The sequence below is a fragment of the Marmota flaviventris genome, chromosome 6 (assembly GCF_047511675.1).
Source record: "Marmota flaviventris isolate mMarFla1 chromosome 6, mMarFla1.hap1, whole genome shotgun sequence".
Classification (NCBI taxonomy): domain Eukaryota; kingdom Metazoa; phylum Chordata; class Mammalia; order Rodentia; family Sciuridae; genus Marmota; species Marmota flaviventris.
In genome coordinates, this window is record NC_092503.1 from 20,551,760 (window position 1) to 21,621,926 (window position 1,070,167).

At 38.0% G+C, this 1,070,167-nt stretch overlaps 3 protein-coding genes, 2 long non-coding RNA genes and 4 other non-coding genes across 16 annotated transcripts; 2 read left to right on the top strand and 7 right to left on the bottom strand.

Annotated features, from left to right (window-relative positions):
* Positions 1-233,973: 233,973 nt before the first annotated feature.
* Positions 233,974-234,174, bottom strand: LOC114095340 (small nucleolar RNA SNORA73 family). Its single transcript, XR_003583230.1, has one exon. It is a non-coding gene; the product is annotated as a small nucleolar RNA SNORA73 family (small nucleolar RNA).
* Positions 234,175-359,389: 125,215 nt separating this feature from the next.
* On the bottom strand, positions 359,390-874,464 carry Utrn (utrophin). Of its 5 annotated transcripts, none has more exons than XM_071612949.1 (75): positions 873,802-874,464; positions 867,201-867,369; positions 767,512-767,573; positions 749,790-749,882; positions 748,655-748,732; positions 748,196-748,288; positions 746,025-746,197; positions 743,344-743,459; positions 742,511-742,671; positions 737,559-737,762; positions 736,427-736,608; positions 735,608-735,758; positions 733,973-734,092; positions 730,841-730,942; positions 728,127-728,234; positions 727,195-727,374; positions 726,220-726,389; positions 721,423-721,546; positions 719,794-719,881; positions 714,014-714,255; positions 713,673-713,853; positions 711,876-712,021; positions 710,985-711,197; positions 691,968-692,081; positions 690,935-691,090; positions 686,677-686,847; positions 684,525-684,704; positions 682,278-682,412; positions 680,628-680,777; positions 679,515-679,676; positions 678,932-679,060; positions 678,050-678,223; positions 675,970-676,125; positions 671,813-671,983; positions 666,309-666,488; positions 664,151-664,279; positions 663,649-663,819; positions 660,540-660,701; positions 660,000-660,137; positions 654,439-654,630; positions 653,483-653,655; positions 649,327-649,477; positions 647,907-648,082; positions 641,047-641,182; positions 639,458-639,607; positions 628,125-628,200; positions 622,066-622,280; positions 619,632-619,749; positions 615,791-615,996; positions 613,752-613,906; positions 595,256-595,445; positions 510,155-510,327; positions 500,106-500,262; positions 475,819-475,948; positions 459,314-459,582; positions 454,125-454,271; positions 451,665-451,743; positions 448,698-448,758; positions 435,058-435,119; positions 432,661-432,735; positions 423,182-423,383; positions 416,646-416,731; positions 412,535-412,692; positions 410,249-410,415; positions 407,485-407,596; positions 392,150-392,286; positions 386,080-386,118; positions 385,786-385,851; positions 384,650-384,715; positions 374,584-374,742; positions 373,977-374,217; positions 371,100-371,208; positions 369,770-369,862; positions 364,880-364,902; positions 359,390-361,463 (listed from the first exon to the last, which is right to left on the bottom strand). In XM_071612949.1, the coding sequence occupies exons 2-75, from the start codon at positions 867,277-867,279 to the stop codon at positions 361,455-361,457; spliced, it is 10,302 nt and encodes a 3,433-aa protein (XP_071469050.1). In that variant the 5' UTR covers positions 867,280-867,369; positions 873,802-874,464; the 3' UTR covers positions 359,390-361,454. The 5 variants fall into 5 exon arrangements, with proteins under 5 accessions (XP_071469050.1, XP_071469049.1, XP_071469048.1 ...); XM_071612948.1 differs by lacking the exon at positions 873,802-874,464 and adding an exon at positions 873,073-873,276; XM_071612947.1 differs by lacking the exons at positions 867,201-867,369; positions 873,802-874,464 and adding an exon at positions 817,068-817,258 and having other exon boundaries at positions 369,770-369,859.
* On the bottom strand, positions 682,970-683,043 carry Trnav-cac (transfer RNA valine (anticodon CAC)). Its single transcript has one exon. It is a non-coding gene; the product is annotated as a tRNA-Val (tRNA).
* A 52,977-nt stretch (positions 874,465-927,441) lies between the features above and the next one.
* Positions 927,442-927,524, bottom strand: Trnal-uaa (transfer RNA leucine (anticodon UAA)). Its single transcript has one exon. It is a non-coding gene; the product is annotated as a tRNA-Leu (tRNA).
* A 19,744-nt stretch (positions 927,525-947,268) lies between these two features.
* Stx11 (syntaxin 11) lies at positions 947,269-993,016 on the bottom strand. Of its 4 annotated transcripts, none has more exons than XM_027938497.3 (3): positions 992,812-993,016; positions 992,508-992,700; positions 947,269-949,190 (listed from the first exon to the last, which is right to left on the bottom strand). In XM_027938497.3, the coding sequence occupies exons 2-3, from the start codon at positions 992,578-992,580 to the stop codon at positions 948,322-948,324; spliced, it is 942 nt and encodes a 313-aa protein (XP_027794298.2). In that variant the 5' UTR covers positions 992,581-992,700; positions 992,812-993,016; the 3' UTR covers positions 947,269-948,321. The 4 variants fall into 4 exon arrangements, with proteins under 4 accessions (XP_027794298.2, XP_071469052.1, XP_027794300.2 ...); XM_071612951.1 differs by having other exon boundaries at positions 992,926-993,013; XM_027938499.2 differs by lacking the exons at positions 992,508-992,700; positions 992,812-993,016 and adding an exon at positions 985,477-985,645.
* Positions 969,318-969,423, top strand: LOC114095350 (U6 spliceosomal RNA). Its single transcript, XR_003583238.1, has one exon. It is a non-coding gene; the product is annotated as a U6 spliceosomal RNA (small nuclear RNA).
* Positions 975,016-978,338, bottom strand: LOC139706187 (uncharacterized). Its single transcript, XR_011707831.1, has 2 exons — positions 978,076-978,338; positions 975,016-975,167 (listed from the first exon to the last, which is right to left on the bottom strand). It is a non-coding gene; the product is annotated as an uncharacterized lncRNA (long non-coding RNA).
* A 13,283-nt stretch (positions 993,017-1,006,299) lies between the features above and the next one.
* LOC114095313 (uncharacterized) lies at positions 1,006,300-1,009,142 on the bottom strand. Its single transcript, XR_003583225.2, has 3 exons — positions 1,009,065-1,009,142; positions 1,008,609-1,008,780; positions 1,006,300-1,007,754 (listed from the first exon to the last, which is right to left on the bottom strand). It is a non-coding gene; the product is annotated as an uncharacterized lncRNA (long non-coding RNA).
* An 18,001-nt stretch (positions 1,009,143-1,027,143) lies between these two features.
* On the top strand, positions 1,027,144-1,027,862 carry Sf3b5 (splicing factor 3b subunit 5). Its single transcript, XM_027938422.2, has one exon. The coding sequence runs from the start codon at positions 1,027,271-1,027,273 to the stop codon at positions 1,027,529-1,027,531; it is 261 nt and encodes an 86-aa protein (XP_027794223.1). The 5' UTR covers positions 1,027,144-1,027,270; the 3' UTR covers positions 1,027,532-1,027,862.
* Positions 1,027,863-1,070,167: the final 42,305 nt, after the last annotated feature.

Sequence of the window (1,070,167 nt, forward strand, 5' to 3'; positions counted from 1 at the left end):
AAGCAAAAAGGAAAGTTGACCTACCAAGACAGATGAAATTGTTTTCAAATAAGCCCATGGAATATACCCAATGACTGTGGGACAGTGGGGTAAAATACTCAATGTGTTGCTGTCCCTAAAGTTTTGGAGATAATAGAGGTACTGTAGCTAGACATAAAGATCTGGGGTCTTTTGCATATTGATAGGAAGTGAAACCATAAAATTTGATGAGATCACTCAAGGAAAATGGGAGAGTAACTTTCACACAACACACGGAATTTTTGAAGGCAGAAGCAGCCGAAGGATTAAGTGACAGTTCCTCGGGGAAGGGACATTGTTTTAAAGGATGAGTTGAGGAAGAGGAGCAAAAAAGAAAAGAAGCACAAGTCAAGACCACTCTTGGAAGCACACAGAGCCCTGGGGAGAGCAGCCCAATGGAAGTCCGGGGGAGAGATTTCTCAAGGACGGAGGAGGGATTCACAGGGACAGATGCAGCAGAGGGTCCGGATCTGATAAAATATTCCATTTCATTTGGAAACTGGGCAGGGGATCACTGGGGACTTGGTAAAAGCAGTAGCTTGGTGGGAACAGATGGCAAGTTGAACACATGGGAAGAGTAGAGAGAAAACATCAGATGGAGACACTTCCTGGAATTTTGATGGGAGGCTGAAAAGGAAGAATGATAACGAGATTTAAGGTCAAGAGTCTTGAAGGGAAATTTGTGTTTTGGGGGTGTAAGAGATTAAAGAGATTTGAGAAGGTTTATATTTTAAATTATAGAAACCAGAGGAAAGAAAAGGAAGAGGAACAACTGAGAGATTGAAGTGCCAGGAGGAGTTCCATGTGGTTGACGAATGGGTTGATCTTATGAAGTCAGAGGGGCATCTCATCTACAGAGACTCCTGGAAACAAGGGCAAATAGGCAGATGCGGAAGAATTTGTTAATGGAGACAGAAAATGGACTATTAGACATTATATCCAATGACTTCAATTTTTAAAATAAGGTTCATAAACATATCAGAGGAAAATAGTCCATCAGTAAGTCTGAGAAAAATAAAATGGGAGTGGGTGTTGCTAGTACCAGGATCCCTTTTCCCAAAGACATGGACCTTTAAAGAAAATTTAAGAGAAGTTGAGGGTTGATCTGCCATACAGAATCTTATATGGACATTATGTGTCTACAACATGATTAGAAATAGGGCACAAAAGAAGAAAGAGGAGGAGAAGGAGGAGGAAGAGGAGGAGGAGAAGGAAGGAAGGATGGAAGGAAGGAAGGAGGGAGGGAGGGAGGGAGGGAAAGGAAAGGGAAGGAAACAGAAATTGGGCATGAAAGACCATAAATGACTTTTTCAACGAAATTTAAATGAGAAAAAGAAGAGCACTTTCCACCATCTTACCATGAAGACCTGATACTTGCCTCAAGATATTTTTTCGTGAAGAAGCCTTGCAAATTCTTTCTCATGAACTGTCAGCATCAAGAGGCATTTAGCTCATCACCGTAGCACTCCAATCTATCCCGATTCCCAAATTTAGTAGATGAGATACATACTAAAGTTACAGAGACTTCCAGAACTACAGATAGAAGGAAATTTGTTCACCAGAATTCCTCTTAGTAGAAGCTCTGCATTGTTGGGAAGAAATTTTTGGATATGTTATTTTATACCGAGGGTGAGACCACAAGATCATGCAGAATTTGCAGTGTGTGTGTGTGTGTGTGTGTGTGTGTGTGTAGAAGAATTCATCTTATTTATGAGAAAGAAATGATGAAGAGTTTGGGGGAAGACAGAATATGAGAGGGTTCTCAGAGGTGGGAGCTCTGGTCTCACCATCACAGCGTTGGAAAACCAACCAGATTCAAGAAATATTGTCATGGAGTTGCTTGAGAGAAACAAAGAGTGTGAACCTGTTGCCTGTACCAAGGAGATGGACGGAAACAAAGACATCACATAAAGGAACAGTGGGGTTGCAAGAGTGAGTTGCAAGAGTGCAGGATTCCCCTGACTCCCAGACCTCATGAGAACATGAGGGAGATGGATAGGTTTGGGCTTTCATAGGTTCTTAAACTGGGAATCTAAGCTAAATCTTAACCAGCTGTCCTCAGCAACACTACTGTGCATACCCGCTCTCCTCCAGCTCAAAATATTTGTAATGCACAAATATTGATTAGGGGAATGTTTAGACAAAATGTCTAGGTAGATTTGTTTGGAAGATAAGCAGAAGGGAGACAGAGGCTGTAACATTGTTTAATTGGGAATCATAACAGGGAAGAAATATTAACTAGAACAGTTTTGACTCCAAACATCTGACAATTAAGCAGATTCCAATATGAACAGATTGTTCATAGAAAAAGGAATACAAATAGCTCATAAACATATGAAAAGATAGTCGACCTTACTCAAAATCAGAGAAATTTAAATTAAAACTCTAGTGAGATGGCATTTTCCACTTAGTGGATAAATAGCTACCTTCATATGTAATTGTTGGTAGGAGTATAAATTGACACAATTTTTATAGAAGGTAATTTGATAATATTTATTCAAATTTTAGATGCTCTTCAAAATTTTAAATGTTTATGTATGCATAACGAATTGACATTTCCTCTTTCAGAGATATCTTACGGGCAACAAGTGCTTGTGAAAAATGACACATTGAGGAATTTTTCATGAAAAGAAGATGATAGCCAAAGTCCTATCAGCTTGAAAGTGATAAAAGATGATAAATAAAGTAGGCAAAGAACAATGATAGAGTCATTTTTTAAAAAATGAGACAGATCCATCTGCATTGATGCAGATGGATCTGAAAACTATAGTGTGAAGTGAAAAATAAGATGCAGGGCAGGGTCTGTAATGTCTTAAAACACACACATTCACCATCGTGTTGACATACACACATACATGTGCCTGCACTTTATCATATATCTCTAGACAGATGCAGAAGAAGCTGAAAACAGGGCTGGGGTTGTGGTTCAGTGGTGGAGCGCTTGCCTAGCATGTGGGAGGCACTGGGTTTGATGCTCAGCACCACATAAAAATAAATCAATAAAGTTATGTCCATCTACTGATAAAAATTTTTTTTAAACATTAAAAAGCTAAAACAGCTTCTCTTATCTTCTGAAAGGGAAACTGGCTACTGAGATGAGAGGTCCAGCAGAAATTTCCTTTTTACCTTTTCAATCCTTATCCTTTTACCTTTTGAATTTTGATGTTATATATTGGTTGACTTGAAAATAACTCTAACCTTTTTTCACTGAAGTGGCTACATTAAGGATTAGAGTCTTCTTGTTTTGATTGAAGCCTATGCTTGACAGTTGAGGAGAAAGAACAAAAAAGAACTTTTAAAAAGGAGGAATAGAAGACAGTCAATGAGCCGGTTGAATGATCTTCTCAAATAGGAAGACTACAAATGTGAAGGGGAATCACCACACCTGGTCAGGTGTGCTTCTTTTTCTGTTTTCCAGCAACACTAGTGAGTCCTGCCCTTCAGCATGAAGAAGGTAGATTTTCAGCATTTAACACAGGACTGGAATTTTGAAGGGTAGAAGCAGCAGAAGGATTAAATGCTAACCAATTGAGAGTGAAGATAGGAAATAGCTCAGAGGATCAAGTCTGGGATCTGGCCTCAGTCCACCAAGAAGACACTTTGGAGGGACAAAGGGAATGCAACAACATGGTGGCAGCATAAGCTTGAAGGTCTCTAAGGAAGCAAAAGAGATCCGGTGGGAGTGAGACTGGAAGAATGCGGACTGCACAGTAAAAAGTGTCTGATGGAACAGTTTTCAAGTGGGGATGTGGTCTAAGTTGAGTGGGGCTGGTGGGAGAAGAGAGAAAGTTCCCCCGAGCTAGGAGAACAGGGGTTGTGCTGCTGCCTCAGTGGATGCCGTATTTACAGAAACGTTGGAAACATCTAGGACCACCGGAAAAGGTGGAGAAGAGAGGCGGACATGAACTGGGACAAAATTTTCTTTGATGGAGAGCAAAGAACTGATCCTGGGGGTGGCCTATGATGGGAAAGAACAGAGGGGAAGTTTTATAGTCAAATGGTATGAACCCCATAGGTTCTAGGAGATCCAGCTCCCATCACCTCTGACTTCACTCCTCCCTGGAGTCAGATTGCTCCCGCCACTCAGACAGCATTGGCAGGTCCTTAAACTCTCCTGGAAAGCTCTATCACACAGCCATTCCCTGTGCCTGGGAATCAATCAATCTTTCTCTCTGTCTCTCCCTCTCTCCATAGCTGCAAGTCTCCATTCCCTTTGTGTCTTTTCTCAAGTGCACAAGAATCACCTTCTCAAGGAAGTCTACCTGAACCCCCCAAATATTACACAGCACCCTTCATCTATCCATATATCTTGCCTTTTTAAAAAAAGCCTGTGGCACTTATCTTTTTTATTTACTGTCTCCATCCACTTCAATAGAAGCTCTTGGAGGGCAGGAAATATATCTGTGAATTATTTTCTCATTTTTAGTTGCTATATCTCCAGGGCATAGCACAATGGAGATGGTAGATATTCAACAAGTATTCGCATGATGAGTGAAATCAGGGTTTCCACAGTGGTACCAGAGCAGTAGTCTTATATCAGACTTATTTTCCTGGATGTGTTAATTTAAACATAAAGTACTTTGAATGACTCACAGATAAGTTTCTTGTGCTCCACCAGACGTTCCTGAGCATGTGTCCAGTGCTTGCACTATGCTGGCAAAGCAGATGGAAAGACATGTCAGACAGCCTGCCCCAGGAATGTCATCGTCTGCAGGGATATATGAAGACAGGATAACTCCTACTAGCAATTCAAAGCACAACAAGATAAAGCCAAAGTCCTGCATGAATCCAGAAAAAAGTGGCTTCCTAAGTGGCAGGTATCTTGTGGGGTGAGTGTGACCCCCCCCCATGGACATTGGAAGTAGATCAGGAACAACAGCACCAAGGGTGACAATTATGAATGAAAGTGACAAGGACTTCTCTCAGCACCTGATGCAGTAAGCCTGCTGTATCTCCTGTAAACTCTTGACAGTATCACCAGGGAGGCTCCATCACCACTTGTCTCATGGATGAGGAGACCAAGACTCAGAAAACTGAAGTGATCAACTCAAGGACACCAAGTTCATGGAAAGTAGCTTTTGATACCACTGAAAGTGAGTCCAGAGCTACTGCTCAAGACAGCTGCACTCTACTGTCCTTCTTGCTTACACTCTGAAGAGGACATACCAGGAGTCCAGTGGGGGCTTGAACAGGGCTTGTGTGAACGTATACAAAGATGAGTCTAGAAGGAGTCACTGGAGCAAAGCTGGAGGAGCCCTGAGCACTTTGCTCCCATTGCAGGACTTCGTTCTGTCAGCTGTGGAGTGCTATCTGTGGATTTTAGAAATGTCATCTCAGTCTTGTGTTTCAAAGTGATAACCAACAACAATGTGAAAGCGAGGAAGTGGGTGCTGAACACATGAGTTTGGCCAAAGGGAACGAAAATAAATAAATAAATAAATAAATAAATAAATAAAGGCCAGTTGGAGTATGTAAGGTTTAATTGGCAGAATTGAGTGAGGCCATGAGAGGTTAAGACCTGAGTGGTTTATTCACCGAGGTTCAGTCTGTAGGAGATAAACAGAGAATGATTAGGACCAATTGAGATTTTTATATTCGTCAGTTTCAAGTAATCCTTATTAACAAGCAGTGAAGATAAGAAATATAAGTTTAAATAGTTTCCTGAGCACATATGGAAATTAGATGTTCTTCCTTCCAGCTGAACAGAGATTTTACCACCTATTGGTGAACTCAACTTATCAAGTCCATTAAAATAACTGTAGTGAAAGGTGTGCATATGTTTCCCTGAAACTGCTTTAATGGGTTTTGCAGTTTTTACTGAGACCTTTAACTGAGGTTAGGATTGTAAATTAGAATTTCTATCAAATTTCCCAGATATATGTCCCCTGTCTTGGGGGTGGATTAGATTATGATAACGTTATTTTGTATTTTAATTTGCCATATTAAAATATTTACTTTTCTGAACTTGGTTCACTTAGACTCCTCAAATCTCAAGTACAATTGTCAGTAGGAATCAGCAGGGATATGGCAGATGCAACCAGGTAAACATCACCCGGGAAGGCAAAAGAAGGCTTCTCACTTGCTTCCCTAGCAATGAGGCCTGGAAGATACCACCACACTCCCCAGAGACTTCTCATCCAGAGAGGAGAGGTGATTTAGACATTTCACAAGCTTCATTCATTCCCTTATGCTATCACGCATGTATTCAACAAACACATATTGAAAGTCCACCATCTGCAAGTCCCAGAGAAATACCAAGCCAAATCAGCAAAATCCAGGTATTAAGGAGTTTTCAGTTTAAACATGGCAAGCTCAACAATTCTGAATTTAAAAACTAATAGAATTATTTAAAAATCATAATGGTATCTCAAAATGATCTCTACCTTGAAGCCCAAGTAACCATTCCATTTGAACACATTTGAAGTCATCAATGTTTGTTCCCTAGATGATAATTTATTTTTTTAAATATCCATGGACTCAGGAAATCCAAAGAACAAAAGGAAGACAAGACCAAGAGTCTCTTTTCTCTTCGGTATCATTTTATCATATTTATATAAAGAGGTCTGAATCCAAAAAGAAGCAATAGACTTCTACCAGAAGACTTCCAGTTCTCCTCAGCCCCGGTTTTCACATTAAAAAATAAAAAGAAGAATTATTTGTCACCAGGTGTAATACGGAGAAGTCTGTATAACTGGGGAAATGCTTGTGGTTTTGACCTGATGGCCTCTATTAACCACTGTGTGTAGACACAGAGAAAGGGCAGGAATCCCGTGGAGCATACAGGATGTTTTCTATGCAGCACTGCAGGAAGGCTGTGCTGGGACAGCCTTTGACAGCCTGCCTTACGTGGGTTTCTTGCCTTTACTGAAAAGACACTATTTTTTTTAGAACAACAACAACAAAAAACCAAATGCTGAATGTCTTCTCTGATACAAGGTGGGTGACGACTCAAAGTTGGGTTGGGAGGGAGAATATTGGAGGAAGATTACCTCTAGATAGGGAATAAGGGTGGGAGGGAAAGGGAGGGATGGTGGAAGAAAACCATCATCATTATACAAAATACATGTATGAAGATGTGAATTTGGTGTCAACATACCTTATATACGACAGAGATATGATAAATTGTGGTAGAAAGATGTATTAAAAATTGTAATGCAAAAAAAATAAGAGAGCTCATGTATAATGGCATAATTTGGCGTGAACATACTTTATATACAGAGTTACGAAAATTGTGCTATTTAGTAATATTCTAGCCTCTGCCACTTATTCCTTGAAAATGATGATGGAAATCTTATGGCTAATGTCAAAAATGAATTTGAAGTATTTTTTTCTATTTGCTTTATTATTTATCCTTTTATAACATGTTTTTAGTGATGACAGCAAACAAAAAATAGAGAAAAAAAAAGTGTGTCTAGGGTCCTGCTGCCAAGCAGAGGCGACCATGGAAAGCCTGGTTGCCTATAACACGAAAGTACTCACTGTCCCCCAGTGGGCCCAAAGGACCAAGCTGTCAGCAAGGTTCAGACAGAAATGGTTCCCCCCACTTGAGCTTCAGGGATCTGTGCAGAACATCATATCCCAGGACAACACAAGCACTTGGCTCTATTGAGCTCTGTTTGGCTTATACAGAAAGAGTCAAGGTTTTTTCAGGCCATCTTCTGAATGTGAGTGACAAAATGAAACCAAGCATCAGGGCTCCTGATTCACAGCAGCTGAGACCTGTCTCTAAGAGCCACTTGCCTATGTCTGGGTAAATGGTAGATGCTCTATAAATATTTATTGAATAAATATTTGTTGAAATGATTATGTGGTTATTTAGTCACAAATTAATTTATAGGTGCTTACCACAATATCTGGCACATGGCAAGTGTCAATAAATACTGTATGAGTGAATGAACGGGTGGCAAAGTCTGCAAAACCATTGTCAGACTACACCGCCAGACCCCAGGAGAAATTAAGAAGCAGATAGAGTCATTCCAGTTTCCCCCATCCTCACTGTCAGCTCCTGCATAGCTTACCAGGGCCTCCAGGGCTCACTCTGAACAGCCTGCCTGTATCTTGTTGTGATATAACAGTGGTTCTCAAAGTATGGTCTGAGGACCAGTAAAAAAGCAGCTACTGTCTAGAAACATTCTAGAAATGGAAATTCTCAACCTTCCCCCAACTCCCCAGCCCATTGACTCAGAAACTTTGAGCATGGGGACTAATAGTTTGTGTTGTGACAAGCTCTCCCATGATTACAAGGCACACTGACAATTGAGCACCACTGTGTAAGTTTGGTTTTTGGTTGGTGTACCCAGGAAATCTGCATTTGACCAAGTGATTCTTTTATACAGTACAACCATTTCCCTGGAACTTTGCTTTCTTTCTAACATCGATTAGTTGATTAGTTTCAGCAAAAGTTTCTAGTTGATTAGTTACTTTATTATCTCAGGGAGGTGGTAACTAAGAACATTGTAAAGTTTAACAGGGAACTACAGGACCCTCTCTTCTAAAAGAAAAGTAACCAGCAATGAGGGAAACTCAGGTCCTGTTTTAGGTAGTAGAAGATGTTTCTAGGCTGAAGTCAAACGGCACAAGTGGCCCCTGTCTGACTCAAAGAGATGGGTAAGGAGACAGTGGATTACTTACTGACTATTATGTCTTTAGAATTTAGCTATTAAAAAAGATGTGGACTATGGGCAAAATTAAACCTTAAGATGTGTGGGATTTTTTTTTTTTAACCATTAAACGTTATAAGTAGGAAGCTGCCATATAAAAACTTGAATGTTAGCATTTTTTGAAACATTGAGACCTCAGGCCACACTGGTCATGTGTTTTTCCATAAGGGTCCTTGACATACTGACTTTCTGTTTAGCATTTTAATGTATTTTGTCCAGCTGTAATATTTCCCCCCCCAAAAAAAATTAAATAACTATTTTATTAGAAACATTTTTCATGTTTTAAAAATCGAATCACAACATTTCCTTCATTTGATATTCATTCGATTAGGAGAGTAGCCATTTTTAACCAAGCACATAATAAGACAAAGGAAATTATAGTTGGTCCATTTAATAGCATTTTCCCATATACCCATCAGAGATATTATACTGCTTATACTGTTACTGTAGTATACATAATACATTGATAAACAACTTTGTAAATTTATTTTATCCATCTTCATTACAAATTATTTCCCCACCAAATATTTCTGGAACTCTCTAAGCAAAGGAATTAAATAAATAAATGTAGCATCTGTCTTTTTCCCAATCCTTTCTTGCTCTAGCACCCTATATATTGCTTTATGTTTATTTCATTAGGAATCTGGCAGTGAAGGGATTTAACTTCATAAGTTCCAAAGACACCCCAAAATAGAGGTTAAGGAATAAGCCCTGCTCATGATAGAATAGGGAGCATGAATATATCCTACCTCTTCCCCAGCGTTGACTTTTACAATTCTGTGCTAGGTAGTCATTATCATCTCAATGCTCCTCCAAGGAGTCTTCTTCATCTATAAGAATGCTAGGCAGAGCAAGAGAGAGGCCAAGATGGGACGCCATCCACACTCATGCTGGTTACTGGCCACTCTTAGCAGGTTCTTATTCTTCCATGGTCCTCATCAACATAGTGCTATCATTCCTGGAAATGTCTTGCCCATGAAGATAAAAGTTGCAGATAACTTCCTTTTTCATTTTTGAAAGTTCTCCAACACGAGACTCTCCAGCTTTTCAATAAACAGCATCAAATGACTGTTGACACTTTGAGACTCTTTGAAACCTCACCACAAAACCCTTCCCTTGCTGTACCCACTGATTTTCTGCTGTTGTATCATGATTCTTAGCCAATCTTAATCCTAAAACTAGACCCCAATGCCTCACACCCTGCTGATGTCCCCCACCCCTTCTCTTGACTTTGTAAACAATATGCTCAGTTTTGCCCTATCTTTAGGTATTTTATGATATTTCTAGTGGGGCTCACCTTCTACACCAAAATATCAGAACTCTCGATTGGTATTTTTACCAATAAGCTGTTTTCCAATCTTGCCCTTCACAAAAATTTCAAACCATATTTCAGTTTCTTTGGCTCTGCTCTCCTGAGGTTGGATATTATTCAGTACTGATTTCCAACTCTGAAGCTCCCTGTGCCTGCCCACCTCTCATCTCTATTTGAGACAGCCTCCTTATTTTCCTCAGCTTTAACTCCTGCTGGAAGTGCTTAGTCACACAGTAAACCTAATGGTGGCCTCATCACATAAACGTTTTGGACACACATTACTTTCTGCCTTCATTTCCAAGATGCAAATTGAAAATGCAAAGGGAAACTCATTCCTGAGCCCTAACAGAATCCAATACTGGGATGCACTGAACCAGTTCAGTTTCCTCCAAAACCAATTCCCTTCATAGGGAGTCACCCAACCCACAGAAATTCTTATGCAATCTTTGAATGTAAGAAATACTTTAAGGATGATTATAAAAATCAAAACTATTGAATTCAATGTATTTTTTGACCAATTACAGCATACAACCCAGAGAGGTCTTGTGGCCATCCCTGTGTAGCAGTGGGGAACGGGACAAATGCAACCTCTTTATCATGGAGCTTAGTCTAATGATGAGTGTCTAGGATGTAAATATTTCCAACATAATTGCCTACCTTGTTATTTTGTACAGAGTCCTATAGAGAGGAAATCCCAAGGGCTACAGAACTGAGAACCTCGTCAAACCTGAGAAACTTGGAGAAGCTTGTCTGAGAATCAGGTTTTTAAACTGTGACTTGAAGCCCTCCAACCCTATCTGTTCCCACTGGATACATTAGGATATCTAATAAAAGAATACAAGCTTAAAATGATAAAAAGGCAAAGTTATTTTTTTCTGTTTGCTTTGGTTTGATTGTAATATGTGATAAGGTAAAAATGTAAGGATTTATTCATGAGAAAAAGAGTAATTTGGGTGTATTATAAATTCATAGGTGAGACTCCTCACACAAGTTTCTCTAACTGAAGGCGTGCAGTTCTTATTGATTACTATCATTTGATTTTTCTTTGCTTATCTGCACAAATGGATATTGGTTTGTGCATGTGACACATATTGTCATAATCCTCAAATTTCAGGCCCAAATTTTCTGTTCTGTCTTCTAACGTATTATGAAATTAAGTTGAGGAACTAAAACTCCACTTGGTAATTCCTTCCAAGTTTCATTGATCTAAGAAATATTCAATTCAATTTTATTTGTAATGTAATATATTTGTTTGACCTTTAATATACTCTTTTTCCCTTACTTATTCTAGAGAGAAAATGTCACAAAGTGACAGGGCTCCAGAACTTTCTGGAGAGGTTCGACAGACTGTATCATATCTGTTTAGAGAGTATAAATGAGAACTTCATGAATATAAATTAGTGTTTTATTTTTTCTAGTGTCACATGTGATAAATCAGTCGCCTGCCAAGTGACAGTGATGTGAGTGGTAAAACACCTCCTCATCTCTATACAAAAATAAAGGATTTAATAAGATAAATAAAGGCATTGCTCGGGAATAAAAAGCAACCTTTTATGTCTCTGACAGATGCACTGAGGGATGTAAGAAAGGAGAGAGCCACACTGTCACCTGGAATCACGCAGTGCTCCTATGAAGTCCTGGTTGGGAGACAGAAGGTTCCACAAATATTTTGAGTACAAAAATATTACAACATCGTGTTTTCTTATTCCACCTTCATTCAGCAAACTATATGACAGGAAGGAAAGAAGGAAGAGAGGGAGGAGGGAGGGACAGGGGCTGCCCTTGTCACCTTACTGCACACAGAGAGACCAGTATTTAATAAGACAAGTTGCCCATATCTTATGTTTTAGTGGGAACTGATTTCTGTCTAAGGAAAGTGAAGAAATTACAAGACTTTTAAAGAAATTGGGGAATAACCAGAAAGTCATTATATAAATTATGTAAATATACATTTAAAATCACAGATGCTGGATATTACTTGAGTTCTTGAGGGAAATTTTGGAAAGAATACTGAGGGTTTTGTGCCTGTATTAGTTTACTTTCAATTGCATTTGCATATTAGAACTTTGATGTTATTAAAATTATTTCTCAGCAAATGCCATGATTTTATTCTCTTTTATTGCTGAGTAATATTCCACTGTGTATATATGCCATATTTTTTAATCCATTCATCTATTAAAGGGCACCTAGGTTGGTTCCACAGTTTAGCTATTGTGAATTGTGCTACTATAAACATTGATGTGGTTGTGTCCCTGTAGTATGCTGTTTTTAAGTCCTTTGGGTATAGACCGAGGAGAGGGATAGCTGGGTCAAATGGTGGTTCCATTCCCAATTTTCCAAGGAATCTTATACTGCTTTCCATATTGGCTGCATAATACTAAGTGAAGTTAGTTAATCCCCAAAAAACAAATGCCAAATATTTTCTCTGATATAAGGAGGCTGATTCATAGTGGGGTGGGGAGGGGGCGTATGCGAGGAATAGACGAACTCTAGATAAGGCAGAGGGGTGAGAGGGAAAGGAGGGGGCATGGGGTTAGAAATGAAGGTGGAATGTGATGGACATCATTATCCAAAGTACATGTATGAAAACATGAATTGGTGCAAATATACTTTTGATATAACCAGAGATATGAAAAATTTGTGCTGTATATGTGTAATATGAATTGTAATGAATTCCGCTGTCATATACAAATTATAAAAATGAATAAATCAAAAATTATTTCTCAGCTCAGCCTTTCCTCTTTCTTGTCTACTTAGTATAGTACATCTTCTCTAGAATCACTCCATTGGATAGGGATGTAAATGATACTAATCACAGATTTAGATAACTTTATTTTAGAATTTCTCTGTTTAAATAATTTTGTTAATGACCGATAGGTCTGTGGAACCCCGAGTCCTGCCATCTTACAATTGAATTGGACTAATTAAAATTCTCCACAATGTCTCTGTCTTTAGGTACTACAGAAAATATTTTCCCTGAGGCTTTACAATGGAAGTGCTCCCTGGAGTTGATAATAAGTCTCTTTGCTTAACTGCTCTTGTTCTTTGTTTCTCTGGATTTCCAGTTCCAGGGTAAGATAATCTCATAATCAAATATATCACCACAATTTTGACATCTTCTATTTTTAAAGTTTGTATAACACATTGTACATGAATGCTAATGAAGCAATTTATTTGAAGCAAACACTAAATTGGACTCAGAGAAATTAGAAGAGACAATTTCAAAATGCCAAAATAATTCCTTAATCCATCTCTTATTGGCATAATAGCTTAAAGTGGGAGCCTAGCAATTTTCTCAAGTGACTAAGGCACTTATTAGGAAATCTTAGGCCCTTGGCTTTTTTTACAGGATGGCACCCAGCTTCTGGAAATCTTGCCTGAACAAATTTTAAATGTCCTTGTCACTGTCAGATTTTCCATATTTCTTGAAAGGTATTTGGAACTATGTAGATGACAAAGTCCTTCTCCAACAACATGTAAGTATTGATCAGCCTCACTAGCTACACTGTTACATTTACTTGCATTTCTAAGCTCATCATCTCTTTTTGGGTTTTCCCTTTAAGATCCTTCAAAGTTCTTATCAAAATAAATCAATTCAATTTCATATATCTGGTTATATCAATTTCTTATCAAAATAAATCAAATCACTTGCTTCTGATCATTTAAATATTGTTCTGTCACAGAACATAAACTTACAGAATAGATCTGTTATGTAACCCAGTAGCCACTAGACACATGTTGCTAATTAAATCTAAATTTAAATTAAGATTAAATAAAATTGAAAATCCAGATCTTCAGTCATTCTAGTGACTGAAGATCTAAATAATCAATAGTGACTAGTGGCCACTAAATCGGCCTAAATGGAAATAAGACTCTCCTATCTTCAAAGAAAATTATATTAGAAAATGTTGAACTTAAGGATAAATTAGTTAGTTCCTTAACTCAACTGGATTAAGATTTTTTTTCAGCATATTCTTTTAACTTCTCAACTCTTTTGAAATAAAGGTATGTCTCTCACCTGTATGTAACTAGGGTAGTGTCCATGACAGGTCAATTCAATGTCCATCAATGATTTATCAGAGACAACATGAGCAGACCAGAAAGAGGATGTCATGTCAAGAGGAATCCATTGAACTGGGCTGAAAAGTCAGAAAATCCAGTTGTCAATAAGCTTCTTTTCGGTTTGTTTTTGGTTTTTGAAGCTGAAGTCCTGCAACAAGTCAGAAGACAGAACATTAGAGCTGGATTCGGATCAGGAGGGAAGTTAAAACCCAAATGTGGATACTGGCAAAGGAGCTCAGGAAGATAAGGTATTCTTGCCAGGCACAGTGGTACATGCCTGTAATCCCAGCGGCTCCAGAGGCTGAGACAGGAGGATGGCGAGTTCAAAGGCAGCCTCAGCAACAGCGAGGCACTAAGCAACTCAGTGAGACCCTGTCTCTAAACAAAATACAAAATAGGGTTAGGGATGTGGCTCAGTGGCCAAGTGCCCCTGAGTTCAATCCTCATTCCCCAACCCAGCCCCCCAAAAGACAAGGTATTTGTAGGTGGGAGTTGGAGTTCCATGTCATAGGGAGGTGAGAAGTGAATAGATAGCAAGACAAATTGTGTTGTGTGGATCATGGCAGGAGGCTCTATCTTCCTTTTGAAATAGGAACCAGGATTTCCATGCCACACCTTGGTTCAAAGGATCTGAGGCAGGAGGATGGCGAGTTCAAAGCCAGCCTCAGCAACTTAGTGAGGCCCTAAGCAACTCAGTGAGACCCTGTCTCTAAACTAAATTTTTAAAACTGGGGGACTAAGCACCTCTATATTTCAATTCTCTGTACCCCCCCCCCAAAAAAAAAAAAGTCATAATTATGGTGATGCAGGGCTGAGAGTAGCTTGGACTAAGCACCTTAAAAAAAAGAAAAGAAAGAAAAAACAGAAATCCCAGTGGCTGTGAATAGAAGACACCCTCTGATCCCCACACTGTATCCCTCTTCCAGTGTGTTTCCGTTCACTCCTTATAATCTTTTCTTTTAGTCATTAGGTTAATGTTCAGTGTTCTAGTTTGTACCTGGAACAATTTTAAAAATGCTCTCTCAATTTGTGTCCATGATAATCGTATACATATACATAATATTGCAAATGCCAGGCTCACATTTTGCTGTCACGGGAAATCCATGTTGACGGAGTGGAAGTACTTAGCCTTAGTGATGGATTGGTTCAGAAACTCTTGCTTTTATCTTTGCAAGTTTGCATTTTGTCCTTGGGTGCTGAATGAAATAAAAGGAGAGGGCATCTCACACAGTGCTTCTTTGTTTCTGTTAAAAGATAAACTTAGTCACATTCCAGTTTTACAGAGTTTATTGGAGCAGACAGTGATTTAGAAATTGGACAGTGCCAGACCTCCGGTGATTGCCTTGTACTAAAGAGACACAAGGGAAAAGCTTTCATAATTTGTTCACAGAAGCAAGACAAAGGAAATGTATTGGATTGGTTAAAGTGGAGTTTCTATCTAGAAGTTAGTTTTAGTTTTGTGGTTTCTGATTGGTTAAGCTTATGATTCACTTTACTGTTTACATCAGTTGTGTTCTACTTTGGTTGGGTAGGAACCCAGGACCCATGTCAGTCTAATGGGTTCCCATTGGTTTGCTGACTAACTTCTATAATAAAGGTTTTTCTCTTTGAGAGAATGATACTTTTTGTGTCCTTTTGGGCTTCTGCAGAAACACAGATCAATATTTCAAATTCCCCAAATTTCAAATAGATATTTCAACCTTTTTAACTACTTGTGACTTTTTTAAAAAAGTTTTTTTTTCATAGCCAAAAAATATCACTACATATTTCTATGTAGGTACATAGAAATGTGTATCTACATAGAAATACAGCCAAGATTAAGAAGAAAAAAAAATGCAAGCAAATTCAGGTGAGAATATTCCAGATACAAAAGACCTAGATTGAAAGTAGTCCAGTTGGTAGACTTCCAAGGTCTTTCTTTCTTGCCATTTTCTGGACTACTTCAACTTTTTTCTCAATATCTTCCCTTGTCAGTCTAAAACAAGGCGTTGATTCCTACGGTTAAAGTTGGGGAGTGTGGTGAAGAAATCTGAGGGTTCTCTCAGTTAATTTAAGTGTAGTTTCAGTACCTACCTTCCTGGCCTCGGGCTCTCAAAAGATTTCTTCTGTGCTTTCCTTTTAAATTTTGTCTTCTAATGGCACTTTGTGATATCTCTTTAATACTGGAGTAGATTTTTGTCTCACTCATCTTGGTATCCATTATGAAGTTGGAATTATTTCTTGCACATCGTAAGTTCTCAGAAAATGGTCACTAATTAAATTAGCTAATAAGAAAACAAGGTATATTAGATAGGATACACAACATACATGTGTATCACAAGTAGGAAATGTTGTGGCAGAATTGGGAGGTCTTTTGAAAACTTGTCCCACTCATGGTGGGGCAAGAAATAAGAATAGACTTGGAAATGAAAGAAATAGACCTATCTCTTCTTGAGAGATTGATGTATAGAAATAAAGAAAAACAGAGGCAGAGAGAGAGAGTCAGTATTTGAGCCCAGGTCACTAATGAATGAAACACTTCTCATGGAAGGAGGAAACAGAATCACTGAAGGCTGAAAGTGTCAAGGCTTTTAAAGATATTGGGGTGGGAGATAGATGTATTTTGCTAAAGAACACTAAGTGTTATAAGAAACCACAACCAGGTAGGAAGAGATTCTCCCCAGTGCCCTCATGGAGAGCATGGCCTTGAAAACACCTTGATTTCAGACTCTGGTCTTGACCATGAATCAGTACGTTTCTGTTGTTCTAAGCCATCTAGTTTGTGGCATTTATGGCCTCTCTAGGAAACTAATACACCCAAGTACATATTATACCTCAATCCTCTTTCAGGAAGTGGTTCGGCAGACAATGCATTTTGAGAGAGACCTGGGGTTGCACAATTTTTCAGGATTATCAGGTCAGTCTTGAGGTACATGCTCTGTTTGAAGCATATTGGACTTCAGTGGACAAAGTAGATATTAGGATGCCAAGACCAGTTGAGTTTTAGTGATCATAGTATGACAACAATGTAGTGAAAAATAGAATGCAGAACTTTCAACTGACTTGGGCTAAAAAAGCATCCCTGGGTTCGTTGCAATTATCACAAGAAGTTGCAGACAGGGGAGATGCTCTTGCAACAAGGAGAAACAAGTTCAACATCATCTCATCTGAATACAAAAAGAAAATGTTCTTATTTGATATCCCAGGCTGACAAAGCAGGATGAATGGACTGTAGCAAGCAAGAGCCTTTTTCCTACTAAACTGCTGCACCGGGGTCCTTAAAACTCCAACACAGGTTTGTAGGAAGTAAGGATGTGTTCTTTATTTTACAGATTAAAAGGAGTAAGAAGAAAATTCCTATATAAAGATGATACTGTAACCTGGGTTAACATTCATATTTCATTTTTCTACATTTATTTTTTTTAACTTACAATATAGTCAAGTCATTCCATAAGAACTTTATCAAAGCTGGAGTTTTCTGATAGCTCTGATGCTTTCCTGGGTGCCGGCACTGCCATCTGCCTCTCAGGCTCTGGGTCACTAGAATGCAGGCCCTTGTTCTATTAGGGGGTCTTTAAATGAGCAATGATTCAGAAAGGAATTTTGTCCTGAGGGCACCTGTCTTAGTCTGTTTTATGCTGCTATAAAGGAAAACCTGAGATTGGGTAACTTATAAAGAACAGAAATTTATTTCTTGCTGTTACTGAGGCTTGGGAATCCAAGGTCAAGGGCCTTGCATCTACATTTGATGAGGGCCTTTTTGCTTTGTCATCCCAGGGCAAAAGGTAGAGGGCAAGAAAATACAAGGTAGTAAGGGGTGGGAGCAGAACTTGCTTTTTAAAAAAAATTATAAGTTTAAAAATGCATATCAATTGTACTAATTAGTGGATTGACTGTGACATTTCCATGCACGCATATCATATCCACCCTCTTAATTACCCTCCTTTCCCCTCCACTCCCTCTCCTCCTTCCCCAGTACCCTTCCCCATCCTCAGTAATTCCTCTTCCACTTTGAGGGCATCTTTTTATTTTACAAGACTTGACTTTAGTTTACTTGTTCAGTTTTCACATATGAGAGAATCCACTTGATACTTGTCTTTCTGCAACTGGCTTATTTAGATGAATGTGATGTCCTCCACATGTGCTCTCATGATAATAATCCAGTTCTGCAACAATGATATTAATTAATTTATGAGGACAGAGCCTTCATGACAGAATCACCTCTTATTAGGTCCTAATTCCCAACAGTGTTAGGGTATTAAGTTTCCAACATATGAACTTTGGAGGACACTTTCAAACCATAGCAGCATCAGATTGAACTTCCCCATTTACCCTAACTTCACAGACAGTCTCACCTTAGTGGGTCTGAGGCTCTTGGACCTTTGGTCTTCTTGTATCTCTCACAATTCTTCTCACAGTTCTCTGCATCAGCTTGCACCATATTTCCTTATTAAGAACCAGGAAGGGGCTGGGGCTGAGGTTCAGTGGTAGGGTGCTTGCCTGGCTTGTGTGAGGCACTGGGTTTCATTTCCAGCACCACATATAAATAAATAATAAAAATAGAGGTCTATCAACAGCTAAAAATAATATTAAAACAACAACAACAAAAAGAACCAGAAAGTTCCCCTAGCCCTTAAAAGAATTCTTCCCCAAAGGAGGTGAGGCTATGAAATACTAGTTCCCAGGGTGGTGACCCTGGCTAGGATTCCAGGTGGCCACACACACTCAGAGACTTGGTCTCCTGGTCCCTTCCCACGAAGGAGGAAGGAAGCATATAGTTTTACTGTCAGCATCCTGTCCCAACCTATAGTCTGGTCCTCTTGTGTTAATTTCTTTCTTAAAGGAGCTCCCATAATGTAGGGCAGGGGCGCTACTCCTGGAAGAAATAACAGGAATCTATTTTATATTGACGTTATTGTTTAAACTATGTATTTTAAAGCTATTTTATTATTGCTAGTATTTATTTTTTGCAGCAATTGAAGCAGGGAAAGTGTGTGTTGCTAAGCATATTAAGCAACCCCAAAATGCCTTACATTATTTGCACAATGTACCACTATATAATTAACATTTCTTTCCATTTAATGTGCTAGGGTATTAACAAACACACACAAAAAGAGAAATGTCCTGCAGCATTTTTGGCCAGTGAATTAGTCATTCAAACTAAAGTGACAACAATAAAAAATTGCTTTTGCCCTGGCAAAATTATTAGGAGATGAAGAAAGGCATGTCATGTGTCACCCACATGCTTGAACCTAGCTTAGTTTTATATTAATTTTTCATCTTGTGATGTTACATCAGCTTGCTCCATACAGGTCTTCCAACTCCAGGGAATACTAATACAAAGCTATATTCAAATTATTTGAGATATTTGGATTCCATAAAATGATCTCTACAAAAATTCAAAAAAAACTATAAAATTATTCAAAGCTTCTACAGAATTTCAGGCTTGTACTTTAACTTTGATTGACAGTATATCTTATATTTATATAGTATACTTTTGTTCTAGGCTATTGACCATTTTATTTTTTCTCTATCTTCTTGATCCTGGTATTCTATCTTGACACTAATTTATTTATAAAATATTTTTGTTGTTAATGTGACCAAATAAGATAACTATTTCTCCCTCCATCCATCTCTCTCTTTCTTTATCTCTCTCTCTCTCTCTCTCTCTCTCTCTCTCTATATATATATATATATATATATATATGTGTGTGTGTGTGTGTGTGTGTGTGTGTGTGTGTGTATGTACACACACACACACACACATATACATACATACATATACCTGGTCACCATCACAGGAGGATGAACTTTTCTGTCACACAGTAATAGAATATTTCTGGAAGAGTTCAACAAGAAGTTTTGATTAAACTAATTGCATTTTTCTATACAAGACAATGGGAGTGATATTTCTGAATTTCCGGGAATTGTTCTTGCATTTAGACTGATAGCAACAATTAACTTAACCAAATTTTACTTACTTGAAAGCAATGTCTGAAGTTACCCTAGCTCCTCTGTTCTACATTGCCACTCTTCTTCTATTATGGTAACCAGACCTTGAACCCAATGCTCTTTAATCAGAGACATGATTTAATGTCTTGAGAGTTCCATACTTCAAAGTGATGGAAACTATAATCCATGTTTTTCTACAACAGAGACTCCTTTGATATTGTATGGTCTCACCATTGGGTTGAGACTCCTGGTAATCCTCAGAGCCTCATTTGCACCAACCTACTTCTCTGGAACACAGCATCCTGGATCAATCAGTCATAGTTCTTGGGGCCAGCGTTAGCAGCACATGTTGTTTTCCCAGTCAGTGCTTCTTGCCCTTGAGCTGAGTATTCCAGAGTCAAACTAATCTTTTGACACAATATCATCTCCATTACTCAAAGGAAACTGTGGCTCAAAGCTGTTAAAAAGTTACTCAAGGTCATCTAGCTATATGAGGTTCTCAGAAACAGTTTTGTCTAAATGTAGACCATATGTTCTTTCCATATTGCCACCCATCCTCCTATTATTTATACTCTAAAACATTTCCAAAAGAATTTGAGGTTTTAAAATTAATAACTGAATTCTGGTTTATAAATCAGCCTCCCGTGCATTCAGCTAGTATGAATAAATTCTTCTGAAATTTATCCCAATGCTAAATTGGCCTTCGGGGTTATAGATCCAGAAATTGGACAAATAGTGCATTGACCAAAATGCCAATAACCCGTAAGATCACTCGAAATGAACTTGTGGTCCTTTCCAGGTGTGGGAACTACAATGGGAATAATTTGATCTTCAAGGATATCCATGTAATCACAGGCAATGAAGATAATACCATGAAAAAGACTACTTAGCACGGGGACTTGAGGTCCAGTTGCAGTCATTTCACTTCTTAACAAGTCACCTCAAAAGCAAGTTGATTTCAACATTAGACCTTTTGAAACTCAGAATAGCTGTGCCAGGGAGTTGCCTGAGTCTGACCTTTCAGCACATTCTCACCCTATGGTCCATATTGCACTACTTTTCTACAGCTAGCGCTGCGATTCCTACATAATGTGCCCTAGTTCTTTCAGCAAATCTTGATATTCAGAAACACAATGGGTTTTTTATGTGCTTTCCTGAGACATTTGCCCCTGCTGCTTATTTGCAAACAATTGTTTCTGGGTCCTTTGAAGTATAATTTAGATATTTCCTCCTTCACTGGGCCTGGTTTCTATCTAGACGGTTACCTCCAACAGTCTGATTAATGTCAGCAATGACCTTAACCTTATGCATTAGCTGATTCACCATTCAGGCCTCTCAAGCCAATATTTTAATTTCACTTAAAAGGAAGGAAATTTAGCCGGGGCATGCCTGTAATCCCAGCGGTTTTGCAGGCTGAGGCAGGAGGAGTTCAAAGCCAGCCTCAGCGAAGGTGAGGTGCTAAGCAACTCAGTAAGACCCTGTCTCTAAATATAATACAAAATAGGGCTGGGAGTGTGACTCAATGGTCAAATGCCCCTGAGTTCAATCCCCAGTACCAAAAAAAAAAAAAAAAAGGAAAAAGAAAATTTTACCCAAAATTTCAAGTTCCTTCTTTACTTTATTCTTTATTCTTTGATAGCACAGTGGTTGGCAACACAATTGCTAGATCCACAGCTGAAAACAAATGCCAGCACCAAGACTTACCAAATACGTGGTCTTGAAAAGATTCCCTATTCTGACTGACACTCAGTTTGCATTTCTGTCAAATAAGGCCAATTTTATTAACATTGTGATGACTACTTATGGTTTTGGTATAGAACTAAGTGCTCAGAAAATATTAACTGTTATTCATCAAATTTATCATCATTGTCTGAAAAGTGAGTGAGTGTAAATTCCTCTCCTTGGGAGACAGGGTGAGGAAAGCATTTGTACATTTAGTTTTAAAAGGTTTCCTGCTGTCCACTTTTCCCCGGTATGTTTAATATATTTCACAGACAACTGAGAGAGTACTCTCTCTAAAACCAGGCATTAATCTGGTTACATCCTGTTGAAAAGATTTCAAGGAATCCTCATTGTCAAATAAGTCAAACACCTATTAGTAACTGTTGTATTGTGGATGTGTAACCGATGTGATTCTGCAATCTGTATTTGGGGTAAAATTGGGAGTTCATAACCAACTTGAATCTAATGTATGAAATATGATATGTCAAGAGCTTTATAATGTTTTGAACAACCAATAAAAAATTAAATTAAAAACAACAACAACAAAAAATAAGTCAAACACACACTCTGTCTTGAAACCCACACCCACCTCTATTGAAAGAACCTTGAAATGTTAACTGTGAAGACTAGCAGAGAGCTTGGAACACAACTGGTACATGTGGAGTTTTGCTTCGCCTTTCTGTCTCTGAATATTATTGCCCAGTTGGGTTATAAGTCCCCCAACTTATCTGTGTGAGGAAGGACCTTCAGTGGTTTCTGAACATCACCAGTCTTTCCTATCTCCTTCTTGACTGTCAAAACACAAACTTTCCTCCAAGTTCAGTCCAAATATTAACACATCCATAACATTTTACCTGTAACTCACATTTGAGCAAACTCCAAATTTTTTCAGAACAACTTTGCATTCTTATGTATTTTATCACTCTCCTGAAACTCTCCAAAATTTCCATGCGACTTTGAAAATGCCACAGAATTCCAACGCTGCTCAAGGCAACAGTGCTAGGGGAATGATCTATGAGAAATCTGACACCCAAGCTGAGAATATGATGTAGACTTGGATGTGTGACAGAAACATCTTGAGCTTTGACGTCCATCAGACCTGGGTTTGGATCTTATCCTTTGGATTAAACAATTATTCAAACACCAACAATTACTTTAACATCTGTGAGAATTCATTTGATCTAATAGGATTATTAATAACCACTTTTGAGATTTTGTTCTGCAGATTCTAAATAGCATAAGAAAAGTCCAGTGGTTAGGAAAAAAAAGTATGTGCTAAGTAAATGACAAACATTATTATTATTTAATCTGCAGGCAAAAGTATGGGTCCCAGTGTGTCAATTATTGAAGCCTGGTCTTTTCTTAAACCTCTTAGCTGCTCAAGATATTCATATAGTTTTTCTAGGATTTGTATGGCATGTGTCACTCAAGGATTTCAGTTGGGTCATGGCTGAGCATCAAACTCAAAGCGACATCTTGCTTTGAGAAGCTCGGTCAGATTCTTCCTGAAGAAAACAGATCAGTAGGGGATTATTTTTACTCAGTGTCATGTCCAATTTCTCTTTGTGAAAAGAGACTTGCAAAGAATGAGCTTCTCCCCCTTCCTTTAAGTGAGGGATTTGCCCTTTTACATCTTTACTTTGTAACTGGGAAACATGAGTCCAAGGTGCCTGTTAACACCTCCAGCCTACTTAAGGAGAGGACCAGGTTTAAAACCAGGTCTTCTGACTCTTCTAACAGCATCCCCAAGTGGGCACATCAAAGGGCCCAGCCCATGCTGGCATACTCAGCTAGTATTAGTTTAATTTCCATTTGTTTTTCTTTCTATCACTCCAGAGTTAAATCTTTTAACTACAATGGCTCCAAACTTGTTTCAATTGGGAAGATGTTTTACATTTTGAACCAGAGAACACGGGCTTTAAAACGCTTTTTATTGTGAAATGGTGAATTCATATTGTTCATGCAGCGGAATCAATTTGGCTAAAGAATTCAAACTTGAAAGAAAAATCGGGATGAGAAATAGGCATTCCTTTTTTTAGTGAAGAGAAAAGCTATGTCTAAAAGATACAAGAAAAAAAAAAACTTTTTAAATTTGCATATGGTTGCTTTTTGACATCTTGTAGAGTCAATCAAAGTAAAATTCTACAAGTCTAAAAAATCAAAATAGAGGAATAAAGAGGAGCATGAAGTTCGGCTGGGCTTCTCTTATCATCATTCATTGGGCAGTAATGTTCCTAGATTCTTTATTGTTTCTAAAGATATCTGTATCTTTCCTAAAAAAAAAACAACAGCTTTGGAAAATATTTATCTTCTTCAAAGTAAATGAATGACTTCACAATCCATTGACTGACAACCTAAATTAATTATTTTTGAGACAACATGAGCAATCAAGTTACATTAAAATTCCCTCATTGAAGAACAGTCCAGGGTGCTATTTACCCAGTACCCACATGCTTGTTAAAAAAAAAAAAAAAGTAATATTAGATTACTTTTAAAAAGTCATATTAGATAACATGAGTTTGTGCAGTTTTGATACATTAACATTTCCAGTAGACACACTTAAGTCTATACGTAAAAGCCTTCATAAATGTAACCTAATCCCTGCGTTTCTTGGGGGAAAAATCCCTCTTTTTTAATATTTTGTAAGTCAAGTTTAGGTGACCTGAAAGAATGCAATCTGAACCCCTGGGCCACTCTGCCACCTTCCACCTTCAGCAACAACTCACTCTTCTTTCAGTTGACACCAAACACAAGCAGAGGTCTTTGGAGAAGGGGAGGAATCATTCTCTAGGTCTAAGAAGGTCCAAAATTTAACTGGGATAAAACTTTGACTGCAGCTACAGTGCCTTCAATACGAGCAGCACTCCGTTGGTGGCAGGGAGGAAAGCTTGGAGCAGACTGTGTTGCCTGTAGGTTTCCCTTCATTCCCTCCTTCACAATCCATCCCAAGTAACTGTGATATCAATGTTTCCTGGTTTTCCAAACTCCCAGCCTCCCTTGCAGGTAGGAACGGCCAGTGACACCCTTTTAGCTAAAGAAATAAAAGGGGATGTCGTGTGTAGCTTCTGAGAAAGCTCTTTAAAAGCAGGTTGACAAAGCACCTATGGCTCTTTGCCCTTCCCATTCTTTGTGCTTGGGCACTGATGTGATGCTGGAGGTGAGCAGCTGTATTTCAACCTCCAGAAGACATGCATGAGGACTCTAATCTCATGCTGAGTGGAAAAATAGAAAAAGTCAGTGTCTCCATGACAGCCCAGAGTCATTTCACCATTTCTAGACTTCCTACCTTATTTACTTCTTATTCTAGGAGACAAACAAAAGCAAAACCAATTTTTAAAGCTCTAGTTGAGTTCGTCGTGAGACATTGCCTTTTCGGTTATGTGTATTGAATTTAATTTTTTTTCCTGATCGACAAGCTTATTCACCTTTGTATGGACAAAGATTAAAAATTGCATTGCCCCTTCTTTGTGAAGGAGTTTTATGATAGAAATAAGTATTTTTATTTATCTGTAGCCTAAAAATTCCTATATTGATCATGGACCTCCTAGAAATGCTCATTGGTCTAATTAAAATAAAATATTTCAATTATCTTTGATCCAGCAACTGAATTTATTAAATTAGCAAGAAAAGTAAGGCATGGGGCACACTCTTGTAATCCCAGCAACTTGGGAGGCTGAGGCAGGAGGATCCAAACCAGTCTCAGCACCTTAGCAAGGCCCAAAGCAACTCAGAAAGATCCTGTTTCTAAATAAAATACAAAAAAAGGACTGGGGAATGTGGCTTCATGATTAAGTACTCCTGGGTTCAATCCCTGTTACAAAAAAAGAAAGCAACAATAAATCAGACAAAAGGTTAGGAGACCTTATTTTATATGTAGCCAAGGCATCCTGTCTTTACTGTGTATAATTTTTTTTCATTTTTATTTATATATTTTTTACTGTGTGTAATTATTACTGAGTGGTAAATATTAACATTATAATATTATTAATAATGCATAGAAACACTGGAATGCACTTAAATGCTAAGGGTGAAAGTTCTTATTTCAATTATGAATGATAATAGCAGCTTTTCAAATATAATGTATTAATGGTTATAAAGTTTTTTTTAAAAGTCATTTTGAATTGGGGTAAAATTTATATGTAATAAAATGTACATATCTCAAATTTGAAGTTCAATAACTTGTCAACACACCCATTAATTGTCAGTCTTTTTAATATTAGCAATGTTAACTTTATCTCATTATGCTTTGAAATTGACTAAAAACTAATGATGTTGAAGATCTTTTCATTTGCTTTAAGTGAAAGCGTTTGCTCAAATCTTTCAACTTTTATTTTTGCAGTGGGTTTTCTCCTTTTTGGTTAGTAACTTCTTTACATATTCTGATCCAAGGTTTTGGTATGTGTGTTAAAAATATTTCTCACAGTCTCTGTTTGCCTTTTCATTTTCTATCAAACTTAAATTTTATGAAGTTCAGTTTATTAAGTTTTTATTTTACATGTCATGCTTTAACAGCTTACTAAGATCAAGTCCTCTGATACATGAACATGAACCTAGTATAACTCTCCAAGTATTTAATTTAAAAAAATGATCTGTAGCTATTGGGTGCATTTCTTATACATATTTTGTCTAATTTATTCCCAAGTATTTCATTTACCATTTTTTTTTGGGGGGGGGGGGATGCTGGGGATTGAATCCAGGGCCTTGTGCAGACTAAGCAAGTATTCTACCACTGAGCCACAACCTTGGCCCTCATTTGGTATATCTTTAATACACTGATGTCCATGGTTTCTGTGAAACAGAAATACAAATTTATTTTTGCGTATTGATTGTGTATCCTACAACTTGTCTAAATTCACCTACTAGTTCTTTTAGTAGTTCAATTTTCTGTACATCTTATCATGACAATTGTACATAGACATTTTTTGTTTCTTCACATTCTGAACATTTTTTTTAATTTTTTTTCTTCTTTAAAAGCACAGTCAACTTTAAATACAATATTGAAAGTTGTTATGTAGACATGTTAACTGTGTTTACATCTTAGTGGAGGAAAATAGCAAAATTTTTACCATGAAGTTTGATGTTAGCTATAGGCTTACTTGATAAATATCCTTTGTCTATTGAAATATCCTCTATTCCTAGACTTGTTGAGAGTTTCTTTCTTCCCTCTCTCTTTCCTTCCTTTCTTTTTTTCTGAATGGATGCTGAATTTTAAGAAGTGGTTTCTCTTCATCATTGGCCTGTTCTACTTTCTAGTTTGCTAATTTGGTAAATTACATTGACTTTGCAGTGTTAAACCAACCCTGTTTGGCTGGACTACATCCCCCATGGTCATGATCTAGCCTCCTTTTTATGTATTTCTGAATTTAATTTGTTAACATTTTGTAAAGCATATTTTGCATCTACTGCTATTTTTTCCTATTTATATATTTATTGTCTTTGGTTTTGATATGGGAGGTACTTCTGGTCTCACGGAGGGGAGTCTTCTTTTTTCAGGAAGAGTTAGTAGAAAGCTGATGCAATTTTTACATTAAATGCTTGTTAAAACTGACTTCCAAAACCTTCTGAGTTTGGAGTGAGCTTTTGTGATTTTTGCCTTGTATGAAATTTGTTTGTGTCATATGAAGGGCAAATCCATTGCCATAAAGTTTTTCATTTCAGACCCTTATTCTCCTAAGGTTTGCGTGATTTGTATGAAGTGCTTCCCTCATTCATTGTGATGATAAAATATGTCTTTACTCTTCATCAGTTTGGCCATAGCTTTTTCAATCGTATTGATCTTTCAAATAAGTAATTATGGGCTGTATTGTTATGCTATATTATTGCATGTTTTCTATTTCATTGATTATTCCTCATAGTTATTATTTTCCTTCATTTTGTTTACTTCAAGATTAATTTGTTCTCTTTTTTTTTAAGGTAGAGATGTATATCACTGATTTAATAGTTTACAAAAAAAAAAAAGCACTATTTCTATCCATTTTCCTCTAACCACTGCTGTGGCTATATTTTACAAATTATATTATGTAGTATTTTCATTTTCATTTGGCTTAAAATATTGTACATTTACTATAAAATATTTTTCTTTGATTCATTTTAATAAAGATTAGGAAATATATTATTTAATTGAGAAATATATGAGGATTTTCCAGGTATGTCTCTCATGTTAATTTTTCATTTAATCCTGTTGTGATTAAATAAGATCCTTTTGAAGACCTCAATCCTTTTAAATTTCTTGAGGTATGTTCTAGGTCCTCAGAATCTAGTGTATCTTGGTAAAGATTACAAGTGCACTTAAAAAGAATGTTTATGCTACTGTTTGGCTGAAGTCTCCTTTAAATGTTTATTCGATTAAATAGTTTGAGAGTATTGTTCAATTCTAGTACATCATTACAGAATTTCTGTATTTTCCTCTTCTATTAATGATTAAAAGCAGAGAATTTCCAAACATAATTGAGTATTTGTCTCTCGTTTCTGTTCTGCCAGTTCTTGTTTCATGTACTTTGAAGCTGTTACTAAGCACATACACATTGAAGTTTGTCATATCTGGGTAATTTGATACTTTTGTCAGTGATAAATGGCCCTCTTAATCCCTCATAATATTTTTTTTCTTTGAAATATACTTTATTTGGTATAAGCACTAGACTTTTCTTTTGTTTAGTATTTTATGGTATATAATTTTCTTTTTTTCCACTAAAATACGTGTTCCTTTATATTTAAGGTGGAGTTTTTTTAGATTGCATATAACTGGATCTTGATTTTATATCAATCTGACAATCTGCATTTTAATTATACTATTAACTCTTTACATTTAATGTTTAATGCAATTAGTGTTTGAGGAGGACTTTACCTCTCTTGATTTTTTCTATCTGTTTCATCTAATTTCTGTTACTTTCTTCCTCTTTTGCCTTTTGGGTATTGAGTCTCCTTTAAATGTTAATTCCATTAAATAATTTGAGAGTATTGTTCAATTCTAGTGCATTTCTACTAATTTTTGTGTTTCTCTTCTATTCACTATTAAAAAATAGAGCATTTCCAAATGTAATGGTGGATTTATCTCTTTTGTGTTCTGACAGCTGTTGCTTCATGTACTTTGAGGGGTTAGCAAGCACATGCATGTTGAAATTCATTACTTGAGTTTATATTGAGTGTTTTTTTATTATCCTACTTCAGATTCATTATTGACTTATTAGTTAAGTTTCTTTTTAGGATTTTTTTTTTTTGGTGGCTCTACTCTTTGCAATCCAAATCATAAGCTTATACATTGCAATTAATATGACACAGTTTCATGTATAGTACGAGAACTTTATAACAGTTCTCTTCCATTTCCCTACCTCTGACCTTTGTGCTATTTTTCACAATTTTACTTTAATTTATGCTATATTCCCCAAAATTCATTGTAAGTTTTGTCTTTCAAAGTCTATTTTGAAATTTTTAAAAATATCTTAAGGTTTTAAAATTTACTCATATACTTACTATTTCTGATGTTCTTCATTCCTTTGTGTAATAGATTCAAGATTCTGGTAATATAGTTCTTCCTGGAAGATTTACTTTACTTTTTTTGTAGCCTCATGACAAGATAATCTCTCAGAATTTTTATATCTCAAGAACTCTTTATTTTGATTTTATTTTTGGAAAAATATATTGCCTCTATATAGAATTCAAGGCAGAGTTTCATTTCAGTACCTTTTCTTGTTTCAGTGATGTTCCATCATTTTCTTCTGCCTTCAGTGATTCCTATTGACAAGCTCTGATGACTCTGTATTTGTCTTTGATCCTCTTGCTGCTTTTAAGATTTTTATCTTTATCACTGATTTTAGCAATTTTATTATAATGTACTTTATGATTTTTTTTTCCTGTTTCTGTTACTTGGGGTAATTTGGGACTCATTTACCTCTACTACCGAGAAAATAACTCCCTAATAATTCCACCCAGTGCCCGGTGCAGATGTTTTCCCCTTTGGCTTGTTGGAAACAATCCTTCCTAACCCCAAACTAATACTGAGGATGATTCTTCTGCTCCTTCCATGATTATGTGCCTCTGTCTCCTGACTCAGGTAGTTTCCTTACATGCAAACCTAGATCATTATTCCACCACAGACTTTAACAGACCACTTTGGAAGGACAGAAGGATAGATGGATGGATGGATGAATAGATGGACAGATCCATCTAGATAGGTATTATGTATCAAGAGAGAGACAGAAAGAAAGTGTCTTTTTCTCTGATCTTCTACTTCACAATTCCAGCTTCCTTGATTTTACAAATACCAAGTTCTTTCTTCTTTCATCAGACTACTGGCCTAGACACACTTTATAAAATAGGTTACATTTATCTTTGTCACTTTGCTAATTCATTTTCTCATCTCTTTTATATCTTCAGTCTTTCTTTTCAGACCTCTGGACCAACAGAACCTCCATATTCTTCCCTTAGTGAATTAATGTTTTTAGACCACTATAATCACATTCAGAAATGAAGTGTTCTATATTCCATAATCCCCCATTCTCTCTTCTTCCAATTAAAATTCTTCTTCCTTCTATCAGAGGTGGGAAAAATTAATCTGGATGAAATACAGGTTGGCAAAGAATAGGCTCAGAAATTAGAGTCTGGAGTCAAACTTCCTGATTTTGCATACTGCTTTATGTTGTCTATTTATTTTATTTCTCAGTGCTGGTGATCGAATCCAGGACCCTGAACATGACAGGTAAGTGCTTTACTGCAGAGCTATGTTGCCAGCCCTGTGTTCACATTCTGACTCTGCTGCTCACTGGATGCATGACAGAGACAAGTCTTTTAATCACTCAGAGTCTCTGCGTTTCTGTGTGGAAAGTAGGAATTTCTATGTGAAAAAGTAGACACTACTGGAAGACAATGTGAGGTTTGAATAACATTATCCATTTCAAGAATTTTGGCTCATGCCACGGATAAGAAGTGTTATATAATGATATTAGTTGTTAATATCATTGCTCACATAGTCTATAACCAGTGAACCCCTTGGCATATTTTAGAAGACACTTTTATGGTTTGAACTATTAGACCTGTTAGTTCAGATAAACCTCAGTTTATTCAAATTTAAACGTCTTCTTCCTTTGTATTCCACTTTCAGGCAGCAGGGACATGGATCATTGCATGACAGTTCAATCTTTCCTGTGTGTCACAGTGTTGAGGGTTACCAGACCACTCAGGTTGGATGACTTGCTACAAGGACCAAGACAGCATACAGTCACTCTCATGGCTCTGACCTGTTGTGGTGAAAGGAGCAAAAGCAACAATCAAAGGGAAAGGAGCCTGGGCAAAGTGCCGATGATGCCAAGTGCAGGCTTCCACGTTTAGAGTCCTACGGGACACACTTAATTCTTCCCCATTTGAATTGTGACAACATGTATGAAATGTTCTCTACCAGGGAGCTCACTGGAGACTCAGTGCCCATGGTTTTTACTGTAGCCTGGTAACACAGGTACCCTCTGTCTAGCAAAATGACAGACTTCCTTAAGGAAAGTAGGTGTTCAGAATAAAGCATAGTGTATTGCTCATATGAACAGCTTCCAGTTTCAACAAGGTGAGCACTCATTTCATTTAAGGAAAGTTTTGTACCAGAGTCAAGAGCTATTATTTGCCAGTAAAGTTCCCAGATGCAAGCCAAGGTTTAGCATTGCAGCAAGCCCTTCTTAGAAAAGCAGAGTCAGATCTGCTGTATTCATTCTTTTCTATCTACATAGTCATTTTCAAGCTTTTAAGGCAGCTTTTTAAGGCTTCCTGTCTCACTCAAAGTTCTCCAAACCTCCCATTAGTGGTAGCAATAGATAATGAAGAGAAAGGAAAAGATATAGTGTCCAGGATTATCAGCACTTTTTTTCTGCATTATAATTTCAGCCAATATAACTGTTTTAAGAATCTTAGATTGCTGCAGATATTTTTCGTAATTTGTCACTGTATTAGGGGTAAGATTTTGAGAAAGATGAAACGTTCTGCAATAAAATCATTTCTGGTATTCAAGAAGAATATTTGGGTTAGGCAACCTCTATCTCAATCATATTATCAGAACATGATTGATTTTTATAATTGCTATCAGATAGAAGATGGTATTGTGGTTTTTATCTAAGTTTGATTATTTAGACAAAAATAAAACTTTGATTCATTTATCTATAAATATCAACTACTTTTAAATTAGTTTTCTTTTTTGTTTTTACCTTATTGATATATAATGAAAGAAGATATTATATGATTCATAAAGTTAGATTCTGTCCACAGTCCTGATAGTAATATATTCTCTCTCTGATCACTAGGTGGGAAAACTGTGAGTAATCATCTCATACATCACATTGAGATCTACAGCTTAGCTAATGATATGCTCACTTGTCTGATACCTTATCCCATGAACATTTATTTCAAAGAAGAATATATATATTCTTGGATATAACAGGGACCACATTGTAGTGAATTACAGTAGTGTACCAACCTAGGTCTTCACTTAGAAATTAATAATAACTATAAACATTTTTTTAAAATTTTGCATGTCTCAAAATTTAAAACCTACATGTTTAAACAATTCATAGGTTTGATTCAATCCTCAGATAATTAAAAATGTATGTTTAAATAGTTCATAGATCAAAATACATACACACTTGTGTGTACATGAGATTTAATTACTGAAAACATTGTAAATCGATACCATAATCTTATTTTGTTCTGCCATATTGGATTCTACTTTCAATTTCTTGTATTTTAATCCTTCTATTTCTTTAATTTTCAAGATTTCTACCATTTTAATGTATGTTTTAAGTTCCTAATTTTCCTCTAAATACTCTTTCAGCTTATCCCACTATTTCCAATGTGTAGCTTTTTCATTAGAGTTAAATTTTGTCATTTTAATTTTTTTATGATTTCTTCTTTCTCCTATGAATCATTTAAACATATGGGTTTACATTTTCATTCATATGGAGTAGTAAAGCTACTAACTTCTAATTATTCACATGGTAATCAAAGGATCTGTCCAAACAATGCCGGTTCTCTGAAATTGATTGACACTTGCTTTTTCTGAATATGTACTCAACTTCACCTACAAACTGTACCATTTATAAATACTGGGCTACTTATTATAACCTGAAAGTGTCATATTCTTCCACCTGGAATTTTCCTTACTTTGCTTGGAATCTTAGACTTCATTGTGCATTCATTCTGTCTCACAGTTTACCACTAATTGGCTTCCCTGAATCATTGTATTATTTATTTTAATTTGTTATATATGACAGCAGAATGCATTTCAATTCATATTACACATATAGAGCACAATTTCACATCTCTGGTTGTACACAATGTAGAGTCACACCATTCATGTCTTCATACATGTACTTAGGGTGATAAAAAAAAAAAGACATTCTGTCCTTCTCATTCCACCGTCTTTTCCCTGAATCTTTCTGAGTTAAAAACTCCTTTCATGTGTTACATTGTGGCTATATGCCCCATCTTTACAGTTCCCATTTCCCACATGAAGTTTTTCCTTCCCATGTGGTATGCTCCACTACTCGCATCAGGATCACTTAATCTATTACATACAGATTATTGTTTTACCCCAAACCTATTAGAATCTTGAATTAGATTTAATTGAGCCTAAGAATACACAATTTTATCACGTATCAGAGGTGAATTTTATGGACAAGTCAATGAATCACTGAGGCATGTTAGAATCATTTCTTTATCTTCCTAATGTCATTTGCTTGATTGCTTATGACTATGTGCCCAGGACCTAATGCTGAAACAATGGACGTTAATAAATAAAAGAAACAATAAATGTAGCATAAACTTTGAATAATAAACCCAACATTTGGTGGGATTTCAGGATGCCTACTTGTCCAATCTACAGCTAAGTCTGAGCAATTCTACCTAAGTTGGGAAAACAATTACTATCTAGTAGAGGCAGATAATAGGATCAAAGACTATTTTTTCTTTGGTTTAAACTAATTTAAGGTTTACATGGGCCCAGATTAATTTTACATGGCTCTATTTAAACTAGCATACTGATTCAGTGAAGAAATTTTATCATGTTAGGTATTTTTTAATGTCATTTTAAACTAATTCTAGTTATTTCTTTTTTCTCCAAAACCTACCACCAGATGGCAGTAAACGTATCAGCTATTCTTTGTAAGATAGCAACAACCTACTAAATTTATCTCCAAGTATTTTGCAGGGTTAAATTTTGATCGGATGCAGAAAAAAAGTTGCAGGAAGAATAAAAGAAGGTGGTTGAATATTTTGTATGTTAAATTAAAGATTTAGTCACAGGACCAATGACAAATAAAAAAATTCAAATGAACCAAAATAGAAAATACAAAATACCGACCTTTGTAAAAAATCCATAAATTGAGCCAATAAAAAAAGTGAAAAGGCCAAAGCAGCCCCATGTTGAATTCATTTCAGCAAAGTTTCCCCTTCCTGTACTTGGAAAATTATGATGTCTTTGAATTAATTTCACATGTGGATATTTTTATTTGTCCATAATGCAACCAAAACACTTTACATAAATAACAAAAACCACTGAGTCCTCCAAAAATCCACATATATCCTAAGTCTCCTTAAACTGACTAAAATAAGTCAATAAAATTGTTTCAGTTCTACCTTCCATGTACAAAAGCACATAGAAGAACTTCTTCTGAGCTTCAACTGAACAAACAGATGCCCAGGTTGTCAAATGGACCAGGGCTTTAACAGAATGCAGGACCAGACTGCACTAACAGGTAGCACTCAACACAAAGAATGGGGTAGTCCAGTCCATTTCCATTGATTGACCATCACTTAGGCTATTAGTCTTAGGTCTGTGATTTTGAGGTAGATTGAGAAACAGAAGAACAGAAATCACAATCATTCAGAACTGAGCAAGAGTGAAAGTTAAATCTATAGAAAGGAAATAGAATGATGTGACTCTTTGCATTTATGTGAAGGGCTCTTGTGTGAAAAAGGAGTAACACATTTTTAGTGATGTCAGAAAAAGCCAGCAGGTAGAGACCACAGTGAGTCTGTAGTGAAGTTCAACACAAAGTAGACTTTCACTCTTTCTCTCATAGAACACCAGGAACTGAGATGGCATGTCACAGCTGCTACTATAAATCACTTGAAATAAGACACAAAACAGAGTTTAAAAAAAATAAATAAAAACTTGAACAAATAACCGGGTTTACAAGAAAGCAAGGAAAATCCCCAGAAATCAGAAATGAAAAGGAAGAGAATGAAAGCTCAAGTGGATTGAGATGAGATGGAGAAGTGTTTTTGGACCTAGACATTGGCGCCGACGGCCAATGGCTTTAACACTGGGGCAATCATAAAATTTAAGTTCTTCCTGGATCTGACAATCCAGGGAATTGAAACACTTGCATAAAGCATAAAAACGCAAGGGCTGTCTCCTCAATGAAAAGTTGCCTGGAGAAAACACTGTTCATCCATTCAGAGATAACTTTGTCTCTTCAAGGAAACTTCCAGGGTCCAGGATGCCCAACTTCCCAATGTAGAAGACTTTTCCCAATGTTTACCATCTTTTATACCATGGAACAGATGAGCTGGGGAGCTCACCACCATTCATACCATGGAAATAATCAATGCTCAGTTTATCAGAATCATAAAACTCAAGTCAGGATCTGGCAAAGCATCCTTGAAACACATTCATAAATGCACGTATAAACAACAGAGAGGAAATGACACATTCCTTAATGTACAGAGGTTTTTCAAATGGCATTAAATCTGTACCACTGACAGAGTCAAAGCCTGACTTCTAAAGAAGAGGAAACAAAGCCTTGAGTCTGGAATGTTTTACAGTTCCCACTTTGGGCCATACATGTAAAAGGAGGAAAGAGAGACCTGGCTTTTGGGAAGACTACACTATTTTTAATCAAAAGCCCTTTTAAAATATGTGAAACAATTTGTCATCTTCACCAATATTTAGTTTGTTTTCTAGTAATGGTAAAAATACTGACAATAGTTCCTAGGTATTGTGTGAAAACTTAGCATGGGCCATGAGCCCTTTATTTTTTTTTTATCTTATCCTCAGAAAAATACTATGATGTTGGTATTATGAAAATGATCAGTATGTAGGTGGTGAGGTCAAACTCTAGGACAGTTTAGAAGGTTGATCCAAGACCAGACCACAGGTAACAGGCAAAGTGAAACTTTGGGTCTGCCTATAAAGCCCCAGCTCCCAGCTCTATTATGCAGGTCACATGATATACCAAGGGACTTGTCGACTTGTACTGTGATAGCATGGCTGAATAAAAGTCACCTGGAAGTTCGATAAACATATTGATTCTAGCTCTTCATGCTGGAAATTCTGATTCTGGAATGGGCCCAGATATTTTATTGAACAGTTCCTTTGGTGATTCTGATGTACAGCTAGTTCTGGTAACAACCATTGTAGATAATGCAAATTCATGATTTCTATAATTTTGAGTAGAATGACTCTAATGTCCCCTTTCAATTTGAGATTATTTTAATTATTTGAGAAATTAAGAAGAGAAGCTGGTCATCCAAAATGAGGATAAGTCAATAGGCCCAGGAGATTATAAAAAAGGATTTCTGGCTTAAAGACCTTTTGAAACACTGGAATACATCCTATGCAGCTGTGTTGAAGAATGACAAGAATAAAGGAATTCACAATAAAGAAATCTATTTAATTTTATTTAACACAATATTTCTTCAGCTATCTTAGCCTATGTGGACTACTTTATCAAAACTCCTCGAACTGGGTGGCTTACAAAGAACAGAGTTATTTCTCACAGTTCTGGGGGCTGGGGAGCTTAAGATCAAGGGGCCAGCAGATCTGGTGTCTGCTGAAGTCCTGTTTTTTGTAGACAACCATTTTCTCACTCTAACCTCACATGTAGAAGAGAAAGGGGATCTTTGAAGGCCTTTTTTTGTAATGGCAGTAATATCATTCATGACAGTTAATCACCTCTCCCAAAGACCTTCATCTCCTGACACCATTACCACTGACACCATTACAAATATGTCACGTAGGAATTGGAGCACGGTGGAGGGAGGCATACAAATATTCAGACCATAGAAACAATAAAGTTGATCAGTAACTTCTTTTCTCTTATAGCAGGTATGAATTCATTCCACAACAGTATTTCAAGGTCCAGGCCAACATTTAGGAACCATCTGAGAAGCCCTTGTAAGAGCCTTCTGATTCATCTGTGTTAATTTTTTGCTCCCCAGACCCTCTCTTTGGCCAGGCTGTACCTTTCGACCTTTGACCAGCTTCCTTTACAATGACCAACCAGTCTGCTACAACACTCTCTTGCCTTCCACTTAGCACTTAACTCGTTGGAAACTGAACTGAAAACTGATGAGGTACTTAACCCATTATGTCTGATTGTCCCTGATGTGAAACATCTATAAAACCTTGAATTGAGCTACATAATGTCACTTACAGAGTTACTTACAGTAACTCTGAAATAGTTATTATCGTTTTAGAGGTCTGATGTTTTGAGAATAGTAAAAGGTAAATGATTAGAATACTTCATAACTATGTATATATGTGAATATAGATATATCTGTCTCTATATAATTATTTCCAACTATTTTAATGCACCTGTGTTGATTTCACTAAAATGTTCGGAGAATAGAATTTGACTGAATGGGTTAAACTTTCTCAGCCAGTGTTTACAAATAGCTGGTTCAAATATTGGAAAGGTCTAGATGGAAACTATAATAGGCCAGAAGCTGTCTTCACATATTGAAGAGCCACCCTGAGAAAGAGGAAGCAGATTTGTAAGGGACTTTGCAACATCCAACACTTGAATTAAAACCCTATGAACTAGTGTACATCTCACATTTCTTGACACACTGAAGCAGTAGCCGGATGACCATATTTTGAAGATATCTTTAAAAAGGATTCTTGTAGAAGATCAAACCAGAATTAATTTAAGAAATTGAGTACTTTTAGAGATACTGCATTATCTCTATCTCTCTTTATATATATAAAGGCTATATCTTTATGTGTATGTATATACACATAAAGATATAGCCATATACTTTTAGAGATATTGCACCATATGTATATATACATACATATGTGTGTGTACACACACACACACACATATATATACAGTACAATATCTCTAAAAATACTAAATATATACATATGTAGTATACACACACACACACACACACACACACACTGAGGATTGAATCCAGGGGCATCCATGTCCCCTTTTATTTCTTTATTTTTTTTGAGACAGGGTCTCACTAAGTTGCTTAGGCCTCACTAAGTTGCTGAGGCTGGCTTTGAATTTGTGATTCTCCTGTCTCAGCCTCCAGAGCCACTGGGAGTATAGGCATGTGCCACTGTGCCTGGATAGAAACATTGCTCATTCTTTATAGTACATTTAATATAGACAAATTGATTAAATCATGTCTCTGCCTTTGACACAATTAGTGCAGTCTACTCAATAACTGAAGCAATGGCATGACCAGAATGAGTACTCAAATGTTCAAAGTCAGAACCTGTGAGGACTCTTGACAATGGAGGAACCCTGTATTTGGTTTAAACCAATGCTTCTTGCTAAATGAGATTGCAAATTTTATTTCAATAGCTTAGCCATTTGACTACCTTATCAAAAAGGCATTGTAGAATTACATGAACACAGTTTGTACTTGAAAAAATGGCAAAACACTTAAATTATCTGTATCACAAATAAGCAAAATTAAATGTATGTTAATAGGTTATATATCACGTGTTGGGGAGTGGGGCATGGTCATTTTTGGTCTTTAAAAATACATTCCTGTGAGACAATAGAAATAAGTCACTTGCTATAAGAAATATATTTCATTACGTAAAAATCAGGATACCTCCTAATGTAAAAATGAGGTTATTATATGCTGAGATCTTAATGTACATTATTTGTTAATGAATAAGTGATTGATTAGATCATTACAAAACTGAGTTTTTGTATCAGGCAATTTGAAGAAAATTAAAAGTCACCATACTGTAATAAACCCACTTGCGCTACTTTGTTCAAAAGCTGAAAATTTTATAGCTGATCTTAGTTTTGGCAAATCATCAAACAGCTCTCAGCAGACTTATTAATAGAATTTTGCAGTGGAAGAAATTGATGAGGTTATACAAAGAAATTAGAAGCAGAATGAGGAAGAGGGAGAGAGGGACACACACACACACACACACACACACACGAATTCCAGAGCCTCAGCACTGGAGAAGTAGTGCTTATCATATCCTTGGCAAGTAAGATATCACGTTTGTTAAAAAATATTAGTTCTGGCTAATTTAGTAGTTGATTTTCAGTTAAATAAATAGAAATAGGTACCAACATGCCAACAGCAAAAGTTGAAGGTCACAACAGCAAAGACAAAAGAAAATCAACAGTTACAGCCTGGTGCTGTGACTATTGGGACACTCTGGGTGTGCTGGAAAGTGTCCCCGAAATGATGTGTACTAGCACAGATGATCAAAAGTCTGTGAGCTCCCGGGGATGCGAGGACAGGCCTCACTCCATCTCTCTCTTCCTAAGAGGGAATGCAAGCCTTCAGTAAATGCCAGTTGAGTAAACAGATGGATGGTTTATTATGCTTTAAAATGTGTGATTCAAATGAAGACATAAAACACTTGGATGAGATGACACCAACAGGAAAGTTCAATGGTTTATTAATAGAGCAGAAACCGAAGGGAAATATTTTAAAACCAAAAAGGCCATTTGTCAGCATCAAGAGATTTTGTAAGCAGGAAAGAGAGACTATGGTATGGGAAGAGAAGAAAGAGACTTTTTTTTTCCAGATTGTTTATAGTTCAAAGTCATCACTACTCTTCAATCTCCTCTCAAATTAGAATGATCTTAATGCAATCATTTGATAATTCTATATCTCATTACACTAAAATTTACTGAACTAAAATATATTTTCATTTCCATATTATTTTCAGGAATTTGTGAATTCAGATTCTTTAATGAAGAAGTCTCTTTTTTAAATAAAAGTATGGTATTTACTAATTTAAAATGAGTCAGATAAAACAGATGTGAATAAAATAATGATTAGAAAGGGCAGTTTATTAAAATTTAATAAATAATGAAAATATTTATTTCTAGCTTGTTTCTTTTTAAATGGTCATTGTAAACAATCAGTTTAGCTATATATAGTATGATAGCTTATGTATGAAAATCAAAATAGTATTGAACACATGGTAATAAGTAAAGGAGTCTTTTCACAGAATATCTATTTTTTGTTCACTTTTCCATTGGTCTATGTTTTATGTTGCTATAACAGAATACTACAGACTGAATAATTTGAAAAAAATAAAATATATTTATTTATTTATTACAGCTTTAGAGACTGGTAAATCCAATAACAAGGTTCTGACCTCTGGAGAGGGCCTTTTTTGCAGCAGCATCTCATGGCAGAAGGCAGAATGGAAAAGGGGAACAGAGGGTGGAGAGCAGATCAAATCTGCAGTTTCAAGACCTTTTACAATCAGCATTAATCCACTCGACAGGGCAGTGACCTCCTGACCTAAGTACCTCCCACTAGGTCCCTCCCAGCACTATAGAATTGGGGATTAAATTTCCAACACATTTGGCAGGGGGACACAGTTAAACCATAGAACTATTCCCTAATGCTAATTCCACATGGACCTAGATCACCCCAGGAATCATGGTAGTAATTCAGAATTGAGAATCCTAGCTACTCCAGACTGTGGATAGAGGGATGCATCCATATTACCTAAACCTAAATATTAGTTTAAATGGTCCTTAATCTAGATAAAAATTTAATGTGTGAAAAATATTTTTAACACTTGCTACATATAAAATAGGATCTAAATGGCCCATGGCCATCTTGCTTCTTATTTGGAACAAATGGTATTCCCCACGCCCTGACAAAAATAGTTCACCTATCGAGAGCTGACACCCAGTAGAATTCTAGATGGACAGTGAACTATCTGGAACCTGGTTTATTCTCTATTTTCTCTGATCAAAATAGTAAAACAGTACAAGATCATGCCTGCACCCTATCAAACACAACCTTCAAATATTGACCCTCTTCATTCTTATTACAAAATAACATTTTTCCTTCTTCAAATTCTGTTCGTTTTAAAAATAGATGATAGTTCTCCCTTTTTTATATTTACAACAGAGTTTCCAGCATTGTGCTAAGTGCATTGAATTCATTACCTCATTGGCTTTTTCCTTAAGCACTGCTAATTGCTTATTGTCCCTGTTTTTCAGGGAAGCAGAGGCCCCAAAAGATCATTATTGATCAAGATATTTTCCAGCACCTGTATTTACCTCAAAACAGATTTGGGGGATTGGTTTTGATCTTGGGAAATTTTTCATATCTTTAAAGGAGATTTGGTTACAACAAGATGGGCTCTATTTTTGTTACTAAGTAGGTAAACCCTCTGACTTCATTCAAGAAGATTATCTGACTATCTGATGATCTGACTACCTGATTATCTGATTATCCACATGGACTTTCCAGTCAGATACAGACACATTATAGAAACCAGGGATCAAGAGCTTTCAGATAGATATCAGAAATCTGATCTGGGTGTCGGGCATTTTCCACCAGACTGGGGAAAGGAAAAAAAAAAAAAAAAAAAGAACCTGTGGTGTTTACTTGCATTTTACAGAGTGAAGAATGTATCTGAGAAGATTTCAGAGAGGGGCAAACATTTGTGATGCATCAGGGTTTAAGCCATTTCCTCTTTTGGGGAAGAGGTTGGTTGGGACAGGACAAAAGTGATGGGCTATTCCATTGTTATATTTTGTTGATGTGTCAAAAACAAAACCTTAAACTCTAGATGTCCTTCTCTTCTGATAGGTGACTTTTTATATCTGCCCAATGTGCTTGCATGCAGATTTTAAGAAGAGCATGTTATGACAGTGTGCAGGACAGGCTGAAGGGGGAAACATAAGGCCAACTGCTGTGGGGCTAACTTTAAGCCTGTGATGAGTTTGCCTGGTGAACCTCAAGCAGCTCCCAGAATGTCTATAGACTTTACTTTCCCCTAAGTTGATAAAACATGACATCATCTTTTAGGGTCTTGTCTTGCTCTATGATTCCAGAACTCTATGGTGCTTTTGTTATTTAGGTTTCTTTTGCTGTTATTAGGTCATCCATTTCATGCTCAGATGGCACACACTAAACTGGTTTCTGCACCTATCACTCTGCTAGTATTGGAAAACGTCACCATATACTGTATTCTCAAATCCTTTAAGATCCATGTCAGTCTAATATACCAAATTCTGCCACATCTATGTGTTTCAAAACCAGACTCTATGAATGTACAAATTGGTAACAGAATGGCAATTATTTAATTCAGAATATTTGTTGGTTTATAAACCATACCTGTTATTTGCGTACTCCTTTGGAGTACATATTATTGTCCCATTATCTAACTGAAAAAACTGAGACTCAGAGGAACTAAATAAACATGCCCAGATTATTCAATGAATGGTTGGCTGTTGCATTTATTGAACCCTATTCTTCTAATTTAACGAATTCATCTGCTCCCACCACATCACGTTGCTTTACAGGGGCACTAACATACCATACTCATTGGAATTATTGCAATTTAGAATGAAAAATAAAAAGACGAAAGGTACATGAAAAGCACATTTCCAGGTTATATGAGGCCAGAAATTAATCTCCAGCCCATTGATCAGTGGAGGAAGCCAATGAGTTTCCACTGGTCATCAAAGGGGCTACCAACACTTTTTTTTTTTCCTGAAATAACACATAAGTACTACTGCGAAAATTGGGGCTTATTTCCAGCAGAGTCTAAATGATACATGCTTCTGCTTTTTCCTGCTAAGATCCCTAAGTGGGTGATGAAAGCTAGAAAATCTAAAGCATCTGATGCTGATGATACATTGATGAGGACCTCTTGGACTTCACAGAGCCTCAGGAGGGAGTGAGGCAAGATCCCCAGGAAGCAGAAGCTCAATTTAGAGTCAACCAGATGAAGGAGGTGCCAGCTGTTCAACAACAGCACAACTTAGTGCACAGGAAAGGCTCACACCGGGAGGTAACAAATTCTAATTGCCACAGAAAGTACCCTCCCTTCCATTAGAGACAGAACCCGCCCAGCGACTTAACTCATTCAATAGACTTGCATTTGCTTTTCCCTATTAATGGCTATAAAGAAAAGTGCATTGCTAATCTTCCTTTAGTACTTCATTTAAGAGCTGCAGCATTTAAAGAGAAAGAGTACCCTGTGAAATCTCTTTCCTGATCTTGGAGGATAGGTTGAAGTTGCCCTGGAAAACTTCGTAAAATAATCCCCCAAAGAGACACGCAAAGTGAATGTAGCCTGGTCACCACAGATGTGTCTATGGGTATGGGCTCAGCCCATATCACTGCTTCAGATAGAATGTTGGCCAGAAGACTTATTTTCTCAAAGAGGAGGCAGAAAGACAACAAACTAAGCCTGGGTGATGCAAGAAAAGCCTTTAAGACCTTCATTTATACTAAATTGGTCAAAAGGAAGAAAATGTTGCTTTAAAAGCTTTGCATAGAGCTTCTTATCCTGGGGCTAGCTGGTACATAGATGCAGATAATCACCTCCAGCTGACCCCTAATTACCTAGTTTGGACTGGATCCACGCCACCGATTATGTACTGCCAAATGGATTTCACTGAAATTCAGATTTTCTAAAAATAAAACCGCCAACCACCCAGAGCAAGTAACCGTCTCTAGATGATTCATCCTAAAAAGACTAAACTTAGCAGGATTACAGTGTCTGCTTGCCAGAGCACTTGCCGTCTTGTTTTCTTAGATATGAAATTTCGTCTTCCTCTAAAATCCTTGAAAATCAGCCTTGCTGTTGAAAGCCACATGTGTCTGGGAGACTGAAAGATGACTTTCTGAACAAAAACTGACCCTCTAGCCAGGCCAAGTGCCATGATGGCCTCAAGCAGCACAGAAAGCAGATGAGATGGCTCGGTGACACTGCGCAGAGGAGATAGAGAGACACCATTTCACTAATTCACAAAAGACTATCACCCACCAGACAGATGACAGCGCGTACAGACTAACGGCTGCGTGCTAAGACTGTCAAACACGCTTGGAGGGGAGGTCACAATATTGAGGACATAGTCCTTGCCTAATGTCTTGCCTCCAAGGATAATTAAATAATTAAAGGGACAAAGGAGAGTAGAGGGAAGGACGGCTGTGAAGGGACAGCAGAGTGAAGACTCTACAATTTACACGCTGCATGAATGAGGACGATTCACCTAACATCACTGAGCTGCATTTTTTCCATCAATGAAACTAGAATATTAGAATAATAAATGTCATTCCTAAATGAGAAGGTCTTTTGTGAACTGAAAGGCACCATACAAACATTGGTTTCTGCTTAGAAGAAGAGAGAAATGCCTGTTGGGGTTTGGAGTCTCATGTGTGTGGACCCTTCTTCACCTGCTTTTCTCTTGCCGAATTCCCTTGGCTTGTTCTTAGTCTGTACAAGGCAGGAGCATCGCTCAGGGTGCTCATGGAGCAGAGTTTTTAAAATAATGTTCACTCTATAGCAGAGTGATAGACACCTTAAGGCAAGTGACATTTCTAAACATTGTCACTAGCAGGAATGTTCTTCAAAACATACTGCCATTCTTTAGTTACTGGCCCCTCATGTTATCTCCCAAGAGTGGAGGGGGAAATGAACAGATTTGATGAACAGGTGCATGCATTGGAGATGAGAGGAAGAGAAGGCTCTCAGTTTGGTACCTTGCCACTCTGTTAATTGAACACAGTACACCCTACCTGCACTCACTGACCCAGATACAGCTCTCCAAGGATGGCCAGCCTCCTTGAATAAATTCTACCTCCTCGCTGCTAAACCACAGCCACTTGACTTACTAGCAGTCACAAGAGCTGACATTTTCAAAGTTCGGGGCAAAATAGGAGATAAGAGGCTAGAATCATAGAAAAAACAAAATAAATGTTTTCTGAAGTTGTTGATAAATAAGCCACACATATTCATCTATTATGTCATTGTCAATATTCATACGTGAGCAGTAATAGATATTTCAAAAATTTATCAGTGGCAAAACCCTTGTCGAGTATGTGCAGGGCCCTTGGCACCACAATCAATCAATCAATCAATCAATAATATCAAAATGATTTTTCAAAGGAAGAGCAACTTTTTACTTAGCTTTTCAAATGTCTAGAAAACTATGTTCTGATTAAGGAAAGTCTTCCACTTCAGACATTTTCGTATGTGATATCCTAAGCAATCAAGTTTTTACAGATTAACATTTTTCAATCTGGTTATTTTGAACATAAAGGAAACCACTTTGGTGGGAAAACTTAGTACTGGAAAATAAAATTACATTTACTTCATAACTAACAAGGACTTTGGGGGCTAACAGACTCCTGAATGACCCTTCCAAGCTTCAGTTTTTACACCTGTATGAAAGGTAAAGTCTTGCTTGCTCCTTTCTGTTACCTCTAAAGCCTATGAATACAAATGGAATACTGAGAACATTGTGTCCCTTCAGAGAAAGGGTCCCAACTAACCAAGTTTTGCAAGATATTCAGTGCTAAAAAACATGTGACCTATTAGAGGTGACAGAAGCACCTTAGTCCATCCAAGACTAATTTTTCCAATCTGACATGCTCCTGATGCTGCTAAAAAAAAAAAAAAATACTCAGCTTTCCTCTGAGAACTCTGAGTAATAAAACCAAGGAGACATATGACCTTTCAGCCCTTATAACAGCATTTATAAAGGGCCATTTTATAAGTCAGAGCAAACAGTGTCACAAGTAGGTGAGTAATCAGAAGCCAAGGACATTTTATTTTACACAACACTGTGTGCTATCTCTGCTTTAGCAAAGTTTACAACCTGTCACTTTAACCGACTAAGTGAATTCTTCCCCAGGACAAAACTTCACAGTGACATTTCCAGGTAGCAACAAAAAGCATAAGGCAGAAAGCAAGTCAGAAAGCTCCTACTGTCTGAGATGCTGTGTCAGCATAGTTTGCTTACTCACCATGCCCTTTGCAATAACCAAGACGGCAAAGCTGGCGTCAGCCATCTCTAGCTACCATGTTCCCTGTTCCATTGAAAAATGCCCAGCAGTGCTGGGATGTAGCACATGTTCAATAAAACTCACTGATACTGAAGCTGGTATCTTCTGCCTCCTTCATTCACAATCTTCTTATGATAAATGTCAATTCTGAACAATGAAATTTCATTGCTCATTCAAAGAATTTTTCACACAGTAGAAATGTTTTAATAATTTAATATATAAAAAGGGTATTAGATATGATTTGCCTAAGACCTCCAAGACCTTCATATGCTAGAAGCTTGATCCCCAATGTAACATTATTGAGGTGCTTGAAGGTTAAGAGTTAGGGCCTCTGGTTGATGGTTAAGGGCCATTGGGCACAATGTTTTAGAAGCTATTGATGTGGTTTTTGCAGTATTGTTAGTCTCATGAGAATGTACTGTTATTAAGTGAGTCCACTCCATGTGCTTGGAAGAAGAGTCTGCGGGTAGCTGTTCCCCTTTCTACTTCACCGTGTTATAGCACAACTGAGAGGCCCTTGCCAGACAGTCACCATGTTGTTTGAACTTTATAGCTACTAGAGTCATGAGCCAAGTAAAACTCTTTTCTTTGTCCATAACCCAGTAACTGGTATTTTGTTATAGCCACACAGAACAGACTAAGACAGGCATGGAATCAACAGACATGAACATAGGCATTGTCTGTTACGGAAAGGAGACCTGAAAACCAGGTCACTTCATCACACCTAGGCTTTACCTTCTCATGGAAGAACTCCTTCCAAGGATCTAAGTGAACGACCAGGAAGCAATGCAACCACCATCATTTCTCTTGAGACTTGAGGTCACAGTCCTGAACATCCAGTGCTCAGCGATGACTGAGGATCCCTATAACAAGAGGCAAGTACCTCTGGGCAAATACAAGGTTCTAGTCCTTCTTTACTAACCTCTTCCCAGCAGAGGTCCAGCTAAGATAGATGCCTTGATTTTGAGTCTTTTGTTGTTTTATTTAGTTGTATTTTAATTAGATGCTTTTTTATGCTAATAATTTAGGGAATATCCATGCATATTTTTACTATTATCTTCTTTTTCTTATTATCATGTATGATTCTGTTATTTTGAGTAGTGAAACACTAAAAAAACATCAAAAGTTGATAAGTAGATCTTTGTAGAAAATTTCATGAAAACATCGAGCTCTTGATTTTGATGTAAATAGAGGAGAAGGATCCCCAAACTCCACCATGATATTTTGCCTATTGTTGGGACAATCAGGAGAGTTTCATCCAAAATGTAAGAAAAGCCAAGCAGCAAAATACCCCTGAGTGTTGGTCAAGGTTCATTTGCAATCCGCCTCTGTCGGAGCTGATGGTAGATGACCTTTCTGAACTGCCCATCTACAACCTGTGAGCAACCGCTCACAGTGTCAAACACAGATTCATAAAAACCACTGAGAATACAAGAAACAAGAAATAAGACTTACCCCTGCTTCTTAGTGTTTGCTAACTTAAATAAAAGAACAAAACACTGGACAATTTTAGTGGTTGTTTCCTACAGATCAGTGTGATTATTGGCAGTAAACTGCAGTTCTCATAAGTCCATAGGTTGAAATGGGAATTTTGAACAAATTATCATCCGCGTTTAAAGGATGGGGAAAGTGGACTGTGGCTTACAAGTTCATTTTCAAAGAAACCTTATCCCCAGTGCACTATCACTACACACGTTCATCCTGTGTTTCCAATTTAGACTCTGGGGGCTTCAGAAAAAGACAGCAAGAAAGCTCTTTCCCAGGAGATAGGAGAAGGGAGACACTGGCCACAGGATATGTCACAGTTTTAACCTGGAGGTCAACCAACGCTCCAGGCTTCATCTAACTTTTATGTCCTACTTTTTAAAATACCCCACCAAGTTTCTTGCTTTCCCTTTCGTTCAACTAGCTGTCTACTGAGCACTTACTATGTGCCAGGCACTGTATTAGATTCTGAGGCATAGACGGGTAAAAACTTAAGACTGCTGACCTCAAGGAGACAGGGCCTCGGGTGACTGTTACCTGCTTGTGTTCCCACTATAACCCTAGAAGTCTCTACCACTGCCCATGCACAAATGAAGAAACTGGGAGCCAGAAAGTTTGCAGAATGTGCTCAAGGCAGCCCAGCGAGGAAGGTACGGATGAAGCTGGCACAGGACAAGACCCTTAGCTCCTCTGCCAGGACTCCTCTTCCTGGCTGCTCCTCCTTCTTCATTTACTTACCCCATCTTACCTGTCCTTCCTAACTACTAACAATTTCCTTTCACTTTTCCCCTAGGAGAGGGCAACTATTTTTTAATCGATGAAAGTCCATCAATTTCCAAACAAAATGTTGATAGCCCTGTGAAAAGAACAATGCTTGTTGGCCACTTTTCCACAGTCGATCATGAAAACCAGAACTTCAAGGAAAATAGGAAAAAATGAGATCTACTTCTGAAGGGAATACTGCCTGGTGTTCTTCAGGCCTTTCTGATCTTTTCAAGGTTTGTGGATATGGGAATTGGACCCCGATTCCTAATCCAATGCTCTCCTACCTTCTGTCACCTTCCCCAGCCCCATTATGAAGAACTGAAGCAAAGCAGGGACATAATAGACCAGAAGAAGGAAGGAGGAAGGAAGGCAGGCGGGTGGGCTACTGTTCCCATAGGAAAGAGAATGGAATGCATTGACTCATGCCTTCTGCAGGGTGGCTTCTAATGTTATTATCATGTGTCCACCTGAATGCAAGTGGAGGCACACTGAGAGTAAGAACAAACTCTTTACTCATGCCAAAGTGAGGACGGCCACCCAGGGAAACCCATATCCCTTGTAGAGGAAGAGTGCTCCAGAATAACATCGGTGATGTCTAGTTCTATATATTAAAAAAAAAATAATGATAGTAATAGGAAGGAGGTTACAGATCCGGTTGCTCCAGTTGTGTTGGTCTATGGGAACAGTACAGGCTGCTGACTATGGTCAGTCACTTGGCCCTTCCAGGTAAGAACTATGATAAGCAGGAACTCAGCATTCACCAAATTATTATTACTTTCATGGTGTGAATATGTCTACAAAGAAGTAAGTTAAATTGGTTAAAAGTTAAAATTAACTGGATAAGGAGACTTTGGGTGAGGAGACTTGAGAGTCAAGAAGATCAAAACTGCTGCCTCTCAACCCATGTCCACCAGGCCTGATAGGAGTTTGCAGACCCCCTTTCTTTTATGTCTTCACATCAAAACAAATTTCTACAAGAAATAAAGGGGAAAACCACAGAGGAATATTAATTCTTTGTCACCAAATTACTGAAGTGAATAAATAAATTTAAAATAATAAAGTAAAAGGAGATCAAGTTGTCATTTCAGAGTCAGGACAGGGGGAGTAAGTCAATCTCTTTGAATCAAGCAGTATTGAAAAGCAATCCAGCTGGAAAGAAATGGGCCTAGGACAGAAACTGATCACTTGGAAAACAGGACAGGAGGAAAGAAGAGAAACTTGCAAAGCTTACAAAGTAATGAAACTGCAGTGTAGGGTTAACATTCACATAATGAATACCTAACAACTCAGATTAATGATGCCCCTGGCAAGAGAGACTAACTTTCCCATATCACCAAGGCACAAATGGGAAGGATGCCAATATCAATCAGAACAAGATAACAATCCTGACATGGTGGTGCACACCGGTAATGCCCACAACTCAAGAGACTGAGGTGGGAGAATCAAGTTCAAGGTCAGTGTAGGCAACATAACAAGATCTTGTCTCAGAATAAAAATAATAAATTAATAAAGCAAAGTGACAATAGAAATAAATGGAAATATACCTACTTCCATTATTAAATAAAAAGAGTATGTAGGAAAAAACTGGTGTCTGCACACTCCTTTCCTCAGAAAGAAAAACAATAATGGTTACTCCATCAACTCACAAACCACACTCTAAACAAGATTCCGTACCTAGGGGACAGAAGTCTAGAGGGGGAGGTGGCTTATAAGATGAACAACAACACCAAAATTTTATGTATGATTCAATTTGCAACTAAAAAATAACCCCTATATAAATAGAATAATTTTAATATCAGATTGCAAAGGTTTCCCCATGATACACAGCTTAAAAAAAAAAAAAAAAAAAAAAACATGACTTTTCTGGCAATCACCCTAATCTGATTACATATTCTTTAACATGCTTCTACTTGGATTTATTCTAATTACTTATATACACAAATGTGAATCAATCCTTTTCAAAGCAACAATTAACTAGAACATGTAAGACTTATTCAGAACTTTTAATAATTTTAGAACTGAAATAAATATTTGGTTAATAAATTTGTGGCAAATTATATTTGGAGAGGAAGAAGCACTTTGTCTCTATCAAATAACAGAAGCACATCCATTTGTTATTTTTTTAAGTGGTGACAGTAAAATCAATTCTAAGGGGGGGGGGGAAGGAAAATGAGATTCTGAATTTCTTCCCATACTTTCTAGTTCCCTGACACACTAATTAGTCTCCCACCCTCTTCATTATGCCTTACAGGATGTTTGCCCGGAAGAAAAATGGAACTGGCAAAACCCAAGAGTGGCAGTGACTAATGAAAAGGACAATAGAGAAGTGACAATTCCTTTGAATGGAACCATTAGCTACATGCTGTTATGCTGTTTCCTGGCTTGGCCTCAATATTCTAGCATTTTCAATTGTTTACAGAAATTCCTGCAGAGAACTATAGATTGTATATCTCCCCATCTTTGAGAGTTTGATATTTGCACAGTTAAGGAGGGCATGTCTTTTCTGTCCTGTCTTTCAAGACCTAAGGCTTAAGGGGAAACATAAAAGATGGGGCCTCCTTGCTTCTATCACTTTGCAGAGTTTAGGGGAAAAAAGTCTTTTTTAAAGTTTTGAATATAAAGAATAAATGACCTCAAAGTTTCCAGAAAGCTTTGAAAAAGGGTTACCTGCGTACTTTGTGCCAAAATTTGATATTTCAAAAAATATAAGGTATGGTTTCAAAATAAGGAGGATAATCTTAATGCTTGTGGTCCTCGACACTCCACAGACTTCAACCTGGGATTTTACCAGAAATTACCAAGAAAGCGTGTGACTGAATCCTAACTTATCCATAACTGGTAAAAGCACAATACATAAGAAATGTCCCCATTAGTGTAGTGTCAGGTGCTTTTCTATCTCATCATATTTTTTATTCAATGCATTATTATATCCCTGGAGATAAATGAAGTAGATTAAGAGGAAAAATTATAAAATATCTTTATTTTCATCTTCGGTTTTATTTCCCCAAATTAACTAAAGAATTAATCATTTGTTTTTTTTTTTTCATTACTTTGGGGCCTAGTGTCATTTATGCTTTATCGAATTCTAAAATTTATAAATGACATAAGTATGAACTAAGATATGGTTATAAAATTTAGAAAGAAAATTGACATTTAGGTCTAAGCTTAAGGGAAGATTTAGGTCTAAGCTTAAGGGAAGAAAATATTGATGCTGTCTAAACGAGTGAGGATAGGGTCTCCATATATCTTTAACTTCTCTATATCCAAGGCAATTTTCAGTAGGCACACAAATACAGGCAAACCCTATCATGCACATCTATATCTTGTTTAACTAGAGGGCACCCAACTCCAGCCTTTACTAAGTGGAAGTAACTACACAGCAGAAATCTCTCACATGATATATCCAAGGATGGTCCCTACTAGCTGACAAAGTAGGGTGGAGCCTAGCATCCAATTTATTTTCTCAAGAAACCCCTATCTAGGATAATTCCATCTACTTCATGGGCTTCTCCTGGGTCCTCCCTTCCATTCCTATAACCTTCTAGAACTTAGATAAATTCCAGGAAGGCAGAAGAAAAAGGATTAGGGAGGTTTCAAGATGGCACAATAAAGCAGGTGGCTTTCCTGGCTGCTCTGTGGCATGAAACGAAGAAAAGAGGCAGCTTCTCAGCAAGGTGCATGACCAAAAAAAGGGAGAGACCAGCTTTACTGGAATTTACTACTGGACACTCAAAGCAGATTGGGGACTCAGGATGTTGGATATAATAAAAAAAGGAAGAAATCTCAAGTGCCACAGCTACTACTGCGACTGGAGGCATCAGCCAGAGCAGTCTCTCCATGAGCACATGGAGGGAAAGGGAATTAAAGGAACTTGCATTTGGGGGAGGGCTGAGGCATGTCTGGGTACAGAGAGTTTGGAGATTGGGGACATTGCCCAACCAAGCCAAAAGGCATGCTGCAAAATACTCTTCTATGGGAAAGAAACAGCATCTCTCCTGGAGGCATGTGGAGGACAGAGTAAGAAACTATTTTGCAGCTGAGGAAGAGAGACCAGCTGCTGAGGGAGCTTATTCCTAGCAAACCCAAGTCTTGCCTGAAATACAAATCTGACAAACCCACATTGCATGATATAGAGTGTGTCTAAGTGACCAGGAGATAATCAAATACAGAGAAGTTTACACAGGGGACAACTGGTCATGGAAACCACCTAGCTCTTGCCTTCCCCTTCAATCTGGCTGCTTGCGGGACTGGCAGGAAGAGACAAGCCTAGCCTGGAATTCAAAAGGGAAGGGGCAAGAGATATGGAGTTTGGAAACTAAAGCTGAATCCAGGAATCTTGGGGTCTGCAGGTGATGTAGCAGATTCAGAATTGGCTTGTCCACCACACAAGTGGAACCCAGGGAAGATCCCTGTGGGGCAGTCTTCCAGCATGGGCTGGCATTTTGCTGGGCCCTAGAGGTGTGCAGATTGGAATTTCCAGACCAATTGGCATCCAGTGAAAAGCCTGGAGCCTACCTAAGCCTAAACACCCTCCAGGAGTTCTGCCTATGAGACTACCTCTCTCACCCTAACAACTCTACCCTGAGGGTGGAACAAACATCATACTTCAGACAACCTCACCTAAATCCTGAGAAGGGAAACTGAAAATCTTTTGAACTGCAATGAAAACAATTCTTTAACTTTTCATTGAGATCATCCAGATCCTTTTTGCCCATTTTTACTTTTTTTCTGCTTAATTGTGACCTTAATGGTTCAAAGACATTTATACATATTCATTTTTTTTTTAAAAATCACTTCTAGTACTTTTGAAACCAGTAATTTTTCATGGATAAGTTTTTTGAGGACTAAGAATATAATTAGTTTCAGTGTTGTTTTTTTTCTTTTTTAATTTTTAAAATTTTTACTTTATATATTTTGTTCTCTCACTTATTCATTTCCCTTGAATATCTTTTTCTCATTTTTTTTCTTCTAACAGCCAATATTTATTGTTCTCTCACTCACTCCTCCTTCAATTTTTTACTTCTATCCTCTCTCCTATTTCCTGGTTGTCATCACATCCTATATCACTTTATTTCTCTCCTTATCCACCATTCAAAATTGTAAACCCCTTTGCAAACTTACTGTTCTTATTGTAGGCAATAACTGATCATATCATTTCTGTTTATTGTGACAACATTGTAGACACGATATTTGGTTTAATGCTGTATATTGTTTGCATTCGTTGTTAATATTATTTGTCTCCCCCTAAATGGAGAGGGGCTGGAAACCTTCAAGGACACTATAAGTCTACAGGGCAGGAAATCTACTGCCTCAGATTCATCATGTTAGATGTGTAGACACACAAACAACATGAAAAAGCAAGGGAACAAATTTCCCCAAACAAAACAGGTACTTCAATAATAGAATCCATTGCCATCACACAACAAAGAAGAAGAAATGTAGGAGAAGGAATTTAGAATGTACATAGTTAAACTGATCTATGAGGTAAAAGATATGTAATGAGTATCAGGTGTCGCGACCCCTTGCCCGCAAGGAAGACGCAACTCAGGAATCTTCTTTCAGCAGTTTATTCAGGCCCTTGATATTTCTTCTTCTCTTACTCGGATGCCCCTCCCAGCCTTAATAAAGCATCTCAAGCCCCAATGCAAAGCTGCCACGTGGAGCTTTCTCATAGGGTGATAAGGGATTACGTGCCAACTCTCCAAAAAAGGAGTTGTTTATCACAGGCCACAGTGGAAGCCGGCGCCATCTTCTAATGGCGGCTACGGTCTATAGGAACGGCTCACCACAGTTCCCCCTTCTGTTTTATAAAACAATGCAGGTGAAAGTAGAGGTCCTATCCCACTGTGCAGAAGTGGCTGCAATGTATGGTTCAGTCCTAAGGAGGCGCCTTCCCCAGACCTGATCCCATATCAGCCGACGCCTTTTTTCGTAGGGCGGGGCGTGGACGTCAAACCCGCATGCAATAGGACATGCTTTCCTTGAGGTCCGTGGAGGGATCACTCAAGTGCAGTGCCTTGCCTCGCATCCTGCATCGTGACGACGATGAGAAGTAGGATAACACAGGTAGCCTGGTAATGATGACAAAATTTAAGTTGGCAACACAATCCCTAAGCCCCAGAGGAAGGTAAAGAGTCTGTAGCCGAGAAGAAAGACCAGTCCTGAAACCCATCTGCGTGCAATGGTAACAAGACCTGCAGAGTGCAAGGGCTATTCAGTACCGGGAGAGCATAAAGAAGAGGACATACCAATCCCAGTGCAATGTAAAACTAACTTGGGGTGCAATGGCCATGCCCAGAAAATCACTGTTTAAGATGTGCAAGCCAGATTTGTGGAGAGATGCCATTTTCTAAGGCCGCAAGAGCCTGTACAATCATAGCTTTCTCTTGCGCATGGCGAGCTTTAAGGCGACAGAGAAGCCACAAACAAAGTACAACACCGAAGCAACACATTGCCCCAAAAATGCCCACTCCCACCCATTCCTTAAAAAAGGAAAAGGCAGAGGACAGCCAACTGGTGAATTGACCCAAAGTCACTGGTTCGACACGGGTACTATTCAAAACAGCAATCTGCGTTAGTTGAGACTGGATCAAGTTTTCTGCTTCCAAGGACCAGGTTCCGGATAGGTATTCCCCGATGATGCGGGAGGCATTTCTGGAATCATTAAATCTGACAGAGGTTATACATAAATGTGCACGTTGATCAATACAACCCAAATGTACTAGGTCAGACAGTTCCTCAACTTGAGCTTGAAGCAGATCTATCCTTTGATTAGCAGCCAGAATCCCAGATAAAATGTGTTGATTAATTTTACTTTGGGATTCAAGTACAGTGGATGTTTGTTGAATAACCTGATTAATAGTGGCAGCAGTTTGTACTTGGCTGGCCATGGCCACTCCGGCCGTAACCGCTGCAGCAGCAGACATTGCCACAGCTGTCACTATAGCTGCCGTAATTCCAAAATCTCTACGGGTTCTAATCAATTCAACAATAGGAAAGGATTCTGGATCTGCAGTAACCGGGATCGGGACAAAGGTTGGAATTTTCATAATCACTGCCATAGTCCAGGAGCCATTCCAACACTCAGACAAGTAGCAAGTAACATTAGAACAATTAAGCATCCCCTGTAATGTAACATTAGCCAAAAGAAACAGGAACGGAGATTGGAGACAGACTGCTGCAGAGGGTAATGTAGCATTAGATAATTGTGAATTATTTGCAAAAATTTTAAGCCTCCTACCTCGCTCCGAGTCTTGGGTAATGCCAGAAACATTAAACAGCCAACTTTGGACTCCTAATATTTCCCTGGGGAAACACAAGCGCGGACTAGACTAGCCCAATCTGAGGGAGTCATACAAAATCTAGTAAGTCCCTCCACTTGAGTGAGAGTGAAAGCGGCATCTATGCCATAAGTGCTGACGGATTCTGCCAAGGTTTTAACTATCTTAAAGTCTAAAGGCTCATGATATCTTCCTCTATTATTGTCCTGAAACACCGGGTACGCAAGTCCCATATCTGTATTAACTGTCCTCCAAACTTGCGCATGAAAAGATCTCCCGGAACCTTGGCTCCCCCCCACATACGGGGGTGGGGCAACAGGCATCATATCTTCTTCTAAATTTTCAACCTCCTCCTCCTCAGAGTTTTGTTGACCAATATTAGATCCCTCCCCCTTCTTACAGTAGGCATGCGCGCCTTGTGTCTCCCTTTTCTTCTTTTTCATTTTTATCTGCAACAATATATCAAGGTCCTCAGAACACTCTGAGTCGCTTGTGTCCTCAGATGTTTTGAATTCGGTCAAGTCTGGATAGAGCCTTCTCCTATTTTTATCTTCAGGCTCTTTTGCCTTCTCACTACTGTTACTTTTGATACTCTCTGCCACTTCACTATGTGATCCTTCAGATTTTTCCTCATGTAGTTGTTCAAGAACGGCCTGACCCTCACTCACAGCCTCTTGGCATTTACCATCTGTTATACATCCTCTAACTAACTTCCAAAGTGGTATAACACCACCCTCTAAGGTGCCTTGCTCACAAGCAAAGTCAAGATCTTTGCTTAATTTATCCCAACTAGGTACAGTAAGGCTGCCCGAAAATGCAAACCACAGTGCAGCGATATCTATCTTCTGTAAAAATCTCTGTAAAGTACTATGTTTCACTTCCAAGCCCTTGGAACATAACAGGCCATCTAGGGCCAGGAGAAGCGGACTTGAAGATGCGGCACCCATGACACAACAACAAAGGAAGCACAAAAAACAAAAGCGAAAGTAGAAGCAAAAGTACACAGTGCAGCTGCAATAAAATGTAAGGCTCTCTCTTTCTTTACAGAGGAGCTGCCCCGCTTTGGTCGCGGGTCCCACTTACTAGGGACTAACCCCGCTTTGGTCGCGGATCCCACTCACCTGGGACTAACCCCGCTTTGGTCGCGGATCCCACTTACCTGGGACTAACCAGTGCACCACCCCTGACTACTGAAAGTTCTGGTTCCCGGGTTTCGGCACCACTTGTCGCGACCCCTTGCCCGCAAGGAAGACGCAACTCAGGAATCTTCTTTCAGCAGTTTATTCAGGCCCTTGATATTTCTTCTTCTCTTACTCGGATGCCCCTCCCAGCCTTAATAAAGCATCTCAAGCCCCAATGCAAAGCTGCCACGTGGAGCTTTCTCATAGGGTGATAAGGGATTACGTGCCAACTCTCCAAAAAAGGAGTTGTTTATCACAGGCCACAGTGGAAGCCGGCGCCATCTTCTAATGGCGGCCACGGTCTATAGGAACGGCTCACCACAATCAGGGAAAAAGTACAGGAAGTGAAAGTATACTTTAATAAAGAGACAGAGTTTTTTTTTTAAAAAAAAATCAAGCAGAAATCCTCAAAATGAAGGCATAAATGAACCAAATTAAAAATTAAATGGAAAATATCACCAACAGACTAAAACACTTGGAAAAATAGAATTTCAGGCAATGAAGACAAAATATATAATCTTGAAAATAAAGGTGAGCATGAAGAAAAGACATTAAGAGATCATGAACAAAACTTCTAAGAAATTTGGGATAACCCAAAAAGATCAAATTTAATAGTTACTGGGAAAGATGAAGGCTCAGAGATACAAGCCAAAGGAATGAACAGTTTTTTCAATGATATAATATCGGAGAATTTTCCAAACCTAAAGAATGAAGTGGAAAATCAGATAGAGAAGGCTTACAGGACTCCAAATGTACAAAATTACAACAGATCCACAAAAGGCACATTATTATGAAAATGCCTAACATATAAAATAAAATTTTAAATGCTGTCAGAGAAAAACAACAAGTGATGTTTAGAGGGAAACTAATCTGGATCTGAACTCAGTTATCATTTCAGACCTTCAAAGCTAGGTCTTGAATAAGATATTTCAAGCTGTGACAGAAAATGATATCAGCCAAGAACACTACCTGCTAAAGTTAAGCTTCAAAATTGAAGATGAAATAAAAGCCTTCCATGATAAACAAAAGTTTAAAGAATTCACAACTGGAAACCCTACTCTACAAAACATACTCAATAAAATATTTCAGGAAGAAGAAATAAAAAATAAAAGTAAAAACAGTAAAAGGAGTAACTATACTAGAAAAATAGTCAATCAAAAGAGAAACTAATTCAAATTAAAAACCAGAAATAAATCAAAATGGTGGGAAATAAAAATTATATCTCAATGATAACATTGAATATAAATGGCCTAAACTCATCCATCAGAAGACATAGACTGGCAGAATGCATTAAAAAACAAGACCCAACAATATACCATCTCTAAGAGACTCACCTCATAGGCAAAGACATCCACAGACTGAAGGTAAAAGGATGTGGGGGAAAACATAATTTGCATGGATCTCAAAAACAAGCAGGGTTTCTATATTAATATCAGATAAAGTAGACTTCAAGCCAAAGTTAATCAGGGGACAAAGATGGATATTTCATACTGCCTAAAGGAATTATATATCAATAAGACATAAAAATCATAAATATATGTGCACCAAACAATGCAGTGTCTATATACATCAAACAAACAATTCTCAATTTCAAGAAGCAAATAGACCACAACACAATAATACCAAGTGACTTTAATACACCTTTCTCACTAGTAGATATATCCTCTAAACAAAAACTAAATAAAGAAGCTATAGAACTAAAAATTTAAAATAATAATTTAGACTTAACAGAAATATATAGAATATTTCATCCATCAATGACAAAATATACTTTCTTCTCAACAACACATGTATCTTTCTCTAAAATAGACCATATCTTAGGTCACAAAGCAACTCTTAACAAATACAAAAAAAAAATAAAGAGATAATTCCATATGATCATAAAGAAATGAAATAGAAATCAATGATTAAAAAAATAGAAGCTACTCTAACACCTGTAGATGAGAAAATACACTATTGAGTGACCAATTGCTAGGAGAAGATCAGGAATGAAATTTAAAAAAATATTTAGAGATAAGTGACAATAGCAATACAACAAATCAAAGTCTCTAGGGACACTATGAAGGCAGTCCTAAGAGGAAAGTTCAATTTATTGATCTCAGTCATTAAAAGAATAGAAAGTTAACAAATAAATGACATTACATCTCAAAGCCCTAGAAAAAGAATCAATGAATATCAAAAGCAGAACACTCTGAAAAACTAAAATCAGAGCTAAAATCAATGAAATTGAAAGAAAAGAAATAATTCAAAAAAAGAAAAAAAGTTGATTGTTTGAAAAAATTGATAAAATTGAATAAACCTTATTCATGCTAATGAAGAGAAAGAGAAAACTCAAATTACTAAAGTTCATGATGAAAAAAAGGGAATATCACAATGGACATTACTGAAATATAGATAATAATTGGAAACTATTTTGAAAATTTATACTCAAATAAAATACACATCAACAAATTTCTAGAAACATATGACCTATTCAAATTGCAACACAAGGACACAGAAAATTTAAAACAGATCAATTTCAATAAATGAAATTGAAGATACCCTCAAAAGCGTACTAAGAAAGAAAAGCTCAGGAACAGATAGATTCTCAGCCAAGTTCTATAAGACACTCAAAGAAGAACTAACACCAATCCTCCTCAAATTATTCCATGAAATAGAAAAGCAGGAAGCCCTTCAAACCTCATTACATGAAGCTAGTATCACCCTGATACCAAAACTAGACAAAGACACATCAAGGAAAGAAAATTTCAGATCAATATCCCTGAGGAACATAGATGCAAAAATCTTAATAAAATACTGATAAATCACATACAAAATATATTAAAAAGATAGTACATCACAATCAAGTGGGGATCATCCCAGGAATGCAAGGTTGGTTCAACATGCAGAAATCAATAAATGTAGTTCATCACATCAGTAGACTTAGAGATAAGAATCATATGATTATCTCAATAGATGCAGAAAAAGCATTTGACAAAATACAGCATCCATTCATGTTCAAAACGTGAGAAAAACTAGGGATAGTAGGAGCATACTTCAACATTGTAAAACCTATATATGCTAAGCCTAAAGCCCACATCATTCTACATGTAGAAAAATTGAAAAAATTCCCTTTAAAAACTGGAACAAGACAAGAATTCCTTCATTCACCACTTCTATTCAACATAGTCCTGGAAACTCTAGCCAGAGAAGTTAGACAGAAAAAAGAAATCAAAGGACATGAGTAGGAAAGAACTCATATGATCCCTATTTGCTGATGACATGATTCTATATTTAGAAGACCTAAAAAACTCCACTAGTGTCAGGGACTAGAAGGAAATTCTCCTTCAAAGAATAGCCTGACAGCCCCCTGGGAGACATCCTGCAGCTACCTATCTCCCTGGAACATCCTGCGGTTATCAGGATCATCAGACACCCTGCAGCTGGCAGTTTTACCACCCACATCCAGCAATTGCTGATTAGAGAGCTTCCCCATCCCCAGCATATAAATACCCCTGTGTGAACAATAAAAGTTTGAAGTTTGATCAGAATTCCTGTCTTGCTGTCATCCTTCTGTGTCTCTTGTCCCTTCATTCCTGCCCATCTAGGTTCTCTGCCCACATTGATGTGTCCTGCTGGTCAGGACACACTAGAAAATTCTGAGACTCATAAATGAATTCTGCAAAATAGCAAGATATAAAATTAACACTTGTAAATCAATTGCATTCCTATTTATCAGTGTTGAATCAACTAAAAGAGAAATCAGAAAAACTATCTCATTTACAATAGCCTCAAAGAAAATAAGATATTTGGGAATCAATCTAACAAAAGAGGTGAAAGATTACTACAGTGAAAATCACAAAAACCCTAAAGAAAGAAATTGAAGAAGACTTTAGAAAATGGAAAGATCTCCCATGTTCTTGAATAGGCAGAATTAATATTGTGAAAATGGCCATAATACCAAAAGTACTGTACAAATTTAATGTGAATCCTATTAAGTTTCCAATGACATTCTTCATAGAATTAGAAAAAAATGGTCATGAAACTCATTTGGAAAAATAAGAGATCCCAATAGCCAAACAATCATTAGTGAAAATGAAGCAGGAGGCATCACAATACCAGAACTTAAATTATACCACAGAGGTACAGTAACAAAAACTGCATGGTATTGGCACCAAAAACATGAAGATCAATGGTAAAGAATAGAGGACACAGAGATAAATCCACATAAATACAGTTATCTCACACTAGACAATGGTGCCATAACATACATTGGAGAAAAGATAGCCTCTTCAACAAATGGTGCTAAGAAAACTGGAAATCTATATGGAACAAAATAAAATTAGACTCTTATCTCTCATCCTACACAAAATTCAAGTCTAAGTGAATCAAGTACCTAAGCATTAGACCAGAGACCCTGTGCCTACTAGAAAAAAAAGTAGGTCCAATTCTCCATCATGTTGGCTTATGGATCAAATTCTTTAACAAGACTCTTAAAGTGCAATAATTAAAATCAAGAATCAATAAAAGGCATGGTATCAAATAAAAAGTTTCTTTACAACAAAGGAAGTGATCAAAAACGTGAAGAGAGAGCCTATAGAACAGGAGAAAATCTTTGCCACCTGTATCTTAGATAAAGCATTCATTAATCTCCAGGATATATAAAGAACTCAAAAAATTTAATACAGAAAAAAAGACTCAATCAATAAATGGGTAAAGGAATTGAACAGATTCTTCATGGAAGAAGAAATACTATTGGTCAACAAAAAATATATTTAAAATATGTTCAATATCACTAGCAATTAAAGAAATACAAATTAGAACTACACTAAGATTTCATCTCTCTCTAGTCAGAATGACAATTATCAATAACACAAGTAACAATAAATGGTGGTAAAGATGTGGTGGTAAAGTCCTACATTGCTGGTAGGACTGCAAATTGGTGTAACCATTCTGGAAAGCAGTACAGAGATTCCTTAGAAACCCTGAAATGGAACCACCAGGTGACCCAATTATCCCACTCCTCAGCTTATACCCAAAGGACTCAAAATCAACATACTATAGTGACTTGGCCACATCAATGTTTATAGCAGCTCAATTTTCAATAGTTAAGCTACGGAACCAATGTAGGTGCCCTCAACAGACGAATTGATAAAGAAAATGTGATACATATGCACAATGAAATACGTATACAGCCATGAAGAAGAATGAAATTATAGAATTTGCAGTTAAATGTGTAGACTTGGAGGTTATCATGCTAAATGAAATAAGCCAATCCCCCCAAAAACAAAGTTAAATGTTCACTCTGATATGCATATGCATGGATACTGGCTCACAATAGGCAAGGGTGAGTGTGAGGGAGAAGGTGAGGTTCACTGAATTGGACAAGGGGGAGTTGGTGGAAGGGAGGGGGTGTGCAAAGAGGATATATAGTAGCATGAATTGACATAAATTGCTTGTGTTCATATATGAATACATGACCAGTGTAACTCCACATCATACACAACCACAAAAATGGGAAGTTCTACTCCATGTATGTTTGATATGTCAAAATACATTGTACTGTCATGTATAGCTAAAAAGAACAAATTTTAAAAGTCGAGATTAGACTCATAATTAAAAATAATATCAAGACCTGACATACTCATTACACAGCTTAACTTACCAACTTCTAGTATTGATAGATTCTTTATATATGTACCTAAACTTTGTGTCTAGAAAATTTCAGAAACATGACTTCCCTACTAGGTTTACCATGAGAAACAATGAATACTGTGTAATAAAATTCTGTTACATCTTAGGAATTGTTTAATAAAATGAATGCTGGTTACAGGTATGAATTGAGCTATTAGAAGAGGCCTCTGTGGCTGGGAGTTTTTCCTTAACCAGAGGAAGAGCTTTTCAAATGTTCTTCAAATTCCCAAGACAAGAAAATTAGAAATATATATATTTCCATATAGTGAAACATTTCTAATACAAACAACATATTGAATTTTAACAGAGCATTTTCTTTTTCTGCTTAATGACTAGGACCATCAGAGAAAAAATGTTAGTTAAAATCTACATTTTGAGAACTTTCATTTCAAATGGATGGAATTAAGCCAGACTTGCTTTTCTCTAATTGTCCTTATAACTTGGAAGGCAGTACAGGAAGCAACAAGCACACATTTTAAAAGGAATCACATTTTAAATAAACATTTTCCTGTGGCTAAAAAAGAATTTGAATTGGGAAACCATTAGGCTGGGCTGGCTGTATAGCTTTAATTTCCTAAACTAGAAAACTGAAGCTCAAAAATACCTCACATGGAAACTAGCTACTTTACCTATCAGATAACACCAACTAACTTCTACAGAGGGTTTCTCACTCCAATCAATCATATGCTTTTGTGTGTGTCCTACTTTTATATCTGATTCTGCCCATGCATTTGCAGCAGAGCTCTGTGAACTTCTGGTTCTGACTGCTGTGTAATTCGTGCATTGTCCTTTGCTCAAATGATCTCAAACTCAAATGAGTTTTTAGCAGTTAGAAGTGATATCTATGTTTTGGTCTGAGTATGGAAGGTCTCCAAAGGCCGCTGTGTTGCAGTGTGGTCCCCAATGCAGCCATGTTCAACCTGAGGCTTTGGGAAGAGATTAGATTATGAGGACTCTGATCTCATCGGTGGATGAATGGACTACTGGGAGGTATTGGAAATAAGCTGGTGGGACATGGTTGGAGGAAATAGGTCACTGAGGGTATACCTTTGGGGGTCGTACCCTGCCCCAAGTCCATCCCCCTGCCCTACTCCATCTTTGTGCTTCCTGGCTGTCATGAGCTGAGTGTTTTCCTCCACCATGCCCCTCCAACAAAGCAGTGCAGCCAGCTCAGCATAGAATGAAACTTCTGAAATCATGAGCCAGATTAAATCTTGCTTCTTTTAAGTTGTTATTGTTGGGTACTTTAATCAGAGTAACAAAAATTCACTAACACAAAAGGATTTAGCAGCCCCCTTCCATGACAACCCTTGGGAGCAGTGGTGGATGACACTTCTGATTGAAGATACCTAACAAGTTAAACCTGTTCTCCTGCAAAAGTTGGCTTTTGATCCCCCTCAGTTTTCTGTATCGGAAACTATCAGGTTAGCTATTCCTAGGAAAAGGAAATAAAACACATGAGTTATAAAACATACTAATCAATAACTTTTCATCAGATTTAAAGAACACAAAATGATATAAAAATATACATCTCATAACACAAAGCATGCAATTTCTCATCCTCTTCTTTAACTAAACGCAGAAATGTATCATCATGTTTTAATCACAGGAAAATTGTATATTATCTAAAGAATTACTGGCCCAGGTAGATAAAGGTCACTTGTTATTGCAAGGATATTCTGGTAGAAAAGAGGAAGGAAAACATCCCCTGAGTGAAGGAGATTGGTTTTGGACCTGGACACATGATTCAGCACAAAATCTTCTTGCCCACTGTCCCCTGCACTGTCTTTGTCTTTCTATAAAAGCCCTTGGCATACAGGAGTTGCCTAAGATTGTCTTTGTTTTGGTGACACCCCCATCTTCTCAGGGTACTGGCCCCTTGGATAAAACTGATTTTTTATTCAGCTTTCTTGTGGCTGAAGACTCAACCAGCACAATTGTAGAAGTGGAAAAGTGTATTTGAGGGCTCATGGTTTCAGAGGTCTTAGTCCATAGACATCCATCTCCATTCCTTGGGGCTTGAGGTGAGGTTGAACATCATGGAAGAAGAGTGTGGTGGAGGGAAGCTGCTCACATGGTTTTCAGGCAGCAGAGACAGAGCTCTCCACTTGCCAGATACAAACATAAACCCCAAAGCCATGCCTCCAGTGACCCACCTCCTCCTGCTGCACACCACCTGCTTCATTTACCACTCAATTAATACCACCAGGTGATTAATTCACAGATTGGGTTAATGCTCTCATAACCCAATATTTTCCTCTCTGAACCTTCTTGCCTTGTCTCACACATGAGATTGGCAGGACACCTCATATGAGAACCATAATACTGATTTCCTAACCATCAACTTTCTTCTCCCAAGTATTGGCTTTCAAGCAGTGAGACATGGGTCCAGTAACAACTATACTGTCATTCAATCGCATGATGAGAAAAGGAATAAAACAGTTTCTGACTATAAAGCAAGATTAGTAGTACTATTTGAAAAATACTCCTGTCTATCCACAGTTACTGCAAGTGTATCACATGATTTTCTTGCCCTATTTGTTAATGGTTTTTTCTCAGAACTTAATAATCTAGATAAAATACAAACTGGGCTGGGAAATCACCAATCTTCCTTAATCATTCTCCAAAATATGCCTTTCTTGCCTAAAGAGTATTTTCAGCCAGGTATTTTGAGAACCTTTTGTAATAAAAATTTGCATTTCTAAAGGAAATCTCCATTTGTAAATATGTCTCCTCTGCATGAAAAAAAGAAAAGAAAGACTAAATCACTAGAAGCTCTTATAAAGGAAAACCCAGTGGCTAAACTCTACATAACAAGCCTAACCTTTGCACCAGGTACTTTTCCTGGCCATCCTGTTGACAGAGCCATTACCTGCTGAACATGTCTTTCTACTCTGTTTCAGCAAAGTATGGATTTTAAGTCTGAAGTCTAATTTGAGATGTAAATTTTCTATTTTCTCTTACCTAATAAAGATAACTTTGGAAATGCAAATTTAGGGAAAATGACTCATCTAGGAGAAAAGGGAACTATTTGGAAACTGGAAACAAAAATCTTAAAAGTTCTTTTAAGCCTTAGCTATCTAAGCTGATAATCTTGTTTCATTGTTCAGAAATACAATTTTGAATCAGATATTCTTCTATAAACTAGTGAGTTTTGTATTTTTGCACTTTGAAAGTGGCAGAAATTTTTAAATAAAAGATCATTTCTGTTCACATCTGTATGTTTTTATGTACTTCTATGTATTCTGTATATTTTTGATGTATTTTTCTACCTCCAGATGGTATCAACAAAATTAATTTATGAAAGAAATCTATTTAATTACCTTAAAGAAAAAAATAAGTGCTTATGTAAAGCAAATATTTCTTAAAATCTTGGAAATACAGAAATTAACCCAAATGCTTTTCAAATTCATATGATCATGGTAAATCTTTGATAAGACTAATTTAATACTATTGTTTGGATTATGTGTTCTCAACTATAAATATAAGTATACTATTTTTATTTTACCTGAGTTTACTAGTCAAATAAATTTAAGTTACCACTATTAGATGTTTAATATTACAAAGTTATGAGTTTAACATGAGAACAAGTATCTGTTATTAAACGTATATCAAGCACAGTAGTAAAAGTGTTTTAAAATTTATTTGTGTAACTTTTTAGTTGTCTCTCATAATCACTGACAAACATGTACATGCAGTAAAAATACAAAAATAAATAAATAAATAAATAAAAAGAAATAGCTTAATGATGGCTAGCTTTGATGGTGTTGTGTCTACTTTAAGTTTCCTAAATCCCTTGGTAACTTATACTCTTGGAGTTTTGCTAAGTTAAATTAAATAATGGATATTTGTTGAATATCTAGACTATTTAAGAAGCAGATAAAAATGCTGAAACATTAATTGCTGAACATGTCTTTCTACTTTCAGACACTTATTACAAAACAACTGAAGTTAATTTGGCATGTTAGCAAATATGTCCTGTATCATGTTGAAAAGTTGTACTGGAAGTATATACTTCTAAAATTTGAAGTTATAATGGTAGGAGAGACAGCTTCAGAAACATGTCCCATAGAGTTCTCGGGATAGGGGGAGATGCTGGAACTCAAATAGGTCAAATGAGGTCCTTTGACATATATGATGGAGAATTTCAGGACATGTCTATTAAGTCACTAGGATATGATGTGGCGTTACAGGGTTCAAGCCATGCCAGTGATCTGACACAGCCACAGCAATCCTTTCTCACCCTGATTCTTACAATCACACCAGAAATACTTCAGACATGTCACTCAGACTAGCAGGCATGAGTTTATTAGAAGGGATAGGAAAAGGGGACACATTCAAGGGAGAGTGGGTCCTCTCAGATAAAAAAGGACAGGGTACCCCTCCTGCCCCTAGTTTTTTGGGGGGAGGGTTTCAGAAAGTTTCCAAAGAGTTCTATCCAAGTTCACCTCTTGACATTTTACTGACAGAAGGATGACACCGGACTTTAAGTTCCTGCTCCACATGACAACTCTAGGTCATAATATGACCAGTTCTAATTGGAACCTGTTCTTACAAATTTTATGGTTAGGTGAAATTAACCTTATCTCCCTGAGTTCTGGAATCTGTTCTGTGTGATAGTCACACACACAAAAAAAACCCTGTGTCAGAGTGACTTGTGTTCTTTTTATTTCTTATTCAGATAACAGGTTTTTGCTGAAGAATGTATCATATCCTAGTGACTTAAGCCATTCAGGGCTACAGGTAAAGAATTTTTTTTTTAAGAAAGCTTATGGGGATTAGCACAGTGGGGCCAGCTTATAGAATTGTTCCCTGAAACTCAGGTTCTCACTGCTCATGTCTGTCTGTTCACTATTGGAGCCACAGATATTTATTTAGGAAAGCAAGAAACACATGTTAAAGGGAAAATGTAGGCCATCAAGAATGGGAGATGGATTGCTGGTGTAAGGGTCCTGCGAAACGTCGGAGAAAGAGACCACCAAGTGACCACTCATGCAATTGGCAGAAGGGGGATTTATTGAACCAGCATGCTGGGGCTCCGTGCCCACTCAAGAAGGGAAAGCAGCCCAGAGCCCCGAGCAGGGGCTGAGCACTGCTTAAGTACACTTTTTGGGGAGGGCGGAGGGCTTTGTATACATCAGAACAAATTATCATGAGGCGCGGGAAAATTGAACAACAACTCCTAAACATGATTAGTTCATTCATTGGCGGGAACAGGTCAGGCTGGAGTGATAGGTCATTCCTAAGGAGGGGGTTACATTTAAACTGACTGGTCCAGGCCCTGCAATGCCTACGTGCGACCACACAGAGCCCTTATTAAACAACCAAATAGTCAGGGGAAATATTTACTGGGCAGTTCCAAGCATTGTCTTAACAGCTACAGAAATTTCAGGTTTTGCAGGTAGCATAGAAACCTAACAATACCTAATCCTTTACATTTTAACTCAGACCTTGCAGCTTAGAAACTTTACAACACCCGGTCTTTTACCCTTTAACTTTTACGCTTTAACTTCAATTTCTTTTACCCTTACACTGGTACTTCTTTTAAAGAAAACTTGGTGAGGAGTGGGTATGGGAAAGTGTGGAAGGATGACATCAGTCTAGGAAGGTCAAAATGGTTTACAGTGGTAATTATCATAAGTAACATTAAGTAGCATTAAGATTTATATTTAAAAAAAAAGATTTACAGATATCTCACAAGTTTGTAAGTGACAGACCTGAGACAGACAATGGCTAAGGGAAGGACAGTCCTGAATATGTATGTGGAAGTTTTAATTAAAATTATATATTTTATCTTTCTTTTATATATACTTTGACTTTTTTCTTATTTCTTATATCCTACCTTAAAATTACTAAGTGCTACAAATTCTTCTCTTTCTTCTTCTTCTGGTGGGGGAATACCGGTGATTCAACCCATGGGAAACTTTAACTTTTAGCTGTGTTTTCAGTCCTTTTTATTTTTTGAGACAGGGTCTCAGTTAGTTGCTGATGCTGATCTCAAACTTGCCTTAACCTCCTGAGTTGCTGAGATTAGAGGTATGTACCACCATGCCAGGCTAAGTTCCAGAATTCTAGTTAACATATGGCAGTAAAAATTAGAAATAATTAGGGAAACCACATGTACACACATGAGCCAAATAAGACATGTTTTTCATAAACAACACTAGGAGTTAAAAAGGATGTCTATTTCAAAACTCAACTCAAAGTGGATCAAGGACCTAGAAATTAATCCAGAGACCTTGTACCTAATAGAGTAAAAAGTAGACCCAAGTCTCCATCATGTTGGATTAGGCCTCAACTTCCTTAATAAGACTCCTATAGAGCAAGAATTAAGACCAGGAATTAATAAATGAGATGGATTCAAACTAAAGAGCTTCTTCTCAGCAAAAGAAACAATCAGTGAGGTGAATAGAGAGCCTATAGAATGGGAGCAAATCTTTACCACAAGCACATCAGATAGAGCATTAATCTGCAGGATACATAAAGCACTCAAAAACCTTAACACCAAAAAACCAAATAAACCAATCAATAAATGGGCCAAGGAACTGAACAGACACTTCTCAGAAGAGGATATACAATCAATCAACAAACATTAAAAATGTTCAACATCTCTAGATATTAGAGAAATGCAAATCAAAAGTACTCTAAGATTTCATCTCACTCCAGTCAGAATGGCAGCTATCAAGAATACAAACAATAATAAATGTTGGCAAGGATGTGAGGGAAAAGACACATTCATACATTTCTGGTGGGACTGCAAATTGGTGCAGCCAATCTGGAAAGTAGTATGGAGATTCCTTGGAAAACTTGAAATGGAATCACCATTTGAACCAGCTATCCTACTCCTTAGTCTTTTTGACCTCAAATTAACTCTGGGATCTTAAATATAATAATATTTATTATATTTAAGTTTATAGAAGATCCTGGAATATCTCAAAGAATTTATTCTCTTGCATTATAAAAAGAATGGTGTTAAACTAAGTAGACTTATTTTGTATGTTAAATTTGCATGGGAAGTATTTGCAAGTAAAAAATAATGTTGAACCTTCTTTAAGATATGTGTTTAGATACATTACTGGGTGTCCCAGAAATTGTATAGAATTCCTTAAAATATGGTATGTCCTGATATAATATAATCAGCCATAATTTTGCTTATTGTGTTAAAATGTTGTATGCCACAGAAATAATCAAATCTCCTTGTCAGTTGAATTATTATTATAATGAATGCTCATCAGATGTTTAACCATGACTATTTAAGGCATTATCACCCACAAAGTTGATTCTGATGTACTTTTGCAAAGAACTACTGTCCTAATATGTTTTGTCTTCAAGGAGATTCATGGGAAGACTCTAAAATCACAGATCTCTAACTTTAAGATCATCCCATTGGACAGAATAAGACTACTTAAGCTCTGATGAAAAAAGTGGTTCATAAAACTGCTAATCCAACATCAAATAGAACACAAATTAATTACATGGGATTGAATGAGCAGATGATTAATTTTATGGACATTGTGTTGGAGATAATGTTGGATCTTCAATGTTTTGTGTATCCGTTTTATGAAAATCCTTTTCTTCTCCCTTAAGTCACCTATAGTTTATGGTAATTCTGTAATGTATACCTTTGTGAACAAAGATAAAAGAATTACTTTTTATCTCTACATGATCCCTCCAGAATTTTGAAGATATTTGTGTGTATTCTTATTTTATGGCACTATTGATACTCACATATACTTGATAAAAATTGGTTTCCTTTATGACAAGATATAATAGGAAATGTTAGTCATAGTACCAAGGCTTTGGTTATAATATCATTTTTGAGAATGGTCATAGAATCAACTCTGACCATGTAGTTTTAAAAAAACTAAGTTTTACTTTTATGAAGACAGAAAAGCCCCCTTGGAAAGAACTTGTCTTGTTCTTGGTTTTAAGAGTTTCCTAGCATTATGAAAATAAGCTCAAGAACCTGAAAAAAATATTCTGGGTATCTCAAGAAAAGAGATATTCACCCAAATCTATAGGTATTGCAGGCAAGTCTGTTAGTGAGTCTTTGGCTTGGCTTTCTGGCATGGAGAAGGCCTTTGAAATTCTAATTTGAAATTCCTTATTAAAAATTCCAGCAAAGCAGACTTAAGAGTTTATAGTCAATCACAATTTTGTTGCACTTACATAAGTAAGAGGCTCAGTTTAGTGAGATGAGATCTACTTTGCAAATTGTTCGCACTATGAGTATCTTTGGTAGAAAGGGGATGGGGGTTATAAAGAGAAAAATTGTGTTTCAGTGAAAAACTATAGTATGTTTATGGTATCAGATTTTTGTCCCATTCATTGTGTTTGAGATTTTATCTACCAACTTCAATGCTCTTAAAAGTCCTAAAAGCCAAAGGTAAGCAATTTGAAGTAAATTTCAGTTGACAACATCTATGCCTTATGAGTGGGGTATCAATGCAGTTCACTGAAAACGCCCAAAACCATAACCAGAGCCACTCAAACTGCAAACTAGGACAACAAGTTTAAGTCTAGAATTTTCTCAACTAACTGTCCTCTGTACATAAAAACCAAGTTTGTCGTTGCCATTAAACTTTGGGGTTTATTGTTGTTTATTTTAGTCTGTTTGGTTCATGGACCTTGGCCAAGCAGCATACCCTAGCATCTCAGTATTATCCTCTTGATGGTCCTCCTTTAATCTCTCTCATCTCATGTATTTTCCAGGTATTTTAAATGAATGTTCATCATCATCAACAGATTAGAGCAACACAATGAGGTGAACAATAAAAAGAATATTTTTTTCCATGAGCCTGCTGTCATGACTTTTGAATTTCATGCTGAGACAAAGACAAGCCCTCCACAATGGTGATGGGGAATGAATGACACTTATTCTAAAGTTTTAGTCAATTCCTCACGAATAAGAGACTACTTAATAGGAAGTCATTCTTTAAAAATATCTCATTTAGAGGTCATTGGACTACAATTGCTGTAGTACTTAAATACCTATATAAGAAAACCAAAGCCCAATGTGAACAATGAAAGAAGTTACTGATTTACCCAATCAGAAACTGCTAACTAACCTCTAGCTAGGGTGCTTACATTTTAACTACTCAAATATGTTTTCTTTGTCTCACTTTGACCTCCCACCCCCAGCTTACAGAGCTCCCTGCCCACACTGTCGCAGCAGTCTCTGAACCTCTTCTGGCTCTAAGTGCTGCCTGATGCAAGGATCATTCTTCACTCAAAAAAAAAATGTTATATTTATTTCTTCTGAAGCTTATTTATTTAAAAACTACTTGTTGATGTTAGTTAGTTTAAGCAACAGAAAATATTATGATAAGTGCTTTTTAAAAAGAAAATAAATTTGGTCTTAAGTCACATTGCCCAAAGGTTTGTGATGTGACCAAAACTTCTGAATTATTTTTCTGTGATTTTCTCATGTTGGTTCCCCTCAGGTGGCATGCCTGGCCACAGCAGTTCCAGACCACCTGCCCTCAGCAACACTAAACCACGGAAAGGAAGGATCCCATGTCCCAACCTTGTCCACAGCAGCCCAATGTACACTTACAAAACCACTGGAGAGCAAGGGCCACCCTCAGAAAATAAGGACACTTGAGTTAACTGAAATAAAATGGGACCAACCCTAAAAGCTAGAGTGGGGTCCGTGTCTCTCAAACCACATAGGAGGCAGGAGACATTAAGTTTAGAAAGTATTACAAGCAAGTGGGGGATAGAGGAGGCTGGGTAGCAAGCAGCAGAAGTGTTTGGCATCTCTCTGAACATGGGTGGCCTTGTCTTTCTGCATGGGACTCATGTCAGTAGTTAAACCCTTCCACATACAAACTCTCTACCATAGAATTTGGCTACTAACACTGACACGTAGCTCATGTTAAATCTTTCTTTGCTGTCCTTATAATTTCTATAAATAACTGTGTATTTTTTAAATAAACTTGATTAAACTTAAAGGTGCCTCCCTGTAATTCAAGTTCTCCCTGACTTTTAATTGTCCCTAACTGAAATATTAGTATATTGATGGACTGTACTAAGAGACAATATGATGTAGAACACATTCATCACTCAGGTCTTCCTACTTATCAAATTTCCTGCTGCTCTGTGACAAATCAAAAGTAAATGAATCATCCTGGGGCTGACATGCCCATAGGCTTCCCCTCTACAGTAGAACCTTGCCATTTCTGCTTTCTTCAGAAAGCAGAAAGTGACAGCAGGAGTACATTTGGGAGTAGCAAAGGATTCCATCTTGATCTATGTCTTTGATCTCTGTAAGTGAGACATCCAGCCTTGCCACTGGGCCAGGTGCTTTGGCAGCCAGAACCTGCTCTAAAGGCTCATGGGCACTGTGAGACTATTAGAAACACGATGTACGTTACACACCTTCATCTGCTAACTGCAGCACTATAAGAAACCCAATACTTGCATGCTGGGAATACAGCAGGATATAATAGAATACCTCGTAAAGAGGCAATCACACACTATAGAATATTGAAAGAAAATGATCATGTTGGCCAGGAGTTAATTTTTTAAATTTAGGAATTCAAGTTATCATTTCATTGCAAATATCTTCCTTGGGTGATTAATAATCTATAATAATTTGTAAGATAATTTTTCTTTCTGTCAGGCAATTTCTTTTCATTATCTTATCTCTCAGTCTACTTTATTTTTATTTCAATTAAGCATGATAAATATACTCACACAATCTTTAAAACATTGCATCTTGGGTAGCTAAAGCAAAGGCTATGCTTTAGTCAAATGATAATATAAATAAGAAAAATTATAGCATATGACAGGCACCAAAACTTATCCATTGCAAGGATGAATTTTAATTGCTTTATAAAGATTAGTAAATTTTTAAATTGTAATTTAAAAATCATGAAACACTTTTTGACCCTGAGTATTAAAACATGGATATTTAAATCTGCGTTTTGATCTGAAAACGATTTCTCTTTAATTTATTCTCCTTTGAAATAAAAATCATGTTTTAATATTTCATATTGTGAGACATATAATGTGAATAAGAATACCCAATATGTAAATCTGTACTTTAAAGTGTCAAACAAAAATAACAACAGAAAGAGTCAGGTTCCCAACGAAGGGGTTTACTGAAGAATAGAATATTACAATCTGGGATACGCTGCCTTTGTAGACTAGAGACACATCCAAAGGGGAAGCTTTTAAAGCAGAAAGGAGAAGTTCACTAAACTGCTAAAGACGTTGGTGTTAGCTCATTGATGGAGGTAGCTGAGTGTCCATATACCTGTGGCTCATCAGGGATACTACATTTGTGAGGGGTTCCTTACATGGTCCTCATCATAGGCACACATGCAAAGATTTATTGAAGTCAGCCCTATTAGAGGAAAATGTGCAAGAGTTTTCCTTGTTCCAGGCTCTATTTTGGTAAGGTTTGACATAAATGACTCCATTTTGGTACTGATAACTCTACAGACAAATAGTAATGCAATGAACACACATTCACTCAGGACCAAGAATAATAGATACAACACTAGCAATATGTTTAAATCCCCTATTTAGTCCTAATGTAATATTTCCCTTCAGCTGAGAGTATCCAAAATATTGTTTATCATTCAAAAATTTCTTTCTGATCTCACCATTCCCAAATAATACACTATTTAATTTCTTTCTATATTTGAACTCTACATAAATGAATCACATTGTAATCATCTCACCTGACCAGTCTTATGATTCATACTGTATTTTTTTTTGAAATTCATCCACATCAATATATATAGTTTTAGTGAATTTATTTTTACTGTTATATAGTATTCTATTAAATATGTAGGGGGGATCAACACTATCCATTCTCTAGTCAATGAGCATTTTAATTGTTTTTGTTTTTGTTATTACGAATAATTCTGCCATGAAGATCTCGTACAGTTTAGGCGCTTGTATGCAAGAATTTCTGGAAGCCATTGCAGTGCAATAAGAAATGCATTTTGTTCTTGTCTCAGTTTCTGGTACAAAGCTCCTAAACGCTTTGCATTTGCTCAGTGACAGAAAGTTGTCTTTGTTATTAAAAATGTGTCCTATTTGATCACACCAGACTTTGTGTTAATGAGGTGACTTAGGGTGAACCCCCTCCACAGTCTCGGGAGGGGGCTGCTCACCAGAAAGCCTATGTGACCAGAGGGTTTGAATTATCAGCTCCACCCATTGTCTTCCAGAAAGGAGAGAAAGTGCCTCGAGATTAAGCTCTTTAATAAAAACTCCTGAAAATTTTTATGAGCTTTGGACTCATTAACATATCAAAATGCAGAGAGAATGGTGGGCATGGGGATGGCACAAAAACTCCTGCTGCCCGCCCCCCAACACACACATGCCCTTACCCCATGCATCTTTTTCTTCTGGCTATTCCTGAGTTGTATCTTTTTATAAGAAACTGGTTAACAGATAGTTTCCCTGAGTTTTAAGCTGTTCTAGCAAATTATCAAAAATGAAGAAAGACTGGTAAGAACTTCTGATTTATAGACAGGCAGTTAAAAGTCTGAGAAACACAGTCTTGTAATTGACATCTCAAGTAGGATTAGTCTTGTCATTGGAGAAGAGATGTCTCCAGAGAAGGGTCTGAGCCGTTCCCAGAGGAGAGAAGGAACTCAACTGAGGACCAGGGGAGTCCTTGGCATACTCCATGGAAAAGAATTTCAGCACGAGCCAGTCAAAGGCATAGACAGAGGTTTATTTAGGAAGGTAGATACACATTCAAGGGAGAATGTGGGCTGTCTTGAGAGTGAGAAGCAGCCCTGACTTATGCTGGGGGCCTAATATTTATAGAATATATTAGGGGCCAAACTGGAGGTGGAGCCAGAATAGAGCTGCACAATTTTGCATTAGTTTTCTTTGCTCTTGCATATTTCCCTGATTTTACAAGGTCATGTGCCAAGGGCATGTTGCTCCACATTTACAACTGTGCTTTCTGCATCTAATGGTGTGTGGCCATTTCCTTTAAGATTCAGTATTTCTATCTCTTTATCCTAAGTCCTCATCTCAGTCTTAGGAGACTAAGCTTTGTGGGGACCTGATACTGACACCAGGCAGTCAGATTTGGGTTAAATTGTAGATCACCCACCTGATATTTGGAAAGTCAAAGAATTGCTTGATGGGCTGTGGGAAGAGCACATATTTGCTGCCAAAGTTTTGTGAGTGTGTAGAGAAATGGTATTTTTCACAAAAATATACTTCGGGGTAGTTAGGACATAGAATATGTGTATACTCACATTTTGGGGGAAATACCTAAATATTTTCTTGAAATCGATATCACCTGCAGTGATAAAGAATTTTCATTGCTCCAAATCTTCCCCATAAATCCGTACTATCAAATTTTCACTTTTCTATTCTGATGATAGTGAGATATTATTTTATTATGGTTTTAGTTTAACTTCTCTCAAACATATTGAGCATAATTGTATACATTTATGGGCCATCAGTATATCCTCTTAAATGAAATACCTTCTTGTTTTGTTGTGGGAACATACAAATTCCAGAGTTGCCCATAATGATCCACTTGTAACAGTCTAGGATTTTTCTAGCCTGCTTCTCCAAACTCTTCCAACCTCTCCTAGTAAACCATATTCAACAGCTGCTGCCACATTTTGAGGTACAGTTATCATAAAACTCCACTCCTTTGTATCAAATTTCTATATTAGCTTTTCATCACCATAATGAAATACTTGACACAGGTTACTTGTGAAGAAAAAGAGGTTTGTATAGTTCTAAGTTTTGGAAGGTCAAGGGCGTGGGTCTGGCATTGGCTCATGATAGGCAGTGAGGTTTGGAATATGTTCAGGAGCCAGCAAGTGATTACATCTCAAACCAGGAGCAGAGGGAGAAACAGGTGTCACTACCTCTTTCAAGGAATGCCTTCAGTGATCTTCCAATAAGCCTCACCTCTTAGAGCCTAGCAGTTCCCAGTGGTACCGTCCTGGGGACTAATACTTTCCTCACAATGGACCCTTGAAGGACATACAAACAGCACCCAAACCATAGCACAGTCTGTTATCCTCACTCCCTATTTAGATGTGCTGTGATGTTTGTCATTCCTTTAGTGGCTGTACCAGCTAGTCTTTAAAGTAAATTTTATTGTTACATAATTTTAGATTTATAAAGACATTGCATGCAGTGATACCACAGAATGCTCCTAGATAGACCTTACCTAGTTTTTCAATATTCACATTTTGTATTACCACAGTACTTTTATCAAAACTAAGACACAGGTGCATCACTATTAAATAAACTCCAGACTATTTAGATTTTCTTACTGTTCTGATATGGTTTAGATATCAGGTGTACCCCCAAAAGCTCATGTGTAGGACAATGCAAGAAGGTTTACAGGTGAAATGATTGATTTATGAGAACCTTAACCCAATGAGTGTATTAATCTCCTGACAGAGATTAACCGAGTGATACTGTAAATTGGTAGGGTGTGGCTGGAGGAGGGGGTCTTTGGGGGGACATGCCTTTGGAGTATATATTTGATGAGTTGAGCTTAGTCTCTCTCTGCTTCCTGACCATCATGTGAGCTGCTTCCCTCTGCCATGCTCTTCCACCATGATGTTCTGTTTTACCTCAAACCCCAAAGAATGGAGTCGGTTGTCTATGGATTGAAGCTTCTGAAACCGTGAGCTGGCAAAGAAACTTTTCCTCCTTTAAAATTGTTCTTGTCAGGTCTTTTAGTAACAAAAGCAAAACAACTGACTGCAACATGCTCTTTTTGTCTACATGTTCCAGGATCCAATTCTAGTTACCACATTATGTTTAAATCCGACTTCTTTTATATGTATACATAACAAAGATTATGAATTTTCATATCTATCTCTGAAACCACACAAATAACTTTGAATACTTTAATTCTCATTACTCTCACTTCCATTTATATGTTATTGTGATACAGAATTTTAGTTCCAGCCTTTATTATGCCCACATGTTAAATGTTATTGTTGTCAATGCTATCATACATTTTGTTTTTATAGACTCACTCATATATTTGGCAGTGTATATGTTCACCTTCATATGCCTAACAAACATTCCACCTAGAAACATCTTATTTTACTCAAAGACTACTTTCAGAATTTCTTCTAATGAGTATCTTTCCATCAAAAGAACTGACCAGCTTTTGTTTAGCCCTAAAATGTCTATATTTCACCCTCACTGCTAAGTGATAATTTTTCTTAAAGCAAAATATCAAATTGGCAATAATTTTCTCTTAGCATGTTGAAGATATCATAATACTGTTTTCTAGACTTTACTATTGGGTTTGAGAAGTTAGAAATCAGCATCATTTCTGTTCCTCTCTAGGTGGTCTTCTATTTTCTCTCTCTTTCAAATATATCTTTTTTGTTAATATTCAGTTATCTAGCTACTTCATGATGATGTGTTTGTGTGCCAACTTTTTTTTTCATGCTTACAATTCATGGGGTTCCCTATATTTGAGGATTTGTGCCTTTGAACAGATTGAATTCTGGTAAATTCTCATCTACTATGTCTTACATAATGTCTCTTCCATTTCATTTTGATTAATTGCCATATGTATTTATATATTACCACTCCAATACTCCCTAAGCATAAGAGTTAATCTGCCTTTCTTTCACTTTTCATTAATTTTTTTTCATCTTGTCTTTTTTAATGTAGAGATGCTCCATCTGATTCTTTTCCAATGTATTATGTTGGTTTTTGAATAGTCTCCTACTTGCTAAAATTTTTAAGTTTATTTTTAGTTTTTATGTGGAAATATTCTATAATTCCATAGACCATATCCATTTATATTCAACTTCTTATAATGCCAGCAGCCCTCATGGGTCAATTTTAATGTTTCCTGTCTAAGTTGTTCTTGTAATACCTTATGTTCTTTGTGATTTTTTTTTCTGTGAGTTGTTTACTTTTCTTGAATTTTCTGTGAGAATATTTTGAGGCCCGAGTTGGAGCTAAGTTTCTCCAGAGGGGATTTGTATTTGCATGTGTCACTAGCCTGGGGTTGCTTCTGAATGTGGTCCAATTTAAGTTTGCTGCTTAAGGTTTTTCAGATATAATGAATTAAGATGACATGTCTTCATGAAAACTGGATTTAGTTACAATTTTTCAGTGAGATTAACTTTTTCTCTCTCCCACATCAAGGTAAAGATAGTTTAGATTTTTTAATTTCTCATACTAGGAATATAAAGAATATAATTATGTAATTCTTTGGGGTCTCAGTTTACTTCTAAGTCTTCTGTTAGGTTTTTACCTTATGGGTACCTGAGTCTTTGTATCTACCCCCTTTGCTTGTATAGCCTTCAGAAAGAAAGCTCAAGTTCCTAACACAGATAAACCTTGAGTAAATGCCAACAACAAAACATGCTTGGTACACAGCATTCTTATTTAACTATGGTTTTGTCTCTGTGTATTCTTCCTTTTTCATTAATGTGTTTGAAAAGATTTTCAAAATATATTTTATTTGGTTTGTTTTAATTGGGAGAGTCATCAAGGTATCCAATTTGCTATTTTGATGAAACCTGAAATCACTGTGAGATAAAAGCTTTAGATTTATTTTTAGATCCTGTTTTTGCTTCATGGGAAGTTTGATAGCTGCACTATGGAAGTAAGAACAATATAATTCATGGAAGTACTACTCTGGTTTTACTTTCATTGTATAGTGGATATAAACTGATGCCTAATACACATCAACATAAAGTAAAAAACAAAACAACAACAACAACAAAAACACTGAGAGGAGTGGTTAGACTAGAAAATTGAAGGAAACTGTGTCACTGATTCTTCACTAATCCTAGTGTAAGACCAGTACTCAAATTGATTCTATGCCTATCACTTGTTAACAACAAATCATGTGCAAATTCCCACAACACCGAATGACACAAAGTGATCTGGAGGAGAATAATGGACAGAAAATCAAGAGCCAGGTATGTCAAATAGATGCTATCAATAGGGTACCAGTTTAATTTGGTTTCCATTGTATCCTTGAACCTTTGGGCATTTATTATTGATCATTATTTATGAAATTACACAAATGATCTTTTTGTTTCATAAGTTTTCTGAATCAATTGCCAGACTTAAATCATAAATTTTTAACTCAAAATTTTTCTAGCTCTACTAGTACACATCAGCGGTTCAGTGTTGTGGGGCAGCCAGCACCTCATCAGGGTAGTTTCCTGGTCAGAAGGTGTGAACCACCTGAGAAAAAGAAAGTTTGAAATAATTAGTAAAGAAATAAGAGGCAGAACCAGTAATTAGATTTAAAAGGGAATAAGGACAGCCTGATAGGTTCTCCAGTCCCAGTAGGAGCTGGAGCTGAACAAGAAAATGACTCTGGTTCTTTATTTAAAGGAGAGTACATCAAAGGCTGATGTAAGGTGCTGAGCTGGAAGTAGTGGATGGTCTCAAACCAGCAGGAGTGCTGCTGGGAGTTTCCAGATACCAGACTTTTTTCTACCCTGTGGCTTCCATGTTGATTTGTTTCATGCACATTTCACGGATGGCTCCAGGCAGTTAAGAAGTTGCTATGCTTTTTTCCTATTCTTTAAAGCTAACCTCACTTCAAGCAACTGCCAACAATTGTGAAATATCTTCTTTCAAATGTAAGGATGCTACACTAAAATTAAGAACTATTTCAGTTGTTCTTTTAACATGAAAGAAAATCAGCACTCTCTTGATGACCTACTTGTAAGTCTGCTCATAATTTTTGAGTGTATCAGTTACCCTGGTTCTGTGTGAACTATCTTGAACAGTCATGAAAGTGAAATTATGGTCTTCTTGGGAACAGGTTCTTTCATCCACACAAACCCCTAACAACATTCCAGGATCTACTTCATTTTGCCTTGAAAAAAACCAATGTTACCAAGTGACGTTGGACATATGGATTTGTTTTAGAAATCAACAGCATGTGTGAGTTGACCATAAGGCTCCCATACCGAACTTTAAATATCAGATGATTTAAAGAATAAAATAAGCCTATTTATTGGTCTGCATTCTAGGCAAAAAAAGAACAATATAGAAGCAACACCTATCACCAAATCCTTATTTACTTTATCTTGCCCAAAACACCCTTGTGGTGATCTACAAAATGATGTAACTATAACCAGATTTCTGATTTACCACTCCCAGTATATTGTGATCTATTAGGTCTTCAACCATTTTTCTCAGGAATGGTTGGTCTTAGAGCAAACAAGGTGAGCTGCTTAGTCACTTGATAGTTAACTGTTCACCAGAATTGCCCATCTTACCTATGAAGCTTGTTTGTTGTTTTTTTTAGAGAGAGAGAATTTTTTAATGTCTATTTTTATTTTTTTAGTTTTTTTCAGTGGACACAACATCTTTATTTTTTATTTTACGTGGTGCTGAGGAATGAACCCAGCGCCCCGTGCATGCCAGGCGAGCACTCTACCGCTTGAGCCACATCCCCAGCCCTGAAAGCTGTTTTTAAAATGAGTTAGTTTCATTGATTTACTTTTCCCAGGATTCATTCAGAGAATTTGGGATAATAATTGGTCAATTGATTTATCATGGGTATGAAAAATAGAAATATTCTTACAGTTGATATTACTAGTATAGCGGACCAGTATTTATTTGAATTATTATATTTTAAGTCAAAATAGATTTAATATCTAATGTTAAATAAATCTGCATTTATTTTTATTTTTTTTCTGTAATCTTAACAATGTTTAGTACATTTCTCCTCTACCAGGTAAGAAGATCACAAACAGAGTTTTAAGAAATCTATTCAGTGGTAAAAAGGGCAGGCAAGGAACCAAGAATGACTTGGAGATTTTGGCCCAAGTGACAAAGAGATCAGAGGGAGATATTAATAGAAGTAGAAAGTCAGGATAAGAAAGTGAGTTTAGAGAGAAAGGGAAGAGGAGAAATTGATTTTTTTTGTCATATTGATTTTGAATTAGAAATTCAAAAGTGAAGGGACTCAGAGATCTAAATTAAAAAAAAAAATAAATGAAAAAGTACTGGTAATAGGTAATTCAAAACCCAGGAGCAATTTAAAATATTAATAAATCAGAGAATATATCTATGACATTTTTTGAATGACATGAAACACCCCAAGCAATGTCTCAAAAAATGACAGATTACATACAACATTTTGGCAACTTAGAATAAATATGCTTAATACATATAGAACTAGTTCACAATGAGCTTTTTTTAAAGCGACACATAAAAAAACATATGCACAAGCCTGTATTTTTACAGAAAAATTAATTCCAATGACCAAGAAGTTTAGTAAAAGTCATGTCATTTTATGTGTAAATTGGAAGTATTAAAATGATTCATTACTTTGCTCTCTTTACTATTGGGGCAAGACAGGAAGTATCTCCTCCTATACATTTCCATTGAAAATGTAGAAGCAATGACTCTGTAAAAGGACTCTTCCCAGAGCCTACATTATAGTCTCTAAATATCCCTTCTCTCAAGAAACCAGGGCTCCTTAGTAAAATACTGTTCTAGGTTTGGAGTGGGAAATATTTGGCATATCCTATAATACTTGATAGCAAGGAAGTTTAACAAAAATAAATAGGATCATCTCAAAGGGACACCTAAGTTCATTTCCAGGGGGCCTCCTATAGCCAAATCTGCAATAATATTAGCATCAAAAAAGAATCATGAATATAAAGACATTAAGGATATACAATGTTTAAAAATTCATGACTTTATAATGAAATGGATCCTTTCAAAAAATAAAGGCTGGAGATGTAGCTCAGTAGAGAGCTTGCCTGGCTTGTGAGAGGCCGTGAGTACAATCTCCAGCACTTCAAACTAAATTAATAGATAAATATGGATAGGTAAATGATTGATAGATAGATAGATAGATAGAACAAAAAAAAATTTAAATACTCTACTTTTAGTTGCTAAGACATCAATCAACTAATTACTCCAAAAATTCATAAATAAATGGAATAAATAACTATCTTTCTTTATGAAATTTTTTTAAAGTTAATAAATAACCATCTCAGGAAATTTCCTCTGAGTAAAAGAGAGAAAATTATACAATTAGGATTTTCCAGCTCCTAATGAAATAGTGGATGTAGACAAGAATTACCAAAGATGCTAAATTCATTAGGTTGCTGGAGACCTTGACAATGAATAGATCAGCTTGATATCAGTAGAACCCACTGATCAATAATAGCAGTAATAACATAGACAAAATATCATGTGCCTAATTAGGTGGTTCATTAGAAAATACAGTCTCACCTTCGTATGAGAAGTTCTTTCCTAAAATTGGAACCTGGATCTGGCGCGCATGAAAAAAAGTTTTGCCAATTACTGGCAATTTTTAAATGAGGTGATCGGAACATGGCTGTCCATCGTATCATTCTCTCCACTGTGTGCACGTATGAAAATTTTCATTAAAATATAGTTTTCTAAAAAGAAAATGTAAAAGGAATACATTGAATAAAAGGTCAAAGCTGAAAATATATGTGGAAGCTTTCTCCATAGAAGTTAAGTAAAGAGCTGTTGTGAGCTGAGAGGGCAAGAAAAGAGAGAAGAGAGTCAAAGAAAAAGCTGCAGATAAGATTCATACTTGGATGAAAGGAGCCGATGAAGGGAGCCCAGAGGTATCAGAAAGGGAGAGACCACCAAGAGAAAGGTGCATCACGGGCCCCCAAGGGAAAGGGAACAAATCTAACTTGAAACAAAAGCAAAAAAAGAATGGTTATCCATGTTAAAAGTGGGCATTTCAAAATGAATATAAGGGGGAAAAGAAGGCGCTTGGAGTTGGAGAAACTCATGCTTCTAAGTCAACAGGAATCAGGAGCAATGCCCGAGATTGGTGGTCCCAAAAAGAACTGCCCTAACTCATCACGTTTTTCATTGTGTGTAGATCTGGAACCAAGAAAGGGGCAGCTTCACAGACACCAACAACGGGTGGGTATAAATATTCAGAAGATGAAACTAGTTTCATTTGATATGAGGAGAAAGGCCACATTATTGGCATAGAACCCCTTAATGGAGTTTTATTTTTAATCTCTGGTAAGCAGATCCATAAACTAAAAAACTTGCCAGAAGAGGAAAGGTTGATGGTTTAAAAATATCTTGTTTGGAAAATAATATCCTGCACTGAGAAAATGCCATCTCAGATTAGTCTATACTCTGAGATCTACAATTATGACCCACTACTTTCCCTAATTCTGAGTCTTAACACCTAGTGGATTCAATGTCTTTCTCCAAGTTCTTGAAGGATTTTGGATTTGGGTAACCCTTGGATACAGATACTATAGCAGTGGGGTTGTGGAAAGAATTTTAAAAATATATTTCTCCTCCTTGTCTTGTCCGATTTCTCTTGAAGCCAGGTGCTATTGCCCCAACATTCTATTTATATTATGTCTTTTGCTCAACCTCTCAGGAATAAAATCCAGGCTTCTTACTGCTTAAACCTAAAAGAAAAATCAATTTCCAACATATCATCATGTGTACTACATCTGGGAAGGCTAGCTATTCGTGGCTACAGGGAAATTTTGGCAGAATTTTTACAACCACACCATTAGTGCCAGCAAATGAGGAAAGCCTATGGATTGATAATTAGAGGAATCTCGTGTGGGATGACATCATGTGCATACGAATTGAAGTGCATACTCCTACAAAATGAAGCCAAATACTATATTTCTGGCAGCAACCTAACTTATAAGGAATCCAAAATAATTTTGCCTAAAAACCTGGAAAAAAATTTCAAAAGTTGGCATTCATTAGTTCTCAGCTTTACCCACATCCCCTGCAACTCTGCTGGGTGTAGATGTGTTTTGAAATGCCACCCAAGAACTTGACCTACTGGAGAGGATGTGATTTTTTACTTATATTTGAGGATGTGTTTTGTGAGTTAAGATTGAGGATGAAATAAATTGTAAAAGTGAGGAAAACCTCTAATGATAAAAACATACCTCGGGGCTGGAGTTGTGGCTCCCTCAGGCCATAACATAATTTTTTCCTCTATAAAAATTCAATAAACTGGTCAAGTCCATCATTCAAGCTAGTAAGTGCCTGTGATGCTTGTGGTCCCATGGAGAGGTGAGTAGAGCACATGAGAAGAGCATTGGATTAGTCACAAGGCATGAGTTCTTACTACCTGTGCTCTTAATCCAGTGACAGTAAACCTCTAGACACTGCATCCCCTCTTAAAATGGAAAAAAATAACCTCCTCACAGGATGAAATTATTGAAGGCATTAAAGTACTGTGTTCTGTTCTAACCCAATTGTTGACCAGAAATTTAGCCTTGGGAATGTTTTCTTTTCCTTCAAAAGATGCTTATTTTTTTTTTCAGTTTTCATTTTCTTTCTACGATGGCTAAATAACTTGGAAATAATTTGTCTGACTGTATTTCTGCTTGTATCAACCCTATGTGCTACTGATAGATGCTTGTTAGCTGGTTCTTGTAAGACTCTTTTTAAAAGGAACCAAAGGCTTTTTTACCTTTAAATGTTAAAAATGAATAGCTGTGTGTGTGTGTGTGTGTGTGTGCGCGCGCGCGCGCACGTGCACTGACAATTGAACCAGGGATGTCATAAATGCTAAGCAGGTGCTCTACCACTGATCTATATCCCTGGCCTCTAAGAAAAGTTTTTATGAGTAACTTTAAGATGGTTTACTCGTGCTTCTTTTAGAGAAATTTGAATTTAATTAGATTTATAAGTGGCTCAAGCATAAACAATGGAAGCTAATAGTAGAAATTTCATAGGTGAGTGAGCATTTGATTTGAGATCAGATAGGCTTTTCTAAGGGCAACAAAACAATTTCATTGAACTTGCAGTTGGAAATACCTCTGAGTATGAAAAGTGTTTGGTCCAACTGTCGTCTCAGAAGAATATTTTTCACCAGGAAGCATTTTTTAGTGCTGTCAAACAAGCTTTCTGTGGTGACTGACGTTCCATAGGTGCTCAAAGACAATCAGAGAAGCAAATTTTCTCCTGCTTAGTTTTTTGTTCTACTCAGGCCTTCAGTAAAGACAGTGGAGCCCATCCACATTGGAAAGAGCCATCTACCTCATTAAGTTTACTGATTTAAATGTTAATCTCAGCAAGACACACTGTCATAGACAAACCCCAAATAATGTTTAACCAACTCTTTGGTCCAGCCAAATGGATATGTAGAATTAACCATCACATCACATAGGCTACCCCCATCTCAATGTTATTTCCCAGCTTCTCATTTCCAAAACTGCAAAATATTGGTATCACTCAGGGTTTAGTCCTGGGCCCTCCTTTCGTCTCTTCTTCACTCTCTCCTGCATGCTATATACATATCAGCTATATAGGTATATATACTTGTATATTGATGCATGTATATGCACATAAAACATTTATATAATTGCATGCACATATAGTTTATATTGTATGTGTATTAGAATTAACAGTTTTATAAAATAATAGTTTATGGGTCTCTGGTGTTCTTTCTGATATTTCTTACCCACCACACTATATTCACTTCTATTTTTTTATGTTGATCTTAACCCACTAAAATGATGTAATAACACTAATGGATTGTGACTCACAGTTCTAAAAACACTCCTCTTCCCATGACTTTAAATACATCTATAGGCTGACGCTTCCTAAATTTATCTCTCCTCTCAGCTCCAGACTTGTAAATCCAACTGCCTGCTTGACATTTTTTTAAGAAAATCAAGTTGGACTTCATGAAAACTGAGGTCCCTATTTTGCTCACAAATGTTTACTTTTATCAATTAGCAAAGGACACTACCTTGAACGTGTTGATTAAGCCTAAAAACCCTAGGTTTCCCTTGTTTTCCATTTGTCTTGGTACCCTCCCCCACACAGAGAAAGCATCTAGGGTAAAGTCTCATCAGTTCCACAAGGGTAGATGGCAGAATTTGAGATGACAATCAGATTATCATAAAAACTGAGTTTGGTGCCAAATGGTAACATTTTTACCTGTAGATTTTTAAGGAATCCTCAGGAATCAGAATAGCCACATAGTGGCAAGTCTATCAGGGTAGGCCTGAACAACTTTCACATGGGTCAGGAGTTAGTATGTTCCCCTCTCCCTGACTTCCAGAGTAAGTTTATGCCATCATTATCTCTGGATAAACTCATCCAAGAACTGTACTGACTCACTGGCCTTGAATAAGAATGAACTTGGAGGTTATAAGAAAGAGTGGCTATAGTGGCTGTAGAGGGTCTTACCCTGAATCCACAATCATTAAATAATTGACTGAGGAGAAATGCACTAAAAGATCAATTCATTAAATGATCAAATTTTCATACTTATTTCTTCATAGACTGTATTTTAACTCTTTTTAATGTTTATAGTATTTTTTTCTGGAAAACACTCTTTTGCTCTTTATCTCTCTCTCTCTTTCTCTCTCTCTCCTCTGTATGCCCCAGTTTTTCCCTCTCTACTCTTTGTCTTCCCCCCTGTTGGGACTGGCACTCTCCATCTTTCCACTAGCTGGAAGTTTCTTTGCTTTGCCCAACTTCCAACAGCTGGAGCAGCAAGGAGTCAGGACAGAGGGAAATTGAACATTCTTTAAAACTCTGTTATGAGCAGAAAAAATTAGTCTACAGAGTTAAATTTTAGGTAGAGAACTGGGATTTCATTGGACTAAAAAAGGGACATAGGGGAGGGTTCTTCAGGGTACTGGAAATGTTCTTTGTCTTAACCCAGTTTGACAGACACATTCATATGTTAAAATTCATTGAGCTATACTCTTAATTTTTATGTGCTTTGCTATGCCCATGTTATACCTCAGAGTAATAATACAAAAAGCCATGAAAAATATTACATGTCACACTAATAGTTGTAAACTTTCTAAAGAGTAAAAATAACTATTCTTTGTTAATCTTGTCAAATTAAAATTTAGTTCATGTGGTAAAACTTGAACTCTAAAACCAAAGTGACTTGACTTCAAAGTATTTGAAAACAAAAATTGGTTGAAACTGAAAAATTCAAAGTGAAAGGTTGGAAGTTGGAATGTTTCCATAAGAATAATGTATTTAATCTATTCAAAATTATTTTCATAAACAGGATGTATTCTGGTAACACTTATTTTCATTGGCTATATTCAAGAAGGACATATTAATTGACATATTTAAAAATATCTTTATATCTATTGCATAAAAAAATTCTATTTTTTTTTTACTGGTTGTTCAAAACATTACAAAGCTCATGACGTATCATCTTCCATACATTTGATTCAAGTGGGTGAAAAAATTCTATTTTAAAAGGTCTTACATAAAATAGTTATTTCTGTATATTCAAAGATTTGTCAGTCAGCCAAATTTTGGGCGAGAAAGGGTGAATTGTCTTTTGAAGAATCGATCTGCTTTTGGTTGAGAAGATCAATTTGTAAAGCCAGAAACTACTATAGCAGAACAAAAATTAAAGCTGATTTAGATTAAAGTAAGTAGCAGCAGGTAACAGCAAACCCAATGGGTAGCTTGGAAGGAATTGAACAATTTTGGAAAAAGAGAGACTCAGGGAAAAATGAAAGCAAAGGAGGAGGGAGAGATTAGACATCATCCTACATAAAACTGATAAAAATTTCAAAAGCAAGAGCAGGAGGTATATTGCAGCAGTAAGAGCACCTGCCAACCTGTGCAACGTTACGGTTAATCCCCAGCACCAAGCTCACAAACAAAACAAAACACAGAAATGAAGCAATTTCCAAAGGAAAATAAAAACAGAGATACATTATATATGTATGCATGTTTTTCTTCTTCTTATGACTAATGAAAGATTCGTGTAAGGAAGGATCCTGTGGATAGATGAGTTCAGCATTTGATGAAAATGAGCAGCTGTTGGGCTGTTGGTCACATAGCCTCTCTCCTCCTCCATGGCCCCAGGGCTTCTGCTTCTTACAAATACTCTCACTGCAGCCAGGCCCCTGCCCCATCCTGCTGCTGCAGACTCCCGCTTTGGTCTGTGCTCTCCCTGTGTGAGAAGTGTAAGGAGCAAGCGTTTTCTGATGTCGAATCCTTTCTGTATCTCCCTCCTTGCATCTTGCCTGCTCCATTCCCCCTTTTCTTGGCAGTTCTTTTGCTAAATTTATAGTTCTGGGTTTCATCTGGAATTTGGGTTTCTGTTTCATGTTCTCCTTGTGATGTTTATGTGACTTTTCAAGACAGGGGAAATTCCAGCTCTCAAACCAGACATGGCCAGCTGTGTGGTGAATTTTAATGAAAGTGAGGAGTTCAAATATATATATATTTCTTGCTTAAAATGAAAGTGATGTCTTTAAAGAGAAAATAACTCCATTTTTAAATGATCAAGCAAACCAAAAATCTTTTCAATTTAGAATGGAAAAGAGTGAGTGACAGGAGGAACATCTCTGATTCGGAGGCCAGGTCTAGCAGAGTCTCCTTGCAGGTCTCTGACTAGTTATTTCATTTCTACCATCATGCAGGGCCCAGGAGTGCACACCACCCAGCCTTAAAACTTTGTTTCCAAATGCCTTTCCCTCTTTTCAAATTGAAGATTAAAATGTATAAAGGAGGCCCATGGAGGAGAGGGTATCTCATCAAGGAGACTGACATCCACCAGGTGATGTCCTTGAGGACATGCCCTAAGAAAGCACACTGAGAAAATGGGAGCCAAGAGGAGACTTCAGCCAGCTGTCAGGACAAATAGACTAAAGAACAGTTAGCTGATGATCCAAGCTCTCTGAACCTGTGCTATGATCCATGACCCTGGAAAAATTTCAAAGACCTTTTAAAAGTTCAGAGCAGGAGTAGACTGATGAAACTGACATATCACACCCACTAGAGGACTGGTTGTTACCAGCGGAACGTGAGTCTGAAGGCTGGTTGAGCTGAAATGAGCCCTCCTGACTCTGGTAGGATATCTCAATCCTACATCTCTGCAACCCAGCATCGTATCAAATGACCAATCATTCAAATCAATCAAATTGGGTTTGAAAGTCACAAAATCAAATTTCTACCTCTTTGTTCTCCTTAGCGTAATTGAGACAATTTTTTTTTCATAGGATTTTTATTTTAAAGATTAAGGAGGGGGCTGGGTTGTGGCTCAGTGGCAGAGCAGTTGCCTCGAGCATGTGAAGCACTAGGTCGATCCTCAGCACCACACAAAAATATGAATAAACAAGATTAAGGGGGAAAGAAAAAGAACAAACAAATAAACAAACAAAAAGATTAAGGGAACCGGGCATGGTGGCACATGTCTGTAATTCCTGTGACTCAGAAAGCTGAGGCAGGAGGATCATGAATTTGAAGCTAGACTCTGTAATTTAGCGAGGCCCTGTTTCAAAAATGTAGCTGGGGTTGTGGCTCAGCAGTAGAGCACTTGCCTAGTGCATGCAAGGCCCTGGGTTGGATCCTCAGCCCCACATAAAAATAAATAAATAAATAAATAAAACAAAAATATTGTGTCCAACTACAACTAAAACATAAATAACAACAACAAAAAAATGTAGCTCAGTGGTAGAGTGCCCCTGAGTTCAACTCCCAGTAACAGGGGGAAAATGATTGAGGAAAAAACCAAAATAAATTGAATGTAAAAAGAAAGAAGACAAGCATAAAACATCACATTTTCCCAAGTGCAAATTTCTAATCCAGCAACAATGTCCTAACATATAAAATCATAGGTGTGTTAAGTCTGATAAACTGCCCTTCACAGATATGCAAACATTCACTCATTAACACTCGTTTTAAATAAACATTTTAAATAAAGGATGTTCACTGTCAAGTTCTTTTCTTCTAACTATTTTCTCTCATATAGCTTAGGCTAGCAAGCCTGTTATGACCTCTTGATTTGTTCTCTTCTTCAGATCTACATTCACCCCTTGTATCTGATTGTAGACAACGACCACTGATTCCGGCTCCCTTATCTAACATGAGTTATAATTTATCTCCATATAATGGCTCACTTAGATCTGCAGAAGCTCCAAGAACCACTCAGCAGTGTCCAGAAGGTTCTGTATTTTCCCTGTACCTCTGGGAATTAAGCTAAACACATTGTCCCCTCCTGAAGAGGCTCAATACTAAAATTTCAGTGGCCATCTCAAACAGTTTTCATTCCCTCCATTCCCATATTTTCCTCTGAACCCTACCAGATCTCCTGCATTCCAGGAAAAGCAATGAATAGCAAGTGAATAAATTATTCTACCTCATTCCTTATAAAGAAACAGTCAAGGCATTGAGGAATTTCCATCCCTCTCCCTTGCTCTCCTTCCCCCCTGTCTACCCACTCATTGGCAGAACCAAGGGATAATTCCCCTCTATAGTGCACCATTCTAGAGCAAAAAAACATATTAGTGGACTTTGGAAAAGCCCCAAGAATGGTATTTTTATGGTTTACATATTGAATTTCCTTTTTTTCCCCTTTCTGCTGTTCTTGAAAATATACAGATGCTTCTTGACTTACAATGGAGTTACACCTCAAGAAAACCATCCTAAACTGAAAATATTGCTAAGTTGAAAATGCATTTAGTATACTGAACCACCCAACAAGTATCACAGCTTAACAACATAGTTCATTATAAAGTATTGGTTGCTTGCACATGGCTGACTCGGAGGTGATGCTTGATGACATGGCCCAGCATGACAAGAATATCATGACACATATTGTTGCTAGAAGACTGACATCAAAATAAGATGTATGATTTCTACTGAATGCATGTCACTTTCACACATTGCAGAGATGAAAATGTATAAGTTGTGCCATTAAAGTCAGGAACTATCGGTACTAAAAACTTGAACAAAAATATCACTGAAGGTATATATAAATATTTTCTTTTCTTGGTATTGATTATATATACTTTATGCTAAGAAACTGAGTATTGTAAAGTCAAATATAAATAAGAAAAATCACCAGTTTTCAAATTAATTGAAATTAAGAAATTAATTCAGATTTTCTTTGTCTAAATATACAGGTAATTAAAATAAATATGATAAGAATTATGGGATTTTAGAGGACAGAATAATTAATTTGAATACATTGGAGTAAGAATAGCATTGGAACTGTGTCTTGGAGGTAGGACAGAATTTCATACATGTTATTAATTTGTAGAGTGAGATCTTCCTGACTTTATTTCTTTAAAATCTATAAATTTATATAGTTTAAAAATAAAGCAAAATTCTAAAGACTGAATTACCCCTGAGAATGGATTGAAAAGGAGATTTTAAGGGTGGACATACATTTAAGAAAAGAGCCAGCCATCAGGGGTTACATTTGTTATGTTAAAGAGATGTGTCTACTGCCCTTCATGGCAAGATAAGAAACATTGACCAGAGGGATTTATTATATAGATGCTGACCAAGGAATTAGGTTACATCCTATTTTCGTCTCTACAACAAATATGCTTCCTGACCTTGGGTGAGTCTCTTACCTTCCTTTTGTTTTGAGAATTTCTGCCTATTCCTATTCTATTGGTTTATTTTCTTCTTTATGGGAAGCAGTCAGTATAGTCCTATCTTCAACATGCTCTCATTTTCTAATTAAAATAAAGACTACACATTCAAATATTTTTGCCTAAATTTGCATACCAAGTTTAAGAGGATCTAAGCCCAAGTCTGTCAAATGAAAATAGTTACTTTAATCAGGCAATTGGTATAATCAGAATCAATTTCAACCTTCCATGATGAAAACTGTTGGAAAGATTGATTTTTAAGTGATAAATTTTTATATTTAATGTTTTAATAGTAATAATCTTCAAAGTGAACAAACCTTTAGATGAAAAAAAGGGACTAGAAATAAAAGCCATAAAATAAAACAACAAAGATATAGAAAACACAGAGACCAGCTCTAATTTATGTAAGAGCCACATGGAGCAGAAGAAAATGTCAATTAGCAAGGCTGGCCCAGTGACAGCCTTGTCAAACCATGCAGGGTGCCTTGGAGTAAAATGATCTACTGGAGTTGTCTCTCAGATGTAAGGGTCCTTAAAATACAAAGGGAAATTATAGCAGGCTATATTGGCTTGGTATAAATATTTTTATAGCAAATATTCTCTTGTGTTTTCCTACCTTGTAACTGTACATAGTCACTCATATGTCCTCTGCATGTGGCCAATCCATTCTCATTCATGTTTAGCTATAATCAGAGTGATGCATTAATATTCTAATAGTAAACTAGTTTCTTGTGAGTAGAGAGAAATGCTTGGGCTGATCAAATTAAGTTTCTGTACCTACATTCAAAAGATTACCCAGGACCATGTTGAAGAGGCAAGCTCTAGGCCCCTGCTTGATTTATACGGTAACCTTCTTCACACTGGTGCACAACATAACTGGTGAAGCAGAACTAACCTAGAACTCTTTCTTTAGCCATGTCTCCATTTCAGATCTTTAGCTGTATAGGCCAATCTATACAGCTCCAGTTCTGATCTATAGCTGTCTTCCCTGTCTGCTTAGCTATTTACCTGCCTTCTTTCTTGAAGCAGTTACATTAAAAATGATGACAAAGATTCCCTGCTAGTTTCCTTGGAGCATGCCTCCTTCTTTTGAAAGGGCCAGAATCACCCATAGTCAAATAATTAGGCACAGAATATTCCCTTAGCACTTCCCCCAGCAACGGTGTGTGTGAGGTCATCCAAACACACTCCAACACTCCAACTCTATCAGTATTTTGTGTCATGTAAAGTCCTCTTAGAGAGGGGAGGGAGACTCTAAAGACAGCATAGATATAAAGGCAGCCTTTTTCCTCCCACTGAAAGCCTTCAGAAGTGAGGCAAAAATCAAGAACATGTGTCAATGCTACCCTGAGAATAGCTGTAACTGTGGGAGATGAGACTTTAAACATACATCCAGTCTCGAGGAGTAAAAGGCTGAATGAATAACAACAGTGTACATGCATAGGCCAAGCACTGGGCAGTAGAAAGACAGCTGGTGGTGGTGTGTTGCCACAATAACAGATGAAGAGAGTGCCTAGAACACCCAGGTCTTGCAGGTGGGCACTTTCAAAGTACCAGACATGGATTTTGCTCACTTAGCTTCACATTTCTTTTACTGTATTGTGGTTTGCCATGACAGGTTAGAGAGATGAGCTTGAAAGTAGAACAAGAGTATTCTCCTTGGATGTTTGTTATATGCTGCATGATTGGTTATATTTTAAAGAACAGCAAATGCATTCAATAGAGTTATTGCCTCTATTTTTAAAAACGACGCAATCATTATTATGTAGATAACGGGCTTCTATGTACTGCCAAGATGCTGAGGCTGTTATAGAATACCACTCAAAATAAATACTGAAAGGTAAGCATTAGTGTGAGAAAGCACCAACACATCACCCTACAGGAAATAGGTAATAATGACTACTGTTATCCCACATTTCACAGGTGAAGAACTAGGCTCAGAGGGATTATATAGTTTGTGTCAGAACTCAATCATGATGAGATTATTTTGTTTTCTTGATTCCAAACCTCAGGTTTTTAATCATTATATCCAAAATCTATTCAGTAGACTTAGTACAAAAAAGAAACAAGATCCCCAAGCTGTTGTTGGGGAAACCAGGGCCCCTGGATAAAAGGAATAGCTTCGGAATCTCATCTTCAGCCTTGTCATCCACACTTACATGGACCCACAGGTAAGGACAGAACAAAGGAACAGCATCAATTAGAAAATCCTCACCAAAACTTTCATCTATCTTCCATCCTGCTACTTACAGTAAAGCTGTCAAGAGGAGCATTGATTAAAAACAATAACTGTATGTGGTCATTTGCAATTTATAAAATGTTGTTATAGACACTGTCTTCTTTCATTTGATTCTGTTTTAATCCTATGGAATTTTCAGTTCAGCCCAATCTGCAGAATTTTCAATTTTGTATAAACTGCTGGGAGTGGGAGAAAGTCTGAAAATGAGTCATGTCCACACCTGGATGTGCTTTCATCCCAACAACATAATATCCGTGATTGATTGATTTTTCTCATTTTATCAGGGTGTGTTGTTATATGCTTCAATCTAAACTTTTAAAAAAAGAAAAATAAACTTGAAAATATATTCACTATTTCTTGTCTGGCAGGTTTCCCAGATATTTTATGTATATTTTATTTACCAGCATCAGAAGTTAAAGTGGGCAATTGTGCAGTGCTATACCACTCCATCACCCTTTTTCCCTGTATTCCAATCTGCCTTTTGAAAAATTCAATTATTCATCTTCTCAGATGCATACCAATAAACATACAAATATACCACACATATACACACACTTCCCTAGCATCCAAATATAAAATTGAAGTTTCAGTTAGTGACATTTTGTATGATTAATTGACAAATATGCATGCAGATATCACGAGCTCTAAATTACTGAAGATAAAGTCTCTAACTGTAACTCCTTATAACTAGGCCATTAAGCATATATTGATTGGTTTTGGATATCAAAATGAATCGTAAAATCCAGTGTCTGGAAATTAGATAGAGGATGTATATATAGTCTGTTTCACAGCTTTCGACAAGATGACTCTTAATCCCCTGTTCCCACAAATTTGAGCATCTCAAACATTGTTTTTCTTGTGACTTGTGAGGCTATTCATAAAGGTCAAAGCTCCTTGTGTGAGTTTCTAGGTATTAAGAACACTGGGAATTAAATACTGAAATAAGGCTTGTTTCAGAATCAGCTATGCTTCCTTTGTTGTTGTCTTTATTGACAGAGTTATGACAGCCACTGTTTCTTTTTTCCTGATTCAAGGGGAGTTAGAGACAAGTGTTGCCTTCATTTGCATCTGCTGCCATTCGCAAAACTGAGCTTAAACTAGGTTCTTTGATTAGGTATTCTTTATGCTTTTTTTGCTCAGCTCCATTTTTTTTTCCATTGTAAAAACATGCGGTCAGAAATTTTTAAAAAGATTTCAGTATCTCAAGAGTGAATATCCATCCCAATTAATTCTCAATGAACATAAAACCCAGAATTTCCACAACTATACCAAATTCCTAGATGAGTTATGTTTCATTCTTGATGGAGGATTTATCCTTGGGAGTTGCCCTCACAGCTGTGGTCTGGTTGTCTCACGGTCTCCCCCTGGAGACCCTGGGAGTTGATGATGTGTGTAGTCCTCTGCAGCAGTCCTTGAAGAGTTTTATTGGAGACAGACATGTACCCAAACACAAGCGTGGCTTCTAAGGCTCTGGTAGCAATATTCTGCTTCAAGAAGTCATGGTCCAAACATTCACTGTGCAGCCCCCTTGGTGACCCTGCATCCTCCTCAGGGTGTGCCCTTCTGTTTACTCTTGTGACTTCTGGTGAGTTCAGGCACTAGCTGTATGTGAACCGCCACCAACAGCAAGTGTCCTTGCTACAGTGGTGCTGGATGTTCTAGCCCCCAGATCTCTACTCTCTTAGTTTGGAGATTGATAAAAAGCCTGGCTTTCCTCAGAGTCTCCCCATATTAGGCACTAAGTGGCCATTGACATCATTACCCAAGCTTTCCAGAGAGTAATAACAGCACAGGTCTAGCCTAATTTAAACTGAATGTAGTGAAATCTCTCAAGGGTGCCCAACTAGCAAAACATGTGTACAGTATTCCTAAGTGGCAGAGAGACCTCCAGAAAGAAATCCAGCTAAAAGGGGGAAGGCAGGTTAGATTTAGGGAGCAAGACCCCATATCTAGAAGTCTTTTTGATTATTCATATTATCCAAAGTCATAGGTATTTGAAAAAAAAAAGTCTGGTCATCTATTCAAGGAAGCAAGTAAAATGATTTTATTGAAAAGTGGAAAGTCTTAATCTTGGAAACAGGAAGATACATTTCTGTTCTTGTGTTTTCTCTCCAGATGCTGCATTATTATGATTTGTTCAACTGCAGGTTCAAGTTATATTACAATCGTAAAGAACAAAATATTTTGGGGGTGGAGGGGTGACATCCTAGGATCTGGCACATTGCTAAGTAAGCACTCTACCACTGAGCTACACTCCCAGCTCTGATCAGGAATTTTGACTGTCTATAAGGACAACACATTTTAAAAAGAAAACAGAAAAAAAAAACTATACAATAAAAATCTAAACTATTCAGGGATCCTACAAATAACCCCAAAAGCAAATAATAAATCAATACAGATGCTTTGTACAATGTCAAATACTTTTTCATAAAGCATTAAAGCCAAAAAATATTGTATTGAAAAATATTATGAAACAAATGGCACTACTATGTCAACAATTCTGAAAATCTCAGAAGACTGAATTGATAAAGTATTTGTTGCCAAGAGAAGATACTCCCTAATTTTAAAAAGTGTCAACTATGTGTCTAAGTTTACTAATTATTTCACTAGCTAAATACAGGAACTAGCAATTAGAAATAGATTACAAAATCAATGTAAGTGATTATAAGATAGGGAAGGAAAAATGGATTTTTTAAATTTACAAGATTATTCATAAAAAACACATTTGCTATAATCAGTATAACATCAAATATATTCTTTCTTGTGCCTATTGCAAAAGTTATGTCTAAAAAAACCCCTTCCAGTTTGCTTTATTTCTTATATATTTTCACATGATAGTATTAAATGAAACCTGGCTCTAATTGTTTATGCCTTTTATCCTTTCAATTTTATGACCTCCGTTTTATAGCATCAACAGTTTTTATACTACCAAATATATTTGCAGAGACAAGCAGGAAGAAGCAAACCAGCAGAAACGAGCAACTGAAGTTTTATCTTCCATCTCCTCTTTGATTCAGTGGACTCAGTTTTGTCATTTTTTTTTTTTGTCATTTTTTTTCCCAGAGCTTCTTTCAGTGCTTTCCCCATATAATCCTGGGGGCTGGAGAACATTCTTCTGCACCTACTGTCTAATGCCATATTAGGAGGAATAACATAGGTAGTGAGATCAGACAGTCTGAGTTCGTATTTCAACTTTTGCCACTAAGGGTGCATGGAGGCCCAGCACCCTCATTTGTTGGAAGGATTAACACCTGCTTGGTAGTGGGTGTTGTAGAATCCACTTAATGTACTTAGCACTTTTAGCTTTAACGCCTCACAGAAAGATGATGCCCATAAGTCACGGATTGAGGCCATAGAAGCAAAAGCAGATTTCCTCCAAATTTACCTAGTTTCTTTACATTAACTCCCCAAATTTATATAGAAAATAAACAATTATTAACCAGTCTCCTCTTGGCCTGGTCTCACTACTTTTTATAATAAACTATATTAGGCTGGGGTTGTGGCTCAATGAAAGAGCAGTTGCCTAGCACATGTGAGGCACTGGGTTTGATCCTCAGTGCCACATAAATAAACAAACAAACAAACAAATAACTTTATTTATAAATAAAAAATAAATTATATTATGTAGGGTGCCATGCTTGAGCAATGAATATATCAATTAATGAAAATGCTCTAACGTTAGGTCAACCTGAATCCTCAGCAACTTGTTTCTCAAATTATTTGTCTCTAGATCTCTGTGTCCCTATGCTTACCTTATCATTTGGTAATTCTTCATTCATTGGATAATCCTTTAATATTCTATGGATCACTAAATTACCATTACTAAATTGCCTATGCATATTCCATGTGAGTGCAAGGAAAGGTTTTTTACAGACTCATTTAAAAAATAGTCATTGTTATCCTCAATAATTTCTTGGTTACACTAGATTCTTCCAATGGTGAGCTAATAAATATAAAGTATCCAGAAAAATATGATACAGGGTAGAAACTCAGGTGGAACTGAGTTAAAGATCCTTCTTAGACCTCCCACCTCTACTACACTAAACAAATTACTCTGAACTATATACTTCATTGGATTAAGCCTCCTCCAATAGATCTCAAATCTTCTAGGCCAGGAAGAGGCAAAACTGGAGTATGAACTTGAGTCTATCTGATCCTGTTATCTATATTTCCCCCCCTAATTTAGCTTTAAACAGTAAGTGCAAAGGAATTTTCTAAAGCCAGGATTATATGGAAGAAACTTGTAAAGATACTCTGGAAACAAACAGAACAAAAACATATTCTACTGCATCAGAAGAGATGACAGTAAAACCTCAGTTGTTCTTTGCACTTAGAAAACCCAGCGTAGGACAGCTCACAATAGGGTTTCAATACAAATTCATTGAATGAATGAAATGGCTTACCACCTTTTAAATTAGTAGTTCTTTATTAATTTTAGTGGAAAGAAAAATTAAAGTAAGTAGAAAGATCACTTTGCCATCATCTGCAGAGACCACTGTCCTCTAAGGAAAGCATTCCTACTAAACTACTAATGCTGATGCCCCAGAGTGAAACTGGAGTTGGTAGTTCTCAACTGAAGTAATCAAGACAACTCAGGTAGAAGTTAGGATATGGAATCCCCCAGGGAGCTGAAATAACACAGGTGAACCCTTGGCAAGAAAGAATCACTTCTGCCTTCTCATGTAGAACCATGGGTCACCACCAAAAAGAAGGCCTATCTAGAAAACCGAGTTTTGACCTAATGCATCAAATTTTCTGATAATGTTGGAGCCGAATACCTTCTAGCAACAGTGCCTACTGCAAGCAAATTTAAAAAACAGGTTGTTCTCAGAGATCCCTTCTCTAATTATAATGCCAAATAGCATACTACAATGTATCGAAGTAAAACTTGTCCTAACATTAAATTACTGTACAAAGAGGTCTGTGATAACTAGCAGATGGACACTTGAAACAATGTTGGAGAGCAGTTTCCTTGTTTCCCACAAATGTTCAATGACAGTCCTCAAAGAAGCAATATAATAACCACCTCCAGACTGTCTCTCTCTCTGTAATGAAGACAATGTTTTCTTTCCTTCTCTTGACTTTATTTATTGCAAACATAATATTGTCACAACAGAAAAAAATTCTATCCAATTTTCCTTTGTGGTAAGTCTGTATCTGAGTTTTCAAAAGGTCATGATGTGCACTTTGTGGACGACCTACAGAACCAATTGTTGGAAGGTAGAGGAGAGGTGATTAATCATTTCCATGGAAGAAGGAGTGAAATTGAGAAAAGTCTCAAAGGAGTGTGGTGAGGAAATATCTTCCCTTTCCCATTTTGTAGAGTAAGTTGCATTAAAATATATTTTTGACAGGCATAAAAGGTTATCAAATATAAAACTGAACTTTTCAAATGTTCATGAAGAGAGGCAGTAATCTGATATTTCAGTGTTCATGCCCAGAAAAGGTGTATATTTTACCATACATTTATTGAGCACCTACTGTGTACTAAATTTTTGAGTCCTTATAAAAACATAACATTGCAATTACTGACAAGGAACTGTATTGTGAACCATAAAAGTGGTCCAAACAAGAGGCATGGAATCACAGAGAAAATAAATCTAAGGTTACCTAATGTTATCAGAAAAGATGCTGTTGGAATTTTTTGATTCAGTGATGTGTGTGTGGTGTGTGTGTGTGTGTGTGTAAGTGATACCCTGATGGGGACGAATGACTTGAACTTACATTTGTAAATAGCTGCTCCCACCAAACCATCTCCCTACTTCACCCTCACATACCCAACATCTGGACCAGTTCTGTAGTAGGCACTGGGTAAATTACCCCCCACCCTGGTCTTTTCTTTCCTTTGGACTCAACTGCACTCACCATCAGTGTACTAGTAGCCCAATTCTCTGATTAGCTTTGGGACCTCCAGTAAAGGGCCAGGGAGGTCACTGAACTGCTTTTAGTATAGGCCAGAGGCTGTCACCATGTCTGTGCAGTTCATTTGTGGCCTAGCCCAGACCCTAGCCATTGGGGACCGAAATATTTGATTCATTCTTCTAGAGATATTTATTGAACCCCACCAGACTCTATTCTAGGAACTAAGGGTACAGCAGTAAAACGAACAGAGAAAATCCTTGCCTTTTTATGAAATACAAGTGGAGAGAGGTGAATTTATTTGCTGAGGGTCAAATTGAAAGTCACTGTAGAGTCAGACTTGGCCTCCCAGGCCCCCTAACTCTCAGAAATCATAGAAATATTTTTTTTTCCACAATAATAGTTTTGCTTCTTACATCTTGTCCTTGAATACTCAGAATTCTGAAAATGTATAAATGGGGGTTGAGGGGACAGGAAGAGGGAAGGAGTCAAGCACACAAACACATGTAGTATGTGCCCAATTTAGCAGAATCTGTATCAGTCAGGTCACTTAGCCTTTGATTATTATATCCTTGTATGTGACATATCCCAGGTCCTCAATCATTCCTTTCTCCATTTAAGCAAATTTTAGATAAGTTCTTGAAACATAGTAAGTTCTGAATAAATATTTATAGAGCAAATTGAACACATGAAATATGAAATGCCTGGTGACCTATATTTGAATTGTATAGCACAATCCAAGAAAATAAACAACTCACAATGGAGATGAATCACAGAATGAAAGAGGATGATCTGAGAAAGTCAACCTTCTAATATGAAAATGTTCTATTTCCAAAACAGGCTGCCTTCTAGTTTCTTCCTTAATTATTGAATTGGCTTGGCATGCACTAGTATTGTTCCCTAATCCACTTTCAAATTTATCCAGGGCTTCTGAGAGGCTGCCAACGGCCATTTCACTCGGCAAGTGTATCTCTCACACCAAGTTCCCAAACTGTTACACAGCTGTGACACAATCACTTCAGCTGTGTAGCAATGGACAGAAATTACTCTCTGCCATTAGCACTGATTGGGAAAGTGGTAGAAATGACAAGGACACTCGGCCCACGTTTGCATATGTATTTCCCTCTCTACATGCCTCTCAAATCATCTTTATTATTAATAATCAGTCTTTATTATAACCTAAGAGGCATTATGTGAGAAAAGGAATTTATTCTATTTGCTAAAATAAGTACAATTTTTTGAATTTCTAATATGGTCTCAATGGTATTTTTCTTCTCCTGCCATGGTTCCAGGACTAAATTATTTCTGTGGGGTATTATTTCTCTGGGGCCTCCTTTACTAGTTTGCAAGCAAGCTTTAACTCTGACATCCACAGTTTCTCTCCTAGCCACAGTAAAAACTGCATCTAATTCATTGTCTGAAATGTAGAAAACAATATTGGGGAAGAAGCTAGAAATCAAAAGGTAATAAGGTTTGAAGAACAATTCTGCCATGGCTGTCAAAATACTGAGGAAAGACAACCTCTCTTTATTTTAATCAGCCATTTTGAAGCTGGAAGAAGGAAAGAAAACAAGAGACTGGTCATCTATTTGACTTCCCCAGTGATTGAAAGAAAAATCTAAGAAAGAGACAGATTGAGGCTTTGTGCTAAGGACGAAGGTAACTGTGTCATTTGTGATAAATCTCATGCTGAATTCTGAAGAATGGGCATCAGCCGAGGATCTGAATTTGGGCTTCCCTCATCCCTCACTCTCCTGGAGATTTCCCTCAAAACCCAAAGCCCTTGCTGGAAGCAGGGAAAAAATACACTTATGAAAATTGTCCTATGTTGGACAGTACCTGGAACAGGATGTTTCATACATTATTACTCTGGATACAACAGGAATGTTTATGAATCTGAAGAATGTCTGTTTATGCAAGGATGAGTAGCAGCTTTTAATTTCATGTTATTTTATTTATCGACATGCATACATATTTTAAGTTGCATGTTTATTTTGTTTCATATTTTATTTATTTTATGGTTATTTGATAAATATGTATTAATATATTCTATAGCAAACATAAGAAGTAAGTTTGGGAAGGGATAATTACATGAAGTTCTGAAGATGCAGAGCCAGAGAATTCTCATGCAAATAGTTTATTTCTAGGGTGATTCTAGGAAGATCTGGCAAAGGATATGGAAAGAAACCTGGGATGGGGAAGAAGAAAATATTAATGGGTTAATGAGCAGGTACCACCATAGGTATCTCATGGTCCATCCCCCTAAGGCGTCCAAGCTACTGTGTCAATCATGACTCATAATTCTCTTGTTTGAAAGGTGGAAAGCTGGGCTATTGATCCACCAGCATCTATTCCAACACTGGTTGAGGGCTGCGGCCAAGGGTATTGGCACCAAGAAGCTTTGGGCTTGAATTTAATGGAAGACTGAGAACACTCCTGTAGCCAGAATAGCAGAAAGCAGAAAGGTAAGAGATGCTGGCGGGAAGAAGTTGTGCATGTGCATAAAAGCCATGAGCAATAGGGAAAGATGGGCAGCACATCAATAGCATCTGCTCCAGGGGCTGAATCCAACTTCTGTGTAGGGAGAATGACTTTTACATGGGCAGTTTCTGGACAGTATGGGAAATAAATTATTAGAATGTGTTCAAAGCATTCTGGGGACTGGGAAACTCCTGCCACTCTTGCCCTCTGTCTTCTACAAAGAATATAAAACTGTTTTCCAAAAAGAAAGAAATATCTGAGGGCTGGAGATGTGGCTCAAGCGGTAGTGCGCTCACCTGGCATGTGCGGGGAACTGGGCTCAATCCTCAACACCACACAAAAATAAAAAATATTTTTTAAAAAAGAAAAGAAAGAAATATTTGAGAATTTTATATATTTTTTTTAAAAAAGGTAAAAACATTCTCCCCTGTATTCTAAAGGCAACCCCCATTCTACTGCTTTCCTGAGCATTTTGGCCACAGATCATAGCAATGACAATTTATTGTTTTCTATCCTTTTATTTTTAAAAATGCTCTAACTCTTATTAACTCACTTGACCTTGAGTGAGCAGGCTGACTATTCTCATCTACATTTTCATGAGAGGAAGCTAAAAGCACAAAAATATTAAATTAATTGCTCCATAGAGCCAAGGAGAACCTCTGTTTCAGTAAATATGTTTTAAAAATCTAGATTCCAGGGGCTATACACAGTTGGAGGATATGAAGTTATTAAAACATGGCTCTCTCTTCATTGAGGAAGTTACAGGATACAGAGGGAAATAGATGTGTTAAAGAATTCAATAATTCAATAATAATGTGCCATTAACTCAGATATTAACACAATGCTTTGGAGATACAGAGAAGGTAGCGGGGATCTTCCTGGAAGAAGCAGGTGTGTCTTATCAGTGAAGGGGGGTAGATTGTTATATAAAAATAAACAATTCGAAATTCATATGGCCTTAACACTATGGAAAATCATTTCTCACTTATATAAACTTTGCCATGTTGTGGTCTTATCACTTACCTGGGCAACTGTTCGCTATGAGGTGCTTCAGTGGTTCATAGCTGAGGGAAGACAGGCCATCAGTAGCTTCATAATCTTGAAACATGGCCTCTTTGGTTGGTTGAGCAAAAGAATGAAGAATGTAGAGGGTCTTGTATGGGAACCTAAATGTTCCCATATTGAAGTGAAGAAATTAACTTCCTCTACTAAACTGTTTAAAGTAAGTCACATGATCATAATTAAATTCCAGGGTCTCAGGACCAGAGTCTTATATGTTCCTGGAAAGAGAAAAGCATCATAACTATTGGTGAGCAGCATAATGAGCTTCCAAAATGAAGGCATATTTTAAATAGGAATATAATCATTCCTGGGAAGAAAGCATTCTTGGGAAAGGGGCTATGTATAGGCACAAAGGTAGGACCTGGCCTGACATGTTCAGAAACCTTGAAGAACATATAGGAATAGAGGGAAGTGGTAGAAGGTGATGAGAGTGATGTTAGCAAGAGCCAAATAAATAAGAGATAAATGATTTTGGAACCCATTATCATAGAACTAGTAAGTTTGAAAGCATGAAAAACAAATGACCTACCATCAATTTTTAGAAAGACATCTCATCTTAAAAAACTCAATACACTGTGGCTCCTCTCAGCTAACACAAATTTCTAAGTCATATGGAAGCAACTGAACATATAGTAGAGTTGGTTTGGGAGTATGGGAACAGCAGCAGATGTCATGATAGAGTCGGAAAGTTTCTGTCATACTGCCCCTGACCTGTCCTCATTCCCAAAAGATGTTTTAGAGTATGTGGGTATCAAAGCACCTAAGTACCATGAACCTAGGCAAAGTCTTCTTTCATTAGTGTCAATGGAGGGTCAGAAACCTAAGTACTCTCTCTCCCATATGTCTTTATTTATGGATTTACCTTGTAATCTATGGCCATCTCTTTACAATACCACAAATTGAAGAATGAGATTATAGGGTTTTGTTTATTGTTGTTGTTGTTATTGTTGTCATTAGACTTAAATAAAGAAGACCAAACTCTTCTCAAAGATAGAGACAAAATGGAGGTTAGACCTAGAATCAAAGGCTACATTTTAAGTTGAAGCCAAAATGACTCTATGATTCAATGATTTGAACACTGAGGTAGTTATGAAAATAGTAAGCATGGTAGATCCTCTATAAATGAAAGTAATGAACAAAATCACCTATTTATATATCTTTACTCATTACATCATAAATTCCTCAAAGACAATGACTATTTCTTATGAGTCTTTATATTCCTTGGGTGTAACTTAGTGCCTAGTAAATTAGGTACTCTATAAATGTTGTTTGAAAGGGAACTGAACTGACCAAATAGCCACTCAAACGTGTTAATTGCTGCTACATCATTCTAGAGGAATTAACACAGTCTTGCCAATACATAAAAAGATTGCTCATTATCTAGTCAGGTCAAGCCAAACCAGATAATTTATTTTGAGTATGTACCTAAAATGGGAGATAAGCTCCCAACTTGACATATAAACAGACTTAGAGGATAAGTACTCACAATCAGAAACAGGGGAAATGGATCTACTATGTTGTTCTTTGATAAATTAATACATTAGTTTCATTCAGCTGTAAGATGCACCCAGTTTATTTTTCCAAATGGTTAATAAGAAGGTTGTTCTGTTGATTCTGGGTAGTAATTCTGCTACAGAAATAGAGCCACAGTATATATTTCAAGAGGTGATCTGACCCTTTTCAGGATTTCTCAACAAGCCCAACCTAAACTCTGCAAAAGTAACATAATGGGATTGCCTTCCAGGTAAATAATCAGGTAATTGTGCTAGATTTCATACCATTATCTTACAACATGAATGGATAGAAACAAAAGTCTACAAATTTAATAAAGACATTTTTATGTCTCTTTTTGCTATTTCCTGTTCAATATTAGGATCAAAATTTCTAACATTCTTCATTTTAATGCTTCTTGTATACCACAATCCTTAATACCTTTCCTCCTTTTCTACCAAGGGTTGCTGAGTTCCTTGATTTTCTTTGTCTACTTTCTCTACCTCTACCATCACCATCACACCCTTAGATTTATTCTTTTCTTTTCAGTTAAAATGTCTTAAAATTAACATCAGTTATGCTTTCCTCTGATTAAAATATTTTCATGATTTCCCAAAATCATGAAAATAAACCATGAAACTCTACACTCTCGACTCCAGCCTGGCTCTTCTGACTCATCATTCACCACTCACCCCTTAGCTTCAGCCTCCCACCACAGGTTATCTTTCATTCAACTCCTTCCCACCTGTGCCTAAAAAGCTCCCCTCCTAGTTTATAGTGATAAGTGCCTACATTAGAAAAACAGAAAGATCTCTAAGATATAACCTAATGATGCATCTCATGACCTCAGAAAAACAGAAATCAAACCCCAAATAAGTAGAAGGAAGAAAATAATGCAGATCTGTCTATTAATAAGCAAAAGAGAGACTAAAAGAATAATACAAAGGACTAATGAAATAAAGAGTTGGTTCTTTGAAAAGATAAAATTGATAAACCTCTAGTCAAACTAACCAAAGGAAAGAGAAAGATGACCCAAATAAATAAAATTAGAGACAACAGAGAGGATAATTCAACAGATATTACTGAAACCCAAAAGATCATTATAGAATATTTTGAAAACTTATATGTCAATACATTGGCAAATCTAGAAGAAACAAACAAATTTCTACACACATATTATTTACCAAAGTTGGACCAAGAGCATATAAAAAAAATCTAAATAGAACAATAGCAAGCAATGATATAGAAGTAATAATAAAAGTCTCCCAAGAGAGAAAAGTCCAGGACTGGACAGATTTACTATTGAACTTTACCAGACTTTCAAAGAAGAACTGATACTAACACTCCTAAAAGAGTACGAAAAGATCAACTCAAAATAGATAAAGAACTTATATAACACCCGAAACTTCAAAACTATCAGAGAAAGACATAGGGAAACATTTCAAGATATTGGTGCAAGCAATGATTTCCTGAACAGGTCTCCAAAAACTCAAGAAATAATAATAAAAATTGAAAAATGGGACTACTTCCAATTAAAAATCTGTCCAGAACAAACACTCAACCAGAAAGAGGTGACAGCCTACTGGATGAAAGGAAATCTTTGACAGCTATTCATCTGACAGAGGATTAATATTCAGAATATATAAAGAACTCAAATAATTTAACACCAAAAGAACAAGCAATCTAATCAATAAATGAGCAAATAAAATGAAAACACTTCTCAAAAAAAATACAAATGAGAGGATTCAAGACGGCAGAATAGAGAAGGTCATTTTCCTGACTGTTCTTGTGCCATGAAACCAAGAAAGCAGACAAGAAGCTTCTCAGCAAGGTGGGTGAACAAAAAAGAAAAAAAAAAGCTGGTTTTGGGGAGGGTACTAGAGTTTAAAACTGGACATTCAAAGCAGATCAGGGATTCAGGAGATTGGATATAATAAAATAAGGGAAAAAATCCCCAGTGCCACAGCCAATGCCACTGCTGGAGACACAGGCCAGAGTGGTTACTCAATTAGCAGAGTAGGGATAAATCAATTAAAGGAAACTGCATTTTTAGGAGGCCCAAGGCATATCTGGATATGGAGAATTTAGAGATCAAAGACATTGCTCAGCTCAACTGAAAGGTGCACGGCACAATATTCTTATATGAGAAAGAAGCTGCTATCCCTCCATGCAGCATGCAGAGGACAGTACAAGTGACCATTCTGCAGACCCATGGGGGCAGAGAGCTGGAAGAGCCAATTCCTGTCAAATCCAAGTGTGGCCCAACATACAGGCTAGGCAAACCCACACTTCGTGACATAGAGTGTGCCTAAATGACCAGGAGAAAATCAAAGATGGAGAGAGATTTACATAGGGGACAACTGTTGTAGAAATATACCCAGCTCTGTCCTCCCCCCTCCAATCCAGCTGCTTGCAGGACTGGAGGGAGAGTCAATTCTGGCCAGGAATTCAAAGGATAGGGGTTGGAGAGATTGAATTTGGAAACTGAACGGGAGACCAGGAAATGTGGAACCCAGGGGAGACTCCTGGGGTACAGTCTCCCAACATGAATGGACACTTGCTAAGCCCTGGAAATGCACTGCTTTTAAATCATCTCTAGATCAGTTGGCATTTAGCGAAGAGCCTGGAGCCCTCCTAAGCCTAAACCCTACCTCCAGGAGTTCCACCTACAGGATTACCTCTCTCACTCCACAAATCCAAAGAGTGGAGCATCACACTTCAGATGACTCCACCTAAAGCTGCTCTTCAGATTTGAAGAGAAACTGAGAATCTTTTGAACCCCAGTGGAAAGAATTCTTTAACTTTTCATTGAGATCTCTCTCTCTCTCTCTCTTTTTTCTATGTTGTGACCTTAATGGTTCATGGACATTCATAAATACTCATTGTTTTCCCCTCATTTCTAGCATTTTTGAAGCCAGATATTTTTCATGGATCACTTTTTTAAAGACTGGGATGCTTGATAAGTATATTTCAGTTTTGTTTTGTATTTTATTATTTTTCTTTTAATTTTTAGATTTTTAAAATTTTTACTTTATATAATTTTTTTCTCTTGCCTATTTCCCTTCATTCTCTTTATCTCTTTCCTTCCACAAACAGCCAATCTCTATTGTTCTCTGTTTTACTATTTCTTTAACTTGTTACTTCTACCCTCTCTTCTCCTTCCTCATAATCATCACATTCTATATCACTCTGTTCTCTCCCTGTCCACCATTTGAAATTGTAAACCCTTTTACAAACTTACTGGTTTTATTTTGGGCAATAATTGATCATATCACTTCTGCTTATTGTGACAATTAACATTTCAGGCATCATACTAGGAACTATTGGTTTAAGGATGTATACCTTTTGCATTGGTTGTTGATATTATTTGTCTCTCCCTAAATGGTGAGGTAGTAAAAACCTTCAGGGACACTATAAGTCTACAGGTAGAAACTCTACTTCCTCATATCCATACTGTTAGATGGCTAGACACACAACAACATGAAAAAGCAAGGGAACAAATTACCCAAACCAAGATATTTAAAAAAACGAATCCATTGACACCACAGTGTAAGAAATGTCAAAGAAGGAGTTTAGAATGTACATAGTTAAACTGCTCTGAGAGGTAAAGTATGATATAAGGAGTTGTATGAGACAGAAAATACAGGAAGTGAAATATCACTTAGATTGCTTGTGAAAAAAATAAGCAAAATCTTCAAAGTGAAGAAATCAATAAACTTAATTAAAAATACAATTGAAAGCATTATCAACAGACTAGATCACTTGGAAGACGAAGTTTCAGGCAATGAAGACTGCCGCAGTCTGGCTGGGCACACAATCACGAGCCACCACACAGCTTGTAGATTCAAACAGCAACTCTTTATTCCCGAACTCACACCAGCCGTCTACAATCACGTTCTGGGGAAATCCACGTTCTCTGCCCAAAATCACGTTCTCTGCCCAAATCCACGTCCACTGGGCTTCTATTTCCAAAATATACTGTCTGAATCCCGTGAGAACTCAAGGGGAACTCAGGCAGCAGGATACGCCCTATTCCCAGCAGGAATAATCTTAAACCTTAAACCTGGAACCTAAACTGGGAACGCCCTAAACACGATTATCTTAAAACCGGGAACACCCTAATCTGCCTTGGTCCTTGAGCAAGGTCACCTACATTCAATGTCGCTGCAACATGTCAGCAACATGGGGTACACTGGCAAGGAAATTGTCATACCTACTTGGCTAATGGCTCCCAGCATCTCCCCCCTTCTGATTAATTAAACAACAAGCAATGTGGCTTAAGGACCGTGCCTGGTAGGTTGTCCAATTCAACATATGGTTCTTACCCGTCATCGGAAAACTGACCTTTAGGCGTCAGCCTCCTGTCTTAGGTTGATACCACTGCAATTGAATCATACCCGTCACTGACTACCGGTCCAGCATACAGCCATACTTGTGGATAGGTCTATGCACCAGTGGGGGGGTGAGGTTCTTTGCCTCACCTCTGTTGGCCCCCAAATTTGGCCTTGGTGCCAGTGGGGGAGTGAGGTTAATGTGGCTTATGGACCGTGCCTGGTAGGTTGTCCAATTCAACATATGGTTCTTACCCGTCATCGGAAAACTGACCTTTAGGCGTCAGCCTCCTGTCTTAGGTTGATACCACTGCAATTGGATCATACCCGTCACTGACTACCGGTCCAGCATAAGCCATTGGCCCCCAAATTTTAGACCATCACTAGCAGAAGGGAGGAGGATACAGAAATGCCACGACACCAAGCCAATTGACGGCTCCTTGGGAAAAATTGCATCACTGGTGACACCATCAGCAAAGATATGCCAGCATTACCACAATTCGCTGTACCAAACGATAGTTACATAGTCCAGGCAAGTTCTGCAAGCAGTTCAAAGCGGAGGAATCTATCAATATGTCCATTTCCTCCCAAAATCCGTTTCTTCCCAAAGTAAGTTAACTCCTTGATTGAGCATTACTTGTTGAGTTATATTCATTGATGCATCAGTTTATACAGTTTACTGTGATAGCTATCATAGAAGCTGTAGTCTGGTTGTATCTTTGTCTTCACCGGCACTGGGATGAAGATAGGAATTCTGGCAATGATGCTAAAGAGACATTATCCTGAAAAGAATTATTAAATATAATGAAAAGGAAAGGTGAAAGTAAACAAACAGATCTGTTAACCTACTTTAAAAACAATCCTTAACAGCTTTTTACCTAATTTAAATTAGTAAACAAACAGATCTGTTAACCACCTTTAAAAACAATCTTTAACAGCTGTTTACCTAATTTAAATTAAACCATTTAAATCACGTGAATAAAAAATAATAATAATAATTTGGATCCATTTTTTCATGAGCGCTCCTCATATAAGAAATATGGACATACGCACATACAGACATACAACACAAAACACAAGAGTGTACACAAACGTACAACACATAAGAAAATAGTAAAGGCCTTGTAGCTTTACCTAGGTGAAATCTCCATTGCAATGTTTAAAAACTCCACAGTCAAAAAATAAAACTGATCAGAAAAACATTAACCTAGGTTTGTATGAGCTCAAAAAATAGAAATAGAACCTTATGATGTAGAAAAATGCAATAATAAAATAGCTATTGAAAAAAGCATCCTGGTTAATCACTGTCGCAGATGTAAGAATGGCCAAGCTGGAGTTCTGGATATCAGCTGTTACGGATTTGAGTCAAATCATCTTCTTTTCGATCTGTAGAAATTGTTTTAGTTAATCTCTCTGGAATCCAAATCGGCTGCTGTTCTCCCTGTGGAAACACACAAACAAAACCCCGACTCCAGACAATCACTGGGTCAGGACCTTTCCATTGTCCTGTTAGAATATCTTTCCAAAGTACCTTAGGCTTATGTACATTTTTTGGATACATATGTCTTTCCGCAGCACTAAGTCATGATGAATCCAAATTTAAAAAGTTTAGAGTAAAAAGGCTTATTTTAAGTTTATCTTTGGGGGATATATACCCCCTTCCAATTCCCTCTTTTTGCTTTAATAAGTATGTCTGTATCTAATAGTTGTTTTAGCTTTTTGCATTTTCTATCTGTGTAATACCTTACTTGACATTTTCAACCATTTTCTATCTTATTTTTATCTTCTAGTTGTTTTTTTTTTTCCTAAGGTTTGTATTTTTACCCTTAGTTGCTTATTTTCCTCCTAGTTTTTTTTTTTTCTTCCTATTTTGTGGGTTTAAAATTCTTGTCTTCCTACATTTTTTCTTTCTACGTCTTCTTTTTTTTTCTTTAAATTTCTATACTTCTGTCTTTAAAGTTTTTCACTTTAAATTTTTAATCTTCTTTATCTAAATATCTTTTATCCTATTATCTTCCGATTTTTTTTAAAGTAATGCCTTTAAGGTTAACTAGGCTTCGAATGATGCAATAAAGCAATCTTTTTTCCGCCATGAAGGTATCTCGACCACCTTCAATTTAACCTTTTAAAGCCTTTTAATTATCATCTATACTGTACTTTTAAATGTACTTTTTCACCACCTACAGCTTCACTCTTTTAAACGAGGCTTAGATTTTGTTTAAATCGCTTCAATGTTAGTTTACATGGCTGCCCTTCAACCAAAGGCTTTTTTTTTTTAAACTCCATTGAGAAGCTTTGTCTCAATCTGCCATGTACAAATACCTTTTTCTTCTTTCTTTCTTTCTCAAGCTTTTAAATTAAGTCTAGTTTCCTCAAAATCTTTTTAAATGGCATTTTACAACTTTTTACTTTACCACACAGATTATCTCATCTAGAATCATTTCTTTTTCCTTTAACCTTTTATATTAAAATATATTTCCACATCTTGAATCTTTTTCTATCTCTTTTTTAACCGTTAACCCTTTTTATAAATTTACATTTTGAAACAACTCTTATAAAATTTCTGATTTAGACAAATTACTCCACTTTAATAAGATGAAAGACTTTCATGTTTTTTATGATACTATAATACTATAATTGAAACCCAACTGAAAATTTTTCTACTCTTTGTATATAAATTACACATAATAGAATCTTAACTCTTAGTAACCTTGTTTTAGCAAAGACACAGACACAAAGCAATATTAAACATTTTTCCATTTACCAATTTATGAAAACACACATAATGTTTAAATATATTACCTTATGGAACTTAATAAGTAAAGAGTGGTTGTTGTTTCAACATTTTAGCTTTGTAAATTAATCAGAACTTTGTAGAAACCAAGATCTTAGACAAGTGTAGCAAACAGAACTAGCCCTCTCTTTCTTGTTGAAGAAAAATCTTTCTACAGGATACCATGATGGTCCCATTGATATACTTAATAACTCGTCTTTAAAAAGCCATGGGCTACATTTTTGTATTGTATCAACATATGTCCTAACTGTTCTTGGTCTTACTGGGGTGCCTCCTTTCTCTAACAATTTCTCTTCCTCGGAGGCGAACAACTTCAAACCTTGAGTCAACCATTTTCCCCAGTTTGCCTGAGAAAGTTCTAGGAACAGGCAACTTGAAATAAAAACAAAATAAATCAAAACAATAACACATTGTTTTTTGAAATGTTCACCCATTTTTTTTCTCTTCCTCAAGGGTGAGAAATTTCACTTACCTCTAAGCTTCAGAAGTTCCCCGTAGGGGCCACCAAATGCCGCAGTCTGGCTGGGCACACAATCACGAGCCACCACACAGCTTGTAGATTCAAACAGCAGCTCTTTATTCCCGAACTCACACCAGCCGTCTACAATCATGTTCTGGGGAAATCCACGTTCTCTGCCCAAATCCCCCTCCACTGGGCTTCTATCTCCCAAAAAATACTGTCTGAATCCCGTGAGAACTCAAGGGGAACTCAGGCAGCAGGATACGCCCTATTCCCAGCAGGAATAATCTTAAACCTTAAACCTGGAACCTAAACTGGGAATGCCCTAAACACGATTATCTTAAAACCGGGAACACCCTAATCTGCCTTGGTCCTTGAGCAAGGTCACCTACATTCAATGTCGCTGCAACATGTCAGCAACATGGGGTACACTGGCAAGGAAATTGTCATACCTACTTGGCTAATGGCTCCCAGCAGAAGACAAAGTATATAATCTTGAAAACAAAGTTTACCATAGAAAAGATGTTAAAGACCATGAACACAACTTTCAGGAAATATGGGATAAAATGAACAGATCAAACTTAAGATTTGCTGGGATGGATGAAGGCATGGAGATACAAATCAAAGGAATACACAATCTTTTTAATGAAATAATATTGGAAAATTTTCCAAACCTAAATAATTAAATGGAAAATCACATACAGGAGGGTTAAAAAATCCAAAATATACAGAATTACAAAGGAGCCATACCAAGAAAAATTACTATTAAAATGCTTAACAGAATATTTTAGAATTTTAAAGGCTGGCAGAGAAAGACAAAAGGTAACATTTAGAGCAAAACCAATCAAAATCTAAGCTGATTTGTCAATCCAGACTCACAAAACCAGGAGATCCTGGAACAATATATACCAAGCTCTGAAAGAAAAAGGATGCCAACCAAGAATTCTATATCCAACAAAATTAAGCTTCAGATTTGAAGATAAAATAAAAACCTTATATGATAAGCAAAGTTAAAAGAATTCATAACTAGAGAGCCTGAACTATAGAACATTCACCACAAAATATTCCATGAAGATAAAATTAAAAAAAAAAAAAGAAAAGTGAAAACCAGAAAAGGGAGGAACTACACTAAAGGAATAGCCAAAGGAGAAACTAATTCAAATTAAAAATTATAAATCAACCCAAATAACTGGGAATACAAATCATATCTCAATAATAACCTTGAGCATTAGTGGCCTAAACTCATCAATCTAAAGACATAGACTAGCATATTGGATTAAAAAACAAGACCCAACAATATGCAGTCTCCAAGTGACTCACCTCTTAGGCAAAGATATCCACAGACTGAAGGTGAAAGAATGGGAAGAAAACATGTCATTCACATGGATCTTGTAAACAAGCAGGGGTTTCTATCCTCATGTTAGATAAAGTGGGCTTCAAGTCAAAGTTAACCAGAAGGGACAAAAAGGACATTTCATACTGCTTAAGGGAATCATACATCAACAAGACAAATAATTGTAAATATTTATGCCCCCCAAACGGAGCATCTACATACATCAAGCAAACCCTTCTCAATTTCAATAATCAAATAGACTATGACACAATAATATTTGGGTTACTTTAACACATGTCTCTTACCATTGGATAGATCCTCCAAAGAAAAACAAAATAAAGAAGCTAAAGAACTAAAAACTACAATTAATAATTTAGACTTAAGAGGCATGTCTGGACTATTTCATTTATAAATGACTGAATACACTTTCTTCTCAGCAGCACATGGATACTTCTCTAAAACAGACCATATCTTATGCAACACAGTATCTCTTGGAAAATATAATAAAATAGAGATCACACCTTGCATCCTATCAGATCATAATGGAATGAAATTAGAAATCAATTATGAAATAAAAAAAACAAAAGCTACTCTAACTCCTGGAGAATAAATAATATGCTATTGAATGACAAATTAATAGCAGAAGAAATTAGGGATGAAATTTAAAAACATACTTAGAAGTAAGTCAGAATATTGATATAACATATCAAAATCCATGGGGCACTATGAAGGCAGTGCTAAGAAGAAAGTTCATTGCATTGAGCTCATTCATTAAGTCAACAAATACATACCTAACATTACATCTCAAAGCCCTAGAAAAAGAACAAATCAGCACCAAAAGCAGTAAAAGAGAAGAAATAATTAAAATAGGAGCTGAAATTAAAATAGCCAAAGCAATCCTGAGCAAGAAAATGAAGCAGGAGTCACCACAATACCAGACACTTTAAATTATACTGCAGAGCTATAGTAATAAAAACAGCATGGCATTGGCACCAAAACAGACATGAAGACCAATGGTTCAGAATAGAAGACACAGAGACAAATCCACATAAATATAGTTATCTCATACTGAACTAAAGATACAATAAACATACACTAGAGAAAATATAGTCTCTTTAGCAACTGGTGCTGCAAAAACTGGAAATCCATATGTAACAAAGTGGAATTAGACTCCCATCTCTCACCCTAAACAAAACTCAATTCAAAGTGGATCAAGGACCTAGGCATTAGACAAGAGAACTTGCACCTACTAGAAGAAAAATTTACCCAACTCTCCATCATGTTGGCTTAGGAACCAAACTCCTCAACAACACTCACAAAGTGTAAGAAGTAAAATCAAGAATCAATAAGTGGGATGGTATCAAAATAAAAAGCTTCATCATAGCAAAGGAAACAATGAAGAACATGAAGAGAGAGCCTACAGAATGGGAGAAAATCTTTTCCACCCTAACCTCAGCTACAGCATTAATCTCCAGGATGTACAAAGAACTCAAAAAACTTTACACCAAAAAAAAAAAAAAAAAAAAATCAAATCAATAAATGGGCAAAGGAACTAAACAGACACTTCACAGAAGAAGAAATATAATTCATCAACAAATATATGAAAAAAAGTACAAAATGTCTAACAATTAGAGGAATACAAATTAAAACTTCTCTGAGATTTCAGCTCACTCCAGTCAGAATGGCACTAATCAAGAATAAATAAGAATAAATGTTTGTTGCTGAGGATATAGGGGAAAAGATACACTCATACATTGCTGGTGGGCCTGCAAATTGGTGCAACCACTCTGAAAAGCAGTATGGAAATTCCTGAAAAAACTTGGAATGGAACCACCATTTGACCCAGTTATCCCACTTCTCAGCATATACCCAAAGAACCTAAAATGAGCATGTGATGCAGCTACATCAATGTTTATAGTAACTCACTTCACAATAGCTAAGCTATGGAACCAATGCAGGTGCCCTTCAACAGATTAATTGATAAAGAAAATGTGGTGTATATATACACAATGGAATATTATTCAGCCATAAAGAAGAGTGAAATTACGGCATTTGCCAGTAAATGGATGGAGCTGGAGACTAATGTACAAATGAAATAAGTCAATCCCCCCAAAAAACAAGGGTCAAATGTTCTCTCTGAAATGTGAATGTCAATTCACAGTAGTCAGGGCAAGAGAGAAGTGGAGGTTCACAGGATTGGACCCGTGGGAGTGGGGGAAACTGAGAGGAGATGGGAATGGGGAAGCGAGTAGAATGTATTGGACATAACTTTCCTATGTGTTAATGTATGAATACATCACCAGTGTAACTCCTCATCATGTACAACCACAAAAATGGGAAGTTATACTTCATGCATGTATGAGATGTCAAAATACATTCTACTGACACGTATTACTAAAAACAACAAATAAAAAAAGAAAAAAGAAATACAAATGACATATATGAAAAAAAAAATGCTTCACATCCCTAAGTCATTGGGTAAATGCAAATCAACACTGCAAATCAACACAGCCCCGGAATCATATTCTTGTGATTGTGTGTAAGTAATAAGGAGGTGTGGTCTGGTCTGTTTTGTCTGTCGTTGTATCCCCAAAACCAGGTGTGGGGCCTGGCACATGGTGGATCTTTGAGCCAAGCTACATGATGCTGAATGAATGAAGCGTGGCTGCATGTTCCTGCAAGTACACGTGGGGCACATGGTGGGTGAGCTGGGAGATCCGGGCTCTTTCAGGAAATTTGCCTTATAAGAAAAACGTTTCTAGCAAGTTGCTTTGGAAATTTCAGGGATCCGAAAAATAGTCCAACTTCAATTTCCAATTAATATTGATTTCTGAGGATCTGGGCTAAAATGTGAATTTATATTATTTATGATATTTAAATTAGTTTTACATTTACTATCTTAGTCATGTTTTTTATTTGTGAACTACTCCCCTTCCTTTTACAGCCTACTTTTAAAAAATTATAAGGAACAAGTTATAGCTCAGTAGTAAAGTGCCTAACATGCAGGAGGCCCTGAGTTCAATCCAAAGCACTGCAAACAAATAAAAAATGACATTGTGCCTTTGTGTATTCTCTTCTCTCACTCATGCCTCAATATATTGTAATCTGGCTTTAACATTATTTTTGCAATGAAACTCACCCTTTTCTATTTCTCCTGCCAAGGACCTCAACAATTTCCAAATTGTTAAATATGTCAGAGGGTAATTTGACATCAGCAACCAAACTCTCCCTCTGCCAGTTCTAGGAGACCCTTCTACACCTCACCTCTTGTTGTCTGACCCATCTTTTTATGAAGGCCCTCCATTTACCTGATAGCCTCTTTCCCAGCCTTGCACTTGGAAGAGGGAGAAAAAACCAAAATCTCCACAAACATTTTCCACAAACATATCACCCTCCTTTCTACTTCTGTTCTCTGCACAATCCTCTTCCTGAACTTGTCTTCTCAGGTTTGTCTACCTTGAGAGGTCTTTTCAGCCTTGCCTTCTTGGTGAGCCTTTCTGGCTCCACAGGATTTCACTGCTCCTATAGAGGGCCCCCATCTTTCCTCCTGAAGGTCATTTTCTCCTTTGTTCATGGCTCTCTTCCCCAGACTTGACTTGAGTTTCATAAGAAAAGCCCCATGCTTTCCATCTTTGTACTCATAGTTCTAGCACAATGCCTATTGTGTGGTAAAGGCTTTGTAAAAATATCTGTAGGTTGACAGCTGAGAAGTTGAGTTGGAGAATGGACTTTTTCCTCTATTCAAAAGGGTGATTCATGTAGTGGGAGCCTTAGAACATGGCTGCCCTTAAAGCCAAAACCAAAGATAAGAATGAGTAGTCCCAGGTGCGTGTGTATAAATCTATGACCCCACAGCCACATTTCCATGGTTACGGTTTAGATGTGGTATCCCCCAAAAGCTCACATGTAAGACAATGCAAGAAGGATTGGAGGAGAAATTATTGGGTTATATCCCTAAAACATAATCAGTGAATCAATCGATCCCTGATGGGATTAACTGAGTGGTAACAGGAGGCAGGAAGGTGTGGCTGGAGGAAGTGGTTCACTTGAGGCGTGCCTTTGGGTATATATTTTGTATGAGGAGAGTGGACTCTTTCTTTTTGCTTCCTGATCATCATGTGAGCTGATTCCTTCTGTGACACTCTTCCGCCATGATGTCCTGCCTCACCTCGAGTCCCGAGGCAGGGAGTGTGCTGTCTAAGGATTGAGATCTCTGAAACCATGAGTCCCTAAAGAAACCTTTCTTTCTCCACAATTGTTCTGTTTGGATCCTTTCATCACAGCAGTTCACAAGCAGACTAAAACACTCAAGCACTTTTTTGGGGGGCAGGGAGGCCTGGAGATTTTACCCAGGGCCTTGTGCATGCCACTAAGTACACTACCCCTGAGCTACATCCATTATACATAACAGTAGAATTCATTTTGACATAATTATAAAAGCATGGAATGTATCTAATTCAGTGTCCAGGGCCTCTCTTTCCCTTTCCTTCCCCTGACCCCGTGATCCCTTTCCTTTGTTGATTTTTCTGCCTTTTACCCATAGTTATTTTTTTCAATTAATTTCTTGTGGAAGTACACGATGATGAGATTCACTGTGATATATTCATATATGAACATAAGAAAGTTATGTCAGATTCATTCCACTGTCTTTCCTTTTCCCATTCCCTCTCCTTTCCCCTCATGACCCATGTACTTTTTAAATTCCTTAAAGCTCTGCCATTAAGTAATTTGCAGCATTTGACCAGTTGTGAAATTTTATTTAATCTATGTAACATCTTTCCTAAGCCAGAAGTTATTTGATGAGATGACTTGTGCTTCTGCCATGCAAGAATATTTGATTCTGATCGGCTTTCCCACGGAAAGCACTCATAAAAACTGAGTAAAAAAGTTTGAGGAATAGCTATTTAGAAAAAATGGGAGAGACCAGGCACAGTGCATGCTTATAATCCCAGCAACTTGGGAGACTGAGGCACAAGGACAGCAAGCTGGAGGCCAGCCGGGGCAACATAGCAAAACCCTGTCTCAAAATAAAAATTAAAAAGGACTGGGGGTGTAGCTCAGGGGTAAAGCACTCATCTAGCATGTATGAGACTCTGGGTTCAATCTCCACTACCACAAAAGAAAAAAAAAAGTATAAAGAAAAAGTAGGAAAGCAACTAAGGCAGCCAGGACTTGATGATGAAAAAATCCTGGAAAGAAAGGAAGCAACTAGTTGCCTGACTGCTCCACCATTTTTTCTTTCTGGGCATTTGCTGATTCCTATGAAGGGAGGTGGCAAGCAAGCAGAAGTGGGTGCTTCAAGCTTTTGGTGTGCGGAAGTTCAGGACCATAAAAGCATTCAGGACTCGGACACGCTGAGTTCCTTAAGATGCCTCAAGGAAGCAAGCTTAATATCTGCACCACATTTTCCCTCAAGACATGCACTTATTTTTGATCTACGAATGGCAAGAAGAAAAAAAAAAGATATTTGGACTGAATGATAATGGAAAATATGACATAGTGTACGTTATGCAGCAAACTCATGCTTAGAGGAAAAATTATAACCTTAAATGCACACCATAGAAAAGAAGAAAATCCGAAAGTTATATGAATCGTTCTCTCAAGCATTGAGGAAAAGAATGACAAAGTCAATCTGAAAAAAGTAGAAGAAATTAATAAGAATGGAAATTACTGAAACAGAAACAAATGTATAAAAGAAAAAAATTACAAAAATGAAAATTAATCCTTGAAAAGAATTTTAAAACATGGATCGATCGATCTATCTATATCTATATCTATATATCTATATATCTATATCTATATATATAGATATATAGATATAGATAATTTAATAAGATATATTGAAGAAAAAAATCAGAAAGTGGGAACAAATTTTAAATACTAGTAAAGAAAATGGCACATAATTACAAATCTTATGGATATTAAATTATGAGATACTGTGAATAGCATAGCAGTTTATTTGAATATTTAAATAAAATTCCCTGGAATACACAGATATAAAAACTGACACAAGAAACATGTACTGCTATATACATGTGTGTATAGTATAAACATAAAACCTTTAATTTAAAATCTTTCAACATAGAAAATTCCAGGCTCTTGACATCATAATAAATCATTTCCAACATTTAAGAAAGAAATCACATTGTTTTACAGATTATATTCTTGCAGAGCAGAACGAGACAGAAAATACCTCAGTGTTTATCTTATGAGAGCAGTGTAAGCTGATACAAAAAGCTGGTAAGGACAGTACAAGACATAAAAAAGAAAAGTCAATCTCACACCAATATAGATTCAAAATTTCTAAACGTAATATGAAGAAATTGAATCCAGTGATATATGGAGTATATAATAAATTATGACTAAATTTATGTTATTCCAAGAATACAACTTTGCTTTAACATTTTGAAATAAGTTAATTCAAATCATTAATTCATTAATAAAGTAAAAAAACCTTATGGTCATCTCAATACTTTCAGGAAAAGAATTTGATAAAAATCTAACATTTTATTTTTAAAATAAAATTGCATTCTGTAGATGAGGAAATAAAAGAAAAAAATTTTATTCCAATAAAGGGCATCTAAAAACATTCTAATAGAACATCATGGCTAATGAGGAAATAGAGAAGGCTTTCTATCTGAGTGATCAGAAATGAGAAATAGATGCCAGATCAATTTTTGTTTTAAATACCATCCTGAAGCTCCTAACCCCAGTACCACAGTCATGTAAAGAAATAACAAATATAATGATTAAAGGAAAAAAAAGTGGTCATAATTTGTAAAACCCATAATTTTATATGAAAAAAATCAAAGGAATCTACTGAGTAAAAGTATTAAGCTTATATATTTAGCAAAATCAATCTATGGTGACAGAATTCAGAAGAAGGGTTATATCAGAGAGGTAGACTACTAGAATTAATAACTCATTATATTTTAATAAGAAATACAAAATTCAATTGGATTTCTAAATCTTAGCAAAAAAAATGATATGATACCTCTGATAAAAAAATTTTAAAAGTCAAATAATTAGAAATGAATGTAGTGGAAGACATATAAAGACTTCACATAGAAAATAATGACATTATTGAAAATGTTAAAGACCTAAATAAATCATAATGTATATTGCCACTAAAAGTCAAGACAGTTCTAAAATTTAAAAGTAAGAAGAGCTTAAAAAAAACAGGTAATAAGACATTATAAAGCTTCAGTATTTCAAATGGTGTCATATTTGCTCAAATATACACAAATAAATCGATATAACAGAATGCAGAATCATAGATGGTTATTTATGAAAAAGTTGACTGTAAAAGGCCATTGGCACAGAGTAGTCTTGTCAATAATAAACAGAGGTCAATCAGATATCCATATTGTAAAATCAGAATCTTGACTTTGCCTCATCACACACACACACACACACACACACACACACACATTATTTCTAAGTAGGTCAAAAATTGAAAGATAAAACAATAAAATTTCTAGTAAGCACAGATGGATGCCTTCTTTATTTTGAGATAAGCAAAATTTTCTTAACAGAACACAAGAAACACTATAAAGAAAAATACTGATAAATTGAACACCATTGAAATCAAAGTCATCTGCTTCTCATGTCACAGAGTTGGATATATTTGAAATATGTATAGCTTAAAAGCTATTGTGTCTAAAATATGTAAAAATTTCTGCAGGTCAATAAGAAAAACGTAGACAAACTGATTTCAGAAGGGCCACTGAAACCCTCTGACTGCTGGTAGGTGTGTAAATCGGTGTAATAACTTTGAAAATCTGGCAGTACCTGTCAAGACTAAGTTTCTCTTTTGCAGAGACTAAGACTTAGTCATTTCTTAAACTGGCATTTATGCATATCTTAAAGTCAAGCTACATATTCTCCTAGATCAAAGTGAAATTTTTTTCCACATAAAATGACTCTCTCCAGAGTTCTGCAGCTAGCATAAAATTAAGCTACCAAACAAGATCCATTCCCTATTTATTACCATCTATTATTAGCCTAGAGGAATCTATGTTAGCCAAGACGAGGGGTCAGCAAGCTATTGTCATGGACCAAATCCTGGTCACATCCTACTTTTGTAAATAAAGTTTTATTAGCAATCAATATAATCATTTGTTTCCATAGTCTCTAGCTCTTTTCCAGCTACAATGGTAGTGTTGAGTAATTGTAGCAGAGACCATTTTAAACCCACAAAGTCTTAAGTCTTCACTATCTTGTCTTTGCTAAAAATATTTGCCAACGTTTGTCCCAGATTTATGTATTATCTCTCTTATCTTAGAAGAAATAATGGCTCTATAGGAATAAAATTCAAAATAGTACCTTTTTAAAGGCAGAATTAATTAAATTGGTGAGTCAGAGAGTCATCAGAAGATCTAGACAGGTCAAGTAGCACAGCATGGGGCACTGTTCACATGGAATGCAAGCAGACCCAGCAGCCTTGTTGGACTGGGAAAGATGGAGGTTCCTTTGCAGATTAAGTAAGTATTATCAGGCAGGTTGCACTGGAGCACAGCTGCAATCCCAGCCAGCCTGGAGGCTGAACAAAGCAGGAGGATCACAAATTTGAGGCCAGCCTAGGCAACATAGCAAGACCCTGGCTCAAAAATAAAAATTTTTAAAGGACTGGGAATAGAGCTTAGTGGTAGAGCATTTGCCTAGCTTGCTATAAGGTCATGGGTTCAATTCCTAGTACCACACACAAATGTACTATCAGATAAAAGTACTTTCAAAGGGTATGGTTTTCTCTAATGCTTTAAATAGAGTATTGAACATGACAGCTAAATGCAATGTATGAGTGTTAATTGGAACCTGGAATTTAAAATGAACTAAAAAGGACATTCTTGAGATTGCTGGGAAAATGATGTTAAATTTATCAAGTTGATAATTGTTTTGCAATTTTATAGGATAGAGTTCTTGTTCTTAGAAGATAGTTGTTGAAATATGGAGAACTGCAGTTGCATGATTATTTGCAATTAACATTAAAGGAGATCTTCAGATAGAGACAGAGAGAGAATGAGAAAGCAAATGTGACAAAATGGTAACACTTGGTAAATCTAAGTAAATGACACATGGGTGTTGATTATACTATTCTTGCAAATTTTCTGTAGGTTTTGACATTTTTTTCAAAATAGGCTATTAGAGAAATTCTTTTAAAAATAGATATTGAAAGATTTCTTTCCCCACTATATTAGGAGAAAAGTTGGAAGAGAATAGAAAAAGAAACTCCTATTATTTGCTGAGAATCTAAACCTGTCAGTAGCAAATTATTTTGATATTCATATATAATTATATTTCTTCTGTCTTTACCAGGTTTTATCTCAGACCTTACTGCATCCTTGTACTCTTCATTTGGTTTCTTATCAATAAGAAAAAAAAACAAACATGTTAACTGTTCTCCCCTGAGGATATAAAACATATTACATATGGGTACACTGAAAGGATGCATTATAACCACATTCCTCAAATAAACATCTCCTCCTGTTAAACAAATCTGTGTTTTAAAATATTTTGAGAGCTTTGTTATGTTATATGATGCAAAAAAATGAAGATAAACAAACCAGATCCAAAGGGATCTCAAACACATGTCCCTCATTTCATCTCAGAAATATGGTGCCATCTAACCTTGAGAAATTGACACAGTCACAGTTGACAGTAGAGAATTACCAAGGGGAACACAGCTACAGCTGGCATCATAATAAACATTGTGGCTAACTGCTGACAGATATTCCACATATGGTTTGGATATTGCAGCTTGAATCGTGAAGTATGTTTGAGAGCCCGCACATTGTTCTGAGAAGAGTGGTTTTCTTGGTGCTCTTTGAAGCAATCCCTAAATCTGATGTGTTCACCTTCCAAAGAGAAATGTGCTAAGCCATTTCTTGGATGCCAGTCATTCTGTGAGAAGATGGGGACACTGTCTGGGTGACTCAGACCTCACCCATGTTGTTACCTGGTGGAGCAATCATGACCTCTGGTTCCCAAATCTAATGTGGTGTGAAAAGCTAAGCACCCCTATCTGAGGTTCTAAATCTGAATTAATTCATTCTATTTGGAAGACATTTTACTTTGATTGACTTGCAGCGTTGTATCCTTCTATACATTAATTCTAAGTTTATTTTCTTCTTCTTTTTTTAATCCTAGGCTTTTCAGGAGTCACCACTTTTCCTTACAGTTAACAGTTGGAGCACAGCTACAGAAGAGCATTTAAAGACAGTGTCATGATGAATTGTTATTGGGGGGAGGAACGGAACAATGACAAAAAGTTTTAAGTGGAACTGAGAATACGATAAAAGCTCTGCATGTACCTAATAAGGTTAAAATGGATAGGTTGCCTGGGCATGTCAAGGGAGCTAATATTTCAGAAAGACAAATTCTGTCCTGTCTCCTGGTATGATTGCAGCAAGGGCAATTGGGGCCACAGAGTCATAACATCAAACCATTGTGATGATAAATAGCACCAAGGATGCATGACTTCATAGTTCTTGTTCATGTTCCAATGTAAAGTGAGCAATCAACAAATAATAAACACCATTTTGATGAAGGGGTCAGCAATGATTATGCTTTCCAGGTCAAAAAAAAAAAAAAATGACAGCATTACAAGTCAATCTACTTCTTTGTAAAACAAATGAACCAATCCTTTACCTTAAACATGTTATTTGTGGGGTTTTGAACACTCCCCCCAAATTATCTAATTAAGACCTAAGGCCTTACTGTATGAACCTAGTTAGACTCTTGGGATAAAGACTTCTAAACTTCTACTTATTCACCAGTTGCACTGTAGGAAAAATAAGCAAATGTTGGTTTGGGGGCTCAGAGCCAATTCACATGAGGAGAAAATGAGGTGTCTTCTTCAAAGTCAATGTAGATATCAGAGCAGTAGAAGACTTCTCTTTAAAATAAGGTGAAGACACTGAGTCAAATAGATGCTAATTAGGAGACCCACAGGATGTCCTCATCTAAATTTTCCTCCCCACTCCTTCTGTCATAATGTCTAAGATCAAAACACTCCCTGCCTAACTCACACCCCACCAAATAGTATATATTGTTTAATGACTTTTAAGAACAAACAGTGAGATTAGTCTGAAGCCCTGGGGAAAGTAAAGGTGGTCAGGTACAAGTGAAATCACTCTTCTCAAGTGACTTCTCGGGAACAATTATCACCTCATTCAAAGGAATAAATGTGAAACTGTAAAATCTACACCTGGAGGCGGACTTTGTCAACAGATGATGAAAGGTCAGACCAAAGTCTACTTAGAATTGCTTGCAGTGGATAAATCTCTGCCCCAAGCGACTCATTCTCATAATTGGAAAGAAAATGTGAACTATCAAAAAATAAGTAAATAAAAGTAAAAAGACAGCAAAAAGGAGAAGGTAAGACTTCAGAGACGGGCTGACTAGATGACTTACTTCACAAAATAGTCCACAGTTTGTTTAAAACTCAAGCTCAGGGCAAGGTTTTCATGACTTGCTACATGAAGGGCATTGACCACAGAATTCATCCCACCCATGGTGTTCATGCTTCATTAAAGACCTGTGTGGTCTAACCTGGAGCCTTCCATATTGTAGGCACCTTGAATTCATGAAATTCAGGTGTGGGAGCAGAAAAGAGTGAAGGTATGCATGAATTAAGAAACAGATGCTGCCTGGCAGGGTGGTGCACACCTATAATCCCAGCCACTGGGAGGCTGAGGCAGGAGGATCGCAAGTTTGAGGCCAGCGTCAGCAACTTAGCAAGGTCCTGAGCAACTTTATTTTAGTTAAAATACAAAAATAAAATGGGCTGAGAATGTTGCTCAGTGGTTAATCACCCCTGGGTTCAATCCCTGGTACTGAAAAAAAAATGTTGAAGTAATATGAAATACGATGGTTTCGGGGAAAAAAAAATCATTCACGTTAACAAACTTTGGAGCTTCTTGATGAGAATCTGTGGACTCTACAGCCATTTGTGACAGGAAGATTAATTGCATGTGGCATATAAAAATACATATATTGTGTCTAGACTTTAGAAAAACAAAGCTTTGGAAGTTGTGTCTATCATCGCTGTCAGTTCTAAAAATGCCTTGAGCAACACTGAACGAGAATTTTCGGAAACTCTCATCATGAAAAGCTTGGTTTGCCTGAGTAATTTGTCTCACTGGGTCAGATCACTGACCTTGACATCCAAAGAAGAGGCCATGGCCACCTGCTCAGTAGAGAGGGCTGCCTATGTCAGAGAATGCCCACCTGCACTCCTCACACATTCCCAGTCCTTGCAGGTTTGTCTTTTTTGCTTGCTTTTTATAGAGCCTTTTGTTCTTTAGGATATGGTGTAGATGTTTTTGTCCAAAGTATTTTAAAGTAGTCTCCCATGATAATTTTTTTTGGCAACTTTTTGCATTTCTCTGCCTCAGAATCGTCTGATTCCTTTTTCTTTGTTCAGTGTTTTGAGTCCCATTGTCAAAGAAAGCGCTTGCACATTCTGGAAAGCCTTTTAAAAAGCCATTGTATCATCAGAATTTTACTTTAGAAAATATGTAGATTATCAAATACATTTTTCTCTGCAATGAGAAGGAGCATCTGTCTCTAGGTGAGCAGATTGGGGAACCCAAACCTGATGGTAGGTCACCTACCATCTTTCTGTCCTTGACTGATGATTTACCCTCTCTGAATCTTCTTCCCTTTCACTCCAAACATTTGGGATGGGCGAGGGGAGAGGAGAAGAGAAGGGAGGCAGCTGGATTCCTGCTTATTTGTTTTCAGAGACTATTGGGAACAAAAGTGGTACAGGAAGGACTTTGAAAATGAGAAAGAGCCTTACAAGTCTCAGTGGGTTTGCTTTAGATTTTAGGCCTTAGTTGCTGGCTGTGTGTGCCTCCTCAATACAGAAACCTGTTTCTTTTGCTGACCTGTAGGATTTACAGCACTGAAAAGGAGAGGCTGATTCATACTGCTGTTCATCTGGTGGATTCTTGGCCTGTACATATAGCCAAAATCCCCCCACACTCACACAGAGTCAGGAGGAAATTCCATGGTTTTTAAGCTACATTCTTGGGCTGGAGTTATAGCTCAGTTGGTAGAGTGCATTTCTGGCATACACAAGGTCCTGTGTTCAATTCCCAGCACCACCAAAAAATAAAATAATAATTTAAAAAAAGCTCTGTGTTTAAACTATGTTCTCATTTGGGGGATCCAAGTGGGGCTGGGAGAGAGGTGGCCCACCATGGGATACCTTAAGCAGCCCTCTTGATGGGATGAGTTCAGCCTTTGTGGTAGCAGAAGACTCTCCTTCGAGGGTCCTCTGAAACTCACAGGACCAGGAAACTCATGTACTCCTCAGTATAGGTGGTAAGAACCCATGCTCAGAAATGCCCACAGCCATGTCCCAATGCTCACAGCCATGTCCCCACTTGCAGACCTGGGAGAATCTATTCTTAGAGAAAGAAGCTGTAGAAACACGTGGAGAAATAAATGGGAGGGACTGGGAGAATACTGAGACCAGAATCACTATCACTCCTGTTCTTTTCAATTTGGTTTAATCCTTTCTCTCTCTCTCTCTCTCTCTCTCTCTCTCTCTCTCTCTCTCTCTCTCTCTCTCTCCTCCCTCCCCATCCCTCCCCTTCTCCCTCTCCCTCTCTCCCTCCCTCTTTCACTTGTTAGGTTTTCTGTCACTTGAACCAAGAAGCCTGGCTAATGGGACAACACTCAAGCCTGCAACACTTTAGAATGACTGTGTTTACAGAAGTCCTTTTCCTCAAACCTCCAAATGCAGTTTCTCAGTAAATTCCATTTTCTCCAGTGAGTATCCAAGATCCTACCACATCTCACTACTTTCACTATTACCCCCCAAACTCCAGTTGCCGTCATTTTTCCTGGATTTTGGCCTCCTTCTTAATCTTTCTGCTTCTACTCCTATCTGCTATACTCTCTCCCAACAAGTAAAACGATCAGCTTATCAAAACACTCCAGTTGACTGTTCATCTCACCCAGATAAAATCTGAAGTCCCTATCAAGCCTATAGAGCCCTCCATGATCTGGCCATTCTTGATCCTCTAACCTTAGCTCCATTACTTTGTCTTTTGCCCGTAGCACTTTATCTATACTGGCTTCCTTGATGTTCCTGGAACACACTTAACACCCCCACTTTAGGGCCTGAGATACCTTTGCCAGGAAGATGCTTCTCCCAGATATTTACACGTCCTTCCTGAGTTCTTCAATCAAGTTCCTGTTCAAACATCACCTGATCATGGAAGCTCATGATGCCCATCACAACTAAAACAGCCTCATCTCCCATTTCAACCTCCCTCCTCCATCTCCTGCCTCATTTTTTGTTTATATTTACCACTGTATATTCATATTTTAAATGTACTTGTTTATTGTCTTTTTCCCACTGAAAAATTTCTGAGGTCAGGAATCTCAGTCACTTTGCTCATGGCCATAGCAGCACCTAGAACAACTCCTGGCCTATGGTGGTGGTGGTGGGGGAAACTCTGAACATTTGCTGCATAGTGGATATATGCACGGGTGAACAGATCCCTTCCCTCATTCCAGAGGGAAATCCAGCTAAAGTGGCTGCCTGGGAAAGCAGGCAGGTGCCATCAGATATTCAGTTACTGCATATGGTCCCTGGACATGCCTGGGGGAACCCAGCCACTTTGTGGACAGCACAAGTGTTGCAGGTGCCCAGGCACAATTTCTACCCCGAGGACAGGGTAGGCAGATAGCCAGCCTACTCAAGGGACCATAAGAGCAGGGACAACAATAAAGATGTCCAATATGCCTACATGAGTGCTGATTTTCCCTCTGGCACTGGTCTACATGCTTTAAATTTATTAATTTATTTGATGACCACAACCGCCCTGTGAGAAAGACCTCACTGGAGACTGAGTGCTTACCTCCTACCCCCTCTGCAAAATTCATATGTTCAAGGCTAATCCCCAAGATAGGGTTTGGGGAGATAACTAGGTCATGAGGCAAGAGCTCCTATAAAAGGAATCAGTAAGTGTCACTATAAAGAGGCCCTAGACACCCCCTTCTCTCCTTTTACTGGGTGAGGTTGTAAGGAGAATATCGCTATCTACAAACAAGGAACAGGACCTCTCCAGACACTGAATCTGTAGGTACCTTAATCCTAGATTTCAGCTTCCAGAACCATGAGCCATAAATTTCTGTGGTTTACACTCTTCTCAGACTAAGGTATTTATTATAATCACCCAAAGAGACTAAGACAGGCCCTGTTGTTACCTTATTTAAGATTAAGAAATTAAGTCACAAACGGGCTAAAAAGTCATAAGACTATTGAGTTGCACAGCTGAAGTTTGAACTATCACATGTGTCAGCTTACAAACCCAGATTCTTAACCACATGACCAGTGGACAGCAAAGATTAGACACCGTGACCTCCAAGCTCCATAGAGAATTCTCATTGCCACTTTGGTATCTCACACACACACACACACACACACACACACACTAACATACAAGCTTCACAAACCAATAAGCAATCCAAACACACCACAGCAGACCATCCCTTTTTTGAGATTCTTTACCTTCCCCTTATACTCTTCTCCACTCTCAATCCTGCCTTTAAAAAGCCCCCAGCTGTGAATTACACTCCAATCCCTCTAGATTCAGGGTGAAGGATCTTACTAGACAACTCACCCCATCATTGAAGGGCATCTCGGAGGAGCCACTCCAAGAAACGGAGAGGGAAAAGAGAAAGCAGAGCAAGGGTGGGGGGCACCCAATGTTAGCTTCACCTCCACACAACTTTGCCCAGGGCCGGTGCCTCCTGCCAGGTGGGGGACTTGAGCCCCTCTCCAGAGCACAGAGGAGTCACTGCTGTAAACAGAGGGCTCTGCCACTGAGGTTTATTAGCAGTCTGCCAGGTCTCATCCCACCCAGCTCCTTTCTTCCATTCAAAGGACAATGTCATCATAAATTGAAGCATCCTGCTGGGATAGGATGGTTCAGCTATTTTTTCTTTTAAGGTCAGTTATCTAATTGTGGTTTTCCCCTGCTGTTCATTGCATTTCTAGTAGATATTTTTCCTAATTGTCTTCTTCTCTCCAATTAGTACCTTAAAGCAGTTTACAGATAAACACTGTAAATATTGTGGGATAAACGATGTGAATCCTTGAATGGAATAGCTGTCTCTTTATAAAACAGCCTTTTGACTTTCCCTTGTACAGTACTGTGTTCCCCAAGCTACTTTAAAAGTCCTTTTCTAGCTGTTCCAGATATTAGGAGATTATTCTTTGTGTTTCAAGAATAACACAACACTCTATTTGTATATCAGCTATAAATGAAAATATTAGGATATACTAAAAGGCTTTATAATTCATCGTCCTAAATCCTATGCCAAGAAATCAAACATGGTGGAATCCACTTGGATAAGTGTCATTTAATTGCATTTGTGGCTTCCTGACCTATTTTCAGGTGATCTTCTAAAATGGGTACAAAGTCTCCATAAACCCCCATATCCACATACATACCTAACAATTCAACACACTTTTACATTCTCAGGGGTCTTCTCAGGAAACCAGTCCAGGCTGACCCTCAGCTCAGAGCTTGCCTCTGAGATGCAATTCACAGTTACAAGCACCCTGGGAGCCTAGTCCTAGATTTAATAGTCATTTCCTCTGTGAAGTGCAAAGTCCCTTGGAAAGTTTCCTTGGAAGCTGTAGAATTAGCTCTTAAATTATTTCTCACTCTAAAATAGGTCTTAGAATGTACAGGGAAAACTTTAAATGTCTTAGCATTAAACCGAATAAAAGTATGTAGTCTTAGAAGGAATGAAGCTTGTATCAGAAAAACAGTGTACATGCTGAGTGAATATAGCAGATCTAGTGCGTTGTCCCTTGGTATCCAAGAGGGATACCAGGATTTCCTCCTCCCTTGAGGATACCAAAAATCTTTGGATGCTCACATCCCTTACATTAGATGGCATAGTGTCAGCATACAGCCCACACAATCCTTCTACATACTTTAAATTATCTTTAGATTACTTATAAAGACTAATATAATGTCAACAATATGTAAATGTTATTTTATTTCTATTTTTTAGGTAACAATTACAAGAAAAAGTCTGTACATCTTCAAAACAGACTTTTAAAAAATATTTAGTTTTTAATTGTATTTGGACACATTACCCTTATTGATTTATTTTGATGTGGTACTGAGGATCGAACCCAGGGCCTCACACGTACTAGGCGAGCGCTCTATAGCTGTGCCACAACCCCAGCCCAAATAGACAATTTTTTAAAGTGCATATTCTCTATCTATAGTGGGTTGAATCAGCAGATGGGGAACACACAGGTATGCAAGACCTACTATAATTATGAGCTAGGCACGTTCTAGCAAGCTCTCTGATCAGGTTGAGCCTCACAGTCCTCATCTGTAAAAATGGAAGGTGATAATACCCACTTCACTGCCAGGGCAGATATAAGCAATATTGCATGCAAAGAATCTAGCCCATGGTGCTGTAGGGAAGGAAATTATTTTTTTCTACGCATCTCAGGTTATTATCTGGAGCCTTGTAAAATAAACTGACAAAAGACAGTTTAACAAGAAAAAGACACACATAAATTTTTAAATATGTGCATTTCATTCACACATGGGAGTACTCGATGATAACTCAGAGGGGTGGTTAGAAATGGGGGCTTATGTGGCATCTCAGCAAAAAGAACAGTAACTTTTAGAGGAGTGGCAAGACATGGGAAAAGGACCTGTGCTTCTAGTGTAGAAACTTATGGGAAGGTAAACATGTAACTATTGGAAGATAAGGGATAGTTATCCAAGTCTTATGCAAATTCTTCTAGGCTATTAAAGGTCTAGAGTTATCTCTAGTGATGAAACTCTGTCCTTCTTGGTAGAGCAGGGGAGTATGTCCTGCTTTTACAAATGTCTAGACTGCTTTAGGGTGAATAGGGGGAGGACAGAGAGATTTTCTTTTATCTGCTTCTTCTCATTATTCTTAGCTTCAAGTAATCGATATGCCCAAGTGGCATATTTTGGGGTAGTATATTCTGCCACCCTTCCTGACACAATAGATAAGAGTGGGTAATGTACTCTCCTGGTCAACAGGACATAATGTGCTACACAAGTCCTTTTCCTTTGTCTTTCCGCTTCTCTGGAAGTTACTGTTCTTGTTGCTGAGATGCTATATAAGCCCCATTTCTAAATTATTTACAAGTTATTTAACCTTGTTGAGCCTCATCTGTAAAATGCGGATCCTAACAATAAAGCATCGGGCTTACAGAAGAATTTTTGTTACGAGGATTCAAAACATTTTTAAACACTCAAAACATCTTAAAACAAATCTTGTCATAACATAAATGTTTAATGAATGCTAACTTTTTGATCTTGGTAATAATAAATATTTTTGACGTGTTCCAAAGGGAACTTAAGCAGTTTGAATATTTTGTTCAAAATACAGAAATTGTATCTCCTTTTCCTCCCTAAACAGGCATTCAAAAGAAAAACAGTGAAGGAAAATTTCTTCTGAACCTTGTTTATGTGTTTGTTTCCTGAACATAAGGCCATTAAGATCACTTCAGTTTACAGAGCATTAAAACATATTAGGCCAATTGAGATGCTGATGCTGAAAACATCTGCTTCTGCTGTGCTGCTGGTCGAATACAAGGAGTGGTTCACTTGGCTGCTTTCTCAGAGAGCTTGAAATTTTATTACCCAAATGCCCCAACCTTTGCCTCTGCTCACATCCAACATATCCTGGGGGCGTAACTGAGAGAAAAAAAAAAAAAAAAACATTGTAGCCAAAACTGAACTTAAAATGTGCAGGACCTGGTAGTGAATAATTTAACTAGTTTTCAAACTTTTTATTGTGGGTATGGCAGGGTGTACTTAAGCATGGGTGAAAAACAGACATAGTTTCTCCTTTTGGCAATGATGGAAAACCCTGGATTAACTGACTTACAACAGCGAAGGGGAGATTCTTGTTTTTGTATACTAAATCAGATTTAGTGGTGAGGCTTTGAAAAAATGTGCAGTAATATTTCTGAGTAACAATATGTACATACACCAGTGGAGGACTGATTGCAGAACCCCTTACAGATACCAAAATCTGTGGATGCTCAAGCCCCGGTGTAATATTGGACATAACTCATGCACATCTCCTGTACACTTTAAATCATCTTTAGGTTTCTTATACATTTTCATTATTACAATGCAAACACTAGGTAAATAATTCTTATGTTATATTGTTTATGGCATAATAACATAAAGACAAACCCTGGACCTGTTCGGTTCAGAAACAATTTTTTAATAAATGTTTTCCACTCAAGGTTAGTTGAATATGTGGGGCCAGAATTTACAGATAGGGAGGGCCAATTGTATTAGAAGAATCAAACTGAGAAGGAAGACCCTTATTAAAAGCTGATAATACAATTTAGACGATTGCTCTTGTGGGTTGTCAAATGCTATGTTCAATACTGTCCTATCACTACTATCCTAAGTTGAAACTGACTAGAAGTTGTGTTGTAGGCCAGTATGTCCTTGCAGCTTCTGTAGATAAGAATTTTTTTCATTCTTATTGCTATTACATAGCTTGTGATATAGACTATGTAATTTTGGAAGTCCTCACCTGGCCTAAAGAGCCATGGCTCTTTTTATAATGAACAAAGTTTATAACCTGGAGAAGAATATCCACATGGATGGCATGAGTGTCATGTTATGTGCTGCATGGATGGTGGCCCCTGGAATTGGAGGCTGAACTCCATCTTCAGCTTCATCCACCCTTTGGAAGTTCTTATTCCTTTCCAATGCTGGCTCCACACCAGTCTCAAAAATGGGCAAAGTAACTAAACAGACATTTCACAGAAGAAGAAACACAAACGGTTAACAAATTTATGAAAAAAAAAATGTTCAACATCAGCAATTAGAGAAATGTAAGTTAAAACTACACTGAGATTTCATCTCATTCCAGCCAGAAAGACAATTACCAAGAATACAATTAACAATAAATGTTGGTGAGGATGTGGGGACACAGATACACATATATTGTTAGTGGGACTACAAATTGGTGCAACCACTCTGGAAAGCAGTTATGGAGTATCCTTAAAAAATTAGGAATGGAACCACCATTTGACCCAGTTATCCCATTCCTCAGTATATAAAATCAGCATTCTACAGTGGTACAGCCACATCAATGTTTATAACAGCACAATTCACAAAAGCTAAGCTATGGAGCCATCCCAGGTGCCCTTCAGCAGATGAGTGGATAAAGAATATGTGGTATCCTTATACAAAATGAAGTATTACTCAGCCATCAAGAAGAATAACTTTATGACATTTGCCAGTAAATGGATGGAATTGAAGACTATCATGCTAAGTGAAATAAGCCAGTCTCCAAAAACCAAAGTTTGAATCTTTTCTCTGACATGCAGAAGCTAATCCAAAATAAGGTGTGTGTGTATGTGTGTGTGGAGGGGGGATAATAAAAAAGAATATAGAAAGATCAATGGAGTAGACAGAGAGAAATAAGGGAAAGGGTGATAAGGAAACAGTGGAATAAATCTGACCCAACTTTCCTATGTACATCAAGTACATCCACAGGACACTAATTTAAAAAAAATAAGTAAATAGCAGAAAGATCAGTAGAGTAGAGGGAAGGCAACAGGGGGTGAGAGGAAGGGAGGGGAGGGGAAGTACGAGAACAGAGTCAGAGCAAATTGTATTCCCTGCTTTTATAATTATGTCAAAATAAACTATATTGTCATGTATAACTAAAAAGAACCAATAAAACAAGGGAAAAAATTAAGAAAAGAAACCTAACCATTCCTTCAAACAGCTTGCAGAAGCATCACTCCAGACCTGACCTTCTGTGCCTAATGGTATTGCTGATACAAGGCTGACATTTGGACAAGACTTTTTCAGAGTCACGGCTACAACAAGGAAAGACTAAGCAGCTCTAGAGCAGAAGGACTGCAGGTAGTCCTACTTCACAGTTCCTCTTGCTTGCATGTACTTGTGAAATCTAACTCCTGCTGTTTCTGGGTCTACTTCCAAACAGTGGGTACTATCATCTGCCCCAAGTTCCTGGGGACATCGAGCTGGGCACTTACAATATTCTGTGGAGGACAAAGAATCAAAACTCAGAGATACAAAGACAGTATTCTCTATCCTTACCTAAGACTTGCCCACGTGGTTTTATTCCTTATCTGAGAGTCTCTTAACACCTTTATGATTAACGGCAGGAATTCTCTTAAGAGAGGCCACAAGCACTACAAGGAGGGAAAGAGCCTCATATCTATGAGCCTCAACTAAATAACCAATCTCAGTACATCACTCCTGCACAAGAACAATTGTACATGTTTTATTAAATCCTTTAGCCTCCTTTCATTTTAATAACTGTTGTCTTGTATCTAGTACATTTTATTTTCTATATGTTAAGGGTGTGATTACTTTAGAATAACTGGAAAAGTTCTATAATACTAGCCTGGAAATGAATATCAAATCTAACTTGCTATCAAGTGACTCCCACATCTTATTTGGTATAAAAGCATAGAACATTTAATAATATAAAGTTAAAAATAGTAGCAAAACATTATTTTTTGCAGGCATGTGAGAGTGTTGTTTGCTCTGGAGGACGGAAGATTTCTGCCCTGATAAGCCAATATTGAAGGATCAAAAGTTTTGGTATCCATAGACTAAGCTCCTACAATCATCATATCTTAGGGACGTATCACAATGATGTATGTAGAAAATGTATAAGTTATAAATTATGAGTCTAGAAATATTCAATAAGAATATTGTTGGAGATAATATAGAAATATTATTCTAGTTTTTGACAGTTTACACATTTTATTTCTAAATCTCGCTATTACCCATCATTAAAACTATTGGGGGTTAAGCCCGAGTGGTTAAAGAAATATGACTTGGAATGGTACAATTTAGCTTATGAAATTGAAGTTTTTACTCTTTACAGCTCTTGGCTGTAAAGAAATGAAACTACACAGAAAATACTATTGTATGATCATTTGTGCCACAAGGAAAACTTGGAAAAACTTAGAAAGAAGGAGAGAGAGGAAAAATTAATCCATGAGGCTTCTAGATGTACTTCATAATTGAGGTATATTATGAACTAAATTGCAGTTTGCAGTTGTTCTTTATTACAGCTTTTGATTCATTTACTTCTGGTTCATTTGCTTGTCATAAATTCTAGAGCCCCAGAGGTACTACAAATGCATTGCTGAATTGCTTTTTGCCATAGTAACCTTTTATTTCACTGCTTTAGGCACATATTTTATGATGCTGGTTTATCTGGGATCACACCAAGTAATTCTGACATAATGCAGACTCAGTGGCTTGCAATGAACAGTGTTGAATTTGAAGAAATTTCTACTGCCTATAACCCCACTGTCTCTGGAAATCCTCTCATTCTCTTTATCACCCTTACCTTTTGTCACCATCCTCTTCGCCTGACATCTAAACTCTTTGGAGTCAATGAGACTTAACTTACAATGTGCAACCAGATGAGCGTTCTCTCTCCTGGTCCTTCTTCCTCATGCAATAAATATTGGGAAACAAGGTGACAGGTGCTGTGATGTTATGGGTTGGATAGGTGGTGTCTACCTAAAACTCTAGTGTGAGACAATTCAAGAATGCTCAGAAGTGGAAAGCTTTAGGTTATTTCCAGCCTTAACTTAATCAGTGGATTAATCCACTGATATGGATTAACTGGGTGGCAACTGTAGGAAAGTAGGGTTTGACTGGAAGCAGTAGGCCACTGGGAGGTATGCCTTTGGGGTTTATATCTTGTCTCTGGTGAGCAGAACTCTCTGCTTGGCAGTTGCCATGTCCTGAGCCACTTTCCTCTGCCACACCCTTCTGCAGACTCACCTTGAGGCCAGACCTTGGAGTCACCCAGCCATGGAGTGAACCTCTGAAACGGTAAGCCAACATAAACTTTTCCTGCTCTACGTGGTTCCTGTTGGGACTTTTGGTTACAGTGATGAAAAAGCTGACCAAAACATGTGCTATGTCTCATGGAGAAGGTATAGCTGTGACGCAGACCCTACCATCGAGGACTCTGCAGTCTGATGTTGAAGACAGACTTTCCGACATGCTCTTACCTTAAGTTGAGAAAATCTGAACCCATTGCTGTGAGTGCGCAGATGCACGACAGCTGTCTGTGCTTGCAGACGAGGCTTCCTAGGGTTGTGGGGCCTTTGAGCCAGCAGAAGAGATAAGTCTAAGAGGTGGACAAGACAAGACCATCGGACATCAACTGCACCAAGATAATCAAGTTTATCTTGAGGCGAAGAAGTCAGCAAGCGAAGGCCCCAGGGCCAAGCTCCCATTCTGCCACCTATCTTTGTCAATAGTTTTGTTGGCATAGGGTCATGCCCATTTGCTCAGTGTTGTCTATCATTGCTTTTGTGCTACCATGGCAAAGGAGGGTTGAGATGAAGATCACATGGCCCATGAAGCCTAAATATTTACCATCTGGCCCTTTTTCAGAAAAAAAAAAAATGACCCCTGCAAAAGAGCAATACTTTCCAATTAGCTTTTTCCTTCACATCATAACATAAAAGGAAAATAATAACATTTGAGCAGCAAGTTGAGTTAAACACAGATGTTGCTCCTGGTCAGAGGCAATGGGATCAGGAACTTCAGTGACCCACAGCCGTATCTGAACATCCTTGGCCTGGGGTGAGAGTGAGTATTCATTGCAGAATACCAGTCCCTATTAGCACAGTGGTTGGGAAAGAACCGCCCTTTAGTATGAGAAGTCACTGGAGAATATGTTAAGCAAGAATTTACATATGCAATATTTTAAGCAGGAAAAAGAAAGGCATTGGAAAATACAGAAGTGACTTCCTTAGGGAAATCAGAGGTTCAAATATTTGAAGTTCTAACCAACAAGCTGAAATGGTTCAGGAAAAAAACATTAACAACTTTTATCCGAAAAACATTTTGCTGGGTTCTGATGGAAATTAAAGACATATGGCAACATCATGGAGCTAGAATCAGGCTGATGAAACTGATGAGTCTGGGGAAGAAAGGTGACTAAGCATGGTGACATCAGCAAAGGCCCAGATTACGACGGAGCCATTTTAGCATCTGTTTCTTTCAGAGGAACTTTGCTCTGGTTTATTCTGGACAAAGGAGAGGTGGGTGCCTGAAGCAGCTACCTTCTGTGACTTAGTGCTCCTGAGATAGAACCAGTACTCTGAAAATTCTGGGCACTGCTTTTTGCCTACAAACAACAGTCAGTGTGGAACATGACTCTGTCATGTCTAGGCAAAGCCAGTTGCTCAACTTGTGGCCCTGCCTGTGACATGGCCAAAAATCTTTTCACTGGAAAGTCTAGTTTCAAGAATCTCTTATTAAATTATAAACACCCCACCCCAGAAGTGACTGAGCTGCTTTTATCAAACATTCTATTGAAATTTCATTCACTCATGAAAGATTTACCAAGCACCTTCAATGTTCCAGGTGTTGTGCTAAGCCCTGGGGACACAGAGATAAATTCAATGGCCCCAAAGTGCTCAGAAATTGCTAAGCCAGGCTCTGTGAGAATAAGACCCAAGACAGCTGCAGGTGTGTGTGTGTGTGTGTGTGTGTGTGTGTGTGTGTGTGTGAGAGAGAGAGAGAGAGAGAGAGAGAGAGAGAGAGAGAGAGAGAGAGAATCTGTACTGGGCAAGTGGGAGGTAGACAAGAACTTTGGAAAAGGAGCAGAAGCAGGTACAGAAAGAGAATGTTCTAGTGACAACTTTTAGTCACTTCACATTCTTGCCTCAGGCAGTCCCTGTAAGATAACATTTTATAACATGTACTACCTACTGATGGCTCCCATACCTACCTGAATTATCTACAAGATTTCTAAAATTTTGTTTCAGATGCACAATTGCTGATTTCAACTTGAAAGGCCTGTCCATTCCGACAGCAATAGAAACCAGAGAAACCAAACTGGCATTTTGATCCATAGCCGCCATGCTCCTTGGTGGCACAGTGGCTTTGGAGGTGCCATTCTGCATCCCCGTGGCCTTCATCTTTCCTCTCTGCCTTTATTGATGCCCATCTCCTGGTGTTAGAATGATCAAAATGAACTGGCCAGAAAAGCAATTTCTCAGAGGCCGATATTTCTAGCTTTTTGAAGAACCTTTTCAGAGTCTTCAAAAATAATGTGTCATATAAACCAGGGTGCCCTTTATTGAGGCTTTTCCAGCTTTACCATTTGCATTCCATCTTCACTGCCAAGAGCATGGAAGATGCATTCTGATTCCCAGTCCATTTCTTTGTTAGTAGTAAATCTGGTGTCACATTCCTAGCAGGTGTGGACCATTAAGACTAGATTGTTTTCAAGATTATTTACCTGATAAATGACTTCCATCATGCCTTAGAAATATAGTCAATTCTTTATATAATTGCATGGTTACAAGGGAGCAATTTAAAGTCTTTGCCAGAAAAGGAGATCATCCAGTTCAATGACTAAATTTATTCTATTAATAAGGCATAAAGTGAAGCTTGGAAATGTCATCTGGTCTTAAACCTTAGCAGATATGATCAATTCTGATAAATTTGATGTGGTAGATTGCCCTATGCTCAAAAGATGATAGAAAATTGTGATGGCATTTACGTTTTCCTTGCAAATTGCACTTGAGATATTGCTACTCCCTGGGGCCACCTCACTAAACACTTGTTTCTCAGAATTTGCTTCTGTATAACATTCAAGCCAATTCAACCAACACTCTTGAGGAATCTGCTAAAGTAGATGTCAGGTATTGGATCTGGCACTTGGACAAAACTCTCCCATTTCCTACTCTCAGGAAGCATATAAGGGAAGACTGGGAAGTCTGGTGGAATTGCTATCCACGAGTGATTGGTTTTTCTGTTTGTATTCCCTCCCTCAGAACCTCTTCCCACCCTTCCCAGCCCTCTATATCTCTGACCTACATAGATTCTGCAATGGTCGATTTTATGTATCTACTTGGGTAAGGTACCGTAGCCAATTGTTTGGTCAAATACCAGTCTAATCTTGTAGTCAATGAAGGTAATTTTTTTTGGATGTTTTGTTTTGTTTTGTTAGATATGAATAACATTTAAATTAGTAGACTTTAAATAAAACAGATTACTTCCATAATACCAAACTGTGGATAGGTTTCGTCCAATCAGGTCAAAGCCTGTGAGTACAGACTGAGGTTCCCTGAGAAGGAAGGAAATCCTTCTAATGATTGCCTTCAAACCCAGGATGGCAACATTAGCTCCCCTGGATCTCCAGCTTGCTGTGCTATAGCTTTCAGATTTGCCAGCCCTTAGAATGATGCAAGCCAGTTCCTAAAGATCTCTTTCTCTCTCTTCCCCCTCCCCACACACCACCTTCTATTGGTTCAGTCTCTGGAGAACCTGGACTAATACAGACCATATCCACAGTCTCCCTATTCTCTGATTTATATTTGATTTGACAAGCAGGAGGCATAGATGGTAGATGAGAGAGAGGAAGGAGAGGAGAAAGGTATTCCTCTGGCTAGCTTCCTCCAGACCTGTGGATTAGCATTGATGGTGCCCCTTCTGTTCAAGGCCATGGCACCTGTCAATGTCCCTTTCCTGTCTTAATACTGCTGACCTTTCTCTGGATTCTGGTGACTACTCTGTCCTTTTACTCTTCAGGCCAGTGGAAGTAACAGTTCCTAATTTTACTTATCTGGTGTGTTCACTTTTGATCCCACCCATAACTATGTAGACAATGGTTTCACCTGAGTTTTCCAAAATGTGTTGACTTGAGTGTTCTAGCTATTTTCTATGGAGATTGTGACTCTAATTCATAAACATTCAACAAAACACCCTTCCTCTCCTATTTTAGTAAAAAAAGAAAGAAAGAAAAAGAAAAGAAAGTAGTTTTGGAAGGCACAGTATACTGGGATTCAAAGAGCAGATCACTTTTTACTGGGGTCCATATTATTTAGGGGTAATTTCTCTTCAGTGTGACCTGAAATTGTTTACAAAACAATTTTTTTTTGTTTATGAGATGGAAGAAAATTGACAAATTATCCAGTTCAACATTGATCCAATTCAATTTTCACATTGAGGCAACTGGATGATGAGAGAAGAGATGGCACAGGATTGCACAGCAAACAAAAACTGATTTTATGTATTAGTCGATGATTTTAAAAATATCTTTTATAGGGAGAATTTTTCTGAACAGTTAGTAAAGGAGATGATTTAAAATTCATTCTGCAATTCAAAGGAAGCCCCACTGAATAGCTTCCGCTCATTGGAGAAGTCGATATTGTCCTTTAGTCTCAATTTGTTCTAGTTATGGATATTTAATTCCCAAAGTGTTGGCAACATAGCTTATTAGCCAAAGCCCATACTTATCTGCACCAAGACCCATGACTCTGCCCAAATGCAAATGTCTTCTTACTGTAATAAATACAACCAACAGATAATGACAGCGATAGTCTGGGTGGCAGTCAAGGTCTGATGAATTAGTAAAACCACACAGCTGGTTTCTGTATGAGCACATTTTTGTGCCCTTGCTTATTTTAATCTTATTTATCAGTATCATAGACTATCCTAATATACACTATGGCTTGGTTTCTGACCAATTGGATAAGGCCATACAAAATTGAAATTACTTCTAAATTTCAGTGGATCTTTAATATAGCCATAAGAGTTTGGGCTAGGGCAACCCTCAATGTTTTCAGGAATTTGGAGTAAACATATAAAACTATGGCATAGTCCAGAACCAAAAGTAGACTTTGGGGGCTGCTATAAGAAATATGTCCCAAAGAACTCAGCAGTTGCCCACACTCAATTCCCCTGAGCCACTGAAAGCAGCCAGACCTCCCTGAGCCCTTCCCCGCTGCCCTGCCAGGATCTGAACCACCCAACTGAAGCTGAAGCACTCCACTTGCTAATCCCCTGAGCCCTGCAGCCCTGTACACTGCTGGAGAGAGGTCTTTTTCTGGCTTCCCACAGGCTCCAGGGGAAAAGAGTTCATTTGGATTTAGATAAGGTTGAGAATCCACCTGAGCCCCAGAGCCACAGGGGCTCTCCCCAGCCAGGGCTCAATAGTCAGCATTTCAGTGCTCATTGGAAAAGGGGCAGAAGCTCCAGCTGAGCTGGAAATATTGGCTTCTCTCTTTTCTCCCTCCTCCAGGGCCTGACCATTCCTGACACGCACTTTTTCAATATAGATTAAATGCTTGTAATTCTATTTTTAGTTAAACTGTGTTTTGTCAGCGCCAATGTGTTTTTCTTCCAGACACCAATGTGGAGGTGTGTTTGTGATTTATCATCGGAGTTACAGGATAGCAGGAACAAGAGTTTCTGATGCTGACCCTCTCCAGCATGGAACTTTAATTTGTTTTTGGGGAGGAAAATGCACGATCATTTAACATGGAGGGAATGGCTCTTAGCTATGGCTTCTTTACCTTCTAGCTGCACAGGAAATCTACCCCCAAAGGAACACAATGCCTGGATGGTGCAAAGACTAAATTGTGTTCCAAAAAGGCAAAAACCTGTGCAGTTTCAAATGCCCTCAATTAAGAGGGAAGGAAGGAAGGAAGGAAAAGAGAGGGAGAGAGGGAATGGAAGAGATGCTAGAGGAAGGAAAGTTACATTTCCATACAATGCATCCTTCAACCTTTATAAATAATAATTGACCACTCTGGTACAGCCAGTCCATTTGATGGTAACACTTCAACATATTGCAGAGGAAGTGAGCTAACATAAGATGAATTTTTGCTATGTACTGGGTGCTTTACACAATCTCCAATAAAAATGTTAGCTTCCATTTATTAAGTTCTGCTGTCAAGCATTACAAAAAGTATTTTATGTGTTTTCATTCTTGTCATGCTTATAACCATCTGGGTACTATTTTTGTCCTCATTTAAAGAGAGGAAAACTAAGACTGTCCCAGGGCCTCAGTGACTGACTGAAATTTGAACATGGAGCACAACAAAAATCTATCATCGTTAATTTTTAAAGACTATAAAAATATACTGACTTAGGAATGTTTAGACCTGCTATAAAAATAGAAAACTGAGATTGAACGTGGTTACATAACTTATCCCCAAATCAGGCTTCCACTGAGTGGTGGAAAACAACTCTCTGTGATAGCAAAAGCCCAAATGCCATTCACAGCATCATCTAACCTCTTGGATTGTGACTGAAATCAGTGTGTTTATGACATTGGAACAGCGCTGGGTGATTGGGTCTTTGAATGGCAGTCTTCTCTGACTGGTTCACCTCCCATCCCGGCTCCTCCTGATTTCATAAACAACAGTTTGGGAAGAAGCTGAGTTTTACCCTCACTGACCCAGCAGGCACAGGGCCACCATTCCCCTGCCTGTGTTCTGGCTTTCAGCCACATTACAGCCTGGTTACCAAGATCCAAGGAACTTTCCAACAGTAGGTCAGAAATTTATGCCTCTTAATGGAACCACAGACATGTAACAATCCTGGCATCTGTCACACAATCCTTCCACACACATTTACTAATATTCCAATACTTATGAACTATAGAAGATCTTAAGGCCAGAGAGGCATGAATTTTGGTAATGCACTTTGGTGAGAGTCCTTGCCTACAAAAATCTTAACATCCAGTGTAAAGTGAGACATGTCTACCTGATATTTATGAATGAATATCCCAGGAGCTGTAAGTTGAGATGCCATAAATAGGTCAAAACAAAGACTCCCAAGTCTTAAGCATCCCAGAGGATCTAGCAAAGCTTTCTAAGCTTTTTGACTCTGCCAGGGTCTTGGAGGAAGAACAAGGGTTTGCCAGGGTGTCAAGCAGAGGCCCTACCTGGTATGTGCTCAGGAAAAGAAGTGAAAGGATCTAACAGATTCTGGAGATATCCACGGCTCCAGAATGGGGTAGAGATGTAGTCCTTGTTGTTTTTTGTTGTTGTTGTTTTTTAAGTTTTAGACCATATGAGTCATTGAAAGATGTAAACTCCTGGTTGTAGTTTGGGCAGACTGAATCAGTTGCCAGCCCTGCTGGGTGGCCCAGTGTTGGCTCTGTTGGGCAGAAGACTCAGTTGTCATGTCTACTTCATCTCCCTCAGATCTAAGCTGATGGAATGGGTCTAATCTTCCTAAGGCCCCTTATCCTTCCAACATGGCTGGAATTTGCCTGGCCAAAGTGCTCACTGGCTGACATAGGCATCTTTCTCTCTTTACTCCTCCCAGCAAGGTTTCAAATCTAAAATAAAACCACCGTATGCACTGAGGAATGAGACTAATCAAATTACGTATGTGTATTCAAGAATATGGTATAACAAATACCACTATTATATATAATTATAATACATTAAGAAAAAAATAGAACCCCTTCTGCATTAATAAATAATTGCAATAATAATGGTATTTCTCAGCTTTTTGTCTCTGCCTTCCCACCTCCGCTTTCTGTCCTGGGGAGCCCTAGGGACTAATAAACTCAGCAAATGTTACACGATGTGAAGACCAAATCATGTATTCAACAGCTAATAAGGTAACTTTTAAAAAGAAATACTACTTAGAAACCAAAAATCAAAATGCCCAAAAGCAAAGATTATTTTTATATTGCTGATATCTAAAGCCAAAGGAAATTCAGAAGAACTGTAATACTTAAAAAGATCTTTAAAATCATAATAGAGTTACAGGAGACCGATCAAACCACAGTTGAAGATATGATCAAGAATAATACTTTTCATGTGCGAGCAGAATAGCACTTAACTTTTTCCAAAGTGTTTTCACAAACAGCATCTAAGTTGAGACTCACACTGTCTTGCACAGAATGGATGCTCAGAAAAACTGAGGTCAAGTGGCTGATCTGCCCAAGGTCATGTGAGCCATGAGTAGTAAGGCCTGGAGAGAACACAGGCCTCTGTGTATGGTCCGCATTCAGAGGAGCCCAATTTGACTTTAATCCTGGAAGAGGTTTACATTACTTCACAAATGCATTTTAGCATTGTTTATGTACAGTCAGTATTCTGTTAGAGATAATGACTTATTTAACCCCGACAATAACCCAGGGAGACAAATTTGCTGGAGTTCCCATAGCTGATAAAGAGCTGAAGCAGGATGTGAACACTGGCAGCCTGATTTTAGAGGCAGGGTTCTTATCCTCCACCCTGCACCACGTCGCAGAGGACAGCCTGCTTTTACTCATCATTTGTAAACAAAGGACAATGCTTCCTCTCTTATCCATTTTATCTACTGAATTTCTAAATATGAATTGATTTTACAGAGGCTCATTCTTTAAAGTTCCCCAAAGTCAGTGCATTTCTATGTCTTAGGCCAGGAGTTCTAAGTCTCTATTATGGCTTGGGTGTGAGAGATCCCCCAAACGCTCATGTGTGAGAAAATTCAAGAAGGTTTAGAGGAGAAACGGTTGGGTCATAAGAGACTTAACCCAATCAGTGAATTAATCCCCTGGTGAGGATTAACTGAGTGGTAACTGAAGGTGGGGAGTATATGGCTAGAGAAGGTAGGCATTGGAGCATGCCTTTGTTTTTTTGTTGTTGTTGTTTTGGTTTTATTTTTTATTTTTATTTTTTTGGTGGTGCTGGGGATTGAACCCAGGGCCTTGTGCATGCGAGACAAGCCCTATACCAACTGAGCTACATCCCCAGCCCAAGAAGATTGCCTTTGGGATATATATTTTGTATTTGTCAAGTGGAGTCTCCGCTTTCTGATCATCATGTGAGCTGTTTCCCTCTGCCGCACTCTTTTGACATGATGTTCTGCCTTCACGGACTGAGATCTCTGAAACTGTGAGCCCCCAAATAAACTTTCTCCTCTATAATTATTCTGGTCAGGTCTTCTAGTCACAGCAGCAAAAAAAAAAAAAAAAGCTGACAAACAATCTTACATATAGAGGTTCTCAAGGCTCTTCCCTGGAATCTGTGAAGTTAAATATTTTTATAACAATATCAAGACACTGCTTACCTTTTTCATTCTCATTCTGTCATAAGCATATAATGGAGTTTTGAGAGGTGACCTAATGTGAGATGTTGCAATGGACTGAAGCAAAAGTAAAATAAAAAGCCTTGTCTATAAAGCCCAACATTAACTTGCAAAAAGGTAGAATGTTGCACTTTTCTCACTAAATTTTATTATTTGGGAAAATGATTATTCTTCATAAAATATGTCAACATGTAGTTTAGTGCTTTTTTTTTCTTTTTTCAGGGCTGAGGAAGAACTTGGGCCCTTGAGCATGCCAGGCAAGCGCTCTGCCACTAAGCTAAATCCCTAACCCCTGGTGCTATTTTTAATAAGTTAAATATTTTATTCTTTATTTTTCATAAGGTAATTAATTATCAAAGGTTATAACTGATACAAAGAAAACAAATTTGGGATCTTTATTGATTCAAAAAGTACACTAGCTCCTATTACTAAAATTTTGAGAAATCCTGATACCATTTTAAATCTAACATAAAACTTAGTGACTATGAACTTTCAGGTAGAGTTCAAGAGTTGCTAAATACTGTATCATTTTGGAAGTGCCATTAATATTATATCTAGCCTATTTACTTCTTTATTTATAAGAAAACTGAGGGCCAAATCAATTAAAGGGCTGTCCATTAGTACGTAACTGGTATTATAAGCCATATTTTCATCACCAGTTAAACTAAATTCTTCTCAATTTTTTTTAATAATGACCTTGAAAACAGAATGGGAAATCAAAAAATAAAAAATAGGTAAAATGTGGTATATTGATAGTATTTCAGAGTTTTCAGAGTGCTTTCATGTTCATAAACTCTGAGCATGTGTGATTCCTAGGCAGAGTAGATTACCCATCTGTGCTATTTTCTATTTAATTTTTAATTTTTAGCAGGTAAATACAAATATTAAGCTTTAAAAGTTAAATAGCACTAAAGACTTACAGCTAAGAACAATGAGCTCTGTCTTATCTGTCCTTACTCTATAAATCTTTTTCTCTAGAAGCAACTGGTTTTATATCTTTGGATTATTTTTCTTATAAATCTTATGTTTAGTACCATGTTTCTAAAATACTATGCTTATATATATACTTCTTGTTTACTGTATAAGCTTATTTACAACTATGAAAAACAAGGATTGAGCACTTGTTTGGCTCCTGTATTCCTTTATAAAAATCTACCCCCATAAGAGCTTGAAACAACCTTCAGTTATAACTATCTCTCACAGTTCTGTGATTTCACTAGGCTCAACTGGGCACATCTTAGCAGGGTCCTGACATGGATGTGGTCAGATGAGGCTATCTGGAGCCTTCTTGGACCTCTGCACTCACAGATCTAATGCCAGGGCTGCTGTGACTCAGGTGGCTGAGGGTTGGCATGCGGAGCCACATGGGCCTCTCTATGGTCTCTTTCTTTCTACATCAGCCCTCCAGCATTAAGTTCTCAGAGTAGGCAGCCTTACATGATAGATGAGACTCTTAAAAAAAAAAAAAAAAGAGAGAGAATTCTAAGAGAACCAGACAGAAATGACATGGCTTCTTCTGACCTGGCCTTGGAAGTCACTCAGCATCACTACCACCACATTCTGTCAGCAGCAGTTAGATAATAAGTTTAGTCCAGACTCAACAGAAGGAGAAAGGACTCCTTCTCATGATGGGAGATTGGCAAGATCACAAAGTGGAAGAGCATATGCGTGGGAAGCACTGATAGGGTCATGTTTGCAAAATACAATCTGCCACAGCCCTTACTCCAGCCCCAGAGCCCCATTTCCCTTTCTCCATCTTCTCAACATTAATTATCTACATGCTTAATAGCATGTATTTTTCGCAGCTAAGCTACATAATATGACTGTATCACTTTCCCCCCATATTTTTCTGAAATTTAATGATTGTATATACTTTAATGATTGAATCTATACTTTCTTTTATTTTCCCTCCCTTATTTCCTCCCTTCTTTTCTCTTTTCATCTTATTCTGTGTTCCTATCTCGTCTTCAAATCACTTACAGAATTGTGGAAGCCACCACTCAGAGCAGTCACATTCATCAGGAAATCCAACATTTCCAGAGACTGTTCCTAGGGCCACTATCCTCCAGATCTGATGTGTACCACTAAGCCAGTTGCTCTCTCTTCCTGATAAGTAGTTATCTTTAGGATCTCCTTCCTTTAGCCATTAGCCCCTTCTTTTTCTCCTGAGCTGAATCCTATGTTTTACAAATGAAGTCTTCCTTTTCTGCTCACTTAAGTAGCTATTGTTAGTTGGATAAGAAAGGATGTGTGAAAGGCAAAAGTGTTTGATATCTTACCTATACCAGAATGAATTTATTCTACATTTACATTAGCTTGGATACAAATTTCCAAGTCGGAAAGGATTTCCCCTCAAAAAGGATTTCCCCTCAGCCTTTTGAAGTCTTTGTTCTATTTATCTTCTTGTTTCCAATGCACTGTTGAAAAGTCTAATGTCAACCTGATACAGGATCCTTTGTTAGATTGATTTTCTCTCCTTCTCAACTACATTCACACACTGCAGGATGATGGAAATCCTGCCTTAGTCTTTGTGCTGGGCTTGCCATCAGCCCTTTCAATATGACATCATATCTGTATTATTTCTTTGGTAACCACTCCCAACCACCACTATCATTTTATTTATGATGTACTTTTGAAATTTCTCCTTGTGTGTCCCTTTAATTTTTTTCTTTCTTGCTTTTCATTTCTTTGCATTTTTGCCTTACTTTCAGAGATTTGATTGACTCTTGCATTCTCTGAATTCAAAATCTCTTTGAAATTTCTACTCTCGTATTTTTGAAAACTTTCTAAGAGCTCTTTCTTATTTTTCACAACTTTTTTTCAGCATCCTTTTCCTGATTGTAAGAAAAGATATCTTCAGCACTTTAGTTTTCTGTTGTTTTTGTTTTCCTTATTTTTTTTTCTCAATTCCACCTTTGATTGTTTTGGTTTGTTTAGTTTCTTTCAGGTTCGCATATTTTCTTCATATGTCTACTTTGTGGATGTTTCTTTCATATTTAAGGATGAGATACCGAAAGTTTAACAATTGCTTCTTTGTGCTGTGATTTAGAAAGAATCAGGCTTTGCAGGGGACTACTTGAATGGCCATATCAACTGGCTTTTTCTCCTTGTCCATTCAAGGAAGGCTAGAATTCATAAGCTTGGTAGCTGTGAGAAATAGGAAGTTTGGTGATCCATTTTCAGAATATAGTACTTAGACTTAAATGTAAAACTAATTTGGGTTGGAGGAAAAAAAAAGCAGAGGGGAAAGCAGACTGAAAAGTTACAAGCAATTAACACCGGCATGTGAAAAATTCACAGTTCCTTGAGAAACAGGAAGTGAAGGGGAAGGGACCAATTTGACCAACAGAGATAAACTTCATTCCTGCCAAAATGCATTCACACCCACCCCCAAAAGGCCTTCCTACCACAAGAGAACAAAGGGAGGTGGGACAACTAAAGGTGTATTTATTTAACCCAATAGGAGATAGTAAAACCTAGGTGACATTCAAGAAGACTGCACTTCCCATACACTAGGGAATAAAATGCTGGTGGTAACTACTGTGGGTGTGCCTGCTCACCCAGACACCCCATTTTGCAAGACTTTTATTAAAAGCCTCATTTTCTCTGTACCTTTTGTCTCTCAGTCCATTCTCTGAGTTTGGGCAGGTGTAGGATGAGGTCAAAGCTTAACATCTACTTTGGATTTTACTTAATTCTTAGTGTTTAGCACTTTATTACTGTCCATTAAAGCTCTGGAGTTTTAAGCTTGTAGCTCCTCAGATTAAATATTTCCAAAGGATAAGCCACCCGCCTATTGCCAGGGTGGAAGAGGAATAGCTAACTGATTGTATATGTGGATGGACTGGAAATATTCAATTGCTCCTGTTTTAAGCTCCATCACTTGCCTCCATCTTGCAGGAAGTGATAACTCCACTTCCAAGGTGATGAAAATTGGTGTGCATCCTGCTGGTGCCTCATCCACATCCACTTAGATGTCTACTTACTCTCCTCTGCTTCCCTTTCTTCATGTGCTTGATGACATCTATCTCCTTTACTCCCATTTTTAAATTTTTTGTTCTTGTGGGTTCATGCTTTTATTTATTTCTTTTATTAAAAAAATTTTTTGTAGTTGTAGATGGGCAACATGCCTTTATTTTATTTTTATGAAGTGATAAGGATTAAACCCAGTGCCTCACATGTGCTAGGCAAGCACTCTGCCTCTGAACCACACCAGCCCCTATTTATTTCTTTATATATACTGAAGAGAAGTTCATGGGTTCAATCAGTTTGAAACACTGTTTTCCTTCTTTTAAAATTCTTATAAAAATTAAAACCCACAGAAATGATGTTATTTTTCAAAAAAAAAAAATCATAAAAATAGTAACTGGTAGAGCAGTTACAAGCAGACTGATTTCTTTCAGAATTAGAGTCACATCCACAGTCATTTGGAATCACATCCCAGTTAAACATTTCAGATTTCACACTTCTGGGGTCATATGAAAGTTTAATTATTTCTTGCAGAAGTATATACCAGGCTAATGGATTAGAGAACCTTGTATGCCTCCTGTACCTTAAATTATGATACTCAAGTCTCTCCTCTGTACTTTATTCTGTGTTCCTCAATTGGTAGATAGAAATCTCTTAGCATCATGGTCCAGACTTAACTGTGCAGGATGTATGTATGTCAAGCAAGTGAATAAGCTCTTATTAGCAAAGGTCTATTTAGGTTGGTCAGCAAGTTCCAGGTGCTATGCTACTGCTGTTTAGTTTGGAAGGGTCTGTCTCTGTCTCTGTCTTTGTCTCTCTCTCCCCTTTCTTTTTGTTTGATGAGCTGTTTTTGTTTTTGCTTCATTTTTCAGATGAAATGCATATCTTATTTTCTAATGAAACTGGAAATAGTTTTAAATGGTATCAGTTCGGTGCCCACCATTTCTGTGAAGAGATAAGAATATGGTTGAATGCACAAAGCCACTGATGTTGAGCCTGAGTGATGCTCTCTTGAACCCATGATGATATTCAAACTAATGGACAAATGTGTTAGAGAAAGGTCTTCATTATTTTTACTATGATAAATACCATTGAAGAAGATGTGGATGATATAATATGAAAGACTTAGACAACATTAGTTTTAAGGAATAAGAAATATAGTGGTTACCAGGGATGTTGCCAACAATGACTAGCTACAAGAGGACTCTGGGAAGATGGCAGAATAGAGAGGTTACTTCCCAGGTGGTTCCATGTTGTGAAACCAGGAAATGCAGACGGGCATCTTTTCAGCAAGGTGGGTAAATGAACAAAAATTAAGGGGGACTTTACTGGAATTTAATACTGAACACTCAAAACAGATCAGGGACTCAGGAGATTGAATATAACAAAATAAGGGAAAAATCCCAGCACCACAGCTACAGCAGCTACCAGAGGCTCGAACCAGAACCATTTCTACACAAACACAGTAAATTAATAAGAGAATTAAAGGAACTTCCATTCTCAGAAGAACTGAGGTGTGTTGGGGTATGGAGAGTTTGGGGATCAGAGTCAGTGCCCAACTAAACAGTAAAGTGCACTTACACCATATCCTTGTACAGGAAAGAAACTGCATCTCTCCTGGCAGTATGTGGAGGACAATGGAAGGAATCATTTTTTACCCAAGGCACCAGGGCTGGAAGCTGGGGAAGCTGATTTCTGGAAGACCTGAGTGTGGCTCAAAAAACAAGCAAGTTAACCCCATGCTGTATATCAGGGTGTGCTTAAGTGACCAGGAGAAAATCAGGAGTGGAGAGAGGTTTGCACTGGTTGTGGAAACCCACCCAGCTCCCCTTCCCCTTCCAATTCAGCTGCCTGCAGGACCAGCTGGGGCAGAAGCACCTGACCAGGAATTTGAAAGAGCAGGGATGGGAAGAGATTGAGTTTGGAGATTGAATAAGAGACCAGGAATTGTGGGGTCCACAGGCGACATACTGGGCTAAGAACTGGTTCCTACACCACATGAGTAGAACCCAAAGGAGATTCCTGGGGTGCAGTCTGCCACCGTGGACTGGCAATTGCTGGGCCCTAGAGATGTGCTGACTTAAAATCTCCCCATCAGTTGTTATTCAGCCAAGGAGATGGAGCAACCTAAGCCTCCAGGATTAACACTCTACTCTAGCAACTCCACCCTAAGAGAGTGCAGCAAGCATCGTACTGTGGACAAACCCACCTGATTGATGAAAAGAAAAGCTAAAAATATTTTGGACACCAATAAAAATTGTTCAATTTTTCATGGAGATCTTTCTTTTCTTTTCTTTTTCATTTTTCTCTCACATTTCTACCATTTTTGAAGCCAATTGTTTTTCATGCATCACTTTATTAAGGACTAGGAAGTCTGATTAGTATATTTCAGTTTTTTTTGTACTCTTTTATTTGAACTTTTTTCGTTCTATTTTTAATTTATTAAATTTTGTATATATATATTTTCTCTCACTTATCTGTTTCCTTTGATTCTCTCTCTTCTCCTGCTAACAGCCAACCTCTATTATCCATCCTTCACTCTTCCTTTAATTTTTTACTTCTATCTTCTCATCTCCTTCCTCATAAACATCACAAACTACACCATTTTTTTCCTCTCTTTGTCCACCACTTGAAATTGTAAACCCTTTTGCAAACTTACTGTTTTTATTGTAGGCAACAACTGAACATGTCATTTCTGTTTATTGTGACGAAACTGTAGAGGTCTTAGTGAGAGCTATTTGTTTAAGACTGTATATTATGTGCATTGGTTCCTATTATTACTTGTCTCCCCCTTAATGGCAAGGTACTGGAAACCTTCAGCGACACTTTAAGTCTACAGGGTATAAACTGCAATGCCTCAGAACTACACTGCTAATTGGGTAAGCATGCAAACAACATGAAAATACAAGGGAACAAATCACCCCAAACAAATCAAGATGCTGCAATAATATAATCCATTGACACCAGAGTAGAAGAAATGTTAGAGTTTAGAATATACATAGTTAAACTGATCCGCAAGGTAAAGAATGATGTAAGGAATGAAATCAGAGATAAAATTCAGGAGGTGAAAGATCACTTCAATAAAGAAAATTCTGGAAAAAAAAGCAAAAATCCTCAAAAATGAAGGAATCAATAAACCTAGTTTAAAAATTCAATTGAAAGCATCACCAATAGACTAGATAACTTGGAAGACAGGGTTTCAGACAATAAAAACAAAATATATAATCTTGAAAATAAATTTGACCGTGCAGAGATGGTAAGAAACCATGAACACAATATCCAAGAATTATGAGATAACATGAAAAGACTAAATTTAAGATTTATTAGGACAGATGAAGGAGTGGAGAACAAATCAAAGGAATGCACAATCTTTTTCAACGATATAATATCAGAAAATTTCCCAAACTAAGGAAAGAAATGAAAAAACAAATACCAGATACTTACAGGACCCCAAATGTTCAAAATTACAACAGACTCATACCAAAGCACATTATTATGAAAATTCCTAACATACAGAATAATGATAGAATTTTAAAGGCTCTGAGAAAAAAATAACATGCATAGGGAAAAACAAATTTGGATCTCAGCTGATTTCTCAATTCAGACCCTCAAAGTCAGGAGGTCTTGGAGTAATAAAATATGTACAAATATCTGATAGAAAATGGATTCCAACCAAGATTCTATATTCATCAAAATTGTTTCAGATTTGAAGATGAAATTAAAATCTTATATGATAAACAAAGTTAAAAGAATTCACAACTAGAGAGCCTGCACTACAGAAGATTCTCAACGAATTATTCTGCAAAGATAAAGTGAAAAAAAAAGTGAAAACTAACAAGGGAGGAACTACAGTAGAAGAATTGTCCATCAAAGGAGAAACTAATTCAAATTAAAGACTAGAAATAAACCAAAATGACTTGGAATACGAATCATCAATCAGAAGATGTAGACTGGAAGATTACATTAAAATACAAGACCCAACAATATACTGTCTCCAAAAGACTCACATCATAAGCAAAGACATTGGCAGACTGAGGGTAAAAGGATGAGAAAAAACATACCACTCAAATTAATAGTGCAAACAAGCAGGGGTCAGCCCCAAAGAACCAAAGACCGTATGTTTTCTATGATATGGGGATGCTAATTCACAATAGGTGGGTGGGGGCGGGTAGGGAAGAATAGAAGTATTTTGGATTAGGCAAAGGGGAATGAAGGTAAAAGAGGGGGAATGGGAATAGGAAAGATAATAGAATGAATCGATTACTATGCTTTGTGCTTACATGATTACACAACCAATGTAATTCTACATCTTGTACAACCAGAAGAACAAGAAGTTATACTCCATATATGTTTAATATGTCAAAATACATTCTATCATGTATAAATTATAAGAACAAATTAAAAAAAACAATGACTATCAACAATCCAACAGCTGAGCAGTGGTTAGAGATCCAATTAGCCTTTGGCTCTGTTCAGTAATGTCTATATGATAATACAAATATTTCTTCACTAATCTGAAAGTGTCTAGTTAAAAAGTGGAGAAAAAAAGAATGGTGCAGTCAGGTAGTATTTTCTCCTCTGAATTTTAATATGTGTTTTAAGAAATTGTTTCATTGTGGTACAAAATGAAGTACACTAATTGTAAAGCTGGGTGAACTTTTCTCACTTGTGTACCTGTGCAACCACTGTCCTGCCAAAATAGAAAACATTCCTAGAACTCAGAAGCTTGCCACACGGTCCTTTCTAGTCAATACTTCACTCAAGAGATCAGTATCCTGACCTCCAAATCTATAGCTTAACTCTGCAAAGTCTTGATCATGAAAGCATAATCACACAGTTTGTACTCTTCTGTTTTTATTTCACACTCATACCTATGAAATTTATCCATTTCATTATGTGTTTTCTGTGGGTTTTTTTTTCTTTTTATCCTGTTAATACTTCCTTATATTACTATAATTTATTTATCTCTTCCTATTGAAGGAGATTTTATTACTAGTAAGAGTGCTATAATCATTACACATGTATTTTTATGTATGTGCACTCAATTCTCTTGAGCACATATATAAGAGTAAATATAGCTGGGTAATATAATAAATATAATAGACATAGATTTAATTTTAGTAGATAATATGGATAAAGAAACTGTGGTATATGTACACAATTGAATATTACTCAGCATTAAAAGAGAATAAAATCATAGCATTTGCAGATAAATGGATGGAGCTGGAGAATATAATGCTAAGTGAAGTAACCCAATTCCAAAAAAAAAAAATGCCAAATGTTTTCTTTGATATGGGGAGGCTGATCCATAATGGGGAGGCATGAGAGGAACAGACAAATTTTAGATAGGGCAAAAGAGAGGGAGGGAAAGGGAGAGAGGGGGCAGAGGGGTAGGAAAGACAGTGCAATGAGATGAACATCATTACCCTAAGTACATGTATAAAGACACAAATGGTGTGACTTTATTTTTTGTGCAACTAGGGACATGAAAAAAATGTGCTCTATATATGTATATATGTAAAATGAATTGAAATGCATTCTGCTGTCATATATAACAAATTAGAATAAACTTTAAAAGACCCTAACAAATGTGATTACTATGTTCTTTACATGTGTTACAAAATGATTCCACCTATTGACATTGCTTAGTCAAATTTAAATTACAACCAACAGACTGAAATTTCTGAGCATTAATGATTATTTTAGGACAACTTGCCATTTAGGTACCATCTACTTTCTGAAAGTTTAAACTACTTCAGTGTTTCCTACATGATTTTTGGGCCTTCTCTAGATTCTGGCCCTTTTAACTCTCTCTAAAGCCATTTTCAATTTTAGTGTCAATTCCCTGAAGAATCCTTGAACACTTTCATTTCATGCTTTTTGTAGAATAGCTTTTTGAGACTAGCTCACCATCACCAAATCTAAATCACTATTTCTCCACAAGCAGCTTCTTATTTACTTGGTCACCAAGGCAAATTTTTACATTGATTCAATTACTTGAAAGAATTGAGAAGAAATTGTATTATATTGACCAAATGAGAAAATGGAACTCAGATCCAAAGAGCCCCAAAAAACTCAATAGAATTTTTAGAATACTAAGTGGGAATCATTCCTGCAAAAAGAATTCCATAAAAGGAAGATTTATTCCATTAACTGAGAGAGATTATCTATTCCATTACAAATTGAACTTGTCATTTCCATTGTCCTTCTTCCCCACTTTCCATGCAGGCCTATAAAACTGAATTTGACCCCAGAAAGAAGCTGATTCTTTCATTTCCCATTTAAGTTAGATGGGCTCATAAAGAGAGAGTGATTATTGGATCAAAGCATTAGGTAGAAAATGTTTTTGATAGTTTACATTTTAAAAAAATGTTTTATTAATAAATTCAATATGTCCAAAAAGGGTCACATGGGTAATAATACATCTTGAACCTTTATTAATAACTGTAAATATTGGGGGGATCTCATGGTAATATCAAAAGTGTCACTAAGAAATAGGCCTGGTTTTGCCTTTACAAAGGTTCAACTAACTTTAAGAATGCAGCAAGACCTAGTTTGTGATCCTAACTTTTAAGTGCTGCAACTTGATTTTTGTCTTTACATAGTGAATACACCCATCTCTTAGGATAAATGTGTAATGAAGAAAATTCACCCAAAACTTATAAACAAATCAGAATTACAGTTAATGGCTTAAAAAGTAACAAGCATAAATGTTCAGTACCTAGAATGCACCAGCATTTTCAGTGTGTTTCCTTCCTGTAGATAAAAGGGATAACCAGGCGGCTGCTCTGTAAGCAAGGGGAGTTAGTTAAATCTCTCAATGGCATTGGGCAGTTCAATGCATCCATTATCATGGAGAGATGAATAAAAGGTTCATTGTCCCAGACACTCAACTGCAAGTAGAAGAATCTACTCCAGCTAGCTTAAGCAACAAACAAATAAACAAACAAAACCTATATTAAAGACATTAGTTGGCTTACAGAATCTTCCAAAGTCCAGAGGCTTGGAGGCTATGAGAAAGGAGCAACCAGATCAGGTAATGGGAGACCTCTGTGGATGTCCCTGCTTCTGTCCCTGCTGAGCAGATGCTGCTGTTCACTCTGCTGACCTGGCATGAGAACTTAACCTCCTGATTCTTGAGAGAACAAATCAACTCCCCCGCCACTTGCATCAGAAAAATGGAATCTGCTCAGTACCTGCAGGGTTTGATGGAAGGTTTCACATGGATGCATTTGACTGATGAAGCCGAGGTCACATGGCTGCATCTTAGCTGCAGAGAAGGCTAGGAAAGTGAATTCATGGGTTCTACCTTGGGAAGATGAACATCACAATGTGGAAAGTTGCCCAAACATTGGAAGGGTTTGGGTGTCCATAAAACGCAGTAAAAACCACTACAGAGGGACATTATCTTATTATGATTAATCTTCTAATTCTTTGTTTCTTTAAAAAAATATTTATTCTTAAGTTTTAGGTAGACACAATATCTTTATTAAACATTTATGTGGTGCTGAGGATTGAACCCGGTGCCTTGTTCATGCTAGCTGAGTGCTCTACCACTGAGCCACAACCCCATCCCCTGTTTCTATACTTATACATTGCACGTCTTGTCTTATTTTGCTAAGAATTAATTATTTTAATTTGTATTTAAAAATTAACACATGCTTGTTGCGTGAAATTTGGAAAACATACATACCTGGCATATTGAACAAGAAAATCTGAAAAGTACACTGAAGATCACATTATTCCTCCACTGCCTTTTTAAATTAGTCTCTCTGGAGTTTTCCTTTGGCCAAAAACAAAAACAAAAAACAAAAAAACTAAGTCAACTTTAGGCACAAAAATTACCTAATTGTAGCAGTTTAATGCATAGTTCTATACAGTAATCAGTATCCTAAGCTTCCCAACAATCAGTACAACCCTGTTTCAGCACACCCTTATGTGGCTACCTTGGACCACGGCTTCTTACCTTTATTCTTTCAACTTACGTGTGAGACATTGAACCTCTGTGACATAGATGACACTTTTCACGTGTTCTTAATGAATCCTTTCTCATGAAGTATAAGGTTTGGGGAAATTTATTCCTCAAAACTGCTACACAAAACAGCTCTCTCCAGATGCATCGCCTTGCTTGCCTCTTCAGTCCTTTTATAACCAGAATGTGGTAAGGGCAATCATACCTGAATTCACCTCTAAGACTCAGACTTCAGGATCCCTCGATAGAAACTTAAATAGAGAATCCCTTTTTGAAAACATTTAACATATAATTCTGTCCATAATCCCACCACTTAAATAAATCACTGACAATTCTTTCAAATCTGTTTTTCCTCCTCCACAAGTAATTTTTCAAACTGGTACCAAACTTGACCAGATTTGTGTTTTGTGGTTTTCAAAATGAACACTTTATTTTTAATACTTTTCTATATCATTGCTCTTCAAAAATACAGTTTGGGGGGGAAAAATGAAATTTCACTCACAATAGCTCAAAACTGGAAACAATCTAAATATTCATCAATAGGATGGATGAATAAATATTGATGTGCTTATAAAATGAAATACTATGTATTTCATGCTGCATGAAAATGAGTTAACTCTAACCACATACAGCAACAGAGTATAGACCCAGGAGTTTGTACTGTGCAATTTTATTATGTGAAGTTTAAAAACAGGTAAAATCAATCAATAGTGATAGACATCAGAATAGCAGTATCTTTATGAGTTCTCTGATGTGCTAGAAATGTACTCTTTGGATCAGGGCAATGGTTATAGATGTGGCTGTACAAATATATGAAATTCATGGAATTTTATATTTAAGATAGATGCATCTTATGTTCTCAGTTTAAATATTATATAAGTGAGGAGAAGTGATAAAATATTGTTTAATTTTTATGGGTTGGATGCCATTTTATCATGAGCCTTTACTAATATATTCCTAAGTGTTTAGTATTTATTTTTCCTTATTTTTCAAATTCATGAGAAAAATGAGTCCTTACACATCTTTAGTGTGTATCTTTCTTCATGAGACCCAACCTTCAGAGTGAAATTACTAGCTAATAGATGAGGACCATTTCTCAATATCTTCATGCATTTTGCTGAATTATCCACCAGAATCATTGCTCTGATTCACACTCTTGCCACCAGAACATAGTGTCTTCTTTTTTTGCACCATCACCAGCTTTACAAGTGACCATGTTTCTGTTTATAAAATGGATAACCAGAACACAGTGTCCTCTTTTTTTGTACCATCACCAGCTTTACAAATGACCATGTTTCTGTTTATAAAATGGATAACCAAAAGAAGATATCCCGCTATTTTAATCTGCATTTCTTTGAAAACTAGAGTTTATTTTCCTAAATGGAAATAGTTGATTCATTTTTTTCTGTGTTAAAAACATTAAGAAAATATTTTAGTCAGCTTTTTTTGCTGCTGTGACAAAATGATCTGACCAGAACAACTATAGAGGAGGAAAAGTTTATTCCAGGGCTCACAGTGTCAGAGGTCTTAGTCCATAAAAGGCCGGCTCCATTTCTCAGGGCCCAGGATGAGGCTGAACATCATGGCACAGTGTGGGGCATAGGGAAGCAGCTCACATCATGGTGATCAAAAAGCAGAGAGAGACTCCACTCCCCAAATACAAATATATACCCAAAGATACACCCCAATTCCACCTCCAGCCACATTCTACCACTTCAGATACCACTCAGTTACTCCCTATTAAAGGAATAAATCACTGAGTGTGTTAAGACTCTTATGACCCAATCGTTTCTCAGAACCTTCTTGCATTGTCTCACGCATGAGCTTTTGAGGGACACCTCACAACCAAACTATAACAGAAAAAAAATCATCTAGAATACAGTGACCCAAAATTGATATTTTAACTCCATATTTCATCAGAGAGCCTGCATAGCTAAGCATTTCAATGATATTATACCATGCATACTGTTTTAATAGCCTTTTAAATTTAACAGCATATGTTCTGTGTATCAACAAATACAGATCTGAAACTTCATCATTTTTTCATGATTGAATACTGGTGTTCAAATGCTGGGATGTGGTATTGTTTTTCCAAGTAGTCTCATTGGCTGACAATTGTTCCTGGGCCACTTCACTTTTATCATCTTCTCAGCCACATTTGATCCCTTCTTCCCAAAATGCTTTCTGCACTTGGTTCTACTTGTAACTCATACTTGTAACTCTACTCGTAACTTGGTTCCACAGCTAAACTGTGGAACCAACCTAGATGCCCTGGATAATAGATGGATGGATTAAAAAAAAAATGTCCACTTTCCCTTAGGTACCTCCTTCCCTATTCAATCCCTAGATGGTGACAGCAGGACTCATTCTTCAAAACTACTCTGCAATGCATCACTGAGACCTGCTGCCACAGCTCCCATCACAGTCCCTCTGTCTTCCTGAGTACTGAATTCATCCCTCACCTAACATCTCTGCTTCTGTTCTTGTCGCCCACAGTCCATTCAGTAGCTCTCCTCCCTACTCATTCAAAGAATGAATACACAAGTCCTCACACTGACCTTTGAAGCCTATATAATCTGGCCCCTGAATTCCTTTCTAAATTTACCATTTGCCCCCAACTGCTTTGCTAAAGCCCTGACCTCATGATATTGTTCTAACATATCAGCACATTCCTGCCGTAGGAGGTTTGCTTTGGTTTTTCCCTCTGAGTGGATCACCTCCCCCAGAAATCCACAGGATTCACTGGAAGCATGAAGTAGCCATTCAAACATCACCCTCTGACCCTAACCCTAACCCTAACCCTAACCTAGGTAAATGGATGGAGTTAAAAGAGATAATGCTAAATGAAGTTAATCAATCCCAAAAAAACAAATGCTGAATGTTTTCTTTGATATAAGGAGGCTGACTCAGTGGGACAGGGAGCAGGAGCATGGAAGGAATAGACGAACATTAGATAGGGTAGAGGGGTTGGAGGGGAAGGGAGGGAGCATGGGGTTATTAATGATGGTGGAATGTGATGATCATTACTATCCAAAGTACATGTATGAAGACACAAATTGTGTGAATATACTATGTATACAACCAGAGATATGAAAAATTGTGCTCTATTTATGTAGTAAGAAGTGTAATGCATTCTGCTGTCATATATAAATTTTAAAAATTACATAAAAAAGAGAGGGCTGAGAAATTGAGTAGGTAATGTGTTATTTGTAGTTAATACTATGTTAGGGAGAAAACACCTGTTGAAAAATCCTCCAACTATATCTGTATCCTGAAGCTTTTACCTATTGCCCTATAAAAGACTCTATTGATTGCTTTGGGGGTTGACAAGGAGAAGAAACACTCTTCATATTTAGACAAAAATAGAAATTTCTAAAACAGCTATTTTCACCTATAAATTCTTCCCCCAAATTTAGGAGTTTTTGAAAAGTTTAGTAAGAAAATAAACAATATGAATTTACATTGTAATAGTGTTATAATGTTAATTGAAAAACTTATGCCTTTAAATAGTGAGTCTTTCCATTTAATTAAGATACTCCAATCTCCTTTTATGTCCTTCTTAAGTTTTTACTATTTTGTTCATATGGAACCTATGTCTCTTTCTATATCAGTTCACACTTAATGTTTTGCATGTGGTATTGTAAATTGATTTTTCCCAGTGCTTACCAGTTCTCACCGGTATAGGGAAGAAGTATTGATTTGTGTGTATTTTTTTTCTTGATTCAGATGCTTTTAAACTTTCATTAGTTTACATTTTTGAGTGGACTAATCTGGATTTTTCAAGATAGTTTTAGATATATTGACAATAGCAACGACTTTTTACCTCTATGATTTCACTTCATTCACTGTGAGTCATTTTTTGCTCATTTTTATCATAATTTTATTTCTATGTTGATTGGCCCTCCTTATGCACACACCCAATTAAACACAAACATGCATGCCCATATACAGAATCATGGCAAACACTGCCTATGATATATATAAAATAATAGTGTTGGGAATTCTTCATTTTCTCACATAACCATTCTAGAATTGTTCTAGATGATCTGGTCAACGTGGGAAAGGAGTCATTCTAAAGCCAACAATAGCAACCAGGCTTTAAATTGGTTTACATAATTCCAGAGCCTAAGTGAGAAATTACCTTGAAAAGATAAGTACAGGCTTCTGAAAGTATTTTTATACCATTATCTCTGTAACAGGTCATAAGGAACGAAGGAGGAGGAGGAGGAGGAGGAGGAGGAGGAGGAGAAGGAGAGGGACAGGGAGACAAATTATGTAAGCCAGTATTCTTAGAACTTTAAGCATTAAAATGTTTGAAAGCAATCATAAAGGCCACATGACTCACTTACCATTGTCTAGTCTTACTCATGCCTAAGCAGTTTTTAATCCCTGACATGCCAGCTCCGGGAGGTAGCAGGGTAGATCTGATTTAATTTTCTTGATATCAGTATTCTCCTGGTTGTAAGTAATAGAAGATTCAACTCAACCTGCCTTAAGTGGAGAACAAACATATTGGTTCACAGCATAGAAGTCCGGGCACAGGAATCAGCTTAGGTGAAGCATATTCAGTAGCCCTGATACTGTCACCAATATCTCTGTCTATTCTGACTCGGTGGCTACTAGCCCAGTCTATCGAGAGTCACAGGCTCCATTCTCCAAGAGCTTTAGGTTTCCTTCCTGTGGAAGCCAACAAAACAGATCCAGAAAAAAATTAACACAAACAACAGAATAGTAACAATAACAGACACCACACTGGTTATGGATCTATGTTATTGAAGGAAGAGAAAAAGAGAATGAATTTCTTTCTTTCTTGAAGAAAAAAGAGGAAACTTCTTTAGTGCTCTCCTACCACTGGTATGACAGGATATCCCTGATCCGATCACACTAACTCAAGGAAAGAAATATGCTGATAGACATAAAATAGTCAAGCCAGGTCCCTAAAAACAGCAGTGAGGTCACACCAAACACACCCAGTGGCTGAGAACGGAGGGAGGGGCGGCCAAAGGAAACAGGAGGAAGACTGAGTCAGGCATCAAATGGCAGACATTGGCCACCTCCAGCTGACACCTTCCCCTCCATCTAGTTCCTGCAGCCTACAAATCTAGACCTACCTGGTGCAGGCTATCTTTAGGCAAGTACCCCGTAAGGGTTAAAGTTCCCAGATGAGTAATTAGCCATCATTAATTCCAATAGTTACTGTGACTCCATGTGGAAGAGTCATATTACACTGTGCTCATAATTTCCTAACTCTTGTCTCTCCTCTTCTGAGAAGTGAAAGACAGAAAACTTCATAAGTAAGGAGCCTTTTGATTCTCTCTATGGTAAGCATCAGTCTCAAGCTCTACCCTTGCTTTGCTACAAAGGCCTAACAGGGAGAAAGCGAATAATTTAAAGTCACCACCTAGTACTGAACATCCAACTCACTCTCATAAATAAGCCCCTTTGTCCTCCCTTTGGAAACCCTTTAATTATAAATAGTGATTTTCCTTTTAAACAAGAATTCAGGTTTGCTCAGATACTTGCTTCGTTTTTCCCTTTACTCAGATGTAGCCATTTCTTCTGTGACTCAAAATCCCTGCATTCCAGCACCTTGCCTTGGAAAAATGTTCTTTTCCCACAAAGTCATTTATCTGATTCAGGACAGATCTTATCTAAGAATCCTTGCTGGATCTATCTGTGTCTCTTCCATACTTTTTTTGGCTATGCCATCAACATTCTATGTATTTTAATCATTTAAGAGGCTTGAAATAATTTTGTTAGTAATTGTGCCTTGGAAGATTATATAGTCCTTGAAGTAAAAGCTGATACTGTATGAAGTAAACTTTCCTTATCCACTGGAAATAACTTCCAAGACCAATAGTTGCTTAAGGCCACAGATAGGACCAAACCCTATATACAAGTATTGTGGTACTATAGCAATCTATCTAATAGCTAAGACAGCTCCTAAGTGATTAACAGGGGGGTAGCATATACAGAATAGATACACTGGACTAAGGGATGATTAATGCCCTCAGCAAGTTGGATCAGGATGGTGTGAAATTTCATCATGTTCCTCAGTGCAAAACACAACTTAAAATTTATGAATTGTTTATTTCTAGAATTTTCCATTTAGATTTTCAGACCATGGTTGACCCTGGGTAACTAAAACCATCATCTTATGTTCTGTTGTAGTATCTGAACGGAAAAGTACAGTGGTCATAATGCCTCTCATCACTTAAGTAATAAATAGCCTTGTCAGACAACTGCTTCACCCTTCTCCCCAATTCCATGCCCAACTTTTTTTTAAAATTTTTTATTGTTGGCTGTTCAAAACATTACATAGTTCTTGATATATCATATTTCACACTTTGATTCAAGTGGGTTATGAGCTCCCATTTTTACCCCATATACAGATTGCAGAATCACATCAGTTACACATCCATTGATTTACATATTGCCATACTAGTGTCTGTTGTGTTCTGCTGCCTTTCCTATCCTCTACTATCCCCCCTCCCCTCCCCTCCCCTCCCCTCTTCTCTCTCTGCCCCCTCTACTGACATTCATTTGTCCCCCTTGTTTTATTTTTCCCTTTCCCCTCACTTCCTCTTGTATGTACTTTTGTATAACTCTGAGAGTCTCCTTCCATATCCATGCAATTTCCCTTCTCTCTCCCTTTCCCTCCCACCTCTCATCCCTGTTTAATGTTAATCTTCTTCTCATGCTCTTCGACCCTACTCTGTTCTTAGTTACTCTCCTTATATCAAAGAAGACATTTGGCATTTGTTTTTTAGGGATTGGCTAGCTTCACTTAGCATAATCTGCTCTAATGCCATCCATTTCCCTGTAAATTCTATGATTTTGTCATTTTTTAATGCAGAGTAATACTCCATTGTGTATAAATGCCACATTTTTTTTATCCATTCATCTATTGAAGGGCATCTAGGTTGGTTCCACAGTCTTGCTATTGTGAATTGTGCTGCTATGAACATCGATGTAGCAGTGTCCCTGTAGCATGCTCTTTTTAGGTATTTAGGGAATAGACCAAGAAGGGGAATAGCTGGGTCAAATGGTGGCTCCATTCCCAGCTTTCCAAGAAATCTCCATACTGCTTTCCAAATTGGCTGCACCAATCTGCAGTCCCACCAGCAATGTACAAGTGTACCCTTTTCCCCACATCCTCGCCAGCACTTGTTGTTTGACTTCATAATGGCTGCCAATCTTACTGGAGTGAGATGGTATCTTAGGGTGGTTTTGATTTGCATTTCTCTGACAGCTAGAGATGTTGAGCATTTTTTCATGTACTTGTTGATTGACTGTATGTCCTCCTCTGATAAGTGTCTGTTCAGGTCCTTGGCCCATTTGTTGATTGGGTTGTTTGTTCTCTTATTGTCTAATTTTTTGAGTTCTTTGTATACTCTGGATATTAGGGCTCTATCTGAAGTGTGAGGAGTTAAGATTTGTTCCCAGGATGTAGGCTCTCTATTTACCTCTCTTATTGTTTCTTTTGCTGAGAAAAAACTTTTTAGTTTGAGTAAGTCCCATTTGTTGATTCTAGTTATTAACTTTTGTGCTATGGGTGTCCTATTGAGGAATTTGGAGCCCGACCCCACCAACTGTAGATCGTAGCCAACTTTTTCTTCTATCAGATGGCGTGTCTCTGATTTGATATCAAGCTCCTTGATCCATTTTGAGTTAACTTTTGTGCATGGCAACAGAAAGGAATTCAGTTTCATTTTGTTGCATATGGATTTCCAGTTTTCCCAGCACCATTTGTTGAAGATGCTATCCTTCCTCCATTGCATGCTTTTAGCCCCTTTATCAAATATAAGGTAGTTGTAGTTTTGTGGATTGGTTTCTGTGTCCTCTATTCTGTACCATTGGTCCACCCGCCTGTTTTGGTACCAGTACCATGCTGTTTTTGTTACTATTGCTCTGTAGTATAGTTTGAAGTCTGGTATCGCTATACCGCCTGATTCACACTTCCTGCTTAGCATTGTTTTTGCTATTCTGGGTCGTTTATTCTTCCATATGAATTTCATGATTGCTTTCTCTATTTCTACAAGAAATGCCATTGGGATTTTGATTGGCATTGCATTAAACCTATAAAGAACTTTTGGTAATATCGCCATTTTGATGATGTTAGTTCTGCCTATCCATGAACAGGGTATATTTTTCCATCTTCTAAGATCTTCTTCTATTTCTCTCTTTAGGGTTCTGTAGTTTTCATTGTATAAGTCTTTCACCTCTTTTGTTAGGTTGATTCCCAAGTATTTTATTTTTTTTTGAAGATATTGTGAATGGAGTGGTTGTCCTCATTTCCATTTCAGAGGATTTGTCGCTGATATACAGGAATGCCTTTGATTTATGCGTGTTGATTTTATATCCTGCCACTTTGCTGAATTCATTTAATAGCTCTAATAGTTTCTTTGTAGACCCTTTTGGGTCTGCTAGGTATAGAATCATGTCATCTGCAAATAGTGATAATTTAAGTTCTTCTTTTCCTATTTTGATGCCTTTAATTTCTTTCGTTTGTCTAATTGCTCTGGCCAGTGTTTCGAGAACTATGTTGAACAGAAGTGGTGAGAGAGGGCATCCCTGTCTTGTTCCAGATTTTAGAGGGAATGACTTCAATTTGTCTCCACTCAGAATGATGCTAGCCTGAGGCTTAGCATAGATTGCTTTTACAATATTGAGGTATGTTCCTGTTATCCCTAGTTTTTCTAGAGTTTTGAACATAAAGGGATGCTGTACTTTGTCGAATGCTTTTTCTGCATCTATCGAGATGATCATATGGTTCTTATTTTTAAGTCTATTGATGTGGTGAATAACATTTATTGATTTCCGTATATTGAACCAGCCTTGCATCCCAGGGATGAATCCTACTTGACCATGGTGCACAATTTTTTTGATATGTTTTTGTATCCGATTCGCCAGAATTTTATTGAGGATTTTTGCATCTAGGTTCATTAGAGATATTGGTCTGTAGTTTTCTTTCTTTGAAGTGTCTTTGTCTGGTTTAGGTATCAGGGTGATGTTGGCCTCGTAGAATGAATTTGGAAGTTCTCCCTCTTTTTCTATTTCCTGAAGTAGCTTGAAAAGTATTGGTATTAGTTCCTCTTTAAAGGTTTTGTAAAACTCTGCTGTATACCCATCCGGTCCTGGGCTTTTCTTAGTTGGTAGTCTTTTGATGGTTTCTTCTATTTCCTCAATTGATATTGGTCTGTTTAGGTTTTCTATATCCTCCTGACTCAATCTGGGCAGATCATATGACTTCAGAAATTTATCGATGCCTTCACTATCTTCTAATTTATTGGAGTATAAGGATTCAAAATAATTTTTGATTATCTTCTGTATTTCTGAAGTGTCTGTTGTGATATTGCCTTTTTCATCCCGTATGCTAGTAATTTGAGTTCTCTCTCTTCTTCTCTTCGCTAGCATCGCTAAGGGTCTGTCGATTTTGTTTATTTTTTCAAAGAACCAACTTTTAGTTTTGTCAATTTTTTCAATTGTTTCTTTTGTTTCGATTTCATTAATTTCAGCTCTGATTTTCATTATTTCTTGCCTTCTACTTCTTTTGCTGTTGCTTTGCTCTTCTTTTTCAAGGATTTTGAGATGAAGTATGAGATCATTTATTTGTTGGTTTTTTCTTTTTTTAAGGAATGAACTCCAAGCAATGAATTTTCCTCTTAGAACTGCTTTCAATGTGTCCCATAGATTCCAATATGTTGTGTCTGTGTTTTCATTAATCTCTAAGAATTTTTTAATTTCCTCCTTGATGTCTTCTATAACCCATTGATCATTCAGTAACCTATTGTTCATTCTCCAAGTGATGTATTCTTTTTCCTTCCTTCTTTTATCATTGATTTTCAGTTCCATTCCATTATGATCAGATAGGATCATGCCCAACTTTTTTAAAACTACAAATGAGACTTTATTACCAGATATTAACTTTTTATTGTAACTTTTTATTTTCCCTTTTCCCTAATGACTTTATTTATTGTTGAAGAGAAATACACCATAGAAACAATTCTATCTCCTATCATAAACATAATATTTATGACAGCTATAAACACAGTACATGATATTACACAGTCATTACCAGTAGAATTATTAATTGTTTGGTGATTGGAAAATGATGTTTAGGCTTTTTATTTCCTAGCATGGTATTACCTCTAGCTAGATATTTTACTAGGTTTTAGTTATATTTTAGAAATGGGTTGATTGTTTTGGATTGATATATATTGCCATTTTCCTTCTTTTAAAATAATGGGCGTAGGTTCTGATGAACATTTGCATGCAAAATGCTTGATTTTCAGGAACAGAACTTTATAACTATCATTTCATTATATTAGGCTGGACAAAGCATTTTTCAGCATTTATGAAGTTTCTGCTTAATTCAGAAAATTGGAGTTCTGTGCTATAGAGAACTCAAAGTGATCATTATTGTGATTTCCCATCCTCAAGCAGCTCAAAATAGTAGGAGAGAGAAGCAGCTATTCATCAAACCACAGTAAAGGTCTAAATGAGGTAAGCAACAAAACAGAAGCAAAAGCTAGTTCTGTGTGAGCAGAGATGCAATCATTCTGATTGGACCAAAGAATAGAAGATGCACAGCAAAGCCTAAAACTATCAGAAGACGAAAATTTATAAGCATTTGAAAATAGGTTGATACGTATTAATCACAGCATGAGAGCTCTAAAAAGAATAGCAAGCATGTCACATCCTCCCTAATCCCAGCAGGAGCAGGGTAAGGCACAATTCTGAAAGGTTGGTAAAAAGGGAAATTTGTTAAGAAAACAAACAGGGCAAGCAAGTATATGAATGAAACATCTATTTCACAAGCAAATAAAGTGCTTGAATTATTTTCAAATTATACATTAGTCATAGGATTTTGAACAAGAGTTTAACAACCGTGGGCTTAATTTCCCTTATCTCTAAAACTGTGATTTGAATTAAATGATTTCTAAAAGTCTTGAAGGTTGAAAATGCTGTAATTATATCATTTGCATAACACTGAGTGAATTTTTATTGAGTGCTCACCATGTATCCAACGCCACATGCCCTGGAATATTTAAAATGAACAAGATACCTCTGACGTCAAGAAACCTAAAATGTTTTGGGAAAGGTCCATTAATATCAGGCAGATATGTGCGTAAGGGCCAAAAGGTAGGGTACAAATAATAAGCACTTGGGGAATTGTCAGCACAGAATCCAGGAGCCAAGGAAACTTCCTGAAGATGGAAAGTTATACAAGACAACTCAAAGGAAGTTAGGATTTTAATAGGAAATCAAAGAGGAAAGGCATCCAACCTTGTTATCCACCTGCCACCCCTGACCAAAAGCAGCCCTGCAGGGGTAATGCAAGAATTGTTAGGCTTTCTGAAGTGTTCAGAAAACATAGTTGCTCCTCAGTATCCTTAGGTCACCCAAGGACACCCCTCCCACCTTGGATACCCAAATCCGCAGATGTTCAAGTCCCTTATATAAAAAGGTGTAGTATTTGCAGGTAAATAACCCACATCCTCCCACATACTTTAAATCATCTCCAGATTATTTACAATATCTGATACAGTGTAAATACTACACAAATAGGTGTTATACTTTATAATTTAGGGTCTAATGACAACAAATAATTTGTACAGGTTCAGTTCAGATGCAGCAGTTTTTCTGAATATTTTCAGTCTGCTGTTGGTTGAATCCATGGATGCAGAACTCATGGACACTGAGGGCCAACTACAATGTTCCATTCTTTCATTAGTTACCCATTAAGTGTAAATATCTAGGCCAGGCATTAAAACAATTAGTAAAGGCTGATTTTCAATGCTTTTGTAACATGTTAACTTACAAACATTTTGCGACTTCTATCCTTGCTCTTAGTTTTATATGGTTATCAATTTAAACTTTGAAAATAAATCTACAGAGTGTACAATAGCAGTAATGATGAAAATCATGTTACCTTCATCCCAGTGCTTGTTATTAATGACAGCAGTGTCTGTTCAATGATTCGCCTTCCTTTTCCCTGAGAGCTCATGGCTAATATTATCTCATCGTTACAGACATTGTCACTGGGCTTAGTGTTCTGTGAATGCAATGGTCTTCTGATTATTATATTGTGGCATGTGAATAATGTATTCCACGGTTCATAAAATACATCACTGTTGCTTTGACTAACACTTCTTAGGAAATAAGAATGAAATTTTAATATCAGAAATGCTTTCACTTAAACACAATGACTCATTCAGAACACAGTAATCATACACAGTCAGCATGCATAACAAGCTGGGAAAATTGGAAAAATGTAAAATTACTTACATTACTTTTTATTTAAAAGTCCATTTGAAAACATGGACCAAAATAAGGAAACTAAATTAGGTGAGGGTTGTGTATACTTTACAGACAAGGTATAAAGAAAGTCTGTTTAATAAAATATACCATCAATGCTGTGGTGCTGGGGATTGAACCTGGGGGGACTCTTCCACTGAGCTATATCTTCAGCCTTTTTTATTTTGAAACAGGATCCCACTAAGTTGCCAAGACTGACTTGAAAATGCAATCCTTCTGCCTCATTCTCCCAGGTTGCCAGGATTGCAGGAGTTTGTCCCTCTGCCTAGCCTGCTTCCCCTTCCCTCAACCCCACTGCCAGACCCCTCCTCAGCTTCCCAATGGGCTCTGTTGACTTAGGATTTTGTATGTCCTCTCTCAATCTGCCTTCTCGTCCAACTACCCAAATCACCATCATTGCAAACACCTCTCAATATTTGTAAGATAAGGTATATTTTTATCATTTTTTAAAGAGCATCAGTACATTCCCAGCAAAGTAGATCCAGTTCTACGTTGAAGCGCTGTCAACCAGGAGTGAAGCTCTGGATAAAGGTTGGTTAACACTCAATATCACATATCACAATGGCTTCCCTTTGAACCCTGAACTTAATTCAACACTTGGTCTTTGTTTTGATTTTCTGAACCATAAATCCACTTTAGAAGAACTAATGGAAACTGACAACCAAGACTCCAAAGACAGCAGCCCCTCATACTCTATTCCCTTCATGGAAAGAATATAAAAATCCCAATGTACCAAGTCCTGGCAGTCTTGTTGGTCAGACTGTCCAAGAAATCTGTGTCTCATAACTTCTAATTTAACAGGAAGAACCCAAAGTCCCTTTCCATGCCCAAAGGGTAAAGTTTGGGAATTAGAAATTTGGGAACAAGATGCCATTTATTTGAGTTGGAGAAGCATTGTGTGTTTCATTGAGATGGGAGGTGGAGGAATGCTGAAAAAAGTGAATGTGTTATTGTATACAATGAAGCCAGATTTTATATTTCATAAGAAATGTGACTAAGATTTATTTTTATAACAATAGGAGTAAAAAACAGAAGTAAACAATAAGAGCAAATATGTTATATGTAGATGAGACTCAGGAGGTTTTGAAAGAAAAAAATTCATACACTTATCATATTATTGGTGTAAAGAATTTCAGGAGAGACTATAACCACACCTCTGTTGTTGTGCAATGATTAAGCAAGGGTCACAGCATCTTCTATAATCCTTTCCTAGAAGCAGAGAGTATGCTTCAATCATGAGGCAACAGTACTTGTTAGAGCAAGAGAATCTCCAGTGACATCCAGCCAAAACCTGCAGGTGAGACTAGAACTACACATGGACTGAGCAAGGACTCTGGAGAGAATGTAGAGACACTGGATTGCGAAAGGTTAATGAGAGTTGCAGTGGAGGGATTAGAACATGATTAAGGTTTTCAGGGAGGAGGCTAGCATTATGCAAGAAAGGAGCCCCCATTCCAGTCACCCTCTGAAGAAAGACTCTCCAAAAACAATTCCAAATACTCAGACTCTGCTCTGCTGCAGGAGACTCACAAGTAATCAATCAAGGGGTAATTAAACTTTGGAGACTACTGTGGATTTATTTGGGAAAGATAGGAAAGAAAATAGTTTTAGTTCCTGAAGTCATCTGAAGGGCACTTGTCAACTCCAAGTGACCAAGTGTGTCAACCTATATTTGTCTACCTAGCCTGAGAGATTAAGTCTGATGTCCCAGACCCTTCAATAGAGAACCAACCTCCCACCCTAAGATCCTTGTTAAGCACAAGTAATCAACAGGTTCATTTGGTGCTTTTTAACCTAATTTTAAAACAACAAGGCCTTAAAGTATTTTAAAATAAATTCACACATTGGTAAGAGTTTGAACTGGATAAGTTCCTTGAGTACCTATCCTGTAACTTTATGGGGTAAATCCAGGTCCTCCTAGGAACTTCCTTCACTTTGTTTAAGAAAAAAAGAAGGAAAAGGAGGAAATGAAAGAGGGAGAAGAAGAAATACAGCTCAGACAGCATCAGACTTCTTTATTCAGCCTTAAAAGCCCCAGTGTCCCAAAGCCTATAAATATTAGGTTGCATCCCTTCTCCAGGCAAAACGGTACTTGGACTCTTATTTATTGCATGCATGGAGTTGGAAAAATTCCGAGCACCAAGAGACAACCAGAAAGGTTTTACTGAGCCTGTATTTCCTATCAAACCCAGAACTGATAAACATCCAGAAATAATTTGACGGCTTCTCTTTGAAAACTCGATTCTTTTGTTTTCCAAACCATCTTGAAGTTATGTGGGGGATCTTGCAATGAACTGCTTGACACCACAGTTGGCAAAAAATGCCAGCAGTCTCTTTCCATAACTCTTCCTGAAACCAGAAAGTCTTCTGTGAGCTAGTTTGGGTGGCTTAAGGGAAAAGTAGCTTTTGTTTTTCACCTATGTATTGCACTTGACTGAGGTCCTGGATATTACTAAGTCATATTAAAAAGAAATGTCACATCTGAGTACTGATACTTTTCCACATGCTGGGGAATGAATGATAAGGTCTGTACTGTTTGCACCACTCGACCCCTCCCACAAACCCATACATTTGGAAATACCATATTACTTAGGGTTAGTGGCACTGGCTTCCAGATTACTGTGAGTCTGTATTGGCTGAGGCTCTTGTTTCAATGAGTTAACATAGGTTTTCAGACTGAAGTCTCATGCAGTCTTCCTATGCCAACTCCCTTTAACATTATGACTCTCAAACTGGTTTCGAATCTGAAAAAATAACGATAAACTCTCTTTCTAGATAAAAGTAAACATATGCACAAATAACTAACATTTTAGATTATTCCCAGGCTCTCTAAAATCCGTGCACAGATTTTGTAAGGGTCCTTGAACATTTAGTTGGTAACTCTTACATGACTTCCTTGCTTCTGAAAATATTTATGTCATTAAGTTCTCTGCAGTTGAGCCCTGAAAATTAGAAGTTCTGCTAACCTCAGTCACATACCTTGGTCCAAATTTGAGATGCAGAAATCACATTCTGCTAGAAAATGCAAAAAAAAAAAAAAAAAAAAAAAAAAAAAATCCAAAAAGCCTAGTAATCATACTTCAAGCATAGCATATAGTATCACAAATATTGAATGATAGGACCATAAAGGGCTTCATGTCTCAAATATAAGAGAATAAATTTAAGTAAAATCTATTGACAACTCATGAATGGAGAGTGATGTGTTTAACATCATTGTAACTCTCAAGAATTACAAATATTTGTCATATTTTACATACCAAAAATCTATATTTCAGAGGGTTCCTGGGCTCCTTAAAGCCCATGTGCTGAAACCCTAGGAACCCAAGGATATTTGGTTATTAAACCCTATGCAACAGCACTGCTTTTGAAAATACATCATTAAGATCTTTGAGAGTTATAAAGATAGCACATTATGGAATCAATACAGACAAGGTCTTCATAGAAACTTTTTAATTTAGCAGTGAATCTCATAAGAAATACATGCTGTTCAACCTCCATGATGGAGTTTTAACATTAATTTTGTATTATATCAACATGAAGTAATAAAGTAAAAAATATCTTAAGACATGAAAAACAAGAGTACACAAAAACAATAGGAAAAGAAAGGACAATGAGCCCACATAAAGCAAGAGGAACAGAGACAGAGAAACATGGAACTCTGACTCTTTACACACTGAGAAAAATATAGAAAGTAAGACTTTAAGGAAGATTTTAAATGTATATTCATGGAAACTTTAAAGATAGATTAAAAAAAAAAGAGCACAGGAATGAATGACACACACAAGGAAAACAATCATTTATCCCCCCAAATTCAACAGCTTCATAAAACACTTTGAAGAATTTTCTAAGAGAATTAATTTAACTTTCAATTTAAGACAAAGTTTTGAATTAAAGAAAAGCTGACAACCAAAATCTTTAATGCATGTTGCTACCAAATTTCATATCTTTCTAATGAAGACCATCTGGCTTTCTTTACTTAAGTATGCAGTCTTTAGAGATATGGCACTATTTATTTCTGCTTAATTTGTTATATTCTCTTTTCTCTCTTTATAGCACTCTTTTCAAGTATGCCTTAGAGAGCAACATCCTCTAGAATACTGCTGAATTGCATGACTTTTGAGATTTGGGGGAAAAAATTTTGTTTCTCATGCTATGATAAAATGTTTGAGCAAGTGTAATACATTAAAACCATAAATATTTATTTATTCAGGTAAGAAGGAAACTGAACTGATCTTTCCTTTTTCTACAAGATTCTAAAAGGTGCAGTTTAATATTTGAAAATTATTAGTTGTATTATTTATTTGCCTTTACACTTGTATAAGTTTTCATGTTCCTAATTAGCAACCTTTTGTTTCAGCTTTAAAAATTTCCTTTAGCAATTCTTGTAAGACATATTGTAGTGGTGGTAAACTCCCCTCAGATTTTATTTTTCTCAGAAATTATTAGTTTCGCTTCATTTCTGAAGAGCAGTTTTACAGATAAAGTATTCTTGGTTGTCAGATTTTTGTTTTGTTTTGTTTTTTCATTGAGCACTTTGAATTTGAGCACTTTGAATATATTATCTTACTCTCTCTGGCCTGTAAGGTTTATGCTGAGAAATCTGCTACTATCCTTATTTTAGCTCCCTTGTATATGATATGCTAACAAGTATGGGATAAAAGTGAGCGTTCCTGTATTTTGGGGATCTGTAGTACAAATGTAAGACAAAATTTAAAAATAAAATTTGGGGCAATAGATGATCAGTGTCAAGTAAATGGTACATAACACATGTTCAGAGAAAACAGAATCACAGTAAAAATGACAAGGTAGGAATTGGCTGCTCTGCATTGATACTTGAACAAGTTGGAGCTAGGTGAAGTATATTGATTATGTTGACAGTTACTGTGAAACTCAGTTTTTATTCTTTTCCTTTGTTAAACCAGCTTGAATTTTGGTGGACAGCTCTATTTATCACACTGACAACAAAATGCTTAATGAAATTCTAAGGCTTGAGAAATCAAATTTAAACTAAAATCAACCTTACATTTGTTCATTAACTTATTATAATGAATTCATGGGAAAAAATCTGAAGTACACAATAGTGTGTACATATTTAATTGTATTTCTTTAACAGTTTTTCTCTTTCCAAAAGTGACTTTGGAAATAAAATATTATAATGATTTAAGTGACTTAATTGTTTTTAATGATTCAATTGATTTTGGTGACTAGGACTCAATGAAGATATAATGGTTTTCATCATCATGCTGTTATCTTTTGAAAACAGATGCAAGTGTTTTAATGCCTATCTTTCTTTTTAAAAAATTTATTTATTCTAACTTGTTATACATGACAGCAGAATACATTTCAATTCATAGTACATTGGCTTACTTCATTGGCTTACTTCACTTAGCATGATATCAACTCCATCCATTTACCTGCAAATGCCATGATTTTATTCTCTTTTAATGCTGTGTGATATTCCATTGTGTACATATACCACAGTTTCTGTATTCATTCATCTATTGAAGGGCATCTAATTTGGTTCCACAGTTTAGCCATTGTGAATTGTGCTGCTAAAAACATTGATGTGGTTGTGTCACTGTAGAATATAGTTTTTAAGTCCTTTGGGTATAAACTAAGGAGTGGGATAACTGGGTCAAATGATGGTTCCATTCCAAGTTTTCCTAGGAATTTCCATATTGGTTTCCATATTGGTTGCATCAATTTGCAGTCCCACCAGCAAAGTATAGGTGTGCCTTTCCCCCACATCCTCACCACCACTTATTGTTGTTTGTATAATAGCTGCCATTCTGACTGGAGTGAGATGCAATCTTTGAGTAATTTTGATTTGCATTTCTCTAATTGCTAGAGATGATGAACATTTTTTCATATATTTGTTGATTGATTGTATATTATCTTCTGAGAAGTGTCTGCTCAATTCCTTGGCCCACTTACTGATTGGGTTGTTTTTGTTTGTTTGTTTGTTTGTTTTGGTGTTAATATTTTTGAGTTCTTTATATATCCTAGAGATTAGTGCTCTAGCTGATGTGTGTGTGATAAAAAATTGCTCCCATTCTGAAGGATCTCTATTTACCTCACTGACTATTTCTTTTGCTGAGAAGCAACTTTTTAGTTTGAATCCATTGCATTTATTGATTTTTTATTTCATTTCTTGACCTATAGAAGTCTTATTAAGGAAGTCGGACCTAATCCAACAAGATGAAGATTTGGGCCTACTTTTTCTTCTATTAGGCACAGGGTCTCTGGTTTAATTCCTAGGATCTTGATCCACTTTGAGTAGATTTGTGCATGGTGAGAGATAGGGGCTTTAATTTATTTTGTAGCATATGGATTTCCAGTTTTCCCAGCACCATTTGCTGAAGAGGTTATCTTTTCTCCAATATATGTTTTTGGCACTTTTGTCTAGTATTGAGATAACTGTATTTATCTGGGTTTTTTTTCTGTGTCATTTATTCTGTACCATTGGTCTACAAAGTTGATTTTGGTGCCAATACCATGCTGTTTTTGTTACTATTGCTCTGTAGTATAGTTTAAGGTCTGGTATAGAGATGCCACCTGCTTTACTCTTCTTGCTAAGGATTGCTTTGGTTATTCTGGGTCTCTTATTTTTCCAGGTGAGTTTCATGATTTCTTTTTCTATTTGTATGAGGAATGTCATTGGGATTTTGATTGGGATTGCATTTCTGTATAGTGCCTTTGTTAGTATGGTCATTCTGACAATATTAATTCTGCCAATCCAAAAACAAGGGAGATCTTTCCTTCTTCTAAGATCTTCTTTAATTTCTTTCTTTAGTATTATGTAGTTTTTATTGTAAAGATCTTTTACCTCTTTCATGAAGTTGACTCCCAAGTTTTTTGTTTTGTTTTGTTGTGTTTTGTTTTTTGAGGCTATCATAAACAGGGTGGTTTTCTAGTTTCTCTTTCAGAGGATTTGTACTGATGTACAGAAATGCCTTTTATTTATGGATGTTGATTTTTATATCCTGCTACTTTTCTGAATTTATTTATTAGTTCTTGAAGTTTTCTGGTAGAATATTTTTGATCCTCTAGATATAGAATTATGTCATTGGCATACAGTGATATTTTGAGTTCTTCTTTTCCTATCTGTATCCCTTTAATTTCTTTCCATCTATCTAATTGCTCTAGCTAGAGTTTCAAGAACTATGTTAAATAGAAGTGGTGAAAGAGGGCATTCCTGTCTTGCTCCAGATTTTAGAGAGAATGCTTTCAACTTTTCTCCATTTAGAATAATGTTTGCCTGGGGCTTAAGATAGATAGCTTTTACAATGTTGAGATATGTTCCTGTTATCCCAAGTTTTTCTAGTGTTTTGAACATGGAGGGTGCAATATTTTGTTGAATGTTTTTTCTGCATCTATTGTGATGATCATATGATTCTTATCTTTAAGCCAATTAATGAGATGAATTATATTTATTGATTTCCATATGCTGAACCAATCTTACATCCCTGGGATGAACCCCTCTTGATTGTGGTGTACTATCTTTTTTAATATGTTTTTGTATGTGATTTGCCAGAATTTTATTGAGAATTTTTGCATCTTTTTTCATTACAGGTATTTATTGGTCTAAACTTCTCTTTTTTTGATGTGTCTTTGTCTGGTTTTGGCATCAGGGTGCTATTGGCCTTATAGGATGAGTTTGGATGTGTTCCCTCTTTTTCTATTTCAGTAATAATTTGAGGAGTATTGATATTAGTTGTTCTTTAAAGGTCTTGTAGAACTCAGCTGTGTAACCATCTGGTCCTGAGCTTTTCTTGGTTGGTGGGCTTCTGATAGTGTCTTCTATTTCATTGCTTGAAATTGATGTGTTTAACTTGTGTATATCATCCTGATTCAGTCTGGGCAAATCATATGACTCTAGAAATTTGTAGATGCTTTTAATATTTTATATTTTATTGGAGTACAAATTATCAAAATAATTTCTAGTTATCTTTTATATTTCTGTAGTGTCCATCATAATACCTCCTTTTTTATCACATATGTTAGTAATTTGAGTTTTCTTTCTCTTTCTTTTCATTAGCATAGCTAAGGATTTATCAATTTTATTTATTTTTTCAAAGAACCAACTTTTTATTTTGTCAATTTTTTCTCTTGTTTCAATTTCATTGATTTCAGCTCTTATTCTTATTATTTCCTGTCTTCTACTGCTTTTGGTGTTGATTTGTTCTCTTTCTAGGGCTTTAATATGTAATGTTAAGTCATTTATTTGTTGACTTTTTCTTCTTTTAAGAAATGAACTCCATGCAATGAACTTTCCCTTAGTACTGCCTTCTTCATAGTGTCCCAGAGATTTTGATATGTTGTATAAGTGTTCTCATTTACCTGTAAGAATTTTTAATCTCTTCCTTGATGTTGTTTGCAACCCATTTTTCATTCAGTAGCATGTTGTTTAGTCTACAGGTTTTGGAGCAGCTTCTATTTTTTATTTTATCATTTTTTCTAATTTTATTCCTTTATGATCTGGATAGATCTGATATGATCTGATAGAATGCAGGGTAGTATCCCTATGTTTTTGTATTTACTAAGAGCTGCTTTGAGGCATAATGTATGGTCTATTTTGGAGAAGGATCCATGTGCTGCTGAGAAGAAAGTGTATTCACTTGTTGGTGGATGAAATATTCTATATATGTCTGTTAAGTCTAAGTTATTGATTGGGTTATTGAGTTCTATAGTTTCTTTGTTTAATTTTTGTTTGGGGGCTCTATCCAATGGTGAGAGAAGTGTGTTAAAGTCACCCAGTATTACTGTGGTCTATTTGACTCTTGAACTTGAGTTTGCTTGATGAACATGGATGCTTCATTGTTTGGGGTATATATATTTATAATTGTTATGTCATGTTGATATATGGTTCCCTTAAGCAGTATGTAATAACCTTCTTTATCCCTTTTGATTAACTTTGGCTTGAAGTCTACTTTATTTGATATGAGTATGGAAACCCCTGCTTGTTTCTGCAGTCCATGTGAGTGGTATGTTTTTTCCCAACCTTTCATCTGCAGTCTTGCATGTCATTTCCTATGAGTCTCTTGGAGGCAGCATATTGTTGGCTCTTTTGTTTTAAAATCCAATCTGCCAGTCAATGTCTTTTGATTGGTGAGTTTAGGCCATTAACATTTTTGTTTACTTTTGGTATTTAACTTGACTTGGTTTCACCTTTGTTTGGTTTTTACTTTAGTGTAATAGCTCCCTTTGCTCATTTCATTGTAGTGTTTCATTTGCTCCTCATGGAAATTTTTGCATAGGATGTTCTGTAGTGCAGGTTTTCTAATTGTAAATTCTTTTAACTTCTGTTTATCATGGAAGATTTTTATTTCATCATCAAATCTAGAGCTTGATTTTGCTAGATATAAGATTCTTGGTAGGCATCCATTTTCTTTCAGAGCTTGGTATAGATTGTTCCAGGATCTTGTAGCTTTCAGGGTCTGGGTTGGAAAAATCTGCAGATATCCTAATTGGTTTTCCCCTATATGTAATTTGATTCCTTTCTCTCATGGCTTTTAAAATTCTCTCCTTATTCTGTATGCTAGGCATTTTCATTATATTGTGCCTTGGTGTGGATCTGTTGTGAATTTGAACATTTGGTGTTCTATAAGCCTCTTGAATTTGGTTTTCCAATTTTTTCTTCATGTTTGGAAAATTTTCTGATATTATTTCATTGAATAGATTATTCTTTCCTTTGGTTTGAAACTCTATGCCTTCCTTTCTACCCCAATAATTCTTAAATTTGGTCTTTTTATGTTATCCCATAATTCTTGAATATTCTGCTCATGATTTCTTACCATCTTTACTGTGTGGTAAACTTTATTTTCAAAATTATATATTTTGTTTTTATTGTCTGAGGTTCTGTCTCCCAAGTGATCTAATCTGTTTATGATGCTTTATATTGAGTTTTTAATTTGTTTTATTGTTTCCTTCATTTCAAGGATTTCTGGGTTTTTTTCAGAACCTCTATATCTTCATTGAAGTAATCTTTTGCTTCCTCTATTTTTTTATGTAGCTCTCTATTGAAATGATCTTTTGCTGTCTGTATTTAGTCTCTAATAAATACAGACAGCAAAAGATATCTCTAATATCATTGTTTAATTCACAGAACATTTTAATTATGTACATCCTGAACACCTCCTCTGTAATTTCTTCTGTTGTGCTGGCCATGATTCTAATAATGTAGTATCTTGGTTTGTTGGGGCACTTTCTTCCCTTGTTTTTTCATGTTGTTCTTTTTTCTTCCCTGATAGCACTGCAATCCAAGATGCTACAGTTTTTACCCTATAGGTTTATAGTGTCCCTGAATGCTTACAATACCTATCCTCTAAGGAAGAGAACAATATTAACAGATCCCAATACAAACAATAGACAGTCTTAAACCAAATAGCTGCTATTAAGATATTTATGGTTTTGTCAGAATATACAGAAATGGTGAGTTCAATTATTATCTACAATATAAACAGTAGATATGCAAAAGGGTCTACAGTTTCTGATGGTGGACAAAGAGAGAACCAGGGTAGGGTGTAGGATGAGATGTTAAGGAGGTAGGAGGTGAGGACATAGAGTTATTAGACCTTAGGAAGTGTGAAAAAGGAATCTAAAGAAGTTGGCTAGTAGCAGGAGAAAAGAGAGAAAGTGATTTGGGAGGAGAGAAATAAGTGGAAAGACAATTGAAAGAGTACAAAAAACAAACATAAAAATTAAGAAAAATTAAAAATGTAAAAATAGGAGATAAAAGAACATACAACACAACTGTAATATACTATTCTGACATCCCCGACCTCAGTGGCCTAATTCATGAAAAGTTGGTTTCATAAGTGTTGGGGATGTGAGAGTGGGAGAAGAAAAAGAGAGAAAAGAAGAAGAAAAAATCTTGAAGGAAAATACAATATTGTTTTTGTTGGATTTCAGTATCTTTTCTGCTTCCCTTCTCATCCAATATATGGGGTTGTCTGTTGTTTCCTGGTATCTCCACCCTCAGGATGGTGAAGATTATTAAGTTGGGAGGATTGGTGTTGGAGGCGGAGCTCCTGGAGGTGGGGTATAGCACTTGCTGGTCCATGATGGGATACTGCACCCTAAGGCTCTCCTTTGGAGCCCACTTGGGTTATGTGGGCGTCTGGTCCTATCTCCTTATATTGCATGTAGACCTCACAATTCCTGTTCTCTAATTTAGTCTCTAAACTGTATCTCACTTACCATCTCCCTTTCTACTTAACCCACCAGGAACCTCTCTCTCTCTGGAGTTCTTGTGGGCTGCACTATGGGGGCTACACTCCTGTCACAGAGAGCTATTTTGTATTGGGCAGTTTGGAGCCAGGCTTTGCTATGGACTGGCAGCATAACTGCAAGCATTGTGCCAGGTTAGTGGCTGCAGGGGAAAGGTGGGGGTTGGGGACTATAGGTACCTTGATATTGTTTCTAGTACTTGTAACTCCCAAGCTGAGAGTTGCCCAACTAAAGATGGTGACAAGGTGTCCCAAGACGGAGGCAACTGCTTTCAGAGATGGGGTGTCTGGTCAAGTTGAGCCAGGTGGTGGTTTTGGGCAGTGTTCCGAGATGAAGCTCTGTGATGTGCAGTGGTTGTGGCTGGCAGCTGTCTCCAGTTCCTGTCCTGTTTTCTCAGGTACAGGCTACCTGGTGTAGGGGACTATGACACTGCAATGTGTTCCAAGGTGGAGGCCACCAGGGGGTCCACATAGAAGTGGCGGTTAGAGGTCCTGTGCATGGGCAGCCGCCAGGTGTCCTGCATGGAAACAGCAGCCATGATTCCTATGCAGGTGGGCCACCAGGGGTCTTGCAAGGGGGGTAGATGCCAGTGGTCCTGCTTGGGCCTAATGCCTATCTTTCTCACACAAAGGCAGATTCATTTAATGAATAAGTAATAACTGGAAATTGTTCTAGATAGAGTAGTTTAAGAACTCCCCCAAGGATTCCTGAAGACTTAAAGAAGATGGGAGAGTAAACATACATATTCTGTGCCCTACTACTCACTTTTTAAATTAAGTTCAGGTTACTGATTTTTACTTTATTCCAGATTGAATATAGCTAGAGTATGAATGAGTAGAATAATATGGATTTACTTAACTTAGCAAGTCAGGATGATTTATGTAGACTCTTTGTTCCAGGAATATATTCTAGTTGATTTCCAATAGAAACATGTTTAGAAAATAAATTTAGTTAAACTATAATTATGTAATTGAAATATTTGTCTCAGAAAGATTTTTTTTTACCATTCTCATCACAAAAGAAGAAAATTTATTAAATATCAAGGGAAGGCAGGGATAAAGTAGGAGAAGGAGTCTAAGGCAAGATTGTAACTTGTATTTACCACTCCACATTTCCTTTCCACTTTTTCTATCTTCTCACTTCTGGCTCTGGGAGAAAGTTCCCAGGAGGATAAACTTCAGCTGGTATCACATACTACAGACTAACTGTAGATGAAACAGGGAGGCTCCAGTTCCCTGGAATCCACAAAGCCTGAACACTTACAATCTATATTCTTAACCCACAAAGCAGTTCTTCTTCCAAAGGTTCAACAATCTGGGAAAAGAAAAGAAAATCACTTCAGCAGGTGGCATCCTAAGTCAAAGGGATTCATGAGATACTCTTTTCAGTAGGTTAGGTTTTCAGGTATGTAGACCAGGGTACAAATGGGACAGTAGGACATTTCTAACAAGCTGCCTGGTGCTACTACTGCTGGTGCTCTGGAGATCTCACATTGAAACCATGGACCTATCAGTAAACTCCTCTGTAACATCATGCCCACCCACATGGCAGTTTGGTTTCCAGACATGCCAAAATCACATAAAATGCTATTGCTTCCCGTCTTAGATACTGCATGGTGGTGCAATATCTAAAATAACTTCTCCTATTTATTTTGATACTAGTACAATATCATTCCTCAAATGTCACTAATATTTTTCCTGTGAAGCCTCCTTTTTCAAATAGGAAATTACAAGTTCATCAGAATTCTAATTAGAATTTTTTTTCTTATTAAATGGCATTAGTACGATTTCACTACTATTCTCTCTGTGTTCCTAACTCCGATCCTGCCCCTTTGAAAAATGTCTCAGTAAAGAGAAAGAAGCAGCTTTTCCTTTCTCATGGGCTTGTCCTTGCTCCAAAGACATTTGAATGAAAGAAAAATAATGTGAATGATAATTATGTCTTGCTTCTATTTCACTTGTTAGGCCCAAAATTTATACTCCATAGTATTGGAATATTCTCTGCAGAGAACTGTCTAATGCATACTTTAATTCACTTCCATTCTATGTGTTTAAAACATTAGTTTAGATTCTTACTCTTTTATGACTACAAAGACACATGTAAAACCAGTTTTAAAATTAAAGATACAGTGTAATTATTCTAATTAAGACTCTCTTGGTTGCAGATGGAGTAATCAACTCAGGTTAACTCAAACAGAGCAGTTTTGTTTTATTTTTTTATTTTTTGTTATCTATCTGGGGTTTTAGGAAGAGTGGGTCTCTGATTCAAGAATGATATATAAAAAGTACGATTGGGGCTCCATTATCTGCAGCTGGAAAATGGAATATAGAAAGACCAGGGTCTCCTTCAATCTCTCCTTACTGAGAGATAGATTCTTTTTATGCCTTTGTTTCACAAAAAAAGTGTTGTTGTTGGGTTTTTTTTTGTTTGTTTTTTCAATCTCCCTGTCTGTAACTTTACCAAGCTTTACTCTCCACTCTAACAAACACACAATCTACATGATCTTTCATCTTGGTTTCACAATTTGTCTCATCTTCTCATTGTGCAAACTTTAAATTTACAGTAGAAAAGGACAAGAAAGCTCTAATTATTTCAGCTTCCCCAGCAGCCTCTGTTTTCTTTTCTTGGAGGTAGGGAAGAGTTAGACATATAACAAACCTGCCAGCCTAAACCCAATCTTTCCCAGATCAGTGGAAGCAACACCAATGGAAACAGAATAATGCAGAGAAAGAAGCAGAAGCCAATGTAAGCCTATTGACAGCTTCGGTCAGTCGGGAGCAACCATCCAGAGCTGTCCCTGTTTGTACAGGATCATTATACCTGCTAAATGCTGTTCATCATACAGGTTCTGCCCCTGGAAAGAGGTGTCACCTTCAGTGAGTCAGTTTTCATCAGCCAAAATCATCTTAATGAGGACCGACAGCCAAGCACCATCTTCTGGCAGCCCTCTCAGCTAAGGGGACATCTGGGCAGTATATCACACATCCACACAGCCACCCTTGCCCTGTGTGGATCCACTTCTTCCTTGCTTCTCCAGGATTCCAGCAATCTCTTTTCCTAAAGATAGCTTAGAAGAGGAAGGCTAATGAGAAGAACCATGTGCCCAGAACTGGAGTGGGCCATAAGGCCACAACTGACACTATAGTCTCCCTCCTTCCACCCAGTCTAGGTTCCTCTTGCCGTCAGCTAGCACTTCCTCTGTTATCAGTAACTGACCTAAAGGCAAGACTCAGACCCTCCTGCCCTTCTCTGATTGTGGTCAATGTACCTGTCTGTTTATGGTCAATGGAAAAAAAAAAAAAAAGAGTACCAAGAAGTACCCAAGTAAATCCCTATGTGCAAGATATATTCCTTCATGTCTCCTTGTTGAACAGCAGGCAACATTCTCCAACTGATCAGAATCCATTATTTCTGCCAAAATAGAAAAAGGCTCTCTTGCCTGTTATTCTTTGATGTGACGGACTCAAAGTGACCAGACAACAGCTTTACCTTCAAGTTAAATAAGGTGTGGCTGTGTCCTCTGTTTATCTAAGCCCACAGAGATGGGGATCCTAAATTTTCCAAATGAGTCAATGGAAGTAATGGTTAGTGTGAGTGGGATCACCTCTCCTTCTTTATACTTGGTTTCTAAACCTGTATATTCTATCTGTTGGGGATACAGTACCATTAAAAAATTTTTATTTAAGATATTTTGTATCTCATAGGATGAAGCCATATCTGGCAAAGTATCACCTTTGAGCTAATCCTTTAATGGTGCCTACAATATATTGGCCTTCCATTCTCAGTCTGGAACTAATGAGCATTTTAGCCTTAAAACAGTAAAATCTATGGTCCCAGACACTCACTCATGCATACATTGCAGTAGTGTGTCCATTGGTTTAATTCAGTGAGATCCTTGTTTGGGGATCAAATTCTCTGTAAGTCCCTGATAGTAGTGCTGGCTAAAGTCCTGCAAGCAAGAAAGGCAGGCCTCGTGCTCCCAGAGTATATACCTATTATTGTATAAATGAGTTACTGTTCCTTTCAGAGTAGAGGTGTTCATATGTAAGTTAACATGCCACCAAGTGGATATCGATCTTCCTAAGGGATGGTACTGCATCGGTGGCCTAACATTAGTCTCTTCTACTAGAAGCTTAAAAATGCATGTCTTGTCAATCAGCCCTCATAAATGCTCTTGGGCTGTGTTGATCTCTGGAATCATAACTACTCCTTTCATGCATCTAACAGTGCTGGAGTAAATGAGATCAGAAGTTTGATTTTAACTCTCTGATTGTTCAGTGCCTCTTTGGTGGTGACTATTCTCTAGTGAGTATTATTATGCCTCACACAAATATCCTCACACTTGTTGTTCATACTAAAGGTCTTTCCACCTGCCTCTACCTCCAGGTCTTTGTCCCCACTCTTCTAAGCTTTCTCCTTCCTTGGTCAGACTCATCAACCAAGCCATTCACTTCTTCTCATATGTTTGAAGATGTTTCATTGTTGGACCACAAAGTAGAAGACCAGATATGCTGCTTAGGGCATACCTAGATGGTATTGTAGTGAGCTATTGGATATTTTTAGCTGATGCCCTCCTGTAAAATGTGCTTGGACTTCTCTCTCCTTCTGTCAGCTGGAGGAAAGGACCAGCCATGTTGCCAAAGATGCAGACTGCAAGAGAGACACTGGAAAAATAGTGGTGGAGAGAGTGGGTATCTAGTCTACATGCTCATTTAGATTGTTTATTTCCCTGGGTTTAGTCCATGATTGATCTCACATGAACATCTTCCATTCCATGAAAAGTTAGCTTCTAGATGTGCCTCACTGTATACCTTAATGGGTTAGATGAAGCCATTCTGAGAATGGGTATTTCTATCTATATGAGCACTTGGTATCCCAGGGTCAGCTGTTTTGTATGGATTAGGGGCCAATAGTATGCTGGAAGTCATTCTTCAAAAGATGTATTTCTCTGCCTCAAAGGCCATATCCTTGCTTCAAGTCATACAGGCCTGCATTGTGGATTCTCTAGTAGAGGCTTAACATAAATTCCACAGTCTATGGAAATTCCAGCTTTTGAGATCCTATAAACCATAGGATCTGCCAAGTCATATAGTCCGAGTTACAGGGCTCTAATACTGCATTTGGACAGGACCCTTTTCTGTCCTGGTCTAACACAAAATTGGCAACCCTTGGTGTCTCTCAACATATAAATAGGACAAGGAAGTATTCTCAGGTGAGGAATATGCTACATCCAGAGTCCAAAAAGGCCTACCAAGCATTGGATTTTCTTCTTCATGGTAGAAGTTGCAGAATGAGTAATTTGTCCTTTATTTTGGAGGAATTGTACTGAGATGGAGAATGTACAGGGTCCCTGAGTGTTTATTGGCTTTATTTACGTTCTCTGGAGTGTATGAGTCCTTGCAGAGTTCTCCAATATGATGGTCATTTCTTGTTTACATATTCTATTTATCATGACATTATCAATATTGAGGTTGATAGTAATAGGATGCTCATGTGGTTCATAGTATGACAGCTGGAGTGAAAACTGACATCACACTGGGGAAAGAATGGCAAACACTACTGACCAAAGTTAACATACATTTTCTGTTCCTTTTTTTCAGAGAGAGATGAAAAAGAATTCATATCCCTGATCAATGGCCAGACAGCATGGGTTTGAAGCTGGGTTAATCTATTCTGGAAAAGATATCACTTTAAGCACAATGGCCTGCAACTGATCTATTCTATGGCTGAGCTTACAGTAATCCACCGTCATCCTTTAGGACTCATCTGGTATTTACACAGATCAAACTGGTAAATTAAATAGAGATATGATGGGATCAGCACAAGTTTAGAATGGACCTAGTTTCTGACTTCTAACCCAAGATGTGATTTTCTTTTATTGTACTTATGATTTTTTATTGTAAAGGTATATAGGAGAGAGTTTTAGAGGCTTTTGCCTAGCCATTCCTACCATAAAAATTATTTTCTTTATTTTTATTTTTTATTGGTACATTATGACTATACATAATAGTGAATTTCATTGCTACATATTTGTATATGAACACACTATTGCAATGTAATTTGGTTAAATTTATGATTTTAGCCTGATAGGACAATGACTTGGTATGGTTCTTGAAGGTTGAATGAAAGGTTGTGCCATTTGTCAGTGTATTCCAATTGTACATTTGGATACCAGGAAAATAAATACCAGTTGGTTCAAGTATACACTGGACCCATCATAAACTTGACTGGGTCCCAGAAGGCTTCCATTCTAACTGGCTTCCAGTGCCTAAGAATCGACTCAGGTCCTTGTCTAACAAGCCTCAAAATATTTAGGTATTTCACTTTCCTCAGTATACAGTTACCTCCACAAATGACATTAGGTGCTTTCATAGAAGAATTGGGAAAATCATTGCTAGGTGTATTTGGCTAGTACTTCATCTTCTGTGCCTCTGAAGATGTAACTTTTTTTTTAGTAATGCATTTTGGATCTGAAAACTGTCTCAGGTCCAGGAACCAAGTAAGGGATTGTGACATTCTATGGCATCAGTTGCTCAGTCTCTCATGCATCCAACTTGATCTCCATGGACTGTAAAAATTCAAGTATCTATTTCACCCCTTGGTGGGTTTAAACATTTTGATAACTCTTTATGAGTCAGGCCCCCTTCATCGTCTCCAGCCTTGCCACTAATTACGATAATTGAGTCCATCTGGCTTGAGATGGTTACAGGCTGCCATCTGGCTTCATTAGCTTTAGGTACCTATAATTCCCATTTCCATTGTTGAGCCCAGAACTGTAATGTCATCTCCCATTGACTTCTTGGCCTTCTTAGTGATGCTACTCTATTCTTACCAGTGCATTTCTTATTACTATGGAAAATGGTATGTCCTTCATGCCTTCCCAAGGAATGTCATCTTCTAGTGAAATTTCCAGAACTACATATTACATTTATAGCATTTCCTGGGTGTTTGTGGGATGTTAAGTTCTATCTCTGTGAAAGTGCTGTCATGATGATAAGTTCTTTAATCCAAATTTATGTTCTGTTACCTTTTGGTCTATCATCCTCACAGAAACACATCTAACTGTAGTTACTACATTATTGTCTAGATCTTACATTTTATTTGGTATATACTGTATTTCCCCTTCCTAGAATACCCTGCAACTCCCTGGGTTTGACCCTAGTTATTGGCCTACTGGACAGGACTGGAAGATCCTAAAAGAGCACATGTTGTCTTCCAATTAAAAAGCCTCTGTCTGTTCTTCAAACAAGGGAGAAGCATGTACCTTTCACATCTGCAGGCTCCAGGGAATCTAGAGATGCAAGTCTCACAGATACATCCAACAGCTCTCATTCTCTTCCAACCAGGGCTCTTACCTTGGCATAGCAGACCCGCCTTCATTTAGACATTGACCTTCTTTGAAACTCAAACCTTTCTGGGCCCTTCTACTGCAGGAAATGAAAGCCTCATTACATGCTACCAAGGAGGTCTTTGGCTTTCACAACTGGTTTTTATTACCAATTTATCAGTCTTTGCCTTGCATTGTCTATTTTTCAGTGTGCAATCTTAATAGATGCCCAGTTCCAGTTTCATTTTAGTAACTAGTTTCCAAATGCTGGACACACGGCACCAACTAACAGTATAATTTACATTCATCAACATACCATCTCAGTTCACCACCAGTGAGCATTGTTAGCGCCAATGATTGTGTTCCACTAATCAACAGCTCCATGTTCCAATTGGGCAGTGGGTGATCCAGCTCTAAAAGCCCCTCTTAGCATCTGCTTTCTTGGACCTGGTACCCAGTTTGACAAAACATGTCTAGCAAATAAAAATGACATTGTTTTTTTAAATACTATTAATGAAATAATGTAACTAAAGAGCATTACCGTTCATGAAGTATTTTGACAAATTGTATTTTTTCCTCACAATAGCCCTCTGAAGTTGTCAAGTTCAGTATTATTACCTCTAATTTATAAATTTGAAAAAGCTTGAAGCTCAGAGAGTTTAAGCTAATCCCTTATGCTAGCAAAAATGTCACTCACTTGATTTGATATTTGCACATTTGATATTTGTATAACTATCAAATAATGAAAAACCCACACAATCTGACTTCAAGTTTAGGATGCTTTCCACTGAACCACTGATGATTTTTTTGTAATAAATAAGATAAAATAATAAAAGCATAACATCAAGCTTCTCTGCTAGAATATGTGAATAAAAGTTCTCAAACTCTTCACTACAGCTATGATCTCTTTCACTGAGGAATAATTATAAGAATTGACACTCAAGAAACAAGTCAATCATTGAGTCAGAAAAGGTATTATTTTTTAAGTAAGAGCTCTTGACAGTTCTTATGAGCTGGAGAGAGGCATCGCTACAAACTGGAAAAAATTTTTTTTTGCCTGAAAGTTAAACCTAAATATCAATACTTAGAGATTAGAAAAGAATTAAACAAATTCATCTTAGAAAGTCTTATACTTAGGCCCATAAATTTTAGCTATCACAAAATAAAAATACTATCACAGTTAAATAACAGTAACATGCTATATTAAAGGGACTGAGTTAGCCATGGAAGGAGAAAATCAGTAGCTTCAGCAACAACAATGGCATTTTCAGGCCAATGTGGTCCCCACTGGTGTGTGCCAGGAAGCACCTGCCCAGCCCAGTGGGGAGCATGTCCAAAAGGAGAAAATGGATGCTTTAGGCCATCCTGGCTTGATATCACCAAACATTTTTTTTACAAAAATAAACTCTATACATTGATGACAATGTTAAAACTCGACCAACAGGATTCCTCATGCCCCCTTCCCACCACACTCCGCAAAAGATGATCACGCCATCCTGCCTTTTGTGCATGGCAGTCAAAACATTTGGTGGAACTTCCCCAGCCACTGAAATTTTTATTTTTTTTAGGATCTCAATTTTATATGCAGTGTATTCTTGGCACCAAGATAGGAGAAGCAGTTACTATCATGAGGCCCATATGGCAGGAGAAGGCCATTTGCTTTGCACAGACTGATAGATGGGCTCATTCCAGAAAGCTTAAATTTCTGGGAGAAATGACAAATCAAAATCTGTATCATTCTCTTCTGAGGAAGCCTCAGATTTCTTTAACAATACTCAACCTTTGCAAAAATCCCATTGGAGGGAGATGGTGCCTTGGCCACTGGACTGTCCCTAGGGTCAGTAAGTCTATGGAAAGGCCCTCCTCCCATTAAGCTCTGTCTAGGAGGCTCTTACCTTTTCAACAGGAAATTTCTATTAGTCAACTCAAAGAAAAACTATTCTTAAAATAATTGAGTGAACATCTAAACATATTTTCTTAAACCAGTTATCTTTACAGCTCACTTAAATGGGTCTGGGATGTCTATTCTTACATTGTAGAGATGTTTACATCAAGAAACAGTAAATATTTCTCAATGGAAAGGAGAGAAGAAAGTGAAGATAGAAAAGAAAGAGAAAAAAAGGAGACAGGAGCATATAGAAGAAGAGAAGGGGCAATGGGGTGTAAGGAAGACAAAAGCAATCTGCCCTCGTAAGGAAAAGATAGAAAATGCAAGCAAGACATCTCCACTGGGTCAGGAGTTGCACAGAGGAGGAGGACCCATGGAGACCCGTGTGCAACCTTTTAGCTCAACCTGCAGTCACTGGCCACCCTGCTCTACTACAGCCAGGCCCTAGCAAGGAGCATTCTCTGCAAGCCATTTCAGTGTCACATGCCCATAGATATCTTGGTGACTGCAATGTCCTTTCTTACTTTGCAGATGTGAACTGCGTGTTCTCACAGGCTGTTCCATGAGGTGGCAACTCTTGCTCACAATGCTCACATGGCATCCACTGTCCTTGGCTTGTTGAGCTGTAAGATAGCACAACTCTCCCAAGGAATTCACTAGAATCCTAATTCCACTCCAATGTTCTTTATCAAAAATGAAGTAATGAAACACATTAAGTCAATGATTGGGGGAAAGGGAAGTATTTCTCGCTCCCTTTTTTGTTACCTGCTCCCTATCTTTTAGTCCATAGTTGTATTGCTTTGCTTATGTTAATGTACGAAGATTCTGCATTAATTCTGTTACTTTCCACTGTTAATTGTTTTAAGTTGTGAGAACATTAGGCTACTGTACTTTTAAGTTTGTATGTAAGGAAATCAAAATCCAATAGTAAAAGAAAACTACAAACTTCACCCACCAGAAACTGTCAAGTAACCTCTAACTATGGACTTTACATTCTAACCAACCAAATTTATTTTCTTTCCTTCCTTCCACTAAAATCTTATAAAAGCTTCTTTCTCATTACTTTCCTCCCCACTTTCAAAAGGGGACATGTGGTACTTCCTAACTCATGAATTGTTAATGCTCAAAATCACTGTCTAAAATTTTAGTATGTCTAGGTTTATTTTTTAAAAGTTCCTTGTTGGTCTATGGAAATAAGCAAAGGCCACCTAAATGAGAAAAATCAATGGCTATATATTCAGAGCTTGCTCTAACAAGAGAGTTGACCACTATCACTTGTGTTTGACAGAGACGGAAAGGAGGCATGGAGTGGAAAAGCTTTATGGAGCCCAGGATGGAAAACTTCATATGTGCAAGGATTGGAAGTTATTGGTGTTGGAAGGCTAGAGTTGAACTAGATAGAAATGACATTTCTTGTGTGATTGGCTTGGGGAGCATATTTAGGTTTCTGGTTGGTTTTGAGTTGGAAGCAGAGGGGAAAAAATTAGGCAATATGGCACTCACTTATGATGTTCTGACCAATCAGAGGCTGTGGTTTGGCTTCCTGCACTGACTGTTTCAGAGGTTTTGGGTCTGAGATCTATTGTCATTTAGAGTCCGGTCATTGCCCATTTGTATATTCAGACTTTCAGGGCAAATCCTCCATCACGTTTTCACGTTTTTCATGGGTTCTAGCACCAGACCTAGTTAATAGTAAAAGCTTAATACATATTTTGAGAAAGAAGAAAGTGAGTAGGCTTGGTCAGCTGGTATGGAGAGGGTCCACGCAAGAAGAAATGCACAGAAGTCCATCCTCCTAAAGCTGGTAGGAAGCATGCCTTCAGGTGGTGTTACTTAGCTGAGGCCTGGAAACAGCAGCAGACATCTTCCTGACATGGTGTGCGGCAGACAAAGACGAGGTCACATCATCAGAGGGAAGCTACCTGGCAGCCATATGCAAATGGAAAGAGTCACAATGACAGACAGAAATTATTACCCTCGCAGGCAAAAGGAAGGTCTTTGAGGTTCTGCTCTATGGGACCAACTGCTCTAGTGTCTTGTGAACCGTACTGACTCCTGAAGAGGAAGGAGCCTTGCCAGAAACTTCTGTAATTCAATGATGGGACAGAGAGAAGCAGCTGCTACTGAAGACAGCTATGTGTTGCTTTCATCTGCACCCGAGGCAGACAGGACACTTAGACCCCTTGCTTTAGTTCCTTTGCTCTTCATGTGCACCTGCACACGTGTACGCTGCCACCGACCCACATACACATAAGAGCCAGAGAGGATTTCAATATGTTTCAACATGATCTGAAGAGTTCTGGATTATTTAAAAATAAAGCGAATCGGTGCCTGAGGTATTTGTGAGAAGCCTAGTTAAGAAGTTGGAAATAAGCCAAGGGAGGTGAGTGAAGAAATAAATCATATGTTAATTTCAAATTAGCATTTACACCAGCTCCCGACTTCAAAGGGCATGAATGTAAGGAAGAGGTAGAAGTCTGTGGAGGGAGATTATTCATCCTAATTGAAAAAGGGCAGTCTTGAGGGATTCACATCAGGGAGGCGGGCACTTGGGATCTTGTAATCTGTTCCCTGATTTTAACTGAGCCTTGTGGAGCACAAAGCCATTTCCCTTGGCATGGAACTGAAAAGCAGGGTAGTAGTACACTACAGGCGAGGTCAAGGGTATCAAGAGAATAGCTTATAAATCAGAGCCACTAGAAAGCCAAGGTTGTTTTAATACCTGGTTCCTGAGCCATCTCGAGGTGTTAGAGCTATAAAAATAACTACCAAAAAAATCCACAAAGATTCTTTAGGCATTGTACTGCATTAAATAGCATCTTTCCAAAATGTAGTCTACCAGGACTTGTGAATGTGGTCCTATTTGGAAATAGGTTCTTCACTAACAAAATCAAGCTAGGATGAAGTCATATTGGTTTGCATGGGCTCTCATTAAATGATTAGTATTTTTAGGAGAAGAGGGAAATTTGGACACAGACATCAAGGAGATGGCCACATGAAGACAGAGGCAGATGTTGGACTGATACATCTAAAAGCCAAGGAACATAAAGAATTACCAGCAGCCACCAGAAGCCAGGAGGAAACAATGAAGGATTCTTGCCTGGAGCCTTCAGAGCCCGTATGGCTGGCCAACACCTTCATTTCAGACTTCTCCCTTCTAGAAATGTGAGAAAATAAATTTCTGTTTTAAGCCACCCAGTTGGTAGTCAGAAATCTCCTGGATTATTCTTGTCTATATTCCTGGGGAAATGGCTTTGAGAACAAGGCTGAGAAGTTAAAGTCAAAGCCTGACACGAGTGTGAAGGGCAGCCCAGGAAGCCTCTGCACCCACACACTCAAATAAACACCCCACTGTGTGCTCACACACTCTCATGGCTACAGAGTTCCCACTGACTTTGAAACAAATAACTTTGGGACATAAAGATCCAATGCAGATCAACTGGCATCTGGAGCAACTCTGCAGCCACTTTTCTCCTCCCATCTCCCAACACCCCCATTCCTTTCTCTTCAGTAACTAAGAAGGCCAATGTGAAGCAGCAGGAAAGGAAAGGGCGGTGGGGGGATGGTGGTGGTGGTTACAAATAGCAGCCAACACTGGCGGGAAAAACCTATGGCACTCTCACCTGGGACAAACCTGTCACAGGGAAGACTCTTAAGGAAGTGTCCTCAAAAGTCTCCTACATGAGGAAAATAATTATGGTAAAATAAAGCACTTAATGAACATCTGATGAATGAAAAAGGAATGACTCTCCTGTCTCTCAACTACTTCCCAAATTAGTGATTTATTCCCTAGGGATAGAAATTGGATTCTTTCTCCACACTCCTCCCCCAAAAGAAATAATTAAATTAGGACAATTCCATCTGGTCTTAATCTCTGAAATAAGAATTTTTAATTTATAACCCCCAGAACTGACTGTTCTGAGGTTAATTTCTTATGTGGCCTTCTGCATCCTCTTAAGTAGATCTCCTTCCCAAGTGCTCTGGGGGTGGGATGTGTCAAAGAAAAATTGCACTGCACTGAGTTGAACAGGTGAGGATGAATTTAAGGGGGTCGAGTCTGTTGTAGAAGGGGACACAACTCTGTTGCACAGGGCAGCTGGAGAGTTACAGCCATGGGCAGGGGGAGGGAGTGGATGGAAAATTACTAAGAGGGACTTGAGAGGTTTGGGGGACACTACCCTGGCTTGGCAGGAGTCTGGTTGAAGTCTGAGGTTGACAACCCAGAGATGAGGCCTCACTGAGAAGGGCACTAGAGGAGCCTAGCTGAGGTTGGATCAAGGAAAGTCCTTGTCAGATGACATACCCAGGCTCGGAGAAATGTCCAGGATTTACCCTATATGATTTGTGTTTGTTTTATTTTATTTTGGTTTATTTGTCAACTGTTCAAAATATCCCAGGGCATGAGTTAGGAATTGCCCATGTCATTTTTACTAACTGATATTTGCCAATGTATAGAGAGGCTGCACTTTAGATAACTGATTTTTATTTATATCAATAGAAATAAAATATTTGGAAATAGCTTTCAAGGTGAGCTTGCTTTGCTTCTTGTTGTTTTGCGATTGTGATATATAGAGAATAGGAGGAAGACAAAGAATGGACATGAATCCGAAACAGGCTCTCTGACCCCTACACACAGGGCCAAGTACACACTCCCTCCTTTGGGACAGTCTCAGGCCCATGTCTGACTCACTCAAGGTCAAGCATAGGAGCCAGTATTTGAAGCCAGATCTGTCTGACCCCAAAGATAAGCTTCTTTCCATTACACCAGTGCTTCCCAAACACCAGAACTTGGACGTGGGCCAGTTCAAAATTAAGTTATAAGCTGTCGGAAGCAAAATGAAAAATATAAGGACAATGTAGTGAATTTCTGTAAAGCAAAATAGATTCGATTTAACGCCCTGTTCTTTCTTCAGAGATTATGGTCCAGTTCTGGTGTTAAGCATGTTATATTTATTATGGAATGATTGTGGTTATGGTAATAAATATTTGTTTTCGTTATTCGGTTTGTTGGATTATATGTTTTCATCATTCATGAAAGTCCAGAACCTTAGAGTCAGGACCCCAGAAAGGAAAGTTCTAGAGAAATGTAGAGAGCAGTAGGGTAAAGAAAAAATAACATGGAGTTTCCATTCAGTGATTCTTCACCTTCATATTCTCTTCACCCTTGAAATCTAGAGAGAAGTCACTCCTAAGGAATAGCTGACAGCTGTAATTGTCATCAAGCCAGGAAGGAACCAAGGACAGATTCTAGGGCACAGCTGAGGGGAGGGAGAATCAAGATGATTCTAAGAAAAAAAGCAGTGTCAGAGAGTCTAAGGACAAGGAGGACACACCAAAGGACAGCAGTCAAGCTGACAAGGATGTGTACAATGTTGCTTCTGAGGACAGGACAAGCAGAATCACGGTTCCCGGGGGGCGGGGGGCATCTTGTTTTTATGTGTCTGGGTTTTTCTGGTGGGAGACTCTTGCCTTGGGCCCTTCCTTTGTGAACAGGCAGCATGGCCAGATACACAGAAAGGCCTTACTCCTCAGGGCTCTCATGGACCATTTTATTAAAGACGACTGCACACCTTTAGTTTGTCAGTTACCCTGAATAATAATAGGAAGTAGTTTATTTTTCACTTTTGCCTACTTTTAATAGGAAAAAAGAAGATGGTCTTGTTTCCTGCCTGACATCTTGTCAGGCTGACGTCTTGTCTGAGAGCCTTCAGTGAGGGAACCTGGATGCCTACGGTCCCTCATTCAGTATAACTGAGGGCAGCTCTCTAAACCCTGGAACTCTCCACTCCCACCCCACTTCTTGATTTCTCTCCAGAAACCCAAAGTCCTACAGGGTTTCCAGGAAACACATGGGGTCTGTTGAGTGGTATTGACTGTCTGCCTCATGAGGTCCAAGCATTATTGATCCCCTTTGGCAGGGCTGATAGTTTCCATTCTACTACATAAATCCCATCCTAGGATTCTACTGTCCCTGCTTGAAGGAACCTATTGTTCCAAAGCCCTTTCCAATTCTCATTAGTTCCTCCATGTTGGTTTCTAAGTTCAGTGAGTGACCTTTATTATTACTTCTGGATTATCTTATACACAACCATCCTTTTTTAAAAGACATTATCAGAATTCATTTTTAAACCAAATTTTTTTCCCATTGCATTTTTTGTTTCCCAGTAAAACTGATAATCCTATGAATGCTTGAAAATATGGGATTACTTTGTGGAGGTCATCTGAAACCAAATTCCTGAAGCCAGGGGTTGACAACTATGACCAGCTGGCTAAATGGGTCAGCTGCCTGTTTTTGTAAATATACTTTTACTGGAATAGCGCCATAGTCATCCATTTCCAGAATGTCTATGGCTGCTTTTATGCTATAAGAGCAGATTAAATAGTTGTGACAGAGACTGTATAGCCAGCAAAGCTGAAAATATTTACCATACAGCCCTTCACAGAAGAATATTGCTGATGTTCACTCATGGAGTTAGATCAGTAGAGAAAATCTGATCTGCTAACATCATAGTAATTAAACAATCAATTTTGTCCAAAGTTTCCTGCCTGGATAGTAACATCTTATAAGGAGCTCTGCTACTTACAATCATTTCAATTTCAGTAATTCAAAATAGGAGCAAAATTATGATGGTGTAGTAGGGATTACCAAAATTCTTCTACAGAAACCACTCTCGGTGAATTAAAGATAAACACCTAAAAAGCTTCACTGGGGGTAATATTGATGGGAAAATAAGATCAAAATTTCAACTAGACTTAGATTAAATAACTAGGACAAAACACTAAACTTAGAACTCTATAGAAATAAATCTAAAAACAGATTGGTTTTTTTTAAAAGTAAAATTCCTCTTTTCCTTACAATAAGCCAACTGTACATGGCAGAGGAGTCAATAGCAGTATTTCTTTTCATTTCCACCTGCCCTCTTTATTTATTCGTTTGCAATAAGAACATTTATCGTAAAATTTGTTCTCTTAGCAAATGTGTATGTGTACTATACAGTATTGTTAACTAGGGACACCATGCTGTAGAGACCTCTAGACATTATTCATTGTGCATAGCAGAAACTTTGTGCTCTGTGATCAATACCTCCCATTTGCCTCTCCCCCAGCCTATAATAACCATGTTTTGGTTTTGCCCTCTGCTGCTACTAAGTTTAACTGTTAGATTCCTCAAATAAGTGGAGTCATGTAGTGTCTCTCCCTCTGCGTTCCAGTTATTTCACTTAGCATAATGTTCTCCAAATCCATCCATGTCCTCAATGTCAGGATTCCTTCTCTTTAAAAAAAAATTGAATAACGTTGCATTTTATACACACAGAAATGCACACAATCTTGTTTTCTTTATCCATTCATCCACTGATTGATGGCCATTTAGGGGGTTTCCATAGCTTAACTCTTGTGAGTAATGCTGAAATGAATATTGGAGTGCAGATATTTCTTTAGGAAATGAATTTTCTTTTCTTTAAATGTGTACTCAGAAATAATATTCCTGAATCAAATAATGATATTGTTTTGAATTATTTTAGGAACTCCCCATACTGTTTGGAACCCCCATGCTGTTTTGCATAAGGGCAGTAAAAATTTACATGCCACCAACAGTGTACAGGGTTCTGTTTTCTCCACATCCTGGTTGGTACTTTTTAATTTTATTTTTATTTTATTTTATAAATCATCCTAAAAGGTATGAGGTGCTATCTCACAGTTTTGATTTTCCTTTTCCTGATGAATGGTCATTTGGGACCTTTTTGTATTAACTCATCTATTTGTGCATCTTCTTTGGAAAAAATGTCTATTCAGTTCTTTTGCCCATGTTATAATCTATTTTGGAGTTTGTTTGGGTAGTTCAGGGATTTTTTTGTTTTGTTTTGTTTTTTTGCCAATGGGTTATGGGAGATTCTTTTACATTTTGGATGTTAATCAATGACAATATCTCTGAACCAAATCTGAGCTCATAAGATTGGCACTTGATATTGATTTGCATTAATAATAGTAACCTCTTCTTGATGGTTCTCAGTTTACTGAATAAGAAATGAAGGATGGGGAAAATATATATGATTTAAGGCCACTTAAGCTACTCTGGCTGGTCATACAAAGATTTTTTTTTTTTTTTAAGATTTTAAAGTAAGTAAGATTTACCTCATTTAAAGAATCAGGGTCAGATTGTATTAAAAAAATCACAAAGCTTCTCAATGTTGTTTTTCATTTGTTTCTTACTTATTGCCACAGGGTCCCCTATGTTAGGGTGAGAGGGTTGTGGTAGACCTTCATACATTCTGGATGACGTTTAGCTTTCACGGACTTCCCTTAATTTAAACATCAACAAGTTTGCCACCCAGTTAAAATTATCACATTCTTTGTAGAAAGCAATTTGGAGAAACATTTTAAGAGACACAGAGTGTTATTATAGCTTTTGACCCAATCATCCCACTGACAGGAATTTATTCTAAAGAATAATTCAGAAGTAGAGGAGAGAGTTCTTATTAACAAGAGAATTATTTATAATGCAAAAAAGTTTACATCCCCAAATAAGAGAATAATTAAATGAATTATGAGATATCAACCAAAAAAGCTATTACATGCCCTTTAAAATAATTATGGAGACTATGTAACAATACAAAAAGTATTTATGGCATAATGTTAAGGGAGAAAAATCCAATGTACAATTATATCTGCTTTATGATTACAATGCATATTAACTAGGACTAGAAGAAACAAAAAAGATTTGTTGGATGAGTTGAAACATAGAATTATTTAGAGTGTCTGGTGGAGTTTCTCTTTCTTCAATAAATGTTTATTTTTATGGTATTGTTTATAAGCTTAAAAATGGAAGAGAACATTGTTGTTGTTTTTTTTCCCCCTTTTCACTTACTACTTAAAATAGTTTAGGATCTGTATCTGTTATGGTCCAGTTAGAAAGAAGAGAACCATTTCAGCTAGATTAAGCAGAACGGCATTGATTGCAGGATCAAGACAACGGTTGAAAAAACAGACTCTCAGCTAAGTTTTCTCTATGACTCCCAAGGCTCTCCACAGAAGTAGGCCACCAAAAGAGTTCTTTCTCCTGCCACCGTCAGGAAGCAGCTTACAAAACTGAAAAGCGGCTTGCATCGTTTAGCCCCAGAAGAACATTTCCTCTGTGATATGCTCCAGGAAGAAGGAGCTTCATGCCCTCTTTCTCTTGTCACATAATTCAGTTCCAAATTCAAGTCTTGAGCAAGTGCCTCAGACTGATAGGGACTTAAATACATGCAAAAATGCTTCCCAGCTTTCCATGTTACACTAGGACTCCAGAAAGAGGCAGAACTACAGAGTGAGCTAGCTGGTCTCCAAATTCCTGCCACATAAGATTGCCAACATAAGATGTCCAGGGAAATTTGAATTTCAGATAAACAGAATTTAAGATATACAAAAAATAATTCTTATAGTAAGTATTTACCAAATCCTTCAAGTCATGTTTTTATACTAAAGAAGTATTTGTTGTTTACTTGAAATTCAGACTTAACGGAGCATCCCATTTTTTACTTTCTAGATGATAAAGCTACTGCCATGGAAACCAACAAATATTAAAGTTGTTCCTCAATCAAAGGTTTACCATCATTTATTCTCAGATAATGATTTTCACCACAGAGTGTCCTTAAATATCTAATAGAAGCATTTTCTCTGTTAAAAAGTCAATAAGCATTCTCTGAATTCTTCACAATTTCTCCCAAAATAGGAAGCAAACACCTATATATTATTTAGGATCTGTAACCAGAGGGTGTCCATGCTGGGTGCAAACCTAGTGAGAATGTATTCCCCAGAGATAATTATTTTTTCCTCCCTTTCATTTAATAGACAAGAAGTCACATTTGAACACAGACTCAGAATCCAAGACACCCTGATTCAATCCTTTTTAGTAAGATGTTTTAGAAAAGAGAAAATTTCTTTTTAAGTTGTGATTTAGATTCCATCTTAAGTTGTACCACAAAAATATGGTGAATTTATTAGCCTTCTGTTATGGTTTGGATGTGAGGGGTCCCCCAAAAGCTCACATGTGAGACAATGCAAGAAGGTTCAGAGGAGAAATGATTGGGTTGTGAGAGTCTTAACCCAATCAGTGAATTAATCCCCTGATAGGGATTAACTGAGTGGTAACTGAAGTGGTAGGGTGTGGCTGGAGAAAGTGGTTCATTGGGGGTGAGGCTTTGGGGTATATATTTTGTATCTGGAAAGTGGAGTCTCTCTCTCCCTCTCTGTTCTCTGATCCTAATGTGAGCTGCTTCCCTCTGCCACACTCTTCAGTCATGATGTTCTGCTTCACCTTGGGTCCCAAGTAATGGAGCTGGCTGTCTATATACTAGACCTCTGAAACTGTGAGCCCTTAAATAAACTCTTTCTCCTCTATAATTGTGCTGGTCATATCTTTTAGTCTGAGTGGCAAGAAAGCTGACTAAAACACCCTCATCACCAGTGAGTGTCAAACAAAGTGTGAGCTGTCATTCAGCAATTATAGAAGTATCTCTGGACCAGGCAGGGATGGCCTGGATTTTAGCTCTGGGGGTGTTAATCATGCACTCAGGAAGTTTGGGCATGTGATAATTCTTCTGAGTCATAGTTCCCTTGTCCCCAAAATGAGGTCATTAGTATTTTTCCTGTTTCCCTTACAAGTGTGCCATAAGGATCAAATAAGTTCACATCTGCAAACTTTCTAAAATATGAGGTGTCATGTAAGAAGTGGTGTACAATCTTATGATTGAACACTGAAAGCTTAAAATATTCAACATTTCAACCCCTCTCCCTCTCTGAAGGGCTTGTAATATGACATAACTTCAATTCTTGCTCATTTTATTCTTGAACAAAGCAGGTTTAAGTAGTGACAGAAAGTCCAAAATAGAAATGGTTTAAACAACAAAAACATGTATTTCTTAAACAAGTAAATGAACTCTGAAAGTAACTGATCCATGGGACTCAATGATTCTTTGGGATCCTGGCTTTTTCTATCTTGTTCCTGTCACTTGTATCACATGGATTCTACACCATTGCTAAAGATGGCCTGCAAATCTCCAGATATCATGTCTGTATTCCAGACCTTAAAGGGGGAAAGTTTTGAAAAGTGCATGCACCTTCCCTTTGAGTTGTACATGCTTCTCAAAATGTTAACGCCACATTCACTTACATCCTACTGGCATAGCTTCATAAGGGGCAACGCTGCATTAAAGAAAGTAAGGAGATAAAGTAGTAATTTCAGGCATCTGTGTGCCTATCTAAAAATCAAGATATATATTGCTAAGTCAGTCATCAATCTCAGCCACAGTAAGCGAACTCCAAACATATTTTCAAATGAACTAGAAAACAATTCAATGTAAAACAATATTTTCTTGGAAAAAAAATGAAGATGGAGATGGCAAAGCCAAATTACAGTTGCTTTAGTCATAAAAGCAAATCACTGTCTAGTTAGATTATAAACCCAATGCAGCAACAGCACAATGACTGCCATATATCTGGCAATCGATAAATATTTGAATAAAGAATCAAATAAACAACTAGGGTAAAAAGGAAAAAATCACAAATTTTGATCTCTATAGAATTAGAGCTTCCAACAATGAAATTATTTCAGCATTGTGAAGTGAAAGAGAAACAACTTACAAAACAACTGTCCTCTGACTTACGAAACAGGTAAACTGTATAGCAAACCAGAACACACAGGCAAATTATCTAAGATCTAATTTTCCACCTCACCCAGACCCAAACATTACAAGATAAAACCACAGGTGAACTGATGGATCTAACTTTACATGGATCCTTAAGGCTTCTGATAGTTTGAAAAATTCCCTAATGAACAACTTCTGACCAGTACTTCTAAAGATCAGCCTATGAATAACTGCAGTCTTTGCCCAACACCCTCTTTTCTGAAACATCCTAGAGTTGCCTTGTTGATGATACTAGTGAACTTAACTTCAAGACAGATATGTTTCTAGTGCTCTTTATTCAGTGCATTTTGCAGTTTCAACTGCCTTAATAAGAGGCAATTTGCATGATTTCCAGGCAGTGTTTCCTAAAATGTCATGCTTATTGTTATAGTCTGTTTCCACATGTTTTTTTTGTTTGGTTGGTTTTTGTCTTTGAGCTGTAGACAGATCTTCATGTTATATGCTGGATAACACAAATTTTTTCTGAAGCAAGTTAGTATATAAATGTGGAAAGATAAACAGTGTAAGAGCTGGGAAGTATTTTCTAGCACAATTCATGATATATGTTATCTAAATACTCTCTGATTAAAAAAAGGAGATAATTTGTGATATCTATTCAAAAAGAGAAGGTCAAGGCAGCAAATATAATTATTTCCAAGAAATATTTTAGAATTACTAAAAAAGTCAATGAATATCAGTATTGATGAAATTTATTTATTGAAAATTATTGCACTCCAATGCATTTGATTTTTTTTCTACAGGAAATTGATATTAGGAATGGATTCAGAGTATATTTGTATAGATTTTAATTTTGCATCTTATATGACATAGGATAATCAGGTGAGTTTTAAAGATATATTTTGTAAAATAGAGATATTATATTACATTTTAATTTGGATATTCAGCCATAGGCTGTTTTATGTAAGTAGAAAACACTGTAAAATTCTATTTTACTTCTGTGTACTTTATTATATAAACTTCCCTAAAATATGTCTTGGACTGTTACTATACATGATTGTAGACACATAATCATGTTTATCATACTTATGAGCAATTAAAACAATTTTTTCACGATAGTTTTGATTATATCCAAGGTTAACCTGATGTGTTGACTCTAGAAATGAATGGTCAGTAATTTTTCATTCTATAGTAATGCCTACAACACAGATGGGTTGTCATGAGCATTAAAAGAAAGATAATGTTTAAAATATCAGCACACAGTAGTTTCTTTACTTTTGACCAAATATGAGTTTTTTATTCATATATGACATTTCAAGGATAGAAACAATGACAAAAGTCATCTGCGTGGCAAAGAAAATGACATTAATGATAGTAACCCAACTGCGTCAAAGGCCACCAGAAGATGGCAGTCTGATTTCTTTAAGGAATAAGATGACTCAAATGGTTGGTATATGAAGATGACAGAGAGCATGGAAGATCAAATTGTTCAGATCATTACAGGTTACTGCCTGTAGACATGATTCTTTTCCCAGGTAAGGCCAATGAACTCTCTTTGCAGAAAGTACCAGAAACTGAAAAGCCTGACTTTTCAATACTGTAAGTTTTGCCAAAGAAAGAATATATCAGAATAGTAGGAAAGGGTTCACGATTATTCTGAAACTCTTTCACATTGACTTTTTCTCATTCTCTTAACACGTCTTTCCTGCTAGGTCAGCATACATGAAAGCTAAGATTTAAAAAAAAAAAAAAAGATAAAAAGTGTCTAGGGTATTCTTTTGCTGTTTTATCTAGATTCATTTATTTTAAAAGAAAACAGATTTACTGTGGTTAAGTGGTGACATGAAGACCAAATATCTGATCATATCCATGCAAAGGTATCCTCATCTGAAGTACATTAAAACTCCAAAATATATATTGGTTAACCTCCTTCCCAGCTCTGCAGACTTGGCATTAAAGAATTGTAGTCAACAGATTGGGCCATCCAGCTGTGTGCCTTCTAAAATCCTCTCGATATTGATTTTTGTGACTTTCAGATGCATCACGATAAGCAATAGGCTGAGCACAAAGAATTCAAAAATTCTAAATTGAAGTTTGGTAATAGTTACCATACTCTTTTATTTCCTGTCTTTGTGATAAGCTGCTTCTCTCCAACCTATGCATATAGAACAGAAACAATTTGGTTTGCCCTTGAAGAATCACTCCCCCATCCAAAAAGAACACTGACATTACTCATATTTCCCAATGTGGATTCATGTAATGCCGTTTTCTCAGTTCAGCTTTGAAAGCGTGGAGAGTGGTGAAAGCTCACATTAATAAGCATAACCATTTAATTTCCAAAATTAATGAGTGGAGCTCAACATATTGAACGCATTGTACCAGAATATCTGATTCCTTTGGAATTGCTCTGAAACTCAACAGGGGATGATGACCAAATAGTGCTAAGCTAATGATGTTTTCATATTAGGGTACGAAAAGAGAGAAACAAATATTGCAGCAGGCAGACACAATATTGTTTCGATTTGTTGATGACAAAACACATTTCATCTCAATTAGCAAGGAGACTTTGTTATGAAGTGCTAGCCAGATTGCTAATAATTAAAAACTCAATGTGTTTATAGTCATGACAACAGGGCAGTGATGAAAGGTTGTGAAAAGTAATTGAATTCTGTTAGCTATAGTTTTATACAGGAAAAAAATTCTTATCTTTATAACAATAAATTAGTTAATAGATCTTAGATTATTCTAGATCTTCTGGAAAAGTTTAGATACCATTTTTCAATGATGATGCCCAATATAGACATGCGTTCTAATATAGAAATGCCCCCCAGAGGTTCTGAGGCTAATTACCTACCCCCATACATAACTCAGTAGTACTTGCTCCAAGTTTATGTCTTTGTAGTATCTCTGAATATTCTCATTTTAAATAAATATTAATTAAAAGCTTACTTATGTGTACACTTTCCTTGTTTGTTATACTCCTTTGTTAACTGGCCTACATTGCCAGTTTTACTATCTATTTGCTTGTTTGTTTCTTGTGATTTGACTTGAACCACCTAAATGCTTTAGCATCCTGGGTCGGGATTCCTTTAACCACCCATTTCCCTCTTCCTTTCTTGCATCTGTGTAGGCATGACTGCATGCATTTAAATGATCACAGGATATCCATTTTTAAAACCCAAATCAGCTTAGGGTCCAAAGAAGTTCATTTTCAATATATTTTATGTTCAAGCCAGTGGCTAATGATGCTAGGTATTTATTGAGGACCTTTCTCACCCTAAGATTTTTAAATGATGAGCTTCTGCTCTGTGGCAGTATTTGCTGCTGCAAAGCCTTTGTGGAGCTGGGACTGCTTCCCATCCTGACTGGGCCTTTCTTCACCACCATTGGCTGCAGCAGAGAAAGCAAATTGGACCTAAAACGTTGCCCACCATGCCACGTGCACAGGAGAATTTAAAAGATGTGCTCTTTGGACCCTCAGGGCTTTCTTTTTAAAATTAATTAGATCTCAAGTAGGATTACAATATGATCATTCCTGGATGAAAACGCAGACGGAATTTTCTGGCACAAATATGATTTAAATGTATTTTGTTTTACTCTGATCCAGTGTTCATCCTCTTTCTCAAAAAAAAAAAAAAAAAAATGAAGAGATCAGCAAACTTAAAGGATAATTTTTATCAGAGCTAGACAGCCATTGTATTTAATTTTCTTTTACATTATACACACTGCCTTATCCATTTAATCCCACATGCAGAAGATTTGCCAGTGAGCAATTCTAGTTGGCAAGAATGGTCAGACGCTGGGTTTTCTACACCTATGCTGATATTTCATGCCAACAGGTAAAGAGCCAATTCAGAGAAGGAAATTTAAGATTTGAGTAATCATTATAGTTCAATTCATATGCAGTTTTCACTCAGAGTCCAAAGCATTCTTCCAAAATTCTGGTTTATTTTCTCTAATCTCCTAGAATATAGCAAGGAAAGATATATTTGATTTTGATTTTACCTGACTGGTTTTATGTGTTACAATTTGGTGTAGTTGAGTTGCAACGGTCATTCATTCACAGCATGATATTCAACTGACATTTACTGAGCACTTATTTCATGCAAGGGACTGTGCTCCACGCTGGGCATAGAACACTAAAATAGCTGACACCATCCCTGCCCTGAGCACACTCACATACTTATATAGTCAATTTGAAATAGAATCTAGGGACTCATTCCCTCAGTTACCTGTTCACTTCTTTATCTAGTAAGATAAAATTAATTACCTATTAGATTTAATAATTCAATTAAATTTATTTATCTGATATTTCAACTCTTAGTAGGGTGTTTTGCCAGAAACATTTCAGATATCATTAGTTCAACAACAAAAATTCTATTAAACTGTGACGATATGGGGAAAGTACAGTTTTGATCTTGGTTATGGATTTCTGTTATCTTTATGAAATCTTCTGAACTGGACAAATAAAACTGATAGATTTCTTAAAGGAAAATTAAGAAAATATCCTAAGCTCAACACGTTTATCTTTTTTTTTTTTTGGTAACATAGGTATCTTTTTAATTTAATTTGTTCTAATTAGTTATACATGAGAGTAGAATGCACATTGGCACATCATACATAAATGGAATATAACTTATCATTCTTCTGGTTGTACATGATGTAGAATCATACCGGTCATGTAGTCATATATGTACATAGGGTAATAATGTCAGATTCATTCTACTATCCACAGATGATTTTTAGAAATACCTTGCATATGATACCTGTTAGTGAAAACAGTGTCTAGAATATAGTAAACACTTAATAAATATTTGTTAAATGAATGAATATGACTTTATTGATAGTAAAAGACCAATTCTTAGTATTTTAGTGGAAAAGCAAAAAAGAACATGAAATTTCCCAATAAGAAAAAAATTGTTAGTCTACTAACAATGTGTGACAATTTACTTATGTGGAGATTTCTTAAAAAGAAATGTACCCTCCTCAGAGTACCTTTCAATTCTGGAAAATTCTTACTCATATTCTGAATTTTGCCTCTCAGTTTCTCTTACTCTATTAAATATAGGTGAGAGGTTATCACTCAGTTTGCATCTTTTAATCTATCTTGTTTTCTCTTTTTATCTTTTAATTTATCTTGCTTTATCATTTCACTGTGTTCTGATGGATTTCATTGTTTCTAGCTTTTTATTCACAAATTCTGGCTTTACTGTGTCTCATCTGCCATTTAATCTACTAAGTATTGAATTACAATTATATTTTTCATTTTCAGAAACTGTACTTTTCTTCTTTTCCAAACATGTCTTCTTTGTGCTATAATCTTATTAATGTATCGTATTTTTTATTTTGTCACTATTTGGATCAATCCTTTCAAAAATGCATTGTTTGAAGGACTTGCAGAATTTAAATTTGTATTTCATTACGTCCAATGACACTCACGGCCTGTGTAGAGAGCATGGCCCAGATGGATGAATTTTCAATTGTTCTGCTTAGTGCCCACAAGGGGCTGCACTAATAGCATCATCACCTGAGGTTTCTCAATAAGTAAACAGCATCTTTTCAAAACTCTGAATCGATGAAGGCAGATGTAGGACTACAAATTCTCAGAGGTGATGTTTTTTTCTTCTATATGCCACCAACTACATGACAGTTTTTTCATACTTTACCTTTCCTGGTAAGTATATATATTATTTAGTAGCCTATCTTTTCACTAAGTGCTATGGTTTTGGCTTTATATGGAGTTATTTGATTTTCTATATTCCAGAGCCCAAGTTTTTGTCTCCCACCCAAAGGGCAATAAAAACTTAGTCACTAAATCACCTAATGCTGCTCTCTGACTTTCAGCTTCTCCTTAGTAAGAGGATTTTCCATCTCCCTCCATTCCACCCTGTATTTCTTCCTCTCCCTCTGCCTTTCTCTAAAACTCAGCCCTGCAATCAAAGTGTCCTGTTCTGTTTTGCCTAGCAACACTTTCTGAAGGGTAGTGGGATACCCGAGAGGTCATATTGCTAAAAATAAGTCTTATAAGCATTTGAAGTCTCCTCTGTCATTTTGCTCTCCGTTCTGGCACACACTAATTGAAAGCTGCCATTTTCATCTGAGACAAAGGCAAAGGAAAGATGACTGATAAAACTTTTCCCTTCCCAGGTGCTAGGACATCGGCACTCCAGCCATGAAACACTTCATCTTCCAGACACTTCTTTGTAAAAGTGCTGCTACCTGTACTGCAGGTTGTGACTGAAGAGTCACCCTTGTGTGAGTGTAGATGAACACTGTGAATGTGACGGAAACTTTGTCACTCTTATTACATTGCCACCTGCCTTTCTGGTGTCCCCTCGACTTGCATTCCTCTTTAAGTCAAGGACTTTTTTTTTTCTTGATTAAAAAGGACGATATTGCATACACCTGAATAGTCTAGAAGCACTCATTACAGTACTGTACGCACAGATGAGGCAGACAGACTCCTAAGTCTTTCAAAAGGAGACAATGAATCTCTGTTTTCAAGCATTATTTATTTATTTTTTTACCCAACCAATTTTCAGCTAAAGAGTGTTTCTTGTTTAAATGGGAGATATGCACTTTAAAGATGGGAATAGAAGTGAAAATGAGAAAAAGTCCTTAAAAACATCTGCCTGAATGGAAATCTCCCACAGTATTCAAAAGTTGTTCAATGAGCTTGACAAGTTAAATTCAGTGGCTTAATTATTTTTGCAGAGGAAAGGGAAAAAGGGGAGTGAGAATATGAGGACTTCTTAGAGAACTCTGCATATCTGTCTTATTCATAAGCCGACTCTTTTCAACCCCCAGTCACAGCAAATTTATGGACAAAGGGAAGGGTGAAAAGAGAATTTAAAAGGCCACCTGATGTGTGGGATGATTAAAAGTGAAAGCTATATCTGTTGACAATTGACAAAAGATCAGGTGGTCATTTGTTTAATTGGACTTGGAGTGACAAGAAGGTGAGATGATTATCAGAGAGATGGCTCCTTTGTTCCAGCCTCACTGTTTAAGCCATTTCAAATAGAGAGGCAACTTTTTCAATTTCTCTAGGACATCAGCCTGAGGAGGTTTTTCAGTATTAATCCAGGTAATCAGGATCAAGCATACTACCTGCCTCCCTCACAGAAAGAAAAGATTATGGGCCACGAAATAGAAGGGCTAGGGATGCTGAGGGTATTAACTCCAGGGCATGTCAATGAGATACGGGAAGAGAATAATCAGCCTGTACAATCTTGCTCTTCCATTTTTATTGAGTGGTGTAAAGATCATAGTTCCAATGAGAAACTTCCACGTTGCTATCATCCGTGTAACCTATGGAAGAATTTAATCCATGGTTTACAACTGCTAGAATTCTGACCCAGAAGCATGAGGGTTCTGGTAAAGAAAAACCAGGTAGTAGAGGCAAGCATACATTATTTATTTTCTTTGCACTAGATGTAGGAGAAAGAGAAAGAATGAATTAAAATTGAGTGTTTAACCCATGAGAAACAATGTGCAGGACACATTCATTAACTATTTGATTATCCTTGCAACAACCCTGTTATAAGAAGTAAATATCTTGGGGCTTGGGTTGTGGCTCAGTGGTAGAGCACTTGCCTAGCATGTGTGAGGCACTGGGTTTGATTCTCAGCACCACATAAAGATAAATAAATAAAGGCATTGTGTCCATCTACACTAAAAAATACTTTTAAAAAAAGCAAGTAACTTAACTCATCATAAAGTTAAAACACATTGAGAACACTCTCATTTACAATTGCAACACTTTTGTGTTTAATTTAAAATGAAATGGTCAATTTCCTGTGTGGTCAAGGCAATGTTGTCTGCTTAAAACTCACTGTGCTATTGGGTACTCCAAGAAAATGATATTTCTCAAGAGAATGTCCAAATGTCTCAAGGCAGACTATATCACCAACAAATCCCAGCTGCTAAGGGGTACCTACAGAAAAAGATAAAGAAAAAGCGGGGACACCCTCTCCTGACAAATGCCATTTCTCACCAAGCTATAGGAATTCATTTCCATAGGACAGGGTAGAATTAGATCCAGTTAGACTAGAATCAAGATAGAAGCAGATGAATATTTTGGAGATTGTTGCTAATGTCAGATTAAATTTTATCTACCCAATAATATATGAATGCAAGCTTCTCTGGAGCAGCAGGCAAGAAGGCCATCATCAGGCCCTGGGAATGAGAGTGGCATTACATAGGCTGAATGAAAGCAGCAGGCATCTGGAAGGCTCCAGTCCATTTCACCAGCCCCTTTGTTTTGGGCAAGCATAGCTCTAGGAAGAAGTGAGTCCCATAAGTTTACCCAGAATACTGTGTCACCATGAAAGGGGAAGATTTCTAGATGGTGGCCACATGGAGGCAAATGCATAAAAGAACTCTCCACTGAAGGAGCTGCTCTGCATTAACCCATTGGACTATATGCATGAGGGGAGATCAGATGGACAATTGTCTCTGCCATTCAGAAGCTCTGATGTTTAGACTTGGAGAGTGAGAACACCCACTCAGCAAAGACCTGCTAGAAGGGGACCCAGACTCTGATCATAAATTCTGGATGTCAAATGCTGGGAGAACATCTTCCCTTGATCTCAAAGAACCTCTTGCTCTGCAGTATATTAATATGGGATTCCCAGAGAGGAGGAGTAAGATCAGCAAGCTACATTTGAGAAAAAAATATAGCAATTATGTTGTACAGATTTTCTGGTGGATAGCAATCTAAACAGGATGGAGAGCTTGAACACAAGACACCTGAGGGGCTCAGTGCAGGTAGGATGCCAGCTGTCATGAGCCATCCATAGGTTGCATATGGATCAGCACACATCAAAGCCTAGTGGACAGAAACATCCGGTGTCTGGGAATGACCAGTGGACATTTTCTCTGTCAATTGCCCAGGGACAGTGTGAATTTTTATCCTGCTCTGCCATGGCCCACACAGCACCTGAAATGGGTGTGACCTGCCAAGATGTCAATCAACCAGCTGACTGCAAGACTTCACAAAGCAAGACTCTGCCCTTGAAACTATCCCTGTCTTTGATGTACCTACCCCCTTAAATAAACTACCAGAGCCATCTTTCCCTTGTCCAGTTCCAGCACCCATGTGGACTAGATCTATCAGGGATTCTGCTTTTTGTAAATATATTTTGGACTTTTTGTGTTTTGTTCTTCACTAATTATTTGAGACTTTAAGTCAGGTGGCTTACACCCTCCTCGACAGGAAGAAACCCCCCACCAATGAGATGTTGGCCATTGCCCCTGTTAGCCATCTGTGCAAGGAGCAGAGCAGGGAGTTGATGGGTCATTTCTCTATTCCCACCTAGGATGCAAAGACCTTTGCCGTGACTAAAAGCAGTTTAACACAAAAGTCCACCAGTCCTAAAATGCTGGGAACAGAAGCTGTCTGGTAAGTTCATTCCCCAGGCTTTTCTGAGGCCATCTTTGAATCAAACCCAAGCATGCTAACTCTTGGTAACTGTTAAACTGAACTACAAAACTCTGTGATCGGTCACTTTAAAGGCCCCACCTGCTAACAGAGTAAGCAAACATTTGCCAAGCTCAATCTCATAGAATTTTAAGTATTTCCTAAAAGAAAAATTTTCACATCAAAATAATTTTCAGAATCCTGAACAAAGTAGCCCTCCCTTAGAAGGTCACAATGCATATTAGGATGTTGAAAACACTGAGAAATTGAGAATGGAAGTCAGATTATTTAATTCAATGATTGCCCAACTTATCTGAACATTGAACCCTTTATGAATAAACTAATAAAATCTCATGGATCTTCATTGGTCATAATTTAATACACAGTAGTCAAGCAGGTGGGGGCATCATTCATATTCTGTAAAAAAACTCATCCTCTTCTCATTGGCTCATGGGTGTTTCTTATTCATTCATCATCAAATAATTGTTCAGAGTAGATTATATGTTGCTATGGCCTGAATCTGAGGTGTTCCCAAAAGGCTCACATGTGAGACAATACAAGAAGAATGGTAACCTAACCTAATAAGTGAGTTAATCTCTGATGAGATTAATAGTAGTGGCTGGAGGCAGATGGGTGTGGCTGGAGGAAGTGGGTCCTTTTTTATCTGGAGAGTGGAGCCTCTTTGTTTCTCTGTTTTCTGACCATCATGTGAGCATCTTCCCTCTGCCACACTCTTCTGCATGATGTTCAGCCTCACCTGAGCCTTCAGGAATGGAGCCTGCGGTATGTAGATTGAGACCTCTGAAACTGTGAACCCCCAAATAAACTTTTCCTCCTAAAATTGTTCTGGTCAGATCTTTTAGTCACGGCAGGAAAAAAACTGACCAAAACATATGTTATACATAGTAATAGTTGCTGGACATTCACAGTCAAATAAAACAGTTATGTGTGCAGACATTTGGTGAGGGGTTGGGTGGGGGAGTCGATAACTAAATGCTGCATGGTTTAATGGTACAGAGAAGAAAAAGAGGTGGATAATGAATGGTTAGAAAAGGCCTGAAATGAGCATTATTTTGAAGAATTGGCTGAAGTCAATTGTAAGGAAACTGGAGCCAGAGGCTCAGACAGCAAAACAACTTAAACTGGATGTCCTTTGCTAGGATACTTTATTTGCTTTCTATACTGAAAACATATCGTGTATTTCTGTTGGCTGTAAGGGACTTTCAGCAGTGGATGAAACTTCCAAATTCAAGAAATTGTCATTTTTCCATTCTATAATTAGATGAGTAAAAAACTGGGATTTGACCTTTAGTATAAATTTTTACATTATCCTGTGTTTCTTTCGTACTAGTCATTAAGTATACTTCTTGTTCTACAGGCAGCCACCTTGGCAGGGCCGATGGTAAATGAGGGCGAGGACCATATCTGTCCCATCTCTGTCCTGCCAAGTAACAGATGTTCAAAACTATTTGTTCAATGAATAAAATAATTTATTTCTATGAATATGCACTCTTGGTCCTCAAGAGGCAATCTGAACAGGCTGTATAATCTACTATAAACATCTTCCTTTGGGTGATATAATCATTATGCCCAAGGATTTTGTTTTACCTTCTTTTAAGTATAAAGTTTTAGATACAAAGTCTAAATAGATATAGTGTTTTACATTATTTTATATCTATCAGTAGTGGAGTGGGTGTGGGGAGGTGTTGGTCAAGCATACAAAAGTTTAGTTAGAAAAGAGGAATAAATTCAAGAGGTCTATTGTACAACACTGTGACTATAGTGAATGTGCAATTATCTTAAAAATTGCCAAAAGATTAGATTTCTCCACACTCAAAAAATATGTGAGGTAAAGCATATATTCCAATTAGCTCTATTGAGCCATCTCACAATGTATACATATTTCAAAATAACATGTTATACATGATAAATATATACAATTTTGTCAATGTAAAAATAAGAAAAAAATACCTCTAGCAATATTCCCAAAACCAAGACGATAAAATCATGGGTATATTCCTTCCTTTAATCAGAAAAATATTTAAGGCTATAATATGAATAAATAATATGTAGCATAAGATTATGCCTGCATTTATGTTATGAACTGCCCTATATGAGTATAAAATTATTCAAAGAGCAGCTTATAGGGAAACAAAAACTGTTTTTCCTCTGTGTCTCACAGGTTCAGATGGGAGCTCTGTAAATTAACACCCCAAAAGAAAAATTAGCAGGAGAAAAATATTTTAAAATATATTTTAAAAATATAAATGGAAAAATGAAATTCTAAAGAAAAAATTGGGGTCAGAAGCTTACATACTAGGTTGGTATATAAAATGGTAGTAAAATATGAAATCATGACAAGATGATTTGGCTAGGTCAGTCAGTTGTGGAAAGGTAACTAGAAAAATAAGTGTTGGTTTAACAAGGTTTATTGGTCTAGATTTTTCTTGTCCCTCACTTCCTATCTCTGGTGAGAAAACACAGAATGTCTTCTTTCCTCTTGAAACTTTTCACAAGGGAGTTTTACTTCCTATTTGGGGGAATAAAAAGAAAAATCAGAATGCCCTTCTTGCATCTGCTGTTTTCAAAATGCCTTTAATTCAAAATAATCCTTAAGCCAAAGTGCCATGTTCTCCCCCACCTTTTTTAATTGATTTTAAATACTGACAGCAGAATGCATTACAATTCTTATTACACATATATACCACAATTTTTCATATCTCCGTATATAAAGTATATTGACACCCAATTCATGTCTTCATACATGTACTTTGGATAATGATGTCTATCACATTCCACCATCCTTGCTAATCTCCTGCCACTTACCTTTCCCTCCAAACCCCCTTCCCCATCTAGAGTTCATCTGTTCCTCCCATGCTCTCCCTCCCTACCCCACTATGAGTCAGCCCCTTTATATCAAAGAAAACATTCAGCATTTGATTTTTTGGGATTGGCTAACTTCACTTAGCATTATCTTTTCCAATGCCATCCATTTACCTGCAAATGCCATGATTTTATTCTCTTTTATTGCTGAGTAAAATTACATTGTGTATATATGCACTTTGGTCCTCAAGAGGCAATCTGAACAGGCTGTATAATCTACTATAAATATCTTCCTTTGGGTGATATAATCATTATGCCCAAGTATATATACTATATTTTTTAAACCATTCATCCACTGAAGGGCATCTAGGTTGGCTCCACAGCTTAGCTATTGTGAATTGTGCTGCTATAAACATTGATATGGCTGTGTCCCTGTACTTAATGAAAGAGGTGAAAGATCTATACAATGGAAACTACAGAACTCTAAAGAGAGAAATAAAAGAAGATCTTAGAAGATGGAAAGATCTACCTTGCTCTTAGATAGGCAGAATTAATATTGTCAAAATGACCATATTACCAAAAGCACTATACAGATTTAATACAATTCTGACCAAAATCCCAATGGCATTCCTCATAGAAATAGAAAAAGCAATCATGAAATTCATCTGGAAAAATAAGAGGCCCAGAATAGCTAAAGCAATCCTCAGCAGGAAGAGCGAAGCAGATGGCATCGCTATAGCATATCTTAAACTATACTACAGAGCAACAGTAATAAAAACAGCATGGTATTGGTACCAAAACAGACTGGTAGACCAATGGTACAGAATAGAGGACACAGAAACTAACCCATAAAATTACAATTATCTTATATTAGACAAAGGTGCCAAAAACATACATTGAAGAAAAGATAGCATCTTCAACAAATTGTGCTGAGAAAATTGGAAATCCATATACAACAAAATGAAATTAAATTCCTATCTCTCACCATGCACAAAACTTAACTCAAAATGGATCAAGGTCTTAGGAATTAAACCAGAGACTCTGCATCTAATAGAAGAAAAAGTAGGCCCTAATCTTCATCATGTTGGATTAGGCCCCAACTTCCTTAATAAGACTACTATAGTGCACAAATTAAAACCAAGAACCAATAAATGGGATGGAATCAAACTAAAGTTTATTATCAGCAAAAGAAAAAATCTTTGAGGTGAACAGAGAGCCTACATCCTGGGAGCAAATTTTTACCCCTTACACATCAGATAGAGCACTAATCTCTAGGAGATATAAAGAACTCAAAAAGGTAAGTACCAAAAAAACAAATAACCCAATCAAAGTGCCATGTTCTAGCCTGGCCCACTCTGCTATCCTACGGGGCCAAGGATCTTCACTAAAGTCACTTTTTCTTTAGAGGGAAAGGAAGGATAATCATAAAAATAACAGAATCTGAGTAATTTCATAATTACTGTTTCAAAAGAAACTAAGACAAAGACATAAAAAGAACAATGCGGGAAGTAATTTAATAATCGATCCCAAGTAAAGTAAAGACACTCCAAATGACACATGGGGCCCTTTCATTCAGGGGCTTTCCTGTGCGAGTAGATGCTTTGAGCTATGGCAGAACACCGCTGAGAAAGACACACTGTAGACTCATTTGCTTGACTCGTGTTTTGCAGGCAGTGGCTCACTCAGATCCTCTGAAGCCTGAGAAAGTCTGGACTCCTATGAATACAGGGCCATCTCCCTTGAGCCGGGTTCCTTAACTGTCACCTACTAATCTCCAACAGCCTCCTAGATAAGTTCAGGAAAAAATAAAGCTGTGATATGATCCATTTAAGGATGGCTCCAACCAAGATTCTGGTGTTTTGCTTTCTTATTTAGATTTCCTCAAAATTCACTCACAGAGTAGGAAAGCAAATAGGGATTGGGGCCATGAATCAAGTACAGGCAAAGCGCTAAACCCAAGCCTGGGCAGATGGCTGTATGAGACACAGACACGGACAAGGCAAGGGAAGCACTGACAGTGCTCATGTTGCCTTGAAAACTAAATGGAGAAGTTCACAGCCAATTATTGTGACATTTCTTCTCAGCCAAGTAACTGAGTGAGTAATAAAAGAATGAACCAACACGGGGAGGAGATGTCTAATGATGAACAAACGACGCTGACATGTAAGAATTAAACTATGCCAAATGATTTAAAGTGCTGTCATTTTGTAAAATCAAACAAAAATAAGCAAGCATACTTGGAACTTTAAAAACTGTTTTAAAATAAACAGAAATAACTGTGACAGATATCCTAGACCCAGAGATTAAATTTCCTTCTTGTAAGAATGTGAGGGGGGGAGTGAGTGTGAATATATGTATTCATGCATAAATTATATATATATATGTGTGTGTGTGTGTGTGTGTGTGTGTGTGTGATTCAGTGACTATAACACCACCAGCCACTATTGTGGCTGGAATTGCATGTGGGTTATATATTCTTTTGCTTTCACCTGCACCATATATGTTGTGGTTACCCATTTTATCATTCAATCTCATGAGATGTATAGTGTTTGTTAAAGCACAAATGTGACATTTCAAATGCATTTAGATGGTACTGTGTTCTTCAAACCCAGAAATGGCCACATACCTTTTTAGCAACTATCTGTACTCCTCCTCTTTAAGGAGGTACATACGCTAACAAACAAAATCTGATTCAAAGTGTGACTTAGCAGTTCTAGTAGCTGAGCCAGTGACTCCCAGTAGTTGACTAATAACCCCAGTAAAGCTACCGATTAAAAACTGCATCGAGCAGGAAGCAGCTTTGAGGACCAAGTGTGAGCTTTCACAGCCTCCCTTCAACCCTGACTCAGATCTGGCAAGGGCATTTACTTCTGCAAAGGCAGAGAGAATAGCTGACCTGCCCAAGGTGAGCCTGGCCCTGACTAGTCCTCTAAACTCTTAAAGAGGAGAAGCGAGAAGTGCAGACCCTGGAGAGAACTAGGAAACTTCCATGCATTTTTTAACATATAATGACTCTTATGACCAGTTAAAAAATGCCTTGGAATACTGATTTTTGGCATATCTAAGACTTTTTCCACTAGGAAAGCTGTTAAAATGTATGTGCTTACATAGAAAAAGGATTGGAAAAAATGTACAAATAATACATTAAAAGTGGCTGTCTTTTGGCAGTGAGATTTTATTTATACTTTATATTTCTTTTGTTTTCCTGTATTTTTCCCAGTGGACATATATCATTTCTATAACCAGGAAGAAATATTTTTTTTAAAAAATGCTGCTTCTTAACATTGGCTTTGGCTTTCAGCTCACGGTCAAGTTAAAATGATACTTAATGAATCTTATGAAAGACATTAATGACAGAGAAACAAAGATTGATTAATTCTTTAGTTCAGTATTATTAATGTGAATCTTTGATAGGTACAAGAGTTCTGATCTTTTAGTCTGATTGGTAGTTCCTAAATATGTTAACCAAAAATAGTATATATTTAAAAAATATTTTCCCTCACTCTCCCTCCCTCTGTTTTCTTTCCTCTATTCTACTGGTCTTCCTTTGATATGTTTGTTTATTTTTAATTGGTGCTTCATAGATGTACATAAAGGTAGAATTCACTGTCACATAGTCATATATGTGCATAGTATAATTTGGTCAATTTTATTCTGTAGTTCATCCCTTTTCATGTATCTCCCCCCCCCCAATTCCCTTAACTATTCCACTGATACCCCTTCTATCAAAATTCATTTTTATGCTTATTATGTCATTCTAATTCATTTATTTAGACTGTTGCACACAAGATTCATTAAAAACTAGCAAAAGAGCTCCCAACCTTAATGTACTCAAAATCTAATGGGGGAGACTACTAAATTGACCATCATAATTAATACTTGTACACACATACACACACACACACACACACACACACACACAATGCATTCACATACACACAACCAAAATGTTAAGGAAATATAAAAGGCCCTCTTTTCAGAGTAGATAAAATTTAAGCTGATGCTTGAAAAGTGATAAATTAACTCAGGATCTGGAAGGAAGGAAAGGGACAGAGGTGCCCAGCAGAAGCCAAGCTATTTGCAAAGCAATGAAGCCATGAAATACTTTAGGGCATTCAGGACATTTTCACCAATTCAGAGTGGTTGAAGCATGGCATATATGTGAGTATGAATGTCGGATACAGGTCACAAAGGTTTCATAAGTTCTTTTTGGAGAGATTTATTTAACTCTTTTGGGCAATGGAAAGCCAGTAAACACTTTTAATCTTATAAATATCAAGGTTGCTTGGTGTTCAATACATATGAGTTCAGTTCATCGAGTTTCTCTCCAAAACTAGCTATACTCTGGTTCCACATTGTAGAGAATGTCACCATAATCCATGTTGTCTCAAAAGACAGAAATATAGGCGACATCCTTGATATTAAAACTTCTTAATTCATTCTCATACTCATTTTGTCACCAAATCATTTCTAAAATATCTCTCTAACCCATCAATTTATCTCTCCCCTACTTTCATGACCCTAATCCAAGTTACCATTATTTCTTATTTCATATCTCAACCATGGTGTTAAAGGCCTATCTCATATGCATTGTTAATCCTCCAACCTGATGTGCACATCAAAACCAGCACTAGTCAAAAGGCAAATCTAATCTCATCTTTAACATGTTTAAAACCTATTACCATGTTTAAAACCCTTTCCTCAAAAATCAAACATGTGAATAAAGCCCCATGTGAATCTGCATACTTTGGCTCAGGCGGCTTATCCCAACTCCCACGCCTCACATTCTGGGTGTCATTCGGGTTGGACTTCTCTCAGCTCTTCAAACACATCACTTGCCCATGCCTGTCCCTCTACCCCATTGCATAGGTTGTTTCCTGTGACCGGAGGCCTTCCCTCTCTCCACTTTTTACCACTCTTTTCCATTGTAACTTCCTCAGGCTAACCTTTCCTGACACCCTAAGGAAATCAAGTTCTTTCATTGTATGTTCATGTTCTTTGGTGTGATTACTTGATTGTGTGTCCTTCCCACTGGACTATGTTTATTGTTTTTCCACCACCTAATATTTTACGATAGATCTTTCTGAGTAAATGAATAAATAACATTAAATTTTTTTTATTTTGTAAAGTTAATTCTGATAGGAATGTGAAAAAACAAACTTTAATGAATATCATTAAAGGCGAAGAAACAGGAGATAATTTTGATGATCATCTAGAGAAGCTGGTGGTTGAAGCCGTACACGGTCATGAGAATGGAGAAGAGAGCATATCTGAGCTCTATCAAGAAGTAGAATCCTCATCTTATGTGGCTAAAATTTATTCTAAAACTGTAAAATAACCTAGATTACTAGAATTGCTTAATGGCTATTATAGTAATATTTAAATGCTTCTTATGTCTTGGGACCAGAATTTAGAGTAAAAGTTCCATTATTAATGTGTATGTTCCTTTAAACAATTTCAAGAAAGCACCCTAAAGTACAGGTAAGTTGGTTCTATCTTGGGAGGAATGTGGTAGGGAAGAGAGAATGGTCCCAGAGCAGAGCATTTCCAAAAGATTCTTATGTGAAATTTATGCAACTCCTACTTCTACCTTCACCCTGCTTTTAGCTCCTGATCAAAGCAATTTGTCTGGACTCCATTGATGGCCATTATTAGAATGCCGCAGTCTGGCTGGGCACACAATCACGAGCCACCACACAGCTTGTAGATTCAAACAGCAACTCTTTCACTGTCGCAGATGTAAGAATGGCCAAGCTGGAGCTCTGGATATCAGCTGTTATGGATTTGAGTCAAATCATCTTCTTTTCGATCTGTAGAAATTGTTTTAGTTAATCTCTCTGGAATCCAAATCGGCTGCTGTTCTCCCTGTGGAAACACACAAACAAAACCCCGACTCCAGACAATCACTGGGTCAGGACCTTTCCATTGTCCTGTTAGAATATCTTTCCAAAGTACCTTAGGCTTATGTACATTTTTTGGATACATATGTCTTTCCGCAGCACTAAGTCCTGATGAATCCAAATTTTAAAAGTTTAGAGTAAAAAGGGTTATTTTAAGTTTATCTATGGGGGATATATACCCCTTTCCAATTCCCTCTTTTTGCTTTAATAAGTATGTCTGTATCTAATAGTTGTCTTAGCTTTTTGCATTTTCTATCTGTGTAATACCTTACTTGACATTTTCAACCATTTTCTATCTTATTTCTATCTTCTAGTTTTTTTTCCTAAGGTTTGTATTTTTACCCTTAGTTGCTTATTTTCCTCCTAGTTTTTTTTTTTTTTTTTTTAGATTCAAACAGCAACTCTTTATTCCCGAACTCACACCGGCACTCTACAATCACGTTCTGGGGAAATCCACGTTCTCTGCCCAAATTCACGTTCTCTGCCCAAATCCACGTTCTCTGCCCAAATCCACCCCCACTGGGCTTCTATCTCCCAAAAAATACTGTCTGAATCCCGTGAGAACTCAAGGGGAACTCAGGCAGCAGGATACGCCCTATTCCCAGCAGGAATAATCTTAAACCTGGAACGCCCTAAACCCGATTATCCTAAACCGGGAACACCCTAATCCCGGATCCGCCCTGGTCCTTGAGCAAGGTCACCTAACTGCAATGTCACTGCAAAATGTCCTATTTCCACGAGTCCTTCCACTAAGCAACATGGGGCAAGGAAATTGTCATACCTACTTGGCTAATGGCTCCCAGCATTAGAATACTACTAACAGCTTCAAGAATGTGTCAACTCTGCACAACTGGAGATGTTTTATGTTGTAAAGAGCTATTCCTAGATGAATAGAGTAAGATTGTGTCTCATCCATACATCAGATGTGACTAAGAAGGCTTAACCACAATAGGGCAGGCTTAGGCAACAAAAAATTTCTGAGAGAACCTGGTAGCATGGTAATATGTTTCAAAGAACCTGGATCTGAAAAGTTATCTTTCTAATTTTCAAGAAAGAATTTGAAGACCTGTCTATAGCAACTCCATGTTTTCTCTCTTTCAACCATGCAAGTGTTATCTATTCTGCTCTTATACATACAGGCCTAGGAATATTCAGCGTGCTTTGTCAGCCATGAATGTGCCTATTCCGAACCATTTGCAGAAATTTCTCTTTCAGTTCATGTGCTTCTGTGAATGGGCTCATCTTCTTAAATGTGGAAAAACATCAGGGCCATTCAGCGTGCTCTGCAAGATGTCTATTAGGAATGCAAATGTACAGGATATGGACAAAAACAGTAGTTCCACTTAGGAAACATTTGGGCCTGGGGAATTTAACTTAAAGAGAAAACACTGCAACTTTTCACTTGAGAAAAGGTATTTAATTCTTCATTTCTGCATATTCTCTGGCTCCATTTCCTTTCCCATGCCCAGATGTGGATGCACACTTTGCCCTTAACATTCCAACTTCCTGGTTCTACACTGTTTACCACAGAACTCGGGTTCACTTTCTAAGCCTCCCTATCAGCTCTTTCCAGTCGACTCTCAATTTACATCTGCTTCTCTGAGATTTAATCCAATGTCTTCAACTGCCTGCTAGACATTTTTTACTTAAACTCGAGATATCACAAACCAAGCTTGCCATCCTATACCTACCCACAGAGGAGAGAATAGAGTGGAATAATGGAAATAAGCCCACAGTGTTGGGCTTCACTTAATGCTTTCTGTGTTGATTCATTCCCTTGATAACTAAGTGCCATGGTCTCTCCCACCACACCTGCTACTTCTTATCCTCCAACATTCCATTATCCTTTCCCACTAGTCACTGTCTTGGCTGATACCCGTGGTTTGTGGATTTCTCACTCTTTAGCCTCACCCAGGTTGTCAGGATATGGACATGTCAGGATATGCATATATTATTCATCTGTAATTTAATTGCCATTGATTTCCTCAATGCAGATGTTCCTCACACCCTGTCTTGCATCCCAACTCCCTCATTAGATAAGATCCAGGCCTCCTGTCCTTCACAAACTCCTTAAGCTTTTCTTAAAATATCTGCTACTCCAAATATCTGCTACTACAGCCACCATTAAGTATATCTGCTTCTTCTTATTTCCAAATACTTTTTCAGTACTTCCAGTGTATCAATTCCTTTGTGTCCTGAACCCTGATTTTGCTCACTTTCCCCATATTTTATTCTATCATTTATCCTCTGTAGTTTCTTCATCTCCATCTATGCAATATCCATTGGTACTTTCTTCCCTGATCTATAACTATGTCTAGATCTTATGCTGTGGTTTGTACAAATGTCCCCCAAAGACTCATGTGTTGAAGACTTGGTTCCCAGGCCATGGCACCACGGAGAAGTGTGGACCCTTGAAAGGGTAGGCCCAAGTGGGAGGGAGTTAGGTGACTGGAGGCATGTAGTTAACGGGAACAGTGGAACCCTAGACACTTCCTCTTTCTCTCTCCTTCACCTCCCACCTGTCACAAGGCGAGCAGCTTCCTCCACCATGTGCTCTCACCATAATGTACTGTGCCACCACAGGCCCAAAGCAACGGAGCCAATGTCATGAGCCAAAACCTCCAAAATTGTGAACCCCTTTCTTCCTTATATAAAGTTGACTATCTCAGGTACATGGAAAACGGACTTATGCATCTTAAATTTCTTTTAAAAAATACTTATTTTATCTCTTCTGGTATATCAGCTTTCTCTTTAATTTCTGACACAATTTCTACTCTCAGATTATCCATGTATACTTTTGAACATAATTTTTATGCACCCAGTTAATCTTCTGTCAATATCTTATCAGTCATCACTCTACTAAAGAGATCACACTTTCAAGGTCATCAATATTCTCCTAAGGGCTGGAGATGTGGCTCAAGCGGTAGTGCGCTCGCAGGGTGCTAGGTTCGATCCTCAGCACCACATAAAAATAAAATTAAAAAGATGTTGTATCCACCAAAAACTAAAAAATGAATATTAAAAAATTCTCTCTCTCTTTTTTTAAAAAAAAATATTCTCCTAATTCTCAGACTCAGAACACTTTTTCAGTCTTCCTTTCCCTGAATACCTTGCATTAGCATTTAACTGTTTTCTCGTCCTTTATCTCTCTTGCCTAGTTTCTAGTTTCCATGACATTGTCCTCGCTGCTAAGCAGATCCTCTCCCTAACTTTGTGACTCAAAAATTTTTTTCTAGTGTATTATTGGTTCCCTAATAGGCTATCGTCATGATTCTCAAGTTTCTCTTTACATCCTTTTATTTTCCTTTATCATCTATACGTTCTTCTTTGTTAATTTTTTCTGTTGCTATTGTTTCTACTTCAGGGTTCATTTTATGGAAATAGATCTCAAATTTTGTGCTTCCAGTCCCAATCCTCTTCCCATATTTCATCCATTCATTTATTACCAATATATTTTCCTAAATTTTACATGTCTAAAACTAAATTGTGATTTTCACTAATTGCCTTCCACTTCATGGATTCCTTTTGTCTTTAATGGTCCCAGAATTTTTACAGTTCTCCATTTGCTAATCTTTTGACAAACATTTATTACATTCATACTGTGTCAGTTTAGAAATCCAAGTGAAAAACAAGAAACTACTCAAATCCGTTTGAATAGAGGATACTGAATACAAGAACTTACCTACAGAGTTGCTGGAATACTCTGAGAAGCCAAGCAGGGTATCTTAACTCATATATGCTGTTGTAACAAAATACCAAAGATTGGGTAATTTGTAAATAATAGAAATGTATCTTTCATAGTTCTGAAGGCAAAAAAGTCCAAGATCAAGATGATGGCATTTCAACTTGTGGTAAGGGCCCGATGTCTCTTCTTTCAAGATCACCCCTTGTTGCTGTGGCCTCTGGAAGGGATAAATGTTATGTCCTTCCATGGCAGAATGTGGAAAGGAGAAAAAAGCATTTGTCCATTACTTACTCATGTCCCCAAAGGCCTCACCTCTTAATTACACCTCTTAGGGGTTACATTGCAACACATGAATTTTGAAGAATATTCAGACCACAACACAGGGATGGGAAGGCAGCCCATAGATTAACAGCAGATAACCTTGGATAGAAGAGGTAGGAGAGGAGATTTTGATGGAACGATGATTATTAAAAATCACCCAGAAAGAGCTGGAACCACATCAGAAGTTAGAGTGACAGAGAACATGCAGGTGTTGTCAGAGATGCTGCTCACATCAGGAAGAAAGGGTGAGAAATAACCTGGGTTCTCAATTCTTCTTGTCTGACAGTCTGCTTGGCCTAGTGTCTCCTACTGGTCAAACCAATATGGAAGTTAATAGTCATTATAATGTAGAAACACAGTCTATGGAAGGTGTTCCTCCTTCCCCATCTCTATCATGCACAGTAAAATTAAAGAATATTACTGTATTTTGCTCCCATACAACACCTAATTTCTGCCATACAACACCTAATAGTTGCAGCATATTAAGTTTCCACCTAATATGGTGCAACTATTCTCTGTAGAAAGTATTCTCATGCTGTCCTTTAAGAAAGGAGACAGAAAGTTCCACCAGTCCCTATATTAATCTCAGAAATATAAGAACAATACACAATATGCAGGCATCTATATATATTTTGAATTTGATTTTTTTGTTGGCCCAATGACTTGTTAACTCAATTTTGAAGTTAAGCACTGACAATATTCCTTTTATAAAAAAGTAGAGCAAAGAAAAAGGATAGGGAGATAATAATATCCATATTTGTAACTGGTGCCAAGTCCATGTCTAGTGTTTTTTTAATATAGTTTCATTGAAATATAATTCGGATACCACAACATTCACCCATTGATAATATGTCATTTAGTGGTTTTTATTATAGTCACAGAGTTGTATGACTATCACTGCAATTTTAGAAGATTTTCATCACTCCCAAAAGAAACTGTGTGCTCATTAACTCCCACTCCTCATGGTAAGATTACCCCTCCCCATTTCTTTGAAGATCAATTCAAGACCCAGCTATCCTAGCTTTTGGACATTATTCCCAGTTCTGAAAACTGAAGCATTTACTATCCAGAATATACATTTGGATTCCCCATAGTGCTATTTATCTTTTTATGTATGTGCTCTGTCTCTCCAATTAGATTATAACCCTCTTAAGAACAAAACTCTTGTCATGATTGAAGAGATGAAAAAAATATTTAGAATTGTAGCTGCCTCATTGAATTTAACCCTCTTTCATTTGTGCTTTGATTAACTCATATTACTACAAACTTTTCCCCTAACAGAGTCTCCCCCCCCCCTTAATCATTTCCCCCAAGAAAATAATTCAAAACTGGTGGAATAGATTTAACCAGGAAATCTAAGGGGTTTGTTAAAATTGAAAATGAAACAGATGAGAAAAAAAAATACTTAAAAATTACTTGTTATTCTCATCTATGTCATCTATGTCAATATGCATTTAACATGTTCTGGAAACACTAATGTTTCTTTTTTTAATTAATTAATTTATTTATTCTAAAGTATATATGACAGAAGAATGCATTTTTATTCATTGTGCAGAATTGCAGCACAACTTTTCATTTCTCTGGTTGTACAGGATGTAGTGTTGCACCATATGTGCACTCATACATGTACCTAGGGTAATGATGTCCATCTCATTCCACCATCTTTATGTTTCTTTTATTCAGCATTACAAAGTGTCCCTTTCCTGTAGCATATAACAAAGGGTGATGCTAATCAATGGGAAAATAAAACACATTTATTTCCTTTTAAAAAAATGTTAAATTTGTAAGTAATGGTGTTAGATCTAATGCACTGGTTAATCAAAGCTTTCAAATGCATAAATATTTAGATGTGTTTCAAATATATATTACAATATCTTAAAATCTTTCTCATGAAATGGAACACTAGAATAATTTAACATTCTTATAAATTTTCTTATTTTTAATATTTATAAAATTTATCTGATATCTAGAACATATCAGAATTATATATATGTAAAAGTCCCTTTGTATAACTGTTTATATAGTCCTTTCCTTCATTCTTTCCCTTCATTCTTTCCTCATTTTCCTTTCTCTGTTCCTATATTCTTCTTATGTTTTACATTCTCCTTAGGATGATATGATACAACTTCTTATAATTGCTGGGAACAATCTTGAAAAACTAAGACAATGAGAATAACTATAAAAGGAGAAGGATGTCACATAAAATTAGTGCCAGCTTCTCCTGTCTTTACATTGCAGAGTCACTGTTAAAATAGTAATGTGTCATATACCCTGCTTTATTATTTTAAGCTCCAAAATAAATCCTTACATTGAATAGTATTTTGAAATATACAGAATATTTCAAATTAGATGACATCAGGTAACCTTTCTATACTATTTATTTATGTATAGTATGGTATGAGTAGTTGAGCATTATGTTAGGTAGCTTTTCATTGCTGTGACAAATAACCTGAGAAAAACAAAGGGGGAAATTTTTATTTTGGCTCACAATTTCTGAGGTTTCAGGCCATGGTCAACTGGCTCCAAGGAAGAACCATCATGGTGGAAGGGCAGGGCAGTGGAAAGCTTCTCGCCTGGTGACAGACACAAAGCAGAGAGAGAGTGAGGAATGGGCCAGGGACAAAAATATTTGTGTCGGACCTCCTTCTTCCAACCATGCCCACAGCCTACAGTCTCCACCACCTCGAAGCAGCCACTCAGCCGTCAGTGGATGAATACATTGACGAGGTCAGAGACTTTGTGATTGTATCACCTCCCAAAAGACCCACCTCTGAATTTTGCTGCATCAGAGACCAAGCCTTCAACATGTTGGTGGGCTTAGAGTTGTTGGGAAAAGAAGAGGGAGAGGAGACACACAAAGAGTTTCTATTGCAGTGACGAGGTCCTGGATTAAGATCCTGGCAGTGGGGATGGCAGAGAGAGTAAGAAGACCTGGGTGAGTTAATTTAGAAAAAAAAAATGCACTTTGTCCTTCTAATTATATAAAGAGAATATAGAGGGAAAATAATTCTTACATGTTTTGCTTGTTTAGCTTGTAAGAAATTGGACACAGGAATATTTGTAGAAGGACAAACAAGTCAAAGCAACTGTGCTTTAAAATTCTAAGAGAACATTAAAATGCTCAAAAGACAGTTGGAAATAACATTTTATATTTTCACAGTGATAGTGGTGCTGGCTATATGTATGACAGAGTGAGAGGGAGAAAGAGAAAGAGAGAAAAGCAGGGGTGAGAGACTGTACTATTGATGATATTGATGAAACCACTAGAGATAATATGCAGAATATTATCTGAACCTAAATAGAGCCCCTCGGAATCCCAACACTTAAACCTCCTGGAGAGGAACAGAAAACTGATAAAAACAAAACAAAACAAAACAATAAGAGGTTAGAAAGAAAACTAGAGAAGTTGCTAGAAGCACGGGAGTAGTTTCAAAAGAGAGTAGGTGCATGCCTGTAAATCCCAGCAAAATTCAGGAGGCTGATGCAGGAGAATAGCAAGTTCAAAGCCAGCCTCAGCAACTTAGCAAGGATCCTAGGCAACTTAGGGAGACCCTTATCTTAAAATAAAAATAAAAAGGACTGGGGATGTGGCTGAGTGGTTAAGTACCCCAGGGTTCAATTCCTAGTGCCCAAAACAAAAAAGTAGACAACCATGTCAAAAGCCACAAGAGGATATGCAAATTTGTTTCTCTATATGCTCTAATTTTTGTAATCTTTCCACCATTATCCTTGATTTTGATAAATAAAAACCCTCATAACACCATAACTCCATCTTTATTCTTTCCTAAATATTATTTTATTAGGAAAAATCTATTTTTAAAGCCATGTGAAATGATAAAACTTATGTTTTAGAAAGTCATTTGACTGAAAAAAAAAGTTTGGAGGTTTTAATCATAGCCCTAGAGATGTAGAGAAAAGGGGGAAAATCAGGAAGTATGTTGTTTATTTAACTTGTGGAATTTTATATTCACATTACAGATGAAGAGTGAGCAACCCCGATGAGTAAGAGACAGCAAACTTAAGAATCTAGCTAAATACTGGGGCTATCTGTGTGGTCCAAAACACAGTGTAGGCATCGGATTTGAGAAGGTGTATTATTTATTGTTCTACAGAGAAACAGAAGCAATAGGGCATACAGAGACCTATAAGAGGAGATTCATTATGGAAATTCACTCTCCCAATTTATAGAGGCCAACAAGTCCATAAGAACAGGAGAACAGGAAAGCCACTGTGGTACAGTTAAGTCCAAGTCCAGATGTTGGAGAACTAGGAGCTCTAAGGTCTAAAGGCAGGGGAAGAATAGCCCAGCTCTGCGAGAGAAAGAAAATTCCCTCTTTTTCCTTCTTTTTGTCCAAAAGGACCCCAGCCCACTTGCAGACCAGCACCTTCTGGCTAATACAAGGCCCTCTAGGGATCTCTTCCCTAAGACCCTATTTGACCATGCCCCACCACATTGGATATGGCAGATCTTCTTTCTTTGATCTACTGATCCAAATGCTAATTTCTTATAGAAACGTTCTCACAGAAACTCAAAAATAATGTTTCACCAGCATCCTGAAGCCCATTCAAATTAAAACATAAAATGAACCCTCACAGGAGGGAAAGGTAGCAGACAATAAATGACAACACCACATATCCTCCCAGGTAGTGTGTCCCCTTTGTGTTTTATTCTAAACCTACTCTGGCAGTGATTGGTGTTCCCCACCAAATATCCCTGGTCTCCACCTCCCCAGTGTGTGGTAGAGTCACATGTTTTGCCTCCTCTGGAGGATAAATGCACCTCCTGAATTTTGGCTAATAAATGAAGGGCAAAAGGACCCCAGCCCACTTGCAGACCAGCAGCACCTCCTTGCTAATGCAAGGCCCTCTAGGGCTCTCTTCCCTGAGACCCTGAAACTGTCCATATTTGAGTTGGTGTCTGGAGAGGCCACTGGAGCTCCTAAATCATAACAGTGAGCCAAATTCTGCTTGGCTAACAATGAAGACTGCTGTAGTTGGAATGTAATTTTTTCCCCTCCAAAAACTCAAGTTGAGATTTGATTCCCATTGTGAGGTAGTAAGAGGGCAGGAACTCCATCTGGCTATGATGTTTAGAGGCAGAGCCTTTAGGGAAGTAATTAGGATTAGACATCCTCACCAGGGTGGAGTCCTCATGATGGAATTCTCATGTATTTGTAAGAAGAGGGAGACAGGCCAGAAGAGACACACAGGAGCACTTCCTGTCTCTCGCCATGTCATACTGTGTGCCCAGCAGAACTCTGAACAGCAAGAAGGCAAATAAATGCCTCACACAATGAATAAATCTGAGAACTGAGCTGTGAACCAAGATAAACCTCTTTCTCTCTATGAATGACCCAGTCTGTGGTATTGTGTTATTAGTAATAAAAATTGGATAAATATAAACATGTATTATGAGAACTAAACTTCTGTGGTTCAAAGTCATCAAGACTTGAAAATTTATCTCAGAATATGCTTAACCTATCCTGACAGACATATATTTCCTGGGTAACTTCATAAACCCCCTCATCTTCAGCTGGCATTCATGTACTGACAAATCAAGATCCACAACTCCAGTTCTCACTCCTGAAATCCAGACACTTATTTTATCTGCCTTTGGGATTTCATATGCATTTCAATTTGGCTAGTCTAAAATGAACTCATTAGCAGTAACTGCATTTTTTTTTTTTTTTTTGAGAATTTCTGTCCTGGGTGCTCCTCATGCCTTTTACATGAATTGTGTCATTCCATTTACATAATAACCCTGAGAACTAGATATTATTCGTATCCCTGGTTTAGAACCTAAATACCAAGGAGAACAAGAAGTGGTAAAGGAGATGGAAAGTACAGTGGGAGGGTTGGAAGGAGAATCTTGAGAGCCAAGAAAAGGGAGCGATCCTCAATATGGTGTGCTACAGACACATCAAAGGAGGTGCGAGTAAAAAGACTGTACTACTTTGCAATCATACTACATAGAGGGAAAGAGTACAGGGGATTTTAGAGGGTAGAGAGGATAAAGATGGAATTAGAACTTGGAAAAAAGAAGAAAAAAGAAAACTTCTTTTTTTAAATTAAATTTTTAATTGTTTTTTTAGATATACACGACAGAAGGGTGTATTTTAACATATTATACATACATGAAGTATAATTTATTCTAATTAGGATCCCATTCTTGTTGTAATTCCCAGTCTTTTGAATTTTGAAACAGGCTCCTGCTAAGTTGCTGAGAGCTTCACCAAGTTGTTGAGGCTGACCTCAAACTTCTATCCTCCTTCCTCAGCCTCCCAAGTCTGGAATTATGGGCATGCAACCCCATGTGGGGCTTCAATGCCTTTCTAATAATAACCTGTACCTTCTTTTCTTTCCTTTCTTTTTTTTCTATTTTTTAGACCCTTCTTAGAATAGGATATACAATCAATCAACAAATATATGAAAAATGTTCATTATCATTAGCAATTAGAGAAATACAAATCAAAACTACTCTAAGATTTCATCTCACTCCAGTCAGAATGGCAGCTATTATGAAGACAAACAACAATACGTGTTGTTGAGGATGTGGGGGAAAAGGCACACTCATACATTGCTGGTGGGACTGCAAATTGGTGCAACCAATATGGAAAGCAGTATGGAGATTCCTTGGAAACCTGGGAATGGAACCACTATTTGACCCAGATATCCCACTCCATGGTCTATACCCAAAGGACTTAAAAACAGCATACTACAGGGACACAACCACATCAATGTTTATAGCAGCACAATTCACAAGAGCTAAACTGTGGAGCCAACCTAGATGCCCTTCAGTAGATGAATGGATTTAAAAAAAAATGTGGCATATATACACAATGAAATTTTACTCAGCATTAAAGGAGAATAAAATCATGGCATTTGCAGGTAAATGGATGGCATTGGAGAAGATAATACTAAGTGAAGTTAGCCAATCCCAAAAAAACAAATGCCGAATGTTTTCTCTGATATAAGGAGGTTGATTCATAGTGGGGTAAGGAGGGGGAGCATGGAAGGAACAGATGAACTCTAGTTAGGACAGAGGGGTGGGAGGGGAAGGGAGGGGGCATGGGGTTATTAATGATGGTGGAATGTGATGGACATTATTATCCAAAGTGTTATGTATGAAGACATGAATTGGTGTGAATATACTGTGTATACAACCAGAGATATGAAAACTTGTGCTCTATATGTGTAATAAAAATTGTAATGCATTCCGCTGTCATGTATAAATAAGAAAAAAAATAATTTCTTAGCTGAAAGAGGGCCCAAGGTTGAAAGGTTTAATTTGGGAAATTTTTGTTTGTTTGATTGTTTGAATATAATGTTTTATTAATAAAGTGTGACTAGAGCACAATTTTAAAATGTCTACAATAACTACATCAAAAATGTATAAATACAAGTGTAATCAACATGACATTCCCATGATAACCATTGGTACTGTGAGTCAATTAAGCTCATTTTCTTTGCATTTAATCTAAGCTGTATGCTCTGTTTTTGAATTAAATTTCCTTCTGATACATGAAAACAAAAAAAATGTATCAGTTAATGGAGTACCATGTGATATTTTCATACATGTATGAACTGAGTAATATGTAAATCTATGTACACATATCTGTTTCCTCCAACATTCTTCATTTCTTTAAAGTAAAACTTTCAAAATCCTTCCTTCTAGCTATTTGAAATGTACAGTATATTATTGTTTCCTATAGTGACCCCAACTTCTTTCCCTATCTATAACTTAGTACTCACTGATCAACCTTTACCCGCCCCACCTGCCCCCTACTCTCCCCAGTCTCTGGCAACCACTATGAGATCAGCTTTTCCATATTCCTCATGTGCATGAGATTGTACTGCACCTGTCATTCTGTGCCTGGCTTATTTCACTTAACATAATGATCTCCAGTTCAATCCATGCTGCCACAAATTGCGAGACTTCATTCATTTTATAACTGAATAATGCTTTACTGTGTATGTATATATCCCCTTATCACTTTCTATATCCCTTTATCGTAATAGATACTGAGGTTGTTTCCATTTCTTGACTACTGTAAAGAGTGCTGCAATGAATGTGGGAGTAGAAGATGTCTCTTTGACATGCTGATTTCATTTCCTTTGGTTTATAGCCAGTAGCAGGATTATTGGATCATCATGTGGTTCTATTTTTTATATTTCCCATCAAAAGTGTGCAAGGTTCCCTTTTCTTTGCATCCTTGATAGCACTTGTTGTATTTGGAATCAGGGATTGAACTTAGGGACACTCAAACACCGAGCCACATCCCCAGCCCTAGTCTGTATTTTATTTATAGACAGGGTCTCACTGAGCTGCTTGGCACCTCGCTTTTGAATTTGCGATCCTCCTGCCTCAGCCTCCCAAGCCACTGAGATTACAGGTGCACCACCATGCCTGACTTGTATTTGGTCTTTTTTTTTTTTAGTTGTTGATGGGCCTTTATTTTATTTGCTTATGTGTATATGGTACTAGGAATCAATGCAGTGCCTCACACTTAATGAGGCAAAGTGCTCTACCGTTGAGCTACAACTCTAGCCTCTGTATTTGGTCTTTTTGATAATAGCTTTTCTTACCGGGGTGAGGTGATAGTTCATTGTCATTGTAGTTTTGATTGGCCTTTCCCAGATGATTAATAATACTGACCATTTTTTCATATACCTGTTGGTTCCTTGCAGCTCTTCTTTTGAGAAATGTCTGTTTTGGTCCATTAAATTAGGTTATTGATTTGGTTTGGTTTCTCTCTCTCTCTCTCTCTCTCTCTGTGTGTGTGTGTGTGTGTGTGTGTGTGTCAATTTTTTGAGTTCCTTATATATTCTTGTGTCTCTTCACACTGTTGATTGTTTTCTTGGCTGTGTGTAGAAGTTTTTAATGAAATTTAATGTTTCCAGTTTGGCAATTCTTGCTTTTGCTTCCTATGCTTTTGGAAGCCATTCCAATGTCCTGAAGTATTTCCCATGTGTTTTATCCTAGTATTTTATACTTTCAGATGTTACATTTAAGTTTTTAATACATTTTGAGTTGACTTTTGAAACTGGAGAGAAATAAGGGTTTAGTTTCCTTCTTCTGCATGTGGACATCCAATTGCTCCAGCACCATTTATTGGAAACAATATCCTTTATTCATTGTATATTTTTAATGACTCTGTTGAAAATCAGTTGGTGGTAGATGTATGGAGTCACTTTTAGGCTCTCTATTCTGCTCCATTGGTCTATGTGTCTTTTTTTAACACCAATACCATACTGTTTTGATTATTGCATATTTGAAGAATATTTTGAAGTCAGGGATTGTAATGTTTTCTGCTTTGTTCCTTTTCACTCAGGGTTGTTTTGGCTTTTGGGGTATTTTTGCTTTTGCTGTTGTTCCATGAAAATTTCAGGATTGTTTTTCTAATTCCATGAAGGATATTCTGATAGAGATTATACTGAATCTGTAGATCACTGTGAGTAGTGTAAATACCTTGACAATATTGATTCATCCAATCCATGATCATAAGTTTTCTTTCCATTTTTAGGTGTGTCCCCCACCCTTTTTTTAAGAGACAAGGGCAAGATGAGAATTTAAACATAAAAGAAAAAATTAGAGGCTATTTGAAGTTATTCGATGGTAGAGTCTTTAGGAAGACCTCTGCAGAAATGGAACAATGTGCACAGATACAGAATTTAGAGTTCTACAGGAAAACAGAATTTCTATTCTTCTGAAATTAGGTAAGAAAAGGAGGAGTACAGACAATTTTGAAGGAGTCAGGATTTTAAAAAGTTCATGTCTGATATTCTCAAGAAACCTTGTTAATATACCAGGGCCATCTGCTGAGAATTCTAAGAGGACAAAGCAGAGGGCATACTTAAAATATTTATTTAGGCTTACAAAAATAATGAGGTTAAAAAATTAAATATTAAAGATGGAAATTGGAAAATACTTTTTTAGAAAATAATAAATTCCATAATGAGTAAAGAGTGAGTACTTATTCTTGGCCCCAGTCACCTTCTGTTTAATCATTCATGAAGCTATATATAGCAAGATGATGGTTGCTTAAAGGAATCTGAGACATTGTTATCAATAGTTTTAATTTCCTCTAAGAATAAGCCTCTTTTCTAAAAAAAACTTTGTTTCCTGTAGTTTGTCCCCTCAATCATTGTCCCCAAGACTCAGAAGTTGTAAAAAGATGCAGGTGTAGACTCGAGGCCCAGCTTCTTCTTCAACCTTGTGGAAAGAGACTGTCCATCTTGAGAAAGGACCTTATGCTCCCCTTTGCCACTTGGACAGAGCCTGGGGAAAGAGACCTCTGAGGACTAGCCATGTGAATGGGATAAGCTTCTTATTAAAGCGACTTAACTTGTTCCTAATGTGTGATTTAAGTGACTTCTTATATTGAGAAGAAGACCAGTCAAACTGAATGATCACTACTCAGGGAATCAGCAGAGCTAACCTCTCCTCGTTCAACCACCAGCTAGTCATCACCTGAAAACAGCCTCACTTCTCCTTCTTTGCAATCACCCACTTGTCCACTCCAGATCAACACTCAGGTCACCTCCTTCTACTTCACCTCCTCACCCACAACTACCCTGACCTTTGAAAAGAAAGAAGATGCAAGAGAACAAAGCATTTTGGATAAATTCCCAACAACTAGAAACTTGGTCTCTACTAATGAAGAACTCGCCCTCATAACTGTGACTATCTCCTCCATGGTCCAGAGTACTCCTGGATCCCGGGACCTTCTGGTACAAGGACTGGAACAGCATAGAAGTCCCTGAGGCTCCCAATGGACTGTAAGAAAGTGTGTTTTTATGTGTGTGTGGGTGTGTAACTATGAATGCCATGTGGAGTCTGTGCATGTATGTGTGGCGTGTGTATGAGGTATGCATTGATGTGGCACTGCCGTCATCAGTACATCCTACGAGACAAGGTAGCATTATTGGTTCATGGAAGTTTCTCCCTTGTGCAGTAAGTCAGAGGACCTCACTCCTGCCATCCTGTGTTTCTGCTTTCCCAGCCAGAAATGATCCACATCACTTTCTTTCCATTTCCTTGTTGAGTACCAATCATAAAACCCATCTTGAACCAGTAACTGTGACCCTTTGACAAGGTTTTCTCTCATCAACAACTGGGAAGGGGAAGCACCAACACTGAAGGACAGTCAGCCGTCTCTGTCACAGCCTACCTCTCTGATGCACCCTTCCTCCCACTACCACCCTAAGGATGTTAATTTCAAGCCCTGCCCAGTGGCTATGCCTGGGACAAAATCCAGGATATTCTGCTTGTGTGCAATGTTCTTCAGTAGGGACAGATGGGTCTCCTCCAAGGCCAGTGAGCTATGCAGTCCAATGAAAATTTCATTTGTAGAAGGGAAGAATGGGAGCTTCTCAGCATCCCTGGTCCAGAGCAATATGAAATCCTCACAGGGAGCAAGAACAAAGACCTCGCATCACAGCAGTTTAAGCTGTTCCTTGTTTTGACTTTGCCTCTGCTTACTCTGAGGAATTCCTTCATGCATTGCTCTCCACGGCCCCTGGTTCTGTTTACCAGCCACTTCTTGTCTGTTGTCTTCCATGGCCACATTTGAAATGAGCATTGAGAAATGTGTCCTCCTGGAGGACTACATAGATCTTCCACCCCTGTCCTGCTGATGCAGTTCAGAAGTCTTTGGGCTGGTTTCTAATCGTGAGGTTTCTAAATTCTGGAATATGTTGACTTTGCCAACATGATTCCCTGAAAAACTTAGTGGAGCTGGCTATGGTGGTACATGCCTGAAATTCCAATGACATGGGAGGTTGAAGAAGGAGGGTCACAAGTTCAAGGCCAGCCTTGACAACTTAGTAAGACCCTATCTCAAAAGAAAAAGTAAGAAGGAGTGATAGCTCAGGCTATCACTGATATAAGTGATAAGACCCTATCTCAAAAGAAAAAGTAAGAAGGAGTGATAGCTCACAGCTGCAACCTTTCTTCAAGTCAGGTAATATTTACAGGTCCCAGGAATTAAGGCCTGAGATTTGGGGGCATGTTATTCATCCTCCTAACATTAGGATAGCAGGCCATTCATTCTATCTGATGAGGGGAGCATCGAGGGTTGAGTGGTTGTGTATGCATGAAAGGAATATTATGGAATATGTGTTCCAGGGGGTGTGTAGGAGATAACTGTATTTGTGGTTTGGGGGGGACTATGTATCTTTTTTGTGTGTATGTTGTGTGTGCTATTTGTGTTTGGGAATGTGATGTGTATATACCTGACAGCATGCAATGTGTGGTTGTGTATGTTTGTAGTGTGATTGAGTGTTTTATAGAAGAATGTACATCAGTATTATATGTATGCCTGCGATATGACTTGTTGGGTATATGTAGTGTAACTATGACTTAAGTGATATTGTGTAGCATGTGAGGGTGCTTGTACATCAGTGAGTTGTGAGGTTGTAAGTGCTTTGTGTGTTTGTGGTACTATGGTTCTATGGTAATGTGTTTGCAAGACCAGTGCATGGTGTGTGTGTGTGTGTGTGTGTGTGTGTGTGTATATATACACACACATACACACACACACACACACACACACACCATGTGCATGGTTTGGTGAGTATTTGTACACATGTGTATATGTACTCTGTGTATGTGTGCAAGATTCCTTGAAGCCTCAGTTCAGCACTTCTATAACTCCCATCATGACTAATACTTCATCAATAACCTTGCAAAATCCAGATTTAGCAACAGCCAAAACTTACAAATAAAAAAACTTCCAGCTTTGAAGCTCCTAGCGCCAGAATCTTTGTAAGTTAAACATAGTTTCCTATTTTCTTCTGTCCCAGAGGACTCCTTTTGGCCCCCATGCCCTCGTCCCTCCTTAGGACTTTAAGGAATTTACTGGTCTCTCCCCAAGAACTCTGAGAGAGAGGAGTTTTCAGGGATAAACTGTGAGCTGTGTCCTTGCATGCAATAGACAATGTCATTCCAACCCTGTGGGTGCCTGATTAACAAGGTGAAAAATGCGAAGGGGTGGGTTGGGATTTGGAGGGGAGGGGAATGGAAACACCTGCTCTTTGCTCTGTTGTCTCTACTTTGGCAAAGCGAACAAAAGCCCAAGATTTTCATATACATGAGGTTGCCTTTGTTGTAATATCTTGTCATTTAAATTGAGTCTTTAATGTGCAGTAGATTTCCCGCCCCCTCCCAAACTTTCACCATCAAGAAGAATCCAGTATCAAAGGAGTGCAGGCACTCAATTTCACGAATCAATAAACACAGCTTCTGCATTAATTACCATTTTCAGCTCCTTGGAAAAGAGTGACAAGAATTATCAGGAAGATATTCATTATTGCTGGGCTTTATCTGATGGAAATGAATTTCTTGCTACTCAAAAACTGAAGATTCCCAAATGAGAGCAAGCTATCACTTGAGGGATTAGGACTGGCTACTTCTAGAAAGTTCCTCAAACATTTCATTAGTAACATTGGGCAACAGGTAAAGCTTCTCCTTCATGCAGTCTTCTCTCATGAGCAACCTGATTCGGTATGATGCTCTTTCTAGTTCTGCCTTTTGATAGCCAATTCAAGCCTCTGTTGGTCACAACCATACTATGTGACCCCATAGTCAATCTATCCCAAGCCGGTCAATATCCTATGCTAATAATGATGGCAACTCATGTTCACTGGAGCTGAGTTCATGGCAAGAGTTTAATTTCTGCTCTAAGACCCCATAGTTGCCATAGGATCTGTCCTTCCAAAATCAAGGTTGGTCAACTCTTCCTTTAATGTCACCAGTTTCCTTTCTTTCTTTTTTTTTTATAGGCTAGGAAGGATTAGTTTCTGTTTCTTGAAACCTAAAGAAATTAAATTAGTATTTCCTTTGGGATGGAGTTTAATCACCAGGGTAATTATATTTTTAGCATGTTGCTGAAAGTAAGCCGTAAATCCTCCTGGAGAAGTCTCAGGGTTTCCAATAGATAGATTACCTTCCCCACGTCCCTCATATTTTAAAACAAATTACAGGAGACTTAAGAATTCATCACACTTTACTCAGAGACTTGACTCTTTTCATACCAAAGTGCACTTGCAGTTGGGGAACCCTGGCAGGAGATAAAATAGAAAGTAGACAACAGGACTAGAGAGACCTCTGTTCAAGTCCCCAGAGGCTTCCCCCGACTCCTCCTCAGGCAGCTTCATAGAACATTCCCCGAGGACACCAGAAGGCGACTTTCCGGCAAGTTCTACAACCTCATGTTTCAGTGACTTCTGTGCCATCTAGGGAGCCCCAGCTCCGGAGGGTCCTTTACAGTGTTGTCTGGAACTTGGCCCTGGATTGGTCCTTTCCTGACTGCCCTTTAAATCTGCTGTTCCTGTGTTCTTTAGAGTTATCTTAATTTCCTATTAACCAATCCCTCACTATATCAATCCCCTGTTAGAGTTTATCATTTTTATACTAACTTTATTTTAAAATGCCTGTATTATTTCTCTCTCCTAGGTGCACCCTGACTGACTGATGGAGTTAGCATCCCCATTTTAGAGAATTAGTACCCCAATTCTGTCTGACTCCAAAACCTGTTCTACCAGACCTGGAGGATCCCACATATATTCAGTAGTTTAATAGGGCAATGTCAGGCAAAGCCTTTAGTTTTAATGTCTTCTAAACTACTACTAGTAGTAGTGATTTGTAGACCCAGGCCAGTTTGCAAACTGTTTTTTTGCTGTAGAATTCCCACCCCCTCCCAAACTTTCACCATCAAGGAGAATCCAGTAGCAAAGGAGGTATCTCCAGCTGGAGATAATTCTCAGTGTTCTTGCAGGTGTGCAATGAGATAAGGACAAAAATTGAAACAATACTGCTACTGCTGTGATTTGGATGTGGTTGGTCCCCCAGAGGTTCATGGGCTGGAGGTTGGTCTCCAGCGTGGTGACGTTGAGAGGTGATGAAAACTTTAAGAAGTGAGGCCTAGATTAAGGTGATCGAGTCTTTGCCTCAAGTCATTGATGTTCACACAGTATGACGAACGTAGTTATTAATACTGTATTGTACATTTCAAAATTGCTAAGAGTAAGTTTCAAATTTTCTCACTACAAACAATTCAAGGTGATGGATTGATGGAGATGATAATGTGAATAACTTAATTATTCTGCATTGTATTCATAAAGCATAACATTACTTTGTATTCATAAATGTATACACATATAAATTGTCAATTTACTACTAAATTTTAAAGGAAGAATTTAATACTACTATAACATTCAAATCTGTTTTCCATCTTTATCGTATTTTTCAAAAATACAGCTCCACAAAAGATTGGTAATCAAAACCAGAAAGACAAAAAACAAAAACAAACAAACAAAACCTCACTAGTTCCTTTGCCATAGCTTTCAAAACCTAGGGCTCAAGATTAAGTGTAAAAGAAATTTTTTTATTCTTGAATAAAAAACTGAAACTTTACTATCAGGAAAGGGATAAAAAGAGACCATAAGAGTTATAATTATTCCCAATGCACAAAAGTGCAATCATGCACATATAAGATTCATGATTTTTTAAAAAATTTTTTAGTTATACATGGGCAAAATATCTTTATTTTGTTTATTTATTTTTATGTGGTGCTGAGGATCTAACTCAGGATCTCACACATGAGAGGCAAGTGCTCTACCGCTGAGCCACAACCCCAGCCTAAGATTCATGATTTTTGCTTAGTTTTTGAAAGTATGCAGAGCTATAGAGACTTTACAGAAGCATTTTTAAAATTGTGTGTGTGTGTGTGTGTGTGTGTCTGTGTGGTGCCGAGGACTGAACCCACGGCCTTGTGCATTCAAGGGAAGAACTCTACCAACTGAGCTACATCCCCAGCCCTAGAGAAGCATTTTTGATGTCACAATGTTTTAACCATATTAGTATAAGCATTGATGTATTTCCTGATATCTGTTCAATAATCACTTAAGGAAACTTCAAGAAAAAAGCCTAGATATTTTTTAAAAAGCAAACAGTTATATTTAGCTATATGAATTATTTTATTCACATGAATGTTTATATAAGTATATGAAAAAATATGATATGAATACATATTCTTAGTTGCCAGTACATTTCCTTTTTTATTTCAGTCTTACACTTAGATTTTAACATATTAACTAGTTATCTCATATTTACTGAAGGACAACTATATGCATAGACCTGAGAAGTCTTTGTGGACAATACAGAAATAAAATGAAATAGGCTTATATTGTTCATAATTAATCTGATTCAATTATGGTTATAAATGAAAATGCAAATATTCCAGAAGTTTGGAAAACACGGTTCTATGAGTGAAAACGCAAAAAACAGAGTTCTATAAGGTTTGAAATGATCAAGTTATGCAAAGGGAAGTTTAGAATTGGTCCCCAATCATCCTTATGAATAAGATGATCTGATTTGAAAAATATCTTCTCCGTGACTGCTAAGTAGAGGCACAATTATTGAAGAAGGAAGAAAAAGATTTTGAGGATAGAGGTAGAATAAATTTAATGGCTATTCTATATCTCTTGCAAACATATATCACTTAATAGAATTCCTTAGTGGAAGAGCTGAACTACCAATATAATGACAGCTTCTCCTTTTTACACATGCTTTTAAAAGATTTTGTTGACACATTACATACCTTCATGTCTTCTCAATCAAAAGATACTAAATATGTTACTTTTGTCAGGGGAAAAGAATCAGGAACACTGGGGTCTATGCCTCTAGATTTCAGAGAATGCATCTGGTGGCCCTTTGTTTTCTTTGTTTACAATTTAGATTATTTTGCCACTTTTCTTGCAGGCAGGCTCTATTTTCTTCCTACTTTATATTTGAAGCCTTTGCCTTTACAACTATAAGTCTCTGCTCTCTGCTATTTATTCCTTTTGTACTGATATAAAATAAATCACTGAATGTATTAGAATTATGTGCAGACTAAGGGAAAATGGGCTTTGAGTGAAAATATGAATTGCTCATGATGAACTTCAAGTCTTGGATATGTATTCCTGAGCTCCACTTTTATTTTAAAAGTATACTAAAATTTTTTGATAACTTATCATAGAAAATTGAAAAGAAAGAAAATCTAAATAAGCACAATGTCATTTGATGAACAATAATTTGATTTCTATATTTCAAAGAAGCTGAGGTTGTCAGACAGGTAGACTTCAGATAGTGCTGTTACAGGGTTCTGTCACTGCTCATGTAAGACAAACCTTAAAAAGAAGTGCACTGACTCCAAGGAAATGTGACTCCCCATTTCTGCCTTCTCTCTTGACATCTTTCCAGCAGATTCGACTCTGCTCCTCAGCCTCCCCTGACCCCAGAGAGTCCAAGGTTGCAAGGCTCATCCTAGGCAGAGAGATGCACCCTTTCAACTCGAGGTCAAATTTGCTATCCTTCAAATGCTTCATTGTCAAAAGCACGATCACCCTCATTTTAGATCAAAGCATTTATATTCTATATAAAGAAATGCTGTTACTTTCAATCTAACAAACCCATCAGATTTAGTGAGTGATTTCACTGAAGCAAAACTATTAAGAAAAATTGTGCAGCTTATTTTTTAAATGAAGAGAAAATGTAGTACTTGATAGCATCTGATAAGCCTTGGGAAGAAGCATCCTGCTGATCCATTACAGTTGTGTGCAGGAAAGATACAGGATACAGGGTGAGAAAATCACCCCATTCCTTAGAAACAGATCATAGTGAGCAAAGAGCACTGATTAAAGATGATCGTAGTGAATAAAGTCAATTTATTCCTCTGTGGTCCTGTCTCATCATCTTAACTGAGAGCAAGCTGTGTGCTCCTGAGATATTTAACTGTCAGCCATAAAATTTCTGTTTAAACTCTCAGAAATATAGCTCTAAGCCACAAAGCATAGAAGCATCACAAAGCTCATAAAACTTTTGATTTATGAAACAAAATACATTCCCATAATTTGTGAAAGAACACCCTCAGCCTTATTCCCATGATATTTTTTATTTGGACATCATTCATTCCCTTCTGTTATCAAATAACCTTACACCTTTGTATCCAGCTTCTTCCTTGAAGATCTGTGGAGTAAAATGTGTCTGCAGATTCTAATCTACTTGCTCAACTGGAAACCCACTTTCCCTCACACTCCTAAATGCTGATCTGAAAATTCTTAAATACTGGTCTGCAGAAGCCTGAGTAAAACAAGGAAATAGAAATGTTCATTCAAAAAGAAATGTTCATTCAACAAATTATTCTAAGCACCCATAATATGCCAGGTTACCAGTCAACCCCTCTGGACACCATTGTATTTAACTTTGAAGATAATTTATTCTGATGTCATGTTCTTCCTAGTGTTTGGGGCATTAAAAATGGTGATACAAAATGGAAGTTGGTTCTTGTTAACATCCTTACTTGGCAAAATAAAATCTTGGCAGCCTCATACCAGTTCCCTCAAAGTTTTGCAATTTTGCTGCTCCATGAAATCCCACAAGGCCACACCACTAATTTTGCTCCTTCTTCAGACTATTTGTTCCTCACTATAGATCCAGCACCTCACACCCTGGCTTGAAACTTATGCTTATTCAATAGAAGACTACGGGATGGATAAATAGATGAGTCCATATCTCTGAACCAATTTACTGATTAGGAAGACCCAAAGGAACAGGAAAATCAAGATGTGCCAGTTTTGCCTGATTGGAACAATCACCTAGTAAGAGTAATAATTAACAATAATAATAACAATAGCAATGTTCTCATTTTTGCTAGCCTATACTATCCCAGCTCTCAGAACCCTGATATGTTAACTTATGTAGACCTCAAAATTAATTTCTAAAGAAAATAGTTTCTAACCTCATTTTACAAAGCGGCAACTGAGTCACAGAGGGAAATAGAAATGTGCTTCAATGGAGGAGTCCCAGATTTTTTAAGAATGTTACACTGCCTCTTTTTTTTTTAAACAAGGAGAATGGTAAGAAAATAAACCAGAAAGGAGTAACATCAAACAAAGATTATGTTTATTTTCAAATTTTAGGTTGCTGTTTAGTGTTCATTCAGTCCTCTGTAGGCCTAGCACTGTGTTCTGCTCACAGTAGGCACTCAAAAGCACGTGTGGCTTTAATGAAATTATTTTGAAGTGGCTAAAATCTGAATCTCATAGGCGCCTACTGCCGATCCACACAACTGAAGTAATTGAGCACAGGGTTAAGCAGGGGGACAATTCCTGACATCGAAGAGCATCTTGAGGGTTGAAAGTAAATAGGCATTGAAATCCCCTGAGGCTCTGAAGACTCAATCAATTATGTCAGGAAAATGCACCACCTCCAACAAAGCATTGAGCAAAATCCTCATTAGGCAGTGCTTTCTTTGTGCACTGAAAGCACAATATTAGCAGTACTTACCCAGTGGCTGTTCAAAGTTATATAAATTATTGTCATGACAACTACATCTCCAGCAATAAAATTATGAAACCACAATTTTCCTGGCAGACAAAAGAAGCCCTAACAGCTACCCAGAATGAGTTTAATATGTACTCCACAGCAGTCACCACAGACAAGGCACCTGTCTGTAGATGCAGGCATTCCCCCACCTTGAAATGGAGTGCACCAGAAGACGATGGGTGGTGTTTGAACTTCAGAAGGGATTATCCCCACAAGCCAAAACATAAATGATGTTGGAGTTTCATACTTAGCCACAGATGCATAAGTAACCTCCGTTACTTATTAGCTCAAATGCCCTGCATTTGGTGGGAGGAGGGGTATAAGAAAATGCTGTGCCTAGATTGAAAATCAAGCGATGGAAGTGAGAAATGTCCTCTGAAGAAACTCTGGATGGTGTACAGGTCTTCCAGTCAGACCACACTGCTTGGTTTTCCAGCTTTACTCTGCTGAAGAACTTCCATCTCTCAGCCATCTGCTGTGTAACTCTCTCTGTTCCGCTTCACACACTTTTTCTCTTTCCCAACTTTCTGGGCTCTTCTGAGCCCAGGATCTCTGGACAGGTTGCTCCTTCTGTTTTGAAAACCCCTCTCCTCTGCCCAGGTTCCCCAAGGCATGGAGCTATCCCTATTCGTCATCACATCTCAGCAAGTGCCATCGAGATGGAGCCCAGCCCTCCTCATCAAGCAGTACAGCACCCCAGAGTGGGAATTGATCTCAGCCACAATTATTAGCAGTTAGTACTGTTACTATCAGAGTACAATTGCTCAACTGAGACATTTCTGAGACAATATTCCCAAACAATTACAAGGTCTAAGAATCATGTGAATCATACATCCTGAGAAACCTATTGTAGGTTGAAAATACCAGAAGTGTAAAATGCATTTAGCACACCTAGGCTACCCATCACCATAGCTTAGTGATATAGCTCACCCTAAAGGGTTAGCTGTTTCTCCTCCTTATCACAGGGCTGAACAGGAGAAAGAGGCTCCTACTGCATATTGCTAGCCCAGGAAAAGAGCAAAATTCACAGTATAGTTTCTGCTGAATGCACATCACTTTTGTACCAATGTAAGGTTGTAAAATCGTAAATCAGCCCACCATAATTCATGGTGGTCATTTGCATCTCTTTAATCCTATCTCCCCAACTGAACTACAAGTTCCATAATGTCAGGGTCATTGCTTGTCCTGATCCCTTCTAGGTTTCCATTACCTACCACTGCTTGTGTTCCATATTTATTGTATAAATGTATTCTAAAATTGATCTTCTTCTTTTCTTGATAAAAATGTAATATTCTCATGATTCTTAAACCATGCAGTGGTTTGGGGATGTTGTCTCAGAAATGCAACAAAGGAAATGTTGGAAGAGTCAAAACTAATGGGCAAAGGCATTTTCTACCTGCTCTCATTTCCAGGGGTGAAGGAATTGGTGGGGAAGCATCATTGCATCATGCAGTTCCTTGAAGTGATCAGGAGGCTGTGTCATGTGGATACACAAGGCTGGCAGAGAGGGAGGACAGGGAGGAATAAAGGGGAAGCATAGACAGCAATTCATTTGTTTAGTACAAACACAATTTAACTCAGGAAATGCAGTTTGGGGGAAGGATTGCATGGATTTGATAAAATTAGTTTAGTTTAGCCTAGCCCCCCCCCCTTTTTTTTAATTGATGTAGCTTAGCTTATTTTACATCTTTTCTTCGTTCATGTAATTTTTTCTGGAGCCCTGCTGTGTACCAAGTCCTGAATTAGGTCCCAAAGATACAAGATTAACAAGACAAGCACTATTGTAAAACTCGTAAGGAAGAAACAGCACAAATAACTATGAGACATTGTCAGGCGTGGGCCAAAACTGATCCGAATTAATAAACCGCAGCAGAGGCTTGGCAAAGTGAGAGAGGAAAGGCGAATGGGTGCTGGGCAGAAGCGGCTTTCAAGCTGAGACTTCTTTGGGTGAAGGGAATTTGTCTCTCCAGCAAGCAAGGAAGAGGAGGGAGGGAAGAGTACTGGCCAGGCAAGAGCACTGGGTGCTTTGAAGAAGAGGAGAGCTTCTCTGGGGCCAAAACAGAGAATGCAGATTTTTGGAGAAGCAGCAATAAGCCTGGAAAAGGAGGTAAGCTAGACCCTAAGGAGCCTGGGAAGCCATGAGTTTAAAACTCCTTGCAGATTCATGATTCTCAAAATCCTAAGAAACAGAGCTTCTTTCAAGAAGTCTTATCTCAAAGTGCAGCATAGGAAGAACAAAATGACATCGCTTTTCAGGGGGCCACAGAACTCCCAGCCTACCCTCTGCCCACCGCCTAAGGGCCCCCTTTGAGCTCCAAGACCTTTGGAAATAAAATGTGTGGACAGTGGAGAATTGTTCAGGCAGAGCAGGGACCCAATAAATGGATCAGTGAGTCATCTGAACAAGTGAAGCTTTCATTTGTTACTTTAATTTTTGCTTTTGACTGTATTGGCAAAAGAACAGCACGGCAAGGGGCAGCCATACTGATTAGCAAGCAGCATGTCGGGGTGACAGATGGAAGTGTTCTTATTGCTGTGGTCTCAGAATATTTTCCATTCCCTCCCTCAAGCTCCCAAAGATACTCTTTTGTTTTCCCAGGATTCAGGAATGAAATATAAAATTATTCCTGTCCTTCCTTATCCATGGTCTCATTTTCTGTGGTTTCAGTTACCCATGGTCAACCACAGGTCAAAAATATTAAATAAAAAATTCCTTAAATAAATGATTTTTAAGTGTTCAATCACACTCTGTTCTGAGTGGCATGATGAAATCCTGCAATGTCTGTACAGTCCTGCCCCCGAGGTGACTCCCCACTTGCATGACATATTTGTGCTTCATGTGCTGGTCACCCAGGGTACATTTCAATGGCAGAGCATTGCAGAGCTTGCCATCAGATAAACCTTATTTTACCCAATAATTACCCATAATTACCCCAAAGCTCAAAGTAATGAGGCAAAAGGGGCATCTGGCTACAAAACATGGAAGAACAGTTTAACTGTGATACTGTGTGGCAAAGCTGCAGGAGATACAGGAACAAACAACATGTATGGTTCAGAACTATCCAGTTGTAGGCACCCACAGGGGGCCCTGGAAATTATTGTCTGCAGGTGAAGGGACACTACTGGGGTCTCCAAGCAGAAGTTGCCCCCCTGACCTGCTCAGCCAAAGTGCAAACCAAAACTGGTTCTTGGTGAGAAGGAAGAAGTCCAATGAGGGAGAACAAAGAGCCCTCCCCAAACCATAGGGAAGCCTAAGATTAGAGGCAGAGACAGACTACAAATTTCATGGGTCTGAAGATTAAATAATTTAAAAATAAAAAAAATCCAAAATTATGAATGCACAATTAGTTAAGGAAATTAATTTAGAAGTAGAGAAGAAACCATAACAAATGATAAATTTTGAAGAAATTTAAAAATAGAAAATATCATGAATCCAATTAATATAACAATATTTTTATTTATGAACTGGCCTGCACACCAATATCATGTGAATTTCACTTATTTTTTTCAGTTGAATATTTTTTTATGTCTCTTCATATGAGAATTATGTATTTTCTATAGAAATGTAGATAAGCCAAGGAGAGAGAGAGCTGGGTCAAATGGTGAATCCATTCCCAATTTTCCAAGAAATCTCCATACAGCTTTCCATATTGGCTGCACCAATTTGCAGTCCCATCAGCAATATATGAGCTTACCTTTTTCCCTATATCCATATATATACTACAGGGACACAGTCACATTAATGTTTATAGCAGCACAATTCACAAGAGCTAAACTGTGGAACCAACCTAGATGCCCTTCAATAGATGAATGGATAAAAAAAATGTGGCATATGTACACAATGTAATATTACTCAGCAATAAAAGAGAATAAAATCATGGCATTTGCAGGTAAATGGATGGAGTTAATGCTAAGTGAAGTTAGCTGATCCAAAAAAAACAAAAGCCAAGTGTTTTCTTTGATATAAGGAGGCTGATTCATAGTGGGATAGGGAGTGGGAACATGGGAGGAATAGATGAACTCTAGATAGGGCAGAGGGGTTGTAGGGGAAGGGAGGGGGCATGGGGTAATTAATGATGGTGGAATGTGATGATCATTATTATCCAAAGTACAGGTATAAAGAAATGAATTTGTGTGAATACACTGTGTATACAGAGATATGAAAAATTGTGCTCTATATATGTAATAAGAATTGTAATGCATTCCACTATCACATACAAATAAAAAATAAATTAAAAAAAGAAAGAAAAAAATAGAAATGTAGATGAGCCAGTCCTTCTTCCACAATGGTCCATGAAATTCTGTTATATTATTGTCTAGCTATTATTGAAAGTTTAGAAAGGTTTCTTTCAGCTTTACAATTCCTTTTGGTAAAATCATGTTAAATTTTCAAACTATCAAATTCATAAAAACCTCTATCAATTTTCTTTTATATATGAGCCATAAAATTGCAGGTCATTTCTTTTGTGAGGACCAATTTTAAATACACTTTCAACTGATGACACCCATTGCCCAGGCTGTCAATGATGTCTTCATTGTAATGAAAACACATTTATAATATGATCATTAAAGTCACTATTTTATGTCAAAATGGCAAGAAATTTAAGACTTTTTCAATGTGTTCCTGAGCCACTTATTTTCATTAATTAGATTATTAAATAATCCAAAGCTATTCATTACTTGTGTTTATCACTTTCACACAGAAAGAATTTTTGGCTCACAAAATAATTAAAAGTCATTCATGGGGTTTGTGAGAACAGCAGCCCACAAACACCAACTAATCGCATGCAGTGTAGACATTAGAATAAAGTAGAGATTTTTCGTGTCTATTTACATACTTAATTTAACACTTCTTCACATTAATTCTAATAAATAGTTTGGAATAATTAAATTATTACAAATTGATTTATATTTTTGTTTTGACATTTTTTTCTAAGTGTACATACAAAAGTTAATCAAATGTGATAATTTATTCAGTAATTCTCATGATTTTAATAATTATCATTATTTAAAGAACATCATTTTCTGCCGCAGTCTGGCTGGGCACAATCAGGAGCCACTTGTCAAAAGAAACTAACTTTATTTTTAGAACCACACACACCAAACAAAACAGCCTCTCAGGAAAAACCCTCAGAGCCCCAACTGCCACCACCGGCTTCCCACAAGCCTCTCTCTCCAACACAAGCCTCTCTCCACCTCCCACAATCCTCCTGCTCTTGAGGCCGATTGGCTGGGTCTCATGGGCGGAGCCAAAAAAGTCCCCCAATGAGCAGCTCCGTGGTCTGAAAGGGCAGGGAAACAGCCCAATGAGCATCACCGCAGAGGAGCCAATCAGCTAGATGTTGCTGGGGCCGCTGTGAGCCAATAGTTGGAAGTTTGCTGGCAGCTGGAAGTTTGCTGGGGCCCCTTCCGCTGTGGCTCTCAACAATTTTCACTGGGCCCTCTGAATGGCTAATCTCTTTCACCTAAAAATTTGAGGTGCAGAACTGCTCTTTTAAATACTTAAAAACAATCCTGAACATCAGTAAGAAAACTGGTTTCTTTTCTCTATTGTCCAAAGTATTCAGCTGGTACATTTGTATTGATAGATGTGTGATTGCAAACCTTCTTATCTGTGGGGTCCCCCTGGCTTTCAAGCAGTTACATCTGTTTATTAGAGCACTTTATAACTATGCAGCATAGGTGGTGTCTTATCTTGGACTCCCTAGCTGGCATCTCATAGCAGTTTGAACATTGTTTTTTGTTGTTGTTGCTGCTGTTCCTAATGCCAATTTAAAAACTTAATTTTGTCATTCATTGTATGTTCTCTTAATTTTTATGTAAATATTTATTACAGAATCTGGAGGGACAACTTTTATTAAGCAGTGCTGAAGGAAATTTATCAGGACAAATATGATATTTATCAAGGTTCGTTAATTTTTCAATAAAGCCATTGTTTAAATTTCTATACACACAGGTGACCTAAAAATTGGGTTTTTCTTTACTATTTCCTTTCTCCTTCTGTCTTTTCTTTCTGCCTTGGGAAAGTATTAACTTCTTTATCTTTTCTGTTCATATTCTTATTATCTGTTCATGTTTTTGTTTTGTCTTGTCTTTCTTTCATGGTTTTATGTTTTGTTTTGTCTTTTTGTTTTTAGGTACTGGGTATGGACCCCAGGGCCTCAGGCACGCTAGGCAAGCACTCTACCACTGAGCTACATCCTCAGCCCTGGTTATTTTCTTTTTATAATTATGAATTTTTAGTTTCAGCTCCAATGGCTTTTTTTTTTTTTTTTGTCCTGCCAAATCTTGACTTTTTTTGTGCCATAGTGTCTTTTGCCAAAATTGTCTTTTATGTCTGGTTTTCATTAGAATTCTCTCTTCCCATAGTGTCTGGAATTTTATATAATTAATATATCTAGATAAAAATGTACAGAATTAATCAGAAATGAAGCACTCATCTGAAAATAAATCAACCAAATTATTTTTAGTCTGCCACCACGTTGCAGTGAACTCTATAGTTGTACAATAATGATTTTGTAATATCAAGTAAACATTAGCACATAAATGATGACTGTGACGAGGCCATCACTGGACCACTTGTTTCTTCAGGGTGCTTTGTGTGTTGCTGGTAATTCTGTACGCATGTTCAACTGGAACACCCAAATGATTTTGGGACAATATGCCTCACATGCACACTCAGATGTGAGGTAATATTGGAGGATGCCCAAAACATGATTTCACATCCCAAAATACTTCATATGGATAGTACTGACGAAGGGAGAGTAGTTGTAATACTTTGTAAATACAGAAATTCTGATAAATAATTTTTTATAATTTTTCATTTTTAAAAAATGCATGTGATATTTAAATCATGGTACACAATGCATTAACAAGTGCTGTCCTCACAGAGACTCTCTTGACTAGATGTCAGTAGGGATTGCTTCAACACCAAATGTCTAATGAAGGAAGGAATTTCCCAAAGACTAGTTTCTTGCTCTAAACTTTTCACACTTCATTTCTCCTCTACTACCCATATATTTTGGGTGCCCTAGGATATGTTCACATCACAATCTACCTCTGGTCCCACACCACTTTTAACAATGCTAAATGAGTTGTGGGAGAATTCTTGGAAGCCATTCCTATTCTCAGACAGCTGGCACTGATACATTCATGTTCAGAAGGCTCTGACCATGACTGCCACAAACTAATACTTCCTCAATTCAACTTTCACTTGGCATGTTTTTCACACCTACAAGCATGTTTCCATGCCCACAAACACTCTCAAGTGACCTGATATGAGAAGAAATCAGAATGAAGGCAGTGGTCTCAACTAATCATGGGTCAAATATCTTACTCTGAAGAGTCATGTAAAAGTACAACTATGTGAACACATTGCTGTGGACTTTTCAATGATTTGAGAAGGGTCCTTTACAAGCAAGGTGACTTGTGTCAGTTTTGTTAGCTTTATAGTGAATCCAATTCTGGTCAAAGGAAGGTGAAAAAAAAATCTCTTTCAGAAATCAAAGGGAACAAGTCATGCCCAGCAAGCACCTCAGAGGAGAACAGCTAACAGGACTACCTAAGCAGGCTGAGACCTGGGCATCAAAATGTTCCCTCTTCCCATAAAACATAGAAGCCATATACACACTGACTTTTAAAGACTTAAAAATCTTGAACAGTTATGATCTTACAGAAAACTCAAGGAGCTACCTTGAAATCAGGTTTTTGTCATTACTATTACTATTACTATTTTCTAATAAACTAGAAACTTCCTCCTCCTCAGAAATGACGAGCTTATCACTAGCCTGACAAGAGGGGTGTTCAGGGTAGACTATTGGAAAATAAAGAAATGCAACATATCTTGCCTGCCATGGTTGCAAACCATGTGCACAATAATCTCAATACTCTCTCTGTTCTATTATTTCCAATAGCACCTCAATAAGCACATCATTATAAATAAAGTCATGACACTAGCTAATGAAGATATTAAGGACATTATTTTCACTGAAACTAATTTCAAGGATAGTCCATGACACCCCAGTGGTATTTATTTGTCTTTTACTTTCCATCAACCCTATAAAAAGTGACTTGCTTCCAGCTCTATAGTTTCTTCTTGGGTTCTTCATCGTTTAGGCTGAAACAGTCTGGAAACACTTTATTGAATAAAGTACAGTTGTATTGCTTTGCACTTGGGTTTTTCCAAGCCCTTCTGCTGCACAGTAATCAGAGACCTGTGATTGATCTTGTACCTCCATGAACATTTCTGGATAGCATCATCATGTTTACAATGTGCCCTGGTTTCCAGCCAGCACTCAGAGAACAGTGAACACCGCATTCATGGCTTCCGCAAAGAACACTGTAAAATATTGTTACAGAAACAGCTGCCCAACAAATAATCAGTTCCCTGAAAATGCTCTTATTGAGTTGAGCTCCTAGTGCTGAATAAAGTACAGATTATATATTCGCCAACTGATCTGAAACATGACGTATTTTGAATTATACCAGCACATGTAAATTATACCAGCACATTTCAACCTGTGACTAGTATGTTGCTATCAACCTGTAACACTGGGCCAGAACTGGGGGAAGGAAAAGGGTGGAGGGGCAGTAATGTGTTGCTCACTACCATTCATTTCCTGGAGAAAAGCAAATTCTAAGTGTCCAAATGAAAATAAATGGTACATAAAACAAGATGTTAGTAATAACTATTCTGAAACCTAAGACCCAGTTCCAGTCTGCCATAGGGTAAATATACATCAATTTTTCATTCAGATTAAAAGAAAAGCTATGAGCGCTCTGCCACAATTTAAAGGGTGATGGCATTGCAATCTTTTCATGTCCCGGGGAAACCTCTCTCTAGAATCTCTAAGAAATCCATGTCCTTAAAAGTGATGTGGTCACTCTGAGCTAATATTATGCTGCATAAACAGGGATTTGGAATGAACTGCCATGCTCAACAGCCGAGGTAAGAGATGGTACGTGGTAGACCTCTCTGCGCTCCTTCTTACCAGATACCACAGATGCCTCTGGCTGAAAGAGGACTGGACAAAAGTAATGATTTTTCTCGAAAACTAGTTGTGCTCACTTCTGTTTCAGATGCTGTGATTTGAGTGAAGGTCCCCTACAAGAAAGTAGGCATGTTCACAGTTGGAGCTGGATCATCTGGAAGCAATGATATTCTTCCATCACTCCAAATGCACTACTTCTCAAGAAGGTTAAATATCCAAGAACAGCTTCTTCTGAGCACAACCCAAGCTCTGTCGCTTTGTGATGTTGTACAAATAACTTGTCCTTCTAAGTCTCAACTTCTTCCTCTTTTTAATGGACTTAATGCTATCTATTATTTATTACTTTTCTCTTATATTAGGCAAGATAAAATATGTAAAGTGCTTGACTCATCATAGACCCTCAAAAAAATGAGACTATTACAACTCCAAATGGGACTTGGTAAATCTTTAAGTTTCAGAGTCACCCATTCAGTCATTCTAAAGAATAGTTACAACTTATTCATCAAACAAACATGGAATACCAACTCACTCTGTGCCTGGTGTTAGAATGGGCAGTAGGAGTGCAACTGTAGGCAAGATACAGTTCTGTTTTCCATTCTGCTTCAAAGTGCCAATTCCAGGCAAGTCTAAGCATGACAAGTTCTTGGCAGGGCTTGTGCCCCCCCACCCCCGCCCACCCTACATCCCTCTCTCTGTCATAGAGACAGCCTCAAGGAGGCCTAAATGACGATCATATGAAACAAAGCAATCATCACTCTTCACAAATTAAGAAAAAAAATTTGCTTAAAACTATTTAGAACTAAGTAGAGAAAACAGCTCTATAGACTTTATAAACATTGAAGACTGTAATGTTTATAAAGACTGAAATTCAAATAAATGAGCTTCTTTTACAGTAATATAGCATTTCCTCGGGGATCTGCATTACAAGGTGAGGCCCCTGTCCCCCAACATGGTCCTCTGATATGTTAGCCCTGCTAACCTGCATCATTACCATAATGCCATTAAACACCCAGTTCATCCAAACAACTCTCTGGCTTCTGAATCTATACATCTCATTGTTGTTCACTTTCTCATGATAAATAACTGTAAATAGAGAATTAACTCCTTATGAAGATAGGAAAGCTGCAGGCACCTGGTTAAATTGAATTTCCCATCACAAGTTAATGAATTACCATTTTGTTTCTCAAATGTCAGACATCATTGCCTCAATCAAATAATTTTACTGAGTGCCCAAGAAGTACCATGTGATATTGTAAATTTGGGAGATAGAATATTGAATAAAACAGATTTTAAGTCTCCGAGGAGCTTACATTCTGATTATCAGAGAGAGATTTTTTCTATTCTTCAAGAAGCTGGCTCTGGGAACAGACAACATTGTGAAAAAAGTAACTCTATATTATTGAATTATCCTATTTTATCAGTTAAGATGCACATTTTTTCAACCTTTTAATGTCTCCAAAGTCAAGATGCATCTTATAGTCAAAAATTCTTTCAATAACTGTCAGTTTGTAAGGGGAAAAAATATCCCTCACTTATTCCAGTAAACACAAGAAGGCACTAACACTGACGGCTCTAAGTAAACCTCAGGTAATGAAAGTCTGTTTCTCTTAGTCCAATGCGACTGATCCTTTTTGAGTAGCCCTCCTCCAAGCAGTACTTGTGGGACTAGACTTTCAATGAAGGCCATCCATTCCAGGACTTTCAGAGTTTCCCTGCGAGTCATTTCCATTCTGGTCAGGCAAAGAGAAGAGCATGGGGAGAACCATACCTGGGATATTTCCATAGGCAAGTCCAGGAAGTCACACACACACACACACACACACACACACACACCTGCTAACATCCAGGCAGCCACACAGCCACACCCACCTTCAAGGGAGGCTGGGAAATAGGGTTTTGCTGTCAGTAAGGAAGAAAGGAGACAAGTCTGTTGACAATCAGCAGGTCTTTTTTTACTTAGAATAATTCTCCAAGCTTTGCCTCCTCTGATATTTCCAATCATATGAAGCAGTTGGTAAAGGGTTTCCAATATCATCTCAGCAATCTCTATCTCTTTGTAAGGAGTGGAAGAGCATCAGTGTTTCAGAGCAATATAGTAGCCAGAATAGTTTCAATATCCGGGCAACAAGCCGTCTATGTGATCTTACCAAATCACAAATGGTCATGTTTTCCCCCTACAAAACTTCACCTGTTTAAATGTGCAAGGTGATTATTCAATCATTAACTATTAATCAATTATCTAGAAAGAGGCCGGTGTATCTTAGATTCTCTCAAAGATACTTAAGAAGTATAGAACCAGTGATGTCCAGGAGCTAATATGGCCACAGTTAAAAAAACGAAGCAACCAGAGAACAAACAGTTCATTAAACTGTGCACTGTTGCCTCTAAGTTGAAATGATGTTTAAAGAAGGGAGTGCTTAATGTAGGATGAAATAATTTGTCTCCCCTCCATTTTTCCAGTGTGGGAAAGCTTGAGGTCATTTTCCAGGCAGTGGGCTCTGAGTCAGCATTGCAGGCCAGCTCCCTCTTCTTTCCTCTCTCTCTCCCTCTCCTGGCACACCCAAGCATGTGAGTTACAAGATCTAAACCTGAAATAAGAACAGGGTTCCCCACCCCCACCTAGTGCTACTCCAGCCAGTATCAGAGCTCTAGGTTGTAATAAAATGTGCTTTCCCAAGCCAAGAGAGCTGTATGCTTCCTTTCAAATTTACGGATTTGGACCAAAGTATAATTGGCCAGAATCTTAACAAGTAGGAGATGTAGATGGCAAATTCAACTCCCTAACCATACTCAGAGAAGTCTTTCTTCAAAAAATATGATGCGAAATTGGACTTTAGCTGAGAATGTAGGTAGCGAGAACAGCAAAGAGAAGAAAGATATTCCAGAAGATGGGTGGACCACAAAAAAAAAGATGAGGATGCAGAAATCCACGTGGTGTTCATGGGGTGAAGTGGAGAGCTTGGCCAGAGTGAAAAATAAGGGTGCCCCCATCTCCTTTCTGGGCTGAGCCTTGACAGAAAATACAGTGACTGCCCTTGGGAGTCAAAGTCAGGATCAACTGTGGTAATCCATGAAGCCTTGACCTTACTAACCTCAGAATAGAAGCATGAAAGCTAGGATGCTCACCGACTAGGGTACACTTACTTCCAAGTATATTGAGCTCTTTAATGTTTGCCCTCTCATTTACTCTTCAAAGCAACTTTCAGCAATGGGTAATTCTTAGCACCCAAGAGATAAAGACACAAGAGGACTAGGGAATTGCCTGATTCTATGTGCTGATAATTAGGGTCACTGTACCCTTTACCTTCTAGACCAAAACATTTTTGAAAATGAAAGGGGTCATTCTTAATAACTGCACTGAAGAGCTGGAATATATTGGGACAGTTCTGAGCAAACTGGGAGGTGTTGTCTCATGGGAAACAGAGTCTGAACTTATGGAGCTCTAGTTGATACATTTGGGATGGTTATTCTTCTACACTGATCTGGTCTTTCAGTCCAAATGAAACTAAGAAAACAGCACATAGTCCATGTATTGTGATTTCAATCTGATTTGTGCCTAAAGATCCATATTTGGGGAGTTTGATCCTCGGTGTGTCAATGTTGGGAGGCAGGAACTCTAAGGGAAGGGGAGAGTGCTAGTGGGACGTCCTTAGGCCAATGAGGTGCATGGCCTTGTAAAGCTATTAATGTGTTTCTCATGAGACCCTAGTTAGTTCTTGTGAGAAAAATTATTGTAAATGCCTGAACCTGGCCCCACCCAGACTCCAGCTTCCTGCCTTATAAGGTGATCCCTTGCTCCTATGCAATCCCACCATTGCCATCCATAGCGGTGTGATGCAGCCAAGAGGGCCCTAACCGTACGTAGCTAAACTGATTTAGGTTCCATGCTCTAGAGCTGTCAGAACTGTGAGATAAATTAACCTCTTTTTCTTCATAAGTAGACTGCCTCAAGTATTTCATTACTCCAACAAAAAAAGTGGAGGATTATACTATCTTAGACACAATGTTTAAAATAAGCTTTTAACAATTACAGATAATACACTTACAAAATTTAAACTAATACTAGAAGATGTTCAGTAAAAGTCACAGGTGTTTAATACATACCAATGAGACAAACTGAGCTTTAACTGCAGGTAATTACGTTTCCTAGTGAAAACAAAGGAAATATAGGTTTAATCAATTCCATTTTATACCCAAGGAAAGAAATTGGACACAGGCCTCCATGCTGTGGCCAGTGATTTGTGTGAACAATGGGAATCTGCTACCCAGAATATGTCGGTGTGGTACAGAGTTTTTCCCTTGAACTGTGAATAGAGTGATCCTGTGTTTCATTATCCACAGCAAAACATGTTTGAGAGTGAAAGGTGGTTTACTAGTAACTCTCTTGGGAGAACAAATATAAATTGACTGCCTAGAGCTAACTGGGGTGTCCAGTCACTCCTTATAAGGGAAAAGGGAGGATTTTCTTCCTTGTTCAGCCATGACAGATCTAAATAGGGAGAAAACCAAGACTTATGTCTGATTCACCTGACTGCTTTTCCTTTCAGAAGAAAGTTGCATTCAATGAGGGTTTTCCCAGAAGATATATTATTTCGTTTCATTAAATTAACATACTGTCCATAAACATTTCTGATTTTGGTAATTATAGGAAGAACTCTAGATAGTAAAGCAATCATAATTCCTAGAAAGGTTTTTGATTATAAATAATAAAAACATTTAATTTATATAGGATTTATTATTTGTTTACTTGTATTATGAAAATATGTATACCCTAGACTATAACAATGTTACACTTCATTCATTAATACTGCTTAATAATGTTTTAGAAATAAGTAACCATAAATTGTGGGTGATGATCAATTGTTGGATTGAGCAAGTGAGCTCAGTTAGCTCAAGGTTAATCCAAATGCACACTTTTTCACTTACTTTTTAAGTTTTTTAAATTTTTTTAAGTGAAATTTTATTCAAAATCCATGCAATAAAATATCCACATCAAAATGCATGTCAAAAAAATAATTAATTTTAATTTGATACAACTGTATAAACTGGGCATCCTTTGCACATATTTCTCAATACATGATTCACTTTGGTTATACAGTCTTGGAAATCTGAAAACAGGAAAAATCCCTACCCTCAGAACAATTTTCAACCACAGCTGTCCTGACATGCTTGCTTACATCTGATCTCCTCATGAGCAGGAACAAGGGTCCTTTGTGTCTCACAAATTACATTCCTAGTGGCCTCTGGGGAGCAACAAAAGAGGTGAGCCATTTGGTTCCATATTTGATTTGGGTAAGGATGTGATCACTATGCTTCATGTTGCCATTGGACACACATAAATGCTGCTCTGAATGGTTGCAAACATCGCACACCAAAATACTGACTCAAATGCAAATAGAACAAGAAGATATAAAAATAACCCTAAAAGCTCTGCACCCAAAACACTCAAACTCAACTGCATATAAAATAATAAGATATAGAAGTAGCCCTCTATAAATACCATAGTGAAAATTGATGCCCGATATCATTATTATAGGAACTATAATAGTAATTGGGTCCATCCTCATTTCTTGGTTGTATTGATATTTCTTCCATAAACTAATTCAAAATGTTAGGCCATTGCTGGTTTGTTTGTTTGCTTGTTTGTGGTTGATGTGGGGATTCTCACTCACAGACTCTCCACTTCTCCGGGAGCCAAGATCCCAAGCTATTTCACCCTCTGAATGCACAGAGCAATAATATGTTGGTGATTTTACATATGCCAGATGCACTGTAATGCTTGTGTTTGCAGAGCTGCTTGTTGGCATGTGTTCCAGTTATCTTTGTGTTGAAATAAACCATCAAAATTTAGCAACATAAAACTATGACCGTTTTATTGTACTCACAGATTTTGTTGGTTAGGATTTGGGGACAGATTTTCTCTGCCCTTGCAAATGACCAAAAACATTTGCACAGCTGAGAAATGGAAGAGCCAGGGGAAGAAGAGCCACCTCCAAAGTGTCGTCTTTACTCAGCTGTCTTATACCTGGATGGTATGACCATGCTATTTCTTCGTGGAGCTTTGAGATTCTTGCAGCATGGAGACCATGGCGAAGGAGGGTTCTATAAAGACAGTTCCAAGAGGACAGACAGAAGCTACAGAGATCACCACCCACCACCTGAGAGTAGCAAGTTGGCTAAAGTTGTTCCAAATCTAACTAGATGCACGAGGGAGAGATATAGACCTTACCTCCTAAAAGGAAGAGTGGAAAGGAATTGTGACTCCATGTTTGCTACGTGTGGTATTTGCAGGTGTGTTTCTTTTTCCTTCATCCTCCACATCAGAACTGCATTGGGATCTGGACATTAAAACCATCATAGTGACAGACATTATAAGCTTTACTTTTAAAATATCAAACTAACTAATAGATGATTTGTGTAATAAATAAATAAATAAATAGATAGATAGATAGATAGATAAATAAATAAAACTACTGTTTTTAGTCATTTTTCCACCTGCAGTGTTATAATTGGGGCTCCCAGTGAAAGAAGGGCATACATAAACCTCCAACATAAGGTCCAATCTGATGATCAAACTAACTATACTTATTCCAAAGGCCCCACTTGCAAGTACCATCAGCTTGAAACTTGAGATCAGGATTTCAACATATGAATTGGAGGTGGGCATACAAATGCTATTTCCATTACTATGGTAATGCTGATATCTGAACCAGGATTTGAATGGTGGGAGGGAAGAATGGATTGATCTTCTTTTTCATGTTGTTCATAGATAAATTGTCCAGAGTTGAACCAAGAACATATCTCTACCTCTCCTTGCCTTTCTACTGATTCTAACCAGTAAACCCAACTGTGTTCTTCTTGGTCCTAATACATGGGAAGCTGGGTATATTCATGACCCAAGGGTTCAAGATTTCAACGAATTCTTCAGGGCTTTGGGGCACATGCCTATAATTCCAGCAGCTCAGAAGGCTGAGGCAGGAGGATAGCAAGTTTTAAGCCAGCCTTAGGAACTTAGTGAGGTCATAAGCAATTTAGGAAGACCCTGTCTCAAAAATAAAACATAAAATGAGCTGGAGATTTATCTCAGTGTTTAAGTGCCCCTGGCTCAATTCCTGATACCAAAAAATAAAATAAAATAAAAAATTTCCATGAATTCAGCTCTGTACTTTTCTATCTGTATCACTTCGTTCAACAATCTCAACCAGTTTCCCTATCTAAAAAACAGAAAGAAAAGATATCTATTTTATATGGTGGCTGTAAGTTTAAGGGAAATTATGCATGTAAAGTGTTTAGCATATTATAAATATGGAGTAAATCAGTAAATGTTAACTGTTCTTAGCTATTATGATTCCAGTCCCAGCTGGAGTTGATGATTTTAACTTTCCCTCTCTCATTCTGCATAATTACTATTTGAAACTTCATTTCTTCCTCTAACCTTTATCGTTTCCGTGCTAACCCTCAGCAGATTGCTTCTGAATTTACAAAGAACATCTTCCTGTGAAGGGTACCCCAATATCCCCACAACTCCAAAATTGCCTTAAGGTTGTAAAGAATCAAGTTGCAGTATGCAACTTTCCAATATCTCCCTTTTTCTCTGTTCCACCGTCCTCCCCACACATACATTTAACATGGAGCATGACACTTGGGAACAGAAGTTGGCCTGACATTTAAAAGTCTGCAAGCTGCCATTATCCTGTCACATTTTCCTCAAAAGGGCCCACGTAGGCTGGAGATGTCTTCTTAGTGATTCACACCACAGCAATCTGGGAACCAGATGAGAACTTACGCTGCTGATACAGTTTCCTATTCAAATGGCAGCAGAGCATAGCCCACATTCTCGGGGGGCTGGAAGGGGCTGGAAATAGGCAAGCTGATTCCTCAGAGCAGTTCCAGCTCTAATTTCCCATCATTATAATGTTTTAATATTTATGAGCTGCGTCCAGTGGTTGTCTGGAGCCCACTTGTACTGGCTTAAAAGAGCTGCTTATTAACTTTTCAGGAATTTTGTGAGTCAGTTGTTACATAAAACCATTATTAAAAATTAATTATGTAATCTTACAATTAAATAAATTACTAAAAGCAAAGATTACAAATAACCCCGAGCTATTTTACTACATTTTTTCTATTGTATATGCCTTGAGGTTTTTAAGCCTATTAAATCTCTATGGTAAGAAAAAATATTTGATGATGTGCTTCTATACATCTCTTCACGACACTGCAGTTGGTGACATTGCCATTGCATTGGTAGCCTTAAGTTGCCCATGGTTGCTAGCAATCAGAGCTTGTATTATACATTTTTTGATGATCTAAACATAAGAAAGTGATAGCGAGCATATTAATAATGCAGATTAAACCTACAAATGGCTGTTGTTGTTATCATGTAAATAGCACAAAAAGTTGAGAACTATTCTCCCAGGATTCGATGCAAAGGAGCTGCTCATATTATTGATGCATTAATGAGGTTCTGACATGTGCATTTATTGTTTCATTTCACTTTGGTCTCATTCATTAATGTAAACAAAAATATCAACCACTCAAAAACCTTGCCACCCAAAAGCCAAATATAACCCAAACATTAAACAGGCAAATGAACTAAATAGACCCTTCTCAGAAGAAGTACAAATGACAAATAAACATATGAGAAAATGTTCAACATCTGTCCTGGTATAGGTATGAGGTGTCGCACAAAAAGCTCACAGGGGAAACAATGCAAGAATATTCAGAGGTGAAATTATTAGGTTATGAGAGCTTTAACATAGTCAGTGGATAAATCCACTGGTATGGATTAACTAGCTAGTAACTAATGCAGGTAGGGTGAGGCTGGAGGAAGTAGGTTACTGGGGGTGTGCCTTTGGGGGTTATAATTTGTCCCTGTGAGCAGAGCGCTCTCCCTCTCTCTCTCTCTCTCTCTCTCTCTCTCTCTCTTCACTTCAGGTCCAGAGGTATGGAGTCAGCCAGTCATGGACATAAACTCTGAAACTGTCAATTTGTCTTCCTCTAAGTTGTTCTTGTTCTTTTGGTCACAATGACACAAAGCTGACTAAAATAATATCCTTACCAATCAGGATGCAAATCAAAATAACAATGAAATTTCATCTCAGTCCAGTTAGAATGACAACCATTGAGAATACAAATAATAATAAGTGCAGGAGAGAGTGTGGGGGAAAGGAACACTTTTACACTGTTGGTGGGATTGTGAATTAGTACAACCACTACGAAAATCAGTATACAGTTTCCTCAAAGGACTAGAAATGGAATCACCATAAGCTCAGCTGTACTACACCGCAATAGTTTTCCTAAATAATTAAAATCTGCATACTATAGTATTATGATTTGAATATGAATTATCCCCAAAAGCTCATGTACGAGACAATGCAAGAATGTTCAGGGGTGAGATGGTTAGATTACAAGAGCTGTAACCTAATCAGTGTCTTAATCCATTTGATAGATTAATAAGGTGAATGGATTAATGGGTGGTAACTGTAAGCAGGTAGAATGTGGCAGGAGGAAATATGTTGCTGAAGGTGTGCCCTTAAGGATTAGACCATACTGGCTCCTTGTACCCAAGCTCTCTCTGCTTCCTGGCTGTCATGAAATAAACAGTTCTCCTCCATCATACCTTTCTGCCATGAGGTTCTGCCTCACCTTGAGCCCAGGGCTATGGAGTAGGCCAATCATTGACTGAAGCTTTGAAACTGTGAACCCAAATATACTTTTCCTCCTGTAAGTTCTTGTCAGGTCTTTTGGTCATAGAGACAAAAAAAAAAAAAAAAAGACTATGATATATAGAGATTTCATGCATACCCATGTTTTGATTAGCACAATTCACAATAGCCAAATTAATGAACAAGCTTAATAGTCCTTTAGTTGATGAATAGTTTAAAAATATCCAAAACAAAGTGTTATTCAGCCATAAATGATTCAATTATGTCATTTTCAGAAAAAAAATGGACAGAACTTGAGAGCATTATGTTAAGCAAAATAATCCAAATTCAGAAAGTAAGGGGTCACATGTTTTCTCTCATATGCAGAAGACAGAGAGAAGAAAGGGGGAAAGAGGAGGTGAGGTGGGAGTTTCAATAAAATATAAGGGAGGCCAGTAAAATAGAGTGATAGGAACAGCAGAGAGGGAAAAGAAGTAAAGGGGAGGTTTGAGGAATGAAATTGACTAAATTTTATTATGGTGGGGCTCCCCATGTTGTCAGTCTTGCCATGAGATGCCCTTCACCAAATTATACTGTTATGTTGTATGTGTTTACAAGTATGTAACAATGAATCCCATTATTATGTACAAGTATAATTCACCAATAAAAGGTTTTTAAGTTAATAAAATAGATTGACCAATACTCGTATTAGACCTACTTGGATTCATCAACAGCAACCATGGGTTAGCTACATAGGATAAAGAGTTTAGCAAAAACCAAGCACATTATCATATGAAAATCAAGTGGCTATATGGAATTTATAATAAAGAGTATTGTATGTTTTATCACTTTTTGTCAATGTTTCCTGCTCATTCTCAATATTAGTGAAATTTATAATGATCTTCCATACACTTATAACCTGAGTACTCCTCTTTGAAGAGCCTGCTGTGACACATTGACTAGCACTGCATTGATACTATGACTGCTTCCTTATAGTTGGGTTTAGAGAATTTCTATGTATTTTCAAATGTCAAGTTTGGGGGCTTCCAGAAGTCCCAACGCATTGATCTTTACTTCTTCAAATACTTGCGTCTTAGTTCATCTTCTATTGCTGTAATGGAATACCACAGACTGAGTAACCTTTAAAGAATTCAAGTGTGTTTGGTTATGAGTCTGGAAGCTAGTAAGTCCAGAGCACAAAACTGGGCCCTGGGGCGGGGCTCCTTAGTGAAGGGCATCTGGTGGCAAAACTGACAACCTTGGGGAGCCCCACCCTAATGACTTCATCTAATCCCAATTATCTTCAAAGGCCCAACCTCCAAGTACTATTAATGTATGAATTTGGGGATTAAGTTTTTAACACCTGAACTTTAGGGGGACATATGCTAATGATAGCAACTTATGATAACATCTTTTCCTTGCAGCATGATAATGTTGTAATTAAGCTAATCTAATTACAGACCTCAGCCCTTAATTAATCATGGATTTAGGGCACAACCAAAGCTTCCGGAAGCATCAAATCCTCAGTCTTCACCATTCTGCTCAATTGTTAATAGCAGAAGATAGCAAACGTCCCCTCCAGGATGTCCTAGGACAGAAGTACTGGTTCTGCTTGTCTTTGCACTGTCTTCCCACTGCTGCTTTAGGTCAGACCCAGTGATACAAGCTGCTTTTCTTGCTCCACCATAGGGAGGCACAGAGCACTGTGGATTCCATCTGATCTGAGATCATGTCTGACTTAAGCCTTAGGCATAAGAGGAGAGGTTGTGAGTGATTGTACAAAGATCTTGTGTGCACCTCAGCTGCCCAACAACTTGGTATTTGATGCAAAGGAAGAAAAACTTTGTTGCTGATTACAGAAAATATTTTAGGAAAAATGTAATTCATATTTTGTCTTATGAATAAGATGTTCTTTCTATGGAGTAATAAATAATGGATGAAATATTACATTACATGAGGAAAATTATAACAAGGAACTGTCAAAATGAATGATGCTTTACAAGAGAGAATTTACTGATTCTAGGCTAAAAGATTGTGCAAATATATAGGTTGATATTGAAGCTACAACTTTATCTCAGATTCACCAGATCTATGATCATAGTTTTCTTGAGGACATTGCTTTCACAACAACAGAAACTTGTATTTTCCTGTTTTGTATTTTTCACAATAGCAAACTCACAGTGTATGATTTTATTGGATCAACTAACTGGAAGTAGATTTCTTTGTGATTATTTGGGTTGTTACACATTCTTATAGAACATACTGAGTTCATACCATGTGCAAGACACAGTGTCAGAAGAGGAGATAATTAAATAAAATTTAATGCTATGAACAACCACCTAGAATTACCTTAGAAATTATTGCATGAGGAACATTTAACCTTTGCCTTATTGTCTTCGGAAATTTCCAGTTTGCAATTTAAGAGATGAAACTTTATCTCCTGATCATTCTAAATCAAGAGATTTTTAATACATTTAACACTGTTTTTTTAAGTGAAAAAAAAAATGAGCTGGAAAAGAAATGTAGAAATGAGATCAACAAATAGATTCAATAATTTACCATCAGAAGTTTCCTCAGAACTGCCAGTAAATCCGTTGCAAAATACAAAATTAATATTTATGAGTGAGGCATATAGGTACTTCATCAGCCATTGCCTGGTAATTCATTTAACTTCTCTGTGGTTCCATTTTCTTAGTGCTATGGTGGAATAAATTGATGCCACTCAATTTTAGTGAGGAAGACAGGGCTTGATATGGGGGAAAAAGGACTTTAAATTTTAAAAAATATAATCAGGCCATCTTCCCTGAATGGCAAAAGAAATCAATTTTCACCTAATAGAGGATTTTGTAACTTGATTCAAGTTCAGGAAAGAGTCAAAACCCCTTACAAAAATGCCAGTGTTTATTTTACATGAGGGACAGGGTGAGTGTTCTTTCTCCACATGAGATGTGATTGTATAGTCAAGAAAAGAATAATTTTGGCTATGACAATGTGGTCAGCGTTGCATAAAAACTTGCGAGGAATTTTACTGGACCTATGTCTGTTTGGGAGACCTAAGTATATAGGAAGGTCCTAGGTCCACCCTCTGTTGCAAGACTATGGCCCATAATCTCCCTTCTGAATATTGACCAAGCAGAGAAGAGACACCTGAATTAATATTGGACTGAAGTTTAGGGAGATACAAAGGGTTGTAGAAGCATTTCCTGGCAGAAAGGAATAGAGACAGGGAAAGGGTCAGGAGGCTAGAGAAAAGGTATTGAAGGGAAAGGAACCATGGAAAAGAAAGAGGACTAAGATGAAGGAGAGAGAGAAGGAGAGAGGGAGCAGTGCATGGACCCCACTCCTTTTAGGGTCAAATCATTAGATAACAGACCTCTCTGAAGTCTGAGCCCTTAACTCCCTTTAGCCCCCATCCTAGTTGGGTGAATGTGATGGGATGGAGAAGTCTGGCAGTTTGGAGAGCAGAAGAAAAGATGATACCCTGTCACTTTCTGCACAGGTTTTATCAGAGATAGAATTGAGAGGGAACTCCTCCATCCCCACTCCTACCCCACTCTAATCCTGGAGATTTCTAGGTAGAGCCACAAGGGACGCCAGTATGGACAGATACACAGGCCTGCAACAGAAAAGAAGTCTTCGCTTGCCTACATGGCTCCTACCATAATTCAGAAAGGAGAAAACTTTATGACCAGGAGTAATAAGTCTTTAAATGTATACCAAACATCAAATAAAATGATTTAAATAAAAACACTTTTCAATCTATAAAGTGCTATACAAATAAAGATATCATTTTTAATTATGTACTAATAACTCAGTTATATGCATCTTAACCCTAAGTTATTGTTCTGGTCTTCCATGTCTAATGTCAAAGTAATTTATTAAAATGCCTACGTATTACCATTCTCTGTTGAAAGCCACTTAGGATTAGGTATAAAATCAACCAATTGGCTTGTTCTCAAGATAGGCAAGGACAGGGAATGTGTGTGAATAGATGTCTGTGACCCACAGCTTAAATAAAAAGAAACTACATTTATTCACTGAATGATTTGAGAGAATCTACTTTGTCCCAGACAGTATGAAAGGTATCAGAGACAAACAATAAAGAACAGGTTGTACTCTCAGGACATCTCACTCTAAGGGAAGATACAGATGACAATTCAGTTGAATTTAGGACAGGATGTGCTGTGATGGGAACATTACTTTTCTTAGGCACAAATTAAAAAAAGAAAAAGAAAACATTATATTCCAAGGAGTTGGTCTGCTATGTGGACTACAGGTTCCACATCCCATCTCTGAAAATATGTAAAAATATACCACAGAAAGGGAGTTAAAACTGATTGCCTGGTGATTGAGACTGGCAGATCTGTTGTTACCAAGACTGCGATTTGTTGAGAACTGTGGGTTCCAAGTAACATAAATGCATTCTAGAATATACTGAGTGTGGTGACAGAGGGTGAGCAGTAGAATAATAATAAACATGGAAATACAGAGAACAAATCTCCACCATACAGAGGTGGTCTCCAATGGTTGATGAGAGTCTGGGCTCTAAATCATGCTATCTGTATTTGAATTCCCTACTCCATAATCTTGATCAAGCGATTTAACTTTTCTTTCCCTTGTATTCTAATTTGTAAAATGGGGTCAATAAAAGTATCTAGCTCAAAAATTATTAATTTGTTAGATTGAGAAGACATATTGGGAACTGACTTGAGGTCATTTGGGCAGGAACTTTGGGAGTCCTAAGAATATTCTTGAAAAACCTCTTAAAGCAATCCCGACAAAAAGTGAGGTCTCAGTAAATGTTATTCATCATGAGTGTTATGTTTGCAGGCTCTATCTAGGTAAAGTGAAATGGCAAGAACTCCTGGGAAGGAAAACTGACTGCAGTTAGGCATATCTCATGAAGTTTGGACTATCATAAACCGATAAGTCACTGAGAATCTGAGTAGTACTGATGACCAGGTTTTTTTCCACCCTCTCAAATCCCAATGCTTCCTCTGCTACCAATCGGTTCACTTTCACTCAGTCTCCACAACTATGACTCAGCATTTCTCCCTTATTCTGTGTCTTTGTTCTGTCCACAGTCTAGCTGCACTAGGGCAATGGGGTAGGTTACTGAGAGACCACAGAAGACAACTGGAATCAAAGTGCAAGACAAGGTTTATTGGAACTTGCTTATAGGCCAAGGTCCAGTGGCAATAGGCTAGAGAGTAGTACCTCCAACCTTCATGGTGCTTCACCAGGAAATCCAGTGGTGACAGGATGGGCAAGTAGCACCTCTGTCCCTCACAGTGCTTTGTCAGAAAGTCCAGTGGCAGCTGGCTTGATAAGTGGCACTTATCTTTTACACGGTGCTCTCTTCTGCTCCAGTTACTGCAGAGACACAGGTTTTAGAGATTAGTCTACATAAAGGTGACATCATTGCCCTGCTGGGTCCCATTGAATGACTCGCACGTCAAGGACCAGCTGCTTTGTCATATGCTCATGAAAGCAGCTTCTACAGATGACACTAGTTCCCAGTGTACATGTGGGCATTATGGTCTGGGCCCACTTTCATTGTCTCCTGGACTGAGCTGGTCTTCTGAATGGAAAGGGGCATCTCAGAAACATGATGTTGGATGTTGCTACCACTTTTTCAAGTATCATAAGTCTTCTTTCCTTGACTTCATTGCTTCTGACTTTCCAGCTTCTGCTTACTCATAATAGCCCCATGCTATCTCTGTGTGTGGCACCTAATTTCTCCCTTGAATACTTACCCCTACTCTGCTTTTTCTTTTTTCCTGTATTTTACATTCAGATTTCTTAAGAGGGACTCTAATCAGTCATGCGCATCCCCTCCAGGCAAAACAGTCCCATGTTTGGCAAGCCAAGTAAACCCCGTTGAGTTGGGCATCTGCTCCTGGTGTACTTTGTAGTGGCTACTGTGATGGCACTGGGTGGAAAAGAGAATGGTCACCTTGGTATCAATTTGCAAATGTGTATATGTCCTCCTGTGCATCTCTTTTTTGCATTATTTGTGCATCTATTTTCAAATGTAACCTTTCTCCATATCAACTAATAGAATTAAATATTTGAATTCCTACTGTGGACTGGCCCAGCCTGTGTCCCAGGTAAGAAGAATATGAAGAGGTTCCTGCTTCAGGGACAGAGAAACAGAACAGGTAAGAATCCACCTAGCCCTGCTTCCCATTAAAAAGCTTGGGCCAGAACTTCTTAAAAGAGGGCAGTAACCACTTGACAGATTGTGAAACTTGAGCCCTGGTGTACTAGGGTACTTCCAACCACCACCTGTCAGGAAAAGCTAATGAAATACTGTTTGAAGTGCACAGAACACACAATGAAATACCATTATCTTCTGAAAAGTTTCAATTGCAATGATTAATATGATGGAAGTCCTTCTCAACCATCATATCTCCTGAATTAATAGCACCTGTGTCCTCTTTCATCAAAGAGTTTATGAAGTTATATGTTTTGCTGGCACCTAAGTGATCTAATTTTCCTTTTTTTTTTGTAAAATGAGGTGATTGAACTACATTGATCCTGGAAGTCCCCAGATCTGGCTTTCTGTGATCTGTGACTTCATGTATTCTATGTCCAATGTTGTAGACTACCTCAAACATTTGTGGAATCCCATCAAACATAATTTAGAACAAAGATTATATAAACAAAGGAAACAAACACTAGATGAAATATATTTGATCCCTCTATTTTGACAACGTATGTTTAAAAGACCTGAGAAACTGGATTTGAATTTAGAGTTCTTGGAATCCTTGGAGTGTTAGAATGGGGCAGCAATGGGAAAGCCTGCCTCTCTACCCAGACGGGCTAGCTCAAGACTGTTCCCCTTCATTCCTCATCCCAGGTTCTGTCCTGCACAAGGAGTGGCCCTATGCACACCACAATTCACACATGCAAGTCCATTCATACACCCTATTCCTGAAACTACTGCTCCTTAACCATGCCTTGGGCCTGAGGTTGTGCAGAAAATCCACTGTTAGATTGAGAAGACAGATTGTGAACTGACTTGAGGTCATTTGGGCAGGAACTTTGGGAGTCCTAAGTACTTGGTGTATGATCAAAAAAGGGGTTGATCAGGGCTCTAGGCAGGCATATCCTCTCAGTTTCATGAACTCTTCATTTGACAGAAATGGGTTTGGCCAAAGGAGGAAGGACAAAGCAGAGGGGTACTGGGCTGGCTGCCTGTGATTCCCTAACCTTTGCTATCAAATTTGAAATATAAGGTACTAAATTAGTCTTTTGTCTGAATTCATTTTTCTGATCTTGAAATTCTATACATTTAATCTAATAAATAAACCAATATTTAGGGATATATTTTTATCCTCATTTGTAGATTTCTGAATTATGAGCATTAGAAATATAGAAAAATGAGATATGAAGTGTTTCAGGATTTGACCACATAATTTAGAAGTGGTCCTGTGGGATTCAAACAAGCCCCAACCAACTCCAAAATGAAGATTCATAACTATTCTCAATCTCCATGAGATAAAACCTGTTCAAACTATTTTTAGCCACATTTCACCTTATTGGCTTAAGTCAAGTCATCTGAAATATTTTGATTCTGCTTATTTATTTAAAGTAATATGTTTCACACACAATTGAATTTCTGTGTCATGCATGGATGCAAAACAAAAGGAAATATATCTTTAAATTCAAATCAGTGGAGCCAGCCCCAGGACAACAGGTCCATCTATTATAGAGTGAAATGTAAATTAAGAGAGCCAAGAGGAAACCTGCTTTCTTGCTGGTAAAGTATTTCAGTACAACCTTCAAATTTAGCTGGCTTCAAATATACATGAACACACACACACACACACACACACGCACACACATTGGCAGAATATTTCTCTCTCTCATTAGGCTGCTATTATTCACTTTATATTTCTCTCTAAATAATGGAATTTCTACTTTCTTTAAAAAAATAGAAAATAGGAAAAAAAAAAAAAGAAACGACCCATTTTCAGAAAATGCATCTACTAATGTTGTCCAGATTAAGAAAGACATAATTACTCCGTAACGTCCAGAATTCTTGACTGTAATTTTGAAATCTCAGGGAAATTCTACAAGTGGCAAATTTACTGAACCTTCTGGGTAAGGTTCCAGCTGAACTTGCACTTACCTGCCCAAGACCACTCACCTCACCAGACATTCAGGACCTTTTGACAATGAGCTCGGTCCCTCCGTATGGAATGTCAACAAAGCAGTGGAAGAAACAGACAAAAATATCTACCCTGTGGAGCTTAAATTTTAGTGATAGAACTCAAAAAAATTTTTTTAGAAGAGAAGGAAAATGTTGAAAGGGGAAAGGTGCAAGTCTAAATCGGAGGGCCAGGGAAGACCCCACTGAAAATATTTGTGTAAAAACCTACCTGAAGTTGATCAAGAAGAAAATGAAACTCATATGTTTGGAAAGAGTACCCTGGGCCAAGAGAACAAGTACAAGGATCCATAGGTGACCGTGTGTATTAGTTTGCTAAGGCTGCCGTAACAAAATACCACAGCCAGGGTGACTCAGACAATAGAAATTTATTTTCTGACAGTTCTGGAGGCTGGAAGTCCAAGACCAAGGTTTGGCGAATCTGGTTTCTCCTGAGACCTCTTTCCTTGGTGTATGGATGGCCTCCTTCCTGCTGCCTCTCACTGTGATTGTTCCTCTATGCATGCCTGCCACGACTTTATAAAGACACCAGTCAAATTGGATTATGGTCTACTCTGATTGCTTTGTTTTTAACTCAATAATCTCTTTAATGGCCCTCTCTTTAAATACATTCATATTCTGAGGTCCTAGGGGCTCCTACATATGAATTTGAGGGGACAGTATTCAGTTCACAACACTGTATAAATGGCGTCAAAGATCAGTAGAGGCCAGTGTGACTACACTGAAGTGAGCTAGGGCAGAGTAATAGGAAAGATAATTAATAATAATCAGAAAGATAAATGGAAGGGAAGTCAGATTATACAGCGCCCTGAAGGTCATTGTAAAGCTATTTCCTGTACTCTAAATGACACAGGAAGTCATTAGAATATTTTAGAGATGAGCAAGTATTTTGAGAGAGGTAGAAAATCCATACAATTCATGATGTAGAATAGTCCTAAATAAGAAGTCCAGAGTAAGATTTGTATCTAATCTGTTTCTGCTGCAAGACCTGAGAATTTTGTTTTCACTAGGCTTAATCTGTTTTCTGTTGCTATAATGAAATGGCACTGACTGAGAAATTTATAAAGAATAAAGGATTATGTGGCTGTGATTCTGAAGGCTGGGAAGTTCAACATCAGTGCCATGTGTCTGGTGAGGCCTTTCTTGCTGGTGGGGATTCTCTGCGGAATCCTAAGATCCCCCAGGGTGTCATATGCCATGACAGTACATCCTAGCCAGGGGTCTCTCCTCCTGTTGTGATAAAGACACATTGTATTGGGACCCCAATCTTATAGGCCACAATCATTTAACATTAATTACCAGGGTGTTGTTCCAAGTTCCATAAGTTAAATTTTTAATGCCTCAGGATGGGGATTAGATTTCAACCTGAATTTTGGTGGAGCCTTTAAACCATAACAACAAGGTGATCCCCTTCTCAGAAACCCTCCTGGTAGATTCTTCTATCTTTTCTTGTAGCTATGTGAAGTTTTGTTCCACTTATCTGGAGTTCATGCTATTAGGTGATTATAAACTTAGAGTTGTTATATCTTTGAGTGAATTTTAACATCATCTTTTTGAAGGGGCCATCTTTATCTCTTTTGTCTGAAGCTTTTGTCTCAAGTCTATTCCATTCTAATATGGCTACAGAAGCTTTCTTTCTGTGACACTTACCAGATGTGGTAGTCATTCCTCCTCTTTGCCAAATGCTTCTTTCTGTTTTCCTTCTTTCTGGACCCCTGTGGTTCAATGAGCTGAGGGAATTATTCTGAACAAATGATCTGTAGGTGGAAACAAAGAAGGAGAACTACAGTTGCCAAAATGAGACCTTCCTACAGACACCAAGAGCAGCCTTATTCAAAGGAATGGCTAATTCATCACCCTGGCTTTAGAGGCGAGGGGCATAAATCAGAGCTTTCAGTACCCCTCATGGACACAAGTGAGAAATATGTTTCCATTTTAAGTCATTGAGATTCTGGAGTTATTTGGTACCACAACAGGCTAATTATGACTCATACACCAGAGCACTTTAAATTCTTTCACTTTTAGTCTTTATCCCAGAGGATGGTCCTATAGCATCCATGGCATCTACCCACTAAATTCCAGTAGTACTTCCCACTCCCCAGAAATAACAATCAAAATGTCTCCAGACTGTGACAAAATCACTACAATTTTTTTCACATTTCCCAATGAATATAATGCTCTTTGAATGCTTTGACTCAAAACATATCCTAACTTCAACGTTGTTTTTGTACAGTATTTTAGTTTTATCTTGTTTTATAACTTCACAAATTAGAAGCTATTGTTGTTTTACGGTTATATTTGTTGGGATCATCCCATATTTACCCTCTCTTGTCATTCACTTATAGATTTCAGACCTTCCATATGGGATTACATTCTTTCTACCTGAAGTACATACGTTAGAACTCCTCTTAGTGGGGATCTAGTATAATAAGCTCTTCCCATTTCTAACTTGATTGAAAATGTTTACACTGCTCCCTCATCATTGAAAGCTACTTTTTAAATATTTGAGTAACTTCTTAGAGAATTCTGAACTTATTGGATTTTTATTTCTCAGCATACAGAAGATAATATCTCACTGCACAATTGTCCCTATGTATCCATTTGGGATTGGTCCCATGAACCAAGTCTCTTATATAGGATTTTATAGTATTTGCGTGACCTACACACATCTGCTGGAATACTTTCAATCATCTCTACATTACTTATAAAACCTAAGACAATGTAAATGCTATATAAATAGTTGTACTATTATTTTTAGAGAATGACAAGATAATATGTTTTTATGTATGCAGTACAGATACACATTTTTCTCTATTTTTTATCCCTATTGGTTAATCCATAAGTACAGAACCCCTGAATAGAGAAGAACAACTTTGTTTTTTTTTTTCTTTTCTTTTTTCTTTCTTTTTTTTTTTTGGGGGGGGGGGTACTATTGTGAAGAGAATGCTTGAATTAATTTTCCTTTAGGTTAATGTCTTTTCACTCTGCACATTTAATATGTACTCTTTGTCATTGATATTCTCCAACATGATATGTCTTTTTATTTGACCTGCTGTAATAATGGATTTGAGGTTCGATGTCTTTTAACAACCCTTAAAATCCTTTCTCCCCATACTCTTATCTTCTTCTGAAATTATACTATATTATTTGTTCTCAGGACATTATGCTAAGGATACAAGCTAGACAGACACAGAAGGAAAAACAATGCATGATTTCAGGTAGTATCTTTAAAAAATCAAATACATAGAAATGGAAAGTAGGCAGAGGGGGACAGAAGTGTTGGAAAAAAGTACCAAGTTGCAGTTATGCAAGATGAATAAATGTAGAGATCTAATGTACAGATGATGATAATAGTTAATAATATTGTATTGTGTATGATAGATTTGCCAAGAGAGTACATTACAGGAGCTTATTTATTTATTTATTTATTTATTTATTTATTCTAATTAGCTATATAGACAGCAGAATGCATTTTGATTCATTGTACACAATTGCAACACAACTTTTCATTTCTCTGGTTGTACACAATGTAGCGTTGCACCATATGTGCAGTCATGCATGAACCTAGGATAATGATGTCCATCTCATTCCTCAATCTTTCCTGACCCTGTACCCCCTCCCCTTTACTCCCTCCCCTTTGCCCAATCATAGCTTCCCCATGCCCCACCCATTATGGTCAGGATCCACTTATCAGAAAGAACATTTGGCCTTTGGTTTTTGGGGATTGGCTTTCTTCACTTAGCATGATTGTCTATTTACCTCCAAATACCATGATTTTATTCTCTTCTAATGCTGTGTGTGTATATACCACAATTTCTTTATCCATTCATCAATTGAAGGGCATGTAGGTTGTTTCCACAGTTTAGCTATTGTAAATTAAGCTGCCATAAATATTGATGTGGCTGCGTTACTATAGTGTGCTGATTTTAGGTCCTTTGAGTATAGACTGAGGAGTGGGATAGCTAGGTCAAATGGTGGTTCCATTCCAAGTTTTCCAAGGAATCTCCATACTGCTTTCCAGACTGGTTGCACCAATTTGGAGTCCTACCGGCAATGTATGAGTGTGTCTTTCACCAATATCCTCGCCAACACTTATTGTTGCTTGTATTCTTGATAACTGCCATTCTGAATGGAATGAGGTGAAATCTTAGAGTAGTTTTGATTTGCGTTTCTCTAATCACTAGAGATGTAGAACACTTTTTCATATATTTGTTGATCAATTGTATATCTTTTTCTGAAAAGTGTCTGTTTATCTCCTTAGCCCATTTATTGATTGGGTTGTTTGTTTTTTTGGTGTTAGGTTTTTTTGAATTCCTTATATATCCTGGAGTTTAGTGCTCTATCTGACATGTGTGTGGCAAAAATTTGCTCCCAAAATATAGATTCTCTCTTCACCTCATTGATAGTTTCTTTTGCTAAGAAGAAGCTTTTTAGTTTGAATCCCATTTATTGATACTTGATTTTATTTCTTGCTCTTTAGGAGTCTTGTTAAGAAAGTTGGGGCCAAATCCATAATGGTAAAGAATTCATTAGGAAAAATAAGAGAACCAGAATAGCCAAAGCAATCCTTAGCAAGAATAGTGAAGCAGGAGGCATCACAATACCAGATATTAAACTATACTACAAAGATATAATAACAAAATGACATCACATTGGCACCAAAATAGACACGTAGACCAATGGTATGGAATAGAAGACACAGAGACGAACCCACATAAATACAGTTATCTTGTTCTAGACAAAGGTACCAAAAACATAGCCTCTTCAACAAACGGTACTGGGAAAACTGGAAATCCATATGCAGCAAAAGGAAACTAGATCCCTATCTCTCACCAGGCACAAAACTCAACTCAAAGTGGATCAAGGATCTAAGCATTAGACCAGAGACCCTGTGCCTAATAGAGGAAAAAGTAGGCCCCAAACTACAGGAACTCTTAACACACACACACACACACACACACACACACACAATGGCTGTGTGAGGACAGGGACATGTTCATTTGCTTGATTAGTATTTATTTCACTATGTATGTGTATAACATCATTCATGTTGTACACTTTAAAAAAGAAATTCTTGCTCTATGAGCCAAATTTATTAATTACTTTCCCCCTCCCCCCGGATCACATTATGAAAAACTTCCTCAGAGTCATGTTCTATTTTTTTATTTGTTATTTTTAGTTGTACACGACAGTAGAATATATCTGATATATATATATATATATATATATATATATATATATACATGGAGTATAACCTCTCATTTTTGTGGTTATACATGATGTGGATTTACACTGGTTGTATATTCATATCTCATATTGTATTTTCTTAAATTTTCTTTGGCTGCTTCTGATCCTCTTAATAGAGGATCTAATTTCAGTTATAATGTTTCTTACCTCTAGAAATTCCAGTTGTTTCCTTGACAAATCTGTTTAGTCACTTTATACTCTCTTGATTCTTCTCAAGTTTTAAATAATATTTTTTTCTATTTTAAATCATTCTAAATATACTTTATATTCTCTGAAAATGTCAGCACCTGAGGTTTTGCAGGTCTAATTCCATAGATTGTTGATTGCCATAGGTCTTGTTCATGGTGCTTTGCTTCCTGTGTATTTTATTGGTTTTTGAATTTTTTTTTTTTTGCTTGCTTGCTTGCTTGGCCTGAAGGTCAAATATGAGACTACTTTAATACAATTTTTAATTTAAGGTTTTCAAACCTACCTGTAGGAAGTGTTGTTATTTTGAATTCTTAGGAAAGATTTTTTTTTCACCCAGATTCATCTAGACAGCCATACTTCCTCACTATTTCATTCCTGAATATGCTCAAAATCTAATTATTTTTATGTGATAGAGAGATGAGCATAGTACAAAGATCATAAGTTTTGAAGTAAGAAAGGCCTTATTTGAATTCCATATAAACAGCCTAACATCTACAGTAAGATTTGCCTCACAAGCATACTTTACAGATTGAATAAAGTGCATGCGTGTGTGTGTGTGTGTGTGTGTGTGTGTGTGTGTAATATCAGGCATCTAGTATATCCATGATGTTAGCTTCCTTATTTATAAAATGCTCATGTTTTGCACTTGTCACTATTTTTGCCTATGTCACCTGCAAGTAAATCTTCCTTTGCTGGTTAGAAAATAGGCAACACAATTTTGGTCTCCTTTCTCATTTCCCATCTTTATTCACGTAACTTGCTTTTGCTTGCAATTCCCCGGCTATTGGCTATAATAAACCAACTTGATCTTCCTAGAAATATAATTCCTGCATCAGAGCAGGCAGAGGATAAAAATAAAGTATTAATAAAATAGAAGTTATTCTTCTATAGGAGTTGCTTAGGATCAGGAAAACACACACACACACACAATTTATAAATTTATTTCTCAAACTCTATACAAACTCTTGCATCCCAGACACCAATAGATAAGGTAAATTTGATTTTGAGATTTTTTTTTCTCTCTTACTTATGCTTATACCAAGGAAAACTCAACTAGTAGAATACAATATGAGACACAGTTAAAGATTTCATTGTTGCTATATCTCTTAAATTTATGACAAGCCTTCTCCCAAGATGACCTTCTCAAATTGGATAATTTACTCAGTTGGAATGTTTTGCTTTAATTTTACAGGGAAGAAAAAGTGAAGGAAAAATAAATTATATTAGTAATTTAAGAAGCAAGAAAACTTTTAGATTATGCCCTTGGGTCTCTTTTGTTGTTGTTGTTGTTGTGTAATTCCAGTCTCTTACAGTTTTTGCATTTGCAATCATAATTCTGGAAAATAAAAATTAACACTCATTCATAGCATGGAGGTGGGAGAAAATCTCCAGTGTGTAAGAAAACATGAATTTTCTTTATAGTATTTCATTTACTGAATAAGGGGCATATAATGTTAATATTAGAAGAAAGCCTAATGTTAAGACATTAACAAATACTTATTAGTACTTTGTATCAGCATATAAAATATCATAATGTATATCAAGTCTCTTAATTCAAACTCAAGTACCCAAAGAGCTAACTGTGGGAGACCAACCTTGCACGTGACTGAGTCACACTCCCCTGCTGGGTGCTGAGACGCTTAGTCACAGAAATGTGGCAGAGTTTTCCCCACCCTTGTTGGGTTCGAGGATTGGTGTCTACTGCATGGGTGTGTCTTGCTACAGCCCCATGGGTGAAGCTATGCTCACCTCTTCCTTTGTAATATAACCCCTTGCCCTGTTTAGGATAGAATCTTCCATGGAAGTTCCTTGTGCCCTTGGGTGTGGCCTACCTAGGTGTCAGTCAACCTGATGACAGTGGACATCTTGAAGATAGACTCAGCCCCCTGAAACCTGACCCCTTGCCTCATTTGAATAGCTTCTCCTCAATAAAAGGGGTCAGTGTGTGCTCTCTCTCTCTCTCTCTCTCTCTCTCTTCCTGCGGACCCTTAAGGTCAGAGGAGCCATCACAGCGACCCCAAAGAAAAAGGTATTTGTGTCTCTTGTGTGGTTATTTTGTGCAGCCCAGTCAGCCCAGTTCAACTGGAGTAACCCCTGAGCCTTTTAAGTTGAGAGAACAGGAACCTGGCAGCTAACCAAATACATTGCCAAGCGTCTTATTAATATGGTAATTACCAGAGACTGGGTGACTTAAACATCAGAAACTTACTTCCTTTGGTGCTGGAAACTGGAGGTCCAAAATCCGGGCTCTAGCATGGTTGGGTTCTCTTCCTGGTTTGCAGATGCTGTCTTCTTGTTGTATCTCTACTTGCTGGAGAGAAAGATCATCACACTCTTGTCTCTTAAAATACACTCATATTATGAGAGCCCCACCCTCATGACTCAATTACCCCCCATAGCTTCTACCTTCCAGCACTATAACATTGAGATTAGGATTTTAGCATCCAACTTTTTGGTGGACACAAACATTCTATCCATAGCACCAAGGTGTTAAATTCTTTTTTTTTTCAATATTTATTTTTTTTTAGTTATCGGCGGACACAACATCTTTGTTTGTATGTGGTGCTGAGGATCGAACCCGGGCCGCAAGCATGCCAGGAGAGCGCGCTACCGCTTGAGCCACATCTCCAGCCCCGAAGGTGTTAAATTCTAAGACAGAGAGAGAGTCTTCTCCTTTTCACAAAGTTCAGTTTTGGGTCTGTGAATGATGGGATGAGGAACATCTCAGAAATTCTCTCCTTTAGCAGCTGGAAAAGTTCTGGCTTTGCTGAATTTAGAATAGAAAGTTTTCTTCTCAGAACTGAAAAACTTCTCAGAACTCAAAAATTAACTTTTTCTTGGAAAGCAAAGCACTAAGATATATGAACCTAAATAAATTAGCCTTGCCACAAGCAGTGCTAAGATATCAAGAGTATTTGACCCAAAATCTTTGTGGCAGAAATGCTATATTTTATACAGTTGTCTTTCACACTAAATTGTGGACACAAAATAGCCCCGTTTTTGGAATATTTTGATGTTCCATTCTCTGTAGTGTCACTGAGTGTCTGAGTCTTTTTTCCATTGCCAATAATACGACAGCTTAGGTGGTTTGGGTCCAAAATAGAGGAGCTACATCTGGTGATGACTCTCTTGCTGGCAAAATCTAGGAATATCATAGGACATCTCATGTAGAAAGACAGGGAGTGCCCCCAGAGACTTAGCCAAACTGACTAGCAAACCCAATCTGGGGATAACCCATTAGCCACTAACCATGAATGGATTAATCCATTCATGAGGGTAGAGCCCTAATCACCTCTTAAAGGCTCCACCTCTTAATGTCTCATAATAGGAATTAAATTTCACTATGAGTTTCAGAAGAGACAAACCGTATTCCAACCGTAGCACTGAGAATTGCACCAGGCCATAAGCTTATTCAGAAGAAAAGAAACAAAATTCATGAAACAGCCTGCTGAGTAGAACACACTGATGGATTAGGCAAGAGGGAAACATTGTTCAACTCGCCCTGTGTGTTAGTCAGCTCTTCATCCCAGTGACCAAAATACCTGACAAGAACAAATTAGAGGAGAAAAAGTTTATTTTGGGCTTGTTGTTTCAGAGGCTTAGTCCATGGACACCGACTCCACTGTTCTGGGCCCAAGATGAGACAGAACATCATGGCAGAAGGGTGTGACAGAGGGAAGCTACTCTGCTTACAACAGCCAGGAATCAGGGAGAGAGAAGGGCTACAGGGTATCTGAACCCTTCCAGGACAATTCCCTAGTGACCCACCTCCTCCAGCAAAACTCCACCTGCCCACAGTTACCACCCAGTCAGTCCATTCAAACTCAAATGGACTGAATAAGTTAAAGCTCTCACAGTCTAATCCTTCCACCTCTGAATATTCCTGTACTATCACAGGAGCTTTTGGAAGACACCTCATATCTAGACCATAACACCCTGAAGGGGTGATTGGCTTATTCTCTGAAGCACGAGAACTGAATTCTCACAATTTTGTCTCTACTAGAGTTCTACTATGCCTTTTTACATGAAGAGAGAGAAAAAAATATTTTATTATGCTTAAAATACTTGCCTTTCAACAATCTTTCAGCATGCAATTTCATCATACCATCCCAGTATGAAACTAAAATAACAAAGATCGAGGTTACAGGTCGTTCAGTCTTCAGAATGTGTTTCTTGACCATCTCCTTTGTGCCAGTAGTGGGAACAAGTGTCTAGGGCAGAAGCAGTTCATGATCTCATGGAATCGCCAGTCAAATATGGAAGGAAATCAACCACTAATTACAGCTATGATGATGATGGAAAGTAAATGTACCCCACTTTGGGAATGTGAGGTAAGCAAGTTCCTCTCAAAGTATCAAATTGGCCATCTAAGTGTGCAGTGAGGAGGATTGGGTCAAGGAAAGATATTCCAGGCAGAAGGACGAGCTGTTTGTGCAGTTCAAGCAGCAGAGAGGTCTTGAGACTGGAGCAGGGAGCAAAATGTGGGCACAGAGTACAAAGCTGAAGAGGGGAGCCGGAAGCAGGTGCGTGGCCTCAGAGGCCTGTTAAAGCTCTTGAACCTTACTGTAAAAGCCATGAGGCTTTGAAGTTTTTAAGCAAGATAATTAAATGACTAGATTTTACTATTTTAAAAGGCAGGCTAACCCCAGACTGCACTGGATGCTTTGGGCAAATGCAGGGTGTTGTCATGGGGCAACCCATCCTCCCACTCAGGAAAACAGCTTCTTAAACATACATTCCTCTGCTTGCACAGGGTCAAGGTCTGGCAGAGTTTCCTCACAAGATCAGAAATCTTACTTGCACTTCATTGACATTGACCCACACTGTGGATATAATAAAATTCCCCCTCAGAGGTTTTAATGGACTGTTCTATAGATCAAGTCATAGCCTGTCTTGCACATAACTTTCCATCAAAAATCAGGCACCAATATACCATCAAAGGGATTGTTTTCCTTTGCTTCAATTCCTTTTTTTTTTTTTTTTTTTTTTGGTGGTGGTTGTTTATCCCAGTAAGAACAAAAAGGCAAATGTGTTTTTCATGTAGGTGCCTCAGCTCATCAGGCTCTGAGGTTCCGAGCAGTCTGTTTCATTAAGCTGTATTAATGGTTTTATTATAGGACCCAACTCTCTGGCCATACGTGCTCTGAGGTTACAACTCCTGATTAGATACTCCGATTCTTCTCCCCTCTTGTCTTCCATTCTAGAAAAATACTTACTGTTTGGGGAAATTGTTATGGCCAGTGTGGCATTCTGGCCATAGTTATTATTCTCATTTTCTTGAAGAATAATTTATGGCCTTCCTATAATTGTTTTTCTGATAATGACTCCACTTAAGAGGCCAATTTCCAGTGTTATGAAGTATACTTACCGCAAATACTTTTGCTTTAATATTTTATCCAAGAAGCGAGTCACCTTTGTTTATAATCCAATCCAGGACTGCTGACTTCTTCCAATCAAAGCAGCTCGTTGACATTTGGTTCCAGTATGAAGAAGGGAGCACGTTTAGGAAGACCACACTGGGCTCTGGTTACTGTGCAGTCTGAGGAAATAGGTGATATAATTTCCATCCCTTTAACTCTAGCACCCCCTCTCACTCTGACTCCTAGATTAAGCAGGCCACCAGAGGGCCTCAGGCCATTGCAGATTTGTTAACTACATCCACATTCAGTCAGCAGTCTCCAACTCACGGCTCAATCTGTGTTTGCCAGATTCAAAGCTGCTGCATCCCATCTAGAGCAGAACAGCCATCTCTCAGAAGCCCCAGGCAGAAAGGCCTGAGCTTTATCTTCAGACTTAAATGTCCCAGAACAGTGTTTGCTAGGCTCCGTTTCCCCATTTCCACGGGGCTCCAGATACGGGTGATTACACAGAGCCTGGCTGAGCCCTCCATTCATGGAGCCTGCTGCTGGCAGCATCCTGGGCTGACCGAGTCTAAAGTCTTTCTTGGCTCCAGGATTTAGTTTCACCCTGGCCAACCTCCCCTCTTAGTCATTTTGTCATCAGATCAGAGATACTTTTAGGGACACCAGAATTTCCAAACTGGTCTTCAGGGGAGCTCATTATTTCAGATGAATGCGAAATCAACTCTGGAATCAACTTCTCCTCAGCAAGCCAAGAGCCAGGGCTGTGGAATGATTGAAGACTTGGGAGACAGGCAGGAGCCACTCCTAAATTGGTATCTCCATCCCACACCTCCTTGCTCTTCACCGGCGGTGACCTACATTAGAAGAACACACTGCCTTTGTGAATGACCTTCACCTGGTATTTTTTAAAAACAAAACAAAACAAAAAAACTTTATTTTTATAGCAATTTTAGGTTTCCAGAAAATCCAAAGAAAAGAGAGTTCCCATGTACTCCCTGGGCTAGGCATGCCATCAATTTCCACTATACTCAGCATCTGGCATTAGTGTGGTACATTTGTCACCATTGATGAACCAATACTGATACATAATTCTTAATTCAAGTCCATAGGTTACATTAAGATTCCCTTTTGGGGCTGGGATTGTGGCTCAGTGGTAGAGCACTTGCCTAACACATGTGAGGCACTGGGTTCAATCCTCAGCACCACTTAAAAATAAGTAAATGAAGTTATTGTGTCCATCTACAACTAAAAATATATTTTTTTAAAAAAATTCCCTTTCAGTTCCATAGAATTTGGCAAATGCATAATGTCAAGTGTCCACTATTATGTTACAATATGAAACAGTTTCATGTCTCTGAACCTCCCTGTTCTCCACTTTTTCATCTCTCCCTTCATCTCTCTGAACACTTAGTGACCACTGATGTCTTTTACTATATGCATAGTTTTATTTTTTCCAGAATAGCATATACTTTAAGTTGTACAGCCTTTTCAGATGGACTATGATTACTTAGTAATATGCATTTAAGTTTCTTGTATTTCTTCTTGTGATTTGATAGCTCATTTCCTTTTATTGCTGTATACTATTCCATTGTCTAGATGTACCACAGTTGGTTTACACACTTCACTCATCGAAGGATATCTTGGTTGCTTCAAGTTTGGTAACTATGAGTAAAGTTGCTACGAACATTGGTGTACAGGTTTTTGTGTGTATGTGTGTTTTCAATGATGCTACAAAATTGGTGTACAGGTTTTTGTGTGTATGTGTGTTTTCAATGATCTGATTAATTAATATCATGAATGTTGGATCATACAGTAAAAATGAATTATTTTTATAAGAAACTACCAAACTGATACCCAAAGTGGCCACATCATTTTTCACACTAGCAACAAATGAGAATTCCTGTTGCTCTACCTCCTCACCAACAGTTTTAGTCAACATTTGATTTTAACCACTCTAATTAGATGTGTGATGGTGTCTGATTTTTTAATTTGCAATTCTCTAATGAAGTATGATGTTGCACATATTTGTGCATATATATATATATATATATATATATATATATATATATATATATTTTCCTTCTGCATATGGTTTTTAGTGAGAATTCTTTTCATATCTCTAGTCCATGTTTCAGTGGAGTTGTGGCTTTCTTGTTATTAAGTTTTAAGGGACTTTTTGCATATCATCCCTTTATCCGAATGGGTTTACAAATATTTTTTCCAATTTGTCACCTGTCTTTTAAATCTTTTAACAGTGTCTGACAATGCAGATATAGAACACATTGCCTTTATGAAAAGCCCATATCAAGTTTAATCCCACATAGTGGCTATTCAAGGTGATCCTAGGCAAGGTTAACTGAACAGGTTTAGTGATCCTTCTTGGTATGCCAATCCTTGTTCCTATATTAACTAACAGAGTTAAAGTACAATAGTGTTCTCAGGGGTCTATAGCTTTCAGAATTTCATTCTTAGATACATATTAAAAAGGAGTATACAAGTGGGCCTAGAGAAGCAATGGTATAATTCCTCAAAAACATAACAAGAAGGGAGATAAATATATACCTTAAAAGTTAGACGAGTATGAATAAAGCCTTCATTAACCCAACAAGTTTTCTATGTACCAAGTAATATGCTAAGCTTTGGTGATGTTGTGGAAGCGACTGTTGCTTTCGTGGAACTTATATTCTAGCAGGTGAAAGAGACAATACGAAATAAAATAGACGTCACAGTGATAAACAACAAAGAGAAAAACAAAGCAGGGCAAGTGCATGATCCTTTGGAGGTGGGGTGAAATTTTAGAAAGAGTGGCAGGAAGTCCTTTCTAAGAAAGGTGACTTTTAAGGAAAGGCCTGAAGGAAATGAACAGACGAGCCCCGAGGATCTCAGAGCACATTTCACACAGAGGACATGCAAATGCCAGGCATGTGTCCAACAGCGAGAAGGCCACCGTGGCTGAGGCAGAGTGCAAGTGGAGGAGAATGGTGAAAGATGTCAGAGATTAGCAGGAGCCAAGTCATCCAGTCCTTTGGAGGTCATTGTAAGGACTTTGTCTTCCACTCAGAATGAAATTGCAAGCTCTTGAACAGAGGTCACTGTACTGTGTTTTCACAAGATGGACCCCTTGTGGAGAAGAGATTGAAAGGGAGTAAAGGGCAGAGGTGAGAAGCAACTAGAGAGAATCAAAATAATCCAGGTGAGAACAGATAGTGATTTAGAATGGAGAGATGGCTGTAATGATAAGGACAGGTGGCTACCGCTTTGTATGAGCAACTAATAAAATAGTGAATGAACTCAAAGGTTGCTGAGAGCCTCAGGCCGTGACCTGCTGCTTCTGGGTGACAGTCACAGGTACACTCCAAACTTAGCAGCATGACCCCCTACTAGATCCTCTGACTTCTGGGTTTGGGGGTCTGGGTTTGGCCAGAGGGCAACAGGAAGAGAAGACAGGCAGAGAGTATGAAAGTCTTGATTGAGACTATGGTGCAAGTCTAGATTGCCATTTGTGTCTCAATATCTACTTGTCATTCTGGGTCACCGTGCACTCTCCTAGGTCTTAGTGAAGTTATTGTTCTATATGTATGCCATAGTTTGGATCAAAAAGGTCCCTCAAACTCATACGTGAAAAACTTGGACCCTAGACCATGGTACTATTTGGATATGATGAGTCCTTTTGCAGGTGGGGAAGATGTAGTGAGTAATCTTAGGTGTGCCTTAGAAGGGACCCCAGTCTCTCTCTCTCTCCTCTCTCTGTTTCACTATTGCCATGTGGTGAAAAGTTTGTCCCAACACACATTCTCTGCTATGATATTCTGCCTTGTCATAGGACAAGGGCAATATGGCCCACTGATCTTGAACTGAAATCTCTAAAACTATAAGGTAAAATAAATCTTTCCCTTTTTAAGTTGATTATCTCAGGTACTTTGTTATAGTAACAGAAAGCTGACTACTCCAGTGCAATTAAGAGACAAGGCAAAGAATAGAGGGACAATGTGGATGCTGTAAGTTTGGGCCTAGAATTCCCCCACATGGGGCCTGGCACTCGGGGAGAAAACATATGATTTGAAAAATGTAGCAACTTCTCTGTTGCCTAGAAATTGTATTCTCTGGCTCCCTGGGAGAATCAAGCACATAATTTTTCATTTCCTTCTCTTTAATATGGTAAAGGCCTTTGCTCTTTTGTGGAGTCAATTTTCTTTATGTTTCTTTCCCTAGACATATTTTTCCATCATCCCCACTTCAAAAATATCTTTTCTAAAAGTCAAAAGGGTATTTTTTATCCAGCTCAGAGAGTTTACATGGACTGCCACTCTGATGAGATAGGAAGGCTTTTTCGCAAGTGCTGGATCATTGAACACTTTCTCTGGTAGACTTGATCCAACTTAATCCACTGAGGCCCCTAAACTGGCCCCTCAGCTGTCATCACCAATTAAAGAGAACATTTTAAAGTCATTCCATGAATGATTCACAGACATATATTAGTGTTCTTTGTATTTCAGTGTCATTGGATCACAGAAGCAAACATATTTGAAAAATGTCCCATAACCACCCAGTGACTACTTCAATCAATATTTCCTTTATTACTTATCCTTCGCCCTAAAAGGAGTCTTGAAGTCTGGAAAACATGTCTCTCATTTCGCATGACTCATTTATTAGAAAATCATCCTCTCACCTCTTTTTTTTCCTTATATTATTTCTGCTTTATTATTTTTACGTTCCTGGAATCTATGATACATAATCCTAAACCACTTACCTAAAATGACTGTCATAACTGACCATCCTTAAGACCTGTAACACAAAAGTTTACAAAAATATTTCAAAAAGCCCATCACCAACTCAAAGATCAATGGACAAAATCCATAAGGAATTATTGGGCAATGGAGAAGAAATTTCTGATACTCATCATCTCCATCATCTACAAATTTTTCATAGTCATAATTCAGAAGGCAAAATAATCACTTGGGTTCAATGTCAACAGCTCTACTACAGCACTTTCTCTCAGTTTACAGCTGCTTATTTCTGATGCTAGAAAACAGCAGTAGTTAGAAAGTTTTCTTACTTAGAAATCCATGCCTCCCAGTCAGCAACTCCAAAACATATACTGTGAGCAATTCATCACACTTGGCCATTTGTCAGCTGCCATTTGTCACACTTGGCCTTGACTTACCCGTTGGCTGGCAGAAGAGTCAGTGTTCTGGGTAACCCCTTCCACTAACCTGGTTTTCTCTAATGCCGAAAGGAAATAGCACGGGGCTTTTTCATACCTGCATTGTACCTTAAATAAGCCTTTGACTTGGCCGTTGAGGTTTGGGGTAGATGCCAGAGCCAGAGAACAGACCATGTAAGGGAAGTTCCTCTGTGTTGGTGAGCAGGCTGCTCTCCCCAGCATTATTTGCGTGGTGGTTACAGATGACATGTTTGACAGATTTCAAAGCATATTAGGACAAGCAAGAAAAGACTGCACCAACAAAAAAGATGGGGTTCTTTTGATATGGATTAAGGACATAAACTGCCTTGAATTGTCAATACTTAGAGTATCTGACAGACCTTCTTAGGTTACAGTTATGCCAAATCTACAAAGCTAGTGAGATGAAACAAAAGAAGAACAAATGGGTTTTTTGTTTTTTTTTCAGAGTCAGCCAGGGATTTTCTGTCCCAGAATTAGATCTCTTGAATTTTAGAGGACTTGGCCATGGATTTATCAGGTAGATCAATGAGCTTTCCAGGAGTCATAGAAGGAGCAGGTAGAAAATCAGTCGGTTTGACAGGTCAATAGTTGTGAAAAATTAGCACCGACCAAAGACTTGGGTTGCAGGAGGAGAGAGGCCACTTCAAGGAGACGGCATAGAGAGAAATAGGAGAGGATGGAAGAGATTTAGTTAAAGAGGACAATTTCTTCTACCACTGCAGAGCCAGGAAAGCATACTAAGTCTATTAAATAAAAAAAATCAATGACTTCTTAATCAAAAGTTACACACTTTTGGGCTTCAGCTGAACTTTAAGTGTGAAGCCTTGTCAACCATCTGGCTGATCCCCTGCTTCTGCCCTCTAATGGTATTTCTCATGGAACCATAGTCTGGAAACTACTTCTTCATGCTGCACTGGCACTGTTGTTAATCTTTGGACTATTATACTTACGTGTTCAGAGCCAATTCATCTTTTATACTTTCCAAATGCATTCTTTTGTTGAGACATTAGGACTTCAGGAAATCACCAGTCCAATATAACACAGCCACCAAGTGGCTGGGTGAGATTTAAGACCAGGTCTAGAGTACCACAAGGCTTCTGTGGAACACCATATTTCCTGTAAGGTGTGCTCAACCTATGTCTCTTGAAGGATAAGGTGATAAGAAAATAAATAAAATAAAAGCAAATTTAAAATTCGGAAACACTAGCAATTTGAGAAGAACTTTTTTCCATAATCTTCAATGTCATGTTCTAGTTTCCTCTAAAATGACATGGAATGGGATCTAGGACTGGATAGAAGAGAAGCAATTATTTCTTTTTTATGATTTTTAAATTTGTTTTAATTAATTACACATGACAATATACTACAATATGATATATCATATGTAAATGGAGTATAATTTCTATTTTTTCAGGTTGTACATGATGTAGAGTCCCACTGGTTGTATAGTCTCATATGTACATAGGATAATAATGTCCTATTCATTCTACTATCCTTCCTAACCCCATTCCCCTTCCCCTCCCTTCTCTTCCTTCTACCTAATCTAAAGTAATTCTGTGCTTCCCTAGTGGCCCCCCTTTTGTAAGTTAGCAACAGCCTATCAGAGAAAACATTCAGCCTTTGTTTTTTTTTTTTTTTTTGATTGGCTTATTTCACTTAGCATGATATTCTCCAGCTACAACCATTTATAGGTAAAAATCATAATTTTATTATTTTCTGTGGCTGAGTAATCATTTCTTTTAATTCACTGATAATTTAGAAATACTTTTAGCCAGTCATTTAACCTCACATGCTTTGCCTTTTCGGGGGGTAAAAAAAGTGAGAGAGACAACATGGCACATCCAGCTATTTTTCCCAATTAGTTTAAGAATTTTAGAATATTGACTGGAATTATGGGGCATGCATTCCAAACTTCTTGATTATTTATTTTTAAAAGAGAAAAAAATCTTTATTACTTATTTTTAAAATAGATAAATAGAAAAAAAGAATCACCGAGTGTATCCTCTCCCACTTGAACCAAAGCTTGATTCGAGAAAAAGCATCTCTGGCACAGCACTCCAGAGAAAGATCCAATAGTCCACCTATAACCTGGTTCCTTCTCTGTTTCCTCAACACAGGAAATTCAGGGCTAGTTTAAATATGGGTAGTCAATCCTGACTCCTCGCTCTGCACACACACACACACACACACGCAGAGAGAGAGAGAGAGAGAGAGAGAGAGAGAGAGAGAGAGAGAGAGAAATCAAGAGAATAAGGTTGATAAGAGAAGGAAGCTTCCTGTCTTGACACAGAGCAATTTATTACTATTAATTAAATTACACTACAGAAACATTAATTGAGTGCCTACCATGTGGCAGGCCCTGTGCTCTGTGTTGTGTATGCAGAAGTGAAGAGGGTGAGGATCTGCCCTCAGGAACCTTACAGAAAGCTCAACTGAATCCCAAGTGGACACAAAGGAGTGGGTAGGTTAGATGAAGGAAGAAGTAAGAAGAATCAGTTCTGCAAGAGAAGAGACTTGAAATGTCAGCCATGTGTAGGGAAAGGATGTGGAATCAGAGAAGAGAGCGTGCACAGTGGGAGAGGGGCAGGAAACATGCTGTGGATTTGAAGAAGAGCAAATAGTTGAGTGAAGATAAAAATCAGGGTAGCACTGAGGAGGAAGGAAGCAAGGCAGAGTCTGGAGAGCTAATGTTGTGGAGGAAGAGAGAGGCCATGTCACAGAAGGCCTGGTAAGCCTGATAAGAAATTTAAGCCTCAATCTGAAAGATCTAGGGATTAAAGATATTTAAGCAGGAAATTACATTTAAAAAAAAATTAATTTGACAGTGTTATGGAAACAATAGCACATGACAGTTTTGAGGGCCTAGACTGAGATTGTAACAGAGAGGTTAAAAACTATGGCCTTGGTATCAAGGCATTAAAACTAACATGATTTGAAAATCAATTGAATATGGGTAGATAGAGAAGTAAATGAAGTAGGTGAGACTTCATCTCAGATGTCTAAATGATAAGGACGCCATATAGGTAGTCCAGGCCTTTGTCTATCAATTTATCTATGTGCATTGAGATGAAATGATAAGAGGAGTATTGGGCAAGCTGAGCTTGTGGAGTTTTGGGAATGGAACTCCAAGTGCAGATGGTTATGTTCTTGCCGACACAGAGCTATGGTCCAGGCCAGAGCTTTCAACCATTCTGCACTTTGACATTGGATGTCCCATTCAGGGAGAAAATATAGAGGAAAAGAACCCAAATCTTAGTACAGAACTCTCAGTAATGCAGAGGAAGGGGCAGAGAGAATGCATTGTCAGGAAGGAAAGGAGATATCCAGGGACAGTAGTGTCCTGGAAGCCAATGCCCAGGGCCTCCCTGAGGAAGGGGTCATTGAAAGTGAAAAGAACGTGAGCATGTTCACAAGGTGTTGAGAAGCCCGTGAAGAGGAAATGTTTAAAATAGAGAAGGGGAGTAAATATAGAAGAGATGGGAGAGAACGTGTGAGCCCAGGATCAGCTGTAAATAGAAGCCTCTTTCTCTAAGGCTGGAGGGAAGAAGTGAAGGTGTGAGTGAGCATGAGGTTTATCCCACTCCAACTTCAATTATCTGCAGGCTGTAGGCAGCAGCTTCACCAGCTAAGAGGAAAAGGCAGGTGTGGAAAGAGGAACTTGGACACAATAGTCAGAGTCTGTGGCACTTGTAAGGTAAGTGGCAGGGGACACTTGAGCAGAGGTGAGCAAAGGTCTTGCTGAGTAGGGCAAATGCTCCATCTGAGGCTGAAGACCATTAAATGATCCTGGTGCTAAAAACTCAAGCATGTAATATTCTCTATTGCTCAATAACTCATATGGAGGAGCAGGAAAGAAAACCAGTTGGATTCAATTGATTATAAGATTTGTGTTGGGAAAATAGAGTTGATCATTGAACCCATAGGGAAGCATTTGGTTGAAGTAATAAATCGCTCAAAATAGAATTAGACCATAAGAAGAATGAACAGAGAGAAAAAAGTAAAAGGAATTAGAGACCAGAAAGGTCAGTGATGGTGAAGGACCAATAGGCACACTGGAAAAAGACAGTATTCATTCCTACAGGGAACTTTACTTTCGGTTCCCACTTACCCTTTAATCCTTTAATTGAGTAGAAGCACAGGGTAAGGTGTTCTCTGCTCCTGGACGAGGGGTTTTCAATTCTTCTGGCCTTTTTCAGGTAGCAAAAAGTTCTACAGCTCATTTCATTCACAAATAACTCAGTAAAAATGTCCAGCTCAATATTAGCCCACAGTTCAATCCTCATCGAAAGATAAGCTCATTCTCCTCTTTGTCCTGAGTTAGGGCTTATTCCAGGGTAGGGGATTGTTGCCTGTCACTTATGAGGGTTTCTTCTCCCATTATTTCAGATTTTCCCAGGACAGAAGCAGAGGACAGGAGGGGAGGTAAGGAAGGTTGGAAAGTTCTTATTTGACCATTCCTGACTTCAGTTGGCTTTATGTTCTCTGAATCTGGCAATTATTTAAGGCTGATTTTATTTTCCCCAGGTGCATTTTTGTGCCTCTGTCACAGACTTTTCTTCTGGGTCCCTCTGACTATGATTACACAAATGCACAGGGTCCCTTCTTCCAGTTAATGTCTCTGGAGTTTTTTCCAACCCAAGTACTAACCAGGCCCTCATCCGAGTTTCTGGTCCTACTCTTTGCTGCTTGGTCACTCACCTGGCAGGCCAGAATCTATTAAAAAAAGGGCGGGGGGAGAAATATACATTCATGCATATAAAAATAAATATACTGCACAGTCATCTTGCTTAATGGCAGGATACCTACTGAGAAATGCATTGTTAGGCATGTCAACATTGTGTGGACGTCATAGAGTGTACTCACACAAACCTACACTACACGGCCCAGTTTGTTAAACATGTATAGCCATTATTACAGTCTAGATCTGGAATGACCCACCAAAACTCATGTGTGGAAGGCTTGGTCCTCAATGCAGCAATGCTCTGAGGTGAGGATTTTGGGAAGTGATTCTAACAGGAGGGCTCTGATCTCATCAATGGATTAAACTATTGATGGTGTAATGGTTTAGATATGAGCTGTCCCCCCAAAGCTCATGTGTGAGCAGGACGTGGTGGTGCATATCTGTAATGCAAGTGACTCTGGAGGCTAAGGCAGGAGGATTGCAAGTTCAAAGCCAGCCTCAGCAACTTAGGCTCTGAGCAACTTAGCAAGACCCTGTCTCTAAATAAAGTATAAAAAGGGCTGGGGATGTGATTCAATGGTTAAGTCCCTGGGTTCAATCCTGGTACCAAAAAAAAAAAAAAAAGAGCTCATGTGTGACACAATGGAAAAAAGTTTAGAGGTGACATGATTGGGTTATGAAAGCTTTATTTAACCTAATCAGTGTATTAATCTGCTGATAAGGATTAACTGGGTGGTCACTGAAAGCAGTTAGGGAGTGGCTGGAGAAGGTGGGTCACTGAGGACTTGCCTTTGGGATATATATATTGGCCCTGGTGGATAGAGCACTATCCATGCCCCACACACACCTGGATTCCTGATTGTGCTGTCCTGAGCTGTTTTCTTCCTCCACACCCTTCCACCATGATGTGCTGCCTCACCTCAGGCACAGAATAATGGAATCTGCCATCTATGGACTGAGACCTCTGAAACTGTGAGCCCCAAATAAACACCTCTCCTCCTCTAAAATTGCTCTTGTCAGGTCTTTTGGTCACATCAGTGAAAAATCTGACTAAAACAGACAGATCCACCATTAAATGGACTATTAGGAGGTTGTGGAAGCTGCAGGAGATGGGGCCTGTTTGTAAGGAGTGGGTCACAGGAGGCCTGCTCTAGAAGGGTCTATCTTGTCCCCAGACTCTTCCTTGCTCTCTGTCTGCTCTCCAGGTGCCATGACGTGAGCAGCTTTACTCCACCACCCCTCTCTGCCACGGTACTCTGCCTCCCTGCAGGCCCAAAGTAATGGAGCCAGCTGACCATGGACTAAAACCTTTGAAAAGTGAGCCAGAATAAATCTTCCCTCCTTTAAGTTGATTTTTCTCGGGTACTTTGTCTCCGTGATGAAATGCTAACACAACCACCACAGCATGCACAATCCGTTTTTAACTGAAACATCATTACATGGTACATGACAGTATATATATATAAACAAGACATATGTAACAGCCTTATGTAGACGCATCTTTATCCTCATGTCTTCCCGTGGATTTGAGTCGCTGTACACTGTCCTTTCTTTCAACCTGAGGTGTTCTTTGAGTATTTCTTGCAGGACAGATGGGCCAGCAACAAATTCCCTCAGATTTTATTTATCTGGAAACATCTTTGTTTTGCCTCCCTTTTTGAAAGGGAGCTTCACTGAATAGAAGATTCTTGATGAGCAGCTTTTCTTCTCCCAGCACTTTGAGCACAACATTCTGCTGATCTCTGGACCCCGTGTATTTGGATGAAATGTCAGTCATTCGTTGTTTGTCATTCCCCTGAAGGGAATGAGTCACTTTTTTCTTGCTGCTTTCAGTACCATCTTTTGTTTTTGACTCTTATCTGTTTCATTATTGTCTAGAAGTGAGTCTTTAGTGTTTCTCATACTTGGTATTTGTTTGACCTTCTTGGATTTGTAAATTAAGGTTTGTATCAAATTTGAGAAATTTTCAGCCATTATTTCTTCAAATATTGTTTCTCCCCGCCTCTCTCTCCCGTCTCTTTCTGTGAGACCATGTATATGGGTACAATTGATATTGTTCCACAATGCTAAGTTTCCGTTTATTTTCTTTTTTTACTCTCTTTTCTTCAGATTTATCCAAGTTCAATATTATTGATTATTTCTTTTGCCATTTCAAATCTTCTCTCAAGCCCTTCTAGTGAATTTCTTGTTTCAATTATTGCAATTTTAGAAAAAAAATGGAAAATTAAAAAATAAAATTCTAAAATTATTATTTCACTTTCTTTCCTATTGTCTCTATTTATCTTTTGAAACTCCCTCATTTTTGAGTCATTGTAAAAATATTTTCCTTTAATTCTTTGAGCATATTTGTAGTAGCTGCTTAGAAGTCTTTTTATACTAAAACTCACACTTAGACTTACCCTAGATCTATCAACTGTGTTTTGTTTTGTTTTTTTCTTGAGTATATGTCACACTTTCCTGTTTCTGTGCATGTCTCACAATTTTTCATTGAATATGAACATTTTAGGTGATCTATTGTAGCAACTATAGATTCTGTTTTATTTCTCTTAGTGTAACATTTTTAGTCATTTTCCCAGATACACTGCAAGGTCTATCTCCCCAACAATGTGCCCTACTGATGTTTCTATTCAGATTTTTTTTCTTATTTTTATGTTTTCTTATGTTAATTAATTAATGTTAGCCGGACTTCCTATATGTCATCCCTATGGCTGCATGGCTTAGGGGTCAGTCCATAATGTGGGCTGCGTTGTGCTCACACATTTGGAGCCTGTAAGACTTCCGACCCCTGCCTGCTGATCTGCACATGGGCTCGAAAAAACATTTTAAATTGCAGCAGGCTCTCAAGCACCCCTGACTTACACAACATGCTACCATAAAGCTAAGGTAAATGTTGTTTCAGGGATATATGGAGAGATTACCTCAGCCCTTTTCTACCTTCTTTTTTTTTCCAGAATCTTCTTCTTGTAAAATTTGTACTAATTCACTTCCTCACCTTCACCAGGACCATAAACTCAGGCAAGCAATGCTACAGGTCTTCTTCATTTATTTCCTACCAAGTTCTTCACTTGTAGCTAATACAACTATGGGCTTTTTGCCTCCTTCACCAAACCAATTCTGTCCACTCTGGCAATAAGGTGCTGGGTTTTGCGGCTAGTCTACACTGATAAAGTTACACTTCTTGATGACTGTTCTAGGTTCAGAGAGAGGATGGGAGCACCTCAAGTAAAAAGGCCCTTGAATCCTGTTGCTCTTACCCCAAATACTCCAGTGATTTAAGAATATAGGCTTGATCATCCAGAGCCATAATTTTCTTTTTTTGTTTTACAATTTTTCCCAGTATGGTTGGGAGGATTCACCAATTTCTTCATGCCACCATAACTGGAATTTCTTCAAGGACAGCCTCTTTTAAAATTACACACAGCTCCCCTATAATTCTAGTAGTTTGGGAGACCAAAGCAGGAGGATCACAAGTTCAAAGCCAGCCTCAGTAACTTAGCAAAGCCCTAAGCAACTGAGGGAAACCCTATCTCTAAATAAAATATTAAAAAGTAATAAACAACCAGTGTAACTCCATATCATGTAGAACCACAAAAATGGGAAGTTATTCTCCATGTATGTACAATATATCAAAATACATTCTACTGTCATGTATAGCTAAAAAGAAAAAATTAAAATTTTTTTTAAAAAAAAGAAAAAAAAAGGCTGGGGAATGTGGCTCAGTGGTTAAGCACCCCTAAATTCAATCCCCGGTACCAAAAAATAAAATTCAGGTAGAAGGAAGAAGTGCTTACATAGGGATATTCCACTTCCAGCACAAGCAGGTTGGATGTCTTCAGCATGGATCAAACCCCACTCTTGAGTGTCCACCACCTGCAAAGCTTCCACACCGAGTTCCATGTGATCCCACTGGATCTCTTCTCACCAAATGGGATTAGGAGGTAATTTCTCTTGTACCTAAACCTTGTCTTTTGGTAGGTTGAATTCAACAGGATAGCTCTCCCCAAAGAAACCTTCTCCGAATTCTTTCATTTACACTAACTGGATACTATTTAGACCTTCAATGTGGTTTAAGAGTCAATTCAAACCACAGTGGCCTGACTTAGAATTCACTTTAGAAGATGGCATCTACAGTCTTTGTCATAATTTGTGTTTAATCAGATGAGTCTGATTTTAACATGCTATTACAGAAATAATCTAATGAAAGATTCATAAATTCATAGGTTATTAAAGGGCATCAAAACATTTTTAACATCGAGGCTTGTATGTTGAACAGTTTACTTGGCCAAATGGAAAAAATGATTCTTAGTTTAGGTACCTTCTATTGAGTCCATCCTTAAAAATGAATTGACATCCTCCTTTCCTTGTGAAAGGAAACAAGTACCTTCATGTGTTGCTCAGGCAGACAGCTAATTAAATGAAACACAAGTTACCACTAACTTAGCAAGTTTCATTAAGAGGCCTCTGTGGATGATTCGAGCAATTATGCCTGTCAAGAGAGGATATTATAGGAAGAATTTTATGTTCAGGGAGCACACAGTGTTATTAGTGTTATATTTTGGCAGCCTGAGACGTGAGAGCATCACTTAATGTTTCATTGTCCCTGAGAAGATCAAAGGAGAAGAAACCCCTCTGCCCACCTTTTTAGGAACTTAAAAGAGATTGAAGAATGGAAACACTAGATTGCAATGCAGTAAGTAAACAGGATATTACAGCAGTCTGGTAATTCTTCTATTAACTTTCTTTTATTCAATTAACAATTCACTAAGTGGAACAAAGACAAAGGTCACATGTCTTGGAAGATAGTGTTTCAAATTGCCAGTGCCAGGCAAGAAAGATCTATTGGCATCTCCAACTTCCCTAGGATGATCTTCAATAAGAAAAAAGAGAAAGAGGTTAAAATGAGGATTGATGTACATGTGTGTCTTCTGGGGTTGGAGATGGGGAAGATGGTACGCCCATTCCCAACAAGAACATTTATTTTCCATATAGAAGAATTCAGCTGTCTGCTTAGATTTTTTTGGCACCCACTGAAAGCATTAAGCATGCTGTTAGACAAGTTATTTTTTAGGGCCTCATCTATATAATGAGAGGATCTAACTACATCACAATTAGGAAATGAAATTTTTCCTTGAAAACTGGATGGCAGTGACTAGTTGCCATTTCACAAACAAAGGGATTTCAAGGCTGTAGAATGGCTTGGTAGAAAAATGTAAGTCTGGTGGGTTGGCAACATCTTTCAGTCAAAGAATAGGGGAGTGGTGGTTTAAGTTGCAATTCGGACATCCCAGACAATAAATCCAAGGATCCATTAATGTAATTTATTCTCTAACTCTATATTATATTCTATAGTGTGTCTTCTAGAATTGAGCAGTGTAGTTTGTGAACAGAAGAGACTCTAATTGAAGACAAAACTGGTTTCACTGGTAGGTATATCAGTCACTCCTTTAAATGAAGGTATTTGTGGAAGCGGAGTGGAAAGGAGTTCTCTTGCATCATTAATGCTAGATATGTCTTTCATGGGTCAGGTATTTCCTCTACAGTTTATATGCAATCACCTCTAGGAAATTAACTCACCACACTAAAATATCGTTGAATAATATCAATGAGCTTGTACAATTTTATTTCAATTTTCAGCTTATAAAATGCTTTTGCATTCAATTTTTTTCATGGATTGTTGCTGTTCCAACAACCCTGTATGACAAATATCCTTTTTCTTATTTAAGGTAAGGAGCTTAATATCTTGTGAGGTTAAATGAATTGGTTGCCAGAGACTCCCTGGCTAAAGACAATAAACATCAAAGATGGGATCTGGACACAGAATACTTAACACCAAATTTAGGTAGTTTTACACCACATTATGCCACAGTTAATAGTTTTCAGAAAGTGATTTCCAATAGGAAGAAGAAAAACGACCTAAGAATAGTAAGTACCAGAGAAAGCAGAAATGGGAGGTGCTGGTGAGGTTGGAGTCAGGTGCTTTAAAAAAGAAAAGGAAAGTCAAAAGCCCTGAGCCACACACTACTACTCCTACCTTTGTGTTTCAACAACCTATATCCTGGGCTTAAGACTTGTGTACTCAACTACCTCCTCCACAAAGAGAATTGTTGAATTTTACCCTACTCTTCCACCCTGCCCAATTCTATTCCTTCCTGTTTTCTGTATATCATTATATTGTGTATTACTTTCCAAGGGCTGCCATAACAAAAGACCACAGACTGGGCGGCTTGTACAACAAATTTGTTTTCTCACAGGTCTGGAGGCTGGAAGTCAAGATCAAGTTGCCATCAGGGTAGGTTCCAGCAAGAACCCTCTTCTAGGTTTACATCAAGTTCCTTCCTACCATGTCTCCCTGTGGGGAGAGAGAGATCCTTGGTGCCCCCTCTTATAAGGACTTCAGCTCCATCAGTTTAAGATACTACCCTTTGACTTCATTTAGCCTTAATTACTTCCCTGGAGACCCTATCTCCAAATGCAGTCACATGGAATGTTAGTATTTTAACATATGAATTTGGGGAGAACACAATTTTGCCTATGATATGTGACACAGCCTTTCACCCAGTTGTTCAGGTTGAAATAGTGGTAGTTACTCTTGAATACTTTTTTCCCTGACATCCCACATACTGTCCATCTGACTTCAAACTGTATCTACACAGGTGATTTCTTATCACCTCCACAGATAGGACCAAAGACCAAGCCACTTTTTCTCCCAAATGGGTCAATGAAGTAGTGTCCTACCTGCCAACTAGAGTAAGTTATTTTCCATGTATAATATGTCAAAATATACTCTATTGTCATATATATCTAAAAAGAACAAATTAAAATACAAAAAAATGGCCTTTAATCCTGCAAATCAAATCACTCCTCTTTAATATACCATCAATGACTTCCCCTATTACTTAGAATTCAACTCAGATTCCTCCCTAGAGTTGGGGAAAGTCCTGAACAAGCTGGATCCTGCCTAATCTCCAAGTCATTTTCCCCTTGATTCTGAGGCTCCCCAGCCCCATGCCCACTAACTGCTGCTTAGACTCTCTGAATCCTTCCTACCTTAAGAGCTTGGCCCTTGCTCATTCTGGCTGGAATGCTGGATTCCCAGAACTGCCCATGGCTCACTCTTCACCTAAACCAGGTCTCTTCCCCATTTCACCAGTAGGCAGGCTTTCCCAAATCCCACCAACTAAAATAACCCAACACTCAACTGAGGTCAACCACATAGCTCACTGCAGCAACAGGCTGTCACCCTCCCAGGAAACTCTGATCCAGAAAGTTGACCATAATGGTTGTTGCTTATTTCATGAGCTTCCTAATATCCATTTATCAGAATGACACCAGCCTTCATTTGAGTAAAGCCCCTTGTCTCAGAGCAATAGATTGCTCACCTGGGTCCATCAAACACAGTTCAAAGCTCTTTCAAACGTAAGTTTCCCTATGTCCAACTATTCTAATCAGGCCCAACACTGAAGGACCTGCCTTAACAGACCTCAACATTCCCTGTCTTTCCCTGCAGCTTCAAGACACTTCTTAGACTTTGTCAAGGTATAGTGTTCACATTCCTGCAGGAGTGGTCAACTCAGCTTTGCGTAATCAGCAGGTCATTTTGATGATTTGGGGAAAGAATTGTCATTTGACTCTACTCTCTTCCTACTTATGCTTCTTAATTTGTATTCCTGTCTCTTATTGCTAACAGGCTCATCTATAATCATTTATTAGTTACTCATTTATTGTCTTTCTTCTGGAGTGGAATACAAAACCATGATGACAGGTATCTTATTATCTTATTCTCAGTAAAATTCCTAGCAAACTGAAACAGTGCTTGGCATGTAGTAGCATCCCATTGAAATTAAAATGGAAGATCCCTGTAGTTCTCTTAAGCCAGGATCAAAGAGATAAGACAGGGCTAGGGCTATGTGTGAGGCACTGGGTTCTATTCTCAGCACTACATGCAAATAAATAATATAAAGATTCGTCAACAACTAAAAAAATTTTTTAAAAAAGATAAGGCATATTCTGAAGCTGATTAACTCTCAGTGAGATGAAGCATTTTGGGTCCTAGGAAGGATCCAGAGGTTGTAGAATCCTATTGAAGATCTGTACCACCACAGCACAGATGTTATGGGGGCCACAAGGCTGCTCTCAAGGCATTCTGTTCACCCCTAAACCCTTGCCCTACCTGAGCAAATGCCCTGCTCACCAGTGCTCTGCTCTGCTTTCCTCTCTTATCTCCATAGGACAGGGGAAAGTAGGACATCTGGGAACGTTCCTGGTTCTGTCTGCTCTTCTTCCTGACCTTTGTGCCCTTCAGAAATGGGGGTGAAACTCACCAAGTGGCTGCAGGTGTGTGGCATACTCAGAGACATGGCTGTACCTGGAGATGTCACCACCCTTCAGGAGAAGAAGCCACAGTTAGGGCTTCCAGACACCATGTGGGAGGCCAACCTAATTGGATTTTCAGATAAATAATGAACCTATTTTTGCACAATAGGACAAATAATCCGTGAGATATATTTATACTAAAACGAATTTGTTATTTATCTTAAATCTGAATTTAACTGGGGTTTCTATATTTTAATTTACTAAATCTGCCAATCCTAACAAATACATTTAACAATAGGCACATGTAACAAATATAAAGGATAATTGAATGTGTGTCTTCACTTACTAGGGCTTTTCTCAGTTTTATTTTGTTTTCATAAATAGATACCATGAAAGTCCAGTACTGGAGATCACATGCCAAACCAAGTAAGTGATAGATACAGAAATAGAATTCAATTCAGATTCCTCCCTAGAGTTGGGAAAGTCCTGAACAAGCTGGATCCTGCCTAATCTCCAAGTCATTTTCCCCTCCATTTAGTTACTTTCCCTAACTAAATCAATGCAATGTGGAAGCAAATAAATATCAATCACACAAGAATAAGCAAAGCTATTTATTTTGAGTTTACTATAGCAAAGGAGTCACTTGTGTTTGGCAAAAACTCAGGTGGAAGAGTGGGCCCACTTCTAACAGACAAAAGACGTGTAGGGTATGCCCTGATTACAGGTAGTGGGCATGAAGACTATCTGCAGGCTGCCCAGTTAAAGGAGTATTTTATATAATTGGCTAGTTGTGCATATTTGGTCTTCTCTGGTTCTGTATCAGAAGTGGAGACCAAAAATTAGGAAAATGCTTAGTTATTATAGTTATTTATCAAGTCCTGGCCATTGTCATTGTTGACTTACTGGATTATTGCTAGAGATAATGGTCTCACTATCCATAAGCCTGATTTGGCTGGCTTACTGGGCTTGGTTTTCTGAGCTCATTGCTGCAGATACTCAGATTTGATTAATTGATTGATTGATTGATTGATTTTGGTACCAAGGATTGAACTCAGGGCACTTGGCCACTGAGACATGTCTTTATCCCTATTTTGCATTTTATTTAGAGACAGGATCTCACTGAGTTGCTTGGTGCTTCACCATTGCTGAGGCTGCCTTTGAACTCACAATCCTCCTGTCTCAGCCTCCCGAGCTGCTGGGATTACAGGTGTGCACCATCGTGCCCAGCACTCAGAGTTCTATTTTTATGTAGAGAGAGGCTGTTGACAGTTTGCATATCAGTCCTTCAGGTAGGAGGCTGTACTATCCAAACTGGTGGCCACTGAACATATGTGACTATTTGCATTAAAATTAAGTAAAAATGCATCATCTCTGTCACATTAGCCACATTCCAAGCATCAGTAGCCACATGTGGTTGGTGGACTACCAAACTGGATAGTGCAGATGTGGGAAATTTCTCACATTGCAGAAAGTTCTATTGAGCAGTACATAAGAGTTGACAAACTTTTTAAACTTTGCTCATTAGACCTCTAAACACCTTTAGGAGAATGCAAACACTATTATGACCCCACTGGAAAATTTCTACCTTTTCCATTTCCCCTCTGAGTCTCATTTATTCTGCTCTCCCACAACTTTACCTTCTTCATTCCCTTTCTTAATTAGCAGACGGTGCCTTTGCCCTGTTTTATGATTTCTAGTTTGCTAGGTTGATGGGCCTCTTTTTTTCAACAAATAGGTTTTAAAAGTCACTCTAGTGAACACTTATTGAATCATTTAATTCTACTTTCCTAGAAATGGCCTTTTGCTGCTATCCAAGGTTACCCAGAAGCTGACACATTCCTGCAGTGTGCTGGCCACACTCCCATGCCCAGTGGTCTGATTGATTGGGTAACTGCCACCAATGGGCAATAAGTTTCTTTCCTGGGACTCAGGAAAGCAATTCCTTATCCTGCAAAAGCAAAGAATCTGCTTCTTACTGGGTCACTGGTCTGCCATAAGTAACTGCTATGTGGGAATAGAAGATACTAGCCATCTAATCTGAGGCCACACAGCTGATAAGAAAACACTGAGAGCAAAGAAAGAGATGGGCAAGAGTGATGGGCAGAAAAGAGATGTGGAGCCAGGGCCATCTGGGTGCCCTGCAGTTTTACATCATTAGTTTGATTCCCAAGGTCTAATCACTTCATTGTCCTCAAATTTAACCACATGGTCCATTTTTCCTCCAATAAATTTTCTTCTTTGCTTAGAGCAGTTTAAATTGATTTTCTGTTATTTGCAAGCAACCATCCTCATTCATATAAATTGCAATCAAGGGAATTTGGAAGTTGCCTACTTAGACCTTTTCTCTTTCTCAAAGTATGACAGGATCATCAAGCCCTCCTTTGCTGCTGGCTGGTGCAAGATGTGTTCTGGCCAAGGTCTCCTCTCTTAAAAAGAAATAAAAGAGCACAGGCATAACACTCATAATGGGTTACACTGGTTTTTAGAGTATTTCAATAATGCCTACTTCTCAAATTCCACAAAAAAGCAGGGAAAGGTAGGGTGACATTTTTTTTTTTTTTTTTGGTCATATTCAAATCATTAAAATTCCATGATCTTTTTTAAAATTAAAAAAAAAAGTTTGATTATTACCTTTCTACCATTTATAATTTATTTACTTAGTGAATATTTATTGAACATCTTTTATGTGCTGGATGCTATGAAAGACACAGGAATTTCTTTTTTACAAAACTAAAATTCTGAATTTTAACTACAAAATGCATACATATCAGAAACTTTATTCAAAAGAAATATTGGAAGGAAATATTAATTTTTTTTCTCAATGATTCAGTGTTTCTACACATTAGGGGTCTCTTGAGTATTGAAATTATACTGTAATATACTGTAGTATTAAGGAATATATCCTTTTCCTCCCCAAACCATTTACTATTCATATTTTAAGGGTATTCCACATAGAGTTGTTTGTATCCTTTATTGTAGAGATACCTGCTCCCATTTGAAGATGAATAACATCTTCCTAATCTCTCATGAGCCAAATGTTCAGTTTCTAGCATAGATGTCTTTTCCTTAAACGGATGGTTTGTTTACATTTTGAGTAATATACAGTAAAGTAAGAGGAATATTAAAATATTAAAAAGTCATTCAAGAGAGAATTTGAAGGGTAGATGAAAGATAGATAGATACATAGACAGAATCAGGAAGGCTGAAATTGAACAAATGCAAAGCTAATAAAATGCAGTGTTTCAAGTGTCATCTTTTCAATTAGAAGCTACCAAGCAAATTTTGTGTGTTCTTATAAACAAGAATCATTGTCATCACTCTCAGTTTTCTGTAACTTAACTTCCATACATACAAAGCAATAAAGTTGCTGTCAGTAGAACAATAATCTGACAGACTCCTAGAGAGTCAGATAATCTTTGAAGGGTCAATACCCTACTCTAGTCTAAGGACATCCAATAGTTTCTTTGCCCCTAACCAAGTCTTCAACAGTTTTTCCTGATAGGAAAAATGAGTGAAAAAGAGACATGATCCTGACTATTGACAATTTACAGTCTTGTGAAAGATTGATAGCAATTGAGTAACCACAAAAATGATTGAATAAATGCAAACTGATGAATAAATTAAAGATATGGTGTACAATGAGAATGTACAATGGGAAACCTGGTGTGGTTGTGGTCAGAAAACAGCCCTTAGCAAAACTTATTGTTTATACAGAATAATTTTTAATTATGATTAAACACAGAAGGTACAAAATTCCAAAGGTAATATACAGTGAAAGGAATTCTCCCTTCTATTCCTAATCCTCAGTCATCTTGTGCCTTTCCTGAAATGAAAGTGTCAACAGGTTCTGGTATATTCTTTTATTATAGTGTAGGCATAAACATGCATAAATATATTCAAGTAAACTTGCAGTTTTACACAAATAATAGCAGACTATGTACCATATAAATGGAACTGTACTGTCTTCTTCTTCAAATGGAACAATGTCTTCAAAATTATTTTATATCAGTACATATAAAGTGTCTCATTGTTTTTAATGACTACAAAACTGTCCATTGAAAGGATGTACTATAATTTATTTCACCCGTTGGACATATTTTTTATTTAAGAAAAATGTTTATGAATATGATGACTTTCATGACAATGTATGTAGGGTCACTCAGTTCAGAGGTAAGATTCAGTTTTCCCAGGCTGGAATTACCTATCATGTTGATATAAAGAGTACTGGGTTAGTTCAATGAGAAGTGGGTCCCAGTGATGGTTTGATTACAGACTAGGTTCAAGACTTTGGGTAAACTGCTTAAATTCAGGTGCCTGGAAATTTTGAATTAAAAATCCATTTCCAATCTGATTTGAAGAGCTGTGGTAACAATATGTGTCAGTGATTTCAAAACTTGATGCATGCAGCTCTGAAAGGCAGAGGCCCTAGAACTTTTTCTTACCATCTACCATGCACATATTAACCAGAGCATTCAGGCCCTGAATCTGATTATTTATTTTAAGTTTCCAAATAACATTTTATTCAAAGGTAGGGGCATTGTGTTTTGTTCATTTGTTTGTTTTAATTTGAAAAAAAAGTCTGAGAAATTACAGACTATATAACAATGCATAAATGGAATATATTGTTTTTATTACCAATTAAGATGAAGAAGGAGTCAGCATCCTCCTATTAAAGAAAAAATTTGGCCTTTGGGTTTATGGGGATTGGCTTACTTCACTTAGCATTATATTCTCCAACTCCATCTATTTACCTGCAAATGCCATGATTTTATTCTCTTTTAATGCTGAGTAATGTTCCATTGTGTATACATATGCCACATTTTTTTTATATCCATTCATCTACTCAAGGGCATTTGGGTTGGTTCCACAATTTAGCTATTGTGAATTGTGCTGCTATAAACATTGATATGGCTGTGTCCCTGTAGTATGCTGTTTTTAAGTCCTTTGGGTATCATAAAGTAAAAGGGGCAACCAATTAGGGGAACAGCAAAGCTGCAGGTGCTACAGGTTTAGGACAAGTGATGTGACAGAATTTACCTCCCTTCCTGGGATTGAGGCATTTTATAAAAGGCAATCTTCTGTCAGAAGCAACTCAGAGCAATCACTGGAGGACAAAAACAGAAGTAGGAAATGCAATCCCACTTTGATTACTACAGAACAAAAGCTTAAGAGAAGTATCCAAAAGAATAACCAAGTATGTGACTCACATTCTATGTTAAAGGCCTACGCAGCATCTTTGAACGGGTGTATTTTCAGTCAGAGAGACACAGTAAGAAATTCAAGGAACTGTCTTTGGGGAAGGTAACCAGGTAGATGACAAGGAAAGGCCTTCCAATCTCAAAGACCAGCTGGTATTATTATGATCAACCCTACTAAGCTCCTTCTTCCCAGAATACTGCAGAATAAGAAATTTAAAATGTTCAGGGGCGGGGGGGATGGGGTGAGGGGGCTGGTGTTGTGGCTCAGCGGTAGAGCGCTTGCCTTGCACTGGTGAGGCCTTGGGTTTGATTCTCAGTACCACATAAAAATAAATACATAAAAACTTTCTAGATATTCAACTAAGCTCACTTTTGGTTTCATTTATCCCCTTGTGGTAAAGTTGATCTTTTGAAACCCTCCACTAACCATACTTGAGACTAGTTTTCAAAAAGGAATTACATATTTTTTTATAGTGTTGATTTTTCCCATTATATTTTTATTTGTTGTTGAAGGTATAGAGTATAAGATGAGGACCTCCACTTCCAAGATAAAAAGTTACAGGGCCAGCAAGCATCTTGGCTTGTTCTTAAATGTAACAAGAATATGTTCTAACATTTGACCATTAAATGTTATGTTTTCTTTTGACACTTGATATCCCTTGCTGAAATGAGAAAGTTTCACTTTCCTCTTATTTTGCTAAAAGATTTATTGTTAACAAATTTATCATAAATTAACCCTGAATTTTAACAAATGTGTTTTTTTCCTGCATATGTCTCTTCCTTATCAATTTCCAGATGATGTGGAGCATTACATTGACAGATATTCTGAAGCTGACCTATTCATTCTGCAATAGACCAACCTGGTTATGATAATTATTTTACAGTGCTATTAGTTTCAATTTCCTAGCTCACAATAGTATTTTTTGTACTTTTACCAGTTTTTATAACAAGATAATAAAAATGAGTCAGAGAGCTTCAAACCTTTTCAGATTTTTATAGGTATATTTTCTATAAGATCTGACTTGACTTTTCTTTAAATTTATAAAAAAAATTGGTCTATAAACATGAACGAGTGTATTTTGGGGGATGAATAAGTAGGATCAGGAGGATTTTGATTCAAATTTTATTTATCCTGTGGCTATTGTTCTTTGAAGGTTTTCACTTTGTTTCTTTTAAGTTATTTATGATAATTTACCATTCTTTTAAAGAATATTCATTTTATCAAAGTTTTTAATTTTTTTTCATAAACACTATTCTTTCTCCTGCCCATAATAAATGTGGCTCCTGTTTTAATATTTTATTCCAAGCATTGGCAAATGTTGAACATTGTCAATTACCCAATATCAGTTCTCTTCTAACACAGGCCTAATATGAACCCAATGTGGACCAGCCTGTGTTCATTGCTCCCAAGGATAATGTGACCACAATGATTTCTTTCAAACTTGTCAATGAATACTGTATAACCCAACTGTTCTACTGAAGTATGTTACTTTAATGGGAGAGCTTCCTCACAGAGATTTTTAGTATTCTTCTATGTAAAGAAGCAGTGACCTCAGCACGAGGAGAAACTTATTTCTCCCCACTTTGGTGTGATGCATGTGCAATGTTTAGTATTGACTCTCATGATGCAAGCTAGAGGGAAAGTTATATATTTTACCAAAATGCAAACATGCAACCAAATTGCTTCATGTGATTTATTTTAAAATTTATGAAGAAATTGGAGATCTTAACTACTATATGTGAGCTATATATGACTTACCAAGAGAACTTCTGTGTGTCTGACAGTTAAAAAGAATTTGACACTGATGGAATATAATCAATGAGAAGAAACCAGACCTGGAAAGAAACCCTTCTTTAGAATATCTAACCCCTGGAAGCATTCAGTCAGCATAATCAGTGTGCCTATATAGTGTCAGAAAAAAAAATCCTTTTTCCTTCTTGAAAACAAAGAACAACAAAAATTCCACCTGCTCCTTTGAACTGCATACTAACCTACTTCAAACCCCCAATCATTCCCCTTTGCTTCTTATACAGTAGTCTGATCTTCATTCAGCACCAACTTTGCTGCTTAAGTCTCCACCATGTGTCCTGGCATAATTGACGATGATTTCAATATCCACTGGTTACACTTCTTAGGTTCTTTAAGTTTTTATCTCTAATTATTTTTCACCCAGCCCCACCTCAGTCATATAATTCATGGCCATGCTTTGTCACTGTGTCACTGTGAAAGACTGCATATGATAGTCATTCCTTTTCTACAGGAGATACATTCCAAGTAGATTCTTGAAAATGCAAATATTATCAAATCCTATATATACTATATTTTTCCCATACATACATGCTATGATAAAGTAAAGAACTCTTACTTTATCAAGGAAGCATTTTATATTTTCTCTTTGGTATGCTCTAATGTCTAACATCACTTCTCTTATACTTTGGAGCCATTATTAAGTACAATAAGATTACTCAAGCAAAAACTTTGTGACATAATAACAGCTGATCCAATAATATAGATCTAACAGCATATACAGCGTGGATACACTGGACAAAGGAATGATTAAAGTCTTGGGAGGTATGAAACAGGACAATGGCACACAATTTAAAATTTAATGAATTTAATGAATTCTTTCCAAAAATTTCTTTTTAATATTTTTGAATTGCAGTTGAAGTATTATAGCTATATTCGAGAATATTATTAGGCAATAATTGTTAAAGTACTTAGACCTCTAACAATAACTACAAACTGCTCTCAAATGGTTTAGTGTATATATATATATATATATATATATATATATATATATATATATATATAGTGTGTGTGTGTGTGTGTGAATAGAGAGAAGAGAGGTGCAAAAATTGCAAAAAGTTAACAAATCTGTATGAAAAGTATATGTTTTCTCACTATATTATTCCTTTGTACTTTGTTTAATATGTTTGAAATTTTTCTAAGTAAAAACTTGAGGGGTAAATTATATCATGATCAATTTGAATCCATGCCAGAAGTGAAAATATAGTCCAACTTTTGAAAAACGAAAAATGTTTTGATAGTTTGGAAAAACTCTCAGCTTTAGAAAATTTAGAGCTTAATATAGGGAAAAATGATTTTAACATATTCAAGAAAAGTATGCATTTAATTTAAATCTATTTATTATTTTCCTAAAAACTTAGGAAATTGAGATTTAAGAGAATCTTTTTTCATTTTATTAAAGAAATCTACTCAAAATCTTCAGCCAACATAATTCTGAATTATGAAGCTCCTGGAAAATTAAATAAGGAGAAAATTATATATGTATTTTTGAAAGGAAAAAATAAAAATGTCATCTGATGCAAAAAATAAGATCATCTACATAGAAAACCCAATAGACACATCCATTTCTGGCAATGCAGTATGCTACCAGTAACTGGAAACCTTCTCTCCCCTTAAAAAGCACCAGAAATTCTGGAAAATATAACAAATATGTCCCAAAGCTATGAATTCCCAAGGCCCAAATGAAGCAGATACTTAAAAAAAAAAAAAAAAGAAAGAAAAAACAGTAAACAGAAGTTGATGCTGTGGCTATGCTGTGGCTACGTGAAATGAAGGTACATATCCTAGTTACCAAGAGACTTGGGCCTCACAGATCAGAATAAAGGCCTAGATACATATAGGCAATGAAATAGAATCAAATTCCTTCTCAGAAATCCAGGACTCTTGATAGGCCAAAGGCCCCATAAAATGGTATTTGGAGAAATATCATCCATCATTCCAGGAAAATGAGAAGGTCTCCTGGCTTCCTGGGACTAGTGTTGTTTGTTTGTTTTTAAATTGTCCCCCCAGTTTTTTCCAAATTACTCATGCTGAGCTTTCCAGCTTAAAAGTTTAGAGCTGAATTTGCACTTTCTATGTCATTGGAGAACCCCTAGGGTAAGAAATCAATATAAAAATTGTCCCAAGATGGCAATAATCCCTACATAAGGAAATGTATATATTCTTTGAAAAAAATGCATGTCATCAAACTATACAAGATCCTACAAATTATGCTCCAGTAAAGTTCACAGCCCTGACTTACAAAGCATACAAGAAAATTCCTTTCCACAAGCAGAATCCAGCAGACACAATCAAAAGCAAATATAATGCTCTAAGAACTTGAGATTGTAAAATTATCAAAGCAAGTTTAAAAGTTGTATTAATCATTTTTATTTCACTGCGACCAAAATACCTAACAAAAAGAAGTTAGAGGAGGAAAGCCTACTTGGAGCTTACAGTTTCAGAGGTTCAGCCATGGTCCGATGACATGGGCCTGAGATGAGGCAGAACATCATGTTCAAAAACATGGTTGAAGAAGGGTCTTTAGTTCAAAGCAGCCAGGAAGCAGAGAGTGAAAGAGAGGGAGGAAGAGAGAGACAGATACAGATAGAGAGATAAAAAGAAAGAGAGAGACAGAGAGATAAAAAGAAAGAGACATACAGATAGAGACAGAGAGATAAAGAGACAGACAGCCAGGGACAACATATAGTCCTCAAGGGGATACACTCAGTGACTATTTCCTCCAGTCATACACTACCTGCCTCCAGTTAGCACCCAGTAATCAAGTCGAATTATTAATCCATCAAATGTATTAACCCACTGATTAGGTTTCAGCTCTCATAATTTAACTCCTTTATCTCTTAATACTCCTGCATTACCACATAAACTTTTTGGGAAACCTCTCATATTCCAATCATAACTTCCTGCCCCTGGCCACAAAAAGGTCATGTCCATCTCACAATGTGAAACGCATTTAGTCCTTCTCCAAGATTCCTTACAGTATTAACAGTTCCAACATTACCTGAAAGTTCAAGTCCAAAGATTCCTCTGAGATTCAAGGCAAACTCTTGTCTGTGAGCATTTGTAAAGATCAAAAGCAAGTTATATATATCTAATATAAAATGGCAATCCAAGAGGGAAGAATAGGGGCATAGAAAGGAAAGATGGGACCAAAACAAGACAGAAATCTAGGTAGGCAAACAAAGTCCTGGAGCTCCATGTCTGGTGTCCAGGGCACATGGTGGTCAGATGTGGTGTTAAGGAAGTAGGGATTAAGGTCAGATGTGGCGTTAAGGAAGATGTGGTTTTAAAAAGATCACCTCCACTAAAGAGAAGGTAAATAACCTCAGAGAAACAGTAGGAAACATGTCTTGGAGGCATCTCAGAAAGACCATCATCAAGACCACACTCATAGTAGACTCAAGGGTATAAAAGTGAAAATTCCGTTGAGAAGAGACCACACTAATCATGTAGGATTGACACAACTTTTGAACTAGCTTTTGAAGAAGAGAGCTTGGGCAGCGCCACCACTATGGCCTTACTGGTTGTAACCCATGTGGCCTCTCTGAGGTTTGCTCTGTCTACAGCCTGCAATTTCTTCAGCAGATGGTCTACATTTCTCGCATCTCCTAATTTCTGGGGGAGTTTTCACTGCAACTTCAGCTTCACTATCACAGCTTCTTGAATGTGAAGCTGACCTCTCAGGCCTTCCTTTGGAATCTTGGTGGAAACCTCCATGACTCGCTCACTCCAGCATCCTGCATTCCTGCAGAATCAGAAGCATGTGGAAGACACCAAGGTCTGCTGCAACTGAATAGAAGCCAGGTCTCTTTGGATGATGGCTGCATCAGTCCCTAAGTTTCTGTGTGGCTGAGCATGGTGAATTGAAACCTGGGAAAACAATTTCCTAGGCACTCCTATGTGATTAATGTTACTCCATCACATTAAATTCAAAAGTCTTAGGACATGGGCAAAATGTAGCCAAATTCTTTGCCAGAATGTAACACAAATGGTCTCCACTTCAATTCCCATATTTTAAAAGAATACTTTAACAGACCTCATGTAAGGATGTACAAAATAAAGAAGAAAAGGAAGGAAGAAAGGGAGGGAAGGAAGGAGGAAAAGAAAGAAAGACCAAAAGCAGGGGTCATTATAAAAAGACCTTATCTATATCAGCAATGCTTTTTTTTTCTATTTAAGGGAAACAAATATGGTCAAATGCTAATCTTTGTTAACGCTAGTTGGCAGTAATATAGGTATTTGTTGTATATTTTCTACTGTTCTAAGTTTTAGGGGAGTTTTGGCCAAAAAAAGTGTGTATATATATGTATGTGTATATATACATATACATATATATATGTATATGTATATGTATATATACACATATATATATACACACACAAACTTTATATATATATATATATATATATATATATATATATATATATATATAGAGAGAGAGAGAGAGAGAGAGAGAGAGAGAGAATATTCAATAAACTCTCACAGGATTCTCACAGTGAAGCTGATATTGTGTGTGTGTGTGTGTGTGTATTTTTTTCATATTTTAGGAAATGAAATATTTTGAGCTTCTTTTAATTTATATACAAATTATAAATGTCTGCTCTTTGTCAGAATGCTGCAGGAGAAGAAAAGGTAATTAGTGTCAAAGTCTTTCCCCAAGGAGCTTAAAATATATTAGGAAAATAGAGGTAGCACAGAGATAACTATCATTTTCCACTGATAATTTTAAATGTCTAGTGAAAGTAAAAAAAATAGGAAAGGGACCATAATTATTTGAGTGTTCTTTGTCTATCCCTAATTTATTGTTAGAAATATTCATGATTGTAAAGTTTGGCTCATTACCTCTGGCCAAAATATAACATGTTAGCCCCAGAAAAGTGGTGATAAATAATTAAAATGAAGCAATCTTGCTATTCAAAGACTGCAAGCAATAATTCAGTGTACCTTTCTTATAGTAAGAAAAATAGCATATCTTTGCTTTCAGGTACATTTCTGAGATAACTATGAATGGACCATTGACAAAAAGCCAGGAGATAATATGACTGTCAATTGGAAAAATAGCAAGAAAAATGCAGTTTTTTAATAGGATCTCCAAATCTCATACTGCAAGTGATTTGTAGGCAGACTCAATTTGTTTTCTGTACCTGAAATGCTTTCTTTCAATCTCAGACTATTGAAAGTGTTTTCAAACTACGCCTTGCTATTTTCACATCATATTCCATGTAATAGGCAAAGGAAAATAACAAATTTTAGTAAGACTTATAATAGCTACATGTATGCAGGTTTATGCAGTTTATTTAACTTTATTATTAACAAAAGACACAATTTTTATATTAAATATAACTTTACTGAGTACGATTATCGACCTGCATATTTTAAAACTGGAGTCTAACCAGACGAGTAATATCATCACTATCCATGCTAAAGCTGGAATCCCTCCTGGTTTTCCATGTGGAATCTCTTCATTGTTGTTCTAAGTCACTGATGGGGAGAGGAAGCCTGAAAATGAAATCCTCAGGGGAGAAACTGGGACCTGAACAGGATGGCACATCAAAAGTATAAAGGAAACCGCACTAAGATGTGAGGATCTTGGGGTGAGAATTCTATCAGAGCTTTCAGTAACAGAATTAGTTAGTGGCCATAAGTACAACGGCGACTGTTGCTAGAGAATGGAAATCATCCCGTCACAAAGCGTTAAATGGAAGATAAACAGGAGCCCATGGTCTGTTCTTCTCCAGTATCCACTAATATCAATCAGATAGTAGAAAGAACAACACTTCTGATAGACATTTAAATTCTGGCTCTATCTCATAGCCTTGTAAGTACTTTATCTCCCTGTTCCAGCCTCAGTAAAATGGAAATAGACTCTCTGTTTCAGCATGGTCAAAAGGATTAGAAATATTATACAGGACCTACCACACAGCAGGGACACAATATATGATAATGAATTTTTGTCGATAATGTCCTTTTATTCCTTCTGAAATTATAGTTCTTCTTTTATTCTATAATATTTTTACCAAATTACATATAGTGCTCCTCAAAGAGATATATAGTGGAATATGAGTAAGAGCAATGAGACAATGTCATCCAGGTTTACCTGTTGGTAATGACAGTGTTCTTTAGAAATGTACAGCCAGGATCTGCCTCTTGTGAGAAGGTGGCATAAAAATGAATGTGTTCTCAACAGAATTGACTGGAGTGTGAGCATCTTAGTCCATTTTATGTTCCTATAACTGAATGCTGATAGATTGGTGTTTTAGTCAGGTTTTATTTTTAGTTGTGGATGGACACAATACCTTTATTTTATTTTTACGTGATGCTGAGGATGGAACCCAGTGCCTCCTGCATGCTAGGCAAGCGCTCTACCTCTGAGCCACAACCTCAGCCCCTAGTCAGCTTTTTTGCTGCTGTAACCAAAGGATCTGACCAGAACAACTGTAAGGAAGAAAACTTTATTCCAGCATTCACAGTTTTAGAGGTCTTAGTCCATAGAAGGCTGGCTCCATTCCTCAGGGCTCTAGGTGAGGCTGAACATCATGGCAGGAGAGGGAAGCAGCTCACATCACGGTGATCAGAAAACAGAGAGACTCTATTTGTCAGATACAAATATATACACCAAAGCCATGCCCCAATTTCCAGCTCCTCCAGCCACACCCCACCATTTCAGTTAATTCTATCAGGGATTAACTCACTGATTAGGCTAAGGCTATTATTTCTCCTCCAAACCTTCTTGCAGTGTCTTACATGTGAGTTTGGGGGGCACACCACATTTAAACCATAACAATTGGGTAATTTGTAAAGATAAGAGGTTTATTTAGCTCATGGTTCTGGTGAGGACCTTTCTGCTGGGTCCTGATATGCCAAAGGGTATCACATGGCTGGACAGAGCAGACGTGCCTGAGAGAGCTTCTGCCATGTCTTGGATAAAGTGGTATCTCCCAAATGTTCATCTTTTTAAAAGGACTTCCACTCACCTACCCACTCATTCCTGGGCAGTACTCTGGACCTTTAGGAAGTAGGGAAGGGCCTTAACTCACGGGGGACGTGCCCTTGAATGAGACTGAGGAACACTGGTCTCTGTATCTTTGTCTTTCTGCCATTATTTGAGATGTGAGCACTTTTCTCCCATGTGCTCCAGTCACAATGTGCCACCATCCATTGCCCTCCACAGAATTGAGGCAATGCAGGAGCCATGCATTTGAACCTTCAAAACTGTGAGCTAAATAAATTTTTTTGTCTTTATAAGTCATTTCATTGTAATATTGCAAGCTGAACAAATACCATTCCCTTTTATAATAAAATCACTTCCAAAATAACTCATTAACTCCCTAACCATTAGTCCATGAGTGGATTAATCTATCCATGAAAATACTTCCCTCATGACCCAATCACCTCTTAATCCTACCTCGTCCCACCTGTTAATAGGTAATAATGAGGATGGAATTTAACATGAGTCCTCATAAGCACATTAAAACTATAGAAGTGACATAATTACATTCTCTTATATATTTTGTTTTGTTTTGAGACAGGGTCTTTCTATGCTGCCCAGGCTGGCCTTGAACTTGTGATTCTCCTGCCTGATCCTGTTAGGTTGCTGGAATTCCAGGCATGTGCCACTGCACCCAAGAGGTCATTTTATTTTTGTACTTGTTCAAGGCAATTCTTTAGTTCAAACATCCTCTAGTTCCTGCTGGAAATCTCCAAAGTCATAGAGACAGAGCTTCTAATTTATTGATCAATTTTAGATTTGAGTAACCATTTAGACACATTTAAATCATTTAGACACAGTTAAAAAGCTGAAAGCAAGTTGTCAATCAGGCACTAAGTGAAGAAAAGCAGCAGGAAACCTGTGCTTCTGGCCATGATGGAGCAAAGTGCACTGAATCTTCTCACCGTCTTAAACAACTTGAAACTGGATAAACACATGAGCCTTTTACCATCAGGCTCTAGACACAAGCACTATGAGACTGTGGTCTCTGGGAAGGGGAATCAAACAAGATGATGACTATAATTGCTCTGGATTTTTGCTTGGAAGGAATTTTGGGATTGAAGCCCAAAGGAGAGAAAACAAAGAACACAGAGGCCTCGTTGCACTTTAAGGATTAAAAGCTTTAGGGGGAAAAAGGATAAGTGACTTGAAAAAATTAGAAAACAGACTAAACAAACTGAAGCACACAGAGAGGAAAGAAAATATTGTTTTCAGAAAATGATGGCTCAACAAATATATGAAAAATGTTCATCATCGCTAGCAGTTAGAGAAATGCAAATCAATACTACTACAAGATTCACCTCACTCCAGTCAGAACGGCAGCTATCATGAAGACAACAATAAGTGTTGGTGAGGATGTGGGGGAAAAGGTACCCTCATACACTGCTGGTGGGACTGTAAACTGGTGCAGCCAAAATGGAAAGCAGTATGGAGATTTCTTGGAAAATTGAGAATGGAACCACCATTTGACCCAGATGTCCTCTCCTTGATCTATACACAAAGGATTTAAAAACAGTATACTACAGGGACATAGCCACATCAATATTTATAGCAGCACAATTCACAATAGCTAAACTGTGGAACCAACCTAGATGCCCTTCAATAGATGAATGGATAAAAAAAATGTGGGCTATATATACAATGGAATATTACTCAGCAATAAAAGAGAATAAAATCATGGCATTTGCAGATAAATGGATGGCATTGGAGAAGATAATGCTAAGTGAAGTTAGCCAATCCCAAAACACAAATACAGAATGTTTTCTCTGATATAAGGAGGTTGATTCATAGTGAGGTAGGGAGAGGGAGCATGGGAGGAATAGAGGAACTCTAGATAGGGCAGAAGGTTGACAGGGGCAGGGAATGGTCAAATGTGATGGACATTATTATCCAAAGGTCATGTATGAAGACACGAATTGGTGTGAATATACTTTATATACAACCAGAGATATAAAAATCGTGCTCTATATGTGTAATAAGAATTGCAATGCATTCCACTGTCATATATACATTTTAAAATTTAATTTATAAAAATGATGGCTCCTTAGTGACTTGAGAGACAATGTTATAGTTTAGTGCATATGCAATTGAAATCTCAAAGGAAGGGAATCAGTAAAGGGAAATTGTAGGGCATGACTTGCTGCCCGCTTCCGGGTCTTGGGGCTGCACATGTGGCTGGGATGGCGCCTGGTGATCAGCCAGGAGGCGGTGCTGTGGGTGGTGATGGAAAAATCAGACCACCTCCAGGATAGGTCCAAGACTCTTCCGCCCTCGCCCTCGTGGACTGCTCGTGCCTTCCCTTACAGACCAGGGGATGGGTGTACATGTGAAGTTGCTCCACCCCTCTGACCTTTATCCTGATTGTTTCCTGCACATTATATTAGCTGTGTGTACTTCCTCAATAAATGAGATCCTGCTTTGACTCATCTCCCTGGTGCCTCTGATTGTCCTGAGGGCTGGGTACAGGCGGCCAGTGGACCTTTGCCTTTCTTGGCTCGTCCTGGTCAGGGCGTGCTTTCCTCATCTCTCCTGCAGGTCACAAGGAAAGGTGGGGGGGGGGGGGGCTTAAAAACCCTGACAGGAAATATTTGAATAAATGTTTTGGTTTATTGAAAAATAAATTTCCAAGTGAAATGGAGCCATAATCTCACAAATCCAAGAAAATGCGCATTAAACCTTGAGTAGAAGAAAAAAAGAAAAATCAGGTCATGTCACATTACAATAAACCACTCAAATGCAGTGACAAAAAAGGGAAATTATTAAACTACTATAGGAAAAAATCATGATGACAATTCATGTCAGAAAAACAAAGTAAGTTAAAAAATAACAGTAAATTATCTCAGTTTCTAAAAGAAAACATTGCCAACTTGAAATTCTATAGATAGTAGCTATGCTCTTCAAAAATAAAGGTGAACCATTTGGGATTTATCCGAAGAAAGCAAGGATGGTTCAATACACAAGATCAATCAGTGTTATATACTATATTAATAAAATGAAAAAAAAGATAAAACACATTTTCATCAAAATTGGTGCAGAAAAGCATTTGACACATGCTAAAAATGTACAACAAATTTGAAATGAAAGTCTTCAACATGAGAAAGGACATCTATAAAATCTGATGTACCTGAGTGCAGTGGCACATACCTATAATAGCAGAGACTCTGAAGGTTGAGGCAGAAGAATCTCAAGTTTCAGGCCAGCCTCTGCAACTAAGTGAGACCCTATCTCCAAAATCAGAAACAAAAAGATCTGGGGATGTAGCTCAGTGGTGGAGTGCTTACCAAGCATGCTGGAGGTCCTGAGTTCAGTTGCAAGTCCCCAGTGCCACCACAACAAACAAACAAACAAAAAATCAGCTAACTTTATACTCATTGGGGAAAAAGACAAAATTGCTTATTTTTCCCATTTTCAATATTATATTGGACATTTAAACCAAAGAAATGAGACAGATAAAAGGCATTCATTAAAAAGAAAGAATTAAAACTATTCACAGAAGCCATGTTTTGTATGTGGGAAATCATAAAAAACAAACAAACAAAACTACAATCATTAGATTTAACAAATGAATGCAGTAAAGTTGTAATATATAAGACCAAAAGACAAATATCAGTTGTATGTATATACATTAGTAGTAAACAATCTGAGGATGAAATTAAGAAAAAATTACATTGGCAATAGCATCAAAAAGAATAAAATAGTTAAGAATAAATTTAATCAAGAAGTTACAAGACAAGTACACTGAAACCTACAAAACAAAAGTTGCTAAAATAAATTAAATAAATGGAAAGACCTCTGTGTTCATAGGTTGAAACATTTTGTTAAGATGGCAATAATCTTGACTCCTCCAAGCAATCTACAGATTAAATTTAATGCCTACCAAAATGACAATTTTTTTTTAGTGATGAGGGAAATGCAAATCAAATGCATAGTGATATACAACTTTATATCCTCTGAGATGACTATAATGAAAACAATAATTTTTAATTGGAGGATCATAACTATATATAATAACGGGATTTGTTGTAACATAGTCATACATGCACGTAACATAATTTGGTCAAGTTAATTTTTCAGTACCTCCCACTTTCCTCCCATCCTTCCCCCACCCAATTCCCTTCTTCCTCTCTCCCTTCTAGTTTCATGAGACACCTTTCCACATATGAAACTTTGACCTTCTGAGTCTGCCTTATTTCACTGAATACAGGGCTTTCCAGCTCCATCCATTTTCCTGAAAATGACATAGTTACATTCTTTCTTGGCGAGTAAAATGCCATTTTATATATGCCAAGTTCTCTTTATCCATTATAAATGGTTCTTTAACATGGCTATTCTGAGTTGTGCTACTATAAACATGCATAAGTACATATGGATAAAATATATTGAATTTAATTCTATAAAAAGAATTTCGAAATCCTGAAAACTAACTAGTGTTGGCAAGGATGTGGAAAAATTAGAATCCTCATACATTCCTGATAGGAATGTAAAATTGTGCAGCCACTGTTGAAAATAGTTTGATGGTTCTTCAAAAAGTAAAACATAGAATATTCCATAAATCCAGAAATTCACTTCTAAAAGAATTGAACACATATATTCAAATATTTCTACACAAATATTTGTAGCAGCTCTATAAACAATAGCCAATAGGGAAACCGACCCAAGTGCCCACCAGTTGATAAATAAATAAACTCATCATGGTATATCTATAGAATGGAATATTACTTTGCCATAAAAAGAATGAAGTAGTAATATATGTTGCAAAGTGAATCAACCTCAAAAATATTTTGTTAAATAAGAGAAGCCAAATATAAAAAGTCATGTAATATGTGATTCCATTTATATAAGATATCCAAAATAGTTAAGACCTCAGAGACACAGTAGTGACTGCCAGTGAGCAGAGAAAGGGAAGAACTAGGAGTGAATGCTTAATAGGTACCAGCTCTTCTTTGGTGAAGGTGAAAATGTTTTGGATCTACAAACAGCTGACTGTTGGACAACATTGTGGATGTACTAACCACCACTGAATTGTGCAATTTAAGTTGGTTAGTTATCTCAATGAGAACATATAAACATATAAATCTGGTTTTCCTGAATTTCCCAAAGAAGGCAAAATAGATTTTTTTGGAATCAAAAAACTGAGATAATTGTTACCATTATAAAAATTATCAGTAAACTAGTAAAAGAAGAAAAAAAACAACAAAACTTGTGTGCATGTGTCTGTGAAAGAAACTCACAGCTACCTTCAGACTTGAGAGAGAAAAAATGAACTCTTTTCATCTAAAAGAGCAAGGATTCTGTTTTCACCACTTGCAACTCAGCATAGCGCTGAAGAACTGGTGAGTGCAATAAGACAATGAAAAGAAATAAAAAGCATACACGTTGGGAAAAACAAAAGAAAATGATCTTTATTTGCAGAAAATGTAATTATGTATTAAAAATTCTACAGAAACTATAATTTTAAAAAGAACTAATAGGTTTATTTATCAAGATCTCAAGAATCAAGATAAATACACATCAAAAATCAGCTGTTTTTTCTAAATAACATCAGAAATAAGCAATTGAAAAGTGCAAATTTTAAAACCATCATTTTAATTTTATTGTCAGAAAAGTATCAATAATATGATATGTTTATGGAAAAAACTTTAACAAAATGTGTAAGATCAAGATCTTTATAATGAAAACATTGCTGAAGAATTATCAAATAATACATACACAAGTAGAGAATTATACCATGGTTATGAATCAAAAGACTCAATATTGTTAAGATATCCGCTCTCCCCAAATTAATCATAACTGTATTCAAAATCCCAACAGGATTTTTACTTGGAATAAGTTGATAATTATATTCTAAATTTTTCTAGAAATGAGAAGATTTATGCAATGATAGCATAAGGACATAGATATGGATCACAGAAACAGATCAGAGAGTTTAGAAATAAACATATATACAGATATAGTCAATTAGGTTTTTTTTTTTTTTTGGTACTGGGGATTAAGCCTGGGGGCACATTACAACTGAGCTATGCCACCAGCCCTTTTTTATTTTTCATTTTGAAACAGGGTCTCACTAAATTGCTTAGCTTCTTGAGTCTCTGGGAATTATAGGTGTGCTCTGCCATGCCCAGCTAGTCAATTGATTTTTTTTTAAATACCAATGAGGAAAAGAAAGCCTTTTTCAATAAATGGTGCTTGCACAAGTGAACAGTTTTAAAACTGCTTTAAAGAGAACTTTCCCCCTACCTCACACCACTCACAAAATTAATTTAAATCATTGACTTAAACATAAAAGCTAAGTTAGAAAAAAATGCAGGAAAATATTTTTGTAAACTTGGTGAGGCCAAAAAAATACATTAGAAGACAGGAAGTACAAAGTGTAAAAGAAAACTTGGTAATTCAGACTTCATCAAAATTAAAACCTTTTTCTCTTTGAAAGATAATACTAAGGGAAAAAAAGAGAGAAGCTGCACCAAAGCAGGAAAGATTCGCAACATACACAGTTGACAAAGGACTCACACCCAGAATTTATAAGGAAATTCAGCAAATTTAGACACCAATTAGAAGACAGACAATCTAATGGAAATGATGAAATATTTGGGCAATTCAAAATGACTGAAAAACACATGAAAAGGTGCTCACTCAATGTCATTAATCGTCAGGAAAATCAAAACTGATACTAGAACAAGATAATACAAACCCACCACAGTGACTGATCACACCATGGAATGGATGTGGCACTCGCATGCTTCACCAATGGGGTATAAAATAGCACAATCACTTCAGAAAACAGTTTAGCAATTTCCTATAAAGTTACATTACTCTTCCATACAACCCCTCAACTCCACTCTGACACAGTAACTCAGGAGAAAAAAAAAAACCACTTGGTGTATAATGTTAGTAATTACTTGGTATGTAAGTTATTTCAAATTGCCAAAACCTAGAAATAATCCAGATTTGTAGCGACATGTTAATGGGCTCACAAATGATGGCACAATGTAACATTACTCAGTGATAAAAGAAGTAAACTTCTATTGTACACACAACATGAGTGAATCACAAAATAACAGTGATTCACTTCTAATCCCAGCACCAAAATACATATTGTTTTTATTTTATTTTATTTTGTATTCTAATTTGTTATATATGACAGCACAATGCATTACAATTCATATTAAACATAGGGAGCATATTTTTTCATATCTCCATTCATGTCTTCATACATTGTAATTAGGGAAATGAAGTCCATCTAATTCCAGCATCTTTTTTACACTCTTTACCCCCTCCCTTCCACTCCATCTCCTTTGCCCTACCTAGAGTTTGTCTAATCTTCACATGCTCCTCCTCCCAACACCACTATTAATCAGCCTCTTTATATCAGAGAAAACATTCGGCATTTGTTTTGGGGGGATTGGCTTACTTCACTTAGCATTATATTCTCGATCTCCATCCATTTACCTGCCAATGCCATGATTTTATTCTCTTTAAATGCTGAGTAATGTTCCATTGTGTATATATACCAAAGGTTCCCTAACCTTTCACCTACTGATGGGCATCTACTTGGTTCCACAATTTAGCTATTGTGAATTGTGCTGCAATAAACATTGATGTGGGTGTGTCCCTGTGGTATGCTGTTTTTAAGTCCTTTGGGTATAGATCAAGGAGAGGGAGAGCTGGGTCAAATGGTGGTTCCATTACAAGTTTTTCAAGGAATCTACATACTGCCTTCCATATTGGCCACACCATTTTGCAGTCCCATCAGCAATGTACAAGAGTGTGCCTTTTCCCCCACATCCTCACCAACACTTACTGTTGTTTGTATTCTTAATCGCTGCCATTCTGACTGGAGTGAAATGAAATCTTAGAGTAGTTTTGATTTGCATTTCTCTAATTGCTAGAGATGATGAACATTTTTTCATATATTTGTTGATTGATTGTATATCATCTTCTGAGAAGTATTTGTTCAGGTCCTTGGCTCATTTATTGATTGGGTTATTTGTTTTTTTGGTGTTTAGCTTTTTGAGTTCTTTATATACCCTAGCAATTAGTGCTCTATCTTATGTGTGAGGAATAAAGATTTGCTCCCAAACTGTAGGCTGTCTATTCACCTCATTGATTATTCCTTTTGCTGATAAGAAGATTTTTAGTTTGAATGCATCCCACTTATTAATTCTTGATTTGAATTATTGTGTTATAGGAGTCTTATTAAGGAAGCAGGGGCCTAATTCAATATAATGGAGATTTGGGACTACTTTTTCTTCTATTAGATGCAGTGTCTCTGGTTTAATTCCTAGGTCCTTGATTCACTTTTAGTTGAGTTTTGTGCATGGTGAGAGTTAGGGATTTAATTTCCTTTTGTTGCATATGGATTTTAAGTTCTCCCAGCACCATTTGTTGAAGAGGCTATCTTTTCTTCAATGTATGTTTTTGGCACCTTTGTCTAATATTGAGATAACAGTAATTAAGTGGGTTAGTCTCTGTGTCCTCTATTCTGTACCATTGGTCTACTAGTCAATTTTGGTGCCAATACCATGCTTTTTTTGTTACTATTGCTCTGTAGTTTAGGTTAAGTTCTGGTATAGTGATGCTACCTGCTTCACTCTTCTTGCTAAGGATTGCTTTGGCTATTTTGGGTCTCTTGTTTTTCCAGATGAATTTCATGACTGCTTTTTCCATTTCTATGAGAAATGTTTTTGGGATTTTGATTGGAATTGTATTAAATCTCTATAGTGCTTTTGGTAGTATGGTCATTTTGACAATATTAATTCTGCCAATCCAGGAACAAGGGAGATCTTTCCATCTTCTAAGGTCTTATTTAATTTCTTTCTTTAGGATTGTAATTTTTGTTGTAGAGGTCTTTCACCTCTTGCGGTAGGTTGATTCACAAGGATTTTTTTATGCTATTATAAATGGGATAGTTTTCCTTGTTTCCCTTTCAGAGGATTTCTCACTGATATGCAGAAATGCCTTTGATTTTATTGGTGTTGATTTTGTATCCTGCTACTTTGCTGAATTTATATACTAGTTCTAGAAGTTTTTTGGTGGGATTTTTTGGGTCTTCTAGGTATATAATCATATCATCAGTATACAGTGATAGTTTGAGTTCTTCTTTTCCTACCTGTATCACTTTAATTTCTTTCATATGTCTAGTTGCTCTGGCCAGTGTTTCAAGAACTATGTCAAATAGAAATGGTGAAAGAGGGGATCCCTGTCTTGTTCCAGTTTTTAGAGTGAATGCTTTCAATTTTTCTTCATTTAGAATGATGTTGGCCTGGGGTTTAGCATAGATAGCTTTTACAATGTTGAGATATGATTCTGTTATTCCTAGTTTTTCTAGTGCTTTGAACATGAAGAGGTGCTATATTTTGTTGAATGCTTTTTTTGCATCTATCGAGATGATCATATGGTTTTTATCTTTAAGTCTAGTGATGTGATGAATTACATTTATTGTTTTCCATATGTTAAACCAAACTTGCATCCCTGAAATGAACCCCACATGGTTGTGGTGCATGATCTTTTTGATATGTATTTGTATCCAATTTTCCAGAATTTTATTGAGAATTTTTGCATATATGTTAATTAGAGATATTGGTCTGAAGTTTTCTTTCTTTGATGTGTCTTTGTCTGGTTCTAGAATGACATTGGCCTCATAGAATGAGTTTGGAAGTGCTCCCTCTTTTTCTGTTTCCTGAAATAAATTGAAGAGTATTGGTATTAGTTCTTCTGTAAAGGTCTTGTAGAACTCGGCTGTGTATCCATCTGGTCCTGGGCTTTTTTGTTGTTGTTGTTGGCAGGTGTCTGATGGCATCTTCTATTTCATCACTTGAAATTGATATGTTTAAATGGTGTATATCATCCTGATTCAATTTGGGCAAATCATATGACTCTAGAAATTTGTCGATGCCTTTGATATTCTCTATTTTATTGGAGTATAAGTTTTCAAAATAATTTCTAATTATCTTCTGTATTTGTGTAGTGTCTGTTGTGATATTTCCATTTTCCTCATGTATGTTAGTGATTTGAGGTTTCTCTCTCCTCTTTGTTAGCATGGCTAAAAGTCTGTCAATTTTATTTATTTTTTGAAAGAACCAACTTTTGTTTGTCAATTTTCTTCAATTATTTTTTTGTCTTAATTTCATTGATTTCAGCTCTAATTTTAATTATTTCCTGTCTTCTGCTGCTTTTGGTGTTGATTTGTTCTTCTTTTTCCAGGGCTTTGAAATGTAATGCTAAGTCATTTATTTTTTGACTTTTTCTTCTTTTAAGAAATGAACTCCATGCAATTAACTTTCCCCTTAGTACTGCCATCACAGTGTCCCAGGGATTTTGTTATGTTGTGTTCTTATTCACCTTTAAGAATCTTTTAATCTCCTCCTTTATGTCTTTTACAATTCATTGTTCATTCAGTAGCATATAATTTAGCCTCCAGGTATTCGAGTAGCTTTTATTTTTTATTTTATCATTAATTTCTAATTTCATTCCATTATGACCTGATCAGGGTAATATTTCTACATTTTTGTATTTGCTATGAGTATCTTTGTGGCATAATATACGGTCTATTTTATTTTTTTCTTTTTTTTTAAATTTTTTTCTTTTTTTATTGGTTGTTCAAAACATTACAAAGCTCTTGACATATCATATTTCATACATTAGATTCAAGTGGGTTATGAACTCCCATTTTTACCCCAAATACAGATTACAGAATCACATCCGTTACACATCCACATTTTTACATAATGCCCTATTAGTAACTGTTGTATTCTGCTACCTTTCCTATCCTCTACTATCCCCCTCCCCTTCCCTCCCATCCTCTCTCTCTACCCCATCTACTGTAATTCATTTCTCTCCTTGTTTTTTACCCATTCCCCTCACAACCTCTTATATGTAATTTTGTGTAACAATGAGGGTCTCCTTCCATTTCCATGCAATTTCCCTTTTCTCTCCCTTTCCCTCCCACCTCATGTCTCTGTTTAATGTTAATCTTTTCCTCCTGCTCTTCCTCCCTGCTCTGTTCTTAGTTGCTCTCATTATATCAAAGAAGACATTTGGCATTTGTTTTTTAGAGATTGGCTAGCTTCACTTAGCATAATCTGCTCTAATGCCATTCACTTCCCTGCAAATTCCATGATTTTGTCATTTTTTAGTGCAGAATAATACTCCATTGTGTATAAATGCCACATTTTTTTAATCCATTCATCTATTGAAGGGCATCTGGGTTAGTTCCACAGTCTAGCTATTGTGAATAGAGAAGGATCCATGTGCTGCTGACAAGAAAATGTATCCATTCTTTGAAGGATAAAATATTCTATATATGTCAGTTAATTCTAAGTTTTCGATTGTATTATTGAGATCCATAGTTTCTTTGTTCAACTTTTGTTTGGAAGATCTATCCAGTGGTGAAAGAGGTGTGTTAAAGTCACCCAGAATTATTATGTTGTGGTCTATTTGACTCTTGAATCTAAGAAGAGTGTGTTTGATGAATGTAGGTGTTCCATTGTTTGGGGCATATAAATTTATTATTGTTATGTCTTGTTGATTAATTGTTTCCTTAAGCAGTATGAAATATCTTCCTTTGTCTCTTTTGATTAACTTTGGCTTGAAATCTAAATTTATTTGATATGAGAATGAAAACCCCTGCTTGCTTCCACAGTCCATGTAAGTGGTATAATTTTTCCCAACATTTCACCTTCAGTCTGTGGATGTCTTTTCCTATGAGATGAGTCTCTTGGAGGCAGAATATTGTTGAATCTTTTTTTTTTCCTAATCGAATCTGCCAGACTATGTCTTTTGACTGGTGAGTTTAGGCCATTAACCTTCAGGGTTATTATTCAGACATGATTTGTATTTCCAGCCATTTTGTTTATTTTTAGTATTTAACTTGACTTGGTTTGTCCTTTGATTCATTTTTCCTTTAGTGTAAAATCTCTCTTTGCTTATTTTCATTGTTGTTTTTCAATTCTTTTCCATGGAATATTTTGCTGAGGACGTTCTATAGTGTAGGCTTTTGAGTTGTAAAATCTTTTAACTTCTGTTTATCATGGAATGTTTTAATTTCATCATAAAATCTAAAGCTTAATTTTGCTGGATATAAAATGAATGGTTGGCATTCATTTTCTTTCAGAGCTTGATATGTGTTGTTCCAGGATCTTCTAGCTTTCAGAGTCTGGCTTGAAAAATCTGCAGATATCCTAATTGGTTTCCCCCATATGTAATCTGATTCCTTTCTCTCATAGCTTTTAATCTTCTCTCATTGTTCTGTATGTTCGGCATTTTCATTATAATGTGCCTTGGTGTGGATCTGTTGTGATTTTGTACATTTGGCATCCTGTAAACCTCTTGAATTTGGTTTTCCAATTCATTCTTCATGTTTGGAAATTTTTTCTGATATTATTTCATTGAATAGATTGCTCATTCCTTTGGTTTGGAACTCTATGCCTTCCTCTATCCCAATAATTCTTAAATCTGGTCTTTTTATGCTATCTCATATTTCTTGTATGTTCTGCTCATGCTTTCTCACCATTTTCATTGTGTGGTTTGCATTCTTTTCAAGATTATATATTTTGTCTTCATTGTCTGAAGTCCTGTCTTCCAAGTGGTTTAATATGTTGGTGGGCTTTCAATTGAACTTTTAATTTGGTTTATTGTTTTTTTCATTTCAAGGATTTCTGTTTGGTTTTTTTTTTTAAAAAAAAACCTCTACCTCCCTATTTAAATAATCTTTGCTTCCTGTATTTGTTTATGCATGTATTTGTCAAAATGATCTTTTGCTGCCTGTATTTTCTCCCTTATATCATCCTTTAATTTGCAGAACATTTTAATTATGTACATCTTGAACTCCTTTTCTGTCATTTCTTCTGCTGTGCTGGCCATGAATTCTAATTATGTGGTATCTTGATTGTTTGGGGTCACTTTTTTCCCTTGTCTTTTCATATTGCTTGTATGTCTTCCCTTCTAATACTGTGGATCCTAAGCATTACTGATTTTACCCTATAGGCTAATTGTGCCCCTGTAGGAATCCAATACCTCTCCTTTGAGGAAGAACAATATTATCAGATCCCAATATAAACAATATACACCCTAAGAAAACAAATGTTTTCTAATAAGATGTTTACAATTTGTTCGCAATGTACAGAAATGGTGAATTCAATTATCATCTACAATATACTCAGTAGGTTTGTAAAAGGGTTTACAGTTTCCGATGGTAGACAAAGAACCAAGGGTGAGGAATAGGGTAATATGCTGAGGAGGTAGGAGGTGAGGATATAGAGTTTTTATACCTTAGGAAGTGTAAAAGAGAAATCTAAAGAGGAAGATTAGTAGCAGGATAGAGGAGAAGAAGTGCCTTTGGGTAGACAAGTAAGTGGGAAGACAGTAGAGTACATAAACAAACACACATATATATCAACAAAAATTAAAAAAAATTTTAAAATAGCAGAAATTGCTGGGAAAAAAAGAAAAAAAAGAATGACAACAAAACATAATATACTATTCAGTCGTCCCAGACCTCAGAATCCTAATTCATGCCAAGTACTTGGTTTCACATATGTTGAGGATGTGAGGGCAGGAGAAAGTGGAGGGAGAGGGGGTGCGAGTATTGATTGCAAAGGAGAAGAAATTTAGGGATTTGGTGAATTATGCATTTTTCCCATGCTCAGTGCATCACAATTCACAATAGTTAAGATATGGAATTATATCAACAAACGGATGGATAAGAAAAATGTGGTATATACATACAACAGAGTATTAATCAATGATAAAAGAATGGAACCCCATCGTGTGCAGCTGCATGGATGGAACTGGAGGTTGTTACATTAAATAAAATATGCTAGACAAAGAAAAACAAATACTACTTTTTCTCTCTCATTTGTGGAAACTGGAAATGTCGGTCTCATAAAAAAACAAACCAGAATAGTGGCCACTAGAGACTGGAAAGGGCAGGAGCAGGGGGACAGAAAGAAGTTGGATAAGAGACACCAAAGACAGGAGGAATTAGTCCTGTTTCTCTGTAACATAGAAGAGTAAACATTGGTTACAACAATCTACAATATATTTCAAAATAACTAGAAATGTATGAAGTTCCCAGCACATATAAATGATTAATGTGTGAGGAAAGGAAGTGTTTATTATCTTAATTTGATCATTACACATATATCAAATTATAGTACTGTCTCCATAAAGATGTACAAATATAATGCCTCAATAATAAACTATATCTTCATAAAATTGCTTTAAAAATAAGAACAGCATCAAGGCATACATATTTAATGCTATTTATGTGTCAGGGCTCCCAAGAGTGAATGAATATAGGGGGAGATTTTTTCCATGCAGAAACTTTGCCACTTCTTGAGACTCCGGGGCACTTTCTTCCTGGTAGACACACCAGTGCAGAAAGGAGGGGAAGATTTTCCTGTCATGAAAGTCTGTGTCACATGACTCTCAGCCAACTCAATTAGAAGAAACTTCCAGGAATCCCCAAGAGCAGAGATCAAAGTCAGATTCAAGCACAATTCTAATTTACCATGAAAGAAAACCTCAGGAAATCAGTTTGGTGATGACAAGAAATAGTGCACAGGTCCCTGAATCATGGCTTTAAAAATCAGATACAGTAGAAGGGTCTTTTCTGAACATTACAAATCAAAGGTGAAGCTATGGCAACTCAAGGAAAACCTCTGAATTGCCCATGGAAATAAGAATTGCTGACCACAAAGGACTCTGACCTTCACCAAGGTCAGAAATGTCAATGACTGATCCCTAAGAGCTTTAAAACACATGATTTGATCAACTGAATAATAACTGTATTGGATAAAAGTGCAAAAATATCCCTCCCCTTTGTTTTTCCTAAAGGAGGTAAGAATTTTTGCAGTTTACAAATGAGTTTATAAATGAGTTGACTTAATAGACACAGGATGGTCAAGCCTACTTCTTTTTGTTTTTAAAAGTCTGATGTGAGCCTTGAAGAGTCTCAGCAGAGGTTTTATCCATTCCAGTTGTTTCCAATCCCTAGAGACTACATGAGAAAAGAAGGGTTGGCTGCATTTGAGACAGAGGTCAGAATCACGTCTCTATCACTTCTTGGAGTCTGACCTTGAGAAAGTCGCTTGACTTAATTTGTTTTACTTTTCTTATCTGCACATTAACTTACTGGGCTGGACTCTATGGAGAAGGAATTGGAGCCAGGAAGGTGGGCTGTGGGAGTCAGAGTTCATGGGTGAAAGATTAGGCTGTAGTACTAGAGAGGTAAAGTACAGGGTTAGCTCAGAAATGAATTCTATTGCCAAGAAATGTCCAGAGACAGTTTTGTGGGTGATCAATGGGAGGGTTGAACTGGCTTACAGTATCAGACCAGATAGACAAGCAACATACTACTCCAGATCCTGAGGAGGAATAAACAAGAACACAGATCCTGTTGCAGTGGTTGACATATCCGAATGTTCAGAAAAAAAGCTTAGGTATTTCTTATGAGCTGAATGGTGTCCCCTCAAAATTCTTATGCTGAACCACTAATCCCCACCCTCCTAGTGCTACAACTGAAGATAGGGCCTTCAAAGACACAACTAAATTAAAACAAAGCCTTTGGGGTGGGCTCCACACCACTATGACAGGTGTCCTCCTAAGAAGACACATGGACACACCAGGGATGCACACACACAAAGGAAAAACCATGAGGACTCACTCCTAAGAGGTCAGATATCTGCAAGCTGAGGAGAGAACCTCAGAAGTCCACCTGCTGACCTCGATTACCTCCTTCCAGCTTCTACAAATGTGAGAGATGAATCTCTGTGGCTTCAACGGCCCAGTCTGTGTATGCCGTTGTGCCAGCCCTAGAAAAAATAGGAGAGTGTTCCCTCACAGTTGATCTGAGCAGTCGGTCTTCATGTTCAAGCAGTGGGGAGTGTTTGGAAGAAATGTGAGGCAGCAGAAAAGCTACTTCCTCACAGGCATTGTGGATTGGGAGACAACAAACAAGAACAAGGGCATTCACTGGTGTTCCTATCAAAAATATGTTTAAAGGCACAGGAAATGTCACAGTCCTTACAGTGTTCACAAGTAATACACTGAAGTTTATCTTCTGGAGACTAGTCTAAGGTACAAAAGGTAAGAACAGAAAATGAAATCCAAATGTGTTTTATGATACACTCATGATGTCTTAGAACTCTCTAGAAAGGATCAAGACACCCTTCATCCTATCTCTTAGGTCCCAGTCATTCCACAAGCCCAGAGATGTGACCAGGTTGATCCAGTGGTCTAGACAGAGACTGGCATCAGGCCAGCTACAGAGCTATGAAGGAATGTGTTTTGTATCCTTCGAGGGTAGAAGAGTGAAACAGAGTGTTCTGCCTGAGAAACCAATGAAAAAGAGGGAGACACCGGAAGAACCAAACAAACAAATGCTCCACTTTTATTTGGAGAAAGAAAGAAAATGGATTTGGAATTCCAAAGCAGGTAGGTTTAGCATTGGTCCTTGGCAACACACTACAACAGAATTATTTCTGGTTTGACTGCTTGGTTTTAAGAGAACAGGAAGAGTTGATGGAACAATTAGGCAGAAAAAGATCCTGCTGAGAAAACAGACTCCAGCCTCATGGTGCCAAGATGGCAGCCCCGCCAGGTTGCTCTCCATGGAGGGCTGCAATGGAAAGGACGTCACAGATTGTCCCTGTGCCACAACAGTCCTGGGTGGCTCAAGAAACGTCTGCTTCTCGTGCTTGTGCTCCGAATGTGCCCCTGGCTGTCTCATCACGCACATCAGTGCACGGTCCAGATAGTGAAGGCATCTGGCCTTTTGCAAACGGAGCTGGGGCAGTGAAAAAGCCACCTATCCATCATCTGTCTAGCCTGCAGGATAACTAATTTCTGTGAACCTGAGGGATGTTCCTTCAGAGTAATGCAGGTGGCAGAAGAATACAAATGACCTGTTTACAGATGTCAGTACCAAGCAGAGCAATCGGCTAGGTGGACAGCAGAAAAACATTGACAGATTTTTAATATCTTGCTGTCTAACCATGGGAATGTGTACATGGGCTCACAGTATCATGCATGACCTTGCAAGGGGGCCCTCTCCTTTGTTCCTCAGCTTTGAACAAAAAAACTAGCTATGCAGAACAGCATATATCCATCATCAATTTTTCCATTCCTCCCTCCAAAAGCTGTTTGTGGAAAGCTGATTTGTGTGCCAAGCACTGAGTTATGTGCCAGGAACTCAAGACTGACTAATTTCAGCTCCTTCCCACAAGGTACCTAAGAAATAGGCAACACACCTGATGACCAGAGAGTCGGAAGGACAAAGAAGAAGCATCTTACTTCTTGCTGTGAATGAGAGTGAGGCCAAGTTATGAAATCAGAGAGATCTAATTTTAAAACTTCCAGAGAGGGATAAGTCATATAATCTTCAAGAATGCTCCAGAAGCCTGATTATCAAGGAGGGAATAATCGATTTCCTTTTATTTTCTATTCAGTGGACCAACCCAGAATTCAAAAGCACTCTGTTATTTGTACCTTGTAACAGATATTGTGTTTGCCTAATCAGGAAGCCAGCTAGCTCATCTCTATTTCCACCACTCCTACCATAATGGCTTCTGGGAAAAGAAAAGGGAGATGGTGTTGGCAGTGGGAAAGGGGGAGAGTTACCCTTTCTAGCCCTGCAAGACAGTGCAGATGAGACAAAATAGAAGCAGAGGGTCAGAATTGCAGTGATGGAACAGGTGCAGTATTGCTGCTCCAGATTTGGTTTAAGAGAAAAGTTGGTGCAGGGAGGTAAAGGGGAGTGATGTGAGCATTGGAATTGAATCTGGATTCTAGAACATGTCCCCTCAAGACCGCGCTCACTTTTTGGACAGGGAGCAAAAATTCTTGCTATCCTCAAGTGGCCTGGGAAAACAGATCTGGTAGACATCAATGGGCCTGCCATTGGCCTGCCTGGAATAGAGACAAGGAAACCAAACGAAGGATGTACCAGAGATCAAGAAACCTCTGTAGTCCCCGCTGCAGTGAGGGGAGACCCATTTAACCAAAGGCACTGGCCAAGGCAAGGAAGATGTCACCATGAATTATTCCAACTGTCAACATCAACTAAGAATGGCAGCAGAAAGTCATGGCAGAAGGACAAGGTGGAGGAAAGCTAATCACAGACTGGAACTAGTGCTGTGGAGACTAGGAGAGCCACATCCATGAATCCTTTAGCTTTGCGGGGCAGGAAGTCACAGGAGGCCTCTTTGTGCATCGAGACAAAACAGAGGAGGGGAAGTCCAAGCATCCAACCCAGAGAGACTGCTCAAGTTATTAAATCAGCAGAAACCTAGTCACCAGCAAATCCATTGTGGTTCCCTAAGAGAGAGAGAATGCCAAGCACTTTTTACTTTCTTCTTCACTTTTGTGCCTTGTCTGGATTTTCTCCCATGAGCTTGAGTTTTTATATAATCAGTAAAGTATGCTGTGTTTATCACACTAAGATACCTGGATTAGACTAAATCAATTCTACAACACACACACACACACACACACACACACACACACACCTTATCTCTCCTGCTATTTAGTCAGTAGAAGCTATAAAAAATGATAATACAAGAAAAATAAAAGTTCAATTCTCCCCAGAGCCTCAGCTTAGGGTGGTAAAGTTTGCAACCACCTCCTAAATTTCAGCCCCCACAGCCACACCTGGACCCCGGATCCACAGCTCTTGGTTAGTTCACCTTTTGTCTCTCAGAAACAGACTAGCCTGGGATGCTAAATTTCCCATACGCCTGACCTGCTTTTACATTTGGTCCTTGTTTATCTTTCCCACCCTTTGCCAGTTCTCCTTATTGAGATAAGGATTCATAATGTCTTGTGGGGGGAGCAGATCAACAATTGTTTTCTTTGTTTCTTTTGTCACTTTTCCGTGTATTCCATCAAGGGCATAGTTCTTACTCAACATCCCTAGTAACCTTTAACGAAATTCTAAATTACCCACAGCATTTAACAAGCAAAAGGCAGGAGTCCAAACAAAGAGATTGAGCGAATTAAACAAAAGGAGTCCAACAGCCTTTGCATAGACTGAACAGCCCCACAGGGAGTAAATCAGCCCCCTAAAGTAAGCAAAATGATTAAGAGAAAGGAATGGACTTTAGTTTATTCTTAACATACAAATAATAATAATTACCGTCATAAATGGAAGAAAAAGAACAAGGCCCCTGGGAGGGTGCAGAGCAGGGCGGGGGTGGGGGAGTGGAGGAGGTGAGGGGGGTGGGGGGGTACCAGTAACCCTCACAGTAGGTGAGCTCTGTCTTCTCTGAGCCGAGCTCAGCAATCCCTCTATATCAGGGCCCTCTAGGCCCCTCTTCTCTAGGTCAAGGACCCATTCCTCACAGGTCCTTTGTGTAATTGTACAGTCACTTCTCTAAGGTATCTTGAGCTTTTTGTCACTGTAACCAAAATACCTGACCAGAACAACTTAGAGGAGGAAAGGTTTATTTTGGACTCCTGGTTTCAGTGGTTCAGTCCATGGTCATCTGACTCCATCACTCAGAGGCCCAGGTGAGCAGAACATCATGGCAGAGGGACAAGGCGGAGGAAAGCTGATCACTCAGGGTAGCAGGGAAACAGAGTGTAGAGCAGTCAGGGACAAGGGCATGCTCCCAGTGACCTCCTGCCTCCTGCCAGGCTCCACCTGCCCTGGGTTATCTCCCAGTACAGGAGTTCATTCAAATGATTAATCCATCAAATGAACTAATCCACTAATCAGGTTACAGCTCTAAGTGTTTTACTCTAACATCCCTGCATTGTCTAGCATGAGCTTTTTGGGGGGACTTCTCACACCCAAACTATAGCAGATGCCGTAGCAGATCCTCCTCAGCACAGTCTCACTCACGACAATGGTATAAACAGATTGGGCCCAGGAAGAACACTGGTCTTCCAGATTTCCATAACAATTGTTCCTTCTGTGCCCTGGATCATTGCTTGCCCAGCATAGTAGAGAATTACCCCAAAATGTCAAAGTGATGAGGTTAGAGGACCTTGCTCTAAGGAAAGACTCATTTTTTTGGGGGGGGGGGGAGGGCTGGTAGTCCCTTCAGAAGGGAGGATTTTTTTTTTTTTTTTTAATATTTATTTCTTAGTTTTCGGCGGACACAACATCTTTGTTTGTATGTGGTGCTGAGGATCGAACCTGGGCGGCACGCATGCTAGGCGGGCGCGCTACCGCTTGAGACACATCTCCAGCCCAGAAGGGAGGATTTTTAAAAAAATAAATCATGGAATTGAAGAACACAAATGTTGAAACGGCCTCATTTCATAGATGAGGAAGCTGAATGCCCATGGGAAGATATGGCTCTACCAAAGTCAAACGTGAGGGTGGGCTGCCTGGAACTCAATGTTCTGTTTCAGTTAAAACTCCTCATTAATCTCTCTGGCAGGCATTTTATTCAGAAATGGAAGCTAGGCCAATCTGACGGAACCCACTCTTGACAATTTCACCCTGGGTTTTTCTGTTGTCTCTGAAGGACAGTATAGTGACATTCTTCAGTAATTTTTAAATTACTTGAGGTCTATGCTTTCCTATATTATAAAAACAACAATGACAACAACATTCATTTCATCCTTTGTGTGTCTGTCATGTACTTGGTTTAATTACTGAGTATTACCTTCCAAGGTGACATTTGCCCTAGACTGATCCTTACTGCTGATACATTCCATAAAGCCAATGTAGAAGCTTCAAATCTGGGGTGACACAAATTTGGATTCACCATTGTGTAAGTCTGCTTTTCAGATGTGGTAGTAGAAATGCAACTCAGACTCTCTTATGCATAAAAGAGAAACTTCGGGGCTCATTTCTTTTGGTAGCCCCACATTACAGCTGGCTTAGGAATGAATGACTGAGTCTAGGGATTCAGCTGATGTATGTCATCAGGGTTTATTTTCCCTTCCCCCTCCATTTCTATCTGGCTTCTTCTGGAAACAAACAAAATTTTATTCAAGCCAATATTCCCTCCCTGTGTGGCAAAGATGGCCCTCAACATCTTACCTCTTGGGACCTAGGGCCTCTTCTTGTTGGCACTTAAATCAGTCTCCAAAAGTATCTCTGTTAAGCCTCCCTTGGTAGAGGAGAAGAGTTGCCCCTTTGAATCAAAATCAGAATCAGAATCACATGAAGTGGAAAAAGGAGAACTTTACCAAAGGAGGTATTCAGCAGCAGAGTAAGCACTAATAGTCATACATATTGACACATATATGCCATAAAACCATCACCACAATCAAAATTGTGACTGTATTTTTTTCTTTCAAAAGTTCTCTCCTGACTGGAGATGAAATCTTAGAGTCGTTTTGATTTGCATTTCTCTGATTGCTAGAGATGATGAACATTTCTTCATATATTTATTGATTGATTTTATATCCTCTTCTGAGAAGTGTCTGTTCAGGTCCTTGGCCCATTTATTGATTGGGTTATTTGTTTGTTTGTTTGTTTGTTGTTGTTGTTTTGGTGCTTAGCTTTTTGAGTTCTTTATATACCCTAGAGATTAGTGCTCTATCTGATGTGTGAGGGGTCAAAATTTGCTTCCAGGATGTAGGTTATCTGTTCACCTCACAGATTGTTTATTTTGCTGAGAAGAAGCTTTTTAGTTTGATTCCATCCATTTATTGATTCTTGGTTTTAATTCGTGCTTTATAGGAGTCTTATTAAGGAAGTGGGCTCCAATCAGAATGGCAGCTGTTATGCATACAAACAACAATAAGTCTTGGCGAGGATGTGGGGGAAAAGGTACACTTACACATTGCTGGTGGGACTGCAAATTGGTGCAGCCAATATGCAAAGCAGTAAGGAGATTCCTTGGAAATCTGGGAATGGAACCACCATTTGACCCAGATATCCTACTCCATGGTCTATACCCAAAGGACTTAAAAACAGCATACTACAGGGACACAGCCACATCAATGTTTACAGCAGCACAATTCACAAGAGCTAAACTGTGGAGCCAACCTAGATGCCCTCCAGTGGATGAATGGATAAAAAAAATATGGCATATATACACAATAGAATTTTACTCAGCAATAAAAGAGAATAAAATCATGGTATTTGCAGGTAAATGGATGGTGTTGGAGAAGATAATGCTAAGTGAAGCTAGCCAATTCCAAAAAACCAAATGCCAAATGTTTCCTCTGATATAAGGAGGCTGACTCATAGTGGGGTAGGGAGGGGGAGCATGGGAGGAATAGATGAATTCTAGATAGGGCAGAGGGGTAGGAGGAAAAAGGAGAGGGCAGGGGATTAGGAAGGATGGTGGAATGTGATAGACATCATTATCCAAAGTACACGTATGAAGACACAAATTGGTGTCAACATACTTTGTATACAACCAGAGATATGAAAAATTGTGCTGTATATATGTAATAAGAATTGTAATGCATTCTGCTGTCATTTATCTTTTCAAAAATAAATCAATAAAAAAAAAGTTCTCTCCTGTATCTATAATCTTCTGTTTACCTTTTCATACTTCCCCCTCTGCCTTTCCCTGGGCAACAAACACACAGCCTTCTGTCATTATACCTTAGTTTGCAATTCCAAAATCTTAAGCAAATTGAATCATGCAATTGTATGTCTTCTCACTCTGCATAATTATCTTGAAATTCATCCATGCTGTTGATGTATCAATAGTTTACTCATTTTCATTACTAAATATATTTCATTATGAGTGTGTAGCACAATTTGTTTATCTATTCTCTGTTGATGGAAATTTGGGTTGTTTCCAGTTTAGGACCATAGTAAATTAAATTGTATCCTTCCCAAAATCATGTCCAAGTCATAATTCCAAGTCACATATCCAGTTGCCCAAACAGTCAGGGTTTCAGGAAATTTTATCTTTCACAAATGCTGATACATGAAAAGTATATCTCCATTTATTAAGGAAATTTCAATATTTTTATGCACATGCACAATACTTACAGGTAGAGTCGATTTGGGATAATGCACCTTTGTAGAGTCAAATTTGCAAAAATGCAAAACATGAATTAGAGTGCTCTAAAAATCCTCCCACAATTTATATTTCCAATATTGAAAATAACACAAGGATAAACTACATAGTATGGCAAATTATAAAAAATAATGCTAACAATGTATAATGGTGGAAAAACATTAAAAAGGCAGAAGGAAAAGAAGGGGAAAGAGAAAGGAAGGAAGAGAGGAAGGGAAGGAGGAAGGAATAAGTGAGAGATAAATGAAAGAACAAAGAGAGAGGCAGGAAGGAAGGGAGAGAGGGAAGGAGAAGAAAAGAAAATTCAGGATTCACCCTACAGAATTTTAACTTTTAAAAATTGTAATTTGGAGGGTTTTAAACTAGAGATTTTAGACTTTTGGGGATTTTGATTTTTTCAAGATCCCCACATTTCAGGTCTTAGTGTTTGGGATTGTATGTTTGGGGATTCTGATTGGCACCATTTGATTTCAGATTCTGGCCCCCAGAACTGAGAGAGAATATGTTTCTGTTGTTTTAAGTCCACTAAACGGGTAGACTTTTGTTGCAACAGTCCTAAGAAAGCAATACAGAGGTTGTTCCAAATAAAGCAGCTACACATCATGCCCAGTTTTTATATGCAGTTATATATGCCTTCATATCTGTTTAGGAGAATACCCAGGCATTGAACAGCTGGATGGCATAGTGAGCATATGTTGAATATTCTAAGAAAGTTCTGAGCTGCTTTGTAAAGTCCTTGTTCAGGTGCTTCATATCCTCAGTGACACTAGGTATGGTCACTCTTTTTGATTTTAGCCATTTGAATAGACTTGTAACTGTACAATTCTCATTTCAATTTCTATTGCCCTAACCACTGTTGATGCTGAGAATTTTCTTGTGGCCTCATTTTCCAGCTATATGTCTAGTTGGTGAAGGGCTGTTTCAAATACTTCACTCATTTTCATTGGATTTTGTTTTTTTCTTATTACTATGTTCTTAGGGTTCTTTATACTTTCAGGTATAAGTCCTTTATCAAATATATAACTTGTAAATATTTTCTTCCACTTGGTCACTAGCATTTTTATCCTCTTAATAATATCTTTATTTATCTTAATTTTATGCAGTTTAAATGAAGTTTTATGAAGTTTAAATTTTCAAGTTTTCTTTTGAGTTGTATTATGGGTATTATGTCTAAAGAAAGCATTGCCTAACCCAAGATGATAAATATTTCTTGCATATTTTTCTATATAAATTTTATAAGTTATGGTGTCACATTCAGAGCTACAATTCATTTCATTAATTTTTGATAGGACACAGAGTTTATTTTTTGCATATTCATATGCAATTTTTCCAGCATCAGTTGTTGATAAAGTTGTTTTTTGCAACTTGTCAAAAATTGATTGACCACATGTTTGAGTCTATTTCTTGACTCCATCCAGTTCTGTCAACTAATCTATCATTATGCCAATACTACATTCTCTTGATTATTATAGATTTGATTGTAAGATTTGATATCAGACAGAAGTACTTGACTTGGTTTTTCTTTTTCAAAAACAATTCTATATTTTACACTGTATTTCCAAATTAATTTTAGAATCAGCTTCTTAATTTCTTTTTTTAGCAATTTTATTTTATTTTTATTGATTTTTTTAAAAAATAAATGACAACAGAGTGCATTACAACTGTAATTACACATATAGAGCACAATTTTTCATATCTCTGGTTGTATATTAATATATGTTCACACCAATTCGTGTCGTCATACATGTACTTTGGATAATGATCTTGATCACATTCCACCATCCTTGCTAAAACACTGCACCCTTCCTTCCCCTCCCACCCCTCTGTCCTATGTACAGTTAATCTATTCCTCCCATGCTCTCCCTCCCTACCCAACTATGAGTCAGTCACCTTATATCAGAGAAAGCATTTGGCATTTGTTTTTTGGGGATTGGCTAAGTTCATTTATCATTATCTTCTCCAATGCCATCCATTTACCTGCAAATGCCATGATTTTATTCTCTTTTATTGCTGAGTAATATTCCCTCTCCTCAGTGTATACCCAAAGGACGTAAAAACAACATATACAAGGACACAGCCACATCAATGTTTATAGCAGCATAATTCAGAATAGCTAAACTGTGGAACCAACCTAGATGTCCTTCAGTAGGTGAATGAATAAAAAAATGTGACATATGTAAAACTTATTAATTTCTATAGAAAAAAAAACCTATGCTGGTATTTTGAGTGGTATTGCATTGAATTTGTAGATTAATATGTGGAGAATGAGCATCTAGAAAAATGTGAGTCTTTAAACTCATGAACATGGTATGTATCTTGAATTGTTTAGCTCTTCTTTGGTTTCTTAGTGATATCTATTTTTGCATACAATTTCTGACAATTTTGTCAGTTTGTTCTCTAAGCATTTTGTATTTGTTATGCAATGTTGAATGACATTGCTTTTTAAATTGTTTCAGATTTGTTTTAATTTTTTTTCCAATGGTTTGTTACTTGTTTGTAGATATACAGTTGATTTTTGAGCATTGATCTTGTATATTTTATTCTGTGCATAAAGACAGTTCTCATGGGACTGGGAAGGTAGCTCAGTGGTGGGGCACTTGCTTAGCATGCTTGAGCCCCTTGAGGTCATCCCCAGCACTGAAAGAACAATAAAAAAGAGTTCTCATCTGGAGGTTTAACTGGGGAAGAATCTGCTTTCAAACTCAATGAGGCTATTTGTAGAATTCATCTAGAGGTCAGCCTTAGCTCCAATTCTCCGCTTCAATGTCCTGCTTTGTGGGTCTCCTCTACACAGCCATTTATCTCATTGAGCTCATGAAGGAGAATATCTGGAGCAAATTTTCTTGAAAAACAAAGTCTAACATCATATAACATAATAAAATATCAGGAGTGACATTCTGCAACTGTGTCATAGTCAGAAGGTAGAAAGGTTGCGCGTCTTGCCACACTCAAAGGGAGGGGATTGTACAAGGATATGGAGCTAGAACAAGATTGTTGTGATTTAGTGACTGTCCACAGAGATTGTGACAGGGACAGAGCATCCTTGGTTAAGTGTTCTGTGCTTATGAATAGGAGCAGGAGTGTGAGTGTGTGTGTGTGTGTGTGTGTGTGTGCACGCGCGCACCCACACAGGGTTAAACAGAGGGAAAATGACCAGCCCCTTCAGGCTTCACTCTCTTCCATTTACAACTTTTATCTCCCCACATTCTCAGCCACTATGTATGATTCTTAGTTTTAGGTGTCAACTAGGTTAAGGGACAGTATCCACTGATTTAACCAAACACTGGTCTGGGTGTTCCTGTGAAGGTATTTCTAACATGTGACCAATATTTGTAATCAATTGTCTTTAAATAAAGGAGATTGTCCTTGATAATGTGGCTCAAACTCATCCAGTCAATTGAAGGTCTTAAAAGAAAAAACTCAGCAGGGCACAGTGGCACATGCTTGTAATCCAAGTGACTTGGGAGGCTGAGGCAGGAGGATCACAAGTTCAATAGCCAGCCTCAGTAACTGAGTGAGGCCCTAAGCAACTTAATGAGACCTTGTCTCAAAAAACAAAAAACAACAACAACAAAAAAAAACAAACAAACAACAACAATAAATGAATGGTGGGAGGAGATGTTGCTCAGTGGTTAAGCACCTTGAGTTCAATCCTTGGTGCCAAAAAATGCAAAAACTCAAGTATCTCCCCCAAAACAGAAATTCTGCTTCAAGTCTGTACAAGTCTGTAGCTTCCAACCTGCTGGCCTGTCCTAATGGATTTCAGACTTTCCAGCACCCAGAATTGCATGAGCCAATTCCTTAAAATAAACTTTATAACATGTACATGTGTATATGATTGGTTCCGTTTATCTGGAGAGCCCTGACTAATAAACCATGCATTTGTTGAAATATGTTCTCTGCTGGTAGCTTCCTTCTCAGTGTTTTACTTTTGTGGGTTCATGGCTATTTGAAATCCCTTTATTATTATTTTAATGGAGTTTTTAAGGGAAACTATACAATTCTGTGTCCAATTTAAAATAGATGACAAGATAAATATGATCTGGTCAGGTGAAATCTGAACCTCTAATTGAAAATATGTTAATTTCTATCTCTCTCTTTTGTTTTTATTTCATGAGTCTCTTGCAAAGGTTCTTAAATAATACTATTTATTTGGGAGATGTGAAAGATAAAAGCCCAGGAGTGGGGGTGGATCATGACTGGATGCAGAAATCCAATTTCCAAAGGGATTTCTTTAATATCTGCTGAGGAATAAAGAAAGAGAGAGAAACACGGTAAAACACAGGTATCACAATCCATTCAGATTGCCCAGGTATCATCAGGAAGAGGCAGATGCACCATGCTTAGTTTTGTTGTGATGCCCTAAAGGAACCTCTATTTGTTTTTTAATACAAAAATCCAAGAATTTGTCACGAGTTTTTCTGCATATGTAATGCATTCACAAGGGAGCATGAAACTATTATAAAGACAGATATTACCTACACTGGTCAATTAAACTAGCCACTGCCGCTAGTAAGCAAGCAGGGACAGGAAAGAATTTGATGATCAACATAGTAAAAGTACACATTACTGAATAATGACAGGGAGACTTTAATATTTCTATCAGATGTAATTTTCTTTACCTGATGAAAAATAGAAATTCACATATAACCCCTTTCGGTGAATTAATACAGAGGGGGGGTGCTTTTTATTATTCAAGACTTCCCAGAGCATGCATAACAACTGGTATAGGCATGTTTGCAGCATAGAAGAATTTACATAGATCTTTGCAGGACCCAATAGGAAAAGAAATTGCTACCCAAGTATATGGGTGTATGTTTGTAAAAATTTTCAAATCTGAAGGTAGGGCAATTACTGTGATGCTCACAATTTTGTCAATATTCACAATAACTAGCATTAGGTTCTTCCTAAATAAAGCACAGTTCTAGATGATCCATATATTTTGATCTCTCTTTCTCTCTAATCTCTTTTGCTTCTGACTTTAATAGAAGAGGTCTCAATATTGTATGTTTAGAAGACTACACCAGGTCCCGCACTGTGAGTCCTGTTTCATTCCACTGCAGCTCTGATGCCATGATACTATGATTAGTATTTTCCCATGGAAAGTTTCATTGTCAAAACTTTCATTGTCCACTTGTGTTTACAAACACACAAAGCATACACTTTTAACTTTCTTTCACTCGTTCAGATTCAGGCTTTCCCAGCCTTTATTACAATCTTTTCTTGACAGATCAACTTAAACTTTAGCTTATTGCTACAACAATCAATCTTAATAATTGCTATTTTACTTAAAATTACAGCAATCATCCTTGTAACTTGGCTCACATTAGTTTCCACCTATTTCCTTGTCGGTGAATTTGACAAAGATCCCTTTATTTCCTGCTACTATTTAGAAATGGTAATATTTTCAAATATTGCTACTTATTGTAGGGAACCAGTGTGTCTAATTCCTGTCTCTGCTTATAGTCCAGCCAGGAGAGAAGAGATATGAAACAATCAGGAAAAGTACAGAACAATAAAATGCACTGAGTTTACTACAATTTTTCTCTTTGAAAAATCTTCCACTGTCACATCCACTTACACCTGCTCCTGAATTCCTACAGCCTGTTTTTCTCTAATGTATGCATACTTTCCCCCTATTTCCCTATATGCGAACCTCTCTACTGGTATCTCATCTGTGTATTTAAGCAAGATACGAAATCTCGTCAAAGATCTTGTCAATGGAACAACAAACTCTCAGTAAATGTCTTGGGATAGACCAGATGTATAATGATGTTGTTGTATTTTTAGTTTCCATTTCTTATTTGGATTTTTCCATGAGGCAGACTGGGGGTGGGGGGAGAGCCTGAGTTCCTGATCCAGCTCTGAGCAGAATTTAAGCCCATCTGAGTATACTTTGGAACACACATAGATGAGGATTTTATAAATTCCTGTGTCATTATTCCTCTCTTCTGTATTTTATGGTGGCATTTAAAAGAACAGTACTTAGATAACAGTAGATTTGTTGTGCATAGAGACATAGTTATTATCCACAAATATCCTCATATGGCTTAGTATTGCAGTACCTGAAACCCTAATGAGAGTCTAATAAGTCAAATAGAAACACAATTTTGCTCTTTGTCCTTTCCTGTCACATTTCTCCCTTCTTACATGCTAGAGAGAACATGCACGTTACTTAAGAAGAGGATGATTTCAGACTTTAGTTTTTATTTTGACCTAAACACCCTTTACTTGTGTGTGTGTCTGTGTGTGTGTGTGTTGCCACATTTAAGGAAATTTAAACTCCAACATGCTCTTGGTGTGTGTGAGAGAGATAAAGAGTTAATAACTGTACTGAATATGTCAGTATTCCTGCTCTGTCTTGAGCTCTGGTGATGAGAGAGAGGTCAACACTGATGGGGCTGGAGATGGGCTTCTGACCTAAGGGTAACCTAGCTGATGGCTTGGCAGACCCACGCCAGTGAAAAAGAACAAAAGGTGCAGCCCAAGCAGATCGTGCAGACGGTGTGGAATTTGAAGGCTGCTATGGTCTCAACATGCCTTCCAAAGTTCATATGTTGAAATTTAATCACCAGAGTCATTGTCTTAAGAGGAGAGAATTTTAGTACCATGACCAGTGCAGCCAAACTAGCAGGTTCCAGTGAGGGGCAAAGGGGAATAACAAAAATTAAGACTCACACACGTTCAGACATTTTTGAAGATAAAGCTAGGATCAGGTGGGGTACTACTCTCTGTGGAGAAGCAGGTCTAAAGAATTATGCCCATAATATTTATTTATATATGTCTAATTATCAGGTTAAAGACCATGCAAACATTATTCTTTGTATTCAAGAAAGTTACAGGGCTAGCAACATGAGGCAGCTTCTCCACAGTTGCAATCTACAGTTGCAATGAGCCATGTTAGGAGTTTTGTGTAGTTTTCAAGAAAATCTATTGTTTGAAGTTACTGTTAGGTGGGCAGGTTCAGGAGCAGTGGAGCTGGTGAAATATTGTGGTTGTCTAGCAAAAAAGTTCCGCTATTCCCAGGAGCTGTGTGCCTGAGATCAAGGTCGAGATTAATAAGACTCTAGCACAGAGCCTCCTCATGGAGGGCATTACCACAGCAGCTAAGTATCCTGTACCTTTGCACAAAAACAAGCATGCCACAGCCATGAGGTCATCAGAGACCCCAATCTCAGACACTTTCCTCCTATTCTCTGTCACTGCTCTCCACACTTTAGGATATGACTGAGTCATGATGGCCCTTTGGGAATGGGATTAATATTTGTTGTTATTTGGATATTGAATGTCCCCCAAAGGTCCATCTGCTAAAGGCTTGGTCCCCATGATGAAGATGCTGTGAATTTTTTAGGAAATGGGGCCCTCAGGGGGCTCCTTAGGTCATTGAGGATGTACCCCCAAGAGGATTATGGGAGCACAGTCTTATTCTCTTTCTCTGTTTCCTTACTGGAGGTATGACTAGTTTCTTTACAAGATCTCCCGCCATGATGTGCTGCCCTTACCAGAGGCCCCAAGCATGGGGTTAACCCAATCGTGAGCTATAACCCAGAACCATGAGCTAAGTAAACCTTTTCTGTTTATAAGTTAATTACATCAGGTGTTTTGTTATAATCACATGAAGATAATTAATACAGTGTTCTTAAAAAAGGACTTGAGAGAGTGGGTTTATTCTCTTTCACTTCTGTCATGTGAGGATACAGCATTCATCCCTTTTTGTGACTTTCCATCCATTTCACCCTATGAGGACACCCAGACAGCATTATGTATGAGAAACAGGACTCCACCAGACACCAAACCTACCAGTGCCTTGATCTTGACTTCTTAGCCTCCAGAATGAAGATAAATTTTCTATAGTTTATAAATTACCCAGTCTTAGCTATTTTATGAATGCAGCACCAACAGACTAATATAAGTGTGGAAGTAAATGAGAATTAGGCAGTGGGTAGGTAGTGAAAAGAACAAAAATAAAATAAGACGAGAGAGATCACAAAAGCAGCCTAGTCACTGAGGTGAAAGCCATAGGGTAGCTGAGTCATGGAACTGCCTTGAGTCTGTAGGCACAGCCCTGCATTCGTCTGACAGTTGCATGTCTTCCTGCCATTGGTCCCATAGTTGAAGGTAGCTGTAAAACCCTCACCACCCAAGGGCCTAAATCAGTGCACCACGTCCTATTGTCCCCCAGGGTTGTGCTTGATTCCTAAAAAGGGCAATAACCTAGAACTGAGCCCAGCACAGTGGATATTGTTGGTTGCTACCTAGTGTCTCTTCTAACCTGCAGCCTTGTTTACCTACAGAAACCTGATAAGAAGAGGGAAATCCCCCAGGGTTCTTCTGAGAAGACATCCTCCTTTTACTCTGGCTGCTGGCACATCTGAGAAGGAAGTTGACACCAAGGAAAGGAAGGAGGGAGAGAAAAGCTAGAACCACCAAATCTACCTGAAGCTAATTCTCTCCAGGACTCACCACCATTCATGCTTTAAAAAAAGAAAAAAAAGGGTGGATGGGGGATGGTAAACGGGGTGTAGCTCAGTGGGAGAGCATGTGCCTAGCAGGAGGCCCTGGGTCAGTCCCCAGCACTATAAAACAAACAAACAAAAAAATTCATTTGTGTTTGAACTGGGTTCCCATCACCTTAGAGTGGGCATTTTCCTTTCTTCTTAAAAAAAAAAAAAAAAAAAAAAAATTCCTTGTAATGGAGATGGTGGGGAAGTTGAGAGACATTTTAGTCGGCTTTTTCCACTGCTGTAACTAAAAGGCCCGACCAGAACAACTGTAGAGGAGGAAAAGTTTATTTGGGGGCTTATGGTTTCAGAGGTCTCAGTCCACCGACAGCAGGCTCCATTCCTCGGGGCTTGAGGTGAGGAAGAACAACATGGCGGAAGAATGTGGCAGAGGGAAGCAGCTCACGTGATGATCAGGAAGCAGAGAGAGAGGTGTCCTTTTACCAGATACAAATATATACCCCCCAAACCACACCCCAATTCCCACCTCCTTGGGTCACACCCCACCTGCCTTCTGTTGCCACTCAGTTCATCCTTGTCAGGGGACTAATTCACTGATTAGATTAAGACCCATTCATTTCTCCTCTGAAACTTCTTGCATTGCCTCACATGAGAGCTTTTGGGGGACACCACATCTAAACCATAGTAGGGAACCGCCGGAATTTCTCATGATAAAGGGAAGACTTCAAAGAGGGAGAGCCCTGTCATTCCACATTCGTGCCTGATGCTTGGTCCTCAGTGTGCTAGGAAACCAAGGGCAGCTTCCCAGTCTGTATCCCGAGGTGGGGCTGGTATTTAGGGACCACTGACCACCCACTTCTCCTTGGAGCCTGACCATCCACTTAGATCTTTGGCAGGGATCAGGTTAAATTCAAATGGTGTGACTGCTGAGGGAAAGAGGACATTTCAAGGTCTGTTTATCATTTATACTTTGGTGTAAACAAGTTTGGGAGGTTTTCTTTAAATTGAATTTTCATATGGAAGAGAATAAACAGAAAGGAGAAAAAGAAGGAAATGAAGGCCTTTAAAAGGGAATAAATTCATTTTTCAGGATTGCTGGAATGAAATACCACAGACGGGAGACAACAGGAATCTGTCATGTTCAGGATGTTGGAAGAGCAAGAGCAAGAGGACAGCAGGATCAGGATCGGTGGGAGTCCTCTGGGGCCTCTCTCTTTGGCTTGCAGGTGGTGCCCTTCACATAGCTTTTCCTCTGTGTGCAAACACACCTCTATGCCTCCTCACATGTCCAAGAGGTTCTTACAAGGACACCTGTCAGACTGAATTAGTCACCCAAACAGCTCTGTGCTACCTTGACCACCCTTTAAAAGGCTTCTCTCCAAATACAGTCGCATCCTGAGGTTCTAGCGGGTATTAGGACTTCCATGTGTAGATCTGGGGCAGAGATCTAATTCAGCTCCCAGCAGAGAAGGAGAGGCTTTGTGGCACCAGTGAAAAAAATCCTATCTGGACACAGGCTGGTCACTGGGTCCCTATAGCATTTAGGAAATTCAGGTATGTTTCATAGGTGAGAAGCAGCAGGACATACCCAAAGATGGCAAAGGGGTCATCCTGCTGAGGCTGGGCCCCCAACAGCTCCACTGTCCTCACAGCTTGCTCTGTTACAGATTCACTGGCCCTGAAGGCTGACCTGTGGCTTCCCCAAAATCACACTCACTCCATGAGCTTTATGGATGTCTTGGCTTGCTCTCCCTGAGGTCCAGCGCAGCCTCGACTGGTTGCTTTCAGAAGGACTTCCTTCACTTCTCAGCTCTCCTTGGCATAAGAGACAGCCCATTTGCTGAGAACCCCTTGGGTTATTTTTAAACTCATGATTTTTAAAAATAGCCACCAACAGCCTTGCCAGATTTCCACACATTTTTAAAAGCCGTGGGTTTATTCTCCAACTCTGGCTGGGATGCTGAAATGTCAGGCTCTGAGGAGTCCCATGGTCAAAGTCAAACAGGCTTTATTCTACACTCTGGGCACTGCTGTTTTCCTGAATATCTATCAAAGCAGATGCACAATACCCGACTGTGTGTCTCTTCGTTTGAAGGTTTCTGTCTTTTGTGTCAGCTAACAAGCAGGGATTTCTACCAATGATTCTTCCAAGCACAACAGGCTGACCTTGAACTCCATGCATTTCAGGAGAGCAGTGGGGTGTTTCTTGTTGGCAAACCAGAGTAAACATTTCTAAAAATTGTCACTGTCTGTCACACTGCGACTCCTGGTGCTGTCTCATGCCATCTGTATTTGGGAAAACTGGGTTTTGATCCTATAGGAAAACAGTAAAGCAGGGCTGGGGGTGGGCTGTGATTTTATGAAATTTTTTTCTACTTTTGAATGCTTGATTTGGTTTCATCTGAATTATATTTGTTCTGCTGTACTTTTTCCTCATGTTTTCAACAAACTGTTCACTTCCCAACATGATTGGGCTTTCGCACATCTGGACATCTCTTGTCTTCTCAGTCTCAGGTGGTAGAGTAGAGATCTCTAGAGCAACTGGAATCAGGACAGGCAGACCCCTCATGGGATTCCTCCTGTGTGTCCTGCTTTAATCTGGACTCTGCCTCACCCAGCACTCCTGGGAGGGTCCTTCAACACTGTCAGGGAGACACATAGCCCCCAGGTCCTTTCTCCCTTCTGTCTTCTCTGCCATCAGGAGATATTCCAGAGCCTGGTAACCAACTTTACTCAGAAATTTGTCTTTCAACAACTTCAATGGAAAGGGGCCAGTTTCCAGAATGTTTCTGGCTAGTTCTACATCAACATCTCTAGAGGTTTCTGAGTATATTCCCGGTGTACGTGTATGTACAGGACACACGACTGAATGTATCAGTTCACCCCTTGGGAAGCATTCTCTCCCCCAGTCCCTCCATCTTTCCAAGAATGAAAATTATGGGAAGGACGTACCAGGAAATGGACCTAAAGAGGAAGAAGAGCATCCTTATCCCCACAATGTACATTCTAATTTCCAATTAAGCAAATTTAGCAAAGGGTATAGATGAGAATGTAACCAAATGAGAAGACTCCCTGGGCATCGCCTGTCGACTGACGTGGAATCACAACACTTATGTGGCAATGAACCTGAATTGTTTGATCTCCATTTCTGTCACAACCAGCCTTAAGTTTCTGCCTGCAAGGGGATGTTTTCATTACAGCTAAGAGAAACGTGAAGCAAAGGAGGGAAAGTGACATTCTTATTCAACCCCAGGTATTGCTCTGTCACAATTTTTTTCACATCTATCTTTTTTTTTTTTTTTTTTTTTTTTTAGAAAAAATGATAGGGGCTATAATCACTATTGGAAAGAAATAGGTCAGAACCATTTTTTTGTTTTTTTCCTCAGCAAGAGCTGCAGAGATTAGAGGTATCTTAACCAAGGCATTGCTTGCCTCTCTGTCTTCCTCTTATTGATTAAAAATGGCCAACATCAGGCACCAGAAGAAGCATGAAAAACAGTATAGTCAGTAGTCAGAGAGATTGGCTCTGCCCTTGTTGGTAGCTCAGTGCAAAGCTAGTCATTCCATGCCCTCTCAATTCTTTCTAATCCCATTTTTCCAAATTAGAGAATGATGCAGCCATTTTAAAAATATGCCATTTTATGCACTGTTTTCCATTGATGTGGAGGCTTCAGCTTCAGAAAATCGCTGCCAGCAAAGAATGAAGGAAGGGAACATGTTGCTTCATCTCAGACTCACACCTGTGGCCAATTGGCTTCCAATACATCTAAATATGTTGCAAGATTGTGTGTGTGTGTGTGTGTGTGTGTGTGTGCCTGCGGCCACGGAACAGAATGGAGAATTCCTTAACTCTGTACCTATAGCCAGTTGGAGCTTTGAGAATGTATTTGACCTGACCACTGACGGGTACCCCTGTCCAGCTCAACGGCTGCCATCTGCAATTCAGGTGTCCTAAGAAGTTGTTTTCCACATCTCTGTGACATACTTGGCTTCCCTTTCCACAGCCTGGCATGGTCCTTGTTCTTCACCTCACCTCTCCTAGACTTGTTTCCTGGGAAGCTAAACCAGGTGGAAGTGGGAGAGTGAGAGTGAGCGACTCAGGTTGCAATGGAGATATTTTAACTCAGACATTCCTCCAAAGTCCATCCAGATGTTTAAGAAATTGGGAGCCATTTGGTTCTCTCCTTGTAATTTGAGTGTGCGTCAGGTTCCTTGTGGATCAGTTTGACTCAAATACCCAGTTTGTAAAGACCTATCGGAACTAAGAAGCCTCACCATGAATTCTCCCAATTCTTGATGCTCAGCTTGCCCACAATGCCTTGTCTCCACCGCTGTGTCTGGGTGAGTGGCCTCAGTCACTTCCCCAGTCATATGCCTCCCCTTTCTTTTGAGTTCAAATAAGTGTACTGACCTCATGCACAAATATATTAACTTTACTAGAGATATGAGAACTCTAAGGAAAGGGTTCTATCAGAAAACCTCTTTTCTCATTAAACCTTAATGGTTTTCTTTTTCTATCTCCTTCTTCCCCCCTCCCTTTCCAGAATAATGGACACAATTCTCCCTCTGTCTCCTTCCTGGAGCTTATGACATGTGATTGGCTTTCTCCAAGTCCTACTGTGGTATTTTTCCAAACACAAAAACAGTTCTTAAGAGAAATTTCAGTGCCAGATGTATATCTAATAACATTAGCTACTTTTTACCAATTAAATGGGCAAACCCAGAAATGAAATTCGTGTTCCCTAATGCCCTTAGTAGCATTGGAATGGATTCTCTGGAAATTCGTGTTATTGTTGTGGGGTACATTTTCTAGGGGAAGCAACTCCTAAGACACTGAGTCTTACAAGAAATGTTCCGTCATAGATACCTCCCCACTCTGCGATGACATGGAGCAGTGGCCACCCTGATATCTGACTGCCTTCCAAGAGTGCCTCTCAGCAGATGTGAAGTTAAATAAAACACAAATTAACTTCATACAGAGTATCTTATCATTCTTGCTTGCCAGAAACATCCAAGGGTTAGAATTCATACTTTTAAAGGTGTTTTCTTTGGGTATAAACCATACATGGATGAGGATAATCTGTGTTTTGGTCTTCTGAGCCACCAAAACAAAGTATCAAAGCCTGGGGGGCTTCTTGCAGTTCTGAAGCCCGGGCCCAAGACCATCACAGTTGGTCTCCTGTGGGGTCTCTCTCCCTCGCTTGTGGATGGCCTCTGCTGTGGTTTGAATGTTTCCACCAAGACTCCCATTGAAATTTGCTTGCCATTTTGATTGTATTCGGAAGTTTAAAAGGTGATTAGGTTATGAGTACATTTTTGCCCTTATCAAGGGAATGGCTTTGTTAATTACCTAGAGAGTGGATTCCTGGTTAAAAAATAAGTTCTTACCTATGGTCTCCCTTTCCCCCTTCTTCTCTCTTCTCTCTCTTGCACAAATGTACACTTATCCTTTCACCTTCTGCAATGGTATAATGCAACATAAAAGTCAGACACCAGCACCTTGATATTGGACTTCCCAGCCTCCAGAACCATACAAAATAAATTTATTTTCTTTAAAAATTACCTAGTCTGGGGTGTTCTGTTGTAGCAGTACAAAACAGCAAAGATGGCTACCTTCTCCCTGTGCCCTCACTTGGCCTCTTCTCTGTATGCATGTGGTAAGAGAAATTCCTGGTGTCTCTTTCTCCTCTTATAAAGACACCAATCCAATTGGATTAGGGCCCTACTATTATGAGCTCATTTATCTTTTATCACTTTTTTATTGGTCCTATATCCAAATTAGAGCATCAACATGAATTTAAGGGGCACACAAATTAGTCCATAAAAGCCTTGAATCAGACATTCCTGCATGGGACATCTTCATAAAGTACACCTGTCAAAATACCCCTCTCTTTTCATTTGGCACAGATGAATTCTGACATAAAACCATACATATGATCCTTATTTCTTTAAGTGGTTTATAGCTTAAAATTTTTTTAGCTTAGCCATGTCTTTTACATCATCTCATTTGGTTGTTTACTACCTCATTAGAAAGGCAAGGCAGGTGGCAGTATTCTCATTTCAAGCCAAAGGAACAGGCTTGCAGAGAGTGGCTGGCTTTGAAAATATCTTTGGCTGGTGAAGGGCAGAGCTGGGACTGGAGGCACATGTTGGTGTCTCAGGGTTCCAGTGCAGGGCTTATGCCTCACAGTGAGTCCTCAGCATCCAAACTCTTGCATAGACACAGGATAATAGTTCTCAAGAACGCATAAGATAGGGTAGTACCAGCCTCATTAAAATGTTTTACCTCGGTGGTAGGGCAACAAGGAAGGGAGTGGATAATGTCAGCAAAAGAGAATAATCAGATAGATAAAAGCAAGACAGATAAAAACAGGGTCTGCTTCCAAGCTGGGTGATAGCACTACAAGGACCAGAGGCTAAGATTAACTCTACCCTATGCACCTATCGAACAGAAAGAAATGGCTCGATGCCCAGAATGTCTTGATGTGGGAGTTGGGGACAGCACCAGGAACAGCCAGCCTGGGTTATCCAAGCCGCTGGTTGATAGTGATCAGGGAGGAAATTTGGAGTTCTGCTAGAAACAGTTTTCACTTTCCAACATCCTTGCTGTGTTGGAGTTTTAACCTGATTGGCTTGGGTTCAATTACCTGTGTATCTCTTGCCCTTTAGAGGGGCTGCTTTTTGAGTTGAGAATGAGATGTGGAGTGAGACACATGCAGGTTCAGAGCCCAGGTCTGCCTATTGTCTGCTGAGAAAGTGTCCTTGCTGAGCAGGTCTCTCATCTCTGAAATGGGACCATAATAGCCATCCTGCAGTGTTCTGTGAGGACCAGAACAGTGGCTATAATGTGTCCAAAACAGATGTTTGACATCATAGGTGTTTAACAAGGCAAAATTGTTATAAGAATTTGTAGTGAAGTGCCAGAGAAGTATAATAGAGGGATCCAGAGGTGACAGAATGTGTCTTCCCAATGTTTACAGAGTCAAGAGCACTTATAAGTGACCAGAGTTGGGGACAGATTTTACTTTGGGGAAGCCACGTATGAAAGTATGAAGGCAGGAAGTTCTATGGTTGTTAAATATCAACCATAATACAACTTATTTGTAGGAATTCAATTCAAGAACAGTGTGTATGTTCTTTCTTTTAAAATGTCAGAAAAATACATTACCAATGGAATTATCCCATAAATCGCCAAAGAATACATCCAGTTCTTAAAATTCACCTAGAAAACGTGGCCTGAGATGAGGAGCAGGTGGATATGGTAGTCCTGTGCTGCTCCGTGGTGTTTTAGTAACTCTTTCTAAAACTCCTTCAAGGAATGACAGTGCTCCTCATTGACAGTGAAAAACTCCTTCCTATATTTAAAACAAAATTCTTCCTTGACACTAGAAATCATCATTTTTTCCCTCCTGCCTTCCACGAGACTTAGAGGTAAATAGAGGCTACATAGGTATGGTTGCCAGAAAATGAGCATTTTAATTTTTATGTTTTTTGGAGTTTTTTTTTTTTTTTTTTTTTGCAATTAGAGAATCAGATCCAACTTTCCTTAGACTTTCAGGGTGTGTGTGTGTGTGTGTGTGTGTGTGTGTGTGTGTGTGTGTGTGTGAGAGAGAGAGAGAGAGAGAGAGAGAGAGTCACAGCAAGACAGAGACAGACTCACAGCAAGATAGAGAGAAAGGACTACTAGGGGAAGGGGTCAACTGTTACTGAGAAGATCTGGGGTCCTAAAGTGGAGCTTCAAACTGCATCCTCCATTCTTAATTGCAAAGCAAGCAGACACTGAACTTTCTTAAGTCTATGTTTTTCTTGGATATTATGTAAACTGGAGGAAAGAAAATGCTAGGTTTCCAGGTACAGTATTTCTTGCTTTTCTTTTCTCTTCTGTTGATCTTGTCACTTTTGGCTTGCAGACCAGAACCCTCTGTGATTCGGACTGCTCCATCTCAGGGTTACAGTGTTTGTTCCCACTGCTACTTTCTGGTCCATGTTACATTTCCTTTCTTTTTCACAGTTACACTTCTCAAGTTCCTACAAATCATTTCTCATAAATCCTCCATTCACTTAGCCTCCTGAGATCTGCACCCACCCGGGGTACTCCACTGAAGACTGCTGTAGGTAGAAGGTGGAAACTACTCCAATCCATTGAGGAATGAAGGGACAAGCAAACTGCGGAGTATGCTTACAATGGGATGCTCTCCAGCCTCAAAAAGGAAAGCAACTCTGACTCAGGTTGCAACATGGATGAACTTTGGGGACATTGTACCAAGTGAAATAAGTCAGACATTGTATAGGACAAATATTGTATGATTCCACCTCTGGGAGCTAACTGGAATACGCAAATTCACAGAGACAGAAAATAGAACAGTAGCATCTAGGATCTCGGGGGAAGGGAGGATGGTCCATTGGTGTTTAATGGTTACAGAGTTTCAGAGTTTCAGTTTAGGGTGATGAAAAGACAGTAGGGATGTTTGTCAGACAGGGCGAATGTGTTAAATGCCACTGAACTCTGCATTTAGAAATGATTAAAATGGTAACTGTGAAATTATGTTTTCAACACAATAAAAACATGCTTTTGAATGTTTCCAGTCAACTTCTAATTAATTTAAATGTGTTTCTCAATCTATAAGTTCCTTGAAAGGATTGAATCTCTCTAGTCTTTCTTATCTACACTTTCTTCTTTCCAGATATATCTACATCTTTCTCAATTGCAAATCTCTAATTCTAATCTTGCTACTTTTGCTTCAATCTGACAAAACAAATATATATATATAATGTTGGTTCTTCCATTAATTTAAGAAATTAAATTAAAAATTTAAATGTTTTCATTTTATGTGTGAGTCATTTTATCTTTTTAAAAACATAAAAGTAGTGTTTTAATTCTGTGTGCTCTCAAAGATCCCTAGAAACATTTGTAAGTAGCTGGGCACCGTGGCACATGCCTGTAATTCCAGCAGCTCAAGTAGGCTGAGGCAGGAGGATCACAGGTTCAAACCGAGCTTCAGGAACTTAGTGAGGCCCTGTCTCGAATTAAAAAGTCAAAAAGGGCTGAGCAGGTAGCTCAGTGGTAAAATGCCCCTGGGTTCAATCCTTGGTACCATAAATAAATAAATAATATGCCTTGCATAAAAATTTAGAAGAAAAAAAGAAGAAAAAAGGAAGAAAGTGTGAGTTGGTTGATATTGAAAGGGCAGGCTCTCTACTACCTTTAGATGGAATTCGGGAGAAGACCCTGAGGCGGGTAACACTCCCAGCTTGCATGGCTGTGTAGAACAGCAAGACTATGCCATCAAAAGAGCATAACTATTAGAGACTAGAACATGCCACCCCAAATGTTTAGTATAAATCTTTAGTATACGGGTTATTTTGAGAGGACTATTTTGAGAAACAGCAAACACAGGAGAAGCTCTGAAAACAGAATGTCAGTTATCCTTTCATAAGGGAGATTTGCATTTGTAAATTAATTCTCTATTTGTAAGCATGTCTCCCTTTCTGTACCAGGCAGAGAGTATGACTCAAAATTACAAGTGACTCTCATTAATTCCGAAGGCATGGACCTGAATCTGCATAATAAACCTTACTCTTATTTACAGTAATTTTCCTGGTCACTTTCCCAAAACTTACTTCCCTTATACCTGTCTCCTTTTGTTTTACTTGAAAATGGCACTTAAGCTTAAATTCTAGTTCTTACCTTAGTTTCTCCATTATTTATGTGTTATGGTTTGAATATGAGGTGTTTGGTAAAAGCTACTGTGTTATGGTTAATGATCACATTATGAGATCTGTAACCTAATCAGTGGATTAATCCATTTGATGGATTAATAATTTGAACTAATTTCTGGGTGATAATTGCTGCACCTCACCTTGGACACAGAGTAATTGAGTCAGCCAACCATAAGCTGAACCTCTGAAGCCATGAGCCAAAAATAAACTTTCACTCCAGTAAATTGTTCTTAGGTATTTTGATGACAGTGATGAAAAGCTAACACAAGTCTCTCTCTCTCTCTCTCTCTCTCTCTCTCTCTCTCTCTCTCTCTCTCTCTCTGTGTGTGTGTGTGTATTTCAGTTTGTTTTCCTCTTGTTAATCTATCTTTTGTAACTGAGACCCCAGATAAAAACTAAGTGTAGAGGGAAAATTTTTCCTTCCCTGTGATACCCACTTTTTATCAATAGTCTTAAGTTAGAAATACAAAAATTAATATGAAAGCAAAAATAAGAATGAGAAGTGGTCCTTTTCAATAACCTTCCAATATCTCACTGAACATTTTGAAAAAACAAAACAATAACACTCAGGATAAATTTATGACTTTACAGAAAAAACAAGAGCCCCCAAATCATCTAGATGCTCACATCACAATCATTTTATTCAGGAGAGTGGAGTCTTTTAATGAAGACATGAGAATTCAACTGTAAACAGAAAGACATTTGAAAATTAATTGTCTCATGTTAGCCAAAATTCTACAGGGGAAAATAAATGAAGTGAATGATCAGTGAAGGTGCTACAAGGGGAATCAAGTACCAAATTTCCTGCTTTATTCTTAAATTGGCAAAAAGAAATCCCTCTAAACATTAAAAGGAAAGCTGGCAATTTTTCTTTATTATTAATACAGGTGCTATGCCATTACCCCAAATCTCTCTTTATGCAACCTCACTTTTAGAGTGAACCACAGTAGTGGATATCTAGAATAATCTTTAGACATTCTTCATGTACCAGGGCAAAATGGTCCCCCTTGGGTCTTCAGCCAAGATAAATATTCTCTTCCTTAATGAACATACACACTTACTAAATTCACAGGGAGTTGTTTCTGGTGCAAATTGAATTGTCAGATCAAACATTCTCATAGTGCTTTTCCTATTTGTATATAATGACATAGCTAATTTCAACATCAAGTTACCAATGTCTGTGTATCTCAATCAAGCACACATTGCAGATCCCAAAGAGGTGCCAGACTTCGGTAGGCAAATATTCTATTGATAGAGGTTGCATGTTGGGGGAACTGAATCCACTCCTTCCAATGCTCAGTTCATCCTTGTTAAAAATGCAGAGAGGGGGAAAAATCCAGATGACAGGGTATGAATATTTTCAAGACATCAGTATAGTTATTCTCTACTTCTCTGTAGTATCAAACTCAAGTACTACTTTGTTTCAGGTGACTCCTGAGTCTTCAATTTTATAAGAGTATATCTGTGCTCTGCTTGTTTTAATTTCCCTTTAAGTTAAAATAGTATTTATTTGCTTTCTCCTGGAAAAATCAACAATATACTGAAATGTTATGGCCAAGGGGATTATTGCGATACCCTCTCACTTTTCAGAAGTCCTCAACTGTGACTTCAAGAACCTTAAATTTCCCTGTGATTCTATCCTTATCCAAGGTGTGTATGACCTTTTGCTGTGTTCTAAGGATAAGATTAGCTCCAATATTGATTCCATCTATCTGCTTACTATTTTAGCTCAGAAAGGACATAAGGTTTCCAAAGAGAAGCTACAATTGTGTCAAAGTTCATTATCTGGAACATGAGTTATCCCCAGGAGGTAAAATTCTTTATCAGACTTTGCTTTTTCAGAGTTTCCCAGATCAGTAACTAAGAAATAATGGGGGTGGGTGGGAAAAAAAAAAAGAAAGAATGAAGAAAACTCAACAATGGGGTCTGTCCACAACAGGATAGGCCATTAGAAATCTTAAATCCTTGCCACACTATCTCTAGGAAAGTTGGTTCCTACATCTGTCAACTGAGACAACATTCAAGGGCCTTTCCTGGGAGCAGGTTTTGTACCAGAATTTTCACAGAAATAGAATTTAGGAGCAGGAGTCTATATTTGGAGGCTTTCTCATGTTCACAGCTCCTATAAGTAAGACAGACAACTTCGCCTTTGCTTTTGATCTATCTCATATTAATTTTATAGTTTTCATTGTCTGGTGCCATCCTACTGTTGATGACAGGTATGAAAGTGGTTCAAACTTGTTTGACAACTGTTTGACACTGTCTCATAGCAGCATTTTGACAAAAACAAATCATTGGTTATTCCTCCAATGACAAGTATTTTATTTTTGTTACTATGTGTGGGCAGAGAATAGATTTTGGTTGATTAGTTTACTTTCCTTCATAAAGAGATTCTTAGGTAATATATCAAGAAGTATAAAAATTGGGCCTTGACTTGAGAATCCTCTTTAAGGTGAATTCTTGATTACTTTCTTCTATCCTTAAGATTCTCTATTTCATACTTAAAAAGAAACTTGAACAGTAAAGAGAATCGTTCATATTACATGTCACATTTAGCAGAAGAGTTAGATAATACCACCAAGGGTATAGAGTCCCTGGCTCGAGAGGTTCATGATTCTGGGCAAGAAGTGGTTCTGATTAGTACTGCTTGACATTTCAAGGGGATGGGGTGCTTTTTTCCAAGCTTGACCATTTTGTTATGTATATTACTATGGGATCCAGGATTCAAAACAAGATATGATTAATTCAGAGCTTTTACTTAATAACTCCTTCTAAGTTCAAGCCTATTCATCTGGTTTATTTTGGATGGTTCCTGGCTGACTCTGGTCATAGTTCTTTTCCTGGTGTTTCTCTGGGTTGCAACACTCAGATCTGTGATCCCAGGGTTGTACATATTGTGTGAGGCTGCTGCCCCTCTAATGATCCAACACACAATCATCCCACAGAAAAAAATGGGAAAACACTATGAGACTAGAAAGGACCCCCTCCCCAAAACATAACACTCAATCATGATGTCCCATGACCATGCTTCCAGATGTTAATGGACTGCCCAACAGCAGGACTGAAGCCAGTGAGAAACAAAAGCATCTACACCATTTTGTCTGCATTGTCATGACTTCACAAATCCATTGTCTTTACAAACATAGCTTTGGTATTCCTCTGTCTTCATCTTTATGCCTTGGTTACAACCTTATCATTCATTTCAGAAACTTTCTGAAAAACCAATTTATATAAACATGAATTCCTAAACAGATAGTATCCAACAATTATGTTCCTCTGAGATTCATCAAAACCCTTGTGTAAGAATCTTCAGCTTGCTGTGCCTACTGATCCTAAATCCTTGTATCATCTCCCTTTGCAACCTAACCAAGTCCTTTCCCCTCTAAGAAAATACAAAAATAAACAAACAAAAAACAACTCTGCCAAATGGTGTTCTCTTTTTCTGCTTTAAATGATAAACTCAACTTTGTTTTTTCAATAAATTACTTTAGTGGTATGTTGGGGTACCAGCAGGCACACATGACAGAGTCTTAGGATGGCTTGTATAAATTCATATTCAACATGCCCTGGGGGTGTTCGATGTGACTTCAAGTGCTACCAAGGAAAGAAATGTAAAGACCACCACTCCTGCACCTAATTGTGTTAACCCCTACAAAGACTGATTGAGATTACATGAGGCAGGGCCAATTGCAGCTTTTATTTTGGTGCTCTTTTTCATGGATTTTCTCTTAAGTACTTTGCTTTAAAAAAAAATGGATCTATATGTGATAAACCTGAAGAGAACTGATACTGGGTAACTAATCTCATGAGGATCTGTTCACATTCACAGGGAAATTTACAGTGTCTGCTCCATAGGACTCCTCTTTTTGTTATCAATAGAATGTTAAGAAGTGAATGTAATAATCAGTTCGTGTTTGCTCAATACATTAAAGGAATAGATTTTTTAAAATATTTCAAACAAGTTGTGACCATCTAGAACAAATTACTGCTTTCTAAAAAAAAAAAAAAATGAGAGTTTTTACCTCAAACCCTCAAACAAAAAGAGCCTTCAGAAGACAGAAAGTGATATTTATAGTTCCATTACAAGGCAGTCACATTCTGATTAGTTAATGGCTTGGCTGGTTTTAGCAAAAACCAGAAATTCTGGTTATTAATTAAGCAAAGAAACAAACATACAAAAAGGATCTCAGGAAATAATGTTTTGGATACCACAGACATTTCTGTCTCTTGTTAATTTTTATATTCATGTCTGGTTTAGCAGAGCCTGATACACATGGCCCATCTAGAAGACATGGTTTTTAGAAAAATACATAATGTTTTTCTAGAAATATAAGTATTTTTTGAACTAAGTACAAAGCCAAGCTAAGGGAAGACTGTCATTTGTTTGTTTTTCTAGATCCTTATTCATACCTTACAGGTTTAATGGTGTTTATTAGATTTTCATTCTGTTCTCAGTAAGAAAGGCCTTTGAAAGAGTTGGTCTACTAAACAGTGAATGTGTTTGGAGTGGGGGGATATCCAAGAGCAAACCACATTCACATATGTGGGTGTGTGGTGTGTGTGTGTGTGTGTGTGTGTGTGTAAATTTCAGTGATGTATAACAAGCTAATAGAAACAAAACTTTTTCATTTTTTAAACTTTTATTCCAACTACCCGTTCCATAAATTATTGAAGACAATTGCTTCCTAGAAATTCTTAATGTGACTATTCCTTTGTGGTAGAGCAAATGTTTAAAATATTAGTCTATCATAATGCATGTTTTATTTATTTTAACATATATTTAAGGATTTTTTAAAATTCAGAGTAGATTTATAATTTTAGACTCAAGTAACACGATTCTTGACAGTTTCCTATTGGATGGCTTCAGAAACTGATTACTCTGCTACTAGAGTAGTTAAAATCCAGTACAAAGATGAGCTTAAGGATTTGAGAGAGTAGCCAACTGAATGCTAATAGCATCTAGTTATAAAAATGAAGGTTCAAGAGAACTTTATGTATATATTTTTATATCCAACATTATTTTTCCTTATCAATAAACTTTTGATATACAAAGGAAATTAAAAATGCCATAATTATACATATATGTAAGAGGCAACAGAGTAAGATTTAAAAAAAAAAAAGGAGAGTGAACTGGAGTATATGAGAAGTTTCTAGAAAATATGCAGATTTATCAGCATATAGGCTCACTCTATAGTGTATTTTCATTAATGTGCATTCAAGGGTCAGAGTCTGATAGTGAACACAAGTGAATATCAAAGTCATTTTGTGTTAAAATTACTTTTATTCAGGATGAAAAATACAACATGTAACCAGATTAGATGATAATCTATGAGTTATTCTTTACCACATATTTCAAAAGAATAATATACTTATTTCCCATTGTTGTTACTGCAATATATTTCTTTTTACTATTACTTAGAAGGTTACAATGTAGTGTTTTATGTAGCTTTTCTGTAATAGCAGATAGAGAACATTTTGCATACAAATACAGGCAAAAAAATTAACATATGACTTCTCCAAGAACAAGGAAAACACCAAATCTACAACTTGGAGTTCTGAGTTCAGGGGATTTAATTTTTTCTTTAAATAGGTGCTTTCTTGGGTATGATATGGCCTGATAAAAGCTCTAGACTTTGCAGACTGCACAGCATAAAGCTATTTCCAACACAATGGAGGAAGATGGATCTGAGGTAGAAAGGTGGTCATGGCTTTCCTCTTATATAAAACATTTTTCTTCTTCTCAAAATATCTATGCTGCAAATAGACCCTTGCCCCCCAACCCACCCAACCTATTCTAAAAGAATAGCAATTTCTAACTTTAAGCCTCCTCCTGGCCAGATCCCAGTTAAAGAGAACCCAAAGTTAAAATGTCCTGATGTTTTAAAAGCACATATGCTTGAATCACAACATATTATTCTCATTTTTATTTTTGGTTTCTCTACATTTGGAATTAAGTAACAGGTTTACAATGAATCAATTAAATGTTCTTTAAAAAGGAATCCAATACCTAATTGAATGTTAAAAAAAAAAAAGGAACCAAATACCTAACTGAATGCACTCATAGGCAGAGGCAGGGGTACAACTGAGCATTTCATTCATTATTCTTTGGAAGTAGTGACACAGGCTTTTGATAAGCACCCTTCCCAAATGCACTGATTAAGTGAAGGGTAGTAACACTTCTGCTCATTCCCCCAAAAGGTAAAAGAAGACATGCACTGAACTTGGGTCTTGGGTCTGCTTTCAGAAACGAGTTTCAAGAATGGTAAAAGGACTGGAAAATACAAAAAACAACAAAATTTTCTTCAAGGGGAACTAACAACATCGATGTGTCCTGGTCTCACAATAGCTAATAGCTAGCTATGTATTCAATGATGAAAATCAAGACCCCAGGACTAGAAAATGTTGTGCCAACATTTGTTTTCTGTATCAAAATAAAAACATGCTTCAATGGATAACCTTTGGTAAAATGTTCTCTGAGATTATTATAATGCTGTCTTCTCTTATTGTATAGGTTGGGACATGAAATAAATAAAGAAATCAAGATTTACTTACACAAAGGCATAAAGAGCAGGGGAAAAAATCCCAATGGTCATGCCATTTAGGATTCTTATTGTGGTTATCCAAGTGGTTACTGAAGAAGCAGGTGTCTGGTGTCAAATAAAGTTCAATAGTATACTCAGAGCTTTTGCCTTATCCATATATATACACATACATATATATACACATATACCTAAATATGTATATATATGTAAAATATTTGATTTAAGTCTATGAACTCACTAATTTGGCCAAATTATAGAAAAAATACACAAAATCTATTTGGTCATGTGGCAGATGAATTATAAATAACCAAAACATAATGTAATAAAGTCAAAGAAATAAATGAAGTCATTGTACAAGGTTAATATGGACAGCAAAAGGAATGTAAAAATGTAAAGTGGTCTTCTAATTCTTACGCAAATTTTGTCATGGTTATTAAAAAGACAGTATCATATTAGAAAGCCCCCACCCACTTTCCCAATGCTGTATACATTATACAAATCAGTGACAAATGTATTACTATTTCCAAATATCTCTCTGTTCATTAATTTACAGTTGCATAGAAAGGGAAGAAGAAAACAATAATATATGGTTATTATAAAAACAAAATATCCTTTTCTCTTTGGATAGTCAAGTGTTTTACTCCTTCAGTAGAACACACAGTCAGCGCTCAACAGCACGTGTCAAGGAGCCATGGAGCTTCTGATTAAATGGAACTTGGAATTGGCATTTGCAGAAAAGGGCAATACTGTAAGTCAGGAAATGTCAGCCGGCTGGATGGATGCTTCACATTGCCTGTGGGAAGGGAAAATGGCAGTGTCAGAACAAGGTTTGCATCAAGTATTCCAGGTAGCAAAGACCTGCCAACTCTTCAACAGAAGCATTCCTTTCAGAATTAGTGGAACCTCCTCCTGCTGAGTTCAGAGGGCACCCCTAACTCTCATGTGACTTCTGCCCTCTGGGGTGAGGTCCTTCCCTTTCATTCTGAAGTCACCCAGTCTCCTTTTCACTACTGCAGCTAATATGGAAGGAAGTATGGATGCCCTTCCTTTTGCACAGGCTGGAAATCAAGAAGACTTGCTTATTCCTCTTGAAGCTACCAGTGGTGAGTATATAATGAGCACCCAGCCCAGCTCTTGGTGTCATGAGAGGTCTCCTGTGGAGACGACATTCTGACAGCTCCAGCCTCTCAGTAGTGAGCTGGGATCCAGAAAGGAGAAAGAGAAGGCAGAAGAGTAATCTGAGGATGTGTAGAGGTGGCCATTAAACTTAAAATGTCCCAGGCAAGAGGATACAAATGCAGACCACACTCAACGGAGCGGGCTCAACTTTTCCAAGGCAAGGTCAAATAGTTGTCTTTTAAGGGTATTTTGAAGGTATCTCAACAACACTTCGTTCATTTCTGATATGGAATCAGTGCCAACCAAAGTAAATTCAAAGAACTTTGAGGACAGAGAAGGAGAGAGATCAATTTTACCTGTGAAAGAACATGCTGTTACATACTAATATTGATAGGTCAAAAGGATTTTTAAATCTTTTTTTTTCTTTTTGTACTGGGGATTGAACCCAGGGGTACTTAACCACTGAGCCACATCCTCAGGCTCTTTTTAAAATATTTTATTTAGAGACAGGGTCTCGAGGAGTTGCTTAGGGTCTCACTGAGTTACTGAGGCTGGTTTGGAATTCGTAATTCTCCTGCCTCAGCCTCCCGAGTTGCTGGGATTACAGGCATGTGCCACCATGCCTGGCAGAGTTTTAAAATCATTTCTATGCATCATTATCCCTGGGAATTGGATGTGTCTATTGATGAGCGGACAATATCTCCCATGCAATATAATTGTTAGCACAACTATCCAGGTGAAAACATACTTTTCATGAACTTCCACTTGACCCAAGAAATGGAAAAATGAAAAGAGAGAAAATGTTGAAGATTCAAGGAAAAAAAAAAAAGGAATGAAGAGGGAAGGGAGAAAGGAGGAAGGGGGCTTCTGGGGGCCATATGTTTGCTCTATCCAGGTACATGTAGCTCTTTTCAAACTCAATTTCTTATTTTTTAATTAATTAATTAATTAGTTAATTAATGGTACTTGGTACTGGGGATGGAGCTTTATTAATGAGCTACATCCCTGGCCCTCTTTATTTTATTTTGAGACAGGGTTTTGCTCAACTACTCAACTCCTGCCTCAGCCTCCCGAGTTGCTGGGATCACAGGCATGTATCACGTGTACCTGGTTAAACCCAATTTTTTAAAATCTGAAAATAATGTAGAAGAAGGTCTTTAAGATCACTTTAGTCTGAGCACCTGTACTGTAAAGTACTTGAGGATTTATAAGATTTTTCCCTCTCTGCTTCCCGGCCACCATCACCCAGGCTTTGCCGGCACCTTGGGACCACAAGGACTAATCACAGCCTCTCTCCTTGTTCTTAATGGGTTACTGTAACATACTCCAGATTCCAGATTTCCAGTTGCCCTTTCATTCTGCATGCTGTTCCACAGAGAAATATGAACTCCTCCAAGTGTGTCCCCATGTTCTACCTCCCTAGTTCTTGAACCCCTCCCCCACCACCATGGCCCCTGGATCACATGTCCATCATTCAGTAAAACCCTCATCCTCCACCTCTTCTCTGGATGCTTTCCTTCCCTGCTTGCCTAATCAATATCTGGATCTTCAAAAAACTTACAGATTTCCATATAACACATGAAAGTCACACATGACTTTTCTCTCACCTCTTCACAGCCCTGAGAGTCTTTCTGGGCCTCACTGAAGCTGTTCAGGGTTAGCCTCTTTCTTTCTCTTCTCCATAGAAACACCCATTTGAATCTCAGATACAAAACACAGTCGCCTACTAGCTCCTGGAATCACCTCCTCACTTCTTGAAGAAGGAATGACTCATTGTCACCCACCGGGAACCTCTTTTTAAGTCAATGATTTCAACACCTGCATAGATGACTTTGCCAACACTCTGACCTCTCACTTTTTTGAGCGCCTCTTCTCCAGTGATCCTGTCCCCTTCTTCTCTTAGCCATTCACGCAACATGCCATTCCTCCAACATTTCCATCAACCCATCTTCTGACAACCACAACCAGTCTTTCAGTTTATTTCAGATAGAATGGCTACATCATCCATCCTTGGATCCATACAGCCTTGCCTCTTTTTTTTTCTCTCTCTCTCCTACACTAGACTCAATGTCTCTCACCATTGAGCTTAAGGTTCTGCTTAAATCATTTCAATCATCAATCACTACTTTGCCTCTTTCCTTGATGGGGTTGACCCAACTTTGAGTTTGTTAAAATATTAAATATAACACTACAGTAATTCTGGTGCCTGTGTTTATGAACTGGAATGTGGCTGCAGGCTGGCCTTCTGTTAAAGTCATGACTGGCACATTGAATGCTGTCCTCTACTGCTGCCTGATTGTCACACTATTTCTGGGGGCATCTGCTCTGGTGTTCTCCAAGCACATCCTCCATTCTCTCCTTACATCTCTGACACCTCCCCAGCCTCGCTCCCTGATGAAGTCTAGTTTTCAATTCACTAAGACAATAGAAGCAATCAGAAGAAACCCATGGCCATCACCAATGTGACATGGAATAGTGTCTTCCAGCCAAGACCGCAGCTCCCCTGCCAATAAGACACTCAGAATGTTCACCATTTTGAAAAAAGACTAATTAACAAGTTCGTGGAAAAAAAATCTTCCTAAAGATCTACTGTGGTCCCGTGGTACATTATTACGAGGAGTCCCTGCTAAGAAAAATACTGCAAGGCATAAAGCTATATCTGCCAACAAATTGCAACAATATTTTAAATGAAAAATTCTAACTTTTTCCCACCAGAGTAATAATATTTGTATCATTGTTGTGGTACTAGTCACTTTTTTAAAGTCAATGTTCTGTACAAACTAGACATGAGAGACAAGTGGTTGGCCAAATCTACCCAGGGTGACTTCCAACTAGCATATAACATGACATTAGAACACAGAAGATCAAACACATGGTATTTTTGCTATCTGTAGAATCTGGCTTGGAAGCCTGCCTTTATGACCCCTCCAGATTGACAAACTGTTGTACAAAATCAACTAGCATTTAAATGCCAAACAAATTTATGTATTTATATGGAGAATGAAGTAAGACTAAAATCAATGGTAGCTAATCTGCTTACTCTGGGTTAGGATCAGCAACAATTGAGCCAATCAAGACATTAACTCTTACCTGTGGCCTGCTGGGGACATTTGCTGAAAAAAAAAAACAACAAAAGAAATCAGTCAAAGGCCCTATTTTTGCTTTATTGCTTCCAGCTTTCATGCATCAAATGTGTGGCATATACCACTCAGAGTGGGATAACGGTTCAACTGTTAATAGATACTAATAAGAGAATAAGGACCAAGCTTCCCTCACCCCAAATGCTCTAAAAAGGGATAGCTCCTAGTTTCTCATATCCCATGTGACTTGAAATAAAAAGCCCACCCAAACCAGGCAAAACATATGTAAGCTCTCTCAAATAAATATGCACTAAAGCATTCAGTGAGCACATTGCAAAAAAAAATCTCTAAGCTTTCTATTTAAATCACATCATGAATTTGGTTTATGTATCAGAACAGACAAATTCAGCATATTTTGTTGAATAGTATAAATTGTGACCAACGGACCACTTGGAGTCAATGGGGTCTGGTTTCTGCCACCCTTAGCTGACTCTCTCTTGGAAATTATGGGAAGAGGGTGGCTATGTGCTTGTGTCAAAGAAAGGACTAGCCCACTCCTTGCCAGCTTTCTGGACACTTGGATTAATGCCTAGGATAGGCCTAGTTGAGAGCACTGCAGAAGTTAGAATGGGGCATCTAATTAAACTCTGCCTCCAGATAGCTCACTTTCCTCTTTGTTCTGAAGCTACAACAGTGAAGCTTGTCGGGTCCAGTGGGCTTTGTGAGGGCAGCCACTACCAAATTACTTTTTCAAGGTCTCAGATGTTTCAATCCCCTTTTGCTGCACAATCATGTTCAACACAGGGGTAAAAAGGAGGAGTTCCAGTCCCCTGTAATGGCAACCTATGTTCTTGGTCCAAAAGGAGCCAACCTAGTCATCTAGAATGCTGACTCTCATTTTCCTCTGCAGGGTGGCAGAGGGTGGAGAAGACATCAGTGACCACAGTCTGGATGCCAGTACTTTTGTAATAACCTCCCTATGATGCCTGGAAGGAAAGTGTGAACTCCCCTATTGGGGCAAGAATCAGGCTACAGCAAATCTCCCTATCAGATATGCAAGTTACATCTAAGAGAAAAGAAGTGGATTCCAAGTACCTGTTGCATTTATACACTCTCTCTAAAAGAAACAGTTATGCTTTTCTTGTATGTAACGAATAGCATACCCTAGACAGAAGTACATCCCATTGTGCTCCAAATCAATACATTTAACCCTATAGCTTTTTTATCAAATAAAAGGCCATAGATACTTCCCTGCACAAATCCTACTAATGTATTTCAGAAGAAAATTAGGAAATTCCATTTTAGTAGGTTTTGAGTCTTTAATAAATGTCACTCAATTTTAACAAATACAGGTGATTCACAAGGGAAATCTGCTGGTAAATTAACAATAACCTTAAAAGTATTTTTGGTCCATCAGCAAAATTACTCAGCTTACAACAAGTATCCCATACCTATAAAGGACATAAAAGAAAAAAAAGTGGCAATATATTTTACACTAAAAAAGAAATGGGTAGAGCAGTCAGTGGAAATTTTAGCATGTATATTAATTGGCAGCACAATTAAATTCACTTCATTAACTCTTTGCCAGGAAGAGAAGGCAATGCTTTCCTTTCTACTCAGAAACTATGCAATTTTAAGATTTTTAAAAGGCTATAATTCAAGAATGCCATCAGGACCAATTGGGATATTTATTGAAAACAGAGGAATTCTAAAGTAGACGTGTTTTTTTAAAAAAAGTCATGTTAATATAAGCAACCCATGCAATTAGGATTTATGAATACAGAGCTTCATTTTAATTCTAAGATTGCCAGGAGAAGAAATTCATTTGTGGCCATGCTAGTTTTTAATCCACTAAGGATCAAAAGTCAAGATTAACATGCAGATCAATTCATCGCTTGCTGGTGACAAGCAATTTTAAAGTTCTCATTAGTTACAGGGGCTCAAGAGATTGGTTTGGCATTGGGAGAGTGCCAATACGATTTGTTTAGATAAATGCTCCAAAGGTGGTCAGTAAGCTCAGGGAATTGTGAAGCCTTATTAAAATATTTGCTAGCTGAGCAACTTAAAAGGGGCACTAGAACAAATGGATCTACAGAATCTTCTGCATACCATCTGGGAAAATGTCAACTAAATCTTTCCAGTTAGAAAATGTAATCAGTCACATATTCTTTCAATTCAGAAACATGTAACAAGTTACCAATTCTATGTCACATGCAAATTAATCCTCTAATTTAAAAATACACAATAACTTTAGGAAAAATTTTAAAACATATAATCAATTTTAGAAATCAGTCAATTGAGGCTTTTTTAATAGGAAGTTGTCTGTCTTGAAGATTTTTTATACTGTCAAAGCAAAATATAAATACCAAGAAGATCAAACTAAACCCAAACTAACAGCATGACTTACAGAAGCCAAAAAAACAAAACAAAAATCTGAATTTCAAAGGACTCTAAAATTACACTTTTGATCATTTCTTATGTGAGAGGTAATTGAATTCCGCAAAATAACACATGCCTGGTACCATTCATCATTCACAGAAATGATTTTTGGAAAGCTATAAAAATTATAGATATCTGTGGGTATGCAAACATAAGATGAGGGGGACATGGAACCAGCTCCCCATTAAGGAATCTCAGGGCTCCAGACAATACTTCTAACCACGGAGAAGAACTCAGGGGAAGAGCTACCCATGCAAAGGACAGGGTTAGCCTCTGAAGTGGTTACCTTAAAGATAAACACTCTTTTCAGGAACCAATATCCAGCTGATTACCTTGCCAACCAAAAGGAATTTTAGGCATGTCTTTAAATGGCAGGGTGTGGGGGGGGGGGGTCATAACATGAAATGAACACATTTACCTCTTAAAACTCATTTTTTGCTCTATAATTATATATGTAATTTTAGTTATATTGTTTGGAGTATGACATTGATCAATCTTTTACACAATCCACAGTTCAGGGTAACTGCAGTTCAGAGTAACTGCTTTAGAAAATGAAACTGGCTAAAAAAATCATGGATCTGTAAGAAAATTTTAATATGGAAATTATATATTTTATATTCGTTACCAGGCATACACTTATACAAACTTCCCATCCTGGCTCTCACTGCCAACTGATTTTTAAATTGAAAATGTCCACCATGGCATTAAAAAAAAAAACTTCTAGGTAGAATTTGATTTGTAGATTTTTTCTTTAATTATTAACATCTTTTGGTGTAAGCTGAACTAAAAAGTAATATCCTTTAGAAATTTAATGTTGAAACTCTTACCAAAAAGTATGATGAGGTTTCATGTAGCCATTAAATCATATACGACTCACAACCAAAACCTCTAAAATAAAATTCAACCTTGAATTATAATTAACATAAAGGATTTTATCTGTTAATCTATTGTGATGGCTATATAGCCTAGAAAATAAACAACAATCTAACAGCCTGACTCTTAAGCTGTTATGAGACTGTATAAGAGTCAAAAGTGTGTGTGTATGTGTATGTGTGCGCGCACATGAGCATTGTGTGTATATGTATATAGGTGTTTGATGATGTGCACACACACTTGGGTGTGTGCATGTGTTGTGTGTGCACATGTTTGGGGCAGAAAATGTGGCGACTGACACACTGTAAGTATGAGTCTGCAAATATTGAGAAGAAAAATAATAAAATTACAAATAAAACACCTGGGAAATGACGTGTAAATATAAATAAAAAGTTATGCACTTGTGAAACTGATAATATTCCCTTTAGGCTAACACTCTTGAAAATTCAGAGAATATATTTTAAATAGTTGTCTTTACATCTTGCTAATGATGGCATTTTTTAAACTACAGAGTAGTGGAAAATGAAAGAAAAACTTTTAATGAAGACAATATATCTTATTTACCCACAATATTGATAACTGATAGTATCTTTTTCTTCGTTTAGTTATTTCCTAAGGAGATGTTAGAAAAGGGTGAGATGGGAAGCTGTGCTTCATGTAAAATCTTACTTTAGTGGCTGTCTTGTTTTAAAATCAGTGTGAGAGGATTTCACCCTGAAATTACAGATAATATCTCCGTACTCTTTAGAAGATTATTTAAAATTACGTGTGGCACTAAGTAGTGTGCACATGCATGGGTGTACATGTGCGCATGCACACACACACACAAACACAAGTAGACTGTTTCTTTTGAAATCACAGAGGTTCTTTAGGTGAGAACTCAGCAGAAATTGCAAGGTGGCAAGATGCCAAAGATAAAAATTGGAAAAAAAATCAATAACTTAGAATCATTATAAAATTTCCCCTTGGATTTGGATTGTTTTATTTGGTGATTTTCTGGTTCTTGGTTGTTCATATAGAAAATTCACAAAGCCATAATCTGTGATGCTTTAAATCATTTGGCCTTAACAAAATGATTATTTTATCCCATGAAAAAAGAAAGTAACTGAAAAAAAAACTCTGAAAATAATCCCTTTATATACCAGAATCCGATGACATCTGACAGCAATATCTGAAGAAAAGAGGGAATTACATTAGAAAGGCTATTTTCATGCCTTGTTTGGCATGCTGCTAAAGCTCTCCTTTGAAGTAAAACAAGTTTCTTATGATAGCTTGCACTGACGAGAATCATTTCTTCTTAAAATCAGACATTATTTTATTTGCCTTCCTTTTATCACTCACAAGACATATGGAAAAAAAATCTCAGAGTGGGCCTGTGTTGTCACTGCACCCCCGTGACGTGATGGTGTCGAGGCTGAGCTTTTTTTCTTTATCAATATGTGTAAATGTTTGCCTTAATTTCAAATAATATTCAATCCTGTTTCTAACATGAGCTTTTGCTACCCTACCCAAGAAGACAAGGGGCTGCTTGCAGAAAACGAAAGGGTGGGACATAGCACGCAGCAGTGCCGTGATCTTTCATACTCACGGCAGCAGGATGGAAAAGTGTTGTTGATCTGCTCCATGACCTCCGTGAGGTCCGTGTTGGTGTCCTGGGGTGGGACTAGCAGGTCCTCTGCTGCTGCAACAGCACACAGAAAGAACAGAACTTCTGAATTCAGTGCCTAGACTCCCACCAACACTCAACATCAGGAGAAAATTCTATGACCGGCCTCAAAACATCAATGGGAAATGACTTCTCATTGAAAAGACAATTTCAGAGGAAATATCAAAAAACATTTTTAATATTCAATTGTTGGTAATATGATTTTATATAATTAAAATGTATTAGATGCTTGTGTCCAAACGATCCATGCACTATAATAAGACTGAAAATAAGTAATGTAATCATCTATTCTCAATGTCTTAGTTGGGAATCCATTATTTTGTACTGCAAGTATGTTTTTATCCAAAAAAAAAAAAAAGACCCATATAGGGGCTGGGGCTGGGGCTGGGGCTCATTGGTAGAGAGCTCACATGTGAGGCACTGCGTTTGATCCTCAGCACCACATAAAAATAATATAAAGGTATTGTGTCCACCTACAACTAAATATATATATATATATATATATGTGTGTGTGTGTGTGTATATATATACACATATATATTATATATTTTTAATTTAATTTTTTAATAATCAAGTCCCATTAGTTACTTAAGACAATATTAAACTGATATTAATTTTAATTTTTCTTCTGATTAATGTACCAAAATTTATCTTACAGATAAATTAATTTGATACAGTATATAGTCTTCAGTAGAACTGTAGAACTTGAATTTCAACAAAATGTCATTCTTAAATGCCTAGAAGGTCCTTCCTAGCGTTAGTGACAGGTCTCCCTGTGACCAGTGATGGTCTTGGTGGGACCTCTGCCTCAGAGGGAAGGAGAGGTAATTTTTACAAGCATGAGATATATAAAGATTTAAATGAGTTCCCAGACCTGGGCAGAGAAACCTACAGTTTGGGGTAATATATTTTGAAAGTGTAAAAACTATGAAAATTAAAGAGATATGACAACTTTAAAAAAAAATAAGTCTTGAAGCAAATAAAAAAAGTTAATTTCTTGCTCATTCCAAAAGGGATTTTTTTTCATCTTTCACCAAAATTCAATCCACTCCTATAAAATATATAAACAAGCAAATTATGACTTATTACTATTCTAAAATGTTTGCCTTTTGATGTTGTTAAAATGGATTTGCGCTCATTTAAGACCAAAGAGAATACACATTTATGCTCTAAGGCTCTTTGAAATGAAAACCAAACAAATGGCCAAATACAAAGCAGATTGGGGACATAGCAGTGCCTTAGGGGTACTGACCTGCCTGGTGAAACTGTGGGCCTGGGTCAGGGTCAAGTGAGTAGCTCAGTGCAGAATGCTGAGGTGAAGCCCAGGGGGAGACGCCATTGATTCGGGAATCGGATTCAGGCTGGAATCATATGAATTGGTTAGAGTAGAGACAGGATTCAAATAACCCTGAAGGAAAGCAGTTCCCTTTCAATGTTCCCTCCCTCATCCTGGTTAATTAAATCAGATGCAGGTCTTTGCCTTCAGGCATTTTCAAATAGCTCTTAGCACCAGCTGGTGGGCACCCTAGTACTTCACTAGGGAGAAATACAAGTGGTCCTTCCCTTCTGTGTGGCAACTTCAAGAGCTCACTTGGATACACTGAGGGATTCATTTACCAATGTCATTTTCATCTCTTCATTTTTCCATTATTTTTATATTGAACAAGTGAACTTAGAAGCATGTTTCTCTCATCTTTTAAATATTAGCACTGGGCTTATAATACAGTAAATGTATTTAATTACAGAATTAGTTCAGATTTAAAGGCAATATTGGAGAGAGTGGATAAGAGCAGGATTTTGGGTCATTTGGCTTAAATTCAAATTCTAACTCTGCCATTCAGAAGCAGTTTAATTCTGGGCAAATTAAACAATTTGTTGTGCCTTGGATTTTTTATTTATAAAAATAAATTTTATAAAATATTTATGAAAATATTATAAAATATTATAATATTATAAATAAATTTATAAAAATGGCAACAGGTGCCCATGTCATAGGAATCTGAGGGGTTGATGAATGAGTATTTCTAAAGTGACAGGAACATTCTAACACCTAGCAGATACTTCTTAAATGCATTCTTACCCAAATCTTTAAAATGGTCATTGGTATGTTGATGAGTATGTGGTCAAATTAGAAAACAAAATTCCTTGTATACAGAATGCAGAAGTTATAATTGTTTTGTTATAGATTTTCCCATTAAATCTATATTAGCTGAAGTCTGATAGTTTTGCTTGTTTTTATTATCAGAGTTAAATTTTCCCATCTACTTCTGACATTCATGCTAAATCGTTAACAAGGGATAGGGATTCCACAATCTGGGATATTCAGAGTCATTTAGATATTAGTTATCTTCAAACACATTACTGTACAATTCCTGAGGCACATGAGCCATTAGGCAGCTCTGCCTAATGGGATGGAGGAATTGGAGGGAGCAAAGCAGGAGCATAAGAGCCGTTAGGTCTCTATAAGCCTCTACAAGCCACAGCTGATAAAGGTGTCTTCCGCAATGATTCTACATATGCACTAGGCTGTCAACATTGACACTCATTTTCTAAGTGAGAGATCACATGAGCAAACTCATCCTTTTCTCAGGCACCATTTAGAAACTTCCAATCCAGGGTATAAGCAATGGCATCTTTTCAGTGTATGTGACTGGCACCGAGGAAAGAATTGAGCATTCTTGAAGCGTTATCAGAAAGCTAGGTCTTGGGTCACTCTTGGGGGGAAGTTGTTTTCAAAAGATGCAGAATTTGGAAGCCCTGAGCTAAACCTTCCACAAAGCAGTGCTACAAAAATTCTGAGATGATGATAGGAAGGAGAAAAAGGCATATGGTCAAACTATAAGGAGAGATCTGTGGCCCACTATGTAGGTAATGCAGAAATTATAATGTTTTGACTGATTCTGACAAGTTAAAAAGACACTGAGAGCAACTGTGACAAGATAGTTTCCTAAAATTTGAGCAAATCACTAGCAAGAAAGTTGTTTTGGTTTTGATGCCACGAATCATTTCTGGAGAAAATCATCCTTATTCCATTACCAAGGAGCTCGACACTGCCTAAGCAAGAAAAAAGGCCAAAGAGGACATGTCTGTTGATGTCAGAGATTCTTCAAGCAAGGAGTTCCTGGCCCTGCACCGGGATTCTACCCTCTATGCAACCACTGTCAAGGCATCTTCATTGCTCGTCCTGCGTCATGATTCCTGCTCTTTAAACCAACGTGTAATGAGTACTGGACGCTCTGCAGTATGCTGTGTCTTTGTATAGGATGTGTTTTGTTATATACAATTGTAATATAGGATACTATCTTGTTGTTGTCTTCAAAACTGCAAGCTATTACCCATTAATGAGATATAAAATTGATTTAGTAGGGTCTGACCAGCATTAAGAAAGAAAAACAAGAGAAGTAAAAAAAAAAAAAATGAAGAAGCAGCAGCAAAGAAGGATGAGAGGAAGGCAGACAGGCAGGGAGGAAGGAGGAAAAGAAGACAGAGAGGGAGGAAGGAAAGGAAGAAGAAAAGGAAAAAGAATAGAAAATTAAGAGATGCATTTCTCTATAAAGGCAAGTATTATTTTGTATTCACCAAACATATATGTTTTCATCACAATGCAAATTGTATTTCTTATTGTCATAAAAGTTTGCAAGCAACTGCCATAAAACATGGACCAGTGTTAGAAAATAATAGTAGCAAATTAATAACCATCTGTTACTCAATTTCTTGGAAATAGAAAATAGTGATTTTTGTAGTACGCATTCTTGGCTGGTGGAAGAAAGCTTTAGAATGCAGATTCAGGTCACTTGCTGTCCTTTAATCTCCACAGATGCTTCCCATATGCAATGTAGTAGGCAAATGTATGCCATGGGATCTTTTCTATTAAACTATTTTGAGCTGAGATAAGACTTCCGTGCTAAAGAAAAACGAGATTCCACTGTAAACTGGGAAAACACATTTTTCTGTGCCAGTAAGGATTTAATGTGTACACACAAAGGGATTCCTAAGCCTGTCCAAATTAAATTAACTATGGAAGTAAGAAATTGAAGGTGGACCTCTACGTCTACTGGTGTCAGGCCCAGACCTCTGGGAGGTGGACAGGTGTCACAGGGGTTGTGGCGCTGGATTCAGCACACCCTACCTGCTCCAGCAGCTGTCGAAGGCGGTGCAGCTGAGACTCCAGCTGTTTGTTGTGATCCTCTAAAATCTGCATCCTAGCTTCCAGCCGACCTTTGTGCTGCCTAAGGAGTTTTGCTTCTGCTATAAGTTCTGAATCCTCAGACGTGTGGTGAGGAGATGCAATCGAGTCTGGAGGTGAGCCAACAGGAAGCCCCCTTCTCAGGTGTTGGTCCTTCAGCTGCTCATATTCCACCTGCAGGTTTCTAATCCAGAAAAAAAAAAAAAGGAAAACACTGAAATTACTATTGGGTGCAATAGTAATCTCCCACACTGTCTACGGGCTCCAAATTTAGCTTGTGCTACTATTTCCTCTATGTAAAGACTTGTATCAGCAGTAAGATCCGGAAGCATGAAGGAAACAGTAGCTTTAAGCTAGTATGGTAACAGACATCATCAATGTCAAGCACTGCCAGCTCTGCTGCCCCATCCCAATGGGTCAATGTCCTCCAAGACCTTGATTCCACTGTGACATTTTGAACAATCGTTCTGAAAAGAAGATGGGCAGGGAACACCCTGATATCGACATGAAAGAAAAAGTGATAAGTTTTCTTCTCCTGAGTCTAGCAAACCTTTGTTCTTCCTCTAAGTCAGCAATGATTCGCTCCAATTCTCCACGTTCTTCCCTTTCCACAGACTTCAGGATCTGAGCTGGACTCTGAGGCTGGCTCACCGGGGACTCCCCACCGAGCGTCTGGCAGTACTGCTGGATGAGGGCATGCTCGTCCTCCCTAGCAAAACAAGGGGCACAGACACAAAAGCTTGTGTTGGAATGGCGATGTCTCTGGACAAACAGGAAGTAGAAATGATGATGCCCAGGTTGGTGGCTGGGCCGAGCCCCTGTGTAGTTGTGCTGCACAGCCTCCCTTTTAGAACTCAAGCAAGACAGTCATTATCAGTGCAAATGTATGATGCACAGTGACATTTCATGCTTGTCTTAGTCTAAGAGTGATTTCCCATGAATCTCAGAATAAAGATTGTGCTCAGCAGAAAAAATAAGGCATGACAGTTAATATAAATAAGGTTTAAATGTTAATAAAAGTAAGGCTTAAAGAGTTAACATGAAACACTTAAAGAATATAATGGGCAAAATCACTCCCCAAATGTCAAAAGAACAGATAAAAAGACCACTGACATACACTAAACTGACGGCCCTATCTTCAGCATTTACATTTCATTGTAAGCAATTTTGAAATACTTTATAATTCACAGAATAGGGTTTACCATCCTTACAGTCTCTTATTTAGGTAATTAAGCACAAGTGATAATTATAGATGTTTTACTTGGTATTATCAGTAGGTAACTTTTAGGATCAATCATTCTACATTAAAACATTGACTAAATTGAATTCCCTGGAATTCTCTCATTTACCTGACTACTTGTCTCATGAACTAGACCTATCAATAGCGGAGAGGAATAGCAATCGACATAAGCAGAAGCATCACAGAGTAGACAAAGTTGATCCAATTGTGGGAAGGAAAACCTGGAATCTCTTCTCCTGCATGAGGAAGATGCAGTCTGATCTTCTTGTAAAGGTGTGAATACCAGATCTCCTGGCTACTGCTAATGGAGAAGGCCTTTGGCAGACTGTACCTGCTCTGCTAAACAAGTTATTTGCTAAATAAGTCCTAGAATCTATTGTAAGATATTGCTTCTGGACAACCTCATGTAAGTTATGTAGCTATCAGAGTATAAAATGGAGCAATTCTGTCACTGGATCCTTCTGTGTAAGTGATGTGGATACACGTATCTCTTAGCAACCTCCTCTGTCACTCTGTGGACAGACCATATCCTAAGACAGCCAGGAAGAACCGGGTGCTGGGAGCTCGGCCTTTCTTTGCTTCTCCGGGGCCTTGAAATTACTCATGCTCTTGAGCTGATTAGTGAGCTGACGTGCAGCAAGTGCTCTGATTCTTTTTGAGTTTGATATGAAAATCCAGCCCTCTGAATCTTGCAGTTTATTTTGATGAAGAAGGGACTCAAATTATATCTGTGGTCAGTGAGTTCTTTAAAAAGCTGTGACCTCCTTCTAAGCACAGAGATCATAGGGATCAGAGGGCAGCAAGGAAGCCAGGAAGGAATGTGAGGGCTTTGCTCACCAAGCAGCTTTCAAGAGCTTGCACGACATGTGGGGGCAGGAAAGATGGTGGAATGAGATGGGCATTATTACCCTAGGTACATGTATGACTGCATTTATGGTGCGACACTGCATTGTGTACAATCAGAGAAATGCAAAGTTCTGTTGCAATTATGTACAATGAATCAAAATGCATTCTGCTCTCATACCTAATTAAAATAAATAAATTTTTAAAAAAGATCTTGTACAAGCCACATGGTGGTGTATTTCGCTTCCATCTCACTCTTCTATCCCTTCCTTTACCCCTCTACACACATGCACACATAAACTATAGCTATATATATGTACATGTATGTGTGCGTGTGTGTGTGTGTGTGTTTGTATATATATTTTTTAAATAAAGGTTATACACTTTGGTTAAGACCATAATATAAACATACATACCACCTAATCTTCCATCCCTCAATCAAATTAATTAATTAATTAATTTTTTTAAAGAGAGAGAGAGCGAGAGAGAAAGAGAGAGAAGAGAGAGAGAATTTTTTAATATTTGTTTTTCAGTTTTCGGCGGACACAACATCTTTATTTTATTTTATGTGGTGCTGAGGATTGAACCCAGTGCCCCACACATGCCAGGTGAGTGCGTTACCACTTGAGCCACATCCCCAGCCCTAATTAATTAACTAATTAATTAATATTATTATTTTTTTGGTGCCACGTATTGAACCCTGGGGCACTTAACCACTGAGCCACATCCCCAGCCCTTTTTTGAGACAGAGTCTTACTAAGTTACTTAGGGCCTCACTAAGTTGCTAACACTGGCTTTAAACTTGGTGATCCTCCTGCCTCGGTCTCCCAAGCTGCTGGGATTACAGGCATGAGTCACTGTACCCAGCTTCCATCAAATGAATTTTAAGGAATTGAGGATGTAACCAAGTGGTATGTTGCTTATCTAGCATTGCATAAGGTTGGGGATTCAATCCCCAGTAAAGAAAAAAAAAATCAAAAGAGGGTGATAAGGGCTAAAGTCAGACAAGATATCACTCTTTGATTTCTTTTCCTGAGAAAGCAGAACATCACTGGGACATAGATGAAGGAGCTGCTACAAGAATCACATATTTGTTTCCAGGTTTAGAGAGAGAAAATGGATCTACCACCACTGCAGAGGAGTAGCACTTGAAACCAGGTCCAAGGCTCCCAGGCTGTCCATGTAGTGGGACAGAAACCTGATGGGGAGGCCTGGGAGAAGAGTGCATTCTCCTGATGGGAAGCAAAGGGCCAACACCCTAACCATTTACAAAGAGGCAGAAGCAGGGGATGAGAAGAACAAATCCACACCCTGAGCCGCCACTTAGCTGCTATGGATCATAAGCCATGCGTGGGTGGAGGCACACCACCCACTTCATATGGAGAGAGAAACAGTGAGGGAGGATTAAAGGTGTACGACGAACATACTGACAGGACCAATGAACAAGGCACAAAGATATAGTGGGTATAAAATTAAGTAACTGTAAAGGAAGAGCACAGTAGAACATGATTTTGTTAATATGTCTCAGGTTAAAAGAGACCTGAGCACAGAAACTAAAGAGATGGAGCATCCAAAAAAAAAGAAAAGAAAAGAAAGAAGAAAAATATTTACATATATCTCCCAAGAAACTTTCTATATGGTAAGGATAAAGCATCACAGGGAATCAGCCAGAAATCAAAACAGCAAATCATTTGTAAATAAAAAAGGTTTAGTCCCCTGCTGTCCAAAATATTAAATTCCAGAGACCATGGGGCAATGTCTAACCAACTAAGTCATTCATAAGACCAGTGTTCTGGTTTCCATATTAGGTGTCTCCCAAAAGCTCCTGTGTGAGGCGGTGCAAGAAATTTCAGAGGTGAAATAATTGAGTTATAAAAGCCTTGGGCTGAGGATGTGGCTCAAAGCGGTAGTGCGCTCGCCTGGCATGTGTGGGGCACTGGGTTCGATCCTCAATACCACATAAAAATAAAATAAAGATATTGTGTCCACCTAAAACAAAAAAATAAATATTAAAAGCCTTGACCTAATACGTGTGTTCATCCCCTGATGGGAATTAACTGAGTGGTGACTCTAGTCAGGTAGGGTGTGGCTGGAGAAGGTGGGTCATTGGGGGATATGCCCTAGTGAGATGAACTCAGTCTCTCTTTGCTTCCTGGTGCATGTCCTAAGCCACTTTCTTCCACCACAGTCTTCCACCAAGATGTTCTCCTCAGGCCCAGAGCAATGGATCCAGCCATCTATGGACCGATACCTCTGCGAGCCCCCAGATAAACTTTTCCTCCTCAAAACTTATTCTTGTCAGGTCTTTTGGTCACAGCAGTGAAAAAGCAGACTAAATCAACCAGCCAGATCATTTACTTGGACTGGCAAAGGTCTTTGTTTATATGACAAAACAAAGAAAGGATGAGCAAGGACAATAGAAATTAGAATTGAAGTAACGGTCATCTCAGGTGTTGAAATAAGAGCTAAATTTTAGCCAATAAATAGCATATTGGCTAAAATTAGTTATATGATACCTATTAATATTATGCCTAAAAGAAAATGATAAAAACTTAAAGTAATTTTTTTTTAAAGTGAAACAAGGACATCAAAAGCAAAAGGAAAACTTGGACCCCCCATAAGCTGCTGGCAGATCTCATGGCCATGATTTAACCAGATTCTGACTCAGCGCTCCTCTGTGCCATAAACACCACTGCATAATTTATGCCCTTAAAACATTTATGCAAACACCAACCAACACAACAGTGCTCAATATTTACATTAATTAAATTTTGTGTTAAAGATTTAGGTACTATGGCAAAATTAGATTTGAGATGCATGTTCTTGTCAACATTTCCATAGATTCATTTCTTTTGGAAGGTTCATGGTGTTTAGTATATTATAATTATCATTTACTCTAACATTATATTCTTTCTTTAATGTGTCTGGAAGAGAAATAAGGCAGTTTTTACAAAAATAAGAACTTAAAAATAATTATTATATAACATATAATTTTAATCTTAAGTTTTTTTTCAGATTAATAGACCTAAAATTTAGATACAAAAATAGATACATTCTAGTTCTTAATTATATATGTAGTAAAAACCAAGAGCACACTCTTTAATTGCAGATAGTACATGACGTACTAGATTAGGGTCATTAAACATCAATACTGTGCCTAGTGCTAAAATAGAAAATGTTTAAAAAATGTAGGTCTACACCAGGAAGTACCATTAGATAGAATACAATTATACTATACTTGTCACACATGGTAAATACTATCTAGATTATAAAATTAACACCTATCAGATGATGAACAGTGATTCACTCAATGACCTTTGGGAAGTAAACAAGACATAAAAACTTTCCTCCTTTTAAGGATTGTTCTGCTTTAGGCTTCAGATTTGCCAACAATAATGCCAATACAAACCACGGTTGTCCTCTTCCCTCTATCCTTTCATAGGAGACAGTGTCACCAAAGGGAGAGGGCAGATGGAAATGGACATTCTGAGAAGGGACTAAGAAACTGTCATCCTTGAGTTCCAGCTTCTGAGACTCCCCAGGACAGTCCTGGGTCTTGCCCTTACTGAAATATGGTTGCTTAATTCTTCATTCAAAGTCACTTAGTACCCTCAAAGTTAATGCCTTGATTGGTGCAGAGTCAGACTTTCAAATAAAAGGGTATAATGTGGATAAAAATCTGTAAAGTTGGTTCATACTGTAGGCCATAAGTGCATGAAATATGGTGGCACAACCAACAATTAAAGAGTTTCATGGAGGATAAAAGCGACAGGAGTGAGACCATATTCTTCCCCTGTACCAATGTGAGGGAATGCGAAAGACCTGAACTGTAGGTCGAACGGCAGCTACTGAAGATTCAAGCAACTGAAAGGACTTTGGATAAGTTAAAGAAAAATTTCAACATTCAGAAAATTTCAACATTCTTACCTCAAAGTATAAGATTCTTTTCTTGCCAAAGAATGAGATTACCCAAAGCCAAGCTTAAAAGATTGATAAGATGGGTTGTTGAAATATAAAAGCTCTTGTAATGAAAATCTAGCTAGATCTCAAGTGTGAAGCTGGGTGTGGACACAGAATGGACAGAATGGGTCAAGGACAAGGATGACCCCCAGGAAGACTGGATGGATCTGCAGATGCTCCCTGCTCTGCCCAGGAAGCCCTTCCTCCTTCTCTCAACACAAAGCAAAGCCAGGAGGAGTGCCCACAGTGGCATAGCCAGGAGTGCCCACAGTGGCATAGCCAGGAGTGCCCATGCCTGCAAACAGACTGCTTGGGGATGATCCCAACTCCATTAATTACTATGAGACTCTGGGCAAGATCCTTAAACCCTCCTTGGGTCTCCATTTACTAATCTGTAAAATGGTGCTAACAATGTAAACAAGATTATCAACCCAAAGGTTTTCTGTGCCAATCCCCCTAGTGACGTGCAGAGGGCTGAACACATGGCCTGGCACTGTATGCCAATATTACTGAAGAGAAACCTAAGACTATTCTTCACAGCTCAGATGAAATAATAATAACCTCACAAGTGCAGAGTTCAAGAAGGAGAAAATTTGCCACTACACCATCTTTTGCTTAAGGCACTTCTGAGTTGGTTTTCAAACTGTTCCAGCCATCAACAAAAACTTCCTAGTCCCTTGATGTTGACTACCTCAAAACACAGGGTTGACAATGAAGCCAGAGTCAAGACAACCTTGAGAAACCATTGAGCCCTCATTCAGAAGCTGGGAATCCTATTTGGTGGTTCTGAAAATTGTCATCCACCGTCTCTTGGGACAGTGTCATGATGCAACTAGTACTGGAACTTTAGGAAACTTGCAGGAAAAGGTCAGGGCATTAGAGTATGTTCATACTTCTTTCCTACTGAAAGAAGGTCCCATAAGAAACAGATGTTTGCTCCTGGGTGGAGCTGCAATTTCCCAGCAGTAATTTGTGTGGCAAACCCAAGGATTAGGAAGTGGACCAGTTGTCCCAAGTAGACTTCGATTTGTCCGTCTCACAAACACTTTGTGCTTCCCTACAGGACCCAGAGTACCCAAAAGCCACTACCAACTGTCCTGCTGTTGCTCCTGGGGCATTAAACAACCCCACCTAGTGCTTGTGAAAGGGAAGTATAAATGTGGGTAAGATTCACTGTTTTCTTCTAAGTGACAGAGATTCTCTGGGTAAAAGATGGATTAGGAACTCAAGGGCAAACATATCTACCAAAAGGGCAGACTCTTCTGTGATGGAGTAAATGTTCTAAGGGCTCGATGCTCCAATCTGTATTTTACAAACTTCAATAATTTCCATATCATGCTCCTAAATGTTGCTACATCCAACTATCTTCAATTATGAAATGTTTTTAATTGACTCTAAATTGAGATATCATAATTTTTACTTGTTTTATTCTATCCACTATCTATAAAATCACTGATCTGACCTGCATATTATGTATGTGTGTTTTCATATATATTAACTAAACACATAATTATTTTAATTTAAAAAAATTATAATTTCATATGACACTTTGGAGAAAAATGTGCCTTAAGTGATACAAAAATATACTTTTCTGTAAATAGTTTAAAATATTTTCTCCCATTAATTTTCTGTGCTGCTTAAGGGAATCAAATACACCCTCACATCTCACTGTAATGGCATCTGGGCTGAGTGAGGCATGGATGTGTTGGGGGGGAAGGCCAGGCCTCTACTTGCTCCACCATTCCAGGAAGCTGCTCATTCAGGGGACAACATCCATCAGGGGAAAGCAGCCCATGTGTGCCAGCTGTCATAGCAGCAATGTGACAAGGAGAGCAGGACCCATAGCAGAAGAGGGGACACCCAAGAGCAAAATCTATGGTCACAGAGAGGTTGAGGACAAGCAGGATGTAATGCCACCCTCTCTTCCTAAATATCCTACAGGAGATGGCCTTAAGGGAGAAGAAAAATTACCCCTGGCTATCTGAATGAGACTTCTCTACCTCATGCTACTTAAGCAATAGATTTCCTCTGTAATAAGCTAGGAATAAATAGTTGTTTTACTTGGTTGACAAGAAAAGGAAGGGAAAACAGATTGCCACATAATATAAAGCTATTGCCAAGGAGGAAATGGATAACAATGAGAAAATGTTGAAAGTCTATTGTGATATTTCAGTATTTATTGTAGGAAAACTCACTCACCCAGACCATAAAGCTGACTGAAATGTTAAACTGAAATATTTAAATAAGTAAGTGTTAGAGGTAAGGAGGAAAGAGGACCATCCCAAGTCAAATCACTGTGCTTGGGATCTAAGGTATGGCCTATGTGATTTAGGCTTGTTATCAGCCTTCTCACCCAAATGGTAAATCACTGCATGTTTCCAAGGAAAAGAACCCCAGGACACTCTGTGATTCAAACTGTGAGAGAGCACAGAACCTCCCCTGCTGGCGTTCACAAAATGAGGTTTATTATTCATTAGAAAAATATTGATGCACTCATAACTGGAATGTAATTTCTCTTTGGAGGTTCAGACAGTCTGAAACTATTAATTTAACCTCAAATACTAGGGAGAATTTGTTCCCCTGCCTTTTCCAGCACCTTACAGTGACATGTGTTGCTCCATTCTCAAAGCCAGAAGTGAGGCATCTGTGAATCTCTACCTGGCCTCTCCTCCCTCCTCACATCTTCGTCTCTGACCCTTCCTTCCCTCGTGCAGACCCCTGTGGTTATACCAGGCATAATTCAGGACACTCTCCCCATTCCAACATCCTTCGTCACTCTGGCGAAGTCCCTTTTGCCATGTGAAGGCACATGTTCACAGTTTTAGGATTAGGATGAGGACATTTCAGGAGCACTGTCCTGTCCACATGGAGCCTCCACCAGGTTCTTCTCCATATAAGCACTTGCTTCTCTGCCCTCTAGACTAAGATTTATGAAGATAGTACCGTAGATTTATTATCATACTGGGTATACAGCAGTAGTGTACTAATTAACACTCAACCACATGTTCTCCAGAAGAAAAAGAAAAATGCCTCAATCAGTAGCTGTCCCAAGTTCTGCGGCTGGCATACTTCCATCATGGCCAATTTTGCGACAGGGATGGCACTGGATATGGAATTAAGAAAAGACACACAGTTGCCCACCCCCAACTGATATAATAAATAACCATAAGGACATAAACAATAGTAAAATTTGAGACAAGCATTATGAATATATTATTATCTTGATTTGGAAACTTTTTCACATTCATAGTACCTGAAGAACAAAGTATAAATAATTAATATATTATTGCCAGGTATTATGATGCTAATCTTTAAAATTTAAAATTAAGAAGTGTCCTGAGAGTTTCTATTTATAATCCAAATGATAAAAAAAATTCTTAAAAATTATTGAAATGAGACTTTCTATATTAGAATGCTTATTTCCAGTTGCCTCTCCATAGTCCCTTTTAGTGAACAAAACCCAAGTACTATGTAATATAACTTTTCTGCCTACCTTATACCTTCCCACCAAACCACAATGAACCTTCACAAGTCACATAAACATGACACTATTGAAGGTTTTCAGGCATTACTTCAGAATTAATGTGAATTACACAGCCAAGAAAAGTTTCAAAAGAAAGATGATATGTAACACCAACAGTAGGATGATCAAATATAAAATATTTGGCTAGATAAAGTCAATACACAAAACACAACAAGGGAGAGAGGATGAAAGAACAAAAGTGCATTGGATTAGACAAAGGGAATGAAGGAAGGGGGAGTGGGAACAGGAAAGACAGTAGAATGAATCAGACATAACTTTTCTGTGTCCATATATGAATACATGACCAGCGAAACTTCCCATCATGCACAACCACAAGAATGGATCCTAATTAGAATAAGTTATAGTCCATATAAGTATAATATGTTCAAATACACTCTACTGTCATGTATATCTAAAAAGAGCAAATAGAGGCTGGCTTGAATTTACGATCCTCCTGCCCCAGCCTCCTGAGTTGCTGGGATTATAGGCATATGCCACTGTGCCCAGCTGAAATAAAATGTCTTCTATTAACAAAATAAATAAAGTCAACGAGTCTTTTCCTATATTCAATAAAATAAAATATGGGCAAGGAATTACTTTTCAATGAAGGGTAGTGAGTATACTTCCAAACATGTGTGGGCCAGTGTTGCTAAATGCACAGATTATGGAGAAAATGTTAGCAAGCAGAAGAAAGAGAACTCTGCAGACAGAACATATAACTTATAGAATTACACTTGCAAAATTAACAAGAAATGCCATAATTATCAATATTCTGTTGCTATGAATAAAACATTTTGATTAGCTTGATGCAGACTGATTGACCAATGTAGAATTTGTTTTTCATTAACTTATATAAAACTTGGTAAAAAAAAAATCAAGTTTATACTATCATAGCTTGAAAGCATAAAATCCATTTAGACATCTTGGAACCACACTTATCGATTTTGATTGGGATCAAAATTCAAAGCCACAGTCAATGAAGATTATTTCTGACAGCCATCATACAAGAAGCATCCACCCCAGGCAGCTCTAATTTCATGATTTACTTACACACTTCCTGTGGTAGAACTGCTATCAGTGAGGAAAGATCCATTAGTTCTTTCCATCTGGGCCAGTCTGAAAAAATGAAAATAAGGACATCAGATAACGTGGTTGCAGAGAACATAGTCAACTGAGAGCACATCCGCAGTCATTGCCATAATTTTAACAGAGAAGGGTTCGAATCTGCTAACAAGATTATAAAACTAAAATAGCATCTAACGTCCAGCTACATTTCTATCACCACTGCCGTAAGGCCTTAGGCCTCTATCTTCCACCAGGCTGTATTGTCCCCTACCCATCTTGCAGGCCTTCTATCTGGTCTTCTACATTGAAGGGGGGTTATATTCCCACACAAATCCAATTATGTTTCTTTCAAAGGCCCTCTACAACTTTCCTTTCCCTAGGGACAGTACCCAACTCATTAACAACTGGGCCCTTCACCCTCAGACCTCAACTTCTGCCACCCATGCTTTCTCCCTCTTTCACCCTTTCCCTTTCTGCAGTTGAGAAAACAAGCCACATTCTTTCCCAGTCTAATGTTTTTGAATATATTTTCCCATCAGCCTAAGCAACCCTTTCTCCAAAAATTCTACTTGGTCCTGATTCAGTTCAAATGTTACTAGTTTTGTGACCCTTAAACTAGTGTTTTCAAGCATAGCCAGTTACTAGGACCATAAATGCCTAGTGTTAACTACTTCACTGAAAATCTGTGCACACCATCAAGACTGCCCTATATTTTATATTGCTTAGGAGCTCGAAAACAAACCCCTATAATAAAGCATTAGTGTGAACTTAATTATATATTGTAATTCATAGGTGTACCATCTCCTGAGAGTACTTTCAATCCCTGCTTTCATTCACCAAAATTGGGTTACATTATCTAAATCCTGCCTGTACCGTGTTTGGATTCTCATGAGCTCAGTAATCACAGCCTATTGAGATTTATTCTTCACATAATATAGCACAGGTGTTTGGTAAAGTGCAAATTGCAATGCAAAGAGAGCCCAGATTCCAATATAATGGAATTGCGGCTCCTGCAGAAGAACATTCCTTAAATGAAGATAGGTTAATAGTATTAGATTAATACAGAAATAGATGTTATCCTGGGTGATAGTGGGGCAAAGGCCCCCTGTCAAATTTCTTACCTTGTGGCATACTGTTCTATCCTTGAATGGGTGTCATCGTGAAACAGCTGAGGAGACTGTGAAGGGCTGTTCAGGAAAAAACAAAGGGTGTTTTTATGTCAAATACTGATAGATGTTATTAGCAGGGATGTTAGTTTTAGTCTAGATAAATAATGAATTTGCCATGCAAACAAACCACCAGGATTGTTACCCAGGGTGTAGATGTATTACTTTAGAACAGTAGTTTAGTCATCATCCGCATGCTAGAAGGCCTGATCAGAACACCAAGATCAACACTGGGCTGTGAATACTCACTCATAGTGCTCTGGCCACATACTGATGAGCGTGACGGGACTGCAAGGAGGGGAGAGGAGACAAAAGTCACAGAACAACACTTCAGAGCAGTCCCAGACAAAGGGCGGGGCATTCCACTCATACATCTACCTGACATCCATCATGGGGAAACCAAAAGTAACAGAAGTCACAGCTTAGGCTAGAGAAGATGCTGTGTGTTCAAGTGTCTGTAGGGGCCTTGCTGGTCTTAGATCTAACAGGACATTTGTTACAGGGGGATAGCAAATACATTTAAAAACTAAGAAAAAAAACTCAGGATGTTCTATAATAGCTCAAAATGCTAGAACAATGTTAATGAAAGCATTCTATATCATTCTGAGAGAAGATGTAATCATATTCTTGTTTTTCCTGGAAAAGAAGCTTGATCAGAAAGGTGTAGTTAAATATGTAATACCTGATTATATATTAATGGCAGAGTTGAAGTAAAATTAGATTTTTCTGATTCTTCATCCAATTTTAAATGAAAAATTCACACCCAGGTGTACACAAAGTATCTCCAATTCACAGATAGTTGGAAAAAGATGCAACCTACATGCCCTCCCTAACTGTCCTCTAAATTGCCACAGCATCAATGAAACCAAAGCAACATCTCTGGAATTTCAATCTAGGAAACTGACACATGAAAACATGTTCTGCTCCACTCAGGGGCTTGGGTCTGAAGTGGGATTGTTCAGCACCACTCCGAGCCCAAGGGGCAGCCCCAGTCTCTCACACTGCCTAGGAATCCCCAAGCCTCCATAAAATGCCTCTGAAAACATTTGATCCTAATAAAAGCCAGTTCAGGGAGTGGGGTTGTGGCTCAGTGGTAGAACACTTGCCTTGCATGTGTGAGGCACTGGGTTCAATCCTCAGCACCACATAAAAATAAAGGGGAAAAAAAAGGTATTGTGTTATGTAAACTAAAAAAATAAAAAATAAAATTAAAAAAAAAAAAAACAACCTAGTTCAAACCCCAACTTTTATTTCCAGGGAGGGGGAGGGGCAACAAATGTAGAAATTAAAAAGTACAAAGAACACTAGTTCTATACTTAATTAAATAAATGAATACAGTTTCCTGCAAAAGCTAATGCAGATTGAAGCAAAATTATTCTAGACTTCCTTGGTTCTCCTAGTTCTATTTTATGTCCATACCTAAGAGACAGTTAATGATGTCGTTATCTCTGACTGTGAAGCACAAGTCAATATCTGCATGGCAAAGACTAAAAAGAGATGAAAGGTCATCTTCTGGGGATGAAAAACTACAAGTCTTCAGACCTACTTTCAAAAATAGGTATTTAACCACCCTGTGTTTGTCAGAATATCTAATCTGTAAGTAGCCTTAATTATACAGGTGCAAAATAGATACAAGAACAACTAAAAAAAAAAAAAACAAAACAGTATTATTCGTTACTCTTTTTACATCACTTCTTTTCGCTAACCTGAAATAAGGAGGTTAAATGTCAGAAGGCTGACTGGCTACACACTTTGTAAAAACAGTAACTGCCTGAGATTGTTGCTAAATTCAAGTGTGCAACAACATTTGACATGAACTTTAAACGGAAGAAAAATGTGTATTTTTGATCTGAAGAGACCTTGGGAAAGCTTTGTGAAACTGCTTGACTGGTTCTTGTGAAGTTAATTCAGTTAGAACAAAAGTGATTCATGAACTAAGATAAGGATGGCAGGGGCCAAAAACCGTGTGAAGAGTTTCTGGAAAGAAGTTTATTTTTTATGGAAAATTTCTAGCAAAAGAAACAGAGATTTAAAAAAAAAAAATCTAACTTTAGGCTTCAAAGAATTTTGACTTGAAGGAAAAAAAAACATTAAGTGATAAACTTTCACATTTAATTCTGGAAGGGAAAAATAAGGCTCTACTGGGTAGTAAGAACCTGTGGTTATTAAAGAGGGTTGAAAGTGAGACCAGGGCTGGGTATGCAGATCAGTGGTGGAGGGCTTGCCTGGCATTCCTAAGGCCTAGATTCAAACCCCAGCATTGAAAATATAGTCATTAATTCTGATGGTGGTGATACCAATCTGTGTGTTAGCACAGACTTATACTACAGCCTCTCCTTGTTTTACAGTGTGTTGGTAGAGCAGGGTGTTTTGGTTAATCTCACATAAATAATGCAAGGAATTGGAATCTGTTAGACTTCATAATATATGAAATGAAACCCAGACTTCAAAGAATGTTGTGATGTTTAAGGCACCTTTTTAGTGCCTTAAATTCTCAGTAGTCTGTTACTTATGCTTCTGGGTTTTTGCCTTCTTCAATGCACATGTCCCAAAGCAGGTCACTGGGATCCCAGCTGCTCTATTATATATAAATTCTCAATGGCTCCCCACAGCTCTGAGGATAAACTCCAAAGGCTCCGGTGTGGCTTACAAGGCCCTTCGTTTTCTGACTTCTGGTTCTTTCTCCACTCTCACTTCTTGCCACTATTCTGGGCTTCCCACCCATTTCAGAAACTTATCATCCTCCATCCTTTTGAAAATGCTTACACTGCCCCCAAACTTTCCCTATCTCCCTCTAAGTGCACCAATCGATCACAAGTTGCCTTATTCGTCTTTCACTTAGCTCTTACTTCCTCCCAGCCCAGTGCTTCTGCAACCATAACCACTCCTACTATGAACTGGTTCTTGCTTTAGCAAAATCTTTTTTTTTTTTTAATTATGAAACTCATCTATTCACTTCTACCAATACCAGAGAGAGGTGTCTATTTTACTCTTTGAATCTTTAAGGAAATCAACCTAACCAACAATTTTAGTGGATAATCATCTCTCACAGCTCTCAAATTACTCTTGTTTTTATTTTAGTTTGTTTCTCAGGTTTGTTTTCCATTATACACTTTTTAATCAACTTCCACTTATTTATTTTTTGGAACAGCTTACATAAATTGTCATGAAACTAATGTAATAAACCTTAGCTTGGGTATATTTAACCCCTTTAAAAAATAGTTCTTTTTTTCTCCTATAAATATTTTTCATGCATATACATATAATCACTAGTCGGAGGATAAAACATGACATTTTACAAGATGAAAGAGAAAGAAGCGAAAGAAAACTCTAATCAGCTCCATAAATAACTTCAACACCTTCACCACTTCACTGGTTTTTCTACAATGTTCTCCTCCCACAAATAGGAGAATAAATGTAATCAAACTTTTTTACTACCCGCTCACCAGAAGATGAAGTGGCCCTGTACTAGAAAGGGCTCAGGAGACAAATGAACTACCCCAAATCCAAAGAGCTCCGACTAGGATTTGAAAAAGAACATCTGCCCACTGTATTCAGCAGCTCATAAATCTTCTTCAATAAGGATCCTATGCATTGATTTAATCTGATACTCCTCCTTTTCTTTCTCTTGTTTCCCTCTCACTGATAAATTTATGTACAATGACGTGAGGTATTTTTAGCTGTGTACCCCAAAATTTGTGCATAAAATCATTTGACATGCTTTTCTGTTAATTTGCACGTTAAAAGAGTCACTCATACTGACACGATTGATTCCAATGATGACTGGACATCAAAAGGCAAACTATTCAAAGTATTTAAAAAGAGTATGAAAGATATATCTACCTGCATGCTTCAGGTGAAAGATGTAGATATTTGGGACACAAGATGCCAGTGGTTTATCAAAAGAGCACAAGGTACATTGCTTAATTCAAACCTATCAAATGACCCTAAAAATTAAAGCACCAAGTGGTAATTCTATGGTTTAGAAAGCCACTAAAGACCTAAAAAGAGCATGCTACAGGGACACTGCTACATCGATGTTCATAGCAGCACAGTTCACAATAGCAAGACTGTGGAACCAACCTAGATGCCCTTCAATAGACGAATGGATAAAAAAAATGTGGCATTTATACACAATGGAGTATTACTCTGCATTAAAAAATGACAAAATCATAGAATTTACAGGGAAATGGATGGCATTAGAGCAGATTATGCTAAGTGAAGCTAGCCAATCCCTAAAAAACAAATGCCAAATGTCTTCTTTGATATAAGGAGAGTAACTAAGAACAGAGTAGGGACAAAGAGCAGGAGAAGAAGATTAACATTTAACAGGGATGAGAGGTGGGAGGGAAAGGGAGAGAGAAGGGAAATTGCATGGTAATGGAAGGAGACCCTCAGGGTTATACAGTGGAGGGGGTAGAGAGAGAGGAGGGGAGGGGAGGGGAGAGGTGGGGAGGGGGGAGGGTGGAGGATGGGAAAGGCAGCGGAGCACAACAGACACTAGTATGGCAATATGTAAATCAATGGATGTGTAACTGATGTGATTCTGCAATCTGTGTATGGGGTGAAGGTGGGAGTTCATAACCCACTTGAATCAAAGTGTGGAATATGATATGTCAAGAAATTTGTAATGTTTTGAACAACCCACAATAAAAAATTAAAAAAAAAAAAAGAAAAAGAAAGCCACTACAAAGGTTAGTTGGATCTGATATAAAGAGATGTAAAAGCTTATCATAAGGTGTTCAGCTTGGTTAACAGTAAATTCTATAATAAAACAAGAATTATTAACAGACTTATTAGAAGAATAATGTTAGCAGAATTATTTTACTAGAATTATTAAACAAAAAGGGAAAACCATACCCACAAACAAAAGAGAAGAGCAGAAATAGACATTTGCTGAATATATGTAAATAGCTTTTTTTTTTTTCCCCCGGTATGAAGAATTGAACCCAGGAGGCTTAACCAGAGCCACATCCCCAGCAATTTTGTTTCTTCTTCTTTTGAGACAGGGTCTTGCTAAGTTGCTTATGGCCTTGCTAAGTTGCTGAGGCTGGCTTTGAACTTACAATCCTCCTGCCTCAGCCCCGCAAGCTGCTAGTTAAATAGCTCTCCTTAAACTAACATTGATCTCATAAAATTTGTTCTAATGTGAACAGTGGAAAAAACAATTAGGAATGTCACATACCTGAACTGTACACAGTTTGTTATCAAGCAGAATTATCAAAAAGTTTGAATTCTTTCTTATACTCTATATGTGCATGTGTTATATGGACCTTTCTATATATAAAAGAAAGATTCATGTGCTCAGAAATTCAGAAAAGCTCCTGTTCTACCAGGCTACCGTGGGGATAAAAGAAAAAAATATCAGACCAAGTCACCTGTTCTATTGTGGACTTTTTTGAGACACTGACTGTCAGAACACATTGGACTACTACGATTCTCTGATTCTCTCTCATATTCAAACTCTGGTAATGATTAGCAATACAAGTTCATTTCCCGGGATGCAACCACAAAAGCATGGCCTTGGCAAGCATTTTTACATTGTCTTAAAGTGATTCAAAGACTTAAATTTTTTTTCAATTTTGATCTTCATATACAATTGTTTAGCAACATAAAATTACTTCCTTGCATTTCTTCTAGCTCATTTAAAGCCGTTTTTTTTTTTCCTTTTCCATTCAAGCTATACATTTTTATTTTACTTAGCTTTATAAATCCCATAGCAATTATGGTATTTTAGAATTTTATTTATGGTCGTCAACTCAAAATATATACTTTTAAAAAATTAATATATACTTTGAAATTTTCTATTGCATGTACTACATAAAGCTGTTTCATTTTGCTGCCTTCATCTTTAACAGAAAAGAGATAAGAAAGGTAATGAGATTTCGATAAGATTTTTAGCATAGATGAGTTTGTGAAGCAAGAGATTGAGTATGATTAATAAATTTCTATTAAAAAAGATTAAAATGCACTATGAGACATTGTAAAAACAACTCTAAACGGGAAAGGGGATGAGAAAGCACTAATATTAAAATTTTATTTAAGTACTTTTAAAAGGAAAAGAGATGCTCAAGAAAAGAGGTCACCAGTTTGGAAACACATACAAGATTAATGTGTTTAAGCTGCAACACTGTCAAATGCAAATAACTAAGATTCATAACTGTAAAGACTGATTCCAAGGAATTTACCTCTCAAGACAGAAACACAAATCTTTTTGGTTTTAATTTCTCATGTGCTACTAACATTTAAAAAAAAAAAAAAAACAACAACACATAAGGTGTAAATGTTCATAGAATATTAAATTAAAAATGGAACTTACGTCTCCAAGTTGTCACCTTCAAGAACCGTCTGAACAGGCAGGTAGCCAAGCCGAGGATGTTTAGCAAAGTATTTCTTTGACCTGAACTTGTTCTTTAGCACCTTTGTGAAGTCTCGAACATCTTCCCCAGATGTTGTCTATGAGATTGAAAAAATTACACTTCTCATGAAAATCAAAGGAGATTATTCTCTACAATGAAATCAGAGTAAACTGATGCAATTTAATACTAACCATTTGCTAGTTTTATGAATTTCTGGAATTATACATGATATTATGAAATACATGGCAACTGGCATTCACTAAATGTATCCAGTGATTGATGTTTTAAATTTTCTCTTGAAAATAAACCCAAACTAGACATTTCCCCAATATTTTATGACTTGAATCAAAAAGTTAAATTAGTTTTAGAAATATTATTGCTTAATTTCTATTGCTAAAATGATTTGATGTTTAAAAAGTAGTGATGATGACTAGTAACATAAACTGAGTGATAAATGTTATTTATTTACTCTGCTGTGTGCTCCCTGCCCACAACCTGTCTTTTATTTCACAACAAGTATTGCCCAGGACTCATACAAACTTGTTTTGAAAAGAGAAATTTTAAAATATAGCTATATTTTAAAACAACTAATCAGTTGACATTTACATAGCTGTGCTACTTTTTAGGATACTCCCTTTCCATCTAAATATGTTTGCTTCTGATAAAGACTGAGGGAAACTTTTGATTCTACTCTAGGCTTGCAAAGAACTTAGGCATGAATAATCCCAAAACCAGTTATGAACTAAAATTCATCATCAATTTTCACATTATTAAAACAAATAACTCCCAGCAAGGACAGACCTGCACAATCATTAGGCCTTGACTCCAGATTTATAATGTCAAAACATTTTCTGACTAACTGAAAATGAACTATAAGGATCTGAAGTTATATGGATACAAACCATCTCAGACATCTAATAGACACGCAGAAAAAAACAAATTAAAAAAGAAATCAAGGCAACTTTGTGTAGGAAAACGGGTTGCTATAAGAGATGGTGGTCTGTGGATATTCAGATTTTATCAAGCAGAATAGGAGAGAGAATAAAGTTGGGAGTCAAGAAGGAAATGCAGAGAATGATTATCTGGGACTGAGCATAAAACTGAAAACATATACCCTCAACTGCAGAGGACACTCATAGCTTTTATAGTAGGTACCACAATAATTTAGTTTATAGATAGACTGCTTCTGAATGTCTTGTAAAAATGGGTAAGGGAAGAAGCTTTTCATAATAGAAATGCCAAAAGAAGAACCTTGTGTTAGGATAAGCATTTGTGGCCCAATTATTTCTATGTCTGCTCTTAGCACATTGCTAATATACAGAGAAATACTTGATGAAGTAATGTACTCCAGCTTTTACTTGGACTGTCTCCAAGCCTGGCAATGGAAAGGTTTCGATCTCCTAGGCTAGTGGTTTTCAAGTACATCTGGGTCTCCAATTTCCACCCTGAGCTGGGTGGGCAGGAGAAAAGGCCAGTGGTCAAGACACCAAGTTCTTTATCCAGTATGCCTTAAACGAGGCAGCACATATTGTACAATTTGGTGGTTATTAGTGTATTCAGAGCTGAACAGCTATCACCACTATTTAAGTACATAATATTTCATTACCCCCCATAGAAACTCCATACCTACTATCCATCGCCCAAGCCTGGCAAGCTCTAATCTATTATCTGTCTCTATGAATTTGTCTATTCTGGACACTTCACAGAAATGGATTCATATGATACATGGTCTTTTATGACTGGCTTCTCTCACTGAGCATAATGTTCCAGTTTATTTATATCTGGGTTCCTACATGGACTTATGCTTAGGAAAAAATTACAAATCACCCCAAAACACAAGTCTAATCCCACATAATATATTGTTTAGTAAATATATTCAACATATGGAAGACCATGGGAAACCAACCAACAAACAAAAAAAACCTCCTTTCTAACCCTCCTACCATCACCACAACCAACCAACCAACCAACCAACCAACCACGTACCTTCTCAGAAAGTTATAACAGAGACTGAATTCAATTGTTTTTAATAATGTATACATTTGCATTAAAAATTAGTGCATATTCACACAGAAAAAGAACATTTTTATTTCCTCAATGATTTTCATATTGAGGGGGAAAAAAACCTCTCACCCAAAGCTGTAATCTTAGGGCATTAATTCACTAGTGCCATAAACCTCATGCAATATTAAAAAAATATGAATGTTATTCATCCCACAGAAACTAGGGATTAGATTCAGGGTAGCAGAATGTAATTCTTCTGTTGGGATAGAGCCAAGAAAATGAATTAAGCCCACTTTTTCATCAAAAAATGTTAAAATATTTATACATATTTGGTCTAATTTGCTATCTAATGACAGTTACTACTATTTCTCTAAATTATAGTACAGTGGTTTGATTAAAAAAGAAAAGAAGAAGAAGAAAGAGGACCACGTACTAACATAATAAATATAGTCAAATTGAACTCTATCTTCACAGTATAGACATGACACTTTGTTTTTAAAAAGCAAATAACTCTTACTATGCTATAACTTTCCATTTCATCTCCCTATTATGGCTTACTATAATAGGGAGCCCTATCATAATATGGAGATGAAATGGAAAGGAACACTCATTACTGTCCAAATTATCCAGCATCTTAAATGACACATGCACTTCATGACAGATTGGGTTTTTGTTTACTGCCGTAAGGACAAAAAAAGATTTTGCAGATCCCATTACAAATGAGGGTAGTAACATGCTAACATAGAACCTTGGACCTCATAATTAATTTTCTTTCAATCTCATCTAACTGCCATGACTTGTAAAGACATTATTATCAGTTATTTGACCTGAAAAGAAACTAACATTAAGCCTTCAAGAACTCCAGTCAAGTTCACTAAAGAGAAAGCTGTTATGGCAAACGTGGGCCTTTTCATCACATCAGCACTAGGTCACTACTAGAAAAATGGAACCATTTGAAGTTTTGTAGGAGAAAGAAGCCATAGCCCTTGACAAAAATATCTGTTATTACATTCTGAAATCTCTCTTCATTTTAAACAAAGCAGTGCTAAGATGCCATTGGTTGATCTTTTAGAAATTTACATTGAAATGACATTTTATAGATTTAAATTGTATCAAATGTTTAATGCAACTACCATTAGAAAGAAAATATAAATAAGGGAGTAAAAAGAAAGAAGGAAGGAGGGAAGGAAGGAAGGAAGGAAGGAAGGAAACTGTAAACTGGCTTTCAGTCACCCAAAGATAACCACTCTTAAAATTTTGGAGACTAGACTGATATATATTTTAATCTTTATTATTGTAAAATAGAGACAAACACAACAAGTTATGGCTTCATGAATTATCATGTGACAATACAATCTGATTCAGCTAATGGAGTTCTGTTGAATATTCTAGAAGCCTTTTCCATTCGCAACTCCCTTTCCCTCTCTATAATAAACATTATGCTCATTTTTATGTTATAAATAACTTATTTATATTTTGAAAGTAGTTTTATCACTCCACCTTCTATCCCTAAATATTATGGTTTATTCTTGTACATATTAAAAAGTCCAGTACTGAATAATTATTGTTTTCAATCCATAGTCTCCTCCTCTACACCTGCCATTTTTTTTTTAATTTGCCTGTTGGAAAACCCAGGCAAGTTGACATATACAGTTTTCCAGACTCTCAATTTTGGAAAAATGTGCATTTTTGTTGCAATTCATCATGTCCCTCTGTCCTCTAGCTATCTTGAAAATTACCAGCTAGATCCAGAGAATGCATCAGAGTCAGGTTTGATCTTCTGGTAAGACTGGTGGTATTTGGCCAGATTACCTGAGGTCATCTCTCTTTTGTTATTCTGGCAGGTTCTCATGAGGAATGCAACTATATCCATTCACTGGGGGTTACAAAATGGTGATGCTATCATTCATTTTTCATTTATTAGTTGAAATGCTTTTATGGAAAAACATTCCTACATCTACTATTTAGCTACTCAATGATACAGTTCATTTAGAAAGGCAGGATAAATGTTTAACTGTATTTCTTTTATTGACCAATTTTCATTATTGAACTGGTTTCCTATCATCCTTCAAAGATAACCAATCTCTTTCTTTTTTATTTGTTTGTTTTTGTTAAATACCACTGTGAACTCAGATTTTAACATCTCTGATGGGTTTCAATCTATAGAAATTTTATCATTATTGAAGCTCTAATTGTCTGATCTTTGGCTGGGACACCACTTTGAGGATTAGGTTTCAACATATGACTTGGGGGGAGAGGGAACATAGACATCTTGTTTGTAGCAGCACTCAACCATTAGCCTTCTTGGTCTTGCTTCCTAACTCTCACTCCTCACCCAGCACACCCTTAGGGCCAGACTTCTTCCTTTCAGTTCTTTGCTCTGAGCTGCTTAATGCTGGTTCTATTCCCAACAGTTAATCCCTTACATGGGAAAAGTCCTTTTTCTACAGAAAAGCCTTAGTACATTAGGTCTGAGAACTCAGAGGGCCAGAGCACCTCTCAAATCAGAATTACACACCTTCATACCTTGGGCTCTAGGCAAGGCTCTCCCAGGTGGAGCTCTGCTCTAGAATCAGACCTTGGTGTTTTCCGCGGAGTATCTGCTGGTGGTCACTTAGTGACACCCAATTTTAATTTTCAGAATATCTTATCACCTATTTGTGTTATAAACATTGTCTGTGGATTTGAGATCTTGCTGTCTAGTGGCCCTGTCTCTTTCTCTGTAACTATTTCAATAAATAAGATGAAAATGGCAAAGGAAAAAGAGACTGAAAAAGTTGAAGTCACACAACCACCATCTACTTCAAGTCCCCCTGGATGGGTTTTTAACAAGCACACAAGAACTCACATAAGAAAATGAGAGCTGCCCTTCAAATTGTCATTTCTGGAAAGCTAATGATAGTGAATGATTCTGAAAAACATTTTAGAACTGAACCCAGAGAGACAAATGGGTATATGAAACTCAAATTATCCTTTACTCCACTCTGTAGTTAGGTAGCAGTAAGATAATGGAAACTTATTTGAAGGATAAGAAGTAACCAGATCTTGACTTGCTCCCCAGAAACAAATACACATGAATGAATAAAATATGAAAAAGTATTATTGAATTATAAAATCTACTGAGATATGTGTCTATGAAAACTTTAAAGAAAATCCTGCAGAAGATGGAATCAGATGGGTTTTCACTCTTCAGATTCTATTTTACCAGCAACGACAATAACAAAAAAAGGAATATTCTGAATTTTCTTCTAATTATTCCTTGACTGACAAAAACTAAAGACCCATTATATGGAGCATGATTTTCAGTTATTCTCTTTTGCTGAGTTGTAAACCTATATATTAGGGCACATGGATTGCTCAGTGTGTCCGTGTTCATATTTCAAACTGTGTATTGTTAGCTTAAATGCAGACGCCTATGCATTATTAAACTTCAAAAACATTGATAAATGGCTAAAAGGTTTTTCCTTCTCTTTAATGTGAATCACAAACAGCAACAAGGCTAAGGTGCAAAAGACTCTAGAATTCAGAAATGAATTCTAACCCCCCCACAGTATTCATAACCAAATAGGTCCTTGAATAAATTCCTTTACGACTTTAGCCACTGTTAACTCCAAAGATCCACAGAGCTGCACATATAAAGGGGCTCTTTACAATGATGCCAAATAATCTCAAGCCAAAATACACAATTTCTAATTAATAAACAGTTTAAATAAAATAACAACAAACCCATAAATAAATAAATAAACAAAACCCATAGTTGGCTTTAAATCTCTCAATTGTTTTGTTTTGTTTTTTTGAGGGAGGTCAATTCATAACTTGGGATGACAGTATCATCTATTTCAACAAATATTCCTATATTACATTTCTAACTATTTTCTACAAATATGAGTGAGTTATATACAGAGAAAAATAAGGGAGTTCAAGATAAAAATCAAGGTTATATAAAACAAAACAAAACAAAACAAAACACAGTCGTTTGGTACCTGAGTAGAATAATGAAACATTACCCTTTGATTCATGCATAAGTGCTAAAATCATTGTTAACAGCACCCTCATTAGCAAGATTTACTTCTTAAATATAGAAGTCAATCGTCCCCAGTGGTACATGTATACTTTAAAGCAGTATGTTTCATTATCATAGGACTTATTTTAAAGACATTCTCAAAAGTTTTTTGTTTTTTTTAAGTGAAAAATAACTTCTCAGTGTTTAAGTTCCACTGATTTCAACAGGCTGAAATTCAGACACATTTGAATTCTATGGATAGATGAAATCAGTAAGAGAGGCTCAGAGCTTTATAAGTCTTCAGGGAAAAATATGAAACCAAAAAATTAACATTAACAATATCACCACGGGTCAAGAACAAGTAGGCAATAATTCACCCAAAGTAAAATGTCCAAATTTCCCTTTAAAAACTAATGACACAATCTAAATGCACCAGACTTACTGGGAAACAGCGTAGGGTGGACAAGAGCTAAAAAATCACTTTAGGAGGCTGAGGTCAGAGAAATAGCAATGATGCTGCATTTTTAGCCTATTGGCCAATATCCCAAACCACATCTGAAGAAGCAAGACTGCCAAAAACAAACTATACAAACTCAACAAAGAATGAATCAGCACTTCTTAAGGATGATTTTCATAGCCTTAGAATACACTAATGCTGGCAAGAGGGAAGAGGAGACAAAACAACTGTTTCTAGCATTTTTTTCTCTCTGTTCTCTTTGCTTTATTTATTTATTTATTTATTTATTTATTTATTTTGCCAATGGCACCTACTTAATAAAGGAAAGGTATAATTTAGCATTTCATCTAAAAATTAAAATCTTTTCTATTTTTTTCAATAGAATATTGTGATTCTTCTTTTTTAAACTATGGAGAACAATGTGCTTTTGCTTTATTTCATCATGTATGAATCAACAGAAAAAATAACATACATTTGCTTAAAACTGCCAATCTGCTTTAAGTGGCATTACTTTCATAAATTGCTTTCCATGGGGGTATTTTTTTCCACCAAAATATCAATAAAACTACCAGTAGAAACCAGTCCTATTCAAAGGCCAGCAAACGTGTGAAATTTACAGTGAATCCAGCCTGGCAACCTGAAAGCTGGAAGTTACTAGTGTTGCTGACCTTTCAAGTAACAACATTTTGAAAATATCCTAATTCATCATCCCGAGTCAATATGTCCCTCAAACCATCTTTCCATCCTAGCTAACTCTTTGCATCCTCATATCCACTAGACCAATGGATAGAGTACTCTCTCAATCCTCCCCATCTCTCATTTTCCTTACATGAATTGGACCCAAGTTCTTCACCAGATGTACACAGCCTCCATCTGTCTACCTTTCTCTCTCCTTTATTGCAGACTCAGTTTTTTAAATATTCCCCTACATCTTGTTCATAATTGCTTTTCAACTTTTGTTTCCATTAATTAATCCTGATTGCCCCCCCCCCCCATGATAATACCCACCTTTCCTACAATCTCCATTATTGGCTTCACAATCTCTACCTCACATAGTTTTTTTTAAAAAAGTTTAATACCTCAATAAGGTTCAGTACATTTGAGAAAACAACAGGAAGTTCATTTCTGCTATTGTCCCCTGAAGCAGAGAACTTTATTTGAGGGGTTTTCTCTCTATACGTGGAGGAAAGGAACATCCTCATCTCTTACTATGGGTTGAATGTGTCCCCCGCAAATTCATGTGTTAGAAATTAATCTCCAGTGCAACAGTGTTGAGAGGTGGGACTTTCCAAGGTGAGTTGGTCAAGAGGGCTTTGCTCTCATGAATGAATTAATGCTGTTATGGCAGAAGAGGGTAAATTATTATGGATATAGGTTCCTGAAGAAAATGGATGATTATAGTCCCCTTCAGTGCTTTCTCCCTCTCCCTCTCTTGCATGGTATCTTGCCATGAAATCCCATCCACCATGGGATGGTGCAGCACAAAGGCTCTCACCAAATGCAGGTCCTCCATCTTGGATTTCCCAGCCTCTAGGACCATGAGACAAAGGAGCACCAGAATTCATAAATTATTGAATCTGCAGTATTCTGCTATAGCAGGAAAAAACTGTCTAAGACCCTTTGAAGACATAAGGATACAGAGAGAAACTGAACATAGAGGCTTTGTTAAGCTCCCCCTGGTTTATTACCATTAGGTCATATCCCTCTGTGCAACCATAATTCTCCATGACTGTTCCTCTTCATCAAAACTAGTATAAAAATACACAGGCTTCCCTTTCTTTGGGTCTCTATTTCCTTATCAAAGTTTTTGTGCAGGTAAAACTTATTTTAAATAAATCTAATAAGCTTTTACCTTGTTTCTCTGTCCTGTTTTAGGGGCCTCAGTCATGATCCTTAGATGGGAAGAAAAGATTACTTTTTTCTCCCCTCCACATTTCTCCCTTGACCTCAACTACTAAAGCCAATGTGCCCTTGCACTCCCTTTTATGATGCAGAGCCACACACACAGTCATTACTTGTTATATCTAGAGATGGCGTGATGGCCTGTATCATCTCTAAAATTTCCTATGTTCCACTTCAGTCACATTGTGGGGTATAGCTACCCCTCAGGTCATATCATAATTGAAAACATCTTCAAGTCTAAAATCTCTAACTTGGAAAAAATCTTTCATTGACTAGAATGTTCTGAGCCTTCCTCCCCCTTCTTTAATGTGAATAAAGCTCCCCCCCCCCCCCAGTTTTGATTTCTAGCCTCTGGATTCCCTTTAAGACGTCTGCAGCATGAGGATAGCCCACATCACCCACAATTCCATTAATACTTCTGAATTTTTTACTCTTTTGGCTTTCACCTAAATCTACCAGCTTTTAATTCTAAAGCTGCTAAGCAATGATGGAGTCACAAACTACAAATCCTTGCCAATTAACCTCAGCTGCACTCTGTGGCAATGTAACAATCTTTACTCATCTCTTGGTGACTTGTGATTGACTCTCCTAGCAATTCTAAACGTTTCTCATTCTCCTCAGAATTTAACGCTATCCATTTCTCTCTCACTCCCAGCACCTACAGGAACTCCTAAAAATCATATGTGAAATCCATCATTCTTTCTGTCTAATTGAAAGACGTTTTATCACTGGTCCAGCCATTATGACAAAATTGTCTGGAAGTTCTTTTAAAAATTAAACATAGAATTAAAAATGATCTAGCAATCCCACTTCTCACTCCACACCCAAAGAAAATGAAATCCCTATTTCAGAGAGATGTGTACAGCTTGTAGATTCAAACAGCAACTCTTTATTCCCGAACTCACACCAGCCGTCTACAATCACGTTCTGGGGAAATCCACGTTCTCTGCCCAAATCCGTCTACAAACACGTTCTGGGGAAATCCACGTTCTCTGCCCAAATCGACGTCCACTGGGCTTCTGTCTCCCAAAATATACTGTCTGAATCCCGTGAGAACTCAAGGGGAACTCAGGCAGCAGGATACGCCCTATTCCCAGCAGGAATAATCTTAAACCTGGAACGCCCTAAACCCGATTATCCTAAACCGGGAACACCCTAATCCGCCCTGGTCCTTGAGCAAAGTCACCTACACGCAATGTCACTGCAAAATGTCCTATTTCCACGAGTCCTTCCACTAAGCAACATGGGGTATGCTGGCAAGGAAACTGTCATACCTACTTGGCTAATGGCTCCCAGCACTGTTCATTGCAGTATTATCAGCCAAGATATGGAATCAACCCAAGGATGCTATACCAGATGAACAGAGAAAACATCACACACACATGCCCACCACAGAAATATTATTATTGAGCCTTAAAAAAGAAAGAAATCCTTCCATTTGCAATAATATAAATGAAACTGAAGGACATTATACTAAGTGCAATAATCCAGATACAGAAAGACTAATATTGCATGATCTCACTCATATGTGAAATCTTAAAAAAAAATAGTCAACCTTATAGGAGACAGTAAAATGTTGATTACGAAGGTCTGGGGAAAGAGGTTTAGAAATGGAAAAATACTTAAGACTTTTGGTTACAACACGACTAAGTTCTGGATAGCTTATGTATAGCATAGTGGTTACGATTAAAGATGCATTGTATACTTGAAATTTGTTAAGAAATATGCTAAGACTTTTATGTGCCCTAACAACATATTAAAATGTGTCTAATTTGAAATGAGTTTTGGTTATTCATCACAAAGATGATTTTTAAAGAAGACCAAATTAGGGTAATTTTCACTAAAAAATTAAATTCATTAACTCTTATTCCAATAAAAAAGAAACTTAGGATCTGGACATTGTTAATGAAAAATGTAACTGTTTTAAGATAAATGATAGTCCTTGAATTTATTCATAAAGTGCACAAGTTACAAGGAAAACTTTAACCACTATCTTGATCCATAAATTTAATTATTCTAAAAATTATTGTATAGTCTCATTTAATTTCTCCACAGAGGCTTTTTCTCTCCATTATATTTTCTCTATAGCTCTAGTCCCCAGAAATACATCTAGACTATGGTTTGAATGTATCTCCTGGAAGTTCCTGTGTTGTAAACTTAATCTCCAATGCAATAGTGTTGAGAGGTTAGAACTCTAAGAGTAGATTAGGTAATGAGAGTTAGTCATCGTGGGAGTAGGGTCATGATGAAAGGATAAGTTAGATTGCCTTCCCAAACTAGCCCTTCTACTTTTCACAAAGGAATGCTGCAACATGAAGGTCCTTGCCCTTCAACCTTGAACTTCTCAGCCTCTAGAACCATTAACCAAATTTAAGGATTTTTTTCATTATAAATTACCCTATCTATGGTATTCTGTTATAGTAACATATAATTGACTAAGATAGTCTGGATGTTGAATGTTCATGAAACGTCCATATGTTAAAGGCTTGGTGCTCAGGGAGGCATTATTGGGAGGTGGTGACACCTTTAGAAAGTGGGACCAGGTAGGAGGTCCCTAGGGTGTGTCCTCAAAGGGTATTACGGGACTGTTTTTTTCTTCTTTCTCTCTGCTTTCTAAGATCATGATATGAGTGATTTTGTTCTGCATTCCCATTTTGAGATATTGTCCTTGCTAAAGGTCCAAAGCCAGAGGAGGTTGGGAAGATTTCATCTACAAAGTTAAGAGTTTTGCTTTTGTGAAAAATGTAGGATTTGGATGAAAGAAGAGAGAATGGTGACAGACATTAAATAAAACCTATGTCACGTTATGTCCTGAAGACAATCTTTTATTGACCCTAATGAAAATTATTAATGTACAAATTTGGATTACAGAATGGTGGGGAAAAATAAGAGTTAAAAAAGTAATTTCCTAAGGAAAGAAAAAATCCACTCCATTTCCTCTTACAAATGTTTTATTATCAATATTATAAAATACCTTCATGAATCATGATAGCTAATTCATACACCATTAATCTTCCTACATTTAAATACAAACATTGTCACAAATAATAAGCTGAAATGCTGGTGAAATATTTTGGAAGTTGGAAGGGTTTAAAATAAGGTTTACAAACTGCAGAAGGTTTTTAACAATAGAAGCACTGAGAGGGGGCTCAAAAAAGACCTTGCAGAAGATGGAGATCAAGTCGGTGATGGGAGTGGAGCAGTACCTTAACCAAAAATGGAGATGAGCTATGAGAAATGCACACATCTAGATCCTCATGGAAAGGTCAGATTCATTTAACACTCAAGCACAGCTTATTATCACTGTCCCGAACAAATAAATTCACATTTGAGTTCATTTCCTAAGGCAGACATTAAATGAGTTCAGGTTGGTAAAACATTGGGTAAAGGATAGATGAACCATAAATACAGCTTACTTAAAAGAGGAGAGCAAAAAGTTCAAAGAGTGTGGGTGCAAAAATAAACTTTGGGAAGCAGTTATATTAAGTCATTTGTTATCATTAAATGCAAGAGTATGCCTTTCAAAGACTCCATTTATGTATATTTCTAGTTATTTTATAAAGAGTTGTAGGGTCAGGAGCCACGTTTTGCTCAATGGTATAGAACTTGACTATCAAAAGTGGGACCTTGGGTTCCATCCCCTATACCTCAAAAAAAAAAAAAAAAAGTAAAATGATGAGATGCAAAATAACCTGACATAGAGATGATCTGCAGCAAGGCTGAAGGGATCACCAAACCAGCTCAGAAAGGAGCAAAGGACCTTTCAAAGCATGTCTTAGAAAAGGAAATTATCTTGTATGTTATAGTTTAAGCTGCCTACAACATGATAACAGTGACTTGGCAAGAACTATTTAACAAGAAGAGTTAAGGGTAAATTACAGATTTTATTCAAAATTTGATATGAGTGAATTCATTTGTATATTTGTGATTCTCAACCATACTCCAATGGCCAATGATTGTTGAAGATGTATTTATTTCAAATTGTTTGAGTATATTACAAAATCATTAGGAAAAAAAATGTATTTCAGAATAAGAAAAACAAGGCTGGGGCTGTAGCTCAGTGGTGGAGCGCTTGCCTTGTATGTGTGAGGCACTGCGTTCGATCCTCAGCACCACATAAAAATAAATAAAGATACTGTGTCCATCTACAACTAAAAATAAATAAATAAAAAGAATTAGAAAAATAGTAACATATGTATCTTTACTATAATCACATATATTTACTTTTATATATTTAAATTGGATATTAACTCTTTATAAAGCCTCCTTAATTTCCAGCTCTTATTATGTAAATGCTAATATTAGGTTTATTCCTAATCCAAATCCCAAGTGTGCTATATAATTTGATACCTACCTGCCTTTCTCTTTAATCCTATGTCCTAGCACTCTCCCTTTTGTGAAAGGCAAAATTCACTCTTTGTGAAATTCTCCCAATGTAGACTTTATAGACACATAGCCTGTGCAGTGGCAAAAGGTCCCATACTCAGGAGAACCCTGAGCTGGGCTTCATGCTCTGTCGCCGCCACCTTGAAATGCCATTTTCATTTTCTTTCTGCATCCCTACCATGCCAACCTTTTGCCCATCTCTAGAGCACTGTGGGTACTGTTTCTTCTTTTGGAAACACTCATCCACTCACTCTTTACAAAGTAGATGATTCTCTCAACCTTCAGTCTCAACTCAAATGGCAACTTCTTGGACAACCTTACCCAATTTCTTTATATAAAGTGCCACCTCTAGTCATTCTTTTTATCCATTTCTAAGGCACTTAATATAAATCTATCATCATCTTATTTCTTGGTTTCCTTGCTCACTGTCACACATCCCTTCCTCCTAAACAGAAAGTACCAGGAGAATCATCAATCTTACCTTTCTTGGTAGTATACTGACAAATGAGTTGAGACTAGTGACAAAGATCTTTTTCCTTGACCAAAGTGTGGTCTTCTCAAATGAAGCCTTGGCTTATAAAAACTAGATATGCAGCAAATTTTTTCATCCAAGCCCTCCAACCTGACACTCCTTTAAAAGACTTGAAATAGAAACATAATTTCTGACAGCTCAAGCCTTCATCCTTAGGATGACCCCTGCACCTTCAACCTGACTTAAAGTGCCAGAAGAATTTACTGTTTGATCTAGCCAAGAGCTATGATTGGGCCCTGACCATTGCAAGAACATTTACGAAAAAGGGCTTACTATTTTAAACCCTTCCTCTGTCCCTTTGAGATGTGAATGTATCTCTTACAGCTCACAAATATCTTTCTCAAGGACCTGAAAGCCATTTCTTTGAAATGTAATCATCAAGAAGGATAGGACCTCTGTCTCTCAATCTCTATTGAAGGACAGAAATCTAACTCTGACAATCTCTAGCTAGTAGATACATTCAGTCTCAGTAAATTTACACCCATCCATCCTTTGCCAAATTTTGCTTTACTGACTTTTCTGATTCCTACTGAACTCTTTATTCACCTGTTAACACACTCAGTCACCTGAGTACAAACACACACACACACACACACACACACATACTCACACATGTAAAATTCATATATTATTATAATCTGTCCTTATAATAGTAACTAGTGACCAACTTTAACTTTGATTATAGTGCCTGACACTATTATCAATTTTAATTTGTTGACTGAATAAATAAACTAATAATATAATAAATCATTTATTTTCTTAGGAGGAATATTTTTTTTCTGGTTAAAGTTAGGCATCATGGGTATTTCACCCAGCAAAATTCAGCAATATTTTCTAGATATTTCCTCTCTACACATAGAGTATCCCTATTTACTTGAGACAAGACACTAAAAATGGGAGAATTATATGCATATATTTTTTATGTATTGTTGCCTTTCTGTTGGTTTATGATCCAAACAGTAACTTAATTCCCTAAACCAAAGAAAATGTACAACTCTATGAATAAATTTTGGCACAATTTGGAAGGAAGTCAAAGAATGGCTATTGCCAGAAAATGAGATAATTTCAGAAAAAAGATAGCTTTGGATCAAAAGAATAATAACCAGTATACAGTTCTAGCAGAACTAGATTAAATTAACATATTAACAAAGTTTGATAATAATGTAAGGTCGGACAGATCTCTTTTAGAAAATAACTTGTCATCAAGTATTTTGACCATAAAAATACGTATGTTCACTGAATCAAATCATCTATTTCTAGTGTTTTGTTCAATAGAAATTAAATTTATATAATAAATGGAAAGCACTATCTTCACAAAGGTATTTATAACTATTGTTTATAATACCAGGAAATTGGAAATAAACTAAATGTCTAAATTTAAGGGATTGGTTAGGTAAATCATAGTAATTAATTCAATTAAATATTTTTTGATGGGAAAGATTATGCTATATAACATAAGGGGCCAGCTAGTATACACAATGTCAAGTATTTTTAATAAGGATAAAAAATGCATAAATATAAAAATAAAAATTTAACAAATTCAGAGCCTAGAAAAATATTAAAGAGTAATTTACTCAGGAGCTAATCTATAAAGGATATTTTTAATTTATCCATTTTTCCACATTTTTGCTAAAGGAAATATAATAAAATGTATTTTAAATATGTCTAAAAGAATCATGATTTTCATCATATATCATTTTCAATGAAGACCAGTTAGTGTGAGATCTTAAAAGAGTTTGTTTCCAATAAAGTAAAATTTAAAATCAGAACCCCCCTCCTCCAAAAAAGTTACCAAGTTAAATTTTCTGAGAAAGGTAAAAATTTTTTCATTAATTAATCCAAGATACTAGAGAGGTTTACTTAAAACAAAGCAAAAAATAGGGTTAAGTAATCCTAGAAGAGACTTTTCCCCCAAAAAAGGTTAAGTCTAAGTAAACCAAATAAAATCGTGGACACTAGTTGATTTAAAAGCAATGCATTAAAAAAATAAAAATCCTGGCTCAGTACTCACCGGTATACAATATTCCACCATTGGGTAATGCAATTTGTGACCTTTTGCTGTTCGACCAGAAAAAAAGCAGCTCTGGCAGACATCATAGTTAAAATGCTTTAGGCTTCTATACCTGGAGAGAAAAACGGAAAATTCATTGCATTGCATTCCTATTAGTCTACATCAATCATCTGTAGTAAGGAATTTCATTAATCCAGATCACCAAGGAAATAAAGTTAGATTCGCCACATACACAGAATTTGTTTAGTAACTCAGCTTCAAATTAGGACAAAGAGAAAACCACCTTTCCAGTGGGCAGAAAAATAAATTTTGGGAGTTTAAGACTCTAAAAATTTATTTAAGTCTCTATCTAAAATATGTTTCGGTATGTTTAGACACAATGAGAAAATAAATATCCATGTCAGATTTCCTGTGATGTTTGAATATGAATAAAAAAATGATGAAGAAAAGCGAGCTATGATAATTTTAACTGACACATCAAATTTAAAAATTTTATACTATCAATAAGAAATGAATCTTTGGATGGAAATGTGGCTAAATGGTACAGTGTTTTCCAGGCATGTGGAGCCCTGGATTCGATCCCCAGTACCATGGTGGTAACAAAAAGAATCTTAAAATGTTTCACAAAGGTATTATTTCTCACAATGAGCATTTCTAAATTTGGTTTTAAAGATTCATTAGGAAAAAAATTAAAAAGCAAAAAATACCCTGTAGCAAATAGACAATTAAATAAAACCTTAATCACCACATATTCTTTTGTTTTTAAAACTCTCATATAATAACAACACTCCATGCTGACTTCCATTTGCAGAATCTTATTTTGAGTAGTGAAACTCTAGACATTAAATTTCTATGGGTTTGAGTGGAAAACATCTCCCAAATCTTCCACCTTGAGAGCATGGCTTGTTGGAACTAAGAGAATAAATTATATCTGTATCTATAGAAAAAAATTTAGATGATCGGATTAATAGAGTGAAAATGGAAGCAAAATGCAAAGGTTATGTGAGGTTAATGTTATAAACTATTAAGTGCTGAGTAGTTTCTATAATGACCTACAAAATCACTCATAAGCTAATTTGAAGAAAATCAATCTGTCTACACTACAGTCAGCTTACTTTGTCAAGAATCTACTGGATTTGAAATAGTAGCACTACTATTTCTTGACCTATAAGCATGGATGGACAAACATGATTGATGTTGTCTCTTTGAAGTGGCACTATGTTTATTGCTGATAGCCATTCTCTCATCAAAGGTAACCCTTGTATTATTAGCATATTTTAACAATGCACCCTTCTAAAATACCAATTCAGTCTTTCTTGCTGGTAGATGTAACCAGCACAACACGTATTGAAGTTGGTGGGTGAGGTTTCTAGATGTAATTCCAAGGAACTGACTTCACTGGGAAGAGGAAAGCTCCTTCTTTCTCCTTGTTGAAAATGGCCTGACATCCGGAAAAGCCTTTTTGTTCCTGTGAGATAACCATGGAAATGGAAGCCACACACTAGGGATGACAGAGCACAAAGACAGAACTAGGAATTCAGATGATCATGGAGCAATGATGTCAGTCCTGGATTGCCTATCTCTGCACTTGTGTACATGAAAGGAATTAAATCTCCAATCTGTATATGCTATTATAATTAAATAATATAATATTCCACCATTAAGTAGTAGTATACGATTCTAATGGAAAGTAACTATATACAATTCTAATGGAAATTCTCAGCTTAGCAAACACCCTAGAGCTCTAAGATGTTAAAATTCAATTTTGGAAGTAATTAGTGAAAAATTCTAGCAGCATTTGCAAAAGTTCAGAATATGAATATGTGTATATATATACATACACATAGGGGGAGGGGAAAATATATGTGTGTATGTATACACACACACACACACACACACACAAACACAGAGAGAGAAAGAGCACAGGAGCTTGATACAGAGGCAACCTGGACAAGTTAAGTTTATTCTCTAAAGCACATACTCCTCTATCTTTATTTCTATAGCTGGCTGTTCATTCTTCCTTTAATTTTAGAGAAAAGAGAGATATCCTTTTACTCCTAAGAGCAAAACAGACCTATTCTATATTGGCCCCATTTTACTATTGGAATTGTTCTTAACATTTATTTTCTCCCTGTGCAATCTGTGTAATAACTAAGTCACTGTTAGTTTGAAGAAATGTTGGCTTGGGGTTGTTCCTAAAAAATGCTATCAATTCTATTTCTCTTTTCTTCTGAAACTAAAATTTGCAGAGGTACCATATTCTCAACGTGGGAAGTTGTGAAAATACACAAGAGTAAAGGAGGCAGCAACATTTATCACCTATCATCTCACCGTTTTCAAGATCCTAACGTATTTTCCTCAAATAATCAGTAATCTGATTATTTCTCAAGTAGTATTTGAGTGTTGCTTCCTGGTTACTAAATTTCATCCCAAAGACCTTGGAACATCCACCACATTCCATCAGGACTCTGTGTTTATAACCAGTCATGCCATTATATCCTACATGAACATTTCTATGACCTAAGTAAATAGAGACTCTGGATCAAAGTAGTAAAAATAACCATGATAATTATAAAGTAAGTTCATGTAGTGGTTACTAGAAGGATGGTATTTTTAGATGGGTGGAACACACTGAGCATTCCCCATGTACTTAGGGAGACAAAGCCCCAAACAGGAATGATGTAGAAGGATGATGAACATGTCAGGGAGATTACATACATAGAACAGAAAGCAGTCTAATGCCAGCACCGGCAGTACTTCTTACCTGAATCCTACAATTGGACACTCTTTACAGATGTTGCATTTGGCCTGATGTTTTGCAGTCTCAGCTGCTGCTACTCGATGTAAAACTGGCAGCCAGACCATGGACTGTGGTTCCAACCGCATCCAATCTATAAACTCTTTCACACTTATCTCTGGTTTGTTGTTATTCTGATAAAGAAGCAAATGCATTAAAAGTGAGGAACTGGGAGTGTGGCTCAGTGGTAGAGCACTTGTTTAGCATGTGCAAGGCCCTGGGTTTAACTCTCAGCACTGCAAAGAAAAGGGGAAAAAAAGTGAAGAACATTTCTTCATTTAAGCTGTTGTAAGTGTTACTGCTTTATAATCCTCTGAAAATCTGTGCACAATTAAGAGAAAAGTTATGTAACTCTTTCTAGGTCAGTAAAATTAAAAAAGATTTAAGGTTCTTTAAGGCAAGAAAATTCTAGAATTTACAAATAGAAAAAAACAGAAATTGTCATATAGGAAGAAAAAAATCCCATTCCATAGTACTTGGATTTTTAAAAACAAAAGCAAAAATCAAGGTTTCACGGGTCTAGGCAATTTTTTCACACAAATATCTAAGACGGCAAAAGTGTGTGTAGTAAAGACCTACGATAACCTCACAAACTTGAAGGCCACTAGAAATGGTAACTGAGAGCCATTATTCCTGATCCTGCTTCAGTCTTGCCACATCATCACATATTGCTATGAACGTCTTTGCAGGATTTCCAACTTTGACATGATAAAAAAGATAAAACTTCTCAGCCCCTCTTCAAATCCTGAGGAATTTTTGTAATGTGCAAAGTTAAATTTCATCAACATCATTCTGCTATTGTTGAGGTCAGCCTATGAATCAACATACATGACTATAAATAATATCTAGAAAAATCATTTGGAATTTTTTATGTCTAAAATAAGAAAAAGGGCCATTATAAAATGTAATAACCCATGACATTGATTCTCCTCAAAGACACAGTGTGAGCATTTCTTTTTTCTCAGAAGTGATAAATCATTGGCTACGTTTTGGCAAAATATTTGTAGGCTTGTACTTCATGCATATGTATAACATCAGTAACATTTCTAAAATGTCTTTATCTTTATACACAGTAAGCATTAAAAAGAAACTAAAGTGTTTTCCTGGGTGAAAATTAGTAACTTAGATCTGTATAAAACTTTGCACATTGTTCTCCTTTTATGATATATTCTCAAAGGAAAGATATTTATAATATCATTAACTTAATTTTTAAAAAAATCTTGTTTACAAAGAGCTTCAAGGTATTTTTATTCATGTATTTAGCTAACAGTTATTAAAGTAATTCTGGTGTTTGAGGTATTGTAGGAATGAATGCACTTCAATCTGAATGTTACGTCCTTCTAAAACTCATATATTGACACTTGGACGGTGATTAGGTCATGAGGGTGGAGCCCTCATGATGGAATTAATATTCTTATAAAAAAGGCCCAATGGAGCTCGCTTTCAACTTACACAGATAAGGACACAAGAAGGAAGAGCTGTATATAAACCAGAAGCTGCCCTCACCAGATACCAGGCTGGCACCATGGTCTTGGACTTCCCAGCCTCCAGAACTAAGAAATAAATTTCTGTTGTTTATAAGCCACCCCACCCCAGCTTGTGGCATTTTATTAAAACAGCCTGAGACTTAGGACATAACAATAAACAGACAGGCGCTGTTCTTATCCTCTTGGAGCTTAGGTGCATACAGAAGAAGCAAACATGAAATAACTGATTCCATAGTTCAGCATGAAATTTTAACTGTGAGGAGCATGAGAAGAAAGAGGTAGAGGAGGTTAAGGTGAAAAGTAGAAAAAGCTAGTCTCATCGGAAGAGGTCAGAGGAGGATTTTCAGAGGATTCGAGAGTTAAGGTCACACCTAAAAATGTAATAGGACAAGTGAGGACAACAGGGCTTGCAGGTGGAGGGAAAGGAAGAGCACTCCAAACACTGCCTAAAGGCAGGAATCAAGGAACTAAATCATCCTGGCTGGAAAGCACAGGGGATGAGTGACAGGAGGTGAGGCCAGGGCAAAGGCAGGGCCAAATGCAGCAATCCGATTAATACTTCATAAAGAAAAAAAGGAGGGGGTGTCTTTGCAAACATCCCTATTCTTTGAGTTAAACGTGACTTTAGAAATAAAATATTAATTCATTGGGACAATACCCCAAATCTTCTATCTCTCAGCTCCAGTCCAAACCCCATTCTACTTCTTGGAGTGTCCTTGAAGTCCTCCCCTGACACCTCATGCATACCAGGGGGCCTCAGCTTTACCTGCTGGAAGCAGCTGCGGACACTGGGCTCAATGTTACTGCCTCCAAAAGCGGCGACCTCCCCCAGCTGCCGAGGGATCTGGATGGCATCGTGAAGTAACAGGCCCAGCTGCCGCTGGTCGCAGGTCTCTGTTGGCCCTGCCACCTCCTTGAAGAGATCTATAAGGGGGAAAGACACAGGGTTAATGTCCATCTGCCTTTTTTTTTTTTTGCTTAAAGTATATCCTGGGTAATCTGGACAGAACTGTGTAGATTAAAAACAAAATATCCAGGAGGACATAAATCAGATTAATTGTCTCTGAATTCTGATGATCTTAATACCGTGGGTATCTGCAGACTAGTTCCTCATTAAAGACATGTAGAATATTAAGATCATTAGAATCCAGGAGACAACTGCACACAAATAGATCAATTAATACAAATTTCCTTTTTAAATATTACAATAAATACACATGGGTTAATTTTATGGTTTCACTAATGGTTTCTCTTGAGAAAAGGTATAAATAGATGTGCTTTCTCTTTTTAGGCCCGTCAATTTCTTACTAGCTATAAAAATTATGTTCATTTTATTTCATGTAAATAAATATTTCTTTTTCGAATTTAAAAGACTAAAAACATTGTGTATTCTTGTACTCTTTCAGGTTTTGTATTTACAAAACAAAAGCACTGATTTGTTTTCTAACTTTCTTAAATCAATAAATTAAAACTCTTCTTTCTAGCACTAGATTATCTTTTGTTCACTAAATGCAATGTTTTAAAAATGAAAATTATTACAATATTCCCCAGAATAAAGTTAACAACATAATAAAGTAACTTACTAAGATAAGTTACTTTGGGGATACAGAGAAATATCAAATAACAACAGCCTGCTTTATTATAGAAATTAATACTTTTTGGAAGGAATTTTTAAGGTCTAAAAATTCAAAAGCACACAAACTCTAAATGCTCTTCTTGTGAAATTTTTTATAAAGAGAAGAAATATGAGTAAATATTTATTGGATTTCAAAAAAATCATTTTTTAAACAATATCTGCTAACTATCAGATCAACATATATCAGTCTTAAAGAGAAATGATGGTAAATCTAACACTGACAACAGTGAATTTTTCAAACAACAACTGACACAAGGTCAGTGGTATTGACACAGAAATATGGCTTAAATTACAAGCATACATAGGAAAAGCAAATTCAATTAAGGTAAATTTAATTTTTATTACCATTTATTTACTTAGATTTGCTTAGAGTGCCACTTGTTTCTTTTCATTATTTAAAAATAAGACTATCAGATACAGAAAATATTTCCTGAGGAGTCTTCTTATGATGCTTCTTGTAAACCCATTCCTGGGAAGAGGCTTATCAGTAAGTAAATCCAGAGGTGGTGCATATGTGTCATAATCTTTAGAGTGCACTTTTCTAGCAAGATCAACCATGCCCAACTCTCATCTTTTCAGGCAGAGAGCTATGCTGCAATGCTACTGTGAAGGAGAGACTCCTCACAAAACGTAAAGAGAAAAGTGTCCTTAAACGCCATGATGTTGTTCTAAATTCTTGTAAAAGTTCACATTTTTAACATTACGGTCAGGATGTAGGGATGGGTCCAAAGAAGAAAGTCACAATTTAAAGCCCCAAATTCCAATAAATCAGCACAGAAAAAATGTAAATGGCCATTCAAAAGGATGCTCTATGCATGTGCCTTTGATGAGCTTGAGAAGAAACTCAGTTACAAGCAAGGAGGAAGGGGGACAGCTAAAACCTACTCCAGGGATATACTCAGGAAGGTATTGAGAGACAGGGAGGTGTCATGGGGTGAAGACACAGACTTTGGCCACTGCAAAATCGATGTTCAGACAGATAATAATTGACCCCGAGTGGCGCCTCTGTCACTGAGTTTAAAGAGCAAATTGCCTTGAATATTAATTCTTTTAAAGGAAATAAGAAGAAGAAGATGTTCGGATTTCACTGGGGAAATCAAAACTGGAATCAGAGTTGCTAAAAATCTCAACATAGAAAGGCAAAACAAAACCTCAGAACATTCCCAGAGTCTGAATATCCCAGTAAAGATTTAGATTAAAGATGGCAACCCACGAGATTTCTTATTTAATTAAGTCCTAAAATGGCATACATCATGAATTATATAAAATAGCAGAAATTTTCATTGCAGGGCTTTCTGCATCCCTTGCCAAAATCTGAACATTTAATGCTGAATTATAGAAAATGTAAGCTTTGAGGTTGAATTTGCATTCATTTTGAAGTTTGGCATTGTAACTCTTACTTATAGAGAACCCTAATTCTTTCAGGAGCACATTAAAACCCCAAGTCACAGATGATTTAAAAAAAAAAATCTTTCTAATTTTGGAACATCAATGCCTTCATTAACATATTCCTCTCCCAATCATTACATAAATGATAACATTTTTGGCTTTCAAAATTATATGTGGGGGGACTGGGGGTGTGGCTCAGCGGTAGAGCACTCACCTGGTGCGTGTAAGGCTCTGGGTTCGATTCTCAGCACCACATAAAAATAAATAAATAAAAATAAAGGCATTGTGTACAACTAAAAGAAATAAATATTAAAAAAAGTATATGTGGCTCAGTGGTAGAGTGCTCACCTAGCATGGGTGAGGTACTGGGTTCAATCCTCAGCACCACATTAAAAAGAAAATGAAATAGAGATATTGTGTGTCCACCTACATCTAAAAAATAAATATTTAAAATAAAATTATATTTTTTATGATTATGATGGTAACGACTCAGTTCTGGATAAAGTGCCACAAAACCAAAGCTTTATGTAAAGCACATTTCTGCATAGTTTTCTAGGCTTTCTCTCCATCATGCCCCCTCAACCTGATCCTAACATCAGCTTTTCTTTTCATACAAATCCACATCTCTTTCCATTGACATTCTTGTAAGCTAAGTTGTCAGGACCTGTGATCAAACATCCTCTTGGGTTTTTGTTGTGGATTTTGTTTGTTTGTTTGTTTGTTTGGCACTGGAGTTTGAATCCAGGGCCTTGTGCATGCTAAAAACATGCTCTACCACTGAGCTACACCCCCTAACCTCTCCTTTTATATTTTGGTATATCTCCATTCATGAAATAGCTCTCACTTTCCCCTCCAAATGCATACATTCATCTATATATAATCATCTGAGAATACACGTGGCAGGATCAAGTTACTCACTTTTTATTGACAAAATTAAATTAAGACATTTTGCAGCAATTGCTACAATTGATTCAACAAATGCTATTTTGAGGAATTTTTTAGCATATTATCTCTAATTTCTTTTCAAGAAGGAATTATTAGCTTCATTTTTCAGTTGAAGAAAACCCTCTTTCAGCTTCCTGGACTGTAAAATAGGAGTAATGTCACCTCTTAGTTGGCAGTACTCAAGGAATCAAGTAACCTGCTCAACGACATTCAGCCACCAATCAGTAGAGATCTAAAGGGAGGTGTCCCTATTCCTGAGCATATGCCCTTTGCAATGCCACGATGTCTTTCACTAACTGACAGCTAAAGAGACACTGCTGATTTATTTGGTGACTATAAACAAACATAATGAAATCTAAAACATTTACCACCTTTTATTTTGCCACAACTATAAAATATAATTATTTAGGATCATATTTTGTGTTCTTAGATGTTTTAGATTATCTTAATATTCTTTTTCTCCCCCAAACCCTGGGAATTACATACAAATAGAAAAGGCTTGGGCTTTGAAGTAAAAATAATCTCATATCTAATTCTTGCCCCACAATGTACTAGCTCTGCAGCCTCTGACTAGATCTCAACATGTCACCATTAATTGTCTTACCTTGAAAATGGAAATCACAATGTCTACATTCATAGGGAAATTAAGGATTAAATTAGATAAAAATTTGTGACTGGCCCTCATTCCATCAAGACTCTTCCACCTTGGGGTTCTACCATCAGCCTTTCACTGCATGCAAATCCAAATCTCTTTGCACTGTCACCTGTTGTCCAAACAGGCATATGTAATGGTAAGGGTTTAAAAAATGGAGCTATTATTACTAGCAAGTAGTGTAAATTAAGTCTGATAAACTGTTATAATCATTATTATTAACAGCACTGTTGGCATATGAAAGGTCTTACATACATCTGTATTTTTCTTCTAAGAGACCCTTGGAGAGAGACATCAATCCAATCTTCAGACTCTGCACTCTAATTTTTCCAGTCCGACCCCTGAAATTATAAAAACCTCAATATGTTAGATGCATTTAAAACGGTATGTTAATTATTCCTGAATATCTATTTTCTTGAGAGTAAACTACTAAAGAGTCAACTTTTCACTATGAACAATTAATATTAAACCGGTAACCTAAGTTCATGACATATCTTAACTGTGTTTGATTTAACTTTTCACACAACATATGAACTAAGAACAGATTAAAGCAAAATGAAAACAATAATTATAAAGCTAAAAAGATTTCATTTTTATAAATGCTTTGGATTAACATCTGGTAATGATAAATACAAGAATCAAAATAGAACACTAAAGCTACAGATAATATGCATGTGACAATATAGCAAGAAAGGGCCACTGATATATCTAAAAACAAATTTAAGAAAACTGACTAGAAAATTAACAACACACTGAGAACTTTGAACTTGCTGTCTTCATTTACTTTGGTTCTTTCAGTGCCATCTTTATAAATAACTATTGCAATTTTAATAGTCAATAATCTTAAACAGATAGGTGTGGAATCTGTGTTTGTGAAACAATCCAATTATAATTAATAGATTGCATTAACTAATCAAAGCTAAGAAATTATTTCACAGTATGCAGATAAGAAACCATTTCACTTTCACTTATAAGTTGATTAGAAGAAAAACATTATCTTTAAAACCAGAGAGTTGTCTTTATTTCCAAACTTATCAAAGAATGGCTAAGACATTCACCAAATGTTGGTCAAAGTATTAGATGTTGGGATGGGAAAAGAATCACCAAAGTTAATAAGTAACAATCATTCCAATGGAAAAATACACAGCCCAAAAAGAATTTTTTTTTTCTATATTTATTATTTCAGATTTGGGATCAATTTTCAGGTTTTTATTTTTGATTTTCTTAGGATATGTTTTCAATGTACAAGTGTAAGATACTTCAAACCTTAAAATAAATGTTTGCAGAATCATATGAATACTTAAGATTTACTAACTTTTGATATATTAAAAACATAAATATTTGTAATTTTAAGTAATCATATTTCCAAATTAAATTTAAATCTTGATTTTTCTTTTTTGCTTGTTTTGTTTTTTATTTATGTGGTACGGCGAATGGAACCTCAGGGCCTTGTGCATGCTAGACAATGCTCAACTACTGAGCTACAACTCTACCCCTTTTTATTTTTATTTTTTTAATTTTTGAAACAGAGTCTTACTAAGTTTCTCAGGCTGGCCTTAAATTCATGATCCTCCAGCCTCAGTCTCTTGAGCAGCTATAACTATAAGCATGTGCCACCATGCCTGCCTTTGTTGGTATTTTACTGGTAATTTCAGTTGATTTTTTTTTTCATTCTCAAATTGTACATATTCAAGTAAGTTTCTATATGTAAACCATGACACAAATCATAAAATAAATTATAAAAGAAAGCATGATTAGAGATTGGAGAAATGAATTTTTAAAGTAGTCTCTCAAAAGTCTAGGGGTTTATAATTCCATTGTCATATCCAATGAGTTTATTGAATCCTAATTATTTATATATATAACATTCAGAATTGACCTTTGAAATAATAAGTACTTAAATGTTTAAAAAAATATAGCCCTGTAGCAGAATTTCTAAATTAAAATACTCATTCCAACTTCTCACAATTAAAAAATATCACTTTCAAATTAATCTCTAAACCGAGCCATGCTATAAATTATGTTTCTACTTAACATTTTTAAGAGTTTCCTAATTATCACATGAAATACACAATGCCTGCTTTCTTCCTTTGTAAAACCAGAAAGTTTTTATTCTCTGACCACAGACAATAGACTCGCAGAAAGTAACAAAAGACTATAGAATGATCTCAGACTAGTACATGAATGTGGCTGAAGACAAAGCAATCCCTTAAGGGAAAAATAATCAAAATGATATGCATTTTAATGTGGCCTCCATGACATGATGAGAAAGGAACATCATCAGGAAGTCAAATGAAAATGCCAATCATTCATTCATTCTTCCACCATCAATGGTTAAGAAGGCTTACTCGGATCCCAGCATGTTCTATGTACTGCAGGGACCAAGATAAAAAACATTGAAGTCCTGATTCCTATCCATGATGGGCTCACACACTATTGAGGAAGGTAAGACAAGAAATAAGTAGAGAAAATAGGAGGCCAGCCTTTGCAAATGGAAGCGAAGAATCAAATACAACATCACTTCGGTTGACTAGTCATCAGTCTCATGACCTCGGATACAGAAAGTAAGTCTAAAATTAGGCAGAGACAATAGGACACAGCTGTACTATCTCAATTAGAAAAAAGTAGAGTACATTAGGAAAAGTCTGAGCAAGGGGAAGAGGCTGGGGTGGGATCACCAGATGCAAGATGGTTAGGGTGGGGAAGGAACTTGCATTGGGATTAACTGTTTGATTAGGTTATACTGGTTATATGGGGCCACAGGATAGATGGTTTTGAGGTCAAATAAGATATCCAAATTAAGAGACAATAGGGAGCCAATAAAATGTATGAATGAGTCATACAGCCCAATATTTAAGTATTTGGTTCCCCTTGATGGCTTTTTATAAGTAACTTCTGATTTACTTTAACTGGAAAGTTAAGTATCTTTAAAATTATATCCATACTGGAAAAGCAAGCGATGGAGGGAATGATTTGACACTACAACAAATGGGGCTAATACTCTCTGTAAAGAAAAAAATATTTGAACGAAGTGTTCCAGACTATTGCTTTAAATCATGATTTAAACGCTTTTGATTTCCATTAAATCTGGAAGGAAGATTGCTAAATTAAGACTTTTTAACCTGGGAAGATGAAGACTGAGTAAGACTGAATTCATAAATGGAATCAATTTTATCTTTATGGCTGATAAAGTCCTTTTTACATATATTAGTACATTTACCCTTCACCGTCACCTTTTATGGGATAAGCTGAGCAGATATTTTTATCTCAATTTTTCATGTGAGAAACTGAGATGCCAAAGTTAAGTGGCTGCCAAATCACATAGCAACCAAAACCAACTCTGAATTTTTTTTTCTTGTCATCTACAACAGATGAACATGGATTTTGTTTTCTCATAAAATTCAGAATATTAGGAGGAGTTTGGTACACTTTAAAACTTGAAAGAGACAGTTTACTTGAAATTATTTATAAAGTACTTTTTTTCCTAGATACTATAAGATGGTAAGAATAATCAATTGATTACCAAAACTATCTGAATATTAGATCCATAGTTATCATTAAATCTGTAATAAGTGGCTGTGGATAAATGGTCTCCTATCAGTTTTTCAATCAGTAAAATAAAGATGGCAGACTCTAAGATCCTCAAAGTCCTTCTTCTTAAGAGAAATCTATGATCTATACTATATTTATACCACTTATTATTTCAAGAGGTAGTTGAAGCTGAAAATGTCTTTTTTGCTTTCATGATACATCACAAAATAAGCCAGTCAAAAATATATGGTCAATAGTTTATATCTGGAATGTCCCCCAAAGGCCCATGTATTAGAGACTTGGGCCCCAGTGGGGTACTATCGTGAAGTGGTGGAAATTTTCAGCTGGGCCTACTGGGAGATCTCGTGGTCATTGGGTACATGGCTTTACAAGGGATTGTAGGACCTGGTCTCTTCCTCTTTCTCTCTCTCTGTCTTCCTTGCCATGAGGTGAGTGATTTTGCTCTGCCATATATTACCAGCATGATCTGATACCTTGCTCAAAGCAATGGGGCCAACTGATTATATATTGAAGCCTTTTAAAACTGTAAGTCCCAATGAACGTTTTTTTAATGTATAAATCGGTTATTTTAATTATCTGTTACAACGATGGGAAGCTGACTACTACAATGAACAAATATCAAAGTCGCTGAATAAAAGTATCATTTCTATGGTTCATGGACTTCTAATGGATCATAGATTCCATCATATTTCTTTAAAAGAACTATAACTTGAAAAAAGTTAATAACTATTATGTATGTAAATGAGTAAATCAAAGTTAATTGAGAAACTTGGGCAATTAATTCCACACATATGAGATTAACATCAAAAAAGTAACTGCTCTTTTCCTCAGATTAATCCATGATACTCCTCTCCAAGAGAGAAAGCTAGACTAAATGGACACCATCTGACTCCATCTTTCTTTGGCATGGAAGGGAAATAAGTCCTGCAAACATTTTTTTCTGTTGAAAATGAAAAATGAGAAATTGCAAGACACTATCCTAAATAAAAAGTAGCACTTTAGTATAGTATTTCCATGTGTCCACATTTGATGGTGGGAGGTGGAATTAAGCTAACATTTAACTCCCTAGAATATGAATCACAACATTTCACATGCTGGTTCCTACCCAGATAAGTGGCACTATTCCCTTGGGCTGTCCAGTGAAAATAGCACACGTGTGGGTTGAACTGAACTGTGTTCCTCTACATTCATATGCTTAAGTCCAATCTCCCAGTATCTCAGCAGGTGACTGTACTTGGAGATAGGGTCTTTAAATGATTAAGTAACTTAAAATGAGGTCATTAGGGTGGGTCCTGAATTCCTGTGCCTGGTATCCTTACAGGAAGAGGAGATGAGCAGATAGCACAGAAGAAAGACCAAGTGTGGACACAGAGAGGACAACCATTGACAAACCAAAAAGAGAGGTCTAGGAATAGGTGGGGAAACCATGCTGTCTCTTTGATCTCAGATTTCTAGCCTCTAGAACTGGGAGGAAATAAACTTTGCCATTTAAGCTGCCCAGTCCATCCCACTTAGTTATGGAAGCCCTAGAAATCTAATAAAGTGGGGTCAGGTGCTGTATGGACTGTGTGTTCCTCAATGCTACAGAAGCACGCTCCCTGCCCACTCCTGTGTATGAGTCCTGGGGGTTAGGTCAGCTTTGCCTTTTGGTTCTTTCTTCTCCTTTGTGTTTTCTGTAAAACAAACTTTTCTCTATCTGAGAAAAACAAAAAAAAGAAAACTAATGTAGCATGTCAGAGACACAGATAATGCTGCAGGAAAATTTCAATTTCTTCTCTGGTTCTTCCTTAGAATGTGAAAGACATACACTACAACCATACCCCATAGGGCTAAATGAAGTTCCTCAGTATTTTGCGAATTTAGGATTGTTCCTGGGACGTAAAATTAAGTATAAGCATGTGCAGTTAAAACATCTAATTGACCAGCTATTTCAGTGAATTTACTATAAAAAAATGTCTCTTGAGGATTTTTTAAAAAAAAAATTGATGAGCAAATTAAGGATGGTTAATTAAAATTAAAATTAAGGATGGTTAATGGGAATATTTTACTCTAGGAGAATAAAAATTTGCATTAAAATGAAAAGTATTCATAGACCTCAGACAGGGATGTAGTAAATCCCATATTCATTATGGTAACTGAGACTCATGTGTCAGTGAGTTTCTTAAGAGCCCTTAAGCACACAATGGATATTTTATTATTTAAAAAAAAGACTTTATAATATTTGTGAATGCTGAAAGATAAAAAAAATTTTCTAAAAAATAAAAATTTAAATAAATCATTTATAAACCTCTGTCACCATCACTTATTTCTTACACAGAATCAATCAGCTGCTAAATAAGTAGGGTAATGAACTATAATCTATCTTCTTTCTAAACAAAAGCTGACGAACACAAATTTTCCTACAGCTAGTTAAGAGACAATAACTTTTAGATTCCAAGACAGGCAACAGTCCTAATTTTCCTGTTTCATCTTTGCATATTTTAACCCCCTACCAGAAGAATGAATAATTCCTAGTGTTTCAGAAATGTCAGCCCACAGCAAGTCTTTCTAGAACTGATTAGCTCACAAATTCATTGCCATAATCACAAGGGCCAAATTAATGGCAGATGAGTTATGCTGGAAGTTGAGAGTGCTCTTTATGTAACAGTGAGCACCAAATTAAATTACAGATAGAGTCCTGTAGAATACATTATTTAAAACACCGTATATACACATAACCACCCCGGCAATAAATAAGCTAATATCAAAAGACAATTTAAATCGCGTTCATTGCCATTCAAATTGCTCTTAAGATGTCACACTAAGACTGAAGAACAGATTATTATGAGCTCATAAATTATTCTAGCTCATAACAATAATACAAGATTTTTTCTTTTTTAAAAAGGAAATAATATAAGACATTAAAGAAGGAGGAGAAGGAAATCAGACTTGGTTACCTTTGATTTCTCTAGCTTCTTGACAAAGAATACTACAGATTTGACAGCCTTTGTAAACTGAAGCAAAATCTTCAAATAGTAGTTGCATATTCCTTTTCATCTATTGTTTGCTAAGAGTTCAGTGATTTGGAAAGATATTTATTTTCAACATCTAAAATAAATATTTCCACTGAAATGAATACTATGAAAGTACTTTGTAAAAAAAAATGCATGCTTTTAAAAATATCTTTAAATATTAGATGCATTCTGTTATCAACATATTTAATCCAATGATTGTAATTTAATGAAAAAATAGAAACTCACGTGTCATACACATTGAGCAACCAGTTGAGACACATATCCACACAGAGTGGCACATTGACCAGGTCCTTGTGCATTTGTTCAAGTCCATCGTAAGTTGTCGTCAGACAGTTGATGACATCTGGAACGCTGAGGAGCTGATCATTTTGGTTCAGCTTGTGCTGTTTGAAAACTTCATTTGTTGTATTCAACTCTAAGAGATCCACTAATCAGGTGAGAAAAAGGATTATGTTTGGTCACTGCACATGACAACACTGATCCAAAAGCATTTCTAGTCTCAAATACTTAGCTAGACTCTTCCATTTAAGAATTGATCCACATTTTTTTTAATCCATTCATCTATTAAAGGGCATCTAGGTTGGTTCCACAGTGTAGCTATTGTGAATTGTGCTGCTATAAACATTGATGTGGTTGTGTGCCTATAGTATGCTGTTTTTAAGTCCTTTGGGTATAGACCAAGGAGAGGGATAGCTGGGTCAAATGGTGGTTCCATTCCCAATTTTCCAAGGAATCTCTATAGTGCTTTCCATATTACCTGCACTAATTTGCAGTCTCACCAGTGATGTATGAGTGTACCTGTTTCCCACATTCTCGCCAACACTTATTGTTGTTTGTATTCATAATGGAATATTACTCAGCAATAAAAGAGAATGAAATCATGGCATTTGCAGGTGAATCTATAGAGTTAAAGAAGATAATGCTAAGTGAAGTTAGCCAATCCCAAAAAAACAAATGCCGGATGTTTTCTCTGATATAAGGAGGCTGATTCATAGTGGGGTAGGGAGGAGGCACATGGGAGGAATAGACAAACTCTAGATAGGGCAGTGGGTGGGGGAGGGAGTGGGCATGGTGTTAGAAATGATGGTGGAATGTGATGGACATCATTATCCAAAGTACATATATGAAGACACGAATTGGTGTGAATATACTTTGTATACAACCAGAGATATGAAAAATTGTGCTCTACATGTGTAATTAAGAATTGTAATGCATTCTGCTGTCATATATAAATAAAATTAATATATAAATATAAAAATATAAATTAAAAAATTAATAAAAAGAATTGATCCTGTTAAGTCAATTTTGATTTTTAAAGAAATAATAGCAATTCTGTTCTTTGACTTTTAAAAGTTGACTTTTAAACTGACATTAAGAACAAAAATTATAGACATTAATACACATGGGGTACAATGTGACATTTTGATATGTGAATACATTTTGTGATGCTTAAATCAGGTTAAACGTACCTATTTCCTCAAATATGGATAACTTCTTAATGGTGAAACATTCAAGATCCTTCTAGCTTTTCAAAAATGTACAGTACATTATTACCATCTATAATCACCCTACTATGCAACAGCATCCCAGAACTTCTTGCTCTTATCTAACTATTGGTTGGTACCCACTGTTCAACTACTCTATATAACTTCCAGACTAATGGGGTCCTTGAAAAGAGTATTTTGTTTTATTTTATTTTTTATTAAATTATTTATTTATTCAAATTTGTTATATATGAGGCAGAATGCAATTCATTTCACATTACACATATAGAGCACAATTTTTCAAGTCAAAAAGATATTTTAACACATATATAATGACATACGGAGTCCATTGGTGAGGCTCAGGTAAAAAGCAGGTTCTGTAGGAATACAATCATTCTCCAATGCCTCCTGAATCAAGCCTGATCAATGGGCTGACACAGTCTGGCCCCAATCTAGCTTACTTCCCATGAGGCTCTGGCACCTTGGCAACCTGTAGCCAAGGAAGATTTGCAGAGGTTCTCAGGAGGACACTGTTCTTCACATATCTATTTGCTCTTATCCTTACCCTTCAAGTATAAAACATCTACAGTGGGCAAGGCCAGTGCTAGAGAGAGTCTAGAGTACACACAGAGCCCCTGAAACCCAAAGCCTTCCTGATAACTTTATGAAAAGGACAAAAGTACCCTAAGAGAAGAATACATGACCCTCTCAGAGAGCTAGTGCAGGATGAGTATCCCTTTGCAGAAATGCTTGTAACCAAAAGTATTTTGGATTTTTTATTTTCTTTTGTTTTGAATATTATAATATTTGCATATACATAATGAAATATCAAATCTAAATACAAAATTTACTTGGTTCATATAGACTTTGAATAAATAGACGGCAGGTAACTTTATATAATTGATGTGAACATACTTTATATACAGAGATATGAAAAATTGTGCTCTATATGTGTAATAAGGATTGTAATGCATTCCACTGTTGTCATGTATTTAAAAAATAATAAAATCAATTAAAAATGTATAAGACTTTTAGAGCACTAGCATTTTGATTGTGACATATCACAAAAGGTCAGGCATGGAATTTTTCCACTTGTGTCATCATGTGGGTGCTCAAAGAGTTTCAGATTTTGGATTTCAGGTCTGGGATAAAGGATGCTTCATAGGAAGACAACTGAAAAATCCCAATGAGGTGGGATTTGAAATGGGCTGTGTAAATGAGACAATATTCAAGAGAACCATGGGAAGCAAGCAAAGAGTTCCAGAGGGTAGAATCGCTTGAGAACAGAAAAGAACTCAAGCAAGTCTAGGAGGTCCTAAGGAATGGCATGCACATGTCACTTACACAGGGGTGCATGTGGTCACCATGAAGGGGACATGCAGAGCTCCAGGACAGTCACATGCTGCCCACAAAAGCCAAGTGGAGGGGCTCAGACAAAGATGAAATCTTCTCCATTTTGAAAATAGACTTTGAGTTATTCATTGCATGTTATTGAGTTATAGAAAATGACCCTTCCAAATTTAAACATAAGGGCATAAGACATTACAGAACCCATATTAATTTAAAATCTTCTCGTGGAAATTACTGTTCTCTAAAATTTATCTACTATCTCCACCTTTCACTTTTGAGAATTAAAAAAAAAACATAATATCAGTGGAACTTTTCAAAAAACATATAACCAACCACTTCCTCTTCGCCTGATGCGAAAACTGTTTCCTCAAAACCTATGGCATATTTTGACAGTTAACCAAAATGAGCAAATAGCTTCCCTGTGTTTACCTATTTCTAACTATTGAATAACCGTTAATTTAGATTTTTAAAGACATTTATGAAATGTGTCAATGTTAGCTGATTAGACACCATAGAATTATGTGTTTTTTAAATGTATCTGCAATGAAAAAGAATTACTTTAAAACTATAGAGACTACAACAATTTCTGAAACAACTCAATGGGAAGAACTTTCTTTTTTTTTTAAAGACAGACTCTAACATAAAACATACATGTCGGGACCACAGGCCAATACTTTCCTTTAGGCTTCACATGTATCATTGGTAAAATGATTATAAGAATAATCTGTATGAGCTTCACATGAGTTAGAGATGGTGCCAGAAAAAAAATCTAAGAACCATCTGGAATTTTTATTATCAGTTTTACCTCATTTCTTGGCACTTCAGATTGTTTTCAATTAGAAACCTCTGGCTAGCAGTAGCAAAATTCATATCTCCAAGATGCCTGACAAAGAAAATGCTTAATAAAGGACAGTAGCTACAGATCTGCAATTCCCCACAGATACAAAGAAATACATTCAAATGCTGCCAAAGCGGTCTAAGTTTTCAGAATTCCAATACTAATTATGCCAGCAACAGGCCATTGCTGTTGGACCCCCACATGGCATAAAGTGACAACAGACCAGATTTCAAAAAGACCATTTCCTGAATCAAACTGTCCTTCACTTCTTTAGAAAAGGCTCCCTTGTTATGCACTCTGCAGCTGTGACAGTAATTTGCCACATCCCACAGACCATCATGTCTTCAATTTTCAGTGATTTACTCTGACACTTTGCCTCAGTGCCTAAGCCAAGCATACATCTTCCTGAAGAGTGTCACATTTAGGTGCCTTTAAAGAACTGACTACATTTAAATCACAGAAAATTATGATTTTCTCTTTTCAAAGGGAGACAAATGACAGCCCAGTCATGCGGTAAATGAAACAAACAGCAGAATCATTTTCTAACCAACTTTCACACTTTTTCTTTAATCCCACACATGGGGCACAGGGGATCAAGTAGAAATGCATCTTTATTCTGTTCTGCCAGAAAACACCCGACCTTGGGCTTCTCTGGCTTTTCTTTAGGTCTGAAGTGGTTTGCCTGTTCCTTCTTAGCACTTTCCTATGTCCATTTCCCAAGCAAAACAGAAATATAGCTGGTGCTCAAGGTTTCACACTTGGCCTTCAATGTTCTAAGCCTCCTGCCCTCGGTCACTTTATGACTTCAGTAAGACTTTTATCCAGATGAATCCTGTTTCCCTTTTCTTCTTATCTCCCGCCTGAACACCAGACCCACGTTCCTGTTGCTGGGTCTCCTACTAGAGCCTACCATTCTTTTTTAGGAATCTTTACCTTGCTATGTTCCAAATAAAGGTCCTGTCTTCCTACACTGAAATCTAGGCTGCAAATCTTGAGATTTCCTTTTTTTTTTCCAATTTGCTTCAAGTTTTATTATATATAAATATCTAATAACAGGCATAATGATGGGAAAATAAGGAATTTATAGGCATTCAAATCTTTTTACAATTCTGATTTGCAGAAAATTCAGTTACTATAATTGAGTTAAGCAACATCAGCTTACCAACAGTACTACCCAAATTTCTTTCTTTCTTTTTTTTTTTTTTTTTTAACCTGGATGGCAGCATTAGAACTTTATTTTCTTCCAAATGAGATCAATTAATTTCTTGAACCTGCATTCTGTCTGGAGGCAGAAAATGGCAATCATTACAGTAGAGACAAAGAGCTCAAAACAGTTTAAAACCAAGCTGTGTGCCTGGGCTCAGTAGCCCACTGATGAGAAATATCTGCAGTTGTCACATGATGGCAGCCTGGCAAAAACCAAGGTCAAACTGGGTGCTTTGCCTATTTCCAGGACAGTAATCTGCATCCAAGTCATTGTAAAAAAAAAACCTGCAAAGGCAGTGCCCAGGTGTTAATTCTTTTTTTTTTTTTTAAAGGTACACTCATACACTGCTGGTGGGACTGCAAATTGGTACAGCCAATTTGGAAAGCTGGGAATGGAACCACCATTTGACCCAGCTATTCCTCTTCTCAGACTATACCCAAAGACCTAAAAACAGCATACTACAGGGACATAGCCACATCAATGTTTACAGCAGCACAATTCACAATAGCTAGACTGTGGAGCCAACCTAGATGCCCTTCAATGGATGAATGGATAAAAAAAAAAAAAAAATGTGGCATACATACACAATGGAATATTACTCACCACTAAAAAATAATAAGATCATGGCAAATTTATAGGGAAATGGATGGCATTAGAGCAGATTATGCTAAGTGAAGTTAGGCAATCCCCCAAAAAACAAATGCCAAATGTCTTCTTTGATATGGGGCGGGGGGGTGACTCAAAATGGGTAAGAGAGGAAGAGCATGGGAAGAAGATTACTTCTACATAGGGAAGAGGGGTGGGAGGGAAAGGGAGGGAGAAAGGGAATTGCATGGATGGTGGAAGGAGACCTCACTGTTATACAAAATATATGTATGAAGATACGAGGAAAAAAAAAGAGCAGCACTACCTTAGATCAGGTACAGACAAGTGATGGGAGGGGAGGGGTTGGGGAGATAGGAAGGATAGTAGAATGCAACAGACATTATTATTACTGTGTGTATATATGTGACTGCATGACCAATGTGATTCTGCAACCTGTATACTCAGAAAAATGGGATATTGTATCCCATGTGATTCAAATCTTGAGATTTCTTTCTTCCCTCCCACTAACACCAGCCAGCTCAGCCTTGATCAGCATTCTCGCAAACCATCTACTCATCCTCTGTTCCTTCTGCCCTTCTATCTGTTTTAAATATTCTCTAATGCATACTTTCTCCTCTTGGCCCTATCTCCAAATTCACACAGGAGTCGGTTGTACAAAAAAGTATCTGAACATTAACTATGACACTATGGGAACTAGAGGAACAAAACGCTAAAGAATCAATAAACATTTCAGGAAAGAAATGACCTCTAAACGGACTGACACTGAATTAAAGGACATTTCTGGATACTGGGCAAATGGCTAAGCTATTCCATTCGGACCCCATTGCTTGATGATTTATGATCCATAAACCTTCTGCTTTCTTATGCACAGAACTACCTCCCTTTTTATTCCTGGTTACTAGCCACACACCTAAATCCTGTGTATATTTCTCAAGAAAAAATGAGCTTCATGATAAAAGGAACTGGTTCCCTCCTCAACACTTCCCTTTGCTTCTCCACTATCCTTTGTTCCTAAAAAGCCCTTACATCACAATACAATATATATTCTTTATACACACACACACACAGGTAGTACATGTGTGGTTTGAAGAAAACTCACAGGAGTACCAATTAAACCATGTCACAACTAAAGAAATAGAAAATTACCAACATCATCGAAGCTTCTCATAAATCCTCTCTAATTATGCCCCCTTAAAATGACAGGGTTACCTTTAACCTTTCTATTTCACTTTTAGTTCTTTAAAGTTTATATGTGTCACTGAACTGTACAACATTTAGTTCTTCATGGTTTTGAACGATATACAAATAAAACTGAACTGTACAAATTTCTTCTGCCATTTGATTTTTTCATCCCACTTTATAGATCCAACATTCACTATGCTGATGTGAATTGCTAGTTCATTGATTTTTGCTGCTCGGTTATATCACATTTATGAATATGTCAAGATTAAACAAATTTTACTATTAAAAATGCTACTATAAATCTTGTACACATCTCTGGTGCAGTCCTATATAACCTTCAAACTCAAATCATTCACTTAATATGTCCTGAGTGACCTGTACTCTGCACCAGAAATTATATGAAGCCCTAAGTAGAGAAGAACATAGACTCATCCCTCTCGTAAAAGCTTAATTCATTTGGAGAGACAGATAACAAATAAGTACCTAGATATAATATTAACAATTACGACCCTTTGCCTTAGTGCCTGAGTCAAACCCATGACAAGTATCATGTAAGGAAAGAAGAGATTCCATGAGATGTCACAGCAGGAGTAAGCTGCTTCAGGGAGAAGCTGCAGAGAGCCAAATTAAAATACAGATGGCAGCCAAATTGAGACCCAAAGGAAGAGAACACAGTAGCCATGGGACGAATACAGGCTCGAAGTGCTAGGACAAGAGCATTTCAGGAGGAGCAGATACCAAGTCTACCATTTCAGTAAGCAAAGTAAGAAATGGTGAGAGTCCACAGGGGAGCAAAGTGTAGGAGATGGACATAGAGACAGGCCAGGCGAAGGCCATTCCCCTCTAAGGGCAATAGACATCTGCTTACAGGGGCACTGAGCCTACATGGAACATTCTCAGATGAATTTGAGTTCTTTAACCCTGAGAAGCCAGTCTCCACCTTGTTTCATCTATACGATCTTGGAGTCCTAAACATGAGTGACTAATGGCAGAACAGCCACAGAGTGCTCCCTTATTAAGGCATTACACCGGGGGTGGATCTGCACAGCATGAGAGCTGACCCTGACCAACAGCAGTTCTGAACCCTTGGACCACGACTCTATCACATGAGGCAGGCATATGTTGCTCAGGTGAGAAACTGTCATTACAGGCAATCATAAAGCACTAGGGAAATCAGAGGCAGGTGGGATTTGCTTGTAAATGTTTCCGAAAGAGGTAAATTTTTAACAGAATTTGGGAGGAATAAAGGGTTACAGACCATTGCCGCGGAGTGGTCAGAACATATTGAGTAAACAGAGAAGATGGGAGAGGAAGGAGCCGATTAATCATAAACAGACCCCGACTGGAGCCCAGAGGAGGCCAAAGGCAATGGCAAAGAAGACTCAGTGGCTTCCTTGTGTAAGAGATGGACATAGAGACAGGCGAGGCTGTCCCCTGGATACTCAAGACCCCACACTACCCAGCACTCCCCTGTGCACTACAAAATGACCTTTAGTGTAGAAGTTGGAGCAGTCTCTCTTCTGTTCCTTTCAGGCTTAAAAATGAGCTGAAAGAGGGAGCTTTTCTTCAGAAAAGAATCAACAGAAACAAACACCAAACACATTAACATGCTTATCCACCCAGAAGTATTACCAAAAAACTGGGACCCATGTTCATAATGATACAAAGTGGGCTTCTGTCTGCGGAGATTGTGGCTGAGTCATTTGTCCTCATTTCATAGCTCATCAGGCCTGAGAAGCCCTTCTAGACCTGTCAGCTGGGTAGTGGACACGCAACTGACCCTTTTTCAAAACTGCTGTCACTGCAGACTCGCTGAGTGGACTGAACGCCCTTTCTGTGTGTTCATAATCTACTTCTATTCTCTTCTCACTTGACATACAGGGCCCTACTGGAGCATCCTGGCTCCCATTTTTTTTTGCACTGGTCATTTGGTGACACTTGCTGTAACCACCAGAGTCTGCTCATTATCTCTGGGACTCTGTGGATCATTAAGAATCAATGTCACCTCATCTTCCCTTTCCTGCCTTATCTGCAGGTGTTTCTCAGCCCTTTCGACTTCTCTTCCACACAGAACTTAGGTTATTTTTTTCTTAAAGCTTGGTGCTGCTGTTTTCTTGAGTGCTTGAACATCTCTATTAACTCTCATGTAGGCAGCTTGAATGGTTAATTTCTATTAATTTTTAAAGAGTAAAATTTTCAACCCCAACATCATTTCTCTAAGAGTAATTTTTTTACAGTTTCACTGAACCACCTATTCATGTAACAACTATTAATAAAAGACAGCAAACCAAGAGCAAATGAAACTTTTCAAATTATCTTAAAAATATAGGCAAACATCATTTTCTGTAGCAACTGACAAGGCCTAAATGTTCTTGGATAAACTCAATCATTAAAACTACAACCACAAATGGCTTAAATCTATGCTCTATCATAAGTACTCATATTTCTATTTAATTTTATGTTGTGTTGGGGGGAAATAACCTTTTGGCAAAATATCTATCACAGAATACTATGAACAAACCCTCCACAGGAAAAATTTGTTGATACTACTAAAAGTCCCAAGATATTTTAAAGAAGAAAATAGAGACTTTTCTCTAATTTGCTAAGGTAAAAGTTCCCATTTGGATCAGAAACGTGATTCATGTTTCTTTAATATATGATCATATGGGAATAAACTGTTTGGAGCTCTAAACTTCTAAATGAATACAAAGCAGTAAAAAGGCAATGACCTACTACTGTGATTTCATGATTTAATGCTTTTAAATTGGGTGGCAGCATAATTTTTGAAAGAGCTTTTTATGTTACTCCTGTGTTTTGGTTAATTTTGTACTCCAACTGCGAATGGCATATGTTCATTTGTGTTACTCCTGCATTCTGTTGGGGCAAATAATGAAGCATTTATAGAAACACAGCCAACTCCTTGAGTGAGGTGCACGTCAAATCAGATTAACTCTGCAAATGCATTGCCCTTTCCATTTATCTTTGTTGGGAGGGGAATCCAAAGAACAGAGTGAGGAACTTTGTTAGAATAACTCACAACATAGTGCTTTTTGCAGTCTTCGGATCTTGATTGCTGTACGGTAGGCAGAGAAACGTACATTATTCAGGTCGGCTGAAATGGAAGAAAGAACAATTTAAAAGTGTGCTTATGATTTGACTTCCGTGGAATGCTAAAAAATGTATTTGCTTACTCTGGATGATGGAAATCATTATGTCTATCTGCAATAAAAAGCTTTCTCCTAAATTTCCCATCTATTTAGGAAAATAATTAAGTGGTGGTTAGTACCCAATGGAGACACATTTCCAAGCAACGCTATGCAGAAAATGTCAAAGTAAGGTGCTTCGGCATGCTAAGTTCTTCAAATGAGGGAGATCAGAATGTCCCCAACAGAGAGGACTTTTTGACCTTCTCCATTCCTTCTGACTCACACGCCTCTTTCTCCCCTGAAGCAAGTCACAGAAAGCAGAATTCCTGTCCTTTGGCAAGCTATGGAAACTAGAAATTTTGTTCTCCAAAGTAAAGGCATAAAACCTAGAAAGGTAAGTCTCTGATCTTCTCTCTCCTTCCCTGAAGACCCTCACAATAGGTGTCCTGACCAATATGTAGAAGAAAAGAATGCCACTCAGAGGCCAAGAAAAATCTGAACAGAGAGACCCCCAAACTTCCATCTCAGTCCATTACCATTAAGTTGGACCCTTCTTTCTAATCACACTTGTACATGGCTGTCATTCTTTATTAGCCTAGGCATAAACATTGAAAGTTTCTATTCCCCAGGGACTTTGGGTCTTCATTTCTCAATACGCTGTGTTATGTAAAACTTTAACTAAATGCATTTGTTTTGCTTTTCTCTAGTGAACCTGTCTGTGTTACAGGAGCATCAGCCACAACCCTTACAACAGATGAGCAAAGGGATCACACCTTCCTGGCCTTATACAGGAAAAGAAGGAAGATGAGGAAAAGGAAGCCCAGTGACTATTAAGACCTCATACACTCCACTCCTGCTCCAGGGGTTCTCCTCCAGGGCACTGTCCCCAAGGACAATTAGTTGTCTGTCCACCAAGCTATCTCACTACTCATAAAGCTGATCTATTCTACACTCTTTCCATTTTATTTGCTTCTTCTGACCTTCTATGAATCTGGTTGAAATGATTCTATGATCAATATTTACATCTTTTAAACAAAGGCTACTCAAATTTCTTCTTTTGCTCCCTAAAGACAGAGAATCAGACACTAGCAGATTTACAGGGAAACTCGTATAACATCAAAATTTGGACCCCTCTCTTCCAGACAAAGCAAACCAGTGGTTTTTCTCTTGCTTATTTGACTTTTGCACTCCATTTCCTACCAAATGAAAGCTCGTGCAAGAAGCCAAATGCTTAAGAGATGTGTATGTACTTGTTGAAGTGGGAATGGGAGGATCAGGATGCTTGGTCCCTCCAGCATCGTCTTAGTTCCTCAAAGAGAAACTTTAAAAATCACTGGACCAACCTGAAGGAAACAGGACAAGTGATCGACTGAAATCCACAGTTTATAGGAAACAGGACAAGTGATCGATTGAAATCCATAGTTTATAGCAATTAAAACAAGAGCATCTAATGTGTTTTCTTCCGTTTTTTAATATTAAAATGAATCTAGCTGTTCATGACTTAAGCAAAATAAAATTGGGTAAGCTAATTTGATAAAATCTGCTAAATAAAAAGAGAGCTAAAAGCAAATTTAAAGCAGTAGATTGGAGGTTTCTGTTTTGGGAGTCACCAGGTATTGGACCCAGGGATGCTCACCCACTGAGCCACATCCATAGCCCTTTTATTTTAAATATTTTATTTTGAAACAGAGTCTCACTAAGTTGCTTAGGGCCTCACTAAGTTGCTAAAGCTGGCTTTGAACTCATAATCCTCCTGCCGGCCTCCTGAGTAGCTGGAATCACAGGCCTGGGCCACTGTGCCCAGTTGTTTGTTTGCTTGTTTTGCATGCAAAGCCAAAGTTTAAGATGACCCAATACGAGGAAGGTAAAATGTACAATTACATTCCCCCTAGTAAATGTACTCTTACTCTCTTTCAACTAATATGTTCATAATACTTATTTACTGCACTGCCTTTAGAAGTTCAATTGCTTTTCTTTTGTGGGGGCGAATTGGGGAGTGAACCTTGAGGCCCTCTACCAATGAGCTGCATTCTGAGTCCTTATTTTTTGTTTTAAGGCAGGGTCTCTGTAAGTTACCCAGGCTGGCCTCAAACCTGTGAGCCTTCTACCTCTGCAATTGCTAGGATTCCAGGTGTGTGCTGCCTTAAACTGATTTTAAGTGTCAATGACATGATTCTTTTCATATTATATGCCATATAAAGAAAAACTAGTGACTAGTTTCTTTTGAAGAATATACAGTTCTCACCTATTCAGGTTAATTCCTTACTATTAAACAAAATAATACTAACCAAGGGATTGAAAGAGTTCGGTCATTTTAGGATGATCCCAACAGGTCGTCTGTGTTTGATGGCTGGGGGAACAAAAAGAAAAATTCCCAGAATAAGCAAAACACAACAAAATATAATTCACAAATAAAACACACAAACAGAATTTTCCAAAAAATTTTAAACAAACATGCAAAACAATTATTACTCATTAATGGAACATCAATAAGAAATTTCATTTGAGCAACTATAGACATATGAATAGACAAATGAAAAGACATTTGCTTTACCCATGTCAAAAAGAATTTAAACTACATATTAAAACGTAGATATAAAGAATGACTGTCACAAATCCTTTGGCCCCAGGCTTGATCAACCCACAGTCCAGGATAATTCCACTCCAGTTAAGCAGATATAGATTCTCATTCAGAACAAATCCTCTGACAGCAGAACTGCTGTGAAGAATCACTACACTTTAGAAGTCTTCATCAAATTTCTAAAGACTGAGAAATGAAGAGTTTAATTCTGAATAAACCTCCACCTCTCGGTCTATGAGGATCCTTGCTCTTCAACCCGGTCTCTTTCCTCGGAGAAAATCTGCTCTTTCACCCCTTTCTGGGATTCTGGGTTATCCTTGGCATGACACCTCTTTCTTCTTTTGACCTTATGCCGCTCTTCTTAATGCCCCCTTACTTCAGTTTCCCTCAGTAAACAGTGTTATTATTTTTCTACAAATTGAGCCACTTCACTTGGATCCTTATTCTTCACTTTAAAGCACATCTTCAGTTTTGTTTTTTCTGTAAATTCCAAACTAATTCATATATTTGTTGGAAGTCTTTGGGGGAATAAGATAAGGGTAAAACTGGTAAATGTAGTGTTTAAATTAGGTCCCTTAGTGTGTGTGTGTGTGTGTGTGTGTGCGTGTGTGTGTGTGTTAAACAGCTCATAACTTTGATGGGCTAGTGGCCTCGTATTTAAAAATAGCTTACTCTCCTTTATCTAGGTCAGAATAGATTAATAACATTTAATAGTACTCCAAAGACTTCTTAGATGACACTCAATTCTGTTTAGTAAGCTAAGTGAAATAGCACACTACACAAGAAAGATGACACTAAAATATTCATAAAAGCAAATTTAAGAAAAAAAAATTTTTTTAAATCTATACCTACATTTCTCTAAAAACTGTTGGGCAGGAACTCAAGCTTTCTGATCTAAATTCTACCACACATAGTGTGGCCAAGAACTTGGCAGAAATGCAGAATATCAGAAAGAACATCCTCTCTACCATCAACAAGAATTAAAGGACAATTTGCTAAAAATGTAGCGTTAATCCAATATGCCACCATGGGCTCCTGGTCTCAGCCTACCAAGATTCAGTGCGTAACTTCTCTTGTGTTTTGAGTGATTTCAATCCCCATGACAACACTACTCCACAGAGACACACATCCCACCATGAGAGAAGGAACCACGGCTCAAGGACCAAACCAAAGGTCTCATTAAAGCAGGGCCAGACTTTATAGATCACAAATAAAAGGATGCTCCCTCTAGAATCCCAGGTGTGCAGCTTCACCTCACACAACCCTTGTGGAGCCATGAGGGGGAAATACTACCATCGGGTCAGCAGAGGACCAAGAATTCAAGGCGAACACTCCTTGCTAATGGCTCTCTTGAGTAACGCCACTGTGTACCAGGAGCTGAGGGAACACACACACACATTTGGCAAACAGATGGAGACAGGGAACCGGCATCTCCTTTCGTGAATTCAATACCAGTTGATTCATTAGGCAGAACTGCCAATGCTGAAAATAAATACAGCTTCTGGTTGCAAGAGTAAAACTGCAGCTTACAAAATAACAGTTAAAAAAAAAGAAAAACTAGTAGATGCTGTTGGCTGCTAGGTTTCTTTTTTAAGAGGGAAGAGGGGGTTAGAACAAAACCCACAATGAACCTACAGGCTCAAAGTATTTGAATAACTGCAGATTGTTCGGCAACTCTTGCCAAAATGCTTCCAATTTCTCCCAGAGTAGGCAACCAAAACAGAATCAAAGTAGCACCCCCAACCCCCCAAATAACAACAGCCAAGCTTCCAGCTAATCTCAAATATGAGATGGGAGTGGAGCTTAATATTGGGCAGTTTGATAAACTAGCATATAAAATTATAGATTTGTTACTAAAAATCTTATTAAAAGGCAATAGGCACAGGAATCAGTCCAAGAAAAAAATGAAAAATTAAACAAAGCAGTTAAATCTAACAAAGCAGTTAAGTCCAAAATCTATGAAGCAAACAATAGTGAGAATAGCTGACATCCAAGGAGGGTGCCCAGCCATCCCAGTTTTGCCTTTGTAGTGACAGACTGCAAAGGCCTTTGATGGGTGCAAAAAATTAGAGGTTATATGTTGTGAGGTGTGCCCCAAAAGCTCATGTATGAGACAATGTAAGAAGTTTAGAGGAGTAATGAGTTATAGAGCCTAAACCCAATTAAAGGCAGGTAGGGTGTGGCTGGAGGAGCTGGGGCATTGGGGCATGGCTTTGCAGTACTTATTTGTATTTGGTGAGTGGAGATATCTCTCTCTCTCTCTCTCTCTCTCTCAGCTTCCTGATTGTTATGTGAGCCACTTGCCTCCACCATAATCTTCCAGGATGAAGACTGCAATCTATGGATTTGAGTACCTCTGAAACTATAAGCCCCCAAATAAAGTTTTCCTCCTCTACAGTTTTTCTGGTTAGGTTCTTTAGTCACAACAGAGAAAAAGCTGACTAAAACAGTATCCTGTAAAGTTTAAATTATCTTTGAGCTATTTTAAACTCTGTAAACTGAAGAAAAGTGATAATAATGCATGTTTTATGTCTATGGATATGTAAATTGTGTCCCTGGAATGCAACTGGCTATTGCTGGGTGGATACAGACTACTTAGTCAGCCTTACATCTTTATGTAAATTCATCTTTGGGTTCCTTATTTGACTCTAGAGCTGTAGTACTTTGTCTTCTCCTTGGAGCTTGCTATAACTTCTGTTTCTCTCTTATTAATGAGTTAAATGTAATATCTGACTCATGCTGTTTATGTGTTTGCATATATTTTGTGAATTATCCTTCAACATCTGTGGCAGACCTTCTTTATACTGGACTATATACAGGAATTACATGTCAGTATCTTGATATGATTATTAAAAGTGCCCCTTTACTCTTAAGTTTCCCAGTTAGGATAATACATAATCCCCACACTTTATGGGCTTCAAAGAAATATCACACGACTAAGATTAATAAACAGGATATGCCTCTACTTGTTATTATTCAGAATAATGTACTCTAAGAAGCCATAGAAAGTAAAATACAAATAAGACAGCATACAAACAAAACCTCAAAGGCTGCATAATAGAAAGGCCTACAAGAGGCGATGAACCAATAGCAAATCACAGATACTTTTGATCAATTGGGAAGATACTGATTTCTGGGCAAACAACTACTCTGTGAAAGATATTTTTAAAACCCATTAGTTTTCACTAGACTAGTCTTATTTTTTCCCCCTGAAACCTTAGAAGATGATCAGAAGGCATCTTACTTGCCCCCAAACTGACATATAGCTAAATATAGTCATTACTACCTACCTAGTTTTATGCTTATACTGGATTCTGTGAAGTTTGCTATTTATCACTTCATTTCAATTATAAAGATAAAGGCATATCAGAAAAAAAATAAAGGGGAGTGAGTTAATTAAAAAATACAAATGTGAGAAAAAGAACTAGTATATTGTTCGGCAACAAGACAGTGACAGAAACAGCCTTCCTTGTTGACAAGTGAGAGATGACACAGTAGGTCAGAATGCACACAGCTAATTACGGTAATAGTCTAATATTCTAGGGCTCATGTTGTGCTTTTCTATGTAGAAAACTTTTCTTTTTGTTTTTTTTAAAGAGAGAGAGAAAAAAAATTTAATATTTATTATTTTTTAGTTTTCGGCGGACACAACATCTTTGTTTTTATGTGGTGCTGAGGATCGAACCCGGGCGGCACGCATGCCAGGCGAGCACGCTACCGCTTGAGCCACATCCCCAGCCCGAAAACTTTCTACATATAAAATTTTTCTACGTGTAAACACACTCCACAGTAAAATGCCAAGATGTATATGAGAGTCCTCTCCCCATTTTACAGATGAAGGAGACTAGGGCAGGTGCTTATATAATTTGCCCAAGGTTATGTGCAAGTAGTAGAAATGGGATTTGAACACAGATGGTCTGATTATAAGCCTGCTCTCTTGAAATGGAAGTATATTTGCAAAATTAAGGTTTAAAAGTATTTTTTGATGAATCTATCCAAATGTGAACCCACAGTCCATCATTATAATCATTACAAACAACCTCATCTTCTTGCTTCTCTCTCAGCCATGGCAAATCCCAGGCCTGGATCTACTAAATTACTTGCCTTTTCTGAACCTAAGCAGCTGTGGATGAATATAACCAAAGAAAATTACTCAGACTGATTTTACTTTAAATATTTGATTCAAATCTCAAATGTCCAACTTCTTGATAATTGCACTACATTCCCTAATAAACTTGCTTTCTTAGAGTCTAAGTAATTTCCAAGTAAAGCCTTCTTTCCCATACCAAAACTGATTTTCCCTCCCTGTTTTAGTATCATTTGACCTTACCCCACACTTCATTGAAAAACTAAAAACCACTAGATTAGGACTCCTTCATCTTCCTACTACCACGTCAGTAATCTTCTCTCCATCTGTCCATTGGTCTTCCTCTCTCCTGTAACTGAGAAGTATCACTGTCCTATCAATGGCCAGTTCTTCCCAGATCCTTCCTGTAGAACTTTGTGCTACATTATAGAAAAGTAAAGCTATTCTTGACAGAATACAAATTTTGTTAAACTGTCATGTATACACGTAGACACACACACACACACACACACACCCCTCAAAATCACATTTTCCACTAGTTATCACCCCTTTTTCTCTTCTTCACAAACAAAATAAATGATTTGTGAACTGTAAATATGTCCTCGTGTCCCACTCACTACTCAACCCACTTGTGTTTGGCTTCTAAATTGACCCCTCCACCCAAGCCGGTCCCATCAACATTATCAAAGAGCTCCAGGGTGAGACCTCAGTGGAACGGCTGCTACCCAGAAATGAGGCGAGAAACTTCCCAAGTTAGATAGTATAGTAGGTGACAGGTGCTTTTAAAAGAAATAGAAAAATGAAGTTAACTTTGAAAACATCCACTTTACATAATGCCTAAAAAGTTATATCTAGGAATTAAGCAAGGGTTTCTAACTAATCAATTCTGCATTCAGAATTACTATTTATATTATATATATAATATAAATAGTAAAAGCAAATTTTGGTGACATTTATTTGAATAATCTCTTCTTAAAGATCTAAGAGGTGATTTACTTATCTTCAGCTCAAAAACCCTCAATCTTTGTTTCACTTCATACCAAATTAAAGAAGAAAATGAAGTACCCCTTGGGTAATGTCAGTCCTCACCCATCTGTGTGTGGGCTGTGGGGTGTTGGGGAGATGCCAGGGGTGGGGGAAGGAGATGAGGAAGCTTTGTGTCAAGTAACTTACAGGGTCTTCAGGTTATAGGCAACTTCTAAAACACCCCCCAAACACTTTTGACTGTCCTCCACACTTTTAAAGCCAGGAAATCTCAGATAGTATTTTGGAGACATAGGAGTACATTTAAGGAAAAACAAAAAAGTCTGAATATCAACATTTGAAGGAGGAAAAGAGCACTTTGTTCAAAATTCAGATAAAATACATGAGCTATCCAGGAATAGTGGTGCACTCCTGTAGTCCCAGCACTTGGGAGGCTGAGGCAGAAGGATTGCTTGCGCCTAGGATTTCAAGGCCAACCTGGACAACATAATTAGACCTTGTCTCAAAAAAAAAAAAAAAAAAAAAAAAAATCTTGCTTGATAGTAAAACACTATGAAGGTATAACATCTTCCCTAAAAAGTGCCATTATCTCCTCATGATAATGAAGACACACAGAATGAAAAAACAAAGTATAAGAAACAATTGGGAGTAGGTCCAAATACACAAGCATGTACAGGGCTGTAAGAAATAGGCTACAGTACATACAAAAATACAGAAAGTCAAATATTGTAAACATGGTTGTAGAACATTGTTTCAAAACAATAAGACCAATTTTTTGTATGTTTGTTTTTAAATAGAGTGATAGAATTAATTACCTAATTTGACATGCCTAGGTGTGAGGGATAGGTACTTGTCTCTAGGGCACTGGATGACTGTCTAAAAGTATAAACATGCACATACTTAATAAACAAAAAGGAGCCCCTACCTCTGAGGGGCTACTTGGACCTAGAACCTATTGAGAACATTATCCCCCGCACCCAGCTCCACCACCATTTTCTGATGCTCAGACTGGGAAGGCTGAGACCTTCCTCAAGAGACCTGCAGGTCAACTGTGAATGCACAGGTGTTGGGGAGTCTTGTATGCCCCTGTCTTCCCCGAGGGTGCCAACACCAGGGTTATGTTCATACCAGAATTAAATCTGTCCTTGTATCCTTTTGGTTTGCTTTTTTTTTTTTTTGCAATTATAATGTGCACTTTTAAAAAAATTATACTTTTATCTCTTTCATTTATACACATTTTTAAAATTAGGGGTTAATTTAATTTTTTATACAGTTACATGAAACTTTTATTTTATTATTTTACTTTATAATCAGCACAGAAAAAGATATTTTATTCATTTTAATTTTGTAACCATCAGTCTGTACTCTTGTTAATTTTAGTAACAGTGTAAAACATGTAATCTTTACAAACTGAAGTTTAGCTATGTTTTTTCTTGTCTTCATGATCCCATTGGCAATCCTCCTCATGTGGCAGGCCTTTATTTGCTGCATCCCTGATCCTAAAATCAAACTGTATAGGAAGGATGATGGTGTTATTAGAATAAAATATTCCTAAGTAATTTAGAAGATTCCAAGCCAACATTCCACTACTTGGCCCCAGCCATGTACAGATAAATGACAGGAAAGAGAGTGCTCTCTTTTGACCAGTACTTTTGATCTGACTTCCTCTTTGAGTGGGTTAGTAAACTGTTTGTGTCAGTACTATCTTTTGAAGACAATGTCAACTCCACCTGAATAATCTCAATAACCCAGGACACCGGTAAACATACTAGAAAGCTCCCAGGGATGGTTTGTTGATTGCCAGCTGCTGCCAGGCAGGCTGTGCGCTGTTTGGTTTCCTAGCTGGCCAAGGTATGCTCATTTGTCTAAAGTTGCCTCCAAGTGCAAGAGAAGTTTAGTGATCCCCAGGTGCTTACATTCTTTCACAAGGCAATTTCGTTCTTACCTCCTCATCAGCAGAGTTGGCCTCATGAGTTTTAAATATTTATTTTCAATAAAGACAGAGTCACAGACCATTTCTTAGGAAAACAGACTCTCCAGTACATTTTCCTATATTCTATTTCATTTATTTATAATTAAAACCCCAAACACAAGCTCCACAGTTGCAAAGAAATTCTCAATGTGTCCCAAGAGTTCTCCACTTTAAAAAAATCTCAAACCAAAAGGACACTATCCCTTCTCTTGACAAGGAGGAAGAAAAATGAAGACTGCTATGATAAGTCTTTCAGAGAAAAATGTATTTATTTTTCATTGTTAATTATACTTTTGTTGCACATTTTGTTCTGGGAAAAGTTTTCCATAACCTTTAAAGATAAAATTCCCTTTAGTGTTTTTTGCTGTTGTGGTACACATGTATCTTTACTGGCATTGACTTTCATGTTAGGCAGGATAAACTTGAGTTTCCCGTTTGGAGCTGTCTTCTCTCTCCTTATTTAGGGAATGACTATTCCACCTATATTGTCTAAGCTGGGGCCAGAATTCTTCCATAAAACACTCATTAATTCTTTCCTCTACATAACACATGTAGTTTTACCAAGACAAACATATGTAGTATAGGCAAATGACACATAAGTTTACTGGAAGGAAAAAAACTACCCGCTCCCCAAGATTTAATTTACAACTATAAACTTCTTTGTTCTTTCCTTCCCCACCCCCAAAAATCTACAGGATTAAGACAGAAAGAAGGGTGCCTTGGGAAGTAAGAAGCAGATCTAAAAGAAGTTGGCAGGATTATCAATAATGAGCATAAGAATAGAAAAAAAAAAACATAAAAGGAAATGTAGTAAAAAGAGGAATTTTTTTTTGCAGGGTGGGGGGTGGGGTACCAGAGATTGAACCCAGGGGTGCTTCACCACTGAGCCACATCTCAAGCCCTTTTTTATATTTTATTTTAGAAACAGGGTCTTGCTGAGTTGCTAAGTCTGGTTTTGAACTCGATCCTCCTGCCTCACTCTCCCAAGCTGCTGGGATTACAGGTATGTGCCACTTTGCCCAGGCAAGAGGAAAATTCTGACTTAGAACTACTCAAAGGGGAAGTCAGAACAAGGGAAAGAAACACAAGATCATGATGCTTACAGGTAGGATCAATTCATTCTGGCTAATGCCTTATGCTTTTGTAATGCCAGCTTTAGGGAATGTGATGTGTGTGGCCTATGTAATTGCAGGTTAGTAAAGTGTTCATGTCAAAACTGAATATGAGATTGTCAGCTGCACTTAGAGTTCTATAAAGAATTAACGTCTGCACTGCAGATGCCATTAGGGAAATGGAGCTCTCGAACTGTCAAACTGTGTCAGGGAAGCCCAGTCACAGGAGTAGGACAATCATTTGTACCAAGTCTAAGACTCACTGAAAAGTAAAGCATTTGGGGTTTGGAGAAGATACCGTGGGGAGGAAAGGAGAACCATCCTTCCTACACCCTACTCAACAGGCTCAATCACCAACAGGCTGGATGTACAGATCACCAGCTAGGTGGCAAGACCCAGGGCTTTGTTGACATCTTACAAACAGAATTCTACTTGGTGGCAGAAGTCTCCTTGCCTAGGGAATGGAGAGGGCTATACTACACGATTCATCTCCCCACCTCAGAACTCCTTTAAGGTCTTACGGGCAGGACTGTAGAGAGCAATACTTTCTTATCTCTAGAAAAGCACCCCAATCCACCACAAGACCACTGTATGAAATTTTCTTAAATATACACAATAGAGATTAGCCTGTGGAAAGGCCCTCACAAAGACAGAGTGACACTGGAAAAGGCTGGGATATCAGAGAAAGTAATGGCTCTGTCCTCAAACAGCTGTACACAGTGGGTACGTAATAAATGATAACCAGTGTACAGCAAGAAAGAAAAGATGTTTGCTCATATTTTCTTCACTGTTCTTCTCATTCCTAAACATAATCTTTCCCTAGTCAAATTTTCTATGTAATTAAAAATTTCAGAATATAGGGGACAGACCTGCATAGCAGGCTAAAGCTAGAACAGTCCCTGGGTTTAATGCTACTTTGTCCACTTACTGGACATGCAATCTCAAGCAGACTCTGTGTGTACTTATTAATTACTTATTAATGTATTTATCAGTTACTATACAGGGGCAATGATAAAACTGTACTTCACTATACACTCTTTCCTTTAAGTGTTCAAATAAATTATTCACGTAATGCCCAGGATTCAGCATAGTGTATGACAAATCAGTGTTCAAAATGAAATTTACTATAATTATCATTATTATTATTATTATCCACTACTACTACTACTACTTCTTCTTCTTCTTCTTCTTCTTATTATTATTATTATTTGTAGAATGAAATGAGAAGGAATCATATTCACAGGATTAATGTGACATATGAGGAAAGTTCAAATAAAACTTTTATCAATTATTATTTTTACCCCTCAAAGTCCCTGGATATTGACTTTTAGCTGAAGACATGAATGACCTGTGCAAAACACAAAAATGAACTGGAAATTCACAATGGAAGAGATCTGGCTTTTATGGTAGTTTTATATATATATTATAAAGGTAATAGGAGCCAATTTCAAGTTTTCTTAAACTCATAGTACCTAAGCTGTCACTGGACTATATTAAAAAAAAACTAACCAGAGCATATCCAGAAAGTCTTCCTTGTAGGCAGCATGTATAATTAAAGATATGTTCCAACTGAAGATACTGCCATAGTTTGGAATGTAAATATCCCCCAAAGGCTCACATGTCAAAGGCTTACTCCTGGATTGGCACAGTTGGGACGTTTTGTGTCTTAAAAGGTGGGGCCTACTGAGAGGTCTTCAGGTCACTGGGCCCTTGTGTTGAAGGGCACTGTGGGACCCCAGACCCTTCCTTTTCTTTACTTTTGCCTCCTGGCTATGAGATGAGAGTTTTTGCTCCTTCACCTGCTTCTCCCAACTTGAGCTCTTGCCACAAGCCCAAAAGCAATGGAGTCAACTAATCATGGACTAAAACTAAAGCCAAAACTGTAAGCCAAAATAAAGTTTTCCTCCTTATAAATTTATTATCCCAGGTATTTTTATTATCATGGAAAAACTAACAGATATTAATAATAATCCCTTCATGTTAATAATGAAGGGATTCATGCCACATATACTATTACAGTTTAGAATTATATTTTATCATTTTCTAAAAATGAGTCATGGAATCACTCTCTGTATTACACTTAATATACTTAATTATACTTAAAATACTAATAAAAATTACCTAGAAAAAAAGAGAAATGCATTGGGAAGCCACCAAAGTATATTTTAACAAATCTGTAAAATTAAAATTAAAATAATTTGCCCTCTTTTTCCTTTCAACATTTTTACTATACTCTAGCATTACAGCACATTTACAAAAGTGTGTATTTAAACATTGAAAATGAGCTGAGGTCTGCTAAGTGGTAGAGTGCTTGCCTAGCATAGTGAGGCCATGGATTCAATCCCCAGGACTGCAAGCAACCAACAAATAAAAACAAAACAAAACATTGTAAACATCTAATACTTCTACTTGAAAATTACTTTTTGGTTGGCCAAATTAATATACTAAAATTTTTCCAGGAAATTCCAACTGCATGGCAATCATGCTTAATTTCTTTTTAACATTTTTCTTCAACTCACTTGTGCAGCCATGCCAAAAAACAAAGAAAGAAAATGTATATTAAAAGCCTTTCATTTTCATTCATTAGTTTATTTAGAAATTAAATTTTGTTTTCAAAAACAATTCTTCATGTAGAAATACTGGCTTTTATAACTCTACCACCTAATTGTGATGTTTCTTCTTTATGAGGAAATAAACTATTATGTTATACAAAAGAACAAGCAATAAAAGATCCTGGTTAAATAAGTTTTATAAAAACAGGAAAGTTTGCTCTATAGAGATGGGAAAATTTTTGAAATATTTGAACATTGAAAAGACATCATTTAACACTGAAAGTATATATATTTAAGAAAATTCAATCATTTGCTGAGGATGTAGAAGATATTTTAGGATGGTTTAGTTCTAAAGGTCATCATAAAAATATTGAGCATCCTTGTGTTAAACATATATATTCCAAACCTGGTTGTAGCTCTAGCCAATAAGATGTCAGATAAACTAACTTTTAATGATGGATTGGAACTCATGAGTGTACCAAGTGCCTGATGAGAACTCACAGGCTGATCAAGAATAAACCTTACAAGATCCTATTGAATTTATAAACATTGTGAATTAGAGAAATTCTGACATACACTATTTAATCCTCAGCCATATAAAACTGATCAGACATACAGATATCCCTTATACTAGGAGTTAACATTAAGGTTGGACTTTGAAAGTCCTAAATCAAATAGAAAATCAAATGTTTTATTGTATAAAACATAAGCAAGAAAGATATTTAAGGTTAAATATTTTCTTTAGTAAAAAACAAAAATCTATCTTACTAGATCAAGTTTTTATTTTTAAAAAATAAGATGATAGAGGATTCTAGGAATTGAACCAATTAATTAATTCTAATAAATTTGCATATGCATCTAGATTTTATATAGTACAAGAATTAGTTTTTTATTGCTGCCACAATAAAGTCTCCATGTGTAAAATCATAACTAGCAAAATGTTCCTCTCCAGAGGTTCTACATGATTCCCATTTCCTTGCCTTTTCCAACTTCTTGAAGCTGCCTGCATTGCCAGGTTCATATTCTACTTCCTCCATCTTCAAGGCCAGCAAAGTGGCATCTTCAAATCTCTCTCTGAGATTTGACTCCTACCTCTCTCTTCCACTTTCAAAGGCCCTATGATTACATTTCGTCTATCAGGATAAGCTCTGTAATTCTTCAGCTGATGTGAAACCTGGATTCTCCCCTGCTATGCAACCTAACATTCACAGGGATTGGATGTGGGAACCTTTTGGGAGAGGGGTATTATTCTGCCTTAGATTTATATCATTTTTTGCGCGGGGGTGGGGGGGTGGGGTGGTATAAGGGGTTGAACCCAGGGACACTTTGCCACTGAGCTATATCACTGGGTTTTATTTTTATTTTTTACTTAGGCAGGGTCTCACTAAGTTGCTTAAGGCCTCACTAAATGGCTGAGGCTGGCCTTGAATTTGCACTCTTCCTGCCTCAGCATCGTGAATTGCAGGGATTATAGGCAGGCATCACTGAGCTTGCCTCAGATATATATGTAAACCTGTATCATTCAGTTCAAGTCAATAATTGCCTGAGCAAATTAAAGTTCTCTAATACTATTACTATCATCATCATCATCATTCGGAAAACAAATGTAAACTTTTTTTTTAAGTTTTTCATTTGAATTCGATTATCACACCTGCTCTCAATAAAGATATGCCAATTTGCCCAGCCTCTAACTTCTTTCCATTCATGCTTATACAACTTGGACACCCATCAACTGGTTTGATACCTTTGTTCTCAAATTCATCACAGCTACAATACATATATTGTGCTTAAAAAAAATAAAAATATTAAAATGCCACAAGATAATGTAGCATACATTGCTTATTATATTTGTTAAATGTTATGGCCACAGTTCTTTTTTTTTAAAACCTGACAACATATTTCACACTACAAGAAAAGACTCATTACCAAATACCATTTCACTAAGATTGACTTTACACACAAATTTTTTCAGGAAGAGTAATTCCAGAAATGTACATTACTAGCATTGGCATGGATTTTGGGGATACTGCATCCTGTTTTGGAAATGATGCAGAGGAAACTTGGCACAGAGATTTTTTCCCAACTTGCCTGAAGTCACACACGTAATCTGAGACACAACTGCCTCCTGATAAAGTGCATTCTCACAATTATGATGCAGTTCTCATTACACACAAAATAAGGTCAGCTATGAAACCTCTCTGTATTACACTGTAAGTTAATTGCTTTACCAACTTGCACTTAAAGGGTTTACAGAAGTAGTATTGCATTGTTCTGTCTTATACACTATACAGATTAAGCCAAGGATGAAGTCTTACTAAGATGCTGAGTAAATTAAACAAAATATATAAAATATCACATAAGAAGAAGAAATGATACAAAGAAATGAGAAGCTATGTTGACAACAAAAAATGATGAGCTTTAACTAATGCAGATGAAATTTCCTGAAGACAAAGAAAACCTAACCAAGGACAAATATCACCCGATTTTTAAACTGATTTCCTTCAAATATTAAATATATTATTAGTTTCCTTCAGATAACAGAACTGAATTCCGTTTTTCAAAGTTATAGGGGGCACCTCTTATGTTATCAATAAAACTTTATTGTCTTGGTATCATAAAGGAGAATTAAAATCAACTTACTTGATGTAATAGGGCACTTTATTATGTGAAATGGATCTTTGCCACGGCAGCTGGACTGAAGCTGAGGAAACAAAGGGAGATGATTGGAAACACAGGTGACGCAAAAGCCTCTCACCTTAATGAAAAGCAACTGAATACAGTTTACAGCAAATCCAATGTGATCAGCTTTGGTGTTTGAGCTGAATATCTATAATTAAGAAATGCACTAAGCCAACAGAACAGTTCTGAGATTCATTTGAAGTGAGGGAAGAAACAACACCACTTCAATTTCTAATTCCAACTAACTGAATTTGTGGATAAAAATACTTCCTCAAAACTCAGGTTTTATTGTTTGTAATCACTATACTTTAAAACTTAGTGCCATCTGGAAAATGTATACATTTTATATTCAGACTAGATTTATATATCCCAACTAGATTTCTCCAGCCTGACTTTTCCAGATCACTAACAATATTCTTTACTTTGCATCATGATCACAGGCATGGTTATTGGATACAGATGGCACTTAAACAAATTCAGATACATGACATAAAGGAAAAATAAAAATAGGCAAAGGGTTGTAAAGAACCCAAGCAATCATCTGAGCAGAAGTACAAATACTTTTTATCATCTGAAATGCACAGAAAGCATGGTCTTCTACTTTTGCAGCAAAAATTACTATGATTGAGATTGTATGTCTTTGAACTGAGTTGCTTAATTTTTTTACAATTCCATTTACTTTTTATTTATAAAAACTGTTTTTCCTACACTAAACCAAAACCAATTATTTTATGACTTATTGAAGAACAGTAACACATGTGAATCTTGAACTATGAAAGGATTTTGCTAAGTGAACTAGTAAATAAAATCAAATACAATTTGATTAAATATCACTAGAGCTTCATGTAGTCAGTTGTCCCGATGATTTTTTTTTCTGACTTTCATATTACATTGATAGCTTACAAATATATAGCATTCTAAACTTTGCTAAGCAGTTTCAAACCTATCTTTTGTTGGAAAAGCCAGCAAGATACATATTAAAGTCCCATGTGATAGGGAGCTAAGCTCATCAAAGTAAAATAACTTTCCAATGAGTGTTAACTATGAAACACAGGGTGGAGCTCAGATGGGACCTCAATACTTCTGAATACTAGTCCAGCAGGTTTTCTTCCTCTTTATACACGTAAGCACTCCCTTCTCCAACAGAGTCCATGAAAGTACAAAAAGGGGATGAAAATGAGGAACTAGGTACATTAAGTTTCTCATTAGCGCCAACCTCATTTCAGTGTTGGCACCAGGCTAATGGGTCAGTTTTTCTGTTGTGCCTAACTAGAAAGGCTTCTTTTATAACAGTGGCTAAACTCCAAGAAATATAATAAAGCCAAAGATTGTAAACAGCAAGGGATAATAATTATAAAATTTACTAATTAGGATTTTGTTTATACTTCTCCATTCATTATAATAATTGTTTTGATTTGAGTAACTTCCATTTCCTGGGACCATCAGCACTAGACAATAAAAGGCCATGTGCTTGAATTTCTCAATATTTCATTTCTTAAAGAATGTGAGCTTAATTTCTTTAATGAAAGAGTGGGTACGAGGTGAAAATGTAGGGTTTCATTAATGTAAACAGATAACTGATCTTTAGAATTTACAGTCTCAATTATTTTTGTCAATTCCCCTTTAATTTTGTGTTTTATATGCTATTAAGTTTAAGAAACCTGGAGTGCTTAGTACCTAATGAGTATACTGTAAAAATTTATTTATATTATCAATACTGATGATAGTCAAACTAAAAAACGCATCCTGACCCAGAATACCAGGAAGAACTACACATTGATCAAAGATGGAATACCTCACGGCTCAACTTTGAGAAGCTAAAGAGGGGTGTGTGTGAATGTCTGAGGAAGAGTCTCACAATTGTGACAGAAGAGGCCTACCTCTAATCTGAATTAAAGCAGTAAAAAGGATTAAGAGGAAATACAAATGTAATCAATTTAGTTGAGACATGGAATTATACTTCATTTTTCTCTGTGGTTATTGATATAAAGAAGTTGTCATAATTGAGAAACACTCTTTGCCCTCAGTTTTAAACTTTACTCAAATGGAATTAAACAAATTGCTTTCTTACATATATTTGCCAAAGGAAATGAAAGAAAAGGAGTTAATATTTACTGAAAGCATTTGTGCCAAGAACTGGGCTAGCTTCTTTGTGTAACTTGATATGCTTTTTCATTTAATTCTCAAGTTAATCAGAGGATAGATATTGGTATTTTAAGACCAAGAAATGAACTTTCAGAAATTCACAGGTCTTATAAAAGGCAGAATGAATATTTAAACTCAATCTGGGTAACTCTAAATTCTAGACTCTTTAGTATCCTCAGCAGTGAATAATAAATAAAATACGAGCTCAGATTATTTATTTAAGATCTCATGGACTGTACATAAAATTGAAAATTCCAGCTGGAGACTATTTCATAAAAATCTACATATGTGCTTTGCTAAATCGTAATACTTGTCCAGAAAAATAGCTGAGTATGAATGCAGCAAGTCTAATAAACCAAAATATTCTCATTTAAAGATTTATAGAGAATTTTTTTTGTAACTTTAAAAGTTACAGGTGTGATTTAAACCAATAAGCACTTTTATGAAGGAAAAAAATCATTAATATCTTAAAATATAAAAGTGGATTTTTTGTGTGAAAAGGTCCTAATCTTTGCACTTGTCAAAACAATGGTGACATAATACTATATTACTTATCATAACAAATGGCCAGGTGCAAAACCATATCTAGAAACAAACTCATTTGTGTTTCCCTTCAACTATCTAACAGTTATCATCACACTGTAACAAATAATAAGCAATAAATAACACCTTAATTAGTGATAATATCTCCTTACCTAACAAAAGAACATGACTTCTCCAGTGAAAGTGGAAGAATATGCTAATTCATTCAATTAACGATCACTCAAATTTATTAGTACTTACTAGAGAGAAAATGCTGAGAGCATGGTCCAAAATCTCTATGGGCCTCCTGAAGCTGTTTAAGGTGATCCTCCACAGAGACCTACAAAAACACACACAAGCTAGATGAAATAACTTGATTTTAAGACAATGTCTTTAATAATATTCTTGATTTAAGTACTACAGTAAATGATGCTATCATCCAAGATATTACTGACTATGTAGATTCCTTCTCTACCTCTGGTATCAAAATAACAGTATGACCATCAACTTCTGGTCTCTAGTAACAGTTATTAATGCCAGGTACTCTTTCAAGCAATTTCTATGAATAAACCCTTTTGATTCTCTCAAAAAAAAACATATTAGATAAGTATTCTTTTGTTACCATTTTACAAATGAAGAAACTGAGACACAAAGACTTATCCAAGAAGTTAAAAATAGCAAGTGGCAATGCTAGCATTCATACTCTGGTCATCTGGTGCCAGAATCCATGCCCTGTTAGGCTAACCCTTCTCAGGCCATATGAAGCTTCTAAGGCACCTTAAGTCAAGGTATGGTTATGGGATCAGAGACTACTCATCTGTCTTTTATTTTTAAAAAATGGTAAAAAGTAATATGGAAAGCAAATTAAAAAGAAGCCTACAGTACTCCAACAGGAAAAAATAGATGGATAGATATGTATGCAGACAATAGAGAGATGAATGACTGAGTGAAATGAAAGAAAAGAAACACAAAACATAAAGAAGGTAAGTATGGAATGTCTTCTGATTTTCTGAAAAGTTTACATCTGATCATTTCTACCTGGGAATAGATACCAGTAGACTGATGTTCTCTATGCTTGCCCAGAGTCTACCATTAGTTCTCCACATTGTAAAAAAGCAAAGTTGTTATACTGAGAAATTAAACGCATATCAATAACAATTGCACACAGCCTACTGACATTTCTATTTCTGTTTCCCTGTTCTTTGCCTATGCAGTGCTAGTCAGCTGATCCATGTAGATTGACAACCTTATTTTCAGCTGCCTTTAAATGAAACTTGTGCTTATACTGAAGACCTGAATAAGTCAGCTGTTATTAGTGGGCAACTTGTGTGTGTGTGTCTCAGTGGGCAGCTTTGGTTTCTCCTGGTTAGTTATTTAAAATGCTTTAGAATGTACTTTATTAAGATAAAAAAAAAAAATCAAAAGACATACTTTCTGAGTAAAGATGTTATTCCTGAAATTTAACAACACAAACTGCTAGCATACCTTTTTCTCTTCTTATCCAACCTACAACTAACATCCAAGCTCTAGCAGTTACCAGGATCACAGGAAAGAGAGAGCATTCTTTAAAAAGAATGCTCTTTTTAAAACATAACATACACCCATAAAAGAAACAGAATGAGAAGTGAATCATGATGGGTTACAGGACTCTGCACATGAAGATAATGAATTACAGAAATAGAGCAGAAGAAAAAAGAATAAAGGTCAAACATTTCTGTGAGCACATATGAGTTTAATTGATTTTTGTCTTACTAATCCCAGATTATTAACACTTTTTGTGAACATAGAAAAGTCTGTGAAAAACTGCACACTCATTTCTTACCTCTTCAATTACATTAAAAAAAAAGCAAACCATTGGGTATTTTGATGTTTGAATTAATAGAAGAAACCTACTATACTATATTATACCTTTCAAATAAAATGCATTGAAATTACATGCTCATGTTGTTAGATACTTTAGGCCCAGACTACACAAAAAATTAGTAAGAATTATTTCTCCAATCTTATACTCATATTAACCTACTAATTTTCAGAGGGGAAATGTGATTATTATGATTTCTGGGGACTGGCCACTAAATGTAACACAGTGCACCAAGACTGAGCCATAAATTCTTAATTGGCATGTAGAGTTGTATAGTGGTTTGCCAATGGTGATACCTAGGGACGCTCAAAAGAGGTGTCTGTGGTAATTAAATCTAAAATGAGCAAGTAAGGTCTAAAGCCATTAAAACAACTGCAATAGAACAGCTCAGCTCTAAGAGCTAAAGTTTTTTTTTTTTTTTTAATGTGCTATCTGGAAAAACTAATGCATGATACCTAAATAGCAAACCAGTCAAAAGAAAAAGAATGAAAGCTTTCTTAATTTTTCAAAAGAAAAATAATACAAAATTAAGGTAAGAGAAATTACTCTTTATGAACCATTCTAGGGAAAATATTTCTGTGGCCTTCTATAGATTCCAATAACTGTGATTTATTTGATCCTATACAATTCTCTATAAATACCATATGGAAAGCACATAAAAATTGTATTAAAATCTATATTCATACATAAATGAGGTGCTTGGATTCAAGATACCGAAAGACAAATTCTTGATGTTCTCACTTGTTCAATTCATTATCAGATACCATCAAGAGAGAGATGACAGGATGCGGTGGAATGTGAGGTGGGGTTTAAAGAGAACCCAGGTTGCAAGCTGTATCATGAAGAGGATAAGGTGATACCTGTAAAAGTTTCCATCGCATATTAAGGTCATCCAGCTGGCGAGACATCTTAAGAGATGGATGCAGGTCAAGTGGAGATAGTTGGCTGGACAAATCATTCACTGCTTTAACTTTTAAGTTGATTGGTGCAATTTCTTCTCTAAATGCCTGGAAGAAACAGACCCCCCCCAACAAACACACACACAAAAAAATACATCATTGGAAAAGACTATAACAAAAGCTAGAGTTTCCAACTTTCTATCACAGACAATGGTAAGGCCCGATCAGATCTGTCAACTGGAGTTGCCCAGTAAGTAACAGCGACTTATTCAGGTCTTCAGTAACTCGAATGACCCGCCAGAGTCACACTTTATAACACAGAGCCTTTCAATATGTGTGCGAAGGGGAAAATTATAATGCAACCTCATGTAGATGATTATGCATTTGCTTCATAGTCTTTATTGAATGTAAATCTGAATGGAAGATGTTTGCCTTTATTGTCTACTTTACTAATTTCTGGTCTAAATTGTATCTTTCATTTTCTTTCGTACCCCTCCTTTCTATTTTAATATGGTGACAATATTTTCTTCAGCTGATTCAGTAAGTTAATTTCAATGTGTTTTCACTTATAATTAAGTTAGAAGGTCAGTGAAAACAACTTTCCTGATCAAAGCCCATGCCCAGTCCACACTGCAGAAGTAGGTTCTGTCCCTTTCACGGTCGTGGATAGCCACTGTCTGTGATTGGTGGCGGGCAAGAGGAGCAGAGCAGATAGGAAAAGAGGCAAATGAGTCCTAGAACTGACAGCTGGCTCTCTGAGCACAGCAGAGAGAGCTAATAGGTGTAGGTGTCAGGGATGTATGAGAACAGGGGAAGAAAAGGAATTCTGGAGCAATGACTGTCTTTGAGAACAAATAATGAGAAGGTTTTTCTCCATTTTCCACACAATCACACCTACTTCTATGTTACATTCCCCTTTCCCAATAAGTCACAAGGTCCTGTGGATCCTTTTAAAGACTCATCCTAGGTCCTCTACCCCTCAGGAAAATTCTTAGGCCTCTCCCTCTACAGCCTTTCCTAAAGACCCCTTTCCTGTGTTCTTGGAACATTCTCTCTGGTCTCTTGAACTCAAGACTATGAGCAAACACACAAATTCGGGTTTAGGGTGGGCCATTTTGATTGTCTAAGGCCATACTGAAAGAATTGTTAAACATTTGAATATCAACCCTTATCAGAGCACTTACTGCCTCCAGCAAAGAAAGAGAAGCTTGTCTGGAACAGCATTTGGCCCAAGACTTGCAATGCAGGAGGACAGAATTCATTTCTATTGATAAAGGCCTCCAAAAATGATATGTGAGGTGAGATTAAGCCAGTACAGAATAGTGAAAAGAGCTGTGTCATTTTAATTCTGGTGTAATAAGCATCTATTAGCACTAGTCCTCTGGTTTTATCACATCTCCATTTCCCTCTCCTTACAGGCATGTAATTATGAAGGCTTTTTTTTTTTTATTTTTTCCTTTGCCACTCGAAGTTGACTTAATAAAATAAAATTAAAAAATCAAAGTGTTCTGAAGAATATAAAGATTTGTTAACACTACAGTCTTAATTCAGCTTCTTCCTGGTACTTATAAAAAGAAAACTTTCTTCCCTCCTTCCCTCTTTTCTTCTCTCTTTCAAGCTTTTTCTTGTTACCTTCCATAACTCCCCCGTTCTACATCATGCCACCCCAAAACATGCTACTTTGACATATTTTGAACTAAAAATACTTTAAAAGAAAATAGCAGGTAAAAAGTGTACTCTGACCCTCCAATGTTTCTTCCTGAAAGTAGGAGATAAGCCCTCATGGAAAATGCTGAGCAGGAGGAAAGTAATTTTTACCATCAATGATGAAGATTCAGATTCTCAAAATTCTGCACAGCAGACTTTGTTGAAATAACTCATCCTCCTTTAGTTTCCCCACATAATTTAATCAATTTCCACAACTGCTTCATTTTTATCAATTTAAAATGAAATTATTTAGGTTTTGCCAGTTCTTTGGGTCTTCAGAGTCCCAAGAGAAATGGCCAGAACCCTACATACACCAATATATAAAAAGCAGGAGAATTCACAAAAGACAGGTGAATTACGGCAGTACTGAAAGAGAAGGAGTTCTGTGGCAGTTTTTGTCTATTCCTGCAGATGCTGGTCTTTCATGGATGACAGAATGTGCACACAGAGTTAGAGGCACATATTACAGTTAAATTAGCAGAAAAGCAGTCGTATGGTAAGAGAGGCCTTATAGTTCCATAAAGAATTTACAATTAATACTGAAGTATGGGACAGGGGAAGTGTGGGTGACGGTAGGGAAAGGCAACTTTTTCAATCTGGAATCACAAGAGGCCTAGGGTTCCTCTAAGATTCTATTTGAAAAAATTGTGGGACTCAAACCTCCATTTACATGGAAACGCTAGAGAAACTGGGTTCCTCCAGTCATGATGTTTACTTTGTATATTAGTATTCTCTCCATGGATACCTTGGAAGACTTCAGAAATGGAATCAGCTTTTTAAATCAATGTCTCCTCATTTTTAGGTATCAAAGATTACCAATGAATATCTAGAAAGTAGTCTGAGATTTATATAATTTTAACCAATAACTAGCTTTATTTCAAGAGGTAATAAAGGGCTTTAAAAAATAGATTATAACTTTAAGACAGGTGTTTTAAATCTGAAAGAACAATAAAGAGTTTAAGTGTTTCCTCTCTAATAATGTTTTTCTACAGCAATCTGGAAGTGAGAACATGAAAAGAACTTTGACAAACAAGGTTTTTTGGGTTTTGTTTTATGACCAAGAGGACTCTTTTATCAAGAAAGTTTATCTTTTGCTTTTTAAGAGTTTCCAAATTAAAGGGCTTGAAATAAAACAAGTTGTAAATGCTTTCAGAAATGCCATGTGTTCTAGGATAAAGAACCAATTTATCATGTTTTGACGGCACTTTTCCTATAAGAGAATAAGAGTCTATGTGGCCCTCCTTGCTATAAAAACAGAAACATCTGCCAGTATCAAAGGTGCTAACTGCAGCTTGTTGGCAGGTGTGAATCTCAACCGTCTCCTGGTGGAAGGTGTATATTCTGCAAACAAGAATGATTAAGGACAATTTTAGGGTGTTGAAATTATTTGATTATACCCAAAGATTTTGGTATCCAGTTGCTTTGACATATTTTATAATATTTAGCAATAATCAGTACTTATTTTTCTCCGGCTGTAGCTTTAACAGTATTCGGGGTACACTTTAAGAACCTGTAAAATATCACAGATGTTGGATTTATTTTATTTGGCTTAATGACACTTAATGAGTTCTTATTTTCTTTCCTCCTAATAAGATTGCAAAATATTTTAATCCACAGTGTACTTCTTTCAATTAAAATATTAACTGTTTCTTCTCTAGCTTTTCCATGTAAATGGAGGTTTGAACAAAAGGATTTGGATATAGAGGTGGGTTAATTCCTTTAAACAAATAAGATTTACAACTCCCAAACTTTGGGGACTGTAATAATTCCAGATGCAATTTTTATTTTTCCTCCAACACTATCATTGTGTCTTATACACTGAAACTTTCAAATTCAAATGGGTAAATTCCTGCTCTAAAATATGTGCAACAAATATACATTTTTAGAAACCACTGACTTAAGGATTTCTAATTCTTAAACCATCTATAACAATAAAAGAATTGTGCAATTTCCAGAGGAACTATCTTAATGGCTGTGTTTTCAGTATATTCTTTTAAACTTATATCCATTTATGGAAATGGTTTTAGGACACTAAGGTTGTTGGAAGAGGTCTATTTAATTCAGGATAGGTGGACACTTAATATAACTACATTGAAAAGTAGCAAACATCATAACTATTTTTTATGTTTAAAATTTACTATGTAACTTTTAGAACTTTAAATTCAAATAGTCTGTCAATTTTGTGTTTAAACTGCATTAGTATGAGAGAGGTCTTTGAAATGAAAAGAGTAGAACAACAGCAAAAAATCAAATAAAACACATGAGAACTACTACCTCATAGCTATATTCAGTTTGAGCAATTACCTTCAGCTTGTTATCTATAAAATAGGCATGATAATAACAACTGTCTCCTTGGGTTGGTATAAAGATTAAAAAAGACACATATGTAAATTGGCTAAGAACAATTCTTGGCACATAGTAAGCCTTGATAAATGCTAGCTATTGTTATCCTTTTGTCTACAGAGACATGTATTTACTTATATAATTTGCTTAAGTATTCATTTGATTTTTCAGATCTTCTTTCTTTCAGCCACATGTATATAAAGGAAGAATGTCTTCCAATATCTATGCACAAAAGACATGTACTTTTTGCAATAAAAATTCCATGTGTACTGGACATTGTTAGAGGAACACTTAAGTTTTCCTTGTCTTATCTTTTGATTTGATTCATGACTACCTAACATATAGTTTAATATATCACTACAAAACTTACTACACTCTAAATCTGTTATTTGTGTCTCTTCTAAACTTCATTATGTTTTTCTCTGGAGATGTTCTAGAATGTGGGAACCAAAGGGTAGATTGTGGGTCTAACATCTTACCTGGGCATTCCTAACAATGAATGGAATTATAGCTAAACTCATCCTTCATTAATATACTGAGACAATAAGATAAAATTTATAGATGAGAATTTCCAGTAAAACTGCATGTTTTTGATTAAACTCTAAATCCAACTACCAGTTCCCAGGAAATACGGAGTAGAGGAAGCCACGGGGCATACCACGTGGATACAATCTTGCAGAATCAGGCAGTGAGCAACACTACAAAGCAAATATTTGTTTCTTCAACAAATAAACTGGAAGTGAAGGAAAAAAAGGAAGAAAGGGTTAATCTGGACATTAAAAGGAACTTGAAAAATACTTTTTAAAAAAGCAAGTATACCTAATCCACACTGTTTAGGGACGAACAGTTGGTGAAAATGCATTTTTTTTTTTTAAAGTAAATTATCACAAAAGTCACCTCCGAGGTTACTGAGGGAAGGGTTCAGACTACAAGCAATTATGTGGAAAACATCTGTCACAATTCAACCTGGGTTGGGGTTGCAGTGGTGTTGCCTTTAAAACTCCCTTATAACAGTTCATCTACCTGGCTCTCTCTATTTGTGTTATATTTGATAATAAAACATTCTTTAAAAATTCTTTGTCAAAAGCAGCAATGCTGACCATGGTTTTTTCGATGTGATCCTGCAGTGAGTCAATGAGCAAGTCACCGACTGGCTTCCAGCCATTCCGCACGGCCTCTGCCTCCTTCATGTCCACATCCAGGTCATCCATGGCACCCTGCAGGTCTTTGAGTTTCTCCAAGGCCTTGTCCACTTGCTTTTGCCAGTTGCTAGAGACAGCATTTAGACTTTCCCACTTCTCTTTGACTTCAGAAGACTGCTTACGCATGGCTTTGGCAATCTTCTGGGCTCTCTCCTCCGGAGTCAATTCTGAGATTGGAATAAACAAACAAACAAATAAACAAACAAGAAAGGAATAGTAGTTGGTAGTTGAGTTGTCTGACCAATTGTACATTCTTTAAGGCCAAGGGCAAATTTCACCTTTCGATGGGTTACTACCAGAGTATATAGAGACAAGGTTACAATGATCAGGGTATTTTCACCACTAATTCACCTAAACATACACTCAAAGGAAGGAGAAAATGTTTACTTTGATTAATAAATGATCTAGAGTTTTCAGCGACTTCTGAATTTTAATATATTTGTAAATCCTGAAATGTAACAAGATATCTCAGGAAAGAAAACAATTTTTCTTTTCTATAAATTTAGTTATGTAAAATCCAAAGACAGTCTTTCATTTTCTTATTCTCAAGAGAAATTGGAAGTATAATTAGCAGAGAATGGCTGTAAGTTATGAAGAAAAGCTCTCAGAAAATAAAATCAATTTGTTGTGTGTCTAAAAAGAACTAACAAAAGACAAATCACATATCTTAGACACTTCATCATCCCTAAGTCTGTCTGGCAGTTCATTTTTAATAAAGGGCATTTGCGTTAGCCCAGAAATGTAGAATTATCCACAAACATTTCAATAGGAAGACAGCAAGATCACAAGGATCATCCTAAATATGTAATAGAGCAAGACAGTTTCTAGAGTGTCAGAAATAAATTGACATAATGCAAGGTCAAGCCACAGGATAGGAGTGGGAAGAGTACAAATCTAAAAGAGAAGTAAAAGATACAGAGAGGAATCAAAGTCAAGTTCAAAGCCAGAGGTCAGAAACAGAGGTGGAAAACTGGCAAGACAAGGGTAGAAGAATGCTCGCACACAGAAGGGTCACTTTCAATGCATGTTGGAAAGGTCTCCAGCACAGTTAAATGCTCCTGGGGCCTCAGGAAAAAGGAGGATGCCCTCTTTCCTGTCTAACTGGATTGATGGTGTCCTGACTGTGCCCTGGAAACAGAGATGTAGTTAGAAACACACAATCAAGGTAAACTATAGACTAATTAAAGACAGAAAGGCATACAGAGATGCAACCTATGATAAGGAGATGTCCTATTAAACCCATCCTAAGCTGAAAATATCATAAATCAAAAACACACTTAATACACCTAACTTACCAAACATCATATCTCATCATAGGCTACATTAAATGTGCTCAGAACACTTACATTCACCTGTGGTTGGGAAAAATCATCTAACACAAAGCCTTTTATAATAAGATGTTGAATGATTCACATAATTTATTGAGTACTGTACTAAAAATGAGAGACAGAATTGTTGTTTGGGTACAACCACTATGAGAATAAAAAAACTTTGGGGTTGGAGTTGTGGCTCAGTAGTAGCAGGCTTGCCTGGCATACATGAGACAGTGGGTTAGATTCTCAGCACCACATACGAATAAATAAAATAAAGGTCTATCAACAACTTTAAAATATTTTTTTAAAAAATCTTAAATCGAACCATCATTAGATCAGGGACCATCTCTATTTTTTTCCATCTTGTATCATCAGCAATTCCTGCTTCACCCCAAAATGTTCTATAAAATGAACTGAAGTTCATCCAACCTCATAGTAAGATGAACTTCTTCATAAGATGAACTGAAGCAAGCACTCCTAAATATTCAACATACATTTGCCTGCCTATTTAAAAGTCAAGTTAGAGAAGATGAACCAATGTTGTCTTTGTCTACCTAAATTTCCAGAACATCCTAAGACATTGAGATTTATATTTAAGATTATCTTAACTGTAATAACTCTATGAGAATCAAATGGACCATGGAGAGTATAGTAACCACAGAACTGGAGTGGGTTGCTTAAGTAGTGTGAAGCCACAGAGAGATGAGCATAATCCCCTAGCAACTGAGTTGAGCAAGAGAAGAGTGAGCATCATAATTTGTTGCTGGATAGGTTCAAGCATAAGATAAGCAAGGAAATTAGAGAAACAGCATCAAGCAACCATCACTTGATGAAACCAAGAAACCTGGAGAAAATTCCCAACATGGGCAACAGGTCAGAATCCCAAGGCTTCTTCTTCACTCCAAAATGTTTTATAAAATGAACTGAAGTTCATCCAACCTCACAGTAAAATGAACTTCTTCATAAGATGAATTGAAGCAAGCGCTCCTAATCTATAACTTTCATCCTCACCATACATTTGCCTGTTTAAAAGTCAAGTTTGAGAAGATGGACCAATGTCTTTGCCTACCTAAATTTCCAGAACCTACCAAGACATTCTAAGTTTCTGAAGAAAGACGTGTCATTCGAAAGGCAACCCATATTGTTGTTTGTATTATTAATAGCTGCCATTCTGATAGGAGTGTGATGAAATTTAGAGTAGTTTTGATTTGAATTTCTCTAATTGCTAGAGATGTTGAACATTTTTTCATATATTTGTTGACTGATTGTATATCTTCTTCTGAGAAGTGTCTGTTCAGCCCCTTGGCCCATTTATTGATTGGGTTATTTGGGTTTTGGGGGGGTTAAGATTTTTGAGTTCTTTATATATCCTAGAGATTAGTGCTCTATCTGATGTATGTGTGGTGAAAATTCACTCTCAAATTGTAGACTCTCTGTTCACCTCACAGATTATTTCTTTTGTTGAGAAGAAGCTTTTTTGTTTGAATCCATCCCATTTATTGATTCTTGACATTAATTCTTGCGCTATATGTATGAAGACACAAATGGTGTGACTCTACTTTGTGTACAACCAGAGATATGAAAAATTATGCTCTATATGTGTGATATGAATTGTAATACATTCTGCTGTCATATAACAAGTTAATTTTTTTAAAAAATGAAAAAAAAAAAGAAAGGCAACCCGTAGTTAAATCAGTACTCCTCCAAGACACCAATAAAAAGCTAACTGTAGAATATTTAGAGAAATTTTATAAAAATATAAAATGCTAAATGTGAGAAGGAAAGTGATTCCTAGCATCCTCATGAGAGATGCAGGGGTCACATTCCTGATGGCAACACCTGTGCTTGTTAAAAAGTCACTTGGGCTTTTTTAAAAATAGATTTTAAGCACTTGTGTTTCACTGACTGTTATTAAAAAAAAATACACTACCAATTTCAGGATAGACAGCTTAATTATGGTGATTTTCTTTGGATAAAGTAAAAGCTGTTTCTGAGTAAGTCATTAAATAACCCAGCAGAGAGAGAGACACACGACTTCTTTGTCCTATGACAAAACATCTTACACTGGCTGTGGCATCTTTGTTTCTGCTTAATGTACAATCTCTTGATTGAGCAGTTCTTTTGTAGTATTCATTATATAATCCCCACTCAGGCAGCTACTCAGAAAAAAAGCAAAGCGCCATGTCCAATTCACCATCTGTTTGCCAGAGAGGAAAAATATCAACTAATCAATTTGAGTTGGAAAAAAAAGTGCATCCTACTACCACCACCACAGGCTTGGTTCAATGCACATTTTAAGCCAAGAACACAGCAATGTACAGGATGAAACCCAAACTTCCCAGAACATTTGTGAAACACGTAAAAAGAAGCAGCATGTAAAATATCAAGTTAAGTCAAATTGGGAGGGGGAAAAAAAAAACTCCCAAAAGACAGACAAAAATGAAATAAAGGGAAATGACTGCATTCTTTAAAAGTGAAGTTCATTTGGGGAAAAAAAAATCAAAAGACAAACTTTCCTTTAAGTTTTCTAAATACTCTTTGGCAAATTCTAAGGCCTTTATGCAAGAGTGAGACTCTTCTCGAAATCAGTGCTTCTTAACATCGAGGTCTTATCAGAAACCACACTGAGTGTTGGTTTGTTGGTTAGTTACAAATTAAAGGCTGATACCCAGACCCCAACCCCAAAAGATAATGATTTAGCTTGTCCAGGTGAGTCCTGGCAAAGATAGATGTCACCCTGTGGTTCAAATCTAATGGGAGGATGGAGCCTACTAAAATATAATCTGATATCTCTGGTCTCTGCCGCTGACACTCACAGGGCATTTTCCACTGAGGGGTTGTTTTGTCAACTCCACGAAGAGCACAGTTGCTAAATATTAGAGGCCAGAGAGCAAATGAAGCTCAGTGATAATGTAATTTGCATTTGAAAAGCAATAATAGAGATAGAGGAAACAGCAGGAAAAAACAAATACATTTCCTGACAATTCTGTGTACAGAAGAGGTTCCAGCTCTCTAAATGCATGGGCTCATGTCTGCAGGTGTGCGAATATGCGTGGGTGTTTTTGCTCCACCTCACTTCATTCTCCTCCCTTCAGGTCATCCCATTCAACTGGCCAAAATTTGAGGGTGGAATTGTATTTGATTTTTATTATTTATTTATTTAGATTTATTTGTATATTATAAATTACAAATATTGTATTTGCTTTCTGTTTGCATTTTGTGATCTTAAACAGCCATATCTTTACTGTGTTACAAAGACATCTAAGGGGGAATAGATAACTATGCCAGGAAGAAGAAAAAAGAACAAAGAGAGGAGAAAGGAAGGTCAGGCCTGACATTTTCTCTCCTGCCCAATTACCTTTCTTTGCTCAAATGTGCATATTAATTTCTGCCATGCTCTCTTTATGCCATGGGGATAATACTACAGTAAGTTTCACTGAAAAACAGGTAGAAAAACAAACATGGAACAGGAATAGAGGACAGCCTTGGAATCAGCCCATTCCCACCCCCTCCATTGCTCCTAGATAAGCTATGGGACCTGCTCAGCCCAGTGTTAAGAACTGGAAGCCCAATTTTTTTCATATTAGGAAACTATTTTACTGTAAGAACCTATTTTACCTCTACAATTAATCACAGGAGAAAGGCAAAGACTCTGTATCTCAAAGAAATCTTAATAGGGCAAAAGAAAATCACTTCAGGTGCTTGTGCAAAAACTTTTTAAAGTTTGCAAATGAAAGTTTGTTTCTCTCATGAAGTAATAATAGACATACGTTAGAATCATCCAGTTTTTAATAAAGATTCTTTATTGTACATTGTCTCAATTCTGGCATTGACATGTATAACCTCTGATTTGACCTTTTCTTCCTGGTTTCTAAAATCTTTTTTTTTTTTAATTTTTTATTGTTGGCTGTTCAAAACATTACATAGTTCTTGATATATCATATTTCACAATTTGATTCAAGTGGGTTATGAGCTCCCATTTTTACCCCATATACAGATTGCAACATCATGAATATTTTCTTTCTTCCACCTTGGTGTTACAGCATCCAGACTAGAGAATGGTATGTGCTCAACATATAGTTACTGAATGGCCTTGAACTGAACACAAATTTTAGCCTTATTTTTTATTGAGAATATTCAACTTGATTTAAAAAAAAAAAAACTTTCTGCTTAATTTTTCTTCCTTCTTCTCACATCCATGGAAAGCACTGATAAAGATTTTTATTGTAAAAGGGAAGAAAAAGCCTTATCAAGTCAATGCAAGTATGGTAATTCCAAATATCTTATTTGCACTTTTGCTTTTTTGCATATTATCTATTATCTTACTGTTGTATTTCACCAAAAGATGAAAAAAAAAATCAGAAGACAAACAAAAATAGTAGCATTTTCACAGCTGAGTAAGTTAGTGCAAGACAATATGCAGTTCCATATGAACTCAATACCTAACCCCACAAACATTTCTTGCCTTTTTGAACCTCAGCTTACATCTATAAAGCTCCCAGTACATACCTACCTAGTAGCAGGCTCTCAATGAAGGTCACTTTCTTTAACTTCCTTTTATCATTTTATTACTAGGTCTGGAAAAACCTATAGACTTCTCTAGATATTTCATATAAGCAAACCAGTTAACTAGCCTACACAAATTCTTCAAGGGAAAAGACTGAATTTGCTGTCTCCCTCAATGTCTCTCTCTCTCTCTCCACTTCCCACCCCCAACTCGCTTCTCTCTATTACTTCATAACCAAAAGATGTTTCTAATTAAAATAACAGAAAGTGCATTCTTCCCAAATTTCCTGATTAAATAATTAAGATCAACTTAATCTCTTCTATTTTCCATCAGTGTTTAAGAGGACCCTGCCTGTTTCCCAGGCTGTATGACGAGGGGGACAACTCATCATGAGCCAGATTGCAAGTGCATACCATCAAGTGCTACCGGCTGATTAATGTTTCTAATTGTGTTCATCTACTATTATAAGGATGACAATAACAAGAGGCTACTCAGAGTGCATCAGTCTGCTAATAATGTAGCCAAAATCTTTCACCAAGGATAAGACAAAGACAATGTGGATCCTACCTCTGAAGCCAAAGGACTTATCAAATCATTAAAATGAAAAAAAGTGAATATAGATATATTTAGGGAAAATCAAGAACTCCAAATTAAAGAGACTTTGAGAATACCTTTCACGAATATCAAAAGGCAAGGAGCTAAGGGTAGTATGGGGCTGGGAGGTAGAGTGCAGAGAGAAACATACACCACACTGGGGAGGGAGCTAAATGGCACTGCTGATCAGAAAGTCAGTGGAGACAGAACCAGTCTAAATATGTTAGGATGGCCAAAGTCAATGAAGCAGTGTTGAGCTGAAAAGGAGCAGAGGCAGATCCTTAAGGAGATAAACCTCCAGGAAAAGAGCAGGAATAGCCAAGCAACTCAAGGTCCAATTCACAATTTTCTATAACTGAACATTCCCTAACTTTTTGCACAGTAATGACAGTTTCTGGAATTATTCAAGTTAGTGTGCTGGGCAGGGGCAGGCAGGTCACTAGGGGCAGGCAGGTGGCATTGCAAGGAGAGAAGAGAAGCTGGGGAGGTACATTTCAGGAGGACAAGGAAATGTGTCTTCATTCCTGATGTATTCCCCATACCTAGATCACCACCCTGCAAGTGGCGAACATTCAGGAAGCATTTGTTAAATGAATTAATAGATTTTTGTGCATCTTTGACTTAACAAAAGAAAAAAGGAAGAGAAAGAGGAGGAGGAGGAGGAGGAGAAAGAGGGAAAAAAGAGAAATCAAGAGCCAGTTTTAGATTAAAAGTCTCCCATTCTTGTCACACTGCTGTACAGCTTTCACCAGGCTGCTTCCCAGTAGCTAATGGTTGACCAAGCCACAAAAGTCAGGAGCTTTCTGCCCACACTTGGCCATTCTTATAAAAGAAATTTAAATATGCCTTATGTTTATGAACTCACAAAATAAGCAAGGAGAGTTTAATTGAAGAAGAGAATTTATGTCTCTGCTAAGACTACACTTTCTTAAAAAATGGTAAAAACTTCTAATTCATTCTTGGAAGATTCCTGCTGTCTACTAAAAAGCAACAATAACCAAAAAAGCAAAATTTCAAAAAATACCAAAAAGGAATAGTAACAAAAAATGTAGATCACTACACTGGAAGAGTTTATTACCCTCCTATTCTTTATGTTTAAATAAAAAAGTAACACTCCAGATGCTTATCATAAAAATCATACATATAAACTGCTGCTGTCTTTTTCATGAGGCAAATGTGATTTATGGGTGGTGGTAACACTGATTATTGAAAATAATAGATGGTGAACAATCAATCTAGGATGCTGTGTCCATCAAACTAACCTTTGCTCTCAACATCAGCAATATCGATTTGCTTATTTAAATGGGACGCCATTACTATGATATAGACAGGCATGAAAATGTTTTTTGGTATTTTTGCCCAATGGATGGGATTACTCAACCGACTCAGTGACTCATTATATTTCAGAATAGTTAAAGACTAAATTTATTACACCATACAGATATTACAGAACTTTAATTTGGTAAGGATTATTACTCTGTAGTTACAAAGACACTGGAAAAGAAAGTAAAGTATTTTTCTGTGCTTTTTCATGCATTACAACTTTACTAATCTAATTTGGACTTGAGAAGCTAATTAAATTATGGCTGTGGTCTCCAGGCCTGAAAGCAATTACTTGTACTTCAAGTTTTCATATGAAAATTAAAAAGACAAAGTCTAATATTGCCTGAACACCTTCTTCCTGGGTGGTAGGCAGTCAGCAAGTCTACTTAGCAGCATGATGATTCAATAAAAGAAAAGCAACAGAGAAAAAAAAGGCAGAGAGTTACACATGTATTTTATTACTGGGTAAACTATAGAAATAAAATCATATTTCTACTGAATATCTAGATATTCACCACTAATGATCATTGAGGGAGCCAGGATAACACATATGGTGGTTAAGAGCACCACGTGTAGTGACAGAGGCCTTGGTTCATGTTTCAGTCCTGTCACATGGGTGGTAGGATGCCTCTGATCCTCTCAAACTACCTCCTTGTCTGTGTCAAATGGGTGGTGACCGTGCTCATATCTAAGCTGCTATGAAAATTAAATGGAACCAAGCTTGTGGCTGCTTGGATAGCACCTGGCGCACTGGAAGCATCTGATAAATTCTGGCTTGTTGGGAACATCTTTCTGGGCAACAGTTTCTCACTTGCCCTTTCCTTTATAAGAATTGATTTCCCTTCCATTTAGCATTACTTACAATGAGAGCTTGTCAATCCTAAAAGACCCTGGGTCCTGTTGCTCTAATTCAATTAGTCAAACCCTCTCCAAGAAGGTTCTAGATCTAAGGAAGGGTTATCTTTCCATTCCTGGCAGGCTGTGGTATAAAAATCAGAGAAAAGCCCAGAAAATAAAAACTTGTGGAGAGGCCAGCATAAGACACGGAGGAAAGGCTTCTGGGTGGTGTTCCAGCCCTGCAGCAGGCAGAGCCCCGTGCCTCCTGTGGCTTGGTTACCGCTTGGTTATGGGGCCAGTGCATCCCCCTGCATGCCTGTGTGGGTGGGAGCTCAGCCTGTCAGAAGCAAGGGGTCTGCCAGTCACTACCACCAATGGACTTCTAATCAACAAAGCTGCTATTAGGAAAACAAATCAAAGCAGACACAAAATAGCCCTTGGAAAAACACCTGTTAGCTTGACTGGCCTAATTACTTCTGTTAGGTGAGGTATATTTGACCTCATTTTATTAGATATAAAGAAATGATGTGGTAATCTTAAGTTACACTGAGAATTTCTATAAAAGTAACTTTTATTAAACTATGATAATTTCACATCTTCACTCATTTAATGATCATAAAATTTTATTTGCATGAGTTTGTTAGTACTGGCATAGAGCACACTGACATGGCCGAAAAATGTTATTTATTACTTCTTTGTTTTCAAATACATGAGATTTCACATAGGAGGGAAACACTGCTAGTACATGGCTTTCTAAAATATTTAATAAATAAAAGAAAACAGTATACCCCAAATTAAAATATTAAATACTAGTAATATAAATAGCCAGCCACCAAAGAGGAAAACAGTGATCCATATGTACCTTTTAAGTGAAAAGATGATTATTAACCATTAAACACAGTTATATACAACGATAAAAAGCTGTATGTGCATATACACAAATACACAACTCTCCACACTACACATAACTCTACATGTACAAACACACTAAATTAAGAACTGTTTTTTCCCTATAACCATTAATGAAATATCATTTAAATGAAGCAAAAATGACTGTGTCATACTTAAAGGAAGCAATGTTCCCAGACAGTCTGAATGAAATAATATTAGTGTCTCGACAAGAAGAATTTTTAAAGTGCATTCATGGTAAGAATTAATGGGAAATTCCTGGGGAAAAAAATTAAAACTAAATAATGAAGTCTCTTTTTAAAAGCAGAAGGTAAGAATTTTTCTTATACATATTTATAATGAATTTTGAGATTTTCTAAACACTTTTAGAAGCAAAATATCTGGTAAAACTGTTGGTAGTTTTATTTAGATATATGACCATAATCTCAAATCATAACATCTCTGGGTTGGGGGTGGAGTACTTGTGTGTGCACATGCCTGGTGGGGTGCTCGTGTGTGCTCACACCTGCCTGCCTGCAACTGCACGTGGTGCAGAGCCGGGATCGACACAGAGGCTCTGACTCCCCAGTGTACACGTGGTTTCAACATGAACTGCAGGTGACACACTGGGAGAAGGCACATGTACTCCTTGACCACCTCCAGAGGTTGGGGGTTGGAGTGGGCCAAGGCCACCTGTGATTGTGAGTCCCACAGTGCCTTGCATGGATTCATTACGCAGCTCTGCAGTTTTCAGAGCCATTCAGATCTGAGACTGAGAACAGCAAGGGACGTTGGCAGCACAAAGCAGAAACCAGAAAATATGTGTGCAAGGTCAAGAGACTCTAGACTCTGAGAGTCACGTAGGAGCAAGGAGGTCAGTAGCCAGATGGCTCATCAATGAGCAGATAGAGGAGATGAAATTAAAGCGATGAGCCAAAAGCCCGTCAAAAACCTGAGGGTTGGGAAAGGTCACTGACATGGAAGCTTAGTCTCTGTTCTTGCATCTACCCTTCATTAGCTCCATGACCTTGCTCAGCACCAAAGTATTTTCTTGGCCTTTGTGTTCGTACTTTTTAAAAAAAATCATCTGTCTAACTCATTGAGATAGTTCAGGCAATGATAATGAAAGTGGTTTAAAAGTAGAAAGAACAATATGAACGATGAGAGATTTATTGTTCCATTGTTCTACTTTTTTAATACAAATTGATTATAATCAAATAGAAACAATTCAACTAAAAGGAAAAATTATATATCAGTATGATACTGACTATATGAAATCAATTATTTCTATGTTGCTCAAACAAAATAAGGGAATTACTGACAAAGTTGTGAACTTTGTAAAATTCTTATTACTATTCAGTTAATTTTAGTTCAGTTAAAAAATAATATTTACTTAATTATCACTTCCAAACAGAAAGAGTTATTCAGATAGCTGAGTTTTTTTCAGATGACTATATGTTAACCCTATTTTTTTATGGTTATCATTTTGGTAAGAAATTTATTCAAATATAGTATAAATTCCTGTGCCTTCTTTTAATTGATTTATAGCCTGGCTTCAAAAACAAACAGACCAAAATTCATAACTGCAGTTTTTCTTTTCTGGTAAAAAGCTCCAAACATGACTAATTTGTTTCATTTTAGAATTCTCACAGAACCTCTGAACAATGTTTTTTTCCACATTGCTCTCAGACGGCCAGAGTCACTTGCCACTGCCAACCTTTCCCCTGCCTTGCTACTTCTGTTTTGTAGTGTTCATAATTCACTAGACATCAAGTTCAACTGGCTGCAACAGTGTCAAGTGCGAGCTTAGAGCTCTGATAGACTCCTTGAGTGCCTGCCTGAGAACCAGAGAAGAATCTGCACTGTATTTTCCATCCATATCTATCTTGGTGGCTCACATCACCTCTCATGCTTAGATTCTCAATAAATGGAAATGGCCATTAAGGAACAGGGAAAGGGCAGAGTTTCCAGCACAGATTTGGTGAGAGAGAGAGAAAGAGAGAGAGATATGACAAGATGCCATGGAATCATGGATGAGTGTTGGAAGGGAAAGTATCCGGAAGAGCAGCCTGAGCTGGGCCAGGCAGGAGGCATCTATAGGCGGGAAGATCAGGATGGACAGCAGGATGAAGGCTGGGAAGACCTTTACTGCACAGCGTCATGAGAAGTTTGGTGTCCAGGGGACACTGTGGGTGGAACCGAAAGGGCATGACAGAAGTCACAGAAAAGCAGAGGCCAAATCACAGTGCAGACTCCAATGGGCAGGGCAAGGAGCCTGGACCCCACTCCAGGGGGAGTTTAAATCACAGAAACAAATGCCAATTCTGTGTTTTACATCATTCTAGAGTTCACATCAACAGAGTGTCAGTGAAAAAAGTATTGAAATAAGTCTCACAAAGGACAGTAAGGGTCTAATGTAGGATGGTAATATCAGTAGTGATTTTTAAAAAATTAAAAAGTACATACCCTGCTTTGAACAGTGCACCCCGTATATATGTATCTATCAAATTGTCACCCCCATGCCTCACAAATTTGTATAATTAAAATAACAATTTAAAACAAATAAAAAGCCAGAATACTTTAAGATATCTTAAATTGATGATAGGGGAAAAAAGAAAAAAAAAAAAACATTGAGAGGAGAAAAAAAAAAGCATTGGGGAGAGGAAAATTATGAAGAGAAGTGTTTTCTGGAATTAAAAGTAAAGAGATGGATCCATCTTGGTCCCCTAGGGGATGGTGCACACAACACATTCAAAAATGCTTATTAAACAGAACTAAGAAACCATAATACAGTTTCTCTAGGTGCTAATGCCTCCAACACTGAGCCCTTGGGTGTCACGAAGGATAACTAATGTTCAAATGCTGTCTGTTTCTGATAGCAGTGACACATGAGTCATGGTAAACAACAAAAGTGTAAAAGCTATTATGGATAATTTTCTTTCATTTACTTTTAACAGCAGGTAAAATCAGCCAGCATAACAGAAATAATATCAAGAAAGGACAGAATATGGAAAATGCCAATCGTAAAACAAAACAAAAAAAGCCCATAAAGTTAAATTGACATAACTTTTTCTCTTGCCCATCCCCCCCAGGTGGTATTTGAATTGGGCTTAGAAATATCCTGAAAATACCAGCAAACTGAGAACTCAAAAGCAGCATCTTTTTAACCCTTAAGTGACTGATCACTGAGAAGAACCTATGGCAAGGTGACGTTAGAGTGATGTGACAACCTTGATGTTGCCATAAAACAGCTGGTTATAAAAGCTGTTCCTCCCTTCTCTGCCAAGGCCTAGGAAAGCAAGGAGATAAGAAAGCAGATTCAGAAAGACTCTTTAAATTAAATTAATGCAGACAAGAGAATTTCTTATTTTTCTCCCACATTTAAGGATCCTCATCATTATACAAAATACATGTATGAAGATGTGAATTTGGTGTCAACATACCTTATATATAATCAGAGATATGTTAAATTATTGTATAATGGTGTATTAAGAATTGTAATGCAAAATAAATAAATAAATAAATAAATAAATTTAAATAAATAAACAAAAAGACAAACCTATACTAGTGTCTTCTTTCTGTCAGATGAAGTTGAAACATCCTACCCAAATCTCCAGATCCTCTGCATTCTGAGCCACATGGCACACACGACTTTCCCATCCCACCTCCTGACTAGGTACAGGCCTCTGACTACTGGGCTGGGCTGCTCCTTCCCCAACACACAGCTTCTCTGTTCCCTAAGGCTGCACTGTCATAGGATCTGTCCTAGCAGGGACGTCAATCTTCCTGGAGCCTAATCACTGCCTCCCGACACATTATAAGAGTCGCTTAGGAACCACCTTCTCTACTCTGACCCTCAGACTCTTTCTCTCTTGGGATGTACAACCAAGCACTTTATTGCTTGCTTTCTCACCATTTTCTGCTGGTTTTGGTCTCCAACTAACCTGAACCCTTCTCAAGAATATCTGGGATTATGCTTTTTTATCTATCCTGACAATTCTCACCTGACGTGTCGATTCACTCAATCAGTATGCAAGAAGTATCTACTATGTGCCAGATGTGCCAGACAGTATTCTAGACATTAGAAAATACAGCATTAAAAAACAATGAACAAAAACTGTGTCTTCTTGGAGTTTACATTTCCCAGGCTTAGAAATGAGGATATGAGATAATATACACTGTGGGCAGGTGAAATACAGAAAAGGCTAGCCTAGTGGTGAAGAGGTAATGAAGGATCAGATTCTAGTATATTCCCAATGTAGTGACAACAGGAGTTGCTAATGGAGTGGATTTAACCACTAAAGGAGCCAGAGTGGCCCAAAGGATTCTGACCTGAGCAACCCAGAGGTCAGAGCTGTGTGGGACAAGATGCAAAGACTGGCATAGGGGTATGGGGGGGGGGGCAGAGTCAGGATGGCAGGAGAGGGCAGGAATTTGGGGATAGATAAGGGAAAGGAACTCCAGAGACACTGATCGCTTATTCTAGAAGAGCTGGGGTTTCTTTCCATTTCATGTTAAAAACCACTCATCTACCACCCATCACCACCGCTCATCATACCAGTTTCTCTCCCACCTGGTTATGCTTTATGGACTCAAAACTTGAGGAAGAGCAAGTGCCATGAGTTTAGCTCTTCCAAGAAACTCCCTGTAGTTTGTGTTCATTTTCTTTGATTTGAAACTTGGTGATGATGGGGGTCATTATTAGTCATTTAGCTCACAAAAATGCTCCTGTAGTAGAGCATATGTAGAGTCCGAATAGTAAGTCAGTTTCTTTATAGCACTTGCTTTTATACTGGTAGTCACATATTGTTCATCAAACATTGACCAAGTGCCTAATATATGTAGGCACTGCATAGGATACAAAATTATTAAAGCTAGAGTCTTCAACTCAGGGCAAATAGATGAATTTTAACATCTGAAAATAAACCAATAAAAATGAAAACAGTATATGTTGGGTATCCAACAGGACTGGACTGGGTCCTGAGCAGGTTGTCTCCTCTCAGTGGTCCTCAGTCTCTCACCTGTAAGGTGAGCAAATCTGTAGTAGTTCATTTCTAAAGATCTTAAACCTTCTGATAGTCTATATTAAGGATATAAGCAATCTTTAAAATATTCTTTTCAAAAAATTTAAAAATGGAAAAAGAAAATTGAGCATAACTCTGACAAGAGAGTTCCAAAAATCACTGAGTAGATAATACACATTGGGTATGGAACTATGAAAATCTTAAGAAAAAAAATTGGTTTGGGTAACTCAGGAAGGCTTTGATTGCAATGATTTTCAAATGTCATGCTAGAGTAAAAGTTTTTTTTCAGTATGGAATGGAAAGTCAGTGGGGATGTTTAATCAGGAAAGGGAGATGAATGTGATTCTAAAAGATTTCACTCATCATCATGAATAGGCCAACATGAAGAAGGGAACCACAGGGGCAAATACTGCATGATATATAAGGGGACAGAAAACGAACTGACAAGTGCTAAAACTATCCCAAGACTATGGACAGCAAGCTGAGAATCTGGAATTAATAATAGTGCATGGGTCTGTTGTCTGTATACATGTGTTGGGTGTGTACATAATAAATCTATAACTGTACAATTATCCCTTTTGATTTGCTTTGGTTCCAGCATATCCCACAGACACCAAGAAAAAAAAAAAAAAAGATGGATACTCAAGTTCCTTATATACAATGGCACTGTATTTGCATATACCCTATAAATATCCTCCTGCATACTTTTAATTATCTCTAGATTACTCATAATACTTAATGCACTGTACATGCTTTATAAATGGTTTTCATACTTAATGTACTGTACATGGCTTTATAGCTGTCATACTCTATTGTTTAGGAAATAATGACAAGGAAAATGAGATATTTTTTTCAAAAATTTTCAACCCATAGTTAGTGAAATTTTTAAATGCAGAACCCAAGGAAATGGGGAAGAGGGTAGGAGCAGCTGTCCTCAGAAACAATCATTCTTCAAAGATAGAAATAACAATTAGGAGTGATTTGTGGGGTTTGATGAAAGGTGGGAGACTCAACAGTGACTTTCTCCCCAGTAGGCTAACTAGAAAGGAGCAATACCAGTAGCAGAAAACAAAAAGTAATGTGAAATGACTGTATGTGTGTGCACGTGCCATGTGCTGTACACGTACACACACATACAACTAGGTTCAAAGAGTCAAGAAAATCAGAGCCATGATGGGAAATTACTCAGACTGAGAGGAGCTTCCTCCATAAATAAGGTTCAGCAAGGCATGGCTGCCTTGCAAAAGTCTAAGCCAGTCCCCGCTATAGTCAAGGAAAGTGTTTTCCAACTGTGCTTCCCTTACAAGTCAGAAAGGTTCATGGTTTACAAGCTGCACATAGCATGAGGCACTCTTCAGGTTTGCTTTTGCCATGTGAAGTGAACAATGGAAAATATTTTGAATGGCGAGTCTATTTTTAAAAATGCATCAGAATGCTTTTAATGTTCAACAGTGAAAAACCAAAAGAAAAAATGTTGGCCTCAAAATTTATTACAAATTTTCTCTTAAATGTACTATGTGACAGATTGTTATTTGCCAATAAGGTAGTTCCTGTTTCAATTTTGAGCCACAGTGCCTAAATGCTATAGGTTTTTATTTTTAAATTTAATGCTATTATCTGCTTGAAGAAAAACAAGGGCACTTTGCTGTGTCTCATGTTGACAGAAGTTTTTTTTAAAAAACTTACTTTAGATTTAAATATTTTTTGTTTAATATTATATTTTAAATAATTTTCCCATTTGCAATTATTAATTAACTTGAATCTGGATATTTGTTAAATATATACTCAATGAAGGTAATACTTTAAAGAAAAGTTTAAACTATTAGATCATGAATACTATAAGGAAATTCCCTACTTGATTATGGTTTTGTTCTCCTAACATGTGTTTTTGTGATGTATTAAAGGAACCAGTCTCACCTGTTTTTGACTGTAGGCTTCTTCTTGGTTCTTCAGGGGCCTCAATTGGCTGATCAGCCAGGAAAACTCGAGCTTGATCCACTGCATTCAGGACAGAATACTCTTTCTCCTTCAACTCACGTCTCAGTGCCTTTGCAAAAAGAAGCAAAAGTTGAATTTGTAACCTCGTGTTCAGCACAGAACATCTTCAGTTAGATCACTCTGAGTATAGCTGGGAAGGAAATGATTAACAACCAGCATTTAAGTTAAGTTAGAAGTGAAAATGTAAGGTTGATAGATCTGAACAGTGAAAAATTTGAATAGGAGCAAAAAGGTGATTCTGCAGAACTTAAATATGCAAAAACATAAAAGAGGAGAAGGAGGAGGAAGAGAAAAGAACCAAAAAAGTAGGAACTTTACCTGGGTAAAATGTTACAGAGTATTTTTTGTATTTGTGGTACTGGGAATTGAACCCTGGACCTTGCACATGCTAGGCAAGTGCTCACCACAGTGCTATGTCCTCCAGCCCTGTTACAATGTATTTGAACTTACACAAAATATACCTTTGGAGCTGCCACTAATATCAGGTTGTTAAATTACAATACCCTGATCCAAGATACTTTTCTCTTATAACATTGACAGGAAAAAAAAAGTGCATCCAGTGGTACAGAAGAAGAAAATCAGGAATGAGATTGTCAGTGTTTCACATTCTTTAGGATACATTAAGGAAAAAAGAGAGAAACAAATTAAAATATGTGAAATCAAAATTAAACCAAAGAGAACACATATGAGACAATCTCCAAGTATCTTAAAATATGTTCCACCTCTCATTACTACTTTTTCCCTTGTGAGGTTTTTCATGCAAATCTATTAAGTAGGGCTAAACTTTCACCCCAGCTCCTAGGAAATGTTCAGTGATTAAGACTAATTGACTAGAATTTGAAAACAAAACTCATTCAGTGACTACTACTGCAACAAGTGGTAAATGAAGATTTCTCATTTGTTATTTTAACATTTTAGCTAAATCAAAATTGTTAGTAGGGTTATCCTCTTAAAATTATACATATCTCCACACCTCTGGCTCTAATATTTTCTGTTACTGCATTTCCCTGCAATGCACTATGAAAACTCAGTTGTTGTTTTCTAGAACTCTGGTCTGAGGAGTTCTGGTATTTTAAAATCAATAAAAAATTTTCTTTCTGAACATAACTACTATTTTTTTAAAAAATGAGTTTGACCTAACTATGTTAAACTGACAGGCTATTTGCAGGCTAAATCCTCATCTTCCACAGTCAATAAAAAAAGCAGAAAGTGAAAAAAAGTGCTGGAATCATCACCTCACGTAAAGATATGGAGCTAAACACCAAAAAAAGTCTGGTAATGAAGTGGAAAGAGACTGTCACAGGTGCCAAGGGTCAAGAAGAGCAGGCAAGGAGTAATGAGAGATTGGGGGACAAAGTGCTAATTTTTGTGATAAGCACTGTAAATAATTTGGCCTTAAGACTATGTCCCATTATTACCTTGATAAAAAAATTAAATAAGAGAATAAAATTAGGCAAAAAAACCCCCACAATCCAGTGATAAAATATAGGATAAAGGATGAAATTAAAACCTTTTCTAAAAGCCATAGACAAATTTACGTGTACTTCTTAGCATCTATAAAACGGAAGACTGACTATGAAGCAATCACAAGTCAACAAAATCTGCAGATCGCTTATCTCCAATGAGCATGAAATGAGTATCGAGGGAGAAGAGGGACAAAGCTGCCACTATCTGTACTTCAGAAATGCAGCTTTGGAAGAAGTTCCAGGTGTGACATTCCATGAAAAAAGAAAAGAAAAAAGATTATCTTCTGACATTTAAAGTTTCTGATACACGGAAATAAAAGAGACGCAAGCGAAAAGGAAAAATTACATTTTCCATCCAGAAATATAAAAATAAGCACAGGTGTTGAGCCAATTCTTTTAACTGAGATTATTGTGTTGTTAGAGCAAAGAAGCACTAAGGGGATAAAAACATTCCTGGTATTGACTTCCAAAGCCAGCTGGGAACACAATGATGTAAAAAATCATTTGTGTTAAAAAAAAAAAAAGAAAAAAAGAAAAAGCAATAGAAAACAACGTGTATTACAGCAAAAAAGAAAAAGAAGAAAGAAAAAAATTAATTTTAATGGTCACGAGGACTTAAACCACCAAAATCTAATTAGTCAATGTGAGGGCACTAAAAGATTCCTAAAGTGATGTGCAGGGAGGGCTGTGCTAGACTCTTCTGGGAAGGGAAGTCAGGGGGTTGTGAAGAAAGGCCATGTCTTCGCCAGCAGGGGGAAGAATTCACAGACAGCACAAAAGAGAAACCAGAGAACACTAATAGGTAACCATGAGGACAGAGATGAAAGGCCAAGAAAAGAAGTCACGTAACAGAATGTGAACCCCAAAAGGAAAAGGAGACACAGTGCTGGTCCTCTGGGAGCAAGAAATGCTTATGGGGCTTTTATTTCAGAGGGCAAATCTGGATCCTTCAGTGCAGAAGGGAGCTCACGGGATCTTGTGACTGAAGTGTGGAGTACTCCTGAGGGGACATTCTGGGCTATTAATAGTCCAACCCTGTGTGCTGGAAAGAGACGTGGGAGGGAAAAGGGCAAAGGAGAGAGCTGCCTTGGAACTATTTTTAGAATTTAAAAGATCCAAATGGAAATATACGTTAGTCTACAGAAAGATTCTTGGAGAACTCACCAATCAACTCCCCCAGGGCTGGAGGTTGACAGCCTAACACATGATCTCGCAATGGAGCAGTGTCTGGGGCTGGCTCTTGGCTCTACCTAGAAAGCTCATGCTGCTGATCCCTCATCCCCTTCTGGCTTTCTAGGTGAAGCCCACCTACACCCTATTTAACCTAGTGCTCACCTTTCCCCCTTGGACATTCCTGTTCCCATTCCTCTGCTTCATTTCTTGGTATTTCCTAGACCTACTACCTCCACTACACAAGGAACCTATGGAGTTATCATGTTTACTGTTTAATTTTGTCTTTTTCAGACATAAATAAGTTCCAGGGACGTTTTCTGGTGTTTTCTTTTTCCTTTCTTCTTCTCAGTGAACAAAGTTTCCAGCTCAGTGTTCTGCCTTGGACCAGCATCACTTAAGCACTCTTAAGTGCTTCCCAGGGAGGTGGAGCCTGAATCGAGTCATGCACAGAGAGAGGGTAACTCCCACCAGAGGAAACGCCACAGGAGCAGAGGGTGGGAAGATCACAGTGTGTACACTGGGACCCACAAACATTTTAGCACCTGCAAGTGGGAGCAGCTGAGGCTCAAGATGCAGATAGAGATAGAGTCAAGCCTTTTGTGCATGTGACACAATAATAGGTCGCGGGAAGCCACGGAAGAGCTAGACAATTGGGCTCAGAGTGACTGTCTAGATTTACATTTTTGTTTTTATAGTACCTATGGCAGGTCTCCCAGATCATAAAAAACAAGCCTGAGTCTAAGAAAGCCCCAAGGATCATTTTCCTTCCTGACCACATTAAACTCTAGCACTTCATTAAAAAATAAAATCCTCTCTGCACAGGATGCTTACTGGGGAATGTCTCATGAACTCCTTTGATTAGTATGGGAGGCAAGTGTGGGCGGATGGGAACTAACCCAAGTAAATAAAAATACCAGGGCTCTGGCCCTAATGCCAACTCATCACCCAACTCCTAGAGAATGGCATACATTTAATAATATCTGCTCATTCCTATTTTGCAAATTTAATGTTGTTACTCAATTTGTCCTATTTCAATTATATTTAATTGCGTGTCAGAAACGGATTTGACTCTCAACAGCATCACACATGTAATCATTTCACCACTCTCTACCTCTCAATTAGACATAAAAGAAAACCTGCATTTCCCAACCACCTGGTGAACATTAATGATAAGGTAATTAGACTCCAATGAGTTGTTTTGTATACAGAGATACAAAGTGGCATTTGGTTTTAAATTTCTAATGTCATGTGATTTACATATGGGCCATCTTCAATGAGTATAACATAATCTAATTGGTATTTTCTGTTTTAATGACTTTATATTTTCATTGAAAACAGTTTTATTTCCAGACAATAACAAGTACTGGTGAGGTTAGGAAGAAACAGACCCTTCTGTATTGCTGGTGAGAAGAAAAAATGGTGCAGCCACTTTGGAAAAGAGTTGAGCAGTTCTCAAAAGGTTAAACAGAGTTACCATATGATCTAGCAGTTGCACCCCTGGGTGTAGACACAAGAGAGCTGAAAACACGTCCACATCAAATCATGTGCATGAATGTTCATAGCAGCATTATAATAGCCAAAAGATAGACATAATCTAAATATCCTTCATCTGGTAAAGGGATAAAAAAATGTGGTACATCTATCTATACAGTAGGATCTCCCCCCCCCCCCTTTTTTTTTTTTTTTTTTTTTTTGGTACTAGGGACTGAATTCAAGGGCATTTTACCATTGAGCTACATCCCCAAACTTTTTTATTTTTATTTTGAGACAGGGTCTTATTAAGTTACTGAGGCTGGTCTTGAACTTGCAAGCTTCCTACCTAAGCCTTTCGAGTCTCTAGGATTACAAAGGTGTGTCACCAGAATCTGATTCAGCAATGAAAATGAATGAAATACTGATATATGCTACAATATGGATGGATCTTAAAAACATGCCCAGTGAAACAAAAGCAAATCATGTATGATTCCATTACTGTGAATGTACAGAACAGGCAAGACCAGAGGGACAGAAAGTAGACGGGTGGTTGCTTAGGGCTAGGGATTGTGAAGAACTAATGGTTGCTCATGGGGATTTCTCCTGGGGTAACCAACATGTTCTAAAACTAGGTAGTGATGGTGGTTACACAATTCTATAAATACACTAAAAACTGCTCACCTGTGTATTTTAAAGGGGTGACTTAGAGGTGTGAATACTATCTCAATAAAGTTATTCTTAAAGTGAAATAATTCTGTTCTTTATCTACATCAAATCTTTCAGGTAATGTTTCTTTTCTAGCCTCTGCACATCTGCAGAGTGATAGCTCACCCCTTTGGCTGCCAATGTTTAGCAACAAGGTGGGGCTCCCCTTCTGAGTTTCTGGAGCACTTCACACTCCTGTCTGGACTTGTCTTGATACACTGTAACCATCCACCTGTCTCCTTATTAAATTGTGAGTTCTCCCAAAGTTAAGCTCAGACCCTAATCATTTTAAATCCTCTATAGTGCCTGGCCATGCATACATAGAAAACACTTAATAAATGGCAGTGAATAATAATCATAGGAAGAAATGCTTTTAAGATGAAAGACAACTGTGTGGGATTCCAAAATAGAGCACAGCAAATTACACAAATTTTCCCAAATCTGTTTATCCTAAATTGATATAAGTATGATATTCTGGTTATTTCTGGATTATTTGCAGATTACAAGTTATTTTTTTAGCAGTTTGGTTTTTGTTTTGTTTTGTTTTGTGGTTCTGGGCATTGAACCTAGGGAGACACTTTACCACTAAGCTACATCCCTAGTCTTTTTTCTTTTGAGATAGGGTCTAAGCGGCTGAGACTGGCCTTGAACTTGTGACTTTCCTTTCTCAGTTTCCCTAACTGCTGGGATTAGAGGCATGCACCACCATGCCCAGCTTGATACAGTTTCTGTCATCTAGTCTGTGATGTTTCAGTCTACTGTTGGTGTTTCTCAATAGCAAATATTCTTTCCTCTCCCTAAACAAGAAACTGATCTCACTGAAAGGGGGTGGTCCAGGTTTACCCTACATCCCTCCATTTCCACATCACACCCATGAAAGTAACTCCACAGGACATTGTTTCAAAATTATTGCCACTCAGTCATTACAATTCAAGTATCACTACTGGTTCTCAGACTTGCCTGAAACTAGCGGCTTAACAATGTCAATATATCATGATTCTGTGGGTTGGAAATTTCTCCTGCAGGTGCCACCTGGAGTTCTTCCTGAGGCTACAGTCACCTGTAGCTGAGTGGGGCTGGTGGTCCATGATGGTCTCACTCACATGCCTGAGATCACTGCTATCTGCTGTCTGGGGCACCTAGTTTCTCTCTACAGGGTTGCTAATCGCACAGAAGATTGGACTGGGCTTCTTCAAAGGACAGTGATGAGTGTTCCCAGTGGGTAGATTGGAAGCTGCAAGATACCTTTAAGGCGTAGGCTCTAGGATGCTTCTGTCCAATCAACTCTCTGCAATGACGGAAATGTTCCAAAACCACACTGTCCAATATGGTACCTCTAGTTGATTGTGGGTAATGGGTACTTGACATGTGGCTAGTACCACAGAGAAATAAATTATAAATCTTATTGTAAGTGATCTAAATTTAAATCTAAATGGCTGCACATAGCTAAAGTTACCATTGTTGACAATCAAAGCTGCACAGTTTGCACATCACTTCTGTCGCTTTGTATTGCTTGATGCAAGTCATAAAACCAGCACAGATTCAAGAGAAAGGAGAATTGTACTCCATCTCTTGATGACAGAAGCAACAGAGTCCCTCTGCAAAAATATCTGGATGCTGAAAGCCAAGAGAGGGGGAGGAGAAAGATGTAGGATTGGTAACATTTTGTGTAAGTGGTCAGGAACGGCACCTTAAAGACAGTGCAGTGTGAAGAAAGAGAAGAGAGGAAGACGAGGGAAAGGAAGGTGCCAAGCCCCTGAGGAAAGTCCACGTGTGTCCAGTTTAGAGGCTGGTGCTGTTAGAGCTGAGAATGTGAAGAATAAGGGTCACAGCTCTTGTAAAATGTTTTATATCCTGAAAGCCAGACCAGGGCAGGAAGAGTCTTTGTGGTTGACAGAAGCAGCACCTAGAAACCAAATACTTCTTCATATAGCCAAACACCTGGCTAGTTTCCTACTCAAGGCATGGCCACTGAGCTCAAAGTGCAGCAACCTCTCACAAGGCTTGTGTGTGTTCCATTTGCTATGGTTTAGATGTGGCTTGTCCCCAACAAAACCCATATTTAAATTTGGTTACTGACATAGCAATGTTGAGAGATGGGGCCTTTACAGGGATTAATGTCTTTCGTGCCAAACTGAAACAGCTCTCACAGGATTGGATTAGGTCTCAAAAGGTTCACACTTGGGTTTGCTGTCTGGTCCCCCTTCGTCACATTTGCCTTCTGTGTTCTGGCAGGAGTTGAGGCAGCATGAGGCCCTCAGCAGATGCAGCCAACCAATCTTGAACATTCCTGTCTCCGGAAGTGTGAACTAAATAAACTTCCATTCTTCGTGAATTACCCAGTCTCAACTATTCTGCTATAGTAACAATAACAACAACCACAAAAATGGACTAAGACATTACTCTACAAATACACAGAAGTACCCAATCACTCTCCCAGGCAGGCACATGTAAACTGAAGCCTTGTCCTACAAACAGAAGACATATATTAAGCGTAACAAGAAGAAAGAAGCACAATAAATTAAAAAGAAAAACAGATGCTATAATCCCAGTCTGAAGCAGGAGGACCACAAGTTCAAGGCCAACCTGGGCAATGTAGCAAGACTCTGTCTCAAAATAAAATAAAATTTTAAAGTAATGGGGTATATCGGAGTGATAGAGTGCTTGCCTGGCATGGGTGAGGTTCTGGAATCAATCCCCAGAACCACTAAAAAAAAAATAAAAATTTGAAAAAATATTTATGGAAAATAGCAATTGGACTTTCTAACATACATGCGCAGGCTGGAGCTGTAACTCAGTGGCAGAGCACTTGCCCAGCATGCACAAGGCCCCAGGTTCATGCCCCAGTACCGGGAAAAAAAAAAAGAATTAAAAGAACAACACAACAACAAAAACCCTGCATCTTCTGAGGTATTTAGTAGAGTGGGCAAAATCCCAGACACTTCTAAGGTCACAAATAATAAATGAAGAGCACAATAATTATTTTGTGTCCATGAAAAAAGTTAGACTTTTCTCTCATCCTATGGGGCTATAAAATTGCATAATAGATTTTTCAACAAAGACTTCTACTAATATAAAAAATTTAAAACACAATCTCATACAACATATAAAATATATGGTAGGCATAAGAAGTGATGATACTTAATAAGCTGTGGTCCTACTCTGTAAGAAACTTGCAGTCTAAACAGGGAGGAGAGAATGCCATCCAGGGCTAAGAGCCACAGCTCTTGAAGAAGGGCACTGAGGACCCCATTATGTACAATATACAAAGCAGGAAGGGAGGTCGACCATCTCAAGGTGCGTGAACGTCTTAAAAACAATGAACAATTGAAAAAGAAAGTGGAATTAGATTAACAGGAGCTAAGGAAAATGCAATTCAAGATGCCAGAATATACAAGAGTAATCTAGCCTCTGTGCCTGCTGTGCACCTTCTTTCTGCTCATTTAAACTAAATGGAATATCAGATGAATAAAGACCTGATTGTAAATATCAAAATTTAGCTACTAAAGTCACTGTTTTCATTCTAACAGCCCAACATCCCCTCTCTAAGAGCAATCACCCTTCCTCCTGTCCCAAATCCCTGATTCCCATACCCAGGGTGCTCTTTAGTGACTGCTGGTGCTCCTGTGAGTTCCAGGCAGCAGAATAAATTGCTGCTTATACAACCTTTAATACCTACAGAGATTCTCAATCATCCTTTAATGGTCTGAGAACACTTCTCCCCACCTGCTGTAACATAGCGGGAAGAACAGGGGATTAAGGGGTAAGGAGGTGTGCAGAGCGACTGGCATGGCTTAAGTCAGAAACCCTTGCACGTCAATCAGCTGCTCTTCATTTTCAACACAAGCATAGCATCAGTTTGGTGTAATGGCTGAGCTGCTGCCAAGAAGGCAGCACTAATATCAGTTATTCCTGGCAGTGCTGACATGGACAGGACCCTGCAAGTCTCTCCATAAGAAAACAGGATGTAAGAGAAGCTGGAGGGAGGAGGAGAATCCCTGTTATCCCCTTCTGTCCTAAACCAGCAACCTGTCATACTGGACGGAGGACATGGGAGAAGAAATGCAAATATGTAAGAGTCTACTAAATCCTGGGTACCATCCTCCATCTTTACATTACAGTTCTGCTCTCCTTGTGGAGCCCACATCTGAGGCCAGAGCCCTGACTCTGGGGGTCCTGACTAACCAGGTTCACCAATAAAGAAACCTCATGGTGAGGAGCAGGAAAGGAACTTTCTTTGGCCACACTGGGAAGGCAAAGTGAGAGCCGGCATCTCAGCCCTGTGTTTGGGGAGCTGATGGGAGGTGTAGGTTTAAGTAGAGGAAGACTTGGGGTAGGGGAGTAGAGGTGGTGCATGATTAAGCAGTCTTAATCAGACTGATCATTCTCAGTTCTGGTTTCCTGAGGTGGCTCCAGAGATGTCCTCATCATTTGAGAGGCAATTTCCATTAGTGGCTCAGGATGTTTGTCCATCAGTCCAGTAATCCTGGAAAGGAAACAATGACAGGAGCCTTCTCGGCACCACCAGGAGTCAGAATCAGGATGCTGCAAACTTGCCTCAGTCTTCAAAAGGTAGGTTACGTAATTCAGGGCTAATAAACCTTGTATTACAAGTTTTTAGAGGAACACTCCTTAAATGGTCAACATGCCTACGCACACACCTGAGCAGGCACCTAACCAAAGTTTAGGGCAACTAAGGAGACAGGTACAAGAACGAAGGCAAAGATGCCAAGCTTTACCCTGCTTTTGGTTACCTGTAGGGCATCTGCAGGCCTAAGAATAAGTGCTCATAGCCGAGGTAGCATAAGTTCCTTTTACTCTCTCTTCAGTCTAAAACCTTCATGCCAATCATCTGTTTATCAAGTTCTCAAGTTGGCTCAGATGCACTTTTCTTAAAATTTTCTGGGTCATGATATTAAAATTATACATTGCTAGTCCTCAGAATCCTCCAATGGTTTCCTGTTTCACTTAGAATAAATTCTAAACTTCCTACCAATATCTGGACTCGCCTTGATTTCCAGGCTCTTCTCCTAATACACTATAATTTCCAGCTTCAAGTTCTCTTTTCTGGTCCTAGAATATGCTAAGCTTTTCCCTCCTCACAGCCTTTGAAATCCAGAAAGCCTTGCTTCAAGTCTTCCATGGCTGCTGCTTCTCATTGGATTTCGGCATGCAGTTCAGCTTTGTATGGATGAATGAAGAAATGGATAAACTACCTAAAAGAAAATTTGGGGCCTCAGGAGCCTTAGTTAGAAGGGAACCAAGGAAGGAAAACTCCTGGGAAATGGAAACAGGTCATACATAATAGGCCTGTGGAAGAAAACAGTGGGGAGACTCTAACCAGGGGAGGAGGGAAGGAGTCAGCTCCTGACGGACCTTCAGAGAAGTTATTTCTCAGACAGTAAGTCTTCCTGCTTTCTCAGCAATCTCACTGACTGTCACTGGCAAAAGTCAAATCAACAAGAGTCACCCCTCCTGACCTGTTAGCAACCTGCTGCAATGTCACCTGCAACACCAGGACAGCCCACCACTGGACTTCCTGTGCTGGGGGCCCTCCTGCGCTGGAGCATTCACCAACCCTCCTGCCCTCGTCACTTGGCAGACCTCACCACTATGCCAGACTGAGCCCTAACATCTGTGCCCCAGAGCACATGATGGACACTCAATTTTTTTTTTTTTTAATGAATGGATGAAGTGTTTAAGATACTGTTTTGTGGCACAATAAAACCAGATAAAGATTTACAACCAAGAGCCCTGTGCTACTATCAGATTTGCACTAGTAGGTAGGCATGGCCATATCCCAGGGCTTGCCCCTTAACTTCTCTGAATGTTAATAACACCTTCCATTCTACTTCACACATGAGACAGCCAATGGGAACATACATTATAATCTGTTCAATGCTACAGAATAACAAGTTACTATTAAGATGATGCTAATCCAAATATTACCCTCATTCCCAGCTATCATCCAAGACTGAATCCCTTCCAAAGCCTCTATTCACTCATACTTGATGCTATAGTTTGCATAAGTGACTCCCAAAGGGCTTTATACTAAAGTTTGATCCCCAACTTATGGCACTATTATGAAGTGGTTGAATCTTTAGGACGTGCAGCCCCATTTGGGAAGGAAGTTAGGTCACTGAGGGCATGACCTTTAAGAAGACATTGGGACCCTGGCCCCTTATCTCTGTTTTCCTGGCTACTATGGTAAACAGTTTTAATCCACTAGGGCACTCACCACCATGATGTTCTGCCTCATCATAGGCCCCAAACCAGCACAGCCAGCCAACCACCCTTGGACCAAAACCTCTGAAACCCTGAGCTAAAACACACCTTTTCTCATTTTAAGTTGATTATCTCAGATAATTTTGTTACAGCAACTCAAAGCTAACACATTCATCCTCCATCAGCAGGAAAAAGTTAAAGTTAGTTAATTTAACTCTTCTCATAGATAAGTTATTTAATTATGGAAAAAAAGGAAGTATGTAATTCTCCAAGATTAAGTCAAAATATTTAGTAAGCAGAAAACTGTGTTGTGCAACTTGAGAGGTTGAGACAGGAGGATCATTAAAGTTCGAGGCCATCCTGGGCAATTTAGTGAGACCATGTCTGAAAATAAAATTATATGGCTATGGATATAGCTCAGAGGTAGAACTCTCCTGGATTAAATCCTCAGTACCACAAAAAGAAAAGAAAAGAAAAGAAAAAAATCTATGTTGCAAGATGCTGATATCACTTTGCATTCCTGAAAACAAATAAATAAATGTGGTCTCTTTTTTGAGCCACTCTGTTCCAGGATAGGAAAACAAAACAAAGTTCTGGAGAGGTGAGAAAGGTCAGCTAGAGCACACACACACATAGTGAATTTGAGATAAAGGGCAAATCTGAGTCCCACAAACCAGGGTCAATGTTCTCCCTAACTTTCTGAGCCCAAGAGAGCCGAAAACATCCAAGAAATTCTCTCCTCTTCCCTCTCTCTGAGAGGAAAGAAACTTGAACCAGAAGTCTGGTATCCTGAAATGGCTTTCTAAATTTCTAGACTGCCATGGAATATCACAATTTCAACAACCACTAACAACACGCGGTCGGTCCAGAGAAAAGAAGACTGGAAATGAGAAATCACAGATGAGGGTGCAGTGAGGCTGTGCTTTCATGGGTTGCTGGAGGCAGAAAATTGGTTCAATCATTTGGGAAAGGAGGTTGGCAATATATCAAGAGTCATTAATTTGGTCGTATTGTGTGAAACAAGTATTTCACCTTTGAGGATAGATCTTAAGAAAATGAAGCCGAAAAAGCTACAAGTACAAAAGTGTTCATTACAACATTATTTATGGCTTTAAAAAATTGGAAGCAACTTAAAATATCCAACACCTGGAAAATATTTAGGCTTACTATGGTCTAATCACACCGGGGACCACTATGTAACCTTGAAAAATTATGGTGATAATGACCACATAGCAACGTGAAGAAATGAGCATGTCATAAATCTGAGAGAGAAATACGATAAAAACTATGCTCCCCATTAAAAATATGAAAGGTGGATATGCAAAAGGAAAATCATGCAAGATAAAAATGTTTGTGGTACAGTGGTAAAATGATGGTCAATTTTTGTTCTTTATCTTAGCAAATCTGTAATACATTATTTTCAAATTAAAAATAACACTTTTTAAAAAAGATAACCCAGTGAAATAGGGCTCATTGATCACTAAGGAAATTACTTTTTAAATGTAAAATTTTAATTAATTTATTTTTATTTTATTCATTTTTAATTGAGAAATAAAAATGTATAGACTTCTTAAAAACATGTTGTTTTGAAATATGTATCCATTGTAGAAAGGCTAAATCAAGCTAATTAACATAAGCATTACCTCACATACTTAATTTTTGTATGGTGAGAACACAAAATTTTCTCTTTCAGCAATTTGTAAGAATATAAAACATTGTTTTAATAGTCACCATGCTGTATAACAGACCTTTTGAACAGATTACTACTTTTTTTTTTTTTCTTTCCAGTGCTAGAGATCAAACCAGGGTCTCTTACATGCTAGACAAGTATCTTACCACTGAACCACAACTCAGAGCAAACAGGAAGGCTTTTTTTGGGGGGGTGGGGGGGCGTTGTTTGTTTGCTCAAGGAGCTGACACTGGCAACACAGGCTCTAAACTATCACAAATTAGAGGCATTGCTGGTACAGCAGGTTTCTTCAGCTTTGGGTTTCAAAAAGCACTTAACTGCTTATTGGAGAATACAAACAGGAAAAAACAAAAACAAAATAAATGATACAAGCATAAGGAGAATCCGCTAGAATGTAATTTACTTTTTTCCCCCCAACTTGCTTTAAAAGTTAAATCAGCATATATGGATGTGAAGTCATTATAGCATGACAGCAAAAAAGGGCAGAAGAGTCATTAAGTTTGATAGCACTAATAAAACTACATGAAGAAAGGGGAAAGAAAACAAGCTTCATTCCCATTGGTACACAGACAAAATATAAATAAATATTTTTCATAGTGTTTGTAAAAGTTTTTTGGTTAATGTTCCTAAATGAACAGTTAATGTATACATTCATTTTGATTCTACCCCACTGACATAAAAAATAATACCTGAATGAGAATACCAAGTATGAATGCTAAAAGCAAGACAGGAATCCTCTAGTTTTTCATAATAATAAGATGGTATACTTCCTTATATTTGTAAAAATACATGCACATATAAATGTACCCCCTTCCAGCAAATACCTACCATTACCAGGCACTAGGTGCTAAGCTTGTATATTCTTTCTCTTTCAGCCTCACCCTATGGATAATGAAAAAAGGAGCACTTTCACTCTACTGTGTACTCTCAGACATACAATGGGTATTTTGCAGGTTTTTCTCCCCCAGGAGTCTGGAAAACAGTCTAGTGACTTTTTACTTATTTCAAGGTCTCTTTCACCTCCAAGGTCACTTGCTCTATGGAACCTTTCCCAGTCTTCCCAAGTACAAACAGGCATGATCCATCTCTGCCTCCCTGGCTGTGTCCATGCCCACAACTCCAAGGCTTTTGATATCTACTGTAGTTATTGATTATAAAGTCTGTCTCTGCTCCTAAGCAGTGCATTCTGTGACAGCAAAAAAAAAAAAAAACCATCCTGTAAACTGATATGTGCTCAGTACCCAGCAATGTGACAGACATCAGGAGCAACATAGGTGATTTCAGAGTCAATAAATGAACTGCTGGATGAAAAACATTATCTGTGGGTTAAATATGTCCAGAAATCGTTCATTAAGACTGGGATGATTGGTTTTATAGGCTGTTATTTCTTGGTTACAATTGCAGTCCACTCTGAATTTCACCATCAGAGAATGACAGCTATTAGGGCTGCCTCATATCCTCTAAACTTGGATATTCTGTGGGCCTTTGAAGTGAGGTTCCATAGACAGATAGTTTCATCTATCAAGCATAGGAGACAAGGTGAGGTGCAGACAGCTAAGCAGGGTGTGGCAGGTAGGCACAGGCTTGCTTAGACAACTGTGGCCTCAGGCATGCGCACAAGCAGAAGCTTTACTCATGGACCTTAGAGCTGTGCCTTTGATAAGAAAGACATCAGCACAGGTGAAAAGATTGGAGGGGACCTTGAAAACCAATTTCTTAAAATTTTAGAATAAAGCCAATTTGCCACCATACATAAGCCTCCTGACACAGCAAGACCTGAAAATTACAGGCTTCAGGTTGAGTTTCAGATTACTTTCATAGGTGGAAAGCCACACACACACACACACACACACACACACACACACAGCCTGAATTTAATGATGAAGTGTTGTTGTTTTAAAGATAATGTTAGAATTTGTTATTTTAACAGGTAAGATTTATGATCTTGGCAATTCAGTTTAAGGCCCAAATGTCCTGACTGTTATGTAATAAGATTTGAATATGGGAATGAATTCGGGTTAAGCAAAGGACAGAGTAGCCCTAAGGGAAAGGACACACATAAAATAAATTATACCTGAATGGTGTATTTTAATTATTCTTGGTGATTTCTTTTCTAAAACCAAACTTGCATTTTATCAGAGAAAGTGTGTTAAAGTTCTGATAATTGCACCTACATAACTCAGAATTTACATTGTTATGAAAATAAAGTGTGAATTAAATAATAAAAACTGCTTTTGCATTTTATCCATCTTCAGGTATCTGACAAAAGTAAATGGATAGCATCATATATTAACACTATATACATTGCAGGTACTTTATAGGTAATTGTTGATTAAATGGAAATTTCACATTCTTGAGAGCAGAGTTGCATATAAATGACCTCACTTTCTACAAAACTTATAAAATGATACTGAGAATTTGATTTCAGTCATTAGATATGATGATTCAACTTTATCCATTTATTTATTTATTTAGGTACTGGAGATTGAACCTAAGGGCACTTTGCAACTGAGCTAATCCCCAGCCCTTTTTATTTTTAGACAGGGTCTCCCCTAAGTTGCTGAGGCTGTCCTTGAACTTAAGATCCTCCTGCCTCAACCTCCTGTGTGGCTGGGATTACAGAGTGCGCCTCCACATCCAGTTTCATTCATTTTTAAAAAGTGATTAAAAATACTACAATATAAAGTAGTATTTTAACATTTGAAGGAATTAAACATGAGAAAAATAATATGATTGTACTGTTTACCCAACTTGTAAAGACTGGAAAGTGAACCTTGTCTAACTTAACAAATTAATTCTACATAGAAATAAGGCTTGTTCTATTGTATTGAATGGTAAATAACAGGCATTAATACAGTAGTATTTTAATTGAAACAACTTATATATCCTAGAGAGTTTTAAACAAACTGAAAATGACCGAAGTCATCAAGAGAAGCCCTCAACAACTACAGGAGGAGATAGGAGATCCCATTTACTTAGTGTTTACTGTATGTCAGACCACAGGCCAAACATTTTGCTCACAGAGCCCTATGACACTATCATTATCATTACTATCATTTAACATACCTGCCTATGTATATACATTAGTAAAGCACTGAAAAAAATATTTATTACTGATATAACTGAAAATATATCAATGCTCTAAGTCACTGGTTAAAACACCCAAAAGTATAGGCATTTTACTGAATCCAAAATACTGATGTTTCATAATATCATACATAGTATTGGAGAATGAAATGGTAACAATCCATCCATCACTCATTTCAACATGGATGACAGGTTTGGAGCAGAGACTATGCAGAGAATTTCTCCCAGCTCATCACCCAGGGCTGCTACATTTTTCCAGTGGCATCAACCTCATTAGCTTTTTTTTTTTTTTTTTTTTTTTTTGCTTTGTATCTTGTTATAGAATGTTTGTCATGTTTTGGAGCCCAACTGTGTTATGTTTGGTTTGGGTTTTTTATATCTTACTATAATTGCTAGATGTTTATAAACTGGAGTACTTTGAAGCATGACCTCACAATATCATTCTAATCGGAAGTCTCAGAGACTTTACCTAAAAATTAATATGTATATTCCCCTTGGATACAGCCAACAAATCAAGCCCAGAGCTTTTAGGAAAATGAATTATTAAAATATATCCTTGAGGTACAGAAGCTGAGCCTTACTGTTTTTAAGCATCAATTTTACCATATAAGGCATTAAGAGAATATTGTGAGTAAATGGATGGATGGATGGATGGATGGATGGACAGACGGACGGACAGACAGATAATGAAATGACTAACAGTGCCATTACCAAAATATAGCTATGAAAAAGTATCAATTCAATTTCACGTACATATAAATGACCAGGATACATATAGGCAAGAATCAAATGACTGAGATTACGACTTCCTATAAACCATTCCTTAAGTTACAGGATGACTGCAAGCATAAATCTGAGAGATGGGTCTCTTAGTAGTTTCCATACTGCAAAAGCAGATGGGACTCAGGATAAAGTCATGTAAACATAAATATAAGATAGTGCATATTAATTTTGTTTCTTTATAAATTATGGCAACATTTAGGTATTGATAGTTTTGTAGGCATTTAGACTCATGTTGAACATTTATAATTTGTCTCTTAATTTTTGATAAACTCATCAAAGGCAATTCATGCAGAAATGTCCTTAGGCTTGGACTTCCATGATAAGCTGTTTTTTCATTAAAAATAAGAAACAAATTATGTCCCAATCTTTACATTCATTTCTCCAAAATATTGTTGTCTTAATGACTTCATCTATTTTCTTGAGAAGCCTAAGGTATCTTTTAAGCTACCAACTAGTAGGCTAAAATGATAAATTTAAGTTAAAGTGCTAAAACTTATAGTGTTCAAACAATGAATTTAAGGAAAAATATAAAATGCAGGCTTTTAGCAATTAAAATTAAAAATGTATAAATTCAAAGATAAGTCCAACAGCTTTTGATTATTGAGCACTTACTATACATACTATGCTAAGTGTTTTATACTTTCTGATGGCCCAAAACTAAGGACTAAAGAGACTTAATACCCTAAAGCCTAATCACAAAGCTAACAAGTAAAGGAGGTAGGATTGAAACCAGGTCTACCTAATTCTGTGTGCTAAATGACCAACATAAGATGGCTTAAAATATAGGTCACTATCCTGTTTTCCAAATGTGAAGAGCAAAAAATAAGTAAAAAATTTTAAAAAAAGTTCTGCCAACTTGAACATGTAAAGTTACTAGTGATAAAGTATTATTTAAATTCTTCACATGACTGATATCAGGTCTTATTATCACAGGAGCAATTAACAGTTTAACAGCAATTAACAGTTTTCTAGCCCAACTTGTAACTACTCCATATGCATCCAAGGCACCAAGACATACCTTTTTCCACTTAAAAAAGAAAGCTGTCTCAAAACATAGAGCAACCACACGCATACCCCATAAGAAATAGTGATTTCAAGGGAAGGTGTAAGATAAATTAGAAAATTCTCTTTGGGTTACACTGGCTAAAAACTATTAATTAAATTCAAGAAAGGGAATTACTGGACACAAAGCTTTAGCTGAACTAAGACTCCCCAATGATTACAGCTGGTGATGTTCACCCAAAAAAGTAAATAATTACATGTAGGTATCTCATTTCTTTGAATATTGCCTTAATTGTACTATTGCATAATGATTAGCCCTATTATGTATGTTTATATTAATATAAATTAGTATTAATAGCAATTATGTATATTTATAATGATAGAGTTTAAAACATTTCTCGTAGTAGTTGGGAAAGAAAGCTGCTTTTACCAATACATATGGGTTGGTAAAATAATCCACTATCCTACAGCATTTTACAAATTCTAAATGACTGTCATTTACATTATTTCATATGATTCTCAGAACAATTCTGTGTAAACAAATAGAAGCTGCTTGCTATGGTCTGAATGTTTACATCCTCTCCCGCCTCCATTTCATATGTTGAAATCCATCCCAAAGCAACAATGTTCAGAGGTGGGATCTTAGGGAAGTGATGAGCTCATGAGGGAGGGAGCTTCACAAATGGGACTAGTGCCCTGTGAGTCCCTTCCCCCAAGAGCAGCCATGTCTGTGTACCAGCAACAGACCCTCCCTAGACACCAAATCTACCCAGGCCTGCATCTTGGACTTCAGCCTTCCGAAGTCTGAGAAATAAATTTCCATTGTTCATAAGCAACCTAGTTTATTAAATTTGTTACAGCAGCCTGTATGAACTACACTGCTTATTATTCCCATTGCTCTGGAAACTAAAGCTGAGTAAGTCAGATAACTTTCAGGGTCACCTGGATAGTCAGTAACAAAGCTGGATCTTAAAATAAGGTATTTTCATTCCACCTCAGTATGATTTCTGCTACCATATTCCTTAGATACAACGCTCATTCCCATCTTTAACCCAAATTATCACACATATGGGGAGGGAACTATCACTCCCTAACCCTCTCCAGTGCATCTGACACCCCATGGCCTCATATAGCTCTCAGTATATTTCCTACATTAGAGACCTTGTGTCTTATGTGAACAAAGGACGGATGAACTCCAGTCTTCCAAGCCTTTATTCACAAAGCAATAGCAAATGTTACAGCCCAAGAAGAAAATATGGGGAAATCATGCTTTAAGCTTTTATTTTTATTTTTCCTTTCTGTTTAATTCATGGGGGCAAAATCAGACGCAAAGCCAATTAATATATTTATGAATATGCGAAGGCCACCCTGGAGAGGATTGCCAAATCCTCTGGACCGGCTGCTTCAGCAGCGACCTATATAGAATGCTTACCCCTCTCACAAGCACACTCTTCTGTACTGGATTGTGTTCTCCAGGGAAAAAGATAACTGGTGAAGTTTTTCTATAAACTTTAAGAATTAATTTACTGAATTAATGCATCCTGAGTGGTGATTTGGTAGAAAGCACTACATACTAAAATATTAGTCCTTGAGAATAATATTTTAATGCTCTTTTTTTTGCCATTTTCAGAAAGCCCCTAAAGAAAAATATAGTGTAAGAAAGATGTTTTCAAATTTTTTCCATCAATTAAGCCAGGAAAGTGACATTGGTGAGCAAAAAAGAGGGGACAGAAATAAATAAAGACAAAAACAAAACCACGAGAATATGTTCCTAGTGCTCAGAATGGTGCTGGCACATAGAAGCGGTTCAATAAAATATAATCCAAATGAAAACTGAAAACACCATTTCTAGGTTAGACTCTTGAAACATACTACCAGGACTCTTCCTTCTCATGATTATCCTTTTGGTATCTGGCTCTTCCTCCTGCTCACAGAATTTCTTTCTTTCTTTCTTTTTGACTTGAAGCTTTATTTTATTTTTATTTATTCATTTTAATTAGGTGTATATGATAGCAGAATGCATTTTGAGTCACTATACACAACTGCAGCACAACTTTCATTTCTCTGGCTGTACACGATGTAGCATCACAACCTATGTGTAGTTATACATGTACCTAGGGTGATGATTCCTTCGCATTCCATTCCACCATCTTTCCTGCCCCCATACACCCTCCCCACCCTCCCTCCGCTTTGCCCAAAGTTCCACTATTTTTCCCATGCTCCCCACCCCTCCCCATTGTGGATCAGCATCCACTTATTAGAGAGAACATCTGGCCTTTGGTTTGGGGGGATTGGCTTACTTAACTTGGCATGATATTCTCCAACTCCATCCCTTTACCTGCAAATGCCATGATTTTACTCTCTTTTAATGCTGAATAACATTCCATTGTGTATATATAACACAGTTTCTTTATCCATTCATCTATTGAAGGGCATCTAGGTTGCTTCCACAGTTTAGCTATTACGAATTGGGCTGCTATGAACATTGATGTGGCTGCATTACTATAGTATGCTGATTTTAAGTCCTTTGGATATAGACCAAGGAGTGAGATGGCTGGGTCATATGGTGGTTCTTTACCCAGTAGATGATCTTCCCACTACCCTGGCATCACAACTTTTGACTGGCTCTCCTCCAAGGACCCTGCTCCCTACCCTGTCCCTACAACTCACTTACACAAAAAGACACTGAATAATGTCAGTAGCAGAAAATTCACCCCTCCATGAACTTGATTTCTGGGATGTCTTCTTTACCTACCACCTGCTCTCCTTACAGTTTCCTCCCCCAGTCTCCCAACTCAAACAATTACCCAAGCCCCACTGGTGGCTCCAACTCATTGACTTCTATCACCTTACTCCTGACCCTCACCTCTCTCGTATGTCATACCTCCCTTTTCCCAAAGTTGAGTCCATGTTCCATCATTTCTGCAACTCCTTTATACTCCTTTATCTCCCTTGCCCTGTCCTTATTGCCTCTGCCTGGGTATATTCAACTTTCTGGGGAATTCCCCACTTTCGCTGGAGCAACTAAACATGGGTGAAGAAAACCATTCACACTAATTGTTCTCACTTTTAATCCATCACTGACCTCAAGCCAGCCCTTAATGTTGTCTTGTAGTTTTGCTAGAAATGGCTAGTTTATGAATCTACCTACTTCTGGACTGAATTTTTATCTCTTCTCTCCTCTAACCTCCACATCTCCTTCCTTCTCATATTTAGTGGATGCTCTTGCTTCGTATTTCATTGAGAACATCTAAATGTTCCCACACCCAAATCCACCAACCTATTATTATCCACCCCTCTATTCCACACTCTCCTGTTAAAAGGATAAATGCTTTGCCCTCTTACAAGGCCAGCTGAGCCACAAGTACACTGGACCCATCCTGTCACTGTTTTGCAGCAGACCCTCTCTTCTGTATCACTGGCTTTTCCCCTCCTGTAGGATCGTCCCCAGGAGCACGCAAGATGCTAAATCATTCTTCAGCCTGTAAAGACATCACTCCAACCCACATTGGATCTCCCTCTATGGCTCCAGTTCTTGGTATCTTTCTTGTAAAAGTTCTTAAAATGGTTTTCTGTACTTCTGTTCATATTCTCTCTGGAATCCACTCCAATCACACTTCCAAATGCATCATGCCACTGAAATGACTCTCATTTGAGATCCACAAGTCTGTCCTTGGATGGATAATGTTCTGTTCTTATCCAATTCAATTCTCAGAAATACTTGACCCTTGTATCCATAGTCTCCTTCATAACATACCTCTTCCTTTGGAGGCCTAGAATCTGTTCTCTCTTGGCTCTCCTTCTCAGTCTCCTCATCTTCTCAATGTCTAAAGCTGGGGTTCCTCAGGGACTTTAACTTACAATTCATTTTTCTAACTGTAATCACTCCCTAAGTGACCTCAACCAAGCCCATGGCTGATACATGGTAACAATTTTGGCTCTAGTCCTGACTTTTCCCCCAACTTCAGGTTTGTATAAACAACCTCCTAATTAACACCTTACACTTAACATGTCAAAAAACAAATTCTTAACTTTTCTCCAGGTTTCTACAGCAATTCCCCCCTCCCCATCTAAATGGCAATCCATTTTCCAGTTGTCCAGAAACATTTGTCTCCTGATACCTTTGACTCTTTCTCTCCCATCCCGTATATTCCACCCACCAACAAATTCTATTGGTTCTTTCCAAATGTGTTCAGAAACCAGTTACTCTCACCCAAGTCACAACATCCCCGCATGATTACTGCACTCCTCTCTAGTCTATTCTTCATATTTCAACATCTAATTTTACATAATGTAAATCAGATCACATCTCTATCAATACAAAACCTTTCATGGCTTCCCATTTCAGAGTAAAAGCCAAAGTCCTTTAAAGAACTTGGGAGAACCTATGTGATCTGCACCCCTTCTTCCCACCTGCTCCTCATCTCCTACTTTGCCTCTTCATTCGGCTCAATGGCTTCAACCACCTGGTCTCCATGCTGTTCCTCACCTTTGCCCTGAACAGTGATGCCTCTATGGCCTTTGTGCTTCATCTGCCCCAGAGAGCAGAACTGATCACTACCTCACTTATCTCTGTCTCTGTTCAAAGACCACTCTAGTTGTGGCATTTTCCTGACCTTCTCCACATAAAAATCACCTCTGCTATAATCTCCTATCTTCCTCTCTCTCCATAACATTCTTTTATTTTTTTCCAAAGCAGTTATTACTATAGGACATATGACATCTTATTGCCTATTGGTCCAGTACTTCTCTCTTACTCAGAATCAGGCGAGACCACCAGTGACTAGAATAGTGCATGGTGCATATGAGGTACTCAAAAAATAACTGATGAATAAATGAGCCAACATCATTATCATTATTATCTTTACTACTTAAATGAGAGACTAAGAGCTTGAAGCACAGGAAGTGCATGAAGTGCTATAAAATAGAGTGAAATACAATGCAAAGCCAGGCAGCCTCACCAGGAGACGGGGATAACAAACAGCTAGAACTGACTGGGAAGGCTGACATGCACTTTATGTGCTAAGGCCAAGGCTATCTGAGGAAAATCATTCCCTACCTTAAAATTTGGTTCTTAATCAAAGCTAGCACATGATCATAAGCAGCTTTTATTCCATGCGGAGCATTGCTATTCAAAGAGTTCTGTATTATTCTATTTCATCACTAATACCTGAGCCCACAAAAAGGGAATATGAATAATTAATAGAGGAGAAAGATAAAAAAAGAAAGGAGAAAATGTGATTTTCTTAAATCAGTAATTTTAAATCTTCTATTATTATTTTGTATATCATATGCCAACAATATCTTCCTTTTTCTTATCTTAGAGCTATTTCTCTATCATATTCTCTTTTCAAGTAGGAGAAAATATACTCAAATAGTAATTTTAATCACTTAGTCACAAGAATTCAAAATAAAATAAGTTTCAAGGTCATGTCATTTGTAGTATAGCAACTTATTAAATAGATGGTATCTTCCTTGAAAAGAAGAAAGTGTTTGCGTTTATCATTTTTCAGCTGGGAATAGAATCTAATGTCACATTAAAATGTACAGATTTAGAATGAGAATTTGTACTGTATGTGAATAATAAAAAATACAATAAAATAGGGTGATACGCAATATGTGAGAAAATAATGTAAAGGATATTAAATATATTAATAGAACCTAGACATAGTGAAGAAGTTTTTAAAAGATAAGGATCTAACCACGCGTCAGTTGAAGATAGCCTATCAGTTCTAAGCAGAGTAAAAGTATAAATAGAGATAGTCCTCTGAGAAGAATAAAAATGTAATTGAAAGAAAAGTCTAAATTCAGAAAATAAAGCACATAAAATAATATTAACTATTATGGTCTTTACTTGTTTCAAAATTTAATTCTATAGGCTGGAATCATGGCTCAGAAGTAGAGTTCTTTCCTACCATGGGAGTGGCCCTGGTTTGGTCCCAGGAACCCCCACAACAACAGCAAAACTTAGATCTATCCTATTGATTTACGGCAAGTCTTTATTTTTTCACTTTCATTTCATATCAATGAAACAGTCTGTGACTCTTTTTGTCTGTAGTTAGGTAGGTTCTCTACCATGGAGCTCACTCCCAGACCTAGTTTGTAATTCTTTATGATTACATAACTGCTGAATTTAAGATTAGCATGTAGTTTACAATGTTCCCAACATAATACATTACCATTCCAGAACACATTAGAAAGTTAAATACATTTCATGAGATGCTAAAAGCAATATGCTTTAGACACCTGTACCGTGTGTGTGTATGGTGGTGGTGGGGGGTTGGTTCTGGGGATCAAAGCCAGTCCTCACACATGCTAGGCTACACCCCATTCCAATACATGTACTGTTGAAAATTTTTTAGTTAAATGTAAAGAGACAACTTAATGTGAAACAAATGTAGGCAATGAATGCAGTTTAAATAAAATGCCTAAGTACTGACAATTAGAAGCAGAAGGGGGTAAAACCCGTGAAAATCAGTTCAACTTTTACATTTTTCTAGATTTATGAAGTATTTATTTCATTACACTTAACACACACACACACACACACACACACACACACACACACACACACACATTACTGCCATAAGGGTTCAACTTACTTTACAGTGGTCATATTGGAGCTGTAAGGCTGGAACATCCCCTCCAAGAGGCATCTGTTTTTTAAGCTCTTCATCTTTCATATTCAGCCATTTGATCAGTTCTTCTAAAGACACCAGCAACCTGTTCCACTTCTCAGCACTGGCCTCCAAATGGGCCCTGTCGAGAGAGAGAGAATACTGACCACATTTAGCAGTTTGGATTATATAATTCACAAAATTATAAACCTTCCTTTAGCCTAATAATCTTATATGACCAACAAATGTTCACTTGTAGAAAAAAAGTATTTCCTGTAAGAAATAGTTATTTTGAATCAGCTATAATCTCTAAAGAATATGTTGTTAATCTTAACCAAAATTTAAGACATATACCTTCACACCATAAAGACAAGAAAGTGAGGCTTTCAGGAAGGATGTTTGTGACATAATGCAAAATTAGAGACCAAGTGTTGGTAGTTTAGCTATAATATATTTATAGTATATATGCACAAATATTTTTCTCATTTTATCTTTCTCTCGCTCTCGCTCTCTCTCTCTCTCTAAGAGAGAGAGAGAGAGAGAGATAGAGCACAATTAAAAAATTTCAATTACATTAATTGAAAATTCTTTCTGCCATTTTAAACCACTTTGCTATGGAACTGAGATACTGCAATTTCTTTCCTATGTTTTTAAATACAAAAGACAGCCAGAAATCAGAGGTCCTTGGTCAATCAAGAAGTGCTCGAGTGTCGCTATGTGCAAAATCACTTATGCACATACCTGGACCTATTACTCAACATTTGATCCTGTGTCTTCAGCACCTGTAGTTTAACTCATTAATCAATAACTAAGCCACACATTGTATTCCTTTGAAATCCAATTTCACACATATACTGAAGAGTGCATAAATGTCTTTTCCAATGCAATTAACTCTTCTGACTACACAGAAATAATGGAATTGATCATCAAACTTCATGGCATTCAGCACCTGAAGCACCATCTATAAATATGAAGGCAATACTTTTTAAAAGAGATGCCAAAGTGGCTTTGAAATAAAAAGGAAAATATTGGGGGATGTGCTTCTCTACATCTTTAACCTTCCCATAGTTAAAAGCAAACTCATCTGGTAGAATCTTCACCTGGTAAATCTGTTCTTGTTATTTTCCAATAGATTCTACCTTCGTGTTTGGTAGATTACTACCATATGCCCAAATAAATGTGTGCTTCTGTAGGAGCCTTCCGTGTTCCAGTTGCATTTTAATTCTTTCATCTTCAAAGATAAAAGCCTTTTCATGGGCAGTGGATTGAATGCTTTGTAAGAAGAAACCTTAAATTTGTGTTGTACTTTCTGAATGTTACTATAAACATTTTAAAATGTAAACCTCTCGAGACGACAGATAACAGGTCATCAATCATGTTTTCAGAATCTTTACTTTAAACATTGCTTTATCTCACACGTATCTGTGGGAACTCACATTTTTAAATAATTGACTTTTATTAGCTTCCCTGCTTGCAGTTTATCCTTTGGGTACTTGATGTACCCAAAACAATGGATATTTATATACATATATCCATTAAACTATATTTAAGTGAATACTTATAAAAAATACAGTGCATAATCTTGTTAGAAGATAATGATCCATAAAAATAGTACTTCATTATTTACATAGAGTAGAAATAGATCTACAAAGGGAATTATAACTAATATCTGTTTTAAATCACAACAATTTCCACTTTTCAAAGAAACTGTATCTTCAAACAAGTTATTATTCCTTCTCCAGTGGACAGACATAAAACTGGTGTGAGTGATGAGCGAGTGGGGAAGGGCATTTGTTGAAACAGTTTTTCATGTATTCAGTACATATATTTTTGGAGTGCCCACTCTGTTCTCAGGCATGTTTCAGAAACAGAAAGCCATGCTATCAAAGCTCTAGGGTCAAGAAAGGAGAGAGTCAAGTGAACAAACATATTTCCAAGGTAGGAAACCTGATAACAGCTTAAGGAGGAACTGTGGATCAGAGAAGTGGGGAATTCCTTAGGAAGCAGTGGTGAGAATTTGGAATACAAAGTCCAAGCCCTTTTACACTCTACTCTCATCATAGGTAACACTCAAGAAGGCAGAGATAAAGGGCCCTGATACATCTGTAGACAAGTAAAGATACATTTGGAAAGTAGGTTGACCAAAGAATATAACGATCCATGTTAACAGGAGACAAAGACACACTATTGTGTGAGGACTGCACAGAATTAAACCTCACATTTTACTACAGATGTCATTTTTTTTTTTTGGTTTGTGGTAAACCTCACGTATTATAAATTAGGCAGTAATAAAAGAGAATACCTTAATTAATTCAAGAAAAATAGGCAACATTAAAAGAGGATTATTCCTGTTCCCAGAAGGGAATTAAGACCTACCAGGAAAAAAGAGTCAAGTCCTAGGAATTCAGTCTGCGCTGAATAGAAAGACAAAGCTGTCTCCTGATGTGGTGTCTACTGGCAGCATGTGACTATTTAAACTTAGGCTAAGTCAAGTTAATAAAATTCGAAATTCGGTTCATTGGCTGCACTAGCCACATTTTAAATGCCCAATGTGTCACATATGACTCGTGGCTACTGTGCTGACCACAGCAGATACAGACCATTTTCTTCATCACAGAAAGTTCTACCGTAAAGTACTGCACCAGAGGGAAAAAAGAGACGAAAGTGGTAGACTCTTCCTCTAGTACAGCTGGGAAAAGGGAATTCAGTAGTTTTATAATATGGTTAACAAAATCATCTCTCTAAGGCCAAAAGTGGTGACAATGACATTGAAAAATGTGATAGCATTAGATGTAAATGATGATGTTAAAGGTTAATCTCTTCTGAGGGCTTTTAAAAAGGTGCCCTGCATTTTTAAGAGGCTCATAAAAGAAAGGGAAGATAGAATTTTATCTTTGAATTCTGTTTTCATTAGATTTGACAACTTCACTGGCCTTTAAAATCATAAGTTAATAAGGATCTACATTCAGTATCATTAAGCTGATAAGTGGGTATTTAATTAACATAATCAGACATTAAATAAATTAAACATAAAATTTAAACCATGTCCTTCACTGTCCTGAGTTTATTAGTATATTTCCAATTCACTTTTTTCCAGTGAGTATAAAACATCACAAAGTCCCTAAGAGCCTATCTTCTAGCTGAAGTTACAAATCTTTATGTATCTCCACTTATACTGATATAAGTGAAATATATAATCATATGTATTTTTTTTAGATTGCTAAAGAATATTGGGCACATTAGATTTCGGTATTTAAAAAGCTTAGTTGTACTCATCCAAAGAAAGGAAAAAGTCATTTAAGATAGTAAGCCACATGTCATTTCGTTGTTTCAGTGACCACACCATGGTCAAAAGAGGTAATGCCTGGCAAGCACTTACGGTGAATCTGTCACATAAATATTCAATAAATATTGGTATTTTTTTTCCTAAAAATGGTACATTAAATTAGAGCAAATGCCATGACAACATCAACCTCAACACAAAAAATAATTTGAAATACAGAACCCACGTGTATCACACACTCCAAGGAGCTGGGTGGTGAGGATCAATCAGATGACCTTATCCTCAGAAAAGAATGCAGCAAGACCACGTGCAGAGAGGAAGGTTTGGAGCTAAAGAGGAATGAAATCTTTTCAAATAGGCTAGGTAGTGAATATGATAAAAAATTATTCAGAATCTAAATACTAAGTAGAAAGTGTCAAATTATGGTAGAAAAAAAATGTTAACATTTCTCAGGCAATGTTAGGCAGCCCAAGACAAAAAGCAGGGAACAGAAAGGGTCTGGGCATTAGCTGGTGTCAGAGATTTGAAAAATAGAAATGCAGGCAGAATTGGGTATTCAATTCTGACTTTACTAAAATGTCTTAGAGTGAACTCCAAGCTGGGCAAAAGGGGTTGAAGCAGTTTGAAATGAGAAAAGTTCAAGCAACTAGAGATTAGAAGAAAGAGATGTGAAGGGATGAAAGGGGTGGGGCGGGGGAGGCAGAGCTCTGTGGTACCACATTTGGCCTAGCATGTAAAAGGACCTGGGTTCCATCCTGGGCACCACAAAAAAACAAAACAAAATACACAAACAATGACGGGCAGGTTCAGGAAGAATGGAAACAATAAAAAGAAAGCTAAGAATTCCATAGTTGAAAATACTGGAAGAGGCACAATTTTAAACAATTTACAGGTAGTTGGAATAGGGTAAATTCATTATGCGCACAACACATAGAATCACACTGGATAAAATTATAAAGGTAGATAATAGTAGATAAATGGTCCTGGTATTTAATAAGCTAACGGAGAAGGATGCCTCTCTCTGGAGAGTGACTATCATTTTAATGTGAAGGAGAGTGTTTATTGATGTTATTGTAAACAATTCTGATTTGATACAAAAGAGGTCTCTTTTCTAACAGGGAAAACCAATCACATGCCGATACACATGGCCAAGTGGAAACAGTCAAATAAATGTGTGCTCTGGAGAACAGCCTGTCTCCTGAAACCATCTCAGGGATGCCAAGATGACATGGGGATGGAAGCTGAGTCTCACGATGGCCACTCTATGGGAACAGAATACAGATGAAGGCTTTTAAAGATAAAGTAAAAAGAAGCCTGGAAATTAAAATAAAATGTTATCAGTATGGATATTGACAGAATTACAGGTGAGAAAAAGATGGAGGATAAAAAGCTAAGTAGGATGTTAGAAGCAACAAGACGTGTACAAGAGGGCCTTTCCTCCAGCTTCCTCCTGTACATGAGCAGGAAGCAGGAGGAAGACAATGAAAGGGTGGAAAAGTGGATGTGATCATTCTAAGAGCCTGCAAGGCTTGGTTAGCAGCCACAAGATTCCAACTTCCCTCTCATTCCTGTGTGAAGGGCTCCTGTCTCACCAACACACCTTCCATGCCTGGTTTATGGCTCTCATTCTGGGGTCTGGTGTCCATAGCAGTTAAGTACTTAGGATATTCCCATTGGCTTTTAGGTGAGGAAAATGGGGGAAATTAACCACTATTAAGGAGTGGTTCCAAGTAAAGTAGATAATCAAGGAAAAGGGCAACTTTCGATTAATTACAGGGGAAAGTGAAGGATGAACCTACAGAAACATTAACAGGAGAATCTGGTCACAGAAGAACCCAGTGTATGGAGTACACTGGGCTTTAAAGGACCCCGAGGAAAGAGCAGAGGAGCAGAGCTGAACAGGGAGCTCTCTAGTAATCAGTGGTATAAGGATGAAGGAGGCAGGAGGCCAGGGCAAGGCTGCCTCCACATACTTGCTAGTGAGAACTTTCCCCCACTCTGTGGGAAGGGATTTTTCTCACTAAACACACTCTGGCCTCTTCTCCACCCTTTCATTCACTCATTCCCTGGTAAAGGTAGTGACAATTCTGCTCTGCAAACATAGGGAGAAGGAACAGATGTGTTTGGGTCTGTTCTTTCCTCCTGAGAACAGGCCTGCAGACAGAGTTCTTTCCTACTCTTCCTTGTGACGTCTTCCACTTGGGAAGCTACCTTGACCATGACTACTGGGGATTCTGCATCATTAACAGCCCTGCTCAACTCTCACCCTAAGCTAATCCTCCAACCTGCCTCTCCCAGTAATGTCCACGGCATTAAGGTTCTTACTGATGCACATTTTTCATTTGTGCTTGTTTGGAATCCAGCCAAGAGAGAGGGAAGCTATTTAGTGTGGAACTCCTTAAAAATTCCCAACATTAGTGACTAAGATTTAAAAAAAAAAAAAGATGGTAGGAAGAATTTCTACATCTTCTGAATTAACTAGTGCAGCATGAAGTGGTAATCAATGAGAATAATAATAGCTAACAATTAGGGAGCACTTACCATGTGCTGTTGCAGGCACTTTAGAAAGGCTAATTTCATGAAATACGGATGCAAGAGTTACTCTTAATCCACATATGAGGAAACTGAGGCTCCCACAGGTTCATAAGCTGCCCGTGATGGCATAATTGCTCCATGGCTAAGCCAGTGTTTGAAAACAGTCAGGGTTGCCCCAGAGCAGAACACTATTAGACACTATCCTGTGCCACTTCTTTCTGAGCTGTGCTATCTATATGAGAATCCACTACTAAGAAATAATAAACCATTTTCTTTTATAAATATCCAAATAATCATGAATATGTTAATGTAATTAAATTTTCCATTTTTGTAGGTAAAAATGAAGACTAAATCATTCACTTTGTTAGCTAATCCTTGCGAAAGCACTGGCAGGTCAATATAGACGTAGACGACAGCCCCCCAGCTCTTACATGCTCAAGACCATTATGTTTAATAATGTGGTAACAGCAATGGTGTTTTTCTCTCCTGGGCTCTATTTTTACTTCATCACTTCCCATTCTATCTCTTCAGCCCTCTGCAATCAGTTTTCTACCTCCTGGACTCTGCAGCTCTCATCTAGTCCACTTCTTCAAGCAGCTGACCCTGTGACCTCTGCCCTTCTCTAAAATCCCCTCCTCCCCTGGCACATGACAGCCCTCCTTCCTGCTGCACCCTCTTCCAGGACACCCGCTTTTCAGCTTCTTCTACTGGTTTCCCTTTCCTTTACCCATTCCTCCTGTATTAGGGTTTCTCAGGCCTTTTTTTTTTTTTTAACCACCCCTTCTAATGTTTTATCCTTTTGGATAATTAACTCACAATAATTACCTGCCACCTCTATCTGGACTCCCTGACCCCACCATCTCACCTGTCTTTTTTGCCTATAAGACTCTTTTGAAAAGAAGATAACCTGGCTTTGGAGTCTGAGGCAGGAGGATTGCAAGTTTGAAGTCAGCTTCAGCAACGTAGAGACCATCTCAAAAAAATGTAAATAAATAAAAGAGTGGGGGCTGAGGAGGATGTAGCTCAGTGGTAAAGCACCCCTGGGTTCAATCCCCAGCACCAAAAAAAAAAAAAAAAAAAAAAAAAAAAGAGCTATCCATCTATCCATGCATGTAAACTGAATTCTATACACTCTCCTTTCACTTTCCTCGATGTTAAAAGGGTCACTTAAGCAGGTCCTCCTGTCTTCAGAACCAGGTTCATCCAATGCAAGCTTATTAGTTGTGTGAGAAGGATTTTTCCAAAGTTTCAAACGAATTCTGTTGCCTAAATGGCTCCCAATTCCATCACCAGTGGAACACACAACCTGGTATACACAGGGGTTCCATGACTGGTCTCTCACCTCTCTCTCCACCTTTTCTCTAGCCACCACTGTATTTCCCCACCACACCAGCCACAAAGTCTATTTCCAGCCAGACTACACTTCTTAGCTTTTATGTAATTTGTCTTTTCAAACCTGTTCAATTGCCCTTCACCAGTCCTCACTCAGTCTGTTTGGGGAAGGACTACATATCTTCCAATGCCCAGTTTAGGAATCACCTCTTATGAAGCCTTTGTCATCTGAAGTGACAGCAACCACTCTCCCCTTGGAGCTCTACATTCACCTGACAGATGTGTAAGCCCCTAGAGGAAGCGACTTCATTTTATTTATGATTAACGATGCCTTAAACATAGAAGTAAGTTTTTATTAAATGCTTGAATACGTGCCTGAATCTCCTGAGGTAGGTTATCAGGCTAAATATTGTTTTAATTCATTATCATATTGGTTCATTACCATATTTTATGGGAATGTCTGATCTGTCTTGATGCATAAGTCCACCAAAACAAGCATATAATAGTCTCCATTATCTAAAAATAACTGCTTTGCTTATTTGTTAATATTCCAAGTGTAGCTTATGAGCTCTTCTTTTCTGATTAGAAAAAAATGTGACTTGATAGGCAAGAGCTCCCAAGAAAGACCCACAATTTCTGGGACCAAAGCTTTCCACTTGGAATGATCTATTCATGATGTAGGCTGCCATTCAATCCTTCTAACTCAAGAACTCATCCTTTAAGCTCTTAAAATTCCAGCACTTGTGTACAATCTTCACCAAAGCAAGCTCTATGGCTTTCAGTTCTTTAGCTTAGATGTTGCTTTTGCTAGATCCTCAGTGAATGCTTTCACTTTTAATATTTTTATTTGTTTATATTTATGAGGAACAGAAAATTACAACCAAATGGGATCTAGTCAGTTGAAAATTCAAGCCTTATTCTAGTTCAGTTTCTCAGTGTACAGCACTCCCCGACTTTTCTCCTATTTAAAAAAAAAATATATATATATATAGTTGGCTGATGCTGCTAATTTTCAATGGGATCTTCAGACAAGGAAGTCCTTACCATGACCCCCTTTCCTTCAGAAAAAGAAGAAATGCAAATTCCTCACAATGAGCCCAGTAGAATGAACACATTACAGAGCATCTTCTCAGAAAGAAGTTTTTAAGAAAATCATTCACAATTAGTAATCAGTGAAGATTTCTATTCTCTGTGAAATCATTACATGAAATCCTAAAACCACCTGAAACAGACCCACTGAGCCAACCTTGTGTATGAAAAAATAAATCCTACATTGAGCAGGCCATAACTAGATTAAGAAACAATCGTTTTCTCATTCAATCTTTGCAACAATATTGTGGGTTAAATATTTATATTCTAAGTTTGTAAATTTCAGAGGGATAAATTTGCCCAAGATCAAGAGAATAAATCAGAGGCAAGTTAAAGGCTGGTGTGATGGCACATGCCTGTAATCCCAGCTATTCAGGAGACTGAGGCAGGAGGATCACAAGTTTGAGGCCAGTATCAGCAACTTAAGAGACCCTGTCTCAAAATTAAAAAAAATAAAAATGACTGGGAATGTAGCTCAGTGACAGAGCATTCCTGGGTTTACTCCCCTGTATTAGGAAAAAAAAAATCAAGTTCAAGATCCTTTTGTTTTAAAGCTGTCCATGTTTCAACACATGATATAACAAAAGAAAGTGATCTAGGAATTCCTACAAATATTCTTCTTTGGAATTTTTGCTTGATAATCCATTCTTCAGCCAGTATCCCCTAAACTTATACCCAGTTGGGAACTATCTATCATCTAGTAAATATGACCTTAAAATATTCCTTACCCCTAATAACACTCATTTTGTCACTCCAAGTGATTTCTCAAGGCTTCTTCCTGGCTAGAATTCTGATCCTAAGGTTCATATTTATTTAATTTAATTCTCTCCAAATGGACATGAATCATCAGTTTTCCATTTTAGTGTCTAAATGAGATATGTAATCTATATAAATACAGCTTCAAATATGATGCAAAAACAACATGGTGAAGCAAAATTTGTTTAATACCAAGAGTCAAAAAGATCAAGATTCGAATACTGGCTTGGCACAAAAACTTGGAAATTTCCTCATATTAATTAAATCTCATTTCCTCATGCAAGAAAGGATTTTTATCATCCACTTTACTAGGATTTGTCAAGCACGGTCATGCATCACGAACAGGCACACATTCTGAGACACATGCCATTAGGCAATTCTATCATTGTGTGAACATCAGAGTGGACGAAAACAGAAACTGAAATGGCCACAACATCACTAAGCAATCTAATGTGGGGATCACCCGTCATATATACAGTTAGTCCTTGATGGAAAACTTTGCTATTGGTTGTATGACTATATCCAATGAAGTAATGTGTGTAAAGATCCTTAAAGGTGGTGCACACTTGTAATCCCAGCTCCTTAGGAGGCTGAGCTAGGCGAATTCCAAGATCAAGGCCAGCCTGGGCAATTTAGTGAGACCCTGTCTCAAAATAAAATTAAAACGGACTAGGATGTAGCTCAGTAGTAGAGCACACTGGGTTCAATCCCCAGTAGCACCAACAAAAACAAAAATATCCTAACATAGTACTTGGTAAAGAGTAAAGTCAAACAGTAATTAACAGGTACTGGTAACTATCTTGGTATTGCTGTTATGAGGTTTAAAATATGATGTGCACATTTGAGAACAGTGAGGAACAACGAGTAGAAGGCATTGAACATAAATGAGGTTAAAACTATAATAAAGAAAACAATCTTCGCATTTAATCTTGAACTCTTTCTAGAGGGTAGCCTGGGTGGTGGATTGCCCTTTCTTTTTCTGATATACAAAAATCAACCCCTGCCAATATTTTTTTTTTTTGATAGCAACTATTCTGACCTTATGCTAGCAGATTTTGCTTTCAAGTCATTCCATCTTTGGTTCATATCATCCAGTCGATGCTGAAGCATAGTAGCCTCCTCAGAGTTTCCCAAAGCTTTTACCATCTTCTGCCTGTTTCCATCAATGCTTTTAAATATGTCGTTATGGGCATCAATTTCCGCCTGGATGTCCTAAGGAGAAAAAAAGCAAAGAGAGAATGCAAACGTTAGACCTTAGTGTCAACATTGCTGGGAAGTTTTATATAGAGCTTTGATTTTTATGTTTGCAGATGAGTTGCTTTCAAGCAAAATAATTCAGTTTACCTTACATAACAATTTCATGTGTTTCTACAACTCTCATATTGAAAATAATAGTCTTGAATCTTCAATACTTTTACTCGTTATATCTTAAAAACTGAACTTACTATAATCCTAATTTCATGTATCTGTTATTTAGATTTCACTATTTTAGACTACATAACTGTTAAATCTTTGAATTTTGGTTAGTAGTTAAACATATCTCTTCTTCCCTTTACACATGGGCAAAATTTTCCTGAAAATATGAAGTTTTACATAGGTCATTAAGATATTATATAATTTTAAATGCTTTTTACCTTTGACAAACTTACTAATACTTTTCATTCTTTCAATCTTACAATTTTTATTCTAAAATTACAAAGAACACTTCATATATGTTTGTCTTCATTAAGAAAGAAAAACCAGTAAAATAATATTTTGTTCAATTATCGCATGCTAGGCAGGTTCATTTTAATAAAATAAATTTTGAGTGGAAGATAAAATGAGAATTATTGTAAGTAACAAAATCTGATTAAGACTTTAGGAAAGTATTTGGCAATTTATATCAAAATCTGTGAAACTATTGTCAAAATAACAAAATTAATTTTTAAAAATGTTAAGCACATTAATAGTTTTAAAGTAAAAAATGTAATAATACATTAATGATAATATAATAAGTTTAAAAAGAAGTGCACAATTATACATTATAACTTAGTTTTTAAAATAAATATTTAAGTTACATATTTGTATATAACTGAGCATGCATATTAAAAGACTACGAAAAAGACAAAAGAAATCCAAAATCAAAATCTCTATAACAGGATTACAGTTTTTGTTTTCTCCTTTATACTTCTGAGTTTCAACCAAAAAAAAAAACAGGGTTTCTTTTTGTAAGCAGATAAATTATAAACTGTTATAATTAGATAAATGTTAATTGGCGGGGGGCACGCTCTGAGTATTGAACCCAAAGTTCACGCATACTAGGCCAGTTCTCTGCCACTGAGTTAAACCCCAGAGCTATTTTTTGTTTTGTTTCGTTCCCTTTTGTCTTTTTGAGACAGGGTCACTAAATTGCCCAAAATGGCCTCAAACTTGCAATCCTCCTGCCTAGGTCTTCCAAATTGCTGGGATTACAGATGTGCAACAGCACACTTGGCAAATTCCACTGATTTAAAATTTAAAATGTAGAAGATCTAATCTATCTTTTTACTACTAACAAAAGCCTATCATTGTAAATATGCATATTAATTTTCCTGAATTAAATAGAAGCAGCCTCGTTGTGACACACTCCGGTGTGACAGCCACTAACAATCAATAAACACAAACAAAAAACCAGAAACCTGAGGGGCCATGAGGTGTGTTGCTGGTTTCCACGGAAATAACTTAATGTTAAAAAGAAACCTAGCAGAGAGAAATAGGCAATTAATCTGAATTAGCAAAAGAAGAGCAAACTCTTAAAAACCATAATTTTACTGCTCTTCTCATTTTCAGTTTTTGCTTCTTGTCTGAATGTTTGTGTCCCCCTAAAAATACATATGCCACAATCCTAAGTCTGCAGTCCTAACTTACTAACTCAAGGTTCTCAAATTATGCATGGAAAATGACAATTTCATCACTATCTTAGTTTGAGATGCTTACATTCTCAGTGGGAAGAAATGAAAAAAGAAAATGAAAGAAAAGAAAAAGTTCTGTTGAAAGGTTCTTTGGGGGCTGGGAATGTATATCAGTGACAGAACTTGTGCCTAGCATGTGCACAGCCCTGTGTCCATCCCCAGGACCACACACAAAAAAAAGTTCTTTGGTATAATACCCTGGACAACATGGTTTCTCGGATGAAACTATTACATTTTTTGTGTGTCCTAAAATGCATTTTAAGACATCTCAAAAGATGTGTGTGTGTGTGTATGTGTGTGTGTGTGGTTAGAAGACAATATTTGTTACTCCATACATTTTTATGATTGTCATTTTTCTCAAGAAACTCAGTGATACAATTTGCTCTCCATTTGCTCTCTATTGCCAAGGAGAACCTGGCCTTGAATTTCCTGTAACAGTTCCTAAACATGGTATTCAGAGGACCACACCTAAAATCACAAGGCAGCTTCAACCCTCACATCCTGATGCTGCTGGCCCCATTTGCTTGCTTGTTCCATATTCAAGAGAAAGCAGAAAGACTGAAGTGCATTAACACGCATAAGTAGTTTTATAAGCTTCACAAAAGTATTCTCCAGCATCAGGAAGTTTGGATACTATGAGCAGGAAGCATATTTGCCTCCTTACATCATATCAGGTGATGTGTTTTCAACCCCAGAACAATGATGAATGGAATAAAACAGCAGCACTGCAGAACTGGCCCAGCCATGATGCTAAGTTCTTCTGGGAGGCTCTCCTTAAGAGCACTACCAGTGATCCCAGGTCCAGGCTGGAATGCAACTTCCAATATGTGGAAAACCCTTCCACATATGCACATCATCAACAGTTAGGAAGAAAATCAACAACCAGAAAATGATCAAAGAAAAGGAAATCAGCATACATTATTTTGTTTTATTTAACATTTGGTGGCATATTTACTTGGCCAGATACACTAAGAACTCCTAAAAAAGAAAGATCATCTTACTATTTCTTGTGTATCCTTTGCAGTCTGTTACATGGAATGAAACTAATGTAAAATAGAATAGTAGGTAAGACATGGGTAAATGTGCAAATGTATGAGTTCATCTTGAGTGAGTGGCAAAGCAGCCAGGAGAACACAAAGAATCAGAATGTAGTGATTGTTTTGTTCAATGCTTTGTTTTACAAACTTTAATCTGGGACACCTAAAATATGTATAGGTTGTACAGCAAAGTTTTCATGGGAAACTTAAGACTCAAATGATCACTCTCCTCCATAGATGCACTCACTACTTTAAAATCCAAATGTTGGCACAGCACCCTGATGTAGCATCAAATGATGATGTGAAGTTCCACGACAGTTTTACTCTTACTGCAGAGCTGGGAGACTTGGTTTTGCTGATGATTACCTCTGTCACCTGTAAGCCCTTTTGAAGGTTAAATAGCATTAAATGGTTACTGAAATGTATGAGAATGTAATCTACCTAGAAGCACAAAGCAATGCTCTTCCAAGCATTTAACTTAAGTCAGTCATGTGCACCCCAGCCAGAGCCAGGCACTCAAACAATTGGATGTGAGAAATGTATGAAAACAGGGCAGGAGAAATGTATTAAGGATTCACTTGAAAAGGAACTTTCAAGAACATAAGTATAATGTAGAAGGTTAAAAACAGCCAAGGGTTCAGAAAAGGAGGACCACATATTTTTCTCTAACTAAAACTCCATCAATTGCACAAGATGCAAACTTTCAGAACTACCCTCCAAAAGACAGCTACAAAAGCTAAAAGAGATTTCCTCAGGGTCTTTCTGGGAACAAAATCCACTCTCCAGACCAACACAAACTCCACAAGTAAAAGAAAACATTCATTGGTAGAACCAACTCTGCAAACATTCATTTATTTATTTACTCACTTTTTATTTAATAATTGACGTTCTAATCCCAATTTTGTCTTTACTTGGACATTCCTCAAATAATGTAACCCACAAAGATGTAACTGGAAATACTTTAAAATGGATATCACATACATTCTATTTATAATGTTTTATAATGAAATAGTCTACAGCTAGATAAGTAGAATTATTTCTTCAGACTATAACAGATAGAATTCTGAGAAGAAGAAGAGAGTTGGAAGATTACCACCAGAAAGTCTTCTGGCGCTAGGACAGAAGCATCCTGGGGTCTCATTGACATAATCTTGCTTTATTTTTGCACAGCATATTTACCTAACCCTACATGGCCATAGCAATGTTTCCTCTGGAGGAGTTCTGACCTGTTCTGAAGGTGAAGTGAGATTAGCAATAATTTCTCTACTCTATCCCACAGCTCTGGCTAAATAAAGTTAACCAGGGCAGGAAATAAATCCACCCAGCCTTTCAAAATCAGACCAGATTGCCAAGATAGTTTAGGATTATCAGAATTCTACTTTATAAGTTTTGAACATAAAAAATCATAATTAACAAAGTCAGATATTATCTAAATAATAATATAATAAATAAATTAAGATAATAACCAAAGGTTATTAAGTCATATGTAAATATGTTTTGAGACAGTTTGTTGAGGTTTCTGAGATAATGAGTAATTGTGATTATTCATCTCAATTACTTTATTGATTTCAACCAATTATTCGATTAATTATTCTACATACTGCATTTCCTTTCAGCAACAAATCTCACAGATATCAATCACTCTAAATGAATCATATTTAGACCAATATTAGATATTTTCATAATCAGGTCTACAGTAGCCTTTATAAATAAGGAAATCAATGCCAATATGTTCTTTTCACATTATCCATGATCACAAATATACTTAAGACAATAGAGTAGAAAAAGTCTATTAAGCATAATAAATGCACAATTCAGTGCACTTTCAAGATAATTTGGAACTGGGGGTGTGGTCAGTGGTAAAGCACTTGTGTAGCATGTGCAAGGCCTTGGGTTCAGAAAACAGGACCACACACACAAAAATAATTTAAACAAACCAATTTTCAATGATAAAGAATTAATAAACAAACTACATTTTAAATTTCAACACAGTAAACACTGCTATGAACAGAAATTGCTTTCACAACCAAAAACAGTTCCAAATCCTCAATTCTATGCCAATTGTTTCTAAAGCACACTAAAATCAGACTGCATTAAAATATAGTGGCTTCCCTTTTAAGGTGTGACACCTGTAAAGTAGGTAGGATCTGCGCATGAACACGAGCTCCTAAGGAACACTTGCTATATGCTTCATGCAACCTAACTATTATCTCACATTGTTTCCCTCAGTTAGATAAAGGTAATCAAACTTGAAGAGGCTTGACAACCCAGTCATGAATGACTGCATTTTAAATGTTTAAAACTACAATCCTGGGGTACCAACTCCTTAATTCCTGACCTGTGTCAAAGCAGTTCCTATTGCCCAGAAAGCTTCGATCTGTCTATACCACAAACTTGTACACACAGGCACACAATCTTCCTTCCTTCCTTGATCTTCAACTCAGCTTGTAAATCTCAGTTTATATGTAATTTCTCTTCACAAACACTGGGATTAATTACTCTTAGAGTTTCCTCATCTTTTGCTTAATTACATACTTATCATTTAAAACTTCCTTGCTTAGCAGGGTGCAATGGCACATGCCTATAATCCTAGCAGCTCAGGAGGCTGAGCCAGGAGGATCACAAGTTGAGACCAGCTTCAGCAACTTAGCAAGGCCCTAAACCACTCAATGAGACCCTGTCTCAAAACAAAAAAATAAAAAGGGTTGGGGATGTGAATCAGTGATAAAGCACCTCTGAGTTCAATCCCCAGTAATACCCACCTCTCCGCCCCCTGCCAAAAAAAAAAAAAAAAAAAGGAAACCTTCGTTGCTTAAGTCTGTAGCCACCTTCTAGGCTATGAGGTTGATGAGGGAGGGCCTCCTGTTGTCCACTCCATCTCTATGCTCGGGGGATTTCAGAAAAGTTTACTAAATATTGAATAAATGAGTAGGTCTTAAAGTGTCAAGTCTGGTGTGTCTCACCCAGGATACACCTGTTTTAAAATTAGACATTTCAAATTAATCAATACAAATTTTAATTGTAATTTTAAGAAATTACAGTCATCCCTTAGGAGATTAATGCTTACAGAAAGTGAAAAAAAAAAAAAAAAACCCTCAGAGGTGGTTTATATTTAAAGATATTGTATCATATCATTCAAAACCGCAAGAAGAGAGTAGTTTGACTATTCTCATCACAAAGAAATGATAAGTGTTTCAGATGATGGACAACCTAAACCTCCTGAGTTGATAGTTACGCAATATATAAATGTGCCAAAATATCACTCTGTACCCTATAAAGATGTGCAATTATCGTCTATTAAAAATAGAAACAAAATCCTTAGAGAACTACTGTTATCATTAATCATTTAGTAGCAGGGGTACATAAATTAATAAAAGCAACAGTCACTCAAAATGTCACTGAGCTAAAACCATCCATTACTCAATCCTCTGTGACTACTAGGCAAAAAGAACAGAGTGAACAGGCAAGTGGCTCTAGTAGGACAGTACATTAATGGTGGTTAAAAGCCTGGCACAGTGGCGCACACCTGTAATCCCAGCAGCACTGGAGGCTGAGACAGAAGGATTACAAAGTTCAAAGCCAATCTCAGCAACTTAGTGAGACCCTAAGCAACTTAATGAGATCTTGTGTCTAAATAAAACATAAAAATGGGTTGGGGACATGGCTCAATGGTTAAGCACCCCTAGTAGCAAAAAACAAAAACAAAAAAGTAGTTAAAGCCATGAGACACTTACTTTAAGAAGTACTTTCAGGAGAAAACTAATTAAAATCAGAGTGACAATAAACTACCCCACAGACTGGATTTCAGTGAGGAACCATGGTGGACCAGCTTTTTGTCTCCATTCAACTATGTGCTTCAACTGTCAAGACAGTCATCCCAGGGCCCATGGTCACATAGGCTCACCTTCATCACTTGATTAGAGGATTTGGACCTGCTTAGTCATGGTCACATCTCGCCACAAGGTCATCCTGTCCTGGTAAGAAGTTCCTCCTCTTAGGTGCCACTGGAGTATTCATGGTTCCCTCCAGTTGAGGTTTCCTGATCCTCAATGAGCTGTCACCTTTTGGGAACCAAATGCTCCCTGCCTCCTAGATCCCCCAAGACTCCCAGCATTGCCCTTCTAAGGGAATTTAAAAGGAGTATCATGTGCAACTTGCCCACCTGCTAATGTTGGAAAACCAAAATCCTGACATCACACATCTTGGGACTAGACTCTCAGTCAGTGTCAGCATTCATGCATGAATGAAAACTGCAAAACTACAAAACAACTGGGTTTCTCTAAAATTCAAAAATATCAGCTAGCATTTGCCTTTCAATTTACCTTCACAAACTGCTGCCTTCATCTGGGAACTTGAATTATCTATCATTCCATTTAGGCCATCACTGAAAGACCCACCCCACCACAGCTGTTGGCCTCAACAGCTTAAAATCACTAAGGTTAGTACTCTCTAGAAAGGGATCACTAATACTGACAAAAAGACAGGACTAAAGGGATCAAGAGTAAGAGGATTCTACCTTAGCATATGGGAAGACAGTCATTTGGCTTCTGAACTTTTCATGTGGCTTTTGCATGAAGCAATGGTCTTTGCCTCAGAATGGCATTATTGCTTTCAGAGTTGGGGGAAGGTATGTTTTGGAATCTAGAGGTATAATTATACCTTCCCATAATTCCACTTTTCCTGGCCATGAATCAAGGTAGCATAAACTCAACATACAAGACAGTTTTTGTGAAAATACACAAAAGATTTTTTTCTAAAAATAGGAGTTGGGGAAAAATACATTCGTGTTTGACAATTTCCTACAAGTGAAATCACATGGATTTTTATAAAGGTGTCTAACATAAAAATAAACACATGGAGAAACTACCCTTCATTAAAAAACAACAACAAAAAACAAACCTCCAACTCAAATGGAGCCTTTGACAGACATAAGCTAGTAAACTTCTTTACTGTCAACTTAACTGCTACAATAAGAATTAAGAAATATTCGGGTACTAAGGTTTGAAGGAGGAAACATACTAACATAAATAGAACTTCTAAACTCTCTACCAATAAAATGGCCTGAAGGCTCAGGCAAAGTTACTCACCTCTGGTAGCTGACCTAAGCTTTAAGACTAATAGCAGCAATTACAACACAAAAGTCCAGCTATTGCCCACAATTACCGCCTCTCAGGGGGTCTAAGTAATGAATTATTCATGTAACATGTGCCCTACACCTTTTTAGGAAGAAACAGACAAATCTACACAAGCCAAGCTAACAAGACCTCTTTATGGTCATAAAGTTTGGCACCTGCTGTTCCCAGCTGCCACTTATATTCTCTCCCTTCCCCACCCCTTCTACATTGGTGAGTAAGCTGACTGGGAACCATCATTTTACTCACAGGAATTCAGATGCTTAGCAATGTATTAAATCGAGAGGTCAAAGTCCACCCTCTATTACAAGCATAATCCTCACTATTACAGTTGGGGTGCAGGCAAGATGGGGGAGCGGCCAGCAGGGAGTAGCCATAGAAGGAGGAGCTAAGTTTTTTCTGCACACTGTTCCCACTACACTGTTCCAATTAAGAGGCAAGTGCTGGCTGCAATGGTTTTGGAAAAGCTTTCAAACTTTTCAAATAGCATGGTTTTACATCTTTTTTCCTCTGGCAGTTTTGGTTCGTAAGAAAAAGCCCATTATTCTTTTAATGACTCAGTACAGTCCCACTTATATCTGTACTTGCAATGAACCATGGGGTATTCATGGTGAAAACCACAGAGCACATCTTCAACAACTGATACATAATTGATTTGTACACACAGAGGAAGGACTCCGCCTTTCTGTTCTTTTTATGATTTTTTTTTTTCTTTAAAGAGTGGAAATTGAAAGAAGATTGCTGCTTGGCATCCAAAGCTAAGGAGGGCAGGAGTCCATCGGTGGCATGTTGAGGTTTTTGGTTTTGTTTAACTGTAAATGTAAGGCAACATTTGGCAGGCTAGACTATAGCCTAGAGTGTGCCAAGAGCCTTCCTATGGAAAAAGAACTAAATGCAAAATCACTAATCCAAGTATTAGAGCTCCACAGTGTATCCAAACACTCCAAAGGCAAACACACCAGATTAAAAAGGAAAAATCTGAGGGCTGATGAGCTATGGGCACCATAAAACAACTAGCTCCTCAGACAGGGCTGCACAGGGCAGGCTCCACAAGCAGCGGTTGATGAAATAAACAAACCTGAGTAGTATGGAAAAAAAAAAAAATCCCCACGCCTGATGAAGTCAGACTTTGGCATCAAAACCTGATGTTTGTTGCTGGGTTTTGGTTATTGTTTTGTTTTCTCCCCAAAATAAATCTCAGTTAAAATTACCAGCCAACGTGAGTACAAACAATCTCTTGTGATGTGGAATTCTATAACAGACAGGCATCAGAAGAAGCCCTCCTGCCCACAGAAAAGAACTGCTTTCCTTGAAAAACAATTTCAAAGAGGCTATCAACAGCAAATACGCTTTTTAAGTTATATTAAGGAACCAAGGAAGCAAAAAGTACCTGTTTTCAAAATGCAAGAAAGAAAAAAAAGAAACAGAAGAAAGGAAGAAGGCAAAAGAGAACATTCATGAGTTTGCTTGCCGCATACCTTTTCAAATTTTGTCAGCAATTCCCGTAAGCTGAAGTTCAGACCAATCATCGTCCAGTAGCCCTTGAAGCCTACATCTTTCTGGCAAACTTCCTTCAGACAACAGTGTTCAACTTCTAAAAACCGTATCTTTTCTGGCTATACTTTAAAATCCTTTGTAAAATCCTTTACAAGTCTTGCCCTTGAGCAATGGTCCATCAGCAACAGCAGCTTGTGCTGGGACATTTTCGCGACCCAACCGTGAGTCCCTTTTTTCATGGACTTCGGAGTTCACAAGGAGACCTGCTTCTGTGCTTTCTGGTAGCTGCATTCCATGAGGCTGGCATGGTCTCCTTTTTCTCTGGGAAGCCCAGGATCCCCTTGTGCTCACCTCACTAATGACCTGCAGGCCACCACTATTCTCTCCTGGCCCCAAGCTTAGAGTTTGGTCTCAATTACACACGGCAAAAAGAAGCTATGTCCTGGAAACTTGCATGAGAGAAGGAAAAAAAAAAAGAAAGAAAAAAAAGAGCCAAGTATTACCAACTTCCTCCATTCAGACTGGTTTCAGAAAGAAAAAAAAAAAAAATCCTGGGTAAAGAGCCAATTTTCAAAGAGCATAACTTTATGTAGAGTTCGAACAAGGAAGAGTGTGCTCTTAGCTGAAGAAACACCAAAACATCAGACAAGAGGCCACCGGTTCCCACTCTCCCAGGCACCAGCAGCTGGGGTTGCTATGGTAACCACCAAGCTAGTTTCAGTCCATTTCCCCAGGTCCGCCTGAACTAAGGGATGCTGTCAGTGCAGCAGAAATAAAGTTGCTTTAAAAGTTGTTGTGTGTCCAGAAAGTTCTCACAGCGGCAAACCTCATGGTCCCCTCTGCAGGGTTTGTGGCCGAGGAGAAGAGTCTCAGTCAGCCCCGGCAGCTCCCCTGGCTGATCTGACAGCACTGTGGTAATCCACTTCTCTTTCCAGCAGTTGTTTATTATTTTAATCAGCATCCTCCCTTTCCACCACCCCTCACACAGTTTGAAGTGAAGCTCACTCCCACTTCCTGGAGGCCTCCCTGCCCCAAACTTCAGTACAGTATCTCTTACATTGTCTCAATCCTGAATGGATCACTGGACCCATATTCCCATTGGGAGCCCACCCATAAAAACAAAAGGGAGTGGACATACAACACAATACAAGTCACAAAAGAAAATAGGCGTGATTAATTTTATTATTTCTAAAAGAAAAGGTTTTAAAGATAAAATGATAGGAGAAAACACTTTTAAAGGAAAGTTCTTTGATCTCATTGATACCACTGAAAGCCATTCAGACTGTTTTCATATGAGGATTTGACTGGTTTCTGACATAAAACTGAACCCAAACGTGAGTAACCACCAATTTCACTGAATGTGTCTTCCATTGTGCTGTTAAGCTGTTACAGGCTCTCAGAGAAACACTATCTTGCAAGTTTTAAGTGTGATCACGTTTAGAGGAAAAGTTCAATCCAAATTGTATCTCCCTTGTACTGGGATTATGGACATCATTCCAAGGCATAGTGCGATTTTGCCTTCTTACATTACACAGCTATTTAGTATAGCAATAAAAGCTAAGTACGAAAGGAATGTCCATATGAAATGTATTTCTCCAGTTGTGCACAGCACTTTGTCATAAACACAGAGTGCTTTTAATGGTTTCACATCACAAATGACCTTAATTTTAATATAACTAAGTTTACTTTATTTATATCAGGGCACTGAGTGAAGGGAGGGGAAAAAAACTTAGATCAGAATACACGTTTTCCTAAAAAGCTATTTGAATTGTTCAAATATCAAAACTGTTAGCACCCATCTAATCATGCAAGGAAAGAGATTCCATTTAACAGCCCAAAAGAACAAAAACCCTTCAGGGTTTTTTACAAAATGTGCTTATTGTGTTTTAGATCTGCAAGCCATTTTTCTGCCCATTTCATTTCCAACCTATTTTCATATCAGTATTTAAATAGCATGTGTTTTACATATGTCCATTTATACAAAAGTTAACAAGCTTTTAAAATATTTTCATTATTTATTCATAAAAACCTACATGGCCCCAGGGGGGAAATGGCTTTATAGGATTTCTAGCAGAATGTGTTTCACCTCCATGCTCCAAATTCAGACATAGTCACAGGCACTTTCGATTTCAAAAACAAATGTGTTAATCTAATGGCTATTCAAAAATTCATATGTAAAAGTAATCTGCAATTTGGGCCAAACCAGGACTGACATCAGTCTGAAGATCAACTGCCAGAAACTTAGTGAGGAAACTTACAGAAACTGACCAAGCCACCAAACCTGGCCTGTCAGGGGGTCTGCAGCCACATGCTGAGATCTTTCAACAGCAGCAAATAGACTTTTTACATAAATACAAGACAAAAGAAACCACCAGCACTGTCACCACCACCACCACCCAAAATAAATAAATAAATAAATAAAGGAGAGAGAGAGAGAGAGAGAGAGAGAGAAAGGAACCATCTCAGCTGGGCAAACTTCCAGCTACCACCCAGGGTGCTGGAGGACTGTCATGAGGGACATGTGCAAACATGCCATCCCCCTGCACATATCAGTAGAAGGAATTAAATAACTCTGCTGAATAACAGAGAATATCACCTTTCTCTAATGTGTAAAAGGTTCTTACACCAAGACAAGGATGATATGTTGTTAGAAGAGCCCCATGGGTCTTATATCCTTACACAAGGGCAAGCACTGAACAGAAGATGAGGGAGAGAGACTGCATTCTATGAGGGGATCTTCCCAAGGGGGAGGGCAAAGGAACCTAGATCAGTTGCAAAGGACCTGTGTCCTAGACAAAGGAAGAGAAGAGCATGTTCCCACCTACAGATGTCCTGCAGTTCATGCTTCTGTATCAACTTCCCGTTCTCAGAACTGACATTCTATGCTAGTACAGAAGAAAGAACATGTAACTGAAATTCCCTTAATTACAGTTATGGAAACTCAAAAATTAAGATATGGATAAATCTAGCTATGATGGTACCCTCTTTAGTAGAAAAAGGTGGGTTGAAGGGTATAAAACTGAGTGGGATCCATATTCAAAATGGATCATTCAAAAGAAGGTAGAATCATTCAAAAGAAAAAAAAAAGTTTTCATTTCTTAACTACTTTTAATTACAGAGTAACTATATCTCAAACACTGGACAGCAACTGAAAATGTTATTTTTGTTTTATTTATTTTTTAGGTGCTGGGCATTGAACTCATAGTCTCGCTCATACTAAGCAAATACTTTATCACTAATCTACACCCCCAGAACAACAACAACAACAACAAATTCTCTTTTTTTTTAAGAGTTAACAACAAATAGATTACATAAAAATCCAGAGATAATCCATAAAATTCAAATAGCTAAATATAATGTTACTCAAAAGTAATGTGACCTTTGATAATTGGCACATTAAAAGTGAGACATAAAATGAATATGTAAGTCACTTGCAACAATGAGCACATTTTAGTATGCATTTGTTTGATATCCATAAATAACAATAACTGTCTCAGTTTAAAGTCAGTACAGAAAATATCATCTGGATAATAAACCTTATATTTCATTTCCATATCCCTTTTTTACCAAGCACCTTTTTGATACATTATCTCCTATAATCCTATCATCACTGAAACAAACAACAACAAAAAAACACAGAGGCCTCTAGTGAAAGCCATATATCTCCAGAGAAACTTACTAAATTGAATGATGACATTTGAAGTAGCTGACATTTTGTTGGTTTAAACTAGTGTGCAAATAAATTGTTCACTAATCCTCAAGAGGGGGAATGGGCTTAACACTCCCAATCCTTATATCAGATCAACACTGAATCACCCAGGAATCTCTAGTAAAATAAGCCCTGTCCCAAACAGAAAGGCACAAGTTTCATGAGAAAGCGAAGCTTCCAGAACCACAGAGAAGCTCGGGAAAATTCAGTGATGGAATCAGTAAAACTTAAGTTGAAATTACTTGACATAAAAACACTAACAATGTCAAAAGGAAGAAATCTGCATGTTACTTTGCTTTGGCAAAAACTTTCGAAGATTAGGCTCATTATAAACATTTCACACCAACTGTATTGCATACAATTTGTTAACAGATGACTTATTTAGTATTTTTATTAAAAGCTCGAGGGTTCAGTCAAACATAAGGAAGAGGAGCAGTTTGCTTGGCTGAAAACCAAGTCACAAGTCACTCTAGTGGGTCTTTAAGCCATACTTCCCACTCAAAACAAAAGGGCAAAATTTTTAAAATTATAAAGATGAAGTGAGTTTTCTATGTAAAACCAAATAGCTTTCTCTTTATATTGGCCAATACAAAGAACAAAAAAAGAAAAAAAGACTTCTTAGGAGTCTCCAAAGTGAAGCATATGGAGGTCAATAGGTGATTACAAATAAATCAGTACACCCTGGCTTACTCATTGTTATTAAGTGAAGAGCTTCAGACATGGGTAGAAAAATTTGCTTGTTATAAGCCCATTCTGATCAAGGCAAGATCCAGTTCATTTCTTGTGAAAGAAATATCCCACAGTTCTCCTTTTCATAACCCAGCTAACTTGGGATTTAGAATTCAAAACAAAATAGCTTAAAGACGCTAATCATGATCGGAGATTTCAACTCATTGTCTGTTACCACTGTGGTTCCATTAGGAGAGACCGCTCTGTCCATTAAAACTTGCCAGCTAACCTCAGCCAGCAGCAAAGCCTGTCAGCTGGTAGCTATTTAAGGTAATATACAGCCCTAAAGGGCAGAAAGTTCAACCTAAAGATGGAGGCTAAGCCCCCTGATGAAAGGGGGAACTCTCCTTTTATCCCAGGAAATTCAGGCAATATGCTTTGTACACAAAGAATTATTCTTAATGTTCACATCTTCAACCATGCCATTGATTTTGATAATGATATAGGTGGTAGTTGGGTAATAAAAATTATGATTCATAAGAAAAAGATTCGATACTTTATAAGTTTCCATAACCCATAGCCAGAAGATTCTAATAGACATTTTAAAAGGCACAAAGAGCTTTTTCTTCTTAAAGGAAATGGGTGAGTGGGGAAGGGGTTCAGGAAGAGAAATGCCAGCTGATCTACTTCTGAATTAACCAGCCAGGTGCAGGGGTCAACTTTCAACAACCTTCTAAATATTTAATGATTCAGAAAGCACTTTATTAGGTGACTAAAAATAATGCCAAGACAAGTTAATGTTTCCAAACCATATCCTTCCTAAAAAAATATGTAGCATCACACAGGAGGAAAGCAATCTCAGGCAGGCAAGCCTCAAAATTCCAGATGTCTACTGACAGCACAAGCCTGAGGGATATGCAACTAAATCACCCAGAACTCTCCAAAGGAAGTTCTGAAAGTTTTTCTAATGTTTTACTCCGACTTTTCAATTGTCCAGATTTAGAAAAATCAAAGCCAAAATTAAAATACCAGTTTTAATACTAGGGATGAAAATGTCAAAATTAAAAAATGAAAGCACTGTTTTCAATCATAAGAAAAAAGAGAGAGAGAGAGACAAGAAGCTGGGACTTTTCCCAGGAGGGCATTGTTCCCCTAATTTGAATATGTATTTAGGGAACTGAACAGTGGGTGAACTTAGAGGAAAGTCAAACTAATCCTGAGAGATCAGCTGTACTTCTGCATATAAGACTAAGCAGTAGGACTTTTTGGATGCTTGCAGGCTAATACAATCATAGCTCAGTTAATGTTTCAACTCCCACCCATGTTCTTGCCCTCTTCCTGCTTAACATAGCTGAGTTACTGCTTCTACTCTCATCATGTACTTGTCATCATCCTGCTTGATATCCCACTTAGAATTCTCTGCAAAAACACACCCAAACTTACGGCAACTTCCTAATATGATTCACCTTCACTAACTGTACCAATAGTCAATACGCTTTTCATAGGAACCACAAATATGGCTCCTGAAAATCAAAGAAAATAACCATCCTCCTTTCCCCACCCCGAGAGCTATATTCTGTATTTTTACTTCAATTTCCTCATATGTTTCTTCTGGGCATTGAGCTCTATCCTATGTCTTTGTTTCTTCCCTAAAAGTTTCCAATAAAGTACTTTATAGACAGTGAACCCAAACAATGTGCTAAAAGCTTACAAGAAAATCAGTAGATTAATTACAGAATAAAGAATTCCTATATTTGATAAGATTAGGGTGTACTATTACACTTCCCAAAGTTTATTAGAATTTTCCAAATATGGAGGCCAGGAATAATTTAACAAGACCTATCACATATTAAAATACATATAACCTTTGACTCAGAAATTCTATTGGAATTTGCAAACATGTGTACAGACACACGTGCAAGAATGCTCCATACAATCTAAATGTCTATCAATAGGAAAATGTGCAAATAAATTATGGCAGATTGACACAGTAGATTGCCATGTGGTTATGGAAAAGAGGGAGCTGATTTCTTCATGCTAATAAGTAATCTCTAATATATATGTATTTAGATAGGACTCCACATATATGTATATGTCAAAAAAAGAGGAGTGATACAGTATGTATAGGTATAATCTATAACACTTTTGGAAAGATCTGAAGATAACATTTCTAGAAAAACCTAAAAGAAAGAAAGCAATAAAGTTTACCTCTGAGAGAGGGACTGGAGATCTGAGCGTCAAGAATGGTATTCTTATTTTAAGTCTCTTTTAGCTCAGGTTACTTTTTTCACACAAAATTAAAGCAATAGAAAATTCTCAAGTAACACATTTCTCTTTCTCTGTAGGTATCTATTCAGAAATGGTGGCATCATTATACTTGAAAGTTAATGCTACCAGAGGCAATCATTTTCATCTCAGAAGGTTTCAGAAGTTTTTAAGTGCCAGATGGTCTACCATTTGAGCAAATCAGCCCTCAATAAAAAACAAGCCTTCAGCAGTGGTGGGTTAGTCAATGGTCAACTTTCCTAAAAGACACATGGACAAAGCCTTTGTTCTCATTAAGTTACTCTATAACCAGTAACTCCTGCTAAAAATAAGTTTGTGTGTAAATAGATCCTGTATCACAGTAGCTACTCTCTTTCCAAGGTTTTCAGTACTCCTGTTCTCCTCCAACACTGTGATATAAGATTTTGGGGAATGTTTAAAAAATCAGTTGATATATACCCATCTGTTCAGACACTGAAGCCTCACTTTATTGTTCAAATGTGGCGAAGTGACCCCAGCTAAACTGCAGCAGAGGCACAGCACTACAATGTACGGGTGGCTACAGAGATGCTGCACTACTAATAGCAATGTCCTTCAAAGTTACACTTAGGTCTGGAAAAGGGATGCTTGAGGAGCTATGAAAATTTCTAATATATATATATATAATTTATAAAAAATATAATATAGTGTGTGTGTATATATATATATATATATATATATATATATATATATATATAAATAAACCGAAGGAAATGTAACAGCAGGTTAAGCAGTCATCTGACCTCTTGTCCAGGACCTAGATCCTGTAATAGGGTTGAGTTTGCAAAGTTTTATCTTCTCCACTTCTGCATTGAAAATTGCCCAACCAAGAAATTTAAAATAGAACTTAAATCCAGAACTTGATCTGAGGCTATGTAAGTTTAAAGTTAAATTATGGAATGATTATAAAGTCACAGAGAATATAAAATGAATATTGAATTAAAATCCCTAATATTGGGAAGCTAACAAATACCCAAGCAATGTTGCTATTGCACAGAATACTTTTTGGAACATTGCATTGGGGATTTTTTTTCATAATTAGCAAGAGATTCAATTATAAAATTGACATCATTTTTTTCTCAATTATATTGTGACTTTTAACAAAATTATAACATCCATCTCAACCCCTAACTTAACTGAGGGACTGCTAGTAATGTACAAAAAACAAACGTGCTCATATGAGATTCAAAACACTATAGATGTTATTGGGGATGCTACAAAAAAAAAAAACTGTATAATATTGAAAAATATGAAACCAATTTAGAAAGCTTAAACACAACCTAAATGTTGCTATAAAATGCAACATTATTGCTTTGGATTATTGAGGATTACCAATATTGTTTGACTCTGGTTGTATTATCCCACTCTACCTCTATTCCCACTCCCAAAGCCATTGGCTGGTCCTTTTTTAGTGGTGGCATTTGTACTTTCTAATGCCTCTTAGTTAACTTATGGTCTACACTACATGCTGTTGTAGAAAAGGCTGTAACTCATTATGGCAAAAACTTAAATCATTTAGAAGATAAGTTTTCATCAGAAATTATAATTCAGATCATTCCACTACTATAGTACTCTGAAAAGCAATACAGAAAACTTTTTAATCATGAGGAAATATGATTGATGTTACATCTCAACTGGATTGCTCATTTGTACTATTTCATCCATGCCTTAAAATATTATGTCTTTCCTGGGGTAAATAAAGAGGGATGTGCTTGAAATCAAAAGACTTGTGTTGTCATTTCTCTGATACTTATCTAAACTGTGTGACCCTGGAACCCTCCTCTGAACCTTATTTGTTCAGTGTTTCTGTGACACTTGGGCAAACACTCTTATTAAGAAAGTCAGTCGTTAGTTTTAAAAAAAATTCATTGAGTTAGATAACTATATTTATGGGATAATGAAGGCTTTCCTACCGAATTGAGTAGGGAGAGTTTTATTGTGTTTTCATACATTTTTAGAAAATTAATATGAACTCTGAAAAATATTACATTTATTTAAGAAGCCAAGTGAATGAACTTTTTAATATCTCTGTATATTGTCAACCCAATGTTTACATCTGTCTTTTTTTTTTTTTCAGGGAGGGTGGGCTTACTGGGGATTAAACCCAGGGGTACTTAATCACTGAGTCACAGGTCTCACTAAGTTGCTTACAGCCTCACTAAGTTGATGAGGCTGGCCTGGAACTTGGAATTCTCCTGCCTCACCTTTCCAAATTGCTGAGATTACAGGCATGCACCACCATGCCTGACACAACTTGCTAAAAGTTAACATTGGCTAATATTAGCAACCAAGATTTAAAAATAAATACAAGTAGATTCCATAAAAGTTCACCACTGATCACTAATTATTAAAGAGTAATTTTAAGGATAAAATATTCACTACATCAGTAAAGCCATACTGTATTTTGTTTACTGATGTATTTGTTGAGAGTCTAATAATCCCTTGCATGTAGCAGACAACCCCCCCAAAAAAGTTTTTGAAGTACTGAATCAACATCATAGATAGATCTCTATGTAAGCTCAAAAATTTGTGAAACTTCAAAACAACCTAACATCACCAATAAATATTCACATATTACAAAATAAATATCAAAACCTCTTGGTCCCTTCCTGCTACAGTTCTCCATCTCAACTCCTAAATGGATAACTGCACACCATCTTTCCTATCTTTGGTCTCTCTTTATCCTCAAATTACCTTTTTAATCCTATTAGCATGGAAAAACCTAACTGAATTCTCTTCAAAACCACTTCAATAAAAAGAAAAGTTATTTATTTTTATCTTGTCCTCTATTTCCCTGTCTATAAAACTAATATAGTACTAGCCAATTAAAATGTAAATTAACTAAGACATTTTAAAAAATACATACAAAATGCTTACATACATTGGCAAGCTGTGTTTGGTCCACAGAAAGCATTTTTCTCCCTCGCTCTCAAACACACACACACACACATACCTCCCCACACACACACATACACGTTCCCTGTTTATAACTTTTAAATGCTGTAATCATTTTAAATCATATCATCCCCTATCTTTAATGGCCCTCCATATCCCAACCCAAGAATATTTAAATTATTATGCAGTACTAACCATTGGAACTTGATGTGATAACAGAAATATTCTATGTTCAATAGATTACATAGTTTGACAATTTAACACTTGAAATGTGCCTAGTATAAAGGTAGATCACTACGCATGTCTAATAGCTCTGATATTACTAAGGGTAGCTTGGGCAGGGGGCGTGGCTCAGTGGAAGATCATTTGCCTGGATTTAATACCAGCATCACCAAAGAACCCAAACCAAACAAAAGAGAATGCGCATCTAGTTTTTAAGATACCATAACATAGACAGCCTTGGCAAACACACCAGAAATCAATTCCTCATAACAGTCTTGACAGTATGTTTTTATCTTTCTCTAACTTATGTTCTACTTCTGTTGATAGAATTCTACTCTCTTACATAATAGCCTCCTGGATTTTGTTTTTTGTTTTTATCTATTCAAAGTTGATCCAGCCATCCAGATCCAATTCACTTTCCACCCTCTGCTCAAAGCCTTCACTATAGCTTTGATTCAACAGTTTCTTAATCAAGTAAGTTATTCCCATCATGAACTACTATTATCCAGTACTTTACTTACAAGGTATCTTGCTCTGTTTACAGGTTGTTTTGTCTAATTGCTTAACCTTCCCTATAACCCCAAGAGGAATCAAGTTCTTTGAGAAGAGAAAAAAGTTCAATGTATTTGTCCCTCAAATGACCTGTACAACACAAAAGATAAAGCCACTGTTCAATAAGTACTTGTCAAGAGTAAAACAATCAGAACATATTAAAATTATGCACCCTGAATGTGAGTCAACAATTGAAGAGAAAAATCATGATTTGGGTAGACTTATACATTTACAAAATTATCCAAACAGTTAATCTAATTCTATGTACAAGTAAAAAATTCTAGGGGTGATTCTAGCCCTCTTTCCACTTTCTAAAGAGAATCCCAAATTCTTTTAAAGATTTGCCCTTATCTTCTCATGAATTTTCCCCAAAGATAAGAGAAGTTCCAGCATCTTGTAAATCATTCAAGCTTAACTTCATGACAGAAAATTTTAATTGGACTGTATATTTAAAAATCGTACTTTAAATTTAAAAAGAAAGTGCTGCCCTCTTGTGAAATGAGGTAGAAGATTTATCATTTCCTTGACAGTTGAGTAAATACTGCAAAGGGATTAAAAGTTAAATTTTAACACCAAAACAAAAATAGAGTTATGTTTCTCCTTCCTGCTCTTGGTGAATTTTCAAGCCAAATGAGGAATGGATCATTAGGGTAAACTGCTCACACTTGAACTATAACTAAAAAATAAAAAATGGGTTGTGTATTTTTAGTCTAAGATGAATGAAAGGTTGTGGGGGTTTTGTGTTGTATTACTGAGAGGAGAATGAAAGCAAAGGCCAGCAAAAGAGAAAGACTCCATGACAACATGAGAAATTTCAGGTCAACTCACTGTATGACCTTGAACAAGACTTGACCTGTCTTCAGTTCACTTATTCACACATAAAGTGAGAATTTCAGTAATACCCTAATCTGCATAGACTTGTGTTGAGATTGATGTGAATTAGCATAGGTAAGACAATGAACATGGTGCTTCTTGCTTGGTAAGTGCTTACTATAACAGGCATTTAAACAAGACAGTCTCTACGAATATCTAACAATTGCAATAATATGTCAGTCATCCTTTATTTTGGTATCTATTATGTAGTACAAGTAATAAATAACAAGACAAAAAATAGATACCAAGAAAAAAAATGACATAAAAGTATTACTTTTCAGGACCTTACATTTTTGAGCTGTTAATGCATTAAAAAAATTTACTCCATGGTTTCATAAAGAACCAATGTGAGCAGACTCACAATTCATAGAATTGACCACTATAAGCACATCAAGTCAACATAGCAGTTTGCTCAAAACCTATTTGAGTAAAAAATAATTGATTGTCTCAATTCTATAGGATTAAGAACTGGAATAAGAGAGGGGGAAAAATTCCAATCTTACTTAGCATTATCAAATAGGGTTTCCTCTCAGGCCGGAATGCATTTTTTTTTAATTGGTTATTCAAAACATTACAAAACTCTAGACATATCATATTTCATACATTCTATTCAAGTGGGTTATGAGCTCCCATTTTTACCCCAAATACAGATTGCAGAATCACATCGATTACACATCCACATTTTTACATAATGCCATGAGATTTAGCTTCCCTCCAACTGCTCAGGGACTAGGAGACAGAGAGGATGAGATGGGTGAAATACTATATCAAAGGGCGACTAAGCCATCCTGACTTTCTCTAACAAGAGCAAACATAAGCAATTCACAAACTGGTTTTCATTTACCCACCGAATTGGGAGTCATATGTAAATAGCCACCATTTACATATGAATATTACGAACAGGTGTGCCTGTTTTGAAAAAAGCCTTTAGATTTTAGAACATTCTTTGATTCTTGGCACTCTAAGGGAATCCTCTATTTAAAGTCATCTTCAGGAAATTCTTTTGTAAGGTAGAGAATCTTTTGTCAAATTAAAAGCCACCCTCTGATAGATCTGTCTTCCCAGTTTGGATTTTTATGGGTGAGAAGTTTTTTTTACTAGGAAAAACATCACTTTTCTGAATTGATATTGATATAAAGGATTAAAGAGTGGATGGTAAAGTGAAAAAAAAAAGTGCCTCAAGGGAGAGTCTGGATCTTATATTTAGCTAATATGGTACATAACAGGAACTGCTGCCTTAAAAAAAAAATCCCCTTTTAAAATATAAGAATGTAGGATGACCATCATGCCATTCTATTATTCTAATCAGTCGCTTCCCATCTCAAATAGCAGACAGCCACAGAGGAGCCTAGTAACATTTCCGGTGAGCTAATTGAGAAGAAAAAGTCTCCCATTAAATGTTAAGGGAAGGAAATTAACATGCACACAATTTGTAATATTTTAAATAATGCTTTGACTTCGCTGGATTTAGGCACAAGCAACAGTAACTCCTATATACCAAAGGGAACGCTTTGCACAAATAAATGAAGATTTAAAAGATGCTAAAACATGTACCTCAAAAACATTTCAAGCTGAATAGAGGTGCATGATACTGTAACCACTAATTTTCTTAATCTTGCAGAGGGGTTGGACAACTGACAGAGGGAACAGTTAAGTAAGTATACAGTAAAATGGAAAGACTGGACCTAGGCCTTGTTACCATTAATTTAATCAGGTAAAACAGAATCTGCTCAGTGACCCATATTAAAGATCAACCAGAAAAGATTTTCAAGTTCAGAAAAGAAGAGAAATGCACTCCAGAGCATGGGCTAAATAAAATGTTTTCAGTGAAGATGTGCTGATTCGATGTGATGGACCACTGAATACCATTTTGACACAAATTTTTTTAAAGAGTTGCTTTCTCCCTTATTACTAGCAGCCAATTCCACTCTGGCTTCCCACTTTCTGCCAGTCAGAGCCATGCTTTGAGTAGCCCATAATATTCACATCGTTTCTCCATTGCCCTTTTTCTCTTCCTATCCTTAGTCCCAATGGCCCTTCCACTCAATACACATTCCTAGATCACCACCTTTATAGCTGCCTCCTCTGGCCGATTTTATTTTTTCTGAGTCTTATGGATTTTTCCTCTAATCCTTAAGATCTGTTTCCTGTTATTAATGAAAAAAATAGAGTCAATCTTTAATTAGGATATCTGCTACCTTGTTAATATTGCAAAGCACCATTTTATTCTTTTATTTTTTTGGTGGTACAGGGGTCAAACCCTGGGCCCTGGGCAACATCACCAGCCCTGGCAAAGCACCATTTGAGAACATGAATCATATTTCCATCATTTACTGAAATGTTTATGTTCTCTCTATTTCTTTCAAATTGAAATGAGGAAGGCCCAGAAAGAATAAAGAGGGTGACTCTGAAGCATAATTATAAAGACTGATCAAAACAAGATACTTAACTAAACAGTAAGGTGTGGAACTATATTTTTTAAAGGTGCAATTCTATTGTATTTAAATATATAAAATTATATATTATAATTAGGGCAGCCAAAAATAATTCCTTGTAGTATCCTCAAGAACCAAAATTAGTTGGGAATAGGAATCCAATTTAATCACTTGCATGGATATACCTTCAGGGCTTTAGAAAATTCTATGCCAACTAAACATGAATTCATTATCACTATTTAATGAAGCTGAGATAAAATTGGCTTCTCTGATAAACTAAGAATTATGAAATGAGACAGTTATTTTTTAAAAAGTAAAATACAATGAAAAATCTAATTAATACTACTTAATAGAACAAAATATAAACAGGCCTTCCTTTAGAAATAAATGTATGACAAATATAAAATTAAACAAAATATATATTTCAGGTCTGTCATAATCCTCTCTTAAGTTTTAGAGCTTCTCTGAATTATAATTAACAGTATATTATAAAACTAAGTAATATCACATGCTATAACTTTTTAAAATTCTTAATCAGTCAAATCATTAATTTTGAATACCCTGTTATTTTACATCCCAAACCGAATCAGTTTAGAAAGATATTGAAATTATTTATAAAACTATATTTTGGATCTCTGGGTCCAAAATGGTCTGTAAACATCAGCCATTTGAGCTATTTAGGCATACTTTTCCAATACTAATTTTAGAATTCCTTTAAAATGCTAAAAAATAATGAGGATTAGAATCTTTCACTTAACAGGTAGTTTTCTACATGGTTACATAGGACTTTGCTATGACCTATATTAATTTGCTTTAGCAATTGTAGATCGAGGCCTTTTGTTTATATTTATTTTCCTGCTTTGTAAATACTAAATTTTGATCAGTCTTATATGTGACAAAACATTAAGGAGAAAATTCCCTATTAGTTTTTTTTTTTTCCCCCTTTCTAAAAGATGAGAATAATAAACTAAACCACAAATACGGTGTTATGGTTTAGATGTGAGAATAATGAACTAAACCACAAATACGATGTCATGGTTTGGATGTGAGGTGTCCCCCAAAAGCTCACATGTGACACAATGCAAGAAAGTTCAGAAGAGAAATGATTGGGTTATGAGAGTCTTAACCCAATCAGTGAATTAATCCCCTGATAGGGATTAACTGAGTGGTAACTGAAGTGGTAGGATGAGTCTGGAGGAGGTGATAATTGGGTCATGGCTTTGGGGTATATATATTTGTATCTGGCAAGTGGAGTCTCTCTTTCTCTGCTTTCTGATCACCATGGGAGCTGCTTCCCTCTGCCACACTCTTCTGCCATGATGTTCAGCCTCACCTCCAGCCCTGAGGAATGGAGCCGTCCTTCTGTGGACTAAGACCTTTGAAACCATGAGCCCTCAAATAAACTTTTCCTCCTCTATAATTGTGTTGGTCAGATCCTTTTAGTCACAGCAGCAAAAAAGCTGGCTAAAACCTAAGGCAAGACACAAATACCACAGACTCAATTGTACGTAAAACATGATTTTTTTTTTTAAAGTATGCATCTCTGGGTGCACAATACAATGGTACAAGTTTTGATCAAGTCTCAGGACTTACCTCAGCAAAATTAACACACATTTTTAACAGAGTTATTTATAAAATAAATGGAAATCTGCACATTTCCATCAAAACTATCCAATGCAACCTAATCTCTCGCTAGAGAAAAGTTAAACTCATTTCTTTATAGGTCTACATATATGCAGTAACTTGGGTCTTAACCTAGGCCTTGGGTATTTTGTAGTTCCCTTAAAACAAATTGTTTTTCAGTCCTTTCTGATAGACTAAAATATACAATCCCACCATTAAAGCACCTTAATTTTTCCATGAAACTTTCTCTACTTCTAAAATGGTGAACATTCCTGTATTTTACTTTATTTCAGCATTTTTTGGTAGAAACAAAATCTCTTGATTCCATAATACTTTTAACTTTTGCTTTGTAATCTGCTTCCACAAATCAACAAGTCTTCCAGGACAATCTATTATTTTTTCTAAAGCTATATGATCATTTCGGATGGAAGAGGAAATGAAACAGAGGGATTGAGATTCTGATAGACTCAATGGAAAATTTAAAGTTTATCTCTGTAAACCTAGAAAGAAAGAAAAAAGTACTAAAGTAGGCTCAAGGTCAAAACTTTCCAGATTAAATAAAATCTATTTAAGAAGCATATTTCATAATATACTACAATGTCCTAAATGTAATACACTCAGGGAAGTCAATGCAGCATAATAAAAAATGTTGGTATTTATTCCCCCAATTCTAGAGGTGACTACACTTCATTCTCAGAATAAGAAAAGTAGCCTTCTGGAGAGGAAAAAATCTTCCTTGTGGGCTGAAGAGATTGTGTCAGCTCTTTTTTAATTTCCAGAGAAGAAAATTGGAAGTGGGAGAGTTCTTTGGGAGAGTGGGGACGTGGGTAGACATTTTATCTCCACATTGGCATTCCTGTCACTAGTATAAGTGAGTTGGAACTGAGTCATGTGCAATGTACCTGAGACAGAGGAAAGCAAACACAAACCTCAGTAAGTAAGAAACACCCCTATAAAATACATCAGTTTAGTCTTTCGGGATTAGAATTAGAGGAACACAAGATCACACGTGTACACACACACACACACACACACACACACACTCACACACACAACACGTGTGCAAAGGGAAAGAGAGAGAGAATTATTGGGATAATGATGTCAGGCTAGCAGAAAAATGAGTAAAATAATGGAAAGAAGATTTAAACAATGACTAGGAAAACTAAGAAAAAAAAAACTTGAGGCTTCATGCAAGATGCAACCTCTGAAGACCTGCAATACAGATGAAATCCATACCTGCAAAATTTCCTGGCTCATAATTCTGGGTTACTTGAACAAGCAGTATAAATTTAAATGAAAATTAGTCATAGTAAGAAAAGAAGTTCAGACCACACTATGACAGATTTTACTGAGTCAAAACTGGCTAAGCCAGATGCAGTGGGGCACACCTGCAATCCCAGCAACTTGGGAGGCTGAGGCAGGAGGACCCCCATTTTGAAACCAGCAATTTAGTGAGACCCTGTCTCAAAAAAAAAAAAAAAATGAAAAGGACTGGGGATGTAGTTCAGTAGTAAAGCATCCCTGGGTTTAATCCCAATACCAAAATAAAAGAGAAAGAAAGAAATGAGGGGAGGGGAGGGGAGGGGAAGGAAGGGGGGAAGGAAGGAAGGGGGAAGAAGAAGAGAAAGAGGGAGAAAGAAAGAATTGGGTAACAAATATAAAGACAGCAATTATGAAAAATGTCATCATCTTTTAAAAGGGACATACTCTCTATATCTTCTTTGAAATCTCATTAACCTGGAATAAGTTCCAGTCAGAGACAAATAGGTTTTACATACCATGCTAGATTTTAATTACAGCTAAATATAGTGCTAATTTTATATTCAGGTAAACACCTGCATTGCCTGTGTCAAGATTCCTCAGCAATAAGTCATCTGTGAGCCTAAAAGCATCAAATCAACCAGTCACAAATTAATCACCTTATTCATGGAAATATTATTCAGGTCTTGAGTGTCTTTTTTTTTTCCTTAATAACTGAGTTCTACTCAATCAAATTTGCTAAAAGCATATGACAAACTCAGACTTGAAAAGTAGCTTGTTACCACTTAATAGAAGCATGGCACCCAGAATCCATAATTATCTTAGAGCCAAAAATTAATTTCAATAATGGGTTATTACCTGGGTGAGAATGAGTTAGGATCCCCAGGATTCTTATACTCAAATGCATAGTTTTTTATTAACTAAAATTCTTTTGTTTCAACAAAACAAACAAACAAAAAAGAACTCTTACATCACTTTATTTACATATTAATTTGATATAGATATTCTTTGTCCACAAACTTCTGGTTTTTTAAGTAAAACAGAAAGGAAAGATTGGCAATAGAAACTATGTCAACTGTAATAACTGAAAATAACTCAGTATCTTTTAGATTTCCAAAACAACAAAGATCACAGTTGAGAAGCAGTTCTTTTCAAAACATTTTGATCTATAATAAAAATATTGGGACCATGTTGGCAGACTTTCACACAAATCCCTAATAATAACAGTTGTTAAAACAAGTATTTATATAACAATTTTCATGAGATCAGAGTTTTGAACAAATAAATATAAACTGTACTCATGATTATATACCTCCCTACCTCAAATATATAAGTTGTAAGATATACTTAAAGAAACTTTAAAGCTAAATATGACATTTTTTTTTAAAAAATGTAAGCTAAAATAATCACAGTAGACAAATGTATAAATTATATTTGATACCTGCTGATAAAAAAAGAGATGTAAAAGGAAATTAAGATATTCTCTGTGAAGTTGTATAATCTTACAAATCTTTTCAAGCTTAGTTAAAACTATTAGGCCTGGAGATATAGCTCAGTGGTAGAATACTTGCCTAATAAGCATGAGGACCTGAGTTCAAGCCCTAGTGCTACCAAAACCAAAAAGTATACAAACAAAAAAACTATAAAGCTTCTGAGATTCTTTAGTATTTTACTTGGGGAAACTCTTACAATATCAGACTTGGGGTGAACTACAGTTGTCCTCTACTGTGTTTTATGCAGTGGTCCAATTTCATCTATAATATACTTCATTAATTCTTCCCAATTTCTACATGAATGTTTCACATAATAAGGAAGTGCCTCTTAATACATCAAACTCCAAAAGATTCCAAAATTATTTCTTTTTCTTCTTCTCCCCCTTCTCCTCCTCTTTCTCATCTTTTTCTTCTCTTTTTTCTTCTTATTCTACTTTGTTATTGTTGTTGTTGTTGTTATGGGGAATTGAACCAAGGGACCCTCTACCACTGAGCTACATCACCAGCCTTTTTTATTTTTTATTTTGGGGCAAGGTCTTGCTAAGATGCCTAGTATGTCCTTGAGCTTGCAGTCCTCTTGATTCAGTGTCCCAAGTTGCTGGGATTACAGGTGTGCGTGACCACATCCTGCTGGACATAATAATTTTGAGCAAAGGGCAGAGATAAGGGCCAGTGATAAAGGGTTTTGAGTACCAGCAGTTAGTTAGGAAAGTCAGGGAAGACTGTAGAAAATGAAAATGAAAGTGGTTTAAGGACAGATATCTGGAAACTTAGTTAAGTACTGAGCAAAGGAAAGAAAGTATAAAAATGGAAGAGATGGGCAAGTGTAGCAATAAAACTAAGAGCATGAGGAAGGTCAAGAAGGGAGAATGAATAGAACACACTTATCATCATCTAAAATGGTAAAGACGGACCTGGGAAGAGGAACTTGGTGAGGTATGAACAATCCCATCAATGGCAATGCTGTGGTTAAAGCAATAGCTGGACTGTAATGTACCTAGGGCAAATGGGAAAGGAGTGTCAAGATAATTTGAGAAGAAGCTTCTGAAGTGTGCAACAGAAAAATATGAGTGAATGAATACAGGAATGACTGTTACAGAACAGCTTATCCTAATCAATCTATAAAACACTAAAGCATACAGTGGTGTAAGTTCATCACTAATAAATAAAAGAACAATAACTTCAATACAGGCTGTTTTAATTAAATAACTCTGAACGCTTAGCACTAATGACAGTTTACCCCATTACCTTCTGGAAGGTTCACAAGACCTACAACTTAATACATGGCATTCTGTCATAAAAGAAAAAGACAACACAAATTCAATACACAGCAACTACCAACATTAACTTTAAATATCATCAGTAACACAGAATGCCATTTAGAAACTCTGGTTAATTGAAGATGAATCCTGATCTAATTTCCCAAACAGACATATCCTACCCCAAAAGCCCTTGCTAAAAAGGATGTTGTACTACCATGATGTTCTAGATACAGTGGAAAACAAAGACCTTTAAATGACTCCTTTTATGATTGAACAGAAATTCTAGTGATGTACTACCAGTGAACCCATGTTTAAAGGAAGCATCCTGGGTCTGGAGATAAGCAGTCCCAAGAGTAGAAAATCAGTGTTGACCACATTCAAAACAGAATACTGCAGTCTGAAAGAATGACAAAAACATGCAATATTTTTTCTACTTTAATATGTACCAAAGAATAAAAACAGCATGATTGCATCAATGAGGATGACAGATGCTGAGGGCTTACCTTAAGGGTGTGATGGACACTGTCTTTATAGAAAACTTCCCTGTATTTCAAAATTGCTTAAAATGTTCCAACTAGAAAGTTAATAGTGGTTTTCAGTTTGCTTGGTTTCATTAAAAGATAAAAGTATTTTCCATGTATGTGAACTACATTTACCTTTTGGAGTACTTCAGTTAACAACTACCAAGTTGAAAAAGCAATTTGCTAAATATTGCTAATTTCCAGAGCTACAAAAGTGCTAAAAATTATACAAACACATAACAGTGTTTGATGCAAACACATCTCTTCTATTAGCTGTAATTGTTTAATCCTATAAACTAAAAGGATTTAAATGTCTCACATAAAGAAGTCACAATAAAAATTTTTAAATATTTTAAGACAAATTGTTAAGAAAATGAGTGAAAAATTAAATCAGAAAGTTGGGGCTAAAGCCGACAGCTGTAATGAGCTCGGGGCTCTGGTGCATAGGTTCAGGGCTCCCTGGCTGCCAAAGCAAATAGAAAAGATGAAACTGGTTATCCCATTATACAATGTCAGTGCAGGGAAAGAGGCAAGATGTTGAAGCATATGTAATGTACAAAATAACACTATTATTTTTAAGTATGTGACTATGAATGCTTAAAAGTATATTAAAAATTTCTGGAAGGCCAGATAGGAAACAGTGGTGATTCTGAATGTGGTAGCTGGGAGATGAAAAGTCACAAAGCAGAAGATGTTTCTTTCTTTCTTCCTATCTTTCTTCTGTTTTTTGTTTTTTTTTAAATTTTCATTTCCCTTTTTGGTTTGCATTGTGAAAAAAATTATTTTTGTTTCTGCATTATGACTTAACATAATAGTCCATTCCCCAGTCCCTCCCTATTTCCTCCCCTCCTCTCTCCACCAGGTCCCCTTCCTCCATTTTACTGGTCTACCTTCTATTTTAATGGGATTCTACCCCCTTTTTTCTCTCTAGTTTCCACAACTAAGATAAAATGTATGACAATTCTCTTTCTGAATCTAGTTTATTTCAGTTAACATAATGCTCTCAAGTTCCAACCATTTTCCTACAAATAACATTAACTTCACTCTTTTTCATGGCTGAATAAAACTCCACTCTGTGTGTGTGTGTGTGTGTGTGTGTCTCATTTTCTTTATCCATTTACCTGTTGATGGACACATAGCCTGCTTCCATAATTTATCTACTATGAATTGCACTGGTCTAAACATGTATGTATGCATCACTATAGTATTCTGGCTTTAAATCTTTTGGATAAATACTAAGAAGTGGTATAGCTGGGTCTAGTTTTCTGAGGAAGCTCCATTCCAATTTCTATGGTGGTTATACAAATGTACAATCCCACAAATAGTGTGAAAGTGTTTCTTTTTCCCCTATAACCTTGCCAGCATTCAGACATTTCACTTTATTACATTTACATTCTACTACATTTATACTTCCAAGAAATATGCATCATTTTACTATGTAAAAATCTAATATAATGCATAAGACACACACACAAAAAAACCCTATAAGTAAATAGCAGGACGATCAGTAGATAGAGGGAAGGAAGTGGGGGAGGGGAGGGGAGGCAAAGGGCAAGTACTGGAAATGAATTAGAACAAATTATATTCCATGCTTTAATAATTATGTCAAAATGAATCCTATTTTATGTGTAACTAAAAAGAAATAATAAAAAGGAAAGAAAGTAGTATAATTTCAGAACCAAATAATCACATTAGATTTTGAACATGATAAAACAGTGAACATAAAAAGCATGATTTCAGCCACACCATCACAAAACAGCTACCACCTAAAATTTAATGTTACTCTGTTATAGTTTGGACTCAAACATAAAATCCAGCCATGTTCTTTCACAAGACCAGGGAGAGTAAAAATGAAAGAGAAAGATCAAGAGAGAAATAGAAGAAAAAAAGAAAAAGCAAGGAAGAAATATTTTCAAGATGATTCACAAGCAAATAAAAATCCAAATACATAAATTCTGTACCAATCCCATGCTATAGCACTGGAGTAAAGCTATAAAAATGACTATGAAAACGCCTAGAAACAGGAAGAAAAGAACACTCTGTTGCTGGATCTATCTTATTCATTATCTTCGTCTTGGAGAATCCAGTTAAAAACTATTATTCTCAGCCAGGCACCATCATGAGGCTGAGGCAGGAGGATGGTAAGTTGAAGGCTAGCCTCAGCAACTTAGTGAGACTCTGTCCCAAAATAAAAAAAAAAAAAAAAAATAGGAAGGGATGAGAAAATAGCTCAGTGGTTCAGAACCCCTGTGTTTAATCACAGGTACCTAAATAAATAAATAGCAATGAGAACATAGCTCAGTGGTCGAGTGCTTGCCTAGCATGTGCACAGGAAGCTCTGGGTTTGATATCTAGTATAGTAAACAAACAAAAACAACTATCAATCTCATAACAAGCAAATAAAGTCACAATGCAAATCATGAGAGCATGCACTTCGATGGAAGAGAACCATTTATTAGCAAATTACAACATACATATAAGTATAATCAATGTTATTATTATATTATGATTTATCTTCTTTTCTTTTTAAAAAAAAAAAAAACACAGTACTGGGCAATGAATCCTGGGTTGTTTACCACTGAGCTACACCCCCAGGACTTTTCATTTTTCACTTTGAGATAGGTTCTTGCTAAATCGCTAAGGCTGGCCTTGAACTTGTGATCCTCCTGCCTCAGCCTTCCAAGTCACTGAGATTACAGGCATATGCCACAATACCTGGCTCATAACTTATATTGTACTTAAAATTTATACATATAAATTATAAAATAACACCCAGATGTGGTATCAAAAGTATTATGTTCTTAAAAGAAAAAACAATAACAAAATACTTGTCTAAGGGGTCACAAGCCAAAGAAATTGAGAGTTAGGCTTTTACATTTCAATAATTTGAGCTTTAAATAAAGAGCTAATTGCTTTTAGTGGGAGGTCTATCAGTTCAGAAAATATTCCTGTAACAAAAGGAAAACGTAAAACGTTTTGTAAAGGCAACTATAAATAGTTAGGAATTTTAGATTGTTAATTGTATTTAAAAAAACATTTCACACAAAGTGACAGAGTTTCCAAATATATACAAAAGTTTAAAAACACATTAACAGGACTGAACATGAAGCTTAGTAGTAGAGCATTTGCCTGACAAGGACAAAGACCCTGGGTCAGACCCTCAGCACTAAAAAAAAAAAAAAAAAAAAAAAAAAAAAAAAAAGTCTATTAACAGACTTAGCAATTCTACCCTAGATGAGACACCCCAGAGAAATGAGAAACTCACATAATAACTCATGCATGATGTTCACAGCAGGATTATTTAAAATCACCAAAAAGTAGAAACAACTGAAATGTCATCAACTGGTGAATGGATAAATAAAATGTGCTCTGTTCATATGGTGGGATATTATCCATCAATAAAGAGACAGGAAATAGCAACATAAGCTACAATATGGACAAACCTTGAAAACATGATGTTAAGTAAAGAAAGCCAGTCACGAAGGACCACAAATTGTATAATTATACTTTTATGAAATATCCAGAATGGCAAATCTATAGAAAAACAGAAATTAAATTGACACTTTCTTATGGAATTTGGGAATTGGGAGATAATGAAGAGAGGGTTTGGGGTTTATTTTATTTTGAGGGTGATGAGAATGTTCTAAAATAGGCTGAGGTGATTGTGTACCATTCTGTGGATGTACAATGGTATTTGTTGGGGTCTTGGTCTCAGGCCACATTAAAACCCACAGATGTTCAAGTCCCTTATGTAAAATGGTGTAATATTTTCATATAACCTATATACATCCTTGTGTATATCTTTAAATCATCTCTGGATTACTTATAATGCTTAATATGATGTAAATGCTATGTAACTAGTTGTTTACTGTATTGTTTAGGGAATGACAACAGAACAAAGAAGTCTGTACATGTTCAGTATAGATATGGTTTTTCCCCTGAATATTTTCCATCTGTGGTTGGTTGAATGCACAGATACAGAGGCTATCAATATACAAGGCCAACTATACCAAATGCCATTTAATTGCACAGTTCAAATGGTTATGTTATACGGAATGTGAATTATGTCTCAATAAAAGCTCTTAAGTAAAAAAGCAAGATGTTCTTCCACCATCTTTGTTGATCTTCCTGCCATGATCTTTACCACAAACCCTATTCCTGAGCCAACACTGCCAACTACACTTCTGTGGAGGATTACTGAAAGGTCTTCAACTTGTCACCCACACAGCAACTCTAACCAGGAAGGACACAAAGTGACAACCCACCTGAAGAGGCCCAAGGGATGACAGGGCTTCTCCACCCAAGTGCCATCAGTCCATGATACTCCTGCGTGCTCCAACTTTGTGATTTTCCAAACTCAAGCTTCAGGGCCTATTCACCAGGCCCTAATCTCTGGTTCTTGACTGGGAAGGGGCATGACCACACAACCCATTCCTAGATTTGTCCTCATTATGCTTCACCCCCCTGCTTGGACACTATGCTTCTACAGCATGACCCTAGAGTGGCCTCAACATGGCTGAACAATGGGTGTTCCCTGGGGCAACGTGTCCCCACCGCCAGGCTGCCCTTCTTTGCTGCCCGAGGCTGTGGAATATCTATCAGCACACAGGAGCCTCCTCTGCCATCTACCTTGAGAACTTTCCAGTGCATAAGAAACAGGACACAAACAATGCTTGAGATATAAAACAGGTACCAATGAGACATTTCCTGAAAAATTGCAAAAGAATGTTTTGTTTTGGTTTTTTTTCAAGTATTTTCAGTGTTCTGGGGCTGACTAAAACCATTTCAAAAGAATTCATCATACCAAAGGGAAAAAAGGAATGAAAACTATTCGAACAGATCACTAAAAATATCTTGTCAGTTCTTCAAATAGGATTCAAAAGAACATTGGTCTAATACAGCCCATTAAAGGGTATACACACTGCTTTTCATTTTGATGGCAAAACTTGTGACTATCTGAAATAAAGGGATGTGCTCACTGAGATAATGTGCTTATTACAAAACAAAAGGTGATTCAATGCTGCACTGCTGAGGAAAAAAATATTTGTGACCAAATGGAGACAAAGCAGCAGGTTATATGCACGCAAATACAGGTGCATACAGATGCATACGCACATGTGTGTTATATAGGCAAATCAAATTTCTTAAGAAATACACTACCCAGAATAAGTAAAAGAACTTTAACACACACATACATATACACACACTTTTGATTTATCTTGTTAAATGTGGTTTTGCAAATACAAAATAAAGCACCGGCAAAGTACTAAATTATGCTACATAATGATGGTTTAAAAAAATGTTTCTTTTTTTAAAGTTCACGATACAAAATTAAAAATACCTTACACAGTATCTAAAACATTTGTGAAAACTAGTCATTGGTATGCTCTTATTATTAAAATGAGATAAAAATAAATAAGACTTGGCAGCTCTCAGCCAAGGGATTTAGGGGTCTCAATGCTGAAGACAGTGTTTCGCAAAACTGTACATCTGTCCTGTGAACAAAGATCACATAGAGGTCTCCGAACAGAGGAGTCATGACTACTACCACCTCACTTCTCATATTTATGGAATTTCTGGGGATAAATTAAGAAAGTTAAAAAAAAAGACTGCACCTCAATCTGTCCAGAAGTTTCTATTACTTTCTGGATCTTCTATGTGGGGAGATAGCCCCTTCCACTGAGACTCTATATTCATCAATGCTTCTCAGCTCTTGGTTTTCTTTTCAAGTTCATTCTGTTTGGAAAAGATTTCCTTTTTTCTTTTGAAGTGCTAGAAATGGAATAAGGGACTAGGTAAGGGCTCTACCAATGAGCTACGTCCCCAATTCTAGGAAATATTTCTTTAACAGGTAGTACACGGTGATGGTACAGAATACACACAATATAAATAACCAAAAAGCCAAATGTTTTTTTAAAAGGGGAGATTCAAAAAAACTCTACCCAGAAGACTGTTAGAGCTGATAAACAAATTTCAGCAAAGCAGCAGGTTACAAAATCAACATACAAAAATCAATAACTTTCCTGTATAGCAACAGTGAATCTGCTGAAAAAGAAATCAGGAAAACAATTCCATTCACAATAGCCTCAACAACAACAACAAAAGAAAATCCTAGGAATAAATGGAACCAAAGAGGTGAAAGACCTCTACAATAAAAACTATAGAACATTGAAGAAAGAAATTGAAGACCTCAGAAGATGGAAAGATCGCCTATGTTCATAGATAGGCAGAAGTAAATGTTAAAATAGACAGACTAACAAAAAGCAATATACAGATTCAATGCAATCCCCATTAAAATACCAATGACATTCTTCATAGAGCTAGAAAAAAAAACAGTCCTAAAATTCATTTAGAAGAATAAATGACCTAGAATAGCCAAAGCTATCCTAAGGAAAAAGAGCAATGCTAGAGACATCACAATACCTGACTTCAAATTATTCTACAGAGCTACGGTAACAAAAACTCCACGGTACTGGAATTAAAACAGACACATAGCCCAATGGCACAGAACAGAAGACACAGAAGCAAACCCACATATCTGAACTCATCTGATCCTTGACAAAGATGCCAAAAACATACATTGGAGAAAAGACAGCCTTTTTAACAAATGGTGCTAGGAAAACTGGCTATCCATATGTAGAAGAATGAAAATAGATTGTCATCTCTCACCCTGCACAAAAATCAACAAAAAATGGATCAAAGACTTAGGAATTTCCTAGAAGAAAATGTGGGGTCAACACTCTAACATATAGTCACAGGGAAAAACTTTCTCAATAGGATCCTTAAAGCTCAGGAAATAATGCCAAGAGTTAATAAATGGGGATGGCACCAAATTAAAAAGATTCTACACAGCAAAGGAAACAATTAGAAATGTGAAGAGAGAACCTACAGAAAAGGTGAAAGTCTTTGCAGGCTAATCATCTGACAGGAATAATATATAGAATATATAGAGAACTCAAACTTTGGTGTAAAGTTTTGATATTTGATATTTTGGTTATCAAATAACCCAATTAATAGATGGGCAAATGAATCATACAGATATTTATAAGAAGAAATACAAATAACAAAAAAAAAAACATGAAAAAATGTTCAACATCATAAGCAATTAGGGAAATGTAAATCAACACCATACTGAAATTTCATCTCACTCAGTTAATATGGTAGCCATGAAGAATATAGATAATAATAATTGCTGAAGAGGACATGGAGAAAAATAAACATTTTACACCCTTGGTAGGATTGTAAATTAGTACAACCACTATGGAAATCAGTAGGGAGGTTCCTCAAAAGAATAGGTGTGGAACCATATGATCTACCTCTACTATTCCTTGGTATTTATCCTAAAGAATTAAAGTCATCATACTATAGTATGATGTACTATGTACATGCAATCTCATGTACATAGCGGCACAATTCAAAATAACCAACCTATGGAACCCATTTAGGTGATCATCAACAGATGAATGGATAAAGAAAATGTGTTATAGACACAAAATGAAGTTTCATTCAGCCATAAAGAAAAATGAAATCATGTCATTTCCAGGAAAATGGATGAAAATGAGACCATTACCTTAAAGTGAAATAAGCCAAACTCAGAAGGTCAAGGTTTGTATGTTTTCTCTCATATGTGGAAGCTACAGAGGAAAAAGGAAAAGTGAGCAGGGGGTGGGTACAGAGATCTCATGAAAATCCCAGGGAGATCAGTAGAAGAAAGGGACAGGGGTGGGGGTGGGGGGAGTAGAAGAAGCAGAGGGAGGGGTAAGTGCTGGGGAGAGCTGTCGGCCATATGGTTTTATTGTACGCATGTACAAATTCATAACAACAAATCCCACAAATATGTACAACTATGATAATGCACTAATAAAAATGTGGACAGAAGGAAAAAAAAAAGATTAATTTTCTGATCATTCAGAGCAATAGAGTCTTAAGCTGTTTTTAACTAGGACTGAGTTAAGGATAAATCAAGTTTTCTCACTTCAGCTTTGATTCTCTCAAGGTACTCTAAAAAAACAGATGGTCCAGAGGGAACTCGGAAAGCTTTGGGAGTCTTTTTTCACATTTCGATGTGCCCTGGCACTTGCCAAGGTCTCTCAGAAGTGAAGGTGTCTGAAGGACTTTGCACCTGCACTAATGAGTGGGAGTGTCAGTCCTTCCTGATTTCTCAGAAAAGGTCAGAATTACTTCATCGTGGAAAATGCAGCCTCCAGTCCTTCCAATTGATTCTCCTTCTTTTTTTCCCTTTCCAGAGCATTAGTGTTATGCCACAGTAAAACATAAGACATTATTGTCTTCTCGATGCCAACTGGAGGGAAAAAAAAGAGAGAGGCTTTTTTTTTTTTTTTAATAAATGGAAAAAGAAGATAGAGGCCAAAATCCCTCCTAAACAAGAAATGAGAAAAGAGGCAAATAAAGGAAATTGACCTGCAGGAATGAAAGAGAATATTCTAGATCGCCTGGAAATCATGCAAGCACCTCTCTCAAGGTACCTGTTGTATTACCACAATTTTCCAGGCCAGGTTCCAAGCTCTCCGTTCCACCCTGCTCCTTCTTCCCACTGCAACCTCCCTTTCTTTTAGGTTCAGCTACAGACAACTGAGAAGGACGTTTGCACTACAGCTGATTTGACAGCTCTGCCTTGTCTCATCTAAGGCCAGACACTGTCACCTCTATGTAACCACATGGAAAAAGGAAAGGATAGGGAAGGAAAGGGAGAAGAAACAGAATGAAAATTCTTCTTCTTTTTTTCCCCCTCATATAGATCAAAAGAAACCTGAGAAACTTGGGATGCTTATATTGAAAGGCAAGGACCTGAGTGAGGGACAAGAGGGGGGACAACTGCAACCCAAAACATATGAAGAGGTAAACACTGAACCTGAGCCAAATCTGTAGGCCAACAAAGAGAGAAGGCATCAGTGGCTGCAGAATAACATAAATAGGCATATGACAAAAGGCTCAGTTCTATTCAATAAATATTTTAAAATAAGCCTGTTTTATATCAAATACTCTACAAATCATGAAAATTAACAAGGCTAACCATTCTTTTTTAGATGTTAATCCTTTCCATCATATATAAATTTAGTAACTCCCAATCTGAATGCCAATTACAAATGCTCTAAAATGTTAAAAACTCTTTTCCATTATTCCAAATACCCATTCTACATTAGCAGGTGTGCAATATGCCTGAAATGACATGAATATATTAAGTTTTAAAGTACTCGTACAGGTGAAATGATCTTTTGGATAACTAAATTGTGTTATGGCTAAAGTACATACAAAGTTTCAGCTCAGAGGCAGAGCACCATGATTAACAAAGAACCATCTACACCAGAGTTCAAAAACCCATGACCAATTCACCTTTGCTCCAGAGAATTGGTCTCTACACTTAAACATTGTTAAGAAACAAGGGCATTTGTGATACAGTGCCCCAGCCTCCTTGCTGGACCCAGGATGGCTACCACAAGACTCAGAACAGTGATTATTTTTTGAGAGAGGGAACAGGATACAAGAAAGGAGGAACATATAGCTTTTAGGAACCAGCAAGAATTCTTTTTTGAAAGATTGCTTTGATTATGATGTACTGTTCTGTATGCATGCTGTACTTTACAATGAAGAGCAATATAGCACGAAATTTTGGAAGAACACACCAAAACTGGCATTAGTGGCTGTCCTCTGGGAGAAGAATCAGTCAATACTCAGTACAGGTATTTTTACTACATGTACTCTCTTTCCCTTTTAACTTAATATATAGAGCACCTTTTAACAAATAAATGAGTAAATAAATAAGAAAATATGTTCAAGTTTTGCTCTGATATACATAATATTAAAATTGAAGGTAAGCAATGAAGAAAATTTGTATCTCGTGGTCAAATGGAAAAATCTTCAAAAATGGGGGTAAGTGGTACCTGCTATTTGGCCAAGCTTGAAGTAAAAGAAAATTTGATAAAGTTACCAATGGAATAACCAATTTTCTATACATAGAAATGTGAATCAATTTTAACAGCTGCAGTGTCTTATTTCTATAGCCCAAAGATTTATGATATTTGATAGGTAAACTGTTCCCACAGGATATTTTTAACTACCCGAAGTAGTTAAACCAATTGTCAGCCCCAGAACCTCCCACCTCCCAGGGCAGACTACTGCTCTTTACAATATCAGAGGCACCTCAAAAAGATGGGGATTGTAAATCCTCAATCCACAACCCCCAGCCTTGGGGAATCTTGAGTGGAAACTGAGATTCATTATAAAGTAAGAACATTTAATCCTGACATACCAAATGAAATCACAGAATGTTTCTATGCACTCTATTTAGATCATTCAATATAGATAATGATCTGTTAAGCCAGGAAAGCCAGTTCAGTGAGGAACTAAGGATGATGAGCTTTAGCTAAAGCCTATCTATTAGGGGAAAAGTAAAGGAAAAGCTAAAAATACTAGAAGTTCCCCCTTCCCCAGTACTTCCCCAGGGTCTCATGCACATGCCATGCTAGTGTTCTACCACTGTGCCACATCCCACCCCCAAATGTTGGAGGTTCTAACATTTGTAAGCAGCTCAGCAGAGATTCTAAACAGCAGAGCTTTGGTAAAACTCTAGAATAGACCCTAATAATTTCAGGCAGAAGCTTTTTAGGGTTTATTGTTGTGGTGGTTTGGTTTTTGTGGTATTGGGGGTTAAAGCCATGGTACTCCACCACTGAACTTTTTACGTTTTATTTTGAGACAGGGTCTCACTAAGTTGCATGGGCTGACCTCAAACTTGAGATCCTCCTCCCTCAGCCTCTTAAGTAAACTGAGATTACCAGCTCAGATAGAAGTTAAAGGCACTGAAGTTCTGCACATAGTTCAAAGCAGTGGAATATGGGTTTACCATGTGTAAAGCCCTGGGTTCAATGCTCAGCACCAAAAAACGGGGGCAGGGTATCACTTTCCTCCCAGGAGCACCATAATGAGAAAGTTACCAATGGAATAACCATTGTTATAACCAATGTGAATTCGATTTTAAAATAAGTGTATGCTAGGGCATGAGGTATGAGAGATGAATAAAATATCTGATTAAAAATCATGTGTGGAGGACTGGGTTTTGGCTCAGTGGTAGACCACTTGCCTAGCACATGTGAGGCCCTGGGTTTGATCCTCAGCATCACATATAAGTAAACAAATAAAATAAAGGTATTGTGTCCATTTACAACTTTAAAAAAAAAAAAAAAAACAAACATGTTTGGGCTGGGAATGTGCTTCTGTGGTGGAACAGCTGCCTAGCATGCATGAAACCTTGGGTTCTATTCCTAGTACCAAAAGAAAAGGAGTCAGGAATATATATATATATATATATATATATATATATATATATCTCCAAGGTATTGAGAGCAGAGGTTCAAACAGATACATGTGCACCAATGTTCACAGCAGCACTAATACAATAGGTGAAAGTCATCCAATATCCATCAACAGATGCATAGATAAGCAGAATGTGAAAAATACATAATACATTAATATTCTACCATAAAAAGGAAAGAAATGCTGACCCATGCTACAACCTTGAGGGCATTCTGCTAAGTCATAAATGAGCCAGTTGTCAATGACAAATATAATTCCACTTATATGCGGTATTATAGGAGTCAAATTCACAGACATAAGGAGTACTATGGTGGTTACCAGGAGCTGGCATGACAGAAGCTGTTGTTTAATGGGGACAGAGTTTCTGTTTGGCATGAAGAAAAGGTTCTAGCAATGGATGGTGGTGGTAGTTGTACAACCAGGCAAAATGTATTTAATGCCATGAACAGTATGGTTAAAATGAAGTAGTTTGCATTTTGGGGGTATATTTTGTATATTTACCATTTAAAAAAATGGGTGAATTTATAGAGTTACCAAAAAAAAAATCAGTGAATGCAAAGACAGAAAGATAAAGGTTATCAAAGTTCAAAATGGGGCTGGGGTTGTGGCTCAGTGGTGGAGCGCTTGCCTAGCATGTGTGAGGCACAGGGTTCGATCCTCAGCACCACATAAAAAACAAATAAATAAAGTATTTAAAAAATAAAATGCTGCTTTGAAAAAAATCAAAATGGATCTTATTTGAATCTATTGAAGAAACAGAAAATAAACTAGTCAATTACGATTCCAGCTATTGTTCCCTTCAAATGAGAATGGGACCTCCTAGTTGTGATGTGCTGTGCAAAGCACAACTGGACCCAACTGTGCTCCAAGGAAACAAACTGACCCCAGATCCATGCCGCCTCTATTTACCCTCCTACTCTGCCTGCACACCCCACACACATACCCACAGAGTGGACACAAGACTCCTAAAGGGGCATGAAGCCAGGTCAGTGTTGTTTGTGGAGATCAAAACTATTTCTTTAATAATCTACAAAAGCATAAAATATAAAGTAGAGGCTCCAAACATAAATGTTTAAGAGACATGAGGGTAACCCAAATGCACACTATGATATATATGTAAGAAAAGCACAGCAGAAATAGGTAATAACCTCAGCACTGGGGAGTGGCCAGTAGGCATTTCCGGCCATGTGCAAATGCATTCCTACCAGATCTATTGATTTTTCAAGATATTACAATAATAGAAGCTATTTGAAAGTAAGTAGAATTGAAATAGAACTGCAGAAGGCAGGGAAGTAGGTGGCTTCATGTTTGAGGTTCAAAAGTCATTTGAGTATATGTTAGTCAACTTGCCACTACTATAACAGAATGCCTGAGATAACTAACTTATAAAGAGAAGAAGTTTATTTGGCTTGTAGTTTTTGAGGTTCTGGTCCATGATCTATTGATCCTGTAACTTTGAGTCTGCAGTGAAGGAACACATCACAGCAGGAGTGCATGGCAGAGCAAAGGTGCTAACCCCGTGGCCAAGAAACAAAAGGGGGCTAGATTCCCACAATCTCCTTTAGGGGCATGGTCCAAGTACCTAAAGACCTCCCATTAGGCCCCACCCCATAAAGACTCTACCACCTCTCAACAGTGCCCCTTTGGGCACCAAGTCTTTAACACATATTTGCAGGTGGTCGAGGTCCAACCTATGGCAGAGAATTTATACAGCTGTTCCTTGATGATCTGGGAAAGGAACATCTTATTTGATGGAGGGTGGAGTGGAACCCTGTGATAAGAAAAGCTGCAGATATTTTTGAAAGTCACACTAACAATAAACTATTTTTTACTGACCCTGTGAAAGGAAGGGTTTCTAGACACTTATTGAAGCATTTTTTTACCCTGGTAAACAAATTAAAAAGGTAAGTGCCAGGGATATAGCTCAGTGGTAGAGCATTTGCGTAGCAGGAATGAGGCCTGGGTTTGATCCCCAGTACCTTTGGGGGAAAAAAATAAATAAGTTCAAAAACATAAATTGAAGGTTTCATTAAATTCTTTAAATAAGCACTCACTATTTCTAACACATTTTTAATTAATAACTTTCCAAGTCCATATTTGATCTCTTTGAAAGTCTGAGGCACTGATAATGAACTATATTAGTCACTGTCAGCCCCTATTTTCTGTGATACAATTATAAAAATACTGTCTGAAAAGAAAACTGCTTATCCCAGCATCAACAGAAAGGTTATTTTTCTTTGAATATTTATTTTTTAGTTATAGGTGGACACGATACCTTTATTTTATTTTTATGTGGAGCTGCAGATGGAGCCCCCAGTGCCTCACATGTGCTAGGCAAGCATCTACCACTGAGCCCCAGCCCCAGCCACAACAGAAAGTTTTTCACCCAGAAACTGATGTTTCCCTTCATTTTAGTTTTAAAAGTAGGCTTTAAAAAAATCTCCCATTTTGTTTACACTTTAAAAATAATTAAGCATCAGTTAACATTTCTCAACATCATTGTCACCTATGCACATAAGAGGAAGGCAAAATATGTTCAGCTGAGAAAGAAGAAGATAACCTTAGTCAAGTTATGCACTGTGTTTTGTTCCTTGCTACTTAGGGTGGATTTTGGTAACTAAGAGAGGACTAAAGAGCACTAGAGGAAATATTTAGGCTGAATTAGCTCATAGATGTTTTTATTATTTATATATATATAACTGAACAACAGCATATAGGTTTATTTATCTGAGTTTCATAGTTTCTCCTTTGGGAAATCTGAATAAATTCTAAACGTGGTGATTTTAGATCAGGTATTATCTATAAGCCTAAAATAAAGTGTTTTCTTAACAAAGTTGTAAATTCTAATAACTACTAAAGTCAGTAAGTCACAGGAATCAAATATAAAAATAAAAACCTCACAAATAGATCATCCTATCAAATCTTGCATACGAAGTATAAATCATTAAAATCCAATGCCAAATGAAATAATTATGTAACTTTTCATATGCCCGGCAGCTGGTAGGGATATCTGAAATATTTGATGAAGATGGAAGACAGTTTTTTTTTTTCCTAAGAAATCTACTCAGTATTAATTAACTCACCATCAACCTAGCATCATGGAAGCTCACTGTGGCTGCTCTGCACTGGCTGCAGAACTTCCTGTACTCACTTTGCTTATGTGCTCCAACCTCAGTTATCCACTGGTTTTCTTTTAGGGGGCATTCCATTATTTCTTCCAGGTATGTAGTCTTACTGGGTACAAACCTTCATATTTTCATTAGGGACTTTATGGCCAATCCAATAATTCAAAAAAAATTTTTAAGGATTTCAATTGTTTTTAATTTTGGTCAAAATGGAAATGTTATATTTGAAATCCTATTTTTTTCATTAGAACAATTTGAAAGGACATTGTTAAAAATTTGAGCACTTTCTGTTGCTGATCTGATATTGTATAGCAATTTTATTATATGTTTATCTAGAAATGAAATTATTATTTTTTATTATTTTTTAATTTTTTGTTTTAATTAGTTATACATGACAGTAGAATACACTTTGACACATCATATATAATGAAGTATAATTTCTCATTCCTCTAGTTGTATATGATATAGAATCACACCAGTCATATAGTTATATATGTACATAGGGTAATAATGTCTGATTCATTCTATTATCCTTCCTACCCCTATAACCACTCCCCTCTACCTATTCTAAAGTTACTCTATTCTTCCCTAGTGTCCCCCAGCCTCTAATTGCGAATTAGCATCCATATATCAGAGAAAACATTCAGCCTTTGGTTATATGGGATTGGCTTATTTCACTTAGCATGATATTCTACAGCTCCATCCATTTACCAGCAAATGCTATAATTTCATTCTTCTTTAAGTCTGAGTAATATTCTATCATACACACATACCACATTTTTTAATCCATTCATCTGTTGAAGGGTAGCTAGGTTGGTTCCATAGTTTAACTATTGTGAGTTGAGCTGCTATAAACATTGATGTGGCTGATCGTCATCAGAGCCCCTAAATTTCAATTTTATCCAATGCTGTGGAAATTGAAGTGGAATTGAGAACTTTTCTTTTTTTTTTTTTCTTAAATCATCCAGCTTGCCCTCTCCACTGAGGCTTCCCTTGGAGTAGAAGCACATTCAGTTGTCTTGCTTTCCTAAAAAAAGAAATCTCTCACCCCATTACTCCCTCAATATATTCATGGCATTTGGTTTTACTGCCCAAAAATCTCCATACTCACTGCCTCATCAGGCACAGCCTCCACCACGCAATAGGACTGGGGATGGAGCCCAGGGCTTCACTCATGCCAGGCAGGTGCATCACCACTGAGCTACCCCCCAGCCCCAAGCATAGCCTTTTAATCAAAGTTCCTAGGGCTGTGTACTCAAATGCTCCCCTGAATAGCTCACTTCTTCTGCCATCTTAATACCTCATTGCCAGCTGCCTGCTGGACATCTGTCACTGGAGAGTTAGATTATCCGCCAAAATGGCAATGGATTCAAGAAGTGGTCCTGACCCCTTCACATTGGCCTCTCTGCCCAGCCCCAACCAACCTTAGCCTCATGTTACTCTTTCTGGAAAGGATCCTCCTGACCATGCTTTCTGGTCTTTCAAACTGGAATTCTGGAAAGTTCCTTCCTCTGTCTCTCACAGAGTCCTGTTAAGCCAGATGTCAGTGGCTATTTTCTACCAATTCTAACTACCCAAATTTACTCCTATTTTGTTATTTTTCCTAACATTTCCATTCTTGGTTGTTCAATGGCTCTTGCTGAATTAGTAATGATGTCCTCCTGCCTGGTCTCCTGCCTCCTCCACCTGCCACACACCTGCACTGCACATGGTGGTCAGATTCATTTTCCTAAAGCACAGTGATGTTCAGACACCTAAAGTAACTTCCTCAGGCCTAGAAAGAATCAAATTTAAAGTCTTTGACAAGAGCTCAAAATCCTTTGCAATCTGACCTAATTTGTTCTTTCTATTCTTTTTTTCCCAATATGCTGCTTCTAACAGGCATTACTTGGCAAAACTCTGGCTTTGTCCCATTCCCAAGACACTAATCAAGCTGTCCCCTGTGCCCTCAATGCCATTTTCTTTCTCGTCCACTATTGCCACCTTTAGAAACCCAACAAGAAACATTCACCAGGCTGTCATCTCCCAACTGGAAATCTTTTCTCCCAGATCAGAATTACTACAGACTTTATTCCTGTCTTTCAATAATTCCTTCATTCTACTTGTTTTCTTTTATTGCTGCTGAGATAACTAGTTTGATCTGCCCTCCAAAATCTGAGTTTATTAAATGCATATTTTCATCATCCCTTCTATATACTACCAATGCAGAATAACTTCCCCAAGATGGAAGCTATAACCATTGTTGAATGAAGCAAAAGAATTTCACAAACAATTGTTTAAAAGGGGTGAAGGGGGGTTGAAATCTGTAAAACACCAACAAAGCAAGTTATAAATTGGGCACATTAAAAATGAATATATTTTCTATTTCCATACATTACAAGACACTAGGAGAGTTTACACCAGGAATTTCAACAGATGACTTAGTGGTCTCCCTGAAAGAGGGATACTCTTTTTTGTCACTAATTCTGTGTGCCATAATGAAACTAAAAGCAAGCTTTCCCATTTTTCTAAAGAGTATTCATCTCAATCTATGAATGAAATAAATAAGCAACTGGAATCATTTAACATGATCTATAAAATTGCTTTCAATACTGAATATTTCTCCCTCTGTCACTTAAAAATAAAACACTGGGTAAAGAACTTCAAAAGTAAATTTAAGGTGTATTTTTATGCCTTTTAAATGACTGAAAACAATAACATTATAGACTCAAGCTTGACATTACTAATATTTCTGATAAGATTGATTTTAAAAAACTGCTGAACCAATTCTTTCAACCTTTCTCATCTTATGGATGAAGAAATAAATGATGCTCAAAAAAATTTAACAACTTAACCCAATTCATGCAGATGTTAAAGTCACAAAATTGGGACCCAAACCCAAATACTTAGACATCCATTTGCCTAAACCTCTACTTTGGCTGATAAAATAAAAGGAATAAAAATTAATAATAATAATGTGTTCACATGGTAGATTGCTTTAAATTTTCTGAAGGACACCTGGTTGATAAAGAGGACTACCATTGTATTTCTATAAAATGCCACTCATACTTAAAGCCCCCAACCTAAGTTACCATTACTGTCTTTAACTAATGTTTATAGAGTTGCCAATAATCTACTCCCATGTCAATTAGTTTTATTTCATTTTTTTTTAAGTAGAGGGAACTCAGAATGAAATAAATATCACTTGAAATAATCATTGGTCCAATAGGAGAGCAACAGTCACTTTCCAAAGTAAATGGGAATTTCAAAAAATTCTTTCCTCTTTTCTAGAGCTAAATTTCCCCTTTGTGGAAACATATTTAAAAGACCCATTTATGAATAAAGGAAATGAATGATCATGCTTTGTTGCTCTTGGGATTGGGTGATACAGCATTGTAATAGAGGTGATTTCTCATAGACCTCAAAGGTTCATTATCAGTCCATCAAAAACAATAAACCAATAAAATTTCCTTATCAGGTGATCCCACCAATTTATACATGGCTCGTTGATTATAGGATACCATCTGTTGTTAAAATAAAATAGTGATTCAGTAGTAAATTTAGGGGGTATTATGACCTGTATCTATAAGTAGTTTAAAAGCAAATTATTCAGTGGATTACTGATTAAAATTTCATGAAAATGTGACAGATACAATACTAATTTGAAGTAAATCTCTAAATAAACGAACAAAACACAAGCAAGAGTTTTAAGTAAACTTAACCTTAAAAGAGAAGAGAGGAGGGGAAAGGATAAAAAAGGAAGGAGAAGAGGATTGAAATGGAGAAAAGGAAAAAACAAAAGAGAAGAAAGGCAAGGAGGGAGTAGAGAACACTATCAACAACTTCTCCATATGCCAAGCTGATCAGCTTGAACATCTGATAGGAAATAAAACAGCATTCACTACACTCTCTAAACAGGAGCTCAGATTCAGGATAAAAGCCATGGTGCTGATTAAGATATGAAGATATGAAGAGAGTCTGATTCATGAACACTTTGGATTCACTGAACCTTTCATCATCAAACGTCAGCAACATCTACCTGATTCATGTGCATGGGCTGTATATTGATTATTAAAATTATGGACAGACTCTGCATTAGCTATGAAGGAGGAAATACACCAAGGGGAGAAGATAAGCCCATCATAATGAGGTAAGTGTTGAATTAAAGATATTAACTAAGTGCCAATGGAGCCCAAGGTAGAGGGAAAACTAGTTCTGCTTAAAGGAGTTCAGAAAGCATTCGCCAAGAAGATAACTCTGAAGGATTAGCAGAAGTTGCTAGAAGAAAAGCATTCCAGGAATAAAAACAGACAGAAAGTGATAAAAGAGTGTGGTTTCTTTGAGGAACAATGAAAAGTCTTATACACAGAACAGTGTGTTCACCTTAATGATAAAACAACTCTTTTTGTCTGAAATGTTCACAACTCATATCTTTTAACCCAAATTGCTATCCCCATTCCTAGTAATAGTTATTATTAAATATGAATATTATGACTAAAGAGGCCCTTTTCTAAGCACTTGGACTAGGACAGTTCTTTTAATGCTTACAACACCTATCAGAGATAATAAAAATATTATTGCTTCCATTTTATAGATGGAGGAACTGAGGCCCAGAGAGGTTAACTAATTTGCCCAAGGTTACAGTCCAACCCCGCCCCCATGTCCCTAGAGCCTATGCTCTAACCAGGCGCTGAATCAGACTGCATCAGGCCACACTTCCATGCAAGTATCTTCTCACTTAGGTGGTCCACCCTGCATACATGGTGGACAAAAAGGATGGGATCCCAGACAACACGCCACCTCCCCCACCTCCTGAGAATCCTTTCCACTCTTCTCCTTCTTTCTTCTCATTGTTTCAGAGTCAACCTTGCCATTTTGCTCTAAAATAATTCCTTTTCCCTTCTTCGTTCTCCTGGGAATGTCACCAACAGACCAGCAGGAATAAAAGGAAAAAGGTAGAGTCTAAGACAGGTAAATCCCCAGGGCTGTCTTGGCTCCTGTTCACCAAGCCTCTAACAGGGAAGGCAGATGAAAGACAGAAACAAAGATGTACAGAGAGGAAAAACATATGAGTAAGAAAACCAGTATTGTTTTGGATGATACTTCTCATTTACTACATTCATTAGGGCAGAAATTTAATGTCTCCCAAGTAATACCTTTTTAAGTACTGTCATTCGTCTTGCCCTTTAGAAACTACGCTTTCCTAAAATGATGTTTTAAATAGGAAAGGCTCCAAGTCTACCAGCTAAGCAGATGATGCCTTTATTAGAACAAGGACAGATGCTAGAAGGGCGGCAATACTCACTCCCAGATTAATTTACCTGGGCACAAGAGTTAAAGGAACCGGTACTGGAGAAAAACATGTTAGACAATAAAATTCAAATGAAGGGTTTAGCAGCACAGGTGGGTACTTAAAAATGATTTAAACAAACTGGCACATCGGAGTGACATTTTCCATTCAGCAGCCTTGGCCATCACAAAGATCTCATTACATTTACTAACTAACCCAAAATAAACCAGACTCAATATAAGCAGAATAATAAAAATAAATCAATGATAAAAGATGAATCCATATGTAACACCCACTTGCATTCTTAACCAAAGAGAGAGAGACAGAGAAACAGAGAGTAAGAGAGACAGACAGACAGATGGACTCTCATGGGCGCACTGGATACCTGGAAGAGAGCTCTTACTATGCGTGGCAAGCTACTCCAGGTTTAAAGGCCTTTCACATGAAAGAGGACTGCCCTTCCTGGTGGCCCAGTGTTCGATCATTCACATGGTTCTAAAATGCTTCATTTCTAACCCAAATGTAATAAAAACATTAATTCACAAAATGACAAAATCGGAAGATATACTAGGAAATCTAGGAAGTGACTTTTAGGTCCTTTTCTCTCCTGTGAAGTTTAACTTTGTCTTTTCCATATTATGTGCTAGAATTAGTACAAGTGAGAGAGAGTTTATGGTTTTGGTACATTTTGGCACATTCAACCAAATTCCAAAGCAACTTCACACAGATTAAAAGAACTCAGCATAGAACAAGAAATATATTCATGGTGGAAAAATTTCACAAGGCACATTAACACCGCATTTCCATGTAAACACTCAACAGCTTTAAAGACAAACTGGACTTTGCCCATATTCTGGTTTAAGAGGTCATAAAGTGTATTCTGCCTCATTAAGTAGTTATTCTACCTCATCCTATAATGGGTGGCATTTCTAGACTGACCAAGTTGATCAGTAGAGCTCTCATATAACAACGGTATCATTTACAGTAGAAGGCACTACTTAAAGTCCAAATAATCCTAATGGCTTAAAAAGCAGCCACATTTTACTAATGAATGTGAAATTGTGATCATACTTCTACTTATTGACTTTAAAAATTAATAATTATAACCTCAAAGCTGGATAGTGTACTGACACAATAATAAGATGTGTACTGCCTATAGACCAATTTGATATGAATTTGCTGAACTTATTTAATCACATAGATAGCAAATTTGTAATATGCCACCAGAACCTTGACTTTTAAACTTACTATAACTTTCAATTTACTATGATCACGAAGCAATTATATCTAATACAATGGGCTATTTGCTAAGTGTCAACAAAATCAAATAGCTCTATTTTAAAAGACTGAGTAATCACATCAAGCCTTGAGCACGGTCAATTTAATTCTCATCTTTAAAAAAGGCTCTTCTTCAAAGAATATAAGTTCTGATGAAAGAATCATAAAATTTATAAATATTACATCTGCATATATAATTTCAAATCTTTGAGTGTAAATGAAACATATTTGATGAATTCTGATCTTTTGGGGGGCTACAATTCTTATTTTGGATGATCCTGAACCATGCTTAGCTTTAACTAGTAAAGCATAAGTATGAAGCATTTTAACTTCTAAACATCAAACAATTATAACAGAGGAAAAGAACTGAGCAGAGGCTATCACAATGACAGGTACATAATAGGCACAACAATAAATATTTGTCAAATGAGTGAACTGCTGCAGAGGTAAATAAAATTGAAATGGGATTTATTTTTAAAAATCTTGAGTATTGATGACTAAATTATTTGAAGCAAATGCATTTTGAGAACATTTCTATACTCTTTTAGTCTATTAGTTATTAAATCACTGTATTTTATACAAGCTTAATTAATTCAAATAAGTATAAACTCAAATTTGAAGATTGGCTTTTGGAGATTATGCATATAAAAACTGAAACATTTATTAAAGAATATTATATCCAAGAAGAAACTGTACCCAGTAATATCAACAATAAAAAAATAATTGGAAAAATTGAAAGAAAATTTATATCAGAATAGATTTCTAAATTTGGAAGTAGTGTGGCATTACAAGGAAGGGAAATTTTTCTAAATGATCTCCCAAAGCTTCCTTTTTCAAACATATGACAATGACATTAAAAATTATTACTCTAATTATAACTTTCAAATAGTAACAGATGGCTTCTCTGAATGGTCTCTGTACCTTTTAATTTAGTTTGCAAAAGAGATTCATCTTCTGAATTACAATGTAAGTGCATTGATACTCCTATGTATTCTCCTTTTAAAACACCAAGGTGCAGTTTAATCAAAGCAAGCTTTTTAGAGACACAATACAATACCAAGTAAGGAATTTCCCAATGGCCTGCTAAATCCAGGGACAGACTCTTGATTATCTAGAGAAATGGCTGGACTGCATATTTCATACAGTTCTTCCTAAACTCTCAAGCAAGCTTGAAATGATTCTGAGTAGACAGCAATAAATTTGAGATATGCTTCCCAGCAACTGTACTCCCCAGATAAACAGTAGTTATACGCAGCTTGTTAAATGCAAGGTGATTATACCTCAACAACCTGGCCATGCAGAGCATGGCTGAGGGACATCTATGAGGAGGCAAATAAAAAGGACACAGTCTGGTGGACTGTGTCTTTAGCTCAACTTCCCTGAGATGAGTTAAAGAAGTCCAGGGTCCAGGATCTCTCTAATGCAAACCCCAAGGCAAACTCCTAGAGTTCATCCACAAAGCACAGGCACACTGCCTTTAGACTGGAAGGTGCTCAAGCCCAATATAACCCAATGCCTGTGGTTTGGCCTTCATAAACACAACCTCACCAGGTATGGTGTTAAGAAATGCAAAGTACAGGTGCTGCTGAGAGAAATTAGTCTCCAAATGAAAACCTGGGTACCAACTGAGGTGTCTTATATTTCAGACTTCCAGTTATAATAATTTAAACAAAGGTAATATCAAGTGGAAATCAAAACATAAAAACTTCAGAGTAATTAATGGCAGGTATTGGATACCTTAGCCAGTAGGTAATTAAAAATATTGTGAGCTTATGTTACTAAACACATTGTCTATGTAGTATGGAAAGCTTCCCTGTGTACTCACCAGCCTGACGGTGGATCTAATTCAACCAAAAGTGGTATCAAGTCACTAGAAACATACAACATGTGAACAGATGGATTATACAGCACCTTGCCATCTAATCCCAGTAAAAATTATCATCTGATCTCTCAAAAGATCATTCCTATTGACCCTGACTGTACTCAACAGTCTAATATTATTACAAAACTAATTCTGCTTGAAAATCAATAACTCGGGGTTCTGAGTGAATTCATGAGGCTTGATTCAATAATAGATTCTGCTCTCAGACTCAAAGGCAAAGGAGTAGTCAATGAAAGCCACACACAGCCCTCCCAGCTTCCTGACAAATTTCTTCACCAGGTGGTGGAGCACCGTGGCGAACCGGCAGTGCCCACCTGCGCCTGGAGGAGAGGCTGGCATGGGAAACGCAGGCTCCCAATTTACAAGAAGGGAACTGGCATGGATTTCAGAGAGACTTCCCAATGAGCCAGTGGGCACATGATTTGGAAAGAATAAAGAAGTCTTTTCTTGAAAAAGAATTGGAAAGATATTCTGGATCTTTTCAGATGGTATTAAATAAATAACTACCGTAATATAGATAATAACTGAAGTTAAAAGTAAAAGGTGTTTACTTTGGTTAATTTTCTGTTTTGTGAATTTCACCTCAATTTATTAATATTTTTTAAAAGGCTTTTTGGGAAAAGAGCCTATCAGGAAAAATGTCAACTTCCAAAGCAACCACTGATCCATGACTAATGAAGAAGCAAATATAACAGATTCACAATTGTGCTCAGCATTGCAGTGCGGGCCACTACAAATTATTATGGCTTCTGACTTAAAGCAAAAGATTTTCCAGCAGTTATTTCCCTCATAGGTATCATTCATTTTTATAATCTGAAGATGTCCAACAAATTGTCTTCATATTCTAGCCCCAAACCCTGCTTTATTAAATAGTTCTTAAGCAGCAATGCTAATTATAATTAACAGTGAGAAATGTTTAAACACTAGTTCAGAGTCTATGCTTTCCAAATATGTGTGTGTGTATGTACACCATTTATTTATATTTATGTGTATGTGTGTGTGTGTGTGTGTGTGTGTGTGTGTGTATTCTGACACCTCATTGAAACTATAGATCTAGTAGTTTGTGGCCATCCCTTCCACAGATATATTTTTAAGTGGTTACACAAATAACAGGGTTTTTTTTTTTTTTTTTTTTTTTTTTTTTTAGCAACTTAGCATGTTAATACACTAATAGCAGTTCATAACAGTTCAGGATTTTTTTTCTATATTTCTGTATTTGATACCTTATAAATGAACACCAGGAAAGTGGGTCATTACCTAGACCACTCCAGGTAAAGCCTTTGATAAAAGGAAATAAAAATGTTCTAATATGCACCTTTGGAATTTTCAGAATTTCTTAAAAGATTCAGATTTGGAAGCCAAAGGTTATCTTTGTTTAATATGAAGATTTGCCTCTACACTCCTGTAATGATCATGTGAACAGCTTCCTGGGAGGGAATCAACTTAGGAAAAGCTTATTTCCAGCCTCACAGCATAGCCCACGGACTCCACAGTCCAAGGTACTAAAAGGAATGTATCACTCTCATCCTTAACACATCTGTGCAGAAACACATGCACCCACTTAACTCACAGGCTAACTGGTCAGGACTAATAGGACATTCTGACCAATGTTCTGTGGCAAAGGAAGCCTCACAGGCCACAGGACTCTGAGAGCCTCCTGAGAATACCAGGCTCCTTTTATCCAATCATGTGCTACTTCATTCATTCATTCATTTTGCCTGAAAAATATGCAACTACCCATACTGATTATACGTCTCAGAAAGGCATAATTATTTTTAGACTTTGTACATATTTAAGATGACCAGCTGAGACTAAAATGATGTATATAACTTAATGATTGGGCTCAAAAACTCATTATTAGATAATTCCAGTGGCTAGGAAGGCTGAGGCAAGAGGATCACAGGTTCAAAGCCAGCTTCAGCAAGTTCCTGAGGCTCTAAGTACCCCTTATTTCAAAATGAAAAAATAAAAAGGTCTAGGATGTTGCTCAGTGGCTAAGTGACCTTGGATTAAATTCCTGGTACAAACAAAAAAAATATCTCATTGGAAACCCTCCAGGAATCTGCCACTGAGCTAGGGTCCTGAGATTTGCTTTTTTTTTTTTTTTTTTTTTTTCCCCTTTAATTTAGTAGCTCTCTTTTCACTCATGTTTCTCTTTCCTTTTCTTTTTCTAGAATCAATTGACCTATTCTCCATGCTTTACTATTTCTGTTTTAAGATAATATTTGAATTGATATTCTTGTTTTTCACTAGGAATCTCATTCAGTGCGTTTCCACAGCACCCTTTGTAAGCAAGCAGAAAACATTAAATATTAGCATTATAAGTATTCCTTCAGGCTACTGCCACAGCCAGCAAAAAATAATAATAATAATAATAATGATAGAAAATCCAGGCTGCTGAGCAGACTTCTAGGACTACAGTGTTACTGAAAAATCAGAAAATAAAGAAAAGGCTCTGGTTCATGATGAGGGAACCCATTCTTTCTTACAGTAATGCACTGGGGTGAGTAGGGAAGAATTAGTGATCATCTGACAATTACTTTTAGTAGCAATAGTCAGAATTAACTGATGTTTTTAAAATACATGTGTATGTATGTAGACATATAAACATGAGTAGATACTTTTTAATTGTACAAAATATTCTTTAAAAATCTTACAAGTTTGCTTTATGTTCCTTTCTCAGTTTTCTGTCTCTTTGACTCCACTTAAGAAACCCAGAGCTTCCAAGTATTCTGTGAGTCTAAGATGAGTGTCATGTAAATTGAGATTTTATGATAATTAGATGTAAAAACACAGCTTATAGGCTTAACTGTTAAATTATATATTGTAACCTTCATTTGCTCATAAACCTTCTAAAATGTAATTAACAGTGTTATCTTGTTATTTTTTTTTTCATTTAAGTTCAGTGCTTTTCCAGGGAAAAGAATGGTACCTAAAGCACAGCACAGTCACTGGCTATTATTTTGACTAAGAAAATGCCATTTCTGGGCAACTATTTTAAGATCACACGGTTTTAAAGGAGTTTTCATTTTATAATATTTTGGGGGGCGGATGGTAAAAATGCATTGATACCTGAATGAAAACCCTTTATAGAAAAGTTGCCAGTATCAGCCAGATGCAGTGGCTCACACCTGTAATCCTAGTGACTGAGGAAGCTGAGGCAGGAAGATCGCAAGTTCAAAGCCAGCCTCAGCAAAATCAAGGAAGGCACTAAGCAACTCAGTGAGACCTTGTCTCTAAATAAAATACAAAATAGGGCGGGGGATGAGGCTCAGTGGTCAAGTGCTCCTGAGTTCAAACCCAGTATCCAAAAAAAAAGTTGCCAATATCAATATTCTTGATACATGGGAAATTGCTGTTGCTCCTGCTCTTGCATAAGACAAAGATACCTCTAAAAACATCTGTTTTGCTTTCTCTTATTGAACCAAAACACTCACACTGAACTAAGTAAGGAAGGATGCTCTTCCCTCCCCACACTCAGGAAAGGTGCTTACTACCCGAACCCCGCATATGTTTAGTGGACTTAGCAAGTTTCTCCCCAGCTATAATGTGAGCTCTGGGAGGGCAGGGCCACTGCTGTATCTCCAAGGCTTTGCAAATTAAATTTGAATGGATAAATAAGTAACAAATAAAAGGATGCCTCAGTCACCCTGATGTGGATGCATGCAGAAACACCTCAACAGATTAGGGCTGTTAGTGAATGTGAATTCCAACACCATTTTTCTCTCATTTCCCTTCAAATAATCCAAACTAATTACCCTGCCAAGTTGTGAAACACAAAGAAAAGTGGGAAGAGACATCTCCAAGCCCATGCCAGTAACAAAATCATTCTCAAATCCTTATCTATACCTCAAAAACTGTGTGTATGTGTATGTGTGTGTGTGTGTGTGTGTGTGTGTCCACATCTGTCTGCTGTGTGTCCACTATGTGTCCATCTGTCTCTTAGGGAAGGAGAAATCTAGAATCTGACCTTTAAAATCACAATGATATTCCTTTCCTTGATGGGGGTAGGGAAGAGAAAAGAATTTGGCTTCACTAATCTCCAGAGTATACAAAGAAGTAAAAAAATTAAACAATAAGAAAAGAAATAACCCAATCAACAAATGGGCCAAGGAGCTGAACAGACACTTCTCAGAGAAAGATATACAATCAATCAACAAATACATGAAAAAATGCTCACCATCTCTAGCAATCAGAGAAATGCAAATTAAAACCACTCTAAGGTACCATCTCACTCCAGTAAGAAAGGAAGCCATTATGAAGTCAAACAACAAGTGCTGGCAAGGATGTGGGGAAAAGGGCACACTTGTACATTGCTGGTGGGACTGCAAATTGGTGCGGCCAATTTGGAAATCAGTATGGAGATTCCTCGGAAAGCTGGGAATAGAACCACCATTCCACCCAGCTATTCCCCTTCTCTGACTATTACCAAAAGACCTAAAAAGACCATACTACAGGGATACAGCTTCATCAATGTTCATAGCAGCACAATTCACAATAGCTAGACTGTGGAACCAACCTAGATGCCCTTCAATAGATGAATGGATAAAAAAAAAAAATGTGGCATATATACACAATGGAATATTACTCAGCACTAAAAAAGAACAAAATCATGGCATTTGCAGGGAAATGGATGGCATTAGAGCAGATTATGCTAAGTGAAGTCAGCCAATCCCTAAAAAATAAATGCCGAATGTCTTCTTTGATATAAGGGGGGCGACTCAAAACAGAGCAGGGAGGAAGAGCATGAGAAGAAGATTATCATCAAACAGGGACGAGAGGTGGGAGGGAATGGAAGAGAGAAGGGGAATTGCACGGAAGATGGAAGGAGAACCTCATTGTTATACAAAAATACATATAAGAGGATGTGAGGGGAAGGGGAGAAAAAAAAACAAGAGAGAGAAAGAAAAATGAGTTACGGTAGATGGGGTAGAGGGAGGGGAGGAGAGGGGAGGAGGGTTAGGAAGGGGACAGGAAGGGCAACAGAATACAACAGACACTAGTATGTCAGTATGTATAAACGTGGCTGTATAACCAATGTGATCCTTCAATCTGTACACGTGGGAATAATAATAAGAATTCATACCCCATTTGAAACAAACGTACGATATATGATATGTCAAGATCAATGTAATGTTTTGAGCAACTAATAAATTTCTGATGTTTAAAAAAAAGAAAAAGAAAAAGAACAGGGCTTCACTGAAGAGGCAGCATTAGGTTCATTTTCCCATCATCAGGCTACAACAGAAAACTCAATGCATTCTCAGAATCTCCCTATGCCACTGTGTATCATGGACTACCTTCAATTGAAATGAGCTCACTCCATCCTATAACTCTCACTTTTTCTTCTTAAAATAAGGAAAGAATCTGCTTAACTCTTTGCTCAATTCAGTCTCACTGGGCTCCAACAGGCCTAGAAGTCCAGCAGGCTACTGTCCTCTTTAGGATTGCCAGTTTGGGCAAATAAGGTAACTGCCCCTTCCAGCTTCACGTCCTCCTGAAATGTAATGTCCTGGACATGTGGATTCACTACTTACAAAATCAAAAGGGACCTTTAAAACTAAAATAAAAATAATGAGTTTAATTACAAGATAGCTTGACTCCTGACAAAGGAAAAAAAGAGTAAAAATGATTCAACACAGAACAGACTACCCAATAGGACTGCAGGATCTTTCTCCCTGAAAGTCTGCTGAAGACAACAAAACAAGGAAACTTACTGTCCTGTTCCTCTGTAAGACTACAACTTGTGAGACTTCTCCTAGACGCTAGAGTCTATAATAATGATTGATATTGGGTACCACAGTTTGGGTACCATTGATGTTGGGTTCCATGGCCTAGCCGAGCTGACCTAACAAATTAACCATCACAACACTGATGAAAGATAAGAAAAAATGAAATCTGAGAAACAAAAGAAGTCACAAAAGCTGTACTTTGTGTCACCAGGCAGTAGGGTAACCAACTGGCCATCAGGTTTGTCTAGGAATAAGGGATTTATCAGGATAAAGGAATATCAAAGCTGAAACTGGAGAATTTCAAACAAAGCAGAATGAGGTTACCTTAAGGGAAGGTCATTTCATCGGTCCTTGTTTTCGCTCCAGTCTCTTCCAGTTATCTCTTACCTTTTAAGTTACGCTTGCATAGACTTATGGCACCCTAGTTTTTGAAGAAGACACGTGGGGTAGAGTAACAGCCCCTCCTTCTTAGAGCACCCCATTTCCGGCCATGCCCACTGGACAATTTGTTTCTCTACAAGTGAGGTATCACCAGTTACGAGTCAATGCTACCCGTCAAATTATTCCAACTGACTTAAGCTCCACCGAATTATTAAAGTTCAAATTGCCACTTAAACCCCAAAGAAGAATTCCAGGATTCAAAAATACTTTTTAAAAAGTCAAGAAGGTTAAGAGACTAAGATCTGAGGAAACTGTATTGCAGGTTGGGGGGAATTTCTAACTGAAAGAACATCTAAATCAAGTAGGATCAAACTCACGGAAAACCAATGCAAAATTGGGGAATAATATATGTTTACAATATTTTCAATCAATGCTCCTCAGGCCCACTGGAAATATAAGCTTTAGCCCCGATCAATCAGAAGAGAAGGTCTGAAGGGCATTTTTAATGTAACACAAGGCATTCATGCAAACTCAAAAACAGATACTTACTGGAATGAGAAAATGCAAAACTAGTGAAAATATTGAAAATGTCAGTACATTGTGTGGCACTTAAACTGAGCATTAGCTAATTTTAATGATTGCTTTCTCCTGCAATTCTGCCAATATTGCCAGCAACAGATGTTGTTATTGAAAATGGTAATTATTATAGGTCCTAGACACCATCTAGCCTACTCTCTTTCTCTTTTTTCAATTGTATTAGCAATTACATCTGTGCATGTATAAGCCACAAATGATTAGAAGTTGTGTTCTGTGTAGGATGATGTCACCACACAAAAATAACAAAGAGATGGGTTCTATTATTTCCCAATGCCAAACACTGTTTTATAAATAGTACTGAATAAAACTGAGTTCATCTATAATCAGTGATCACTGGGTTGGCATATTTCAGGCCAGTGGGGTATACAATCCGAATTTATTACCATTAATCTAACAAGCAAATACCCCCAAAATTAAAATGCTAAGACATAAAAATAAATCACAAAATATATTGCATGATTTGTCCCAAGGAATAGTTATTGCAATGTGAACTTAAATACTACTAAACCACTATACAACTTGAAAAGTATTCCTTGTAGTAACTCACAAAGAAAAAAAACTTACAAAGGAAGTTAAGAAAAATTCAAGATGAGAATTTAAAAAAAAAAAAATTTTAAAAGAGCATGAGAAGAATATTACCATTAAACAGGGACTAGAGGTGGGAGGGAAAGGGAGAGAGAAGGGAAATTGCATGGAAATGGAAGGAGACCCTCATTGTTATACAAAATTACATATAAGAGGAGGTGAGGGGAAAGGGGGAAAAAAAACAAGGGAGAGAAATGAATTACAGTAGATGGGGTAGAGAGAGAAGAAGGGAGGGGAAGGAAGGGGAGGGGAGGGGTGGGGGGATAGTAAGGGATAGGAAAGGCAGCAAAATACAACAGACACTAGTATGGCAGTATGTATAAATGTGGTTGTGTAACCAATATGATCCTGCAATCTGTACACATGGTAAAAATGGGAGTTCATAACCCACTTGAATCAAATGTATGAAATATGATATGTCAAGAGCATTGTAATGTTTTGAACAATAATAAAAAAAATCTAAAAGTTCCAAAATTATTTCTTCTGCTCAATTTTAAATATCCTAGATATCAGGAAACTTAACCTGCATTTATACTAACACAATCTGAAAATAAAGATTTCTTATTTTATGTGTTTAGTTCAGTTGTTAGATCCAATGCACTCAGTGTGGTGGTGGTGCATTCTTGTAGTCCCAGCAGCTTAGAAGGCTGAGACAGGAGGATTGCAAGTCTGAGGCCAGCCTCAGGAATTCAGCAAGGCCCCAAACAATTTAGTGATACCCTGTCTCAAAATAAAAAATAAAAAGGGCTGGAGATGTGGCTCAGTGGTAAAGTTAAAGAACTCTGAGATCTGTTGCAAGAAACATAGGACTGCCACTTTTTAAACTAGAGGTGACACGATAAATAGAATATTGATTGATTTCTAAGTAATTTTCTGCAAGCAATTGATAGGTTATCTTTTGCCAAAGCTGATGATAAGGGAGAACTTACTAAGTCATAATGAAAAAAAATTGGAAATGGATCTGGAATTGAGATTTAATAAAGAAACTGCAAAGGAAGATCTGTTATCAACGCCCTGCCTGGTAAACGGAGAGTTATACTCAATCCTAAATCATTTTATCAAGTACTCCTGAATAACTATTTTGAGCCAATGCTGGGCATCCGGGGGTGTGATCATCAGGGCAGAGCAAATGTTTTACAAACATGCTATAAAACTTTGATGCATAAAAAATTTATTTTTGTTACAAATCTTACAAATTTCATTTCTGTTTTGGATATGACTATCAGAAAACCAAAAATAGTCATTTTTCTATGAATAGGTCCAATGAGTGGGTAGAAAGGCAATACCCAATTAGGTACCTGGACTAAGAGGTAAGTTAGAGCCAAATCTTTGTTCACTGGGAATTGAAGAACCTTTCAGAGCAATAGAGGTTTATGAATAACAAAGGATAACTGTTGGGTAGTCAGGATAGATTGTGATGGGTGGACCCTTCTAAGCATTGTAAGAGACTAGGCTTAGATAAAATATATACAGTGACTTTTTTTGTCTTCCAAAGCCCTCAAACATGCTACCAAATTCCAATAGTCAAGACTGAGCCACAACCACAAACCGTTCTACGCACTGTACTTGGTAGGCACATGACAGAAGAAGATTAGCAATTTTAAAACAGACAGATATGACTTTTGTGGAATAACAAGTCATTTATCTAGGGGTTGGGGCTGTTGCTCAGTGGTAGAACATTTGCCTTGCACGTGTGAGGCACTGGGTTTGATCTCAGCACCAAATAAAAATACATAAATAAAAAAATAAAGATATTGTGTCCATCTACAACAACTATATATATATATATATATATATATATATATATATATACACACACACACACACACACACACACTACACACACACACACATATATAAAGAAGTCATTTATCTAATTTTTCCCCCAAATAGTCATATTTATCTAGCGATCTCTTTGAAGAAATAATCATATTTGTCTATCAATTGATAGTTTTATAAAGTGTTTCATAACAAGCAATTTCTAATTCTTGTTTTGAAAGAGTTGAACTAATAAATATATCTTTCTCAGCATTTTTAATAAATGATTGGGATGACTACTTTTGTTCATAAGACGTCAAAACTTTTTCCCTTTTGTAAGAAATTTTTCCTTTTTTTGTACCAGGGATTGAACACAGAGGCACTTAACTACTGAGCAATATCCCCAGCCCTTTTTTGTATTTAATTTAGAGACAGGGTTTCACTAAGTTGCTCACTAAATTAAGTTCCTCACTAAATTGCTGACACTGGCTTTGAACTCAAAATCCTCCTGCCTCAGCCTCTAGAGCTGCTGGGATTACACCTGCTTCCTAATTCTTTAAACTTTTAAATAAATCAGCTCACTGATTGCAAAGGCAAGATCATTCCTAATTAGGTAGAAGTTACTCTACTTTATACTTTTTTTTTTCCTCTCATAATCCCATTGGGACCGTCTGCAGACCTCTGGGGAGATACAATGGTATTTATGGGAGACCTTGTACACTGGCAGGTAATGTGCTGGGTAGGACTCTGCCATGCATGGTGTATGTAGGGACAATTCTCAGGTAGGAGTTACTGTTTCTACTGCATGGTTGTACGTGGCTCACACAGCTTCCAAGTATCTCAACAGAGTAAGAAAAAGCATCGTCGAACTCAATAGCTCTGACGTATAAAGAAACAGAGAAGTAGAGATAAGGATGAGGAGCTCTACATACTTCATATTGTGGAGAGCCTAATATTTCTACCACACCCATACATGAGTCTGTCAAAACGGAATGGATATTTTTAGAATTAATTTAAAGTATAAAAGTAAAATTTCTGAAAAATATTGTTTATATAATAGTGAGAGCCATCTTGCTACTTCTGCCTTGGGTGGGGGTTGAACTAAGGATACATCTGTCTCAATATTTTTAATAAATGATTGGGATGACTGCTTTTGTTATATGATATCAAAACTTTTCCCCTTTTGTAAGCACTTTTTCTTTTCTTTTTTTTTTCTTTTTTTTTTTTTTTTTTGTACCAGGGATTGAACCCTGGGGCCCTTTATCACTTTTTAAAATATTTTTATTTAAAGACAGGGTCTTGCTGAGTTGCTTAGTGCCTCATTAAGTTGGTGAGGCTATCTTTGAACTCGTAATCCTCCTGCCTCATCCTCCCAAGCAGCTAGGATTTCAGGCAAACATCACCACGCCTGGCTGAGACTTGCTATTTTGCGCTCAAATATTGCTCAATATTTCATAACTTCCATGATAGAACTGTTTCCTAAATAATTTACATTATTTATAATCAAATAGATGCTAACCATTTTAGACACTGAACTATTAAACAGATGTATACCAAAGGAAATTAGAATTTCATAATGGACAAAGGGTTAATAAATGTAAGGGAGGAAACTATACAAGCAATCAACGCTTGCAATATAAAACTCTCAAAATAGCAAAGATTTCAAAATTATAAAATTCAAGTCTAACAAGAGGATGTTAGACCAGTATTCTTACATATTATATAATTTTGCTGGGAACAACCTTTCAAGAAAGCCACCTGGCAATGTGTAAGCTTTGCTCCAGCGGAACCACTATGGAAACACATCATAACAAAAGCCAATTAACAATAGTCAATTACAAAAAAAATAAATGATGATAATCAATTCCAACAAGTTACAAGTGAAAAATCCACTGCAACATTATAAGCTCAAAACCAGAAAAAAAGTTAGTTATTTTCCAGTATACAAAATACAATAAAATGCACCTAATGGTCATAGCAAATGGTATTCACACAAAGAAATATTTAAAAAATTATGAAATACTATTGGGGAAAACAAACACACAAAAAAAGCATTATTCAAGATAGCAAAAGGCCAGCTGAAAAAAATCATGCTGGAGATACAACATATAAACAGAATATACTTTGGAAGCTTTTTAATAATAGTCACTTTTCCTTTGAAAAAATAACAAATGGTATTATACAAAGTATGATTCCAATTATATAGTATGCATACATACATATATGCATTAAATACCTATATATGAAGAAGACTGAAATGAAATAAAGATGTTAATATTATTCCCTTCTGAGTGCAGAACTGATTATTTTTGTTTTCTTTTTCCTTCATGTCTGCATTTACACAACAATTTATTAATATATCCAGGAGTAAAATGCAAATGCTATTCTTAAAAACAATATATTTTAATTTGCAAACAAAATTAGAAGTGATTTGTTGTATATGCATATTCCAAAGCTGACTGTCATTATACTTCTATTATACTGCTTTGAAAATGTAATTCAGAGATTTTTCTTTTCTCTCTTTATTTTTATTGATTTATTTATGTATTTACTTAGGAGTACTGGAGATTGAACTCAGGGGTACTCTACCACTGGGCTACATGCCCATTTCATTTTATTTTTTATTTTGACACAAAGTCTCACTAATTGCTAGCCTTGAATTTGCAATCCTCCTGCCTCAGCCTCCTAAGTAGCTTCAGTTATAGGCACACCTACTCAAAGATTTTTCTTAAAGAATAATTTTTTATTCTTTGAGATATCTTTTGAGATACCTTTGAGAGACAACTTAGAAATATAAAAATCCAATGTACAGCACAGGTAAGTGTCATTTTACTCAATAGTTAAAGATATGTCCAGAGACACAATCTTCCCTATTCCCAGTCCAGGGATGCTTTCACTAATTGCCACTTTATCTTTAGTGAACTCCCCAAAGATTTTAGGTGATAGCGAATCATACCATGGATGTAGGTTGCAGCTCAGTGATAGGGAGTGCTTGCCTGGCATGTGCAAGGCCCAGGGTTTGATGCCCAACATTACCAAAATAATAATAATAATAATCATCATCATCATGAAGAACTATTTATATGGGAATCTTCCTCATTTTCTTCTAGCACTAATCCACCTCCCATTTCCCCATATACACCTGTACTCAACAAGGATCTGTCAGGAAATATATGGGTTGGTGATTCCTGGTTTTTAATTCCTGCCCTTTGTTATTTAAAAAAAAAAAAAAAAATCCACTGCTTTACACAGTGCTTCAAGCCTTGAATGAGGTTTCTAGTAAAGTGTAATAAATATTTATTAATTTTGATTTAATTTAAAGAGCAGGGAGGTTAATCAAGAGCAATTCATCAAGAGCACAAACTAGGTGTCAGAAATAAACAAACACATTTTTAAATCCTCCAACAAGTCTGAGTTATTTCTAGTCCCACAAAAGACATTTTAATTCATTCTTGGAAATCTGTATAAAATGTTGTTCCATATAATTCTCAGTAAACAAGTTACAACTCTATGTTTCATGTATTATCATTTCTAAGGGGAAAATTCAGTTTATCTGACAAAGTGAAAAGGCTGGATATAGTGAGGTATAAAATGTGATCATTTAAAAACCCTAAAAACAAGAACCGCATGTGTCCTGAAAGAACCACGTCAGATGTGATTAAGTCAAATTATAGAGGAGCAGCTTTAAGTAATAATTCAGAGAAATGGGTAAAACGAAACAAAAAGATGCAAATATGAATGAGTTTTGCAGTAACTTGCCATGAATCAATTATTCCTTCCATAAGGCTGATGTATCTTTTCTAGATGAAGACCAGGAGAGCCCCAGAGGTTAAGAAGTGAACCTTGATAACTTTTTATTTATCTTGATAAATGAAAAAGAACACAAAGAGGACATCAACACCAAAAAAACAAAAAGCACCCTGATGACTGCCTCAACAAAAGTTACGAGCTCAAGCAAGATCTTGGAAAATGTTAAACAGGAGTACAAACCGTATTTTCCTTTTATATTAAATTTTATAGAATGAATGCTTTGAAAAAAAAAAGACAATTTTGTTTCTAATCTTAACAGGAATTAGTCATCTGTATTGAATGAGGGTATCAGCACTGTATATTTTATGCTTTGGGAAGTCATCAACTTTTGTAGTAGGCACTTGAAACTTTTATAAAAGGACAAAATTAGAGTTTTAAAATGTCTCTCATTTAAATTTAAATGAGCTCAAAGAGTGAAAGCTACAGATTCATTCAGTAAATGCTTATCACCAGGTAAATCAAGATACTTTTCAACTATTTTGCATTAATTACCATCCTAATTTGAAATGTGAAGAATACACAAAGAGGTCAAGTGGAGCTCTTTGGGGATTCCCTACAGGTAAATTTGCAAAGCTTCCAGTAAACCTGGCTAATACAAGCTTTGGTGTTACTTTTATAATGCCTATTATGAAAATATTCAAACATATAAAATAATTGAAAGAATAGTAAAATAAACACACACACACACTGTATCCACAACCAGAGTCAGCAACTGTTAAAATTATCAAGTTTTACCTAAGAGACATATTTTATGTGTTTATTTTTAGAATCATCAAGTAAATCATTCATAATGACCGCTTGGTTCATTTGATATCAACAGTCTATCTCAGAAACCTATAAAATGCACTTTTGTACTACCAGTAGCATAAAATCCCAAATAAAATATATCCTAATCAAAACAGTGATCCACTGTTACTATCAATACAACCTAGGACAGATCACAACCTAATTTGAAGCCTCTCCTCCTCGCTTGTAAAAAAAAAAAAAATGAGGAGATTAAACTTGAAAACATCAAAAGTCACCACTAGTTACTAAATTTTATCATTTAAAAAAATTTTTTTTAATTGTAGGTGGACACAATTTTATTTATGTGGTGCTGAGGATTGAACCCAGGGCCTCACACATGCAAGAGGAGTGCTTTACCGCTGAGCCACAGGCCCAGCCCCTAAATTTTATCATTTTGATGCCCACAAAAAAATTCTGATCTTCTAACCTTTTTTAATCTGTATGGGGGGAGGGGGTGAGAGGGAGGAAGGGGGGCGGAGAAAGAGAGAGAAAGAAAGAAAGAAAAGAAAAACTGTAGGATACCCACAAGACATTTGGCAGTAGCAGCCCTCTATCTTAACCCTCACTGCTGTACATGCCCTTCTAGAAATTACTCCAGCTTTTAAAGGAGGGCACTTGGCACAAGTAAACTCTTGAATTATTAAATTGTCTAATAAGGTATCGATTCCCAACCACATGTGATTTCCTGAATTTTTGGTGTCTGTGATATAATTTCTCAAATCTTTCACTAGCTTCCTATCAAGCTTTCCAGCTTTTAGAAATAAGCATAATAGGTCATTAAGCTTCCATTAGAAGCAATTACTTCAAAAAGAGCACATTTCCCCCCCCCCCCTTTTTTTTTACCTCCACTCCACACCACATGAGGATCTTCCGCAATGACAGGCTATGTAATGAAGCAATCTAAGTCTTGCTCCAAGAATTAATGTAAAATGCACTCAGAGACACCATGCTCCATAATTAAGGTTACCCATTACCTATTAAAATCTCACTCTCAATGTACAGATTATCCAAAAATCATCAGAGAGTTACCAGAATATTTAATTATTATTGAGACTCAAGGAATATCTCCTTCAAGGTCTCCCCAAGTTTTACCTGTGCTCATCAGTGTCTACGATAAATAAAACAGATTTTTAACATATCATGGCTGCCCTAATTTCAGATTGAAAAAGACTTCAGAACATTTCCTTTAACTAGGCATGGACCTTTTCACATAACACCCAATTGGTATGTACCTGGTTGGAAAGACCAGTATGGTTTTCCTGGCAGAGAAGGTACCTTGATATGGAAGCTGGCTGGGTGCCCCAGGAAAGGAGCAAAAACAGCCAACCCTGTGCTGCAGAAAGACATGGGGGGGGGGGGGCGCGTGGCAGGGGCTACCACTCAACATTCTGCCGCCAGGGCTGAGGCAAAGAAAAGTGTTAGGTCGCACGTCCTTTCACTATTTCCACAGAGTACTCCAGCAGCTATCGATGGCAAAAGCCTACATGGATAAACATTGTCATTGTTTTTGTCTGTTTACAGAAAAAGAAATTATGAAAAATTTAATTGTTCAATTTCAACAGAATCCTATTTCTGTGGAATAAATTGATAAACATGAATTCCTGGGCCTGATCATGTGTTTCTAAAGTTATGGCTTATTATTTCCACAATCCAGACACACACACACAAAAAAAAACTGAGGGTGAATCTGCCATGGGCATCAAATATAATCAAACCACAGGTAGGCAATAAAATCTAGGTCCTCAGATTCCAACTTGTACAGTACAGTAATTAAAAAGAAAAATAAGTTATATAGTTCTGTAAGGTCTGTGAGTGATTGAACATAAGCCATTCTATTTGTTGTTAATAATTAAAACTCAAAATTATCAATTATCTGAGAATAAATATTAAACTGAATATAATAAGTTAGAATAACTTTTTCATGACTTTTACCTTACAGTATGGTATTAAACTCTTATTCCTAATCTAACATTAAAAAGAGAGAGAGTTAGTGTGTTCCTGGGGCTAGGAGAGAGAGGTGGGAGGAAATAAAGATCAGGGATTCACAGGTATGGGGGATTCTTTTTTAAAAAGCAATAAAAATGTTCTAAAATTAGATATTGGTGGTGGTTGCACAATCCTGCAAATATACTTTTTAAGAAGTAGATTTGTTCACTTTAAAAGAGTGAACTATATATGAAATATAGACCAAAAAAAGCTATTTTAAAAAGTCAAAATATACTGCATTTCTGCATCATGTTAAAATTTTAAATTGAAGGAAAGCTCAATTTTAGGTTATTTATTCAACATTTACAAAGACTTGCTCCATATAAAGGACACATCTAAAATAAGACATAGGGCTGGGGATGTGGTTCAGTGGTAGGGCACTTGCCTGGAATGCATAAGGCATTGGGTTCAATCCCAAGCCATACATACATACAAAGATATAGCCCCCATTTCAATAAGTTGACAGTTCCAAAGGTAAATACAAAAATAAACAAGTGAAGCATAACACTACACAAAATCATATATAAATTCTATAAAAGTAGATCTACAGAAAAGGTAGTGGAACACTCTTGAGTAATATCCTGTAAGCTTAAACAAGACGTAGCATGGGCTGTGTGGCCCCAGACAGCTTCAAATCATACACTGAAGCACCTGAGTAAAGTTTAAATGCAAGTGTTCTACATAAAAGTTAAAGCATATATAATGGAAACCAGTCAAACAATTTCTACAATATCTGTATAACCTAAAGTTCTATAAATCTATACTCTTATACTAGGTAAGACTTATACTGTGAATGATTTTTTTCTATTTTTCATTTGGAACATTGTATCATTCCCCCATCAATGAAGTCCAAACATAAAATGATCAGGTGTTGGTCTCTCCTATACCAAAATGACTTACATCCAAAGAAGGCTGCTCCCTCTCAAAGAGACATTCTAAAAAACTATGTCCATACTTCAAAGATGCAAATATTCAGCAATTTTGTTTATATGATTTCCTTTTGGAAATACTCTCTGGGTTTGAGTATCTCTAATAATTACAAACATTTTGCCTTTGAAAGTAGACTCCAGGGCTGGGGTTGTGGCTTAGTGGTAGAGCACTTGCCTAGCATGTGCAAGGCCCTAGGTTCAATCATCAGCACCACATAAAAATTAATAAAATAAAGGTATTGTGTCCAGCTACAACTAAAAAGTAAATTTTTTAAAAAAGAAAAGGTAGATTACGTAGCTAGGCGAAGTGGCACACACCTGTAACCCAAGTGGCTCAGGAGGCTGAGGCAGGAGGATTGTGAGTTCAAAGCCAGCCTCGGCAATGGTGAGGTGCTCAGCTACTTAGTGAGACCCTGTCTCTAAATAAAATACAAAATAGGGCTAGGGACGTGGCTCAGTGATTGAATGCCTCGGGTTCAATCCATAGTACCAAAAAACCAAAAAAAACATGGATTATGTTTCAGAAATGATCAGAAGTCAAATGTATCTGCATATAGAACTGGCAATTAAAAGATTAGTTTCGTGTCATTTAGATAAAAATGCTGATGAAGGAACTCCGTAGCCATTTCTGATGAACAACTACCCAAGTTCTCTGAATGCAATCAGCATGCTTTTCTCTGTCTTTACTCTGTCAAGCTATTTCCAGAATTCTCTGTTTTACCAAAACTCTGCCCAGTCTTTGAAATCCATCTTAGGTATTACCTTTTATCTAAACACTTTCCTGTTATTTTCAAATCAAACTTTATTATCTCTTTTTCTGTGTCCAAACAACTTCTAGTTTTATTATATTGGTTTTGTCACATCTCATTGTAGACATGGCAGTTTTGGGCTTCTCAGCATCTGGAATTCAGACATTTCTAGACAATTTGTTCCCATACTTACTTAAGCAAATCCTTTATCCTGACAACTGCTAGTTACATGCTATCATGGGGTTATGTTTTTCATCTAACTACTTCATAAAATATTTTTAATTGATATCTCCTATTGTCTGTGAAAGACTCAGGAATTCAGCATTCAGGCCACTAATGGGGTTGTAAAGGTACTACTTTGCAAGTAGGAAATTTGGCAACAATAGCACTTATTCTATCCTGAAAATGTATCCTGAAGACACTCAGGATTTGCTCAATGACTCATAAGGATGTTCATCACAGAGTTATTTATCATGAGAACACTGTTGGTAACAACCTAGTGATCTAACCGTGCTTGATTACTTGACTATATCATGGTGGAGCCATGAATCAGGATTTTATTTCTATTATGAAAAATCACAATAAAATGTTTACGGTCATGGAAAAGCATTTATGTATAAAATTTTAAAAGAAGTTTCTAAAATCCCAGAAGAGGTTGGGGGGGGGGGGGCGGGGAATTAGCGCTGGGCAATGAAATGGACCAAATTGCTTTATGTGCACTTGCCAAGTACCTCACAATGAATCCCATGGTGATTATAATGCACCGGCAAAATTTTTTGAATAAAATAAAAGTAAAATTCCAGAATAAGACTAAATGGAAATCAGAATTTCTCCTGCATCCATAACACATTCCCTTCTCCTCAGGGTTGCCAGCGCACACACACCTTGGTCTTTTAAAATTCTGAACCTAGCATATATATAGTCTCAGACAATGTTTTCAGCAAAAACAACAACAAAGAGTTCCCTTTTCTTCTACCTCTTTAGCTTTTGTAAACTTTACCCTTAAAAAAGTAAAATTCCTCATTTTACAAAATTTCTGAGCCAAATAATCAAGTTTTTTTTAAAGCCATCATTAATAATAGACCTAGGCCAAGACACCATGTTTGGGGCTGAGCTTATACTCAAAACTGAGGGCATCAAAAAAAAAAAAAAAATTTTTTTTTAAAAAGAGACTTTAAAGCTACATTTAAAATGCTCAGTCTCTCTTTCCATTCCCTTTGAAGCAGGCATGCGTGTCTTCCCTCCTGTGTGGATCTCAGTCACAGAGATTTCCTTCCTCTGCGTTGTTTAGCTTCTGGCACAGGAACAGGCCTTCCTTTCAATCTGATGTGTTAGGCAGATCAGCATGGTATCAGTTTCACTGTGGGGTACCTAGATTTTGAGGTACTATCTAGGAGCCTAAGGGACAATCCAGCGGAGCCCTCATCAATAGGGGAACACTCTTCCTACAGGAGCTTGTATCAGAAGCCTATTGGTCAAGGAAGGTTTTCTTGGAGTTCCTCCAGTACAATCTCAAATAGAGAACAGGAAACCTCCTGAGCTTGTCTTCTCCTCCACTGTGCAAAGCAGCAGAGTGCAGCACCAGCTTCCAGAATGGTCGGGGTTGCATCTCAGACCTGGGAAGTCAAGGCTGTGGGGCATGCATCTTCCAGAGAAGCTCCCCTGGTGACTGTGATGGGGACTACCTTGCTGAGACTGAAGGGCAACTTCAGGAGTAAACTGAAGACAATCACAACACCAGAGAAACACAGGGCTGCAGGGGAGCTTCCCGTGAATGATCTCGCTAGCCACACAAACAACCAACATGTGAGAAAGTTCATGAGGGTAGTGATAATGAGAGAGGCTGATTCCAGCCTCATTTTTTCAAAAAAGTGAGCTGAGACTGATCAGGTAAATGACTTGTCAACATTATATAACTGGTCCGTAGCAAAGCCAGAATTATTCAATCCACATCTTACCCTAGACTAGTACGAACTCTTACTCATGGAAACTTATCATGAATACACACAGTTATTATTAGTAGTTATAAAAAAACTAAATAAGAACAAAAGTAAAATTAAAAATAAAACATTATACTTAAAAACACTCTTGGGATCAGGGAATATAGCTCAGCAAGCACAAGGTCCTGGGTTCAATCCCCAGCACTGCAGAAAGGGAAAAGGAAGAAAAGCAATTCCTCAGAAAAACCTGTGTGAATTTCCTTGTTTTACATGGTCAGCACATCACTCTATTTTGTTGGGTAAAAAAGAGAGAGTGAGGGCTGGGGATGTGGCTCAAGCTGTAGCGCGCTCGCCTGGCATGCATGCGGTCTGGGTTCGATCCTCAGCACCACATACAAACAAAGATGTTGTGTCTGCCGAAAACTAAAAAAAAATAAATAAATAAATATTAAAAAAAAAAGAGAGAGCGAGAGCTCTTTTTTTTTTTTTTTTCCTGGTAGCAGAGATTGAACCCAGGGGTGCTTTACCACTGAGCTAAGTCCCTAGCCCTTCTTAATTTTTTATTTTTATTTATTTTTTTATTTTGAGACAGGGTCTTACTAAGTTGCTTAGGGCCTTGCTAAGTAGCTAAGGTCAGTCTTGAACTTGCAATCTTCCTGCCTCAGATTCCAGAGTCACTAAGATTACAGGCTTGCACCACTGCACCCGCTAAGACAGATTTCTTATTTTTAAAAAGCCCACAATAGAAAGGTGACTCTTTTCCATTTTTCTTTTAAGGCACAATTATGCCCTTTTAAATAAGATGATAAAAAACTACATTTGGGTATGGAATTAGCTTCAGTGAATACATAATTAAATACTTGTGGTATCGAGACTCAAACCAAACTAAATTATGAAGAAAAAAACAGAACCAATTATATTAATTTACATTAAAATGTACCAATTCATCCTTTCCACAAAGTTGCAAAATGAATCCATTTTTAAAAGCATCTAATGTTCAAGTTTGAACTAGAACAAAAAATTTTTGTTCTCTTAGCCAGAGTTTGACATCTAAAGTATTTAGAAAAGAACATATTTCATTGTTTAAACTTCTAGAAGAAAACAAGCTTCTAGTCACCTTCCCCAAGCCAAAGCTGTCAGCTATAAAATATTCATTATAGATCATCTGTTTACTTATTTGTACAATCAAATATTTGGATTGGGTATTTCCTATACCTCCTTGTGCTTCAGGATTCCACCCCATACCTACACACATACATCCACTATGCTCCCCTACCTGCCAATCCCAACCCAGCATTGAGAATTAATCTCAGGGTCACATGCTAGGCAAGCACCCTATACTGAGCTACTTCCCCAGACTTTTATTTTATTTTGAGACAGGATCTCACTAAATTGCTCAACTGCCCTCAAATATGTGATCCTCCTGCCTCAACCTCCCAGGTAGCTGGGATTCTAGGTGTGTACCACCACACCTGCCCACAGCTCATGTTTTAAAAAGAATATGGGTTAAATTTCTTTAAATGGTGAAATGTACATAGAGGCAAAGGAGAACAAAACGATATTGACTACTTAATATGATGTTTCTTTACTTTTTATATTGTATTGCATAGTATAGTCCGGTATAATTCCTAAAAGTATCTGAAATTAAGTGTGGAGAGCCCCTGGATCTGGAATCAGAATACCAGGTTTAGTACAAGTTACATGACATGTTAGCTGAACATCTGGAATGCCCTTCACCTGAGTGACAAAAGATACTTCTCTGATTGTCAAATGGGAATGATGACAATGGCTTCCCCACCTATCTCTTAAGGATACACAATAATAAAATAACATTAACTAACACTATATTCATTGATAATATGATAAAACATTGTAAACTCTAACACACTAAAAATAAAATCTTATCAGAGATTTTTTCCATCATGAAATCTATTAATCTATTGCTGAAGTCAATCATTTTTCTCTTAATTCTCTTAAAACAAAAGTAAAATAGTTGTCATTGTGAAAGCTGCTGAACAACTTCTTCTAATTGATGTTTTCCCAAAATTCTGTTTCCGTTTTATCAAGCCATCCTTTTACATCAGTACATTATTTATTAAGCATTAAAAAGCACTTTCACAAGTGAACTTTATTATAAATTAATCTCTTATACTGCCATAGAACTGAAAAAACAAGGAAGAAAAATGAAAAGTAACCCTCTATAAACTTCAAATCCTTTCCATTTGCAATTATTTGGAATAATTTCCCTTGCCTAGAAATGAATGAACGTTGTGAAACTGAGAAAGCTACAATGACATGAAAATTTCTATATTCTTCTGTCTCTCTCTGGTAAGAAGTCTACTAATTGCTTAATTTGGAGAGCTTAAAATATACTATCAGCTACACTAAGAGGTGCTCAGACAAGAATAAGAAGGAACAGTGAATACCTATATACAACTTGGAAATCTCCATTTGAAACTTAAATAAACTTTACACCTAGAAAGATACAATCATCAAAGCTTTCAATCACAATTATTTAAAAAATACTCAGAAATAGCCAAGTCCTTGTATTCATATCATAATACTATCCCAGGTATCTCTCAAAAGGACTCTGTTCTTGATTTCTACTAGTGCCTCACTTGTAGACTTAAGGCAAATGACGACATCGAGACTATTAAAGAACTATTTAACATGTAATCTTGTAGTATGGTTATTAATTATTTTTTATGTGACAAACCATTACAGCAGATTTAATTATACTGCTTTGGGCTACAAGTCATTGACAGCACACATTTTTCTGATTAACAAAATGGTGGTTAATTAGATGACTTATTTTTTAAGTTTAAGATACAGGTGGATATGGGAAGCAATGATAAAACAGAGGTCAGGGAGCCATCTAGAATAGTGTTGCTGCTTCAAGAAGCCACAAAAAATATCTGATGGAGACAGACAGGGATGAAAGTATTCTCTTCTTGACCCCAATTCACTGTATCTTTAATCTCTACCTGATCAGGGAGTACAGGAGAGCAGAAGGCAGCAATCTACCCTGGAGCTGATACAACTCGGATGGAACACACCTGTGAGTGGCAATCGGCAAGGGTTGGCTGAAGGCAATCTTCTGCATGTGCCATTTTCACTATTACATCTCATCCTTCACAGATGAACTAACCAAACCAAGAGCATCGTGTGAAACCAAGAAGGGACAATTCTTCAGATAATCAAGTGGGCATTCTGCCTTCAGGTTGGAGGGCCATGATTCTGACCTATTCTATGGTTCAAACAATATGTGTGTGATTTTGTTATTGAGAGAAACTGAGGGAATTTGAGAGCTGACCCTAAAACATACATATCTGAACATTCTCCATCAGGAAAAAGTACAGCTCTGTTGGTCTAAAACACTGTAGGATTTAGTCATCCAGGGATAGCAGTTTTCCACCTGAAAAAAAAAAATTGGTGGGGAATGTTTGGGAATAAAACTGTAAATTTTGACTATTGAAAAGTACACCATTCCATATGACATCTTCTAAAAAAAAATACATATTCAACCTTAACTACCTCTATGAAACCTTTACACATGGACATGAAAACTGGGATATTACCTCACCTCAAAACCTGTTGAGAGACTGGCATGTCTTGGGGCTGCAAACTGGTACTAACTGGCACTCTAAATATCCATGTAGTTCTACATTGTTCACACGGGGAGACACACAAACACACACACACACACACACACACACCCTTGTGTAGACATCACCAGTCACTCTGACTTGCTGAGTGGAATCTTTTGCTCTCTCTCTCCTTTTCATAGAGTACTCGATGGCAGCTGCTCTGATGCCACAGAAAACATGGTTCTCCAGAGATGGCTTAGAGATCAGCATCATCCTAAAAGCCTGAGCCCCCCAAAAGGACAGATGAGGAACAGCCACAGTTTCACTCTGTTGTACAAACCAGTTGTCACCAAAGTGGTGTGTGCATGCCATAGGAAAAGAAGAATGCCACCAGTCTGGAGTGCAAGAAGTTAACAGTAGAAAGCAAGAACAAAACTGCACTCCACTGATGTTTAACCTATGATTTTATCATGGCATATGTGTATATTTTTTAAATGAATGCATATCTATACATAGCTATACATTTAAAATATTTTTGCTGATAGAACTACATAATCAAAATTTTGGAGACAACCCAAACAAGTTAAGCTAAAGTAAATTACATACATATGCAGGTAATAGAAGTTGTATTGCATAATCAAAATTTTTTAAATGCTTAAGTCATGAAAAACTCAATAACTGCTAAATAAACACTATTTTTAAAATTTTCTCATTTGTCTATCATGGTTCATATCCTACTCTACAAGAATCTGCTTTCACTATGTTCTCAATTATGAAATATTTTGTGAAAATTGGCAGTAGGAGAAAACAACAAAAGAACAAATACAACTCCTTTCTGCCTCAACATAAACTCAATCAGCCTTTACTCCAAAGACTTAATGATAGCAAACATCACCAAATGATCACAAAACAATGAAAACAAATTCAAGTCAATATTATTTTTTTTAAATTCACTTACATTCAGCTTTGCTTTTACTGTGCTCTAACAGGATAAGAAAATTTAGAATCATTAATATTTTAAAGGAAGTAAGCAATCAAGACCAAATCTTGAAAAATCAACCTCCAGTATAGAGTGATTTTAGGTCATCAGGGCATTTTGATGCTGCTAATTATATCTCTATATAAACAGCACTTCTGCTTCAGTTTCCTGCTGGAAGTTTGTGAAATGTGTTACCAGGAAGAAATATTCTTAAAGGCAAAAAATAAAAGGGAACCTGTAAATAGATTGTAAGGGGTGGGGGGAGCACATTTTAATCTCCCAGAGCAGTGAATTTCCCAACTGTCTCTTGTCTTCCTTCACCCTCTTTGAAAGAAGCGGGGGAGGGGGGGGAGACACACAAAATGAGAATATTGTACACAAATTTCCAGTTGTATAACCCATAAACTATCAGCTGACAGTCCAGAGACGTATTAAAACAAGCAAAGAAAGATGAGGTGCCACTGAGGAAAAAAGTCTGATAGATAACAGGAATTCCACATCATATGTAAAAAGAGATCCTACAGAGGAATGCAAAAGGAGATACGAATATTAACAGGCTCTAGATTTTGGAATGCCAACATGAATTTAAAATAGTCATTTCTCTTAAATTATGCGATGTTTTTTTTTTTTTTTTCTCATTCATTTCGGTCTATAAATGTATTTACAATGGGCTGCCTCTATATTTTTATGGCAAAATGCTGAAATTTATAGAATTCCCTTAGTAAGAAACCAAATTTAGAGAATGTAGGAGGTATAGGGAGAGACAGTCATGATAGCCTTTACAATTTAAGGGGGAAAGAAGTATAGTGTCCTAAAGCAATTGAGTACCAAAACCCATTTAGAATTTTAAGTACCATTCATGAAGTACTGATTATTAAAATACAATTAAGTATTTTTAGTTGGTACAGATACTTACGTGATACTTATGAGATGGCAAATGTCAATTAATATGCAATTCTGCAACTAAAATTTTCATTTATGTCAGACTAATTGATATAGTTCAATAACTAAGATCAATTTTTAAAATATAACCAGGCAAATAAATAAACTTGCTACTAGCTCATTGATTTCATGGTAATCGTGCCACTTCCTAATCTGGATTTTCAGTTCTTTAGCCAAAATTTCATATATCATTGCCTTACATTGACACCTGCTGGAAAGTGCTGGAATTGTGCATTTCTCATTGCATTACCTGAGCAGTCATTAATCTCCCATATGTGAAAATATGTGAAAGATAACATTTCAACTGCAAATAATAAAAATTCAAATTTCATAAAAGTAAAAAGTAGTATTTACTCTAAACATTTAAATTTTAATGGCATCTTTAGGCCATTATGAATCTCAAGAAGTCTTCCTAAAGAGTACTTCTGATGGGAGGTAACTTACCCAATGACTTCGGTAACTTGTACTTATATGGGGGTCTACTTAGAAACTAATTAGCAACTTTCCTTAGCACTTGACTTCTGCTTCATGCTTAGATTTAATTTAATACCCTGGTCACATGACTTGAAAAAATAATCTCTGATTTTGTGGAAGTGCTCTTACAAATGGATGAGAAAAATGACCTAGCTTTATAAAGAAATGTTTTCTATATTCATAGTAGTAGTTAAAAAGAAAAAAACAACAACAAGATGTATTAGTGAGTGAGTTTTTCTTCTCTGTTACTAAAATTGCCTCTTCATGAAAATGTTTTACCAGAATACATTGATTGTTGGAAGTGGATAAAAGCATGACACATTGAAATAATTAGTTACAAACTTTTACGACCAAATTAATAAGTGGCAATCTCTGAAATGACTTATATAAATGAAAACATTTCCAAGTATTCCTGCAAAGCATGTCCCATTATCTTAATCTGTCTCCTAAAACTTTTTTAAAGAAGTATTTCCAGATGAAATACATTTAATTATCCAAAATACAAAATAAAAAGATATTATGATAAAGTCAATACAATACTGCTTCCCCCGCCAGTTCACTGCCATATAATAAGCACAGCTTAGGTGCTTAGGCAGGTCATATTTTGTATCATCAGAAAAATACTACTGCCTGGGAGGTAGTTTTTCTAATTACAAATGAGTTTGGCCAGCTAACAGAGCAACAAGATAGGTTCTTAAGAATGGTACTAAGAATCTGGTAGGAAGAAAGGATATGTAGTCAGTGGTCTACAAATTGCCTCAACATTCCTGTTAGAATCTTCTCCTTTTATATCAGATTACTTAATTATTGACAAAAGTAATGATACACTATGACCAATGACATAAAACAATAATAAAAAATACAATAGCTAACTTTAAAAAATACAGGAGCTGGTTCAATGGTTTATCTTTAGTAGTACTGACTACTGACATAGTATTAGAAATTTATAACTGTCAAACAAGTTGCCTCCAAAAACTCTACATAATCCACCTGTCCAAATGAAATCAAGTTCAAGTTTAACTATAACATATGGAGATCCCCAAAATACAGGTGATGTTTCATAATGGGTTTTAGCCTGTGTTTAAATGTGTTTTAATTTTCTAAATTGAAAAAAAAATAGCTACAAAAAGATGGACATTTTTAAGCAATCTATTGAAAGATTATTTTAAGCTGGTCTTTTAATCTTTTTGAAGTTTGCCCAAGATTAATGTGCCGTTTAATATCAAGACCCTGCAAAGTACCCCAGAGGTAACAGGTCTTAACGAATATAGTTTGACCATATTTTCTCCAAACAGTTCACTAGTCCATCTCAGAAGACAAGATTGTGTCAACTGCAAAATGAAATATGTACTGAAACAGTTCTTGTTTCAGAGTCTTAACAAAATTTAATTAAGCAATTCATCTTAACAGCTTTTTACAGTCAGTTACTAAGAAAGGGAATCTTGCCTTGATAAGAACCTGAAAAATTAGTTTTGCAAGCCCAAGAAAAGGTAGAATTGTCAGCACCCAAGATCCCTGTTTTCAATCACTCAGTTACCTTACAGAGCTTCTGATACCGAGGAGAAGAAACTGCCATCCTTTGTAAACGATGCAACAAAACCACAACTTTCTGCAGAGACGTTCTCACCACAGCCATCATTTTAAGTTTACCACACTTCTGGAGACACCTCAGAATTTGCATTATAAATGAAGAGCAATGATCATTTCCTCCCGGTCACTGGACAATGATTTGCCAGTTCTCTGAGCATGCTCGTTTCCAGGAATGCATTTGAAAGATACAGGGGTTTAGGTTCTGGGGAAAACAAGGCTGGTATTCCTTCAACTTCTTTTCAATTTGAAAAACACAGACAAAAGCCACCCAGACGGCCCCCCAGCAGATGCTCACAGCCAGGACTTGCTCAGCCCAGCGTGGCCAGAAATGAAGCAAGTTGTCGGGCAGCCAAGCGCTGCCGGCTGCTGGGGAGGAGTGCGCTCAGTAGCCAAAGAGGATATTAAGTGAAACATTAAAGCCGCAGATACAAAGCAGACGTCCCCAGGGAACAGAGATTCAACACATCGCCGCCACCACCACCACGGTGCATGCCTGGGAGCTGGTTTATAGAAGGAGGCAGAGTGGCATTCACTCTGGCACTCTAAAGAGGGATGCGTGCACTACTGACTCAATGCAGCTCAGGCTGTGCTTGTGGAATGAGTGAACAGCAGATCCTGTTTGAAATCTTGAGAAGAGCAGAGGGGTACCTGACTCTAAGGATTGCGCTTGTGTATACTAAGTGCCAATAAATCACCTCTATACAGGTCTCAGCACAACACCATCTAAAAACAAGACATATTTGCAAGGAGTACGTGGCTTTACCTAAGATACTTTAGATGCAGAGCCATCCCACACTGGCTCCCACATGACTGCCTAGGAGGAAAGCCCCCATTAGAAACGGAATAGGTTAGGACTCATCTAATTAAACAGCAAAGTGAATAATAATTCTAAAAAAGTCTAATTGACTACTGAGCATTCCAAATTCCCACATTTCCCCTTTGACAGCATCTTCATGATCTCATTTTATTTGCCATAAAGCTGTTCTAATTTTATGAATACAAAATATAAGACCACAATTATATCATACAAAGAGCCAGAACAGAATTTTGGGGTATTTTATGTGTGTTGTATACATATTTGAGACACATTTTCTACTGCAGCTTGAATAGCATTACAACATCAATTGGGGGAAAGTGCCATTAAGAGATGAGCAGATTAACCCAAGATGATTAAATGACTGGGTCAAAGAGCACAGCCAGAAATAGAACCCAGATGTTTCCCATCAGAATCCTGCTCAGACTAATAACCTGGGCAATGCTGAAATAGCACCTCTCCAATGTTGTCATGATTCTGTAAACGAAATGCTGGGTTTTCAAAGATTTCTTTCTCTTCTTTTACTTCATCTGTGTCCTCAGTCCTTCATGTTAGAATGACTTAAAGTCCTACACTGGGTCTTACAGGGTTGTGTTTATCAAGAAGTATCTTGTGGGCTACTGCTGGTCTGTATTCACTCCTGCAAATTTCTACTGAGATTCTATACTGCCTCCCTCTGGTGAGGCTAACAGTATCAATGGAATTTGTTAAAGCCCAAAACAGAACGTGTTGTCAATTAATATAATGTAAAATAGTAAGTCCACAAAATAAAATGTCAAGTTCGTAGGCAAACAGATAAATTAGTAATTACTTAGGGTGGAGGGAAAGGAATGGTGGGATGGAATAAGGGATTGATAGCTAAAGAGAAAAAGATTGTCAGTCAAGGTGATAAAAATGTCCTGAGTTGATGTTGGTGATGGTTGCATAACTGTGCATATGCTAAAAACAACTGAACTGTAAAGTAGACTAGTTAGTATGAGAATCATAACCAATAAGGTTGCTAAGAAAAATAGGAAGTTACAGGTTGAGTATCCCTAATCTGAAATGCTCAGGACCAGAACTATTTTGGATTTCAGATTTCTCAGATTTGGGGATGAAGTAATTGCAAATACATAAAGAGATATCCTGGGAATGAAACCCAAGTCTAAACAAAATTCTTTTATGTTTCAAATGTGCCTTTATCCACATAGCCAGATTGTAATTCTGTACAATATATTAACAATTTTGTACATGGGACAAACTTTCATGGTGTGTCATTTTCCATTTGTGGCATCAAGTCAGCACTCAAAAACTTTCAGAGTTTGGAGTGTTTGGATTTCAGATTTTTGGATTAGGAATGCTTGACCAGTATAACTACCATTCCAGAACCAGCAGGTGAATTCCCAAAACACAGTGCCGGGTATGAGGCTAGATATGGAGAAAGATCCAAAATAATCTACAAAGTCTGCACCAGTGGAACACAAGGATAAAAACTGGGCTAAAAGCAAACTAGGAGATGAAAATATAATAATCCTAAAACACAAATTGTTACAGAGCAAAACCAGCCACCTATTATACCACTCCAGAAAGGCCTCATGGCCTCAGAATGTCACCCAGGAAAGACTCAGAACATCTCAATTAATTGGTACTACTAAAATACAAAGCTTAAATTAAAAATATATAATTAAAATCATGTCCTGGACTGTTGGCCATGAAAATTTAAATGTATCTTAATTAATAAACTAATTGGTAAGCCAATACAGGTTTTCACATGGAAGTAATAAATAAATAATAGTTTCTCAAATTTGGGCCAAATTCTCTCATTGGGATGCAGAGTCACAGTAACAGTTGAGTCCCAGGCAGCTCTTCCTAGATGTCACTCAAGTGCCTCATTGAAATATAGTCAGACTGGAATTTGCCATCCCTTCACTTTCCCTACTAACTTGCACCCAGTCCTGGAATTTTCCCGTGTTCCCTGCCGCAGGCTCTACTACCACAAGGCCTTCTTCTTTATCTTTAGTACTCCCCCACTCAGTTGACCCATACTGCCAAGGCATGTATCTCCACTCCCTCTACCACCCACTCTCTCCTGGTCCTTCTCACCCGTGGCCTGGAGAGTAATGTATTCAGACAATTGTTGTTTCTTCCTAGTGCAAATCCATTCCTCATAATGCCATTAGCTAGATTCCTATAAAAGAGAAGTCATAAGACATTCATGTCTGGCTTACTATCCTTGTCAACTAACTTCTCCCCACTGCCACCAGGTTGAAGTATAAATGCCTTAACCAGGTATGCAAGGCCCTTTATGGTCTAGACTGCTCAGTTTTCAAGGAGGTTCTCTTTCCTGCAAGTCACCAAAGGATCTGCTTTTCTCCTGCCAACAGGCCTCTGCTGAGGTCTTGTGTTGGATCTTGTGTTGGAACATAAATCCATCACCACATATCCCTTGACAAAAAAATGGCAGGCAGTATACACACCTCCAGAAATTCATCTTCGTGTTCCACTGTGTTTCCAAACGATCAAAGTTGAACCAAGATTCACTTTGGATGGAATATAAAATAAATTTCATCTTCACAAAATACAACCACAAGACATGAAGCAAACATAAACAGTGAACATGTCATCTAACCAGTTCTGTGCATGGAACACAACTCCTTCAAAGTCTCTCCATCTTGCACAGTGCCTATGGAGATGGCCCACTACCACCACCGCGCCTCCAACAAATTTAAGACTTCCAGTGGTTTTGCACATTTATTTATTCAACACAAATCTTTCATTTCCAAACAAGTTTCTATTTTAAATCACTCACACAAATGAGCATCATTACGGTGTAAGCCTATAGGAAAATTAAAATTCTCTTGCCTCAAAAATACTCAGCCAAAGATACTAAGTCTCTAAAGATCACCTACCAATAAGGTGCTGAAAGTGAACCCACAGAATATGTTTTTTTAAATAAAATGAAGAGAATGCTTTCAAATTAAGAGCATTTAGTAAAGAAGCAAGAGAGAAAAAAAAATCATACAAATTACCCTAATGTAAAACTTCCTAAACATAACAAATGCACATTCTTACCTTCAGATAAACAGATTTAAGTAGGCTCCTGAAAATGTACTTTTTTTAATATTTATTTTTTAGTTGTAGTTGGACACAATATCTTTATTCCATTTATTTATTTTTTTAAGTGGTGATGAAGATCAAACCCAGGGCCTCACACATGCTAAGTGAGCACTCTACCACTGAGTCACAACCCCAGCCCTGAAAATGCACTTTTTAATACTTCCTATGAACCTAAGCAGACAATATTAGCACCATTATTTCTGGAAAACAATTACTATATACATTATATTTTAGTGCTTTAGTCAGCAGCCTTTTCTCTTGTTGCTATTTGCTCTAAGACAAGTAATCCTGTGCTTAGTTATTTTTATTTAAAAGATTTTAAACATTTCTATTTAAATTTATTTCTACCATAGTTTGAATATTCATTAAATATTGAAAGGAGCTTGGGCTATGGTTAGAATAAGACAAAATGTATCAGAAAACAACATTAAACTCTGCAGCAGACCTGTGTTTTGCTGGTACTCATTATCAAGTTCATTTTAAGCCTCCTCTGTTCCCTGCCTATAAACTGTTACCTACTCAAGTGCGTAGTCTAAATATGTTGAAGTAAGAACTATCATACAAATTAAAATATATACATAAGCATTTATAGACCAGGCTTATTGTTGTTCAAATCATAAAAAATAATCATCTACCCACATTGACAACCCTCTGTTACCTCTAACATCCAGATGATTGCAAAATACTGTATCAATTAACATTAATAGTGACCTTTTGAGACTCCAGTGGGTGAGACAAAAGAACCCATTTAATTTCAATACTTGCCTGGTTATTCTCATTACCAAGTCACAAATATATTGTGCAATGAATAAGAAATTAAATGTAATGTAAGTCAACAGATTTTCACTAAATTAATCTTAAAAACTCAACCGTTAAACACAGTAAGAGTCTTTATGCATGGGAACAAGCTATATATAAACCTGTACCAAAAAAGTTTCTTTTTAAAAATTCTGTAATTTTTTAATGAAAATGATTTCAAACTTAGAAAGTATAAGAATAAGAAGAGTTCAAACAAAGTCTTTAGACCCTTTATCCAGATCCACATATTCACTGACTTTTTAAAAAAAACAATCTTTTGGATATGTCCAGGGAAAAGAGTTCCCAAGAGTTGATTCAAATACCATCTTCAATAGTAAATTTGAACAGGTGAAGTCAGGGTCCAAGAGAAGCAGTCAGTTCAGACTTAGGATTTGCATCCAGAGCACTCTATGTGTAACAACATGGAAGAGCATCATTGCTGTCCTTGAGGAACCATGTGATTAACTGGGGACAGGTGGACATATGCATCAAACGACAATAGAACATATATTCACCAGCATATCAGAAATTGTAATTGTCAAACTGATGTGTGACTGCCATGGCATAAAGAGGCCACCAGGTGTAAAGCTATACTAGACAAGGAGAATTCCCTGCTGACATAGGTTTTGAATTAAGTTCAAAGTGAGAACGCCTATGTGATTGGCAAGAAGAGGTCAACTCACGCATAAAATGAGAGGTTCAAGGGCACAGAAGCAGCAGGACTTGGGGTGGAAAACAGATTCGGATGGGCTTCATTAGATTTCTCAGAAAATTTGTTTAAAGAAAAGAGTTTACATTAGAACATTTCTTGTAGAAGAAAAATTTGAACCTCAGACTGCATATGCAATCATAGCTATCAAGCTAAAGACATAAAAATAATACCTTCAAGCCTAATAGCCTGAGTTGTAAACCAAGCCATAGGGCTTTTGTAGCTTTTATATTAAGTATTTATAATGAATGGGGAAAGAAACTATTTCATATTAAGGGAAAATGCCCTTATAATTTAGGATTCAATAAAGCTAACTCCAATAGAGCTTAAAGTGACAGAAAACAGAAGAGCATTGAGGCTCTACCTCTAAATAAACAATTATTACTTCCATAAAACAGGGAGTTCCCCCCCCCCCAATATTAAGTAAAAGCACTTTAAAGATCTTATTTCCAGAAACCAATTATTCACAGGGGCACATGGATTTCATAACTGAATAAGGTGAAAGCCTCACCTTTTAACAGTAATAAATCTGCATGTAGATGAATCCAGAAAGCACAGCATAAACAAAAATCCTGGTGTGGTTTCCACACACTTACCTGCATCTGCTGTTTGAGTTCCCTGGCCAAGACCCCGTCCTGCAGAGCATTCTCCCGCTGAGAGGCATCCGCAAGCACATTCAAGGTGGTTTCTGCTTCTTGGACCCACTTTAGAAAGTTCTCCAGATCTCTGCGAGAGGCCTGCACTGTCCTCAGCTCAGCCTCCAAGGCACTCTGTCTATCAGCAATGCTGAAAGAAACAGCATGACAGGCACAGCTCCATTACTTACAGGGTGCCACTCTACATCATGCACACCCTAAATAAAAAATTGACAGACAGCCACCAAGGCACCTTTATTTAAGTCACCAAATGTAACTGGGGTATTTATTTATACTTATATCTAGAATACTTCTTACTGAAGAAATCATGTCAATTGTGAGAAATGAAAAGGGATATATAGATATTAACAAAATAAAATCCATTTCATAAAATGATTACGACTACATTTATTCTCATATTTGAGCTTTAAAGTTCTCCCCTAAAGACTTAGGTCAATACCTTGGTATGATGGCTCTACTGAGAAGGCAATATGAATGAATTTTCATGCAATTGGTGACTAGGAATTCTAGGAAGGAGTAAAATCTGAAGAAATATTTAAGATTAAAAAAATACATCAATAATATACAGCCCAGAGTGTAGTTCAGTGGCAGAGAACTTACCTACTGTGACTGAGACCCTGGGCTTGACCCACTGAAAATGTTAACATTAATCATCATCATCATCATCATGAAATCAATAAGTTGATTTAACGATATTTGGAAGACACTGAATAATCAAGTCATTATAAACCCTTCGTTATGTTTACATCAAAAGTAAAATGACTAGGGTTACCTGAATTAAAAAATACGTACACCTGCAAGTTCACAATTTAAAACTTTATATATCTAGGAGCTCCATAATGACAAGACAACTCAATATAAAAACTGAGCAACATTTCTAGGTATTTCAAGGTAAGAAATGGAAAATATATGTACACACAAAAACATTTATGGCAGCATTATTTAAAATTGTCAAATAGTTCATCAGTTGCAGGAAGAATTGATAAATACAATATGGTATACCAATACCTAAAATATTAGTTGGTCATAAAAAGGAATGAAGTAGTGTTACATGCTACAAGATGACCCTAGAAAGCATGCTAAGTGAAGGAAGTCAGACGCAAAAAGATTCCATTCATATGAAGTTTCCAAAACAGGTAAATACATAGAGAGAAAGAGTAGGTTACTTGTTGTGTGTGGGGGGGGGGGGGGCAATGAAAATTGACATTTAATGAATATGGAATTTCTCTTTGGGATGAGAGCTTTTCTGAAATTAAAAGTGATGGAAATACTTTATAGGTGTAATAAGAATTGTAATGCATTCCACTGTCATATATAAATAAAAAATAATTTTAAAAAAGTGGTGGAAATACTAAAAAAAAACAGTGAAATTGTATGCTTTTATGGATGAGTTTTATGGAATGTGAATTATTTTACAATAAAAAAATCAACATATCAACTATGATCTCATTTACATAAAATTTTCCATATGTCCATCTAGTCATCCATCTGTTTATCATCTACCCACTTGCCTGTCCTTTTATCAGTGTATATACAAAAAGGGTGAAATGTCTATAATATTAATATTAAAATGGTTATTTCTGGATACTTGGAATTAAGGTGGCTTCCTTTCCTATTTATATTTTTCTGCATTTTTGAATTTGTAATGAACAAGTATACTTTTTACACATCAATAAACACATTCTTTTAAAAATGAGTAAAAGACTTAAACTGATAAATCACTATAGAAGATATGTAGATGGTAAATAAGCACATGGAAAGATGCTTTGCATCTTGGATAATTAGAGATATGTATATTCAAACCACCATGAGATCACTAGAGATTCAAATGACTTCAAGAAAATGACTGTATCCACTGGATGTGGAATACACCTATAATGCCAGTAACTCGGGAGGCTGAGGCAGGAAGCTAACTTTGAGGCCAGCCTCAGCAACTTAGTGAGGCCGTAAGCAACTTAGCAAGAACCTGTCTCAGCAACAAAACATTAAAAGGGTTGGAGATGTAGCTCAGTGGTAGGGCATCCCTAGGTTACTTCCCCAGTACTTAAAAAAAAAAAAGACAATGACTATATGAAACACTGGAAAGAACATGGAGATACTGCAACTCCCATTACTGCAGATAAGAATGGAAAGTTGTACAGCCATTTTGAAAAACTGTTGGCAGTGTGTCATAAAGCTAACCACTCACTTATAATGCTGTCTAGCAATCCTACCTCCAGGTATTTACCCAAAAGAAATGAAAACACATGTCCACACAAAACCTGTATGCAAATGTTTACAGCAGTTTTATACAAAATGACCTAAAACTGGAAACAACCCAAATATGAACTGGTAAATAGAGTGTGATATATGCATGCACTGAAATATGACTCCGTAACAAAAACGAACTACTGATATGTGGGCAACAACATGGATAGGATCTTAAATGCATTTTAAGTGCAAGAAGCCAGACATAAAAGACTCCAGGTTATGATTCCATTCAGGTGACATTCTGGAATGTCATCAACTTCATCCCACCATTTCTGCTTACTAAAAAACTTCTGAGAGTGTTTCACTGACTGCAAAATAAATTTAAATTGCTTTACTTGTGACCAAATACCTGACAAGGAACAACTTAACGAAAGAAAAGTTCACCTGGGGCTCATGGCTCCAGAGGTTCAATCTAGGGTCAGTCAATTCCATTGTCTTGGGCCCGAGATGAGCAGAACATTTCACCTCTGAACATTCCTACATTGCCTAATACACAAGCTTTTTAGGGAATATTAAAGATCCAAGCCATAACACTTGGAATGGAATGTCCTCTATAATCTATCCACAATTTACTTTTCCAACTTTAACCCCGAGATTTTCCCACAATCTGTTAAGGTCAGGGTGGTATGCTTTTTTTTTCCTCTAGAATATTCTTGATACTACACCCACATAAAAATTTCATATCCATATAAAAATGTCCTTCCTACCTTCTCCATTTAACAAAACCCTACAATTCTTTAAGAATTAAAGAACTCCTCTTCCAGAATACATTCCATCCCAGCTAGAGTCAGCACTCTTTCTTTTTTTCATAAAACTCAGTACTCTGCTTTATACAGAAATTAATCACATATTCCCTGGAAAAGCCCTTGAATTCTGATCTAACTTCACACTTAATTTTACTTAAACACTCTCATCTAGATCTTGTCTGTCCAACTGTTTTATAAACTCACTCTGGGCAGAAATGATTTTTCACATCTCCATATTCTTTGGAGTCCTTATTCTAGTATTAAAGTAAATATAGAATAATGATCATCTATTTATAATGTGCCTTTGTATTTTGCTCAGATACACCATATTTGAAGAATGTCTTCCACCAAACTCACTTTGCAAATCAAGAAGAAGGAAGGCATGAGGAGCATATAAGCAAGAAGAGACCCAACACCTGGAGAAGGCAAGGGGCTATCATGCTAATGGTCAAACAGGGAGAGCGTGTGAATTCAAACCGGAGCAGATGAGGGCTGTCATCGCCATTCTGAATGCTCTTGTTTTAACTTGACAAAACATACAAAGGACACACTCCAACAAAATGAGGAAATAACTAAGAGGGGGAAAAAAAGAAAACACACAAGATCCAGGACAAAGAGATTCCACACTTGGTGAAAAGCAAAGGGAATGCCCGGCGTGGTGGCGAGGCAGCAGGCCTAGCAGCAGGACTGCCGAAGAGATGTCAACAAAATCATAGAATTTACAGGGAAATGGATGGCATTAGAGCAGATTATGCTAAGTGAAGCTAGCCAATCCCTAAAAAACAAATGCCAAATGTCTTCTTTGATATAAGGAGAGTAACTAAGAACAGTGTAGGGACGAAGAACAGGAGAAGAAGATTAACATTTAACAGGGATGAGAGGTGGGAGGGAAAGGGAGAGAGAAGGAAAATTGCATGGTAATGGAAGGAGACCCTCAGGGTTATACAGTGGAGGAGGTAGAGAGAGAGGAGGGGAGGGGAGGGGAGAGGTGGGGAGGGGGGAGGGTGGAGGATGGGAAAGGCAGTGGAGCACAACAGACACTAGTATGGCAATTTGTAAATCAATGGATGTGTAACTGATGTGATTCTGCAATCTGTGTATGGGGTGAAGGTGGGAGTTCATAACCCACTTGAATCAAAGTGTGGAATATGATATGTCAAGAAATTTGTAATGTTTTGAACAACCCACAATAAAAAATTTAAAAAAAAAAAAACAAGATAAAAAAAATTAGAAGTGATAGACTGCTTAACGTGATTGACTTTGTGGAAAATTATACTGACGGGCCATTGGAAAATGTAAGAAGGATTAGCACTAAGAGCAAAGAAAACAAGGCACACAAAAACAAGGCCGTTATTAATTTCAGACAAAGCAAACAGAGAGGAAACGAAATTATAGCTAACTTCAGTGCGTGGCTGCTAATAATGTTTGAATAAGAATAATAGGTCAACACAGAATATTACCTAAAAAATCAGCGACAAAAGGAAGAGAACAGTAGCATAAGAAAGCTATTTTCTTTTTTAAAAAAATGTTTTTTTAGTTGTAGATGGACACAATACCTTTATTTTTATGTGGTGCTGAGGATCGAACCCAGTGCCTCAAACACGCTAGGAGAGTGCTCTACCTCTGAGCCACAACCCCAGCCCAAGAAAGCTATTTTCTTTATATTTACCAAAATAGGATGACAGTAGACAACGTCTAACATTAATGTATTAAAGACAATAGCATACTTATTTGGAATATGAAAAAGGTATAAATGACAAAAGAAAAAACTAAAAGAGGGGAACTTTTATGAGAAAATAACCATGATATTTTGTTTTAACCCTTTCGATGCATTTTGATTATTTTGTAATAAAATGCATATATTTCTTTAATTTTTAAAATTTATAAGTCACCCACCATAATTTGAGTGGTTGTTTTTGGTGATGTTTATTCTCCCCTAATCCTGCCCATATTTTCAATTTTTTTTGTGGGGGGACAGGTACCAGAGATTGAACTCAGGGGCACTCAAACACTGAGCCACATCCCCAACTCTATTCTATATTTTATTTAAAGACAGAGTCTCACTAAGTTGTTTAGTGTCTCGCTTTTGCCGAGGCTGGCTTTGAACTCACAATCCTTCTACCTCAGCCCCTCGAGCTGCTGGGATTACAGGCATGTACCATATATTTTCAATTTTTAAACATCAACAGAAAATAGTATTAAGAATAACCAGATAAAGGTCATGCCAAAAAGGTACAAGAAAGCAAATAATTAAAGGAGTGCACACATGCAATTAATCTACCATGAACAGGCATGTTTTGTCTTATGAACACTCAATATATAAAATTCAGTAATTGTAAAGTTTAGTAAAGCCAGATATTTTCACTCTCCACAAAGTCCTTTATTATTCAAGAATATTCATAGGTTCTGCTGCAACCACTAATGGAAAAATAGATCATTACAGATTAAACTCTAGGAATGCCCAGACTAGAGAAAAGAAGGCGAACATTGAAGAACAACTAAAGATTCAGGCAGGGAATTCCATATACAAAAGACCTTTATATACTCAACAAATATAAAGGATGAGGCCAACAGGTAAGATAGAAAACCCAAAGTCATGCTTCAAAAGATAAGGAAGCTAAGAGGGCCATGAGCACTTGGCCTCAGTCAGGATCCCACAGAAAAGAGAACAGCCAGTCACACAGTCTGGGGGGCAGGTGGGATGTTATGAACCTAGAAAGTAGGGAACTGACTGTCAGATTGTCTCCTGGTCATCCGTGGAAAAAGAGATAGTCCTTTAAAAATATCCACTTTGCAGGAAACTGCTAAAAAACAACTCTTAGTTTTTAGTAAGACACGTCTCCTTCATTGGTTACATGAGCAAAAAGAATATGAGTTTTTGGATCATCAAAGCTCCACCACAACTACCAAGAAAGCTTGAGAAATCTGCCCTGTTGGCACACAAGGTCCTTCATGATCTAGCTCCTTCTTACCTGTCCAAGAATCATTATCACTCAAGCCTCACATATTATCTACAAAAATGAACCAATTACTAATCATCTAAAAAGTCACTGCTTCTGTCACCTTCAGAACTTTACATTTTAGTCATTTTAACCTGCCCCTCTTCCGGCCTCCAGCTTTCAGTCATCTCCTTTCCACCACACTAACTTCTACAGACCCTTCAGAATTTGGTGCAAATGCCTCCCAAACTGATGGTTCCTTTCTCAAAGCACACCATGACACCCCTTACCATGACTATTAGGGTTCACATGCTGCTATAATAAATAACCACAAGCTTAGTGGCTTAAAGCAACAGAAATATTACTATCTTCCATAGGTTAGAGTCTAACACTGCTGGTGGAGCCGCATTCCCTCCTGGAGGTTCTCAGGGTGAATCTGTCTCCTACCGGCTTCCAGCTTCTAATGGCCACCATATTCCTTGGCTCTTAGTCACTGACTCCACCTTCAACACCAACAATGGTGGGGGAAACCCTTACATCACTTCTCTCTTCCCCAGTCCCTCTGCCTCCTCCTTCACTTTTAAGGATTTGTCAGATGAGGTCGGGCCCAGCCAGACAGTCCAGAATAATCCCCTCATCTTTGGGGCCATTTTTCTACCTGCTTCCTAATGTCTCTGATTGTGACTGAAGGAGACTGTTTTCTTGTCAGCTGGAAGCTTCTGAATCATTAATGCACCTGGGTCCTAGAGGGCCTGCTCACAGTAGCAACTCAACAAGGGTTTATTAAATAAACTAACACTTACTTTTGCAGCAATATTTTAAGGAGATAATGAGGAACCAAACACATAAACATATCAAGATGTAGTAAACACTCAATAAAGAAGAGTTTCCCTAATCATCTATATGAATTTCATGAAATACTGGGATATTCATTTTGCTTATAGCAGGCACATGTGCAACTTAATAATTTTTTTTCTTTTTTTAATTAATTTTTTAATTTATCTATGACAGTGGAATGCATTACAATTCTTATTACACATATAGAGCACAATTTTTCATATCTCTGGTTATATACAAAGTATATTCACACCGATTTGTGTCTTCATACGTGCACTTTGGAGAATAAAGTCCATCACATTCCACCATCATTTCTAACCCCCTGCCCCCTCCCTTCCCCTCCCACCCCTCTTCCCTATCTAGAGTTTGTCTATTCCTCCCATGCTCCCCCTCCCTACCCCAATATGAATCAGCCTCCTTATATCAGAAAAAACATTTGGCATTTGGCTTTTTGGGATTGACTAACTTTACTTAGTATTATCTTCTCTAACTCTATCATGATTTTATTCTCTTTTATTTCTGAGTAGTATTTCATTGTATTTATATGCCACATTTTTTTTATCCATTCATCTATTGAAGGGCATATAGGTTGGTTCCACAGTTTAGCTATTGTGAATTGTGCTGCTATAAACATTGATGTGGCTGTGGCCCTGTAGTATGCTGTTTTTAAATCGTTTGGTTACAGACCAAGGAGAGGGATTGCTGGGTCAAATGGTGGTACAACTTAATAATATCTTTAATAATGCAACTGGAAAAATGTTTTTAAATGAACACATACCAGATGTCAGATATTTTTTTATTGCGAACTTAATCAATGACTAAAATTAATGAATATTCTGGAAACTAAATTCTATTTTTAGCAATCCAATTATTATAATGAATATTCACTATAAAATTTATATTCAAGGACAGGGGGATAGCTCAGTCCTACAGAGCTTGCTTAGCATGCACAGTCCTTGCATGAGATACCAGCACCACACAAACACACATGAGTTTATAATCATAGTAAGAGTATATGTGTTCATTTGTATTCTGACTTTTAAAATTAATGTAATTTATATGAAATTTTTAATAGAACATAGTTCAAATGTATTTGTTCCCTCTACCCCCTCATTTATTCTTTTTTAGAAATTAGATCCAAGGCTACAATGTGGTATACTGAATGTTTTTCCAATTTTTTCAAGGAATTTATCCTAGCATTAAGACCCCCCCAAAACAAACATTAAAGTTAAGAAGTTCAGGGCTATGCATACACACTTTATCACACAGGCAACAAATTAACTTTAATGCTACTTGTATACTGCATGCACAAAAGAAAGACCTAATTCTACCACCTCTGTCATTTCCTAGCTATACGGCATAGGATAAATAATTTCAGATCTCAATTTTTATTTATTTATTTATTTGCATCTTTAAAATATTGGACTAGATCACTAAAAGACTTAGAGGACTTTTTAAAACTATAAAGTCTGTCACAAAGAGTATAAAATATGCTGGAAGAGAACTTCCATCTCACCCTCATCCCTAGCTTCAAATTCAGCTTCATTAAGAGTCACTGCTTATAAATGAAATGTTACAACAGGTACAGAGGAGCACCATGCAGACAGCCAAGCGGTTGGAGCATTAACAGGGAGGGTTTCTAAGATCACTTCCAGCACTGAACTCACACAAGTCTATAATCTCAACGTGGATTTTACATTGATTTAGCAGTCCTGGTTGCTACAGCTCAAGAAAGACCAGAACAGAGCTGGAGGGAATCCTGAGAAACATAAGGAGGGAATAGAGGGGAAGGAGCATGACTACAGGAAAAGAATTTTTTTTTTTTTTAAGTTAAGGAAATTTCTGGCTAGAAGACAAAGGCAGAGAAGACTGTTTTTGTAAATCTTTTTAAAATCTATAAATCACAAAGAACAAGGATAGGCTGAAAACTTAAAAGATACATGTGAAGTTTACCAGGGTATTGTTAGCCAAAATAATTTTTACTTCAAACAGAAGAAATAACAGATTATAGGATTCTTTGGTGCAAAATATGGTACCGAACAAAAGTATAAGTAGCTTCCCATAAAAGATTTATGGATATCCATGGGTGACAGATTTATAATAGTTTATACTAAGGGGAACTAGGATTTTTTAAATGTAAACTCTTAGCTTTCAAAAAGATGTCTGTAATAAAATCAGCTATGATAGGCTATAAAATAGCCGATAGCCATTTGTGTAACATAAAATACGACTACCCACAAAATGGACTTTTTAAAATGTCATTTTAAAAATGCTAAATAATATTTTCTATTTTAAGCTATAAGATATATTATTTAATCAAGTGTGCATGTGCTTATAATTGATCAAAAGAGTACTTGAACACAAACAAATGGCTTTTTAAAAAGACTTTAATAGAAACAGAATATCTTAGAAACCCACAGTAATGCATTGCTAAATTTTGGTGTATTTAAAAGGTGACCTTTACAGTGATATGAGATTTAAATATATTTATCTCTTTTAGAATGGAAAAGAGTAGCCCCAGTAGTTTGAGTGGCAGGTAGAAAACTTACAATGAAACCATTCTTCAAGCATTTCAATGGGTACCTTCACAAAGTAATTTTGTTCTTTTGGAAATAAAATAACATTTCTCCAATAAATATATTAAAGCATGCTATGGGGAAAATGCAGCCAAAGTGAACAATGAGTCATTGTAGATATTCTCCATGATCTGTGGTCTTTGTTGACCAATCATCACTACATAGAGGTTGAGTCATCACCAAGATACTTAGGATTCCACCATGGGACTTTTGGAAACTCTGTCCTCGGCTACTACTGCTATGCAATTGGAAAGCAGAGAGAAGAGCCCCCCACTTCCTCTACTTCCATCCCACAATACCTGTTCCACCTTCTATAACTCTTTCTGGGGCTCTCATTGCCAGAAAATAAATATTTATGACTAATTTTTGTAAGAAGCTATATCTCAACACATCTATGTATTTTATCAGCTAGATCATTACTGACATTGAATTAGTCAATCAATATTGGACTGTACCTCCTATACTACTCTATCCTTCTGTACACGTCCAACCCTCAAACCCTTGTTCCATCATGCCCCAGAGCTCCTACTCTATGATCAGCAGTCTCCTCTGAATCTACAGTCTTCTCAGATCAAATCCAGTATCTTATATTCACTGAAACTGGTTTCCTCGGGGCCATCAGTCACCCTGACAACTTGTAATGAAAGTTTGTTGCTGTTGTTTTTATTCCTAGATGCTTTATGTCTCAGTGTGAGGAGTTGTTTTCAAGTGCTATTCCAAGGCAAATGTTCTTCCATTTTCCAGGCAAAACTCTACTGTTTTGGAGCACAAGACATTTATATAGTAAACTCCAGGTTCAGGGTCACTTTCATGTGTTAAAAAGATTATTCACTGCCTCAATGGGTATGTGGAGTCTGAAATCCAACTCAAGATCTGTTTGCCAAGCCAAAACTCTAATGAGGGACTGCTTCACCCACAGAAAGAAACACCTTAGACACATTATAAATACAGCCCCAATCTCTACTCCTGTCCAAAGACTTTCCACTCTCCTATTCTCTCTCTCTCTCTCTCCATCTTTTATTTGCACTCTTTATACTTGCTTTTGAGTAGATGAACATTACTAAAGGATACTTCGAAAACATTATCTTCTCCTCACATGTATCACAAATCACAAATTGGAACTCATCACTGTCCAGTAACTATCAATTTCTCCCCAGGAAACTCTCTGCCCCATTCACCAAGATTCTGACTGTACATATAATTCTCTTCCTTCCAATTTCTTCAGCCCTACCTCCAACCTGATTGACAGCACGCTACATGGACCACAAAGAAAGTTCAGTCCTTGCACAGAGATGCCTTCATCTTCCCACCACCGAGGCTCCAGGCCACGGACATCTGTAGTCATCTTCTCATTGCTTTTTTCCTGTTGTGAAGGAAAATGCATCCCAGGTCTGACCAAACTCAATTCTCCAGATCCTACTTTGATATCTCCACAAAGACTTCCTTTCCCCACTGACTTGAGTCACCAGCCTCTCCTCCACTGGATCTTTCCTAGAAGCTTGCAAAAGTACCTCAGCGTATTCCCTTGTAAAAGAAAGGTGCATCACTTCTCTTTATGAGTCAGTCCCCTCTAGGTCTCACCCAATATCTCTCTCTTCTCAAAAACCTTCTCTAAATTATTTCTACTTCCTCGTCTTCCCCTCACTGTCTGCTTCTCGCCTGATCCCTGCCTTCAGTTTGCTTTTCCAAAATTCGCAGGCATCTCCAAGGTATACAATTCCACAAATGATGTTCTCTGTCATCTTTTCTCATTCCTCCAGCCTAATTCAACACAGTGGATCACTCTCCCTTAGAAATATTCTCCTCTATTTTCTCTTAGAAATAATCTCTTCCCTCTACTCCTGAAAATCCTGGAATTTCTTTCTTTGTCATTGGAAATGCCCCCTCCCTCTCCATTCTTTTTGCTCTTTCCCCCTTTCTGTTCAATCCCTACAAGCTCACAGGTGTAATTAAGTGCCATCTTCCTCTATATCCTTTTACTTTGTCCCTAGTCATCTCATCCAATCACACAGCCTTAATATCTAATGTAAACACTGACAATTCCTCATTCAGATCTGAGGTCAAAATATTGGAATTCCACATTTATATATCCAAAAATACCTACACATTTTGATCTCTAATAGGCATTTCACACAACAATGTCAAAAAAAAAAACCCACACTTTTTTATACTTTTGAATTTTTGTCCCCAAACCTCCAGAGCTTTCCCAATTCAGTGACTAATATCAGCATTCATCTTTTTACAAATTTCCATCTTTCATGGTTTCCACTCCTCAAACCACACATCTAATCCCCCAAAGTCTCCTCTTCTTCTGAAGCACGTCTTCCCTCTATCATGTTCTTCCCATCTTGCTGATGTGCCCTCAGCCTGCCCCACCTCCCACATCTCAAGCCTGTCCTTTTTATTCGGCCGGACGCATTGTATGTTCTTTCCTGCCTCCGGACTTTGGTATTTGTTGTTGTTTACTCTGGAGCTTTCTTCAGATGGTTCCCTCTTAACTTTCAGAAGCAACTCAAACGTCACCTTCTGACCTATTCTTCTACATATTACTGAAGCCACATAAGCCCCTCTCTTACACAGCACCTCCTTTTTTCCTCTACCAAACAATCTCCCTCATTGCAGCTTATTTCTTATTTACTGCATAGTTCCCCTATAGAATATCAGCTTCCTGGGGGCAGGCACTGGTATATTTATGGTCACAGAGGACTGATCACAGAGGTTAGCAAACAAAAAGCTAAATAAATACTCCTTTAATTGACTGATTGATAATTAATGGGGGAAAAATCAAATGAAAGAAAAAAAGAAGACTATGGGCATGAATCCCTTAATTTATTTGACAGGCAACTGAATGTACTCAGAAAATATCTGCATGCTTCAGTCTGATATTTATTTACAAAATGAAAAGATGAACATTCATGGGAAAATACCACAAAGACATTGTTGGTAATATTTTTTAAATGACAATACAATGGTACCTGAAGTATTTTTTTTTTTTAAATAACAAGAGTAAAATGCAGAAGAGCATGATTTTTATACTTCTCTTGGCCAGTTTACTTCCCAGTTTGAAAGGGATAACTAAAGATAAAATATTAGCAAAAAAAAAAAAAAAAAGAAAGAAACAGGTTGAAAAACAAAGGTGACCTTCAGGGAAAGAAATAAGTTTCTGAGAGGATAAATCAAATTGACTGACCCAAATCTCCAGATCTTTTATGGGTGGACAGGTCACCTGTACTCTACCTAAGCCCATGGATGTTATAGCATTACCGCATTCATTCCAGGAGCTCAATGGTGGAGCGTGGCTAAGGTCAGTAACACATAATCCCAGTATGAGCATCTTCTACCAACTGCTATTAAAAAGTGTGGACCAAACTGAACAATGGGTAAGTGCTGAGAAGAACGCTTATTTTTTGTTAATTCGGGAGGGCAATAATTAATCCTTACTGAAAAAGTACTCACAGAAATAACAAGCTTCAAAACGTGCAACAGAATAACTTAAGAATGCAATGGAAAGTAAATTCAGATTTTTGGATTTTAACCTGTTTTCAAAATAGCCAAGGACTTTACAAATTCAGTCTTAAGTATGCATAACATTTATATAATCTTATAAACTATGTACATTCCACACATTCAGCTGGCCATAATTAAAAATTAGAAATTCAGGTTCTTTTACTGATCAATCTATACTGTATTTATGGCACCCAATGAAATAATTGTAAATTTTCAAAACTCTGCACCTTTTTTTCTCCCTCCCTTCTTTCCTCCCTCCATCCCCGCCCCCTCGCTTTCTTTCTTTCTTCAGTACTGGATATAAAACCCAAAGCCTTACATGTGCTAGGCAGGAACTCTGCCCCTGAGTCACACCTCCAGCCTCTACACCTTCCAACCCAAGATGGTTGGACTCCTGTTTTGTCAGAAAACACTTAATGCAACATAAATTCAACAACTGTAATGATCTCACTGAGAAAATTGCATTTCCTAAGAAATTAAATCCAGTAATAAAGATTTACCATTAATATAAGTAGATATCATTCAGAATGACTATAAACGAGCAACTGACAATGACTCAGCCTTCTGCTAACTCAGCCACAGACTGTACTGTGCATCAGATGACAGGTGACAAAGGTAACCGGGATGGCACATGATAATTTAGGCAACCAGTTATTGATCGTAAACCATATAACATGAACTTATATAACTTCTGATCTCACAATAATCCCACACATTAGGTCTGGTCTCCCCTTTACAACAAGGAAAAATAAGACTCAGTGAGTTGAAATAAGGTCCACAGAGATAGTAAATGCACAGAGTGGGATTTCAACCATAGGTTGTCAAGAGATCATACCCAGAATGCTCCATTCTACTTGTACCATTCCAGAAAAGCCTTCAAGTAGATAAGGAAAATATGACTTCACAGGGATAAGGACAAGGAGAAAAATATACAGTAATTAGTAATTCATAAGAAATTACAGTAGCACATGCTTGTAATCCCAGCAGCTAAGGAGGCTAAGGCAGGAGGATCGTGAGTTCAAAGCTAGCCTCAACGACTCAGTGAAACCCTAACCAACTCAGTGAGAACTTCCCTCTCTTCCCTCTAAAATAAAATATTTTAAAAAGGGCCAGGGATATGACAAGTAGTTAAGCAACCCTGGGTTTAATTCTTGACACAAAAATTTTAAAAAAGGAAGAAAGAAATTACAGCATACACTTATACTGTCTCATTTCCTTGATAATACTTCAAAATAGATAATTGTGTATATATGTATAACATAAATAAATATACACATATATACATACATGGATATAAAATGTTAGTTTATCCCTGGAGTGTTTATATATACAGTTAAAATAAACTTTCAGACACAAATCAGGGATCCACACTCCAATTGAGCATCCTGAATCCAAAAATCTGAACCTCCAAAATCTAAAACCTTTTGAATGCCAATAGGATGCCAAAAGTGGAAAATTCCACACCATTACATTAAATTTTTTTTCATACAGAAGATTACTTAAAATATTGCATGAATTACCTTTAGACTATATGCATAAAGCTCATGTTACAGTTTGGATGCAGGGTGTCTCCCAAAAGCTCCAGTGTTAATGCAGAGATATTCAGAGGTGAAGTGGTCGACTATGAGAGCTGTGACCTCATCAGTCCACCCTAGTTTGAATGGACTGACTGGGTGGTAACTGTAGGCAGATGGGGCATGGTTGGAGAGGGGGTCCCTGGGGGCTACCCTGGAAGGATTCACTCTCCCTGTAGCTCCTTCCTCCCCTCCTGCTGTCTACTTCCTGACCCAGCCATGAACTGAACAAGGCTCCTTTGCTGGGCCCTTCATCCATATTTGCTGTATCTGGGGCCCAGAGCAAGCATTCAACTGACTGGAGACTGAACCTCTGAAACAGCCCCAAACACACTTTTCCTCCTCTAAATTGTTCTTGTCAGATATTTCAGTCACAGAAACAAAAAAACCTAACTAACACAACTACAGAGCCATACTATCAACCCTTCTCAAGTATATTTGAAGCATAAATTAGTTTCATGTTTAGATTTGCTTCCCCAAACTTTACATATATCATTATATATACAAATATTCCAAAATCTGGAAAAATCTGAAATGAAAAACTTCTGATCCCAAGCATTTCAGATAAGGGACATTCACCTTGTAGAAGTACATTCCAACTATCACATCATAATATGCTTTAAATAATTGGTTAACTGCCATTAGGAGATGCAAGGGGGAAAAATGTCAAAAAGAGCATTAGTGAAAATACAGAGATTACTCTCAAACTTACAGACAGGCCGCTGCTCAGAGAACTCAAGATACCAGCAATCATTTAATCAGAACTCTTAATATATAGAAACCCTAGCTGTCACTCAATATCAGAATTAATAAATTTTTGTACAATAGGTAACTAACACTATTGATGTATCTATATTACATATCAGCCCAAGCAATAGTCAAACACATTCATATTCGTACATCTAGGAACAAGGCTATTCATCCTAAGCAGGATGAATAAATAAAGACTATAATAAATAGTCTCATGTCAATTCAAAGCTTTCTGTTATCAGAGCTTTTGGGGATTTGGGCATTGTAGATAAGATCTTGTGGGCCTGTAATTGTGAATGGCCAAATTATTTAGACCAACATCAATTCCTATAAAACATTTCCCTTAAAGATGATATTAAGCTTTACACACAATGCTCTGCTAACATTACTCCTTGTTTAAGTATAATCACCCTTCACCCCTCCAGAATCAGACCGACAATGATGTATATTCAGAATATGGCTGGGAGGAGATAAGAAGAGAGACTTGGCAAAAGGCCTCTCAGAGGCCATTAGACTGGGCACAATGGCCACCTAATAGACAGTGTTACATTATTCATAGAAGAGGCCCCCATATCTTTAATCTGATCTGGTTTCTAAACTCAACCCAGATAAGAACCAGTAAGCCAAATCACACACAGATCTGAGAGGCAGGTACACAAAACAGTCACCAGTAATCGCTGACATTCTGATAACAAAGAAGAAAAATGAAAGTCTTGCTAAAGATGAGATGAGCCTCATGGAACAAGCAAAAAGGCTTGAATCCAATTCCTGCTCTGCCAGTAGGAGCTGTGTAAATTGCAGTAATCTTTACCGTCTCTGAGCTTCAGTTAATTCACCAACAAAACACAGATGAAAATGCTTGCCTGCCCCCTATGGTTACTGTGAGGATCAAAGGAAAAAAAAATATGAAGAGCTGAGCAGAGTGCCTGATGATGAGAACATGCACAATAAAATTTATAAACTAAAAGTAAAGCACACAATCACACAAAGCATAGCAACCTGAATAAATTTACTACCAAAGCTTCAGAACCCAGCACAGAAGGTATTATCACCTTTCACTTGAAGAAAAATACCATTTTGGTTTTCTAGGTGAACCTGAGCATGCCGCTTAGCTTTTCTGAGTGAGAGAGGGAGATTAGACCACATAGTCTCAAAGGAGGTGAGAAATAGTTCTTGCCATGGGGGAGGAAGGACAGAAAAAATGCCCTGTTTTTATGTATGTAAAGCACAACTATTCAGTACAGATATGGACACACGTGATACCACACTATTGAATTTTCATAAGGGGCTGGGCTCTATGAAGGCGTCTTAGAGAAGACATAATGAGAAAGGTTGAGAAACACAGGTTTAGATAAACTGTAGGCTCATGTACAGCTGCTAAAGTTCCTTAGTTCTATCTCTGCAACAACAATGTTAAAAATTTCAAAGTGTTTTCTATGTCATATATGATCTTTCCACACTTGATGTAATGAAATTTTAAAAAATTAATAAAGTCAAGAATTTGAAAGAAGTTTAACAGAGGTTCTCATACTTTAAGAAGGAAAAATTTATATATTCCAAAAAAAGATGTCCATTTAAAACAATTAATAATATAAATATTACTGCTTAAAACAGAAAACTCTGAATATATAGAAACCCTAGCTGTCACTCATGGGGATCCTCTGAGCCACAGTTTTGTTGTCATTTTTCTGACTTTATAAATAATAACATATCTGAATCTTGTCCAAATATTAATAAAAGTACTTATTCCTCCCCCCAAAAAATTGCAAATAGATACTGAGCAAGGATGATTTCTTGTAACAATGATAAACTTGGAATATGTGGTTGTCTCTGCTATGATAAATGAAAGATCACCTTGGAATATAATTCATTTTTAATTGCTTCTTCCATCGAATCTCACTACTGCTGTAGGCTGTCTTAAAATATTTACAAAGTAAAAGCCAAAAAAAAAGAACTGGATATACTAAATAAAGCAGGCCACTCATTCCTAAGTGATCAATTTTTTTCTGGTATTGTTTAAAACATAAACAAAGTCATAACTCTTTGCACATGGAATTTTTGGTAAAACATAAGATGAAATACATTTAGGGATTATATCAGGGTTCAAGCTGGTTTTAATTCACCTGCTATCCCTGCCTCAGTTATGGGATCCAAACTCTATCCAAATAATCTGTTACCATAAAAGAGAAAAATTATGCTAACATGCTAGGAAGATCAAAATTACAGTCACTCTCCTTTAACCTTTTTGAAGCTCTGTATTTTTGCCACTCCAGTCTCGTGTCCCCCAGTGTCCTACGTATGTCCAGCAACACATTCAAGCTCCTGTGCTTCCCTCATAATTCTCTTCTGGAGTTTACAGAACTGCTTGAAAGATTCTAACTGAAAACAACATTCAAGAAATGCATAAAAATTCTTCCATGTCGAACTTTAATAAATGCTTGACCATAGTTTATTACCAGGAATATATATACCATAAAGTGTTCTGATCACTATCAATTTTATTCACTGCAAAATAAATGTAATTTGATATCAAATTAATTTTCAGGAAGTTGCATTTAAATAGATAAAGATGTTGGAGAAATCACGGTTTCACCTAGACACAGACATTCCCAGCACCATGCATAAAGTCAACACTCTATACTGATGAATATAAATTTGCATCTTGAAGATATGCTAACTACTGTTTACAACTCCTCACATCCTAGATGTTCAAGTGACAGGAAAATCTCTCTTCTAAAGACATACGCTATTTCAGGCCATTCCAAATATACTGACTAGTCAGTAACCAGAAAGAAAAGATAATAAGTTAATTAAAGTCCTAAAGTCACATAAATCATTTCAGAAGTACAGTGTTGAATCCATAGCATCTGATCTTCAACTGAGGAGACCCAGCCAAATACTATACCATTGTAATTATTATTACCCTGAGGCATCTGTAAATATCTGTTACTTACCAGAGTACTACAAAATGTATTTGAGATAATACTGAGAGAAATCAGAATAATCATTGGCAAGATTTAGGCTTATTCAAGGGAAAACGGCATTGTAGAAATTCAAGTAGATATTGAGTAAATACACATTCTGTACTAAGTAGGCATGATAATATCAACTCAGCATATCACACTATAAAAATAAAAATAATAATGAAATGTACTTCTAGTAGCTACAAATTTGGGGGCTGTTTCCATGAGAAAACCAAAAATAGTCAAATTCTCAATTTAACATTATGCATTCAATTGCCAGGGTCATAGAATTACCTTTGCTTTAGATTGATCCATGATGTTTTCAGATACTCAGTAGTTTCCTTCACATTCCTTGTGTCATCACTACCATATTCCTCCAGCAGTTTCTGCAGGACATTATCAAATGCCATGATGACACCATCGCCAGGACCCAGTTCTTGAAGCAACATCTAAGGTGCAAGTTCAAGTATAATTGTTAGACCTGGTCATTTAGCAATTACCATTACACAAACACTGCTTCCAAGGGTGTTTTAACATGTGTGAGACCCAGACATCACAAGAAGAAAACAAATTAGGGGACAAACTCTTGCACGTAGGCTTAAACCAAAAGAATTCTAGAAATGGAAAATGTCTAAGAAATCAGGTATGTGGCAGATGATATTGATTATATTTTCCTCTCTGAGATATTTTATTTCCTCAAACCATCTGTCCCTCTCATGCCTTCTGCTATACATATAAATCTTACAGGAATGTGCATCATATAGGAATTGAACACACACAGAGTTCCTCTGTATGTGCTTGGAGAAACAGCAAGAACCAACAATGGTGGAATTCTTCTGCCTCTTGCCCCTGGATCGCTGCACGTGTTTACAAAGTTAATTGCTTGGATAGATCAAGCAGTGAGCAAGGTTTACAGAGAATCTGCCTGGGTAGCTAAACTGAGACTGAGTACATCCACAGGCAATGGTATCTTGACACTTTCTGTCCCTGAAAGTTTCTGAAACAAGAATCTCCACATGAAATCTGAGTAACAACTATGATCCTCTAAGGATTTTTGTAGCAACTGGAAGAAAAATCCAGCCTAGAGAAATGAACCACACTGTTAATTAGAGAAGCAAACAGACCTCCCTTGGTATCTGTGGAAAAGTAGTTCCAAGAGCCTTCCCCTCCCATGGACATCAAAATTCACAGAGATGCTCAAGTCCTTGATATAAAATGGTGCAGTATTTGCACAAAATCTATGCATATCCTCCTGTACACTTTACTTGTATTCCCTAATATCATTTAAATGCTATATAAATAATTGTTATACTGCATTGTTTATGGAATAATTACAAGGACTTTTTAAAAACTTTTTTACATGTTCAATACAGATGCAACCATCACAGATCTAACTACATAGCATACAATCCCTGGTTGATTGAATCTGTGGATACTAATCACACAGACACAAAGAGCCAACTGTGTTCCAAATAGGATGACTGAATCATGGGTATTATTTTTTTACTGTATTTCTCTACTTAAGGTGCAGGGCTTTGCTATTACTTTTGAGTTGTTTGATAGAAATGATCAGCAGGTGTCATAAACACAGAAAATGATTCAGAAACCAATCCCCCTGGCCACTTGCTTTTTAAATTGTAACCATGGAAAGTCTACACTTGTGAAGAATAAAATCATACTTCCAGGTTTTAGATTCTGTTTCCCACACAGTCTTTATTATTACATTCTTCATCAATGTGCACTTTCACCTGAAGTTACCTGAAGGGTAAATAAAACGTTCCACCAAAATATAACCTCACAGCTAATACACCCTCCAACTCAAGAATATTTTCTGTTATTATAAGAAAGAATTCAAAATAACATTTTAAAAATACAATAAGTATTCACTATTATCAACTCTAATCAAACTGATCAACAGTGGAACCTACATATTGATAAGTGTGGATATAAATGTATTAAAAGAAACTAAACTTACTTATTAACTGACTTGCTCACCACAGTAGCACTCAAATCAAAGCCTCAAGAAATTTTACAAATACAAATAAGCTCTGGGGTAGGCAAGAAAGAAACTAAAATGAGGATTCTGGGATCCTACAAGATGTTCTTTTTCTAGATGTTGGTTCGTGAGGATTTTTCATTAGCCAAAAAAAAAAAAAAAAATCTATTTGTTAGGCTTCCAGAAATTATTCAGAAAAACTTCCTGATCAAATGCTTCATATAAATTCAATATATATTCTAAGAACTTAGGAAAACATCAAGACAGGCTTCTAAGAAAAATAGAAAAAGCAAGTCTAAGGAAATGGCACTGCTGAGCAATAGCCAATGAGTCTTACTTGATGATCAGAGATCTGTTTGGAAAGCGGATCCCTCCGGGCTTGCTGGAGCATGTAGAGTCGAGCCTCGTATTTTCTCATCAGTTCCTCCGTCTCCTCCCTGTGGTCAGCCCACTGAAGACTGTCCACAATCATGTCCTCCAGTTGCTGCCGACGCAGATCCACCCCATGCTGGGTGCTGTCCCACTGGTTCTTTACCTTTTCCACTAGGGAAACAGATAAGGAGTAGTCCCCAAAAGTAACTATCAGGAAAGGGAAAAAACAACTGATCCCTGATTGATCATAGAAAGTCTATGATAGAAAAGGAAAAGAGGGCAATTGACAAAGACATTTGAAAGGAACTATAATATATGTCAGACACACTATACTATATATATACATATATATATATATATAGTATGTGTGTATATATATACATAAATATTTCTTACTATTAATCATATATGTGCATGTATATATATATATATATATATATATATATATATTTCTTATTTTAAAAAATCTTTATTTTAAATTAATTTATTTATCTTTTTAAATGTGGTGCTGAGGCTCGAACTCAGCACCTCGCACATGCTAGGAGAGCGCTCTACAACTGAGCCCCAGCCCCAGCCCCATATTTCTTATTTTTTAATGAGTTAGGATCTTGCTATGGTGCTGAGGCTGGCATCAAATTTGCAATCCTCCTGTCTCCACATCCTGAGTTGCTAGGACTACAGGCATGTGCCACTATGACTGGATTTTAATAGAAATATTTCTGAAACCATTCTTGAAGAAAAATTTTGGATTAAACTCAACTTGAAGTGCACCAAAACATCTCACAATAAACATATCTATTAGTATTAGCTGATAAAGCAAAAAAAGGAAGCAGAAGAAGAAAAAAATATCCTTTTTAATGTTGTATTTACAGAACCCAGTTTGATAAAGTAGAATTTAGCAGTACATTAAGACACAGATATAGTTACTTGATACCCTCAAAAGAGATTCTCTAAGGCAGTACAGATTTTAAAAGAGAACAAACTACTTAAGAATATTTTTCACTTTTTTTTTCTTTTATTGTACCATGAAACCTGTTTGATTGGGTATAAGGGTAGAGTACTGGGAATTGAATAAGGGGGTATCCTACCACTAAGCTACATCGCAGACCTGTTTTTATATTTATTTTGTGATAGGATCTTGCTAAATTGCTGAGGTGGGCCTCAAATTTGCAATCCTCCTGCCTTAGCAGCCCAAGTAGTTGGGATTACAAGTGTGCACCACTGTGGCAGGCCAAGGAAGTAAATATTCGTATACTTTCAAGTTCAAGAGAAACACTAAAAGTAAAGAAGATTCAAGTTCTATGTACCTAGGAACCTTCAAACATAAAATTCAACACCGGCTCTTTACCTCCCATCCTTTGAGTTATTTCTACTCCTCTTTCTCGTGTTCTCCCTTTCTGTCTCTCCCTGACCTCTCCTTTCCTCTCTTCTCCTCTTCTTTTCTTTCCTGTCCTCTTCTCTGATCCCATCTCCTGTGCTCCTCTCTGTTCTTTTTAACATGGAGTTATGAAACAAGAACATTAAAGACATTTAAGCTTTTGATTAATGTCTTCAGGGGCAGTTCATAATCGTGAACTAAAATACCAGTAAACAGCAGCTCTGAATACCAGAAACAACTCACAGGCAATAGGAAAGAGAAGGTTCAAACAAACAGCTAGATGATGCTTGACAGACCACCTGAAAGACTATAGCTTTTAAGTACCCGCCCCAAGAAGAACCTAAATACAAGATAGCATTCCGGCTGAGTTATAAAGAATATTCTGATAAAATTCTTGGAATTGTATAGGGCTACAACAAACCATAAAAGCTGTCAACTTGAGGTTGTTCAGAAGGCCAAAAGTTAGACTTATGTGTCATAAGAAATTGCTCAATAAGATTATCTTTTTTTAATGCTGCCTTCATAGTTTAAAAAATGTTAAAGTTTTTAACATAAGGAAAGGGAAACAAATCTATCATGATGTTCTCCTTTTCCATAAGAAAATTACATAAAGTACTTGTGACCAATTCTAGCACTAACAGAATATTTTAATACTAAACAAAACATAAGACATCAAGTGACAGTAAATATCACAGGTTTACCATGAAAAACAAGCAAATTATTTGATTCATTGTAAGTGCTAAACACAGGCTCCTTGTGAAGGTACACTCCAGCTGAGGAGGGTGTTTTATATAGTGAGTAGCTATGAAGATTACATAGCCTCTACACACACACACACACACACACACACACACACGGAAAGAAAATAAAAGAAGGTGCTCAATGGGAAAGGGAAGACATTCAGGGGAAGGATAAAATCAACCTTAGAATAAGTTTTGATAAAGAGGTAACTGAAGAAAACATCAGAGGGTAGTAAAGCAAACCAGAGATGGCTTTGTCAACAGTGTGGTGTCATTAACAGAGGGGGTCCCTGCCAGGGGAGGGCAAATGGGACCATCCACAGCCCCTGCAACAGGCAGGATCAATCATCCAACACAGAGCCGGAGAAGGAAGGAAACCAGCCCATATCATCACACACCCAAATTCTTTGCTAACTCATCTCCACAGTAACCTTGTTGCTACCACATTTATTTTGAATTCAAAACACACACATAGGTGCTAATGCAAATAGTTGCCTTTCTCCCCTTCAGAAAAATTAGACTTTCTTCTTTCAGTTTACATTCTGCCACATATATTTATTTATTAAGTACCTAATTTGAATTGGGCCCTGCAGGAGGCCCAAGGGTTATAAAGGTGAATATTCATTCTCTAGAAGGGAGAGAGAATTAAAGTAGCTCTGAGATCTACAGTTATGAGGAATAAGGCCACAGCAGGAACTAAAGCTATAAAACAAGAATAGTATGGCCGAGACTTCACAAAGGGGTGACATTTTAGCAACTGAGTAAAATTTCGCCCGGAGAAAAAAGGCCAGAAGGAAAAAAAATAACCTGAATAAAGGGAAGAAGACCAGGAAATGTCGGGACATTTGAAAGAGTATATATAGTACAGAATGCTATAGACGGGAGAGGTGACAGACGAGGAGATTGTGACAATCCCCAAACGTCTAGACCTTGTTCTGTATGCCACGCAAATTCAAGACGCTTTGGAACTCAAATGTGAACTCCAAAGGAGGATTTCCGTTGATGTTTTGTATGTTCCCTTTTTTTGTTGTTTAGTTTTGTTTTGAAGAAAGAACCTCCAAAACTAGTGACAGTCACACAGGCACGCAGCAGTTGCTCAACAGACATCTGAGCAATGAGTTTGAAGTGAGCTCAACGACACACCAACACCCAGTTTTAGTGAATAAAGTACAACTAAAGAACAGATTTCCATTCCTTTAGGTTTCTCTGACTTCTGTTGTTTTGATTTCTTTAGAAGAAACCTAACTGCAGGATGTGGTGGCACAAACCTAAGGCAGGAGGATCCCAAGTTCAAGGCCAGTCTGGAAAACTTAGAGACACCTTGCCTCAAAATAAAAATTAAAAAAGGTCTGGGGATGAAGCTCAGTGCTAAGCCCTGGTGTAAGTCCCTAATACCACCACTTAAAAAAAAAAAAAAAAAAAAAAACACTTATGAAAAAAAAGTCCAATGTGTAATTGCTTAAAACTAATATTAATACATTGAAGAATTATAAGGGAATTGTGACAATGTTCACAAAAAGTTAAAAAAAAAGAGGAGGTATATTTATTTTTCATAAATAAAAAGTAATAAACACCAAATAATATTAACTTCTAGTTGAAGAATCTTTGAAAATGTGTGTGTGAAAGAGAGAAAGAGAATTGTTTTCAGGAAAAGTGGATGATGATATGCAATTTTTTAAAAAACTCACATTTTTCTGTGATTGCTGTTCTCACATCTGAACTGGAAGCTTTGTTTTTCAAGTTCTGTGCCAACGTAAAAACATAATCGAGCTGAGGATGGCGCTGTTCTAAGTCAGCTTTTGTGATCTGTTAAGAGAAATGATTATTAAGATATGTTAACAAGCGATACATTGAGAACAGTAACTAAGCAAACCGGTTTGGTGATGTCAAAGTTGTCACCGTCATCGTTTGCCTCCGCTAAGGCAGGCATCAGCAATGAGGCAGAGGAAGAGTCAGAGATCTTGGGTTCAAATCTCAGCTCTTCCACTAACCACCTGGTACCTTACTTCTGTGTGCCTTAGCTTTCACACACACACACACACACACACACACACAATAAGATAGTGACAATTAAGACGTATCAAGTCTGAGCAAACTAAGAAAATCCCTCTAAAGAATATGAGCAGTTAGTGCTGCTGATGCCTGGTGCACCTCTTCTGCACCAGACATGTGTACACACAGCATCCCCTGTGGGATACGGTGACATTATTAGAAAAATGCTAATCACAATAATTTTAAGTTAAATCATCTTAGACGTGAAAACCGGTATTCCTCGATGGACTGAAGCTCTTGTTGCTGATAAATCCGGACAAAAAGCTAACGAATTTAGAAAGTATGGTTTAATTATAAAATAAGTACAAATAGAGTGACAAGATGTTCCTGGGCTTTTCACTTTATGAATCCACTTGCTTTATGGACTTCAATCTCTTCTACAGTGACAAATGTTATTTCTAAGTGGATTACTAACAACTTCCAATCCTGGATCCCAGACTAGGTTTCCATGAATGTTGTTCACTTTCTTCTCAACAACATAAGGACCCCTCAGCACAACAAATCCAAAACCACTTCCCTCAGACCTTCATTCACACCCATTTCTCCTACTTCTTATTTCTGCTAATTGTAACACGTCCTCTCAGCCCCTCGGCAAGGGCTCTTTCCTTTGGTTTAAGCATCTCTTGCCTCCAATCCATCCTCATCCTCTTACTGAAGCAAAGCATCGTTATCACCAGTTCCCAGCTGCAATTCAGAAAAGAAAAGGCAGTGGGGGAAAGATGTGTCCCAACTGCTTTCACAGGAAAACTCTACAGGGCTCTAACAGCCTGCAAGCTCCTCCACAAAGGGAACTGGAGCTGCCTGTCCCACCGCACCCCCCACTGTGTCTCCTTCTTGCACAAATGTTGACCCAAAGGCTCCTCATCACCAACCCATGCCTCCTGTCTCTTCCCTATCCTGGAAGGTCACTGACATTATTTTCAGATGTCAAAATCCCACCGCCTGCCTTCCAGCACTTGGCAGAAGCCACCCTCTGCTCACCCTGGCTCCCCTAACAGGTGGCCTGCCCCTGCCCTGGGACATTTTATTAGACTTTGTCATTGTAACTTTTCTCTGGAGGGTTACTCAGTGCCCCTGACTCTTTCAGTTGGGGCTTATTAAGGACATGGGAATAAAACAGCACCTACCTCAAAGGACTGTGGGAGAAGCAAATAAGATCAATATAAAAGGCTTAGAAAAATGCCCAGCACACACTGAGCATTTAGCAATAGTTGTTTTATTATTTTATTATAAATTCCCTATTTCTTTTCTTTTCTTTCTTTTCCTTCCTTCCTTCCTTCCTTCCTTCCTTAATTTGGGTACCAGGGATGGAACCCGGGGACACTTAACCACTGAGCCACGTCCCCCAATATGATATAATCCATCACTAGGTCTTTTAATTTGCTTCCCTAAAACAATCTTTATATGAAAATAATAGACCCAGCCCTTTTTTATATTTTATTTCAAGACAGGGTCTCACTGAGTGGCTTAGGGCCTTGCTAAGCTGCTGAGGCTGGCTTTGAACGCACAATCCTACTGGCCTCAGCCTCACAAGCCATTGGAATTTCAGGTGTGTGCCACCACACCTGACTACATTCCCTATTTCTATCTGAAAGATTCTTTTCAGTATTCTTTTAAAACACACAGCTCAGAGTCTAGCACACTTAATACGGAAATAGATTTTTACATACTGATATTAGATGGTATATGTACAATAATAAAACTGTGGTTAGGATACTTATTTCTAAAGTCAGAAATGAAATGAGCTCATTATGAAAAATGAGCTGAAATAGAGCCCTGGGAAATTATCCTACATCACACCGGGCATTAAATGGAACACCAGCTTGCATTTATACCAACATGCCTAGCTTCGTGATATCAGTTTTAGAGTTTAAAAATACACTGAGTCTTTAGATGAAGTCTGAAAAGCTTCATTCTTTGCAGTTAGTCTGGGGTGGCTGTTTGGCAGATAATGTTTTTTTTTTAAACCTCATTCTTTCAGAGTTGTGGATAAACAAAGGGGACCCAAGCAGATCTGGTAGAACCTGGGTCGTGGTACCACCCCCACAAGCCTTTCCACCATGCACCTACTTTCATTCGGGAAACAGTCCTATTGATCTCTTCCACATCCCCAACAGTGACGATGTTGGACTTCAGCATCTGGTCAATCAATACCAGCCAGTCAGCGAGTTCTGTTATGGTTTTATCCAGATCAGCAGGAACCGAGATTTCTGAGGTACGCTGAGGGTGAACGGACATGTCTGATGCAGAGGATACTAGCGCCACCTTTTGGACACTAGGGTGAGCTGGAAAAAACAGGTAGCAAAGTAAGAATAAGGATAAAAGAATAAGAATAAAAATAAAAATAAGGATATTTTTAATATGGTAGTATAATAATGACAGGCATATGTATATGTGTATTCAAGTAAAATTTAGTTTAAATTAAAAAATTTTTAAGAAGCTTATACTTTTTCATATTGAAATGGCTATGGCATAACCTGAAATAAGCACGTCTTTGTAGTTACTTGGCCATCAAGCCAATTAAAGCATCTCACAAAGTCCAAAGCCAGCAATAATAACTCAAAGGATATCAACACACATTATGAGAGAAAACAAACAAATAATACAATAACTGGGGGAAAACTAGGAGTATTATTTTACTGGGTCAAGATGTTTTCCTTAATTACAAAGCAAATATATGTGTTACTTTCTCTTCTCTTTGCATTTAACTTTATGACATGAGGATATTTCATTTTTTATTAATGTGAATACCTATGTAATAATGCACATTTATATTCCCTAATTTGTGCTTAGATACATACATTGCTCCTTAAATGTTTTCTTTAAAAAAGAACTTATAAGATATATCTTTTTGCATAGAGTATATTCCACATTTTTAATCACTACCTTAGCAGAGATTTCCCAAAGTAGCGATAGTGGATCAGAAAATATTTTTAAAGGCATATGTTTAATACTCATTGCCAAATGGCTTTACTTAAAAGTTGGAAATTTACATTTCCTACAGCAGCTTGTAGAACTGGTCAATATCCCACGTCTACATGACAGGCATCTATTTCCATGGATAAACACACATCTGTCACTACTGTTCTTAGTTAATGGATTTTATTGCTAGTAATAGTAAATATTTTTCATGCTTACTAGCCAAATGTGATATAATTTATCACTAGGTTTTTAAATTTGCTTCCTTATCAATCTGGATGAACAATATTTATATGGAAATGATAAACACTTGCCAAATCATTGAAAATTATGCTTATGAGGACCTTTTAAAATGTATTGTGAGGGTTTTTTCCTCCATTTTTCTTAACATACAGCTATTAACAAACTTGAGATAATAAAAGTCATATATCTTTCTTGGGGGATCATTATCCCAAGAGTTTGAAAGTTAGAAACTCTTGTCTTCTCCAACAATTTGATAAATATTTTCTTTCGTTTTTGGTTTTCGTTTTTTGTTTGGGGGGAGGGTGAAGGGCATTAAATACTGTTTTTCTTTGGTCTCTAATATGAGGTAGTTAAATGAATGATTAAACCTACCTGGAACCTACTGTAGCATGTGATATATTGGATGAGGTTTAAATAATATTCTAAAAAATACAAAGTATAAATTCAGTACAATTCTAATCAACATACCAACAGTTTTGAGCATAACTTGGCAAAATCACAGATACAAAATCTTGGTTGAAAAATTAATACAAAGAAAAGTACCAAAAAGAGATTAAAGCAAATATCTCTGTAAGAGGGATGAGCCCTACCACCTATTTAGTTGTTGTCCTTAAATAATGACAATTATCTCCCTGTATGATGAACTCACACATGCTAACAAACCAATGGAAGAGAAGAGCCACGGAGTATAGGTGGCACCAAATGTGCCCCTGGCAGTGACTGCATCATAGATCAATGTGGAAGAACATATCATTTAATAAATGATGCTGTCAAAGCAATGACCAATGGCTGGAGTGAGGAAATGATGGATAGATTTCGACCTCACGTGCATCATAGGAAAATTAATTCTTGGTAGATGAAGGGAATAAATAAGGAAACCAAAATTGTGAGCTAATGGAATAAAGAATATCTTTATGACTTAAAACACAAAAACAGTAAATTATTAATAAACCCTAAGTGTTTAACAATTCTGAAAAGAGCACTATAGAGATTTTAAAAATCTAAAAGATAAAGGGAGACAGGATTGACTGTGCACATTGAAGACAAAGAATTAGTAACCAAATGCTTTTTATAAAACCGAAAAAGTCAACAATTGACAAAAAGGGAAAGAAAACACTTAACCTGAATAAAGAAAAGTTCAACTTTATGAGTAACTGAATAATCCAAATTAAAATGAAACACTCTGCTCACGCAAGTCAGGGGTTGGCAAAGCAGCATCTGGGAAGCCCAGGCTTCCTGGCGACCCTTCGAAGGGGCTGGCACACTTAAACTTTCATCATTATCATGCATTCTTGCCTTTTCTTGCCCCTTCTCCCAACAGCAGAGCAGTACTTCACCAAGGCTACATAACAGGTGGCATCGCAACAGACCAAATGCAGAAGCAGACAGGAGAACCCAGTTGTCTTCCATGGAGTCAGATATTGAAAAGATTTTGAAGATATAAAGCAATGTCACTTTCCTAATCTCCTGTTTACTTGGAAAAGTAGTTTCTTATATTAACATTTTCTAAAAAAAATGGTATTTTTATTATGGTTTTATTAGTGTGATTCTTAAACTAATAAATCATTTTGAAACTTGTTTATAACTAGCTAAATATGATAGAGAGAACTCTTTGTGGTCTTTGTGGGTCCTCTGCCCAATCTTCACTGTAGCTTTCTTTGTTGTTGTTTTTTTTAATCATTCTTCAAATCATCAAATACCTATTAAAAGACTATAAGATTCAAGGCACTTTGAAGATGCTATGAATATAGAAGTGTGAAAGACACGGTCCCTGCCCTCTTGGAACCTGCACTCTGGAGCAGGACACTGATATATACACCATGAAGCAAAATGAATGCAAAAGATAGAGTCAGGATGTAGTTGAGATGTGATAGGCAGGAAAAGGCCTATTCAAGAAGATCTTTGTCGAAGAACTGGATGAAGTGAGTCTGAAACATGCAAATATCTGAGGGAAGGACTTTGGGGAAGAAGAAGAAACAGCAGACACAAAACCTAGAGATGAGAATGTCCTCGGCATGTTTGAAACAGTGAGACCACCAGAGGGTCTGAAGCAGAATGAACAAAGGGGACAGCAATAAGAAATGTGATTAGGGATAGCCAGTAGGCAAGTCAGACATGATAAGACTTTGGAACTCACTATGTGGACAGAACTTATTGAAAGATGGCAAACAAAGGAGGGAACAGAATCAGAAAGAGGAGCCACGAAAACATTCCTACAACCTAGATGAAAGAGGAGAGTGTTCAAGGCCAAGGAAGGAGTTGGGATGGGGCACAGGCGGACGCAACTTACTGATGGATTGGATGTGAAATCCAGAGAAGAGTCAAGGATGACGTCAAGTCTACTGGGTGAGAATAGGCTCAATTTTCTAAAGTTAAGCAAGTGTCTACATTTATGTGACAGGTGAACATACCCAGAAAAGAGAGTTCTGGGGTTTGCCATGTATCTGTGCAATGAAATGCTATATATCAGTTTAAATAAATAAACTAGAGTTACATGCATCAAAACATACAGCAACAAGAATGATCTATTAACAGCAAGAAAGCAAAAGGACAAAGCCAAGCGAAGATGTGATCCAAAGCACAAGTAGAAGGTTAGCCTTAGAAAGGAACAGAGAGAACATGTCCTCAGCATCAGAATAAAGTATGTAGAGTATGTGAGTACAGATGCAGCTAGGTGGATGGTTCTATGATGGAAAAACGAAGAAGCTCTTTATGATAAAAAGGTATTTTTTTTCCTTTTAAAAGTGAAGTGAGGCACAGTGGCACATGCTTATAATCCCAGCAGTTTAGGAGGCTGATGCAGGAGGATCACAAGTTCAAAGCCAGCCTCAGCAACTTAGCAAGGCCCCAAGCAACTCTGCAAGATCCTGTCTCTAAATAAAATATTTTTAAAAAGTGCTGGAGATATGGCTCCATAAGTAAGCTCCCTGGGTTCAATCTCTGGTACCAAAAAAATAAATGAATAAGTAAAAGTGAAGTGAGGCCAATAGTAGAGAGATGGGTAGCAAGGAATTCTCAGGAGAAAGTACAGTAGAATTTTCTGTCAAATCTGACGCCCCTCTGAGAGGCACAGTCCTGGCTTTGGAATGAGTACAACCAGCAAGAAGCTGGCATGGATGAACCTCAAAATATTATACTAAGTAAAAGAAGTATTGTAGGATTCTATTTACATGAAACATGCAGAATAAATTCATAAAACTGGAATGCAGAGAGTTGGGCACGGTGATGCACACCTGTAATCCTAGCAGCTTGGGAGGCTGAGGTAGAAGGATCGTAAATTCAAAGCCAGCCTCAGCAACTCAACAAGGCCCTAAGCAACTAAGTGAGACCCTGTCTCAAAATAAAGCAAAAAAAAAAAAAAGGAGGCGGGGGGACTAGGGATATGGCACAGTGGTGAAGCATTCCTGGGTTCAATCCCTGGTATCAACCAACCAAACAAACAAAAAATGTAATGCAGAGTGGTGGTTGCCAGAGGCTGAGAGTAGGAGGGAAAGCAGGTGGGACTGCTCGGTGAGTAAGCAGTTTTACTTTAGAGTGATGGAAATATTTTGGAACCATATACAGGTGGTGATTGCACAACATTGTGAGTACTCTAAATGTCACTGACGTGTTCACTTTTTAAACAGTTGATTTTATTTTTTAATGCACTTTTAAAAGAAGAAAAAACTAAATTAAAACATTGAGTAGGAAGAGAGAGATGTGGCGAGATTGGCTTCCCGTCTCATACCTGAACTGCACACCTAATGAAAGGTGTGGTTTTGCTGTCCACATTTCTATATTTCTAAATATGTGTTCAAATTTCCCCTGCCCCTTTGCCATAATGATGTTAAGGAAGTAAGAAGACCTGTTGATACTTCATTAAGTGCAACCAGTCCTTTCCTCATGGTTATAGAGCTGAGCTTGTATTTGCCAAGGCAGAAAATGTCAATGCAAGCAGTTTGGAAATTAATCAAGAAGACATATTAGGCTTCGGGGATTTCCTATACTAGGTGTTAGAAATTACAAGTAATCTAGAACATAAACATGGGCATCACAAGCCAGCCATCTCAAAAAAGAAAACAAATAATCTGTCATTTGTCACTTTTTCAGACTCCTGAGGAAATGGAGCAAGAGCAGAAAATGAAAAATATGAAGAAGAGAAATAAAAGGATGCAGAAGAAGAGGTGGAAGAAGCAGAGGTAGAGGAGGTATCCTAGGTAGGCAGTGGGAGAAGGTGAAGGTGGAAGAGGAGGAGGAGAAGGAGAATCTGCAGCAGCAGCAGCCGCTGGCACAGGGAAAGTGGGTGGGCTGCAATTAATCACATCTGGGATTTTGGCAGGTGATTCCCCAGAGGAGAGCAGAGCAAGGTGGAGTGCTAATGGGGAAGGGTGACAGTGGCTACGGTGCTGCAGCCTGTGATCTCATCTGGACAAAGAGAAGGGGTAAGTAGAAATAGCTAAAAAAAAAAAAAAAAAAAAAAAAAAACCACTTCTTTTCTATGCAGCTAAGGGAGTAGTATTTGCCAGTATGTAACTACCCCAGAAGGAGACCCTTCACAACCTCCATCTCCCGCCTGCTTCCAAGGATGTCTATACCATTTGTTTTCAGTCATGATCATATGATGAGCACATGCTGGAGTACAGGCTTATCCCTGATCTCTTGAAAAGCAGTGTGTATCCAGAAACTCACCCTCATTTTTCCCACCCTCCTCTCCTCTTCCCATCAGCAGTATCTGTGGTGGCCTAGGCACCTCCCATGCAAGGAAAGGCAAGTCTCATCAACCACAGAGCAAATGCCTTGCCCATGCTGGGCAGCCAAACATGTCTTGGGTTTAAAGACAACACCATTTTCCAAATAATTAAAAGTAGGATAATAAACCACAGCTGCATGATGTTTTAAAATAAATCTAGCTAGTTTATATACGATGCTCATATCATTAATTTTTCTACATTAAATAAATATATATTGAGGAAAAAACTGTATCTTACCAGCAATCCTCGTCTGTGAAGCAGAACAAGGCTCCCGGATGCGCTCCTTCTGTATACTGGGCACTTCTCTACATATCTATAGCATTGGGCCAAAAGGGAAGAGAATAATACTATGTAAATAAAGATGATTCTATTTTCAAAAGAGAGGCATATAAATGATGGCTTTGCCACTTCTCTTGGTCTTAACACCTAGGCTACTATCTCCACCTTATTATCCACCACCATCTTGCTTGAGTCTTCTTTTTTAAATTAATTTATTTCTTTCTTCTAATTTGTTATACATGACAACAGAGTGGATTTCAATTCATAGTACACAAATGGAGAACAATTTTTCATTCCTCTGATTGCACACAAAGTAGAGTCACACCATTCGTATCTTCATACATGTACCTAGGGTAATGATGTCCATCTCATTCCACCATCTTTCCTACCCCCACGCCCCCTCCTTTTCCCTCTCTCCCCTTTGCCCTATCCGAAGTTCCTCCATTCCTCCCATGCTCCTCCCCCACCCCCATTATGGATCAGGTTGGAATGGAACTACCATTTGACCCAGCTATCCCACTGCTTGGTTTATACCCAAAGGATTTAAAAACAGTATACTACAGTGATGCAGCCACATCAATGTTTATGGCAGCATAAAATAGCTAAATTGTGGAACCAACCTAGATGCCCTTCAATAGATGAATGGATAAAGAAACTGTGGTATATACACAATGGAATATTACTCAGCATTAAAAGAGAATAAAATCATGGCATTTGCAGGTAAATGGACGGAATTGGAGAATATCATGCTAAGTGAAGTAAGCCAATCCCCAAAACCAAAGACTGAATGTTTTCTCTGATAAGTGGCTGCTTGAGTCTTTCACCCAACTGACATTACTTTCAAGAATGCCAACCTGTCCTTAAGTATTGTGACCCCCTTTCACCACTCAGACTTCCAGCCTCTCTGCCCATAACTTGATTTCAATTAATACTTTAAATTCTGACTTTCATCCTATCTTTCTGAAATGCTTCTCCAAGTTTCCTTCACCAGCTCATTTCCCTCTATCCATTCATCAAATACCAACATTCCACAGGAAATTTTTTGTTCTTACCCTTGACCTTGGACTCTTTCATCTGAGTCCTGGTTTCCAATGATTTAATTCACCATATGGAGTTTTCAGTAGCTGAAGATTCCCAGTAACATATTTTCAGTTCAGTACCCTCTGTCACCTGGATGTTCAGACACATCCAAATCTGAATTCATTGTCACTATCTTTATTGAAACCCCCTTTGTAAACTCCTCAAGATCCTAAGTGACTTTGGATATCAGTTTACTGGGTAAACCCATCCATCTCTACAGGGTAGCTGTAGGGATCTTTCAAAAAATTAACTTTCCTCCATTGAAAACTTATCCATAGCTGTCCATTTCCCTCAAAGCAAACATTGTTCTCAAGGCTGAGCTCAAATTCCAGAAAGCCCCATGCATGGTAAGGCCTCATGATCTGGTCTATGCAAGCATCTCTCAGCTTTACAGTCTACCAAGACACATTCAGGACCCAAATGCACCATGCTCATTCTCAATCTCCTTCAGAACCTTTCACTTGCAGCTGCTCATCCCCACAATGCCCTTTGTTTTATTCTTAACCTGGTTATTAATTATTCATGCTTTGTAAATTAACTTGGATGTGATCTCCCCCACACCTTCTATCATTATCCCAAAGCCAGGCATGGGCTCCACCTATGGACTTTTCTATGTTATTAATGCTTGTCTATCTGTCTCACCCACAAGCTCTCTGAGTAAGAAGCAATGCCATACTCTTTACTGTATTTCAAGTTTAAAAAGATGCCTGGTATAAAGAGGGAATCCAATAAAAACCTATTAAGTTAATAAAAGAAGAATGAATGAAATATTCCACATTAGTACTTCCTGAAGTGTTGAGATTCTCTGCACAATAAGCATTACTTGGTCTTAGACATTCATAATCCCCCAAAAGGAATTATACTAAGATCTATGTGAAGTCTTGCAATATTATAAGTTTCAGGATGTCTAACACAGTGTTCCCAAACTGATCACCACGACCTTGTCCACTGACAACCTTTGGGTTACATAAATACATGTGCTCTGACTAAATGTAGACTAAGCCTCACAAATGACATAGGAGTCAATTGTCTGAAAGGAGTATGAGAGAGAGAGTAGCAGATGATGTCAGAGATAACAGGAAGTCAGACCATGAGGGGCCTGATAAATCACAGCAAGGACTTTGGATTTTTATCAGAGAAAGATGGAAAACCATTAGTGGACTTTAATCACAGGAGTTACTGGATCTGAATTACATCTTAACAAATCACTTGAGAAGAGACTGACAAAGGCAGGAGAGGAAGCAGGGAGACTACGGATAGACCTCTGCAGTTACTAAGACAAGAAACAATGGTGACTGGAGATGAGTCCATAGCAATAGGGGCAGTGAGATGTGGTCAAATTTATAATATTCTTCAAACCTAAGAAAAAAGCTAAAAGAATTATATAGGAAATATATATGTGCTACTTATCATCTACAATTGTCAAATCCTGCTATATTTGTCTTAACGATAGCCATCTTGCCATCCATTAAATCATCCATCTAGTAAATGGGAGAAGCCAATGATGGTGACTTTGAGGTATTGTTTTGGGTTCGGGTTTTTGTGTGTGTGTGGGGGGGTCTCTTTTGAGATATAATTCATATACACACCAAAAGATTGACAACAAGGTTTTGACCTTACCAATAATATGGTGGAACTGCCAACAACTGTCACTCACATACATTAAAGCATGGGGGGGCAGACAGGGAGTGGGAATCAGGAGCTCAATTTTGTGTGTGAGTTTAAGATTCTTATTAGGTGTCCAAGTGGAGATGTTCAGTAGGCAGCTGTATATGCAAGTGTAGAATACAGAGAGAAGTCCGGCCAGAGGTTAAGATGTGTGCATCATCAAAGCACTAATTCTCAATCACAGAGGCTACATCAATAAAGCACCAGCATCATCAGATACATGAAAATGGCTACCATTTTAAGAGGATCAAAAAGAGAAGAAATGACTGATACGAAGCCCACACAAATGCAAAGTGAAAGCAGGGACACATCTTTTCAAAGTCCCATACAGACTGCATACACTAATATGGCATGTACCAGGCCACAGTTAAAAGAAATCTATAGCTTCATCAACCTTTAACAATTTCCACTGCAAACAAATAATGGTATGAGGACATACACAAATCAATTGCTTTCCTATAGGCCAATAATGAATCTGCTGAAAAAGAAATTAGGAAAACTAGCCCATTTATAGTAACCTAAAAAAAAAAAAATCTTGGAATTAATCTGATGAAGAATGTGAAGGACTGCTACAATGAAAACTATAGAACATTGAAGAAAGAAATAAAAGAAGACCTTAGAAGATGTAAAGACCTCCCATCTTGGATAGGCAGAATTAATATCATCAAAATGGCCATGCTACCAAAAGCATTATACAGAGTCTGTGCAATTTCCATCAAAACATCAATGACAGCCTGGGAATAGTGGCACATGCCTGTAATCCCAGCGACTTAGGAAGCTGAGGCAGAAGGATTGCGAGTTCAAAGCCAGTCTCAGCAACATAGCAAGGCCCTAAGTAACTTAGTGAGACACTGACTCTAAATACATTATAAAAAGGGATGAGGATGTGGTTCAGTAGTTAAGCACCCCTGGGTTCAATCCCTGGTACCAGAAAACTAAACCAAACCAAACAAAACATACTAAGGACATTCTTCACAGAACTAAAAAAGCAGTACTAAAATTCATTTGGAAAAATAAGAGGCCCAGAATCGCCACAGTAATCCTGCGCTAAAAGAGCTATGCTGGAGGCATCAAAATGCCAGACCTGATATTATACTACAGAGCCACAGTAACAAAACAGCATGATACTAGCACCAGAAAGATACGGAGAACAATGGAACAGGAAGAAGACACCAAGTCAAACCCACATAAATGCAGTTAGCTATATTAGATAAAAGTACCAAAAACATATGTTGGTAAAAAGAAAGATAATCATTTTAATAAATGGTGCTGGGAAAACTAGATATCCATATGTAGAAGAATGAAGATAGATCCCTCTCTCTCACCCTGCACCAGAGTCAACTCAAAGTTGATTGAAGACCTAGAAATTAGACCAGAAACTCCCCAACTGCTAGAAGAATATGGATGCCCAACACTCCAACACATCAGCATAGGAACCAACTTCCTTAACATGACCCCTAAAATCACAAGAAATAAAACTAAAAGTAAGTGGAACACCATCAAACTAAAAAGCGTTTGGAGAATCACACTGGCATTGGGGACAAGGACCAAGCATTTGGTATCTAATATGGCACCCCAGATGGGACCCAAGAACAGCCCCTGCTCCAGCTTTCTTGGGCAGGCCTGGCTCTCTAAGCAAACCCACTTCCATGCTGAGGATGCAAGGTGGCTGGAGAACTTGCTGAAGGCCAACTGCAGGAGAGTTATGAGATGGCTGAGTTTGTCTCAGATGAAACTGGAAGAGCTATTCCTGTGAGTAAAGGGAGGGACTATGAGATCATCCCAGCAGCTGCTGAAGCTCCTTTTGCTTTGGGGAATTCCCACCTTCTCTCCCTGAATGGTACAATTTGCTCCATCATGGTCTACTTTGAGAAAAAGGAAACTAAACTCTGTAAAGTCACAAAAAACCCTTAGCCATCCAGTAAGTTCCCTAGTGTGCACGCCAAGATCCTGATTCTACACAGCTGATTACTCTTCATGGGAATAGCTAATCCGTCTTTGTGGGGACACCTGGGGCCACACTGGTGTAGGAGTCCTGGTTAAGTAGGACTCCAGAACCTAGGGATATTTACTCCATACTGGTCTGTCCTAAGTTCTCATCTGTTTGTTGATCTTGGGCTTGGGAATTCCCTCTGGTTATCTCTCTCTATTTTTGTTTTGTTTGTATCTGTTACAGCCCCTTTTAAGAAATGGCCAATACTGCATTGATCCTATAGTAGTCTCTTACGAAGATCTTGGCTGATCATTTTAACGGTTCCCATCTGTCAGCCATGGTTTTGGGGTTCCTCTCTAGTCTCTCTGTGTGTTTCTTTTTTGCATAATCTTGCAACTGGAGTTGGTCTGTCAGAGGTCAAGTGGAAGGGCCACCTATATGTATAAGCCTGTCTAAGATCATGTTTTACTGTACCGATCTGGCTTTTGAATAACTTTGTGAATTATTATGCAATCTGACGTTGGAGTTGGTCTGTCAAAGGTAAAGTAAGTGGAAGAAATTGATACAGGCCGGTCTATTTTAAAGGTTCCCATCTGTCAGCCCTGGTTTCAGTGATCCTTTTTTGTCTGTGTTTTTTGTGTCTGTCACTGGCCCTTTAAGACATGGGCCATGCTGCGTTGATCTTACCAGTAGTCTCCCGAGCACAGAGATCTTGGCTGAATGACCACCTGTGGGCATGAGCCTGTCTAAGAGAAAAATGGTTTACTGTAACACAATCTGCCCTTTGTGTGGTTTTTCTGGATTATTAGATAATCTTGAAGTTGAAGTTGGTCTGTCAGGGGTAAAGTACATGGAAGATTCTGTATGCACAGGCACTTATGCAGTTACGTGATAAGGGGTCTGAACATCAGGAACTAAGTTGAAGGTGCCAAAAGGCACTGCCCCTGGTGTGCAAGGAGAGCAGGAGACCAGAAGAAAGGTTTTAAAAGATTCAAATTTTTAAAAGCACTCCCACACTGTTTTTCAGTCTGGCCCGGGACAGTGTGGGTGAAGGACCCAAGCCCTAAGCTGGGGGGAGAAAAAAAATCCCAGAAAAGCTGCCTGGGAACCTGGCCTCTCCCCTGCCTTCAGCCCCTTTTGCACATTGTGGGTGGAGGCTGCTGGCCAGAAAGAATGCGGCAGTAGGTTCCAGCACTGTCCATTTATGACCCAGGGACAGGAATAGTCTCCCCTTTCATCTGACAGGACACCTCATTTGGCCAGAGGATATTTATTATAGCAAAGCAATTCTTGCTATAACAGGATCCCATCAAACCAAATGCCTGGGGAGACTGGCAGGATAAACAACTGCACTCAGAAAAGAAAAAGAAACTAAGACCAACCCATGTTTTGTCGGCAGCCTCTGCAAAGGTATCTTCAAAGAAGCCTAAAGAAAGGGATGAAAAGGGCCTCCTCCTCTACTGCACATCAATATGCCTAGTGTAGGAAAAAGGCCCCAAAAGAGACTCTGGGTACAACCGACAGTAGAGAACTCACTTAACGCTGATGGCATTGTGATAATGATAAGGGAGACAGGTCAGGCTCAAACATATCCTGTGCTCCAACCCCTTGAATGCAACCTGGGAGAAAACAGATTAAGACACAGTTTTTGTGTATGCCAGATTTTCTGATCCCTCTCCTGGGATGAAATTTGTTGTGTAAATTAAATGCACAGATAAAATTCATAAGGATTGTTTCAAAATATGAATTTAAGAAAGGGTCTGAAACTAAAAAAGATAAAAGAAAAGAAAGTTATAGATATGGAAATAAATTTTAGTATGGAAAATTAGAAAGCAAAAGTATTTTACATGGTAAAGTAATATTCTTGTGCTAAAGTCCAAGAAGAAAGGACAAAACTAAGATTATAAATAAATTGAAAAATGTCTAAGTACGTTGCAAATGGTTTGTGGAAGAAAAACATCTCAAAAAGTTTCAGTATGGGATTAAATTGGCTATAATTAGCACAGTCAACTATTCAAATTTCAATGTAGTGATACGAAGCAAAGTCTGAAACATTGATCTGCTCTTATCTATCAAGATAATTTTCTTGTATCTGTTAGGTTTTATTACTTAGGGAAACTAAGTCTAAAAAGAATTAGGATTTATACCTGCTTTAAAGTCTTTTAAATGATCAATTCATAACTGGTTAAATAAACAACTTTTATTTTAGGTTACAATATAATTGACACCGTAAATATATGCAGATATATATATAAAATCTGATAACTATATCTGTCTGAGCCTTGTCCAAGTGTTATGTAAAAGTTTATAAAATGAATGTTGATCTAGGTTTACTGGCAAGGTAATCAATCAATAAGTGTTCTTTTTGATCTGACATAGAAAGACCACACTGCCATCTAATGATCTATCTTATATCTGTTTGCTTTGACTAAATCTATTTCTGATCATTAACACTGTTTCCTAAATATATAATAGATTTAAGGCTACCATATTATTTTTGCTAATACTGCTAACCTATGCAGACCTGTGACTATTGTTACTTACACTGTGCATTCCAAACTGTACTTTAAAAGTTAAACTTGGTTAAATGTAAAGCTTAGGAGAGTACTTTATCAAGTTCACATTCTCAAAACTAAAATTATCTGTAGCAAAATCCTCCTTCAGATTTATGTAGAAATAACAAATATGGTTGGTATTTATTCATGTCATTTGATGTTTTATGACTGGATAAAGTAACCTGTTGTCAATGAGTTATATATACAATTTTGTGTTACTCTTTACATTGGAATAGAAATTTAAATGTATTTTTGAAAAATAATAAGGAGAACCTGATCTGTTTAAAGGTGATATTGTATAACATGGAAACATTTTGCCACTTTTTCCATAAAAAGAAAGTTTAAAGCTCTCTTAGCCTTTGATTCTTGTTTCAAATGAAATGTATTGGGTTATTTGTCAAGAGCCCCACCTTACTGAGGTAAGGCTCTGCCTCTCACTTTACTCCATGTTAAAATGACTGAAAAAATAGGCTAAACTTGAACTCATTTAAAGGATTCAAAAGATCGATTTTTGTTGTAACGATTACTGTGATCATGGGCTGGGGATACAGCTCAGTTGATAGAGTGCCTGCCTTACATACACAAGGCCCTGAGATTAATCCCCAACACCACAAAAATGAAAATTAAAAAAAAGATTACTATGTTCTCAAAATAAACAGGGGATATAATACATAACTAAGTAAAAGTTTAAGATCATAAAAATCACTTTATTTGGTTCATAGCTATTACACAAACTGAATATGTTTTTGCTCTATTAATTTCATTTTGTATTTTCCTTGTAAACTTTATAACTGTTACTTTTCAGTGTTTTGCAGAGGTACTGTTTCTAATAAAACAACCTGGGTTAATTTGGAAAAATAAGTTTTCACCTATAGGACAGATAGGATCTAATGCTGGCTTCCACTTCTAATAGTGATCCCAATTAAATGAAAGGGATAACTGTAAAACTATAGATATTGAAGTTATAATCTGTTATTCCCCCTTTAAGACTGATGAAACTGGTCTGGTGCATGTTTAAAACCAAAAATTGGAGACCAAAGTCAAGGAAGTAAAAAGGCCAAGGAAAAAACAGCCAACATTTTGACCCTTGCCCTCTAAGGTTAGCCAGGACCCAAAGAATAACAATTAAAATAATAATTTCTGGGCCCTGAAATTCCAGTGAGTCACCTGATCTGTTGATCAGGGAGATCAAGATGACTTTAGAGAACAGGAAGCCAACCAGTGCACATTCTGCAAAGAGGAGGGTCATTGGAGAGGAAATGTTCCTGATGCTTCCAAGAGAAGCCAAGTATGGTCAGCAAGACTTTTGACCCATCCTAGCAGATGGTACCACTGGTACAGGAAAGCTAAAGGAGCCAAGGGTCTTCGCAAACATCTCCAAGAATGCTCTCTGAGGAATCTTAGCTAACTCTTAATGGTACATAGGAACAAGACATACAGTTGTGTCAGCCCTACCAAAAGTGAATAAAGCCAGAGCCTCTAAAGGAAGGGTTCTTGTGTGAGAGAGCCTAATAATACTGATCATAAAGGACTCAAGAGCCACAAATGTGTCCTGAGTTAATTTGAGCCTGATCTTATAGACTTACAAATCTTCCTACCCTTATATGTTGATAAACTCGATCTGTTTTCTGCAGATAATGATTATGGGTTACTGTATTCATGGTTTTCAGGGACTGCCTGAAATACTAATTGATTTTATACTATTTACCAAAAAAATAATGCTGATCCCTCCCCTATGTATGCCTTGTCCAGTCACCTGCCATCTGTCACTATGAGCCTCTGGACTGCTCTGATGCTGAATACCCTTAACTGTCCACACCCCACCTGATAGAGAACAAGAATTTTGGATTACTTCCCCAACTTTGCACTCTTTCAGCAACAAGTAGCATGCAGATGGTGTCACCCATTTTTCATAGAAATGGAATGCAGAAATTGACAGTGTAGAAATGTAACAGTGGTCTACTTTATGCTTTGAATATAGCTCTTGCTGCCCTATCACTGCAGCTTAGTTTTTAAATGGACATATTTCTTTCTCCTTCTCTCTTTCTCTCTCCCTACTCCTCCCTAATCTCTCTTCTTTCTAATATCAGAGGAAACAGGATTACCTTTCTTTTCCATTTTAGACAGATTTATCTGTCCTGAGAACACAACCACCATAGAAATGAAGTAATATAGACAGACTTTGGGAATGGTAAAAGAGGATCTCAGAAATGACTATCCCCGAAATTAACAACAGAATTACAACTCCAACAGAGAATATATGGAATGTAGCCTTTGAATCACCTCTTTAAAAGCTGATGGGCAGAATCACAGCCTCTGGCACAGGAGTCCCCTGTATTTTTCATTTTCTAGCAAATCAATAAATCTTCTTTTTCCTTTTTCTCAAAGATAGATAGATAGATAGATAGATAGATAGATAGATAGATAGATAGATAATAACAAAAAGCTTCTACATAGCAAGGAAAATAATTAAGAGCATGAAAAGAGAAGCTAGAGAATGGGATATCCTTGCCACCTGCACCTCAGATAGGGCATTAATATCCAGAATATACAAAGAACTCAAAAAACTAAACACCAAAGCCACAAATACCAATAAGTAAATGGGCAAAATGACTTAACTGATATGTCTCAAAAGAAGAAATACAAATGGCCATCAAGTATATAAAAAAATTAAACATCTATAGTAATTATGAAAATGAAAATCAAAACGACAACAAGATTTCATCTCACTCCAGTCAGAATAGTGATTATCAAGAAACAAATAATAAAAAAGAAGAATACGAATAAAAATAAGTGTTGGTGAAGATGCAGGGAAAAGGTACACTCATACATTGTTGGTAGGACTGCAAATTAGCACAACCACTCTGGAAGGTATATGAAGATTCAAAAAACAAGGAATGAAACCACCTTATGACCCAGGTATCCCACTCCTTGGTATATTTCAAAAAGATCTAAAAATCATCATGCTACAGAAATGCAACCACATCAATGTTTATAGCAGCACACGTCACAATAGCCAAACTATGGAACCAGCCTAGATGTCCATCAACTGATGAATGGATATTACTCAGTCATAAAAAAAGAATGAAATGAAGTCATTTGCTGGCAAATGGATGGAACTAGAAATTATAATGCTAAGTGAAATAAGTAAGACCCAAAAAGTCAAAGGTCAAATATTTTCTCTGATATGTGAAAGCTAGTCTAAAGTAAGGAGGAGTGAAAGAGAAAAGAAATGGGGTGAGTGCAGGAGGAATTCCAACAAAAAAAAAGAAAGATTAGGGGAGTAACAGAAGGAAATTAGTTGGGAGGGAGGAGGGATGGGATAAGGGGAAAACAGTGGAATGAACCTGAACTAACTTTCCAATGTACATATATAAATATACCACAATGAACCTCACCATTATGTATATCCACAAGATGCTATTTTTTAAAAATGTAAATAAATAGAAAGTTCAATAGAATAGAGGAAAGGGAATGGGGGAGGGAAAGGGGGTTAGGGTAAGTACTGGGGACTAAATTGGAGAAAATTATATTCCATGCATTTATAATTATGTCAAAATGAATCCTAATGTTATATATCATATAACTATTCTGAGCCAATAACAAATAACGGAAAAATAATGGATGAGGGAAAGGAGACCACTGAGTTACCATAAGAGTCATATGTCATTATATGCCACTGGAACCTACTAAATACACAGTGAATGAATAAAATCACTGAAAATAAACAACACATATGTGAAAAGTCACATGTGACATCAGGAAGCTATTTTAAGGTCTTCGTTTTTAGAATATAATTATTGGCATTTTATTGCCAAATTATCATATACATTCATTATTTAATGTAGTATATAATGTATAAGTCCTCCTGGCCAAAGAATTCCATATTAAATAGAAGATATTCTTTGAAAACATATGCTTCTGTCTATAATGGATAAAAAAAACTGTAAACATGAGTAAGAATTATGAAATGTGTTTAAAGGTGACACAGCTACAAACCTGTTCTCATTCCATATCAATAAATATGAAACATATGTTAGAGCAGCCCCACTCACCTTATTCCAAGTAGAGTTTGCAGTTCGTAAGCTTTCTGAAAGTTTCTCTCTTTCGTGTAAGCTCAGACTTTTATCTGAGAGCATCTCCAGTTCGGTTCTATTCAGCCATTTGAGTTTTTCGGCTTCTACTTCCATCTCTTGGGTTAAGTCCTAAAGGAATCGAAGACAAGTTCAGCTGGATAATTGTTCTACTGGGCAAAGTTCAAGAAATGTACTAAAAATCTCTTGGGAAAGCATTCTTATGAATGTGGGGTTTTAATTTCTCCAAAGGAAAATGATCTTACAAGATGCCTGAGCACATGTTAAGAAACCGGAACAGAGAGGCAATGAAGACACAACAAAGTGTGATTGTCTGTGCATGCACAGGAACACATACTTCCATATTTTCTCTTTTAACAGGGTCATACTGTGTTTTCCTTTCTAAATTAACACTCTAGTCTTTCTCCCTCCTTCCCCTGAAACTGGGAGTTGAACCAAGGGGTACTCGACCACTGAACTACATCCGCAGCCCCCTGGATTTTTTTATTTTGAGATGGGGGATCTCACTAAGTTGCTGATGCTGTCCTCAAGTTCACGATCCTCCTACCTCAGCCTCCTGAGAAGCTGGTATTACAGGCGTGTGCCACCACACACAGCTAACACTCTTTTCTTATCTCCACCTTGATACTCCATCTTAATATAGGGTCATTCCCTTTGTAATTCTTCCCAGATTGCTTGCAAAAGGGAAATTCTATTGATATTTTTATTAAAACAGGATAGTAGATATTTTCACATTTTGCAAAGAAAATTTAATAAATGTTTGCAACATATTTTTCATCATTATTAAAAAATGTCTTTCCCCAAATGCCCCAATCATTCCTTTATGGACCAAATCTGCTATCCAATCATTAAGTATCCTTTTAACCCATACTTTTATACATGCACATTTGTATACACAGTCACACAATTCCTTTCTTGTTAAATATAAATGTGAACACATAATTCTTATTATTCTACAACATGTACTTGCATTAATGAAAAATATAAATACTTGTGATATAAAATTTTAGGGATATTTGTATATATTTATATACCTGCATATCTTTATGCATTTTTTGCTATTATATACATGAACAACTATAGACTATTCTTATCAGCTGCAACAAATAAAATTTCATTAAGACAATCATTACACTAACTCTCCAGTAAGTTCCAATGAGTTACTATGCACATTGCTCAAGAATTTTCTGTAAAACTCAACTTCATCAATAATAATCAGTATTTATATTCTAACAGCAAAAAAAAAAAAAAAAACTATACTTCACAACAGTATTATATATTTTAGATTAGTTTTACATAATCTAAAAATCTGGTCTAATACTAAGAGTATGGTGGTTTATCCTGTCTATGTGCATGAAGCTTTATCTCTGCAAGCTCAAAATTACAGCTGCTCTTAAAAAAAAAAAAAAAATTCCTCTTTAAATTCATCACATTTACACAAAGTGCAGAGTTTCTTTCCTTTTCTTCTTTAGTCATGCAATCTCTTACTTAAGAATAATGCCCATGCATCAAAAGTCAATGGCAAATATAGAGACAAATGCACCACTTACTGCTAATTCCTGTAGGTTTCCTTCCAGCTCTGTAGTTGATCTCTTTTGCACAGTATTCTCAGCCTTCATTAACCAACAGATAATCTCATCTAGCTTTTTTCTATACCCCATCACTTGTTTACTTTCTCCTTTTAACCTAAAAGAATTATTGAAAAATAATAAGAAAAAATATCTCATTAAGAAGAACATTATATATGTGCTTATGATATCCTGATTAACTCTCCAAAAAGAAATAATTTCTAACAATTATTTTTTTAAATATTTATTTTTTAGTTGTAGTTGGACACAATATCTTTATTTTATTTATTTTTATGTGGTGCTGATAATTGAACCCAGGGCCTTGCACATGCTAGGCAAGTACTCTACTGCTGAGTCACAACCCCAGCCCCTCTAACAATTATTTTTAATATGTGTTTTTAAATAAATGCTAATGATAATGTATACATATGGCAGACTAAAGGCTACTTAATAAAAATAACAAGAATTTTTCCTTAATGCTATTCAAAAACATAGAAACTAAAGAATATTATATTCTTGTCATGAAAAATTATATGTACTTTATATAAAACTTTTTAAAGTTAGATACCACTGGGTAGTATAATAGAAATTTTTAAAAACATGAAAAATGTCTTTATCTAAAATAATAAGGAAAAGCAAACAATTCTTTTTTGAGTACTTCATGCAGATAGAACAGCATCATTATATGGCGCATTATTCACATCAGGGGGCAACTTTTACTCTGCTTTATTCATAGGACAGAAAAAAAAAGAGACAAAGTGCTGAGATTAGAAAAAGGTTACAAGTATTGGGAAAAACAAGAAAAATGTAAATTCGATTAGTTCTTTAAAGTAAGCATTATGCTTGAATATGGCACACAAAGTTATAAAAAGAGATCTAGGAAAAATACAGCAAAAGTTTTAAAGGATGCAAGGAAAACAGTCAGATGAATATAAAAATGGAACTGCCTTAATTAGCTCTTTTAAATGTTATAAGAATAACATTTATAAGAATACAAACCATCTGGAAGAAGATGAGAATATGATTAGAATTCATATGACAAACATAATTGGATACTTTTTTAAAGGGATTAAAAGCTATCAAGAGCTTAGTGGTATCATTATTTTTATAGTTGCTACAATTTGGTGCTGGTTGAAAAATTGAATGCCATTTTTTAATGAATTGCATGTATCATCCCTAATCAGAATGTACATGTTTAATGGCTATGCCTTAATCATGAGGCCTAACAAAATGATGTAGTAGATGCAATAAAATATTAAATACTTATATGCTTAGTGGAGCCAATAATATTTAATATTACAAAACTAATGAAAATCACTAATAATTCAGAGTTCTTAATATCCATGAAGAAAATACTGTTTCAAGATTAAAAAGCAATAATATAAACTGTTAAGGTTATCAATACTAAATCAATACTAAAATTAAGTTGATAACTGTTAAGGTTATCAATACTAAAACAGGTAGTCTACCCTGAAAAGTATTTGATTTAATAACTTTGGAAATGCCCAAAATACTAGCACCAGCCTTTTATTAAAAAAAAAAAAAAAGTTGGAATTTAAGCTTCAAATATTTCATAATCATGACTAAATTAGTACTTTGAAAATAGAACTGAGAAGGAAACTAACATTATCAAGTGATTTTAATAAGACATATTTTAGTCACCAAGAATTTTTATCTGCAAACTAAATATAATCTACAATTTAAATGTTAGCCCTAAGTATAAAAACAAATTGCAAATTCCATTCAAATAGTAGATAACAATTCCTCATTAAGGAACAGCACAAATGGTTGAACTGTGCAAATATTTAGCTGCAGGCTTTCAATTAAAAAAAATGAATGTGTGATATTTCTCAATGACTTTGATAACAGCATGCATACACACTCAACATTTTAAGGTAGTCTCAACATAATATAGGTCACAAACCCGAAGTTTAACATGAATTTATATAAACAAATATTGCTTTAGTCAAAATGCAACATCTGGAGCAAAATATTCATTATTCCTTTCATGTTCAAGAAGTGAGTAAAATAGGCATAAACTTCACTTTGTTAGTTTCAAGTACAATAATTATCACACTCTATAGAGATCCATTTGAAAACCTTTAGGGGAATTTCTGCTTGTGCACTGTTTCCCTGCAGAAAGCCCAGAAGTCACTTCACCTCCAGCTGGAAGAATTCTCCAAGCGAACATCTCCCCTTGCAATCCTGCCCCAGGCTTCCTAAGCCTCCTCTTCACCTAATCCTCTTCAGGTCTCTCACAGGGCCTCACTACTCATACCTCCCTCCTTTGCACATCTGCTTTCTTTTCCCTAAAGGCTGCTCTAGTTTGGATACGGAATTTTACAAATATTAGGGGAAATGAGGAGAAAAAGATAAATTTGATTAATTTATTAAAAGAAGTATTATATTGGAATATAATCAGATGAGGCCCAAGTGTTAAAGGTTCGGTCTCCTCCGGATGCTACTGGAAGGGAGTGGGAACATTCAGAGTTGGTAGAGGTGGGGCCAAATGAGACATCTTTAGATCACTGAGGGAATACCCTTGAAGGAGATAGTGGGATCTCGGCCCATTGCTCTTTTTTGCTTCTCTGCCATAAGCCATAAGCGCTTGGCTCCACCATGCATTCCTGATGATGTAGAAAAGTCTTTCAAATTGGTTTATGGAAGAAGTTTGAAGGAGCAAGCTAGAAAAAGCCTAAAATGTTGTAAGTGATGCTTAACAGATGATTCTGGTGGGGTCTCAAAAGACAAGACCATTGATAGGAGTGCAATTCTAAAGGTTATGTTAAGTAGGTTTTATGTAAAAATGAGGGTTTTGATGGTAATTGGACTACAGACCAACCTTGTTGCACTGTGGCAAAGAACTGAACTGCATTTTGTTCATTCCTTAGTGTGTTTTCGGAAGCCAAACTGAAAGGTGATGGATGGACTGGTTTGTCTAACACAGAAAATTTCAAAGCAGCCCAGTATTAAGGCAGCTTTTACTTCTACCAGGGTTTACAGTAGAAACCACAAAGAAAGAAACAGATTTGGAAAACTGGCAGTTGTGCTAAAAGAGAAGCATGTGTATACTTACAGACAAGAGGGGTGCTATTGTAGTTGCTGGTGTCCTTAAGAACAATCCAAGTGCACAAAAACAGACATGAAGACCAATGGAACAGAACAGAAGACACAGAGACAAACCCACATAAATACAGTTATGTCATACTAAACAAAGGTGCCTAAACATACAATGAAAAAAAGATAGCCTCTTCAACAAATGGTACTGGGAAAACTGGAAATCCATATGTAGTAGAAAGAAATTGAACCCCTGTCTCTCACCCTGCACAAAGCTCAACTCAAAGTGGATAAGGACCTAGGCATTAGACCAGAGACCCTGCGCCTAATTAAAAAAAAAAAAAAAAAAAAAAAAGGCCAAACTCTCCGTCATGTCAGCTTAAGAACTGATTTCCACAATAAGAATCCTAAAGCACAAGAAGTAAAATCAAGAGTCAACAAATGGGATGATATCAAACTAAAAACCTTCTCCACAACAAAGGAAACAATTAAGAACGTGAAGAGAGAGCCTATAGAATGGGAGAAAATCTTTACCACCTGCACCTCCAATAGGGCATTAATCTCCAGGAAATATAAAGAACTCAAAAAGCTTAACAACAAAATAACAAATAACCCAATCAATAAATGGGCAAATGACTGAACAGACACAGCAGCAGAAAAAAGCAGCAGCAGCAGCAGCAGCTGCTTGCTGCCACCAAGTATTTCTGGGTTCAGAAGGAAAAAATATATATATTCTGCCTTGGAAAAATAGGGAAATTTTCTAGAGGGACTCTCAGAAATTAGCAAGGTCACAGCCATCACAGGCTCAGAGATTTGTAGAAATGCATATTGATTTTAAAGACTTTCCAGGGCAGAGTCTTTTGAGAAAATAGTCTCTGGGCTCCCTGATTTCCCAGGACCACTGCCAACAAGGCACTCCATTGCAGCCATGGGTCAAGAGGGCCCAAGTACAGTTCACTCAGGCAGCATCCATATGATGCTTCTTTTGCAGACGTGTGAAATGAACCAGTTGTGGAATCAAGGAGGCTTCCACCAAGATTTCAAAGGAAAATCTGAGAGCCAGGAAGCATGTTACAGGGTAAGAGCTCCTGCAAGTAGCCTCCAACAGAGTGCAGCACAGAACTTTGAGAGCAAAGAACATGCCTAACTAAGGACCCCAAGAAGATAGAAATGTTGGCAATGTGGAACGTTTGCGGAGGGAAGCTGCAGGCAGTGATCCAAGCCAGCCCAGGACAGAGGCTATGTGGGCTATAAACAAAACAGTGGGGGTGGGTCTCCCTGAACCCCTGGGGGACCACATCCCCCCAGTGTGCCCAGGATGCCAGACACAGAGCTGGAGGATTTCACGTTCATCATGCTAGGTTTCAGTCTTGCTTTTGTTTTCCTATTCCTGCCTTTTGGGACAGAAATAAATAACCCATACCTCTCCTGCCATTATGTCTTGGAAGTTTGTAACTTACGTTTTGATTTCATACAGGGGCTCACGATTGAGTTTTCTTTTGATCTTAAAGGGGAAATTGGCCTTAAACTTTTAAGAAATGCTAAAAGTGCTAAAACTTCAGGAATACTCTTGGGGATGAACTGAAGGCATTTTTCATTGTGAAATGAACATAGATTTTTTTTGGAGGCCAGGGTACAATGCAATAGTTTGGAATGTTCCCCAAAGGCCCAAATGTTAAGACTTGCCCCCCAGCTCTTGCAATTAGAAGGTGGTAGAAACTTAAAGAGGAGAGATCTAGCAGGAGGTCTTGAGATTATTGAGGGACATGACCTTCAAGGGGATAGTTGGATTACAGCCACTTCCTCCACTCTTTTTTCTTCCCTATCATGAAGTGAGTGGTTTGCTTCACTAAGCATTTCTACCATGACATGTTGCTGCAGGCCCCAAATCAACAGGGTCAACCAATCATGGGCTGAAACCTGCAAAACTGTGACCAAATAAAGTTTTTCTTTTAAAAGTTGATTATTTCAGGTATTTGTTATCACAACAGGAAGCTGCCTATTAAAACAACACTCCCTAGAAGGAATTCATGGTCCATGGCTACAAATACCTCAAAGCTCAGCATCCAATATCCTTCCTCTTTAAGACCTAAATTTCACAGTCTATCATATCTTCCTCTCCCCCTATTAGAAACATTTTTGGTAATCATTCTCTAAACACTTCATCTTTCAAAATTTTCTTCTTAGTCTCTGTTTCTTAGTGATATTTGTATCCTCAGGACTAAACATAGGCTCAATAAATGTTGATCAAATCAATCAATCATTGGCAAAATTTAGCAAGAACATTCTGGAGAATAAGTGCTAGGATAACTTACTTTTATAAGAAATAGATAATTTTAGAGTTAGCTATGGGAGACCGGGGTTGTGGCTCAGCAGTAGAGCGCTTGCCTAGCATGGGCAAGGCCCTGGGTTCCATCTTCAGCACCATAAAAATATATATATAAATAAAATAAAGGTATTGTGCCCAACTACAACTAAAAATACTTTTTTTAAAAAAAGTTAACTATGAACAGTGAAGGCATGAATGCTTTGCAAACATTGTCTCATTTAATCCTCATTAGAGCATAATTCTCATTTAAAGAGTGGAAAACTTCAGCCAGAGAGCTCTGGGGCTTTTCTAGGTTTATACTGCGTAATACTTGTTAGCACCTACTTTCTATGAAACTTTGGACAAGTTACTTAACCTCTCCTCATGAAGCCCCAGTTTCCACAGCTGTAGCAAGTTTCCTCAGAGAGTGTCTATCAGGATTAAATGAGACAATGTGTGCAAAGTCCCAAATTCTCTCTCTGCCACATAGTGATCTCTCAACCAACACATACCAATTATTGCCTGACTGTAACCAGAACATAAGAAATGTAGACTTTTTACAATAAAAAGAAGCCACACACCATACCATACTATTAATGCCATATATAATATTATAATAATGTACTTGATAAAGTGTTAGACAAACGAATAGCTTATAACTGAAATAATGTATCATCCACAGAGTTCAAACTAGCAGAAAAAAAAATCTTCAACTTTTTAACCCAAAACTACAATGAAAACCACAACAAGGGCTGGAGATGGGGCTTAGTGGTAGAGCATTTGTCTAGCACACAACAGGACCTGGGTTTGGTCCTCAGTACCACAGCACCCCCCAAAAAAAATCATCAATAAGATTGAATACATTTAGCAAGGTAGAAATTGTTCACTAAGTTTCTAATTTTTCAGAAAATGACTTAAAATCATTTTAAATGTAAAATACAAAGAGCGAATATTATATATACTAGTAATCAAACATATTTCCAATCAGTTGATACCTTTACAGAATCTGGGACACTGTAGCATAGTCGGTCATGCAAACAAGCAATAACATGTTATATGTATTCTAATACCTAGATGAGGGATTGACACGTGGCGATAGAGCACATCCTTCAACAGTAAGGACAACCTAGTGGGATGGGTAACTAAGGCAGACTCAGCCAGGAAATGAGTGAGGCAAGGTCCCACCAGACCTGTGTTCTTTCAACTACCTGATGTTCCCATCATAATCATCATTATCAGGATGCTCAGAAACAAAAAGAATGGAGTTTGTTTTTACATACATATCTTAGTAGAAAATCAACTTCATGATCAACCTAAAAATAATGAGGACATGGACAGTGGGAGCCTTAAATGTCAGTAAAATTCTTCATTGTAATATCAGATGATAAAAGACCTTGGGACAGGTTGGATTGTATCTTAAAAGATTCAACCCACACACACTCCCTCCGGTACCCTCAAATGACTTCGGTGGAATCACCTGGGCTGCCTATCCTTCACTTCAGCAACGACTGCGCTCCAACGTCGGTTGACTCCTGCCAGCTTGTCTTTCAGGAAGCTTCCATCTGCTGGGGACAGTCTCTGCACAATCCCATCCCCAGCTCGATTGACTGCGACCAGGTTGGGCTGGTGGCTGCTGATGCCCTCTTCAAGCTCCTGTGACAGAGCACAAGCCATAGTTAATTCCATGACACAATTCAACTGTTCTGACGCCATGCACCTACCCGAATACTGTGGCATCAGCTCAAGTGTTAGAGAAGCATAATCCTGGAAGGGTGTTTTATGTTCATAACAAAAGACATTTTAAAACAACTTAATTACATTGCAAGGAACACAGTCAATGAAATTTATCTTGAAGTTGAACCCACCCTCAGGAATGTCATCAGGCAAAATAATGTGAAATAGGACAGCTTAATATCATAAAACAAACAACAGCTGTGTACTTTGAAGCCGAAGCATCAATCAAGTTTGATTAAAGTGAATTGCTCATCTTCTTCCAAACAACTGCTTAAATGCATCTCTTAAAAAAAAAAAATTTACCCGCCATATATTCCTGGCAATACATAAATATATATCCTGCAATATATAAAGAAACTTCAATGTCCTTTTTGCTGAAACAATGCTTCACTGGTCTGCAGAAAGTTTTCAGTAACAAATTTTAAAGGGATATTTTAAAGTCAAATTTAAACATTTATCTGTACCTCCAAAACCATAAAAATTCATTAACATATTAAAGAGAAAAATAAAGCATTTCTATTTAATTCCTCATGAACCTCCTACAGAAAATACATTTTAAAAATTTAATAAAAGAGAAAATATTTTATCAGTGGTAAAACTGAAATTTACTTTGCTTTCTATCATTATTTTTAAAGATCTATTGTTATCAGAAATGATGTTGCTATTGTGTTATGTATTCCCAGAACTGAATTAGACTTACATGAGCAGCTGTCCTGCTGTAGATCAAGAAAAATTTAATTTTATGATAATTATCTATGATACAAAGTATTTGAGGACAAAAAGTCACAGCTAAGGTATGTATATATTTTTCTGTGGTTGATATAAGTTTGGGTACAAAATTTTACAAATATTATCCTGAATACAAATTGCAAGAGAGGAAGTCATTTTTACACAATTTTTTAAATGAGATTGTTTCTCACATTACCCACCAATGAGCAGTTTTATTTAAACTTCTTTAAAATCCTGAAAGAAAACTGTATATGAGCAGTTTTTTGTAAACCCTGGAAACCAGAAATTAAATTGGGAATAAAAATTACTAATTATAAATATACTCCTGAAAAATTAATATATGTAGTTCCTACTTAAATCTGTCTTAACAGCCACATGCTAAATACATATGCAACATTTTGGCAGATTCCCTTTCAAGAACAGAAAGCGCTCACCTGCTGATGCATCCTGGCATTGTCTAAGTCCAGGCTGCCATCTGGAGCACAGGTGTCCCCCAGTAACTCTTCAGCTTCCGTTATCCACTGTGTGAGGTCGTTCAGGTCACAGTGGAACTGTCTCCATTCTTCCACAGCCCTATCAAAATGACTAGTGGACAAGAAACAAAATAGGTTTGTGAACTCTCCAGTACTGCCTAGAACCAATTTTTCTAAAAAAAAGAAATTCAAATACCATTTAAAATGAAATCCCACAGTTGAGTGGATTCAGGGCTATTATACTACAAGGACCAATTTTTGTAGTGGGTTGTAGTTAATAATTCCTCTTAGAGAAACAAGCATCACAACAAAAGCAAAGCAAAAAGCAAATACCACCCCTCCCTCTACTATCCCCCCTAACACACACACCAAGAGAGCTTTTAATATAGAAAGATCTAGCCTTCTCTGGCTTGCAAAACCAAAAGTGATTAGTTGTAGACGTGTTAGCCTACCCAAAGTTATATATTTAACATGCAAATACCATAAATTATAAAACATGATCAATTATTCTCTTAGAAATGAAATATGTTGTTTTACTACCAGAACAATTAGTTCGAAGCTAGAACAGAAAGCCAAGACACCTCAGATGCTTCACAATTTTCAAAATTTAAATTTAAAGTCAAAAAAAAATTTAAAGTCAAATCTAAACATTTATCTGCATGAATAAAAATTCATTAACATATTAAAAAGAAAAATAAAGCATTCTATTTAATTCCTCATGAATTTAATTCCTTATACTCCATTATCTCTATCTTACGGACTGAATTTTGTCCCACCAAAATTTACATGTAAAAGCCTCAATCTTAAAGGTGACTACTTGAAGATAGGGTTTATAAAGTGGCACATGTCTGTAATCCCAGCAACTTGGGAGGCTAAGGCAGAAGGATTGTGAGTCCAAAGCCAGCCTTAACAACTTAGCAAGGCCCTAAGAACTTAGCAAGACCTTGTTGCTAAATAAAATATTAAAAAAGGAAAAAGTGGCTGAGGATATTGCTCAGTGGTTAAGCACCATGGTTCAATCCCCAGTACCAAAAAAATAAAAAGAACGAGAAGAAGAAAGAAAGAACATGATCAATACACTAGAACCAATAAAATAAGATTCAACACTCCAAGTAAATAAAACCAAGTAAATAAAGAAAATAAAGCGATAAAGTAAAAGACATGATAGAGGAGGCTTTTCTAACAAAAGAGAAGATAGTCCTGCACTTACAATTTTGAAAATCCCCTGGAATAAATTGTTTCCCAAAGAAAACATTTTTATAATCAAGAAAATAGTATGTGTGTCTGCAATCAACATTATTAATAAGCACAGTTATTGAAGTTCCACCACATTAGCAACATGCACATATGCAAATAAGATAATTAAAAAATAAAAGTTACCATTATATATACCTAGTATGTTGATAAAATGAAAAGGCCAACAAAGTCAACTTTATATCAATAGACACACACACTCTTACACACCAGGTACAGAAAAAAGGTAACATATACCATATACTTCAAAATAAAAAAAGAAAAGTGTATAACTCTTTTGTAATAGTCCTGATGAGAAAGTTTTACCAACCCTTCAAACTTTACTGATCTCAAAGGAAACAAATAATGAAAATAATTTCAAATTGAACACTCTCCCATGAATTATAAAATGATTACAAGATTTCACTGGAAAAATACAAAAGATTTTTAGAATAACTGGTGGGAAAAGAATATTAATTTCAGAATAATTTCGGAAAATTTATTGTACTGGATGAATAAATTTGTTTTTAAAATGAAAATATGATATTTGCTTTAAAATAATGGTATAATTAAGACAGAATTAGCAAAATTAAATAAATATGAAATAAATATATTTTAAATTATAATTTAAAGGAAGTGTCACCAACAAAAAGAGATAAATTCATTCAATAAAAAGTAATGAAAATGTTGGTTGTTCCTTTAAGAAAAATGAAGCCAAATAGAGCTAATCAGTGCTTCTTAATTCAGGCGGCATAAAAAATTAGCTGAACAATGTTTAAGAAGTGCAAATACAGCCAGGCAAGATGATTTATGCCTATAATCCCAGCTACCTGGGAGGCTGAGGCAGGAGGATCAAAAGTTGGAGCCCAGCCTGGGCAACTTAAGAAGACCATGTCTCAAATTTTTAAAAAAGAAGGGGGCAGGGGGCTAGCAGCACTGCTCAGTGACAGAACCCAGTACCAACACAAAAGAAAGATAGAGATGCATGAATCCTACTCATGCTACTGAAGTTGGTGTATAGTACATATCAAAATAAATTTCAGATGGATTAGATTATTAACTGTGCATTTTAAATTAAGCAAATAAAAAATTGAGTCTTCTTGTTGTCTGCCAGGGTAGGAGGAATTATTGTGGATTGAATCAGTGGGTACTTTACCAATGAGCTAAAACCCCAGTCATTCTCATTTTTTATTTTGAGACTAAGTTGCCCAAGCTGGCCTCAAACTTGAGGTCCTCCTGCCTCAGCCTCAGGTCACTGGGATTACAAGCATGCAACACTGTGCCTGGCTAAAAAAAAGTTTTTTAAGTGTACATAAATATTTGCTTCACAGTACAAAGTTAACTTACATGCACATAAGTTTCAATTAAATTAATGAAATCACAAAGAATTATAAGAGAATTACATAAAATTTTCCACATCTCAAAAAACCACCATTAACAAAATTAAAGGACATAGAAAAGCTATGTCCACTTAAATAACAAGAAATAAAACCATAAATAGCTTCTATCTTTAATGAAAAAAAAAGTTTTTGCAAAAATAAGGAAATGGTATATCATGGTTAAAAAAAAAGAGCAAATCTGGGGCAAAGAAAACATATATAAGAATATTCAAATCTCACTGATAACAACAAGGTGAAAATAAAACTGAAATGGAACCTATTGCTATAAAATTGGCAAAGCTCTTTTTTAAAAATTCTGTCAATATTATCCAGCGTTCAAAAGGAAGAACACATTCACGAAGACTGTCGGCAGAAGAACAATAATCCAGGGCTGGGGTTGTAGCTCAGTGGAAGAGCACTTGCCTAGTATGTGTGAGGCACTGGGTTCGGTTCTCAGCACCACATATAAATAAATAAAATAAAGGTCCAGCAACAACTAAAAAATATTTTTAAAAAAATAAGTACAGTAATCCAAAGTCTTAAAATGTTACTATTTTTTTAATCAAATTTGTCTTCATCTAATAATCGAGTCTATTTTATAAGTATGGTTAAGGATGTACTTAAATGGATATTTTCTAAATGTACAAAGAGATGATATTAAAAATCCCATTCAAAGGAATAAGGTAAAGGTATTAAAAGCTATCCTCTTGAGGGTTGGATAGTCACATGAAATATGAAAAAAGGTAAAAATGATGCCTAGTTTCTGCATCTCTGAAGTTTTCCAATATATTACAATGTACTGTCCTGTGTTAACTTAGCTCATATACAGTACTTTATGTTGTCTTATTTTTATTTCTCCTTTTTTTTTTTGTACAGGGATTGAACCCAGAGGAACCACATCCCCAACCCTTTTTATTTTGAAATAAGATTCCCTTAGTTGCTAAACTTGACTTGTGATCCTCCTGCCTCAGCCTCCTGAGCTACAGGGATTACAGCACGTTGAGCTATTTCATACCTTATTTTCATTTCCAATACATTCACAGCTATTGACTAAAATTCTTACCAGATTTATTTCTAAGTATTATTAGGCCTGGTCAAAATCTAGTAAGAAAAAGGCTCAGAAACAATCTCTCCAACAGAAGATTATAAAAGGATTATAGATGGACTCTGTCACTGTCTTTGGTCTTCACCCACATTAATCAAGTGTGTCCAAAAAGTATGTGCATTTTAGTAAACTAAAAACCTTTTTTAATTTTTTTTAAAAATGGGTACTATTTCAATACTAAAAATTAAAAGTGCTTGCATATTATTAAGACACTATGTTAAAACATGTCATCTATTCATGATCAGTCTCCTCTTTAAGGGGCTGTATTCATAACAACTTATTAAATAGGCCAAATTTCAAAAATATTGAAACAAATTCTCTATACAAGTAAACTGTTTCATGGCACATGAACTTGTAGACATATTTTTAGATATTAAAAATTAACTTAGCTTGTACATACCCTTTACGATCATTGTACATTCTATTAACTCTGTCCCACTTTGCATTCAATTGAGTCAGCATATCTCTGATCTGAATGGCTTCAGGTCCCGAGGCTTCAAGAATAACATCTGGTTGCTGTTCATGAATAACTGCAATCTGCTCCCCAAGTTTGTCCAGTTGGTCTTTGATATTCTAAAAAAACATATTGTCACGCATTACCAAAATCCAGCAAAATGGTAAAGAATCACAGATAACCAAAAATACGTATTGTGTAATGCTCATTTAAAATAATAATGAGGACAAACATTGTTTTTTGTTTTTAATGAACAGTTGCATTGGTCAAAATGTGAAGAATGTAATACAAATGGCAAGGGGGAAAATTCTCACTGATGTTCAAAGTGGCTTTTGGACAGGACATGAAAACCTCTGTTACATTCTGAAAAGGTAATGGAGCACTCAAGACTGGAATTATTTATATTTTCAAAGATCTAATTATGATAGTTTAAATGACAGAAATGAACTATATAAGTTATCAAACCTATCAGTGATATTATTGTGAGTTTATATATAAATGCAATCAAATTGTACAACAAAGCCTAGACAGAATTTAATAGTTTAACTAACTTAGAATCAAGATGCCATATACCATCCCAACTGGCCAATCTTAAATCATTTAGATAACCAGACAAAAGCTGACATTTCACTCAAAGGACAATCAAGTTTGTAAGACAGGAATATGTTCTCTACTTATGTTTAAGGTCTCTGCTGTTGCAAAATAAGTCATAACTATTCATATATAAAAATTCATAACCAATTTTTTAAAAATAAAATTTTTGCTATAATTCACTGGAGAGTATAGGAAAGTTTTGTTATTCATATCCATTAATTATTCCTTGGTACAATTTTAAAAGTTCTGGGCCATCTAAGTGGGCAAGATAATTCTGGCTATTCCTTATGCAGTGCCTGCACATTTACCTTCAGTGAGTCTTCCTGAAAAGAGAAGTCTTCATAGACAGTGTTTTTTAGCTCAGGAATATTAAGTGATAATTCCACATCATCCATTGTAAGTAAAATTTTGTTAATTTCAACCAGATAATCCGAGGGGAGAGGTGATGATCTCATTCCAGAAGCAAGTGGACTTGTTTTCCTCTGTTGGATAGGGATAGCCTAGAAAACATTTTTTAAAAAACAGTGCACATATTTTAAAAGAGCCCCACCTGAGTAATAGCAAATTGAGAAAAATACTAGACTATTATGTGGATGCATTCAAACCCGTGAACCAAAATAAAGAATATTAACCACAATTTTTAAAATTTTAAAACTGTATTGCTACAGAAATCCTTAATAATCTTTATTCTAATTTTTAGCTGTTGCCTGATGTTAAAACAGCTTTGATAAGTTAATGTTTGAAAAGTTTGTCTTTAAGAGCTAAGTCATCTAAACTCACTTTGCAAACAGGAGACATAACAATTCCTTTCCTAAATCGTTGAAGAAATGAGAAAATGTGGCCAATAATGAAAACTTTGTTTTCCGTTTCTTTTGCAATATTGGGGACTGAACCCAGGTCCTCACACATGCTAGGAAAGCACTCTACCACTGAACTGCATCTCAACCCTTTCTCATTTTATTTTGAGACAAGGTCCTCACTAAGTTGCCCAGACTGGTCAAACTTGTGACCCTCCTGCTTGAGCCCCGCAAAGAGCTAGGATTACAGATACGTGCTACCATACCTGGCTTATTTCACCCTTTTAAAAATATGACAATTAAACACTTCAGGGCTTCACTGATGAAAACATAAGTTAAACTTGTTTTTGAAACATCACAAGTGGGCAAGGTGGTATACACCTGTAGTCCCATTTACTTAAGAGGCTGGGGCAGGAGGATCACAGATCCTGGAACCCAGAAATTCAAGGCCAGCCTAGGCAACACAGGAAGACCCAATCTCAAAAAAATAAGTTTAAAAAAATTAAAATTAACATATGAAAGACAGTGGGAATTTTGATTAAAATACTATCCAAGTAACTCATTATATACTCTTACCTTTAAGAACAATATTACATAGCATGAATATTCTACAGAAGACAATGGGTCCTAAAGTACTAAAGCTGACAGCCTTGAGGCTCTGTGAACTACTCATTTGCCCTGATGTGATTATTCTGGATCTTCTATTCAGAGCTTTCTCTATAATAAACTGTTCTCTAGGCTGGGCCACTTGCATAAGGAATTCTGGTCCTTACTCTTATATGATTATAATTGAATAAGTGCTATTTGCAAAAAGACAAAATATAGCTACTTATGAATTAAGGTACCTTCCTTAACATTTTCACTTCCATGTTAAATTTTTAAAAAGTGATATTCATCTATAAATTCAAAAATGTTAGTAGAAATGATCACAAATGCCTATTCATTCAGTTAGTGACCTTGAAAATGCTTACAATACCTAAATTAAACAATGAAACCTAAGGCTCCAGACTCAAATTTGTGAGTCAGTAACATGGTGGTCGCTTCAGAGGTCTGTATTTATTGCCTCCTAGAATTTGATGAACTACTGCTTTCATCAATTCCTGGGCAGCCAGGTAGGAAGTCTACAGGTTTCCCGACTTTACCAATAGGATTAATTATACTTCTAATATTAATTTTACTATCCACATACCACCTATTTAAATTTTAGTCAGAAAAAAATTTCTAGATATGTGTGTATATTGTCTACAAGAGCAAATTCTATTTTTAAGCAATTATAAAAGAATGCCGAAACAAATAATACATTCACCCAAGAACCACTTTTGGCTTTAATTTTGGTTTTGGTTTGGTTTCTGTGGCACTGGGGACTGAATCCTGGATGCTCTACCACTATACTACATCCAAAGCCTTTTTATTTTTTATTTTGAGACAAGGTCTTGCTAAGTTGTTAAGGCTAGCCTCAGACTTGTTATCCTCCTGCCTCAGCCCCCTTAATCATGGGGATTACAGGTGTGTGCCACCATACCTGGAAATAACCAGTTTTCAATTAAAAAATGGGAGCTCATAACCCACTTGAATCAAATTGTGAAATATGATATATCAAGAACTATGTAATGTTTTGAACAGCCAACAATAAAAAAAAAAAATAAAATAAAAAATAAAAAAATAAAAAAAAATAAAAAATGCTAAAAGAAAAAAATCTAAAATAATGTTTTCAGGTTTTTATTTCCAATAAGACAATTTGTTTGGGAAGATCACAAAATGAGACTTAACTCTTTCATCTTATCTTTAAGGAAAAAGAAAACAACCAATGAAAGTACATATGGGTTGAGTGATATGTCAAAGGAGTAGAAGAGAAACTGGGTCCCCTTCTCCTGCATAGCTTCCTACCCATGAACCAGGATCCTGCAGACAGGCCATCTGGTCTATCCAAGACCAAAAGTGGCTCCAGACTTGGTGCCTGTAGGACATTTAACTTTGTAATGCTCTTCCTCACTGAGCATCATTAGGTATAACCTTGTGCCAAATTTTTGTTTTAAGTTTGCTCTACTGGATATGTCTGAGAGCCACTTTTCTACCTCAGCAACTTCTCCAAGATCAGGGATTCTGTGCTGCTTCCTCAGTTACATAACAGACTGTCATTCGTCAAAGCCACATGGACCTGAGGCTTTAGAATGAACTGGGGAGGTCAGTAGGTATTAAAAAGCTCTAAGTTAAAAAAAATAAATCACATTCATCAAAACTGCCTCTTTTTCTGTCCAGACTGTAAAGACAATCCAGGATTTTTCTGGGCTTTCATACTTGTGCAGAGGCAGCAAGGCAGTTCAAGATGTGCTTTCTATATTCCCAGAATAGATTTTCCCCCCAAGAGAGTAATCAATCAAAATGCCTTGAAGAAAAAAAAAAAATGTCCTTAAGATCTGACCTGACCTAGACTTTCCTTATGGAAAATTTTATTTTTAAAGAAATCTGCAAAGACACAGGAACAGAAAGACACTACAGGTTACTATTGAAATGAGACGGTGTTACATGATATGGCTCATCACACCAAACTTGAGTCTAAATAGATGTAGTTTATTTTAACTGAGTATCTTATAAAATCTTATATAAGTTTTGTTTTTGTCAAACTATAGGGAGGAAAAAAACAGAACTACTCAGAATTGACCCTTTACCAATTCTTAAGGATAAGAACTTTTTAGGTTAAAAGACATGAAAAAAAATTAAAAATCACATGTGGCTAAATAAAAATTTTAAATGGGTACATGTTAAAGGTAAACTAATTAGAAGATAAAAAAACCAATAAAATAATGTTATAGCAAATATGACAGGGGGCTAATATCTTTATTTTATAAAGCCCTCATGCATATTTCAGAATAGTTACATCCTAGTCCACAAATGGTAAAAGGTGATCTAATACATATTTCAAATAAGAAAATGAGTCCTGTAACTGTTGGCCTTCAATCTTGACTGTACATTAGAATCATCCAAAAAGTTTTTGTTTTCCTAAATACCCACATCTAGATGTTACTTGAAAGATTCTTATTGAAGAATTCAATTGAAGGCACTGCTGGGTTTTGGGGGGGGTTGTTGTTGTTGTTGTTGTTTTATTTGTTTTTCAACTTCCTCAAATGATTCTAAAGGTCATAGTTAAAAACAATATTGATTTAGAAAACTATATATCATATTTGAAAATATATATATATCATATTTGTTCTAATGAAACAGGTAAATAATTTTAGTTACAATAAATAAGGCTAATGAAACCACATGAAATGCACCTAAAATAGGTTAAAGCTTTTTAAAAATTAATTTATGTATTGAAAGCTTAAAAAATTACTCCTATTTTAGATCAGTAATAATTCCTGATTTGAGATCTAAAGTTTAAAGAAGAATATACTCCTCAATGGAACACTTTCAGATAGTGTCTACATAAAAAGATTCATATTTATATAATTGAAAGTGAATATATGACAATTTTAATAAACACAAGAAAATAACTTCTAGTGTTGTCTAAGTGTGGGAAAATTAGCACTCTCCCATCTTCATTATGGAAGTATTAACTGGCATAAATTTTCTATTGGGTTGTTTGGAAAATCTAGTAAATAGCCAATATATGTACCATGTCACTGCAATAGCAAGGAATTCTAAGAATTGATCCCAAGAGGCATTAAGAGATGAACATTCCCTGGGTTCAATCCCCAGTACCAAAAGAAAAAAGAAATGAGCATATAGATACATTAAGATGAATGAGAAATGGCCTGGGGTCTCCAGGAAGTACAAGGGGAGACAGATACTTTAAAAAGTTCCAATAAAACAAATTATTCTGATAAAATCTGATACATGTTAGAAGTGAAAAATGGAGCTATATCTGAAAAGATAATGCATTTTTAGGGTAAAAGAAAAAGACAAAATCACTCCAGGAACTAGGAATAGACTCAGAGGTGCCAAGGTGGATAGTGCATTTAGGAAAATGTAAAGAAAAAACAGCAAAGCTCCCTACATGGAGAGGGACAGAAAACCAAAGAAGACGTAGCCTTGGGATGATGTTACACTGATGACGCTTGCACTTAAAGCCTCTGTATTTTGCAATCTTTCTGAAGTTTCTTAGGTAAAGGAATGGCACAATCAGCTATAACTTTGGGGGAAATAATTCTGAAGAAAATAAGAAGGATTGCACCAGAGTAAGAAAAACTGAACACAAGAAAACCTGAAGGGGACGCATTGTAACAACTGGGGAGAAAACCATTGGTCTGGGAATAACGGAAAAGTATAGTGAACTAAGAGATGTTAAGGCACTTTCCCATGGTCCTAGAATAAGGAGTGAGTGCTAACTTCAAGTTCAGACTTATATCTGCTTCATTCAGTTCCATGGTTTTGTTCCCTGCTTAATGTGGAGGAGGAACATGGTATGTGGGATCAAGAAATAGCTGAGAGTGATGCTGGAGTCTGCCGTGAGAGACTGGCTAGTTTTTAAGGTCATTGACTCAGGTAGAAAATAAATCAGGAAACAAGAGGGTATGGGGAAATAGCAGTCACTTTGAGGCATATCACATGGCTGCATCCAGTAGCAAGCCACATCTACACTGAAATCGATTTAGAGTCCAAAATCATCAAAGCAAACCAACTCCTAAGGAGTTTCCATAGAGCAGACCCTTTGGGATCACCAGACCCAGTTACGATGCAGCACTGTCAACTAAAGGCGGATCCTGTTCTTGAATATAAATCACAGTACATCAGTTTCATCTGGTTATTTATGAACTAAAAAAATTTTTGATGTGCCCAAGACCTCCACATATCAAATGCAGAACTGAAGGAGAAAGTCACTTCAGAAAAGGACTGATTTTTTTTTCTACGTTTCATACATGATCAGAAAAGACCACTAATAAGGTTTTATTCTTCTACTTCTTTGACTCCTGCCTCGTCCAAAAATATCAGTCTATCTAGTAAAATGTATTAAAGGAGGAGATAATATCCCAACAGGTTTCTTTTAAAGCATCCAAGAATATGAAATCAAACAACTCAATGGCAGGAGCTGAATAAGTTTTGTAAATGCAACCAGGATTCTCCCATCAGACCTTAATTTTGTTGTATCTTGTGTGCAAAAGTAACAACTGCAAACGGATCTTTTCTTTCCTATTGTCCTCCATAGGCTGATGGAGCATTTGTTCTCCTCTTCGTAGAACTTCCTCAATCTGGGCTCTCTCCTCGTCCATCTGAATGTTTAAAGGAAAAAATGATTCAAAAGAAAAATGTGTAGTTATTTACTATCGTCAGCAAGTGAGAGAACTAACATATGAAGTACAGCAGAAGTCATCATAACCTGAATGATAAAAATAATTCATGTTTCGCTTAAAATATTTCATATTTGAAATTAAAATATCCCAAAGCTAGTTTAGCACAAGTTACGCTAAGGATTACATAGTCAGAAAGTGTGTGGGCGGGGTGGAATTAAGCATGACTACATAAAGCACTTGACAAATCTTACACTGACACTTAGAAAATCTGGATTTCTTCAGTCATGATTGGCAGGTTATGTGGGTCAAAAACAATGTAAAAATATAATTAAAAGAGAAGAAAAAATGAGACTGCAGTTTTGCAAATCCCCTTGAACCAACCTTTTCATTATCATCACTGGATTCCGAGTGTTTTTCCACAACTTTTAACATGCTTTCTATGTCATTTTCTAATTTTTCCAAGTCACAGAAAGGCACACCAGCTTCAAATGCTTCGGTGGTAACCAAATGTTGGTACGACAGTGGCTCTTGACCAATAAGCAGCTGTAGAAGAAAAGGGGATCTCTGAAGATGAATTCTTAACTTTCCCCGAATAACCAAAGAAAAACAGGGAGTCAAGAGAGGAATGATCATTTATTGGAACTGACTTTAATTTCATTCATTCATATAGCAACAATTTTACCCACATGGTCTTCTGTGAATTACCTGTTTTCTCCAAAGTCTAGCAGAGATGTGAGGTAGTGTGTAATTGACTATGGCTGTGTACTGGATCCTGAGAGCACATGTGAGCATAGTAGACAAAAGCGACATTCAAAAGCCATCCCTGCCATGGCCACAGAAGGGAAAAATAGGACCCGCCACCCAGTGGAAGGACACCCACAGAATGTCTCCCAGTCACATTGCCCCAGAAGCATTTCTCTTGGACTGTGATACCCAACTATTAAAAAAAAAAATACTTCTCAATGCAACATTTTCAGGTTAAGCCTATATAAAAATATTTGTATTTCTGTAACAGTAATCACCAAACAATTTTTTAATAAAACTAAATGCAGGAAAATGGCACTTAGTGTTGGCTAAGTGCAGGAAAACTAACACTCTCATAACCTCATTATGGAAGTATTAACTGGTCTAAACTTTCTAATGGGCTGTTTGGAAAATCTACTTAACAGTTAGATGCACAATTTTGCTACAATTACAAGGAACTCTAAGAATTGACCTCAGTGACATAATAAGAGATGAACAAATAGATAAGTCTAAAATTATCTTAACAAATGTAATATTCATAAAGGCTCAATGAAAGTGGAAAATGAACTTAGAAAATCTTAACAGATCACCTGATGAAATACTCTGTGACCATTAAGAATCATGTCAAAGGAGAATATGCAAAACAATCAAAAAATTGATATTTAAGTGTCTCTTATGAATAAAAGCAGATATATATGGCAAAAGATTTGTAGAGGTTATTCATAGGGATGATAGTAAAATTTTTCTTTGTATTTCCTGTTACTCTATCCTGTCTTGTTCATTGTTTTTTATACCAAGAAAATCTCCCATAAATCTATTGAAAAGAATAAATTTAGATCGTACGGTAAGGAGATAAGAAAAACAAAAGCCAAAGCAAGATTTTTGTTTATTTTCTTTAAATTGTGAATAATCTAAGCATATACATAACTATGAAAGATAATTTGGCTTACTTTATCAGATATTTCAAATTAAAGCAAGGTTAGGTAATGTTTATCCCTTCCCCCCCACACACACACACACAAAGTGTATCTGTCTTCATTGATAATCTCAATACACAACTCTCTAAAGATTAACAATATAAAAATGCTCTCCTGAAAAGAAACTGAACAGGAACATCACAGAAAAAGAAATACAAATGGCCAACAAATATGTGAAAAAAATGTTAAACATCTCTAGCAATTAGAGAAGTGCAAATTAAAACTACACTGATATCCCGTCTCACTCCACTCAGAATGACAATTATCAAGAATAAATAAATGTTGGCGAGTATGTGGGGGAAAAGGCACACTCATACATTGCTGGTGGGACTGCAAACTGGTGCAATCATCTGGAAAGCAGTATGGAGATTCCTCAGAAAACTTGGAATGGAACCACCATTTGACCCAATTATCCCACTCCTCAGAATATACCCAAGCGACTTAAAATCAGCATACTACAATGTTTATAGCAGCTCAATTCACAACAGCTAACCTATGGAACCAACCTAGGTGCCCTTTAACAAAGGAATGGATAAAGAAAATCTGGTATATATACACAATGGAATATTACTCAGCCATAAAAAGAATGACTTTAGACTTTTGTGAGTAAATAGATGGAACTGGAGATTATCATGCTAAGTGAATTAAACCAATCCCCAAAAACCAAAGGTTGAATGTTCTCTCTGATCTGTGGATGTTCACATACAATAAGGTGGAGGGAGGAATAGAAGGTTTGTGGATTAGACAAAGAAAAATGAAGGAAATGGAGGGGAGATGGAAATTGGAAAGACAGTAAGATGAATCAGACATAACTTTCCTATGTTTATATGTGAATACACCAACAGTGAAACTCTACATCTTGTACGACCCTGAGAATGGGATCCTAATAGAATAAGTTATACTCTATGCATGTATAATACGTCAAAATACACTCTACTGTCATCTATATCTAAAAAGAACAAGTGAAAAAAATTAATCAATATTTTAAAAAATGCCATCCTGTGAGCACAACCAAGATCCTGAAAAACACAGACTCCTGTGATTCCTGAGAATGGCACGTGGTTTAGACAACCCTGACCTCAGCTCAGCCTTTCCCCCACCAAACCATCAAAATATGCTCATCTTTTCCACTTAACACTTACTGAAGCATCCACTCCATGCCAGGCCTTAAAGCACAGCAGTCGAATGCTCCCTTTCCTTCCCTTGTAAAACAAGGATAGAAAGAGAGAATGGGAAAGACACAGAGGCACAGCATCACATTGGAGCACAGATGAACAGCTTTTTACAGAGAAAAGCTCTTACTTATCTTCTTTTAAAATTCATAAACCCCTTCTTTAAATTTATTAAGGCAGGCAGTACACCTCTCCGTAAAATCTAAACTCTGAAGTTAGTTGCAATTTTTGCATTTGTCTATGTATACGCAAAAAAACAAGTTGTGTTCAGTTTATATGACAGTATGACTATGAAATTATGGGTTTAATATTCATGCCTTCCTTGGGAATTAGTCTCATTATTTCATAGTTAATTTTAACTTCGAATTGAGTATTTGAAAACTTTTCTCAAACAGGTTGTTTTCTTCAATGGTAATTCCTTGTTTTCTCTCTATAGGCACAATCATGAATAAAAGGGACAAATGTTCCATCCAAAGAAAAAAGCAATTAAAGTAATTTTAATTTTTAAAAATTATGTATATGCCATATTGCCATCTATCATTTAGACACATTCCCATAAGAAAAAAAATGGTTTTCTCTAAAAATTTAATAACTTACTTTGGCACTTTTGATATGTTGAGACACCTTTTCATAATTTCTATTCAGTTCAGCTAATTTTGGTTCTACAAGCTCCCTGCTTGCAATTCCACGTGCATTCATCAAAATAATGGCTTGATCACGGACATTTTCAACCTGAAGGTTGGCATCATCCAGCTCAGATATTAAACGCTAATTGTAAAAAGAAAAAAAAAAAAAAAAACACAAAATTATCCCATGGGAAAAGTCAAAATCTAACTTGTGTGTGATGCTTACTCAGAATTAGAGGTGGTTTAAGTAAATGTCTGGGATTCCTAATAAGAATCAGCACAATCAACCAGAGTAAGAGCTGTTCATATAAAACTCATTGGTGATTTCAGCTTTTCCCACCAACTAAATGTTAATAAATCAATTGCATGAGAATAACTTGAACACAAGTAGCTCAAAGCATCCACAAGAGAAAAGACATTGGCAAAATGTTCTACCCCCTGCCAAGTGTGGCTGATCTGTCTAGGCCTTGTACCTTCACGATTTCTTCCCGTTTATTCGCTGGTTTTTTTTCAATCTCATCCAACAGAGCTTCAGCCTGATAAAGCCAGGTACTTATGTGAGCAACGTTTCCATCAAATATTTCCAGCTGGTTTTGATGGTTCTACAAAGGAATTAATAAAACGCTGACACAATCACATGAAATATTTAAGATGATAATCTTAGAAGAGATTTAAAAGACCTTCAAAGAGCAAAGCGTAAGTTGCATTTAAAGAAGGGTTTCTACCTCCCTGCAAAGCTCTCTTTACTGAATAAATCTCAATACTAAAAATGCACAGCTACGGCTAAGCATTTTTAAACTTGACTTAGATCTCAACACAATACAAAGTTGAAGAATAAAAGACGAAAGTTTCTTTTTCAATTTCAAGTTTGTCTCTTATTCCTCTTTCCTAGATTGCAACTGATCTCATTATCCCTCTCAATCATGTATTTTAAAAACTCATTTATTACTATTAAATGCAATCACACTCAACCTATTCCATTCTGCTGGCTCAACAAACTACATCTGCAGAGAGGACAGGGCCAGTGTCTTTTCTCTCAGTATTGCCAGCACTGAATACTACACCTGGCTCAGAGTGCAGTCCTGTTTGCTGGGATATGACATAAAATGTGACTGAGAGAACAAACTGGAAAACAGGAGCAAACAGCTGAGCAGATTAAAACTGGGGAAGTTGTTGAGGAAAGAAGTTAAACTTGACCACAAACAGGGGTCAGGCCTTATGATGAAACTGACAACTTCATTATATTTTATAGGAAAAAGGAAACTAGAAAAATCTTAGAAGACTTAATGAAAGGGAAAAAATATTAATCTATGACACAGAAAAATCATTGAAATAGAAAATGTGGACTAATAAATGCTATGGGCAAAAGGCTGACAGTGTGCCGCCTTCTAAAAAAGAACAGAGAAGAACCAGATGCACGGATCCCTGTAACACAGCTACATCGATTGTTCTAACATCTTTCTAAGATGTTGCCTGGAAGGAGAATTAGGAAGGTACAAACTGAAGAATATAGAAGCAAAGTCTGTAAGGATGTGGAATAATCTAGTAACAACAAAAATGAATATATAAAATATTTAAGAGCATTTTCTATGAGCAAGAACCTCAGTCCTTTATTATAATGATCAATGAACTACTCTGTTAGATGTGTACTTTTATTCCCATCCCTACACAGACGTGAACATTGAAGCTTAGTGACATTGCACAATTTACCTGGGGTTATACAGATAATAAGTCATGGGCTGGAATATGCATCTGTGATAGAACTTGATCAAAGCCCATGACCTTCCCTGATCTACACATCCTAATGGATTGGAATAAATGCTCAAACACATTATAATTTATGTTTTTTTCTGTCTGTATCCATTACCCAGTTAATTATATGAACTGGGTAAAAGTCCTAATAGCTATGTCAGGGAAAAAGAATAAATTGTAAGTGGCAAGTATTTTTTTTCAGAGGGGAGGATGGAGGTACCATATATCCTTGTTAGTCAAAGAAGGAAACAGAAAAAACACTATGAAAACTAAATAGTCAAATTCCCATGACATAATTATCAGCATAATTATTACAACTTGTAATAATTGTCATAATCACAACAATAATGTTTAAAATCAATTGCTTACATATAGTTATATGAAACCACTACATGTTTTAAGTTTTTAATCATCACAAGCATTGTATGAAGGAGAAAGTATGATAATATCCATTTTTTAGATGAGAAAAATCAAAGCATAGAGAGTGTTTAAGTAACCTCCACCTGACTAGCAGTCAAAAATTTTACATAGGTCATGAGATGCTAGAACCCATGCTCTTAACTATTTTAGGACATTGCAAAGAAAATTAAATACTATATGACATCATTACAATGAAACAAAGTACATTTAAAAGTTAAAGTACATATTTCCATGCATGCCACAGATATTTTATTCTTTCATTGATGCACTGTGAATTCTTTCTAGTTATTATCTTTTCAAAGGCAAAATAAAGTGTAGTCTGATGAAATTAATTCACAAGCAAAACACTCCTGGGGCACACAGAAAATGGGATTTGAAACTCCAATCAAATCTGCATTCATTTAGAATTAAGTAAAACAGAAAGGAAGAGGTGAGCATTCAATGTGTCTGGGAACATACCATCAAGGTATTGCACCAGTCCTCTGTCCAGGTGCGAACTCGGCTCCACCCTGCGCTCAGGACGCACAGCTTCTCCTCCAGGTCAGGCCCGCTGCCTGTGACCAAGTTCTGGAGTGTAGCACTGCTCTCTGTGATGGCATTTAAATCTGCTTTTCTCTTTTCCAGATCCTTCAGAACATTCTAGAAGATAAAAGCACCAAGACCCACTTGATCTTTCAGAATATTATAAAAATTTATGAACCCTATACATTTTTAACTTTTCTTTCACCTATGCACAGTAATCCACGACTTCCTAGATCATCTGCAATGTGTCCAAAGTTTACAGACCCAATTTAGCAACAAGGTGACAGTTCTTAGGTTCCTAACAAATATTACGATGTTTAAGCAAAGATCAAAGAATGCAAGAAATTGTGATGTGAAAAGTGTAATTAGTTAATTTAAGAATAAATTTTATTTATTACAAAAATACCAATCACCCTCCATCAGAGGTCTAAATAAAAAGAATCAATTTCATTTTTAGGAACGGCAAGTTGGCAAAGCAGAAAGATTCCAGAGCTCAGAATTCTAAAAATTTACAATGAATTTATCTCCTAGACCATCATGGGAATCTATTGCATGTGTACTATTATTACTCACAAGGATTGTATCCTGGAACTAGGTGTCTTGATATATAATGTCATATAAACATTACAAAAATGTTTCATCCTAAGAAAATCATTGAAGAACTAACAAGTCTGTGATTCGTCTTACAACCGCCATAACAGAAAAGGGTAGTCGGGAAACTATGATAATCTGACTGATACAGTCTGAAATTTGAGCAGGCAAAGCTACATTCACAGAAAGGAAAAGTGTGGTAAAAGACTGAGTTCTCGCAATCAAAAACAACATGGACACATAGCTACCTCACTACTGTCATTGCCCTGCACCTTTTGAAATCTGTTTCACCGTCTTAAACCAACATTTAAATCAATCTCTTCCAGGAGCTCAAGTTTATATTTGAACATCATAAGATCGCATTTTGGAAAGCATGCAAATTGCAAACCACAAGTGAGTAAAAGTTTAAACACTCACTTGGCCCCTGTCAATCATTGGTACATTTATGAGAGAAAAGAAATATCTCTTTCACAAATTTTTCACCAATAAGGAGTAAAAAGAAGACCCATAGCACACACTCTCTACTAATTCCTTCAGTGGTTATGTACTAATGGACTAAAATAGTCTGTAAGAGCTATAAGGAATAATTAACTACAACTAATCAAATTTTAAAAATATACACATATATGTTAAAGATTTTATAGCAAATAAAATACATTGAAAATAATGATTTTTGGAATAAAAATACTAATTAGGTGCAGAGATGAAAACGCCATGTAAGTTTTACATTGAAAATAATTTTACGTAATCTTTAAGTGCAATAACACTAAAATGTTGTGAAATATGCACATTCCTTAAGTCTGAAAACATGGTATTGAAAAGATGGGTGACATGGTATTGAAAAGATGGGTGATATGGTACATGCTGATGTTTAATTTGTTTTATTCTAGTGAAAAGAATGGGCTGTATAATTTGTATACTTCATCTTCATGATTCAAATCTGTTATATGATCAAATGAAATTTAAAAGAGTATAATTCCAGGAAACAAACATCAATATTTACAGTCTTTACCTGAAAAAAAATGGCAAGAATCAACTAGAAATAAATTTATATGTGTATAAAAAGATTAACTATTAAATATATAAAATTCAACATCATCTGTGTATTAACTATCAGCAATTAGAAAAAAGAGAAAAAACATGCATGCATTCATATAGCAATAGAATAAATATATAGGAGCAAACCTCTTTGCATGTCTATATAATGTTTAGAATCAAAACAGTATGTAGGAATGTGAAGGAAGCTGGCAGAGCACAGGGGATGAGACATACCATATTAATAAAAAGACTCAACAAGATATCAATTCTTCTCCAACAAATCCATTAATTCAATGCAATTCCAATCAACGTTTAAAACAGTGCTTCTTTTAATAATTTGAGACTAATAATAATTCTTCATATAAGACTGACTATATACCAAAAAAGAAGCAAAAAGACTGGGAAATCCTTAATTATAATTAAAATATAGCATAAAATTGCATAGACAAGAACCAGGCATAGTGGTGTACACCTGTAATCCCAGCCACTCAGGAAGCTGAGATGGAGGATCGTGAGTTCAAAGCCAGTCTCAGCAGCTTAGTGAGGCCTAAGCAACATAGCAAGACCCTTTCTCAAAATTTAAAAAAAATAAAAAGGGCTGGGGATGTGGCCTGATGGTTAAACTCTGGTACAAAACAAATAAATAAATAAAAGTAAAACTACATAGATAAGGAACTGAAACATTTTACAGGATCATCAGATCAGTGCAGCAGAAAACAAGGAAGCACAACAGGTAAATAAGAAGAACGACTTTGGCATGTCATATCAGTAGAGAAAAATCACTCAATAAACAGTGCCAAGATCACTGGTTACCTATAAGAGCACTCTAGAGCCTTATCTCATCATGTACAACAAATAAACTCCGAAAGAATCAAAGCATTAAAGGTAAAAAGATGATAGTATAAAAGGGCTTGAAGAAACTATAAATATAGTATATAAACATAGTAAATATAATGTAAATCACATGACCTTGGAGTAAAGTTGGCCGTTCTAAACACTAAAGGCAGAAATAATGATGAAAAGATGGATTCCATGTGTTTAAAAGTACACATAACCATTTTTGTCTTAAAAACTTTAAAGGAAACTCCATGGGCAGCAATAGCTTTTTGTAGTCATATTCAACACACTAAGAATGAGTGATCTTAACAAAGAGCTTAAATTAAAATAGTAATCTGGGGATAGAAAAATGGCCAGAGTTATAGGAAAAGGGACATTTTTAAAGAGAGTTACAGGTGGCCTATAAACTTATAGAAAATATTCTAACTCAATAACAACAACAACAAAAAAAAGATGTATGCCTACTTTGATCAAAGCTGTAATTAAAGCAAGCAAATACAAATTCTCATTCATAGGTGGGACATATAACATTTCCAAAGGGCAATTTCTTAATGTGTTTAAGGCTTTAGGATAGATATGTCCTTTGAACCAATAATTTTAGGGCAAAATATTTATCCACATATGAATGTTAGCTATGATTTAGCCATGAGAATATTCATGATAGTGTTACTTACAATAGTGAAAAATAGTACTGATTTCAGTAGGACAAAAATTAAATTAATGAGATACTATGCATATCTCTAACATGTAATACAACAGTTACAGGTGACAGAAATGTTGAAGATATGAATTTTTAAAAGAAAGTCATGAAACACTAGATATGATATAGTTGCTTTTAAAACAATATAACTATGCCTGTTCATGTCAATATGTACCTGGAAATACACACGTGCGCGCGCACGCGCGCGCACACACACACACACACACACACACAGGAGGGTAGTGTTTGAGTATAGGTGATTTGGCTTCTGTTTTTTTTTTCCATATCACACTGTGTAAATTTCATTCAATGAGCTTATAGTGCTCCATTTTTCACAATTATAATTAGCTACAGGCAACTACAGTCAGAAAATATTAAATGGAGAATTCAATAAATAGACAATTTAGGAGATATAAATGGTATGCTGTTCTGAGTAGCATGTATAAATTTCCTATTATCCTGCTCCTTCCTGCCTGAGATGTCCAGTGGGGTCACAATGTACACCCTCCTCATCTAGAAGTCACTTAGCAGCCCTCTCCTTGATTAGATGCACAGTTGCTAAGTCTCAGGGCTTGTGTTCCAGGAATTTTTATTTTACTTCCTAATGGGCTCAAGTGCTAGTTGTGATCCCAACAATGCAGAAAGCCAAGGGACACTGTAACATGAGGGCCTAAAGGGAAATGGTATCAACTGTCAACTTCACAAAGAAAGAAAAGCATTGTGTGCATCAAGTGGTAGGGCCCATGTTAAGGATGAATTTTCTCTATGAAATTGTGAAAAGGAAAAGAAAATTATGCTTGTTTTGCTGTCTCACCTCAAACTGCACAAGTTATAGCTCCAGTACACAGTGAGAGGTCAGTTAAGATGGAAAGGCATTGAATTCGTATGTATGAATATAGGAAAAAGCACAATAACACAGACCACGGTATTATCTGCAGTTTGGGGCATTCACTGGGGATCATGAAATATACAGATAGCAGGAACTGCTGTACAAAAATTATGTTGCTAATAAGAAAATAATGTTTTTTGTTTTGGTTTGGTTTGGTACCAGGGATTGAACCCAGGGGCACCTAACAGCTGAGCCACATCCTCAGCCCTTTTTGTTTTTTTTTTTTTTTTGGAGACAGGGTCTTACTAAGTTGCTTAGGGCCTCCCTATATTGCTGAGGCTAGCTTTGAACTTGTGATCCTCCTATCTCAGCCTCCTGAGCTGCTGGGATTACAAGCTTGCACCACTGTGCTCAGTGAAAATAATGGTTTTTACGGTAGACCGTACAAAGAAGACATTTCCTTGAACAACTTGAATTTAATAAAAGCCTTTGCTTTGCATTCACCCACGCAACACCGATGCCTTGCAACATCCCTCATTCCCTCATACGTCCCTTTCTCTACCCCTTTCACTTACAAAACTTATGGCATAACCACACTTTCTGTAAGCTATTTTCCACATTGTGAATACTCTTCTCAGAGCCTACTACTTCATTTTCTCTCAAGTGTCATCTCCGCTGAGCATTTAAGGTAAACAGCAGCTGCGTGTCACCCAGCTACCTCCAGCCACCTTTGGGGAATGCCCACAGTGAACACCTACAGACACTATCAACAGGGATACTCCAGGCTCTGTAGCAACACCTGTTTCTGTATCCATTATATTTTTTCAGCACTCTTTCTAGTATATCTGCTTCTGTCTGTAAATAAGTTGACAGGGAACAGAGTCCCTTGGTAAAAGAACTGCTCTGTGATCCAATTGACTCTTCATGCACCTCTGAAAACTGGCAGATCAACTCTCTAGTCTCTGCGACTGCAAAATCACTATAGGGCCAAAGAAAAGTCTTTTGTTGGTTTTGTTAAAAAAAAAAAAAAAAAAAAATCTCACTATTCTTGACATTAATTCGTTTATTATCAAAAGACTAGTTATTGGTTAAAAAATTATTAAAAAATTAAAATCAGCACGATACTTTGTAAAGACTAAATATTGAAACAATTAAGCTGATTTTGAAGGTGGTTTCAAGTATCACATAAACATAATACCTACAAAGGCCTTCATGATCCATATGAGTTCACTGCTTTGGGAATAAGATAAAAATATCTTCTTAAAATAGTGGTTTTTAAAATGTTCTTCTTGGGACAGAGAAATGGAAAAAAAATAATGAAAAAAAAAAAGAAAAGGCTATATTTAATATGAAATGGAGGAAAATAGTACCCACCAAGATTATCCCCTACAAGTGCCAAAGGTCACACTGGTGAGATATCAATGGTCCGTCAGAGCTGCAACTTACTTTAGCCCAGGAGATTTCCGTGTCCAAGTCAGCAAGCACACCTTCCGAAGTGGACTTCTGTACCAACTCCGCTTCAATAGCAGAGAGCCATTCTGAGAGGGAGGTGGCCTCTTTCTTCATTTTCCGGGCCAGCTGAGATGCTCTTTCCAGGTCCTGCTTTCCCTCTGTCACCTGAACAGCAGAGACAAAGTGTGAGAGATTGAGTCTGAGGCAAGATTGAACATGAACAGGAACAAATCCAAATATCGATAAAAAGATCAAAACTGATTCATATTTAACCCCCAAGACACCCATCACCTTTACCTCTAACATGTCAGAATCGTCCAATCTTGCATTTCTGCAAGAAGACAATCAATCTACTGAAGTGGCTGAAGGTCAGACAGCCTGGGGTTGTGATCTTAGCTCCTGACCCTGGTAGAGGCCCAGCCCTTAAAAGTTTGTTATGAGGATGAAATGAGAAAAATACATACGGGAAGGACTGGGCCCAGTCCTTGGAACAAAAGAATCAATAATCAAGCATGTATTATAATTTTGAACAAAAGATGGCAGAATCCGCTCAATGAAAAAACTCCATTTAAAAAGTGCATATAAACTATATTATGAAAATTTGAGAGAGAAATAAGCACTATTTTCACAATGGTATGTTTTACAATTAACAATATGATTTACAATACTAAGCAACATGAACCTTATTATTATTATTTTGTTCTTCTTGTTTTGTTTTGGTTTGGTTTTTGTACCAGGGATTAAACCAATGGATGCCACATCCCCAGCCTTTTTAAATTTTTATTTAGAGACAGGGTCTCACTAAGTGGCCTAGGGCCTCACTAAGTTGCTGATGCTGACTTGGAATTCATGATCCTCCTGCCTCAGCCTCCCCGGTCACTGGGATTACAGGCATACACCACCATGTTCAGCTTGTTCTTCTTGTTGTTGATAGAAAGCAAAACATTCACCCACTTCTTAATACAGCTTCTGTTTGTGCTAAGGAATCCGATATGTGTCATGCAATAAAATCCACCACAGCTTTGGGACAGTCACTATTCTCTCCACTTTACAGATAAGGAAAATTGAAGCTTAAGAAGATTAAGACCAAGACAGAGTCAGCACAGCCACTGAACTGAGCTGAGTCAAACCCGTCACATTCCATGACGGTATCCCCAAACCAAGAACAATAATTCACAATCTACAGCTGAGAAGACACCCCCTTAAAGGACATAACAGCATAATGCATAAAGTGATTTCTTATTTTGATGAGTACATATGTACACATAATAAAATCTAAGTAGTACAGGAATATGTCATATATGAGATGAGATTTCTTGGATGACATAAAAGCCAAATTTTGTTAATAAATAACAAGGGAGTATATTTGGTTCTTCTGTCCACCGCCCACCCCCCATTTTCAATTTCACGTTTTCATACCTCAAGGATTTATTGCTATTAAATTCCTTCTAAAAAAGTGTTTTCCCCCACAGAGTTCAATTAAAATTTAAGACTCTCATAGCATCTCAATACAGACTTTCGAAACAAACACTTGACTTATTTTAAAAAGATATTATGTATTCAAAGGATACTTATCTGATTTTGGCATGCCCAGACAGCTCTATAACCATTATAAAACTTAATGCCACCAAAGATTTGCATATACCAGGATGAAAATCATTTACAGTTCAACGTATAACAATTTATACCTTTTTTTCAGTCTAATCAATACATTTTAAGATGTTCTGCATATTGAATTAGGCCATTTCAAGTTGTAAATCTTTTACCTAGCCATGTATCCCTTCTCCCCTCATGGATATGCAATGACTTCTTCTCAGTGGACTGGTTTACATCAGCTCTTAAACATACTCATTGCTCACACTTAAAAGAAAAAAGAAAAAAAGCCCCTTGTTGACCCCCTCCTTCCCTACGGACCTTCCTCTCTTCTACTTTTCCCATACAAATCCTCAAAACCATTTTCTTACAGTACCAGTTTCAGTGCCTCACTTACCACACATATCTCAAGCCAGGCTATTTGGCTTCTACCGTCACCACTCTACCATCACGTCTCACGAGAAAGACAATAACAAGGACTTTCTCCAGGCTCTCCATGCACTTCTTCCTACTTCTCTCCAATTCAGTCTCCAAAGTGCAGTGAATGACTTTTTAAAAAAATACATGTCTGGACAAGTCATCTACTGCCTAACAACCCTGCACTATTGCTTGTTAATCTTAAAACAGAGATTAAAACCTTTAACACAAATTTGGTGACACCAGCAGGGTCTGGTCTCATCCTATCTCCCTGACACCATGTTCTCCACACGGGCGTTCTCTCTCTCTAGCCATACTGCCTCCTGCCACAGGGCCTTTACACATGCTATTCCATGAGCCTCGGGAGCCCCTCCTCTAGTTTCACCCATAATACTCCTACCCATCTTTCAGGTCTTAGCTAATGCATCATTTCAGTTATGGTTTAGATAGAAGATGTCCTCTCCCAAAAGCTCATGGTGTGAGATATTTGAAGAATTTTCAGAGATCAAAAGATGGGATTATAAAAGGGTTAATTCACTGATATGGATTAATTTGGCAGTAACTATAGGCAGGTACAATGTGGCTAGAGAATATTAAGTCACTGGGGGTGGGGGGCGCCTTTGAGGTTTATATTGTCCTTGAAGAGCAAATTGTTTTCTCCCTCTCCCTCTCCCTCTCCCTCTTAGTTGCCATGTCCTGAGCCACTTCCTTCCATCACATCTCTCCACCATGGTGGTCTGCCTCACCTCGGGCCCAGAGCTATAAAGTTGGGCAACCATGAACTGAACCTCTGAAACCGTGAGTCAGAATAATCTTTTCTTTCTAGAAGTTGTTCTCAGGTCTTTGGGTCACAGCAACACAAAGGCTACTAAACAACACCCTCAGGAAGCTTTCCTAACCAAAGACTGGACCAAATCTTTATCCATGTCACACACATCCCTTCAGAACACTGCAGACTGACATTCTGTAACTACTCCACATAACTGCTTGATTGACAGTTTCCTCTTTCACTACCTTCAACTCCCCAGACAAAATATATATATATATATTATGTTTTTGCTTACCACTTATCCCTACTACCTATATACACAGTGAAGTCTAAATTATTTTGAATAAGAAAATTAGTAAATGCCAACACCTAATTAATGCTAAAAACTAATTAGAGAATTAGTATAGAAACCAGCAAATCCATTCTCATCCTTATAATGACCAGCCAATGAGAAACTCTAAGACATGGGTTCCAGATGCACAATATATATCACACCAATAACCTGATTCTTGCAGAAGTGAGGTCAAAATCACCTAGAAAAAAGTATAGACTTTTCATTCTTCTTGGTTTTAAGTTGATAACAAAATTTGAGCTATTTTTCTCTGGGCTTATGCAGAAACTTCAATCTTACTTAAAGCAGAAATTGTTAATATTTACTAATGGAAGAAGGATCCAAAACTTAGCCCAACGGTTTTTCAACATTGCCAAGGTTTCACTTCCACATGTTCCTTTGCTCTCCTGTCTCAGGGCAGAGATTCTCAATGAGAAAGGACAATAAGCCTACAGTATTCACTCAGTCCATCACACTAAATGGCCCAACAACTTCCACATGGAGTCACTAAAATGCCCAAACTATGGATGTTTCTTGGCAGAATTTTAAATCCTGGTAGGTTAATATGAACTTCCTGTCACTTAATATTTACTACCTGATGTTTTAACATTTCTCAATAGACTATTCAATTTAGAAATACCAAGACCAATAACTCGAGTTTACACAGTGACTACCCTTGGTGGAATTTCCTTAGAATAATATACGAATGTCAGTAGACATTGAAAGTATAAATATTAATCTGGATGAAACATTAAAAATAAATTTCCAATTCGCTATTAATCATCACAATATTAACAGAAACATTTAAAGAAATACAGCAAAAATTCCTGGAACATGTATAAATGCCATAAATTTCAAACATGCATTTTGCAAGAATGTGAAATTTTAAAATATATGAGAGGAGTGGGGGTGTGAGTCAATGATCAAGCATGTGATTAGCATGCACAAGGTCCCAGGGTTCAATTCCCATCATGAAAAAATAAAATAATGAATAAAATCATATGAGAGAGAGAAAGTAAGCTGTAGCATTGCTCTCCTTACCTGAGCACCCAGGTCATTGTACAAGACCTTCAAAGAGGTCAGTTGCTCATCCATCCCTTTAGGGTTGTCCGTTTGTTGCTTCTGGACAATGTGTCTCCCTGTTTTGATTACAGTCTCCACTTCAAGTTTAACTTCACTCAAAGTTTTATAGAGTTTCTTAAAAAACAAGAATAACAAGTTTCACATTGTAATAAAAATTTGCCAACTGGGATCATTTCAGAATGCAGCTTACACAGATTGACAGCTAAGAACTAATGATGGAGGTCAAAGGGCATTTGCTTTCTCAAATGGGGTTCAAAGGTGGAGTCAAATTAAACCAAAGTTGTAATAACTTTTTCAAATCAGATAAGAAAGTAAACTAATAGAGATTATGCTGGCTTGAAAGAAATTCAGACGTGTTTTAAATGTTGATGAAAGTACTTAATAATACAATATGGATATTTTTTTCTAGCTTAAATGTCTATCACGTATAAAGTTACATTTGAGGGCTGGGGGTTAGCTCACTGGTAGTACATGTGCTTAGCATGCATGAGGCCCTGTGTTTGAATCCAGGACCAGAGAATAAACTCAGGGTTTCACATATGGAGGGTAAGCACTCTACCACTGAGCTATATCCTGAGTCTCCCCAAAAAAATTTCATTTTAAAAAAGCCCTAAATGCTAAGACCAGAAAAAGCCATCACTAGCTATTTCTGGCTGATTGAATTTGGAATTAATAACATTTATGTGTTTCTATTCTCTGAAGTAGTAAGTCTACCACAATGAGCAGGTACTACTTAGGTATTGAAGATATATAAGTCTTCACCTATCAAGATGAATATGACTACATGCAATCGGAGCATAGGTTGAATTCAGAGCAATTCTCACTGCAGTCATCTCGAACCCCAAAGCTCTGTCTGGGCCGCTTCGCTGGACTCCATACATCATCCTCCTAACCTGAAACATCTCATAGGACACTGTCACCTAACAGAACAGTGAACCCACTTACATCACATCAAGGACTGTGCTTGTTTTGCTTGCCACTCTATCCTATTAAGTAAATAAATGCTTACATATATGCACATGTAGATTGATTTTTTTTCCTATTTGTGCACTCTTCCACTCAATTAAATGAAGCAGACATTTAGATACTGCAGTTTGAAGAAGCACAAAGATCCTTCCCTGGTTTCTCATATCTGATGAATGTTAACTTGTCTTTTTATAATTCCCAAGAAGAACACTAAATCTAAGATCCCGCCCTCCTCACCTCATTATTTTAAAATTTCTATTGAGTTTTAAAGTTCAAGACTGAAATAGTGGGGCTGGGATGTGGCTCAAGCCGTATTGCACTCGCCTGGCGTGCGTGCGGCCCGGGTTCGATCCTCAGCACCACATACAAACAAAGATGTTGTGTCCGCCGAAAACTAATAAATAAGTATTAAAAAATTTTAAAAAAAAAAGACTGAAATAGTAATAAGGCCTTATATATCATTTCTTCCTTTCAATCTTAGGTTTAAATTCTGATTGAAACTTTTATTTTCCTAGCAAATGAATTTTTTCATATTATAATGTTCCTGACTTCTTCCATATTTTAGGCTTCGGCTTTATAAAACTTAGTAGTTAACACTGCACTTTCCTTGGAAGGGATTTTTTTTTAATGTGTTAATATTTCTGACATCCATTCTATGTATGGTTCTTCTAGTTAACTCAAAATTATCCTTGAAAATTAAGCTTACCAGTCACATTCTTCTGACACCTTTCCTAACTTCATACTAGGATCTTGTTGTATGATATATGTTTCTAATTGTATAATATGTAATACCATTTTTTAAAAGCTAGAATAAATTTGTAATACATGCTAGTTTATTCTAGTTACTGTATCTCATGTCACTGTGATCACTGATTTTACTCTCTCTTAGGTCTCTTACCTCTTAAAATTCCCTTGGAAGGAAAGACCACATTTCATATTTTTTAATGTGTTTTCCATGATTCCCTCCCTGTGTTTAGCAAACTCTATACTAACGACCATGTGCAGAAGTACTATCCTGAGTCATATCAGCTCCCTGAAAGCCCACCAGGCATGTGACTCCCCAACAGCTCACCATGCACTTGTCCAGGTGGGTCTGGATGACCTCAGGGTCTACATCCTTCACATCCAGAACATGAAGCTCAGCTTTCACACCATCCAGCACACGCTTACAGTCCAGCATGCGCTGCTCAAAGTTAGCAGGCTTCTGGAAAAGCTGGAATTTGGTAGACACCTCTCGAAGTTTCCTCTGTTTGCAGAAACGAAAGAGATAAGCAATTCATATCAGAGTGACAATCTCTCTCACCAAAAAGATTTCAGTATAAGACATACTGCTAAAAAGCTATAAAATAAAACACGAATAAAAACATTCAGTATGATGGCAAAAAGAAGAAGATATCTTAAAGGAAATCTTAAAGGAATCACATGATTGTGTAACCTGCACAGTGTCATAAATCTGTGTCTTCATCTCAGAAATAATAAATGTGGATAATGCTGGTCCCACTAGAACTAAAATTTCATTAATTTTCTCACCTGTTTAAAAAACCGTCATTCGGGAACCTAGAACTCAAATGCCCTTCAACCCAAGTTCAGAGTGAAAATCCATCTCACGTGGACGATTAAGAAATGTAAGTGATACTGCATCCCATAAGCCCTCAGCCTGCCCAGTGCATCAGCCACGCCAGTACTGACAGGGGCTTGTACTGAAACAACAGTCTATAAAGCTAACTTCTAAAGCTAGCTCACTTGCTCTCTTCTCAACTGTAAAAATCAGATTTAGTATTTTTCTACCCATGTACTAATTTGCTCCTGGGATGCAATGGGATTCAATATATCACTTCTACTGCACAGTCTTACATCATAAAGAATACCAAAGGTACCTAGGAATCAACTTTTTCTCTTTTTCTTTTTACGGTGTCATACTGAAAAAGAAAAGGAAGTGCCTTGCCCTATTTACCTGTAGCATGTCCATCTGATTTCCTCCTCTAGCAGACCTGCCTTCTGGAGAGGTCGGGGGCTGGGAACGCTGATTCTTTCTCAACTCTTCTAGAGTGAGCTCATGGGCTGAGATCTCTGCTTGAATTTTCTACCAACAGATTAGAAAGAGGAGAGAACAGGATGTGTTTGTTTGTTTTAAGTATAAAAAGAAACAATTCAAAAATCCCATAGAGTTGTGCAATATATAATACCATATTTTAAAAGTAATAATAAATTTATAATATATCCAAAAATAATGTGGACCACAACTGCAGCATGTTACGCACATGCCAAAGTCTTTGCCTCTGTCAATTCCAATGTTCACAACTTATTTATAAAGAAGACATTGCCCCAACCTCATAGAGATTGAAAACCATAGTTTAAATATGTTGGTCATTTGCCAGTCTCACAGGGAGCAAGAGAACACCAAAATCCAGGAGCCACCTGATGAGTACAGTGACACTTTCTCATCAACTCTAGCTGCAGGAGTTCACTAGCGGTTGAGGAGGAGGCTACTTTAGCTCTTCTTTACAACTCTAAAGCCCTCAAGCCCACGGCAATACCTGAGCTTCCTGAGGAACCTGGAAGGCGTCTATCCTGTCAGTCAAATACGTGGTGAGCTGTTTATCCAGCTCCCCCAAACTCTCCTGCAACACTTGAAGCATGTGGTCAGTTTCCCGCAGGACCTGGAGTTGTTTTTCCAAAGAAATCTGCTTGCTCTCCGCCTTCACAGAGGAGAAATTTAATCATTAGCACAAATATAAATTGCTGAGTATACACTCCAGCCTCAAAGACTATAAAAGCACTGGTTCAAGACTTTGGCCTTTCTTATAAATAAATAATAACTATCAATGATAACAGTGAAAATATCCATCTAGTATCTTACATACCTTATCCCAGAAGTAGAAATTCTTAATTTCTACTTTTCTCGGCACAAACTAACAAAATACAAAAATGGAAATATTTCCTATAGAACACAATATAATAAATGTTATTTATTATAAATTTAGAGTATTCTTAGTAATCACCAATGTTTATCACGAAAAATATAAAATATAACATGAATGTGAATCAATAGAGCAAACATCTGAATCTCTGTTTTCCAAAATCTAAAACAAATTCCAAAGGTGCACATGTGTCTAACCACTATTTGCTGCCCTTTGGGGTTAAGTTTGATGCTATTCATGGGCTAAATAAAAACAGTTTATTTAGTACATGTTTGAAAACATCTAATACTCACCCAGCATTTCTAAAAAGACCAGTGTCCTTTCTTTAATTATTGATGTGAACACAAACACTCAGATTTAACTTAGATATGAACCAAGAGATTAGGGCTTTCAACAGCTTATGTCAAATTCTGATGGCCCTAATTTTTATGCTATCATGTGATTCTTAAGGGAAATTAAATGGTTCACAAACAGAAATAACCTCAAAGATAATTAGTTTTTAAACGTCAGGTTCAGCTTGCCTTATAAACATGAGGTCTCTTCTTCCCTATCTAAAGTCCTGAATACTAACTTCAGCCAACATTAAAGTTTTAATCAGCATTAACCAACTTTAGATGTTGTTAACTTTAACCAAAAACTAACACTAACTAACACTCCATCAGATGGACCTTGGGGGTCAGCTCTGCATCATAAACACTCCATCATACACATTCATGTCCTGATTCTTACCAGGTGACTCAGATCTTCATAGCGGCTGTTAAAAGCCTCCAGTTTCTCACTGATGATGTCATCTAGGATCCCCCCATCAATCAGAGTCTGGCCAAGTTCCCGAATCTGGGTGCGATTATCGGCTGGGTGGCGCAAAACAGATTCCAGAGACTGGACCAGGGACACAGAAAGACATATTTACTAGGGCAAAATATATCAAAGAACCTAAAACAATGTCATTTAAAAAAAAAAAATTATAATGTGTAGAAATCTACCTAAGGAATCATACCAGAAGTTAGGTAAACAAGTAATGAATAAAATTATCCATCATGGTATTAATAAGTTAATAAAACTAAGAAATCAGCATGAATGAAAGATAATTATACAATTTCATAAAAAATAATTTCAAAAATTATTCATTATATAAGAAATTCCCATAATATATGAAGCTTGGAAGCACAAGCAGTACCATACTAACAACATTATCTGAACTGTAAATAATTATGTTACTAAAAATATAGGACTCTTATACCTATAAGACATACTAAACACTAAACACTGTTTGATATACACACTTTTATTTACATAAATCTAATTAACCACATGAGTTAAATATTATTTCCATTCTACAGACTGGGAAATTGAAGCTTAAAGAGATGAACTATCTAGCCTATATATACCCAACTAATAAAGAGAAGAGCTGAGATTCCAACTTAGCTCCTAAGCTCTTATGACCCAGTGCATCAGTACATATACATAAAAATAATAATTAGGAAGAAGTATACAAAGTATGTAAGTGTTTACTTTAAAGTTTGCTTTTACTTTTCTCTATTTTCCAAGCTTCTAGAATGTACATTTACTTTCAGATTAGGAAAATGGGTTTTCTTAAAGTAAGCTTTCCATGATTTTTCATTCTCTCAATTTCTCACTCTCCTGTATTTGAGAAATGACAGTTTCTCTCTAGCAAGGCATCCATCTCCTGGAATGTAGGTCCCACAGTTCACTTATTTCTGACCTTCAATCCAATCATCCATTCAGTGCCCACAGAGCACCTCTAACGTTTAAAAGCATATCCACCCATCTCTTCTTTTTTTTCTTAAGTGAACCTAACCTTGTTGAATTACAATTCCTTTAAGAAACAGTAATGAAGGTATCCTGTGTCTCACACTGCTCTGTAACTGGAAAACACAAAGAATCGGGAGCATTTGTTGTCCCCAGGAGCTGGAAGACCAGCCTTAAAAGACCAGCTCTAATGACGAGACCCCCCAGTGTCCACTACTGCCCACACCAGTCTCTAACTTGCAACATCTGGAGAGGATGGACCAGAAACGGCTATAAACACAGTCATTGCTGTGCTTAGTGAGTAAAAATAACTAGTGAGCAGCTGGCCTTATAACATGCAGAGTTTTGTCCAGGGATAGGGAAAATGAACTGGAACCCACTAGAGAGCTGGCTTTACCATCTAGAAGGCACTAACTGCCACACAGCTAACCACCTTGGAGGCTTATGCCATCAGGTCCCATTCCTCTAAATCAACATGACTGCATAAACATGGCAGGCGACTGAGGAAAATGAGTCCATTGGCCATGTAAAGCCTTGTGCTCCTCATATTGATAAATGTTTGTTCTCCTGGCAACAGACAAAAACACCACCCAGAACACTGGCTCCCACCTCTAGGGCTTCATTGACTGCATCTGTCCTCTCTGGCAACGCCTCTGTGCTCTTCACCCGCTCCTCCAAAGTGTTCAACCAGGTGGTTTCAAGATCCAAATAGTGAAGCAGTTCAATCCAGCAAGACCACACCTCCTAGAGCACGCAAAGAAAATGTTTAAATTGTCCAGAAACCATATCAGATGTTGTATCTCTAGTTTTGCACATTCTCCTCAATCATTAATAATTTCATCTAAAGATAAGTAGGTGTGGGAATTTGAAACTGATGAAGTTGGAATTCCCAAAAAGTGCAAGAAAATTGAATTTGTCAATAAATTATATTAGACCAATTAAGGTGGGGGAGACAAGGAGAATTGAGCCAGAGACTGCCCCACTATTTACATTAAAATACATTCCAAGGATCTAATGTCAAAAATAAAACTATGTAATAGAATTTTTAAAAAGAAACAATATTAGTTTTTAAAACAGAAGGTAAAAATCACTCATAACTGCAATATTTTAAAAAATTTCACAGAAAATAAAAATCTCCTGGGGCACACTCAATTCCAACTCAGAGCTCACTGATATTAATAGTTTACTGTGTTGCCTTTCCAACTGTGTTTTGATTCCTGAGGACAGGTCTATACAAGAAGAAAGACACAGTTTTATTTTTGTTTTTATGGATTTGTTTTTTGGTTTTTTGGTTTTGTTTTTTGTGGTGCTGGGGATTGAACCCAGGACCTTTTGCATGTGAGGCAAGCACTCTACCAATTGAGCTATATCCCCAGACAGAGAAAGGCACAGTTTAGCCAAAAAAGGAGTTATACTATCTTTACTGTGTTAGTTGCAATTACTCATTCCCCAACTATAAGGTTTCTGCAGAAGAGACTGTTAAGGAATGCATCCATTTTTACAATTATATTCCTTTATTCCATATAAGAGAAAATTATCTGATGAAAGAATTTAGGAAAATACTCAGGTCCGAGATTTCTGGGTCTGTTCTTTTTTAGATCTACTGACTAGGTGGAGGCACACTCTTCTCTGTGCTCTGGGTAAGGTCTGCTTACCAGAATAGGGGTCAGCAAGTGTTCTATAAAGAGCCAGACAGAAAACATTTTGTTTTTAGGGGCTGCATCCAGTCTCTATCACAGATTCTTCTTTGTGATAGGTGGGTAGGCAAGGGAGTTTGTGGGTGTTTTTCCAACCCTTCAGAAATATACAGAAATCACTCTTGGTTAACCAAGTGAACAAAACAAGCCACAAGTTAGATTTGAGCCCTCAGTCATAATTTGCTGACCCTTGGCTTAGAGAAAAAGGAAAAAGAGGTTTCTAGTCTCCCAAATTTCTATAAGCAACAGATAGAAAAATCTGTTTATATTCAAGTTCAATCTCCTTTCTTATAGGAAAGAGAGGACACTGGAGAGATCCCTCCCAAGGACAGAACTGAGCCCTGATCAAGCTGCTTCCTTACTGGCTGGTCTCAATTATGCATATTTACTTCAGCACAAATAGAATCAGAACAATCAAGTAGCAAGTGAATTTCTTAAAACACTACTGTGACCTTTTTTCCTTTAATTTACCATTATAGGATTTAACATGATATAATCATTTGTTCTAGGTTGAACTGAATTTATTGTTATAAATTAAAATGCTTCTTAAATCTCTCAACGAGACTCTAATGAAAAAAAAATCTTTCTACAAGATATAACAAAAATCTTATAAAAACAAACAAGCAAAATCTTAATTTTATTAAATAATCGCATAGTATCATCTACATCTCTAATCTAATGGCAAAAAAAAAAAAGGTATTTTATCTAAGGTTCAGCAAAATACCAACATTTTGTTTTGTTTTGATGCCAGTGTTTTTAAGGTCTTTTTTCCTTCGGGTAACCCTCTTAACTTTAGACACTCAGAATAAGAAACTTCTGTTCATGAGAGATGTCTGCAGTACATTGTGGAACTGGGTGACTGGAACAGACCCTGCGAATCATCTGTACATGAAAATCTTGATGCACATGTGAAAAAATTCAGGATAAAGATATTAAAGGACTTGTTAAAGAACTTTCTGATAACTGGAGACAGAACTTGGTTTCCTCTTTTTAATCTCTCATTTTTAATCAACCTATTCCCTTAAAACCTTTTTCTTTTTGATCCAATATATGGGAGAGGGATGGATGCTTTTTTTTTCTACCAGATATGGAAATGATCAATACATTAAAGAGTTTGGATCTGAGAAATGTTTCACTGAAAAAACCATATATATCATACCTCTAGTGTGTGGCACTTTCCTCGGATTCTATTACAGAGAAGTTGATAATTCTCCAGCACCACGTTCAGCTCAGACGTCAGTTCCTGGCCACCAGAGGGCACCTTGGCAGCTAATAATTTGATGTTGTCCTTGAGAATCTTCACTCTCACCTCCTTCTGCAACACGTCCTCTTTGGCTCTCTGTTCCAAGAAAGGATGAATTTGAAAAATGTCTCCCTATATCCATAACTACTTTCTTTTATTTAAAAAAATGAAACAAAAATTAAAGTATTTTACATGATTCCAACTGCCTACCTGGAATATTATTTAGGTAATCACTACCTTGAGTGCTTCTGAAGTAAGGATGCAGAGTAAATTTTATACAGTGAGGCAAACAACCCCAACAAAGTTTTATTTAATAACATCCAAGTTATCCTACATTGTTTACCAACACAAAGTATTTTCAAATTCTGGCTCCAAGATAACAATGTAAGTGATTTCATTTAAACTAACCACTTAAGGTCTGAGCACATTGGACAGAAATAGTGAATCTACACCAAAAAATTGAGTGGCACCTTGTCAGAGGCAACCTTTAAAAAGTCCTACAAATAATTGAAGCAATTTTTTTTCCTCCTAGAACATAGGTACATCTATTCTCCTGATAATGAACAGCAGTTCAAAGATGATAAAGTTACACTGGGACAATCTGATCCCAAAATAGCTGCTTCCTGACTCTCCCTCCGTGCTCCAGACGAATCATCTCACAGTCAAGAAAATCAACTGAAACAGCCTTCGTCTTTCCATTCTGCTTTCTTTTGTGTTAATGGTTTTTAAGATTCCCAAGGCTGGGTCAGGGGTGGTCATTAAAGACAGGTACTTTTAAATCCTTAATGGCTGTTTGGAAGAACAAAAATAGACTGTTACCCAATAGGATTTTAATCTCATTTTTCTCAGCCCTCATCTAGAGTGACTTACAAAAGGTCAAAGAACTATACAGTCAATAGTGTCAAAGAAGCAACTAAATGAGACACTTTAAAATATCTTATATACTAAAATTGTAAAAATCTTTCAAAAAGAACTACACCAAAAATATTTCAGTAATGGTGTTCTAGCTTAAATAGTTGTCGCTTGTCCTAGAAACATTGACTCACATACAGTTTGCATGAACATAATAGAGGCCCTTTTTTCAAAAATACCTGTATAGAGATTTTGCTTTAGTTATGCTTTCAGGCAAGTTAACTTGGGTGTAAATATGTGCCATGCCGCTTAATCTTATAGGAAAAAAAAAAAAAAACTTTAAGAGACTTCTACCTCCTTTGGCTTGAACACTCAAGGACAACTGAAGCAGTGTTAGAAGTTTGGGATGTTGCCTAGTTCTTTTATTATATATATATATATATATATATATATATATATATATATATATATATATATATATATATATATATATATATAAATAAAAGAGAGAGTTCAAGACTACTGACATAGGAATATAAGTTTACAGGAAATACATCCCGTGACTCCAACTGATATCCTCACCTCTGACTCCCTCCTACTGCTCCTCTTACTCTCTAGGGACATTCTGGTATCCACACATGCCCCAGGGACTGGAAGGAAGATCACTACCTTGTGAAATGAGGATGACTTCCAACCAACTTCAGATGTCTCCCTTGTTCCTCATAAAACTAAACTCATCCTGAAAACTTTTTGAATTAGATCACAGTAGAGGCTGCACACCATTATAATTAATACCACTGAAATGTGCACTTAAAAATAGTTAAAATGGCAAATTTTATGTTATATATATTTACCACATTAAAAAATTATAATTCTTCCTCATACCCACTACCAGATGTTTTGGAGTCCCTCTCTGTGGCTGCTCATGGTCCCACCCTGAGACTGTCCCTGGGGCTCTCCTGGACTTAACTCATGGGTCAAGTTGAACCAGTGGATCCTTAGCCTCCTTTCCCCACTAAAATCATCATGGCTATCCATCCTTATATACAAACATGTATGTATTTTCTTTTCTTTCTTTTTTTTTTTTTTAATTTAAACCCCAATGTGAAAGAGGAGATGAACATCAGTTCTTTACAGCTACTTAGACTGGTTGGCTGGTGTTCAAGGGAGTCGAGGAGGTGTGCAGCCTATGCACACACTGATTGCCCAGCCTCACCTTCATTTCTTCCACAGCACTCTCAAGTTCTTCTGGTGACTTGTATTCAAAATCCCTCTCCAGGTATTCCTCTTCAGCCTGGGTCATCCACTCCTGCATCTCTGCCAGGTCTTTCTTCAGGTTCACTGCTTTTTCCTGCCTTTCAGACAACCTATTTTTCTGAATAGCAATCTAGAAAGGAAAAGCCATTCCCCCCAAATAAACAAATTTTAGTATATTAAATATCAAGTTATAGTTTTTCATATTGGAAGACATATTGACAACTTTCTATAAGGAGTCTTATATTTTAATATTCAGGCAAAACCTTTTCTGTATTTTGTGTAGATGCTGTGGAATAGCAATAATGAAAACAAGAGTATCACAGGGTTTCTCCATCATATTGTGGATATTAACCTAATCTGGAAGTATCTATTATAATTTTGAAAATGCATAAATTTTGACAGAGTAATCCCAGATATAGGAATCTAATCTACAGCAATAAAAGCACATATGTCAAATAGACTTCTTGTACCTCTGTTCATTATGAAAAGAAAACAATAAATAACAGAAGCAACCAAAATGTTCCTTTTATGAACCCTATTAAGATTTCACTTTTAAAAAGCAGACATAGGCAGGTAATTAGTAATGATTTTCATAAAACACTGTTCTGTAAAATTTTGGTTTTGATAATCTACTATACCAGACACACACAAATGTTACATTAGAAAGAAGATAAATGCCTGAATCTGGTTCACCACCTAAGCATTTCAGAGAAGTCTAGGAATATTTTCAGAGAGCTCCCCACCTATCCACAAATCCACTTACACTGTGAGAAGACATGTTACACAGCAGCAGTTCAACCCTCTCCTGACAACCCCAACCTCTTGCTCAAACTCAGTTTCACAGTTTGACCACCTTGCCAAGACTTGCTTGGCTGCTGAGCTGACAGTAACCAAAGGCCACTTACAGAGCAGAATGGCATTCACAAGGGTAAAGGTTAAGTAAGAGTTAGTGGCTTTCCTGTCCCCTCCCTCCAAACAGGATCTCAGTCCTGAAAATAGACAGGGAGCTTTTATTCTACTGCCCCATGGCATCCTGAGAACCAGACTAGTTCACAGAGGCGGGCTATCATGCCTGCTAATCAGCAGCCCACCTGGTGAGCTCTTTGCAAAATTATTTTATGTGTGCATGTACATATGTACATAAATTCTCTTTGTTAATACTTTCCAAATAGTAGTCAGTTTTATCATTTTCAGGAATCTACAGAGAAATCAGAAAAATGACACTGTGGTGAGTTTTTTTTTTTTGGGGGGGGGGGGGTTTAGAAAAAACTCATAATTACATACTTTCTAATATGGAACATTAATATATTCTTTCTTTCAATGATAACATGGATAGAATAGATGTGATAGACTGCTCTTGTTTGTTGGTTTGTTTTATATGCCTATCATTTCCCACTGAATGTCCAAAACATCTTCAACAGTTTTATCAGTCAATGAAATACAGCTGTCTGGATCTGATCGAAATAATTACACAATAACATGTGGTTCCTTCCTTGCTGAGGACACTTAAAATTTTTCCACACATTTATTCCCACACTTAGAAGGGAAATTGCATGGAAATGGAAGGAGACCCTCAGGGTTATACAGTGGAGGGGGTAGAGAGAGAGGAGGGGAGGGGAGGGGAGAGGTGGGGAGGGGGGATGGTGGAGGATGGGAAAGGCAGCAGAGCACAACAGACACTAGTATGGCAATATGTAAATCAATGGATGTGTAACTGATGTGATTCTGCAATCTGTGTATGGGGTGAAGGTGGGAGTTCATAACCCACTTGAATCAAAGTGTGGAATATGATATGTCAAGAAATTTGTAATGTTTTGAACCAACAATAAAAAATTAAAATAAAATAAAATAAAGATCAAAAACTAAAAAAAAAAAACAATTCACAATGAATGCTATGTTGTCATATGTAGATGGATGGATGGATGGATGGATGGTCGGACTAGATGGATGGATAGACGGATGGGCACATGTATGTTTCTCATTGTCACTTGTAAGCCATTTTCTCTATTTACTTTCTTAAAATCTCCAGCTCCTTCAAGCACATTCCATCTAATTATAGCACACATAGAGAAACACACATTGGCTAGCATATCAGGTGATGTTACAAAAAGATTATTTTCTTAAGTCTAACAACTCTATTGTGATTTTGGAGAAGAATGTCCTTATTCATGGGAGAAGCATACTCAAATATTTAAGGGTGGCCTGTCATGATATTTTCAATTCCCTGTCAAAAGTATATTTTTAGAAAAAAAAAAAAAAAAACAGAAGAGAGAGAGAGAGAGAGTATACATGTAAATATGAGAAACATGAACAACTAGAAAATCTCAGAATGGGTTTATAGGTGTTCTCTGCATCATTATTTCAACTTCTCTTAACAGTTGAACATGTTCAAAATAAGGAAGTTGGCTAAAACAATAGAAACAAAACAAAATGTTCAGTGATGCAAACATAGACTGTTTTTCCCTATAAATACTAGCTACCCCCAGTTCTGAGAGTATCAGCAGAGTGGCCTTCCCCTCCATAGCCACAGAGGAACCCCCACAGCCGCTCCTTCACTTTAGCTATGGATCTCATCCCCTCTCACACAGACTTCGATTCAGAATTATCTCAATCTCTTTGTATCAATCAATTTCTCCTTCCAAGTGAAGCCATTCCCTTGGGAATCCTGCATTAGCTCTCATTATTTAAAACAGCAAAACCCTGTTTGAATCCCCCACCTTCAGCATCCACCTCTCTCCCCTTAAGAGAGAAATTTCTCAAACCCATTTTTTCTCAAGGTCATTAAAAGCAGCCATCTTTTCAAAGTTAAAGCTTCATCTTTAGTTCTGGTGGCCTGAGCAGTCCTCAGCATGGGGCACGGAGAAAAGCTTTCCTCTCCTGGCCCCTGGGAGTACTCATTCCCTGGGGTTACTTCTCTACATGTACCTGCCTTCTCAGCATCCCCTGATGCCCAGGTCACAAATGCTGAAAGTTCCATTTGCATGTCCAAAAGCATCTCAAACTTAATCCTTCTACGTGCATTCCTTCACCTGCACCCACAGAAACTTCTTGAATCTTGGTCACCGCAGGAAAGAGCACCATAATTTATACAAAATGGATCCCCTGCAAAAATCCCATCCTTGACCATTTGTTTTCTTTCTTCTATCACATGTCCAGTATTCTACAGGAGTCCCATCTCTATTTTCAAAATATAGTCCAATCCTAGAATTTCTCACGACCTCCACCACTATCTCCCAGTCCAAGGGGCCATCCTCTCTCTTCAGACTGCAGGAACCTCATGAGTATTCTCCCTGTTTCCATTTTTGCCTTACCAGAGCAAATTATCCACACGAAAGCCAGACTGACCTCAAAAGATCAATCATATTGTCATTTCCCTGCTCAAAACCCACAAATTGGCTAGACATCACGCTTGAAGTAAACTCCAAAGTCCTTATTTTCATGACCTTATCTAATCCATCTTCTGCCTACCTCTGACCTCAGATATTACCATTTTCCAGCCCACTAACTCGTCTTACTATATTCCAGCTACACTGCCCTCATTCCTTATTGAATACACCAAGCTTATTCCCACCAGAGAGCTTTAAAACACACTGTTGCCCATGTCTGAATATTCCTGCCTGAGCCTCATATGGCCCCTCTTCAATTGTCCCAGTCTCAGAAAGTCCATCCTTGGCCACTCTACTTGACACAATCCCCATGACGCTAACTCCTGGTTATCTCCGCCTGATAGAATTCAGTATTTGCCTTATTAGAATGCTAGCTCCATAAGAGGAGAGTTTTTTCTCATTTATTGCAATATCCCCAGTGCCTGCAATGATGCCTACCAATAGATATCTAATTAATAAAATATTCATCGATAGCTGGTTAATAATATTTGCTGAAAAAAATAAATGATTGATGGCTGTAACCATAGGATAACACACTCAAACGTTCTGGGGTTAAGGCAAATCTCATAAATGTGTGTCGAGCTAGATTTTGAATAAAAAGGGTCAGGGAGTAGGTCCTGGGTCAAATCAGATCATTGATACTCTCATTTAATTTAAAAAATGTATAAAAACATATATATATAAGCAGTCTCTTGCTCCAACTTGCCACTCATGCTGTAGTTATTTTGGACCACTGTTTTTGAAACTAGATGGTTTATAAAATCTGTTTTATTGATGAAAAGAAACCACTGTCTCCACTTCCTGAAAACCATGGAAAGTAAGTAACCTCACCTCCTTGGTCATTATCTCCAGTTGGGTTTGGTAGTCAACCAGTCTCGTCTGCACCCAAGTTTTCATTCCAGGAGCTGGACAGCTTCGAAGGTTAGCCTCTATTTCTTTCATGTTTTTCAGAGATGATTCAATTGTTTCTATTTCACTAACAAATGCCTGAAAACATAAAATAAGCCTGTGTTGAATTCATGCCTATATAAGTAGATGCCATAATTATAGTTTGCCTGTATTCCTGCAAATATTATAAGAACAGTCTGGGGGGAAGTCAGGACTTTTAACTGCTTAAGAAATACTGTGCCTAAAGAAATCCATTTCACCTGGAGACTTCATAGAGCCATCTGCTAAATTAGATTGGAAATACTTGACTCTCAGTGGGGAAGACTGCTTTTAATTAATTTAGAGAAAAGCCTGATGATTTCACAAAGTATAAATTGCAATGCAGTATTACCAGCAAATTTCATTTGTTAAATATGTTTTCTTTAAAGCCTTGCCATGTGGCACAATAAAAGCAATGTACAATTGGTAATTACTACACAAAGACTGTCACTGTCAAATAAGACAGCAGCTCTTAGGAATCACAGTTGCTCTTGTTCTCTCTGTCCAAAATTCTATAATCATGACCAAAAGTAAAACTATGAATAATCTGTCATTCGATTATTAGTTGTAAAGGCAAAAAAGGGGGGGGGGTTGTGATAAAAGGTATCTTATCTGGATTTAATGCATGCCTGATTCCTTTGTTGTTGTTATTGTTGTTAACTCCTGGTTATCACCTGGTTATCCCCAGGGGTGCTCTACCACTGCACTACATCTCAAGTCCTTTGTATTTGGAGACAGGGTCTCACTAACTTGGGGAGGCTGACCTTGAACTTGGGATCTCCTGCCTCAGTCTCCTAAATTGCTGGGATTACAGGTTTGTGTCACTGCACACTGCAGTACCATGTCACACTCTTGACAATTTTAATAATGGCAACAAATAATAAAAGGAAAAAAGTGTTGTTTATTCCAGCAGGTTCCCAAGAACAGCAAAACTCACCGAGCATTGGTCAAGCTGCCTCTGTAGACCCGCAGTGTCCCCTTGGGCAGCCTGCTCTTTCATCAAGAAGTCCTTCACGCCACCCATCCACTTCTCGATGACTTTAGAATCAGCCTAAATCAAACATAATACCAGAAAGGGATATTATACAGTGACACTGAACCCACTGCATCTCAAGATCTTTTGCAATTGGAAAAAAGACAACTTTTCGAAATTTGATAGCTTCCTTTTCATTTATTTTATTAATTTTTAAGCCTTCCAAAAAATGTGAAATAATTGTTCTCTTCATTCTTGAGTAAAATCTTCAAGGTGAGAACTCAGTAATCATTCTAAAAATCTCCAGATTCTCCTATGACCTAAGCTGTTTTGCTTAAATGCAAGTAATATCTATGAATAAAAATTCAAATTATACAAAAATGTTTTTTCCAGGTATAATCAGCTAAAAAATATATATATTTTTGCTCTCATAGAACGTAGAACAAGTTAGTTGCTCAGAGCAGGAATAAAACAACATAATGAAGGAAACACAAGAGTTTGTTCTTGGTTCTACAGCTGGATGCCTTTTTATCTGAGCACCCAAAACAATCCACTGCCTTGTTCCAGACTTGCACCCAGCATTTAGTAAGCACGCTGTGTTTCAGTTACATGTATGATTCCATGGGTTCAAAGACCAATAAGAAGGCAAAGGTTTTGCAGAAAAAAAAAAGAGAGACTTCAAAAAGGAGGTAACATTGGAACTGAACCTTAAAGAACGCAAAGTAATTCTAACTTTAGATCCAACACTAGAGTGATAGTCTTTTCTTTCCAAGCCCTCCCCACCACCCATTCCACATTGGTTGGTCTGCCCTGTTCATTTTTCTGGCATTGGGCTATTTATTTCCTTGTTCATTCCTGGAAGTGGGTATGAATTTCAAAACAGTGCATCATGTCTGAAGGCAGCCAAATATCACCTTGTCTTTTCCTGGTCTTCTAGAGGTTAAGCATCCATGATGCCTCTAAGACCTGATACCTGGGGACTGCACTCACCATTTTGACTAGTATGCTCTGGAAAGTACATCATTTTTTTTTTTTTTTTTTGTGGGGGAGAGGGGAGAGTGGGGTACCAGAGATGGAAAACTCAGGGACACTCTACCACTGAGCCATATCCCCAACCCTAGTTTGTATTTTATTTAGAGATAGGGGGTCACTGAGTGGCTGAGCACCTCGCTTTTGCTGAGGCTAGCTTTGAACTCGTTCATGATCCTCCTGCCTCAGCCCCCTGAACCTCTGGGATTACAGGAGTAATGTAGGCAGGCATTTGGCCTACATCAATTTTTTTTTTTGTTTAATGCCCTTAAAATATGCCACACATGGGCTGGGGATGTGGCTCAAGCAGTAGCGTGCTCACCTGGCATGCGCAGGGCACTGGGTTCAATCCTCAGCACCACATAAGAAATAAAGATGTTGTGTCCACCGAAAACTAAAAAATAAATATTAAAAAATTCTCTCTCTCTCTCTCTCTCTCTCTCTCTCTCTCTCTCTTAAAAAAATATGCCACACAGAACCAGCCATTCTGATCTTTATAAAGTTGGAATGAATCACAAGAATGGAAATTAACATATAAATATTACACTCAAAAAATGCCACCTAAAATGTTTTTAATTTTGTCTCTTTTATTGTAGGATTGTTTTGGGTTTTCTTTGTTTTTTATTTATTCATAGATACATTCACCACAATATTATTATAAATTAATACTATATAATTAAATCAATACTATAACTAGTATATGATAATATAATATATTCCAACATTTATTGGAATGAATGAACTACCTCTAAATATATTTGCTATGTTACATATTGCTTAATTTACTATTGTAATAATTTAGAACTTGATCGATATAATATGAAACTCTGCCTTGTTACTTGGACAGTAATAGGTAAAAACAGAACAAGAAGCCAAAAAAATATAATTTAAAGTTTTAATCTTTCCACTTTCCTATCAGCTATTCCTCCTAGCTTTCTCTCATTTACTAATCAGATCAATTTTTTATTTTATTTTATTTTATTTTTCTGGTACTGGGGATTGAACCTGAGGCACTTTACTATTGAGCCACATTCCGAGTCCCTTTTATATTTTATTTAGAGACAAGGTCTCGCTAAATTGCTTAGGGCTCTCTAAATTGCTGAGGCTAGCTTTGAAATCACAGTACTCCTCTCAGCCTCCAGAGCCTCTGGGATTACAGGTGTGTGTCACTGTGTCTGGCGAGATAGACTTTTTATACTGGTTTCATTGTTGTTGAATTTTAGGTTTTTCCAAGTGAAAAATAAAGCCAATGAGAGTGTTTATCTGAGTGTTCTCCATGAGGACACCATGTCAATCGTTAACCAACCCACCTTAGGCTTCAAAAGATGGGACTCTACATACTATTAACAGCTCAGAGGTTCTCAACCTTATTCTAATAAGGTTATAAGAGACTGTTCTTAATGCTTGGCTGAAATCAAGAATGAACATGATTTGAATCAACAAATAGGAAGCCTCTTCAAATGGGAGGTTTTATCTCTGTGTATCTAATAATCTAGTATTCCTCCTCCAAACAAATAAAAAACTAAATGCAATGCTTGAAGGAGAAGAGTCTGGACAAGGCTTGGTAGGGGTGTCCTGCAAGACATTCTTTCCTAAGTACTTATTAGCATTCTGGTTGGTCATTTGTCTTACAGCTCTGCCAGGAACTGACACAGTTGAGTTTACTTTAGGTGTTGAGCTTTTAGAAACTGATGTTCCCCCTTAATTAGGACATTTATTCATCTCCATTTTTCTGGTAATTTCTCACAAGATCATGCTGTGACCCTGAAATCCTGGGTAAAAATCTCACTGCTACTTGGGATGCAGATTTATGCACCTGGAGGAAGCTAAGTGGTTTTTCCATATGATTTACAGCTCAGGCTTGAATTTACCCTAAGTAATGACGATTCCACACTCTCTAGATTCAAAGGCCGTTCCCAGATGGAGATGGGAAGCAAAGCGTGCTTATGTGGCCAGACTCCTCCACCTCCTCTGTTACCATCACCCCATCCTGCTCAAGCACTTCTGCATCCCTTTATTCCAAGCGCTGCTTTGAAAGCTTCCCTCCCATCTCTTCTTGAGTCTGTCTGTCACTATTCTCAAAAGCCTGTGCTGTTTGTGTCTTTTTGACTGGTTTTATGCCTCTCTTCAGTATTTGCCTTCTGAGATTGCTGGAGAAGACATCTGGGGATAACATGCTCAGGGAGCGTGGGGCAGGACATTTGCCAAAGACAGAGTATAAAATGAGAGAAAGTATGAATCCAACCACAGAGCTCACAAAGTATGCCTCTTGGGCTAGGGTTTGTGGCTCAATGGTACAGCGCTTGCCTAGCATGTGTGAGGCACTGGGTTCAATCCTCACACTGTATATAAATAAAGAAATTTTTAAAATAAAGGTCCATTGACAACTAAAAAAAATATTAAAATAAAAAAGTATGCCTTTTAAAAATGGTCCATTTAACTTTGTTGGCTCAGATACTTGCATTGATGGTTTCCATCCTCGACATTTTAAGAATGCTGTGTAACTGGACTGTATACCTGGGAAGTCCATTAAATCTAGTTTTGAATAAGGAAAACTGACAGTTTCATTTGCCAAGGATTTGCAAAATTTATATGGAAGCAAAATATTCCAAGGAGGTTTTTTAATCATAGTCAGCATCAACTAGGATAAGCTGCCTTCACTACCCCTCGCTGTGATGAGAGGAAGGTGTGTGACCTCAGATGCCTTCCTTCCTCCCTGTCAGGCAGACCCACATGATTCACCCACACCAGTTCCTCCTCTTGCTCTTACACTTTGACACTTTAAAAAAAAAAAAAGGAAGAGGAAAGTAACAGACATGGATGAACCATGTAGAACTGATCATAACAATAGTGACAAAAGCAACAGAAGGGAATTTGAAAAGCCACCCTGTTTTCACTACTTAAACCCCTGCATGGAACCCTGACCACACTGAGTTCTAAGCGAGGCCTTGTGCACCAGGAACGAAACGAGTAAGCCTAAGTACCAACCCAGCAACTGATTTGCTTTGTGACTTTCAGAACCTAATTTCTGTCCTTTGAGCTTCAGTAGTTCATCTATAAAATAAGAATAATAACAACAATCTTGCTTGGTTCTTCTGGAAAACAGATAATATTTAGACAGACTACATGCAAGCATGCAATTAATGGTAAGATCTACAAAACCAACTGCTTTATTATTACACCAAGTGAACATTATAAAAAAAAAAAAAAAAAGACAACCACATCCAAGTCCTGGAGATTGTATCTCCCATCTGAGATACCATGGGAATAAAGCAGCCAGGATGAGACGTGCTTACATAAATTGTGTTTAATTTTTTTAAATTGCTGCCAGTATTAACACTTGTTCTGTCCTGTAACTGTTGAAAAGAAACGGTTTTAAAACGGCCATTTGAAAGAGCTGCTGCTTATACACCTCACTAGATGTGGTCAAACACAGTTCAGCAGGAGGAAGTTGAGTAGATAGGGGAAGGAAGGTGCAATTTTTAGAAATGCCTGGTAACAGTGGACCCCTGGGCATTCCACACTGCAGACACACCAAAGGCAAAGTCTTTAAAATCAAGACTAGGGGCTGGGGCTGGGCTCAGCAGTAGCACACTTGCCTGGCGTGTGTGAGGCACTGAGTTCGATTCTCAGCAACGTGTATAAATAAATAAAAATAAAGATGTATCAACACTAAAAAACTTTTTTTAACCAAGATCAGCTACCACCAATGTGCAAGAAGGTACGGGAGCAGGGGCTCTGCTCCTCTCTCCATTCTTCCACTCCGTCACCTCTCTCCCTGGAAGGAAAATACTGTCTTAATCCACTTGTAACAGATGTTTGCTGTGCATTTCAAAAATACCTAAAGCCAGCAGGGCACAGTGGCACCTGTAATCCCAGCAGCTCAGGAGGCTGAGGCAGAAGGATCTTGAGTTCAAAGCCAGCCTCAGCAAAAATCAAGGTGCTAAGCAACTCAGTGAGACCTTGCCTCTAAATAAATTACAAAATAGGGCTGGGCATGTGGCTCAGTGGTGGAATGCCCCTGAGTTCAATCCCCGGTACAAAAAAAGAAAATTACCTAAAGCCTACAAAATCTTTTAAGTCATCAGAGATTACAAAGAACATGAAAGAGTTCATGTGAAAATAGTATTTTCAATCCAAACCAATCATCCAAGGCACTTATGAGTTTCTAATACACAATAATGAGTATTTAAATTTTTCATTACCTCCTTCAACTAACAGAACAAGTTCATGAACACACACACACACACACACACACACACATACACACATTTCTCTGGGGGACCTCATTTCCTATAAAACAATACAAAAAATAAAATAAAAATTGCTAGTGTATTTCGAAATAAATGGCTGTAAAGATTACACCATAAGTTCTGGCCAAAAGTAGCCACGTCTTATTCCTTTTTTACTCACAAATATTCAAGTAAAAATAAAATTACGACTAATCATGTGGTCTTCTTGGAAATCAAAATACCAAACATTCTTATCTGGAAGGGTCAAAACATTGCATTGACCATGGCTGTTCAAAAGAAGTAATTTATAAGCACCTCGGATGGACAACACCCTGCTGCTAGACCTCAAAAAAGGAATGAAAGATCAAAAAACCAACCTGCCGGAGCCGCCCCCTCCCCCTGCGCCGGCATAGTAGAGGGAACTGGGACCAGACACAGAGCAGGCCCAGCGGCCTGCTGAGGGGCAGAGCCGCCCCCCACCCCCCTCGCCTGCCAGGTAGGGGAAGGGTGACCACCGACAGAAAAGGCCCAGTGGCCCCCGGCGGGACAGAGCTTCCAATCACTCCTGCAAGGTAGGCGGGCCTGCGACCCACCGGCAGAAGAGGAGCAGCGGCCTGCTGAGAGGCAGAGCCGCCCCCTCCCCCCCGCGCCTGCAAGGTAGTCGGAACTGAGACCACCACCAGAACAGGTCAGACCTGCAACTGAGAGACAGAACAGGCCCAGTGGCCTGAGGAAGGGTAGAGCCGCCCCCCCCCCCCACGCCTGCAAAGTAGGCGGACCTGCGACCCACTGGCAGTACAGCCCCAGAGGCCTGCAGAGGGGCAGTGCCGCTGCCTGCGCCTGCAAAGTAGGCAGAACTGCGACCACCGACAGAACAAGCCTAGCGGCCCGCAGAGGGACAGAGCCGCCGCCCGCGCCTGCAAGGTCGGCGGACCTGCTACCGACTGGCAGAGCAGGCCCAGCGGCCTGCCGGCGTGGTAGGCACATTGCCCCAATGGGAGGAGGGGCAGAGCCGCCGCCCGCGCCTGCGAGGGAGACTTTGCAACTATACAAGACCAATATAAATATATAGGGGGAAAATTCAATAGCACAACAGTTTCACCAAGAAGAAAGGAACGCAAACAGTATGAAGAGACAAGGAAAGAAAGGACCACAAGCATTGCAGGTCAACTCAACGTTAGAAGAGGTAATAGCTGCAGCTGATGGAATGTCAGATAAAGAATTCAGGATATACATGCTTCAGATGATCTGGAGTCTCAAGGAAGACATCAGACAGCAAAATCAGACAATGAAAGATCACTTCAACAATGAATTACATAAACAAATCCAAGAAGCAAAAGATCAACTATACAGGGAAATAGAGGTTATAAAAAACAAACAAACAGAAATCCTAGAAATGCAGGAAGCAATAAGCCAACTTAAAAACTCAATTGAGAATACTACCAGCAGAGTAGAACACTTAGAAGACAGAACATCAGACAATGAAGATAAAGTATTTCAACTTGAAAAGAACATAGACAGCTCAGCAAGACTGTTAAGAAACCATGAGCAGAACATCCAAGAAATATGGGATAACATCAAGAGACCAAATTTAAGAGTCATTGGGATACAGGAAGGAACAGAGTTTCAAACCAAAGGAATGAGCAATCTATTCAATGAAATAATACGAGAAAACTTCCCAGACTTGAAGAATGAGACAGAACCCCAAATCCTAGAAGCCTATAGGACGCCGAATGTGCAAAATCATAAGAGACCCACACCTAGACACATTATAATGAAGATGCCCAACATACAGAATAAGGAGAGAATTTTAAAAGCTACAAGAGAAAGGAAGCAGATCACATTTAGGGGTAAGCCAATCAGGATAACAGCTGATCTTTCAACACAGACTCTGAAAGCTAGAAGATCCTGGAATAACATATTTCAAACACTGAAAGAAAATGGGTTCCAACCAAGAATTGTGTTTCCAGCGAAATTAAGCTTCAGGATGGAAGATGAAATTAAAACCTTCCACGATAAACAAAAGTTAAAAGAATTTGCAGCTAGAAAACCATCTCTTCAAAACATCCTTGGCAAAACATTACAGGAAGAGGAAATGGAAAATAACAATGAAAACCAACAGTGGGAGGTAGGACACTAAAGGGGGGAAAATAATCAAAGTGGAAAACAAACCATGTTTAGTAACATAAATAAACAAATATGGCTGGAAGAACAACCCATATCTCAATAATAACCCTAAATGTTAATGGCTTAAACTCACCAATCAAGAGACACAGGCTAGTAGAATGGATCACAAAACAAGACCCAACAATATGCTGCCTACAGGAGACGCATTTGATAGGAAAAGACATACATAGGCTGAAGGTGAAAGGTTGGGAAAAATCATATCACTCATATGGACTTCGGAAACAAGCAGGAGTATCCATACTCATATCAAATAAAATAGATTTTAAGCCAAAGTTAATCAAAAGGGATAAAGAGGGACACTACATACTGCTCAAGGGAACCATACACCAACAAGACATAACAATCATAAATATATATGCCCCAAACAATGGTGCAGCTATGTTCATCAAACAAACTCTTCTCAAGTTCAAGAGTCTAATAGACCACCATACAATAATCATGGGAGACTTCAACACACCTCTATCACCACTGGACAGATCTTCCAAACAAAAGTTGAATAAGGAAACTATAGAACTCAATAACACAATTAATAACCTAGACTTAATTGACATATATAGAATATACCACCCAACATCAAGCAGTTACACTTTTTTCTCAGCAGCACATGGATCCTTCTCAAAAATAGATCATATATTATGTCACAGGGAAACTCTTAGACAATACAAAGGAGTAGAGATAATACCATGCATCCTATCTGATCATAATGGAATGGAACTGAAAATCAACGATAAAAGAAGGAAGGAAAAAGAATACATCACTTGGAGAATGAACAATAGGTTACTGAATGATCAGTGGGTTATAGAAGACATCAAGGAGGAAATTAAAAAATTCTTAGAGATTAATGAAAACACAGACACAACATATCGGAATCTATGGGACACATTGAAAGCAGTTCTAAGAGGAAAATTCATTGCTTGGAGTTCATTCCTTAAAAAAAGAAAAAACCAACAAATAAATGATCTCATACTTCATCTCAAAATCCTAGAAAAAGAAGAGCAAAACAACAGCAAAAGAAGTAGAAGGCAAGAAATAATTAAAATCAGAGCTGAAATTAATGAAATCGAAACAAAAGAAACAATTGAAAAAATTGACAAAACTAAAAGTTGGTTCTTTGAAAAAATAAACAAAATCGACAGACCCTTAGCCATGCTAGCGAAGAGAAGAAGAGAGAGAACTCAAATCACTAACATACGGGATGAAAGAGGCAATATCACAACAGACACTTCAGAAATACAGAAGATAATCAAAAATTATTTTGAATCCTTATACTCCAATAAATTAGAAGATAGTGAAGGCATAGATAAATTTCTTAAATCATATGATCTGCCCAGATTGAGTCAGGAGGATATAGACAACCTAAACAGACCAATATCAATTGAAGAAATAGAAGAAACCATCAAAAGACTACCAACTAAGAAAAGCCCAGGACCGGATGGGTATACAGCAGAGTTTTACAAAACCTTTAAAGAGGAACTAATACCAATACTTTTCAAGCTACTTCGGGAAATAGAAAAAGAGGGAGAACTTCCAAATTCATTCTACGAGGCCAACATCACCCTGATACCTAAACCAGACAAAGACACTTCAAAGAAAGAAAACTACAGACCAATATCTCTAATGAACCTAGATGCAAAAATCCTCAATAAAATTCTGGCCACTAGGATACAAAAACATATCAAATAATTGTGCACCATGATCAAGTAGGATTCATCCCTGGGATGCAAGGCTGGTTCAATATACGGAAATCAATAAATGTTATTCACCACATCAATAGACTTAAAAATAAGAACCATATGATCATCTCGATAGATGCGGAAAAAGCATTCGACAAAGTACAGCATCCCTTTATGTTCAAAACTCTAGAAAAACTAGGGATAACAGGAACATACCTCAATATTGTAAAAGCAATCTATGCTAAGCCTCAGGCTAGCATCATACTGAATGGAGAAAAATCGAAGGCATTCCCTCTAAAATCTGGAACAAGACAGGGATGCCCTCTCTCACCACTTCTGTTCAACATAGTTCTCGAAACACTGGCCAGAGCAATTAGACAGACGAAAGAAATTAAAGGTATCAAAATAGGAAAAGAAGAACTTAAATTATCACTATTTGCAGATGACATGATTCTATACCTAGCAGACCCAAAAGGGTCTACAAAGAAACTATTAGAGCTAATAAATGAATTCAGCAAAGTGGCAGGATATAAAATCAACACGCATAAATCAAAGGCATTCCTGTATATCAGCGACAAATCCTCTGAAATGGAAATGAGGACAACCACTCCATTCATAATATCTTCAAAAAAAATAAAATACTTGGGAATCAACCTAACAAAAGAGGTGAAAGACTTATACAATGAAAACTACAGAACCCTAAAGAGAGAAATAGAAGAAGATCTTAGAAGATGGAAAAATATACCCTGTTCATGGATAGGCAGAACTAACATCATCAAAATGGCGATATTACCAAAAGTTCTCTATAGGTTTAATGCAATGCCAATCAAAATCCCAAGGGCATTTCTTGTAGAAATAGAGAAAGCAATCATGAAATTCATATGGAAAAATAAAAGACCCAGAATAGCAAAAACAATGCTAAGCAGGAAATGTGAGTCAGGCGGTATAGCGATACCAGACTTCAAACTATATTACAGAGCAATAGTAACAAAAACAGCATGGTACTGGTACCAAAACAGGCGGGTGGACCAATGGTACAGAATAGAGGACACAGAAACCAATCCACAAAACTACAACTATCTTATATTTGATAAAGGGTCTAAAAGCATGCAATGGAGGAAGGATAGCATCTTCAACAAATGGTGCTGGGAAAACTGGAAATCCATATGCAACAAAATGAAACTGAATCCCTTTCTCTCGCCATGCACAAAAGTGAATTCAAAATGGATCAAGGAGCTTGATATCAAATCAGAGACACGGCGTCTGATAGAAGAAAAAGTTGGCTACGATCTACAGTCGGTGGGGTCGGGCTCCAAATTCCTCAATAGGACACCCATAGCACAAAAGTTAATAACTAGAATCAACAAATGGGACTTACTCAAACTAAAAAGTTTTTTCTCAGCAAAAGATACAATAAGAGAGGTAAATAGAGAGCCTACATCCTGGAAACAAATCTTTACTCCTCACACTTCAGATAGAGCCCTAATATCCAGAGTATACAAAGAACTCAAAAAATTAGACAATAAGAGAACAAACAACCCAATCAACAAATGGGCCAAGGACCTGAACAGACACTTCTCAGAGGAGGACATATAATCAATCAACAAGTACATGGAAAAATGCTCACCATCTCTAGCAGTCAGAGAAATGCAAATCAAAACCACCCTAAGATACCATCTCACTCCAGTTAGATTGGCAGCCATTATGAAGTCAAACAACAACAAGTGCTGGCGAGGATGTGGGGAAAAGGGTACACTTGTACATTGCTGGTGGGACTGCAGATTGGTGCAGCCAATTTGGAAAGCAGTATGGAGATTTCTTGGAAAGCTGGGAATGGAGCCACCATTTGACCCAGCTATTCCCCTTCTCGGTCTATTCCCTAAAGACCTAAAAAGAGCATGCTACAGGGACACTGCTACATCGATGTTCATAGCAGCACAATTCACAATAGCTAGACTGTGGAACCAACCTAGATGCCCTTCAATGGATGAATGGATAAAAAAAATGTGGCATTTATACACAATGGAGTATTACTCTGCATTAAAAAATGACAAAATCATAGAATTTACAGGGAAATGGATGGCATTAGAGCAGATTATGCTAAGTGAAGCTAGCCAATCCCTAAAAAACAAATGCCAAATGTCTTCTTTGATATAAGGAGAGTAACTAAGAACAGAGTAGGGTCGAAGAGCATGAGAAGAAGATTAACATTAAACAGGGATGAGAGGTGGGAGGGAAAGGGAGAGAGAAGGGAAAATGCATGGAAACGGAAGGAGACCCTCAGAGTTATACAAAAGTACATACAAGAGGAAGTGAGGGGAAGGGGAAAAATAATACAAGGGGGACAAACGAATGTCAGTAGAGGGGGCAGAGAGAGAAGAGGGGAGGGGAGGGGAGGGGAGGGGTGATAGTAGAGGATAGGAAAGGCAGCAGAATACAACAGACACTAGTATGGCAATATGTAAATCAATGGATGTGTAACTGATGTGATTCTGCAATCTGTATATGGGGTAAAAATGGGAGCTCATAACCCACTTGAATCAAATTGTGAAATATGATATATCAAGAACTATGTAATGTTTTGAACAGCCAACAATAAAAAAAAAAAAAAAAAACCAACCTGCCTCAGGCCTGTCCTGAGCTGGAGGTGCAGGGCATTTAAAGCTGGGTAACTCTGGACTTAGGACAGTAAGACGCCAAGGTGTGCTACTGCCTCCAACACTTGATTAAGCTGAATTCCTGGCATTTTATCTTGCTCCTCCCCCATCTGCTGGAATGTCCACAGCCTATTAAGCTGCCACTTTCTACCCCAGGACACAGACAACAAGGACTGTGAAACCAGAATTAGAAATGAATTACAGTAGATGGGGTAGAGAGAGAAGATGGGAGGGGAGGGGAGGGGGGATAGTAGAGGATAGGAAAGGTAGCAGAATACAACAGTTACTAATATGGCATTATGTAAAAATGTGGATGTGTAACCGATGTGATTCTGCAATCTGTATTTGGGGTAAAAATGGGAGTTCATAACCCACTTGAATCTAATGTATGAAATATGATATGTCAAGAGCTTTGTAATGTTTTGAACAACCAATAAAAAAAATAAAATTAAAAAAAAAAAGAAAACAGAAGAACTTCAAGAAGCAGAACTCCTGTTTTGTTTGGTTTCATAATATTCATGAACCTCAAAAATATCCTGAAAAATTGTTCTGTCACATAGTAGAGAGGAAATGAATGACACTGTCACTATATTATCTAAAACTGAGTTCTTCAATCTAAGACATGGAATGAATCAATATCCCTCTAGTAAAGTAAACTGTATTCAAAATAACAAGGGGAAAAAAAACCCTTCTGAGATGATTTTATCTGGTATATGTTACCTAGAAAGAGTTAAATGCTGCATTTTACACTTGGAAAGTATTTGTCATTTCATTTTACCCCAAAATGCTTTCCAAAATAATTTCAGAATCTGGTTTTCACAGTAGAGAAAGCCCAGGCATGTCACCTTCTGGGATCGGGCATCTTCATTTAGTGTGTACCTTTGACAGTTCAAGCAACTGAAGGAAGGGTGACCACACAGATACACTGACATTTGGGAGAGCATGCATTTGGATTTTATAGAGCCAGCTTCACTGGAGAGGTACAAGTGGGTCTGAAGGCACCTACAGAACAATCACATGCACATCCCATTCATTCACATCTGCTCACTTGCTGTGTACCAGACAGGGTTCCCATCCTCAAAGAACTCATGTCCTGGGAAAGGAGAAACACAGCTCTAACCATGATAAAAACTGGAAGGGTGTAACCGGTGAGTAGTAGAATCATAGAGCAGGGAATGATTCTCTGACTGTGGGCAGAGCAGTGAGAAGGGCTGAAAGAATGCTTGTAAAAGGTGTTCGTTCTTAAAGAATCAGCAGCACCTATAGTCCCAGCTACTCAGGAGGTTGACACAGCAGGATCGAAAGCTCAAGGCCAGCCTCAGCAATTTATTGATACACTGTCTCAAAACAAAATAAAAATAAAAAGAATTGGGGATGTAGCTCAGGGTGACAGCACTTGCCTACCATGCACCAGGCCCTGAGTTCAATCCCCAGCACTATGAAAAAAAAAAAAAAAAGAATTAGCAGATACCAGCAGGATGAGGAATCTTAGCAAGTACATGACATTTCCAGGAGAGGCCACAGTTCAGGGTGGTCCTTTGAGAGCCACCACAGTCTCCCCACCTGAGTGGGCTGAAAGGGGGGACCGAGGCTGGGCTGGGGAAGGAAGGAAGGGGCTGTGAGATGTGTTGAGAGCACTTTGCATTACTCAGACAAGAACTCAGATCCTCTCCCAAGTCTAACTCTGCCATCGATGTGGAAGAAGAATTCCAGAGAGAAGAGATGGGAAGCTGGAGTCAGACTTGTGGGGTAATTGAGTTGTCAGGGGCAAGAGAAGTGGAGCACAGCAAGAGGGGGCTGGAGGCGAAATTCACAGAGGCCAGCACAGCGGAAAATGGAAGACTGGGCTTTGTGTCTGCCTTAGGGACATTTTCATGATTTCCCAGGGATATCCCACACAGCAGGGGATCTTGAAAAAGGAAAAGGAAATAATACCAAATATCTTGTAGCCCACCAATCCTGCTGGGAATGAGAGAGAAAAAGCAGCCTCTTAGGATTTTATTTTATACCCATGAATCATCAGAAAATCTAGTCAGTAAAAATCAATGAAAAAAAAAAAGTACTTATTTCATGTATTTTCAGATGTTTTGCTGCCTTGAAGGGGTGCGATGGTTGTAAAACCACCCGTTAACGTTTTAGCTCATAAGTAATGGAATTTGGGTAATTACACTGGCATGGCATTGACAGAAACAAAGACTTTAAGAAGGTATTTGAGCATGAAAGCCCAATCTCTCACCTGTGCAAGATAAATGGACCACATGGACAGAGAAAGTGTAGACAAGTAAATGGGAACAAATAACAGAAAACAAATAAGAGCCTCTTCTAAGGACTGCGGGAATGCACACTTTATAAATAAGTAACAACATAGTCAAGAAAGTCCTCTCAAGGGCTATATGTGCTGTATCAACAAAAGACACGATTGTTTCGAGCACTGAGGTTCACACTGCAAGCTCTAAGGTATCTTAGCTATTTAAATGTCCTCATCAAGTTCCCAATGTTATTTTTTCTACAGTGTGAAAAAAAAATGATTAGAATGAGCAATTGTTTGTGAGCTTCTCTCTTTGGCTTTCAATACATTAACTTCCAACAAGGATCCACTGTTAATATTAGCTGCCACTAGGGAAGTACTGGAGTGAACAAGATCTCTAAATATTTGCTGTACATATTTCTGCCATCCTCAAGTATTACTTATATGTAAAAAATGCATTTTAAAAATAAACAAGTCCAAAAGTCTTCACCACACACACCTCAGAGCAGTAATAAATAAAGATAAATAAAGAACTCAAAGAACTTAACAACAGCAAAACCAAATAACCCAATCACTAACTGGGCTAAGGAACTGAACAGACACTTTACAGAAGAAGAAATACAATCGATCAATAAATACTTAAACATCTCTAACAACAATACTTCAACATCTCTAACAATTAAAGAAATGCAAATCAAAACTACACTGACATTCCATCTTACTCCAATCACGATGGCAAAAATCAAGAACAAAAGCAACACTAAATGTGGCAAGGATGTGGTGGGGGAAGGTACACTCATACATTGTTGGTGGGAATACAAATTGGTGCAACCATTATGGAAAGCGGTATGGAGAGTCCTCAGAAAACTTAGAATGGAACCACCATTTGACCCAGCTATTCCACTCCTCAGCATATACCCAAAGGACTTAAAAATAACATACTACAGAGGAGGACATACAGTCAATCAACAAGTACATGAAAAAATGCTCAACATCTCTAGCTGTCAGAGAAATGCAAATCAAAACCACCCTAAGATACCATCTCACTCCAGTAAGATTGGCAGCCATTAGGAAGTCAAACAACAACAAGTGCTGGCGAGGATGTGGGGAAAAGGGTACACTTGTACATTGCTGGTGGGACTGCAGATTGGTGCAGCCAATTTGGAAAGCAGTATGGAGATTTCTTGGAAAGCTGGGAATGGAGCCACCATTTGACCCAGCTATTCCCCTTCTTGGTCTATTCCCTAAAGACCTAAAAAGAGCATGCTACAGGGACACTGCTACATCGATGTTCATAGCAGCACAGTTCACAATAGCAAGACTGTGGAACCAACCTAGATGCCCTTCAATAGACGAATGGATAAAAAAAATGTGGCATTTATACACAATGGAGTATTACTCTGCATTAAAAAATGACAAAATCATAGAATTTACAGGGAAATGGATGGCATTAGAGCAGATTATTCTAAGTGAAGCTAGCCAATCCCTAAAAAACAAATGCCAAATGTCTTCTTTGATATAAGGAGAGTAACTAAGAACAGTGTAGGGACGAAGAACAGGAGAAGAAGATTAACATTTAACAGGGATGAGAGGTGGGAGGGAAAGGGAGAGAGAAGGAAAATTGCATGGTAATGGAAGGAGACCCTCAGGGTTATACAGTGGAGGAGGTAGAGAGAGAGGAGGGGAGGGGAGGGGAGAGGTGGGGAGGGGGGAGGGGGGAGGATGGGAAAGACAGTGGAGCACAACAGACACTAGTATGGCAATTTGTAAATCAATGGATGTGTAACTGATGTGATTCTGCAATCTGTGTATGGGGTGAAGGTGGGAGTTCATAACCCACTTGAATCAAAGTGTGGAATATGATATGTCAAGAAATTTGTAATGTTTTGAACAACCCACAATAAAAAATTTAAAAAAAAAAAAATAAATAACATACTACAGTGATGCAGTCCCATCAATGTTTGTAGCAGCTCAATTCCCAATAGCTAAACTACGGAACCAACCTAGGTGCCTTCAACAGATGAATGGATAAAGAAACTGCAGTATATATACACAACAGGATATTACTCAGCCATAAATAAGAATGAGATCATAGCATTTGCTGGTAAGTGGATGGAACTGAAGAATATTATGCTAAGCAAAATAAGCCAATCACAAAGAACCAAAGGCTGAATGTTTTCTCTGATTCATAATGTGGGGGGCGGGGCGGGGACAGAGAATAAAAGTATTTGGACTAAACAGAGGGGAGTGAAGGGAGGCGAGAAGGCATGGGTGTAGGGATGATAGTAGAGTGAATTGGACATTATTGCCCTATGTGTATATATGATTACATGACCTGGAAACATCTACATCATGTACAACCAGATGAATGAGAAGTTATACTGCATTTATGTATGATGTGTCAAAATGCATTCTACTGTCATGTATAAGTAACATATAATAATTAGAATAAATATATGTACACAAACAAACAAATAAAATAAACAAACAATTCCACTGTTTTGTCCCTAAGAAAAATCACACAGATTGGCACATTACCTACTGGACCTCCTGTCTTAAAGACAACAGAAATTAAATTACTAAGAAATTATACATCAGCACCGTGAAAAAGAGAAAACAATGATAACGAGTATAAGAATATTTCATGTAATCATCTAAAGACTATGAGATGGATGGGATTTTTAAGTTTCCTCAAGTAAATGGTGAGCAAACAAGTAACAGGAAATTCCTTTAAAGCACATAAGGGAGCAGGAGTGTTCTTAAAAATTAAAAAAAAAAAAAATACACATACATATGCACATATATTTCAGAGAAGAAGTTAAACAATTAAGGAATACAGACATTGACAACAATCTTGTACTTAGCACACAAAAAGGGCAAATAAAAATAACAGGATGTTAGAAACCTACTACTATAAAAACAACAACAAACCTCACCAAACTACTCAGAAATGTGTTTAATGGGGAATATATTTTTTACGGAAGTACATTTTTTTGTGGGGAGGATGGGTACCAGGGATTGAACTTAGGGGCGCTGGACCACTGAGCCACATCTCCAGCCCTATTTTGTATCTTATTTAGAGAGAGGGTCTCACGGAGCTGCTGAGCACCTCACCACTGCTGAGGCTTGGAAATACATTTTTAGCAGCACTCCAATTTACCACTAAGGGCCTGGATTTTCTGTATTAGTAACAACAAACCACTAAAGCCTAAAGCCAGATTACTATAACCCCAGGACTTTCTCTCGTGTTTTGGAAGAATATTGATTCTCTTGAAATTCAATTAAAATATTGGCTAATATTTAGCTCACCCAAGAGTAATTTGTAACTTTTGCAAATCCTCTCAGATTTAAATTTGAAAATAAAGGAATAATCTTTGAAAAGAATGGGAATTATTTAACCCAGCATGGCTGACTCTTGGCACCATTCGCATGTGGGGTGGGAAGACTGTTTGGTGGGCCTGTTGGGTGCACTAACAAAATTACCTGGGTCCCTGGCCCTACCCACTGGGTGCTTTCCCCCACAGCTGAGAATTCCTGATAATCAATCCACTCCTGGACCATGACTGAAAATTCTAGAATTGTAGATGAGGGTAATCCTCATTTTGAAAGTTGAAACAGTTACAACTGATGACACGTAAGTAGAAGTGGATTCACTCATGAAGTGAAAGCTACCCAATAACACATTCCTCTTCATAACTAATGGTTTATTCGAGTGAGATCTAAAAACTACTGCTACCACCACACACACCCACACAACCTGTCCATCCACAATCTTCTGCTGTCGTTCACTGGAACTGCCTATCACTTGCTGGGTCAATAGCTTCCCTCCAAGTTCTGTGGTCAATGCTCAACAAATTTCACTGGAGGCCTTCCACGCTGACCCGTACAGGACCATCAGACCTCTTCTACTACCACAAGTTCTCTGACTTTGATTTTTAAAACACTGCTTTCATATATCTTATCTTTACTTTCAATCTTTTCACCTTTTTGAGCAATATCCTTCACACAAATTTTCTACGGATCTAAATCTATCATCTACCTAAATCTAAAGTTCTTATTACTGGTCATTGAGTGCCTTCTCTGGGTCAGACACTGTTGCAGAAGTATATCTTAGAACACATAGGTGGGAGAGTGGGGGAATAGGGGGAGCCCTGACTAAAGGGAAATGAGAAGGGCCAAGGAACAGGTCCCCAGGAGGACAGAGTGTGAGTGGCTCATTCTCTACCCAGTCCTTTCTGGTGAGAAAACCAGGTGACGTGGCAGCTCTGCTTCTCCATAGGTCTCACGGGCAGAATTAAAATCTGACCTTTCCTGACACTGGCTTTTACCACTTCCTCCTTATACAGCCTCTCATTGATCCTGTCTTCTCAAACTTTACTAAGGCTTCGTCTGTGCTGCACATTTTCAGATGTAGCAAAGCAACCCACTTCAGAATTTGTGTGCCCTGAATTACTTGCTTCCCCGGTCTGATACAGATGCACCAGTTTAGATTTTCAACCCAACTGTCAAAGACCTTTAAAGAAAGGTTCAGGGGCTGGGGTTATGGCTCAGTGGTACAGCACTTGCCTTCGTACATGCAGGGCCCTGGGTTCGATTCTCAGCACCACATATAAATAAATAAAATAAAGTTATATAAAAGAAGCAGGTTCAAGGCTCCTTCTACCCAACTGAGTAATTTAATGACCAGCCAATATTTCACATAGGTCCCCATTTTGACCATTTTTAAGCAATGTTCTCTTATCTTCAAAGTCAAGTTCATCTCTACCAAGAAGCCTTTTCTGCAAGGCAGAAAGAAAGACATGTGCTCACAAGCACATTAACAGTAAATCTCAGCTTCAGCGCATAAAAAGTGAGGGCCTAGAAACCACACAATATAAATAGATATTTGAGTCTTATTGTGATAATCACCATTTACCCTACAATAAACTTAAGCTCCTGATGGCCTCCTGATTTACCTCAAAAGTTCTGAGTTTGGAGGTAATTTCTTCAAGCAAATGTAGATCTTTGGAAACTTTGGCCTTTAATTTATTCCACTTTCCTTGGGCATCATCAAATTCTTGCTTATACATTTTTTCTGCATCAGGAAGCACATTCTTCTCCAAAGCCTTTGTTTCTTCTGCAAGTTTACATAACGTGGGTTTTTGATTCTCAAGGATTTCATCAAGGGCCTAGGAAAAAAATTGAAAAGGTAAAAATCACATACAGCAATGTGTCTGTGCAGATGGAATCACATACAGAAAAAAAAGACATTTTATCAAAAAAAATTGTAAAAAGAATAGTCATAATCAAAAAAGCTCCAGCTTTCCCTTCATGAGTTATGCGTAGGCAACATAAGATGTTCTGTATGCTGAGAGTCGCAGGAGCACCACACCCATGAGGGTCCAGTGTGCAGTGTTAAGGGTTGGTCTTTTTCTGTGATGAAGTACTTCAGAACCTTGAGGTTACTTAACTTACTACCAGGGAAGCATTTGTACTCAACACCGAATTTTTAAAAAGCATGAATTCAACTAATATTCCTCATTTTACAAAAGACATCTTAGCACATTATGAACAGGTTGAAAGTTTTAGGCAAGTTATAATAGAAGGAGAAAATATGCTTTTCTTCTACTAATACTAAATAAATTTCTTTTTATCTGAGGTCCTATGTTATAATAGCTAATCGTCAAATTATAAGAAATTTTGAGACCAATTTTGACTACAAATGACCAATGTTTTTTAAAAAAATGACAAAATCATTCTTTTTAATCTTACTGAGAAGGCCCAAAGGAAGAAACAACACCTATTTCTCATTTTAAAATCTTAAAATATAGAATGTAAAATTTCTAGACTTCAGAACCATAAATTACCTTTTTTTCTTGCAGGGCCTTCTCCATCTTGGCAAGATCATTCAGAGCATTGAGAGACATCTGGGCCTTATTTTCTGAGTCACTTAGTGTATCTTTTAGTGTTTTTAGTGTCTCCAAATATGCTTGTCCCGGCTGGCTCTTCAATTCTGTTTATTTAAAAATACTTACTTTGAGAAAATTATATTAGGAATCTGATTGTTATTATATATACCATTAATCTTCCATATATAATAAGTGAATTCAAATGCATAATAATTTAGACCCCTAATTAAAATTTAAAAGGGTCTCTGTTGGTTAATAAAATAGGTCATTCTACTGGCATTTCTAGGACTCAGACAGTGACTTCATTCCTGCGGATGTTGATGTTTGAAATATTAACTAACTCACTATCATTTTTCTTCATTTCATCATGATGAAATGTCTCTCCAAAGCTGGAACAACAATGTTCCTTTTGTCTCCCATAATCTCCTCTTCCCCAATTGCCACACAAAGAATAAAGAAAGAAAACAAAGATCCACCAGTCTTCCTGTAAGTACAAGGCCCCAAGAAAAACCCATCTCACAATGGCAGGCATGTACAGGGACAAGGCACCAGGCTGCCACAGGTACCCTGAGAAACAGGGCCAGCCACAGCCCACTGGTGAAGTCTACTTGTACGTCTAATATAAGAATCACATACAGCAGCACTTGTGTGGAAGAGAAGTGAGTTCATCTGAAGGACAAAGAGACAAAACCAGCCAGCAGCCAAGGTTAAAATGCCTATGGTCCTTGTCAAAATGAAAACATAGTTTGTGCCAGTAAAGTGAGAAAGAGGTCCTCTCCATATTTACTTTGCATTCTAGGTTAACTAATATCAATGAGCAAAGGCACGGTGTCCAAATGCCTTCTGGAAGACAATAAGACACATTGTCTAATATACACATGTACTGATTCCTAACGTCCTTACACAATCTGCGGTATGAAGAAGGCAGTGGTTATGGGCACTGAGTCTGTACTACCCAGTCCAAACTTAAACAGCAGCCCAGGAAAACACATAAGTAAAATATAAGGGATGAGCTCTCACAGCCTTTAGCAGCTAACTTCCTAAAACCAGGTTTACTGCAAAAGTAAAATCTCATTAAAATTTTTCATCTTTTAGAAGAAGAATATGATTTCTTTTTCAAAAAAGGGATGGTATTGCTAAAACCATAATCATTATGAATGATAAGAAAAAAGTGATCATTCTTTCTAATCTTACTGAGGAGATCCAAAGGAAGAAACAACACCTATTTCTCCTTTTAAAATATTAAAGCCAGGCATGGTGGTGCATACCTGTAATCCCAGGTACTCAGGGAGTCTGAAGCAGGGGATTACAAGGTTGAGTCCAGCCTGAGCAACTTAGCAAGAGCCTATCTCAAAATAAAAAGGGTTGGGGATGAAGCTAAGCGGAAGAGAGCTCACCTGGGTTCCGATCCCAGTAACACACATACAAACACACACACACACACACACACACACACACACAAAAAAAAAAAAAAAAAAAAAAAAAACACCTTATTTAAGAAAAGTATTAGATCCTATTAACACATTTTTAGAGTATGTGAAAAGTGTATGTATTTTTCTAATCAAATGTGAGCCCAGAAAATAGTCTGATTATACTATAAGACCTTGAACCACACATGGTGCCAAAGAAAACGTAAAACTGGTGTAATGCATAAACACGCTGACAATCTAAGTTTTGGGAATAATTTTTAGATTCAGGCAAACAGAGAGGAGATATTAATATCATCAAGTAAGAAAACCAAGGGAATGGGCTTACCATTCTCTAGCTGTTGTTGATGATGCTCTAAATCCTTCTGCACAGCCTGGTAGTGGCCCAGAAAGCCATCCAAGCTCTGCTGGACAAAACCTGGGACCGAAGGCCGAGACCTCAAGGCCAAGCAGCTTGCACGCACCATTTCAATTTTGGGTTGGAGGCCAAGGAGACTGTTGAGTTCCCTCTGTGGAAGAGAAAATACGGTCGCATAACTCAATGAAGGAATCTCCCCAGAAAGTCCATCAGAGCAGAATTAACTAAAATTTCATGACACAAAAAACACCTGCCTCAAGTAGGAAATGGTACAAAGAACTCTGGCATACTCCAGACGGCTGGCTCCTTACCTGACAGGAATCCTTCAAACTTGCCAAGGACTGCTGGGGAGATTTAGAAAAGGGCGTGTGTTGTACCCACTCCTCCTTCTTCTTTACGATCTTTTCAAGCTCATCAATCTGCTTACAATAAGCATTGATATCCTCCTGAAGCTGAAGCTTTCCGGCCAGATCCTCCAGATGCTGAGATACATTCTTCCACTCTGATAAAACCTTCTCCAGAACATTTTTTATTTCTTCAGTAGAAAGACCCTCTACACAGACAAAAGAATAAGCAGACACTTCAGAGTTTCATAAAACTTTGTTCTGAATTGGTTCCAAACATTCTAAGTTATTCCAAACGAGGTAACTTCACATATAATGATCACTTCCTTGTGTCCCTTTTAACACAACAATGAAAAATTATAACGATGCACTTTAAAAAATATTTAGGCACATTCAACTGCTTGACCTAGGAGGGTGGGGGCCCCTGAAATGGCAGTTCAGGGCGGTGTTGCTACCTCAAAAGGCACATCAGTGCAGTGTTCTTTGAACAGAATATGTTCTTTGTACTCTGCTACCTTATAACCTGAGCCAGGGAACTAAAATCTATGGCCTGGATTTGTCTGGGCCTCTGATATCATAATCAAGACCCTCTTTCGTGAGAGATAAAGACAGCTGGCCAATTAAAGGAAGAGGCCATGCAAGCCTGCGGAGATCAAACCACGGTGTCATATAAATTACAAAATAAATAGCAAGAATTCCAATTTCTGGGAAGCAACCAGGCACATGTGGGAAAGTTAAGCCATCAGCCAGGCCTAGGGAGTCTACTGGGCACTGCACATATATAAGTCAATGTCCAAAACATCAAAGTGTGGTAAGATTAGAAATATATCAGAAGAGAATGCCATTATTTTTATAAGACTCTTATAATTTTGTTTGCCTCATATTTTTGAAAGGTAGAGAACGTTCCTAGAAATAACAAAGTTTTTTAATACATAATAGGTCTTTTTTTTTTTTTTTTTTTTTTTGGTGTTGGGGACTGGGGAGTGAACCTAGGGTACTCTACCACTGAGCTATATATCCCCAGCCCTCTTTGTTTTTTATTTGAGACAAGGTCTTCCTAAATGGTAAAGACTGGCCTCAATCCTCCTACCTCAGCCTTCTGACTCCCTGGGATTACAGGCATGCACCACTGCATGTGACTCTAACAATAGATCTCTTCACAGTTCTTCCCTTAGTAGATCGAATCCCTTAAAATGACGATGAGAAAGTTTGGGAAACTGGCAAAGGAATTTTTATATTCAGAGAACATGCATGTTGAAAGGACAGGCTTCTCATCTTCAATAACTGAGTGGGAGGGCAATAAAACAGTTCTGCGTTGTGAACATATGCAACAGAAATCCAGGGTAATGAGAAATCAACCCCCCAAAAAAAGGGAGAGGGGGAGGCCTGGAAAACAAAAGGGCATTTATGGTCCACTGACAATACAACTCTAAAAATTTCAATAGTACATTGTACCCACTGAAAACTAAAAATGCAAATATATTAGAGGATTTGAATGTACCCCATGTCAGTTGCTGAAGTTCACTATCCACTGTTACAGAGGTGACACATCCAACCTAGGAAAAACTTTCATGCCACAACCCAAGTTCAAATAGCCCTGTTCATGTGGGTCATAAACACAACGAATCATGATTTTTCTGCACAATGGAGATCTAGGCTTCACTCCTGCTAGATCATCTCTAGTCTAGGTGGACATGGGCAGAATAACTGCATCAGCCACTTCATTTTTATGTCAGGAAAATTTATTAAATGGCTAAACAAGGAAGAAAATTAAACTGGTAAATAAAATTCCTGAGATGAAAAACTGTCACCCCACTAGAAATCAGGTAAGAGGTACTCACTGCAGGTACCAGGGCAGCTAAAGAAACTTCTTGAGTTATTGATTCACAGTCTCTCATGACCCCCCTTCATTTCATCCCTTCAAACCAGTTGTTAAAGGTGAAATCTCCACTTCTCTATGTTTGAGACATTGCTGGCTAAAATGACATCAAGGAATGACTACAACACAATTTGCATCCTAAAAAAGGAAATAATTATTTTTGCTCCGAGAGACCCAACTATAAGTTTTCTATTTCTACAGAACACGCAAAACTTAGAATATGACTAGTTGAAAGTCAAAATCAGTAATGATTAATAAAAGCACCTCATTTTAATTATGTAAAAGGGACAAAATATAACACATTCCTGCCACTTCCTCTCACTTCACTTGACGCTTTTCGACCTACCACTATTGAAATCAAGGGAAAAGTTGACAAAGCAAAAAACCACCATCAAAGTTCATAGGTTTTTATACTTAGCCAGCCATAATAAGTGTTGATTCATAAAGTCACAATATATAAGTCCCAACTGTGACATTAGTTGACAATCCCCAGGAATAAGATAAGCTAAACCAAGAAAATCTGGTATATCAACTGGAAAGGTCAAACAAATTTAATTATTTCATTTTTTTTAAACATGCTATGCTCTATGGGACATCTCAAAACTTAAGTCAATGCATTATTAGGCAGAGAAGTCCTATCAGACTTGGTAGTGTTGGGTTTTTTGACAGAACTGGTTTTAGGAAAACAGTGACATGATTATTTAAGCATCTGTTTTACAGAAGAATTTCATTTGCTTTTCTAACAGAACTGAGTCATTTATCTGCATCCACACCTAGGCAGAAGTTGGCCATATTTCATTCTGTAAAAAAAATTCCTCTACATTCATTATGCATATTCTAAAATTTGTTTCAAACTCTTGGGAGGGACAAGTGAAGAATCACCCAATAGTGCTTTCACATCTGTTCAACATTCCTGGTATTAAAACAGCAACAGGAGTAACAGCACTGAACACTTGTAGGAAAGTAACATGTGTTACTGAAAATTCAGAATAATGGATAAAATGGTGGGAGACAGAAAAATATCCCTTTTCTTCCCTCTTTAACCAAAGGCAGAAACTGCCCACCAAAGTGAGAAAACTGTACCAACAACACATCTTTTCAGATCAATGTCCCCATTTCCTATCTTCAGGGCTCATCCTAAAAAATTTTAATAACAGATAAGTCTTTTCTAGAAAAAATAAAATTACTGCTCTCTATTGAAAGCACTCCTAGTTCTACTAAAGCTTTAAAAAAGTGAAAATATAAAAAACTTCCTAAGAAACTGAACAAGTACATATGTTAGGTCACAAAATCCATTCCTTAATAAAGCCTCACACCCTACACCCCACCACGTGGCGCTTGACCTTTGTGAGTAGCGCTTTCACGTAAATTCAATTTCCAGAGTGTGTATTTTTAGGAGCTGCCTATTCACAGATTTTATTGAACAAAAGCTAAGTCAGCTAACGAAATCTTTGACTTGTTAGACACAGAAGCAAAGAAATAAGTGTTCCCTGACCTTCTCAAAGTCAAGAAATTAGAAAAAGAAAGGAGAACTCAAGTTTACCAAGCCCTCAATTCACTGCTGTCCCCACTATAACCTGACACCTCTCACCAACTTCTCACCCAGGCAGTCTTCCCTCTGGATCCTCACTAATTCTGCCTCTGCCCATCGACTAAACGCTAACCTAGGTGGGGGGTAATCTCAGTGGGCAAACTCATGAAGCTACCCGACCTTCACACCAGACACACAGAGTCCCAAGGCACAGTGTTGAGGTACAAGTAAAGAATGTAAAACAGAAATGGACATGAATTCAACACCCAGCTGTCTATTATGATTGCAAGAATCAGCATCTCAAGGGAAATTATGGTCTGCTTGTGTCTCTGGATCTTCAAGAAAATATCTGAAGGGGTAATCTCCAGGTAGGATGCCCACACATGGGATAACTAAGACAATCTGCTAGGGTGGATTTTGAAAGAACATACAACACTATTTATCTTTTTTCCTTTTTTTTTTTTTTTTTTTGGTACTGGAGATTGAACCCAGGGGATGATAAACCACATCCCAGCCCCTCATCCCTATTTTTCCTATGTTTTTAAAATTTCTTTTAAATATTTTTTTCTAGATATTGATGGACCTTCATTTTTTTCATTTATTTATATACAGTGCTGAGAATCTAACCTAGTGCCTCACACATGCTAGGCAAGTCCTCTACCTCCGAGCTACAACTCCAGCAACATGCTTTTGTTTGTTTGTTTGTTTGTTTGTTTTTTTTTTTTTGTTTTGTTTTTTTTTTTGAGAAAGGGTCCCATTAAGTTGCTTAGGGTCTCAATAAATTACTGAGGCTGGCTTCCTGCCTTAGCCTCCCAAGTTGCTGGGATTACAGGCATGACCCACTGCAAATGATGGTGGAATGTGATGGATGTTATCATCTTAACAGGTATGAAGATATGAATTGGTGTGAATATACTCTGTATACAACCAGAGATGAAAAATTGTGCTCTATATGTGTAATAAGAATTGTAATTCATTCCACTGTCATATATAAATTTAAAAAAATTTTAAAAAAAGATATTAAACTTTGGTAATTATATAGATTGACAATGACACATTTGCATAATTTAGAAATAAATAAATATATATGGGACACATATGTGGATATATGCTACATATTTTGTGTTTATCTTTGTGTATAACTCTCATATATACCAGATAGATAGATAAATAGATAGATAAAATAAACTGACATACTTTCTTAAAGACTGGTGGCAAAATAGTGTAAGGTTCAAAAAAAAAAATAAGAGCAGAGTTGTTTCAGAGGGCATGATGGGGAGGTCAGATTGATTCATCCAAAAGGGACATGAGATCACTTTCTGGAGTGATTTGGCACATGTAAGTTACACAGGGTATTTTTGTCAAAGCAGCACAACTAGGTCTCATATACTTCAGTGTAATCAAATTTCACTTATAAAAAAAAACCTACAGAAAATAATAATACTCAAAAGGACAAGGAGTGGCAAAGGTACAGAGAATTCCAGAATGGCAGATCATCACTAATTTTCAAAGTGGGTAGCTTGTACAAAGAGGTTCACTACACTATTCTATTTGCTTTGAATATGCTTACAATTTTCATAATAAAAAGTCAAAACCAAAGATTAGAAACCACTGCTTTGAGATTTTTGTCAAACTAGTATTCCCAATTCTGCATTGGTGTCTCAGTGTTGGTCAGGGAGAGCGACAGCAGACCCAGAGCACTGACCACTCTTAGAGGAAGGAGTAGGGTGTACAAGAAACATCCCTCAAAGTTAGACCGAAGACAGAACCATATGCTAAACTGCACAGAAAAAAAAAAAAAAATACACTAATCTTTTTTTTTTTAAAGTTCTTTAGTTCAAGTAAAAGCTTCAAATACAAGCAACATCATATTTTACTATTAAAAACATCCCTAGAGCAAAATAATATAATGCACTGAAAGTGATCAAAAACTCAAATACCACTATGGGTTTAACTTAATGTAACTTCATCTGCCAAGTGTTGTCAAAGTAAAGTTTCCTTTTGCTACGCTCCTGTGAAAAAAATGGTCAATACAGAACCCCAAAGGATGAGGTTTTAAAATTGTCCACTGGACATTAGTTATCCTGCTGAGGTTTCACTTTTAGTTCCTTGACCCCATAAAAGAAGAATGACTTTGCTTTTATCTCCTTTTGCTAATTAACTTCCCTATAAAATTTATTTTAAAAGATTCTGCTATCTAAAAAAAAAATTGAAAATAATTTTTCTAACAAATAAAAGAGAGTAGAGTGTTATTTGTTGGATATGTCAAACCGCAATATTATTCAATTTCACCATCTGAAATAATCTGGGAGAAAAAAAAAAAATCAAGAGTCTCACCTTTTCCCATTTGTTCCAAAAGGATTTGTCCAGTTCGGTTTAATTCATCCAGCTGGGGGCGTCTTTCTGTCTGTTCTTTTTCTAATCCCTGGAGAAAAAGTTCCAATATAAGAACAGTGTAAACTTTCTTCTCAATAAAATGCTGATTCTACTTTAAATTTTTATGTTTAATGTCCCTCTCAAATTTTCTTTAAGCATTTCAAAGTTTACAAAAAAAAAAACTATACAATTCCAGGCTACGCTCCAGTACCCCAAAAATGAATAAATATGAAAAGATAAATTTAAACAATAATGACAGCAACTAAAAACTTCAGCTTCTTCTATAAGAAAGTATGCACACTATAATGATGAGTTTCTATCAAGAAGAAATAAGTTAAATTACTGTTTTAGATTCAGGGTACTATTCACATAGTCTGAGAATTCCACACCATAAAAATAATGGTTTGAATCCAAAGAACTGAATGAGCTATGACAGACATCACAGAGAAAAAATGATAACTACAAGAAAAAGGGAAATATTTGGAGGTTCAGTGTTATTCTTTGGTTGTTTTTATATTTCTAAAGTCTAATGCTAACTTCAACCGCAAGCATTTTTCATATATTATTTTTAAGAATGAAAATATTATTTAAAACCCAAACTAAAGCAATTTTGTTCTTCAGATTTAAAGTGTAGTTCATAATTTTCTTAAGGTCATCCATCAGGATCTGTGGAAGATTGGATCCAGGACACCCCTGCAGACACCAAAATCTGAGGATGTTCAGTCCCTTATACAAAATGGTGTAGTAGGCACATTAACCCAAGAAATCCTCTGGTGTACTTTAAATCATCTCTAAATTACTTATAATATCTAGTACAGTGTAAATGTTACATTAATAGATGTTAACGTGTATTGGGGGGGGTGAATATGACAAGGAAATAAGTCTGTATGAGATCAGTACAAAGGCCACCATCCTAGGTATAACGGTATAGTACAAGAATAAGACAGGAAGTAAGTAAGGAGTGCTAGAGAGGCTGAGGGTGCATGAGATGGGATAGTGGGAGGCTACAGAACATGTGTCCACACATGGCTTCCTTCTCCTGGACTCAGCTAAGTGTTCAGTGCACAACAAATTTCAGTTTTACTTTATGGAACTTTCTGGAAAATTTTTTCCCCCATATTTTCAATTCACAGTTGGTGAAGTCTACACATGTGGAATCTATGGATATAAACTTTATCTAATTTTTGAAGTATTTCTTCTTTAAAGAGAACATACTGAAGACATTTTGAGATCTGAAATAGTTTACTGTATTCAGAAGGCCAAACATCTTTGAAATAACACAAAGTCATAAATTATAATTCAAGTAGATCGAAACAGGTTTAAAATAGTAATGAAAACTGGATCATAACCTTAGGAAGCATGGCCCATGCAGACCTGAACAATTGCAGAAGAGAAAAGGAGAAAAAAATCCTTCACCACAGGGAATCCTCGAAGAGCCAGGACAAAAGTTTTCAAAATCTCCTACGATGTTCTAGAAGCTACCTTATGGCTGCATTTATCCCACTGGATCCCATCACATTCTTATGCCAACAGCAAATCCAGCCTGATGAAATATTTTACTCAGTATAGTATTTTTGTTTTATTTTTTACCTTCAACTTCTTTTTCATTTCTGAAGTCTCTTGCATCTTCTTATACTCTTTTATCTCTGAACTCTGAATGGCAGTCTTTGATTTCAGAATCCAGTTCATCAGCTCTGCACTTACAGCATCAAACCTGAGTTAAGATTCAGATATCACCACCTCTCATTTTGTTTTCCTGTTTCACTTGGTTCAAGAAAGAACAATTCGAATGCCCATTGGGTCTATGTTTTCCAACAACGCTCCCAAATAGTAACCCAGAAATATAGTAACCACACTAAGATCATACATGGATAATTAAGAGTATGAACTGAGTAATAATACTGTAGTATTAATAAATAAATAACAAATTACAATTTTTTAGCTTTGGAAGGAACCCCTTGTATTTTTATGTACTCTTAAAGATAATAAGAACTACATTTGGTTAGATAGTAACAGAAGAAATCAAGTACAAACATTACTAAATTTAATGCCTTTTTTGTTCCATACATAATTATCAAGTACAACTACATGCCAGGCACAGGCATGGGCTGTGATATCAAGAAGAATGAGACACACAAACCTCAGCCCTCAAGAAGCCTCCAGTCACTAGCAAGCAAGAGCAATAACAAAAGAATCTGCTAGATTCTACTTCCAGGAATTCACAGGAATGGCTCTTAATCCAATGGGGAAGGGATGGCCTTCCAGTGTAGAACAATGGCTATACTTAGCAGTTTTCCTTACAAAAAACAAGGAAGGAAGGAAGGAGGGGAGGGAGGGAGGGAGAGAAGGATGGATAGATGGATGGGAACGTCATATTTTACAATCTCCAAATTGTTATGTGTGTTTGGATAGCAAGCACCTGCAGGTAAGGGTAATGGACAAGGTGGCCAAGGATCCCAGGGACCAGTTAATGGAAGATTCTGCAGGAGACATTAAGGAATTCTGACTTAACCGAAGAACAATTAAGAGTGAGTGGAAGACTTTAAAATGGAACTGATTTAATTCTATTCATACTTTTGTGTTCACTGAGGAGACAGAATTAAAGAGAGGCAAGTGCAGAGAAAAGCCCAGAACTAAGACAGTGACAGTGGAAAAGAGGAAAGTAGACAATCGGAAGAGGTACTGCAAAGGCAGGTCAACAGTACCACAAGGAGGAACAAGAGAAATAGCCACTGACTGCTGGCCAGAAACCAGGCCCTTGGCTGAGTGTTGTGGTTTAGCTATGAGGTATCCCCCAGAGTTCATGTGTGAGATGATTCAAGAAGCTTAGAGGAAACATGATTGGGTTATGAAAGCTTTAACCTAATCCGTGCATTAATCCTCTGATAGGGATTAACTGGGTGGCAACTGTAGTCAGGTAGGGTGTGGCCAGAGGAGATGGGTCTTCGGAAGCATGGCTTTTGTGTTATATTTTGTCCTGCCCAAGTGGAACAACAATCTCTCTCTCTCTCTCTCTCTCTCTCTCTCTCTCTCTCTCTCTCTCTCTCTCTCCCTCCCTCCCTCCCTCCCTCCCTCCCTCCCTCCCTCTCATTCCATGTTCTGAGCTGCTTTCCTGCACTCTTCCACCATGTCATTCTGCCACACCTCAGGCCCAGACCAAAGGAGTTAGCCATCTATGGACTGACACTGCTAAAACTGTGAGCCCCCAAATAAACCTTTCCTCCTCTAACTGTTCTTGTCAGGCTTTTGACAAGAACCAGCTGACTAAAACACTTAGCATTTGATGCGTATTACTAACTCTAAGAATCACAATTGCCCTATGAAGTGTATTCCATTGAAGTATGTTCAACTGAGCTCACGGAACTTTACAGTAATTGTGCCACACTAATAAGTGGCGGGGCTGGGCTTCAATCGAGGCAGCCCAACCTCCTGCCCATAGTGTTCTCAGTACTTTAAGCAGCAGCTGGGATTCTCACCTTGGTTCCTTTGGGAAATTTCTCTTGATGTGTGTGTTTCTAGTGAGTAATGAATAAACTGACCTTTTTCCAAGACAGGTTTTCCTATAATGTGTGATAAAACAAAAATTCCAAGACGTTTAAATTTAATTACAAAGACTAGAGGATGAAGGGGGAAGAGATAAGGGAAGCTAATCAGTTAACAGTTACCAACCAAAACTAACAAAAGACTGTTCCACATTCCTGAATGTAAGTTAAAACCTTGACTGAACACCCCTGGTGGCTGACCCCCTAAGCACCATCATCCCTGTTGACACATGAACTTTCCAGACTACTAACACCAATCAATCCTGAAGCAAGATATGGACTGTCCTCCTCTCCCCAAACTTTCCCTGCTTGGCACTATCTTCCCCTCTTATCTATAGTTAATTAAGTTCAATGCAAACAATTTATACTTCCCTTCCCCAAATTTTTATTATACAATTGCTCTTGGCTCATAAGTTCAGCAGATATATTTCCATCTAGTCCTGCTGCTGGAAGATTTGGAAATTGTCCAGGACCTGGTCCTTTCTTGCCAGCATCTATAACTACAAATTAAACCCCTTTTAGTTCAGAGAATTCTGGGTCTCAAGAGTTTGGGGTGGTCATACAGAAGGTATTTTATGATGCTCTGGATAAACACCCAGAGGCCAAGATGTCTGCACAAACAGGAGACTCCTCCTGTCATCCCACCTCTCTCTTTCAGAAAAGAGGAAGGCCATCCAAAGATCACATGTGTGAAATGACCTTGGAGACTCGGTATACTTCTGTACTCCAAGTGAACAAAAGTGGTACAATGATCTCAGGTCACAGAAACAGATATCCAGATTGTAGGAAACAACTGTCCAGCCATGCCCGGAGCAGGCAAAAACACCACCACCAGTGACATCATGAGAAGAGAAGGAATCAGTTATTTACGGTTCTCAGCTGCTCAGGCAGGTCACCTTAAGACAAGTAAACAGTGGCATCCAGAGCAGAATAAACATCTGAAGGATCTGGAAACCATGTCACACTAGGAATACTTACAGACACTCTGGCCTTTAGGACAGTGAGAACTGGACTATGAAAGCTGTCTTCAAATTCTGAAGAGGAACTATGTGACTCCATACTGCTCCAGAAAGAAGAGCAACAACTCATGGGTAGATTAGAGGGGGCAGACTATGGGTGCAGAAATAACATTTCTAATAATGATATTTAACCACCTTCTACTCTAATGAACTACCCAGTGCTTAAGTCTCTAATTGTCTAGGAATTAACTGAAGTAATGTCTGCGATAATCCAATCATGGGCTGGATAACTGTGGTCCTCAGAGTTGGTTGCTTATTATCCTCTCTTGTAGACCTCTCCCTTACTGCCTGAATCCCCCAGAAGCCAAACTACAGAGACTGAACAAAACAAACCATCTCGACCTCCCACATGCGCATGGCAAAAACTAGTGGTAGAGCGCTTGCCTAGCATGGGTGAGGCACTAGGTTCAATCCTCAGCACCACATAAAAAACAAACAAATAAAAAATAAAGGTTAAATTCTTAAAAAAAAAAAAAAAAAAAAAACCCACACAAACAAGTGGGTGAATTCTGGGCAGTGATACCAGGGGAGTCTCTTGCTGAGAAGACAGGGCTGCAGGTGAAAAACTGGCAGAGAGTAAGGTGGAGGCGTATCAAAGTACACTCTCCTGTTAAAATTGCCCTGCTTCTGTTTTTCTTGTAAGGACCTCACTGTTTAACCACTTTGGGTACATTCTCTGTTTCTAGCCCAGAAAGCTCCGAATACACTACAGACGTGTTTAAAATTCAACTTTCACAGGGACACATCTAGTCTTTCCCAACCTTCCATCCTTTCAAATGCACAAAGTCAGCACTGAGAGATGCGCTGTCAGATACACCTGGCAGCTAATAGGCACTCAGGAGATGTAGGATCTGTGCCAGATCATCTTCCACCTGGCTGCCTTGGCTCCAAGAGTAAAGGTGACACAGCTGCTGCTTACAACTCAGAGATACAGTGGTCCTCCAACAAAAGGCTACTAGGAGGCAGGATTACGATCAAAATGAAAATCATCTGATAAAACTGAAATCCTGCTTTGTCTCAAAAAAACTTAATTAGAAAAAGCAATATCACTTTCATTTGGGTCTCAAATCCCTGCCCATTTAATCAAGCCCTGGGGTCCTACTGTAAATGGAGCATAACAGTGCCCATCAAAGGTCACTTTGAGGATGCACCACTATGGTGCATGTAAGATAGAGTGCCTGGAATACAGTAGGGCTGAACAGAAATCTGACATCAGCAGGAGTTCAACAGATGTCTGCTGTGAGCGTTCTTCTTACAAAGACCCTGAGTTTTCTTTTGAATCAGTAAAGCAAAAAGAAACATTTCACAACAAAGGTGAACCTTGATACCAAACAGGAAGAATCTGTTAATGAATCTGACAAAGGAATTAACCAAGGAAACATGAAAAAAGAATGAGGAAGAAAAAGGTGACACTAAAAAGGAGTTGTTAGAAATCATTTTTAATGGTGAGTAGAGGGAGATTGACAAAGAATAAAGAACCTATCTAAAGGAAAACCGTCCAAGTTGTAAATTGTGAAAGAAAGAATAAACCAAGAGCTGTGAACGATCATTTCATTCCAAGGTAAAGGATGGGAAAGGAAAACAGGGAGTTTCTCCACAGAGTTTGGCAAATTAAACATGAGATAAATAAAATCATCCAGCACAATGGAGATGCTTAGCTAGTGTGAAGCAGAATATTCAAATGACTCAAAGGCACTTCAGACTTGAATTTCCATAATAATAATTATGTCACAATTTGCACTTCATTAGTGATTAGTACAAAATAAGTGTCAACTGTCAAATGCACTGTGTACAACACTGGGTCTAGGGAATTTCTCTGCTCTCACGTTTTCTTAGCTTCAATGTCCACGTGGACCTGTCTCTTCTTTGGGGGAGGAGGTGGCGGCAGTTCCTGCTTAGACTTTTTGGTAGTTACTTGTTCTCTTACACGAACCGTCTCCAAAAGATCCTTCTGAGGAATCTGGGACATCCCCAGCTTTGCTACAGCCTGAGTCACCTGAGATAAAAATCACACAAATTTGAATTTTGTATAAAGAGCTTTTTCGAGATATAAATAACATATCATGAAATTTTCCCTTTGAAAAATGTACAATTCAGTAGTTATTAGTATATTCGCAGAGCTTTGCTAACCCTCCAAAAGAAACTTTCTCTCTCTTAAGAGCAACTTTGCAAACTCTATCCCCCAACCCTGGCAACTAGCTATCTGCCTTCTGTCTCAAAGGATTCGTCTGTTCTGGACATTTGAAACAAATGGAATCAGAGGGCATATAATCTGGCATTTGGCTTCTTTTACCTAGCATGTTTTCATGATTCATCCCTAACTGCAGCACAGGTTAACACTTTATTATTTTTTACGGCAAAGTAAAACTGCATTGCCTGGCTACACCATGTTTTATTCATCCATTCATCCATACATGGATATTTGGGTTGTTCCATTTTTTACTGTTATTAATAATGTTGCTATAAACATTTATGTATATACCAAAGTCTTATTTCAATTCACAAAATATCTTTAGATTAATAAGATTACTTGAGATTTAAAATTTTAAGATTATATGCTGGATATATGTCTTAAGTGTTATTAATTACTGCAGATTGAACTACTGAATATTAAGTTTTTGGAAAATCTATTAAAATTTATATTAGAGAATGGAAGAAGATTTCCACATTATCAATTACTCATCAGAGAGGAATCAACTTTTAGTTCACCAACAAGTCTTTCATTTCATAAAAGCCCAAACCGACCTGAACATTTAAATTTTTACTTCCTGGTACAACATTCTATCCAAATCAAAAGGTACCTGGTTAGAGGAATCTTCTAGTCTCTGAACCAAAGAATCCCATCTCTGAGTCAGCTCCTCCGAGTCACTGTTCATCTTCTCAGATGCCTTGGGATTATCAAGTAACTGACCCACATCCTGGCCAATCTCACTCAGCTGATCCAATGTTTGGCGTTTCATTTCCATATCTTCCTTCAAAATCTAGGATTTCAGATACTTATTAGACAATTCTCTCTCAACAGGATTCTGTCTTCCTATTCCCCAATCAGGAAATTTGAACATGTTCATTTTTTCGTTAAATTTAAAAGGAACGTGATTCACTATACTAAAACACAAGGCTTGTGGTTCCAGATCAATGCATGACAACAGTGTCCTGCAGGGTCCTGAGCTATAATTCGCATTCATTGCATCCTATTAACCATCAACACAGAACACTGACAGAATGCACTTTGCATTGTGAGATGGACATGAGTTTTGGGGGGCCAGGAACAGAATGTTATGGTTTGGATGTGAAATTTCTCCCCAAAAAAGCTCATGATAGACAATGCAGGAAAGTTCAGAGGTAATGTGATTTGAGTATGAGAGCTATAACCTAATCAGTAGATTAATCTATTTGATGGGTTAAAAATTTGAAAAGACTATTGTACTGGGTGATAACTATAGACAGGTAGGGTGTGGCTGGAAGGAGTAGGTCAATGGGGGCAGGACTTTGGTGAGTATATTTTGTCCCTAGACCTCACTCTCTCTGCGGCCAACAGCTTTCCTCCATGATGCCCTTCTGCCGTGATGCTCTGCCTCACCTGGGGCCCAGAGCCAATCATGAACTGAACCTCTGAAATAGCCCAAATGAATTTTTTCTCCTCTAAGTTGTTCTTGTCAGGTGTGGTGTTCACAGTGAGGAAAGCCAAGACGACACAAGCTCACAACTAGACATTGCCAACGACATGACTTACAGCCAGACGTCGAACACTGACGCTTAGCTCCTTCTGGTCTTTGAAGTTGCTTGTCTGGACTTTATTCAAAGCCTCTTCTTTTTCAGTAAGCCAGGCTTTCAACAGGCACTACAAGTAATAACAAAAGTTGGAAAATATCCAAGAAATCATTTGCAAGGTCAGTTCAATCAAGTTACCAAATCTCAAATTTTTATTAGCAGATTCACCCTTACCTGGGTTCTGATAAGGATTTCAAACACCTAAGTCAGAGGCACAAAAATGACCCAGAAAAAGACCTTTCTTTAACAATTTAACATTATCAGCTTTACAAGAGATAAACTTGACATTAACCTGAACCTGGGTAATGATTACAGTAGGATACGTTATGTGGATGTTCTCCAAGGAGCCATGTTGGAAGTTTGGTCTCTAGTGTTTCAAGGTGTGAGATGGTGGAACCACCTCAAGGAGGTGGAGTCTAATGGGAGGTCACTGAGGGTGCTGCCGTCAGAGAGGTGTAGTTCTCATGGGACTCCAATTAATTCCTAAAACAGAACCATTATAAAAGAACAAACTGACCACTCCCTGCTCTCTAGCCTCTTCACCATATATGATCACTGCTTCTCACATGTACCTTCACCATGATGTTACCTGCCACCTGACACTGCCTCTCAAACTGTGAGCTAAATACATTGTTTTCTTCATACATTACCCAGCCTCAGAAATTTTGTTATAGCAACAGAAAACAGACTCATATAGTGACTAAACCTAATGCTCAGGGCAGTGGCTGGATGCAAAATGCTAAATACAGCTATCCATGTTTCTGAAAGAATCATATGTTATAAATCTAGAGGCAAAGGAAGATTCAAAATGGTCTTGTCCCAGGCCCACAATTTAGAGAGGAAAACAGAGAAGTGAAGTTATATATTCAAGATCAGCTGGCTAGTTAATGGCTGAGCTAGAGTAAGGACCCTCATTCAGAAACCAAGGCTCTTCCCACAATGTCAACCAGAAAAAGTACATTTACATTCAAAGTTCAACAGCAATTATGATGAAAGGAGAAAGTCTGAGGATGGTCCAAAACCAACCTAAAAAATATTTAAAGCTCTTTGGTCAAAAATGCATGTTCTTAAGTAGAAGATGTTAAGCAATGTAAAGAGATAACCTAGAAGAGGAGTGGAAAACAACTGTGGATAATTCTCCCCAAATCTAGCATGGAGTCAGAAACCCCTTCCTGCACAGCAGGGAGCAGGTGCTTTGGTTCTGTGTGTGCAATGGGATCAACACTTCCTCAATTCTTTTATTTATCAATTTTCGATTATTCCTCACCTCCAGGTGAAAGAGAGAGGGAGGAAAGGAAGTAAGAGAAGGAGGGAGGAAAGAATGGAGGGAGGGAGGGAGGAAAAGAGGGAGGAAGGGAATAAAAGGCTAATATGAAAGTAACACCATGATTTTCTCTGGCAATCAAAGTCTCTCGACCGTCATCACTGAAGAAAGAATTAAACCATTCTGTGTAACTCTTCGCCCTAAATACAAAGTTCCAAGTAAAAATAAATATTTGTGAAGTACACCATAAATATTTTAGAAAGCAGAATCAGATTCATTATGTGATTCTTAATAGGAAAATTATGACTAAATGAGGGGTAGTGACTAATAATTTATATTTGGACAAATCTTGCAACCTACTTTTTAAGACGTAGGATCTGCCACCATATTTAGTAAACCACAAAACCTCCTGCCCTTGGTTTGGCTTCTCTTTCCCCTCCTGAAGAGAATACACTTGCTTTTTGTGGGTGGAAATGAAATTCATTTGACAGAATTAAAATGGGTATCACAGACGAGGAAACAGAGCACGTGCTTATTTTCTAGACCACAATCATTTGGGAAGAAAAGTTTTGATTTGTGTATTCTGTTTTGAGGGCTGCTTTTCTCGAAGCGCGGAGGAAGGGCAAATGGCCACTATTCTGACTGGAAAATCAAGGTGGCAACTTCGTACCCTCTTTTCATTTGCTGTAGTGAGAACTAGTGAAAAAAACATACTGTTTAACCAAAGGTATTGCTACAAAATATTACCCAGTTAACTTCAGTACTTTTTCTAGTAAAACATCAAGAAAAAAATCTTGTGATTAAAGTTTAGAATACACTGGGCAGACTCATTTATTTGTTATTTACTCAACACAGACTATACTCTAGCAATTGTGTGGATACAAATTCAAACATCATCCAACACAGATCCAATAATGATTATGTTCACCAAATCAGGAATGTACCCTATCAGAATGCTAACATTGTAAAAAAATAAATGCAAATCTAATAAGTATTATTACAAAGGAGCCATATAACCTGATCTTTATCAATAAGGTGCATGACAGAATGGATAGAAATCTGATTTTTTTTTTTTTTAAATACAATACTGAAGATTAAACTCTGGGGCACTCCACCACTAAGCGACATACCCAGACCTTTTTATTTTTTTTTTTTGTTTTAAGACAGGATCTCACCAAGTTGCCCAGGCTGGCCTTGAATTGCCATCCTCCCACCTTACCCTCCCAAGTCACTGGGATTATCGGTGTGCTGCACTACATCTGGGAAGAATCTGACTTTTATGATAATGAATAACCACTTGCATGTTTTCCTTTCAAAGAAAAAGAAACAGGACAACTTTATTCTAATGCCATAATAAAAGATGGGTTACTTTTCACCATCTATTTTGTTGCTAATAGACAGGAGTTTCGTACCTGTTCTTCCAACAGTTCCTGCCATAGGATATGGATTTCTTGTAACCTATTCCAACGCTCTTCGGTCCAACGGCACACGGCTGTCCAACGCTCACCAAGTTTCTAGGGGAAAAAGAAAACCAGCCTCAGTCAACAGAGCCTGAAGAGAGAGCGATCATAATCCTTAGAAAGGTTAATTTCTTTTTTTAAATTTTTTATTTGTTTTAATTAGTTATGCATGACAGTAGAATGTATTTATGCACTTTGATATACATATATGGGGTATAATTTCTCATTTTTCTGATTGTACATGTTGTAGAATCACATTGATCATGCAGTTTATATATATATATATATATATATATATATATATATATATATATATATATATATAAAATGTCTGTTTCATTCTACTATCCTTCCTATTCCCACATCCTCTCCCCTCCCCTCCTTTCACTCCCCTCTATCTAATCTAAGGTAACTCTATTCTTCCCTACTGCACCTCCCCCCTTATTGTGAATTAGTATCCACATATTAGAGAAAACATTTAGCCTTTGGTTTTGGGGGATTGGCTTATGTTGCTTAGCAGGATATTCTCCAACTCCATCCGTTTATCTGCAAATGCCATAATTTAATTATTCTTTAAAGTTGAGTAATATTCCATTATAAAACAAAAGTTGTGCATATTAATTGAGGACCACATGTTTTGATGCATGTATGCACTGTATAATGTTTAAGCCTATCTAGCTCATCCATGCATGTTTTACGAGGTACAATGGTATCTGCAATAAACAATCTTACTAATAAATTAATAAATAAATCATAAAAAAGTTACAATTCCCATTGCTCTTTGTTACAGAGTAGCAATTTATTTTTAAAAAGCACTTATTTAAAAGTTGCTTTAAAATAGTACTGACTAATCCTATCAGTGTATAAATACATGAGAAAAAAAACAGTTTCTACAGAATTTAATTATTTCACATTACTAAGCAAGAAGGTAGCACAGCTAGAACTCAATCACGCTGCTTCCATTTCATTGTGGATTTTATGGAAAAAGGTGATATTTTTGCTGGGCATGATGGTGTATTCCTACAATCCCAGCAGCTAGGAAGAGTAAGACAGGGGTATTACAAATTGAAGGCCAGCCTCAGCAACTTACTGAGGCTCTCAGGAACTTAACAAGAACCTGTCTCAAAAGAACTGAGGATGCAGCTCAGTGTTATGTGCCCCTGGGTTCAATATCCATACCAAAAAAAGAATGTGACATTTTTACATATATCTTTTTTTAAATTATTTTTTTTAGAGAGAGAGAGAGACAGACAGAGAGAGAATTTTTTAATATTTATTTTTTAGTTATCGGCAGACAAAACATCTTTGTTTGTATGTGGTACTGAGGACCAAATCCGGGCCACACGCATGCCAGGTGAGCGCGCTACCACTTGAGCCACATCTCCAGTCCTACATATATCTTCAAAAGAGTAAACATGTTTACTTTATGTACTTCAATTTTTTTCAGACTATAATGGTTTTCTTAAAAATTTCAGTCTATCAGTTTTATTTCTTTATCTTTTACAATGCCAAGAAAGTTTTCATCTACAGTACCAAAATTATGATAAATGTTTAAACTTATAAAAGCATTCTGAATAAGAGAATTCGTACAAAATAAAATGCTTATTAGATTGTTGGTTTATATCACATAATTCCTAGAAAACTCCACATAAATAAGCAACAGAATCTTACAAGTATAAGCAATACTAAATAAATTTGGTTAATCTATTTTAAAAAGTCCTTAATAATGGTTTTTCCTAAAAAATTTTATTACCACTTTATAAATAATGCTTGACAAATGTTAAAAATTTACATGCTACTTATATGTGAAACAAGAGTCAATTTATATTATACTATTTTGATATTTAATTACCAATGTAATCTTTTTATGCAGCAAAGGTAGAGAATGTAGAGCCAGAAGAAAGCCCTCCAGTTTCACGATGGTAACCTATTGTCTATTTAAATTCCAGGAACATTGTAGGGCACGGTGGCACATGCCTATAATTCCAGCTACCCGAGAGGCTGAGGCAGGAGGATCACAAGTTAAAGGCAAATTAGGCAGACCCTAACTCAAAATAAAAAATCAAAAGGGCTAGGGATGTAGCTCAGTGGAGGAGTACCTCTGGGTTCAATTCCCAGCACTGACAAAAAAAAAGAACTGCAAAAATATACTATCACCTCATTGAAAAAGAAGCATTTTATTGGGCCTCCCCAAAATGTTGTTTACCCTACACACAGATCTATCAAAAAAAAAAAAAATAGGGGATGTTAAATCCTATATAGCTAAGATTCTCGAATTCTAGTATGCATATACAGATTTTTGTACAGTGAACATCCACTGGTCATCTTTTCCCCAGCTCCCTGCAGTGCAAGATTTCAGGTCTGCATGGGGCTGGAATCCATATCTTGAAGCATTCTACAAATTCTTTGAGTATTTCTGATTAAGGTCTGGAGACCACTTGTGATCTGTTCCTGGGCTTCGCAATCTTGTCACTACTATACACAAGGAAGCTGGGCAAGCAGCCCCACCCATTCACCCCACAGGCTGAAGTCAGTACCTAGGCACTCCTGTAAGTCACATGCCATGGCCCCAACTGGGAAGGTCAACCAAAGGCAGGTGCTATGATTTCCTCCAACCCACCACAATTCATGGCAGACATTTAACATTTAGGGATATTAAGGAGGAAGAAACTTAATCTGATCATGCTACATAAGGCAGGTCCTCTGGCAAGTGAGCAGATTAGATTATTAGGGTGATGCCACCATGATTGAATCCTGGTAACTTTATAAGAACAGAAAGAGAGACCACACAGAAAGATACACATGTTCTCCCTCTATAATGTGATTCAGCCAAAGGTCCCTCTCAAGAGCCTATGCCATGCTCTTTGGACTTCCAGCCTCCAAAACTGTGAGTTGAATAAACCTCTTTTCTTCATAAAGTAGTCTGTCTCCAGTGTTTTATTATAATAATGAATAGCTGACTAATACAGTAGTTTTTCTACCCTTTTGGATAAACAATAACTTAAGACTTAAAGCCCAGGAGGAACACAGTTGGGTCTTGGATCATAGATCCTCCAGAACTGCCCTACTTTGCAGGTTTCTTACCTGTAACTGATCTTCCAGAACAGCTGTTGCATTCTCACCACTGTTTTCATCAACAATTACCACCATGTGGGTTAAGGAATTTACTTTCACCTGTTCAGCCTCAAGATCATTTTGCAAACTCTAGAGGGAAAAAAAAAGTAAGATGCACTATTATTTCTTGTCTTTCCCACTTACCTATTTAAAATCCACTTAGTTGTCAATAATAATTAAGCACACCTAATGAAGCGTCATATTTAAATTACTAATCATTACCCTAAGTGTTCCACTAATGAAACAAGGCTGCTATACATCTTTCTGTTTCATTATGAAGCAAAGCAGTCTGAAAACACAATGTCAAAACAGATTGCTAATGGATGTTGTCTCTTCTGTGCCCAGTTCTAGTGGGCACAACAACAGCCAAACAAGCATAAAGGAGTTGAATGTCTAAACCAGGAATTACGACAAAAATGGAGACTTGGTAAATCTAAAAGTCCAGAGCTTAAATACACAGAGTCAAGCTGCTTGATCTAGAGTCGTATGGTATAAACTGAAAGATGAGCAGAGGCTGGATGGTTTGCAGAGGCCATTCTCATCAGCCACACAAAAAGCAGTTGAGGACATCTGGTCCCTTCCCGTCTTCCCTTTTCCATGGGAAAGCCATGGCCATTAGACCTACAGAGGTGATTTGTGTAAACACTATCCTTAGTGTTGTCTGGTACCTCTTGAGTAGTGCTAATGTAGCCCCAAAACCTTTAATGAGTTATCTAAGATGGTTCAGGGATCAATAAAATTCTTTAATGTACAGAAAGGGCATTTTACTCTACCTTTTTTTTTTTTTTCTTGGCTGAGATAAAGTTATCTACTCAACTTGTGACCAAATTAAATTGTCCACCAAATTTTGATTCCTCACCCGGTACCTGATGCTTTTTGGATCATAGAAAAGGCAACAGGGTTTCTTACAGGATTAAGTACAAGTGCCTCTCAGGGTTTGCTTCCTCCCCAACACCATGCATTAACAGCAACACTCTAGGGTTTTTGGGTTTTTTTTGTTTTTTGTTTTTTTTTAGAGAGAGAGAGAGAGAGAGAGAGAGAATTTTAATATTTATTTTTTAGTTTTTGGCGGACACAACATGTTTATTTGTATGTGGTGCTGAGGATCGAACCCAGGCCACATGCACTCCAGGCAAGTGCGCTACCGCTTGAGCCACATCCCCAGCCCACTCTAGGGTTCTTAACCACTTATGGGTCTCAAAAGACCCTCCTCAAAAATTACAAAAGTGGCTGGAGTTGTGGCTCAGTGGTAGAGCACTTGCCTAGCATGTGTGAAGCACTGAGTTCAATTCTCAGCACCACATATAAATAAATGAATAAAATAAAGGTCCATCAACAACTAAAATATATATATATATAAATTTATGAAAGCTGCACAATTTCTTAAGAACACCACATATACCCTTATAAAGCTGTACATGTGCTTTCCTCTCTGGCCCAGAAAAGTGACATCCCCATGAGCTCCACCCTCTGAGATGCTAAAGAAAAGACAACTCAAAAGTGTCCCAACACTACACTAAAGGTAGAAGCTATCAGCCCCTGAGAATGCTAAGTGCTGCTCTTTCATATTTGATGAAGTAAAAAAGAAACAGGAAACAGATTTACTTTATGTTCTTCAAGCAACTTCTGCAGGGACTGTACATCATCATCCAGGGGGCGGGTTTCCATCTTCTGAATGCGTTCTTCCGTGAGGGTGAGCCAGGCCGAGAGCAGCTGCAGCTGCTTCTTCTGCAATTCCATCAGCACGTCATGCAGCCTGGCCAGGGGACACAGCATCATTCCCACCAGCTCTTTCCCTTGCAAAGGGACATACCCACTCCACGCACCAAGAGATGGAGCACAGGAACACACCCACATAAAGCCACTAATACAGTGTTTGGTCTTTAAATACAGAAACCCAGAGGGAAAAAAAAGTTTTATTTTCTGCCTAAATGGAGCCAAAGAATGTAAATAACATCATCTTCTATTCATATCAGAATTATTGTTTCTTCCATCAGGAATTCCTGCTTGTTAAATAGGTGGAAATGGTAATAGAATGCAATACACAATATATGAAATAAAATGGACTATGGGAAAAGATTGCTTTATAAATAAACGTTACAATGTGGACCAGTACATCCATATATACCACATAGTCCTGTCACCACACCCAGTTAATGGTTTGCCAATTTAAGTACCATGCCAATAGATAACTCTCCACTTGGAATGTGTCTTCCCAACTTTTACCTTGGGGATGAGCTAACTTATCAAAAAGGACACAAAGATCATTTAAGCCCCAGCAATATAACACGGAGGAGAGTCAAGATGTCATGAGGCTGGTTCTGTGCTGATCTTGATTTTGCACAGAAAGGCAGACTACCTCCTGAGCTCAACTGTACAATGCAGTCTGTGGAATACAGTGCTCACCTGCTGAGGCATACTTACCGGGACTGTCTCTCCATGCTCTCCACCCGGAGAGCCTCCCACCGCGCATTCAGTAGGGTCATTTGTTCCTGAATCTCGAACTCCTCTTCATCTGACAGGGTGCCTTGTGTGATCAGCTGGTTTCCCGCCTGCAGGACACTCCCCACGCTGCTCTGGTGTGCGGTCAGCTCCATCATAAAAGCCTAGACAGGTATACCATGAAGATCTGTGAGCTGCTTACTACAAAATATAAATAGCTAGCGCAGCCTAAATATTGATGCAGCAGAAAAAGGTAGCCTAGTAGAGCACATGTAAAGTAGATTTTGGTGCAATGTTTTAAGGTCTGAAAATAAAAAGCATCTGGCATAAGTCAAAGAAAAATTGATCAAGGAAAAGTGTTATTTCTGACAATACCTGCTTTTTTTTAAGTACATGCTAATTTTCCTACCAAGGATTATGGAAGTAGGAATAAGTGTCAAAAAGTTGGGCATGGTGGTGCATGCCTATAATCCCAGGTAGCTGGGAGGCTGAGGAAGGAAGATCACAAGTTCAAAGCCAAAATGGGCAACTTTGCAAGACCTGTTTCAAAATAAAAATAAAAAGGGCTGAAGATATAGCTCAGAGTACATGGGTGCAATCCCCAGTATTGCAAAATACATAAGCAAATAAATAAAACACCACACTCCTACAAAAGGAGAGGCTTACAACTTCTATCCTTTTGAATCCAAAAGAGTAAATAAGATCTGTCAATTAAAATACCTTCACCAAAAAAGTGCTTCACCAGAAAGAAACCTCCACATGGTCACAATCACTTCACTGCAATATATCATATCCTCAAAATAGCAAGGAACTCTCATTACCTAAACTATATAGGAACACTGGGTAAAACTGTACATTTGCTTAATCCTATAACAAATAAAAATAATCACTTCAATCACTTCCTGGGAACACTCAAAACCTAAAGATTTGGTATAACAAGTCATCGTATTGATTTTTAACCCAAGCAATACATTTCAGAAATGAGCAGAACTATGCACTGATTTCCATCAGAGCAGAATTTAGCAAACCACAAACCCAGTATCAGGGTGGAGCCCTGGATTTTAGCACAACCCCCAAGGTAGACAGATACAGCTCATGAACTACAAATATTTACTTCGTGGGTGGCAAACTGGTCTTTGACTTCTTCCACATCATCAGAAATGTCATCCTGCTCCTGAAAGGTGTCCTCTGCAGAAAGCAACCAGGTCAGTACTTCTTCCAGTGCTATCTGATAGCTGTCCAGATCCATGTCCACTTCAGTGACAGTGCTGGGGGTGTCAGCTCGGGGACTCTGATGTTCTTCCTCTGCTGCTGTACTCTATGAAAACAAAGCCAAGAAAAAACTCACAATTGTCAGGAGGGTTCAACATGCACTGGTGAACCCAAGGCAGGCACCACTGAGTCTCTCAGGTATTAATTAATTCTCAGGAGTTGGGGTAGCAATTCCAAAAATTCATCATAAAGCATTTATTTAGTGTATTAGAACAGCAAAATGTACAACAGCAGCACACACTCATGAGTTCTAGACTCCAGGCCATTCTAATATAGTTGCGGAGAGAGAAATAACCCACATGAATCACTTCTGAACAAAAATAAATGGCTCTCAGCAAAGTTATAAATGTTGCAGTCCCATCAGTGTTGCTATTTGAGTTTACCAAAGGCTGAAACAACTGGGAAAGTTTCATAGAAGAGCTGAACCATACTGAACCTTGAACAACAAATATAATTTACAGAAAAAGAGCCATTGGAACTCTGTTTTGACCCCTGGTTATAATGCTTTTACTGAATTAAATTTTAACGCTGCATCTCAGACACTGAAAGACAGTCATATACACAGGCTGTGGTACTGATTGTACTGATTGGTTTGGGGTTTTGTTTTTTGAGGCCATGGCCCTTTTGCTACCTTAATTTTTTTGGTTTTGGGGTTTTTTTTGTTTGTTTTTTGTTGTTGTTTTGTTTTTGTTTTTTAGGGCTCATAAAATCAATTTCTCTTAAGCTCTAAGAAACTGCGTTTTTCTTTCTGTATTTCAGTATCTTATCACCAAACCCACTTGTCTCTTTGTTCTTTTGTTCCTGTTCAGAGCAAAAGTTCTTTAAAATTTATGCAGACTATCTCCACGGCATTGACTTTTATCCACTGTTTTAAAACAGAATATTTCATGTGTACACAAATGAACAGAGAACAATAAGACATGCTCTTATACTTAACAGAGGGATTTCACTAACATTCCCTTTCACTTGCTAAATATACCCCCAGACTGCAAATGAAAAGTTAAAAGATCCACTTTTCTACCATCATCTTCACAGTGACAAAATAATCAACCAGACTACTAGAATATTTCTATAATAACCGCTAGCACAACATACATAAACCAGAAGGGCTCCAAGGAAACCCGAAATGCTGATCACCCATGGTTCTTACTTAAACTTTAGTGGCTCTCTAGCTGTCCAGCTGAACCCCACCTTTTGCAGAGTAACAGCCCAGTGAACTCCTCCTGGCTCAACAGCAGCTGCCAACCAATGAGTAATTAATCTTCTCAAAATTCAGTCCTGGGCCTTTTTTCCTCCTTTTTGTACACTCTGGCTTGAATAACTGCATCTATTTTGATAGAATTTGAAAAACTATCTATGTCTTCTGCACACATTTCACATTCACATTTCTGGCCTCAAATTCCTATACCCAACTACCCTAACACCTTCATTTCATGTTTCATGGGCATATCAAAACATGTCCATGGTTAACTGTCCCCTTTTTGTTTATTTTCCCAAAATGTATTCCTTCTCAGGCTCTATGCATCTAAATACTCCAGCTAAACTCGAAAGCCAGCTTGGCTTCTTTCTTTCATCTTCCATATCTAATATAGAAGCAGATCCCATCTGCAAAAATTATCTCAACTCCATCCAGACCATTCCATCTCCATAACTACCTATGTCTCTCCGCAGGGCTAAGACAGCATGCTCCCATTTGACACTTAGACTCCTACCTCCACAAGCCACTCCTTACACAGCAGAAGGTCTTTAGAAAATGCATCACATCCAAAAGACTCCCTGCATAAAGTCTTTCACTACTTTCTCAGTGCTCCTAAAATACAGTTTAAAATTCTTAACAGAGTTTACAAAAATTACTGTGATAGCAAGAAATAGAGAAAAGGAGAATACAGTTGGATTTTGGTAAGTTAATCAGAGAAGATTGCTCTCTAAAGGTTCCACTTAGACTATGGAGAAGTGGCCAGCTTGCCAGGGGATAGTGGGTGGAGGGGTGTTTTGCACATGGCAAACTGCTGGGGAAGAAGAGCGAAGGTCCACTAGAAATACAGTGTGAAGAGAGGCCGCATCAGACAAACCACACGGGAAAAAAGGTCTTTAGTCTTTCTTTAACAAAAAGAAGGAAAACTCACAGAAGACATCTTGGAGGAAGAATTAAAAACAAAAAACAGTAAACTGAATATCGGAGTTAACAGACCAGCCAGGGAGGAGGGGAATGGACCAGTAAGCTCTGAGCTGAATGAGGAAAGGGTGGATGGTGCCAAAGATAGGAAAAGAGAAATGAGTGAAGCTCTAGACCTAAAATCCTGAACCCACAGAGCTGAAATAACTCTAAGGATCATGTGGACCAAATCTCTATACTATAATAAGGCTATAGAAGAACTGGGAAAGTTAGTGACCAGCCAGAAGCCACATGGATAGGAACCAGCATCTATGAGATGGAAGGTGTATCTACACACATGCGTCCAAAAGGTATCAGTTAAAACACATGAGGAGACGTTCAACAGGCAGACAGCTGGGAAGAAGCACAGAAATCATTTGCTGATCACCTACTGCGACACAGCACGTGTGTGTAGAAAGGCCAGAGCTGGGAGAACAGCGACCATTAGCACATGCTGGAGAGTAGCAGAAGGCAAGCTATGTCAAAGAGCAGAGGATTAAAACTTCACCACACTTCATTTTTTCTTGCCACTCAACATCTGACACTAATGAAAGCATATAAATAAGGAGTTTCGTGTTAATACACCAGCTTGTCAGCAAACAGTAAATGGTTAGTGCAGTCCTCATAGTGCCAACCCCAACCCTAAATACACGTAATTATTTTACATACACATCATAAAGGCAAAGACAGTCCCCTTCCCTTTTAAGACAGAATGGCACCAAGTGCGATTACACCTGTAATCCCAGCAGTTTGGGAGGCAGAGGCAGGAGGATTGCAAGTGCAAAGCCAGCCTCAGCAAAAGCGAAGCCCTAAGCAATTTAGTGTGACCCTGTCTCTAAATAAAATATTTAAAAGGGCTGGGGATGTGGGCTCATTAAGATCCTCTGGGTTCAATCACCAGTAACAAAAAACAAACAAAAAGAATGGCATGAATTATAAGAATTAAAATATCCTCTTAAAGAAAAAGAAGAAGAAGAAGAACCCTGGTCCAATAAAGAGATAATTGCAAAACCAAGAGGCAAATCCAGATTATCAGAGTCACCTCAAAAGGTACATTATTAACAATCCACAAGAGACAAACACAGGGTCTGGGGATGTGGCTCAAGTGGTAGTGTGCTCGCCTGGCATGCGTGAGGCCCGGGTTCAATCCTCAGCACTACATACAAACAAAGATGTTGTGTCCGCCAATAACTAAAAAATAAATATTAAAAATTCTCTCTCTCCTCTCTCTTTAAAAAAAAAAAAAGAGAGAGAGACAAACACAGCCAGTCATAAGATGTTAAGGGCTTTTCCTCGCATCCACATCTCTTCTCTTTTCCCCAATCAGTTTTTTTCTGTTTCTAAAAACCATGCTAGTTTGAAATAGAGAAAAAGATAAAGTATTAGTACATACTATCCAAATAAAATGTAAAATAATAAGTAAGTTTTCTGAACCGTGGAAGTTGGGGCAGGGGCAGGAGATTCTAGGTCATCTCATAATTACCATCCTAACATGGAAATTCAGTTAGCATTTTTTAAAAAGGAAGTTGTAGAATACAAATGGCAAAACAAATTGAGAGGAAAAATTATAATAATGATAGTTTGTGCTTGTCAAATGCTTAGTAATATCATTTTAGACACTTTCGATACATTGTCAAGCAGCTAGTTTCAAACACATCCATTGAGAGGTTAAATAACTGACCCAAAGCAAGTAGCAAGAGAATGAAATTTATACACCAGAGCCCAAACTTTCTGCCTCTCCACAATGAATTTCTTATAATTGTGAAACCCATGTGTATCTTTTCTGTTGCTTAGTTGCTAAAATGTTTGACCAAGTGACTTCCAAGATCTGATCCAACTCTGGAGAGCCTCTCATTTTATAAATTCAGATTAGTTAGTCTAAAACAAAAAGATAGAGCTGGAGTTGAGGCTCAGCAGTAGAGCGAAGGCCTAGCAAGTGTGAGGCCCTGGGTTCGATCCCCAGCACCACATAAAAATAAATAAATAAAATAAAGGTATTAGGTCCAACTACAACTAAAAAATAAATATTTAAAAAAATAAAATATGAATTGATTTAAGGCAAGATAATGAAGGAAGAAACATATTCATTATTTTATTTATGTCTCCTGGGGGAAAACTCATTTATATTCTGATGAATAAAACTATTGTTAAGCCCTTTCATGAAAAACTTGACAAGTAGCTTTTTGTAGATTACTCTCCTAAGGGAAATAAACTTATATTTTAATAGGCGTTGTGAGACTATAATCAGAGAAATAATTAAGGGGGGGGGCAGAAAATTAGTAATTAAAAAAGTACTAGGGTTGACATGAGTAAAACCATCCTAGCACAAGACAAAGGTGATAAAAGATGGTGACCAGACACAGGAAAGCCGAGGATCTTAAACAGGACACACTCAGCACTGTCAACAAGCCCAGATCCTAACTCCAGCCTCCCTGCGTGAAATAAGACCCGCTCCTTCTTAATAAAGTTGGGTGAGTTGTGGTTTTCCACGGCATGATGTGACAGCCCGTTTACTGAAACCCTGAACTGAGAAATCAAGATGTTCTCAGTCAAGAAAACACCCTCTGAGATGTCATTATCTGGTACCTGTGAGGAAACAAACAGGACAAGTCCAACATTTAACAAAAAGGTTCTGGTACCTGTAACTGAATTTCTTCCTCTTCACATTCTTTCTTGTATTTCCTTGGGAGCGTCTCAACCTCTCGGATGGCATCGATTGTGACTTGCTGAGGTAGCACCTCAAACAAAGATGTTAAATACATAATTATGGATTTCTTGTCAGGAAGCTGAACAGCAACATCTAAAAGTGGAAGAAAAAAAGAACCAGCCGAAATTAGATGTCCAAAATACGTGAGCTGCTCAATACTAGGCATAAAATAACTATCCCTAGTACCCATAAACAATACTTAATCTATAATCTTCGCAATACCATGTCTCAGTAAATTGTGGTTTTGTTACAATATATGAGACAAAGGCAAAGAAGATTACTTATTTTTTATTTGGTATGCCATTCCTTAAAAATCTTCTCTACAATCTTTCTCAGAATGCACAAAGGTAACTTACTACATGTTATCACTTAAAATAATGATATAGACGTCATTCAGACTATGAAGGTAAGTTTAAAATTCAACCCTACAACATTTATAACTAAAAATCTACTTTCATAAACTACTGAATTGCTCATTTAGTAAATATATCTTTCTAAAACTTATAATCTTCTAAAACTTAAAATCTTAGTTGATATAATAGATTAGCTATTATCCGATGAAATACTTTCTACCTCAACAATTTCACAAATTGTAAATACAAAAGTACTAATAATTCATCTGCAATAAGTGGCTTATAGCTATACTTCAAAAAGAAAAAGATTCTTCAATTCTCATAAATCAGCCTAAAGAGGAAAAAATATTGCTTTTCAAGGATTCAATATTATAAAGCAAAATCAAGGTTCAAAGTAAATACTGAACAATACCTTCAGGATCTAACAGCTTTTCAATTCCCAAATAAGTCTGAGCCTTGCTGAAGGCATGTTCCAGTCTCTCAATTGGGGACATTTTGACAACTCTATCCCAGCTGAAGAGATCCGGCCTGAAATCACCATGCAAATAAAATTCAATGAAGATAAAATATTGTGGAAATAAAAAAGGCATTGTTACAATCTAATTATGTTTCAGTTTTAGATTTTAGATTTTTTTAAGTTGTGAGGTTTTTTTTTTAAGAATTAAATATTTTATATCCCAATGGTTTATCAAATAGAAAATATTTGAAAGTAAATTACAAATATAAAAATAACAGATAACACATTCTAAGGCTTTTGTATTAAATATTCCAGTTAAGATTTCTGGGTAAGGGCTGTGGTTATAGCTCAGTAGTAGGGCACTTGCCTAGCATGTGTGAGGCATTAGGTTTGATCCTCGGCACCACATAAAATTAAAATAAAGATATGTCCATCTAAAACTAAAAAAAAATTTTTTTAAATGGTTTCTGGGGTAACCACTAAGAGATTCAATTATATAGTATTTCACAAATAGTTAAAGAAAAAAAAAGAGGTTGGGGAAACCTATCAATATTTTAAAAAGTAAACAAAAAAGAAAAGGTAAAAAAATTAAAAAGTCCAAACTGAGTGACAACAATGAACTTAAATGTATCAGTTACCACAAAGTTACTGGACAAAAAAAATCTTCAATTAAAAGTCCAAGATCAGCCAAATAGAAAATCCAGCTCTAATCAGTTCACATGGCATTTCTAAACCAAAGGCCCTGAGAGGCTTGCCCTCCACTGCCCCCTCTAGGTTGTTAGCATTTCATTGCTATCTTGATTTTCCTTTAATCTCACAACTTGGACACTACTGTCACATTGACATACCCCAAAAGTGATCATTTTCTCTGTGCTCTTAAATCTTTGACCCACATGCCTTCTGGGACTTGATCCCCCACCCTCGTCTCCCCAAGCTCCTCCCTAACTTCTTGTCCCTACTCCCACCACTCAGCCCCCAACAGACCCTGGCCTCCCACAGACCAGGTGCCTCCTACCCTCTTGTTTAATGTGTTGCTCTTCAGTATGTTTAAGATTTCTAGGTACAACTTATATTCCCATTTTTAAAAGTCTGTCTCCCTTCCTCTGTTGGAACGTCAACTCCAAGTGGACTAGGATTTTTGCCCATTTGGTTCTCTGCTTGACACCTGTGTCTGGCACACAGCAGGCACTCCTCATGTACTTGCTGAATCAATTAATAGATGGGAAAAGTAATGACTAAATGCAATACTTTTTCCTGATAAAAGCTCTAAGCCAGCAAGGATCAGAGAACAGCCTCCTTAAGCTGAATCAGGAGGAGTGGAAGAATATGGAGGAGGAAGGCTTTAACTTCATTAAAAAAAAAAAAAAAAAAAAGACAGTGTAGCAAAAAAAAGCTATAGCAGACCCCATTCTTATGGTACAACATGAAAAGCAATGCCTTTGTTACCAGGAACAAAACATTCTGCTCACTATCACTGAATCAATACTGCACTAAAGTACAAGGCACCAGGAGAAACAGAAAAAAAAAAAAAAAAAGAGAAGAAAACAATCCTAATTCAAGGACATTCTAACCACCACCACCACCACCACCAGCCTCCACCCATCCCACCCCACCCAAAACAGAAAAACAGGGGAAAAAAATCTCCCACAGGCCATAGAGACAAACTTACTAAAATTCAGAAGAATTTAATAAGTTTCCAGATATAAAATGTAAAAAAGTCTATTACATTTTTATATACCAGCCAAGAACATTGCAGAAAAATGAAAGGAGAAAATGAATAATTTACAATAGCAATAAAACATAACAAATTTTGCCTTTGGCATTTAAATCCTTGATCCATGCAGAATTTATTGGGGGGGGGGGTATGGGGAGATAAGAACCCAATGCATTTATTTACTTATGGATTACCAACTGTCCCATACCATCTATTAATGTGCAATATCAGTTCAATTTATTATCAGTTTTTCCTAAGTAATGGAGCAATTTTTCCTAAGTAATGGAGCTCTTTATTTGGTTAGGATGAATCATATGGCCACCATTTTTATACATCAAAAACAGTCAAGTATTGGCAATTTCATATAATTCTATCTATTATGTTACTTTATTTACTTATAGCACTGCATAATCTTAAATAATACAGCTTCATAGTTTTGGTTCTTTGGGGGACTAGGTTCCAGCCTGGTTCTTCTCCAGTGTACTCTGGATTACTCTGGGACCTTTGTACTTTTGTAGACAAATTAGAATCTTTTTACAAGTTTCATGAGAAAAATTATGTGGTTATTTTTAATTGGGATTACATTGAATACATAGTTTTACTTTTGCTATAAGAATAGAAATGAGCACAATTCTTTGTGTGTATTACTGAAGGCTGAATGAGTGGGATCGAACTATGTGAATTATCTTACATTTTTTAAGTTATAAATATGTAGGAGAAATCATGGACATTGCACTGTGGCATTTGGAGACTCCATGGGTGGTTTTCTTCCATGATAGCTCTTTTCTTCATGTTCTGGCTGAGCAAGTGCAATGAACAGATCAGAGATTGTGGGGAAGGAGCTTTGGAGCAAAGGACAAAGAAGGGCCAGAGAGGACCTGCAAGTGTGGAAAGCCCTCTTCTAAGCTGAGAGATGTCTTACTTGTGTCGGTGGAGCACAGCATTGAAGGCAAGTCCGTCAGTCCAGCTAGTGGTGAAGTTGAGGACGTTGACTTGGCTGTAGGGCCTGGTGGTCTGCCGCACCCAGCTCAGTAGGATCTTCTCACTGTTCGTCTGCTGCAGGTCTGACATGATGTCCTTCATGACATCTTTTACCTATTTAAGAGAGACCACACCTGCCTGTAACTTCACGGTCACATCAATCAAGTCCCTGACGGAAGAGTATGACTCTAAGTTACCATTATGGATCTGGTGATTGGCATTTATCTTATTTCAAATTTTTTCCTTCAAACAATGGAAAAAGAACTACAACTGGGATTATTTGTGGGTACTAGGATTTGCAAATGCTACTTACCTTAATTTTATGCATTACTGTACTTTCTACATCTAAAACCCTACTTGTACTGTTTGGTTACAATGAGCATTACTGTCATAGCAACATAAAAGTCACATTTTACACTCTTCACTTGCAAAGGTCTTTTCATACGAAGAAAACCCAATATTTATTTTCTATTAAAAAATGAGAAAAGAACTTTTTTTTTTAAAAGAAGAACCTTTGACTGACTACAAAAATCAAAGAATGATAACAATGACAGTTTTATTCCAGAATGAACATTTTATACTATTATCCTAAAGTAGTATATGTGCTTTAAGAAATGTTGTGGACTTCCTCCCTGCTTTGAGCAGGAAGAAAAGATTAACATTAAACAGATACATGAGGTGGGAGGGAAAGGGAGAGAAAAGGGAAATTGCATGGTAATGGAGGGAGATCCTCATTGTTATACAAAATTACATATAAGAGGTTGTGAGGGGAATGGGAAAATAAACAAGGAGAGAAATGAATTACAGTAGATGGGGTAGAGAGAGAAGATGGGAGGGGAGGGGAGGGGAGATAGTAGAGGATAGGAAAGGTAGCAGAATACAACAGTTACTAATAGGGCATTATGTAAAAATGTAGATGTGTAACCGACGTGATTCTGCAATCTGTATTTGGGGTAAAATTGGGAGTTCAAAACCCACCTGAATCAAATATATGAAATATGATATGTCAAGAGCTTTGTAATGTTTTGAACAATCAATAAAAAAAAAAAAAAAAGAAATGTTATGGAAACACCAAAAGGACCCAAGAGCAAACTTAAGGGGCTCACACTAGCCATATCTCGGACAACTTAAGCATCAAAATGATTAATAGCAGTAAAAGATTATAAATCTATGTAAATTCCATGATATATCTGCTGATACACAAAAGAACACATGGAGAGAAGGGAAGATGGATGGATGGATAAATTACTATATTATAATGTAATAATTATACATATTGATACTATACATTTTTGATATTATACATTTTTATATTGCTATATTAATATTATATTATGGCTATGTAAAAGAGTTCCTGGGTTTTAGGAGGATGCCACATTTTTAGAAATACACACAGAAGTATTTAGACAGAGAGAAAGAGCCAAAGAAATAAGGGAAACTGTTGCCATTTGGGGAATGTGAATGAGGGTATTTGCAAATATCTTAAATGATTCTTGCAACTCTTCTGTAAGCTTTGTTAATTTCTTTCATTCAATATAAGAAAAATAGATACTCCCTTTTCTTATTCCAGAAAAACAGAGCAGCTTGTCAGCTTCTTCCATTCTAAATTGTTATGAGTCCAACTGTGTCCTCTCAAATTCCCCATGTTGAAGTCCTAACCCCCAGTAGCTCAGAACGGGGCCTTACTTGGAAATAAGGTCATTGGATATGTAATCAGTTAAGGTAGGGTGGTCATTCTGGGGCAGGGTGGGCCTTAAATACAATATGGCTGTGTCCCTAACTAAATCAGGAAACATGAACACAGACACACAGGGAAGGTGTCCTGTGAAGCTTGGATCTATGTTGCCACAAGCCAACAAAGACCAAAGATCACCAACTGTCACCAGAAGCTGGGGGACAAGTAAGAAGAAGAGTCTCCCTCAACACCCTCAGAAGAACCCAATCCTACAGACACTTTGAACTTATACTCCCAGACTGCAGAATTGCAAGACAATGAATTTCTGTTGCTTCAACCTAGCAGATCAGTACTTTGTCAATGCACCCCTAGGAAACAAATACACAAAAACACATTTTCAAAATTTTCTATTCAAAAGTGACTGGAAATTTCTCCACCTGCCAGTGCAAAATGATGCTCCAAAGTAGTCCCAAAGTCAGTTTGTGATTTCCATCTACAATGTCAGTTCCTCCTATATTCACTAATTCCACCTGTCGAGACGAAAAAAAAAAAATACCTTTTACAACAATTTTTTTCAGAGAAATACAGATTTTCAATGTAATACATTTGCACAACAATATAAATGAGAGATAAAAGAAATCTCATATTAGAGAAGTAGGCAAACCTACTTCTCAAAAGTATATTATTTATATGATAGATCAATAAAGCCACCAGAAAGAGCCCATGACTGTTCCTTCACTCATAGAAAAGATCCAATACTTTCAATTAAAAAAAAAAAAAAAAAAAAAGACATTTCTAAGAATCAGTTGACACCAATGCATAGCACAGGAAGCTGGTTTCACAATAAATAATGCAGATGGCAGAACCAAACCCTAGAAGTCACTTTACAAGCTTACATTGTTCTGATGTAAAACCTGCAGCACTCTGTTGACGTTATTTAAGGCATGTACCCTCGTGGAACCCCGTTCCTTTGGCTGGAAAATAAAATACAAAAAGCAAGTAAGACCCAGTATCCCTCCATATGCCTGACCAACAAAGACTCAAATGTATGTGAAACAGCAGCTCAGCAAGCTGTGTCCCGCATCCTTGGGGCCCCAAAGCCTGGGCCACCACCCTAGACACTAGAGTTTATGTGATGCAAATTCCCCAACTAACAATATCTTAAAATACTGATTCGCTAACTTGTCTGCACATTGGAATGTCCTAGGAAGCTTCAAAAATTACTAATGGTTGTGCCACCCCCTCCCTCAAAGACTGTGACTTAATGATTCTGGAATGTGGTGTGGGTTTGGAACCTGTAAAAGGTAATTCTAACAGGCAGACACATTTGGGAACCCATGCTATAGAACAAAGCTCCCTTTATCTAAATGGATCTGGATGTATAAAGATACAGGAGAAGGGGGTCCCCTCTGTTCTGTACAGGTGTGAATGAACCACAAAGCAAAGGGGATTCCAAGCACTAGCCTGTGTTTCCTGGCACTAGTTCGAGGTCCACCTGGAAGGCAGAACTTCCCCATCTGGGGTCAGGTAACCTGAGCAGCTTCCTTCCACCTCAATGGCCAGGGAATCTTATCTGGGAGAAGGATTTGCCTCTCCACCAGATGCCTAGCTACCACATGGAGGAACTGAGAGTGTCACATCCATGCTTTGGCAAGAAAAGAATTCATCTTTGCAGGAGCACATCCCTCTATACCTTTATAGTAATTCTGCCTCTGGTGTAAAAATTTATAACAACAAAAAAAAGAAGTTTATACCCACAAAATACATTCTCTTCAAGAGTGTTATCTCCATGAGAAAACACAGAACCTTACACATAAAGTAATAGAGTTAAATTTGATAAAGAAGCAAACACAAAGTTGATACTGAAATCCTGGATAGAAATAGATGCCTAAATGCTGCTCTATCAAAGCACAGCTTTTTAAAATGTTCTTCTGCAGCCTTTACATTTTAAATACCCACAATAGGTCTCCAAGAGTCAGTAATGACCAAAGACAATCTGTTAGTCTCATTCTCAGAGATGACTCCTCTCACCAGTGATGTTCCTGTGAGTCCTTCTAGAAGATCCAATAACTTCCTTCCATCTTTGAGGTCAGTGAACATATCATTGATGGGTGGTTTTCCACTCTGTAATAAAGAAAAGATAAAATATGAGTCGTTTCCACAAGAAATGGCTCATACAGGGCTGACACACAAATGAGAGGTTTCATTTTTCCCCCCAATAAAAAGTTTGGGATACTCTGCAGACTATTCAAGTTTGACTTGTATAGAAAAAACATGTATAAAAACAGAATTTTAAAATTCCATAATGAACCTTTTAAGCTGAAAGATACAAATTGCATAATTTCTTAGAACAGGATCAACTAAAGCTGTGGTTAGGCTGTTACTATGTCTCACCTATGGTCCATGCTCTGGAAAAAAGAATGATAATAAGTAGCATTAAATATGTCAGCAAGTAACTGAACAGACACTTCACAGAAGAAGAAATACAATCAATCAATAAATATATGAAAAAATGTTCAATATTTTTAGCAATTAGAGAAATGCAAATCAATACTACTCTAAGATTTCATCTCACCCCAGTCAGAATGGCAATTACCAAGAATACAAACAACAATAAATGTTGGAGACAATGTAGGGGAAAAGGTACATTCATACATTGTTGGTGGGAATGAGGATTTGTGAAACCATTATGGAAAACGTATGGAAAGTCCTCAGAAAACTTGGAATGGAACCACCATTTGACCCAGCTATCCCACTCCTTGGTCTATACCCAAAGGACTTAAAAACAGCATACTACAGGGACACAGCCACATCAATGTTTATAACAGCTCAATTCTCAATAGCTAAACTATGGAACCAACCTAGGTGCCCTTCAACAGATGAATGGATAAAAAGAATGTAATATATATATATCTCTCTCTCACACACACACACACACATATATGAATTACTCAACCTTAAAGAAGAATGAAATTATGACATTTGCTGGTAACAAATGGAACTGAAGAATATCATGCTAAGTGAAATTAGCCAATCCCCAAAACCAAAGGTCAAATGTTTTCTCTGATATGCGGATGCTAATTCACCATGGGGAAGGGGCTAGGGAAGAACAAAGTTACTTTAGATAGAGAGTAGTGAAGGGAAGGGAGAGGGTATGGAGGTAGGAAGGACAGTAGAATGAATCAGAAATTATTACCCTATGTATGTAAATAACTATACGACCAGTGGGATTCTACATAATGCGTTAACGAGAAGAATAAGAAATTACACTCCATTATATACAATGGATCAAAGTGCATTCTACTGTCATGTATAACTAATTAAAACAAATTTTTAAAATTTTTTTAAAATGTCAGCAAGCACCCAGCATGTGGTACAGAGCCACCTAGAACCTGGGCATCCTGACTCTGTCATTGCTCTTCACATTCATCAGGTGACATCTTTCCATCTTCATTATGGAAACAGGTCTTTTGTCATCAATTTCAGCTCTTAGGTGCCAAGTCTGTATTTTTGGTCATTAATTTTTTACTGATAAAGGCACTTTGGGGTCTGTGTCTAAGTCCAGTATTGGGGCTGAGAAAGCTTATAGAATCCCTGAACTCTTGTCCCTGGCTGATAAGTAACATCAGCTCCCACTGATTAACATGCTCCAGTATCTGAGGCCAGAAAATCCCACTCCAGTCACTATAACTTGGCAGACGTGTGCCTTCCTGTAACCGGACAAGTTGTTCACAACTGGGTCGTGACCACGCAGAAAGTCAGGAAGCCTCAACGCGAGAAACAGTTCCTTACCTACCTGGTGCCCTTGGCTCAGCTACTCAACCTCCTTTAAACCACAAATTACTATAGAGATCAAATAATATAACACCATGTGAAAATGTCCTGAAAACTATAAAGTGTGGTGGAATGAAGGCGGTATTATTATCTCACAGCAAATAATCCTCTTCATATATGAAATCGCCACAGAAATTAATAATCCTACTTCCTGCCAGTAATCAAGATATTTCATAACCAATAATCATATCTTCTTCATTTCTCACTTTAATATATATATATATATATCAGTTCTATGAGCTTGAGATGCAAGAGTGGAGCATTCTAAAATTTCCTAAAACTTTGTATGACCCGTTTCTGCTCCCCTTCCAATTCCTTATTTATTTGTATTTAATTAGTAGTAGTAGTAGTAATAGCTGTAGTACTGGGGACTGAACCCAGGGGAGTTTTACCACTGAGCTACATCCCCAGCTTTTCTTTTTCATTTTTCATTTTGAGATAGTGTCTTGCTAAGTTTCTGAGGCTGGACATGAACTCATGATCCTCCTGCCTTAGCTTTCTGAGTACCTAGGATTACTGGCGCCACACCTGGCTCCTTACCTATTTTTAAATAATAATAATATTTGGTCAACTAATAATTTTCAACATGTGCCTTTCCCCGAGCTCCTATACTTTATAAGAGGGAAAGTATGGCTACATTTTTACCACAGAATCTGTAAAGAATAAACTGTCACTCGGGTGTATCTAAAACAAAGCTGATTTTCTACTCTAAGCTGCCACTGTGGTGGGCAGTGATGGTGTCTGGCACACACAGGATGTCACATTCCAGAGGCGGTGCTTCAGAAAGCAAAGCACAGGGAAATTTTTGAAACAAAGAAGCCTTTCTACCTGCTCTCAGTAAAATCAAAGGGCAGGCGTGGACCTCATCTTCCACCTGTCCATGGCACAATTCAGCAAGTTAGCCGTCAAAGAGCTAAGTTTCCTTTCAAGTCTTAGACACAACAGAAAGATAAGAATACAGGTAAAGTGCACAGGAGAGAAGAATGTGGTTATCTGGTCTTAGGACCTTAGGAAATACTATGGCCAGGTTAGGTAAGGAATACCCAGGCAGCAATTAACCCTCTCCAATCCACACCCCATTTTCAAAAAAAATGAACAAAATAATATAAAACAGCATAGTATAAAAAAAGTAAATGCAAATATTTATCCATATTATAACTAATTATGGATGTCCATCAATGAACATATCTGTACACAAGAAGCCTTTGACTCATTGTGGAACTTTAGGCAAATTACGTGGCCCTTCTGCATCTATTCGTTTATCTGTTAAAAACTAGGATAACAGTTGTCTAATCAATGGTCAATATTATCATTTATACCACAAGTATAACTTAAGCAACTTTTACTATTATGAAGGGCCATAAAACTTCAATAAGTACTGAAAGGACTTTTAAAAAAATAAGCATTTCTTCATCCTAGATACAAATATAAAACCAGGCCCTGAACATGGGAACATGTTACTATCAATTCATAGACAAAGATCTTCCAACCCCTGAATTCATGAATATGATGGTCTGCAGGCACATATCCTTTTCAAAACCAATTCACATTGCCACACAACAGCATACCTGTGCTCTAGGCACCAACCATGGGCCAGGTGTAATACAGCTGCAAACCAACATGGTTCTTCTAAAAGATCCACAGGTATGACAGAGTAGGACTTCTAAGAGGTGGCATTAATTTTTCTAAATGGGACGCTTTTTTTGGTCCAGTTCATTGATTTGCTTACTGAGAAATAAGTTTAAGAAAGGCTACTTGAGGAACAATCTGTTGAAACAAAGATTAGGAAGACACAATCCAGGTAGAAGTGAATCATTCATACAAGGGCAACCAAAGCCCTTTCTTCTTTAAACACACACATACATGCACACCCATACAGTGAATAACAAGAGCTCCATTTCCTCTGTTTCTAAATTTCAAATAAACATTTGATGGTAATCCATAAGAAATGTCTTGTGCAAGTGTCCCCTTCTCCCTGCACTCCCCAAACAAAAGCGAGGATGTTATTGCTATACACTGCTACCCAGTTCCCAAAGAAGGACACCCGCAGGATGGTAGATGAGGGGAGACTGAATGTGCTGAGAGCCACAGCATCTCGATTATTCGTGCCCAGCCAGACTGCAGCAGAATGTGTGAACCTCCCCACTGAATAGGGTGCAGGAAGGTGCCTGGGCTCATTCAGGGATCACATGGGAAACTGTGGTTCAGAACTTATACTTAGGGCTGGGGATATAGCTCAGTTGGTAGAGTGCTTGCCTCACATGCACAAGGCCCTGAGTTCAATCCCCAGCACCACACACACACACACAAAAAAAAAAAAAAAAAAAAAATTCACTTAAAACATACAGTCACACTTACCATGCACAAATACAAATACCACAAAATATGACATATTCCTGACAATTACAACTTAGGAATGGGCATGGAAGAATGGAAAGGACCAGCCTTATGACAAAGGTCAAGTGCCATCAACAGCCCTGAGACTGACACCTGAATAAGCATGATAATTCAGTGTCTGTGCTCTACACAGGGATCAAAAACGCTCCTTTATAAAGCACAAGAGAGCACATAATTCAGGCTCAGCTGGTCAGGTGGCCCCTGTCAAACTGCTCAACCCTGTGGTGGCGATGTGAAAGCTGCTGCAGGCAATATATCAACAAATATATTTTGGGAATAACTACTATGTTTCACAAAAACTAAAATTTGAACTTCATATAATTTCCCCATGTCTTTGCAATGACCTAAAAATGTAAAGACTGTTCTTAACTGATGGTCCATACAAGAGAAGAGTGAAATGCTCACAGACAATAACAGCAAGTACTCTCTGTATATCAGATATGTTCTAAAAGATTTACAGAGATATAGATATATGTTACATGTATTATTTCTTTATAGTAGTACTTGAAGGTAAATACCATCAGTATCCCCAATTTATAGGTGAGGAAAAATGAGACATAAAAGGACATAACAAGTGAGGCAGGCACGGTGGCGCACACCTGTAATCCCAGGAGCTCAGGAAGCTGAGGCAGGGGGATGGCGAGTTCACAGCCAGACTCAGCAACTTAGGTCCTAAGCAACTTAGTGAGGTCTTGTCTCTAAATAAAAATTTTAAAAGAGCCAAGAAGGTGGCTCAGTGGTTAAGCACCCCCAGATTTAATCCCCAGTCCTCCTGCCCCCCCCCCCAAAAAAAGACATAGCAGGTGAGAAGCAGAACCAGAAGTGAGAGGCAGAACCAGGATCTGATACCATAAAATCTGGTTCCAAATCTACATTCTCAACATCCATGCTATATTCCCACTGAAATAATGAGGGCATACAACTGTGACATACAGAGGAGCAAATATTTAATCACTGGGGTTGGGGTGGATATATTTGACAACTTCTCAAAGAGGGCAACAAGACATATATTGCATGACATGAATCCAAAGAAAGTTGTTTTGCTCTTTGTTTTGTTCTCAATACACCACTTTAAAGCATGTTTGGTGCTAAGGTTCTAAACATGGGATCTACTCTAGGAGAAAGTCTAGAAATGTCAGAAGTCATCTTCTAATAAAAATAAAAATGGATTCATCCTAACAGTTAACCTCTCATTAAGATTTTTTACTCTTTGTACAGAATTATTTGCAGAGATTTCTCTGACAGAAAGAATACAATTTAATAATTCAATAGGAAAAATATTTAGTGAATGCCTCCTTTGTGTTTGGCCCTTTAGAAGTGCCAAGTTCAAGTCTCTGTCCTCATTCACAACACAGGGTCTCCATAGTTTTCCAATAAACACAAAGTAGTACAAATGAACTTGTACCTGGAGGAAAGATAAGGTTTGGGTTGCATTTAGCTTTAAAAAAAAAAAAAAAATTCAAGGTTACACGATACCAGGCCAGATGACAATGGCTACCATCCTGGCGTGTCAGTCTTGGCTGCCCACAACTGTCATACCGCTGTGCCCAGTTCTTTGCACTCCACTAACAGAAGTTCTAACACCAATTTGACAAGAGGGGACCAGATTAATACTGTTAGAGTGTCAGAGCAAAGAAGCAAACTGTCATTGCAATGCAAAGGGAGAAGGGAGGGGATCTGTCACCCACTGAGTGACAGGAATCCAATGCTCCCCAATCACACCTGGAGAATCAGCAGCCCTGAAGGCTGAAGGTGGCAGTGAGTGCCCAGTTCCAACCATGCGTGCTCCCGTGGGAACCCAGGTTCACTGTTGGCAGAACTTCCAGTTTTTTCAAAAGAAGTTTATATGTCAACTCTCCTGGTACTATATTTATAATTTCCTAGAACATCACACCAGACAAATGAATCTTGTCTCCAGGCACACCAGGTCACAGGGCGACTGAGAAGCAATCATTGCATAAGGGCAGAACCACATATATAGGAAAGATAGCAGGAGTCAACAGTGGGACCCTTGAGGAGCTGGTGGACTCTGTGGATGGGACACACACACACACACACACACACACACACACACCAGACAACACTATCAATCACAAGCCCCTTCCCATTACCACAGCTCAGTCTTCATATTTGCTCAGATCAACATCAACAGCATCATTCCGAGCTCCTTCCCTTGCACTCAGTTCCCCTCTAACCCATCCCCACCCCTGTCCTCCTACCTCCAAAAATACATACAGGCATGGCCCTTCCCATCATCATACTGCTTCAACTTCACTCCACACCACCATTCTCTTTTTTTTTTAATTTTTTTATTGTTGGTTGTTCAAAATATTACATAGTTCTTGATATATCATATTTCACACTTTGATTCAAGTGGGTTATGAACTCCCATTTTTACCCCGTATACAAATTGCAGAATCACATCAGTTACACATCCATTGATTTACATATTGCCATACTAGTGTCTGTTGTATTCTGCTGCCTTTCCTATCCTCTACTATCCCCCCTCCCCTCCCCTCCCCTCCCCTCCCCTCCCCTCCCCTCCCCTCCCCTCTTCTCTCTCTACCCCCTCTACTGTCATTCATTTCTCCCCCTTGTATTATTTTCCCCTTTCCCCTCACTTCCTCTTGTATGAAATTTTGTATAACCCTGAGGGTCTCCTTCCATTTCCATGCAATTTCCCTTCTCTCTCCCTTTCCCTCTCACCTCTCATCCCAGTTTAATGTTAATCTTCTCCTCATGCTCTTCGTCCCTACTCTGTTCTTAGTTACTCTCCTTATATCAAAGAAGACATTTGGCATTTGTTTTTTAGGGACTGGCTAGCTTCACTTAGCATAATCTGCTCTAATGCCATCCATTTCCCTGCAAATTCTATGATTTTGTCATTTTTTAATGCAGAGTAATACTCCATTGTGTATAAATGCCACATTTTTTTTTTATCCATTCGTCTATTGAAGGGCATCTAGGTTGGTTCCACAGTCTTGCTATTGTGAATTGTGCTGCTATGAACATCGATGTAGCAGTGTCCCTGTAGCATGCTCTTTTTAGGTCTTTAGGGAATAGACCTAGAAGGGGAATAGCTGCACACCACCATTCTCTCCTGCCTGAACTCCAGCACAACCTAAGTGATCTCTTTGTTTTCATTTAAGAGCTGGAGTGATTCTACTTTCAAGGTGCAGAACACATCATATCATCTCTGTACTTTAACCTAATGGAGTACTGTTATGGGAAAATACAACCAAACTTGCAAATAAAAGATCCTGTGAGATCTGGGCCACACCCTGTCTCTGATCTGACACTGTATTATTCTTCCCCTTCTCCAATGCTACTCCCAATCACAATTATTTTCATGGTAGGTCAAGTTTGTCAGCCTCAATAGTTGTAGCAATAGGAAAAGTATCTGTAAAAGATTGAATAAGAAAGTAATATTTAGTAAGTACAGTTTGGATGAGATGCAAATTATTTGTAGCAACAATAAACAAACCAAGATGAAACTGAGACTTGGGTTTTCCATTTGGAAGGTCCGTCAGCCTGTGCTCTGCTGAGCACTTTGCTGAGGCGGAGGAGCCAGGCTGACAGATGCAGACCTCGCCTTCAAGGCCCTTGGAGTCTGAACAGATGTAAACACAAACAGCACCAAGGCAACAGGGTGAGCACAATGGGCGGACTAGGGAACCAGTAGGTCCTGCCAAAATTGTGCACAGTGACAGATACAGTATCAAGACAGAATCTGTTCTAGGACATATCTAAACCTATTATGAATAATCAAGTTATAACTATTTGTGTACGATAAGAAGAATAAAGACAGGTTTTCTCAAAAGGAGATTTAAGCCAGTCCATGCAATTGCTAGTATTCCCACTATCCTCTGTCTATGCAAGCATATATGTATGTGGCATACATACACATGTATATGGCACACTTACACACACAATATGTAGAGAGAATGTACAAACAATGATATATTTGCATTCTTTTGATCATTCCAAGAAAAATACCCCAGTATCTGATAACAAATTGAAAATTTCATAGCTTCTCTCTTTATCTCCCTCCCCCTCCCACCTTTCTTTCTCTCATTTACTTTTTCCAAGGAATTGGTGAATTTAAAAATTCAAAAAGAAAGAATTAAAAATTTCCCAATATATATTTTTTTAATTTTTTAATTGTAGATGGACACAATACCTTTGTTTATTTAGTTTTTTTTAATGTGGTGCTGAGGATCGAACCCAGTGCCTCACGCGTGCTAGGCAAGTGCTCTACCACTGAGCCACAACCCCAGCCCCTGTTTCCCACTATTTTCAAACCAGAACTTATAAATTCCTAATCTCAAAACTAATATAAATAAAGCACTCTTTTTGGTTTCTGTAACTTTTCACCTTCTTAAAAATTCATAATGCTCCATCAAGTACTATGTATGGTCACCTAAATTAACTACAATACATTTATACTTAAATATATTTTTAAAGAATTTTACAACAAAATGATGTGTTTTTTTCCTGAATGGCAGAGTTAAAAGTAGTTGAAAAGTTTCTCTTTGAATTTCTTCTAATACCTGTTTTACTACAGTGTCTATATATTAGACATAGATACTGTAAAAAGTAAGTATTAGCTTTTTTAAAAAAAAAATGGTGTCTCTAGTCAAGGTTAAGCAAAATGGTAATTTGTTGGTCTCAACTACCAAATATGTGGCTATCTCAGTGAAATGAAGGTGTGTGTGATCCTCAGTATCCACGTCTATGACTCGAGTTCATGGTGAAAGAGTGAGAGCAGTGCTGTTTCCAACTGAGAAAACGACTGAAACAAAATGAGGGTCCTGGGTGAGGCCTAAAGAGATCATAAAGACACCAACAGAGCAGCACCATCAAGGGGCACCAAGTCAAAGTAAGGGAATCCAGGGCGGGAGCCATTCACTCTGAGAATTCAAGATGCCAGTATAAACTCTTAAGAAATAAAAAAGAGGGCTCAGTTGGTAGAGTGCTTGCCTTGCATGCACACGACCCTGGATTCGATCCAGAAATGAAAAAGATTCCACTAAGAAGCTCGGAGGTCAGCTCACTCGGAAGCAGGGAGAGAGAAAAGAAAAGGAAGACAGAGAAAGACAAGCAAAACAGGTGGCTCAGGCCATCACAGACCAGTGCCCGCTTAATCACCAAGCAGTGACTTCCAGTATCCACTGAAATCAAATGAATGTATGAAACACCCTTGAAACCAAAAAATACCTTTCAGGGAATCATAAATACAGACAAGTAATAGACGCTTTACCTTGATTTTGAAAAGAGAACTAACTATAGGCATGATTTTTAAAAAATGAGATGATAAGGAAGTATGTGTGGGACCCAGACACCTGGAGGGTAGAGACAGGGACCACTTACCTACTCTAGGAACAAATAATGAGGTCACAGGCCCCAACTCCATATGCATACCCTACAAGGTCCATAGTCAAACTATGTAAGTAATACAGCTCATAAAGGAGGGGCAGCTGGTCTGCCCCTTTCCTCTTCTTCAGGCATCTGTCTCCTCCAAAACATAATAGGCTCAACATTCTAGTCAGGAACTAAATTAAGTCCTTTATCTAGTTTTAAATTCAAGGTAAACACAGAAGTGGCTCAGAGGTGGACAGGATACCGTCCCTAGGAGCATCCATTGATTTGTCTCTCAAGGAAACAAGTGTTCATTGTGCTTTGTTTTACTTGACGGTGTTTTTGTGTGCAATTCTGTCTGGACTTGATTCTGCTAACTACCTGCATATACCTATTTGATATCCATACTTAAAAATAAATTTGTGCTTTCCCTGTATCCTATATTGGTATGAAGAACTGTTGGCAGGATTTTTTTATTTCCCCAACAGATAATAACAACAAAACTAACAGTGTTGGCTTTCCCCAGATTCAACTCCCTTCATAGTGTGGGTAACTACCTATGTATCATCAAGCCTGAGCCACAGGCTTCCTAGGCCAGGTACAGCTGAAGATGGATCCAGTCCTCTTGCTCTGTGTAACAGATGGCAAGTGCTTCCTTTCCTCTCAAGAAAGCTGCCTCATCAGCAATCTTCCCCTTCCACTGCCACTCTTGCTTAGGCCTAACTGCACTGAACCATCAGGGCCCACCCTTAAAAGCTGTAGGTAGTGAGGTCACGTGGTGCCATTAGGCTGAACAGAAAAGCACAAGGTAGGTGTCTCTTCCCTCCCACACCCAGGTCAAGGATGAAATGTCATTTACTCTCGGCAGATCAATTCCAACACACATGTAACCCCAGCTACTCAATATCTGAGGCAGGAGGATCACAATTTTGAGACCAGCCTCAGCAACTGAGAAAGATCCTGATTTTTTTTTTTTAAAAAAAAAGCCCAGGTGGGGAGAGTAGGGATGTACATCAGAGGAGAATGAATGTTCCTGGGTTCAATCCCCAGTACTAAAAAACAAACACACACATACAAAAAATACAAGCAACAATAAGTGTTGGCAAGGATGTGAGGAAAGGGGCACACTCTACATTGCTGGTGGAACTGCAAATTGGTGCAGCCAATCTAGAAAGCAAAATGGAGATTCCTTGGAAAACTGGGAATGGAACCACCATTTGACCCAGCTATCCCACTTCTAGGTTTATACCCAAAGGATTTAAAAACAGCATAGTACAGGAACACAGCTATATCAGCATTTATAGCAGCACAATTCACAAAAGCTAAATTGTGGATCCAACCTAGATGCCCTTCAGTAGATGAATGGATAAATAAAATGTGGTATATACACACAATGGAATATTACTCAACATTAAAAGAGAATTAATTAAGTCATGGCTTTTGCAGGTAAATGGATGGAGTTGGAGAAAATAATGCTAAGTGGTGAAGCAAGCCAATCCCAAAACACCAAATGCCAAATGTCTTCTCTAATATAAGGATGATGATTCATAATGGGGATGGTTCAGGGAGCCTGGGGGGGAACAGACGAACTTTAGATAGGACAAAAGAGAGGGAGAGGAAGGGAGGGGGCATGGGAAAAGGAAAGACAGTGGAATGAGATGGACATCATTACCCTAAGAACATGTATGAAGACACAAATGGTGTGAATATACTTTGTGTTCAACCAGAAACATGAAAAATTGTGCTCTATTTGTATAATATGAATTGAATTGCACTCTGCTGTCATATAGAATAAGAGTAAATAAAATTTAAAAACTAGAAGATTTTTTAAATCCCAAAATTGATCATCAATTACAAAGTCTGACTCAACAGATACTACCAAATTTGTTTTCACAATTACAAATACCAATAGGATCTGTCAAAATCATTTATTAAGTATTGAATATGCATAAAACAATATTTAAGTTGTTTTAGTTAAACCAGATGAATTCATTTTGCAAATATAATTTTGAAACAAAGATCAAATTTTAAAAAAAATTAAATGGAATTAAAACAAACCCATAAAAGCTTACTTAATAATGGCTAAAATGTCTGAAAGCTTGTATTTAAGAATATGAAATACATTTTACTATTTGCTTCTTAGAGGTATTAATGAATAGAGTGAATAAACATAAATTATTAAATTGGAATTTCTTTTTAAGGAACCACTTGAATGGGCAGAGCTCCTGAAACAATTAGTTGAGCTGCTATGCACATATTTATAAACTAAACCAGTGACAGACCCAGTGTGAACCTGTTCATGCTCAAACACCTACAACAGATGCTACTTATCATCACACAAGGAGGCCTGCACAGTCTCCTTTGCAATGCTAAAATGAACATCTATGAGTGGAAAAAATGTCTGGGGCTACTTTTAGTGCACACCCTCCACAAATCTCCCTCTATGACTTTTCCACTCCTGCTTTTGTGATCATCAGCTTCCAACAGGAAAAAAGTAGACAGTAATAACACTGTCCCCCCCCCCAAAAAAAAAAAAAATATCTGAATAGCTCTTCACATTGAAATCCACAAAAAAAAGGCTTCAAAGATTTCCTCTCTCAGGTTCTGTCCACGTAAATTTCGAGTTTGGGTTGTAAGGTATGAAAACTTGGCTCGTCTATGTCTTAGAAAAAGAAAGGGCAGAAATTTGCTCAAGCAAAAGTTCAGGGTTTTAAAAAAAGTTTGTACATTCTCTCCCTAACCTTGGTTTGTTAAGCCTCTTTTGAAAATCGTTTCACCAAACTGATAAAAGAGCTTCTGCAATGTGTATGTTCTCATCTCTGCCAGATGAGCAGCTCTGAAAGTCCGCCAAAGAAAATCCAGGCTCAAAGTCATAACAAATTTCCCAAATGCAAAGCAAGAGGCCCTCACTGCCTCTCTTGGGACACCAATCTGCTTATGAACCAGAGGCTGTTGAAATCAGAGGAACAAAACACTCGAGTTTCATATGCTATTCCGTGGTACCAAGTGGGCTGTATGAGCCAATTTTTTTTCTTCATTTCTGTCTTAAAATATGTAGCACAGACCAGGATTAGCACAAGTTAGGGATCACTCATAGGATTTTTATTTAGAATTCCTAAGTAATTATAATCTCCCATATGCCTCACAGCAATGCCCAATATTTCTTGGCAATATGAGTAGGTGATTAATGACCATGTATGTTTTATGGCTAAAAGAATAAAAATAAAGACCTGAAAAATGTGGCTAACATTTAGCTTGAGGCCATAAATAAATGAGCAGCATGTCCACGAATAAGGGTTAAATTTCCTAACTCTTTTCTTCTTTATAAATAATAATTTTCTTCTGAGTTCTTCATAACTTTTCAAACTCCCCAAACCATAATTTACTCTATTCTGTATTACTTCCCAGGAAATTCAAACTCTGAAGCATCGTGAGTTTGAATGCACTCCAGTGCATTGTGATATGCACTCAGCAACATATTAACGAGGATTTGCATTTCTACAGACAGGTATCCAGATACTGCTAAAAATCAAAAGATGATATTAGACCTATATTATTCAGTATTCTCAAAGCCTTTTTCAAATCTTTTATCAAGGGATGAACTAATCCCGTTGCTAAGCTTTAATCCTCATTTTTTTTTTTACTGTGAATTTAGTAGGTAGTGAAGAATCATACCTAACTGAAAAAGAATGGCACATATTAAATCCAGTTACTTAACAAATTCTGTCTCTTTCCAATACAACCATCCTCAGGTGGTTTATATATATATATATTACTAGACATTTTAAATGTATGTTTATGTCAATGTCACTCATTGATTTATTAAGCTGATAAATACTCACTGGGTATTTACTAAATACCAAAAGTTATACCAGTAAACAAAACAGTCCCACTCTCTGGGGGAAGAAACCTGCAATTATTTAAATTATAACTATTAAGTGCATCAAAGGATAACACTCTGAGAGTCCTGAGCATTATCTACCAGTGTGTGAGCTCAGAAAAGATATCCTTAAGGAAGTGACATTTAAGCCCAGGCAAAAAGAAGGACCAGGAGTTGGCCAGGAAAAGAGGAAGTTGGAGGAAGAAGCATGCTCAAAGGCCAGGGATGGTCCTCGGGCTGCAGCACAGATCATGTGCGAACATATCATGAAGGAGCAAGAATAAAGCAAAATGAAGTCAGGTGTAGATCGGGCATGTATTTAGGGCGTTAACAGCCAATGAAGATGAAGACATCACACTGTATTGTCTTAAGTATATACAATTTCAGCTTTCAAAGTTTCTTTTTAAAAGAAGAACAATGAGCAGGCAATGAAAGATCTTGCAGAAGAAAAAGAGGTGATTAGCTTTTCCCTTTGAGATCACTCCAACTACTCTGCCTAAACTAGAAAAGGAGGATGAAAAGGTAAAATGTGGAAAGGAAGAACTAGTTAGCAGATGATCACAGTGTGGTCTGAGGGTATGAAGATAATTTTCCAAAAAAGGTCAAGTCATAGCTCTCCAAAAAGTGTAACATCAGCCTATGTCAAAGACATTACTTAACTCATTAATCAAGGAGGAAACCACTAAGGTGTTATCAACAGTTCAAGGACAACTCAAAGAACCACATGCACCCAGTCAAAAAAGGAAAACTGAAATAAATTTACAAAAGATGCAAAAACTGGTCTATCCAAGGGGCAATAATCATTTGCATTTCAGCCACCGTGCATTCTATGGATAAGAATCTTCTGCATTAGTATCTATTTTCTACAATCTACCGAGTTGTGATGTTGTTCAAAAACAATGAAAGGCAGAGATAACTCAGATGGTTCAGTCAGACAGGATAACCACTAATCGTTTTTGCCCATTTTACAGTCATTCATAAATTTTTCTATGGAAGATAATAGCAACATCGAAAAGGAAGTGTCAGTAAACATGGAGAGAGGTTCCCAGGCATGGTGGTATGCACACCTGTAACCCCAGAGGCTCGAGAGGCAGAGGCAGGAGAATCGAGAGCTCAAAGCCAGCCTCAGCAACTTGGCAAGGGTCTAAGCAACGCAGTAAGACCCTGTCACAAATTGGTGTCAACATACTTTATATACAACCAGAGATATGAAAAATTGTGCTGTATATGTGTAATAACAATTGTAATGCATTCTATCATTTATTTTTAAAAAATCAATAAAATAAATAATTAAATAAGTAAGTAAATAAATAAAGTCCAATCAGCAAGGGAAAAAAAAAAAAGATCCTGTCTTTAAATAAATTTTTTTTTAAGGGCTGGGGCTGTGGCACAGTGGTTAAGTGTCCCTGGGTTCAATTCCCAGTATCAGGGGAAAAAAACGCTGAAATTAACAAAATTTGGTGTTCAATTGAGACTTTGGATGCAGAGAGGACTAGAAAGGAAATGTCTAGCCAGCCATGGTGGCACACGCCTGTGATCCCAGCAGCTGGGGAAGCTAAGACAGGAGGATTGTGAGTCCAAAGCCAGCCTCAGCAAAAGCAAGGCACTAAGCAACTCAGTCACTAAATAAAATACAAAATAGGGATAGAGGTGTGGCTCAGTGGTCGAGTGCCCCTGAGTTCAATCCCAGCACCAAAAAAAAAAAAAAAAAAAAAGACAAATTTCTAAATGGCAGATAATGCCATCAGTACAGTGTCTGTTTGGATTATTACAAAATAATAGATAGATTACAAATGTACAAATTTATATTTCAAGTTCATTTAATAAACTGTTGTGGTACAACTGGATTTTGTATTACTTGGTTTTGAAGATGTCAGTGACCCATGATAAAAGTCGGTTTTCACATTCCTTTCATTCTTAGAGACAACAGAGATGTCTGTTTTAAAACAAATTTCTAAATGGCAGAAGATGCCATTGATGCATGTCTGGATTTCTCAACTCAGAGGCACACACTGTAGGGAAGGAGCAGACCCAAGGAAAAAATATATTTGGAAATCAAGCACAGTGTACCCTAGGATATCAAGAAAAAATAAATGAAACAAAATTCAGTACCCTCAACAGAATTTTCTCTTTTCCAGCTTCTGGTTGACCTAATGATATCATGGGAAAATACATCCTTTCCCTATCTCAGCAAGGGTGAAGGCGCATGGAGTCCCTGAAAAGCTCCCAGCCTAGAATGTGACAGGCCCTGTCCTGTGTCCCCAGGGTGGAAGAAGGCTGAGTGGTGGATTGAAGACAGCCAGAGGGAAGGAAAAGAGGGGATGAAGTTCAGTGTTACTGTCCCAAGCCCTCCATCTTGGTAGATCCAAATCCTCCTAATTTCTTAGATAAATTCCTCCCAGACTTTGACTTCTTACTAGACATAATCTGAAGTTTTCAAGGTCATCCCACTTGATACTTTTTCTCCATATAAAACAAGGTTTCTGCCCCTCTGTCAGATTCCATAGCTAGAACATTTAGTAAAAACGATACAAATTGGAAAGAATTATAACCGCCCTGGGACAAATAACTCACATGGGGTTAAAGCCTCCATTTATATCACAAAATAATACACCTATATTACAAATGAACAGATTTAAACATCAAGTTCATTTAATAAACCACTGTGGTACTACAGGAGTTTGTTTATCTCCATTGTATTGTGTGACAATGGCCTAATCACAAACACTGAGAAAGTTTTTTTCCATCATTTATTCTCAATTGTCATACGCATCACCTTACACACACCCTTCCATGTTTGATTGAACTGTCTGCTTCTCTTCATTCTCAAAAATAGGTACAAAAGTAATCCTACCCACATGGGCACTCAGGGGATCACTGGGGGAAATCTCCTCAGATTCGGGCTCTCTGAATTGCCGAAACTAAGGTGCTCAAAATGTACTCTCGTGCAGATAAAAAAATTTTCAATGATGTCAAGTTCTAAACACCTCTGTTACTTGTGTTTTTAGAATCTATTTAAATTTTACCAAAAAAAAAAAAAAAAAAATCCCTCTGCTGTGGCATAATCCCAGACATGTAATCACTGATTAGATGAGCCCCTCTGTAATCCCATTCACTATACTCTTAATTCATCCATCAAAGTCAGTTTTCACATTCCTCACATTCTCCTAGGCAAGATAAGATATCCCTCAAAAAAAAAAAAAAAAAACTTGCAAAACCTAAGAAACACACAATCAAGAAATCAGCCATAAATACTAGGATGTTGAGCAATTTTTTTAAAGAAGTGGGTTCTCCCTCCATTGCCCAGGCTGGCCTCAAACTCTGGAACTACAGGAGCATACCAACACACACAGCTCAAGGGATGTGATGCAATTTTTAAACTGCTGCTACTTCAGTTACCCTTAAAATATCCTTATTTTACCTCAAAGAAACACAAAGGTTTATTTTCCTGACCTTTATAAATGTATTAAGCAGAAAATTTTGAAAAACTACTCTTCTTAATTGAAATAGGCTTCATACAATTTAAAAGACCACTTTAGTGCTTCTCTGAGAAACCTTTATTTTTCATCTTGCTAAAACAGAGTCCTACAATGACTTAACCTGGAGACAGCCCACCTTAGACTTGGTGGACAAAACCCCAACTTCTGTAATCAATAGAGAATCACATTTGAAACAAATTTGAAAAGATCACTGCCAATTCCTCACTACTTCATTCTCTGCCCCTAAAGACAACATTGATCAAAGCCCAGATCATGTTCCAAGTAGTTAGAAATGCTGAGAAAGAACAGATCTTTGGGAGAAAAAAATGAGGAAGGACACAAGAAAAGAACCCACGGGGTAGATAAACATTAATGACCAACTGGTATTTAGTATTTGTTCATTCTTGTCCATTTAGGCAGAAAAATGCCTAAATAATATAGATTGATTTTAACCAGGCAAAATGAAACCACCATCTTTTTTAGCTAAATGAACCCAAGATTTTCCCAATACTATATATCCACTTCTTAAATGTACCCAAAATTCACAGAATTGAAAGCAGCAAACTTTCTTAGAAATCTGGAGAACACCAGGTAAAAATAAAGAGCATTGCATGAACTGTTCACAGCAGATTTCCCCTTTGAACAGACTTTAGAAGAGAATAAAGGAAGAAAAAATGCATCTACACACTCAAGAGATTCCTTCTAGGTCACATTTCATGGAGAAAATCCACTGGACTTCCAACAGAACTCCTCCATCCGAATGAGGCATCTGAAACACCAGAATGTTTGTGCAAGTCTCACTTACCTTTGAAAATCGAGCATTTATCCATTTGGTAAAGGTTTTCTTCTGCACATCATTGTGTTCATCTGTGGGATAGAAAAGGAGAGAAAGGGGGAAAGTGAGTATCCGTACCTAGGTAAGTGCACTAAATGAGCTCACTGCCAGCCTGGGAAGTTTAAATGGCTCTTGAGTACAGCGTGGTGATGCACAATGATGGACAGTTATAGAAGAATGGTTTGATTCATCACAGAGGAGCCTGCCGACGCCTCCAAAAGAGGGAGGCTCACATGAGCACCTCGCACAAGGGACCTGGCTGTGTCTCCCAAGCCCAAGTGTACTGTCACCAGCTATTAAATTCACGTTTGTATGATAAAATAACCTTGCTTCCTGCTACACAATACTTTAGGTTGCATCTTAAGCAAAATTTCAAGCATGATTAAAATGTTTGCATGTTCAATACACAAATCAAAATTATCAAATAAAAACTAAAGACCTCAAAGACTTCTCCTTTTTCATACAGACTCTACACCCTATAGGGGAAAAAAAGGAGAATAGTTTATAGTTAATTCTGTAGCATATTTTCCTCTAGAAGACTGACATAAGCTTATAAGGATTTTGATCTACGCAAACATTTCGCAAGTAGACAAATCAGAGAAGTTTAAAAAATATATAGCAACTTTGGTTTTGATTACAAATTCTCGTTCCAAGTCCCAACCAAATAAAATTGACTTTAAAAAGCTAAAGAACCCTAAAAATGTACACAGATTAAATTAAATATCAGGAAGTCACATGGCATAACAAAAAGAGCAAAGGACTTTAGGACCATACTGCCTACATCCCAGTCCACCTAATTTGTGACTTGTTAGTCATCCAAACATCTCATGGTTCTCATCTGTAAAATGAGGATAAACACTACCCAGCTTGTCCCAGTACTGTGAAGATTTGCAAAGATAAGGCAAGCCATTTGACAAGAGCTGGTGTTGAGCTCACTGCTGTTGTAATTATTGTAGGATAACTGTAAATAAGAAAGATAAACAAATGTCCACTTACCCTTGTGTTTGCTTCAAATTATACCTTCTTCAACTATTCTCCAAAGTTCAACTAAAACCAGCAAGAAAGTCATTGCTGGCTTCGAGCTACAAAGTTGCAAGTTAATAATCTGGTTCTGGAAGTTGTCTGAGGACTCCTGGGAACACTGAGAAGGCCCTAGGTGCCTCTGGGTCCATGTACTGCCTGTTCCACTCCCTCGGCATGAGAACAAAATAAAAACAGAAAAGACCATTGTGCTCTGCCCTCTGTGCCTCCATTCCGAAGGGGCTGCCTTTTACATGGAACTAGAACCCTCTCACCAACCCCAGTAGGATCATTAAACTTCACCTAGGACTTCACCAAAGTGCTGTGGTTTGCATGTTGAAAGTCCCCCAAAGGTCCGTGTGTCAAAGCCTTAGTTGGCGCTACTGGGAGGTGCTGGAACTTTGGGGAGGTGAGACTTTGTAGGAGGTACTGAGGTCTTGAGGTGGGCCCTTGAAGGGGATTGTGGGATTCTCCCCACACCCCTTCCTCTTCCTCTCTTGGCTTCCTGGCCATGAGTGGGCAGTTTTTGCTGCCACATACTCCCTATTATTGCCGCGTAGCACTGATAACAGAGGCCCAAAGCCATGGGTCCACTCAGTCATGGAGTGGAAGCTTCAAAACTGCAAGCCAAAATAAACTGTTCCCCTTATAAGTTAAATACCTCAGGGATTTCATTATAGTGACGGACAGCTAACACATCAAGTTTGTGATAACTCTGATCTCGACTCCCTTCTGCAAGGAGAGTTTGTAATTAAAAGGTCATTCCTGGAATAGACGGAGCAGCAACACCAGAAAAGAGTGCCCTTTTATAGATCCATAAAGGTAATCGGAGCCGGACCACGGGACACAAAGAAAGCAACTAGTACAAAAAACGAAACTGCTCTCTAAGAAACTTCTTGATGTCAATGGTGCTGAGAGGGTGACCTTCTTGCTGAAAGGACAATGCAGACAGCATTAGCCCCGATCTCAGCCTTTACACCTTATCTGGTCAATGCCACACATAAGCCATTTATTAACCCAGAGGCCTTGTTTACACACTCTGAATGTCCCAGCCTTTACCTTCATACCCAACAGGGACAAAGCTGAGATCACATCAGTGTACAAGGTGACTACTGCACATCACCCTGTAGAGGGCACTATGCTGGCCTCACTGAAAGGAATTTAATTTTAAATATCTCTATTCAGATCCTTGGAAAATCTAATTATTTGTCCCACCATCTTCAAACAATCTTATTTTTGTAAATTTTGCCATATCCATTATATTTAATCCTATGAATAAAAAAGTCTTAAATATTAAAATCAATTTCATAACATTCATACATACATTTAAGAATTGTCAACCATAAAATGAGAAAGAATTCTAAAAAAGAAATATATTACAGTATTTTATTTTCTTAACCTCTTTTTAGAGCATTTGACTTTCTAATTTCAAAAACATTAAAGTATACAATACTATGTAGGTTTCATCCACAGAGTAGACAAAGAAATGAATACCTATCATCTTATCAAAGGATAAATAAGATCTTTCCATTTAACCAAAAAAATGTACAATGAAATCATATTTAAAAACAGATTCCCCCAAAAAGAGATCTTTATAAGAAGTTAATAAGATAATGTTTCTGAAATACTCTGAAATCAGAGACAAATCAACATCTAAAGATTAATCAGTAGCTGATATGAAATGAAGTATTTGCCCATAAAAGGTGAATGTTTTGAAAATTTATAAACACTCTATATATTCCTTTTCCCAATACAGCTAAAGAGAAAAGTAAAAGTTAACATTTCAATAATCCTGCATTTGTATCCCTCCTCCCCCAACAAACAAATACACTTCCCTGCCTCCTATTATCTAGGACAGGAAATCAATCAAAGAACAAGAATTAGCCTGTGGGTTTTCAATTTTAAGAGTAAAAACGTGCTGGACATGGAGGCGCAGGCCTGTAATCCCAGCATCTCGGGAGGTTGAGGCAGAAGGATCATGGGTTCAAAGCCAGCATCAGCAACTTAGCAAGACTCCGAGCAACTCATCAAGACCCTGTCTCTAAATAAAATATGAAAAAGGGATGGGGATATAGCTCAGAGATAAAGCACGCCTGGGTTCCACCCCTGGTGTGGGGAAAAAAATTTAAAAAAAAAGAGTAAAGTTGTAACAAGTCTGGAACAAGCATAAAATGCCCCCGCCCTCCGCACCCACACACACACCACAACAATTAAAGTAAGCAGCCTTGACCCAGGCCTATCAGACTAGCAAACTGGTAGTAAACAACCAAAACTCTGTCATGCTATCCTGAGCAATCCTTTGGCCTTCCTAGAAATTTAAACAGAACTTCAAAACTTCTCTAGCTACTGCACCTCTCATTATTAAGCCAATTAGTGGTTTTAATTTCTCCAAAATAAAAATGTGTAAGCACCCAGCACAACCTCTACATGTAATTAGATTATTTAGATATCTAGTTAATGGATGAGTGTAATTGACAGCAAATCCACCTCCCCTAAATGTACTCAGATTTTAGAAAACCGGTTCACTTCCACAAACCTTAACCAAACCTAGCAAATCCTACCCGGTAATGACCTTTCTCTGTGAGGGGGATAAACACGGGACTGAATTAGGAGGAGAAAAATGTGTTAAACCCCTTAAGGCTGCTTTTCCAAATTCTTCCTCTAAATATTTGGCTCTTCTTAAAATGCTTCTGACATGCTCATACAGATCCAGGGGTCTGCCTGTGGCCTTGCCTGGAACTTCATTGCTGGGATGGTAAGAGAAGCAAAGCAACGCCAGAAACGTCAAGACTGCGCGATAAATCTTCAGGGAAACCGACTTGAAAATGTTTTCACTGCACCAGCTCAAAGTGCATATCGAGCATTCTTTTGGCAGAACTTAGCAACAAATCTCAATGTAAATCCTAAACCGGAAAGATGGCAGAGAAATGAGGAATCATTTCCCCTGTAGAAGCACATGTCTTGGGAACATGTGCAGCACCACTGAGACTCTGCTAGCATGAGAGAGCCAGCATTGTGCTCTAGCACATCTTTTGAAGCAATTTAATCGTGTCCAATTGGCTGGCACTAACCTGATTTCATAAAATGCAGCTATTCAGAAAAGAACAGCCTCAACTAAGCCAAAACAGAAATGTCTTGTTGGACGATTTAAAACTTGGATTGCCTTCATTAAAGCCTCTTTCACAAACATGAAATTGAACATACCCTAGAAAGTCAAGATTATTTCAGAAGCAATAAGGGCATTTCAGAACATACTCCTGCTTATTTTCCTGGGAAATCCCTGTGAAATACCCCCAAAATTCATCTACTACGAAGCCCCTTCATGTCATTCCACTCTCATTTCTTTATACCCAATTTGTGGGCCTCTGAGCAAAACAAATTCATAGATTCAAAAGACACATATTAAAATGACACATGGAAATAATAAATATTATAATAATCTGTAAAGTATTATGAACATGTAGACAAAGAAACACACCCAGGAGATGGAATGCTTACAAGTAGACTGCTTTAACTCCCTACATTAGTTTCAAAATCTGGCATTCTCTGAAAATCAAAAAATCCTTATGGCTGGGTACAGTGGCACACACCTGTAATCCAAGCAGCTCGGGAGGCTGAGGCAGGAAGATCTTGAGTTTAAAGCCAGCCTCAGCAATTAAGCAAGGCCTTAAGCAACTTAGTGAGACCCAGCTTCTAAATAAAATATTTTAAAAGGCTGGGGATGTGGCTCAGTGGTTAAGTGCCCTGGGTTCAATTCCTGGTACCAAAAAAAAAAAAAAACTTAGAAATTAAAATGTAGCTCTCAAAATTGTCAGAACTATCTAAAGATACAAGGTTAGATAATGATCATTTCAAATCATATTTCTGTAAATTTGCCCCTCATTTATACATTGAAGTTATTTAAGCTAAAAACTGTATTTAAAACAGAATTCACTCTGTAGGAAGCAAAATACAAGTGGATAGTCTCTTTGGGCGAAGGGCAAGTAGTTAGAATGGCATGAGAAGGAAAAGGAAACCAACTCCACCTTTCAAAGGAGAAGACTGAAGCCCAAAGACAGAAGTTAAAAGAAACACCCAGCATCTCCCACCTGGCAAGTACAGGGCCAGGCTGACTGCAGAGGCTGCGTCCAACACACTTCCAGACAGTCAGGCGTTAAAGAGAGTTTCACAGAATAAAGGAAACTTTAAAATATATCTAAAGGACACACAAAGTCTGGTTTATACAAAGATGGGAAAAAGGACTTTCTGCGCTCAATACCTGACAAAAAAGACAATACTGATAGAATTGTGCATGTTCAAGAAAACACAGGGCTGTAACATATAGTGATGTCAAAAGAGTAAGGATAAGATAATCCAAACTTCAGAAAGTTTTCAATCCTGAAAACTCTTAACACTCATTTAAAAAGGGAAATGCATGCTTAAAAATGTAAGAAAATATTCTTGGGGGAAAAAAAATCAATTGCCTTGAGCAAACACAAGCCCTGCTAGCAGAAGCCAGCATCGGATCAGTTCTGAAATCATGGCGATCTGGAACCCTGAGGTTCCAGACAGCACCAAGAATTTATATCATTTCAGCATGAGAGGAACGTGTCCATTCTGCTTGAGAACAAACCTAGCAAAAACTACCCACCTTCCCATCACAGAACCACATTAAAGCTTGCAATTCAATCAGTTATAGTATAAAAAAAAAAAAAAAACCTTTTCTTCATTATACTAAAAGATATCCAGTGGTCACCCTTGATAAGGGATGCCGTCCAAGACCCACAGTGGGTACCTGAAGTCACAAACCCTATGTATACTAGGTTTTTGCCTTATACATACATACTTATGATAAAGCTTTAATTTATAGTGTAGGTACAATCAGACATTACACACAATAATAAAATAGAACAATATACTGTCATAAAAGTTAGGTGACCAGATTCTCTCTCTCCTAAACTATCGTAATGCATTTTTACCTTTTCACTAAAAGAAATCACTATGTGGCTTCTCTTTGGCACATCTGAATTCCCAGCATCACTACTCTTACTCTTTAGGGAGTAAAATCAGCGTTTCTTGAACACAAGTACTAGGATACCACAAAGTCAATCTGATAGCCAAGATGGCTGCTGGGTACCTAATGAGGAGGTAGGGTATACAATGTGGATAGGCTGAAGAAAGGGATGGTTCATGTCCCTGCAGAACAGCAGGAAATTTAAAACTCATAAATTACTTACCTCTACAGTTTACCATTTAATATTTCCAGATCATAGTTAACTTTAGTCAGCTACAGAAAGTGAACACCACAGATAATGGAGGGACTACCGTATAACAAAAAAATTGTGATTTTAGCCATTTTAAAGTGTACCATTAAGTGGCATAAATTACATTTAAAGTGTTATGTAACCATCATTGCTAGTTCTAAAATTTTTTCATGCCACACAGAAACTCTTTCACCATTAAGCAGTAACTTGACATTCCCCACAGCCCCCGCTAACCTCAAACCTACTTTCTGTCTCTCAGTATCCACCCATATTAGATATTTCATACAAATGGAATCATACAGTGTTTATGCTCTGTGTCTGGCTTATTTCACTTAGCATTAACCCCTCAGTAGTCTTCCATGCTGTAGTATGTATCAGAACTTCACTCCTTTGAAGGCTGAAGAATATTCCTTTGGACATATATTCCACAGTTTATCCATTCATATAAAGATGGACACTTGAGTTGTTTCTATTTTTGGCAATTGTGAACAATGCTAAAATGAATAGTGTTATACAAGCATTTGTCTTGAGTTCCTATTTTTCATTCCTGTGGGAATATATAACTAGAAATGGAATTGCTGAGTTGTTATATGGTAATTTCTCAGTTAGATGTTTAAGGAATCACCAAGCTTGTCTCCTATACCAGCTGTATTATTCTGCACTTGCCTTCTAATTTGTGAGCACTCCATTTTCTTCAATATCAACTTTTATTTTCCTTTTTGATCTTTAAATTATACTTATCCTAGTAGTTGTGAAGTGCACGTCATGGTTCTGATTTGCACTTCCATAAAGACTAAGGATGCTGACCGTAAGAATGCCTTTTGAGAGTGCAAAAACTACCAATCAAAACCTTCAAATTTAAAAGACATCCTAGCTGGGTAGGGCAGTGTATACCTGTAATCCTAGCAACTCAAGAGGCTGAGGCAAGAGGCCCAGCCCCGCAAATTAGCAAGATCCCATCTCAAAAAAATAAAAATAAAAAACGACTGGGGATGTAGCTAAGCACTAAAGCACACCTGGATTCAATCCCTGGTACAAAAAAAAAAAAAAAAAAAACTTAGTGATATCCTGAAAACATTCCAAATAAGTCCAAGTTCAACAGCATGTGATCCTAAAGTAGATGGGGTTCAGAGAGAGTTTGTTTTTTGTTTTTTTTGTATTTGATCCATTTATTTGATATTATTTTCAGGATGTGATAGAATCATTACTTCTTGACGATCTTCTAATGGTACAGTTTATGCACCTCCTACCTCTTTTCTCCTTGACAAGCACCTTGTGTTTTTTAAACATTTCATAGGAATTCAGAGGAACGTTTTTTACTTTGACCTTCTAGAGCTGCTAAAAATGAACCCGGAGGAAAAGTCTGTAAGCTTTATAGGCATCTGGGCATTGCTGGAAACCTTCTCTCTGAAAATAGGTTTGGAAAGAACATCTTTAGATATCAACCAAATTGTACATGTTGTAAATGCAAAAACATCAAGGGCTCAATCTGTGAGGGTAGAAAGCATCCATTTTGCATCCACAAGGACTTCATTTTGGATTTTTGTCCCAAGAGTGAATATTTTTATTAAAATGACTCAAAATGTCATAGAACAAAATAGGGTTATTTAGAAGAAATGAGTGAGTCATAATGACAACTCACTGTCATGAAAAAAAAAAAAAACATAGAACTATTTTTTTCAGTGATTGATAAAAGTTTAAAGCAATCCATGAAAAAAAATCCATGAAATTAGCTTCCTCATGCTATTCTTATTAAAGAAACATCTATTATATTATACAAACTGCACCAAAATCTCATGAAAGAATGACTTTCATAAGCATATAATTCTAGATGTACAAAACTTCATGCAAATGAAATGGGGAAAACATGTTTGAATATTTAAAAACATTCCAATGATTTGACGTTCAGAATTGGTCACAACTTCTTCTTGTCAAAATAGCAGCAAAACATGTCCACACAAGACTGCTAAACATTCAACAGTATTTTTCTCATGTTAATTACTTTATTTCTGTTATTATGTTTACCCTTATTTGAAATCTCTGATATTCCTCATAAATCCATACAGTAAAACAATAAAAATATCCAAGAAATTTTAAAACTTGAAGAAAAATATCCCCCTAAAAAAAATAGAATCATACTTTCAGTACTCAAATATCTCTGTGCATTCATATGTAAGAATGCCACTACTTTATAGAGAGCTAAAGTAAAAAAAATAAATAAACTATAAATCACATGTTCATCTATAATTATGGCACTGGCTTGCACACACAAATATTTATTAATTAAATTATTTATTTTTCAGTGCACCGTGAATAATCAGTGAGTGCACATGTGGAATCCAGTGGCAATATTCTGGGCCAACAACTCTAATGAACCAAAAGGAGTGACGATGGCTTCCCTCCTTAGAAGTGCTTCAATTTTTAGTCTCATATAATCGCCCATAGACAGATGAAGTCCCAGAAAGTAATTCACATGTGCTGGAGCACTGACCTTTCAATGCTGCTAAGTAAGAGAGTTGCCAGGTAGCACTTAAGAACAACGTGACCTTTCATTAGATTTTCATCGCTGTGACACAGATATCTGACAAGAACAATGTAAAGGAGGAAATGTATACTGTGGGCTCATGGTTTCAGAGTTTCAGTCCATGGTTGGCCAACTCCACTCCTCTGGGCCCCAGGTGAGGTAGACCATCATGGGAGAGAAAGCTACTCAGTTCAGGGTAGGGCAGGAAGCACAGAGAACAAAATATAAATGCTAAAGGAATGCCCCCAGTGACCTACTTCCTCCAGCCATACCCTACCTGCCTTCACTTATCACCCGTAGAGCAGTCCTCCCAAATTATTATTAATCCATCAAATGGATGCAATCCATGGATTAGATTACAGTTTTCATAATGTAAGCATGAGTTTTCAGGGCATTACAGACTTCAAGGACTCTTGAATTTAAAAAAAAAAAAAAAGTGTGTCCTGCTCATGAGGATTAAATAATGACAAAGTCTAGATGACCATAAAGGCCAAAATGAACATTCCCCATCATCTGGAGAACCGCTGGCCTGAGTCTCTTCCCTCTTTCTCTCCTCTCCATTTTCAGTACCCACCTCCCCCTTCTGCCTGCCCCACATTTTTAGCGCCCACACTTCCCTCCATCCATGTACATTTTTAAGTTAACAACTAATATTTATGATAAAGCTAAACAGCTAAAAACATGTAATTTCTAGCGTATTGTTAAGGAACTACAAAGTTAGCTCATTTGATTAACAGGAAAAATACATCTCCTCTCTTACCTATCTGGCAAAACTAGTCTTCCCTATCAACTAATCAGACAAATCAGACTTATTTTCTGACAAGAGAAGTTGGACTTCAATTTTCTATTTAAGAACGGTGTTAATACATGTCTCCAAGTGACAAGAAATATGTCATGTCCAGGATAGATGGATGGACAGACCACCAGATGAACAGATAATGGCCAGGCACAAAGGATTAACCAAGATATTTTCTTTCCCTGGCTGCATGAAGGCACTGGCCAAGCTACTACCCAGGGTGTGCTCTGTGCTTTACATTCCTCAAGTGCCCTTCATTTAGTGTCTCACAGCAATGCATCAGAGCCAGAATCCAGGAGGGGGTGAGGTGCACCTTTCTTTTGTAAAGTGGACAAGGTGAATCACTTGAAAGATACAAAAGGAGAAGGCAGGTAGCTAAGAAGTCCTGTCAGGGTCATTAACCACTGGAAAGGTGTTCATGGCCACAGGAGCACACACAGATTCCAGAGTAAAACCATCCCCAAGGGTCTTGCAGTTGTTCCTACCCAAGATAACACATGGAGAAGGTCATATGCAATTCACTTGGAAGGATCAACTCCAGAGAGGCCCCTATAGAAGAAACAAATCTCTCTGTTGTCATGAACACCTAAAACTTTGCTAATTAATGAATGCATGAAATGTGCTTTCACTGGGCCTTGAAAATTGGCATAAAAATTTGAATGTTAGAAATATTCCCCCATCAGTGAATTTAGCATTATTTAATGAGCATGGATTGACCAAGATTATTTTTAGACATTCCCCACCATGGATTATAGAGAATATAAAATTCTAGCAAGGCACAAGGGTACATGCCTACAACCCAGTTACTCAGTAAGCTGACACAGGAGGATCTCAAATTCAAGGCCAGCCTGGTAACTTAGTGAGAACCTATCTCTAAAAAAACAAAACACACAAATCTTTGAAATCCAGGGTGCATCTTACATGTCCAGTACCATCTCAACTGGAGTAGCCACAGTTTAGGTACTCAGTGGCCATTCCACTGGAGGGCAGTGGAATGCCCAGAATATTGTTGCATTTACTATTCACTTTCATGTCAACGAAATTATGCTATGTGCACATACAAATAGGAAACAACGCACCCCTTCTAGCATGTATAATTATAATGCACCAATAAAAAAAAAAACAAGAATTAAAACCATTAAAATATACTTAAAATTAAATTTAAAAAACTAATAATAAATGAAACTTTCATGTCTTTCAAAAGAACAGAGAGCTACATCTTACCAAGTTTACAAAAAGGCTGTCTGAACTGTGTGCGAGCTCCTTGCTCATGCTGATGATTCAGTGAACACCATGAGCATGGCAAGATTAGGTCTGAAACTTGTCTTAACTAACACCCTGAGCATCAGACAATGGAAACTCCTCACACCTCACCTTTAGGCATTTGAAATATAATATAATCAACCACAAGTAAAGCAATCAATAACAGTTATGCATGAACAAATTGGCTTAGGTCATTTTGTAAAACTTATGGACCAATAAGTGGACATAACAAGAATCTGAAATATTTCCAACTCTTTGTTATGTTCCCTACTTTAATTTTCATATTTTCTACTTATTTAATGAAAAATAGCTATACAACTATTTCATGGAAAACGCTATAAACAAAAAATAAAAATAAATCAAATAGTAACAGCATTTATTGAGTGTCTGATTTATGTGAGGCCCAAAAAAAGATCCAGGTGCTGCTTTGAAAAAGTTACAATCTTTATCAGGGATGAAGAGGAAGAAAACTACAGACACAACAGTCAGTAATAACTAACATAGTAGGTACAGATACATTTATAAAGTTATAGGAAAAATATTTCTCAATGGAGTGAGGAAGAGACCCGGGAATGATTCAAGAAATGGTTTGCATTTGAGCTAGGCCTTGCTGTAAGAAATAGGAACAGCTGTTGGAGGCATGACAAAGTGGCTAGAAAGAGCACCTGTGGGAGAGAGAACAGTATTGCGAAGACCTAAAGGCACGGTGAGGTTGAAGTGAGCAAGCTATGCAGGCCCGGCATTTTCTGAGCAAGAATGTGACATGATCAGAGATGTATGATAGTGAGATTAACAGGAAAAACGGATTTGTGAGGAAACTTAGGAAAAGGAAGCTAGTTTGAGGTTTGTGAAAATCATCCACACTAGACCTCTGAACACGTAAAAAGGTTCGCAGCAAAGAGATAAGAAAGGGAGAAATGTCTGCAACAGACACTGAACTGGGTCAGAAGTAAGCCTGCTTCTGCACTTTTTTCTGGAAAGAACTATCATTTTTCTTTATTATGCTTTGCATTCACAGATTCTTTGCTGTGCACATGTGCGTGCACATATGTGTACGTGTGTATAACCACACATGTGTGCGAGTATGCATACTCGTGTGTCCTTGCACATCCATGTGTATACGCATATGCACATGTGTACACTGTGTATGAGTGCATGTGTATGTTACTGGGGATTGAACTCAGGGGTGTGTACTTATGTGTCCTTGCACATCCATGTGTGTACACATATGCATGTGTGTACACTGTGTATGAGTGCATGTGTATGTTACTGGGGATTGAACTCAGGGGTGCTCTACCACTGAGGTACATCCTCACTCCCTTTTTTAAATATTTCTTTTTGGTTGTAGATGGACACGATACCTTTATCTTATTTATTTTTGTGCAGTGCTGAGGATCAAACCCAATGCGTCACATGTGCTAAGCAAGTGTTCTATCACTGAGCTACCACCTAGCCCCCCACCCTTTTAAATTTTTGAGATAGGGTCTCCCTAAATTGTCCAGGCTGGCCTTGAACTCGTGATCCTCTTGCACCAGCATCTTGAGTCATTGGGGTTATAAGCATGAGCTGCAGTGCCCAGAAGATTCTAATGGTTCTTAAAGTACTTTATTTTTAAAAAACTTTTGCCTAAAATACTTACCATTATTTGTGATGAGAACACTAAAAATTGACTCTCTTTACCATCTTGAAGTGTAAACTCCAATAACATTAACTGTATGTACTATATGTCATGTTGTACAACAGATCTCCCAAATTGATTCCTCCCAACGGTATCCTTTGACCAACTCCCCCTGCCATGTTGAAACTGGAGTACTGAATTATAATAAGGGTCATGAAGAGAAAGAGAAGGAAAAAAAAAAAAAAAACATTTAATGTGCTCCTTTACTATAGCTTGAAGGATGGGAGTGCCTCTCAGTTAAAAAATTAATCAGCCAGCCATGGTGGCACAGACCTGTAATCCCAGTAACTCAGGAGGCTTAAGCAGGAGGATTACAAGTTCGAGACCAGTCTCAACAATTTAATGAGGCCTTAAGCAACTTATTGAGACTGTGTCTCATTATAAAAAATAAAAAGGGCTAGGAACGTGGCTCCTTGATAAATTACCCCTAGGTATCCCTGATACCAATTAATTAATTAATTAATTTTAAAAACACATTTTAAAGCACAGAAAAAGAAATCAACTCAGGAGGAAAGTTCCCCTCTGTATCTAATGAGTTAGAGGTTAGCAAGACCTTCAGGTGAACACAGCAAGCAAGCCCATGAAAACCAAAGGCCAGAGCACACAGGAGACCATTTCAGCAGTAGATCATCAGAAGAAAGGCCTATTCTAATGTGAACAGTACGGAAAGAGATGGGAAGCTGAGGTAGGGGGATGCCAAATTCAAGCACAAGCCTCAGCAATTGAAGTGAGACCCTGTTTCAAAATAAAAATACAAAAGAGCTGGGATATGGCTCAGGGATAAAGTGCTCCTGGGTTAAATCTTGCTGGATTCAATCCCTGGTACCACAACCAAACAAACAAAAAAGTACATAGAATGAATATGTAAAAGCAGGAAGGATTTTCACAATACATCAAGGAGTAAAAGCAAGTCATTGAAGAATGTACATGGTGCTATGTCTATATGCTGTGTACATGTGCAGCAAGAAAATATATGCACTCTATCTCTAAGTTAGAAGTAGAGTTTTTTATTCTATTTGTTATAATTTTTGTAAGAAATACATAACACTTCTATAACTTTCTTTTCTTTCAAACACCTATTTTATGAAAGGTGTGTTTTACTCTACTTTCAAGGGACAACTAGGAAGGGGAGAGAATTTGGCAGCTAAACATTAAACTACGCTGGCAGAAGGTCTGTCCTAGTGTTAGTGGGCTGGTGAGACACTTGAAGACAGAAAGGACTTGGGAGGGGAGGAGATATGTCAGATGCCCACAGGAAAGAAGACCAGCTGGCTTCTGTATGAAACCGAATCCCAGAGGACAGGAGAGGAAAGGTTTCAGGAGACAAACCCTGAGCTGGATCCTACAAGCTCCCAAAGTTGTAAAACTGAAATTCTCCAGTTGAATAACTTCTGTTTGCACCTGTCTTTTCAGTGAGTTTCCACTTCCGGTCTGAAGATAACTAGCCCCCAGGTCAATAATGGTGCGTATGAAGGTCGCTTTTCTTGAAGTCTATTCACAACTGAAACACTGTGGGAAAGGGTGAATTCACTTCACAAACAACTTTTTTCAGTAAATTCAAGTATTTCAAGACAAAACAATACAGGGTATTGATAACTTATTGAGATGGGAAGTAAAAATAGATCACTGCAAAAGCAACTGTTACCAACAGATCACTCTAAGCTGCCTAGATTTTCTCCAAAGCCTAGTACTTACTAGCTTTCAGGAAAAGAATTCAAACCTGGGACAAAATTGTAAGTATCTGTCCTTTGTCTACATATTTTAATGAAATGCCACCTACTCTACAAATATAATTCTTAAAGTAAGAAAAAAACATATTTCAAAAGTGGTTTCTGTATTTTTATTTTCAGTACTTAGGGAGTGAAACCAGGGGCTCTCAACCACTGAACTACACCCCCAGCCATTTTTTTAAATTTATTTTGAGATAGGGTCTCCCTAAGTTTCTGAGACTGGCCTTGATTTTATCCTCCTGCCTCAGCTTCCCAAATAGCTGGAATTGCAGGTGTGCGCCACCATGTCCAACTAGTAATTTTTTTTTATATTGCATTTTTTTCATCTGTTTTTTGGAGTAATTAAAAGTCAAGCCATGACAAGTCAAAACCAAAATGTAAGGCCATAAAGATGGAGGAAGAGTCATATTAATAATTAAATTTGCGAAATTCCAAGTCCACTAAAATGTAATCCTTTGTCCAAGATAAATATTTATAATAAGTAGAAAAAACATGTCAGAAAGGAACACTGTGTTTCCCCTTAAAAACTCTCATAACTATTTATTCCCATGGTCTTTTCTTGCAGTTAAAAAATCAAATAGCTCTTAGCTTATGAGGGTATAAACTGAAAGCTAATGAGAAAAATAATTTAAATAGTCTACAATTGGAAAATACAGTATCTCTTTTTTTCAACTTATATAACAAAGTTAAATGTTCATATGAACCACTAAAACCCTTTTTATTGAAAAGCTTATCCAGGTAGGGTAGGGGACAAGGAAAAGAGATAAAATCCATATTATGGGAAAAATCTCAAGAAATTTTTTATTGAGGTATGTTGTTACAGTCAGGTCATTCTTTACATCACGGTTGAAATTAGGATTCTGGCAGGGCACAGGGGTACATGCCTATAATTCCAGTGGCTCAGGAGGCTGAGGCAGGAGGATTGTGAATTCAAAGCCAACCTCAACCAAAGCAAGGCACTAAGCAACTCAGTGAGACTCTGTCTCTAAATAAAATACAAAATAGAACTGGGGATGTAGCTCAGTGGTCGAGTACCCTTGAGTTCAGTCTTCTGTGCCCCCCCCCAAAAAAAATAGGGTTCTGTCTCAAATCAGCACTACCATTATTTAATAGTCCACTGTGAGCATAAATAATTATACCACTGGTGTGATTCTACATTATGTACAACCAAAAGAATGAGAAGTTATACTCCATTTATGTATGACGTGTCAAAATGTATTCTACTGTCATGTGTAACTAATTAAATTAGAACTTAAATTAAAAAATAAATTTTAAAAAATAGTCTACCTTGAAACTGACATTTATTTTCCCAGTTTTAAACAACGTGTAAATTTAGCCTATAGCCTCAATGAAAATAGCAAACTTGGTCATCATCGTCAATGTAAAATAGCTCTTCCTTTTGTTTTTATTGAACATACCTTTTTTAGGCATCCAAAAAAAAAAAAAATCCAAGTTCTGTCAAACAGCTGAAGATTAGAAGTACAAGTTCATGGTTGTTTTTCTGAGTCAATGTTCTCACAGTCAGTAATTATATCTCCCACTTTCACCTTTTTAGAAGGAAGAGTCCTAATGAGTTGAGTCAGTTTTACAAAAACAACAAATGCACCCAAGTCACTGCGGGACGTGGGCTTCCTTCTCTAGAACACTCTCCACTGTTAAATCATTTAAGTGGGAGACCAGAATCTCAGATAGCAATCCATGTGCAGTCACTGTGGCTTTGCAAAGGAAGGGTAATGTTCTCTGTTTTCTTTCTTGTTTTTTTCCTAATGAAACCCCCAAAGACTAGTGTCCTTTTACACTGCAGCAATATACCAGCCAGTGTCTTCAGGGAACACTCCATTATCCCCTTCCCTCCCTGATCCTGCAGGCTATACAAAATGTTGTTCACGCTGACAATTTTTTCTTTCAGGTTAGCAAGAGAGTGACTCAAGCAAAAAGATGTGGATGAGACTCTTTCCTCGGAGCTTTAGCAATTATTTCAGGACAAGGGCAAATTAACCACCATGACCATGAGTCATATCAAGAAAAAGCTGAGTCTGTGTTAAAAGCACATGAAATAAAATACCAACAAGGACCGAAAGCAGAATCTCAAAAAGATAGCTGTATGCCCACGTTTACAGGAGCACTATTCACAACAGCAAGAAGATGGAAGCAACCCAAGTGCCCCTCAACAGACGAATGGATTAGCAAAATGTGGTGAAAAGTACAGTGGGATATTACTCACTCAGCCTTGAAAAGAAGTAAACTTCTGGCACCGGCTACACATGGATGAACACTGAGGACTTCATGCAAACACACACCAGGGACATAAGGACAACTCTTATAGGATTCCACTTGCAGAGTAGTCAAATTTACAGAGACAGAAGGTTTGCCAGTTCTAGCCAAAGGTGTGCAGAAGAGTTTTGAGTGGAACACCTAGGGGAGCTATTATTGCCCTGAAAAAAATGAACAGACACAGGCAAGATGGTGCATGCTTATAATCCCAGTGACTAGGGAGGCTAAGGCAGGAGGATCTCAAGTTGAAGGCCAGCCTCAGCAATTTAACAATATCCTGTCTTAAACAAACAAACCATAAGAAGTGTGGGGACTGGGGATATAACTCAGTGGTAGAGCACCCCTGGGTTCTATCCCCAGTACTGAAGAAGGAATGAGAGGGGAGGGGAGAGGAGGGGAAAGGGAAGGAGGGGAGGGAAAGGGAGAAGGAAGGGGAGAGGGGGAGGGGAGGGGGAAGGGGGAGGGGGAGGGGAGAGAAGGGGAGAGGGGAATGAGAAGGAAAGGGGAATGAGAGGGGAGGGGAGGGGAAGGGAAAGGGAAGGGGAATGAGAGGGGAGGGGAGGGGAAAGGGGAGGGAGAAGGGGAGGGGAAGGGGGAAGGGGAATGAGGGGGAGGGGAGGGGGAGGGGAAGGGGGAAGGAGAATGAGAGGGGAGGGGAGGGGAGGGGAAGGGGGAAGGAGAATGAGAGGGGAGGGGAGGGGGAAGGGAAGGGGGAAGGGGAGGGGAGGGGAGGGAAGGGAGGCAAACCAGACCAGACTTGGATGGTTTGAAAATTTTGCCCTTGGCTTCTCTCTCCCCCCTCCCCCCCCCACTCCCCCCACCCCTGCCTCCAGGAAGACAGAAGCAGCTACTGTCCCTAAGCAGGAAACCAGCCCTGAATTGCCTATCTACAGACTGAAATTTACTGGGGGAAAATCAATTTTCTTTTAAATTTAATACAGAGTAATATATTAGATTTGCAACTAAACTCAATCCAACTCAATCAATCTGACACCACTGAAATAAGTCCAAGGGAAGGAATTCAGGAATGTTTCTGATGTACAAGAAGGCATTAGAATGGTCTATCTCCATAAAAGGAATGTTAGTAAGACTGAAATATAACAGCCCCTACGTCACCTGTCCTTCACTCTGATCTAAGAAAGACTGAAAGGCAGATGCCTAGAATAATGAGATGAATGCACTGAAAATACATACCATCTTCTCATAATTAAACTAGTATTTATTAGCTGCTGTGTACCATTCACTGGGGTAATCACTTTGTACACATTTCTCTAAATCCTAACAATCTTATAAGGTAGAGCCCATGTTCCCAACCACTTCATTGAACAGCTTTTTGGTAATTTTATGCCTTGAATGATTTACACAACTGCTTGGATTTCGAGAGAAAAATGCAAAACTTAAGTAACTGTTGTTATGGAATAATAATCAGAGCATACAGCAAGTGGCATGTGGCTATTTACTAATTAAATCTAACTGCCATCATCATCCAAAAGGGTGGTGTGCTGCAAAAATCCCCAGATGGAGCCAACCATCAGGATCCTCTGGAGAATTTTCTTAAAATGTAGATTTCCTTGACTGTAACCAGACTTGATGTAATGGCTGGAGCCTGATCATCCAGAAGTAAGGGAATCTGTCTGGCAGAGTCAACCATTGTATTCTCAAGATGCTGCCAACCTAGCCATTCTGTTACACGAAATCACTAGAAAGTTTATCTTTATAAGCCACAGCCAGGACAAGTGTGGTGGTGCTCACCTGTAATCCCAGCAACTCAGGAAACTGAGACAGGGGAATTGAAAATTTGAGACCAGCCTTAGCAACTTAGTAAGACCCGGTCTCAAATCAAAAAATTAAAAGGGCTGGGGATGCAACTCAGTAGTAAGGTGCACTGAGTTCAATTCCTACTACCAAAATAAATTAAGTAATTCTCATGGAGGAGCCCATCCTCTGCAGGACAATGCCTCTGCCATTTCTGTGAAACTTATCTGGAGGGCAGGCAGCACCACTTCCTCTCCCTCTGGGGGCCAGGAAGAGGGCAGGCTGTCCTGATCAGCCTAAGATCTGCTTTCTACCAGACAACGGTGCCATTCCACCCACACACTGTGTCACTTGGTCTTGGCGGCAGGGAAGTACAGAGTAGAGTTCTGTATGTACTATAATTTTCCTCCAGTTTTAAGTATCATTATTATTTTATTTTGCTTTGCTTGGGAAGCAATATTTGAAAGCATTTTATTACAAAAGCAAACCACATTTATGATGAAAGATTTAGACAACCAAAAGTAGAAAATTTAAACCACCCCTTTTCCCTGGTCCCAGAGCTAACCAGTGTTCACATGCTTATATAAATACTCCTTGACATTTTTGCCTTCTTTTTTTAAACAAGTGAGAAAGTATTCATAACCTTTTTTAAAACTTATTATAATCATATTTTCATTACCCATGCATTAAGGCTCAGTGAATATTTCCTAGTCTGGACATTCAAGAACTTATCTATTACCACCTATCCATATCCTATTAGGCATTTTTCAAATATTATTTTCATTTTTTGGTGGATATAAATTTTTAAATTAAATTTATATATTTTTTTAAAAAAATATTTATTTTTTAGGTGTAAATGGACACAACACAACGCCTTTATTTTTATGTGGTGCTGAGGTCCTGCCTGTGCTAGGCGAGTGCTCTACTGCTAAGCCACAATCCCAGCCCCTAAATTTATATTTTAACTGATAAACAAAACATAATGATTATGTATAATAAAGGGGCAACTGTTTCAATAGAGGTATACATTGTGTCATGTTGACATGAGTTTAAACATAGCTACTGGGCTGGGGATGTGGCTCAAGCGGTAGCGCGCTCGCCTGGCATGCCTGCGGCCCGGGTTGGATCCTCAGCACCACATACAAACAAAGATGTTGTGTCCGCCGAGAACTAAAAATTAAATATTAAAAAATTCTCTCTCTCTCTCTCTCTCACTCTTTCTTTAATAAATAAATAAACAAACAAACATAGCTACCTTCTCAGACATTTTGTCATGTATAGTGATAACACTCAAAATCTCTTCTAGCCTCCTCCCTCCCCAGCCAGGGCTGGGGATTGAAGCAGCATTTGAATGATCTGGGCTCAGATCATTCAAGCCTTGGGATGACAGCAATGCCAGCCAATATCCTGCACACAAACCCATGAGACTCTGGGACAGAAGCACCTGCTCAAGCCACTGCCAAATTCCTGACCTAGCAACCTGCATGAGACAGTAACGACTAAATTGCTTGAAGCTGATACATTTGGGGGTGATTTGTTATCCAGCAATAGATTACTAATACAAATTTGCTGCTGAGTCTTGGAATAATTTGTTTCAAAGTCAGAGATTAATGCATATCTACTGGGGCTCAGAAAATGATACCCCAAAGTATGATGGCATTTTGGCAAGATGACTGCTTTAAAATAAAGAACCAGAATCTCCCAAGCTTGTCCTGATCTATCTCCTCCACTCAAGTTTAGGGAGAAACTTTTTTCTGAATTTCCTTTATCTGACTGAAAGCAGTTAGTTGAATGTAATAATCCTGAGCCCCCTCCCTGGAATCCCATCAGCCAGACAAGATTAACTCTTACCACAGGAAGAGACTAAAGGTCAGGTCCACACTCCCCTCCCAGAGGGACCTGGGCACAGCCTGTCACCTATTCTTCCTCAGCCCAAGGGAGAGCCTTTATCTGCAGAGCAAGCCAGTCTCTGCTTGCCATCTCTTCCCCTCACCATCCTGTCACCTACTATCACCTCCCACAGAAACCCCAAACCCACTCCTTTGTGTGGCTTCGAATGCTCTATAAACCTTACCATGTGGCCTGTTTTATGATTTCTATTCTGTGTGACTCCCATGCACATGTGCACATGGTAAGGGTCAATCTATCAATTTGTCTACTGTCAGTTTATCTCATAAACTCACATTATGGAACTTCCAGGTAGAGAGGAAAATTACTTTGTCACTGCAAATCCAACCACCCACCGGCATCTCCACTGAAAAACGGCACAGACTCCTTTCAACCTGAAGGCACCTAAAACTATGGGTGATTCCATTCTGCCTGGGGGCTTCACGCCTTCATCCATTCACTTTTCCATATAGGATCCTCAAATGAATCTTTGACATCATCCTGAACAATGGTCCACTGTATGCTTTAAATATAGCCAGGCCCTGTGACTCTGCCATTGTGACTTATTTTTTAAATGGATGTGTTTCTTTCTCTTCCTCTCTACCTCTCCCCTCCCCCAGCTTCTCCCCCTCCCTAATCTCAGGGGAAACAGGACAATCTTTCTTCCCTATTCTAGGTAGAGTTATTAGCCCTTGAGCACACACCCAACACAGGAACAAAGTAACTCAGACTTGGGGGAGATTTCGGAAATGACTATCTCCCAAATTTACAAGTGAATTACAACTCTGGACAGGCAACACCTGAAATGTAGCCTTTGAATCACCTCTTTTTAACCCTGTTCTTGGCCGGGGTTGTAGCTCAGTGGTAGAGCACTTGTGAGTCCCTGGGTTTGATCCTCAGCACCACATAAAAATAAAGATATTGTGTCCATCTATAATATAAAAAAATAAAATAAAATAAATCTTGTTCCTTCTGATGGGCAGAATCACAGCCTCTGGGACAGGAGTCCCCTGTGTTTCTCTTTTACTAGCAAAGCAATAAACCTTCTTTTTCCTTTTCCTCAAAACCCTCATTATTGGATTGGCATCAGGGACAAGGACAGAGCTTTCGGTAACAATCCCTTCCCTGTAATATCACAAGCTGTCGCCCCTCTCAACTTCTGTTGGTTCTGATTCCTCAATATGGCTCAAATTCACCCACATTTCTTCATCTCCACTGTTGTCTCCCCCATCTGAGCTACTGCCATCTCTTCCCTTCATCCTAAAGCCAAAAGCCTCCTCAAATTGTCACCTAAATTCTATTCTTGTTCCTTCCTGATTGGCTCTCTAAAGGGCGGCCAGCTACAGGATGAAACTTGGGCTGGGATTACTGGGGACTGAACTCAGAGGCAATTTCCCCCTGAGCCAGATCCTCAACCTTTTTTAGCTTTTATTTTGAGAGAAGGTCTCTGCTACATTGCTTAGGGCCTCACTAAATTGCTGAGACTGGTCTTGAACTTGCAATCCTCCTGCCTCAACCTCCCAAGCTGCTGGTATTGCAAGTGTGCACCCTCACACCTGGCTGGACAATGAAATTTGGAACAAATGAATTTGCATCACTTCTAAAGCCTGGGATCAACTGATCCTTGCTACTCCCAGACTTATCTTGCAACATTCTCCCTCCTCTCCATCACAGGGGCCTTTGTGTTACTCAGAGGAACCCAGCCCTTTCCTGCCCCAGGATATCTGCTCATGCTGCTCTGCCCACCTATAGCACTCTCTACCCCATTCTCAACCTCCTTAAACATTCCCATGATTTAATCTGTCTTTTCTTCAGACTTCCAGACTCCTTCCACTTACTCAAAAAATCCTAGTTTCTTCTCTTCCACCCGATTACTAATCTCAATTTGGTTACATATTGATTTGTGTGAGTCCTTGAGGGCAAGAAGGGTCCGCTTGGATGGCCACGGTGTGTGCAGACCTCAGTACTTGTCATCAATTAAGAAATTTTTGAATGTGCTTTTTTAATGTGTTCCAGAAGTCTAAACAAGTTGTATATTCCCCACACGGTATTCAGTCTAGACCTCTCACTTACACACCTCAACAACAACATGAATCAGTTACAACCTGCCTTTTCGGACTGTCACAAAATTTTAAAGCCACAAACATCAAGATGATCCCCTAACTTTCTCATTTCATCTTTTTATGTGTTTAAAGATCCTTTCATTATTGACAAAGATATAAATCTGACTTCTAGAAACATTTAAAAAAGAAAGAAAGCAAGAAAAGCTGGTATAAAAATAGTCCCTCAAGGCAGACAAGAAAAGTAATTCCAAAGCTCATTAGAAAACTAAATTGACCCCTGATTGATCTAAATAGGAACATTTTTATTCTCGTGTTTAGGGTTTTGATGAATAATCGTTTCCCTTTCCAGGGCTCAGGGGTTTTGTAAATGCAGGGTCAACCATGACTTTGCAGGACAACGTTCTGTGATGAAGAAATCAGACACAGGGCTGGGAGTCCAATAAGTACTAGGGAGGGTGAAGCCCAGCACAGAGCACGAAGCCATCTCACTTCCAGTAAGAACAACTCTGACCTGAACCAGAGACAGCGCGTCCAGACCAGAGGCTGTGGGTTATGAAGGAGCCACACACAGGCAGCACCGCCATCACAGAATACGGCCCCAAGCCAGAAAAGAAAGGGCACAGCACTCAGGGTGGAAAAAACAGAAACCACCCAAGCCTCTGCCTCCCACCCACATCCACACACTGACTCTAGCCCAGCACCAGGGCTCTCAATTCCAGGGTCACCAGGGTTTACGCATAAATATGCAACTGTGCCAAACCTTGACCAGTGTTGCACACAGTAGATGTATGTGAAATTCAGACCCCCCAACTTGGGTCTACACACAGGCACATGCATGGGCTCATGCACAGAGAAATAAACATCACCTGGCACCAAAAACATGCATAATAGTCACTGAATTTGAAAAATCATAGCTTTGGTCATTATGCGCATTGTGATAAATAAGGATATTTTTCTAAACTGCAGCTCAGGATATAATATTATTAAAATACTATGATTAATTCAATTTTTTGTAAACCATGTCATAAAGTCATATAATTTTTACTTTTAGTAAAGGGAAAAAAATCTACCAAAGTGAAATCTTAATAAAAGAGCTTAACCACAGACACCCCTTGGAAGTTGTATACATTATTTTTTTTTTATGTATAAATTACCAGTACCTCACTGAAACTATATTTTCTCAGTAGTACAAAGAACATAAATGATATAAATGTTTACAACCTAGTAATCATTCTGGAAAGATGCAAAGCACAATGACATTGAGGATCAAAACAATAGCCCTATATAATTCATTCATATACAAATAAGATTTTGGTAATAATTCTCATGTTGAACCTACTATTTTTTGTTTTTTGTTTTTTGGTATCAGGGATTGATTGAATTCAGGGATGCTTAACCACTGAGCCACATTCCCAGGCCTTTTTTTTTTTTTTTTTTTGTAGTTTATTTAGAGACAGGGTCTCACTGAGTGGCTTAGGGCCTCGCTAATTTGGTGAGGCTGACTTTGAATTTCCAGTCCTCCTGCCTTAGACTCCCAAGCCGCTGGGCACATGGCTGAACCTACTACAATTTATACAAAGGCTGCCACCCTGTGTTGGGAAAGAAAGCACGCCCTAAAACTGCCATTCAAAAAGAAGGTGGCAATGCTCAGAGACCAGCCAGGGCACTAGCAGAAGAGAGGTGTTCCAGACAGACACCAGAGAGTTAGCGCTAGGAAATGGCACGCCAGCAGCACACCAGGTCTGTGAGGGGGCCTTCCAAGCAGGGAGTCAGAGCCAAGTGCCCACCTAGCAGGGGCAAGGCTAGACTCCACTGACCATGTGGACCCCCTCAGTAGCCAGGCAAAGCAACAGGGAACTTAGATACATAGTCATCAAAGAGAAGTCAAACAAGGTCACACAGCCAAACAAAGAGGCTGGCAAAAAAGTCACTGTGACGCCCAGCTACCAGGAAACTGAAACAATCTTGATATTGATAAATAATGGGATCAGAACACCCTTTAAGTTTGAGGAAGGAAATTCAGAAATGAAAGTTACAACCCAACCCATATTAGCTTTAGATGGTTAATGTGCATTTCCCTAGCCATAGTCAAGTATTCTAACAGGTTTATAAACATGATTTATTAAAGTTTATACACTTATATAAATACCACTTAATCCTTAAAGTCATGAAATGCCCCACATCTCATCTATTAGTAGTTCAAAAAAGGTCACTGTGTTGAAGATGCTTTTAGCAAACAATAGGGCCAATATTATTCTATATAACTGACAAGAGTTATTTTTCCCCCTTTGGTCCTGGGAATAGATGCCAGGGTCTCAAGTATGCTAGGCAAATGCTCTACTACTGAAATACACCCCCTGCCTTTTTCATTTTATTTTCCAGTAGGGACTTGCTAAGTTGCCCAGGTTGACCTCAAACTCACAATCCTCTTGCCTCAGTGTTCCCAGTAAGTGGGATTACAGGGGTATGCCACCGAGCCTGGCCAAAAGTTGATCTTTGACAGATTTTATGTAAAAAAATTTTTATGTAAAAAAATTTTCAGAGAACATCCAGTAAGCTTTGTTAGCATGACTCTTGTGCTCTGTAGCTACTGTCCCCAAAAGAAAAACTCCTTGTTGTTTCATCATGAGGGAAAAACCAAGAGTAGAAATTTCATCATCAAGGCTGAGGAATTTCTTAGAATTATCTTATTCTTGGTTTCTTTTCCTTCTTCCCATCATAGAAGTTGAAAGTGTCTAATCAGATAAATCAACTGAAAGAGTAAAAAGAGAAAAATCTATAAAGGGCATATGACCTGCCAAGAAGCACTTTATCTTATAGAAAGAAGATGCAGTGTAAGCAAATGAGAAACACACACACACATACACACACACACACAAACAAACAATAATTTAAACCTCTCCCTCCCAGGACCTTCTCACAAATGCAGACCTTCAGAAAAAATGTACAAGCACCCAATTGCTAGTGTGTAATTTGAGGGAAATAACTGGAAAGAACAGAACCACATTACAAGCAATTATCTTTTTAAAATAATAATGAAGAGGATGCCAACAGTAGAAGAATGAGCTCACACACAGAGTGCTTGCCCTGTTCAGGCATGGTACTGCTTTTCCTGCATTATCTTATTTTTGGTCAATGCTATAAGTCACATGCCATAAAAATCTATCCATATAAAGCACACAATACAATGGGCTTTAGTATATTCACAAAGTTGTGCAACAATTATCACTAATAACAGACATTTCATCACCCTAAAAAGAAATTCTGCACCCATTAGCTGTCATTCCCTATTTCCTGCCCTCCCCCAGCCCTAGAAACCACGAATCTACTTTCTATCTGTATGGATCTGCCTGTGTGAACAGTTCATAAAAATGGAAATGGTAATAGGTGGCCCTTTGTGCCAAGTTTCTTTCACTTAGCATTATGTTTTCAAGGTGCATATGTGTTGTATTGTAGCCTTACCTGTACTGTATTTCTTGTTACCGCTGAATAATATTCAGTTGTATGGAAAAACTGATAGGTAACAAATGGACATGAGTGGTGGGAATATGAAGTTCAGGGGTAATTCTATAAACTGGACTTAGGGTTCTGAATCCCACATTTTCTTAAAAAAAAAATCACCTAAGTCAATAGCATAGGCTACCTTCCTCAGCAAACCACCATTGACTGCAGAAGAAATGCAAGTCCAAAGGACACAAGTTACCCTAAAGAAGGAGACTTTCATGACCTTTACACAGACCAGATTCCAGAATGCAGAAAGACAGAATAATTAGAAGCAAAGCCCCTAACCATCAAACCTGTAAGAACAAGTTTCAATTAGAACTGGTCAGCACCAGCCAAAGTGACCCAGAGTTGCCTTGGGTCTTTGGCATGCCAGTTTAACAACAAAATCTCCCCTCCATGGGGTAAGACCATGTGCGTTGAGGACTTGGAAGTATTACGCAATCCTGTTGTCAGTCAAAAGTCAACAGGAGGATGAGCAGGATTCTCTGGAAACTTCCCTGGAACCCCAGATAAGACTGGAGGGCAGAAGAGGGCTTGCTGTTCTTCTCTCTGAGAGGACCCCCTCTCTCCCTTCAGAGAGTCCCCTTTTCCCATCCCTTCTAATAAACACATGCCTGCTACTGTGAGTGACAGTAATCTGAAATCTATCCAGAGTGATCAGAGGAACCAATGAGAGGATATCCATGATTGCTTCAGCTCTGTAGAAAATGTTACTTTGTAACAAACCATACTTTGTTGATACATTCATCAGGAGAAGGACATGTCAGTTGTTTCCACTTTTTGCCTGGGAGAATAATGCTCTCCTCTGCAACTCTGTACAGCTGTCTTGTGTGGACACAGGTTTTCTCCCCTCTTGAGTGTTCACTTGAAGGGGAATGGCTGGGTTACATGATAATGCTCTTTGAGGGACTGCCATACTGTCTCCCAAAATTGCTACACCATTGTCCATTTCCACCAGCAGTGTAAGGTTCTAATTTCTCCACACCCTTTCCAATACTTGTTTTTTGTCATATTTTTTATTATGCCCATCCTAGCAGGTACAAAGTGGACTCTCACTGTGGTTTTGATTTGTATTTTCCTAATGAGTAGTGGTGTTGATCATCTTTTCATGACCTTACTAGACATTTGTGTGTCTTCTTTGGAGAAATGTCTATCTCTTTGCCCACTTTTCAGTTGAGTTATCTTTTTTTTAATACTTTTTTTTTAGTTGTAGATAAATGCAATACTTTTATTTATTTTATGTGGTGCTGAGGATGGAACCCAGTGCCTCACACGTGTGATCAAGCATTCCACCACTGAGCCACAACCTTAGCTGTCTTTTGATTGTTGAGTTGTAAGAATTCTTTATATATTCTAGACTCCAGACACTTATATGATCTGCACATATTTTTCTCCAAGTTATTTTCTCACTTGCATTATTTTATTTAAATCCTCATGACAACCAGGAGGTTTTACAGATGAGTAGACAGAATCAATAAACAGTTGAAAAGAATTAAACACAGCCCAATCCAGGCAGCCCACACCCCTGCATTGGGAGAAGGTACAAGCCAGCCCTCCATGTCTGTGGGTTACACAACCATGGATTCAACCAAGGACACATCAAAAACTATGTGAATGAAAATCTTGCATCTGTACCGAATGGGTACACTTTTTCCTTACCATTATTCCCTACACAATACAGTGTAACTATTTCCATTGTGTTAGGTATTACAAGGAATATAGCAATGACTTAAAAAGTATACAAGCAGATGTAAGAAGTCATATGCAAATACTACATCATTTACTTGAGGGCCTTGTGCATCTATGAATCTTGGTATCCTGGGGGTCCTAGAAATGATGCTCCTAGTCATCCGAGGGCCACTAACCTGTGAGAAACACACAACTCCTTAGATGCAGTAGCAACTGGCCCTAAATAAACAGGATTAAAAATAAATATATTAAATAGAAACAGAATGACTGAAGCTTGCAGAGAAATACCAGAGGGCCCTCCTCTTGTTTATACCAGTCTTTTGAACTTGAGAAGCAAGATTAAAATACAGCACATTCAGTCTTAAAAGGCAAAACTTGGCCTCTGAACAGTGTCTATTCTTTTCTATTGTAGGAAACTTTCTTTCTTATTGAGTTATGTAGTTGAAACAAAGGAATTCAGAATACAAGTGGTATTTTTGCTGAGATTCAAACATTGTAAATAGTCACAGTGGGTGTTCTGTTAGGTGGAGGCCTACTTCTTAGTCAACAGCCCCCTCCTTTCAAGATGTATGCCTCCCCCCATCCCGCCCAAACACAGCCACTCTCTGAGATGAGGAACAAAGCCGAGTTTTAGCAACTGAGATATCCCTCTGATCAGTTGCTCTTTCTTCTCTTCTTATTTCTGTTTCCGGCTATCTGAAGCATAAAAGCTAATCTACAAATGATTTAGGATGCATGTAGAATTCCGCTCATGCTAAATAAGAGAGTGGTAAAAGGAATATGCTAAGTATACACATAATGCTTGAAATACCACACTGTACCCCATAAAGCATATGACAATTATGTGTTAACTAAAAAAAATAATAATAACATTTTTTAAAAATAAAGTGTTTTAAAAGAAAATGCTAGACCTATCAGTATTGGCAGAAAAGGTATACAATGTGTTTAGCTAAGGCCAATACACACACACACACACACACACACAGAGAGAGAGAGAGAGATACCAGAAAAACAAATTTGTTAAACAACATAAATAATATGATCTATATTTATAATCCAAAGTGGGCAATATATATCCAGGCACAGTGGCACCCACCTGTAATCCCAGCTAATCAGGAGGCTAAGGCAGAAGGATCACAAGTGTAAGGCCAGCCTGGGCAATTTAGCAAGACCAAGTCTCAACATAAAAAGTTAAAAAGGGCTGGGAGTTGCACGCCTCTAATCCCAGTGGCTGGGGAGGCTGAGGCAGGAGGATCAGGAGTTCAAAACCAGCCTCAGCAATGGTGAGACACTAAGCAACTCAGTGAGACCCTGTCTCTAAATAAAATATAAAATAGGGCTGGGGAGTGGCTCAGTGGTTGAGTGCCCCTGAGTTCAATCCCTGGTACCAAAAAAGGCGGGGGGGGGGGGGGGGGGGGAGCTGGGAGTGTAGCTCAGTGGTAGAGCACTTACCTTGCATATGCCAGGCCCTGAGTACAAACTCTAGCAAACAATATAAACAAATAAACAAACAAGAAAATCACCCAATGATGGGGATCTCCACAGTTCCTTTGAAAGATAAAAACATATACAGATAATACTTAATATAAAAAGGGGATGGGAGGAAGGTAGCGTTTTATCAGCTAATCCTATAGACTTTAAAAGCCATGGAAGTAAATGAGTAAATATGAATAAAATTAGCAAACACACATATTTGGTAAGTTTTGTTGTTGTTGTTATTGTTTTTGTTTTGGGAAATTTTTTTTTTTTTTTGTATGTACACGTGTGGTGCTGGAGAGTGAACCCAGGGTGTTGTGCATGTGAGGCAAGCACTCTACCAAATGAGCTATATCCCCAGCCCTTGGTAAGTTTTAGTGACTCCACAAATGTGGGTTTGAGTTGGAGGCAGAAATTCATTCCATTACTTCCATTAATTTTTTTTTTATTTATTTATTTTATTATTTATTTATTTACTTGTTTGTTTATTTATTTATTTTTGGTATCATGGATTGAACCTGAGGTACTTAACTACTGAGTCAGGATCTTTTTAACATTTTAATTAGAGACAGGGCCTTGCAGAGTTGCTAAATGCCTTGCTCATCTGCTGAGGCTGGCTTTGAACCTGCGATCCTCCCCCCTCAGCCTCCTGGGTTGCTAGGATTACAGGCATGTACCACTGCAACTTCCATCAATTTTTATATTGTTTTCCAATCCCCCCACCAGAAAGAAGAAAGAAAGAGAGAGAGAGAGAGAGAGAGAGAGAGAGAGAGAAGGAAGGAAGGAAATAAAAGAAGACTTTAACACTATCTTAAAGGAACACTTTTATAAAATGAGACTCTATAGAGTCTCATTTTATAAAAGGTCAAACAGAAGTTAAAGTATAAAACAAACAAGCAAAACAAAATCCCTGCAGCCAACATGGTAAAGAGACATCTTCTCTAAACCACAGGAGAAGTCACTGTGTCTCTCTTAGGACCTTCTCTGTAATTCTGAGGCTGACAATAAACCAACTTTATTATTTGTTAAGCTTATGGTTTATAGTCCTTAATGTTCAAGGTATGTTTCTCTTTCCTTGAGATATAAAACAAACTCCTTTCCTAAAGCAAAAAGAGAAAACCTATCCTATAAAAACTAACTTGAACCACATACACAAATAAGTTGTTTGATTTATTCCTTTTTCTTGAAAAAAAAAATTTTATTGAGCATCTGCTATGTGCCAGGCCCTTGTTCCTTTAGATAACATCATTCTTATTTGTCATTCTCAAAGGTTTCTTCTACATACTAGAGAATTTTGAAAACACTGAAGGAAGGAATGTTCGGCACCAGGCTTTCTTAAATGTCCATGTGATTATTCCCATCAGCCTGCAGGATGGGCCTGCATGGGATATGAGAAGAGAAAGTGATGAGGAGCTCACATGCCCTCAATTCCTCAGTCGCTGAAGATTATCAGTAATAAACACAATCATCTCCTCACATGGGGCCTTTAACATTCCTAGAATTGTTCTCTTGGCTCTCACCCAACAAATAACTGTCTTCTTGAAGATTATTTTCTCCTTGAAAAATAGAAGCTGGTGGGATTAATCCACAGGAAAATCAATGATTTAGGGACTAAGCTGGTGGGTCATCACACTGACACGACATCGGCTGGTCTACGACAGAACCTTACCTTCCTTCTACAGATCACCTATGTGCTTCAGAAATGCATATTTTCTGAAAATTATTCTAAATGTTCCAAAATCCATAATGTTCTATTCTACATCAGTTAAATATTATCCCATAACAATTGCATTGTCCATACAATGACTGAGGGGCACAGAAAAAGATCTTATCTATAAAACGCAACTTCTATTTATAAATTAATAAGGAAGAAATGATGTGTCTAAGTGACTTTGTTGTCTTGGAATATTTTCTTGACAAATCCTAGCCTCACATCCGGCCACTTCTTTATAATGTAGGTAAAAATTTCTTGCAAGTGGCATCTCCCACGGGTATATGCTAGCTGTTTGCAAGTAAATTAACATAAACGGTGCCACTTTAGCACTTCAGCCTTCATACTCACATGATAATTACACAGTCTAGGTTCTCATGTCAGATTAGAATGTGATGCACATAAAATCTCTAATGGCTGCCATAATACTATCCAAAATTACTGAAAATAAATTTCTTTCACAGATCAAATTACCACTGAATCTAGATTAAAAAAAAAAAAAAAAAAAGGCCTTGTTAACTAACCTCTCAACTTCTTCACTTTTCCTAAAATAGAAGTCATTTAAATTCCACTTTCAGTTTGGCTATTCACTTGTTTTCTTCCCAAGTAAGCTTGAACACTATGTTGGATGTTTCTCTTTAATAACATCCTGCCAAATGACACTGAGAGAAAACCATTAGATCACATTAACTGAAGCATTTGGCTTCAGAGTAAAGTGTAAAGAGTGCATGATCAGGAGTGGTTTCATCAGAGCAGAATTACCAATCTACTCTTCATGATCCATTACAGAACCCCATGCAGCCCTTAAAGCTGAAATTATTTAGGTCCTTCCTTTACTTTTTCCCCATCATCAGACAGGCATATCCATCCCATCTATCCCACACAAAAACAAGAACATCTTTGTCTAGCAGGACTTTTTTTTTTTTTTTACATTAAGTGTGAGTCTGCTGCCAAAGGAAAGGGATGAAATTTATTTCAGAGAAGCAGGATAAACAGGAAAAACTCCTCACCATTCCATATTTTGTATGCAGATGTCCATGTCTAAAAGAAATGAAAACCATATCTTCTGTGGTAGGCCAAATAACACATTCCCCTTCCCAAACCCCAGCAAAAGGTACCCGTGTCCTAACGCCCAGATCCTGTGAACACATTTGGTTACATGGCAAGGAATAACTGAAAATGCAGAGAGAACTCAGGTTGCCAATCAAGTGGCTTTAGGAAAGGGAGACTGTCCTGGATCATCCTGATGAGCCCAACCTAATCTCAGAGGTCCTTATATGTGAGGAAGGGGAAAGCCCGAGAGTATCAGAGCAAGGAAAGTGAGGGGCTCCACCCACCATTGCCGATTTTGAGCTGGAAGGGGGCTGTGAACATGGTCAGCCTGTTGGAGCTGGAAAGGACAAAGAAACAGATTCACTTCTAGAGCCTCTAAAAGGAACGCATGCAGCCCTGCCAACATCCTGAGTGTAGCCAACGAGACCTGTATCAGACTTCTGACGTCCAGAGCTGAAAGATAAGAAATCTGTATTGTTCAAAGCCAGCAAACTCATGCCAATTTCATACAGCCGCAAGAGAAAACCAACACACCCCCTCATCTGCAGCACATCTTGGTCATTCAATCCCTGCCTGTGAATCACGAACTGGGAAGTATAAAATCAGAAGTAGAAGCACAAAGTAGCCCAGGCAGAGCTTATAGGTATCCGAGCTGCTAGCCCCAGCCAGAGTGACATACAGATCAGCACCAACATACAAAATCTACACAAGGGCAATCTCATACACACTGACACCAAATCAAGGAAAATTGACCCCAGTGGCTCCTTTTACCTTTCACAGAGGAAGCATAAGAAACAGTGGGGAAGCGGGTCACAGTCAGAGGCAGTTCCTGCAGGTTATCAGCTGAGCTTCCAGTCTAGAAAATGAGCATGTCACTCCAATGAAGGAGAAGAATCATCCTCACACAAGATCCTTCCACCACAGCTAAACTCAAGAGAGGAGTGAGCTCAGCTTTTGGCAGCAGAATCTTAAGTATTAAAATCCATGCAGTGAGCTTTGGCATAATTCAATTTAATTGCTCACCAGAGCCAAGATATTCCCAAGTTACCAATCTCAAAGTCCAGGTACTTTCCTTCCAGGTACTACAATAACCCCCTATACTATGTACCGCATGGTGTGTATCCTAATCACCTTGGATAGAAAAACCTCTGATCATGAAATTCCTCACACTCAAAACCTCCAAACAATGCTCACTGCCTTTAAAATCATGCATATCCAGGGGCTGTGGCTCAGTGGTAGAGCATTTGCTGAGCATGTGTGAGGCACTGGGTTTGAGTCTTAGCACAACATATAAACAAACAAATAAATAAAGGTCCATCAATAACTAATAAATTTTTAAAAAATCATACATATCCATATGAAACTGGAATAAGTACATGCATAGTACCTACTATGGTATATGGCACACTTTTCTATAGCTGACCCTATTAATTCTGATCCTGTACCTGGACCATCTTCCTTCAGCCCCTGTGAGCCTATCAGATTCCATATAGCAAATGATCCTCTCTTTGATGAAGCCTTGAGACAGAGCCTCTCCTCTAGCCCTGTGCCCAGCCCATTCCCACATTTTAAATTTAATTCCTATTATAACAAAACAATCTATATATCCACGCTTACACGATCTACTTTCCTAGTGAGATTCTTAATTCTTAGAAGGAAAGAATTATCTTATTCTCTTGTCTCTCTCATATAGTTTCATAGGTACCATCAATATAAATAAATATTTACTGAATCACTAAAGTAATAGCCTGACATATCCTTAGATGAAAGAAAAAAAAATCCTGATATTTCAGAAGAAATCAGGAGTTGGCTATATAATAAAACAACTTCTTCAACAGAAATAATTCGACTCCAGTTGGAGAAGATAATGCTAAGTGAAGTTAGCCAATCCCAAAAAAACAAATGCCAAATGTTTTCTCTGATATAAGGAGTCTGATTCATAGTGGGATAGGGAGGGGGAGCATGGGAGGAATAGACAAACTCTAGATAGGGCAGAGGGGTGGGAAAGGAAGGGATGGGGCAGGGGGTTAGAAATGATGGTGGAATGTGATGGACATCATTATCCAAAGTGTATGTATGAAGACACAAATTGGTTTGAATATACTTTGTATACAACCAAAGGTATGAAAATGTGTGCTCTATATGTGAAATATGAATTGTAATGCATTCCGCTGTCATATATTAAAAAATCAATTAAAAAAAAGAAAGAATTCAACTCCAGTGAAACTGGAATATGAAACTGGAATAAGTACATGCATAGTACCTACTATGTTTTAAACATTTTTAAATGTTTTAGGAGTGTTTTTGCTTTGTTGGTTTTCAGCAGGGAAAGAGTCTAATGGGAAGAGCAGAAGGAAGAGTTTGTATGCCCGCCCATCTGCAGTTGTCGCTACTTCAGAATCAAATTCCTACCAGCTGAACCAGGACTAGAAGCTGCCCTGAGAGAGAAGAGTCCAGACCCAGCCTGAAAGCAAGCGAGTCACAGCACTGCAAAGACGATCCAACCAGGCCAACTCATCCTTGAGCATCTCACACTCCACCAGCTCTGGGAAAACCAGGCTTCCAAAGTGTCAATTTCAAAATTAAGCTACTATTATAATTTAAGACTGATGGCAGCCAGCATTTGTGGCAATTCACTATATACATGGACATATGCAGAGAATTAGTTAAGTAAAAGCTGGGGCGGTTAGTTCCTTCATGGACATGGACAGACTAGAAGTCAATCTTTTCCTAATTTCTTAATCAAAAGCCTAGAAAATGCACAGAAAAGAAGATGAGCAAACATACGGTCCTATATGATATTAGTTGTCAGGTGCCTTGGTGTCTGTATTTTTAATTTAAGGATCATAGTATGTCCATCAAATATTACATATGATTATTAAATTATTTTGAAAACATAAACATAATGAAACTCAAAGTGCTTAGTACAAAGAAAGCTGGTTCAAAATTATGTTTCAAATAGCAAACCAATACAACGTAAAACTTAAGAAAAATGAAATGGGTATACCTACAATTAATTCTCTAACCACATTTCTTAGCACAACAAACTCAACCTGAGCAAGCTGGCACACAGTAGGTCCTCAACACACCTGAGTGGTAACCACAGTGCAATCTCAGTTTCAAAGGTCATTGGTTGTAAGGAGCCAACATATCACTGCATTAAGTTGAAATCAGCTTTTCAGATCACATAGAGAATGGCACTTGTCATTTTTTTTTCTACATTCTCTGCCTTGTTTCTAAAAACTATTCAGGTGTCAATGCCAACCTTTCTACCTCATCTTGGCAAAGTTTAATTGGAACAGGCAGTTTCTCATGACCTTCGAGTCTGTGTTCAACAATGAAATCATTTGGCTTTATATCCTATCCAGTTATTAATCACATACAACAAAGAAAGAACTTTCACACGGAAAATGTGAAACCTCTGCCAGCCAACATTCACTCCAGTTCCCATTCAGTTACAGCGAAGGTCATGGAAGACTATGCAATGACCTCGTCTTTTTGCAAACTACATTCAACAATTTGCTGGAGAGGAAACTGAACAGTTATGTGACTCTATGACAAATGTTCCTGGAGCTGTGCAGTCAGAGAGCGCACTGGGGGACAGCAGCTGGGCCCTGGGCAGAGAGAAAGGAGGGAGGAGAGGCAGGGAGCTGGGTGCCCCTGCAGGACCCATTGCCTGACATGGGATGCCCACACCAGGACCTCAGCAACCCCACCTCACCCATTTAAAGAAAGCCAGTTATATATTCTAGCTGAAATCAACTTTTTAGAAATCAATCTCAACAACTTTATTTTTTTCAATTAACAAAGCAAATGTTTACAACTCTGTTCTTTTTGTTGCTGTTGTTGTTGTGATGATGGTTCATTTGGCCCTTGATTTTATTCTCTCAATTGTGTGAGGAACTGGCAGCATAATGAATATAATCCCAGGAATCGACCTGTGCCTGTAATTAACAGGCACTTCTTTCCTTCCAGCCCTACAAAGCCCCTCTTAGCATCCAGAAATAGGACCATCTGTTCTGCCCACAACTCCTGGATGGTTTTAACTCAAACACAGGCCTCTGGACTAAGTCCACAATTAAAACTAATATTGCTCTGTCTGCCAAGCTGAAGATATTTCCTAAGGCATTAATAATCAGCTCAAATGAAGGACAAAATTAGGACGACAAGAGATAAAAGTTTTTGTCTTGTTTGTTTTTCCTATCCCTTTCCAAATACCAGTCGGTCTTTATATGCGGAAAGACACAAATGAAAAACTAATCTTTCAGAAATCTTGCAATTCCCTAAACGTTTTAGTCAGTTTTTTTGCTGCTGTGACTAAAATACCCAACCAGAGCAACTGTAGAGAGGGAAAGGTTATTTGGGGGCTCACAGTTTCAGAGGTCTCAATCCACAGACAGCAGGCTCTATTCCTCAGGGCTCAAAGTGAGGTAGAACATCACAGAGGAAGAGTGTAGCAGAAGGAAAAAGCTTGCTTGATGATCAGGAAGAGAGAGAGAGAGATTCCACTCCCCAGATACAAAATATATGCCCCATAGCCACGCCCCCAGTGAACCACCTCCTCCAGACACACCCCCTTGCCTCCAGTTACCACTCAGTTAATTCCATCAGGGATTAATTCATTGATTAGGTTAAGGATATAGCCAATTATTTTTCCTCCAATCCTGCTTGCATTATCTCACATGTGAGCTTTGGGGGACACCACATCTAAACCATAACCCTAAGTCAGTCCACAGTGTGAAGATGTGGGCTGAAGGTCACGTCTCCAAGGTACAATAAATGCCACTCTGCCATGGCTCTAAAGCATTCTGTAGGCTAGACAGGTCTTGAAAAGATTTCTGTTCTCCAGATTTGATCTCTTCTCTTGTTTCAAGAGTCAAGGTCAAAGGAAAATTTCCTAACATACTTTGTTTCCCTGTGAGAAGCAGACCCAGAGATAAACATTCAAGTCTTAATAGTTTATTTTGGAGGTGGTCCTAGTAAACACTAGCAGGGAGTAAAGAAATGAGACAGGGAAGTAAAGTTAGCCAGTGAAACGGTCATTATCAATCAAGTTACCACTGCAATTCACCTGGGAACTTGGACAACCCATGTAAAATGCTCATCTCAAAGTTGGATCAACTGAGACAGCAGAAAACTAGAGAATTTATACCTCAGCAGTCACTCACTGGGGTGGGGGTGGGGGGGCAGTTGGGGGTAAGGGACTGGCACTTCCTGCCAGCCCTGGGTGTGTATGAGCTTGTCCAGACAGAGCATGCCTACAGGCAAAGGAATGTTGGTGCCCACAGCTGTAAGTCCTAGTACCTGGAAATGCCAGAGAAGAGGGTATGAATGGGGCCAAGAGTCCCTGCTGTAGCTAGGATCAGAATTATTTCCTGAAGCGTACTTAAGTCAGAGGTACCATGTTTCTTTAAGGATACACATCACAGAGTACAAAGTTCTTTTCCACAAAATTACCTTTCAAAAAAGAGGATGTCACCTTATATTTATATGCTGAGTGGTCTCATATTATGGAAAACCATTAATTATTGTCTTAATACAAAACAGCAAAGTACTGTGATGGAAAGACACAGCCATGTGAAAAGACCCCAATCGATGTTCTACATAGAGCTATTAAAAGGTCATGCAAAAAAAACTGAATACAGACTTGTTTATTGAGGGCAAAGACGGAATAGCAGAGTCTCACATAAAAAGGTGAGTAGACAATGGCTGTTATGAGAATCTTGAAATGTGGCAATACAACTACAAAATACAGGAAATGAGATCCTCTTGGCCAGTAATTCCAGAAACTGAACACTAAACAATATGTAGTATTAACAATTGTATGCTAGCTGGATGGCAGAGATACTGGAATTTATATAAAATAATGGTGTAAAGTTTATTACACTTAACTCAGTCCTCTGTAGAACACTCAGTAATGTCTGTCAATAACTGCAAAAATTAAACTTACCCTAGAAATGATATTTCTAGAAATTTATCAGAAACAACTGAAATGAAGGACAGTAACAATGATAATAATGATAGGAAATATTTATCTAGCACTTAAATAGCTATGCCAGACTGCTCGCGTCTATTCTAACTGCTGTGTCAGGCTCTCAACTGGAAGCCACTGTGCCCCTAGGGGACATCTGGCAGAAAGAGGTCTTTACTTGTCACCACTGGTGGATGGAGACCAGAGGTGATGTTAGCCACCCACCATACCTCACAACAAAGAATTATCTGGCCCAAAGTGGCAATAGTGTCCTGGCTGAGAATAGGAGCAGTAACAGTAGCAGTCGTCATTGTCCCCAGGGTACTGGGGTTATATCTGCCCACTTATATGATCCTCACAACAATTTTATTGCATTTTTATGGATAAAATACTCTGTGGATAACTTTTCACTTTACTATTCATTTGCCAATGCACTATAATCTGCAATGTTGAAAAACTAGAAATAACCTGAACACCAAAAAGAAAAAAAGAAATTATGACATGACATAACTACCTGATAGAAATTTGGAAAATGTTCATGAAATCATGTAAAACTAAAGCAACAAAGAAAAACATTACAAATATTACACAATTACAATTATTTTTAAGTGTGGATACAGAGACTAAATGAGATAATAAGAAATAAAAATTACTATTCTGCTAAGATGGTAGCAAAATATTTTTTACTTTATTTATTCTTTTATCTATTTATTTATTTATTTTAAATACATGACAAAAGTTACCACTTTTGTCTCAATCAAAACAGATGGGCTGTTTTAACTGCTTTATATCTATACACATATAGAGCACAATTTTTCGTATCTATATATAAAGTATGTTCACGTCAATTTATGCCATTATACATGTACTTTGGTTTTTTTTTTGTTTTTTGTATTACATTAGTATTCTTTGATATAACTATGATTTTTAAAAGAAAAAACTCTCAACAATGGAGAAAAAAATATGGGAAGCTTTTTTAAAAGATTGAAATATCTTTACCAACACAGTTTTGTTTTTAAAGAGAATTTTTTTAATACCTTTATTTTGTTTATTTATTTTTATGTGGTGCTGAGGATGGAACCTAGTGCCTCACAGGTGCAAGGCAAGCACTCTACCGCTGAGCCATAACCCCAGCCTCTAACAACACAGTTTTAAAAATAAGGATTTCCATGGGACAGCACAAAATGTTGTAATGTTATTGATTTAAATTTTGAAGTGACAACACCATTCAGGGTAAGGCTAATTAATTTGGATTTTATATCTACCTCTTTCTATCTTTTGGTTGTTTTGTGGCACAGTATCACCTATAGAGAAACAGCAAATCAAATCTCAATTCAGCCAACTTGATTCATACTAGTGGCTCTATTAATAGTAGTAGTAATTAACAGGAGCATTAATTACAGTGGTTGCATTATTACTGGTGCTATAATTAGCAACATTTATGGAATGCATCCTACGTGGATTACTATGTAATTTAATTCTCACAATATCTACATGGAATGGATGCTTTTACTGTCCCCTTTTTCCACAGAGGTTACTAATACTGAAAAGTGAGCAACTTGCCCAGGTATTTCAGTGTTAGTAAATGGGAGTACCTGAAGCAGAATTCATACAGACTGACTCTGAAGTCCAAGTGCTCCAATCAAAAGGGAAGGACCTGCTCCCATATGCTCCTCCTCACCCAACACCAGGGAACCAATCACATCTACAACACGAGATGTAAAAACTGGCATCTGAAGTAAGTTTACTAATTTGTCTAAGATGACTTAATATCATAACGGATCTTGTTGCAAATAATTATTTTCATAACCACATTGGCAAATAAAATGTTTGCTAAGAAACAGCCAAGTAAATTCAAAGGAGAAATAGATAAGGCCATCAAAGTGTCTGTAGGAAATCCTGAGATCAACAGTTCTAACGTGGGGAGGATTTTCAATAATCCTCCAGTCCCATTGACTATTCTGTTCTCACGTATTTGTGGATTTAAAACACACAAACACACACACACACACACACACACACACAAAAAAAAAAAAAAACACTTGCTAATAGGAAAATGGAGGCCTTAGAATACACAGCAGAAGGACTGTTTAACCAATTTAAGCATCTGTTTCTGGAATGCTGAAGGGGATGGGAAGGCTAAATATAAAAACACTGTTTGAAGATATTAAATTGTTGGGATTCAATGTCTCTAGTACAGTCTCACCTACCCAGAGCCTATATTACAAAATGAAGTCACAGAAAACAAAATGCTCTGATCTTCCCAGATCCCTGAAGCACAGATTAACTTAACAAATAACAGGGATCAGAGCACTGATAACATATCATCATGGGGAAGTGAGGGGGATTTGGCATAAGGCAAGTATAGTCTCCTGCCCTTGCTTAGCTGCAATCAGCTGAAACCAGGCTGTGGGTGTTTGTGAGGGAGTCTGGAAAAACAACTGGACTCCAAATTCCACATCTCCATGTCCAACAGTCTCTGGTTCCAATAGGCTACAATGTCAGAGGGGAACCTGACAGGTGAGGGCAGGACAGGAGGCAAAAAACCAACCTGTGAATACAACTCACATTTCTTCTGTCCACACAGTATGTGTGTCTAGCAAATGGAGAAAACCATCAAGATGTACCTTAAGCACCAAAAATGTACAATTTTTAATACACGTGATGATTTAACTATATAAAGAAATCCTGGTGTTATCTCACTGTTTGTTTTAAACTTATTAGAAATAAACAACTGAAGTGAAAGATGAGAGCAACAATAATAGAAATATTTAGATAGCACCTATTAACACAGTGATGGGCTGTTTTAACTGCTTTATATCAGGTGTTCTTAACCAGTAGAACTTTCTAGGGCCATATTATTAGGACCTTCTGATTATGTGGTCTTCAGTTTGAGGCCTCTACTACACCTGTTAAATATTTTGAATAGTACCCTCTGCCTGAAAAGACAATAAATAATTAAAACAAATAACATGCCTATAGAAGCCTATACAATTATTTCCATTAATACTTCAAATAGATTAGCCAAATGTTAGCCTTTGAAATAACCTTCCCCTTTTCCACATTCTGGAAGGCAAACAACTTTGGAAATATCTGTTTGATAATCTAATTATCACAAGTATTGGCCTATTTGCTTTGTGGACCTATTTGCAACTATGACTACATATGAGAATTCGAAAGTTTTGAGTCTGAACTTGCACACAAAAAGAATTCAAACTCAAAACATGATATATGCCATACATATTATTTCATCTATAAATTTACAAAATTTCAACAATAACTCCTGATGAGACATTTGAATTATTATTCATAACAATGACTATGAATAACAATGTATCAATATTGGTTCATTTACTGTGACATAACAGTAATGTGAGATATTAACATGGGGGCCCTCAACCCACAGGATAAACCAGAACTCTCTGTACCATCTTTGTAAATTTTATGCAAATGTAAAACTATTCTAAAATAAGTGTTTATTTCAAAAAAGACATACATACAAATTATAAAGGTACAGTGTATTTTCTTAAGGAAAAACACAAGAACTAATTCTGGTATGTTCATATTAAATTTTCAGTCTTACATACTATTATCTTTCAAAACAATAAAGATAAATGGCCTAGAATCATTCAACTGATTTTGATGGCATACTGGCCTCCACAGGCACACCTGCTTCCCCTCATTTCTGACTAGAATTCCATCTCATTCACTCACCTAAAACATTCTGAGTCACCAAAACATACCAAGAACAGTGGTATCTCCGAAGACTCAAAGACAAACAAGAACAGGCCTGTCTTCAAGCTCCAAAGCAAAAGTTCTCAAACATACATATTGACCACGTGGAGAAGATCATTAAAATGTAAGTCTCCAGGACTCACTTTGCAGAGGTAGATTAGATTTTCAAAAATACAGATAACATCTGCATAGATGCTGTGACAGGTGAACACAACTAGGAATTAATGAATTTGATACGAGTAGAGAAGCTGTAAGATGAGAGAAAAGGGAAACCTATACTTGGTGGTTAGGAAGGAATTCCTTGACAAGGTGTACTAGACTGACCACAGGAGGGAATTATTGATGACCTGCTAGCAGAACAAACCATGAGGTCACACCCTGCTTCCAACTGTCCAATTCCAAGTACATCAACAATGCTTCTCAAAGTCACTGAAATGGCCCCAAAGCATCAACCCAGGCACTGGAAACCAGCAGTGCAGATGAGCCTAAATCCAGACACACGAAAACAGGATTCTAATGCCTAGTTGGATGCTATATCCCAGAAAAACCAATTTGCCTCTGTAGCTTGCACAGCCATTTCAGTAGAAGAGCTTTTTCACATGCTAATTATTTTTCCAATTTTAGCCTACTTGAGTGGCAAACTGGAGTGCCCTGTTGACTTAGGTTGCTTGGCTTTGCTCTTTATTTTTTTTATCTCCTACAATCAGCCTGTTAGTGGGCACATTATTGTCAGGATGTCAATTTTAGCAGCACTCACACCCACTACCTTGCTAATTTACTGTTCTAAATCTGGAAACTGATACCCAAGTGTGAAATAAGAAAGCAATCACGAAATAAAGCCTTAAGGCACTGACTTTGTGGTGTGCCTGCCTTCCAGGGGGCAAATGTCCATCACAAGCTCTGTGTGCACAGTCTGTAAGGCACAAGCAATGATCCCATGCAGCCAGTGAGTAGAATCATTAAGTTTAAAACCAGATTTAAAAGACTCCAACGCTTCCATGAACTACTACCACAGGATGCAGAAAACAGCAGGTGCTCAATAATTGTTCACCAAATCATTTATTTTTGGCCTCCTACTCTATTTTTTCCTCCTCATTTCTAATTCTGAGCCATGTGTGGTGTAGTTGAGGTTGATATAAAACAGGGCACTATTCAAGAAAAATAGATGAGAAAATTTTAAAACTTAGAGGGAAATCAATGCTTATGTGCTTCATAACACAAACCCAATATGCTAAGAGTGATTCATCATAAAACACCAGGCAAATACTATTTACTAAATGTCTTCCAGACTATGGGAAGTAAATGTCAATTCTTTATTTCAGTAATCAAGATGCAGATTTACCTTCAACACTTTCTATTTTTATTTAGATTTTACTGCTCAGAGAAATTCTGCAGCATAAGGCCTAGCAACCAACCCAGTGAATACACAGAAAGCAATCTCAAGGACTTTTTAAAAATTCAGTACACCTCATTTAACCACAAAATAAATTCTTGTCATAAAACGTAAGATTCTCTTTGTAATAGCAGGAGAAATGAACAGGCAGGAGATGGATAGACAAGAAAGGCTCCATGGGACACAAAAAGGGACATGAGAACTATTTCCTCAGTCCACTTGCAGAATATCTACAACTTCCCTGTTTAAAAATCCATCACTTTGAAATACATAAGAGCAAAGACAGAACATGGCCATTAGTTTAAAGAACTCACATGAGCAGAGTTAAAACATAATAGTTATTTTCATTTTGAGATGTTTTTCTCTCCTGTTCCCAAGTGTGCCTTAAACCATTCTCTCTCTCTCTCTCTCTCTCTCTCTCTCTCTCTCTCTCTCTCACACACACACACACACACACACACACTCTCTCTCTCTCTCTCGCTCTTATACTCTTTCTGCTGTACGACTAACTATTCAGTTAGATAATATATATTCATTAACAACTAACTAATGAGTTCTTATTAGATTGGCTGATGCTAGATTGCATAGGTGGGTTTGAGTTATCTCAAAAGAAAGTCAATCTGCCATAAATTTCATCTGCAAAACAGAGGAAGCATGCGATCCAGAAGTCAACAAGAAAATAGGCCAGGTCAGAAGCCAGGAGACTAGCCCTGGCAGAAAGTTCCCAGTAAGGGGCTGGTTGTGCCAGTAGAAGAGGGTCAGTGCTGGTGTGATAAAAGGACCTGCTTCTCAGAGGGCCAAGTGGATTGCTATCTGACCAGGTATTTTCACTGATGAAACGCAAGTGACCTGGAAGAATCTGTGGGAGGTGCCTATCTTTCCAGCACCTTGTAGCCAGCCTCTCTGAGTATCCGGATCAGCGGCATTCAACTGACATCTCTCATGTTCCCAGACTACCAAGACAGTTCTCCTCTATTTGGAGAAATAACTTCACTGCAGACTAAATAAAGCTTTTTATATAAAGCACCAAAAGGCAAATAGGTCATGTAGCACAAAATGATTGGGGAGGCTTGCACCCCTTCTCGTGGTTCACCTGGCTTGCCTGCAAACAGTAAAAACCCTTCTGAACAAATGAAAGTGAACTTTGAAACCAGCAAAACATTTCTGGCACCCTGCCACAAAGACACCCTCCAAGCAACTGCAGGCCATTTGCTGTTCTATAAGGCTATTTCCTGCCATGGAGTAGATCTGTGGTTAAAGGAGCCCAGCCGAGAATTACAGTCTCAAAACTTTGATGTGAAAAATCACCAACAGATCAGAATTGAAGGATGAGGACAAACTGGTAAATTTTCAAGATAATGGTGCATGTGGGGCCTCGTTTAAACTAATGTCTTATTGCACCTAAGTCTTTCTGGTATTCACTACAAAATCTCTACTATCATAAGCAGTCATTATTTGTTATAAATTTTTCCTCAATTTGGCTAAGTTACATGCCAGAATGTTACATACACACATTTAAAGACTAACTCAGCCCATTTTCCTCTATCGTGCAACTGAGGAAACTGAGGCTCAGAACGTAGCATGGTTGGCATTACATTTTAAGTCTAATTCCACAGCCCCTCTCTACTAATCTAACATGTTCCATAAAATACATGGAAGACACATTTCTCTCTAAATTATCCTAGGCTTGCTCTCCATATGAAAATAATTTATTAAGTGTATAAAAAATGTGATAAAGTAGAAAGAGCACCTATATAATTACTAGTCTCAGCACAGCTCAGGATGACAGATTCCACAATGAACCCACAGAGAAGGAGAAAATATAGACTCTCAGTCCAAACACTCAAACTTCTATCCAGAGATCTGGAAATAATATCCGTCTTTTAAGTTAGAAGTTCACCATCTTAAAACTCAAAAGAAATTCAAGTAAGTCATTCACAGTCTGCCATTGTGGGAGTAGGAATATCTTTTGGAATCATGAAGAGTTTAAAAGTCAGAAATCCAAACTCCAGAAAAAAAAATGAGAAAAAGGCAAAAGGCAATTTGTTGAAGAATTCACAGGAAGGGCCTGCAAACATATGCAGAGAAGTTCAATTGCACAAAAAAGAAAAGCAAGTTCAAACACAGATCTACCACTTTTCACTTCTCTACCCTTTGTGGATGTCAATTTAACTGTAAAAGCATATTTGCGCCAATAATTACCCCAGTGGACTAAGATACGTGTACACGGGTATTTTTAGTATATTTTTAACGGGATGGCCCCAACACAGAATGATTTCAATTTTGGTTCAAAGAGAAAAACTTTATTTGTGGGAACCTACACATAAAGCCTTATATTTGCATACTGATAAGGAAAACATGTAGCTAGGACAAATAAAACTATTAACCATGGTTATCATGGGGGAGAGGGAATGATAGTTTTCTGTTTTGCATAATTTTCAATCTGCATTGAATGTTTTTCAAGGAGTCTGAATAATTAATGTATTTTTAAAGATTTTTTAAAGCATTACTAAAAATTAGATTTGGGGTCAAAAAGTTCTTCTAATAAAATGTTCCTTGAACTTGATATCAATTGCATAGCCATTGTACAATAATCTCTGCCCAGCTCATAATCCACCTTTCGATAGTCTGATTTCACAAAGTGTGACCTATGTTCCTTTAGTCCTAGACTAAAATTTCACTTTGACACAATGGTAGAATTGGACTATGACTCAGCTTCCTCTTCCAAACAATGAAAGTCCTAGAGCAGTGGGAAAAAACTACTTGAGTTGCTGAACTGAACAGTTCACTGAACTGTTCAAAGTAAGGTCAAAGTATTGGGGCAGGAGCGAGGAGACCACCGTGCTCATGTCATACCAGTCCCCTCAATGTCTCTCCAACCAAATCCTGGGATTTGCTAATGGTTAGAATAGGAAGCACCTGGTGCCCTCTATGGAGGGGTCAGAGAACCCAAATGAAAACATGAAACAGATCCAGGACCAGTTGCTGAACATGCCTTTCAAGTAATGCCAAGGAAAAATAAAATACACTAAAAAGAAGACGGGTGCACAGTTCCAGCTTAAACATTTTAATGAATGTAATGAACATAATGTGTGATTTCCTGTTCCTAGACTCTAAAGAGCAGGCAAAGCCCGTTATTAACTGACTAAATTTTTATAATTTTTACTAAATTTTTATACTTTTTTTTTTTTTAACTTGGAGTGATTACTATAGCTTGCAAAATACTTCAAAACTTATTACACCAAGAATCCTGACCACAATCCTGGAGGGAATCCTACCTATTGAGAGACCTCATCTCAGAGGCTCAGGGATTCAGTCCATGGTGGGGGTAGCTGGGGCCCAGGACTTGAGTGCCAGGTCACACCCTCCAAGTATCATGTTCACCACATGGCTCATCACCCACTCCCCAAGTCTTTTTCAAACAAGTCATGCTCTCTTCCCTTCTCAAATATAACGATTCTCCTGCTTTTTAATCATATTCCACCCCGGCAGATGACCACGGTCCTTTCAGTCAGCCAACGCGTGGCCTTGTGTTTGCCTTCTCACACAACCTTCCCAGGACCTCACCCCGCAGAGGAAGAATGATCACCTTTATTTTCCTGCCATCAGCCCCTCCCCAGAGTAGGACATATACCAGGTTCTCAATGTTGACGAAATAGGTGAAAGAATAAAAAATAATGGAAGACATCAGCAATCCAACTGGGTTGCAACAAATGAGCCAGGGTCAGGGAGAACCTCCTGAAAGTGTCATCAGATGGCCACTCCTCCTCCCTCTCCCTCCTCTCCCCCTCACATGCAAGGGCACACGCACCGGCGCACACAGTCCAAGATGATCAGAAAGTCTCATGCCTGTGCTTGGGAGGTTGAGGCAGGAAAATCCCAAGTCATGAGTTGTTCAAGGCCAGCCTCAGCCACTTAGTGAGAATCAGTCTCAAAATGAGGGGCGGTGGGGGGTGGATTAAAGAGCTTGGGATGTAGTTCCATGGTATAGCACCCCTGGATTCATCCCCAGTAACACAAAAAGTATTTTAAAAAATAATAAAAATATTTAATATCAAAATTGTTAAATTATAAAATATAATATTTTATATAAAATGATATCATATTCAAATATAACATTTTATATATTTTATATTATAAAATGTTATCTTTTGTGCTTTAAAATCTCATGTTTTGTGGTATGTATCATTATATTGCAAAAATATTATATATGTGTGTATATATAATACTCAACGTTTTCAGCCAGCCTTGTCCCATGAGGATACCCAGAAGAGCCACCTGCTCCCCAGAGGAACAGCTAGAGCTTCTTCCCAGATGACGCCCAGTTCTGAACACACCACCCCCTCCCACAGCACAGAGGGAAGCTAAGCCTCTGTCCCACCCTCCTGTTGCCCAAAGGAAGCCTTTCAGGTGCTGAGCCCTTCCTGCCTGGCAGCCACAGCTGGGGCTGGGGTACAGTGCAGTCAGCCCCTCTCCTCCCCAAGGTGTCAGTCGGAGGGGGATGAATAACATCCCCTTTTGCCCCTCTGTGGTGGCTCCACAGTAGGCACACTTGGAAAGCTTCTAAAAAGCTTCAAAGTCAAGGCCTCAGGCCAATGACATCAGGATTCCTGGCTGGGGGTCTTCAGCACGGTGGTGTTTCTAATACTTGGTTTTGAGACTTTTAATCTGTCCATCTAAAAAGGAAACGGCCAACACAGATGTGGAGTCCTGTCAGACAACAAGGGAGCAGGAAGGGTGGCACGAGGAGCAGGCACTCCCAGGAGCAGCTTCCTGAACAGGGGAAACTTGCAGACACAAATCATCCGGGCATTCACAGATGCCTAGGTGCCCCAGGATGCCTCCCAAGGATCGTTCTCATTTCACATTTTCAATTTATTTTTTAAACTTTGGTCTCCCTCTGAATACTTTAACCACCAGTGAAATGTTATTTTTGACATGAAACATCACTACCACTAATAAGATCACCAAAGAAATCTACACTACAGAAATAAACAAATAACAACACAAAAGAAAACCTGGGCTCCATAACAACCTATGAGGAGAAGCTGGACCCTGGTGGAATTTCATATGGTAACCACACTAGTTTGGTTTTCTATTTTTATTAAAATAACATGCCCTGAGATACTTTTTTTTTTATTAAAAGAAATGCTTTCTATTTTCGTAAAGCCTTGACTGGCCAGAGAAGAGGAAAGAATGCTATCTAAATAGACCAGAAATCAGCCTACACAGCATTTAAATATATTTGAAGCTGTAGTCCACTCACTGAGTTTGCTTGCTATTTAAAGGTTTGTCTGTATTTTTCTTCTAATGGTCTTGTAATTTCAACCACTCTAACTACCCAGACCATCTGTAGCAAGACAGTAAGACAAAAACTAGCCAAGACTGCAGACACTATTCATGCTAAGGAAAGAAAGAGGATTACACGAGAATACAAAGAAATTTAGAAAGGCTACCATGCTGCAACCAATGGCTGCTTCTAAGCATAGGGCTTTAATTTGGGTCCATGGAAGGTATTTCAATTTTGTGTTGCGGCCACATCATTCTTCAATAAGAGAATAAAGTAGGAGCCAATGAGGAGAACTATAGCACAGTGATATCCTGTGACACTTGGCCAAGAAACCAAGCTCACTAAGAAGCTATAGGCTGCTTCATTCATTTTCATTTAAATTTGCTCTGTGCTGTGGATATTTACAGTACATACTCACCATCTCATTCATATGGATCTCGAAAGGAAAACATTAAGGGAAAGAGTAATCTCAAAAAAAAAGAAAAAAATGTTTTTAACTCTAAGTATCCTACAAGATTTTCTCCAGTGACAATATTCATTCATGAACTATATGGTCAAACAAAACACATTAGTTGAATCTTTTTCTCAGGAAGCTCATAAGACAGTACACACATACATCCATTAAACAAGATGTGGATGTCTGAGCCGGGCACAGTGGCGCATATCTATAATCCCAGAAGCTCAGGAGGCTAAGGCAGGAGGATCTGGAGTTCAAAGCCACTTCAGCAATTTAGTGAGGCCCTAAGCAACTTAGTGAAACCTGTCTCTAAATTTAAAAAAAAAAAAAAAGTTTTTTTAAAGAAGGGTTGGGGATGTGGCTCAGTAGTTCAGCACCCCTGGATTCAATCCCTGGTACAAACAAGAAAGAAAGAAGGATATGGATGACTGAACTTAACGAGAGAAAAGCACAGATGACACTCCTCTATGACACATTTGCATGTCCCCTGGACAAGCCATACCCAAACAAAACCCCCATTGATAGGTGCCTCCCCAAAATACAAATGACTAATTCTGCCCTCTCTCAGAACTGAACTACAATTTTTTTAAAATTAAAATGCTTTCTCCACCAAGAGACGAGAGCGAATACCATATGGGATGAGGTCTATCAATATTCAGCACCACAGAGGAAACTCCCTCTGACAGTGAGCAGCCAACACAGAGCAAGCTGCTTTGAAAACAGCGAAGCACACTAGTCACAACAAATTTAAGGTTCCTTGGCGCTCTTCTTCCAATAACTCTGGCAAGTTGTCACCTTCAGAAGTGCATTCTGAAGCCCGCGGTGCTGGTCTCCCCTGCTCAGGGTACACAGGCGTCAGGAAGGGCAGGCCTGTCACCGGCCCTGGGGCCTGCCCTCAGCAGCTTGGTTATTTAACAAATTCGGCTCAGTGAGTGAAAGAGAGAGCTCTGCCTTGGCTGACATCCTCTTTTCGAAACCTTGCTGGCCAGGCATCTCAGAAGTTGACAAACTTACCTGGTATTCGCTTGCAAGTTTGCAAAGCTGCTTGCCCGGGGAAATCAAATCTGCACTTCTTCCAGTTTAGTGCGGTGGCTGTCGGGCGGCTCATCACCTACATTTGCTGAGATGATGAGGAAAAGGATGCAGAGGAAGTGGACAACCAAAGCGGACTGCGAACTGCACACTGGGATGTCCTGTTTTTTTTTTGTTTTTTTTTTTTTGGTGGCTTTTATTTTTCCCACGAGAGGATCTGACTAAACCTAACCCAACCTCCCCTGAAGACAAGACAGGAAGTTACACTCTGCAGTCAGTGAAAACTCCTTAGGTAGTTTTTGTTGTTATTGTTTTTCTTTCTTTTCTAAGTCATGCGAAGGGCCTTTGAAAGTCCCTGATCTGCTACAGAGAGATGATGACTTTTCCTCCTGTTTGGGCAGTGTCCAATGGCGAGGGGCACCCACCCCCGTCCCTCCCACTAGGTATATAAATAAAGGCATTTGCCCTCCTGACTCTGCCATTGGCCTGAAGAGTCTGGTTACATATTAACTGTACTTCAAAGAATAACTCAGACTTATTATTTCACTTTAGTGTCCACATATTCCTTAGGGAAATGAAAGTCAAAATAATTGCTTCTTAATCCCTTGTAAATTGTTTTTATGGAAAGAATAAACTTAACCACACAGAATTATAAGATAAAAGGTAACCACTTTGACTCATATTTTCCATACTATTCTATGTTGGGTATTTGCCACAGTCTCTTGCTATCATTATGCACATGCTATCCACGCATATGTAAAAAGCAAGAAACATTATTATTCATATTATTGCACCTGCTTTCTTTATCTTTATCTGATTTTTCTCTTTTCTGCTTTGAAATAAAAACTTTCTTCTTATTGCAAAAACTTTCATTGAATATGTACCGCTATTAGAATGCAGACCAGTTGGAATTAAAAGGCTGCTGAATTTCTGCTGCTGGCTGAGGTATAGAAAAGAAAAGTCTACAGAGCAGAATCTGAATGGCCCTGGCACAAATATTTCCTTTATGCTTCAACCTCTGAATCTGTGAAATGGGACAGTGATCTCGGCTTGTTGTCTCATAGGTGTGTTGTGAGGATAGAGAGACACAGTGGAAAGTAGAGTGATACAGATTATGTCAAATAATCTAAGCCCAAAATGGGTAACAATTTTATGGGTATACAATTCACATGGTATATGCAATTCCCCATTAACAGTGCATAATTCAAGGCTGATCAGCACATCCACAGAACTATGCAGCAATAACGCAATCAGTTTTAGAAAACTTCATCACCCAAAAAAAAAAAAAAAAAGCAGACAACCTTCATGCCCTCTCCCCACCCCTGCCCAAGGCAGCAACTAAAATGTACTTCTGTTCTCCACAGATTTGCCTGTTCTAGATATTTCATATAAATGAAAACTCAAGATACAGTATTTTATGACTGGCGTATTTTTTTAGCATGTTTTCAAGATTCTACATTGTAATATGTATCAGTGTTTGATTTTTATGACTGAATAACATTCCATTACCAAGCATGGTAGCTCAGGCCTATAATCCCAGCACTCGGAAGGCTGAGGTAGGAGGATCTCAGCAACTTAGTGAGGCCCTAAGCAACTTAGCAAGACCCTGTCCCAAAATAAAAAATAAAAAGGGCTGGGTTAAATCCCTAGTACCAAATAATAATGATAATAATGTTCTGTTACATAGATAAAATACATTTTACCAACTCATTCATCAGTTCATGGATATCTGGCTTGTTTCTATCTTTTTGGCTAATATGAATCTTTTTTATGTTTTGTACATCTGCGAACACATCTTATATGTGGGCATATGTTTTCATTTCTCTTAGAGCTACATCTCCTGGAATGGAATTGCTAGGTAAATCTATGCTCATACCTCTTGAAGAACTACCAGTTTTCCAAACTGTACCTTTGTACATATTCATCAAATTCTCTACATCCTCACCAACACCTGTTGCTGTCTCTTTTTTTATTATAGCCATCCTAGGAGGTATGAAGTGGAATCTCAATGTCATTTCATTTCCTTGGTGGCTACCAAAGAAAGCCCAGTTTGATCAGTACCCTGAAATGTCCCTGTTCTCAAAGGAAGAACTAAATATTCAAAACAACACAAAATGAACACTAAGATATGGTCACCATCTGATCAGAATGGACCTTGGCAACAGCACGCAATATCCTGCTATGTCCATCTTTAGCAGTGGCCAGTTCCAACAGGCATCAAAGAATTCCAGCATTTTTACTGGGATAGCTGTCCAGGTTCCTACCCACAGAAGGTCAGGGGCCTTCAGGTTTGCATCTCCAGGAGGGGGCTGCTTAAGCACCTCCTCACCAGAGGGTTGCTTCTGAAATCTCTTAAGAATATGAAATTCTAAAGGTAAACATGACACTTCAATCCATGACCAATCCATCTTTTCCACCTCTCTTTCTGTATATATCTCATATATAGAAATAAGCCCAATTAAAGCAGCCTTTTGTGAGTAAATAGTTAGAATTATTTTTAGGAAGAGATTTTAGGCCAGATGTGTTTCAAGATGGAGAATCTCACAAACGTTGAAGGTAGTCAAGGGGATAACAAGCCAGGCACAGTGATGCACGCTTATAATCCCAGCAGCCAAGGAGGCTGAGGCAGAAGGATCAGGAGTTCAAAGCCAGCCTCAGCAAGAGCAAGGCACTAAGCAACTCAGTGAGACCCTGTCTCTAAATAAAATACAAATAGGGCTGGGGATGTGGCTCAGTGATTGAGTGGCCCTGAATTCAATCCCTAGTAACAAAAAAAAAAGGGAGGGGGGATTAAAAAATCAGGATCTAGACCCAAGCAAAAATTTCCCCTTCCCTGTCAAAAGCAAGATGTAATTCTTTCTTTTTTTAAAATCAATTCAAAGAGATTATCACATTTTTCAGTTTTACTTTGTTTGAATAGATTTATGTATAATGATATTAAATACCTCTTTCCTAAAACATCCTATTTGGGATTTAAATTTTTAATCCCTAAAATAAAACTCAACAGAACAAAATCCATATACAACAAAGAAAATATCAAAAGGGTACAAATTTTCAAAAATAAAAACTTTTTAAAAAAAAATATTCCAATGTAAGGCCCCAGGCCTCACAACATGGATTAATAATAGAATTCATCCATCCCCTAAAAACTTTTCCATATCCCAAGGCTGCACTATGTAACTCATTGTTTTCATTACTTCTTGGCATACAGCTAACTATGAAACTGACCGATGAACTTTCCTCTGTCAAATAGAACTTTCCATTGTGGGAAATTTCTAGAACATTCATATTAAACTAAGAGAAAATGTCATCATGGTTCAGGAGCAAAGAAGATCGCATAACTTCTGAACCAGCTTCTACACAGGAAAAGCAGACCACTGAACAAGTATACAGGCTTCCCTGGAATCTCTCTCAAACCTTGACCATGAAGAAAATCAGGAGCTATCATCAGTTTACCAAAAGTTTTCTGAAGGCTCTTCTAAAAATATCTAGCAGGAGGCACCTTTGAAAACCCATGTGACATTAGAATCAGCTCTTCACAGATCTGCTCTTCTGCTAGATTACACAGTGGCCTCGTTTCTAGTCCTTGTGAAATCAATAGACCATTTATGTTGCAAGTATCTGTCTAGAGTATGCACTTTCTTATTCAATCTGAGGTTGACAGAAGTAATCAAATTTTGTACATATCACTAGCTCTATTATAGCTCAACAGCAACTGGCTGCCAGCCTCGTCTACTCTCATCAAAAGGGAAAGAAAAGAGGAGAGTGTAGAGAGAGTCTCAAATCAGCTGAAACCACAGGAGGCGGTAGAAGGGAGAGAGTGAAGCAATGGCTTTCCAGACGAATCCTCTCTCCATGAGGGAAACACGTGCCCAGGAGCATCAGTGTGGCCCAACCCAAGCCAGCTGACTTGGCCATTGAAGGCACACATTTTTGTCATTCTTCTTGTTATCTGCAAACCCTCTTGGCTTTGAACATCGCATTATAACTGTCAGTCCAAACTAATGAACCCACTCCTGACCTGCAGAGCGGCAGACAGGAGCTAGTGCCAAACCACACCCTCCAACACCAGGGAGATGAAATGCAAGGAAGAATGCAGCGCCTCCCAAGAACTCCACACACCACTGGCTCCGTTTCCTGACTCCTCTTTATATGCACTTAAACTGGAGTCAAACATTTTTCTCAAATCAGAAAAATGTTTCATTAATCTTGTGATACAAACCAGATTAGCCTAAAAAAAAAAAAAGAGTGAGAGAGAAGGAGGTTGAAATTTGACTTTGAAATTTTACTCGATAAGCATTTTTAGAATTTTAATTTCGCATGAAAACCAGGCTCCTGCTAACAGATAGTTAACAGAGACTTCAAAACAACATGGAGGAGGACACCCCGGATACGATGACAATTTTACTCGTTCCTTTAAACTTTCTACCTTGAAATAATCTTATAAAAGAAGTTGTACCCAGAATTCTCACATGCCCTTCCTTCAGGATCCGGTGGTACTCTTACATAATCAGAGGATAAAGATGAAAACAGAGAATCAACACCAATGCAATACGAAGAACTTATCTACAGATGTGATGCAGATTTCTCCAACTGCTGTGAAATCCAAAATCCCACGTACAAGAGACACTCGAACAATCCAAGATACATCATTTTTGATGAATCGTGGCATCTCTAATGAATGTTTCTGGCCCTCCAAAAAGTGCTGCTTCTCTTCATGTCAATGAGATGGTGTCATTCACCTTTGAGTCGTCCAGAGGAGATGTATTCTTTTTTCCCAGTTCTTCCCGGTGTGTGTTTGTGTGTGTGTGTGTTGGTACCAGGGATTGAACTGAAGGGCACACAACCATTGAGCCACATCCCCAATCCTATTTTGTATTTTATTTAAAGACAGGGTCTCACTGAGTTGCTTAGCACATTGTTTTTGCTGAGTCTGGCTTTGAACTTGGGATCCTCCTGCCTCAGCCTCCCGAGCCTCTGGAATCCCTCTGTGTTTTATCTGTCAGTCTCCCACAGACTTTAAAACACCTCTAGATTACTTATAATACCTATTACAATGGAAATGCTACATAAATAGTTCTCCTACTGTCTTGTTTACAGAATAATGACCAGGAAAAAAATACAGGTGAAATAGCTTCGAAAACCCTTAACCCAAACTTCGGGCCAGAGAGCTCTGAGTTAGAATCCTTCTCATTTCAGAAAATATGTACAGCACGATTCATGGATTATATTAGAAACAGAAAACTACACAATCCAGGGAAATTTCCCTTAATCAAACACGTCAGTATTTCCGCAGTCAATATGTTTTACGAACAGTGAGTGGGATCAGAAAGGATTTTGAAAGAATCCCAGCAGGTCGGATCAGGCTTTGCCACCAAACGAGTTCAGGGCAAGCTCAGGTTTAACTGCCAAATCAACTACAAAGAAAATACCTTTTCAGTTCCAGAGCCCTTTTGGGGTGTTTTCTGTAACAGCAGATGAAGGATCATGAATTGGCAACCATGCAATCCACAGTCCTGCCCTCCTCCCACACACCCTTCCCACATCCTTGTTCACCTGGTCTCCAGGTCAAAGTTACCTACAGGGTTCCCCCTGCCTCCAGGCTCTCTTCACTCCAATTCACCCTCCCACGGAGCCCCCAGAGTGATGTTTCTAAAATACCTGCAACTTCCTAGTTCCAAAATCCTTCGTGGTTTCTCGTAAGGATGGAGGGTAATCTTCACCAGCTCCACCTAGCTCCCCACAACCTGAACCATGTCCCTTGACTGCACTGACCCTCTACATAACACCACACTGAAGAAGGATACAAGTATGAACAAGGCATAGCCTGTCCTCAAGACTCTTAGGGCCCAATGAACCCAGTTATGATTTAGCAACCAGGTTTGAACCCAGGGGCAGGTCTCACTAAGCTTTTGAGGCTGACCTTGAATTTGTGATCCTCCTGCCTCAGCCTCCCCAGTCACTGGAATTACAGGCATGTGCCACCATGCCCAGCTAATTAACCCTCTTAAATATTTTCATCAGAGTAATATTTTTTTAGAATACTTTGGAATCTCAGGGGATGGTTCCAAGACCTATGTCAGATATCAAAATCCATAAAGGCTCAAGTTCCTTTATAAAATGTTATAGTATTTCCATGTGACTTATGCTCATCCTCCCACAAACTTTAAAACATCTCTAGATTACTTATAATACCTATTACAATGGAAATGCTACATAAATAGTTCTCCTACTGTCTTGTTTACAGAATAATGACCAGAAAAAAAAATCTCCACGTGTCCATTACAGTGTAATTTTTTTTGGCAAACATTTTTGAACCATGATAGTAGAAGCCATGAATATCAATATGAATCCCATAGATATGAAGGGCTGAACTGGGATATAGCTCAGTTGGTAGAGTGCTTGCCTTGCATGCACAAAGTTCAATACCCAATAGTACAAAAAAAAAAAGATATGAAGGGCTGATTATACAGCTTTTATAATACTCATGGGGCATGTCAGGATTTTTTAATTCATTCTTGTCTAGCTAGGAAATTCTACTCTAGTTCTTGATCACAATAAAGATTATTAACAAAATCCTCTATGTCAACATGGAAAATCATTTTTTGCATGATTTTAATAACATGCCTAAAAATATTACTGTTGATATGGTTAAAACAATCATTTTAAAAAAAAAAAAAAAAAAAAAGCAAAGTCTGGAAAAACTTTTTTTAAAAACAAGCAGACCCAAAAAAGTAATGTCAAGGATGTTATTTAATAGGCTGAGTTATTTCTCATGAGATTATTTTTTCCAGAGCACTAAGATATAAATAAAATCTAAAATCATGCCTTTATTTCCATATTAGTGTACTCATAGAATCCAATGACATTATCATCAACAAAATTATGTTAAAGACGGTCAAATCAAAGATCCCACCACCAAACCTTAGAAATCACCCTTAACCACAGAAAGGCCAATCTCAGGTGTACACTTTAAGGAACAGGCCAACAGAAGGAGGGAAACCACATTAAGGTAGTAAGGTTTATTTTCTAATGTTAAAGGTATTTACTTGGAATAACAAATTAAAGGGAAAATTCCTAGAAATCATTATTTCAGGATTAAATTATATCCTTTCTTACAATTATCTCAGGAAAGCAGCAAGTTGAAGAGGTAGACACCGATCCCAACAAATCCACAGTGACGTGGAAGGAAGCAGAAGGCAGGGTGTGCAGCTCGGCCCTCCACCCAGGGAGGAGATGCGGGCTCTCGGGGGAAACTGGTACAGCCCAGGCTGGCCCTCCTCTCACAGCAGAGTGAGTGTTTTTTTTTTGGGGGGGGCACGTGTGTGTGTGTGTGTGTGTGTGTGTGTATGGGCACACATGTGTGTGTGTGTGGGCACAGCATGTGTGTGTGTGTCGCTTCCAAAACAAGTGGTAATTGCCTGAGACCCACTGAGATGGACATCCAGTGGCTGACCGCGACCACAATAAAGCAGGCCAACACTGCGTGCAGCCAAGTGAGGCCACCACTTTGCAAAAGCACGATGCCATCTGCAACAACCCTGGGAGGAAGCCCACGAAGCTAAATGCCTAAGGGTCCCTGGGATGGCCACTCCAGATCAAATACCTCACTCTAGTGTCAGGAAGGCAGGTCACTGCCAGGGTTCTTTGGGAGGCAAGAAGAGTTACTTAAGGAGACAGTAAAAGAAATAAAAAATACTTACTGAAAAGGAAAGAAATTTAGAATTTTTTCTTAAAGTGTAGGTGATTTTTCTGAACTGCCTGCGTGTTGTTTTTATAGATTAGTAGGCAACCTGCTGGGCTGTGGAGCAAAGTCAGCAAGGGAGTTTTCCTGAAGCCCATCTGTTGGCTTTGTGAAGGAAACGCTCCAACTTCTAGATAATGTCACAACTTTCACTTCATGGTAAGGGGTGAAGAAGAGAAGGAAGCAGATTATTGTCTGTTGCTAGCAATAATAACGTGGTAGGAGAAATGACCAAGTATTTTGTCGCTTATGGATAAGGGTGCTCATCATAGTTTCTTAGTCACCTGCAGTGACAGTCTCCACCACTGGCTCTCTGCAGGTAAGGATACTGATCTGGCAGGTCCTGGCCACTATTTACTGTCATTCATTCAACTGGCCCATGGACATACTGGCAGGTGGCTCAAAGTTGTCACCATGCCATTCCCCACTCCATGAGGCAGCATTAGTCTGTTTAGAACTGGCTTCCACTGGGCACCACCCACTGCAGTCACATACACCTGCACCTGTACACAGCTTGACCTGACCACAAGGTGGTTTCTTTATTCATGCAAATGTCCTCATGCAAATCTGAGGATGCTGACTCCTCGAAAGACACAGACATTAACACACAAGTCACCTGGGGATCCCACACTGCAGCTTGTGACACACAAAGATAGTCCTGTCTAATAACAGCATGCTCATCAGGGCTCTCATGTGTCATCTCTCTCAACTTGGGAATGACACCTAAGTGACTTGTGACAACTTACGACTGAGAGTGGGGAGAAAATGAAGGATCCACATAATATCTACACAGAACTGACCCTGAGGAACGGTGTGGAAATACCTGGCATCAGTCCCAAGGTTTCCAATAGGATACAGAATGGGAATGGAATAATGAGTGCGTCAAGGCCATTGCTCAAGAGGCCATGTGTGAGCCAGGAGACACACAGTAGGTCCCCAGGGCCCAAGTCCCAGAGAGGGGCACTGTGAGAGTCAGTCAGCTAACTGACGGGCTTGCTGGGACCTACTCTGTTCCACTCAGTGTGGCCGGGAAGAGAACTGGTTCCCAGGGCAGGCAAGTGACTCACACCAGGTTCTAGAGATGGGAGCATTGAGGCACTTGCTGTACCACTGCCTTGGGGATCAGGTTCAAGTACTGAGACAGGCCAGAGCCTGCCACAGGGGAAAGAAAGGCCGAGGCTGAGTAAATAGGTGGGAACAGGAAGGCCAGAACCACACCACCAGCCTGTGATTCAAGTGTTCCTAGGAGGCACAAAGAGGGAGGCACATGGAAGGAGGGACCTCAGAAACAATGTCCGAAGGTACTGAAGAGAAAACAAGGTGATCCAGAAGCAAAGCTGGGCCCCATTCCAGGGCCATCCCCAGGTGGACAAGTCAGTCCTGAGCTTGAAGTTGGGACTATTTATGTGCTGGTTCACATTAAGCTCCACTTCCCCAAAACTTTTTCTCCTCTATGGAATGCCCATGAGTAAATCTGCTTATCTATAAAAGTATAAATCAGACAAATATAATGAAGTTGGTATTAAATTAGGAATGTTGGACTCCAATAGCTTCCTAGACCAGGCGATCCATTGGGGGGGTGGGGCTGGAAGGACCAGTGTTCCTGTTTGGCTCTTGGTGTATCACTTGCTGCTTGCTATTCTTTTAGGGATCTCTGGCCTTCAGGGGTCTTCCTATTTATTTTCACTGATGCCTGCAACATTCTCAGAAGTTAAGCTATGTCAGGATTTTGAGTCTCACTTGGAAAATGAGGTAACTGAGGTTCCGTGGCGCTGGGTAAAGCACATACTGTGAGTGGACTCAAGCTCTGTTCCAGGGTCCAGCCCAGTGACCTTTCCTTCTGCTGCATCATGTGCCTTCCAGAGCAGCAACCTGGCTTTCAAGAACACTCCCTGGACCCGCATGAGGCCCGGAGATGTCAGAGTTATTTTTATGAAAGTAAGTGATACAACACTATACTTCCCCTTCCTCAGAGTCAGAGCCAAAAGTCACATAATGCCAAGAGGAAATACTTGTTCCTCAATAGCACGAAAGTTCCAGGTATCAGGTAGCATCAGCTGCTGCAAAAAAAAACCTGACAATCCCATACTAGTTCCAAACTCTGACCCAAACACACACCACAGGCTCTAGAAACAGTTCAAATAAGAGTCTTTCAGCCCCAGAATGAAGACACCAACACTCTCCTCCCGAAAGCATGAAAATCCTGGCCCTGATGGAAGAAGGTGGTTTCTCTTCACGTTAGTTTTTTTTTTTTTTCCTCTCTGTCTTTTTCTCATACACACACACACACACACACACACACACACCCCGGAAAGAGGGGGAGGAAAAGGAAATGAAAGTAGGTTCTGGATTTCATCAGCAAGAATAGCCAGCAACAGGTGCAGAGTTCCGGTGAAATGAAGACTCACAGCACCCCTGCAGCACAAGACCCAAGCACAGAAGCCCAACATTAGCAGTGATGTCAGAAGTGCAAACCTTCACCATTCTCCAGCCAGCAGCAATTTTGTATATATATCAAAAAAAAAAAAAATACCAGACAACAAAACAATCTCTGCTGACATACAACTTCTTTCACATAATCCTCTTCTAAAATACTGACCCTGAACTAATTTAGGTATTGGTCATCATACAAGATTTTCTAATGCCCAGAGACGAGCACAGTAACTTGCTCATAGCAGCTGGACAATGAATGAAGGAATAAATGAACAAATGAAATTAGAGAATGAAACAAAACAGCAACAGAACATTCTCTTCAGAAATAAAGATAAGCAAAATCTCACCTTCAGGTTAATGTATCAGTATATTTTTTCCCATCTCTCCAAGAACAGAATAAAAGTTGAAAGAGATGCCCAGAACAAGAGACATCGTCCCAGAATGAGATGCAAACTACCCATCCCGGATCCAAGTTGGGAAGCCGGGTTTCAGTGCCTTGGGACTTAAAGGGCTATGCAGGGAATTCTCAAGGAGAAGAGCAATTGGGAACCACAATCTCAATCTTTTAAGCAATCCACTGTTTGAGTTTCCTTTTCTTCAATAGGCCATTGAACAGAACATTTTCCACCCACCACACTGAAGAATGTCCAAAATAAATTTTGTTTTATAATCTTATTTCACATGATAAAAATAATCAGGTTATGAGCTGGGATTATGGCTCAGTGGTAGAGCACTTGCCTAGCATGTGTGAGGCATTGGGTTTGATACTCAGCATCACATAAAAATAAATAAATAAAATAAAGATATAGTATCCATCTACCAAAAAAAAAAAATCAGGTTATAATGTTACGGCAAACATCTTGGGCCACATGTGATATGTATAAAAATACATAATTAAAATATGTGGCCTACATTGATTGTTGTTGTCTAAAATCCTTGTAGCTAAAGGCAGCATTATGAATCTAAAAAATATGTTTGAAAATACGTATTATACAGCAAACAAGTGTGCAAAACAGTGAAATTACAAAAATTATTGTTTTTTTAGTAAATCAATAAATACATTGATTAGCTAAAAAAAAGAAAGAAAGAAAGAAGAGAAAGAAAAAAAAACAAATGTGGATAAGACAATATTGAAATAAAACCTTAGTGTGAACAATAAAAACAGAAACAGTAGAGAAAATAGCAATTAAATTCATCCCACAGACACAGAATGTTTGCTAGTTGAATCTGGTCTGGAATAAAAAGAATAATATCAGTGTGATAACATCAGGATTACATAGGTGAAGGGGTTAAAATAGTTTAAAAATATAATGACATAAGTATGAAGTATTCAGAGCACAAATGAGAATAAATCATCAAATTATCAGCACATTTCAGAGATTGGAGCAACATATAAAATGCAATGTAATAAATAACTGCGTAAAATTTCTATAAAGAATAAATTGAAATGTGGATGTGTAACCGATATGATTCTGCAATCTGTATTTGGGGTAAAAATGGGAGTTCATAACCCACTTGAATCTAATATATGAAATATGATATGTCAAGAGCTTTGTAATGTTTTGAACAACCAATAAAAAAAAAGAATAAATTGATTCAATGACTCTTCATTTAGTATTCTTTAAATTTAAATTTATTAATTATTTTCCTTTTCTGAAGAAGGGGGTACAGGAGATTGAATCTGGGGCACTTTACAACTTAGCTACAGCCTAAGTTGTCTTCTTCTTCCTTTTTTTTATGATTTTTAATTTTGAGATAGGGTCTTGCCAAATTGCTGAAGCTGGCCCCAAACTTGTGATCCTCCTGCCTCAGCCTCCCAATCACTGAGATTAAAGACATGTACCATCACCCCAGCTAATTTTTCTTTTAGAATATAAGTGTTACAAAAATTTCTCTCTTCCTTATATATATACAAATTTAAAAATCCTTTTTTTTTCAAGTTATTTCTTCCAAGATTCAAAACAGCTGCCTCAAGATAACACCCAAAGATCTTGAATCCTCAGCTGAGATCCTAAGAGCCTAAGTACCCAAAATGTCTGGAATACACAAGAACAGCAAGTCCACAGACAGGTTTTTGTCTTTTAAGTGACAGCTTTTCATTCACCCCCAGGTATCTATCATCCTACAGGACAGGCACTGAGACACAACAGTGAGCAAGACCATCTTGTCCCAGCACAGCCTCACGGATCCATCAACCCTAAAGTCACCTAGAGCACTGAGGCAAACAGCAGGCAGGTCGTGGGGTGGAACAGGATAAAATCCTTTTCAGACCCGAAGAGGTATGGTTTACTTCAAGGCCAATCCAGAAAGAGGAGAGGAGCTGGCCAAGAGCTGGGGGCCAGCAGCCAAGCAGAGGAAGAGCCTCCAAGCAGAGGTGGCCCTGGAGCTGAGAGCAGGCCAGCAAGACTGGATGCAGGAATGGCAGAGAGAGAGAAGGTGCACTATGAACATGAACCCGCCATCTGACCCTGTGACTCACTGAACATCTGCCTTCAGCTCACTTTCCCTGGAATTCTTCCCTTTCACACTTTTCTCTGTCACCTCCCAAGTCCCTTCTGGGGGAAACATTCCCTGACCATTCCAGGAAGAGCAAACCTCCGTGAGCCACTGGTCCCATCCAGGCTCCCCAGAGTCTAGTATGTGTTGCTCACATGCCTCTTTCCACATGGTGCTCAACTGCTGTGATCGAAAGGCTGTAAGCAGGCATCTTGCTTCATTTGTCTGTTTCCAAGCAGCCTATCAGGAAGCATGGCACCAGCAGAGATGAAATCAATGGCAAGTGAGCAAGCCGCCAAGCCAAGAGAAAAATGGACAAATGAAATGAAGGCAGGAGCCCTGGTTCATGCCTCCGTGGTAGGAGACTGGAATAGCATCACAGCTGCAGTTCCTGGGGGAGGCAGGGCCAGGATGATTTCTATCCCACATGATGTTCACACAACAGACGTTTTTGAGCAAATCTTCTGCCATCAAAGAGAAACAGTAGAATTGTTTTTATAGCACATCATGGTACACTGGACCCAATCCATTCACAGACAACAAACCTGCATGAAATGCCCCAGGCCCTGTACGAGGCTCTGACAACAGTCCTGCCCCAGAAGACCAGGAGTCCACTGAGCAGAGTAAATCATGGTTCCAAAATGTTTTTTACTAACCAACATTGTTAAATTCTTTATGTGTAACTAACACATTTCATAATATTACAAAGAGAAAATGTTAGCCAGGTGCTGGGCACATGCTTGTTATCCCATCAACTCAAGAGGACTGAGTTCAAAGCCAGTCTCAGAAACCTAGTCAGGCCCTAAACAACTTAGTGAGACCCTTTTAAAAAATAAAAAAGGCTAGGGTGTGTGGTTTAGTGGTTAAGTGTCCCTGAATTCAATCCCTGGTACCCACACCTGCCTCAAAAAAAAAAAAAAAAAAGTTTTTTTAAAATATTCCTAGCTCACCCAGAGGAGAAAATCATTTAGAATGAGTTGCTCAGTAATTTTCACAATGAGTCTTGACTGACTGAGTCCTGCCTCGGTTTCCTTTCAATGAACACATGAACAAAAATCTAAGCCACCACAACATTCTAAGCGAGTCTCCTTTACCTGACTGTGACTCTCTGTAGGCTCCACCTGTGGAATCAGGTAGCACTTCCATTTCGTGTTGGCTCAGCGTGTCCTCCAAATGTGGTTAAGATTCCCAAACCAGCAGCACATGTTTTCTGAAGTCACAAAGATATGCGTACCCCTTGGCTGGAGAATGAGCTTTGAAGGAGTCAAATTGAAAAACAGGGCCAAACAGTATGGGAACTGTGGAGAGATGAGTCCCTCCCTGACTGCCCCAACCAGAATGGCCACATTCCTCCCTCTGAGCACAGCCCAATCCCGGTCTGCACCTCGGTTTGCACCTAGGAGTCTCTGCCAGACATGGAACCTGTCCCCTTAAAATCCAGACTTGTGACAGCCCTTATCTGCCTAAGACAGCAAGGTATGCATTTATACAAACACCTCTGCTCAAATGGCTCAGCATATGTAGAAGCCAAGAATGTCCTCACTTCTCCTTAGGTTTTCCCTAAATTTCAGCCAAATAAAATCTGAGTGAGGAAAAACGTTAAGGAATTTAACAATAAAAACATAAAGTTGCTTTTTGAGTTTCAAGTTCTTGCAAGAAAGTTTGTTCTTATAAATTTTGCAATCAATTTTTCAATGCTATAGACTCCAAACTAATCACTAAAGCTTTTAGTGATCCATCCATTAATGTGCTAAATAATACATGTCTCAAACTAAAAGGTAAAAAATGATGCCTCTTAAATCAGGAGTAGAAATACTACTGAGTGAAATGAAAATCCTGTCTTAAATGAAAATTGCAGCTCTCCATTCACTTTAGCCCAGTCACTGGCCTGCTTAAGGATCTCTGTGGCCCAGCTCTGCTGCACTGAGGTACTGACTTCAATGGCTCCCTTCTGAGGGCCTTCCCTGATCACCGCCATTCATCCCATGCCCAGCAAGGTCCCCTTGCAATTCACCATCACAGCATGTAGGAATGTTTATCCCCTCCACAATTAAGAGGCTTCTTGTACATTCTGCAGCTTGATATCAGTTTCTTCTGCTATGCATTCAAGGTTGGACACCATAATGGTTGTGTTCATCAATTCTGTTGGTCACACCCAGTCCAGGGCCTGGCGTTGGGGACACTCACCCAAGAGTTATTTCCATTTAAAATGGTGGTCTCTGCAAAAATACTCTTTGAAACACACTGCTGCCACGGCCAGGCCCCGAGGAAACAAGCTCACTTGAACCCTTGTACATGTACACCTTGGTTATTACAAGGCAGGAGGTCCATGAACTTGGTCGTGAAAAATAATCCAATATTTTCACTAGCCTCTAACAGAAATTTGCATCATCTTTCATTGTGAAGGTAGATCACAAAACAAACTTTTTTTTGTACTGGGGATTGAAACCAGAGGCACCTTACCACTGAACTACACCCCCAGGCCTTTTGCTTTTTTTCATTTTGAGATAGGGTCTCACTAGGTGGCCCAAAGCTGGCCTCAAACTTGCAATCTTCCTGCCTATATCTCCTGAGTAGCTGGGAATGACAGGTATGAGCCACCACAACTTCCACAAAACATACTATTAACACTTCCTTTGACTGTATCACCAACAAAAATCATAGGCACTTTCACAGCACCTTATAGCTGAAGCAGATACCTTAGGGGGGAAAAAATCATCTGGCTCATCACCATTTCAACAGCAAGAGCTGACAGAGCTGGTTATTGAAATACACTAACAAAGCACAAATATTATCTGTCAGAGACTTTTTAAGTATTTTGATTACTGCGTGTCAATATAATTGGTTTCCTTTGCAGCATATGTATTTTATTTTGTGCATTTAAACAATATTTGTCCGGCTTCACTAGACTGCTAAAGAGGTCTACAGGAAAAAGAGGCAGGGAGAAATGACAATAAAGAATAAAAGCCCCTAATCTACATTACTACTATGAGATTATAAACATCTGATGCACCAAGAAACATATTTTGTTTTCAATGAATTGAACACATTTTCTTCTCATTCTGAAAAGGAATAAAAAACTTCTAAAAGACAATTCAAAATAAACAGAACTAATAAATTAAAAATCTATTTTTACAATGAATAACATTATTTGTATCATTGGATTTAATACACAACTACAAAAAAGAAGAAATTCGCAAGGGGCATTAACAAGGTTAACAGTGACCAAACCGGTTAGCTATTAGGCATGCGACACTCCTAAGAATAGTTTGATATGATGAAGCCTCACCCACTTTTTGCTGAAAAGACTCATGCCTGAACCATTAAGCTCCCAAGTTTGCAAAGTGAGAATGGCAGACAAATTGTGCTAGCAAACATATCCCATTTCTATTTCTACCACATCTTCTTAGTTCCAACCTACAAAATGGAATTGGCCTGTCTATTTCTGCAATAACCCAAATTTGCACATACCCACCAAGAGGGCTCAACAGGAATCGCTAGCCTCTGACTGTGAGTTGCTTTACTCAGCCATTAATACCCCCAGGCTCCAATGAAAAGAGAGCTTTGACGAAAAGGGCCAGGCCACGCCTGGGTGGAGTTGGAAGGCCAATGGGCACCATCCAGGGGCTGTGAAACCAGGAGAAAGGTTCAGAGAAGGTCCAGGATCAAACTAGGGCAGTCAACCGGCCCGGGTTGCACTATTGGAACTGTTCCAGGAGAGTGGATTGTTCAGCACCTCTCTTAAACAACTTAAGACAGGACTTGGCCAGTTCCCCTCGACAGCTCCCGTTCCATTTAGTAACTTTCTCACTCTCTCCAGCCAAAAGGAAATTAACAGGAAGGAAATGATCCTTGCATCTTCCTCCTCCTCTTCCTCTCATTTCTTCTCTCCCTCATCTCCCTGTCTTACCGAATAGAAACTTTAGACTCCAAGCCCAAAGTCAGCTTGGTTAGCCAGTTTGAATTCACAGGTATGTGTCACTTTTCTCCATAATATTTACAAACCACCTCAGCTTCACACTGTAGACAGAATCCTAACTCCTCTGAGGAGGTCACACACCATTCCTATCAGAATACTTGCTGCAAATCATGCAAGCATTCGTTGCTTTGCAAGGACAAAGCTATCAGACAACCATCCTCAGCTGAATGAGATCTGAAGGAGAGTGAATAAGAAGTGCCCTTGAGGTTCAGGTCATCCGGAGACACAGAAAGAATGTTGAATCTGGGAGCCCTGTCACATCAGTGCAACAGTTCAATCTTGAGAAAATAATTGTCTCCCCATCCAACCCCCAGCCGCCCCTTAACTGAGGTTCCTCCATGAGAAAGCAAAGAAATTGGACAGGGTGGTCCCTTCAAGCATCTTTCCATCTGAGGGTCTGTGATACCACAATACTGTCCACAGTCATTCGTGCCAGGGAAGAGCAGCCGGCCACTGAGTACTCAAAGTAGTTTCTAGGTCAGAAAATGCTGGAAAGAGACCATTCAGCTTGGAAGTCTGCTCATTCAGAATTCTCAGTGCCTCACAGTTGTGTTCCATCCCTAAGGACCTAAATATACCATGAGTGTGAAACATCTAATGGAAAATATGCTCATCACCCTGAGCAATGTGGAAAATACAAGGCTGACATATGAGAAGAGAGACTTGCCTCAAAAGAATTTGGATATTTACAACCCAGACACACAATGTGATGATTTAGGTGATTTCTAAAGCCACAGAGCTTGTTGGGGCTGGCAGAAGGTATAGAAAATGTTAGAACAACCACAGCAAGAAATCAGAGCTGAGAACAGACGGCCACAGGAAAAAAATTAGGGGACCATCTTACAAGGTCTGTGATCGCCCAAAATGTAATATTATATAGAGTTTTCTATACTATCAAATAAATGTATCAATATCTTTATTTTGTTTATTCTATTTCTAAAGTAAGTCTTTCATTACATACTTCTCAGCTTTTATATAAATAATAAATGCACATAGTTTGTTTTCTAATCAAGTAGGCAAAACTAAAACAAAAAGCAGCAGGACTGGGGCAGTCCTGCTCTGGGGGGTTGGGGCAGGGGGCATCCCCTTTCCTCTGTTAGCTGTTTATTCTGACAATAGTCTGTGCATTTTAAAATACTATTATTATTATATGGATTTACACACACACACACACACACACACACACACACACTGGGGATTAAACCCAGAGGGCTTAACCACTGAGCCACATCCCCAGCCCTTTTTTATATTTTATTCAGAGACAGGGTCTCCCTAGGTTGCGTAAGGCCTCCCTAAGTTGCTGAGGCTGGCTTTGAACTCATGATCCTCCTTCCTCACCCTCCTGAGCTGCTGGGATTACAGGTGTGCACCACCGCACCTGCATTATTGGGATCTTAAATGGCCCACACAGGATTAGTACCCAGGAGAGCTCTATTGGGAGGTGGTGGAACCTTTAAGAGGTGGGGCTTCATGGGAGGTCTTTAGGTTACTGGGGCAACTCAAGACTCTTCTCTTTTGCCCTGCTCAGCCATTGAGTGAGTAGCTTTGCCATGCACTGCTGCCATTATGGGCTGCCTCACCAGGGGCCCAAAAGGAACGGGATCAATCAATCATGGACTGAAACCTTCAAAAGTGTGACCTAAAATAAACCTCCTCTAGGTTAATTATGTCAAGTATCCTTACAGTTACACAAAGTCGACTAAGGTAACTATGTTTACAGTGCACCTTTGTCCCCTCTAGTACTGGGGATTGAGCCCATGGGTGCTTTACTATGGAGCTATTAATTTGAAATTTTGAGACAACATCTCATTAAGTAGCCAAAGCCGGCCTTGAACTTGCAATCCTCCTAACCTCAGTCTCCCAAGTAGCTGGGATCACAGGCATACACCACTACACTCAGCTATGTTGCTCCTTTTCTGACAAGACTCTTTCAATAATAATTAATGATTTACCTTTCTTTTTAAAAAAATATTTTTTAGTTACACATGGACATAATATCTTTATTTTGTTTATTCTATTTTATGTGGTGCTGAGGGTCAAACCCAGTGCCTCACATGGCGAGGCAAGTGCTCTGCCACTGAGCCACAGCCTCAGCCAAGATTTACCTTTCTTAAATCCACAAATCTGGCCTCTATTGAGACTTTTGTTTCTGAGATCATATTTTTTAATCTCTAAAGTCTCTTTCCTATTTTCTGAAAAATTTTTTTTCTTTTTAAATCACATTGTGTTCTTATTTCAAAGATGTAACTATTTTCCTACCTCTCTGAGTATATTTACTATGTTACTTTCCTGTTTCCTCCAAGCTCCTTGTGGCTGTTGTTGCTTTGGTATAGCTTTAATGATGAAAGCCTTCCTCATATCTGCTGACTGGTGACAGCCCTTAGTATTTCAAAACCAGGTGTAAAGGGGCTGGGATTGTGGCTCAGTGGTGGAGCACTTGCTCAGCATGTGTGAGGCACTGGGTTCAATCCTCAGTACTACATATAAGTAAATAAAATAAAGGTATCATGTCCATCCACTACTAAAAATTTTTTAAAAATCAGGTGTAAGGGGGCTGGGGTTGTAGCTCAGTGGTAGAGCACTCGCCTAGCACATGTAAGGCCCTGGGTTTGATCCTCAGCACCACATAAAAATAAGTAAATCAAACAAAGGCATTGTGTCCATCTACACCTAAAAAAAAATAAATATTTTAAAAAATCAGGTGTAAGGTTCTGTGGGTTTAGGGGTCACCTTCTGAATGTTGGGCTCAAAAGAAAATAATCAACTTATCTGCTCTAACTATACTGTTCTCACAATAATAGCACCTGTTAATTGGGGTGCTTGGTGATGGGAGGCATGTGGCTTCAGGAATTTGGGGACATGCAGGGTCATTTAATCCTCTGCATTCTCTCTGGGCCATGGGTTCCAAGTTAGAGTTCAATTTCTATAGATAATATATAAATCTCCCATCTCCCAGGCAGGAAGAGAAGAAGGGAAAAATCTGGGAGTTAAAGCACGCAATTTAGAGGTTTTCAAACAAACTCCTAGTCTTTAGTCCCAAACTTCTTCTACTTTTCAGTCCCAAATTGTTATCAGGAGGCCCTATTACCATCCTGGACATGGGGGGGGGGGGGTGGGCAGGGAGTAGGCACACTAAGCTATCTAGTTCACTGCTCCAGAAATATTTGGAGTCATGTTGGTAGGAAAACAGGTTGTATTCAAAGTCAGTTTTAAAGGACGATAGAAGAAACTCTATTTCAAAACTTCCATCTTTGAAGGTTCTGAAGGCAAGGACAGCTTTTAAAATAACAGAGACAAAAGGCAGGAAATATACACATGCAGATTTAGCTAACTTATGCTAGATGGTAGACAGGTGGTGACCCTCATTTTCAGCTGTCTTGGTGCCTGGCAGGCCAGGGGACTCCTTATCAGCCTTTACTCTCAGCATCAGGAAGTTGTTCTCAATTTTAGGGGGAGCCCTTAATTTCAGTCTGTTTCAAAATTTCTTCTACATTTCCAATACTTGATTTCAGTGAGCACTGATGATGCAGGAACCCATCACCATGAGCTACCCTGGGTCCTCCTATTGGTTCCCACTCCACCATCATCTTTTCTGTTTGCTTTTTATCACTAAAACAGAAGACCAGAGACAAGCTACTTATGAAGTAAAAGAGGATCACTGAGCTTACAATTTTGGAGGTTCAAAGTCCAAACAGCATAACGCAGGCTCTCTTGTGAGGTCTGCCCCTTGGCTGTATCACCATGTCATGGATAGCAATGATGGGGATGGGGGCATACAGGAGCAGGCCAGGGGTTACACCTTGAAACCTGAGCAGACAAGATGCAGGGAGCCAGGCTTGCTCCTTTATAACAACCCTTTCTCAAGAATTCAAGGAGTCGCTCAAGAACCAGCTTGGTAGAGCACACCCACAATGACATAAGGACCTCCCACTAGACCCCACTCCCAACACCAATACCCTGGGCTCCAGGTCTCCTACTACAGTGGATCTTGGGAGATACTCAGACCACACCCAAACTGAAGCATCTGCCAATGGCCACGTCCCTTTGGCCTCAGGAGCTTATTCTTTTGATCTTTTATCATAATTACACTAAAAGCACATGGCAAGCCATGGTGAGCATGACTTGCTCTAATATTTTAACTACAAGTTCTGCTCTCTTCAATTTATATTCAGGAAGACTCCAAAAATGGTCTCATTTCCACCAGTCTGGCCCTGAGTTTCAGATGGTGGCAGTGTGCAGGCAGGACATGGGTCTCATGGTCTCAAATGTCAAAAGATGTCTTCATGGATATTTAATGGTCAAAACCAAACTTTATACAGTAATACGATTAGTTGCAATTATTCTTTTCATGATTAAGTTCAATCTGAAATTTGACCTCAATTTACGGGATGATTTTCAGTGACTTCACATATAGCGAAAGTTTACAGTTATTGCATCCAATTGCTTTCCTTTTCCTCTATTTTCAAATGTGAAGCTTCACTATTAGTAACTCAATACAACCAAATTACAGCGCTATTTTGAGACTTCAATGCAGATATACTTTACATACTGAAGATCCTAAATGGCATTAGAACTTTATTAAAATTTTAAATAACTTTGATCTCTGAAAATGCTTGTTAAAACAAATTGAGAAATTCAAAATTCATCTAGATATATTAAATTTTAAAAATACCTATAACTGTGTTGAGAATATTAATAAAGAAAAATAAAAATACCCAAAGTAGAGGCTTTTATCACCCAATGCTCAGCTCTCTGTGGGCACCTCCTGACCCATAGAAAGGTCCATTTACAATGTCTGAAAACAAAAATCATTGCCCATGTTGGCTGAAAGGGAACATGTATGTTCCTGACAATAATACACTTATATACAGAAATAAGTTTTCAACATCCCTTTTAAGCCAGAAAGAATTTCATGCCTGCCTACTAAAACCCCCAACCCCCTACAAAACCCAGTGAAATTGTCTCTGGCTACGTAAGGAAGATAGAAACTTTTCCAGCTAATAAGGTCAGGTTTGGCATATACATAAAATCGCAAGCTACTGCCCAAATTACCTCTAAGCTCACATATGGCAAGCTTAAGTTACTAGAAATCATGGAAGCTTGTAAAAAAATATTTTGCACACATTGCGATATATGTTTAATGTATCACAAAAAGATGGCAAGTGACAGAACAAAAATTAATAAGGTGTTCTTTACTTTCTTTAAAACTTAATGTCTCTGAAAAAGCTTAAAAAGATAATGACTACCAAGTGACTTCAAACTTTAAAGCAAAATAAAAACTAATGCTGTGCTGAATGGGTTCTGATCCAAGAATATTTAATATCCCCTAACATTCAAAACAGATTACTGCAAAACTATGTCCCCACCCTTCTCCATCCCACTGTGAATGTGAGGGAAGGAACACTGTTCTGACTGTTCAAATGACATACTTCTGGCAATTTTAACAATCAATTTGGGTAAGAGGAATCGAGCTAAATAATGTTAGACTATTTACACATAATATGTATATTATTCAATACACAATTTACCTAGCACTCATGACAACTGAAGAGTCTACTGGAGGAAGCATAATCAATTAAATTATCACACTTAAGAATCCCTAAGGTATTCCTGCTTATACTTGCAGGAATCACACCCTGAGCTTCTAGGTGAGCAAATAACATGCCACTCTCCATATTTCCACAGGGCCTGCCTTCTACAAGACCAAAATCAACACTCCCTGCATGCTTCCTCAGGTCTTCAGGCATTCTGTTTATTAACCCTTACAGCGTGTATGGAGTCCCTGTGTGCCAAGGACTGCTCAAAGCAGTGACCCAAAAAGCACAGGAAATCTAACTTTACTTCTGCACGTGGCCCACCAAGTCAGCCTCACTGAATGGGACCCCACGTGGGAAATGTTTCTCTATCAAAGTTACTTTGATTTCCAAATCCAGCTGAGGAAACACAGAAGCCCCTGGCGAAGGGTCACGAGAGTGAGTGTGGTGGTGGGAATAACCATCCAGCCCTCAAGTCGCCTGCAGGGCATCTGAGCAAGGTGGCTCACAGGTGTGGGGGAATTTGCTGAGTTCACAGATGGAGATGGTTGATGCATCAGCACATTCTGCAGAGAGTGGGCACCACCGTTTCAACACACAGACACCCAGACAACTGACATCTGTGTTTAATTAGCAGAAAGAGCCAAATTCCACACATCCATGACTGGCAAGCAATGGAGACCAGGTTCAAAAACTGGGTAGTTGCTTAGATTTTTCCATAACTTTTGACTTATTTACTACCATTGCTATTTGCTCAGAGACTAAGCACTGAGAAGTACTGCAGGCAGTGATGAAGGGTGTGGCAGAGCTACTTGGGTTTAAATTCAAGATCTATCACTCTATGTCCTGTGCTATGCTGAGCAAGTTATTTAACCACTCTGTGCTTTGGTTTCCTGACTGCAACATGAAGGTAACAAAATCACCTCTTTCACTGATTGTGATGAGAACTGAAAGAATTGATATGTTTGTGAAATATGTATGGATATACCTGTATATGTGCATGTATATATGTATACACACACGAACATATACCCACATATGTATGTGGGTATATAAATCAATATAGTAATAACTGGCATAGAAAGCACACAAAAACAAATAGCTACTCTTCTTATTACTGTAATATTTCTTAGATACCTAAACATTTTAGTGATTCAGGTTAAAATTACACAAATATTAAAACATGTGCAAACATGTTTAATAGGATGAGATAGAGATGATTAAAAAGATCTGCTGATTCCAAACAGCTGTGCCTTTCCAGCCTCTGCCACACAGTCAACTGGTTTGAGTGCTTTCCACCAGCACCTCTGCGCACTGGCCCCCCCATCCTGCTCCATTGAGGATGAGGCACATGCTAGTTCTTCACCCACCTGAACACTAATAGCTCATCAGAACTGGAAAAAGGCAGGGAAACAACTCATGGAGCTAATATCCTTGGTTAACGAGGTTTCCTTTGTACTGCCACCTGGGAGAAACTGTCCTTCAGTACAGAATACGCCTCTCCCCAGCCTCCTCACGCTCTGTGGTTCCCATACTTCCTACACCCAGAAAGCTCACTAAAACACCAAATGGCGTATGGCTGAGCATCAGGCACAATCCAACCAACCTATAACTTATAATTCATAATCACTATAAATAACTTATTAATTCATAATCACTATAAATAACTTATTAATTCATAATCACTATAAAAGAAACTAATTACAATTGATATAATAGTTTTGATCATTAATGACTATTTATAGTTATACTTATTTATAACATTCACAAAGGTGAAAAACCAGTGACCTGAAACATGGTTCCAATTCCATTTGGCCAGACCTAGTAGGTTGACTGGAAGATGTCCCCTCTGTCCCCATCGACAACCTGCAGGAAGTCAGACCAAATGAGGCAGAGGGGAAGAGAGGGCAGGAATGGAGAAAGGAAACAACAATAATAATAATGACAACAACAGAACAGTAGCTTCTCACAATGTTAGTCAAGCAGGGCATGGTAGCACACACCTGTAATCCCAGTGACTCAGAAGTCTGAGGTAGGAGGATCTCAAGTTCAAGGCCAGCCTCAGCAACTTAGCAAGACCCTGTCTCAAAAACTTTATTAGAAAGGGTTTGGGATGTATCTCAGTGGTAAAGTGCCTCTGTATTCAATTCCTAGTACAAAAATAATAATAATAATAATTCAAACTTTTTTAAACAAGTTTTGTCTTTTTCTTGATTTTTTTTTCTATAGACAATATATAAAGAATTAATAAAGAGGGCAAGACTTCATTTCTTGGTCTCGCCTAAATAAACTTAAAGAGTTAGGAAAGGAGAAACACATGGAAGGAAATTTTTTCCTTAAAAAAACTGGAATTCATAGAGAACCCACAGCACTTCATTGTGAAGAGTATTATTGTATAGGTTCATAATGGCTGCTAAGAATTTACAGTATATTTTACAGGGTATTTTTTTTAAAAAAGCCTAAAAGCAGAGTACCTATGCCAAAATTGAAACTCAGGAAAGAGATAATAGGTCAAAAAACTGTAAAACATAGAGACTTGAGGTTTGTCAAAAGAAAACAATCCCATCTGGAAGCTATTTCCAGGACAGGAAAGGAGGACAGACAAGGCCCAGAAGGAAAGTTAAGATTTACAGACTGTGAGAGCAGTTTACCCACAACTCTGTGAGAAGCACCAAGAAGATGATCCAACACAAAGGGTTCCTGCACAGGAAACTCGGAGAATGACTTTGAAAAACAAATCTATGAGAAGGTCAGAGTAGCTCCTAGCATCTTATTACAGCAATTTGGTAATTTACCAGGACACCAGAATAGAAAGTTTAAATTTGCTGCTGGGTGAAGGCAAGTCACTGGAGATCGATCTCTCTCTCTCTCTCTCTCTCTCTCTCTCTCCTCTCTCTCTCTCTCTCTCTCTCTCTCTCTCTCTCTCTCTCTCTCTCTCCACCTAGCTTACCCTACCACAAATGAAAGAATGAAAGTTCTTGATCTCTCTCACAGCTGAAGAGGTGGGTTTCTCCATCCTTCTTTATCCCACTTCAGAGGTTTTCCAAGGCAGGAAACAACCTATCCACTTTAGCAACTGTATTTTTGAATATTTGCAGACGATGTCAACCTTGTTACTATTTCCTCATTGATTTGTGCAGTAAGACATAATGAGACAAATTTGCATTCAAACCTTAACAAGGGGATAGGGTACCTTATATAAAGCAGGCAGAATTTAGGCACTCTCCTCTTAGCCTTTTTTTACTAATCCCCTCATTTCTTTGCTTCTCTGCATTTTTATTTTTATTTATTTATTTTTTTTAGTTTTCGGCGGACACAACATCTTTGTATGTGGTGCTGACAATCGAACACGGGCCGCACACATGGCAGGCAGGCAAGCAGGCTACCGCTTGAGCCACATCCCCAGCCCCCTGCATTTTTATTTTTGTTGTTGTTGTTGTTGTTGTTGTTTCCTTCAAAATCTTACTTCTTGTGTAACCTTTAGTAAGAACTGGGACTACAGAGGGTTGTACATCTTCTAAACATTACAAAAACCAAAGACCTCAACCATTTAGCAAGGCCCTAAGCAACTTAGTTTGACCCTGTCTCAAAATAAAAAATAAAAAAGGCTGGGGAAGTGGCTCAGTGATTAAGTGCTCCTGGGTTCAATCCCCGGTACCAAAAAAAACCCCACAAAAGACCTGACTAATTAATCAGCATATCCTCATCTATGAAACAGAAACAATTATATCTTCCCCATAGAATTAAGGAGTAAACAAAATATTTGAACAAGCGGACCGCATACCCTTAGCTCTCTGCCTCACTCTATTTTTTAGGTAATTTTTCTCCACCTAAAATTAATTTTCCTCATGTGCTCCGGATTTAGCAAGCATTCAATTAGTTCACACATTGCTGGCTTTTATGGTGTAACTAACTGGTTACAATTTTTAAAGTTAATGTATATCCAGATACTTCCTGTAAAAAACATTGACTTTGGCAAAGATTCCTGGACCCATATATTACACGAAGTAAAAGTTTAACAGATTATGTTTAATTTTAAATGAATGTAATGTAAATGAGGATCCTAACAAAGTGATTGCTAAACAGACATTTACCCTGACTTTCTAATTTCCTTTTAACGTGCAGTACTTCATACTTCACACAGTACTCACTGGTCCCACTGTGACACCTACTATGTGAATAAAAGCTATGGGGTCAGTAAGAACCATCAAGTATCAACAGTGTCCAAATAGGAACCAGTATTGGTCTCTCTCTTTTTTTTTTTTTTTTCCTTTTGCAATCTGTGCTGGAGATAGAACCCAAGACTTCAGGCATGCAGGGTAAGCACCTCGTGGGAATACTTCCTCCCACTACCCCCCACTTTTTTTTTTTTTTTTTTTTACAGATAGAACCTCAGTCTATCCATTTTTAATGTGATCATAAAAGATGAGAACACAGTGAAGAATGAAATACTTGGAGAAAACATACCCTGAAACCCTGGTTCCTCCATCTCAGTGGACAGGATGCACAGGGAACAGCCCCACTGGAAGAGCAACGGAGCCATGGGCCACCACCGCCTGAGACAACCCTCAGCAGCTCACAGTGCCACAGCGTTCTCATGTGTCAAATGGCAGTAACAGCTCCCCCACCAGATCACCAGCAGACAACCCCACGGACTCCTACACGTATGAAGTGCTTGTCAGGAAGATTCCTATTAATACCATGCTAATGCCATGCTGCCCAAAGCAGAGCCACTGGATAGAGGCCCCCAGCCAATGTGGCAATGTGGCCGCTGTCCAGTCCACACAGGGGCACAGACAAGAGGACACCAGTCCACTAAACTGTGTCTCTCCAGAGGGGATGGCTTGCCCAAATGACCACCCAGAGGGGCTGCCTCGGCCTAATATTCACAAAGGCAAAACACTGCCAAGTGGCACTGATTAATAGCAATGGTCACATGAGAACAGAAACAAGAATTTGGAGCCAGAAACTGCCCCAGCTAGTGTCACAATCTCTCCCTTCCCTGCCCTCTCTGTTCACACCAAGCACCCGGACTTTCCCCTCCTCCCTACATTTCACCCCAAGGCTGCCCACTCTGCCATGGGTCCTGGAACGACACCCTGACCTACACCAGGAGCAGCCAGAGAGCTGCAGGAAAGGGACCGGCCCCAGGCAGGCCAAGGCCACTGCTTCCAGACCAGTGTCTTCTCAGAAAACAATGTCATAATGGGTGGCTCACACCCAGTGCCCTTTCACGGCCTTGTGGTCATTCACCTACCACGAAATGTGAAACAGGATTCCACAAGGCAGGTTTGTGTTCTCATGTTTCAAACAACCGAATTAGTAACTTTTTATAACATGGTGCCCAGATGTGGGATCTTGGGCTCTGTTTGTACAGGAGCACCTACTCTCAAGGTTGGGCAAGTCATTTCACCTCGCTGAAACTCAGTTTCCTTATCTCATTAAAAAAAAAAAAAAAAAAAGTCAGGGGGGAGTAGCTCACAAGAGGGGTGGAGGGTGCGTGCATGTCTGTACTCCCAGCCGCTCTCAGAAGGTTGAGGCAGGAGGATTGCAGAATTGCAAATTCAAGGCTGGCCTTGGCAATTTAGCAAGAGTCTGTCTCAAAATTTAAAAGGGGATGCAGAACAGTGGTAGAGGAGACCCTCAAGAGGCTCTGGCTTCAATTCTCAATATCCAAAAAACAAAAGAAAAAGAAACTAAAAGAATAGTAAGCATGATCAAATATTTTTCTCCTAGGTCTGTTGTAAGCACTCCAAATTTAATACATGTACAAGTGACACTGAAAAAATGTCATCGTTACAGGAGCACAATCCCTTATCCATGGCACCAGATCTACAAAGCTCTCAAAACCATAATTTTTCCCCCAACCCATTTGGCAGCAAAACACGACCTCAACTTACCTGAGGTTATTTACAACTTCATTTGTGTTCCACTTAGTGCAAATATTCATACATTACATCATAGAAATATTCGTTTATTTAATTGTAGGGTGCTGCCCCCCAACTCCCCAGGGAAACATTAATAAGACATGCTATACACAGACCATAAACTTTCTGAAATGGAAAAAAAGAAAAATCATAAATTCTAAAATGTATCTGGTTCCAAGAGATTTTTCTTGTTGTTTGTTATTAGCAGTGTTTGGGACTGAACCCAGGGCCGTGCTAGGCAAGTGCTCTACTGCTGAGCACCCAACCCACCCCTACAGGCTCTGGTTCCAAGGCTTTGGTTTGGGGTAAGGGACTGAGAGTCTGTATCATGATCCCAAGGTGAAATAGGTGGTGGCTTGCCAGTCAACCAAGTACACTTTAATGTGTTAGACTTTCAACTATATCGAAAATTGCCCCAAGTTGTCAAGAACTGAGCAGCCGTTGCTCAGCAGTGGGATGGGTTAGAATCAGGGTCCAGACTGGCCGGTCACATGAAGGGAGGTGGGCTACGTGGATGAGCAGAGAGAGGAAACCTGCCCTACCACTGGGCTTCACTGCTCCCTGAGGACCAGAGCCATCAAGCACCTTTTTATGACTTGTTTAGTCACTTTTTATTTCTAGATTTTCAAAGTGAATCTAGTTTTCATTCCCAACACTGGCTCCCTCTGGTCTGGGCAAACTGCCATTGAATCACAAGGGCCACTTGAAGGTTTGGAGTTTTTGTTTTTTTAAGCCGTTGCAAACATTAAGCTAAATAAGTGAATATTCTCCAGCCTCCTTCCCTGTTCCCTCCCCACCCTAACCATCCAGTAAAATGACACTTCATTGCATTTCAAAGATATTTCACTCTGAGTGGATTAAACAGACAATGTGTATACGATAAATGATAAACGTGAATGCTAACGAAGTGAAATCATGAGGAAAAGTGACAAATTTAAGAACTAAATCAATGTAATGTTTCTCCTTATAGGACCACCCTTACATCTAGATAAAAGGGCCTTGCCTTAAACCCTGCATTTTAGAGGGCCTCCTTATGAGAGAACACAGAGCCTGGTGACATTATATCCAGAGCCATGCAGCTCCTTCTAAAGCATGGTCCAGAGGCCCAGGATTCCCATAATCTATTCAAAGGAGCCCTTCACGTAATGAACACACCCCAGTTTGCAAGTGGGTTAGGAGAGGAGACCATGGGCATTTGAACAGGTAACCCGGGTGCAAAGCCCTTTTTGATGCAGAATGGGCCCAGCATGGGAAGACAAAAGGAAAAGTTCCAGCTGGGCCTCAGGGGTCTGCTCTGCTCTCCACCATGTCTGGTACACAAGTCAGGCCTCTGAGACTCAACACTCAAGCTTGGTCCACCAAGTCGTTATAAGTGTGTATTAAGTGTATTTGCTACTGTCCATTCTTCACTTCTGTTTTACTATGAGAAATCCAGCCCTCCTCCTCCTTCAGCCCCCATAGTTTTAACTTGACACGTGGTTGTCTCACCACAAAGCACGTTTCTCAACCTCCCTCGCAGCTAGATAAGGCCAGACACTGGGATATGAAAAGCCATCATGAAGGCAACCTGAGTGGCATCCTTCAAAAAGGAATTTGCTTATTTTTTATTTCTCCTCCTTCTCCTTTCCTTGGACTACAGCTTGGATATAGAGTTGAGGGGTGAGCCTGAACCACAGAGGCAACCCTGGAGAATATCAGAATATCAAGAAAGAAGGGACTGAGTTCCCTGAGAGACCATATGGAGCAGAGAGCCACTTACCAATCCCACATCCACCAACTCTGCACTATAAGGTGAAAGATAAATTTTGATCTTATTTGAGTCACTCCATTGTATTTTGAGGTTTCTTTACCATAACATTTTAACCTTTCTTTAACTAATACATTTGCAAGGGATCCAAATAAACAGCTTGTAAATTATATTTGGCAGGGGAAGAGGTGGTATGAGCCAACCATAGTGATCCTAGCCAAAAAAAATGTTGCACCAAAGCTTAGCAAATGAAAAAAAGGAAAGGAAAAGAGATGTGGTATCCTGCAAAGTTATATTTTCAAAAATCCTACCAGAAAAATATGTCAAATAAATAACACAGAAGAAAAAACTTTTAAAATCCCACATTTGAATTAACTACAGCATCCAAAAGTCTATAAATAACCTGAAAAGCTTAGGGTTTTTTTTCCTAGAAGGTCAGCTTATTAAAAAGCAAAAAAAAAAAAAAAAAAAAAGCAAAATTCCAAATATATTTAAAAAAAAAAAAAAACACTTGCTTGTGTAATATGATTAAAACTATTTTTACATGCTTATTTAAAAAAACTGGAAAGAAGTACACTCACATAATAAGCATTGGTATAGTAGTAATAGCTAACATTTATTAAGTGCTTTTATATATCAAACACATATATTAATTCATAAATTTTTTATAATATAGGAAGTAGGTGTTATTACTGTCCCTACTTTATTGATAAGAAAACTGAGACAAAGACAGCTGAGCAATTTACCCAAGTTCACACAGCCAGCAGGTCATCATGATAAAATCCAGACCCATGCCATCTGATATTGCTATAGAATATCCACTCCCTACAGTATTTCCAAGAGAGTGCTAAGAATTTTAAATCCTGTAGGATTTTTCTTACTCATCTTTTCAAATAGCATGTAAAATAATATGCTATACTCAATACCTAAGCCAATTTAGAGATAAAATGTTTATCCCAAATGCCATCATATAAGCCCTTCTATAATCCCAACTGCAATATCACTAGTAAGAATCCAGTGTGCAGAATATTTGGGAAGGTCACAAGATCAGTGCAGACAAAACAGAAATTACAACGATGAGGCAGAAGGCACTGGAACAAATGCTTTCCAAGTACAACTTTCACACTTAACAAGTTGGTTCTCAATTTGAGGTCAACTAGTCCACACTCCTTACCTGACAAACAAATCAATTACTTGGGCAGAGATTCAGTGACTTATTCAAGGTCATACAACTGGTTATTTGCAGAGCCAAAACTAGACCCTAGCTCCTGTCTGAAACCAAGATAAGCTCTTTCTTTTTAACAGTGCACCCAGGTTTTCTAGAATTTAAAGTACTGATTGTTAATTATTTCCAAAATCCATGCAGGACCCCCAGGAGTGCAGGTAGACTACAGCCACCCTCACCACCCGTACCCAGCTGAATAAATGGCACACCCTGCCTTTCAGCAATACATGAACCTAAAATGGGCCTCTATCCTAGAGTTTGCAGGAAGACTTCCAAGGCAAAAAAACAAATATCACATGAAAAAGGGAAGCTTTACCTTCAAGATTCACAGGACATGAATCTTTACCTTCAAGACCCTACATGGGGGCCCTTTTTGGAGAACACAGTTGTCCAACAAACGTTTCCTCAGCCCCAATTCATCTCATAAAAACACCATCATCCTCATTTCATTAAATGGGTATTTTTATACCCAATTAAAAAAAAAAACTTCACAAAATCACAGAAAAAAGGACAATCTTGTAAAAGGAAAGGCAGCTGGCATACATACACACAATGACATACATCCACATTACACTGGCCTCAGTGTTCTCACTTCATGTCTGACTATAGAAAACAACATCAAGAAACCCCACCATCGGCATTTGGGAAACACCATCAAAGGTTGGCATGGAGCAAACCTGTCAGTACAACAAAGATACAATAAGATTAAGCTGATGTTTGTCTCGGGGATTATATACCTGTTGAAGGCAATCAAACTGCAATCTGTTTACCCATTCAACATATATTTACTGAGCACACACTGGGCCAGGTACTGTTCTAGATGCCAGTGGTTCAAAACATCTGACATTGTGCAACTCACATTTGGGTGGGAAGAGACCATCAGAATGTGCAATAAGTTGATGAGAGAAAGGGATGAGTTAGAGAGAATAGGGATACAGGAAAAAAGAAAGAGGGTAAGGTAGGTGGAGATGCTAAAGAAAGGAGAGCTTGCTGTTATAACTAAGTAACCAGGCAGATCTCCAGAGCAGGGAGTTGACCATATGGATGGTTATCTGCAGGAAGAGCACTCAGGCAAAACAATGAACTTGGAGATGTGTAGGGTACAAGAGCACAAAGGACTGCAGGAGATGGAGCTCAGCAGAGTCATCAGGGCCTGGCAGATGATTGAAAGAGTTTTAGCTTTTATAACATGTCCAACAGGGAGTCACTGAGGTTGTAAGCCTAGGTTAGAATGATCTAAAACTGCTTTTAGGGATATCTTCATATCTGGGTTAAAACTAGTCTTAGTGGGTACTCTCAGTCTGTTTTCTGCTGCTATAACAGACTACTTGAGAGTGGGTTCTTTATGGGGAAAAAAGGGGGTTATTTAGTTCACAGTTCTGGAGGTTAGAAGTACAAGAGCATGGTACTGGTATCTGCTCAGCATCTAGTGAGAACTTTCTCAGTGCTTTTTAACGTGGCAGAGGAGCATCATTTCATAAGACCAAGTGAGTCTGCCAAAGAGAACTCACTTTAACAAAGCAAGCTCACTATAACAAAGCCACTCCCTAGATAACTCATTAATCAATAAATGGATTCACCCATTCATGAGGGCAGAATGCTCATGACCAGAACGCCTCTCAAAGATCCCACCTCAAAATACCATTAACACATGAATTTGGGGTTTAAGTTTCCAACATATGACATTTAGGGGACACGTTAAGATGATAGCATGGGCCAAGGGTGGAAACAGGTAGACTCATAGAGGCTGTTGAAGAAATCCAGGCAAGAAGCAAGAGTGACAGACACTGGCCTCAGCCAGGGTGGTTACAGAGATGGTCAAACATGATTAGATTCTATAGAAACAGTATTTGGAAAACAGAAACAGAGAGGCTTGCTGATGAGTTGGATGCGGGTATAACAGAAAGAAAGGACCACAGGGATGATTCCAAAATTTGAAGCCTGAGCAATTGAAAGAATCGGTTTGCCTTTGTAAGAGACAGGCAAGACAGCAGGATCAACTTGGGTTAAGGGGAAGTTAGGAGTTCACACTTAAAAGACTTAAATATACATACAGAAATGTCTAGTGGACAGCTGGAAAAACAAGCCTGCAGTTCAGGGGTAGAGGTCTGGGCCAGAGAGAGCAATGTAAGTCCTGCTTTCAGATGGTATTGAAAGCTGGGAGACTGGTGGATGACAGTAAGCCAGGGGTGACAGAGAGGAGGTCCAAGGACTGTGCCCTGAACAAGCCAACGAATCCAACATTAAGAGGAAGTGTCGGCCAAAAGAAAAGGGGAGAAAGAAAAGAGAATGTGGAGCCTCCTAGAAGACAAGGGAGGAAAGGGCATCATGAAGAAGGGAGTGGCCAACCAAGTTTCTACCAAGATCAAGGAAGACGAGGACTGAGAACCACCAACTTCCGGGTTATGCAACATGGAGGTCACTAGTGGTTTCCATGAGAGCAGCTTTAGTGGACTGGTAGGGACTACCCATGACTTGAGTGGTTCTGAGAGAATGAAAGGAGAGAAATCACAAGTGTTGGTGTAGAGAACTCTCGAGGAACTCTTTTTTGGGGGTGAGGGCGGGGGATTCCAGGGATTGAACTCAGGGGCACTCAACCCTGAGCCACATCCCCAGCCCTATTTTGTGTTTTATTTAGAGACAAGGTCTCACTGAGTTGCTTAGCATCTCACTTTCGTGAGGCTGGCTTTGAACTCACGATCCTTATGTCTCATCCTCAAGAGCCACTGGGATTATCAGGCATGTGCCACGGCACCTGGCTTTAGGAACTCCTTCAGAAAGGAAAGTGGAGAAATGGGACGATAGCTGAAGAGACAGGATCAAGAACAAAATTTTGTTAGAAAAAAAATTAAAACTTGTTTGCATGCAAATGGAAGGGATGCACTACTGAGGAAATGGTGGGGAAAAAGAAGACACTGAGGAATGTCCTTGAGTAAGAAAAGAGCAAAGGAGACCATGAACACACAGCTGGGGTTATCTGGCCTTGGCCTTGGATCCTGGTTGATGTGGCATTAGAGACACTTATGGCGCTGGGCCTATGGATTCCTCTTGGGTTTCCTTCAGTTGTCTTAGAACAACAGGCAATGTCATCAGCTGTGAGACTGGATGGGCAGTGAGTGCTTCTGAAGAGAGGGGACAGTGCGTAAGATCACCCAGGGTGCTGGGAGAGGTACCACCACGCAGCACTCAGGTCTCCCCTGAGACCGTGAACTGCACTGAGACAAGGAATTTAGGATTGTGTGTTTCACCCCATTTACGTTTCTCTTCAATGGCACTCACAGAGGGAAGATGAAGAATTAGATTTAAACAAGGGAGGCATCTATAAGGAAGCGAGAAAGGAGAGGAAATGGAAGGCATGTACAAAGGAGTGATTGACAAGGGTATCTCAGGAAAGGGCCCAGGGAGGAAAGACAGCAGAGGATGAGGGACAGCATCAGGTAGTAAGAAGTATTGATGGATTAGAGACCCCAGAGCAAGAAGTTGCTGAATTTACAAGAGGAAATGATCTAGAAGTACAGGACATGGTGGGTAGAAAGTGGGACACTTAAAACTCAGATTATGAAGAGGCCACAATTTTCAATGATGGCGGGATATAACCACAGAGTGGAAGATGAGATGACTAGAAAGAGAAATTTAAGAAACCAAGAGGTGGAGGAATCATCTATGTCTACATTGCAATCACTGAAACAAGAGTAACCTTTAGAGATGACAATGAACCAGGAGCTGAAATCACTGGGAAATGACAGCGAGCCATGGCAACAGGGAGGGACATCTCAACAAGGAGGTTTGTTTGGAAATGCAAGTTGATGGTAGAGGAATTAAGCTGGGGGATCTGGTCTGATATGGGCCACTGCTCCCCTCTCAGGTAGTATGAGGGAGTGGGATAAAAGATGGACTGTGAAAGGTGGTCATGACAAACAGACACACGTTTTTGATGAAGAAACTTCCTTTGTTTGTCAGAAAACATAAAGTATTGTGATACCCACTCCACCTGAACTTGATGAAGCCTAGGTTCCATTAATTAAAAAAAAAAAATCTGAACCAGACTGTTAATTAGTGATTTATGTCTGATTATTTTCCACTTTTAGCAACAAAAGGGAAAGATTCATCAACAAATAAAAATTCATTATATGCAAAACTGGGTCAAACATTATCACAAATTTTGTCCTTCACACTCTGTGTACTCACCCTAATCCTAGCAATCAGATCCTCTGCTCAAAATTGGCTCTGAGATACCAGAAGCAAAGTAAGACCCAGGCTTTGCACGACAGCAATAATGTGAGACCCTGAACTCACTCAGAATGCCAGACTGCCAATTCAATTCCCATCAGAAAAGACAGAAGCACCCCGAGGACACAGCCATGATAATTGGCCACTTTTCCTGTCCTAAGCCTTAACTTCTCAGTGGTTCATGGATTTTCTTTGAGAATATAAACAAAGCTGTGGACACACTTTTCCAGAAAATGTGTAGAATGACAAGTGTAAAAAATTTTATAGATACTGCAGGCATTTATTGATAACTCTCCTCATCTTCCCCAAGTTCCCCAATTAAGTTAACCAGAATATTACCTACCAGATACCTTCCTATGGCCCTGGCATTTAAATAAGGACAACGAAGGGGTCATGTATCCATACCTGCCAAAAATATTAAAAAATCAAAACCCACTTTCTGCCATCTTCCACCGTCATCAACTACCACCTTTCAAGTTCCCCCTTCCAGAGGTTCAATTTAGGGTCAGTCAAAAATCCCAGAAAATACAGAGAGAAATAAAACCCACAACACAATTCTACACGAAATTTTCGTAACATCTTTAAAAGATCCCCACAAATTACTCAGGAAAGTAGTCAAGACTCCAGCTGCCAATTTTCAAAGACTGACCCCAGCCCAACCCAATCTCATACATGTGAAAAGATGTGGGGGGAGGGTCACACGTGTGTACCTCTTAAATACTTCTCAGGCACCATGAACTCTCTCTCGAGTACCCCAATTACTGCCCTTCCCCCTCAAAACCCTGACGGAATGTCTTCACTTACCAGGTGCTAAAGCCAAAAGCCAGCCGTCTGCCTCTCCAGCTGTCTCCCTCTCTACCACACCTGTTACCACCATTGGGGCACCTATCTCCTACCTAAAGCGTTCAAAGCCTCCCCTCTCCCCCTCCCACACTGCCACCACCATAGTCTAGGCCTCTAATAACCTCCTACTCTTCAACGGTGATGGCCACCCAATGACCCTCTGGGACCGCAGCCATGCACCAACACCTGTGCTCTCCATCCTCCATGACACAGCTAGAACTCAACTCTGTAGGCAAATCCAATCAGATCAACCTTCTGCTTAAAGCCTTTCAGGGGTGGCAGGGCCTTCCAAACCCCACATAAGCTCCTGGTTTTGGAAGGCCCAGAGAAAGGAGGGCATCTCCAATTGCCAAAAACCAAACAGTAAGTGTATGACCTGGTACTGTAGTTAAGGTTTATGGTGTGGCAGGTGGTATGTTTACACACTGGGTGTGCACTCTCGTGAGTGTGTATAGTTCATGGAATTCTGTTCCTAGAGATTAGTTTTTTTTAAAAAAATAATAATAATAACAAAGTGACACATGAATAGGACTGCAGTGGATCTTGGGGTTCGTCACACAGAGCTGCCTTCCAGGCCCATGGCAATGTTTCATTCCTTGGCTACTGGCCTGGGCTGCAGCCCTAGCTAGCTCAGCATAGCTACCTTACCCAATCCTTCATCTCGCGTCTTTCCCGGGGCCAGCCAAGGCCTACGGATCAAGCTCTGGGTCCAAAGATTCAATACCATCATCTCAACCTGGAAAACCTTCGGAGGGCCATCCCAGTGTCAAAGCCCTTGCGGATCCAATGGTGCCCTATTTAAAAACTACAACAAAACAAAGTGGCCCTGGGTCCAATCCCCAATTATCACCCCTAAATCTCTGATCTGCCATCAATTCCCTCTACTCAGCCCTCCCCACCTCCCCAAGCTTTCTCTACTTCGTACTAACTCTTGAGATCTCAGTTCACATAATCCATTCTTCTAAGATATCTTTCCTGAGGCTCCTGGGTACCAGATACCCTTCTGATGAGCTCAAGTGGCAACCTGTGCTGCTTCACTTTTAGAACTGTATACCTCCCTGTTTCCTCTGTCCTCTTAAAATCCTCTGTAACTGTCCTCCTTAAGTGGCAGACACTGGACAGTTGGAACTCATGTCATGTTCACCCTATCCAGATCCAAGTACCTAACCCACAGTAGGATGAGGTGACACAATGCTGTTCATTTTGCCAAACAAAACCTAGGAATCGCCAGTACACAACACAACAGTGCTTGCAAGAGTTTTCAGCCAAGAAACTTTGTTTATTCTTAAAGGCAAAGGGAACCACCATTTCTGAAATACCAGCTTACATGCTAGAATTTAGATTGTTGATTATAAGGATTGGAAAGATGAAACTTAAAAACAGCATGACAATAGCAGTCTCTTCCCAAAACCTCTGCAGCACAGCCCCACAATGAGTAAAGCATCTGCTGGAGGAATCATTATGATTTCTGAGCACCCCAGCTTTATTGACTAAACTCCAATGACCTTTCCACCATTTAATTATTCCCTAAATGAAAGGTATTTTCCAACATCTGCTCTTAATTTATTTTTAATTTGCATTTACTCTATCCTCTCTGTTGAAGCTGGAATTACTAATACAGGATGACATTATCTTCACAGCGTCACATTAAACACTCTACTCTTCAATTAAAGTTGCACTAAAATAGTTTTCCAGTCTCTTTTTGCATATAGATTTTCTTCTGTTAAAGACTATTATCTGCACTTTGAAACGAGATTAATATCACCTTTCTTTGCTACTACCTTTCCAAACATGAACACGCTTTCTCTTTTTTTTTCTCCTTTTATTTAGTCTAGTTTTTCATAAAGTATAACCTATCTTTCATAATGTGTATAGAAAAAAATTGAAATACTCTCAAAACTTAATCCAATTTAAATTCACCCATAAATTGACCAAAAGGTAATGTGAGAAAAATAGGAATAGTTGACTAAGGAGTAGAAATAACTCTAAAATGTTCAGAAGGAAATCAAGTTAAGAAAATCGAATCGGAGGGAAAAGATCCTAACTAGTTTTGAAAATCTGAGCTACAGTACGATTTGAAAAACGATATGCCTAAATGAAAGATATAAAACAAGTGCCAGAAAGATGAAGTTTACATTGAGGCTTTACACATGCTGTTACTAACTGCTATCCGTCTTTCAAACCCTTCCCTCACTCCACCTCCACCTGGACCACTCTGCCCAAGTCCCCAAAAGCTCCAACCTCAACATTTACTCTAACCACAGTTTTACCTGCTCCAGGCCTCTCTCTAAAACTCTGCCTTCTATATTAATGATTCATGCTGCCACCCAAGTTTTCTGTCTGATAAACAGTCATGAGCCACTCATTAACCCACTTCAAAACCTGTAGTGACTCCCTTAGTCTGCTCTAAACAACTTTCAAAATCTGACTCTAAGCTCTCCCATCACCCCCATTACTCCAGCCACATTCAAGTAGCATCTACTGACTCAAAACACGCTGTTCTTTTTCCATCAGCTATAATGTTCTCCCCCCCCCCACTGTCCACCTGCCTGCCTCCTATGCCTTCTTCAAGACCCACCTCAAATTCCCCTCATTAGGGTCCTCTCCTACTCACCCTACCCTCACTCCCACAGGAAAGAGCTGTCCTTACTATTATGTTTTCGCTGCCTTTTATATAATGCACTGATTTTTGCACAAAAATATCTGTTTATGCTTTCCATTTCCATCAGTCTGTTGTGCCAGAGTGCACAACAGGAAGAGAAATGTGTCTTGCTCACCTCTGCACCGAGCATCCAGCAACAGTGTCTGGGCAATAACCATTGGCTGGACTAATAAGATGTATGCACACTCATCTAATTTTGCAAAACCATTAAAAGATCCCAGTAAGCCTTTATTGAGCACTTACTGTGTGTGTAGACTCAGCCAAATGCTGACATCAAAAAATTCAAATGAGGAAAACACACACATATCCAAAAGTCAGAAGAACCGAAAATAGAAATAAAGAGTGAACAAGAAGGAAAGATCAATACTGGCACAGTGATCAGAGAGAAAAAAGCTTTGTGGCATTTATGCTGATGTTCCAAGGATGAAGGTTTCCAAATCATAGGGCGGAGAGAAGAACCAGGCACAGAAACCAAAACAAGCAGAAGCAGGAGAATGACCACGGATGGTCTTCACATGACCCTGCTGGCCTCTTAACAGTGGTGTGGGGGACAAAATGTGAGATGGGGGTGAGGCGCAATGATGCTAGAAAGGTAGGATGGATTTACACCGCCTTAAATGTCTCATCTAAAGTTGGCACAGTGCTGGGCATGGTGATGCATACCTGTAATCCCAGCAGCTTGGGAAGGCTGAGGCAGGAGGATCGCCAGTTCAAAATCAGCCTCAGCAATTCTTAGTGAGGACCTAAACAACTCAGGGAGACCTTGTCTCAAAATAAAATATAAAAAGGGCTGGGGATGTGGCTCAATGTTACAGAGCCCCTGGGTTCAATATCTGGTACCAAAAAATAAACAACTAAAGTCGGTACACTGAGTTCTCCTTCCTGGGCTGTCTGCCCTGATACCCCCAGAATAACACTTTTCCTGCCCCAAATGCACAAGGTTTCCCTGAGACAGATAGAAAGTGTATACACATGTGTATGCTCTCCAAATACGGATACCCTCCTAACATAACTGGTAGCATCTCTTGAAATGCACATGCAAGTTAAAAATAATTCAAGTCCACTCATTCTTCTATACAGTTAGTCTTATAATGGGAGTTATATATAATTAAGAGTCTAACATGTCACATGCTATGGAACTGACCCTCAATACCACATTTAAAAACATAGAAGTTAACATTTCTACATTCTATAGTATGTCTAAACATTTAAAGGGATCTCATGTGGTAGCAGTAAACTAGAACACATACAGAATTTTATTTACAAGTGCCCCAGAAGCTGGGCTTTGGGGTAAGACCAGGAGACTTTGACATCAAATAAGACTCAAAGTCAGGTGGGACTGGGGAAATAGCTCAGTGCAGAGTGCTGGCCTCCCACGCACAAGGCCCTGCACTCAATCCCCAGTAGGAAAGAAAAGAAAGGAAGGAAGGAAGGAAGGAAGGAAGGAAGGAAGGAAGGAAGGAAGGAAGGCAGGCAAGAAGGAAGACACTCTCCCATCCAGTTGATAATTGCTTGCTAAAATTTAGAAGACAATATAAAATTTCAAAACTGGTAACAATCCACTTTGAGAAATGGGTCACATGTAAGTGTATGTGTTGAGGTGTAGATTTTACCAGTTAACTTCCTCCTTTTTCTTTAAAACTTACCCCCACATTGTAAGATGGCCAACATCTCACAAAAAATCCTTGATCCAACATAGACCATCATCTCAAGTGGGCTCCACCAGGTGCTCCTTTTTAGATTCCCAATCTTAAGTCTGTCTCAGGAACAGATCCCATTAAATTCTAAAATGTGATCTCCAGTCCCACACATTGACATAAAGAGAAGCAAATGTGTATCTCAAATTACCCTGAAGGTTGTTGAATCAATGAAGAAATTAAAATCCCTTCCTGTGCCTTCAAAGAAATCAGACCCAAGGTACCTGCAAATAACCCAAGGTCTGTAAGAGATTTGGGGTTTGTGGTTTGGTTTGGTTTAGCTCAGTTTGGCTAACTAACCATAAGGACATCCGGACCCCTAGGGTACTTGCCATGGTGGTCTCTGAGCCACTTAACTCCTTAGTTCATCTTTAGCATAAAAATCATCATTCGGGCTGGGGTTGTGGCTCAGTGGTACAGTACTCACCTGGCACATGCGATGCCCTGGGTTAGATCCTCAGCATCACATAAGCAAATAAATAAATAAAATGAAGGTATTATGTCCAACCACAACTAAAAAAATAAATATTTTTTTTAAAAAATCATCATTCATCTTTTTAAATTCACTTATTTTAAAAGAATGATAGACAAATTATTTCATATCAAAAGGAAGCATAGTTATATTAAAATTACCAGAAATCACCCAGAATTTTAAAAACAGGGAGGCAAATATACTTTTCTCTGAACTTAAGATAAGAAAATTTGAACAGAGTGTAAATGGGAGAATTTTTTTTCCTACCACAAGTTACAAACACATGTCTTGCAAATGATGTCTTAGGAAATGCACATGAGAAGCTTTACAATGAATTGATCAGAACTCCATGTTCAAGTATTACCTAGGAAAAGAACCCAGGATGAGACGTTAGACTCCCAGGAGGTAGAGGCTTAACACACTGAGGTGGCAACTGAGGAACTCAATGAAGAAATACTCCAGTCTGAAATACTCTCGTGAGGTCTTCTGGTTCAATGGGCCACAATAAGAAACAGCCCCACATTGCAATCTCCTGACCCACTTTCCTTGGTTTTACCTTCACTCAGCATAAACCACAACTTTCAAAACACCGGGACCAAGAAAAAGCATCCATTAACTTTTTAAATTGTTTAAAGGAAAGTATTTACAAGTTTTTTTAAAAATCATAAACATTTGACTATAACTTTCCTTGCTCCTCTGAAATGCAGACTACTTTTACTTTGATTCAGAGTGTCAAACCTCCCTTTCTTGTGTATAAACCAACAATGCTAGAGAGAATAACCCAGGGGACTTGTTAACACTCCGATGTAGCTGGGTGCAGTGGCACAGGCCTGTAATCCTGTAATCCCAGAGGCTCAGGAGGCTGGGGCACGAGGACTGCAAGTTCAAAGCCAGCCTCAGCAAAAGCGAGGCGCTAAGCAACTCAGTGAGACCCTGTCTCTAAATAAAATACAAAATAGGGCTGGGGATGTGGCTCAGTGGTCGAATGCCCTGAGTTCAATCCCCAGTACCAAAACAAACAAACAAAAAACCTCCTAATGCCAAGACCCCATCCCACCTAAGTGAGTCAGAATCCAGAAGGTCACTTCCAACATACAGCCTGAGTTAGGAACTCCATACATGACAAACTCAAAATAAAAACATATGCATAAATCTATGTAATTATGGAATTAATGTTAGATAATGCCACTCACATCATCTATGGGAACAAGAGAACTAGTCAACCTCAATATGTATTTCACCCCACAATCCTCTTCATGTAATACCATATACCAAAATCTTATTTAGAAAACAAAATTGAAGAAATTTACAAATTATATGTTATAAATGTTGTAGATGAACACAATACCTTTATTTTATTTATCTTTATGTGGTGCTGAGGATTGAACCTAGGGCCTCACACATGTGAGACAAGCACTCTACCACTGAGCCACAACCTCAGCCCCTACAAATATCAACTCTATGGAATTACAGAAGACCTAAACAGATAAAAGCTGTATCACTTCAGAGACACAAAATCATATTTTTTTAATGGACTTCTCTGCTATATCAGAAATGTCATTATGTGGTTTTCTTTTTCTCCCCAACTCTTTGAAAAAAAGGTATTGTTAAAATTATCAAACTGGACACAAATAATAATTGCCAGCCAGACAGCCCACACACAAACAAAAAAAACATATATTTGAAAATATCGATCAATCAGTTGTTATTCTTGTGCTTTTTGTATCATTGAGCTCAACTGCCATGATAGAACTGGTTATTTTTTTAAGAAACCAAATTTCCAAAACTGATGAAAAATTGTACCACCCCACACCTTAACATTAGCTGCCAATTTTTATTAACTGGGACAAGTGAACACATTTCTGATAGAGAAGCCCCACATGACACAAATAAACCTTAGGTATCTGGCAATTAATTCAAAGGCACAAATAGAGGACCAGACATACATGGAAGCCAGAAGCTATATCTGCCTCCTGGAGGTGACAGGTCAATCCAGAAATAAAGCAAGCAAAAGTGAAAGGAGAGAAACCCACTTTCCATTCCTGGGTCCAGAAGCCATCATCTCATGAGAAAATATACATTAAAAACTCACACTGACTCACAGTATAAATGTTGGATTGAGTGTAGTTCTTATCAAGCAGTTCAGGCATACGAAAAGATAAACAGGATAATAATATCAAATGCTTCTCCTCCACACACAGTTTAAGGGGAAAAAAATCTGGCCAATGCATCTAAAACCACCTGCGTCCCCTTTCTTCATTGCTTTAGATTAAATTTTAACTAATATTTACAACTGTTAAATGAGCGTGTATGTTCCCTTGTTCCCAGAAAAAAAATCATCATATCAGCATCTAGTGCAAACTTCTGGGTTCACATGAGGTTCAATAAAATTGAGTTTTCCATTCTGTCTCTATAATTAATGCACTTCCCTTGCTTAGAATCATTCTAAGCAATTCACATTTTCCGGTTGTGAATGGATCTATCGTCTCTGCAGCTTTCACCGTCAGAGTAACAGGTCATGAGAATCGCATTAATACAGAAAACTTTCTTACGACTGCACTGCTTCAGCATAATGTGGTGACAATATGGACAAGAATTTTATAGGCATTACAAGAATAGCTGCTCTCCTCCACCAGGGTTGAATTTCCACCAGGGTTCCTGTCCATCACCACAAATCCCTAGGGCTCATGGAAAAAAAACAAACCTACTCAAAGACATGCCTTCAAAGCACAGGAATTCCAGCCCAGTAAAGCTTTAGGAGGAAAAATGAGTTATTTTTCACAGTCCCTTAAGCTATTTAGAAAAATACCCTCATAGATGCTTTTTTAAACTTAAGAGAGAGAAGTAGACCAATGACTCCCTAAATACCACTCAGTCACCCTCTTTTCCTAAAGAAAGAGCTCTGCAAGGTCAACAAAGGTCATCTTCCACATAATTTGCATCACACTGAATCTTATTAGATGATTTTACTTTATTGTAAACACAGCATACTTCCACGAGGCTTGCTATAAATGTAACCAGGTATAATAGTCTGTATTAAAGAATTGTCTGATTTCACTGGCCTCTCTTCTTCCCACACTCCTCTATCAACTCTTTCAATACCACAGTTATGTATCTGGGCATCAGACCAGGGCTTAACCTGTGCCAAATGTTAGGGCATCTGAAATCCACTACCTTTTCTACCAGCCAGTTAAAAACTTTACGCAACAGTTAGAGGAAAAGAGAAAAGGGAATTCACATCAGAAAGAGATTATCAGTTTCTCTATTTCAACCAAAGGACTGCCTGTTCTCTGGTATCTTCCCCTCTGCCACCTCTCAACAGAGAATGACAGAAACCAATGTCAAAAAACAAGGAAGGGCTGGGGCTGTGGCTCAGTGGTAGAGCGCTCGCCTAGCAATGTACAAGGCCCTGGGTTCGATCCTCAGCACCACATATAAATAAAGTTAGTGTGTGAAACTACAACTAAAAAAAATAAATAAACATCTTTAAAAAAAAATCAAGGAAGACCTCAACAGGCCCAGAAGGAACAGTTCTGTCTCTTACAACTGTCCCTCCCTTGGCAGGGCTATGAGGCCAATCAGGGACCTAGAGAAGCTCTGCCTCTCAGCCCAACTTTGGTAACTATGAAGGAAAAGGCAGAAAGACTGTCTAGATACAGTTAATACAGGACAAATTTGCAAGGGACAAATACAAAATGAAGAACCACCAACATCAACAGAATCAACTGCCTTGTAAATTAGAAGACTGAGTACTACACAGAGGTCAAAGGCAGAGTTTCTGAAATCACATCACCTCCATCTAATCCCATCTCTGACGTTTTCAAGCTCTGGAGCAATTTTTATTGAATAAACATTTATTGTTCACTTACTTGAGCTGGACACTGGGCTTGGTACCAGGGAGATCTGGGTCCCTGCTCTTGTGAGGTTAAATTCTTAGTGGGAAGGATATTAACCAATACATCATACAAGAAAAGCACCAGACGGCAATAAGAACACAGGAAACTTAAATGTAGTGGTGCAGTCAAGAGTGACTGGGAAACTTTGATTGGGCAAAGGGGAGGGTGGAGAGGACAGGGGGCATGGGGGTAGGAAAGATGGTGGAGCTCCATGGACATTATTACCCTAAGTACATGTATGACTGCACCTATGGTGGGATGCTACATCGTGTACAACCAGAGAATTGAAAAGTTGTACTGCAATTGTGTACAACCAATCAAAATGCATTCTGTTGTCATATATACCTAATTGAAATAAATAAATATTTTTTTAAAAAAACAAATAAATTAATTTAAAAAAAAAGTGACTGGGAGAGCTGCTTTCCAAAGCCAGCTGGGAAGATCTCTCAGGAGATGACACTTAAGCCTAGATCCAAAGGCATCAGACAAAGATGAAGGAAAGTGGTATGTGTAAAGGCCCCGGGGGCAGGCACTAACAAGAAAATGAAAGAAGGCCAGTGCAGCAAAGCACTTCTGTATAACTGGTGTTTGTCATCTTTAAAACAATGTTGTAAAAATTGAACACTGAGCAGAGTATCTGCTCCTGGCATGTGTCCAGTAAATGTAAGATGCTAAATTAAAAAAGAAGTAAACAAAAGCCAGGCACCGTGGTGCACGCCTGTAATCTAGCAGCTTGGGAGGCTGAAGCAGGAGGATCAAGAGTTCAAAGCCAGCCTCAGCAATTCAGCGAGGCCCTAAGCAACTCAGCAAGATCCTGTCTCTATATAAAATATTTTTTTAAAAGGCCTGGGGATGTGGCTTAGTTGTAAAATGCCTGTGGGTTCAATCCTTACTACCAAATACAATAAAACGAGTAGAAGATGCTAGAATCTCACGATCATCATCATCAGTGTCATCCCATCATTAGCAGCAAGGTGCCTTGTTAAAGGCATGATTTATATGGCTTCTAAATTCCCTCAACAATTATCCCAGGATTAGACAAGAATACAGGAAGTGAAGAAAGAAATGATACCACTGAGACACTCCAGCTTTCTGTCCAAGGCTTTTTAAAGGGTGCATGGTACCACAATGTAGAGTGCACCCCACCACTTCACGGCCCTCTCTCACCTAAACCCCTAACTGTCCAAATCTCCACTTGGAGCTTGCTGATACACTCTTCTTAGCTCTAAGAGCTACCCTTTGGGCTCAAACTCTCCACAACAGCACCGAGAACAGGAGAGGATGACAAGTCTCTATTATTAGCTTTCAGGTAGGTTAGTTACTGACCGAATGAAACAGCAGGGCTGACATTCTTTGATTTTATGTGCATCTGCAACCCTTGTATTATTTCATATTTTACAATGTTCCAAGCAGAAGCTCATACATCACATACTCCACTGGCAATGTATTTCACTTAAAAAATTATTATTCTTGGCCTCCTGTCTCAAAATCTTTACTACCTTGTTAAGCTTTCTGAAGCCTGCTAAGGCTGTCAATAACATAGTCATTGATGACAAACTTGACTATGTGCCTTTAAAGGAGAGAAAAACCTACTTTTACCCAATCTCCAATCCTTGATCATTAAAGATCAAATTCTTTCCAGTTACTTCACTCAAATCCAGGGTAAATGTACTACAACCATAAAGAAGTATATGGCTTTTATATTCATGAAACTATTCCATTACCTATCCCTGATAGCTTCGTATTTCTGTTTAGATGGTGGAAATAGCTTTTAAACATAAAAAACCTTAAACAGCATGAAGCCAACTAAGACAGAATGAGGGCAATAAATAATCCCAATAACTTAACACAAAATGCATATATATTTTATTATGCCAGGCTTTTAGACTGTCCAAACTCAGGGATCTGGGGAGAACAGAAGAATCTTCATAAACCAAAACTTTAAATTGGTCAATATATTTTCGACATTACATTTTTCCACCCCAATCTCTCCTCCTGCCGCCTCATTCAAACCCCAAAAGGAAGAAACCTAGAATAGTGGATTACAATCAAAATTCTCCAATAAGAAAATATTCCATTTTCGTTTGTTCACTTGTTTGTTGTTATTGTTTTACATTGCTGGAGATTGACCCCAGCACCTGGTGCGTGACAGGCACATGCTCTGTCACTGAGCTACAGCCCAATTCTTTCCTTAAAAAAAAAAAAGGAAAAAGCAATAAATTCAGCACAGACCATGTTCAAGAATAATGTTTTAAAAAATATATACTGTGTGTAGATGATGCCTATGGTATTAAATTTTTTAAATCTCTTAATAATATATAAATTTTGGAGAACCATTTACCACTGTATGCAAAGAATTTACCTTTTAAAAAATTCTTAAACTATCTTCCCAGAAAGAAAGATTGAGACTAACAGCCTCATTCAAATCCAAACTTATCTATTCGGTTTTGCAACATAATCCAACCAAAAAGAATGAGATTCATATCTCAGCTATGCAACAGCTAAATTTTCAATGTGTTTTGAAGTAGATACTTTTTAAGAAAAGAGTAATAGTAATAACTTTGGCATTAAAACACTACAGGCAATTTGAGAGTCTTTTAAAATACAATAATTAAGCAATAGAGGTTGCCAAAGAGCTTTAGAAAATACATACAGACAAAAAGAGAAAAATAATAATCCCAAAGTACAGAGATGATCAGTTTTAACATTTTAGTTTACACCCCACTAATTTTGTTATAAGATATTTTTCATAAGAATAAATTCACATATTACATATTTTAACAATATATTGAGAACAAATTACTATGTTTATACACATGTACTCACACACATACATACACACATATCTTTTTTTTTTTTTAAAGAGAGAGAGTGAGAGAGAGAGAATTTTTTAATGTTTATTTTTTAGTTTTCGGCAGACACAACATCTTTGTATGTGGTGCTGAGGATCGAACCCGGGCCCCACGCATGCCAGGCGAGCGCGCTACCGCTTGAGCCACATCCCCAGCCCACACACATATCCTTATCAATTTTTTTGAATGCATAATCTTCTTTATGGGTATACACTGATTTAATTAGCTCCACTGAGGTTCTATATAATCTGTTCAGTGCACTACAGTAAAAAAACAGAGTGAGCAAGGCACAGTGGCACATACTCATAATCCCAGCGGCTGGGGAGGCTGATGCAGGAGGATTGCGAGTTCAAAGCCAGCCTCAGCAAAAGCAAGGCGCTAAGCAACTCAATGAGACCCTGTCTCTAAATAAGATACCAAATAGGGCTCAGTAGTCAAGTGACCCTGAGTTCAATCCCTGATTCCTCCCCACTCAACGCCCCCCCGAAAAAAAACAGAATAAGCCTACCACTATTTCCAAGTTATTTGACTGTGATATTCTTTTTGAATTACACATTAACCTTAGAACTTGAGAACCTTTCAAAATACTTTGAGCAATAATAACCTAACCAATCCCCGATATTGGGTTTTTTTATGGTTTTCCACTTTTTGTTTTATAAATAATGCTGTGATCAATGTCTTGAATGTGCATTTATATGCACTGCCTATGGGAAAACTCTCAAAATAGAGTTACTTCACTAATTAATATAACCTTGTTAAAAACAAGTTCAATCCTCAGCACCAAAAACAAAAGTTATAATTTTTGCCAAAACATCCCCTAACAATGTATGAGTTAGCCCACATAAACAACAACTTTAAATTTAAAGAATATGTTGGAAGTTTATATGCTTATCATCTATACCCAGTATTTTTAAACTTACATAATTACTCTTTAATGGACATGGACAAAGTACCAGTAATAAATATCAAAGGTCTTAGTGTAACGGAAGTTGACTCATGAAACTATCTAGGATCATAACACCTCACAATTCATAAAACATGAACAATATGGAGACATTAAATAAATAGTCTCTCCTTCATTTTCCTCTTTATCACCTTTACATATTTCTGAATATAGTCTGCACTGTTAAGAGGTTATTAACAATCCCTTATATTTATATAGTACTTTATACCACTAAGACATTTTAAAAAGAAGAAGAAGAAGTTTAGGGGATGAGAATATTCTAGAAGCACACTTTAAAGTGTATAAACCAAAGGACAGGAAGCTGTCCTTCAAAAGATCCTTCAAGCTCCAAAATATCCACTTACACATTTACAGCAAAGTCTCTAATATCCCAAATCTTTACCAACCAGCCAACACCGGTATTGTGGAGGGAAATGTGTATCCTAAAATATTGAATGAGGTCTTATTTTCAGCGCATATACCTGCAGTTTCAAATAAGAAATAAGCTCCTACCATAATATATGGATGGCTCACATAGCCAAAACAGGCTTTGAGTTCCTTTTTTAAAGTGACAGTGGATGTAATTTTGTACCTCAAAGTAACTCTCAAAGTTACTTAAGTATAGTGTTCACACCCAGCATAAAGTTCTGTGTAATTTGCAAAGCTCCAAAAGGCCCTGCCTGCTCAAAAATATCTCCCCTTTAAGCCAGTCTCAGAATCATATTGAAGCTTTTTAAAAATTACAGTAATTTTTATTCAATAGGTCTGGAGTAGAGCCAACACATCTGCATTTGTAAAATCTCCCCAGTTGATTCATTCGTACAGCCGGCATCAAAAAGCACTCAGTTACATAAGACTAGGGAAAGAGAGGTATCCTGAGGTCCCCAGTGTTTGTATGAAAACTGTTCATCTGTCTTGGTCCAGTTGATTTGGTTATTTAGGGGAACACTGTACCTTGAGAAGGTTCAAAAGGGGAGCGAAGGTAGGGTGCCTGTTGGCCAAGCACTAGCCACCCAGAGAGATGGGAGGTGAGCATACTGTTAATGGAATCAATCCTTTAGGAGATCCTTCCTCCCAGAAATGATGGTACTTCCTATGTTAAGCATATAATTCCCTTCAAATTTCAAAAATACAGAAGAAAATGCTCAGGCATGTTTCTGTATTTTAATGGCAGTTTTATTCCCAAACAGCATTTAGCTACAAGTACCAGTTTCACCAAGCAATACCAGTCAACATGCAATGAGACAAAATTGGATCAAGAAATTAACGCAGAGACATTATATTACCTTTGACAAATTAATGGTCATTTGTCAGAATTAAGTTTCTGAAAAGAAGTTTGCCTCACAAGAGCAATGCAAAACAAGCCAAGAAACCTATGTCTTCTAAATAGTTTCTGCATAAAAATCCAGAATTATCTTGGGCTTCCATGACTTACCAGATCTGGACTTAATGATGTCACTGAACTCATTCTGCCCATCATCGGACCTGGCTTCGTGCTCTCCATACTTGGCCATCCTGGCTGAGTTTCAGCGCAATCCAAAGACTTTCCCAAGTCCTTTTTAAGACTTTCTACTTTGTTTGGTGGTTCAGCCTGGCATCAATGCCTAAAAAGAAAAGAAAAAGCATTGATTTGTTTGTGTGTGTACATATGTATGTATGTATGTGTGTATATTTATATCTATCTTAGATATAGATATACACACATACATACATATGTACACACAGATAGATATAGATATACACACACACATAAACATATGTATCCTGTTAAGAGGATATTAATAATCCCTTATATTTATATAGTACTTTATACCACTGAGACATTTTTTAAAAAGAAGTTTAGGGGATGAGAACATTCTAGAAGCATATTTTAAAGTATATAAACTAAAGGATAGGAAGCTATCTTTCAAAAGATCCTTCAAGCTCCAAAATATCCACTTACACACACACAAATATATATATATATATATACACACATACATATAAACACATAGGTACATACAGTTATTTATAGTAACTATTCCTTCAGCAAAAATGTATTGAGGGCCTACCATGTGTAAGACACACAGATCCAGACAGTGGGGATTTGATTACCAACAAGAAACACAGCTTCCATTATTATGGAACTTACAGATACTAAGCAATTAATTATACAATGAATTATTTCTTTACAATACTGATAGTCTACAAACATACAAAGGAGAATTACTGAGTAATGAAGCATATGGCAGAGGAATTCGACCTGCCCTGGGCAATTGAGAAGGCTTTCTTGAAGAAATGATACTTGAGCTCAGTTTTTAAGGATAAGAAGAAATTAATTAGCCAGGAAGGGAAATAGAAAAAGTACGAGCTTTCCATGTGAAGTAGTGCAAAGACCAATGGAGCATGTGAAGTGCCTTTGGAGAGAAGTCAGCCAGGAAGCAATGTATCTGAGCAACAAGGTGAGGAAGGTTAGGCAAGACCAGAGACAGGGTTTCTGGTCAAGGCTCCTAGTCTTCAGAAGCTAGAGGTCCAGTAGATGGTTTTAAGCATGGCCAGATTGTCCTTTTATAAAGACATTCTGACTTGTAGGTGGACCACAGTGACATGTGGGAACCAGCAAAAACTATAGCAGGATTATGCAAAATGCTAATTAAACAATCTACACCATGGATATATAGATGCTGAGTAAAAATTTCTTTCAACTCTTCTACACATTTGAAATTTTTTATGATAATATGTTGGGGAAAAAATTCCTACCTTGACCAGTAATCAGACTTGATTTAACCAACAAGAGGACATCATACCATGCAATGGAAAATATAATACATCATCTATATGGTATTCTTGCCAAAGTTTTACCGTCATGAGCAGACAAATCTAGACAGTGGGTGGTTTTCCAAACATATGGTCTAGTCACTCCAAAACTGTCAACTTCCAGAAAACTTAAATTTCTGAGGAAGGGGGAACTTTGTGGATTAAAGGAGACTAAATAGATATAACAACCAAATGCAATTCTTGATTGCACATAAAATTTTAAAACAAAACATCTTGGAAATCATTTCAAAAATATGAAATTGGAGTGTACATTAGGCAATAAATTTCTTCAACATTAATTAATGGTGGTGTTATACAGGAGAATGTCTTTGATTGTAGGAGATACGTGATGAAATATTTAACAATGAAGTATGACAATATTTTCCTTCAACTTAATTTCAATCAGGGCAGCATTGATCTATCAATATGTACACTGATGTGTATTTGGATGTATATGTGCATAGATACGCACTCACAAAGAGAGGAAGTAAACATTGTAAAGTAAATGAGGAAACTAGTTAAAGAGCACTTGAATATTTATTGTGCTAATCTTTCCATTATAATATTATGGGCAGGGCTGGGGATGTGGCTCAAGCAGTAGCGCGCTCGCCTGGCATGCGTGCGGCCCAGGTTCCATCCTCAGCACCACATACAAACAAAGATGTTGTGTCCGCCGATAACTAAAAAATAAATATTAAAAATTCTCTCTCTCTCTCTAAAAAAAAAAATAGATAAATAAACAATGGCCACATTGTGTTATTTATCAATATCTAGGTAGTTCCTCTAAAAATAATAATCATAATAATAATAATATGGGCAGGATTATTGCCTAAACATTAGGCAATAAACAATGGGTAGAAAGAAAAATGAGTTTTCTGTGTGGGATATTTGGGTATTAAATAAAGAAGGTCAGTAGGATTTGTGAACTGATTGGATTTTAGAAGTTGAGGACACTAATGTGCAGAATGACTCCCCAATTTTGGATGGCCAATTAGGTGGACGGTGAGTCATTCACTGAGCTGGGGAACACTGGAGGACAGCTGGTGGGAAGAAAAAATCATGAATGTGGTTTGGATTTGCTGAGTTTGAGATGCCTCCAAAATACCTAAGAGAAGATGACTAAAGGCAGTTGGAAATACAGTTCTGAAGCTCAGAAATGGTCTGGATTAGACATATAAATCTAGGTCATTATATGGTATGTCCACTTGACATAGATTTTATTCTGGAAGGTTCATCACATGAATTTGAATGCACATAGGTACCACTCAGATAAAATAATCCTAATTCTTGGTTAACCAAGTGAGAAGCATCTTTAAATCTAAAGAACTGAATATTCTGTCCTGTAGTATGGCCATTTCACTAAGAACTCCAATAATCAGAGTACTAGACTGCCCCAAATACTTCCCAGGACACACTGCCCCAACAATCCAAAAAGAATCAGAATTCAATTTTAAGTTCAGCAATCTGCCTCTATGCTGATAATAACCCCCTTAAGAATATCCCAATGCCAACTGATAATCATTTAATTGAGACTATAACAGTCAACACATTCAAACGTTCATTTGCAGATAATGTACATTAATCCACATATTAAAACACATATCAGAATTAGGATATACTGCTACCCAGGACTGGACAACGCAATCATTTAATTCCAGAGTGCATCATATTACTATTTTTAAATATATAATTATATAATATTTTATATTTTATATATTGTTTTATAATGTAATATTGGAGAACTATGCCATATGGTATTATTTGGTTATATGTGACATATATAATCTATAATAACTTTTTTCTGATCAAGTCAGGAAAAAGGTATATTCTATTCATAAGAGCAAAATTACATTAGAAAAAAATTTTAAGTATTAAAGTGGTTGAAGTAGATGAAAACTAGTAAATTGCTAAAGCTTTAAGAACCATTTTCTCTCTAGTAGGGAAGAATATGTGGATTGATCATCAATCTGCCAGATTTTTATGAGAATATAAATTTTTTTTTTACTTTTTATATGTCTTTACCAGTACTAAAAATGTATGGATTATTGTATGGTTAACTTCCTTTCTTCGGGTACAAAACTGTAAAAGACTTGTTAAATTCTCAAGTGTATTTTAGTATATTCACGAACCAAAAACTTTGTTCAGAAGAATATATAAAAATTTTTATTATGGAAAATCAAGTTTTCCTGAGAAAGATTTCTTTCCTGGGTAAAACTAGTCCCTTTGAAAGATACATCTAATGTTCTTTTTCACAATTGGTCTTATCCAAGGGTCTCCAAGTCAAGGCTGCTCAGAGACTTTCCACACCATAAAAGAAAAAAGTAAATTGTTTACTTGGGACTTTTATTTCATTTGTGCAAAACCAGTAATACCACTCATTGCCACCCTAAAGCTAATTTGTCAAATTTTTGCTTAATAATAAAAATTACTTATATGCTGCAAAAATACAGCAGAAAAGGTGATCAAGGGCCAGAAATGAATGGGAAGAAGGAGAAAGCAGATATTTAATAATTGAGTAACAGTCACTGAATGTCACTTGTTGCTACTAATGCTCAATGACTCCAGATTAAGTTACAGAGGCAAAAAAAAAAAATGGCGAAATGCTGCAGCAACTCATAATTGGCTGTCAGGAGACCAAATTAAGATTTCACCACAAACAATGTGTCCCAGTGTGACCCTCCACTTCCACCCGTGTGTTCAGGGAGCTAATGCCATTCTCCACACAAAGCTAGGAGGGAAATTGAGAAGGATTGAGTGGGACATTGCTCTAGAAGCCTTAAGCCTTACACAATTGTAATTTATTGTTACCACTGGCCTATGTTTCCCCTCCCTTGAAATGACATTCTGTAAAGTTTAGCCAGGGGTTTCCCACAAACCAATTCACTCCACTCTACTACATTCACCAAGTCTTCCTTCAGAACATTTCTTTCTCTCATATGGACCAGAAGGCAACAGTGTGCCAATAAACCTAAAGTTAAAAGGCAGTAGATGGGGCTTGGGGCTGTAGCTCAGTGGTAGAGCACTTACCTAGCACAGATGAGGCACTGAGTTTGATCCTCAGCACCTCATAAAAAATAAATAAAAGATAGTGGAATGAGATGAACAGCATTACAGCATTACCCTAGGTATATGTATGAAGACACAAATGGTGTGACTCTACTGTGTGAACAACCAGAGAAATGAAAAATTGTTCTCTATATGTGTACTATGAATTGAAATGCATCCTGCGGTCATGTAGAACATATTAGAATAAACAAATTCAAAATAGGAAAAAAAATAAAGTTATAAAATGTTTTTAAAAGTTTTTTAAAAATGTTTTTAAAAAGGCAGTGGATGGCCTTAAAGCCAAAAGTAATGTTTTAAGTTTTTTTTAAAAAATATATTTTTATTATATATTTTATTTACTTATTTATATGTAAGAATGGAACCCAGTGCCTTACACATGCTAGGAAAGCGCTCTACCACTGAGCCACAACCCCAGGCCCCTAATTTTTTTTAATTTGGAAATATACAATGTAAAAAAATGCACCATTCAACAAGGTGCTATTATGAATGAATTTTCAACGATGTGCAATTATGATGGAAACGCGATTTACATCCTTGGGCAAAAACTATTCATTTACACTAGGAACCAAAACCATTCCTGGTGGAAAGCGTGGAAAAGCGAAGCCAAGGGAACACAAGTTTGCCGCTCAGCTTGAAGCATAGTAAAAGAAATCTCTCAGGGCCAAGAACTGCCATTCACACTCGGAAGCGCTCCAGGGAAGGTTAATACAACTGTGATTAATACTGTTTACAGGAGCAATAAATTTGAGGTAAACACCCAAAGGAGAGTTCAAGAACTGTCTCATCAGTCCCATAAATGCGGGTAAAGGGCCGGTGAATGGCCCCACATAAACCCTGACCCTTGACGCCTTAAGTACCCAAGAGCTTCACATTCCTCCAGCTCTCGCCTGACCCTGCGCTATCCGCAGCCTGCGTACCCAGCGCACATCAGCAACCATCCCATGCGCAGCCAGCCCGGAGGTGACAGAGACCGCTGCAAGTTCCAAAAAAAAAAAAAAAAAATGTATGGGACTGCAGCCGCCTGGACCCGGCTCATCTTAAACCTGGTGCGCTCTGGCAGCGGCTACCGGTGCACTGACCCTCCCAAGCGCACTGACCCGCGAGGCCCTGGTGACCCAGGTGACCTGAAAACTGGGAAAGAGGCCGCCCTGTCTGGGAGAGAGGAACACCCCAGGATTTGGGGCCGTGGAGTTACACCCAAGGCTCTCCAAGTCAATGTGGAAAAAAAAAAAGTGCGGGGGCCCCCCCTGCTCTAGGAGATCGAACACGTTTTCTCCCTCCCTTGAAAACCCCCTGAAATGAGTCCTTTTCGGAATCTGAGGCTTGATCTTTTATCAACAGGCCTTCCAAAAGTTGCACAGCCTACAATTAGAGCTTTGTGGGTTTTGTAAGTGGCCTTGGGCAACCAGAGCTTCGGACCCCGGACCAAAGAGAGAATGAATTACCTTGTCAGTTGCAGCAAGGGATGCCAAGAGTCCGGAAAGCGAGGCAACTGTGCGGGACAAGCCACCAATAGGGCACCCCCGTCCCGTAACCTCTCCGGAGCTGCTGGCAGGGAACGCCACACTTTCCGGGGCCCCACCCTCTGGAGCAGCAACCACCCAGAGGTCGAGCACGTCCCCTGCCAGGCGGCGGGCTGGGAAGTGCTCCCCAGCCCACTGACTACAAAACCACACTCTCTCCACCCTCTCCTAGCAGACACTGCCGGGGCCCCGCCTTCCCGGGGACGGGGTGTGTATGTGTGACAGGCTCTCCTAGGAGGCCACGTCCTCTTGGAGATCACTGGCCCAGCGCCCTTCTCCGCGCGAAGCACGGACACGCGACCCTCTTCCCGCAGCAGAGGGGAGGACTGGGGGAACAAGGCGGCAGCACCGAGCCGATCGGAGGGGTTTGAATCCTTCACAGCTAGTCCGGATTCCAACGACCTTCTCGCCCGAGCTCCTCAAGCTTCTGGCATTCTCTCCCCCGCCCAGGGAAGCCGAACTGAGGTTCCCAGGAAAGTGCACCCCAAAGTTGGCTACATCTCCGACTTTGGGACTTAGGAGGAGCTCGAGACACCCATCCCGGGCAAAAGAGCTGGAGAAAAGTCCAACCTCCTCCCACCTCCCGCCCCACTCCCTCGCAGGCTGTGGTCATATTACCCAGTCCCAGACTTCAATAATGCATGGGCTTACCTGCTCGCCCGCGGGCCACCGCGCCTACCCGCCGCCGCCGCCGCCGCCGCCGCCGCAGCCGCGCGTCCGGAGCGGACCACGGACTCCTCTAGGAGGGTTTGGGTCGTAGTAAACGGGGGATGTGCACGAGGGTGAATTTGGTAGTGCGAGCTATTTTGTTTGGTGATTTTTTTAAATGAAATGTGGAGGATCAGACAAGATTCGAAAGGAGAAAAAAAAATTAAAAATGACACCCGATTTGGAAAAGCCCCTGACTTGTGCAATCTTCCTCCGGGGTAGTTCCGCCAAAAACAAAAACAAAACAGTTCAAGCGCAAACCTGGGACAGGCGCGCAGGCACCAAGTTTGCCAAACACTACAGAGTTTTCCGTCTGCAAAGATGACTCAAAAGAAGGGGGGCACGGCTCCCCCCGGCTCCCCAATCGGCTTCGGGAACCAGAGACTCCTCCTCGCCCTTCGGCGGGAGAAAGCCCGCGGCGGCTACCGCTGGCCGTCCCTCTTCTCCGAGGAAAGGCGACTCCACAACTTTGTGCGCGAGAGCGGCTCGCTCCTCCGGCGGCTCCTCCTCCTCCTCCTCCTCCTCGTTCTCCTCCTCCTCCCGGCCGCGGGCCTGCCCCTTTGTTGGAATGGAGCGCTGGAGGCAGAAGAGAGAGGGTGGGGCACGGGAGCGATCGGCCGCGCGCCGCTGCCCCTGGAAAGGGGCTCGCGTCCGGGCACCCGGGGGTTCGCTCTCCCCAGGAAGAGGCCCAGCAGGTCTGGGCCTCCGGCCCGCGCGGCTCCAGCGCTCCCGCTCGGCTCTCCCGTCCTGCCGCTGGCCCAGCAACTTTGTTCATGGAAACCTGCCTTTCGGCTCCGGGTTCGTCCCTAACCGGGCCTCGGCGGCCACCTCGGGCCCCACTCCGGGAACGTGGCGCCGGGTCACCTGACCGCTCGCCCCGTCAATCAGCGCCTGCCCTGCGCACCCTCCCAGCCCGCAGCCGCCTGGCCCGGTGCGGCGCTCCCTGCGCAGCTTCGGGAGCAAACCCTGCAGCTGGGAGAGAAAGCTACTAAGCTACGATGAAGCCTTGCCCAAACACAGTGCCCTTTATTCAGATTATCCGAAATTGTGAGTCACGCCCCCCCCCCCCCCCCAGGCAACTGGGTCTCTAGTTAGGGCAATTTTTTCTTTTTAAGTCTTCCATATGCTCCTCAAATGACCCCATCTCAGTTTGCTGACGTTGCTAATTTTTTTGGACCTATATCCAAAGATAATGTTTACAGAATTTTCTTAACATCTTTCTTTCTTTCTTTTTAGTGCATTATAATTAGACATAATTGTGGAATTCGTTGTTATATAGATAACAATATGTCAATATAATTTGATCATTGTAGCATCATTTTTTTAATATTTATTTTTTAGTTGTAGTTGGACACAGTACCTTTATTTATTTATCTTTTTATGTGGTGCTGAGGATCGAACACAGGGCCTCACACGTACTAGGGGAGCACTCTACAGCTGAGCCACCATCAAACCCTGTAGCATCATTTTTAATATTAAGAAAATATTTGAAATTGCGTTTCATATTCGCTTATATGTACCAATAGTGTTTGCACTGACCTTGTTCTTCTATTTTTTTCAATTTGCACACAAACACATCTGTTTATAGTACCTACTCCAAGCAAATACCAAAAAATACCTGGGAAGAAATGAACTTGTGCTTTGTGTGCATTTTTCTTATTTTTACATTTCATTCCCTGTGCATTCCTATTATTCTTTTACATGATCATCACACTTGGGAAGAGAATGGAAAAAAAACAGCCAAGTTCCTAGGTGGTATCAACCAAAAGGAGAGGACAAATGATAAGCAAGCTCTGGCTTCTTGCTAGCTTCATTTTTTTAAGCGTTAGTTTATGAGGCAGTAAAGATAAACCAGAAGGGACTTCAAAAACAAGTTTTTCAGAAAGAATTCACTAGACTTTTGTTAATTATGAACTGCAAGCCTCCTGGTCTCTACATGCTGTTGGGGGTAGGAGGTTCTGAGTTATAGAAATCTACTGTCCAGCATAGCTTCCTTCCTTTGGGGGATATTCTTCATATAAGCCAAATAAAATCTTCAGTATTAACTCAAAATGGGTTTGATATTCATTCACTTTTCATTGCTTCCTTCATTTAACAAAACAAATTTGGGGCCTGCCAGGTGTAGAGTAAATGGGGATGATGGTAACTGGGGATAATTCAAAGAAGCCTGATAGAGATCTTGCCCTCATAAGAATGTAGAATCCTGTAGGTGAGATAAGGCATGTAAACAAATATATGCAAGATCCACGATAAGTGCCATAAGAACAGAATAGATCAAGTGCTACCTAGTAATCTTAGAGACACATAAAGCAGCTCATTTCTCCTGGTATCCCTGGTGGAGCCGATGGAAACTCAGATTTCTTCTTTAAGAAAGATAATAAGGCCACATTGGACTGTTTGATGACTTTATCACTTAAAATGATAGCTGTAAAGCACTTTGTAAGTTGTGACAAAATTTGAGCTAAATAGATAATATTTGCAGCACAAATACTAACTATTTAGCTCAATTTTTTTGAAAAACAGGTGTTTATAACTTCTGAGTTTTTCAGCTGAGGGGTTGTTTATTCAAGATTCCTGAAAGGCTATAAAGGAAGAGGCATAAGGGACAACAGCTACCTTTTGCAAAGGATTGAACTGTTCTACTGATGGCAAGTTACCTGGGGACCTGTGCCCTACCTTTTGCTAGGCTTTCTCAAAGAGATTGGTAGTCTTTGTAGGTGGTGGGCCCAAAATGTCAAAGAAAGTCTTCTTCCTGGAGTAACCAAGAGGACAAGTTGGTCCTGCTTCTTTGTTAGGTAGGGAAACCACACTTAGCAGGAGATCTTGACCTAAGAGGGTTAATTTCCATAGAGCAGGCATTGTGATCCTCCTTCACATCCTCAAAATCTAGTTTAGGAGACCATGAAGACAGGCCACCCACCAGGAGGCGTAGATAGCCACTATCACACCTGCAACCAGCATCTACTTGCACTCCATACACTGGTAAGGGCAGGGTCTGGTAAGATTTAGTCTGACCATTGCAAGATCACTGTAAAGCATTTGGAGAAAGTGATAGGAATGCGGTCCTGGCCTACTGTTGGTTCAAAATCAGAATTGCCCTACAATTACCAGGAAATAGTGAAAAATGCATTGGTGTCACTTTAGGAAAGAAAGATTTTGACAGAAAATCATGATGAGGAGTATATGTACAGCTTCAAATATATATATGCAGTATATATAATATGTAGAAATGAGTCACTTAGATATTGTTCATATCCAGGAAACTGCATCCCGAAATAAGAGTAAAGAAGAAAATATTTTCTACTGAAGTTTGTGCAAGAGTATATAAATGCAATTTCTCTTTAAACAATAGAAATGTGGGAAAATGGCACAATGCATTAAAAAAGAACAAGACAACCCTTCTGCTGTACCCCTTGTGTTGGCTGAGTAAAGCCCTGTGTGAAAGAAATGGGTAGGGAAGCTTAGGGAATTTACCTTTTCTTATCTTTTTTCAGGAACACAAAATACAAATCTGTGGCTTGTATATAAGAGATACTAGAGTAATTACTGAATATGTGACTGAATTCCTCAGTCAAACATCTAGTATTTGTGCAAGTTGAAAATAGCTATAAATAAAATTCTTTATAATCGAGTTAAAGAAAAATGATAATAATGCATGAAACTTTTTGAGAATAAATAACACAAAGGCAGAGTTCCTCACAACTCAGTGAACTGAAAAATCACCAGGGAAGCATATTTGAAATTCAGATTGCCTGCCATCCCCCAGAAATTCTGATTTAGTAGGTCTGGTGAGGCTCAGGCAACTTCAGCTGTAATGTACAACCAGGAGGTTAGATGAGGGTGATTGGGAACCACCCATGGAGCTACTGTGCCCAGGGAGCTAGCTCAGAACACTTCGGATGATGGAGGGGCCCAGAAATTGCTCTATCAGAAAAGAAAAATATTTATACAGGATCTATAATAATTTCAAAATATCTATGGTTAGCTTCATCTCTTAGAATTCAAGTGTTTCATCTAGTTTCAGACCACCCTCGCCATTACCCACAGCTATTAATACCTTCAGCTTCTTCCCAGCCACGTAACCTGTTCTGGATTTGAGGAAACAGGCTTCTAAGAGTCTGCTGGCAAGCAAGTAAGGAGGAGATGGATACCAAGGATGGGGGGCTGAAATGCAACTCCAAAGAGGGAAGGGACTAATGGGGAGCGAGAGCAACCAATGGAAATAAAGGAAGAATTAAAGAGACCCAAAAAGGGAAGGAAGAGCCATGCAGACCCTAAAGGGTATTAAGCCCAGCCCCACTCCTCCAGGGGCACTGCCCACTGGGAATCAGAAAACACTTCTGAATAAAACACACCCTGTGCTGGGTTTATCATACGTGCTAATTTCACTTGGTTCAATTTACTTTGTGTAATTTCATAATGTTGGTGCTGGAAGGGATGTTACAGACTCTGCTACAACCCTTTAATTTAACAGATAAAGAAGCAAATGAAAGATACAAAACTGGCTAAGGAGTACATTTAGGTAAAATAATAACAATGGGAAGAGGAGATGTCCAAATGAATGAGAAATGAAAAGAGAAAATCCCGATGTTGTAAGAGTTCATTGTTCACAAAGAGAAAATGAGGAAGGAAGAGAGGGGAGACGGTTAGTGTAGCGGGATGAAAACTAGGCTAGATTTCAGCCACTTAAGTGCTAATTATGATTCTGATAGCTATTAGTTTATGAGCTTTTAAAATGTAACTTTTCATTTCCTGTACATAAAATAGAAGAAATAATGCCCCCTTGAATTGTTATGAGAATCAAGTGAGTTAGCTGATAGAAAGCATTTATCCTCATCTGGTCCTTTTTATGTTTTATGATGCTCCTTCCGCTTTCTCTTAAGAGGATTCACTGCCACTTTGTGATCATCTTTACTTCTTTATTGCAGACATCTCTGAAACAAACAGTATCTGCTGAAGGCCTGGATGTGCAAATAGGTATAAGCCAGGGTGTCCATCTTTAAAGAGCTCATGAACAAAGAGACCATTATAAATTAACATAAGTTCATCAATATGGCCAAGACATAATGTGAGCCAGGACAGGGACACCTTACCCTCCAGGAGAAGGATAGGAATAGGCAGACATGAATAAGGAACACCTGAACTGAGTCTTAGGGCAGGGGGGTGTAGGTATCAAAAAGAACATGTGTTGTCATGCCTCTGCCCAGCATTGTTCCCCATATTTTTGAAGGCGTTTTATCCCTTTGGGAAATTGCTCCTCTCCTGCTCCAGTAGATTTTGTCAATTACTTCTCTGGGTGGGCTCAAGATCCAGGAATAGCCAATCCTAGCGTCCCATCCCAGGCTGTAGTGATTAAGCTAAGAAAGGACAAGAGATCGCGCTAAGTCTTCCCCAAGGAATTTTCATAGCAACACTGGGAAGGGAAAATTCTCTCTTTTTTTCCCAAAATTAGTAAACTGGAGTAACATAAAATTGTGACTATTCCACCATGTTCCTCTTCTGCTCCTACTATTTATTAGCTGCCATTCCATGTGTATAGGAGAAAAGGAAAACATTGCTGAAAAAATTAGGAGAAGGAATCTGGAGGAGGGAGAGCCCCTGGTTTATGCCCACAGGCATTCAAAGTGCCTTTTGTATCACTCCCTTTATTCTGAAAGTTAACTCATGTTGGAATTTTGTAACTTGCAACTAAAATTATCTAGTCTAATCTAAAATTAATCAGGTAAAGAGTAGGCTTATAAGAAGGCTTAAAGCTAAGAGAGAACATGGGATGTGTTTGGTGATGGGTTGAAGTCCAGCTTGGTCCCCTCAAATCCCTAACACAGCTAATCCAAACATCTCTCACAACCTTAGCTTTAGCTTGGAAATATAGATTTCCATGCTATGGTCAGGCACTTCACATGACTAGGTTGTGCAAGAATGCCCTTGCCCTGAACTCTAGTTGGATATTGTAATTGGAATGTGCCCTAAATCATGGTCCAAACTCTCAGGTGAGCCTTGCCAGGCTCCTTGCTCAGAGGAAAGGCTCAGGTTCCTGGGCAGAGTCTTGAAGTCTACTTACAAATAGATACATCCATCTGGAATTGAGAGTCCACTCTAATGTAACTTCTCAGACAAGAAAGCCCACATAGGTCAGTAGAATATTCTTAAATCCCATCCAGAAGTCATGTACTACATTACTCCAGATTCCCCCTCCGCTGAGCACTGCCTTTATGTACTGAGGAATGGTGGTCAACATAACTTAAACCTAATCCCAACCAAGTGATGTTATCTATCAACTGACTCTCTTTTGTCAACCATTATTTCTTTCTAGAAAATTCTCTTATAGATTTTAGATGGGTGTCACATTCATCTGTGTTCTTATCCTGCTTTTAAGAGGCACATTGCTCCATCAGTTCTCCTGGGCTGGGGTAAGGGCCTGGAAGGCAGGACCAGATGCTCTGTGGGCTTCTTTCCCAGGGAGAACTGACCAGAGGCTCCTTCTTGTTGATTATTGGGTATTTCCAGAGATGTGTACCTGAGGAAGAACCCAGGAATTCCATCACAATAAAAGGGTAAAATATCTGAGCAGTTTGTTGGTGTTATACAATTTCAAGTATTGATTATTTTAACAAGCTCAGTTGCTTTGTTTTTCAAAATGTGTTTTGGTATCATCTTACTTGGTTTTCTATTGCTGAATATAACTGACTGCCATATACTGGGAGATTTATAAAGGACAAAGGCTTATTCAGGTCACTGTTCTGAAGGCTGGGCAGTCCAAGGCCAAGGAGTTGCATCTGTTAAGGGCCTTCTTGATGGTGGGGGTTCTGCAAGTCCTGAGATAACATGGGATATCAGATGGTGAGAGGGATGTATGCAAGAGAAAGAGCCTTATAACAAACCCACTTTCACAACAACACATTAACTCTTTACTATTGACCCTGAATGGATTAATCCATTCAGAAAGGCAGAGTCCTCATAACCCAATCACTTCTTAAAAGGACCCACCTCTTAATATCTCACACTGGTGGTTAGATTTCAACATAAGTTCTGGAGGGAACATTCCCATTATAGTAGATGTAGTTACAATCATCATGGCTGTCTATACTAGAAGAAAATAATAGAAATGTGTATCATGTACCCTTTTACCAATAATCATCTTTATTCATGTATCTGCTTTTACTTTTCAAAACAGAAAAATCCAGGGAAAGATTCTTTTCTTTTTGGAAATTGTATACAAGTACATACTTGTTTGGATCAAACTGTCACCTCCCCTCCCAGAGACTTCTCAGGGATCTGAAGCCCTAAGGATGTCATTAGTTAATTCATGTGTGCAGTGGACACTTTCCTCAGCAAATACTTCTAAATTAAAATAAGGGCCAAGATTTGTATGCTTTAGGATTCCCTGGCCATCATGAAGTACTGGTGGTTTTTGTTGTTATTGTTGTTTGTTTGTTTGTTACCAGGAGTAAACCCAAGAGTGTTTAACCACTGAGCCACATCCCCAGCCCATTTTGATTTTTTATTTTGAGAAAGGGTCTCACTAAGTTGCTTAGGGCCTTCCTAAATTGCTGAGACTGGCTTTAAACTTGCAAGCCTACTGCCTTGGCCCCCAGAATTGCTGGGATTACAGGCATGAGCCACTACACCCAGCATGAAGTACTGTTTAATTTGTTAAGGACAAAACATAAAAAGAATTGATGCAAGCTGTAGGTAAAAGATGCATTGTTATGCAATGATAACCACAAAATTACAGATCTTGTAACCTGTGAAAAGTTCTCTGTGTATTTTGAATTCAGCCAGATGGGAGAATGTGTTTCTCCTTACCACATAGTAACACATGGCTGGGGACCATGAAAGAACCCAGGATGCATCAATAAACACATAACTCTTATTTACAGCAGCAATTTAGTTCGGTTAAACCAGTAACTATCACATTACATTTATGTTGTTAGTTTGAACTAAATAGTGATCAAGTTGTATTAAGTACTTGATACATTGTATCAAGTGATCTTTTTTGCTTTTGTTTATGTAAATGGACAAGAGCTATAGGCCTATGTAGATCACACATATATTTGTACACACTTAAGTAACATTATAAAAAACAAAGGCTGAATGGTTTTCTTCTGATATGTAGCATCCACAATAAGGGGCATGGGGCCCTAGGGAAGAATAGAGTTACTTCAGGTAGAGGAAAATGAAGGGAAGGGAGAGGATATGGGGCTAGGAAGGCTAATAGAATGAAACGGACATTACCTTATGTACATATATGATTGCATGACCAATGTGATTTTACAACATGTATAATCAGAAAAATGAGGAATTATACCCCATTTACGTAGTATTATATATCAAAGTACATAAATGCATTCTACTGTCATGTATAACTAATTAAAACAATTTTTAAAAAATTTTTTAAATGTAACTCCACATAAGGAGTCTATTATTTTTATTTTTCCATAAATAAGGTTAGAATATTACTCCAGTATGCAGTTTGCAAAACATTGGGTCAATCAAATAGCTATGTTAAGACTGACCATCATTCAGGATCTCAAGTTCAAGGCCAGCCTCAGTAACTTAGTGAGACATTGTCTCAAAATGAAAAATAAAAAGGGATGGAGACATAGCTCAGTAGTAAAGCACCCTTGGATTCAATCCCCAGTACAAAAAAAATAAATAAATAAAACAAACAAACAAAAAAACAATCAAACAAACCCACCAAATTGACAGTATGATCATATTTTTATAAATTATCCAAAACTTCAAAAGCCCTATACATTATTGTATTTATCTTAAAAAAAAAAAAATGAGTAGTTTAAACTCTTGAAAGACTCAATTGTGACTTCCAAGCAAAGATGGCAATTGAACACACCCTGCAATCTTGCTTCTTCCCATAGCCTGCTGAAACTACACCAAAGGGACTTGTTTTAAGGCATAAAACCACAAGGAAAAGGAGACAATGAGAAGAACACTTTTGAGGCAGGAAAGTAGATGGTCAAACAGAAATGGACTTCATAGGTATGAAAAGCCTGACCCTAAGTCAGCATTGGGGGCAGCTGATATAAATCCAATTTCCACTGAAAGGTCAGCAAAAAGCCCAGAAATTAGAGGCACCAGGTGCCCTGTAAGCGGACAGTGATGGGGGAAAGGAAAAAACAGATTAGCTGAAAAAAAAGTATTTAGATCCCCCAGTTCCTTGGTCCACCCTAGCTGGGCAATTGCAATTCCAGAAGAATAGAAATGTATTCTTGGAAACCAGAGGATCTCTGAGATCCAAGTCAAGGGTATACACTTGGAGCTGACACCACAGCCTCCTCTCCCAGAGCAACAAGGAGTCTGGAAGCACCTTCTACAGGGAATCTGAACAGCCCAAAAGAAACACCTAAAGAGAGACAATACTGAATAAAATGAAAGTCATCCATGCACAGAGAGCTCTCCTCACCTTTTTATTCTGACATCCCAATTATGAACAATTATCAGACATCTGGGCTGAGGATGAGGCTCAGTGGTACAAGTACTTGCCTAACTGGCATGAGACCTGGGTTCAGTCCCCATCATAGCCATGAATAAAAAAAAAATCACAGAAAAATTATTGGATATCTGAGAATAATCTCTCACAAATGTTGCATTGAAATACACAAGCAACAAAACTTGGAAAGAAAGATTAGGTTAAAAGAAAAATACTTAAAACTAGTATTAATATCTATGAACAGTTAGTAAAAGATTTTATATTAATGAATTAAGAATAGGAGACTGGCTGGGCATGGTGGTGCATGCCTGTAATCCCAGAGACTCCGTAGACTGAAGCAGGAGGATCACAAGTTCAAAGCCAGCCTCAGCAATTTAGGGAGGCCCTAAGCAACTCAGCATGACCCTGTCTCAAAATAAAAAGTAAAGAGGACTGGAGATGTGGCTCAGTGGTTAAGTGCCCCTGGGTTCACTCACCCATACTAAGGAAAAAAAAGGGGGGGGGGATAGGAAACTAAAAATATAAACTTACAGAAAACAAGCAAATAACAATAACAACAAAAAAAATTAAACATGATTATAGAAATGAACACTCAATCGATGGATTGCAAGAAAAGAGTAAAAGAAATCTTCCAGAAAGGAAAAAAAAAAAAAAGGGAAAAACATAAGCAAATTAAAAGGCCAGTCCAAAAGTTCCTCAAAGAGAAACTGAAAATTCAAGGCAATTGTTTCACCAATTTAATAATTTTTTAAGATTTCTGAAAATTGAAGAATATATGTTTCTGGTACAAAAAAAGCTCACTAAGTATCCAGTAGTAAAAATCTACCCACACCATGTATACCAGACATGTTTCAGACACAGGTGTTTGGACCAAATATCTGTATCCCTCCAAATTCATATGCTGAAATCCTCATCCCCAATGTGCTGGTGTTAGGAAGTGGGTCTTCTGGAAGATAATCAGACCATGAGGGTGGAGCCTTCTTGAATGGGATCAGTGCCCTTTAAAAAGGGAACCACAAAAAGCTTTCTTTTAGCCAAATGAGGATGCAATGAAAAGACAGCTATCTGCAGCCCTGAAGGGGCCTCACCAGAACCCCACCATATTACAACCTCAATCTTGAACTTCCAGCCTCCTGAACTGTGACGAAAAAATTCCTGTCATTTATAAGTCATCAGTCTATTATGTTTTGTTACAGCAGTCCCACCAATAGAAGATAAAGGAGGTCAGTGAGAAGATTCTGCAAGTTTTCAGAGTGGTAAGGAATCAATGATCATATGTAAAATTACCACAAATGAAAATGGCTCTGAACTTTTCAACAGCAATTCAGGAAGTGAGGAGAAGATGGAGCACTGTATTCAAAATTCTCACGGGAAATGAATTCCAACTGGTATTAAATAAATGTCTAGCCTTCTTCACAACTAAGTGTGAGGGTAAAGATCCTTCAGTCAAAAACATTACCCAAGGGCTGGGGCTATAGCTCAATTGGTAGACTGCTTGTCTTGTCTTGCATGTACAAGGCCCTGGGTTCAATCCCCAGCATCACAAAAAAAAAAAAAATTCATATATATATATATATATATATATATATATATTACCCATCGCCACCTTAGCCACATACACACCTTTATCAGGGAATTACTGAAAGATATGTATCTATCACCAAAATGATAGATTAAGTTGAGAAAAATGAACCCATGGGCTATAGGATAATATGAGATCCAACACAAGAGATGTGTAAAAAGAATTCCCACTTACTCAGGATCATGCACCAAGCATGGAAACAGCCCATCTGAATCATATATATGCAAGTTCTGCAGAAGAGATTTAGAACATGAAATTGATACAATATCCAACATAAATAAACGTAACAAGAAGACATTTAAATATCTGATGGTCTGATGGAGAATATGCGTAACATATACTTAGAAAACTAGGCAAATGAAAAAAAAATTATCTTCTTCTTTTTTTTTTTTTTTTTTTTTGTCCTGGGGATTAAAGCCAGGGGCAATTTATCACTGAGCTACATCACCATATCTATTTTTTATTTTTATTTTTGAGACAGGGTCTCTCCAAGTTGCATGTGGCCTCACTAAGTTGCTGGCCTGGGACTTGAGATCTTCCTGCCTCAGCCTCCCAAGTTGCTGGGACTGCAACACACACCACTACTCTGGGCAAGACTATTCTTAATTGAGGGGAAACTTCAGTTTATACAATAAAGGAAAAGCAATCACGGCCCACATGAGTCAATGCTGAATAGCCTAGAGAATCATAATACTGGTAACCTTGAATGTTGAGTTAATCATAAATACAATAACTCCTTGTAAGGAGGGAAAATAGCTAAGATGTTTATGAATATTTGGTAAGAGTGGAAGAGAAATGATATCTAAATCCTTATCCATTTGATGGGAAATCAATAGTGAATGTCTAAGCCTAAAAAAAATAAGTAACATGAAGAGCATTTTACTTAAAGATGGAATTTAAAAGCAGATGAAAGCTTTAAAAGTTGAAAGTAGACATCTCTGGGGAAAGGATATGGAAAACAAGGGGCTGTAGACTGATATTTGTCTTTGCAAACTTTGTAGAATAAGGTGATTCTTTAAATTATGTGCATATATAACATCAATAAAGAATAACAGTCACATATAATTCATAAATTCATGCAGAATCGTGCAAGAAGCATTAGTTTTATTGGTGGAGTCCCAAACCTAGATTTAAGGACAGGAGGCAGGTCTGCATTATGACAATCGTGGATCTAAGCACTTTGATACTGTGGGCTCCTCTCTCCACAGTATCAATATTAAAATTTATTCTTGACATAACTTAAAATAATTGGATTTTTTTTTCTTCTCAGGTAAAATTTAATCAAATTTCCTGGGCCCCTTGAAAATAGGCACAGTGCTTCTGTGACTAATGGATAAGTCGTCCCTGACAAGGGTTAAAAAATCAGGAAACCTAGAGATTCCTATTTACCCTGTTTAAAAAAAAAAAAAAACTCCCTTCATTTTGAGGATCAAAAGCTATAGGCCAGAATGAAGGCAAATTAAATGACTTCATAAACAGTACAGTTTAATTGGTCGGATCCCAAGACTGTTAATACAAAGCCACTCTACACACTATCTTCCAAATTTATTTCATAGCAATAACAACATATTGAAACGTTTGAAGCCACCAACTTAATATATAGCAACCCTAAATTTTTTGGCTATATTTTCAATTTTCCATAGGATTGTTTTCAATCAAATACAATATTCCAGACTTTTATGTCTGTAATACTTTTTTCATTATTAAAAAGTGACCCTGACATTTGCTTTTGAGTTACAATCGTTACACTTCTACATAACAGCATGGTATATGTTGTGATGAACTTGGAATATTCCCATTTCAACTGGTTCAATTGGTGAGACCAGCACTGTTGATACTGTGCCCAGAGATGCAGATAAAAACCGTATCTTGAAAAACTGTATTTCTTGAAAAATGTTTTGAATAATACCTTGCAATTGTAAGTTTTTCAAAGCACCTTCTCTTTCTGCTTGGATCTTTCTATCATTTCCATGTCAGTATATCTACACAACTTCACTTTATTTTTTGTAATGCTGGGAATTAAACCCAGGATGTCACATAGGCTAGGCAAGTACGCTGCCACAGTCCCTCTGGTTGTTCATCTAAAACTGAACTTCCCCCTAAATATTATCTCCCTGTGTTAGTCACCTTTTCGTAGACATGACCAAAATATCTGACAAGAACAATTTAGAAGAGGAAACGTTTATTTTGGGCTCACAGTTTCAGAGGTTCAGTGCATGATCAGTTAACTCCCTTGGTCTAGGTCTAAGTTAAGGCAGAACATCATGGAGAAGGGAAGGAGAGCTTCTCACCACATGGCAGCCAGGAAGCAGAGAGAGAGGAGTCACAGACAAGATATAGTCGAAGGCCACACCCCCAGTGAACTACCTCCTCCAGTCCTGTTCTGCCTGCCTCAAGTTACTACCCAGTAGGAAGCCTATTCAAATGGATTAATCCACTGATTAAAGCCCTTATAATCTAATCAGTTCAACTTTGAACATTCTTGTGTTGTCTAACATGAGTCTTTCAGGGGATACCTGAAATATCCAAATCATAACACTCCCTTTCTTGACTTATCCAGTCCATTCAATTGATACAATTCTGGTCACTGCAGTTTAAACCTAGTATTCTTGCCCCTCCTTCCTACTCAGTGTCTAGTTCCTTAAGAAGTTCTATTAGTTCTTCCTAATATGTCAGTATTTCATATATCTATGTTATCCATGTCGGGCTCTATCCCCTCTGTACTTGACCTTTTGTAATGGCCTCCTAACTGGCCACACTTAGGCAGTGTCTCTCCCTTCAGTCCATCCTACACTTTGCCATCATGTTAACTTGTTGGCATGATGAGCATATTAATCCTAGCTGAATTCCTCAATGCAGTAGTGTTGGGAGGTGTACCTAACAGGAGGTGTTGCTTCAGGGTGGCGGAGACCTCTTGAATGGATTAATGCTTTTCTTGAGAGGATGGGCTCTCTACAGCAGCAGATAGGCCCCCTTCTCTTTCTTCTGCAGGTGTCTGCTCTTCTACTTTCTACCATGAGTTGAAGCAGTTCAAGGCTCTCACTAGAAGCCAACAGATATGGCAGCCCAACCTTAGACTTCCCATCCTCTGGAATCATGACCCAAAATAAATCTCTTTTCTTTATACATTTCCCAAACTCAGCTATTCTGCTATAGTAATAAAAAAAATGGGCCATGAGAGCTCTCCAGCACCTGTTACAAGGGTAAAATTAGCTATTTGAATCTAGTAACAACCTCAAACTTTTCCTAGCTCAATCAGAGACCCATTATATGACCTTAGACAAGTTCCAAGTGTGGCTATGCTCACACTTTCTATATACTTTTTTAAAAATATATTTTTTAGTTGCTGATGGACCTTTTTTAAAAATTGTATTCATTTAATTTATATGTGGTACTGATAACTGAACCTAGTGCCTCACGCGTGCCTTACATGCTCTACCACTCAGCCACAGCCCTGGCCCTCTATTTACCAAGCATTTTATACTGGCCCCATACTTTTGGTCACCCTGTTCTTTCTTCTGGAGCATTTTTCTTATGGCTCAAGCAACTTGTCTCCTTGAAGCTTTTCCTGAGTACTCATCCCATAATGACTGTCCTTTGGATTCTGAACATTATCAGCATAGTGCATTTAAAAACATAGTGTACACTGCCTTTTATGACTATTTATAGTCGACTTATGTGTCTTGTCTCCTGAACAAATGACACTCTTCTTGAGGACTCAGAGGCTGACCAATTCCAATTGTGTTGATTGTGTAGTTTGTGTTCATTAAGTAATTGATTCTTAAGGGGAAAAAATATTCTTGACTGGTCTTTTCAATTTCCATGTAGAGGGCTGGGATGTGGCTCAAGCGGTAGCGCAGTCGCCTGGCATGCGTGCGGCCCTGGTTCGATCCTCAGCACCACATACAAACAAAGATGTTGTGTCTGCCGAAAACTAAAAAAAATAAATAAATATTAAAAATTTCTCTCTCTCTAAAAAAAAAAATTTCCATGTAGATACGGGACATTTAAATTATAAATATAATTACAATAATGTGGATATCACTGAATTATGTAGCACTTAATGCCACTGAATTTTACACTTAAAAATTAAGATGAATTTTCTTATATGTATTTTACTAAGTTAAAATTCAAATATATGTGCACCAAAGCCCACATTTTATACAACTTCAAATTATATTTGAAAACTTTAATATACTATGTACTTACTTTATTAAATATGCATGAGTTGGAAGAGCTCCATTGGAGTCAAGCTCCACCACAGACCAATTAGATGGCCTTAGGCAAGCTGCTCAGCCTCCTGAGTCCAGGGTGGGCCAGCCTGTGGAAGGGGGGGATGGATTCACCAAGGCCGGGGTCTGAGAGCCTGTAACTTGACCCGCCTCTGGAGAGCACCCATCATCTACCAAATCCTGCGAGAAACCCTCCATCTGGCTCCCTTCCAGATGCGCAGACCACGCCACACCAAGGGAGCTAAGGCGTTCCACCCCGAGCCCTGCGGATTCTAAAAACGGTTTGGGAAGCCGATAGCAGCTGTGCATTTGGAGGACTATTTCTGCCCGTCTCGGCTGCACCTCTTTATCGGGAATTGCAGCCGGACTTATGCTCAACCAGCGTCCAGTCCTACCTAGTAGCACCCTCTGTACTCGGAGAAGGGAGAAACACCCCCCACCTTCTGGTATCCGCTTTCCAGGGCTCCGCTCCAGCGAGCCCTCTGGGTGGGGGAGGGGTGGGAAACGGAGACTTCTTCAATGTCAACGCATGGGGGGGGTGGGGGGGAGAGGTCTGATTAATTGGCTTAACAAGGTTTTTGAACACTATTAACTTCAACTTTAAAACAATGGAACTTCTTTTGGGCAGTTTCAAAATCTTTTAAAAATATGTATATTTTAAGTGTTCTCAGTTTGGGGAATATGTATCATCCTGAGGGTTGTCCTTTGAAATTAATCATAAAAGCTGAGGTTTTTTTTTTTGTTGTTGTTGTTGTTTTCCTCTTCCAAACCAACAGTTTTCTGTAGTTTTGAAAAAAAAAAAAAAAAAACCTCTAGTTCATCTTTTAGCTCAGAGTAGTTACAATAACCACAATAATAAAGGCAATAATATTAATAGTGTTTAAATGAGTGCTAGCACATTGTAAAATCCCAAAGGCTCAATTTATAAATGCAAAGCCAAGGGGAGGGGTGGGGGGTTGTCATCTTAATTGCAGATCACTCGCCGACCCGCCTACCACACCAGCTTACCAGGCATCCTGAACAAAGGATAAAGCAAAATACTTTAGTCCTGAGATCATCGACTGTCAACCAATCTTTGTTTAAAAGAATAAAAATAGAAGGAGAGAAAGAGAGGAAGAAAACATTTCTTAGTATCGTTCTCTTAATAAGGATTTAATTATTTAATGACCTATTTATGAGATTTAAGGCAATTTATAAAGATTAAGTAAAAATGAAAATAAGTAGATGAGAAAAGGTGGACTAAGGAAAAATTATAGGTGGAAAAGAAAAGTCAAGAACCAGATAAAGACACACACACACAAAAAAAAGAAAAGTTTTGCATATTACTTAGTGTGAATAAATCATCACAGAATGCTATTTGCTACTAGTAGAAGATTCTCCAAGAGCTACTCCATTAAGAGGCTTTCTCTGGCTGAGTCAAAGCCTTACAATATTTTCCTTATCTCCCTTTGGCTCTCTTCGTTATCCAAGGTAATGATAAGGTAAGAAGGTTGCAGTGTGACCTGTTCCATATTAACTGTTCAGTCACTGCAAGGGGAGTCAGGATTCCCAGGGCTAACCTTAAATTCCAGGAGGGGTATTGTTCATTTGTCTGTCTTTTCAATTGATTTATTTAACTGTCTCCAGTTGGTTGTAATGAATAGCGTGGCTTCTTTGTGGCACTTCCCTGGGACTCAACCTCCAGCCTCTCCAGTGGTTACCTTGAGAAGCCAAGAGTTAGGGTCCTGCCAAATAGACATTCAGTGGTTATGTTCATTTTTCCAGTTGTATTGGAAGCAAGGTTTTTCTATCAGGGCTTCTGTTTCTAATACAAGTTGTATAGTTTAGTAATTTTATTGCAGTTTCTGCAGAAAACTCCAATACCACCTTATATTTTTGCCAAGATTTTTATAACTAATATATTTTAAAATATTAAAAATAGTACTGATTTTTTTTTAATCCAGAAAATTTTCTTTGAAAGGAAGCTGGATTCTAATTTGTTTGTCAGTTTTCCTAAAAAACTAAAATCTTCTCTCTTTAAGGAAGATATTCGGCCTACAAGCTGGGGTGGAGTGGAAGAGGTCACCAGAGACTCCTTCCAGAGGAAAGAGTAGAAATATTTCTACATCCCTCTGACTAATCAAAGACCAAAAACCAGGGGTGGGGTGACAGCTCATATGCTGAAGAATTCTAGCTCTGGAAAAGAATGCTACCCTCAGGCCAAAGCTTTGAGAGCTGTATTTCTTTCTTTTTTTTTTTTTTTTTTAATATTTTATTTTTTTTAGTTTTCGGCGGACACAACATCTTTGTTTGTATGTGGTGCTGAGGATCGAACCCGGGCCGCACGCATGCCAGGCGAGCACGCTACCGCTTGAGCCATATCCCCAGCCCGAGAGCTGTATTTCTTCACTCTAAGTTGGCCTTGGGTACACAGGGAACTACTGACATCCAGAGTGGAGGCCAGAGGAAGAAAGGGGGGGGAGGGAACCTGTCAACTAGATCTTTCTTTGGCAATTTTTCCCACCGTAAGAACATGTCTCCAGATTTTTTACAAATATTTTCAGTTGTAGATGGGCACAATACCTTTATTTTATTTATTTTTATGTGGTGCTGCACATCAAATCCAGTGCCTCACACATGCTAGGAAAGTGCTCCACCACTGAGCTACAACCCCAGCCTATCCTAATGTTTATTCAGTAAATATATTGACCATAAAGATGAAAAAACTGCCGGGGGAGTCAGAGAACGCCTGTGATCTCAGTGACTTGGAAGGCTGAGGCAGGAGGATTGAAAGTTCAAAGCCAGCCTCAGCAACTTACCAAGGCCCTAAGCCACTCAGCGAGACTCTGCCTCTTAAACAAAATATTAAAAAGGGCTGGGGATGTGGCTTGGTGGTTAAGCGTCCCTAGGTTCAATCCCTGGTACCAAAAAAAGAAAAAAGTTTTTCTCTCCTTCAGAGGCTCATAAGCAACATTTCTAGTAACCTCAGATGTCTTAGGCATTTATTTCATGAAAGTTTTGAATAATTAATTTCACATATTCCTATCTCAATAGCAGAGGCAATAAATCACCCTCAAACACACTCTTGGTTCCAGTCTCACTTGGGATTTCTTCAGGAAAACATTTAACTCGTCAGTTTCTTCCTGTGTAAAATAGTGATAATGGTATGTAGCTGCTAAGGGGGAGACAGGATTCAGTGGACACCATGTGTAGACACACAACATGGCTCGGAAAGTATGGGATAAATGGTTATTTTCAAGAGTGCCTGACATACAGGAATAAATGTTTTGAATATTTTCCTTTGGTTTTATTATGAGACTGGGCTAATGCCCATATTTAATTCACAAACTTTACAAATAGATTATGTAAATATTTTACAGCCAAAGAGACTAATACATGGGCTATGTATTAATGTGCCAAAGTCCCTCTCTTCTCCTCTGTGCACAGGGTGACAAACAGAAAAATTAAGTCACATAAATGATCTCTACCCCCCTAACCCCCACCCCTGTAGATACCTGTGGGGCTCTCCATATAAACACAAAATTTATCTTTTTTTTTTTTGCAATGTAAACAGTTGTTGCACTTTATTGTAATAACAAGAAAAACAGCCTGTACATATTCAGCACAGATACAGGTTTTCCACCAATATTTACAAAATTTACCTTCTATTGGTCTCAGTCTTGGTAGAAAGATAATGCTAGTTTACCCTTTTGAAGAGCATGTTATCTCTCTTGTGTTTTTTAGCAGACAGGAGCCTCTTTTTCTGTTGTCCAGGCTGTTATTGGCATTGTTGTTAAGTTTGCCCACTGATCTCTCAGGCACACCCCAGCTGTTGAATTACTTATTCTCAGACAAATTCACTATGCTTGTAGGTCCCCCAATTGGCTATTATTATTATTATTATTATTATTATTAATTAGGGGATTGTACTTTACCACTGAGCTACATCCCTAGTCCTTTTTTTTTTTTTGAGACAGTGTCTTGCCAAGTTACTGAGGCTGGCCTCAAACTTGTCATCCTCCTGCCTCAGCCTCCCCAGTTACTGGAATAACAGGTGTGTGCCACTGTGCCGGGCTCCCAAATGGTTTTCATAGTAAAAATATTTTTGAACTGTTGACTTTAAATATGACCTCAAAGTCAACAGGTCTTTTCTCTGAAGCCTTACAGGTATGAAGAAACCTAAGAAAAACAAATCTCTTTGAGGCCCTCATGAAACCAGTATATGTGTCTAGTAGCTGCCTTCGTGGTTATTTAAAAGCATGACTCTTTGAGGAGAGTTTCTGAGTGTCTCCCAGACAGGATTAGCTTACAGCTGCAGCCACCAAGAGCAAACCAACAGAATCGTTATAAATACTTAGTCTTACCAGTCAGCAGTTAAACTGGAATTTTGCCTATTGCTAAAAAGGATGCTTCTACTTTCCTAAAAAGGAAGAAAAAAAAAATTAGTCATAGGGATTTGTTTCTTCTTAATACAAATAGTCCCTAAGAAGACTCTTTCCTTTGGGTTCTAGGATTGGAAAAATTGTCTTGTCTTTCTCTCTCTTCCCAGTGATTTTTCCTAAAACCCAGAAGGAAAAGAAATGTCCCCATAGCAAACATCCTGCACTTACTTTCTTGTAACACTCAATGATCATGGTTTCTTGTTCATTATCTTCCCAATTAGTCCATAAATTCCATGAGAGTGACTATGATTTTCTTACTCAATATTCTATCTTTGGTGTACAGCTCTGGAACACAGCCTGATGTCCAGTAAAAATCTTTGGATAAAATGTTGAATAAATTGAGTTGGAGCCATAGCCTTCAGCAGGGATGATGGGAGCCGCTGAGATTTAAATTGGAAATAAAATCTGTAATCCCAGTGGTTTCGAAGGCTGAGGCAGGAGAATCACAAGTTCAAGGGTCACCTCAGCAACTTAGTGAGGCCCTGAGCCACATGGCGAGACCCTGTCTCTACATAAAATACAAAAAAAAGAGATGAGGATATGGCTCAGTGGTTAAGTGTCCTGGGTTCAATCCCAAACACACACAAACACACACCCCAAAAAAGAAATGGAGATGAGGGGCTGGGGCTCGGGCTCAGCGGTAGCACACTTGCCTGGCACATGTGAGGCACTGAGTTTGATTCTCAGAACCAAGTACAAATAAATAAAGGTCTATCAACAACTAAAATAAAATATTATTTAAAAAAATGGAGATGAAGCTACTATAATGAAGTAGGAGCTGAGATTTTTGGCACATGCAATAGATTATAATGTGTCTGTTTGGGGGTTTTGTTTGCATGTTTGTACAGAGGATTGAACCCAAGGGCACTTAACCTTATGCCAGCCACATCCCCAATTCTTTTTTATTTTTTTATTTTGAGACAGGTCTCCCTAAGTTGCTTAGTTGGGGCCTTGCTAAACTGCTGAAACTGGCTTTGAAGTCATGATCCTCCTCCCTTAGCCTCCTGAATTGCTGGAATTACAGATGTGTACCCCTGTGCCCGGTAGGAGTTATTGTATGTGTGCAAGGTGTTCAACTCTTTTTTTTTTATTTGTTCTTTTTAGTTAAACATGGCAGTAGAAGGTATTTTGACACACACATGCGTGGAGTGTATCTTCCCATTCTTGACATGATGTGGAGTTACAGTGGTCGTATATTCATATATGAACATAGGAAAGTTATGTCTGAATCATTCTACTGTCTTTCTTATTTCCATCCTCCCCTTCTCTTTATTCTCTTTTGTCTAATCCAGTGAACTTCTATTCTTCCCCCCACCCCAATCTTCACCCCTGCTTATTGGGTATTAGCATCGCATATCAGAGAGAACATTTGGCCTTTGGTTTTTTTGGGGGGTTGGCTTATTTCACTTAGCATGACAGCTTCTAGTTCCATCCATTTACCATCAAATAGCATAATTTAATTCTTCTTGATGACCGAGTAATATTCCATTGTGTATATACACCACATTTTCTTTATCCATTCATTCGTTGAAGGGGTACCTAGGTTGGTTCCATAGCTTAGCTATTGTGAATTTAGCTGCTATGAACACTGATGTGGCTGCATCACTATAGTAAGCTGATTTTAAGTCCTTTAGGCATATGCCAAGCAGTGGGATACCTGGTTCCAAGCAGATGGTGGTTCCATTCTAAGCTTTCTGAGGAATCTCCATCCTGCTTTCCATAGTGGTTGTACCAATTTGCAGTCCCACCAGCAATGTATGAAGGTGGTCAACTTTACAATAGAATTGTCAGTTAAAAGATTTTTGAGTTTTGAAGGCAAAAACAAGGAAGGCCTTGACATTGACGTTGACCTACAAGACTAATGTTAAATTGCACCTAGGTCTTGTCTTGAAGCTTTTTAGCCATTATGGTACATAGTACTATTTGAGGTTCTGTTTGTTTTAACAAAGAGGGCTTTTTCCTAAAGCACTAGTATAACAGTAGTCAAATCTGTGGTTTAAATGTATAATTTCAACATCACAATTAACATCTTAAAGCCATCTATATAGGATATTATAGCATCAATGCTAGTTGTATTATTGATCAATAAAGCCTTTAAAAATACATTTCTAGGGCTGAGGATATAGCTCAATTGGTAGAGTGCTTGCATTGCATGCATAAGGCCCTGGGTTCGATCCCCAGCAAGCAAACACACACACACACACACACACACACACACACACACACGAAACTTACATTTTTAAGGTTAAATGTATGAGTGTCAGCAAAAATGGCATAAATGCTACCTTCTTAAATTAGAAAACATATAGCATTTCATGGAACCATCTCTTCTGATTGGTTGTATCCGAAAACATGATGATGAAGGAATCAAGTTGAAAAATGGTAGAGGCACACCTGTAATCCCAGCCACTTGGGGGGGGTGAGACAGGAGGATCACAAACTCAAAGCCAGCTAGCTTAGGGAGGCCCTAAGCAACTTAGTGAGCCCCTATCTCAAAATAAAATTTAAAAATAAAGGGCAGGTGCAGTGGCACTCACCTATAACTCAGCAGCTTAGGAGGCTGAGGCAGGAGGATCGAGAGTTCAAAGCCAGTCTCAGAAAAGCAAGGCACTAATCACTTAGTGAGACCTTTCTGTAAATAAAATACAAACCAGGGCTGGGGATGTAGCTCAGTGGTTAAGTGCCCCTGGGTTCAATCCCAAGTGCAAAATTAAAAGGTTGAGAACAAATGTCTTTTTGAAATTTAGTCCCTTGATAATGCTGCCGATTCTGAAGAAAACCAAGAGTAATTGCAATAGCAATTAGCAATAGCAATAGTAATTACTATTGCAATAGCAAGAGTTGGAATTGCAATTGCAGATCACCATCAACGTTGGAGAACTATAAATATGTAAAGGAGCCAAATTTACCCACAGTGATTTTTTTCCCATGCAACCAAAGCTTGAGCCAGGTAGGGACATACATAAACCGAAAGCCAAGCTGGGAGAAACAGAGGCTGCCTGATATGTGGTGAGTACCACCAACTTGCCACTCTATCCAGGTCACAGGCACCCACAGTGATTTTTTTAAAAAAGAATTTAAAATAGATTATAATCAGAGGGAAAGAAAAACATCATTAGGAGTAATGTGTGCCTGCAAATCTAACTTTTTTACTTACTTTCAAAAAATTCACAAGTTGACAATTTTACGGAGGTCTGATGACTATAATAAACTGCACACATATCTATAAGCATATAATTTAATGAGTTTTGATATATGTCCACACCTGTGAAACCATTATGATAATCAAGATAATTCATCACCTTTAAAAAAATTCCTCCTGGCCCTTCATTATCCCTCACTCTCATTCCTTCCTCTGGGCAAACTAACCTACTTCTTTTCTTTTTTAATTGTGGTTTTGAAAAATACCATGAAATTTTACCATCTTAAGGAAGTAATAAAGATTAGAGCAGAGATAGGTGAAACAGAGAATAGAAGAATAATTTTAAAAATCAACAAAGTTAGGATTTTTTTTTTAAACATCTACAAGATTGAGAAAAATCTTGATTAGATTAACTAAGAAAAAGAGAGAAGTCTCAAAAAGCTAAAATCAGAGGGGCTGGGATTGTGGCTCAGTGGTAGAGCACTTGCCTCACACGTGTGAGGCACTGGGTTCAATCCTCTGCACCACATAAAAAGTAAATAAATCAAATAAACGTACTCTCTACAAATTAAAAAAAAAAACTTTTAAAGGCTAAAGTCAGAAATGAAAGAGGAAGCTTTACAACTGATACCACAGAAATAAATAGGATTACAGAATACTGTGAACAATTGTATGCCAGTCAGTTGGATAACAGAAGAAATAGAAAATTCCTAGAAATATATAATTTAACAAGAGTAAATCATGAAGAAAAGGAAGACCTGAAAGACTAGTAACAAGTAAGGACCAGTGATCAAAATTCCTCCGACAGACTTTCTGGCTCAGGGACATCAGACCAATGCCTAAGAAGAAGATAAAAGTCTAAACTATAAAGAAAGAAAGTCCAGGCATGTTTTGAAGACCTGTAGTGCAGTTACTTAATCCGTTTGTAAGACATGAATCCAAAATAGCTAGAAGTTTCCTTCTTGAAAGTTCTCGGAATTGTGTGCATGTACTTGGTCAAGACCCTGTGATGATGCAGGTGAAAGAAAGAATTCAGCACAATGTTTTCTCTTCTGACAAATGAGAGGGCAATCAGGGGAACATGAAATACAAGAAATGGATGATGTCAATCAAAAGACGACATGGCACAGGGCATCAGTATTCTTGCCAGGCCTCAAGGAGATAGCGATCAACAAGTGAAAAAGGAGTTTAGAATTTATATGGGAGGGATGTAAACAGTGGTGAAACTCTTGGATAAAAATAGTGTGAATAGGCAAGAAGCAAGGATTATCAATAACATTATATTTCTGATGGACTAGACAAAACGAGAAGGGTGATTGATCACTCTTTAGCTATTGTTTGGTATAGTCTCATTCCCAAATCATGTGTAGTCTTTATAGTTTCTAGGGATAGAATTAAATAAAATATTCTTTATTTAAAAAGCAAGACCGCCACCACCAACAACAAAGCCCAGGACCACATGGCTTCATAGAAAAATTCTAACAAATAATTAATAAAGAATTAACACCAATCTTCCTCAGACTCTTTCATAACAATAAAAGGGCAGGGAACACCACCTTGCTGAGGCCAGAAGCCCAATATCCCTGATGAGTATTGATGCAAAAGACCTCAACCATATGCTAGCAATGTGAATCTAACAGCAATGTGAATCTAAAAACAGAATTTATTCCTGAAATATAAGATAATACATAGAGTCAACTAATGTAATATACCACATTAACAAAATGAAGGACAAAACACACATGATCATCTCAATTGATGGCAGAAAAAGCATTTGGTAAGACTGATACCCTTTCATGATAAAAGTACTCATCAAACTAGTAAAAGTAGGAATAGAAGGAAACTACCTCAACAGTTACTTAATCAGTTTGTTAAGACATGAAGACTATATGTGAAAATGCCACGAACTGAAAACTTTTCCTCTAACATCAGGAACAAAGCAAGGATGCCTGCTTTTGTTACTCCTATTCAACATAGTACAGGAAGTCCTAGCCAGTGCCATTAGGTAAGGAAAAGAAATAAGATCATTGAAAGGAGTAAAATGATCCATTTTTAGATGAGAAAACTTACATATAGAAAACTGTAAATATTCCTCAAAAGAAACTATTAGAACTAATAAACAAATTCAGCAAAGCTGCATGAAAATCAACATGCAAAAATCAGCTGTATTTCCATACACTGAGAGGAAACAACTGGAAAAAAAGGAAATTAAGATAATAATTCTATTTACAATAGCACCAAAAAGGATAAAATACTTAGGAATAAACCTAGCCAAGAAGGTGAAAAACTAGTACATTGAAACCTAGAAAACACTGCTGAATGAAATTAAAGAAGATACAAAAAAATGGAAAGAGATCCATAATCATCCATAACACACTGTTCAAATAGCCATACTACCCAGAGTAATCTACAGATTCCATGTAATCTGTGCCAAAATACCAGTGCATTTTAAAAATAAAAACAGTAAGAATTATCCTAAAATTCACATGAATCTCAAGGGACACTGAATAGACAAAATGATTTTGGATAAATGGAGTTGGTGGACTCACATTTTCTGTCTCCAAAATGTGTTCCAAAGCTACAGTAATAAAAACACTATTACTGGCATAAAGACAAATATATAGGCCAATGAAATAGAATAGTGCCCCCAAATCCACCCTCATGTATATGCTGAAATGATTTAACAAGGTGCCAAAACCCCTCAATGGGAAAAGTATAGTTTCTTCAACAAATGGTGATTGGAAAACTGGACATCCATGTGGAAAGAACGAAATTGGATTTTTTTTTTTTTTTTTTTTTTAGTTTTCGGCGGACACAACATCTTTGTTTTTTTTGTATGTGGTGCTGAGGATGGAACCCGGGCCGCACGCATTCCAGGCAAGCGCGCTACCGCTTGAGCCACATCCCCAGCCCGAAATTGGATTCTTAAACCAGAAAAAAAATTAACTCAAATTGATTAAAGATCTAAATGTAATACCTAAAATTATAAAATGCCTAGAAAAGACAGAGGGAAAGCTTTATGACATTGGATTTGGTAGTGATTTCTTAGCTATGATACCTAAAGCACAAGGAACAAAAATAAAAATAGACAAATGGGACTAACTCAAAGATTTCTATTCATTAAAAGACAGTTTATAGAATGAAAAGACAACTATGGGATATAAAACATATATGTGATAAGGGGCTAATATTCAGGATAATTTTTAAAAAAATCCTACAATTCATCATCCTAAGCAAATAATCCAATTATCAAATGAGGAAAGAGCTTGAATAGAAATTTCTCCAGAGAAGTTATAAAAATGGACAACAAGCATATGAAAAGATGCTCAACATCCATATTCACCAGAAAAATGCAAATTAGAATATAATGATCTATCATCCTATACTCATTAGGATGATAATTTTAACAAATCAGAAAATAATAAATATTTGCAGGGAAGTATAAATGTTGGAACCCTCTTGTGCATTGCTGATGGTATTGTAAATGGTTCAATGACTTTAGAAGAAAAAAAAAGACTTTAGGAAACAGCTGGGTAATTACTCAAAAAATTAAAAAGAGAACTACTATATAACCCAGTAATCCCACTCCTGGGAATGTATCCAAAAGAATTGAAAGCAGCATCTCAAAGACAAATTTGCATACATAACTTCATAGCAGCACTACACACACTAGTCTAAAGATAGAAGCAACTCAAATGTCCCTAGACAGATGACTGACTAAAGAAAAAAAATATGTGATATAACGTACAACAGAATGCTGTACCACCTTTAAAAGGGAGAAGAATCTATTTTATTTTTGTTTTTTGTATTTGTGGTGCTAGGGATTGAACCCTGGGGCCCTCTACCATTGAGCTATATTCCCGGCCAATATTTATTAAATTTGAGACAAGGTCTAGCTAAGTTGCCCAGTCTGGCCTTGAACCTGCAATCCTCCTGCCTCAGCCTCCCAAGTGGCTGGGGTTACAGGTGTGCACCACCACCATGCCTGGTTAAAAGGAAGAAAATTCTGACACATGCTGGAGCATGGATGAACCTTAAGGTCACTATGCCAAGGGGAATAAGCTAGTCACAAAACAACAAATACTGTATGGTTCTTCTGATAATGAGATATCTAAAATAGTCAACTGCAGAGAGACAGAAAACAGAATGGAGGTTGCAAAGGGTCGGGAACAAAGGGGAGCTGTATAGAATTTCAGATTTGCAAATTAAAATGTTTGGAGATTTGGTTTACAAAACCATGAATATGTTTTAACCCACCCCCCCCCCCAACTGTATGGCAGTTAAGATAGTAAGGTTTGTGATTTTTTTTTTACCACCATAAAAATTGCTGTAAATAGATAAATAAATACAGTGGAGCACACCAAGTGTTGACAAGGATGGGCGGACCTGGAACCCTTTCATACTAGTAAGGGGAATATACAATGGCACAACTACTTTGGAAAACACTTCAGTGATTTATTTAAAATTGAGCATAGCAGGGTGTGGTGGTGCATGCCTGTAATCCCAGGGGCTCCGGAGGTTGAGGCTGAAGGATTGCAGTTCAAAGCCAGCCTCAGCAATTTATGGAGGCCCTAAGCCACTCAGTGAGATCCTGTCTCTAAATAAAATATTAAAAAGGGATGGGGATGTGGCTCAGTGGTTTAGTATCCCCCTAGGTTCAATCCCTAGTATTAAAAAAAAAAAAAAAGGGTGAGCATAGAGCTAGATATGGTGGCATACCCTTGTCATCCTAGCAACTTGGGAAGCTAAGGTAAGAGGATCACAAGTTAGGGCCCATTTTAGTGAGGTTCTAATCAACTTAATGAGACCCTGTCTTAAAATTAAAAAAATAAATAAATAATTAAAAGAACTGTAGCTTGGTGGCAAAGAGCCTCTGGGTTCCATCCCCAGTATGCACCCCCACAGGAAAAAAAAAGTAAGCATATATCTTTGATTCCATTCTACATATTTACTCATGAGAAATAAAAGCATATACCAATACAAAACTTGGACAAGAATGTTCATAGTAGCTTTTTTTTTTTTTGAGAGAGAGAGAATTTTTTAATATTTAATATTTATTTTTTAGTTTTTGGCGGACACAACATCTTTGTTTGTATGTGGTGCTGAGGATCAAACCTGGGCCGCACGCATGCCAGGCGAGCGCGCTACCTCTTGTGCCACATCCCCAGCCCCTTATAGTAGCTTTATGGGTAATAGAAGACAGACATGATCCAATGTGCATCAACAGTGTCAAAGGACAAAATTATAACAAATTTAATTATAAAACCAATTGACTTTTATTTGTTTTTTTTTTCTTTTTATATATATATATATTTTTTTTGAGAGAGAATTTTAATATTTTTTCTTTTTGGTTTTCAGCGGACACAACATCTTTGTTTGTATGTGGTGCTGAGGATCGAACCTGGGCTGCACGCATGCCAGGCGAGCGCGCTACCGCTTGAGCCACATCCCCAGCCCCCAGTTGACTTTTATTTGCAACTCATGAATATAGCAGCGTGGGATTGCCGCAGTCTGACTGGGCACAAAATAACCGAGCCGCCACACAGCCTTGTAGGTTCAAACAGCAACCTTTATTCCGGAACTCTCACAGGCCCTCTACCCACACTTCCCGGGAACACACTGCCTCCACCTGGCTCAGGCGCCAATTCTCTCAGAACCCCGCGAGAACTCAACGGGAACTCCAAAGTAGTGGGCGCCAGGCAGCAGGATCCGCCCTAATCCCAGAGCAGGGTCACCTTTCAACCATTCCCTCTGGCAAAAATGCCAGGCATCATTCTGACTAAACTGTGGCTCTCAACATGGGATGGGGGTCTATTCTACAAAATAGAGGGAGAACGCCCAGTGGGAATCCCAAGACTGTGAGTTTTGTAAAGTGGGAACAAGAAAACAGGAACAATGAGACAAAAGCTAATTGGCTAACATCAGGGTATTTGGGGCTGTGTTAGAGTGGAGGGGACTTCCTTATTATGCTGACTCAGGTGGTCAAGAATCTCTTGTATCCAGGAAAAACTGGTCTGTTTTAGTATCTACCTGCTTCCTTAAAGTTGCAGTTGAATGGTGTGGCATTTAGCCTGGACCATTCTATTTTGGTTTGATTTGGTCTGTTAGGGCCTCATGAAGGAGCTCAGTCCAAAACAGTGCCCTCTCATAATTTTTGTTTAACAATAGTGAATAAACAAATTGTGTATATTCACACAATGAAATAGTACAAAACAGATATCATTTATAGATATCATTTATTGAGCTGTTATTATGTACCAAGCATTGTGCTGAATATTTTGAACATGACAACAAGTCTATGAGGAAGGAATAATTAATTCGTCTTTTTTTACAAAACACAAAACTGAATCTTGGAGAAGTCCTGTATACAGACAGGTTCACACAGCCAAGGTGTGTAAAATCAGGGTTTGGAATGAAGTCTAGAATAATGTGGAAGTTGGAGCATTAATCTCTGTACTGTGTTCCTGAATTCTAACAGGAGCAGTATATCGGTTGGATGATAGTAACCATCTTCACTGAAGAATTCCTTACAACACAGCTCTGGTCATTCACCAGTGGTGTTAACTACCAGTCCTGCACAATGGATGAGAATGTGGATAGTAGAGATCAACAGCCTGGGTGTGAATTCCCACTGTGGCCACTTTCTAGTTGTGTGAGCTGCCCAATCGCTCTGTTCCTTTATCTTTAAAATGGAAATAATAGAATCTAGCTCATTCCCTGATTATACTTAGAGCAGTTCTTGGTATATAGTAAAATAGTACCCATCTTTCTTTAACTTTGTTACATGTGTCTCTGAAGGCTTCCTAGCCCTGTCAAGAGAGATAAACTGTTTGCTAAAAACTTCATTCAGCTTAATATACGACCTGCATGTGCTATATGCTGGGGATACAAAGATAAGTCAGATGGGAGAATCCCTCTCCTCAGGAATGTTGCAATCTACTAAATAAAAGCCATGCTCGGCCAATACTTAGTGGTAGACTTAATATTCTAAAAATTGACTTTATAACATTCTGACATATTATTATTATGAAGTTCTGCGTATAGGTCACTTTTCATTGTGGGCTTTGTAAATTGCCAGGCCCTCCTCCTTTGGGGGGAGGGGTATGTTAGAGTTTGAACCCAGGGGCACCTTACCACTGAACCACGTCCCCAGCCTCTTTTTATTTTTTACTTTGAGACAGGATCTCACTAAATTGCTTGGGGGGCACTAAGTGCTGAGGCTGGTCTCAAACTTGAGATCCTCCTGCCTCAGCCTCCTGAGTTGCTGGGATACAGGTATGTGCCACCATGCCTGGCTCTCCTTCTTCTTGATAACCATATTTCATTTCCTTTTACTGTTAAAACTTAACAAAACTTCCTAAGCTCAATGCCATTTGAAATAGAAAATTTAAGTGGTTTAAGAATTTTCAAATATGATTGGTGTCCTCATAAAAAGGGAAAATCTGTACACCAGGATTCATATGCAGGGAGAACTCGGTGTGCAGATTGGATTTATGCTGCCACAAACCAAGCACTGCCAGAAATTGGAGACAGACTCAGACCAGATACTTCTTAGTATCTTCAGAGGCATCCTGGGGAGGCTGACGTCTTGAGTTCAGACTTCCAGCCTCCAAACTGTGAGCCAACCCATACCCATTGTTAAAGCCACTCTGTTTGTACTTTGTCACAGAAGCCCTGGCAAACACCTTTTGTTTTCTTATTTTTTTTTTTCTCTTTTGTGATACACAAACTCCAGTACTCTTCTGCACCCCCCACCCAGACCCCGGGCTTTCTTCAAGCTTAAGGATGAAAAGATAAAATAGTCACTTGTCTCATATGGCCCAAGATCTGCAATGGGAGATAAAACAGATCAACTGGGGGGTCATGGTTTGAATCTCAGCTCTGTCCCTTGTTCATTGTGGAATCTGGGGCAAGTTACTAAGCTTCCCCAAGTTTTGGTTTCTTTATCTATACTATGGAGATAATAGTATCATCTGCCAGTGTGGCTGACTCAATTGAGATCATGTGTGTAAATGAATAGCATGTGCTCACAACGTGCAGGCATTATTACCACAAGGCAGGGGGCTGTAAGGCAGAATGTTCCAGATGGGAACTGAGATATGTAGGTGCTTGGCACAGGGGGAGAAGGCAAACAGCATGATCAACGGCAATATGCTCTCAGAACACAGGGCTCCTTCAGCACGTAGAGTGGCTTAGGCTGGAAGGAAGTGCGTGGGTTTCAGCTTAGCCATCTTCCTTAGAGAGCTCCCCTGATCCCCTTGGTGAAGACGGTTTCCCGCCTCCTCCCCAGCCCTTCAACACGTCACCCTACTTGTTTCCTTCTTTACATGGATCACAAACGGTAATTCTCTTAGTTCTCTGTTTTCGTGTTTATTGTTAGACAAGGGCAAGCCTAGCTTTTATTATTCAGAGCTTTATCTGAGCATTGAGCACAGGAGCTGTTCAGCAGGTATTTATTGGAAAGTAGAAAGGGAGGGTACCAGTGATGGAAGAGCAGATGAGTCCTGGCCTGTCAGCCGGAGAAGTGGCTTGGAACCAGAGCCTGGTGGGGCCCTGGAAATGACAGACTCTAGACTCCAGGGAGACTTCTGAAGGAGAGTTCATAAAGGAAGGATGTGGTGGTCTGCATCCACAAGTCACCCCAGGGTGTCTTCCTTCAGGGAAATTTGGAAACTGTTCTAGATCCATGGTTCTCCAAGTATAGGGCCTGGAACAGCCATGCCAGTGTCATCTGGAAATTAGCTAGAAAGACAATTTCTCAGGCTCCACTCCAGCCTTGGTGAATCAAATCTGCATTTTAACAAGGCCCTAGGTGACGGAAAAATCCCCGAGATGAAGATCCTGCCTCTTACCATGATGTCTGTAGACACCACCCACCACCCTGCTTTTTCCAGGCTTGAGTGGAGAATTGGGTTAAATGTGTTTTGAAGTAATGGGAATCCTTGAGCAGAAATCAGGGATATAAATACTCCTACCCTATTTGGTGCCTATAGATAGAACTCAGCCTCAATCATGAGAGGTCCTTAAAATTGCAACACACAAGCAGCCTTTTAAATAGCAGTTATTTTGGGACATTCCGGTCTGAAGCCCAAACTAATCTCCCACCCAAGAAAAGAACTCAAAAGTCCCACACCAGGGACATAAATCCCCATAATTAGAAGTAAAAGAAGGAAAAAAAAAACATGCAAGAAAAACACACATAAATAAACTGAGAGGAATAATCTATCCATTCAGGAAAGTACTGAGTCTGTTGGTGAGGCAAACTTTAGGATTAAGACAGGAGACGAAAAGAGTGAGAGTAAACCCAAACCCTTTAATGAATCATGGAATCTGTAAACTGGTATCAGATGTTCTTGAGTCAGGAGAGACCAAGCAGTAGTTCAAATTCTTCCAAATAAGGGAGCCCAGCCACTGCTCTGAAAGCCAACAACTTTGTGTAACCTGATTGTCTGTTTGGTTTCATTCATACATGTAGGATCAGGAGGATTGTGAACGCATACACATGCATGCACACACACTCAGACACATGCACACTTACATACATACAGACACAAACACACACAGAGAGTTTTACAGGGTCAAGTTTTCCAATGAATCAGTTGAGAAAAGGGTAGCACAAATTCCAGAAGAGAAGCTGTCTTAGGTTTCATTTGGTGGTCAGGGAGCAAGGGGATTTGTTTTCCCATTGGAACATGGCAACTTGATTCCAGTGCTGTTCCTTGCTCATATGTACAAAGGGATACAAAATATCCCACAAGAGAATTTTCCAGAAGGTGCAGGATTCATGCTTAACCAGCCTATGAGCTCTCCAACATACCTTCAAAAATTAACTACTCCGAGCTGGAATGCTTGGACTCCAGGAATTTAAAGGAGTAAACAGTAGAGGATTGTTGACTCTTGGAAAGAATTCTTCTTCTTTTTATTTATTTATTTTTTTTTTGGCATTTCTTTTTTATTTGTTCTAATTAGTTGTATATGACAGTAGAATGCATTTTTTTAATACATGACAGCAGAATGCATTTTGACTCATTGTACACAATTGCAGCACAACTTTTCATTTCTCTGGTTGTACATGATGTAGTGTTGAACAATATGTGCAGTCATACATGTACCTAGAGAGTAATGATGTCCATCTCATTCCACCACCTTTCCTGTCCCAATGCCCCCTCCTTACCCTGCCCTCCCCTTTGCCCAATCAAAATTCCTCCATTTTCCCCATGCCCCCTCCCTCATTATGGATCAGCATCCACTTATCAGAGAGAACATTTTGGGTTTTGGGGGATTGGCTTACTTCATTTGGCATTATATTCTCCAACTCCATCCATTGACCTGCAAATGTCATAATTTTATTCTCTTTTAATGCTAAGTAATATTCCATTGTGTATATACACTACATTTTCTTTATTCATTCATAGATTGAAGGGTACCTAGGTTGATTCCACAGTTTAGTTATTGTGAATTGAGCTGCTCTAAACATTGATGCGGCTGTAGTATGCTGATTTTAAGTGCTTTGGGTAAAGCAGAGGAGTAGGGTAGCTGGATCAAATGGTGGTTCCATTCCAAGTTTTCGAAGGAATCTCTGTACTGCTTTCCAGAGTGGCTGCACCAATTTTCAGCCCTGCCAGCAATGTATGAGTGTGCCTTTTCCCCTACATCTTCGCTAACGCTTATTGTTGTCTGTATTCTTGATAACTGCTATTCTGACTGGTGTGAGATGAAATCTTAGAGTATTTTTGATTTGCATTTCTCTAATTACTAGAGATGTTGAACATTTTTTTCATATATTTGCTGATCTAATGTATATTGTCTTCTGAGAAGTGTCTGTTCAGCTTCTTAGCCCATTTATTGATTGGGTTGTTTGTTTCTTTAGTGTTAAGTTTTTTGACTTCTTTATATAACCTGGAAATTAGTGCTCTATCTGATGTGCATGTGGCAAAAATTTGCTCCCAAAACGTAGGCTCTCTTTTCACCTCTTTTGCTGAGAAGAAGCTTTTTAGTTTGAGTCCATCCCATTTATTAATTCTTGCCATTATTTCTTGCACTTTATGAATCTTGTTAAGGAAGTTGGGACTCAATCTTTCATGACGAAGATTTCAGCCTACTTTTTCCTCTGTTAGGTGTGAGGTCTCTGGTCTAATTCCCAGATTCTTGATCCACTTTGAGTTGAGTTTTGTGCATGGTGAGAGATAAAAGTTTATTTTCGGTCTGGGATGTGGCTCAAGCGGTAGCACGCTCGCCTGGCATGCATGCGGCCCGGGTTCAATCCTCAGCACCACATACAAACAAAGATGTTGTGTCCGCCGAAAACTAAAAAATAAATATTAAAAAAAAACGTTTATTTTCATTTTGTTGCATATGGATTTTCAGTTCCCCTAGCACCATTTGTTGAAGAGGCTGTCTTTTCTCCAATGTATGTTTTTGGTGCCTTTGTCTAGTATGAGGTTTCTGTATTTATGTGGGTTTGTCTCTGTGTCTTCTATTCTGTACCATTGGTCTAAATATTTATTTTGGTGCTAATACCATGCCATTTTTGTTACTTATGGCTCAGTAGTATAATTGAAGGTCTGGTATTGTGTTACCTCCTGCTTTACTTTTCTTGCTAAGGATTGCTTTGACTATTCTGGGTCTCTTATTTTTCCAAATGAATTTCAAGATTGCTTTTTTTTAAAAAAATATTTTTTTAGTTGTAGATAGACACACAATATCTTTATTTATTCGTATGTGGTGCTGAGGATTGAACCCAGTGCCTCACACATGTGAGGTAAGCGCTTTACCCCTGAGCTACAGCCCCAGCCCTCATGATTGCTTTTCCTATTTATATACTCTTAACAGGATGCTAAGTGAGAGTAGCATCTCTTTTGCTCCATGTGGGGACAGGGGTGTCACCTGTTGGAGTCAGCTTCTCTAGGCCAGTCAGTTCACTTGGTGAACAGCTGCCTTAGCTCACCCGCAGTGTGCCAGCAAATATTGTTCTTCATATGTGATGAGTTGTGAAAAGACTGGGCAGAGCTGGCGTGGATTACACTCATGCCGTGGCCTTCCCACACATCTGGATATGTTGGGGATTTTAAATACAGTAAAAACACAGAATTGTTTAGCGAGGAAATAATTTCTCCATTGATTCTCTTTCAGTCCTTCTGAATAGAGAAAGAAAAAGGACACGTTGGGCATTACGTATCTTCAACGATTGATCTCCCTTTTAACAAAAACAAAACAGATGATGGATATGGAGATTTTGCCATGCAACATCTGGTTAGAACTTAGCAACATTGTTTTTAAAATTCTATTTCTTTTTGGCCACCCATTCTTATTTTTCATTTACAGTAGTGATTTAAAGTTTCATTTTAAAAAAGACTTATTTAGACAATTTGATGTAAAGAAAATATTGAGCAAAGAATGGTATAATTTGTACTTTTGCCATATGGCAAAAATGGAGGATGGCATTCAAATGATTCAAGTTTAGAAAACACCACCTACTGTGTTGCTCGAATCCCCTCCGTGTCTAGTAAGTCACTTAAAACTCTTCTAAACATTGTAAACATATTATAAATGCAATTCATTCCATTTTCAGATTAAATTCCTAAAAATGTTGAAAACTGTTTCCTGAATCCTCCTACCATGAACTTATCTCCTGAAGCCTAACAGAACAAATCTAATTACTCTATAAACAGAAAACCTCTTACATACTTGAAAGAACCTCTCCTTCTTTAGCATCCGCCTCTGTGCCATGAACGTGTACATCCCAGACCTTCCTTCCTCAAGACACTCACCCTTCAGTCCCTTCTCCATTGACAGTTCTGATCACACTCACCCCTTTGGCTATTTTGGGGGGGGGTCTTGTTCTAATTTGTCAGTGTCTCTCTCAAACTCTGTGAATTAGTAAACCGACTTTGGTTACATATGATAGAAAATCCAGGTTCAGCTAGCTTCCATAATTTAAAAGCTCCAGTGTAAGGCATAGGGGTGCAGAGAAGATCCCAGGAATCAGGATTCACTGTCTCCCTCACCTTCCAGCTCTGTTTTCTCCTAAGAAGAGTCTATATCTTAGGAAGACTTTCCCTTCTGGATAGCAAGATGGTGAAAGAATTTCAGCCTCACCTTCTTATACCCTTAAGTCTAGTAGAAAAGAGTGGGAATCTTTTAGAAATCCTAGAAAATAATATGTCTCATTCTATCTTAGTAATTCTGAGTTCATCACCTGTTTTTCCCTGAGCCAATCACTGTCACTAAAGGTGCATTATGCTGATTGGCCAGGAGCAAGGGGTAAAGACCACTTTACTGGCAGCATAGAGCCTTGGATGAGAAAAGCAGAGGGAAAGAATGTTGGAGAAACTCATCTTGTGACGTGCAGATCTGAACTCAGTACCCTGGGTGAGATATGAGCAGGGAATACAGCTACCCCTCACCTCCTTTATTATGAACTTCATGTGTCAGTGTGGGAGGGAGGGAGAGATGGTTCCCCAAGCTGCCATTGCACCAGGGGCTGCTATTTCCTAGTTTTCTCTGTTGGTAGTGTTCGCGTGGTATGCGTGGTTGGGGAGGAGAAATCGGAACATCAACTTTAGACATTGCTCTAATAAAGCATATAATTAAAATGAGCTGGGAAGCAGCAGCAGGAGGAGGAGATGGGAGGAGGAAGTGGGGAGGAGAAGAAGGAGGAGTGGTCGTTATTCTAATATTGGGAACACTGACAGCAATCAGGTATGGGAACCCATAGCAAAACAGAAGATAGAGAAGCCATACCAAGTGGTGGCTATAACTCAAAAAGCAGAGCAGAACTGCCAAATACACGAACAGAGTTCCCAGTTCCAAAACGTCATATGGAACTCTAGTAATCAAGACAGCGTGAGATTGATCTGAACAGACATATAAATCAATGGAATGGTATTGAAAGCCCAGAAATAAACAGTACATTTATGGTCAGTTGATTTTTTTTTTTTTTTAAAAAAAGGGGCCAAGCTAATTCAATGTGAAATGTTTTTTTCATCAAATGGTGCTAGAACAATGAGATGCCCACATGCAAAAAGATGAATTTATATCCTAAGCTCATACCATGTACAAAACTTAATTCAAAATGGATCACAGGAAAAGATGTAAAGCAAGAAAAAAAATCGATAGATTAGCCTTCATCAAAATTCAATCCTTTTGCACCTCAAAAGACTCCACACTCAGGAAATGAAGACAAGCCAAAGAATGGGAGAAAATGTTTGCAAATCATATATGTGATTAATGACTGGTATGTAGAATATATAAAGAACTCTGAATAAACAATAGGAGTACAACTAATTTTAGAAATGGACCAAAGAATTGATGAACAGTTTAGGAAACACCATGAAAAGATGGTCAATGTTATTACTTACCACATAACTGCAAATTAAAATCCTAATGAATTCACAGCCATTAGAAAATCACAGCCTATGATCAAAAAGTCAGATAACACCTGGATGCAGTGGCTCTTGCTTATAATCCCAGTGACTTGGGAGGCTGAGGCAGGAGAATCACAAGTCTGAGGCCAGAGACTCAGAAATTTAGTGAGACCCTCAGCAACTTTGGGGAATCCTGACTCAAGATAAAAAGGACTAGGGTGTAGCTCAGTAGTACTGTGCCCCCAGGTTCAATTCCTAGTACAAAAAAAAAAAGGAAAAGAAAAAAGTCAGACAATACCAATTGTTGGTAATAATGTGAAGAAAATGGAATTCTCATATGTTGCTGGTGGGGATTTAAAATGGTGCAATTCTTTTTAAAGAGTCTGGTAATTTCTTTAGAAGTTAAACATCAATCCACTATACAATATTGCTATTTCACTTCTAGATATCTGCCAAAGGGAAACTAACACTATGCCTGCACAAAGACTTAGAGCTAAATGATCATAGCAGAATTATTTTTAATAGTCAAGAAGTGGAAACCATCTAATCTTATATCAAATTTTGGATGAATAAATAGCATGTGCATATAATTAATAAATAGAATATCCATATAATAGAAGACTTTTCTACTCTGCAAAGGAACAAATTTTTGATCATGCTACAATATAGATGAATCTCAAAAATGTTACGTGAAATCAAAGAAGCTGATCACAAAAGATCAAGTATTACATGATTCTATTTAGATGAAATGTCTAGAAAAGGCAATCTATAAAGACAGAAAGTAGATCAGTGGTTGCCTGGAGCTAGAGGTTGGAACAAGCATAAAAGATCAATTTGAACTGATAGAAATGTCCTGAAGTTGGATTGTGATGATAGTTGCACAACTCTATATTTAGTGATAGTCACTGAATTGTATAATTAAAGTGGGTGAATTAAAGCTGTTTTCTTTTTTTAAAAAGGCAGAATACTCATAAGCCACACAGAAATAAATTTTGTTAGTAAAGAAAATATAATTATATTTGCTATATGGTAGAATTGTGAATTATTTTTATGCTTTATATTTTTTTGTTTTACAATTTATATATATATATATATTTAAATCAGGAGAAAACAATAAATACAATTTAAAAAATTAGTCTCTGAGCATCAGACGTAAAAATATTACATAGTGGACCAGAGGTCAGCTATATAAGGTCACTATGATAAAGACATTGAATGACTCTTAGACCAATAAGACTTGGCAGTCACATGATTAATATCAGTAACACATGTAAAGAAAGAAGGATCCATCAGCAAAGTGACTGTTGCAGAGGTAAGAATTACTCGGCTTAACCAATGTCCTGCAGCCCGGCTAAAGGCCAGTCACAGAGCAGGTATGCACAACTTGGTACAGGTGGATGCATGCCACACGTTTCATAGAACTTCAGGCCATCAGGCATCTAAGTGTATGTCTTAGTCTGTTTAGGTTGCTATAACAAAAAAAAAAAATACCATAGGCTGGTGGCTTATAAACAACCAAAATTTATTTCTCACAGAATAGAATCTAGAAGTTCAAAATTAAGTCAGATTCAGTGTGCAAGATTCAAGTGATAGGTTTGCTTTCTTGCCTATAACCTGGCTTCTTTCTGTTTCCATCCATGGTAGAAGGGGCAAAGGGTCTCTCTTGGGCCTCTTTTTGTGTGTGTATGTGGTGCAGGGATTGAACCCAGGGATGCTTAATCACTGAACCACATCCCCAGCCCTTTTTATTTTGAGACAGGGTCACACTAAGTTACTCAGGGTCTTGCTAAGTTGCCGAGGCTATCTTTGAATTTGCGATCCTCCTGCTTCAGTGTCCTGGGTTGCTGGGATTTCAGGCATGCTTCATTGCACCTGTCTCTACAATTTCATCACCTCTCACAGTCTTCTCCTAATACCATCACCTTGAGGTGAAGATTTCAACATTTGAACTTGGAGAGGTGAATATAAACATTCAGCAGTGTGGTAGGGCAGATTTTTCTTGCTTTAGCTTCATGTTCACCAAGCAATATTTTCATTATGTTTTCTTTACAATATAGTATACTGTGCTATAATAAACACACATATGGCTTATGGATTTCAGACTCCTGGGGTTCGCTCAGTGTGAGTTGGATTGTCCAAGTCAACTCAATCCTAAAATGGCAGCAAGATGGAAATGAGGCACCTGAGAAGCTGGGGAAGAGCTTCTCATTAGGTCATACTTCAATATGAAGAATTCCAAGACACCAAAACATTGCAGTTTCTGTATGTTTTGCATATTTTATTTAAATTCAGGCTCAATTATATTCCAGAATGACTTTCAGAACACATGAAGGTACTAAACTTCCAATGACAGTGACAGTGTGATTGTAAAGAACACAAATCACTAGTATGGCAATATGTAAATCAATGGATGTGTAACTGATGTGATTCTGCAATCTGTATATGGGGTAAAAATGGGAGCTCATAACCCACTTGAATCAAATTGTGAAATATGATATATCAAGAACTATGTAATGTTTTGAACAGCCAACAATAAAAAATAAAAAATAAAAAAAAATAATAAAAAAAAAAAAAAAAAAAGAACACAAATCAGGACCAGCCAAATAGAGAGACATAAAGTGTGTTCTGAGAAAGTCCCTGTTATGGTTTGGATCTTCAATGTTCCCTAAAGACCCATATACTAAAAGCCTGTGGTGCTATCAGGAGGTGGTGGAACCTAGTGGAAGCAAATTAGGTCACTGGAGTATGACCTGGAAGGGGATATGGAGACCCCAGCCCCTTCCTCTCTCTTTGCCTCTCGTCTGCCACAAGGCCAGCAGTTTCCTCTGCAACATACTCCCCACCATGACGTACTGCCTTGCTACAGACCCAAATGTGTGAACCTGTAAGTCAAAATAAATCTCTTTTCCTCAGAAGTAGATTTTTCCTCAGGTATTTTGTCACAGTGACAGAAAGCCAACTACCACAGTCCCAAATGCAGAGCGTCCATAACTCTCCCCACAGAGTCAGTGTTATGTGGTGTCTCCGCAAACTACTGTGTTAATGCAGAAATGTCTGAAGGTGAAATGATGGACTTGTGAGAGCTTTAACCTAATCAGTCCATCCTAGTTGGAACGAACTATTGGGTGGTAACTGTAGGCATCTAGGTGGTAACTATGGGGCATGGTTGGATGAGGTGGGTCACTGGAGGTATGTCCTGGAAGGGAGCATCTTCCTTGTGGCCACTTACACCCCTTCCCTGTCTCTGCCTCCTGGCCTCCATGAAGGAAGCTGTGTCCCTTGCCAAGCCTTTCCACCATCATGTTCTTCGTTGGGCCCACAGCAATGGAGTTGGCCCACCATGGACTAAGTCTCTGAAACCATGAGCCAAACATTGCTGGTGGGACTGCAAATTGGTGTGGCCAATTTGGAAAGCAGTATGGAGATTCCTGGGAAAGCTGGGAATGGAACCACCATTTGACCCAGCTATTGCCCTTCTCGGACTATTCCCTGAAGACCTTAAAAGAGCATACTACAGAGATACTGCCACATCGATGTTCATAGCAGCACAATTCACAATAGCTAGACTGTGGAACCAACCCAGATGCCCTTCAATAGATGAATGGATAAAAAAAAAATGTGGCATTTATGTACAATGGAGTATTACTCTGCACTAAAAAATGACAAAATCATGGAATTTGCAGGGAAATGGATGGCATTAGAGCAGATTATGCTAAGTGAAGTTAGCCAATCCCTAAAAAACAAATGCCAAATGTCTTCTTTGATATAATGAGAGCAACTAAGAACAGAGCAGGGAGGAAGAGCAGGAGGAAAAGATTAACATTAAACAGAGACATGAGGTAGGAGGGAAAGGGAGAGAAAAGGGAAATTGCATGGAAATGGAAGGAGATCCTCATTGTTATACAAAATTACATATAAGAGGTTGTGAGGGGAATGGGAAAAAAAACAAGGAGAGAAATGAATTACAGTAGATGGGGTAGAGAGAGAAGATGGGAGGGGAGGGGAGGGGGGATAGTAGAGGATAGGAAAGGTAGCAGAATACAACAGTTACTAATATGGCATTATGTAAAAATGTGGATGTGTAACCGATGTGATTCTGCAATCTGTATTTGGGGTAAAAATGGGAGTTCACAACCCACTTGAATCTAATGTATGAAATATGATATGTCAAGAGCTTTGTAATGTTTTGAACAACCAATAAACACACACACACACACAAAAAGAAACTTTCCCTCCTCTAAGTTATTCTTGTAAAATGTTTTGGTCACAGTGACACAGAATATATCACCCTCCCAGCATATCAATGCATACATCAGCCAGGAAGCTCCCCCAAGCCTCCAGTCCAGAGTTTTTTCTTGGTCTTCATTACACAGACATGAATGATTAACTTATTGGCCACATAACCAAACTCATTCTTCAGTCCCTGCCTTTCCCTAGAAGTTGGCAGAATGAACTAATATCACGGTGGCTCAGAGACCCAACCCTCTAATGATATGGTCAGTCATTCTAGTATTCTCAGTCTCCATTCTGAGGCATCTCCTTGATGTGATCTCAGGTGTGGTCCAAGGGCCCACCCATGAATAATAAAGACACTCCTTTTACAGGGAATTCCAAGAATTTAAAGTCCCTAAAATCAGGAACCTGAGACAAATGCCAGTCAAATTCTTTATTATAAAATAGTTATAATCACCTTGAGAGCTTTTTAAAAAAAAAAAAAGTCTGTGCCTGGATTCCACCAACAGAGTCTTATATGACTGATCTGGGAGCAAGCCTGGCTAAAATGCTTTTTTAAAAAAATATCTGCAGATGATTCACATACTGTTTTGTTCCATTTGAACTGCTAAAAACAAACAAGTTAAACTGGGTTGCTTTTTAAAAAAAAAATATTTTAGTTGTAGATGGACACCATACCTTTATTTTATTTTTATGTGGTGCTGAGGATCCAACCCAGGGCCTTCTACAAGCGAGGTGAACACTCTACCACTGAGGTACAACCACAGCCCTGGGTTGCTTTTTAAAAAAACAAATTTATTTCTCACAGTTCTGGTGGCTGGGAAGCCCAACGTCAGTGTGCTGGCCTGACCGACTCAGGATCTGGTGAGAGTCCACTTCCTAGATAATAGATGTCTTCTTGCTGGTTCCCCCATGGTGGGAAGGGGCTAGAGAGCTCTCTGAGATTTCTTTTATAAGTTACTAATTCCATTCATGGGAGCTCCATCCTCATGACCTAATCATTCCCAGAGACCTCATCTCCAAATAGTATCACATGGGGCATTAAGATTTAACACGTGGGGGCTGGGGTTGTGTCTCAGTGGTGGAGCCCTCGCCAAGCATGCATGAGGCACTGGGTTCAATCCTAGGCACCACATAAATGTAAAAATAAAAAATATTTTTTAAAAAAAGATGTAACACGTGAATGGCGGGAAATACAACATGCAGTATATGGCATCTACCCTACAAGCTGTCCAACAGGCCCCACTTCGGCCCTTTAGTTTGCATTTTGAGGAGATATGTGCTCCTTCCAATCCTACTGGAATTTCTGATCTAGTTAATGAAACTACCAACAGGTCTCTTGGCCAGGGCCAGACAAGTAAGGTCTAGATTCCAGATGAGATCTACGGGGGTGGGGTGACTCAACCTAGTTACCACACTTGCAGTCTGCATCAAGCAACTCTGCCAAATAACTAAACTAGATCAACCAACTTTACTAATATATATTTATTAGCTCTAACGGGAAAATTTTCATTTCTAATTTAAACTCATCTAAAATCAATTAGAGGCCTTGCGGGGCTGGGGATGTGGCTCAAGCGGTAGCGCGCTCGCCTGGCATGCGTGCAGCCTGGGTTCAATCCTCAGCACCACATACAAAGATGTTGTGTCCGCCAAAAACTAAAAAAAAAAATAAATAAATAAATATTTAAAATAAAATAAAATAAAATCAATTAGAATTTTATTAAAACAATCTTTTTTTTTTTTTTTAAGTAGAAACTGAAGGATTCTCACAGGAATGAAATTTTGACGAATTGAATCTTTTGCAAAAGCAAATAGTGATTTCATATTCTTTTTAAAAATTAATAATCTTATTAAATTCACTACTAGTGAATTTTGTAAATCCATACAATTTTGATTTATCATATTATTCTCAAAATTAGCTTTTGAAAAACCAGCTTTCAGGGAATTTGAATCCTGCAAATTATTTTCTCAGCTTATACTTATGATTAGTTTCCATCATCTAAAAAGTTTGTTTATGTCAAAATGAAGTAGAAGCTACTATTTTCCACCAAGATTTCCTTATATGGCATGCAATTGGGAGATTGCATTTTAAAACATTGAAAATTAAAAAAAAAAAAAAAAAAAGGCAAAAGAGGAGAGAGGATTAAACACAAACCACTCTGACCAGCCAAAGATTTTTTCCTTGAGGAGATGCTCTCCAACAAACCAAGACACTTCTGCCGCAGAAAACCTTTTTTTGGCAAGATTGGCCACTATGGTAGGATAAGAGGCTATATTTAACATTATGGTTTCAAGTTGATATTGATACATTTCCTAAATGCAAACAGTGACTCCTTTACGCATATTATAGCTACACTGTCAAGACAATCCACTTACATGAACTGTTTTAATGTACAACCACTGAAGAAAACACTTCCTAGGAAAAAAGTTTCAATTTGTCTCATACTGGAATAGAAAATAATGCTTAGTAATCTTCTTTTCCTTTTTTTAAAGAAGAGAAGGGGATAAGATTAGTATTTGTGATTAAGATTTCATTTTAAGTCACCTTAAAGAAAAGATTTATTAAGAAAATTGTTAGACAGAAAAATATTTTCTTCTTAAAAAAAACAAACAGGGCTCAGTACCTGTAATCTGAACTACTTGGGAGGCTGAGGCAGGAGGATCTCAAGTTCAAGGCTAGTCTGGGCAACATAGCAAGACCTTACCTCAAAATAAAAAGGGCTGGGGATATAGCTCAGTGGCAGAGCACCCATGGGTTCAATCTCCAGTACCACAAAATAAATAGTTAAATAAATAAATACTAACATAAAATAAAATAAAAAGAAACCATGACAGTTGTGGTAGCACACACCTATGATTCCAGAGTCTTGGGAGGTTGAGGCAGGAGAATGTCAAGTTTAGAACTAGACTCAGCAATTTAGTGAAACCCTTTCTCAAAAAAGGAAAAAAAAAAAGTATACAGGTGTATGACTGGGGATGTAGCTCAGTGATAAATGTGCCCCCACTTTCAATCCCCAGTACCAACACAAAAAACAAAGCAACCTAACACAAACTTCCTTAGCCCTAGTTAGATTTCAGTCAGTGTCAGAGTATGTTGATGAACTAATTCACTCTGAGGATTACCATTGATGGACTCAATGAAAGTCCTTACAAATACATAGTGCTGTGCTGGGCGGAAGTCTTTGCAAAATAAGTGAAACTTCCCGGCTCAGTGCATGAACCCCAATGATCTCAGGGCATCTGCAAGTACAGAGTCTGAGTTAAGGGCTCCCAGCAACCGGTTTCCAAAATGTCATTTGGGTGGGTTAAAGGTGCATATTAGTTTGGCTTTTACACCTCCTGTTCCTTTTCAAGAGCATAAATAATTACAGTGATTTATCTTTGAAATGTGCAGCTTGGAGCTGGGTGTGGAGAAGCCGACATAATGGTGTCAGAGCTTCACCCCGAAGTAAATAAAATGGTGAAATATATTTAGCAAGCGATCATGCCAGGCACTGAAAAACAGAGATAAAAAGAAGAAACTCTCTTTACACAATTAGAGAACTGCACAAAATACCAAGTTTTGGCAAAAAAAGGAAATAATGGTAGAAAATGGAAACCGGGCAGTGGGGGTGGAGTAGTAGGTCTTCCCCAAAGGGGCAGTTCAGGTCTCAAGCCCTCTCTGGCCCACTTTCCAGCTTACCCTCCAAAGTGGGTAAGCACCCACTTTGGGATACAATAGAGCAGTTTGCTTAAATCCCTAAGGCCTTTCAGGTCAAGGCCAATGCCATCCTTCAAGCCAGAGGCCACACTTAGTGCTTCCCTTTATTTTTCCAGATGCCCTTAAGAGTGACCTTGGCAGGATTACAGTTCCTGATATGAAAAAAAGATTTTACCATCTGAGAAAGGAAGTTTCCTGGTTTTCTCTTTCCTCCAGTTCATACTTGTGCACAAGTATTAATTTGCTTCGAAGGACTTGAAAAATCCAGTCAAACAACTGACTTTTAAACTAACTCTGCCATCAAGTACCAAAAAAAAAAAAAGGCCAGCTAAATTAGTGAGTGTGAGTGCAGGACATGGCCTTGGACACTTGAGACTCAGGATGCTGTTCTTGCTGATTGTTATAGGAGTACCTGGCTGCTAGATCCACGAAACCACTGTCAATTCAACCTTATTTCTTGAATGACAAGAGGTTGATACTGTTTACCATTTGATCAACAAAAGATGTCAATTCTGTTTTGAGTTTTATTCTTCAGCAACTCCGCCCACTCAGTCTTTGTGCTGGGCTTCTCCTTTGCCCAGTACTTAAGTGTAAACTTTTCACAGCACAGTCGCTCTTCGCTTGGCGCTGGGGGTGTGTCCTAGGAACTGCACTGTTAGGGAATTTCATCACCATTCGAGGATCCCAGAATGTACATAATTGCATAAACCTGGTTGGCAGAGCCATCTGCCATAATATATGCATGGGCTGTACTTTCATATGGCTGGCAGTGCAGTGGGTTTGTTTCCACCAGCCCCACACAGACACAAGAATCATTCATTGTGCCACAAGGTCACGAGAGCTATGACAATACTAGACCATAGACACCTTTCAGCTCCATGATAATCCTTATGGAACCAGCCATACACATGCAGTCCCATGTTGACTGAAAGGTCATTATGCAGCACATGACCCTACTTGCCAGAGGCCCTCTCCTCACTAGCCCAATTTTCTTGCTTTTATTGTCACCTGTAAGTTGATGACACTTATCCAATATCTCTAGCCTCTCTCCTGAATTTTAATCTCACATATCTGGGGGTCCTTGGGGAAGTACAGAATGGGGGAATCCAAAGAGCAGGGCTGCATGGCCCGGACCAGAGCCTTCAGTTTCAAAAACTCTTTTAGCATCCTAAGCAAACTTAAAAATAAATACCTCTACAGGGTGCTCTCTGCATTGCCTGGCACCTCAGTGTGAGCAATATTAGTTGCATTTTTGCTTATATACATTTTCTTCCAGATTGACACTCAGGCATTCAGGCTGAAAACCTAACAATTCACTTAAATTGATGTCAGTATTTCAGAGCAGAATTGAAAGGATGTATGATTAAAAAGACAAGGCTGAGGACTTGGGTGGTAGCTCAGTGACAGAGCACTTGTCTAGCATGTGCAAAGCCCTGGGTTTGATACCCAGCACTGCAAAAATAAACACCACCCCCACCACCACCAAACTGAAGGATTAGTGTGTGGGGGGGGAGTCAGTGACTTATTCATTATACTAATAATAACATTTATATTACTTTGTATTGACATCAGGTAGGATTAGCATTAGTGGTAGATGAAAGAAAACTCCATGTAACAGTTTTATTCTATCTTCATGGACATGTGAAAGTTGGTAGCCAGAGTTGGGATGGTGGCTTTGCTTTTAGTAAAGCTTCTGGAAGAAACTCTAGCCCCAACTCCCAAGCCGTGGCCTCTATCCTCATGGTGCAATATGATGGTTGACATACCAGCCATGTGTCCACATTTTTTTCGAGCAGGTGAAGAGCACACACACACAGAGTCCTTTTAGGATGTTTTCCTGGATGCTGTCCAGTAACACTTCTATTCGTATGTCACTAGCCAGGACTTATTCGCACTGCTGCTCACAATCAAAACAAAAGCTGGACAGTGTGGGCTTGATCCCAAGCAACTCTGTGTCAGTTAAACATTGTGCTTCAGTTTCTAGGGAAGGGAGAATAGATGGGGGAAGTAGGACAATGAGTAGTCTGGGCAGCATTGTTTTCTGAATAATTTAAAAAAAAAAAAAAAACGGGATGAAATGTCTACATTGACATGATGAAAATGTTACTTTTGGGTGAAGATTTTGTAGAGAAACAATGTGTTTGTCCTGAAAAAAAAATAAATGGGTTCAGGGCCACTGTGCACACTCAGTTGCAGGAGCACCAGGGCAGTTGTCTGAGAGGCTGCAGGCAGCCAGCCCTCACAGCGACCTCAGAGAGCCAGATCGTCACTCAGGGCAGAGTCGTGGTGGGTGGACTCTTCTGAGCAGCTGCCAGCTCCAGATTGTTCCCCACAGAAGTGCCTCTGTTGTCTTGTGCAGTTCATCTCCAAGTATTTCAGGGAGGACTCCCACCCTTCTCTGGAACTCACAGACTCCTCTGTGGGGACTTTTCTCCCTGCTTGTCAACTTCAATCTTCCTTTGTTCAGAATCTTCCCTCTTCCTCTGTACGCACCCCTTCAGCCCGACCACAGCCTCAGGAATGTGATCTTTGCACACCACATTCTACGAAATCCAGCAAAACAGGCCTCGATGGATAGCTCCTGAAGGAGATTTTTTGTTTTGTTTTGTTTATTTCCTTTTCTCTCTCTTTCTTTTTGGTCTAGCAAAGACAACTTTATATAAAAAAAGATGGCTTTATCAGGTACATGGGTACGTAGTTATGTCTTAAGTGACATTTGTAGCATTTTTAAGCCTCAGTGAACCTTAGAATTTTTATTTTTGGGTACCAGGGATTGAACCCAGGGACACTTTATCACTGAGCTACAACCTCAGATCTTTTTATAAATAAAATTTTAAAAATAAGATAAAATATTGCTAAAAGAGATGTGTCAACTTTGGCATTGGGAATAGTTACTTAGGATATGGGCAAGGCCCCTGGTTGGGGATGGCATCAGGTCAGCATGACTAGAGATAGCAGCCTGGATCCATGTGGCTGGCATGTGTAAAGAGGCAGGAAGAAGAGATGGCCCATGTGATGAAATTTATTACACACTGGTGGATTGTGCAAATAAGTGAATATATTCAGGAAATGAGAGTCAGATTTCCTATTGGTAGAGAAGGTAAGTGCAGAGGTGGAAAAAGAAAAGAGGCTTGTTGAAAGTGGAGGTATACACAGATACAGTGCATTTACATATGTCTGTATACCTATGTTGTATTTCATGGCTCTGTCTGCTGAGGAGAACTAGAAGCAATGACATCCTAGTAGCAAAGAACAGAGCTGGTACCCTGATTTTGGTTTCTAAATACCACTTCCTTCTACAGGAATCAATCATATCATCTTGGAATTACGATTCAAGGTCAATGGAGGGAGGCATTCTGAATGAACCCAGAACATCTTTTATTAGAAAGTAAGGAAGTAGAGTGATGAAAACTGTCAAATGGATACAAGAATCAGCTTATAGGGGCTCCTGTTGGCTCTATCTGGGAAAATTCAAATAGCTAAATTTTAGTTAATGATTGTAATAGATTAAAACTAATTGAATATGCAAGACCTAAGAGTCAGTATGCATATGTAGAAATAAATGTGAGTAATGTGTTTCCAGCATGAAAACTAAACTCAATGAAACTTTGAATAAAATAAAGTACATTTTCCCCTTGTTTATAGAGAAGCTGTGTGCTTACAAAATTCACTGCATGATGACAGCTTGCAGAAAAATTTGTGTTTAATGTGGAAAATGGAGTTTGGTTGTGGGTTTAGATAAAAAGTCCTTTAACCCTCAGGAATATCCTCCTGGATGTTCCAAAACTTTACAGCATGAAGACAATTCCTTACTATGTGGCACTCTGATACAATGCAGTATGGCCTGCATACCCCGTCCACCCTAATGGCAACCCCTCCCCTAACCACAAGTTATTAAAACAAACTTAAAGCGTTTCCCTGGGCCAGGGCCCTCACTACAAAGAATCATTGATTTAGAGACCAGTTTACCACTGCTGGAAGCACTTCTAGACTCACTGGAAGCTTTGACCAAGTAAATAAATCCCTTTCAACTCTGATATTCACCAAGCCCATAGCTAAATACTTAAAAGCTATGTTAGCCAAAACTCTTTCAACTGCAAATAACAAGAAATCAATGTGAGATGAAATAGAAATGTGTTATCTTTGGAAATACAAGGTTGGAGAACTGATTCAAAGACAGATTGACTCGGGAATTCAAGTGAGGTTTGGGGGACCCTCTTTCTCTCTATTTCTTTCCCCTTCCCCTTACATATACCCCAAACTCCTACTCTCTCCTTCTGATAGGCAGCTGGCTACTGTCCAGTTCAAGGAGAGCTATATGAAACAACTATGAAAGAATTAATGTTTTGGTTAGTTATTTAATATCATGAGGATTGGAAGAACCTTGTCTGTTTTATTCATCACTGTATCCCAGCACCCAGCAACCAGCACGACGTTGCCCATTCTGGTACCTTCAAAAAATTTCTGAATGAACAAATTTCCCCATTGGAACTAGAGGTTGCCAGCTTTCAGTGTAGGTATCTCTCTACAAGGCTTTCCTAGACACCTTGAAAAAATGGCAAAAGACAGCAGTAGTTGTGTTCTGCAGGCAGGCATTGGGCTGGTTTATGGGCGGAGAGAGAAATAGAACTGGGCAATCCTTTTCACCCAGATTCACCCAGTACACTTCTCCACCCAGAATAATCCAAGTTCATCTGCATCTTACTTGGTCTAGGATTGCTTACAGGGGACTAAAATCAGCATTAAAGAAGTTGACAAATTGATTTCATTAGTGTAATATTGAGATCATTTCAACTCTCTAGGCCAGTTTAAAATTTCATTTGTTATTTGCAGCTAAAAGGGTATACTATTATTTGCTGTTCTCTGTAATGCACTAATAGGATTAGATACTACACTTGCATCACAGTAAAAGAACAATGATAGACTACAGTGCCAGTCTAAATCTTATGATGCACTTTGCTGCACTACAAAACAGAATATTCTATATTATTTTATTCATCATCCCAGTGATAAAAGTTCCTTATTTTTCTTGCATTTATTAAAAAATATTGAAAAGTCAGGTTGCATTTAAAAAGCTAATCTGTTAAAAAAAAAAAAAGCTAATCTGGGTGGGTCAGGATTGCTAGTGTTTAAAAAATGTGAACAACATCCTTAATATAGCTATTTGTGACTAACCCAGTGGGTGTGACCCCCAGGGGAAAACAATAAGTTCACTTACTGTGCATTTGAAAAGTTGGGAGTTTAGAACTCTATTTTTTTTAACATGAAAATTATTAAAGGAATTACCCAAAATTTGTTTGGGAAGAGGCTGTGATGATAGAAAGTTCAGAAATTGAGACAAATATTCAACAGTCTTCTTACCCCATCTTTTCAATGCAATTTTAATAGTTATCTTTTTCAGTAACTACTGATCTTTCTGCGTTACAGCAATAAATATGATTTAAAGACTTCCAAGTGAAACAAAAAAGTTTAATAATCAAATCAGAAGGATGCAATCTACACTTTCCTCCCAAATTTCTCTTTTAAAAATTGAGTCTTTTATTAATGATCTCATTTTACTCAACTTCAATTCTTATAGCAAAAACAATGATAGACTACAGTGCCAGTCTAAATTCCATGAGCAACTTTTGCCATTGTAGAAACACTGATCTTAAGGTCAATCCATATGTATACATTTTATAAGAATTACTAAAGTATAACAAAAGCTTCATCTTTTGATCATAATACATGTACATAATACATTTTTCTAAGGGTCTTATCAACAGCAGGTATCACTGTTTAAATGTATTGGTAACATTTATCTCTTACAAATAAATTGTTTGATAGGTATTAGTATCAATCCCAACGTCCCATATCAACAAACAAGGGATGGAGCTAGGATTCCTAATTACAGGTCTGCTTTATCTTAGAGGACCTATGGTTGTAGATTTCACAAATGTACAAACTCCTGTGTTTATTACATATAAAAGAGAATGTGGAGTTGAGACAAATACTCAATACTCTTCTTTGGGGGGGGTTAACCAGGGATTGAACCCAGGGGCACTTAACCTCTGAGCCACATCCCCAGCCCTTTTTATATTTTAGTTAGAGATAGTGTCTCACTAAGTTGCTTAAGGCCTTGATAAATTGCTGAGGCTAGCTTTGAACTCATGATCCTCCTGCCTCAGCCTCCTGTGTCACTGGGATTACAAACATGTGCCACCACATTCAGCTCAACATGCTTTTTAATCCATCTTTTCAGTGCAATTTTAATTACTGTCTTATTTATAAACATTACTTTTATATTAAAGTAATGAATAGAATGGCTGAAAATATCACCTAAACCCAAAGATAAATTTATCTGAGACAAGCTTGGGACATTTGAATTGAACAATTGTGTGGTATAACCCACCCAGATAGAAATGATTCAAAAACTACTTCAAGAGGTCATCTCTTTGGGCTTCTGAGTCTTGATTCTCCTCAGTAGATAAAATCTGCTCTAGCTGAAGAAAGAGGAAAGAGAAGTAAAAGAAGAATTAGAAAACTTGAGCCCAGAGGGATGAACTATGGTTTCTTGTTTTCTCTCTTCCTGATGTTCTGGGATCTGGGGCCTCACTGACTGAGCAGGGACTGTGCCTCGCAGGATGAGTTAATTCCTAGGAATACCAGACAACTAGGAACAGCTCTCATACTGCAGATCCTGCTGGCATTACTCAAACTACTCAGTTCCAGTCCTGCTAACCCTGCCTCGCCCATTCCTTCTACCAAAACCATGATGCAAGCTGTTGTCTTCCCTTTCACGTCCTTCCTCTGCCTTCTGACTGACCCTGCTATTTCCCCCTCAATCAGGCATGATTTCCATGTTTCAAAGGTCATGGATAATCCAGGTATTTATTCCCTGTTAACTTCACAGCCAGGTTCAGAGTTTTTCAAAAGTATTAAATTGAAACAAAGATGATGTGAGAAAGTTTCTATTCGTAGAATTTAAAATAATGGCTCATGCAAGTTATAACAGTGATTTGGGATTCTTTTCAGTGGCAGATTTATCATTAATGATTGAAAGAGAAAAAAGAAAATCAACTTACCAGCTGGGGTGGATATATCCTTAATTTGCTGCAAACACAGTAAATGTGGAACAGTAATTCCTCGCAATTTGAGTCAAGAAATAAGGCAAAATTTAACCAAGAAATTTGCCTCAAATTCACCAGTAGGTGTCACTGTTTAAATGTATTCCTAACATGTTTTCCTACAGAGTTCTGTATAAAAAAAAAACAAACAATTTTGAATAACTTACGACTTGTTCAAACCCACAAAGAGAACGCTTACAAATCCACATGCTTGCCTTCTAATTCAAAGTAGTAACTTCAGTTCTTATTGTTAAATTTTTAGAAAGCCATTATAAGCTTATAAGTGGAGGTATACCTACAAATGATTCAGATTTAACTTCAAAAGATTCGCTATATTTTAAGACTTTTAAAAAAATATAAAGACTCTAATGTGAAAGGTCTACTTTTCAAGGAAACAATTCTGGGTTCTTAAGGAGGAAGAGAGACAAAGACTGAACTCAGTCTAATTAGTTATTGACTAAATAAAACAATTGTCTTCCATATATATATATATATATATATATATATATATATATATATATATATATATATTTTTTTTTTTTTTTTTTTTTTTGTCCATTCAACCGTGCTGTCCCCAAGCCCTCCTCCCCGCATCCCAGTTTGTACGGACAGACCTCCGCATCAGTGGACACAGAGATTTCAGAAATGTCAACATCATGAAAGTCAGAGATTGACGCTCTGACCCACACTGAAGAAGCCCAAGGAGAAGCGACAGGTAAAAGCAACACATTCTGAACAGGAACCACTGCTATAAAGACAATATTGAGACAGCTGGTAACGAAATAGGACCTGAGGATTATCAGTGTTAATTTCCTAATTTTAGTTGCTGCATTGGGGCATCTAGTTACTCTTCAGTGATTCGAGGGGAGAAAGTTTTTTGCACTGCACTTGCAGTTTGTTGAAGGTCTTCGATTATTTTTATTTTTAAAATTTTGAGAGAGAGAGAAGGGGGGGGATTAGGTCACGTAGCTATTATTTTAAAACTCTAAATCCACAATTTGGATTGCATTTTAGAGATATGGTGCAGGAGTCCTCTGCCTTCTAGGAGTTAATTGAAAAGTTGTGTGCACACAATTAATTGTGGTGATGGGGGGGTGGGGGGTTAATGAAGATGCTTCCTGATTTTTGTGCAGAGGCAGTTTGTATATCGCGCTGCAGACCACAATCTTGCCCCGCCCTGGGGGGAAATGGGCCGGGCTGCGCCGGTGCCCCAGCCCAGCTGCGGTCCTTTTCCGCTATGTAGGGTTTGCGCTGCCTCCAGTCAGAAGTCGGCATTTTCATTTGGGAGCGTAGTGTGCTTAGTGAGATTCGTATTTGGAAAATAAAATCTTTTTGAAAAGAGAAAAGACAACCTACCAGGAGTGGGGTTCGAACCCACGCGGACATATGTCCATTGGATCTTAAGTCCAACGCCTTAACCACTCGGCCATCCTGGTGTAGGCAAGGTCTTTCTCCTCGGCTCTTCTTACAAAGCGTATTCCACCGCCCTCTCGCACCCGCCCTTACGAATGCCGAGGCGCCTCCACCACCTCTTCCAGTTTTCCCAGCCCGGGCTGGGAAGGCCTCCCTTCTTTTGCCTTGTTTTCCCGCCGCCATAGCTCGTTGTCGCCCCAGGCCTGCCGCGGCCAAGAAGGCAACTGCAGCAGAGCGGGCACGCTCTCTGCTAGGGCGCCTGCGACGCTCGGCGGGCGGTTAGTTCAGAGCAGGGCTCTGGCTCCGCCATGTTTGCTTTCAGTTTCGAGGTGCGCGGGCGCCGGAAACAAACAAGCTAGCAAACTTCTGGCTTCGTAGGAGGGTGTTTTGGAAGCGCTTGGCTGGTGGGTTAGGGACTGAGCCCAAAGGACTGCGTTTACTTTGTTTTATTCTAACTCGATAGAATAAGTTTCAGGGACTGAGTTGCAAGGGCGGCAGTAGAGTTCTTGGTCCCTTGCACCCGTGGGTAGCCTTTATTCTTAGCAGATGTCACAAATCACAGGGACAGGAAACTTTGTAGGAATTTGTGTGTATCCTGCCCCAGGCACATGCAGAGGATGTGGCTACTGCCCAGTTTCCCTCCTTGGTGCCTGCAGACACCTTAGCTATGGCAGAGCCTCAGATGCAGTGCGGTGGCTTCCTCTTTGTCTCCAAGGCCCTAGAGTGAGCTTAGACCTCCAGGTTCCTTTATCTTAACTTGTTCATCAGTGCTCTTGCAAATGTAAGAGACCTCCTAGACCTGCTGCCTGCGTTTCAAGGAACATCACAGAGTTTTGCCACCAATCAGGCCATCACATCCTCCATGATCAATGGCAATACACTGTTTGAGTGTGTGTGTGTGTGTGTGCAATGTATACGTACAATACATACATACATCTACATGCATATTGAGATGATCCTCACTTTCTTACCCAGGCTGGCCTTGATCTCACCATCAAGTGAGATCAACATGCCAAGTAACTAGGATTACAGGCATGTATAAATATGTCCAGCTTGGATATATTTTTTATTTTATTTTATTTTTTGGATATATTTTTGTTTAATCCCAGACTTATCTTCAAACAAACTCCTGGTATAAAACAGTTCTGAATAACACAGCCACATCATAGGACATCTCTTAGAAGCTCATATTCTAATGCCTCCAGATTATATTAGATTTTTCTGGCTCCCATCTAGGGATGGGCCTAGAACACAAGTTACTTTAATCAAAACCACAGGTAGTTCTGAACTACTGGGAGACAGAAGATATCAGTCTGCTACACAAGCAGAAAGTACCACAATAGTATCTCCCATCCCACATACTCTTCTTCCAGCATGACTCTGACATTTCTCTCATTAATGGGTGGGCAAGTCGGGTTCTGTGTTTTTGCTCACTGAATCTAGAAAGATTTTGTTTGAAGCAAAGGGACACTCTGTAACTTCTAAGCCTAGGTCCTAAACATGGTATAGTTGGCTGTCTTCTATTGGGAGGCTCATTCTTGGAACCTGGCCACCATGCTGTAAGGAAGCCCAAGTAGCTGCATGCAGTTGTTCAGCTGACAGCCCTCAGCCAACAACCAGTATTAACTGCTGCAAATGCCAATGAACAAAGCTTTAGATGGTTTCAGCTCCTCACCGTTGTGATACCCCCTCAACCTTTGAGTCATTCCCGCTAGATACCCAGATGTCATAGAGAAGAGTCAGGTTGTCCCACTGAACCCTTTTTCAATTCCTGATTCACAGAATCTCTGGATATAATAAAATCATTAATGTTTTGTATCACTAAGTTTATGTGTTTGTTTTATGCAAAGCAATAGATAATGAAAATTCTGAAACCGATAAGGTGGCAGCAGTGCAATGAAGCACTAGGAACATTTAGTTGAGACAGGCTATCTGAGAGCAAAGCCAGCAAGGGAAAGCAGAGTCCAGAGATGAAGAAAGTTCAAGGTCTGAGTCAGCATTGGTGTCACCTCCTCCATCCTTACTGCAGACTAGATTTTGAGACAGGCTGTTGTCTTCCAAATCTCCATTTTCTGTGGGGTGTTTGGGTGGAAGAACAGATGTCCCATCCCTGGTTCTAGCTGCAAGAGAGCTTAGGAAGCAAAGTTCTGCCTTCTGACTCAGGAAGCAGTCTTCACAATGGAGGAAAATCCCCACCACAGGAAAGGGGCATTAAAATGATGCTGGCATGACAAATAGCCACTGGAGTGTTGGAACAAAGTGTGAAAAGCACTGAGAAGCAGCATTTGTTATAACTGGCGATATTAGAGAGTAATGACAATATTAAGATGGATTTTGTAACATCAAAATGACTTCATGTTTAGGAAACTGCTTTTGACATGCTTTTTGCAGAGAAATGCTTCACACTATTCAAGCTATTCTTCACTGTGTATGTGTGCTTATTCAAATCATGATATTATTTATACTTGCTGTGGTACTTTAAGAAATATGTCCATAAATGTTTTGTTACCCTCTCTTCAATTGATGGAACCTAATTCCTTTCCCCTTGAGGTTGGATGAAACCTGTTGACTCATTTCTAAATAATAAAATAAAATGGAAATGATGTATACAACCTTGGAGACCAGCTGATCATCATAAGGCACAGTGGCTGCCATCTTGGTTGCTCTCTGTTGGATCATTCCCTCTGTGGGAAGCCAGCTGTTCTGTCATGAGCAATCCTCTGGAGAGGTCCCTAGTCAGTCACCAGCAAGGAATGCAGGTCTCTATGAGTAAGTTTGGAGATACTTTTCAATTCAGTCAAAGCTTCAAATGTCTACAACCCTATCCAACAACTTGACTGCAACCTCATGGGACACCTGAGCCAGGTCCACTCAGCTAAGTACTAATGCCCTGATCTTCAGAAACTATATAAAGTAATGAACATATGTTGTTTTAGGCTTCTAGGTTTATGTGAATTTTTCCTTAGATTGCTAATACACATCCCAGCCAAAGGTAGTTTCTCTGGCATTGGTAATGTATTCATAAGCCTAAATATTATTTTTACATCTTTGTTTAAAAAGAATAATCTTGCTGGTTAACATCCAACTTTCCTTTTCCCATTTGTTTTCAATCTCTGGAATGGATAGCCCATACTTTCCAAGTCTACTCATTTATTTTTTGTGTTCACGAGAATCCCCTGTAATATGACTTCTGTTATTCTCTTTCATAAGTTTATTTTTCCAGAAAATATCTTTGCTAAAATAGATTCAAATTGTAAAAGTTGTATAAAGTTCAAACAATATATAGAAGTGAATATAGTTAAATGTGAAACCTCTTGCTCACTACTCCTATAAACTCAGTCCCCTGAAGATACTAAAACAATTTCTGCCTCTCTTCACTTTTTCCTGTGCCTACTTTTCTCTACCTTGCAGGCTCCCCAAGTCCTATCTTGCTACCACACATAAAATTGTAAAGTTAATGAGTACATAAAAGCTACACTTATAAATATGAGGGCATATTAACTCAGGAAGCTTCAAAACAGACCTTACAAGTGTCCTTTTCACTCTGTGTGACCTTGTTTTTTTCTTTTAAATATAAATAAATATATATATTTTTAGTTCTAGGTGGACACAATAACTTTATTATTTATTTATTTATATGTGGTGCTGAGGATCAAACCCAGGGCCTCACACATGCTAGGGGAGCACTCTACTGCTAAGCCATAACCCCAGCCTGTGACCTTGTTTTATTATAATAAAAACTAAAGTAGGTGATGTCCTTAGAAATATGTTATTCTTGATAATAGTATTGTCCAATGAAGTACTTATAGAATTTAAATTTTCATGTCAATTTTTGTAAAATATAGTTATACCTATCTTGTATCGGAAGCAAAATATAAATTAACCTTTTTGTATATAATTGAGAGTTGTCATTATTACAGAAATTATTTTTCTGAATGATAGATCAAACAAGAGGCAGAAATATATAGCAACATAAAATATTGTTTATCATCAAATTAATGGACTTAGTTCAAATTTTGATTTTTTTTTCCTACCTGTGTAAGCTATTTTTATAACCTCTTCAGGTCTCAGTTTCCTCATCTGTTAAGTGGGGATGAAACTACCTACCTCAGACAAATGTAAAAATTAAATACAATAGTGCATATAAAATAAGCTAGCTGGGTCCTGGCATGAGGTGGGCTCCTCAGGTGGTCAGTGTTGTGCCTATCCAGCAGCCCTCCCCCACCCTTCTTTCAGCTGCAGGGATTCTTATTTGATTCAGGCAGCAGGCAGAGGCTTCTTGATTTCTGGGAAGGTGGATGCTTTCCCCATACCTGGGAATGAATCATTAGTAAACTAAACTAAAACTTGTCATCTCATCCCTTATCAATATGTGGTGTTGGGGTGTGGGGAGCCAGAGCAGTTCGTGATCCATTTTAGCCAATGAGAGATTTTGGAAAGTGGGCTGGGAGTTCTTAGAAAAAAAAATTTTTTTCTGAATTAAAAAAATGAGCCTTGGGGGGCTGGGGATGTAGCTCAGATGGTAGAGTCCTTGTCCCATATACACAAGGCCCTGGGTTCAATCCCCAGCACTACAAAACAAAACAAAACAAAACAAAACTGAGCCTTGGGAAGTGAGTGGGATCATGTGATGGTGAAATTCTTGGAACTGTGTTAGCCATGGGTAGGTGGGTGGGGGACACAAGCCTATGGGTAATAAGGAGCTTACACTAACACCCAAAGATGTCAGAATGGTAAGTTAGAAGGAGATTTTGCCTTTAAAGATTTGATTGAGTCACATCCAACCACTTACTTCCAGTTTTTCTTTTTCTTTTGGTACTGTGGATTGAATTCGGGGACACTCGACCACTGAACCACATCCCCAGCACTATTTTGTATCTTATTTAGAGACAAGGTCTGCCTGAGTTGCTTAGTGCCTTGCTTTGCTGAGGCTAGCTTTGAACTCGTGATTCTCCTACCTCAGCCTCCCGAGCCGCTGGGATTATAGGCATGGCCCACCACCCTGGCTCTGGTCTTCTTATACTGGATAATGAACATGTCTTTAAATGTAAGGCAGCGGTGCTTAATTGTCTTCCTCCATCAATTGCATGAAGATCACCTGGGAGCTTGTTGGAAACCCTAATTTTCTGGTCCCACACCAAGCTTCTGAATCTGCATCCCAAAGTTTGGTGATTCTGAAGCATGCTTAAGTTTAGGATCCCCAAGCCCGGTTAGCAGCGGGGGTTGGCCAAGGATAATCCTAGCTGAGTGCTCATGCAAATATGTGTAGACTAGACAAAGAATTCACAAGTATTTTCTAGAAGGTGGTTCCTTGATTTAGTCTCTGTTATTAACATGACCTCTTACCACTTGCTTTTTTCCAACAAGCAATTTTTGTATGTGTATGTAAATTATGTTTTGCATATATGTAAAACATATTTAATCATATATTTAAATACACAAATTAGATGTGGAACCCTAAATCCGTCTTCCCCTAAGTGGTGCTCTTGTCTTTGATAGAATCTTCATTTTAAATTACCAGAAAATTTTCACTTCCTAGCATCATTCCATACCCTGGGACCTCGTCGACATTAGCTAACCTCCATATTTCTTTTAAACCCATTGGTCACATCAATTACAGTATCAAAAAAATGACTGCACCACACATTTTTAGAATATTATCACTAAATAGCTTTAGTACTTGGATAAATTCTTTCCAGTCAAGGTGAAAATGGGAGGCCCTCTGTTGCTTACATAGGAAGCTGCTAAAACACTGATTGTACTTTCAGATTCCTGAGCATGCTCTTCTTCTGTTCCAAAGAACAGAGTTGGTGGCTGAGCCTGTGTGATGTCAATCAATGTCATTTGTAGAAAGACTCAACAGCTCTGGGTCCTCTTTGATAGATGTGATAAAGAGATACAAGGTTGCTGGGGACATGGACAGGGGCAGAGAGGAGGGAGTTTTTGCATTGAGTTTTGCCTTCTATTTCTGAGCTATAGCGGATCCAACTACAGTCACATTCTGCATAATGACATTTTGGTCAATTGTGGATAGCATCAGCCACTGTGGTCTTGTAAGATTATAATGGAGCCAGTCACAGTGGCACACACCTGTAATCCCAGTGACTTCGGAAGCTGAGGCAGGAGGATCACGAGTTCAAAGCCAGCCTCAGCAACAGTGAGGTGCTAAGCAACTCAGTGAGACCCTGTCTCTAAATAAAATACAAAAATAGGGCTGGGGATGTGGCTCAGTGGTTGAGTGCTCCTGAGTTCAATCCCTAATCCTCCCCCCACCAAAAAAAAAGGGGGGGCTAGGGATGTAGCTCAGTAGTTAGGCGCTCCTGGGTTCAATCCCTGGTGCAAAAAAAGATTATAATGGAGCTTAAAAATTCCTATGGCCTAGTGATGTCATAGCTTGCTGGCCCCAAACATTATTCACATGCTTGTGGTCATCCATCTCATTGTTACTGTGTCTCTTGATTGCATCTCTCAGAACATTCCTGGTCCTCAGGTAATGCATGAATGTAGAGAAGTCCTCCTTGGAATTTGGCCAAGGACACTGAGCTTACTTTTAACAGGGCTCTTTCCTCCTTCCTTTCCTGTCTCTCCCCTCTTCTTTGTTTTCCAGTTCTATCAAAGACAAATTTTGTTTTATGGAGCAGTGTCTCAGCATCACTTTGCTGTGAGTGATATTTTACATGTATTATCTTATTTATTTTATTCAGTTTCCCACATTTCAATTTTAGTGCTTCACTCTTTAAGTCTTCTACCTCAATCTTGTTTTCCTTATGTTATCTTTATTTATAGTCTCTTTAAAAATATTACCTTTGCATCCTTTTGAAATTCTGTGTGCTCCTAGTTCCTTTTAGATTTTTTCTTCCTAATTTCTGTTCATATTTTTAATTGTTTTCACATTTTGTTGCTTTTCTTGTCATTATTCGTGGTACTAGGGATCAAAGCCAGGGCTTCATCCAGGGCTGGGGGCAGGTACTCTACTGCTGAGCTATACCCTCAGCCCCATTCTGTAGTGTTTAATTTCCTTGATCTTAAATCAAATTATCTTATAATAGTTCACTTTTCATTACATTCATACTTAAACTAACTTTAACTTTATATTTTAATTTTGATATTTCAGGTTTTCTTAATTTTCTCTATTTCTTTTGTAATTTTACTGTAAATTTGTCTTTCTTGCTTAGTTTATGTTGCTTTATGCTTTTGGCTAGTAAGTAAATAACCTTGGGAAGTGGCAGTGAAGAAAGTCTACGTCCTCTGTCCCTATGAACTTGACACCAAGGAAGGGGTTACTCTAACAAAAAGCAGGGCCTTCCTGCAACAGCTCAGGATGGGGGCTCAGACTAAATTAGTTAGATAATCAAGGGCAGAGGGAGCTTAGAAAACCTCTAACAAGAGTACATCCGCATTACATATCATGGATGTGACGGCCTACTATACAGCTATTATCACCAAACATGGACATGTCTGAAAGTGAAAAAGCAAGTTATTCAAAATCATGCTGGGACAAGAGGCCTACAAGAAGCTGGTCCCAGGCAACTTACATATGTATAAGAGATCTGTCTGCAAGTTAGGACCAAAGTTAATTAATATCATCTCTGCAGATGATAGATATTTATTGACTGAATGATCAGTAAGCTCAGGGGTTATTTAAGTATAAAACATGATATGTCAAGAACTATGTAATGTTTTGAACAACCAATAATAAAAATTAAAGAAAAAAAAAGTATAAAACAACATCCCCTGATGTGTGACTCACTTTCTTGCTGGGTCAATGAGGCAAATGCAGACAGGAAATTGTGTTGCCTTTACAACTAAAGTGGTTGGTTTGCATTTTAGATTACTTAAGCACTTATAGCACACAGATGTTAACTTTTTTGGTATTATTTAATTGTATTTGGTTCTGGAGGAGAGGATGGAACCCAAGATCATTCTGATCTTTTGCCTCTACATAACTGGCAGAATAATGATTCCATTAAGCAGAGGTAGCCCCAAGGACGAAGAACAGAAGGCTGAGGGTTTTTTTTTCTTAAATACTTTTTAGTTGTAGATGGACCTTTATTTATTTTTATGTGGTGCTGAGGATAGTACCCAGTGCCTCATACATGTTAGGCAAGTGCTCTACCACTGAGCTACAACCCAGCCCCCAGAATGCTGAGTTTGAGGAGTCTGTGGGGCTTTTAGAAGAAAGGCCAAGTAGATGATAGGATAGAGAAATCTGGAGTCCTAGCAACATAGGCTTTAGCCTAGATCTTTGGATACAGATTATTGAGTGAACAGCTCAGGCAAATGGCCCAGGTGTCACATGGTGCAGGATGGAACCACGGGAAAGGGCAGCCTAGGATAATGCCCATGTGATCTCTTGACACCCCCATGACATGTGTGGACAGGTCCCAGATGAATGCATGGTAAGCTGACCCCCAGCTCCTCAAACCAATCTTTTACAAAAGTGAGATTGTGAGTGGTCCCATAAGCAGAGCAAAATGGCTCAAGGGCCAGCTGGGACACTGCCTACTCATCCTGACAGCAGGTGGGGATCTCGGGTGATCCTGAGACTGCTAGTTTGACTGTGTCATCCAAACTAAGGAGAACTGTTTAGTCATCTGTGATCAGTCTTACGTCCATCAAAGTTTGGAAACTATCACCATAAGGCAGCAACATCTTAGATGAATGAGGTTACCTGAAAAGAAGAGTTAAATGCAGCATTGGCCATTTCATGTGTCCATGAGTGAGCAAACTCATTTGAGTTCATGAAATATAGAGAGATAAACCTGTATTTTTATGCTACTGAGCACTGGGAAGCATTAAACGTCCCTCCAACTTTTCCTTGGGTTGCTTCAACAATCTGATAACTTATTGCTGCATAGTGTGCAGGTGTAATAGCTCAGGGCAGGGCAAGTACTGCCAACCAAGCCCACACAGGGCATGCAGGTCTTTGGCACTTCACAGCTTCTTTCTCCTGTCAAATCAATCATAAGGGGCTGGAGTTTTGGCTCAGTGGTAGAGCGCTTGTGTAGAATGTGTGTGGCCCTGGGCTCAACCCTCAGTACCACATAAAAGTAAATACATAAAATAAAGGTATTGTGTCCAACTACAATTAAAAAATAAATATTAAAAAAATGAATCCGAAGACTTGCTATTATAAATTTGAATACACAAATATTTCCTTTTAGTTGTCTATTTCAATAAAGTCTAAGGTGGAATTCAATCACTCAGAATCTAAATAATATATCTTTAACTTTATTTGAAGTATAAGCTATAGTATTTATTTTGTTTTTAAGAATTGCTGGTAGTTTTAAAGATGAAAAAAATGTTTTTGAAATTTATTCTAAATAAAAAAGTAAACCTAGGAAAGAAAAAATGGACTAAATGAAATGAATACCATCATTCTCTCCAAATTTATCTGTTAAAAGATAAAGCAACAGGAACACAGAAAAAGGAATAACATGTATATCTTATCAGACTGTGAAAGTGGCAGGCCTTCAATTTTTTTTTATAAAAAAAAGGAAAATAAATTAATGTGCAAATGAATATAAAAGCTTTGAGTTAGAATCTATAAATGCCTTTAAATGTTAGGCACAATTTCCAAAGTTTTTGTTCTACTTACTATAGATTTATACCATAGATTATCATAATATATAATTTTATCAAATTATTCACAGGGCAGGAAAGAAAGAAAATCTACCAATTTCTGATTATAACCATTGACCTGATCTTCTGCCAAGTGAGCCCTTTTGATTTCCATTTATTGGTACACAGATGAAAACACATTGAGTTAGTTCACAGAAAGATCTACTTTTAGTATTTTCAGCTTCCCCTTTCTACGTGTTGATCCATCATAGCCATCACTGGTTCCTATCCTGTCCCCCTGGGGGTCCAGGCTCTCTTGCTTTCTGACCTACTTCCTACATAGGAACAATCCTTCTTTCTTCCTTCCTCCCTTCTTCTCTACTTCCTTCCTTTTTTATTTGATTTTGTAACTCAAATTCATTCATATCACTAAATCTATTCCTTCTCAAAATATTTTTTGACTCCACGTACTCTCTCTTTCCCCACCTTCCCCTCTCTCTCATGGTGCTGGAGACGGAACCTGGGGCCCCATGCCTGCTAGGCGAAAGTCCTTCTGTCTCTCATCCAGAAGGAAAGGATTCCTTTGCCATTGTCAGGTCCTCCAGTGCATCCTGCCTGTGCATGTTTAACGAAGCACTGGAATCCACATTGGTGAGAAGAGAGGCAACTTTTTCTGACAAGGCAGTGGTTTCCTTTTGGAAATAAGAACTGGCTGCAGAGTCGCTTTAAATATTAATAATGGTCAATGCAGGGAGCCAAATGCGAGAGGCTCCCCTCCCAATGGGTGCAGCATCAGGTGATTTCTTTCCTCTCCCAGGTGGCTCCCTCCTCCCAAGAGCGTGTTCTAACATCTTGCCACTAGGTAGCATTTCTTGTTTGACAGGTTCCTTTCATAAACCAGATTACAACGATGGGTGAAGACTATGAAGACAGACTGTTACCTCATCTATGCCCTTTTAAGGGGGCATTAGCCCAGTGTAAACCACAGGGCAAGGTAAAAGAATGAACTAGTCAAACATTTCTACTGGCAAGAGAAATTCCTGTCTTAGTCACATGGAGGCTAAGTAATTTCTTTTTATCTCGGGGTGACATTCCTTGTATTTGTTCTCTACCCACTGGAGAGTCAATGCTCCATCTGGTTAGAAACAGGGTTTTAAAAGAGTTGCAGCTGCAGAGTGGCACCTGGTGCCAGACAGCAGATCTGCTGGGCCAGGCATAGTCTGGGGCCTTGTAGCCCAGCTGAGCCCACGATGCTACAAGCAAGGACAGTCTAGACTTCACCATTCTCACCTTGTTCTTTAGCCTCTGTGGGGAAGGGACAGCCTTGCAGCTATTTTTCTGTAAAATATGCAGCAGTGAAGCATCTTTGTATCGAATAAGCATATGGATCCCTAAACAGTGTATGGGGGACGACTACCCTGATATATTCACCGAAATGGACAGTGGCCTCTCGGGCTGTCCTCACACACAGTGACTTAAGTGATTGTTAGGACATGAAGTCCAAAGCTGCCACCCTGAAGCACAGCCGGTAGGCAAGTAGCATACATAAATTAAATCTCTTTTTTGGGTGCTGGGGATCTAGTCCAGGGCCTTGAGTATATAAAGCTCATGTCTTACCACTGAGCGACACACCCAGCCCCCAAAATCTTTTCAAAAATGTTTCATTTCATTGGAAGGATAAAAATAAGGAGAATTCACTTACAGATTAAGCGTAGTTTTACAACTTTATCTGCAATCAACTGAGTTTGTACCTTTCCTAAGATATTTCTTCCAGGACCTGCCTCATAGCACTGTATCCCAGCCTCTGTCCCCAGTCTTGCTTGTGCCTTTGACATTCAATCTCTGTGTTCAGCTTTTCGGACTGCCCGCTTTCCTGAACCACCTGTGCTATGATTTGAATGCGTCTGTGCCCATCAAAACTTACCTCAAGGTTTGGACCCCAGAGAGGCAGTGTTAGGAGGTGGGACCTAGCGCCATGAGGGTGGAGCCCTTGGGAACGGATTGATGCCTTTCTTGTAGGAATGAATTTCCAGTGAGCTGGAAATTTTATTATTATTCGTTTATTATTATTATTATTATTATTCAGTGGAAATTCATTCACTGGATTAGTTCTCACTACGGTAGGTTGTTATAAAACACATGGTGCCGCAGTCTGGCTGGGCACAGAATAACCCAGCCGCCACAAGGCACTTGTAGGTTCAAACAGGAACTACTTTATTGCCCGAACTCTCACCCGCACTCCACGCGCACTCCCCAGGAACTCTCCCCGCCCTCAACCAGGCTCCGTGAGAACTCAGAAAGTATCGGGTGGCCAAGGCAGCAGGAGCCGCCCTATTGCCAGACAGCGGGGGGTCTATATACAACTGAATACACAGCCTGTTTCAATCCAGCATCATCCAGTCACAGCAATTATACACAGCTTAACTTAATTATCATCATCTTAATGGCTCCCTGATGTCACCTCTCAACCACTCCTTCTGGCAATGCCAGGCGCCATCCCAACTCGGCTGTGGCTCTCAATAACTCGGCCTCTCCTGTCCCCTCTCTCTTTGCATACACTTTGCTGGCTTCTCTTCCACCTTTCCGCCATGAGTGGAAGAGCAGAAGACACTTATCAGAAGCTGAACAGATGTCAGCACCAGATCTTGTGCTTCCAGTCTTCAGAACTATAAGCTACATAAACCTCCTTCCTTTATACATTATCCAGTCTCAGATATTCTGTTATAGCAACAGAAAATGGGCAAAGACTGTCTGCCTCTCTCCTAGTACTTTTTTCTCCATTTCCTTATCTTGTCCCCTTGTGGAGCCTGATGCCTGTTCCTGGAACACCACCCCCATGCTGGGCCCAGAGTCCTAGCACAGATCCTCCATGAGAGGGCAGACCAGATATTGTGCTTTAGGCTATAAAACTGACTCCTTCACAAAGGTATTTAAAAATCACTTATGACAGAAAACAAATTCCAAATGTCTCTATATCTATATCAAAAACACACTTATCTGAACATAGATATATAAAAGATATGCAAAATTCTAAGATCAAAAAACAAATAAGACGCTTTTTATGGTCCTCAAAAATCATAAAGCAGCCTAGTAAAGGAAGCACCCTAGCATGGTGAAGATGGGTTCATTGCTGGCCCTAGGAAGGCAACTGACATAGATTGTGCTGCCACAGAATTAGCAGCGTTGGAGTGCAGGTGTGGGTGGGGCTGTGCTCTGAAATCCATGCATTTCCACTGAGTACAGGTCTCCCAGCAATGATGGAGCAGCAGGGACACTTAGGCACCTGGGAGACAGTGGACACCTGTGATGATTGACCTTGATTCAAGGACTTACTGATGGCAGTCTAGAACTCTTCCACTTGACCTTTTCCCTCTGGTTTCTTTTGGGGCCTGTCCTGTGTGGGAGTTGGACACCACTTTTAGCCCAACCTGGATTCCCATTTCCCCCTCACAGGCATTGACCTTAATAAAATTTCTGCACCTTGACTCCCTCCTGGGGTCAGCTTCATAGAAGACTCTAACAGAGGGGCCACATCCAGAAAAATGGTGCAGGGGAAATAGCCAGCCAAAATAGCCAGAGATGAATAAAAAGAGAGTGTGCAATGAGATGTGTCAGGGTGAGGCTGAAAGCAGACAGGGATTGAATCCTGAAGGGATTCAATCCAGCCTCTCTAAGTTAGAGTTGGGATTTTATCCCAACAGCAATGGGCAGCCATCACAGAGTCTTAAGCAAATGACTGCACTATTCACAATAGCAAAAGGTAGAAGCAACCCAAATGTCCATCGACAGATGGATGAATGGGATAGATAAAACATGGTACGTATATATATATACATATAAATGATGGTTACTCAGTTTTAGAAAGGGAGGAAATTCGAATATGTACTACAACATGGATGAATCTCGAAGGTATTTTGCTAAGTGAAACAAGTTAGACACAAAAGAACAAATATTGTATGATTCCACTTCTATGAGGTAGCAGAGTAGTCAAACTCCCAAAGATAGAAAGAGGGATGGTAGCTGCTGCCAGTGGGTAAGGAGTTGCTGTTTAATGGTTCCAACTTATCATGGCTCAACTTCTGACTTTTTGACTTTACAATGGTGTGAGATTCATCTGCATTCAGCTGAAATCATACTTTAAATTTGAATCCTTACATGGGCTCATGATACAGGGCAGTGGCCATGAGCTGCACCTCCCATCCAACCACACAATCACTAGGGAAAAACAACCCAAACTCTATGGTGGGTTGGGTTGCTCAGCTATGATGCTTAGAGGTTATATGGATTGAATGCATTTTCCACTTAAGGTGTTTCAATTTATGATGAATTTATTGGGACAGAATCCCATCACACTTTGAAGTGCATCTGTGTAGAGTTTCAGTTTTGCAGGAGGAAAAGAGCTCTGGAGATTTGGCTGTTCAACAATATGAATGTACTGAACAATGGAACTGCCTACTTAAAAATATCTAAGATGATAAACTATGCTATGCACATTTTACCTCAATTTAAAACAACAACATTGGTGATGACAACAACAAAAAGACACCATGACCATAGTTTGATATGGAGAGTGGACTGCAGGGTCACAACTAGAGGCCAGGTGGAAGCTTCCTCGCAATTGTAATCAAAATAACGGAGGCGAGAGGAAGACTGTCTGACCTGGGTGAGTGGTAGTAGGAGGGAGAGTATGCATGGATTTTAGGAGAGAGAGGTAGGGGAGAAAGGAGGCTATAGCAGGTAGGCTGGTTTGGTCAGTGGAGTAAAAAGTTATCAGTGCTGCCATTTTCAAGGTAGGGTAACAGGAGAAGCAGGGGATAGGGGATGATGGTGGGGGTCTTTAGATTTAGATAGATTGTAGACAGACATGTAAGTATGTATAATTGTATATATATATATATAAATATATGTGTGTGTGTACATATATATATATATATATATATATAATATTGTATGCTCTTTTATTTTTTATTTACTTTATTTTTCATTGCTAAAAATCCAATTCATGGTCTTGCACACACTAGGAAACTATTCCATCTCTGAGATAACCTTTCAGCCTCACATACTCTGTTGTTTTTACTCACTGTTGAATATGCTAGGATATAGAGCAAGGGATATATCTCGAGAGTTGGCTGTAGGCCTGGTGTGGTGGTGAATGCCTGTAATCCCAGCAACTGTGGAGAGCAGTGATTTGAATCCTGGTCTGACTTCCTCGTGGCTGCATTTGCACTGGGAACTGCCTGTGCAAAAGTGCAGTCAAGATGGCCCAGTTGCTATGGTGGCACCAGCCAGAGGAAACTCTATGTAAAAGCTCAGAGTTATTAGTTGGGACCTTGAGTTTAGGTACCAACTCCCAGGGATAAAGAATTCTGAGCATAACAAGATGACTCTTATGTCTCCTCAGTCCTACGTCCTTCAGATTGCCTGCTTTGTTGAAACTTTCCCACAAATAACCTTTTGATGAAACCTACATAATATGTGCTGAGCTAGCTCTGACTCACTGCTTCTCCATCAGAGAGCAGTGTCTCACCTGGCCCCACCTTTTTCTCTCTATGTGTGTGTGTTTATCTTTTTTTCATCCCCCATCTTCCCTCATCTGGTATTTCCTTAATTAATGGCCACTGGCTGAGAGAGATAAGAGGGCCACAGGAAGGCAACTCAGGAGGCTGAGGCAGAAGGATTACAGGTTCGAGGCCAGGCTCAACTGAAAGAGACCCTAAACAACTTAGCAAGACCCTGTCTGAAAATAAAAAATAAAATTTATAAAGGAAGGAGGATGTGGCTCAAAAGTTAAGTGCTCCTGTGTTAAATCCTTTGTTTTAGTCAGCTTGTTTTTTTTTTTTTTCCCCTACTGTGACTAAAATACCTGACCAGAATAATTGTAGAAGAGAAAAAGCTTCTTAGGGGGCTCACGGTTTTAGAGGTCTCAGTCCATAGACAGCTAGCTCCATTCCACTGAGTTTAAGGTGAAGCTGAGCATCATGAGCATCATGGAGTCAACCGTTAACTTTGATTATAACTGGATGTTTCAAACTATCATACTGATTAAAAATGAATGGAGTACTTGATGTAGTTGGGGATACTTTGCATATTTCAACAGAAAGTAGAAATATGTTTGATGGTAGATAATAGAATGCTGAGATTTATTCTTCATAACAAGATCATCATTATTTTGTTGTGTGGTAAAGGGAAGCAGCTCACATGATAAACAGACAGCAGAGACTCCACTTGCCAAATACAAATATATACCCCAAAGCCACACCCCCAATTCCCCACCTCCTCCAGCTACACCCCACCTGCCTCCAGTTACCACCCAGTTAATCCCATTAGGGATTAATTCACTGATTAGTTTAAGGCTCTCCCATCCCAATTGTTTCTTCTCTGAACCCTCTCACATTGTCTCTCACATTGGCGACACCTCACATCCAAACCATAATATCTCTGGTAGAAAGAAAGGAAGGAAGGAAGAAATTATTTTGGAGGCTTAAAGTTTAAATAATGACAGAAAGTATATTGTATTCTTTAGAAAGACCATTAAGAATTTTCAAATGATAACGTTGGGGTCTTGATACTCATTTTTTTTTTCCAGGATGCTACTGGATTCAAAGCGTCCCTTATAGTCTCATTCAAAATATCAGTTCAGAACATCTTCTTTCTTACCAGTAAACACACAATTTTTACAAAAGCTTCTAGTGTATAAAGATACTTGGCAATTCTTTATAATGTGTTGGTAATAAAGACTCTCAGTATTTATATGATGGTAGAGTTTCATTCTAGATCCTATTCATTTTAAATTTCTGATAGCCCTTCTTTATTTAAAAAAATTGCAGTTGTAGATGGACATCATGCCTTTATTTTATTTATTTATTTTTATGTGAGGGTAAGGATTGAATTCAGTGCCTTGCGCATGCAGAACAAGTGCTCTGCCACTGAGCTATAGCCCCAGCCCCTAGCCCTTCCTTATAGATTGCAACTATTTTCAATTCTGCTCTCAAATGTAAGTCAACTGTTAACTTTGATTATAACTGGATGTTTCAAATTATCATACTGATTACAAATGAATGGAGTACCTGATGTAGTTGGGGATACTTTACATATTTCAACAGAAAGTAGAAATATGTTTGATGGTAGATAATAGATGCTGAGATTTATTCCTAATAACAAGACTATCATTATTTTATTATTTTAAAGATATGCACAGTATTCAGTAGTTTCTTGTCAAGATTTGAACTTTTTATGGTACAACTGGAAAATAGTTGTATATGACATTGAACTTACTCTTTTTAAGTGTAAAGGCATTGGGTTAAAAAAAAAAAGCACTATTCTCTTTCCATGTTGTTATCTTGAAAGGTCACAAAATTACTCCTATCATGTCACAGACCAAATATTTTTCAGTGATCCGTCATCTTACCCTGGACACCAATACATCTTAGGTGAGTCCCTTTCCCTCTCAGGACGTTTCTGGTGTTGTCATCTGCAATCCATGGCTTGGCCATGGCTGTAAGGTTTGGCATTTGGCTAATTGGAAGTAGTCACTACATATGTTAAAACACCTTTAGAAGATTTCCATTTTCTGCTATTTAAGATAGGTTGCTTTTTGTGATTGTTTCTTTCTTGTCCTACACTAAATGATGTTTGTGTTTGAAATTTGTAAAAACACTATAAGGTTTTTTCTCACCCAAAATCACCCTTCAGAATTCACCAAGTGAGCCTCACATGGTTGGGAAAGTCAACTCTGCAGCATCTCTTGGTGACCCTAAAGTACCTTTTCCAGAGGAAAAAACTGGCATATCACCTGCTGCCTGGGTTGGCAGTCAGAGCCTGGAGGATTGGGCAAGGGCTTGGGCGGGGACAACTGATGCCTTCTCCATGAGTCGTGATCCAGCCTCGACAACCCAGACCTCCATCGGGGACTCTCTGACTCACATCTTGGGAAAACATCAGGAGAAAGCACTTGGCCAAACTGAGCAGAATAGCTTCCTTCTGTTTACCTGCTTTCCGTGGAACATATTTCTTTTTCAAACATAAGAGTGCAAAGGAATTCAAATACCACTGTAAAATACCATCATTAAAAAGTTTTATCATTGTAGGGAAAAAAACTCTAATGTTCAAATAAGATAGGATCTTGGGTTATTTATTACATTTTATTAAAGACTGTTAACAGAAGAATAAGTTCTTTATTTTTTTTCTTCCAAACTTCATACCTATTTATTTACTTGGGTCACTAAGAGCTCTCTCTAAGAGAAAATTCTGTAACAATAATGAAACACAATGTTTAACATGTGCCAGGCACTGTTTTCCACACTTTTACATTTTTTGGTTATTTACTTCTCATAACAGCTCTGTTAAAGGCAGGTGCTATTATCCCCATTGTATCTATGAGGACACTGAGGCTTGAATAATGTGTTCAAGTCATACAGCTAGTATATGGCAGTCAGGCTTTAAACCTCAGCATGGGGTCCATAAGCTGTAATGCCATCATGCCACCCTCAGGTGGTTACTAACCAGGAGAAAGAAAAATCCGTCCCTTTCTATAGACGACAGTCTTCTCATTCTCTTGTTACAGTCAAGTGAAGTCTTAATTCTCCAAGTTCAAATGAAGAATTTTAAAAATACACAGAGCCCAAACACATTTACTTTTTTTCTATCAATAAATATTTATTGAATTAAACAAAATATTTATACATCACTTTTAACAATTTTCTTTTTCCAAAATACTCATTTTGATAGAAAAAAATATTGTCAAAGGTATTATTTTTAAGAAAAACTGAATATAGAAAATGGACAGCAAAAGATCAAAATGCATCTCCTGTCACTTGATTTTGTGACCACACAATACTATTTTGGGAGCACAAACATTGACACTGTATTCAGCAAATATATTTCTTTTTCTTTAAATGATCCAGTACATTTTTTAAAATGCCATCTTGATAACTCTATAACTTTTTTTTTACAAATGCCTATTTATAGACATTACTTGTGCCATTTAAAGACAAAATTAGTGAAACTATTTTTATGAAAATTGAAGCAATTGCTAGTATTGTTTTGTATTTCATTATCTACTAGGTTAGATTAATGAATACTTTGTCCTGTCTGGAGTAAACAACAACAACAGAAGTATATAGCAAATATTTAAAAATATAACTTAAACCCTTAGTAGTTCGAAAAGTCAATCTTCTCAGTTTACTGTAAGAATTAGGATAATTCGTATAAATACATGATTTACAAATTGTAATATACTCTAACATATTTACTTTTATGATGATTCTAAGCAAAAAAAATATTTTAGGGTTTATATATTTTTTTTATTTTGAGTTTTATTTATTTATTTATTTGCAGCACTGGGGATAGAACTCAGAGCCTCCCTCATGCTAGGTATATTAGGGTCCAAATGAGTCCAGTTTGTGAGCTGTCTTTTCTTGTGGGAAGAGGCTGGAGGTCTCCACTTATTTTATTTATTCTTATATAAATAAAATATATATATATATAATTTTTTTTTCCTACAGTGAAAACTACCACAATGGAACTGTATGAAGACTCTTTCCCTTGCTATAGGGAGGAGGGTATTAAGTCAAAGGGGAAACATATCCTTGGAGTTAGCTGGAAAGAAACTGAGAGAAATCTGAGAAAAGTCTGGTGGGACCCAGTTTCTACAATTGTCATATTTACACCATGAAATATGTTGTAGGTAGGGCTAGACTTACCTGGTCTTAAGCAGGTCAGGCAGTGAGCCTCAAAGAGTTCACATTCTACTCTTTCAAAAAAAATCTCGTCTTCTGGAGGGCCTGAGAAATATGACTGCTGATTAAAATTGCTTCTGTATTAAATAAGGGGAAAAAGAGTTAAGAGTTGACTCAGAAGAAACACTAGAAGCATGGTAAATGAAACCAAATCTTAAAACCTGATGACTTTGCTAAGTTGTTATAACTCAGGAGAGAAAGCAAGACACCTGTAGCTAAATTCTTTGAGTTTATCATTTTCCCCCCTGTGCTCAGAGATCCATCTAGATTGTGTAGCCTCAAGTAGCCTAGTGGGGGAGAAAATTAGTAATAATTGAAAAAGTAAGCCGAGATTTAAATGGTCAAGATACAAATGTTTAAAATGGATATTTATAATATGTTTTAAAGTTTACTTGAAAAACAGAATTATTTCATTTTAAATTACTCCATCTTAATGTACAAAAGGAATGGTCTACCATTAAAACAAAAGTACTATTTCCAAGAACATAATTTTATTGTCTCTGGTTCCATATGTTTTCAGCCTTTAACACCTGTCTTTACTAACATAACCAATACAGAGTTTTTCAAAATATAATTTGGATCCAAATTGGACTACGAAGAAGCAGATTGGAGGGAGATAAACTCAAAACAAGCAAACTAATACCAACAGCCAGGAAAAGTGTTTTTCTTAATATTTATATACATATTTACAAAGTAAAGATAAAGCCAATTGGTCATTATGTACACGTTAGTGAATATTAGTATTTTACATTTACATACATTTGTGTATATGCAATCAAGTAAAAAAGTAAATTTTAAATAAATCTTATCTGTGAAAATACATAAAATATGACTGATATATACTTCTATTTGAGTGCTTCTTCAATATTCAGTGCTTAAAATTATTTGGAAAATAATCACAAAATCTATTGTGGTAGAAGGTATTAAAAGAGAAAGTTATGGGATAGAAAGCGTTCCATGTGGGTTTTATTGATAGGGGAGGTGAGGAGAAAGGTCTACCTCTAGGCCCAAATCACATATCATAAATCAGATGACTCGGAAATGCAGAAAGCCCATTTTTTCCCCAAGATCAATTTCACCAGAAATTGGACAGAACCAACACTTTCAGGACAAGACAAACGAATTTAAGTTTTGATGATGAGTTCATACTGTGAGTGAATGTAAAATCGACCTTCTCCTTGAGCTTCAACAGGAAGCGTGCTTTGGACGTCAACCCTATGGTCAGGTCCAACGTCAGTTCCTTAACCTTTGGTGGGAGAGGAAAGATGCAGTGTCATTTAATAATGCAGTGTCACACAACTTGCCCTGCACAACTTCACTAGGAATTTGTCTTCACCGAAAAAACCTTGGAAGGTATCAGCTATCTCCTTCCGCAAGAGCTGGGTTCCAATTCTTGAGCCTCTCGTTTCTTCTTTTCTAAGGATTTGGGAGCCTCTCAGCTCAGTGCAGAGGACCTGGCCACTGAAGGTCCTTTCCAGGGTGGCTCGGGCTAGGGATGGGTGGTGGAGGTGTGGGCCAACTGCTAGTTGAGGCACGGGCAGCAGCAGCAGCAGATGGTCCAGCAGGGGACCTTCCTCTGGTACTGCAGGGTCTTCCGCACCTGCGCCTTGGCCTCGCCCGTGTAGTCCAGAGTCTTCTGCACATTGAGCTCGATGACATTCAGCGTGTCCGCCTGCTCCTCCACCAACACTGCCATCTGCAAGAAGAGCTCATGCACGTCCCGGATGCGGTTCTCCAGTCGCAGCAGCTCACGGTGGCGGCTTTCGATCTCGTTGAGGGCGGCTCGCGCGCCCTTCACATCGGCCAGCAGGTTCTCGGAGAACACGTCCCACTTGCCCTGCTCAAACATGTCCTCGATCTGGTCGCCCGAGACGTCTTTGCCCATGATCTCCAGCTGTCGCTGGATGCGGATCTTGCAGTTTTCGCGTTGCTTCATCTCCGCCTGGTTGTACTCGTGCATGGCCTGCTGGAAGGTGCGGGTGAGCGCGCTGTACTGCGACTGCAAGATGCGCGCCACCGCAGAGTGCGCCCCGTTCTGGGCCTCGGAGGCCTGGCTCAGCTCCTTCATGGCGCGCAGCTTGCGGTGGATGCTCTCGCCCCGAGTCTTGATGGCCTTGGCAATGGAGTTGGTATCGCGCTTGATGCTGCTGAGACGCCGCATGGACGTGAGGAAGCGGACGTTCTGCTTTCCCAGCCGCTTCACGTCGGCCATCAGCAGCTGGTTTTCATCCTGAATGTCCTGGATGTCTCGGTACAAGGACTCCAGGATGTGGTCAGTCTCAAACACGAAGTCCTCATGGGGCAAGTCGAACTCATCATCCCCATCTGGGAACTGCTGGTCATAACTCTTGGACAACTCCAGAAGTTCTGCTAGCCGGTCCTTCATGTTGCCTGCAAAAAGAGATGCACAGGTTAAATTCCTCTAGCGACAGTCAAACATTTGCATTCAGGGGACTTGAAGCTTAAAGAAAAGTTCTGATCAGTGCTCCTAATTCAATGCACCGAAGAAGCTAGATGTTCTCTAGCATTTTGCTCACAATTAAAAAAAAATATGACTCAAAGGCATGAACAGTTGCGTTTTTACAGCGTATAGGCTTCTGCAGTTCAATATCACAGGACAGCAGAATTCAATCAGCAATTGAAAATTTTAGATTGCTTTGGGAAACAATCTTGCCTTCCAATCATTGCAATCAAAACAGATACAGAAAAAAATATGAAAAGTCTTGTAAACATAGGAATTTTTCCCCCTCCTTTTTTTCTTCCTTTCCTCCTTTCCATCCTTCCCTCTTCCTTCCGCCTGCTCACTCTCTCTTTCTCTTTCTTTCCATTTTACCCCCAGAGCCACTAGCATGCTATGCAAGCACTCTGCCACTGAGCTACACCCAAGCCCCACTGGGACTTTTGAATAAGAACAATTTATAAGGTATTGGGACCAACACTAAATGTTCCTAATTTTGTGTTAGCATTAGTGAGCATTCCTTCCTGTACAGAATAACTCTTAAAGTAGTTTTCGTATAAATCACAGCTTAAATTTTTTCCTCTTAAAATATTGTGAAAATAAAACATTCTTGAAGTAAAACAACAAAAATATAAACAGATTAAATCTAATAAGAAAGTACAGTACAAAATTTGGAAATATATGCCAGGTGTGGGCTGGGGATATATAGCTTAGTTGGTCGAGTGCTTGCCTCACATGCACAAGACCCTGGGTTCAAAGCCAGGTGTAATGGCCTACACCATAGTCCCAGCATCTGGTAAAGCTGAGGTGGGATTAATGAGTTTAAGCTCAGCCTGGCCAACATAGGCACACATGGTATAAAACAAAAATTGACATTTCCCTAATACCATTCTCTAATTCCCTAATGGTAAACATCATTAACAAAACTGTTTTTTTAAAAAAACTTCTTATATGGAAACTTCAATCATACATAGCCTTACAGCAATAATATAACCACTCTCATTTATACATCATGCAGCAATATTTGCCCACTTTTAATGGTTTTTTTGAAACAAGTTGGCAGCTCAGGCAGAATTTTTGATAATTTCCCTGCTTATCAAGGCAAAAATGATGTTCTCTATATGCATATTTTTCTAGTGAAGTGACAAACTTTTATTTTTAGTACCATGCATATAAGCCAAAGTAGGAGATATTTTGCCCTCATACATGAGACTTCATGGCTAAAGAGATTCTCTTGCTATATAATTTGCAGAAAAAAGTGGGAAAGTAGTAGTGCTTAATGGCTGTAAAATCTATCAGCAATTTTGATCTCAAATTAAAAGCTTCTTTCAAGCTGAGGTAATCAATTTTATATAGCACCATTAATGGAATGCTGACAAGCTGGATTTAGTGGTAAATGGAAACTCGTGACATATTAACCACAGCCTCCATCTACCATGATCATTATTTACATAAATTAAGCAGAAGCATTATTCTATGGTAGTGATTTTAAAGGTAATACATTTTCCTGCTTAAAATGTCATTTCTGCTATCTGGTGACTAAAATCAATACCAGACCATCTCAACAAAGGGGAGAGCAACTCCCATTTCAGTCTGATTGAGAGGGGAAAAAAACCCAGCCTGGGCCAAAACTATGCCTTATTTTGGCCTGAATGTCTTGATATTAAAATATTTTCTCACTTGGAACAAAAACATCTTTTCTCTTCCTAGATTTTTTATTGTTGCATTATAATTATACACAAAGATGGGATTTGTTGTTACATATTCATACATGCACATAATATAGTCTGGCCAATATCATTCCCCAGCACTTCCTCTCCCCTCTCCATCTCCCCCAGACCCCAGGTTCCTTTCCTCTACTGATTTCCTTTTGATCTTCACAAGATCCCTGCCCTGTACCTTTCTTTTCTTTTTTCCTCTCTAGCTTCCACATGAGAGAAAACAGGACCCTTGACTTTTTGAATTTGGCTTATTTTGCTTAAAATAATGGTCTCCAGTTCCATCCATTTTCCTGCAAATGAAAATTTCATTTTTCTTTATGACTGAATAAAACTCCATTATATGTGTATACACATATATGTATATATACACATATGTGTGTGTTATGTGTGTGTGTGTGTATCAAATTTTCTTTATACTTGGAACAAAATTTAAGCAAATCAGAATTTAGAGGGAAATTATAATATTAGGCAGATAGTAGGTTAGTTTACTTAACCCATTAAAATTATTTTTTAAATTTGTTTTTGTTTTTTTCTAAACATTTTTTTAGTTGTAGGTGGATACAATACCTACCTACCTTTTTCTTTCTTTTTATGTGGTGCTGAGGATCAAACCCATTGCTTCATATATGCGAGGCAAGCACTATGCCACTGAGCCACAATCCCAGCCCTAAATTTATTTTTAATTGACACATTACATAATGGCTTAATCAATCTAAGCACATGTATCTCCTTAAATAGCATTTCTTTAAGGTGAAAGCTTTCAAAATCATTTCTTCTAGTTTTTTTAAACATAGAGTACGTATTTTTTTAAAACTAACAACAACAAAAAGCCCTAAAATACCAAGCACTTGTGCAAACACAATGAAAAGACATCTCATTTTAGGAAGAAATGTAAATGACAGAGATCATACAAGTAGCTGATACAGACTGGGTGCTTACTGTGTGCCTGGTACTTTCTGGGTACTTTTCATGTGATACCCTCCTCAGTCTTCATACAGACTATGAAGTAGGTCATAGTTAGTATCAGAAGATTCAGGAATTAATCCCAGGTCACCAGTAAATGAATAGTCAGACTCCAGGATAGTTCCACCTCACCACTATACATAAAAGTATCTTTGTAATGGTTAATTTGAATTGGCAACCTGATTGGATTAAGAGATGCTGATGGTTAAGAGGCTTCTGGGGGTGTCATAAGGCTGTATCTAGGAATGATTGGCATGTGGGATAGTAAACTGAAGTGGAGACCCTCCCTAAGCATGGACAGCACCATCTGATAGGATGGTGGCTTGGATGGAATAAAAAAATGGAAGAACAAGGAAGCACAGCAGATGCTAGCTCAATTCTTCTTGAAGGGGTTCTTGATTGCTGCTGCAATTGTCTGAGGATATCAGACTCTTGCTTCCTCACTTTTCCAAAGTGGACTCTGCCAGTGATTCTTGAGGGAGCTTCCAGAAGCCTTCAGTCTTCAACTAGGGTAGCACTCTTGATCTCTCTTGTTTGGGGGCTTCAGCCTCTTGGATTGTGCAGCTACTGGTTCTACCAGCTCTCTAGCCTGTAGGTAGCCATTGTGGACGATCCAGCTTCTGGTCACCTAAGTCAACCCAATAAGCCTCTTTTTATAATCATATTTCCTGTTGATTCTGTTCCTCTAGAGAACCCTGACTGATATAATCTTTAACAAATGTATAAAAGTGCATTCATAAAGAATTTCACTATTAAACAGGAAATACAACTTAAATAGTTGAGAGACTTTTTCTTTTTTCCCCACCAAATTAGCAGGAACTTTTAAAATAAAAAAAATATATATTTTAAATGGGTAAGGATTCTGAGAACTCTCAAAAGCTTGCTGACAGGAAGGTAAATTGATAGAAACTTCCCAGAGGATGGCTTAGCGATATGTACTGAAAGCTTTGAAAGTGTGCATTTGTTTTGACCTATGTGCAATGCACTCCAAGGTTATATGCAAAGAAGTTTGATGCTCATAACTATAAACATTTTTATCACCACATTGTTTTTACAAAAATTAAAAAATGGGCTGGTAATATAGCTCAGTTGGTAGAGTGCTTGTCTTGCGTACACAAGGCCCTGGGTTTGATCCCAAGCACCAAAAAGCACCAAAAAAAAAAAAAAAAAAGAAATTAAAATGATTCAATGCATAATAATGAGACTGCTAAATGAACTGCAGAGTTTAGAAGGCTAGCTATAATGACATGGAAAGCATAAATACTCTCTTAGGTAGAAAAAGAAAGTAATCAGAAGAGAATGTGGAGAACTCCCACATATGTATTCTGAAATAAAGGGTTAAATAATACACATCAAAATGTTAATTGCAATTTTCTTTGGGTCACAAAATTCTAAAAGAGATTTTAATTATTTCCTTGTGCTTTTTCATATTTTCAAAACTTTTATGTCCATGAAGATTTCATAATTAGGGATAATCCCATAGAAAACCAGAAGTTCTATTTGTTTTAAAGTTGAATCCTTAACTCCTTCATTAAGGTGTACACATTACAATCGGGTTCACACCTATGGTATCTGGAAAAGAACATTGCCTAGCTAGCATGGAGTTGATCTGTATGTATCTGGTAAATTAGCATCCAATGCAGTCTACTACTCAACAGATGGAAGGAATGAAATTTTGACAAACAAGATAAGAATGGATGACAGATGGCTTCCTGGCATCCTGGCCAAGGCTTACAAGGCACCACAATGGAAGGTAATGGGTGGTGACAGGGCAGTGCTACACACCAGGACAGTAGGGATCTGTCTGTAGCTATCCTACTGGTCTAGCCAGGTCCTGTGCATTCTGCTGCTCTTCTAAATCCATGAAAAAACTAAGTGGGGAAATCATCTCATTCACATTATAAAGAGCAAAGTACAGTTCAAATCATACAGGAAGTATTCTTGGAAGATGTTCAAGGGCAGTCAATCATTCCTTCTTGGGATCTAACAACCACGCCACTTTTAAGTCCTCAATCAGGTAAAGCTTAGGTTCATCTGAAGGCCCAAGTCCATGACTATAAGGAGAGAGAAAGGAAGGGCCAGGGGATATGGAGATCCTCTAGGCAAGTGCAGGCCAGGAAGAGGCCTTCCTGTTGCCTTCCCCTGCAACCTGGCCCAGCTCAACCAGCCCCAAGGGAGTGGGTCTCTCTCACACACAGAAGGTCTCCTGCTTGCCAGGGAGTGAACAAAAGGAAAGCTACTAAAAGCCACCTGACATTTCTGAAAATCTCTCCCAAAAGGTTAGAAATATATACCTTGCTAAACTTACATCCAAATATAGAAGTGGACACAAAAAGAATATCAAAACAATGGTCATATCCAGCAGCTTGATTTTGTCCTGAGATACTAAAAAGAGAATTATGGTAAATGACAAAGAAAACCCAAACGAATCCATTGGCCTGCATGTCTCATGTGATAAAAGATGATACAATAGACTTTGGTAAACTGTTTTCATAAAGTTGCTAAAACAAGTCCTGTTTTGATTCACATGGAGGTGAAGAATACAAAAGAGAATTTAGAGCCAACTGCTAAATCTGTTTGTGCTTTCCAGTATTCTTCTTAAGGAACTCATATAAGCTGTCTTGAAAACTAGATCCAATAGGAAGGAAGACAAAATTACTTAAGCCTCCTTTCTTTGAGCAATAAAATTTTATGTAAGAGAAAACAAAGGAACAAAGGTACAATGGTAGCTAAGTGGCTTTCAGAGCTTCAAACACATCAGATGCCTGTGCCACCAGCCCTTCTGATCCAGTAGGTCTGGAATGATCCTCAGGTGATTCTAATGCGCACGTGAGCCATTCCACAGATACCCACTGTGGCAGACTTTAATCCTAAATGTCACGCATTTATGAAGAACTTTAATAGTCCCCAGGCCAGGGGCCATCTTAATGAATAGAGAATTGATAGGAAAGCAAAGGGGCAGAACTACTGTCCTTTCTCTCCTGTGAAATGCCAGTGGCTTTCATAAGCACTGTCTCCTGGCTCCTTGGGATGGACAGAGGGTGGATTACAAATCAAGGTCAATTGAGAGCTCACCTTCAATCTAGTGAGTCATGAAGACAATCTGAAGACCCAAAGGGAGAGTAACCAAGAATGTTAAAGAGAGTTTATTCCAACCCCTTTTTATGTACCAGTGATGGAACCCAGGGGTACTTAACCTCTGAGCCAGATCTCCAATGCTTTTTTATATTTTATTTAGAGACAGGATCTCACTGAGTTGCTTAGGGTCTCATTAAGTTGCTGAGGCTGGCTTTGAACTCATGATACTCGTGTCCCAGCCTCCCGAGCTGCTGGGATTACAGGTGTGCACCACCACGCCCAGCCCAACCTCTTTGTTTTTGAGTGAAAATTTGTAATTATTGCAGATGATGACCAAAGGGAACTATGAACAAAATTGAAGGTTGGGCTTTGCTATCACTCATTATGGTGTCTGAATAAGTTCTCTACCTGCATCACAGTGAACAATGATGGATGACAAACCCCATTAGCTAAATATACTGACCTAGGATCTTGGGTTCTAGATTCTGCCAGGAAGAATCTACTGTGCTTGGCACATAAAATCTTGACATTTTCTTGGGTTTTTTTGGGGGGTGGGGCAGTGCTAGGGATGAAACCCAGGGCTTCATGCATGCTAGGCAAACTCTCTACCACTGAGCTAAAATTCCAACTCTGTTGTGACATCTTCTTTCACATCAGGAAGAAAAGATTCAGAAAGCAAGTGTCTACATACCTTTGAAGATCAATGAATGGGGGTGATAACTACAAAATAACAAATACCCAGGATGCCACAAAGACCTACTGTGGAAGCCACTGTTCCCAATTTATCCCTAAGCAAACCACTTACAAACACTATGTACAGTCATATTTCTGATCATAAAAGAGACACTTTGTGCCTACTTACTCTAGAGGAACAAGAAAAAAAATTGCTCAGTGCTGGGGTTATAGCTCTGCAAGCCATCATTTACCCTACCAGAGGCCCTGGGTTTGATCTCAGTATTGCCAAAACCAAATGAACCAAAAGCAGAACAAGACAAAACAAAAATGGGGAGTGGGAGGGGAGAGAATAGGGGGGAGAGAGAGAGAGAGAGAGAGAGAGAGAGAGAGAGAGAGAGAGGAAGAAGAAGGAGGAGAAGGAGACTGTTCATATATCGTTACATGGTAAAATGTGTCCTTTTATTCCATACCCACCCCTATTCATGTGTAGAAGACCTAAGACTGGTACCTCATATGTGATTGAGGCCCAATTCAGTATGACTATGTCCTCATAAGAAGAGAAAATTTGGACAGATGTGCACACACAGAGAGGAAGGACCATGTGAAGACAGAGAGGAAAATGACTATTTGTAAGCCATGGAGAGAGACCTCAGAAGAAATCAACCCTGCCAGAAACTTGATCTTGAATTTCCAGCCTCCTGAACTATGAGAAAATAAATTTCATTTTTTAAGCACCCAGTCTGTAGTGCTTTGTTATGGCAGCCCTAGTGTTAGAGTCTGGATGTGAGGTGTCCCCTAAAATCTCACTTGTGAGACAATGCAAGAAGGTTCAGAGGAGAAGTGATTGGGTGGTGGTGGTGGTGGTGGTGGTGGTTGTGAGAGTCTTAACCCAATCAGTAAATTAATCCTCTAATAGAGATTAACAGTGGTAACTGAAGTGGTAGGGTGTGGCTGGAGGAGGTGGGAAGTGGGGCGTGGCTTGGGGTATATATTTGGGTCTGGTGAGTGGCCTCTGTCTGCTTTCTGATCATCATGTGAGCTGCTTCCCTCTGCTGCACTCCCCCACCATGACGTTCTGCCTCACCTCCAGGCCCAAGGAATGGAGCCTGCTGTCTGTGGATGGAGACCTCTGAAAACATGAGCCTTCAAATAAATCTTTCCTCTACACTTGTTCTGGTCGGGTCCTTTAGTCACAGCAGTGAAAAAGCTGACTAAAACACCTAATAAACTAATACACACATTAAGTAAAATTTACCTAATATCAAGAAACAAACGTTTTCCCCGTTCCACAGCAATTTGTTCAAGTATTTTATAAGAGTGAGAAACCTCAGATATGAGGATATACAATGCAAAGCACAGCAAGGCACAAATCAAATTATGTGAGGTTTGTTTCAGAGATCAATTTGTAGAATACAGGAAGTAAAAACAAACAAATGAACAAACCCCCCTCCAAAGCATGTAGAGTCCTTTCTTTCTGTATTTATGATAAAGAAATATTTTACATTTTATTTTGCTTTAAGTTCCGAAAGTTTAGGATTCTAGTTTTAACAGGAGTTAAAGTGCACATTTAGACACACATATCCACACGTGTGTATTCTTTGCATATGGTATTGAGCAATGTATGAAGCAGAAAAGGTCTTGCCCCAAAGATGTATTCTCCATTGAGCATCTCCCAACACTGTTCATGTTCTGATTTTCAGATTCCATGATAAGTGTCTCATAGGTCCTTATTTTATACCAATTTTTAGGTATTGTTAAAAGAGAGTGATGATTACAAATCAGAAGGTCCACCACTGACCCTAGGGGCCTCTGCAGACCTTTGTGTGTAAGGCCAGATAGTATTCCTGTGAAAATGACAAGAATACCCCTTTTTCTAGGTGGCTGAACCCCGGATCAGGGCATTTGCCTGGGAAGCTGAACATGGTATGAATCACCAGCCTTTCCCTCCTTGAAGAGATCACAACCTGTGTGGGTCTTTGTGGTCATTCTGTGTAACATTTCTCAATCACCTGGTCCAGTCCCTCCTGCCCAACCATCCCACCACAGTGTCTGGTAGGGAATGGGAAACTCCATAGGTACCATGTCACAGTAACTTAGCAATTACTTTTCATCGCACACCACAGTGACAGCCTTAAAGGACAATGAGTGCATTTTCCCCAGCAGGCTGATTCAGATCCATATGTAATAATTTCATTCAACTGAGTAAAATTCAGTATTTTGCCCTATCCCTTAATTAAAAAAAAAAAAAAAGGTCAGGTCTAACAGACAAAAATTGTCCTTTGATCTTCTAAAATTATAAACTAAAAAAAAAAAAAAAAGAGCTCCTAAAAAGTCTTATTTTCTTGCTGCTCTAAAGTTAATTAAAAAAAAAATCCTGTGTTGGATCATAAAGTTCACTGGGCAAGAACATTTTATGTTGGTGAGAATGTGGGGAAAAGGCACACTCATACATTGTTGATGGGACTTCAAAGTGGTGTAACTACTCTGAAAAGCAGTATGGAGATTCCTCAGAAAACTTGGAATGGAACCACCATTTGACCCAGCTATCCCACTCTTTGGTTTATACCCAAAGGACTTCAAATCAGTATACTACAGTGACGCAGCCACATCAATGTTTCTAGCAGCTCATTCACAATAGCCAAGTTCTGGAACCAACCTAGGTGCCCTTCAATAGATGAATAAAGAATAGAATATTACTCAACCATAAAGAAGAATAACTTTATGACTTTTGCTGGTAAATAGATCAATGTGGAGACTATCATGCTAAGTGAAATAAACCAATTCCAAAAAAAACAAAGATCGAATGTTCTCTCTGATATGCGTATGCTACACATAACAAGGAGCGGGATTAACAAGGAGTGGATTAGATAAAAGAAAAGGAAGGGAAGTGGGGGATGGGAATGGGAAAGACAGTGGAATAAATGGACGTAACTTTCCTATGTTCATATATGAGTACACTACAGTGAAACTCCACATCATGTACAACCACAAGAATGGAATCCTAATTAGAATGAGTTATACTCCTTGTATATATGTCAGAATACACTCTATGGTCATGCAGATCTAAAAAGAACAAATAAAAAAAAGAACACATTTGATATTTTCTTAGGATTCAAATTCAAGCACAATTTGAGAGTTTAAAGTGTTAATTGAAATGCATTATGTTTATAAAAGAACTAGAAGAAATAATAAATGTCTCTTTTTAACTCTTTACTCTGAAGCAACAACCAAGAAAGAATTCTTCAAAGCAATCTCCGCCTCTGCTCACTTGATGCTCCCTATGTCCCTACCTCTGAGTTCCCAGAATCAGAAGTGTCTGCCAATGAGTGAGCAGAAGTCAGCAGTATATTATGCAGAGTCAATAAACAGCCATCGAGCAACCAGGCTTTCACTTCTAGCCATATGCTTTCAGACACACTTTATAGAAATGCATCTTACATCAAAGCAGCTACCCAGTATAGATTTATAATTTTGCTTTATAGCTAATGTTGCAAGAAACTGTAAAGTGCAAAACAGTGATAAGCATCGTGCAGATAGTAACTCATTTAATCCTATGAAGTATTAGCATCATCCCCAGTTTATAGGTGAGGAAACTTGAAGCCTAAAGGGTGCAATAAACAATTTTCCTAAAGTCACACAGTTCATAAATGTGGAGCTGAGTTATGAATTCTAAAAGCCTGACTCAAGAGTCCATCCACAATCCACAAAACCACGCTAGCTTATTTTTCCTGAGACATCTAAAAGGTTTCCAAAATCTCTAATCTTAAGGGAACTTGTTCCCTGAGGTTTTATATTTGGAACAATTAGCAGCATCTAATAACCTAATCCAGATTATCACATCAAAACACTTTCGACATCAGAATCACTACTTTCTTCTCTGCCCTAATTTCTTCATATGGGAGTTTCCTCAACTTTGCCACATTTCAGTTGTTGGGGCCCTCAATCAGGCAATATGTCCCCACAACTTTCCAAAACGCACAAAATAATTCTGAAATAAGAAAGGACAAACACTTGGAGATTGAAGTTTTCAAGTTAAGTGCACAGAAGTGATAGAGTAAGTGAGACACTAAAGAGAGGAGGTCAAGGCTCAGACAACCTGTATAAGTTTTTCCACTTTTACATTAGTATTTGCAAACAAAAAGAGTTGTATCTTCCATCTGCTTTGGCTTTGGCCCTGGAAATTGAGGCAAAGTATTGGTTGGAAAATAAAGAGATCTATGTAGAAAAAGCAATGGTGGGAACACACTTAGATTCCTGTTTGAAAATTGTATACCTTTTTAACTCATGCCATGGTATTTCATAACTATTCTACAGAGTATCTCTTAAAAGAAGAATTCAAAGGAGATTTCAGAATCATCAATGATCTGTAATACTAGGTAAGGGAAATTTTACATTCCTTTTTCTATTCCCCTTCCTCTCAAAGTCTTTGAGCCATTAATCTAATCTTGTTATTAAGATTCATCTAATTGGGGCTGGGGATGTGGCTCAAGCGGTAGCATACTCGGCTGGCATGCATGTGGCCCAGGTTCGATCCTCAGCACCACATACAAACAAAGATGTTGTGTCCGCCGAAAACTAAAAAATAAATATTAAAATTCTCTCTCTCTCTCTCCCCCCCCCCGCTCTCTTTTAAAAAAAGATTCATCTAATTAATCTAGCTAATGTATTCCATTCATTCCACCTAAATTCTCCAAAAATAAAAAAATACTATTTTTGGCTGATAATTTTTACATGAGATTTTTCAACATCATCAATGCATGAGGTTTTTTCTTAGAAAGTGATTTACAATCCCTGAAGTTTCCTCCTTCAAATCTCAAATCTCATACACTTCATTGCTTCCTTAAAGAGTGGACACAATTTATTGATAACTCTAATGTCATTATTAACATCTTTGAACTGTGGGGTGATGCAGTTTTGTTTGCTTTCAAATGTTTCCCTCTCCCTAGAATTAAAATGTCCACCACTGCCTCAGTTATCTACATATACGACCACTGAGAGTCTTCTCCTTCCCCTTATAGATTGTGGCAGGTGAACATATTAGACCAAGCATTTAATAATGATGAATTAGGACTGGACCAGCATACCTTCAAGAATCAAGCTGCTACCTAAAGCAAGGAAGGAAAAACACTGATTGACACACTGAATGTCCACTATGAACCAGTCACAGGGAGAGGACAATTGATATTCAATCCATCAACAATTTTCATGATAACCCTGTAAGGAGGATAACATCATTTTTAATGTACTATATCTGGGTCCCAGGAAGTTAAGTTCTTTATCTGGTTCACTCAGTAAGAAAGGAAGAAGCCTGGGATTTAAGCTCACATATCTCCAGGTCCTGCGTTCATGTCCTTGCTACCTGCACTGCAGCTGTGTGAAGATAGAGGGTGTGCTGTGTCAGTCACATTCTTCCCATGACTCTCCCTCTCTCTCTCTCTCTCTCTCTCTCTCTCTCTCTCTCTCTCTCTCTCTCTCTCTCTCTCTCCACATCTTTTTGCCAAGAGCCATGGAGTCACTTATCTCCAGGATGGATCTGGGAGAAACAGCCCCTGTTAGCCCAGCCTCTTCTTTCTCTTGGAAGGGGCTACCACACACCTGTGTTCCCCTCTGCTCTGCTCCTGGTAAGGGTGAGAGAAGTCATCTCTGGCCAGAGCTTCTAGGGGAGGGTAAGTCCATGGAATTCTGAGTTCAGGATCTAAAGCACATTTTCAGACAAAAGCCACATCTGCCAGCCTGTCTCTCTCAGTAGCAAAGGTGGCATCTTGGCCTCCAACCGCTTTCTTCCTTCTCATTGCTCAACTGGAATGGAAATGGGGCAGGTGAGGGTGGCTACTTAATAAATAGTGTTCTCTCCTCAATCAACCCAATAACCAAGCTGAATAAAATCAAAGAAGGTCAAAGCATAAAAAGACGATTATGATTATCTTGCACTGCGCCTTGATTTGAAAATGTGGAAAGAGAAGGTTGTTGCATTTAAGCAATCTACAAAAAAATGATGGAAAAAGATTATTAGTGAAAATAGTCTAGACTTTTCATTAATCTTAAATTAAGTAGGGGAATAATGGAATAGCATTTCCATTTGTAGCAATAAAATTTGAATATGGATGAAACATTTCATGAGGATGGCACATACTGGGATTTCAATAAATGACAATTATTATACTCAGGTAGTATACAAACCAGGAAGGCATCAGATTATTTTACTATGTCCATCTATTTACTTATGTGATGACCATAGATTTATATCCTACTTCCTTGAGCTGGTTCCCCAGTGCCCTGTTCTTCCTCTCAACCCCATCTGTACACACTTTTTGTGAAATCTTTCAAAAAGGAAAAGAAGGCAAGAAAAGGACTTAGTACGCAATCTTTGCTGCTCCTCTGATGAAGGGGTGAAGATCTTTTTTCAACTTCCTGAATTTGAGGGTGGCCACAAGAGTGGGATTTGCTTTGGTCACTCATGTTTGTAAATGTAAACAGAGGTTTGCAAAGCACTTATGTTAAAAGGTTGCTACTAATACAACTCTAAGAAGAAGCCTGGGCTAACCTTCAGGAAGATGCGGCCAAGCTGTGTCCGTGATCCAAGCTGAGCACAGCCCCAAGCATGTCCACCAAATGACTGAGTGTGCATAAGTGAAGGAGAGACCAGTATAGTGCCAATCACAGCACTGTGAGAGAGAATAAAACATATTTTTGGTTTGTTTTGGTACCAGGGATTGAACCACTGAGCCACATGCTCAGCTCTGTTTATGTTTTATTTTGAGACAGGGTCTTGCTCAGTTGCTTAAAGTCCTCACTAAATTGCTGAGGCTGGCTTTGAACTTGTGATCCTCCTGTCCTAGCCTCCTGACCACTGGGATTACAGGTGTGCACCACCACAAAACATTGTTTTTTAAGGCACCAAGATACATAGCAGTTTCTTATGTGGCAAAAGCTAACCAATACAGAAACTGGTACTTAGAAGTGGCATCTAAAATATCTAAGACATTCAACATTGGCTTTGGACCCTGACTACTGGTGAAATGTGCTAAGGTAACTGTCAGCAAAAACTGGGAAGATGGCATGCACACTGTTAGAGGAGACTGGGAAAGAGGTGAGGAGATACTAGAGCAGCCAGGGCAAAGGTAGTTGATGCTATGGTTGAGCAAAACAACTGGACATGTGGTCACCTATGGCAGTGTGTAAAAATTGAAAATGCACAGTGAATTTTGATCAAGCTGCATGGATTTCCAGACTATTGAAAATGCTAATTGAGTGCTTCTAGCTACATTTAAGGTTCTGCAAGAGAGAGATGAGCTAAAAACTGAATTGTCTAGTTCATAAGCATTAGAGAAAATTGAAAGGAGCCAGACTTCTAAGATCGTAAAATAAAGCCATTTTAACTCTCCAGTCTCTTGAGCAGGAAGAAAAGATTCTCAAAATAAGAATGGGCCTCAGGGTGAAACCTTTGTTAAATTTAACATAGACCATTGCAGTGAGACAAAAGGGGTTCTAAGACTCTTGAAAAAGTTGGGGACCTTCTTTTCAAAGGGCCTCTGGGTCCCCAAATTTTTATGAGCAGGAACTAATCTGAGGAAGCTATGTGGAAACAACAATAAGCCATCTCTCCTGGGAGAGGAAGAGTGTCTCAGAGGGCAGAGTCAAGAGCCATAGAGAACCTGAATCAGTGAGCTGCTTCTGAGGAGCCCAGCAGGATCCTCATCCAGGAGCCTCGTAGGCCAAGGGGTGGGGCCCTGGCAGCACCTGCACATAACTGCTGTGGACCAGCTGTTGCATCCTATCCCTGTTTAGTTGTGTGCTTTCTCAAACAGAGTGTCTATTTTGGTTATCCTTTGCTCTATTCCTCCTTAAGTTCTGGGTGGGTATGGGGGATACAGCCTACCTTTTTAGTGTACCATCTCAGAATCAAGAAGCTCTGCATCTGAAGAGCCAGGTAAGAGGAGGTCTGTCCATATCTGGATCTTATGCAGTCCCAAGACAAATAACCCTCTGCATCTAGAGGCTAATACCATAATCACATGAGATTGTGGAAATTTTAGGATTGGAATGAGCATTTTTTTTCTTTCAGGAAAAGTGTGAGTAATTTTTGCCAAAGGCAGAATACACTTGACAAAATACAAGATCACAAATTCTTAGCAATACATCAGCCCCCCACTTATCTGTGGGAAATGCATTCTAAGTTGTTTTGCAGATGATAAAACTAGAGAGTGTAGCAAACCCTTTATATACTCTATCTTTCCTACGTGTACATACATATGATGAGATTTAATTTATAAATGATACACAGGAAGAGATTAACCATAGCAACTAATAATGAAATAGAATAACTGTAACAAAATTGGGTAATAATAAGTTATTTAAAACTAATGAATTATTTATTTCTGGAATATTCCATTTGATATTTTTAATAGACCACACCTGATTACAAGTACTGAAATCATTGAAAGAAAAACTGCAGGTAAGGGAGGACTTCAATACCTCTCATCAAAACAAAAAACAAAAAAACAGTGTTAGTTCCTCTGTTTTTTGAATCTGGATTTGGCCACAAGACTTGCTTCAACCAAGAAGACAGGAGAACTCATACATGATGCAAACAGTTGCTTAAACAGTACAAGCACGTTGGGGCTGGCCCCTCTGACCACAGGGAGTACTGGAAGGAAGTTCAAGTGAGGTTCCTGGAGGATGAAGACCACATGGAGAGAGAGGCCAGCCCCCAGCTGGCCCCTACCACAGCACTATGACTAAGCCCAATTGAGGCCAGAACCCAGAGCCTGCTATCTGCCAGATTCTACTGCAGATGCCTTATGTGGATCAACTCAGGATAAATAATGAATTGTTATTTGGGGGTGATTTGTTATGCTAAAAAAGCTAATGGATGCATCTTCTTTGGGTTTCTCTATAAGATTTGGTTTGCTCTATAAGATTTCTCTATAAGGTTGCTCTATAAGATACATTCCTGCATGGAAATGGAAGGAGACCCTCAGAGGTATACAAAAGTACATACAAGAGGAAGTGAGGGGAAGGGGAAAAATAATACAAGGGGGACAAACGAATGTCAGTAAAGGGGGCAGAGAGAGAAGAGGGGAGGGGAGGGGAGGGGAGGGGAGGGGAGGGGGGATAGTAGAGGATAGGAAAGACAGCAGAATACAACAGACACTAGTATGGCAATATGTAAATCAATGGATGTGTAACTGATGTGATTCTGCAATCTGTATATGGGGTAAAAATGGGAGCTCATAACCCACTTGAATCAAATTGTGAAATATGATATATCAAGAACTATGTAATGTTTTGAACAGCCAACAATAAAAAATAAAAAAAAAATAAAAAAAAAGATACATTCCTTAAAGACAAATTAAGAAGCTGATATGAATCATTAGGAAAAAAACCTTAATTTTTGGAAAGTAAATTCTCATGCATTTAAAACAAAAGTTTATTGCTACAATTTAAACAAACAAACATAAGCAGCAAGTGCCAAATAATTGTCCTGATGGTGCATGTTACCTACCTGCTGATCATGGTCTAAATTATATATCTGATTTAAATTCAGTATGCATTTATGATATTCTATTCCTATTTATGCAAAAGTTAAAATGAAGCATATACTCTTTTTTAAAGCACATGTTTCTTAAATGTCTGAGGACAGCCCTTCCTTTCCTTTGGAGGATTGTGTTCAATCATGATGAACAGCTAAATAATGATGATCCCACACACAAGCATCCTCCACAAAAAGCCTCTGAGAGATTGTTTGATGCACAGTATGTTACAAAAGATCCTTGAGCTGTGGGGTCAGGATAGCACACAGATACCTGGTGGTTTTAACCTTAGCCAAGGTTCAGTCTGATAAGAGGTTTTGAGAACTCGACGAGCCAGCTTTGAAAAGGAGGTGGGTAGGTTCAAGTGTATCACAAGACTGTTGCTAGATCACCCAAATATAAAGAGTAGAGGACAGGCACAGTGTGACTTTCTGATAAAGTGTCTCTACTGCCATTAAAAACTGGGCCACAGAAGTTTCTTGCCATCACACCATAAAGAACAGAAATTAGTGGATGTGAGCTAGCTGGATGAGGAATGTCATGGGTTGATTAGGGCCTCGTTCACCCTTCAGAATGTTACAGGGAATCAGGACACTTGTTTTTAGAGCTGTGGGATCTACTTAGAATTCTAAGTCTACTCAGAAGCAGAAGGGAGTGGCCACAGATGTAGCCTAGGGAGGCATACAGAGCCATATTCAGCCCCACCCTGCCATTGTTGGGCCTCACCTAGGTTTCTTGGCTGATTTCAGGGATCCCACAGTTAGAGGGAAATTTCTAACAGAAAGGTGTGATTCTTAGTAAATTAGTGCTTTTCAAGCCTGGGCTTATGCCACCTTTCTTTGTAAACCATCTTCTCTAAACCTGGTCTTTTCTGTGTACCTGTAGCTGTTCCTGGCAGACAATAACCCCTCTGTATATGCTACCCAGTCTCATCTACTCATATGATTTTAATCCACTCAACTAATGTAGTTCCAATAGCCACCTGCATAAATACTGCATTTTTTAATTAAATAACTTCTTTTCCAATGACCTTATGTAAAATCCTTTCTGATTACAAAAGCAATCCATGCTCTTTGTAACAATAATAAATCAAATAACACAAACTTGTTTGACATGAAAAGTAAACATTTTCCTTACTCCAACACAATGATGCATAGTAACTATGAAAGCAACCAATAATAAAGATCGAATATATTCTTCCAGATTCTTTTCTTTCGTAGCAGGTTGTAAACAGGTAAGAGACAGTAGTCACAAGAATGGACCCTGTTCCTGTGAAATATAGAACATTTCCCTGGTAAACCACAGTTCTCAGGTTTCATATCCCTCAGAGATATAGGGCCACAGAAAAAGTCACACTGGACATTCTACCAATAAAATTTTGTGCAGGTGAAATCACATAAAAAGAATACTGAGAGCAAGCAGGAAAAGGAAATTCTAGAAAAGAGAACATTCATGTGCACGTTCATGTTTAAGAATCTGAGGGTAGTGTCCACAACTCTGCATACCTCAGAATCACAAAAATATCTGGAAGAGCCTCAGCCAGTCCGAGGACTTCATGTTTAGTACTTATGAAGTCTAGGGCCAGGGTTTCTTTTGGGAGGAGATTAACAATTTTAGCTTAATAGGCATCTATAAGATGCATTCTTTAAAGACAAACTAGGAAGCTGATATAAATCATGGGGGAAAAAACCCCATAATTTTTGGAAAGCAAATTCTTATGCATTTAAAACAAAAGCTTATTGCTACAATTTAAACAAACAAATATAAGCAGCAAGTGCCAAATAATTGTCCTGATGGTATAAACATCAGTGTCTCAGAAAGGGAAGGTTCCCCTCCCACCCAATTAATTAATGAGGATTTATTGTTAGTGGCTGTATATGGTGCAAAAGCAACACATAGTCAGTAGAAACAGTACTTTTGAGTTTTGTATTTTGGTCTTTTCTCAGGCTAGTTCTATGCAGTACCATTGTCCCTCATGATGCTGGACAATGATAGTGAGCCATAGCTCCCAGTCAGCCAAAGGGTCACGTGTGGGGAAAAACCCAAATTCTAAAGAGTCTTGCAGTGCTAAACTGTAATATTCAGTAGGTGATGTGTGCTAAATGCATTTTTTACTTCCAGTATTTTAACTCCTAGTAGGTTTACTGGGAACATAACCCCAATGTAGGTTGAAGAGCATCTGTATTTTGAAAACTCCTGCCATCCACAACCAGTTCCTCTCACCGGGTAGTTTATTCACGATTCTACAAGTACTCTTCCTTTGGAAGTATGCACAGATCCTATGAGCTAAAATGATCCTATGAAACCAAATCACTATCACTATTCTGTTTTCAGTTTCTGTATTACTCTTCTAACTCAGGTGACAGAATATGAATGTCCCATATTTAATAAACACCTCAGGGAAGTATGAGTTAGATGACTTGTACAAAAGAGGGTCAAGGAAAAAAAACTCACTTAGCAGAATGACATTTTTATTTCAAAGTGAATGTCTAGTATGATACCCATCAAAGAGGACCTAAAAATTGCTCTTGTAGGGGGGAAAAAACCCTAAAATGCAACAGCTGACCAAATTTCACATATATTACCTAAATGTACTTTGTTCCTTGCAGCAATCATTCTGTTTAGAGCCATATGGAATCAACACCTATAGATGTTGGGGTTGTGGGGTGGAGGCAACACCTGTACACTATGTAAACTTCTATTTTGGATAAAAGAATGGAGCATGTTTGCACTGGTATTGGCAATGTTCATAATAGGAATCAGTGAATAACTTCCTATCCATCTGAAGGCACAGAAAATTCTGTAGCTAAAGAACAAGGCTATGAGTATCCATGCAGAATAATTCCTACCAACCATGAAATGCATACACATCAAACATCAGAACTCATTTTTCTTACTGTTGAGTAATCTTTGTAATTAGATTTTAACACAACATTAAAATATCTCAATTTTATCAGCTAAAATATATGCAACAGCATAGAAATAAAAGTGTAAAATTTTCAATAAAATATAAATTAAAATGTTAGAAATTTAAAATAAGATTGATGAAATATTTAAATACAGACACAGCTGAAACTAAAACTGACTTATGTAACTTCCCCATCATCAACTGCCTGGCAGAGGGTTACAACATGGTGAAAGACAACTGGAAAGGTCACGGGGTAACATACCTTCAGTTTCCTGTGTATTTAGAAGAGATTTCTTAATTCAATCATCTAATAGCTTCAGGTTTAAATGAGGCTACTGCTGGGCATGGCGGTGCGTGCCTGTAATCCCAGCAGCTCAGGAGGCTGAGGCAAGAGGATCATAAGTTCAAAGTCAGCCTCAGCAACTTAGCGAGGCCCTAAGCAACTTAGCAAGACCCTGTCTCAAAATAAAAAAAAAATAAAAAGAGCTGAGGATGTGGCTTAGTGGTTAAGTGCCCCTGGGTTCAATCCCTGATATAAGAATAAAATAATATATATGAGGCTGCAAAGTCAGAAAAACCAGCATGAACTCCCAGCTTCAGGCAAATTAGAGTAACAACAAGTAATAACCTCAGGAGGTCCCTACACACAGTATGTGACCCACAGTGAATGGATTCTCCACCAGTGAAAGTGTTTCCTTTAGATAATGCTTACATTTCTACTCATGTTGATAAATTCAAACATTTTCTGTGAATGTCAACAGGAAAAACTGCAAATGACAGTTGAGTCACACACATCCCCCCAACCCCTTGGTCCATTCTTCTCTAGAGAAACTCCATTCTGGATGTCACCTCATCCCGCTATCCTTCTGAAGGTGCCCTCCAAGCAGAGATGCCCTCACCTCACCTACTCCCTGGTCAAATTCAACCTTGCCCACTTAAACATCCCAGTCCTATGTTCCAGCCTCTGTGTTTAAGATAATAAAGAACAATTTGGGGAAATATATCTGCTTGTATACATAAATAGCATATGTACCCAGAAAATAAGCATGTATTTGTAAAAGTGCCTTCTCTATTTTGGGTAAAATGGCAAACTGGATGTTACTTTTGCTCCCATACAAAACTCCACTGAGGGAACTCTCTCAAAGGTATAAGCCAACAGGGATTTAAAAAAAAAAAATAGGAGTGCTCACTTCGGCAGCACATATACTAAAATTGGAACGATACAGAGAAGATTAGCATGGCCCTGCGCAAGGATGACACGCAAATTCGTGAAGCGTTCCGTATTTTTTAAAATAAAGATGTTGTGTCCACAGAAAACTAAAAAATAAATATTATCTCTCTCTCTCTTAAAAAAAATAAGAGAGAAGAGAGGAGCAACACAATTTTAGAAGTTTTAAGGCAAATGAACAATTGATAACTAATTTAGCAGCTTTAAGAAAGATGAATTCTCAGCTAGCAGTGCAAAAGGACAAGAAACAACCTAAGTTACCCAGGAATCAGAATGAAAGGTTGGGTACCTATGGGAAAGGGGTGAAGGTGGGGAATAACAAATTGGTTCAGTTAGAAGCTTTGTTAAGAAGTGGGACTGGGGGCTGAGGATGTGGCTCAAGCGGTAGCGCGCTCACCTGGAATGCATGCGGCCCAGGTTCGATCCTCAGCACCACATACAAACAGAGATGTTGTGTCCGCCGAAAACTAAAGAATAAATATTAAAATTCTCTCTCTCTTTCTCTTAAAAGAGGAAAAAAAAAGGAAGTGGGACTGTCTTCCAACCCCTGTTCCACATACACAGAAAACCCTATTCTGAATAGGGTAAAAGAGAATACTGGGGTAGACATACTCAGCAAGAGACAGGAGGCTTGACTGGATCCATGAGATGTTGGACACCAGACTTTTTTGGGAGGCTGGGGGATACCAGAGATTGAACTCAGTGGGAATCAACCACTGAGCCACATCCCCAGCCCTATTTTGTATTTTATTTAGAGACAGAGTCTCACTGAATTGCTTAGCACCTCGCTTTTGCTGAGGCTGGCTTTGAACTCGTGATCCTCCTGTCTCAGCCTCTGGAGCTGCTGGGATTACAGACTTGCACCACTACGCCCGGCTGGCACCAGATTTTTTTACTTATTTTTTTATTACCTGTAACTTAGAGGCAGGAAAATGAATATTCCTCGTCTATAGAGCAGAAAGACCGAAAAAGAAAGGTAAAGAATGTAGAGGGCTAGTTCTTCACATTCAAATTCTAAATGATAAGAATTCCAGGGAATGAATGTCCTATAAGTTTATGAGAAGGGGAAAGAAGAACAGAGAGGAGAGGGGGGCGAGAAGAGAGGGGGGGGGAGGGAGGGAGGAGAGATGGATTGGGAACGAAAGACAGAGAAAGGGAGGAGAGAAAAGAGAGAAAGAGAAGGGGAAAGAAAGAGGAGAGAGAGGCAAAAGGGGGAGACGGAGAAGAAAAGTGAGAGAGAGAGAGGGAGATCTTATTTGTAAACATTAGGAGCCAAAATGCCTTGGATTTATACAAAGCAACATTGGAAACTAAAAAATAGTTTAACAATGCTTTAAACTTTTAAGGAAATGTGTCTCCAACCCAGAATTGTATACCCAGTCAAGATATTAAGCAAATGTAAAGGTTGAATAAAAACTTCAGATATTCAGTCTCAGAAGATTTTACAACCTATGGTAAATCATAAACTTTTTTTTTCTCAGAAAAAAAACAAGCAATGCTTTTCAACAAAACAAGGAAGCACAGCAAAAATGAAACTAGATGTAGAATCCTAACAAGAGATGCAGGAGAGGATGCATGTGCCTTTCAGGGTGATGGAAAAGGGAAACTCTAAAGCCGCAGTAGTGCACTTGACCAATAAGACTATTGTCCAGATGAGGAAGGAAATTACAGATTTGTTCAGAAGGATGAAATTGATAGAATATTCCATGCATCAAAATTTCTGAAGAGATTTACACAATCTGAAGTTGATGAGGTTATAGGTATGACCAAGTTTAAAAAAAGAAAGAAAGAAAAAAAGAACAGATAATTAACTTCCAGGAAAGCAAAAAATATTGTATAGTTATGGGAAACTAATCATAGTACAATGTATAGCTCAGCTGTAATTAGTATTTTCATAATCAGAAAAATGTGATCATTCAGGATTGATCTAACTTAAATTATGATAGAGTTGTATTGGCGGGATGGGGCAGGCAGTGTGCACCCCATATGGAGAAGCAATAGCTAATGCCTAGCAATGAATGACCAAGAAATAGTTAATAAAAGGGTGTCACTTAGAGATGTGAAGTACCAAGATGGTTGAAGAGTTTTGCTTTTCGTGAGGTGGAAATGGGAAAGAAGGTTGACTTTTTTCCTTAGACTTTCATTTTTCGCTAAATGTCTTACAGAACTGACTAAGTACACATAAATTTGATAAAATTAAAAACTAGAAAGAAGAAGAACAGCCAAACCAAAAGCAGCAGCAGCAGCTGGGCCTGGTGGCACATGCCTGTAATCCTAGCTACCTGGGAGGCTGAGGCAGGAGGATTGGAAAGTTTAAGACCAGCCTCAGCAATTTAAGGGAGACCCTGTCTCAAAAGAAATAGAAAGGGCTGGGGATGTAACTCAGCGGTAGAGCATCCCCTGGTTCAGTCCCCAGTATGTGGTGAAGCCAGAAGCAGGGGTTTTCTGGAAACACAAACCACCAACCACAAGAGCAATCCTGTGAATTTTGGCTTGTGGGTAACCAAGAATTCTTTAAGAGGTCTCTGTCTCTCTGCTTAGTTTTTCTCTCTCACATTAATATCTCTTTACAGATTTCACTTTAGAATTAACATGTATTCATATTTACAAGTGGAATCAGAAACTCTCCCTAAGTTAATTTTTTGATTAAACTAAATCCAAACTTTCCACCAGGGTTTAAATAAAACATTTGAAAAAGAAAATGATCCTAAAATCAATCTCAAATAATAAGTGATTTATTTTTTATAAATTGAAAAGAACATAGTAATGGCAAATTGAGGGAAGTACTAGCAGACATTAGCACCTATCATAAAACAGTAATAAAAATAATAAAAGTGACATTCAGCAAACATAAAAATAATAGAGACAAACAGACATGAATAAAACATTGAAAAATAGACCAATTTAAAATGTTAGTATATGTCAGTATAACATTAAAAATGTTAGTATATGAACAAGAAGCCATCAAAATAATATGGTAAAAAAAAATGTAAGCAGGGCTGGGATGGAGCTCAGTGGTAAGAGTGTTTGCTTAGCATGTGTAAGGTCCTGGGTTTGATTCCCAGTCCCTCAAAAAAAAAAAATATATATATATATATATATCTATATCTATATCTATATCTATATCTATCTCAATGAATATGCAACCAAGCTGGCTTATTTAGTTAGACAAAACTCCATTCTCTCTAATCCTTACCATAAACCCATAATAAGCCTCAGAGTTATCAAAGAATTAAAAATACAAAATCAATAATAAAATATTAATAGAAAATAAAGGCAAATTTACCAATATTTAAGGATAATAATAACTTTCTATGAAATTTGAGGCTGTGGAAGATATATCAAAGAGAAAACCAACCAAATTCTATGCATAAAATTTGAAATTTCTGTGTGGGCATGGTGGCACACAACTGTAATCCCAGTGACTCAGGAAGCTGAGGCAGGAGGATCACAAATTAGAGGCCAATCACAGCAATTAAGTGAGACACTCTCAAAATAAATAGGGCCTGGGATGTAGCTCAGTGGTAAAGGGCCCCTGAGCTCAATTCCTAATACACATACACTCAAAAATTGAAATTTCTGAACAACCAAAAAAAAAAAAAAAAAAAGAATACATAACATTAAAAATTAAAGCAGAGGTTGAGAAAAAAATGTTTTTACCAAAATAGACATAATGAAAATAATCACTATTGCATAAAGAGATAATCCCAACTAATAAGAAAATTATATAATAATAAAAATGGGGCAAATATGCAGAAAGATAATCTTTAAGAGACAAAATAGTCTCAAAAATGTGAAACATTATCAGCTATTTAACAAAGAAATATGAATTAAAAATAAGATCCTAGTTTAGACTTACTAACTTAGCAAAAAATGACAAAATATGACCAGAATGACCAGAATACACAATTTATCTATGCTTTAGTTGTTGGGACTAAATTGAAATAATAAAAACGAATATATTTATTGTGTTTATGCTGCTGCTAACAGTGGTGGGTGTATTTAAACTTAGATGTCAACAAAAAGGAGAAACGTATAGCACCCAAAGTTTCAGCATAATTAATAACTTGAGAAATCTTCCAACTAAATAAGAAAAATATGCTGACTAAGCAGGACTTTCCTCTGCCAACAGTTAATCTTTTCAGGTGAGTTGACACTACTATAATCTGAGTCCTTGATGAACACGCTCCATCCTCTAAAGTGCCATGCATTTTCAAAGAGAAAAGATTCCATTTTGCCACCACAGCCTTTAACAAAAAATTCAAATTCAAGATTTCGACTGGATTCGCAATGGCTAAACCAATTACCCTAGACTTTAGCAACCTACACACAATAGAAAGTTTAAGAACAAATGTCTAGAATTATTTCCTGATCTTTCAAATGCTGCTTTTATACAGAATTTACAATAAAACCAAGACATAAGAAATAAGAACATAAACTAAATAATACTTGAACTAAACTGAAGGAATACATAAAGGATGGGCGAAAGACTTGTGAATCCTTGACAGATAGGCCGTAGGACAGCATGGAAAGGCATCTATTCACTTAACGCATCCTTCGAGGCTGACTTACACATCCTCTTGCCTTCTGTTTTTTAGTTACATCTTTTTGGTGTCTATGTTGTCGAGATGCTGGAGTTCAAATTGACTTACATGGGACACAGCAGAGTATTACACACCCCTCTCCTATGCCAGCAAAGTGTGGCTTTGTGGTGACTTCACCTGTGCTTACCTAGGATCAGTCAACCGGGAGGTTTTCATGGTAGAAAATCAGAAGTTAAATATGCACATGATAGCAGTTGGCATATTCAGTTTGTGATTTCAGGTTAAACAAGAAACGTTTTTGTTTGTTTGTTTAGTACTGGGGATTTGAACCCAGAAGCTCTCTACCACCGAGTTACACCCCTAACCCTTTCTATCTTTCTACTTTTATTTTGAGATAGGGTCTAGCTAAGTTGCCCAGGCTGACTTCAAACTTGTGATCCTCCTGCCTCTCAGCTCTCGAGTTGTTGAGATTATAGGCATGTATTACCATGTCAATCTGGTTTCTTTTTCAACCCAAGGGCTGCCTGTTCATTTAGATACTAACTTTAGGATTATTCATTTATTGAATATAATAAATGAAAGTGCATTGCAATAAAAATACTACAAAAATTCAAAGGTTAAAAAAATCAAGGATAAGGAAAATATAGGTTCATCACAATACACTATTCAGTCTCTAAGAGGGGGAAACCTCCTATCATTTGTGACAGAATGGATGAACCTGGAGGACATTGTGCTAAGTGAAATATGTCAGGCACAGAAAGAAAAATACCACATGATCTCACTTATTTGAAACCTAATACAATTGAACTCAGAAATAGAGCACAGAGTGATGGTTAATGGAGCCCAGGGAGGGGGAAGAATGATGGAATTGTTGCTCAAAAGGTACAAAGTTCCAGATAGACAGAAGGAAGAGGTTTTGAGATCTTGTATGACTTTAATCAATAATGTATTGTGTATTCAAAATAAGAGAGCAAATTTAAAATGTTTCACCATAAAAAATGATAGGCAAACAAGGTGATGGATCTGTTAATTAGCTTGATTTACTCATTCCACGTTGTATACACCTATCAAAGTCACACTATGTCCCACAAATGAATAAAATATGATGTGCCAATCAAAAATAACTTTATTAATAATTTTTAATCAAAAAGTTAAATCCTGCTGGATGCAGTTTACATGCCTGAATCCCAGTGGCTTGGGAGGCTGAGGCAGGAGGATCACAAGTTCAAGTTCAGCCTCAGCAACTGAGTGAGATTCTGTCTGAAAATGAAAAATAAAAAGGGGTGGAGATGTAGCTCAGTGTTCAAGTGCCCCTGGGTTCAACCAAAAAGTAGTTGTTCCTATACCCAATTAAGCTTACAACTTACTGTGAGAAATAAGAAGGAATAATAATAATAACAGAGCAAGATGTGGTCACCAAAGGAGAAAAAGGAGCCAGCGTGAGCTGCTAAACTGGGTGGAGACTATGAATTGCTACACCAGTGTTGCTGCCTCTCTCATGAAGCATTGAAGGTGAAGTGAAAAGATGAGAAGTCAGAACAGACACCCTCCTCTGAGTAGATGTGCTTCCCCATGGTCCCCCAACAAAACCCAAAGGCTGATCTGTCAAGCACCTTCCTAAGCCAAACAATCAGATCCTTAAAATTAATTTTCTAAAATCTGTAATGAAAGTTTATATGTTCAGAGCTGTCAGTTTATTTTCCTGCACTGCATATTACATATTGATGAACAAACTACATATTGATGAACAAACTCACTCCTAATAATGACACATTGAGCAAGACACACAAAAACTCCTTGTTTCTTACTGTCTGTTTTACTCAATAAATGGAAGAGTCCTTTTCTTCTTGTCTCCTTGCCAACATGTGTGCTCACATACTGGACACACACACGTGAAAGATTAATCAGTGTTTTCGAACTAGATAGACCCAAAGATCTTCCTTTGTTAAAAAGAGGTCCCCTGATGCTGGTTGGAGAGACACAGGCCTGTAATCCCAGCAACTAGGGAGGCTGAGACTGGAGGATCTCAAGTTCAAAGCCAACCTCAACAACAGCGAGGCACTAAGCAACTTAGTGAGACTGTCTCTAAATAAAATACAAAATAGGGACTGGGGATGTGGCTCAGTGGTTGAGTGCCCCAGTACCCCCCCCCCAAAAAAAAAGAGATTCCCTGTCTTGTCACAAAAGTCAGCCTCCTAGCTTCTATTTTGATATAAGTTATGTTTCATGAGAATGAGACATTTTCTTCAACCTTAGGCTAGGCTGGGTTCCCAGCTCTACAATAGCATAGTGTCTTCTTAATTGTTCTTTTTTTTCTTTAATGCTCACCCATAAGCTCCCCAGGGGCAGGGGCTGTACCTGTTGTGTTTGCAATGCCCTCCTAAGCATCCAGTATCTAGGAAATCCTCAATAGATACTTGATGAATAAATATGCTCACTGAATGCTTATTTTAATTTAATTTTTTTATGAGGCTAGCTTTTTTTTGTACACAGAGATGAGAAAGGCATTCCTTGTCCTCACAGGCTGGAAGGGAGAATAATGATAATAAATGCAATAATAGAGAGATCTATGGGAGCACTTTGACAGCTCAGTGGAAGATGTCAAACTCAATCGCCTTGATGGGGAGGAAAGCTTCCTAGAGAAGATGGTGTCTGAGCTCATTCAAAGTGTTTTAACAGGCATTAGCTGGGTAGGGAGAAGGGGAAGGGGACCCAGATAGAGACAATCTGAACAGAGGCATGAAGCATGGAGGGCATAGAAACGACAGCAATTTGGTGCTGCAGGAGGGAATAAGACATACCAAAGTGTCCTAGCAGTTTATCAGATTATTCTTTGAGTGACTAGTATTTCCTGCAATGATCTGACACAAAATTGACAGGCTAAAGTGCTTTCCCCTTTAAAAAAAAATTATTGCCTATTTCAGTGACTTAGACAATATATTTGCCTGCATTTATGAATGTTTAACCTTCCTTCCAAAAGATTCGCTGATCCTATTAGATGGTCATTGAAGTTTTATGATAATACCTCAAAACTTCATCTGGCTTAAGAGTTCCCAGAACCTCCCAATACTCTAGAAAGTTTACTAATTCCTGTAAATTCATGGATTCCCCTCCTTTGTCTGCAGCCATTGGGCAAGTCTTGTCCTGCTGCCCGAGATAGTGAAAGGTCAAGCCAGGGGCACACCTCCCTCTCCCCTCCCCTCCCTTCCTCTTCCCCCTTCCTCCTCCTCCTCCTTCTTCCTCTTCTTCTTCTTCCTATTCCTCCCCCTCCTTTTTCTCCTCCCCCTCCTCGTTCTCCTCCTCATCCTGTTGCTATGGCTTCTTCTTCTTCTTGCTAGCCAAAAAATTTGGACTAGACTCTTTCTTGTTCACTTCAGAAATTTAAATGGAAAGCAAGGGACGACTCTCACTATATCAAGCCTGCTGGGACTCAGCAGGCTCAAGCCTGCTCCTCTGTTGAGGGCTTCTAGGCAATTTGAAAAATCCCAACATGCCTGGTTGTCATCAAAGGCATAAGGTTTTAGAGCAATAGTTCTCAAATTAGAGCATGTGTCAGAATCATCTGGGGAAAATCTGCTGAAAATGTGAATTCACGGGCTTCACCCATAGGTTGTTCCAGTGGATCTAGAATGTGGCCCTGGACTTTTGTTTTCTGGATTTTTCTTTCTCTTTTTGTTTGGTATTTTAGTTTTTGTTTTGAGATATTCTACGTAATTCTGATGTTTATAATTTATAGGTTACACACTAAGATTCACTGGACAGGTTTGAGACCGATCAAGGGTTTAGGAAAAAAGGGGTTGGTGGGGGGAATTGTAGCCTAATGTAGTTATGCACTATCTAACAACATTTTGCTCACAGACAGGCAGCTGTATGAGCATGGTCCCATAAGATTACAACGGAGCTGAGAAATTACTACAGCCTGGTGAGCCTACAGCTGAAGTAGAAGCAAGAGAAAAGGAAAATGCAGAAGAAAAGAAGAATCACCAAGAACATTCACAGTGAATGGTATGTAGAAGCTTCTGTAGATCTCAACAGGTCCCTTAAAAAAGTCTAAAAACATGGACTCCAACACCAAAAGGCTTTCATTAATAGAGAGGAATGTTCATGGTACATTATCTGCTTTTGAGCAAATCTATGATTAAAACAACAAACCAACCAAGAAACTCACCACCAATATATTTCTGATAAAAGTAACAACATCTCAAGAACAGCCTTGGGAAGATCCTTCAGCAGGTGCTTCAGAAGAAGGCCTTGTGACCATAGCAGGTGACAGTTCCAAGCCTGTCATTGCCCCTGAAGACCTTCCAGTGGTATAAGATGTGGAGGTGGAAGGCAGTAACAGTGGTGATCCCAACCCTGTCCAGGCCTAGACCAATGTGTGTTTGCATCCTGGTTTTAAACAAACAAACAAACAAAAATTAAACAGCCAAAAAATAAAAATAAATAAACACAATAAAATTAAATTGAAAAACAGAAATGAAGCTTATAGAATGAGGCCATAAAGAAACAAATGTATACAGCTGTACCATGTACATGTGTTTTAAGCTGTTATTACAAGAGTCAAAAGGTGTTTAAAGATGTAAAAGTTTATATTAAAAAAAGCTACAATAAGATAAGTTTAATTTATTGTTGAAGGAAGAAAAATATTCTAAAAATAAATTTAACGTCTGGGTGTGGTGGCACATGCCTGTAATCCCAGCACCTCAGAAGGCTGAGACAGGAGGATTGTGAGTTCAGTGCCAGCCTCAGCAAAAGTGAAGCACTAAACAACTCAGCGAGACCTTGTCTCTAAATAAAATACAAAAATAGGGCTGGGATGTGGCTCAGTGGTCGAGTGCCCTGAGTTCAAACCCTGGTACAAAAAATTAATTAATTAATTAATTAACATAGCCTAAGTGCTATGGCTTCTTCTTCTTCTTGCTAGCCAAAAAAACTGTGTTTGTAAAGTCTCTGGTAGATCCAGTCACATCCTAGGCCTACATATTTGCTCACTTGGAGCAACTTCTAGTCCTACAAGCTCCATTCACAGCAAATGCCCTGTAAGAGTGCAGCGTTTTAAAATCTTTTATCCTGCTTTTTTACAGTTCTTTTATTATGTTTAGATATACAAATACCCACTATTGTTTTACAATTGCCCACTGCCTGCAACATTCGGTCCCATAACATGATATACAGCTTTGCAGTCTAGCACACTTGCTTCATGGTGGCAAAACAATTCTGAAGGCCATCCCAGCCCCAAAGCTTAGAGTTGTGCACACACTGAAATTCCATTTCTCCCTCTAAGCAATCCTGCCATTTCCCCTCTCTACCCTGTGTCATCCCCAGATCATTTCCCAATAAAAACTTCCTATGCAAAAGTCTCATGGTGTCTGCTTCCTGGGAACTTGTCCTGCAACAGTGAACTTGCCTCTCCATCAAGAACTGACAGAATAATGTAGCTGACCTTTGCACACAACATCTAGGGTATGAGGTGGTCACTCAATTTCTCTGGAGCTTCCTTCCTCTATTAAACATTAATACAGACACAACAACAACAATAGTAATACTGTTTTTCAGGCTGTTATGAGAATTAAAAGAGAATACATATGGGAAAAGTTTGTAAATAATATAGACCTACATAATATTGTCACCTAAACATATTATGTTGGTTTACCATACAGTGATCAGGGAATAGGGGAGGGGGAGGGGGGAAATACAGAAATATTATGAAATTCAGTTTACACACTATATCTTACTGTACCCCAAATCAATAGATTTGTGTCACCAATCAATATGACAAGGTACATAGTAGAAAATTATAACTAAAATCAGGAGAAGAGATGTGCATGACTGTAAGCCTAAAATGGAGAAACAGACAGAACAATATTTGTTTCACATGGAAATTCTCAGTTTCCATATGAAGAGTAATTTCCACTATTCCGAAAAGCTGAAATTGTATATCATTACCCAATAAGTTACGCAAGGAACATTGCTCCATATCTTTGGATAGGGAAACAAGTAGAACAATTGGGTATATGCTATGGAATTACTACTCTAGGAGACTTGGCACCTGAATTATCTTAGTATTCACTAAAAAGATCAAGAAACAACTTTCAGTTAAAAAAATTTAATTATCTCAAAGGTAATTGAGAATTATCCATTCTAAAACTCTGATTTACACTAAAAATTAGGAAATTATGAAGCTTTACAAGGAACCTGAGTGAGACACACAGCCAATTGACGGTATTCATAAGTTCAGAAGGAGTGGCCCACAAGGGCTCAGCTGACAGAGGGCTTCACTGCCAGGGAAAATCACAGAATGGTTAGCACTGGGAGGGGACTCAGATCTACCAGAGTGCTCAATTCCAGAAATTCCCATCTCTCAGAAAAACCAAAGAAGTGAAGAAGCAGGACAAACCTACATGAAATATTGGCCGAAACCTTTCCCTTTCTTATTATCCAAGCACTGAATGGATTATAGCTGGACATACAGAATTAAAACCGAGGACAGGTATGTGGATCACCCCAGAAAGCTTTCTGTGGCTCTCATACAGTGGGCAATTAACAACATCTTGATCTCCTGGTAAATCTGAAGAAATGTCAAATTAAACACGTAATTCATATGAGAAGAAAACTTTTAAAACTTTAAGTTTTAGATATCTGAACATTTTAGAGCTTAAAATTTCCAGCAATTTTGCTGATTCAGTTTGGGTACAACGTTAATTCAGTGTTTATAACTCCTTTTTTTTTTTCCGTACCAGGGATTGAACCTTGGGGTGCTTAACCACATCCCCAGACCTTTTTGTGTTTTATTTTGAGACAGAGTCTTACGAAATTGCTTAGGACCTTGCTAAATTGCTGAGCCTGGCTTTGAATTCATAATCCTCCTGCCTCAGTCTCCTAAACCTATGGGATTACATGCATGTGCTACCGTGTCCGGCCATTGTTTATAATTCTTAATTGGTCCAAACTGACAGTCTTTGAGGAAAAGATAATCAGATCCTGCTTTCTGAACAAAAATCAGGGTGTCAACCCAAATCAGGGTAGCTTGAATCATCAAACAGAATAGTGATGAATTTGGGCTAGATATTTTGATGGGTAGTGGGAGGGATAGGGTTGTTGTTCCAAATGCCTTTTGGGGGACCAAAGCATCTACTTAGATACCTCAAATAGAAATCAAGATCTGAATCCAAGAAACTGGAATCATTCTTCCAAGCTAAAACCTAGAGGGCAAGGACACAGCAGAGGCAGGAGAGGCAGGTAAGGCACCTGTTTTAGGGTAAAACCAGAACAAAATAGGCCACAGATGACAGATCACAAGGCAGGGACATATGATTTGAAGTTGGTGCGTCCCTACCTACTTTTGCTAGGTGACTCTTCCACCAATAGCCCAATCCATAGATTAATAACCTCCTGTCAAGCCAGGCTTCCTGCCTCCCTGTGGAAGAGCTTAGCAACAAAATACACCTAAGAAACACAAAAAGCTGCCAACTAAAGTGGACACACATACATTCTAATCCCAACCACTCAGGAGCTAAGACAGGATGATGCAAGTTTGAGGCCAGCCTCCACAACTTGGTGAAAGGCTAGCTCAAAATAAAATAAAAATATCTGGGGTATAGCTTAGTGGTCGACAGCTTACCTGGCATGCACAAGACCCTAGGTTTAATAGACAGTACCCCAAAAGAAAAAAGAAACATCAAGAGCTGAACATACAATGCTGGGAAAGCATGGTAACCAAGACAGCCCTGTGGAAACAATGGTTGAAGTTCTGGGAAACTTCAGGTCCTGTGAGTCTCCATTAAAATGTTTAAATTCCCAGGAGAAATTTCTGATCTCTCCACATTTATTCCTAGATCAATTGTGTATTTTTTGGAATAATGGTGATGAAGGGGTGCCTTATGGCACAAGAGGGCCTCTGAAGGCCTATCTCGTGTATTGGGGGTATCCTGGCAGGGGAAGAATTGCTGGGATGAGGAGAATGACTCCAACTTGGGTTCACATAGTCCAAAGCCTCATTTGTTCACTGAGAAGCATATTAGAGCAGAGTGGTTTAGAATGCATGCTTTGGTGCTTGGGATCAATTCCTGGCTCTGTCAACTATTAACATTGCACTTTTTCCACCCGTCAAGGTAGCTTCTTCTCTCACAGGTTCCTGTAAGGAGTAAAGGACTTAATCCATGTAATGAACTTAGGACAGTATGTGGCGCAGGTATTTAGCTATTATTAACCATCCAAAACTGTTTAAGGAGAGCACTGATTATATGTCAAGTACTGTGCAAGCTACTCATCATCCACCAGCCCAAACCTTTTCTTCCACTTAGTAGGATGATCCTATCCTGTCATTAACTAGAAATGCAGGTATCATCTTAACTCCTCCCCCTTTCTCACTGTACACTTTAAAGCTGCAACTGGGTTCTACCCATTGCACATCTCTCAGCTCCTTCCCCCTTTTCCATTGCTCACTGTCACTGCCTCATTAAAGCCTTCTTTAATTTCTCACCTCGGATATTACAATAATGTAAGGTCAAGGTCACTTTCAGCTATTCTACTCTATGCCTTATTTCCCTAAATTGTTTTGCTTTTTAAACATGTGTCTGACAACACCATCCGTTTGTTCAAAGGTATCTAGAATAAAACCACAGCTCTTACCTGGCACATGGACCTTGGTGATCTGGCCCTGTCTGTCTCTCCAGCCCTCCCCCAGTGCCCACACCACAGGCTGGAGTTTCCTGACCACACAATGCTGTTGCACTCTGCTATATGTGTTCTTCTTTCTTTGGGGTCTCCTACCTCTCCATCTGCCAAACAGCTCCTCCTCTCATGTAAGGTTCATTATTCAAATCAATAAATACTTCTTATACCTGTCATGACTCAGGCCTTTGTCAAGATCAGGGAGCACAGTGATAAATAAAACTCTTAACCTTTTTTTTTTTTCTCATAGAAAATGTAACTTTGAGAGTCTCAAAGGAGAAATGAAATGTGAAAATTTAAGTAAAAATTTAGCATTGGTTCCTCTTCTGGTTGACTATCTCAGAGAAACGGGAAAATTTAACATATAGTAGTTCCATTTATCCTTGGAAAATATGGTCTAAGGACTCCCAGTGGATGCCTAAAACTGGATAATATTCATCCCATATATACTGTATTTTTATACACACACTTATGATAAAGTTTAATTTATACATTAGGCACAGGAAGAGATTAATAATAATATTAAGGTAGAACAATTATAATAATGTATTGTAATAAAATTTATGTGAATATGGCCTCTCTTCCTCTCTCTTTGTCTCTCAAAATGTTTTATTATTTGTGAAGTTTTTATTTAATATTTTGGAGCTCAGTTGACCCCAGGGAACTGAAGTCATGGAAAGCCAAACCTCAGATCAGGACAGACTTCTGTACAAGAATAATGAGCATAAAGTTGCTTCAATATAGTGTTATAAAGTTATAAGCTATTAATTAGTCACTCCATTTGTTAAAAGGCACATAACTGAAAGTGCCTGCAATTATTCAGGGGTGATAATAGATGGTTTATTTTTATATGGTCATTAGGTCATATGAAATATGGTTAACTCAAATTCCTTAAAATCATACCTCTCAAGTGTATTTTTAAACCACTTGTTGAAAGAAGAATAGGCTGCCTACAAAGATAAGCTGATGACTCAACTAAAACCTTCCCTGTTCTTTCAGCAATGACCTAATGCATTCCAAATCCCAGAACTGCAGAAACATCAGTAAGACTGGGATAGAAACTCCACTCTGGTTGTAGACTTATGATAGCACCCATCTTGCTATATTGAATTTTCCAATATAACTTGCTGGCCTTCCCTGAATCTTTAGGCCCTGTGCTGGTTGCACAACCAGAGCTAGGTAAAGAAGCTGGCACAGAGGGTGCCTGGGAACTGTTGTCTCAGGTGGAACTCAGCTCAAGTCAGCTCCCAGGGAGTTGCCAGTTCCCTCTCCCTACTGTGTGTTGACATCCTGTAGGGTCCTTTTCTAAAAGCTACAGTGGAACTTGTCTGCTTTAACATTTTAATTTCTCAACTCTGATATCCACCTTCTTCAACAATTTTCATGTGATTCTAGCACCAATTTAGTAAAGACAAACTGTCTGAAATATTTGATTTCAGAGGACTTACAATCACTTCATAAAATGACTTATTTTTACCATACTGTGAAAGTAATAGTAAAACGGTTACTAAATGATGAAATTAATTTTCTCTTGGGCTTCTGTGGCAAAGCACATGATTTTAAGAGTTATCTTAGATCAGCTTAGTGACTGTAGCTGGTATGTTGTCCCATTAGGCGCTTTGAGAAACTGAAAACTTGAATAGTTACTTTTTACCCGGCCTGCCCCAGTTTGGCAGCACAGGTATTTCACATCTGTAGTTTTATTTTAAATATGGTTGTGGGGGAAGGAGATGAAGCACGGAGCACAAACTTTTCAAAAGTTCATTAACAAGGTCTCACAATTAAGAAAGCGGTCCTGTGAGTCATTTTTGGATACTCATGTGCAAATAACAACTCCTCCCTTTGCTGAGAAATGGCTTAAACAAGTGCGTGAGAACCACAGGAAGTCATGCACATCTCTGCTGTCAGTGGAGAGTAGAAAAGGAGAGAATTCCCTCCCGGTACAATGTGGTTCTAGGCGCTGCCACTACTTCTCTCTATTAACGAAAAAAAGGCTTTCTGTGGAAACTGTTTCAAGGCCGTATCAATGTCTCCATGTTTCCTGGTTCCTGAGTCATATCATCAAGTTCAAGTCAAGGAGTATTCACTCTGGTGTTTTTGAGAAAGAGTACCCTATAGGAAGTGAAGATGTGATCGAACTGAAATGCAGTCCCCCTTAATTAAAACAATAACACTTCAACCTTTCAACTTAAAAGTGGTCTTAGTTAGATGCTTAGTAAATGCTGCCTCTCAACAGGTAGGTTTGAAATAATTCCTACGAAGCACTAAATCCTCAATCCCTTGTCCTCTATAATTAAAAAATAATAATAATGAAGATTTAAAAGGCATTCCTCTCTACAGGAGAAACCCAATGCCGTGTGTCCCCAGCATACCTAGAGGCGGCGTGGGGACCTGGCAGATTCGTAATCCTACCTACCGTACAGCATCCGGTACCCAGCAGCTGGAGTCCCGCCCGTACCCCGCGCTCTGCGCTCAGCGGGACAGGCGCGTACCGGCTCCGGGCGAGTTAGGGAGAGGGAAGGGGACCCACAAAGAAAAAAACCAACCACGATCCGGGGCGAGCGTGCGAGGCGACAAGTCCGTGCTGTTCGGGCGCACGTCCCGCGGTGGGCGCCTCTACGCCGGGGAAACCTGTTGCGCGCCTCCCCGCCGCTCCGCTCTTCGTGACTCCCGCCGCCGCCGCCGAGGCTGGGATCATCCACCGCCGCCCGAGCTCCGCGCCACCGCGGCCGCATCTGGGCGCCGCCGGCCCAGCCCCCGCCGCTTGGGGAAGCCACCACAGCTGGGGACCAGGCCCCGCCCCGGGACGGCAGCGCTCTCCGCGCGCCGGTTCCCGCCCCAACTGCAGTCAGCGCCCTGCTGACTGCCCGGAACCCCGGACACGCGGTGGCCTCACCCGTGCGCCCCCAGACGCTGCCGTGGGCGGCTTGGTCAAGCCCGTGAGAGTGTTTTCCGCTTCAGGCATTCCCTCCCCTCTTCTCTAGCCCCCAGGCCAGGAAGGTGGGCCCGGTCCGGGGCACTGGACTTGCCCGGGGAAACCCCGCTGAGCTGGTGACATTTGCAGTCCAGTGCGTTTCCTTGGCCAGGACGCTTGAAACTGTTGGGAGGTGGGTGTGGCTGCCAGAGGCTGTGGCCGGCCCTGAGCCAGCCCCGACCTGCGAGGCGGAGGCCCGGGAGGCGGGCGTCACAGCAACCTGTATGCAGCCTTCCCATGGCCAGCCTAGGACAGGCCAAGTGAACCTCGACGCCAGCCCTGTCCATTCATTCACTGGATAACACTAAGGCTGCCACTGTGGTAAAAGTCCTGCCAAGATTTCGCCCTCAAGGCTCTGGCAGTAAATTTAGTGTAGAGAGAGAAACGGAGAAAGTGTGTCTTATGTAAAACACACACACACACACACACACACACACACACACACACCCTGAGTTGATGGGGGAATGTCAAACCACGCAGGGAAGGACTGAAAGAGCTCCTGTGGCCAAAGATGAGAACAATTTGTACACCGGATTGCAACTCAAAGTAAAAAATATTCGTGAGTCCATTCTCGTATGAATAAATTATTGAATAAATAAATGGGAAGAGAAGACACCCCCCCCCCCCCGAATTCCAAATATTTTCTGTAGATACTCTGCTCCCAAGGAAGAGACTCTCCATTCTAAGTTTGGGCTGTGCATAGTGTCTCCCTCCAAAAAGTACAGCATGGAAAGGACGAAAAGTAGTTTTACAGGAGAAACCCAAGAAACACTACCTTATCCAAGTGCTCGAGGTCAACATCAACTACCACAAATCATATTGATGCTCTGTACCTTTGATATGGTGAGGTAAATGGTACTTTCCCTCTATGGTCTTCCTTCCCAAACCCATAACCCTGGTCTTATGAGGAGAAAAAGTCAAATACCCAGAGGGACACCCTTCAAAATCCCGATCAATATTCCTCAAAGAGGTCAAAGTCATCAAAAACAAAGAAAGTCTGAAAAACCACCACAACCTAAAGGACCTGAAAACTAAATATAATGTGATATCCTACATGGGATACTGGGACATAAGAAGGACATTAGGTAAAAAGTGAGGAAGTCCAAATGAAGTATGAGCTTTTGTTAATCAAATATCATGATTGGTTCATTAGTGTGATAAGAATATCATACTAAGGTAAGAGGGTAATAATAGGAGGAACTGGGAACAGAGTTTTTGAGAATTCCCTGTTCATTTTGCATTATTTTTGTAAATCTAAAACTGTTATAAAATACAGTTAACTTAAAAGAAGGAAAATATGAGGGGTGAGGAGTGCTACATTTTAAAAATGGATTTATTGCAAAGGCCTTTAAGATAAGAAAATCATTGAGGGAGGAAACAGTGTGCATTTTTGGATTAAGACCACTTTAAGCTTACAGGTATGCAGATATAAAGACTCTGAGGCAAGAGCCTGATTGGCTTTTTGGAGAAACATGTGTGGGAAGAATAGAGTAAGAGAGGGTGGGGCTAGAGATGGAGAACCTAACCTATAGGGCCTTACTGGTCATGGTAGTTTTAAAATTTTACTTTAATCAAGGTAGGAGACATCTAGAGAATTTTTAGCAGAGGTGTGACATGATGTGTCTGAACTGTTGTAATGAGGATAGACTAAGGGACAAAGATGGAAGCAGGTAGCCATGACAATTTTATGCATCACCTTGGCTGGGCCATGGCATGCTTAGATATTTGCCTAGACATTATTCTGGGTATAACGTAAGTGTGTTTCTGGATGAGATTAATACTAAATTGGTAGATTTAGTGAAGCAAATTGCCCTTCCCCAAGCAAGTGGGCCTCATCCAACCCAATGAAGGCCTCAATCAAACACAAAGGCTGAGTACAGGACCATGCATCCTCTCTCTGCCTGTCTTTGAAATGAGATGTCAGTCTTCTCTCACCTTGGACTTGGACTCAGACTGAAACTTATACCATTGGCTCTCTTGCTTCTCAGGCCTGTGGGCTCAGATTGGAACTCCGCTATCAACTCCTATTCTGGGTCTCCAGCTTGCTGAATGCTGTCTTGAGACTTCTTGGCCTCCATAACTAAGCCAATTCCTCATAAATACATTTGTATATGCATTAGCTAGCTAGCTAATCTCTTGATTGTTTTTGTAGAAAGTGCTGACTAATATGAAGCCGAAATAGTGGAGCTGAGAAGTGGTCAGGTTCTGCAAGGACTTGATGATCAATGAAATGTAGGATTGATAAAGAAGAGTTGAAGAGTTAAGTTTTTACTCAGGGCAGCTAGAAGAAAAGAGGCCCTTATGTTGAGATGGGGAAGACCGCCAGAGATGTAGGTAATGGGGTGGTGGGAGGTGGCAAGGAGAGGATTGTTGGGAATTAAGAGTTCTATTTCTGATACTCTTAGTTTGAAGTTGTCAGTAAGGCAGTTTGCTACCAAAATCCCTGGTTGGTCTTCTTGGATTTTTTTCTTGGATTTTTTCTGCATTTGATTTTGCAGAGATGGCATAGAACCCATGGCCTTGTGCATGCTAAGCAAGTGCTTCACCACTGAGCTCCACCCTCAGCTTGTCTTCTTTTTTATAAATTTTGTTGAAAAGTTGGCTCTCACCTCCAGTTTGGTTCTTGGTCTTATTGTTGTTTTGGTTTTTGTTTTAAGAAATGGGAACTCATGAGGACTATAGATAGTTCCGTAAGGCCAGCACTTGGAGAGGGACATGGTGCCATATGAAAACTTGTCATCATGGACACCACTGGCATTCCAAATTTTCAGGGTTTGTAAAGCCATCAGATCTCAGGAGTGGGAGGTCATTTAACGCAACCACCCATCTGAACTGCATGTGACACTGTCACAACCTTCAGCCAAGTGGTAATCCCACTTCCCCATACCATGTAGTAATCATCAACTACCATTTCTTTTGTTCCATGCTAGAGAATGTGTTTAACCTCTCCTCTTTTATTCTGATATATATATAAAATAAATTTCACCATTGTAACCATTTATGATGTACAATTCTACAGCATCAAATCCATTCACATTGTCAGGTAACTGCCACTGTACATCTCCAGAGCTTTTTCATGCTCCCCAACTGAAACTCTGTACCCATTAAATACCAACTCCCTATTCTCCCCACCAACCCTTCACAACCACCATTTTACTTTGGCTCTATGAATTTAACTACTTTCAGTACCTCATATAAGTGGAATCATATATGTATCTTTTTGTGATTGGTCTACTTCGTTTAGCATAAAGTCTTTAATGTTCATCCACATCATAGAAAGCATCAGAATTTGTTTCCTTTTTAAGCCTTAATAAATATTCCATTGTCTGTGTGTGTTTGTGTATGTATAATCTGATTTTTATGGTATGTATATATATTTTTGTACATATAAATATATGCTATATAATACATATATCATATATAAATATATATCATATATAAATATAAATATGTATGATACATGTATATTGTTTATGCATTCATCATCAGTGGACACTTGGTTGCTTCCATCTGTTAGCTATTGTGAATAATGCTGCTAAGAACATGATACAAATATCTCTTTGAATCCCTGCCTTCATTTCTCTTGAGTACGTACACAGAAGTGGAAGTGCTGGGTCATACAGTAATTCTATGTTTAATTTTTTGCAGAAGCATCTTACCATTTTTGACAACAGAAGCACCATTTTCCATTCATACCAGCAAGGTGCAAGAGTTTCAATTTCTCTACCTCCTAACACTTGTTATTTTATTAGCCTGTCTTTGATTTCTCCCTATTTGATACCCTGCACAGCACATGATGTTATGCGTGTGTGGGGGTGGGGGGGTGGGGGGAGAAATGGTTATCAACCCTGTCTGAAAGGAAAGGAGGTTAAATGAAGCAGCTGTGCTCAGCAAGCCCCAGCTAACATATCTTGTTCTAGATCTGCACTGTATCTTAGCATACCCACATGTGGCTAATTAAATTTAATTAAACTTAAACAAAGTTTAAAATTCAGTTCCCCAGTCTCATTAGCAGCATTTCAAGTGCTTCATAGTCCCCACCATGAGTGGCTACTATTTTAGGTAGTGCAGAATAGAACAATTCTTTTAATGTGGACAGTTCTTTGGCTACTTTATTGGAGAGTTTTCTAGATCCTTGTAGCCATACTGTCTTGTCTCACAAACCACATTTGGATATATTTTTCCAGAACTGGCTTACTTAAAATTTGAGTTGAAGATGTTTCTTTTGGGAGGGAGGAAATGCACTGCTTAAAAACCCTTTGTACATTGCTGGCTGCTCTGCAGTTCTAATTTTCATGTGTAAATATTATACTTCCATACTTGGTGGTCCCGTGTTCTGTAGCACTTGAGAATCCAATCTATGAAACTATTTAAGTCTTTTGCTACATCATTTGCCTCCTTTACCTACTAGACTATAAACTTCAAAAGGGCAGGGATTGTGTCTGTTTTATTTACTACTTTTTTCTCAAAGCCTCGCACAATGCCCAGACATTGGGGACTGTCAATACAATTTGTTGAAAAAGTTGTAGATCTGCGCTGTATCTTACCATAGTCACATGTGAAAGAGAGCTTAGGGCCCTGAATGGCTTTTTAGAGGGACATACTCAGAACTAATGAGACGTACAACTATCTCTCTCACTCTCCTATAGAAAATAGTCTTTTATAGAATGTAGACTTTAAATTCCTAGTTCCCTCTCCCCATTGTTCTTTCCTCTCTGGTAAAAACAAAAACAAAAACACCTTAAAACTAAATTTCTATGAAGATCTTATATAGTGCATGTTTATAAACACTTGCCAATGCTGAATATAAGGGGAAAATAAATCCTGTATTTCTATAAAATGCTGGCGTATGAGTGACATCTTCTGCTTGCTCCTCTAAATCCATCTTGTCCCTGCCTCCACCCGGCTTTTGGCCCTGGGATGCTGATCTGAATGGGTTATTCTAATGGGTACGTGTGCCCCATGGCTTCTGTTGGGTTTGGCCAGTAGAGAACTCTGGCAGGAGAACCGAGACAGGGGATGAGCTCAGGGAATCAATTTCAAACAGAAGGACTGCCTGTGCCCTTCCATGGAAGGTCAGGGCTTCTCTGAGCTGGTCTGCTGTGCATGACTCTCCTCCTCCTGGTTCTAGATATCCTTTCCCAGTGTTCCACTATAAGCCTTATCCCTGATTTTATAATAGTCCCCTTATTTATAAACCATGCTTCAATTATCCAAATTAGAATGTGCCATCATTTCCCTTTGGGACCCTAACAGAAGCAATATCCTTAATTAGTAGCAAGATTATATAGTCTCTAAAGCCAATCTCTGAAAGTTTTCTAACTGTGGTCCTTACAAAAGTGTTCCTTGATAATATTATCATATTCTTATTTGAATCCACTGGTTATCTTTATGAAGCAACCATATTGTGTGCCATATAAGATTTATATAAAATTTTCTCTAGTCCACTCAGGCTCAGAAAAATATCCACAGACAAATTCCTTTTGTATAGAACTTCTCTACACATAATGTAATTTATGGCAATACAAAAATGAGAATTGTGAAGAAGGTTGTTAAGGTTTTAAGTATTTAAATATCTAATAAGCTTTAAAGTGCTCATAGATATGTATTGAAATCTGCAAAATCGTCAGTACTGCAAATGAACCATGATTATTATATATAGCCTTACCAGAGAATGCAGATTCTAAAATTTGAAGCGCAAAATTTAAATGTGAATGTATTATTAGCAAATGCCAGATTACTAAAAAAAATAAAACTCAGAATGCTAATGCCAATGTTAAAGCTAAGCAATACTTGTTGTTCCCTTACAATGTACCAAACACTGCATTCACATTTTCATATAACATCTTATTTAACTCTCTACAAATTTAGGAGGCGCACAAAACTCAACCCCATTTGACAGAGGAGTAACTGGAGCCTTAGGGACACCTGTCCACCATTCAGGCAAATAGACATACTAGATTTAAATCCAGGGTCTGACACAAAAGTCCGTGTTTTTAACCATTAATAAAGAATCCAAGAACACCACCAAAGATTTACAGAAGAACCAAAACCAAGGACTTTTCAATGCAAATTACTTTTATCTTGTTATCTGCTCTCAAAGAACATTGTGGAACACTAGATAGACTGGGAAAACTTATTTTAAAACAGAGAAGGATACAACATATTTCCATGAGATATTTCTATATAACTCTCACAGTTAAGCAAATTTCTTGTTGTTTATAGGAAGCTCATTTACTTTTCCATGCATGGTACACAAAAGAGGGTTAGAAAATGAAAAGTGGAAATTGTTTTATTTTTGGTATCCATTAAATTTCATCCTTGCATACAAATCCCTGCAATGACACTCTGGACTTTTTTTATTTGAACCTAAATTTCAAGTAATTGAAAACTCTCCTCCCAAATATTTGCATACTTGTTTTAAGAGACCTGATGTTGAATCCATGCTGGCTGCTCCATGCATTCAAACAGACCAATCCTCTGTGACAGAAAATGGGTCAAAAAAAAAAAAAATCTAGTCCAGAGATAGTATAATCAATCTGCTAAATAATTCTTCATTGAAACCAATTTTTCTGCAACTATGACTTTACATAACAAGTTGCTAGCATATTTTAAGATAAGACTGTTACTCAATAGTCATTTCTGGTAAACTTTTTGCATCATTGTCCTCTCCTGCGGAACTGATAAAAAGTGAAACAGAAAAGCATACACAAACTGTAACAAAGAAGTCATGCGTTTTGTAAAAACTATTTCGCACTAATAAGCAAAAAAAAAAAAAAAAACTATTTCGGTCTTCAGACTCTAGATACTGGCTTTGCATAGGAATAATTAAGTTAGCTCTCAAGAGGTGTCCTTTTCACTGGTAGGGTAAATGTTTTTATATCATTTTGTTCATTTAGTTGAACTCACGGCACCCATTGAGAAAGGATACACTCTGCACCAAAAAGCCTTACCCTGAGGCGGAGACCTGGTTTTCCTCTCTTTTTCTTCCCCTTCTTCCATCTCATCTCCTTGCGGCAGCTCCATCTCTTTATTTGTCTTTCTCCCTTTCACACACTACTCAGATGGACCAATTCTTTCTCCTCTGATGGTTTATCATTTCTGTGAGTCCATGGACCACAGCCTGTGAGCATTACTTCTGTGATCCTAAAGAAAATTTAAGAGTATGGTATTGGCACCACAAAAAACAAAAGCATTTCAAATGAGGAAGTGATTAAAAGTGACATAATGAAACAGGTGTCTGAGCAGTGAACTCACAGTTGTAACCCGGAGAGTCTTCCCTTGATGATATCTGCCTGGGGTGATGATCTTGTGGAGGAGAACTTAAGAAGCAGATAGGCGTTCGTTCCCCTTTGTCCCCTGTCTCCTTACCTTACTCCAGTGCCCAAGGGTGAGGAAGAAATCTGTGGAAGGGGCTGCCTGGCCTTATATCACTAGGGCTGCTTGTTGAAAGCGGAGTGTCCTGGTGAGATTGCTTGAAACCCGCTGTTCTCAAGTGGGTGATGGACAAAGATAAATTATGAAACAGGAACTTTTGCTACAACTCTGCATCCCTAGTTGCAAAGGAACATTTACAAAACAAAAGTCCTCCCCCATGCAAATCAGAATGCATAATTGATTACGCTGCAAAAGTGGGTGCTGCAAATAATTTATTCATTCCTTATTTCTTCCATGAACCTGGTACAGCATCTCTCTGACTTAATGGATGAGCAGGAACTTCTTCAAAGAAAAAAAAAAAAAAATATATATATATATATATATATATATATATATATATATATATATATATATGCCTATGGCACCAAGTGTTGTTGAATCATTTCTACAATAATGTTGTTTTAATATAATGTAAATACAATGTCACTTAAATGTAAATATTTTATAAATTCCCTATGGCTACAGATCCTTTAAAAAACCATAAGATCCAAAACACACACACCCATTATACTAAGTGAAATAAGCCAATGCAAAAAAAATTTTAAAAGGCCAAATGTTTTCTTTGATAAGTGAATGCTGATCCATAGTGGGGGGATAGGGAAGAATGAAGGAATTTTGGATGGTGCAGATGGGAGAGGGGAGGAAGGCTGTGGGGATGGAGAGGACGGTAGAATGAGACAGACATTATTACCCTGTATACATGTATGATTACACTACTGGTGTGACTCAGCACCTTGTACTGCCAGAGGAATGAGAACTTGTGCTACCTTTGGGTACAATGTGTCAAAATGTATTCTACTGTCATGTATAACTAATTAGAACAAATTAAAAAAAAAGGTACCTCCCCTTTCCCTTCCCTTCCTGCCCCTGATCCCCTTGTTCTATTCTTCTGGTCTCCCTTCTATTTATTTTTTTTTTTAATTTCTTTAACATGTACACTCAGAAAAATGAGGAATTATATCCCATCTATGTATGATATATCAAAGTGCATAAATGCATTCTACTGTTGTGTATAACTGATTAAAACAATAAAAAAGAAATTGATGAAGTTATGTTGTTTTATTGTGTGCACATATGAATATATTATAATAAATTCCACTGTTATGTATAATTATAATGTGCCAATAAAAAGGAAAAAAATACACACATTAAAACTACAAAGTAATATAGTATCAATTTAATGTCATTTTGATGAAACAAAATCACAAAGCTTTGTCCTAAAAGTAGAAAAGCACTTTTGGACATTTTTGTATTTCACTTGTTGATGATTTATTTTTTAGTTTGAACACAATAAACAGTCATTTGAGTGATCCCTCTTTCTCCTTGTCATGGTTTTTCCTTTTAAACTATAGATTCATCTTGAATCATCCATCCATGATTTATGAATGAGTCCGTTATTAATTAAAACTCTCCCTGTATTAGCTTTTCATTGCTGTGACTGAGATACCTGACAAGAACAACTTAGAAGAAGGAAAGTTTATTTTGAGCTCAGGGTTCAGAGGTCTCAGTCCATGGTCAGCTGACTCCATGGCTCTGGGTCTGAAGTGAGGCAGCGCCACATGGCAGAAGAGAAGCACAGTGAGGAGCCATGGACAAGATACATAATACCCAGGGGTATGCCCTAGTGACACAGTTCCTCCAGCCATACCCCTCCTGCCTATAGGTACCACCCAGGAATCCATTCAAATTATTAATTCACCAAGTGGATTAATCCACAATGCAGTTACAACTCTCAGAAGCTAATCATTTCACCTCTGAACATTCCTTCATTGCCTAACATGAGCTTTTTTGGGGGGACTCCTTGTATCCAAACCATAACACTCCCTAAAATAAAATACCAAAATAAGTTTATTTTAATGAAAATGTTTTTATTGAATAATTCCTGTTCTAGTCAGCTTTTTCACTGCTGCAACCAAAAGACCTGAAAGGAACAATTAGAGGAGGAAAAGTTTATTCGAGGGCTCATGGTTTCAGAGGTCTCAGTCCATAGAAGGCTGGCTCCATTCCTCAGGGCTCAAGGTGAGGCAGAACATCATGGTGGAAGAATGTGGTGGAGGAAAGAGACTCAGGCATTGCATAAAGGAGAGAGAAGGAGAGGAAGGGGGAGGAGGGGGGAGAGAGAAAGAGAGAGAGAGAGCACTCTGTTCAGATATATATATTTTTTAATATGGTGCTGGGGATTAGAACCCGGGGCCTTGTGTATGCTAGGCAAGCACTCTACCAACTGAGCTATATCCCCAGCCCAAGAGCACTCTATTCAACAAGGACAAAATATAAACCCCAAAAGCACACTCCCAGGGACCCACCTCACCCAGCCACCCCCTATCTGCCTACAGTTACCACCCAGTTAATTCCTATAATGAAATTCACCCACTGATTATGTTAAGGCTCTCATAAATCAGTCACTTCACCTCTAAACCTTCTTGCATTGTGTCACACATGAGATTTTGGGGGACACCTCATATCTAAACCATAACAGATACAATCATATCTAGGGCTAAAGAACTGAAAGTCTGAGTATGACGCATCTCCTCTCCCCTCTCTCATTGTGAATGCAACATAGTTCTGAGGCATAAGTTCTATGTGTGGTTCACACCTACCCTGGTATGAGCTGTGTAGAGGCTCAGCTGGACCCCACTTTTCTTTAGGCTACAGGTAACCCTGCAATCATTTGAGCTTTACTTGGAGGTCAGTCTTTGATTTGTTGCCATGCAGTTGTCAACACAGATGCCAATGGTGAGACTACATACTTAGAAAGTTGAGTATGATGATAATCCTGAGTTATAATTGTTTATATTATTATCAAAATGAAATTTCAAATTTGTAGAATAATTGGATCCCTGCAAACGTCAATAATAGTTGGAAACACTGGCCTGGTTTATGGTTGTGCTACATTGAAAATGACGGTACAGAGGAAAGGAGACTGGATTGGTGACTGAGTTCTCACCTGGTATTCCAGGACTGCCACAGTCTGATCCCAATGCATCTGACAGAGAGGCAAGACATCAGCCAGGCACGGTGGCCTGTAATCCCAGGGGATCAGGAGGCTGAGGCAGGATGATCATGATTTCAAAGCCAGCCTCAGCAACATCAAGAGACTAAGCAACTCGGTGAGACCCTGTCTCTAAATAAAATACAAATTAGGTCTGGGATGTGGCTCAGTGGCCCAGTACCCCTGAGTTCAATCTCCGGTAATCCCCCCCCCCCACCACCACCACACCAAAAAAAAAAAAAAAAAAAAAAAAAGGCAGGACATCCTAGCAGTCAGGAATGCTGGTCTAGAATAAGGCCGCCTGAGTTTGTATCTTGCTCATGTGTTCTTGTGAGAAGGACTGGATGCCCAACTGCTGGAAAGCAAACAGAAGGCAGCATCTAGCTGTCAGTGCACTCTGTCTGCTCAGCTACAGAAGAGATGCTTCACCTGAGATTACACTGTCCCTGTGTGTCCTGTGCTAGAGATGAAGGCCAGGCCATTTCCACTCTGTGTGGGACACTATGATAAGCTCTAGAGCTCCTGGCCAAGTTCATCAAGGCGCTGTCAGGTGTGCATCATATTTGACTTCTTCCTCTGCCTCGTTCTACTTTTGGTGTCCTCCTTTTATGGGTGCTCATCCCTAATAAGCATCCTGCATCCCAAATTCTCTTTCTGCAGATGCTTCTGAAGGATCCAATCTGTAATGCCACGTCACAACTTTTTGATTGTTTTGATTTGGCCAAGTTAATCAACCTCTGTGTGCCTTGATTTCTTAATCTGTAAAATGAAAATGTTAATATATTTTATTTAATCAAATGATTATTAATATATTGTACATAATGGTAAGAGGCACCTCTACATCATATGGCATTAAGAATGAAAAAAACTGCCAGGTGTGGTGGCGCACACTTGTAATCCCAAAGGCTCTGGAGGTTGAGACAGGAGGATCACGAGTTCAAAGCCAGACTCAGCAATGGCGAGGAAGTCCATAAGCAGTTACCAAAATGAAAAAATACTGAGTTATGTGTTAGCTTTTTATTGCTGTGACCAAAATATTTGACAAGAACAACTTAGAGGAGGAAATTGTTTTTTTTGTTTGTTTGTTTGTTTTGTTTTTGGTGCCAGGGATTGAACCCAGGGTGGCTTAACTACTGAGCCACACCCTACCCCCCAGCCACATCTCCGGGACCTCATTTTTTAAATTTAGAGACAGAATCTCACTAAATTGCCTAGGGCCTCACTAAATTATTGAGGCTGGCCTTGAACTTTCAATCCTCCTGCCTCCGTTTCCAGAGCTGCTGGGATTACGGGCATGTGCCACCACACCCAGCTGGATAGGAGGGAAAGTTTATTTGGACTCACGGTTCCAGAGGTTCAGTCCATGGTTGGCTGAGCCCATTGCTCTGGCCCTGAGATGAAGCAGAACATGATGATGGAAAGGCACAGCAAAAGAGTGCTGCTCCATTCATGGCAGCCAGGAAGCAGAGAGGGGCAAGGGACTGCAAGGAGAGCCCCCATGACACCTCCTCCTGCCACACCCCATCTACCTGCAGTTAACACCCAGTCAGTCCATTCAAACAAGGACTGCATTATGGTTTGGATGTGAGGTGTCCCCCCAAAAGCTCACATGTGAGACAATGCAAGAAGGCTCAGAGGACAGATGAATAATAATCAGTAAATTAATCCCCTGGTAGGGATTAACTGAGTGGTAAGTGAAGTGGTAGGGTGTGGCTGGAGGAGGTGGGATTTGGGGGCATGGCTTTGGGGTATATATTTGTATCTGGCAAGTGGAATCTATCTCTACTTCCTGATCACCATGTGCGCTGCTTTCCTGTGCCACACTCTTCCGCCACTCTTCTGCCTCAACTCGGGTCTCCAGGAATGGAGCCTGCTGTCTATGGATGGAAACCTCTGAAACCATAAGTCCCTAAATAAACATTTCCTCCTTTAAAATTTTTCCAGTTAGGCACTGCTTGGCTGACCTGCACCTAAGCCAGGGCCCAGGGTAGGCCCAAGTTCATCCCACCACCTGCAGACCCCCTAGAGCTCAGGCCCCTACAACAACCTGTTTGGGAACCTAGGCCCAGCATAGGTCTGGATCTTCCCACCCCACCACCACCTGGGAGCCCAGGTCTAATCTACTTCCATCTTGAGAAACTGCAGCCATGCCCACAGCCTTCCCCACACAGTAGCCTCTACCTTGGGACAACAGACAGGGCCTAGAAGCAATGTCCATCCTGAGACACCAGCACAATCTGGTAGCCTAACACCAAGGTAAAGTACAGATAATCTGCACATATATTACAAGATGATAGGGTAGAAACTGTAATACCCAGATCCACATTGCAAGAAAGGAAATCACACAGACAACATGAAAAAACAAGGGAGGAAAGTGCCCCAAACAAACCAGGACACTACAATAACAGAACCCATGAACAGTGCAGTTGATGAGATGTAACAGATGGAGTTCAGAATGTTCATTATTAAAATGGTCTGTGAATTAAAGAATGACCTAAATTAGCAAATACAGGCAAAAATTGATCATTCCAAATCAGAAATCCTGGAAATGAAGGAAACAATAAACCAAATAAAAAAACTCAATAGAAAGCATCACAAGAGTTCTGTAAGATCTTTAAAGAAGAACTAATAACAATACTATTCAAATTATTTCATAAAATAGAAAAAGAGGGAGCACTTCCAAATTCATTCTATGAGGCCAATATCGCCCTGATTCCAAAACCATGCAAAGATACATCAAAAAAAGAAAACTTCAGACCAATATCTCTAATGAACATAGATGCAAAAATTCTCAATAAAATCCTGGCAAACTGGAGACAAAAACATATCAAAAAGATAGTGTACCATGATCAAGTGGGATTCATCCCAGGGATGCAAGTTTGGTTCAACATACAGAAATCAATAAATGTAATTCATCACATCAATAGACTTAAAGATAAGAACCATATGATCATCTCAATAGAGGCAAGAAAAGCATTTCACAAAAAACAGCACCCCTTCAAGTTCAAAATGCTAGAAAAACTAGGGATAACAGGAACAAATCTCAACATCATAAAAGCTATCTATGCTAAGCCCCAGGCTAACATCATTCTAAGTGGAGAAAAAATGAAAACATTCCCTCTAAAAAGTGGAACAAGACAGGGATGCCCTCTTTCACCACTTCTATTTAACATAGTTCTTGAAACACTGGCCAGAGCAATTAGACAGATGAAAGAAATTAAAGGATAGGAAAAGAACTTAAATAAGCACTATTTGCTGACGATATGATTCTATACCTAGAAGACCCAAAAAATTCTACCAGGAAACTTCTAGAACTAGTAAATGAATTCAACAAAGTAGCAGGATATAAAATCAACACCCATAAGTCAAAGGCATTTCTGTATATTAGTGACAAATCCTCTGAAAGGGAAAAGAGGAAAACTACCCCATTTACAGTAGCCTTGAAAAAATAAATACTTGGAAATCAACTTAACCAAAGAGGTGAAAGACCTCTACAACAAAAACTATAGAACACTAAAGAAAACCTTTGAAGATGGAAAGATCTCCCTTGTTCTTGGACAGGCAGAATTAATATTGTCAAAACGACCATACCACCAAAAGCACTATACACATTCAATGCAATCCCAATCAAAATCCCAATGACATTTCTCATAGAAACAGAAAAAACAGTCAGGAAATTCATCTGGAAAAATAAGATAACCACAATAGCTAAAGCAATCCTTAGCAGGAAGAGTGAAGCAGGTGGCATCACTATACTATACCTTGAACTTTACTACAGAGCAATAGTAACAAAAACAGCATGGTATTGACACCAAAATACACTGGTAGACCAATGGTACAGAATAGAGGACACAGAGACAAACCCACAGAATTACATTTATCTTATATTAGACAAAGGTGCCAAGAACATACATTGGAGAAAATATAGCCTCTTCAACAAATGGTGCTGGGAAAACTGGAAATCCATATGCAATGAAATAAAATTAAACCCTTATCTCTCACCATGCACAACACTCAACTCAAAGTGGATCAAGGACCTAGGAATTAAACCAGAGACTCAGCATCTAATAGAAGAAAAAGTAGGTCCAAATCTCCATCATATTGGATTACACCCCAACTTTGTTAATAAGAGTCCTAAAGTACAAAAATTAAAATTAAGAATCAATAAATGGGATGGATTCAAACAAAAAGCTTCTCAGCAAAAGAAACAATCAGTGAGGTGAATAGAGAGCCTACAATTTGAGAACAAATCTTTACTACACACACATCAGATAGACCACCAATCTCTAGGTTATATAAAGAACTCAAAAATCTTAACACCAAAAAAACAAATAACCCAATTAATAAATGGGCCAAGGAACTGAACAGACACTTCTCAGTAGAAGATATACGATCAATCAACAAATATATGAAAAAAATGTTCAACATCTCTAGCAATTAGAGAAATGCAAATCAAAACTACTCTAAGATTTCATTTCACTCCAGTCAGAATGGCAGCTATTAATAATACAAACAACAATAAGTGTTGGCGAGGATGTGGGGGAAAAGGCACACTCACACATTGCTGGTGGGACTGCAAATTGGTGCAGCCAATCTAGAAAGCAGTATGGAGAATCCTTGGAAAACTGGAATGGAACCACCATTTGACCCAGCTATCCCACTCCTTGGCTCATACACAAGTTCCTTATATTGGTGCTATCCATTTGTTACAATTGATGAGCCAATATTGGTACAGTCTTATTAACTAAAACCCATAACTTACATTGGGCCCCATTCTTTGAACTGTATTGTGTATTCTTAGGGGTGTGTGTGTGTGTGTGTGTGTGTGTATGTGGTTTTTCTCTGGGTTTGACAAATGCACAATGGCACAGTTGAAAAAAAAAACAGTACAATATTATGCAAAATAGTTTTGCTGCCCTGAAACAGTCTATTATGCCCATCTATTCATTCCTTCTTTCTTCCCCTCAAGAATCTGTGACACCCACTGGTCTTTTCACTTTCTCCACGGTTTTGCCTTCTCCAGAATGTCGTTTGTGTAGCTGGAGTCATACAATAGGTAGATTTTTCACATTGCTATCCTTTATTTAATAATATGCATTTTAAGTTCCTCTGTGTCTTTTCCTAGATTGAGAGCTGATTTATTTTTCATTGGATGATATTCCATTTTGTAAATGTTCCTCGGCTTGTTTATCCATTCACCTACCTAAGGACATCGTGGTGGACTCCAAGTGTAAACAATTATGAGTAAAGCTGCCATAAACATTAGCATACAGGTTTTTGTATGAATGTGTTTTCTATTCATTTGGCACAATACCAGGAAGTATGATCACGGCATCATAGGGCAAGCATATGCTTAGTTTTGTGAGAAACTGCCAGACTGTCTTCCCAAGTAGTTGTACCATTTTGCACCCCCAGTAAGCAACGAGTGAGAGTTTTTGTTGTTCTGCATCCTTGTCGGTATTTGATGCTGTCAGTGGTTTGGATTTTAGCCATTCTAAGTTCTAAGCCATTGTAGTTGGCTTTAATTTTAATAAATAGTATTAATGTCATTAGGTATTTTGAGTTTTTACATTTACCTCATTTATATATTTTCTTTTTCTTTTTTTTTTTTTTTTTGTTGTTGTTTGTTTGTTTTGTTTTGTTTGTTTTCGCAGTACTGGGGATTAACTCAGAGGTGCACTACCAGTGACCTACCTCCCCAGCCATGTTTATTTTTTATTTTTATTTTGAGATCAGGTCTCACTAAATTGCCCAGGCTGGCTTGAACTTGTGATCCTCCTGCCTTGGCTCCTAAGTTGCTGGGATTACAAGTGTGTGCCACTATGCCCAATTTTTACATTTTTTATAAAAGTAAATTTTGAATATCCTTACTATTCACTTTTAACACTTGAGATCATCATGAATAGAACAAAATTGTAATTTTGTTGTAAATCTTATTATAAGTAATATTTTGCTTAATGAAGGCAACAAAAACAAATTTATGGACTGGGGATGTAGCTCAGTGTGTACAGAGTATGTGCTTTGCATATCCAAGGCCCTGAGTTTGATCTCTAATACTACATACAAAAAAAATATTTAGTTGTTTTTTATATTTTGCCAACTTTTAGTCACGTATTTTCTAGTTTTATCATTGGGAGATCCTATTTGACAAGGCAGAATGAAGACCATATTTAACAACTTCTTAGTTTTGTTTGTAAATTGAAAATATTCAGATACATTGGCCTCTGTTTAGACTCTGGCTTCCGGCAGTCATATGGAGGTAGAGGGGTATCACAGTTTTTTTGAGAATCATTGAGGACGTGGAATGTTCTCAGTAGAAACTTGCACATACAGAAATGCAGACAAAATTTCGTTTCCATTTCCAGTATCTATCCCTAAAACTCCATGGACCCCACGAATCCACCCACTGCAAGTCAGAAACCCCTGCTCCAAGTTCCCTGAATGTAACCCTATGTACAGTGGTGAGATATCACCCTCTTTCCTTAGAGGGGCTTCCATTTTTTTTAACCCCATAATTCCTGTCTTCTATTTAAAAGATTCAGCAATGTCAATTCAACTCACCTGTTAGACTCATCTCCCTGTATTACCTGCATGTAGCCCAGGACTAAGTCACAGTCTATTCAGGTCACGTACTGTTATCTAATGTATCTCTGGGATCCTGGGTTTTTCTGACTTTATATAATTTTTCCACCTGAAATTTCTTTTTTTTCCCTCCTCACCTCTGTTCATTGGCTCTTTACCATTATGAAATGCTCCTTGATTCAAGCTTTTCTTCCTATCCTGTTGGCTCTGAAATTATCTCTTTCTCTGACAATTCTAAAAACCTGTTTGTATACTCATCCTTCTTTCTTCCTTCTTCCCTTCATCAATTATTTAATCATTCAATCAACCTTGCAATCAACTTTGCAAAGTGTGTGTACCAGGCACTCTAGGGATCCCATATTTGTGGGAGCACATCTCAGGGGGACCTGATGAAGGCCTGGGCAGGAGGGCAGTCAGAAGCAGGGGCTGACAGACTGCCCAGGTTCAGAGCCTGGCTTGGCCGGTACTCACCAGGTGAGCTGGCTTCCCTTTGCCTGTTTCTTCATGGGTAAAATCAAGATTTTAAGGACAACTATCTCATAGGATCTATATGAGAACTAAGTTTACTATATAAAGGCTTGAGTATAGCATTTAGTGAGCAGTCAGAACCCAATAAATACTATTATTGTCACTGTGAATGGTGAGAAAGAGGCAATTGAGTAGATGGTCCCGAAAATACGTGGGAGCAAAATTTACTCTCTGCAGTGCTTGATGGAGAAGATTAAACAGACAAACACAGGCTTTTGACAGGACTCATTTTGAGCTGATTTAGGAGCTTGTGTGTGTTCAGGTGCATCTGATGACTTCTGACCCTGTGGTCAATTTATTGTCTCTTGACCTGAAGAGTGGCTTAGAGATCCTCACTCCTACGTGCTTTTGTTGTTGTTTTATCACTATGAAGCTGTTTGCAAAAAAAATTTTAAATCTCTAAAGGCTATTTTATAAAGTTATATGGACACATTCCCCTTAGAAGCAGAGAATTCCCAGGAGTGAAGTCAGAAATTAGAAGGGCAGTATCTCAGGACTGACAGGTCATAGAGAGTATAGGCTACTCAGCAAGCAAGCGAATGGTCTTTTAAGGCATTTTAAAGTATTTAATTGAAGTAGGGAGAGTTTGAAAGCAAGTGATGTGCTTTTATTTCATGGGTTGTGTCTTTCTAAGATGAATAGAGTCGGGACCAGTCATGTCAACTTCCTGGGCCTCAGTTTCTCATCATCTGCATTATGGGAATAATACCTTTGTTTAGGAATAAATGCATCAGTAAATATGAAAGTGTTTGAAATGGAGAGAAGAGGAAAGAAGGAAGCCCAAATATACTGCAAATAGCCAGTTCTACATCTGACATTTTACAATGATACTTAAGGCAAGAGTGTACTTGAGTATACTCTTATTTTTTTATGGCATTGACTGTATGAGTTTAGATCCACTAACTGTTCACACTAAGTGCTGTTAGGCCTTTGGCTTGAGCTGCTTGCTCTCTTTGAATAACATTAACTCATTACATACTTTCACCTTTAGAATAGCCAAATTGCATTTTCAGTGCCTGACCGTGAGTTATTGTGACTCAGAACACTTGAAGAAGTTGACTAACATGCAGAAAATTTATGAGTAACAGAGTGAGAATATGGCTGATTTCCACTTCTCACTTCTATTGAAAACTGAGTCAATCTTTGTTATGAAAGTAACTTACAGGGCAATGTTCCATTTGAGGGGAAAAAAATGTAAATTAATGGTATTTGTCAGAATGATGGTGAATGTGCTTCAACATTAGTGACAAAGAACAAGGAAAATGTAAACCCTACACCAGATTATTTTCATCGTGACGATTTCAGGGTCTTTGGTAACATAGCAGTTTGGCTGATTTAGACATGACTCTCAGTACCAGCTGTTGCTTGTCTTCCCTGATCATTCTCAGTCAGTCTACCCAATGCTCTGAGCCGAAGGAGGCTGTGGCAGGAGACAGGAGGGTAGAATGAAGGTAGGCCAGGGTATTTCTCTGCTCCTTCCAGGTGACACCACGTTTCTGGCACGCACTACCTCCCTGGCCACTCCAGCTCCTCTTGCATGGGGCTCTGGGGATAAAGACCTCCTGCTGTTGCTTCTTCTGAGTACATCAGTTGTCCTTCTTGGTTTGCGTCAATTCACCTTCTCCTGTGTATATTTAATAGTCTCCAAAATCACACCAGAGAAGGACTTGCTTTCTGTTGGGGGTCCAGCCAGTTATCTTCCCCATTGAGCAAAGTCTGTAAAATTTCTGGGCCATGGATCCCACAATGAACTCCATCTAAGTCCACCAGACACGTGTGCTGCTTTTCCCGATGTCTTCAGACATCTTTAGCTTCATGTTTGCTCTTAAGAATTTGCTAAAATAAACAGATCCCATGCGATAGCGGTGCCAGGTAACCTTTCCTGGAATTCCTTTTATCGTACGTTTCTGATGAAGGAGGGCCACAGGGGAGTCTAGGGTGAAATTTGGAGGAAATGAAACAGTGGAAAGTTTTTGTAGCTGACACCCATAGTCCTTCATTATCTGGGTCACATTTTTAATGTGAGGTGCAGCCAGGCCTTCAGCTGCTCCCACTTTCCCGGGTTCCCCCTTTACCTGTCCCACTTCTGGGCCAGGAGTGTGTGTTTGGTTCCCTTACCAGGGATCTCGGATTCTGCAGGACACCCAGGCCACGAAGATCAGAGGCAGTGGGAATTGACTCGTGTGTGTGTGTGTGTGTGTGTGTGTGTGTGTGTGTGTGTGAAATAAATGTTAATTGTTCCTTACTTGTTCCTCCCCTTTTAAAGATACTGGTTGTTCCATGGTGGCTTGCCACTAACATTTTATCCTCCTCCTCTGGATGGACTAGACCTTTTTCCATAGCTACTTTAAGATGTTTCTCCGTATTACCAACTTTCAGTAGGTAGATTTTGATAGACCTTGCTTTTTTGTTTTTGAATTTTTTTTTAAATTCTTTGCAATAGGGCTGGGCAAGGAGTCCTGAGACACGTCACCCAAAGAATGATCCATAAAAAGGGAAATAATATCATAATTTAAAACATTTATGCCATGGAAGATGTTGTGAAGAAGAATGAAAAGACAAGCCACAGAATGGGAGAAAATATGTGCAAACTATGTATCTGAAAATTCCTACTATTTAGAATATAATAAAAACTATCAAAATTCAACAGCAAACAACAGAGTTATAAATTAGGCAGAGGACATAAATGATATTTCATCAAAAAGGAAATAGTGATAGCATATAAGCACACAAACTGCATTTATTTACAGTAAGGAAACAGATTAAAATCACAATGAGATCTCAATACATGCCTAAAATTAAAAATAGTATTAAAAGGCTACATTTTATGATTCCAGTCATATGAAATGTCCAGAATGGACAAATATGTAAAGCAAAAATATATAGCTGGTTCCTAGAGTCTTGGGAGCAGCATGCCAAAGCTGCTAATGAATATGGGCTTCCTTCTGAGAAAAATTAAAATGTTTTGGAATTAGATAGTAGTGGTGGCCAGACACCTTTGTGACTACTGTCTTTCCCCCTTTATTTTTTAATTAATTTTTGCAGTGCTTGGAATTGAACCCAGAGCCTTGAGCATGTTAGGCACTAGCTCTACCATGAAGCCACCTTCCTAGCCTCCTGGTTGTCCTCTTTAAAAGGATGAATGTCATGCTATGTAAGTTATATTACAATTAAAACATAATGACAATACCAAATGCTGGCAAGGATACAGAGAAACTGACACTTTATTTGTGGGAGTGTCAAATGATGTTGATATTCTGGAAAACACATTTTCAATGTCTTACAAAAGGAAATGTGTAGTTACCATATAACCCAGAAGTTGCATGCTTGGGAGTTAATCTTAAAGAAGCAAAACCTTAGATTTATGCAAAAGTCTGAACTCGAGTGCTCATAGAAATTTTATTCATGATAGCATAACTATGCAGAAAACCCATATCCTTCCTTGGGTGAAGAGTTCAACAAACTAATACATTCATAGAATGAAATATACTCACTAATTCAAAGGAATGAATGATCGACACATGCAACCACTTGGTGGACCTCAAGGGTAATGTGGCCAGTGGAAAATGTCACTCTCAGAAGGTTACACACAGTATTCATTCCATTTATAAAGTACTCTGGTAATGACAAAACAATAGGCACGCAAGAGATTAGTGGTCTCCAGGGTACAGGGAAGAAGGTGGAGGGATGGAATAGGTGAGTGATAGATGCAAATACCAGGTGGGAGGTCATGGAATCATTCTGTTTCTCTGCTGTGACACTGGTCACATGATCTGCAGATGGAATAAAATTATATGGAACCATACAGATATAAGAGAGAATGGAAATTTTTTTAATGCTGAAGAAACGGAATAACAGTAGGCTAGTTAAAATTAAACTTACCAATGTCCGTTTCCTGCCTTAATATTGTACAGTTATGTAAGACATCACAATGCGAGGAGGGCACATGGGACTCTGAGCTATTTGTGCGACTTCCTGTGAGTCTATAATTATTTTCTTTAAAGAAGTTAAAAAGGAAAACACTATTACAAAGTCATATCCCCAGGAATTAATTGCTAAATTTGAACTTACAATGTCCAAATACACTCATGTATGACAAATGATTGATATGATATTTCGAACCCCAGGGGGAAGTGTGTACTATTATTCTTTCAGTTAACGGCATTAACTAGGTAGCCTGTGGAGAATGAAATGAAATGAAACAAACACTGTGTTATTTTTTCATTTCCTGGAACAAAATGTAGAATGCAAATTTCAGAATAGGTGGTGACTACGTATCTGTTGAGTGATGGGTACGTGCTTTAAATGTGTAAAAGGCATGCAGTGGGTTTGTTGTTGCTGAGGGATTGTGGCTGATACAGAAAGCTGACGTCAGCAGGTGTTAACCGCTCCTGCATGCTCCCTTCCAATGCCTCCAGCTCTGAGGGCAGCCCCCTGTCCACTGCCTCCTGAAGAAACGAGAGTCTACACATCAATTTCATTGTAGGACAGGCAGGAGAGAGAGCTGGGGTGAGTCCAGGGTTCTTGGAAAGAGGCTATTCTTGTCACAGAGATCATCAGAGGAGTCAATGAGATCATGCATACAAAGGATTTAGGAGGACTGGGATTGTAGCTCAGTGGTAGAGCACTTGCCTTGCCTGTGTGAGACATTGGGTTCCATCCTGCATAAAAATAAATAAACAAAACAAAGATATTGTGTCCAACTATAACTAAATATTAAAAAAAAAAAGATTTAGCAAACTGTCCCAGGACATAGGAAGTGGTCATGATAGCTCCTGGAGCACCTTGTCTGTCCCCAGAATTAGGAACAGCAAAAACACCATCAGTTTTGTTGATGCATTTGAAAGAGCAACAGCAGCATGAACAAATAAATGAGTGGACAAGCTTTTGTGGGAAAATACGTCTACTTGAGGGTGTACACAATCTCACAGGACTAGATAGTTCTTGAGGGTGAGGTCTTTCTCATCAGAGGGAATCATAGGAGCAAAAATGCAGAAGTTGGGCAGGTCAGGTGGTGAACACTTGTGATCCCAGAAGCTGGGGGGCTGAGGTGACAGGATTGCCTCACAGGCTCACAGCTTTGCAGCTCAGTGAGACCCAGTCTCACAATTAAAAACAGAAATGGCCGTGGATGTAGTTCAGAAGTAAAGTACTGCCAAGTTCAATCCCCAGTACCAAAAGAAAAAAATTTAAAAAAATAATAAATTTGAAAAGTAAAAGTTGCGACAGGGCTGTGGGCATCTTTGGGGGAGTGATATCACGTGCCTCTTGTTTCCATTCCCACTCCCCCATTTCAGGCCAAGCCAGACTGCTGCAGTAGCTACTAAGGTGTGTCTGCCTGAAGCCTGCCTGTCACCACTCCAGCTCTTTCAAGGCAAGGAGAGAAATCTGTTGCATTAGATTATATTTGTAATTTGATTCCTACTTTCCACCTTGTGGCTCTTCATAGGTCAGATATAGGTGGTATATTAATTAGGATTAGTATCAACAACAAGCTACAGAAAGCTCTGATTACCATGGGTTAAGCAACACAGCTTTTTCTTTCAGAGAAAGTTCCTGAGGGTCTGGTATGGCGAGCCAGGCACTGGGGTGTCAGGATTCTTCTAGTTTGTTTCCACCTCAGGCTGGGCTTCCATGTCTGAGTTTACCTCATGGCTCAAGATGGCTGCTCTAGTTCTAGACATCATCTACATATTCCAACCATAAGAAAGGAGAAAGAAAATTAAAAAAAAAAAAAAAAAAGCAAATCTCTTTCTTGAACATCATTCCACAGAGAATACGCAGGCTATTTCCATTTATATCCATTGTCTAGACCTCATTTCCCACCTACACTATTTTCCATAACCACCTAAAGAGTCTGTCTTCCTACATGCCCTAATTCTCCTAAGTCACTGTCATTCGTTATAAATTTAAAATACATGTTTAGTTAAATTACTCTCCTGTCCCACAGTCTTCACGGCGTCCCACTTACTTGTAGATCGAAACCAGCCACTTTTGCTAATGTGGTTTTGCAAGTTCTCCACAGCAGCCTTTCGGCTTGATCTTGCCCCTCACCTGCCCTCCTGTCCTCTGTCCTCTTCTCCACTGCTGGCCACTCCTTGAATACCCCTGGAGCCTTCAGTCTTCCCTGACGTCGCTCATGACAGAACTTCCACTAGAACCATCTCCCTCAAAGGCCATCACCAGCTTCCGAAACACACACTGACTTCCAAGCCTGTCCGGTGTTCTCTCTTTTATCAACTCCTTTTTATATATCTTTAGAAATAGTCCACCCCTGCCCTGACTAGGTACCGCTTTTATGCTGCCTTCTGTTGTAATGAATTATAAAATCTGCATGTCCATAACCATGATCAGATTGTATATTATATATATTCACTGCATATTTATTCACCTTCGGAGTTCTGGGAGTGCCTAGTCCCTGAATTTTTACCTAAAGGCTCCATAATACATATTTATTAAATGGAATTGGTATGTAAGCCTTGAATATATAGAAGAAAAAAGAAAACAGCTCTCTTTCTAGGAAGCTTCCATTTAAACTGATGAAAGGCTTCATCAACAACCTAGGATCATTTAGCACACAATTCTCTGTACATGCACTCATTTGCAATTGTTTTGAGCGGTCTGTGTTAATAACACAAGACATAATATGGATTGGCATATAGAAAGAACAACTTGCAAGGGCTATTTTCAGCTCCAACACGGAAGTGCCGGTTTTTCAATTTTTAGTAGAAGTGTTAAAACTTATCTCAGTCAAACACTTGTTGGGACATTTAGTATGTCACATGTGTTTTTAACTTTCTTTTTTAACCTCTCAGGACTATATGAAAATTAGAAAGAAAAGTACAGTTTAGATTGCTGCCAATTTTTCTGTGACAGAAAGCAAAAATGTTTGCTTCAACACTGAGCTGTCTTTGTGATAAAAGATGACCCCAGTTCTCTTACATTTTAACCTTTAGTCCATGTTGGCCAAATTCATTACTTCTTTATTAAGTGCAGACAGGAAAAAATATTGCTATAGTATTTGAAATAAACAATAAACTCTAAAGGTTAAGAAATTATCAGAAAATAACCCGCATATTGGCCTTATAAGGTCACCTTTTTCTGAAAACCTGGACTTCATGTTAACTCCTTCATGTATAGGTTACCTGCCCCTTGGACCATCTCTTTTCTGTGCCCTCTGATCCCTTTTTGTATCCATAGTTCTTTTTGTTTGATGGTTTGAAGGTACAGGGATTGAACCTAGGGTGGCTTTATCACTTAGTCACATTCCCAACTCTTTTTATTTTTAAGACAGGGTTTCACTAAGTTACTTAGGTCCCTGCTAAATTGCTGAGGACAGCCTCGAACTTGTGATCCTCCTGTCTCAGCCTCCCAAGCCACTGGGATTACAGGAGTGCACCACTGCACTTGGCTTGTAGCCATAGTTGTTTTTTCTGAGTGGATTGTAACTGTCTCCTGTACTTTGTACAGACCCTGGATGTATGTGAAGAACTGGAATACCCATCAGAGGTCTTAAGGAAGCAGTCATGCCTAATGTAATGTTTTATGTTTAGGTCAATGCTGGTCCCATAAGATTATAATGAAGCTGAAAAATTCCTCATCACAGCCTTCATAATGTCAAAGCACAATGGATTCCTCATGTGTTTGTGGCGATGCTATCAAACAAACCTACTGATCTGCCAGTCATAAAAGTAATGCACATATGTTTATGTTTATATTCAATACATAATACTTGATAGTGTTTATAAATGACCATGTTACTGGTTTATGTATTGACTGCACTCTCTCTCTCCATATATTTATGTGTGTGTGTATATATATGTATATATATATTGGGGGGCCAGTACTGGGGATTGAACCCAGGAATGCTTCACCACGGAACCACATCCCAGCTGTTTTTATTTTGCTTATGATTATTATTTTTAAGTTTTGAGACAGGATCTCACTAAGTTGCTGAGGGTCTTGATAAATTGCTGAGGCTGGCCTCAAATTTGCAATCCTCCTGCCTTAGCCTCCCCAGTCGCTGGGATTATTGTAGTGCACTATTGCACCAGGCACCATACTATATTTTAATCCTTATTTTAGAGTGTATTCTTTCTACATTTTAAAAAGAATCTCACTGTGAAATAGTCTGCTGTGTTACACCCACAGCAAGCTCACATATCCTGTGTTTATCACAACTCTTGACTGTGTCATTTTCTCTTGGTTAACTTAATCTCATGTTGTTTTGTTCATCATGGTCCTGGGAACAACAGGCTGTTCCACATAAATGCCACACAGCCTAAGTGTGCTGTGGCTCTGCCCCCTAAGTTGTGTGAGTGCCTCTATGATGCTCATGTAGCAACATCATCGCCTGGTGACCCCTTTCTTAGAACATACCCATCAGCAGAGACTCAGGGCTCTACGTTGGTGGAATGAAAGTAAACTACAAAGCTTATATTTTGGATTCTAACTCTATATCCAATGTTGAGTCGTCTTTTAATATAAGGAGAGTTAGGCCAGACATGATGGTGCACGCCTGTAATCCCAGCAACTCAGGAGGCTGAGGCAGAAGGATTGCAAGTTCAAGGCCAACCTTCGCAACCTGGGCAACATAGCAAGGCTGTGTCTTGAAATAAGAAATAAAAAGGGCTGGGAATGTTGCTCAGTGGTAAAGCCCCCCTTAGTTCCATCCCCAGTACCAAAACAACAGCAACATCAAAAACCAACATCTTTTGCAAAAGTTGTTTTCGAATACTGGCTTTTCCAGTTCATTTCATCCTCCATCCAAATTGAATAGGGATAGGAATTTAATAAAAAGTAATGTAGATTTTTCCAGAGACTCTGTCATTAAATCTAAGAATCTGTGAGAGTGTCTGGGAGCCAGAGTATTCCTTAAAGTGTTAGTAGCTGAAATTTATATTTAAGGACTAGAGGTGTGGCTCAGTAATAGAGCATCTGCTTAGCCTGCACGAGGCCTTGGATTCTACCCCCAGCACCACAGGAAACAAACAAAAAAATTATATTTAATTGGCACCTTGGTGACAGAAAGGCAGCAGGGTTGTGGCACTGTTGAAGAGGTTAAGTGGAGTAACAGGTTGAGCATCAGCTAGGAGTTTTGCACCCTGCTGGGTGGTCTTGGCATGGTAGCACTGTAACCAGTGTCCCCAGACTTTGCCAGCCCTACACTGAAGATAGACCCTGGAGAATTTTTAGGAGTTCCCAGAGGGTCCCCACACTTCTCTTCAATGTCTGCACCTGAACCTCCACCCAGATCCTACAGGGTCCTAGCGCTATCTACCACACACTTTCCCCTACAGCTGTCCCCTGTCAAGTACAGGCAATGACACCTTCAAGATGGCACAGCTGTTGATGTTCTGTGTTCAGTGGGAGAACTTCCCCCGCACTATCCATCCCTGTTTCTGTAGAAGGCTTTGTTAGAAGAGTTCAAGAGCTGAGCTCCTCATTTCAGGTGTATTTGAATCCTAAATAAATGATCTTTTTGATTTTACCTATTTCCCCGAAACTTCCTCCATCTCAGACTGTCGAGCTCATCATGCCCGATCTGTGGCTCCCTTAGCATGACTTCTCTGCCCAAATGCTTCTTAATGCCAAGACATGAAGGAAGAGACTGCTGACAGGTCTCCTCTTCAACTTCACCTCTTTGAACCCGTCCAAACGCTCATGGCATTAAAAGAGTGTGACACACGAAAAACGCCCTCCCTGTCTGTCCCAGTGGCTGTAACAAACACCACAGATTGTGGGGCTTGTAAACAACAGGAATTCATTGCTCATAGTTCCACAGTTCTGGAGGCTGGGAAGCCCAAGATCAAGCAGATTCGGCGTCTGGTGAGGACTTCTTTGTCATTGATGGCACCTTCTTGCTGTGTCTTCCCATGGGTAAATGGGCGTGGTTTCTCTCTGAGGCCTCTATTATAATGATACTAATCCCATTCATGAGGGTCTTCCCTTGTAATCTAATCACCTGTTCAAGGTCCCCACCTCTGGATGCAGTCCATTGGGCATTGAGTTTGCAGAGGGAGGAAACATTCAGACCATTATAAGCACTATAGTGTTTGCACGAATATTTGTAAGTAAGTGAATGTGTGAATCTGCAGATGTATCTGAGTCTACTCCGAGGGAGCTCCTCAATCTCTGTGCAAACAGGCTTCTGACAGGCTCAGTCAACTCATTTTCCAAACATGTCTAAATTCCACTTACATTCAAGCCATCAATCACTTGACTTCATTTACTTTGCAAATAAATCTGTGAATTATGTATTGATATCATTGATACCCAGTTCTATAGATGAAGGATACTTTGAAATGTTTGGGATCGGCCTCATCCCTCAAGCTTTCATCAGGCCAATCATCACACCCCCACCCCAAGTTGCTTCAACCACTGGTTGCCATCCACTCATAGGTGCCCTTTTTTCTTCAGAGAATCACCCCCAGTTGAAGAGGAACCACCTCACTGCAGAATTTAAATCCTCCTGGGCGGATAGCAGCCAGTGACTAACACCAGGATCCTAAGCAGTGAGTCCCTGCCTCAAGGTGGACAGAGCTCCCAGAGGATTAGGTTGAAGGCAATCCTCAGGAAGACCACCTCCTTGCTTCCCCTTTCTACCTGTCCCAACATCCATTTTTTTTTTCCCCCCCTGAGGACACTGCTTCAGTAAATCTCTGCACAGGATCCTTGTCTCAAGCTCTGCTACTAGGAATCTCAACCTAAGATAATTGGTCCCGCAAGCAATCCCAAACTGCAGACTCTGGGATGGGGGCCCAGACAGCAATGGGAACCCCAGCACTGGTGTAGAGGGCACACGTAGCTCCTGGCAGGGGATAGAGATGAGCTTGTTAAGAGTTGTGTCTGTCGTGAATTTGATGGGATATAAAAGGAAAGAGTTACACCCGTCAGTGCATTGTCTCTGTAATTTGAGAATTATGGGAGAAATAGTAACTAGAAGCTATGGGAGTAGGAGCCTACTGCTAAGTGTGACTACTACACTGAAGAGGAAAAAAATCATTGGTTCTAATGTATTAATCAGCTATTTAGAGCAAAGTGGGAGAGTCTGTCAGAATTTCAAGAGATCTTCATCTCTTGCAGCCAGAAGGAGATAGAGCACAGGGTCTAATTGTAGGAGGAGCAAAACTTCAGAGAAGGCTGAATTCACAGCCTAGCCAAGTGTCCTACTCTAGGGTCAGGGTCCTTACAGGAAAGGAGTAGGACCCTGAGAGTCTGCAGGACCTTTCTGGACAAATTCACAGGAGCATCTTGAGTCTCCATACTTAACTCTCTGAGTGTATACAAGGGGCCAACTTTGCTTTGTTGGAAGATAGAGGCCATCTCTTGAAGATTTGGCAGGTGCCTCCAGTGAGAAAGGTACCTTAAAAGACAATGCCATTGTATTCCTTAGAATCTGTAATCGCGGGCCTCCCTGTCCCCCTAAATGATAACAAGAGCCAAATGAGAGCAAGACCATAATGAGAAAAATATGCTAATGAAAGAGAGACCCTAGCACCAACCTTACTATAGAACCTTGCTAACGTGAACTGGTGGGAACCGGTAGAATGTGCCTGGGGTAAATCCAAGTGGTGCTAGATAGAGGTGTGTGCGGGGGGGGGGGAGGCAGGGGAAATATAAGGCTCATTATGAGAGAGTTTAGAAATATAGAGGCACTCCGCCAGGTCACCAGGTTTAGTATCCTCATTGGGTCCAAGGAGAGGGTTCTGATACATAGCTGGGATAGACCCTGGGAGACTTTAAAAGCAATGGGACAACTTACATCAAGCAGAGGCACCAGAATTGCCAGGTAGACTAGAGGGAAGGTTTGAAAGACCCTACAAAGTGTGAGTGCTCCAGGGTCTACTATATGAAACTGGGAAACTTAGCTAACTAGGGTCCTCGGAGGAACACGAATGGCTTTAAGTTTTAAGACAGTAAGGAAGAGTAGAGAGATAGCACAGGTCATTGCGGTGGCTCTCTTCTCTAGGCCAGAGTTGATGAGAGATGCTGCAGCAGAACCAAGACCCTAGTAGTCACGGGGATGACAGGGTCCCAGAGTAACAGAGTCCAGAGCATTTTACCACCCACACTGAATGGATGAGATCAGCCCCAGAGTCCTGAGAGTCAGGAGTCTGACTGGGCCAGTTTCCTCCTATAAAAATGGGGATACCAGAGTGGATGGAAGGATTAATTGAGTTTCTATAGTTACTTAATATCTCTCTTGAGCCTTGTATTAGGTAGAAGTGTATCTTCAAAAAATACATCCAAGTCTTAACCTCCAGGCCTTATTTGGAAGTAGGGTTATTATTAATGTAAATGTAAAAAGATTTGGTCAAACTACATTAGGGAGGTGCTAAATTTGATGGCTGGTGTTACTAAAAGAGAGAAATGTGTACATAGACATGGTGGTTCTCATTATATCCTAGTATATTTCACCATCCGGCCCTGAAAAATCAAGTGAATCGGGGAGCATGACACTGACCTACTACAAACTTCTCCAAGAAGTGACCTCAGCCACATCTGCTGTATTAGATCTGTTATATTTAATCTACCAGATTAACACAGCTTCGGGTATGTGGTTTTGTGGCTATTTGTCAACTTTCTTTTCACTGTTTAAAAGAACAAAGAGCCAAAGCGTGTACACTGGATCCCAGTGTACATTCCTGGTCTTGCCCAAGTTCTATGTCAGTTCTCTTGTTTTTCTAGTTCTGGGCCATCTGAATTCAAGAGAACTTCACTTTGGGTCATTAAACGGGCAACATCATATTGTTTGGACTTATGAGGAAGAACTGGCAGTTACTCAGGAGGCCTTGCTAAAATATGCTATCTACTGGGCTCAATGGCGCATGCCTGTAATCCCAGTGGCTTAGGAGGCTGGGACAAGAGGATCACGAGTTCAAAGTTAGCTTCAGCAACAGTGAGGCACTAAGCACCTCAGTGAGATCCTGTCTCTAAATAAAATACAAAATAGGCTTGGGGATGTGGCTCAATAGTGTGTGTGTGTGTGTGTGTGTGTGTATGATCTACTGAGATTCAGTGGCCTGACACTTTAATACAGTTTTTAGGTGTCACCACTCTGGAATACACTAAGACATCCCTTTCAGAGCAGAGGACAAGTTATTGCATTTCACACCTTGCCTTAGAGGACATTTTTGGTTTTAGAAGCAAAATATATCCCACCTGAAAATGCTGCTCTGATCCATGGATGGAATAAGTTGGAAAACTGCTGTTTTGAGCTGGGCCAAGTAAAAAGGACTTTGAAGCAGGTCCCAGCTGTGTTGCAAGCAGCCCTGCTGATTGGGTCCAACTCGGTAACTCGCTCTCACCAGGGTCTCATCTACCTACTGCTGTGGCTGAATGTCCAACCTTCCAGCAATAGTCTTATGCTGAGTTCCTTCCTCTTCTCCCTGGCTTTATAGGGGTATGATTGACAATAAAATTGTGTATATTTAAGATCTACAACACAGTGACTTTATATATATACACACATACACACACACACACACATATACATATACATATATATAGTGAAATAATTACACAATCAAGCTAATTAATGCATCATCTCCCAGAGTTACTTTGTGTGTGTGTGTGTATGTGTTAAGAATGCTTAAGATCTACACTTTTAGCAAATTTCAGGTATACAATACAGTATCCATTATAGTCACCCTGCTGTACATTATTATAACCCCAGAACTTATTTATTGCTCTCCAAGGTAACTAACAAGTCATTTGATGGCATTTTTCTATTATATCAGTTTCCTTCAACTCTGGAAAAGAAAATCTGTCTTGAATTGGACTGAAATTTTGGCCTTCTTTCTTATATTGCCTCAGCTGTCACACAGCTTTACCACTATGTGAAAGCTCATACAGTATGCCATCTGTAGACCTAGGATCACACCTGCCTGTCTTTGGACCAAAGAACCTTCTTTATAGCAAAGGTTGTCTTCATTCATTTTGTATTGCTATAATAGAATCCTTGAGAATGGATCATTTATGAAGAAAGAATATTTTTCATAGTTCTAGAAGCTAAGAAGCCCTAGACTGAGGTGTCTGTATTTGGTGAGGACCTTCTTTCTGCATCACCCTATAGTAGAGGACAGAAAGACAGGGTGTGGAGAGAGAGAGACATAGATGGAGACAAAGAGACAGAGACAGACCAAGAGAGAACCAAATTTGTTTTTGTTTTTTACCATCCACATTATGATAACTAACAAGTTCCACAATTAACAACATTAATTAGTTCATAGGGCAGAGCCATCATGACCCTGATCATATTTGAAATGAATTCCTTCTCAACTCTATTTATTGGGGATTAAGTTCCAACCCATGAACTTCGGGGGACAACTTCAAGCCATTGACACATGACCCTGGATCATGCACCATCCAGAAACTGCCAGCTCAAAGAAGACAGTGAAATAAACTCTCAAAGATACAGCTAAGGCACCATATTGGAGCTGGAACCCTACAAAGGATGGGGAACTATCCTTCAGGACAGACTACACCTTACCATTAGCCACCATATGGTGCTGTTCTCCCAGCATGTAGAACACAAGGGTCTGGGAACTGACAAACGGAAGTTGGGAAGGTCCCATTATTACTCCCAGTGACTCACTGGGGAAATTATGCTTCTCACTCCCACAACTCCAGGCTGTGTTTTGGGATCATCCCAAAGTATTTTCCAAAGTGGCTGCACAATTTACAATCCCACCAAAACTTAAAATTCTTCACCAAGACTTGATACCACGAAACATTAAAAAGTATGTTAATATGGAGAGCATCCAGGAGCATTTCACTGTTTTAATTAGTGTCTCTCTGATTACTAATTATGCTAAGAACACTTCAATGTTTATTGACCATTTGGGTTTCCTCTATTTTGAAATATATAATCAAGTGACTTGCCTATTTTTTTCTATTAGATTTGCTGCATTTTTTCTTTCCAATTTAAAATATATAAATATATTATACATGTATATATATTATAAATATATTCCAATTCCTTATGTATATTTGGAAGCAACCTTTTTCTTGTTAGTTGGTTACATAGGGTACAAATATCTTTTCCTAGTCTGTTGCTTATACTTTTATTCTTCTAGTGGTATTTGTTGATGCACAGAAGTATTTTGTTTTAATGAAATTAAATTTACCTGGCTGGAGTTGTGGCTCAGTGGTAGAACATTTGCCTGGCACGTGTGAGGCCCTGGGTTTGCTTCTCAGCACTACAAATAAATAAATAAATAAATAAATAAATTGACAGATAGATAGATAGATAGATTAATTAATTAATTAATTAATTAAGCGTCCATCAAAAACTAAAAAACATATGTATACATATAAAAAAATTTACTATCTTTCTTTTATGGTTGGATACTTGAGTGTCTCATTTAAAAAACTCTTCTTCACTCCAAGACCATGGAGATAATCTCCTGTTAATCACCAAATGGCTTTATAATCGGTAGCACATTAGATCTCATGTCCACATGGTACGGGCTTTTGTGTATAGAGTGATTTAGGAATCCAGGATCCTCTTTTTCCTGTGGAACACAACTGTCCTTGTACTGGTTACTGGGGGACTGTATACACTCCACTGTCCTGCTGTGTACCTTTGTTGTGAACCAAGTATCCATTTATGTGTGGTCCATTTTATTCTTCTGTTGCTGAAATATAAAAATATTGTTACTTTCTCTTTTTTTTAACATGTTTTTTAATTTTAAATGGACACAATGTCTTTAATTTATTTGTTCATTTTTATGTGGTGCTGAGGATCGAACCCAGTGCCTCACACATGCTAGGCAAACACTCTACCACTGAGTCACAACCCCAGCCCTATTACCTTCTTATATTGATTTTGTATCCAGCAACCACACTTGAATATTTTAAACTGCATTAATGGGTTCAATATATTCAATTTACTTTTAGCATTTCAAATGCCTGACCAAGTAGGATCTTAATAAGAAAAACCTTCCAAAGTGTTCCAAAGTCTTTTGTAAATCTAAATTTAACTTATAAATTTAGCAAACCTATTTCTCTTAAATACTAGAATTTCTCTGACACACTTGTTCACATTCATACTTTTTTAAACTTGAAACTATAAGCCAATTATGTTTTTAAATAAATGAAATCATAAGACATCTGTCAGGTAGTCTAATATGCCTGTCTTTTAAATATTTCAAACAGTCTGAATAAGAGCATTAACAGATTATCCCCAAGTCTAATATGAAAATATTAATAGTAGTGATATGATTTAACCATTTTTGTATCTAGTTATAAATCTTTGGTTTATTGTAAAGCACTTACCTATTCAAACAGCTTTAACATCACAGGTAATCAGAAATTGCATTTCAGGAAAAAAATAAGTTCCCAGGAGAAAGTCATTGTTACTAAGTGTATAACTTATGATCATAAGATTATTACCAGTAAGAAACTTGAGATAGAGATAGCAAGATGGAGAAAGTTCAGGAACAGAGTTGTCTTTTCTGAATCACGATTAGACACCTAAGTCCATTTAAAAATCATTTCTTAAGAGGGAGCTCTAAGCCCAAACCATTTAAGTGGAATCTCTCAGCCTGCCTCTCTGAACTCACAAGTTAAACATCCCAGCCCAAATGGGTCCCCCAGCTCGCTGCAGGCCCAGATGTGCACAGCAGCAGCAAAGCATCCTTTGGGCAGAGAGACAAGAGAAGAAGCCTGCAGGGGCTTGGAAGAAGGCTTGGGGCCATTGGAATTTGTTTCTAAACTACCTGCAAGTGGTGGAGCCAGCAGTTAGGGGAACAGGCAGCAGTGTGTGGGTTGACTCTAAATAGGTATGTCCCCTTGACCTACAGATTTTGCAACCAGAGGGGAGCCACAGCAGTTCCGTCTAAAGTGAGGGGTCCAGGGCAAAGCCCATGCTAACCTTTGTCTCAGGGCAGAATTGCACTGAAACTGGGACAAATCTGCAGGTATTTTTCTTACTTTGTAAAGTAAAAAGATTAAGGCAAATACAGGGACCACCCTGGGAAAGCAAGAGACCTAAAAATAGGATAGGATAAAAGGGTACACCAAAGGAGGATTTTGCTATCTTGAGGACCCCCCCAGAGACAGGGCTCTGACTGGGAATATTTTTATATCTCTAACAGAATAAAGCAGTTCCTCAAATACGTATAGTGGTTAACTCACCAAAACTCCTTGTTAGACTAATTTTGCAGCCTAAAGCCAGAATTTCTTTATTAAACAGACTTAGAGGCAGATATTTACTCAGAAGTAGGGAGACTTGAAATGGTTTTGCATAGAGGTTGACATAAGCTGTGGGAAATGCCCAAAGACGGGTGGGGAAGTATCACCAGTGATGCTTAGCCGCGGCTCTGTGTGCCAATCTTAAGTTTCCATAAACAAATGAAAGCAGTAAAAAGATCAAGTTTGTTTCAGTGTCATCGTTCTTGGGGACCACTGAAGACAGCACATTAAACCCAGATCGCTTCTAAGTTAGAAAACCATGTGGAACAAATAAAACACACATAAATAAACTCACAAAAGTACAGGTAGAGATTTTGAAGCTTGGTCATCTTTGGAAAGAATGCATAACTTGTGAAACATGAAAACAAGCCCCCTTTAATGAGGATGTCCCTGTTGTTGCTTCTATACATGCCTGTCAAAGAACTTCCCTGTGTTGACTTAACGGAATGACATTCAACCTTCTCTGAAAACTAGACAAAGTTACACCTGCCCAGATTCAAATCAAAGAAAAGGTGTAAGCTCAGCTCTTTTCTCACGGGCCCACCTGTGACTTTTACCCTAGGCAGACAATAATGAATGACATGTTGAATTGCATACCTGAAGTGGTCAATATTTGCACAGCAGAAGATCAGTCCCATCCATTAAAACTCTGTTCTCACATTCTGTATTCCCATTTGTAATTACTACTATTCAAGGCCCTCAGCTGAACCAACTTAGCTAGCAAAGTCTATTCCATGAAAGCTATGTAACTACCTGACGCAACTCCATTACAGTAGAAATTCAGTGTGTTCATAATTTTGTAAATTCTTGTCATGGATCTTTTTCTCTGATGTTAACTCCACAGGGCAAAAATGTTTCCTTAAATTCCACTTCTCTTAGGCTTAGGATACAGGGTGGTAGAGACTTTGAAGTGATTAACTCCTAGGGCTTGCTTTGAAATTGAGGTTATCTCCCTGCCTAATCCATTCAGAGAGCAATATTCTAAGTCACAAGTATGTACTGAGTGCCTACTGTGGTAAAGTCAGTGTGCTAATATAATGGAGAACACAGTTTTAAATTGCACATTTACATTCACATCAGGACTAGTGAGTTTATAGGGGAGAGAAATCAAGGAAGTCTTCAATAGGAAGTAAAATGCTGAAGTTGAGCCTTGAAGGATAACTAGAATTTTAACAGACTTTTCTCAATACAGGTTAAGACCATGAGAAAATACTGGACGATTTGTGTGGAAAAAATAAATAATTCACTCTGTGTTATGACATATGCACAGAAAAGTGCACAAATTATAAGTGTACAGTCTGAAGAATTTTTACACAGTGAGTACACCAGTTAAACTAAAGCCAGACCAAAAAAACAGAACATTGCCAGTATCCCAAGGCCTTCTTGTGAACTAGTCACCTAGGCCCTCTCTTAAAAGTAACTGATCTCCTGAATTTATCACTATTCATTAATTCTGATTATTTTTTGAACTCTGTGTACATGAAATAATATAGTAAGTACTCTTGTATGTCCAACTACTTTTGAAAAACCTTAGTTATGAGATTCAACCATATTATTCCAAGTAGCTATTGTTCATTTACCACCGTTACTCTGTATTATTCCATTGTATGAATATACCGCAATCTATTTAACCCTTTTGCTATTCAAGTTGGACATTCAAGTTGGTTTCCTTTGGTTTTCACATTCTACTATGAATAGTTCTGCTATGAATAGTCTTGCTTGCTATTTTTGGATATTTGTGCACATCTGAATGTATTTCTGTCAGCATATTTACTTCAGCTTTCACAGATACTGTTAAAAAAAAGTTCTGAATTGTATGAAAGTTTCAATTGCTCTACATCTTTGTCAACACATAGTATCACCCATCTTTTAAATTTTAATATGTTTTGGATGGTGTGGAGTGAAATTACTTTTGGGTTTTATATAACATTTCCATTTGATTTATTTTTCTTTGTTTCAAAGGTAGGGCAAGCTGATTGAAAAAGATTAAACACACACACACACACACACACTCACACACACACACACTCATACCCTCAATCCCCATCATTCCTAGAGGGAATATGTTAATTCCTCCAATTTTCCTCTGCAGATCTGAGAGTCTGGGAGGGGATAGGGTGGCTGGGTGGGTGAGTATGTATGTCTAAAAAGTGGGATTATATAATTTTCTTTAACTTCCTTTCATTGCTTAATATAAAGTAAATAGCTTTTATATTTGTTTATGAAAGAGCATTGCAGACAGGAGAAATGAGGAACAACCTGTGGTAGAGACATGGCTGCCCAGTGTGTCTGGAACAAGGGTTGGTCAATCATAGAACATACTAGTACATGCGTCTTTACACAAACTATGATGTAGGTAGTCTCTTCTTCACCCCCAAGAACTCCATCTCTGCATATCAGGCCTCACAGTGCTCCTCTGGCTTCATATTCTACCTTTGCTTCCTCCAGGGTGTAAATTCAAACATGACTCTGCATTAGTGGCCCCTGCTCTCATCTCCACCCCCATCCAGTGGCACTCTGTTTCTCTGTCACTGTGCTCCAGTTACCACGTAGCTCCCAGAACACTTCAAGCTTCTCCCCACCCAGGGCCGTTGTTCTATGCCTGGAATGCTCTTCCAGAGTTCTTGGCATATCTGGCTTGCTCTCACCCACAGGACACATGTAAATGTCACCTTCTAGAGTGATGTTGCCCTCCCCTTGAAGCCTCCCAACCCCCTTCCCCTCTATCATAGCATCCTGTTAATTCCCTTCACTGAAGTTGCAAATGGTCAAATGGTCAAATTCCCTTTTCTGTACCTGAAACAACAACTTCTTCTCCTTCTCCTTCTTCTTCTTCTTTTTTTTTTTTTCTTTTGGTACCAAGGATTGAACCCCAGGGTACTTAACCACTGAGCCACATTCCCGGCCCTTTTTGTATTTTATTTAGACACAAGGTCTCACTGAGTTGTTTATGGCCTTGCTAAATGGCAATCCTCTGGCCTCAGCCTCCCCAGGTGCTGGGATTATAGGCCTGCACCACCATGCCTGACTTGCACCTGAAACTTCTTACTGTCCGTTTAATGAAGATCTCTCCTAGGAAAAACTGAAAATGACAAATTGTGGCACAACCATTTGCTATGGTGAAAATATTTGTGGCCCTCCCTCCATTCACATGTTGAAATCCTAACCCCAGAGTGATGGCATTAGGAAGTGGAGCCTTAGGCAGGTCATTAGGTCATGAGACAGAGCCTTCACCAGTGGTATGAGTGCCCTTAGACAACAGGCACAACAGAGACCCCTGCCCCTTCCACAGCTCTCTCTGAACCAGAAAGCAGGTCCTCAACAGACATCAAATTGCCGGCACCTTTATCTCACCCTCCAGAATTGTGAGAAATAAATTGCTGTGGTTATGAAGCTACCAGTCTCTAGTATTTCATTATAGCAGCCTGAGCTAACTAAGACACTGTTGTTCCAATAAAAATCCTACCATAAAAGTAATTTTATGTGATTGCAACAAATAGGACATCTGAAAAATGTTTCAAAATACCTCTAAAATTTATCCCATAAGAAATTACTCAAAAATGGTACCACCTTGTGATTTAACATTGTTACTAAAGAATGAGAGAGGCCCATCTATTAAACCTCAAATGAGTTAGGGAATAGATGTCTCAAATCTCCACAAGAGAGGTGATAAAAGTGGTCTATGCAATTTAATCTGTATAGTATAAACTCATTTAGGGGCAAAAACCTCCCTCAATTGAGAGTTTTAGATCTGCTTGGGTACATGAAATCCATCATAACTGGGAAAAGCATAAGCTCAAGATATTGTAACCATAGAAAAATAAAATCATAGCTAGCAAACAAGTCTTTTTAAAATTCTCTACATCAAATTCCACATCACAACTTACTCTAAATAGTAAAATTTGTATGATGACAAGGAAATTGTAGTTCGCTTTTCTTCTGAATCATCTGTCTTAGCTGCCTTTAAAAACCCAGCAAACCAGTTGGTCTCAGTGGTGCACTCCTATAATTCCAGTGACTCGGGAGGCTGAGACAGGAGGATCACAGCTTCCAAGCCAGCATCAGCAATTTAGCGAAACACTCAGCTAATTAGCAAGACCTTGTCTCAAAAATTAAAATAATAATAAAAAGAACTGGGGATAAAACTCAGTAATAAAGCACTCTTGGATTCAAACCCCAATGCCAAAAATAATTTTTAAAAGCCTGAAAACCAAAAAACTCATCAAGGCAAGGTCTTATCTTATGCATCTCAGTCACAGGCACCTTTCTGATTGAGAAAGAAACTCAAGAATGCCTAATTATAAAAATGTGTTGAACCACTGACCTGTTTGTTGGCTTTACATGTTGTTTTGGCGACACCTAGTGGGAAACATTGTACCAACACTCACACATATTGAAAATCCTTTTACCATCTGCAAAAACAAAATTCTAAAACTTTTAGAAAAAAATAAGAAATTCTTGTTATGGTCCCATAGTAGGAAAGGATTTTGTTTGATTTCAGTTTTTTAAACCAAATGCAAAATGCACAGACCATAAAGGAAGACTGGTAAATTTGATACATTAAACGCCTGTACAACAAACGATATCATAAATGATGTTAAAAAAAAAAAAAAGGCCAGACTGGATAAAGATACCCTATTGCATATAACTGGCAAGCCTAATATTCTAAATATCTAAAGAGCTCCTAAGCATTAGTAAGAAAAAGACAAATATCCAATAGGAAATGAGCAAAGGATAGGAATAAGCAATTCACAACAGAAATATAATAGGCCCATAAACACAAAGATGCCAACCTTCCTAGTAATCAGGGATATGCAAATAAAAATTAACAATGAAATTTCATTCCATCCATGAGATTTGAAAAATTTTAAATATCTGATGACATCAAATATTGAGGAGTATGTGGAATAAACAAAATCCTCATTCTGTTGGTGGGAGCCCCGGTTGGGACCACCACTGTTAGGAGCAATTTGGCAATGGCTGGCAAAGCTTGAATATATCCCTAGCTCTCAGCAACTTTATTCCTGTGTATATGGTCTGAGAAACTTTCACTTGTATAAAAATATATCTAGAAGAATATTTGTTGCAGCACTCTTTTTATTAATATGTGTTTACTGTACATAAGAATGGGGTTCAGTGTGGTATTTCCATATCTGAATACAGTGTGCACTGACCAAACCCAACCACCCTTTTTGCGTCCTCCCCCTCTTCCCAGCATTGTTTCCAATAAAAAAAAAATATGGTGGGAAATCTATTATTAAGAGCAGATCAGTTATAGTATATTAATTCAGTGATAAAAATGAACTGAATTAACGTGTCAACAAGGACGTTGTCTAAAGGAAAAACAACTTTTGTAACAACATAGTATTATTTTTATAAAGCATTCACACATGCATAACAACTTCTACTTATAGATACACAAACTTTTAATTAAAAAAAAAAAAAACAGCCTCCAAATTCAGGATAGTCTTCTGAGGGGGCATGATTAGGGGCATGGGGAATAAGACTTCAATCTTATTTGTATAATATCATTTCTTTCTTTTTTTTTTAAAGAGCAAAACAATCACATTGGCAGAAGGGCAAGGGGTGGTATACCTAGATAGTGAACTCCCAGTATGACATAATATTCTCTACATTTCCAGAACGAAATGTTTATTGTAACACAGTTTAAACAGAAGAATAGAACTACTGTATTTGGAAGTTGTCTCTCTCCTAGAGTCTCTTCTCTTTGGCTGTAATTGCTCTTTACCTTCCATCCAACAGTTTTTGGGACTACAATCTCCACCAGGTTATACGGATATCATTAAAGGATATCACAAAAGCAGCATAGGATTTTTTCCGCCTTTCAAGTAGTTTCTACGTGCCGGAAGAAGTGCTTAACTCCCCCCCAAAAGTAGGCCATAAAGCAATAATAAGGAAGAGACGCAAGACATGAAAAGAGGAAGAAAGCTTTACATCTGTCTGCAGTAGTCACTGCCGACTTCAAGGAAAAGCTTGTGAATAGCCTTAAAGGGAGTCGTGTGTGCCAGGGGAACAAAAGCTTTCCAAGTACAATACAGGGGGTCAGCTCGTAGGAGGAAGTGGGGGCGCGCAGCACTCGCTGCAGGCTGGGGCTGCAGAGGTGGGTGAGGAGCCCGGGGGCGCACAGCAAAGCGGGTGAAGGAGCCGGAGACGGAAGCCAGAACAGGCAGGCACCGCTGCTGTGCTTTGCTTGCAAGCAGGAAACGATGGCCCTGCTCCAGTTTTTACTTATAAACAAGGGTCTCGCTATGTTGCTCAGGCTGGCCTCGAACTTGCGGCCCTCCGGCTCAGCCCCGGAATAGATGGGATTGCAGGCGTGCGGCACCACAACCAGCTTTCCCACCCTCTACTACCTCTAAGAGACCGAGCCGGGACCAGAAGGCACATAGGCTGACTTTAAGGTGATCCATCCCTAGTTGGAAAAGACCACCGTGCCGCCAGGATACACCAAGAGTTCATTCTCCCGGTGGTCGGGAGCCCTGGCCTATGGTGGCCATTCCTCAGCTCCCAACCGCCCAAGGATGCTCCCCGCTTCCCGCACAGCCCCCAGCTGGGCCGCCGAGACTCTTAAAACGCGAGGGAGTCCCAGGAGCGTGTGCACGCGAACTCCCGCGATCACAGGTCCCAGTAAACCTGGTTCAGGTTAGAAAAGCGCCACCCAGTGGCCAATAAGCGAACCGTCAGGCAACGCTTTCAAGAAGGGGCCGCTAGGTGCTGGGGCGGCACAGTTGCTGCTGTCGCCTAGGCAACTGCCATTCCGTAACAGAATGCACTTCCGCTTCCGCCTCCGTGCCCGACGGATGATCGTTCACGCAGCGTCGCCGCCGTGACGCCATTCTGCTGCGACTGCGTGAGTGCGGAGCTTCCGTGTGGTGGTGTCCTCTCCGGCGGGAAACCCGAGAGCGGCTGTCTCTGGCTTTCGTCCTCTGATCTGAGCGCCGAGGGAAAAGTGGCGAGATGACCGACCGCTACACCATCCACAGCCAGCTGGAGCACCTCCAGTCCAAGTACATCGGCACGGGCCACGCCGACACCACCAAGTGGGAGTGGCTGGTGAACCAGCACCGCGACTCGTACTGCTCCTACATGGGCCACTTCGACCTTCTCAACTACTTCGCCATTGCCGAGAATGAGAGCAAAGCGCGAGTCCGCTTCAACCTGATGGAGAAGATGCTGCAGCCTTGCGGGCCGCCGGCCGACAAGCCCGAGGAGAACTGAGCCCCGCGCGGGGACCTTCGCGGCCGCACCGCTCCCTGCCTTCTCCAGTTTGCTGTGGTTTCCTGCGTTTTCCCGCCTCCAGTGAACAGATTCTTCCCGGCTCGTGCTTTCGGTGTCCAGAGGGGTTTGTCCCGGAGTGGCCCTCCTGACCCGCCTAAACGTGGACCCTTCGGAACATGGCATTGAGACACCGTCGGGACCCTGAGAACTGTGCGAGTGGAGAGGTCCTAGAGCCGACGAGCATTAGGGAGGACGACCCTGGAGTGAAACGGGACCTGGCTAGTTGTCTGTCATTGGTGCTTTTTCCATAAAGTTTAGAAATTGCCCTGTCTTTTGGTGTGACTCCTTTTGTTCCGGTGGAAGGGTTCGGGGAGAGGTTTGGGGACCAGGATTTCAGAGTTCGAGTAGGAATTGGTTCATTATCAGGCCCTTAAATTCTCTATGCAGACCTTTGTAATATTCCCCACCCTGAATCCCCAAGAGCGTTTTTTTTTTCATGCTTACAAATATTGAGGTTTATGATTAATTTATCCCACCTTTTTTCTCTCATTTCAAAATGGTTTGCTTTCACTGACTTTCATTGACTGTAAATTGAATCCGCTCCCTTGGAATTTGTGGCCATGTCTTCAGAAATGACAGCTGGTAAACGAGTATGTTTTTTCATTCAACAAATTGTGTGTGTGTGTGGGGGGGGGGGGGGGTCCATCCCCAGGTAGGGGAAATTAAATACAAGGGCGCTTTACCACTGAGCTACATCCCCAGCCCTTTAAATTCTTTGACAGGGTTTCCCTGCTGGTGCAGGCCTGAAACTTGTGATCCTTCTGCCTCAGCACCTGATGTTTGTCGTTCTCAGTGGCAGGCTTTTTTTTTAGACTTTGGGGCTTAAATTATGCTAGTTGGAGAAGAGGGAGGCCAAACAAACTGTAGACATAAATGTTAGAAGATACTGGTAGGTGGGAGCAGTTAGTAGGGTCACAATTTATATATATCATTCTCATATTTGGTTATTGAGATGATGTCATTTGAGTCCAGATTTTTTTTTAAAGGAATTGAGAGAAATAGCCATGCAGAAAACTGGGAAATTGCTTTCATGTAGAGGGAACTACTGGTGCATGGGACTAAGGCCAGGACAGTGTCTGACTAATTGTAGGTACTACAAAGAGACAAGTGTACTGAATGGAATGCAGGGACAGATAAAGGAGGGCAGAAAAGAGTAGATCTATGTAGTCAATACAAGAAAATCTGAAGAAGGTAGGAAAAAAAGCACTGGAGGGTCTCTAAGCAGAGAAGTGACATGATATGGCATTTAATTTTGCAGTGCTGTGGATCAAACCCAGGGTCCCATTCATGCTAGGTAAGCACACTACTGCTGAGTTACACTTCCAGCACCTGATATTTTAAGTCATTGGTTCTCAAAATTTGGGTCATGGGATTCTGTTACACTTTAAAAAATGATCAGAGATCCCAAAGAGTCTTTGTGTGGATGTTATAGCTGTTGATATTTACCACAATTGAAATTAGCTGGGCTAGGGTTGTGGCTCAGTGATAGAGTGCTCACCTAGCACGTGCAGGGCCCTGGGTTCTATCCTCAGCACCACATATAAATAAAAAAAGGTATTGTGTCCAACCACAACTAAAAAATAAAATATTAAAAAAAGAAAACAGAAATTTTAAAAATATTTACTAAATCGTTTAAAGTAACAATAAAAAATTACATAATAAAACCATTTTTATGAAAAATAGCTAGTTTGCAAAACAATTTATTGAAAAGAATGACTTTTTAAAAACATTTTGGAGAGCTCTTTGGTATTTGGCTTAATTGATGATTGGATTCTTATTCAATTCTTCATTCATTCATACTATTGGGATACAAAGTTTTTGGTTCAAGTATGAGAAATCCACTACTCATAAATCAGTAGTATGGGAAGAATATTTAGCTTTATCAAATAATTATTCATTGATATTCTAGCAAATCTATCCAGTGGTAGTTTCTTAAAGATAATTAAAACAGGAAATCTGAAATTAAGTCAGTTAACTTTACAATTCTGTTACATTAAATTTATTCACCTGCTGGGTGTGGTGACACGTGCATATAATCTTGGACAGAACGATGCAAGTCTGAGGCTAGCCGGGGCAACTTATAGAAACTCTGCCTCAAAATTTTAAAAAATAAATAAAAAGAGCTGTAAATATAGCCTAGTGGTATAGCACCCTGGGTTCAATCCCTGAGAGAGAGAGAAAGAGAGAAGAAAAAAAGACACAGAAATTCACAATTGTGCCCATGTTTATAGCAGCACAAATCTCAGTAGCTAAACTATGGAACCAGCCTAGGTGTCCATCAACAGATTAATGGATAAAGAAAATGTAAATATACACAGTGGAGTTTCATTTTGCCATAAAGATAAATGAAATTATATTATTTTCAGGAAAATGGAACTAGAGACCATTATATTAAGCAAAATAATAATCTCAGAAGGTCAAAGTTCTCATGTTCTTCTCATATGTGGAAGCTAGAGAGCAAAAAGGAAAAGAAAAGTGGCAGGGCTGTGGTGAGGATCTCATGAAAATCAAAGGGAGATTAGTAGAGGAAAGGGACCAAGGGCTGGGAGGTGGGGTGTGAGAGAGTTAGTCAGGGGGAGGGGGAGTGATGTTGGCCAAATTACATTGTTACATTGTGTGCATGTATGGATATGTAACAATAAATCCCATAGTTATGTATCACTATAATACACCAATTTGAAAAAAATAAGTGGGCTGGAGGTATAGCTCAGTTGGTAGAGTGCTTGCCACCCCTGTAAAAGGCCATGGGTTCAATTCCCAGCATGACAAAAAGAAAAAAAAAAAAAACTGGGGGGAAAAGAGGAAATTCCCGATGGTATGTCTTTAGTAAGTTTAACTTTACTTGGAAACTTGAATCTGATTACTGGTAGTAGATATATAATTCTCCTAGAAATGACAGGCCCATTTGCTTCCTTTTCAAGAATATGTCTACCAACTACCCAAAAACTATAGTTTATTGTCTGAAAACTAAAGTTTATTGTCTAATGTGAACATAAGGAGTCTTAAAAAAGCAGAAGTTGAGTTCAGTTTACAATTCAAATAAACACAAATGTTTTTCCTTGAGAAAACCACCATTCTCTGTAGGCAGCAGTAATTTTTTTTTTTTTTTTTTTGAGAAAGAAAGAGAGCTAGAGAGAGAGAATTTTTTTTTTTTAATTTTTAGTTTTTTCGGTGGACACAACATCTTTATTTTTTATTTTTATGTGGTGCTGAGGATCGAACCCAGCGCCCCGCGCATGCCAGGCAAGCGCCTTACCACTTGAGCTACATCCCCAGCCCACAACAGTAATTCTTTATGAATACTACTAATTTTATTACATGAAATATCAAACACATGTCTTCAAGATTCCACAAAATCAGTAAGTGTTACTAGTTCATCAAGATATTCTTAAGTAAAACTGTTTTTTGACTTTGTTTTGAAAGGACATGACAGTACAATGATTACAAGTACAGTTTTGTGCCTCCGCCTTGATTCATGTTAAGTGCTGGTAATATTACCACTCTAGCTTCTGGAACATCTGTACAAGTGTTAACAGTGAAAGAGGCAAATAAAATCATGGTATTATGAAAATTGTTTTGACTTAATGGATTCTCTGAAATTCCTGTCCCACTTTTTAAATTAAAAGAATGATTTATCGTAGATTAAACTATAGTTATTTGCACTTGGGTATTAGCTGTTTGCTCAAAAATTAATGAAATGGGCCATCTCTTTAAGAAAAGCAGCTGAACTTCTTTAAAAGCGAATCCTTCCTCTGGCCACTTTGTTGGGAATAGGCGATGTAAAAAAAAAAAAATTGATTATAATTATCAGCAATTAAATAAAAGTGGTGGCACTAATGTTTGTTTTTCCTTTTACCTTAGAGAGAAGTTAAACTGCAAATTACCATTCTTATAAAACTTAATAAAGGTTTACAATGTGTTATCACAGTAAGTCCCTGCCCCTAATTGGAGGCTGTAGCAGAAGACCAAGAAAGACATGTCTTTCATCAAGGATAAAGAGGAAAGGACTGGGTCTGTAGTATGGGATAGCATATTTGAAGAACTGAGTAATGTGTACATTAGGAATTGCAAGACTTGAGAATAAGTAATGTAGAGAAAGAATTCCACAAACTCCCTAAGTTATACTGTTGGGTTACATAAGGGCAAAGTTATATTTTTTTTGTTTTGTTCTGTTGTTGTTTTGCAGTACTGGGAATAGAACCCAGGGGCCCTCTACCACCGGGCTGCATCCTTTTTATTTTTTATTTTGAGCTGATCTCACTAAGTTGCTCAAACTGGTCTTAAATTCCTGCTTCAATCTCCTGAGTAGCTAGGATTATAGGGTTATGCCACCGTGCTTGGTTCATCTTTTTTATTTAAGTAATTAAATTAATTAGCTTATTATTGTTTTAGAGTCTGGGGATAGAATCCAGGGGCACTTTACCACTGAGCTATATCCCCAGTCCTTTATTATTATTCTTGTTTTTTGAGACAAGTTCTCACTAAATTGCTAAGGATTCTGCTAAATAGCAGAGGCTAACTTGGAATTTGCAATCCTCCTGCCTCATTGTCCAGAGTTGCTGGGATTACTGGCACAAGCCAGATGACCCTATTTTGTTAACTAAAGTATCTTAGGTGTCTGGAACAGGGCCTGGCACATGCCACATCTTTGTTCAATAAATATTGAATGTAGCATATGGGAAGATAGGGCTTAATTCAATTAATATATTGCTAATTCATGTACATAGGCAGCCTTCAACTTCACCAAGATAGGCAACACCAAAGAAAAGAGATATTTGAAAACATTTCCTATCATAGCAATAATAGCTTACATATATTGAGGGTTTTGATGGTGGGCAGAGCACTTTATCATATGTAATCTTTATGAAACAGGTTCAGAAAAGTTGATTTGCCCAAAGTCACACTTCTTTTTAGCTAAACCTCTCTAGTTCCAAAATACAAAGTCTCATACATACTGTTGCCCCAAGTAGGTCTAGTAGATAGAAATAATAGCCAATCATTTGATATCAATTATTGTCTCAGATTTTTAAAATGCAAATATTAAAATCTAAGTAGATGATTTATACTGAAGGAACATCAGTATAAATAATATAGGAATATGTGACATACTATTAAAGGCCTCATATTACTCCAAGTAAAAAAAATAATTTGAAGCCAGGCTCAGTGGTGCATACCTAAAATCCCAGTGACTCATAGACTGAAGGAAAAGGATCACAAGTTCTAGGCCAGCCTCAGCCCCTTAATGAGAACCTGTCTCAAAATAGAAATAAATAAATAAAGGACAGGAGGTGGTATAGCTAAATGGTAGAGTACCTTTGGATTTCATCTCCAGAACCAAAAAGAACTCATCCTGAAATACACTGAATAAAGATAATCATAGTAGGAAGGGTAAGTTTGTGTGGAAAAAATTTCATGCAAGTATCTGAAAGTCAAGTGCAGACAGAATGAATGTAATTGAATCCATCATTCCTTTTATTGTTGTTCTGGTATAGAATCATACCTGTACCAAGCACAGGAGGGCAGCAGATAATGCTTTGCTAGAAATTACTTTTAGAAACAGCTATAAACGTGTAAGTACCTCCTACCTTTCAAAAGGAATCAAGGCTTGTGTATTTAGTCACAGTGATGATTGCAAGTGGGAAGCCACTTGAGGAAATATAAAGTAATAGGAATGCTTTTTTCATTTGATAAATGTCTAATAATCCTTTTACGGATCAATGTTATTGCTTACAAAAATAGGACAAGCCATGGGTTCTTCCCTCAAAAGAATGCAAGTTGGGGAAATAAGTATAGCTGCACATAAATAACTGACCCATCATAGCAAGTGCTGCATGCTGAAGAAAGATTTAGAAACAAGACTATAGGGGCTTTCAGGAAGAGAGGATTGCAATCTGCCAGGGAGGGAGTGGGTGAGAACATTGTTGATAAAGGCTTTTGAGCAAGCCCTAAATAATGGGTTTATATATATTATAGGATATATATATATATATATATATATTATAGGATATATAAATTATAGGATATATATACAGTGGAGATATATATATCTCCGCTGGATATATACACACACACAAAGGCCAGGCATTAAGAGTTTCTCAGGAGGCTTCCTCAGAAAGGCAGGAGAATTCAAATCAATTTTTACTTAAAAATTATTCTGCCTGGGGAGGTAACCCACTCCTATAATCTGAGGAGACTGAGACAGGAAGATCTTGAGTTCAAAGCCAGCCACAGCAATTTAGCAAGCCCATAAGGAACTCAGTGAGACCCTGTCTCTAAATAAAATACAAGATAGGGCTGGGGATGTGGCTTAGTGGTTAAGTGTCCCTAAATTCAATCCCTAGTAACAAACAAACAACACTGTTCTATTACTGCTAATAACTTCTTATTGTAAATTCTCCTACTGTTTGCCCCGGTGTCATAAGGGTGGAAAACCATGCTCTAAATCCTAGGAAGATAACAATTATAACAGTTACTATTTACTGAGCACTCACTGTGTGCCAAAGACATAAATTATCTCAATTAATCTTCACAGCAAAGCTGAGAAAGTTGTTATCCCACCTCACCAACAAGCAAACACAGAGGAAGCGAAATGAAGCTGTTTGCCTAATTTCCCTCAGCAAGTAAGTGGTGGGGCTGGGCCTCACCCTTGGGTCTCACTCCGGCATCCAGGCTCTTCATAGATAGGGTTTCACAGAGCTCTAATTCATTGAAAAATTACTAGTGGCTTTTTTTTTTTTTTTTTTAGTGGGGGGGAGGGTTGTTTTTGTTTTTTAGGCATGCTGTGCAGGGAATATCTTGGTTAACTCAATTTCAGTAATGCCAAGTTAATACTGAGAAACATATTGGGGGCTGTCACTTTTGATAATGAAAGAATGGAAAAACAGATTCAACCCTGGACTTGAGGAAGACAGATTCGGAAGCAGTGTGTGGACTGGAACTCGTAGCCACAGATACCTCCCTTCCTCTGGTTGTCATCTCTCACCTGCACCGTGAGCAGCTTTGGGAATGCAAGTTATTGGTTTTTAGCTCTGATTTCTTTCATCTCTCTGAGGTTAGCACATTAAAGACATTATGTGAGAAAGGAAACATTAGCCATATTGCACAAATTAGTTTTGACTGTAAGTTCCATTAGAGTATGGGGAAAACATATGTTTCTGAGGAATCTGGGTATTTCTGTTCACAAATTGTATTAGTAGCTGGAAGACGTATAGTGAGGACGCATCTGCAGTGGACGATCTGGCAACAGCTGGTCTACGTCAGAGAGATGACAATTTGTTCCTAATTTAATTGGCTTCTTCTCTCACATCCCATATTTCTTCCAGATTCTCCATGTCCTGTGCCATCCTTACCAGCATTACACATATCTGTGTCATCGTGAAACCTCCCACTCAGTCACTTAACCCAGAGTGTAAACTGCAGGGGGTGGGGAGGGCACTGGTGGGAAACCAAGATGTGGAGGAATCCATTGCATCTCAACAGGCACAAATGGCCTGCTACAGATGGCCCTTTGAAGTGCTATCTCTTTGATCTGGGTTACCTCAGAATCCTTCCTTTCTCTGCTTCCCTCATTTCCTATCCACAGTCCTCAGTTGTTATCTTGTCCCCACCCTGTCCCCTCTTATCACTCTATTCCCTGCTTCAAAGAACCTGACCCTCACTTCCTTCCATGTCTTCTCACAGAAATAGTGACTTTCAAAGAAATGTCTTCATAACATTAAAAATGGGGGGTAGGGAGAATATAGTAGGTAGTTTTAGGGGCATCAAAACATTTAGGATCTTCAGCTCCTAGGCTTCCCTCTAATCACTTTCAAGACCTCCTTTAGCAGACTCATTTCTAGTCTGCCCTCGTCTTGGATGCTGGTCCACTGCTCACTATTCTGTAATTCTGCTCCTTAAAACGTACTATCTCCTGCATCAATTTTTATATGAGGATCAAATGATATGACCTGTCATCTTTTTCTAATTAAAAAACAATAAAAGTATAGGGGCTGGGGCTGTGGGTCATCTCTAGAGCACTCGCCTAGCATATGTGAGGCCCTGGGTTCGATCCTCAGCACCACATAAAAATAAATAAAATAAAGTATTGTGTCCATCTACAACTAAAAAAATTAAAAAAAAATAAAGGTATAAAGAATAATAAAGCATGGATATTCCTTCTCCCTCGAATTAACAAGTCCATTTTTGAATTTCCTTCCCTTTTTGTATTTTAAAAATAATTTGGCAAATAATATATGTATATATGCCTCCTTTTAAAGAAACAAAATGAAGCATTACAGATAAAAGAAGTGTGCCTCCTTTGGACCCACTTAGTAGTTTTTCTTCTTTCTGCACGTTTATCCCTACCCCCACCACCAAAATAATCACTTCTGTTGAATGTGATTTTTCATTATACCCATTACATTTTTACAAACAAATATCTATATCCAGGATCAATTGTTATTATTAAGAAGTATTACTATGTTTTTAGAAATATGTAAATCTCACTGATTGTTCCTCAAAAAGCTAAATAAAGAATTACCATATGATCCAGTAGTTCCATTCCTAGATAATCTCCAAAGGAATTGAAAGCAAGAATTCCAACAGATATTTATATGTCAATGTTCTATACAGCATTACAATAATCAAAAAGCAGAAATAATCCAAGAGTCCACAAACAGATTAATGGATAAACAGAACTTGTCATATACACCCAATAGAATATTCTTGAGCCATAAAAAATAAATAAAGTTCAGATACATGCTACAGAATAGATGAATTTGGAAGGCATTATGTTAAATGAAATAAGTGAGAAGCAAAATAAATTACATGATTCCCCTTAGGTAGCTAGATAGGCAAATTGATAGAGACTGAAAATGATGAAGATTATAGGGTTTTGGAGCACGGCAATGGGAATTATTGCTTAAAGGTTATAGAATTTTTGTTTGGGGTTATTAAAAGGTTTTGGGCCAGTAATCTCAGTGATTTGGGAGCCTATAATCCTATTGGCTTGGGAGGTTGAGGCTAGAGGATTGCAAATTGAAGGCCAGCCTCAACAACTCAGTGAGGCTCAAGCAACTTAGTGAGACCCTATTTCAAAATAAAAAACAAAAAGAGCTTGGGATGTAGCTCAGTGGTAAAGCAGCCTGGATTAAATCTCAAGTGCCAAAAAAAAAAAAAAAAAGTTTTAGAACTTGTACAATGCTGCATGTGCTACAACATTGTGAATGTAATTAATACATTTCTTTTTTGAAACAGAGTCTGTTTATGTGCCCAGGTTGGCCTTGAACATCTGAACTTAAGGGATCCTCCTGCCTCAGTCACGTAAGTGCTGGGACTGCAGGTGCACACCACTGCACCTGACTGTAACAATACTGCATTAATAATGGTTAAAATGGCAGATTATATATTATATATTTTACTGCAAATAAAAATTAATAATAAATATACCAGAAATCATTGAATTGTACACTTTAAGTGAGTGACTTGTATAGTAGGTGAACTATATCTTAATAAAACTATTTTAAATGTATGTACTTGATAGATTACACATATGATTTGATGCTTTTCACATATATTTTTGAGATCTACTCAACTTAAGGGATATATCTATACAGTTTGTTCCTTTTTAATGTTATGTCATGGAAATAAACTACAATTTATATGTTCATTTTCTAATTAAGAGCCCTTTGATTGACAGTGCTGCAATGAACATCTGCACACATGACTCTTTGGGTGTGGGCAAGGTGTCCTCCTGAGGGTACAAGTGAGCACCTGTTGAATGTGCTTTTTCAGTATACCCATTACATTTTTACAAACAAAGTATTACATAATGTGAAGTTATTTTCAAAGATTAAATAATCTTTGCTGTTTATTTAGCAAATGTCTTTTTCACTATACCAAGGAAAATGGTATCACAGCTTTTGTGCGTCTTACCGTCTATGGGGAAGAAGACAAATAATTGATTGATTAGGACTATACTATTCATCTGGACCCACCTCAACTTTTCCTTTTTCCTTTCCTCTCTCTGCCCCTTTCCCTCAGGCTGTTTCTGTTGATTATCTAATACACGCCCCCAGCCTGCCTTCTAATTATCCTGACCTCTCTGTCTAAAGGTTCTTTTTTTAAAAAAAAAATTAGTTGTAGATAGACACAATACCTTTATTTATTTATATATGGTGCTGAGGATTGAACCCGGTGCCTCACATGTGCAAGGCAAGCGCTCTACCACTGAGCCACAACCACAGCCCCTCTGTCAAGATGTTCTTTATTCTACTCTTCTAGCTCACCTTGAAAAAGAAGTATAAGCCTTCAAAGAAATTTTTTTTCTAAAAAATAGTTTTTTTTAAAAAAGTAAAATGTGTATTATTTTTCCATGACATCTAGGGCTGGAACATCTCTCATTGTGTCTTTTGGCTAGATAACTGGAACTTTATCATTTTTATTTTTTGGTACTGGGGAGTGAACCACGGGTGCTTTACCACTGAGCTACATCACTAGTTTGGTTTTGTTTTGTTTTGAAACAGAGTCTTACCAAGTTGCTCAGGGGCTAAATTGCTGAGGCTGGCTTTGCACTTGCAGTCCTCTTGCTCAACCTCCTTGGCTGTTGAGATTACAGGCATACACTATCACGTCTTGTTAACTGGAACTTTAGATTAAAAAGTATTAGTAAGCAAGGACAGTATTTTAGTTGATGTTCATTATGTAGCTTAACATTCTATGTACTATATAGATACTTTAAAATATTAATTGACCAATAACACTAATAGATTCTGTCAAAGACTGGGGATATAGTTCAGTTGGTAGAATGCTTGTCTTGCATGAAAGAAAGAAGGAAGGAAGGAAGGAAGGAAGGAAAGAAAGAAAATCGCTTTAGATTCTGTCACAAGACGATGTGAAACAGTCGTCATTACTGAACAGGTACAAAGATGATCTCAAGGTTAGTAAAGGAGATGTAGAATACCAACAGTTATCCAGAATAGCACATGGCACACAGAGTGGATCCTCTACAAGTATTTGTCAAACAATGATTAAGTGAATAGATGAGCAAAAACTACCCAAGAAGCAATGAGGACTGAGGACAATTGAGATGGATCAGAGAAAAATGCTGAACATAATTTAATTATAGATTTTTCTACACTTTAGGTTAAAAATGGAACTCTGACGTTTTATGACACATTAAAAACTGTGCCTAAGTGATTTCAGTTTTATCAAATTTGTTTTTTCAACCCACAAGCCTCTCTCAAAGAAACACTTATCCATATTAGTGGACATATGAATAAGCAATATGAGAAATACCAATTACCCAAATAACTCGATAACTTTGCATTGAATAAAAATTCAATCTAAGTAAATCTCAAAATATACTTTTTATTAAATAAGAAATGTCACCATATCCATCACAGGGGAACTAGGTCCTTAAGGAAAGAATATTTTGCTAAAACCAATATCTTTCTCTTCTGTAGAAGAAACAATTATCAATTTATGGAAAATGAAATCTGAGCTAAATACATCTCAGTAAGGACACACTTTAGGAACAGTGGATATAGCATGGTAGCATAGGACTAAATATGAACCTTATTTTCCAGTTTCTTTCAATAGACTTGGAATTTTCACAGTGAATCAGTATATTTACATTCAAAAAGTTGAAAGCTGATTAAACATTCATTTTATATAGTATCTTCAGTATCTTTCTGATATTATTTCTATCTCCTTTCCTATTTATTCCTTTTGATCTTACTATTTATTCCATGATAAACTTAACAGCTAAGGAGTTTAGTGAGCCAATGAATGAATGCATTTTTAGCCCATTTCAGCCCGAGAACTTCTTTAGAATTCACATATTAACACGTGCAGTGCTAATTAAATTTCACACACTCTTGAAGTTTGTGTCATAGAAGCAGGAAATTTTAAGGTGACCATTAGGCATATTTGCATGAAGAATTCCATAGTTCAATAACACAAATGTATTTTGATAAAATACACATTATTTTGATAAAATGGAAAGTTGAACGCTAAATAATAGTTATATCCTTTTCTGGATACTGAAGAGGTTGTAGGGGTTCTTCATTTATAGCAGCATTGTGTTCAATGTATGAATTGAATTTGAGCTGATTATTCAGGCTTCTATCTCAAAGAAATCTATCTTAAAAAATTGAAGGATGGTGAGTTTATTTAATGAGAAGTATTTTTCAGATGAGTCTATAGTTGTAGGATTATTCGCTATTTCAGCTGGTAACTTTGCTCACTACAAATCCTATAATGAAATACAAACACATCCCTGTTAAGGCCAGGTGTCTAGGACTATTTCTAACAGGAAGGCAGAAGGAACTCTTAGAATGCTGTTACCAGAAAGCCAGTCAGAAGGTGTCCTTCTAATAACATTGTGTGTACTGTCGGAGGCCAGAGTTGCCTCCTAATACTTATTTTTATTTTTATTTTTTGGTGGTGCTGGAAATCAAACCCAAAGACTTTTGGTTGCTAGGCAAGTATTCTACCACTGAGCTACATCCCCAGCCCACTCATTCTTTACAAAGTCCAAGTTTGGGATTGTTTTTGTATTTCTGGAAGAAAGATTTCAATTTTTCAAAAAAATATGTAATACATAGCTAACAATATGCACAGATGTTATCATACAGAGTTTATTTGATATTCAAAGCCTGTAAAATTACCTCAAATTTGTCCATTATCAGATTACAGCTGCCTCATGTCTTCCTGAACATCATCTTTAGATATATTTGATTTAGCCTTGAGGAATTTCTCCTACACCTACATGATTTTAAGATCATTAAGGCCCCTTTCAATTCTAGTATATCACTTCTAATTTATACAAAAGCCTACTTTTGCCTCAGACACAAGGGTTTAGACCATTAACGTAATCAAAATTGATTTTTTTGTTTCTTTTAAATTTTTTTTTTACAAAGGACACTAATTTTATTAAAATACAATTATCAAAATATGAAAATAACAATTTTTGACACAACATTTTTGTTTCTCAACCAGCGTAACTCCACATCATGTACAACCACAAAAATGGGAAGTTATACCCCATGTATATATGATATGTCAAAATACATTCTACTGTCATGTATAACTAAAAAAGGATAAAAAATTTTAAAAATAAACATTTTTGGTTTTTTACTTATCTATGAAATAACTAGATTTCAGAATAATTTCAGTGGTCACCATAATTTACAATTATGATCATTACAAATGATACTTCAAGATATGAGACATGATCAAAACATTTCATGATCTGAAAAACCATAATCTAAAATATCATGTTAATATAACAAAAAAATATCTGAGATGTCTGTGTGCAACAAAGTCACAGGAATTAATAAAACAGCTGAGTTTTGTTATTTATATTCATAGTTGAAGGAAACACCAAATTTCACTTAGGATTAATAATTTTTTTTTTGCCCAGTGAAGTGAATATACATCATGACTTCTATGCAGTCATAAAAATGTTTATATTGAAAAGAACTTTAGCAATTACATGCCCAGGATTCTAAACCCAGATGGGCACCACAACTTAAACAATATTAAAAAATAAAAATTCCTGGAATCTGACCTTGAATTATGGAATTATGATCTCTGAGGTAAAACCCATGAATCAGTATTTAAATATTTTTTAGTTGTTGCTAGACCTTTATTTTTTATTCATTTACATGTGGTGCTGAAAATTAAACCCAGTGCCTCACACATGCCAGGCAAGTGCGCTGCCACTGAGCCACAGCCCCAACCCTCAAAGTTGACTCTGAATGCACATTTATAAGTTTCAAATAATAATAATGTATGTACAGATTCCTACTAGAACCCTGTGTTCTCACTTAACATTTGATTTTTTTCAAAATTTCAATTAGCAACTAGATTATTTTTTCAAGTATGCATTTGAGAATACTGATTTTTATGAGCTTTAGGTTGTATAAATTTCTTCTACTTGGTCTAAAGTGCTGAGATCTTTCCATGTCAGACTATTTATGGGAATTCTAAAATGCAATTTCATATGCTCAGCATGTTAATGATCAACACTGGCTGGCTTATCTCTACCATGTTAAGCATTGAAATGAATATAGCATTTATTTGTACAAGTGCTGTACAGATACGGCACATCTTTTCTTTAATCTTCAGCCTGATCTGCTGGATATTTTCTGTTCCAGATTTCCACCAAGTAACTGAACCTTGAACATCAGTAGTGCGCAACACATAAACTAAAAAGGTTTTAATTGGAACTACTCTCTGCTTTCCATGGGGGTATCTTTAGTAACCCTTCTTTGAAACAGCAAGCTGGTTTTAAAAGATAATGTGAAATCTATGTTCTAAATGAGTGTCGTGTCTAAGCTTTTTATAACAAGAGATTATGATTGTGAAAAAAGAAATATGTGGTTAATAAAAAAACACTTTGTATGTGTTACATAGCATACTTATAGAAATTCCTCTTGATGAAGGCACTTATACAAAATTAATCTTAATCATGTTCAGGGTGTACAAAAGAGTTCAAACAGAGTGCCAGACTAAACTGGTCAAGACTGGCAGAGGATTTTCTGTTCTGACCTACTAAGAGCTGGACAAAGAGACTATTTTTTGAATTTTCACAGCCCAGGATTTAGCACAGTGCCAGTCTATAGTAGGCATATAATAAATATTTGTCGATGTGTCTCTATGCCTAGGTATTCACTTTCTGCATTCTGACGCAAGATAATTTGAATTGCAAAAGAAAGACATTGAAGTCCATACTTGCTGAAGCTTAGGGACGCATGTCACCAACCAGTTCAGGTGTTTCAAAATCCAGGATGTGAATAAGTCAACAGAACTTTGCTTTTTCTCTCTTGGTTTCTTAATTCTGATTCCTCAGTGTGGTCTCTGTGAAGTAATAGCTCTAGGAGCTGTATATGTCCTAGTTGAAATCCCACACTCTCCCTGGACAATTATTCTGGTCAGGACATCAACACATGATGAGATTTAGCTATAGGCATGTGTTCCACCCTGGATCACAGATGCAGTAAATACCTCTAGAAGTACTTGAGCCCACAGCAAACAAAGATTAGATCCATCAAGAGCAATAGAAGTTATCAGGAGATTGAATGCATCCTGGGCAAGAATAAGCCCTCATTGTGCGTGATAGATACTCAAAATATTTGTTAAACATCCAATCAACCACATGCTGCCTACTGCATTTCATTTAAGGCACACATTTTTTCCCCATTTTTATATCTCTGAAATCAGGTTGTACTGTGTAATCATTGTTGGTCCAACAACAGAGCTATGACTGTGCTTACCAAATGTCAAAAACTCCAACATCAAGACCTGGGTGTCAGCACCTTTGGGTGGGGGGAACCCAGAGATGAATATTAGGGCATTACTTAGTTTTCAGGACCCAAATAGTGATGGGCAAAGAGGTGGGGAGAAATGGTGCATCTGATACGCTTATCAATGTTTCTGAAGTTGGAGACCAAAAGAGGTTCTGTCTCTACACTTGCAAATTCAGCTTAAGAACCAGCACCCATGCCTTTTTGTTATTTTGTGGAGTCTTTTAAGAAATGCTGCCTGGGCACAGTGGCAAATACCTATAATCCCAGTGGCTCTGGAGCTGAGGCATGAGGATCTTTGCTGCCTCAGCAATTTAGCAAGACCCTGTCTCAAAATAGAAAATAAAAAAGGTCTGGGGATGTAGCTCAGTGGTAGAGCATCCTGGATTCATTCCTCAGTATCAGAAAATAAAATAAAGAAATGCAGCATCACTAACACTCAGAAGACCCAGAGAATGATATAAGAAAGCATTACACTCTAGGCACAGAGGGTACATTTTTTCCTTCTGGCGATATATAAAACAACTGCATCCAACATCTGATAACATTTTAGATTTGATGAGATAAAGCAATTGTTTCATGTCAGGACTGGAAGGATTAAAATGAGAAAAAAAGAAAAGAAGGACACATCACAGTCTTGGTGCTTAAGGAATTTATACTCTAAATGGAAAGTGAAGGCACCCAGGAAATGTGCCAGAGGCTTCCAAGAAAAGCCACATATGGTCAGCCAGACTGTGGCCCATCCTGGCAAGTGGCACCATGGTAGAGGAAAACTAAAGGAGCCAGGAGGCTTCACACATGTCCCTAGGAGTGATCTCCAAAAAATCTCAGCTGACTCTTAAGACTAGATAGAAAAAAGGTCAGTTTTGACCAACTTGGTCTTAAACGCCTGGCAGTAGAGTGAGCACAGTCCTACATGGACATTTAAAATGAAAAACTATGATTTTTTAAAATGTAACTTAAGATGTGCCCTTGTGTCAGCCCTACCAAAAGTAAGTAAAGCTGGAGGCTGCAAAGGAAGTGTTCTTGTGTGAGAGTGCCTAATAATACTGAACACAAAGTTGCAAATTTGTCCAGAGTTAATTTGAATATGATTTCATAGACCTACAAATCTTCCTAATCTCCTACATTGATGAATTTGATCTGTTTTGCACTGATATGATTATGAGTTACTGTCCTTGTGATTTTCAGAGACTGGTTGAAATGCTAATTGTTTTGTGTTAATTATTTACAAAAAAGTAATGTTTGCTATCTTTATTGTTGTCTTATCATGATCCCTGTCCTATGTATGCCTTGTTCAGTCATCTGCCATCTTCCACTATGGATCTCTCAACTCCTCTGATGCTGAATGCCCTTAATTGTTCATGCCCTACCTAATACAGAACAAGGACTTTGGGTTATTTCCACCAACTTCACACACTCTTTCAGCAGGAAGCAGTTTGGAGATGTCATCACCCATTTTTGTATTGAAGTGGAATGTAGAAATTGACAGTGGGGAAATGTAACACTGATCCACTTTATACTTTGAATATAATTCTTGATGCTCTGCCATAGCAACTTATTTTTAAAATGGACATGTTTCTTTCTCTTCCTCTTTTGCTGTTCCTCCTTATTCTCTCTCCCTCTCTAATCTTTAGGGAAACAGGATTACCTTTCTCCCACATCCTAGGCAGAATTATCTGTCCCTGAGTATACACCCACCATAGGAATGAAGTAAACTAGACTTTGGGGATGGTACCAGCAGATCTCAGAAATGACTGTCTCCCAAATTAACAAGTGAATTACAACTCCAGATAAGAATACATGGAAGGTAGACTTTGAATCCCTAATAAAAGAGCCCTGTTCCTGCCAAAGGGCAGAATCACAGCCTTTGGGACAGGAGTCCCCTGTGTTTCTCTTTTGCTAGCAAAGCAATAAACCTTCTTTCTCCTTTTTTCTAAAGAGAAAGAGAGGTGGGGAGGGAGGGAGGGAGAGAGAGAGAAAGGTGTCTATGGGCTGTATTCATATACAACCTTTAGTAGAAGACAGTGGGTGGCCCAGGTCAAGTGGAAGAGTTCTGAGCAGGCCAAGATTGAAAGGATACTCGCAGAGTCCATGCAAAGTCCAAAGACCACGCCACACACCGTAATCCCACGCAAGAGATTTATTCTCGGTGACATGAGGTATACTGACAAGGCTGTCCCTCAGAGGACAGCAGCAGCCCCTGTGGGCACTCACAGAGCAGCTTTATAGCCTGAGAGAGGAATCTCATAAGCTGCTTAGGAGTTTAAGCTGGGGTGAGGTTGGTAGATAGCAATGATGATGGGAGGCAGTCACTCCTAGAAGTGAATCAGGGACCCTTTTCCAAAAGAAGTGGGTCTTGAACATGGTATTTAAGCAAAGATGTGACTCAGGTAAACAAAAAGGAAAAAGTGTATTCTACTAAAAAAGCAGGGGGTAGGGGTAGGGAATAAGTGGACAGGGAGAAAAGGAAGTAGACATGTACCTGAAAGGAAAGTCTGTCAAGGGTGGAGGGGGTCTTCAGGAAAGATCTGTTAGAGACTAGATTATAAAAGACCCCAAAATTCCAAATCAAGGCGTCTAGACTCAATATTGGGAGTAATAGACATTCTGTGTAGAGGTTTCCTTGTTCAAAATTATGCTGCTAGAAGTCTAATCTGGAATCAATAGAGGGTTAAACAGAGGGAAAACAAGGTAGAGGGGACAGAGGACAGAACAGAGGATTAGAAAGTTGGACATTAGAGAACAAAATAGGACAAATATTCTAAAACAAAATAGAAAAAAAATAACAAGCTTTGCGTGGTGATGCACCCTTGTAATCCCAGCAACTCAGGAGGCTGAGGTAGGAGGATGGCAAGTAGTTCAAGGCCAGTCTAGGCAATCTGAAAAGATCCTGTCTCAAAATAAAGTAAAATGGTCTGGGGATATAACTCAGTAGTAGAGCTCCCCTGGGTTCAATCCCCAGTATTAAGGTGCAGGGTGTAGGAAACAAAAAAAGTAAAACATTAATTTTTAACAAAAAATGTTACAGGTATAATTGTATGCCCTCAAAAAGATAAGTTGAAGTCCTAACCTGCACTACCTCAGAGTGTGACTTATTTTGGAAATAGGATCTTTATGGAAGTAATCAAATTAAAAATGAGGTCATTAGGATGGGGCCCTAATCCAATATGGCTTGTGTCTTTACTTATTTAGGTACTGGAGATTGCACCCAGGGGTGCTCCACCACTGAGCTATATCACCAGCCTTTTTTATTTTCTGAGACAGGGTCTTGCAAAGTTGGACAGGTTGGCCTTGATTTTATGAACCTCCTGCCTTAGCTTCTTGTGTAGTTGGAATTACAAGAATGTGCCATTGCACCTGGCTTTGATTTGTGTCTTTATAAAAAGAGGAAATTTGGCCACAGAGACAGACAAATAGGAAGAATGCCACATAAGCATGAAGACAGAGATGTGGTTGATAAACCAAGGAACACCAAAGATTGCCAGCAACTCACTAGAAGCTCAAAGATGGGCATGGAACAGACTCTCCCTCAAAACTCCTAGAAGGAACCAACCTGTTAACACCTTTATCTCAGCCTTCTAGCCTCCAGGACTGTGAGATAACCATTGACAACTGTTGTGTAAGCCACCTGGCCGTGGTACTTCATCCTGGCATCCCTAGCCAACTATTGCTAATAGACATACCAGTTTTGCAGGCGATGTAGAGTGATTTCAGACACAGAGGGATGTCTTATAACAAAACAAAACCCAACCAGTCCAACTGCAATTCTGACAATGTCATCTAATCTAGATGGGCTTTCTTTGCAGAAGTCTTTGAAGATCTGAAGTGAACTATCAGCATCAAGCAAAAACATGTATGTGTAAGAAGCAACTTTCCGCCAGAGTTAATTGCCTCCAAGCTAAACTTCAAATGCTACTTCCACATTCTTCCATGTTCTTGGAATGTGTGGTGGACCTAGAAATGTGGCCTTAACCAAGCTTGGTCTTGATTCCCCCAAGGGCACTAACATTGGTGTCTGTCTCAACTTGCTGCAATTGCTGTAAATGGACCAGTTCTGTCAGAAGGGAGAAGAAAGGAAAATGCTGAACTCTTTCAAGTTTTTCAGAGGCTAGGGACTTCCACTGCTCTATCCCACATTGCTGAGTTTGGACAGGGATTCCTGAATCTCTTCTACACCTGGAGAAGTCCCAAGGAGCCACCTTTCTGCAAGCTTTGCACAGCCTGGAAACCACAGGCTAAGGCTCAGGGGCTAAGCTACCTGGCCTCAAATCCTGGCTCTGGTGTCTACTGGGTGTGAGAAAAAGACCCTGGAAAAGAAACCTAATCAATTTATGCTGCTGTTCCTCATTAAATGGGTCTAACTCTAGAGCCTAGATCATAGGGTTTTGGTGACATTTAAGTGGCTTATTACTCATAAAGAATGGAAAGGAATACCCAGTACATTGTAGGTTCCCAATAAATGTAAGTAATTACAACTGTGTCATAACATGATGAAATTTTTGTGTGTTGAAAAATTATCCTTAAGTCTAGATAAAATATTTAGAAACTCTATTTTGATGGAAAAAGTTACACATATTTATGACAAAAATATGATTCTAAAATCTGTATTCACTTGGGAAAGACATGACCTCACAAGTTCCAGTTTTTAACTCATGAAACACAAGATTTCCCATATATACTACCAGGCATAATGTGTCAGAACAGACACAAGCTAAATCCCTCCAATTACTTTAAGATTTTTTTTCTTTATATCTAAAAACTTCAAAACCCAGCTTTCATCATAAAAAATGGTAATTTATGCCAGGCATGGTGGTAAACCTCTGTAAACATAGCAATTCTCTAGATGAGAGGCAGGACGATCACAAGTTCAAAGCCAGTCTGGGCAACTTAGTGATACCCTGTCACAAAAAGTAAAAAATGTTGGGGATGTGGCTCAGTGATAAAGTACCTCTGGGTTCAATCCCAGTAGTGGGGAAAGAAAGGGAAAAAAATATAAGAAAACAAATTGATTAGCACAAGTTTACAGGAAATAAGAGAATAGCAAGAATAGAGGAACAGATTGTTAAACTACACCACTAGGTAGGAGGTAAACAGACAGACAAATTCAGAATGTGGGACATTTGGACATGAAGGACCTGCTTTCGGTCACAAATCAATGGTATGGAAAATAAAAAGACTAAAAAGGACTCAGGAGACATAAGGAAATGCAATGGGTGGGATTTGTGAGGTTCCTGAATAAAATAAAATGAAACAAGACAAAAAAATAAGCTGGTAAAACACATTATTGAGACAATAGAGAAAGTTTGAGAATTCACAATACCAAGTTACAACTGCCAATTTTGCTAGTGTGATAACAGTAGTATAGCACTATCATGTGAAATAACCATGAATTAGCTTATGTGCTAATATAACATGTTCCTTTTATGTTAATACACTATTGTACTGGCATAGATGTAAGATGGTGTAAAATAAGTTAATAAATGGGGTTTGCTTTACTTAAACAAAGGAAAGAAAAGAAAAAATACATACATGTGCAAAATATGTAGTTCTTGAACTAAAGAGATGTTTATATGGGGGTCCATTTTGCTATTTCCTTTTGAGGTTTAGATTTTTCATAATAAAATAAAACTTTTCAAAATTACTGACATATAGTGTTAAAATGTTACTACTTTCTTAAAGTTACTACTTTTCTTACAGTTACTACTTTCTTACAGCAAAAGTATAATAAATGTATGTAGCTTAAGCCTGTTGAAATTATTTGAGGTAGAAGTTGGGTTTTACATCTCATGCTTGTCAAAAATATATTTTTACACAGCAAATAACATCACTAATATTAGCCTAACTATCTAAATAATATTTACTTTTTTTTCCCCAGATTTTCCTTAAGAGTATTCCATCTTACAAATTCAAGACAACCAAGTATCACAAGAATAAGTATGCCAAGCTTATTTTAAGTGCACTTTCATTTTCTTTAGTGCTGGAAATCAAACCCACGATCTCACACATGCTGAAAAAGTGCTCTACAAATTAAGCTATATCCCAGCCCTTAAGTATACTTTTGATAGAGTTTGGGGAACATGACAGGGAGAGAAGATTGAGAGGAAGCAGAGAGGCATCTGGGAGTTTAAGTATCTGGGAGAATGGTGTTCAATTAGAATTATGAAAATCAAAACATGAAGCTAGTTATTATGCTCAGATGCTCAGTTCAGTGTGGAGTGTTGAGTGGACACCACAGTCGAAGAAGTTTAGCAGGATGTGAAAAACAGGCATCTGTGACTCAGGGGCTGACAGAGCTACAGATCTGGAATTTGTATGCCTGAAAATGATTTGTGATGTGCTTCCTAAGGACACAGATGGAAAGGAGAATGAGAGGGTAAAGGAGAAGGTCTGAAGCTAGAGCACTGAAGGGCTACCACATTGAGAAAAGGAGGGGAGGGATGGATGGAGATAAAGAAGTTTTGAAAGTCAGGGGGACCAGGAGATAGGGAATCATAAAAGCTAAGAGAAAAATTATTTTCTGCAGGACTGGCATTATTTCCTCAATGCAGAGATAATGGGTTTGAACAGACAGATAATTTCCTTCCTCCCTTCCTTCCTCCCTTCCTTCCTCCCTTCCTTCCTTCCTTCCTTCCTTCCTTCCGTACTAGGGATTGAACCCAGGGGCACTCAACCACTGAGCCACATCCCCCAGCCCTTTTTTTGTGTGTGTATTTTACTTAGAGACAGGATCTCATTGACATAAGCCAAAGGACTTTGGCTTAAAACCTTGCTAAATTGCTGAGGCTGGCTCTGAACTTGTGATCCTTCTGTCTCAGCCTCTTGAGCTGCTGGGATTACAGACACTTGCCACAGCACCTAGCTTCCCATGTTTCTTGATAATTGTTTTGCCTCTGCTTAAAGATGTAAGCTATTTCCTTAGAGCTATTTAAAACACTTACTTCCTCTCTCAGTAGTACACAGAAAATATTAAAGGCATATAAATTCTATCTCAGTTTAGGCTACTATAACAAAATGCCATAGAATGGTTGGCTTACAAACAGCAGAAATGTATTTTTCACAGGAGGTAAGTATCAGTGTGGGTGAGTTCTCTCACCAGAGAAGTAAGTACCTCTCACCAGAGGCTGGAATTCCAAGGTCAGGGTACCAGTATGGGTGAGTTCTACTGAGGGCCTTCCTCCTGGTTACAGTCTAGAATCTGATTATGTCTTCACAGGAAGAAAAACAATAGCAGAAAGTATTTCTGGAGCCCCTTTTTTAAGGGCACCAAGTCATTTATGAGAGCTCCACCCTCATGACATCACTTTGGGGGTTAGGATTCAGTGTAAGATTTTTTTGAAGGAAAACAAACATTGATTCCATTGACAAATTTGCATACTTTTGGATACTGATGCATAATATGGGGTGCCCATGAAGTCTGGCTCCTCTGAAGAGTTCAAATTAGTAGATTATCAGAGGAAGCAAGATTATTAAATAAGGATAGCCTCATATAACTGATAAGAAAATCCCTTGGCTTCATTTTTGAATAAAGGAACTTTGGGAAGAGATTGTGAAGGAGGAGGGACAGGTCAACATGATAAATGATGGTTCAGAAATGTCCAGGGAGGTTCAAGACTGAGCCCAGTGGTTGGGCAGTCAGGACATCATTGTTGATTGCAAGAAAAGAGATAAAGAAGAATAGTGGGACTGTCCAGTTTCCGTGGTGGATTCCTCCACCACACACTCTTCTGACATTTCTCACCTCAGGTCCCAAAGAGTGAAGCCAGCCATCTATGGACTAAAACCTTTGAAACCATGAGCCCCCAAATAAACTTCCTCCTCTAATTATCCTTGTCAGGTCTTTTAGTCACAGCAATGAAAAAGCTTACTGAAACATGTGCCTGGACAAAATTGGAGGTACTATAATCAATAGTTTGAGGGAACTGCAGAATTTTGGAAATCTTTATATTAATTCTCTTACTATTTAAAGAATAATGAGAGATCTAAGATGGAAGGCAGTGGTCTAAAACCCAACCTAGTGAAGGACTTTGAACAGGCAAGTAAATTGGGATAACTGATAGAGTCCAAATATGGAGAAGGTGGAGGCTTTGTGTTTAAGGCTCAAGAGGACTGGCTTCTCACAGAGAAGGAAAAAGAAAGATCAATAATGGGAAGATGCAGAAATCTTTGTAGAAGCCCTGGCAAAGATACTTTGTGTTAATCAGCTCTTTGTCATTGTGACCAAAATATGCAACCAGCACAACTTAGAAGAGGAAAATTTTATTTATTTATGTATTAATTTTGGGGGTGGTACTAGGGATTGAACTACTGAGCCACATCCCAGCCCTATTTTGTATTTTATCTAGAGACAGGGTCTCACTAAGTTGCTTAGAGCCTTGATTTTGCTGAGGCTGGCTTTGAACTCATGATCTTTCTGCCTCAGCCTCCCAAGCCACTGGGATTACAGGTGTGTACCACTGCACCCAGCAGGAAAAGTTAATTTTGGCTCCTGGTTTCAGAGGTTCAGTCCAAGGTCAGCCAACTCCTGAGCTGAGGTGAGGCAGAGCATCATGGCAGAAGGCATGGTACAGGTGCCCCCAAAGACCCATCTCCCACATGGCACCCCACCTGGCTACAGATGTGAGAAGGGAATTCTATAGTCTTGGAGAATTTGTTCACTAAGATAGTCCCTTTCACTAGTAACTAATGAATTTCTGGAAATCTATTCAAAAGGCAAAAGTATAAGGATAAAAAACATTGCAGATATTATAAAGGGTTCTCTTTACTAGCAAAAAGAAATGATTGCAAAATTCCTCATTATGGTTTCTTGCAACCCCAGGCTCCTTGAGGATTTTTCAGCCAGGGAAGCAAAACAGTTACAGTCTCCCAGCCCCCACCCTGCAACCCTAAGTAGGAAATGGCTGCAGGTGTCAGGCCACCCAAACTGATTATCATCATCATACTAAGTTGGAACAGAGAAAGGGAATAAGGATCGTTTTTTTTTTTTTTTTTTTTTTGCTTTATAGAAGATCTGGTTGTGTTAATTCACAAAGGGGTTGAGGCTATCTGCAGAAGAACTGTCCCTACACCTGCATCTGGTAGAGCAGGGTCCAGGCACTTGGGACATGACCCCCAGCCTCCTTCATGAGTGCCATATGTGGAGAGGCAGAGGTCAAAGATGATGCTTTTTGGTATAGGCGGGGTAGACGTTGAGACCACGAGCTCCCAAGACCTTTGTGTCGGTTTTGTTAAGCAGCTGAGAGCACCACTCTTCTCTGTCGCAACTATCATCTCTCTATAGATGATGACTCAGTCCGAGATTCAACGTATAAAAGGTAGTTGAGGGCATATAAAGGTAGAGTGCATAACTGGGCAAACTGTATGTAATTAAAGAAAATGTACTTGAAGTTTGAGGAAAGCTGTATGTGCTAGGGACATTTGCAAATGAGGATAGTCCTAACTAGGTATGCAACCAAGAAAATCTGTACTCTCCATCTATGACTGGGGGATGAATTGCTTGCTCAAGAGCTTCACTTTTTCTGCAGGTCAATTAAGAAAGCACCCAGGGCTGGGGATGTGGCTCAAGTGGTAGCGCTCTCGCCTGGAATGCATGCGGCCCAGCTTCGATCCTCAGCACCACATACAAACAAAGATGTTGTGTCTGCCGAAAACTAAAAAATAAATATTAAAAAATTCTCTCTATCTCAAAAAAAAAAAGAAAGCACCCAGCGTTTCCTGACTTTCTATTCTCCATCCTGCAGTTTCTAGATGAGTCTAACTTGCTCTCTGCAAAGTGTTTAGCAACATAAGTTAAAGAGCATGGGCTTTGGAGTCAGCTTGCTTGGATAAATGCTGAAGCTAGCTGTCATTCCCTTGATTAGAGCCACCATTCCATCCCCTCCTCTGATCTTCTGAAAAATCACCTATTCCTTGAAAGTTGTATGTATGGCCCCCTCTTTCACTTCCTTTATTGAATTTGTTTTTGAAAGTCTTTGAAAGTTCACTTCCTGCATGAATGCTTCACTGCCAGAGGGAGAGGTGGCCAACTTGCCTTCCTTATTTAAACATGGGACTTCCATCCCCCACTCCAGCCAAAGCCACATCAGGACTGTGTGTTGTGAGGCAATGCGGGGCGGGGAATCGGGGTATACACAAAAAAAATTTTTGTTTCTGTCTTGAGAAAATACTGCTCTTGAAAGCAGCAACACACTAAAAATCAAATGATGGCTTCCATTTCACAAGTGAGTTAGTGCGCTTTTGCAGTTTTTTCCTTTTTTCTGATAGATACACAATCTTTTCCCTCTGAGAAGCAAAGAATATCTCTGCTTATTCTCCTTTCTCCCTTGCCCCCAGTCCTTTTATTCTTTGCTGTTCTTTCTTTCTTCCTTTGCTCCCTTTAAAAATTTGATCTGCCTCCTTTATTACCCACGTTACCTAAGAGGGGAAAAAAATAGAGGAGGGACCTCTTTCCTGTAGTCATTTTACAAGAATCACATCTATAAGGGTGTGACTTAACAGGCATCACTAAGTACCATTTCACTAATTCTTTTGTGCATTGTTTAACAAGTGCCCTATTGTACCTGACACTGTAATAGGCACTTGCTCTTCCTTGCCTTAGAAAACTAAGTTGTGGGTTTAAATTTTGTTTAATTTTCCTGCTTCAGAAATTTAAAAATACTACCAGAACCTGATGTACCCTTTTCTTCCACTTGGCAAGATATAAATGACTTCATGTATTTTTAGTTAGTTTATTCCTTACTGCTCAGGGTGTAGAAAAAAAGAGCCAAGAATTAGGGTTGAGGCAAAATTAGGGTTAGATTCGGCAATCGGTGTGAACTTAGACAAATTCATACACTTTTGAGCTTTCATCAGTTAATGGAGATAATTAAAACTACAGCAAAGAGAAGTGAAATTCAATGAGAAAAAGAGAAGTGTTTTCCACAGAGTTTCTTGCATTGTGCTGTTTTAGTTTATAAGTCTTTGGGGGATGGATTATAAAATCATTAATCGAATTGCAATATTATGAATAATTCATAGAAAAAGTAAACACATTATGGTAGTAGAGATGGCAAACATGTAATCCGAACACATTCAGGTGAAGCCATTTGTTGATTTTGCAGCAGGGTATTCACTTGCAGGGCAATCCTTCATTTGCTGCTGTTCTGAGCTAGGGAAATTTTGCAGTGAAAATTCATAAGTCGGTATTTCTAAGGCACTTTGTTCTTTCATGGGGAATTTCTTCTTGCCCCAACAAAAAGTTATGGTAACATATTTGCATATTAATATTTGTGAGATGAACTGTGGAAAACCCAACTTGTTAGCCATGGCAGAGACCTTTGGCAAGTTACACTTCTCTGAGCTACACTTTTTGGAGCATACTGCTTATACACACGCGTTTGTGTATGAACTAAGCATAGTAGGTATTTCAAATACCTGGCACATGATTGACAATCAACATTATTTTCTCCTTTCCCTGGTCACCCAGGCAGGTCACAGGAAAATGATCCTTATACATACCCAGCACCTGTTGGCGGGCCAGGCACTAGGCTAGGCCCCTCACAGGCTTGGCTCATTTAATTCCAGCAACAATCTTAGGAAGGTTACAGAAGCAGTTTGGAAACCTGAAGCTAATGAACGTTAAACTTTGGGCCCGCTCACTGGTACCCAAGCGACCTCCTCCAGCCAGGTGTTTCAAAAGTTTCAGGCGCGCAACACGTGGATTCGCTCCTGGATAAGTATTATCACTGTCTCTGCAGAAAGGGGTGAAAAGTGACCTAAACTCGGGCCCTTGCCAAGCAGTGGCGCAAGACCAAAGGCAGCCTGACTCTAGGCCACACTCTTAACCGCCCAAGGTGATGAAAACAGTCTCGTGGGAAAGACAGAGTGGCAAACGCGGGGGCGGATAATAATCGCGCACCGGTCCCCAGGGCGGCTACCGTGAGCAGGCTGGGGTCAGGAGGGATCACCCCGCCGCGGCGCCCGCCCCTTCCTCCCCTTCCCCTTTTCCGCGCCGCCGAGTCACAGCCGCGCAGCTCGCCCTGCAGCCGCCCGACCCTCCCGTTGCCCTCCAAGTTCGACGGACCCGGGTCTGAGAACTTTCCAAGTGGGGAAAACTGGGCGGCGAGTCGCGGGGAAGCGCAGGTGAGGGGCGGGTGGGGAGGCAGCGGGAGCAGGAGCGCAGCGCTCCGACGGGCGCGCCGGGCGTCGCCGTCCCCAGGACCACAGGTGTCCACGTGCGACAGGCCTGGCGACAGTGTCCTATTGAGGCTGTCGCCCCGCGTCCCGCGCGGCGACCAGGGGGACTCTGGCTGCCGCCTTGGTGCGGTTCGACGTGCTTCCCTTTTCTCCAGCGTTGGCTGTTCGGGGTCCTGGGGAGAGCGGGGCGGGTGACGTGCGAGGCGGGAAGCCGCCACCGTGCGCCCGCCCCGCGGTCCCCGCGCGGGGGGCGTGTTTTGCGGTCTCCCGGGTCCGCGCGCGCGGAGGCGGAGCGGGGGGCGGGGGGCGAGGGGCGGTGCCTGCGTTGGCCGCAGGCGGATAATTTCTGAACCACCCAAACGTGAGAATTTCAAGTTCCGGCGTAGTCCGTCCCCTGAGAGACTGAGTTGATGGGAAGAAAGTGGCCAAGTGGCGCCCGGGGAAGTCCCCGCAGATTTCAGGAGGAAAGGAACTAGGGGACCGATGGCGCGTAGAGATTGATGAGGGATGCGTGCTCTTGCGTGTCGGGCGGGACGTGTTTCCCTCCACCGAGGTCCTGGTGACTTCGGCGGGTGCACAGCTGTGTGGTGTTTATATGGGTGGCGGTGGTTCAGTGTAGAGGACCTTCGCTAAGGGGAAGGATGCCTTGGGTGCTAATTTGATTTACCAGATGTGCCAGAGGTTGGGGACCTTTGGAGCCACCCCTTTTATTGAAATAGTTGTGACACCTGTGTCAGTTACTCTCATGTATTGAGCAGTGGTTTAATTTCCCCCCTTGAGGGGCTGCGGATCGAACCAAGGACCCCGCACACGCAGAGCAGCACCACCACTAAGCTATATACCCAGCACCTGTTTGACCACTTTGATTACCAGAATACTCCACGTTTTCGGGGAAGATTGATGACATTACAGGGCTTGTGTTTGTCGCTGGGCTGTCTTGACCTGAGGCGCCTCCCAGAAACACCTGAGAGCTTTTCAAGGTCCACCTGTTGCGCCCACCCCAGAGGTTCTGAATCAGAAGCTGAAGCCCATGGTGTGCGTTTTGAGAAAAGCTTCTTGGGGGATTTTGCTGGGACCTCCCCCCGCCCAGGTGGGAACCAGGAGGTAGTCGAACTGGGTTCCACTCAGAGCGACCTTAAACACGTTTAAAGCACAATGTTTTCTCATCTGTGAGATAGCCTCTAAGAACTCATTATCGAGGTAAAATAGTACTCTGTGTAGGGAAGTGTGTGGATAAGGGAGAAATCAGAATAAGGTTCAGGTGGCAACAGACTAGTGCTCTGGTTCTGCCAGTGTGTTTGGGAGAAGCTAGCGTTTGTAAAGAGTGCCCTTGTTGGGAGGAGTAGGAGGGTGTTTTGTTTTAACCTGGGATTGAACTCAAGGCACTCGACCACTGAGCCACATCCCCAGCCCTGTTTTGTAATTATTTTGAGACAGGGCCTCACTGAGTTGCTTAGCACCTTGCTTTTGCTGAGGCTGGCTTTGTGATCCTTCTGCCTCAGCCTGCTGAGCCCCTGGGAGTACAAGGGTGCCGCTACCGTGCCCGGCTAGGAGGGTGGTTTTCAGGTGAACAGATATGTGACAAAGTAAACTGTAACTCAGAAAATCACTATAATCCAGGTGAAACGAGCCAGTTCCCCTTCAGAGGACAGCTTGAAAAATGCACCATATATGTTTTCTCTTAAGAACCAAAGTCTTAGCTGGGTGTAGTGCCTCAGGCCTTTAATCTCAGTGGCTCAGGAGACTGAGGTTGGAGGATCATGAGTTCAGGGCCAGCCTCAGCAATTTAGATCCTGTCTCTAGATAAAATATAAAAAAGGCTGAGGATGCAGCTCAGTGATTAAGCGCCCTTGAGTTTAATCCCTGGTACCGAGAAAACAAACAAAACAAAGGCTTTAGAGTGTTTTTCCTTTGGTCAAGAGTCAGGACTCACCTGATTGTTCTGCCCTAGAGTAACCCCAGTCTGTCTGAAAGCTACATCATGTTTTTGCTAAATGCGAATTTCTTTTCCATCATTTAACAGACACATGTTGATGATCTTCATGTACCGGGCATTCTCGGAATTCAAAGATGAATAAAATATTTTTGTCCTAGCCCTCCCATCCAGGGGAACAACAAGACCAGTGCAAAAACATCCTACAATATAACCTGGTTATGATACTAATAAAAATATAGAATAAACACAGTGCCCTATGCCTCAGAGAGGGGAGCAGCTCCCTAGATCTTGGGTGGGGGTGGACATCCACAGGCAGCAACATGAGCTGGGTAAATAGGGCCCTTCTGTAAAAACTATGCATACAGCTTAAGTTTCTTGTGTGTGTGTGTGTGTGTGTGGTTTCAATCTGATAAAATTCAAGTGTAATCATATACTGATAATCTAAAATGGAAATGACTGGGTTTCATGATGACTCTTCTTTATTAGGCATTCTGACATTTTAGGTTTGTAAAGTCTCAGCTATGTCTAAAGTTAACCCAAGAAAGGGTTTTTTTTTTTTTTTAATTCAAATGTGTCATGTTCTTACTAAGTAGTTCCACATGAAAATAATATTTAGACAAATTTGATTACATGCACGTTTAAAAGTTGCAAGTTGCTTTAATTTTTCTCATTGAGTTAACTCCAAAAATTTAAAAAGTGATAGTAGAGAGGGGCACAAAAGGAAAATGGAAGCAGGCATAAAAGGGGACCATGTAGAAAAGGGAGGTGGGGAGGAGAATGAACTTTGTTAGAATTAGAAGTGGAGGTGAGAAATGAGTGAATCAGATCTGGCAGCTAACTTCTCTGGAGGCTTGTTGTCTTGTACATTTTTATTGAAAGTGTGCATGGATTCATAGTTTTGAAAGTTTTTCAAATGTCTTATAGAGGAAAATAGCATAAGTGGTGGTTGAAGCATGGGCTTGGCCCACCCCCAAGCCCCGTTGGAAGAACTTACACAAGGTCCTTAATCAACCTCTACTGTTCATTTGTAAAATGGGAAAACAAACTTATCTGCAGGAGACCAGTGCAGATGAATAGTCAGTGATGTTTTGAAGGCACCTGGCTGCAATAAGGCTGTGATCAGGAATGATGGCTGCCCTTGATCTTGGCTCATCTTAAATGGGTCTGGTGGAAGCACCAGCAGGCTGCTCAGATCACATTGTCCACCCCCACACCCCCGCTTTACAACTGTAGAAAGAAAGTAGAGTTGGGTGGGATCTGGTGGCTAAAGCCCTGGAACCAATGGGTAGCAGAACCGAACTAAGGGGCTGTGTCTTTTGGAATTTAACCTTGTGTCTGTCTGTGATGTGACAGATCCCCTCTGATCACCCTGAAGTTACAAGGGGCCAAGGCTGTAATGATGGCGTCTCTTGCAGTTCTGCTCACTGTCATCTAATACCTCTCAAGTTCTCATTGTTGATTCTTCATAATTGTATTTTTCTTTCCAAGGCTCTTTAGTTTCTTATGGGGAGGAGATGGTGGATAAGCCATAAGGAAGTCATATATGGAAGAACTTTAAAAGGAGGAACCCCGCTCTTCAACTTCCAGTAATGTATTGTTATATTATTAGAAAAATAACTTTTCTTTGCTCAGCAATTTAACTCTTCTCATCTGCAGCTGGAGGTTCCCGTGTCAGAAATTGTATTTCCTTGATTTCTTTGCATATCCCCTTTCACATATTTGGTCCTTATATAGGTAGGAGAGGGGACCATGAATCTGTACAAAAAATTCATTGATATGGGCCATATTTTAGGATGATAATTGGTAACTTTTTGAAATGCAAAAATATGACCAAGAATCCCTTAATTGAAAAATAAGGACACAGAAAAGTGTTAAGAAGGACTTTTTGAAAGTAGTAACCATTTTTTTTTTTCTCCTTAGGAAGGAGCATCCTTAATTGTCATAGATCACCTTCCTAGTGTTAGATGAAGGTGGCCTCCAAGTTCATGTATTTCAAATCAGGGTTTTTGTTTGTTTGTTTTTATAGTACTGGGGATTAAATCCAGGGAAACCATACTGAGCTACATCCTCAGCCCTTTGTGTTTATTTTTTGGGGGCAGAGACTTGGTAAATTGCCCAGGCTGACCTCAAATTTGCCATCCTTCTGCCTCAGTCTCCCAAGTAGCTAGAATTACAAGTGTGCATCACAGTTCTCAGTTCCCGGCTTCCTATAGCACTTTTAACCTTCAGAAAGAATCACAAAGTGTATTGCATCCCAACCATGTGCCTAATACAAGTTGGGTACCACAGGTAGTACGCCAAGGCAAAAGTCGCTTAAGGGAATTATGAGGAAACAACTGGTTGAAATACATGAATATATAAATGCTAAATAGTGCAGCTCAGTCTCCTGAAAGGAAGGGATCAGAGGGCTTTTGTAAGGCTTGAGCCTCATGAAAGAGGAGAGGGAACTTTCCATTTGCTAACGTCATTCTCACTTTTCAAATCCTTGGTCACCCGGAAGTGAGGATGGGGCAGTGAGGTGACATTAGGGTCGGACTGGTGAAAGTAGAGTACTAAGAGCGCTAGGCCTTGAGGCAGGTCTCCCAAATTGGCCCCAGGTGCCCCAGTCGAACGAACACAGGTTTCTTGGGCAGGCTGGGAGCTGGGAAAATGGCAAACTTATTCAGCCAGTAGTAAGGCTCCCTCCTTCTCCCAGCAGGTAATGAAGCTCCAGAGCAGCTGGGGTAGCTATTTGCTGAATACCTTTGCTAAATATATTAAAGATATCTGGGAAGTTAGAGTTGGGGAAAGGGTTGTGGATACTACAGGTTGAGCATCCCTAATCTGAACATTGCAAATCCAGAATGCTCCCAAATCTAAGACTTCTCAAGCACCAACACAGTGCTCCAAGTGGAAGATTCCACATCTGACCTTATGTGATGAGACACAGGCAGGTGCACTAAAAAATATTGTATAAAATTACCTTCGGGCTTTGTGAATAAGGTATCTCTAAGGCATAATGAATTTTGTGTTTAGACTTGGGTCCCAACATTCTCCCAATATGGCTCATTATTGACATGCATATATTCTAAAATCTGGGAAAAAAATCCCCAATCCAAAACACTAGTGATTCCAAGATTCTGCTAACAGATACCCATCCTGTATTTATTACATAATAAATAATCCTTCCCTATTCTTGGAAAGGGAAGTTATAGAGCAAGAAGCCACAGGGTCTCTGGGAAAAGAAAATTGGAGAGGGTGTCCTGAGAGGACTTTGGGGCCTTTGTTGACAGCTGACACAACAGATCCTTGAATCCTGCCCAGGAAACTTCAGCAAGTCCTGCTAGTCTCAGTTGTATGGAGGAAACAAACACATCTCATTTATTTTTATTTGTTTTAATTAGTTGTACATGACAGTAGAATGCATTCTGACATATCATACGTGGAGTATAATTTCTCATTCTTTTGGTTGTTCGTGGTATAGGATCACACCAGTCATATAGTCATATATTGCAGGTAGGGTTTTAATTTCTGATTCATTCTATCCTTCCTACTCCCTTATGCCCTCCCCTCCTTTTACTCCTCTCTGCCTAATCCAAAGTACCTCTGTTCTTCCCTGCCCACCCCACTTTATTGTAAATTAGCATCTACATGTCAGAGAAAACATCTGGCCTTTGGTTTTTGGGACTGACTTATTTTACTTAGCATGATATTCTCCTGCTCCATCCATTTATCAGTAAATGCCATAATTTTATTCTTCTTTAAGGCTGTGTGATATTCCATTGTTTATATAGACCACATTTTCTTTATCCATTCATCTGTTGAGGAGCATCTAGTTTGGTTCCATAGTTTAGCTATTGTGAGTTGAGCTGCTATAAACATTGATGTGGCTGCCTCACAGTAATATGCTGATTTTAAGTACTTTAGATATAGACTGAGGAGTGAGATAGCTGGGTTGAATAATGGTTCCATTCCAAGTTTTCTGAGGACTCTCCATACTGCTTTCCATAGTGATCGCGTCAGTTTGCAGTCCCACCAGCAATATACCTTTTCTCCCACATCCTCACCAACACTTAGTGTTCCTTGTATTCTTGATAATTGCCATTCTGACTAAAGTGAGATGAAATCTTAGAGTAGTTTTTGATTTGCGTTTCTCTAATTGCTAGAGATGTTCTTCAATTTTTCATACATTTGTTAATTGATTGTATTTTTTCTTCTGAGAAGTGTCTGTTCAGTTCCTTAGCCCATTTATTTGTGTTTTTTGAGTTCTTTATATATTCTGGAGGTTAGTGCTCTATCTGAGGTGCGTGTGGTAAAGGTTTTTTTTTCTCATTCTGTAGTCTCTCTCATCATGTTATTGATTGTTTCTTTTGCTGAGAAGAAGCTTTTTTAGTTTGAATCCATCCCATTTGTTAATTCTTGATTTCACTTCTGTGCTTCCAGAGCCTTATTAAGGAAGTCAGTTTCTAAGCTGACATGGTGAAGATTTGGGCCTACTTCTTTTTCTATTAGGCTCAGGGTCTCTGTTCTAGTGCTTAAGTCTTTGATCCACTTTGAGTTGATTTTTTTTGCAGGGTGAGAAAGGTTTAATTTCATTTTGCTGCATATGGATTTCCAGCACCATTTGTTGAAGAGGCTATCCTCTCTCCAATTAATGTTTTTGGTGCCTTTGTCTAGTATGAGATGACTGTATTTATGTGGGCTTGTCTCTGGAACTTCTATTCTGTACCATTGATCTATGTGTCTGTTTTAGTGCCAAAACCATGCCGTTTTTGTTACTATAACTATACTATAGTATAGTTTAAGTTCTGGTATTGTGATGCTTCCTGCTTCTCTCTTCTTGCTAAGGATTGCTTTGGCTATTCTGGGCCCTTTATTTTTCCAAATGAATTTCATGATTGCTTTTAATGATTCTATGAAGAATGTCATTGGGATTTTAATAGGAATTGCATTCTGTATTACGCTTTTGGTAGTATGGTCATTTTTGACAATGGTAATTTTGCCTATCCAAGAGCATGGGAGATCTTTCCATCTTCTAAGGTCTTCTTTAATTTCTTTCTTTAGTGTTCTGTAATTTTCATCGTAGAGGTCTTTCACCTGTTTCGTTAAGTTATTTTTATTTTTTGAGGCTATTGTAAATGGGGTAGTTTTCCTCTTTTCCCTTTCATAGAATTTGTCACAGATACACAGAAATGCCTTTGATTTATGGGCACTTTGATTTTATATCCTGCTATTTTGCTGAATTAATTTACTAGTTCTAGAAGTTTTCTGGTGGAATTTTTTGGGGCCTTCTAAATAAAGAATCGTGTCATTGGCAAATAGTGTCCCTTTAATTTCTTTCATCTTATAATTGCTCTGGCCAGTGTTTCAAGAACTATGTTAAATAGAAGTGACGAAAGAGGGCATCCTTGTCTTGTTCCAGTTTTTAGAGGGAATGCTTTCAATTATTTTCTGTTTAGAATAATGTTGGCCTTGGATTTGGCATATAAAGCCTTTCCAATGTTGAGATATGTTCCTACTGTCCCTAGTTTTTCGAACATGAAGAGGTGTTGTATTTTGTCAAATGCTTTTTATGAATCTATTGAGATGCTCATGTGATTCTTGTCTTTAAGTTATTGATGTGATGAATTACATTTGATTTCCATATGCTGAACCAACCTTGCATTCCTGGGATGAACCCTACTTGATTGTGGTGCACTATTTTTTTAATTTTTTTTCCAAATGATTAGCCAGAATTTTATTGAGACTTTTTACATCTATCTTCATCAGGGATATTGGTGTGAAATTTTCTTTCCTTGATGTTTCTTTGTCTGGTTTTGGTATCAGGGTGATACTAGCTTTGTAGAATGAGTTTGGAAGGGTTCCCTCCTTTCCTATTTCATGGAATAATTTGAGGAGTAGTGGTGTTATTCTTTGAAGGTCTTGTAGAACTCACCTGAGACTCCATCTGGACCTGGGCTTTCCTTGGTTGATAGGCTTTTGGTGGTGTCTTCTATTTTGTTGCTTGAGTTTGATCTTTTTAAATTGTATGTGTCCTCTTGATTCGGTGTGGATAGGTCATATGTCTCTAGAAATTTGTCAGTGTCCTCAAGATTTTCTATTTTAGTGGAGTATACATTTTCAGAATAGTTTCTAATTAACACATCCCATTTTTGGATTATTATTTTACATCGGAAAGATGAAAGTGCCTGCTGGTTTCGGGTACTTTTTCCACAGCAGGAACAGGCATTTCCTTCATAGCAAGGAAACCAAATAAAGGTTGGAGAGCTATTTATTGAGAAAATAGCAAAGGGTCACTGATCTTCAGTGCTAGAGGCACAAACACCCAGAAGTCTGATCTGCCTTTCACCTATGGGTAGGAAGCACATTTTGGTTGCAGGCAGGCTAGCTGCGCCCTTGCACAGTGCTCAGGATGTGGTAACTGATTAAAGGCTCTTTTTCAAGTCATCCTTCTCCAGACTTCAGATCACCACCAGCCTTTGCTTGGGCTTATCAACCACGTGTCAGATTTCCATGATTTTGGTTTAATAAGTTATGGTAACCTCTCTCATGTTGGAAGTCTTTTCTCTTGAGAGAAATTCCAGTCCATATGAATTTACTTTTGAATACTGTTTTTGGCAACGACTCCTAATTTTTAGCTTCAATGTAAGCATGTGAATTTGGAGGCACTGTTATTGGAGATCTCAAGCATTCATTGGTTCACCTAAACCTTGATGGAGATCTGGCTGAAGAGCCAACCACAATAGGAATAATAGGTTCCTTTGGGCATGAGTTTGCATAAATTCATGAACACGAGGACTTTGGGCTGAGGGGTGGAAAGAAGCCTGTTGAGATAAGGAAAATGGAGAGAAGTAACGGAGGGCCATGTGTCAGGGCATCGGCAACCCCTCTAATAATCCCATGTCTAGCCATAAATTGTGCAACACCAAGAGTGAAACTTGGGAGGCTGGGGATAGAGCTTAGTTGGTTGAGTGCTTGCCTCACACGCATAAGGCCCTGGGTTCAATCCCTAGCACCACAAAAAAAAAAAAAAAAAAAAAAAAGAAAGAAAGAAAAAGTGAATCTTGGCTCTCTGAGTTCTGTATGAGAACCATGTGTCAGTGTAGTTCCTTGGGTGTGTCAGACGCACCACTTTGGTGGGGTGTGGATCAGGAGGCTGGGCCTGTGCAAGGAAGAGGTAGATGGGGACTCTGTACCTTCTCGGTTATTCTGAAACAGCTCTAAAATATAAAGTCTATTTTGTAAAAGGCGGAATGTGTCAAAATATGTAGAGTCATAGTTCTCAAACTGGTTGTTTGGAGCTCTAGAATTTTTCAGAGGTGGTGAAAGGTGGATGTCACTAGGGAGAAGAGATGAGAGGGAAGAAAAGGGAATGATCTTTTTACCATGCTGCTGCTTCAGCTTCTCTGTTGTACTTTTATGTTGCCTTCTTCTTGACCTTCCAGTATATTGTTATGAAAAAGGGCATGGTGCCTTTCAAACGTAAGAGTGCCAGTCTGACCTGAGCTTCCAAAGGTTGATTTTTTTTAGCCCAAATGATAGGGCTAACATGACTCTAGCCCAGTGTGAATACAGTACCCAAATCAAGCCAGTGGCTATGTTGTCATTTGTGGGAATTAGATTCTTTCTCCTAGGCTTCATTATCATTAATGATGTAAATGTACCTTTTGCTTTCCTCAAAGTCCCTGTGGTTATGATTTGTATCTCTGACAACCGTGGCGCCAGATCTGGAGATGAGTGCACACACATTTTCCTTTCCCAAGCCTCAGAATTTTGCTCAGGGTGAGGGTGAAAGGCAGGGTCAGGGGCAGAGTGGAGATGAACCAGCAGGAGGGTCATAAATGGAAGAGAGCCTGGAGCAAGGGGTAGGAGAGCTGGGTGTTGGAATATCGGCAGGTAGGCACTTAGGAGTTAGATTTGGGGACAAAGGCAACTTAGTACAGATATAAACTTATGTTTAATCCATATAAAACCCGTCTAGATAACAAAGTTCCTAACATTAAAGAACTCCAGGAGACAGTGTGGTTTTGCACAGTGAGCATTACACGAGGTGTGGGTTGTGGCTCTGGCACTGCCTCTGTTCTTGGCTTTGTGACCTTTGAGTCAGCTTCCTTATTTGCAAAATGAAAGTGTAAAACTAAGCACTCGGTGACTTTTCTTGAACCCCATGTGTTTCTGGGTAAGTGCATTTTCATGAATGTGGACATCAGTATCTAGGAGGATACCTCTCGGTGCTCAGGGGACATTTCTTTTTCAATACATGCAGAACCACTACATGTAAAAGGTGCATCCAATAGAAAATTCTATTTTGTAAGCTTCTACAAAACTTGGATGCGATCTTTAATTATAACAATTCATGTTGAAAAGGTGCTGGGTTATTGCATGTACCCCCCATGTTTTACTTTTGTAAAGTCCAAACAGTGAGTTGCAAGCTAAGATGGCATCACACTTTGCATTATCATCCATCTACTATAGAAATACTACATTTATTTACAAATATAGAATTTTCTAGGAAAAATTTTGTACAAAAAGTTGCCCTAGTATGCCACACACACACACACACACACACACACACACACACACACACACATTCTTGTGTAAATATAAAGGAAATCTAAAAATACATATACCAAATTTAATCTTGGCCATCTCTGGGGGATGGACTACTAGAAGGGCTGGTAAGTTTCCAGTTATTTATATACTATTGTTACAGAGAACACATACTGATTTTATTATTTCATGCCTGTGATTTATTGCAGAACGAGCCTCCATAATTATAAAATGATTTACTGGATTTATAGATGCAGTCATCATTTGACTTAAGTAATTTAAAAGCCAAATATTGTTAGGCTACATAGAGAAATGCACACTCATTTTTGGGTGAGTTTTAGAATTTGGTATATACTTGGGCAACATTCATGTGATAAATAAGCAAATGCTTTCCTCCATTTACTTAACAAAGCTTGGACCCAGAAATGACCAATAACTTCTATAATGTCTGGTTGTGACTGCTTAGAGGACTGTATTAAAAAATTAGATCCTGAGGTCCCATCTGTATTTATGGGGTGAGAATACCATGGCCTCACATCAGCCTGACCAGACAGGGAAAACATCTGAAGCTTAGACTTTTAGGGGATAAGTCTCTTTATGAAAACAAATAGCTCTCTTTTGATCCATATCACTTAAAGATTTGGTGTCTGTTCTTCCATATTTAATCAGATGGTGTTTTGCACAGTTATTGAATAGTTTCATGATAAATCATGGGAACATGGTGAGAACGAGCATCTTTGGTATCCCTCATAGACACCAAGCAAGATACGGTAGCTGAATGACCTGCTCAAGAATTAATAACTAGTTGAATAAATGACCAATTCCTTTATTTCCTCAATCTCTGGTTATAGATATAATAAGAATGATCCAATATAATTAAGTGTCAGGTAAGATGAATGTATTCATCTTTCTTTATCAAAGCATTTACCAGTATTGGTGCTAAACTGCAAAATTAAGTTCTATGATTGTAATTTCCCTCTATGACTCTCAGTTCATGATACCAAGAAAGAGTTAAATGGCTTAAATGTATGAATAGGCGGAACTCAGATTTTACATTTTCACACCTGTGCTGCATGTATCCTGAATATGGAGAGAAGAGTATGCATCCTCTCTCTGTTCATAAGGTCCAGATGCCTGAAAAGGAAAAAATACCAAAAATCCAGCACATCCCCACCTTTTTCTTGTCCTTGGATTTGTGTGCTGGAAATAAAAGCATTTAATCATACAGTAGTACGAAGCTGCTGGCAAATTGGGTCTCTAGTTATCTCAGCCTGCATTGAAAAACAAGCCATCCATTGGAATGACATCCTGTTTGCAATCCATATGAACCATATAGTATTCATCTACGTGATTAATGACATCTGTTGAGTACCTACTATTTGCCAAGCACTACTGAGGCTGTAGGAGTAGAGTGGTAGAGACCAAGCACCTTCCCCATGGTATTTTTTGTAGATGAGAAAATTAGCTCCTTACAAAGGGTCTTGCCCACGGTGGTAGAACTCTGAGTTGAACTGTGTGTACAGATTCCAAATTCAGTGTTCTACCCCATGTACCACATTGCCTCGTGTCATTGCAGAGGATCTGGTAGTATACCAGCACACCACTCTGCTGCCTTTCTTTGCCCTCCTTTAGTGGAAACTAAGTGGGGCCTTCTCATTTCCTCCGGGATGCATGGATGATCTTTAGCTGCCCTGATTCATTTACTCACATATTATTATTTATTTTTTTTATTGGTTCCCAGGGACTGAACTAAGGTGCACTTGACCACTGAGCCTTATCCCCAGCCCTATCTTGTATTTTATTTAGAGACAGGGTCTCACTGGGTTGCTTAGTGCCTTGACGTTGCTGAGGCTGGCTTTGAATTCACAATCCTCCTGCCTCAGCCTCCCAAGCCACTGCTAGGAGGAGAGGTATGCACCACCAAGCCTGGCTATTTTTAATGGCATGATCCTAACTTGCTCTTCAGAAAATGAATGTGATTTGTCCTAGGCTCCTCAAAAGATCCCCATGGACAGTGTCTCTTTCTTCCATTTATGGAGAGTCCCTGACTTACAATGGGGTTGCATCCTGACAACTGAAAAAGAATATTGTAGGTTGAAATACACTAAATGCCCCTAACTTGTTGAACATCCTAGCTTAGCAACACGGTACCCTGCAGAGGGTCAATTGTTTCTCCTCATGACTGAGCAGCTGATTTGGATCTGCTGCTTCTGCTCAGGATCAGAAGAGTATTATATATAGTTCCACACAGAGCCAATCCAGGAAGAGATCAAAATTCAAATTTTGAGGACTGGTTTGTACTGAATGCATTTTCCTTTTGCACCATTGTAAAGTAAAAAAATATGAAGCTGAACCATCCTAAATTCAGGACCCTCTGTATGCAGGGGAGAGAGAGACTGTCTGCCGGGATCACTTGCACCTGGTTCTGGGGAAAATTGCATCCTGTTTTTGCATAGCAATGTAGGATCATGCCATTAAAAATAATGTGAGTAAAGTAATTAGAACAGTCTTTTGCAAACTCCTTTGAGTTTTAATTTCATAAACAAAACAAGCATTTAAAAAAGAATTAATCTCTAGACATACCTTGATCGGTAAGATAATATTATTATGTAGAACTTTTGTTTTATGAATATGTTGCCTAGGTTGCAACATATTCTTCTTGTGGTAGTGGTCAGAAGCATTCAAAGCATTGGCTTAAAGGGCATCAGGTATGATATAGTTTGTGAAAAAAAAATAGAGGTGAATGATCATCCTTAGGTCTTATGTGAGTGTATATATGCCCTCATGCATGTGTGCATGCTGTTGACCAAAAGGATTCAAAGCCATTAAGTAGAATTTTTGTGATGAAAATTCTAGTAGAAGCTAGAATTCTAATAGAAGTTTGAATATGTGCCTGGACAGGACTTTTCCTACACAACATACATGTTGTAGTTAATAATTTTCCTATGTCCTGTACTTTCTATATTGTGCTATTGTGGTCTCCTGAACGGAGTGGTTTTGTTATTTTTTAAAACTATTTGTTTTTGTGATTGTGTGACACATAGGTAATTAATTTCCTTCAAATTCCTCTAACAGGTAATTTCCTCATTATTACCTAATTATAATAAAGGCTACAGCAGGTTTAGATTTTAATAAGACTTACTACATACTGACTTATTTAAAAGATGATTTAAGGTTTTATTTTAAAATCTAATTTATAAATGTTTGTCAGTAGATTTTGCCTGAAGATATTTATAATAAAAGATGACCATTTCTTAAATTTTAGTTTTTATAGAAGAGCATAATTTAGAATCTTGGAAATTTGGACAGAGAGATATTAGATTGATAACCTTGGGAAAGAAAAGAGTTTGTGATGCAAAAAATGAGCCATGTTAAGAGGTATAAATCTATTTAAAAAAGTCTTGGGGTGCACTTAAGAAAACTACTGGTTCGAGATGTGAAGAATCTGAATTATTGAGAAATATTTCAATATTATGTGCTCGTTCTTGCCAAGGCCTGAATCAGATGTGTTCCCTAGAATAAGTGTACAATCTAATTATGAAGACATTACTTATGCTATAAGAGTATAGAAGTATTTTTCTCCTTTCACACAGAGGACAGGTGACTAATATAGGAAAGACAAAAATGTCTTTTTCAGTCAACTTTTGTGTCTCTGTGACCAAAAGACCTGACAAGAACAAGGCCGAGGAGGAAAAGTTTATTTTGGCTCAGTTTCAGAGGTCTTAGTTCATGGTTGGCTGACTCTAAGGTGAGGCAGAACATCATGGCGGAAGGTCATGGCAGCAGGAAGTGGACAGAGCTCCGCTCAGGAGGGACAAAACATAAACCCTGGTGTCCTAACTCCTCCAGCCACACTCTACCTACCTACAGTTACCACTGAGTCAATCCATATCAGTGGATTAATCCAGATTAAGTTAAGGCTCTCAATCATTTCACCTCTGAACATTCTTGCTTTGCTCACATGAGCTTTTTGGGGACACTTCCTATTGAAATCATAACACACCTTGAGAAGGGTTCCAGAGAGGGAAATTGAGCGAGCCCGGATTGCTGGCATCAAAAAGACGTTATAGTATCACTGTGTTGTGGACGCATTTAACTCATTGAGTTCAACCAGTCCAGGTCAAGAGAAGCAAAAAGAAGAAACTAATAATATTTTTTCCTGGACTAGTTAGGCCTCACTAGCCACGTTGAAAACATATGCAACTTTATTTTATTTGTGGCTCTGGTGATCAGATCCTTGCATGTGCTAGGCAAGCACTCTACCACTGAGCTGCACCCTCAGCCTGTGAAAGTATTCTGAGTCCAACTCATCTGCACCCTCACTTTCTTTCAGAAAAAAAGCCCTAACCTCCTACCCCTTTAACAAAGCAAAAGAAGCAGGGCAAGGTGGTGCATGCCTGTAATCTCATCTCGGAAGGCTGAAGCAGGAGGGCTGTAGCAACATAGTGAGACCCTGTCTCAAAAAATAAACAGGCTGGGGATGTGGCTCAGTGGTTAAGCACCCCTGGGTTCAATACCTGATACCCCCCACCAAAAAAAAAAAAAAAATGCAAAACAAACTCTTGAGTGCGTCCTTCCTACTCCTGCCCAATGCTAGCCACATATCTGATTATCCACATCTGTCCCTTTTCTTCCCTCCCATTTGCAGGC

What these genes read in the sequence shown, in the direction of transcription:
- Utrn (XM_071612946.1), bottom strand. Translation starts at nt 817,161, where the DNA reads ATGAGCCGCCCGACAGCCACCGCACTAAACTGGAAGAAGTGCAGATTT. An exon ending in AAAGCTGTTAGATCCTGAAG is followed by an intron (nt 742,672 to 743,343) that starts GTATTGTTCAGT and finishes TTCCACTTTTAG; the next exon opens with ATGTTGCTGTTCAGCTTCCT. An exon ending in CAAGATACAACAAAATTAAG is followed by an intron (nt 654,631 to 659,999) that starts GTCTGATGGGAG and finishes AATGTTTTCTAG; the next exon opens with GCTATCCCTATCCAACAGAG.
- Stx11 (XM_027938497.3), bottom strand. Translation starts at nt 992,580, where the DNA reads ATGGAGCTGCCGCAAGGAGATGAGATGGAAGAAGGGGAAGAAAAAGAG. An exon ending in AACCAGGTCTCCGCCTCAGG is followed by an intron (nt 949,191 to 992,507) that starts GTAAGGCTTTTT and finishes CTCTTTTTGCAG; the next exon opens with GCAACATGAAGGACCGGCTA.
- Sf3b5 (XM_027938422.2), top strand. Translation starts at nt 1,027,271, where the DNA reads ATGACCGACCGCTACACCATCCACAGCCAGCTGGAGCACCTCCAGTCC.